Source organism: Taudactylus pleione, unplaced genomic scaffold, assembly GCF_031769625.1.
Source record: "Taudactylus pleione unplaced genomic scaffold, aTauple2 ptg000007l, whole genome shotgun sequence".
In the NCBI taxonomy this organism is placed as follows: domain Eukaryota; kingdom Metazoa; phylum Chordata; class Amphibia; order Anura; family Myobatrachidae; genus Taudactylus; species Taudactylus pleione.
The window spans coordinates 13,059,707-14,097,500 of record NW_028284410.1 but is presented as its reverse complement, the minus strand read 5'-3'; the positions used below and the strand labels follow the sequence as shown (position 1 = coordinate 14,097,500).

The 1,037,794-nt window shown below is 41.0% G+C and overlaps 1 protein-coding gene and 2 pseudogenes across 1 annotated transcript; 2 read left to right on the top strand and 1 right to left on the bottom strand.

Annotated features, from left to right (window-relative positions):
- Nucleotides 1-63,936: 63,936 nt before the first annotated feature.
- Nucleotides 63,937-804,682, top strand: EPHA10 (EPH receptor A10). Its single transcript, XM_088462290.1, has 17 exons — nucleotides 63,937-64,099; nucleotides 149,396-149,460; nucleotides 152,219-152,888; nucleotides 392,520-392,675; nucleotides 396,000-396,335; nucleotides 560,697-560,821; nucleotides 594,916-595,081; nucleotides 636,487-636,595; nucleotides 644,880-644,935; nucleotides 697,519-697,644; nucleotides 742,050-742,235; nucleotides 742,811-742,872; nucleotides 748,462-748,680; nucleotides 749,646-749,795; nucleotides 750,566-750,759; nucleotides 792,878-793,042; nucleotides 804,035-804,682. Exons 1-17 carry the CDS (start codon nucleotides 63,937-63,939, stop codon nucleotides 804,147-804,149), a joined length of 3,063 nt encoding a protein of 1,020 aa, XP_088318416.1. The 3' UTR covers nucleotides 804,150-804,682.
- On the bottom strand, nucleotides 581,183-581,301 carry LOC148542902 (5S ribosomal RNA; annotated as a pseudogene).
- LOC148542901 (5S ribosomal RNA) lies at nucleotides 587,287-587,405 on the top strand (annotated as a pseudogene).
- Nucleotides 804,683-1,037,794: the final 233,112 nt, after the last annotated feature.

The window sequence follows — 1,037,794 nt, the reverse complement described above, 5'->3', positions numbered from 1 at the left end:
CAGCATATGTTTAATAATTTATCATTCTTTTCTTTCATCTTTATTTTATCCCAAAAATGCGCTTTATCTATCTATATACATTTTTAAAATATTTCTAATAAAAGTTATTTTTTAATTATCCGTGCACTATAGATGACATTTCCAATCCTGCAATTCTATTTTTCTTTGTAAATTGCATATGTTAGTGGTAGCAACCCCCCCATGTGAATTTGATTCAATACCATATATAGGGGGTCCTTATCAGAGATATTTAAGATTATTCCTGTGTAACTGGATTCCAATTACATGTTATAAAAATAAACAGAGATGTGTGAACAGATCAGCGAGATCCGTATTTGCTGCAGTGTTTGAAAATGTGTAAAAAAAAATTTTGTGCCCCTTCCACCACCCTAAAAAAAAAAACAACAACCAGGACTTGGCTTTGGAGTCATTGTACTGGTTGCGCTAAATACAGGGGACAAATTATGTAGGTGTCCCCTGTATTAAGCACAACCAGCAAGGGACTATTCAGAACCAGTCCTGGTTGACAAAATACAGAGGACAATTGTATTTAGCGCAACCAGCACTGGGCTCTGAGCCGGTCCTGGTTCTGGAAATACAGGGAAAGAAATGTGTAGGGTTCCCCTATAAATTCCATAACCAGTACCGGACCCTTTCTTGGGGGGGGTGGGTAATGCCACAGCCAGGGGGAGCCCTTTCACCAGGTTCCTGCAAAAGCATTACCCCTGACTGCAAGTCGATCCCCAGGGAGCTGGGGACCCCTCAGTAAAGGGTTCCCTCTCTCTAGGGCACGCCAGGCCTAGGCTGATTGCCCGGGGCTATCTCTGGCACCCCTGGCCGGTGGGTGCTGGGTTGATTGTGTATAGTGTGGTGCATTTGAAGGAGTTAAAAATATTTATTTTGCTGTGGAATTACAGGTCCCAGCAAGCCTCCCCCACATGCTTGTACTTGGAGAATCACAAGTACCAGCATGTAGGGCATTACAGGCCCGCTGGTACCTGTAGTTCCACAGCAAAAGCCAGCTAGCCCCCATGTGACCCACCCTCTCATGTGGCCTGCTAAGCCCTGCCCCCTCATGGAAAGGGGCATGGTCTGAAATGAGTGGGGCCCAACGGGAAATTACCTGGCTCCCCTGCGGCCCAATCTGAGCCTGTTAGGTGATAACATTGCAGGGAGGTGGATAATTCAAGACATGAGGCCTGATTATGGTTTGCAACTGCGATTGGATTTGCGATTATGTGCGCAGACCCACTGTGAAAATATGCTAATGTTTGCAATGCCGTTGCAGCCTAACATAAGGGTGCCCACATCCCCCTACTCACATCTGTAATTCTTAGCAAAATAGTGAAACCATCAGTAACATCATAGCCTCACGCACAATTGCACAAGGTCAGACTTTTCTCAGAAATTGCTAACCTCATCGCACGCAGTGAGAAAGCTGGGTATCCCATTGCAGTGGCTAATTTATACATGTCCCTGTAATGGTTTTCAAACACACTGACACGCCTGCATTTCACTGACCCCCGTCACATCCTCAAATGGTCACTTCCTGTCAATCACTCTGCGATGGGTCTGCGTATTGTCTGCAATCGCTGTGTTATCACAGTAAGACCTTCACACATGCACACTGTGATGCATACGCAGAACGCAACAATTGGCCATCTGCATGAATAATTGCAGCTGCAATGGGTAATGAATTAGGTCCATAGAACTGGGAGAGGAAAATACAAGACAAAGGTGAGGACATTACAAGAGGGCAATACAAAACATGGGGGGGGAATCTAAAATATACAGATGGGGTAGGGGACACAATATAGAAAACATTGAAAATGTGGAGTGCTTACTAGAGGACACACAGTTTGGAGGGGGGATGCAGAACATAATACAGATCATACAGTCTGCTTAGACTGCACAATGCAATGTATACAGATGTTGAGGGGACAGACAGCACAATTCAGAAACTACATAAGGGGACCAGGTGGAGAGTACAATGCAGGGTATAAAGATGGAGAGAGGGTAGACAACACAATGCATGGTATAGAGGCTTTAAGATCTACTATAAAGATATGCAATCGAACTCTGAACCCTAGAATAAGGGTGGAAAAAATCTAATACCTGAGTGTCTGATGTAATATGTATTGTGAAAAGTGTGTTTTATACAAATACATTTTAAAAAAGATATTTAAAATTGTAGTATTGTATTTACAGCCCTATGGTATTACTGAATTTTGGGTACAGCACCATTGATATTCAGGTTTATTGGGGCAGATTTGCAACTTCCCGATATCGGATATCCCTTAAGACAATTTACTCCTTGTCAGTCATCAGAAAATCAGAATCAGCTAGCAAATAGAGAATACGGGGTATATTTTACTAAAGTGCAGGATTTTAGAATCAGAGATGTTGTCCATACCAATCAATCAGATTCTAGCTATTATCTTCTAGAAGGTGCTTGATAAATGTAAGTAGAATCTGAATAGTTGCTATGGGCAACATCTCCAATTCTAGAAACCCGCATCTTGCTAAATATACCGTTACCAGTCTCAGTTTATTTTATATGCACATATATGTGTATATATATAGCATATAATATAAATTCACAAAGTGACGTGAATATGATGCACAAGCAGCTTCTGTTGATTAAAATGATATGCTGTATGCCTATATTTTTTTGCAAATTCGTTTTATTGAGTACAAACACAAAATACAGCTAGCATATCATACCATGAGAAACCAAAAAAGAATAAAAAAGAACAGTGGATCAAGGCATGACAGACAACAAATCAGCAAGACAAATAAGACATATGTTGGACCATAAACAAGTCATACCATTTGGTTAGTATTTTTATAAATACATAAATTAAAACATTTGTAAAAACAGAAATAATGAACAAAGAGGGAAAAAAAATGAAAGATGAGAAAAAAGACAGAGGCCTCATTCCAGGGTAGAAAACATCACTACCATTAGGGTGCTCCACTTTAACACTGTCGAAAACAAGGATGCTTGAAGCATGCCTCCACATAGACTATTTTTGTCCATTATAATGTAGTAACTTGTGTACCAAATTTTAGCTTTGTACGTTGTAGTTTAGTGGTCACCCAGAAGTTTACTTTCTGGAAGCTGACACAAATGGAGATTGTGCTTTCAAATGTCTTCTCATGTATATTGGGCTCTACTGGAGGCCCAGAAGTTGGAATTTTCAATCGTTTTCAGAAAGAATGGAGAAGTATTGGTAAAAACATTTATACTGCAGTGGATATTGAAAGGGCCGGTGCAAGGTTTCTTGGCACCCTTGGCATTTCTTCAGCCTTATGCCCCCCGCCCTTGATAGCTACAAAGCCCTTATACAATGCCCTCAGTAGTGGTCCACCCATGCAGTGCCCCTTATACAGTGCCCTCAGTAGTGCCCCCATAAGTAGTCCCCCACCTATGCAGTGCCCTTATATAGTGACCCCAGTAGTAACCCTCCCTATGCAGTGCCCCCAGTAGTGGTTCCCCCAATGTAGTGCTCCCAGTAGTAGTCTCCCCCGCAGCAGTGCCCCAGTAGCAGCCCTCCCTATACAGTGCCCCCAGTAGTGGTTCCCCCAATGTAGTGCTCCCAGTAGTAGTCTCCCCTGCAGCAGTGCCCCAGTAGCAGCCCTCCCTATGCAGTGCCCCCATTAGTGGTCCCCCCCAGCAGTAATCCCCCCCTATGTAGTGCCCCCAGTAGTAGTCCCCCCAGCAGTGCCCCTAGTAGCAGTCTGCTCTAGCAATGCCCCCAGTAGCAGTCCCCAACAGTACCCCTAGTAGTAATCCCCCTCTATGCAGTTCCCCTAGTAGTCCTCCCATTAGTGCCCCTAGTAGTACCCCCTTCAGTACCCCCATCAGTGCCCTTTTCAGTGCCCCTAGTAGTGCCCTTAGTAGTACTCCAGCAGTAGTCTGTCCCATCCCCCCCACACCAGACACACACACATGAAAGAAAAAGAACCTCTCCACTTACCTTAATCCCCGCTCCGGCGTGCTCCTCCGTCCGGCGTCGTCCTGGGCTGGCCCGCACTGCATGATGGGAGAGACATCATGATGTCTCTCCCATGAGCCACTGCAGGAGCCAGAAGCCCAGCTCTGGCAGTGGGCGCAGCAGCCAATGAGAGTCTGTTTGACTCTCATCGGCTGCTAAAACAAACACACAGCTGCCAGCGCCGGCGGCTGTGTGTTTGTTCACAGCTGCCTGGCCGGCGCTCTTAGGCAAATGCCTAAATTTGCCTAGTGGATATTGCCCTCTTCCAAGATCCTGTATTAAACAGATTATGACAGGAAATGTTAGAATATTTACCAAATGCACTGGAAAGACCGCAACCAAGAGACGATTAACGAGAGCTTTTGCATTTATATCTTTTGTTTCTTAGTGGTAGAAATAGCAGGGAAACATTTAAAGCTCCTGGTCCTACTCACCACGCTCGATGGATGAGTAAAGGTACTTACGCTCTAAAAGTATGTTTCTTTCTAAATAAGTTCCAGTCAACACCTAGAGGTAAATTTACTAAGAATTGTGTTTACCAAGAAGTGAGTTTTGCAAAATCAAGTTTTTTGATGGTGAATGCAAACTTGTTTTGTTGTGTGATTTTTAGGCAAAACACTTGTGAGAATTGTTGCCTTTATTAACACATGTGAGAATGGTTGTGTTTAATAAATGCAACCATTCTTCTTTGTGTTTTCTAAACACACAGGAGAATGCGTGCATCATCCTAGATTGAAGCAGTCAAATCATGCACACACTGTCTAAAGGTGCATACACACGTAATGATTTTTTAAACGATTTGTGGTTAACGACTTTGTTATTGTTCAATCATTCAAAAAATCGTTCAGTTTCTGAGTTATAACGATGAATGATAATCGTTCAAGCGCGCTCCCGTTTGTAGTTTGTAGTTCATCATCCATTTCAGACTATCTAACATAACGATTTTCATTAAGGGAAGGAACATTTTTCGTTCATCGTTGTAAAAATCGTTCACTTTTTCAAGGGAAAATCTGACACCATTCAGTCATAGTAGGTATAGAAGTTGATGTCTAGTACAGTAGAATAGCTGCCTTTGAGGAACTCAGTATGTGCCTAAGTTGTGTCTTTTTACATTGTGTCTAAGGTCTCCATAGATTTAGAAACCAAAAACTAGTACACGAGGGCAAGTCTTCCTGGAAAATGAGATTGGCTGTTTCTATCACCTTATTCCAAAGGGCTGGAGAATAGAACACTACCACCATATATGCAAAGGTATTCCTACTGTTATAGTGCACCTCCAGCAAGTGTTCGGAACTTCAGGATACATTTTAGCTAGTAAGCTGGGGCAGCAATACCAGCGGGAAAGAATTTAATATTGCGTTTCCATCCCCAACATTTTCGAGGAGCTAAAGAATGTATGTTTGATATTCTCTTGCCAATCATCTTCTCCCACCAAACCCTGTAGATCTGCTCAGTCATGTGTAAATTTAGGTCTAGTGAAAAAGGTGTGATCTACCAGAATTTTATAAATAGAGGACAAGGGGTGTGAGGGGTATGATTGGGAAGTAACACATGTTTTCAAACAGAGTAGTCTCACGACTGTAACCTTTGGGGGGGCTTAGGCTCTGAAGAAAATGTTTAATCTGAATACATCTGCATATTGGGTAGGTTTATTAGCTTGAATCAAAGGGAAACTCAGGATACCCGATGATATCTAATAATTGGCTCACCTTAGTGATCCCATGTGATTGCCAAACCTGAAATGCATTATTCAGAACTCCGGGGGGGGGGGGAATTAGGATTCCCAAATAATGTGGTGAGAGGGGAAGGTGTGTGAGATTGAAGTGGTTGTGAATGTAAGCTATGCCAGATAGATAGTAGGACCTAGCAGGCGGTGGGATGTGGAAGGAAAAGCTGAGAGTCAAGGAAGCTCCGGATTAGTTGTAGATATAGAAGAAGCTTTCAATGTAAACCCATTGCTTTATATCTAATAATCATTCCCATTCCATATTTCTCATAAGCAAAATTGTCTGATAGTAGTAGGGGAAATGGGGCAGTTGGAGGCCACCCCTAAACTTACTTCTATATAATATTTTGTGCTTAAAACGAGGCCTACGGCCTGCTAAAATAAAGTCTCTGACTATACAATGAAGTGCCGTGAACCAGGAGTGTGGAATTGCAATGCTTATCCTCCCTGTCCACTAAATCCTCTTAGCAGCCAGGTAAGGAGATACAAAGTCTAGCCAATAAGCCGGGAAAGTTGGAGGGACAGATATGGGAGAGATCCCTATGCAATATTACCCCAAGGTACTTACTGTAGCTTGTGTCAGATGCCACAAAAATTGGGAGGTATATTGTCTGTCCAAGAGGCTGGTTTGGTCCAGTGTGAGATTGAGAGACACTGATTAGGAAAGGTTAATTTTAAAATTTGATAGGGCTCCAAATCACCTAAACTCAGTAAGAAAATTGGGGATAGATGTTTTAGGAATAGTCGCTTTTAGCTATGAGGTTGACATTAACCAGCCAATTTGTGCTCCTTATCTCCAATAATTAAGCCCTTTATCTGATCATTCCACCAAATAGCCCTCGCCAAAGCCTCCATACATAGTACAAAATCTAGGGGAGATAAAGGACAGCCCTGATGAGTGCCATTGGAGATCAGGACAGGTTCCTGTTAATCCTCACACAAGCTAATGGGGTTGAATAGAGAGCCCAGATTCTCTGAAATGCTACTGGACCCAGGCCCAGATGTTCCAGCACACCCAATAAGAAATCCCAATGTACAGTATCCTGTCAAATGCCTTCTCAGCATCTGTTGAGAGAAAGCAAGCCTATATTCTGTATGCGACACTGATTATATCTGCATGTGAAATATTACATTGCTACGTTACAGTGAACACCTGTAGTTACACACAGAATATAGGCATTCTGCATTTAATCGACAGAAGCTGCTTGTGCATCCTATTTGCATCACTTTGTGAATAAGAGGCATTTGAAGGTAAAAGTCACATGAAAAGACAATCAGCGCTACATCTGTATATGTATCTATATATTACCAGCTGTTTATATAGTACACACATTCCGCAGTGCTTTATAGAAAATTTGGCCATTCACATCAGTCCCTGCACATGTGGAGCTTATCTATGGGCCTGATTTAGAGATGGACGCTAATGCGATTGCAGCTGCTATTTTGCATGGATCACAGCTGCGTAAATATGCTAATAGTTCCAAAGCTTACCTGATCATAGGGATGCCCACTTCAGCCTTCTCACCTGCGTCCAACGTTACATACTGTACCTGCATAAATATTGGTAACATTGAAGAACATCGACCAGCAATGCAGCCCTTGCAGAAGATCTGACCTGTCTCAAATACAGCTGCTCTCCTGACAAATAGGGAGCTCTCATGCTGCGTAGGAGATCACAATTGCTAATTTATGCACACCCATGTAATGTTGTCAGGGCCGAATTATAGGTGGGGCAGCAGGGGCGGCTGTCTCGGGGCCCCCACACACTGTCATCAGACTTGTTACTACTGCCAACATAAAACCAGAGTACAGTATACTGCTGTCTCCACTCTGGTTTTCTTCAGTAGCTAAACTGTTCCCCAACAGCATCCACCAAGGAGCTTCACTAGTGTCAGATTCTTGCGAGATGATGACATCAAATCTCGCGTGTGTGATTGTTGGAGCCAAGGCCGTAACATAGAGAAGAACCCTCGGTGGCTCATCACCTCGTCCTTAGTGTTCCCCCATGGTGTAGCACAGTGGTGAGAAGAGCAGTGAGCGGGGAGTCTGCCCTGCTGTCCCTCACAAATTTGAGGAGATATATATATATATATATATATATATATATATATATGTATACAAAAGTTTGGGGTCATCCAGACAATTTCGTGTTTTACATGAAAACTGACTTTTATTTATCAAATGAGTTGCAAAATGAATAGAACATATAGTCAAGACATTGGCAAGGTTAGAAATAATGATTTTTTTCTTAAATAATAATTTTGTCCTTCAAGCTTTGCTTTCATCAAAGAATGCTCCTTTTGCCACAATTGCAGACCTTTGGCATTCTAGCTGTTAATTTGTTGAGGTAATCTAAAAAAATTTCACCCCACGCTTCCTGAAGTACCTCCCACAAGTTGGATTGGCTTGATGGTCACTTCTTGCATACCATACGGTCAAGCTGCTCCCACAACAGCTCAATGGGGTTGAGATCTGGTGACTGAGCTGGCCACTCCATTACAGACAGAACACCAGCTGTCTGCTTCTTCCCTAAATAGTTCTTTCCTAATTTGGAGGTGTGCTTTGGGTCATTATCCTGTTGTAGGAGGAAATTGCCTCCAATCAATCACTGTCCACATGGTATGGTATGGTGTTGCAAATGGAGTGATAGCCTTCCTTATTCAAAATCTCTTTTACCTTGCACAAATCTCCCACTTTACCAGCACCAAAGCAGCCACAGACCATCACTTTAACTCCACCATGCTTGACAGATGGCATCAGGCACTCTTCCAGCATCTTTTCACTTGTTCTGCATCTCACAAATGTTCTTCTGTGTGATCCAAACACCTCAAACTTCAAATTGTCTGTCCATAACACTTTTTTCCAATCTGCCTCTGTCCAATGTCTGTGTTCTTTTGCCCATATTAATCTTTCCTTTTATTAGCCAGTCTCAGATATGGATTTTTCTTTGCCAATCTGCCTAGAAGGCCAGCATCCCGGAGTTGCCTCTTCACTGTAGATGTTGACACTGGTGTTTTGTTGGTACCATTTAATGAAGCTTCCAGTTGAGGACTTGTGAGGCATCTATTTCTCAATCTAGAGACTCTAATGTACTTGTCTTCTTGCGCAGTTGTGCACCGGGGCCTCCCACTTCTCTTTCTACTCTGGTTAGAGCTTGTTTGTGCTGTTCTCTGAAAGGAGTGGCACACACCTTTGTAGGAAATGTTCAGTTTCTTGGCAATTTCTCACATGGAATAGCCTTCATTTCTAAGAAAAAGAATAGAATGTCAAGTTTCGAACCCACAAATGTGATGCTCCAGATACGCAACTAGCTCAAAGGAAGGCCAGTTTTATAGCTTCTCTAATGAGCAAATCCATTTTTAGCTGTGCTAACATAATTGCACAAGTTTTTTCAAGGGATTTTTAATCATCCATAAGTCTTCTAAGGCGCTTAGCAATTAAAACACTGGAATGATGGTTGCTGGAAATGGGCCTCTATACACTATGTAGATATTCCTTTAAAAAGCAGATGTTTGCAGCTAGTATAGTCATTACACAGTACATTGTTAATGTGGTAAGAGTGTGTGTTTCTGATTAAATTAATGTTATTTTCATTGAAATTACCAGTGCTTTTCTTTAAAAAGAAGGTAATTTCTAAGTGACCCCAAACTTTTGATTGGAAGTTTATGTATGTGTGTATATATATTTATATATATATATATATATATATATATATATATATACATACATACACTTCCATTCAAAAGTTTGGGGTCTGTTCATATTTATTTATTTATTTATTTATTACATGTGCTTTAAAATTACTGGAATATCAGCTTCAAATATATATTTTGTATGTGTGTGTATGTAGAACTAATGTATATATGTGTGTGTATTTGTGTATATATATATATATATATATATATATGTGTATGTATGTATATATATATATATATATATATATATATTACAGTCCAAGAATGGAGGCACTCACGAGTCTTTCCTTAGATACCAATAATAGTCCTTTATTTCTACGCATGTTTCGGGAGTCACCCCATCGTCAGGGACAATCAATATACAATGATAAAACAAACTCACACTTAAATGCCCATATCCCCCACACAATTAGCACTAATGACATTGCTTACCTGCAGAGCATCAGCCAGCAAGCGGCATCCATCACCAGCACAACCAAACGGCGCGTCGCTAATGGATGACATCACTGACCTCGGCCCACCACGTGAGCGCAACACATAGTTGCTAAGCAACAATACAACAAATAATTAAAACCATACTGGAAGCCCAAATGTTCCCATTGCTGTCAATACAGCAATGCTAGCACATTACATACAATAACAACCGTTAGTAAACAATCTGCCAAATGCAATTAAACCCTAGTTTACAGATCGCTAATATACATATGAAATGAAATATTCCTCAAATTAACTATTTAGCCATATCATAAAGAATTCATCTTACATAAACCATACATCGATAATAAACCTATGATCCAAAAGCACATGAGTCATTGTGTCACCATACAGTAAGTCCCAATGGACCACATGTATGGGAAAATGTCAAGAGCAATAATGTCTATCGACTGAAAAAAAACCCCAGTCAATCACATTGTTCTATACAGTTACAGTAGGTTATAAAAAACACTGTAAGCCCAGAGATTCATTCAAACCTCTAGGGGCCATTGTACCAAGTGTAAATATCCACCTTGACTCCTTTTGGAGCAGTAGTTTGCCCAAATTGCCCCCTCTGTTATAAATCGGTACATGGTCTATCAACATAGCCCTCAGATTCGCCACTCCATGTTTCGCCTGCATGAAGTGCCTAGCCACTGGTTGGTCACTTTGGCCTGTATCAATCGCTTGTCGAATGGCGCTCCTGTGTAGAGCCATCCTTTCCCTGAACTTTATTTCTGTCTTGCCCACATAGTTGAGGCCACATGGGCAAGACAGAAGATAAACAAAATGAGTTGTAGTACAAGTCAGTGCATACTGAATATCATATCTCCTCCCCATATGGGGATGCGAAAAAGAATCACCTACCATCAGGGATCTGCATGTGAAAGAAAATGGGTCGATTGGATGTTACCCGTGATATCTAATTTCACCACTCTGTCTTTCAGATTTCTGCCCCTCGTATTACAGGGCATCAATTTTGAGCCCTGCAATAAAAGGTAGCTCTTTATCCGTATTAATAATAGGCCACCAGCCCTTAGCTTTTTATTGATCCTATTACTACTTGTAGTGTACCTATTAACCCATGGAACTTTCTGCATAGAACTGTTCCTAGTACTTGTTGGAATTAAAGTGACTTTTCTAGGGGTATCGAGTACTTTTTTCTTTAACCTCTCTAGTTCGTGTCTTTTGTACCCTCGGGCCACAAATTTCTCAAGTATACCCTGTAAGATGGAATCTATCTGCGTAGAATCAGAAACAATTCGTCTGGCTCTCAGGAATTGTGAGTAGGGTAATTCTTTACGCAATGGGATCGGATAAAAGCTATCATGACATAAGAGTGTGTTTCTGTCAGTGCTTTTAGAAAACAGAGTGGTTACAATCCACTGATTAATGATGGACATATCCACATCTAAGATTTAATCTTTTCTTTACTAATGCTGTATGTAAATTTAACCACACTTGTAGACGCATTATGTCCATCTAATAAGGCCCGAAGTGCTGTTTCAGAACTTTGCCACAATATGAGTAAGTCATCTATGTACCTGTAATATAGAAAAACTTCTTTCAATAGTTGACCCCCATCATACAGTAAACTCTGTTCTATCTGGTGCATGAAGGCGTTAGCATACGACGGGGCCACATTTGTCTCCGTCGCGCCGCCCGCCCCCTGCCTGTAATACCTCCCATCAAAAAGAAAATAATTCCTTTCCAAGGTTAATCTCAGTAACTGTACAAAAAAATCCACCTGAGGACCTTTATAATTTGGATTATTGGTAATGAACTTTCTTACAGCCTCCACACCTGCATCATGTGGGATGCAGGTGTAAAGGCTGGTGACATCAGCACTACACAATAACAAATCTGTGGGCAATACATCCAAATTCTCTAGTGCCACCAACAATGTGGTGGTATCCTTAAGATATGACGATAATTGTTGTATACATGGATTCAAACAAGAATCCAAATATACAGACACAAGTTGATACAGGGAACCCCATGCGGATATGATGGGACGCCCCGGGGGATCCACTAGACTTTTATGAATTTTGGGCAGTGTATAATATAATGGCACTATTGGGTGGGTGACAGTTAGTGCTCTCTGTAACTCCTGTTTAATGATGTTAAATTCCACTGCATCATCCAATATACTATCTAATTCCCATTTATAGGTAATGGTAGGATCCTTTTGAAGAAGTTCGTATGTAGAGACATCCTCTGCCGCAAACATTCCTTTTTGTAGTTATAAAAGTCCTGCACCACCACAGCTCCCCCGTTATCCGCGGAGCGGATGATAATGTCCTTTCTCTGGGACAAGTTGTACAATGCATCCTTCACCTCTTTAGATAAATTTCCTACAATATATTTGGTAGGGTCATAATGATTACCCTCCTCCTCCAATAATCGGGTATAAGATTTAATTGCTGCATTCTGTGTGATCGGATCAAAATTAGAGCGAGGTTGCAACCTTTTGAGTTGTTCAGGGATTTGGGTGTCAATGAACATTTTTGTAGTGAATCTGCCAAAATGATCCTTGAGCCGCAATGAGCGGTTAAAGCGATAAACATCTAATTTCCATTGAAAAGGATCAATTCTTTCTGTAGGGATAAATGACAATATCCGATTGGGGAAAGTGGAGATGAGGATAAGTTTATTACGACTTCCTCTACCTGCGTGGTGGCTTTTTGTCCAGATTGCCTCTGGCTCTGCCCCGCCCTCCTCGTTGGCCTATGACGGGACTGTATCTGGTGGAATGGGTTTGTAAGCCTAAAGGGAGTGCAACATTGGTAGAAGTGGATGGAAACGATTCTGTATCGCTGGCAGAGGTACTGGTGCCTCCTGACTCTTTATATCGATAGCGATCATGTCTATATCTTTGGGATGTGAATCGATCATTCTGTACATGGGCACTACTTAACCAAGGATATACCCTTCTCTACTCATAATCGAGCTGGACCTTATGTAATTTATTTTTCTTAAAAGCAATAAGATCTCTTTTATACTGCTCCATTTGTGTCGCAAGCTTTTCAACCCAGTTCACTTTAGGGTATGGCGATAAAGTGCACTTATGGTCCTTCTCAAATAGTCCCAATTTTTCTCTACTTGTATTCAGCTCTCTGGTAGATTCCTCTATTACAAGTAATAAAAGATCCATGGAGCACTTATTCAAAATTGCAATCCACCTCTGGCAAAACATAATGTTGTACCTCCCTATTGTGGGCATGTTTTTAATCCTAAAACCATGAGGCAGCTGCTTATTTTTATAATAATCCGAAAGACTGATACCATGATACAAAAAGTCACACTCCTTCTGTTTCAATTTTAACCATTGGTTATATAATAAATCAGCCGTAGGTGCAGGGACATCATCTTCCAAACCCTGTGCATATAAAATGCTGTCAGCCTCAGCATCAGAATAACTGAACTGCTCACTAGGGTTAATATGTGCAAAGTTCAATGCTCTGTCATTCTCCATAATGGAGTTGGCTTTATATAAACGAGTATATCAATGCTAAAGCACCAGTATGTAGCATAAAACGTTTAAAATCAACACCTTACTGTGCCAATCAGTGATGGTCCCGGAAATAGGCAAATACATTCATAAATGTCCATAGGGTACCCTGGTAAGGTACTCACTTGAGGGATACAGCCACGTCCCAATCGGGTACCTCATGTACAGAAATTCACAATCCCAGCACTGTGTATATATGTGTGCATGTATATATGTATATATATATATATATATATATATATATATATGTGTGTGTGTGTATGTGTGTGTGTGTCTATATACATACTCAGCATGTTTCATCACCCAATGACTTCATCAGGAGGTGTCACACCTCCTGATGTAGTAATTGAGTGAGTAAACATGTTGGGGCTTTGCTTGTGATGTGGACGCTGTAACGAGATCTGCCTGTGTCCAGAGCCAGTGTTACTCATGGAAGAGGTCTCATTCCTGGAGCTGCTGCTATCTGCCAGGGACTGACCATTGAAATGTCATGCTTGCTGTTTTAAACTTTAAATGTATGTGGGCATTTACACAAGTAAAGAGTGAGTTTACTTATTACTGAATGTATATATATTTATTATAGGACCGCACTCGGACACAGATGCGGAGATGAAGATGCGGTGAAGATGCCTGCAGATGGTATTCCGGATGTCAATATACCGAAGCCGGAATCCTGATGCCCGTCAGAAATTCAATGCCTTCATCCCAAATGCTGGCATCCCGATGCGGATCAGAGTTAGACCAGGGATGGGGGGGTTAGGATTAGGGACCTCCCAGGGTGGGTTAGGGTAAGTCTGTGGTGAGGGGGGGTTAGGGTTAGGTGCCAGCCAGGGAAGGTTAGGTTTCGGGTGCAGGAAGGGAGGGTTAGGTACCACCGGGGGTGAGGTTAGTCACCACCGTGAGGGGGGTTTAGTCCCCACCGGGGGGGGAGGTTAGGGTTAGGCACCACCAGGGGAGGGTTAGAGGGGAACAGGGGGAGGGTTAGGCTACTTACCAGCCCCTGTTGGGATGTTGAGCATCGGGGTGATGCTGTCGGTCTTCTGACCGCCGGCATCCTGACAGTCAGTCAATCATATGTGTTCCAATCTGATATACTTCCATAATCTCTGCAACTGTGTCCGAATGCCGCACCTTTGGAGGTCCTGTGAGTTTTCTTTGTGGGGGCACCAGATCAAGTATATTTGAATTGTATAGGAGTGCCGGACCCTTGTCTGTGTTTTATATTATATATGTGTGTGTGTGCAGGGGCCCCCACAGATTTTAATCCAGCCCTGAATGGCATTAACATAAAACACCTTCATTTTTCTAACCACCCCCTTTACCGTCCCCAAACGCTGTGCTTGAGCAGTGCAACTTTTACGCATGTGCAATAGCAAAAAATTGCTTGTTCTGTGTAAAAAATTGGCATTGCGTAGATCTCTGAATGAGGCCCTATGGGCCTAAATCAGTGCCTGTGCGCAGGACCCGTTCTGCGCATGTGCAGAGTGGGTCCTGCATGATCACACTCAGGCCCCCCTATGCCCGGTTGACAAATAAATTAGGCATTTACTGGGTGGTGCAGGAGCGGAGGCAGCCTGCTTTCCTAAAAACAGGGGCATGTGCACAGCTGCCAGGTGCCGCTCTTTCTCACTGTCTCCTCTCCCTTGCATTATATTGTGCTGCATGTGACATAACATGCACAGGGAGAGATGAGCTGGGAAAAAACTCACTGCTGAGCTGTACAGTCACTTTTCCTATCTCGCCGAACTACACTACAACAAGAAAATAAGGTTAAGTGTTGTGCCAGTATGCTTCAGTAGCCATGGGGGGCGCAGGGGGGATTATTTAATTACAGCAGCACTCACCTGCTTCACTAGCCGAGGGGGAGGAGGGGCTGCCATGGGGTGGGATGGGATTGGTTGCTTTCCACAGCAGTCCTCTGCTCCAGTAGTTGTGGGGGAATTATTTGTTTCCATCAGCATTCATTTGCTTCAGTAGCGGTGGAGTATGCAGGCAGCAGGGGGGGAATTGTTTATTTCCAGAAGGACTGAGGTCGATAGGTAGCAGATCTGGCCACAGGTGGGTTGTGTGTTTAGTGTTATCAGCACACATGGCTATAGTCCAGGGGAGGACGTGGATGACTTCCATGTGTGTTTGGGGGGGGGGGTGATCTGATGTGTGCATAATAAAAATAGCAATGAACAAATGTGAATGAGCTGCAGTTCATTCCACCTAAAAATGTACCTTTAAATAGATCAAGGATTCAGAGCACGTGGACCACCAGTCGCTGCTGGTCCGCGTGTTCCAATTGGCTCATGACAAGTGCCAGATTTGAATGACAGCGGTGCTGTTTCACTCAACTCAAGGGCTGCACTGCCTGCTGGTGCGGCATCAAATCGAGGTGAGTAGGTGCTTGGAGTCACACGGGGAGCAGAGGTGAGAGGTGGGGGAGGCATTTGCTGGGGTGGGGGAAGGTGAGTTGCTGGGGGGGAGGGCATAATGTGTAAGGGGCATTACTTTGTGGCTTACTGTTATAAGGGGCATTATTGTGTTTGGCATAATGTGTAAGGGGCATTACTGTGTGGCATAATGTATACATACAGAAAAAAGAAGAAAAGTGTTCCAAAAGGTGCACTCATGGACTATTCACATATAAGAGCATCCTACTATGGGGGATCTCATTACTGGTAACCTGAGAAAATATGAAAAATAATAAAAATTTAGTTTTAATTAATCTATTAAAATATTATCCAGTGATATATATTGTGCAAAGTAGTGTTAAAGTGCTTATTGTGTAAAACAATACTAACATATAAATAAAATGTTGTGTCCACTCTCAGTCTTGAATAATTTGTCAATAATCCTTGTGGCAGGATACTAATAATTCCTTTAATATATTAATAATATTACTCCTCCTGATTGTTCAAGTAATAATTATTTACATCCAAAATAATGGTACTCAGGTCCTATTTACCTCTAAAAACCGCTACCACAATAATTATCAATTATTGTCTGGATGATTCTCCTTCACAGTATTAATACTCTGTCCCCACTATTATGGGGTTAATAAAATGGTGTGGATATCACTACAGTCTGCTTTAATGCAGATTAATGATCCTTGATACAATCATTCCATCACTGTATGCGATTTAGAAAATACTAAAACACACTGGTTCCATTTCTCATGGTGTATTAGTCCACATGTTTTATAGTGTGTCACTTTGCAGTAAGACTGCATATCTATCATACAGGAATAGTTATGTGCCATCAAGTAGTTTGTAGATGGATCTTTTGTGTTTCTCATAGGATGTGTCTGTGCAAAGGGCATCACTGTATGGCATAATTTGTAAGGGACACTACTACTACATGGCATAATTTCCATTAGGACCACTACTGTGTTGCATAATGTCAATGGGCTTAGTGTGGCATTAACATGGAATGGGCACTACTGTGGTGTAACCTGAATGAGTAGCACTACTGTGTGGTGTATTGTGACTAGAGGACACCACTGTGTAGAATAATTGTCACAAATCGCTGCTGCGCCTTGTTTGACAATGGTGCTCTGGGTGGTTTGCTCAGGCCCATTGCTAGGAGACAAGAACATTGGGCTGTTGCTCCATGAGGTCTTCCTACCTGACTATTCTGTCTCCGCCTCCCAGCAGTGATTTGGTCTCCTTCCTTTTTTTTTACCTCTGCTGGTTCTCTGCTCTGGTGCTATCTATAGCATTTGTTTGTGGCTTCTGGTTCTAGTGAGAAGTTCATCCTCCTGTGTGTTCCAGCCCCTCGTGTCCCAGTGTATGTGTACTCCCTGCAAGTTACATCTAGCAGTGGCTACTGCTTTCCAGCGTCTGTGTGGATTCTCTGCAAGTAACATCAGAGCAGTGCCCACCACACCTCAGCGTCTGTGTGAATTTTTTGCAAGTACATCATAGCAGTGTCTAATTTGCACTTCAGTACTGTGTGAACTTTTTGTGTATTGATTTCAGCAGCCTTAGCTGCTCCTCTGTGTCTGTGTGGCCAATCAGCTAAATTACACACAGCTGTCTGCACTGCAATTCAGTGTTTATTTGCACTATCTGCAATTTACTATTCCTCAGTTCAGTAGCAATTCGTTGTCTGCATGTTCAAACAGCAATCAACATTTGCAGCAGTTTCTGAACTAGCCAAGTGCATTCCAACCCTCAAGGCTGCAACTATCCAAGTAAATACCAGCTCTCAAGGCTGCAACTATCCAAGTGCATACTAGCTCTCAAGGCTGCAACTATCCAAGTGCATACCAGCTCTCAAGGCTGCAACTAGCCAAGTGATTTCCGGCTCTCAAGGCTGCAACTTGCCAAGTGAATACCAGTTCTCAAGGCTGCAACTAGCCAAGTGCATTCCAGCTCCTCAAGGTTGCAACCGGTCAAGCATATATCAGCCTTAAGGCTACATTCCTGTCAGGAGACATCTATCCTCACAACTTTTTATCAGTCGACTGTTAATTGACTTGCCTAGCTCCACAATCTATCAACTCCACTATACTATATTGAGCTTCATTTTCCTAGTAATAGTTTCCTCCCAGAGATTCATAACAGTAATGTATTGCAGATGCACCACTGTGCTCTATAATGTGACTAAGGGACACTACTGTGTGGCATAATATGAATTGTGGGTAATATTGCTTGGTCACACCTCTTCCCAGAAAGACCACACCTGTTTTTTTTTGTGTGCATGCTCTCCCTACTTCAATTGTGAATGGGGCATCAATGCTCTTTATTTACAGTGAACTTTCCTACAGTGAATACTATATAATCCTCTAGAGCTGCTAAGCTAGGGCTTGGGGCCTGATTAACTATCAATCGCAACTGCAATTGCAATAGCGATTATGCACGCAGTTCAACTGCAATAGTATGCTAATCCATTGAGATGGCTATGCCTTTGCAGCATAACATAGGGATGCCCACTTTACCTTACACACATCTGTAATGTATAGCAAGACTGCAAAACCATCGTTACTATTGAGTACTGTTGCAGCCTCATGCACACTTGCACAAGCTCTGACCTTACTCAGGCTATGAGTGCTCAGGCTGCAAACTGCATAATTTATGCACACCCATGCAACAGCATTCAAATGCACTGGCACGCCTGCATCAATCAGTCTGCGATGGGTCTGCATTGCCACTGAAATCGCAGTCCAGATCGCAGTGGAGTGTTTGCACACGTGCACTGTGATGCATGCACAGTACGCAACAATCGTCCGATTGCGTATATAATCGCAGTTGCGACCGGTAGTGAATCAGGCCCTTGATCAATTGGGAAAATGCCTTCCCTTTCTTTGTGTGTGACCTACACTGTACACTGTTTTATGTTCCTTTTCAATGCTTGTAATGTCAGTAATGTTTAAAGTTTTAAAAAGTTGAACATAAGGAGGAAAAATTACAAATAATGAAATGAGAATAAATTGGCAATGAAAATATAGTATTATAGATTGTTTGAGTCAGGGGAGGCCCCAAACTGGTAACTTGCTTATGGCCCCATGAGGTCTAAATCCGCCTCTGGCACACACACATATACACAAGGGTTAATATTTGTTGGGTGCCAATTAACTAGCATATTTTGTTTGGAGTGTAGGAGGAAATTGAAGTACCCAGAGGAAACCCACACAAGGGAGTATATTTACTAAGGTGCGGGTTTTTAGAAGTTGTTTTGTTGCCCATAGCAACTAATCAGATTCTACTTAACATTTATCTAGCACCTTCTAGAAGGTAATAGCTAGAATCTGATTGGTTGCTATGGGCAACAAAACCACTTCTAAAAACCCGCACCTTAGTAAATATACCCGAAGGACAGGGAGAATAAACCAACTCCACTCGTAGGGCCGTGGTGGCAATTGCACCCACAAAATCAGTACTGTGAGGCAGTAATACTATTACATCATCTGAATGTCAAAATATTCATGTCAAATGTACTGACATGAAATATATATACATACATGAGAATATATGAATGTGCTTCCTCCCCTTCTCTGCATGGCTCTACAACATTTGCAATAATTTACTGTAGGTCAAAAAGCAATATGTTGGCTACATTTAATATTCTACATTTTGGTCATATTTTGGGGAACATTTATACCTTGTCACAAAATAAAGAACACTATAACAATAAAACCAAATTCAGAATATACGGAGAACATCACAAAGGTAGAGAGAGCCCTGGCTGCATGTACTTAAGGCTGCAGCCAATAATGTAAGACTGCTATTTCTATAAGGTAATTGTTCTTTATCACAATAATCCAACATAGCTACCAGCCTCTAATCCTGATTACATCATTTGACCAAAATGTGACTGGAGGGTAAAATATCACTTAATACGACTACTATAGGAAAAGAGACTGACTGTACAAAAGCACAGACTTGTAGTTTGCAACTACAACTGTTTTTAAACACCTGTTCAATTTTAGTGATAATGTCTGCCATCTATAGGTGATGGTGGCTACAACTTTTAGCAATGCAGACTGAATTTTGTAGTCTAATTAACATGTAAATGTATTTTTGCTTAACAGCATTTGCCTGTAATCTTATAGAAGTGAGGAGGGTAGGAGTTATGGGTGTAGTGGATGCAGGGGGTAAATGGTGCTAAGAGGCTGAGTCTCATGGGGAACCAGACCCAGGTCATATCAGGGGCATATCTATAATGGCTGCAGGGTCCATATTATCTAATACTTACCTCTCCGAGGTCTCGTGTTGGGTGCCTCAGTCCTGCACAAAATGGCAGAAAATGGTTGGCCAGAGTCTACGGATGCTGCAGTCAGTGGTCAGTCATGTCAGTCTGCTGCCGGCCACTGGGGTCAGAGGAGGGGGCCCTGGATGGGGAATGCCCCTCTTCTCTTAATACACTCCTGGGTCATATTGTCTTCCAAGATCCTGGAATCGCCAGCTAATTACTTTGGGCCTAACCATTGCATGGCATGAAAAGGGGGACTCATCAGCATTCTTATAGGTAGCAGTCTGTGTCTCTCCTTAAAAATTAAGCACCACACTGATATGAACCATCCCCTACCCTCACTGCGGGAAGCACTGTTGAAGAGAAAAAATGGAAGAGAGCCAGAGCCAGCCCTAGGCATAGGTATTCTAAGCAAATGCCTAGTGTGACTGGAATGCCATGGGCCATTTCAGGGTTCTGCTGCTGCCCTCCAGGCCCAGATTAAGGGGGAGAAGCTAGGGGTAAGTACCCCTGGGTGGGGCCCCCCTCTCTGAGGGACCCCCCGCCACATAACAGATTACTATTACGGATCCAATCTCCAGTGCTGCGCACTAGCACCATGCTGACAGCAGTGATGACTGACACAGCCACTGGCACCACAGAGAAGTGATGGGCAGCTGAGCGATGGCTCAGCTGTCCTATGACTTGTGCAGCTGCAGCCTGCGGGACAGTCAAAATAGTTTTAATTAAATTTGAATGTGAAGGCTCCGGGTCCTATGAGTAGAGTATATATGTGTGTGTGTATTTAGGTATGTGTGTATGTGTGTGTGTGTATATATATATATATATATATATATATACAGTCAGGTGCATAAATATTGGGACATTGACAGAATTTTCATATTTTGGCCTCTATTCACCACCACAATGGCTTTGAAATGAAACAAACAAGATGTGCTTTAACTGCAGACTTTCAGATTTAATTTGAGGGTAATTACATCCAAATCAGGTGAACGGTGTAGGAATTACAAAGGTTTGTATATGTGCCTTTAACTTTTTAAGGGCCAAAAGTAATGGGACTATCAACTCAAAAGCTATTTCATGGACAGGTGTGGGCTATTCCCTCGTTATTTCATTATCAATTAAGCAGGTAAAACAGCTGGAGTTGATTCTAGGTGTGACATTTGCTTTTGGAATCAGTTGCTGTCGACTCTCAATATGAGATCCAAAGAGCTGTCACTATCAGTGAAGCAAGCCATCATTAGGCTGAAAAATCAAAACAAACCCATCAGAGAGATAGCAAAAACATTAGGTGTGGCCAAATCAACTGTTTGGAACATTCTTAAAAAGTAAGAATGCATTGGAGAGCTCAGCAACACCAAAAGACCCGGAAGACCACGGAAAACAACTGTGGTGGATGACAGAAGAATTATTTCCCTGGTGAAGAAAAACCCCTTCACAACAGTTGGCCAAATCAAGAACACTTTCCAGGAGGTAGGTGTATATGTGTCAAAGTCGACAATCAAGAGAAGACTTCACAAGAGTGAATATAGAGGGTACACCACAAGATGTAAACCATTGGTGAGCCACAAAAACAGGAAGACCAGATTAGAGTTTGCCAAACAACATCTAAAAAAGCCATTACAGTTCTGGAACATCCTATGGACAGATGAGACAAAGATCAACTTGTACCATAGTGATAGGAAGAGAAGAGTATGGAGAAGAAAAGGAACTGCTCATGATCCAAAACATACCACCTCATCAGTGAAGCATGGTGGTGGTAGTGCCATGGTGTGGGCATGTATGGCTGCCAATGGAACTGGTTCCCTTGTATTTATTGATGATGTGACTGCTGACAAAAGCAGCAGAATGAATTCTGAAGTGTTTCGGGCAATATTATATGCTCATATTCAGTCAAATGCTTCAGAACTCATTGGACGCCGCTTCACAGTGCAGATGGACAATGACCCGAAGCATACTGCAAAAGCAACCAAAGAGTTTTTTAAGGCTAAAAAGTGGAATGTTATGCAATGGCCAAGTCAATCCCCTGACCTGAATCCAATTGAGCATGCATTTCACTTGATGAAGACAAAACTGAAGGGAAAATGCCCCAAGAACAAGCAGGAACTGAAAACATTTGCAGTAGAGGCCTGGCAGAGCATTACCAGGGATGAAACCCAGTGTATGGTGATGTCTATGCATTCCAGACTTCAGGCTGTAATTGCCTGCAAAGGATTTGCAACAAAGTATTAAAAAGTTAAAGTTTAGATTTAGGATTATTTAGTTTGTCCCATTAAATTTGGCCCCTTAAAAAGTGGAAGGCACATATATAAACCATTGTAATTCCTACACCGTTCACCTGATTTGAATGTTATTACCCTCAAATTAAATCTGAAAGTCTGTAGTTAAAGCACATCTTGTTTGTTTCATTTCAAAGCCATTGTGGTGGTGAATAGAGGCCAAAATATGAAAATTCTGTCAATGTCCCAATATATATGCACCTGACTGTATATACGTGTATATATATATATATTAATGCCAGTCAAAAGTTTAGACACACCTTCTCATTCAATGGTTTTTGTTTATTTAAATTATTTTCAACATAGTAGATTAATACTGAAGACATCAAAACTATGAAATAACACGTATGTAATTATGTTGTAAACAAAAAAGTGTTAAACAAATCAAAATGTGTTTTATATTTTATATTCCTCAAAGCAGCCCCCTTTTGCTTTGATGACAGCTTTGCCCACTCTTGGCATTCTCTCAATCAGCTTCCTGAGGTAGTCTCCTGGAATGGTTTTGAATTAACAGGTGTGCCTTGTCAAGAGTGTATATGTGGAATTACTTGCCTTCTGAATGTGTTTGAGGCCATCAGTTGTGTTGTGCAGAGGTAGGGTTAGTACACAGTGGACACCACTATTTGACTACTGTTGTAATCCATATTATGGCACCAACCACTCAACTCAGTAAAGAGAAACGACAGTCCATCATTACTTTAAGACATGAAGGTCAGTCGATACGGAAAATTTCAAGAACTTTGAATGAATCCTCAAGTGCAGTCAGGGCCGGCCCTAGCCCAAATTTTTTGGTAAGTGAGTAGGTTTTTTGGCGCTCCCCCTATGCAGTGCCCGCGGTAGTGGTCCCCCCTGTGCAGTGCCCCTTGTGCCCCCATTAGTAAGCTTATACAGTGCCCCCAGTAGTAGTCCCCCCTCTTGTAGTGCCCCTAGTAGTCCCCCCTTGTAGTAGTCCCCCCATTGTTGTGCCCCCAGTGGAGGTTTCCCCCCCATGTAGTGCCCCCAGTAGTAGTCCCCCCCAGTAGTAATCCCCCCTTCAAGTGCCCCAGTAGTAATCCTCCCTTCTAGTGCCCCCTGTAATCCCCCTTCAAATTCCCCCAGTAGTAATCCCCCCTTCAAGTACCCCCAGTAGTAATCCCCCCTTCAAGTGCCCCAGTAGTAAAACCCCCCTTCAAGTGCCCCCAGTAGTAATCCCCCCTTCCTGTGCCCCCAGTAGTAATCCCCCCTTCAAGTGCCCCCAGTAGTAATCCCCCTTCAAGTGCCCCAGTAGTATTCCTCCCTTCTAGTGCCCCCTGTAATCCCCCTTCAAGTTCCCCCAGTAGTAATCCCCCCTTCAAGTACCCCCAGTAGTAATCCCCCCTTCAAGAGCCTCAGTAGTAATCCCCCCTTCAAGTGCCCCCAGTAGTAGTCCCCCCCTTCAAGTGCCCCCAGTAGTAATCCCCCCTTCAAGTGCCCCCAGTAGTAATCCCCCTTGTAGCCCCCCCAGTAGAGACACACGTTATAAAAAACAAAACAAAAAAAAAACACTTACCTGAACCCCCCGCTCCTGCTCCCGCCGCCGATATCCGCTACTCTCGACCATTCTCCAGGGCCGCTTTGCATTATGGGAGAGACGTCGTCGAGTATATATGTGTGTGTGTATGTAGGTATGTGTGTATGTGTGTGTGTATATATATATATATATATATATACAGTCAGGTGCATAAATATTGGGACATTGACAGAATTTTCATATTTTGACCTCTATTCACCACCACAATGGCTTTGAAATGAAACAAACAAGATGTGCTTTAACTGCAGACTTTCAGATTTAATTTGAGGGTAATTACATCCAAATCAGGTGAACGGTGTAGGAATTACAAAGGTTTGTATATGTGCCTTTAACTTTTTAAGGGCCGAAAGTAATGGGACTATCAACTCAAAAGCTATTTCATGGACAGGTGTGGGCTATTCCCTCGTTATTTCATTATCAATTAAGCAGGTAAAACAGCTGGAGTTGATTCTAGGTGTGACATTTGCTTTTGGAATCAGTTGCTGTTGACTCTCAATATGAGATCCAAAGAGCTGTCACTATCAGTGAAGCAAGCCATCATTAGGCTGAAAAATCAAAACAAACCCATCAGAGAGATAGCAAAAACATTAGGTGTGGCCAAATCAACTGTTTGGAACATTCTTAAAAAGTAAGAATGCATTGGAGAGCTCAGCAACACCAAAAGACCCGGAAGACCACGGAAAACAACTGTGGTGGATGACAGAAGAATTATTTCCCTGGTGAAGAAAAACCCCTTCACAACAGTTGGCCAAATCAAGAACACTTTCCAGGAGGTAGGTGTATATGTGTCAAAGCCGACAATCAAGAGAAGACTTCACAAGAGTGAATATAGAGGGTACACCACAAGATGTAAACCATTGGTGAGCCACAAAAACAGGAAGACCAGATTAGAGTTTGCCAAACAACATCTAAAAAAGCCATTACAGTTCTGGAACAACATCCTATGGACAGATGAGACAAAGATCAATTTGTACCATAGTGATGGGAAGAGAAGAGTATGGAGAAGAAAAGGAACTGCTCATGATCCAAAACATACCACCTCATCAGTGAAGCATGGTGGTGGTAGTGCCATGGTGTGGGCATGTATGGCTGCCAATGGAACTGGTTCCCTTGTATTTATTGATGATGTGACTGCTGACAAAAGCAGCAGAATGAATTCTGAAGTGTTTCGGGCAATATTATATGCTCATATTCAGTCAAATGCTTCAGAACTCATTGGACGCCGCTTCACAGTGCAGATGGACAATGACCCGAAGCATACTGCAAAAGCAACCAAAGAGTTTTTTAAGGCTAAAAAGTGGAATGTTATGCAATGGCCAAGTCAATCCCCTGACCTGAATCCGATTGAGCATGCATTTCACTTGATGAAGACAAAACTGAAGGGAAAATGCCCCAAGAACAAGCAGGAACTGAAAACATTTGCAGTAGAGGCCTGGCAGAGCATTACCAGGGATGAAACCCAGTGTATGGTGATGTCTATGCATTCCAGACTTCAGGCTGTAATTGCCTGCAAAGGATTTGCAACAAAGTATTAAAAAGTTAAAGTTTAGATTTAGGATTATTTAGTTTGTCCCATTAAATTTGGCCCCTTAAAAAGTGGAAGGCACATATATAAACCATTGTAATTCCTACACCGTTCACCTGATTTGAATGTTATTACCCTCAAATTAAATCTGAAAGTCTGTAGTTAAAGCACATCTTGTTTGTTTCATTTCAAAGCCATTGTGGTGGTGAATAGAGGCCAAAATATGAAAATTCTGTCAATGTCCCAATATATATGCACCTGACTGTATATACGTGTATATATATATATATTAATGCCAGTCAAAAGTTTAGACACACCTTCTCATTCAATGGTTTTTGTTTATTTAAATTATTTTCAACATAGTAGATTAATACTGAAGACATCAAAACTATGAAATAACACGTATGTAATTATGTTGTAAACAAAAAAGTGTTAAACAAATCAAAATGTGTTTTATATTTTATATTCCTCAAAGCAGCCCCCTTTTGCTTTGATGACAGCTTTGCCCACTCTTGGCATTCTCTCAATCAGCTTCCTGAGGTAGTCTCCTGGAATGGTTTTGAATTAACAGGTGTGCCTTGTCAAGAGTGTATATGTGGAATTACTTGCCTTCTGAATGTGTTTGAGGCCATCAGTTGTGTTGTGCAGAGGTAGGGTTAGTACACAGTGGACACCACTATTTGACTACTGTTGTAATCCATATTATGGCACCAACCACTCAACTCAGTAAAGAGAAACGACAGTCCATCATTACTTTAAGACATGAAGGTCAGTCGATACGGAAAATTTCAAGAACTTTGAATGAATCCTCAAGTGCAGTCAGGGCCGGCCCTAGCCCAAATTTTTTGGTAAGTGAGTAGGTTTTTTGGCGCTCCCCCTATGCAGTGCCCGCGGTAGTGGTCCCCCCTGTGCAGTGCCCCTTGTGCCCCCATTAGTAAGCTTATACAGTGCCCCCAGTAGTAGTCCCCCCTCTTGTAGTGCCCCTAGTAGTCCCCCCTTGTAGTAGTCCCCCCATTGTTGTGCCCCCAGTGGAGGTTCCCCCCCATGTAGTGCCCCCAGTAGTAGTCCCCCCCAGTAGTAATCCCCCCTTCAAGTGCCCCAGTAGTAATCCTCCCTTCTAGTGCCCCCTGTAATCCCCCTTCAAATTCCCCCAGTAGTAATCCCCCCTTCAAGTACCCCCAGTAGTAATCCCCCCTTCAAGTGCCCCAGTAGTAAAACCCCCCTTCAAGTGCCCCCAGTAGTAATCCCCCCTTCCTGTGCCCCCAGTAGTAATCCCCCCTTCAAGTGCCCCCAGTAGTAATCCCCCTTCAAGTGCCCCAGTAGTATTCCTCCCTTCTAGTGCCCCCTGTAATCCCCCTTCAAGTTCCCCCAGTAGTAATCCCCCCTTCAAGTACCCCCAGTAGTAATCCCCCCTTCAAGAGCCTCAGTAGTAATCCCCCCTTCAAGTGCCCCCAGTAGTAGTCCCCCCCTTCAAGTGCCCCAGTAGTAATCCCCCCTTCAAGTGCCCCCAGTAGTAATCCCCCTTGTAGCCCCCCCAGTAGAGACACACGTTATAAAAAACAAAACAAAAAAAAAACACTTACCTGAACCCCCCGCTCCTGCTCCCGCCGCCGATATCCGCTACTCTCGACCATTCTCCAGGGCCGCTTTGCATTATGGGAGAGACGTCGTCGAGTATATATGTGTGTGTGTATGTAGGTATGTGTGTATGTGTGTGTGTATATATATATATATATATATACAGTCAGGTGCATAAATATTGGGACATTGACAGAATTTTCATATTTTGGCCTCTATTCACCACCACAATGGCTTTGAAATGAAACAAACAAGATGTGCTTTAACTGCAGACTTTCAGATTTAATTTGAGGGTAATTACATCCAAATCAGGTGAACGGTGTAGGAATTACAAAGGTTTGTATATGTGCCTTTAACTTTTTAAGGGCCGAAAGTAATGGGACTATCAACTCAAAAGCTATTTCATGGACAGGTGTGGGCTATTCCCTCGTTATTTCATTATCAATTAAGCAGGTAAAACAGCTGGAGTTGATTCTAGGTGTGACATTTGCTTTTGGAATCAGTTGCTGTTGACTCTCAATATGAGATCCAAAGAGCTGTCACTATCAGTGAAGCAAGCCATCATTAGGCTGAAAAATCAAAACAAACCCATCAGAGAGATAGCAAAAACATTAGGTGTGGCCAAATCAACTGTTTGGAACATTCTTAAAAAGTAAGAATGCATTGGAGAGCTCAGCAACACCAAAAGACCCGGAAGACCACGGAAAACAACTGTGGTGGATGACAGAAGAATTATTTCCCTGGTGAAGAAAAACCCCTTCACAACAGTTGGCCAAATCAAGAACACTTTCCAGGAGGTAGGTGTATATGTGTCAAAGCCGACAATCAAGAGAAGACTTCACAAGAGTGAATATAGAGGGTACACCACAAGATGTAAACCATTGGTGAGCCACAAAAACAGGAAGACCAGATTAGAGTTTGCCAAACAACATCTAAAAAAGCCATTACAGTTCTGGAACAACATCCTATGGACAGATGAGACAAAGATCAATTTGTACCATAGTGATGGGAAGAGAAGAGTATGGAGAAGAAAAGGAACTGCTCATGATCCAAAACATACCACCTCATCAGTGAAGCATGGTGGTGGTAGTGCCATGGTGTGGGCATGTATGGCTGCCAATGGAACTGGTTCCCTTGTATTTATTGATGATGTGACTGCTGACAAAAGCAGCAGAATGAATTCTGAAGTGTTTCGGGCAATATTATATGCTCATATTCAGTCAAATGCTTCAGAACTCATTGGACGCCGCTTCACAGTGCAGATGGACAATGACCCGAAGCATACTGCAAAAGCAACCAAAGAGTTTTTTAAGGCTAAAAAGTGGAATGTTATGCAATGGCCAAGTCAATCCCCTGACCTGAATCCGATTGAGCATGCATTTCACTTGATGAAGACAAAACTGAAGGGAAAATGCCCCAAGAACAAGCAGGAACTGAAAACATTTGCAGTAGAGGCCTGGCAGAGCATTACCAGGGATGAAACCCAGTGTATGGTGATGTCTATGCATTCCAGACTTCAGGCTGTAATTGCCTGCAAAGGATTTGCAACAAAGTATTAAAAAGTTAAAGTTTAGATTTAGGATTATTTAGTTTGTCCCATTAAATTTGGCCCCTTAAAAAGTGGAAGGCACATATATAAACCATTGTAATTCCTACACCGTTCACCTGATTTGAATGTTATTACCCTCAAATTAAATCTGAAAGTCTGTAGTTAAAGCACATCTTGTTTGTTTCATTTCAAAGCCATTGTGGTGGTGAATAGAGGCCAAAATATGAAAATTCTGTCAATGTCCCAATATATATGCACCTGACTGTATATACGTGTATATATATATATATTAATGCCAGTCAAAAGTTTAGACACACCTTCTCATTCAATGGTTTTTGTTTATTTAAATTATTTTCAACATAGTAGATTAATACTGAAGACATCAAAACTATGAAATAACACGTATGTAATTATGTTGTAAACAAAAAAGTGTTAAACAAATCAAAATGTGTTTTATATTTTATATTCCTCAAAGCAGCCCCCTTTTGCTTTGATGACAGCTTTGCCCACTCTTGGCATTCTCTCAATCAGCTTCCTGAGGTAGTCTCCTGGAATGGTTTTGAATTAACAGGTGTGCCTTGTCAAGAGTGTATATGTGGAATTACTTGCCTTCTGAATGTGTTTGAGGCCATCAGTTGTGTTGTGCAGAGGTAGGGTTAGTACACAGTGGACACCACTATTTGACTACTGTTGTAATCCATATTATGGCACCAACCACTCAACTCAGTAAAGAGAAACGACAGTCCATCATTACTTTAAGACATGAAGGTCAGTCGATACGGAAAATTTCAAGAACTTTGAATGAATCCTCAAGTGCAGTCAGGGCCGGCCCTAGCCCAAATTTTTTGGTAAGCGAGTAGGTTTTTTGGTGCTCCCCATATGCAGTGCCCGCGGTAGTGGTCCCCCCTGTGCAGTGCCCCTTGTGCCCCCATTAGTAAGCTTATACAGTGCCCCCAGTAGTAATCCCCCCTTCCTGTGCCCCCAGTAGTAATCCCCCTTCAAGTGCCCCCAGTAGTAATCCCCCTTCAAGTGCCCCAGTAGTATTCCTCCCTTCTAGTGCCCCCTGTAATCCCCCTTCAAGTTCCCCCAGTAGTAATCCCCCCTTCAAGTACCCCCAGTAGTAATCCCCCCTTCAAGAGCCTCAGTAGTAATCCCCCCTTCAAGTGCCCCCAGTAGTAGTCCCCCCCTTCAAGTGCCCCCAGTAGTAATCCCCCCTTCAAGTGCCCCCAGTAGTAATCCCCCTTGTAGCCCCCCCAGTAGAGACACACGTTATAAAAAACAAAACAAAAAAAAAACACTTACCTGAACCCCCCGCTCCTGCTCCCGCCGCCGATATCCGCTACTCTCGACCATTCTCCAGGGCCGCTTTGCATTATGGGAGAGACGTCGTCGAGTATATATGTGTGTGTGTATGTAGGTATGTGTGTATGTGTGTGTGTATATATATATATATATATATACAGTCAGGTGCATAAATATTGGGACATTGACAGAATTTTCATATTTTGGCCTCTATTCACCACCACAATGGCTTTGAAATGAAACAAACAAGATGTGCTTTAACTGCAGACTTTCAGATTTAATTTGAGGGTAATTACATCCAAATCAGGTGAACGGTGTAGGAATTACAAAGGTTTGTATATGTGCCTTTAACTTTTTAAGGGCCGAAAGTAATGGGACTATCAACTCAAAAGCTATTTCATGGACAGGTGTGGGCTATTCCCTCGTTATTTCATTATCAATTAAGCAGGTAAAACAGCTGGAGTTGATTCTAGGTGTGACATTTGCTTTTGGAATCAGTTGCTGTTGACTCTCAATATGAGATCCAAAGAGCTGTCACTATCAGTGAAGCAAGCCATCATTAGGCTGAAAAATCAAAACAAACCCATCAGAGAGATAGCAAAAACATTAGGTGTGGCCAAATCAACTGTTTGGAACATTCTTAAAAAGTAAGAATGCATTGGAGAGCTCAGCAACACCAAAAGACCCGGAAGACCACGGAAAACAACTGTGGTGGATGACAGAAGAATTATTTCCCTGGTGAAGAAAAACCCCTTCACAACAGTTGGCCAAATCAAGAACACTTTCCAGGAGGTAGGTGTATATGTGTCAAAGCCGACAATCAAGAGAAGACTTCACAAGAGTGAATATAGAGGGTACACCACAAGATGTAAACCATTGGTGAGCCACAAAAACAGGAAGACCAGATTAGAGTTTGCCAAACAACATCTAAAAAAGCCATTACAGTTCTGGAACAACATCCTATGGACAGATGAGACAAAGATCAATTTGTACCATAGTGATGGGAAGAGAAGAGTATGGAGAAGAAAAGGAACTGCTCATGATCCAAAACATACCACCTCATCAGTGAAGCATGGTGGTGGTAGTGCCATGGTGTGGGCATGTATGGCTGCCAATGGAACTGGTTCCCTTGTATTTATTGATGATGTGACTGCTGACAAAAGCAGCAGAATGAATTCTGAAGTGTTTCGGGCAATATTATATGCTCATATTCAGTCAAATGCTTCAGAACTCATTGGACGCCGCTTCACAGTGCAGATGGACAATGACCCGAAGCATACTGCAAAAGCAACCAAAGAGTTTTTTAAGGCTAAAAAGTGGAATGTTATGCAATGGCCAAGTCAATCCCCTGACCTGAATCCGATTGAGCATGCATTTCACTTGATGAAGACAAAACTGAAGGGAAAATGCCCCAAGAACAAGCAGGAACTGAAAACATTTGCAGTAGAGGCCTGGCAGAGCATTACCAGGGATGAAACCCAGTGTATGGTGATGTCTATGCATTCCAGACTTCAGGCTGTAATTGCCTGCAAAGGATTTGCAACAAAGTATTAAAAAGTTAAAGTTTAGATTTAGGATTATTTAGTTTGTCCCATTAAATTTGGCCCCTTAAAAAGTGGAAGGCACATATATAAACCATTGTAATTCCTACACCGTTCACCTGATTTGAATGTTATTACCCTCAAATTAAATCTGAAAGTCTGTAGTTAAAGCACATCTTGTTTGTTTCATTTCAAAGCCATTGTGGTGGTGAATAGAGGCCAAAATATGAAAATTCTGTCAATGTCCCAATATATATGCACCTGACTGTATATACGTGTATATATATATATTAATGCCAGTCAAAAGTTTAGACACACCTTCTCATTCAATGGTTTTTGTTTATTTAAATTATTTTCAACATAGTAGATTAATACTGAAGACATCAAAACTATGAAATAACACGTATGTAATTATGTTGTAAACAAAAAAGTGTTAAACAAATCAAAATGTGTTTTATATTTTATATTCCTCAAAGCAGCCCCCTTTTGCTTTGATGACAGCTTTGCCCACTCTTGGCATTCTCTCAATCAGCTTCCTGAGGTAGTCTCCTGGAATGGTTTTGAATTAACAGGTGTGCCTTGTCAAGAGTGTATATGTGGAATTACTTGCCTTCTGAATGTGTTTGAGGCCATCAGTTGTGTTGTGCAGAGGTAGGGTTAGTACACAGTGGACACCACTATTTGACTACTGTTGTAATCCATATTATGGCACCAACCACTCAACTCAGTAAAGAGAAACGACAGTCCATCATTACTTTAAGACATGAAGGTCAGTCGATACGGAAAATTTCAAGAACTTTGAATGAATCCTCAAGTGCAGTCAGGGCCGGCCCTAGCCCAAATTTTTTGGTAAGTGAGTAGGTTTTTTGGCGCTCCCCCTATGCAGTGCCCGCGGTAGTGGTCCCCCCTGTGCAGTGCCCCTTGTGCCCCCATTAGTAAGCTTATACAGTGCCCCCAGTAGTAGTCCCCCCTCTTGTAGTGCCCCTAGTAGTCCCCCCTTGTAGTAGTCCCCCCATTGTTGTGCCCCCAGTGGAGGTTCCCCCCCATGTAGTGCCCCCAGTAGTAGTCCCCCCCAGTAGTAATCCCCCCTTCAAGTGCCCCAGTAGTAATCCTCCCTTCTAGTGCCCCCTGTAATCCCCCTTCAAATTCCCCCAGTAGTAATCCCCCCTTCAAGTACCCCCAGTAGTAATCCCCCCTTCAAGTGCCCCAGTAGTAAAACCCCCCTTCAAGTGCCCCCAGTAGTAATCCCCCCTTCCTGTGCCCCCAGTAGTAATCCCCCCTTCAAGTGCCCCCAGTAGTAATCCCCCTTCAAGTGCCCCAGTAGTATTCCTCCCTTCTAGTGCCCCCTGTAATCCCCCTTCAAGTTCCCCCAGTAGTAATCCCCCCTTCAAGTACCCCCAGTAGTAATCCCCCCTTCAAGAGCCTCAGTAGTAATCCCCCCTTCAAGTGCCCCCAGTAGTAGTCCCCCCCTTCAAGTGCCCCCAGTAGTAATCCCCCCTTCAAGTGCCCCCAGTAGTAATCCCCCTTGTAGCCCCCCCAGTAGAGACACACGTTATAAAAAACAAAACAAAAAAAAAACACTTACCTGAACCCCCCGCTCCTGCTCCCGCCGCCGATATCCGCTACTCTCGACCATTCTCCAGGGCCGCTTTGCATTATGGGAGAGACGTCGTCGAGTATATATGTGTGTGTGTATGTAGGTATGTGTGTATGTGTGTGTGTATATATATATATATATATATACAGTCAGGTGCATAAATATTGGGACATTGACAGAATTTTCATATTTTGGCCTCTATTCACCACCACAATGGCTTTGAAATGAAACAAACAAGATGTGCTTTAACTGCAGACTTTCAGATTTAATTTGAGGGTAATTACATCCAAATCAGGTGAACGGTGTAGGAATTACAAAGGTTTGTATATGTGCCTTTAACTTTTTAAGGGCCGAAAGTAATGGGACTATCAACTCAAAAGCTATTTCATGGACAGGTGTGGGCTATTCCCTCGTTATTTCATTATCAATTAAGCAGGTAAAACAGCTGGAGTTGATTCTAGGTGTGACATTTGCTTTTGGAATCAGTTGCTGTTGACTCTCAATATGAGATCCAAAGAGCTGTCACTATCAGTGAAGCAAGCCATCATTAGGCTGAAAAATCAAAACAAACCCATCAGAGAGATAGCAAAAACATTAGGTGTGGCCAAATCAACTGTTTGGAACATTCTTAAAAAGTAAGAATGCATTGGAGAGCTCAGCAACACCAAAAGACCCGGAAGACCACGGAAAACAACTGTGGTGGATGACAGAAGAATTATTTCCCTGGTGAAGAAAAACCCCTTCACAACAGTTGGCCAAATCAAGAACACTTTCCAGGAGGTAGGTGTATATGTGTCAAAGCCGACAATCAAGAGAAGACTTCACAAGAGTGAATATAGAGGGTACACCACAAGATGTAAACCATTGGTGAGCCACAAAAACAGGAAGACCAGATTAGAGTTTGCCAAACAACATCTAAAAAAGCCATTACAGTTCTGGAACAACATCCTATGGACAGATGAGACAAAGATCAATTTGTACCATAGTGATGGGAAGAGAAGAGTATGGAGAAGAAAAGGAACTGCTCATGATCCAAAACATACCACCTCATCAGTGAAGCATGGTGGTGGTAGTGCCATGGTGTGGGCATGTATGGCTGCCAATGGAACTGGTTCCCTTGTATTTATTGATGATGTGACTGCTGACAAAAGCAGCAGAATGAATTCTGAAGTGTTTCGGGCAATATTATATGCTCATATTCAGTCAAATGCTTCAGAACTCATTGGACGCCGCTTCACAGTGCAGATGGACAATGACCCGAAGCATACTGCAAAAGCAACCAAAGAGTTTTTTAAGGCTAAAAAGTGGAATGTTATGCAATGGCCAAGTCAATCCCCTGACCTGAATCCGATTGAGCATGCATTTCACTTGATGAAGACAAAACTGAAGGGAAAATGCCCCAAGAACAAGCAGGAACTGAAAACATTTGCAGTAGAGGCCTGGCAGAGCATTACCAGGGATGAAACCCAGTGTATGGTGATGTCTATGCATTCCAGACTTCAGGCTGTAATTGCCTGCAAAGGATTTGCAACAAAGTATTAAAAAGTTAAAGTTTAGATTTAGGATTATTTAGATTGTCCCATTAAATTTGGCCCCTTAAAAAGTGGAAGGCACATATATAAACCATTGTAATTCCTACACCGTTCACCTGATTTGAATGTTATTACCCTCAAATTAAATCTGAAAGTCTGTAGTTAAAGCACATCTTGTTTGTTTCATTTCAAAGCCATTGTGGTGGTGAATAGAGGCCAAAATATGAAAATTCTGTCAATGTCCCAATATATATGCACCTGACTGTATATACGTGTATATATATATATATTAATGCCAGTCAAAAGTTTAGACACACCTTCTCATTCAATGGTTTTTGTTTATTTAAATTATTTTCAACATAGTAGATTAATACTGAAGACATCAAACCTATGAAATAACACGTATGTAATTATGTTGTAAACAAAAAAGTGTTAAACAAATCAAAATGTGTTTTATATTTTATATTCCTCAAAGCAGCCCCCTTTTGCTTTGATGACAGCTTTGCCCACTCTTGGCATTCTCTCAATCAGCTTCCTGAGGTAGTCTCCTGGAATGGTTTTGAATTAACAGGTGTGCCTTGTCCAGAGTGTATATGTGGAATTACTTGCCTTCTTAATGTGTTTGAGGCCATCAGTTGTGTTGTGCAGAGGTAGGGTTAGTACACAGTGGACACCACTATTTGACTACTGTTGTAATCCATATTATGGCACCAACCACTCAACTCAGTAAAGAGAAACGACAGTCCATCATTACTTTAAGACATGAAGGTCAGTCGATACGGAAAATTTCAAGAACTTTGAATGAATCCTCAAGTGCAGTCAGGGCCGGCCCTAGCCCAAATTTTTTGGTAAGCGAGTAGGTTTTTTGGTGCTCCCCATATGCAGTGCCCGCGGTAGTGGTCCCCCCTGTGCAGTGCCCTTTGTGCCCCCATTAGTAAGCTTATACAGTGCCCCCAGTAGTAGTCCCCCCTCTTGTAGTGCCCCTAGTAGTCCCCCCTTGTAGTAGTCCCCCCATTGTTGTGCCCCCAGTGGAGGTTTCCCCCCCATGTAGTGCCCCCAGTAGTAGTCCCCCCCAGTAGTAATCCTCCCTTCAAGTGCCCCCAGTAGTAGCCCCCCTTCAAGTGCCCCCAGTAGTAGTGCCCCCAATAGTAATCCCCCCTTCAAGTGCCCCCAGTAGTCCCCCCATCTACTGCCCCCAGTAGTAATCCCCCCTTCAAGTGCCCCAGTAGTAATCCTCCCTTCTAGTGCCCCCTGTAATCCCCCTTCAAGTTCCCCCAGTAGTAATCCCCCCTTCAAGTGCCCCAGTAGTAAACCCCCCCTTCAAGTGCCCCCAGTAGTAATCCCCCCTTCCTGTGCCTCCAGTAGTAATCCCCCCCTTCAAGTGCCCCCAGTAGTAATCCCCCTTCAAGTGCCCCAGTAGTAATCCTCCCTTCTAGTGCCCCCTGTAATCCCCCTTCAAGTTCCCCCAGTAGTAATCCCCCCTTCAAGTACCCCCAGTAGTAATCCCCCCTTCAAGTGCCCCAGTAGTAATCCCCCCTTCAAGTGCCCCCAGTAGTAGTCCCCCCTTCAAGTGCCCCCAGTAGTAATCCCCCCTTCAAGTGCCCCCAGTAGTAATCCCCCTTGTAGCCCCCCCCAGTAGAGACACACGTTATAAAAAACAAAACAAAAAAAAACACTTACCTGAACCCCCCGCTCCTGCTCCCGCCGCCGATATCCGCTACTCCCGACCATTCTCCAGGGCCGCTTTGCATTATGGGAGAGACGTCGTCATGACGACGTCTCTCCCATTACCCACTGCGGGAGCCGGAAGATGGCTCCCGCAGTGGGAGCTACAGCAGCCGATGAGAGTCTGACAGACTCTCATCAGCTTCTGAAACAAACACACAGTTGCCGGCTCCGGCGGCTGTGTGTTTGGCACTGTGTAGCGCTGACCGAACTCCGTCCGGTCAGCGCTACACGCGCGGTACAGCTGTGTCACAGAGACACAGTCTGCACCGCGGTAATTTTGCATATTCGCGGCGCCCTTCACTACGTGGCGCCTTACGCGGCCGCGTACCATGCATAACCATAGAACCGGCTCTGAGTGCAGTTGCAAAAACCATCAAACGCTATGATGAAACTGGCTCTCATGAGGACCGCCCCAGGAAAGGAAGACCAAGAGTTACCTCTGCTGCAGAGGATAAGTTCATTAGAGTTACCAGCCTCAGAAACCGCTACTTAACAGCACCTCAGATTAGAGACCACATAAAGTCTTCACAGAGTTCAGGTAGCAGACAAATCTCAACATCAACTGTTCAGAGGAGACTGCATGAATCAGGCCTTCATGGTCATATTGCTGCGAAGAATCCACAACTGAGGATGAACAAGAAGAAGAAGATAATTGTTTAGGCCAAGAAACACAAGGAATGGACATTAGACCAGTGGAAATCTGTACTTTGGTCTGATGAGTCCAAATTTGAGATTTGCCCCTGAAATGACCTGGGTCTGGTTCCCCATGAGACTCAGGCTCTTAGCACCATTTACCCCCTGCATCCACTACACCCATAACACCTGCCCTCCTCACTTCTATAAGATGACATGCAAATGCTGTTAAGCAAAATACATTTACATGTTAATTATGGTACAAAATTTAACCTGCATTGCTAAAAGTTGTATCCACCATCACCTATAGATGGCAGACATTGGAGTGATAGCCTTCTTTATTCAAAATCAGTTTTACCTTGTACAAATCTCCCACTTTACCAGCACCAAAGCAGCCCCAGACCATCACATTACCTCCACCATGCTTGACAGATGGCGTCAGGCACTCTTCCAGCATATTTTCACTAGTTCTGCATCTCACAAATGTTCTTCTGTGTGATCCAAACACCTCAAACTTCAAATTGTCTGTCCATAACACTTTTTTCCAATCTTCCTCTGTCCAATGTCTGTGTTCTTTTGCCCATATTAATCTTTTCCTTTTATTGGCCAGTCTCAGATATGGCTTTTTCTTTGCCAATCTGCCTAGAAGGCCAGCATCCCGGAGTTGCCTCTTCACTGTAGACGTTGACACTGCTGTTTTGCAGGTACCATTTAATGAAGCTGCCAGTTGAGGACTTGTGAGGCGTCAATTTCTCAAACTAGAGACTCTAATGTACGTGTCTTCTTGCACAGTTGTGCATCGGGGCCTCCCACTTCTCTTTCTACTCTGGTTAGAGCCTGTTTGTGCTGTTCACTAAAGGGAGTAGTACACACCGTTGTAGGAAATGTTCACTTTCTTAGCAATTTCTCACATGGAATAGTCTTAAATTTCTAAGAACAAGAATAGACTGTCGAGTTTCACATGAAAGTTCAACTTTTCTGGCCGTTTGGAGAGTATAATCGAACCCACAAATGTGATGCTCCAGATACTCAAGTAGATCAAATAAAGGCCAGTTTTATAGCTTCTCTAATGAGCAAACCCATTTTTAGCTGTGCTCACATAATTGCACAAGGATTTTCAAGGGATTTTTAATCATCCATTAGTCTTCTAAGGTGCTTAGCAAACACAGTGTACCATCACACAGAAGACCATTTGTGAGATGCAGAACAAGTGAAAAGATGCTGGAAGAGTGCCTGATGCCATCTGTCAAGCATGGTGGAGGTAATATGATGGTCTGGGGCTGCTTTGGTGTTGGTAAAGTGGGGCAATTTCCTCCTACAACAGGATAATGACCCAAAGCACACCTCCAAATTATGAAAGAACTATTTAGGGAAGAAGCAGGCAGCTGGTGTTCTGTCTGTAAAGGAGTTGCCAGCGCAGTCACCAGATCTCAACCCCATTGAGCTGTTGTGGTAGCAGCTTGACCGTATGGTATGCAAGAAGTGCCCACCAAGCCAATCCAACTTGTGGAAGGTGCTTCAAGAAGCGTGGGGTGAAGTTTTTTCAGATCACCTCAACAAATTAACAGCTAGAATGCCAAAGGTCTGCAATGCTGTAATTGCTGCAAAAGGAGCATTCTTTGACAAAGCAAAGTTTTGAAGGACAAAATTATTATTTCAAATGAAAATCATTATTTCTAACCTTGCCAATGTCTTGACTATATGTTCTATTAATTTTGCCACTCATTTGATAAATAAGTCATTATATATATATATATATATATATATATAAATATATATATATTGTGACACAGTTAGGTTAGGGGGTCCCTCTCCTGGGTAGAGAACTCCTTCCTTACACACACACACAGCAGCAGGGAAGCAACACACCAGTCTGGATGCAAGTACAAGCTGGTCGGCGCCAGTCTTTATTGTACAATGACAGAAATATAAAGAAAACATAAATATAAATCCTAGCCCTGTTGGGGCACTAACTTCACAGGTAGTTCCCTCACTACCAGAACCTGGCAGGGCCTAATGCCCTCGCCAGCAACAAAGCACAGCACAGTACTCACAAATAGGTTTTTCAAGTGTCTCTGAGCAAACTCCCTGCCTGCTCTCCCAGGTGAGAAAATCAGCCCTAAACACACTAGGCTTATATTGGCCACTCTCAGGTGGAAAACTAACAAGCCTGTTACCAGGCTGCGAGAACCAAAACCTGGAGTGGCCGCGGGTGGAGCCCTCCCTCTCCTCTCACCCACAACCCCCAGGTCCCAAACCGGCTTTTCAAAAAGCCGAAACTCAAGCCTGCTACACTGCAGACTTTCTCCTGGGGGTTTAAAACACAAAAGACAGGAATCTGGGACAAATGTACCTGCCACAGACCACTTTACCAGTGATCCTATCACATATCCCCCCCTTTGTTTCGACCTGTGGGGCGGAACAACTGAAGCCCCCAAACAATGAACGCGTGACAACGCGTCTGCATTGGCCAGCTGGCTTCCTGGCCTGTGTTCCACTGAAAATGTAAAAGTTTGTAACGCCAAGAACCATCTTGTAATTCTCACATTACTGTCCTTATTTTCAGACATCCACTTCAGAGGGGCATGGTCAGTGATCAATTTGAACTTTCTTCCGACCAAGTAGTACCTGAGAGCCTCTAACACCCACTTTATGGCCATGCCTCCTTCTCCACTGTGGCATAGTTTCTCTCATGTACATTCAACTTTCTGCTAAGATAGAAAATAGGGTGTTCCTCACCCTCCTTGTTCTGGGACAGGACTGCTCCTATACCTACTTCTGATGCATCGGTTTGTACTATGAATTCCCTTTCAAAATTAGGAGTCATCAGGACTGGTTGGGAACACAACGCTACTTTCAACTCCTGAAAAGCTTTCTCTGCCTCAGGACTCCATTCTACCATGACTTTTTGTTTGCCTTTGGTCAGGTCAGTCAGTGGGACTGCCATGGTGGCAAAGTTGGGTATAAACCTCCTGTAGTACCCCATAATTCCCAAGAATGCTCTCACCTGCTTCTTATTCAGAGGCCGTGGCCAGTTTTGTATGGCATCAACTTTATTGAGCTGAGGCTTTATCAGGCCTCTGCCAATGGTGTATCCCAGATATTTTACTTACTCCATGCCTAGACAACACTTTTTTGGGTTGGCTGTCAAACCTGCCTAATAGATGGAGTCCAACACTGCTTGTACCCTGGGTAAGTGAGACTGCCAATCAGGACTATGAACGACCACGTCATCCAGATAAGCAGCCACATACCATCTATGGGGCCTTAGAATCCTGTCCATCATTCTTTGGAAGGTAGCAGGTGCCCCATGTAGCCCAAAGGGCAACATCTTGTACTGAAACAAGTCCTCTGGCGCTGAAAAAGCTGTCTTTTGTTTGGCGCTCTAGGTTAACGGTACTTGCCAATACCCTTTGGTTAGGTCAAGAGTGGATAATACCTTGCCGTTCCTAGTCTCTCAATCAGTTCATCCACTCTTGGTATTGGGTAGGCATCGAATTTTGAAACACTGTTCAACTTTCGGAAGTCATTGCAGAAACGCACACTCCCGTCGGGCTTTGGAATCAACACAATGGGACTTGACCATTCACTATGTGATTCTTCAATAACCCCTAACTCTAGCATATTTTTAATTTCTTTCGACACCGATTCTATTTGTGCTTCTGGTAACCTATAGGGCTTTAGATTAACTTTAACCCCTGGGTCAGTGATGATGTCATGTTTAATGACCGAGGTTTTCCCAGGTACGTCAGAGAACAGCATCCTATTTCTAATCAGAAACTCCTTGACCTCTTGTTGTTGAATTGCCGACAGGGTTTTTGCCACTGTCACTTCGGGAACTAAGGGCCCTGGACTTACTGGAGGGTCTCGGACGGCCGACAGTACCGTTCTATCTTTCCAGGGCTTTAACAGATTTATACGGTATATCTGTTCCGGCTTTCTTTTCCCCGACTGGTAAACTTTGTAATTGACCTGCCCCACTCTTTCTAAGATTTCAAAGGGCCCTTGCCATTTAGCCAAAAGTTTATTTTCCACAGTGGGAACCAATACTAACACTCTGTCCCCAGGAGCAAAGCTGCGTAACTGAGCATTGCAGTTGTATACCCTCTGCTGTGCCTGTTGAGCCTGTTCCAGGTGCTCTCTCACTATCGGCACTACCGCAGCAATTCTCTCCTGCATTTGAGAAACATACTCAATCACCATTTTGTAAGGACTAGACTGCCCCTCCCATGTCTCTTTGGCAATGTCTAGTAACCCCCTTGGGTGTCTCCCATACAACAAGCCGAAGGGTGAAAACCCGGTGGAGGACTGGGGAACTTCTCTTATGGCCAACAATAAATACGGCAATAAGTAGTACCAATCCCTACCATCCTTGTCGACCACTTTCCTAAGCATGTGTTTTAACGTCTTGTTAAACCTCTCGACCAGCCCATCGGTTTGGGGGTGATAAACCGAAGTTCTTAACTGTTCGATTTTGAACAGGCGGCATAACTCTTTCATGACTTTGGACATAAATGGTGTACCCTGGTCAGTTAGTATCTCCTTAGGTATATCCAGCCTGCTAAAGACATGAACTAGCTCTCTGGCAATGGTCTTGGTTGATGTATTGCGCAACGGGATCGCTTCTGGGTACCTGGTAGCGTAATCCATTATGACCAGAATATACTGGTGTCCCCTGGCAGACTTCATTAAGGGTCCAACCAAATCCATTGCTATTCTTTCAAACGGCACCTCTATGATAGGCAATGGAACTAGTGGACCCTTAAAATGTGGCCTGGGAGCATGATACTGACACTCAGGGCAGGATGCGCAAAAGTCAGATACCTCTTTATGAAGCCCGGGCCAGAAAAACCTCTGCATTATTCGCTCAGTGGTTTTCTCTACCCCTAGATGGCCTGCCGTTATATGACCATGGGCAAGATCCAACACTGTTCTTCTGTAGGCTTTGGGAACTATTAGTTGTTCCACAACATCTTCCCCCTTCTTAGTCACCTGATATAACACATTGCCATGTGGGGATAGGACAAGGGTCTATGGGTTTACCATCAACTACTTTTACATTCTCCCTGGCTTTTACCAAAGTAGGGTCATTCAACTGCTCCACGGCAAAGACCTCTCTTCTGACCTCTAAATCCGGCAGATGATCACCTGGCCCAGCAACACTTCCCACCTCAATGGGAGGCACATCAGTTGGCGGGCCACCATCACGTTCCGCATTCTCTAGTTCGCCAACCATAGTAGAAAAAGGGAATAACTCTGACTCAGATGAAACTCCCTCCTCCACTACATCGACAACCTTCTCAAATGGATCGGGGTTGTTCACCTCTGGAACAAAACGGCTTTCCCACAACTTCCAGAAGTGAGCAATGTCTCTCCCCAATATTGCATCGTACACCAGACCATGCACCAAACCCACAGAAACTATAGCAGAGCCACATGGTGTCTCGATATTCACCTTGGCCGTAACATAATATCGAGTATCCCCATGTATGCAGGTCACACCAACAGTTTTCCCTGTATGCCTCAAGGGGTTCACCAGCTCAGCTTTTATAAGTGTCACCAAGCTACCAGAGTCTAACAGTGCCACTACTCGGTTGCCATCTACAGTGAGTACACACATGTGCTTATCAGTCTCAGCCTGCCGGTCAGCCATACAGGCTATCTGTGCAAAGAAAGACCCCCTGTGGTAGACATGAGCAGTATCACATTGCATAGGTTCAGTTGTAAGTGCACAATTAGCGGCAATATGGCCAAAGCCACCACATCGGAAACACTGAGTCATATTAATGTCTAGTCGTTTACGGGGCAAGGACCTTCCCGGCCTGGCAGGCCTGTCTCCAGGTTCTACACCCTCAGTCTTAGGTACATTCCACTGCCCTGCACCCTTCTCCCCTGGAACAGTCTTACCAGTGTCTCTGGGAGTTCACCGGTGCACCATCAGGGCTCAGTGGGGCATACTCATCAGTTCCTCAGCTGCCACGTACCTCTCCACCAGCTCGACCAACTGGTCCGCGGACTTAGGGTCTGCATGGCTCACCCACTTGCGCAGAGTCACAGGTAATGATCGCAGGTACCGGTCCATCACGACCCTTTCCACGATCTGTGGTCCCATCAGCGTCTCGGGCTGTAGCCATTTTGAGGACAGATGGACGAGGTCATGCATCTGTGAACGTGGAGGCTTGTCCTTATGGAACTCCCAGCAGTGGACCCATTGGGCATAAACAAAGGTGGTGACTCCCAAGCGAATTAGGATCTCCTGTTTTAGTCTTTTAAAGTCCTTGGCATCAGCCAGGCATAAGTCGAAATAGGCCTTTTGTGGCTCCCAAGACAAAAAAGGTGCCACCAGACTTGCCCACTGCTCCTTGGGCCAACTCTCCCTTTCGGCCTTTCTTTCAAATGCGGTGAGATAGGCCTCCACATCATCGCCCGAAGTCATCTTTTGGAGGAAGTGACTGGCTCGTACGGAGTGAGTGGTGGTGGGAGGACCCGTATTAACATCTCTGGGCCAGGCGACCAGGTGCTGTACCACCTCTCTTATGGCCTGGCTGTTTTCCGCTTAGGCCTGGCTGTTTTCCGCTAAGGCCTGGCGGGTTTCCTCGATGGCGACCTGTTGTTGCCTCTGGGCTGTCTCCAAGGCCATATGTTGCACCCTGGTGGATTCCTGCTGAGCCAAGGTAGATTCCTGCTGAAGTTTGTTCGTCTCCTGTTGAGCTCTGGTAGATTCCTGCTGAGCTGCTGTAGCTTGGAGTAAGGCCTTAATAATGTCCTCCATTTTGTCCTGGGGTGTAGGTTGGAAGCTGAACCTTGCCTCTCTGAGCATTGGCTGACGCCTCCTCTATGGAACTCCAAGGACACAGTGTTATTTCCACACTCACAAATTGGGTGTCTGTCCCTTTAATTTTTAAACGGAAAGTTTTCCTCTTGCTGCAACTTCAGTGTGTGTGGGTGCCCGCATTCTCCACCATATTGTCACACAGTTAGGTTAGGGGGTCCCTCTCCTGGGTAGAGGACTCCTTCCTTACACACACACACAGCAGCAGGGAAGCAGCACACCAGTCTGGATGCAAGTACAAGCTGGTCGGCGCCAGTCTTTATTGTACAATGACAGAAATATAAAGAAAACATAAATATAAATCCTAGCCCTGTCGGGGCACTAACTTCACAGGTAGTTCTCTCACTACCAGAACCTGGCAGGGCCTAATGCCTTCGCCAGCAACAAAGCACAGCACAGTACTCACAAATAGGTTTTTCAAGTGTCTCTGAGCAAACTCCCTGCCTGCTTTCCCAGGTGAGACAATCAGCCCTAAACACACTAGGCTTATATTGGCCACTCTCAGGTGGAAAACTAACAAGCCTGTTACCAGGCTGCAAGAACCAAAACCTGGAGTGGCCATGGGTGGAGCCCTCCCTCTCCTCTCACCCACAACCCCCAGGTCCCAAACCGGCTTTTCAAAAAGCCGAAACTCAAGCCTGCTACACTGCAGACTTTCTCCTGGGGGTTTAAAACACAAAAGACAGGAATCTGGGACAAATGTACCTGCCACAGACCACTTTACCAGTGATCCTATCACAATATATATATATATATATATATATATATACACACTATATGTGTGTATGTATATGTGTATACAATAATAACCCATTCAAGACTACTGTACAAAAGATATAGATGACATTTTAATTATATGGGAAGGCTCTGAAGAGAGTTTTAACCTGTTTTTATCTCAAACATCAAGTAACAATATGAACCTAAAGTTCCTGTCTGAATTCAACACTCAGACGGTGGACTTCTTAGACTTGGTTTTAAGTCGCTACTTGGCTCCGCTTTGGGTTAAAATGAGGAAGCTTGTTTTTTTTTTCTAGAGACCCAGAAGTAATTGCAATCATGACCCCTAATGAGCTCATGGAGGGGTATAAATAAACAGATACCCCTCTTGATCAGTATCCCCTTGAAGAAGTCCCTGGACGAAATGCATTGGGAGTAGTAGTCTCTTACCCCATGAACTTTGATTCCTTTTATCCAGATAAGCTAACAACCTCCTCTTATCTATTTGCTTACTATTTATTTATTTTTAACATATTGTACTCTGCATTATTATGTGATTACTACCTTCTGTGCATTTATTTGTTTTATCTATTGTCTTAAATAAATTATACACATTTTTTTATACATTACACTATAGCACTTTATTCTTTTACTCACTGTATCATTTTAACATTCGTTATTAGCACATAAACAATCCTATGCATTAGCATTTTAGCAAACTAGTCACCTATGTGTCAAACACATCTTTTTCACAATTTTCTGGTAAACACCATTAGTGACTCAGTGACTTAAAGGCTGATGCCCATTATGTTTGGGCAAGTGTTGCTTCATTTATTGTAGGTGTGGTAGAATTAAGCTGACACACTAATTCATCCACTATTGTGTGTACTGGTAATGTATCCACATATTGTTATATATATATATATATATATATATATATATATATATACACAGTCAGGTGCATAAATATTGGGACATTGACAAAATTTTCATATTTTGGCCTCTATTCACCACCACAATGGCTTTGAAATGAAACAAACAAGATATGCTCTAACTGCAGACTTTCAGATTTAATTTGAGGGTAATTACATCCAAATCAGGTGAACGGTGTATGAATTACAATGGCCAAAATCTGAAAATTCTGTCAATGTCCCGATATTTATGCACCTGACTGTATATATATATATATATATATATATATAAAGAAAGGTTAGTACCCAGCGCTGAGTGTATTGAGTCAATACAGTTTCAATGAATGTTCATCAACTGCTGCACTCCCCAAACATATAGGGTGGCAACTCATTCTCCCAAATACTGGTGTTCAAACAGCGTAAAATTTCTGAAAAACAAAAAGTGAAGAGAGAGCGCCTCCTAGTGAAATAAAATATTGTTTTTCCGTGGCCTTCACCAATAGTTATCACCCTCTGTGCAGATGGGGGTGTACCTTTTATAGTGGAATACACCACTGTAGAATCAGCATGAACAACAATCAATGTCCTTAACTTCCCAAATTCTGGAGACCACTTGAATGATGTTTCTTCATATATTAAACTTGACGGGGACCCCACTGGGGGGGACAGAATGGCCTTATCCCCTCTGCCCGGCACTGCTCTTTTGACAGAATCTCCAACACTCCCAGGTACGAGGCTACAAGGAACCATGGACCATCAGAACCCCTGGGACAATGCTTCTCTCAGTATCAGGGCCACTGCATTCAGGTACAGGCAGGGGCACCGAGAGGGGGGGAGCTGGTATAGATTACCCAGGCCCGGGCTTCCTGTGGGGCCCGGTGGGGGCCCAGGTCCGACGCCGCCCCCCCTCCCTCACAGCAGCCCAGCACACAGCGTGTGCTGAGCTGCAGTTGGAGACTGCTCGTGGCTGCTGAGCAGCAGCCACAGCAGTCTCCTATGCCTATGCGGGGAAGTGATCACACTGATTGCGCCCCCCCTGGCTTTGCACTGGGCTGAGGGGGCTCAGAGCGCCCCCCTCTCTGGCGGGCGCTGCAAATCTTTTTTTTTTTCCGGCAAGGGGGCATGGCCATGCCTCCCGAGATTAGGCCATGCCCCCTATTACCGGGGCCTGCCTTGGCTCTTGGTGGCCCTGGGTACAGGTGCTGTCGCAGATACTGCACCACTCAGGCAACAAATCCACTGAGGTGCATCACAGCCGTTTATGCCCCTTCACAGGTTCCTCAACGCAAGCAAATTCCCATGAATTGAGGGCCAGCCAGGTAAGTAGTCTGCAGCAATCCCCGCTTTTTTGGTAGTGATATTGCTTAAGGTAGTAAACTTATTTACCCATGGAATTAATTTACTGATTTGTGACTAGATGTTAATATATGTTCACATGGCATATTGAGCACTTTCATTTTTATATTTTTGATATTGGCTCTATTGTAACCCCTAGTTATAAATTTTTCCACCATACTCTGTAATACTGGCCCTATTTTTTCAGGAGCAGATGTTATTCTTTTAACCCTCAAAAACTGCAAATAAGATAATCCTGTCCTCAACGGTATAGGGTGATAGCTATCATGACATAGGATCGTATTACGATCTATGCTTTTAGTATAAAGTGATGTAATTATTTTATCATCCTATAAATTAATATTGACATCCAGGAATTGTACTTCTGTTGTACTGATGTTGTAAGATAATTTCACTGCACTACTAGAGAGATTTTGTGCATCCATTAAACTAGTTTCTGTTCCTGTCCAAAAAATCAACAGATCATCTATGTATCTTAGATATAATTTTATTGGATTCAAAAGACTATTATCCAAGTACAATAAGTTTTGTTCCACCATACACATATAGGCATTTGCGTACGATGGGGCCACATTGGACCCCAACGCACAGCCGGTTTTCTGCAGATAAAATTTACCCATATATGTTAAATAATTTCTTGTTAAAACAAGATTAAGTAGTTTTAGAAAAAAATCTATAGGTGGACCATTGTCATGTGGATTATCCTTCAATAGACCCTCCACTGCATGTAGCCCGTCCACATGCGGGATACATGTATACAAGCTATGTACATTAGCGCTAAATATGATTGTGCCATGTGGTAGATCTTGTAAGTTTTGTAATTTAATCAATCGCATGGTGGTGTCTTTTAAATATAAGTCTGTTTGTTGGATTATCGGATTTAACAGTGTATCCAAATAAACCGATATTGGTTGGTACAGTGATACCCTGGCTGAGATGATAGGTTGGCCAGGTTGGTCATAAAGTTGCTTATGTACCTTTGGGACTGTATAAAATAATGATATGATTGGCTTATCCACTATTAATGCTTTATGTAAGTCTACTGATATAATACCATTTGTAACTGCTGTATTAAGTAATGCATCCAATTCAGTGTAAACTTATCAGTAGGGTCACAATGCAACAATTTATAAGTAAATGTATCACCCAATTGTTTCATACATTCATAATTATAAGCTGTCACATCTTAGACTACCACCGCTCCACCCTTGTCCGCGCTGCATATCACTTTATCAGTTTTTTGTTTTAGCAATTTAAGGACATGTTGCTCTTCTTGGCATAAATTTTTAAAGGTTTAATTACCATTAAAACAATAAGATGCATATGGTCAGTCAACGTTTCGATCCCATTTAAGGATCTTCCTCAAGACAAGGCAGCAGTTCTGAGTGGCTAGACAGCCAAGTGCAAAGTGAATACCACCACCACTAGCCAAACTATATACCCACACTGATTGGCTCGAAGCTCTGCCTGAGGCCACAAGGCATGCTGGAACATCACGAGCAAAAAACTAAACTAGTTAAATCCACCCCAACACAGTCAATAAACATTGAAAAGGGCTCAAAACATGGGTCAAAGTACTCCTACCTGAGCAGATGCAGTGCAATGCATATTGCGCTAGTCACAGAGGCACAAACATTCATATAAGCTGCAAAGCGCAGATAACGGAAGTGGCATGCGTTCCACCTCCGTGGAACACGCTTCAACCCGGAAGTCACATGTCCGGCTTACATAGCCGCAAAAAGCGGAAGTATCATGCGTTCCATTGCCATGGATGCATAGACACTGAACAACATGAGTTCCCCAAGAGCCCTCTATTGGAGAAAAGTGAGAATGACATATAGCTGCACAAAGAATGGAAACATCCTATAGAATTAATCAATCAGTGTGATAAACCATTTGGCTAACACAACAACCACCTCAAAGTGAAACAGACACTGTTAATAACTAGAAGACCAACAAAAAATTATAAAATAAAAATAAAGTAGAAATTTTTTAAAAAAATTAATGAATGAAATGTGCAGGGTAATTTCAAAAATACAGAAAAAACATCACAACAGTGGTCATTTCAGAAAAATGTTGTAGGGATTAGACTCATTTAGTCCCCTTGGAGCCAATGTGTCCAGTTCAAAGATCCACCTTGCTTCGCATTTACGCAAAGCTAGTTCTCGATCCCCTCCCCTAACGAGGGCTGGTATATTATCAATAATCATGCATCTGAGACTTGCAACAGAGTGTCCCTGTTCGATGAAATGAACTGCCACTGGTTTATCAGAAATCTTCAACTCAAGTGCCGCTCTGATTGTTGATCGATGGTTGGCCATCCATTTGCGAAAACACCTCTTGGTCATCCCCAAATAGTGGAGGCCGCATGGGCAGATCAGAATATATACCATGAAGTCCATCAGACAGTTTAGCCTGTGTTTTATCCTAATTTTTTTTCTAATATGAGGATGGGAAAAAGTGGGACCAGTCAATTGCGATCTGCATGTCATGCAGTCAGCACACTTAAAGCACCCAATCTTCATTTTGGGGAGCCACGTTGTTTTATCTGGTTCTGCTTTCAACGTCGGTTGCATTAAGAGATCACGTAAATTCGGACAACGGCTGTAAGCAGATACAGGTGACTTCGTACCGAGTGCTCCCAAATCTGGGTCTGACAAGATAACCAGCAAAAGCTTCTTAATGATTTTCCGGGAGTGATGTAACGTCCCATCAAATGTACTAGAAAAAAGTATCCTAGTAGGATCTAATCTAGGGCCTCTTACCATATCTATCTCTGAGTGCCGATTTTTATTTTTGCGTAAACATCTCTGTATTGTGCTAGGAGAATAACCCCTGGCTAAAAAACATTCAGACATCTCATCAATCTGTGCAGTTGCTGTAATGCTAGAGGAAAGATTTCTTTGAGATGGCTTGGGTGTTGGCTACTAGAGTGTAAAAGAGTATTACGATCTGTCTCTTTTCTGTACAAAGTTGTCCCGAGAAGATTACCATCATGAAACACTGTAATATCTAAAAAGTTCATCCTCATTTGGTGAATATTGCTAGTAAATTTAATGGGAGAATCTAAATAATTAAGGAAACAAAGCATATCCATGAACTGAGCCTCAGTACCTGACCAGATCATAAATAAATCATCAATAAAACATCTGTAAAATAATATATTTTCAGCAAATGATGACAAAATATATGTTTGTTCATACAGCACCATATATAAATTGGCGTAAGCCGGAGCAAGATTTGACCCCATGGTGGTGCCAGTATTTTGCATGTAAAAGCTACTGCCATATTGAAAGTAATTGTTGGCAAGGACCAACTCTGTAAGTTCCAATATAACTGTGATGTTTAATGTTGATGAGCGCCTGTCTAATTGTATGTAATCCACCACTGAGTGGAATTACAGTATAGAGTGAGGACACATCAAGTGTTGCTAACCATATTGGCTCTGGGAGTAGTCACAGTCATGAGATTGTGTAAGAAGTCATTTGTATCTTTCGAGTAGCTAGACATTTGAATGACTGCCACTTGAAGAAACAAATCGACAAATTGGGCCACAGGTTGGAGTGTTGAATTGCGAGCAGATATTACAGGTCTCCCAGGTGGGCCAATCAGTTGCTTGTGAACCTTTGGGAGAGTGTAAAGGATGGGACAAACAGGGTGTTCCACTTTCAAGCAACAGGTGACCATTTCATCAATCCACCCCTGCTGGCAAGCACGGTCAATTGTGGCATCAACCTTTCTTTTAACCAAAGGTAGAGGATTGACATCAACCTTCATATATATGTAGTAACATCAGACAGCTGGCATAATATTTCTCTGTTCTAGGCTGTCCAGTCTTAAAGGACTGTTGACCCACCCTTGTCAGCTTGACAGGGAGAAATACTCACATAGTGAAGTAAAAAAACACACTTTATTTACATACACATAACAAAAAAATGTGCAATTACCATTAAAAAGTGATATAAAAGCTGATGGTCCAGCTATATAGGCATAATAGACGAAATGCGTGGAGGCTGTGGTGACCCACGCTACTTGGGACTGTTGTATCAATTAATATCTGGCAGATCTCATCTATTTATTTTTTGACACATCCAAGATAGCAATTCATACAACACACTCCAATTAAAATCATTCATGATTCCAAGATGGAGGATTAACCCCTATCCTGCCAGTAAATGAATAAGATATGGCATGCTCCCATTATATTCATGTTATTGCCACTACCAAGATGGTGGATTAACCCCTTTTGTATCAGGAAGTGAACATAACCCTATCGAACCAAAGACTGTTCACAATACATGTGACAGTACACTGAACCAACCACGACACCATATGGAGCACCCAATAGGTAAAGACCTGGTTGAACTCATAGACTATATAATGGTACTTAAAACTATTAATCGTCTTCACCATATTCCCAGAGGAAGTCCTTGTGGCCGAAACGTGTTGGAACATATTCCCATACAGATAACTGTTAAAGAATAATATCTAATACATCCCTTGCGGGTGAACGGCAAGACACATCTGGCCAGCACCCGCGATCACATGACTGGGACCTGGAAGTAATCGGGATTCTAGCATATATCGCTCATTGCACTCGGACCGGAGTGGAAGGACCCGGGATGTGTCTCTTGTTAGGTGCCGTTTTGAGTCACTCCCTCCAGAGGCAGACATCATGCAGATAGCCAGCACAAAGCAAACCAGAGGAAGTGTCCAAACTGAAGGAGGAAGCTGTGAGCTGCACGTCTGCACAGACACCACCTGGGCCCAAACACCTGGAAGAATTACCACAGATATCACGGGTGGAGGAGATGCCCTGGGATGAAGAGTTGCACCACAACACCGAGGATAAGCGGGACACCGCTCTTCACGGTAGACACAAAGGTACCAACATATACTTTAAACTATATTGGTCTCAAAAGAAATTTACATTGACTGTGAATATACCACAGGAACAACTATCTTACCACCCATCAATTAGAACTATTGAACCTTATAAAAACTATTCCCCCATCTGGTATCTATTGTTAACAGCGTATACACTGTATAGACAGGATAACATGAAAACACAATGTGTGTCCTAGTATGCTGTTTACTTTAGTATTTGAATAGTATGTGTAATTAGAATTGCACAATTAAAACTACCTTCAGCCCAGAAGAATGAAATCATCTTCATTTACACACCACATGCAGATTTACAAGGGGCAAAGCGCAGTTATAAACTCTCATATACTGTTGGAGAGTAGGCTTCTCCTTGATTACATATTTTGTGAAGTGAACTGAGAGGTGGGATTCGAGCTTCAAGATCAGGGCTGTCCCAGAAAAAGACAGTGGACAGGATGCATGACGCATTGCATTTGGGAAGGCGATGCATCCCGCCACTCTTCATTCACATGCATGATGCCTGAGTTCTAACAGAAAGGTCAGACTTGAAAGGAGCAATTCAATTGTTAGCGCCGGTGGCTGTTAGTGCCGGCGCCCAATGGAGCAATACAGTTGTTGCTCTGTTTGGGTCTGAACAGCCACCGCCACCACAATTCTGCTTCCCACCTCCTGGGTAGGCAAGCAAATATGTGCAAAAAGTCAGTGTTTAGGCACCCTAACCAGGACTTTAGATGGATGTAGCTACTATACCCTGCTAAACACTGTCTAATTGGGTGTGACAAGTGCAATAGTTAATGGGCACCCAAAGCAATTGAAGTGCTACATTGGGCACCCATTAATTATTAGTGCCTAAAAGAATTGAATCCCCCACACACACACACACACACATGCAGTCCAGCCATAGCGTAGTAGGTTGAATAATATTGTATGCAATGATACTATTCATCAAAGTGTTATATGGTAAGCAGAAATATTTAGTTACCAGTTGTGGATGAAAGGGGATTCTGTACAGTCCCCTTTAGCAAATGATTTTGCATCTGTTTATTGCTGACAGAAGTCTCCAACTGGAATGGTGAAGTGTCTGCAGCATAAACTGGTTCAGACAGTAGATATGGAGTCCAATATTGCCTGGTAAAGTGATTTGATTGAAATGTTTCACTGAGGAACAACCCTCAGCAAATTAAAAAAGTAATCCACCAAGATGGATAAAATAATTGAACAATCTGGTATAAAGAATATATATTGTTTATTTTATACAGCTTGGTAGATAACTTTTTTTATTTGCATATTCTTCATTCCTTTTTCTAAATGCATATTATATATAAGCTGGTTTCTTAGAAGATATCAATATATGCTTCTGAGTAAAGTAGAGGGTTGTACCTCAGCAAAACGCATTTGTACAATCACTTTACCATCCAATATTGGACTACATACAGGCTCCATATCTTCTTTCCTGACAAGTTCATGCTGCAGACACAATCTGTCCAGTTGGAGACTTCAATCAGTGATACACAGATGCACAACAGGTAACTAAATAGTTCTGCTTACAGGACAATATTTTGATGAATATTATCATTGCATACAATTATATTCTAATTCTATAACTAAACATTTTCTATGTAGGTTAAGGCTACCTAATGGGTTGATATTCCATTATCAGTGATTGGTGTGTTATAGTGGTAAGAGGTGTGTGTAGTAAATGTTATAATGTACAGGGGCACTGCTATGTGGCATAGAGGGGTATTCAATATGAAACGTTAACTTCACTGTCAAAGTTAACGTTTCATATCGGAGTTTTTACCTGCGTTAAAGTATCGGGCGCGCTCCCACTTATCCCCGTATTCAATATTAAATTAACGAAAACGGGAAACTCCGAAGTTGGATTTGCGTAAAGTTATGAATTTTTCCTTAAAAAAATTGTAAGACCCCCCTAAAGTTGTAAAAACATGGGGGATCACTATGGGTACCCCCGGTTTAGCCTTTAATTGAAAGTTGGGGATTTAATTAGCCGCAGCAGGTGTTTTTTTACCGACATTGAAGAAGTGATGCAGAAGAGCACTTAGGTTATTTTTTTTGTTTTTTTAAGTGGTCCCATCAAATTTGGGGTACATGAAAATGGGTACTAGCATATTTTTAAGTCCCTAAAGTAAATTTTGAAAGATTCTGCATTTGTGCACCTGCTGCTTTAATTCTATTCTTCAAAACACCTGCCGAATACTTGCAGAATAGCCCTGAACCTATTTCCCTATTGTTATACAATTTTTTTCCGTTTTTGTTTTTTCACCCCAATTTTTAAAATAATTTTTTGGGGTGTCCCTATTTTTTTTTAAAACTTTTTTTGACACAGTTCTTTTTTAAATGTCATTCCGAGAAAAAAAGTGCAGAATTGGGGTTTAGGGGTGCAGGCTATTTTTTTTAAGCCTGCACCCCTAAACCCCAATTCTGCACTTTTTTTCGACACCTATTCAATGATGAAAAATTATCCCCGTTTTTTATCAAAGACTTTTCAAAACTGCGATAAGTCTTTGGAATTGAATACGGTGTAAAAGTAAAACCTGCGATAATGACGTCATACCTCCGATATTAACGCAAAAACGATGTTTTCGCTCCCATATTGAATACCCCTGATAGTATGAACTGGAGGGCACTGTAATGTTACAAAATGTAATTGGGACACTGTTATGTGACACAAGATGAACTGGAGGCACTATAGTGTGCCATAATATGATCTGGGTGCACTTTAATGTGGCATTATATGAACTGAGAGACCCTGCAATGTGGCATATGAGCTGGGGGCATTTTAATGAGGCATAATATTAACTAGGGGCACTGTAATAAGCATAGTATAAACTGAGGTCACTGTGTGGTGTAATAAGAACTAGGGGGCATAAAATTAACTAGGACTTTGATATGGAGAGTAGAGTGATGTAAGACACTACTATGGGGCATAATCAGGGCTGGCACTACCATTAGGTAGCTTTAGGCAGCTGCCTAGAGCACAGGCCACTGGAGGGCGCCGCTGGTTTCATTAAGTGTAGTGCGGACCATACATGAGTGCGGTCCACACTACACAGTAACAAACACACCACCCACAGCAGTGTGTTTGTTTTACCAACCGATGAAAGTCAGACAGACTCTCAATGGCTGCCACGCCCAGAGCCGGAATGGAGCTCATTCATGAGCTCCACCTTCTGGCTCCCGCAGTGGGTGAAGAGAGAGATGTCATGACGTCTCTCCCATAGTGTAGAGCAGGAGGACAGAGGAGCAGACAGCGGCAGACACAGGCATGAGGATTCAGGTATGTATGTTTAATGTCTGTCTGTGTGTCTGTTTTATGTGTATGGGGCAATGCATAGGGGGGGACCACTACTGTGGGGCACTGTATAAGGGGCACTGCATAGGGGGACCACTAATGGGGGCCCTGTATAAGGGGCACTGCATAGGTGGGGCCAACTACTGGGGGCACTGCATAGGGGGGACCACTACTGGGGGCCCTGTATAAGGGGCACTGCATAGGGGGACCACTACTGGGAGCACTGCATAGGGAGGACCACTACTGGAGGCACTGTATAAGTGGGGCACTACTGGAGGCACTGCATAGAGGGGACCACTACTGGGGGCACTGTATAAGGGCTTGTGTAGCTCTCCCAGGGAAGGGGGGTGCTAGGCTGAAGCTATGTCTAGCGTGCCAAGAAACCTTGCACCGACCCTGGGCATAATATTAGCCATGACACTACTACAGATGTGTCTTCATACACCTTTCCTCAGTATGCCATGCAGCGTGGGATACCTGGTGTGAGAGAGCCATCAGGTCCAGTGCGACTCTGCTTATGGCGAGCGACTTTTTCACCCAAAGAAGCATCTTAATCACAATGCTATGTGACTAAGATGCAACAGGAGTCAACACTGAATTTTTTGATATGCAACACTTATAGCTGTGTGACTGAGTCTGTAAATGAAGCCCAACAGTACTCGACATGGAAAAAAGCTGCGGCCCTTGCATCGTAGCTCTTCATATACAGGTTCAGATGTAATTGCGCACAGAAATGTGCCGTCTCCTGGTGAGTTTCAGTTACATTGCATTGCGCCTAAGATGCATTTTCAGGCAAAAAAGACACTTGGTGCAAGCAGAGTCACGCAGGACCTAGCATGCTAAGAAGGGCTGTTTGGCGTAACTGCAGCAATAGTGTGTAATGACACATCTGTATGGTTCATAAACTGAACTAGTGCATAACTGCGGTGCTTAAAATTACCTACAATAAGACACTGCTATGGGGCATAAAAAGAACAACTGCAATGGAGTGGTGTCTCTATAGAAGCATTGGTTGGGGTCCTTTCAAAATGTTGCTATGGTGCCCCAGAAGTTCTATACATTAACTAGAGATGAGCGGGTCTGGTTTTCCGAGAACCGGACCCACCCGAATTTCGTGTCCGAGTCCGGCTCGTTTTCCCTCCTGGCTCGGATCCAAATATGAGGCAAAATACGTCATCATACCACTGTCAGATTCTTGCGGGTATTGGATTATATAAAGGTCCCTGCAATCGGCGTCATTTTCATTCCGGCTGTAGAGAGAGATGCTAGCAGACGTAGTCATTCACTGTCAGTCACTGTGTGTGTGTCCAGTCGGGGTCTTGGGCTTAGGCTGCAGTATATAAAGGGGGCTTCCTTCAGTGGGTGCTGCAGCTGCTGTGTCAATTGACCTGTCAATTAACTGTGGCTGCTGCTGTGTTGTTGTCCTGTCCAACAGGCTAGGGCTGCAGGACATAATGGGGTGCTGTGTTGTCCAGGGAGGGTGCTCTGCCAATTAGGGGTGCTCTTCTCAGTGTAAAAAAAATATGTGAAATTAAATTAATATCAATCCACAAAAAATAAAAAAAAAGATATATATTTTTGTCTGTGTGTGTGCATTAGCAACTTAGATGCACTATTATTGTTTAGTGACACTGCCGGCCAGACACCAGTTTATCGTCCACCTATTTGTGACTCTGCACTGCAGGTGGTCTGTCCGCACTCGACAGGTGTGCTTTGTTTCCCATAAAGAAGGGGTGCTGTTTGTGTTCAACAAGGGGCTGCTGCCCTATTTAGGGGTGCTCTTCCCCAGTGTAAAAAAAAAATAAAAGTCCTTTTTTTTGTGTGTGCATGTTGGCAACTTAGCTGCGCTATTATTGTTTGGCGACACTGCTGGCCAGATCACAGTATATTGTTCATGTATTGTGACACTATAAGTCGTAGCGCAGTGCGTTATTTTTATTCATCAAAAATATTGTGACACACTAAGTGGTCTTGTGACACTGTAAGTGGTAGTGAAGTCTAATATTCATCTTTTCACTTCTTTCCTCAATTGTGAAAAAATAATTAGTCTACACGCTGACTACAAGACCACAACAAAGTGCTAAATAACATGCGCTATATATAAAACAGGTACAGATCCAAAACCAAAACTCGTGGGTCGGTGCACATTAACAGGAATACATTATCAAATACTCTTGCCACAAATATTTATCAATAATTAAAATGGAAAATGCAAACTGGTAAGTACAGTAGATAAGGGATGTATGTATGCACTAACAGTGCATGGCAACCTACTCTCACAGCACTAGTGCTCACTGTATTATTTTTAAATGTTTATGCAGTAATCTTTCATTCTGTGTTATCAAGAATTGGAGAGTGATAAAAAATAATACAAAATAATGTAAAACAATAACATTCTGTCCATATACAGCAGTTATATAGTATTAATCTACATAAGTGTTGTCAAATGTAAGGTATCTGGTTGATTTGACGACATTCATAAGGTCGACAGTCAAAATGTCAACACAATGTTGATGCAGGGATCAGCGAGTTCTCTGTGAGTCCAGTAAAAGGCAAAACCCTACTGGTTTTCTGGATGTGCTGAAGCCAGTAGTTGTGTCCTTGGAAGCAGCTTTACTAGCTTCAGCTGCATGATTTCAACTGCATGAATGCAGCTGCATGAATTCCCGGGTCATCCCGAGTACCTGAGGGTTTCTCAAATGACCAATGATTAGATCAGAGTTATTTACACAAGATGCCTCCTGCGGCATTTGCATATTATCACATAGCCGCTGGGTACAAAGATTAGACATCCATCTCCCACCCACTAAGCACTCCACCCTGGGAAGCTGTACCGCTTGCCTACCCCTAGGTTTGACCTGGTTGTCAGCTCAATGAACAAGAAGTAGAGCAGGAGCTTTATGTGAAGGAACCCTTAGGGGTAAAAGTAATAGCCTGTGAGATGCAGGGATCAGTGAGTTCCTGGCGAGTCTGCCTGATGTTTTAAAGGGGCAATCATGTAAAAGGCAAAACCAAACTGGTGTTGCCTTATAAATGATTGTTACTTTAAAACATTGAGGAGACTTGCAGGGATCTTGTTAATGCCTGCAAGTTGCAGACTATTACATTTACCCCTTAATGTTTGTTACAAAGCACTTGAGTGGATATAGGGCCTATTTAAGAGATGTACGCAAACCTGATGGTTTATGCACATGGCCGGTGCAAGGTTTCTCGGCACCCTAAGCAAAACTTCAGCCTACTGCCTGCTCCAGCTGCCTGGGAGGAAGCGCTTGGTGTTGCCAGACTGTCACACTCACCTGAGTTCATATGATGCTGCTCAGAGCCATAACTATGCATTTTTGTGCCCTATGCCAAAAGAGTGTCAGTGCCCTTCCTATATTTTAAACAGCAGCAAAGTTGCGTGCCAAAAATAAAGGAATGTGGCCTCACAAGGAAGGGACATGGCCACACAAAAGTAACAATTCACAGTACACCATATAGTAGTGTCTGTTATTCACATTACACCGCACAGTAGGGTTTTTTATTCACATTACATTAAAGTAGTACTCCCAACCCCTTATACATGTTACGCCACACAGTAGTATGCATAATACACGTTACGACACACAATAGAGCCCCTTATACACATGCCATACAGTAGTGCACCTTATACACATTATGCCAACACAGTAGTAGTGCTCTAAAGGGATTCTCTTAACTTTAATTCATAATTCAAGATTAATAATCCCCCTCCCTCCAGTGGCCGGCCACGGTCCAGGTCCATTTCAGTTAGTGTAGTGTGGACCTCAGTGTAAAACCCGGCAGCAGTGTGTTTGTTTTAGCAACCAATGAGAGTTACACTCTCATTGGCTGCTGCACCCATGGCTCACTCATAAGCTCTGCCTTCTGGTTCCCGCAGTGAGTGTAGGGAGGGATGTCATGACATCTCTACCATAGTGCGGCATGATGAGCGGGTCGGGAGGAGGATAGAGGAGCTGGCGGCGGAAGGTGCAGGAGTGGGGATTGAGGTAAGTATTGTTTTTTGTGTTGTCTTTGTGTTATTTGTAAGGTGTACTACATAATGGGGACCAGTACTGGGGGCACTGTATCAGAGGCAATGCATAATGGGGACCACTACTGGGGGCACTCCATAGGGGGGACTACTACTGGGGGCACTCCATAGGGGGGACTACTATTGGGAGCACTGCATAGGGGGCCACTACTGGGGCAGTGCATAGGGCAACCATTACAGGGGGCAGTGCATAGGAACACTGTATATGGGGCACTACTGGGTTCACTATCAGGAGTTGGCTGGCAACTTTTAGCCTGTGGGGCAAATGCATGCAGGCAGCCCTGGCAGAGGAGTAGCGTGTAGCCAGGGTGCCCGAAGAACATGCGTGCTACGGCGCCTCCCCCCCTCAAGTGTTCCAGGGAGGAGGAGGCGGGTCCATATGGGATTAGTGTAAAGTAAAAATAAAGATTAGGGGCAGCCCCCTATCGTAGTGCTCACATGCAGTGCCCCCCTGTGCCCCAGGAGAGGACCCCCTTATGCAGGCCTCCAGTAGTGCCCCCAGTAGTGATCCTCCCTATGCAGTGCCCCTTGTGCCCCCAGTAGTAAGCCCCTTATATATTGCCCCCAGTAGTGATCCCCCCTGTGCAGTGCCCCTTATATAGTGCCCCCAGTAGCAGTCCACCCCCATGCAGTGCCCCCAATAGTGGTAACACTTATGCAGTGCCCCTTAAATAGTGGCCCCAGTTGTAGTCCCCCCTATGCAGTACCCCCAGTATTGCCCTTTATATAGAGCCCCCAGCAGTGGTCCCCCGATACAGTGCCCCCAGTGGTAGTCCCATCCCCCCTATGCAGTGCCCCTAGTAGTAGTCCCCTCCTCTTGTAGTGCCCCTAGTAATAGTCCCCTTCCCTTGTAGTGCCCCTAGTAGTAGTCCCCCCCTTGTAGTGCCCCCAATAGTAGTAGTACCCCCCTTGTAGTTCCCCCAGTAGTAGTAGCCGTCCCTTGTAGTGCCCCCTGTAGTAGTAGTCGTCCCCCCTTTTTAGTGCCCCCCATAGTAGTAGTCCCCCCCTTTGTAGTGCCCCCAGTAGTAGTCTACTACTTGTAGTGCCAGCCCCCCCCAGTGTAGACACGTAATAAAAAAAATCAAAAAAACCCCCACTTACCTGAATCCCCGCTCCTGCCGCCATCCGCTCCTCCGTCTGTCCTCCCGGGCCGGGCCGCTCTGCATTATGGGAGAAACGTCATGACGCCTCTCCCGTTACCCACTGGGCGCAGCAGCAGCTAATGAGAGTCTGTCAGACTCTCATTGGCTGCTGATCAAAACAAATACACAGCTGCCAGAGCCGGCGGCTGTGTGTTTGTCAGTGTAGCGCTGACCGAACTCCGTCTGGTCAGCACTACACACGCGGTGCAGCCTGTGTCACAGAGACACAGACTGCCCGCGGCCCGCATGGCGCTGCGGCCCGGTGGGCACATGGCTCCCTGCCCCCCGGCCCAGCCCGCCACTGGTCACTATATAAGAGTACACAGCAGGGACAGAGGAGCCTGGTGGCCACCTCAGAGTATGGAGTGAAGCTGTGCAGATGCAAGTTTTTCTGCGCAGTCATTTTAAAGTGCAGGAGGTCCTGGTGGAATCGGCTGTGCAGGGGAGGTGAAATCCCAGGTAACGGGGGAGAGTGGCAGGTCACGTGCCATCCCACAGATGTTCCCTCTGGCCAACTGGAAAAGGGAGGGGTGGGTGCACTCGTCTCAGACTGAGTGCATGTACTAGTTAATGGAAGAACAGAACAGATGTCAGAGATCCATTTCTGTTATTATGGGGTGCCACCCAAAACAGGCCTGTGTGGAGTAAGTTGCCAAACCCTGGTCTAGAAGGAGACATTCTTCATTTTTCCCCAGGCAACCTCAGTGGGCGCCCCTAAAGATGCCTAATGGAAGAGCTGGCCCTGTTTACACACGTCTATAATGTTGGGAGATCTGCGCATGCACAGATGCCGCACTGCACGTGTGCAAAGCTCATTCTGTGAAATCACTCACAGTGCCTTGGATGTCGCAGTCTGATTGACAGGCTGCAGCCATTTGGGGGCAGAGAGGGGCTGATGATGACAGGCAGTGTTGCAGAAAATGGGGACGATCTGCCCCCATTTTATTGGGTATGCTGAAGCCAGTAGCTGCATCCTTGGATGCAGCTTCACGAATTTCAGCAGTGTGAATTCTCCAGTCATCCTGAGGGTTACTGAAATGGCCGATGTTCAGGCAGATGATCCGATGCTGCAACCGCGAATGCAGCAGTGAATCAGAGAAGCCAGCAGGAGATGTCTATTTACACAAGACACCACATGCTGCATTAGTATATAATCTCATCCGAACTTGCTGCTACGTGTTGGTTATCAGCTTCCACATTATACAAAAAACAATAAAGGCAGTAAAAAATTTTAATATGCGAGGATAGGCAAGTGGCCGCATAATGTATCTTTTTGTAATTTTTTAATGGTTCAGTACTGCAAGTTGTACTTTGGGTGGGAATGTACCAAGCAACTATATGTATGCAGTTTCCTGTCACATATCACATTCAGTCCTCAGAGCCAAGCTGATGCATTTTATAGTAGACCAAAGTAGTAACCTGCATGCAGTTTTGTCCAAATCACCAGAAAAAAAAAGATTTTATTAGACATAGGCCCTCATTCAGCGGCTGTCCACTCGCAAGTGGGTCGATGGTCCCCACTGCGCATGCGCACGACGGAGGGAGCTCCGTCGTGCGCATGCGCGAGACCCGACGAGCGAAGGACTTTCCTTTGCTCGGAGTGTCTCATCAAAGGGGGCGTGCTGTCGATGGTAACTGACAGCACGCCCCCTTTGGTGGGCGTGCCTTCCAGACGGAGGCGTTCCCAAGGGAACGCCTACCGTCTGAAGCCGGCCCCACTGACATCACTAGTGATGTCAGTGGGAGTGATTTTGGCTCTGATAGAGCCAAAATCACTCCTGGCCTTGCGGCTGAAAAACTCAACCGCAGGCTTTTGCTCGCAGTTTCGATGGTCGCGATCGTCAAGACCATCGCGACCATCATTTTGCACGCTCGTATATGCTGTGGGTGGTGACCCACAGCTATACGAGCGTCCAGGAGGACGCTCCATATTAATGGAGGTGGGCCCTGATTCAGAGCGAGCGCTCTGGTCAGAGCGTCCGGCTCTGAATCAGGGCCATAGTTTTGAGAGTTGTTTGTGGTTATTTGCGCCTATGTGCATGTTAGCACTTATAGTGAAACAAGTCGCCGTCTTCACTGCTTTTCTGCGCAAAAAAGTATCTCGCTCGTCCCCGCGTATCCCCGTATTCAATTCCAATTCGGCGAAAACAGGACGTGGCGAAACTCCAACAGGTGAAAAGTCCTGTTGTTTTTGGGGAAATCAGCCTGACACCCCCAAAATATGCTCTGTCAAGGGGGTTCACTATGAGTACCCCAGATTTGCCCTGCTGAAGGTATTTGGGGTCTTTGAATGGTCTCAATACGCGCTATTTAGCGTCTGTCAGCAAGTGGTGAAGAATAGCATTTTGCATCTTTTTTTAGGGAAAATAAGTATTCCCATCAAATTTGGGGTACATGAAAATGGGTGCAAGCATATTTTAAAGTTGCTAAAGTCAAGCATTAAAAAGCACCAAAAACGCACCTTCAGCAATCACCTGCAATCAAAAAAACACCTCCCCCGTACTTGCAGAACCCCCCAAAGGCTATTTCGCTAGTATTGGAATTTGTACCCCTACTTTGATTTTTTTTTTCACCACTTTTTTCAAAGTGCTTTTTTGGGGTGTACTTTGTGGAGTTATTTGCATTTTTTGACGCAGTTAGCGGCAGGGCGGTGTTCAAAGGGTGCAGGGTGGTTCCCGCAACATTGCACCCCAAAACCCCAATTCTGCACTTTTTTCCCGCCAGGTGTTCATAGGTGAAACTTTTTCGCCTATTGCATTGCGTTATCGCATCGGTGAAAAGATGCTGAAATTGAATACGGGGATAATTGAAATCTGCAAAAATTATGTCATTGCGAAAAAGTTTAGCCGAAAACGTCTTTTCGCTTCTAATTGAATACGGCCCTTATTGTGGGGCATAAAATGGTGTTGGGCAAATATGTAAGTGGCACGTTGGAAATAGACATTACAGTGTGAGGCATAATGTGTAATGGGCATTATGGTGTGTGGAATTATGCAAGTCACTATACCAGGGACGTCTGACTAGTGCACTGCCTTATGGAGGCGCAAGCAGTAGCGGGCACAGGCAAGCCGGTCCGTCGCCCGGAGCGCTACTGTTTCCGAGGGTGCAGGAAACGCCCACCTCCGCTATAGGACATATTTAAGCTCAGGGGGAGGGAGCGGAGGAGGGAAGGGGCGGTAACATAGGACGGCGCAGGGCGCAGCACAGCCTGGTGCCGGCCTTGGGCGCAAGGACAAATTCCAGGTACGGGAAGGGAGGGGGAGGAAAATTACTGCCTTGCCTCAGCTGACAGATATCCTAGTTTCAGTCCTGGCATGCCATGTACACTTGCAATAAGAATCCAATAGAAAGCAAAACGCATCTATACCACAGTCCTTATTTTCTGCAACAGTAATCTCAATTGATACATTCTGTGGGAAGGATTTCTCTATTTGTCTCATCTTCAATTCATACCCAAGTTATATAAAAGGCCACATTTCATGCACCATCACTTACTCGGTGTATCCCGTCGTCCTTATAAACAGAAAAACTCTGACATTAAACATAACATCATTCCAGTTCATCGCACTTTCTATGTCAGACAGGCAGATATTACCTTCACACTGTCACTGACAGCAGCGCCAGAGACAATGCAGTAGTAACACTACGAGCATCCTCTCATTTCATACAGCACCCAACACCTTTTCTCTAATGTGTACAAATCCCTGCTCGTCCGGCAGCAGCTACAGCGGCGCCCCCTTCCTCATAGATACCAAACACGTGTGGGCCCCCTCCCTTGTCCCGCTCCCATTGGCCTGTGCCCTTGGCTCTGCTCCGCCCCTCTATTCCTATTATGGAGCAGCCTGAGTCCGAACTGGGAGCTAGAAGCAGCAGCAGCATCAGTATCAGCATCAGCATCTCTGGGCATCAGTACAGCACACACAGCATGGGGATGTGCAGCACCCTCACCTGCCTGCTCTGCCTTACTCTGCCCCGGCACCTCTCTGCAGAGCAAGGTACGTACTGCCAGCCACAAGGCTCTGCTACCTCCGGAATGAATGAGAAGGTGGAATACGCATAATACAGTGATACATTTTCCTTGGATAAGACACATTTGTGGTCAGAGAGGATAAAGTGATAGATGAATCTGTCTGTGTGACTTTACTTTTGTGTACAATTGCTTATACACTGTAATGGATGGATAGATGATAAGTAGGTAGGTAGCTAGATATTGCTATAATTTTCCAGTCCTTGAACTGTAAAGCATATTAACTTAAAGTGTTTGCAAATATATAGATATATTTACTATAAGGAAACAAGTTTTGTGCAGATCACTATTGATTAGCTATGTGTGTGTCATTAATAGCAGACATAAGTGTATAATTATATATGTATATTTTGTCATTCATAGTGACCCTTATGAATCTTTTTGCCCTTTGAGCTAAAATAAATCATACTACAATCAATATAGTATTCATGGTATATTGACTATGTTCATTGATTTTGTTAGTATCATTTTATTTGTGAAAGCACTGGGTTTCATGCTTTGCAATAAAACATTAATGCCATTTACTCTGTAGTGTTAGAATTATATTATTGTCACTAATTTCAATTAATTACATGGTGCCATTCATACAGCCAATGACATTACATGTGCTGTCTGATTACTAATATCATGCTTAGAATGTTTTCACAGTTTGAGTCTGAACTGAAAACTAATATTATGCACACATTCATTCCCTTGAACATATTATATAAAATAATACTTCTTATTGTCTTTAATCTAAGAACAACAATTGTATTGCTAATCTTAATTTGGAGGGTAAGCATGTTTAAACCTGTCCAATGATGCTTGAAGTTGATCTTTTTTCTTAAGTGTTTGACATTTTGATGTCTGTGGCAGTGAAAAGGTTAATTGTACCTGTAGTGAGGTGTACAGTTTTGGGTGTAGACTATCTGGACAGATCTTAATTTAAAGTGGGTGGTAATAGAGGAGTTGTGAAACAATGGATATTTTTGTGCAAGATATTAAGGATCCTAGGGCTGAGTTTCACAGCAGTATGGAAAATCATTGCTCAATGGTGCATGAATGATTTCTAATTGACTGGACTCTTTCTTAGTATCTTAACAGAGCAAGCCAGCAGGGAAACTGTATCTCTCAACAACGACGGCTATTTACTGTATCTAGCTCTTGACTATTGGCACAAGATGGCATAATTACTTCCTGGTGACAAAAGGCAGCACAGGCAGTATCCCTCTGGCAAACAGTTGCATGAAAAAAACTACCAATCCTACCTACCCCCTTAAAAAAAATTCTCAAAATTATTTTCAGCCAAAAACATAATAGAATGTTTTTATTTGTAGAAAAAAATCAGCATTTGTTCATTAAACTGTATGAAGAACTTTGTACCAGGGCCAAAACTAGGATATCTGTCATCCAGGGCAAGGCAGTAATTTTCCTCCCCCTCCCTTCCCATACCTGGATTTTGTCCTTGCGCCTCCATAAGGCAGTGCACTGGTCAGACATCCCTGGCATAGTGACTTACATTATTCCACAAACCATAATGCCCATTACACATTATGCCACACACTGTAATGCCTATTACCAAAGTGCCACTTACCTATTTGCCCGACACCATTTTATGCCCCACAGTAAGGCTTCTAATTACCTGCTCGTTGTCAGGGGTCTCATGCTCTGGTTTTCACGCTTGTTACCAGGGGTTTCACGCTTGTTGCCAGGGGTCTCATTCTCTGGGTTTCATGCTCATTGCCAGGGGTTTCATGCTCGTTGCCAGGGGTCTCATGCTCGTTGCCAGGGGTCTCACGCTCTGGGTTTCACGCTTGTTGCCAGGGGTTTCACGCGGGTTGCCAGGTGTTTCACGCTCGTTGCCAGGGGTTTCACGCTTGTTGCCAGGGGTTTCATGCTCATTGTAGTTTGGAGGAACTCAGCATGCTTTACAGTAAACTTGTAGATCAAGATACAATTATGTGTTATAGCCAATATATCTATGTGTCTGTCTGTCTGTCTATCTATAGTATCTCTCATATACAAGCATAAGGGTCGAAACATAATTGCACACACATACTATAATATTGCTGATGTGTTCATAAAATATTTCTCACAACACTGATAAAGCATGTTTTCAAAATGTAATCTTTTTCTTAACTACCATCACAATTGAATGTGTGTTCACACTTTTAAATATGCTCTCTGGACTTTATGGCAGAAACTGAGAATTAATGGATTAGATTATTAACATCACAGTAATTTAGTAGCTCCAAATTATACTTATTCACAAGATAGGCAAGTGGAGGAGGTAGAAGTTTAATGTACATTTTGTCCGGAAGAGCGTCAAGTGTTATGACAGTAAGGAAGTGTACGTTGAGATACAGCAATGAAGAGTTCAATATTGAAAAGGACTGCTATACTGTATACGTGAGTAATTAATAAGTAAACATTATTCTTTTTAAAAGCCCATTTCTGTCCAGACTTAAAAGTATAAGATGAGTGTTTAGGATGAATTCTGAGAAGTAGAGAAGCCAGATTTACAGTGACATGTGAAGGAACAATTTATCTATGAGTGTTGTAGATATAAGCGGTTTAAAGTAGGGGCATTACTGAGTTTGTTGTAAGAGGTTCATATAGATGGAATTGGACATTAAAGGTAGTACTGTATACATGGATGTATCAAGCAATGTAAAGTCTTCTATAGAGAAAATGTGTAGTTTATAGATATTAGTAAGGAAAGGGCAGTTTTTGGAATATATTAAGATATTGGTAGGAAATAACACTTAATATTAGTGTTATTTTTAAACAGGTTACAAAAGAAAACATTTACAGTATATTATAAAATCCAGAGGATTTAAGACTGCAAGAATCAGAAAATACACATTTACCTATAATATTACCAGACATTGTAATATATGGAATTTTGCTTTTAAAATAAGTTATCCTATGAAATATGACACACTTTGTAAAAATGTATTCAGCAATTGTATTGCTTAAAACAGTGTACATTTAGTTTTGTTCCAGTTAATAGACCCCGGTATGTGACCAGGCATGCATGATGCTTGGTGCAGAATATATTAAAGCCATAATAATGAAAGGTGTCAAAATAAGTAACTTTGTAATAATAAATACATTTAAATATTACATAAGTAATACTATCATTACTTATTTTAATTACCAAATTATCTCTAATGTTGTATTGTAACTCTTCTTCTTCAAACAATGAAAAACTGTAACAAATACTTTAATATTCAATATACTGTACCTTGGGCTTTACTCCTTTAGTATATAGATTTCAACTCTACTTCCTTTCTTCTCACACTTCCCAAAGTGCTTATTATTCTGCACCTGTTTAAATCTTAGTTCAGCAGACAAAGAATTTTTTTTTCCTGCCTACAAAATAATGTTATATGAAAGTAAGATTACCGATGTTAGCCAACTAATCCAGGTTTCTGTTCATAAAACAATGATGTCACCGTTGCACAGCAACCTGAAATCATATTTTTGTTATATTGGTCTTCCTTCAGCACGTGCTCCAGAGATGATGCACACACCTAATGTGTTCTAGCTACAGAACATTCTCTTGTCAAATATTGTGCATTGTGAATGTAAAAGACAATTTCCTATTGTTACATCTGTGATGCTCTTCCCAATGAATCTGTCCTATGCTTAGCTCTGAATTTCATAATTTTAATAAACAGCTCCCTCTTGTGTGTGTATATATCTAATCCGTACAGTTGGCCATAATACTCATCTCACCTCTGATACTGTATCTCCCTAAAATGCATATATGTTATAAAATATTGGACTCTACCGATCTATCCTTTTGAATGTACGCTATATGTTGTGTTCTTGTGTCTTACGGTAAGTCATATTATCAATGTAGAATGATTATACCAATGTACTGATAACATTTATGTAGTATTATATTCTGCCTCTCCTGCCCATGACAGCCATTATGCCATTATGACACTACGTCTTACTGTATGAACAAAGGCATTTGGGTTGCTTTGTTTTTTTTTTTCACTGTAGACAATTTAGAGTACTGCAAAATAGGGATGTAGCGTTGTTAATGAAAAATGTTACTCTATCTGCTAATATGAAGCAGGTTATGTCTGGAAGTCGGTGACAGGAGTTTAAATAGCCTGTCTGTTCATTATTATAGCATAGTCTGGGCAAGACACATACTATAGTATGTCAGATATAATTGTCCAATGTTGCCAGCACTTTAACTATTTACATTCTGTCAGATACAGTACTTGTTCCTCCTCTTCATTTGGTTTAACATGTCAATTTCTTTTATGGTTGTACCTGGAATGTTCTACCCTGCTTGTGAGCTGTTTGTTCCATCACGTATCAGTTTTTGTATAAACTATTATTAAACTCTGTTTGTTTTGTGTAGAATAAATTTAGAGTATGAATTCAACTCTTTTTATAATGTACCCCAGTTGGCCCAACTACCCTATTACTGAAAGGATGGGAAATTATCTTCTGATGTGGTTAACGCCTTTTTAGTTGATGAAGAAATAAGAATATTGCACACAGAGCCATAACAGGGCACAATTGTGCCCCATCCTCTGATTGTGTGCGACATCATCACATTGTGCGCATGATGTTGTTATTATGTCACGCAGAAGGGGTGTGACCGGCATCTCCGGTAAGTGCAGTGATGACCGGGCATCCTCAGGATGCCCGATCAGCTGCATATACTCTAACGGTGCCGCCCACAGAGCCTCAGTGCGATGACACTGGTCATCCATAGCTAGTTACAGGTCTGATTGCACATATGAAATATCTACATCAGTATATGGACCCAGGTGTCAACAATGCATACAAGTGTTGGTGGTGTTATGACATCTGGTGTGTTTCTAGGCACTCATTAAGTCATAAGAGTATAGCATATTAAAACAAACTATGTGAACATCATACCAGCAGTGCATCTATATGTCATTGGGATTTTTATACAAGATATTGCTCCATGTCTCTGTGTTTCAGACTGTTTCCAGGACTACAGAAGTCATTTAAGGTTAATGCTGAGGACTTTCTAGCCTTAATCCCCCAAATCTGCTTCCTTTCCCTTAGCATACTACACTACATACATAGGCAAACACAGGGGGGTTTCTGTCTGCCTTGAAACCCCCCTCCCCAGCACACACCATGACCACAATAGAAATAGTAATATAATAGAATGTTACTAGTGCTGCATGTTCTTCTCAGTATCACAAATTAAATGATTAGAACCAACTGTGGATCTTTTAAAATGTGTCAGCCAGTAATAAATATACCTGTGCACCAACTAGGAGATCAAGAAAACATGCACTGTTAGGGGTGCACTGCTATAGACTATCAATAGGGTTAATAATTTATACTGTATAATAATACACTATCCAGTACATAAGGAGACCGATATGTACATATATGTCCAGGGCAGTGCTAAGTTCTTCTGCTGCTCCCTCAGTCTCCTGGACTTGCTCCAATGCTCAGGAATGGTGCCCACATCTGAAAAAAAACATTCTGCTCAGACAGGATGGACCTACTGCCGCACCTAATGGCTTACTGTGATCGATGGTCCTGCATATGCTGGAATTATAAAACGCAATATACTTTGTATGTAACATATTAAAGCTGGATAAGTGCTAATTATGCCCTCTTCAGGCCACACTCACTCTAAAATCAAGCATTTGGAAACCCCACTCTAGAAATTCTGCATTTGCCACTGACATACCATATAATGCTCTTTAATAGATATCTTTTGTGAACTATAGATTGCTCTTGGTATAGATAACAGGGTTTACAATGGAAGGGACTCCCTTATTTGTATATGTACAGCTCATTTTTTTTTAAAATGTATTGTCCAACAAAAATGTTGAGTTTCTTCAGATCCCAGCATTACCTTAAAGCAATATTCTTTGTTTTCGATAACTGTGTTTCATTTCTTTGAGTCAATCAGAGTTAGACTTTTGTATAGACTTTTGTACTCTGATATAATATCGGGCATCACTGGAATAATTCTGAAGTGTAGTTCGGAGGTGTCTGATTTATATATCAAGGTTCATACATTATTATTGATCTATTGTCCCCTGTAGGCCTCATATTCACCTTTTCACTTGTAGTTGTCAGCTTGTATAACACAGCAATCAATAGGTTGCCAGATATGGAATGTAGAAAGTTTATCCATAGAAAAACTTTGAAGAGATAGTCAGATACATAAATTAAATTCAGATTCGTGGATAAACAGCCTGAGGAATCTGGATATATTGTACTAAATGTATACAGATTGGTATATATGGGAGCTGCAAGTTTTTTTGATTGCTGAGTTTTAATGACATATCCTTAATAGACTGCAATAAAACAGTGCAGATACCCAGACTAGTGCAACATGCACATGTTGGTACAGACTAGTTGAGGGCTCCTAAAACCTGGTGAAGTGGGATGTGCCAGAAGCTGTTCAAATAAGTTTTGCAAACAGTTGGTAAAATATCTAGGGGCACAGGATATTATTGGTACAGGGAGAACGTGGTAAAATAGTTCTAAAAAGTGCATGCTGATCACTATTAGGTATAATACGATGTCTGTAATGTTGTCTTCCTGTGCAACTCAACACACCATTAAAATTGATTGCATGGTTCACATACTGTATCATTAGTTACAGAATTAGCAGACTCTAACTTTTAAAAATATTTGTCCAAGCCTGATACACAATAATATAATGATTCTGGGTATTACCAAACAGTAACAAAGGGGCTTATTTAAAAGGGTGCAAACTTTTGCCGCTGTGGGAATTCATGCGAGTGTTCTCGTATTTTTTTCAAAGTAGCAATCATTCTAAAGGCAAAACCAAGCTGTTTTAGCTTTTTAAAATGATTGCTGCTTTAAAAAAATGGGAACACTCGCATGAATTCCTGCAGCGGCACAGGCTTGCACCCACATAAGCCCAAAAGTATCAGTTTGACATAGATTGCATTACATTGAGCAGGTATATCTATATTAGCTACATTATTTTCCAAACAAATATGAATAATAACATGATTAGCTATTAAACTAGCAGCCACTGCTTACCATGTTATTTTTTGGTTTAAAAATGCTCTTTCATTTATTTTTATATTACACTAACTGCTTGTGCAGCAATTTACAGCATCACGGAAACAATACAACAGAGAGCGTAACATAGTATCAGATATAGACAGCCCTAGACAGCAGTGGGTGAGATCATACAGTGCACACTTGCATGAGGTAATAGGTGGACCTTTGCTTAAAGGGTCATGCTGTATTTTGATATATATTTATGGTCTCTGGTACAATACCCTGGAGAATTGGCTGTCTTTGTTTGCCTAGAATGTAAATCAAGCTATTACATTCTCTCTCTTGCTTTATTTCTTTATAAACTCTGCAGCACATTACATTGTGCTGTCTGTTCTCATCTTCACCATGACAGTCATTGTAAGAGGTTCAGCGAATAACTTCAGAGAGAAAAATGAGACATTGGCTATTTACAAACCTCTACAGTAATATTTCACCCAGCTTCTATTTTATTGTTAGATAGAGAGATAAATCGCAGATTTTCTCTTTGACTACATTTACAACCTTAAACTGTCCTGTCTTGTTTAAAGAACTGAAATATTCCTTCCCGGCTTTTGTTATAAAATAAAATATGCACAAGCCAAAATAGAGGCCTGCAAAGCTTTACATGCTCTAAGATACGAATGTCTCATTTAATAATCATTGAGTGGAACACTGACAGGGAAATTTGAAGTGTTTCTTACTCATTTTTTTAGTATTACAAATAAAACAAAAAATTGGGAAACATACATAGGAAACAAACTCTTTACTAAGTTAGAACTAATACCGTATATACTCGAGTATAAGCCGACCCGAATATAAGCCAAGGTACCTACTTTTACCACAAAAAACTGGGAAAACTTATTGACTCGAGTATAAGCCTAGGGTGGGAAATGCAGCAGCTGGTAGTACCCCCAGTAGTAATTCCCCCTGGTTGTGCCCCCAATAGTAATCCCCCCTGGTAGTGCCCCCAGTGGTAATCCCCCCTTTCAGTGTCCCCAGTAGTAATCCCCCCCTGGTAGTGCCCCCAGTGGTAATCCCCCCCTTTTAGTGCCCCCAGTAGTAATCCCCCCTTTTAGTGCCCCCAGTAGTAATCCCCTTTTAGTGCCCCCTGTAGTAATCCCCCCTGGTAGTGCCCCCTGTAGTAATCGCCCCCTGGTAGTGCCCCTGTAGTAATCGCCCTCTGGTAGTGCCCCCTGTAGTAATCGGCCCCTGGTAGTGCCACCAGTAGTCCCCAGTAGAGAGAGACGTAATAAGAATTAAAAAAAATCACTTACCTGAAACCCCCGCTCCTGGTCCCGCCGCTAACAGCTCCTCCGGCCGCTTTGCATGGGAGAGACGTCATTACTCATGATGTCTCTCCCATTACCCACTGCGGGAGCCGGAAGATGGCTCCTGCAGTGGGAGCAGCAGCAGCCGATGAGAGTCTGACAGACTCTCAGCGGCTGCTGATTACAACAAACACACAGCTGCCGGCTCCGCTGTGTGTTTGTGCTGTGTAGCACTGACCGAACTCCGTCCGGTCAGCGCTACACACTTCACTCGAGTATAAGCCGAGGGGGTACTTTTTCAGCACAAAAATGTGCTGAAAAAATCGGCTTATACTCGAGTATATACGGTATATTATAAGATTTTTATTGAATTTGGGAAGGTGTGATACGTGTCACATCAATGTTAGAGGCTTCATGGCACTCGTATGCTGCCGCTTTGGGAATAAAAGGGAGTCTAGAATCCTTTCATAGGGGATCAATAATAATACATATAAATGGTTCTCTTGGGTGCAAACACTGTATGCCATTTATACAAAGTTCTCTTTTGGATTAACAATATACTTCTCTTAGGATAAACTATCATAAATTAGAGTCCTTCACAAGGTACTTATCCACATGGTAAAATCTTTATTAGATCAAATGATGTAGATCTCTCTCGACACTTAATAATAGCCGTAAATTTTACGTTTTGCAAAACAGCTGTTCTCTTCATTAGGAAAATCATGCTGTTAATTAGTAGGTAATAATGTCCATAAAAATATGGAGATCTGTGTACAGTAGTATCCCTGCAGACTTCCAGATCAAGGCAGCTTGTAGTACAGAGTATAATTACTGTAGTAGCCTGTTACTGACCAACACATTGCTACCAGTATACTATTCTATATAACATGCTAGATATAGGTACAGTAGTATCATCAACTTACCTTGTGAACGTATATTGGACCGTAAACTGGTATTGGATTGATTTGATCCAATAACCCCCTTTTATCGTTACCATTTAAATGTGGACATTGTTCAATCCAACAGTTCACTGATAAGTAGGAGAACTGCTTTGCGCACATATAGTAGCAATGTGGACAACTAGTTTAATGCTATTAACCTAGTTATTTGGCATACATAGTGACTGATCAGATCACTAAAGGTACACATCCACTAGACAATTTTTTTGAACAATATAACAATATTGTTCAATCGTTCATAAATCGCTTGCAAAAATGTCTTAAACGACCAGCTATGCGTGCTCCCGGTGGTCGTTTAGACATCTATCATTGTGCAAACATGCTGTACAACCTGACGATATTGTCAGGTTAAACATGTTTGCAGATGATTGATGTGCCTTCACTGAACGACTGCTCGTTCAGTGTAGGCACATCACAGACAGACAAACGACTACATGATTACAATGTTGTAATCGTGCAGTCTTTTGCCTGTGTCTAGTGGATGTTTGCCTTAAGCCTTTGAGGAGATTTAGGAATGACAGTATAAAGGCTACAATAATCCCCCACTGTGAATGTGCTGTGTATTAGGGTAAATGTATATGTTTTTCCATCTAGTGATAACAAGGTGTGCAATCTCTGTTTTGGGAGTGCTCTTTTGCAAATGCTCTGAATGTCTGTTTGTGTGACTGAGGATCTAAATTAAAATGAGCATAGAAATATAGTTTCATTCATAAGATATGCTTGGTAGGTGCAAAAATTGCCCCTAATGTCCAACCACTACCATCTCCTAAATGTAAAATCTAAAATGTAAGTCTGTTTGTGGGGGATAAATGCTCTGCATAACGCTGCTGACCTGGGAACTGCCCCATTAATACACATTCCTCACCACCTGAAGCTCAAACAGACATCTTGTACCACAACACAAATGTTTGTTTTTAATATACTGTATGCTGCATTACCATTAACCAGTCACGCAAGGGTTTATGGGTAACACAAGCTGGGAGTAGAAGGAATCTAAAACAAACTCCTATGTGTATTCCCGAACTGGAAAGGATGATCAATGCAGCCAAGGAAAAGACCTCAAAGTCATACATATTACATGTTATACTCAATAAGACTAATACTCCAACTGGCCAGTAATGGAAAGAGCCACAAATCTGTATAGTGTTCTCTGGGCCTGATTCAGAGCCACTCGTAAGCAGCCGCTCGTTCGCTCCAAGCGATGTTCGCACAACTGTGCATGCGTATGGGTCAGTAATGCGCATGCGCCAACCAGTCAGTGCGGTCGGAAATCGAGCGCTCGCAAAATAGCGAGTGCCTGCTAATTTGAGTGACAGGATGAGGCGTTTGTGGGTGGTAACAGGGGAAGGTGCTTGAAAACGGGGAGTGGTGATCTGAACGCAGGCGTGCCAAACGGTCAAAACGGGCGTTTTAAGGGTGTGCATAATTAACAAAGCAGCGTCATCGGCCACGTCACTTGGTTGTCTCTTAGCCTGAACTGTTCGCATGATTGCGGTAGGAAAATCCAACCACAAGCACTGCGAGCAGTTCAGACGCCTTTCGATGTACTCGATTAATCTAATAAATAGCGGAGATGACGTATGATGCAAACGGCAAAGGGGCGTCTTTACAAAATAGCGAGCGCATGTTTCGCTCGCTCAGACATAGAGGCATCAACAGACCGCAAAGAGCGAGCGCTCAATTTAAATAGCCGGCCCCTTTTTAGGAACAAGCGAGCGCAAATATGATGGAGATAAAGTGAATGGAGATAAAGTACCAGCCAATCAGCTCCTAAATCCCATGTCACAGACTAAGTGGCTGAATCATTTTACTTTAAAAAAATCTACCCTGACCAGGTATATTACAAGCATGAATTGTTTTAGTTATTACTCCCCTTAGAGGCTAGAGGTATAACTGTAGAGTGGAGACAATACAGTGGTAGGGTAGATTATATCAGGTGTGGTGTGTTGTACACATTGATTGAGTAGCAGCTTTATAATGAAAATGCAGATGTTTGAAAATTTTTAAGAACATTATTTCATTGATCAATTGGGCAATTATTCTAACTGATATCAGGCCTTAATCTATTCAGCGGCTCATAGAATCTGTTCAAAATCCCCGACTGTTCCTTGAAGAAAAAAACACACACAGTACACCTTTACTGCATCTTATACAGTTGTGGCTCCCATATTGTTGAATAAAAAAATAATAAATTGGACAATTAGAAGTACATCAGTCTTTACCAACATGGTGTGTGCCTTTACAGTCCTCAGTAAGAAGATACCAAGTTAGCAGCATCCCAAGAGCAACTTCTCTCCACCTTCTGATATTCACCGATTCCAGACTCTTGTCTTGTTTCTTTAATCCTGCAGGAATTGACATTCTCCTCTCTTGGCTTCCTGGGAGTTGCAAATAATTGAAACACCTTTAAATTGTTGACCCTTCAACAGCAATGTTAATGGTAACTCTGCACTGCTTATGAACCTACTAGTGCTCCGAGATGTGGTGAAGTTCCTGGTTGATGGAGAGTTTGGAATGAGAGAACTGCATACAGAGAATTGCCGGCAGACTAAACATTATGTTTTACACTGTGCCATAACGAATAAATGTAATTAGTCCTTTAGGTCTACATTAATACCTGTGCACATCGTTGAGCCCTATTTACTTAAAAACTGATTTGTTCTGATGTTCTAACCGAATATCTGTCATGGACTTGCTTGCTTTAGGGTTATTGTTTTTTGAGTCATTGGATTGCTGATATTTGCTATTGTAGATGCCCAGTTTTATTATTTAATGAGTGTACAATCCCAAGCTGGCATGATGTGAAAATAACAATTAGAACAGGTGGCAGTGCCATCCAGGGGCATGTACTGTGATTGAAATGCCAATCTGCTATAACAGAAGATGATAGAATGACTGCTCTTGACATCCTTTGCAACAGACAATTGTGCCTGAATATGTGCTGGACTATGCTCGGCTTTAGTTACAAAGAAAAGGCAACTGTTTTCTAAAAGGACACTTAATTAAAATGTGAGTTTATTAACTAGTTAGGTAGACAGATACATTTGACTTTAAATATACGCTACAAAAAATGAATTTGCCTTATTCATTAAATGAGAACTCATTCTTAAGGGGCTATCCATTACACGACTTTTTGAACGATCCGACCAAAACCAGGAGGTTTTGGTCGCATTGTTCAGAAAATTGTCTAATGGATAGCCGGCAAGGACCAGCGATGCGCGTGCACGCTGGGTCGTTGCCGACCCCGACTATCTACGAAACATGCTGGTTTACCTGACAGCGAGCGTCAGGTTCCACATGTTCCCAGATAGGAGGTCGGGATTCTGCACTGAATGATGTTCAGTGAACGCCATTCAGTGCGGGCACCGCACCTAGGCGATCTGAAGGACTGAACGCTAGTCGTTCAGTTTTGCAGCTCGCATACTGGATAGGCCCCTTTATTTTTGCTGTTGCAACAATCTTGCAGTCAATAAAGTTATTAGAAACAGATTGTTGCATTACAGATACCTTATGTAAATAGAAAACAAATGATGTCTCACATGATTGAGCTACAAATAACATTCACACCATACCACACAGCAGGGTGAATGATCTTTGTTATTCTAGCCTTATTTATAGATTATAAATTTACAACTACAGTGCAGAATGGTGAAGCAAAATACAAACTAGCACAGCTGCCATTTCCACCTCTAAACTCAGTTCTCATGATATTTCATTTTTATTTCACTCATCTCTAGTTGTGAACCTTGTAAACATTAGCAACAGACATCCTATCAGCAATCAAACTGAAAAGCAAACATGGCCAATGGCAATAACAACAATAGCTTACATTAGACTATATTTCAAAAGAAAATTGGGGGCGCTCCCGACCCCCCAGAAAAGTAGGCAAGTCTCCTGGACAGCCGGCTTTCCCCATGGACCCGCCTACAACTCCCACACAAACCCCTGCAGCGGGGATAAGATGAAGTGATTTGTGCTGAATCAAGTCATTTTGACCCCGTCCCCTGCTTCACAATGCCAGTAATCTCGGCAGTTTGTAGCAGGGACGGGGCCAAAATGACACGAAATTTCGTGATCGCGCCACCTGCTCTGCCTTTAATGCCGGGTAATATCCCCAGCTGTGCCCCCCTATGCCACGCCATGCACCCCCATTATGCCAACCTGGCTGCCCCCTCTTGGAGGAGCCAGACAGAATGTTGGCAAGCATGATAAAGTGTCACATATCTCCAGGCATTATCTCATTCTTTACATTTTCAATCACCTGGACATGCTTTAAAACATATAACAGCATTTTGAACATAATTATGCTGGGTACACACAAGAACGATATATATAATTCGTTTGAGCGACAAACGATATATATATATATATATGGTGCATTGGTGTACACCCGATATGTCTGTGAACGACATTCACAGACATATCTGATTTGGCACTGCAGAACAGCCGATGATGATATACCTATCAGATATGTTGTTTCACCTGGCTGTATGTTTGGCTGACCTATTGTCCGCGCAATATGCCAGCCGCAGCAGCCATTGAATATGATGTCACAAGTGGGCACATGGATATTCAAATGGCTCTTCTGGCCACACACATCGGGCGGACAATTGATAAGCTTCTATGCCAGGGCTTGACAAATCCCGGGGGCCAGGTCGCCATGGCTACCAGATTATGCTGCCTGGCTACTAGATTTTGTAGTGAGGGAGGAAGCAGATCCTCATCAGCTGCGGTAGAGATTCGTGCCTATAGTATTGCGGTGTTCATATCATGCACAGGAGTGCATGTGCTGAGTGTCGCCTGCGGTGACTGCTGTGCCTCTGTCTGTCCCGGCCTGCACTGACGACTCCTCTCCATCCTGGCCTGCTCTGATTCCTGCTGTCTGTCCCAGTCTACGCTGATCTTCCTGTACGTCCTGGCTGTCTACTGTCTCCTATCTCTGGCTGCACAGAACTCTCAGGTATTAGGGTCTATACGTGGCCATGGATTGCGGAGCGGCTTCAGAGGGATAGTGGTGTGACCACGAGGGTCCATTATTACTGGAGGGTTGGGGATGGAGCAGGGGAGCTGTGCAGAGCAGTGAGGGGGCCTCCATTTTACTGTATCCATTCAACTGTGACCATTTTGTGGACTAGTATAGTGTGTATAACAGTTGCATAACACACAGAGCTGTGCTCCTCACTAACTCCTGTAATTTTTTGGGAGGGATGGTGGTCTGGCTCCTACACTTTCGTCCTGGCTCCTAGATTTTTGAAAAATTTGTCAAGCCCTGGTCTATGCACTTACCAATTGCTAGGTTGGCAGGTCGCCAAATGGCCAATCTGTCAGCCAGGTGTGTACCCAGCTTTACGTTCAGGCTGGTACACACTGGTGTTTAAACACTGCACCTGACTTATAGATGTATGTAAAAATAAAACCCATTTTATTCTGTATCCACACCCTATTGTGTTCATTCTTGTGCCTGCATTCATTTGAATTTCATTCAAAACATGCCACCTCACTTTCCCAGTAGAGGCTAACATGGGTGACTTAGCCACTGTTGTGCTGTATTTTAATTTATATCTATGGCCAATTAATTCTGATAATCGAATCATTTCAGTGGGGTTGTGTGCCAGTTGTTTTCCCCTCCCCCTCATATCAATAAAGATTAAAATAACCTCTATTAATGTATGATCAAAGCAGGAATTTCCTAGGCATCCCTCTTACTGCCAGGCATTCATGGCCTGGAGTGACTATTGACACCTCCAATCAATTGATTCTTACCTCATTCTTTAGCAGGGTTTACAGGAAAGCAGTTTGTTGTCTTTTATGCTTTTTCATTTTTATGTGCAGTGTATTGAAAAAGTAAACCATTCACTTTGGATTTGAAATATTGAATACTCATTTTAGAAAACAATGTGTTTTTTTTTAACAAATTGGTGAATGATGATTTAGTAAGTTTTTATTTCCATATAAGTTTTCTTAACATTATGTATGTGTGATTGCTTAATTTACATTTTATTACTTTTTAAACATAATTGAACACGGTTTTACAAACCTCTTACCACTAAACTGGGATCTCCCCCATAGAGGTTCCACACCCAAGCTAAGCAGTCTAAGAAGGTTCTGCTATAACCATGGGGTAGACTTGATAAGAGCGGTAACCAGCTGAGGCTGTCTAGTTTGGATTTTCATTGTAGTTGCATGACTCCATAAGGGTGTAAACACAAAACATTTTGGTATTCTACTGACTTATTTAAGCTTATTGCTGTATCTGTAGCTGCTGCCCCTGCTACCCTAGCAGCCCCTTCTACCTTAGCAAGGCAATTGGATGTAACCCTACTCATAAATTGAGATTCTGTAAAATAGACCATATGTATTTTTTATCTCAGAAATTTGTCTATTCATTATCCTTAAAAGTAGATGAAACTATAAAGTTTCACCTAGTTTTATAAAACTTTAGTACTGGGCCCATTCATTAAACAAGTAACACAGGAGATTTCACTGAAATCTCTTGTAAATCTGTCATCCCAAAAGTGGAATGTGGTCTCCATACACTACTATGGGTACATCCTTATTTCCCAATTCATCAACCTCCCAATGTACAAAATACTTTGGAATCTCATTGTGAGAATGGCCGCCATCTTCAGATGCCGTTCTTTCCAAATGCCCTGCTCCCTCCTATCGTAAGGAGGCCCATGTTGCAAAGAGGGATTCATTTAGATCCCATCACACCTGTTGGTCTCTCCCTACTGGACACACACGTGCACTAGCACTGCAGAGTCAGATCTGTAGTGCCAAGTTTCACTGCTACAGAAATATGCGATCGCAGGGAAAGCTGATCTTCGGATCTGCTGTCTCCACACTAGAGCATTATTGAATTGCTTCAGTGTTTTAGTATCCACCTTTGCTACCTGCAGTGAGTTGAATACTAAATTTACACTGTTTAATGCATAGGCCCCTAAATGTATTAGATTCCTCACTATTATAATAATGAGATTATCTCATATCTCACACTGTTTCAGGATGTATTAACCGTTCAACTGTTGGTGCGTGTGTGTGTTTGTGTGTATAGATTAGCAACTCAGTGAGTTCACTTTTATGCAGGGGTATATGTGTGAACGCAAACATATGGTGCATTGTAGCAATCTGCAGCAGTATAGACTTTGTAATGTTTGTTATTACTCTTTTAAGACGCTCGTTGATTTTTAACAACCAGGCATTTAATTGGTGAGGAGTCTAAAGCATTAGAAAACTATATAAAACCAGTGGGGAGGAGTGGAGACTTTTACAACGACTCTAATTAACTTATCTGCTCTGCAGTCATCACCTTAGCTTTCTGATAATGTGCTGAAATATAATTAACATTTACATCTGTGACCCTTATTAAGATGTATGGAGAATTAGGCACAGAAATCACTAGTAATTCTATAACCCCAATAAATGCACTAAATCAGTGACTGTACTGTAGAGTGAATTGATGCAGCTTTATGGCAGTTCTGTATGTAAAAACAAGTAGAATTCTCACAAGCAGTGATCAACTGCTCTCATATATAATAAGCATTCAATCTAGCACAGGAAGGAAACCAGTTTCGGATGAAGAGTTAGAGCAATATATGAAGGTGCATGTTGAAAGCATCTTTTCATGTTATATAAAGTGTAATACGAACTTGAATATTACCCTACCAGCAGGGGTTTTTTGTTTTAATAAAAATAGCATTGAATGTTCAGTTATACATGATGTTGTAATCCATCAAGAAAAGGATAAAATGGTTTTGCATAATGTTTTTTGACATGCTGGTAGTTGATTGATAACACTGTCACTATTTTACTGCACCCAATACTTATCAATTGACCACGTTGTCTGTTGGAAGTTTTCAGATGTGTCCATGTTTCTTTGCTCCCTTGCTTTTAAAGGCTTATTACACTTCGGCTATATTTACAAAGTAGCGTCTTTTGTAAGCCACCCCTTCTTGACGAGTTGGAGTTGAAAATTTAAAGCGGCACTAACATTCAGTGTAAAGTAAGCCAGGATTTACTCTGAATGTTAGTGCTGCTTTAATTTTTCAGCTCCAATCCGCCGAGAAGCAGCGGCTGCTTCGTACATATACTGTAGCCCTTCATTATTCAAAGGTCATACATTCATGTAATCTTTAACGTAGCTCAAATAAGGGTTTATTTTAATTGAAGAGTTCATCCTTAACACTTGTGATTAAATTTAAATATAATTTTTGAATATTTAAAAAGTTATGGTCTTTGTTGCTATATACCATCATAGGGCCGTATTCAATTAGCGGCGAAAAGTGACGTTTTTTTTGCCATAGGTGAAAACGGGTGTTTTTCACAAAAAAACAGGTGAAAATGCAATTGGCGAAAGAAAACTTTAGATAAGTTTTCTCCATCCCAGAACATGTGAAAAAAAATGCAAAATCACAATTTTTTGCTAAAAATGTGGGGATTTCTTTCAGAACCCTTTGGACACCCCCCCTAATGATAAATGACCCCCAAAAATTTTTAAAAAAATTAAAGTTGCGCACTTTGTCGAAAAACGACCATGCAATTTGGGGTGAAAAAAATATAAACCGTTAAAAATGATTCCATATAAATTGGGGGTACGTTAAAATGGGTGCAAGTATATTTTCGTGTCGTACAAATGTAATTTTAAAAACCGTAAAAAATCACCTGCTGCGACCGCGTGCAATGTTTACAATATTTCACAGATCCATACCGTCCCCCGAAAAATCAGACCCAATACATTAAAACCATTTTCAATGGGTTTTTTTTTACCAAAAATTTGCACGGTCGTTGTTTGCCAAAGTGCGCAACTTACGAATTTTTTGTTTTGTTTTTGGGGTACTTAATCATTAGTTGTGTCCAAAGGGTTCTGGAAGAAATCCCCACATTTTTAGCCAAAAATAGGGAATTTGCATTTTTTTTTGCCTGGTCTGGAATGGATAAAACTTATCTCCAGTTTTTTTTGGCCAATTGAATTTTTTGCCTGTTTTTTAGTGAAAATATCGCCTTTTTTTGTTGCAAAAGTCAGTTTTTGCCTATGGCGAAAAAAACTGCCATTTTCGCCACTAATTGAATATGGCCCATAGTTAAGTAATAGCATTAAATACTAACTACTTCTTTATTAACTTATTACATCTGTGATATTGCTATGAAATGTCAACAATGACCCAGCTATTAACAAAGAAATGTCACATTTTATTACAGATGTTTCTCCAAAAGAACAGTATATTATATTGAGTAGTTACAGAAATTATGAACATAAACATTTATTATGCTTATACAGTTGTATACAGGTTTTTTTTTAGGGTAAATTGAAACCTTATCAGGACCAATTACATACTAAAGTTCTATTTATTCTCTGTATTGTCTCATAGCAATATGAGACAATACAGCCTAAATCATTGCAGTCCGAAAATGGTGATATGCGAGAAGATCGGTAAACAGCACATTAACAAACTTTTCATTGCATGGGTGTGGGGCATTTTGTTGACATTCATCATAGGCTTGTTGACATAGACCACGTTAACATTCATAATGTCAACACTGATAACATTTCGGCATGATTAGAATGTCAAGAAAAATCCCTGGTACATCACCCCCAGCAGTGTCTTCTGGTGGTGACTGTACCTCTCATCCTTCCCCTAGTACCTAAGCTTAAGGTTTTCTTCTGTAGCCTAATCCTAACCCTCCCCCTAGTGCCTAACCCTAACCTTTCAGCCTGAACCTAACCCTCTGCTGATGGTCCATGTAGAATTAGAAAAGAGCGGTTCAGATGCCTTGGAATCCGAACCTACCTGAACTTAGGGAATCTGAGTAGATCCGAACAGCTGCTCAGATCTTCCCACCTGACTCGGATTCCAATGTAAGGAAAACCATCATCCTCACAGCGTCGGATTATTGCTGGTTTTAGATTCTATGTAAGGCAGACAGGACTTGGCGCCATTTCCTTGTTAATCACATTGCTGTATGCTGCACTTTACTCTGCTGTTTAGGCTGTGCTGCTTAGTTAATGTGAATATAGGGGGTGCATGCAGCTGTGCTTACTCTGCTGTTTTGTACGCTTGTGTTTTGCTCATGTGCATATCAGAGCTGGTGCAAGGTTTCTTGGCACAATAGACATAGCTTCAGCCTAGCGCCAAACCTTCCCTCGGATAGCTTCACAAGCCCTTATACAGTGCCCCCAGTAGTGGTTCCCTATATGCAGTGCCCCAATAGTATTTCCCTATATGCAGTGCCCCCAGTAGTGGTCCCCCCTATGCAGTACCCACAGTAATGGTGCCCCTATGCAGTGCCACCAGTAGTGATCAGACCTATGCAGTGCCCCTTATACAGTGCCAGTAGTTCCCCTTATACAGTGCCCTCAGTAGTGCTACTAATACAGTGCCCTCAGTAGTGGTCCCCCTATTTGCAGGGCCCCCAGTAGTGGTCCCCCCTATGCTGTACCCACAGTAATGGTACCCTCTATGCAGTGCCACCAGTAGTGGTCAGACCTATGCAGTGCCCCTTATACAGTGCCAGTAGTCCTCCCTATGGAGTGCCCACAGTAGTGGCCCCCCTATGGAGTGTCCCATATTCAGTGCCCTCAGTAGTGCCCCCAGTAGTGGTCCCCCTATGGAGTGCCCACAGTACTGGTTTACCTATGGAGTGCCCCTTATGGAGTGATCCCAGTAGTGGTCCCCCCTATGGAGTTATCCCAGTAGTGGTCCCCCTATGCAGTGCCCCTTATTCAGTGCCCTCAGTAGTGCCCCCAGTAGTGGTCCCCTATGGAGTGCCCCCAGTAGTGGTTCCCCTATGGAGTGCCCCCAGTAGTGGTTCTCCCTATGCAGTGCCCCCAGTAGTGGTGTCCCTATGCAGTGCCCCCAGTAGTGCCCCTTATGGAGTGATCCCAGTAGAGGTCCACCTATGGAGTGATCCCTGTAGTGGTCCACCTATGCATTGCCCCCAGTAGTTGGCCCTCCTATGCAGTGCCCCTTATACAGTGTCCCCAGTAGTGGTCTCCCCTATGCAGTGCCCCATACACATAAAACAGACACACAGACATTAAACATTATACTTACTTGAATCCCCACTACTGCGCCCGCCGCCATCCGCTCCTCCGTTTTCCCACTCTGCACTATTGGAGATATGTCATCATGTTTCTCCAGCCTGGCTCTGGCAGTGGGCGCAGTAGCCAATGAGAGTCTGTCTGACTCTCATCGGCTACTAAAACAAACCCACAACTGGGCGGCGTGTTTGTTACTGTGTATTGCGGACTGCACTACACTTAATGAAACCAGTGGCGCCCTCCAGTGGCCAGCACTGTAGGCAGCTGCTTAATGGTAGCACCGGCCCTGGTTCATATACAAGCCCTGTGGCTCCAGTCAATGCAGGAATACAGCTGTGTCATTAAAAAAAAAAATATATATATATATTTTGTACTGTTTTGTGTGCTTTCTATTGTTCACATGCATATATAAGCCACGCAGTGATCTATGAATTGAAATATAGTTAACGTTCCGTTTAGAGAATACAAGCAACCAAATATTGTCACTGCAGCTGCTGCCACCAGTAATGATGACGTTGCTAGTCCTTCAACATCATCTACTAAAGCCGATGCTCAAGGGTATAGAGGGTCTAAGTCAGGGCATCTAAAATCAAAAATTGCCAAAATGACATTCACCACTCATAGGGTCAAGGAAAGACTGGCCTTTATTTATGAGTGGTGGCTCTGTAAGTGACTTCCTCTGCCTCTCATGACGATGCAAGACCTTATCACTCAGAGAGTTGAAGAGGTGTAAAAAAATATGAAAACCACTAAGGCAGTAGAACTGTGTTCAGAAACAGAAATGTCACAAATTCCTGAGGAGAGTCTAAGTGCGTCCATGAGTGCGATGTGTGAGCCTGACCTTTCTGATACTGTTGTACTTACAGAGAAGCCAGCTGTCACCATTTCTGCTCCCTCTGCAAATGAGGGGATGAGCAGCACATTGACCACATTAACATTCATAATGTCAACACTGATATCATTTTGGCATGATTAGAATGTCAAGAAAACATCCCTGGTATATCACCCCCAGTAGTGTCTTCTTGTGGTGACTGTACCTCTCATCCTTCCCCTAGTACCTAAGCTTAAAGTTTTCTCCCATAGCCTAACCCTACCCCTAGTGCCTAACCCTAACCTTTCAGCCTGAACCTAACCCTCTGCTGATGGTCCATGTAGAATTAGAAAAGAGCGGTTCAGATGCCTTGAAAGCCAAACCTTCCTGAACTTTTGGAATCTGAGTAGATCCGAACAGCTGCTCAGATCTTCCCACCTGACTCGGATTCCAGTGTAAGGAAAAACATCATCCTTGCAATCGGATTATTGCTGGTTTTAGATTCTATGTAAGGCAGACAGTACTTGGCGCCATTTCCATGTTAATCACACTGCTGTATGCTGCACTTTACTCTGCTGTTTAGGCTGTGCTGCTTAGTTAATGTGAATATAGGGGAGCTGTGCTTGCTCTGCTGTTTTGTGCACTTTTGTTTTGCTCACGTTCATATCAGAGCCGGTGCAAGGTTTCTTGGCACCATAGACATAGCTTCACCCAAGTGCCAAACATTCCCTCGGATAGCTACACAAGCCCATATACATTGCCCTCAGTAGTGGTTCCCTATATGCAGTGGCCGCAGTTATATTTCCCTATATGCAGTGCCCCCAGTAGTGGTCCCCCCTATGCAGTACCCACAGTAATGGTGCCCCTATGCAGTGCCACCAGTAGTGGTCAGACCTATGCAGTGCCCCTTATACAGTGCCAGTAGTGCTCCTTATACAGTGCCCTCAGTAGTGCTACTAATACAGTGCTCTCAGTAGTGGTCCCCCTATGCAGTGCCACCAGTAGTGGTCAGACCTACGCAGTGCCCCTTATACAGTGCCGGTAGTGCCCCTTATACAGTGCCCTCAGTAGTGCTACTAATACAGTGCACTCAGAAGTGGTTCCCTATATGCAGTGCCCCCGGTAGTGGTCCCCCCTATGCTGTACCCACAGTAATGGTGCCCCCTATGCAGTGCCACCAGTAGTGGTCAGACCTATGCAGTGCCCCTTATACAGTGCCAGTAGTGCCCCTTATACAGTACCCTCAGTAGTGCTACTAATACAGTGCCCTCAGTAGTGGTCCCCCTTTGCAGTGCCACCAGTAGGGGTCAGACCTATGCAGTGCCCCTTATACAGTGCCAGTAATGCCCCTTATACAGTGCCCCCAGTAGTGCTACTAATACAGTGCCCTCAGTAGTGGTCCCCCTATGCTGTGCCCCCAGTAGTAGTCCCCCTATGTAGTGCCCCTTCTACAGTGCCACCAGTTGTGCCCCTTTTACAGTGCCCTCAGTAGTGCCCCAAGTAGTGGTCCTCCTTATGGAGTGCCCGCAGTAGTGGTCCCCCTATGGAGTGCCCCTTATTCAACCAAATACTGTCACTGCAGCTGCTGCCACCAGTAATGATGACGTTGCTAGTCCTTCAATGTCATCTACTAAAGCCGATGCTCAAGGGTATAGAGGGTCTAAGTCAAGGCATCTAAAATCAAAAATTACGAAAATTACATTCACCACTCATAGGGTCAAGGAAAGACTTTCTTTTATTTATGAGTGGTGGCTCCATAAGTGACTTCCTCTGCCTCTCATGACGATGCAAGACCTTATCACTCAGAGAGTTGAAGAGGTATAAAAAAATATGAAAACCACTAAGGCAGTAGAACTGTGTTCAGAAACAGAAATGTCACAAATTCTTGACGAGAGTCTAAGTGCGTCCATGAGTGCGATGTTTGAGCCTGACCTTTCTGATACTGTTGTACTCACAGAGAAGCCAGCTGTCACCATTTCTGCTCCCTCTGCAAATGAGTGGATGAGCAGCACAAATATAGTTGATGACATAGAAATTGAGGATGCCACCGAGGAAGTGCAAGAGGATGAGGGGGATATTTGTGTATCTGATGCCAGTGCTAATGAGGATGTTGAGGATAAAGATGTTTGTGTAAGTCAGGCATCAGTGGAAGCACCTGGGAGGAAAAGACATTTGCAGCAACACATGACAGAAGTTGGGCATTCTGTGCCAAGCATTGAGTATGTGTATGCATAAGAAGCAGTTCAAATACAAGATTTCATTTTGCACAGACAGCTTATTAAAATTAGATAAATGCCCATACTCTCATGATTGATTTGAACCATTACTGAGACTAAACTGAGCAGTTTGTTGTCAGAAGCATTTATTTAATGAATTTAGCATAGTGCACCTTTTCAGATTTTTCTGTCACTCCATACACCTGGGTGCATTTTTTCATTTATGGAGACCCCTCCTGAGAGCAGTGTGTAGGCATGCACCTTCTGGTGAGCCAACTAAACTAGTTGCACAGATGCAAAAAAAATTGTGTCATTACTTAGCTCTACTTTGTCTAAAGATAGATAATGTTGTCCTTTGAACAAAATATTTCAGTCTATATCTAACACCAAACCTGCTTAGTATAAATAAATACTTGTGACAGACAAAACACACTTTTCCTTGACCTTAATACAGTTTAAACAGAGCTGCATTTATCTTATAACCTTAATGCTGGCCATACACTCTGCAATTATCGGGACGATCCGCCCGATATCGGCGGATCGCCGCGATAATTGCAGCGTGTATGCGGGCGACCGAGGGTTAAATATTGCTCGGTCGGGCATGCTGGATTGTCCAGCATGCCCGTCCGATGCGATATTTACCCGGGAAACTGTCGGCCACATCGGGCAGTGTATGCCCAGCGCGGCCGACAGACAGACATTTCCTGTGTTCCTTCCTACGGAAGGAACAGGGAAATGTCTCCTCCCCCGGGGGCGGAGCGCGGATGTCGGGCTATACACTGTGAGATTTCTCTCACAGTGTATGCCGCGGACATCTGCGGCTGGCAGCCAGGCAGATAAAATGTCTGTCGGTCTGACAGACATTTTATCTGGCAGTGTATGCCCAGCATTAGGAGGAGCAGGGCTGAAATGTTTAGGGAGCAGCAATCAATAAATATAATTTCACTTTGTCCGCTTGTTGATTATACATTTGTTGGTAGTTCTAAACAAGTCATCCATTAATCAAATCAAAACCATGGAGGAGGCAGTGTTGGAGAAGCTGATAAGGTTTACAATTACTGTACAGCCCTCATTCGGGGCAGCACAGATGGTGTAATGGTTAGCGTTACTGCCTCACAGCACTAAGGTCATGGGTTCGATTCCCACTATGGCCCTAACTGTGTGGAGTTTGTATATTCTCCCTGTGCTTGCGTGGGTTTCCTCCGGGTGCTCCGGTTTCCTCCCACACTCCAAAAATATACTGGTAGGTTAATTGGCTCCCAACACAAATTAACCCTAGTGTGTGTATGTGTGCGCATGAGATAGGGAATATAGATTGTAAGCTTCACTGGGGCAGGGACAGATGTGAATGGTAAGATATTCTCTGTAAAGCGCTGCGGAATATGTGTGCGCTATATAAATAACTGGTAATAATAATAATAATAATAATTTAAGTTGCCAGCTGTGATCACCTAGCTCAAACTTATCTAGTAAACTTTCAGTGGAAAATGTGGACTATAGCATTATTGAACAGCCGATGACATGCACTGTACCTAGAAGACACGATTACTTCTGCTGGCTGTGAAGCAAATGTAATATTTTGTGGTATATTGTGAGATTGAGCCATCTGTAAAAAAAAAAAAAAATGTTATGCTTTACTATGAGCAAGTGTAAGCCAGAAATACACATTACATTCAGCAAGTATGGGAGTGTAAATGAGTAAAGTTAGAATCTCTGAATCAACAGGATCACTTTGTAATATTTTGTAACGTCAGTATTGTATTGTCATCACAACATTATAACATTAACAACTGTCAGTCATTTTGTGTAATGTATTTCAGTGCAGAGGAGACAAGTTTTATATAAAGTCCCTTATTCAAATCTACACCTTTCTAAATGTACAAGTTCATCCGCAAAATAACATACAGATGCATTGCAGGAGTCCAAGGGCCTGATTCAGCAAGGAACGCAGTTGGTAATACGCACGCAAACGGTCGATTGTTGTGTACTGCGTGTGCGAACTAGCCATTGCAATTGGAACTGCAATCACAGTGACAACGCAGACCCATCGCAGAGTGATTAACAGGAAGTGGCGTTTGTGGGTGGTAACGGGGGAGAGGTCGGGGAAACGCAGGCGTGCCAGTGTGTTTCAACACCGTTGCAGGGGCATGCATAAATTATCCACTGCGATGCCTTACGCAGCCTGAGGCCTGATAGCGTGCGTGGAAGTTAGCAATTTTTGAGAAAGGTCAGAGCTTGTGCAAGTGTGCGTGAGGCTGCGATGGTACTCGATTGTACCGATGTTTTTGCAGTCTTGCTAAACATGACAGATGTGTATAATGTAAAGTGGGCATCCTTATGTAGTGCAGCGGCGGCATAGCGATCGCAATGGATTAGCATACTATCGCAGTTGAACTGCGTGCGTAATCGCTATTGCATTCACAGTTGCGTTTCTTGCTGAATCATGCTCTAAGTATGATTATATTAATGCATGCATCATTGTAGGCAGATCTTCTGAGGGAATTAAGAGCTTTATTCTGGTTATGTTCCTTGGATGAAAGAATGAGGATATGATTGTGGCTGCTAGCTGTCAATCCACGACAACAACAAGATTCTGCTCATGTTCAGTGTTTTTCCACTCTGAACCCACATGCATAATACCTTTTGGTTTACTAAACTGTAGTCTTACACTTTGACAGTGAGCTCCTGTCATAAGCACCTCAGTTTTTTGAGGATTGAGTTGCAGCCAACTGGCACTCTTCCTCTCCTGGAGCTCAGATCTACAGCCATTTAGGATTGGTATTGGCTTCTTTGTACCCGGAGCAAATGACAGCTTTAGTTGCGTATCATAAGCTTATGAATTGCTGACCAATCGCTTTCCACTTACTTGAGTATTGGAATGAAAAATTACCTGAAAAGAGGGAGACTGCAGAAAAAATCTGAGATTTGTCTGAGTAATCTGGTATGTAATTATCTCAAAGCTGTTAAAAGACCTTTTATCACGGGGCAAATGAAAGTATACCGGGCTACTCCATATCCGTATGTGGCTGTGGCTACAGGAGCCACAGCTGCATACAGCATATAGAATAGCCCGGTATACTGGTGGCCGAATTCATCAGTGGATTTATACCCTATACAGGACTAAAGCACGGCTTTTTCTTCCCCTAACTTTAATATGGGTAATATGTGGTAAGAGACAACATAAAAGTATCTCCTGTAAGCACTTAACATCAAAATTTGCTTTGTGGATCATTTGGATACATTTAGACTGCAATTTAGCTACACTGTCTAAACTTCATTATCAAAGATACTGTGCATCCAAATAGTGGAATCATATTTGGACTGATATATATTATGTCTGCATGGACTATAATATTAAGTTTTTTCCGTCCTTAATCTGTGCTTTAAGGTACTAACGATATACGAGGGTGAGTCAAAAATTATCTGCACTCTGGCTGTAGAATTTATTTTCATCAACTTTCAGAAAAGACAAATGCATTATTTTTCGACATCTCCCTGCTACGCTTTGTCCATCTATAAACAAGCTTTAGTATTCCCTCATTAAAAAAAAGTTCTAGACTGAGCTACAAGCCATGAATGCACCACTGTCTCCACCTCTTCATCAGTCTGTCATGGATTATTGCCCAGGTAGAGCCATGGCTGATTTGCAAATGATTTGCAACATAATCCACTGTCTCTCGTCCATCCAAAAGAATCAGTTCACGTGCACACTCAATGTTCTTATCAGTCGTGGACGGGCGTCAGGCTCCTTCTTCATGGCTAACACTTGTGCGACCTTCTTTGTACTTCTCTATCCATTCATACACACTTCTTCATGACAAAACACTTTCTCCATACTGTGCACAAAATATCGGCACCAGACACACCCTCGGACTACAAAAAATTAATCACTGCACACTACTCTTCTTTTGTGCTAATCATAAGTGGGGTAGCCATTTTTTCTTGCACTGCAGTCACAAATTAACTGACGTGACACATTCAAATCTACACAGCAGTGACTGGGGAGACAGCGACCTAGTATTCAGGTGCGGTCAATAAAATTTTTAGTATAACTGGAATGCGGATACTTTTTGACTGTTGACTATTGGTGTTTATGCACAATGGGTTATTTGTATAATCTGTAATTCAGTACATTTAATGCAATATAGGTGCTGTCATTTCATGTTTTTTAATTGACATAAAATAAAAAACAGTTGGGCTCAACTGTTTTAGTCTGAGCACTCCAATCTGTTTGTTTCTGTTGTATTTCTTTGTGGGTAGCAGAACCCACTTTGTGAGCTGCTGCTTGGTACAGAAGGTTTTGTGTTTAATTCATAGCGCACCATTTTACTTGTATTATGAATGGAGCTCTCAGTGAGCTTGTCCCTAACTTTCAATAGTGACTAATTCTGCAAGTTATTTAAGGACAATAACAAGTATATATTGATCCTGCCTTATTTTGGCCTTAACTATCGATAGCTTCTATTACTAACCAATTTCCCAGTACTACTTCACTTATTGTTACTGTTCTTGCACGGTTGTGTAAGACCTCTAGAGCCAGGTAGAGGATCTTCCACCAATAACAGCCACCCGCTGTTCCCTTAGTGATTTATTTACACAAGCTACTTAGGTGGCCACCTAGATTTACACTTCCAGCAGAGGCTTACACATCCGACAAGAGACCTCAGGATTGCTGATGAAGAACACAACGAGGATATGGAGTGGCAGTCCTGCCACTACTGGTACTAACTGGAGTGCGACTGCGGGTGAATGGTACAAGAACTGATGATATGGACTCAGTACTCAAGCAGCAACAGATGACAAGATCTCAGGATGTCTAGGGACTATGGTGCAGCTGGTTCAGGAGCAGATTTTGTTCCAATGACTGGTGCAAGTACACGGGTCCACAGATAATGGTCTTATTCTCACTGTCCATGAAGCAAGTTGGTGGTCTCCAGTCTTTCATCCCCGGTCCATAACTCCCACGACTGAAGACCATCAACTCGCCGGAGGACCAGGTAGAGACAGTAAGAGTAATATAGCTATCCATGGACCCATGTCCTTGCACCAGTCATTGGAATAACATCTGCCCCTGAACCATCCCACACCTGACAAATATTGTTTAATATTGAAAGCGTTACTTTAATGTATATTAAAGAATTTTTAATGTATCCAATAATGCCTTACAGTAGCACTCATTTTTACTTTACATTATTACTTTTATAATTAACTGAGCTACTGACACACATTATCAGAGTGCGGAACACATTATTATCTATATTGGTCATAGCAAGTTGGGGAGGTGTAGTGCAATGTGGGTAATATAAATGCATATCCGAAGTCCATCGGTCTTGGTGGGTAGATTTAATGTTCAATGCCTATAAAATTGTAATAAGTGTCTTATGTTGATATCCTGTGCATATGGCATGTTGGGAAGTGTAGCATCTTGCATTATGCCAATGTAGCTGCAGAATTGTATTATGATCATATGAAGTGGTGATGCTATCTTGGGAATGTGTAGTGTTCCATATCTGTACATAGTTTACTGCAGAAATTCACCAGTCTAATTGCAGATAAAACCTCTAAACTGTTTTAATTTTTTTAGTATATTAATGATTTGTTTTTTACATACTGTAGTTTAAATAAAGTCACAAAGTTGTACATAGATTTCTGTAACACCTAAGTAGGTCTTTTGTAGTGATGAGCATAATTTTAAAAACCATTCAACAAATTATTTGGCTCATTTTATATTTAACTGCAATGGTTCACATAATTCATTATCAGATATGGGGCCATATCCTATTAGGTGCAATAACAATAAGCTTGTGCCAGTGTAAACTTATCTCACTGATTGCTCAAATATGTCACTTATCGCATATATGCGCACTTCCATTATTTCAAAACCAGCATTAACGCATTTGTGCAGAGCCGGCCCAAGTTATAGGCATTATAAGTAAATGCCTAGGGGCGACTGGAATGCCCAGGGGCACCCAACGGCTCTGCTGTAGCCCCCCCAACCTGCCACTGCTCCCCCCAGCGCTGCTGCGATCGGAGCTGCCCTGCACAGCTCACCCCACCTGCCGCTGCCCCCCCCCAGGGGCTGCCGCAATCGGAGTTCCGATCGGCAGCCTCCCCACCTGCCGCTGCCCCCCTGCGCGCTTCTGCAATCGGAGCTGAGCTCCGATCGGCAGCTCAGTCTTTGGCCAGGACCCAGGTCTGAATGAGCTTCTGTACAGAAGCTCATTCTGACAGGGCTGGAGGTACACGAGCTTCTGTACAGGAACTCATTCTGGCAGGGCTGTACAGAAGCTCATTCTGGCAGGGCTGTAGGTGCCGCTGCACCCAGCGCCAGTGTCCTCCAGCCCGGCGCCGCAGGGGGGGCTCCAAGCCAGACGCCTGCTGAGATGCTATTACCAGCAGGCATCTGGCTCCTGCCCTGCAGCACCGCATTAGCCGGAGGCTGGAGAACTCTCCTGAACTCCAGCTTCCAGCTCTCCCCATGCGCACAATGGGAGAGACGTCATGACGTCCCATAGCTCCAAGGAGCAGCTGGGCAGACAGGACGGCGGCAGATGCAGGAGCAGGGATTAAGGTAAGTGTTTTTTTTTTGTATAAGCGGCACTACAGGGGCAATACTATGGGGGTATATGGGCACTACTACAGGGGCATTACTATGGGGATTTGTGGGCACTACTACAGGGGCAATACTATGGGGCTATTACTATGGGGGTATATGGTACATAATGGGTATATAATGATACAGTGCAGCACCCGGCTCCTGTCACCCCTCCGTGGGTGAGACCCGGGTGCGGCCCGCATCTCCCTTGTGACGCCACTGTTGCCCGATAATTTTTGGCAAAAATTAAAGCATATTGGGAAAATGCGGGGTTATTAAATACTAAATCTCTAGTGTTTTGCATTTAATTTTATTGCCATTTTAAATCAGAATCGCTGACAATCAGCAGATTAGTAAATATACCACTAAAACTCAAACTAAGCACTTACTGAAAATGTATGTGCCCTCATTCCTGCATAATTAATATATTTCAGATTTAATTCATTGCTATTGAGGAAAATTAAATGGATACCTTATAATTGTCCATCGTTTTAGAGTAGCAGTGCATCTTTTGCACACAAATGCTAATGCTCCTTTTCCTTTGTGGGTTTATTATATAAAATGCTATGGCGCTGATTCAATTGTTTTGTGGGTGGCGATAATTAATGGGTGCCCAGTGTTGCAATTGAATTGTTCTGGGCGCCCATTAATTATCATAGTCTACGCGTTCTGATAGAACGGTTTAGCCATTAGTCCTGGTTAGGACTAATATATGGTTAGGACTAAAACATGCATCAAATCCAAACTGCAGTGTGTGCGCCATAACCACGGATTTATTTAATAGTTTTGCCGGTGCTGGCAGCTATCACTCCTGAACAGAGCAACAATTGAATTGCTCCATTGGGTACTCAAAACAAATAGCCACCCAAAAGACAATTGAATCGCCCCCTATGAATTAATTCCAGAGTTGGCTAAAAAAAAAAGGGTCTGCTTGTCTATTAAATTCAATATTATTCAGTCTCCATAATATTGTAAATGTATTTCCTATTGTTTGTTAAACATTTATAAAATAATTTACATTTATATTAGGGGTGAGCGGGTTCGGATTTCTGAAATCCGAACCCCCCCGAGCCCCCCCGATCCGAGGCCGATCCGAGTCCGATCCGAGTCAGGCTTGACTTTTCCCACCTGACTCAGATCTGAAATCGAGGCAAAACGTCATCATCCCGCCTTCCGGGTCTCGCGGGTTTGGATCCTATATAAGGTACCCGCGTCGGCGCCATTTTCTCACTCGGCTGTGGACAGTGAAGAGGGAGGGTGGGAGTTAGGGCTGGCTGGGCTGTGTAGTGTAGTGTAGTGTAGTGCAGTGTAGTGTTGTGCTGTGCTGTGCTGTGCTGCTGTTGTCCAATGGGGCTGTGTCCACTCCTTCAAAGTCCATAGGGGCTGGCTGGACTGTGTTGTGCAGTCAGTTGTCCATAGGGGCTGTGTCCACTCCAAAGTCCTGTGCAGTGTCACAGTCCTAAAGGGGTGCTGTAGTGTTGTCCAGGGGGTGCTCTGTCCATCAGGGGTGCTCCCCCCAAGTGCAAAAAAAAAATAATTTTTTTCTGTGTTTGTGAATTGTGTGCACTGTGGCTGCACGTGCATCAACAAAGGAGCAGCGCCAAGCGTGCACCTATGTCCCATAAGTAAAAGGCCGGCTGGCTTGTCCGTTAAAGGGTGCTGTAACCCCCAAAGGGCACTCCAAACAAAATAAAAAAAAAAATTATGTGTTTGTGAATTGTGTGCAATGTGGCTGCACGTGCATCAACAAAGGAGCAGCGCCAAGCATGCGCCTGTGTCCCATAAGTAAAAGACCAGCTGGCTTGTCCGTTAAAGGGTGCTGTAACCCCCAAAAGGCACTCCAAACAAAATAAAATATATTTTTTTGTGTTTGTGAATTGTGTGCGCAGTAGCCGCACGTGCATCAACAAAGTAGTGCCAAGCGTGCACCTGTGTCCCATAAATAAAGGGCCGGCTGGATTGACCGCTAAAGGGTGCTGTAACCCCCAAAGGGTACTCCAAACAAAATTAAAAAAAAATTTCTGTGTTTGTGAATTGTGTGCACTGTGGTTGCTCGTGCATCTACAAAGGAGCAGCACCAAGCGTGCGCCTGTGTCCCATAAGTAAAAGACCGGCTGGCTTGTCCATTAAAGGGTGCTGTAACCCCCAAAGGGCACTCCAAACAAAATATTTATTTTTTATTTTTTTGTGTTTGTGAATTGTGTGCGCAGTAGCCGCACGTGCATCAACAAAGTAGTGCCAAGCATGCGCCTGTGTCCCATAAATAAAGGGCCGGCTGGATTGACTGCTAAAGGGTGCTGTAACCCCCAAAGGGCACTCCAAACAAAGCAAAAAAATGTTTTCTGTGTTTGTGAATTGTGTGCACTGTGGCTGCACGTGCATCAACAAAGGAGCAGCGCCAAGCGTGCGCCTGTGTCGCATAAGTAAAAGGCCGGCTGGCTTGTCCATTAAAGGTTGCTGTAACCCCCAAAGGGCACTCCAAACAAAATAAAAAAATATTTTCTGTGTTTGTGAATTGTGTGGGCTGTAGCTGCACGTGCATCAACAAAGGAGCAGCGCCAAGCGTGCGCCTGTGTCCCTTTAGTAAAGGGCAAGCTGGCTCATTTCTTAAAGGGTGGTGTAACCCACAAAGTACACTAGTCTCCAACAAAAATAAAAAATTATTTTCTGTGTTTGTGTGCGCCTTAGCCGCACGTATATATCAATATAACATAAATGGAGGACCAAACTTTCTCCGGTAAAAATAAAATAGGAAAGATCAAGAACCACTTCCTCCTAGTGCTGAAGCTGCTGCCACTAGTCATGACATAGACGATAACATGCCATCAATGTCATCTGCCAAGGCCGATGCCCAATGTCATAGTAGAGGGCACATACAATCCCAAATGACAAAGTTCAGGAAAATGACCTTGAAAAAAACATTTAAATAATCTGAAGAGAAACATAAACTTGCCAATATGCCATTTACGACACGGAGTGGCAAGGAATGGCTAAGGTCTTTCCCTATGTTCATGACTAGTGGTTCAGCTTCACATGACGATGGAAGCCCTCCTCCCACTAAAAAAATCAAACGAGTTAAGCTGGCAAAAGCACAGCGAAGAACTGTGCGTTCTAAGAAGATATCACAAATCCCCAAGGAGAGTCCAAGTGTGGTGATGGTTGCGATGCCTGACCTGCCCAGCACTGGACGGGAAGAGGTGGCTCTTTCCACCATTTGCACGCCCCCTGCAAGTGCTGAAAGGAGCACCCACAGTCCACTTGCTGATATGCAAATTGAAGATGTCACTGTTGAAGTACAACAGGATGAGGATACTGGTGTAGCTGGCGCTGAGGAGAAAGTTGGCAAGGAGGATTCTGATGGTGATGTGGGGGAGACAGTTGTCCGTGGGATGAAAAAGCCCATCACGGTCATGCCTGGGCAGAAGACCAAACATTCCACTTCTTTGGTCTGGCAATATTTCTATCCAAATCCGGACAACAACTGTCTTGCCATATGTACCATATGTAAAGGTGAAATAAGTAGGGGTAGGGATGTTAACCACCTAGGAACATCCTCCCTTATACGGCACCTGCAGCGCATTCATAAAAAGTTACTGTCAAGTTCAGAAACTTTGGCTAAGACCGTAAGCAGTCCAGGGACACCTAAATCCTGTTGTCCTGTTGTATCCAAGCACCTGCAAACCACACCGTCAACTCCCTCCTCATCAATTTCCTCCTTAGTCAGGATCAGAAGTAGTCCTGCAGGCCATGTCACTGGCATGACTGACTCTCCTATCCGGGATTCCTCCAGAGGATCCTGCATTGCTATGCCTCCTGCTGATGCTGCTGCTGTTGCTGCTGGGAGTCGTTCATCATCCCAGAGAGGAAGTAGGAACACCACTACTTTTACTAAACAATTGACCCTCCAACAGTCCTTAGCGAGGAGGATGAAGTACGACAGCAGTCATCCTGAAGCAAAATGTATAACTGAGGCCTTGACTGCTATGTTGGTGTTAGACATGCGTCCGGTATCCACCATTAGTGCAGTGGGATTTAGACAATTGATGGAGGTAGTGTGTCCCCGGTTCCAAATCTCATCTAGATTCCACTTCACTAGGCAGGCGATACCGATACTGTACAGAAACGTCAGAAAAATTGGCCTCAGTGTCCTGAAAAATGCCGTACCCAATGTCCACTTAACCACGGACTTGTGGACAAGTGGAACAGGGCAGACTAAGGACTATATGACTGTGACAGCCCACTGGGTAGATGTATCACCTTACGCAGCAACAGCAGCAGCGTCACCAGTAACAGCATCTCAGAAACGCCAGCTCGTTCCAAGGCAGGCTACGCTGTGTATCTCTGGTTTCAGTAAGAGGCACACCGCCGACAACCTCTTAGAGAAACTGAGGGAAATCATCGCCCAGTGGCTTACCCCACTTAGACTCTCCTGGGGATTTGTGATATCTGACAACGCCACCTATATTGTGCGGGCATTACATCTGGGCAAATTCCAGCACGTCCCATGTTTTGCTTACATAATAAACTTGGTGGTGCAGAATTTTCTGAAAAGCGACAGGGGCGTGTAGGAGACGCTTTGGGTGGCCCGAAAAATTTCTGGCCACTTTCGCCATTAAGCGACTGCGTGCCGAAGACTGGAGCGCCAGCAAACACTCTTGAACCTGCCCCATCATCAGCTGAAGCAAGAGGTTGTGACATGGTGGAACTCAACCCTCTATATTCTTCAGGGGATGGAGGAGCAGCAAATGGCCATTCAAGCCTATACATCCACCTATGACATAGCCAAAGGAGGGGGTATGCACCTGACTCAAGCGCAGTGGAGAATGATTTCCGTGTTGTGCAAGGTTCTCCAGCCCTTCGAACTTGCTACACGTGAAGTCAGTTCAGACACTGCCAGCTTGAGTCAGGTCATTCCCCTCATCAGGCTTTTGCAGAAGCAGCTGGAGAAAGTGAAGGAGGAGCTAAGATGGAGCGATTCCACTCGGCATGTGGGACTTGTGGATGAAGCCCTTCATTCGCTTTGCCAGGATTCCAGGGTGGTCAATCTGTTGAATTCAGACCACTACATTTTGGCCACCATGCTCGATCCTAGGTTTAAAGCCTATGTGGTATCTCTCTTTCCGGCTGACACAAGCCTGCAGAGGTGCAAAGACCTGCTGGTGAAAACACTGTCAGCTGTAGCGGAACGTGACACGTCAACAGCTCCTTCTTCATTTTCTCCCGCAACTGGGGCTGCCAGGAAAAAACTTAGGTATCCTAAGCAACCCGCTGGCAGTGATGCAGGGCAGGCAGGATCAAGTTTGGACATCTGGTCTGGACTGAAGGACCTGACAACAATTTCTGACATGTCTACTGTCACTGCATATGATACTGTCACCATTGACAGAATGATGGAGGATTACATCGGTGACATCATCCAAGTAGGCATGTCAGACAGTCCATACCTGTACTGGCAGGAAAAAGAGGCAATTTGGAGACCCCTGTACAAACTGGCTCTATTTTACCTGAGTTGCCCCCCCTCCAGTGTGTACTCCGAAAGAGTGTTTAGTGCAGCCGGGAACCTTGTCAGCGAAAGGTGTAGGCGGTTGCTTCCACAAAATGTGGAGAAGATGATGTTCAGAAAAATGAATTATCAACTCTTCCAGGGAGACCAGCCTCCAGAACGTACAGAGAGACCTGTGGTGGTGGATTCCAGCGGGGACGAGTTAATACTCTGTGAGGATGAGGATGTACACAACACTGAAGAGGGTGAGGAATCGGTGGATGAGGAGGATGAGGATGACATCTTACCTCCGTAGAGCCAGTTTGTGCAGGGACAGATTAATTGCCAGCTTGTTTTGTGGGGGCCCAAACGAACCAATCATTTCAGCCACAGTAGTGTGGCAGACCCTGGTGCTGAAATTATTGGTTTGTTAAAGTGTGCATGTTCCTGTTTATACAACATAAGGGTGGGTGGGAGGGCCCAAGGACAATTCCATCTTGCACCTCTTTTTTTTCTTTGCATTATGTACAGTTTGGGGCCTAGTTTTTCAAACTGCCATCCTGTCTGCCACTGCAATGTGACTCCTAGATGGGCCACGTGTTTGTGCCGCCCACTTGTATCGCTTAGCATAGTCATCCAGCTACCTCGGTGCAACTTTTGGACATAAAAACACTATTGTGAGGTGTGAGGTGTTCAGAATAGACTGGAAATGAGTGGAAATTAAGGTTATTGAGGTTAATAATAGCATAGGAGCAGAAAAACACACAAATTCTGTGATTTTAGCTGTTTTTATGCTTTTAAAAAAAAAAAATACAGATCCAAAACACAAAACCCAGAACCCAAAACACGGAAGGGTGGTTTTGGCAAAACCAATCCAGATCCAAAACACGAAGAAAGATCAAGATCCAAAACCAAAACACAAAACACGAAAAGTGGCCGGTGCACACCCCTAGTTTATATACAGTAAACTTGTACACTGTCTAAGGCAGGGCTTCACAAAGTTTTGTAAAATCTAGGAGCCATCTTAAAAGTTTGAGCCAGACCATCGTCCATTACCAAAATATATGAAAGCTTGTATAGACCACCACACATGCCCTTTCAGTGCCCCTCAAGCTAGTAGTAAGCCTCCAGTAATAGTGCCCCCAGTAGTAAGCCCCCTGTAATAGTGCCCCAGTAGTAAGCCCCCTGTAAAGTGCCCCTTGTAAAAGTGCCCCCAGTAGTAAGCTCCCTGTAATAGTGCCCCCAGTAGTAAGCCCTTGTAATAGTGCCCCCAGTAGTAAGCCCCTTGTAAAAGTGCCCCCAGTAGTAAGCTCCCTGTAATACTGCCCAGTAGTAAGTTTCCTGTAATAGTGCCCCCAGTAGTACGCCACCTGTAATAATGTCCCCAATAGTAAGCCCCTTGAAATAGTGCCCCTGTAGTAAGCCCCCTCTAATAATAGTGCCCCCAGTACTAAGCCCCCTCTAATAATAGTGCCCCCAGTACTAAGCCCCCTTTAATAATAATGCCCCCAGTACTAAGCCCCCACTAATAATAGTGCCCCCAGTACTAAGCCCCCTCTAAAAGAAAACTTACCTTAGGCCACGATCCTGCGTCCGCTACCGTCTGCTGCTCTTCGGATCTATGGGAGAGACGTCATGACATCTCTCCCATAGTACCAGTGGGGGGAGCCGGACGCTGGAGCTCAGGAGTGAGCTCTGGCTGCCGCCGTGGGTAATCGGACGCCCGCTTGTAAAATTTCAGCGGGTGCCCAGCAAATGGAACTTCTCTGCGGCGGCTTGGGGGGGGGCTTGGAAATCCCTGTTGCTAGGACTAAAATCTTAGTCGCCATGGCATCCTGGCGCCTGGGATTTGTCGAGCCCTGGTCTAAGGAGTAGATTTACTAAAGTGAGAGTTTTTACAAGTGGAGATGTTGCCCATAGCAACCAATCAGATTCTACTTAACATTTAACTAGCACCTTCTAGAATATAATAGCTAGAATCTGATTGGTTGCTATGGGCAACATCTCCACTTCTAAAAACTCTCACTTTAGTAAATGTACCCCTAAAAGTATGCCAGGATGCATGCACTAGATTACAGAAACTTTATAAATATTGGATGGAAAGGTTTAATAGGTTATGGGTTCGGTTTTATTAAATGCTGGGTTCTTTGTTTTTGTGTGTGCAGGAATCTATGCAGCTTTTATGCTGTTGGCATGACATCAGACAAGAAAACAGCTACACATAGATATTGTATTTATTACAATAGAATTACAGTGTGTAATACTGTATGCAAGGTACTGTATATAATAGAATTTGGTTTATGTCGATAATATACAGTCCCATAAATGGGCCCAGTGCTAAATGAGGTAATACGTTAATGGAAAATAGTGGTGGTGGTAGGTAGTAGTCCAAATATTACGGAATATTTTTAGCATGACTGAGATAGTGAAACCTTTGCTTTTTGATGATTCACTGTACACAAACTTTGTTTAAGGCACTAAATTATTAAAAATCATACTTTCAGGCTATGGGCCGTATGCAATTAGCGGTGAAAACGGCCATTTTTGCCAAAAAAAAAGAAAACGCAATTCGCGAAAAAAACTGGAGAAAAGTTTTCTCCATTCCAGACCCGGCAAACAAAAATGTAAAATCCCTATTTTTGGCTAAAAATGTGGGGATTTCTTTCAGAACCCTTTTGACACCCCCCCCTCCCCTAATGGATCAATTACCACCCAAAAAATTCGTAAGTGGCACACTTTGGTGGAAAGCATCCGCGCAATTTTGGGTGAAAAAAAAAAAGACTTTGAAAATGATAGGAAGCAATTTTTCTTCCAGGAAATTACTGTTCCACGTAAATTGGGTGTACGTTAAAATTAGTGGACGTATATTTTCGTGTAGTAAAAACGCAATTTTAAATACCGTAAAAAACCACCTGCTGCGACCGCGTGCAACATTTAAAACACTTCACACATCCATACCGACCCCCGAAAAATCAGATCCAATACATTAGAACCATTTTCAATGTTTTTTTTATCCAAAATTTCCGCAGTCATTTTTTTGCCAAAGTGCGCAAGTTACACATTTTTTGGGGGGTCATTTACCATTAGGGGGGGTGTCCAAATGTTTCTGAAAGAAAACCCCACATTTTTAGCCAAAAATAGGGATTTTGCATTTTTTTTAGAGCCTAGTCTGGAATGGAGAAAACTTTTCTCCATTTCTTTTTTTTTTTCCAATTGCGTTTTCGCCTGTTTTTTGGTGAAAATATAACCTTTTTTTGGTGAAAAATGGCCGTTTTCGCCGCTGATTGAATACGGCCCTATGTGTATAAGGTGTATATGAAACATAAATAAATTTTATGTATGTACACAAACTTTGTTTGAGCCACAACATTATTCAAAATATTGTATAAAATTACCTGCAGGCTGTGTGTATAAGGTGTATATGAAACATAAATGCATTCTGTGTTTAGATTTTGGTCCTATTCATAAGACATTTCATTATGGTATGCAAATATTCCAAAATACGGAATATTCCATTATCCAAAATACCCCTGATCCCAAGTATATTGGATATGGGAGACTCAACCTGTAGTAGTAATATTTACTATAACCCTGACATTTTATAGAAACCAATAGAGCAAACAATAAACATCTTAAATATATGATAAATGACACATCCGTTTCTTGTGAGATGTATGCTAGAATTGATAGGATATCTTTTCTGATATCTCTACAATTATTAGTTTTTTTAGTGAGAATTATTTGCATGCTGCAGATTTAATTTGAGCAGTATTGCAGATGGAATATTTTTTTTTACTGTATTGTAGACTGATATCATTTAACGTTGTTTGACATTACTGTGAGCACATAACATTCATTTCTTCTTATCATTGTGTGGTCCTGTCATCAGTATCATTTACATGATGATTTCAATAAAGTCTACTAAGTACCATGCCTGCCAAATAACCCAGTTTTATATACAGTCATTTATTATCTGTCTTTCTCTGTGTCTTATTACCTCATTTATTATGTGCTTATGGGGGAGATGTATCAATCATCGCAATTAAATTGTGATACATCTCCCCCTATTCACCTGCTGACTGGCATTTTGCACTGGTATGCAGAAATACCCACTGGGGCATTTTGTTTCAATACAGAGCAGTCCCAGTACTAAAGTTACTTCTGAATTTATGACCCAGAAGTCCAAATGCACATGCCTTTTTTAATACGTATGGGGATCCATATGTATTGTGGTAAACTGCAGTTTTCTGAGTTTTCACCAGATTTTTTTATTAATACATCCCACTGTGTCTTATCTCATTTATCTGTCTTACCACCTCACTAATGTATATGTCTTATCACCTAATTTAATATGTGTCTTACTACCTCATTAATGTATTCATCTGGAGCTATCTGTATTTTGCATTTTGTTTATCTGTTTTAATTGTCAAACAAGACCTAGGGGCTTCAGTTGCTATACTGTAGAAACTTTCAGAAGGCTTTATGTTCCTTTCATGTGAATGAAATATGTAGATATCCAATAATAGTATGTAGCAGCCTGCCAAATAGATATATTATACATGTCGCCAAAGGCTATATCTAGGGCCATGGAGGTAGTTGATACAATATGCTAAACTGAGCCTGAAAGAGCAGTTGGTAACTACAGTAGGATGTGAGATGGCATTTTAGGTACTGATACTCATACTTGCCTACTCTCCTGGGAAGGTCGGGAGCCTCCCGAAAACCGGGTGGCACTCCTGGTCCCCCGGAGAGGTGGGCAAGTCTCTCTGCCGGTCCACACCCCACGGCATCCCACCTCCACCGGCATCCGCTTGTAAGTGCCTAAGTGGGCAGTCCGGGGGAGCCGATGACACGATTCGCCCTGAATTGCATGGTCATAGCCCCGCCCCCACTGCACAACACATTGCGTGGCGGGCATGGCTGCAGTGATGCAATCGCGGTATCACACCCCAGAACCGCCCCAAATTAGTGTCCTGCCCCCTTGCTGTGCAGTTATGGCTGCCTTATTGTCGGTATGTATGCTGATACTGCTTCTTAATATCAGTAGGTAGCTGTTTTGAGGAACTTATAATACATCACAGTTGGTTACTCCCTTTACCCTCATACGTCCCAATATTTAAAAAGAAAGACAGTCTAAAATACATGAGTATGGTAATTTGGTTTTGTTATAAATATGAAATTATCATTAAGTAGATAATACTATACCCAACTCCACAGATTATTATTCCTCCAAAAATGAGAAGATGGGACGGTTTTGTCTTGTATAAAATAGTGTATTTGACAAAACTGTTCTTATTGCAGTAGGACCCAAGACTAAATCTTTCAGTACACAGATTAACTTGATTTGCTTGTCTTCTTTACATCCCATTCAAAATGGTGTGTCAGTTAGTACTGAAATGTTGGGCTAAAATGTAACATGTAACTTTTCTAATACCAGCTTTTTTGCAGTTTTCCAGATCCCTGAGTTCTGTCCATTAGTTGTTTGTATATCTATATAATAATTATGTAACGCTGTCCCATCTCCATGGGATGTAGTTAAGAGATCTTGCGGCTGCCAGTCTCTATACCGACGCTGGAGTCCTGTCTAGGGAGCTTAATTCCGACACCCAAATCCAGGAGGATGCCTGCCCAAATGAAGGTAAGCCGGGTGTTAGCTGCAAGGGGGAGGGTTAGGTTTAGGTCAGTTACTGGGGTTAGCACTAGGTTTTGGGGGGAGGTTCAGGTTAGGCTCCCCTAGGGGGGACGGTTAGGCTCAGGCACCAATGGGGGGGTTAGGTTTAGGCACCAAGGGGGAGGGTTAAGGTTAGGCATGAAGTGGGGAGACTTAGGTTTAGGAATGAACGGGGAGGGTTAGGGGTGGGGAGGGTTAGGGTTAGGCTACAAGAAGGGAGGGTTAGGAGGAGAAGGGAGCAGAGTAATACTTACCCGACCCCTGTCGAGATACCAACCATCGTGATGCCACTGTCGGTATTGTGACAATTGTGAGCTAGGGATATGGGACAGCCCCATAAATGGGAGACTGGCAACCAGGGTAAGAAAGGGAGTGAGACAAATCAACAGGGGAGGTTTCAGATCCATGAGGAGGGTTTGGGGGAAAGCCACAACCGTTGGGTTGGAGGGTTGTAGCCACAATGGAACAGCAAAGAGGGTGGCAGGGCTGGCCATAGAGGGGGTGGGGCTGAGCTGTGAGGCAGAGATTGAGGTCTGTTATACTAATAAATATATATAAATGTGTGTGTGTATATATGTGTATATATATATATATATATATGTGTGTACGTGTGTGTGTGTGTGTGTGTGTGTGTGTATATATATATATATATATATATATATATATATATATGTATATATAAATAACATCAGCCATAATAATAAAATTACTGAAAGGTGATGTGAACATTACTATGGCACCTGGCAAGATGGCAAGAAGGATCTGAACAACTTCGACTAGGGCCAAATTGTGATGGCTAGATGACTGAGTCAGAACATCTCCAAAACAGCAGGTCTTGAGGGGTGCTCCTGGTGTACAGTGGCTAGTATCTACCAAAATTGGTCCAAGAAGTGGCAACTAACAAACAGGGTCATGGGTGCCCAAGACTTATTGATGCATGTGAGGAATAAAAGCTAGCTCGTCTGGTCCGATCCCACAGAAGAGCTACTATAGTGCAAATTGCTGAACAAGTTAATGCTGGCTATGATAGAATGGTGTTAGAACACAGGCCCTGATTCAGAGGTGCTCGTAAAAAGCGAGCGCTCGCCCGGAATCAGGGCGGGCATTTGTTTTCTTAGTTGTAGCCTCTTACCACCGACAGCTTATGCGAGCGGCCAGGTGATGGTCGTGATGGTCAAGACCATCGCGACCATCGGGCTTGCGATGAGACCCTTGTGGTAGGGTCTCATTTCCGCAAGCCCCAGTGGAATTCCTGCTCTATTAGAGCAGGAAGTCCACCTACTGACATCACGAGGGATATCAGTAGGGCCACCCACAAATGGCAGGCATTCCTGCAGGAACGCCTCCGTTTGCCCAGACACCCACCCGCCCCATTTGGCCTGGGGGTGGCTGTTGATCAACATCGTCAGCCGCCCCTTTTGGATGCGAGTGCCGGAGTGAGTGCTTTTTGCACTCGCTGCGGGGCTCGCACGCGCACTGCCTAACAATCGACCTGCTTGCAAGTGGGTCTGAATCAGGCCCACAGTACATCACAGCTTGCTGCATATGGGGCTGCATAGCTTCAGACTTGTCAGAGTGCCTATGATGACCCCTGTCCACCACCAAAAGTGACAAAAATCAGCATGTGATCATCAGAACTGGACCATGAAGCAATGGAAGAAGGTGGCTTTGTCTGATGAATCACATTTCCTTTTACATAATGTGGAAAACATTAGCAAAGAAAACAAAAGTGTTCCAAAAAGGGGCACTCACGGACTTGTCACATATCAGATCATTCCATTCTGGACTCTATTACGGTGACCCAAGAAAAAGTTCAAAAGATTTATAACAATAAAAATTAACATTTAATTCATCTATTAAAATACTATATCCAGCAAAATATAAAGTGCAAAGTGTGTTAAAGTGATTTAATGTGAGACAATACTAACAATAATTTAAAATATTTTGTCCACTCTCAATCCTGTAACACTAGTGTATTTAATATTCACAACAGCCTTCCTATTGGATAGTGATTATGACCAAAACACTATGATTTGGATTTATGTGTTAATAATGTCATCACTCATGTATAGTCAGGTGATGATTTTCTTAAATTCATTCATATGTATAATATTAGAGTCCTGGTTTCCCTTAATGTCCTACACACACATTAAATGTTATATATTATACAGGCAAAATCTCCTCCATAGTATTAGGATTCTCTCCCCATTATAAGTGGGGGCTGAATACTGAATATAAATGATAACAACGAGAGTTCGTCTCTACTCCTATCGTGCCACATGTGTATCTTATATAGAACACACCAGTTCCATTTATCATGGTATTTTGATCCGTGTGTTATATAATATATCTCATTAAGGGAAAACTCCATATCTCATATGCAGGGTTAATTGCTATGCACAATATACATCATAAGTAATTTTTTCATATATTCTATTTCAAATATGTCCCAAGTTAAATGGATATATTCACCATTTATCACATGGTGTGTTTCACTCATAAATGATGTTTCCGATCACTATTGTTGCTCAGGATTTGCTCATGGATTTGCAAATGCATGCAACTAATATCTCTGAACTTCTATCACCATATAGTCTTCATGTATTGTTGCAGGTACAATTCAGTGTGCTGAGGAACAATAGGGGTTAACCCCCCTTTTTTTCTACTTGGTATGACCCCTCCCTTTCATGCACCTGAAGAGTACTGCCAGATTGATTTGATTTGAGTACAATTTACAGGAGACCCCTATATCGTTTGTCCCCTGAATTTAGCGCAACCAGGACTGGTTCGCCAAAGCCCGGTTCTGGTTGTTGTTTTTCTAGGGGGTGGCCATGCCATTTTTTTTTTAATTTTAAAACTTTCATTCATATTATTTTAGCAGTTGTACAGATCTGTCTCTGTCTCTTGTCACAGGTGCTTGCGTGCATCTGTCACCATACCTCACTATCATTAAGGCAAACAGTATGCCCCTATGCCAGATACTGTTTGGTTATATAATGACTTTAATGTACAGTACTCACTACGCTGAACTTGGGCCATGAAACTCTGCAGCCGCCAGAGGTCTCTCCTGACTAAATTGCTCCACCTCCTTTGAAGGGAGTGTAGCATCCATTGCCAGCCATACTTATATATAATGTCATGGCAGGCATTCATATATATACCCACTGTTTCTCGCTATTGTTGGAGAGCTCCCTGTCCCACCAACATACCAAGATCAGCAGCTCGCCCCTGCAATAAGGCCTATAGCGAGCCACCATATTGTCAGGAATGAGTAAGCATCAGGACGGCATGATGCAGGATGGCAGGATGCCCTGGAATGTGTACAATACAATGTCTACTATATAGCGGTTTAGCATAAAATGCAGCTGGGTGGCATAGAAATGCCAGGTGGTGGGAAGTTGAGAGCAATGTATGGAGTTCAGTAGACTTGCATAAGAATACTTAACTTCAATTGCTCGGTCTTTATGTAATGCTGGGTGTGCGTCTTCGGGTTAACACAGATACCTGTATATGTATAAATGACAGAACTCACACACCAAGTGATTTATTTTTAATCCTGTAGTGAAGATTTAAAAAAAAAAAAAATCGATGTCCAAAATGTCATTGTCCCCTTCCAGGTCTCAAACCAGGGACACTCACTCTGCAAGGTGCTCACCTAAACCTCTAGCCCACAGGGAATGTGTACAATGTCATTAGCGGGCTCAGCATGTGGCAGTATTGAATAAATATTTTTATAAATGACAGAACTCACACACCAAGTGATTTATTTTTAATCCTGTAGTGAAGATTTATAAAAAAAAAAAAAAATAAGAGAGAGAAAATATTGATGTCCAAAATCATAGGACTGCAGGACGCCCCGCAATGTGTACAATACAATGTCTACTGCATAGTGGTTTAGCGTAAAACGCAGCTGGGTGGCATACAGTAGCATAGAAATTCACGTTGAGAGCAATGTATTGAGTTTAGTAGACTTGCATAAGAATACTAAACTTCAAATGCTTGGTCTATATGTAATGCTGGGTGTGCGTCATCTGGTCAATACAGATACCTGTATGTATTTGTATAAATGTCAGAGTGATTTATTTTTAATCCCGAAGTGAAGATTGAAAAGAAAAAAAATACAGATGTCCATTGATCATTCATGACAAAACACAGTCCCATCAGCCAATCAGCAGACGACGCTACAAAAGTTTTGCTGGCTATTTCATGCATGCACTGTGCAGTTTAGGAAAAGTGACATCTGGTGGACAGAAAGTTGTATTATATACTTCGGCTTTTCCAGCGCTTCAGTACGTTATGTTGCACCTTACTGCAGCATGCTGCAATATACATCTCCAAGGCATGACACGACTAGCACGGCACGCTGCATGGCGTATGAAGCAAAGATGTAGCAGGACACGTGCAGGTGAAAATGTTATACTTTAAGGATAATGAATAGGCCCCTGATTCTTGACTGCAAAATGGCTAGCTATCAGGAGTGCATGTTGTAATATGTAATGCTGGTAAACTACTTGAGGGATTATTTTTGGTCTAATAGTAGAGATGTGCATGGATCTCTGTATTTTTGTTCTGGTTTTGGCAAAACCACCCTTAAATGTTATGGTTTTGGCAAAACCACTCAGGTGTTTTGGTTCAGCTTTGGTTTTGGATTTCTTTAAAATATTGATAAAAACAACTAAAATCATATAACTTGGACCTGTTTTTGTTCCTATAGTGATATTAAAATCAATAACATTAATTTCCAGTCACTTTTGACCAATTTTGGCACCTGAAATCACAAGGGAGGGACTTACATGCAATAAAACAACACACAAGATCCAGCATTTTTGGATTAGAGATCTGACTTCTGGGAAGCCCTAAGCCAGGATTCAGTTCTACTTAGAACCCCAAAGTGATCGGACTCAAAAGCCCTAAAGTGCTCCAAACCAGGAGTCGATTCAACACGAAACCCCAAAGTTCTGGTGTGTTTGGTTTTCAAGAAAACCAAACCGCTCATCTCAATGTAATAGGTGCAGAGCACTTTCCATTGATAGATGATTTGTAACTGATATCCTAAGGCAGATATTTATAGGAAGATTTCATGTTGCCTTTGTCTAGTGGTGCTAATCTGTTTTAAGTACATATACATTTAGAAGTTTCTAAATTAACACAACTTTAAAAAATCATCAGTATCATTTACTGTATGTGAGATTTATATCAATAATTAAAGGATTAAACAATAGTTTGAACATGTTAGCACAATTCATGAGTAATATTAATGCAAATTTATGTAAGCATTTGTGTGTATGGATTTAAATAGAATATTCATGTCATTATTGCCTTGTGCTAATAATTTTTTAGGAAATGTTTGATGCAAGTTTTTTTTATTAAACATTCATACTTGCCAACTTTGAAATCTTACCTTCTGGGAGGGGAGATATATCTGATCACAGTGGGGTTGTGCAGCAGGGTGCTTCTCAGTAGGTCTGAAATTATGTGGTTCTCTGAAAAATGCATCATCTTACACACCCCCTGACTATTCACTAGGAAGTGAGTATCATGTAGGAGAGTAACCTACTCTTACAGGTGTCTGTGGGACTCCCCAATATATCAGGCATCCCCTGGATGTTCTGGGAGAGTAGGCACATAAGAATAAAAGGCTTTCCTTTTTCTGTAATAGTGATATAAATATTTGATTTGCAAGCACTTCTTACAGTGATGCATTTTTGGAGACAAGCAGCCTGGTTTAAAAAAGGTGTTATGTATTGAGGCTAGGTGGTACATATACTGAAGGTCAAGTTTGGTATTTTGGTCTTTTTTCTGTCGGTTTTGCAAACCAACCATTTGCTAAAGGCAAAACCCATTGGAAAATGACTAAATGATCAACTTTAGAACACTTTAGAAAATCAGACCAGAGAGTTTAGGTAAGGCTCTACACAGCCCAGGGCAGGTTGTCCTTGGAGAGGGGGCACCCCATTTTGGGGGGGATTCCAACCCTGGGCTGACCAGTGTGGGGATGATTGCCATTATGGCAGTGGCACCCCATAGAGTGTTTCACCCTGCTATAGGTTCACCCTCACCCCACCTTCCGGCTGGTTTAGCCTGGTGCTGGTTATTGAAAAAAAGGGGGAACCCCATGCTATTTTCCCCCCAATTTTCCAATACCAGTCTAGGTTCAGTGGTCTGGGCTGGATATGGATTTGGCAGGGGGCGACCCATGCATTGTTTTTTGAATTTTAACCATTTCTACACATATTATGCAAAGGAAGCCTGCACAGATCACAGTGATCTGTGCAGTGCTTTATCTCTGCAGCAGATTGATGGCAGGTTTACAGTCATATTTGCTGTGGAATAGAGGATTGAAATCCAACGTGTATTGATACCTGTCTGCTTTTAAATGACAGTCAAAACTGATGCATAGTAATAGCTGTTTGTTTGGTTTTTGTTTTACTGGAAACCGGCGTCGATACCCGTCACTTAGTACATTTACAGATAGGCTTTATATTCCAATTGCAGTATCTGTGTTGGCCACTATTATGCATTGTTTATATGGTATATACTTGCTACTCATGCTTTAGATTCAATTTTGAGTAAAGTTGCTACCATGTGCATAACACAGTTCCTTGTCTTGATGTCAGTATTGAATGCAAGTGTGTATGTGCATATACACTACAGAGGATATTATTTTTGTTTTATCATCTGAAATGTTTGAGTAATTATACTGTTTAACAACTTTGGATGTATTATTCAGGGCCTACATCTTTTTTTTACACATATACATATTTGAGTTTCTGTTTAAAACAGTTGAATTCTTGATTTTATTACTGTATATTGGTGTTCTCTTTGTAGTATTTGATTTTTAATTTAAAAAGTGCATTATTATGTGTTATTGACCATGTCATTCAGTATACAGAAATAGCAGTATAAAGCAGGCCATAGACTGCACAATAATGCAGCAGACCAGCCAACATGGAACAAGAGGGGAAGAATGTCTGCATGATAGTCAGAACACCTCCATACACTGCATGATGTATTAAAGCGATATCCATTCACTGCCTAGAGTTAGCTAAAAGATGGTTGGGTGTATTGGACTGGTTTGATAACAAAATAAGCCAGGTCCATACACTGTTGTTTGGTCAGTTGATTTCAACAATTATAATACAGTTTATGGCCAGGTAACATCTCAGTTTGTGATAGTCTACTGCTGTCCAGTAAGAAAATATTAATGATGATACATCTGTAAACATACTGGCGCATTATTTTATTTCTTCATTATTGTAGAAAATCTTGCCCCATATTATATATAGAACTCCCTAGACACTGAAACATCTCTCTCCTAATAGCTGCAGTCTCAAGACACAAAACACCTCTACATTTAATTAATACTTGGCATTATTTCATGTTTTAAATAGTCTTACACATAAGGTTTGCCAGAAATCATTCATGTGCTCCTCATGGACATTCATATATAAAATATTGGTGTTAATATCATTAGCATATCCTTCTTTTTAGGTCAATTGATTTTTTTTGTAACCCATTTACAATAGCAGTTCTAAATGGAAATCTAAAATTGGTTTTAGACCCATTTACCTTTGACAAGTTTGTGTGATTTTTAAAAAAAGAACTATCAACAATATATCTTTGTTTTGCACTATAAAAGTTCAATAAAGTTCTAAAAAAAGTTTTTCTTTAAAAAAACAAGTAAACCCATGAAACAAATGAATGTGTTAAATTATGTGTATTGCTGTTATATACTTGAATTTTTTCAAACTAGATTTATTTAAAATTATATATTTTTTTCTTTTAAAATGATCCTCTGTTCATTGCCAAAGACAGGCATGTCAAACCCGTTGACTAGTCGATTGCTGGATGATAGGTCATGCCTGCATTCAATACACTACACAATGCAGTATACTGAACACAGAAAGGGACATTGTTCAAACTATGCACCAAGATACTAGTGTATTTACAGTGTTAAAACATACAAGCCAGCATGTTCTTTAGACACTCCAGATAGGCATCCTGCAGCCTGTACAGTCAATAAGAGTGTCCTTAGCACTGCACTTACCGGTGCTGTAAGCCCTGTCCCCTCCACGTGATGTAATGATGTCACAAGTGCAACATCAGGCACTCAAGGGGAGGGCTAGCATAGGGCTCATTTGGGCTGATAGTGATATGGTGGCACTACAATGTGGAATATCTTTAAACTTAAGTTATAAAAATACTATTGCAAATGTGTGGCAGGTCACAGTCAATTTTGAAAAGTACACATTGATGATGATGGCTACTTCAACAAGTTTGGATGGATTGGGTGATACGGATCATAATATTTAAATCTAAAGACCTGCTGGACAGGTCTGATAAGACAATGAACAATGAAAAGTGTCCTGAACTTTGGTTACCAAGCTGGACGTCCATTTATTAGGATGTCATGTTTCTAGAAGAAGGTACACTTACCTACACGTTATAACTCAGTTATTTAATATCTTGTTATTTCATTTGTTTTATAACTTTAAATATACTGCATAAAATATTCTTAACTTCTGATACGATGTTAGCTTATACTTAAATGGATGAATTCACATGTGCATTAATTATAAGATCTTCACAATGGGGCTGATACAGAGTTGACTGTAAGTCAGCCCACTATGCTCTGAATTACCTGCAGGAGCACTGAGAGGGGGGAGGTGGGTACTATTCACCTGGGTCCTGCAGCCTAAACCCCCGCCCCATCCCATCTGCCAATGGTACTTTACTTTGGGCAGGGAACGAGAAGCTGCTGCTGTTAAGCTGTTTGCTGGGCTAGGGAGAGAGGCTGCTGCAGCAGCAGTCAGTCCTTTCTCTCCCTGCATTATGTGCAGGGTGAACGATAGAGCCCCCACATCCAGACACCAGTGTACCCCTGCACGTTACTTAATAAGGTTTTTTATGTAAGGAGGGGGTCTGGCCACACCTACCCAGGTTGGCCATGTCCCCTTCCTGTACCTGGGCCTGTCAGAGCTGTCAGCAGCCTAGATTAGATGCAGAGAAAAAATATGTATATCGGTTTTTACACTGAGTTGTATGCATCTCTGATGTCGGTCACTTTTATCCGTATGCTTGGTTTCGTTTCGTAGGTGTCATCATCATAGTGCTCACTTACACTATCCCTATATTTAAGTTAAGAGATCCATCCATCTAAAAATATGCACAATAATGTGTATGCACAAATATGCACAATCCACATTTTCATCAACAAACTCTCTCTGATCTTTGACTTTGTGCTAACACCCCACTACCTTCCAGTTACATCCTATCAACCACAAGTGAAAATGTGACTGAGGGCCTGATTCAGAGGGGGATGGAGTTGCAGTAGTGGCTGTGGTTTTTGTTGCAGCCGTTATTGCAAATTTATGCTAATGCCATAGCCGATGGGGTTCATATTGAGACGTCCACCGGCAGTGGCTTGAATCCACCACTGTGCACAAATAGTTGCACCATTGGGCATTAGAGCAGCCCTATGATTGTTCAGAATGTCCAATGGTATATGCCCAATGATATACATTATGTAGATACAAGTATATTTACAGAGGAAAAGGTCCTAACAGAACTGACAAAACTGAAAGTGGACAAATCTATAGGGCCAGATGGGATACATCCTAGGATATTAAAAGAGCTCAAAGGGGTGCTGGTAACATCATTAACTGAATTATTCAAAAAGTCACTAGCTACAGGAGTAATTCCAGAAGACTGGAAAAGAGCAAATGTAATCCTACTACACAAAAAGTGGAAGCAAGGAAAAGGCAAGTAACTACCGACCACTGAGCCTTACATCAGTAGTAGGGAAAGTAATGGAATCACTATTAAAACAAAGTCTTGTGAAACATCTCAAATCCAACAATGTACAGGATCCCAAACAGCATGGGTTTACTAGGGGGAGATCATGCCAAACAAATCTTATTGATTTTTTTTGACTGGGTGACTAAAGTAATAGATCAAGGGGGGCCGTAGATGTAGCTTATCTAGACTTTAGTAAGGCTTTTGACACGGTCCCACATCACAGACTGATAAATACACTTGAAAAATTGGGACTGGATTCGAAGATGGTTAAATGGATACTTGTTTGCAGAATAGGAAACAGAGAGTTGTAGTAAATGGAGTGCAGTCTCAGGAAGGAATTATGACAAGTCATGTACCCCAAGGATCTGTACATGGACCAGTGCTTTTTAATATATTTTTTGGTGACATTGCAAATGGTATTAAAGGGAAAGTATGCATTTTTGCAGATGACACAAAAATATGCAACAGGTACTTGGCGAACATGATTTAGCAGGTAGGTAGGTTTCTCTTACCTACCTGCTAAATCGTGTTCACCAAGTCCCTGATAATGAGCCCATGTATTATATTTGAGGTGGAGAGGAGAGCAAGGAGGTGCACATTGTCATCAAGTCACGTCATAAGAACACCCATCCTACAGACACCAAGGGCCTAAGTTTATTAAAGTACTTTGGACCATCCTTATGACGATTCTCTATAAGAATTTAATGGGATTGTGGACATAAGTATGGACATTCCCCATTCAAGGCCTGGGGCCCCGTACAGATTTGGCATTTTAAGAACACCCAGCCTACAGATTCAAAGTCGGGACTTTATGTTTATTGTGATATCAGGACTGCATAGGTTTTCTAAACACACGTATACACTCCATAATAAGAACATAATAAGACTGCCCCAAAGTGAACCACTATTGTCTCTACATATAGTATTTAGGTTACTCTAATGGAAATTACAGAGGAGGAAAGGGATCTAAGACTCACTATTTCAGGTGATTTAAAGGCAGGTAAGCATTGTAACAAAGAAATGAGAAAGGCAAGTCAGATGCTTGGTTGCATAGGGAGAGGAATCAGTAGCAGGAAGAAAGAAGTAATAATGCCACTGTATAGATCATTGATATGGCCTCATCTATAATACTGTGTTCAGCTCTGGAGGCCACATCTCCAGAAAGATATAAATACATTAGGGACTGTACAAAGAAGGGCAACCAAAATGGTATATGGCCTACATCACAGAACTTATCAGGAAAGACTAAGAGATCTCAATATGTATAGTCTGGAACAGAGAAGGGAAAGGGGGGACATGATAGAAACTTTCAAATATATCATGGGTTTTAACAAGGTGTATGAGTGAGACATTCTTCAAGAGAAGAGAAGCACTAAAACACGAGGACATGCACTGAAACTGGAGTGAGGTAGAGTCAAAGGAAATGTGAGGAAAAATTACTTCACAGAAAGGGTAGTAGATAAGTGGAATAGCCTCCCATCAGAGGTGGTAGAGGCTAAGACAGTAGAACAATGTAAACATGCTTGGGATGGGCATAAGAATATCCTTACAAAGAACTGAGGATCACATAGGGTTGAGATTACCAAAAGGTATGAAGTGCAGACTAGATGGACAAAGTGGTTCTTATCTGCATTCAAATTCTATGTTTCTATACTGACACTGACACGACCACCATGGATAGCCACCACCCCAGTCGCTTCCCAGGAATGCCCATCAGAAATGCATGGACCTCCATGCAATTCCCATGGTGGTAACCATTGGCACGCATGCACAGTGCATCTCAAATACATGTGCAGAAATATAACATTGGTTGCTTGCATCTGATCTCTTAATTTTGTCCACCTCTGAAGGCCCTGAGTTGCTTATGACTCTGGATCGTCCATAATTGTGACTTAGCTCTGGAACATGCACAGTGCGAAAACACACAAAATCTGTTGGCAAAACCGACATGTGCTCCCCTCTGCTTCAGCTCCAGTATATCTTGTTGTGGGTACTTGAACCCCATATTTGAGAGAGCTGGCATTACATTATATAATATTATATTATTTTATGTATAAGTTGCAATTGTAGATAAATTGGGTGTTGATAGTTTATTTTATATTTAAAAAAGTGTGTATAAACCTTTCATCAGTGCTATATTGTCACACATATATTTGCATTCCAAGCACAAATGTGATTAAAACATGTATATTTAAAGTGTATACTTTTGCGTTTCATAAATAATGTCAGTAAAAAATTAAGGTCATCCATGGATTTTCCTAAAACTGTCAATAAAACATATGTTGTTGGTTTGGTAACCTTAGCAAGAATGATGATGATTACACTTACAGTATCGACGGAGTCGATTGTCTAATTTAATATATGGATGCAATATAGAGATTATAACTAGACATTTTAGCCAAACACAGACATGAAATATTTTTTCAGTCTGGAAGATCACTAATGAATCTCTATAGGAATCTGCCTCTTATCTCTACCGTATATATAACAAGGTGTTCAGCATTTGGCAGTTGAGCTAAGCAAGCAGAAGACTTGAGAAATGAACGTACATCTGGCATTGCTTCTGTTGTATAAGAAATGGATGCATTTTATGGCCATTCAGAGGCACTGCCAGCTCAGTTCATAATGAATAACCATTCAACTAATAGGTGCAGATAGAATTAGAAAGCATGCAGGGATTCTCTGCTTCACATATATCACATGAAGACCAAACAATCTTTAGGACATAATAGAGTCAGATCAATCTTCTCCTTCACAGGATGAAAAGTCCATATTTGAATTTAAGCATTAAGACAGGGCATGTTCCAAATCTTAAACATAGAAGTATATAATTTGATGGTAGCAAACTGTCCTTTTCCTACCAGTTGTATTGTATCATGAATATAAAAGTGATAGATAATGTCTTTTATGTTTTTTTCATCATTGCTTGGCGAATCTAAATCACAATGTGCCATAACTAAAGGACAAAGGAATAAAGGTGACACATTGCATTAAGCTGATGCATAATATAAATGATCTCTTCACACCTCCCTTATTTTTAACAGCTATTATGTTTAACACTAGTAAATGCAATCTAGATAAAAAAAGTGAAATGTTTAATCACTAATAAATGTTGTAATGAAACTATATTAATATATGCACATTAGAAGTTTTTAAGCAGTTATGTTATCTATAATAGCATGGGGTCACAGGGTCTCTAAAGTTTCTTTATTCAAACTGGCCTATGTTGAAGCAAAATAAAAATTATGCAAAATGTTGCCCCTACTTTGCTTATCACTACTATTTCATGTTATATTTGATCCTCAAACTGTAAGCTTATGGATACGCTTGTCATATCTTACAATTCATTTTGCAAGGTTTGAAAATCTCAGATTATAAATTTGTGCGCATTGAGATTTTGCCTTCAGGTGACATCAGCTGTATGATGCAAGAGTGAAGGAACAAGGTTAGGGGATCAGTATGATGAATGACCGCCATATGAGAACCCGGTCGAAATCCCAATGCCGGCAGGCCGAACAGCAGAGATCCCGTAGGAGGTGAGTAAACTACCTAACCCTCCCCTCTTCCCCCCCTAACTCACCTTTAGGGGTGCCTAACCCTAACCTCCCCCTGGGGTGCCTAAACCTAACCCCCCCCGCAGCCTAAACATAACCCTCCTGGGGGGTGCCTAACCCCCCCTTCCCCATTCCTAACCCTCCTGGGGGGGTGCTTGTTCCTAAATCCCCCTGGGGTGCCCTAAACCTAACCCTCCCCCCCGCGGCTATAAGGACGCTTGGACCCTACTTACCTTGTTCGGTCCCGTGTCGTTCTAGATTCCGGCATCAGGATTATGATAGGCATCTGTATTTCGACTATAAATATTCCCTAGCCGGCATTCTGCCATTGAGATTGTGTCACATGACTGCATCCCCAAGGGTAGATCTCTATCAGAGGAAGTCCGGTAGTTGCTTTGATGGTGCCATGGGTTCTATTCCAAACAGGATTCTATATGTGTAGTGTGTATATGTTTGGGGAAATATTGGTAGGTAGAGAGTTAGATTGCTGGCTCTGGTGAATGATATACACATTGTGCCTGATTCAGTGTTGAATGGAGCCGTTACCTGGGCGTGTACTAGCTAGCGTCTGAGATCGCGCACACAGATAACAAAGCTCCAGCGTCTCATTTACCATGTCCATTCTGAGTGATTATAGACTCACTCGAGGTGTCAATGTTTTGAGGATCTGTGTCCAGTGCTGCATTTTTGTACACAGTTGCAGGCAGCTCGAGGGCTCAGGTGGGCGTCTTAATACAATTTCTGCTAGTTGATGCATTAGCATATTTTAGCAATTGCTAAGTGGCAAATTTTGTGATTGCGTTTGCATTACCGTACAAATCTGAATCAGGTCCATTCTCAGTAAGGCGCTGCATAACATTTTGATGCTATAAAAATACAAGATAACAATAATAATAGAACCACTTGAGGCATCATACTGAGTCGGGCGCGCGCCCATTTGATTAGCATAAAATTACACAAATTTGTTCTCTACATACACAACAAAATAAAAACATTTGCCTACATCCATACACGGAATCGGTTCTTGCACCTCATTGCACTTGGGGAAGGAAAGGGGCGTGGAACTGCAAAGCAAGTATTATATATGTACTGTATGTTTGCATAATAGTGAACTGATGCTGTCCCAGACTGAGACACATATACTGTGTGTCTATCAGTCGTTCTCAACTGTCAGTGGCTGAAGGCTGCTGGAAATAACTGCTGATCATAATGACAGTTGCCAGCACCAGCTCACCACTTGTCAAAGTTAAATGTGCTTTCTTTTTTGATCATGCATCCATTATAGGATTTTGTAGAAGTTTTTGAAAATGGGTGCTGCAGCACTTAACAAAACTGCTAGGGGGTGGGCGTATGCACAGAGGGACACCCGGGTCATAAACCTAGAAGGCCCCTCTTCGCAAAGGACAGCTCTTTTTGGAAGATCTGTCCTTTGCGATTTTAATCACATTTGTAAGTGCATACTGGCGTTATGCATGCAGTAGGAGGTGGGATGTATCGTATCCATAATGCAATGCTTGATACCTGTACATCCTGCCCTGTATATGATATTTACCTTATACACTGGACATGGTATCAACTCGCCTTTTTAAATGGATATTTCTTCTTAGTATTCCCTTACCACTCAAGGTTCTATGTGTGAGATGAATCAAACTTTGTAAAGAGAAAAAGTGGAGAATTTGCCCAGAATTCTGGCTATCATTTTTCTAGTATAGACTATAAAATGACAGGTATAATCTGAAAGGTTGCTATAGGCAACTACTCCACATGTCCATGTCAGAAGATTTCTCCCTATGTAATTTTTTTGTTTTCTCTTTTAAACCCTACCAGTCCACAAGCTTTTACAAGTAATACTAAGGAAGCCTTCACCGACTCTTCCTTCCACTTCTTCCCCATTACCTACTGTACTTCCCTTTGTTTATGGTGTAACAATAGTGAGATTTTTTATGCTGTTCTTTCAAACAGTTTTACCAGCTTGTCCTGTTGTTGTTAAAATATATAAAAATAATGAACTCCTAAATACTAGTATTAGTAGTATTATAAAAACAAATCTAATATTATGTCACAGCAGTGTGGCACAGTGATTAACATTTTACATCACAACAAGAGGGTCATGGAATTTGATACAAAGCAGGCCCTGTATGTTTGAAATTTGTATGTTCAATCCATGTTTACATGGTCTTCCTCAAGGTACCCCAGGTAGAGGCCACATTTTAAAAAGAAACAGATACAGTAGGGTTCATTGGTTTCTGGCAAAAGTTAGCCTTAAGGTGTGTATACATTAGGCAATGGGGTAAGGACAGTTTGGTTACAACATCATAATCGTACAGTCATTCCTCATCCCCTGTAGTGCTTACACTGAATGACAGGGCTGGATTAAGGTCTGTGGGGGCCCCTGGGCAACAAACATGTGGGGGCCCCTATTAAATGTGATGTACTGGGCGTATGCTTAATGGGAACCTCAGTAGTGTCAGTGCCCACAGTAGTGGTGCCCTTTATGCAATTCTCCCATTAGTAGTGTCCCCAGTAGTCATGCCCCCTGTAGTTATGACCCAAGTAGTAATGCCCCCTGTGGTAGTGGCCCCAATAGTAATGCTCCCTGTATAAATACCCCCAGTAGTAATACCACCGTAGTTGTGCCCCCAATAGTAATGTTTCCAGTAGTCATGCCCCCTGTGTGTGCTCAATAGTAATGCCTCCTGTCTAAATGCCTTCAGTAGTAATACCCCTGTAGTTGCGCCCCCAATAGTAATGCCCCCAGTAGTCATGGCCCCTGTGGTAGTGGCCCCGGTAGTCATGCCCCCTGTAGTAGTACCCTCTGTATAAATGCCCCCAGTAGTAATGCCCTGTATTAGTGCCCCTAATAGTAATGCTCCCTCTGTAGTAGTGCCACAGTAGTAATGCTCAGCTTTCAAGTAGTAGAGCCCCCAATAGTAATGCCCCCAGAATTGGTGCCCCCAATAGTAATGCCCCCAGAAGTGGTGCCCCTAATAGTAATGCCCCCAGAAGTGGTGCCCCTAATAGTAATGCCCCCAGAAGTGGGGCCCCCAATAGTAATGCCCCCAGTAGTAACACCCCCCCTGAGTAATGCCCCCAGTAGTAATGCTCCCCTTCCCCCAGAGTAATGCCCCCAGTACAATAGCCGCTTGCACACAAATAAAAAAAAAAGAGCTATTACTTACCTTAAGCCCCGCTCCCACTGCCATCCACATCCAGGCCGCTCGGCTGCTCCTTGGCACCATGGGAGAGACGTCATGATGTGACGTCTCTCCCATAGTACGCTGCATGAGCCGGAGCTCACGAGTGAGCTCTGGCTCTGGCTGCCGCTGCAGGGGGGAAAGCCAGGCGCCTGCTGGTTACAATATCAGCGGGCGTCTGGCAAATGGTGCCTCCCTGCGGCGGCAGGGATAGGTTGGCCGGAGGAGGCGGAACTGGTTCTGTCTCCTCCGGTTCACTTTAACCCCTTCAGGTGTGGGGGCCCTTCAGGTGTGGGGGCCCAGGGACGATCACCCCTGTCGCCCCGCCATTAATCCGGCCCTGCTGAATGATATGTCGTTCAGTGCAGGCACCCTCCCTCATCCCTGAACATGGCCAATCTGTCGTTATCGGCAGATTGACCAGCATGTTCAGGCGATGATTGATGTCGGAAATGACCAGCGGGAGCGCGCTTCATTGGTCGTTTCCAACATTACACTGCACAATTTATGCAAGATTAATGAGCAATTGAACGATTACGATGTCGTAATCATTCAATCGCTCTGTTTAATCGGCAAGTGGATGCGCGGCTTTAGTTTATATGCGTGTCCCTTCGGTAGGGAATATGGATTGTAAACTTCACTGGTGCAGAAACTGATGTGAAGACTACATGTTCTCTGTAAAGCGCTGTGTAATTTTTAAGCACTTTATAAAACACTGTTAACAAATAAAAATGAAAGCACAAAAAAGAAAAAAAATAGATCAAAACAATTTATTTTTCTTACTCATTCAATCTACTAACAACATACACTTATGTTATTTATTACACTGATGTTCAGATTGGAAATACCTTCAGATTGTGCTGTTCATGCTTTGTCTTTTCCTGTGCAGAAGTTTGAATGCAATTCTTTTCCTTAGGGAGGGCTGTTAAATAGCTGGTATCAATCACATAGTATGGGTATAAATCATTTAAAGGCAAGGCAGGACCAGTGATGCAGAGATAACCTTGTGTAATAGCAGATAGAGAAGCATAATGCAATCCCCAGCTACTATTTCCAGACCAGATGTGTGAGGGTATAAGCAGAGAAATTGCGAGCCGGATGAGAAAGTTTATTATGATATGAGAATTGGCCATGAAACATATTGTGTGTTTTGATTCCAAGCACATTTGTGGCACAGCTTTCTCCTCCTCAAATAGTGTTCTGGATGATTACAACTTCAATTTACCTTCAGTTTACACAGTCTCCAGCTAAAAGAACTATTAAAGTTATGTAAGACATATGGAAGAGCCGTTGGCCGGAGGTTGTTCATTGCAGGCCGTATCATTGTACAAATCTTTTTATTGATCCTATAGTGCACTGGGTTTTTGTATTAGTAGGATGTAAAATGACTATCACACATAAAATATACTTTAACACCAATGGCTTTACATTCTGCAGCACTCTATTAGTGTAGGGATGTTATAATAACAGATAATTGTTGTACTGCTCCGGTTTTGTAGCATTACATAAGTTAATACCCCAATGGTTGTGCTGCTGCTGTGTATTGATGAATTTGTGTGATTGGAACAAAATATGTTACCAATATCTATACTATGCAAATCAGGCTTTTATGTTGTTCTACACATTTAAAAGGGGATAGAAATGTAACACCCTGCTGATGGGATTCGGTGATTCGGATTGGATGACCTCTTCCAGTTGTCACTTCTTCCCCTTCCTTGGGGAGGTGAAGGATTCCCCAATCCCAGACACAATAAGCACACCAGATATAAACAGTCTTAGTTTATTTATAAAGTTATGGTAGGTTCTTTCTCTCACGCAAAGCAGTTTAAAACAATATCACAGTAATAGTGTTTGAACATTCAAAACCTTACCCTATGTGAACCTAATCCTGTATTCATAACAAATCTATTCTCCTACAGAGTAACTACTTGGATGCAATTACTTTTAAACACTTTAAACTGCTTTGCTACTTATAATATACAAATAACACATCTCCCCTAACAAGTATATAAATAACACATATTACTGGTATCAGTAGTTCTGACACAACATGTGCTAATGGTATTTGTAAATGTATGAGTATTTTTTTACTTAATCACTTCTATAAACCCTTCTAATTATCCTCCCGTATATATGTCTACACATTCCCTATATACCTTCAAAGCTCCTACACCAGTTAAAACATCAGCTATTCATAAACGTTACATACTTTCCCATCCATGGGCATTCTTTTGTTGGTGCACATTTGGTAAGTATGAATATGGCCAAAATTAATGGAGGTGGCTCATTTGAAGTAAATTAATCATATAGGACTTGTGTGAGGTATCCCAGAGGTGGTACATAAAGCGCAGATTTAGACAGAGATGAGATCATTACTCTTTGGATGTCGCCTAATACAATTGTCCTGATGAGCTGCTCTCCCCAAGATGCACAATCTTGTACTGGGAGTTGCAGTCATTTGAACAGATGAGAGGGGAGTGTGACAAGGTGCATAATACTGGCAGATATTAAACAGACCTGGTCCCAGTTCCTCAGTCTCAGGCATGATACTTCCTCAATTGTCAGGAGGCGATTGGTGGTTGCTTGGCTTCTACTCAATTGCATCTCTCACCAAGCACTGCCTCTGGAGGATATCTGCAACTCCTTTTCACCTCAGGCAGCTACAAACCCGCTGCTTAGAACTGTAGCCTTGGGACTCCAAGCTCCACCTCTAAGGGCTGATCACTGCCATCTCCTTCTCCCTTGTATGGGTACCAGCTTTTACAACTCAGCTGCACCTTCAGAGACTGCCGCAATGTCTGCTGTGAGGGAGCACACATGCGAACATGACCCCTCTACATTACAGGTACCTCAAAAACAACCACTGCTCAAACAGCTCTTCTCCTTTTATATAAACTGCCTGAAGCCGCCAGGGCAACATCAGCCTTTGCAGCAGCCATGGCTGCGCTGCATCTGCAGCCTTTTAACCAGAGCCAGATTAACAGGGGGGGGCGACAGGGGTGGTCATCCAGGGGCCCCACACAGGGTCAATGTGACCCTGCCAAGAACATGTGTCCAGCGGCACCTGTTCCCGGATAGGGGCCGAGCTCAGGAGCTGTGGCTGTTCTATTGCATGCAGCGCAGACTCAGAGCGGCTCCCGAGACCCCTCAACAGCGTCATGTGACACATGTCCGTGATGCTGAGGAGGGAACCCAGGAGCAGCTCTGCTAGCCGGGACACATCAGGTGAGCGAGGCTCCCTATGGGGCTGGAGGGGAGGACAGGATGTGGGCACAGGCACCATGTGGCTTGCGGAAGGGGGGTAGGCAAAGGCACTGTACGGCTTGGAGGGGGCCCTCACAACTTAGTTGCCCCAGGGCCCCCACAACCCTTAATATGGCCCTCCTTTTAACTATTGGAAGCTTTGTGATTGATATCTCAAGGTATCAGAGAAACACTAGACCCCATTGGAAAATGTATTGCGATTATCCAGGGGACTTTGCTTCAGTGGGATATATTTGCCATTAATGGCATTCCAAAGTTGGAGGTGCCCATCATGTTATTAGCTCATATTATACCCCTGGTTGACATTTTGACCCTGTACACATTGATTCATTGCGATGTAACAGGTAGTTTCCACCTTTTTACTTGGTACATTATTATGATATTTAAAATATTATTATACTATAACTATAATACAATGTATGGAATGTTAAAGGTAAAATTAAAAATGTGATATGATTTTAAAATCCTTTTTTTTTCTGAAAACAAATGACATTAGTCCCATCCATTTTTCTATTAAAGTATTATAGGACTTGCCTCCTAATGTATTACTTTTATAGATACTGTAATTAAATAAAGGGCTTGGTATTAAACATCATTTAGCTTATTTGTTTTTTTTTACAGATTTATTTTCAAGAATTGATAACTTAATGGCCAAGGCTGTCGTTATTTCTGTTTGGCCCAGGTGCTGGGGGGCGCGGCCACATGAAGGTATTAAGCTATGCCCCCTCATTTAGTTTGCACTTATGTTGTGTGTTGCCACAGCACAACGTGGGGTGTGGTCACAGCATCATGGAAACCATGGTTACACTTCCCCTGCACTCCCAGGCATCTACAGAGTCCTGGGTCAGTGTAATCCACACCTGCTTTCCAGCCTATCAACACCCCAGATAATGCCATGCAGCTATTGGCTAAGCTACACTGACATCTTTCAAGCTTGAGAATATTTGTTTAGCACAGAGATATAGATTTTCAATTAATGCAAACTACAAATCAGTTGTAAAGATAAAGCCTCAACACCTGTATGCCTCAGTATAGAATGAAATTGTGCAGAACAACAAAGCAAAAAATTTAATTTGACAATTGTATTGCTGGGATTGTGTATCATTCTTCAAAACAGTCTATACTACTGTGAAACTCGATTCACACAAAATCTTGCCACAACTCTGCTGATCTCTTCTATTTGTCGTTAAATATGCCAAGGGAAATCATCACCCTCTAAGAAAGTTGAGAGAGAATACAGTACCTGACACATTGCGTAATTGATTTTCCAAAATCTAAAGCTATGTATACTGTAATCTTGTAACCAGCAGGGAAGCCACCACAAGGTAGATTTATCTTATTAGCAGATGAAATCAGGTAGGTGCTTTAATCAGAAAAAAAAATAGAAAATAATTTAGTATTAAAAGAGAAAACTGCATGATTGCATGCAGTAACTATTGACAAATTAATTAAATTATAAAGCATTTGCTGTTAAGTAGAAAGTATTAGTGGAAAAAGTAATGATATTGTGTTCAGTAAGTGTTTTCTTTGTGACTTCCAGCAGCCTCTTTGCAATGAGAAATATCATTAGCTGGAGCTTCCTAGTTATTTGGGCTACAGGGAAGTTAAACTACTGTAATAGCATAGTAACTATAGGGGGAGCAGGGAGTGTGCTTGCTATGGGAACTGGTGGCTTAGGGGGCCAGTCGCGCTGTGTTTATTTAAACTCCTCTGACCGTGGGCAAACACCAGGATGGGGGACTTTGAATCACTCACTGACATTGTCCAGCTTCCACCTGATGTGCAGAGCTATTGGTCTTGCAAGCTGGGTGGCAGGCAGGGACTGGGAGTGGGAGGGTCATATGGCACCGCAGGCAGCGGCTTCAGAGTGGTGCCAGTGTTTAAGGAGTGACTGTGAGTGAAACAAACTGTGCTGTTGTAGTTATAATATGCACATTAATACTGTATACCTTTATACTATACTATATGCCATGTATGTATGTCTGTGTAATGTATATACATAATATTGTGCAGTAGATATACAGTACTGTGCAAAAGTTTTAGGCAGGTATGGAAAAAATGCTGCAAAGTAAGAATGCTTTATAAAATAGAAATGTTAATAGTTTATTTTTATACATTTTTATCAAATAACAAAATGCAGAGTAAATGAACAGAAGAGAAATCTAAATCAAATCAATATTTGGTGTGACCACCCTTTGCCTTCAAAAAAGCGTCAATTATTCAATACTTCTAGATACACTTGCACACAGTTTTTGAAGGAACTCGGCAGGGAGGTTGTTCCAAACATCTTGGAGAACTAACCACAGATCTTCTGTGGATGTAGGCTTGCTTAAATCCTTCTGTCTCTTCATGTAATCCCAGACAGACTCAATGATGTTTAGATCAGGGATCTGTGGGGGCCATATCATCACTTCCAGGGCTCCTTTGTCTTCTTTGTGCTAAAGATAGTTCTTAATGACATTGGCTGTATGTTTGGTGTTGATGTCCTGCTGCAGAATAAATTTGGAGCCAATAAGACGCCTCTCTGATGTTATTGCATAATGGATAAGCACCTGCCTGTATTTCTCAGCATTGAGGACACCATTAATCCTGACCAAATCACCATATCATTTGCTGAAATGCAGCCCTAAACTTGCAATAAACCTCCACCATGCTTCACTGTTGCCTTCAGACACTCATCATTGTACCGCTATGTGCAAGGAGATGCAGTTTATAGACCGGCGGACTAAATGCCACCGTTCTATATCCCGACAGGAGAAGCCAGACGGGGGACTTAAGATAGGCATCAAAATACCACCGCCTATCTTAATCCTGATGCTGGAATGCCGAAGGATGCCAGCCCTAATGAGGTAAGTATGGGGCGTTCTTAGTGTTAGCTGTGGGGGGGGAGGGTTAGATTTAGGCAGTGTAGCGGGGTTAGGGTTAGATTTTGGGAGGGAGATTAGGGTTAGGTACCCCCGGGGGTAGGTTAGGGTTAGGCAGCCCCAGGGGTAGGTTAGGGTTAGGCACCCCCCCAGGAGGGTTAGGTTTAGGGTGCAGGAAGGTGGAGTTAGTTATAGGCACCCCAGGGGGGGTTAGGGTTAGGCACCACCCCATGTGTTTTAGGGTTAGACACTCCTAAGGGAGAGTTGGAGGGGGGAGAGGGGAGGGTTAGGGTACTTGCCAGCCAGCGTTGGCATCTCCTCCAGTCGGGTCTCTCCTGTCGGGATTTGAAAAGGCAGCTAAGCCGCCGGTATTTCATACTGATCCCTGTGCAAGTTATACCATACAATTAAAATTGTGATTGGTTGCAGTTTCATTCGAATAACCCCAATGTAACATTAATGTGTGTTTATCCTTTACCAAATCCATACTATATAGAACATGTTTTTGTCATAAGTTGTCTATTGACTGTTTATATGCTTTGCTAAATGTGCTTTGTCTTGAACTTTTCTATTATACTATGACTTATTTCTGTATTGCTCAATGCAGTCCAAACCCCATTTTATAAGCCTTGGGATATATAGTTTTTTCATAGATCCCCAGTCCTAAAAATATTTCAATAGGCCCATGTATTTGTTTTTTCCTAAAGTTTACAATATATAATGTTACTGAGTACATCATTTGGAAATGTATTTGAGCTGTTCAATCATTTTAATTGTGTATTTCAGGAACTACAGTATTCAGTATAGTACTATGGCCCTCATTCAGACCCACTCGCGAGCGGCTGTTTGCTCGCAAGTGGGTAGATGGTCCCCACTGCGCATGTGCACGACGGAGGGAGCTCTGTCGTGCGCATGTGCGAGACCCGATGAGCAAAGGACTTTCCTTCGCTCGGAGTGTCTCATCAAAGGGGGCGTGCTGTCGATGGTGACTGACAGCACGCCCCCTTTGGTGGGCATGCCGTGGGCGTGCCTGCCAGATGGAGGCGTTCCCAAGGGAATGCCTACCATCTGAAGCCAGCCCCACTGACATCACTAGTGATGTCAGTGGGAGTGATTTTGGCTCTGATAGAGCCAAAATCACTCCTGGCCTTGCAGTTGAAAAACCCAACCGCAGGCTTTTGCTCACAGTTTCGATGGTCACGATGGTCAAGACCATCGCGACCATCATCCTGCACGCTCGTATATGCTGTGGGTGGTGACCCACAGCTATACGAGTGTCCAGGAGGACGCTCCATATTAATGGAGGTGGGCCCTGTTTCAGAGCGAGCGCTCTGGTCAGAGCGTCCGGCTCTGAATCAGGGCCAATATTTCATATTTCTGTGTTTTAGTGATACAAAATTTGCAAAACACAGTACATGTATGCAGGAATTAGTATTTTTGCTCAGATAAGGATGTATTTGATTTATTTTAACAATTTATTTTACTGTGCATATTTTGCATGGACAGTTTATCACATGTTGACATTTTACATGGTGAAGCAAACAAAATAAAACAAAAATAATTAATGCAATAATTTTTCTTTTTGACCATACCTTTAAACCATATCATATGTAAAACTATACAAGATATTGTAAAATTGTTTTCTTGACTTAAACAGATGTGTCCACAAACACCTATCCTTATTGCGCCATGTGGCTTGATGGGGTTGTGTATGAGATCCCGGCTGTCAGAATACTGACAGCAGCATCCTGACAGTCAGAATCCTGACACCCATAAGGAACTAAGGTAAGACTAATGCTAACTCTTACCCCCCTAACCCTAATCCTCCCCCTTCAGGGCCTAACCCTAAACTCCCCCCTAGTGCCTAAATCTAACCTCCCCCTCTCTGCATCCTAAACATAACACTCCCTCCCCGGTGCCTAAACCTAACCTTCCCCTCCAGTGCTTAAACCTAACCTCCCCCTCCCCACATCCTAAACCTAACACTCCCTCCCCAATGCCTAAACCTAACCTTCCCCTCCAGTGCCTAAACCTAACCTCCCCCACCCCACACCATAACCTTAACCCTCTCCCCAAGTGCCTAACCCTTCCCCTAATGGCTAACCCTGCACCCCAACCCTCCCCCAACACCCGATACCTTCAGGATACTGGCGGTCAAGATTCTGGTGCCGGGAACACGATGCTGTGGGGATCTCGGAAGTGGTATTTCAGCTGTCAGAATCCTGCGTGTGTAATGCGGACTACATCCTGCTTGATGCACCTTGTATGACTTAGATCACATGTTCTCAAACTCGGTCCTCAGGACCCAAACAGTACATGTTTTCCAGGTCCCCTCACAGAAACACAAGTGAAATAATTAGCTCCACCTGTGGATCTTTTAAAATGAGTCAGTGAGTAATGAGTACACCTGTGCACCTGCTGGGTGACCTGGAAAACGTGAACTGTGGACCGAGTTTGAGAACCACTGACTTAGATGCTCCAACATGGTAATGATTACTAGACTTTTGTACTTTTTCCCTTTTTTTGCATTGTCGGTGCATACATAGTTGCTTATAGAGCCCTAGGCACTAAGGATTAGTACTTTTTTGTGAAGGGATTGGTATAATAAAGTCACAGATTAAGCACAATGATGTGTGATGCAATGCATTGGGCGGCTAGCTTGTATCAGTCTTCCTCCTTTTCAGTTTAGCGTCTACACACAGCATTTGCATACAATGCCAGCTCCAGTATCCAGTGTACTTTTGTCATGATAATGATGTGAATAAGATGCATATTTTGAGAAAAAAGTTGTGGCAGGATGCATGGCGTCGCTAAATTACAAAGTATGTGGCATGGCAAACTGGCCATTTTAATGCGATTTGGCGATAGGTGTATAGTATGTGGACACATCTGTACATACTGTATAGTATATTTTATTACAATACAGGAATTTAGATGTATTCGAACCTGCCCAGTAGGTTTTTTTTATAAAATTATTAAAGGCTATTTATGGCAGTCACTAAAATTTAACACAATGACTTTCCATCAATAGGCTAGAAGTATCAAGCGGCTAGATGTATCAAGCCTTTGTGTGAGATAAATAGACCTTTGTTTATCTGAAGCAACAACTGTTTTTTTGATGTTGAACTTTGAAAAGGAGACAACTGTTAGTGCACAACTTGTTACTTGCTAGTGCAAGTGTTACTTAAAATTTTCATTGAAACATGGCAGCTAACAAATGAGGTATATGTATCAAGCCTTGGAGAAAGATAAATTGGAGAGAGATAAAGTACCAACCAATTAGCTCCTAATTGTCACTTTACAGTGTTTGAAAAATGACATTAGGTGAGGAGCAGTAGAATGAGGAGAAGCAGCTCTATGCTCTGACCTTCCTGATCATTTTCTCTAAACCCACTACTGATTATGAATCATGAACTAATAGGTACAAACTGCTGCCAACTAATGTGTTAATTATTAGAAACTCTGTTGCATTACATATAACTTGATATTTCGCCAGTCCAAGAGGATCAAATTCTTCATTTGATTTTATTATTTAGTCTTTGTATATTTTGCGTGTTCTGTATTTTTTATTGTGTGTGTCAATTGGGTAAAAAATGGATATTTGCTTAGTGTGACCCAATGTTTTAGAAATTTGAAATAACAGTAATTTTTAGGGGTGTATAAATATACGCTTCCTGCCCCCCTATCATATAGATTTAAGAGTGCTCCCCAAACAGAGTTTCTTTTCTTTTTTCCTTATTTTTACCTTATATAGGCACACACCAGTGGATGACTCAAACTATGAAGAGCACAGTTACTTAACCAATGATGTTGGTATATTAGAGGATAACAAGTACAGCCATACTTACTATTACATGTACACTAGTAATGGAGTGGAGCTTGAGCAAAGCAGGGTTCTATATACAGCACATGAGCCAGTGAGTGTATGCTGCAAATGGGTAACAGTGCAGGGATGCTGGAACAGCTTTATATTCAAGTATATAACCTGGTCTCTCATAATATCTAAGTAGGAGACTTCTGTCTCCCACCTTGTCACACTACACAGTACAGAGTAAAGATGGCTGCAGTCACATGTGCAAAGGCACATCAGGTTGGAGGTCGAACCTCCCTGCAGACTCTGTGTCCTAGTGCCCAGCATGTATGCACAATGAGGAGGATGTGCTGGAGCACACAAAAAGTCAGAATCTCAGTGAAAGAACAGACACAACCCAGAGAAAATATGTGCTGCTACTAGTGCTTTAACCAAATTCATGGTGATGAGTTGGAGTAAATAGAACTATGAGACATGGGAATTCAAAATAAAGATGCTGCTTATAAGAGAAGTGTGACTGGAAGACTCTCTCCAATAGACGATCACATTTTTGACTGATAGAATAGAGGGTGGTTATTCATCTCAGAGTAATCTGAGAGGGAGCTTGCATCACTCCTAGAGATTGCCTCTTACCATCAGTAACTGTTACTGACTCTTTGCATAGTGGGCGGGGAACTCGCTGCCACCACCAGGTTCATACACTGGCACTTGGAACCACTCATACTACACAGGCTTTTACCACTGGACATGCTGCTGCAGTGCCTCTTGTTTGGTATGGACTGATTCCCACTGGTTCTCACTATGGACCAGTCTGCACTGAGTAGCTGGCAAAGGGTTTTAGCTTGGAGACACAGGGATCAATCCAGGACTCCTCTGGTAGTCAGATGCAGGCATCTTAAGGCAATATGTTTATTGGTCAATGTCTTCAAAGGTGTTTGAGACAGTGAAAGCATGCATGTCACAGAAGTACAATCCTCTCTGGCCAGTCAGAGTATACACTCTCTTGGGCTCACAGATATTATTTTTATAGTAAAGTGACACAATACAGCTGGTGGTAATACTACCACATACCTCAAAGACTAGTACACAAGTCAGGAAACTGTTTCTCAACATGTAAATACAACTCACACGGATCTGGTTAATTGCATTCCTCCTTTGATATATCTATGAACCAAACAAGTTTGCCTTAACACAATTTAATTTAGTACATAACTGTCACATCAATACACGAATACCCCCTGAAGTGCATTGAATCTAAACAAAGTTTTGGCTAGAAAACACTAAACTTTTTGCTAGGCCAGGATAGTTAACTTATAATTTTCTATGTCAGAAAACACAGTGATTCTCAAAAAATTTCAATTCTTTATCAAATAAAATACAAAATAAATAATAAAAGTGCAAAGTCCTTACATTGAAATATGCATTTCTACAATTCTACAACTGCACACAGAGGATGGTCCAGTACATCCTAATGGTAGAGCCTCAACAACTCATGCATGCAGTTGGCTGAGTGTGGCCTGGCATTTTCGTGCTGCAATACACAGCAACCCAGGTTGTTTTCAATGAATTGCCCTCTGCGACCAGCTCAATGTGTCACAATAGCAGATAGCATTCACAGTATCTCCCTTGGTGAGGAACTCAAAAAGAATCATGCCCTTGACCTTCTTTGCTGACAGAGTTGTTTTGAATTTCTTTAAAGGTGGGGATAATGCATATTTCCATGTCATGATGGATGCTTGCGTTATCTCCGGTGTCACATGATGCACACACATTTTATCGTCTGAAACAATATGCTGCAGGAACTGCACCCACTCCTCATGGTACCTCATCAAGTGCATGATAGACATGTCCATCCTCTTGGTTTTGTTAAATTCTGTGAGTTGCTTTGGTACCCAGTATGAACATTGTTTCTTATTTCTCAGGAATGATGTGTACAGTACCCACTGAGATGTTCAGTTAATCAGCTACAGTATATCATTAACTTTAATGTATCTGTCCTACTAAATCAGACCTTCAATGTGGTACAAATTGTCATCTGTGGGTGATGTTCTTGTCCGGCTGGATTGTTATCAATGCTGTATCCATGACATGACATTATCTTCGTACACCTCAACAAGTTGACAATGAATTTCAGCTACTGATGTGCCCTTTAGATGCAAAAATCTAATCACACTATGCACCAATGTTTGAGCAATTATGTCAGCCCCACCATCTTACAACTAATGTTGGGACAATATGACTGATATGAGGCAGTCTAAGGGCTGTGAGGGGAAATTGGAATGAAATATAGAACATTATACACATGGAAGCTTTTGCTACCTTACGTATTGAGTCACCCTCATACATTTACAGTACATTTTGCCTAGTGCAAATAGTTCATATTAAAATGCTGTGGCAGTACAGGGGATTAACACCCTCAGTGCCTTGGCTGCCATCTTTAACCATGGTCCATTCTTTAGGCCACAAGAAGGCATGTAACTCTGACACTACAAGAGAAATTTAGGGTGTGCTGCAGAATATGCATAAGAGAGCTAACTTAAGCAATAAACTGTATTAAAGAAGAAAGTTGTACCAGTTTGAACTGCTCAATGGCCAGCACATGCGGGTTTATATAAAATGTACCTTAGAAACTGTAAAATGTTATTTGCTGCATAGGAGAAAAAATAAATAACTTTCATATAGCAGTCCTGCTACTCAGTGATCTCCCAGACAGCTATGAGATATTTGTTACAACACTTGATGCCAGACTAGATGATAGAAATTAGAGTATGTTAAAGGTAAACTTGTGGATAAATTTAATTGCAATATAGAAAGTGCAAATAAGCATGATACAGCATTGTGAGTTCAGGACTGCATTATTAAAAGTGCTAGTCACAGACCAGAAACATGAACATTTTGTGTTTAAGAAACCTGGTCACTTTAAAGTCAGAATGAATCAGCTAAAGAAGTAAGACACAAAGCAAAATGTAAAGAGTGCTATAAGGAGCTGGAAAATACTTCTAATGCTGAATGTACTTTTAATACAAACACAGGCAAAAGTGATAAATTCCCAGTTTTTTTTACTGAGGCACAGTGATAACTTCCTAATGTTTTGACTCAAGCCCTACAAATCATATGACAAATAATAAGAATTTATTTACTCAGTAAGACCAGAGTAATTCAGAAAGAATAGCCACAGCTAATGCTCATTATATGATCTTAGAAGGAATAGGAGGTTATTTTTACTGTCCAGGCTCTACAACATTTACCAGAAAGATACTTATGATGAATGAATTATATGTTCCTAATTTTGACACTAATCTATTGTTTGTGAAAAAGCCTTCGAAGCAAGGACATGTGACACTGAAAGGTGATAAATGCATTATTACAAACAGTGGAGACACTTGCAGAGGGAAAAATGACAAATCAATTGTATCTGTTAAATTGTATTGATGCTGTTGCTGCTGCTAAGCAGGAGCATATTAATTTGTATTCATGCATGGCACCATCATTTAGGGCACTGAAATCCAGAAGCCATAAGAACACTAGCTCAAGAACAGCATGCAAATGGAATAAAGATAGATCCCTGCAGCCAACTAATGTGTAAGCTGTTAAAAAGGGAAAATGACAAGGAAAATGTCTTCCAAAAACTAGTAACAACAGAAGTGTCTAGACCAAATTTGTACATATGTATATGGACCAATGAAACACTTGAGTAAGGACAAAATAAATATTTCCTCACATTCATTGATGATCATTCAAAGTTGACCACACTTGACTTGCTGCACAGTAATAATTAAGTTTCAGAAACACTTGAAGAATATCTTGCTCAAGTAAAGTACAAGTTTAGACATTTTTCAAAAACACTACATGCAGATAATGGGACAGAATATACGTACAAATGGTTAGACACAAGCCATTTTGAAAAGATATGTAATTATGTTCCAGACAACCATACCATACAATCCAGAGCAAAATGGTGTTGCAGAGAGGATGAATGAGACACTCTGTGAAAGTGGGCAAGGCATGTTCTTTGATGCAGATATACCAGCAATTTACTGACAACTTGCAATCTTCAAAATCATTTATTGGGAAAAACTATTGAAAAGAGTCCATGTAAACTGTGGAATGGAAGACACCTGACCTACAACATATACAATATATGAAAGTTGGATGCTCATGCAAAGGAAAGAGTGCTTGTAGGCTACAGTGAATCATAAAAAGGCTACAGAATTCTGCATAAAGAAACCAACCAGGTGACAATAAGCAGAAGCGTTGTTGTTAATGAAAACTCAGTGTATCAATAATTTCATGAAAGTACACAAGCAGAACAGCTTGAGGAAGAAGTCCAAAATCACCAGTGGAAAATTAAATTTAAATTGAATTTACTATGGATGATCCAGTTATTGCTCAAGAGAGAATATCACCTTTGCCTTCATTTAGGAGATCTACTAAATGGAACAAGAGTAGAAGAACAAAAGAGGTTATATTATCGTGCCTGAGTCAGATTCCTGGAAAGACATGCAGAAACTGCCTAGCCATGAAAAGGAGAAAATGTTTAAAGTTGCTGATGAAGAGATGGAATCTCTCAGTTTTAGACATGATACCTTAAAGAGTTACCTTGAGTTACCTTGGATTGCCCAGAAGAAGACCCCACAAGGGTTGAAATGCATTGGCGCTACACCTATCCACACTAACTGAGAGGAGATCTGGAGACCACCACAGACATCTCACATCTCGGCGACACCAGATGGGCCGCGAACACGTGACTGATCCGGAATCGACAGGAGGAGTAGAAGACTACAAACTGGTAAGGGGTGAGAGCGGAGCACTGTAGAGACCTTAGGAGGTAAGTCTCAATTTGGAGGGGATAACAACGCCTGGTTCCTTGAGCCACAACAGTTTTATCCCCCCCATAGATATCAGCGGTCCTTCCGGTGCGGCGCGCCAGTTTCTGTCAGTTCATTCCAGGCATTCACTGGCACACCACCACACCTATGACACTGTGTCAAAGAGAACCACCCCCCAGTAACTCCAGTACTGTACTCCTTACCCCGAGAATCATATCCCGGGCAACAACATTTGTACACTCCATTACTTAACTACAAATCTTCAATTGAGGGATGCCACATTACCACTACACTGAGCTATTCTGGACATAACCCCCCCACTAAGACTTTCTATTGTGGTCTCCATACCCCCTCAACTTTACACTGACCAATCGGGTCTATTCCTTATCAGACCTAATTTCTGCAACAAGTTATTTCAGTTTCCCTTTTTTTTTCCTCTTTAACATTGTGGAGGATTGAACTCCCCTCCCCCCACACCTGATTCAGGTGTTCGTCACCCTTGTTTTTGTTTTAGCTGTCTTTGTTACTTAGTATTGACATTTTTTAGTTGCATCTTTGACATTGATCAGAACTATGTTTTGTTATTCTATACCATTTTTCTCTGCATGTTTACTTTCAGTTTCGAATAGTAAAGATTAGTTTAATCCTTTAGATACCTTGTTTATTTTATAATTTCCATTTGCACACCAGAACAAAAGGGGTTTTTGAGCACATCTATAGCATCATTATTTTTTTTAATATCAGAAGGTCAGACACCCTTCTTCATAGACACAGCACACCTGCCCATTAGGACCTTGCCCTATGCGCAGTGATTTAACCTGAAGTTTTACCTGGAGGAAAACATGCAATTGGATGTACATAGGTATTAAAGGCCAAATGTGACTCTGAATGTAAAGTTTGAAGATTTAAAGCAAGATTAGTGGCAAAGGGTAATTCTCAAAAATATGCCACTTTTGCACCAGTTGCTAAACAGAGTACTTTCCTGTCCTTAAGATGACACAAAATGACAGGGAGTGAGGGATTTCCAACATAAAGAGGATAGTTAACTGTGTACAACACCCAATAAATTCTAACTACCCTACCCCTAAAGCCCTAAGCTACCTGAGAGGTTCAACATCTGCCAACTAAATCTGGCCCAAACCCCTTCTACTGCTGTTGTCAAGGGCTGTCAAAGCTTGCCCTGAGCCAGGGGGTTTGTGTTCTTCAGGCATATGCCTTCTGAATCTGAGACTCACACTATGATACTAAAGACCTTGGAAAGGTGACATACTACCTGGTAATCTACATACAACAAGAGGAAAATTTAATTTTTTTACTAAATCAATCTGCTAAATTTGGTAAAACTCAGTTTGTAATGTCAGAACAAATAGGTGTGAAAACATCAAAGAATGTATCATATCTGAAATTAGAAGAAGATGATCTCATGCCAAATAATGATCAGTACAGACAAGCAGTGTGGCACTTTTATATTTAGCAAATACAGCAAGGCCTGATATTTCAGTAGTTATGTCTCATCTTTGTAGACATGAGTAAACCTTGTCAAAGATTAGAATGCAATTAAGAGCATGACACAGTACTTTAAACACACACGGGATTTGAACCTGTTATTTTTAATAAAGGTAAAATTGAATTGCAAAGATATATAGATGCAGATTGGGCAGAACTAAACATGTTGATGTGAAACATCATTCCCTTCATGATCTAGTGGAGCAAGATGTGATTCTGCTTACATATTATGAGGCAGATGTTTTGACAAAGTCATTCCCAAGGCCAAAGACATTAGATCAAACATGGGACTGGTTTGAGTAGCAGTTGATGAGTGAGGCTGTTATACATGTGTCATTTTGATATGGCAACCACTTCTGAACTGCATTTATTATACATGTAGATGTACTCAGGGTTCAGCTGCTGATAAAGTTACATAAAAAGAAGGTAACTAGGGGGTGTGTTTTCATTCAGACTGTTATAGAATAAGGTGTTCCTTATTTCCTCTCCTCTATGTTAAGAAGGCAGCATGTGTTTGTTCCTGTTAGTACAGAAATAAAGAGTTCCTGTTTGATCATACTTGTTACTTCTCTTATATAGCATAGCTGCTAACAGTCTCAAACCCAATGGCCATAGTGCTGTGAGACGGCGGTTTTTAACTATGGTGATGATGATGATAAATTATCTGGGAATGTGTTTGAGCATATACGGATTACCAAAAAAACGTATAGTTTCTTTATCCAGTCATGATGGTATACTTAGTCAACTATAATTATAGAAAAAATTATTAAATGAATTTTCAGCTATTGACACCAAGTACACTTTTTGTATATGTAGGGCTTTAAAAGGCTTTTTTTTCTTAAAATACTGTAATATAATTTTTTTAAACAGTACAAAATGACTGTAAATATTTTTGAGTACACTGATATAATTGACAGTGCAATAACATTTACAGTAGTGCTAGAGTGGGTTTAGATGAAAATGTAAACTTTTAAGTTTTCTTATTTTTTTTCACATTAAAATTTGTGTATAACTTTAAAATATTAATACTAAAAGAAAACCATAGCTCTGCATTATTTCTGTAAAAAACATATATTGTTTTTGTAAATCTTTTAATCTGATGTATTTCTTACCATCTGCTTTCAAATGAAAGTTTCACACCTCAACCTGCAAAGAAACAGATTGCAGGCTTTATTAACTTAAAACATCAATCAATGTTATTTATAATAAGTCTATGCAAGTTTGAATCATTACAAAAAGTTAACTAATAGTTAAATAGATTTTTAATGTGCATTTGACTAGGGTAAGAACACCCTTTCTCATCAGTGTATCTCTTGCACTGTCCCGGTTTTGAAGTAGGTGGGATAAACCAAACTGTAATTAATCAGATCATCTGAATAAGTGGGATGTAGTTGACATTCAAGCGGTTGGAATGCTGACACTAAGAATACCGGTTTATTGTATGTTTATTGAGTATTATTTGGGTGTATACTCCTGTACATTTACCTAGCAGCACCTCCCTCTTTACTTGCGCTATATTTCCTTCACTTACGTTTTATGGTAAGGGTTAGGCTGCGAGGAAGGTGGGTTAGGTGGAGGGGTTGGGTTAGGCAACTTTTGGTCTTATGGATTCTAACTATCAGGCTGCCGCTGTTGTTATTCAGACCACTGGCATCCCAGCATCCAGGATCCCATACCCAACCAGAATAAGTGAGCTGATCTTGTTGGAGGCAGTGACTTGTTCACGTGTGTGAATATTTTATTGAGGGTAGAGGCTGCATGTGATAGGGCAAAAATTATGATATGAGGGGAGGTGAATATAGGTACAGAAGCCATATCAAAACACAGATGGATAATTTGGTAATGGAAGGAGTAGAACCCCAACAAACAGAGTCGATAGGGATATACGAGCAGTTCCACCAAGCAGGACATAAGTCTGAGGGGGCGGCACCTTTGCTGCCCCATTGGCACATGCATTTGGCTTGCATGATGCATGATATGTCACCCTGCAGTCTGGATATCAGCCTGACAGATGCCCTTGGGCCCATTGGCTCTACGGGGAGGGGGTATGGTGGTCTGGTGCTAATTAATATGGTGTACAGATGATGTAGAATGGTCGGAGGGTGAACTGATGTTTATTGCAGTACAAATATTGAGACACAATGCTCTCTAGATTCTGCGGGCCCCCTCTATGTTCAGAATGATGTAGTGATCATGGTGGTATCAAGGGGGCTGTTACCGGACCGAGTCAGCCGCATAGCCTGTCCGGCCATCTTTACATTGACTAATTCACCCTGAATTAGCTGAAACTGAGATCGCTCTCCATGGTGCTGATCTTTCCTACCATACACTCCTAGCAGTCTTAATGATATAAGGGCTTATGCAGAGCTAGGAGCAGAGCAAAAATAGAAGCAAAAAAGGAAAAACTATGCTCTTAGACAAACCATGTTGCAATGTAAAGGGTGCAAATTCTTTTTTTTTTCATGCAGGGAAATATGAGCTGCTTTTGCATGTAGTAACAAATACCAGAATTTTTAATTTTAGACTGAAATGTAGAATTAAACTAGAATACACCCCTCCTATACATCTAAATATTGCTGCACATTTTAAATCTGTCCCACTTGCAGTGCAACATGGTTTACCAAAGTGTAAATTTCCTCACATTTTTTATTTTATTTTATTTATTTTTTTAGCTTTCTCCTAACTCTGCATAAGCCCATTAATGAAAAAAAAATCTGAAATATTACCATCATAATACAGTAACATTAAAGTAAATTTTTTTAATATGAATGAGTATAATGTATATATTTACAATATTTAGCATTGATTTATTTCTTACTACATGATACATACATGGTATATGTAAAGTCTTTTTTGAGACAGCTGTTTTCATTACTGGTCAATTACTAGCATTATTGAGATCTGGCTGCCTCATAATGGGCTATCATTGTCAGATAATTAGTGGCCAATATGGAGGGAGGACCACTCATTAAGAGGTTAATTAATTTAGGAAAGACTGACCCAAAAAGCTTAATAGTTTATACATGTATGCACTGTGATAATTATAAACTAAAATTTGTATTACTCATTTTAATAGTGCAGTTTACATTAATCTTATTATTTTTATGTATGTGTGTAATGTTTGTTCTTCAATTTTCATGTAAAAAATTACTTTACCACAAATTATATATTATTGTAAACATTTTACCATTAGACAAGCCTACAATAACTTCACATTAGCTTACTCATTTGTTATGCATAGTGTTATATAGTTACTCCATATATACAGTTAAACATCTATTTACTCAAAATATATTTCTTTCACAACACTTACTGGTAAGTGGCAAAGCCTAAGTGGGATGCGCCTCTATCAATGGACCGGCCATCTTAACATTGACTCGTTCACCCATATCATATCATTAACAGGGTATGAATGGAACTCTCTTGCTACCATCACGATCACTACATCATTCTGAATATAAAGGGGGCCCACAGAATCTAGAGAGCATTGTGTCTCAATATCTGTATTGCAATTATCATTAGTTCACCCTGCAAGTTTGTATCAGTCTTATTCATGTGACCATTCTACCTCATCTGTACACCATATTAATTAGCACCAGACCACATTACCCCCTACCCATGCTGCAGCCCTTCCCCCTCCCCTTAACCTGTGCAGTGCTGCCTTACCTTACCTCTGTATGTTCAAGAAGAGACCGGACATCTCTTAAGATAGCTGTGCACAGACCACCCCTCCCCACCCCTCGCCTACCATATCCCGCCCCCTCCATGCACCCACCCCTGCCAATCCATTTGAGCATAGTGTTCATCCCATTTGCATTATTGGCTCTGTTTGCTGGACCTGGGCCCCATTTCAGGATGTACAATTTGCCCTGCTGTGCTCTGCCAACAGCAAAAGGAACATGTACGTTTCCCAGTGCCGCCATCAGGGGGGGACTGCCGGGCCTCCTGTCCCGGGCCCGGAGAGAGAGAGGGCCTGGGTGGCAATGGCGAGGAAGAGTACTTTGGCATTTGAACTACTATGGAGCCTCGCGGAACAGCAGCCAATCAGGAGAAGTTGCTCCTGATTGGCTTATTCTTCCACGAACGGTGACTGACTCGCAGCCAGCTCAATAGGTTTCAGCTGGCCAATCAGAAGTGACTGCTCTTGATTGGCTGACATTATGTGAGCTGTGATTGGCTCCCGGCTGGCTCCATAGTTCTCCAGTAAGCAGTGCTTTTTATTATTCCATAGTTCTAATGCAGCAACTCAGATGCTCTCTTCCTCCGCCTGCCACCTGGTGCATTACTAGCCACTGCCAGGTTTCTCAGGTACTTTTATATTTGTGTTGACCCTGTCTTATGCCCCTACTTGAGTACAGCCAGCCTTCCCTAAGCCCTCTCCTTCCCAGCCAGCCTTCCTTCCCTGCCCACCCCCCAGTCCAGCCAGCATTCTTCCCTGCCTACCCCCCATTCCAGCAAGCCAGCCTTCCCTGCCTACCCCCCCAGTCCAGCAAGCCACCCTTCCCTGCCCACCCCCCCCAGTCCAGCAAGCCATCCTTCCCTCCCCCCAGTCCAGCAAGCCAACCTTCCCTGCCTACACCCCCTCCTCAGTTGAGCCAGCCTTCCCTGCACTGTCTCCCCCTTCTAGTCCAGTCAACCAGCCTGTCTTCCGTGTCCTAGTCCAGCCAGTCTTCCCTGCGGCACCTCTATGTCTAGCCAGCCTTCTCTGCCCTGCCTCTCCACTAGTCCAGCTGGCCTTCCCTGCCCTTTGGTCCCCTACCTCAATCCACTCTTCCCAGCCAAGTGCTGCTGCTTTTTTTAGGCTTCCCTGCCCTGTGCCCCTCTTCCACCATGTCTAGCCATCCCTGATTTACACACCAATTGATACACCACCACTGAAGTAGCTCCACCCACATTATACACAACTTCACCCAAGTCTGCCCTATACCCCAGGGGGCCCTGCCTATTTTGTCAGTACCGGGCACCAAAATTTCTGATGGCAGCCCTGACGTTTCCTATGAAAGTGATATGGGAAATTGGGATATAAAATCACATATGTGGACTTAAATCATACATTTAACTTGTTTGGTATTAGTTTTCATGTATTAATAAAGGATTTTAAGAATTTGTAGTTCACGATTGTTCTAATAACTGCCATGTCTATAATTATTCTATATTTTAAACCTATGTTTTGATTTTTCACTTTTTGTTTTAGTCAGTGAGTACCCTTACTGTAAATTTATAAGGATATCTTCATTTACCAAAGAGCTCTGTGAATTTACAAAGGAACAAGGCTACAGTGCTTTTATGCTGGCCATGGATCTCTATGTTGAATTATATAATATACATAAAAATTTGCATTGGTCCTTATAGTTCACACATGTTCCTAATGGGCACTGTGGTCATATCAGAACTCACCAAGTTTGAGCGATGACATAAACACATATTATTTACAGGAGTTAATGCACAGTTCTCAGAATCTGGATTTCGATATGGGAATGTGTCATAAATTTAAGGAAGCAACTAATAAACTTTTATATTAGCTCTCAAAGTTTTTCAATTAAAATACGTACATTAAAGAAATTATTAAATATTTTCTCTCTCAGTGGAAATCCTCTCTGATTTTATGATGCCTGTTTTTACAGTCTGCCCACCACTCCTTCTTTGACAAGGCTGCACTTCAGTAGTGGAACAAAACAGTAATGCACAAACACCCTTGCCATCATTCTTCAATAAGGAGGGAAATTTTGGAAAACAGCAGATATATGCATCACTGGATGTATACAGTCTGCAACAACAAGAATTACTATTTCATTATATATGTTGGAAAAACAATATTTTGGTGGAACTCAAATGCAAGTCTTCCAAAGGTGAACCAGTTGTAAAAATAAATAAATATATATGTTTTACCATTAATATCTAAGATTTGCCCATTATATCAAATTATCAAGGGAGCAAAGAATTGTCAATATTATAAACATACTGTATATACAGTGTAAAGTAAGTATCCTTAGAGAAAACCATAATTATGGCTATATCTTTTAATGGCAATGAATTTCTGAATAGAATTGTTCACCCTTTATAAGTCAAGATTTAATGTGGTGGTTTTGCAGATTTAAATTATGGTCGTGTTAATAAATAAGTCTGTTAATGCATTATTCTCTGCAGCATGGGATTTAGGATTAAATTCTACATGTTGATAATGAGAACTATGTGCAAGTGCATTTACGGTCTAGATATATGTCCATTGAAATTTGCATTTTTAGTAGGTGTATAGAAATATTATGCCATAATAAACTAATCTATGCCAGCTCAGTGCATTCATTCATCTTAATAGGATGAAGCAACTGGTAATACTCTGCAAACCGTGCTGAGACCAGACTAAGGGAAAATACTGTATGCTGAAACTGTGATCGCTCTCCATGGTGCTGATCTTCCCTACCATACACTCTTTGCAGTCTTAGGGATATAAGGGCTATGTAGAGCTAGGAGCAGAACAAAAATAGAAGCAAAAAAGGAAAAACTTTACTCTTAGACAAACCATGTTTATTTATTTATTAACAGTTTCATATATAGCACAGCATATTCCTTTGCTCTTTTCAACTGGAAACATTTATAGAACAAAACAGGGTAATAACAGACAGACATAGAGGTAAGGGGTGCAAATTCTTTTTTTTTTTGCATGCAGGGAAATATGAGCTGCTTTTGCATGTAGTAACAAATACTGAAAGCTTTAATTTTAGACTGAAATGTAGAATTAAACTAGAATACACCCCTCCTACATCTAAATATTGCTGCACATTTTAAATCTGCCCCATCTGCAGTGCAACATGGTTTACCAAAGTGTAAATTTCTACACGTTTTGCTTCTTTTTTTTATTAGCTTTCTCCTAACTCTGCATAAGCCCATTAATGAAAAAATCTGAAATATTACCATCATAATACAGTAATATTAAAGTTAATAATTTTTTTAATATAAATGAGTATATGTATTTACAATATTTAGCATTGATTTATTGCTTTCTACATGATACATAAATGGTGTATATACCATATAAAGTCTTTTTGAGACAGCTGTTTTCCTTACTGGTCATTTACTAGCATTATTGAGATCTGGCTGCCTCATAATGGGATGTCATTGTAAGATAGTTAGTGGCTAATATGGAGGGAGGACCACTCATTGAGAGGTTAATTAATTTAGGAAAGACTGACCCAAAAGGCTTAATAGTTTAAACACATATGCTCTGTTATAATTATAAAGTAAAATTTGTATTACTCATTTTAATAGTGCAGTTTACATTAATCTTATTATTTTTATGTTTGTGCATAATGTTTTTTCTTCAATTTTCATGTAAAAAATAACTTTGCTGCAAATTATATATTATGATTGTAAACATTTTAACGTTAGACAAGCCTACAATAACTTCACATTAGCTTATTCATTTGTAATGCATAGTTTCATAGATAGTGAAAGAAAAATATTGAGTAAATATATGTTTAACTGCGGCATAACTATATAAGTAAAAAAAAAAAATAAAAAAAAAAAAATGTATATATATATATATATATATATATATATATAAAGAAAAATATATAAAGTCAGTGTGCAGATTTTGACGAATACCCCAAAGACACCTGTTCGAATTCCACTTGCACAACAGGTGAAAGCTTGATCAGCCAATATATAGCGACAGAATGTCCCAAACACATATCACAGCACTGCCCACCGTAATATTGTAGCCCGGTGTCTTCCCCTTAATTACCTGAATCCAGTCAGGAAGTATCTAAAAACAAAACAGAAGAATGTGGGGGCGCCACATCATGCATTAACAAGATAAAATTTATTGGCAAGTAAAAAAAGGGCATAGCATGTGTACCAGCATGTGTCCTAGTGACGAAATGCATATGGGCGTGGTCTGGTGATCTGTCTTTCTGTGGTTAGTGCTCTGGTGAAGAGGTCCTGGAGACGTTCAGGACAGCAGCCGGGAGCACCTTCCCATTACTCTGCTGTCAAACTCCGCAGTGGTTAGCCGCTTGTTGTGGTACGCACGCTCTGCTTGTTTTTAATTGCCAATACATTTTACCTTGTTACTGCACGATGTAGTACCCCCGCATTCTTCTGTTTTGTTTATATATCATGCCAGGACCTGATTTTTTCCCTCCAAAAAACGTGACTCAGAAAGAGGCAAAACGTCACCTTTCATGGACAAACATCATCATTCCTGGACTTTTTCATAATTATATATATATAATAATAAGTATACCTGTTTACCCCTGAGCCAACTGTAGAAGGGGATAGATAGTGGCCTAGTCTATTATGGATTTGATGTAATACAGAACATGCTGCTTATTAGTCTTTTTGCAGCAGACATAGAGCGTATCTTAATAATGAATGAAATTGTGTCCTTTGAAAGGCTTTTTCTTCTACAGATGCATTGACTGAAACCATCCTGTGCACACAGGGAGCATCCCTCCTGCTTTATTGCTTACTTAGAACTTACATGGTTGTTCTGTCAAGATGAGGCATAGCAAGACGGGAGCTAAGCAAACAATCCATATCTCATTAGTGCAATAAAAGGAGATGTTGTATTTTCTTTTTTTCCTGTATTATCTTTGCAATAGAAAGAATTTGAATTCAGAACAGTAATATAGATATGCTTGGTGAGGTGTAATTTGCAAGCAGTGAGGTGCAAAATAGCCTGCAATCTTGGAGGCAGTGTTTAGAATATTTTATGGCTAATAATTTCTTTCTTAGATAACACACATTCTGTGTGCAACACTACACTCACCATAATAGAACTAACTGGAAATAAATTTACTTTCATAAAGACTTTTAAGTGTTAGAGGTAACTAACTTGGGGTAGGTTTCATATAGAAACTTAAACATAACTGATAACCGGTACAAAACATTTGTTAATGACAACAAACCATTAAAGCATTCTCAAAGACAGAGCAGCATATAAGGGATTATGTTGTCCTTAGTCATCTTTCTTTGGGTGCATGGAGAGTGTGTGAATTAGTTGTAATACAGTAATCTAAAATGGTCAAATGAGCAAACTCTATATTACAGTTCAGCTAATTTCCTCACAAACACAAGACAGTATCCTCACTGCCACATTATCTACATTTTAAAATAAAAATCCTTGAGTGAATAGATGATATTAGCAAAATTGAGTTTAAATGTTAAAAGGCTGTATAATATGAAAACCCCAATTTACAGTACAATAAATTATATGGGTAAAATGTATTATATGCACATTAAATATTTAGTTTTGGACCATATATAGTAACATACCATGGAAACCAACAGCTCTGTGAAACATTTAGGGGTCTATTCATCATCACTTAATTTATACAAAAGCAGGTGAAAATTAACATTTTCACCTACTTTTGTATAAATTACAGTAAAGGTGCCCACACACATACCGATATACTCACGGTCCGATGATGTGTCCAATTTCCCTTGAAACTCTCCCTGGCAGCTCTGAACATGATATGCACACGATCTGCTGTCTAATCTTCATCAGATCTCCTGCAGCAGGAGTTTTTAACAGTGCATTTGTGTCTAGATTGTCAGATCTGCCGTACTGTACGGCAGATCTGAAGATGCGATGTGCGACCTGCGGGGGCACGCATCGCATCGTGATCGTGAGTGGGGACTCACGATTTGGGCATTTTTTACCCGATCTGTCGTTCCAATGTGTCGGAATCGGCCAGATCGGGAAAAAAATTGCTATGTGTGTGGGCAACTTAAGTGTCAGACCCATCAATCTTGTAATGCAGGAGATACTGTATCATAGATATCTCCCCCGATAATTTTAACAGTCCCTATACTTTAGCATGGGGACGTAAAAATTATACCATTCATCAAGCTCCGCAAATGCATTTTTTCCGGAACTTGACTGACTAACTGTACGCCACCCTAAGTTGGCATACAGTACTCCAAAAGCATTCACAAGTGCAGGAAGGAATATTTTCAGATCCCTCCCTGCTCTATCCCCACTGCCTTTGGTGGCTGTTTTTTAAAGCTTCTCCCTCCTCTCCTCTACACCACCCACAGGTTATGTTACCTTCCTCCAGGGCTCCCTGTCACTGCACCCTGGCTCATTCATCAGTATCACCGGTGGCTTTTTCTGGAAGGAGGGGGGTGGCTCGCTGCTGAAGGGGGGGGGTGCTGCACCCGCTGGCAGAAGAGACACTGTAGGGAAACCGAGGGGGAGGGGAGACATGGGAAGCTGGTGCAGCCAGGGAGAGGGGAGACACAATGAGCCTAGTGCGGCCAGGGAGAGGGGAGACACGTGGAGCAGGTGCAGCCAAGAAGAGGGGAGAGATGGGCTACAGGTGCGGCGAAGGAGAGGGGAGACACGGGGAGCCTAGTGCGGCCAGGGAGAGACTTGTTGCATGTGCGGCCAGGGAGAGGGGAGAGATGGGGATAAGGAGCAGGCAGAGAAGTGGAGGGAAAAAAGACAGTGAAGACAGGCTGCGGGCAAGGAGTGGAGACAGCATAGATTATTGGGAAAACTTTGCAGAAAGAGCAGTTTTTTGGAAGTGATACTTTAGTTAATGAGGCATGATGAATGCCTTTGAACGGTACTTTGAACTCGCTGCGAGTTCAAAACATAATTATCACCATTGATAATTATGTGATTATGAATAGACCCCTAAGTGCTTACTTTACAACCCAGTTCATTACTGTTTTGCCTAAAGTATTAACATTGACTCTAATATATATTTTTAACATAATAATGTCAAACACATTGCCTAACTATTCCAGCATATCTTTCTTTTCTCCGTTACATATTTTGAGCAAACAATAACTTTCACTTTAGATCTTCAAGATATTTTCTGCCGGTGTCTCTTGACCTCTTAACACCTTACAAATAGATGATCATATCTATTGTCACAGAAAAGCATTGTCGATTTAATTAAAAAAAGGGGGAAAATGTAATTGTGGTTGCTCCCACTCAGAAAGCTGTTGGCAGTGAATTAATGTAACTGTTGACATTTCATTACTTCCAAAGGCATCAATAACTTCCTGTGCTAAGGAGTATTAGGCTGATGTCGCATGGGGGTTTATGAACAGTGTTGATCTAACTAATTAAATGCGGCATTTAGAAGCCCTTTTATCCATATACAGTAGCCAATGGTAACTACAGGATGCCAGAGAATTTGAGCAGTTGAAAAACTTTGATATAGCATCAGTGTTATTGTGTGATAGTTATTCGCAGTGTTCCTCTGAATGCTAATGCAGGACAATCTATTCTGAAGAGCTTCTGTTTTTATGTAAAGACATGTGTTTCATTCTTATTTAGAAAGATTGGAACAAACCCTTTCTTCAGGTATAACTGCATTAGTGATTGATGTACTGTATGACATCATCTCTTCCAATCTGTTTTATTTCAGTTATTCTGCTGGATTCCAAAGAGTCACAAGCAGAGTTGGGCTGGACCTCACATCCATCGAATGGCGTAAGTGTTAATTTTTACAGTTTAGAATTCAGAGGGATGTTCATTATCAATTGTATTAAGACAAGATAATTGGTACTATGCACTCTTCCATACATACAGTATAACTATACATGCATTCAGCATGTTGGGTAATCATGTTACAAACTTAGAGGAATCATGCTTTATTTTCATACATTAATGACAATGCATAATTCATCATAATGACAGTTACCTTTTAATTAAAACATTAAAATTTTCAATCTAGCAAGCCGTCCCATAACAGCACTTCAGTGCGCCCTGTGCCTGTGCTGCCCCCTCCCTTTGAACAACACCATATCAGGGTGGCAGTGCGCCCTGTACTGTACTGCCGAACCTTTCCCTCACCATGAGTGCATACCGCCATTTCCGTCAGGGGGAGTGTGGAGGGCGAGGATCTTTATCGGAGTTGCCCTGTGAGCAGCAGTGCAAGTCTTTTTATGCAGACATCTGGAGCTGGGCAGTTTGTGGCAGGTCAACTTGGAGGATTCTGCCCTGTGCGGAGGCACCGGCCACACTGCCCTCCTTACGGCCCTGCTAGCCAGTTTACATCATGTAAGCTGCTACAATAATTACATATATATGATGATAAAAAATGTACACTACTAAAATATTGCAGGATATTAAAGATATCCATTACTTCATGCAGTTCTTGATACCTAACGCCAGCCATACAAGCCATCTACAATACACGTGGGTTCAAATAGTGCCAAGGATGACACACTAATAGGGTTGGCCTTACTGTAGCACACAGTTTTCCAGTAAAGGGAATATTTCATAACCACAAAAAGAACTGTTTAATATTTGTATTTTAGTAGTTCAAAGATTGAAGTAGTGACTTATCTCAGCCACTGGGCATTTCTATGTAACACCTGGGAGAAGTTTCAGCAGCTGGACTTCTGATGTTTACAGAAACATTGCATTCTTCTATTATGTACCAGAGCATAATTGGCAATATTGTTTTACTTACTGCTTACCTAAGTGCACTACTGTACAGATCATCATGTGATGATACAACTCATTCATTCATTGCATTATTCCTGCATGCAAATATATATATGAATGTGCATTCCATTTAATATTTTTTTTAACTTATGTATTCATAATTTTTATTTGTCCTACATATGACTTGTTGTGGGTTTACTTTTTGGAGTTTATATACACTCATTGAATCTTGGGTTATCATTGAGTGCAATATTTCTAATTCATCTAAGTGCAGAAGTACACTTATTCACAGAAAAGTGGTTTGTATTTCTGTACATCAACTCCTGCTTTATTCCATTTTGTGGTCTCTAGGCCTGATTCAGAGACGGACGCTAATGCAATTTTCTCACAGATCGAGCAATTGTTTTCCATTGCATATGCACCGCACTGCTTGTGTGCTGCAGTCACACTGTGATCACGCATGCACAGAGGAATCCATCGCCAAGTGAGTGACAGACTGCTGGCGTTTGGGGTGTGGTAATGGGGAGTGGTCACAAAAATGCACAATTGCCTGTCCGTTTAAACGCTGTTACATGGGCGTGCATAAATTAGCCACTGCGATTGCATACGCAGCTCTGCATGTCAGAAAAGCTCCCATAGCTGCGGCAGGTCAGACCTGCCGTAAGGGTAAGATGGCCGCTGATGTACTTCGATGTTACCGATGTTTATGTAGGGAGGCGTAGTCGAAGGCAGGTGAGAAGGCAGCAGTGGGCATCTTAATGCTCAGGTGATCTTTGCTGACATTTGCATATATTCGCAACTGCGTTGCATACAAATATGCATTTGCGATCATATTAGCGTCCATCTCTGAATCAGGCCCTCTGTCTCTAGTGCCACGAATACAGTAAAAATAATTTTTTTTATGTTTTTCTGAGGAAAAATGTATGCCAAAATGTTACTTAAAAGTCATATTATATGATAGGACAAACACTGTACAAACACATTGTTGAATTTTGAAGGGAGATTTTGTATATATATATATATATATATATATATATATATAATCTCCTTTCAAAATTCAGCAATGTGTTTGGTTAAATTTCCTGGATACATTGAGCTCAGTCAATGCATGTACTTCTGCCTGTACTTGTCACCATTAACCTGGATGAACCTGAGCTGCCCTTGAATCTCTTCCTCTCAGAATAAGCTTCTTTTTATAGTCTAGGCAGACAGAAGGTTATGAAAAAATACTTTGAAATGCCTCCAGGGTATACATAAAGTTCAGAAGAAGGAATTCTCCTGAGAGAACATTTTATAGGAAACTGAATTGGGACTGGATCTGTATGAATGAAACACAGTATTTTATCATAGAAAAGGTGGTAAGCCGACAAAATTGCCTATAATGCCAGGTTGTTATTTTTAGCTTTGCTCTCTACCTCAGTAAATTACAGAGAACTTAAATAAGTTCCCTTAGAAAAATATAGCATTGACTACAAATGGCAGGCACAGTATGAAATATATTATTAAATGCTGATCAGCAAATGCTGCCCATTTGAGAACTTCTACTAGAGGCAGAAAAACAATGATCAACAATGTAATCAACAGTTTTTGTACAGTCTATAATTCAAAATATTGCAGCATGTTGTTTTAGGACTAGTGTAACCAGTTAATACAGTAATTAGAATTTAAATGTTTTTTTCAACATCTGAAATCTATAGTAAACAATGTTTTTCTTATGAATTTATAAAAAAAAATATTAAAATTGGGAATAAAAGGAAAACCAAAAACATTCACACATTATCTATTTCTTTCATTGTAGTGGGAAGAAATTAGCGGTGTTGATGAGAATTACAAGCCAATTCGTACTTATCAAGTGTGCAATGTAATGGAGCCAAATCAGAACAACTGGCTGCAGACAGGCTGGATCCTGAGACGGAATGGGCAGAGGATCTTTATTGAGCTCAAGTTCACTCTAAGGGACTGTAACAGCATTCCTGGAGTTGTGGGGACATGCAAGGAGACATTTAATCTTTACTACATTGAATCTGATTACGATCTTGGGAAAAACATCAAGGAAAGCAAATATATCAAAATTGATACCATTGCAGCAGATGAAAGCTTCACTCAAGGGGATCTAGGAGAACGCAAAATGAAACTGAACACAGAAGTTAGAGAGATTGGACATCTTGACAAAAGAGGCTTTCACTTGGGATTTCAGGATGTTGGAGCTTGTGTTGCCCTAGTCTCTGTACGTGTCTATTATAAAAAATGCCTCTCCACAGTGCAGAACCTGGCAGTGTTTCCAGACACAGTGGCAGAGGCAGCCTTTTCAACTCTAGTGGAAGTTAGGGGGACTTGCGTGAATAACTCTGAAATAGACTTGGATAATCCACCCAGGATGCATTGCAGTGCAGAGGGGGAGTGGCTGGTCCCTATTGGAAAATGTACTTGTAGTGCTGGCTTTGAAGAAAAGGAAGGTAGCTGTGCAGGTAATAATCAGTTTATAGTCTCTATAGATTTGCTTGATTGATATTTGTAATTTAATTGACAAAAGACAACATACAAATCAATGTTAAACTGTGGTAGGTTATTTATAGTCTATACAGTTACAGTAACTCAATTTGTACAATGGATTAGATACCACAGCATACATGTGATCTGTATAGCTCTGAAGTTTAATAACCCTTTGTCATTATTTTATTTCTATTAACACCAATTAAATGAAATTATGTTAGGGCATACAAATGGGCATTTTGTTCTGAAGCATATCATCATCTTTCAGCAAGCAAAGATATCTACAATGGTTTGTGGCAAAATCTGTGGTCACCATAGCAACATTATTACATGTAAAGTGACAATAACTGCCTTATTATGTTGGACAATTAAAATGTATTCTGCAGGGCTGAATGGAAAATGCTGTTAGCAGAAGCACCCGCTGTTAAGCTACCTCTTCCCTAATAGTTGGTTATGCCTTGTTGTTTATACTTACTTTCCGGTACCATGGCCGTTCCTTATTCTAAGTGCATACTGTGTGCTGCAGTGTTAAGAAAAATACACACATACTTTTGCATTGGAAGAAGTTCAGCCCTGCAGTGTGAAGTTCTAAGCACGTATCACAGATTATAGGTGTTACTGTATCATTGTTATTGTGTGTGCACATTCAGCCAGGAAGTCTGCATGTCAAATGCGTAATTGTTATGTGACTATATTGTCCAATCAGCAGTAGAATATCTCTCTCGTACCTGGTGATAACTGGTTAACTGTGTTCACAACAGGAGGAATCAACATTCTACATTATAATACTAATAATTGTAATAGGTTTGCATGTTTAAGACATAATTGTACAAATATGGAAAATAATGGACGATTAGTATTAGATTACTAATGCAATATACTTAATCTCTAGTAGGCAAATTATTCTGTTAAGCAAAGTAGAAAGTGGTAACATTGATAGAGACTTTAGCATTAGCAGCAATGTACATAGACATAGACCTTAGTATAAGCAACAATGTACATTTTGGGATTTTTATAAAGTGATGTAGACATTACCTCTAAGCAATAATAATTAATCACTGCTAATGAAGAATACATATATGAAAACTGCTTTAATGTTGTGATGTCAGATTTAAAATGATTTAATTGTAGTTGACATTTCAGACATTTGATTAAGCGCTTGTTTCTTGAGTCTACCTCAATTTTATCCGATTTCTAGCTCTCTGGCAGAAATGTTTATCACCCTTTGTAAAATTGCCTTTTGCGAGCATTATTAGCATGTTCCTGTTATAACCATACCTGGGAACTCCTAAGGTCTTACGAGGAGACTCAGTGGTCTTAGTTACAAAATATTGGCTCATGGTTTGTGGCCAAAGTTACAGGGTGGCTCAACCTAGAGTCTTTCACTCCATATTTTTATTAACTTTATGCTGATAGTGTCACTTACATGTAATTTTACATTTAGTGGCAGTGGTTTCAACATTTTTATCAGCCAAAAAGGAAAAATCTGTTTAACTAACCAGTGTTTTTTTTTAATACTTTTAATTGAGATTTTATGAACACAAAATAAATAGCAATTTGCATTTTCTCATAATAATAATAATAATAATAATAATAATAATATGATATTGCTCCTTAAGGCTCCACGTGGCACAGCATCGAAGAGTTCAGTTATTTACAAAGTTCCCAGTTATGGTCATAATCCTACATTATAAGTAAAAAATGTGAATGTAGGTTTGAATATCCATTTTCATACAGCGAGGTTGAAACAAAGGTAAAAAAAAGTACTACTTTTCCTGTGTATGAAATAAATTTGTTATTTTTTACATTTGCAAATAAATGGTATTATTACGTGATCAAAACATAATTTAAAGTCTCTGTTCTTTTATTAATATTTAAACAATCATATATTGAACAAAAACATTTTCACCAGTTTTTTTTTTTAAAAATCAGAAAACCACTATCAAGAAAAAATACTGTAGTCCAAAATAGAAGTGCTACTTATTGTGTACAGGCTGTGAGTCCTGTGTGTGTTATCGAGAGGATTTATTTCATTATTGCCAGTTATTTAGCTTGCCTAATTGATAAATGAACATGGGGGAAATAAAATGTCTTCTGAAACAATATAATATATTTATCATCTAAACAGTTTAGACAGACAAACCAATTGCCAACTTGAATCTGTGTACACAGAGGTTCATGCGCTTGTCGTTTAGTGCACAAGTGTGCAATATACAGGAATGCCACCTTTATTTATACTCATGAACTTGTGTCAGGTGTCTATAAGGAATGGGTATGAAAATCACGACTACAGATCCTGACTAGGGCTGGTAAGTATCCTAACGCTACCCTCTCCCCCCTCAACCCTAACCATCATTTAGTGTTGCCCAACCCTAAGACTCCCAGGGTGGTGCCAAACCCTAAGTACCCCTCGGGGGTACCTAAACCGAACCATCTATTCCTGAACTCTAAACTTAACCCTCCCAGGGGGGTGCCTAACCATAACCCCCCTCTCCCTAGCCTAACCCTAACCCTCCCCAGGGGGTGCCTAACCCTAAATCCCCCTGCAAGTCCATAAACCTAACCCTTCAGTGCTGACGGCTGGACTTACCTCGATCGGTCCGTCGTCCTTCTGTATTCCGGTGTACGGATTAAGATAGGCATTGAAATGCCAATGCCTATCTTAAGTCCCCTGTCAGGCTTTAGTTGTCGGAACATAGACCAGCAGCAATGTAGTCCGCCGGTCTATTAACTACATCCCGGCTATAGAGGTTACATATAGAGGTGTTTCAAAATAGGTTGTATGCATGGATTTTTAAATGATCAATATGTAATATTCCTCACCAATTTAGTTTTACTGAAATATTGTTTTTCTTACAGTACCTCAGGGAAATAACAATAGACGTAAATGTACATAATAAGTACAGTATAATGCAGGAAGAGTACTTGTTTATGTTAAGATTATCACAGTTCATTAAAATTGTCAGTAGATAGTACCTTAAATCTGTACCTATAAATGGGCCTGATTCAGAGATGTACGCTCTTCCAATAATTCCGCAGTTGAGAGATTATCGCAATCCACGCATGTGTGCAAGTCGCATGGTGCATAAGTCAAGGTACATTATTGCTCACAGTTTATATTTAATTACAGTATGACCGACAGTCAGGAAGCGTTTAGGGGGAGTGGCAGCAAAGAATGCTGCAACTGTATTTGGGGCATGTCACAGACTGTCTCTGCAATCTTGTACACACGGAAAGTGGCTCTTGCATCTCAGTACCATTCTGTGCAACCATAGAGCTACTAAAAAGTCAGATTATCGAAGGATCTGTGACCGATGCTGCATCTTTGTGCAGATGCTTGGATGTGCAAAGCCGCAGGTGGGTGTCTCAATACATTCCTCTGCATCTGCAACATTTGCATATGTTTGCACAGCATGATATTGCAGCTGTGATGTAATTAGCATACATCACTGAATCAGGCCCTATATACATTCTCAGCTAGGCAGTGTACATGCTGAACTGTACCACTCTGATGAGGTTGGAATTATAGGTGTATGCTCTGTACACACTTCGTCATTTTTGTAATTCACAGAAGAGATTACTGTTCAAATAATTTAGAATTTTAGACAGTAGCTTAATATTTTATCCCTACTCAGTTTTATGTGAAGAGTTTCTATATTCATAACTTTTTTTTATCCCTCATGTATTGTTACTTGTTTAATACCTCTAGATTGATCAATAAAAAGTTGAGCTGTCTAAAAAAGGGCCACAACAAAATATCCAAACAACCCCGTGGTGGCCTCCTGTAAAGTGGCGGTGAAGGCTTTGTTACCGTGGGTAGTAGGTAAATTCCATAATTAGTGAGTGATCAATCTCTAAAAACCTGTTCTCTGTTATGATAAAAGCTACTCACAGAGAAATATCAGAGGTCTAGATACCAGTGTTATATATGGTACAATAAATAGGTTGGGTATGGAATCCCGGCTGTCAGAATACCAACAGCAGCATCCCAACAGTCACAATCCTGACACTGGAAAGTAAGTTCCCTACACTTAAGCCTTACCCTTAATCCAAACCCTCCCTCCTCAGTGCTATGACCTAACCTTCCCCCTAGTGCCTAGACCTAACCTACCCCTTCCCGCTAACTAAACCTAACTCCCTCCCTTAGTGCCTAACCTTATCCCTTCCCCTAGTGCCCAACACTAACCCCTAACCCTAAATCTAACCCTCCCCTAACCCCCGATACCCAATACTTACCTTTTGGGATGCCGGTGGTCAGGATTCTGGAGCCGGGATCCCGTCGCTGTTGGGATCCCAGTATTTAGACCATCGGCATCCCATCTGCCAGGATGCTGACTACATCCCCAATTAATACAATGGGACTATACAATATATACAGTCAGAGTTGCACACAAGTTGGCCACATGTTTGACTGCATTAGGTGCACAAAACTAATTGTGGATCTTTGACATATGCAGCGTTTCACTCATCTATGTGGCCATACCACCTCCATCCTTTCCAGTGCTGATTTTGACACATCTCTTGGTGATCAATGAGTGCATTTGTGTTATCATTGTCTTTTTTAGCGGCAGGATGTTAGGATAAAGCGAAAAAAGAAAACTCATACCAGATAACATTTTTGACGTTTTAGAGACAAATATTATATATAGAGAGGAAAGTCTAGAACAAATATTGTTTAGATTAGAAAAAGCCCTCCTTAAAGAAAGCAGAGTGTGGTGGGAGATAGCCACCCTTGAGAATTAAAGGGCTGAGGACCTTACTCCTAATGGTTTAGTGATTAAAAAAGAACCATCCAACCAGGCGGAGTTTGTGGAGTTCAAATTTGCATGGAATCACATTCTAGACACCTGTGCATTCTCTCTAATGGAATTAATTATAAGAGAATGCAAAAACCTTTAGGAAGCTTAGAAGAAGAAATAAATAGATTAACAATTAAGGAACCTTTCCGGAATCTAGAAGAGTACAAAACATTGGAAGATTCATTAGAACAAAAAATTAAAACTAAGGAAAAGGAAATAATAATTCGAAAGCAAAATAAATACTTTAGGGACAAACAAATTTTGGAAAACATATATGAAGAAAAAGAGGATGATGAAAGATACCATGAAAGGAGTCAAGTATACAAAAAGAAGAACAATTCGCTTTCCAAGAGAAGAAAAAGGAACCCTGGAAAAGGAGAAGACTTGCACACAAAACAAATATATATAAAGGAAAAGACGGAGGATGTATGGAAAACCCCTACATTTAAATAAATATAACAATACTGGTAAATATAGATATATTCGTAAACAAAGAAGGGAGGATGATTATTACAAAAGGAAGGATGAAAATCTAAGGGAGAGGACAAACAGAAGAATGCATAATAAATATTCCACTTATGACAAAAAAATGGGACAAAAAACCTATCTAATAATGGATGAATGGAAAGGAGGAGATTTGGATCATTATACCACATTAGTAAAAATAAATTTGATGTCTTATTAGAGAAATTTTTTTAGAAGAGAGCAGGAGAAGGATATCCCTAAGAAGGTAATCGACCATAAATGGAAAAGAAGAGGTAAAAGAGGAAAAGGTTTAAAGTAAAAAGAAAACAATAAAAGTAAAGCAAATCCTGATATCTCTATTTTTCCTAAACCACTCATTAATAAAGATACTGAGGTAGACAACAGAGTTTTTAATTTGAGCAATAGGACCCTGAATACAGCTGAATTATTGGTATTTCAGAAAGGTTTAAAATATGCCCTGGACAACAAAATAAATGTAATACCTATGTAGATTTACAAAAATTCACAAAATATCTAACACTAAAAAGGTATTTTTTAACACAAAAAGAAGCAAGTTCGTATATACTTAACATCTTTAAACCTAAATCATTATTTAACCCCACGTTTGCAAGAAGATGTTTTATAGAGACATTTAACAAATTTGTGGGAGAGGATTTAGAACAGATTAAACCCGAATGGAAGAAACAACCACATTTAATCAAATCAGAACGAGCAGAATGAGAGGCTTTTAAGACTCTGGAGGACGATGAAAATATTGTGATTAAACAAGCAGACAAAGGGAGAGGAGTGGTCATCCTAGATAAAGAATATTATGAAAAGGAGGCCCTCAGACAGTTAAATTATAGGACCACCTACTAACTTTTAAGGGGTGATCCTAGCACAAAAATTAGAAAAATATTGAACCAGATTATTTTGAAACATGTGGAAAAAAGTACCATTACAGAAAAAAAGGTTTTATTATTAATAACAATCCAACCCTTCCAGTATTTTATATACTTCCGAAAATACATAAAACCCTAATCAATCCCCCTGGTAGGCCGATAGTGGTAGGCACCAATTCTATCACAGCCAATCTGTCTAAATACGTGGATTATCATCTTCAACCTGAGATAGTGAAAACTAAGTCCTATTTGAAGGATATTAAATCCTATTTGAAGGATACGATAAATATTATCAATCATATAAAGGATATAGATTGGGAAGAAGGCAATATTTTGGTCACTGCAGATGTGGGGTCTTTATATTCAATTATTAATCATCAATTAGGTTTGAAAGCAGTTAAATACAATCTTCAAAAAAGTGATATGGCCCCAAATAAAATCACATTTCTAGAAAAAGCCATTAACTTCATATTAGAAAACAATTACTTTAGGTTTAAAGGCCGCTATTATCAACAGGTCCAAGGGACCGCTATGGGCACACACTTTGCTCCTGCATATGCAAATATGTTTATGTCCTTCTGGGAGGATAATCTAATTTGGGAAAATAATATGTATTTACCAAATATTAAATTGTGGAAACATTATATCGATGATATAATATTTATATGGCATGTAAATAAAAATTATCTAAACACATTTTGTGAAGGACTCAACCAAAATACATATAACATATCGCTCATATTTGATAAAAGTACGGAAAAAATAAATTATTTGGATTTATTCATTTACATAAATAATAATAAAATACATATGAAAAACTTTGTCAAACATACAGATAATAATTCATACATCCCAGTATCCAGTAATCATCATCCAACATGGCTTAAAAGTATACCGAGAAGCCAAATCCAAAGGATTTGAAGAAATTGTTTGGAAATTGAAGTTTATGACACACAGGTTGAAGAAATGAAGATGAGATTTTTAGAAAGGGCTATACCAAAAATATTATTGAAGAAACAGTGAAAGCTATGAAAATGGTCGAGAGATCTTATCTCCTCAAATATAAAGAGAAAAACATCACTCCCACTAAGAAAATTCTTCCATTTATTATACAGTTTAATGGCCAATATAAAAATATAGACAAAATTGTAAAAAAAAGCACTGGCACATTTTAACAAAGGATCCCATTCTAGGAACCATTATCCCTCAAAACCCAATGTGAAGAATCGTCTTGTAAAGAGTGCTATACCAGAAAAATGGAATGGATGTATAAACACAGTAGGTTTCCACAGATGTGTAGACTGTATGATGTGCAGAAATCTTAAAGATACACCAAATAAAGTGGTATAGTTTAAATCTACAGCCAATGGTCAAGTTTTTAAAATCAGCAATTTTATGACATGCAACAGTAAGAACTGCATATATCTTATTAAATGTAAGTGTAATCTCCAATACATAGGGAGAACTTCACGCACCCTTAGAGAAAGGTGGGGTGAACATTCTATAAATATTAAAAAGGGTTTTGAGAAACATAATCTGTCGAACCACTTTAAAGATCTCCATACTTGCTCTGTGGATTGTATTTCATTAGTGATTGGTATCAAAAGAATCAAAGGGAATTGGAGGAAAAGAGATACAGGCATTCTTTTAGCTCAAAATGAGATGAATTTGATTCTTAAAGTTAAAACTCGAGTTCCACATGGTCTTAATGCTGATTTTGAGGTTAAATGGTTTTTATGATATTATTTTAAACAGCATGATTGTTATCATAATTTATATATTCGTGTTTTTACATTTTTATTTTATTATGTTATACAAGCTGTAGGTTCTTTTTATTTACATATTTATACTAATTTGATTTTTTATGATATGAAGTTTGACACCTGTAGTTTTTAGAAGTGCTTATATTTAATATGACCAATATGGAGTTTGAAGTGATAATTGTATCTGAATGATTAACTTTCCCATCACTAAAGATGGATACTGCCACTCTTATAATTTTAAATTGCCCATAAGTAAAATGGACACTGCGTAATCTATTAAGATCTTATAATAAGATAAGCATTACTTCCGGCTTGCTTATCAGGCGTTAGCCGGAGGTGATGTGCAGCCACACTTCCGGCTTAGCTTTGGAATGTAATCGGAGGTAATGTATAGCTGTATTCCCGGCTTGGCAAAGTAAAAGGATGCGGAGGATACATTACTGCCACAAATCCAGTTACTCAAGCTGGATGTCTAGCGGCATCATGTTATGATCGCTAGAGGCCGCAAGATACTGGCCCTAGTGATGGTAGGTGAAACTAGAGGATTGGTTAGAATGCTGGTTATTTAGGTAACCACGGGCAAACACACGGACCAGAAGTACTCTTTATATTAACCGAATGGAGTATTAAACATTTATAAATATCTGTTTTTAAGTTTTAAATGTATAAGGACCCGTGAATATGCACCTTTTATTTTAGTACGGATTTAGCTGCTTTTAGAAACATTTTAGGTCATCTAAGGCCAATCCCCTTAAGTAGGGGGTGGGGCATATTATGCCATAAATACCCACTGCTGAAGGGAGTACACACACACAACTTGAAAAAGACGGTCAACAGTCGAATTGCGTCAGTGGGACAAAGTGTGCCCCATTTTTTTTAGAACAGACCTAGCCAGATACTAGCAGCCTGTGAGGCAAGGTGAGAATAATAGGGGCCCCATTTTTTATCACCTATTTGTTTCCATAGTGCTGTTTTTTAGATCAGTACTGGCTGGTATATTCTGTTCATTGCTCTTGCTATAATATTTTTTTATTTTGTACCTATTTTTGTCTGATGCATGTATTTTAACTCTAATAAACCCTCATAAAATGAGTTACTTCAGGCCAAAAACAAGGCTTTAAAAATCAGTCGCAATGAATTGTTGCACTCTAGCTCTAAAAAATCTGATCAGAATGTGATCACATGGGTCAATAGATACAGCACGAGCAGTAGGTTCAGTAATAAAAAAGTCAAACAATTGTGGCCTCTGGTCCAATCGGATCCTGAGTTGCCTTTTTTGACCAATGCTAGAATTCGCCCGTGTTATAGCAGGGGCCGTAATTTGAAGGATTTTCTAGTAAAAACTGACATTACTGGTTTCTCTAGGGATACCTCGGTACATTTTTTGCAACGAAAACATGGTTGCTATAAATGCACGGGATGCCTAACTTGTAGGTATATGGTTGCGGGCAATAGTTTTTTGCACCCATATTCTGGCAAGAGATTTAAGATTTACCATACGTTAACTTGCAGTTCCAGATTTGTCGTGTACCTCCTGTCTTGCCCATGTGGGTTACATTACGTGGGCAAGACAGAGAGGCAGTTTAAGGAGCGCATGGCTCAACATCGATCCGCCATTAGGGCGGTTATTTCAATCGGCTCTAGTGAGCAACCTGTGGCTCGTCATTTCGCCCAGGTGAAGCATGGGGTGGCCACTATTCGATACCGTATTATTGACCACATCCCGTTGTCATTACGAGGAGGCAACAGATCTAAGCTTGACACGGTTGTCCCTAGGGGACTAAATGAATCATTGGGACTGAGTTGCTTTCTTTAATTATATAGTAAGTTACTATGGATCTTGCCTGTGACCATCCTGGGGCGATACTTGTTATAGGATATAAGACATATCTTGTTTAAGAGGGGTGAGAATTTCCTGCATTTTTACATCATTTATTATGTACATTTTACTAACAGCTTTAACTAATGTAATAAAAATTGGCTGTTATGCTAGCAGGGATTATACCATTACTTTGTTGCCCGTATGGCTGTATCAGTATTTTTCTTTCTTTTTTTTATATAATTTGTCATAATAGTGCACAGTATTATCTATATGGTGTTCATGTTGTTCGCGCTATGTTTTTATATTTCTATGTTTTTTAATAGGCTGGTGTTGCTGTCTGCGTGCCCTGGTATCCTTGTGGTTACCGGTTGCCATGGTTGCAGCGCAATAGCGGCATAGGCTGCTGTTGGGGACGCTTGGGCGCCTTCTGGTGACGTATGTAGATACACGTGACTTGTTCACGTGTGTGTCCGTCCGTTTAGCCGGAAGTGCGCGCGGCGTCCTCGTTCATGGGGAGGTGTGTCTATGATGTCTGTAAGGTATTTATTTGTCTTTGTTTTCATTGTATGTTTGTATGTCAGTGTCTTGAGAAAGGGGGCTTGTCCTCCGAAATGTCGACCATTAAAACTGAATTTTCACCTGCATTTCAAGTCTCCGAGTGACGCCTTTTTTTGGACATATATATATATATATATATATATATATATATATATATATATATATGAAACAGAAACCCCCCATAAAAATCCTGCGTTTGCCCCTGGACCAGGATAGAGACATGCTTCAAGGAAAAGGAGGATAATCTTTGAGCCACTATATGTTTATGTTCCCTCTATCAAGTTGTATACATATCCCTTCAGTGAAGCGCTAACATTTTTTGTGTATTTTATATTTATGCTTGTAGAAGTAGCTGCCATTACTACTAGTGCACATTTGCTCAAGTCCTATCCTTAATGCAAGAAATCCAGCTGAAATTAGATACTTTGAGCTCAGCATAGCCCGCAATTCCACCTACACACCCATGTCATGCCATCAAAACACCTAGCCAACGTGCAAATGCCCAGTTACCTCACTCAGCCACAAGTTGATGTATAATCTAGAACACAACAGGTGGAGCCATCCCTAAGGAGTTGCATAATGCTAATATGTTCTTCAGTTGAATTGTATGTGTTAAAATCGTACTTTCCTTATCTCCCGGAAACCCAACTTTTTGTAGAATGCACATCATTAGGCAACGCTGAGTAAATCCTAATGATATGATTTGCTCTATCATGGCCCGCCCACCCAAATGCCACTTTGTCACACTCTTGCCATTTTGTCTTCTACTCCTGAAATAAGTGTCCAAAAAGTAGGCAAATATTATTAACATTCTTATCCTGTTTTTGTCCTGATATGTAATACTATTCCTTACAGTTAAAGATTGTTTAAGTGCTTCAGTCCTATTTTATCTTTCTTATAAGATATTCATAGCATAAATAAAAGTGGTATCTGAGTGCTAAAAATTATCTGTACTTACTCTGTGCTGTACAGACATTGTTTTATGGAGAAGGTGTTAATGAGATGTTCTGAGGTAATGAAAGGCAGAACATGCTGTTGAAATATTTATATACAGTTTGCATGTGTAAATGTCAGTTTAATTAATAGAGTGCAGAGGTATCATTCAAGTTATAAAATATATTAAATTGTAGTAAGAAGTGATGATCAAAATTGAGACACCATATTGATCAGCAGAAATAATTAATATGGATGATTTTTAATTTGTGTCTAACTATTCCTGTGCATTGTGTTCTGCCAGTGCATTTTTTGTACCTGAATGTGGAAAAGCAAAATCCAAATGAACCCAAAGCACATTTTTTGAGTATTGTGTTCAAAATGTTTTAGTGATTTTATCCTTAAATAGTGATTTTATTGTTACATTAATAGACATAAAAATATTAGCATACTTTATTTTGAAATGCCTTCTTTACCAATGTATGTTTTGTAAATGCCTTAAGTCACAATTACTTCTCTCATTTTCTTTATAGTTTTCATGTATTTTAAAAACATGAAATCATATATTATACAGGTTGAGTCTCCCATATCCAAATATTCCGAAATATGGAATATTGCGAAATATGGAATAATTTTCGCATGACTGAGATAATGAAATCTTTGATTTTTGATGGTTCAATGTATGCAAACTTTGTCTAAGGCACAAATTATTAAACCTATTGTATAAAATTACCTTCGGGCTGTGTGTATAGGGTGTATATAACACATAAATGCATTCTGTGTGTATATGTAGTTCCCATTCCCAAGATATCTCATTATGTTATGCAAATATTTTAAAAAAATGCGGAATATTCCGTTATCCAATATACCCTTGGTCCCAAGCATTTTGGATATGGGAGACTCAACCTGTATATTTAGAAAAATGTACGCATGAAATTATCCCAAAGCAACCATACTTATTTTCCTAGTATAGTTAAAACATACCATTCAAAATATAAACACCTACAGTAAGTAGCAGGTACTTTGTTATTTTACCCATTTTGAATTCCCAGACACATATCAAGAATGTACCTCAGATAAAAGAGTATTATCCTTTTTCCAGTGTACGAGTGTTCTGTTACTAACACACATTCTGCATATGCAAATACATTTTTTTGCTCACTTAATGTAATGGATTCTGGAAGAAATATAAAATAGTAAAATAATACTTCTTTTAAAAACAATATATTCTATTTTTCAATATTAATCTTGCTGAATAAATAATTATTTTCATGCCTCAAGAAACACTGTTATTGGGATATATGGCTATGCCAAGAAACAGGTTAATAAGCACAAATATACCAGATTAGAAATGAGCAAAATCGTGGTAATAGTTTGCTTGACTCAAGGAGCATGCCACTTCGCAGCAGTGTAAAGCTCCCGAAAAACAATCACTGATTTGCTTTTGTTCCATGCAATTCCATTCCACACCGATTTGCAAACCTGCATTTATCACCATCTAAAGTTATGAACATACTTCAGGAGGGACTAGGAACTCTTACAGCTAAATGCCTCCAGCGAAACACAATTTCACTGTCAACTACAGAATGAGGTGAATTTTTCACAGAACAGATTTGAAAATGTATCTCATCTCTAGTAGATACAGACGGTATTCTCTACAAAATGATATTTATCTGTGTGTTTTTGCTGAATATGGATGGAACATAAAATAGCGATTACCCTTTAATGTGAATTGCCATATTGTAAATACATTTTGACATACACACCAATAGCAAAAGCTAGGGCTGATATGAGATCAGGCAGAAGGCGCATTTGCCCTGAATCCTCATCTGAAGAAGTCATTTCAGGTGGGCTTTTATATTGTTATGACAGTAGAAGAAATACAAATATTATTCATAGCCAATTTTAAAGACAAGAAAGTCTTTCTAAAAATGACACAATAAATAATGAAGGAGGATGTTTTTTCAGACGTGGCAGGTATTAAGTTCACCATGCCTACAAAGGAGATAAAGAAGTTTGTTTACCTGTGAGGGAGCAACGATGATGAAGATAGAAAGAAAAAAAATATCTGCAAACATTCCAGCATGAAAAACATATAGTAGAAGACATTTGTATTTAACAGTTGGACTACACAGAGTACTTTAGTGTTCGGGAATATTAAGACAGTTGTGTGGGCGGACCCCATATTTTGGTTTTGTTTTTCTTTAAAATGAATAAAAACAGCTAAAATCATGTAATATGGACCTGTTTACATTCAATCCCAAACTGGAGATTCAGTTTTTAAATCTGAGTTCCAAACTTACAGCAGACCCAAGTCGGGAATCTGCTCTACTCGGAACCCCAAAAGTGATCCGAGCCGGGACTCGATTCAACTCGGATCTTCAAGCTTCAAGTATATTCATTTTTAAGGAAAACTGAACTGCACATCTTTATTTTAAATGCATTTTTATTACACAGAAAGATGTGGGTTTTTACTTCTAGCACTGGCTTTGGGAAAAGTTCTTAATGAGGTTAATTCTGCGTTGGGAGAAATGCAAAAAAAAAAAGCAGGTAACTCTGCACCTGAACAAACAATGTCACAATGCAAGGAATGCACATACATATATTTTTTGCATGCATGGTAAATACGGTCTGCTTTTACATGTAGCTCAGAAATACTGGGCAACTTTATTTGTAGACTGCAATGTAGACATAGGCATGTACACAGCAGCCCCAAACTGAATTATCACTGACTTTACTGGGATCGGCAAACGCCAATCCCATCGATTCACCTGGGGGCGGGATAGCATAGGCAGTGATGTTGGCATGTGCCCCAATCCATCAGTTGACCCCCAGGAAGAGGTAATAGGGCTGAGGGCATGGCTTTGTGGGGGCATGGCCACTGTATGTGGCTAGGCCATGACCCCTCTTAAAGCTAAATCTCTCTGCATCTACTGTGCAGAATAGTTTTGCCAAGGTAAATGGAACTTTTTTTTTTTTTTGCTTTGCTCACTAAGAATTAGAATCTGCTCCATATGTTTATATGGTAATGTAAGGAGTTCATATTCCAGACATGTAAATAACAGGTGAAAATACGAGGTATGGCTATTAAATAACCAGTCTGATGCTATAATTTATGTTTAATTATACTAAATAAATTTTAACGCCGTTCACCTTCTGTGTACTCCCCTTCTGCATCCACACACTGCTGTGTTCATATTTTCCATTGGTCAAAGCCGTGCTGTACTGTAACTCGTTATCTGTCAGCTGTCACAATAGCTCCATCTACTTTACCTCAGTAAATGGTGCAAAAAGGGTTCCATTGAGTACAGATTTTACTCTAAGGAAAACAAAGAAGTCACACAGCTCTAGGTCTGGCAAGTATGGAGGGATTTCTAGCACTGCATTCTGTTGCTCAGCCGAATACTGCTTTACAGAGAGATTGCTGTGTGAGCTGGTGCGTTGTCCTTATGGAGGATGAAACCATGTTTCCACAACTTTGGCTTCTTTCCTCTGGTTCAGTAAATTTTTGTAGTCATGGTGATTCACTGTTGCGTCTCTTGGTACCCAGTCTTCCAAAATAACACCCTTGATATCAATGAAAACAATTAACATGGCTTTGAATTTTAATTTGCTTTGATGTGCTTTCCTCATTCTTGGTGATGATAGTGTTTTCCAGTGCATGGACTGACGTTTTATCTCAGGATCGTACTGGATGATCCATCTTTCATTACAGGTAATAACTTTATCTAATAAATGTGAATCTGCTTGAATTTGTTCCAAAATGTCTGTACAAATTTGCTGTCAATTTTCTTTCTGCTCGGCAGTGAAAAGCCTTGGAACACAAACTTGTGTCATGTTAAGATCTTGGTGCAAAACTTGCCAAAAAGTTTCTTTTTCAATGTTTACCATTTCTGCTATCATTCGGATGCTGAGTCAATTCAAACTGTTTTCTAAGTTTTTTCCACGTTTTCATTGTTTTTGGTATGCAAGACCTTCTGGGACGTTCATCATCTTCAACATCCTTATGACCATCACTAGATCTTTTGTGCCACACAAACACACATGCACGTGACATACTGTCAGCTTAGTAAGTATCGGTTTGCATACAAAAATATTCAGTAGGCGTTTTGTTCAATTTAACTAAAAAATGTAAGTTATCAAGTTGCTCTATTTTTGAACTAAGCATTTTTACGTCGCACAGGGAAAACACAATTTTTTTGAAAGCTGTGTGACAACAAACTATCTGTACGAGAGGGGTGAAGCTTACAAAACTATTTTTTAATAGCCACACCTCATACATTGATGAGGTGTCTGTAAATTTTTTTTATTTTACCTCCTAACTAAAATAGTAGGTTATTTGATTTTAGCATTTGTTAATTAGCTATGTGTTTGTACAGTATGTGTTGCATTGTTTCCTGCATTTTTATCAATAATTGGAAAAATTCTGACATTAAATGGGTACACACTATACAATCTATAGTCCGATATATCGTTCAGACACAATTTGGAATGATATATATCTTACACATCGTATAGTGGGCATGCCCATTCCGTCATTCCCAGCTGTCATTATGTGCTGCACATCAGATGGGACGAATCCACAGCTGATGTGCTAAACTGTATTTCTGCTAGAGATGCTATCTCTCCAGAGATATTTTCAGAAAGAAAAAATTAAAAAAATCTTTGCTTCAACCTGCGCCAACACCCATACATCCAAATATATCACCTGGAAAATGGTGCCGCTGACAGAATACATAGAGGAGGTCCTACTGCATATTACACAGTGTGGTCTGTTTTAGGTGAAGGGTGTACCAGGTTTATTTTGCTTGTATATGCATTCATAAGGACACTGAAGCATGGGTAATGATTACTGTGCTTCTTTATTCAGCCATTTGCAAACTATAGACATACTGTACACCAGACTACACCCACTTTCCAGCATTCCCCATGGTCCAAGGGATCATCACTGAAGACTAAGGCTTTCACATACAAGTAATGCTACCCATCCACTAGATGAGCTCAAAACGACTGCTCAATTACAACATTGTAATTGTGCAGTAGTTTGTCAGTCTGTGATGAGCCTGTACTGAACGAGCAGTCGTTCAGTTCAGGCTTATCCAACATCTGCAAACATGCTCAGCCTGACTTTATCGTCAGGTTGACCAGCTTGTTTCCACGAGGATAGATGTCGGAAACGACCAGCGGGCACGCGCATCGCTGGTCGTTTCCAACATAGATGTGCATGATGCATGCACGATTTGCAAGCGATTGCACGATAACTAGGGATGAGTGGGTTCGGATTTCTGAAATCCGATCCCCCCCGAGCCCCCCCGATCCGAGACGTATCCGCGTAAGGCTCGACTTTTCCCACCTGACTCAGAACTGAAATCGAGGCAAAACGTCATCATCCCGCCTTCCAGATCTTGCGGGTTTTGGATTCTATAAAAGGTCCCCGCGTCGGCACCATTTCTCACTCCGGCTGCGGACAGTGAAGAGGGTGGGTGGGAGCTAGGGCTGGCTGGGCTGTGTTGTGCTGCTGTCATAGGGTCTGGCTGGGCTGTGTTGTGCAGTCAGTTGTCCATAGCGGCTGTGCCCACTCCAAAGTCTATAGGGGCTGGCTGGACTGTGTTGTGCAGTGTCCCATAAAGGATGTAGTCCTAGAGGGGTGCTGTAGTGTTGTCCAGGGGGTGATCTGTGCATCAGGGGTGCTCCCCCAAAGTGCAATCCACTTTCTGTGTTTGTGAATTGTGTGCGCAGTAGCCGCACGTGCATCAACAAAGTAACGCCAAGTGTGCGCCAGTGTCATAAGTAAAGGGCTGGCTGCCTTGACCGTTAAAGGGTACTGTAACCCCCAAAGTGCACTCCAAATAAAGTAAAAAATTATTTTCTGTGTTTGTGAATTGTGTGCACTGTGGCTTCACGTGCATCAACAAAGGAGCAGCGCCAAGCGTGCGCCTGTGTCCCATAAGTAAAGGGCTGGCTGGCTTGTCCGTTAAAGGGTGCTGTATCCCCCAAAGTGCACTCCAAACAAATAAAAAATTATTTTCTGCGTTTGTGAATTGTGTGCACTGTGGCTGCACGTGCATCAACAAAGGAGCAGGGCCAAGCATGCGCCTGTGTCCCATAAGTCTGTTAAAGGGTGGTGTGACCCCCAAAGTGCACTCCACAAAAAATAAACAATTTTTTTTTCTTTGTTTGTGTGCGAAATGTATGCGCAATAGCCGCACGTGCATCAACACAGCAGCAGAGCCAAGCGTGCGCCTGTGTCATAAGTAAAGGGCCGGTTTGGACATCGGTCTGGACTGAAGGACGTGCCAACAATTTCTGACATGTCTACTGTCACTGCATATGATACTGTCACCAATGACAGAATGGTGGAGGATTACATTGGTGACAGCATCTAAGTAGGCATGTCAGACAGTCCGTACCTGTACTGGCAGGAAAAAGAGGCAATTTGGAGGCCCCTGTACAAACTGGCTCTATTTTACCTGAGTTGCCCCCCGTCCAGTGTGTTCTCCGAAAGAGTGTTTAGTGCAGCCGGGAACCTTGTCAGCAAAAGGCGTAGGTGGTTGCTTCCACAAAATGTGGAGAAGATGATGTTCATAAAAATGAATTATCAACTCTTCCAGGGAGACCAGCCTCCAGAACGTACAGAGGGACCTGTGGTGGTGGATTCCAGCAGGGACAAACTAATACTCTGTGAGGATGAGAATGTACACAACACTGAAGAGGGTGAGGAATCGGTGGATGAGGAGGATGAGGATGACATCTTGCCTCCGTAGAGCCAGTTTGTGCAGGGACAGATTAATTGCCAGCTTGTTTTGTGGGGGCCCAAATGAACCAATCATTTCAGCCACAGTCGTGTCAGACCCTGGCGCTGAAATGATTGGTTTGTTAAAGTGTGCATGTCCTGTTTATACAACATAAGGGTGGGTGGGAGGGCCCAAGGACAATTCAATCTTGCACCTCTTTTGTTTCTTTGCTTTATGTACTGTTTGGGGCCTAGTTTTTCAAACTTCCATCCTGTCTGCCACTGCGGTGTCACTCCTAGATGGGCCACGTGTTTGTACTGCCCACTCGTGTCGCTTAGCATAGTCATCCAGCTACCTCGGTGCAACCTTTTGGACATAAAAACACTATTGTGAGGTGTTCAGAATAGACTGGAAATGAGTGGAAATTAAGGTTATTGAGGTTAATAATAACATAGGAGCAGAAAAGCCCACAAATTCTGTGATTTTAGCTGTTTTTATGCTTTTTTAAAAAAAAATACAGATCCAAAACACAAAACCCAGAACCCAAAACACGGAAGGGTGGTTTTGGCAAAACCAATCCAGATCCAAAACACGAAGAAAGATTCAGATCCAAAACCAAAACACAAAACACGAAAAGTGACCGGTGCACACCCCTAACGATAATGACGTTGTTATCGTGCAATCGCTTGCAAATATCGCTATGTGGATGGGCACCTTAAGGGAGTGTCTAAACACATTAAGCACATCTAATGCAATAACATTGCATTCTCTTTTCTTTAAAGATAAGCACTGTATACTTCAGTGAAACAATTTACCAATGCAATATGTTAAGAACGTCATCTAACATGTTTCAATGAGTCTCTCAGGTCTGTGAATTTCTCTTTGGGTCTTTCATACACAGTCTGTGTTTCATCAACCATGTTGGACCTTTCTTGAATCATGGTTTGTTCACCATTTTCAAGATTATGATACAATCAGATGAAGGATATTCTTCACTCATGTCTTCATTTTGGTAATGTTGAGATCTTAAATCCACCCAATTTCTTCTTACTTCTGTCCATGCTCTGTGCATATAAGATCTTGGTGCTACTTGTGCTAGCACAGTACCTTTCTGCATCCAAATGCTTTTCTCATGGTCTCTGAGATGGACTTGGTCTTGGTTACTGAACTGTCCACCAATCCATTTGACCATGGATAGTGGGGACTTGACATAGTATGGACAAAGTCCCAATCATCAGTGAAATGTCTAAATTCAGCACTGGAAAACTGAGGACCATTGTCAGTGAACACTTCCATAGGAACACCATGCCTTGCAAAGATTGACTTCATGCAATTGATTACAGCTTTGCTAGTAGTTGTGTGTAGTGTCTTCATCTCAGGGTAATTAGAATAATAATCAGTCACGACGATGTACGTCTTCCCATTACAATCAAACAAATCTGTGACTGCTTTCTGGTATGGTCTCTCTGGCATTGCATAAGGAATCAGAGGCTTGACATGTTGTTTTGGTCTATAGATAGGACATAACTCACATGTAGCTGTTGTCTGTGCTATGTCTTGGTTCATTCTTGGCCAATACATCACTTCTTGTGCCCTCCGCTTACATTTTTCTTCTCCTAAGTGGCCTTCATGTATCTTGCACAGCATAGTTTTTCTTAGTCGTGCAGGTATGACAAACCTATTGCCTTTGTAAATGATGTCTTTGACAACAGTAAGGTCACTGCGGTACATCCAATAATCATGAATAGACAGCGGATTAGCATTTTTTTCTACTGGCCATCCGTTCATCTGACTCTGCTTCTTTTCTAATCTGTTCTTGTCTTGCAAGAGACACTGGGAGAGAAGCTACAATCAAATCAACATACACTTCTATCTCTTTGTCTATCAGACTTTCAGAACCTTCACTTTTATCCACAGCACGAGAAAGTGTGTCAGCAAAGTACATGTATTTACCGGGACAGTACAGCAATTGTACATCATATTTCTGTAGTCTTATAAGCAATCATTGAATTCTCATAGGACAGTCATGTAACGATTTAGTCATGATAGCTACCAATGGCTTGTGCTCAGTTTCTACTGTAAACGCTTGACCATACACAAATTGATGAAATCTCTCACATGCATAAGTGATTGCTGGAAGTTCTCTTTTCTATCTGAGCATACCTTGTTTCAGCAATTGTCAACGCTCTAGATGCATAGATTACAGGTTGCCATGTATCCTCATGTTCTTGCAACTATACAGATCCTAGGCCAAATTGTGAAGCATCTGCTGAAATCTTTATTCTTTTTACAGGATCAAAGAATCTTACTACCGGTAGCTCTGTAATTGTCTGTTTAAATTTTTTCCAACTTTCTTCTTGTGCATGTGACTACATCCACTCATTATCTATGTCCAATAACCATCTAAGACAGGGCTCCACAAAACCTGGGTGCCAGGTTGCCATGGCAACCAGATTTGAGGGCAACCCCTTGCGCTGCTAGTGTAGTGCAGACTGCGAGCACGGTCCACACTACAGAACAAACACACAGCCACCATTGACAGCTGTGTGTTTGTTATAGCAGCCGATGAGAGTCAGACAGAGCCTCATTGGCTGCTGCGTCCATGGAGGAGCCAGCTGAGGCTCCCCGCAGCGGGTGATGGGAGAGACGTCATGATTTCTCTCCCATCCCATAGTGCAGAGCGAGAGCAGGCCTAGAGGAGTGGACAGTGATGGTCATCAGCAGGAGCGGGGATCAGGTAAGTTGTGTTTTTTTTGTTGTTTTTGTGTGTGTAAGGGGCACTGCATAGGGGGGAGGTTGCTACAGGGGACACTGCATAGGGAAGGTGGACACTACTGGGGACACTGGGCCTGATTCAGAGCCGGACGCTATTTGCGCTCGCTCGTTCAGAAAAAGGGGCCGGATATTTAAATAGAGCGCTCGCTCGTTGCGGTCTGTTGACGCCTCTATGTCTGAACGAGCGAACAAAACATGCGCTCGCTATTTTTTAAAAAACGCCCCCTGGCCGCTCGCATCCTACGTCATCTCCGCTATTTATTAGACTAATCAAGTACATCGAAAGGCGTATGAACTGCTCGCAGTGCTTGTGGTAGGATTTTCCTACCGCAATCATGCGAGTAGTTCAGGCTAAAAGACAACCAAGTGACGTGGTTGATGACGCTGCTTTGTTAATTATGCACACCCTTAAAACACCCATTTTGACCATTTGGCACGCCTGTGTTCGGATCTCCACTCCCCGTTTTCAAGTACCTTCCCCTGTTACCACCCACAAATGCCTCATTCTGTCACACAAATTAGCAGGCATTCGCTATTTTGCGAGCACACAATTTCGGACAGCAATGACTGGTCCGCGAATGCAGATTAGAGACCCATACGCATGCGCAGTTGTGCGAACATCGCTCGGAGCGAATGAGCGGCCGCTTACGAGCGGCTCTGAATCAGGCCCACTGTATGGGGGGCACTACTAGGGGTAATGCATAGAGGGGACTACTACTGGGGTCATGGCATAAGGGGGACTACTACTGGGGGCAGTGGAATATAGGGGGGATACTACTGGGCGCAATGCATAGGGGGGACCACTTCTGGGGGCACTGATTAAAGAGGCACTACATAGGGGGACCACTACTGGGAGCACTGTATATGGGGACCACTACTGGGGGCACGGCATAGGGGGGTATCCACTACTGGGGCACTGTAAAAGGATGGGTGCTACTAGAGCACTGTATAGGGGGGCACTACTAGGGGAAATGCATAGTGGGGACTACTACTGGGGGGAAGGGGGGGTCTGGCTCCTACACTTTCATCCTGGCTTCTAGATTTTAGAAACATTTGTCAAGCCCTGATCTAAGAGGAGCTGATTGTTCTGAGATTTGAGAAATAAACTTTCCTAAGTAAGTAATCATTCCTAGGAATCTTCTGATGTCATCTTTGTTGTGAGGACGTTCCATATTCACTATGGCTAATATTTTCCTTGGGTCAGGCTTCACACCTTGATCTGAGACCACGTCACCCATAAAAAGAAGTGTTTTCATGCCAAATTCACATTTGTCCTTGTTTAGCTTTAGATTCACTTTCCTGGTAAATTCCATCACTTGTCTCAATCTAGAATCATGTTCTTCCTTGGTAGAACTCCAGAAAATAAGGTAATCCATCATTGTTTCAACACCTGGAATATGTTCAAAAATCATGTCTATTCTCTTGTGTATACTTCTGGAGCTGACAGTATCCCATATGGTAGTCGAAGAAATCTGTATCGACCTTCTGGTATATTAAATGTACACAGCTTTGAGCTGGCTTCATCTAGCTTCATTTGCCAGAATCCTGAAGATGCGTCCAATTTACTGAACCATTTTGCTCCTGCAAATTGCGACATAATTTCATCTCTGGTTGGTAGTTTGCAATGTTCTCTTTTAATAGCTTTGTTTAAATCCCTTGGATCTAGACATATTCTGAGTTGTCCATTTTTCTTTTCTACAATTACTAAGGAGCTCACCCATTCAATAGGCTCATTGACTTTCTTTATCGCACCCAAGGCTTCTATGTGGTTTAACTCTTTTTTTGTAGTTTTTCTCTTAGTGCAAATTGCACTTTTCTACAGGGGTGTATCACTGGAGGAACTTGCATGTTTATATTTATCTTATGCTCACCAGGCAAACAACCTAAGCCTTCAAACACATCACTGTATTCTGTAAACACTGATTTGCACTTATCTTCTACTTGTGATGTCACCATAAAACCTTTCTTTATCAAGTTAAGTTTCTCACAGGAACTTAGGGGGCGATTCAGACATGGATGCTAAGCTGTGCTTTCTCGCAGCCAAAAGGGGCCTGATATGCAAATTCCGTGATAGCACTGTCTGGTGTAAGGACGCCCTCTATGTCTTAGAGAGTGATGGCAGAGCGAACACACGCCGATCTAAAGACACACATTTTTGTTTCTTAACACAAGTCATCTCCAGGAAGTGTATGATTAATCAGAACCATCGAGAGCCATCAGAGAAGCACACAGCACTTCAGGTAGACCCTACCCCGACGCAAGCACTGCGATCACTGCAGGCTGAAATACAACAAAGTGACATGTACAATTACACTTCCATGCAAATTATGGATGCCCATTAAATGCCATTTTATTGCCCGGACACGTCTGTCTTCGCACCACCACTCCCCCGTTCACAAGCACTTTACCCTGTTATCACCCACAAATGGCACTTTCTGTCACTCAAAGTAGCGTCCAGTCTGTGTACTACGAGCGCACAATTCCTGAGCGCAGTGAGTGTCTAGCACATGCGCATATTGGCGACAATCGCCTATAGTGTGCGTCCATGGCTTAGTGTCCGCGTCTGAATCAGGCCCTTAGTCCTAAAATTGGTTGCACATCTTTATCCACAATCAGTAGAGAGGATTTAAACTAGTGTCCTCTGTATTTCAGTGTCATTAGGCATTTACCTTTTACAGGAATTTTCTCACCAGTATAGCCTGCAACTTTCACATTGGCTGGATGAATTTTAGGTTTTACTCTAAAAGTATTATAGTCTTGAAAAGATATAAAATGTACCTGTGAACCTGTATCAAGCTTAATGGGAATGACAATTTTGTTCATTCCTTTTACAGCATTTGGCAAAGTGATTAATTCTACAACATTTCATGCAGGTGTTACCATAACCATCAAGTGAAAGAAAGCACTGACTTCAGAGAGTACACAAACAGATAAGTAAAAATCAAATAAATGATAAAAAATTCCAATTATTTAATTACCAAGATAAAAATATCATAATCTCTCTATAGAGATACATATATTATAAATACACAACTATAAACATTAATGAATAAAATTCACCAAGGATGTTTGCACAATGTAGATGAAAAACACCATATAGCCACAATGCACTTCACCCTGAAACACAATTCCTTGTATGAAGAAGGTAAAAAAATGATAGTCTTAATGGATACAATCCAGCATGGATCTGATATAATGGTCAGGGTGTATAATGGGCAAAAAAAGCCCTAGTGGTACTAGTTGGTGAATACTTGGAACAAATTCCTTCAGATAAAGGCTTATGGTGTGAAACAGATGGCTATAATAAAAATTATTTTGTTATTATTTTAATATGTATATATGAGGTAAGAAAAAATCACTGACAGGTCCTAATCTAAACAATATATTATCCAAACATTTGTCTAAAATAACCTTTTCTATTAATACCATTCTTTAAGAATATTGCAAGTAAATAAATAAATAAAGCATGTGCACATTATGGAAGGTAATACAATGCACCTATATAAGTCACAACACATATGAATATAAATAGATACCAATACATAAGTAACATATTTTTTCCTTGACCTAATCATATGTGTGTCCTAAGACAGATTAAAAGATTCTGCGGACATACATGCGTCAGTGTCCACAGATAAGGACACTGCACATGTGTGCCAATTTAAATACCAAGAAAATGGAAAGAGAGTAATAGGACATATACATATAAATCCAGCTCAACATCACAAGCTAAGGATCTAAATACATATATGTTTTTTAATGAAAAATTATTATACTAATAACATGTCTTTTGATTTTATCGGGCATCCAATCAGTATTATTCCACTCTGCCATATGATCGTGAGTGCAGACATTTGTATCACATTCTTTTCTTATAAGTGAGAATTAATCCTTCCTGGGATTTCTCAAAATAGTAATAATACTAAAATAGTCTAAAGCCTACTTGACCAAAAATCTACTACATATAATGATCTGACCAATCATCCACAATATGAGAAATATAACTCCATGGACACTCATGCAGGGGAAAGATGGTAGACGCAGAAATTGCCCCTTTGGAATGTTTTGTTTCCAGCATTTATTGTGGCGGCTTTTGTAATTTAGATATTTGTTACAGTCCACATCTTTAGTGAAAGTCGAGGTGCAAATATTGTTCTCTTCGATCCTAACTGTGATATCCAAATAATTAATAACAGATTCACTCCAATTGCTAGTGAATTTCAAATGAAAATCATTAGTGTTTAAGTGATCTACAAACTGTGCTATCGACTGTGCATCCCCATCCCAAATGAAGAATAAATCATCTATATATCTCCCATATAGAACCAGCCTCGCTCCGAACCCACCCCCCAAAATGTAATGCTCCTTGAAGCACCCCACATAGAGGTTGGTAAAGCTCAGAGTGAACCTGGTTCCCATTGCTGTGCTGTGTGTCTGTATAAAAAAACGTGAATCAATACAAAAATTATTGTGCTGTAATATAAACCTAATTGCCGATAATACAAAATCCTGTAAAAGGTCAGACATATGTGGATCCTGTTATAAATATTCAACTGCTGACACACCCTGTTCATGTGGGATATTAGTGTATAAAGATTCTACGTCACAGGTTAGTCGCAAAAGATACTTTGCCTTAAAAAATATGCAGAAAAAGGGAATTGAAGGTTCCCCTATTGTACTGGACTCTACTAATCAAATACCACTTAAGATTTTAGAATCCCTGAGATTGGAAAATGGAGAGAATTCTGAAAATAATGAAATGATATATGATGTGAAAAAAGTGGGAAGATTTTTAAGAATCCCTCAGAATTCTACCCTCTCCAATATCAGGGGCCATTTATAAAGAGTCTTTATGCTTCCACGATGGCAGACTTTAGGATCTGTGTAAAAAGATGGAACTTAAAAAGAGAGAAAGAAAAGTGAGGGACAATTTATCTATGGGAGAGAGACTGGCTTTGAAAATATTAATTTCTGAAAATGATCTTCTTATAAAGCAGGCAGATAAAGGGGGGGAATTGTGTTACAGAACAGGCAGGATTACATAAATGAAGCAGATAGACAGCTTAATAATGAGATGTTCTATAAGAGACTATCAAGTGAAATTGCAGAAAAAACTAAAGGAGCTTTTGGATTTAGCTTTAAAAAGAGAAGTGATATCCAAAGATATGTGGCAATTTTTATTTACAGCCTATACGGTAATCCCAATATATTACCATTTGCCTAAAATCCATAAATGCATGTCTGCACCCCCAGGCCAACTGATTATTTTGGGGGATAGGATCAATGACTACCAATTTTTCATGCTAAGTGGATTCACATTTACAAGACTTTATGATACATTTACGATCATACACAAGGGATACGATGCACTTTTTACGAAAAATAAAATGGAAAGATTCATATAAACTGCTAACATGTGACATAGAATTTTTATACACTAATATCCCACATGAACAGGGTGTGTCAGCAGTTGAATATTTTTTACAACAGGATCCACATATGTCTGACCTTTCATGGGATTTTTTATTATCGGCAATTAGGTTTATATTACAGCACAATTATTTTTGTTTTGATTCACAGGTTTTTCTACAGATGCACAGTACAGCAATGGGAACCAGGTTCGCTCCGAGCTTTACCAACCTCTATATGGGGCGCTTTGAGGAGCGTTACATTTTGGGGGGTGGGTTCAGAGTGAGCCTGGTTCTTTCTGGGAGATATATAGATGATTTATTTTTCATTTGGGATGGGGATGCACAGTCAATAGCACAGTTTGAAGATCACTTAAACACTAATGATTTTGGTTTGAAATTCACTATTGGAGTGAATCTGTTATTAATTATTTGGATATCACAGTTAGGATCGAAGAGAACAATATTTGCACCTCAACTTTCACTAAAGATGTGGACTGTAACAAATATCAAAATTATAAAGCTGCCACAATAAATGCTGGAAACAAAACATTCCAAAGGCGCAATTTGTGCGTCTCCGCAGGAATTGCTTGGACTTTGGAAGGTTCTTAGAACAATCTGAGGCTCTCTATGGGGCTTTTCTGGAACAAGGGTACCCAGAAAAACTACTAGTTGGGGCACTAGAGGGAGCCATAAAAGCAGATAGACAAGAACTCCTGAAAAACAAAGCCATCCATAAGGTTGACAGGGATAATAAGATCCCGGACACAGAAAGTAAATCCATGGCCTTTATCACAAAATACAATGTATCTACTCCCGAAATTAGGAGTATCATAAATACAAATTCCACCCTTCTAAAAAGGGATATACTACTAGCAAAGGACTTTGAAGGTGGAAATAAAGTAGTCTTTAGAAAAGTGGATAATTTGAAAACCAAACTAGCACCTAGTTTACTGAAACAACAAGCAAGTATTCCTGGAGGAGAATCGAGCTTGACATGGTTGGCTCCTAAACCAAAAGGTTTTTCAAATGTGGACAAAATAATTGCTATACATGTCCACATGCGATCATAAAAGTGATACCGTGGTTTCATTTACTGATAAAAGTACATTTAAGATTGATTCCTTTATAAATTGGCAATATAAATATGTGATATATGTGATCACATGTGGATGCAGGATCCAATATGTAGGCCGTACTAGACGGACCCTGAACACCAGATTTTTGCAGCACAGACGAGGTGTTTTGAAGAATTTAAAAACACATAGTCTTCCCAGCCATGTCGCTACATGCCCCTTTGGGAATATCAAAAACATCAAAGTAAAAGCTATAGAACAAATAAAACCAACTGCAAGAGGAGGAGACAGATTCCGGGCCCTATGCAGAAAAGAGGCCTTTTGGATATATAGACTGGGAACCTTTGTCCTTAATGGGTTGAATGATAATATTGAACTGAATGTAGTTTAGGAAGAAGTAGGGCTTATAAAGTAGAGTATATATAGGGGGTACAATATGGTGGACACTTCAGGTCCCTGGAGGCTCTACAGTGCTATCTCCTATAGTCCCACGGCCCAATGTAACTGCTCATCACCCTAGAACCAAATAAATTGTCCTGTCTGGTCCCACTAGCCTTTGAAATAGTATTAATAGTATTGTTTGCCCCTCATTCTTCACCTCTCTTTCCCCTCCCTTTCATCTTTCCTGTGCTTTCCCTAAACTGCCTGGAAATTTCTCAAGATTAGCATTCTGGTTATTGATTGGATACAGGATGATTTTTCTATATGTTTTTTCTTTTAATAGTCCCCTCATGTAAACCACTTTTCCCCTGCATGAGTGTCTGTGGATTTATATTTCTCATATTGTGGATGATTGGTCAGATCATTATTTGCAGTAGATTTTTGGCCAAGTAGGCTTTAGACCATTTGAGTATTATTACTATTTTGAGAAATCCCAGGAAGGATTAATTCTCACTTATAAGAAAAGAATGTGATACAAATGTGTGCACTCACGATCTTATGGAAGAGTAGAATAATACTGATTGGATGCCCGATAAAATCAAAGACATGTTATTAGTATAATAATTTTTCATTAAAAAACATATATGTATTTAGTTTTTTAGCTTGTGCTGTTAAGCTGGATTTATATATATATGTCCTTTTTCTCTCTCCATTTTCTTGGTATTTAAATTGGCACACATGTGCAGTGTCCTTATCTGTGGATACTGACGCATGTATGTCCGCAGAATCTTTTATTCTGTCTTAGGACACACATATATGATTAGGTCAAGGAAAAAATATATTACTTATGTATTGGTATCTATTTATATTCATATGTGTTGTGACTTATATAGATGCACTGTATTACCTTCCATAATGTGTCTATGTGCACATGCTTTATTTATTTACTTGCAATATTCTTAAAGAATGGTATTAATATAAAAGATTATTTTAGACCAATGTTTGGATAATATATTGTTTAGATTAGGACCTGTCATGGTGATTTTTACTTACCTCATATATACATATTAAAATAATAACAAAATCATTTTTATTATAGCCATCTGTTTCCCTAAAATTGTGAAGATATAAAGGGGTTAAAAATGTTTTAGGAGTGGAATCACTCTGAATTGAACAGACCCAGTATTAATAGATGGCTCACCACAAGGAGTGTTACTTCTGATGAAACAACCTCCTTCATACGGCTGAGAAATGCGTCAAGCCCACCCTCCTCAAGTGACATTTGCTGGAAGTCTTGCGTCTGTCTCATTGGACTCACTATCTGCTTCTGGGGACTCCCGCACCACGTGACCAGTTACCACATGCCAGGCCATCATGTGTCCAGACATCAGCTGTACCAGCGTCAGTGTACACTCCCGCAGTGCGGGATCACACACCCGGAATCCCTGGATATTTCCACGGTGAGGAGCATTGGATGAGGAAGACCCTGAGATGGGGAGGATATATGAGGCAGTGGTGTGAGTAGATTTGGAGACATAGATACCTAGTGGGTCCTTGTTCCCCCACCACAAGCGCAGTGTCACACCAGTAACTCAGATCTGAGTAAATATTCTTTTAGAGAGCCGTGCACAGCTAGAGACTATTAGTCACCACTGTGGAAATTTTTTTATATCACAGCAGAAAGGGGTGTAACATGATTCCGCAATATTGCTAAAATGCCTCACTGATCTGCCAAGCACTGAAATAACTTATAATGTTGGAGATCTGTGGATTTATTAGGGCACAGAGACATGTCCTCTTTGCAATATAATTACACACCATAAGCCTTTATCTGAAGGAATTTGTTCCAAGTATTCACCAACTAGTACCACTAGGGCTTTTTTTGCCCAGTATACACCCTGACCATTATATCAGATCCATGTTGGATTGTATCCATTAAGACTACCATTTTTTTACCTTCTTCATACAAGGAATTGTGTTTCAGGGTGAAGTGTATAAATAGGAGATTGTGGCTATATGGTGTTTTTCATCTACATTGTGCAAACGTCCTTGGTGAATTTTGTTCATTAATGTTTATAGTTGTGTATTTATAATGTCTGTATCTCTATAGAGAGATTATGATATTTTTATCTTGGTAATTAAATAATAAGAATTATTTTATCATTTATTTGATTTTTACTTATCTGTTTTTGTACTCGCTGAAGTCAGCGCTTTCTTTCACTTGATGCTTCTGTATACATATCTTATGAGACTCATTTCCTCATATTCTAAGTAGCTGAAGACCAGTGAGTAACTTGTATTGGATGATATTATATATCTTTTTAGATGAGGATTATTAGTAGCACTAGCGCTTATTATTGGTGTATATATTTTGAGGTTTTACCATAAGCTGGGCACATATTAGGATTGTGATTGTTTCCACATCTACTACACATTTTTCTACTAGACTGTTACTTATACTGCTTCATTTTAGAGAATGGTGTTTTGTTTGGCTTTCTTTTCTTCACAATATGTACAGCACCATCAGTTACCTTGTGTAGGGTTTTGGCTTGAAACCTAGTCATTGCTGCAGAACTATACATATTCACTGCCTTATCTGTAGTTAAATCTTGCTCTCTCAGCAATCTCTCTCTGGGGGCCTGATTTAGCAAGGAACGCATTTGTAAAGACGCACGCGATCGATTGTTGCGTTCTCAGCATGCGTATGCATCACAGTGCGCGTGCATGAACTAGCAATTGCGATGGATATTGCATTTTCAGAGGCTACGCAGAGCCAAAGCAGAGTTATTGACAGGAAGTGCTGTTTGTGGGTGGTGACGGGGGGTGGTCGGGCGAACGCAGGCATGATCGACTGTCATTTACTCCCATACATTACCAGGTTTTCATTCCAACCAGCAAGATTGGACAGATATCTGACAGAAAATTGTATAGTGGATGGTCAGCTTTAATGTAAGCAACAAAAAGTGACCAAACTATAAATAATCCCCATATGAATCTTTTTAATAACAGCTATTTTTGTTTTAAGCTTTACGATACTCTGCCATGTATTTCCATAAATGGAAATTAAAAAGACAGCCATATACCACACTAATAGTAAATATGCATGTTTCAGAGTCTGACATATTATAGACTTAGGGGGAACATTGAAATTGGCCTTGTAAGTGCATTAGCATTTATTAATAATTATGTATTACCATAAATAGTTTCATCTTGCTAACGCTGACAGTATAGCCCTACAACTTGCTAAAGTGCTGATGCCTGGCACATAATGTACTGTGAGTGAAGTGGTAGCATTATCTCACCATTACAGTAGTTGCATGGCCTTATCCCAGCATTGCCACTGAATTCTGTAATTAACTTGTTTTTTTTTATTTGTATTATGTGAAGTTCATTCTTAAAAGCCTAAGTTTGTGCAAGATTCGGTTCATTAAAAATTCTAAGAAAATGTAAATAGCGCTTAAAAGAGAGAACCTCTCACAGTGGTTCTCCATTATATGTAGCAATGGGAAAAAAAGGTTTAATGTCGATAATAAAATAAATATCTAAATATGTTTGGAGCAGCCACCAAAGCTATGAAAATATTAAAGACGTGTATAGTAGCTTACATAAACTGATGGAATCCCACAAAGAATGTATCTCACTAACACATATTGATCAGAATATCTCAACAAAAGCTGTATTATTAGGGGCCTCTCATCATCCTTTATGAGCCCGTTACAGATGAGGATGTGTAATGCATGTTTTAAGTAACAGTATAGTCATTATTAAGGACACGATGGAGCTGCCTATTATTCAGCAAACTCCTAATACTGAAAATTTTGGAGTCTGCCTGTAGGAACCAACACCTCCTGATGGCGTTGGTTCCTGGAGCCACACTTCTTCCTAAGGGAAATAAGTCTGGGGTTTGCGAAGAGGGCTCTGGTTGGATCCCTCCACCACCTACCCACTCATGCCCTGCAGCCATGCGCATGCGTGAGGTCTGGTCACGCATGCACAGTCGGCCGGCTCGGAAGTGGTAAGTATTACTGCTGCTTCAGTAGCAGTGGTAAGGATTCAGGGAACTGCTGCTTTTTTGGAGCAGCTTTCCTGTCTCCAGAGACCAGAGCAATACTGAATTGCTCCAGTAGTTAAGTATCCATCTGACCCCGGAAAGATACTTAGGCCCCTAAGGGGTCTATTTACTAAGCAGTGTTAGGAGACAATGTGAAAGGAGATAAGGTACCAGCCAATCAGCTCCCAACTGTAATTTTTCAAACACAGCCTGGTGAGATGACAGTTGGGAGCTGATTGGCTGGTACCTTATCTCATTTCACTTTGTCTCCTAATACGGCTTAGTAAATAGACCTCTATGCCTCTAAAACTTTTAGTATGGAAGACAGAAAAAGAATATATTTTATTAAAAGTCTGCAGTCAGTCGTCTACGTATAAGTGAAATATGCTTACACTTAGAAATACAGTATAGAAGAGACATAATGTCGGCCCAGTCAGCAAACAAGTACATTCACAGCACCTGCTTTTCCATGCACAGACACTGAATGTCATATACAAAGCACAACATAGCAGGGGTGCAGAGCTAAATCATCTTTGGTTCTGCAGTGCACCACAAGTTGTGCAAGGCTTAGATTTGTACTAAATGCAGAGGTTTGTGGCCTAAAATAACAGCATTTGTAAAGGAGCAAAAGTTGAGTGGTTGAGTGAGACCATTTTTACTCCAGAAAAGAACTTGAAGTTCCCACTAGCTCAGATGCAGTCTTGGTAGTGTATTTACTAAAGTATGGCTTTTTAGAAGTGGAGATGTTGCCTATAGTAACCAATCAGATACTAGCTGTTATCTTCTAAAAAGTGCTAAGTAAATGATGAATAGTATCTGGTTGCTATGGGCAACATCACTTCTAAAAATCAGCACTTTAGCAAATATACCCCTTTGTGTCCCTTTCTTTACAACTTTATATTTCACTCTAAGCAATGTAATAATAAGTGATATCTAATAAATACAGTCCGAATGTCTCTTCAATTTTATTATTGATATAATATATAAATGAGGATAAGCCGTATTTTATGAGAATGACAGATAAGTCGAATCACAAAGGTTGTTTTAAAGAAGAAGTACAGTATGTTGGACTATGAAATTGAAATATTTGCACCAGGGCCATAGCTAGGGTAGTGCGGCCGGTGCCATCGCACAGGGCACCACAGGTCAGGTGGTGCTGTTTGGCCTGTGAAATTTCTGTTTATTATAATTCTAAAATTATAGCTTCCTCTTATTTCATCCCCAGCATCTCCTGGCCTCCCCTATCTCTTCCCTGGCCCTTCCCCATGAGGACATGACCCTTTTTTGGGTGCATTATGTCCCTTTGAAAATTAAGGGGGCACCAATGCTCTTTCTGGCGCAGGGCACCAAAAAGTCTAGTTACGGCTCCGATTTGCACAGTCTTCAGATATTTCTGCCTCACAGACCACCTTGCCTGGCACTCTTCAATTTTGCAAAAGTGTACCCTGAGAGAGTAGATTAGGGGGTAGATTTACTAAAGGTCGATTGTAATCGATTTGAAATCAATCTAAATTGATCAATATCGATGTTATGTTTAAGGGGCCAAATCACATATTTACTAACAGATGATTTTTTTCAACTTTTGATGTAGATTTTTAAATGTAAGTAAATGTGCAATTTTGCCCCTTAAATTGATTGATTTAGATCGATTTGAAATTGATTAAAATCGACCTTTATTAAAATCACACCTAGATGAGTACCTTGATGTATGCTATGTGGACCATCCCAGCGTACTGCTGCAAAACCAAAACTCTTTGGGCGGAATTCAATTCTTTCCAGCCCCTATCGCGCCCGACGGAGCTATTCTATTCTCGCACCTGTCGGGCGCGATCAGCTGCCAAGCGCTACATTTCAGCTCGCAGCCCCTGGGGGATGAGAGCTGAAATGTGCGAAAAGTGACATGTTTGGGCGCCCAAGCATCACTTTTCGCGATCGCGCTCAGCACTTTGGTCGGGTTTAGCTGCTTTACGCGGCTAAACCTGACCTCTATGGGCGCGATCAGCGGGAAAAGCTGGCACAATTGCATAGCGGCCCGCGATCTCCTGTCACTTTAGACGGGAGATGCGGGCCGCGAAATCAATTGAATTCCGCCCTTTGAGGAGTACATTGAGTAATTTCAAAAATAAGGGCCTTTAAGCAAAATGAATACCAACAGCTCTTTCCTTCTAAATAAGGCCCATTGTGTGGTAAAAAAGGACATGATTCTCAATAGCAGACAAGTCCAGGCATTACTAAGACATTTTTACTTAAGATGCTAAATTGCTATTAGTCATAATCCCTGTAGTTGCTAAATTAATTGAATAAGTAACGTATCACATGCCAATTTAATTCATATCCCTTTAGATCTTACAGAATTTAGCCCATTCACTTATTTATTTATGTAGAGAAAGAAATGATCCAGAAGACAAAAGCTGATGAGTACTAATACAGATATTTACAAAATGTATTACCTCACTTGATAGTAAAAAGTATTGAAAACCGTCTAGTGCATTTCACACTGATAAGAGTTCATAGAACAAGGACAAAATCAATCTAAATTTGTATAGTCATGATAATTGGCTTGGGCCACTACAATATCTGACTGTACTGTGTGTATATTACAGGACTATAAATGTACACAAAATGTAAGTCACATTGTCTTTACTACAATGGAACATAAAAACCTGATGCAGACACTCACATTGTGGCAGACATGGGCAGCAGAATTATATCTACAGTTCTGTACAATCCACTTTTATGGGATGTGACACAAAGCCTCCCTTTGCCTATATGATGCAAACAACACATTTTTAAGGTATTAACATGTCTGGATATAACCCTACAGTACCTCTCTTTATGCCACGTATACTATGTTAGCCATGGTACCTGATTGCCTTAATTAAACATGATCATAGATTTTTAGAAGGTATTGCTTTAATATGAGGATTATTAGATATTCATAATAAGGTAGGGTATAGTACAAGGTATCCCATATGTAATTTTTTATTATTATTATTATTATTATTATTATTATTATTATTATTATTATTATTAATAATACGGGGGGGGCAGTGTTACTTTTCATTTAGAAGATGCTGTTGACTGCAGTAATACAGCAAGTCCCTGAGGATCACATGCCACAGGAGGGGCTGGAACTCGGTATACTTTTATATTTCCTAGTTACCAACATTTGAATATGATTGGCACAGACACTTTGCTATTTGCAATGTATTTAGACATTAACACGTCTTTTCTCCACATTAAATGACTATTGTACATGGTTAAACTGCAAGTTTTTTATACAGTATGTAAATAATCCTCATCAATGAATATAAACATTATAAAGTCTACAGAAGAAAATGTAAATAACACTGAGCATGAGAAATGGTACTGTTAATCAATATTAAGATATGGTGACTTTCAAAGAGGGGACTCTCCTTCTTTTAAATGCGGGTGCCCCATGTGTACAGGTGCAATTATATATAGACCATTGTTTTTTTTCTCCTCCACACTTTTCAAAGCCCCATCTGCCACTGCACACATTCTTAACTGGTCATTTTGTCTGGTGGGGAAAATGTCATTTTGTTTAATTTTTACTTGTGCCCTTTGCTTTGAAAGATGTGGGGCTTGTCCTTTCCATTCTAAATGTATACGTGGAGGACAAGCCCCACTAGTTATTAGTGCAGGCTGATTCTTGTTAGTTATCACAACAGCTGCCCCAGATTGATCAGTAGAAGGAGCATCAGTAGGCCTGAGAAGGTGAGGAATTATATGCTTCATGTACATGAAGGCCTTATAAAATTATGTTATGGGGGCCACACATGTCTAGTTACCCCCTGTTTGTCTGAGGTCGTTTTATCATCTGCGCAACTCATATTGTATAGCATGAATATTACATTGCCTGTGACAGAGATGTATGGCAGAGTCTGAGAGAGCAGTGTATCAGTGTGTGACAGATTATAAAGCTGAAGGGCATGTGACACCATTGGAAAGTTAATTATCTTAGCACATGTTGGAGGTCTGCAGACAGAAAAAAGTGGGATCTAGTGAGTACTGACTCAGGCATGATAATCTGCATAGTGACCAGAGAGCATGCCTCTCTTGAGGCCCACAGAGAGTCTAACTTGTAGTTTAAGAAATGGTTAAGGTTAGTATAGTCTACTTAGACACTGCATATAATACTGCATAATGTATTACTTCTATGGTATACCCTTTCTTGCTTATAAGAACTACTAAGAAAGTGTAAGCCTGTTAGAGCAGACAGATATAGGGGGAGTTGTTGATGATTAAATAATTATCTGCCTCTCCTTAACCATTTCTGTTCCTTTATTTTAAAATATTTTGTGAAGACTCGTTAGTACTCTTTTAAAAGCTTAAGGACCCATGTGATATAGTATATGGCCTTTGAAACCCTATCACCAGGCCATCAGAATTATTGCTTCTGTTCTACACTTGTCATCTTCTATCTGTTACTAATTTCACTGTTCTGTATTCTTCATACACTGCAGTTGCTGAAAGTTAAAAATGTCTGAAGATACAGTATATGCACCTCACATTTATGGTGAAATTAACTGTGAAGGAGAATACAAATCACAAAGTTCAAGACAACTTTACATAAATACTGACACACTCACCAGTGAGAAGAGGGGGGGGGGTGGAGGGCGAGGACAGCTCCAGAGTCGGGAGGGTGACAAGGGTGACTTTTACCCTGTGCAGCGGCAGCCGCACTTCTCGAGCCGGCCCTGAGGCCATAGGCCCTTCTGGCATTTGCCAGAAGAGCCAGATGGCCAGACCTGCCCTGCACTACAGTAATAAGGTATTGTGGCAATATATATTTATATATATTAGCCAGAGATTCACAAAACATAGTCATGCATAGGGCACTGATTAGCAGGGACGCCAAATAATGAAAGGGGGGGGGCACACAAATTACATAGGGCACTGATTAGCAGGGACACCAAGGGATGAGAAAGGGGGCACATGAATTACCTGGGCCCAGTCTTGTTTACCTCCCCCTCCCTCTTACCTGTCAGCAGCCACTCTCCCCAGTGCTAGGCTGCAGTGGGGATAGAAAAGCTGCTACCACTGAGTAGCAGCAGCAGTCTTCTCTGCCTGTGTGGGGGTGAGGAGGAGTGATCACACTAATCGTGCACCTCCTCTGAATTTGCCCACGGCTGAGGAGCTTACAGCACCCCCCTGTTCAGTTGACAGCGCCGCTTTGCGGGACTGCAAACATTTTTCACTTTATTTGCTAGCAGGGGCGTGGACACACCTCCTGCAATAAGAACATGCCTCCGACAATTATATGGGCCCAGACCAGCTCTCTAGGGGCCCACTGATTAGTGCATTAATACAAACCACACCATGACCCACTCCTCCAAGTGCTGTTCATTACCTGCAAAAATAACATGGCCCAGTAAGCCAATTCCCCATTGTCCCTTTGCCATTCTTCCCTGGTAATGTGGATGGTTATTCAGGACTGAAAGATATGGCCATCCACTTTTTATTTAGAGTTTAAAACCAACTGAATGTCGCATCAATATTTTTAATATAGTTCATAACAGCATATAAGGGAGCACTAAACAAATTATTATATATTCATTTATTAAGGCATAATTTGAAAAAACACATATTACATCATGAAAACAATATTAAAACAACTTAATATGGCCAAAGAATAAAATATGTATATAGAAGAAAATGTCCTGATGACAAAATAATACCCACTCTGGCTTCGAGCTCTGGTATAATAAAATACTCCACTTTTACATGGGATGAAGGTAAGTGTTCCAATAGATAATTGACAATGCAATCATCAGTGAGCCCAAATACCAGCGTTTATGCTCGACCTTCCCACTGTATATTCACCTCACCAACTATGCAGGTCTCAACTCGCAGTTCCAGTCTGAGTAGCGGTGGGAGGACAGTACCTCAGAGGATTACGCTTCCCATGTGATGTAAAAGGCGCCCACCAGATGTGTTGATGGAGCACCGTCCATGGGAGCAAAACATCATCGGCTGGTTTAGGGGAGGGAGATATGGCTCATGCTGAAGTAAAAGGTCTGTATACTTAAGTCCATAGTGACCCAAGTGGTCACAATCAATCACCACTCCATCAACACATCAGGTGGGCGCCTTTTACATCACACGGGGAGAGTAATGCACTGAGGTACTGACTGGAAACGGGGGTTGAGATCTGCACGGTTGGTGAGGTGAATATACGGTAGGGAGGTCGAGCATAAACACCAGCATTTGGGCTCACTGATGATTGCATTGTCCATTATCCATTGGAACACTTACCTTTGTCCCATGTAAAAGTGGAGTCTTATTATACTGGAGCTCTAAGCCAGAGTGGACATTATTTTATCAGAGGACATTTTCTTCTATATATACATATTTTTTATTATTTGGCCGTATTAAAAGGTTTTAATATTGTATTAATGATGTAATGTATGTTTTTTCAAATTATGCCTTATTAAATGAATATCTATTTTTTTTAGCGCTCCCTTTTGTGCTTTTATGAATTTGATTAATAACTAGTGTTTCCAGGAAACTTATTGGGAGCTGCAATACAGATAACACCTGTCTTCAATCAAAAACGCTTTTTCTTTGAGCCTGATTTGGATATTTTATATCTGTGGGCTATATGCTTTTGATATAGTTCTGCTTTCAGTTTGGAAATCTGGAAGTTTATATTTTGGTTGTGCAGGAGTTACATGGTTGCCTGTTGGCACATGCACATTATCTTTGGTGCCCATCCACTAGCCATACCTTTTTAAGAGAATTTTATTGAATTTTTAGGGCCAAATTGAAATAGCTGCAGTAAAATCTTTGTTTACAGCGGTTTGATTTAATGCATTAAATCACAGCTAGTATTATCAAGGAGTGAATTATAGTGGAATTATTGAACATAATTAATTCCTGAGACAATTCATGTTTCTCAAGAAACCTCAAACACTGATACTTAGCATAACCTTTCTCACATATAAGTTGTTTTTTTTAGTCCTTTAGGAAACTTAAAAAGGCTGTGTAAGTGGGCAGGCGCATTGAATAAAGATTTGCACATTGAAAAAAACATTGGAAAATTGTTACAAAAATGTCTCAAATGGTGATTGGCTCAGCATTACACCATAACAAAAATGTTACATTAATGTAACTGCTATTTGCAAACTTATATTAATTACTGTTGCTATATTGTGTCATTCTTAAGAACAAAGATGAATATGTTTCCACTTAGCTTTTCCAAAGCCTTCTTTAATAAGCCTAAGCTATATTTTCTTGGCAAGTTGAAAACAAAATAAATAAAGGTTTTTCATATGTGATATGTAAGAAAAGAGACACTTTGTGCTGCCTCCAGGCATTGGCCTATTGTTCCTGATCTTAAATCTGGCAATGGTTTCATGTGACCTCTAGAAACTTTAGTTATTTTTTCACTGTTCCAGGGTCACTTCTCTGAAGCTGATCATCCAAAATATGAAAATCAGAACTGTCTGCCAAAACAGGTATATATTCTAGCATGAAATGACCACTGAACATGTTCATAATCTAATTAAATAATATATTACATTATCATATAGAATAAAACATGTAGTACAAATTGCATCTAGTATACAAAACAAAGGAGTACCATTGAAGGAAATACTTTAATGCGACTTGTTCCTAGGTGCACCCTTTCACTAGCAGAAAACGAATACATCTTTCGCTCATTACAACTCCATTTCATCTCTTTGTGTTTCCTGTTGCCCTTTGCATTTTGAAAACTCTAATGGCCCTTGTGGAAATTCTTTATTTTCTCTAACAGCCCCTCGAGTGCTTTCATCAATCCAAAAATAATTCTAACACAATTCAATGACTCTGTCTTTTGCAACATAAACAGTTTTCTCCCTAAGATCCAAGTAAGAAAGGGAGAACTTTGAAAAGCACTCTAACTTTTATTTGTTCTCTTTAAATCACAGAGTAAAGAGACACAGTTAAAATCATATTGCAATCTTGCTATTGTTGCATGCTTCAGTACCCCGATGGCAGCTAGCCATTATCAGCCATCTGCTTACTGCAGAACATTTACATACCGAGTCCCTAAAGAGTTTTTCACTAATGTTTTTAGGTTTTCTTTATGTTGAGTGTGAATAATTTATGTACTCGTAGGACATATTATATGAAATGATTAAATGTGTCCAATTAACCCATTCAGTGGGTAAATACTGTAGACTGAAATAATTAATATGTGGAAATTATCCTTAACTCTATTCTTGCCTTTGTGAACAAAAGACCTTATAAAAATATTTCAAATGACAGGGCATTATGAATCCAAGGTTATTAAAAAGTGCTTCAATTTTAAATATGAGCAATGTGGTGACACAGTGGTTAGTATTGCAGTCTCAGCAGTGAAGTCATGTGGGACATTACAACTAGGGCCAATTGTGTGTGGCATTTGTATATGGTTCCCATGTTTGTGCGGGTTTCTCCCACAATCTAAACATTTAATGGTAGGCTAATTAGCTGCTGACAAAAATTAACCCAAGTGGGCAGTTACTGATGTACATGATTAAATAATATCTGATCAGTGCTGCATGACTCTATTTTATTATTATTATCATTTATTTATATGTCACCACAAGTTTTCCGCAGCGCCTTACAAAGTACATAGACAAATAAGTAACCATTGACTTACAATACAATACAATACAGGACATGGATAAACATTGCTATATTAGCGACCTTAACGCCCGCATAAGCAGCCGAGTGTTAGTTGCCCTAGTGGGGAGTAAGAAATAAATTAAATTACAGTAGGGAGAAGCACAAGAGGGTAGAGGGCCCTGCTAGAAAGAGCTTACATTCTGTAAGGGAGGGGAAGACAAACAGGAGTGACACAGAATGGGGTAGGCGGGGAGAAATATAAATATCTGGTAATAAATCAATTAATAAGGAAGGTACTGTAGTTTCTTAAAAGGTTTAAAATGGCTGATTTTTGCACTTTTTAGTAATGGTTGAAAAATGATAGCGTTTTTTTCATCAAATTAAAGTATAGTATTTTGGGGTACACAAAAATGCCTGTATAGTAGTATTTCAGTGTTTTATACAAGTTTGTAAAACATTGGATTAAACACTTTTAACTCTCATCTACAAGTTCAAAAACCATTCGCCCATCAATACAATACCTCACCATACCTGCCCCACATCACTTATACCTCAACATATCTGTCCCATGTAATTTAACCCATTATTAAGCTTCTTAGAGATATTCACATGAAAACTGACACGTCTTAATTGGCCAAATTAATTTATTTATTGAGAGGGGTTTACCAAAGGTTCTACACTGTCCCCCTTTTCCCTACCTTTTCACCTGCACCAGAGGGGTTTGCACACAAAAAATGTGAATTTCCTCTGAAAAGCAATGTGAGTTTGGAATTGTATTTCAAATGCAATTTTCAGTGTGAGTTTGGCTCACAGAATCCAACTCACACCTGAAATTGTCCCCAACATTTCTACTGATATTAGCACAGAAAACTAAGGCCCTCATTCAGAGCCGTTCGCTATTTGCGGTCGTTCGTTTAAAAACAAGGGGTGGCTATTCAAATGATCCGTACGCACATTGCTGTCTGTTCACACCTCTAAGTCTGAACGAGCGTGCAAAACATACGCTCGTTTATTTCTTAAAAACGCCCCCTGGCCGCTCGCATCCTACGTCATGTCCGCTATTTATTAGATTTAATCGAGTACATCGACCAGCGTATGAACTGCTCGCTATTCTTGTGGTTGGTGTTTGCTACCACAAATTTGCGTGCAGTTCTGGCTATAAAATAACCCAGTGACGTGGTCAATGACGCTGCTGTTTTAAATATACACACCCATAAAACGCCCGTTTTGACCTTTAAGCACGCCTGCGTTCGGATCTCCACTCCCCATTTTCAAGCACCTTCCCCTGTTACCACCCACATACGCCTCATTCTGTCACTCAAAATAGCAGGCACTCGCTATATAGCGTACAAAGGATTTTCGGCCGCACTGACTGGTTCGCGCATGCGTACTAAAACGCGTACGCATGCGCAGATGTGCAAACATCGCTCGGAACGAGCGTACTGCCGCTAACGAGCGGCTCTGAATGAGGGCCTAAGCCTGGCAATTAGTTCCATTGATAAAACAGCCTGTTCATTAAACACACATTATATGACCAACTTCGTAGCATTTGCTATTGAACAGATTTTGATATTAATTTTGTAGGACCTAACATTATGAAACACATTTTTTGTTTTTTTGCTTTTTTCCTTTATAAACATTAGATAGATTGTTTCTAAATCATTCCTTGCAGCTACCACCATCTTTTCTCAACTGAACACATTCTCCCTATAAGTTGTCATAAAAAATGTCGTCACTATAACTTGACTCGGCCTACGCAGGATTATCATCACCACCAGAAATAGAAAGCACATTTTTAATGTTCATTAATCTTATCATCACTGGTTGCAAGCACTACAAAAACAAAAATAACAACAGCATCATCATCATACAAAGCATTGCTGTATTGGGGTGATACAGAAGTACTAAATGCTCAAAAATATGGGTGTGAAATGTTAGCATTGCAAACTACACGAGTTAATAATCATCACTATCCACATTTTCAGGAGTTTGTTTTGTCTTTTTGTCTACAGTATCTCCACATCTTGGTGAGATGCGAGGGGCTGTGGGAAATATAGTATGCTGTGATGAAATGTAGGAGGCAGTAGTGAGAAGTAGGATGCTGTTGTGAGATGCAGGGGATTGTGGTGTCATGGCATTGGTTGTTATGAGGTGAGATGAAATTGCTCCTGTGCAAAGCTGGAGTGGGTTGCAAGTTCAAATCATAAAAAAAATAAAAGATGAGCTGTTTTTTGAAAAATATTAACCAGTCAAGTGGTTAAAGTGATCCTGAAGAGGTGGTGGAACTCATCACCCCTGCCACGCCCCGCTTCCTACACACACACACACTTACACTACTCTCGAATGGTGCTTTGGCACTGTCATATGTGCCACTAGGTTTGATAGTGCCCAGAACAAATAAAAAAAAGTTGTACATTAAAAGCTGTCCTTTAAAATTCTGACTGTATACTTATACTGAAATACACAGTGGAAACACATGTAAGGGAAGTGCGAGAGCAAGATGAAATTTGAATATACCAGGAATAAATACCATGTGCACACACGCAATGTTGTGTATAGGAACATTTAAAGTGAATTATTGGTGGCTGTTTAGGTCTCCAGAAGTTTTAGGGGCTATGATTGTGTGAATACATTTTAGATGCTTTTTTTCAGTACTCCTGTCACCAGCTTAGACTACAATGTTAGGTCACTTGAAAAGAAAAAACTTGTTTTATACCATCAGTGTCACTCTTCATTATTTTTCTGCCACCCTCTGAGTTTTTGATGGTGTCCCTAAGTCTGTGTCACTTAGATGCCCCATGTATTTTTTGCAACCCATATGTATCACCCGTGTGGAGGAATAATGTCATCTTTATACAACAGAGGTTCAATCAGATGATACATAGTAATTGAAGTTTTGGGGCAGGGGAAATGTGAACTTCTATAATCCAGACACAATCCTCCTATGTCTCTCCAATGCCACCCCCATGCATCTCTCCAGTGACATCCTTGATGTTTATCTCCTGTGCAATTAGCCCTCCATATCTACATTGTCAACCCCCACTGCGTCTCGACAGCACCACCCCCCTGCATATCTCCAATTGCCACTCCCTTGTGTATTTTCAGTACCATCTTCATGTGTCTCACCAGCATCATCCCCCATGTCTCACCAGGATTATCACTCTTGCGTCTCACCAGCATCATCTCCCCTCTGTCTCATCAGCATCATCCCCCCTGCATCTCTTCAGCACCATCTTCCTGCTTCTCTCCTCCAGCCTCTCACCCCTACCTGTTTCCCTCAGCAGCTCACCCACCTGTATCCCTCCAGCAGCTCACCCCACCTTCGTTACACTTCTACTTTCTTTGTCTTCTTTTCTGCACACAGTACCTGCTCCTTTTCACTTCAGCAGCATGTCATAATGACCACACATACACCATGCTGCCAAAAGGAGCCACTGAGACCTGAGGAGGGGGAGGCAGGCCAAAAGACACAGCGCCATCAAGTGTCATACCAAACATATTTGGCACCCAGGGTGGGTCGTTTATTTGGCACTGCTTCTAGTATGCCCTAGTGCCCTTCCAAATATGCCACACAGTCCCCCCAATATGCCCTACAATGCCTCCACTGTATGCCACACACTTTATCCCCAACATGCCACACCGTTTCCAGCCCCTCCCCCACAATATGCATCACAATGCACCCTCCCCCAATATGCCTCAAAGTGCCTCCCTGCATGCTCACCTTTTATTTTACAGCTCCTTTCTTGATTCCTTTGGGGCTTCCGTCTCAGTGTTCTACAATATGCATGCACATCTCATACACCGCACAGTGGCTCTCGAATCCCCTCCGCAGCTTCACAGATGTCATGTGTCACGTGATGCTGATGAAAGGACTCAGGAGACACTCTGCCCTGTATGCACTGTGCCATGGCAGCTGGGCAGTCCACATCCGGGAACACGTGCAGTTGGTCACCTGTTTGAGCCATTGCAAGGTCAGAGCAATGGCAGAGATGGTACTAGTTCTACCTACCAACACAGGTGATGGAACGCAGTTCCCACTTTAACCACTGGTTAGCATAAACAATACAAATATCGTCAGCTACTGTAGTATTGGATTCAGTATGATTTACCGACAGCGGCATCCCGGCAGCAGTGAAAATCCCGATCGTTGAAAGGTAAGTACTCACTAACCTATTCCACCCCCTAACCCTCCCTTATGGGTGCCTAACCCTAACTTCCCCCCTAAGTGCCTAACCCTAATCCCCCCACTAAGTGCCTAAACTTAACCCTCCCCCTTCCCCACTGCCTAGACCTAAGTCCCCCAGATGGGGGCCTAACCCTAACCCCCCCTTCCCATAGACTAAACCTAACCTCCCGGGGGGGACTATCATCCTCCCCGGGAACCCTAAATCTAACCCTCCCCCCCTCGCGGCTGTCGGCGCCCATTGCCCGGCTTACATTCAATCAGTAAGCTGGGTGTTGGGCTCCCGGCATAGGGAAAATGACAGGCGTCGGAATTTCGACAGCTGTCATTTAACCCTTGCTGGGATTATACAGTCGGGGAGCTGGCGGTCGGGATTCCGTCCATTGGCTTCCTGACTGTTTCCCGTAGTATCTTATAATCAGAATTCTGGCTTCTGGAACACCCTTATTTATCTAGAAAACCACAACCACCTTCAAAGTTATGTTCCAGACCAGTCATTAATAATCACCAATATTCTTTATAATTAGTATCATAATTATTGTAGTCATTACTCTTAGCTATATCTGATAAAGCAGACCATATATAGACCACAGCAAGCTCTTTATTATTTTATTTTAGTATATAACTGTTATTTACACATTGAGCCTGTTTGTTTAAAGTCCAACACCTTGAAAACAAAAGGATACCTTTCAATCTGAATGTTCTCATCCACTGACACGAGAAGTCACCCTTGGTATAGATGTGTATTAATGAAATGCATTCCACAGTCTAATTTACAAACACATTCTGTCTAATCTGCCTCACTGTCACTCAAGCAAACCAATCCCTCACTGCATCTCACAGTCACTTTATCAAACATCAATTACATTTACATTTACTATACAGGCGATCAATAGCTCATCATTTTTTCCCTCCACAGAAAACCAATTCTGTTAAACTGCTTATATCTGTAGCACAGACATATTGTGTTTGTGTTTTGCAAATGTATACAATAAAGAAAGACAAGAAAATGTTTACACCTAAAACAGCCAATACTGAATAAAATAATGGATTGTTAAATCTTCTTACATTAGAACAAACTCCATTCTGTTAGCTTCATTTAACAAATTTGGAACTCTGTCCTCCCAGGTCACATGTATACAGATTAATTCCATGAATCCACCATACTTTAATGGAAAATAGATTTTATTTGAACCATTGTCTGTTAAAGATTTGTAAACACAGAAAAATAGCCAAAAAATGTTTATAATACTTTATTAATACCAAAATAACCAACTACGTGAACTGTGTTTTGATCAGTGAATCAAGGATACAAATAAAAAATGTTGTTTTTTTATTATATGTTTGTGTATAAAAAAAAACATTGTCAATACGAAAAACATTATTTCTTTTTTAAGAAATAATCCATTCATTTGTGTAGACAGTTTACTTCTATACTATTCTGCTTGGTTTTTGTATTTATAGCATACTGTATATTCCCTAAATCCAGAGTGTGATTGACATCCTGATGTAAATGCTACCCTTGTTCAGTTAAACCTCTGCTATCAAACTCCCATCGCCTCATCGCACGTCCATCTTGCACTTCAAGGAGAATTTCAACGAGGCCCAAGGTTAATGTTTTCCAATCTGATTGGTCACAAATGAGACAACTTCAAACTTGGGAGATAATGCTTTGGAGCCCTGTGTTTGGAAATTACAGTTGTCTCCTCTGACTGAGGAACTATCAAACCACAGCATACTATCTCTAGTGAACCAAGGTCAAAGTTTCCATCCTGTGAGCTTTCCTGTGCAGTCCCTGTCTCCTTTTAACTCCTTTACTGACAGGTAAGGTCTTTCAAACAGATAAGCTGATGTACTGAAAAGCTTCTCGTGGGGGCTGCTTTAGTGGAAAATTTGCACAATAGTTATCAAAATATATTCCACAAAATGAAATATTTTATACTTGTGTTCTTTTCCTTAAAAAAAATCTTGTGTTCCCATAAACATTAACTATGTAAATGCTGTATTTAATAACAGGACTTTCTCTCATTTTCATATTAGATTTCTAGTCTTTAACAATGTTTGTTGTAGCAGCTCCTACCACATTAGTTGAAAATACTCAGAGGAAGCTACTGTTATTTTCACAATCATTCAGCATAATTATACTTTTGAGTCTAAAATAGGCCCTGAAGTCATTTAGGGCGCAATTCATTATCCCTCAATTTATACAAAAGCAGGTGAAAATGAAAATTTCTGTCCCCATACACTAGTATGGGGACAGAAATTCATACAATATTTTTCTGGAGCTTGACTGTGGGAGCATTCGCCACCTTCAGATGGAGTTTGCTCCCGCACTCGGTGCTCAGAGTGGATCCCTCCGCCCATGTTCGGCTCCTTCCATCAGCCGTCAAGGTTTTGTGCGCTTGCGTGAACTCTGGTTCGTGCAGGCGCACTAGGACTGCCTAGTCGACTTGGGGAGACAGCGGGAAATCGCTTCCGGGAGACAGCTTATTTTTGGCTCAGCTGTCTCCCCACTGGAGCAATGATGAATTGCTCCGGCAATCGCGGTGAGTTAGTATGTTAATTATTGGGGTCCGTTCGAACCCCGATAATTAACATGATGAATTGACCCCCTAGAGACAAAACATATCTGCACACTGCACACTTATGTTTAGTCTTCATACCACTGCCTCTGCTCCTAGTGTGGCTGCATTCTGCACAATATTATACAGCGATTACTTTCTTGAGGATTCTGGATGGCAAGGGGAATTTATTTATTTCTTCCTTTTATAGTTCCAGCTATCTAGTTGCATCTATGCTAACACATGTAGACCTAAAATGCTACAATAAGATTCTGATACATTTGCAAACCTAAATGTACCTACAAAAATGACTGGCCTTATTCAAGACAATACTGCACCAAACCTACAGGCAAATGCTTTCACTTTAGAGAAAGGTATTCCATCCAGTATAACAGCTCAAGTAGCATTTTCAGACATATCATACACTTAAATACAATTTGTTAGGGCCTAATTAAAATTACTGTATGATTTTTAAATTCACGCACAATGGACTGTGTTGTTCCCTGTGTGACTTTAAACAGAATGAATAGGGTTGTCACAAGCAGGTTAGTAAATGTACAGTAATTAGTGTATATGTCTGTGTCTATAGGTAGCAGGGTCCTCTTCCCACTACCACACTATCTTAGAATATTTGCCCTAGAAAAAGTATTACCAAAAGCTAAATAAAAATAGAAATATAATTTAAAAACAGAATATTCGCACTATGGCCAAACATTTTTCGCATGTGTTTTAGATAGCTCTCTGTATTGTATATCAGCCACTTCAATACTTTCTGTATTGTATACTAGACAAATGGGGTTTCACTATATTTGCTCTAATTAAACAAATTAGAAAAATATTCCATTGTTGTATAAAACAACAGCTAAATCATATGCCATATATTTTTGTCTACACTTATGTTTATTGTATAAGTCTCAATATTTTTATTTTCCCTTGGGGATGTCTCTGGCTCACATATATTAATATAGCGCTACAAACATTGCATGGTGACCATACGTCCCTGAAAGGTTTAAGGTGTTCAAGGCTTTGTACCTACAGCTACTGAGATTTAAATCTGCCATCAACATTATCTACAGTATTATAGAGCATGTCACAAATTACAGCTGTCTTCATGTTCTAAACAATTTTTGTTATCATTCCTGATCCTTATGAGGTTTTTTAAATCGATCTCCTAAAGTGCAAGCCATAATGAGAACATTTGCTTGTGTTATAAATAGTTTATTGCACTATGCAACCTGCACCTAGCAACGTACAGTATGTTTTCTTACTGCAATCCTGCCATCCTGAAACCACATGGAGTTTTATCTCCCGCCACACTCCAGGGTAAAGTCTGAGCTTCGATTCCTTCATTCATGTCTGGAAGGAACCATAATGAAAGTGAAGAAGATAGTTTTATGGGTTACTTTGGAAGATCGTACAACTTCCATACATCCCAGCAGGAAGGGGGCCTGTGTCATTACAGAAACCAGCAGCTCCCCTTCAAAATCCTGCTGATTTTCCCTTTCTAGAATAAATGTATTCATCACAGAGGAATTAAAGATATGTAGTTTGTTAGCTTTAACTGCTTATATGCTAGGAGCATTGCCTACCAGGTACTCTGCTATTCATGCATGGCTTTGAGCTCTTCTGTACATAGGACCCAATATGCTATACCTACCAGCTCTTGCGCTGAAAATGCTCAATATTTTATGAAATAGCTTAAAGTTAACTTTCTGTTATTTTTTTCTCTAGCATTCATGTTGATTTATGTTTTATGTATTCCCAGTTTTCTCCATTGTTCGGCACTGTGGAACTTTGTGGACAACAACAACAATTATAATGATAAGAAAATGAATAATAAGTGCTTATAAAATAAAAATACAAATAATAATGATTATAAGTAATGCCTATCTCCCAAACCTGAATAATGTGCAGATTGCATGTGAGATTTTCCTGCAGCTAATGTCATTTTGCACAAAACTATATCAGGCCTTCATCATCCAGCCAATCAGAAGCCTGCACTGAAAATGTTAGTTTACATGACTTGTTGTTACTAATGCCTAAAACAGAAGGGAGCAAAAAGCTGATTTGTAAAGCAAAATGCTCTGGAGTATAATTATCATTTATTATTTAGAAGTGCAATCCCATCTTTCATGTGAAAGACAGCTTCATTATATTGTACCTCCTTTGATGACTCTCCGCTACAATATCATGTTTTATTTTCACCGGCTTTTCAGTCTTTCACTTTTAGGGATAACATAATAACCAGCGAAATGCTGTGTGAAATATTCATGCACAAGTTCCTGTGATGGACGCAGCTCCATAATCCCTGTTGTGGGCAAGGATTAGGCAACAAGATAATGAACAATTTAGACATTCGCTGTACTGCTTATCTACATTGCCATCTCTAGAAAGTCTCTTTATCTAGTAAAAGTGATGCTTGGAATCATGTAGCTTGCTTTGTCTGATATGCTAAGGCGTGCAGGGGGTGGGGTGGGTAGGGATGGGGGCTTTATTATCCTGCAAGAAAAATAGTGACATTTTGTGATGACTGCATCGGATTATTTAGTAGTAGTTCACATAGTAAGTACTTGCTAAGTGTACGTGTCTGTGAACTTACCTTTTATAAAAATTAATCTTAATAAATAAACTTAATATATAATAACTGGCAATTACTGTCAATGTACATATGTAAACACTACTAATCCAGTAACACACATAACTAAAGCATTATAGTTATAATTTAAAATTTATGATGGGATTCCCTGTATCATATAATATTACAGATTAGTAAAATAAAGACAACATTACCAGACACTATGGGCGAGATATGCTAAGCATCGCATCCGCGATACGGTATATCCTGCCTCTCAAAGGGTACATACAGTGGTTGATTACCGCGGTATGTACTTACAAATGGTGATTAAAAGCACAAAGGAAAGCTCTCCTGATAAGAGTTGTCCTCTGTGTTGCCCTAGCTTAGAGGGTCTTCCGGGTTTAACACCCAGAAGTCCCTCTGGCGCCCTTTTGCGCATGGGTAGAAGGCCGCGGTGCCACTGGGGGAGTTGGGAGGGAACTGATTGGATCCCTCTTAGGGAAGGGATACAATCGAATCCCATAGGCTTCTTTTGGGTAACGCCATCCCACCGGGTTGGAAAATGCAGTAAAACCCCCGAAAACTGTTTTTTTATGGTGTACTGTATGAGGAGATGTGAGAAGAATATCATCACAGGCTTGCTTTAGAATTCCAAGGGAGTAACACAGTATGAGAACTTTGCCAGTTTGCACAGTGTATCTTGTGTGAAATCAATGTGCATTTGCACAGAAAAGGACGCATGCATCTGCACCTATGCATACTTTGTTGATGGTCCAATTCAGGTTCAAATGCACCATACGTAACTACTTTTATAATCTCCTGCTGCGTCATTAGACTATGAAGAGTTGCAGACCACAATGTTGCGATAATCATAGATTGCAATTCCCTGGATTATTCTTCCCATCCGGCCCACTTCGCTAAGAACTATCCACTCCCAGGGACTCCCTGAAAATGTGAGTCTCCCGTAGGTTCTGGGAGAGTCTATAAGTATGAAATACGCTGATGATGATAATAGTCCCCAGCACCAGGGAAACGCTTGAGATTGACTGTTACAAAGCACCTCTGATGCTGATCGGTGCCTTCTTCATTGCTTGGGCAAATATTAGGCTTTGGTGTATGAGTTTTAGATATCTATTTCATTTGTTTGTTTAAAAGGAGATTTATATCTGTTGTATAAGATAAATTTTGGAGCTTTATTGAAGCCTAATAATGTATTTCACAAGCAAAATAAATGGATATAAACATCGACATAAATGTATGTGATACATATATGCCTGGCATAAACTAGGCACACATTCTGATGATGAAGAGCAATAGATATCTTGATATATGTGCGACTCAACATATTAGCACTATTTTTGCACCTTTTTTAATGTAAATAATGCCCATTTTGCAAACAGCTCTGCATCACTTCCAGAGTACTGTAACTATTTATGTGTCCAGTGAGCACTACACCTATACCTATGTATTGTTCACCTCAAACATACAGAGAATGTTCATTATATAGGCACAGAAGTGCCATTGTACACAATGAATGGTAATTATAGTATGTGCACAATAAAAATACAGCTTGGATTGTATAGATATAGTTTTCTTTAAATGGTGACTGGAAGAAAATAGAAGTAAAGTTCTTAAACATTTGCAGCGGCATGCTCTGTTTCCCTGAAAACCACATTAGCGTGTTTTGATTAAGGGTAATTAGAGGCATATTCTCGATACATTACAGAATTTGTTTTGTAACTCCCAGAAAAGACATTACATTGAATTTAATTAGTTTACAGTGTGTTATTAATGACTATAATTGGCTGTTAGATCTCATGGCATAAATTGTCTGATCATGCTCCCTGACTCTTTCTAATCATCTTTAGAATGGATGGTAGTAACTCTGAAGATGCAAAGCTGTGGTTACTGCTAGAAAACCTATCTCTCAGCCATTTGTCAGCATAGAGGCCTACCCTCTGGTAAAGCCCATGTGGCACGTACACAAACAAAGAGATGGTGCTATGCTCTATATATGCAGGCGTGTGCTTGAGGAGAAAACATAAAGCATCATTTAGAGTTAGCAGACAACCTACAGTAGCTAACAGTACCAGTTTGCACTTTGACAAGCCATGTTTGATGCAAGGAATACAAATGCATTTTTTTGTTTTCAGGGACAGTGCTGCATACTTTACACACACCATAACCTGCATTATTTTAACATTCTGATTTACCGTGGAAGCCAATTTAGCAACAATTTCAAATTTCCCCTGTTAACTAAAAATTTCTAATGCTTCATATGGTGAAATTAATAATATATTTTAGTTTAACAGTTTATTCAAATTCTTTTGACAGGACAGAGGTTCTGATAGGAGCCCATCCTGGTGTGGTGAAAAAAGTGATACCTGCTTTAGGCTATCGCATTACGGTTCTGTTCAAAACTGTCTTGCCTACTGCACCTGCATGTCCAAATAAAACCTGATAGGGAGGGTTCAGAAGATCCCGATAAGGCTAAATATGTGCAAAAATGTAATGTAGCCATTTGCTGCAATGTCTAATAAAGATAGTTTTAGCTATTGCCACGAACATGGTTCCAAGATACTCCAATATCTAACTGTCTGTAACTTTGTCACAATTAGCACACATTTGAGCCTGCATGACGTGGGTCTAACACAGATTTAATTAAAAAAACAACCACCTGGTCTGACTACAGAAATTATCACACTCCCCAGGATCTCTCCCACTTACCATCCATTTTCCAGTTATTGCCACAATGGAAAGTGTTTTATGGAGTGACATGCTCAAAGTAGGGAGTTTCTGATCTCCCTACTTAATTGCAATTAATTCCCTGGTGTCATTGCCCATATAATAACATGTAGTGCAGATATGTAGCATGAATTAGCTGAATCCACAGGCACAATGAATCCAATAATCACAGAAACCAATCATATTAAATGTATTTTAATGAGAAATGTACTCACAATGTTAAAGTTTATATAAAAACAATTAATAATAATGACATACAAAGATTGTATTGTATTATGCAAATAATTTTCTTAGAAACAAAAAGGGGAAAAATGAACAGTCTCATTTACATGAATAGTTTGTGGGGAAATGCACAGATGGATCCTTTTTCAATGTCAGAGTGGCTCCAAAGAATTGCACAAAGTTCTGCATGTGGGATATGGTATTTATCCCCATTGATTGTCAGGTTGCCCCCCATCACTTTCCTTGGCTTTCTGTGTTCATGGAAATTAGCCAAGATCCTACTTGTCAACACTACATTCTATTGGCGGTGGTGGGGGTCACACTCTCCAGGCCAACCTCGTTTTGGTGAGAAGGGCAATCTAGGAATGTATGAGACCCCATAATTTTACCATTATCAGTTTGTTTGGTCATTTTCTGGCATTCCTAATAGGCTATACATAAATCTACCAGCATCCCACTTACCTGGTATTTTCTCAGAGAAATAACAATATATAAAACCATTTTGCATCTGACATGATATATATCAACTTCCATGTAAAGTTGTGTGTAGAATCCAAATATACTCAGAAATTTAATAGCACATAAAGTTTTTGAGATATTAAGTGCTTGGCAAGACTCCTATCTGCCTGCACTATGGGGTATTTATCCTGCCCAGACTGCTCATCATTTATGTTATCAGAATCCCCCCTCCTCATCTTCCTGATTCTCCTCTATGTGCTGGTCCTGGGGAAGAACCATGCTCTTAGTGCTGGATGCCATGTTGCTTGCTGGCTCCTTTCACATGTCCTGGCTAACATACAGAGGGAGAAATATGCAGGAAGCTCCCCGGACTGTTCCATGACCATCAGTAACTGGGAAGTGTTCTTACAGCCTTCGTCTCTGTGTCCCAGCACTCTGGCTGATGGCTGATCCCCATAAGGAGATATGCAAGTGGCAATTTTATCTTTGCTTTCATTTTTCCATTTTAAATCAGCACTATTCTTTTCTTGTGTTCATTATTTCATATCTTCGTGAGTAAATTTTTTTGTGCTATTTGTAAGTACATACAAAGTAATGGCAGCCTCTAAAATTTGTGGTTGTGTAAACCATGCTGATAACTTTTGCTATGTATGTGGTAAGTTCACACCAAAATGTAAAAGAAAGACTACTAGTGCCTTACTAAAGAAGGCTTATAAAATGTACTTTGATTGTGCTTTTGGTGACCAGGATACAATCTGAGCACCCCATATTTCTTGCATAGCCTGCACAACTAATCTGACGAATGGTTGAAAGGAAATCACCATATGATGCCGTTCGGTGTCCCAATAGTATGGTTTGAGCCTAAGGACCACTGTACTGACTGTTATTTTTGTCTAGCTAGTTATTTTTGTCTAGCTGGCATTCCAGTAGAACTAAGCACACTATCAAATATACCAAAGTGTCTTCAGCACTAAAATCTGTGCCTCGTGGAGAAGGGCTGCCTGTTCTTGTACCTCATGATACAGAAATTACAGCAGCGTATCACCCCAAAACTCAAGACAAGTAACCTCAAATCACAGAACAGAAAGAATTAAGTGATTTGGTTAATGACTTAAAACTGTCAAAACAGCAAACCAAACTTTTGTGGAACCTTCTTGCTCAAGGTATGACAATTTCAGGTTTTAGAACAAGATTTGGCCACATTTTCTGAAAATAAAAATTCAATGTGTGTGTTCTTATGTTTACTGTTTAATGATTGAGTTTGGTGTTGAGCACAATACTAGTGAGTGGTGACTGTTTATTGATTCCTTGAAGAGTAGACTGAAAGAAGTGTTACTCCATAATGAGAACAAACTGTCTTCAGTGCCTCTGGCCGATGCAGTGGACATGAAAGAAACTTATGAAAGTATGGCTGTGTTGTTGGAGGGAATCAAGTATAAGGATTATGGATGGAATCTTTGTTGTGATTTAAAGGTACAGGTTGAGTCTCCCATATCCAAAATGCTTGGGACCAGGGGTATTTTGGATATCAGAATATTCCGTATTTTGGAATAATTGTATACCATATTGAAATGTCTTAGGAAAGGGCCCAAATCTAAACACAGAATGCAATTATGAATCATATATACCTTATACACACAGCCTGAAGGTAATTTTATACAATACTTTCAATAATGCTGTGCATCAAACAAAGTTTGTGTACATACATGAAATTCATCTATGTTTCATATACACCTTATGCACACAGCCTATAAGTCATTTTATACTTTATTTTTAATAATTTGTGCCTTAAACATAGTTTGTTTACATTGAACCATCAAAAATCAAAGATTTCACTATCTCAGTCATGCCAAAAATATTCCGTATTTCGGAATATTTGGATATGGGAGACTCAACCTGTAGTTGCACTGCTGTTATTTTTGCAAGGTGGATTCACAAAGTGCTGCTGTTTTCTGTGTTTATAGGACAGCAGAGACACTAGAAATCACTATAATGAAGTGACCAGAGAGAGAGAAACCTATGTTGCTGGAGAGAAAAAGTACACTCCATTGGTTGAGCCTCATAAAATCATTTTACCTCTGCTTCACATTAAGTTGAGCCTAATGAAGAATTTTGTGAAAGTTCTGGATAAAGAAGGCCAAAATTTCATTTATCTAAACAATAAGCTTCCGAAGTTGAGTGAAGCAAAGCTAAAAGAAGGAATATTTGTTTAATTAAATATTTAATGCTAAATTGACAGAAATTTAGTCAGCTGCTTGGTCCTCCCTGAAGGCTGCTGTACATGGACTCTTAGGAAGCAGAAAAGAGGCCAGCTACAGTACATGTTCATCATGAATGAACTATTGGATAAATACAAGAATATGGGTTTTAGAATGTCACCTAAAATTCACTTATTACATTCCCATCTAAACTTCTTCCCTGACAACCTGGGTAGTGTAAGTGATGAACAGGGGGAACATTTTCACCAAGACATTCTGAGAATGGAGCATCGCTACCAAAGACACTGGAACCCTGCAATGATGGGGGACTACTGCTGGTTCCTTCTTAGAGAGTCCAATGAGGTACTGTACAAACGGAAAATGTCAACATTCTATTTCCCTAAAGCAAAGTGACTTTCCATTTTATCTTTTATTAACAATTACATTACATTATCACTAATTTGGATTGTTAAGAGTATCTGAAGTTTAGTTTCTGCAGTCTTTAAGCGTATCTGTAGTTTTATTAGTATCAATCATAGGTGACCATGCAAGAAATGAAAAGAAATACACTTAATAAACATAAAGGGGCATTTTCAATTGGGTGTGAGGTATAGTGAGGAAAAAACCATGCGCCCCTCGCGCCTAATTTTGGATTACCGCAGGTATGCGCGCTCCCGATACTTGTAGTATCCAATTAAAAAAAAGTGGTTGCAGTGTCTACGGTGGTCTCTGAGGCTCCTGGTGGTCTCCCCTCCATCTTCTCACTGGGGAGGGGGCTGCTGGGAGTCCCAGGGGCTGCTGGGATGTAGTTCTCCCAGCGCCCATTACAGGGGGGCATACTCACACTGGGGGAAGGGGACACGCCGGGGGGCACACACACACTCACTCATAAACACTTTCACACACTGACACACTCACCACTGCTGCAGGAGACCGTGTCCCGACGCTGGATGGCAGCACTTCGGAAGCTGAGTATTACTGACTAATTAAGCTAATTGGAAACTTCCAATTGCTTAATTAGTCATTAGGAGGGGTCCTGCCGGGGTCCCAGAGCATTTTCCGACCATTATTCCTAAAATTGTGGTTTTTAGGAAAAATTGGTCCTTCTCTGGAGGTGCACAAAAAAACCTCCCGGCGCTCAAAATAGGAAAAATCGAACACCTAATTGAATAGCAAAAATCCTGTACCTGCAAGAAAAACCTCACAGGTGTGGGATCTTTGCTATTCTCACCCCCAATTGAATATGTCACAAAGGGTTACAAGTTTCCTAATATCTCATGATCCATAAACCAATCACAACAGCTGTATGTACTATAGGTTCAAAAAGGAATTTTTTTCTTCCAAATATTTCTGCACATATATTCATTACCATTTTAGATTGATTGATTTTAGTCTTCAATTCCCACCTCAATCTCATTTGAACACAAGAAGAGTATTCAGACAACTGATTGACAAGTGTTTCCTGCAATGTAAAAATGGTGATTTAGGGCCTGATTCAGAGCCGGACGCTCTGACCAGAGCGCTCGCTCTGAATCAGGGCCCTCCTCCATTAAAATGGAGCGTCCTCCTGGACGCTCGTATAGCTGTGGGTCACCACCCACAGCATATACGAGCGTCCAAAAAGATGGTCGCGATGGTTTTGACCATCGCGACCATCGGACTTGCGAGGGAAACCCTGTGGTCGGATTTCCCAGCCACAAGCCCTGGAGTGATTTTGGCTCTATCAGAGCCAAAATCACTCCCACTGACATCACTAGTGATGTCAGTGGGGCCGGCTTCAGACGGTAGGCGTTCCCATGGGAACGCCTCCGTCTGGCAGGCACACCCCCGGCACGCCCACCAAAGGGGGCGTGCTGTCAATCAACATCGACAGCACGCCCCCTTTAGTGCGAGACCCGGAGCAATGGGAAACCCGTCGCTCGCCGGAGCTCCCTCCGTCGTGCGCATGCACAGTGGGGAACATCGACCTACTTGCGAGCATACTGCCGCTCGCGAGTGGGTCTGAATGATCCCCTTAGTCTTTGCTGTCAGCCCCCAGAACTATTCATCATGAGTGTGGTACAAAATGTCGACATCAGAATATATTGACATGGTCTGAACGTCAACATTCATAAAGTCAACATATATGTTATGTTGACATGTATAATGTTAACAGTGACATAATGTGGACATTGTCAGAATATCACCTGTGTGAATTATAACAGTCAGCATGTCAGTTTTCATAACAGTACCCTAACCACAGCCTTACTCTAACCCTAACAGCAGCCTGACTCTAACTGCTGCCTAACCCTTTCTCTAGCTTGAGCTGTTCATATTCACAATGTCAACATAATCACAATGTCAACATTTTGAAAGTCGATATAACGTCCATACCAACATTCTTAATGTTGACATTCAGTCCATGTCGACTGTTTGGTGTCGACATTTTGAATTTAGTCATTTTGACTGCATGCCATCCAGTAGTTCACTTTCTGTTTCTAAACTGTTTCTTTCCCTTTAAATTCCCAGGTCTGCAATTTGTTACATTTGTAATGAGACTGTGAACCCCATTTATTGTTTGCAACGAATGTACAGTACATCACAAAATGTTTTGGTTTTGCACTATTGTGTATGGATGATCCACATGGTCAAGAGATGCCTCTTGGGAGACAGCTCTGCAAACCAGTAGTTCCCTTTCTCCCATCATTTGATGCAAATTTCTGTTCCTCTGCTGACACAGCCAACCTGCTCAGCAAACTCATGTGATTTATCAGAGATCTAGGTGCACCTGTACACTGTGGGCCTGATTCAGAGCCGGACGCAATTAGCGCTCGCTCGTCCAGAAAATAGGGTTGGCTATTCAAATGAACCGTTCGCTCTTTGCGGTCTGTTCACGCCTCTAGGTCTGAATGAGCGAACAAAACTTGCGGTCGTTTTTTGGAAGCTACGCCCCCTGGCCGCTCGCATCCTACGTCATGTCTGCTATTTATTAGATTAATCGAGTACATCGACCAGCGTATGAACTGCTCGCTATTCTTGTGGTTGGTTTTTGCTACCACAATCTTGCGAGCAGTTCTGGCTATAAAACAACCCAGTGACGTGGTCAATGACGCTGCTGTTTTAATTATGCACACCCATAAAACGCCCGTTTTGACCTGTAAGCACGCCTGTGTTCTGATCTCCACTCCCCGTTTTCAAGCACCTTCCCCTGTTACCACCCACATACGCCTCTTTCTGTCGCTCAAATTATCAGGCATTCGCTATTTTGCGAGCACATGAATTTCGACCACACTGACTGGTTCGCGCATGCGTATAACGATCCGTACGCCTGCGCAGTTGGGCAAACATCGCTCGGAGCGAACGAGAGGCCGCTTACGAGCGGCTCTGAATCAGGCCCTGTGTTAGATATTTTTTCACATTGCAAATGAGGCCCTGTGTCAAAACTAGAGATGTGCTGGTTCGGTTTTACTCGGTTCATTTCGCCACATTAGCGCAAGTTTAAAATAGTTCAGATTTATCTTATTGGCTATCCAAAACACGTGAGAGCTGGATAGCCAATAAATAAATCCGAAACTAATCCGAACTTGCGCTAATGTGGTGAAAAGAACCAAGTAAAACCGAACAAGCACATCTCTAGTCAAAACTAATGCACATTTTGGTAAAAATGACAAACAGACTTGTGTGTAATAAGAAAATAACAAAATGCCTTGCAAATTGTCTAGCAATGTTCCACCAATCATAAACAACTCAATATTAGATTTAATTGAATCTATTATGTATAATATACAATTATATAATTCCTTACATGCTAAAAAGAATAGGCAAAATAAAAATTAGAAATAAATTACTTTCATTTTCATAATTTGTAATGGAAAAATCTATTGGTTGATTTCAAATGGATTAAATCAGTGAGGCTATAACACTATCTGTTGCAGTATTGATATCTCCGATTAAACTAAAGTGAGAAACAAGTGGACTGCTTCACCACATTTGATTTTATATCTGTTTTTTCTAGCACTCTAATGAAATGCTTACAACAAAAAGGTGTGATAACTTCTCACAAACTGCAACCACTCTGCTGGCAATACTAAGTTCCCCAGTGCTCTCCAAAGCCCATGACTTTTGCAGAGATGGCAATCTCAGAGTTCCAGCACCATCGAGCCAGCAATTCTCTTTTAGAGTGATGAGGCAGATCATGTCACACATAAAATACAAAATACATCATTGTCTAAAGCATACTGTACATTTTTTGTTAACGCCAACAGGAGATTCGGCAAGAGGTCCATATACCGCATCCAGCCTGTAGTAAAGTCTAAAGCAGTCTCAGAGAGAAAAGCATTTATCAACTGACAATCCACTACATCCTGTAAGAGATACAATTGATGCTTCTTTTTGCTTCAGCTGTCGGTCTATCCATTACCTTATGCATTGTAGGAGAAAGCCGCTAGAGGAATCCAAGCCTGAAGCCGACATTTTTGCCTCTTGTTTAGAAATTGCAAAAACTGTTCCAGCACGTGCAGCAGCCAGGGGATATGAATAGTGTTAGTATCCCTGACCAAGTAATACATGCCAGCTTTCTAATTTCTCGCCAATGAACTGTATATGAGATGTGCAAACAATGACATTATGAAGCTGTTGAGAATAGAGACTGTGACATCTGCTTACACAAAGGGTGGTCTGATAGCAGAGCGAGGTCTGACAACCAGGCTGCCCATAGCTAAAACTTATTAGACTGCCATTTGCATACATTTGCCTCACTTTCATCAGCTTTGGTTTTTGCAGAGGATGCTGGAAACAATTATAAACATATTAGAAAGCCTGAATTATAGCTGTGCTAACTGGGTGTCTAAGTGACTTGTTAGCTGCTAATTGGTCTGATAATTATGCAGTAAACAGTATGGGATGCAGAAGAAGAAAGTTGTCCTTTTGCCACAGTACCGAGAATGGGTAACACAGCACTGTGGGCACCTAGAACATGTACAAAACCTGGCATTTCTGTAAATTATCCAACATCCCTTCTCTGATGTATTAGTGTTATTATACTACCAACTCCCACTAGTCTATGCTTCATAGATTTGATTTAAGAACCAATGCGTGTGCTCTTTAAGCTTTAGCCCCCAGGAATTCAACTGTGTTATGGAATTTTGCACATAGTGAGAAAACATAATGATAAATAGATTTATTATATTGCTTTCCATTTAAATCTTTTCATTTTCTTTACCAAATAGGTCATTCTTTTTCTGTATTTCTAAGCAGGTCCAAACACCTAGGTGCAAGTCCTTGCATTGCCCAGTCTATGCTTTGCAAGTATACTGTACATTATTCATACTAAATTTACAGGAACATGTTCTTTAATACGCAGATATGCATCATTCAGAATGACTGCAGCAAATAAATATAAGATGTGATAGGAACACATACGCAACTTTAGTCTATTTTATGCCTGTTAAAAATCTAACATTGTTTGGATCTGCTGAAATTCTGATTGAGCTATCCTTACTGCTCCTTTATGGCTAGCTCTCACAGTGTATCAGTATCACATGCCAAGCCGCAGCACAAGTGGCCTCTAGCTGATAATTACCGCAACCAATGACTGCAGATGGGACCTTCTGCTACCATTACTTCAGGAAGACTGCTGTGATTCACCATCACCTGTACTCCCATTACTACCACTGTCAATGAGCATTCTAAACACATAGGGTGGGATATACTATTATCAATAATGCAGTCACCCACAAAAATGCTATTTTCAGGGGTTTGACCGCATTTCACTTATGAACCAGGCTTTGGAAAGCAAAGCTTTCCACAGCTTGGACCCAATGGGTAACACCATCTTTAGATGGCTTTACCCAATAGAAGCCTATGGGCTTCTTTCCACAAAGTGCTGTGAGAGAGATCCAATCGGATACCTCCCAGCACCCTCAAAGTTCTGCACATGTACAGAGGTACTTCTGGATCATAAACCTAGAAGTCCCTCACTCACAAAGGATAGCTCCTATCAGATTAGCTGTAATTGCAATTTTGTTCATGCATACCAATGGTATTAACGCCGGCATGCATGCGACGAATGGCTGAATGTATCACATGCAAAATGCGATGCTTGATACATCCCGCCAAAAGACCTCAGCAAGAAAACTGCACTGGTATGTAGGGAGGAGTTAAGCAGAGTCTGGGAGACAAGGTGGGAACCTACAGTAGTTTCTGCTTCCCCTATAATTATTGTAGGTATATCTATATTAAATCCTTTATTGAAATTGTGAAATCTATAACTATATTTCACACCCAAAAGAAAGTTACCAGATCACGGTGGCAACTATACAATAAGAAAATGTCATCTCACAAGGTTATCCTGTGTGGATGCCTTCTTAGATATTTTATATATATATATATTCCAATGACGGCGGCACCAGGCTGAAGTGTGAATATCTGTATGGGAGTGCCGCCTGACTTGGTCACTCTCTCTCTCTCTATGGTGGGTATGCAATTAGGCTGCTAAAATCCGTTATCAGCGATAATTTATCGCCGATGACGTAATTTTCACCTCTTTCATTTATCTCTATATTCAATTTCAAAGCCTTATCGCAGGTGCGAATAGTCTTTGTTAAAAAACGGGCATTAGTTTTCACCATGTTGTACATGCCGAAAAAAAGTGCAGAATTGGGGTTTAGGGGTGCAGACTTTAAAAAAATAGCCTGCAGCCTTTGTAATATCTCCTTAAAGTATTCTGTGTAAAAAAAAATTAAAAATTTCTTAGGACACCCCAAAAAAGGTACTTTAATTTTTTTGAGAAAAAAATAAATATTGGGGGACAAACTTCTAAACTAGTGAAATCGATCCAGGGGGGGTTCCCAAGTATGCGGCAGGTGGTTTCCAGAATGCGGCTGGTAGCGGTAGGTGCATTTTTGAAGAATTTAAAAAAATATATTTTAGGGACTAAATATGCTTGCACCCTTTTTCATGTACCCCAAATTTGATGGCCATAGTTATTTAAAAAAATTAAAAAAAAGATAAGTGCTATTTTGCACCCCTTCTTCACAGGTGCATTTATGCACCTGCCGCGGCTATTTAAAATTCTGAGTTACCTTCCGCAGGCCAAAATGGGGGTACCCATGGTGATCCCCCATGTCAGGACATCTTTTGGGGGGGTCCCAGGATGGTTCCCTGGACTTTTCCATACTTACCTTTCCGCCGGGTCCTGTTTTTGCCAGATCGTAATTGAATACTGGAATACTTCATCCCAGAAAAAACGGCGATTGATGGCGAAAAGTCCGACCTTGGACTTTTCGCCTATAAAAAAAAAGTAAACAAAAAATATATATATATATATATATATATATATATATATTTTATTGGTCAAATTCAATTTTTGTTTGTAATTGTCCTAAATCTTTATATTAAGTTGTGATATATATATATATATATATTTATATATATATATATGTATATGGTCTTTTTACTTTGGTATTTGGTATTTGATTTATCATCAGATATAGTATGGGGACTGGGGACCAAGCGCTGCTGTGTAATTATTTTCACAAGGTTATCCTGCTCTTTCATTTACAATCACAGGAGCTCCACCTATATCTTTGAATTAAAAAACAGTGTTCATGTATCTTGGTGTTACCTGGCAAACTAAAATGAAATAATTGTCTGATATGTCGGCTTTTAGAAATAGTCACAAATATTACAGATATTAATCTCTTTGACATTATTGTAGACTTTGGCACTTTAACATTGCATTTAGTATTTACAATTGGCATGGTTGTGTTTCTAGATGTTTTCTTTTAAGGTTTATCCAAAGTGTACAGTACATCTACTCCTATTTATTCCTTTGTTAGCAGACAGTTGTAACATTTTCACTTACTGTATATTTTTTCTATAGGGAAAGTTTGAAGCAGGTTCAGTGTTGCTGGTAAAGCATTATAGGAGCTTCAATATCTGTATAATGGGCATATAACATGCCTACTCCTTGCTCATGTCTAAAATATATGTAATGTGTGTGTGTGTTTTCTATGTGGTACTGTACTGTTTATATCTACATCACTTGATTTTCCCAAATACTTCCTCTTTTCCCTTGAACAAAGCTTGTGAGATGCAAACTTCAGCATTTAGAATTCTCTGTATGTGCACTTGATTAGATAATTTCTTGTCTGCTTTCCATCATGTCCAAGGACAGATTTTAAGAATACTTATTAAAGTCCAGTCATTAAGTTTTGTTTCTCTATCGGTCAGGTAAAGGGAGTTCTTCCTATGAGCCATCGTATCTCCCACATGATAAGAAGTTAATGTCTTATTATTTCATTTAATTGGAAAAATCTTCTTCAGGTCATTCTGCCCTTGTGTGGTATCCGGCCTCTTCTCAATTATAAGCCTAATTATAGTTTGAGCTGTATATTTCCAGAATGAAAATATGTATACTATAATATGCATGTGCAAACAGTTCTTTGAATCTTTAAACAATAATAATTTCCTACAAACTGAAAGGATCCAATCAAAGCCGTCACAGATTATTGTGAGCGGGTTTATTTGTTTAGTTTTTTTAAAGTGTTGTTCATTTCAGGCTTTGTACATTTCAGCTTCTGTAGCCTTACTGTGTTAGGCTGCATGTAATGTACAGTATAGCTGTGTTTGGGATGTAGTTAAAAGACCGGTGGCCGCGATGCTCATTACCGACAGGGAAATCCTGACAAGGAACTTAAGTTCGGCGTGGAAATTCTGACGCCTATCTTCATCCCGACACCGGAACGCGCTGCCGAACGAGGTAAGTCAGGGATGCCCTTAGCATTAGCCACAGGGGGGGGAGGGTTAGGGGGTTAGGGTAAGGTTTTTTGGGGGGAGGGTTATGGTCAAGCACCACGAGAGGGGGGGGTTGGGGTTAGGCACTAAAGGGGAGGGTTAGGGTGCAGGGTGGGGAGGGTTAGGGTTAGGCTACAAGAAAGGAGGGCTAGGAGGGGAGGGTCGAGGATAAGTGTACTTACTCAACCCATGTCGGGATACCAACCATCGGGATGACGCTGTCGGTATTCTGACAGGAGGCATCCCGACAGCCGACATTACATACTCATTCCCTGTGCTTTGTTACTGAATTATATTGATACACCAAACAATGTAACAATTTAGAAATCTCTACTACATAACATTTATAAACTGATGTATCTTATTACTGTTCAGCATGCCTGGTTTTCTTCCACAATTATCCTCTACTTTAGATCCCATGTGTCGATAGCACACAATATATTTCCACCTTTTTTTTTTCCATATTGCATACACTTAGGGGTTTATTTACTAAAGCAAGAGTTCTAAGAAGTGAAGATGTTGTCCATAGCAACCAATCAGATTCTAGCTATTATATTCTAAAATGTGCTAGATAAATGTTAAGTAGAATCCGATTGATTGCTATGGGCAACATCTCCACTTCTAAAAATTCTCACTTTAGTAAATATACCTCTTAATCTACAGCTGCACCCTGGCTTTGTTATATTCTGTCCACATTTTTATCACCCACCCTGCATTTTGTTTCCTACTGTGGTCATGCAGTTTTTAATAGTGCGGTGTAGTGTTGTCTTGAGAGTCTTGTGCTGTCACAGCTTTAATATACTGAAGTGTGGTAATTGTTGTCAGTCTGGGATCACATTGCAAGACCCATATACAGCTCCAATGCATTAGAATAAGGTTCTTAATAATTACTGTCCAACTGCACCCAACTCATCCTTTAAATCAACATAGATTGTGTTTGAAAACTTTGATGATTTGACCTGGGTTAGTTTTGGAATTAGGAAGAAACATGCTTTTTATTTTTTAAGTATTTCAGTTTTAAACTCTTAGTGAAAACCTTTTGCGCATGTAAGTGCAACCCTCACAATGTAAGTCCATGACAGTCCAGCTCATCTCTGCACTTGATAAAAATAATGACAAATAACATAAAATTGTGATTTACTTGATCTCCACTTGTACTTGACAAGCTTGAAACATGTAAGTCATGGCTAGCAACACATGAATTATTTAGCCTGAAAAGTGTTTGCTCTTTTATTGACTAATACAGATATTCTCTGTGCTAAAATGGTGTGTAAGTGAGCAGACAGATCACTCTATTTGAATAAAATACGTCTGATGCCGAGATAGATGTACACTGGTTTACAGAGCGTAACTTGCGAGTTTGCACACTCCTCAGAGTCTGAAACCAGGTGTACACAGTCATGAGCATCTCAGTGACAAGTGACTCACAACTGTCAATCAGGCAGAGGCATACAGAGGCCAGCATGCGATCACACTTTTGCAGAATGGGTCCTGCGCATGCGCAAATTCTCGTTAATCCGGAATCTGCTTTCAGCATTATACATACGTGCAATGCTGAATCAGGCCCTAAGTATAACAATAGGAGGTGAGTGTACTACAAAGTTGTGTACAACTTTGCATACATTTGAATATATGCATTTATTTTTGTGCACGCATTGGGGGAGCAATTATATCTTACTTACATTGATTGTACTAAGCATCAGGCTGGAAATCTGTATGATCCCCAGCAGAAGAACGGTTGTGAGTTTTATCAGTTTCTGTTGAAGGATATGTGCAAAGCTAATTCATCTAATGAATTTTCCAAACAGCATATAGCACAGCTTTTTTTCCTGCTAGCTTCCAAACTCTGCCATAGACACATCTCAGTTTCTTAATAACTAATTGAAATACCAGATAGGTGGCATGCTGAGTGTCTGGCACATATAGTTGGCAGTGTTGACAGTATATGGACTCAAGAGGCTAAACTCAATAACCAGGGGCTTGCAGCCCTCCCAGATGTGTTTTAGAAGGAGCTTAATGGGCCTATCCATTAGCAGATAAATTTGAACGATTTATCGTTCAGTCGTTCAATTTATCTGCTAATGGATAGGCTCTGAACGATAAAAATGCGCACTCCAGCGGCCGACAAATTGGGTCTTTTGTCTCTCCAACATGTTGGTCAATTGTCGTTTATCGCTGACAGATATTAGAAATATCTGTAGCGGTGAACGATTTTTATGAAAATTAATAGAAACATTAAAAAAAATCCACTCCCAGAATGGTGCCATGCAATATCGTTCGTCGTTTGCAAAAATCTGTCATGTACTGTACATGACAGATATCTGTCACAGCAGCCCCAGGAATTTTCAAGGGATAAATCTTTTCTTTCAGAAAGATCCGCCAATGGATAGGCCCCTTTAGTCTATTCTACAGGAAAAGATTATAACATTGCAGTAAGCGTCAAACTACAAATAACAGTCTAACATTTGAAATGGATATTTTTTAAATTGTTAGGTCCTACATAATCCTGGCAAGATCTTGAAGTAGAATCATGTCTTAAATAAAAATAAATTGAAAATAGATTATGCTAAAGCATTTACTGGCAGACAACATTTTTTATCAAATCCTTTAGCTGCAGACAGTTGTCTCTGGTCAACTTATTCCTCACTCTCCTGTTAAACTAAATCCACGGGGCACTCTGCGCAGCAACATGTCACTGATTACACTGAGTTAGACATTTCAGTTAAAGCAGATAGTTTAATTGATTTTTTTCTTAAACGGTGACTTTGAATTTCCATGCTTATAGAGTACAGCCGGATCAATGCTCAGATTGCACTGTTAAAGCATCACAAAGCATGGTCTTATCCCTAGTATACTGTTTAATCAAATAAAGCATGCCTACAGTATTTACTGGGGATTTCTATGATTAAATCAGGTTCATATATTTAATATGAGCTTGCATGCAGTATTATCATCCAGTACAGGAGCTTTTAACCTTGATTGGTCCAATACCAATATTAAGTTTGAACAGTAAACTATTAAGTAGATTATTTTTACTTCAATATAAATGTTGGAAAGTTATTAATTAAGTTATAGGTACAATTAAAAAAAAAATAATATGCAATCATCCTTATAAATATAGGGATATGTGTGTTTAAGTTGCAACCCACCAGTTAATATATCTTAATATACATATTTTTCCAGTGCATAGTTATGTAGACTGTTATATAATTCAATGTACTGTACTGTTGTTTTTAAAGACAAAAATGCAGTTGAAACCATATACAGATGTTGCCGCGTACATTGTTACCGCAATACTTACACATGGGCACACGCATTGCGGCATAGCACAGCATTCGCTAGGCCGTGACTAGGCGCGGCCGGCCTTCTCCACATTAAAGTCTATGGAGCACGTGTGGGTACTAACATGCACGCCATAGACGTGGGCACACTAGTCACGCTAGATGAGCATGGCTACACCTGTAAATACATTTGGTTAGTTTTCCTCAATTTTTGGGGCTTATTTATCATTATATTCTGCCCTTAAAATATGAGGAAACTGCTCTAATTAAGTATCCCTAAGATGTACCAAATTGAAAAGATCTGATATCTCCTGCTTTCCATCTGCCAGCTACCACAGCAGCCGTCCACATAGTGTTCGATACGGATGGTATTGAACAAGCCCTGCAAAGCTAATATTTGCGGATCTTGTGCATGATTTCGATCTGAACGCAAATGCCGTTATTTACGCAGACTGAGCGATTGTTAGCCATTGCTCATGGTAGTAAGCCGCACTGCGCACGCACAGTGATTATATTGCAATTACGTTCACACAGAGGATTCACTCGGTTTTCTGGGTTTGTGCTTGAGCAGCGGATGTGAGATACTTTCAGTAGGTGTCTCTAAGCACTGAATGGCAGGTGAGTTGCCAGAATATTTTCTCAGTTGTGATTCATGAAAGATCACAGCTGCTATGGCATTTGCATCCAGATCGGAATAAGTCCCCTTGTCTGCATTGATTAACAAGATGACATTATCACTTTACCAGCTATGGGGCTGCCCTGCTGGAGAGGGATCTTGAAAGGAGGCAACAAAACACCTCTGGCCATATTTGCACTATACATGTGCAACTTGAAAGCCTCTCATTCGCAGTAGCCACGTAGAGGCCAAATGGTAGAAGTATTGTGATCACGGAAACGATCACTTTACTTCCTCTTGATCATCTGAACAGGCTCTTATTGGAGACCTTGTCCTGGAGTTTAGAATTGGTACATTTAAGGGAAAAAAGAATCCTTATTGCTAGGATTTGCGGTGATTATCTTATTTATCAGGGCAGACCACACATTTTAATAAATACACCTCTTATATAGATAATCTTAATGTACAACTTGAAATGAAAGCCATCTGCTTAACTCCCTCATCCAATAATGTACTGTAAGTAAGGATATTATTATACAGTACAATATTATAATGGAATATGTGGAAGCTTCTCTCACATACTGTAGTTTAATATGACCAGCAGGGGAATTTTATAGGTGAACCTTGAAAGCTATAGTTTGCGGTGTAAATTATGGAGCTGGACATCTTGCAGTTAATCATGAGGTCCAGAAGGTGAAATTATGGAATGTTGAACAAAAAAGCAAGGAGTGAATTAAAGTCAGGGTTTTTTTGATAAGAAGCTAATAAGAGAAACTAAGAGCATTTTGCATCAATTAGCAATGGCTTTGGAAAGGGCACAGTGAACTGAAGTCTAGCATATCAAAATAGATCCAAGCCTTAAAGCAGCAAGTTGCATTTAAAGTCAAAGGATCCTTAAACTAATAGAAACAAAGATATTTCCTGCTGTATTATAAATAATAAAGCAGGCAGTAGAATATTACCTGCAAAAGTTTCAATCAGCTACATGATTTTTTGGCAAATAAATAGAGATTAAAAAAAAATGGGGTGCCCGCCCTCCTTGCCCGCCCTCCCCAAGGTATAAATAAAACTAGTGCTCATGCCTAGGCTTGTGGAGAAAATTGGTGGACAAAGAACGTGGGATTCCCAACATTTTTCCACTACCAGCACTAGGCATTACCAGCCATTGCTGTTGCCATTATAGCAGGGGCAATCACAGTGTCAGATCTCCCCAACATATTGCCAACCTGCTTTAGATCAGTCAGCATGGGGCTGTACTCTTTAGCGGGATCGGGCCAGCAGAAAAATGTTGTGGGACCCTTCAACATGCTGATGGTGCTGGGGCTCTTCCTAACCCTTGTTGACTGTAGTTGCTGAGGTAATAATCATGCTTTAATATCAGTAAAAATAGTTTTTTACTGGTGCACTACAGGTTCCAGCAAGTCATATAAAGACCATTTTTGATGGCCACCAGGAATTGCTAGCACTTATAGAACCACAGGTGCAAGCATGCTCTGGAATTCAGGGTCTGTTGGATCCTGCAGTGCACCTCTAAAAAAAATAACTAAATAAAGACAGGTCATACACACCGAATGCTATAGTAGGTTACACACTGAAAGCAGTAGTAAAAAAACTCCCCTTCATAACCCTCTTTTAACCATTTAATTATCACATAAATCCAATGGGATTATCTTCTTTGATCATGTAGCATCCACATCCTGGATGGACGAAAAAGAAAACACACTTTTATCTACAAGTATCAGCATGCTTGGCAACCAGGTCCTGCTGGGACCTGTACTACACCATATAAAACTGGTATAAAAAAAAACAGCAAGAAAATGTTTTTATCATAAAAATCTCCTCAACCCAAACCCTCATTCAGTGTTTTATTGCTCTCCTAATTCCTGGGGCACAGGGCTGGTTCCACTTTTGCTGTCATGGTTGGCATAGATTGCAGTACATAAGGCCTTAGGAGGGGTTACATTCACAACAATAATGAGTCTGAAGAGTGGAGCATTCCCATTCTCTGATATTTTTTTACAATATTTATTACCCTACACTTACCATGCAGGTGTGTGGGAAGATCTCTATCAGTATCTTGCTGTTTTTTTTCTAGTGGGAGAGTCATATTTTTTTTAATGCCAGATCTCCAAAGGAACTGAGCCTGGAACTAAATGGCCCAGGGCGTGTTGTTACTGTGGCAGATGGTCCCCACACTGTTGTAGTGGCACCAGCACTGTCTGCATAGCCTAGTGCTGGTTTCTGAAATTGTCATTGGACTTCACTCTGTTTGCCCCGAAACCCTCAACGCCTCCACCCCCATAGCCTAACTCACTAACACTATTGCAGCTAGTACATTTGGCAGGGTAAATTTTATTTTAGCACATATATATTAGCAAGGTCAGTGCTAATGATTATCACTCTCAGCAGATCCTGTACCAGGGTGAAGCAGCCACAACAGATACTGCTCCTGACAGGCATATCTGCATCTCTTCATTGTATGTAATGGCCTCTAAACTCTGTTACTGTACTTCCCTTATGCTCAGGGCCGCCATCAGGGGGGGACTGCCGGAACTATAGTCCCGGGCCCGGACAGAAAGGGGGCCCGGGTAGCAGCGGAAGCAGCGGAGAGGACAAGTGCCAGCAGTATTTTCAATTTGTAGCCGGCCGCAAGCTGATCGGAGCTTGAGAACTGGCAGCCAATCAGGAGCGGCCGCAGCTGCAACTCCTGATTGGCTGCTGGTCTGCAAGCTCTAATTGGCTTGTGCTATATTCAAAATGCGTTGCCTGCCTCCCGGGTCCCTCTCTCAGTGTCCGGGTAGATGTGAGCGGCATGGCTGGAGCAGGAGCAGCAGGGAGAGGCTGTGCAAGGAAGACAGCAGCCGGAGACAGAGGGAGCAGCAGCTGCGGGCGGAGAAGCTATTTACAGCCGCCGCTTGTGGTGCAGAGGAAGGACGGGCAGGAGCAGGAGAGGCTGGAGACGAAGCAGGTGCATAGACTTCACCTCTCACACTCACACCCTCACACTGCTCTCACACCCTCACACTGCTCTCACACTCACACCCTCACCCTGCTCTCACACCCTCACACTGCTCTCACACTCACACCCTCACCCTGCTCTCACACACTCACACCCTCACCCTGCTCTCACACCCTCACCCTGCTCTCACACCCTCACCCTGCTCTCACATCCTCACCCTGCTCTCACACCCTCACCCTGCTCTCACATCCTCACCCTGCTCTCACACCCTCACCCTGCTCTCACACTCACACCCTCACCCTGCTCTCACACCCTCACCCTGCTCTCACACCCTCACCCTGCTCTCACACCCTCACACTGCTCTCACACTCACACCCTCACCCTGCTCTCACACTCACACCCTCACCCTGCTCTCACACCCTCACCCTGCTCTCACACTCACACCCTCACCCTGCTCTCACACTCACACCCTCACCCTGTTCTCACACCCTCACCCTGCTCTCACACCCTCACACTCACCCTGCGCTCACACCCTCACCCTGCTCTCACGCCCTCACCCTGCTCTCACACTCTCGCCCTCACCCTGCTCTCACACTCTCACCCTCACCCTGCTCTCACACTCTCACCCTCACCCTGCTCTCACACCCTCACCCTCACCCTGCTCTCACACCCTCACCCTCACCCTGCTCTCACACCCTCACCCTGCTCTGCTCTCACACCCTCACCCTGCTCTCACACCCTCACCCTGCTCTCACACTCTCACCCTCACCCTGCTCTCTCACCCTCACCCTGCTCTCACACCCACACCCTGCTCTCACACCCTCACCCTGCTCTCACACCCTCACCCTGATCTCACACCCTCACCCTGCTCTCATACCCTCACCCTGCTCTCACATCCTCACCCTGCTCTCACACCTTTACCCTCCCACAGCTCACACCCTCACCATCATGCTGTTCACACACATTATCCACAGCGACGCCCGCCTCTGACACACTGCCCCCCCCACCTAAGAGGAAGGGCCCTGTCTATTTTGTCAGTCCCGGGCCCCATAATTTCTGATGGCAGCCCTGCTTATGCTAACCCTGGAATAACAAGTGGGCAGAGATCATGTCAGAGTGGCTACTAAGGGGGTGATTCAGCAGAGGATGGGATTGCAAAGTCGCACACAAGCAGCTTTGCAGTTCTGTTCTTGCTAAAATGTAAATGCAGCAGGAGATGTCTGACACCCCCTGCTGTGTCTGCTATCCCAATATGTTGGACGTCGCCGGCCAACTGACTATGCCTCAGCTTATGCAGCCTGGCTGCTAGGACAGGTTTTGGCATCCGTTCCAAGGTTTCCGGGAACGCAGGCCATCCCAGCCCCCAAACCACCCCATAAATGCCTCTGCTTCTCAATCTGGCAGAGGCATACGGGGGCTTGCGGGTGGTCATGCAGGACCTGTTCTGCACATGTTCAAAATGGTTCTTGTGTACGCACTGATTCTCGATAATTGTTGGATCTGCATTCGGCAGTGCACTTATGAGCACTGCTGAATCAGGCCCTAAGTTCCAAGTTTGGCATATATATAATTAACCATTTTTTAAATAATTATAAAAAGTGGGGTTTTAGTATATGCACATGCACAACAATAGTAAACAAATCATTCTACAATGGCAACATAAATGAATTTACACAATACATTTCATCTTTTTGTCAAAATGCAAATAAGTTAATTGCACATTACAGAATTAGACCCTATGTTCAGAGGCAGAACTACCGGCGATGCAGCCAGTGCACTGTACTGGGGCCCACTGCAATATATGGGTCGACACTAACTGTATGGCATGTGCAGTGCAGCTGCTTGCCAGGCAGTCATCAAGGCTGTCACTGACCCGGCCGGCAGCTACACGCAGGGGACCGGATCACAGTGCAGTCAGGCTTGGCACTGCAGTGCACTACTGGCTAATAAAACCCAGTAGTCTCTGCAGTGGGTTCAGAGGAGCATGTGCTGAGCTCTGATTGGAGGAGCTGATCACATGCTTCTCTGACCCTGCAGCAGCGCAACCTCATGGGTGTGACTCATTGTGAGGCTGTGACTACTGCTCTGCCGACTGCCTGTGGATGCTGTTGGTGAGTACACTGTGTGGGCACTATAGGTGGCATAATGTGTGGGGACTACAGTGTAGTATAATGTGTGGTGACTAGAGGTGGCATAATGTGTGGGGACTAGAGGTGGCATTATTTGGGCACTACAGTGTAGCATTGTGTGGGCACTACAGGTGGCATAATATGGGAGGCACTACAAGTGGCATAATGTGTGAGCACTACAAGTGGCATAATGTTTGTGGACTAAAGGTGGCATAATGTGTGGGCACTACAGTGTAGCATGTGTGGGCACTACAGGTGGCATAAAGTGGGGGGTACTACAGTGTAGCATAATGTGTGAGAACAACAGTGTAGCATAATGTTTGGGCATTAAAGGTGGCATAATGTGTGGGCACCACAGTGTAGCATTGTGTAGGCACTCCAGGTGGCATAATGTGGGGGGTACTACAGTGTAGCATAATGTGTGGGGCACTTCAGTGTGAGATAATGTGGGGGGTACTACAGTGAGGTGTAATGTGTCAGCACCCACTGCATCTCCCTGTCACCCACTGCCTCTCCCCTCTCCCTGTCACCCACTCCCTATCACTCTCTCCCTCTCACCCACTGCCTGTCACCCTCTCACTCTCACCCACTGCTTTTCCCTGTCACTACTGCCTGTCACCTCTCCCTATCACTCTCTCCCTGTCACCCACTGCCTATTCCCTCTCCCTTTTACCTATTGCCTGTTAACTATCCCTGTCACAATCTCCCTCTCTCTGTCACCCACTGCTTCTCCCTGTCACTAATACCTATCACTCTCTCCCTGTCACCTACTGCCTATCCCCTTTCCCTTTCACCCATTGATTGTCAACTATCCCTATCACCCTCTCCCCCTCTCTGTCACCCACTGCTTCTCCCTGTCACCCACTGCTTCTCCCTGTAAGCCACTGCCTGTCACCTATCTCTATCACCCTCTCCCTGTCACCCACTGCCTCTTCCCTCTCCCTGCTACCCACTGCCTGTTATCTCTCCCTGTCACCCACTGCTTCTCCCTGTCACCTTCTCCTTGTTACCTTCTTGACTCTCTGTGTCTACCTCTTGCCTCTCCCTGTCACCCTCTACTTCTCTCTGTCACCCACTGCACTTTGAACGTGGAGTAGAGTGGAGGAGGGGGGCCCAAAGCAAATTTTTGCACCTGGGCCCACCTCTCACAAGTTCTGCCACTGCCTATGTTCCATGTACTTTTTAATGGTAACACTTAAATATTGAGTCATTATTAATTAAAAAATGGTATGTAGCTTATATTGAGACAATGATAAAAAAGGGAAAATACGTTACGTCATTGCCTTAGCTGTCATAGACTAGTACTTTTGATGTGGTGCAAAGTGTCAGAATTTGTCCTAGAGAGAGTTTGTCACTTGCTGTGATTCTAACATACAAACAAATGAGTATTTCAGCAGTGTAAATTGGATCTTTAAACCTCACAATTGCCTTCTTCGTGTGTAATTGGGAAGGTACAAAACCACTGTTAACACGAGTACATCTATAAAACAATCCCTTGCGTGTCATAGTAAAGTATGACAGCAGCTCCTATAATAAATCTGGATTTCATAAATCTCAGGGGTCACTTTATGCAGTTTGAGACTTTGTGGTTTATTTGATTCTTTTCTCCAAAAGCTGATTGAAATTGTATTGATTTGTTGGAGCTCGGCCATGTATATTGTAGGCCAAGCTCACCATATCTTTTTAACAGCAAATTAATGTGGCTGGGAATTAAATGCCAATATATCAATAAACCACAATTTAATTTTAAGCAATGTAATATCAGTGACAACCACAGTTATCACTTGTTCTTGGGATAAAGTTTTCTATGACTTCCATAGTGAAAGTTTTCATTTTATTTCACTATGTAGAACTAATAATGCTGATGCATAATTATCATATCAATATCAATTCTTAGTTTATATGTGTCAGAAACAACACCTGTAATTAGTAACTGTTCTTACATTCCAAGTTCCAAGAATAAGGTCCTGTTAAATATGTCCCTGAAGTTTCAGAATATATTAAAAAAAAATATTTCAAACACCTCATTTTGATTGTATTGGAGAGTATGGCTTCAATTTTAAATGAGTTTTATCACCAAAACGAGTGATAAATTTCACTGTGTATGATAAATGGTGCTCCAGCCAATCAACTCCCAACTGTCATTTTTCTAACAGTTGACAGTTGGGAGCTGATTGGCTGGAGCACCATTATCATACACAGTGAAATTTATCACTCGTGTGGTGATGAAACTCGTTAGTAAATGAGGCCCTATATTTGTTCTGCTCTGCTGTACCTATATTATACTGTACATGGCATGTATAGAAACACCTCGCTAGCTGCCATGTCCCTGGGCACTGCACACATATGTTCATAATTATGCAAACGATTACACCTTAATGACATTATGTAGATGTAACAGTCAATGTGTAGGAAACTCATTATTTTTCTAATAATATTTATACCGTATTTGCTGTAAATTATTTTGATAACAATAGACAATTTTAAAAAGTATATTAAAAATTATACATAAGATGTAATTTATTATAAGACAAGTATAGTGATATCTCAGTCCTCGTCTGACACAGGGCATGATTCAGAGTTATACGCTAATCCCATCGCAACTGGGATATTTTATGCATCTGCATTGTGAAAATATGCAAATGACGCAGTCGCTGGTAGATGAATTGAGACACCCACCTGCGGCTTTGCAAATCCAAGCATCTACATGAAATGTCGCTGCATCTACATAAAATGTTGCAGCATCGGTCACAGATCAGTTGATCATCAGCCTTCTGAGGGATACACCTACCTTCAGGGGTACACATTTTATCTGGGGGTGGTACTGGACACCAGTTAACCTGTGAAGCTTAATTGTTGTTACAACAGCAGCCCTGTACTACCTTGGGGGTATTTAAGAAGAAGTTGCTAACTATAACTTTCAAAGATCGCTTCTTGGAGGCACTGTCATGCAAAACAATTTTCAATGTTCATAGTAGACAGGTACCACCTATGTGTGAGTTCCATAGGACACATCACCTATAACTGGCAGGGGCATACAGGTCTTTCTGCTCTTTAAAAGGTAGAAAGACTATTTAGAGAAGGACTGCAGGTCAGAGTCTCCTCTTCTAGGGTATGTAATTGCATGCACCATGGTATCAGATGCTCAACAATTTATTTATGGTTCCCGAGCTCTTTTGCACCCATCACTAATAACACTATGTATGCACAAGGTATTCCAATAGATGAATTTGCACAAAAACTGAATGGTGGAGAGGGTACACTTACAGAGGTATGCAGTCAGATAGTTGGCATTCAAAATGCCAACACCAAAATGTGAACATGGTCTGAATGTCAACATTCGGAATGTCATAATTTAACATGTTGACATGCACAATGCCTTCACTGATATAGAGTGGGATGCATGACACATCACATTTGGGATGTGATGCATCTCACCGCTCTTCGCATGCATTCATTGGTAACGCTAGACAGCTAGAGCACGGGTTCCCAACCACGGTCCTCAAGGCACACTAACAGTCCAGGTTTTAAGGATAGCCATAGTTGAGCACAGGTGACTTAATTAGTACCTTTGTTATTTTGATTTAACCATCTGTGCTTAAGCATGGATATCACTAAAACCAGAACTGTTAGTGTGCCTTGAGGACCGAGGTTGGGTATCACTGAGCTAGAGTATTAACACCTGATTTTAGGGTTAGATAGGATTATGTTTAGGCTGCAAATAGGGTCAATGTTACATAGTGTTATGGTCAGGATTAAATTAGGGTTAGGGTCAGAGTTAGATTAGAGTTAGGGTTAGTCAAGGTATGTGAACAGGAAATATCATTGACTGACATTGTGAATGTTGACTTTCTGGCAATATCTACAATACATTATGACACTATTAACATTGTAAATGTCAACATTTCACATGTCGACATTCTCTACATGTTCATCCTAGATGTTGCCATTTAGAACATTTAACATTATGGTGTCAACATTCTGAATGTCAAAATTCTGACAGTCGACAAAATATACTACACCCCTTACAAGGGTTTTCCCTGAGCTGCATTACAGAACACAGCCTTTTTCTCCTAGTAAATGGATGTGAATTTTCTGCTACCTATAATTTTAATGGGAGACATTTTGCTCCTAAAACACATATGCATAACTTATGTACTAAAGATGGTCTGGATGTCCCCTCACTCTTAAGACTAATTTACTGAAAGATATGAATGGGGCAAAACAGAGCAGTATTTTGGAGAAAACTGTAAGCGTTTACATTAATAAAGGAAGTGTTGTAATGGAGAACTAGAATGGACTGTGATCTGATGTTTTTACAGTTTACAACCTGAGTATTTTGCAGCATCTTCCAATCTGCAAATGTAGGTGCAGACTGGTTTAAAGAGGTAAAATTACTATAGACCGATTTCAAATGATTTTAATTAATTTCAAATTGATCTAAAAAATCAATGTATTTGTGGGGCTAAATCACACAGTTACTAACACTTAAAAAAACAAATAAAAATGGTCTATTAGTAACTGTGTGATTTAGCCTCAGAAACACAACATTGATTCAAATAAATTTAGATTGATTTGAAATTGATTAAAAGTGAGCTTTAGTAAATGTATCCCTTGGTGTGGGTTCCAAAGCCTGTGAGAACTGTAGACATGCACCTTGGAATGCATTAGGCAGATAAGTATCAACACATTCACTCAAACGTATGCAGTAATAAAAACACATGAACAATCTAAAGTTATTATATTAGGCACATTTTAGAAACAAAAAACTAAATGCATTCCATTATGAAAGAGCTAAATATACTAATGACCTTATTTTCACCTTTAGCAGTCAACATTCATTAGCCACAGAACATCAGCTTGTTTTCCTTGTTTGCTAATGCTGTGCTGTTCAGTGCATAACTGTTTCTGGAAGTCTAAAACCACTGTTTGCTTATCTTCTACTATCTGCTAAACGACCCACATAGCAAATCGCTCTATGCCCTTTAAAGTTTAATGTTGAATTTGTGTTTACTAATGTTAGTTCTCAATCCACTAAACACCATTCTGCTTCAATTATTCAGGATTATGTTCTGTAAGTTTTTAGTTTTTTATAGCTTTACAACACTGGAAATCCCCAGAGAACAGTCATATATTTAATCAGATGCTACTGATAATATTGAGATTCAAGACAATCATGTTTGGAGTAAAACATATTAATAATTTATATGCTGTCTAGAATGCTATCAACGCACACCAGGATCAAGAAATTCAAAGTGCCATGCAAGTAAATGAGGAAAATTAAATAAATATCAATAATAAGGATAATAATAACAACCAAACACAATTACCTCAATATTTGAATTAATAATAATAGTTAACTAAATGAAGTGATAAAAAAAATAATCAGACCACTAGCAATTATTTTAGGACACAGGGCAAAAGGAAAACAATCTCTAGAAAGAAATCGCAGCATATGTGATTAAATCACAGCAGATGTGAAATATTTTGTCATTGAAAACATTTCAAGGACAAAAATATTTTCAAATGTACCATTTTTCACAGGTTAAGTCAGTGGTACCGTGGGCACTTGCAGGGGTGCCACGGGCCAGTAGTCCAGTACCAAGTAAAATTATTTATGGTCAATGTGATAGACAAATCCAGTGCTGGTGGCTGCAAATCATAAAATATGTAGACTAACAGAAGTGCAATACTGTCCAACACCACACAATGAAACGTATGGATAACAGATAAACACAATTTATTACATTTAATAATTTTTCTGAATTTCTCAATAAGAAACTTTTGCCCTAGGAGTGCCATGAAAAAAATGTTGATACTATAGGGTGCCTTGATTCAAGGCATTTTGGGAACCACTGGGTTAAGGTTTTGTGTGGGTGCAGAGTTAGTAGGCAAACAAGCCATGTTGCACTACAAGGGATGTATATGCAAATAGTGTATGTTTTGCAAGCATGGCAGGTACTGTACTATATACTCTTCTATGCCAAAGCTACAGCCGGGCCAACTTCATTTTTATACTGATGCTAGACCATGACCCCCAATATTACTATAACTCAGTGTGATGGTTTCTTAGCATTACTCTATAACCTTGGCAGCTTTACACACAGTACAATACATTTTTATATGTACAAATTTTGACACTGTTTAAGGAAATCAAAACATCCCTTCAATCACTTTATAAGACAATTGATAATAATATAATATTTATTTTCATTTTGGTGCTTGAAACATGTCTCCACTTCTGGTCAGCAATAATGTTCACATAGTAAATTTGCATACAGAAAATATTAGTTGTGCCCAATGTGTGCAAGTTCTGTTAGCCAATCAGTTCAATATACCAAATAAGTTACAGAAGAGGGAAATGCCACTCTAAAACTTTTTTTTAAAATGTTTTTATAGGAATGGAATTGTGTCCATGAAAATGCCGATGTCTCTCTACCTGCCTTTAAATGAGTCACACATGGACATATATTTTAGTAGTACTATCACAGATCAGCTGAAATGTGGACTGAATTAATTAATTCAGAGATCTGGTGGCATATCATAGAATCACTTTGGTTTAATGCCTTCAGCATCATGGCCAACTTAACCAGACATTAATAAGAAAATTATGCAAATCTACTTTTTTGTATGTAAAATATGAATTCCCTCGCTTAATTTTACCTTTTTCCCATGGGTAAGGTTTAATAAGTAGGTCGTGAGGCTTTTTTTATTTTACCTTGTAGAGTAAATGAACAGCCCGGATATTTGGAAATATTAGACTTATGTCGGAGGACCACATGGGAATGCTGCATTTACAGTGTACTGTACATGGACTGTGTTAACATATTAGTAGCTGTTTTTATTGTTTTTGCTTTATTAATGCATGTACAAAAATTTATTTACATGATCACAATTGTAATTTTCAGTCTTCAGGTAGCTCTATAAATCTAGTTTTAAGGGTGACAATTAAAAATTGTTGCTGTCCAAGCACGGTTTCAGTTTTGTTTTTATATTTAATATTTATTGGAGACATTTTAGTTATACTGAACCTTTATTCCTGGACCCATAATGTCTTTATTTGATATTCCCTGTAGCAACTAAATGACTATGAAGTGCTCTATATGCACTGTATAGGGGCTTAGCACTAAAGAAATGTAATTCCTTCCCAGCAAGGGATTCCACCAAGGTATTGCTCTATATTCAGATATAGATCTATGTCTCTACAATACATTACTAGCTCCCTTGACAGTAACGCATTGTCTTAATAGAAAACTGACTTAATAGAAAACTGAAACAGCTCTACAAGTTTGCTACATCTTTCAGATTAGAATTGACGTGTGTGATTTAGAAGGCTAGAATTAGCAGATGATCTGCACACTAACATCTAAGTGGCAATAATTTGATCTACTGAACTGGACAGATCAGAACCAGCAGCAGAATTAGCTGGATAGAATAATTTCACTGAAAAGGTCAACACAAAAGTGTTAAATTGTCCAAAAACTAAAATTGATCTGTGCATAGTTTTGCAGGTGTACAGCTATAAAATTGTGCATGCAGGAGACTGTAAAATAGTCCCAATTTATCTTGGGACCATAAACTTTATATAATTGTTTCATTATTTCTTCTAAACTACTGCTTTGTTTCTATCTAAAATGAATCATGAGAGTATGTGGAGGTCAGGACTGTCTTTATTATGTGTACCCTTTGTCTGTCTTAAGCTTATTATACTGGTCAAAGTGCACCTAAATGAACTTTTCCACTGAAGCTCAGATTTCTCTCATCAGCTTGTGCAGTCTTTGTACGCCTGTATACCTGGCTACCTTGGGAATACAATTACACAAGTTACCACTATAAAGGTGCAATTGTGCAAAAGTAGACAGTTGCTGTGTGATTTTACCATTAAGTGGATTGTAAATGACCATAAGTGAATTGTATCCATAATACAGTTTTTGTTATTTGCAATGCAGAAAATGTAAGCACAACTGCTTACTCTGTATACAATATCATTTTATTGAGTGACGTTAGTATAACAAGCGTAATATACAGTATGAAGGAAAGAAGCAATGAAAAATGAGTGTCTTGTTTTGGGCTGTTACAATGAGTGTGCTCATGCCTAAAGAGAGCATACATTTCCCAGAATGTTTCAGCTTTCTGAGTTGGGATTGCAGCCTATGTGTGAGCCTTACCTATTTGCTGATGAAGTCATCTGATACAAAGACATAAAGTCACGTCAAACTGTTCACTAAATGAGAGATTTTCTTTTTAAACTGTTCAACTTGCAACAAGACATAAAATCTTGGAGTCACTGAATCACATTCTGAGCACAGATAAAATGGTTCAGTATTAAGGCACAGGACCATATGTATATTTAGGCTTCCTATACTATCCCTTTAAACTGGGACATTCATGAACTAAACAGGTTCTGTGTCTGGCTGACTTCAAGCCTGCATTTCACCTGGTTTTAATCAGCCACAGAATCTGTGTATTCATGAGTGTCCCAGTTTAAGGGGACCGTATGATAAGCCTATGCATATTACATCATTGTAACAATTTAAGGGCAATTAAGAAAGACAATTGAGGGGTCAAATTATGAAGTGGGAAAAGCCCAGAATCAGGCTTTTCTCTCATACGCCTAATTAATGAAAAGGTTAACAATGGAGAAATCAGAGATTTCTCAGGTACTCTCTGATTCAGTTCTATGGGGATGGCAGCTTAACTGAATATAAAATAATTGCATTTCATCCCTGGGTAACACCATGTATAGGCCCCCATACATCTGAGATGTATTGGGTCAATTTACCGATCCCCAGACGCCGGGGTCGGGGCATCACTTAAATCTAACATGTCGGATTTCCCTAGTTTGCCAATCCAGACCCAAATATGATTGGGATCAGCAAATAGGGGTTTTTATACATGAAGAATTTCACAGATTCCCCGCGGATCGCGTGATCAGTAAAACGGCCACCTAATCTATGGGTCCTTAACTTTATACCTGGCAATTCGGAACCATCAGAACCAGAAAAGGCTTTGCTTGATCTCTGCCAAGTCAAACCACTGTGAAACTTCACCAGTAGCACAAAGGAGGCCAGGATTGAGGTGCTACTAAAATCTGCATTGCTGTAATAAGTGTTAATAGAATTTATAAGTTAGGGCCTGGTCTATGTAAATAGATCCCTCAATGCTTACCAGGAAGGGTAGAACTCAATATTAAAATTATTAAAATAATCTCTGAGGAAATAATTAACTTGTATTGTGTGATTGTGAGCAAATATTGAGGCAATAGTTTTATTGTCTCCTGCTGGTTTCAAACGTAAATATGCAATTATTGAGAGGCCCATAACTGGGTGTCTGAAATAGAGCCAAATCAGGAGCCTTCCCAAAATGGTGCAATGGTTACTTACTACTAATTATGGGTATATCTCAAATGTAGCTTATAATTTTATTTTTAGTGGAATTTATGATGAGAAGAAATTAGACAAAGATTATAATGTAGCTATTAATGTTGGCTATATATGTTGCCATACCGCAATCGATTTTGGACACTTGGTCTGATCTCATAGCATGTGTGACTTGACAACAGAAATAGAATAGGATCATTACTGATAAATGCAGTCAGGATAACCTGTGTGTACCCATTTAAGATTTGCTTTTATCTGCTTGGATATTCTCACTGTATGTGGTTAAATTATTAGCTGTAATAAACTAGACGTAGAAAGAGTCATTTCTTGTGAAACTGAGACAATTATGAATTCCATTTCAAGTGCTTTCTTTGCATTGTTTCTATATAGAGTATTTATGGCAATCGTTGGTATAATTAACGTGCCTATTTAGAAAGCATAGTGAAAGAAATGTTCTCAGAAGTAAAGAACAGAAAAATAAATCACTTTACGATGTAAAATCGTTCCCATCTGCTTTTATTCTTCACTGAGTTTGTTAAATTGCATATCGGTACCTGGCTTCAACAACTTTACCATTTTAAATGCTCGCCCCCGTCCAAACATTTGAGAAGGGCCCCAACAATGCATTTTTTTTCACTTACAATATTTTTTTTTTATTAAATGGAGTTATGGAATACCAGAGATGGGGAAGGTAGTTTGGTAGGGTGTAGGTGCACCATAACATTAATCTTCCCCTTACACGGTACATGAAGAATATTGCCCTGCCTTCTTTCTGCTGGTTCCTCCTCACAGGCAGAATTGGGACCTACTTCCTACTGCTTGTTGCTTTGCAGAAATAAGGCTAATGCACTAGCAGTCATGGTCAGAATAAATAGGCTCTCAGATGGTTTAGCAACTAAGAGGTTGCAAGTCTTAGAACTTGCATTAGAAGCAACTTGCATTAGAAGCTACTGCTTCTAATGATGCAATAACAACAGCACACATAAGATCATAATGGCAACAGCACACACAAAGTCATAGTGGCAACAGCACAGGTAAGATAATAAGATCAGTAACTTGTAAGTGAGGAATGGGGGAGGTGATGTAGTTGAGGAAAATCACTAAGTATTAGAAGGAGAGTTACAGGTGGGCATTATGAGGGTGTTGCGGTTAATGTTTAATTGTGTTAATTAAGATAATGAGATTAATAAAGATTAGTTGTGCCAACAGTGCTTTGGTACAACTAATCTTTAATAATACTATTTTGAGGAGAGAATAGGACATCTCCGTTACCTCAGCAGCTCCCAAACAAAGACACATCTGAGCTCGGGATCAAAATACCCTTTCATTTAAGATAATGAGATTAGTTTAATTAGACTGAGTAAAGTTATAATAGGGTTAATAGATGGAATTAATTTATGATGCAAGGATTAATTCATGATGGGGAGAGTTCATAATTATGATTGGTTAAGCTGAATGGGGTTATTACAGTGATGCTCAATGAGATAAGGATTTGTGAGAATGGGTTAATCAATAATGAGTGGATGGAATTATGTTTTAGTATTATATGGAAATCACCAGTATGCTTTCTGAAGTGTATGATGTTCACAAATCGTATCTCTGTGTTGTATGGTGGTCACTAGTATGCTTTCTGTATTCCATGGCAGTCACTAGTACAGTATGTTCTCTGTATTGTATAGCAGTCACAAGGATGGCCCATGGACTAAAAGATAAAACTAAGTAATTAATATTACAATACAGAAAATATAGTATATTTTATTTGTAACAGAACAACAAACTGGACCTTTGTGGGAAAACAAATATCATTAGCTATGAAGCATATAAAATTAGTGGGCAGTATTCAGATATTTAGGGTACAAATATGACATTATACAGGATCATGAACTCCCCAACCGAAAAACGTTCTGATGCCCCAAAACTGACTACATATTACATTTACACTCAGGTTTCTTCCTTTCAGAGAAATATTGAACCATTACACGATTTTATATCTTGAAATAATATTGTCAGTCCAATATTTTAGAAGTAGGTAGGTACCGACGTTTGTGCCTAGTAGACTGTCAGCAAATGTCAAGTTCAGTTTCTAAATAAGAGAAAGTAAATTTTTGAGCAGATTCAAATATTCTTCACAAAACCATGCAATTCCAGTGATCACTTGAATGTTCATGTTTGACATTTTTAATTGTATTTCTTTCCAGCAAAGACAACTGTTCTTCAATCTTTTGGCTTATAATTAGGTGCACTCGCAACTTATTATTCAAAGTTACACAATGGGATTTGGGTCCCCATTGCCAGATCTGGTGGTGTCACCTTACTGTCATCTGTGTCCCCACTGACTTAAGACCTGTAGTCACTTAACTGTAAATGTGGCTGGTGTTCCACTCCTAGCTTTTCCCACTGTTTTGCATCACAAGTGCCATCCAGTGACATGTGGTGAGGTAAATGGCTGGGGAGCCACTGGCTAGTATCTGAGCCAGATTTCCAAATACATGTATGAACCAGACCGTTCATGTGGGCATTATACAAAGGTTCAGCAGTGTATAGTGCTGGAAATTTGAAGTGGCTTGATCAGGGAAGTGCAGAAAAGGTAGACAGGGGAGGCAGTAGGGAGGAGAAATAAGTCAAAAAAGCAAGATTACACAGAACAGAGGCAGGAACAGAAGGAAATAATAGTTTTCAATCTATCTAGTTATGTTCCAACAGTTACTGAGATGGAAGTTTTGTCAAAGGGGTTGACAATTGTACAGACATATAAACAAAAGCCATTCGATATAGAAGTGGATTTATACAAATTTCAGCGGCAATTAAAATTAAAACATTTTTTTGGTAATCAAGAGATTGTTCCGGTAAATTTCGGACAATTTAGGCCTAAAAGTACTTTTGAACCGAATATTAATGTTCCCTTTATTGATACATTTATATCATTGGTTAAAAAAGAGGTGATGCCTTTGGTTGCTAGACAGAAAACCTCCTTTTCCTATCTCACTTTAAGTCAGGAGCAGTCAATCACAGCATTAAAGAACAATAAAGAAATAATGATACGCCCCGCCGACAAGGGCTGGGGTATCGTGATTTTAGATAGGATTGACTATATTAATGAGGTTTCTAGACAGTTGTCTGATGAATCTAACTATATTAAATTGAGAATGGATCCTACATCGACTTATGAAAAAGAAATTGATAGTGTAATCAATTTAGGGTTAAGTAATCGTTGGCTGGATGAAGCAACAGCTAAGTTTTTGATTCAGGATTTTCCTGTAATACCTTTGATTTATGTGCTTCCAAAGGTTCACAAAATCTTACACAACCCCCCTGGGAGGCCGATAATTTCCACCCGGGGGTCGTTGTGTCAGAGTCTCTCGCAATATGTTGATTTTTGGCTTCAGCCTGTGGTCCAGCAGACAGACTTTTACTTAAAGGACACCACTCATTTTTTGAATAAATTAAATGCATTTTCCGTACCCTCCAGTGGCATCTTGTTGGTTACTTTTCATGTTGTTAATTTATATACGAACATCCCGCATGATGAAGGTATGAGTGCTGTGAGAGAGGCGGTCACCTCCAGTCCACACTACAAGGGTCCACCAGTTGATTCTCTTATGCTTTTGATCCATATTATCTTCCATAATAATTATTTTTTGTTTAATAATGAATTTTTTTTGCAACGCCGGGGAACCGTGATGGGTTCGAATATGGCCTCGGCGTATACTAATTTATATATGCAGAATTATGAGTTAAGACATATATTATCACATCCACTATCTAAGTACATTTTGTTCTATGTTCGCTGTACAGATGACCTTTTTGTGGTGTTGGCTGGAGGTGAGAAGGACCTCATCAAGTTTTTCAATGATCTACATTCCATCGATAGTACCATTAGATTAACCTTGAATTTTAGTACATCTGTGATACACTATTTGGATGTGATGATTAAATTAGAAGATGGTCATTTTGAAACAGTAGTTTATAATAAGGCCACAGACAAGAACACTTTATTGGCAGCAGACAGTTTTCACCCCCTCACATTGAAAAAAGTGCTTCCATATTCGCAACTGGTGCGGGTTGCCAGGAATACATCAGATAGGTCTAAATTATCGGCAGAACTGAGAAAAATGGGCAACAAGTTTATTCAGAGGGGATATGCCGCATCTGAGGTACAAGAGGCAATCGATAAGTGCATGAAATTAGATCGGTCCACACTTTTGAGACCAAATGTCAAAATAAAATCTGAACGCATTAAATTTGCAACTATGTATTCCATCAGTTCCACTATACTAAAATGTGCAATTTCAAGACACTGGCATATTATTCAAGCTGATCCTATTTTGGGAGATTTGTGCAAAGAACCACCTATGTTCTGCTATAGACGGAGCAATAATTTGAAAGACTGTATAACTAGATCTGATGTGAATCAGCAGCAGTCTACAAACTGGTTGACAGCCAAGAATGGAGTGTTCTGTTGCCCCGGATGTATTAATTGCAGATTTTTGATTATGGGTGGCACCTTTGAAGATCCAGCTTCAAATAAAGTGTACAAGATTAGATATCACTTAACATGTGAGAGCAAATTCATAGTATATGTGATTAAATGCCCATGCAATCGTATCTACATTGGCAAAACTATTAGAATGCTCAAAGAACGACTAGCTTTACATCATTCCTCTATTAAAAAAGCCTTAATTAGTATGGACGGCAATACTCCCCCGGTAGCGAGACATTTTGTGGAAATGAAACATAGCCCATTGGACTTTAAAGTCATACCTATAGATCAAATTCCACCAATGAAAAGAGGGGGTGATCAAAATAGGGGTCTGTTGCAATGTGAGGCTAGATGGATCTATGATTTGAAATCAACTTCTCCAGTTGGTTTAAATGAGGAATTAAGCCTTTCTTGTTTTTTATAATCTTTTTTATAATCAGTTTTTTGCCTTCACTTTTTCTTTTTCTTTTTATGTATTCAATATGTATTGTTTGTTGGATCATTAGCATGTATTATACTGATAGATCACATCTGTTCGTCCGTTTTAGTCCGCTTCCTCCCCTACATTATGCGCTCTCATTAGGTAAATAAGGTTATCATTATGGTTGCATGGCAACTTTGTTTGTATTCCGATTATGGAACTAGTTATGCAGCATTAGTGGTTGCATAGTTACGCTGGCTATGGCTTGCATTCCATTGTACAGGAAGTTGGACAGAATGTCACTTCCGGTAACACCACGCAGTATGTAGTGAGATTCCGGCAGGATTACACAGGTGAACGCGTTTGTTGTGGATGATTGTGGGTGTTGACGGATGGCCAGGTGTGTATATCAGATAGAGCTGGCTCTGTATGCATTATGCTGCCTCAGGAGGAAGGTGCACCTATGCACCGAAACGGCTGCTGTCGGGCATGGGTATCGGGTTGCTTAACCTGATCATTGTTCTCAACATGAAGTGATGAGTATTCAATTTATACGGGAAGTGTTACCCTTGTTTTAATACAGTTATTACAGTGTCTGTGCATGTTTGGAAGCTTTGTGGAACTGATTATGGGATACATGCTATGTGCTTTATAAAGACTTTTTTTGCATTCAATTTGGTGTGCTGATCGTCTCTAACAGGACTGCTGCTATTAACCAAATCTAAGGTCATGCCCCCACCAGTATACTTAGTTTGAGTGTGCAAGTTTCTCTTTTTTTCATATATATATATATATATATATATATATATATATATATATATACAGTCAGGTGCATAAAAATTGGGACATTGACAGAATTTTCATATTTTGGCCTCTATTCACCACCAAAATGGCTTTGAAATTAAACAAACAAGATGTGCTTTAACTGCAGACTTTCAGATTTAATTTGAGGGAAATTACATCCAAATCAGGTGAACGGTGTAGGAATTACAACGGTTTCTATATGTGCCTCCCACTTTTTAAGGGGCCAAAAGTAATTGGACTATCAACTCAAAAGCTATTTCATGGACAGGTGTGGGCTATTCCCTCATTATTTCATTATCAATTAAGCAGGTAAAAGGTATGGAGTTGATTCTAGGTGTGACATTTGCATTTGGAATCAGTTACTGTCAACTCTCAATATGAGTTCCAAAGAGCTGTCACTATCAGTGAAGCAAGCCATCATTAGGCTGAAAAATCAAAACAAACCCATCAGAGAGATAGCAAAAACATTAGGTGTGGCCAAAGCAACTGTTTGGAACATTCTTAAAAAGAAAGAACGCACCGGAGAGCTCAGCAACACCAAAAGACCCGGAAGACCACGGAAAACAACTGTGGTGGATGACAGAAGAATTATTTCCCTGGTGAAGAAAAACCCCTTCACAACAGTTGGCCAAATCAAGAACACTCTCCAGGAGGTAGGTGTATATGTTTCAAAGTCAATAATCAAGAGAAGACTTCACAAGAGTGAATATAGAGTGTTCACCACAAGATGCATACCATTGGTGAGCCTCAAAAACAGGAAGACCAGATTAGAGTTTGCCAAACAACATCTAAAAAAGCCATTACAGTTCTGGAACAACATCCTATGGACAGATGAGACAAAGATCAACTTGTACCAGAGTGATGGGAAGAGAAGAGTATGGAGAAGGAAAGGACCTGCTCATGATCCAAAACATACCACCTCATCAGTGAAGCACGGTGGTGATAGTTTAATGGTGTGGGCATGTATGGCTGCCAATGGAACTGGTTCCCTTGTATTTATTGATGATGTGACTGCTGATAAAAGCAGCAGAATGAATTCTGAAGTGTTTCAGGCAATATTATATGCTCATATTCAGTCAAATGCTTCAGAACTCATTGGACGGTGCTTCACAGTGCATATGGACAATGACCCGAAGCATACTGCAAAAGCAACCAAAGAGTTTTATAAGGCTAAAAAGTGGAATATTATGCAATGGCCTAGTCAATCCCTTGACCTGAATCCGATTGAGCATGCATTTCACTTGATGAAGACAAAACTGAAGGGAAAATGCCGTAGAACAAGCAGGAGCTGAAGACATTTGCAGTAGAGGTCTGGCAGAGCATCACCAGGGATGAAACCCAGAGTCTGGTGATGTCTATGCGTTCCAGACTTCAGGCTGTAATCGCCTGCAAAGGATTTGCAACAAAGTATTAAAAAGTGAAAGTTATATTTAGGATTGTTTAGTTTGTCCCATTACTTTTGGCCCCTTAAAAAGTGGGAGGCACATATAGAAACCGTTGTAATTCCTACACCGTTCACCTGATTTGGATGTAATTACCCTCAAATTAAATCTGAAAGTCTGCAGTTAAAGCACATATTGTTTGTTTCATTTCAAAGCCATTGTGGTGGTGAATAGAGGCCAAACATTCTGTCAATGTATATATATACTGTATGTATATATCAAATGTCCTCACTGTCTCATTGTATCAGGTGTCCTGACAGCCCAAACTCCTGGACCTAGAAACATGAAAATCGGGGAGTACTCTATATTCCTACCATGACTTAGGGGCTTACTAATAAAAGATGTTTCTAAATTTAACTCCTAATGAGGTGAAAAAGTGTAATATGTTTTCTCCCTCTGTGCAATGTCCTGACGGAATATGACCTGTGCTACAGCCACCAGTGTTTTGCGTTACTACAGGTGTCAGGGAGGGATTGTATTTCTACATATGTGAGGAAGGGAAATGTTGAATGTGTTCCAACACTAGCAACAGAGGGAAAGGTCTTAGTACAGAGGTGAGGGAGTAGAATGTGTTAGCACATGGGTGAGGGAATATAATGTCTTACGATAGCAATGATGCAGTTCTAAAGAGGTGTTGTGTTATTGGAGTGGCGAAATGGAAAGAGGATATTTTTAAGGTCTATTCAGGTGAAAACAGGTACATCAGCTAGTATGCTTATATATATATATATATATATATATATATATATATTATAACATGGACTGTTTTTGTTTTCTTGCAATTTCAACAGTAGACTTAACTTTCATATGGATCTATTTTTCATCATGGTTCAACCATACCATGAACATCAAATTGTTTCCTACTGCATAATGTTATGGTACTAAGAAAAAACATTTCTGCATAACATAGTGCAGTGATTTTGTCTGCAGCTGTGCTAGCTCATAGTCCTGTCATGCATTACAGGGAGAATGATACTGATAATGGGGATTTTCATCTTACTTGCGTATGAGAAGGCTACAGGAGGGAATACTTGTGCCTTGTGTAATATTGGGACATCTCCACTTCTGCATATCTTGGCTATGCTTGATTAAATATAAACCATACATTATCATATCATGGTGATTTTTCTATCTTCACTGAGCAATAAACACCCACAGCACAAGATCAAGTACATGCTTGTCTGGTGTCATTGAATATGATTAGGCATCAGAAGCTCATTAGGTGAAACTTTTCTGAAGAGCCAATTAAAGCAAGTCTGTCAAGTTAATCTGATTGTTTAAGTTTCCTAAGTGTCCTGTTTTTAGAAAGCTGAATCAAATGAGACACATTGTAAAAGAAAACCATTAAAATATACTGTAGGTCATTGCTAACTTGGATGTGCAACAGTAGCAACAATTGATTTTGTCCTCAATTATGTAGCTGCTTACAAGTTGGAGACAAACTTTTGAAATTAGTTGTGACGAAATATAGTGTCATCTTTTTTCTTTACATACATTTACAAGTTAAGTTATTGATGGTCAACTGTTTAATTTCACCTTCACTAGTATAAAAGACAAAACAGAAGCTCAGTTATTGAAGCAAATGTAAAGCAGTAAAGTAAAACAGCAATCCTACCTACATAGGCTTTTTGTACTTTAAATAGCAAGATTTATACCTTTCAATCATGCAACAAATAGTCATTTTCTTAGCTATTCTACAAATCGTTATCTTGTTGTCAAAAACTCTCAGAAGTGTAAACACATTTGGCTGCCAACACAGGTTATCAGACTTTCATCATGGCTTCTGATTGCAGAGGGGAAAGAAGCAGAAGGTTGAGGCATTATAGAGAAAACTGAGCTCAGAATGGACTCACTACATCATGTGCCATGTTAATATGGTTGCCATAGTAGTCATATAAATCTGCATAAATATTAATCAAAACACATTTCATTTTGGTTTGATTCAAAGTTGGGAGCAAAGAAAATAGATAAATATATTTATGCCTTGGCCAAATCATGTTACACTGCAGGTGGGTCAGAATTAAAATGTGCAGAGAGATTTAGATATGGGAGTAGTGTCTCCTAGCTGAAATCTACATTGCAGTGTAAAAATAAAGTATTTGTTGGCTACATGCAAAAGCATTCAATATTGACTCTGCATGCAAATATGTAAAAAAAAATATTTGTGCATTAAAACATGGTTTGTTTAGGTACAAAATTACTCCTTTGACTTGCTTTATTCCCATCTCATAATCAGCCACTTTTTCATTAGATTACTGTTATTTATCATTTTAGATACCCAGATATAAATCGGTAAACTAAAACAAATGGTTACTGAACATATTGCAGAGTTTTACTTATTTTAAAAGATACTTTTGTTTCTCAAGTGGAACTAGAAAACTCTTTAAAATTTAGAATTATGTAATAGAATTGATATATTAAAAAGGGATAAAGTCACATTTAGAAAATTGTTCGCATAGCATGATATCTTTTCAAGTGCATTTAATAAAATATTTGTAACAGAGCTACAAAAAACATTTTAGAAAATGTACTTTTAAGCACTCTTTTCCTAAATGTTTCCCAAAATACTTTAAGCCTTAAAATCATTTTCTGTGATGTAACACCTTACCTGGCTCCTTCTGTTCTCTAGTTACAGTTCTTTTTGGGTAGCTGTAATAGCTCTATATTTGTAAATAGCTTTCTCTTGGTTGTCTAGTTGTTAAGTGAACTACTTTCTCCTGCAAACTACAGCTCCCCACAGAGTCATTCACTGAACATTACATAATCCAAATCAACAGCATGCATATTTTAGGGAATCTTTAATTCGGCATGTAGTCAATATGCCGACGGACAAGATGCTGTGGTGTTTGGTGAATGACAGAGTGCACTGCACTCTGATTGGATGTTTTCACGTTTAGAACTTAGGGTGTGCACACTGCTCATTAATGGTGCTATCCCATACAGTAGAGAGCTCAGATACTGTTTACACTGCTCATGAGTGATGAGAACAGGTACATTTATACTAATTTCCAGATGGAACTCACATTATATACTTTCCAGATGAATGAAACACCAGAATGCTATACTGGTGATAATATAGGAAAGTGTTGAATTCAGGGCATTAGATGGGGCTTAGCATTTATATAATTGGAGTCAGTATACAACTTTAGGCAAATCCTGCCCTGTCCAATGCAGTGCTGTCATATCCATGTGCTGCAATATTTAAATAAAACAGTTTATTACTGAGCCAGCACTGTAACTCTCTTGTAACTCTCACTGTATTGTGCTACATACCTTTTTTATTATCACGGTTTTTTTTATCACATGTTGACTGATGATCCAGTGCACAGTGGGTATTACCGTTACATGTACGGCGACTGTCTTCCTACTGGCTACTGACTTCTCCATCTACAGTAAAGGTGCTGTCAGCCTGTATATTCAGGATACACCAACAGAGCTGACAGGGAGCAAGCATACATTTTAATCACAGTGGAATCCCTATTGGAAGTTACGTACACCAAGGACTGGATAACTATTCTAAATAATCCCAGCAGCTTGAATCCATTTCCATCGTTGTAGTATTTATGCTTATCCATCTCTGACTATGTACTCTTCTATTGAACTCCATAATCAGTAACAATTAGCATCCTATGGACACACACTGAGCCAGTACAGTAGAGCCAGTAAAAGGACGTATCATGAGGAGTTTACTTAGCAATATTAATAAGGGACAGAATTTGTGGTATATTGAATGCTGGACACATCATCATTTCAGTCATTGTGGAGTAATTTGATTCTTTATATGTAGATGTGCATAAACACCTTTCTAGTGATATTTAATAAAAAATTGTTGCACAAAAGTGAATCAAAACCTTGACCCGGATCTACTCGGAACCCTTTTCAGAATCCAATCTCTAGTATTAACCCTATAAGGTTTAGTCAACCATACATCAGTACAATGAACTAATGTTAGCTTGGCACCTCTGGTCACAATGGCTAAATCTAGTAATGATTCTTATTTCATTGGAAACTGAAACAATTTTGATTAGCCACCATTCTGTCGGAATCTATCTCCATTAGAGAAGAGTGTCTGCTAGAGAAGTACAGGGTCTACAGACAGAGGAACAGTTACCAGTATTTCTTCCATTCTTGAAGGCATTCCAGGTACAACTTAATGCTAACATTTGTCCAGATGCGCATGTGCAGTGTGAACAAGTAGTGATGGGCATTGGGTTCAGCTATAGCCCACCAAAGAGTGATTGCAAGATCTTACTTTGTCCAGGAAGTAAGAGAGGTAAGCAGGGTAAAGACATCTTCAGTTGGTGCTACCCTATGCAGACAAGCTCCTAAACATTTGGGGGGAATTCAATTAGAAGCGAAAAGCTGTAATTTTGCGATAAGTTTTCAGCATGTGCGAAGTGTTCACACCTAAATGCATATGGTGCGATCCCATTGCCGAAATTATAGCACGCTCTATAGACAATTACCGGCAAAAAGTTTTCACCATCTCAGATCAGGTGAAAAAATTAGCAAAATACCAATTTTTGGCTAAAAATGTGGGGACTTGGTTAAGAACACTTTGGACACCCCCCCTAATGCCTAATTAGGCAAAAAGAATGTTTTAATTAGCTTAAGTCCCCCATTTAATGACATGTAATTTCTTAGGTGAAAATGTAAAAAGTGTTGGAAAATGGGTATAAAGTCAGGTATTTTGGGGGGCTGCATCGATGGGACAGGTGTTTTAGGACTGCAGGTGGCTGCAGCAGGTGTATTTTTAAAACATTTTAAAACTGCACTTTATAGACACAAAAATATACTAGCACCCATTTAAAGTGCCCCCAATTTAACTACAGCAATTATTTTCTCCCAAAAATATTGCTTTTTATAATTTTTCCACACGTATGCAAATATGCATGTAACAACCATTTAACACAATTTAAGAACCCAAAATAATTTTATTAGGGCTATTAAAACACTTCTATTTTGTTTTCCTATGTCAATTAGGCTTTTTATGGGGTACAGACTGATTTCCCCAAAATGTTCTGTACTTTTTGCTGATTTCACCATGCGCAGTTCTCGCACATATGCATCTTCGCATTTTTTTTAATAGAATAGGGCATAAAACGTGCATTGCCATAAGATGCGAAAATATTGCACCAAAACTGGCGAATGGTGCGAAAACTTCCCCGGCATTAAGTTTTCATTTTATTGCACTAATTGCATCTGGCCCTTAGTTTTCAGAGTTTGTTACATTACCACAATGACCCCATACATTGTTATGGGACTGTAGTATGATCAAATGTGGGAGATATCTGTGATACATGCTGCTTATGACATTATGTTACTTAAATAATGTGAAACTGCTGTTTACACATTACTTCTGAGGCTGAAAGGCTTGATAAATGGGCCCCTTAATATGTACAGTCAAATAAATTTCAAATGCACTTTCTATATGTTGTATTATATATGTGTACAGCAAAACATAAATATAACCAATTTTTTTTTCTTAAATGGGCAAATCGAACAAAATAAACATAACTACCATAATAAATGTAAAAAAGGGACATCCTGCATTGCAGCCCAGTTGAATGATTATCGTCACAGCAGCAATGCGCATGAGCGGCAATTGAATTGCGAATACACTAACTCAGAGGAATTGGGAAGAAAAACATTGGCGTGTTGTGACCGTTCTTGGGATGTGTATCAGCCACCGACAGAGATCATGTACACAGGAAACATGACTCCGGCGTCTCAGTGACGATGGCCATTCTGAGTGACCATAAACTCACTCAGGGAGTAAATGTTTGCATGATCTGCCTACGATGCTGCCTATGTGTACACAGTTGCAGATAGCTGTGTTGGAGACAGATGGGTGTCTCAGTACAAGTCTGAACTGATGGTACATTAACATATTTTTGCAAATCCACAGCTGCGAAAAACGCAGAAGTGGCAGCAGAAGCATACAACTGAATCAGGACCTATGTACAGGGCTCATGTGCATTTTATCATGTTATGGATTTGTTTAGCTCTTGCAAAAATTCTAAACTTTATTGAGCTCTCTTCCAGTTGCAATTTCTCCTTAAAATACAAAATATGTGAAAACTACATATAGAAGAAAGTAAATTAGTTTCAAAATGAAAAGTTGTTGTTTTTTTATTGAGGCCAGGAGCATTCAAAGTATTCAATGTTGCCTTGCCTTTGGTAGACAGGATCTAGAAGTATCTCATATGTCTTCAGCTAGTGGAAATGTTTCTTAATCAAACCTATAGTATACTGAGAGCTACTATGAGCAAGCATCCTGTGGACCCTTAAGCTTATAGGTTTCAATAGAAAGCAGCTTTGTGTCGTGTGGTGTCAGGGTCTTGAACATACAAAGTGTGATTGCGGAACATATTACCTCTAAACTCTCTAGGGGCATTAATTTCTATCCATAAGTTTTCTACCTTTAGTGTGTAATTTCAATCCATCTGCAGCAGATACGTATAGTTCATTTAAATCTACGCAAACTTTTTCAAATATGCAACATAGTAGCATAAGGCTTCTTGTTTTCTGTACATAGGGCCTGATTCAGAGAGGACACTAATGCGATTGCAGCTGCGATTTCGCATGCAACGCAGCAGGCAAATATATGCTAATGTCTGCAAAGATCACCTGAGCATAAGAACTCCCACTGCTGCCTTCTTACCTGTGTGCGACGCATACCTGTGTAAATATCAGTAACATAGTCGCAACATCAGCCTTGGAAGCTCTTCAGTCAGAAAGAGCTGCGTATGCACTCACAGTGGCTAATTTATGCACTCCCATGTAACAGCGTTTTTAACGGACAGTCACACCTGCGTTTCTCAGACCACCCCAAAATGCTGCCAACCTGTCACTCACTCTGCGATGGATTCCCATGTGCGTCAGTGATAGCAGTGTGATCGCTGAGCACGCACAGTGTGACTTACATGCAGGTGCAATGGCAAACAATTGGTCGAATGCATGCGGAATCGCGTTTTTGTCCATCTATGAATCAGGCCCATAGGGGTGTGGCATCAAACCATGGCTTGCTTCAACACAGCATATATATATATATATATATATATATATATATATATATATGCTCTTTGGATGTGTCCTACATTTGAAGTTTGAATCAGAAAACTAAATTACCTCTGTGGGCATAGAATGATGGCAGTTTTGAGTGTTGTATAGCAGCAGCAATTTGGGGACAAGTTGGCTAGTACTTGAGCAATCCAAGTATGTAAGTTAAAGGAATTGCTTCACAGCAAACAGCTGGTGAAATGAGAAAGAATGAAAGAATCTGTTGTCTTCCAGCACACGCTGTTTCTACCTTTGCTGCTGCTCTGATTGCAAAAACTGTAATCAATAAGTGGCTGGCTGAGAGAGATACTGCTGCAAAGTCCCTACTGCGAGGACGAGCAGGAAAGCAGTACACGTTCTCTTCTGAGATATGGGACAAGAATCAGCTGCTGAGAATCAATAATAACTTTGATCATGTATATTGGATGGATTGAGACTCTTAAAGTGTTTACAGATATCAAGACACTGCTGGGTGAAAAGATGCTGGGTCTCAGTAATGTATGTCACTCCTAAGGCTGTAAAATTTGGAGGTGATGTGATGTAATTAGCAATGTGTATATAAAGATAGGTACACACGATAATGGGGGGTATCCACTTAGCGATATACAAATGAGAGCACGATTGCGACATTGCAATTGTGCTGTCGTTTGTATAGCTAGTGATGTGCCTAGACTGAACGTTCACTCGTTCAATCCTGGCACATCCCTCATCCCTGCACATGCTGAACCTGACGAGATCGTCAGGTTGACCTGCATGTACGGTCGATGTCGGAAGCGACCCGCGGGCATGCGCATCGCGGGTCGCTTCCGTTCAAAACATGCACGATGCATGCGCGATTTGTAAGCGATTGCAGGATAACTACATCGTTATTGTGCAATCGCTTCTTTAAATCGCTAAGTGGATACCCCCATAAGATTATCTGTCCAGTCTGACTGGTTTGGAATGGAAATCTGGTATGGGAGCAAATTACATTCGACCATTTGATCTCAATTACTGGAAAACAGACAAAAAAAATAATTCAGACAAATTGGTTAAATCTAAATGTGCGCTGTGCCATCTTTGCTGGTTTTGTTTCTAATTTGTCATGCAGTTTTGGTTTTGCCAAAACGCAGTGACTGGTTTTGGTTTTGGATTTTTTCCAAAAATTGGCAAAAAAGGCTAAAATCACATAATTTGGACTTTTTTTGTTCCTAGACTATTAATAACCTCAATAACATTAATTTCCAGTAATTTCCACTCAATTTTGACCACCTCACAGCTCACAATATTGTTCACCAATATAGGCCAAAGGCTGGCTGGCTGGCTGGTTGGCTAAAGTAAGCAACAGAGCAGTGGCACAAACACACGGCAGTTATTTCTGTTTAAAAATGTTTTGCATTTAGTAATGTACCGTATATACTCGAGTATAACCCGAGTTTTTCAGCACATTTTTTGTGCTGAAAAAGCACCCCCTCGGCTTATACTCGAGTCATGCTCGCATGGTACTCTGCTGAGTAGCGTACCATGCGGGCCGCGGTGCAGACTGTGTCACTGTGACACAGCTGCACCGCGTGTGTAGCGCTGACCGGACGGAGTTCGGTCAGCACTACACACTGCTAAACACACAGCCGCCGGAGCCAGCAGCTATGTGTTTAGTGTAATCAGCAGCCGCTGAGAGTCTGTCAGACTCTCAGCGGCTACTGCTGCTCCCACTGCGGGAGCCATCTTCCAGCTCCCGCAGTGGGTAATGGGAGAGACGTCGTCATGACGACGTCTCTCCCATTATGCAAAGTGGCAGAGGAGCCTGTAGCAGCGTCGGGACCAGGAGCGGGGTTACAGGTGAGTGTTTTTTTTTTTTTTACATTTCTTTCTACTGGGGGGGCTACTACCGGGGGGTACTACCAGGGGGGGATATCGCTACTGGGGGCACTACCAGAGGGGGGGGATTAATAATGGGGGAACTACCAGGGGGGGATGTTGCTACTGGGGGCACTACCAGGGGGGGTTAATACTGGGGGCACTACCAGGGGGGGATATTGCTACTGGGGGCACTACCAGGGGGGGGATTAATATTGGGGGCACTACCAGGGGGGATGTTGCTACTGGGGGCACTACCAGGGGGGGGATTAATACTGGGGGCACTACCAGGGGGGATATTGCTACTGGGGGCACTACCAGGGGGGGGATTAATACTGGGGGCACCACCAGGGGGGGGATATTGCTACTGGGGGCACTACCAGGGGGGGATATTACTACTGGGGGCACTACCAGGGGGGGATTACTACTGGGGGCACTACCAGGGGGGGATTACTACTGGGGACAGTACCAGAGGGGAGATTACTACCAGTAGCTGCTGCATTTCCCACCCTAGGCTTATACTCGAGTCAATAAGTTTTCCCAGTTTTTTGTGGTAAAATTAGGTACCTCGGCTTATATTCGGGTCGACTTATACTCGAGTATATACGATATTAGCAATAACCAATCAAACTAACTCGCAGGTACTTTCAATAGAAAACAATCCAACACAGAAATTTGCTAAGAATCGTGCATGGAAAATCTCTAAAGTAGTCGTAGTTAGCAAACAGCAAAGAAAAGAAAAAACCTAAACCACGTGTAAAGTAGCAAGAGCAGACGTGAATGCCATCTACACAAGTGCTTATGCACCCAGAACATGCCTATTCTGAGTACCCAATCTGTACCTCCCTCCTGGGGGCCCTGGGCCACTGATGACCCGCACTCTATGCTCATGGACAGCACCGATCAGCCTGCTGCTGGCAGTGTCCTCAGTGCGGTAGTACCGGCGGTGCAGAGGTGTCCTCAGTGCGGAGGTGCCGGTGGTGTATGCACTGTGGGGGTGTCGGTACTGCTGGTGGCAGTGTCCTCAGTGCGATGTGGGCCACCATCTTGCATCTGTCTGCCCCATTGAAGTCTATGGGGAAGCACTAATTGGTTGAGAGCCATGACGGATGGCTCTCTCAGCCAATCAGAGGTCAGCCCATTGATTTCAATGGGACTTTTGAAAATGGCGCCTGAGCCAAAACCACAAGATCCGACTGCAGGATATTGAGGTTTTGACTTGGGTAGGGATCTGAGGCAGACAGGGAGATCTGAGCTGCAGCTCAGATTGCCTCAGATCCCTGAAGTTCTGGTGTGTTTTGATTCCATGGAATCTGAACCGCTCATCTCTAGTTAAATTAATTTGATTTAACCAATTTTTCCAAATGACTGCTTTTGCCCATTTTCCTGGGTTTTGGTAGCAAATGGCCAATTGTCATTTGCTCCCATACATTACCAGATTTCTGTTCCAACAAGCAAGATTGGACAGATAATCTTATAGTGTGTACCTATCTTAAGATATATATATAAATACTAAAGATGAGCGGTTCAGTGTTTACAGAAACCAAATACACCCGAACCTAGGGGATCAGAGTCCCTGCTCGGCTCTTCCCGCCAAGCTCAGATCCCAAAGCAAGGCAAAACGTCATTTTCCCATAGTCGGATTGCGTATAAAAGTTCCTCCCTGGTGATCAGGTGCCATTTGACACAGGAGAGTGGAGAAAGAGTGTGTGGGACTGTGGGCTGTAGCACTGCAAAAATAAATAACACCATTGGCACACCATCATGTTTGCTTCATTTGTCACACACACTGCACATGCACAATCACGCACTGCAAACAAACAGGCCATTGTATAGTGGTGCTGCAAAAAATAAAAAAGGCTCTTGTTTGTTTGGTAAAGTGAACTGACATATATTAATCTGCATTATATTGTTTGTCTCTTGTGTATAAGGGTAGAGACAGTGTTGATTGCAAGATTATCTGTCCAAAAAAGACTCTGCTGTGTCTGAGCTGCACCCAAAGAAGACCTTTTTTGATTGTTTTCCTGTTATAAAAAAATAATTGCAAAAAATACTTTTTTTCCTGTTGTCTAAAAAATAACCTGCTGTCTTTTTAATTAAATTTAAAAATATTGTATATTTCAAGACGTGTGTGTTGAGATGCAGTTTATATTATCCTCATCATATGATCATCTGCATCCCAAAACAATTCTCGCAAAGGAGATATGTTCTGTTCCTGGTGTGTGAAAACAATTGCCAGTGTTCTTTAAAGGAATTTTTTTAAAAGTTACATAGTGTGTTTTCCAGTGGCAGTTACTGTGTGCGGTGGTATCCGCCCATCATCTGCACCATAAAATCAAAAGTGGAAAAAAAGCATTTTCTTGCTACTGTTGAAACAAATCTCCAATCTTCTAATACAATTGCATGGTAAAGGTAACAGTCTTGTCTTTCCCTATCTCATTGTTGTAGCATTCACTTTGTGTGGTGGCAGTTAGGATTAACAACAATAGCTTTACTCCTGTTCTGGTGTAAAAAAAACAACACCAATCATGAATCAGCTGATAGAAGAACAAGAGCTACTAAGTACTAGTGCTACAACTGCAGCCAGTCATAGTACCACTTCAACATTTACTAAAGGTGGTAATGGGAAAAGAAGGCTTAAGGAAGGGCATCTGAAATCTAGACAATATTTCACAATCTTAAGAAAACATCACCTCTAAAGGGAAAATGTACTGGCAAAAATCATAAAATTGCCAACATGCCATATACCACACACAGTGGCAAGGAAAGGTTTAGACCTTTTGCTTTCTTTGTAAGTGGTGGTACTGCTACTATTGTTTCATGCCCTAGAATGGCTATTGCGAAAGCTGGGGCTAAACATAGGCATCTGTAAGCTTCTGTAATCTTGCATGCAACACCTTCTCGCTCGGAGGGCCTATTTCAGACCCATTAGCTAGCAAGCGACCGCTCGGAGCGAGCAATGTTTAGCAAAGTGTGCATGCATATGCATCGCAGTGCGCGAACTAGTCCGAACAATCGGGAAGCAATGGCTCGCCCAGCAGAGACAGCCCAGCTGAATGAGTGACAGTTCAAGCCATTTGTGGGTGGTAACAGGGGCAGGCCACTGGAAATGGGGAGCGAAGGTGCAAACACAGGCATGCCTGAGCATCTTAATGTCATTTCAGAGGCGTGCATAATTAACAGGCAGCATCATAGTACACGTCACCTGGTTGAATTATACACTGCAGTGCTTGCGGTAGGGTACAGTCAACCACAAGTGCTTCGGTCAGTTCCGATGGGACCCGATGTACCGATGGTTGTATATACTTCCATGAGATGACGTTCGCTAGGGGGTGGCTAAAGACAGGCTGGTGGGCATCTGCATACACAAAGTGATCACACGCCAAGACATAGTGGGTGTGCTTATGGCTTGCTGAGCAAACGCCTGCCTTGATATCACTTAGCTGAATTTGCATATGCTGGGAGTGAGCATCCGCATCTAGTGACCGGGTCTGAATCAGGCACTGAGTCTAGAGGTGTCACCTTTTAAAGCAGGCAAATCAGTGCACAAAAGAATACTGAAGAACAAACTGTGTGTGTTCACAAACTTTAAAGATACCTAATGAGAATTTAAGGGTGTACACGAGTGTTATGTGTGAGTCTGCCATTTAGTACACTGTAAACCTAGAAAAACCTCCTTCCACCATTTCTGCACCCTCTGTAAATGAGTAGTAGGAAAAGTAATGATGACGATATAGAAATTGAGGATGCTACTGTGGAAGTGCAATAGGATGAGAGGGATATTTATGTATCTGACGCTAATGAGTATATTGATGATGAATGTTTGGACACAAAGAAGTTGATACAGCACTTCTTGTCAGTGATAAGAAAAAGAACATTGTCATAGTTGGGCATAAGACCAAAAAAGCCACATCTTTCATATGGAATAATTTTGTTTACAATCCTAACAATATTTGTCAAGCCACCTGTACCATTTGTGAGACCAAAGTAAGTAGAGGTAGGGATGTTAATCATCTAGGCACCTCCTCCATGTTACTTACACCATTTACAGCAAGTTCCTGCAAATATATATATATATATATATATATATAAAAATTATTGTTTGCTTGTATGTATGTTCGTGATAAACTCAAGAACTGCAGAGCTGATTTTGATCATGTTTTCACTGAAATGTTACTTAACATAGGATATACAAACACAAACCAAACATTTTTCCTTATCAGGAAACCATTACAGAGATAACTTACTCGGCTTCTTCCAGCAGCAGCTCCTCGTGTAATCTGGGGGGCATAGCTTGTAATCTACAGGCTCCAAAGGACCCCAGTGCAGGAAAGGACTGAAGGAGAGGTAAGGGATGGCCACAACACTGTCTGCATGGCTCTAAGTAGGCAGACTGACTAATCTCATTGACAACCAGGTGAGAGATTCTCCATCCACATAATACTTTAATCGTCAAATCAGTATCAATGAGCAAAATTATTAATCACTAAGCATCACTGAATAAAATAATCACTCGGCAATGATGGGTAGGCACTGCTATTTATTTATAAAAATCCCAACATCCTGAAAAATAATAACAAGTAATCCAGCATCAGCTACCAGCAAAATGGATAGATTCCAGCACATGCAATCTACACTGCCACCTCTTTCATCATCAATATCCTCATTAATGATTGGAAGTAGTCCTCCTGCAATTAATTTGTTAAGGCTAAGTGACTTCTCCCCTATCCAGGTTTCCCAAGAATGGTGAGGATGAAGTTATGAATGATAATGACATCTTCCAACTGTGACAATAATTAACAACACTGTTAGCCACTTTAAGCCCATCAGTAGCTTGTTTTGCTTGGGCCCAAAGAAAAACAAGCACTTCAGTCACACAAGTATTGGTCCCTGTGGCTGAAGTGCTTGGTTTGTGGAACTGTGCATGTCCTTTTTAATGTAAAGTACAACATAATAGTGGTTGGGAGGACCCAAAAACAATTCCAGCATGCACCACTTTTTACTACTGTAGGGGCTTTGCCAAGATTGTGTTTGTTTGACAGGCAGTGTTCATTTTCTTTTGTATCTTGAAAGGTTATCCATCACCAGCTTCTCATCTAGGCAGGGTTGGACTGGCCCACAGGGGTACAGGGGAAATCCCTGGCAGGCTCCACTGCCTGAGGGCCCATCCTCCTCCTCTAGGTGTCAGGTTCCATTAGATCGTCAGATACCTGGTGGAGTAATACCACTGATCAACATAATGGCTTGGTTCCTTTCTATAGAAACTACAATATTTGCCTATTGGTTAGCCAAGCATCTGTGGTGGCTGGCCACACCCCCTGTGGTGCCTGGCCACACCCCTGAAGCATGGACCTCTACCACTGCATTCCCCAGGTGGGTCCTTCATGCCTCAGTCTGACACTGCATCTAGGCATATAGGCCCCCATTTCCTGCAGCTTCTCCACAGATACAGAGTAGTATCATCAAAATTACATAATCATATAATTAATAATTATTGACTTTGACTAGGCTGTTACTCTGCTTTGAGTCCTGAGGCCTGTGATATGCTGTTTGGATTCAGTTTCCACTTTAAAAAACTCATTGGGATTTTGGAACCTTATGTTTTAATAGTGTTTTCTGACTGCAATTAATGAATCAATCACTCCTTTACCTGGCTTCTCTTAAATACTTTACCTCAATTTAACTGCGCTGGCCTCTTATCTAGTTCTTGAATAATGAAAACATTCTAAGACATTGTATAGTTTATATTAAACTGCCATCCTGTCTGCCACTGCAGTGCTACTGTTTCATAGATGTGTTATATTCTTTTCTAAACTGGCATGTTTTTGTGTCACTGCTTTGTCGCTTACTGTAGCCAGCCAGTTTGCTGCAGCCTTTTGTCCAATATACGTGAAAACAAATTTGTGAGGTGGTCAAAATTAACTGGAAATGACTGGAAATTGATGTTAATAGTACTGTATGAACAAACACAGGGGCTAAATTACATGATTTTAGCTGTTTTATTGATTTAAATAAATCCCAAAACAGAACCAAAACACTTGAGGTGGTTTTGCCAAAACAAAAAACAAAAACAAAACTTTTTTGAGGTGGTTTTTCCAAAACCAAAACACAGGGGTTTGTGCACATCTCTAATAAATACACTCACAAGAGAATAAACCCTTTTCAGTGATATATACTATTTTTACAATAACAATTAGTCCTTAATCAGTAGCAATTCTTCCTTGCTGCAATCCTCACCAACTAGGGATTTCCACAGACAAATATCTAAGAAACAGAACAAGGGAGAACTTACTGTGTACCACAACAAAAGGGCACTGATAGTACTTCAAATAGCCAAGTTCACACGTACTGTAATTTATAATTCTCAATCAATTTGCTAATCTGATATTGCCAAGTCAATTCGTTCCTTGCTTCCAGGTGAATAGATTGATGACTGCATATATTTGTAAAAGGAAGGCTCCACTAGTGCATTAACCTTAAAATAACATATTATTTAGAGTTTTTAATAAATATATCTGGTCACACAGATCAGTAGTTAGTAGGTTATCTGATTAGTGTTGTAGTCACAGCAATTGGAACCATAACAGTCCAATGTTTCCAGACAGCAAAAACTCTCAATCCCAAACACTGGAGACAAGATCAGAGGACAACCAACAAGTTTCATCTTGATAAAGTCACTGAGACAAAATGTGTTGTGCGGCCTCTTAGTAGCTAGGAGAGAACTGGCTTGGTAATATCAGATAAGCATATTTATTGAGTATTATAAATTACATATATGTTGATCTGTTTTTGTGACCATATTATATATTATGTATGGTGATATTTGATTATTTTATATTCACTGTATATATCCAAGTTTTCCCTGATGACATTCTTACTGTATTATTATAAGGTTTTCTATATAACCCACGTGTGTATTTATTTTGCTCTATGTTAACTTGTCAATGTATATATATTTTTTTAAATAATAAGTTACATATAAATTAAGTTTGTGTTCCAAATTCCATATAATTAAGCTTGTCTTGGAAATGTTTACAGTTGCCAGAGGGAGTGATGACTTCCACAGTTCTTCTGAATTCTTGTCTTGAGTCTCTATTTAATTTCTTCACGTGTTGTTACTCCTCTAGATGCTATGACGACTGACATCATTCAGATGAAGAAACCATAAAAGAGAACTAAGTGTGATTATGTTGGTTGTCCTAATATTATTGATATGTAGCAGTGAATGTGTTATATAATATGACAGAAAATCCATGCGCCTACTGTTCTCCAATAAAGTTCACTGTATTCAGTTAAGATGAAAAAGTTCTTGGATGACCGAATCTTCTCAGGAATGTCAATATTGCTCCATAAGAACATAAAAAGCATAAAAAGCAAAAATATATGAAACACTGTATTAGGATAAAGTAAAAATCAAATGATGTACAGAAATAGTCCCAGAAAGGAAACCATTAGGGAGACCCTTCAACAGTGATACTGATATATCAAGCAGACATTTTTACACCCCACACTGTGTCAAACTATAGCAACAAATGCTCACATTGGTGCTGCCTGTGAACAGTGGGAGTGGATCACATCAAGGTTTCTTTACCCAAATTTAATGAGTAGGCAAAACAAGTTTTTAATTAGCTTTTTCGGGGGTGAAAAAGTTAAAAGTGTTGGAAATAGGGTTTAAAGTAGTGGGACAGGTATATGGGGATTCTATATGAATGGGACTGGTGTTTTTAAGATTGCAGGTGGGTGTTAGAGGCATATTTTGAAGGGTTTTTAAAAGAGCCTTTAAATGACACAAATATATACTTATAGGCATTTTTATGCACCCCCAATTTAAGAAGAACATTTTATTTGCAGAAAAAAAATTGTTTCTTATCTTTTTTCACTGTTTTAGACATATGCATAAACCAGCCAATTGACACAATTTAGGTAGGACACTTAGCTAATTGGGTCAGGATTCTGACTGTCGTGATGTCACTGTCAGTATTCTGACTGCCGACATCCCAATCGCCGGGATCCCGTACCCAACTCAGCTGCAGTACTCTCCTAATACATTCAAGAGAAATTTAAGTAAGTAATGCTGAAGTCATCTGAAAGGATATTCGGCAAAAACTCTTTAATAAATATTCCCCATAGTCACAAACAGCAATATGCACCTATAACATACATATCTTACAGGTGCAATTTTGCATTGTCTTTTGAGGACATTCATCTGCTGTCCCAACAGCTCCCACAAGCAGAGCTACACCCAAGCTCACACAATGCATCCTATTTTAAACCGCATTTTAACCAGTTTAAGGGGCCTATTCATTAAACCTAAAAATTCGATGGAGATAATTAGGTTTAGAACTCGCATGGAGTTCTACCTAATTATAGGTGGAATTCATCATTCCACCTCTCCATAAGTATCTATTCCGAAAAGCTGTCATTTTTGCGTTGACAGCTTTTTGGGTAATAGATACTTTTCCCTGCCTACACTACCTTATCGCATCTGGAAACAGTGCTGCGCATGCGCTGTTACATCTGTAAAACCAGCGCATGCGCAGCACTGCCTACAGATGCGTTTGTGTAAATAACGTTATTTAAGGAAAATGTCCTTAAAAACTTTATTTTAGTGTTGATGAATAGGCCCCTAACTCTGCAACCAACTATTGACCCCTCTGACTTTTTAAAGATTTTAAACAATGTGCTGTCCCAGTGTGCAGCCATGCCCTTGGCAAGCATAATACAATATATGTTATAATGACATCGATATTAAGACAGATTGGACTATAGTTGTTGCAGGTCTGTGACAGTAGTTTTTCTTTGTAATTTTCTATTGACTTATATAGAAGCTGAAATCAATAATAATAATAGGCCTTATCAGACACTGTGATGCCTACTTTGTAATTTTTGGTTTCAGTGACAAATGGCTCACCATACTGAGTTTGCTGGTATTACAGTAAAATGTGCTTTTTAATGTCAAAATATCTGTAGCTGCAGATTCAAACATGAAATTGTCTTTATATAATATATCAATGTTATTTCTCCTCTTAGAGAGATCTATTATCATAAATATATTTTTCTTTAAAAACAAATGTATAGAAAATGCATATCAAATATACAAATAGGTAAAATCCCATCCCCTATACTTTATCACTGAACCCAGTAATTACAGTATTCAAAAACTGGGTTTTACCATAACAGCAGGGAAGAGACTGTTCCATTTACAGTATACCCAGTACACTCCTAGACTACTGCTATTCCTCCATTCATCATCTGCTCAGGCTAGGATTATTGATTTAAGATGTTATATCCAACTAACTTGCCGATATTCTAAAATATGGTACTTGCTGTTATATGTTGAGAGTGTCAACAAATGTTGATTTATGTATTTTTAAATGTTTATGAATTTCAAAATAAAATGTGTGCTTATAGATATCTGCAATTTTTTTTATTAGTATTTAAGTATAGAGGGGAACAAATATTTTTTTTCTATTGCATCTACTGTAAACATTGGCCCTCATTCAGAGCCGCACGTTAACAACAGTACGCTCGTTGCGTTCCGATGTTGACTAACCGCGCATGCGTCGGTGTTACACCGCGCATGTGCGTACGGCAGATTGCGAGCTTTTTTTCTCTCGTTCCTAAAATAGCGTACAGGAAGTGACATGTCAAATGTGATTGACAGAACAGGGCGTTTTTGGGTGTTGACGGGGGTGGAGATGACAAAACGCAGGCGTGGCGAAGCGTTTTTGGGGCGTACATACATTAGCAGATGCGAACGTCAAATGTGTTCGGACCGTCTCATACGTCACTGAAACATCCGCTTTCCCTTCAAAATGCTCGCACAGCTTAGGGTCAGGATTACTCGACCACATTGGCGATGGCCTTCTCCTCCGTCCCGGGACTCCACGATGGTGCAGCGATTAATCGCGGCTGGTCAGTAAAGTAATTAGTGTTGGATTGAAATCCGGCTTGGTATGTGTTTGGAAAGCAGTTTATTGGGATAGCACAAAAGCGTACGCAGGTGGAAATCAGAGCTGCTAATGTCATGATTACATAATCAATTAGCGTACATTTTTGGGCTTTTATTTTGGCCACAATTTGGTGGTTATGGCCTATTGTAAAAATAATGTCATCATCTTTTAATTAGCTCCCCTTTTTTTTGGTTTACTGTGGAATTTGCATCGCTATGTGTTTTTTTAAACGTTCCTTAAAGAGGCCTTTTTTTTAACAAAAGAGGGTCAGTTTTTGCGTTTAAGGCCAGGATTAAATGTAACCCATTTGTACAATAATGTCACAATACAATGTCAGTTTTTTTTTTAAAATTTATTGTTTACACACAAACAAATTGGCATAATATTGTATTGCCTTTTTTTGTGGCCAAGATATTTGATCAAAAAAAAAACAAAACATAACTACTAACATAATCGTAAATACAAAATTTAAAAACATTTCACAAGAAAGGAGAGGGAAGTTTTGACCAGAAAGGAATATGAGCCAAGCACAGAAGGAAAGTGGGAAAAGTCGCCATTGCTGTCACCGTTTTCTCGCCCGTTTGGCTGGGTGAGGGTGGGCGCCAGACCGGGTCCGGGATGCCATCGGGCTGGCCTGTCCAGAGGCAGATGTTGTGGCCTCTGGACTAGGCACAGGGCTAGGCACATTTGGAGGATTGCCTGATGTTGTGCCAGAGGTAGAGGATCCGGATGTTCCGGCAGGAAGGGAGGTCGGCTCCACCATGTGCTGGCGAACGAGCTGCTCCAGGGCATCAGCGATGCGGATGTTGGCCCTGGTATTTTCCGCCAGGGCCTGAGCAATGGTCACGTTGGCCGCAGCATTTTGCTCCAGGGCCTCAGCCACCCGTATCAGACTGGCGTCCATCCTCTGCAGAATCTCCGTATGGCAATCCGATTTAAAATTGAGTTCTGTGAGGAGGCCCACTGCCTGCGAGGGGGCACGCCCTGGACTGGCTTCTGCAGGGTCCTCAGCCGGATGTACTGGTTCCTCCCCTGCAGAGTCAGCAGAAATTCTGCGGCCAAGGCTCCCCTCTGGAGCAGACTCATCCGCCTCTGTCTCTGTTAGGAAATTGGAGAAAAGACTCACATTAGAATCTACATATTGGCACAATAGCATTTCTGAGTTGGTGACATCACAAGACTTACCTTGGCCAACATGAGGAGCCGCAAAGTCTGGCATGTCCGTATCCATGTTGGACACGCCAAACACCTCCACAGCCTGCACACACCCCTGTGCCATCTCTTCTAAGTCTGTCAACTCCAATGACACAGGGGTGGGACCCCCACCTGTCCCCCTTGCATGCCTAGCCCTGTCGGCAAGTTTTTGTTTTAGACGATATTTGAAGTCTGCCCATCTGTGGAATGAATTTGGAACCATTATCCTTTTTTTTACAATGGGGTTTGTTTATAGGATGGGAAAGTGTTTACTTACCGCCGTTTGACATCCCGGGCTAGACGGACATAATCACCCACCCTATTGACAGCAACGGCGACCTCCTCCCACATTCTCCACTTCTGGCTTTGGCTCATATTCCTGGCTGCCTGGGGCAGGATGTCAACGCACTTCTGGATCAAAACCTCCATCTCCTTGCTTGTGAAATGTGGCTGCCTTTTTTTTTTTGCAGCTTTGGCGGGTTGACTGGGGCCAGCAGTCTCTTCCATGTCATCCTCCTCACCTATTTGGGTAAATATGCAGATTTAGCCACTTCACAACTTGCACAATATTATGTTTTAAAATACTCATTGACACAAAATGCATGAAGGCCTTACCGCCGCAATTTTGACCATTGTTTCCCTGGTTTGAAGCCATGTCTCTGCTTCCAGCATGAAATCATCCAGAAATTCTATGTGATTTCGTGACGTATTTATACATGCGTCGTTAGTTTGCGGCCGCATCATTGATTGTGCGTCCCTATGATTCATCCTTAATTTGTGCGGGAAAATAAACACAATTTATGGCTTGGTGTGTGTGGATTCGAGGTGGGGTTGTTGGAGTGTTGTTGGTTAAGTGGTTTGGATTTGGTTGGTTGGTTGCGTTTGGAGGATTTTGGAGAGTTGTTTTTTTGTTTGTTTTTGCTACATTTCTTTGGTTTTTCCGTTCGCATTTTTTTCATTTTTTCAACATCCTTTCCTGATTTGGTAAGTTTTGTGCATTCAAATTTGTGGCCAATTGGTGTATTCTTCTGTTTTGTGGTTAGTTAATTTGTTTAACACTCATTTCATCTTTTTTAGTTTTTTTTTGTTTTCGGACCCAAAGAAGTTTTTTGAGGACATCTTATATATTCGAGTTGGGTAAGTCCATTTTTTGTCTTGCATTTGCGAATGAATTACGGCATTTTTGACTGTTGGTGTAGCGCCTTGCATTTGCGAATGAATTACTGCATTTTTGACTGTTGGTGTAGTGACTTGCATTTGCGAATAATTTACCGCATTTTTGACTGTTGGTGTAGTGACTTGCATTTGCGAATAATTTACCGCATTTTTGACTGTTGGTGTAGTGACTTGCATTTGCGAATAATTTACCGCATTTTTGACTGTTGGTGTAGTGACTTGCATTTGCGAATAATTTACCGCATTTTTGACTGTTGGTGTAGTGACTTGCATTTGCGAATAATTTACCGCATTTTTGACTGTTGGTGTAGTGACTTGCATTTGCGAATAATTTACCGCATTTTGGACGGCTTATTCATCATATAATCCAGTTTTGCTTTTCCCTTTTCCATTTTTTGGGTCCATTTGAACCCTATTTGACGTACGGTGTGCAATGTAGTTTTCATCGATGGCCAAATGTGTTTTTCCGTTATTTTCTGTGTTGGCTTGCAACAATTTTTAACCAAAAAAAAAACCCTTTAAATTTTTGACGTCTCATTGTTGCCTTTTTTACAGTTTATACGTATCATGACAATACCCCGGCATGTAAGCAGCTATGGATGGTATCAGAAAGCTAAGTTGTTTTTTCTTACTTTTGGGGTGGGTCAAAAGCCTTACATTGTAAACTTTGAATTTCAGGTAGATCTGGGGCGAATTGTTCTGGCCCTGCTCCCGGAAGACGACCAACCTCAAACTCGTCCCAGGCGTAGGCATCGTAGGCATGCAAGGCCCCAGATATTTCGAACACGTGTCACCCTTTTTGGAATGCCCGATGATGAGGTTTTAAGACGCTACCGTCTACCTCCCAAAATCATCATAGACACTCTCTCATTAATAGAAAGTGATCTTGAGCGGCAAATTGACAGTCCAACAGCAATACCACCACTGACGCAATTTATGGCGGTGTTACATTTCTGTGCCTCAGGATCGTTTCAAACAACGGTCGGAATAGTGGCGGGCATCTCCCAATCCTCCTTTTCCCGGATCCTGAGGACAGTGATGGAGGCACTTTTCAAGCACCTCCATCATTTTATTAAAATGCCTTTGGATATGGGTGCCCTTAGTGTGGCCAAGGCCAATTTTTACCAAATAGCTGGCTTCCCACACATCATAGGGGTTGTGGATGGTACTCACATACCACTTCAGCCTCCAGCACGGCTGGAGGCCATATTTAGAAACAGGAAACACTATCACTCCCTGAATGTAATGGTGGTATGTGATGCCTCCCTCCAGATCCTGTCCCTGAATGCTAAATTACCCGGAAGTGCTCATGACTCCTTCGTCATCCGGCAATCAGGGATATGGCAGAAATTAACCAACCTACAAGCTGGTGATGCGTGGCTTCTGGGTAAGTGGAGACCTTTAGTACATAACAATGTTAAGCTTGATACACAGTGTTCCTGATGTGGTCTATTTTTGTTCACAGGAGACAGTGGATACATCTTGCATGTCCTGGCTGCTCACTCCTTATTTGGCTCCCACACCAGGGCCACAAAGTGCGTATAATTCCGCACTTACAGCCACCAGGCAAGTGGTGGAGCGCTGTATCGGCCTTTTAAAAGGCCGATTCAGATGCCTCCACCGCTCTGGTGGCGAGCTCATGTATGTGCCGGATATGGTGTCTAAAATTGTGGTCCTGTGTGGGATATTTCACAACATTGCCATAAGGAGTGGTGTCCCAATGCAGCCAGAGGATGCCTTACCTGAGGATGGCCCCCCCGAGGTTGGTCGAAGGTCAGTATGTGGGGGGGCCATACGCGATGATGTGGTGGCCAGATTTTTTAGGTAAGTTTGTTCAAAACTCCAGTGTTTATACCTAATGTGTTTGTTTTTTTTGGCAAACATCTAATTTATTTTTAATTTTCTCACCATCTTCTGTTTGTTCACATAATCTTTGGCACTCCAACGCTCACTACTTCCTGCTACCCTTACCAAACCTGGATCTGGTCCTTTTGGGCATATATTCTGGAACCCATATCGCAACGCCATGTTTGTGGAATCATGTTGGCATGGTCCTTCGTCAACCAGTTCTTGATTTTGTGTTTTTATTTATTTTTTTCTTGGTATGTGTTGTATTTGAATTTATCACTGTGTATTTTTTTTGGGAGTGACCACTTTGTTTTCTCTGTTATGTGGTGAATAAATGTTTGAAGAGTGAAATGGTCTTCCTTTTTTGGGACGTTAACAGCAAGTGTAACCAGGTTAACACAAGTTACATTTGACTAAGGGGTAAACCAGTACTGACGCCAGATGAGCAAAACTGAAATATGTTTTCAGCTTTCCAATCCACACCAAAAGGAAGCCTGGCCCAACCTTGGGATTTGTAAGATTGGCCTAAGCAGCTTGCGCACCAAGTAGGAACCTGGAAAATGTAGAAATCTGAAATTGACACTACACCCAAAAAGGGAAATGACATTGTTACTGTTATGTGTTTCTGGTGTCTGTTTGACATACAAAGACAAAACACAATCTAACTTTTAAAAAAGGGAAATCCTTGCAGGAACTTATGTCAGGCTAAACTATCTTGGTTTTGGTTTTTAAAAATGAGCCACAACGTATATTTGTCTTTAAAATTTTATTGGGAAAATACAACAAAAAAAAAAAAACTAATGCCGAAGGAGGCCAGACAGCCGGTCGAGGGCCACCAGAAGGCCGATTACATGGTGGCGCATCTGCCCCACAACATCCGCCACCTCTTGCCGACGCCTCTGTTCCTCTGTGGGTGAGAAAAGTGTGTGGGTTAATACAACAATAGGGACTCCACAGAAAAACATTAATTAAAAAACTAATCACTCCTAAACCCAAAAACATAAATAAAAAGGGTGGGCTGGCAAAAATACAAGGCCTAGGTACAAATTCCCACAGGTATGATATGTGTATGCTTAAATCACCAGGAAGAGGTAAAGGCAAACCTTCACAATCAACAAAAGTCAAGCCACAAAAACACGAAGAAAGGCACGACACATGATTACATACAAACAGTTTGTGCTTTAAAAAAAAATAATAAAAAACATACCGGGAAACAAATCGGGAGCTCCGGCAAAACCTCCATGATCCTCCTCGGAGGATCCGTCATTCCCCAAAGAATGGGGCGGAGTTATGCAGGACTCCGGGGAGGGGGTAATTGGAAGAGGGGTGGGTGGAGGAGAGGGGGAAGTGGGACGGAGGGGAAGGAGTCCCGACATTTCCGGGAGAGGGTCTGGGAAGGATGGGGAGGAGTGGGGAATAGGCGAAAGATTTGGGGTGGAGTGTTGGCTGGGGGTTGGGGAGAGTGGGCGGGAACGCCGACGTTGACGGCGGAGTCTTGGCTGTCCCCCTAAAATATGTCAAATAAATTGCGTTTAGTTTATGGACAAATCCGGCCAAACAAACAAAAAAAAAAAAAAAAAAAATAGCAGTAGAATTAAAAATTCATAAAAAGAGGGAAAACATGCAGACGCAGATATGAGTACAAATAATAAATCGAACAGACAGGAAAACATGCAGACGCAGATATGAGTACAAATAATAAATAGAACAGACATGAAAACATGCAGACGCAGATATGAGTACAAATAATAAATAGAACAGACAGGAAAACATGCAGACGCAGATATGAGTACAAATAATAAATAGAACAGACAGGAAAACATGCACACGCAGATATGAGTACAAATAATAAATAGAACAGACAGGAAAACATGCACACGCAGTTTGCCCCACAAACACAAACATTAAAACCACAATACATAACACTTACTTGCCAGGATCTGCATGCGAAAGCATGCCAGCAAGCGGGGCGTTCGCCGTTGCAGGTCGGACCACCTGCGCTCCAGCTGCCCGATGTTGCGGCGTGATCCAAAGGACCGCAGGCGGGACCGTACCTCCGCATACGCGGAGCGCTTCTGCCGGTTGGTCATGGGTTCTGGCTGGCTGGTGATCCGGCGATCCATGACCTCCGTAAGCACCAGCAGCTCACGCCTGGTGAATGCGGAGGCTCTCATGATGGCAATGGTGTTTTTCTTAAAAATCATTTTTGATAAAGTGTGTAAAAATTTTCTGATTGGCTAATGTATTTTGGAAATTAACAGGAGCAATTTTATTGGTTAGTGTATGAGTCATGTGTTCGACAGGGCCAGAAATCTATGGAGAGTTAGGATAGGCTTGATGCAGTGACATGCGTAAGCAAATTTAAATAAAGAAATGAACCCAGGGAAATATGCGGGGATACACAGCAATAGTACAATTGTTTAATTGTGGTTCACATGTTTTTTAAACAATACAAGCGAATGTTTCATCCGTACGTATTCTGCGGGTAAACACAAACACAGACAAGAGTAAAGTTTCTTGCATTGTGTTGAAAAAAAACAAACAATTAAGCTAATTGATACATTGATTGGCATGATACGATTGATGGAGGTAGGCAGAATAAAGGAGCAGGTAATCGACATCTGACAAGGCCACTTCCTGTTTATACTTGTGCGTGCGTTCCTTTCAAGCCATTTCGGGGATGTACGCTCGCTATTTCGTACGCTCGTTAGTTAGAGGAGGGGTCGTCAGAGTTTAGGGAGGAATTTTAGATGCGAACGAAAATACGAGCGAGCCATTGAATTTAAATATTTTTGTACGTACGCCTAACGTACGTGCGCCCGCTTGCGTGCGGCTCTGAATGAGGGCCATTGTTTGGAAGTTACACAGTCTAATACTGTATGTCAGCTTCTACCCACCTTTGGTAATAAGTATCCATAGATGTCCACATGATGTACTTTATATCCCAGCAGTCGGGATGCCAGTGCTAGGTTATGTTTAGGCTGCAGGGAGGGAGGGTTAGGTTTAAGCTGCGGGGAGGGAGGGTTAGGTTTAGGGGTAGGGTTAGGATACTTACTTACAGGTGTCAGTATCCTATTCCTATCGGGATTCTGAGAGCCGGGATCCTGAGCACCGGCATCCCATACCCAACTCATCCACATAGCTACTAACTGCCAAGATTCTTCTGTTTGTATATCACAGTATCTTTTACATTGTTGAATACAGACTGTAGTAAGTCAGTAGTTTTCCTTAGAGTACAAGGGGTACATTTACTAAGATTCGATTTGGTCCCAATTTGTCCCGTTTTTAAACTCGGATAGGATCGATCAAAAATGGACAGGATCATTTTGTTTGATGGTGTATTTGGTCGATCCTGTCCATTTTGAAGTCCTGATTTCACCGGCCGAATTTCTCTCCCGAACAAGCAGCCTGCACATATCAGTGAAATATGTGCAGACTGCTTGTTTATTTTTTTTTATATTTTCAGGGTTAATTTGTTGAAAAAAAATTACGTGGTGTCCCCTCCTAAAACAAAACCAGCCCCGGACTTTTCATAGCCAGTCCTGGTTGATACTTCTATTTTTTTACACAACACCTACACTATCAACCCACCACCCAGGGGTGGTGGGAATAGCCACAGGCTATCAGCCTAGGCCAGGGGTGCCCTGGAGAGGGGGACCCCTTTATTGGGGGGTGTCCCCAACTCCCCAGAGATCCCTGGCCTGGGCTGACTAGTAGTCAGGACTGATCCTGCAGCTGGGGGGCATGGTAAAAGGGCATCAGCCCCCCACTAGAAACGGTCCAGTGCTGGTTCTAGGAATTACAGGGGGACCCTATGCATTTTTTTCCCCCCTGTAATTCCAGAACCAGGACTGGTTCCCAGAGCCCAGTGCTGGTTGTACTAAGTACAGTGGAACTCTACACATTTTTTTCCCTGTACTTAGACAACCAAGACTGGCTATGAAAATTCCGGAGCTGGTTACGTTTTAGGGGGGGACCTCACGTAAATTTTTTCTTTAAAATTAACACTTACAGCACACTAGCCATTCATAAACATACACAAAACACTGATTTGTGTATGTTGGAATGCAACTCGCAGCTCAGGAGGTGGTGCATTTAAAACTTCTATTAAGTCCCCGATTTGAGTGTAATATGGCCGAATTGATAATTAATTAATTAATAATGGTAAATTCCCGATTTAGGCATAAATGAGTGAAAAGCACTTTCGAATAGAGCCAATGGTGATATTATTTCTATAGCAGAAACCAGCTGAATTAGCGGCATTAAACCACCCGATTTCAACACCAAAAGTAACACAAATCACCCTACTTTAATGATAGTAAATTCACGATTTGCAAAAAAGTTATATTATCAGGACAAACACAAATCTTTGTAAATTGACCCCCAAGAGTATATTAGCTGAGTCAGCTGGAGGGGAAGGTTTATCACAAACAAAAAGTCCTATGTCTGGCTAAAATGTGTGTTTTTGTCAATAATAGGGCTTTGCCCTATACTGTAGGGATACAAAAAGCCACTAATGAGGAACCTAATAAAAGGATGCAAGTCTCTGGGATCTATATTATGGTCGTACCTTGAATCTCAAATACTACCCCATAGTGGTACACATGAAATAGCACCTTTGGCTCGCATCAGTCTGAGCCACTGACTACTTCCGGTGACCATGGAATGCACGGCCATCTTGTTTCTGGTCCACATATGACAAGTACACATGCGCAAAGCTGCGGGACCACGCTGATGAACAGGAATGGAATCCTGTAGGATATATATGGAGTACACTGAGAGCCTGATACTACGCTTCTGATGAAGGGCTATGAAAGTCTGAAATGCGTTAAGCGTAGGCTCTTTTGAATCATTTCCCCAAGTGACTACATGCATGTGCAGTCGGTTGTTTCCTGTGGGACATCCAGTTATCCGGACATGTGGTGTTACCTATACTAACTATTCCATCTAGGAGTTATTGGATCTACCCTGCTGTTGATGCTGCTTTGTCACTGTGGATACATTTTCAATGCTTGAATATCGTCTACACGTTGTAAGTGCAATATATTATTAAAGTGCTTTTAAAAGATTGATCTGCACTATATTTCTTTTCCCTTGTTTCCATGTGTTCTCTCACTATGAGGCTGTCCTGACAAGTACGTGTGGAGGTGGAACAATACTTACTAAGGAGATCTCATTATAAGGAGCATTGAGGAAACCCATACACTAATGTGGACATTATTATTTATAGGGTGACTATCTTTCATTGTTACCTTTGTGTGTAAACTTGTTATTGGGAGAGTGCTGCTAAAGTGGTGTATTCATTTAATTTGTGTTAGTTTAGGGATACTGCCAGTGATTTACTGGTGATTGCTTCCCCATGCAATGTATCTAGAATCCTATTTAACACGCATTACTGCGGTATATGAGGAGGAAAATACATGAAAAAATACATTAGTCTTTGAATAAAGTTTTTTTTTCAATTGTTATCTTTTTTTTAAGTATTTGGTTTTAAATATGTTAATTTGTTTGTTTATTTTACTATTTTTTTTCCAATTATTAGTTTAATTGAAAGCTGAAATATGGAATTTCAGTTCAGGTGCACCCAGGTTAGGTGTTCTACTGCATGCAGAAGAATAAAAGGCATTTTTTTGTATAAGCACCAGCTTGAGGTGTGTCATGCCTCTTAGTGCATTGCCTCAATTACTATGACTGATTCGTGCTCCCCCACCACCACCCACATCCAGATTTGCATTCTCTCAATGCTGAGAGCTACTAGTAAACCCTTCAGCTGGGTACACACCTTACCATCGGCCGACCCGCAGACAAATCTAATGACTAGTATGTACATATGGAATGGGATTGAAATGCCAGCAGCTGTTTAGCCGCTGGTTCAAATCCCAACAGCGGCTGTCCGAAGGGAGGAAATCCAGACAGCGGCATGAAAGTAACCTAACCCTCCCTTAGGGGTGCCTAACCCTAACCTCCCCCACTAGTGCCTAACCCTAACCTCCCCCCAGGGGTGTCTAAACCTAACCCCCCCTCTCCGCACCCTAAACCTAACCCTCCTTGGGGGAGTGCATAACCTTAACCTCCCCCCAGGTGGTGCCTAAACCTAACCCCCCCTTCCCCTAGCCTAACCTTCCCTGGGGGTTGCCTAACCCAAAGTCCCCCCCGGGACTAAGAGGACGGGTGCCCCTGACTTACTGCTTCGTCCTGGGTTCTGGCATTGGGATTATGATAGACGTCAGTATCTTGACGCCTATAATGAATCCCTAGCTGGCATTCTTTTCTTCCATCGGGATTGTGACTGGCGGCCGCAACATAACTACATGCCGTGCATATATACTTGCTAATCGTCTGTCGAATATGTCTGCCAGCAGAGCCATTTGAATATGCCCGCCCACTTGTGACATCATATTCAATTAATTCTGCTGGTGACATATCTGGCGGGCTGCGAGTCGGCCGTACAGACAGCCAAATGAAATAATATATCTGCTAGGTAAATCGTCATTGGCTGTGCTGCGGGGCCAATCAGATATGTCTGTGAATGACGTAGTTAACAGACATATCAGGTGTACACACTCACCGATGCACCACCGATAAATCATTCATCGCTTGATCGAATGATATTTCATTCAGGTGTGTACCCAACATTACTTCTCTGAGTCAGGTTCACTCAGTATCCCTGGGCTGCCCTAAAATGTTTTATTGGTAAATTGTGGTGGTAAGTATATTACTGAAATAGCATATAAAGCTTTATTGTTGTACATTGATAAATAGTCCCCCATAAGTGTCCCCAACACTTTGTGTTTATAGTGTGATATTTGGCTTTGATGGGCTGCGGTACTACCTGATACCCTTTTTCCATTTACACAGATGAAACCCAATGTCAGATTATATTATTAAAATATACATTACAGTATTATACCCCTTTTCCACTTCCAGCAATAACCAGGGTTATTGCACGTAAGCGCGCAGCAACTCGAGTTATTGCTCAGGGCATTTCAACCCTGGTCATGAGCAGGGTTGAATGCGGGTTCAACCCGGCTCGTGAAGCAGCGTGAATCGGTAACCCGAGTTGATGTGACCCGGGTCCCGTTCTCTGCATAGGGAGAGCCACCGCTTGGAGATGTGATCATTTCCAAGCGCCGGCTCATCACGTGACGCTGGGTCGGGACGCCTGTCTGACAAAGGTCTCAGCCGGGTCACAACCGGGATGGGCGTGTGAACATCAGCCTGGGTGTGACCCGGCAAAGCAGTGGAAAAGGGGTATTATTTTTATGATTAATCAAGATACAATGTAATTTTGTTTTGCACAACTTAATGAGCTAAAGTACTTTCCCAAAATCTTTAGGAAAGAATGATTAAATAATCCAAATGTTTTCAGAAAAGTACTTGATGCAGACAAGTTATTTTATAATTATTTCATCCATATGGCTGATTAATGGTTTAACCTTCAGTACCATGGATTATTCTGTAAAGCATTAATGGATTTAAAGGGTCAATGTTCCAGTAAACTTTCCGCCCACAAACAAATACAATAAATATTGTAACTGGAGTCTTTATCAATTCCTCCTCTTAAAATACAGATTTATCAGAAAGACTGTTCTAGTCAAAATTGCAAAGACAAAACATTTGTTTTTAACTATATGGGCAGCAGCTTTAGAATTATATTGTATAGGTGTTTCTTAAAAATGAGTGTGAATTAGAAAGTAGAGAAATAGGAGTTTTTGCTGACTGTTGCTGTCTGCAGCACTTCATCTGTATGCTAGAGGAAACTAAAATATTCTCTAATGTCATTTTGGAATAGGGCCATTGTGTCTGATAACAATGTTTATAAACATGACAATGTTCAATATGGATGATTGCTGAAGCTGAGGGACGCAGTTTTCAGTACATCAGCTGTTGCTGGACTTCATGCAGGATTGTAAATTATGTGCAATCTGGACATCTGCCTTGGAGGGCTGCACAGTATTTTCTAAACATTTTTTATCTTTTTCATACCAAAAATTGGAATATTTTGTTGCTGTTTTTATTGCAGTTGACTTTAAAAAGGTTTTTTTGTGAATACTATAATTCTCTGTCAAAAGATTGTATTGTTTATATGAGACACTAAGGGCTCTATTTACTACAATCCGCATTTTGAATGCAGATTGTAGTGTGATATTACCGACTGAATTCACATTGCGAATTCAGCCAATATCACAGGGATTTACTAAAAATCCCTTGCAGGGACAGAGCTTGCGATAAGGCTCTGTCCCTACGAATCCCCTCTGCACACTTATCACGGTATTTTTGCAAAAAATATCATGACAAGTGTCCGCGCATGCGCTGACCGGCAGCTGCTAAGCCCCACCCCCGTTGGTAAAAGTCATATGAAAAGACACTCGGCACTACCGAGTAACACCATGACATGGCACGACTAGAAGGGCTGTTTAACATAAAAGGAAGTGATATGTTTTTGGACACATCTGTATTACTAGTGTGCACATTTTTAATAAAAAAATGGCAAGTGCAGAAATTCTTCTTTTTCAAGGTGCAATGCCAAATGTGGATTATTTATAAATAGAGAATGTTTATTTAAGTAATGCATGCTTTAACATTTCATATTTTTAATAAATGTTGCACATGTTTAAGGACTCTGAACAGGGCCAATTTAACAATTTGGTGGATGACATAAAAATAGGCTCATCATCATGACAGCATGACGATAACCAGCTGTCCACATGGCTGTCCATAAATCATGTGGCAAAATTGGATTTCTATTTTCCTCACAAAATTATGAATTTTTTTCAACTTTTATGTAGTTAGGTAGACACTGAGGTTCATAGTCTAGGAGTGTAAATGTACACATGGCACCTCCACACCCACACTGCATTGTCACACCCACATGGCACTGGCCATAATCCTCTACTTCTCAAAATATGCCGTTTACCATTTTCAGCACCAGGCCCATGTGGGCCTAGAAACTAGCTCTTTGAGTATTCTGTTGCACAAGTTGACTATACTTTAGTGAACTACAGTATAAAGAAGGTAAAATCCACCAACTGACACAAGTAACATGAATTAACACTTTTTAAAAGGACCATTTGTATTTTAGAACATGAGGTAAAAGACAGCTGGGAGGTAAGATTTGGATGGGAATTTTAACTTATAATTAAAATGATTGTGAATGATATCTGAATGTAGCATCAATATATTATCAAGACAAATGTTTTATATGTATATTAAAATCCGTTATTTATGCTGTCAATAAAATCTAAAGACACTATTTTGCTGCAACTATTAGTAGTACAATTTGTTTTTCTATTATGTTAGTTTTATACTAGTAGTCTTATGTGATGAGCTAGAAATACAATTTTACAGCTAAATTATTCCATTCGAAGTAACTGGTTTTTTTTTTTTTATGTTTAAAGACACCAGCATTATATGACATGAGAAAATTGGTTATCTTTAAACCTTTCTGTCTATTGGACCATTTATAAATGGCCACTCAAGAGGTGCCATATCGCTGAACGTCCATCTATAAACATTTATTTTAGATGGTCACCACATTCTCCTGAGCACACAGGTATGGCTGAACTCATGCAGTCAAAGACAGCCTTAAGGCCCAATCTGAAACAATTATTATGCACTAATTGATACAGTTAAAATGGATATAATAGTATATTAATTGCTTGGTAAGATGAGAAAATGCAATCGTTATTTCCAATGAATACCCAACACATTGCAACTATAAAAATGGGTTTGGTTATTGAAGTACTAATGTATGATTTGTGCATGTCTACAAATTTAAGAACACACATGGATAGGATCTGCCTCTATCTCTTATTGTTTGAAAGAGACTTAAAGATCCATAGAGAAATTAACAAGTAAAGTGACTATTTAATATTAATATACACTCAGTGGCTCTGTTAGATACACCTCTACACCATCTTTTTAAAGCAAATATCTAATTAGCCAATCATGTGGCATCTACTCAATGCATAAAAAAAGCAGGTATGGTCCAGTGGCTCAGTTGTTTGTCAGACCAAACACCTTAATGAGTAAGAAATGTGATCTAAGTGAATTTGACTATAGTATGGCTGTTGGTGCCAGGCAAAGTGGTGTCAGTATCTCAGAAACTGATGATCACATAAGATTTTCACAAACAACAGTTAGGTGAGCGCCGTTTCTGTGACTAAAAATGCCTTGTTAATGAAAGAGGTTAGAGGAAAATAACTATGTAGACTGATTCAAGCTGACACAAAAGGCAACAGTAACGCAAATAACCATGTGTTACAGTGGTAGGCAGCAGTGCATCTCAGAACTCACAGCATGTCAAACCTTGATGGATTAGCTATAGCAACAAGATCATACTGGTTTCCACTCCTGTCAGCTAAGAACAGGAAACTGAGACTACAATGGGCACAGTCTCACCATAACTGAACAGTTAAAGATCAGAAAAAAATGGGTAGTCTAAAGATTCTGAATTTGTGCTGCAACATGCAAGTGGCAAGGTCATAATTTGACATAAACATAGTGAACCCATTGATCTATCCTGGCTTGTGTCAATGACTCAGGTTGGTGGTGGTGTAAAGGTCTGGGGAGAGTCTTCTTGGCACACATTAGGCCTCTTGAAACAAGTAGAAATTAGTTTAAATGCCATAGCTTTTCTTAGTATTGTATTGACCATGTGTATCCCTTGATGGCCACTGACTACCCATCTTCTATGGCTATTTCCACCAGAATAACATTTAATGTCACATCATCTTAAAATGATTCCATGAACATTAGGCATCAGGGGCAAATGCAGAATTTTTACCGGGGGAGGTGTTACTATATATGTACATACATATATATATATATATATATATATATATATATTACACACACATACATATACAGAAGTGTACTCATAAATCTAGCATTCTTTTGCGTTAAACAGCCATTCTAGGCGCGCCATGCTGTGGTGTGACTCTGTAGCGGAGCACGTCTGCATGCAAAATGCTACATTACCGTATCGGCAGCTGTAACACTGTAACGTAGCATTTCCAATTCAATTACATCTGTAGTCGCACACAGAACATAGACATGCTGCATATCATTTTAATTAGGAGAATGCTTGTGCTATCTATTCGCATTGCTGTGCAAATAAGACACATTTGAAGGTAAAAAGTCACACGAAAATAAGCTCTGCACTACTGAGTCACATGGAGCTCCCACGTTATCTGTAGCATGACTTGTAGAGCACGGAGCATAGATGTATACGGACACATCTGTATATGTATAAATACCAACAAGTGTGTAAGTGGCGCAATCAGCTCATAAATTGTGTCAATTAAACCAATAAAAAGTGCAGGTTGTAAGAAAAAAATGGTTACATAGAAACAAATGGTAATTAAGACTCCCTCTTATGGTGGCAGCTCTGTTCTTCCAAATGATGTTATATTCACACAACCATCAAAAAGTAGTCATACAAAGGTGAAGAAAACAGGGCCTTCACTGCAGTGTCCTTTTTGAAAAATCTTTAGTAGTGAAAGGAAAAAAAATTGTTTTTCGGTTTGTTCTGTGGGTTCCAAAGCATCCTTACTGACACATCTAAGGAATCTTCATACGGTACTCCCACGGTGTAGCAATATAATGGAACAAGCAAATGCAAACAGTGTTAAGCTGATATATAATTGTGTATGTGCTCTCATGCAGAGAAAATGTGGGGTGAATAGCAACTAAAGCAAAATAAACCAAAATTAAATCACTAATGGTAAACAGAGGAAAAAAAGTACTCCACTCGTGCTTGGTAAAGGCTCCCAGCACCTATTCAAAGCCAAATGAAATGTACGCCTCGTACCGAATATATATTCACTCATAATCAGGTACATATAATCATCTGCGGCTGGTCACATCAATAAGTAGGTACTCATACGTAAAGGGAGATATAAAGCAAAAGCCTCCAATCGTGCAGTATAATTAAAATAAACACACACTTTAATAAAGAAACAATAAAGACTCGTACAATATTAAGAATAGTAAACAGCTTAACTGTTAAGTAGCTTAGAGGTGACCGTAGGAGGTTCAGCCCAATGCGTTTCGTCCTTCTATAATATCTGGGGACTTCTTCAGGTGATCAGCTAATCCCCTGAAGATCCCCTCTCTGCAAGAGAGCACATACAGAGATATATATCAGCTTTACACTATGTTTGCGTTTGTTTGTTCCATTATATTGCTACACCGTGGGAGTACCATATGAAGATTCCTTAAATGTGTCAGTAAGGACGCTTTGGAACCCACAGAACAAATGAAAAATATTTTCTTTTCCTTTCACCGCTAAAGATTTTTCAATAACACACTGCACTGAAGGTGCTGTTTTCTTCACCTTTGTACGAATATATATATTACAGTATATACATACACATGCATAGATATACACACCCATACATATGTCACACATACATTACACACACACACACACACACACACACTAGACAAACATACATATATACAGTACACACACATACATTACACATACACACTTACCTGGCAACAGTTGTGGGTTGTAGATGGGGACGAGTCCTGGCACTGTCACTAGGCCCCTCCCCCAATGGCAAAATGCAGTGATTTGCGGGTCAATTGGGATGTGGCAAGGCAAATGGAACGATTCTAATGGAATCGTGTCATTTTGGCTCTGCATCATCCCGTTTGGCCAGCGAATAGTGGCATTTTGCCATGAGGGGGTGGGGCTTAATAATCTGGTGCTTGCTCTCTCTTCTGTCAGGGTGGGTTTCTGGGTTTTCAGAAATGCATGCGCTACTAAACTTTAGAATAAAATTAATAACCTTGAAAGTTAAAGAAATCTGCAGCAAACTTTAGAACTTTACAGTGGCTAAAATGTGAGGTACATTGAAGAAGATTAATATGTATTGACTTGAACTTAAATTTCTACATTGTATTATATGTTTGGTTTTCCATGTGAATGTCGACCTAAAAGTTCATCTCTTACACAGTAATGTTTACTGCTCAAACTAAAAGACTTGCAAATTCTATAAAATGTGGGCATATTTGCTTGAACACCACAAACATATTTTAAAGTGGTTCAAATCATTTGAGCATATCTACTTTATTTCATGCAACTCGTTTGAAAATGTTAAAGCTTTTTGTCATATTATTCTGCCTTTTTGTTTAGAATAATGACGGATTTGTAGCGGTGGTATTAACTTATAAACTACGGAGTGCAAGCAAGAAGAGATCTAAATCTTATTTTGCAAAAATAATTTTCACAAAGTATAGTTTATAAATGTGTTTTCTGGGCAGTAATTCCTGATAAAACCTAATATATTTTTTTACTACTGTTTCAATTTGCTGAAGTGCTCTTTCTTGCTCTGTAAAATGTTACCTCAAGATAACATGATAGAGAATGAAACTTTATGACCAAGACCATTTTTTTATAGTTACTGAAAGCACCGCATCAAGCCATTGATTTTAAAGTTAAAATATGATGCAGCTCTTGTTTATTGATTAATAGCATTAGTGCAAGCGGATGAGATTTTTACTGTCGCTGCAGAATTTCCATTATCCTCAGGGGAGCAGGATAGATAAGGTTTTGTGAATAACCATTAACGCTATACAAAATAGCTAATAATACCATCTATTAGCTTAGTAAATGGTAATTTCTTTGTTCCTTTAAGTCAAACAATAATGAAAACTTAAATGGAAAGTATCATTTAATTTATTCATGTATGAATGAGTACTATTCTCTGCATAATCAGTATTGCAGACTAGGTAAATTGTAGATAGCTGTCAACTCATACCAGTGATCTCAAGCCCAACTGCTTTTGCCTTAGGAGCGCTTCACTTTTAAAGATAAGATAGATGCAGACGCTGTGAGCCCTGCACCCTGGGCAGTGGCACCACTTGCACACCTTAGTTACGGCCTTGCTCCGCCATCTAATATACGTATATATGATTTGTTTCACACATTTTCTCTCCTACACCTCCCTTACATTTTGTCACTGATTTTGTCCCATAGTCTCTCCTCCATGGCTTAAATATTTTTTTAAATTAATTTTGAATCAATTTTTGTCCTCCAAACCTATCTGTATATTTTCTTTATTTTCTTCCTCAAATACTAGATACCTCTCTCTCTCTCTCTCTCTCTCTCTCTTTCCCTCCCTCTATTAGTATCCAGGTATAATATAATATAATATAATATAATAAAGAAAGCCTCTTGAGATTTTATATAATTAAGCAGACTATTAAATGTTTTCTCTATAGCCATACTACCAATTTAAGTCAGTTGCATATGTTTTTATATTTGTATTTTCCTTGCATTGTGCTGATGCACATTAAAAGCAAAATACAATGGTAAATAATAATAATAAACTATTTATTTTATTTAATGCCAGTTATTTATATAGTGGAGACACATTCCACAACACTTTACAGAGAATACAGGGGGCCATTCAGAGTCGGTCACAAGCGCTGAGCGCTCGCAACCGACTCGATGTTGCCCCACTGGGCATGCGCATGACGGAGCCGGCTCCGTTGTGCGCATGCACGAGACCGGCTAGCGACGGACGCTCCGTCGCTAGGTGTCTCGCACCAAAGGGGGCGAGCTGTCGATGGTGAGTGACAGCTCGCCCCATTTGGGAGGCGGGCAGGGGGTGTGCCTGCCAAAATGGAGGCATTCCAACCGGAATGCTTGCCATTTGGGGGCGGCCCCGCTGACATCATTGCTGATGTCAGTGGGGAGCTTCCTGCTCGATCAGAGCAGGAAGCTCCCTGGGGCTTACGAGTGCCTTAGGGTCTGGTCGTAAGTCCAGATGGACGCGATGGTCTTGACCATCGCGACCATCACCCATGTCGGTCGCTACAGCTTAGCAATCGACAAAGAGGTGGTCGTTCAGGATGCAAGCGGCTGCCCTGATTCAGTGCGACCGCTTGCAACTAACGACCGCCTCTGAATGAGGTCCACAGAGTGGTGTCTATTTACAAAGGAAGCTTGCATTGCTACACAGAGAGAGAACAAACTTTTCCCATTCTTTCTTCAAAATTGCTCAACCTGGGCCAAGTTAATTAGGTAGCAGTATTGCACAACAGGTTAGCGGTCTTGCTAAAAGGCATAGCATGGACTATGGTGCCAGGTAGAAGTACATGCTATGGTTCCACCCCATTAATGAAGGGCAGCAAAGGAAAGACCTGAATTTGGGGCAAATGCAAGTGAAGACAAAATATGTGGGGCAGTGGTGGACTGCCGTATGAAGACCCCACTGATGAAATACAGTGATATGGTCTCATGATAAAGCACTCATGAAGGGACATGGTTAGCTGTCAGAATGGGTCTGGTCAGCCAACAGAGGACATGTAAGTGTGTCAGGCAGGCAATATTTAAGCAACTATAGTACATGATCTGGGCCCAGTCCACTGCTGACTGGCTGTTAAATTTTAAACTGGGGATGAGCACACAGCACATTAGGCATTAGCATTGGCCCATCTCTTAATGTGGTATTAGGTTCCATAAATATGATGAAAGTTAGAAAGTAAGCATATAGTGTGGCTGTCTGTATACAAGTGAAAATAATGGCTCTCCACCTATTTTGAATTGCCAGTGCTAACTTGCCCTATGTGCTAAAAGTAAAACGTAATTGATTATGGCCAATGTAACTTGCAGACTGTATTCTGTGGGCTGCTTTGCTTTGACGATTTTATGGAACAGAGCAGGAGAGTGGTGTCCACCTATGCACGAAGCTGGCATTGCTATACTAAGTAAATATGCTATGTACTCACAAATCTGATATTTTAAGGTCTATTACTATTCTTAAAAAAAACTGTTCGCAGAAACTCAATTTTTGAAAAGTATATTGATTATATTTGTGTCTGAACTAGAGATGAGTGGTTTATTTGAAAGCATTTTTTGGTGACTGATGCCATGTTTTACATGCAGTCACTGAATAAAGGATATGCCCAGAAATATATTGGGCTACTGACAGCATCTCCTCCACAGAACTCTTGGTATTTAGGAAATGCTGAACAACAATGTTTTTTTGTGTGTGTGAAAAGCAAGGTAGCGTTGCCCATTTATAATGCACACACAATATTTGCTCCTTTATCAAAAAAAGAACTCCTGAGGAGTCTTGGGGGGAAATTTACTAAAGTGAGAGTTTTTAGAAGTGAGTTTTAGAAGAGATGTTGCCCATAGCAACCAGTCAGATTCTACTTAACATTTAACAAGTACCTTCTACAAGATAATATCTAGAATCTGATTTGTTGCTATGGGCAACATCTCTTCTAAAACTCACTTCTAAAAACTCTCACTTTAGTAAATGTACCCCTTAGTGGGCTGAGCCATTCTAGGTTTTTCCAACAGATTGACACAGAGAAGATTCTTATTAAAGCCAGTCATTCAGAGAGATTTTATAGGCTCTGCTGCTGCTAAAGGTGATACACCTACGCAGCGGGCTATCATGGTCATGTAGTCTTTTGTTTAAACAGTACCGCTTGCCCACATGGTGGAATTAAGTGGATAGTCAGTACAATGGCATTTTGTTAGAGAATTATTGACTTTGGGGTCTATTTACTAAGCAGTGTTAGGAGACAGAGTGAAAAGTGATAAGTCAGTGATAAGGTGCCAGCCAATCAGCTCCCAACTGCCATCTCACAGGCTGTGTTTGAAAAATGACAGTTGGGAGCTGATTGGCTGGTGCCTTATCACTGACTTATCACTTTTCACTGTCTCCTAACACTGCTTAGTAAATAGACCCCTTTGTCTTTAACCTACTGATACATCTGTAGAGTTACTGTTCAGAAGAAATGGAATCAAGATGGAATTTGGTAGTGTAGACATGCGACTTCAACTATTCTGCTAAAATCTGCTACATTGATAGTGAAAAGTGGAAATTGGACTCTGATCTGATGCTAACATAGCATGGCTTAAATCAGGGATGGGGAACCTTTTTTCTGCCGAGGGCCATTTTGATATATATAACATTATTCGCGGGCCAGGTGAAGGCCACGCCCCCTCCATTTGACATCACAGGGGGCCGGGCCACAATCGCCGGTGATTATAGCAATGCCCAGAGCATCCTGGGTGACTATCTGAAGCGTCCTAAGGATGCTCCAGGCGGTACTGCTGCATAGATTCTGGCTGCAGTGTGCCATTCTAGGCACCCTGCTAGCCAGATGAGGCTAGCAGAAGAAAGATTAGAGGGCCAGACCAAATGACTCCACGGGCCTTATATGGCCCCAGGGCCTGATGTTCTCCATCCCTGGCTTAAATGATCCCCTGTGCAACAGGATTCTTCCTGTTCCCCTTCCATAATTAATTTGCACCTCTTTCTGCAGCAACTTCAGCATGCAAGGGTTCTTCTTGGGAATTAGGGAGTTAGTTTGGACTTGAAAATTGGACACAGCAGGACTGCATCCTAATGAGATTGATGATGAAAGTGTTGGTAGTGAAGATTGCAAGAGGTTTCTATCAGTGTTGCTAGACTGCTTATTACAATACTGTACATGGTTTTCCTGGTTTTGATGAACCACTTGAATGAAGTTACTGCTCATGACATAACAAGTAGGAGTTGCCCAAATGATTAATGCTGGCCATAAACCTGCACGACCAGCTTAAGATAAGATTCACATACGATTCCCGGGAGCTCTCTGGCAGTCCCAGTGGCATGATTTGTTGTTTTTCATTGTACACGATCTGTCGTACGATCAATCGTGTGCCTCACACGCTCATCAGGGAAGAGTAATTGAAATGACATGAATGGACGCACGATGCATCGCATGCACAAAATAAATGGTACGATCTGCACACGATACGATGGATAATATGGGCTGCACATCTGATCATACAATCCATTTTAGGAGCGCATCGGATCGTATCCTATTCCACGATTTCTACACGATTCATCGCAAGACTCGTCGAAAATCAGGCAATCGTCCCGAAATCGTGCAGGTGTGTGGCCAGCATTACACTCCTGTCTCTACTTACTTTAGCATGACAAAGACTACAGATGCTTAGACTAATTTTGTAAAAATATTTCCACATGCTAGTGGTAGATATTTTTTGGCATTTGCGCATGCATGATATTGTGGATATCATGGGCATATCAATATAAACATCCAGTGGCTGCTAAATTTGCATATATTTGTACAGCAGCTGTGTACACAGGGCCTGATTCAGACCCGTTCGCTAAGCTGCGGACGCATGCTATGGGCGATTATCGCATGTTTGCGCATGCGTCAAAGTATGCATGCATTAACTAGTCACTGCGCCTGGGAATTGTACGCTCGTAGTACACAGATTGGACGCTACTTTGAGTGACAGTGCAGTTTGGGGGTGGTGACAGGGGAAAGTGCTTGTGAACGGGGGGAGTGGTGCTGCAAATGCAGGTATGTCTGGGTGTCAAAATGGCATCTTATGAGTGTGCATAATTAGCAAAGAAGCGTCATTGTACATGCCACTTGCTTATATTTCAGCCTGCAGTGATCGCAGTGCTTGCGGTGGGGTAGGGTCTACCTCAAGGGCTGTGAGCTGCTCCGATGGCTCTTGATGGTCATGAGTAATCATACACTTCCTGGAGATGACATGTGTTAAGATAGAAAAGTGGGCGTCTTTAGACTGGCGTGCGTTCGCTCTGCCGTCGTTCTCTAAGACATAGAGGGCGTCCTTACACCAGACAGTGCGAACGCAGAATTTGCATACTTGGCCCCTTTTAGCTGCGAGAGAGCGCAGCTTAGCGTCCAGGTCTGAATCGACCCCAAAGACAAAACAGTGGCAGCATTAGTGTACAACTCTGAATCAGGCCTAATGTCAGGACTTCATTTTGCAATGTGCATTTTATACGTAAGAATAGTAGTAGGACGACTACTAGCAAAAAGTTTCCATTGTGTGAGTCTTATTTATATATATATATATATATATATATATAGACAGTGAGGATGAATGGACAGCACTCCGGGACTGAGCAATAAGGAAAACAAACTCTCCGGGTTAAGTCAACGTTTCAGAGCTCTGAAACGTTGACTTAACCCAGAGAGTTTGTTTTCCTTATTGCTCAGTCCCGGAGTGCCGTCCGTTCATCCTCACTGTCTACACATCTATTGGAAAGGCACCTGGGCAAGTTGTATGCTCAAGTTGGAGTGCCAGTCACTGTACATTACATATATTTGTTATTAAATAGTCAATATTGTATTATTTTATAATAATAATAAATTATAATAATTATTATAATTGTATATTATATAAAAGAAGAGTACAAATTGAACTAATCACAAAAGCTTTTGTAAAAAATGACAGCTGTTGTAAAAATTATATACAGTACATTTTATTACATTCCAGCAAGAAATTTGCAGCACACCTATTATAGTTAATCTACAGTAGATATTGGCAATGTCTTAATTGCCCCACATTGGTCATTTAATGTCTGAGTTGCTGGGGGTTTAAAGATCAGTGCCTGTCTTAGAAGTATCATTTAGCTCCTACTATGGAAATCTTAGTAACCTGCACCTGTTATTACTTTTTGTCTGCACAGCGCTGGGGGAAAGCAATAAGCACCTCTGTAACATAGGCTAAGAACTTCCCTTGTAGCTTCAACTAAACAATTATAGTTATTTCAGCCTGAAAGATTATTTTGATGAAATTTTGTCATGGAGGTAGAAGACCTTTATAGTATCTTACATGACATAATAAAAGTAATATTACTCCTTTAATCTATTCTATGTTGCAGTGTGCCAAGGAAAAATCCAGCTCAGTGTTGACCTGGATACTTTCACTATCAAACGTAAAGGAAGATTTTCAGAGAACAAGTCAGAGCTGTTATTAGCTATAAAGGTTTATACTAAAAAAATAAACCTACAGTTTCCCTTGCTGTATATAGAGTCATCTGATTTGGCAGTGGCCTCGAGTAGTAAGTATAGAACAATGGAGCTGGCTCCAGGGTGGGTGTTTTATTATATGAGAAAGACCTGGGGCAGTTCCACAGCAACCTACACACTCCATTCTGTACACAAGTATGACAGAAAAAATGTCAATAAAATAACATAATAAAAAAGGAAACAGCTGTTTATGATTGTTTTCTGTGGTATATTGAACACCGTGTCAGGCTACCTTTTCACCACCATTGTGGTCACTTCCTCTCACTCCAATATCTATCTCCCCCACCTTCTGCTGTCCCACTCCGCTCCCCTTTCCCCCATATGTTTTAATGTAAATGCCGGCGCATGCTTCACAGGCTGGAGAAAGTGTCCAGAGGTTTGCATGCAAATAATTGGTTAAGTTAGTATAGCAGGTGGATGAGTGACCTGGTCAGGCTGGCCCAGAGTGGACCTATCTATCTATCTATCTATCTATCTATCTATCTATCTGAAAACCTTTCTAAAAATGCCTTATGAAATGTTCCCCATCTTGCCACTGTCTCTGTAGAATGGTGCTAAAAAATAATCACCATTACTAAGTAACAGCTACTGTACATTACAGATAATGACAGTTGGTGTGAACTCTGATCCCCATTCCACCAGCATAGATTATGTCGGTCCGACACCAACTGAGCATGTCAGAGACAGTACTGAGCATTGAGGGATTGTTGCTAAATTGGTATATATAATTTATGTTGTATATATATATATATATAGTATGTCTGTGTGTGTGTATATATATATATATATATATATATATTACTATGTTTTCTAATCATCACCGCTACAGACCTAAATAAACAGCAGTAACGTGTGGTGAGGTAAATGGCTGGGGAGACACTGGCTAATATCAGAGACAGATTTACAGATACATACTGTATATGAACCCGAGGATTCATGTGGGCATTATACAAAGGTGCAGCAGTATATAGTGCTGGAAATGTGGGGTGTTTTGATCAGAGATGTGCAGAAAAGATAGACAGGGGAGGCAATATTTATAATATTTTATTTCAATTTTTCTTAGAATTTTCATAGTCAAAACTTTGGAGTATACCAAAGTATGACAGGAAAGGCTCTGCCTTACCTGTCCGTACATCATAAACAGGCGGATGAATACTGTACTTATTACCATGATGCCACTGAGGAAGCACTGCATTGTGTGAGACACATATGGAATTATAGTGTGTGCCATTAGAATAAAAGTAAACTGCAAACCAAGCTTCCATTTCTGCTCTTTACAGCATTTTAGAATCCCACTGAATCTCTCCCAGTTAACTCCACCATAAGTAGGCAGATTTTCCTTTACTGTACTGTAAGTGATGCTATCCATTTTGTAATACAGTATAATACATAAACTACAGTATTTTAAGAACTTTCCCTTTTTTCTGTTGGAAAAAGATGAGGTAGACAAGGTTGGTTCAAGTTTTGCACCAATTCTATTGTATTGCCTTGTTATTTGAGAGCAAAAGTTGGCGGAGCAATCTCAATTGCAAAGTTTTTTCCCTTTCTGGAGTCTACAGTTCACAATGTACTTTATTATTTCACAGAACGGTAATAACTAGCAGGACAGAATGTACTTTACGGAGGGTTCAGAAGCTTTGTACTAAGAAAGTTTTATATATGTTCATGAATTGTATTCTAATGGATTAAAATAGAGTCGGCTAAATTACTGGGCAGGACTCATACAGGTCACTGCATCCTCTATAACCCACACACCAGCAGGTAGCAATAGAGAACAGCATTTCCTGAATTAGATTTTCTATTAAGCTAAAGTATTTATTTTTTTCATATCACTGTTTTAAAACATATTTTGGATTATCTTTCGCCCTCTTCCTTTGAACATGGCCACGTCATGGTAATTATTATTCAAAGGGTGGGGTGTTGGGATTTTACATTTTGAAACAACATTGATTATGTGTGTAAAATAACATATTACATATTGATTTTACTAGGACATCATAAAATACTTATCATGTAGGCTTTCTATCAGTAACAACACATTCCTGTCTTTTATGGCAATGCAGAATAATGGTATATACTTCTGTACTATAAATGGATGGATTTTAAATTGCTGCTGTCTACAAGTAGAAACTTACTGTACATCTTACATGTTCCTATATTAATTTTACCAACACAAGTCACAGACTGTTACAGTATACAGATTGCAGGATCTCCTCTAAAATTGTCTTATGGATTAGAGATGAGTGGTTCTGTTTTCCTGAAAAGCGAACACATTTGAACTTTGGGGTTGTAAGCCAAACCAAGTCCCATCACAGACCAGTTTGGGATTCTGAGTGGAACCACTCCCGACTCGGGTCTTCTCATCAAATTTGGAATCTGAAAACTATACCTTGCATATTTTGGATTGCATGCAAGTCCCTCCCTTGCGATTTCAGATGCTGTGAGGTGGTCGAAATTTACTGGAAGTGAATGTTACTGATTTTATTAATATTATAGGAACAAAAACAGGTCCAACACTGATTTCTGCTCATTACCAGTCGCCCTGCCTCCTTCTATGCGAGACTGCTGTAATCGCATAGCATTTTTTGTCATTAGAGGACAATATCTTGACCTCAGTAGATAAATTCTCTGCCTTCTTTGCTACTTGGTTCTTGTAAATGGATTTTAAGCTGTCCTATTCATATTCCTCTCATCTGAGCTTCTAAATTCCAATTCTCCATCATATCATATAATTCATATTACATAATACAGAAGATCATTTATTCAAATAAAAGGCTCCTGTCTTGGATAGCTTGATCTTTCCTTTTTCTCTAACTTCTCTATTTTTTCTACTTTTCTTTTTTCTTTACTCTCACTTCTGCATCTCTACATTTTTCCTCCAATTTACTATGTAATTGTCCAAATATGCATAATTGGTTACTATTTTTCTCTGTACTCAGTAGCTTCTAGTGTTAATACTGCATAATATGTTATGTTGTACAATGCACTGACCTTGTTATGTGTTGTTAAGCATGGAAAATTATAAATCAAGAATACATAAAAATATGGGTAGTGGCATCATCAGGAAGGCGACAAATTTTAAGAGATGTCTGTCTACTATTGTCCTCTCTGTAAGTGCTGATAGATCAAGTATAACTTGGATCTAGGAATGGCTGACATATTTTCAATAACTAATGTAATAAGACAAGTGTTCCTAAGTATTTAGCTGTACTTGACATAAACTAGGTGCATATTTGAAGTTGTACAATTCTCACGAAGTCCAAGAGTTTCACATGTGCTATATTTGCATGCAGGTTTTTGGAAGTAATGTATTCCCATTTTGCCATCTACTCTGCATCAGTTTTAGTTTGGGGAAAATGACAACTTGTACAATGTCTTCTGGCATGGTGCAGCCCATCTATGGATATCAACATTCCTTTAGACAAGTGGAGGACAAGCTCGTTTCATGGGACTCAGAACAGTTGATGTTTTCCAGACTACAGTACATGTAGATATTTTGAAATGTGTCAGTAATGATTATACCTCTACACAATTAGGAGATGTGGGGAACATGAACTCTTAAGGGTCTCTAAGGCCTGAGTTTAGCAACCAATACCCTACTAGACCATAAAACTGATATATACACTATAATTTCTTCCTAAAACACTGGCTTTAAAGTTCCAGACATGCTGTTGGATATATATATATATATATATATATATATGTGATAACTTGGGGTAATTAGCTCGGTAGATGGGTGTCAGTGGTGCAGTGTTTAGTACATGAGAGAGGGTCCATGCAGCTTTTCCAGCTAACATAAATTAAATATTGCTTTAATGTCAGCATGATCAGGAAACAAAATAACAAACGCCTAGCCCCCATCAGGGCACTGACTCACTTCTTTGCCCCTGGCTAACCTTGGGCAGCTAGTCTGCAAACATAGTCCAAAATCTCTCTCTCTGCCTCCTGAAGAGTAACACTAGGATAATTAACCTGGCCTGGCTTGGCCTCTGGTTTCTCAATTATCAGCTGACCTGACACAGGCTCCAGCCTCGTTATTAGCTGTCTGGCTTCCACAGCATCACAGTCTGGCCTGCTTCCTTGCAGTTAACATAGGCTCGGGCCTCCAGCTCAGGCCTCCTGGCCCCCAATGGCTTTCTGGAACAATGAGCTCTGTCTGACTGGTCTGCCTCAGTCCTCCCTGGACTGAATCCACTGGGCATCCCACAGGTGTGGCAAAACTTAGTATATCTACACTGTGTGGGTGGATCTCTCCTGCCCCACACAGAATCTGCTGCTCATGAGCACCATCTCTGGTGATACTGCCACTATATATATATATATATATATATTTGTATATATATATATATATATATATATATATATATACAGCCAGAAATATGTTGACACCCCTTTAATTCGTGTTTCCCCATTTCAATCACACACATCAGAGTTGCATAAATCAGCATACGGCCATGCAAAATCTATAGTTAAACATTAACAGTAGAGTGGGTCATACTGAAGAGCACAGTGACATTCATTGTGGCACTGGAATGGGTCATACTGAAGAGCACAGCAACATTCAATGTCATGGGTGCAGGCAGAGAAAGTACCCAAACGGCAATGACAGCTGCAGATGTTGAAAGGGAAAGCTACAGTCGTCAGTGCCACAGACCGTTCATATATTGCCACACCACTACAGTGCTCTATCTGGGTATAATGGTGTGGATAATTACAGGGGTGAATAGCGCCCCTGCCATTCTGATCACTTCCCTGAATTACAACATGAAGGGAAGGGGTAAAGACAGCAAATAACATGTTCAGTTACTTTTTTATACATACTGTAAAACCAGTTATTACATCTCCCCCAAGTTACATGATTTTAGCTGTTTTTATCAAGGGTTTTAGGGTGGTTTAGGCAAAACTAAAACCAAACACGGGGTCCTTGCACATCTCTAATATATATAATCAGAATGCAAAGGAAGTCCAATGATTAGAATGTTTGTTCATTGTGAGGGGGACAATGCAATTATTTTATGAACTGGTTACTTGCAATTTATGTGCAGTGTCAGGGTTAACAAAACTACAATGTTTTAGGTAACATTCGTACTGACGATAAATGTTCTATGTTTTATGGGTACGTCTCTATGCACAGTGGAAAAGAAATTCAGTCTCTCAGAACTATGTATATTAAAAAGTACTCAATCATACCTGATTAAAACGAGATGCCTCACCAGCCTCATATTACAGTAATAATGATAAATTATGAAATGTCTCTGCACGTTTTTCAGTTACATTTTTTTGTACCACGGACGGATGCATAGCACATTTTTACAGCTGAGCTGTTGTGACCTCCAGTGGATTTCATTCCCTTTTTCTGTAACTTACACAAGTTATTACCTAGAAATGTATTTATATGGGCACTGTATGCTGACATTGATAGAAACCAGACAAATGATCACCACACAAACACGTTCTCTACCGCTGAAACAGAGAATCTCCGTTTGTGCTCTCTCTGCACATTATTAGGAGTCTGATTTTAGTCTCTGTGGTATTTAAAAGTAAATACATTCAATAGATGAGCTTTCTACTGCTTTCTTATATTTAAGGGATATTTTCCACTTAATTCCCATCTTTCGTATTGCCCCTTTGGGTGAAAACATAAAAACAATATACTGTAAGCTTCCCTCTATGTTTGGTCTCTTTTTATTCCTATTTTCACTTGGAGTCTGATAGATTTGATAAAATCTAATTATATTTATCATAGATGAGTTTTTAAAACGTAATAGCTACTGTAGCATCTTGCAGGTCCAGTCGTATTTCACATAGTGGCAAACTGCTATGACACATATAAAACTGGGAAAGGAAGAAAAATCTGTAATATCATAGCCAACTACAATATGGTACTTACTTTTACAGGCTATAGAAATGTTCTAATTTTATACTGCATACTACCAACATGACACATATTACTTGGCATACAACAGTCTGCTCTTGCTTCCCCATTTTGCAGATGAGTGAAACTAAAACAAAACAGTATTTTGATATTTTGCATAGTAATGCATATCACTCATACTTGACTTCCCTCCCAGAGTGTCTAACATACTCCTACATTTTGGTAAGTTCCCAAGGGACTAGATCAACCTGCCAGATCCTTGCCACTTCCCCTGTAAAGTAGGTAGTCCAGGGGGTTGATGACATAATTTCAGATGAATCTCTTTTTTTTAAGCCCCCCATTGTGTGATTTGTGGCTTCATGTAGTTGGCATGCCCTACCTTGCAAAGATTGTCCCTCTTGGCATTCCCCCTCAGGTATCCTCTAGAAGGAAGGCGTATAATGTCAACAAGTGTGATACCGCATTGTCATCTTTTTTTTAATGACAGAACAGCTCTTGTTGGAAATAATGTAAATTGTATTTCTGTTAGTTTGCCCCACAACGTTTATCACAATAATTAGACAACTATTTAAGCAACAATAAATAAAAATGTTTTACCTCCACTGTTTGTTTACATATAACACTTTTCCCAAAAATCAATAATCAAAACAAAGCAACTCCATTGTTATAGATCTGACTTTGAATCAATTACACTATGTAACACTTTTTTTTTTATTTGTGTTTGAGTGTTATTTCCTAGTTGCCTATGCCCCAAGAGTATAGAAAATGGCAATTATTACCCAGAAACTATGCTTTTGTGACCTGGTCAGAGATATTTTGAAATGTTCTGATTTTCCAGGACATTTCTGATATTTCAGTGAGGTTGCAACGCAGGGTTGTGTTTGAGAACTGACAGTAATTAGCTAATTGGTTGGTACTTTTTCTCTCTCCACTTTATCTCTCTACAAGGTTCAGTACATCTAACCTATTGTTTTAGAAAATGCAAATTCACCCTTTTCTCATCTGAAATAGATACATTTCAAAGTACAAAAGCAAAGTTTGAGGGGAATAAATACCAATTTCTATACTTTTGAGACATAAGCAAGTAAGAAACAGCACTTACTACCCGAGGACAAAAGTGTTATGTAAGCCACAGCACCACTCACCAGGGATCATTATAAAAACCCCACCTGTCACCAGTAAACTAGAAAAGACAAGTTTTAAAGATATTTATTAATATGCATATTTATTTCCACGTGCATACTTATCTAAGCTCTATATTTGCTCAATTTTAGCACCCCATATGCAAATTATACTGCAATGATGACACTCGAATATCATGATGAAGGGGCAGAAATCAACCAAGTGTACATTAAAAGAGACTCATTTGGATGCATAGCACATTTCATTAGGGCGTGCACCCAGAGAAATCAAGAGGGGGATACTCTGTACTGAAGGGGATGTCTAGCACCACCCAGGGGCCTGTCTAGCACTATGTCATCAACCCTTGTCTCACCATCATGTACCCCCAATCTCTCCCCATATCATGTCTCACCTAATCTCCCCATATTATCATATCCCCCATAAATACCCCCATCCCCATTACCTCACCTATGACCACATTATGCCACACAGTAGTACCCAAAAATCTAATTATGCCAAATAGAAAAGTACTCTGTTTTTTTATGTACAGCTCACTGAACTAATATTCCCTCAGATCACCCAAGGGTGGAGATTATTTGGGCACAGAGTAAACGGTGCGGTGCCACTGCTACAAATTGTGAGTCATTGAGTGACTCGCTAAATGACTCTGTAATTTCATCTGAATGCTGGTGGCATCAGTAACTTAGGCAAAAATCACAGAGACAGCAGCCGATATTAGGGTTATCTGTGAAACACCCTGGATCCTATGTGTAGGGCCGGTGCAAGGTTTCTGGGTGCCCTAGGCAAATATTCATCCTACCATCCCTGTTTTCCCCTCAGTCACCTACATGAAACCTCACTACCAATTTTAATAAAAACCTTGGGAACAACATTTGTGTGTGTAATTTGGACAGTAATATGCCACACATATGTGCTCCCAATGTATTATATGCCAAACATCAGTGTCCCAATACATAATTATGCCACACACAGTGCCCACAATACATAATCATACTGTAAATCAGGGTCTGCAATACATAATCCTGTCACACATCACTGTCCGCAATACATAATCATGCCGCAATACAGAATTACGCTGCACGTCAATGCCCACAATACATAATTATGCCACACATCAGTGTCCGCAATACATAATCATGCTGCACATCAGTGCCCGCAATACATAAGTATCTCACATACAGTACCAGTGCCACAATACATAATCAGTGCCTGTAATACATAATCATGCCGCACATAAGTGACCGCAATACATAATTATGCAGAACGCCAGTGTCCGCAATATATACTCATGCCTCACATCAGTGCCCGCAATACATAATCAGGCTGCACATCAGTGACCACATTACATAAGTATCCCACATAACAGTGCCACAAAACATAATGCCGCACATCAGTGCCCGCAATACATAATCATGCCGCACATCAGAATTATGCCACACATCAGTGCCCGCAGTGCATAATTATGCCACAGATCAGTGCCCGCAATAGATAAGTATCCCACATACCAGTTCCAAAATACATAATCATGCTGCACATAAGTGCCCGCACTACATAATCATGCCGCACATCAGTGCCCGCAGTACATAATTATGCTGCACATCACTGTCCACAAAACATTCATGCCATACATCAGTGCCCGCAATACATAATCATGCCACATGTCAGTGAGCACAATACATAAGTATCCCACATAACAGTACCACAATACATAATCATGCCGCACATCAGTGCGGGCAATACATAATTATGCCTCACATCAGTGCCCGCAATACATAAGTATCTCACATACCAGTGCCAAAATACATAATCATGCCGCACATCAGTGCCCGCAATACATAATCATGCCACACTTTAGTGCATGCAATACATAATTATGCTGCACGTCAGTGCCTGCAATACATAATCATGCCGCAAATTAGTGCCCACAGTACATAATTATGCCACACATCAGTGTCTGCAATACATAATCATGCCGCATGCAATACATATTCATGCCGCACATCAGTGCCCGCAATACATAATTATCCCACATACCAGTGCCACAGTACGTAATTATGCCACACATCAGTGCCCACAATACATAATCATGCTGCACATCAGCGCCTGCAATACATAATTATGCCACATATTAGTACCAGCAGTACAGAATTATGCCGCACATCAGTGCTCGTAATACATAATCATGCTACACATCAGTGCCCGCAATACTTAATCATGCCGCACATCAGTGCCCGCAATACATAAATATGCCACATACCAGTGTCACTATACATAATGATCCCACATACCAGTGCCACAATTCATAATTATGCCACACATCAGTGCCCACAATACATAATCATGCTGCACATCAGTGCCTGCAATGCATAATTATGCCACACATTAGTACCCGCAGTACAGAAGTATACCGCACATCAGTGCCCGCAATACATAATCATGCTGCACATTAGTGCCCGCAATACATAATCATGCCGCACATCAGTGCCCGCAATACATAATCATGCCGCACATCAGTGCCTGCAATACATAAGTATGCCACATACCAGTGTCACGATACATAATTATGCCGCACATTAGTACCGGCTATACATAATTAGGCCACACATTATTGCCTATTGCTTCTGATAAATGTGTTGGGGTCACGCCAAAGAACATTTTCTCCCCATCCTCAGTGACAGTAATGCTGCCTGCGACAGTATATTTTCATTTCTTTTTTACTGTTCTGCAGCATACACCAGCAAACCCCTCTGCTGGTATATAATGGACTTGTGTGATTGTATAAATATATTTACACTGGCTGGCTACGCACTCAACCCAGAGCTTGCTGAGCTGACTTACCAGCACTGGCTCAGGCTGTCAGACAAGTTAGATAATGTTTATATTGTAAATATTGTTCTCAGCTCAGCCCCACTCCTCATCTTCATCAAATGAAGAGGAGGAATCAAGTGAAGGAGAGAGTAGAGAAGGTCAGTGGGTGGGTGCCGACACTTGTATACAGCACACATAAGTGCTTGCTGTACCGCTGACAGCACAGGCGGGCACGACGGGAAGATCTTGCACTGGCAGTGCTAGTGACTCTAGGTCATGGGTGCGGTGAGGTGACAGTGGCGGCTGTGGCTGGTTAGTTCAATGAATCCAGTGGCGTCCTCCAGTGGCCGGCACCCTTAGGCAGTTGCCTTAAGTTGCCTAATGGTGGCGTCGGCCCTGCCTATGTGTGCATACAAACCATAGGGTTACTCAGAAGGCTGATTATCAACTGATCTGCGACCATGCCGCGTCGTTGTACAAAGACACTTGGATTTATGAAGCCACTGGTGGGAATCTCAGTACAATTCCAGACAACTGCAACATTAGCATATTTTCACAAAGTCGCTGCATCGGAGCATACGGTGGCATTAGCGCACGTGAGTTTATTTAAAGTTGACGATGCCTTAGACAACTCTCATTCTCTCTTTATCAAACCCATTCTTCCAATGCTATTATTGTGAACAATAATGGATTAGAAGAGCAAGCTGTATAAAAAGAAAATGGAAAAGGTGGAGATGAGCATAAAACATTGCATTGTTCAAATGCTGCCCTACCCATGTTAAATACAACCCTCATCCTTATTGATGTATGTTTTTTGCTTAATTATAATGATATCACTTAGTGATAATGAAGACTGGTCTGTTGAAGGTTAACTCTGCTGTAGCAGTGGCTGTTGTATTATATAAATAGTTCTGTATAAGATGTTTGTATGGTTCCTGTTTTAGTTCAAGCTGAGGTATTTTAATTTATTAACAAATACTCTGGGCACATGACTGTTTTAGACTTTTTCATTAAGAAATGGCCAGATTGGCATTATATTTCCTGGGCATGAATCCAACGTATTCAGTAAACTGAGATTTATAACTCTATTGTTTGTTTTACACAGGTGTTGTCACAAGCATAAAGATGTGATCTAATATATGAAAAACTGAAGTTGTCAAAAATGCATTCTATTTATCAGCACTGAGGGCCTCAATCCACTAATGCAATCTTATGGATCACTTTAGTAAAAATATGCAAATGTTTTCCAAAGCTTATCTGAGTATAGGAACGCCCACTGCTGCCTTCTCCTACCCATCCGATGACGTGCATCAGCGTAAACACTACATGTCCCCTGACTGCTCTGTGCTCTCATACTGCGAAGGAGATTGCAATGGCTAATGTATGCACGCACATTAAACAACATTTAAATGGTCCCTGCGTTTACCTAGCCACCCCCCATTACCTCTCCACAAACACCAACTACCAGTCACTCAATTTGCGAGTGATTCCTCTGTGCAGGCGTAATCACGGGCGCAGTATGGCTTTTATGCATGGGCAATGGCTAAAAATCTCTTAATCTGCATAAATATCGGCATTGCGTAAATCTCAGAATCAGGACCTGAGTATTTATTTCTGATGACAATACTATAATGATAGTTTAGTTGTAGATGATACTGTAAATATCAGTTGATACTACTGTACACACCAAAGAATATTGGGTAAAGGACACTTGCAGTACTAATATTGGAAATAATTAATTCTGTTCTCTGTTAATATATTGTGTATTAAAATAAAAACATTATTTGATGTTTTGTTTTGTTTTTTGGCAAAGTGGCACAATGATGGGCACTGTTGACTCATATCCATATTTGCCTACTTTTCCAGAATGGCCAGGAGGCTCCTAAAAATCAGGTGGCACCTGGAGAAGTGAGCATGTCCCCCACACTCCCTTTCACACGTTTACACAGTGGCTGCCCAATTACAGAGCACAAGTATGCAGTCCAGAGTGGGGTGGGGCAATTACGCATTTTGCGCTGAAGTACGCCATTGTAGCCCTGCCCCCCACTGTACAATGCCTGTTTTCTCGGCACTGTATAGCAGAGAGTGGGGCCACGATGATGCATTTGTGCACAACCCAACAGCCCCCTGCACAGCCCAACTTTCTGGCTGTAACACCCCCTCTGTGCTAACCTGGCAGCTCCCTCCAGGAGGAGGGGCAGCAAAGACAGCAAGTATGCTCATACCACTGGTGTTTTGGGTTCATTTTCAACCAGAGCCCTATATGTGTGTGGAAGTTTTATGTTCTCACCGTGTTTGCATGGGTTTCCTCTGGAGCTCATTTTCTCTTCTACACTGGGTTATATTATAGATGCAAAAAAAAAATAATATTAATGTAAGTAATCTACATGGAGCTTATTATTTTTAACATGCATAGAAATTTTGGAATGACAAATTTTATGTCCTGTGAAGTACAACATTGTCATTAGTAACAGAACGTCATGACACTCCTCATTTACCTCTAGAAAGTGCATATTTTGCTCCTATATAAATGAGAGGATAAAGTATTATTATTATTATTATTATTATTATTATTATTATTATTATTATTATCCTTTATTTATTTGGCACCACAAGGGGTCAGCAGCACTTTGCAAAGTACACAAACAGTAAACACTCACTCCCCTATTCACTATCCTAGGGCACATAGGGGAGCAGTAGAAACTGGGACAATATCTATACAACACTGCTTTCCACTGCACAGACAATTTGTTTTATGGGCTACCAATCCAATAAGAATTCTTTAATACTGATCAAGTGTGTTTACTAATAACTGTGCTTACTGTGCTTTGATCAATATATCATTACCATACTGTATGATTCACCTTATTTATATTTTTTTTTGATTGTGTGAACTCAACTGTAACATTAAAAAAAACAATATAAATAGACACTAAGGCCCTGATTCAGACCCACTCGCAAGCGGGCGCACGTACGTTAGGCGTACGTACAAAAATATTTAAATTCAATGGCTCGCTCGTATTTTCGTTCGCATCTAAAATTCCTCCCTAAACTCTGACGACCCCTCCTCTAACTAACGAGCGTACGAAATAGCGAGCGTACATCCCCGAAATGGCTTGAAAGGAACGCACGCACAAGTATAAACAGGAAGTGGCCTTGTCAGATGTCGATTACCTGCTCCTTTATTCTGCCTACCTCCATCAATCGTATCATGCCAATCAATGTATCAATTAGCTTAATTGTTTTTTTTTTTTCAACACAATGCAAGAAACTTTACTCTTGTCCGTGTTTGTGTTTACCCGCAGAATACGTACGGATGAAACATTCGCTTTTATTGTTCAAAAAACATGTGAACCACAATTAAACAATTGTTCTATTGCTGTGGATCCCCACATATTTCCCTGGGTTCATTTCTTTATTTAAATTTGCTTACGCATGTCACTGCATCAAGCCTATCATAACTCTCCAGAGATTTCTGGCCCTGTCGAACACATGACTCATACACTAACCAATAAAATTGCTCCTGTTAATTTCCAAAATACATTAGCCAATCAGAAAATTTTTACACACTTTATCAAAAATGATTTTTAAGAAAAACACCATTGCCATCATGAGAGCCTCCGCATTCACCAGGCGCGAGCTGCTGGTGCTTATGGAGGTCATGGATCGCCGGATCACCAGCCAGCCTCCACCCATCACCAACCGGCAGAAGCGCTCCGCGTATGCGGAGGCACGGTCCCGCCTGCGGTCCTTCGGCTCATGCCGCAACATCGGGCAGCTGGAGCGCAGGTGGTCCAACCAGCAACGGCGAACGCCCCGCTTGCTGGCATGCTTTCGCATGCAGATCGAGGAAAGTAAGTGTTATGTATTGTGGTTTTAATGTTTGTGTTTGTGGGGCAAACTGCGTGTGCATGTTTTCCTGTCTGTCCTATTTATTATTTGTACTCATATCTGCGTGTGCATGTTTTCCTGTCTGTCCTATTTATTATTTGTACTCATATCTGCGTGTGCATGTTTTCCTGTCTGTCCTATTTATTATTTGTACTCATATCTGCGTGTGCATGTTTTCCTGTCTGTCCTATTTATTATTTGTACTCATATCTGCGTGTGCATGTTTTCCCTCTATTTCTGATTTATTCATTCTACTCCTATTTGGCTTATTTTTTGGGTTGTGTTTTTTTTTTAGTTTTGGTCCCCGGATTTGTCCATAAACTAACCGCAATTTCTTTGACATATTTTAGGGGGACAGCCAAGACTCCGCCATCACCGTCCGTCCAGACGGCGTTCCCGGCCACTATCCCCAACCCCCAGCCAACACTCCACCCCAAATCTTTCCCCTATTCCCCACTCCTCCCCATCCTTCCAAGACCCTCTCCCGGAAATGTCGGGCCTCCTTCCCCTCCGTCCCACTTCCCCCTCTCCTCCACCCACCCCTCTTCCAATTACCCCCTCCCCGGAGTCCATCATAACTCCTCCCCATTCTTTGGGGAATGACGGATCCTCCGAGGAGGATCATGGAGGCATTTCCGGAGCTCCCGTTTTGGCTCCCAGTATGTTTTTATTTTGTTTTTTTTTAAAGCACAAACTGTTTGTATGTAATCATGTGTCGTGCCTTTCTTCGTGTTTTTGTGGCTTGACTTTTGGTGATTTAGCAGTTTGCCTTTACCTCTTCCTGGTGATTTCAACATACACATATCACACCTGTGGGAATTTGTACATAGGCCTTGTATTTTTGGCAGCACCCCCTTTTTTTTTTTTTTTTAGGTTTAGGAGTGATTTCGTTGTGTTTTTGTTTTTTTAATGTGGATTCCCTATTGTTGTATTAACCCACACACTTTTCTCACCCACAGAGGAACAGAGGCGTCGGCAAGAGGTGGCGGATTGTGTTGGCCAGATGCGCCAACATGTAATTGGCATTCTTGTGGCCCTCGACCGGCTGTCTGGCCTCCTTCGCCAGTAGTTTTTTTATTTTTGTTAACTTTTCAAAATAAATTTTTGCATACAAATATACGTTCTGGCTCATTTTTTAAATCCAAAACCAAGATAGTTTAGCCTGACATAAGTAGACTGTTCCTGCAAGGATTTCCCTTTTTTAAAAGTTAGATTGTGTTTTGTCTTTGTATGTCAAACAGACACAAGAAACACATAACAGTAACAATGTCATTTCCCTTTTTGGGTGTAGTGTCAATTACATATTTCTACATTTTACAGGTTCCTAGTTGGTGCGCAAGCTGCTTAGGCCAATCTTACAAATCCCAAGGTTGGGCCAGGCTTCCTTTTGGTGTGGGTTGGGAAGCTGAAAACATATTTCAGTTTAGCTCAACTGGCGTCAGTACTGGATTACCCCTTAGTCAAATGTAACTTGTGTTAACCTGGTTACACTTGCTGTTAACGTCCCAAAAAAGGAAGACCATTTCACTCTCCAAACATTTATTCACAACATAACAGAGAAAACAAAGTGGTCACTCCCAAAAAAAGAACACAGTGATAAATTCAAATACAACACATACCAAGAAATAATTAAATAAAAACAAAAAATCAAGAACTGGTTGACGAAGGACCATGCCAACATGATTCCACAAACATGGCGTTGCGATATGGGTTCCAGAATATATGCCCAAAAGGACCAGATCCAGGTTTGGTAAGGGTAGCAGGAAGTAGTGAGCGTTGGAGTGCCAAAGATTATGTGAACAAACAGAAGATGGTGAGAAAAAAAACACAAAATTAGATGTTCGCAAACAAACACAAACACATTAGGTATAAACACTGTAGTTTTGTTACAACTTACCTAAAAAATCTGGCCACAACATCATCGCGTATGGCCCCCCCACATACTGACCTCCGACCAACCTCGGGGGGGCCATCCTCAGGTAAGGCATCCTCTGGCTGCATTGGGACACCACTCCTTATGGCAATGTTGTGAAATATCCCACACAGGACCACAATTTTAGACACCATATCCGGCACATACATGAGCTCACCACCAGAGCGGTGGAGGCATCTGAATCGGCCTTTTAAAAGGCCGATACAGCGCTCCACCACTTGCCTGGTGGCCGTAAGTGCGGAATTATACGCACTTTGTGGCCCTGGTGTGGGAGCCAAATAAGGAGTGAGCAGCCAGGACATGCAAGGGTATCCACTGTCTCCTGTGAAAAAAAATAGACAACATCAGGAACACTGTGTATCAAGCTTAACATTGTTATGTACTAAAGGTCTCCACTTACCCAGAAGCCACGCATCACCAGCTTGTAGGTTGGTTAATTTCTGCCATATCCCTGATTGCCGGATGACGAAGGAGTCATGAGCACTTCCTGGTAATTTAGCATTCAGGGACAGGATCTGGAGGGAGGCATCACATACCACCATTACATTCAGGGAGTGATAGTGTTTACGGTTTCTAAATATTGCCTCCAGCCGTGCTGGAGGCTGAAGTGGTATGTGAGTACCATCCACAACCCCTATGATGTGTGGGAAGCCAGCTATTTGGTAAAAATTGGCCTTGGCAACACTAAGGGCACCCATATCCAAAGGCATTTTAATAAAATGATGGAGGTGCTTGAAAAGTGCCTCCATCACTGCCCTCAGGATCCGGGAAAAGGAGGATTGGGAGATGCCCGCCACTATTCCCACCGTTGTTTGAAACGATCCTGAGGCACAGAAATGTAACACCGCCATAAATTGCGTCAGTGGTGGTATTGCTGTTGGACTGTCAATTTGCCGCTCAAGATCACTTTCTATTAATGAGAGAGTGTCTATGATGATTTTGGGAGGTAGACGGTAGCGTCTTAAAACCTCATCATCGGGCATTCCAAAAAGGGTGACACGTGTTCGAAATATCTGGGGCCTTGCATGCCTACGATGCCTACGCCTGGGACGAGTTTGAGGTTGGTCGTCTTCCGGGAGCAGGGCCAGAACAATTCGCCCCAGATCTACCTGAAATTCAAAGTTTACAATGTAAGGCTTTTGAGCCACCCCAAAAGTAACATAAAACAACTTAGCTTTATGATACCATCCATAGCTGCTTACATGCCGGGGTATTGTCATGATACGTATAAACTGTAAAAAAGCCAAAAATGAGACATCAAAAATTTAGAGGGTGATTTTATGTTTGTCAAATTGGTGCAAGCCAACACATAAAATAGGCGAAACACACATTTGGCCATCGATGAAAACGACATTGCACACCGTACGTCAAATAGGGGTCAAATGGACCCCAAAAATGGAAAAGGGAAAAGCAAAACTGGTTTACATGATGAATAAGCCTCGAAAAATGCGTTAATTAGTTCGCAAATGCAAGTCACTACACCAACAGTCAAAAATGCGTTAATTAGTTCGCAAATGCAAGTCACTACACCAACAGTCAAAAATGCGTTAATTAGTTCGCAAATGCAAGTCACTACACCAACAGTCAAAAATGCGTTAATTAGTTCGCAAATGCAAGTCACTACACCAACAGTCAAAAATGCGTTAATTAGTTCGCAAATGCAAGAAAAATAATGGACTTACCAAAATCGAATATATAAGATTTCCCTCAAAAAGGTCTTTGGGTCCGAAAGCCAGAATAAACTAAAATAGATGAAATTAGTGTTAAAAAAAAAATATCAAACAAAAAACCAGAAGTAGACACCAATTGGCCACAAATTAGACTGCACAAAACTTACCAAATCAGGAAACGATGGCAAAAAATAAACCAAAAAAATGCGAACGGAAAACCAAAACAACTGTAGCAAACCAAAAAAAAACAAAACACCGCCAAATCCTCCAACCGCAAACAACAAAATCCAACCAACTTAACCGCCAACAATCCAACAACGCAACCTCGACTCCACACACACCAAGCCATAAATAGTGTTTATTTTCCCGCACAAATTAAGGATGAATCATAGGGACGCACAATCAATGATGCGGCCGCAAACTAAGGACGCATGTATAAATACGTCACGAAATCACATTTAATTTCTGGTTGATTTCATTCTGGAAGCAGAGACATGGCTTCAGACCAGGGAAACAATGGCCAAAATTCCGGCGGTAAGGCCTTCATGCATTTTGTCTCAATGATTCTTTTAAAACATAATATTGTGCAAGTTGTGAAGTGGCTAAATCTGCATATTTACCCAAATAGGTGAGGAGGATGACATGGAAGAGACTGCTGGCCCCAGTCAACCCGCCAAAGCTGCCAAAAAAAAAAGGCAGCCACATTTCACAAGCAAGGAGATGGAGGTTTTGATCCAGAAGTGCGTTGACATCCTGCCCCAGGCAGCCAGGAATATGAGCCAAAGCCAGAAGTGGAGAATGTGGGAGGAGGTCGCCGTTGCTGTCAATAGGGTGGGTGATTATGTCCGTCTAGCCCGGGATGTCAAACGGCGGTAAGTAAACACTTTCCCATCCTATAAACAAACCCCATTGTAAAAAAAAGGATAATGGTTCCAATTTCATTCCACAGATGGGCAGACTTCAAATATCGTCTCAAGCAAAAACTTGCCGACAGGGCTAGGCATGCAAGGGGGACAGGTGGGGGTCCCACCCCTGTGTCATTGGAGTTGACAGACTTAGAAGAGCTGGCACAGGGGTGTGTGCAGGCTGTGGAGGTGTTTGGCGTGTCCAACATGGATACGGACATGCCAGACTTTGCGGCTCCTCATGTTGGCCAAGGTAAGTCTTGTGATGTCACCAACTCTGAAATGCTATTGTGCCAATATGTAGATTCTAATGTGAGTCTTTTCGCATTTTTCCTAACAGAGACAAAGGCGGATGAGTCTGCTCCAGAGGGGAGCCTTGGCCGCAGAATTTCTGCTGGCTCTGCAGGGGAGGAACCAGTACATCCGGCTGAGGACCCTGCAGAAGCCAGTCCAGGGCGTGCCCCCTCGCAGGCAGTGGGCCTCCTCACAGAACTCAATTTTAAATCGGATTTCCATACGGAGATTCTGCAGAGGATGGACGCCAGTCTGATACGGGTGGCTGAGGCCCTGGAGCAAAATGCTGCGGCCAACGTGACCATTGCTCAGGCCCTGGCGGAAAATACCAGGGCCAACATCCGCATCGCCGATGCCCTGGAGCAGCTCGTTCGCCAGCACATGGTGGAGCCGACCTCCCTTCCTGCCGGAACATCCGGATCCTCCACCTCTGGCACAACATCAGCCAATCCTCCAAATGTGCCTAGCCCTGTGCCTAGTCCAGAGGCCACAACATCTGCCTCTGGACAGGCCAGCCCGATGGCATCCCGGACCCGGTCTGGCGCCCACCCTCACCCAGCCAAACGGGCGAGAAAACGGTGACAGCAATGGCGACTTTTCCCACACTCCTTCTGTGCTTGGCTCATATTCCTTTCTGGTCAAAACTTCCCTCTCCTTTCTTGTGAAATGTTTTTAATTTTGGTATTTACGTTTATGTTACCAGTTATGGCTTTTTTTTTTTTTTTAACAAATATCTTTGCCACAAAAAAAAGGCAACAAAATATTAGGCCAATTTGTTTGTGTTTAAACAATAAATTTAAAACAAAAAACTGACATTGTATTGTGACATTATTGTACAAATGGGTTACATTTAATCCTGGCCCTAAAGGCAAAAACTGACCCTCTTAAAAAAAAAAAAGGCCTCTTTAAGGAACGTTTAAAAAATCACATAGCGATGCAAATTCCACAGTAAACCAAAAAAAAGGGGAGCTAATTAAAACATGATGACATTATTGTTACAATAGGCCAGAACCAACAAATTGTGGCCAAAATAAAACACCAAAAATGTACGCTAATTGATTGTGTAATCATGACATTAGCAGCTCTGATTTCCACCTGCGTACGCTTTTGTGCTATCCCAATAAACTGCTTTCCAAACACATACCAAGCCGGTTTTCAATCCAACACTAATTACTTTACTGACCAGCCGCGATTAATCGCAGCACCATCGTTGAGTCCCGGGACGGAGGAGAAGGCCATCGCCAATGTGGTCGAGTAATCCTGACCCTAAGCTGTGCGAGCATTTTGAAGGGAAAGCGGATGTTCCAGTGACGTATGAGACGGTCCGAACACATTTGACGTTCGCATCTGCTAATGTATGTACGCCCCAAAAACGCCTCGCCACGCCTGCGTTTTTTCATCTCCACCCCTGTCAACACCCAAAAACGCCCTGTTCTGTCAATCACATTTGACATGTCACTTCCTGTACGCTATTTTAGGAACGAGAGAAAAAAAGCTCGCAATCTGCCGTACGCACATGCGCAGTGTAACACCGACGCATGCGCGGTTAGTCAACATCGGAACGCAACGAGCGTACTGTTGTTAACGTGCGGCTCTGAATGAGGGCCTAAGTGCAAACTAATTCAGTAAACAGTCAGATCTTAATTGACGACAAAAATAATATGATACTTATACAGATGTGAATCCTATATGATAATGATGGAAAAAGAAGAAATTTTTGATAAAATATCTCTACTCCAAAAGTTGTTCAAAAAGGAAAGTACACGTCCAGCTCCTTAAGGAATTTCCACTCGACTTTTGCTCTGGTGAAACTTCTTATAATCCCACAGATAATGTAGTGATAGTGGTAGGCAAATCTTTATGCTCCCATATTATAAATCCGTATGCAAAAAAAGAGTAGAGATGGGCCACCATAGTATAATACCATCATTTAATAATTCATAAAAAATATATTAAAAATTATTCAAATAAATGCACAATAAAATCCACCAAATGAATAAGATTCAATGCGTACCAGATGGTGTGGGTGTAACGAATTTACACCTATTATCACATGTTCAGAAATCCACACTTCCCGGGAACAGGAATCTGTAATCCTCTCACAGCATGGAGTAAATCCTTTTATATCCCCACCACCTGGATTCCAGCCTTAAGTCCACAAACACCAACACGTTTCATCTCTATATTGAGTCTTTATCAAGATTTAAACAAAATGGCGGACTGGGACTACTTAAATACCCTTAATTCGTCTCTCATTGTTTGGTGTGGTAAAGGTTCCAAATTAACACTTAACCATATATTTGAACAGTATGGAAAGTATATAACATAATTTATACAATTATACAACATAAAAAACACTTACAAAGCCAGATAGCATACATATAAAGCCATCTATTATGGAACGCAAAAAATGACTTCCGGTCCGGCGGTGACACGCATACGTCACTTCTGGTACCGGATGGAGGTGAACAAGAAATGAGAATTGAGTTGGGACTTAGCTATCCTATCTTGCTCAGCTGCGTCATATCCATTAAGGGTCAAGACGGGCATTCTTCTTTCCCTCGGAGTAAAATTAATTCAGATCCCCAGACGAGGGCAGAAGAATAAATTCGTAATTTCCGGTCTACATTAGGAGCTAGCCACCATATTGGAAAAGGGCTAGACAGACTCTTACTTCATGAGTCTATGGGATAGAAATTAAAAAAAGGCTTTTATCCTTATCATTTATCCCAGCAGTTTATATGATAATAAATATGCAGAGTTTTAATACAAGCCAGAAAATATATAAATATATATATATATATATATATATATATATATATAAAAACTATGTATAAAATTGGTATTTAAAAGGGAATGAAAAAACATCAGATGTACTAAAAGTGAGGGCAGGTCTCATAAGAACCACTTGAGCTGAAAATCCACATTGAGCCCATTAGGTTTGAGGGTTTTAAGATCAAAAATATATTTACTTTTTGCTTGTGCCAAACAAATCTCATGATCTTTCTTTCTCCAATGACCCTCCACCTGTTTAATGCCAATAATACTTTTTTATAAACTTACTGAAATTATTTTTCCAGTAAGTTAAAATTGGAAGATAGAGAGTGTTTATCAAAACTTCTTTTGATGCATCTTAAGTGCTCTGCCCATCCATCGTTTAATGGTCTGGTAGTTTTCCCAATGTATTGGAGGCCACATGTGCACTCTATGAGGTAAATACAATTTTTACTGTTACACGAAATTAAATCTGAAATTTTATAACTTCTTTCAGTTTTGGTCAATCTAAAGTTCTCCATTTTTCTTCACACCAAACAAACTCCACATCGGTGGTAACCCTTTGGTTTTCATTCTACCGGTTCTCTTTGGTGGAATTGCGCTTTTAATGATATTATTTTTCAGGTTTGGTGCCTTCCTATATATACATTTTGGTTTGGCTGGAACAAATGGCCGCAAAATAGGGTCCATAGTTAATAGGTTCCAATGTTTTCTACTTATTTTTTATACTTCTTTATGCTGGCCATTGAAAAAGGTAATGAATGGTAATATAAAATCTTTAGAATTATCTTCATGATGTTGTCTTGGTTTCAGTAAGTCATCTTTCTCTTGTCTAACCATCTCTCTTATCGGATCATCAATGACCATTTCTGAATATCCCTTTGAGATAAACCTTTTCTTATAGATATTTGCTTGATCCTCAAATACCTTTACATCAGAGCAGTTTCTTCGAATGCGTCTAATCTAGCCTTTGGGATATTCTTCAGCCAAGTGGGATGGTGATTACTGTTAATATCTATGTATGTATTGCTATCCGTCGGTTTACAGTAATTCTTCATTTTTAAAACATTTTCTTCTACATAGAAGATCAAGTATAAGAAATTCACCTCTTCATTATTTTGTCCTGACCTAAATATAATCATGGTCAGTTATCATGTGAAAACTGTCTTTATGGTGAATATTTGCTAACAATTTCTGTTGTCTGAATTTGCTCTATATGTGAGCACAGTTAGCCTAGAATTGTGGTTTATCCACAATGTGCTGATGATTTACTTGTTCTACTGTATGTTCTATGTGGAAGGTCTGATGAAAACATACTATTAGTAAATATACTGAGTGCATAATTTCTTTTGCTGCTCCTGTTGACTAGTATAACTGTCCACAACAGACAGAAGGCAACATCTGTGCTACAATGGTGGTAGCATATTGGTAAAGCAAACACATTAGGTCAATGTATTTAGATGTTTTTCAAAATAAGAATGTATCTATCATCTCATGCCTCAAATGAGTATAAACATAGTGACTGGGTACCATTGTCAACTAAAACAGGTCTGGCTGTGACTCTCCATCTGAAACTACACATCCCAGCATGCTCTGCCACAGTTTTAGCATTCCCCAGTAGAAAAACTGTGGCAGGGCATGCTGGAACTTGTAGTTTTACAACAGTTGGAGAACTACAGGTTAGCCAGGCTTTAACTAAAGGAATACATATAATTTTAATATGTAGAAATTTCTATTTACAAAATGTATTATTAGTATACAGTAGGGGGCGCTAATAGCAATCTCCAAATTTTTGATTTGGATTTACATCCAAGATTTTAGTGTAAAAATAGAAAGGCAGTAGGGAAGAGATGATGGTATAAGCGAGGGAAGGAAAAGCAAGTAAGAGCAGAGGGCCCTGCTCATGAGAGCATACAGTCTAAAGGGGAGGGTCAAACAGACAGGGGTGAACAGAGGTGAGATACAGTGAGCAAGAAGCTTTGATAAAGAAGTGGGTCTAGAAAGCCAGTTTTAAGTTTTGTAGATCGGTTTAGAGTCTGATAGTGAGAGAAATTCAGTGGTAGGAGCATGAGGAGAGGCAGCATTATTTTTTGTGCATTTTGAGTTTGTGAGTGGGAGTTTAAAGTGAGATAAAGTCAAATATGTAATTAGGAGAGGATTGGGTGAGGGCTTTGTAAGTGTGAAAATTGTGAAGTGGGTTCTGAAGAGGAGCAAGTATGGGGCTTGTAGTAGTGGAGAGGCAGATTTGGAGATGAAGATGAGTCAGGTAGCAGCATTGAGAACAGATTGGAGTGAAGAGAGGTGGGAGACAAGGATACCAGATAAGGAGGTTACAGTAGTCCAGTCTGGAGATGACCAGTGAGTGGATAAAGGTCTTAATTTCCTCCAGGGTGAGAAAGGGTCTGATCCTGGAGATATTTTTAATATGGAAATGGTAGAACTGCTATAGGTACTAAATGTGTAGTTTGAAGGTGAGGGACAAGTCAAGAATAACTCCAAGACGGCAAACTTGTAAGCTAGAGGAGATGGTGGTGCTGTCAGTAGGTAATTACATTGTGGGAGGTTATACAGGAGGGTTGGATGATTATCAGTTTGGTCTTAGACATTTTAAGTTTAAGAAAGCACTGGGATATCCAGGGGGTGATAGCAGAGAGATAGCTGAGATACCAGTGAGGTGAGTGGGAGAAAGGTCATGGTAAGAGATGTAGATCTGAGTGTCATCAGCATAGAGATTATATTGGTGGTTAAAAGAGATGATGGTACAATACCAGATGGTACAATACCAGAGCATTAGGGGTTACCTATAGTACTGGTACAGTAAGTGGAGGAGAATTTGAGTCATGACAGGAGACAGAAAGATAAAATGGTCAAAGAGGTGAGAAGATAGCCAGGAGAGGGCAGTATGATGCAGAATGAGGGAGTGAAGGATTTGCAGAAGGACATATTGGTCCACAGCATCAAAAGCAACAAAGAGGTCTAGGAGAATGAGCAGTGGCCCTTGGAATTAGCAGCTATTTGGTCATTGCTGACTTTAGGAAGGGCACTTTCTGGAGTTGATAGGATGAAAGCCATTCTGAAATCGGTTAAGCAGGGGGTGGGAAGAAAGACAGGCAGTAAGGTGGTTGTAGACAATCTGTTCAAGAAGTTTGGGGGCAAAGAGGAGGGAAATGGCACAGTAATTAGAGAGAGTGTTAGGATCAAGGGCAGATTTTTAAAGAATGGTGGAGACAAGGACATGCTTGAATGCACAGGGGACAGTGTCTGATTGTGAAGTGGGTTCTGAAGAGGAGCAAGTATGGGGCTTGTAGTAGTGGAGAGGCAGATTTGGAGATGAAGATGAGTCAGGTAGCAGCATTGAGAACAGATTGGAGTGAAGAGAGGTGGGAGACAAGGATACCAGATAAGGAGGTTACAGTAGTCCAGTCTGGAGATGACCAGTGAGTGGATAAAGGTCTTAATTTCCTCCAGGGTGAGAAAGGGTCTGATCCTGGAGATATTTTTAATATGGAAATGGTAGAACTGCTAAAGGTACTAAATGTGTAGTTTGAAGGTGAGGGACAAGTCAAGAATAACTCCAAGACGGCAAACTTGTAAGCTAGAGGAGATGGTGGTGCTGTCAATAGGTAATTATATTGTGGGAGGTTATACAGGAGGGTTGGATGATTATCAGTTTGGTCTAAGACATTTTAAGTTTAAGAAAGCACTGGGATATCCAGGAGGTGATAGCAGAGAGATAGCTGAGATACCAGTGAGGTGAGTGGGAGAAAGGTCATGGTAAGAGATGTAGATCTGAGTGTCATCAGCATAGAGATTATATTGGTGGTTAAAAGAGATGATGGTACAATACCAGATGGTACAATACCAGAGCATTAGGGGTTACCTATAGTACTGGTACAGTAAGTGGAGGAGAATTTGAGTCATGACAGGAGACAGAAAGATAAAATGGTCAAAGAGGTGGGAAGATAGCCAGGAGAGGGCAGTATGATGCAGAATGAGGGAGTGAAGGATTTGAAGAAGGACATATTGGTCCACAGCGTCAAAAGCAACAAAGAGGTCTAGGAGAATGAGCAGTGGCCCTTGGAATTAGCAGCTATTTGGTCATTGCTGACTTTAGGAAGGGCACTTTCTTGAGTTGATAGGATGAAAGCCATTCTGAAATCGGTTAAGCAGGGGGTGGGAAGAAAGACAGGCAGTAAGGTGGTTGTAGACAATCTGTTCAAGAAGTTTGGGGGCAAAGAGGAGGGAAATGGCGCAGTAATTAGAGAGAGTGTTAGGATCAAGGGCAGATTTTTAAAGAATGGTGGAGACAAGGACATGCTTGAATGCACAGGGGACAGTGTCTAATGAGAAGGAGAGGTTGAAGTGATGGGCAAGATGTGAACATAATACATAAGAGAGGGAGCAGAGGAGGCAGAAGGGGATAGGGTCAAGGGGGGAGGTGGAAGTGGTGGGAGACCAGATTAGCGCCATGAATTTATCTTCAGATAATGTGGAGACTGAAGTCAGATTTGGTCAAATTAATGGGTAGAGGCAGATTGGGAAAGGATGGGATGGGGTATGGAGTGTCTAGTGGGATGTGATCTCCTAACATATGGATTCAATTTTAGATGTGAAGTAGGTGGCAAAGTCAAGGGCAGAGAGTGAGGAGGAGGGGCAGGGGATGGAGTTGAAAGTGGCAAAGAGATGACAGGGGTTGGAGGACTAGAAGGAGATTAGGGTCTTTAAATAAGACTGTCTAGAGAGGGAAAGGGCAGAACTGTAGATTGAGAGCATGAATTTGAAATCCAGGAAATCTGCATTAGACCTCGATTTTCTTCATTGTCCCTCTGTAGTTTGTGAATATTTTGCAGGTATCTGATGTATTTGGAATGCCAAGGATGAGGAGTGGCTCTGCAGAGGTGTGTAGTGACTGCCAGAGCAACAAAGTCTAGGGCAAAAGTAGGGTAAGAAATTGTATAGGAAAAAAGCTTGGTCAGGGCAGGAAAGAGAGACAATAGAAGAGAGAAGTGAGTTGAGCAGGGAGGATAAGGACACAGTGTAAAAAGTCTCAAGGTTTTGTTTAGTGATGGTAGCCTTGGGAGGCAGAAGTGGAGAAGGAGTGAGGGATAAGTTTAAAAAAAATATTGGTGAAATCAGAAATTTTACAACAGTGAGTGAAGACTAAATCAAGTGAGTGTCCACTAACATGGAAGAATGAAGAGCTCCATTGAAACAGACCAAAGATGATGCAAGAATAAGAAGTTAACTGTCTAATTTTGAAAATTTAATTTTCCTTTCATGAGAAACTTGCCCACTCATTCTTTCAAAAAACATAATTGCCCTCCTTTGGTTCTCTCAGTATGCCATGAGTGTATACTGTAGATAATGAGGAGTCAATACACATGATTGTGTGCTGTGTTTGTACACGAGTGCTCTCATACACCTAGACCCAATACGCCAGGTGGCATGAGATGCCTGGCATGAGTAAGCTGCTAGGTCCTATGTGACTGCTTGCACTTTTTTGCCCGAAGATGCATCTTAGGCAACTAAGAAGCACCAGGAGTCTGAACTGATTAATTTGATATTCAACACTTGTTCATCTGTGTGTGACTGACTTTGGAAGTGAACTTGGAGTGTAAAAAGTCGCAGCCGCTGTGTCACTTCGTATACATATTTAAACTTAGTCGCAAACAGCTATACAAGTGTAGCATATCAATTTACTCAGTGTAGTCTACTGATGCATCATCTTAGTCACATTGCTTTGCAACTAAGATGTATTTATGGGTGAAAAGGAACAAAAAGAAAAGGATTGACACAAGTACAGTCACACAGGACCTAGAATGCAGAGAGGGGCTGTTTGGTGTGACTGCAGCAATAGGACACATCTATATTTTAGTCATAACATATTGCTGTAATTAGAAAAAGAGAAATATTACCCTAAAAATACATCCCTTACAGTATATGATTCAAGTTGAAAGATCCAGGGACTTCCTCTGACCCGCTAGTGTGGGAAAGGGCTTGTGAATGGAAAATGCACCTAAAAGCTATTTTTTATAGGATTGACCACAAAAACAGAAAACAGAAATAGGCCCCTAATGAAAAAAAACAACAAATTACTGCAGATATGTCATATTAAAAGAAACAATGCAAACAAATCAAACAAATCACTAAGTGGCTATTCAATTACGTAGCTGTGAGAACAGCTGGAATGGCTTCTGGAAGTTAGCTGGATATGTCTTTAGAGGATGATTTATGCTTGCAGCCTATGGAGTGATGGCGAAATCAGCTACCGTAATGGGCTAATATATACATTTACCTCGCCTGTTAGGCATTTTGTGGCTAAATGAATAGTCCCAATTTGCACAAGAAATGCTTGATTTTTTGGATCCCCAAAGGAACATTGAGACAGCAGTTTGAAATGGGTGGGATATCTGGATTTTGTGTGTGGCTTCATTTGTACAAATTTTTCAGCCAGGAATGTTGTCAAGTTTGAATCATACTACTCTGAACATATGAAATGGCCAAAAATAAGTAAAGACAGACTCACTTTATGCAGAAATGCTAATAACTCATTTAATCAGCTACAGATGTGCAGATATTATATTATGCATATTTATATTGTACAAAATACAGTTTAAAACTATGACTTCAGTGGCACATTAATATGCATGCTAATCTTATGAAATCTTTACCTTTTGATCAATTATTTTATAAAGTATATAACTGATTTCAGCACTGGCCATAGCGTACGGTACTTCATTTTCCTTCACCAATTGTTTCATCTGAGAACATGTTCTCTAATAACACCATTCTAAGGAAGAATGTGTACTGTAGTTAAGCTTTATTCTGTCTAATATTTTACAGTCACATCTAACAAGCATACTTGCCTGCCCTCAGGTATGTCCAGGAGGCTCTATATTTCAGGAAGTCCTCCCAGAAGAGCAGGACATTCTCCTAAATTAACTTTGTCAGAACCTGTTACAGTTTATTTAAAAAACAAAATATACAAATTAGAGATGTGCGCTGAGTTGGTTTTGATTTTGGATGTGGATATTAAAAAAAATATATATATATATATATATAGAAAGTTTTTAAAAACAGCTAAAATTGTGTAATTTTTGCAATCCAAAACCAAAAATTCAGATTTAAAATCTGAATTCTGAACCACTGGAAGATTAGAACCGCAACTCGGATTTATCCAGATCTCCTCAGGAGATTAGAGACGCTACTCTTATATGTATTATATTATATATGATAGATTCAAGAAATTTGGGTGGATTGGGATTTTTGGAGATCTGAACTGCACATCTCTAATACAAACTTGTATCTTGCAAATAGGTGAAATTAGAAACAAATTTTGAGAAATAAAATCTACATAGTCTAATATTCATCTACAGCTACATAAAATGATAAAAATTTTATGTCTGCAGTGTCTTACCTTACACTATTTTTTCAAAAGGAAAACAACAAGCAAAATAAGTTAACAAACAAACAAAAACCTTAAATCCTATTTAATGGCAGAGAGTGTTCTGGTGACTTGAAAAAATCTGCAAAGGTATCTCTGATGTCTAAAGCATGATTTTATTTTCATGGACAAACTTGGATGTTTCAAAGTATCATGGATAATACACTCCACACATTGGGCCTGAATCAGAGATGGATGGTACATTATGGCTAAAATATGCAAAAGCAACAGGAGGCATCTGTAGTAGAAAGATGCCCACAACATGCTTCAGTGATCTGCTGCTGCTTCCGAAGACGTAGCAACAGATCATCTGCGTGAACATCGGTCACATGAGTTTTCACGCTGCCGGGGCCAGTGAAGCTGCATTGGAAGATGCAGACCCTGGTCTTGGCACGCCTACAAAGCGGGGCTGATATGCCTACATTTTGTGAAACGCTCCATGTCGCAGTTCCCAAATGGCTACAGACTGTCACTCACCAAGTCTGCAGCCGCACTGTGTCCAGTGACGTAGGATCTGATCTATACATAGGCAGTATGGGTCTTGCGTAAGCACAGTTCAACAAACATCAGAATTCTACGTAAATCATTGGGTTTGTGTACATCTCGGAATCATGCCCATTGTCAATCAAGATTAAGAAGTGCACAGACAGCATTCACTATATTTTACATTCATAATTTCTGAGCTAAAATACTAAACCCGCAGTCAACATAGTACTTTATATGGCTAAACCTATAAAATAAAATGTAATGCTTTATCACACAAAGACTAAGTTTGCACATATGGTTTTTTCTGATTTTGCCAACAAGATTATAGTCTCGTCACTAGTATATAAAATTCTAATTGTTTAAATTTCATTAGATATTTGAATCCCATAAGTACCCACTTATATAAAACATCTAAAACTATTCACAATTGTCATTAACATAATGGATATTATGTTTTGTTTAATTACAGAAGCTGGAGCCACTGTTGGGTTACATTTCTACTCCAACATGTTTCCCAACAAGTCACACTGCACAAAGTAGAAAAACTGAGCAAGCTGGATAAATTGTTCAATAGCATATCATTGTTTCTCTTCTGACCAAGGGCCTGATTCAGTGGTGGACCATAATGCAGCCGCAACTGGATCTTCTTGCTCAGCATGACTGCGACTTTATGCTAATGCAGCAGCCGATGGGATTCGTATAGAGATGAATCCCACCGGTTGCAACTCAAATCCACCACTTTGCATAATACAGTAAGTAACATCATCGGCACCATCAGACACTCCCATGATACACCCTCGTCAGGCTAGCCACCCTCTAATTGCTACCCAGGAAAGCCCACTTAATTTGTCTCTCTGCAATCAAATTTTTTCGGTGTCCCCCGGTGGTAACCATGCGCAATGCAGCTTGGACACATGCACAGTACAAAAAATATTGGACAACTGCATCCACCTCTAAATGAGGCTCAAAATTACCTGCATGTTTAGTTGTATGCAAAGTTTTGCACAACAAATAATGAAAATGCAATGGTGTGAAGATCTCTCCATTAACAAGTTATCTGTACTTTTAAAAAAAAAAAAACATAGGGGGTCATTCAGACCCGCTCACGAGCGCAGGACGCTCGCAAGCGGGTCGATGTACCCCCACTGCGCATGCGCATGATGGAGGGAGCTCCGTCATGCGCATGCGTGAGACCTGGCGAGCAACGGGCTCTCCATCGCTCCGGGTCTCGCACCAAAGGGGGCGTGCTGTCGATGTTGATTGACAGCATGCCCCCTTTGGGGGCGTGCCTGCCAGATGGAGGTGTTCCCATGGGAACGCCTACCGTCTGAAGCCGGCCCCACTGACATCACTAGTGATGTCAGTGGGAGTGATTTTGGCTCTGATAGAGCCAAAATCACTCCAGGGCTTGCTGCAGCGAGACCCTACCGCAGGGTCTCCGTCGCAAGCCCGATGGTCGCAATGGTCAAGACCATCGCGACCATCATCATGGACGCTCGCATATGCTGTGGGTGGTCACCCACAGCTATGCGAGCGGCCACGAGGCCGCTCCATTTTCTTGGAGGTGGGCTCTGATTCAGAGAGAGAGCTCTGGTCAGAGCGTTCGGCTCTGAATCAAGCCCAAAGTGCAAATATATTTGTGAAAATGTTGTAACATTGTCTTGTACAGCATTACTTTAAGGTACAAAGGGTAAAATAATTGCAAAGTAGGTCTATACAAATAATTCAGTATGATTAGATATCATTATTGGCTATTATTCAATGGCCTTGATTTGCTAACTTCAAATGTTCATTGAGCTACAAAACTAGTTACCCCAGACTTATTTACAATGAGTGTTTAACAGTCAATAGTGATAATGAAATTATCCAGCTTAATGATGCTATTTTGTAACATGCTGATTCACTAACACCTAGCCACAGCGCTCTCAGCCAGATTAAACCATCCCATAATGACCTTGTCCTTTGGCTGTGATATCCTGTTTTTCTGAAACACACAAGTCCAGCAGCTGAAATTCATGTGGAAACTAGTGTTTCCATATGATTATCTTTTAACTTTAGTAACAAAGGAATTTATTAAAAATCTAACATCGATGATACAGTAACCTCTAATCACAGCTGTCCCCATTGTACGCAGTGGGGGAGGCAAGCTTGTACTCTTAAGCAAATGTCATCTCAGCATGGTACAAGTAGTGAATATTTGCAATGAGATCCCACTGGAGAGAAGACAGTAATACAGTATGTGCATAAGGATCATTCCGGGTCCCTCCTCTGTCTTCCTGTGCACTCTTTTTGTCCCACACAGTCTGCTCATGTATTGAAACCTCAGGTCATCTCCGGGACAGACTCAGAGATGCTGTTTTGTTTGTGCCTATTCCTGGTCTTTGCACTAAATGTTTTTGAGATGGACATAGTAACGTTTAAAGATTAAATAATATGAGCAACTAAAAAGTGTATTTGCGTCTATTTTAAATACGTAAGTGTTGTTAAAGTGGTGTAAATGTGCACAGACTGATTTATGGTCAATACAGGAGTTTAGTGATTTAACATCACGACCATACTGTGACAGTTTTTTGACATTCTATGTCTTCACAAACATAACACTTTTGGTATCTTGCAAGTAAATTGTTTGGGGTTTTTTGCTAGGGGTTGTAGGAATTTGCTGATGTATTCTGAAATGCTTGCCATGAGGGATTGAATATAGCAGAGGTTCCCAAATGCGGTCCTCAAGGCTCCCCAACAGTTCAGGTTTTAGAGATATCCATGGTTGAGCACAGGTGTTAAATCACATTGAATGAGGTGCTAATTACATCTTTTGTGCTCAACCATCTCTAAAACCTGAACTGTTGGGGAGCCTTGAGGACCGCGTTTGGGAACCTCTGGAATATAGGTATTATTGGTCTCCCTGGGGGGTTGCTTTGAGGTTGTAGAAATTTTCAGATGGGTCTGAAGTCATTGATTGTATGTAGTCATATCAGAAAGAAGTTGCATGGCTTATTTTATATAGTTGCTTCTATATAAGATGACAATCCAGCTTCTCTTATAGACAGCTTTTTGACAATTATTTTGGAAAACATCAAGGACTTGTTGATTGGGCAGTTAGGTAAATGTTTTATATATGTATTATTTATTCAGCCATAGTTTTAAACTCTCATGTTATATGTGTGTGTTCTAGGTTTAGACTTCTTATTGTTCATGATCTTTTGCATTTCAAGATGTTTTTCTTGATGTTTAGAATTATTATCATACATTTTTGGAAGATGCAGTATGTGTTAAGATCAGTAAGTAGGGCAGCACAGATGGTGTAATGGTTAGCATTACTGCCTCACAGCACTGAGGTTGTGGGTTCGATTCCCACCACGGCCCTAACTGTGTGGAGTTTGTATATTCTCCCTGTGCTTGCGTGGGTTTCCTCTAGGTACTCCGGTTTCCTCCCACACTCCAAAAATATACTGGTAGGTTAATTGGCCCCCCCAAAAAAAATTAACCCTAGTGTGTGCGTGTACATGTGATAGGGAATATAGTTTGTAAGCTCCACTGGGGCCAGGACTGATGTGAATGACCAAATATTCTCTGTAAACCGCTGCCGAATATGTGTGCGCTATATAAATAACTGGTAATAATAATAAGTATGGGGAGCTCATGTTAAACTTTGCTATGTAATGATATACGATGTTTGGGTAAAATGAGAAAGCTTAGGTTGAAGATATTTATTAAGTAATGATATAAGACAGTTTTGAAATGTGAAGAAAGTAGGGTTATGTAACCATATACTACTAGGGGGTCTATTCAGCAATGATTTTTTTACAAAAAAAAATATGGAAGCTATGATTTCCATATTTTTTATGTAGCAATGGGATAATGGAGAAGATAACATAAATATCTTCTCCATTAATTCTAAGGATACTGAATTTAAACATCTATATGCTCCTGCCTATACCTTCTAAAAACCTGCCTTCTAAAATTAATGCTATTTGCATACGCAGTCATACAGTAAATAAATGCCTTCAGACCTTGAACATGTGTTTCCAAAGCACAAAATATTATTCAAGCAAAGTACAGATAGTTACACACTGTGATCTAAGTACAACTTAGCGCAAATAAATTATACAGACCCAAGATACAGTTATACATACACACGCGATCTGGGACCAGATTCCAGCATCAAGAAGAAACCTCCATCAACAGCATCAGCCTGAAGACTGAAGACTGGGGTCAGAACACACATATTTATACCCTTACAGAAATAGACTATACAATAGAGAGGTTTGTTGCGATCCTATTGGTTCCCCATCACGGTGCTTCTGTTACAGGACATTTAAAAGGTTGATTCAAATGGACACAGACCAGCCTCCGAAAGCTGGTTATCTCCGTGTTCCTGGCTCATGCAAATCTAGGCTGTTGGTTTTACAAAGTACATTTTGGTGCTTTAACTTTCTACGGTCCATAAGTTGAGAATGCATGTTGCGATCTTCATACCGATGACAGCGGGAAGCTGTTGAGAAAGTGCAGATCAGTATAACACCAAACACGGCTTACTTATTATGTATAAACCTTAGATACCAAATAGCCTTTATTTCACAGCATTTGTAATAAATTAATAAAACTTGAATCTTAAACTTTAAAGCTATGGAACCTTTTATGTGAGTGTGCATTGTGTAAGTATTAGGGGTTTGGGAAAATATGCTAGTTAACTAGGGGCAGATGCGTACGCATGAATGTAATAAACAGTGTTCGCATGCGGGGTATTATGCATTCACTAATGTGCGACATGTTAACAGCACAACTGTGTGTAAAAATGTGTGTATGGGGTATGGTAAAATATGCGATCGCCTGATGCTAATAATAGCATCGCCATATGTACTTAAGTGTGAGTTTAGCTAAAATGGCGCTGGGCGGCCATTCGCAAAATGGCGTCTTGCAGATCTCATTTTCAAGATGGTGTCTTGCGGCCATTCGCAAGATGGCGTCGTTTCGATCTAAGTTTAAGCTGATCTTGTCTCAGCTAATTATCCAGCTTTGACAATTCCCATCTCGCAGGGGACTGCACTGTAGATATCAGCCATTGTTCTCTAGAGTGCTTTAATGCTTTTTGCTATTCAACATAGCAAAAAGTGTTAAATTACTCGAAAAATCATTTATATAACGTCATCTCAGAATGGCGTTATATGAAGAAAATGCATTAAATTTCCCAAAAACTGTATCGACAGAGGGAAATTTTCCTATAAGTCCCTGCAGCATCCTGTAACACCGCCCCAGTCTCCGTCCCTGCTTCCTAGTGACCGCCGGCAGGTAAGACCAATTAGAGCCTGTTAAACCTGCTGAAAGTAATTGACATGTGTATACAGGCTTTATATTAGCCTGTATACATTTATATTTATGTGCTATTATATTTAAAATGTATATATACATTTTAAATATAAAAGCACATAAATATACATGTATACAGACTAATATAAAGCCTGTATACACATGTCAATCTATTGGACAGGCTGGACAGGTGGACAGGCTGGAGTTGTACTTACCTGGCTGTGGTCACCACAAAGCAGGGATCAAGACTGTTCCCAAGCACATGACTGTGCATGCGCAGGAGCAAAAACAGAAGGGATTGTCTTTGGATACAGAAAACAATGCCTTCTGTAACATCGCAGGGACAGAGTGTTACCACAACCTCGGTCCTGGCAAAAAATATTGCTGAATAGGGGCCATAAATATTTATCATTTATAAAAAATCGTCATGATGTTGCCCGATAATATTCTGGGCAACATTGCCACTATTGCTTAATAGGCCCCTAGGACATAAATACTATAGAAAACATAAAAAAAAATAGTCAAGCTATTGACATGGTTAAACTTATTTTATGAGATGTGCAACCACCAGCTATAATTTATTATAGCAGATAAATGTTCATTTTCTTTGTTAGGCTGAATAAAATATGTTAATTGTAATAGCAATCCATGAAACCGAAGTGAAAACGCTCCATAAAAGATAAATATAAAAAACAGGTTCAGCCGGACAAAAGCCTATGTAGATCTAAGCGAGACACTGGGCATGTGGTAAGCAGTCTTGTATAGTAATTTCAAGCAAATCGCTCTTTTTTTTGTTCAATCTTTGTAACATTCACACAAAGCAGAAGTATTAAGTTGTCAGATTCACAATTCATGAGACATAAAAGGCAGTTGAAGAGGAAGACAGAGAAATAGATATATCCAATTATTATAGCATGCATCAGGACTGCTTCTAAGGCTCCAAATAATATGCATTTAATCTTTGCAAACAAGCACCTTGCAAAATCAATGTCATAAATGGAAAAGAATGTATCTCCCACCATTAATTTTGTCATCCTGTTCAGTCCACCCACCTACAAGCTAAACAAAACATAACACAAAATTAAAACAAAGGAGGAAATGTGTCAAGCCTTGGAAAGAGATAATGTGGTGAGAGGATAAAGTACCAACCAATTACCTCCTAACTGTCATTTAACAGGATGTGTTTGAAAAATGACAGGAGCTGATTGGTTGGTACTTTGTATGTCTCCACTTTATCTCTCTCTAAGGTGTGATACATCTCCCCGAAAATCTTTATTGTGCTAACAATTTTGTTATGTATGGGAGATTGTTTTCTCACAACTATCATGCCAATGAAATAAAACAAATTACTATTAGAAAAACTAAACAATAACAAAAACAGTCTAAGGAAGTTGGACTAGTAGGCCATATTTGTCAAACACAAAATAGTAATTGTGTACTCAAAACCTATGTGACCTTTTTGACTTGGCCATTCAAATAACTGTGTGCAGCATGCTGTCAAGCTACATAATATGACTATATCTAATATGTTTGGGGTGTACCTGCAAGAATTTGCACATTAGTTTGTGGTGTCTAAATAGTCAAAATGGTGGATCTTTAATGTTTTGTTAAAACATTCTGATCATTTGTAGTCCAATTTCTCAGAATCAAGCTTTGCGGTTTAAGCACGGAGGGTTTTCTCTTCTTTAGTGGGAGTCTTTGACCTTTGAATAGAATGTAGAAGCATAAAAAATGTTCAGAAAGCAGGGGATGTGGATCAGTAAATCTTTCTGTCTTTTATTACTCCAATCTCCCTGGCTACAGTATGCTTCTGAGCTACAGAGGCTTGCCCTCTGAATTGTAAACTTACATGAGCATGGCCCTCTCTAACCTCTCTTCTCACATCCTCACCTTTTTATTAACCTCATATGTCCCTGTTCTGTTCTTTAAGTTATGCTCTCTGCAGAGCTTTGAGGCATCCTAAAAATATGTGATATGATAACCTGCGTTATTTGATTTTTACAAATTTTCTTAAAATACAGTCAGGTCCATAAATATTGGGACATTGACAGAATTTTCAGATTTTGGCCTCTATTCACCACCACAATGGTTTTGAAATGAAACAAACAAGATGTAATTTAACTGCAGACTTTCAGATTTAATTTGAGGGTAATTACATCCAAATCAGGGGAACGGTGTAGGAATTACAACGGTTTCTATATGTGCCTCCCACTTTTTAAGGGGCCAAAAGTAATGGGACAAACTAAACAATCCTACTTCTAACATTCACTTTTTAATACTTTGTTACAAATCCTTTGCAGGCAATTACAGCCTGAAGTCTGGAAGGCGTAGACATCACCAGATGCTGGGTTTCATCCCTGGTGATGCTCTGCCAGGCCTCTACTGCAAATGTCTTTAATTCCTGCTTGTTCTTGGAGCATTTTCCCTTCAGTTTTGTCTTCATCAAGTGAAATGCATGTTCAATCAGATTCAGGTCAGGGGATTGACTTGGCATTGCATAACATTCCACTTTTTAGCCTTAAAAAACTCTTTGGTTGCTTTTGCAGTATGCTTCGGGTCATTGTCCATCTGCACTGTGAAGCGCCGACCAATGAGTTCTGCAGCATATGACTGAATATGAGCATATAATATTGCCCGAAACACTTCAGAATTCATTCTGCTGCTTTTGTCAGCAGTCACATCATCAATAAATACAAGGGAACCAGTTCCATTGGCAGCCATACATGCCCACGCCATGACACTACCACCACCATGCTTCACTAATGAGGTGGTATGTTTTGGATCATGAGCAGTTCCTTTCCTTCTCTTCTCTCCCCATCACTCTGGTACAAGTTGATCTTTGTCTCATCTGTCCATAGGATGTTGTTCCAGAACTGTAATGGCTTTTTTAGATGTTGTTTGGCAAACTCTAATCTGGTCTTCCTGTTTTTGTGGCTCACCAATGGTTTGCATCTTGTGGTGAACCCTCTATATTCACTCTTGTGAACTCTTCTCTTCATTGTTGACTTTGACACATATACATCTACCTCCTGGAGAGTGTTCTTGATTTGGCCAACTGTCGTGAAAGGGGTTTTCTTCACCAGAGAAATAATTATTTTGTCATCCACCACAGTTGTTTTCCATGGTCTTCCGGGTCTTTTGGTGTTGCTGAGCTCTCCGGTGCGTTCTTTCTTTTTAAGAATGTTCCAAACAGTTGATTTGGCCACACCTAATGTTTTTGCTATCTCTCTGATGGGTTTGCTTAGATTTTTCAGCCTAATGATGGCTTGCTTCACTGATAGTGACAGCTCTTTGGATCTCATATTGAGAGTCAACAGCAACTGATTCCAAATGCAAATGTCACACCTAGAATCAACTCCAGACCTTTTACCTGCTTAATTGATAATAAAATAATGAGGGAATAGCCCACACCTGTCCATGAAATAGCTTTTGAGTTGATAGTCCCATTACTTTTTGCCCCTTAAAAAGTGGGAGGCACATATTGAAACTGTTGTAATTCCTACACCATTCACCCGATTTGGATGTAATTACCCTCAAATTAAATCTGAAAGTCTGCAGTTAAAGCACATCTTGTTTGGTTCATTTCAAAACCATTGTGATGGTGAATAGAGGCCAAAATCTGAAAATTCTGTCAATGTCCCAATATATATGGACCTGACTGTATATTTATAGCTTTTTTACAGTTCATCACAGTAAACTACAGGATTAAACTTTGAGTTGTAATAAGCTAACGTCACCTGAGGGATTAAATACTTGTAATACCCCTGTTTTATAACAATTGGCAGAAATTAATGTTATATAAGTCACATGAACATGCTGCCCACAAGCCTTCAGTTCTAGAAATATGACTCAAACATTTCTGGATAAGATGGTATTGGTCCAAGTTTACTACAAGTAAAAGGGGTTTCCTCTATTGAGTAATATGTAATCCTCTTTCTCAAGTTGGGCCCCAATGGCTAAGACACTTTTTTGAATATGCCAAAACATAGTGAGCAATCTCACTGATACATGTATCTCTAAATGTTGCTCACCTGTCTCAAAGAATCAGGCTACAAACAAGCCAATACATGGCTAGCAGGAATCAGCAGACAAGGATTAGGCAAAGCAAGGCCCAAATACATTGAATGGTCTGCTACACAGCTAAACAATAGAAGCAGACAGGAAAAAGTCAATAGTGTAATGCAGAGACAAGTACAGTATTAATTAATACACAGCAGCACAGCAGAAATAGCAGAGAATAATATAAGCAAGCTGTGGTCAGGTAACAAGCCAGGTTAGTGCAGGATAATCCATTAATAGAGCAGAACAGAGCAGACAGAAGGGTATTCAAGAAGATAGCCGGAAAGTCAGAAGTCAATGTTCATTCAAAGTTTGCATGGTGTGCACAAGTGCAGATTCACCAATTACCTAGCATTGACTGTTAGATGAGGTCCCATACTGTAAGTACTAAGGGATAGAGTTCATTGTTAGGAGAAGGGAGACTTATCCTCTTAGCCTCTCATATCAGCATTAGGCTACAGTAGCTAATTATAGCAGGAGGCAAAATAATAGTGAAGTAAACTTATTATTGTAAACAATTAAAATTATATGGTGGACTAGGGGATCCAGAGTAACACTGGGTGTCAGTGTCAGTGTCAATTTGAGTAATTAAATGGAGAAGTGGTTAATTACAGTGTTGACCACAAAGCAGTGCATTTTTCAAACATTGGAGGAGGCATAAGCTTTACACCATCTCTGTTTTTATTGGTGATTAATAATTATTTAGTACCCTCCTAACACACCATTTTTACCTCAGCAGATTGACTCTCCATTCTGTGTCACATCTGTTTGACAACCCCTCCCCAATTAATTGCAAGCTCTCACAAGAGGGGCCCTCTTCCCTCATGTACTTTTTATTTTCTTACTTGCACCATAACCTTCTCCTCCCATATGTTGCAATCAGTGGCTCAAAACCCAGAGGTGAAGCTATGCTTCTTTCACCCAGGGCAAAGTCTCAGCTTCCCTCCTTTTTAACACGTTCTCTTATATGCCATCAGACCATCCAGATGTCTCTTATATGCCATCAGACCAACCAGATGTCTCTTATATGCCATCAGACTCCCTCATATGCCCTTATATGTCATCATACTTTTCCACATGCCCCTTAAATACCATCAGACCAAATTAGATATGCTATCAGACCCCACCCCCTCCACAGACTCCAAATACCCCACTCCCTTCTCATTTAGGGCTGCTTCAGAAATTTCCCGGGCTGGTTTTCAATGCCAATCCATCTCTGGTCCTGTACATTGGTTATCATTTTAGATATATTGTTGTATTTAACATCAATGACAATTATCACACTGACAATATAATTCTCAGAGTAGAAGCTTTTTTAATTGCATATAATTTTAGAGATGCATATCCAGATCCATAGAAGTCCTTATGCTCTACTGAACCTAAACCACTAAAAGAAAATTAAGACACAACAATTTAAATCAAATCATATACATTTGTATTCATTTTAATTTTTGATTTTTATTTTATATTGTAATAAATTGAAGTTAACACACTTTATATTAATAAGTCTTATATTTTCAGAAATATTATGCTACCTAGAATGAAGTTTGCTGCAATAGATTGTTAATGTACTGTTTACAATGTAATACTATAGACTAGATATTTACAGTATAGTGGATAAAACATTATATGTTGTAAAGAAGTCTGAAATGAACCAAATTGTTTTGTTCTAATGCCATGGCAAATTGCACCAGCAGCTCCAAGCGTGGTTTATTTATACATTTGCTATACTATAAAATTTTTCATCCAAAACCTTTTCTGATAACCTTACCCACTGACCTTACAAAGACAAAATTATCCTCAAGGACTCCTGTCTGCTATTAAATAACACAATAATGGTCTGTAACTTCCCAATCAGTTAGGAATGGGTCATAAAACCACAACATAGTGCTTTACAGAGGTAGGAAGAATTTGAGAGATTTAATTACCAATAATGGGTGTCATTTAAAGATCATAGTGTTTAAAGGTATAATTGGTAGTGTAACTAGGTACAGAACAGTTATCCATTGTAAATAAATTGTATACAAGGATATTGAATTTTAAATAATAATTTTAAAAGTTCAAACGTCTCTGCTATTTATGGACTTTTGTAAATATTATTATTATTATGCATTTTTCTGCTTTGGATGTGTATTAGAAACTGTAACTAAATCACTCTCACGGACCCAGTGCATCTTCCTTCCATTTGTCACAAAACGCTTTTATGCACAAGCACATATTACCTTGTAAGGCGCTGCGGAACACTTGTGGCGCCATATAAATAAATGATAATAATAATAATAATAATAATATGCAGACATTCACTTTAAGTTCAGCAGAAAGAACATATGATTGCAACTAATCTGTCCCAAGTTTATTAGGCACAGTTAATGTACGGTAAGCAGTAAAATAGAGCTTCTTTGTAATCTGTCTCCTAGGCATTCTGGGAAATCACATTTTTAGGGTAAAGGTCCACTGCATATATTTCCTAATTCTTTCAAGGACAAAATTACTTTGACCTACAAAATGTAATACTATAAAAGAATTGGAGCTTGGGAAGACAAGCAAATTTTTCATACTATATACAAAAAAGTAAACTCACAACATAATGTCACGTTTTAGTACAGAGGTCAATGAGACAGGTAACACTGTTACTCACTAGTGTTATTCAGCACCCTCCAATAGAAATCATTTGTAAAGGATAGCAACAAAAACTGAAGTTTCTTATAACTGTGTGGTGTATTTTCACATTTAATCATAGCGAAAGGAAAACATATTTTCCTTTTTTTATGTCAATATTAAGAAGAATAAGTGTATTGGGTCGCCTGATCCACAAGACCTTTGGACATATATATAAATGTGTGTTTTCGTGTTTAATAAAAGTTAAAAATAGATGCTGAAACTGACATGTTTTGCTATGATTACATATCTAAATAATTGAATTACTCTATATGACTGATGTGACAGCATACTTGCTGGTAGACATGTAAACACTACAAATCAACAAATACAATAAAAATGTTATTGCTAATTTCCTGAAGACTTATTGGTTTTTATTGTGCGCTGTAAATTGAGAGACAAAGTGCCATAAACTGTATACAGCTATGAAGCATACCCTACAAAAAATGTCTGGACTTCCTTGCTCACTGATCCCTATTATTATTATTATTAAGTTTTGCTTGGGTAAATTTAATAACCTTTTTGATGCACAGCTCTGGTGTTTTCTGCTGTTTATTAATTATATATGTATTAAAAATGTATACAAGCCCACATATATTACACGGTGCTCTGCAGAGAATATTTAGTCATTTACCCCAGTTGAGCTTGCAATCTATATTCCTTATCACATTGGCACACATACTCACTAGGGTTAATTATTTTGTCAGAAGTCAGTTAACATACAGTTATATTTTCGGAGTGGAAGGAAAACTGGGTACTCTAAGAAACCACGCAAACATGCGGAAAGCATACAAACTTCACACAAATAGTGCCTGGATCAGGAATTTGACTCAGGACCTCAAGTCTATGATGAGTGATCATGTAAATATATAGTGCCCCTATAAATGTCATGTGTATTTGCACATCAAGCTATTAACTTCACATACCCTATGGCAACTGAAAGATGTCACAGTTTAAGTACTGTATGGTGTAAATGAAAATACCTAACCCTAAATCTTAATTTATGCAGAACGCAGAATAAGTATGGATATTAATAGTAAGTGTATATTGAATATGAATTCACTTAACACCAATAAACTTCAGTTAGTTGTTGAACTTCATTAAAAGAAAAGGAAGAAAGCAACAAAATCCTCTTTGGTAGCTTGTAATTAGTGATGTGATCAGAGGTGTTTTTTGTAACATAAGCTCCAGGAAATTGCAATTTTTTAATGCAGTAGGTTTGACTTGACTTTTCCCCATTACCCAATCTGGCAAGTCTGCCTACAGTATTTATTTTGCCCACAATCTGACCTATATCTCAATGCGAGAAAACATGCTTCTCGAATCGATAGAGATGTTTTAATCTTTTTGGTTGTAAAGTTTGGGTGTGACAGATACAATGTTAGACAATTTCAGTGGTGTTTGAGAGAACTGTATGTTTACAATGTTTATCATACATTGATATAGCTTTATGAGCTGTTGCTATTTACCCATGTTCCATTCCAATAAATCTCCTAGTACCTTCAAATGTAAAAGTTGGATTGCAATTAAAGATGGGTGTGTTGCATTCCATTAAGTGACGTCAATGTCAGTCTGAGCACAACTATACCACCTGGGTGTGCCTGACACATTCAAAGTTCTAAGACGCCATCCTTGCCTTCCTAAAAACACCACTTCAATGCATGCTGATAAGTGTGGCATTAAAAGTAGATATGTGCGCAAACCCCCATGTTTTGGTTCCAAATTATCGGCATGTTTTGGCAAAACCACTCTCAGGTCTTTTGGTTTGGTTTCGGATTTTTAAAAATTGAAAAAAACAGCTAAAATCATGTCATTTGGACCTGTTTTTGTTCCTATAGCAGTGGTTCCTATACTGTGCACCGTGGCACCTTGGGGTGCCTTGGGACACTTGCAGGGGTGCCTCAGGTTGGTGGTCCAGCACCAAATCAAACTATTTATGGTCAATGTAATGTAAATATGTGGACAAACAGAAGCACAAACCTGTTCACCGCCACATAAGGATGACAGGTCAGCACAATTTACTTCACTTTACTTCTTTACTACATTTCTGAATTTCTCAATAACAAATTTTTAGCTATGGACTGCCATGAAAACAATGCTGATAGTCTAGGGTGCGGTGGTTCAATAAAGTTTGGAAACCACTGTGCTATATTATTATTAACATCAATAACATTGATTTCCAGTCATTTCCAGTCAATTTTGACTATCTCACAGCACCTGAAATCACTGCTCATCTTTATTTAAAAGCGCATCCAACAGTTGGTAAAACCTCCCAACTTCGCCCGAGTCAGGACTAAGGGCCTGAATCAGCAAGGATCGCAACTGCGTTTGCTATAGCGTTTACGCAAGTAGTATCACTGCGATGATATGCTAATCCTCTGCAATCGCTATGCTGTCACAGAACAACATAAGGACGCCCACCTTACCTTACAGACATCCGTAATACTTAGCATGTGAAACCATCAGTAAAATTGAGTACAGTCACAGCCTCACGCACAGTTGCACAAGGTCTGACCTTACTCAGGAATTGCTAACCTTATCGCATGCAGTGAGTACACAAGCTGCATATGGCATCACAGAGGATAATTTATGCATGCCCATGCAATGGCATTCAAAAGCACACTGGCACGCCTGCGTTTCATCGACCACCCCCCTGTCACCTGTCAATCACTCTGCGATGGGTCTGCATAGTCTCTGCAATTGCAGTCCTGATCGCAGTGGCTGGTTCACGCACTGTGATGCATACGCATGCGCAGAATGCTACAATCGGCCGATTGCGTGCGTAATCGCAGTTGCGATCCTTGCTGAATAAGGTAATAAGTCCTGACAAAACGTGTCGTACCAATATCGGAACAGGTGGAAGGTATGCACCCAGGTAATCTTTAGAGTCTTTAGACCCATAGAGTATATACAAATACATTCCTTAATACCATGAAAAGAGGCTCTGGTTATCATGTGAGGTACAAATAAATATTTATGTCACAAAACACCTGAGGATGGTTTCCTAGCAGTGAACGCTCATTTTATGCTATTATTTAAAATAAGCAAAGGCCTTGTAAAATAAGTAGTGTTTGCATATATAATATAAATATAGAAACATGTTACTATAATTAGGGATGTGCGCTGACCCCCGTGTTTTGGTTTTGGATCCGTATCTCCACGTGTTTTGGATCTGGATCTGGTTTTGCCCAATCTGCCCCTTACGTGTTTTGGTTTTGGATCTGTATTAATAAAAAAAAAATCACATATTTTGGGCCTGTTATTGTTCCTACAGTATTATTAACATCAATTACATTTATTTCCAGTCATTTCCAGTCAATTTTGACCACCTCACAGCTCACAATTTTATTTAATCTAGTTTAGGCCAAAAGGCTGCATCAAGCTAGCTAGCTGACTAAGCTAAGTGACAGCAGTGGGCGGCACTAACATGTGGAAGTTCAGCTTCCAACATAAACTATACGACCCCTAGGAAGTTCAATACCAAGAATGTTTTCATTAATCAAGAACTAGGTCAGAGACCCGAGGGAATTGGAATACGTTTATGGTCTGAAGACAGGGAAAGGACTGAAGGATTTATTAGTTTTTAATTTATTTTCCATTAACACAAAATATCTTTTTTTACATTTTTTGTGGATTGGTAATATTAAATTTATTTCACTTTTTTTTTTACACTGGGGAAGAGCACTCCTGAACGAGGCAGCAGCCCCTTGATGAACAACACAGACAGCAGTCCTTCTTTATGGACAACAAAGCAACTCTGCCAAGTGCGGACAGAACACCTGCAGTGTAGAGTAACAAATATGTGGATGATAAACTGCGGTCTTGCCGGCAGTGTCACAAAACAATAATAGTACAGCTAAGTTGCTAACGCACACACACACAAAAAAGCACTTTTATTTTTTTTACACTGGGGAAGAGCACCCCTGATTGACAGAGCACCCCCCTGGACAACACAGCACCCCCTTATGGACTGCAGCCCTAGCCTGATGGACAGGACAACAACACAGCAGCAGCCACAGTTAAATGACAGGACAAGTGATGCAGCAGCTGCAGCACCCACTGAAGGAAGCCCCTTTATATACTGCAGCCTAAGCCCCTTTATGGACAACACAGCAGAAGCCTTCAGCCCAAGACCCCGACTGGACACACATACTGAGTGATTGACAGCTTCTCTCTCCACAGCCGGAATGAAAATGGCGCAGATCGCAGGGACCTTTATATAATCCAAAACCCTTGAGAATCCGACAGCGGGATAATGCCGTTTTGCCTTGTTTTGAGATCCGAGTCACACAGGAAACCTCGAGCCGCGTTCGGATCTCGGTCCAGATTTCAAAGTTCAGGTGGGTGCGGTTCTCGGAGAACTGGACCCGCTCATCTCTAATTATAATCTATAAAGGTTAAAGCCAACTTTATAAATATCATGGCTTTTTTATTTTTCAAGCATGCTTCTTTTCATTATTCCTTTGCTTTCTATATTTACATCTGCATCAGCAGTTTACTGCGTCAAGCAAATTTATGGAAATAATTAGACACAGCTGAACTGTAAAAAGGGATGCATGTTTGTATACCTTAAAATATGAAACAGATATTTCATGGTGTAAGTTTTTTTAAACCTCTGTTTCACTTACATTTCTGTTTCGTATTAAACATTGAAGCCTTTCATGAGCATATACTGTACTATACTAGGGGATCTATTTACTAAGCAGTGTTTGGAGACAGAGTGAAAAGTGATAAGGTGCCAGCCAATCAGCTCCAGCTTAGTAAATAGACCCCTATGTTACTGTTTGTTTTAGATTTTTTTTTTCCTGAACCACATATCTTCTTCAGTGCTTATTTTTCAGAGCATACTGTATCTGCAAGTCCATGCGAATATTAAAAGCCACTTTGACTGTATCTATGCGGTACCACAGCAGATATTGGTAATATCTGTCGCAATCCCCCATTTTCCATCACAAAACCAGCCCACATAGGTTTCTAATTTACCAAGCTCCAGAATGCGAAGACTACAGAAACCGAAGATGACATTAGCTGTCTGAGCTTGATAAGTTTGCACAGGCCACAGTCCCCAATAAGCATTATGGGGACTGATATTCTGTGTTACTGATAATTATACGGAAAAAGCTGTTAACACATAATTTTTGCTTAATAAATAGCCCCCTTAAGAGGTGTACTAGCTCCATAGTGCAGTCACCCTGAATACATCATACATAACCACATGTTGAATATCAGGTAGTAAACAGAATTAGATATGCAGTTGTTATTGTGATAGGTCCTATAATCCTTTGTTGTTTTCTACCTAAGTAAGACATACATCACTTGCATAGCTATTCTGCCATCACGTATCATCTACTGGGCTACAGATCCCTTATGAAATATGAAGACAGCCTTTACTAGTGAAGTATGGTAACTTTCAAGCCTTGGATGTCAGTTCTTCCTTCTTGAGGTAAAACTTGATGATCCGTGCCCAAATCCCAGCAGGCAGAAGCTAATGTGACATGAATGCATGCAGAGACTCCAGATTGGACTGTGTGTGCTTAAAGGACAGAAAAACTGTTGTCAGTCAGTTGTAAGTCACACATTTGCTGTCAGGTCCTATGATTTCCTACGTTTTATCTCATTCCTGTCGAGTCTACCATACCCCTGAGCAAATTCAAATGTAAATAAGTATCCCCTTCTCTGTGAATCACACATAGTGATTTTAAGGAGCAGTTATCTTGGTGGGATGGGGGATGGAAGACGGGATATTATTTTAGCAAATGTGTCTGTGCATTTTAACTCGCTACTCTGTTCTGATGCTAGCGTGCAATCATAGTAAAATAATAATAATAATAATAATAATAATAATAATAATAATAATAATAATAATAATAATACTTTAGGATCAGACCATGATAAAAAGTATTGGATAAAAGTCAGTAAGCTCTAGAAAGCTTTGTTTTCATAAACATGATAACCTGTAGCAGATCCATGAATATTAATAAGCTGAATCAAAATAACAAGCATAAAGTAGAGAAAATGTCTAATATCAAGAGCAAATATGGGATATTACTGTAAGTCTCTATTGATGCTTATGGGGTCTATTTAATAAATAAAACTTTGGCTTTTATTCAGCATTTTGTTTTCTCTCTAGGTAGTTACATAAAAAGTGCGGAGAAAATACTGATTTATCCACCTTTTCATTTCTCCTTACTCATTCATTCAGCCCCCATTGTAAATAATGGAGGCTGTGAGTTTCTCTCATCTTGTTTTGAGAAACATGACACCAGCTCTAACATCGGCTCGGTGTTCTCTGCTTCCCCATTGGTTCCTGCTCCCCCTTCTTCTCTGCTCTCCCTGGTAGGCAGATGGCTTCACTGATGAGCAATGGGCTGACGCTGATTGGTGCATGTGCAGAGCATGCAAACATATTTCACAAATGCAAACAATATTGTAATCTCCTCACCAGGACAGCTCCTTACCACAAGAGCTGTCACGCACATCAAAGATATAAATAGGGTGAAAATTACAAAGCAAAATGCGGCAATTTTTTGTGCCACTTTTTGCTTTGTTTTTTTAAAAATACCCGTATTTCTTTGACGAAGTTCAGGGGAAGCCAAACTACAGCACCCAGGCCAGATGTGGCCCACCCCCAGATTAAATCTAGCCCCTGCCAGGAACTGGATTCCACCAGACAGCACTGAGGTGGTTTATGAGTTGACTGTATGCCATTTGGCTGATCTTTTCTGCCACCAGTCTGCCCCATTGCTGCTTCCTCTGAGTAGTCTGCAGGAGTAACTGGTGTCAGTGATTTAAGGTGGCTGAGGACAGACTCACAGGATCCAGGCAAGAAGAGACAGCGGTGACTGAACAGATGGACGGTAGTTAGAGAGGACTGGTAAAAGCAAGGTCTTGAGGGGGCTCTGGGCTGGCATACAGTATAAGAGCATGAGGGGCTCTGAGCATATAAAAGAGTTGTCTGATTCAGCTTTGATACTTGCATTTAAAGGGGCATGACTGAGTGGCTCTGAGACAGCATATAAAAGGGCATGACTGAGTGGCTCTGAGACAGCATATAAAAGGGCATGACTGAGTGGCTCTGAGACAGCATATAAAAGGGCATGACTGAGTGGCTCTGAGACAGCATATAAAAGGGCATGACTGAGTGGCTCTGAGACAGCATATAAAGGGGCATGACTGAGTGGCTCTGAGACAGCATATAAAAGGGCATGACTGAGTGGCTCTGAGACAGCATATAAAGGGGCATGACTGAGTGGCCCTGAGACAGCATATAAAAGGGCATGACTGAGTGGCTCTGAGACAGCATATAAAGGGGCATGACTGAGTGGCTCTGAGACAGCATATAAAAGGGCATGACTGAGGGGACTCTCTGTGCAGCATATAACCAACTGGGGGCCTTACTATGTGTCATATAACCAATTGGGACAATACAATGTGGCATATCATAATTGAGGAAATAAAGGTATGGCATATTATCAATTGGGGTCATTATAGTGTGGCATATTATCAATTAGGAACAGTACCATATGTCTAATTTTTGCATCACATCTCATTGAGCAAAATTGAGCAACATGTCAATCTAAAATCATTAAAAATATGTTTATTTCAAGATATTGCTTGTTAGTTTCCTATAATAGTTTTACTCAGCAAATAACCCTTACCTAATTGCTGGGAGGCTGAAAGAAACAAAATGGTGTCCCTCCATCCAAAGTCATTTTCTTAAGATGGTACTCCCGGAAACAAGTTTGGACACCCCTTACTTAGATGTAAATAAATCTCTATAGCTACATGAATCTAGCTAACCCACATTCCAATTTTTTTCCCTTTCCCATCCAAATAACATTAAATAAATTCTCCAACAGTAATAATGGTGAACAAATGGCACAGCTTTTTATTGAGTAATTAGAAATGTACAAAGGGGAATACTCCACAACCACTCTGATATTCAATATAGCCACCAACCTGTACTTTCCGACCAAAGCTGGGATCTAAGATTCAGGTTCATTACCTGTGACCTAAGACTGCCAATCACAAAAATAAATTAACTGCCTAAAAAAACAAGCTTATCCCCTGCTTGCTAAGGTGAATCCCACACTACATCAAATTAGGGTGTCTAACCACTAACCTCCCAAGGGACAAATCATGACAGAAAAAAGCCTTATTTACTTTTTTATGCACTCCACCCAAAGTCACATCCTGACTACTGTTGCAAACCCACCTAGGCACGATCAATGACCACACCACTTTAAAATAGCCTAAGTATTGAATGTAGTGAAGTGATGGGAGTGGATCTCCTGGGCTGTGGCATAACATGGAAAAATCATGGATGGTACAGTGGCAAAGGGGAACAAAATGGAAGAAAAATTAGAGAATGAAAGAGAGAAAAATTTAAAAATAAAAGAGGGAAAGATAACAGAATGAAGAGTCAGGGAAATGACCAGGGGGTAAATTTACTAAAGTTCAATTAGAGATTAATTTTCATGAATCTTTGTTTACTAATAATGGATTTTGCTTTTGATTTTTAACGCAAATTTGATTGTTTTTTTAGTGGGATTTGCTGTTCAATTTGGTCATGAACATGCAAAATTGAACACTCCAAATCCCTTCTTAAACTGAAACAAGAACTTCTAAGCCCCAAATGAATAGAACTGCATCATGCTTTCATTTTCAGCATGAGCAGTTTGATTTGACACACATGCATGCATACATCAGTGAGATTCATGCATGTATCTTATTGTAAACAGCTTGTTAATTTTTTTATTGCAATTAACACTTATGAGGGGTCCCTCCATAAAAGCACAAGCAGTCCTGGTTGTGTAAGTACAGGGGAAAAATTGCATAGGGTTCCCCTGTACTTAGCGCAACCAGCACCAGGCTCTGAACTAGCCCTGGTTCTGGGATTACAGGGGAAAAAAATGTAGGGTTCCTGTAATTCCCATAACCAGTACCTGACCCTTTCTAGTGGGGGGGGTAACCCTATCTCCAGGACACCCCAAGCCTAGGCTGATAGCCCGGGGCTATCCCTGATGCCTGTGGGCAGTGGGTGCCAGGTTGATAGTGTCAAAGTGTAGTGTAAAAAGAGAAGTGTAAACATTGCCCCTGATTCAGAGCCGGATGCTCTGACCAGAGCGCTCGCTCTGAATCAGGGCCCTCCTCCATTAATACGGAGCGTCCTCCTGGACATTCGTATAGCTGTGGGTCACCACCCACAGCATATACGAGCGAGCAACAAGATGGTCGCGATGGTCTTGACCATCGCGACCATCGGACTTGCGAGTGAAACCCTGTGGTCGGGTTTCTCAACCACAAGCCCTGGAGTGATTTTGGCTCTATCAGAGCCAAAATCACTCCCACTGACATCACTAGTGATGTCAGTGGGGCAGGCTTCAGACGGTAGGCGTTCCAATGGGATCGCCTCCGTCTGGCAGGCACACCCCCGGCACGCCCACCAAAGGGGGCGTGCTGTCAATCAACATCGACAGCATGCCCCCTTTGGTGCGAGACCCGGAGCGATGGAAAGTCCTTTGCTCGCCGGGTCTCGCGCATGCGCACGACGGAGCTCCCTCCATCGTGCGCATGCGCAGTGGGGACCATTGACCTACTTGCGAGCGTGCTGCCACTCGCGAGTGGGTCTGAATGACCCCCATTGTCTTTACCAGTAGAACTGCAGATCCCAGCAAGCCTCCCCCGCATGCTGGTACTTTGAGAACTGCAAGAACCAGCAGATGGGGCATTAAGGACCTGCTGGTACCTGTAGTTCACCTGTAAAGAAATGTTTAAATAGAGACAACACACACACTGTGCCCTTAATGCCCCGCACTTGTGGTTCTCCAAGTACCAGTATGTGGGGGAGGTTTGCTGGGACCTGCAGTTCTACTGGTAAAGACAATGTTTACACTTTTCTTTTTACACTACACTTTGATACGATCAACCCAGCACCCACCATCCACGGATGCTGAGGATAGCACCGGGCTATCAGCCTAGGCCTGGGATGCCCTGGAGAGGGGGACCCCTTTATTGAGGGGTCCCCAACTCCCCAGGGATCCCTGGCCTGGGCTGACTAGAGGCCAGGAGTAATATTTTGGCCAGGGAACCCGGTGATAGGGTTTCTCTGGCTGTAACATTACCCCCCTGCTAGAAAGGGTCCAGTGCTGATTATGGAAATTACAAGGGAGCCCTACGCATTTTGGCCCTCATTCAGAGCCGCTCGTTAGCGGCAGTACGCTCGTTCCGAGCGATGTTTGCACATCTGCGCATGCGTACGTTTTTTAGTACGCATGCGCGAACCAGTCAGTGCGGCCGAAAATCGTTTGTACGCTATATAGCGAGTGCCTGCTATTTTGAGTGACAGAATGAGGCGTATGTGGGTGGTAACAGGGGAAGGTGCTTGAAAATGGGGAGTGGAGATCCGAACGCAGGCGTGCTTAAAGGTCAAAACGGGCATTTTATGTATGTGTATATTTAAAACAGCAGCGTCATTGCCCACGTCACTGGGTTATTTTAGAGCCAGAACTGCTCGCAAATTTGTGGTAGCAAACACCAACCACAAGAATAACGAGCAGTTCATACGCTGGTCGATGTACTCGATTAATCTATTAAATAGCGGACATGACGTAGGATGCGTGCGGCCAGGGGGCGTTTTTAACAAATAAACGAGCGTATGTTTTGCTTGTTCGTTCAGACTTAGAGGTGTGAACAGACTGCAATGTGCGTACGGATCATTTGAATAGCCACCCCTTGTTTTTAAACGAACGACCGCAAATAGCGAACGGCTCTGAATGAGGGCCTTTGTCCGCTGTAATACCAGAACCAGGGCTGGCTCAGAGCCTGGTGCTGGTTGCATTAAGTACAGGGTAACCCTATGCAATTTTTCCCCTGTACTTTCACAACCAGGACTGGCTATGAAAAATCTGGGGCTGGTTGTGTTTTTTTTTTAGGGGGGGACCCCACATCATTAAAAAAAAAAAATTAACACTAAACATCCTTTTTTACAATAAGATACATGCATGCATGTATCTGTGTCAAAACGAACTGCTCATGCTGAAAATGAAAGCATGAGGCTCTTCTATTCATTTAGGGTTTTGCAGTTCGATTTGGTGTTCATTTTTCATTCGATTTGCAAATCGAATGTTAGTAAATGAAGGGTTCATTAACTGTAACCTAAGACTGCCAATCACAAAAATAAATTAACTGTCTAGCAAACAAGCTTATCCCCTGCTTGCTAAGGTGAACCCCACCCTACTGTACCTGTAGAAATGCATGCATTTGTACCTCAAATCAGGAGTTTGCAACATTTATAGAATTTGCAACATTTATACATCTGTGTGCGATTGAGTCCAAATCTATGTAAACAGAGCTCCAATGCAAGTAGCTGTCGCTTTTCGTCATGCCAAGCTCCTTTGCACTTCATCTGCGACTTTGTACATGTATACAACCAATTCCTGTGTGGTTAAAGTCTTAGCCTAGATTCTCTAGTAAACTGTGAGCGGCTTATCACTGCATGTGGAATGAAACTAAGATGCAAAGTTTAAAGAAAAATTTGGTACTCTATTACTCTCCAAGGGCTCTATTTACTACAATATGCAACCCTCCCCTGCTCTGTTACACTTACCTCCTGTGATCGGTGCTCCGGTGATGTCCTCTGGGGCTCCAGTCAGCTGGTCTCCCATCTCCTGCACTTTGACCCCGGTCAGTTATTCTATGCAGCAGCTGACCAGGGTCACACTGCAGAAGCTGTTAGCCCAAGAGGACATCACCAGAGTGCCAATCACCGGTCCCTGAATCAGGTAGGTGTTTTTTTTTACTTTTTTATTTTTGCAATGATCAGCTTGTGCTCTATTTAGATCACTTAGCTGATCACTGGGGCCGGCTCCCAGCTCTGCTCTGCCTGTATGACCAGTGTAGGAGTTGAGGAACCAAGGGAAACCCTGGATAACTCCATCGCCAGGTGGCGCTATTATGACAAGGCTTCCCACTGTATTTTTTCACAATTTATTTTTAGTAATCTGGACAGACCACATTTCCCATTACAATTATGGGAAATGCAATCTGCTTACTAAAAATATGTGATAATTAGGGTTTGGAGTAAAATGTTATGAATTCTACTTCAATTGTCCAGTTGATTTATGTGAAACTAATATAATGTGAAAAAGGTGTGAAAACCTCCCTTTTCACTTTATTTTAGTAAAATAATTTTTAATAAATGGAGCCCCAAGTGTCTACGTCACGCCAGAGTCTCTCGCCATTTGGTGTAAAGATGCAGTACATGCAAATTCTGTTCTAAAACAGACACGTGTTCAATTAATACAGTAGTTGTAAGCCTGACCCATTTAATTCAGGAGGTATTTGTCTACTCTTGTTTTGAGGTCTGATTTTCTGATTGAATTACCCTGGCCTCAGTTAACTAATTGATGTAAAACATGCTTTTAACAACTCTTAATAATTGAGTCCACATTAATTCAATCAGAAAGTCAGCCTTAACTACAGGGACAGAAAAATGTCCTCTTATCTGCCTAGTGAAATGGCTCATGTTGATATATCTGTCAATAGAAAAGGGGAGCATAGAATGCTTCTACCATAAGCAGTAATGTGTTTCCAACATTCCAGTTATTTCTTTCGTAGCAATTCAACTCAACTCTTGAGTCTAAATCAAAATGATCAATATGAACAAATTATATTTCCAAATGTAATGAAAGCTTATTGTGCACATCACCCATAGGTGCCCTAGACCAATGTTTCTCACCTCTGGTGGGAGCAGGTAACAATGCATAGTTTCAATATACCAATGTTAGAATAAAACTATGGTAACACAGGTCTGCAAAATTAAGGTATTGAAAGCTTTTTTAAGAATACATTTATATTCTTAATTATACTTCTGTGTACTGTACATCAAGAAATAGTATATTAAAAATAAAAACCAAATCACATTTACCTCTAAGGGTGTTACATACATTTTTAAGAAAAAACAAGTTTAATTGTTTTTGACATATTTATTGTGAAATACAAAGAAATGTAGATGATATCACTGTGTTTGTGTCTTAATTGCATAATAAAATAACAATAACATCAAACAATAATAGAAACAAAACCATAATTATTTAAAAAATCGTTAGTATCTTGTTTTTTTTGTCTTCAAACTTCGTTTTGTTGCTTTTCGCTTATAAGCTTTTTCTGATTCATTTCTGTGTTTCATCCAGCAGTAGTCAGCCATCATGCTGATGTCCCAACGACCCTGGTATCTTCTTTCTACATCTTTAACGTCTTGGTGGAACCATTCACCCTGTACTTCACTGTAGTGGCCGAGATTATTCGGGAAATGCTCAATATGGGAATTAAAATGATGTACCTTTAAACTCATATTGCAGCCAAGCTTTCTGTAACTATTGAGCATTTCCCTGACAATTTCTTTGTAGTTTGGATCCTCGACATTGCCTAAAAATGTTTAAATCACTTGTACTGTATGAGTGGTGTATACTGTAAATGTACTGTGTGTGTGTAGTGTGTACTGTGTGTGTATGTGTGTGTATTTGGTGGTAGTCAGGGGTTAAAATGAGTCGACACAGGGCAAAACTGTATTGCATCTGTTGTATTTGGTTCCACCTTCGCCAGCTGACCTTGTAGTTGTAGTTGTTGTGTGTGCAATGTCCCTTTAGACAGTATGGGGTTTAGGCCCTTTGTAAATTTCAGCTCCAGGACCATGTGGACCTTAATCAGGCACTGGGCGGGGGGAAGTTTTATAACAAGACCTGAATTGCAACATTCTATACTACCGACTGAATTCATTTAAGACAATTATATAATAAATTTATGCATAATACATTTATTACTTTAAAGAATATAAAAAAAAATTACTTACTCATAAATACACGTTTTGCAGAAAAACGTGATGTGATATGCAAAAGCGGGAGTAATTTCCGTGGTCAGAAGCCTAACAATCTTTAAATATCTGACAAATTTGTTAAAAAAAGCTTTTTCATCGCAGAAAAATCTATCAGAGCCAAAAGCACTCCTACTGACATCACTAGTGATGTCAGTGGGGCTGGCCCTAGATGGTAGGCGTTCCCATGGTAACGCCTCCGTCTGGGCAGCAACGCCCCCGGCATGCCCACCAAAGGGGGCGTGCTGTCACTCACCATCGACAGCATGCCCCTTTGGTGCGAGACCAATAGCGACGGCTTGGCCGTCGCTATTCGGGTCTCACGCATGCGCACGACGGAGCTCCCTCCGTCGTGCGCATGCGCCCTAGGGCACCATCGACCCACTTGCGAGCGCTCAGCGCTCACGAGTGGGTCTGAATCAGGCCCTCTGTTTTAATTGTTTAGTGGTTTAAGCAACACTAACCTAAATCTATTGCAGCCTAAGGCTAGGTACACATCAGAATGACGTACAAAAGATGCGATGGTCGTTCCAAGAGCGTAAACACTATGCAGTCTTCCAATGACAGCACAATATATCATATCAGAGAATTATAACCAATTAAACTTTTCTCTTGCACACACTATGCAATCATTATGTAGATCACTGGCAGTTCAGGTGATGTCTTCAGAGGAAACATTTGTCATCAATATATCTTGTGGTCCAGTTGAGAATACACACTGCACTATATGCACCACATTGTCTATGACATCAGCAGATGTTAAGATGAGATGAACGATGCTCATAAACATGTGATTGAGCAAACACATTATGCGATGTGAAAGATATGTCTCAAAACACATATTGTCCAATGTATTGCCTAATATGTACCTAGCCTGAGACAATTGGGAACAAGATCATTTAGCTCATTTGGTAACACACAGCTTTTAATACAAAAATGTTCTTCCTTTACAGACATTCTGTCACGACTGGGCACTTGGGATACCTCTATTGAGGTAGAGAACAAGGGGGTTAGGATAAGAATTAATAAATGACGGGAGGGACAGTAACTAGTTCTCCTATTTGCAGCCAAACCCAGGTTTGGCTAGACCTGCCCAGAGGCGCGGAGTCTAACTCACTTGGTGGTTTTCTCCAGTGACCCCTCCAATTGGGATTTGGATTCTGCCGCACCAAGTGAGCAGGTCGTGGCCCTCTGGACAGGTACCTGGGAATGGCAGAAGACCAAAATAAATACTAAAACTACAAGGAATGGAAACACTAGGAATACTGGAAATGATGAACACTAAAAGATTACTGAAAAGGAATGGCACTTGAAACACTAGGAGGAGATAATCCAGAGATAGACTTGTACTGAGATATGGGTAGAAAGTACACAGAGGTTAGCTTGAGATGCACTGAAGGTGCGGGCACAGACTTGTACTGAAATCTGGGTAGCCAGTGCACAGAGGTTAGCTTGAGATGCACTGAAGGTGCGGGCATGGTCTTGTACTGAAATCCGGGTAGTGAGTACACAGATGTAGACTTGGGACACAATGAAGGTGCGGACACGGATTTGTACTGGGATACTGGTAACAAACACACAAGGGTTAACTTGAGACGCACTAGAGGTGCGGACACGGACTTGCACTGGGATACTGGTAACGAACACACAAGGGTTAACTTGAGATGCAATGGAGGTGCAGACACAGACTTGCACAGAGACACTGGTAACGGATACACAGCTGAAAGAGTTAACACAGACAGTTTAGCTTGGAGACTGAACAGCACATTAGAATTTCAGCATGAAGGGATAAACTTGGAAATCTTGCAATCAGCTACACAGGTGAGAACAGTTAACACAGAAAGTTCTGCTAGGGATATGAACAGCACACAGGAGAGAGTATAGCTGGAAGTCACTGGAATACTGGAGAGAAGAAGTACTGAAGGTCTTGAAAGAACAGCAGTGTTATGTCATACAGCGAAGTTGATCAGCAGTTTCCTGTTCCTGGAGTCAGACTTAAATACCCTTGGGTAGCTGGTCATTTGATCAGAGGATCAACTGAGTGACCACAGGACTACCATTGGAAGAGACTAGTCAGGTGATATGAACCAACATGGCTCCGCCCTTGCCCGGCACCCCGGAAACCAGGATACACGCATGGAAGTCCTTGCAGACCCCGGGGAGAATACTCAGACACCACTCACCTCCACTCCCAGAGTCTGAACACCTAAGCCCAAGGACGCCGGCGTGGAGGTGAGTAGCTGCCGATCCCAGGCCGCATCCTGACACATTCACAATGGTTAAAATCAGGGCCGGCTGAAAATGGGTGTGCGGCCTAATTACCATAGGCCATGCCCCTATGTGACGTTATTAGGATGTGTATCCGCCTCCAAATACTGTCAGGCTGGGGGGAGCCCCACTAGCTGAGCTTCCCCCAGCCCTCTCCCATCACAGAATGGATGTCGCGCGCACGCGCGCAGCACCAATTCTGAGTCTCTGGGGTCCGGCACCGCCACACAGCTGCGGCGGTGGGGGTCCCCAACCTCCCGATTTAACCATCCACGGGCCACTTTGGCCCACAGGCGGGACATTAATGTCCTGCTGAAATCGGGATGTTGGGGAGGGGTGCGCCCTCTATGGGTGATGCCCCTGTGCGACCGCTCAGGTCGAACACCACTACAGCCGGCCCTGGTTAAAATGATACTTGCCAACTCTCCCTGATTAGCAGGGAGACTCTCTGAAATAGTAGCAATCTCCCTGACTCCCTGAAGAGTCTAGCAGTCTCCCTGATTGCACCTTACCCATATTATGTAATGCCCGCCCAGTTGTGACGTTAGTCATCATGAATTGTGCAGACTGTATGCATGATCTGAAGATATATCTGTCAGTTGTGTACCCACCTTAAGTCAGTTTTATGACAGGTCTCTCAGATGTACGGTAGCAGTATACGTCCACTTTAACGCCACGCTCATAGGTGTTGCTTTCAGAATATTTCTGAATAGGTTTTTGATAAGTAGGCAAGTATGGATAAAATTTATGGAAATGACAGGGCCTAAACCTGCAGTGGTTTAGGGGTAGCAATGTACATTTGCATATTTTCATTTGTATATTGATTATTTATATTATATGCCCAGAAATTCAATTAAATTAGGATTATTTATACAGTTCACATCAGGAAACATGGGAAGATAGGGCATGGGATGACACCCTTGAAAATACGTTTAAAATTTTAGAGCACTTCACCTTTGAAAATAATTGTACTGTATGCATCTTTTTAGGAGAGAGAATTATTTTCATTACATTTATATAAATAAGGCTTTGTCTGCTGGTGTATCAATAGCTTAGAAAAAACATTTATGCCACATTTTCCTTTAGATACCGATTTATACTAAACAGACTGAATTGTTCCACAGTAAAAAGAATGTGAATGAAGTATTTGTTGCTTAATAAAATTGCAAATCTCTATTTCAAATGCACCATCATGAAGTGTATTATTGACAGGCAAATCAATCATTAATCTCTTTACACTATGTCACGTTATCACTATGTCATGTTATCACTAATAGCTTGAACATTTGTTCAATCACATCTCAACAATCTTCAGGCAATTATCCAGTAAAAGTATGTGTTGGAGAGGTGACGTGGTTACGAAATGATTGTCATTAACTGTAATCTGTATCTTTATTGATCATTTTGTTTCTATAATATTGCAGCTAAGGTTATAATGCTTTAGAAGTTGTCGAAGCCGGATGATTGGCTGAGATCAAATCTTAAATTAATATCTGGCGACGCCATTTTGTGTTGTTGGCATGAAACCATTGTGTGCGATTATCAGCATTGTGCGTCTGCGTTGCTACCGCATATTGTTGAAAGTCCTACCATAACCTATACGCACATTAAATAATACATATAAAATATATAAGATGCACAACGCACAGTTGCACTGTTCATCAAAGGACAGATAAGCACTAAACACATAGATGCACAATGCATACTAGCAACTTTACGCAATATTCTCACTTTCACACATGCAATCACTTATAAAAAGGTTCCCAGGCATTAAGCTTAATAGAGGTTTTATTAGCTAATACTTGTGTTGTGAAATGTAAAGTATATGATGTTTAAGGTACAGAGACTAGGAGACAAGCCATGTTTGGTACCATTCTAAATCACTGTTTATTTGCAAATCTCTGGTTCTATCGGCAAGGAGATCGCATCATGCGTCTGCAAGTTATGAATTATAGGTTAGAATGTATATCTGTATGTCGTGTCTTTTTATTAGTTTAAACTAGGGGTGTGCACCGGCCACTTTTCGTGTTTTGTGTTTTGGTTTTGGATCTGGATCTTTCTTCGTGTTTTGGATCTGGATTGGTTTTGCCAAAACCACCCTTCCGTGTTTTGGGTTCTGGGTTTTGTGTTTTGGATCTGTATTTTTTTGAAAAAAAGCATAAAAACAGCTAAAATCACAGAATTTGTAGGTTTTTCTGCTCCTATGCTATTATTAACCTCAATAACCTTAATTTCCACTCATTTCCAGTCTATTCTGAACACCTCACACCTCACAATAGTGTTTTTATGTCCAAAAGGTTGCACCGAGGTAGCTGGATGACTATGCTAAGCGACACGAGTGGGCGGCACAAACACGTGACCCATCTAGGAGTGACACTGCAGTGGCAGACAGGATGGCAGTTAGAAAAACTAGGCCCCAAACTGTACATAATGCAAAGAAAAAAAGAGGTGCAAGATGGAATTGTCCTTGGGCCCTCCCACCCACCCTTATGTTGTATAAACAGGACATGCACACTTTAACAAATCAATCATTTCAGCGCCAGGGTCTGCCACACAACTGTGGCTGAAATGATTGGTTCGTTTGGGCCCCCACAAAACAAGCTGGCAATTAATGTGTCCCTGCACAAACTGGCTCTACGGAGGCAAGATGTCATCCTCATCCTCCTCATCCACCGATTCCTCACCCTCTTCAGTGTGTACATCCTCATCCTCACAAAGTATTAACTCGTCCCCACTTGAATCCACCACCACAGGTCCCTCTGTACCTTCTGGAGGCTGGTCTCCCTGGAAGAGCTGATAATTCATTTTGATGAACATCATCTTCTCCACATTCTGTGGAAGCAACCTCCTACGCCTTTCGCTGACAAGGTTCCCGGCTGCACTAAACACTCTTTCGGAGTACACACTGGAGGGGGGGCAACTCAGGTAAAATAGAGCCAGTTTGTACAGGGGCCTCCAAATTGCCTCTTTTTCCTGCCAGTACAGGTATGGACTGTCTGACATGCCTACTTGGATGCTGTCACCGATGTAATCCTCCACCATTCTGTCAATGGTGACAGTATCATATGCAGTGACAGTAGACATGTCAGAAATTGTTGCCAGGTCCTTCAGTCCGGACCAGATGTCCAAACTTGGTCCTGCCTGCCCTGCATCACCGCCAGCGGGTTGCTTAGGATACCTAAGTTTTTTCCTGGCAGCCCCAGTTGCGGGAGAAAATGAAGAAGGAGCCGTTGACGTGTCACGTTCTGCTTCAGCTGACAGTGTGTTCACCAGCAGGTCTTTGCACCTCTGCAGGCTTGTGTCGGCCGGAAAGAGAGACACCACATAGGCTTTAAACCTAGGATCGAGCACGGTGGCCAAAATGTAGTGGTCTGATTTCAACAGATTGACCACCCTGGAATCCTGGCAAAGCGAATGAAGGGCTTCATCCACAAGTCCCACATGCCGAGCGGAATCGCTCCGTCTTAGCTCCTCCTTCACTTTCTCCAGCTGCTTCTGCAAAAGCCTGATGAGGGGAATGACCTGACTCAAGCTGGCAGTGTCTGAACTGACTTCACGTGTGGCAAGTTCGAAGGGCTGAAGAACCTTCCACAACACGGAAATCATTCTCCACTGCGCTTGAGTCAGGTGCATACCCCCTCCTTTGCCTATGTCATAGGTGGATGTATAGGCTTGTATGGCCTTTTGCTGCTCCTCCATCCTCTGAAGCATATAGAGGGTTGAGTTCCACCGCGTCACAACCTCTTGCTTCAGGTGATGGCGGGGCAGGTTCAAGAGTGTTTGCTGGCGCTCCAGTCTTCGGCACGCAGTCGCTGAATGGCGAAAGTGGCCAGAAATTTTTCGGGCCACCCAAAGCGTCTCCTGCACGCCCCTGTCGCTTTTCAGAAAATTCTGCACCACCAAGTTTATTGTGTGAGCAAAACATGGGACGTGCTGGAATTTGCCCAGATGTAATGCCCGCACAATATTGGTGGCGTTGTCAGATATCACAAATCCCCAGGAGAGTCTAAGTGGGGTAAGCCACTGGGCGATGATTTCCCTCAGTTTCTCTAAGAGGTTGTCGGCGGTGTGCCTCTTACTGAAACCGGTGATACACAGCGTAGCCTGCCTTGTAACGAGCTGGCGTTTCTGAGATGCTGCTACTGGTGACGCTGCTGCTGTTGCTGCGTAAGGTGATACATCTACCCAGTGGGCTGTCACAGTCATATAGTCCTTAGTCTGCCCTGTTCCACTTGTCCACATGTCCGTGGTTAAGTGGACATTGTGTACAATGGCATTTTTCAGGACACTGAGGACACTTTTTCTGACGTTTCTGTACAGTCTCGGTATCGCCTGCCTAGTGAAGTGGAATCTAGACGGGATTTGGAACCGGGGACACACTACCTCCATCAATTGTCTAAATCCCACTGCACTAATGGCGGATACCGGACGCACGTCTAACACCAACATAGCAGTCAAGGCCTCAGTTATACGTTTTGCTTCAGGATGACTGCTGTCGTACTTCATCCTCCTCGCTAAGGACTGTTGGAGGGTCAATTGTTTAGTAAAAGTAGTGGTGTTCCTACTTCCTCTCTGGGATGATGAACGACTCCCAGCAGCAGCAACAGCAGCAGCGGCAGCAGTAGGCGTAGCAATGCAGGATCCTCCGGAGGAATCCCGGATAGGAGAGTCAGTCATGCCAGTGATATGGCCTGCAGGACTACTTCCGATCCTGACTAAGGAGGAAATTGACGAGGAGGGAGTTGACGGTGTGGTTTGCAGGCGCTTGGATACAACAGGACAACGGGATTTAGGTGTCCCTGGACTGCTTACGGTCTGAGCCAAAGTTTCTGAACTTGACAGTAACTTTTTATGAACGCGCTGCAGGTGCCGTATAAGGGAGGATGTTCCTAGGTGGTTGACGTCCCTACCCCTACTTATTTCACCTTTACATATGGTACATATGGCAAGACAGTTGTTGTCTGGATTTGGATAGAAATATTGCCAGACCAAAGAGGTGGAATGTTTGGTCTTCTGCCCAGGCATGACCGTGATGGGCTTTTTCATCCCACGGACAACAACTGTCTCCCCCGGAGCCTGATTTAAACAAACCACATCACCATCAGAATCCTCCTCGCCAACTTCCTCCTCAGCGCCAGCTACACCAGTATCCTCATCCTGTTGTACTTCAACAGTGACATCTTCAATTTGCATATCAGCAAGTGGACTGTGGGTGCTCCTTTCAGCACTTGCAGGGGGCGTGCAAATGGTGGAAAGAACCACCTCTTCCCGTCCAGTGCTGGGAAGGTCAGGCATCGCAACCACCACCACACTTGGACTCTCCTTGGGGATTTGTGATATCTTCTTAGAAAGCACAGTTCTTCGCTGTGCTTTTGCCAGCTTAACTCTTTTGATTTTTTTAGTGGGAGGAGTGCTTCCATCGTCATGTGAAGCTGAACCACTAGTCATGAACATACTAGGGATCGACCTTAGCCGTTCCTTGCCACTCCGTGTCGTAAATGGCATATTGGCAAGTTTACGTTTCTCTTCAGCTGATTTAAATGTCTTTTTCAAGGTCATTTTCCTGAACTTTGCCATTTGGGATTGTATGTGCCCTCTACTATGACATTGGGCATCGGCCTTGGCAGACGACGTTGATGGCATGTTATCGTCTATGTCATGACTAGTGGCAGCAGCTTCAGCACTAGGAGGAAGTGGTTCTTGATCTTTCTCTATTTTATTTTTATCGGAGAAAGTTTGGTCCTCCATTTATGTTATATCGATTTGATATATACGTGCGGCTAAACACAGAAAATAATTTTTTTTTTGGTTTGGACTGGAGTGTACTTTGTGGGTTACAGCACCCTTTAACGGTCAAGCCAGCCGGCCCTTTACTTATGACACAGGCGCACGCTTGGCACTACTTTGTTGATGCACGTGCGGCTACTGCGCACACAATTCACAAACACAGAAAATAATTTTTTTTTGGTTTGGACTGGAGTGTACTTTCGGGGGTTACAGCACCCTTTAACGGTCAAGCCAGCCGGCCCTTTACTTATGACACAGGCGCACGCTTGGCACTACTTTGTTGATGCACGTGCAGCTACTGCGCACACAATTCACAAACACAGAAAATAATTTTTTTTTTGGTTTGGACTGGAGTGTACTTTCGGGGGTTACAGCACCCTTAACGGTCAAGCCAGCCGGCCCTTTACTTATGACACAGGCGCACGCTTGGCACTACTTTGTTGATGCACGTGCGGCTACTGCGCACACAATTCACAAACACAGAAAATAATTTTTTTTTGGTTTGGACTGGAGTGTACTTTCGGGGGTTACAGCACCCTTTAATGGTCAAGCCAGCCGGCCCTTTACTTATGACACAGGCGCACGCTTGGCACTACTTTGTTGATGCACGTGCGGCTACTGCGCACACAATTCACAAACACAGAAAATATATAATTTTTTTAGCACTTGGGGGGAGCACCCCTGATGGACAGAGCACCCCCTGGACAACACTACAGCACTCCTTTAGGACTGGGACACTGCACAGGACTTTGGAGTGGACACAGCCCCTATGGAGAACTGACTGCACAACACAGTCCAGCCAGCCCCTATGGACTTTGAAGTAGTGGACACAGCCCCTATTAACAACAGCAGCACAGCACAACACAGCCAGCCCCTATGGACTTTGAAGTAGTGGACAACAGCAGCACTACACTACACTACACTACACAGCCCTAACTCCCACCCTCCCTCTTCACTGTCCACAGCCGAGTGAGAAAATGGCGCCGACGCGGGTACCTTATATAGGATCCAAAACCCGCGAGACTCGGAAGGCGGGATGATGACGTTTTGCCTCGATTTCAGATCCGAGTCAGGCGGGAAAAGTCGAGCCTGACTCGGATCGGACTCGGATCGGGGGGGCTCGGGGGGGTTCGGATTTCAGAAATCCGAACCCGCTCACCCCTAGTTTAAACCAACTCTTCAGCGGGAAAACCACACAAAGCAACATCTGTAGATCTGGGACATACCCCCAGTAATGCTGTATGAACTGTCCAATGACCTACATCGTACCAGAATGTCCAGGAGCAAGACCCAATGGAAATCTGTTAACTAGTCTGTTTGTTCTGTAAGGTATATAGCCTGGGTGCTGGTTATAGTATACAGCCATTCTTCTTGGATGACCACAGGCTTCTGGAGAGACGACTGTATACTGGGACCAGTGCGCATGCGTATGTATCTACTTGTACCTTTTGTATTTACTTGTTTTTGCGCTAATTGTATAGATCACAGCGTTTTATACTTTTCATTGAATAATATAACTTTTTGTGCTTTGGAACCACAATTGGATTGGAAAGCAATTATTTCTTATGTGACTTGTAGCGCTAAACAGCGACATTTTGGGTATATAGATTTAGGGGTATCAATAAAGCATATATACTGTAGGTCATATGTTGCTGTTCCTTCATGTACCTGGTGACCTTGTACATATGGTAGCACCTAGGCACAACCATCAGCCACTTATTTTTTCTCAGTCTCACCTATATTGTAAGCTATATTAACAAAAAGTCCCTTTTCTATCATTTTCCCCTGATCCTAATAAAACATCTGCTTACTGTAGGTCCACTCAGTGATGTGTGATCCTTTAGGAATTGACTTTATATACTGTACTTTAATAATATTGTAAAGATTACACCTGCAGTTTATCTTGTGATGGTAATGGATGAAATGTGTGGAATGCTCCAATCACATAATAAGATGACCTGTTAGAAAATGCTCATGTTTGGACCTGTTACATAGGTCTGTATGTTGGGCTAGTTCAACAGTCAGGAAATAGGTAAACAGATCCCTCCACCGCCTCCTCACTGCGTGACCAGCGGCCCTGCACATGTGTGACCTGAAGTCACACATGCGCAGAAGCCCTACACGGGGAAGGTAAGTAACTCTGCTATTGAAGTAGCAGTGTTACTGATTGCAGGGACAGCTGCTTTTCAGAGCAGCTGTCCCCGCACTAAAGCAATGCTATGCTGAAATACTCCAGTGATAAGTATCCCCCGGGGTGAGGTGGAGACACCTAAATGTGAGTGCCACCTTAAATTTTCAACTACAGGCTGCCAAGAAGTGATGGATAACAAAAGCCACTTTGTAAATACAGTATATCATGAAGTCTCTTCTGTCACAACATACAGTAGTTAGTATTTCTTATACAGATACGTTGTAAGTTATATTGACACAAAAAAAAATTGCAAACATATGTACAAAATAAGTAAAACATACAGTAGAGTATATGAGAAATGACTGCAATGATACAACATTTTTCATTTTTTTAACATTTTATGGGGGAGGGGAACGGGAAGGGGACGCAAAGAGTATACATAAGAAAGTATCCCAAGGCTCAAGAGACCTTCCGAATATGACCCTAGAGAGAGTGAATATAGGTGTTTCTCAACTTCAATCCTCAGTGCAGGGGCATATTAAGAGAGGAGGGGGCCCATGTGAAGTCATTGTCCGGAACCCCCTCCAGCGTCCGGCAGCACACTGAGTGCAGTTCCACAGCAGTAGACTCTGGGTACTAGTCTTTGCCCAGAGTCTACTGTACACGCAGAGGTCACCGGGAAAAGGGAGCGGCGGACGTTTTCCAGCCAATTTTTACAGCACAGATACTGCCGACGTGGAACTCCGGAGAGGTAAGTATTATAGATATGCCCCTGCCTTAGTGCATGTTTTCCAGATCTCCTCACAGAATTGCAAGTCAAATAATTATTACCACCTGTAGATCTTTTAAAATGTATTAGTCAGTAACAAATACACCTGTGTTCCAGCAGATGATATGCAAAACATGCACTGTTGGTGTTGCCTGAGGAGTTGAGTTGAGAAACATTAGCATACTGTAGAGGAAGAAATAACTACAGGAGACTTTTAATAGCATATACTATCTCTGTTGTGCCTGACCCAGCCTGCTCCCAAGATAGCAAATCAAAATTGAAGGGGAGCCCCTTAAATATTGTCTCAAAGTGAAATGTATGCAGTACCAATTTAAGGAGTCTCATTGATGGCTACATTGTTGTTGTTATTATTATTGCACTGAGGGTCTCATTTAACAATGAACATAAATAACAGAGGCATATTTCCTTTAGTATCGCAGTGATACAAATGAATATATCACTGTTGTTCAGCATCACTTACCTTGCCAGCGAGGTGCAATGACGTCCCCCTCCTTGGCGACATCCTCTGGTCACCTGCTGGCAGCCCATCTCTGCCAGCGATGGGCTTCTATGTCATGCGCACGCACAATGGTCAGTCTGCGCATGCACATGACTGTTTCACCCGGCAAGGACCTGGCAGTGCCTGGAAGGCTTTGCTTAAACTGTCCCCATTGCTGGCTATGGGGACCGTATTGCTGTTGCCATCTAAAGATGGCGAGAGCGATGCAGTGGCAAACAGTGGTAATCTTAGATCACCGCTGTTTGTTGAATACTGAAAGCAAATGCATTGTTGTCAAATAAGGCACTCAGGACCTCATTCAGAGTCGGTCGTTGCGGCCGCACGGTCGTACGCCACCGATGTTCGCTAAACTGCGCATGTGTAAAGTTCGCAATACGCGTGCGCAAACTAGCTGCTATGATCAGAAATTTCTCTCTCCTTGAACACAGCCAGGTCGGTAGTTTGAGTGACAGAATGAGGCGTTTGTGGGTGGTAACAGGGGAAGGTGCTTGAAAACGGGGGGGGTGGAGATCCGTACGCAGGCGTGCCTAATTATGCGAACGGCGTTTTATGGGAGTGCATAATTAACAATGCAGTGTCATGGCACACGTGACATGCGTGGTTTGTACACTGACCTGATCGTAGTGCTTAAGAGAGGGTATGGTCAACCTTAAGCTCTACGACCAGTTCCGATGGTTACCGATGATCTCGATTAATCCTTATATGGCCGGAGATGACGTGTAATGCGTACGAGAAGGGGGCATATTTATTGTCTTACGGCTGCATCCTCCCCTTGGTCGGCCAGCTAACGATCCGATCTTAAGAACGCAACTTGCGAGTGCATCATTTGCATATCCGGCCCCTTTTCCCTTACGACCGTGCGGCCGCAACGACCGACTCTGAATGAGGTCCTCAGTGTGGTATGAAAAGTCGACATTCAAAATGTCGACAGTCAGAATGTGAACAGGTTATTCATGTCAACAGTCAGAATGTCTAAATGGTCGTTAGGTCGACAAGGACAATATAAACATTCAGAACCTTTCAAGATTCTGGTTTCAACATTCTGACTGGAATCCATTGCATTAACTCTTTGCTATTTATGCAGCTAGAATTAGTGAGTGCATTTTAAGTAAAATAGTAGTTGAATGGATTGTCCATGGCTCCTGCCCGGTGAGCTTCTACAAAGTACAAACAGTACATACTTACAGGCACTGTTTTCTCCACATTTTGCCAACATCTCTGGACTGGAAGCTGAATATAAATAACTGTGAAGGACCCGAGTCCGGAGGGGCTTCCAGCATAAGCAATACAGTGGACAGGGTAACCAACATAAATGTGCAATTTTGTTAAAGCAATTATAACAACAGCTCTACATTGAGCAGAACCACGTATGTAACTGATGAGCTTTGAATACCCAAGGCAAGCAAGAGTGACGATGTTTGCTCTCAGCTTTGTCAAAATAAAAACAATAATACCTATAATGTGTTTTTGTTGTGGCAATAATAAAGGATGTAATGACATCAACAGAGAATTGTACTGAAGTCTGTTAGCAAAGATAATTAGATCTATACATTTAGTGAAACCAGGGTCATTACCTCTGAATGAGGTAGAGTTTGCTCATCTGAGTATCTACAATTAAACCTCTATGTTGTCTTTTACTCTATTAGAATGCAATTATCCTGTTTGCTGTACAAGCCTCAGATAAAGACTCCATTTTAAGAGGGGAGGGCAATGAAGCGCTTTATATTCCTCTTCTGACAATGAAATACAATGTGATTGGATAGTCACACTGAAATTACTTAAAACCCTGATATAGATGAAGTTTAAATGTCCCATTCACCTTATGACTGAGTTGGGAAGATTCACTGAATCTCAGTGTATAACAATATGTATACACTACATGGGCAATAGTATCTTACATATCCTTCTTTGTGCTGTTTACCCAAGCTGCCAGGTCCCTAGAAGCCTTCCAGAGAAGAGCACAGCGGAGGATGACTGAGAGGATCACCAGACACCCACCCTTTTTGATATGAGGCCCGTTAACTGAGAGTTGCACCTCTTGTAGATGTTCCTCTAATTACGTATGGCATTAATTCAGCAAGTACAGTACAGACTTGTGATGCAATCAGTGACTTAACATTCAAAATGTACATGACTGTTAAGGATACCAACATGACATAATGCATCTCTTTTTTTAGTATATAGTGCATACTTGTCTACTTTTCAAAAAGCTATTCAGATATATTCTGAAAGCAACACCTATGAGCGCGGCATTAAAGTGGATGTGTACCGCTACATCTGAGAGACCTGTTATAAAACTGACTTAAGGTGGGTACACACCTGATAGATAGATCTTCAGATCAACTGATCATGCATACATATGCATGTTCTGCATATAGTCTGCACGATCCAGTGTGACTGATATCACAACTGGGCGGGCATTTACATGCACCTGCCCAGATGAGCTGTCAATTACTGCCGGCCTATGCAACAAATGTACTGACCGCCCGTACACACAGCACAATGCCCCCCAATGCAAACATATTGGGCATAAACTGTGCGGCACAGCCGATGCGATATGTCTGTGAATGATGCCGTCCACAGACACATTGCTGGTACACAGTCATACTGGCCGATACACACAATATATTGTCCATTCAATTGAATGGCCGATATGTCGGCCAGTGTGTAGCCAGCATTACATCCATATGTAAATGAGCTTCAAAGTAGTCAGTAAGCTCTACTTGTTGATGAAAACACACTGATACTTTTCAGAGCTGGCTCAGGTATTGTGTTTTACAAGGGGTTACAAGAGAAACCTTTTAAGAAAATCCATGTAGTCATAGGGATCGTTGGGCCAATGCAGGGAAATGGCGTTGATTATACCATTTGAATGTATATATCTCTGATTATTTTCTTTCCTAAGTAGCTACATTATATAGGTAGGGTACAATCAGGGAGACTGCTAGACTCTTCAGGGAGTCAGGGAGATTGCTACTATTTCAGGGAGTTGGAGAGTATGATATAATGTTATTATGGGCCTGATTCATGGGCCTGATTCAAAGATGCACGCAGTATTGATACCCCACACAAGTGGCCCATGTTTTCACAAAAAAGATTTATGTACTCTCTGTTACTGCGCACAGCTTACTTATAAAATGAAACCTAATACGTAATAGGTATAAATAAACAAAGGTATAACAGTCACTGATTTCCAAATCCTATCGGTTCAGATTTATAATAAATATTTGAAAAATATATATATAAAAAGTCACTTGTTTTCAGTCAATTTCGGACAAAATTTCCGACCAACCACGGACATTGGTCTTGTCAGTGTAGATGGTCTTTGTTTTATTCCTGGAGTGGTGGTCTGTATGTTCAATATTCCTCAGAAAAGAATGGAAAAAAACAAACAAAAACAATGGTATAGTATGTCTTAATAATCCTAATCCCAGGAGTATTATATATCCTCCTTTTTATGTTGTAGATGTCTATAATATCGTACTGTACTCAAGTAATAACGGAGTAAACACCACCCATCAAGGTTTCTTTTATATTACTCCTTATAGTAAATGGTTAATGAAGAATTCCAGCCTATACAATAGTATATAGAGATAGTGATCAAGATGGTGGGCGTACCCCAACTCACAGTAGGATGTGCTGCTGAAGATAAATCAAGGTATCTTTAGGGTACTTCCCATAAATCATCCTTTTTCTCCGGTTCTCCTTATTCACCTCTTTTTTCGTAACCAGTATACCGGGTTATATATAATATATGTCAGAAGTGACGCAGGTATTTCTAACGGTTTTATTCCAATATTCAATATTTAAAATCATAACAGATGAAGATCACTGATCACACATGCCCATCACCTGGTGCGTGAAAAACAAGTCTGGACTGGCACGCTAGCAGGGAGTGAAACTCCAAGTGTGTCAATGTTTTTTAGCTCATGTTTTCAGTCAGCGCATGCTTTTTAGTCGCACTGCAAATGCGTCCCGATGGTTACTTCTGGAGCCACAGATCAAATTTGGACACAGAGAGAGGCAATTCGGTGAGTGTTTCTGGGTGGTAACAGAAGCGTGGCTAGCCATATACACGTGTGTCACGTTCAGCGACTGCGTCTGAAGACACAGTTGCATTGACACAGGCGGCCATGTTCAAATGGATAATCTGCACCTCCATAGGTCTGGTGCAATGTTCGATGGTGCGACCTTTGGTGTGACCGATGTATCCGATATGCAAGTGTACAGCATCAGATTAGTGCCACTGTTGTGGGTGTCTCTTATAAATACCACTGGCATAAAGATGCAGTCATGCTACAGAAAAAGGTGTAGTTGCAGCTGAAGTAGCATGTACCTTTGAATCAGGCCCTATATATCCAGAATATTGCACTACAAAAAAAAACATAATAACAGCAGGACATCATACTGTAGTGCAACTGGGAGCATGACTAATCACTACCTAGATAAAGGCATCAAATGGTATCATAGTACAGTGTCTATGATCACAGAAAACAGTAGAATAGCAAGTCAGTATATAAAAAAATAAAAAATTTATTACTTTTAGGCTTTCACTTTGCTGCTGGGAAAGTAACATCAGCATCATGCACTATGTCAGCTGATAGCATTCTTCCAGTGAGAGTGCTCCTGCCTCAGCTGACCTCAGCAGCCTATCATGGACTTGCAGCAGAGTCATATCCCCTGTGAGAACTCCCACTGGTGCCTGAGCAAAGTGTTGCTTCCTAGAGTTCGGTTCTAACCTGTGGCTCCTTTGTGCAGAAAACCACCACTGCTATCAGACTCATTTACCAGACTCCAGCATTCCTGTGATATTCCGTTACTTGTTCCTGACCTTGGCTTCATTTGTGACCCTGATTTTCGCCTGAACCCTGGTACTGCATCTGATATCTGGTTTTGACTTCGGATATTCCCTGTGACCTGTTTACGCCTGCTCCCTGGTACCGTCTAAGTCCGTTTGGTTCTGACATGGCCTGTCGACTAAGCTATACATCTTCTCCGCTTCATCCGGAGTTTACCAGCACCTGTATAAGGGAACCTATCCTGAGGGCCGCGACCTGTGTGTCGGACGCAGCTAAGTCCATACCGTCTTGCGAGGGTCCCTGGTGAGTACCGCCAGCACATTAGACTCCAAGCCTCAGGCTTAGGTCTAGCCAACTCCCTAATACGGGCCGCATCCATATCCATCCGGGAGTTGTGACACTTTGCCACTCATGGGGTATAGAGACTCCATCCCCTGATCAGTAACAACCTAATACTGGCTCCTTCCACTGCATTGTGGGCGGGAAACTCACTGCCATCACCAGACATCTACACTAGGACCTGAATTTGCTTGTTCCACCAGGATCCCACTTACGCCTGGGTATGCATGGGCATTTTACTGAAATACCTCCTGGTTGGTGTTGGCTTATTCCCCAGTGGCCACTAACTATGGTCCAGTGCTGTGCTTGGTAGCGAGTATAGTGCTTGAGCTTGAAAACAATGGGCTTAACCACAGGACAGCTGGAGAACGGAAAAACATTTTACATTACTCTGGTGATGGTCACAGAACACAAGCAGATGTGTCTTGAAAGCAGGAAAGATCTTTATTTGCTCCAGTAAAATGTTTATAAAAAGAAAGATAATTCCTAGCCTATGGTGCCAGGAATGTCACAACAAGTTCAGATGAAATACACCTCAAGCAGGTCAAGAGGATACACACATGTGAGCTCACAGAGCCCCTTCTTTCATACAATTCTGACACAGGATATACTGTAGTGGGGGTATTCCACTCCCAGGCACCTGAAATGTATGATAGGGGTTATGATATGTGTCTCCCTCCAAGAATATTTCTAGGGACTTTTCTCAAGGGACTGGCTTCTCCCAATACTGGAGTCTTAAGGACAACACATTTTAGCACCAAATTTGAGTTGGGTCTATGGCAAACCAAACGCATTGCTATTAAACATTACAGTTTCACTTACCTGGTGAACACGCAGCAAGGGTTACGCACTTTCCTGCCATAGCTCTGACCATCCTCTATTGGATGCTGCAGTGGCCATTTTAAACACATGGTAGAGCGACATCTGGCCACAGATACCTTGTGGTAAATGGTCCCAATAATTAAATATCACAGTAATCCCCCCAAAATGGCTTTTTTTTTGTTTGGATTAAATACATAAATACCTTAATACAGATGCGCCCAAGTTCATTGTGGCTGATCGCGCCACAAACGTGCACGCACATCGTGCTGTGTGCCACAATACCCTATGGTGCATCCCCGATCATGGGAGTGCATCTCCATTCAGTCCTATTGAGACGCAAATGCGCGTCTACGATTGCGGGAGTCCATCCCGAGCCACACATGGCGTGATTCGCTGCACTACAGGCAAGGATGTAGCTGGGCATATCCGTAAATAGGTCCTTAAACCTGTAGCTGTCCCAGTTTACTGGTGAATCTCATGCAGTTTATGTAGAATACTAATATAAAAAATTGTGAAATTCTTGTAAAGTTTCAAAGAAACTATTCCAGATTCAGAAACCAAGGAATTTTAGATGAAAGATTACGTGTTCTGATCAGACAGAGTATATTTTTGCCGCAGTTAAAATGAGATTAATTTTAGGAAGAATCTAAGAGCAGAATAGTTTACATTTTGATTACAAATTACAATAGAGAAAACCAAAACTCATTTTTTTTTGGTCACTGTTTAGATCATATACTCCTACATTATAGAAGATAATACGCTATGGTAGATAATATATTCCTATAGTAAAAGGTTACATATTGCCAGTACAGCTGTGTTAGTTTTATCAGATATTTTAGAATCAAGGCTTGAACTCACAAAAATTTCCTCAGTGCTTGTACATTGCAGGTCTGACAAGCTAAGCAACTGAGAGACACGTTTTCATTCTTGTCTGATTCTGTTATCTCTGACAAAAACTCAGCTTTATTCAGTCTCCAACATGCATCTAATACTGAGAATTTCTTGCCAAAGAAGAATAGTGATGGCACCGTCCAGCCATGAAAATAAAGTATCGGACTCACCACAAGTTGTGGCGGCAGATACATTACTAATATTGAATTGCTCTGGTGCAGGGAAAAACAACTGTCCCTGAGAGCCCTTACACTGATGATTCCTCATTCCACCGCTAATTCATAGTGGGACGTGGGGACGTCAGACCGTACTGGGAGTGAAATCAGTGATATCTCTTGTGTTACTGTACCTTTGTAATTTATTTTCACCTACTTTAAGGAATGATGTATTATAAGATTTTTTTCTGTAGATCTGTGTTTATGCAGGTATAGTATTTCCATAAACATACAAAATACAATGGAACTTAAATAATACAAAACTGTTAAACCATATTTTTGTTGAGATTCGTAATTAGTACAGTAATTTGATAACCAGGTGGCTGATAGAAACTATTTCTGCATAGTTAATGTATATGTGCACAGAATTTCATGTAGGGCTGCGCCAATCAAATAAATGATACAGGGGTCTATTTTACTAAGACTTGGACGGAGATAAGGTACCAACCAACCAGCTCCTGTCAATTTTCAAACACAGCCAGTGACATAGCAGTTAGGAGCTGATTGGCTGGTACCTTATCTCCATTAACTTTATCTCCATCCAAGGCTTAGTAAATAGACCTCACAGAAAGGTTAATAGAGCAGCATCAGAAGGAAAAATGGTGGAAACATGGTGGATAAGAGTATAGAGAATACGTCTTTGGAAGTAACTCTTATGTATTTATAATGCTGACATTTGTCTTGAAATTTGCCAGGTGCCATATGCCTTAGTTTAGTGTTTCACCACATACGTTACAAATGCAAATGTTTGTAAGGCTATATTAACAATAGTGTTTATATACATTCAGGGCTGATTTGATTATTATGCTTGTCAGGGGCCCAGGTGGTGGTGAAAGAAACCTAGCACTGATGATCCTGTCTGACACTTTGCTGTGAACTTTCTTCTTCAATGACAAGTTGGTGATCAGTTGTACTTTCCATTTGTCTCCAATCCTGAAGTCACAGTGGCTAGGTTATTTTATTTTATGTAGATCTCAGTACATTGTTCTCCAGAAAAATGGCTGCCGTTTGTACAACTCAGTTATCCCCGGCATACACTATACAATTATCTATATCAGCGGATCCACCCAATAATTGCACTGTGTGTGGAAGGCGAACGAGCATAACATATCGATTGGTTGGGCATGCCAGATTGTACAGCATGCCCATCTGATGCAATATTTTGTATGTTAAATGTCTGCCGCATCAGGCAGTGTATGCCCAGCCACGGCCAACAGACAGACATTTCCCCTGTTCCTTCACAGGGAAGGAACGGGGAAATGTCTCCTCCCCATGGGTGGCGCAGATATAGGGGCCAATACACTGAGATATCTCACAGTGAATGCCCACAATATCTGTAGGGTGACAGGCTGCCAGATAAAATGTCTGTCGGTGTGACAGGAATTTTATCTGGCAGTGTATGCTCAGCATAAGTAAGGTGGAAGTTAGTTTGCCTGACACCGACTTTATTTAGCAACTGCACCTCACCCTAATGAATAAACCTGCTGCCTGGCATTATACTTATATTCTACAGGCAGGTGCTTTACTGATAGAAAGGGAGATACAATTAAGATGTTGCCCATAGAAACCAATCAGCTTATAATTGTCATTTCATAGCTTGTGCTAGATAAATGACAGTTAGAACTTAGGGCTTGATTCAGACCCGCTCGCGAGCACTGAGCGCTCGCAAGCGGGTCGATGGTGCCCTAGTGCGCATGCGCACGCCGGGGGGAGCTCAGTTGTGCGCATGCGCGAGACCCGAATAGCGACGGCTATGGGTCTCGCACCAAAGGGGGCGTGCTGTCGATGGTGAGTGACAGCACACCCCCTTTGGTGGGCGTGCTGGGGGCGTTGCTGCCCAGATGGAGGCGTTCCCATGGGAACGCCTACCGTCTGGGTCCGGCCCCACTGACATCACTAGTGATGTCAGTGGGAGTGCTTTTTCCTCTGAAAGAGCCAAAAGCACTCCTGGGCTTGCAGCAGTGAGACCCTACCGCAGGGTCTCATTGCAAGCCCGATGGTTGCGATGGTCTTGACCATCGCGACCATCTTTTTGGCCGCTCGCATAAGCTGTGGGTGGTCCAATAATAGGTAGGAGGGCCCTGATTCAAAGCGAGCGCTCTTGTCAGAGCGTCTGGCTCTGAATCAGGCCCTTGATCAGCTGCTTTGGCTAACTTCTCCACTTTATTTCTCTTCAAGGCTTGATACATATCCCCTCTACTGTTTTGCTATTCAGTTTTTACATAGTTGAGAGGTTTCTAATGTCAACTTTGTAGATCAAACTTAGGACACTATAGTATTTATGAAATATCCCCAAAAATATTTATTTTCTATTGGTGCAATTTTTTTGTGCTACTTAGCAATGGAGGACAGCTGGTGGTACGTGTAATGTACTTAAATATAATATAAATAGCTTCCCAATACATTGCGAGCTCTTGTGATGGCCACTACCGGCAACACTGAGGGCGTAATTACCATAAGTAAATGTGGGTGCAGCTGCTATGGGACCCACAGCTGGGGGAAGGGGCTGTTTTCCATTCCTGTCCTATGTATGTGGTTTTCTTTTTCTTTTTCCCATTGGGCAGTACATGGCCCACCCAGTAATGCCCAGCACTTTTCCAAGACATTTCTGATAGTGTGCTCCTCGATCGCAACAGTGCCTTTGTGCGTACCGTCTGTGTAACGCATGAGCCATAGGAAATTATTGGGATTAGCAGAAAAACGCTTAACTACGTGAACATTGGTATTGTGTGCCACTCGAAATTAGGTCCTAAATCGCTTGCAGTTTAAGCCAAACTGTATGTGGGTTATGGAAAACCACTGCCATTCTAGAGGGGCACATGCCAATGCTAAGCAGAAATTGCTCACTCAAAGTACTCCTGGCAGGTGGGTGACCAAAAAGACACATGAACCCCTTGGTCCAAGAGGTCCTGCACTGCACATCTGCACCCATGGTACATTTACCTTGTGCCAGCAAGCGGGTCCCTCCTCCTCTGCGGTGCCACCTTCCCAGTGACATCTTCAAAAGATGGCGCCACTGCTCTCTTGTGCGCAAGTGCCATTTTCCTGAATATCACTGAGAAGATGACGCAGTGAAGGAGGAGTGACCCGGCACAAGATAAGATGCAGGGCTTGGGGGGCCCGCTGCCCAGAGGAGGGGGCCCGCTGCACACGGGAGCCCTTGGTCCTTCATACACCCCTGCTACCAAATATACACAAATCTGCCAAAGAAATCCTTTTTTATTGAAATTCAAAGAAAGTGAATATAAAGTAAACATAAATAAGCTTACTGCTGTTTTTTTAATTACTGAGAGGAGGACATAACCTCTTTAGCGAGTAATAAAGGGGCTATGTCTTGTTATATGGGGCCCACTGTTTTAAACATCACTTCAACCAGCACTGTACACAGGCAGCATTTCTGCTTTACTGTAGTTTTGTATCCAAAAATACAATTTCAACTATAAATTATACATTACATACACAAATGTCTCCTCAATATAGACAGGTTCCTCAAAATCCTGTTACACCTAATGTCACAGCTACAAGTCACTCTGCGCTTAATGAGAGCAAAAGTCAATCAAAGTTCCAGAGCTCTACTCTCACTACTGCTGTCCTGTGCAAGGTTTGCATCAAGATCCTCTTTGCTGTTTTTTTTTACTTGACAATTTGCCAACTGAGAGAGCTCCAATTTCAGCTCCCACTCATTCACAACAGCATATTTTTTATAGAACTCCTTTTATTTCCTTTAACCAAACACATTTGTAAACAGGTGAAGGTCAGTATTGAACACCTGCCGGCAGCAAAGAATCAATATGTCATTAAACAGTGACAAAAAGGTCTGCCGCACTAATCAGCCCTCCTTCATAGCTCAGCAATTCGGATAAAATTATGTTCCTCTCAGCCTTTGGTGGCTGCCAGTGCTAACCACTGAGAAAATGCCTTGCCTGCTGAGATTATAACCTGCACTACAAAGTTAGGATGACTTACTAACTGCAGACCTTGTGTCTTTGATGCTGCCATATTTTCAGTGGTTCTATGTATCATAGATGTATCTAAACTGCTCTAAGGAACCCATCTCAAAGCCAGTTGACCTCCAGTAGGAGATGAGTTAATTTGCAGTACATTTGCTATCGTAGGTTAAATAAAGTGACACACACAACTTAAATAACACTGACTTTCATTCCTATGAGAGAGTGTAAATGTATACATTACTTGTTCAGGTGGAGAAGGAGAAGAGTTAAACTGGGGTCACCAGCTAGAATGCTTGTGATCTTCAAGTAATATATCACTCAATTATGTGGCTTACATGTGTCCGTTTTACATGTTTCTAAGAATAATTTATTAAAGATAGAATGTGGCCCAATACCCACTGGTGTTGCTTTAAATACCAGTGACACCAAAAGGTAAATATGATTGTGTTTGACTAGCAGTTAACAAATGTTTTAACTTGCTGATAAGATGTTCAATAGAAGACACTGCACTGATGGCAATGCATTTACTTATATACACAACAAAACAGAGTAGGCAGTGTTGGAATAAAATGTTGATATGTCCTATTGGAGTAGCACAATAGGCACCTGCAAAATTGTGACATGGAGTATAGGCCAGACAGTTTGTCCTTAACCAGGTACCTGGATTTATTGTGGAACAGCAGGTGCAGGGTAACAGCAGAATATGCAAGGGTTAACACACAGTGGTGTCATGCAGATACACAGTGATGGTATTGCAGCGTCAGTCTGTAGCAAGCAAGGGGTTGCTGGGTGATGTGGTGCGTCTGGTGCAGAATGCACCATCAGGCTCTGTAGTCACTGTGGGGCCAGCAGGGTGCTTGAGCACCTAAATGGTGGTAGTACTGTGTATGCCTGCAACCCTTATGGCTGTAGCAGGGTCCTGTGCTTGTGGACTGCATCCATGAACCAAGGATGCCTGAGGAAAATAATGCACCGCATGGCCGCGCATGTGCAGTAGCGCATACTGAAGGAGAGTTCTCCGGACAGAGCCACGGAGGGTTCTAGTGCACTGAAGTGATCAGATTGCAATTTATAATTCATATTGCAGATTTGTCCAGCTACATCTTTGCCGATCACGCTACAAATGTGCGCACGCATCGCACCATGCGAATACGCACAGCAGCAGTGGCAGAACTAGCTGCGGTACAACCGGTGTCTTGCACCGGGGCCTGCTGTGGTGCAGGGGCCCATAGCCGCTGCACCCACCACCAGTGTCTGTCGGGCCCCACAGAATCGGAGCCGCTGCCGAAAGTATGGGTCCTGGACCCGGCCAGAGGCTCGAGTCCCTGCTGGAGGGGGAGGAGGGGCTGCTCTCCCCCCCTCTCATCTATAGAGCGATGAAGCAATTGGATTACCAAAGTGCAAAGTGATGATCATCACTTTGGTAATCTGATCCAAGAAGTGCTGGCTGCACTGAGACCTACGTGGGAGGGGGCGGGGCTGGGTGATGGGTCATTTGCTGCCGGGAAGACTGTGTCACTGCTGCCTGCGCAGGCACGCCGAGGCGCTCAAGAAGGCGCCCGCCGAAGTCACTGCCAGACCTGTTCCCCGCCTTCAGGCCACTGTTGGAGCCAGCAAGTAAGTCTGAGTAAGGGACTGTGGGCCTGATTCAGCTTTGGAAATAGGGTGAGATATAGCACTTAACTGATCAACTTGGTGGAATCATGTTCCAATGCAGGTGGGGCAGATTTAAAATGTGCAGATATTTAGAATTGGGAGGGAGGTGTCCAAATCATTGTCTGTGGCCGGCCCTGATGTGACGTCAGCAGCCAATCTCCAGGAGAAGGAGAGAATAACCGGTACCTTATTACCCGCATACTGAGTGAGTGGCTGCTTCGGGAGAGGTGTGTGCTCAGTTCATGCATGCTGTTGTTGTGGCTGGAGCGCGGGAGTTGCACTGCGATGCTGGGTGCATACAAAGGTTAGTGTGTGTGGCCAGGGCATACAGAGGTGGAGCAAACTGTGCTGTGTGCATCCTTTGCCGGCTGCATAGAGCCACCATATGTGCCACCATATGTCAGCCTGCCTTGTCTCTGCAGGGATCATGCAGGCGATGGGGGCACAGTGCTAGTGGGGGAGAGAAGTATATGTGTAGGCTCCGATGTTGGGGTGCGGAGTGCCAGGAATGGGAGGGGCACAAAGCATTTTTTTGCACCTGGGCCCAGTACTTTCTAGTTCCGCCACTGCGCAGCAGTATATGCTGTGGTACGCTATGGCGCACATTGCGATCACACCATGCAATCCTAGGGAGGCGCTCGCGGGTACACACCTTGCGTCATGCGTGGCGCGATTTGTTGCGTACGCAGCATTGATGTAGCAGGACACATCTGTATATAATATATATATTTATAAATCCTGCTATATTGTAATATGTTTAGCATATTACATCCTCTATAGTAGAAACTAAGGCCCTCATTCAGAGCCGTACGCTCTAAGCAGAGCGCACGCTCTGAATGAGGGCCGGCCTCCATGAAAATGGAGCGTCCTTCTGGACGCTCGTATAGCTGTGGGTCACCACCCACAGGCTATACGAGCGTGCATTTTGATGGCCGCGATGGTCGAGACCATCGCGACCATCGAAATTGCGAGCCGGAGCCTGCGGTTGAGGTTTTCAACCGCAAGCTCCGGAGTGATTTTGGCTCTATCAGAGTGATGTCAGTGGGCCGGCTTCTGACGGGAGGCATTCCCGTGGGAACGCCCCCGGCAGGGAGGCACGCCCCCGGCACGCCTACCAAAGGGGGTGTGCTGTCAATCAACATCGACAGCACGCCCCCTTTGATCAGACACAACGAGCGAAGGACTTTCCTTCGCTCGTCGCGTCTGGCGCATGCGCACGACGGAGCTCCCTCCGTCGTGCGCATGCTCAGTCCATAACATCGACCCACTTGCGAGCGGACAGCCGCTCGCGAGTGGGTCTGAATCAGGCCCTAAGTTGACATTTCCATGGAAGTCATGCAATATTGACAGGATAGCATTTTTTTGCAAATGTAAAGAAAGTAGCTTCAACTATTTGTGTTATTAAGCCATGGTGGTACTAAATATTCATAGAAAATGTTTTATACGTTGCTAGCTGTAAAACATGGCTTTGTCTGGCTTTTATTTTATTATTCTCTCTGCCTCATTCCCCCCTCTTTCTATACCTCTCCCCTCCCCACTCTTTAGCTGTGTACAAATTATACAACGTGTGTACCCAGCGACTGCACAGCGCGATGTAACGCTACAATGCATCAACCATACACACTACATATTCTTGTGTACAACCACGCAATATATCGTTCCATGCTACATTTAGCATTATTGCATACTTCATTGCATCTTCTCATCTGCTGTGCAGCAGAGCAGATGGCACAATGCGATGAACGACCACCGTGCACATGCGATCGGGCATACACACGGTACGATCCGCACAATATAATGTTCCAATTTGTGTCAGAACGATTTATCGTTAGACGGATTGCATAGTGTGTACCCAGCTTTTCTCTTCCACCAATGCTTTCTCTCCACCTCACCCTCTCTCTTAATGTCTCTCTATCACTGCCCCTTCACTCTCAACTGTGTATCTATGAAACTGGTGGGTGGGGTTATAAGTCAAAGTAACTGATATTGCATTCCAACGGGATGGCATAATCTTTATCAGCAGATTTTATGATACAGATAAGTATCCACTGTAAAAGTGTATTGTTGGGGTCACATTAAAATTGGAAGCTGGGGCAATGTAGATGTGTTATTACATTTCCTGGTTATATATACTTTGACTTTCTCAAGAGTTATAGGGTTTGTGAAAATGTCAAGTGCTTCAAGTCCTGGTCTGACTTTGTGTTCTTGTTATTCCAGATCCCATTTATATTGCTGTGGGTTCAAGTTTTTGCACATAATTTTTGTGTGTATGTGTCAAATGCACTTAACGACACTATATACAAGATGCATTTCTTTAATGGTCTATTTCCTGTGATATACGGCAATGTTAGGATAGAAAAGTTAGCAAATATTTGACATATTGGTAAATGACAAATAGATTTCTCTGCCGCCAACGTTGCTGTAAGATTCCAGTAATAGAAATATCATTAACAGTTGATGAAATACATGCTATCCTAGATGGATGCCAACTTACCAAGCAGGCAATAAGATGACAAGTGTGCCAGGGAATGGAATGACAGCCTATTTAAGCCTTTATTAAACAAAACCTCCACTACTCATACTGTCAAATGATTTCAAGGTGTTCTATCCTTCCTTAAACACTCATAAAGTAAATGGCATTTATTGCTGAGGTCACACAGGAGAACCTGATAGGAGGACACACCTACAATATATGCATGAAATAGTATCATTTTGGTTGTTTGTCTACTCCTTCCTGCAGTTGTCAGTTGCCCCTCTTACCTAGTCAAGTGTGGAAAATAGCGAAACACTAGCAAAGGGAGCACTTTGCAGCATAATGCTCTTGCATGTTAACCCTGTTTTCATATAACATCAAACTTATTCAAGGTAAATAATTTTTATTTTATGGTCGGTTTACTTTGTTCTACAGTATATGTACCCTGATGGGGTTAGGTATGGGATCCCGGCGGTCAGGATGCCAACGGTCAGAATACCGTCAGCAGCATCCCGACAGTCAGAATCCTGACAGAATTTTGTAAGTAACCCTTACCCTAACCTTAACCAACTTTACCTGAAGCCTAACCCTCCCATCCCGTAGCCTAACTAACCCTCCCCCTAGCAGCCTAATATTCCCCTCCCATAGCCTAAATTTAACCCTCCCCCTAGTGCATAACCCAAACCATAATACTCATCATCCGTATGCCAGTGGTCGGGATTCTGGAGCCAGGGATTCAGACTGCTGTCGGGATTCCACTTGCCGGGATTCTGAACGCCTGCATCCTGACCGTCGAGATGCCAACTACATCCCTCCTGATGAACAAGTAAATGATTCCTGTGTGAAATGAATAGATTACTTTAGATATAGACTGTGAGCTGAGATACATTTGCAAGATCTCTGACATCTCACTCTGTCTATACTGTGCTGTCAACGTTGTATAAAGTGTTACCATGTAGTACAGCTTGTATTTTAGTCAGGTAAGCCGACAAAATGTTGCAATATAAAATCGCAAATCACTGTTTTCACATTGCAGATTGTGTATTTGTATATCAATGTTTTAGGATGGGTTTATTGCTTTCCCTCCATGCACATGAGGAGATATTCAGTAATCACATACAGTAATTGCTTATGAAAATGAATGCAAAGTACCTGAGTACACAACTTCTGGAAGTAAATGTATCTTTGGGATCATAACATTATATTACAAGCAAATATCAACTCATTGAATATTCAGGTGGCAGTTACTAAAAAGAATCCAACAGGGACAATCTTCTACAAATATTTATTATTTGGTTGCTGACATTTTGTGTTTCTGCTTCTTAATTATTGAATTTTTGTAAGGCTGGCACACTTACAACATCAGATGAAAATAGCGGGGGTGCTGATATATACAATCATACAAATACTGTAGACATAAACTTTTCGGAACTAGATTTCAAACCATATTCACAGGACAGTCTTCCTGTAGACAAAAGAAAGAAGGGGTTTTACTGGGTATGAGAAAAACCTGAGATCCAGACCCCATCCTGTTCATAATCATGACAAAAATTAAAGATGTGTGCGGACCCCCATGTATTGGCTCTAATTCATCATAATATTCCAGATTTGGCAAAACTACCCTGGTTTGGTTTGGATTCGGATTTGGTTCAGTTTTGGATTTAAAAATCTATAAAAAAAATCTATAAAAACACAGCTAAAATCATGTAATTTGGACCTGTTTACATGTAATCCAAAATCTGAGTTTGGTTTTTAAATCTGAGTTCCGAACTGACAGTAGACCCAAGCAGGGACTCGGAAACCCAAAGTGATTCCAAATTGGGACTTGATTGAACTTGGAACCCCTAAGTTTGGGTGTGTTTGTATTTCAGGAAAACCGAAATGCACATATCTAACAAAAATATTAAGCTGCCACTAATATTATATCATAGAAAACATGCTTATCATTGTTACCTGGACTCGTTTTATACAACTTTTTTCTATACAACTATGTCAAGTTTAAGTTTCATGGCAGACCAACCAATTAGAGAGCACACAACATTTGTCTGATTGGTCCCCTTGTCCAGTTAACTGCTCTTAGTAGTACCTGCATGTTTCAAATTGATTGCACTAAAACCTGCCATACCGATATGCCAAGCTACATCCTTGTCTGTTGCACAGCAAATTGCTCCATGCGTGGCATGAGACGCACTCCCACGATCGGAGATGCACATTCACGTCTCCATTGAATTAAATGGGGATGCACTCCCGGGATCGGGGACATGCCATAGCATATCATGGGGCATTGCACGGTGCGCACGCACTTTTGTGGTGCGATCAGCCACAATGAACTTGGGCGCATCTTTAGTTACAGTAGACACTAAAAAATGAATTGTGAATAATCAGTAATCCTAGGAAAGCAGATACTATATATGGGATACAAAAAAATTTAATAGTATAAATATATTTATTAAATACACATAAATAGCAACAATCTATTACATATAGATCTTTAAAAGGTAAACGTATTAAACTAATTAAAACAAACATACTCTATGTCACTGCAGATGGTGATAATACACAATTGATTGAATGCTGGTGGATATTATAAATCAGAGATACTCAGAAGTAACAATTAAAGGAAGCCAGTATCCAAGGTACTGTATATTGAGGACACACAACATCTGATAATTAGTAGTCATGGATATCCTGTTACAGTTGTGTAAGACCTCTAGAGCCAATGGGAGGATCTTCCATCACTAACAGCCACCCGTTGTCCCCTTAGTGATTGATACTCACACCGGTACTTAGGTGGCCGGCTGGATATAAGCCTCCAGCAGTAGAGGCTTACACAACTGATGAAAGACCGCAGGACTGCTGACAGAAAACAAGATAAAACTGAGAAGTGGCAGTCCTTCCACTACTAGAACTAAATGGAGTGAGACTCCAGGCAGATGGTTACTTGTACAGATGTAATGATCAAGGAACAGTAGCAGTGGCAGATGGTGATGATCTCAGGTACATCTAGGGACTATGGTGAAGCTGGGTTGCCAGGCATGAAGTGGCTAGACAACGAATTCAAGCTGTGGAGCAGGAGTGACTTGGACTGTGGTACTGCAGGGTTTACAGGCAATGACAAGACAGACAAGATATCCGGTGTGGCAGGGCCATGACTCAGGCAAAGACAAGGCGGATAAGAAATGCAGTGCGGCAGAGCTGCATTTCAGGCTATGACAGGACAGACAAGAAATCCAGTGTGGCTGAACCCCTGCAGCAAAGCATCTGTATAGTAGTGGTCTGAAGTGACCAGGCCACAGGCTACAGGATGACTGGACTGAAGAAACAGACTAAGGTTCTCGGTGCAACCTTAAGGGCGGAGGTGAGACAAAAACAGCGAGGTGCGGCTTTGAGGGCCAATGTGCAACAGAAACAGCATGGTGCAGCCTTGAGGGCTGAGGTGTTACAGAAACAACAAAGTGCAGCCTAGAGGATCAAGGTGCAACCTTGAGGGCCAAGGTGCTACAGGAACAGCAAGGTGCGGCCTTGGGGACCAAGGTGCAACTGAGTATATGATCAACAGAAGATCACAGGTGCATCTTACAACACAGGCTGGGGGCAGCAAGGTGGAGAACACCGCTAGCTTCAAGCACTGAACACCGTCAGACATGGCTTAGACTGGAGTGTGGAAATACCGCGAGGCTGTAGAACACAAGCTGGAGACAGTGAGATGGATGACACGGCTGCTTCGAAGCAACTTATCACTGACTGATGCTGCTGACTAAGGCTGTGAAAATGCCGCTGGCTGCAGAAGTCGCTTCTCTGGATGGTACCAATAGCAAAGACATGAGCAGGTGACACAACAGCAGAAACCAGGACAACTTCTGATCAGAACAAAAATTTCAGGAAGTAATAAAAAGCACTACTGAATGAAGGACTGTAGAACTAGAAGAGACCTGCTAATCTCATGCTTCTGAGCATAGGGGCAAACACATACTCAGAAAGTCAGACAATATCACCAGCCCAAAGTGTACGGCTGACTCTAACTTATCAGAAGCAGGAACCAATCAGCACACAGGCTGATCATGCTGCAGACAGCCTCCTTAATCACAGGATGGTATGTAGCTGAGCTCTACACACAAACTGACAGGCAAATATGCAGCAATAAGCTGCACACAGTCACAGACAGAGTTCCAGCTGCTTGCAACACCCGGAACTGGAATCAATGCATGATGCAGTGTCCGAGTCACTTATAACGGTCAGGACCTGCCACCAAGATGATCCGCTGCCGTGGATCATTACAGATCCAAATGTAAGATGTAATATATTTGAAATGGTAAGAGTATTTGCAATAGGAGGTGATATAAGTGATAGAGAAATCTAAAAGCACTCTTAATCATGTAGCGGTCAACAGTTTAAGACTTACCCACACCATCACACGGTTCTTCCAGGATCTGAAGCTGAGGCAGCTCCTCCTTTGCTCCTCTTCTTGGGCACAGCACACCACATGCAGATAGCTTTGGGTGTACGTGCACAGCGTGATGTCATTATAAGCTGGGGGAAGATCTACATGATGCTCATTTCCACCTCATGGGTGAACAAGCCCATGAGGCGAAATGCACATCCTGCAGATCTTCCCCCGCCTTACCATCTTTTAAGCCTCTGGGTCAGTTTACATGTTACTGTCACATACCTCCCAACTGTCTCGAATCCAACGGGACAGTCCCATTTTTCTGGGACTTTCCCGCTGTCCCACCCGCGGGCCACAGTGTCCTGCGGTCGGGGGGAAGTTGGGGAGAGCATGGGTGTGCAGAAGGAGAACAGATGCCGTGCGCATGCACACGACATCTGTTCTCATGTGTAAGGACTGCCTGGGGGCTGCCCAGCATCTCGGAGAGTACTGGGCACGCCCCCAAAGTGACGGAAATGGGGGAAGCCGCGAGGCCCCACCCTGTTTTCCATAGGCTACGCCCACTTTCCCCGTAAGCCATGCCCCTTTTCAGCCTCGAGCACCTCCGGCGCGCGACCTGTCCCTCCTTGAGGTCTGGAAATGTTGGGAGGTATGCTGTCATCATTCTCTTTGCTTTGTACTGTAGATGCTTCTGAGGTTTTTTTGTTGAGCACATTTTCTGTTATACAGTACAGTGTGCTTGTTTATCTATTGATTTTTTTTAAATAAAAAGCCCATATGTATTGTTGACCATTCTTATGTTTACTGGGCTCTATTAACACCTATTGCCAATGATTGTTTTTTGTTCCCTCAGTGTACAAATGTACAATAGTTAGGCTTTAGAGGGATGTTGTGGGAGACACTTAAAGACTGATTGATGTCTACTGTATGAACTGTAGAGTCCCCAGAGTGATGGTTTGTCACCTTGGTAGAAATTACTTTTGCAGGTGTACATCTTTGATTTAGTCTTCTGCAATTATTCATGATTTTAAATTATTGTTTAGATCTTGACCTTACTGTAGATTTATCTGGTCAGCCATTGTGCCCCACCGAGATACCCAATCCTATGGTAGATAAAACCAGGAGGAAAGCTAATTCAGTGGTTTCTAGATGAGTAGTTTACATCATGGTGTGGTCATGGATCACAAACTGAACAGGTTCAAGGATGTATGCATATATGTACACCTGATGGTGTACATCTCATGGATGAGGGTTATTTTTTGTTTCTGGATGGTATATTTAGGAGTATTTTGGAGTTTCTGTAGTAGTTTTTGTATGGTGGCAGTGCTGCAGCTTTAGTGGCTTGGCAGTTTGTTGGTAAGAACATGTGTTTAGATGAGTTGTCAATTATTCCTTAGCTAGATACACTCTCCTCAGCCAATGATATGTGATGATTGTCCCGACAGGGTATTTGACTCCGTCCATCCAGGTGTGTCTATTCTTGGAGAGTTGTACACCAATGATTGAGTTTGGAATGCATGACTGTCTTGTTTTATGTCTGTCACCATACTAACTTTAATAATTTGAAAGAAATGTAACGAATTGTCAAGTAAAATTTGACCAAATTTTCAGCCAACTCCTGTTGTTAAGTGTCTTATTTCAGTAGTCAAGTTTGTTATAGATCTTTAAGGGTTATAACTGCATTGATAACAAAACTTAATGCGTTTAAAAGAGGAGGACAGGAACAAGTCATTAATAAAAATTAGAAATAAAAAGTTAAATAAATATAATAAAAAGTCACAAAAAAAGTTTTGCCAAGTATCTAATCTATTTATTAGGGTTAAACTACATGGAGATGACAGTTTAGCAAGATATTTCTAGCAGGCAAGAGATATCTCAGTGGGGACAGCCACCTGGCTCAATTTATCAAGATCCAAAAAGCTTAGCTTTTTTATGCTTGGCCATGTTACATAACTCCTTCTTCTGATGCCATTTGCTGCTCTGTGCATATGGATATAGAATTGCCAAGAGGGATCTTCTGAATCCACCTTGACAGCTTCCATGTTCCTCTCCTTTACTGTATTGCTCATGCTTGGTAACTAGTAAAGTGACAACAATACTCTATGTGGTAACTAAGATGTTTGACTTGACAGACTGTTATGGGAGCTGCTGTCCATACATGGTTTGTCTTAAAAATAATTCCATCCTAAAATAATTTCTTTGAAATATGCAACAATAAGAAACAATACAGTGTGTCCCATTAATAAACCCATAGAGAAAGGGTTGGTTAGAGCGCTACAACCGATATGTGTTGGTGTATGGTAGCGGCTGCGTATATTTATGTAAGTGAAGGATGGCAGAATCCCAAAAGAGTTTTAACTGTTTATTTCTATATGAGAGACACAGTGCTCTTGGTAATAAAGAGATGTAATCAATGAGAATAGTGTTGATGGCAGCCGTTGATGGCAGCCGTTGATGGCAGCTGGTTCAGCCGGCTTTGACGTATATGTTTCCCTGAATAGCTACTATGTAGCTTTGGGATGAACCTCCTTAGGAGGGATCCTCTGGCATGCTGGATGTGTCCTGCAGTGTGGATCACTGACACCAAGATTGGGTGTAGTGTCAATTATGGTACCAGAAAGGGTGAGGATAGAGGGAGTGACTGAGCAATCAACCCTCTGTCCACAGCCTGTGATGCAGTTGCTGGCTATTAATGTCCTTAGCAACTCCAAGTAGTGGTGAGTGGTGTACCTCTGCAGAGATCCTGCTTTTGTCTCCCTTCCTGTGGGGTAGCTCCCCTGGCAATGCGACTAGATTTGCTAGTTGCCAATATTCCCAGTGACTCCGGGCGGCAGTAGATGCTATCGCTGTGCGCAAGTAGGGCGGAAAGACCGGTCATGTGGGATTTGTCATCTCCCGTCACTACCCGATACTTCCATATAAATATCAAGGCATGGCCATTCCACAGATAACAAACATTAATTCTGTAGTGTGCAATCTATGCGAAGTGCATGAAAGAGTGCAGAAATCATCCGGAGCCACATTTTGTTGTTAAATAAAACAACAACTGGCCATAAGGACAGAGTAGGAGGCTGTTGTGGTCATAAGAAAGCTGTTATGAAGTGTCATAGGGTTGAATTGTATATTGTCTCTATTCTGATTTATAACTTTATACTGTATGTGCAAGAAGTAAAATATTGGAAGACAAATACTTGTAATTATTGTTTGCAAATTAAAAAACACCTTTTCTATTAATACTACATATCAACATACATCAAACCCATATGTCTGCAATTCCAAATTACATGAAAAATGAATGGTCTTTATTGACCATACAATATATTGCTAATTAAAAACATTTAAATATTAATATAAGAACTTTTAAAACGTTATCACCACATTTTGAAGTGCAACCTAAAAGCCTTGATTTCTCCCTTTGAAAGCAACATTAATGCGATTTTCTAATTAAATAGCCAAAGTTGAGGGCATCAGTGTTCATCATGGAAAACATTGTGTGACCTAGTTTGTCACTAATAGCCCTTTTACACCGGAGCTAAAACCCAGGTTTTTGAAGGGTTAACCCGGACAGCTCCCTGGTGTAAAAGAGGAGAGGGTTGGATCGCCGAGTCAAGTGACCCGGCAATCCAACCCAAGTAACTAGCAGGGTTTAACACTGACGCAGCCCGTGAAACCCTGCTGTGAGAACAGTGCACTCCGGGTCACGATGACCTGGAGTGCGCTGCTAGCCAGCCGATTGGTCTGACTTCAGTGGCGCTTGGAAATGACGTCATCTCCAAGCAACCACTTTCACTCCGCAAAAGCAGGGTCTATGCAGACCCGACTGCGGTGTGAGCGGCGCTGACTCGGGAATATCCCAAGTCGACACCGGCAAAATTCTGGGTCTGATCCAGATAGGAACTTTGGGCCTGATTCAGACGCGAGCGGTTCGATGTTGGCCCAGTGCGCATGCGCACGACGGAGGCGGCTCCGTCGTGCGCATGCGTGAGACCCGGATAGCGACGGGCAAGCCGTTGCTCTGGGTCTCACTACAAAGGGGGCGTGCTGTCGATGTTGAGTGACAGCACGCCCCCTTTGGTGGGCGGGCCAGGGGCGTGACTGCCCAGATGGGGCGTGGCTGCCCTGATGGGAATGCCTACCATCTAGGGCCGGCCCCACTGACATCACAAGTGATGTCAGTGGGAGTGCTTTTGGCTCTGTCAGAGCCAAAAGCACTCTTGGGCTTGTGGCAACGAGACCCTACCGAAAGGGTCTCGTCGCAAGCCCGATGGTCGTGATGGTCTTGACCATCGCGACCATCTTCCTGGCCACTCGCTATAGCTGTGGGTGGTCACCCACAGCTATGTGAGCGACCAGGAGGCCGCTATAAAAAAAGAGAAGTACGGCCCTGATTCAGAGCGAGCGCTCTGTCAGAGCGTCCGGCTCTGAATCAGGGCCTTTGTTCCAACTCCGGGTCTGACCCGGAATTTAGGTGGAAAAGTGGTATAATTGAATCTTCCCCTACATACAACAACATTTAGAAAGTGTATATTTGAACTACTTTATACTGCTCATTATTGCTTGAATCACCTGAATCAGGTGTGTAGAATCAAATATGTCACACCTGGCTTCACATATTTCTGTACCTGTTTACCGATTCTTTTCACTTACGTCAGTTTTCAGAACTTAATCATGCCAAAATTTCAAAGTTTCAAGTTTATGTGAGATGCTTCTATTTTAATTGTATCTTGTGACATGTACAGCAGGAAAGACCAAAAAGCACATGTTATTTGGATTTTATTCTGACATTACAGAGAATTCAAGACAACTCACAGGTGGAGCAACACTGAACAAACAGCAAGAGAAATATTTTCAATCAGCCCCCTACACAGACAGTTATTACCTTAAGTTTGCACTTTACTGCAGCTGGTGCATTAAATATTCATAGGCTTCTTACTTTAACGAATGCATTTACTAAAATTCCACATTCAGACCTTGCACTCCAAATAGACTGAAAAAAGACAAGCATTAGTATGCCAAACCTTTTTTCACAAGTGTTTAATAATTTAGATTTGCTGTGTTATTAGGCAGTCGCAGGTGGAAAGATGATAATTTGTGAGTGTGGAATAAATGGGTGTACTGAATTCAATTATTTTTTCCCCGCTTGTAATTTATTTTCAACCCTGTAATATTTGCACGCTAGTCCGGAACTGCTTGAGAGCTGCCATATTGAAAAGATAATGAAAGAGGTCTCTGGAGTCCTGCAGGACAGTTCTGTCAAGGACGGTTACAGTTTCTTGTGAATATGAATCTTTAAAAGATGTCACAAAGTAACTTTTCATTTAAGTTATTTATTTAATTTTTTTAAAATGCTACAGATTTCTAATTTAAAACTTTGTTAAATATAGTAAAATTGTTCTTCAAAATTTTACAATAATATGAAGCAAAAATGGGTGATGACTGTGGAATTCACAAATGACACAAATTTTATTACAGCATTTAAGAAACCTGCCCAACCATCACTTATCCTGGCACTTTGTGTGAGCTTCATATAACAGGTTCTCTCCATCTTCAGCCACACACAGGAAATGAACACACACAAGCCAACAGTGGTCCTATGTCTTCAGCCCTGATTTTTGCCCATGTCCACAGATGGTCCAAACAATTTAAATTGATTATTATTGGGCATTCTGTTTATGATGCACCTTGTTTTTCCAACAAAAACAAAATACTTGAACATTTTTTGTATTAAACATATGGGGGTATATTCAATTGGGCGTGAGGTAAAAAAACCCTTGCGCCCAATTTTGGATTACCGTGTGCATGCGCGCTCTCAATACCCACGGTATCCAATTTTAAAAAAAATGGTTGCAGGGTCTTCAGCTCTGAAAACTCCACGCCGCATAAAAAACAACACGAAAAATTCTGCACTTACCTTCCCTGGGTCTCCGGTGGTCTCCGCAGCTCCCTGTGGCCTCCCCTCTATTTTCTCACTGGAGAGGGGGCTGCTGGGAGTCCAGGGAGCTGCTGGGAGGCTCCAGGGGCTGTTGGGAGGGGCAAGGGCTGCTGGAAGATGTAGTTCTCCCAGCGCCCATTCCGGAGGGGGGGCACACTGAACTTGGGGGGTACACATACATCGGGGTCACACACACTCACTCATATGCACTCACACACACTGACATACTCACTGCTGCTGCAGGAGACCAGGTCCCCACACTGGATGCAGAAGACAGCACTTCGGAAGGTGAATATTTACTGACTAATTAAGCAAATTGGAAACTTCCAATTGCTTAATTAGTCATTAGGAGGGGTGCTGCCGGGGTCCCAGAGCATTTACCAACCTTTTTTCCTAAAACTGTTTTTTTAGGAAAAATTGGTCGTGCTCTGGTGGTGCGCAAAATAAAACCTCCCGGCGCGCAAATAAACAAAAACCCGGCTCCTAATTGAATAGCAAAAATCCCGAACCTGCAGGCAAAACCCCGAAGGTGCAGTATTTTTGGTATTCTCCCACCCAATTGAATATGGCCCATAGAACGACAAATTGGTCTTAAACTCATGACCATTTTTAAGTCAATATTTTTTGATTCATTAATACACACAACAAGCCAAAATATTTTGGCAACATTTTTGATTGTTTCATAGTGTGTAATCTAGAAGTAGTTATCTAATGACATTGTTCGGACGTAGATTTTTCAGATAATTGCTGGTTTGCCAAAAATAACATTGAATCATATTGAAGCAAAGAAGTATAGCAGTTCTTGTTATTTTTGTAACATTTTTGCACTAGAAAAATGTACAGCAAAGGCCTAGAAGATCAAATTCAAGGGTAAATTCAGGGGTGCTTTCAGGGGCACTTCTTTGTCACCTATCTTATAGAAATACATTATGGCCCAGGACATTACATCATAGTTAAAGATAGGTTCAGGTTCCTGCCTGTTCCTGCTGAAAAATAGCAATATATATATATATATATATATATATATATGTGTGTGTGTATAACAATTTTCAGATTGATCTGTATAAGATGAGTCGTAAACTGAGGCTGCGAGAGTTCTTTAAGAACAATAACTCTGAAATAGATGTGCCCTTAAATATTGTGCCAAAACAAACAAGTACAGTATGTTTGATCCTACTTCCACCAACGCAAGTATTAAGTATCTTTTTGCGATTGGTTGAGCAAGACTATAGGAACAACATTGGAAACCACCATGTCCGATACAATTTAACTAGAGAACAGAGATTGGTGATCTCATTGTTACAAAAAAATGATGAGATAGTAATATGAGTAGCAGATAAAGGTGGAGCCATTGTTGTTTTGGACTATGATTACTATGATAAGGAGATTAGACAACAGTTGAGGAAAACAGAGGTGTACACTAAGTTTACATATAACCCTATGTTTGAGATCAAGGCTAGGGTGGGTTACACAAGGGACTAAAGTATGGAAGGTTGGATGAAACCTTGGTCAAATTATTGACAATAATACATCCCATGTGCCCCATATTTTATAGCATACCAAAGGTGCATAAATCCTTATTGGCATTTCCAGGTCACCCCATTGTGTCTGACAGACAATCTGGCCCAATATATAGATTTTCTATTACAGCCTGTTGTGGTACTATGTGATAGCTACATTAGGGACACTCCACATCTACTTTCAATTCTTCAAAGTATTGACCAGCTGCCTGATGATATATATTTTGCTCCATTAGATGTGACATTGTTGTATACGGTGATACCCCACCAGATGGCTGTTGAGGCAGTAAAGGAAGCATTGTCAAATACTGACTTTGTAGGCCTCCTTTTTGACTTTGTTTGTGATCTTATTACTGTATGTGTGTTTTGCAAAATAATCACTTTCAGTATGCTGTCATTTTACATGCAGAATGCTGGGACTGCAACGTGCTCGAACTTGGCAACGGTGTATGCCAACCTATTTATGACCAAGTTCAAGCGTACATATATCTGCCCCAAATTTGGTCCCAGCATTCTGCACTATTTTAGTTTTATTGATGATATTTTGATTTTGTGGCGTAGCTCACATGAGTCATTTGATGAAATGGTAGATGAATTAAACACCATTAACAGTTTAATTAAGATTTCCAGCAAAGTACAAACAGATCAAATTGAATTTCTGGATGTTTCCATCTTCAGAATTAATGGGCGTCTGGGTACGACGTTATTTTGCAAGAAGACATACCGACATATGGTTTTATTTGCATCCAGTCACCACCCCAAGGCATTGGTTGAAGGCTTGTCGGTGTCTCAATTTATAAGAGTGCTGCATAACAACACCGAAAAAGATTTAGCAAAAGTACAACTGGACAAAATATGCTCTCGTTTCAGAGAAAGAGGATATTAATTTAAGGAGATACTAAGGTGTTTGAAAAGAGCCTGTCAGCTGTTTAGCAAAGAAAGGAGGCAGCCTATATACTCGACTGAGACAAGTATGGTCATTACCACCCAGTTTAGTACTAAGGCCACCCAGTTTGCTAAGTCTGTCAAAAAGCATTGGCCTATAATTGGGATAATCAAGCTTTACTTCATGTAGCATCACGTGCACTGTTATCTTTCAGACGTGGTCCAAATTTGAAACAGCTACTCATGTAACCAATGAAGAATATTTAAAGAAGTACCAGTGGTACATGGCTGCTGAAGAAAAAAATGGGATGCTACCATTGTGCAGGTTGCAGTATCTGCAATGGATTGATTGCTGGAAATGAATTTTACCCTTCCCCATACTGGGACTAAAATTCCCTTAAGATATTGGTTATCCTGTCTGCCATCATTTGTGATTTATATATTGATGTCCCAGTGTGACCTTTATTACATTGGTAAGACATCTAGGAATTTTAGAGAATGCATGGCGAACCATAGACTGTTCAATAGAAAGGCCGTAGAAAATGGAACGAGTGAGGCACTTCGCACAATATGGACACTCAGTGGCCTTTTTAAAGTTTATGTCGATTGATCAGGAACCAAAACCAATGCGGGGTGGTGACAGAGACAAGAGTCTCCTACTAATGGAAGGTAGATGGATATTTAAGCTTAATACGTTCACACCCAGGGGATTTAACATGAATATAAATTATAAATGTTTCTTGTAATTTTGATATATTGTCCCTAACCTCTATCTATTTTTAAATAGGGGTATATGTATCTTTCTGAAGTAAGTAAGTAAGTAGGGAACTTGACTTCTCACTTTTTTGTATTTTTTTATGTATATTTTACATTTGGGAAACACTGTAATGTTAGCTACTACTTACCGAGAGCACCTGTAATGGAGCGTACACACGGTCAGATTTGTCAGACTTGTCAGATTTGTCAGATGAACGACTGAACGATTAAACGATTTGAACGATTTGGACGATTTGACCAAAGTTTTGAACGATTTGAACGATTTGAACGATTGAACGATTTTTGACTGCATTAAAATGAATGGAATCGTCCAAGTCTGACTGCAAACCCATCAGATGTCAGATATCGTTATCTGACAAACGGGAAAACGCATCGTTGATCGTCCATCGTTCAGAAATGTCAGATATGAACGATTTTCCTTCAGATATGAACGACTGAATGATTTTTAAATCGTTATCGTCCATATCTGAAGAAAAAATCTGATCGTGTGTATGCACCATAAGATTGTAGAGTGAGTAATGTATACTATTTCACTATTATTCACACTGTAGTACTGACACCTAATGGCTTACAATAAGTATTGTTCCCAGCCATGGAAGTAACAGTGTCTAGGAACTTATCTTTAGGCTTTGCTGTTCCCGGGGGAAGCTTAATTTTATGCTGCTGTTTGGAACAGTGGTTGCTGAAGTTGACAGACACGATAAGCACCTGCTAAAGCAGACTGTGATGTTTATTTGCTGGAATATCTTCAAAGTGCAGTGTCTGTGCAATATGTTTTTCTCTCACAGGGTGGTAATCTGTGACCAAGTAAATACAACATTGAACAATTTGGAGAGTGCCATCGTGATTACTTTCATAATACTAATATATATATATATATTAGTATGAAGGACCTTACATATAAGTGGTTATCTTAGTCTCTGCTCCACGCCCACTTGGCCCCACCCTCTGGTCTTCCCGGATCAACCCACTCTGTGCTGTTCCCCCCCTTACATTGCTGCCCTGTCCCATCCCCTCCCCTTTGCTCCATCCTGATCCCCACCATTTTATTTTTCTTTCTGCTTTGCTGCAGATGGACAAGTCTACTCTTGTACTTATTGGGCCTGATTCAGACAGAGGCATGCAAGAGGTTGCATGCAACTACGCAGGACCCATTCTGCACACTTGCAGGATGGGTCCTGCGCCCGATAATGGTGCTGAATCAGGCCCATAATTTTTTTATTTCGAAGAAAGTACTCAAAAATAATTTTGTGTCTTTTTGGTCACATTTTGTATGGTTAGTGATTTCCTGACTTGAGAAAGCAGCATATGGTGCTCTGTTTATATGTGAGAAGAACTGTGGAGTTCCTTACATACAGTACATTATTTGTTGATATTGTATCATCTGGGCCAAAAAATTAAAGAAAATCACAAGAAATTAAATGTATAGATTATCAAGGTCCTGTTTTTAGTTTGTTAAAGAGTTAATCAATTTTCAGTCATGTTTGGTGAAGAGATTTGATAGATGATAATTTATTTGCCTATGCTCAAGCAGGGATGTTCTAATGTAGATATATATCCGTTGTTTCTTGTATTCAAAATTGGCATAACTCCATTATTTTACCAAGGAATGCATCTGTTTTCTGACCAAAAATATGTAACATAATGTGATTACTTTTCTTGGATAGTACTACTGAGCCAACAACCAAAAATACTTGTTCTTGAAAGTTACTTTCAGGTGAAACTGGTTCTAAAAGTTTGTTATATTCTTGAACTTTAAATTAGACTAAACATTTAAGCAAAATTTGAGCAAAGCAAACCGATAATAAAACTTGAAAATACTATAAAATGTCACTATTTATCCACAAACTAGCAACATTTGTTAGTGTTCAGTTGAACCAGATTGACCTTGAAGTTACCAAACAGATACATTTGATGACATTTGAAACTGGTTTGAATTATTCAGGCATTTTTAGTTATAAGAGGGGGGTATGTTTTGTTTCATGTTTTTGGGTTCTTGCAGTCACAACAAGCCATTTATATAGTGCGGACAGCAGAAAAACCTTGGTTTTGTACATATGTGTGTCTTTGTCCCTCTTAGCACACCTCCGGGTTTATACCTCTGCTCTGCATTGCGGAGAATCTTCTGCAAAGTAAAAGTTGTAAATCCAAGTGGACAGTCTTGTTCATTCCCCTGGTCCAACACTTTTTAGCAGTGGTCTATGGGAGGAGAGGCATGCTGTTATAAGGTACCAACCTTGTGCTGCCCAGCCTGCTGCTGATATTTATAATGACATTGGGGATGAAGAGGAATCCTAATTAAATGATGATATATAATTTATTTTTGAGATGTGGATGTCATGAGGAGGAGTATTTCACTCACAAATAAACAATGCCATTTGAAAATGTAAAACTTCAACACTGTGATATTTTTAAGTTTTAAAAACTTTATCAAGGAACAGTATGTAAATTTGTTTTTCAACCCTTTGAAGAAAGTTGCCATATTATAAGAATGGTTCTTCTTTAGTGTGAATTATACTATACAGTATCAAAAGTGAGATATGGCATCTATAATGGAATGGAAAGATACAACTGTGCTGTAATCCATTGCAGTAGAATGATACAGTAACACTGAACTAGGTACTGTATACCATCATCATGCTTTATATATGGAATTTCATATTGGGGTTATATCAGTCCTATAATTTTATAGCTCATTTCATTATCTTATTAAGACTCAGAAATAACTGTGTACAGTGAAAGTTATTTCTTAACAAGACAAAGCAGTGCCTAAATTTGAGCGAAAGTACTAGTAATGCAAAGCTTGTGAACATAAATATGAAAAAACACCAATATAAAGTAATTTATGGTAATAGGCCACTGAATGACTTTGTGCAGCTAGCACATCCTTTATGTACAATGGCAATGAGTTTACCAATATCTGGAATTGTACAAGAAAGTGGCTCAACTGAATCTGGTTTATGGACATGGAAAACACTGTCTCAGGAATTGTTCCAGAATATTCTTTAATTGCTCAGTTGGGCTCAGATATACTGACTGAGGAAGCCATGACATTTAGATAATGGATGTGGATAGGGATCAGTGTTATGCTATGCAAATCTTTAGGTGTCCACACATGTTCTGTGGATAGTGGAAGCTCCTCCCAAATAATCCTCACCATTAATGCCTCCTTCAAAATCACAGTGGTGTACAGTAAACAGGCAACCATATTAAAGGCAACCAGACAATTCCATCATCTCTGTATATATCTCTGACCATGCTGGAACGCTATATGCTTGAGCCACACCTGCCTGACATCCCTTGTTTCTCTATGCTTGGTATCCTCATGCGTTTCCATTGTTTTGCCCACTACCTGTATTTTTTGCTGTATAGTAAATCTTTCTGATGATGTACATGAATGAGAGATCTCGTGCCCAAGCTAGCATGGCAGTGTTCTGACAGGCAGCTGACGGTACAAGTATTGTTGCAGTATTACCACAAGAAGCAGAAAAGTGAAGGATTTGTGCAAATCTCCTTTCAAAGCTTTTAGGTTTATTGTGTGGTACAAACAAATCTTTTCTTCCATGTGGCAGTATAAATAATTTTATTGTCCTGTCCAGAAAGCATTCAATTTTCCAAAGACATGGGTCAAATGTGTATAAAAGTGTCCTTTGAATGTATGATGAAAACAACATCTATCTATAGCCTTTCATTGTGGGTCTTCTCAAAGCTCCCTATAAACCAATTTACATTAATGCAATTGAACAAATCAAAGCACAAAGGAAAGATCTGAATTCATTTCAGATTCCATTTCAAAAGGTGGGCAGAGCTCTGTGAGTGTCTGTGTTCTCACATCACAAAATCCATCTTCTAACAAAACAATTACTCACAGGCCTTAGTTATAAAATGGCAATTTTCTCTGCTGCTCATTATATTTAACCCATCGTCGCTCGCTCTGCTTTAGATGATGCTGTGTTTGGAAACTAACCAGACTTTCCATATGTGTCACCAACCTAAAAACTCTGCAGTCCTGAGTGCTTGTTTCCAACAGTGAAGGGTTCTCGAAGTTTTATAATGCTGTCCGGCACATTTTCCTGGCATGGTTTAGGTGCAGTGATTCCCTTCACCCCATGTTGTAGCATTTCTTTTCTGACATGTGGGGTATCTTTCAAGATGACATATTCCCCAACAACATAGTATCTGAGCTCACCTAGTGGTGTGATGAGCATGACATTGATTTTATCCATTAGTCATGATCTCCTCAGTCACCACATATGAACCCAATCAATATTTGAAGGGATATTCTGGTACAACTCCAGAGACAGCAAATCTCTACCATCATCAACCAGATATCAATTGCGGGGCTTTCATAAAGCAGTATACTTAGAGTGGGATGCCTCAAGCTTTTGCATGTGATGAATCCCACCACTGATCGCAAGCATATCGGCATTTAGTAACAATGTACAATTGCAAATAAAATTGCAAAGATACAAAGGGGCGGTACACCTGTCAAACCGTAACGCAGGTGTCCTAATGCGAGCTCAGGGAGGACAGAAACCTCCCGTGGAGCAGAAGGGCAAACTTTCGGTATTTGTGTACATAAAGAAGAAAGTTATCCCCTCGTGGGCTTGCTGTGCTTGCCATGCTTCGGGCTCGCTACGCTGGCCACAAGGTTGTATTCCCCCTCTATGCCCACTTGGATGGTAGGGAATGACGCTGGACACTGGGAATGACACTGGCTGATGATGTCAGGGTCCTCTCCCAAAAGAGCAGCGGGGGACACTGGGAGGGACCCATTTGGATCCCTCTCAGGGAACAATGCAGAAAGAAGCCCATAGGCTTTTATTAGCCATTTATAGATGACGTTGCTTATCGGATCCAAGCCAAAAATGGCATTTTCAGATGTTTGACCCAATTTTTGCAGTTGATGCATCCCATCCTCAATGTGATAGCACATACAATCTATACTGACTACACATGGTGGCCTAGTGGCCAGTGGAATTATTTTATATTGATAGTTTAATTTATTTGTATCCAATACCGGTACTTGTGTACTTTACGGACTCATTGCAGAGAGAACCCAATGAATGTTTTAAATGGTACTTGTGTACTTTAGGTGGGGACAACTTTCGGTACTTGTGTACATAAAGAAGAAAGTTATCCCCTCATGGGCTTGCTGTGCTTGCCATGCTTCGGGCTCGCTACGCTGGCCACAAGGTTGTATTCCCCCTCTATGCCCACTTGGATGGTAGGGAATGACGCTGGACACTGGGAATGACACTGGCTGATGATGTCAGGGTCCTCTCTGTGAAGGGGATTTAGACATTACCATGATTGATAATAATAATGAGTGTAGGACACTTGGGTTCACTCTGCAATGAGTCCATAAAGTACACAAGTACCCCAATACCCTTGATAGCCAGTCCACTGCATTTTTTGAAAATATGAATTTATTGTGTTTTGATTTGATCATATTGTTAGTTATACTGTACATATCCTCACTGTTACAATTTGGTGAATCATGCACTAGTAAAATTAGGTGTCAGAAAAAGAAATGTGATATTTCTGATTAATTAAGTTTAGCTAAAATTTGCCATTTCTGTGAGGTGGTCAGTAAAGAAACAGCCTAAAATATATGTGATTGATACAACATATTCAGTCTCTACTCTGCCCCTACATACAACATAACCATAATAAACATGTTACTAACATCCTATCTTTATATGTGGGTGGAGATCAAATGTACATGTTCTCCTCAATGACATTCCATCTTCTTTAGCATATCAGATCAGTGCACTGTAGTGTGCTCAGAAAATAGTTTGGTTATTCATCTTGACACAATAAACAAATTCTACTCAAAATTGCCAAAGATTGTTATTTTGTAATTGCATGAAAATGAACTAAAGGCAAAGGTGTATAATTTTTATATCACATCCACAAGAAATATTGTATGGTCATTGCTTTGGTATTAATCCAAACTTTCCAAAGTAGCAAAAAGCCGAATTAAAGCAGTAATAATGTAAAAGTCAAAACCAACCTGGTTTTCTCTTTCAAATTATTGCTGCTTTAAATCTAGCAGCTAAATCGCCAAAAATCTGTGAATGCCTGGATCTCGCAGGCTATTTTATTTACCTCAATCTCAGTTTTTTTTTTTAGTTTGAATTAAACATATAAAGTGTGTAGGAATAAAATGGTACCCCCAAGGCATATTAGTTTGAAAAGTAAATAACCTACTGTACCACATCAAATGATGGGACTTTAAGATGCCAGACAATAAGTATTAATATGGCACAAGGGGCCTGATTCAGCAAGGATCACAGTTGTTAATAGTTATTAATATGCATGCAATCAGCCGATTGTTTCGCACTTCGCATGCATACGCATTGCAGTGCGCGACCTGGCTGCTGGGATGGGAACTGCTATCGCAGTGGCTATGCAGACCCATCACAGAGTGATTGACAGGATGTGCCATTTGTGGGTGGTGATGGGGGTGGTCGTGCGAACGCAGGCGTGCCAGTACGTTTGAACGCCATTGAATGGGCATGTATAAATTATCCACTGCTATACCATACGCAGCCTGAAGTCTCATAGCGTGCGCTGAAGTAAGCAATTCCTGAGTGAGGTCTGACCTGCCTTAACTGTGCGTATGGTTCCGATGTTACCGATTATTTCACTATGTTGCCAGAGTATACGGATGTGAGTAAGGGGAAGTGGGCATCCTTATGTTAGTTGCGATCGCAATGTGAAAGCAATCCTTTGCATACCACCGCTGATATTAGCAACTGTGTTGCCGGCGTATTAGCAGAATAGCGATCCTTGCTGAATCAGACCCATGGTTTGAAAGTTGAGACTCAATTCTTTAAAATGCGTGTGGACCTGAGTGTCTATAAAACTGTGCATGTGCCAAGATGTACAGTAGGAGATCAAGCCTGTAGTACATCCCTGGGTTTACATACAGTATGATATCTGGCTATGTACAACATTTGACAAATGTGCCGGGTCTGATCAAGTGTGTGCAAGGTGTTATTGTCTTGTATAAGCGCTAAGGAGTATATTTACTAAAGTGCGGGTTTTTAAAAGTTGGGATGTTGCCCATAGCAACCGATCAGATTCTAGGTAACAATTATCTAACACCTTCTAGAAGATAATACCTGTAATCTGATTGGTTGCTATTGGCAACATCTCCACTTCTAAACACCAGCACTTTATTAAATCTACCCCTAAGTGTGATTGTTGTGGCAGATGCACTGCATGTAGGAATCATGGTCAGACTCCCTGGATCCACCTCTGTAGAAATCTAAAAAATTGTAAAATGTAATTAAATATTTTAGCTAAAATGTTGGAAATATATTCACAGGACACATCTATATAGGCTGCAGGGCCCCCTGAGCGTATACTCAGTATAAATGGCTTATTTATTGAATTACACATTCTGAATTACTTGTAATATATAACAAATACGTATTTAGGTAATGGTTTTCAAGCATATGAAGTTAATTTTCTGAATATGTCATTCAAAGATGGCTAGGTCCCTGTGGTGGATCACCTTGCACCTACCAACTGATGCTACAAAATGCCATCATATAGTAAACATATCAAAATGAGCAAAGTATCTTGTTTGTTGAATGCTAAGTAAACCAGTGTTCATGTTTCATTTCAAGTCTTTGAGGTAGATGAAAGCAGACATCTCCTTTGTGTAAATGCCCTTCTGACAAATAGACTATAGAATTTCTGCTTTGCTGAAAAATATACTCCCAGTGGATATACGTGTTTGGTATACATGCCTATTACTGCAGCAGTGTAGACCTTTGCAGAAGTGCAGAAAAAGAAAATATTTTATAAGAGAACAATGAAGATTGCTTTTAACTTGAGAAATATGGGTAGTTGTTGAGCGCCTGTTGCACATTTCTCTAATTCATGATTTGTTTGCACTCTTTCTGCTGTAACCCATATCCATTATTCTTGCTATCTTTGAATCAATGTACCTTTAGTACTGTACTTAAGATAAACAATTCTTACAAACCTTTCTTCCCTGAATGTGATAGTAGAATACATTGGTGAAGTTTTTGGATTTAAGTAAGGAAGATGCGTCAAAAAAATGTTTGTATTTACAGCAAAATGTTGACTGTTTTCTGTTGTTGTTATGAGCCTACACTGAGGTGACTGCTATTATCATTGTAAGCCAAAAATAAGAAAGTGGTTATTCAGTATAAGTAAGTGATTCTAAAGGCTACTTAGGCTTCACTAAGCCTACAGTACTGTAGAACAGGTAAAATTATACTGCACTATTTTTAAGGATGCAATTTACAGTTGAAGAACCTTTACTTCAAGTGCAGTGTCACTAAAGTCTACCAACCCTTTTCAAACCCTCAAAAATATTAGATGTCAACCATAGCATTCTAGATTCTAGAATGCTGTGGTTGAAATTGAAGATAGTGGTACATTAACAAAACACATAAATTACTACATCAGTGGCATAAATCTTGTACTCTAAGTGACTTACTCACATAGTAGACTTTACCACTCCTTTCAAAAGATTCTGGACACTGTCAAACAAACATATTTCCAATTTCTCAACTCTGCTCAAGCTTCTAACTCCAACTGACTTTTTAAAACATTTAAATCAATTCTTACCCCTTCCACAACCAACCCACCAGCTACTATCAGTATGCAAGGTCTTTCTTCTTATTTCAGTGACACAATTGATACATTCCAAAATGAAATGGTATTCTATTTAACAGCCAGTGACCTGCTCAATTCCTTTCATGAGCCCTCTGGCACCCTCTCTTCATTTGTAGATATCTATTTTTACTCTTTTACTCACCCTCACAAATCAGTAGAGCTCTGTCTACTGTGCTCATCCCATCATTAAATAAAAACTGTAATCTCGCTCTCTGCAGGGAATTCTGACCATTACTGTCCCATCTCTCATCTCCCATGCCTTTCCAAGCTACTTGAGAGAATTGCCTACACCTGCCCCACACATTTTCTTCATTTGCACAACTTATTGAACCCACTTCTGACAGGTTTTCATTCCCAATATGCCACAGAATCAGCACAGACTAATGTAGTGAATTATTTGATCACTGCTAAGTTTAAGGACCATTTCTTAGATATTATTCTTTTGGATCTCTCTGCTGCATTTGACACTGTTGACCACTCTCTTCTGATACAAACTCTACAATCCCAAGGTCTTTAGGACTCAGCACCTATCCTAGTTCTTATCCTACAGTACTCATCAAATCAATATTTTGGTGTTTGTTTATCTGTATCCACCTCTACTTTGCTTCCTCTATCAGTTGGAGTACCCCAAGGCTAAGTCCTAGGTCCTCTGCTTTTCTCATTAACAGTATACCACGTATCTTGACTAACTTATCAGCTCTTTCAGATTTCAGTATAATCTGTATGTGGATGATACTCAAATCTACCTATTATCTCCAGATTTGTCACCTTCTGTAATGGTGTATATTCGTGTTACTGACTATCTTTCTGCCATTTCATCTTGGATCTCATCTCGCCACTTCAAACTTAGGACCTCATTCAGAGTCGGTCGAAGCGGCCGCACGGTCGTACGCCACCAATGTTCGCTATACTGCGCATGCGTAAAGTTCGCAATGCGCGTGTGCAAACTAGCCACTATGATCAGAAATTTCTCTCTCCTTGAACACAGCCAGGTCGGTAGTTTGAGTGACAGATGGAGGCGTTTGTGTGTGGTAACAGGGGAAGGTGCTTGAAAATGGGGGAGTGGAGATCCAAACGCAGGCGTGCCTCATTATGCAAACAGCGTTTTATGGGAGTGCATACGGATTATGGGAGTGCATAATTAACAAAGTAGCATCATGGCACATGTGACATGGGAGGTTTTTACACTGACATGATCGTAGAGCTTAAGAGAGGGTATGGTCAACCTTAAGCTCTACGACCAGTGCTGATGGTTCCCGATGGTCTCGATTAATCCTTATATGCCCGGAGATGACGTGCAATGCATACGAGAATGGGGCGTATTTTTTTGTCTTCCGACCGCTTCCTCCCCTTGGTCGGCCAACTACCGATCCGAACTTAGGGACGTAACTTGCGAGGGAATCATTTGAATTTCCAGCCCTTTTTTCTGTACGACTGTGCAGCTGCTTCGACCGAATCTGAATGAGGTCCTTAATCTTTTCAAAACAGAATTATTAATATTTCCACCTGCCAATAGTAGTAAAACCAACCTGACTTTTCTATCACTGTAGATAATTTGAGCTTGCTGCCTAGGTGTCATCCTTGACTTTCAACTGTCCTTTGTTCCCCACATTCAATCTGTTTCCAAATCCTTACATATACTGTATCTAAAAACATACAGAATACACCTATATCTTACACAAGACACTGCACTCATTATCTCCTGCATTGATTATTGCAGTAGTCACCTTACTGGTCTTCCTCAAAAAAGACATTAACCACTACCATCCATTTTCAATGCAGCTGCGAGCCTGATCTTCCTCACTAAACATTCATCCTCTGCTGCTCCACTTTGTCAGTTTCTCCATTGGTTACCTCTATTCTACCAAATTCAATATAAGATATTTTACTTACATATAAGGCACTACAGCCTCATGTATTTTTTTGCTTAACTCAAAATATCTCCCACCTGAACCTCTCCACACAGCAGAAGATCTATGTCTCTCATCCACAGTCATTACCTTCTCCCATTCACTTTTACAAAACTTTCTTTGGGCTGCACCCACTCTGTGGAATGCCCTACCAGGCATTATAAGACTTTCATCTAATCTTAAACCTTCAAGCATTCCCTGTAAACTCACTTCTTTAGAAAAACTTATCAAATTTCAGAACCACCCACATAACCCCCATAAAATATCCTACCCAATTACATCCTCTCTATACAGTCCACATATAACTTTACTTTTCTTTTGTTCACTTTCATATTCTGCTGACCCTAGGCCAACTCTCCTGTGTGACTGGATCATACAGCCCACCAAGAACTACTGCAATCTGGCTAGACCAATATGTAATAGGTAGCACTTATCCTTGTGTATCACTACTGTACCTATTTCCCTGTAGATTGTAAGCTTGCCAGTAGGGCTCTGTTATCCCTTTGCATGTTTCATTACTTTGTTGTTCCCGATTGTAAAGCACAACGTAATATACTAATGCCATATAAGTAACTGTTAATAATAAATAAATAAATGAGAAACTTTAAAATCAGTGTGATACAGGTACTCCCCACACAAGTAGCTACTTCTTAGGTTTTTCCAGACTAGGTGAGTATCTCTTTTAACCCCATGCTTTGTAGGTGAAAGTGCAATAAGAGGTAATTACATGTGCAGCCCACAAAAATAGACAAATAATAAGGTCACGTAGCTATTTATTAGTATCACTAGCAGTGACACAATAGAGGAACATGACTAGATTAAACGGGCCCTGTGAGAGACAAATATATAGCTTTTGCCAATTGGTGAACATACCGAAAGTTTGTTCGCACAGCTGTTACCATGAATTTTTGCAATATTCAAAATACACATAAAATAACAAGCACATGTATGAAACAAGCAAAAATAAGTGAAATGTGGCAATACCCCCTAAAAAAAGGAGTAGGAAGATAAAATTAGGTTATTTACTAAATCTTTGTAACTAAGAAGTGTAATTCATATGTTAGCTGTATGGCTATATCTATACATGGGAATATTGACAAAGCATTCGTCTATTCACAACACATTACAGTAACGGCTCTCTATTTACAGCACATTTACTGCAAGTGAGTGTTTCTGAGTACTGTCAGAATGCTTTTCATAATTACTGTTCAGGCACATGTGGAAATATGCTGTCTTACTTATTTTCACCAACAGAAACTCATTAGCATATTTATTTATATGGGATCATTTCTAATTAATAGTCAATTTACAGTAAATATTCTGCAGTGTGCACAGTTTTGTTTACAACCATCTATCTGTTTTCTTTCTATCACAACAGCTTGTCCTCCGGGATTTTATAAGATGTCCAGCCGGCTCCAGATCTGTGTTCCTTGTCCTCAGCATAGCTACACAAACCAAGAGTCATCCACGATATGCACTTGTGAGAAGAACTTCTACAGATCTCCGCTGGACACCCCTTCCACTACATGCACACGTGAGTTGCCTTGATTTCTTTACAGAATAACAACAGGGTGTGTATGTGTAATTGTTGCAGAACAAACTGGTTTTATTAATATTATTTTTTATGTTATATAAAACATACAGTCCATAGTAATACACATGCTCAATAATGCAAATTAAGAAAGCATCTCACAGTGACAGTACCAATTTACAATTTACATATCTACAAAATATTTAAGGCCATATTCATCTTCACTTATGGGCCTGTTACACATGCTAAAACACTAGTTTTCACATGTATTAACAAACAAACCCATTATTAATTAGGAGCCTGATATGGCCGACCTGTATCCAGCAAGCTCCAAAAACTGGAAGCTTTCAGAGCTTCACTGTGAGAACTTATTCCATCTTCAGATCCCTTCACACTCTCCTCTAGTGAGCATGCATGAACTCAGACCTGGGAGTGTAATATTCTGCTGCTACTAATTAGCAGCGGAATCAGCAGTGGTAGCGATTGTGGCAACAGCTGCTTTTCAAATCTATGTTGAATTGCTCCGGGATTTTAGTATCTACTTCCACAATTAATATTTTATACTGTATGGGGGGCCCCTTAGTGTTATTACTAATACCGGGTTTTACATGCTCCCACCTAAGAGGAAACTGTATTACTGGACCTATAGTCCACTTTTATAAAACCATTAATGTGCCTCACTTCTGAACTACATTATAATTACTCCTGTGAGCTGCATGCATTCAAATGTAATAATTCATATACAAGTAATGCATTCTCTAGTAACTTGGTGGTCTATTTACTAAGCCTTGGATGGAGATAAAGTGAACTGAGATTAAGTACCAGCCAATCAGCTTCTAACTGCCATGTCACAGGCTGTGTTTGAAAAATGACAGTTAGGAGCTGGTTGGCTGGTACCTTACCTCCGTCGACTTTTTCTCCATTCACTGCTTAGTAAATAGACCCCTTGATTTGATTGTTGTGGCTAACATCTAGAATCCACTATGTAAATGGAAATATCCCTTCCACTATCACTTTTCCAGGCTACTACTAGCATTGTATTTATTTCATACTATAGACACATAACATTTTTAGAAAGCCAACAACCAGTTATTCCACTTGTTTTTCTACTGCAAGGCACATAACATTTTACCTACCTACTGTATCAGCTTCTACAGTAACTGTCATTTTTCAAACACTGCCTGTAAAGTGTATGTTAAGAGCTGATTAGTTGATACTTTATCCCTCTCCAAGGCTTAGTACATACAGTAGTGTGTAAGAAAAAAGGGATATTATATGCAGTAATGATGAAGATTATAACAACTAAGGCTAGTGGGATTCCTGATTGTTCCCATACTGTGTGAAAGGGCAGTATTCAATTAGAGAATGAAAAAAATGGTGTGCTGTTAACTCAGGTGCTGTCTAATATAGAGACTTGCTGCTGACTAGAGAGGGATACCTGCAATTTACCCTCAAAAGGAACAAAGATACAAATAAGATGTCTGCGCTAATCACTCACTCACCTCCGCCAACTACTGCCTCCGCTGGATGGGGGGCTCACACAGAGGTGAATTGTCCAGTGATCGCTGCTTACGCTCCAGTCGGGAGCTGCTGAGACGCGGACGGCTCATCTCCTGCACGACTCCCTTGCCTGTGAGTCACTAGAGCTACGCACAGTCCCACAGTTAGCCGCCGGAGCGGCGCTGGCACAGGGATCTATACCATTCTTACCATCTCGATCCGCCCGGGAGCCGTACAAGTGGCTGGTTCCCAGGGTGATTCTAGAGCTCTGAGCCCACCAGTAAAGCTCCGTTCATACAAGGAGCCATCACATTTCATTCATCAGGCCCCTTTTAGAGCGACTCTATCTATTTAGAGTGTTACCATTCCAGTTGATATTGGTACTATATGCTGATTACCACCAAGGCTACATAGAGAGGACAAAGCTTCTACTTTTTTTTATGTTATATTGAAAACAGCATGTGCTTAGACAACTAGTGCAAGCACCAATTTTCCTCCTTTACTTAATGTGCAATGTCTATATATGTTTATATATATTTCTAGAGTTGAACTGCAGTTAATTTTTACATGTGCTTAATAAAACAAAATATTTCAAATTTTCACAGCCTATGTTTTTATATATAGTGATTAGCACAGACACCTTATTTGTATCAGTAATCAATCAGTGTTCAAAATTACCATTTTTTTTTCGCCATCGGCGAAATCAGCCGATTTTTGCCAAAAAAAGGCAAAAATGGAGTAAAAAAACTGGAGAAAAGTTTTCTCCATTCCAGACCAGGAGGAAAAAAAAATCCAAAATCCCTATATTTGGCTAAAAATGTGGGGATTTCTTTCAGAACCTTTTGAACACCCCCATCCTAATGATAAATTACCCCAAAAACTTTCAGAAGTTGCGTACTTTGGCGGAAAATGTCCACGCAAATTATGGATAAAAAAAAAGTTGTTGAAAGTGTTTTTAACATTATTGGGTCTGATTTTTCGGGGGGGCGGTATGGATGCGTCAAGTGTTTTAAACATTGTATGTGGTTGCAGCAGGTAGTTTTTAACGGTTTTTAAAATTGCGTTTTTACAACACGAAAGGATACTTGCACTCATTTTAACGTACTCCTAATTTGTGTGGAACAGTAATTTCCTGTAAAAAAAATTGTCATTTTCAGTGATATTCTTTTTCACCCAAAATTTGCCCAGTCGTTTTTTGCCAAAGTACTCAATTTACAAAAAAATTTGGAGTAGTTTATCATTAGGAAGGGTGTTCAAAGGGTTCTGAAATAAATCCCCACATTTTTAGGAAAAAATAGGGATTTTGCATTTTTTTCTCCTGGTCTGGGATGGAGAAAACTTTTCTCCAATTTCTCTATTTTTTTTCGTCTGTTTGCCATTTTTTTGGCCGCTACTTGAATACAGCCCAAAGTGCTTAATATGTCCTTAGCTAACACACAGCTTGGGTATTCAGTGGTGGTCAAGTCCTCTACAAATACTATGTGCAGCATTTGCATAATGTATACTGAAATTCGATTTATTTCTTTATGTCAGTTAGGGAATGTTATAAAATGTAGCATATGAATCTCATCACCTTGTATTTGCTACTCTTATTTTTATTCTTTTATTTATTTGCCAAATGGTATCATTTTCTGATTGAAATCCATTAATGTGTCAATGTTATAATAAACATTATTTCATAGATGATGCAGAAAATACATGACACAAGTCACATTTTTGAAAATCTGTGTAAATTAATAAATCTAATGGTAAATACCAAATGTTCAGTAACTGTTTTGTAACTGTGTACCTCAATAGCATCACACTTATAACTGTTTTTTTTTTCAGGCCCCCCATCTGCCCCAAGAGATCTGATATATAGCATGAAACAGACGACACTAATTTTAGAATGGAACGCGCCACTGGATACAGGTGGCAGGGGTGATCTTACCTATAATGTTTTCTGTGACCGGTGTTCTGTTGCCTTTCAACAGTGTGAGCCATGTGGCAGCAGTGTTGGTTATGTACCCCAGCAGATTGGATTAGTGGACCGGACAGTAACATTGGTTAATTTGCTACCTCGCATAAACTACACTATTCGGGTGGAGTCTGTGAATGGAGTCTCTGATTTTAGCACATATTCGAAGAAGTTTGCTGAAATTAATATATCGACCAACAATGCAGGTATTGTAAAAGCTATACCTTAAATTAAATTCATTAGTCTGTTTAAAAATACTGACCTATCAAAGGTTACCCTATTAACATATTTTTTTAATCCAAACACATATTTTTTTATGTCAACATCTACCATTTTAAAACATTATTATATAATGTTTCTTGTACAAGAATGCAGAATAAACTGCTTTGTATACATTACTACTGTACATTTCTTGTCAGTAAACATATGGCAGCTTTCCTTTCATCTGTGGGAATCCCAGACAGTAGCTATTACAGCCTGACATAGCCAATAGCATAAAAACATTTAAGAAGCAGAATAATAAATATTACAGTCATCACATTTGTAACTGTATAATGTATACATTTTATTTATGAGTGTTCAAATGTTTTAGGTTTTACAAAGAAAATATAAGGTCAACAATAAACACTTTATCAGATTGCTGCATTTGTCAGTGACAGTAATCTTTGCATGAGTTTATAAGTCGGAATGATAGTGAAGATATTTAAGTGATGGTCAGAATTTTCATAAGATGTTACTATAAACTATAACCTATTAACTATAAACAGCTAAAGTACAAACATTAATTAAATAAGTAATAAACCTCCGTCATTCTGCAATGATGCAATATATAATTTACTTGACAAATATGTTCAGTAAAAATATGATCTTTTTGTAGCTACTTTTGATCCAATTTACATTGAATCTAATGGTTTTAGCATGTGAAATAGAAATCTGATCCGGTCTCCCCTGCAGTACGTCATCGTCCTTTCAATTTGAGAAGTCCCTTATGATGTCACTATTGGATCTATTTTGTAAGAAATCTAATTCTACTGCTATAATCCTTCTTAAATAGGCTTTCCCATGGGGGGAAGTTTTTGCTGGTGAAAATCTTTTCTCCAATGGAGGCTACCACCAGCTATATCCCTCTCTGTGGTGGAAACTAGTGTTTCCCCCAATCTAACAACATATATATTTTGTCAGTTTGATTGTGACATCACAAGACTTTCCTTCTATTAAAAACAAGACTGTATGACAGGCCCATAACAAAAATACCTGGGTTTACCCTCAGGTTGTTATTGATGCACAACCTGCATTTTGTTAATGAAGTCGCTGCAGCGAGCCAGTGTAACTTTGTGTAACAAAAGCATAACTCTCAGGCAATTTGTCATATTTCTCCCTTGGATTAAACCACCACAAATGTCAGCAGAACAAGTCTTGCATCAAACTACTGTAGTGTGACTTCCATTTGAGAAAGTTTAATAAAGTAGCATAGACAAGTGATGCTACATAAGATTTTGCTGAAAGTGCACAAAAAACAGATCTTTGCTAATTTAAGTGCTAAAAGATTTTTTACAGCCTCTCTCCTTAACTATACACTTCATTTTCCTGGCTTTCAATTTTAGTATTTACTGTAGATCAGCAGATCCCAACATTTAAGTCAGCAGGACACTCTACTTCCCTTTGCGGCAGCAAAGACACTGTAGAAGTGGGCTCATATTTACACAATGTCCTTATGAATGAAGCTGGAAGGAGTAGGATTAATGGAATGCTTATATTCATATCTGGCAATTTTCCAGTGATCTTCAGGCTGACAAGTAGAGATGTGAAGCCAGTCCCGAGGCTCAGACTTTTAGGCCACATATGCCCTTGTCATGGCCAAGAGAATTGCTTGAGCATCAGACAGCCTCTTCTCACAGTGGTTTTATAACTCAGCATACAACGTTTCATGTTTTATATGTGTATATGGTCGTGCACTGGGTGATTAGGATATTGTATCTCAGTGTCTAGGCTATCATTTTCCTTTTAGATTATTCAAGTGTAAAATACATTTATTTCTGGTATATAGATGGTATGCTATAAAAAGCTGTGGAAATTATTGCAGAATACAGGGGTGTAAGGGGGTGATAGAAAGCAGCCTTGAGAGAAACAGTTTTTTAATCATTTTGTGAATTGCTCTACAGTTGCTAGGATGAAAACAGTTAGTAAAAAACAATATATAGATGGAGATTATAATACTCTTTAGTTAGGCTACGGCCTGTAAAATGTAATTTATTATTATTATTATTATTATTATTATTATTATTATTAAATGCAAAACAATAATGATGCTCATTACACTGGTTCAATATCTCTGTTATGTTTCAAGCAAATACTCATTTTCAACATGTTCTCAAACTAGCATAAACATATAATAAATTAGCATGTGAGTATTTTACTAATGTGTAATTAAATACTATTATAGCTCTGTTTTTTGCTTTAATAATAAAACACTGAAAGATAATTTCAGCTTTTGGAAATACAGTAGGAGAGGGTGCTAAGTGCTCATCTAAAGAAGAGCTTTGATTGAACACTTTCCCTTGATTGATTTTGTAATTAATGTTTATAGCCACAATTGGTTTAGATAAGCCCATTAAAAGTAGTAAATTAATGCCTTCTTTATCATCTTGGTCAATAGTCACCATCTGTTTAATCTTTCTTGATTACTATTATTATTGTCATAACATTTAATGTAATTAAATCCTTGGAATAGTCACCATCAGAGTGACATGCACTTCCCGCTATTGAGCTGGAGTCGTAAACAGCCTCACTTTGAAATATGGATTTCTTGGGAGCCTTCTAATGAAGTAACTAATATTATAAAATATAGTATCAGACAAGAATGTATAATGCAAAGTTGCATTTTGTTGGTAATAAATGTTGTAATTTTCAGAAACTGCAGATGGAGCACATTTCTTTGTGTCTGTCCCCAACCTGTTACCATTGTAAAACAATAGAGAGGCAGGATAATTGCACCTTGATCTATTGCAGGGGGAGCCAACCCTAGTCCTCAAAAACTACCAATAGTGCATGTTTTTCAGGTCTCCTCGCAGAATCAAAAGTGAAATAAATAATTAGCTCCACCTGTGGATCTTTTCAAATGTGTTAGTGAGTAATCAATACACCTGTGCTAGGTGATCTGGAAAACATGGACTGCTAGTAGCTCTCAAGGACCGAGGTTGGCTACCCCTGATCTATGTATTGCATCAACTAAGATTTAGGCATTGTCAGATCGCATCTTTAATTTAAGAGAACAATTTGTTTTCCATCTTTAGTATACACTTCTACACACACTAGTTCCAGGCTAACCATGTGTAATATTACAACTTTTTTATGGAGAGTGAACAGCTACATTATAGACGGGATGCTAACGGTTGAAATACCGGCGCCGAACTCCTGACAGCATCGGGATCCTGGCACCAGGATCCTGACCGCCGGCATCCTGAAGGTAAGAATCAGGTGTTAGAGGGAGGGTTAGGCTTAGGCACTGTGCAGAGGGAAGTAAGGGTTAGGCACTAAGACAGGAGGTTAGGGTTAAGCACTAAGGAGAGAGTTAAGTTAGGCACAGGTGACTGGAAGGTTAGGGTTAGGCACTAATGGGGAGCTTAGGGTTAGGCACCAGGGAGGGAGGGTTAGGGTTAGGCACCAGCAAGGGAGAGGTAAAGTTTAGGCACTAAGGAGGAGGTTAGGCATAGGCACTGGGGAGGGACGGTTAGGGGTAGGGGTAAGGGTTAGTCTTACCTTACTTTCCTAAGGGTGTCGGGATTCTGACTGTTGGGATGCCGCTGTCAGTATTCTGACTAGCAGCATCCCAACCGCTGGGATCCCATACCTAACCCTAGTCAGCTTCCTGGGGTACAGGATGCTGACAGTCAAAATACCAGCACTGAAATCTCAACGGCGTAAAGTAAGTATCGGGGGTTAGGCTTTGGCACTGGGCAGGGGGTTTAGGGTTAGACTCTAAGATGGGAGGTTATTTTTTGGTACTAAGATGGGAGGTTAGGGTTAGGCACTAAGCAGGGAGGGTTAGGCACTGGTGATGGGGAGGTTAGGGTTAGGCACTAAGGGGGAGGTTAGGGTTAGGCACCAGTGAGGGAGGATTAGGGTTGGGCACCAGTGAGGGGGAGGTTAGAGTTAGGCACTAGGGGGGAGGTTAGGGTTAGGCACCAGGGAGGGAGGGTTAGGGGTAGGAGCAAGGGTTTGTCTTACCTTACTTACCTAAGGGTGTTGGGATTCTGACTGTCGGGATGCTGCTGTCAGTATTCTGACTAGCAGCATCCAAACCGCTGGGATCCCATACCCAACCCTAGTCAGCTTCCTAGCGTACGGGATGCCGACAGTCAAAATACCAGCACTGAAATTTTGACAGCGTAAAGTATCAGGTGTTAGGGGGGGTTAGGCTTAGCACTGGGCAGAGGGTTAGGGTTAGACACTAAGATGGGAGGTTAGGGTTAGGCACTAAGCAGGGAGGGTTAGGGTTATGCACTAGTGACAGGCAGGTTAGGGTAAGGTACTAAGGCAGGAGGTTAGGGTTAGGCACCAGGGAGAGAGGGTTAGAGTTAGGCACCAACGAGGGGGAGGTTAGAGTTAGGCACTAAGGGGGGAGGTTAGGGTTAGGCACCGGGGAGGGAGGGTTAGGGGTAGGAGTAAGGGTTAGTCTTACCTTACTTACCTAAGGGTGTTGAGATTGTGACTGTCAGGATGCTGCTGTTGGTATTCTGACCAGTGGCATCCCAACTCCCAGGATCCCATACCCAACCCATTATAGACAACAAACAAGAGTAAAGTGATAGAGGGTCCCAAGAATCAGTGGAATAGTATCATCTTGAGCCTATTAAGTCTTGAATCATAATAATAGCCAATTCATATACAACATATCATTAAGATGTTTATCCATCATGAATAGCAGGATGTCTGTACATAAGTTTACATATATATATATATATATATATTACATATATTGTATCTTAGTGGATTTGTTATTGGAATTATATAGTATATTGTGTAAAGTGTTGACCTGAAGGGTACTACTGTATGTTAGGAAATATGATGTGCCACAGAAGAGGTGATAGAGATACTACTTTGCACATGGATCCATTTCCAAGGTTGACATGCATCTGAATGATACAGTATTTAAATGTTATTTTAATACCACTATAAAACTTTTTATTCTATATTAAAAAAAATATATATTTAAAATAAGTATTTGAATAATTACAGTCATTTACAATTATAATTATGTCTGTAGCTTATAACTAAGGTTAAATGTTCTTTAAATAATAATTTTAGGTATATAATATGAGTAATCAGTCATGGTTGTACAATACAGAGTTAAACAAGTTAATAATTAATTATAAACATGAATATTTTATGCAGATGGGAGTCATGGTAGTTTGGTAACAAGACTATAGGTTAAATGGCACTCTGTTTTATTATTCATGCTCTAATTGTATCTATAATTTGGCATTGCTGTTTTGGAATACATATGAAGCCACAATGAGACCAGCTGATAAAGCTTCACAGTAACTGTTAAGGATCATTGGATGTTTGGATTTTAAGCCGTGGTTCTTCAAACTGCTGCTCCCAGATGAAATCTCTACCAGCAGCTAAACTAATTAGTCTTAATCTCTGGGTTTGTTGTAACTGAGATTCCTAATCAGAAGGCTGAGTAAGAGCAGAGGGCATGAAAATGTCTTCCCCTGGTGCCTTCAATGACTTCTTCAGAATTTCTAACTCTACTCAATTATTTCTATGCTCTGTACTTTAGAAAAAAATAACAAGTTACTTTACCTTTTTAGCATGACTTTACAAGTACTTGTTACTTTTATTTACAATAAACATCTTTACATTATGTTCTATATGTTTATGAAGAGGAATTATATTATTAAAAGGCGAGACAATGTAATACCTTAACAGCAGTTAGATTTTGAGGTAGTCAGAAATCCACAGATTGGCTTTCACTGACTGAGTGTGATAGAAACACAGTTAGATATCATATTGTTCAGTTACAATAATGTGCATACTGCTGTGTGTGTAACCTTACTCATGCAAAGAAGGTCAATATACTCATTTTTCACAACCAGAGAAAAAACAGAGGTAAATCAGATTTGTTTACTCAAATAAATTTGCAATTATGTAAAGGAAAAATATTTGTCAAGTGAAAGCAGAGGTAATACAGATGGTCTTTTAACAACATCATGATGCTTAAAGCCATGAGTAGTCTCTAAGTGGTTGCTTGTTTACCTATTCATGTTTTTGTGCATGGTGCTGTATTCACTGCTGAGCACAGCTTAAAATAAGCTAGACATAGAGATTAATTATCCTTATTGCAAACTGGTCAGAAATATATAGAATTTTTTTGTGCAATGGCACAAAAAATAAGACAACAATGATCTATTGTCCTTTCATTAACAAATAAACAGACCTGTACATATGACTGATTATTTCCAGTACTGTACATACCTGGTTTCAGGTCATTCAAAAGCCATATCATGTGATCAACAAAGTGCCCTGCCCCATAGCAAAGGCGCCAACTCAAGTACAACATGTTTATGAGCCCTAAATTAGATTATCTGACACACAGCATTCTGTAGTAAATACATCTGTATGAATTGAAAACATAATCAAGTGTCATTTTTAACACAATTAACAAGACTCGTGTCAGCTGCTCATGTTAAATCTAGAAGCATGTGCAGAACATTTTTAACTTCAACACTTGCTTTGGAAAGCAGTCCCTGATGGAACAAGATTCACAGACAAGTAATCAGAGATGAGAATGCCTCGTTTGTTCCGTATTTGATCGCAACAGATGGAAGTCACTTGGAAAACAGAATAACATCTGATGATGCAGATGCACTTGATTTTTTAAGACAACATTTTGAAAAGTTCAGACCAGCTAATGTGAAGAATCGACTGCTTTATTGGGCTTGTTGATGCTTGGGAAAAGCCTTTTTTTTGCTTTTAAATATCCTGCAAGGCTGTAAATAAAAGCAATTTCATTCTGATGGTGAAGTAGCTGGAAACAGAAATATGACACGTCATCGGTCTTGGATGTTTCTCACAATGTTTAAAATGGCAGCAAGCAACCAAGAAATTAATTTGTGCTTTTCCAATAAGCATACTGAAGTTATAGTCTTTCATCATTTGAGAATTCATTCAAGGTCCTTTGTATGAAAGCAGTACCTGCCTCTACTGACTCCCACATATATGAGTAGGATTTTAGAAAGAAACTTATAACTGAAGTACAAGCTGTTCACTTATAAGAGAGCACTTAGTAACATGTATAGAAATGCAAACTCTTAATACTAAAGAACATACAATAGAAAATATTTGGGGGCATGACTCAGTTTGGCTAAATGCCTAATGGCAGCTGATTACCCAGAACAGTGGATAGGGGAAAGTGCAGTATATTTATATACTGTATATAGGCATCAGTGTCTAAACACTTTGCTGCTACCAAGATCTTTCATATTTTTCATGACGTGGGCCCACAGCTTACAGTACTGAGACTGTAATATACAGAATAATCGGTTTCTAAGGGTCTATTTATCAAAGGTAAAAAAACGTAAATCCTGCAAAAACTAGATGCCTATTTATTAAAAGCCCTTCCTGGTGAAGGCTGTTTCTGGCTATTGCAAGCGATAACTGGCTATTAAGTGATTTGCTTTCGCTGACTCAGGATGGCATTAGCCCAGGGTGCCCCATTTTTTTAAAAATATATGTTAACTTATTTTTATATTAAACACACTTTATTAAATTATTTTTTTAATTTGATTTATATGGAATATGGAACTGTAGCTTGAGTCTGGGCTTCTAGTTCCATAGCACATGTGGAACCTAATAACTGTTTTAAGCCTGTCAAGGAATAAGACAACTCTTTCCGCTGACAGCCAGTGTCCACAGGGAAGCTGATCATCATTTTTATTTATAAATTGTCCCTCATAAAATGGTCTACATGTCTTTCCTGGCTAATTTAATCAATATTCCTGATATTTTATTCTGGTGCAGACTTTGTGAAACTGGGGGTTATCAGAAAAGTCCTCTTACTAAGTAGATGTTCACAATATACAAAAATACGAAATATCTTGAATACATAGGTTGATATTACATAGATGCAGGGCTATTTTTCTGGAAAAAATAGGTTCAGGAACTGTGGGTGGAGCTATAGAAAAAAAATTCTATGTATATAATACAAACATATATATATATATATATATATATATATATTAGTACACAAAAGTGGATTCGGCACCAGTAAGTAGTAGTGACAAGTGTGAACAGTCAAAACTATTACTTACTGGCGCCGAATCCACTTTTTTGTATTACTATTTCTCTTTGGTGTTTGGGTTGTGGCTGACAGTATATATTTACAATAAGGACCTAGCTCTTTCCCTAAGGACTATATGCAGAACTCCTATACCTTTTAATTCAGATAAGCGATCTTCTCTTCATTTTATTATTTTATTGTGTGCGTTTTTTATTGTATTTATGTAATAAGGTTTGCCCTAATTTGTATGGGGGAACCATCTTTTATGAACTCTTCATGTGTTTAGAATAAAATTATCCCTTTTTTACGTATTGGTATATATAATTTTATTTATTTATAATCACTTATGCACTTTAGGCATTTAGCACTTTACTAGCCATTGGATTGTATGTCATAAGGTAATTTAGCCTATGTACATTAATGGCAGTATTTATGTTTTGAATCAATGTTTGGTCCAAACTGGTGGATATTTATTTTCTATATGCTACTTTGCCACCAATATGCACTTTATTCAATAGGCTATAAGTCCTGTTGTTTTTAAATACACATTAAGACCCTGATTGAGAGCCGGACGCTCTGACCAGAGCGCTCGCTCTGAATCAGGGCCCTCCTCCATTAATATGGAGCGTCCTCCTGGACGCTCGTATAGCTGTGGGTCACCACCCACAGCATATACGAGCGTGCAAAAAGATGGTCGCGATGGTCTTGACCATCGGAATTGCGAGGGAAACCCTGCGGTCGGGTTTCCCAGCCGCAAGGCCAGGAGTGATTTTGGCTCTATCAGAGCCAAAATCACTCCCACTGACATCACTAGTGATGTCAGTGGGGCCGGCTTCAGATGGGAACGCCTCCGTCTGGCAGGCACGCCCCCGGCACGCCCACCAAAGGGGGCGTGCTGTCAATCAACATCGACAGCACGCCCCCTTTGGTGCGAGACCCGGAGCGATGGAAAGTCCATCGCTCGCCGGGTCTCACGCATGGGCACGACGGAGCTCCCTCCATCATGCGCATGCGCAGTGGGGACCATCGACCCACTTGCGAGCGTACTGTCACTCGCGAGTGGGTCTGAATGACCCCCTAATAGCGGTATTGTCGCCCTAAGTTAATCCCCCCTTTTTTTATATATATATATATATATATATATATATATATATATGTATATATATTGGGTAAAATAAGTATTGAACACATGAAAAATTTTCTCAGTAAATATATTTGAAATGGGGCTATTGTAATTACATTTTCACCACATGTCAGCAGCAACCCACGCAATCCACACATGCAAAGAAAATCATTCCATAGATGTCCGTAAATTAAGTTATGTGTAAGCTGGCTAAGACAGTTTTATCCAGACCTATGCATATATCTGATTTTCTGAGGCATTTGGATGATACAGTACAGAAAGCAGAAGGAACTATATTTACATCAAATAATTTACTGAAGCTGGTGCAGACAATCCATTTTAGCATAGATAAATTGGCTTGATATCACTGCATGAGTGACCTGAAAATGACCAGCGCAATAAAGAATGGTCCAGAACAAATTGAACAGTTTATTTCATAAAAACATTTGGTGGGCAAATTAACACTTTTATCCTGGTGGGTTCAGTATATAATGTTGATATTGAGAATGTCGACATTCATTATGTCAATGCCATAATATCGACATGGTCATAATGTTGACCTGTTCAAAATGGTTTATGGATAGCTGTGGTTTAACTCTTTAAATACTGGATTAAATTGTGCTAAATTGCAAAAGTGTTAAATTCAATCAAACATTTGATGTGTGTTTATATGATATGATATGTGATATGATAAATACATAATTCTGGAAGCACTTTATTCTGGATTACTCTAAAATGTAGCAGCACAAGTGTAATATCAAAGTAATGATGAACAAGTTATTGCTATTGCTTGTAGGTATTTTTCTAAACTCTTGAAGCGCCTGGGATTTTTTCTGTTCAAGTTATAGCTATTGCCCCAGCCATTGAAGGACTGAAAGAGAACTTCAGGAGCATCTGTGCAGTGGATTTCAGGTTGATCTGCCTCCAGTACAGCCCACCAGCCTGTCTTGCAACTTTAATTATGCTGTCATGGAAGCTCATGGCAGGGTGACCTCCTGATAGACAACTAAACATTTAATTTAGCTACCAGCTTTCTCTCAATTGTCCTCTCAAAACATATAGACATTAGTGAGAGTAGTAAAGTAGAGAGGTCAGTCATAATGTTACACTCAAGTTAACCATTGTCCAGCATGGGACAAGTTACCTTCTAGTGATAACTTTGAAGAAATTTTCTTTGATGGCTACACGGATTGAATATTTGGATATACTGGAGCGACTAATATCCCATGTCACCAGGAGGAATTCAAGGTCATAATAGGTTGTGTATATATTGTTCTTCAGTAAGAGGACATATGTTCTTGCCACCAATACACTGCATAACAGGAGACTGCATACAGAAGACTCACTCATCTGCAGCTAGCACTTCTATTCTAAAAGAGAAGTATATTTTATTTCATAGGAAACTAGATTGTCAAATTTCCCAACACTAAAGCAAATATAAACATTTGTTTTCATTACTCTAAAAGATGTTGTTAGGCTATTTCCCCTGGTGCCTGGTAAATCCCTTTAGCTTTATTTCATTAACGTTTATTCTTTTTAATAAGCATTTAATCAGAAGTATAAAGAGGATTCAAGTGTGCTTATCTTGTGCAAGCACAGAGCACAGCAGTCAATATGGTCATTAAATGACATGAAAAGTAGAGTTGAGGCCACCTTGCTGGATCCCATTAAATATGCAGCTTAGCCTCTTCACGCTGAATGAAGTCTTAGCATGATTGATCTGTATACGGGTTTATAAAAGAAAGCAACATCGCTAGGGTCAAAGCTGCTGCAGACAATGGATGACATTTATAAAAAAAGCCGCTTGTTAAAAAAAACGCTTAAGACAGAATACAGATGAAAAATTGATCTGATTTTCCATGCAACACCTTTAACATTTAACATGCTTTACTGATTAATAATATTGTCTAAACCATGGCTAGAAAACCCCAACATGCATGAAAGATGGTAGATACTAGTTATCATTTTTGTGTTTATTTTTTTCTCACTCAGAATTTGAAAACAGTTGTGAATGTTCCAATGATGATAAAGGGGGAGGGGGGGTGCCCAACTGGGAGAGAACAGTGGACAGAGAAAGAGGCGGGATAGAAAAGCATACAGAGAGGGAGCAGGGCAGAGCAGTAGGAGAAGTGGGTGTACTGAAGTAAAGACGTGTGATTTCTTTGAGCCAAATTCTTTAAAACTTATATATGTGATGAGATTTATTCTTTGGAGAGGCAGCGATCATTTCAGCAGATGAAAAATAAATTTAGCATTTAGTTCACATTTTTTACACATCCTACTATAAGGGGTAAATTTACTAAGATTCGAGATGGTCCCGATTTTCAAGTAGATTAATCTCGCTGGAACTCGCCAAAATTCGGGTGATTTAATCCCTTAATTTACCAACAGGTGATTTGAGGCTAAACGAGTTTGTCGATGGTGAAGCAGAGTGAGATATCTCTCCCGAGTATCTCATTTGGCAGGAGATTACTCACCCGAGATTGCAGTGTTTTCTCTCTGCAAATCTCTTCCGAGCTAGCAGCCTGCACAAATCAATGAGATATGTGTTGGCTGCTTGTGTGTTAAGACTTGTTAAAAAGGGTTAAATGTTTTTTTAAAAAATGAGGTGAGGTCCCCCCCCAAAAGACTAACCAGCCAAAGCAATACGTAATAAACACAACATACACCGTGACAGTGACATTTTATTATAACATACATGCACACTCACTATCACACTCACTATCACACATACTCACCTAGTATCCGAAGTAATCCATAGGAGTACCTATCAAAAAAATCCATACTCACCTCTCCTCTGCGTAGGTCACGTCCTCTTCTCCAAGTAGGCATCCAAAGGGTTAAAATAAAATAATATGAGTACCCGAATCCAAGCCGGACTGAGCAAAGCTATGTGTTTCCACATAGCTTTACTCAGCGCGAATGACCGGGGCACACGTGGGCTCCATCATTGATGGAGCTGCCAGCCAATCAGCAGGCATCTCCGTCGGAGCAGCTCGCTAATTGGCTGTGTGCGGTCAGCGTGTCTCCCCATAGATTTTTATGGGGAAAATTCTCCATTGAAGCCTATCCTGGAAACCGCAACATTGTATCTACTGCTGTGTAACCACAAGGTTAATTGAGGTCACCCTTGTGGTTACAGCAGTAGATACAATGTCATGGTTCCCAGCATAGACTTCAATGGAGAATTCTCCCCACAGAAGTCTATGGGGAGACACGCTGACCGCACACAGCCAATTAGCGAGCTGCTCAGACGGAGATGCCCGCTGATTGGCTGGAGGCTCCTTCAATGACGGGGCCCATTTGTGCCGCGGTCATTCGCGCAGAGTAAATCTATGTGGAAACACATAGCTTTGCTCGGTTCGGCTTCGATTCGGGTACTCGGTTTTTTATTTTAACCCTTTGGATGCCTACTTGGAGAAGAGGACATGACCTACACATAGGAGAGGTGAGTATGGACTTTTTTTTATAGGTTTCTAAATTCTAACTATAGTAAGCTATAGTAGGCATTTCATATATGGTGCGAAACACAGTATTGTATTATGTCATAGAGTTCTTTTGTTGGGAACAGCATTTATGCTATAGAAATGGAAATAGCAGAGAGTGAATGAGGCAGGTGAAGGGAGGGGGCTTTTCTTCAGTCACTTAGAAATGTCCTTTTAAAATATCTTTTCATGCTGCATATATATTGGAGTCCAAGAATGTCCTAATGAATTACTAGTCCATAAACAAATGTCTTTAATATTCAACTCTTTAAAATGCATCTTCTTCTTGGAGCATATATAAATAAAATCAGTTTTATCTGACATGACTTGACATATGCTACTAGTATGTACAAATAGTGTATAATTGGCAGTGGAGAGCTCTCATGGTATAGTAGTTGGCTTTATAGACTACTTCTTATACATATAGAATAGTGCATAAAATGTACAGATGTCTTATCATGTCTTATCTGAAAGTTTTCAGGGGATGCCATGTGGACAACAAGGGTTATTGATGTCCTGTGAAATCTACCCTTAACCCCTTGCCTGACATGGTCACATAAGAAATGACCACGACAGGTACATGGTGCATATGGTAGCCATGGCTCTGCCCACCTTGTGTCCAAATCACTGCGGCCACAGTGATTGTGTACTACAAAGACACTCCCCATCTGGTGCTGACTGCGTCTCCACCCCCAGAGTGTCCCGATCACTGTGGCCACAGTGATAGGGCATGCCAGCATCACTGTCTGCAAGTAGCAGTTTTAAAAGATTCATAAACTATCTATATGCCCGCCCCTGTCACTTGGTTCTGATCACACGTTCTGGCTCCAATACTTACTTTGTACATGGTGGTTGGTCCTCATCTTCTAGGTTTGCCCCGTCTTTCTTGCAGTGGAAGCCATTAGGGTGCGCATCCAAGCTTCTACTGCACATGCATTGAGGAGACTGGACAGAGCTTCTGCAAAATAAATAAATAAATAAAATATATATATATATATATATATATATATATATATTTATAGAGAGAGAGATAGAGAGAGAGAGATCCAGAGTATTTCCCAATATAGGAAAAAAAGTGTAATTTACAGCAACAGCAACTGGTGCTCATCAAAAAACTCAAATACTTCCAGCAAGGATGGCACTCAGGGATAGGCAGTAGTACAAAATGATACCGTTTATTCAGTCAACATTTCAAAGCGCAACTGGCTGCTTTGTCAGGACAATATAAAAAAGCAACACTTACCCTACTTATACCAGACACCATCAGTGTGAATAACTCCAACCACTACAGGGCTCCACCAACCAAGTCCCCACTCGGCGGACGTCTGGGCCGTGATGTCACCATCTTCCCGGCAACCCCAATGCTTGCGCTCCAGTACTGGAACGCAGCACAGGACCTGCCTCTCCTCTTGCATACAGCCAGCACCAGTGGATCCCCCCACCCCCCCAGAGGGGGCTGTGTTAATGCAGAGCTGAAAAAGAAACACCATATATTGAAAAGAGTATAAGTACAAGTTAGATTAGAGAAATAAGTTATAAACATGCAGAGACAGCTGGCATGCTGTACATGGAGACAAACAAACTTGAGTCAACAGCATTATGCATACATCAAAGTGAGCTGCAGTACAACATAGAAGGGTCACCTCCAAAGTACTGAAATGCAGCATAAACTCAGAATATATGAGGCAATACTCGAATTAACTACCACCCAGAGTGAACTGGCAATGTTAGATAAGAAAGTTCCAATTGATCTTGTCGTTAAGCCCATTTGGGGCAATGGAATTGATTCTAGGGGGTAAATTTACTAAAGTGAGAGTTTTTAGAAGTGAGTTTTAAAAGTGATGTTGCCCATAGCAACCAATCAGATTCTACTTAACATTTAACTAGCACCTTCTAGAAGATAATAGCTAGAATCTGATTGGTTGCTATGGGTAACATCACTTTTAAAACTCACTTCTAAAAACTCTCACTTTAGTAAATTTACCCCTAAAACTCCACTGCGCTTCCTTACGCAGTAATGCACGTATTCTGTCACTGCCTCTCAGACTCTCACGTACGTGATCAATAATAAAATAACGTAGCATAGATAATCCATGGCTAGATTCTTTGAAATGACATGCGACAGGTTGGTCAATTGTCTTACCCTCCAACGACATCCTGATCGCAGATCGATGCAGGGCCATGCGCTTCTTTCTAGTGGTTAGTCCCTGATATTGGAGACCGCATGGACAATAAATGACATACACTACAAAAGAGGTGTTACAGGTAAGTACATGGTGAGTATCAAATTTCCTACCACTATGCATATATATATATCCACGTTCCGGCACTTAGTGGGTAAAACGAATACTGGCCCGAGTGCCTTCCACAGTAAGACTTACAGCACTAAAGGGTAAATTTACAAAGATGGGAGTTCTATTAAGTAGTGATGTTGCCCATAGCAACCAATCAGATTCCAGGTATTATCTTCTAGAACAGGGGTTCCCAACCACGGTCTTCAAGGCACACTAACAGTCCAGGTTTTAAGGATAGCCATACTTGAGCACAAGTGTGTTAATTAGTACTGCAGTTATTTTGATTTGACCACCTGTGCTCAGGCATGGATATCACTAAAACCTGGACTGTTAGTGTGCCTTGAGGACCGAGGTTGGGAAACACTGTTCTAGAAGGTGCTAGATAAATGAGAAGTAGAATCTGATTGGTTGCTATGGGCAACATCACTTCTTAAATAGAACTCCCATCTTAGTAAATTTACCCCTAAGTCTCTGTAACATGTAAATCCAAAGGCGGCACTCCGGTAAATAACTTTACTCAAAACAAGTGTTTATTAGTGCTTTTATCAAGCTTATTACAAAAAAAATGAAACAATTGCCAGACATATATAGCAAACCTCCCTCTCGTCAGGTGTCCGCTCCTCCTCATGTGCGGCGCCCACAGGAGGTCACACCGGAAGTTGCATCACCCTACCCCACGTGTTGCCACATGTTGCCACAGTGATGTATACACAACTGGCAATAAACATTTAAGATACAGTGTAATGATAACCTCTTTCAAACTGTAAGCTAATAAACATGAGATCGAAAATAGATCAATCCACTCAGTGCTAACATTGTGTTATACTAAGAAGTGACATAATTAAGTTCAAACAGACTAAGACTAATATAACAAAAGTCTATGACACTCACCAATTATGACCAAATACATACAGACATAAATTAAAAACAAATTGTGTTATAGAGATACAATACTCAACAATTAAAAAGCATCATAGATCATACACAGCACAGAATTACTCAAATTAGACCAAATATGTAATATTGAGAGGCGACCTATATAATACCAGCAACTCTAAATGCTCAGTGCCATATTTGGCACTATATAATGACAGTATACTTAAGCCCCAACAACTATGTTGATATAACAAAAATGGCACTATGAGGACTTTATAAAAAGTAACATAACATGAAAAAGAACCACAGTCAATAATTCAAGACCCAAAGCTGTTAAATAAAACACTGCAGCCCCAGTGTTTGATTGAGACCACGTGGATACAAAGTATCCAATCTAATCCAGTTAGTCTCACTATATATATATATAATTATATATATATATATATATATATATATTTACCACCGGTCCGGCACTCCCATCAATAATTAAAAACTGTGGTCGGTGCCCTCACAAATTGTAGAATGCAGGAAGGTAGATGGTGCGGCACTCAGGACACAAAAATAACGATACACAGACTGGATAATGTCAACAACGTTTCAGTATTAACAACTCTCTTCAGGTTACAACATGATTAAAACAAATGACGTACTTCTATACATGTACTACTCACCCCCCGTGGATCACGCCGGCTTCCCGGAGCGGGACCGCTCACCCATCCGTGGACGCCTTGCAATGACGTCATCACGCAAAAGTAAGTCTGACGTATACAATGAAGTCTGTGAATACCATCACCATAGCAACTGTTAGTAACGATGTTAGAGAAAACAATCCTATCAGATTTCACAGATATTAGCTTGCTATTTCCTTGCAATAATAGGAGAAATATCAATTTAATATACAATAAATAGATCTTAGAAAAAACTATAGATAACCATTCAGAATCACAAGGAAAAAAAGAAAAGAGTAATAGAAAATGAGGATGATCAATTGTGGATAATTAAAGGAAACATCCATATGGAATATTTTCATTTAACCATTGGGATATGTAACCCCCAAGCGAGCTATCCATTTTGCTTCGCACTGAAGTAATTTCAAAGCCCGATTACCCCCTCTAAGATTAGGGGCAATAAAATCTATCATCCTATAGCGGAGACTATTTAGTGAATGACGAAACTCTAGAAAATGGCGAGCTACAGGTTGCTCGCTTTTCCCCATTGCAATAGCATTTCTAATAGCAGAACAGTGAGCTGCCATGCCTCCTTAAATCTACATTCCGTCTTTCCAATATAAGATAACCCGCAGGGGCACAACATTTTATATACAACATAACTAGAGTTACAATCAAGTAGATGACGGATTTTAATACTCCTACCAGGCTGAGGATGATTAAAGGAGTCGCCTGGAATGAGGAACTGACATGTAACACATGTACAACGAATACAGCCCAATCTCCCTTTTCCTTTAGTAAACCTATTTGTTTTATCACTATCCGCTTTATCAGCTTGAACTAAAAAGTCGCGAAGATTACGGCCTCGTGCATAACATGGCGTAAGTTTTGCATTTGTTAAATTTAGTTTATGATCGGAGGTTACCAAGGGCCAATGTTTCTTACTAATTCTGTTGATCAACAGTGATCTTACATTAAATTTATTAACCCAAGGGAACTTAGTATTAATTTCCGGATCAACAGATTTTTTAGAAAGTAATAATTCCCTATCTAAGTTCAAAACCTTTGTTTTTTACTCCAATAGTGATGTTAAAGGATATCCCCTGTTTACAAACCTACCGATTAATGCATCTATTTGTTCAGAAGATTTCTCCCTGTCGCTGTTAATACGATGAATACGGACCATTTGCGAATATGGCAACCCTCGAATGAGGCTTTTGGGATGACAACTCTTGCAGGAGGTTATTACGGTCGGTTGGTTTAGAATACATCATAGTCTCTATATTACCATTCTCAATGTATATCTTGACATCTAAAAAATGGATTTCTGATTGATCAATAGAATACGTGAATTTAATAGGACCATCTTTTTGATTATATCCCTCTATCAAAGCACAAAATGTCTCCTTTTCGCCACTCCAAATCAGAAATAAATCATCAATAAAGCGTGTAAATAAGATGATCTGATCACTGATTAAAGGTTCACTGAAAAAAAGTTCCTCCTCTATGGCAAACATAAATATGTTAGCATAGGCCGGAGCTGCGCTAGATCCCATAATTTCAAAAAGCATCAAAATAATCTCAATCGTGGAATCATCATACACTTCTTGTTTCAACAGAAATTTTTTAACAGCTATTAAACCCAAATCATGAGGGATAGAGGTATAGAGGCTGACAACATCAATGCTTGCCAGCCAACATCCTTCAGGTAATTTCTCGATCGTTCTCAATTTATTCAAAAGGGTTGTAGTGTCCAAAAGAAAACTAGGTTCTTTCTGAATTAGGGGTTGCAACAAGGAATCCAGGAAAATCGCTGTAGGTTGCAAAAGAGAGCCACGCGCCGAAATTATTGGGCGGCCCGGTGGTGGATCCAATTTTTTGTGTACTTTCGGAATGGTGTAGAATAATGGAACTAGAGGGAATTCTGGAATTAATATATCCATCATTTTTTCTGAAATGAAGCCCATATCAACTGCTCTTTGCACTACTTCTTTAAGAAGTTTTCTACAGATCGAAGTAGGGTCATTATGTAGTTTCCTATATACCAACTGATCATAAAGTTGGCGATTGGCCTCTTTTTTATAGTCTTTCTTATCCTGGAGGACTATAGCCCCTCCTTTGTCGGCTGGACGGATAATAAGATCTTAATTTTTTGAAAGTGATTGTAATGCTTCTCGTTACAGAACTGTTAGATTTGGATGATGGACATTTTGTTTTTTCAATTCAGACTGAACTTCACCATCTAAAACATGCATGAATGTTTTAATACTTGGGTTATTTGACAGGGGGTCAAAGGTGGATTTAGGACAAAATCGCTTTAGCTGAGTTGGAATTTCATCCACTTTCTGGACACTCTCAGAGTCTGAATTAAAGAATTCCTTTAGTTTTAATTTGCGATGTAAAGAGTGCTTCTCGATGTTCCATTGGAACTCAGCGAAGGGGACCGATGGTATGAATGATAGACCCTTATTTAATAATTTGATCTCACTTTTAGAGAGTTCAAAAGATGACAAATTAATGATTAGGTCCTTCTTGCTACGGGTGGTCTCCCCACCTTGCCCCTTCCTTTCATTTTGTTTCCCTCTTCTCGCATAAACCGCCTCTTTGTTCCATTTTTGAAGCTCGTGTGATCACCCCTAAAGGGCCAGATGCTTGATCATTTTTGTCTGATTCATTATTTGAGCTCCCTGAATCTTGCGAAGAATCTGTATCAAAACAAAATTGTTGTTTTTTATTTTGTCTAAAAAATGGACGTTTATCATCTTGTGGCTTATTTCCAGATAACCATCTACACACAGTGTGTCTCTCATAATCCATTTAGACCTTTATTAATTTCTCTTTTTTAAATTTATTAAAGTCCTTCTTATATTGTGACACTTGTTGTTGTAGACGGTCCAGCCAATCAGTGTCTTTATCTGTTGTGAGGGTAAGCATATATATAGCTTCAAAATTAGCAATTTTGATTTTAATATTCTCCAATTCTTTCTTAGATTGTTCAATCACTAATAATAGAATATCGAAGGAGCATTTGTTTAATATTGCGATCCAGCGTTTACAAAAAAGTGGATCATAGCGTCCTATGGTAGGGCAGTTTTTTACTTGGAATCCCCTAGGGATTTTTTTAGATTTATAATAATCACTTAGTGATAGCCCATGTAAATGGAAGTCCACTTCCTTCTTTTTCAGATGCAAACAATTTTTAAAGATAATGTCCGTAGACATTGGGCCTGATTCAGACCCACTCGCGAGCGGCTGTCTGCTCGCAAGTGGGTCGATGTTATGGACTGAGCATGCGCACGATGGAGGGAGCTCCGTCGTGCGCATGCGCCAGACGCGACGAGCGAAGGAAAGTCCTTCGCTCGTTGTGTCTGATCAAAGGGGGCATGCTGTCGATGTTGATTGACAGCACGCTCCCTTTGGTAGGCGTGCTGGGGGCGTTCCCACGGGAACGCCTCCCATCAGAGGCCGGCCCACTGACATCACTAGTCACGACCATCGCGGCCATCAAAATGCACGCTCGTATAGCCTGTGGGTGGTGACCCACAGCTATACGAGCGTCCAGGAGGACGCTCCATTTTCATGGAGGCCGGCCCTCATTCAGAGCGTGCGCTCTGCTCAGAGCGTACGGCTCTGAATGAGGGCCATAGATTCAGCTGTTAATGTGTCACCTATTGGAAATTTCATATGACTCAATTGGGCCAATGCCTCTTCCATTATTAATCAAATCTAGAGTTTATAATCCGCCTTGATAATCACCAATCAAGATGGAAAATGTTAAAGTCCACTATTTAAAAAAAAAATCCAAATAAGAAAGACCAAATGAAGAAATTTCATAAATAGTCAAAGTTCATCCATAAAGTGCATCCATAAATAATCCGATAGAAAAAATTCATAAATAGTCAATAGATAATCCAAGTTCATCAATAAAGTGCATCAATACATAATCCAAATATATCCAACAGGTGCTTGCGTTATTCAGCAAAAAAAGGCAATCTTTTTCCAAAGAAAGTGCAAATAGTGCTAGTGCAAATAACAGTGTAAGAATAAAAACAAAACTAAATGGCAGATACCGATTAGTGATCCATAAGAAGTCAGTAAACGCATATAGTTAAATGGCATTGGGTGCCTTGACAGAAGTACTCATCCCAGTATGAGGACTTCACATATATTTACCACCGGTCCAGCACTCCCATCAATAATTAAAAACTGTGGTCGGTGCCCTCACAAATTGTAGAATACAGGAAGGTAGATGGTGCGGCACTCAGGACTCAGTTCTATTTATTGTATATTAAATTGATATTTCTCCTATTATTGCAAGGAAACAGCAAGCTAATATCTGTGAAATCTGATAGGATTGTTTTCTCTAACATCGTTACTAACAGTTGCTATGGTGATGGTATTCACAGACTTCATTGTATACGTCATCGCGACTTATGCTTGCGTGATGACATCATTGCAAGGCATCCACGGACGGGTGAGCGGTCCCGCTCCGGGAAGCCAGCGTGATCCACGGGGGGTGAGTAGTACATGTATAAAAGTAAGTCATTTGTTTTAATCATGTTGTAACCTGAAGACAGTTAATACTGAAACGTTGTTGATATTATCCCGTCTATGTATCGTTAATTTTGTGTCCTGAGTGCCGCACCATCTACCTTCCTATATATATATATACACAATGTATGTGTGTGCGTAAATATATTAAATCTAATACAGAAAAGTTTCTGATAGACCACGTGGAGACAAAGTACCCAATCTAATAATCCAATTCGCCTCACACTATATATATATATAATGTATGTGTGTGTGTCTGTGTAAATATATTAAAGCTAATACGGAAAAGTTTTTTAAATTATAAAACTATTTTTATAAAAATGGCCCCAAAAATTGTTGATTTTGTTATAATTATCACATTATGTAAATAACAGCTATTCAAACTTTATTTTGCATTTTTGTTAAAAAAAAATAATCTGTTTTAAGTAGCTATTATTTACATAATTTGCTATTAAAAATATTAGAGATGAGCAGAAAACCAAAAACACCCGGACTTAAGGTTTCCAAGTAGAACTGAGTCCCGGCTTGGGTCTTAACGCCAAATTTGGATCTGAAAACAAGGCAAAACATCACTCTACTGGAAAACTCAGATCTCACATCCTTTGGATTGCAAATAAGAGTTCCTTTCTTGTGATCAGGCACCATTTCTCACAGGAGAGTGAAGGGAGATAGTGTGGGCTGTAGTTGTTCTTCAAAAAATGCCATTAGGACACAATTAGGAATAGTATTAGATTAGAGAGACTTGTAGTAGGTAGATGGAGTAAATGGGAAGGGTGACTGCAAGCATCTTTGTCACGGTATGTGTGTTTGTCTAACACAGTAGCTATCAACAGCAATTCAGTGCACTGCAAACTGCAAAAAGGCTACTGTGTGTTTGTCAGATATAGTAGCGCCTGCAATTCACTGCTGCTAATAGGCTGTTGTAGATGATTGTTAAAAAAAAAACATTTGCACTTGATTAATCAAAAGGATATCTAATCTATCTACACAGAAGTATTTAATTTATATTGTTACTTAAGTATGATTGTAGAGATAAAGTTCCATTTCAAGATTATTTGTCCAAAAAATATGAAAGTATAACTACAAAAAAAAAGATTTTTTTTTTGATCTGCAGTATCTTATAATTCAATTTTAAACAATGTAGTATTTCAAGAGTGTGTGTCTTGGAGAATCAGTGTATATTACTGTATTTACCCTGGGTGGTGTTGTGTCCCTGTTAGCTACATGCCAAAACATAATTAAAGTTGAAAAAATAAATATTTTTCTGGTGTCCAAAAAATCATCACATTTTATAATTCAATTTAAATAGTATTTCAACAGTTTGTGTCTTTGAAAGGTAGCATGTATTACTGTACTTACTCTGGGTGTTTTAATAAAACAGCATGGTAAAGATAAGAGTATCTCATTGTATGTTTACTTGTTGTGGTGGCTTTCAATTTCAAATTAGGGGACAATAAACACAAGGGGGAACACATAGAAGAGATCAGAAGCTTAAAAAAAAAAATATATATATATATATATATAATCACAACATGGATCTACTTTTTATTAATTCTTTTATTCTAGTGATGTATAATCTAATGCCTCATTTAATACATTTAAGCTAAGAGTATCTAATTTAAAAATCCATGCTGCTTCTCCTATACATGATTGGTGGAACCTATTTTAGTTATCCCAAAGTGTTTCACTGCTACAATAGTCAAACCTTGTGGGTTAACATCATGATGCTTGAAAAAATGACGTGCCACACTGGGTGTCTGTACTTTATTCAAAATGTTTCATCTGTGCTCTCTAAATCTGGTTTTCACAGATCTGGTAGTACAACCAACATATTGTAAGGAACATGGACATTGAAGTATGTACACACAGTGTGTAGTTTCACAATTCATAAACTGTTTAATTGGAAACATTGTTCCATTAACAGTAGAGATGATATTCTTAGCTTTATTTACCATATATTTACATGTCAAACAAATAGATTTGCTACACTTATAATTCCCTACAGGTTTAGAGGGTAGCCATATTTTATCATTGTCACATTTTTTTTTTATAACTACAAAAAAAAAGATTTTTTTTATCTGCAGTCTCTTATAATTCAATTTTAAATAATGTAGTATTTCAAGAGTGTGTGCTTTGGAGAAGCAGTGTATATTACTGTACTTACCCTGGGTAGTGTTGTGTCCCTGTTAGCTGCACCCCAAAACATAACTGAAGTAAAAAAAATAATTTTTTTTCTGGTGTCCAAAAAATCATCACATTTTATATAATTTAAATAGTATTTCAACAGTTTGTGTCTTAGAAAGGTAGCAAGTATTACTGTACTTACTCTGGGTGTTTTAATAAAACTGCATGGTAAAGATAAGAGTATCTCATTGTATGTTTACTTGTTGTGGTGGCTTGTGTCCCTGTTAGCTGCACCCCAAAAAAATAATGTAGAAATAAAGTTTTTTTTCTGGTAAAAAAAAATCTGCAGTCTTTTATAATTCAATTTAAATACTGTTTTAACAGTGTTTTAACAGTGTTTTAATAGTGTTTTAACAGGAAAGGCAGCATATATTACTGTACTTGCTCTGGGTGTTTAAATAAAACTGCATGGTAAAGGTTAGAGTATCTAATTTTCCTATCTCATTGTATGTTTACTTGTTGTGGTGGCTTTCAATTTCAAATACAGTAGTTTTACTTCTGTCCTGGTGTAGAAAATAAAACCAATCATTGATCAGTCCATACAAAAGCCGGAGCAACCCAGTACTAATGCTGCCAGTCATAGTATATCAACACCTACTTTTAAAAATCTTACGTTCTTTAACAACACATTAACAATACTGATAAACATCTACAGACACACCTCACAGCACTTTCAGGTGAGCGCTAAGTGCATATTCTCTGTTTAGACTCATAAGCTCTTGGAGACAGGACATCTCCAGCACTAAGCCGCTCCACCCTCTTGGGATACCCCTTGTTGAGCACTGATCACATCATCCTCGAATCTACTTTTAAAGGAGGTCAAGGAGAAAGAAGGTGTAATAAAGGGCATCTCAATTCTAAAAAGTATTTCACAATCTTAAATACAACATCAACTATGAAGGGAAAACCTAATATAAAAGCCAGGGCCGAACATAGGCATCTTCTGTAACTTTGCATGCACATCCTTCTCACTCTAAACATGTGTATTCATTAAGCGATAAAGTGGACAATTTGAATGATATCATTATTGTTTATCATCTGCAATATCGTTCAGTGTGTTTGCCATCAACAACCAGCGATGCACGCTCCTGCTGGTCGTTGACGATATCTTTCATCACCCGTACTTGCAGGGCAACCTGACGATAGTCAGGTTCTGCAAGTACAGTGATAAGGGAGAGTGACGGCACTGAATGATATCGTTAATGATATCGCTCAGTGTCAATGCTCAATGTCGTTAATGACATTGAGCCCGGCACTGCAGGGCAAACAATAGGCAATATCGCTCATGGAGCATATCGTCTAGTGCAGGGGTCTTCAAACTTGGCCCTCCAGATGCTGTGGAACTACACATCCCAGCATGCACTGCACATAGTTTTAGCATGCTGTTATATCAAAAAGGTGGCAGTGCATGCTGGGATGTGTAGTTCCACAGCAGCTGGAGGGCCAAGTTTGAAGACCCCTGGTCTAGTGGATACGCGCCTTAAGTCTAGATGCGCCACCTCTAAAACAGGCAAAACAGTGCACAAAAAGAACACTAAAGCGGAAGAACAAACGGGTTCACAAACTCTACAGATTCCTGAGAAGAGTTTAAGGGGTATATTTACTAAAGGTTGATGTTGTGTTTCTTGCGCTAAATCACACATGTACTATGAGATTATTTTTTTTATTTTTTTTAAGTATTAGTACTGTAAATGTGTGATTTACAGATGTGTCTTCACATGTCTTTGCTGCAGTCGCGTTAAACAGCCCCTCTCAGCATAACTGTGGGTTTTTTTCCAAAAATACTGTACATCTAAGTCAGAATGTTATATGACAAGGACACACCAGGAGACTGTGATCATTAGTTTGATATGCAACACTTGTATATGTGAAACTGAGAATCTCAATCAGCATGCAAAGTGCTACAATGCAGTGACTGCAGCTTTTTTACATGTCAAGTTCCATTTACAGGCTCAGTTTCTCACAGATATGCAAGTTTTGCATTAATAAGCACGTCTCCTGGTGCCCATAGTTACAACACATTGTGACTTAGACACATTTTTAACCAAAAAATACACCTAATGCTTGCAGAGTTGCATGGGACCTGGTGGCTCACTCACGCCAGGCATATCACGCTGCATGGCATATTGAGGCTAGATGTATGAGGACACATTTGTAGTCCCAGAAACACAACACCGATGATGATCAATTTTAAATTGTTCAAAATCAACATTTAGTAAATATACCACCTAGGGTTTGCACAATTGCTATGTGTGAGTCTAAGAGAACCCTCCATCCATAATTTCTTAACCCTCCACAAATGTGAGGATGAGTAGTAGTAAATGGGTTGGACATAAAAATTGAGGGTGCTACTTTGGAAGTGCAACAGGATGAGGGGGATATTTGTGTATCTGACACTAAAGAGGATATTGATAAAATTCAGGAGGATTATGTTGTTTGTGTCAAAGTAAAATCATCCACCAGTGGCAGCAGGTCTTGATAAGAATAAATAAATTGTCATGTCTGGGCATGAGACCGAAAAAGCCACCTCTTCCATGTGAAATCATTTATACCCAAATCCTGACATTTGTCAAGGCATCTGTACCATTTGTGATGCCAAAGTAAGAAGAAGAAGGGACGTTTACATCTAGGCACATCCTCCCTGTTACATCATTTACAGCGAGTTCATTCACATTTTTTAGCAAATCTAGAAAGTCATATAAAATAATAGCAAGCAGTCCATCATCAGCTACAAGCACCATGGATAGATTCCAACACATGCAATCTCCACCACAAACACCTTTATCATCAACCCGCTCATTAATGATTGGAGGTAGTCCTGCAAAGGCTAACTGACTCCTTCCCTATCCAGGAGTCCCAAAAAGAATTCTTACATCCTAGAGCTGCTGGAAATGAGTCTATATCACAGAAGGGGACCAAGAATACTAGTAGTTTAAACCAACAATTGACTGAGAAACAATCATTTGCAAGAGGAACCAAATATGACAGCCACCATCTTGTTGTACAGCAGCTATCTGAAGCCATAATGTTAACATTAGATTTGCATCCAAATATTCGCCATCAATGCATATGGTCTTGATTCTATTTTTATCAGAACAGCAATATCTAACTAATACCGGGACATTAAAAATTTTATTATTTGCCTAGAAAATGCCATTGTACTTAGTATTCACTTATCTACAGATATGTGGACAAGTGGTACTGGTCAAACTAAAGATTGCATGACTGTGGCAACCCACTTTGTAGGTGTACTGCCTTCAGCAGCAGCAGTATCTAACACACAATGCCAGCTCATTCACTTTCTGTATCACTGGCTTCACTAACAGGTAACCTGGTGTCAATCTGTTGGAAAAACTCAGGGAAGTGATTGCAAAATGGTTTACCCCTGCTAAGACTCTCCTCAGGAATTGTCATTTCTGACAACAGCATAAATCTCATTCTGGACAGCAACTTGTCACATAGGTTGATGTTCTGTATCTTTTATCTTGTATTTCGTATCTTGTAGCTATATGATTTGATTTGTTTAAATGGGGCTGTGATTTGCTGGTTGGATTCAGTGTGTTTGTAAACTCACATTTGGATGCCAGGCTGACTCACAGATACAGCAATCTGGATAAACTGGTCTTGACACCGGTGCACCTCGGTCACTTACCAAAATATACAATTCTTCTGCCACCATGCAAGCTTTTTCCTTCAGGAGTCTTGCAATCTCCGAACAAATTATTAATTAATCACCTTCAGTTACACACAGGTATGTAGCATAGGCCTCACAGGTTCGCAAGTTCAACAAGAATCACAGAGAATATGCTAGATTAAATGTGTTTAATCCAAAAAATATTTTCAAGGCTTAGTTACAAAAATATTAATAAAACAACACAACAGATTATATATGCAAATAATTTCAGAAGATAAAATAAAAGGGAGAAATCAGAGTATATGAATTTACAAATATACAGTATCACTACATTCAGGAGCTCACTATGTTAGTTTCAAGCATTAGAAAATATATTACCAACACACTTCTCCAAACAGCAAATTATAGGCCTCGGCAAATATAAGTAATTGGAGGTGGAGCATTGAGTATTTAGTGATGAGAAAAAAACTAGGGATGTGCGCTGCCCCCCGTGTTGTGGTTTTGGATCTGGATTGGTTTTGCCAAACCTCACCTCTGTGTTTTGGTTTCGGGTTTTGGTTTTGGATCTGGATTTTTTTCTTAAAAAATAGAAAAACAGCTAAAATCACATAAAAAGGGCCTTTATTTGTTTCTACAGTATTAATAACATCAATAATAATTATTTCCACTCATTTCCAGGCAATTTTGACCACCTCACAGCTCACAATATTGATTTTATTTATCTAGTTAAAGGGCCAAATGGTTTAATCCAGCTTGCTGGCTCAAAAACTGATTAATATAATTATTAATAGAGTTAAGGACTGTGCAAAGATGATGGTTGGGATACCCCTGAGGATTGAAGAATTGATAGTGCAGCCCCTGGCTGTAAATTTGATAATAAATGAATTTAAAAACAAATCATTGGTTCCTAAACCAACCATAACATTAATTTAAAATGTCAGGCGGCAATGCCCCAACCAGCACATAATGGAAAGGAAAAAGGTGCAAGATGGAATAGTCCTTGGGCCCTCTCACCCACCCTTATGTTGTATATGAAGCAGGACATTCACAGTTTAACAAACCAATCATTTCAGCGACAAGGACTGCCAATTGTGGCTGAAATGATTGGTTTGTTTGGACCCCTAGAAAACAAGCTGCCAATGTGCATTGGACATGGAAATGAAAATGATCCCATACAGAAACTGGCAGCTTTACATTACAAGTTGTCATCATCCTCATCACCCCCATCAGTGTGTTCATCCTCTTCTTCACACAATATTAATTTGTCCCCGCTGGAATCCAGAATAGGCGCCTCTGTAATTTTTTGGTGTAATTGTTGGTAGAGGTCTTCCTCATGGAATTTGTAATTAATTTTAATGAACATCATCTTTTCAACAGTTTGAGGAAGTAACCTCCTACGCCGATCACTGACAAGGTTGCCAGCTGCACTGAAAACTCTTTCGGAGTTCACACTGGAGGGTGGGCAACTTAAGTAATGCAAAGCCAGTTTGTGTGTGGGACTCCAAATTGCCTCTTTTTCCTGCCAGTACTGAAAGGGACTGTCTGACATGCCTATTAGGATGTTATCTCTGAAATAGTCCTCCACCATTCTGTGAATGGAGACTGTATCACACATAGTCACGGTGGAAGACATGTCACTAGTAGGCAGTTCTCTCAGGACCAACCAGATGTCATTTTTTTGGTGAATGATCTGCATGACCAGCAGGCATTCTGTAAGGAAAATTTAGTTTTTTCCTGGCAGCTGCAGAAACTGAAGGAGGAGATGATGGTGTTTTAGGTGCGGCTGCAGCTGACATTTTTTTTACCAACAGCTTTTTGCATACTTTTAGATTTAGGTCTGTTGGAAAAAACCTCACAAGGTAGGACTTAAACCTGGGATCCAGAATGGTTGCCAAAATATATTTTTCAGATTTCAATAGATTGACAACTCTTGGATCCTGGTGAAGTGAATCAAGGGCTTGATCCACCAGTCCGACATACCTTGTGCAGTCGCTCCATTTCAGTTTCTCCAGCTGATTTTGCAAAAGTCTGATGAGGGGAATGACCTGACTCAAGCTGGCAGTGTCTGAACTGACTTCACATATGGCAAGTTCAAAGGGTTTGAGAACCTTGCACAACACGGAAATTATTCTCCACTGCACTTGAGTAAGGTGCATTCCCCCTCCATGGCCTATGTCATAGGCTGTTGTATAGCCCTGGATGGCCTTTTGCTGTTCCTCCATCTGCTGAAGCATATATATAGGGTAGAATTCCACTGAGTTACTACCTCTTGCTTCAGCTGATGGCAGGGCAAATTTAACAGTACCTGCTGGTCATGAAATCTTCGACAAGCGGTTGCCGAATGTCTAAAATGTCCGAATATTTTGCAGGCCACCAAGAGCATCTACTGCACACCTCTGTCATTTTTAAAAAAATGTTGCACCACAAAATTAATTGTGTGAGCAAAACATGGGACATGTTGGAATTCGCCCACATGTAATGCTCTCACAATATTGGTGGCATTGTCTGAAATCACAAATCCAGAGGAGAGTCCAAGTGGGGTAAGCCATTTAGCAATCATTTCCCTGAGTTTTTCTAAGAGGTTCTCAGTGGTATGCCACTTAGTGAAACCAGTTATACAAAGAGTAGCCTGCCTCTGTATCAGCTGTCTTTGGTAGATGTTGCTGCTGCCTTTGTAGGCAATACACCTACCCAGTAGGCTGTCACAGTCATGTAAACCTTAATTTGCCCTGTCCCACTTGTCCACATATCAGTGGTCAAGTAGACAGCGGGTAGAATGGCATTTCTGAGGACATTAATAAGGGTTTTTTTAATGTCCTTGTACAGACTTGGAATTGCTGTTCTAGCAAAGTGGAATCTAGAAGGTATCTGGTAGCAAGGACACAGGACCTCAATTAACTGTTGAAAACTCACTGCAGTAAAGGCAGATACTGGATGCACATCTAATACCAGCATAGCTGTTATGGTGTCAGTAATCCACTGTGCAACAGGGTGATTGCTGTCATACTCGTTTGCCCTTGCAAATGATTATTTGACAGTTAATTGTTTTTTGGAGGATACACTACAAGTAGTCTTCCTCCTGGTCCCCTTCGGGGATGAAGATCCACTCACAGCAACAGTTGCAGCAACAGGCATAATCATGCTTCGAATAACAACATTGGATGCAGTAGGACTACTCAAGATGACGAATGAGGGTGTTGATGATGCAGTGTTGGTGCTGGAGATCGAAGGCGCTTGGATCCCACAGAGAGGGAGCAGGTAGGTGATACTGGACTTGTTACGTTTTGGAACTTGGCGACATACACTTTGATATTTGATGAATGTGCTCCAAGTGACGTAACAAGGAAGAGGTTCGTAGGTGGTTTAGGTCCCTCCCTCTACTCACTCTTGCTTGGCAATGGTTACATATGGCTTGACAACTCTTGTCCGGAGTGAAGTGGAAATAATTCCACACATGAGAAGTGGATTTTTTTGTCTTTTGCCCTGGCATGACAATGGGCATTGGCTTTTTCAATCCATGGGCAACAACTGTTGCCTTACTTACACAAAGGACATCCTCGGCATCAACATCCTCACAAACATCTTCATCATCAACATCCTCATCATCCTTAGTGCCTTCATCCACCAAAATATCCTCCTCCTCCATGTGCAATTCCACAGAAACATCCTCACTGACTACGTCTGCAAGATGTTGACTGCCCTTCCCCACATATACAGAGGGCACACAAATGTTGGAACTTGGAGGATCCTCCAGTACACTAGTATTTAGGTCTGGCTCACACATGGCAACCACGGACACACTTGCACTCTCCTCGGGGATTTGTGATTTCGATTTCTCAGGGCACACAGTTGGTTTTTCCGGAGCTGTCTTACTCTTCTTAACAACTTTCAATGTTTTAATGGTACCACCACCACTACTAGTACAAGCAGAATGGGTATCAGAACCAGCAGTCAACATAAATAAAGGCCAAGGCCTTATCCTTTCCTTGCCACTTCGTGTAGTGAATGGCATATTGCAAATTTTTTGTTTATCTAAAGACAACTTGCCATTTGATTTTTTTTTCTTTACTACAGTAAAAGTAGCTTTACCATATCCATGGCATGACTTAAGCCCTGGGGCATGGGCCTTCATAGAGGACAAGGAAGTTGACAGCCTTGCATTATCATGATGACTGCTGGCGGCAGCTACAACATGTGGTTTTTGGCCTTGTTCTTCTGTCATGTGACAGCCCTCCATATTTTCTGTGGTCTTGAAACAGTGTCACAAGCACCAATACTGTAGCCAAGGTGCAGTTACAAAATTCACACACGTGCAGTCGTGCGCACACAGAAAAAATATATACAAAAGACACTATTTTTTTTTTCGGGTCCAGAACTTGGGCCCAGAGCACAGATTGATGACGACTGGAGTCGGGCAGCACTAGGTTGCATTGCTGTATCTTGTATGGCTAAGCCTAACATGCACACATAGAAAAAAAATAAAAAGACAATATATATTTTTATTTTTTGGGTGGGTCCAGAACTTGGGCCCAGATGGCCGCAGCAGACAGCACAGCACCAGCCCAGATGGATCAGCAACAGCACCAGCCCAGATGGACACAGCAGACAGCACAGCAGTTACAGCACCAGATGGATCAGCAGTGCACCAGCCTAGGACACAGCAGACAGCACAGCACCAGCACAGGTAAGTAGTACTACCTTTGCCAGCCCTACACTATTCACCCTCCCTGTTCAGTCTCCACAGCCGGAGTTAAAAGGCGGCCACCGCGTGGTCCTTTATATACATAGAGACGAAAGCTCGCGAGCCTCAAGATTTCATCTCTATGGTTTTGCCTCGGTTTGAGATCCAGGGCCGGTGGGGTTCTCGCCTCAGATCTCAAAATTCGGGTGGGTTCAGATCTCTGAGATCCGAACCCGCTCATCTCTAGAAAAAACTATTCAAAAACAAGCATCCAAATGAGTGTTTACAAACACACTGAAGCCAACCAGGCCTCATGTCAATACAAGTGATTGGAGATTGAGTATTAAGTATTAAGTATTTAGTGACATGGAAAAAAAATATATTAAAAAAACACTATTAAAAAATAAGATTCTGGTAGCGAATAGGCCCAGATTAATCACTAGAAATTATATTTCTTGATCTATATGTGATAAACCAGCTGCATTTATTGCCCTGTTGTTGATCTTTGGTTGGTCCAGAGGGGCTGATGGGCACACTGCGGAAGATGTAAACTCATTGATATCAAACATTCCATAGCCTTTGATCTGTGACTGTTTCATTATATAATCAGTTAGAGACCATTGTAGATTCCAGCTGCAAGTAGTTACTTTTTATATTTTATGTTGCTATTGAATTTAGCAGCAGTGTTTTATATCTTTGGGGATTTTTTCCTCTTGCAATGATTTTATTATGACATTTGTATGCATTTGAAAGTTATTAAATGAGTCCTGATTGAAATTGTGAGCTTGGTCATACTGAAGGCGCTCTCCTTTTTGTCTACATATATGTGTATGTTTGTTAACTTTTTTCCATAGATATGTCATAATTCATGCTATAAGGTGGTGAAGATTTTAATGAATTTACCACCGGTGCCCCATATGATAAACTATCACAGATGTATTACCCATAGGGAAGATATAGTGCCGTCATTAAGCTTTAGCCCTTGGCCCGCCACTGTCATGTTGTAGACAGGTTATTCTTAATGGGAATGTAAAAAGAAGGCTGTAGGTTATTCTAAGAGCTTATACATTTATCACTTTATGCTCTTGAGACAATGTGTCATACAATCCCCAATTGACTAATGACAGGATTAAGGTTACTAAAATTCATGGCCTAGTCTGGCCATGTTGAGTAAAGAACTAATGATTATCTTCTGACCCATGTTTCAGCTTGTAGAAGAGCTTTGGGCTGTAAGAATGAGTTGGGATGCATGGAGAAAGCTATGAGCTATAACACTGAACAGGTGCCAATGCTATGTACTGAAACCACACAAAGCATATACAGTACAAGTATAATGTTGCTACAGTATTTGTTATTAATTGTTACTAAAAAGAAATAAGAGTGTTAACAGAACAGCTTCCTTGGCTGATAATAAAGCATTTCAATCAAAGCTAAGACAGTATTTTCACATTTGTATGCATGTTGAATGCTGATATTTATGTTTGACTGCAAAAGTTGTATATAAAATCAAAGAAGTCTTTCAACTATGATATGTTTGAGCTACAAAAGCAAAGATGCAATGGGAAACTGGATCACCTCTTTACTGTAGGTTTTCCAGAGGCAAGATTTAAAAGCTGCTCTTGTGTAAGCAATATTACTGTTTGTCACCTAGGCCCCTATTTATTAATATGCAGCGATTACATAGATGTTCTATCCCTGCTTGCCGCAGCGATAGGAAATATGTTATAGCTGCCATATATTAGTAAAATTAGTGTTACTCAACTGCCTGGCAAAGCTGGATGGACGGCTTCCACATTTGCAGTGTAACTGAAAGTCCTGAATTAAAATTTCAGTAAATGATATTTTATTATATGAATTTATGTATTAGTGGAAAATCATGATAAATTATTCCCAGGGTGCAAACATGCATTTACATATATTATATTACACATTGTTTATCCAGGTGCATATCTGCACCTTTTAGTTAGATTTGGTCTTTACTTTCCATAAGAACCTAAGGGGTCTATTTACTAATCAGTGTTAGGAGACAGAGTGAAAAGTGATAAGGTGCCAGCCAATCAGCTCCCAACTGTCATTTTCAAACACAGCCTGTGACATGAGAGTTAGGAGCGGATTGGCTGGCACCTTATCACTTTTCTCCTAACACTGCTCAGTAAATAGACCCCTAAGTGTGAAAGTTAAAGCTTTGAGTAGATTGCAAGTCATGACTGTAGAGTGTTTGCTTATAGCACTCAATATACTCTAGCTAGCACTGTATTAAGAAAAGTGTGAATAGCTACCAAAGTATTTATTGTACATCAATCTAGTTTAAACAACCCATACACAGACTAATTAGTTCTCCCAAGTAAGATAAATGTATTTTTAGGTGATAAGTTAATTTCTTAAGAACTTGGGATCTCCCTTAGCAGTCAACTTATCTCTTGAGTGCCTTAATTCAACAGTAAAAAAAGAATCCCAAATAGTAATAGGACTGGTGTTTTAATAAGTATATCGTATCTGCTGAAACTAATTGGATTTTCAATGGAGGCTGGAGAGAGAGAGAGAGATGTGAGACTTGCTTATACTTCCTGATGCTGCTGCATTACTGAATTTGAGCCCCATCATTCCGCCTGCCATCTTTCTGTATTCTTATCTCCCTCTCCCTGTACTATTATGTTGTTATTCATTTGCATAAAAGTCCATTCAAGTAGTTTAGGTTAATGGAGACAAATGTTTTTCATGCACTTCTCGAAAGGAATTCACGAGCAATTTAATTTTAAGAGATTAAACTTTGATCCTGCTCAAAATCATTTTTTAGCCATTTGATCAAATACTGCAGGTCATTCGGCTTTTTCTTCAGTTATAAAGCAATTAGTTAGAATACAACGCTATCTCCTCAATCTCTTTTTCAGTTCCCTTGCTGCAGACACATTCATCATGGAAGTCCTCCATTAACAAGCACCTAAATGCAATCTTTGAAGAAGATAAATACCCAATAGACACAGAAATGATGTCTCTCTGCAGGCCATTGTGGTATGGAGACAGATGTATTAACCCTCTGGGCTGACAACAATTCATACATTATATTCCCATATAATATAATATAATATAATATAGTTTATTAGGCAGAGAGGGGTGTAATGCAGTAGGCAATACCAGGCAGTGAATGAGCTTCTTGCAGATAGACACTTACAAAATGCATCTTACTTTATTAGAAATATTAATGGCGCTCAGCAGATAATACAGTCAAATAAAATTAACAAGCAAGCACTATAGAAATACTCAGGTATTTAAATGTAGACCATTAGGTAGAGGGACTGACTAAACCAACAAAGCATATAGTAATGTCATGAAGTCTCTTATATACTGTACATGATAGAATAGTGTTTTAACAGCGTTATTAAAAAAAAAAAAAACACATGTAAATAAATCTCACCACCAAATCAGTCTTCACTAGTCCATATGGAAATGTCAATTTAGTAATGTGAATAAACAGCTGCAATTTATTATTATAATCTAAGTAATAATAGGCTTCAGGGGATCAATGCTAATTAGAAATGTCTGATAGTCGTCATCATCATCATTTGGTATTATTGCACAAGCATTCCAGTACCCTCAAGAGATATGACTCCTAAAAGGCTTTTCTGTGGATGCATCTATGGCTAACTTTGTCACATTGAATAAAAAAGGCTGCACTGCCGTGTCTCGTTGAGACAATACAGTCAACAATGTATAATCTATTATATATATATATATATATATATGTCAAATATAAAAACATCCCATATGCACACACATTATTGCAGCAATGAATAATAATGCTTCATATGTAACATAAAAATATATGTAGCAATTGTATATTGTATCTCCTCTAGCCATGATGCTCACAATAAGTATCTATTCATTTAAAAGAAACTTGCAAAGTTCCACATGTATATACTAGCTGGTATTATATAAAAAAGAAAGTCTCTCTGGGTATTAACTCGTTAGTATTGTATGGTACAGTATCAGACAAAGGGGTACATTTACTAAGATGGGAGTTCTATTAAGAAGTGATGTTGCTCATAGCAACCAATTAGATTCTACTTCTCATTTATCTAGCACCTTCTAGAAGATAATACCTGGAGTCTGATTGGTTGCTATGGGCAACATCACTTCTTAATAGAACTCCCATCTTAGTAAATTTACCCCAGAGTCTCTGAAAGACTCCAGTATTGTATATTTTTGGAGCGCATTACGGAAATGTGTGTCTTACGCATAAGTGTCTACACATTTAGCTCTAAACATAAAAATAGCTTATTTACATCCATACTGTATGCTGGGGCACATGCATCACAATATACATCCAGCTCTGCATCAGTAGCATATGCATTGGTTTACCTGAAGTATACATACACCAACACCCAGCCAAGTCAAGAGCACAAGAAAAGATTTGTATTACTATTCATGAGAATAAGAAATTATGTATCACCCAGATTTATTAATAAAAACACCAGCAGGGACAGGGCTCTGAAAGCAGCCTCTACCTGTGGTGTTGTAGAAGTGAAGGTATCATTACTGCATCCTTTTACATCTCCTTTATCACTATTGCGCATGTGCAATCTGCTGACCACATATGTACGAGTGGAGAGTGCTGGGGAGGGATCATACAGATCCCTCTCCCAGTATTTCCTTAGCAAAAAGTAGCCCATAGGTTACAGCAGCTAACGCCATCTGGAGATGGATTTAGCTACCGCTGTCTAGCTACGGGGTGCATCACATTCTGGAGCTTGGTAAATTTGGCAAAAAAGCAGCCCCCATGGAAAATTGGGGACCGCAAATCTGCCACAGTAATCCCCTGGAAACATTAAGGGGATACTGTAAATTTGCGGATGTCCCTCGAAAACAAGTCTTTTCATGGGATATCACTCAAATAATATATATATATATATATATTTATATATATATAGTAAATTCCTGTAGGGCTCTTAGGGTTTTTCCTTATTATTTGCTTTCTCATAGCTCTTTCACATGTGCATAAAAGGATATTTTGCAAATATGTGCTTTGTAAAGCATTAACAAACTGTATGTTATGGTTGGTAAACATTCTTACTTTTGTTTTATACATATAGCATCTATAAATGTAATGCAATATACAGTAAAACACAGTTTATTTAAGGTATGTTCTTGTAAAGGTAGGATTTGCACACTTACTATTTCAAATGTTAAAAAGCACATATAACTTTAATATGTGGGAACTTATTCACACATACATTAAATACATAATGTGTAATTTTAAATTACAAATTTTGACTATATCAACATTGATTTGCGCATATATGAATTAATCCAAAGTACAGTATACTTGCTAACTTTCCCTGATTGTCAGGGAGACTCCCTGTAATAGTAGCAATCTCCCTGACTCCCTGAAGGGTCTAGCAATCTTCCTGATTGCACCTTACCCTATTATGTAGCTGTTATATAAAAAAAAACCAAAGATCTATACATTTAAATTGAATCATTAGTATAATTTCAATGCATTGGTCATAAGGCACAATGATCCCTATGGCTACATGCATTTTCTGAAAGTATTAGTGTGTATTCATCAACATGTAGATCATACTAACTGCTTTAGGGCTCATTTACATTTTGTGGTAAATCAATGTTATGGCACGCCTCCCAGATGCAGCGGTACATGTCCACTTTACAGCTGCGCTTGTAGGTGTTGCTATCACAATCTCATTGAAATGCATTTTCAAAAGTAGGCAAGTATGACCCAAAGTTCCTCCTTAAAACTAAATTCAACTCGATAAAGTTTAACTACATAGCAACTTGTCACAGCCTGCAAGCTCCCCAATACAGCACAATTTGGCAGTACATTGACAAGCAACTAGAAATATAAAACTGTAACCTCATACATGCAACGTTTGGGCATACATAATTTACACAGCCTGACATAGCCTACACAGTCAAATTGTACAGCAATAATAAAGTCGTAAGAAATGCACAGACTGTTTTTTATTTGACAACTGGCTTAGACAGGGAATGGTGTAATTTCTCCTAAATGTGTACTGACATGTTCGGTGGCTGAATTGGTGCAATTCCAATTGAGCAGCATTGATGAAACTTCTGTATATATCCTGGAAAAATAAACAAAATATTTTTTAATGTTTACAGCTACCAACTCATTCATTGCTGCAAAATTGTTCTAATTGTTATGACTACATTTTACAAACAAAAAAAAGATTCACAATAATGCTGTAAGTGAAGCAAAGATGTATTAATCAATCACTGTGGTATCTGAAAGTTCTCATCAGATATATTTCCCAGAAGAAAGAAAATACATCCAGATGAATATGACATAAAATGGTTATAATCAATCACTGGCATCCTGCCTTCCAGTCTTTTCTATTGAATGAATCTTGTCTTGTACACAATCCTTACAAAATAAGCACAAGTTTTAGCAGTGGTGTTCATTGTGTCCTCGGGAAACCTCCTTCAGCTCTTAATAATCCTTACAAATGTATATTTGTATTTGAGGGTAATATGACCATGTTTTTTCGCTCCTTCCTTTCAGTTGAAAGTGTCTAATTTAACCTCATTTCCAAATTGACCTATGTCCTATAGCGTAATACAGTACTATGGACTCTGACATTTCCTGTTTTTTTCCAAATGCAGTAACAAGAGCTGAATCAGTCATGTATTTTTTTTTACATTTAATTAAATCAAAGAATTAATTAGCAAAGGTCACTGCAAAAGGAAATTAAGAAGGATAAGAAAAATCCTTAAAACATGTTCTGTTTGCAGTACTAAACTTCAATAACATTTATTTTTTTCTCCATGGTGGTTGTAAATTTGCACAATCTTTGCTTGTTACTTACGCTTCATAGTAAATATTTATTCAGGAGGAAAATGCAAAAACACATAGGCCCTGATTCAGAGCCGGACGCTCTGACCAGAGCGCTCGCTCTGAATCAGGGCCCTCCTCCATTAAAATGGAGCATCCTCCTGGACGCTCGTATAGCTGTGGGTCACCACCCACAGCATATACGAGCGTCCAACAAGATGGTCGCGATGGTCTTGACCATCGCGACCATCGGACTTGCGAGTAAAACCCTGTGGTCGGGTTTCTCAACCACAAGCCCTGGAGTGATTTTGGCTCTATCAGAGCCAAAATCACTCCCACTGACATCACTAGTGATGTCAGTGGGGCCGGCTTCAGATGGTAGGCGTTCCCATGGGAACGCCTCTGTCTGGCAGGCACGCCCCCAGCACGCCCACCAAAGGGGGCGTGCTGTCAATCAACATCGACAGCTCGCCCCCTTTGGTGCGAGACCCGGAGCGATGGAAAGTCCTTCGCTCACCGGGTCTCGCGCATGCGCACTACGGAGCTCCCTCCGTCGTGCGCATGCGCAGTGGGAAACATCGACCTACTTGCGAGCGTACTGCCGCTCGCGAGTGGGTCTGAATGACCCCCATAGTTAGCTTAGTAACATTTTTAAAAGTGGAGATGTTGTCACTAGCAACACAATCAGATTTGAGCTATTATCTTCCAGAAGGTGCTAGATAAATGTTAAGTAGAGTCTGATTGGTTGCTATGGGTAACATCTCCACTTCTAAACATTTTACTAAAGTAAGAATTATTAGAAGTGGGGATGTTGCCCATAGCAACCAATCAGATTCTACTTAACATTTAACTAGCACCTTCTAGAAAATAACAGCTAGAATCTGATTGGTTGCCATGGGCAACATCACCACTTCTAAAAATTCTTACTTTAGTAAACTTTTTAGAAGTGGAGATGTTGCCCATAGCAACCAATCAGATTCTACTTAACATTTAATAAGCACCTTCTAGAATCTAGGTAATAGCTATAATCTGATTGGTTGCTATGAGCAACACCTTCACTTCTAAAAATTCGCACTTTAGTGAATTTACCACTAAGCCTCAAAGGGCCTGATGCAGAGCACAGTTGGGTTTGACGAATGTGCTCCAGGACTGTGGGCCTGATTCACTATGGATCACTATTGCGATCACAGCTGTGATTACAAACGCAGATCTGCTGTAAAAATGTGCTAAATGGGCGTCTCTATGCTATCGCAATGCCATCGCATAGAGACGCCCACTACCTCACATCCGTAACACCTTGCAGTCCTGCATGCACAGCCGGGAACATCGAGTAACATTGACCCCTCAGGCACACTTGCAACAGGTCAGACCTTACTCAGAATTTGCTAACCTCGTTGCATGCAGTGAGTACTCAAGCTGCGTATTCCATCGCAGTGGCTAATTTTTCAACGCCCATGCAACAGCGTTCAAATCGACAGACACGTCTGCCTTTCTCCAACCCCTCCCCGTCACCACCTCCAAATGCTCACAGCCTGTCACTCACTCTGTGATGGATTCTTATCTGCATAGGTGATTGCAATGTGATCGCAATGCTAGCTGACGCATGTGCACTGTGGTGCATGAGGAGTACGCATCATCGGCCAATCTGCGTACGCTGTTGCAGTTGCTTTCCGTAATGGATCAGGCACTGTGTTCATGGATAAAATGTGCATATTTGCAGTGTTGTATGGCTCACAAAGTCCATCTGATTCTACTCTTGGTTTGCTACTAGTCATTATTATTAGTGCATACTTATTGCTAACTATACTAAGTGCAAAACATATGCCTGGAAACGGGTATTTACACTTAAGTCCAACTTCATATAGCCCCAGGGTCGGACTCGCCCACAGGGGTACAGGGGAAACCTCCGGTGGGCCCCACTGCCTGAGGGCCCACTCCCTCTTCAAGGAATCAGATTCCAGACTGTGCACTTGAATTATACATTATATTATAGATTATACATAGGTTACATTATACTGCACTGGACTATGGTGTTTTCTTCTAGAATCCATTGCAGTTATTAATCTGGTACATCATCATGCACGCACTAGCAGAATTTACTATATATATATATATATATATATATATATATTATATATATTACCTGACGAAAATCATATAAAGTGATTGAAACATTGTAATACTCCTTTGAGTGTTCTACATTTTTGTACATCTCTTCAGTCCTGAGTGCCTCACTTGTGTCGTTATGTTTACTATTCTGTGTGGAGGCACCGGGCACAGTTATTTTCTTATGTGAGTGCCGGACCATTGGGGCTAGCTCTATATATATATATATATATATATATATATATATATATATTAAAGGGGCCCCAGCCATGCAGTCTTTATTGGCTATGGCTGGCCAAACCCTAAGTATGGCCCCCTATCATTTCATTCCTCCGGTAGGCCCTTCATGCCCCAGTAAAAATACTGTATAGCCCGCAGTTCGACACAACCGCACTGAACTTTGCCTAAGTGAGTTACAGCCCAATTATGGCTATTCACTATAACTGTGTAGATCTGATTAATATACGTATGACTCGGGATCACCCATACTAACATACTCTCAGTACCGGTGCATGCCCAGTGCATAAACAGGCAAGGTAAGCTCCATTAACTCTGTATCTGCCCCAAAGTGTTTTGTAAACTATTATACAATGTTGGTGGCTATGCATGATCATCTTGCTCTTTTTCATATACTGTAGTTGTTAAAAGTTAAAAAGGAGAATTCCAAAAACTGCTGAAAAAAAGATGGAACATTTTAAAATGTTTGATTCTATTTTAGGCAAATTGATCGTTTATTTATTTTTACCTTCTGATATTTGTTCTACATTGTATGTTTTTGTCTGGCAAATCTCCTGCAATCTTCTGTTCCAGAGAATGTTGCTTTTATTAAAATGAAAAAGTGATCTCCTATCTTCCACCGATGACATTGGTATCATAATAACAAGATGCATCAGGTGAAAATGGATTGATTACTGCATGTGACTGCTGTTCTCTGTTACAAAACAAATGATTTAGGGATATTGGCATTAGAATACAATCTAGTGGGTTCAATCCTATTAGCCATGAAGTTGGCGAGTTGCCATTGTAACAGCGTAAAAACGGGACTGCGAGCAAAAACCTGGGGTCCAAATGTACCATAAGTGTACCATACAGCCACACTTACTCGCATCGCGAGGGAACCCGCAGCTACAGATGTGGCCTTGCACATCTTTGCTGCAGTCACGCCAAACAACCCCTTTCGGTGCACCAGGTCCTGTGCGACTCTACTAGCGCCGGCATCTTTCTTGCATCTTTCTTTACTGGAAAATGGATCTATGTCACAATGCAATGCAACTAGGATGCACCAGGAGACTATGCTGATTCATTTGTTATTGTCCACTTGTATATCTGTGTTCGACTGAGTCTCTTAACCAACATACGAAGTGCTACAATACAACCTCTGCACCTTTTTTACACACCAAAGCCCTGATTCAGACCCACTCGCGAGCGGCTGTCCGCTCGCAAGTGGGTCGATGTTCTGCACTGAGCATGCGCACGACGGAGGGAGCTCCGTCGTGCGCATGCGCCAGACGCGACGAGCGAAGGAAAGTCCTTCGCTCGTTGTGTCTGATCAAAGGGGGCGTGCTGTCGATGTTGATTGACAGCACGCCCCCTTTGGTGGGCGTGCCTCCCTGACGGGGGCGTTCCCACGAGTACGCCTCCCGTCAGAAGCCAGCCCACTGACATCACTAGTGATGTCAGTGGGAGTGATTTTGGCTCTGATAGAGCCAAAATCACTCTGGGGCTTGCGGTTGAAAACCTCAACCGCAGGCTCCGGCTCGCAGTTTCGATGGTCGCGATGGTCACGACCATCGCGGCCATCAAACTGCACGCTCGTATAGGCTGTGGGTGGTGACCCACAGCTATACGAGCGTCCAGGAGGATGCTCCATTTTTATGGAGGGCGGCCCTCATTCAGAGCGTGCGCTCTGCTCAGAGCGTACGGCTCTGAATGAGGGCCCAAGTTCCATATACAGACTCAATCGCACACAGATATACAAGTGTCACATATCAAATTAATCAGCACAGTCTCCTGTGAGCATTGCGACTAAGCAACATTTTCGGCAAATCAAAGACGCCCGACACTAGCAGAGTTGCATGGGACCTGGCAGCTCACTCACACTAGGCATGGCGTGGAGTTTTGAGGATGGTTGTGGGAGAACATATCTGTAATATGACTGAGCCCTGTATGTTGAACCAGGAATTGCCTGGTTGCCATTATGGGGTCAGGAGAGAATTCTTACCCTATTACTCTATGCTTTATATGGTATTTTGTTTGGGGGGGAAATTGTTTGGTCTTCTCCTGGATTAATTTTGGTTTGTAAGAATAAAAGGATAGACTTGATTAACACTTTAATTTTTTATTCTAAACAAACAACAATGTAACTACTGTTTGTACAACTGTTTGAAGAACTAAGATCTTTACTTCATAAGATAATGTTTTGTGAGCTTGCAATTTCTCAAAAACAAATTTTTAAATGCAATTAGCAATGGTATGCGTAAAAGCTGATTATTTAGTAATGGAAAAAAATATATAAATTTATTCCAAGTTATTGCTTTTTAGTTTCACTTAAGTAACCTATCATGATGTATTGACCATTGTTATTATATGACATGCAGTATTGACAATTATACATTTTATGTATTTTACAATATACACTAATATGAAACATTGAAGATTATAGAAGTAGAAAAACTCTTATTGTAAGAGGTAATTATTTTTCTCCTCTTTTCCTCTGCTCAATAATAGTTTGGAAATTTTGCAGGCACATTTTCCTCCATTGTACTATTACTTGCTTCTCTGCACTCATACTTTATTCCTACATCTAGTTTTCCTCCTCCTACCCAACTCTTCCACACCATTATCATGTGTACCTCCCCCTCCACTCATTGTCTACCTAATCCTCTGCTCTACCCCCTTTTTCCACCTATATCATTTCCCCCTTGTCTCCTCCACCTCCTCCTTCTTTTATCTCCCCTCCTCTGTCTGCCGTCCTCCCTCTCCTCTCCCACTACTACACTTTCATTCTCTTCTACCCCTCCTATGTCCTACTACCCCACTGATAATCCCTCCTCCAAACCTCCTCTCCATGTCGCCCCACTCCTATCATTTTAAAGTCCCTCCCTGCCAACCACCTACAGGTTCCCTTCCCAGCACTAGTGCCCACATAATCTCTCCACTACATTCATCTCGGCCACCCATATTAAACTCACCTTCTCGCTACAGCAACCCAAATAATCTAATTCACATTTCTCCCACAAACATTGTCCCTCTATCCTGTACCCTCTGGAATGCCAGAACAGTATGTAACAAACTCGTACCCACCCATGACCTTTTCATCTCTAAAAACTTGCATCTCCTAGCCATTACTGAAACCTGGATTTCACCCTCTGACACCACTTGCCCTGCTGCTCTCTCCTCTGGGGGCCTCATCTTCTCTCATATCCCTCGGCCTGGGGGTCGCCATGGTGGTGGGGTAGGGATCCTTCTATCCCCCGGTTACTCATACCAACTCCTACCCGCTGAACAATCTCTTACTTTCTCTACATTTGAGGTTCATGCTATACGCCTCTTCCAACCAGTTCACCTTAGAGTAAAAAACAGAAGCTAGACAGTGCTAACAGATAATTATTTTAATAATGACAATAAATAAAAAACAATACATAAAAAATCAACTGTCGGCCGATGTTGAAAAAAATATAAAAAATAGTCCCAAGAGAATAAAAAAATAAGACTCAATATCGATATATTAATTTTCAGCATAGGGTATAGAAATTAATTAGTGTCCTTTGCCTATATAGACAATTTTGTTCCTTCTGTTTCTTAGATATATGCCAAGTAGATCTCCAACAGCAATGTTTATAATACTGTGCAATGTCAGTTAAGCAGAGAACAGAAAGGAATCATTAGGCTTGGTTTAAAAATTGCTTATATATATAGTGAAATAAGCAAGCAATCAGAACAGGCAAAGAGACAGCAGTTTTAAATGCATGCAAACAGGATTCCAGCAGTAAGGTAAGCAGCTCAAATTGTCAGCTGGAGGTAAGTGCAGTCATAAGCTCGTCAGTTGTTAGTTTGTGTCCGCATGGTTAGTTGAAAAGGTAATGAGTCACATGCAGTAAATACCTTGCTCCACAGCAGTGGACATATGAGTGCTGACAGAGAACTGCTCCACTGTAGATTTTAAAGCCTGTACTTACAATGCTCCTGGGAGTATATTAAATAGATTAATACTGGCCAGTTGATTAAATTGCTGTGCAGTCCCTTAACGCGTTTCTCCGCCTTCTTAATCCTCAGCGGCTTCCTCAGAGTAGGCTACCTTAGAGTAGGCTACCTTAGAGTAGGCTACCTTAGAGTAGCTGTCATTTAATGTCCCCCTGGCCCTCCTTCCAAATTCATTGATAACTTCGCTTCCTGGCTTCCTCACTTTCTCTCCTCTGACCTTCCCTCTATTATCCAAGGTGACTTCAATATTCCTATTGATATCCCCACAGAAGCCTCTGCCTCCAAACTCCTTACCCTCATGTCTTCATTTGGTCTCTCTCAATGGACCTCCTCACCCTCCCATGTGAGTGGGCATTCGCTTGACCTGGTCTTCACTCACCGTTGTGATATTTCTGATTACTCCAATTCCCCATTCCCCCTCTCAGACCATCACTTCTCTCTTTTAACCTATCCCTCTCTCCTTCCCTTCCGCTACCTCCTAAGGCCACTATCACTAAGCGTAACATTGATGCTATTGACACGTTTCTTTTTCTTCCCAGCTTGACTCACTTCTTTCCCCTATCCTCTCTCTCCTGCCCTGAACAAGCCATTTCTCTATACAATACCTCCCTTACTTCTGCTCTGGACTCTGTTGCTCCAGCGATCACTATTCACCCTCGCAGACTTACACCTCAACCCTGGCATTCCAAATGCACCAGATACCTGCAAAAGTGTTCGCGAACTGCCGAGCTACAGTGGAGAAGGTCACGCTCTAAGGCTGATTTTCTCCATTTCAAATTTATGCTCTCATCATACAGTGCTGCCCTTTCCCTCTCTAAACAGTCATATTTCAAGAACCTCATCTCCTCTCAGTCCTCAAATCCCCAACGTCTCTTCACCACCTTCAACTCCCTCCTCTGCCCACCCCCTCCTCGCCTCCCCTCCTCGCTCTCTGCCCTTGACTTTGCTACCTACTTTACATCTAAAATTGACTCCATATGTGAGGACATCATATCCCACCAGTCCCCCTGCTATTCACCTCATCTCTTCCCAGATCACCCCTCTCCTTCAAATTTACCAACTCTAACTTTCATCTCCCCTGTATGTGGAGAGGAAGTCATGTCCCTCATCCAGTCCTCCCCCCCTTCCACCTCCCCCTTGACCCTATCCCTTCACAGCTCCTCTGCTACCTCTCTCCTTCTGCCTGCTCCCATCTTGCCCACCTCCTTAATCTCTCCCTATCATCGGGCACTGTCCCATCTGCATTCAAACATGCCCTTGTCTCCCCATACTAAAAAAAACAACCCTTGATTCTAACACTCTCTCCAACTACTCCCATCTCTCTCCTCCCTTTTGCCTCCAAGCTCCTTGAGCATGTTGTTTACAAGCGCCTTACCACCTTTCTTTCCTCTCATTCCCTCCTTGACCCTTTTCAGTCTGGCTTCCATTCTCTCCACTCCACTGAAACTGCCCTCACAAAAGTCAGCAATGACCTCCTTGCTGCTAAATCCAAGGGCCACTACTCTCTGCTCATTCTCCTTGACCTTTTTGCTGCTTTCGACACTGTGGACCACCCTCTCCTTCTGCAAATCCTTCACTCCCTTGGTCTGTGTGACACTGCCCTCTCCTGGCTATCCTCCTACCTCTCTGACCGATCCTTCTCTGTCTCCTCTGATGACTCCTCTTCTCCCCCACAGCCTCTTGCAGTGGGTGTTCCCCAAGGTTCTGCTCTTGGACCTCTCCTTTTCTCACTCTATACATCCTCACTAGGTGAACTCATCAGCTCTTTTGACCTCCAATATCATCTCTATGCTGATGATACTCAGATCTACCTTTCCTCCCCTGACCTCTCTCCCTCTCTCCTCACTCATGTCTCCAACTGTCTCTCTGCCATTTCTTCCTGGACGTCCCAGCGATTTCTTAAACTTAATATGTCTAAGACTGAGCTAATCATCTTCCCTCCCCCCTACATAACCACACTTCCCACTATTTCTTTATCAATTGATGGCACAACTATCTCCTCTAGCCACAAAGTGCGCTGTCTTGCAGTTATCCTGGACTCCTCCCTCTCCTTCAAACCACATATCCAGAATCTCTGTCGTTTTCATCTTAAAAATATTTCCAAGATTAGACCCTTTCTCACCCAGGATGCCACTAAAACCCTCATACACTCATTGGTCATCTCCAGATTGGACTACTGTAACCTTCTCCTAGCTGGCCTCCCCAAATCCCTTCTCTCCCCTCTCCAGTCTGTCCTCAATGCTGCTGCTCGGCTCATCTTCCTCTCAAAACGCTCTGCATCTGCCTCCCCTCTCCTACAAGCACTCCACTGGCTCACCTTCCCTTTTAGAATGCAATTTAAGGTTCTCACACTCACTTACAAAACCCTCAGCCATTCCTCTCCCATTTACATCTCTGATCTCATCTCCCTTCACTCTCCTGTCCACCCTCTTCGTTCAATAAATGCACGCCCCCTCTCATGCCAATTGACTACTTCCTCCCACTCCCGCCTCCAAGATTTTGCCTGTGCTGCTCCCCACATTTGGAACACTCTTACGCTTCCCATCAGACTCTCCACCTCTCTTCAATCCTTCAAACGGGCTCTCAAGACCCACTATTTCATCAAAGCCTTCCAGCTCTCATCTTAACTTGCTGCTACATACTCCTTCCACCCTGCCTACCCCATCTGTTTCACCCCTGTTTGTCTGTCCCTCCCCCTTAGAATGTAAGCTCCTATGAGCAGGGCCCTCTTCCCTCTTGTGCATCTCCTTACTCTACCTTCATCTACTTCTTACTCTCTACCAGGGCACCTAACACTTGATTGCTTTGCATTTTTGCTCATCTGGGTGTTATGGTCGTGAATGTAGCAATGTATATTATCCATGTCCTGTAATGTACTGTACTGTACTGTAAGTCACTGTAAATCAATCTATTTGTTTATGTACTTTGGAAGGAGCTGCAGAACACTTGTGGCGCCATATAAATAAACGATAATAATAATAATTAATTAATTAGCCCAGAGGATCATACTCTATTTATGTATATATATATATTTCTAATGTATATTATAAACTTCTTATAAGAAATATATATTATAAAAATGGATATTTAAAAAAAATGGATTATTACACTTTTGAATGAATGTTGTTCTTAAAAAAAAAAATATGTGTGGTTTGGTATTTTTGGAGCGTCAGCTCTAGTATATCTGTATAGTATAAATGTATAGTAATACATGCTAACTACAGTATATCTGCTACCAACTAGTGATCCACAGTACCTAATGACAAACATACAGTCTGTAAATATCAAACATGTTTTCCAGCTTCCAATTTCCTTTGTAGACATGGTTCATGGAATGAAATAAAAATAAATGTACCAGAATGTGCTGTAAATACATTAGCTGCTTTTTATCTTTCATATCTACCTGTTGTCAGGCTTTTTGCTATTTGCTTTATGTATAAGCCAGGCCATTTGCAGTCTGCTGTTTAATAACAGAAGTTCAAACCATAATGCACTAGGAGTGAAGCATACTTAATGAACTGTCACTTTCAATTATTTCCTGTGAGTGTAAATTCCTAGGAGCTAAGGTAGTGCTCTGACCCGGATTAAATGGTGTGCCTATGCCTGTACTAAAGAGCCTAGTGCATTGTAAATTAAATGTCACTGGTGTGGGTGTACGGCATGTGGGTATTTCTAGATTGTAAAATCTGAAGAGCAAGATGCAGCATTATTCTCGTTTTCAATAATGATCCCTGTGCATGGCATACATTTATGTCAATATGAAGTTCTGGGCTTTCTATCTCATAAACATAGACCTTTGTGCTTTGCTTTACCAGCCCGTGATATGTGCGCCGCTAAAACATTATACGCTTCTACATGGGATCAAGCAGCAGTCAATCAATTTTACTGCTGAATTAATCATAACTGTATTGTATAAAAGACCTGATAATTGTAATTTATTGTCATCGCTATTTACGGCAGTAAGAAATTATGTTCCGTCGGGATGTATCAAGAATGTATCACATCCAGGGACAGGAGCTCTCATAGGAGCCTGTTGCTGTAATGAGTAAAGTAAAGTGATCGCTGATGTGATAACTTTATTTTGTGCTGTGGGACCCCCGGCGCACTACTGTGCATGTGCCCGCAGCCATTACCACTCCTGGTAAGTTGTGTGATATGTAGCGTATAGGCTACAATGACTAAAAGGTTGAGTTAGCTACTGGAGCTACTTGGTTAGCAACTTGGTAAATTTCACAATATAACAGCCCCCATGAAAACCTATAGGGTCTGCTTTTGCAATTAGGAATGGCGGAACTGCTGCAGATTCTTTCAATATCTGCTGCTCAACCTGCGTCATATATCCAGGGGATGTGTACATTTTGACTCTATTTATAGGAGGATTTCCCATAAAACTTGTATATGTGCCTCAATGTGAAAGATGACTGCAGATCATGTGTTTTTTGTGTGGTTCTCTTTGTCCTACAATAGCCTTGTTCTAGGAGTAACCAAGATGTTACATTTTCTCGATCTGTACACAGCCTGCATGTGGCTTTATAGAGGCCAAACTATTTACTATGTTTTTTTCTGTCTATTTTAGCTATATGTTCTTTTTGTATGAGAGCTCTAGAAATAGAAATCTGTTATGATCACGATATGACTCTGTTATCATGAACCTTAGACCAGCGGCATCACTATGGGGTTGCGTGTTGCACCAGGTGACACCATCCGAGTGGGTGACACCAAAATAGCGCAGCTACTGTGCTATATTGGTACTTTGCTATATTGGGGTCACCCCTCAGATGGTGTCACCGTATAGCGCTGAAGAGGTTATGAATAACTTGCATGCTGGGCAAGCCCCCCAGGGTGATGAGGACAGGGGTGTGACTTGCTTTCACACCCCCAAAAGGGCACATCATGGGGTGTGGCCATGAGGTTACGCCTCCTTTTGTGTGCAACTTTGCCGTGTGCGAGGGTTAGATTAGTGCCACATTGGGTGTCACCACACCATGTGATGCCTGTTCCTCAGACTCTCATGATGACAACCAAAGCTGTATTGTATTATTTTATAGGTAAGGCCTCATTACCTTCACAGTTACAGTAATAGTCATGCCATTGACTCGGTCAGTGGATTGCCCTTGAAATTCACATGATTTTTTTCAACAAACAGTGAAATAAAAATGCAATCTTTCCTGTGTATCATGGTGACCGGACTATTAAACTTTGTACCTGTATGTATGTACTAGACCATGCTGGGACAGCTTTTTGAAGTGTCACAGTATTTACTTCCAGATTTCAGACCCGGCAGATGTAATGCGCATGCATGGCCACTAGGCTGTGCATGTGCATGCATTGAGTAACAGAGTAGGATTTCTTGAATCCCACGCCATTAATTACATTTTTTTGCAATATTGTAGCCAATAAGGTATAAAAAGATAGTATTAGCTATCTGGACAGAGCTAAAAATGCTAAGCTTCATTCATATGGGCTAATTAAAGTCCCCATAGAAGTCTATGTTCTGCAGACATAAATTTGTTAAATGCCCCAAAATGGCAGAATGTGATGGTCAGGGATAGCCAGGCATAGGACGAGTACAATCAATTTGCATACTATGACTTAAATAAAAGATTATACATTCTCAGATAAAACAATTAGGAACTGTATTTCTTGTGTGTGATGGAGGGCTGGTGCAGTTATATGCATGATGATGATGATAGTTGGGTTATCTAGCCGCCTCTGATTTGCTGCTTGTGTATTTACCCTCCAGCTGGCAGTAGTTATATCATTAGCATCCCGGCTATATTTTATGAAGTTATGGACGTTGTTTAGGATTAATTTTTTGCAATTTCCATTTTTATTTCTGTAGAGCAGAAGACTTTCATTTGGAATTTATGTGGGAAACAACAGATGTTTGTATTTAATTTAATTTATAGTTCTTTTTGTATTTAATTACATTTTGGTTGGGACATAGGACTTTTGCATTTACTAAGAACATTGTCAATACAGAAATCTCTCTTGTGTATTTGAAACTTCATTTTATTATTATATTATGTCATTGGGGCATATTGCAGCAATAAGAAATTAAGTAGGCCTAATGCTGAAGATATTAATATTCACATGCAGGCTGGGGCAGGGGCTCAGATAAGAGCACGTCTCTGTGATGTGTAAGAATGTAAGTGATCACTAATGCTGATCAAGGTACTACCAGGTTCGGGACCTGGCCATGCGCATTGTTTGTGCTTAGGCTGCCATCAGACTGCACATGTGTGAGCATGGGATTCTACAGACCCCTCTCCCAGAAAGTTTTGAAAAAATGTTGCCCATAGGGTACAATGGTCAGTGCTATCTGATGATGGCAATAGCTACTGTGGCCAAGCTCAGATGACTGCTATGTACCACTGTACATACATTTAGCAAATTCTTAGTATTGTGGGAAGCCCCTAAAACTGGTGTTTTGGGGGGATATCCCGCAAATAAATATGCCACTAAATATTGTTCATTATTTATTAACAACACTGTCAAGTCACATATTTCCATAGTTCTTAATAGATTCTCTATGCCATTTCTATGCTATCATATGGTGTACGTAATACGTATACATACTTGTCACACCTCATACACACCTGCTGCAAATTCTACGCTTTTTGAGCTGGACAAATCTTAAGATAAATCCTACTCAACGAGTTACCAAGTTATATCCCTACAGTAGTACCTCAAACATTCATATGGCCACACCCAGTTTACTAAGTAGTAATCACACTTTCCAGGGGAATCTCGAGGAGGATTTTCTGTTGTCCAGAAATCCCCACAGGGAGTAAAAAATTATTGTTATCTTCCCAGTTATACGGGAGCTTCAGGCACTGCACAAGGCTGAAAGGAGAGGGAAGGGAGGAACTCAATTCAGGAAGCAGCAGAACAGACTAATAGTTTGCTGAGTGTCTCCTCTATGGTAACAGAAGGCTTCCAGTACACAGTTTAGAGAGGAAGGGAATCTGTTGATAGTGATACCAAATTCACAGGGGAAAGAGGGTAACCGCTGCTCTGTCTATTTGCACTGTCAGTGTGTCTGTCCCTCAGTCCTGCTTATGTTTCTTTCCTTCCTGTCACTGAGCCAGAGTCCCAGTCCTGTCTGTGTGTTGGACAGTCCTATCCAAAAGAAAGTTCCTTGGTATTGGTGCTCTTTCTGTTCTTATGTTTATCTCAAAGAAATCCGAAAAATTAAAATCATTGTTTAAAACTGTTTAGATGTATATTATTGATCCATCACAAGTGAAGGGATTTTTGTTTATCAGAAAAGTGTTCCGCAGGTTGAGAAAGGAAGAATCTGAAATGCATCGCTGATGGGACCTGTTTGAACTTGAATGCCTGTACCTGGGTGAGCGATATCAGCCTGTATATCAAGAGTAACCAGAACTCCTTATTGTGTGCTTGTCTGATTCCACTCAGACCATCTTGTTATCTGTCCTATCTTGTAGATGAAGTAAAAGATTCTACTATATTGAATCATGTGCTGTTTAATCCTCTTTCTGTGAGGAAATTCACAAGGTAACCTTAATACCTGTGGGGAATTTATAGGTGTGTGTAAAGTATCATTGGATTGGGCTGTCCTATGAAAACTTTTCTGATGAACAAAAGTTCCTTCACTTGTGGTGGATCAATAATATACATCTAAACAATTTTACATGATTTTCGTTTTTTGGATTGAGGTAAACATAAGCAAAGAAAGAGCGCCAATACCAAGGAACTTTCTTTTGGAATATTATGCTATAGAGGACAGTGATATCTTCTATTATCCCTGGAGATTGCACAATTTTGTTCATGTGCACTGTGAATCACTGTATAGTATCTTTGTTGGACAGTCCCGTCAGATTACTCTGAACAAGTTACAGATGTGTCTTTTTATGCTGTGGCTCAAGTCACCCCAAATAGCCCTCTCAACGTACTGTGCCAGGTTATTTGCAACTTGACCACGCTGGGCATCTTTTTTTTCCTCAAAATTGTGCATCTTATTCACAATATTAAAAACAACTGGAAACATTAGAACTACATTGCTAGCTTACACTGACTTGCAAAATATGTGTGTGACTGAGTCTGAATCTACAGTATGTAAAAATGGCTCAGATGTGAACAGCTGTTGCTTTTCCTCACGCACAGTTACATACAGTATGTGCCTCATCTGTGTCTTTGCACTTTGTTAAAACAATGCCTGAGCAGTTAAATTTGCAGCCTAGTGTTTCTGGTACACTGTGACTGACTTTTCACTACATCTACAATGCAAAATAAGGTACACTACTCTTGTCGGTGCATCTTAAATGCAGCCCTATATCTGTGCACTTGTTCCATTACGTAAAAATACTGTATACTGTATACGTAAATATTTATTTGTCCCCCTTGAGCAGTCTCTGGTTCACTAGTACAAAACTGGCGGCCTGTTCTAGTACAGAAAGCTGATAGTAGCAGCATTGTAGACCTACTGCATCTTTAATCAAGTCTTTCCGTAAGGCAAGGAATAAATAAATTGTCTCTTTACTAACATTGGGAAGCCCTGTGAGTGCCTCCTTGTCATGGATTTTATTTAGAATTGTTCTAGGAGGGCATCAAAGAAAGTACTGTTTATTTTTGCATCTTGTTCTTTTTCTATCTATCTATCTATCTATCTATCTATCTATCTAATAAGAATATACCATAGGATTTTTTATAAAGCATTTTTTGTACTGTAGACTAAGATAACACCATGTTAATGAGACTAATGTAACACCCATATGAATGCAATGTTTGAGTTGCATAGCTCTAGAGTTTACAAAATTAGCCACCCATGGTTCTTCCTTCTCAAACATCTATTCCGTTAATGCATAACCTGATAGTACAGCACCATTGTCTTCCCTTGCTTGCTCTTCTTTCTGTAATAAAAGGCACAGATTAGCACTTATAGTAGCAGGTTTAAATACAGTGTAAGCAACATCAACATAAGGGGATAATGCACCATGCACCCAAAGGCTCTTACCCAGAACATTTTGAATCCACATTTGAGAATGTTAGTTTTAAAAATCTTCAATCCACCTCCATGACAAGCACATCATCTGCTTACTGTCACTCTTAAAGGAAAAAGCACTATACACATACAAATACCCATTCTCTGCTCTTTTATTTTCTCAATTTTCAGTTCAAAATAAAATGATTTGTCAGAAAAAATTGTTTCAATTCCTCGGGCAATAGTCTGGATGTTTTCTTGGGACAGAACACACTTGTGTGACCTTTTTGTAATTGAAGGCTTCCTCTGCAAAACATTTCTCCTACGGATTTCTCATACTCCTCTGTTTGCCACACAAAATTGCTTGCCACAAACAGTCATTCTCATTTTGCTATAGCTTTAAGGAAAATACGCTCACCTGTATATTTCTTCAAATACATATTTTAAAATATACAGTATTTATTTTGTTATCAACACCATCTGGCAAAGCCCACCACATTCACAGAGCAGCTGTGTTTCTATTTCCATCAGATCTGTTACCGAATTTAAAGAGGATGCTATTTATGCCCCATGACATATTGTCAAGTCTAAAAGATGTCTTTTTCTTACAAGATAACAAGTTATTGCTACAGCTCAAAGGTGAAGAACCATCTCTTTGAAAACAATGTCTCATTTCATATATTTAGACTAAAGCTGAACTCACTAACTCTGTTATAAGTGCAAAATTAGGTTGTCACAACATTCTATGGGGGGGTAGGACCACAATGACACCATTGTGGTACTGTACCATGCCACCACGCTTCCCAGTGTATAAATATACAGAAGATAGATCTCATCAGTGTCATAGCAGGGCACTGAAGTGCCCTGGGCCAGCCCTGACAGCTTCCGCCACCAGTACAGGTGATGTCATAATGTCACGGAAGAGAAGACTGGAAGTTAAGATGACAAGGAAAAGGAGACTGGAAGAGGTACCTGGATGTTTAGGGGACATGCTGCATGTTGCTTCAGGGTGCTGTTCCAGGCACTCTGCAAGCCAAACACAACAATGGTGCCATCTCCTAAGCCTTGCCCCCGATGCAGCTGCTTCATTTGCATACCACTAGTTAAGACCCTGAGTCTTATATCTGAGGAAATAACAGACCAGATCTAAATGGTTGGCACTCTCATTTAATTAAATCCAACCAATGGGGTGCAAATACTTAAAGAAGGAGCATAGCTTTAATCCACATATGCAAAAACTTGCACTCATCAATTTTCTTTGAAATATAACATGTTTACTTACCACATCAAGGCAACCTTCAGGCAAGGGTCAAAGGTCAATGTTTTTCAAAACATCTCTACTTAGCAGAAACAGAATCAGTATGATTTACCGCTGGCCGCATGGCTGGCAGTTCTAATCTCGGCAGCGGCAGCCCGGCAGAGGAGGAAATTCCGATCATCCCTAATGTAAGTACAACTAACCTAATTCTACCCCCTAACCCTCCCTTAGGTCCCTCGCAGAGAAGTTCCCGTAGATTTCTATGGGGCATCGATCTGGCAAATTGTATCAAGTTCGGGAAAACATAGCTTTCTGAATATACTTTAGGCTCCAATAGCTAACACCATCTTTAGATCGTGTTAGCCATTGTACCTTCAGATCCTTCTCTGTCAATCACCACTTGTGCATGTGCAGACAGATGGCCATGCATGCAAATTACAATTGCCAGTTTGGAAACCCGGAAATAACTATACAGGGTGCTGCCAAGGAAAGATTTGGACGATGCATTCCATATGACTAAAATGCACCGTGATGATTAGGGCAAATGATCCGCAATTGTATTGCAATCATTAATGCATCAGCCTATAAGTAAAGAAATGTCAAACTTGACATAACCCAAATATCTGAGCACCTTTATGGTTATTTTATGTACAAAAATCTGATGTTTTCTTCCTCAGAGCATGATCACAAGCATAATGAATCTTCTAGCATTACTAACTTAAATGATTTCTGAGGAATTCTGGAAATAAAGAGAACCATTAAATGTAAACAAACCAAGACCCAAACATGAAATTGTTCTATGCATAGTATTCTATACATTGCTTCATTGCTTCAGCACTATAAAATCTGCAAGGTACACACGGCATTACAAAGTGTAATCATAAACCTTCAAATGAAAACGAAATGATCTTTGAAACCTTGACAATGCATTATCTAAAGCTGAAAAGAAAAATAATTGCATATACTTTTTACATGGGATTTAAAAAAAGATTCACAAACTATGTCTTAAAAATGTTTCAGCAAAAGCAGATGCAATCATGTTTTTATTTATTTTTTTTAAGCTTGGGTATACACAAGATATTTAATTAGTTTTTTCATTGCAGATAAAAACTCACCGCTAAGACAGCAGGTGGTATAAATTAATTCATAGACTTACCACTCCCGCTAATCGGTAAGCAGCATGGGGTTAAATACAGGAGAAGTCTTTGTGTAAGACAGATTGTGCCAGCGCCCGCACAAGATCTGCCCCAGACACTCATTTTAACACAATAATAAGACTATTGTTTGTTCTGCTACGCTGTAGAATTCATTTACTATGTAAAATCAGAACCCAGTTACTCATTTTATGGCAGATTTATTGCATTTACAGAGGTTTAATCTTCTATTCCCGGCAGCCTTTAAATGCACATGGCCTGTGATATTTGAGTTCTCATGTCTGGAGCACACTACACGTTTAAAGCAATGACCTCAGAGAATTAACTCTGTCCTCCTGTACAATATGTCAGGCCTGTAACATTCTATTTTAAAATTTTAACTACATTGTCTTCAATAACTGCTTCTGACAGCATTTCTGGTTTAGCTCGGTTGAAATACTGAACCTACAGTACAAACAGTTTCTGGTGTAATACCTTCCTGATTTTCTATATAGTATACTCACAATCTCACATATTGAGATCTACTGTTGGGGTATATTTACTAAAGTTAGAGTTTTCAAAAGTGGAGATATTGCCCATAGCAAAAAATCAGATTCTACTTAACATTTAACTAGCACATTCTAGAAGATAATAGCTAGAATCTGATTGGTTGCTATGGGCAACATCTCCACTTCTAAAAACTCTCACTTTAGTATATTTACCCCCTAGAAGTAGTGTAACACCTAATAAAGAGTTCTATTTGAGGGAGTTCTTCAGGAAGTTCCCCAAGACTGGGATCTGTCAATATCCTGTGATTCTAGCAATATCAGACCAATTGGTACTCAATGCTATATTTTATTAGCAATCACAGCAAAAATTTAAGATAGAGCAAACAGTTGAACTAACACTTTGTTTCATACAAATACATTAAAGGGTACATTACAATTTCAGAGTTCACACAGAAAACACACGTGTCCCGATTGAGTTTTATTACACAGGAACTTTCTTCCTTCTCTGTTTGTATGCCTGCGAACCTGAAGAGGGTTACAACCCCAGGTAAGAAACCAACATTTTGTGCAAACTTTATGATATGATACATTATATAACCTGTATAATTAAATTACTAAACAGGACTATTCAAGTCAGTACATTATAACTGTTGCTGGCCAGATATCTCTCTAAAGGTGGTGCACTGGAGTTACTTTGTAGTAATTATAATACTTGCAAGCCTAAATATCCAGACAGTAGCAATTAAGTTTATCGGATTGCTACAGCGAAATGTTAACTCCTCCTGCCGATTACAATTGAGCTCTCTAAGCTTTCTGGGCTCACTATCCTGGTAAGCAACAATAACGATCCGGACAGGTGCTTAATAAGGATGTATTGTTATTACTATAGTAATTTGTGGCCTTCCTGTAACATTTGCCTTCCTAGGCTATTCTTTACTCAGTTGTGTAGCTAATACACTTAGTAGCAGTTCAGTGCTATAAGGGTTGACAGGAGCTGTGTAAGTAAATGGAGTGGTAATAGCTGGCTTAGGCTGCTCCTAGCTGAATCTCTTTAGCTATGAGTTAGTATGCAGTATATTAATGGGACCAAACTAGTGAGTCAGATGTACAGGGTCTGCTGGGGAAATGTGGGATGTTATCGGGTGGTGCTTATCTGCTGTACCGACCTCTCCTGCAGCTTGTCTATGAGAAAAGGGAGTCTCCTCTCACTCCATCACCACCCACTCTCCACCTCCGTTAACAGAGACTGCCGACGGGCCTCTCCGCCCGCAGCCTGCCTCTCAAGCAGTCAGATCAGCTGTTCCTCCCCTGCCTCATGACCAGGCAGATCCGCATCCTCCTCCAGCCAACAGGAAGTCCCCACAACTCCTGACAGCTGGCGGCCACTGCTCTGCTGCCCACTTACTGCTGCTGATCAACACCACTGTCTGGTGAGTGCACAAGTCCATATCTGGTCACCGCCTCCGGTCCACCCCTTTGCCTGGCAGACCCGCCTCTCATCCCTCATCCAGGAAGTCAGACCCTGACTCTTCCGTCAGCCAGCTCTTATTGCAAATCACATGATGGACAGGCAGTTCCAGGGGGAGATGCTCTCTTCGCCTTGAACTGTAGCTCTCCTGCTATCTAGGCAGCCTTTCCCAGCTTCTAGGGGCTGCAGCCAATGCCATCCCTAGAAGCCAGCCAGATTGTTAGTTTGTGTTTTTGTCTAAGCACAGGTCACCACTTACCAGTGCTTGTTTTTACCACTGTAAATATGTTTTTCTCTATTAAAAATGAAATCATTGGGTATTAGTACACAATTTGATTAAAACATTTAAGCTTGCACCCTGGCATCAAGTGTGCCTAATTTACAATGTTATGAAAGTGACATTTTATGCTTCAAACAATATTGTTGTTTTGTTAAACTCAAATGCACTAATACCTCTCAGTTATAGAGGCTGACATCTAAACAAGGACTGTTTTTAAAATCACACCCAAAATATAGGCATAATGGACAGCAGCTAAGACAACATTAAACAACATTTTGAAAAAAAGTAAAGCTAATAGCTATAAAGCAGAGGTGGGTAATAAGAGTCCCACAGATGTTGTAGAACTACACATCCCAGCAAGCCCTGATGCCATTTTGCTAAATGGCCATACTAAAACATTTGCAGGGCATTCTGGGATGTATAGTTCAAAACAGATGGAGGGCTGTTTATTGCCCATCCCTGCTATAAAGAGAAGGTGATATTAAATTTTAAAGATTTGAAGATGGAAGGTTGGCAGATAACTCTGTGCTGTGGTATAGTCAAATGGTTTCAAAAATATATACAACTGTGAAGAGAAGATATTGCCTGATACTCCTTAATTCCTTCATAGAGACATCTGTATCTCCTTTATAAGAGAACTCTATAGACTTATGAGTCTTTTCAAAATAGCTTACTAACATTATGTTACACATTTAAGTAATTTTTCACAACCATTATTTCTCATTGATTCTGCTGAGAAATATTAATCTTCACAAATCAAAGGTGTCTTCTAGAGAAAATGTAATATTGTTTAATGTAATAATGTAATATTGTTCAACAAATGCACACAGTCTCTCATGCCAACTGATTACTTCCTCCCACTCCCGCCTCCAAGACTTTGCCCGTGCTGCTCCCCACCTCTGGAACTCTCTCCCACTCCCCATCAGACTCTCCACCTCTCTACAATCCTTCAAACGGGCTCTCAAGACCCACTACTTCATCAATGCTTTCCAGCTCTCATCCTAACTTGCTACTACATGCTCCCTCCTCCCTGTCTTCCCCATATTTATCATGCCCATCTGTCTGCCCCTCCCCTTGAGAATGTAAGCTCTTGCGAGCAGGGCCCTCTACCCTCTTGTGCTTCTCCTTACTTTATGTTCATCTACTTCTTACTCACCACTAGGACACCTAACACTTGGTGCCTATGCTTTGTGCTTAATTTGGTGTTATGGCCATCTATGTATCAATATATATTATCCATGTCCTTGTCCTTCATTGTATTGTATTTTACTGTAAGTCACTTTTTGGTTATGTACCTTGTAAGGCGCTGCGGAACACTTGTGGCGCCATATAAATAAATCCTAATAATAATAATTGTTTCCCCTTTATTGCAGTCTTCTAAATACTTAATGTTTCTTGTTATCACTCGTAACCAATATTAAATGGTGATCCAACCAATGAGCTCCTAACTGTCATGTGTTTGAAAAATAACAGTTAGGATCTGATTGGTGAGATCACCATTTAAGATTAGCAACGAGTGATGACAAGAATATCACTCATTGATGAATAAAGCCCTGTGTCTCATGGTGATAATTATTATCACTTGTTTACTCCTTGTGGCTTCATTATTCACATCTTCAGTCACCAGTAATATAATTGATTGCCATCATTTATGACCAGGCAAAACATGGTAAATTCAGAGGTCTCTTAGTCAGTTTGCTCTTTAGTTACATGGATAATCTCAGGTTCATTATGATGATAATACCAGTCACCATGAGGATTAAATAGAAATAACTCATTCCATTAATTTAATAATGGTATCCTGATAATTTCAACCCCATAATTGTTAAAAGTATAACAATATATATATGGTTTCCTCACTGTTTCATTATTACATGAATTGCCTTTTTGCATATTATACTACAGTAAATGCAAATATTTTGAGCATGTATCATGGGTATATTACAGTATTAATACAAGCAATCATACTTTTTTGGGGGCATACATGTCAAAATAAACAATAAGAAACTTCATAGCAGATGTATGTATTACAGTTGATATATGATATTACAGAATATCATAGATAGGGGAAAACAACTATAAATATTGTACTGTCATCCCAGATAAGTACAGTTGGAGGTTAATACCATTGGTTGTAGTCATATAGTAGTTAGAACAATTGTGTTAAAGGAGGAAAAACTATTTATTTGGATTTATACAGAAATGCATTGTATTTTGGTGTTATAATATAACATAAAAAATGGAATAAAATGATTTATGTATAGAGAAGAATAATTAAGTTAGATGAGCTGCTGGGTTAGTAACAAGTATATCTTGTAAAGTAGTGTTTTAAAATTGAAAAGTTGTAAATTTTTTAAATGGTTATTCTCATTAATTAAAAATGTAAATATTAACCACTTATCTAATAAATAAAACTCACAACAACAGGCTTTGGATACAAATTAGATCAAATATATTTGTCCTTTTTGTCCGCCACCTTACTACCATTAAGTAACTTTAAATTATCAGACAACATTAAACTTGAAACATATGTGTGTCGAAAAATCAGTCATTGGTGTACAACTTCCCAAATAAGACACTCCCTGATGGGCGGTGTCAAATGCTCTGATGGGATGTAATCATATACTGTACTATCAACTAAAAAAAAACATTCTTACTGCCACCACATAACAAAAAACACCCAAATGACACAGACATTAAAGATGGAGGGTTTTCCACAAAGGCAAGAGACCTAAAATGGTTGTCAGACACTAAAAAAGTCACCTAAACACACCTACATAAATGTGATAGCATATGTCAGTTCAAATAATCCAGTCTGTTAAAGGGGCCACACACTGACAGCCTTGTGGTTTAATTATGCTCAGACTTAATCGGTCTTATGCAACAATTCTCCATTGAGGCAGGTTGCTTTCCATGTGTTAATTACACAAAAACATTTCTGCAGGAATCTTTGTTATGGTGTTCCAAGAAATGTGATGAAAATCTGTGTTGCTTAATGCCAGTTTAATGTTATGAAAGTGCTAATTTATCTTTTTTGTTAAAGGGTCTCTTACTTAATGTTATGTATGCAGGGCTGAAATAAGCCTTTAGCATGCCCTTAAGACAGGGGTGCCTGTCCCCACTCCTCTGATCCCTGGTTGTGCCCACTGTGTGTCCTCTCACCATGCACCTTCATGAGGCAGCAGTAGCACCTGTTTTGTTGCAGCTGGGGCATATTCAAAAGCTTCCTTGCAGCAGGACCGATTCTGCTCTTTCCAGCCTCCACCTCCAGCAGTAGCTCTCCCAGCAGTAGAATGGTAACTGTTGCTGCGATGCTGCTGGGAGAGCTGCTGCTTATGGGCTGGTGACAGAGACTAGAGATGTGAAAAATCATCACAGACAGCAGCAGCAGAGCCTGAAAGGAGCAGGTCAGGCCTTGTGTGTGTGTGTGTGTGTGTGTGTATGTATTGGGGGAGTCTTAGATTATGGATGCAGGGAGTAGGAGGCCAGATTTAGGCACTAGGGGGAGGTTAGGTTTAGGCACCGGGGAGGGAGGGTTAGGGTTTAGACTAGGGTTACTTACCTAGAGCCCTCGGGATTGTAACCTGTTCGGAGTGCCAGCGTCAGGATTATGACCGCGGGGATCCTGAGCACCGGCATCCCGTACCCATCCCTATCATCGTAACTGCAACAAATATGAGACCCAAGGCAGTTCCAAGAATTAAAAAATACAGTTTACACTGAAAGTTTCAGTTACTTTGAGATAAGATATGCTCAATATGAAATTGTATCAATGTATAAAATAGAGAGCAAATATAATATATGTACACCTTTGAATCCATGTATTACTATTTTCTTGTTGACTGAATATAGTTACAATAATTATGTCCAATATATAACCTTAATGCAATTGCATATTATTGTCTGTTTTCAGTACATCATTTGTGTCCTTTGGAATTGATGGCGGTGTATTAAATACACTTTGTAGAAAATTGTCCCTGTATGACATACAAGGTTTGACATTAGCTAACCTAACACTAGCATGTCTCCTGTGTGATTTATTTGGACTGTAATTGATTTTTCTTAGAATGCTTGTAACATACAGTATAACATCAAGCCCTGCTCCAATCAAATCATTCCTCTAAGTTTAAGGAAGATCCCAATCTATAGGTAGGTATAGAATTGGCATTTGCCAGGGGGCTGAAGCACCTGAATCATGCATATAACTTTTGGTATATACAGCTGAAATAGAGATGTGAGTATTGCAAAGTAATTCTTACCATACTGCTTTGATGCTGTTGGATACTGCACAAATGTGTTTTCTCCCAAAGGGAAGATGTGTCAAGCTCTGGAGAGTGATAAAATGGAGAAGTTGCCCAAAGCAACCAATCAGTTCTACTTGTCATTTCATAGACTGTGCTAGATAAACCACAGAGCTGATTGGTTGCTTTGGGCAACCAATCAGCAAATAACCTTGAGTGTCTCAGGGTTGCTTGGTCCCTTCATATTCAGAGTTGCATTTCAATAAGCGACAAGTAATTCCTTACTAGGCAAGCCATCTTTAATTATTCTAATTGAACTTTTGCTTGGTTTGAATCCAAGTTGTTTGGTAGTTTATGTATTATTTTAGATTTTTTAACATGAAATTATTTTTCCATTTCTACGCCTGACATTTTATATCCTTTGTTGACAAATAAACTGATAAGCAGAAAAGTAGATTTTCATATCAAAATGGGAAGGAAAAAAGTGAGGGTTAAGGAAAGAAATATTAAATATATTGAGAAACCTACAGTACAGTATCTACTGTTTATTTATTTTCTTTTTAGGGAAATGCCACAAAAGATATTCAACCTTAAATTATTACTTTATTTCAAGTTTAATTTAAGTGATCAAATACTTCTATAAATTCCAACTCCAACACTTTAAGATCCTAATTAGTTTATATAAAGTGGAACTAAAATATAAAAAGGCACTTGTTTGAGGATTTGACATACAGTACTGTATGAGTATTAATTTTCTATATGATAGTTATTTTAATTCAATATAGATAAGTTTTCTTTCACATTTTTCTTAACTTGGTGAGAGAAAATAAAATTGTAACCAAATTGTATTAAGAAGGTAAAGGCCCCCATACATCAGCAATTGATTGCAGCAATAGTGCAATTTGCAATCGATTGTGTATAAAAATCTTTCCCTTTTTCAATCGATTGTGGCAATTTATGCAATCTGCAATCGATTGAAAAAGGGAAAGTTTTTTATACACAATCGATTGTAAATTGCACAATTGCTGCAATCAATTGCTGATGTATGGGGGCCTTTACAAATAAAACAGGCTACTGCACAAAGGTTCGGCAGATAATTACAGCAGCAGTCACTCATCAAACTTTGACTAATTTTCTCATTAATTACAGCTGTTATACCACTCAAGGAAAGAAAGTAAAACACAGTTTATGCTCCTCTACAACGTATCAAAGTATAATTTGTGTTGTAAAGTAATTGCGTTTTAAACCTACAACTTACAGACACAGTAAGACAGTCATGTTAAAAAACTTGGACACTACTGAAGAGGAAACTGATTTCTGGCAGGGTATTATACATTGCAATTATATTACATTACAAAATAAAATGGATGTTTGTTCTCATTACAGAAAAAGTATCTGTAAACCTCAGAAATTGCAAAGTGAATCAGTGCTGTATATCGTCAGTGAGTTTAGCCTGTAGGCTTTGAAATATCTTTAAACTGTTTAAATAAATGAAACAAGGAAACGGTAATGAATAAAAGATTTCAATTTAATAAGCAAGAATCACTTAGTACTTTAAGGCATGGATAGAGGAACACACAAATAAATAATTGTTTAAATAAATAATTCTCATTTTGAAACTAAATCTGCCTTATGGTTTACAATGATTACAATTCCTGGTGCTCTATGCAAGTTCTGAATGTAATTTGTAGAAATAGCCTTGTTAATTTATAGTAAGAATGTCTGAGCTCTGCTATTTGCAATGACCTTTGCAAATGATCTCTTTGGAAGTAATGTTAGTTATATGGATTAGTATACTGTGATCATATTAATGTACTACTGCTGTGGTTTGGTGTTGGAAATAAAGGTCAGGAAACTTGCCTCAGTTTTCTATGTTGAAAGTTTTGTCTCTGTTTTTGTTATCTGCAAAAAATGGGAACTATCTTGAGTTGTATTTAGTATGTAAAAGCCCTGGTACAATTCTGCATCTGTCCAACTATGGTGGAGAATATTCTATTCTCTCTCTTATTTTTTTGTTGTTAAAACTTACCATTACTAGGAATCTTCAGTGTATACCTCCAAATTGTCCAGGACAGTAACAATTTGAGGGGACAATAGGAAATTAGTGATGAGCGGTTCGGTTATTCCTGAAACAGCGAACACAGCTAAACGTTGGGGTGTGGAGTCAAACCGAGTCCCAGTTCAGAATCACTTTGGGGATCTGAGTTGAACTGAATAACGACTCAGGTCTTCTCGTAATTTGGAAATTAGATTTAAAAAACAGATCTTGTGTGTTTTGGATTGCATTAAGGGCCTAATTCTGACCCGGTCCCAAGCCTGCGTTTGCACGCAGCGTGCCGATGTTTGCAATCTGCACATGAGTACAAATTGCAGTGCGCGTGTGCAAACTAGTCCCTGCGATCGGAAAGCGTTTGCACCCTGTACACAGACGCTCCGCAAGCATGAGTGCAGGACATGCCATTTGTGGGTGGTGACAGGGGGTGGTCAATAGTAAAGGGGGTGTGGTAGTGCAAACGCAGGCGTGTATGTGCGTTGGAATGCCATTTCAGGGGCATGCATAATGAAGATGCATCATCAGCATACACGTCACATGGCTGAATTAAACACAGCAGCACTCGCAGTGTTTGTTGTAGGGTAAGGTCAGCCACAAGTGCTGCGTATGGGTCCGATGTCAGCCGATGTTACCGATTGCTTAATACACTTCCTGGAGATGACGTATGTTACTAAGGGAAAGTGGGCGTCTTGTGTCAGGCTGGTTGATGTCTAAATACATACCGCGATCGCAAGGAAAAACATAGTGGGCGTGCTAATGTCTTACTAGCGATCGCAGGATTTGCATATTTTGGATGCGGACAGCTGCGTGCGATCGCAGCCATGTGACTGGGTCTGAATCAGGCCCTAAAGTCCCTCCCTCGTTATTTCAGGTGCTGTGAGGTGATCAAAATTGTCTGGAAATGACTGAAAATGTTATTAATACTATAAGAACAAAAACAGGTATCAGATACATGATTTTAGCTGCTTTTATACATTTGTAAAGAAATCCAAAACCAAAACTGAAAAGGACCAAAACGCTTGAGAGTGATTTTGCCAAAAACAAAACCTTTGAGGATGGTTTTGGCAAAACCAAAACCCAAACCAAAACATGGGAGTCCACGCATATCTCATTATATCAGAGGCAGCGGCAGCAGCTATAGCATAGGAGACAGCTTGACATTACTCTTCTCAGTAGCCTGCTCTGCAAACAGGATTTTTCTTTATTTAGAAGCATCAAATAGCTTGTCTAGTTGATTTTGACAATATCTGAGGGATACATCGTGTATGGTTCCACTGAATAAGTCGCAACTACATAGCACTAGGCTATGACAGACTGGGCCGTTAACACTACAACAGGAATGCCCACAGTATACTGTCCTCCTGTTATTGTGTTACACGGTCCCAGCTGTGTGTTTCTTTTCTCTCTCCCTTTGTCCCCCATTCACTTACTTTCTCCCATTCTTTCCCATATACCCCTATTTCCCCTATTTTCCTATTTCACTCTGTTCTTTCATAGTCTCCTCTTTTCCCCATTCTCTCTCCTATTTCAACTCTGTTTTCTTCCACACTCCCCTCTCATTCTCTTACTCTCCTCCTCTTTCCATTGTTTACTCTCTCCCCCACTCTTTACCTCATTGTCTGCCTTACCCATTATCTTCTCTCTATTCTTTGTCTCCCCCCTCTTTTGCCTAATTTTTCTGTGACCTCTTCTTCCAACTGTGCTCTTATATCCAGTCTCCTCCTGTTTCCACCATTTTATCTTTACATTTCTCCCCATTCTCTGTCCTATTTTTTCCATGTTCTGTCTCCTTATCTTTTCCACATTATCTCTCCCCCTCTTTTCTCTATTCCCCACTTTCCCATATTGTCTTGCCCCTTTATCACACTTTGTACTAACTTTGCATGATTAACATTTTAAAGTGTTTGTATACTATAGTGGGTGTGTTTACTTCTGCCCATTTGTCAATCACAGCTCAGACCTCATGCAGATACATCAGAGGGAGGGTAATATATGAAGCCATATGACCTGGCAAACTCCTGTGGCCAATCTTACTTCCAACAGTGGGAGTCTACTGGGACCTGAATTTAGAGCATCAGGCTGGAGGGCAATAAAGCAATTTTTTATTGGCAGACACTACAGTGGTAGGGAGCAGAGGTGTGCAATGGAAGTTAGTCCACATGGCGGATGACATAACCAGGTGAAGGTTTATTTACCAGGTTGGAACAGGCAAACACAGAGTTAATAGCAGGTACAGGTAAAGAGTATAAGGTGCATTCAGGAGCATTTGCAAGTTTGAGCATTGTTGTGCATCGGGTTTATGCACCACATACAGTATTTTGTCCAAACTAGCATTTAACATTCTCTCAGGTCTGTATGATTTTCTATGAGACTCATGTACTCTCTGACCTGGACTGTTACTTCACTTTTGTTTCTCAGGAAGTAAACTCGATTCATCCTCATAGCATCATTGATGAGTGTCATGAAGTATCAATTCCCACTCATGGATTTAATTTCCATTGGTCCACCACTTCTGTGTGCACTAATTCCAGTGGTGCTTTAGCTCTGAATGCTGATTTGGGAAAGGTTCAATGTGTTTGTTTGTCTTTGACACAACTTTGACATTCTAGTCTACTGCAGTCTTGCCATCTAGAAGCTTCTGTACATTGTCATACCCTAGGTGACCTAGTCTTCTATGCCATAGTTCCATTGACTGGTTGGAGTCAGAAGTTGGATTGGACAACAGTGTTCAGTGTCCAGGGTATACAGTTGTTGGCAGTGGGTTGCTGCCACTAGTACAGCCCCTCTTTGGTTGTACACAACACAGTGTCCTTCGAATTGGACTCTGTATCCCCTGTACTCCAGTACAGTGGTGGCAATCAGATTGGTTCCCGGAAAACACACCTCCAATGCAGTCTTTGCTTTTACTGCCACTGTATAATAGGTGCTCAATTTTGTGGTTTAGTTGGTGCTGTATGCCATTCTTAAAATAGATGGCATGATGTCTATTTTCATATTCCCCGCCATTATCAGATCTCAGGGTCTGATTCAGAGCAGCTCGCTCTGACAGAGCGCTCGCTCTGAATCAGGGCCGGGCTTTTTTTTTTTGGAGCAGCCGCTTGGCCACTCGCATAGCTGTGGGTGACCACCCACAGCTATAGCAAGCGGCCATGATGATGGTCACGATGGTCAAGACCATCGGGCTTGCGACGAGACCCTTGTGGTAGGGTCTCATTCATCGCAAGCCCCAGAGAACTTTCATCTCTAACAGAGCTGGAAGCTCTCCACTGACATCACTCGTGATGTCAGTGGAGCTGCCCCCAAACGGCAAGCGTTCCCTTGGGAACGCCTCCATTTGGGCAGCCTCCCCCCGGCCCGCCCACCAAAGGGGGTTAGCTGTCACTCAACATCGACAGCTCGCCCCCTTTGGTGCAAAACCCAGAGCGATGGATTGCCCGTCGCTAGCCGGGTCTCACGCATGCACACGACGGAGCCGGCTCCGTCGTGTGCATGCACTGTGGCCGCCATAGACCCGGTTGAGAGCTCTCAGCACTTGCGACCGGGTCTGAATCAGGCCCTCAGTATGGTACTTTTATTAAGTAGCTTGGCCCATACAGTCTATGTTGTTAACTTCATAGCAGAAGACTACAAAGTCACTGGTGTAAGATTTTGCATCATCATCATTGCAACCTCCTTGTCATCTACTTGGATGCCTAATGAAATCAATTGCTGAGGTACAGACAGCATTTTATTCTATAACTTCATTCCTATTCTTGCATGCATTGAAATTTTTGCCATATAAAGTACACCCCAATTTGATTAGTCTCATTAAACATTTGACTTTGTAAGATGACTGTAAAGCCACCAACATATAACTTTTTGTTGTCTTTCATGAATAATTGAGTATGCATGCTATTCCACAGCTAAGCCTATTGTCCCCATGGATCTATCCACATCACCTGGGTTTGGATTATCACCTGGGTCACTGGTAACTTTTCACAACTTCTCCAGGTTTCACTGCATCACCATAACAAACCTTCCATGTAGCATCATTTTCTGATGCCTCTATCTTGGCAAAGTTCATACTAACCCCTGCACTGTACATTTTCACCTGTATGAATAAAGAATTTTTTGTACTCACTCAGATCTTGCTTACAGTACTTGGAATCATCACATACAGTACTGCTGGTCTGGGCATGCTGATGGTCTGGGCACATTATCAGCCTTGGCTCATAACCAATTGGCAGACACTACAATGGTAGATGGAAGCTGTGTGCAAATGTATTTTAATTCGCATTGGCAGATAACTTAATCAGGTGAAGGTTTATTAACCAGGTAAAAAAAGGAACAGGAAAAAACAAGGTTAATAGCAGGTATAGGTTAATACTATTAGCCAGTTGCAGCCAAGAGTGTTTGTAGGGTTGCTTTGCATTGCAGTGCACCGGATATATGTACACTCACACTGTATTATACTGCAGTGGTGGTATTGGGATGCTTAATATATGCTGTGATGGTGGCACAGTGGAGTTGGGGTCTATGTAGAACTGTATTATTGTCACAAGCCACCGATGTGAATGCCTGGTGATCATTCACTGAACTCCTATCAGCTGTCCATCATCCCTGGTCTGATCTGGATTTGCTCCTCTGGCTATTTCCTTCTGGTTCTGGTGTTGGTCTCCTGTTTCAGTCGAGTATCCAGTTCTCCTGTCTGCTTTGTATTGCTCCTGCCATTTGTTACATCCAGGCAGCATGGTCCACATTCTAGCTGCCTGCCATTTGTGTCATCCATGCAGCATGGTCCGCATTCCAGTCTCCAGCTGTTTGTGTCATCTAGGCTGCACAGACCGCACTCCAGCATCAGGTGTACTGCTGCTTGTGTCAACCCGGTGGCACAAGTCGCACATCAGTATCCAGCATACACAATCAAGTGTACTGCCACTTGGGTCAACCTGGCGGCAGAAGTCACACATCAGCGTTCAGTGTGCGCAATCAAGTGTAACATTGGGTCTTACTCCTGAGCCCTTAACAAATCCAATCGCAGTAATTGGTCTCGATGGCAAAAGTCTGTCCAAGGTTCCGGATGCCTTTTGGACTCGTCCTATACAACTGGCTATTGGAGCCTTGCATCTTGAGGAATTGTCTTTTCTCTTAATTCAGAGTCCACTTGTTCCTGTGGTACTGGGATTACCCTGGTTTAAGCGATATAACACAGTGATCCAATGGCAAATGGGTAAAATTCTTCAGTAGGGATCCTCCTGTTTCTCTCAGTGTCTTTCTCGACCCATTCGTCTTGCAGCCACCATCCCATCAGAATCTTCGTCTATCCCCGCTCCATATCGTGAGCTGGCTGAAGTATTTTCTAAAAAAAAGCCGACGTCCTGCCACCTCATCGGCCGTATGACTGCTATTGATCATATATACTTACCTGATATTAGACTTCCCAAAGGCAGATTATATGCTTTGTCAATCCCTGAGAGTAAAGCAATACAGGAATATATGCAAGATCTCTGGATAAGGGATTTATTCAGCCATCCAAGTCCCAGTAGGAGCAGGCTTCTTTTTTGTCCAGAAAAAAGATGGATCACTCCGACCCTGCATTGACTTCGAGCATTAAACAAAATCACCGTCAAGAAGGCGTATCCCCTGCCGCTCATCTCTGTTCTCTTCGATCAACTGCGGGAGGCCTATATATATTTTCTAAGATTGACCTCAGGGGGACATATAATCTTATCCTCATCAGAGAAGGAGATGAGTGGAAGACGGCATTCAACACTCATACTGGGCATTTTGAATATCTCATCATGCCATTTGTTTTTTTCTTGGCGTCTTTGAAATAGTCTACTTAGATGATATCCTCATTTATTCCAGGTCCTTGGAGCAGCATCATCTACATGTGAGACAGGTGTTACAGAGACTCTTAGACAACAATTTGTATGCCAAGTTGGAGAAGTGCGAATTTGAGGTGAAAGAGGTCTCCTTCTTGGGTTACGTCATATCCTCTCAAGGATTCTCTATCGATCCAAACAAAGTAAAGGCCATCTTGGAATGGGAGCAAGCCACTATGCTAAAGGCCATCCAGCGTTTTCTTGATTTTGTGAATTAATACAGCAGGTTTATTAAGTCTTTCTCCTCCATCATTGGACCCATTGTCAAATTAACCAAGAAAGGGGCTCAGGTAGCTAATTGGTCTACCAACGCCGTTCAAGATTTTTCTCTGCTTAAGTCAGCTTTTTTTTCTGCTCCTGTCCTTCGACATCCTGATCCGGACCTTCCATTTATCATTAAGATGGATGCTTCTGAGATCGGGGTGGGTGCCATCCTTTCTCAGAAGGGTCTTGATGATGGCAAATTACATCCATGTGCCTTCTTTTCTCAAAATTATGACATTGGGAATCGGGAGTTGTTGGCCATCAAGCGGGCTTTTGAAGACTGGAGGCACCGGTTAAATGGGGTTAATCATGTGATCACAGTCTTAACGGACCATAAGAATCTGTCCTATATTGAGACTGCCAAAAGGTCGAATGCTAGGCAAGCACGATGGGCCCTGTTCTTCCCCAGCTTCAATTATATCATCTCCTTTCGACCTAGGTCCAAGAATCACAAAGTTTTCATACCACGCACTCTTTTTCTGTTCTGGAAGAGACCATCATTCCTGCTTCCCATATTCACTTGGCCTTGACTAGAAGATTGGCAGATTCTCTCTGGGAGTGTCAATCCGAAGCTCCTTCCGAAAAGCCAACAGGATTGCTTTTTGTTCCTGAGAAATTCCGTAAAGCAGTCCTGAAAGACTTTCATTCCTTCAAGGCAATTGGTCATCCGGGCACCTCTAGGACTCTTGAACTACTGTCCCGTTTAGGTGGTGGCAGTCCATGTCTCGGGATACTCGTGAGTTTGTGTTGGCTTGTGACATCTGTTCCAGGAATATGACACGCCGGACTACTCCAAAGGGTTTTCTGTGTCCATTGCCTACTCCCTCAAAACTTTGGACCGATATTGCTATGGATTTCGTGGTAGATCTTCCCTCTTCCTTCCGCTGTTCGGTCATCTGGACTATTGTTGACCGGTTTTCTAAGATGGTTCATTTTGTTTCCCTCTGCAAACTACCTTCAGCTAAGTTGTTGTCAGTACTATTTATACAACATGTCTTTAAACTTCATGGGCTTACGTCAGATATTGTCTCTGATCATCAATTTGTTGGCCGTTTTGGACATGTTTTTGTGCCGACCTGGGAATCAATGTCAGCCTGTCATCTGGGTTTCATCCACAATCCAACGGACAGAAGGAGTGAGCCAATCAGTCCTTGGTACAGTACCTCCGCTGTTTCACCTCCAAGTATCAAAATGACTGGGTACCTCTTTTGCCTTTTGCTGAATTTGCCTTCAACAATTCCTGTCATTCGGATTCTTCTGTTTCTCCATTTTTCTGCAATTTTGAGACACATCCTATAAGTAATTCCTTTGAGACCACATCAACCAGAACTCCTTCATCTTCATCTGTCTCAATTTTCAGTCAGTCTCGAGGAAGGTGCACCACTCTCTTCTCCAAGCATCCAGTCATTCCAAAGTTTTGGGCGATAAACATCGTAAACCTTGTAAGTTCAAGGCGGGAGACTTGGTTTGGCTGTCCTCCAGGAACATTAATCTTTGCCAGAGGCCACAGAAGTTGGGTCCCAAATTCATTGGCCCATTTGGAATCATTTTGCAGGTTAATCCTGTGGCCTTTTGACTAAAATTACCTGGTATTCTCAGGATTAATAACACATTTCATTGCTCACTCCTGAATCCAGTCTTCTCCTCCTCCAGGTTTACTTCTAGACATTCAGTCAGACCTCCACCAGTTCTCATTCAAGGTTGACAGGAATTTGTGGTGGAGAAGATCCTTGATTCCAGACTTTCATGGGGCTGCCTTAAATTCTTGGTTCACTGGAAGGGGCATGGACTGGAGTAGTGCTGCTGGGTTCCCGAAAGATCTCTGCATGCTCCTACTTTGAAGAAAATATTTTTTGAAAACTTTCCTGACAAACCAGGGTCTAGGGGTTCCTTAACCCCTTGTCAAGGGGGGGTACTGTCACAAGCCGCCAATGTGAATGCCAGGTGATCATTCACTGAACACCTCCTATCAGCTGTCAATCATCCCTGATCTGATCTGGATTGGCTCCTGTGGCTATTTCCTTCTGGTGCGAAGGCTGCTCAGATGCCAGTGATAGCATTTTCACGTGTTTCCAGTTCTGGTGTTGGTCTCCTGTTTCAGTCGAGTATCCAGTTCTCCTGTCTGCTTTGTATTTCTCCTGCCGTTTGTGTCATCTAGACATCATGGTCCACATTCTAGCTTCCTGCCATTTGTGTCATCCAGACCACAAGGTCCGCATTCCAGTCTCCAGCGTTTGTGTCATCTAGGTGGCACAGACCGCACTCCCGCATCCAGTGTGCACAATCAGGCGTACTGCTGCTTGTGTCAACCCAGCAGCACAAGTTGCACATCAGCATCCAGTGGGCGCAATCAAGTGTTCTGCTGCTTGTGTCAACCTGGCGGCACAAGCCTCACATCAGCATCCAGCATATGCAATCAAGTGGACTGCTGCTTGTGTCAACCCAGCGGCACAAGTCGCACATCAGCTTCAGCATATGCAATCAAGTGTACTGTCACTTGTGTCAACCCCGTGGCACAAGTCACACAAAAGGTCACATCTTGCCAAAGCTTACTATCCTTCAAGGCTGCTACATGCCCAAAGGCCGCATCTTGCTTCAAGGCCCAAAGGCAACATCTTGCCAAGGCTTACCAGCCCTCAAGGTTGCTACATGGCCCACAGGCCACATCTTGTCCAGGCTTGAAGGAAGATGTGTCAGGAAGCGTTGCAGGTGCAGATGGCACAGGTAAGAGGTTGCATCTCTGGCAACAGCTTCTCTGGGTCCTAGTGCCCTGTGGCAAGCTGTAACAGAGGCAGTGAAGAGTGTTCTTCGCTAACCATTTTCAAAGATAAAGGTTTCCTCATATTCCAAATTTACATGTCCTCCATCACTCTGGGAGTGTTCCAAGCACATCACATTCTTCTCGTCTGGGGCACTAAGTTCATCTGTAGTGTGAAGGGATTTTTTTATTTAAATCAGAGTTGGCCTGGAGAAGAGGAGCAGAAAAGGAAACCAGTAAGTTACAGAGGGTCATGCAGTAGTTTTGGAATGCTGGTCATGAAGCCACGTATTGAGATGATATTTTTATGGGTCCTAGCTGATCAAAGACTTAATGCAAGATTTTTTTTTGCCTTATCCCCCTTTTCATAGAAAGTTTGCCAAAGCTATTTAAGTCGTTTGGCTGCTTTTTTAGAGAGAAGGTGAAATTTAGATTTAGGGCCTGATTCAGAGCCGGACGCTCTGAACGAGCGCCCGTTCTGAATCAGGGTGTTTTTTTTTTTTTGTGCGTCCTCCTGGACGCTCGCATAGCTGTGGGTTACCACCCACAGCTATAGCGAGCATCCATGATGATGGTCGCGATGGTCAAGACCATCACGACCATCGGGCTTGCGATGAGACCCTTGCGGTAGGGTCTCATTGCCGCAAGCCCTGGAGTGATTTTGGCTCTATCAGAGCCAAAATCACTCCCACTGACATCACTAGTGATGTCAGTGGGGCCGGACCCAGACGGTAGGCGTTCCCATGGGAACGCCTCCATCTGGGCAGCAACACCCCCGGCACACCCACCAAAGGAGGCGTGCTGTCACTCACCATCGACAGCATGCCACCTTTGGTGCGAGACCTGGAGTGATGGCTTCCCCATCACTCGCCGGATCTCGCGCATGCACACGACGGAGCTCATCGCAAGCCTAATGGTCGCGATTGTCTTGACCATCGCGACCATCAGCTATAGCTGTGGGTGGTCACCCACAGCTATGCGAGTGGCCAGGAGGCCGCTCTTAAATTCAGAGGGACGGCCCTGATTCTGAGCGAGCGCTCTGTCAGAGCGTCTGGCTCTGAATCAGGGCCTGAGGGCCTGATTCAGACCCGCTCGCAAGCGGGTCGATGTTGGCCAAGTGCACATGCACACAACGGACCCGGCTCCGTCGTACGCATGCGCGAGACTTGAATAACGATGTCCAAGCCGTCATTATGCATCTCGCACCAAAGGGGGCGTGCTGTCGATGGTGATTGACAGCACACCCCCTTTGGTGGTGCTGCCGGGGGCGTGGCTGCCCAGACGGAGGCGTTCCCATGGGACGATGTGAGTGGGAGTGCTTTTGGCTCTGGTAGAGCCAAAAGCACTCCAGGGCTTGCGGCAATGAGACCCTACCGCAAGGGTTTTGTTGCAAGCCCGATGGTCGCGATTGTCTTGACCATCGCGACCTTCATTTTGGCCGCTTGCTATAGCTGTGGGTGGTCACCCACAGCTATGCGAGTGGCCAGGAGGCCGCTCTTAAATTCAGAGGGACGGCCCTGATTCAGAGCGAGCACTCTGTCAGAGCGTCGGGCTCTGAATCAGGGCCACAGTCTGGAGCATCAGGCTGAAGGGCAATAAAGACATTTTCAAAGAAAAAGGTTCCCTCCTATTCTGAATTTACCTGCCCTCCTGCTCTCTGGGCTCCCTGGCACAGCAGGTTCTTCTCATCATGTCTGGGGATATTTCCTCGGAAGGTTTCTCCAACTGATCCTGCCAGGAGCACTAAGGGCCTGATTCAGACCCACTCGCGAGCGGCTGTCCGCTCGCAAGTGGGTCGATGTTCTGGACTGAGCATGCGCATGATGGAGGGAGCTCCGTCGTGCGCATGCGCCAGACGCGACGAGCGAAGGAAAGTCCTTCGCTCGTTGTGTCTAATCAAAGGGGGCGTGCTGTCGATGTTGATTGACAGCACGCCCCCTTTGGTAGGCATGCCGGGGGCATGCCTCCCTTACGGGGGCGTTCCCACGGGAACGCCTCCCATCAGAAGCCGGCCCACTGACATCACTAGTGATGTCAGTGGGAGTGATTTTGGCTCTGATAGAGCCAAAATCACTCCGGAGCTTGCGGTTGAAAACCTCAACCGCAGGCTCCGGCTCGCAGTTTCGATGGTCGCAATGGTCACGACCATCGCGGCCATCAAACTGCACGCTCGTATAGCCTGTGGGTGGGGACCCACAGCTATACGAGCATCCAGGAGGACGCTCCATTCTCATGGAGGCCAGCCCTCATTCAGAGCGTGCGCTCTGCTCAGAGCGTACGGCTCTGAATGAGGGCCTAAGTTCATCTGGAGCGTGAAGGTTATTTTAAGGTAAAACTTGGTGGTTTGCACACGCGCCATGCATGTTAGGTCCCAGATGCACACATACAAGCCAACATGTTAACATAATTTTTATCATGACTTGATTTTATTACATAGATAATATGTTGAGTTGCATGCATCGTAAGATAGGTTACTCAGAATATACAATATATGTAATTGTGACTTTTTATTGAATCTTACATTTGCATTTTGGATGCAATTACTTTCAAACTCAGCATCAGATCCTGCGTTATTAGTTTGCCAATAAATATACATACCGCTTGTTCTTTCTTTACAGTGAGTGTTTGACTTTGTTCGTGAGAATTATTTAGACAAACGACAAAAATTTTAACAAAAACTCATGAGGCTTATTATGCTTTTACCAGCAATTACTTCTGTACTTCTTGCAACCATTTACTGCACTATAGCTAATTATTATTATTATTTATTTGACCTCATACAGGCTGAAGGGTGATGGTAAATATTGTGTATGCGCCATGGGAATGTCTCCTTCTGATAAAGTGAAGAACAAGTGGTATTGGAATGTACTTTTCACACTGGCATTCTTTGGAAGATTGCATTGTACTCTAATCAATTGCAAAAATCATATTTAAAAGCTGAAAGTCCTGGGATCTATGGCTTTGGTTAAGGAATGTAATTTATTTTTATTTCAAGAGCATCTATAATGTAGCATTGCCTGTTGATTACTATCTGTTATTAATGTTCTTTAGTCACTCAGGAACACAGTTAAATATCTCACACTTAAAGATCTTCTTATCCACAACATAAGCTTGTTGTAAGACTTATTAGACAGTTAAAAGTGTTTTTTTCTATATAAAAAGACAATGTTATATGTATCTTTTATCCATTCAATTTGCAGGGTTTGTTTTTAATTAGAAATGAAGATCCACTTATTCATATTATTACAAATAAACAATTGTTATTCATTTATTTGTCATTATGGAACGTAATAATACACAAACATGAATTATAAAAAATGGTTATACATGTAAAGTATCCTGAATAAACAAGATTGATTGAGGGAAATAGACTGTACTGTTTGTACAATGTGGTCTTGATATACCAGCTAGTATTTATAAATGTCAATATAGTAATCTGAATGAATATAAAACTCAGAAGTATATATGTAAGTAGCATAATGGTAAAATATTGAGTGTGATAACAAAACGAAGTCTCATATAGTCAGGCAGTAACATGTACACTGTTGTATTAATTCACCAAAGTGTATTCATAGATGTTCAATATAAGGTGTGTATATAAAGGTATTTCTTACATATTGTATAATCGATTTAATCTTATTGTCTATATTTAGATATTTAGACCAGGTGGGATGAGTGTCTGCAGTGATAGCATCCATTTTAACTCTTCTTTGTTGATTTTATATATGAAGTCTCCCTCTCTTCAATTTGATACAACCTCCTCCATGACTATGAATTTGGGTGCTGCAGGGTTACTTTGGTGACATTTTTTAAACTGTTTTGATAGATTATTATCTTCAGTATCTTTTTTGATGTTTTTCAAGTGTTCATTAATTCTGGTTTTTAAGGGTCTAATCGTTCTTCCCACATATTGTTTGGGGGCATGGACATCGCCGGAGATATATGACTCCTTTACTACTGCATGTCACTCTTGTAAGTCCAACCCGTAGTGGTTAAAGTTATGTCTTTGATGGGCTTAGTGCTTCTATTACCTGTGTAGGTGCAACAATTGCAGGTGCCACAGTGGTAAAAACTTTTTACCTCTGTATTGTTGTTTGTTGTGGTTTGTGTTCTTTTGTTTAGTTTGATGTGGTTATGTTGTGTTTAAAATCAATGTTCAAATCAGGGGTTTTGTGATAAACTACTTTAGGTTGTTTTGGAAGATACTCTGCTAATGTTTCATCTTCCAACAGAAAGGGACAATGTTTATTGATGATATGTAGGATTTGTTTGGCCTGTTGCATTTATTGCGCAATGAAGTAGATTGAATCTTACTTATTTTAGCCAGTCTGGTCTTGTAATTGAGTAATACAGATTTATCTAGTTGTTCTAATTCCCTCCAATAAAAAGATGTTGAAGTCTAAGAATTCTATATTTTAAATATACTGTATTGTGTCACTAGATCCTGGTCGTACTTGATTTCTTTGAACTGTTTTTGTAGGTCATGGCCCTGTGTTTGGAAATCCCTCAGTTTTGAGCATTTACTTTTCAAATATCTAAACTGTAATTTGGGGAAGTTACTTGCCCAGCTAGGATGGTGCCCTCTAGATGCCAGAATACAACTGTTGTCTTGTTTATGAAAGGTGTTTGTATGTATGCCATTCCCTTCAATAAAGATGTTGAGGTATAAGGATTCTACATTATTTGTACTGTATTTTGCAGTAAATGTCAGGTTGTAATTGTTGTTGATATGTACTGTGACATTTTTAATATTGAAAGGCAGCAAGGAGACATTGAAGAATATGTTGTCTATATAGCTGGCTCAGAGTATGAGATCTGCCCCAAGCTTTTGATTGGGCCATATGAAATTGTCCTCTCACCTACTCATGAAGAGATTAGCATAGCTTGGGGCTAACCTCATACCTATTGTTGTGCCTGTCATCTGTAGGTAAATGTCATCTTCAAATTAGATGTAGTTACAGTATGTATTAAGATAAAGTCAATACTGCAGATGATGAAGTTGCATTGAGTTCTGTTGTGATGTCATCATTGCTTATGTAATGTCTGATACTTTATATTCCCTGTTCATGATTGAACATGGTATATAGCAACATAACATCACTAGTGGCTAACCAGTAGATGGTATTCCATGTCAGATTCTGTAGTATATTTAGTATATGGGTGGTATCCCTGGCTTCTTCATGTACAGTTGTAAAAATGCCAAATGAAGTGGGTGCACCTAGGTGCAAAAACAGCAGCTCTCTATTTATAATAAATGGGTGAGAGTGGTTTGAGTATTGGAATATATTGTATTTATTTTGGCAAGACAAGTTATACTATAATAAACAATAATATACTTTCAGCGACTCAAATAATTCCAGTGGGAATTGTAAAACAATTGCTGTTACACAATATAAAATCACAATAAAAAGGTCCAATGTATACCGTAGTGAGAAACCAGTAGAACAGTTTGTATCGATGGTAACATTTACAGTATAAATAGCATACTGTTTGTACTATGATATTGTGCACACAAGAAATGTCCTTATGTTGCTAGAGAGAAAAAAGCTACAAAAAAACATTGGGGTGGAGATGTAATCCAGGTGCTACAGTACCTGTTAAATTCCTCTTATGGTTGCTGAGAGTCTTAGTACTGTGGCAAAAAATAGTTGGGCCATAGCATGCACCTCCTACCTTTCCTGTCCGAATCTGGAGATGATGTTATTCTGGGAAGGCAGGGTAGTTCCTATTCAGAATTGCAGCCTGGATGTCCTACAGTAAGTCTGGATGGGGGTTTGTGTTGTGAAATATAGCCTGTGGTCTCCTGCTGCCGCCATGCACAACAGCTGTGCTGAATGAATAGAATTGTGCTGCTTTAGGCTGCTTCTCTGGGTCTGTTCCACTATCTGTCTGTATTTTTTATTTTCCTGGGCTTAGGGTCTCACTTGCTGAGCTCCTGTCAGTGGACTGTAACTTCCTGGCTCTGTGTTGGACTCATGGTGGGTGGGCAGTCTCTTTCAACTAGTTTTGTTTAGCCAGGGACATCCCTGAGGAAGTTTTTGCCTGATTGGCTGAACGAAACTAGTTGGAAGAGACCACCCACCCACCACGAGAGTTTTGTTTTAGGTTATTAGGTCAGTTAGAATTATGTGTGCCTCTGTGACCTGTGAGATAATAATTTTTGTCTATTATCACTAATACCCCCGCTCTTGTCTGCAGGTTTAATCATCTGTTCACTATCCTGCAAGTCTTTTTTGGCATAAAATATATCTTTTTATACTGCACATGTACACAAAAATGTCTTATCCTTTCTATTCAGATTCAATCACATATTGCACTTACAACCCTTAGAAAGACAGAACAGATTAGAAAAGGTTGGTGTGCAGGAGTGGACCGATTACCAGAGATGTGCAGTCAGGATAGGCAGGAGAGGCATAGCCTCCCCTGTCATACTCCTTCCCTGTCATGCTCCAGAGTTTTGATATAAAATCTGATTCTTTATACGTTTGCCTCCACAGCTATTGAGCTCACCACACGTCACTGCCGATTACAGTAAGTGAATGTTCACATAAATGCAAATTTCCCAGACCATAACACAGACACACATGCGCTCTCATCAGCTGTATATCTTGTCTGTGCTCATCCCCTGCTGCAAAGTTTTCACAAATGACACTTACAATTGACAGCTGCTTCTTATTGTCTGAGTGTCTGATCCCTCCCATTAAAATCATTTAAATTATTAGAGTGGTTGCTGCAATCAATGGCAATTATTTAATTTATATTACCGTCTGGATCAAAGCAGGAAGGATAACTGAAGGCTGCATAAACACAAAGGCATTTAAATGCCATGGCCGAGCTAGGATTTATGCACATTGCAGCAGATATAGTACTGTACTTGGTTAATGCATATCATTAAAGCATTATATTATATTGTTGTATTGCTATTACTAATTTCTTCTACTGCCTAGTCTTTCTTCCTTTTGTCTCTATTTCCCTTTTTGTGTTTTTGTCATTTGTTCTTGTCTTTTTCCTTTTCTCCTCTCACTCTTATGCCCCACCCCAAGCATTTCCTCACCATTCCCACCCTCTTGTCTGATTTATCGGACCAACACCCCAGCTGCTCCCCTCCTGCTAATGCTACCTCCACCCAGCTATACAGGTCCCAATTGTGATTCCACTGGTCTGTCTCCTCTCTTTCCACCCTCCTCCTTTGTCTTCCTCCCCTGCAGTGGTTACTTGCCTGGAGCTGGAGACCACTGTTCTGTTAGTCAGTATGATCCTGATATACTCCATTCCAAACATTATGAGAATATGCTTGCCTGCACTGTCATTTACTCCTAATTTGCATAGTTATCTACTCTAGGTTATAGGCATGGATAATTTTACAAAATTAAGTCTGCAGGTGCACTTCAGGGTCCAGTCTTCAAACCTGGCCATGCCGGGTATCCCAGCTAGTTAGCAATATTAACAATTGATTAAAGTTGTGACCTCTTACCCTAGAATAAGTTGGTGTGTCTTTATTTTAGTTAGAATTATGTTTTTTTTTTCAATATTTGGATTGGGCAGTAAAAGTACATTGACTGTTGTCTGGCCTAAAAAAAACGATTTGAGTTTTTAAAGGGAAAGACAATGGATTCTTGTTGTGTGGGTTTGGTTTTACTCGGATCTCAAAACTGCATTTTATTGGCTATCGGCTATAACGTGTTTTGGATAGCCAATAAAATAAATCCAAACTAATCCGAACTTGCGCTAATTTTGGCATAAAGAACCAAGTAAATCCGAGTAAAACCGAACCTGATCATCTCTAGTTTTTATTTATGTTTGTTTATTACTTTTGGTATGTGTGACTTTAGCATTCATTAAAGACACAGACAGACTGTCCTATTCATATGACACTTCATAAAATCACTATATTATGTATTAATTGGGTACTGAATATATAGTAGTTACTACTAACACTATTAAACCACATCTCACGGTAAACCAGGTGCATATGTTACTGTTTTATCCTATCAATAACCTGAGACATATACTATTGTTTTCTCCTGGTGCAAATGCGTCGTGATCAGCGTCACAACCCCTCCACTGAGTAAATCAGAGATATGCTGCACAAAAATCTAATTTTTTTAAACAGAGCTCCAATATGTAACTGTTCTTAGTATGGGTGTTATCAGCACTTCTATGACCTGTATGCTTTCCCTCTGAATTAATATGGGCCTTAAAATTGATGATGGTAGCCTCAAAGTGATAAATGTGACTAAATATAGCATATACTGTCTTCTATCAAGTCAGTAAAGTAGCATCTAGGTACATACTCACCCTTTGTTGGATGGTAATCAGTGTTGAACAATTTATCACCATTGTGCTTTAGGGGTTGTTTGTTAGCAGGTGTACTTGCTTCTGTGCATATTCCAATATGATCACTCAGAGAGGATTACATAAGAGTCAACATGGTGTGTACCCTCATAATAACAGTTTCCTACCAACTTCAACCTCCTCATATTAACTGAATCATTTAGCACATTAAAATGGAAGCCTTTGGCTGTGCAATAGTAGTATTAATAGTAGAGATGTGCCCAGACCATCATGTTTAGGTTTTGGTTTACTAAAACAACCCTCAAATGTTATGGTTTTGGCAAAACTACCTCAAAGTGTTTTGGTTCAGATTCGGTTCTGGTTTTGGATTTCATTAGAATTTATAAAAATAGCTTAAATTAGGTAATTTGGTTTATGTGCAATCCAAAACCCAAGATTCGGATTTAAATCTGAGTTCCGTACTTACAGCAGAGCCAAGCTGGGACTTGGTTCTACCTGGAACTCCAATAGCAAGGATTCAATTCGACTTGGAACCGCAAAGTTTGGGTGTCCGGTTTTTAAGAAAACCGAACCACACAACTCTAATTAATAAATTAGTAGTATTAATAATAATAGTAACTAGGGAATCCCGGTGGTAACCGCTTAATAATGGAGGATGTTAGTTAGTGAGAATATTATGGAGATAATGAGTCCGTAATTTTAGGGTATTTATCACAAGGAGTTCTGCTAAATATGGAGGAACAACCAAATTGTGACAGCAGTCTAAAAACTGGCCTTTAATCTCCTCTACCAATAAGTGTAGGGCACCACAATTCACACATTGCATGTCCATAGGACCCAATGAGTACCATTGTGGTGAATATGTAATGTCTAATGTAAGTGGCATATCAGTTGATCTTGTTATACATTGGTTGTGATGATAATATTCTTGACTGTAAGATTTTTTAACTGTTTGCTCTGGGCGACCCGTAAAGCTGCGTACACACGGGACGATTTGTTCGGTCATCGATATTGTTGAATGATTTTTTTCTATTTACAATTGAACAATATTGTTGAACGATGTAATCAATGATCATGAACGATTTTATGAACAATGAACGATTTCGGACAGTATTTAAATAATGAAGAATTCATAGATATCGAGCAAGTTGGCCAGCCTGACCTCAGATACAGTATCTTTATCGTTCATAAGGCCTCGCACATCATTGGTCATTCAGTGCAAAAAAAGTCAACAATATGGACAACCTAACGATAAACGATATTGTTATTGTTCACAACAAAACAAAAAGTGTACGCAGCTTAAGGGTTCCACGACATCGACGTCCCTGATGCCGGCTCTATGCATATATGGTGTTAACAAAGTGTGGAGAAGTAAATAACACAGACGCACTGATATACAGTTTGTGGTTGCAAATAACTGTCACAGTTTACAGGCCATCCAGCAGGTCACATGGTCCAGGTCACCCAGCAGGTGCACAGGGAGTGTTCACCAACTGTCAAATTTTCCAGAGCACAATGGTGATGCATTGTAAATAGTGAGCAGATGTTTTGCCACATAACTCCAAAATGAAGCAACCAATTACCACGCCAGTTATACCTTTAGGGGTCTATTTACTAAGCAGTGTTAGGAGACCGAGTGATAAGGTGCCAGCCAATCAGTTCCCAACTGTCATTTTTCAAACACAGCCTGTGAGCTGATTGGCTGGTACCTTATCACTTTCTTATCACTTTTCACTCTGTCTCCAAACACTGCTTAGTAAATAGACCCTGTAATTTGGTATCTGATGTGTCCTGCTCAGGTAATGGCATAATAGAAATATGTCACTCATAAACAACGTCCTTCTCCTATTAATATATAGATAATAATAATTATAGTAGTATTAAATATAATATTGTTTTAGTTGTCATAATGTTGTGTGGTAAAATGCAGGGAATTTTAGCAGTAACACCGTAAACCCAACTTACAGTGTTTCCCATTTCTACTTTTGGAAACTACCCGTGGCTTTCCCAGCTGCTGAAATGTAGGCCATGGGGATTGATAATAAAACAATGTAGTCATGAATAATTCATAATACTTTTGTTTTGTGTTTTTCCTTTTTTACTTGAGATTAACGAACGGTGTAATAAACATAGAATTTCACAGACATTTAAGTTGACTTCCTGGGGACTTTGAAAACTTGTATTTTGTATTTAGAAAGTTGGCATTTGTGTTTTGTACAGTCCATGAAGAAGTAGGGCAGAGGAAAAAAAAACAGCATTGTGTGACATATCTTTCTTTACAAGCATCATATTTTTCTGCAGATATTTAGAGGACTGCAATTTTATTTATGTGTCTTGGGAACAGTAGAAGCATGAAACACAGAGCAAGGTTTATTCAGCACCATTTTACCACAGCATTTTCAATGAAAATTAATTGCTTAATTTATGAAAAAACATGCCCTAAATTAGCAATTCTGTACACCACCCACTTATTAGTTGTTTTCTCCATAATAAAAAATAAAAGCACAGCTGAGGGAGTTCCTGGCTCTTCCTTCAACAGTGCTTGAATGGAACAGGGGTCCTTCTTTGTACTACGCTTACCATAGATCATTGCATGAAATGTATTGGATGGTGGGAAAGCCGATAGATGCCGAACTGGAAGTGCGACTGTGACCACTTCCAGCGGACGGAAGATGCAGATGGGAACGTGGGAAAACACCGCACCACTGCGAGTGAGAAGTGACCACTGCCAGGAGACAAAGGTAGGATTAGGGCCAGTTAGTTAGGAGTTCCTAGTGTCCCCATACATAGTTCCTGGTGTCTCCATCATCGAGCAAGTGACATGCGGCCTCAAAGCATTTTACATCTACACTCCCCGCTGCCCTGCTCCACAAATATATGCTAAAGAGCTATAAACACATAGTGGTATTACCACAATTTATGATTTGTATTTTTAACCTTTTCTTTACAGCATTGCCCCAATGTAAATTTTCTTTTAATTATTTTAAGCATATTTTTGTTTTCATTATAATTTTTTTACTTTTTTATTTGTTTATTCTTTTATCCAATTTTTGTTTACTCTCACTCATTTTTAACACTGTTTTACAAGTCCTCTATATTTGAAAATAACAGTTAAGATATAATTGCTTGGTGATTTATTTCTCTCTACTTTATCTCTCTCCAAGGCTCAGGGCCGTAGAGAGCCTGGCCGGGCCCGGGTAAAGGAGAGGGCGTAGCCCAATCACAGGAGGAGTGTACACGCCCCCTTAAAAAAACAAAGAAAAAAAAACACTTTTGCTGTGCCGCCCAGCGGGGTGCTGTAAGCCCTCCAGTCCAGCGCTAAGCAGAGGGGGGCGTGCGATCAGTGTTATTGCACCCCCCCACAGCTATAGGAGACTGCTCCGGCTGCTGCAGCAGCCGCGAGCAGTCTTGCAATGCACGCAGCCCAGAACAAGCTGTGTGCTGAGCTGCTGTGAGGGTAGGGGGGGGCGACGCCGGACCCTGGCCCCGTCGAGCCCCTCTAGCCATACCCAGTATGGCCATATCTAAATACATTAGGTAGTGTATTTCTTTCTTTATTAAAATATTTTAATAGGCCTGGTCAAATGCAGACATTGTGTACTGTAGCTTTGTTTTATTATACACACAATTTTTGGAAATTAAGTTTGGATATTACAAATGGAGGGTTATTTTGTCTTAAAAATATGTCATGATATGGCTTTTCTGTTTATTTAGTCTCTTTGCATTTGCTATTTAACAATATAATTTTTATATTGCTATTTTAGCAGAATACTCTCCATCTATAAGGTTGCACAGGAAAAAGGTGAGAGATGAAAAAATAAATATACTTATATAATATATGTAGCATCTTTCAGATAGGGCTGGATGAATCATTGGACTGCATTGATGGATTGTTTTGTATACAGTATGGGATTAAATAATTTATTCTACCCATATCGACACAGCATGCTAATTCGACTACGGTAGGTAAGAAAATGTTGCACAGTTCATCATATTAAAAACATATTATCTGACAGTGCCTTAGGGAGAGATTTATCAAATCTTGGGGAGAGATAAAGTACCAATCAATTAGCTTCTAAATGTAATTTTTCTAGCACAGCTTGTAAAATGACAGTTAATAGCTGATTGGTTGGTATTTTATCTCTCTCCACTTTACAGTTTCTCTCTTCAAGATTTGATAAATCTTTCCTTAGGGGTCTATTCATCGTCACTTAATTTCTACAATAGCAGGTGAAAATAAAAATTTTCACCTGCAATTGTAGAAACTAGTCCAGGCCATTCGTCAAGAAGCTAAAGCAGGAGATATCACATATAATCCCTGCTTGCCTTTCTCTCCTGGTATGGCCATCTGTTCCCATATACTAGTATGGGGACAGAATTCATCAAGCTCCAAAAATAAAATATTTTCAGAGCTTGACAGTGGAATGGCGTTTGCTCCCACTCCCAGCTCGCAAACTGCTTCTTCCCTATGGGAAGGAGTCCCGGGTTGCGAGGGGGTATCGTTTCAGAAGCCCCCACCCCTGTCTTGCTCCTTCCACTGGACATCGGGGCTCTTCTGTGGATGTGTGACCTGTATGTCACGCAGGCGCACTTGTCTCACTGCTGCGAATGTAGTGAAGCCGCTCGTGAAGACAGCTGATGAATTAAAGTGAGTCGGTATGTCAATTATCGGACCCCGATAATTAACATATTGAATAGACCCCTGAGTCATTGTGAGTGAATATCAATTGGAAGTTCTGCACCCTACAAACCTACCCTTCTGTGTACACACCTATGTTTTTTTCACAGGAAAATATAGTTAATACATAAATTAGTAATAACAATGAAATTCAAAAAAACAATTAAATTGAACATAAAACCATTTCTGTCTCTCTCGCCCTACCTCCACAGACCGTAATGCCCCTAGGCCCAGTTTATTGTTTCTTTAATGAGTATTAAGAATCACAATAGAATTCTGTCTCAGAACTGTTTTTCTAAAAGGAAAGTCTGAAAGATTAAAGCCTCTCTATGGCTTCTCAGACCTGTCTGGTGTTAGGAAAGAGGTTTTTGATTCCTGAACAATTACATTCACTTAACTTATTTAGTACATTATTTTCTCTCCCAGAGAGTGTGCAAATCTCTGTCTAATTTAGTGAATGTGACATGCTATTATAGCATTTGTTGCCGTAATTAATTGCTCTCACATTCTGATATGGAATATGAGCCTCAGGGAGAGCTACAAAATGTACTTTATTCAGAATGTCATTGTATTGCAGTTAATCCTTTAAATCAGACATCCTGCCATGCCAGGTGTATTTTTAGCATATTTTATATTGTCAATTTTCTTAGTGTGACATTGCCGTTTTAATCTTGTATTGTACTAAACAATAGCAAAAAGGTCACCTAGACATATCCATTGTTTCCTATATTAAGCCATCAGTTTCACTAACAAATGCAATACTTTTATACTTCATGTTAATTCATTGGTAAATTACTATAATCAAGAGATTGTGAATTTCACTGCTAATGCTCACTACAACAAGGATATAGTATGTTCACAGTTTGGTTTTATCAATACCCTTTTATCGCTAAAGAGAAATAATCGCTGTTCAGACAATAATTGTGTTTCCAAAGCACAAAAGTTCTTATTGTAATAAAAGAAAGTTACACACTTTCAACTAGCACAATTAGCGCAAAGGCAATGAAATACAAAATATGATACAGCTCAATACATACAAGTGTGCACCGGTCCCAGCATACAGTCATCAGTCCAGAAGCCTGTGGTCATCCAAGAAAGAATGGCTGTAGACTAGGACCAGCATGCAAGCTATATACCCTTTCAGAACAAAGAAACTAGATAACGAATTTCCATTGGATCTTGCTCGTGGACATTCTGGTATGATGCAGGTCATTGGACAGTTCATATAGCATCACTAGGGGCATGTCCCAGTTCTTCAGTGTTGCTTTGTGTGGTTTTCCCGCTAAAGAACTGTTTTAAACTAGTAGAAAAACACTACATACATTTTCACCATTCTAACCACTATTTTCATATTGTTCATATCTTGCGAATGCATGATGCGATTTCCTTGCGGGTTGAACTGGAAATCTGCAAACAAACAGTGCTTTAGAATGGTACCAAACATGATATGTCTACTAGCTTATGTACCTTAAATATTGTATACATTACATTTCACAACATGATTATTCGCTAATAGAACCTCTAATATTAAGCCTTTAATTATGGGAACCTTTTTATAAGTTTTGGTATTTGTAAGTGTAAGTATATTGTGTGTAGTCGCTAATATGCACTGTGCGTTTTATGTGTAGAGTGCTTTGCTAAACAGCGCAACTGTGCGCTGTGCGTCTTGTATATTATATGTATGATTTAATGTGCATATGGGGTATGGTAGGACTTTTAACAGTATGTGGTAGCACGATGCTAATAATAGCATCACACACAATGGTTTCATGCTGACGATGCAAAATGGCGTCATCAGGGGCAACCTAAGGTGGCATTGCTCGATATTAATTTTAAGATCTGGTCTCAGCCAAGCATCCGGCTTCAAAAGTCCACCCTTTGAAAACAAACAACACGCTATCACACTCTGGTCTTAAATTTATTTTTAGTCTTACACTATGAAATATTATTTAATGTTATATTATAGGATGTAACAATATGGTCATTAAACCATCAATAATGTGTCTCTGGGAACTACGTAAAACTACACTTATACGCACACCATGGGTCTTGGAAGATCATTGGGAAGATGTGGGGATGCACCTAACCTATTAGTCTTGAAGGGGATAGGGACTTACATTATTTAGGATGTTTAAAACATCATTTAATAATACATTTCATGCATGGCTAAATCTATGCATCATCTGATGGTACATGCTAGTTCAAGATTGTAATGCAGCTCTTCATTTACCTTAGTATGCATATTATTACTACTAACCACTATCATAATTTCATTCTCTCGGTTTACCTTAGCATTACATTTTCCACACTTCAATACTGCAGGAACACATCTGACACATAAGCCAATTACTAAGATGACAACCAATATGAGGATCAGGAGTTTACCTACACTAGCCACCATTTCCTGGACCCACTCTCCTAGACAGGAGAACCATTTTACAGAGTTCAACCAAGAGAACCACTCTTCTACCTTTTCCTCTACTTCAGCCACTGAAGCATTATGGTTCTTCCGAAATTCCCATTTTAGCTTCAGAATTTCATCCATTTTCCTGTCTATCACCTCCTTGGGGTCACTGGTATTATTTGTGATGTAAGTGCAACACTTTACACCAAATTGGGTGGTTAAGGTCACACAGTACCCTCCAGGGACAGCTAATAAATAATTTAATACTAGTCTATGTTGCACAAGTTCTTTCTTGTAGGCCTGTAACTCCTTACCTGTGTACCTAAACATGTCATCATACATCTCGGTGATATTATCTATTAATTTAGCAAGGTCTTGGATGTATCTAAAATTGAAAGTACCCCGAGTGATCCTGGTGGGATCCAATGCTACTAAAACTTGAAAGCCAGTTGTTTCACTAATCAACTGTGTGGATGTATGTACATCACCAGGTATCAAATTTCTTTTGTCTCTGTGTTCATACTGTGTGTGAAGATATGGTGATGGTGTGTTTTTATGAATACCAAGCATTTCACCATGTGTAAGGGTCATAACCTCTGGGAGTACCCTTCCCAGGTAACATAATCCTTCTGAACTCGGAGAGAGCCACTTATACGCTTTCCTTCCACATATAAAATACACATCATCGGGGAGAACATAAGGAATAGAATGCATCATAATCATTAAACACATTTCCCTAGCAAATGATTCTTTCTCAGGTTCTCCCATCTGACTAACACACATTTCTGGTTGTATAACACTGGTACACTACCAATCATTTCTTTGGTGTCACTACATGTATACCTGAAGTGTCTCCCACTTAATCTAATTGTGCATAAAAGTTCAAAATGTATAGGCTCATTATCATTATCAGCTCTTAGTGAGAAGGTCATCGTCTGGTTATTCCCAGTCACCTCCCAACTTCCTGGTTTGTTGAAGTTAATGATGTTCAAACACAAAAGTGATCTATCTACTTGGTACTGGTGAAGTTTAAAATGAGGTGGATTGGACATAAGAAATTTTCCATCCAGCATCTTCCCTTGTTGCAATTCTAAAACCTCAGAAACATTTAATGGAAATGGCACTAACTCTATATTATGCTGTCCCTGAGGCACGTGAGAGCACACCCAACAGTCAGTCTGGTTTAACACTTTGCCCACCATGGTATGATAATCCTCTAAAGGATACCCATCCCAATACTGGTTATACTTAGGTTGGCACCATTGGGTGCATCTCTCATCAACTAGGGACCCACAAAACTCACAAATACAATATTCTGATAAACTTTCACACTGTCTCCAAGTTTCCAGGTTAACAGATCTCTAAGCAATTACTGTACTGAGTTTGGTCAGGTACCGCCCTTGTGACTGTATTGCTCCTTCTTCCGACTCCACTCCATCGATATCATCATCGACCTCTCCCTCCTTCATCTGCCCACCATTACAGAAACAGGACATCCCGAACCAAACAAGGATGATGAGAACTCTGGAAGAAAATAGGAATGCAACCACAGCCCGCCATTCCATTGCTGGAATAATGGGCTATAAATTTCCCTAGCTCAGGTATCTCACTGCAGTCTTTAACTCTCCCAGAACAAGCTCGCAATCAACAGGTCCACGTTATCTGCCTCGCCTTGTATCTCCACTGGATAGTTGACCTTTCTGCAGTGAGTGGAATGAACCCAGGTATCTCTCTCTGCCACTTTCAAGGATGTCGTACTTGTCAGCAACACTTGATACGGACCTTCCCACCGATCTGTCAGACGACCTGAACGTAAGAAATTCCTGATCATAATAAATTCTCCAGGTTCAACATCATGACAGTTTGTTTCAGGCATATCAGGTGACAACAATTTCCATTTCTGCTGTTGCTGCTTTAACTGTTTACTCATTGTTATAAGATACCTTACAGTAACCTCGTTGTTACTTTTCAAATCTTCCTGCGGACTTATAATCAAATGAGGTTGTCTACCAAACAGTATTTCAAAGGGGGACAGTTTGAGAGGGGGTCTAGGAGTTGTACTGATACTATGAAGGACAAGCGGTAGTGCTTCTGGCCACCCCAGCCCAGTTTCTGCCATGATTTTACTTAATTTATTTTTAATGGCACTGTTCCTCCTCTCCACCTTGGCGCTGGAGATAGGGGGTGTGAAGTCTACTATTAATACCCATCAACTTACACATGTTCTGGAAGACCTCTCTGGTGAAATGAGTACCCCTATCACTTTCTATGATTCTAGGGATACCGTACCTGCATACAAATTCCTGAACAATCTTTTTAGCAGTAAATGCAGCAGTATTAGTGGCAGCTGGATATGCCTCAACCAAACTAGAAAACACATCTGTGCAAACTAATACATACTTGAGATTCCAGCATGGTGGTAATTGGATGAAATCAGTTTGTATTACCTGAAAAGGTCCATCTGTTGGAGGGATGTGAGATGGCTCGGTTGATAGTTTTTCCAATGTATTTCCTCAAGCAGGTCAAACAGGACATTGCCCTCTATTCTGCTTGAGAAGAAAAACTCGGTACACACTAGTATGCCCTGACCAACTTGCACATACCTTGCTTTCCCAGGTGAGTCAGACTGTGCGCTGCCTCAGCCAAGCTTGGGTAGTATGCCTTGGGTTCCACCGGCTTACCTTGTCTATCTCTCCAGAGTCCAGAGGACTATTGCCCACATCCCTTGGATCTCCAGACTGCCTTTTCCTGAATGGAACCCAAATTTGCATCTCAATTAATTTCTGCATATCAATCATTTGAAACATCATCATTTGGTTAATTGGCATATTCACTCTTAAACCTGCTGCCCATTTGGCAGCTTCATCTGCCCTGTTATTGCCCAGTGACACCGGATTGTCCTCACATGTATGGGCTTTACACTTAATGATGGCCACTGCCTTTGGTTTTTGAATTGCTGTCAACAGTCCTTTTATGTGGTATGAATGTGCTACTGGTGTGCCTGCTGCTGTCATAAAATTTCTCAGATGCCAAAGAGCTCCAAAATCATGCTCTACCCTGAAGGCATACCTGGAGTCAGTGTAGATGTTAGCTGACTTACCTTCTGCCAGTTCACGTGCTCTACTTAATGCCACCAGTTCAGCCACTTGGGCTGAGTGAGGTGGACCAAGGGGTTTGGCTTCTATAATGTCCTCGTCATTTACCACAGCATAACCTGTACATAACTCTCCAGTGTCAGTTTGTCTATGACAACTCCCATCTGTGTAAAATGTCACATCTACATTTTCTAAAGGTGTATCACGTATGTCAGGTCTTGCAGTAAAGGTCTGATTCAAATATTCCATACAATCATGTGCATCAATATACCTGCAGAACTCAACTTCCACCAGCGACTCACCTCTCTCCACCCTTTGTGCATCCTGATGCACATATGGTAAATATGTTGCTGGGTTTAATGCACTGCACCGTTTAATGGTGATATTTGCAGGTGCTATTAGAGTTAGTTCCCATTTTGTAAACCTAGCTGAGGAAACATGTCTGGTTTGGGCAGAATTCAGTAAAACAGATACAGCATGGGGTGTATAAACAATCATATCATGGCCTAATACTACAACCTCACTCTTACTGACCAATAGAGCAGTCACTGCTACACTTCTTAAACACATTGTGAGTGATCTTGCCACAGTGTCCAATTGTGCACTGTAGTATGCTACGGGTCTACTGGCATCACCATGTTTTGTGTGAGGACACCTGCTGCGCAACCATTAGCTTCGTACAGTATAAATCAAACGGTTTTTTGTAATCTGGATTCCCAATACAGGTGCTCTTCTCAGACTGTGCTTAAGTTTAAGGAAAGTCTGCTCTGTTTCCTCAGTGTGTGTGACAAGATCGGGTTTTGAGGAAAAAAACTAAGTCCTGCAATGGTAAAGCCAAAATAGAAAAACCTGGGATCCATGATCTACAGTATCCACACATGCCCAAGAAGGTATGGATTTGCTTGGTCCCTTGGTCCTGCGGCAGTGTCATGGTCTGTATGGCCTGTATTCTGTCAGTAGTCACATGTCATAATCCCTGGGTTAGGCAGTGTCCCAAGTATTTAATCCTGGTCTGGCATGGCTGTAATTTGTCCATAACAACCTTGTGTCCTGTCTGTGAGAGATGAAGCAACAGTAGTTTAGTATCATTTAAACATGACATAAGCGAATCAGAACACAACAATAAATCATCTACATATTGTATTACAACAGATCCATTGGCAGGTTGAAAAGATTGTAAACAGTCATGTAAGGCCTGGGAGAAGATACTGGGGCTGACTATGAAGCCCTGGGGAAACCATGTCCATGTGTATTGTACCCTCTTGTATGTGAAGGCAAATAAATACTGACAGTCAGGATGAAGAGGGACAGAGAAGAAGGCAGAACAGAGGTCAATGACAGTAAAATGGGTTGCATTTGGTGGGATCTGCATGAGAATGACAGCTGGATTTGACACTACAGGGAATTGGCTCTCAACTACCTTATTAACCCCTCTAAGGGGTTAATAAGGTCCTCTAAGGTCCTATACTAGCCTATAACCCCTCCCACCACTCTTCACCGGAAAGATGGGACTATTGGCTACACTAGCTGTACAGACTAAAATCCCCTGCTGGAGCAATCTCTCAATTATGGGATACACCCCTAACTCCACCTCTGGTTTTAAAGGGTACTGAGGAATTATTGGAGCCTGTCTTCCCACCTTTAAGTTGATCGTTACAGGAGCTATATTTGCCATTAAACCGGTGTCCTGTCCATCTTTGGTCCAAAGGGAACCCGGTATTTGAGATAACATCTCCTGTACCTGTGATGGACTTTGCTCTAGAATGGTTGAGTGAAGCATTAACCTTTGCGAAGTGTCCAATATATCCCTTACCTTGTGCGCAACTCTCTCTGGGATATCTAAAAATATACCATCAGGGATACAATAAATGACACATCCCATTTTACACATTAAATCCCTTCTCAGAAGATTAGTAGGAGCCGCTGCTGCCAGGAGAAAGGAATGCCTGGTATGCAATGGCCCGATAGTAACCACTGCAGATTTGGTTAAAGGATAAAGCTGCACTTTACCCATTACACCCATTGCTGGTACTGTCTTTCCGGTCACCTGTAAATTGGATGGAGATTTTAACACTGATCTGGTTGCCTCTGTGTCTACAAGAAAAGTATGTTTTGTACCAGCTAGATCAACCGTCATTACAGGTTCATCCCTAGTACTCCCAGTTAACCTGGCTGTAGACTACAGGTATGACCTGACCCAGACTGTCCTGTTCCAATATAGCATCTACTGCCACTATGTGAGCAGGCAATTGCTGAAAGTTTCCTGCATTCTTGGATGGTTTGGAATTCCCTGGTTAAATGGTCCCTGTTTCCTTGCTTTACAGTCCTTGATTAAGTGTCCCCTCTGGTTGCAGTTATAACACTTTTGTGGTGAGTATGGTTTGAAAAGTTGTTGTTGTGTGGATTGGGGAGTGTGGAAAGATAATGGCTGGGGATGTGGATAATGGGGGTTGTGGCTGTGTGTGAAACGTGTTCTGAGGCAAGATATGTTGATATGTGTTTTGTTGCAGAGTGTGATATGTGTGGTATGGCTGTGTAATTTGTGACTGCGCAGGATGATGTGTATTGAGAACTTGTAGCTGCGCAGGTGAGTAGGTCTCTGGTGGCTGTAAATGCATTGTTTCAAGAGCTTGAATGCTAACAGCCATTAGCTTCTCACTCTGTGTTTCACACTTCTTGAGGATGTTTTTGTCATGTTCAATAGCAGTTTCCCTGAGGGTGTCTAACGTAATTCCCCTCCACCCAGGATGTGAGGTCTGAACCCTGGTCTTTAGATTGTCTTTAAAACCATCCATAAATACCGTGATGACCATTTCCCTGTGGTGTGTGCTATCTTTTATGTCCTCTATCCCAGTGTACTGGGTAATAGTCTGCAACGCTCTGGTGAAATAATCTTCTGCAGACTCACTCTCCTTCTGTTTAATTGTAAAATTTTACTCCTGTTAACTACCACTGGAAAATATATGGCCAATTGGGTGATTATGCAGGTTATGTTATCCTGATTACTTTCATCAGTTAAGGGACTATCTCCATCCAATACACAAGCCGTGACAAACTTTATCACATCGGTATTGTGTGGAAGACATGCCCGTAATACCACTCACCAATCTTTGTTGGTTGGCTCGTGAGCTTTACCTAAATCTTTTATAAATCTCTGGCACTTTGCTAACTGTTTTCTAGGGTCAGGGAAATCTGTCATTATGAAATGTAGCTCTGCTCTCGTCCAAGGACATTGCTACCTCCCTTGTAGGCACTACACCATGTGCGTCTGGATTCCCATTTGGAACTGTTATTGTCAGGACTGGATGCATGCCTACCACACCGTTACCTTTGGCCTTGGTACTTGGGGGGTTCAGTCTATTACTGCAGCATATGATATTATTTACACCAGTTTCTGCTACTGTTTCTGTGGGTGGTAGCTAGTGGTGTAACTAGGGTATTTGGAGCCCAGGGCAAATGTGAAAAGGGAGCTCCCCCCAACAGTCTGAAAAAAATGGGCGTGGTCACTTAAAAATGGGGTGTGTCAACATGACACACCCCTTTATTTTCACGCTGAACATTCCTATCCATATGCACCTTAACCCCAGTAGAACCCCTTATACAGTACCCCCAGTATGCAGTTGTGGTCCCTCTTATGCAGGCCCTGAGTAGTGCCCCTTATACAGTATCCCCAGTAGTGGTCCCCCTTATACAGCCTCCAATTAGTTCCCCTTACTCAGTGCCCCCAGTAGTGGTCCCCCCAAATGCAGTGCCCTATGTGATGTTCCCCCTTATGCAGTGCCTCCAGTAGCAGTCCCCACAATGCAGTGCACCCAGTAGTGGTATCCCCTTATGCAGTGCCCTTTATATAGTGCCCCCAGTTGTAGTCCCCCCTATGCAGTGCCCTTTATATAGTGCCCCCAGCAGTAGTCCCCCCATGCAGTTTTCCCAGTAGTGGTCCCCCTTATGCAGGCACCCAGTAGTGATCACCCCCTATCTAGTGATCCCCTGTAGTGGTCCCTGCAGTGCCCCTATCAGTAAGCCCCTTATATAGTGCCCCCAGCAGTAGTCCCCCCCTCCCATGCAGTGCCCCCAGTAGTGGTCCCCCTGATGCAGGCCCCCAGTAGTGACCCCCCCTATCCAGTGGTCCCTGTAGTGGTCCTTCCTGTTATTGCCCCCAGTTGTGGTCCTCCCAGTGCAGTGCCCCTAGTAGTAGGTCCCTTTTATAATGCCCCCAGTAGTAGTTCCCCCCAACTAGTGGTCCTAAGTTGAGGTTCCCCCTCCCGATTAAGAGCCCCCTGTATTAGCCCCCCCCCCCAGTAGAGGTCCTTCCAATAATGGTGCCCCCAGTAATAGCCCCCCCAGTAGAGGTCCTCCCAATAATGGTGCCCCAAGTAGTAGCCCCCGTTGTGCCCCCACCCCAGTAGAGGTCCCCCCAGTAGTAGCCACCCCCTTCCCCCCTCCCCCATTGTGCCCCCAGTAGTGCTGACAGGTTTTAAAAATATATATATATAAAAACATACTTACCTGAATCCACGCTGCTGCTCCGGACCGCGATACCGCTCCCGCCGCTGCCCGCCAGTCCTCCCGGGCTGGTGCGCTCAGCATAATGGGAGAGATGTCATGATGTCACATGACGTCTGTCCCATTACCCACTGCAGGAGCCAGATGGAAGTCCGGCTCTTGCAGTGGGTGCTGCAGCAGTCAATGAGAGTCTATCTGACTCTCATTGGTTGCTGTTTAACACACGCATCGCCGCCAGCGATGCATGTGTTATGCACAGCCTGAGCCCGCCTCCTGGTGCTATTGGGCAAGCGCTCAGGGGGAGGGAACGGGCTCAGGTGTGCAGCACTGGACTGGCGCTGGAAGCCTAGCGCCGGTCCTGTGTAAATGTGTAGCGCTGACCGCACTCATTGCGGTCGGCGCTACACTGGCTAACTAGGGCGGGCGGGCCAGTACCGTGGCCGGCGGTGCCCCCCCCCGCACCGCTGGTCCAACGGCGCCCAGGGCACGCACTGCACTCGCCCTGCCCTAGTTACGCCATTGGTGGTAGCACTTCTGCTATTACCATTGGTGAGGGCACTTCCTGTACCTGCTGTGAAGGAACATTTAACATTTGCACTGCATGAGAAATGGCTGACATTACAACAGGTTCATCGTCTGCTTCATGAACATTTTCCTTATAATTACTCAGGAGCGGGTACAGGTTACTTGTTACATTTTTATCATTTTTGGTATGGGCTGTATCTCCATCTCCCACCGCATAGGGCGGTGGAGGTGCGCCTGCACTACTTCCGGCAATGCTACCATGCCGTGACTACACATTCCCTTGTGGCACGCACACAACGCTATTGTGCATTGCATGCGCACTCCCTTGCATTTTGCACGCAATGCTATTTTTCGCCGCGTGCACACCACTACGCCACATGTTTCCCTTATGCTTCCACAGTTTCAAACAATCATTATATTCTACGCTTTTCTTCAGAGATTTCACCACACAGATGCTATCTCTAACATTGTTCAATATTTCCTCATCAAAACAGCCAATCTTCGGAAAAGGTTTTACACACTTTCTCGTTATCTTAACCATACACTACAGAGCGCAGTTGCATACGTTCCATACTTATTATGCATTATATGCCATGCCGACCCTGTCAGCTCTTCCACAAGCAGCGCGTTGTCCACCCTACCCTGTGACAGGCTGGCACACATCTGGGAAAACGCTAAGAACTTTTCGCTAGTATGTGGAGCGGCGAAATTTCATAAGCCGCGTCCGCTCAACTTCACCTGCTGTGTACAACCAACCTGCTAATCGTTACAGTTAACCTACACAACAATCAGCAGAATGCCACCTATACAATATCCTGCCTTCAGGGTAGGGAACACAAAGTACCTTATACCCCGCGGGAACACACAGTACCCCGTAAAAAAAGAAAATCACTCTTTGAGTACTTTCCACTGCTTGGCAGTGATTTCCTCCACCACAACTTAGTTCACATTGACGATCTGCCCTGGCCATGTGGTTCAATCACAATGCCCAAAGAACCTAACTGATCAATGAATTCTGCGATCACACTGAGAGCCGATTCACCTCTAGGGAACACAAAGTAACCCTATCAGTAGGAAACACACAGTACTCCTTTATATGCAATACACCTGCTTTTCTGTACCCCAGGAAACACACAGTACTCCTAGGTCCAGGGAACACTCAGTAACCCCTGTAAATAGGGAACACACAGTACCCCTATACACACCATACATATACGTCTATCATGCACCTATTCTGCGCAAAAAAAAATTAAAACTTTTTCTCAGATATGGCAGTATGATTAAGAGACTTAAACAATGTAATCATGCTATCAATACAACAATGCAATCTTAAACAATTTGTTTGAACACGGGCAGCAATACCGGAAACACGTATATGCTATTGTGCGCCTAGTTGCATGCACAATAATGCGACTGATGCACAAGAGTGTAGAAATAAAAATTATGCTATTTTGCGACTAGCCGCATACACAATAATGCGACTAACACACAAAACACAGACAGACAATCCTTTCTCTCTTGTCCCCAGATTCCTAATAAGTGCCCCTTTTAAGATCACACAATAAAGGACATCAATTCCACAACAATGAATGGTAGCAGGGTTTCGAACACAGTGCATTCTTGCCTGCTTATGGTGCCTTCCACCCTTCTGTTGCGGAATCCAGGTACATTTGCTATCATGCAAATCAGGGTGGCGTGATATCAACTGCGAGCCCCCATCTATGAATACCCTTTTATCACTAGAGAGAAATAATTGCTGTCTAGACAATAATTGTGTTTCCAACGCACAAAAGTTCTTATTGTAATAAAAGAAAGTTACACGCTTTCATCTAACACAATTATCGCAAAGGCAATGAAATACATAATACGATACAGCCCAATACATACGCGTGCGCACCGGTCCCAGCAAACAGTCATCAGTCCAGAAGTCTGTGGTCATCCAAGAAAGAATGGCTGTAGACTAGGACCAGCATGCAAGCTATATACCCTCCCAGAACAAAGAAACTAGATAACGAATTTCCATTGGATCTTGCTCGTGGACATTCTGGTATGATGCAGGTCATTGGACAGTTCATATAGCATCACTAGGGGCATGTCCCAGTTCTTCAGTGTTGCTTTGTGTGGTTTTCCCTCCGAAGAACTGGTTTAAACTAGTAGAAAAACACTACATACATTTTCACCATGCTATGCACTATTTTCATATTGTTCATATCTTGTGAACGCATGATGCGATTTCCTTGCGGGAATCTGCAAACAAACAAGGATTTAGAATGGTACCAAACATGATATGTTCACTAGCTTATGTACCTTAAATATGGCATACATCACTTTTCACAACATGATTATTTGCTAATATAACCTCTAATATTAAGCCTTTAATTGTGGGGAACCTTTTTATAAGTTTTGGTATTTGTAAGTGTAAGGATATTGCGTGTAGTCGCTAATATGCGCTGTGCATTTTATGTGTAGAGTGCTTTGCTAAACAGCACAACTGTGCGCTGTGCGTCTTGTATATTATATGTATGATTTAATGTGCGTATGGGGTATGGTAGGACTTTTAACAGTATGCTGTAGCAATGCGGTCGCACAATGCTAATAATAGCATATTAGCATCGCACACAATGGTTTCATGCTGACAATGCAAAATGGCGTCGTCAGTGGAAACCTAAGATGGCGTCGCTCGATATCGACCATCGCCCATGCATGCAGGCCAACCTGGTCGGTATTGACCAGGTTAGCCTGGATACTATAGTCGTTTGGGGGTTGGTGCATGTGCTGGATGTTCGATATCAAACATCCAGCACATGCAGGACTATCAGACAATGATATCTGATCATTGTTTGATCGCTCCATTTGTATGAAGCTCAATTAACTCTTACTTGCCTTTGTGGGCACTGTTAGTTCAGGACCCTTCATTCATCTGTTGCCAATGCAAGAATGTATTCCATTGTTTATATATTTTGTACTTTAATATTTATTTTCTTATTTTTTTTCTGCTCAAAATTAAAAAAATATATATTATTCAAAGGATGGTGTGTTGAAAACTGACATTTTTTGGCCATCAGATCACTGAAGGCAAACCTGCTGCAAATCCATCTTCTTTCAAAATCACACACTACATATCTCCTTCATGATTGTTCCACTGTAAATAATAAAACTACCAGATTTATGAAACAGTGATTTTAAAAATCATAAAAACCATAACAAAAGCTTATCGGAAAAAAGAGGTGATCATGACAGGCAAGATGGTATAAACTACTGCCAATTTGAACTATTTTGCCTTTACAAATTGTCACAACAGAAAAAAAAATTAATAAAAAAAAGCTCCCTCTGTTGGGCAAACAATAAAAATGGTTTTAATATATTGCCCCATATTATATAAATAATAATACTGGTGCCCCATATTATATCATTCAAACTAAATATTGTTGCTGCACAGTTTGTTAAAAAATATTGTGTCTCCTATAATTGTTAATAAATATTGTATATAATTATTAAAAATTTATTATTAATTAATACATAAATAGTGTGCCTGGTATACTGTATATAATTGTTAATGAATATAATTCCTCAAATGGGATTTAAATACATAATAATGGCCAGACCTTCACTTAAAAATATTAATAGTTTCCTCCATATGTTATTTGTTAGGTCTGATTTGGCTCCTCACATTTTCTGTAGTTTAGTGGTACTTACTGTCAGGTCACTGAGGATCTGTAGATTGGGATCAGGACAAATAGGGTTAACTTGGTTAGTAGGAGAGTGGATTAAGCTTGGTGCCTTGATTATGCTGCTTCTCATAGAGGGGGAGATGTACTAAGATCTGGACAGTGATAAATTACCGGACAATTAGCTCCTAACTGTCATATTACAGGCTGTGTTTGAAAACTGACAGGAGCTGATTGGTTGGTAGATTATCACTCTCCACTTTATTACTTTCCAGAGATTAGTACATCTGCCCCAGAGACTGGTATTACGGTACTGTGGATGGAGTTCCGGGAGCATGATGAAGTGCCAGCAGTATTTGTGGCAACCTGCAGTACGTGTATCTACCACAGTGCTATGCACCACTGGAATCAGGTTGTATATATACTGTAGGAAGTGCAGGGAGCACAAATGCACAATGTTGTATTTATGGCATACTGCAGGGTGTTTAGAACTGGTTTAGAATAGATGTGAAGTGCAGATAGCCCTGGTGATGAATGGCTGGATTAGATGCAGGCTGTGACTGGTGCAGAATGTGTTTGGAACAGAGGGTCTGATTCAGAGCCGGACGCTCTGACCAGAGCGCTCGCTCTGAATCAGGGCCCTCCTCCCTAAAAATGGAGTGGCCTCTTGGACGCTCGCATAGCTGTGGGTTACCACCCACAGCTTATGCGAGTGTCCATGATGATGGTCGCGATGGTCAAGACCATTGCGACCATCGGGCTTGCGACGAGACCCTGCTGTAGGGTCTCGGTGACCGCAAGCCCTAGAGTGATTTTGGCTCTATCAGAGCCAAAATCACTCCAACTGACATCACTAGTGATGTCAGTGGGACCGGACCCAGACGGTAGGCGTTCCCATGGGAACGCCTCCGTCTGGCAGCCACGCCCCCGGCACGCCCACCAAAGGGGGCGTGCTGTCACTCTCCATCGACAGCATGCCCCCTTTGGTGCGAGACCCCGAGCGACGTATTCCTCGTCGCTCGCCGGGTCTCGCGCATGCGCATGACGGAGCTCTCTCCGTCGTGCGCATGCGCATTCGCCCAACATCGACCCGCTTGCGAGCGTCCTTTGCTCACGAGCAGGTCTGAATGACCCCCAGAGGTCACCGGTGACTGAGACAGGTGCAAAAGACACTAGGTAAATGCAGGTAACAGGAGACTGGAACAGCAGCAGAAAACACTAAGAAATTGCAGATAACCAGAGTCTGGTACAACAGTTGAATGCACTAGGCGACTGGAGTCAGGAACAGCAGCAGAATGTACTAGGCAATGCAGGTAACTGTAGTCTGGTACAGCAGCTGAATGCACTAGGCAAAGTAGGTAACTGGAGTCTGTAGTATAAACAGCAGCACTGCAACCAGAAACCAGGATACTAATCTCAGTGAAAAAACACTGTTGTTCTGGCAATGAACAGTCATCAGTTCCTGGTTTAAATAGAGCACCCTGTGTATTGATAGGCTGGCTGCATCATGTGGCCAGAGTTGCTGGAGACTGGTTTGTCAGAGATGGTTATGTAATATACTGTGCAAGATGGTCACACCGTTAAAGCAGAAAAGCATGTTTACAACTAAGTTACACAGGTCTCAGGGATACCGAGGCTGCCAGAAGGGACACAGATGGCAATGACATGACACCGTTGGCCCCGGTAACAGGGGCTAAGACCCTGATGTGTGACACATACTATAAACATGCAAGACAGCCTTGTACCAAATGAAAAATAAATTCAAGCTCATCAGTTAGCAACTTTTCTTTTTTCTTTAAGGGTGAATTGTATCAGAGTGGAGAAGTTACCCATAGCAACAAATCAGCTTCTAGCTGCCATTTTATAGACAAATTCTAGATAAATGACAGAAGCTGATTGGATGCTATGGGCGACTTCTCCATTCTATATCTCCCTAAGGTTTTGACTCCTCTCCCTTTGTCCTTATTTTTAGTTAGGTACATGCTATATGATGTGTGTACCCAGTGACAGTGCGATGCGGTGTAACGATACTTCACGCATATGCACAGCACAATCCAGTGTACGACAGTGCAGTGTGTCGTTATATGTTGCAAGTAACAGCACCTTGTCATTCTTTGCATCGTCCCATCTGCCATGCAGAACAGCAGATGGGACGATGCGATGAATGATGGCTGGGAACAACAGATTGGGCATACACACTATACAATGTGTACAATGGGTTAGGTATGGGTTTCCCGGCAGCCGGGATCCCGGCGGTCAGAATCCTGAATGCCGGGATCCAGACAGGGTTAAGATACCGACATTTGTTGGTCATATGCTAACCCTCCCCCTCTCCCTACCCTAATCCTCACTCTTTGGTGCCTAACCCTAACCTCCCCCCCTCAGTGCCTGAACCTAACCTCCCCCACAACCCTAACCCATTAACCTAACCCACCCCACAACCTCGCTACTTACCTTCGGCATGCCGGCGGTCAGGATGCTAGTGAAGGGATTCTGACTGGTGTCGGGATTCTGGCACCGGTAATGTAAGCGCCGTTATCCCGGCCGCAGGGATACCGAACACATCCCGTGTACAATATATCATTCCGATCCGCATTCTGATAGTTGGATGGATATTTTCTTAAAAGAAACATGCATATACAAAATGCATATATACCCCCATGTGACCATATCTGCATGTGCACATGATTTACTAAGAGACAGCTTCCAAACTATATGTGCTTACGATCAACTCTGTAATAGCCTGCAATTTTGTTGTTAACACTAAACTATGCTTACATGAGAACACTCGGTTACATCCCAGCTATTGCCTCTTCAGTTGTAATTATATGTGTAATTGAATTGGGTATAACTCTGCTTTGCCCACACTAAAATGCCCCCACTTCCAGAGAAACTCATCATAAACAGGAGAACATTTAACTTCCAATTAAATCGTTGTGTAATATTTTAAAACAACTTCAACATAAAACTGCCTACATCAATAAAATAGTTATACAGCTCATCTGATTAAATCCTCAGAAACTTTCTTAAAGTTGTTCATCATACAATATACCTTGGATATATTTGAGATTTCAGGAGGTGTCTAGAATAGTGTATGACAAATATGAATATCGTCTTTGTCTAGTATATAGATTTCATCAAAATACTGTACACGCCAGGGTTGTGTTTTAGCAAACTGTAAAATAAGCATCCATTCCAACATTTTGATATAGCTTAAAAAAATAGAAAGGTAAACTGTGAAAAGTCACTGCTGCTGATTCTTATGCTTAAAAGCTTAATAATTTAGGAAGAACTGTAAATGGCTTTCTTTTATTCTAAATATATACAGTGCAGTATATGGCAAGGAGAGGCAGAACTCATATTGTTAGTGTAAAGGAAATCTGACATTTCAGTAGATTAACACTTTAATTTGGGATACAAACATTGAAACTGAAAGCTCACTGACTTTATAGTCACAAGCCCCCATGGGTGTACATGATAGGGGTTTGTGCCTATAAGGTCAGTAAGCTTTCTGTTTCAATATTTGTATTGCTGATGAAAGTTATACAGGTTGAGTCTCTTATATCCAAAATGCTTGGGACCTGGGGTATTTTGGATAACGGAATATTACGTATTTTGGAATATTTGCATATCATAATGAAATATCTAGGAAATGGGACCCAAATATACACACAGAATGCATTTATGTGTTATATACACCTTATACACATAGCCTGAAGGTAATTGTATACAATATTTTCAATAATTTTGTGGCTCAAGCAAAGTTTCTGTACAGAAATGAAATTCATTTATGTTTCATATACACCTTATACACACAGCCTGAAGGTAATTTTATACAATATCTTTAATAATTTGTGCCTTAGACCAAGTTTGTGTACATTGAACCATCAAATATCAAAGGTTTCATTATCTCAGTAATGCCAAAATAATTCCGTGTTTCAGAATATTTGGATATGGGAGACTCAACCTGTATCATAACTAGAAACATTCCATTTTTTTCACTGTAAACATGTTCAGTGATTTGTATTCTGTCAAACGCAATGACCATCTTACTACTTCAAAATTTACACTTCGACTGATGTTAGTTGTGAGACCACTGGAATATATAAAGATATCTTCAGATAAACTACTATATATACTATAGTACACTATACTACACCAGAGGGCACTTTTATCATTATTTTTGAAAGGGATCCAACAGGTCTGGTTCACGCATGTGCAGTAGGACTCCTGGGTCATAAACCTGTAAGTTCTCGCATCGCAAAGGCCACCTCTTATCAGAAGAGCTGCCCTTTGCATTAATAAACACTGCTATGCATGCTTTAAGTGGCTGGATGTATCACATTCAAAATATGATGCTTGATACATCCCACCCTCAGTTTCTTATTCTTAGTTGACATGTGTGAAATCTGGTGTGGTCTTCTGTTGCTGTAGCCCATCTACTTCATGAATCAACATGCTATGCATTCAGAGATGGACTTTTGCATGCCAGTGTTGTAATGTATGATTACACTGTCACCTACATACCAGCTTAGACCAATCTGATCTGTGAAATCTGGTGTGGTCTTGTGTTGCTGTAGCCCATCCACTTCATGAATCAACATGCTATGCTTAGACCAATCTGATGTGTGAAATCTAGCCCATCAACATACTATGCATTCAGAGATGGACTTTTGCATGCCAGTGTTGTAATGTATGATTACACTGTCACCTACATACCAGCTTAGACCAATCTGATCTGTGAAATCTGGTGTGGTCTTGTGTTGCTGTAGCCCATCCACTTCATGAATCAACATGCTATGCTTAGACCAATCTGATGTGTGAAATCTAGCCCATCAACATACTATGCATTCAGAGATGGACTTTTGCATGCCAGTGTTGTAATGTATGATTACACTGTCACCTATATACCAGCTTAGACCAATCTGATCTGTGAAATCTGGTGTGGTCTTGTGTTGCTGTAGCCCATCCACTTCATGAATCAACATGCTATGCTTAGACCAATCTGATGTGTGAAATCTAGCCCATCAACATACTATGCATTCAGAGATGGACTTTTGCATGCCAGTGTTGTAATGTATGATTACACTGTCACCTACATACCAGCTTAGACCAATCTGATCTGTGAAATCTGGTGTGGTCTTGTGTTGCTGTAGCCCATCCACTTCATGAATCAACATGCTATGCTTAGACCAATCTGATGTGTGAAATCTGGTGTGGTCTTCTGTTGCTGTAGCCCATCCACTTCATAAATCAACATGCTACGCATTCAGAGATGGACTTTTGCATGCCAGTGTTGTAATGTATGATTACACTGTCACCTACATACCAGCTTAAACCAATCTGATCTTTCTCCTCTGACCTCCCTTATTAAAAGGCATTTTTGCCCACAGTACTGAAGTTCTCGGGATGTTTTTTGTTTTGTGCATCATTCACCATTAATTTTTTGACACAGCTGTGCGCAAAAATCCCAGATAAGCAGATTTCTCAGTTACTCAAACCATCTTCTCTTGCACAATCAATGATTCCACGATTATTTCTTTCACATTCAATGGAACATTTTAACAATGACTGCATGCTTTTTGCATTAAATGTTTGCCACAGAATTGGCTGATTAGATATTTGCATTAGCAAGGATGTATGCATAATAAAGTGGTCACTGAGTAGAAAGAGAGTGCAATGACAGACCCAAACTAAGGGGCTAAATCAGCATTGCACACAAGTGCACTGCTGAAGCCAGATTCCCAATTATCTGCATGCGCTGGACCCATTCTGCAAATGTGCAGAATGGGTCCTGCGTAATCACACGTAGCCCTTTCTATGGCTCTGCCTGATTGTCAGGCAAAGGCATTTAAATTTAAGGGGCTGTGCAGGGGTGGGGGGCGGCCGGTGTTCTCAGAAACGGGGGCATGTTGGCCTCGTTTTCTGGGAGTGGCTAGGCCAGGGGCTGCGTCCACAGACATAGTTTCCTGGCCTCGCAAGCAGACCAGTCTCCATAAGCTCAGGCTTACTCAGCTGACCGTCAGCCCGACACTGTCCACCATCGCAACAGATGGTTGCGATGGTTATCCCAGCCTGCTACCTTCATCGCAGTGCTGGGATCGCAAAGGCAGCAAGGGGTGTCATACACCTCCTGCTACATTTGCATATTTACAACAGCAGAACGGCAAACCTGCTTTCGTGCAGCTTTGCAATTTCGTCCCAAGCTGAATCACCCCCTAAATTTGCACTGCATGTTTGTGAAAAAACACCACTGCACATCACAATTGTTTTCTGTATTTGTAATTACTGCCATTGACTATATATGTTTAAAAATATTCAATCGATTAATTGGGATCTCAACAAATGTAAACTTTTCTACATTGCCAAAACACATTTACACAAATGTCCGTCTTTCAGTTTTCTGAGTTTTATTACACTTTTATTACACTTGCCTTGAATATACTGACGCATTCTTGCTCTGAAATATTTCCTTTTCTTTCTTTATGAACCACTAAAGGGTTTAAGAATGTCCTGCAATGAATAAGCATTAATTCCCTTTCAGATGCATCAAAATATATGTTCATTTTGTACTTGTACTGTAGCACTTTATTGTTTTATATCACAAAGAATTGCCTGTGGGTTTCTACATCAAGATATGTAATGGTGCTAATGACAGGTAGAGAAAAACTGTGTGTTATGCCTGGTTAGTGCGCTTGGAAAAACACTGCTTGAGATCACAATGAATTGCCTGTATTGCAACACATATATTTAATGTCACTAATGGCAAATACAGAAAACAATTTTGTTTTGTGGTGTTTCATGTGTTGTTGAATGGGTGAAAATGTACAATTAGAATGGGAAAATAGGCGGGTTAGGTACCGGATACCGGTGGTCAGAATCATGACGTTGGGCTACCTAACCCCTAATACTAACCCTCCCCCAAACCCCAATACTTACCATCAGGATGCCAGCGGTCGGGATGTTGCTGCTGGGATTAAGACAGGTGATGGCATTCCAGCACCGGCATTCTGAGTGCCTGCATCCCGACCACCGGGATCTCAACTGTATCCCATTCAGGCAGTGAATGCTGCAATACAATAACCTAAACTTCCAGTGGGATAATAGATTTCACTCATTTTGAGTCTCAGTTGAATTATAGTAATTAAAAATGTCTACATTCATTTGTGAATAGATCCAGATTTACCCAAAATATATGGAGCAATGTACTGCATCTGAATCATGCCAATCACAGTGCATGGAACATAAACAAGCCAATTAGGAATCATCAACAAATGTCTATAACCTCATAAAGGACTTGCTGTGAATTGTGACCATCAGTGGCCTGGACCCTGACTATTTTTTATTTTACTAGTAACACTGAGGAGGTAATTTATTAAGTGAAAAACAGGCAATTGGCAGTGAAAAATCAGTAATGGTCCTGCATGGCACATTGATTTACTCACACTTACTTCAGTTTGCAAGACGGCATTTGTGAAGAAGCACTACAGGCCAAAAGACGAACTGGGAATAGTGAAGTCACTCCTCTTTAAAGGGGATGATTAAGCTTTTAGGACAATTCAATGCAATGTGTCCTAAGATTAATATAAGAGGGAGGAGAGCTCTATCTAGCTGTAAATGTACAAGCAGTAACAGTAGCCATCAGAGACCATCCTCACTCTTAAACTCTATGGTACTGGTCCTGAATCTGAGTTAATTTGCATAAAATTTTACAGATGTAAAATGTGTTCGCTATAAAAAAAAATGCAATTGTGTGCATATGCAAAAATCACAAGATGCATTCATTTTGATCCCTCCCCGAAAACAATTGCATTTATAGGGTAGGTTACGGGATGCTGTCGCATGGGACCCCGATGGTCAGAACCTCAATGCCGGCATTCCTGCAAGGTTAGGATATGGACACCTGTCGGTCAGTAACCTAACTCTCCCCCTCTCTACCCCTAATCCTCCTTCCCCATTGCCTAAATCTAACCTCCCACCCTAGTGCCTAAACCTAACCTCCCCCTCCCCGCACCATAAACCTAATCCTCCTCCTACTGCCTAACCCTAACCCTCCGCTAATCCCAGTATTTACCATCGGGATGCCAAGATTATGACAGGTGTCAGGATTCAGCGCCTGCATTCTAAGCATCGTCATGTCAGGATCCCCTTTTATTTAGCCTATAAGGCAAACTTATAGACGGAGGATTTTGAAGCCCTAAAAGGGGTCCATGTACTTTGGATTTAATTTCTTGTGTATCTCTCCTTCCACTTCGACAGAATCAATTAATAGAAGATCACGCTTTTGGATCACTTGTAGGTGTGGTGCCCCTAAGAGTGGACTAAGCAGCGGTTTGTGGGGCGCTGGTTGCCTTTACATTTTTCTGTATTTATAAGGCAAACTTGCCAACTCTCCTTCATTGTCAGGGAGACTCTCTGAAATAGTAGCAATCTCCCTGTCTCCCTGAAGAGTGTAGCATTCTCTCTGATTGCACCTTACTCCCCTTTATATAGCTGTTATATTAAAAGAAAAACAGAGATATATACATTCAAAAGGGATCATTAGTACATTTCCCTGCATTGGTTATATGGTGCAAAGATCCCTATGACTATATGCATTTTCTGAAAAGTATCAGTGTGTTCTCATCAACAAATAGATGTTACTAACTGCTTTTGGGCTCATTTACATCTGGATGTAAGTCAGTTTATGACACGCCTCTCAGATGTAGCAGTACACGTCCACTGTAACATGCGCTCATAGGTGTTGTTTTCACAATCTCCCTGAAATTCTTTTTCAAAAGTAGATAAGTTTGCTATAAGGTACAAAGGCTTATACCATAGTTAGCTATTGGGGCCAAGCTCAGAAACATTACTGAATTTAAAAGAAAATTGCAGGTTTAGCAAAAACTCATTAATAAATAAATCTCTTAGCCAGAGCAAAAAAATTACAAAATGTGTGTTGCCACAAAGAGTGTAATTTATTAAGGGTTAACCACAGGGCCGGATTATAGGCGGGGTGTTAAGGGCGGTCGTCCTGGGGCCCCCACACATAGGGGCCCCCCACACTGACCCCAGACATGCCAGTGCTACAAACATTAAATTGGAGAACAGCATTGAGCTGTCTCCGCTCTGATCCTCTCCGGTGGCTCAGCTGTTCCATAAACAGCGGCCGCCGAGGAGCTTCAACAGTCAGAGCCACTGAAAATCTTCTCTATGTGCTGCAGCCTCGGCTCTGACAGTTAAAGTCATGTGAGATGATGACGTCAATTGTCACGAGAGTTTGACTGTCAGAATCCAAGACTGCAGCATAGAGAAGATTCTCAGTGGCTCATTCATCCTCCCAAGCCTTCCCCCATGATGCAGCTCTAGATCAGTTATCATGAGCTGAGCTATAGCACTGACAGGCAGCTAGCCCATATATACATTTTATATATATATATAGTTACATACACAGAATATATAGCTATATAAAATACATAGATATGTATATATACAGATACCCTGTGTGTGTATATATATATATATATATATATATATATATATGTGTGTGTGTGTGTGTGTCTATTACATTTGCTTTAAAATGTCAATTAGCTGGAATATCAAGTCCATATATATATATATATATATATATATATATATATATACAGCGGAAGGTCCGGCTCTCCCTTATGACATACAGCAGCGTCGGGTGCCCGCACAAGGTAAGATACACAGCGTATAAAGAAAGTGGTGCAGCACTCCAGGCGTCTTAGAAATGAAGAACTCTTATGCAGCATATGTGAAAAAGGCAACGTTTCAATGCCGTTTATTGTGGCATTTTCGTCAGGCTAAAGACAAACAATTACATCTTACCTTAAATAACCCCGTGAAGTGAACGCCGGAAACGGGACCACACGCCCGTACAATCGGCGCACAAAGGATGACGTCATCAACAGATGCGTCATCAAAGTGCTACCATCACCATAGATACAAAAAAACAAAAATAAACCAACACAACAAAAAATGGGTAATAGGAACAAAGCGCATGTATATAGATAGAATAGATGATCATGTCAGGGACATAAAGCCATGGAACAATATTATATATGGCCAATAATTATAAAGTAAACAACAATATAAAAAGCGATTGCAATATAAAGATCAATTAGATTAATAATAACTAACACAAAGATAATAGGTGCAAAAAATTATAGAAAATTACTGAGTCCTAATTGCTCATTAAGTCCCTTGGGAACAAGAGTACCCAGGCGAAAGATCCAGCGAGTTTCTAGTTGAAGCAGCTTAAGTGACCTATTACCGCCGCGGACAGATAATGGAACCTGGTCAATCATCCTATATTTCAAAGTGGTAAGGGGGTGATGAGCCTGGCAGAAATGACGTGCAACAGGCTGGTCGCTATTGCCACTGAGAAGAGATGCTCTGATGGATGACCTGTGAGCTGCCATACGTTCTTTGAACATACGTTCTGTTTTCCCAATATATGACAGCCCACAGGGACAAAGCAGTTGATAGATAACAAATTTAGAACAACAAGTCAATCGCTGGCGTATAAATAATGTACGTCCCGAATGGGGATGTTGAAAAGTGTCACCCGGAATCATGTATTGACAGGTGGTACAAGTGCATTTAATGCATCCTTTCTTTGACGTTAGAAAAGTTGTTTTGTTACTAGGTATGCGTGTAATATCAGATTTAACTAATATATCACGAAGATTCCTACCTCTAGTATAGCAGGGCATCAAAGTTGAATCTCTTAATCCCAAATCAGGATCGGTTTTTATAATCGGCCATAGGTTCTTGGATATACTATTAATTCCTGAACTAGCAGGATTAAATTGACATACCCAAGGGATCCTGGATGCATTGCCTGTCTTACGATTATATTGCAATAAAGTATTGCGATCTAATTGTAATACTTTTTGTTTAGTTTGTTCCAAAAAATTAGAATGATATCCTCTTTGCTTAAATTTTTCTATCATGGTATCCATTTGTCTTTCTGCTACAATAGGATCAGATGTAATTCTCTTAATCCTTAGTAGTTGGGAATAGGGAAGGCCACGTTTTAATGGTTTAGGATGAAAGCTACTATATTGCAATAAGTTGTTCCTGTCAGTGGGTTTAGAGTACAATGCTGTGTTAATTCTACCCTCAGTTAGTGAAATTTCAACATCCAGAAAGTTAATTGAAATATTACTCATGGTATACGTTAATTTGATAGGATGAGATTTAATATTATGTTGATCGATGATCCCAATAAGGTTATCTTTAGAACCTCTCCAGAACAATAAAATATCGTCGATATAACGATAGTAAAGGGCGATATTAGCTGCAATATGGGCATCTGTAAAGAAAATATCCTGTTCTACTTCGAACATGAATATATTAGAGTAGGCATGGGCCACACTAGAACCCATGGCACATCCCCTGCCCTGGAGGAAAAAACGACCATCATAATAGAAAAAGTTTTTTGTTAATACCATCCGCAGTAATTCTAGAACAAGTTTCAAATCTGGACCATGGTAATCTGGATGACCCGCAAGATATTTGCCGGCAGCCGCCACGCCCATATCATGAGGGATCACCGTGTAAAGACTTTGAACATCAATACAACACATCAGAATATCATCACTAAATGTAGGCAAATTATTAAGTTTGATCAATAAACTCGTGGTATCAAGTAGAAATCTGGGGTGTGACTGAATACAAGGCTGTAAGATAGAATCCAAAAAGAGAGCCACAGGTTGAAATAAAGAATTTTTTGCCGATATAATCGGGCGGCCCGGAGGTTTCACAAGTGACTTGTGTATTTTAGGAATTATGTACAACAATGGTATGACAGGACCTATCGGAATCAGGGCATCTCGAATTTTACTTGATATCAAACCGCCTTGTACTGCACCATCCAAGAGATCAAACAGTTCTTTTTTGAAAGAAAAAGTCGGATCCCGCGGTAATTGACTGTAAGTATCAAGATCCAACAGCTGGAGATCAATCTCATCCTTGTAGTCTTGGAAATTAAGGATAACCAGGGCACCCCCTTTATCCGCGGGTCTAAAAATCAAGTCTTTATTGGACGCTAAAGACTGTAATGCTTTTCTCTCGTGAATAGACAAATTACTCCTTAATGTTGGTTGTTGTGAGGCATAGATGTTAGTCTGATTTTCAAGTAATCTCATGAAAGTACGGATAGAGGCATTATGTGACTGTGGCTCAAAGGTAGATTTAGGGAGGAGTTTAGAGACTTGTGCGGGCACCTCATGTAAAGCTGATGGCATCGGAGGATTTTTGAAAAAATATTCCTTTAACTTCAACTGTCGATGTAATCGGAATTTTTCAATTTCCCACTGTAAAGGATTTTGCCGATAGGTGGGTACAAATGACAGTCCTTTAGTTAGTAACTGTTCCTCATAGGTGTTTAAGTTGTAGTCCGATAAATTGACTATTAAGGTCTCCGACTCCTGGGCGGTCTGCCCACTCGATTTCTGCCTCTGCCATTGCCGCCCCGTCTAGTGTACGGGCGCCTCCGCCTCCCCCTGCACCACCTGTCCTGGTAGTAACCCCTAAAGGGCGATTATCAACAGGATTAATATGCATACTATCCGATTCACTCGCTGTAGATGTATAGCTGTTTGATGAATCAGGATCTCTCTCTATACGATGTTTACGACGAAAAAATGGTTTTTTGACACCAAAGTTACCTGGTCTATCGGTCCACCGATAGACATTATGGTTCTCGTAATCTAAATCTACCTTTGTTCTTTTATCAGATTTAAATTTGATTAGGTCACGCTTATAAATATTTATTTGCCCATTCAATTTTTCGTACCAATTCTGAGTTGTATCAGCCTCAATGATGGATTTATGTATAGATTCAAAATCAGCAATTTTTGTTTTAAGACAATTCATTTCTTTGGTAGATTGTTCAATAATTAATAACATGAGATCCATGGAACATTTGTTAAGGATTCCCACCCATTTTTTACAAAAGGTGGGATCATTGCGCCCTATCGTAGGTGAGTTTCTTACTCGAAGCCCTCGAGGAATCTTCTTAGCGCGATGGTAATCACTGAGGGATATACAGTGGTAATAGTAGTCAATTTCCTTACGTTTAAGTTTTAACAATGTCCTATAAAGATCATCTACCGGTGTTGATTCAACTTGTTCAGCCAGAATCTCTTTATAAAGGATATCATCAGCTTCAGCTTCAGAGTAACTGTGTACATCTCCTATGGTATACGTCATAAATGAATAACCACTAGCCTCATTCAAACCAGTTTCATCTGTCATGTCTTAATTTTATAAATATATGTAGTAGATCAAGAGAAAAAAATAAATAAATTGAATGATGTCAATAGATGGTATCAAAATTGATCGATATTATATCCAAAAAAATGCCAAATAGATATATATCAACAAGAAAAAGAAAAATTCAAACAGTCCCAATCATATGATCAACGTATGATTAAAAACTCAATTATTGCACATAGTCCCAAAAAAAATGTATATTAAAATAAAATTCAATACATATATTTAATGAGCAGGGGATTCAGTATAAACCCTCCTGCATAGATAGGTGACGATATAAGTCCACTTCATTGAGAATCCAAATAATATATAACAGGGAGCCTTGACAGAGTTAGCATATGAATGCTATATATGTAACTCACATAAATATACAGCGGAAGGTCCGGCTCTCCCTTATGACATACAGCAGCGTCGGGTGCCCGCACAAGGTAAGATACACAGCGTATAAAGAAAGTGGTGCAGCACTCCAGGCGTCTTAGAAATGAAGAACTCTTATGCAGCATATGTGAAAAAGGCAACGTTTCAATGCCGTTTATTGTGGCATTTTCGTCAGGCTAAAGACAAACAATTACATCTTACCTTAAATAACCCCGTGAAGTGAACGCCGGAAACGGGACCACACGCCCGTACAATCGGCGCACAAAGGATGACGTCATCAACAGATGCGTCATCAAAGTGCTACCATCACCATAGATACAAAAAAACAAAAATAAACCAACACAACAAAAAATGGGTAATAGGAACAAAGCGCATGTATATAGATAGAATAGATGATCATGTCAGGGACATAAAGCCATGGAACAATATTATATATGGCCAATAATTATAAAGTAAACAACAATATAAAAAGCGATTGCAATATAAAGATCAATTAGATTAATAATAACTAACACAAAGATAATAGGTGCAAAAAATTATAGAAAATTACTGAGTCCTAATTGCTCATTAAGTCCCTTGGGAACAAGAGTACCCAGGCGAAAGATCCAGCGAGTTTCTAGTTGAAGCAGCTTAAGTGACCTATTACCGCCGCGGACAGATAATGGAACCTGGTCAATCATCCTATATTTCAAAGTGGTAAGGGGGTGATGAGCCTGGCAGAAATGACGTGCAACAGGCTGGTCGCTATTGCCACTGAGAAGAGATGCTCTGATGGATGACCTGTGAGCTGCCATACGTTCTTTGAACATACGTTCTGTTTTCCCAATATATGACAGCCCACAGGGACAAAGCAGTTGATAGATAACAAATTTAGAACAACAAGTCAATCGCTGGCGTATAAATAATGTACGTCCCGAATGGGGATGTTGAAAAGTGTCACCCGGAATCATGTATTGACAGGTGGTACAAGTGCAAACTAAACAAAAAGTATTACAATTAGATCGCAATACTTTATTGCAATATAATCGTAAGACAGGCAATGCATCCAGGATCCCTTGGGTATGTCAATTTAATCCTGCTAGTTCAGGAATTAATAGTATATCCAAGAACCTATGGCCGATTATAAAAACCGATCCTGATTTGGGATTAAGAGATTCAACTTTGATGCCCTGCTATACTAGAGGTAGGAATCTTCGTGATATATTAGTTAAATCTGATATTACACGCATACCTAGTAACAAAACAACTTTTCTAACGTCAAAGAAAGGATGCATTAAATGCACTTGTACCACCTGTCAATACATGATTCCGGGTGACACTTTTCAACATCCCCATTCGGGACGTACATTATTTATACGCCAGCGATTGACTTGTTGTTCTAAATTTGTTATCTATCAACTGCTTTGTCCCTGTGGGCTGTCATATATTGGGAAAACAGAACGTATGTTCAAAGAACGTATGGCAGCTCACAGGTCATCCATCAGAGCATCTCTTCTCAGTGGCAATAGCGACCAGCCTGTTGCACGTCATTTCTGCCAGGCTCATCACCCCCTTACCACTTTGAAATATAGGATGATTGACCAGGTTCCATTATCTGTCCGCGGCGGTAATAGGTCACTTAAGCTGCTTCAACTAGAAACTCGCTGGATCTTTCGCCTGGGTACTCTTGTTCCCAAGGGACTTAATGAGCAATTAGGACTCAGTAATTTTCTATAATTTTTTGCACCTATTATCTTTGTGTTAGTTATTATTAATCTAATTGATCTTTATATTGCAATCGCTTTTTATATTGTTGTTTACTTTATAATTATTGGCCATATATAATATTGTTCCATGGCTTTATGTCCCTGACATGATCATCTATTCTATCTATATACATGCGCTTTGTTCCTATTACCCATTTTTTGTTGTGTTGGTTTATTTTTGTTTTTTTGTATCTATGGTGATGGTAGCACTTTGATGACGCATCTGTTGATGACGTCATCCTTTGTGCGCCGATTGTACGGGCGTGTGGTCCCGTTTCCGGCGTTCACTTCACGGGGTTATTTAAGGTAAGATGTAATTGTTTGTCTTTAGCCTGACGAAAATGCCACAATAAACGGCATTGAAACGTTGCCTTTTTCACATATGCTGCATAAGAGTTCTTCATTTCTAAGACGCCTGGAGTGCTGCACCACTTTCTTTATACGCTATATATATATATATATATATATATATATATATATGTGTGTGTGTGTTATATATAATTATATATAGTTGATATATACCGTGTGTTTATATATACATACACACACTATAGGACGCCCAAGATGGCTGCCTCACCTTTTACATGCTCCTGAACATCTCCATAAAACAACTTAAATTCAACAAAAGTGACATCAGAAGCACAAGATTTATCCAAGGACTTACCCTTATCTTGTACTGCTCTACATGGATATCTCTCCAAAATCAAAGGATTGCATTCCTGCACTGAGATTCACATTGGATTGGATTGAAACCTCTACCTTCACTAGAACTCAGACTGGCATTACCTCTGCAGTGGACACCCCAGAGCAAGCTACTGTGGAATACAATTTATCTTTGGCTCCAGCTCCCCCCTAAGACATCATTCACCTCTGTTCTCTTCTCAGCAATTAACTGATTTCTTGCATTAATAATCTAAAATACAGTATCCCCAGTCTCTGAAATCCGGAGTTCTGGTCATTTTAAAACACAGAATCCCATTTTTTTTTCCTGGAGACATGTTATTGCACAGAATATCCACTTCAAAAGGAGTCTCACACTGGGATTTTCACACCTATACAATAGGAATGGTTTCTAACACCTTTCCACAAGCCTGCTTTGCCCTGGAATAATTTTTAAGTGTGACTAAATTATCAACTGAAAAGACAAGTTAGCTTATTTAGATACTCCTTATTCAAAATATACCTTTTGTGCAAGAGAGAAGCAACTGGACATAGAAATAGCCAAATTAAATTAGACTGCTCATGAATCCCATTATAACTTCTGGATCACACACAGAGTTGAGAGAACAGAAAAACAAAAACTGCTTGATCTTCTCTCATTATCAAATGCAGTTCACACTCTCTCGTTGATGACCCAATGTATTTTTACACCTCCAGCTTTATGCTTTCACTCCGCCCACCATGAGCAGCAGTTCCTATTGATCCAGCACAGGCTTCCATTCTTAAATCCCTTGGCATTTTCAAAAAAACTCAACGGGGCAGTCATGGGAAGTGAGGATGAAAGTCTCTTTTCCGCTGTAACCATGTAATTTCCTTGCCTTCAGGCTCACCAGTTTCATATAGGAGACAAATAGAAGTGGTACCTATCAAACGGCCCTGTGCTTGGAAGAACAGACCTGTAAACTCTTGCTCTGTGACTGACATCCCCCACACTCAATATAAAGAAAACTACAGGCCCTCTGGTATGCCCAATCAGGTCTTTCCTTTGTAATGCCAGATCTATAAGAAACAAGACTGCTACAATTGCTGACCTTAATGAATCTTCAGATCTTGCCTGTATTACAGAGACTTGGCTAGACAAAAATGCAGCTCCTATTTTGGAAGCTGCAGTTCCAACAAATTACTATGTCATTCACAACCCAAGATTTAACTGCAGGGGAAGGGGAGTGGCAATCTGCTTTAAAAAAGAACTTAAACTTAGGGTCCACCCAATGGAAATTACTCACTCATTTGAGTGCATTGCTGCTCGGAGTTCTACAGACTTAGGATTCAGAGTACTTCTCATTTACTGCCTCCCTGGAGATGGAAAGATATTTCTACAAGAATTTGTAGATATTGTTGCTGGACTAGTTCTGGAGCATCAAATATGGCTGATCCTTGGGGATTTCAATGCATGGGTTGATGATGAGCTCTCTCACCTTGGCCAAGATCTCCTGTGCACAATGAATGCTCTGGGCCTCACACAAGTCATTTCTTCAGCTACTCATATAAGTGGTCACAGTCTTGATCTTGTCTTCCAGATTGGATTAGAAGTCTCTGATCTAAATATAAACCCAGTCACATGGTCAGACCACCACTCAATTCGCTTCTCCATTTCAAACCCTCAAAATAGAACTTTACCCATGGAGTTGACAAGGTATCATCCTAGGAGGGGCATGAACCCCCAGGCTCTTGCAGCAAACCTGGATCTTTCTGTGGTAATGGGGGCCTGTGAAGATCCTTGTTATCTAGTCCATTACTATAACATAGATGTGACAGCTGCAATGGATATTATCGCCCCTGTGTGTATATGACCCCGCATACCACACCGTCAAGCCCCTTGGTTTGACAATAGTGTTAGTGAACTCAAGAAAAGGGGGCATAGACTGGAAAGACGATGGAGGAAGACTAACCTGGTAAAGGATAAGTTAACACTAACAAACATATTAGAGAATATCAATCAACAATCACCCATAAGAAAACAAAGTTCCTTTCAAATGAGATCAAGGCAGCAAACAATAGGCCAGCTCAACTTTTCCGTACAGTGGAGATGCTTTGCAAACCAGCATGCCTGCAGCTTGATGAAACCCTCTCCCAGTCCAGATGCAATGAGTTTGCAAAATTGTTTGCAGATAAAGTATCCTCCATCTGGTCTGGAATCCCCACAGTGCCATCAAAGGATTGCAAAACTACCAAGCCTGCAAAGGTAAGCCACCTGTTTCCCTGGAACAGCTTTGACATAATGGATGTAAAAGACATTGCCAAAATTATCAGAATGTTGCGACCCACCACCTGTGATCTGGACCCTGCCTCAACTAAGTTTCTCTTAGGGTGTATGGACATGATTGGCCCTGTAATTACAAAAATAGTTCAATGCTCTTTGCAAACGGGCATTTTTCCAGAACCACTAAAGGATGCAATTGTTAGACCACTTCTTAAAAAACCTAATTTAGACCCCGACTGCATGACGAACTATAGACCAGTATCAAACCTTCCTTTTCTAGGAAATGTCATTGAGAAAGTAGTGGCAATGCATCTGGAAACCCGCCTGTCTACCCATGATATTTATGATCCATTCCAGTCAGGATTCAGGAGAAGACATAGGCCCTCATTCAGACCCACTCGCGAGCGGCTGTCTGCTCGCAAGTGGGTCGATGGTCTGCACTGTGCATGCGCACGACGGAGGGAGCTCCGTCGTGCGCATACGCGAGATGCGCCGAGCGAAGGACTTTCCCTCGCTCGGAGTGTCTCATCAAAGGGGGCATGCTGTCGATGTTGACTGACAACACGCCCCCTTTGGTGGGCGTGCCGGGGGCGTGCCTGCCAGACGGAGGCGTTCTCGTCTGAAGCCGGCCCCACTGACATCACTAGTGATGTCAGTGGGAGTGATTTTGGCTCTGATAGAGCCAAAATCACTCCTGGCCTTGCGGTTGAAAACCTCAACCGCAGGCTGTTGCTCGCAGTGGCGATGGTCGCGATGGTCAAGACCATCGCGACCATCATCCTGCACGCTCGTATATGCTGTGGGTGGTGACCCACAGCTATACGAGTGTCCAGGAGGACGCTCCATATTAATGGAGGTGGGCCCTGATTCAGAGCGAGCGCTCTGGTCAGAGCGTCTGGCTCTGAATCAGGGTCATAGCACTGAAACAGCCCTGGTATGTGTGCTTAATGATCTTCTGATGGCAAGAGACAGAGGTGATTGTTCAATCTTAATCCTTCTGGATCTTTCTACAGCATTTGATACTGTGAACCACGGGATTCTAATTGAGCGCCTGAAAAATTTCCGTGGACTTGATGGCACAGTCCTTAGCTGGTTCAAATCATATCTGACCGGCAGATCACAGGAGATTCTTTTGGAGTAAACTCTTCATCACCAGTGCCACTTCCATGCAGTGTCCCACAGGGTTCTATACTAGCTCCCATGCTTTTTGCAGTATACATGCTAACATTGGGTGAAATAATCAGACGTCATGGCGTGGTGTACCACTGCTATGCAGATGATACACAACTGTACCTGTTCTTTGCTCCAGGTACAAAGGACCGCCCATAACAATCCTAAATGGCTGCCTAGCTGAGCTTCAGGAGTGGATGAGTGCAGGTTGGCTGCAACTGAACCCTGATAAAACAGAGGTCCTTATGATAGGTCACAAGTCAGGGCTACAGCATAGCCAACCAACAGGACTTACGCTTGGGGGATCAGAATTACAAAACACTGAACATGTGCATAATCTTGGTGTTGTACTGTATAGTGGCTTGACACTTAAACATTAGGTAGCAGCCACAATCAAATCCTCATTCTTTCATCTGAGGAACATTGCCAGAATCAAACACTTAATTCTTTCCGAAGATCTGCCTAAAGTCATACATGCATTTATATCATCATGCCTAGACTACTGCAACGCCCTCTACCTTGGACTCCCAGCAAAAGGATTGCACCGCTTGCAGATGGTACAAAACTATTATTAGCCAACCGGCCCCGTTCCAGCCACATAACACCCACTCTCTTTTCCCTTCACTGGCTGCCTGTCAGATGGGGAATTGTTTTCAAGATTAGATTACTAACTTACAAAGCCCTATATGACCATGGCCCAAGGTACCTAAAGCAGCTTCTGATTCTGTACCGTCCCACATGAGTACTGCGATCTGTTGACGAAGGGCTATTAACAGTACCTAGAATCTCCCGGAATTCGTCTGTTGGTCGAGCTTTCAGTGTTGGGAGTCCAACCTTACGGAACTCACTTCCCCACACAGTTCGAGAGGCCTCCACTCTAGAATCCTTCAAAAATAGACTCGACTTACCTCTTCACCCAAGCATTTCACTAACATCCCTTGTTTCAGCTTATTTTGTGTTTTGTACTGTAAAGGCAAATGTAAAGCACTTTGAGTCCTTTAGGAGAAAATCGCTATATAAATAAACTTATTATTATATATATATATATATATATATATATAGTGTGTATGCGTGTGTATATATATATATATATATATACACACATATGTGTGTGTGCGTGTGTGTATATATATATATACACACACACCATTTGGGGTTTGAACTATATATATAGCAGTTTCATAGGGCCCCCCACAAGCTTGTTGCCCAGGGGCCCCCACAGACCTTAATCCGGCCCTGGTTAACCAAGATGTCCACTCCTCTTCTAAACCCTACTTTCTGAATGGTACTGTGGGGATTTCCAAAAATGATAGTCATTTCTTTTTCCGTTGAAAAATTGAAGCGTTCAACCAGACTGCAGCACTAAGAGGAGCTAACAGTTTTGCAGAGTTCATCAACAAGGTTGTTTGAAAAAGTAAACAATTAACATAAGTTGTCCTTGTCTGTCATGTTCTATTGTAGTGAATAGGAAAGGCGGGGGAAGAGAAAAGCAAGACTGCAATCTTTTAATTGATGTATGTTAGCATTAATCTGCAACACACAGTTAGGTTAGAAAATTTTACTACAGTGCTATTTTCTTACCAGAAGACAAAAAAATGGTTAATTTATTTTTGCAAATCAGTTTACTAACAATTAGGATGTAAAAATTTATAAAATTCTATTGTAATATTTGTTTTCATTAAAAAAGAGAAATGTATCTCACTTACTGTAGTTATGCACAGTTGCAGTGGTGTCACAGAAAAGAAGTACAAAATAACGGATAGCTAGGTGACAGGATCCTAAAATCTAAACATACTTAGGGACATATATATCAATTATAGATTGCTTGCGTGGAATATAATTTCTTATTGTTGATTTTTGTGGCAATAAGAAATGCCATACCACCCAAATGTATTAACATTCCAATGCAGGGACAGGGGCAACGAAAGGAGCCAATATCTGCAATGTGTTCGGAGTGAAGTGACCACATCAGCAGTCTCTTTACTCATCTATCCAGACTCCTGCGCATGCGCAGTCTACTGATCTCGCATGTGTGGTGGTGGCCTTTGCCAGGGAAGGTTCAGGTGGTACCCTTTACTGTAATATTGTAGCCCATAGGATTCAACATGCTAATGCCATCTTCAAATAACGTTAGCTGCGGGGACCAATGCTGGAATGCTTTGTATTCCGGAGCTTGGTAAATCTGACAGCTTTGCAGCCTCATAGAAACCTATGGGGGATGCGGCTGCTGTCAGAAATTGAAGGAACTTGGCAGATATTGGCGATATCGGCTGCAGTCCCTCCATAGTACATTCAGCAGATACTTAATATTTGTGGTTATCCCACAAATATTAATTGATAAATAAGTCCCTGAATCTTAACTAATTACATTGATATTTTCCAAAAAACAAAACAATAATCCCAATACAGTATTCAGGGATAATGGATTGTAGTAGAATTTGTACAACTCAAGATGATTTCCACCCAATTCTAATAAACTCTAGAACCATGTACAGTTAGCAGGAAAAATTGGAAAGGGAATTGCATAGACACAGCGGGCTAAATGTAATAGCCTGTGAGCCACGAGAATACAGTACATGCAAGTATACCTGTATTTTTAAAGTAGCAAGCAAGTTAAAGGATAAACCAAGCTGGTTTATCCATTAACATGTTTGCTGCTTTCAAAATACGGCCATACTCGCATGTATTCCCATAGCGATGCCGGCTCGCAGGTTATTACATTTCGACTAGCGTCTGCTTAGTCAGGTGCCATTGACACCATAGTTCTTCCTCATTTGTCCCTCTGTGAACCTGTGAACTCGCTAGTGCTGCTACTGGGACTAGCATGTTAAGGACTAAGAATGTGTAATTAGAACTGGTCAAGATTGACTTTGTAGAGCATACCAGCGAATTACAATGGCGTTATCAGTCAAAGTACTGAAACCTCTATATATGTATTCAGAGATTGTAAAAACGGTGAATTACTTACTGCTAATGCCGACTTTCCACCTGGTACTGGATGCTCTGCTCCTGCATTTGCCAAGGAATTTACTGTTTAGTTACTTGTGCTGAATTATTTTAATAAAAAACCCTCAACAGTTAATGAATTCAGCACAGGAAACTATGGCAGTAAATTTAGAGGAAAGTTCAGGATCAGAGCATATTATATTGGTAGAAATGATCATGTTGGAGGGACTGTAGCAGCACTGCTTTTTATAATTTGTTTGATGTATGTGTATGATAATCAATGTAGGTTCCTAATGGTACATTTATTCCTAAGTTAAGTACTGGAGAAAGTCTGAAATTAGATACTAATTTGAATTGAGTTATAATGTATTAGGTATTTGTAGAGAGTTAAAAATGCTACCCAGATTTAATAATGCTAGAAAAAAATATTTTGCATCAATATTTCTTTACCGTTAAAATGCCTGGAGGACATACAACAGCAATTGGGATTAATATGAATAATGGAAAACTATATTTCTAAAGGGGAAATATGTAGTTATTTAAGCTGAATTTTCTCTATTCACTGAAGAAAATGAGGTTGTTAACTTTACAAGCAATTTAACATGCAGGCTTGATATGACTTTTTAATTCACTAGTATGCTATACAAACTCAATGTAAAGCAATTCTAATTAACCTCCTGCCTACAATACATAACAAATTCTAAATTGATTTTATATTTCGGGTCACATATGAACTGGTACAAGAATACGTAACCTGCTAAAACATCAATAGTCTTGAAAATATACTACTAATTTCAAAGATTTTGATTTCTTATGTGTAGCAGGAAGATACAACAATTGTTCAGTCTTAACTTTCTCTGTAAATCCATTACAATGTAACATCTATGTGAATATACAGTATATGACCTGTTCCATCTCACTCACCCATTTATACTTTTCATACCCAAAGCATTACCCTACTTTATGACCAAATCAACAACCATTTTGACACTCTACCAGTTCACTGAGCATATTTTTCCAATTCCTTTCTCTTCATAGTATAAGTACAGTAACTGTTTCAGAGCTTTCTTTTAGAACCATATAATATTAGAAATATTTATATTATTATTTTATGTGCCTTATTTGGACAAATGATTAAAAACATGTAGGGAAGAAAACTTTCCATGATTTTTCCCCATAGTTACTTTCACTCATTAAGTGTCACCCTAAATATTTACACCAATATTTGATCTACCTAATTCACCAGTGCATAGTGTTACCAATTAAGAGTACAAGGTCCAACATGGCTATAGGGACCTTGAATCAAGTTAAAGGACATGTTCATGTTAAAAGCTTTCTTTTTCAATAATGATATGCTGCATTCACATCTGAGTACACCAAGAGATGAGTAAAATTATCTTATTCCACATTTGGCCACTACATTTTGCAATTTGTTCCAGCGAGGTTTGGCCTTAAGTGTCCCCACTGCTACCCCAACCACATCGCCTAGCACAATGATGTGGCTGTTGTCATTTCAGCTTTATTTATAGACAATAAATTCTACAATATCCAAATTTCCAAATAAATTTTGCCTTGGTGAAACAGCAGCAGAACTGAAATATTGTATTTATGGAACTTAATAATTTAGTAAATCTCTAGATATAGCAAAATACAGTAATGTGTGGAATTTCTGTGCATGAAGAAAAGTTGGGTAGGGCAAGGCCTGGGCAGGGTCTTTTATTTGGACCTGGATTTAAATTTGGGATGAGTCATTAAGTGTAATAGATACACACTCATAACATGTATTATACTTGAACTAAATGAATGTTACATAAAATGCGTGGTCTGGTGTCATGTGACTTATGTTGTTGGTTAAGGAGATTTTTTTTTTAAAGCCATTAAAAAGTAACATCTAGTTATTTTTTACTTCCTATATATTTCTTTTATTTTCTCCTAAATAATTAATTTGCTAATACTCTGGATAAGCTCCATACAATCCACAGACCTTATTTTATGGCAAGAGTTATCCCATCTGGATATCCACTATATTGCTACTGGAATCCCTACCACGCATGAAATCACCAATTTATCTGGCATTTTTAGGTTTGTACTCCGCATAGTGAAAGTATTGTGCTGATGATTGTAAGTGAATCACACAGAACCTTTTCCTTCCATTTGGCAGTCAGTCATTGAGTCCAAAGAAGGTGATTAGTGCAGGAGAGCAAAACCGCCATTAAAAAGAACCTTAAAATTATGGTGGAGATGTATTAACATTTCACTTATTATCCTGCATCACTGCTTATCGCAAAAGAGAGCCACCAGAGAAGTATTACAGTAATTCACCCCTTCAGTGATCACTGCCCAGCTGTAACATGCATAGTGCTTATATGATTTATAATAGCTCCTGGGTGGCCTTATTGTGTATTAACGAGATCTCCAAAAATTGTTACTGAGTTCTGCTTTCTGATAAAGAAAAGAGAACAACCGCACCAGTGCGTGACCTGCTCTTTAAAATTCCTTTAACATTAATGTTAATTTTCAAATAAAGAGGTGCTACCCACTAATAGAGATCAAGTCATTTATATGAGGAACATATATAGTGTAATGGTGCACTGGTCACATCAATGCATTAAAATATAATTTTATTCATTTATTTAAAACAATTGCAACACCTATAAGATAATATTGACATATCCACATACCCTATATATATTGTATCATATTCACATGAATAGGGTGAGAAAATATTTCTAAATTCCATGACAGAAATTCATGAAAAGCACACATAACAAATAAAAATCTTTTATTTGTATCGCTCCTGTAATTATCTCCTGACGCTATGTAACAACCTCACCAATATCTATTTATCCCTGCAACATTTGTTGCACCTTGCAAGTATACAATGTAGCTATTCTCTCAGTATAAACATCCACTGCAAAGAACTACATGGAGATGCAGATTTAATAAAATGAATTATTGTATGTGTGCTTACATGATGTTCAATTTATTGCACTTTATTTCCTGAAATGAGTAAATGAATAGATTTGCTCATTATGCTCAATAAGATTTATTAAACATAGGTATCATTCATTATTGTACAAATGTCTGTCCTTGTACTAGGTACAGTAACAATTAGAATTTCTCAAAAGCTGTATATGGGGCTATTGTTATCTTTATTTCCCACAACTAATGAAGCTGTATTACTATATAGTCCTTCAGTGATTGCTGTATATAGATTACACTTTCAAGTTTATTCAAAGGCTAATGTTTATCTCAATCACATTTTATCATATGTGATTGAGATAACTTATAATACGATAACAGTGACTTGTAAACATTGGCCACCAAATAAACTTGAAAGTGTCAACTATATACAGCAATTACTTAAGGACTATATAGGAATAGAGCTTCATTAGTTGTGGGAAATAAAGATAACAATAGCCCCATATACAGTTTTTGAGAAATTCCAATTGTTACCTAGTACAAGGACAGACATTTGTACAATAATGTATGATACCTATGTTTAATAAATCTTACTGAGCATAATGAACAAATCTATTCATTTATCCAGTTCAGGAAATAAAGTGCAATAAATTGAACACCATGTAAGCAAGGAATCGGTATGTATTACCGCTGGACCTAAGCCCAGCAGATGAAATCCCGATGCTGGAAGGACGGCAGATGAAAATTCCAACTAAGGTAAGAAAGTACCCTAACACTCCCCTCTCCTCCCCTAACCCTAACCCTCCCTTAGGGGTGCCTAACCCTTACCTCCCCAGTAGTGCCTAGACCTAACCCCCCTCCCTGCACACTAAACCTAACCCTCCTGGGGGGGCGCCTAACCCAACCTCCCACTGGTGGTGCCTGACCCTAACCACCCCTTCCCCTAGCCTAACGCTATCCCTCCCGGGGGGATGCCTAACCCTAAGTTCCCCCTGGAGTCGCTAAACCTAACCCTCTCCCCCCGCGGCGATGAGCTCCTGACATCCGGCTTACCTACGTTCGGTATGCCGGGTATCGGGATTTTGGCATGGGGCTAATGATAGGCATCGGTATTTAGACGTAAATCATTAGTCGCATGCCGGGCTTTCACTGTCGGGAAGCCGGCAGTCGGCATTTTGACCGTCGGCTTCCTGACTACATTCCGTAAGCACACATACAATAATTAATTTTATTAAATCTGCATCACCATGTAGTTCATTGCAGTGAAGGTTTATACTGAGAGAATAGCAACATTGTATAATTGCAAGGTGGAACAAATGTTGCTAGGACAAATAGATATCAGTGAGAAGGTTACCTCTGGAGATACCAAGAAAATATTTTTATTTGTTATGTGTGCTATTCATAAATTCCTGTCACAGAATTTAGAAATATTTTCTCACCCTATTCATTTGAATCTGATGAAATATATATAGCAGGTTCGTTTCTACAAAGGAGGGGATCCGTGTACAGTCTCTGACTCGGGCCCACTCCTCTCCCTCCGGTGGCCGGCAGCGCTCTGAGCTGTGCGTGGCCAGCGCCGCACATATAGACTCTGGGCACTAGAGTGTGCCTGGAGTCAATAGCGCATACGCAAGTCACCAGGAAAATGGCTGCAGTGGCCATTTTCCCTGTACTGCACATGCACAAATGACGGGAATATGGCCGCGGCGGTCATTTTCCTGTCATTTTTACAGCGCCGCGACCTGCGCCGATGTGGGACTCTGGAGAGGTAAGAATACTATGGGTGCAGGGTGTGTGGTGTGGGGGCCCCCTGGACCCAGGGGCCTGTTTGCCTAGCATACCCTGCACACATTATAGATATGCCCCTGATATATAGAGTATGTGGATATGTTAACATTAACTTATTGGTTTTGCAATTGTTTGAAATTAATTAATAAAAGTTATATTTTAATGCATTGATGTGACCAGTGCATCATTACACTATTACTTTTCCTCATATAAATGAGTTATGATTTCCCCCTGAATGATAGAAGATGGAGAAGCACCTCCTTCCTTAAGTGTATGTGTACATCACTAGAATGTGGCAAGCAATTTGCTGCACAAATCTATGCAAATATAAATGGTTATTTGAGATAAAGGGGCAGATGTTCTGTGGCAACACTTATAGTGCCTCTATAGCTCTTCATACTTGGCATCAAGAACCAATAATGTCGACATGTATAAACATCTTAGTCGTCGGAGAGTAGAGGTAGAGGAGGCTTCCCCTTCGGCAATCCGTGCATATGCAGTAGGACACCACCAGAAAACATATTGGATGTTATCATCTGGGTTTTAACCAATAAGCTAATTTCATTCTTACATTCTTTGGTAATGCACCCTTAAAAAAATGTATAAAGTACTGTGCAAAAGTTTTAGGCTGGGTGAAAAAAATGCTGCAGAGTAAGAATGCTTTCAGAAATAGAAGTGATAATAGTTTATTTTTATCAATTAACAAAATGCAAAGTGAATGAACAGAAGAAAACTTTAAATCAAGTCAATATTTGGTGTGACCACCCTTTGTCTTCCAAACAGTATCATTTCTTCTAGATACACTTACACACAGTTTTTGGAGGAACTTGGCAAGGAGGTTGTTCCAAACATCTTGGAGAACTAACCTCAGATCTTCTGTGGATTTAGGCTTGCTCAAATTCTTCTGTCTCTTCATGTAATCCCAGACAGACTCGATGATGTTGAGATCAGGGCTCTGTGGGGGCCATATCATCACTTCCAGGACTCCTTGTTGTTCTTTACACTGAAGATAGTTCTTAGTGACATTGGCTGTATGTTTGGGGTTGTTGTCCTGCTGCAGAATAAATTTGGAGCCAATCAGACGCCTCCCTGATGGTATTGCATGATGGATAAGTGCGGTACACTAGGTCAATTAAAGATTGTCTAGTACTCATAAAAGAAACAAGGGAAGGTGTTGCTTTTGGACAATACCACTCAGATACTTTTAACTTCTCTGTACAAACATTTGTCATCATTTTATACTGCATAGGAAATTTGAGTGCCAGTCGCCGGGAAATATAAGGTTTATATTTCATGGGTTGAATGAAGCTCATTAAAATAGCTAATGGAAGAATCACAAAATTGAGAATTTAAAAAAAAGTGTTTTGTTAATTATATGGGTGCCACTTGACTCTGCTAACAATGGGGGGCTGAGGATCTTGATTTCTTGTGGACTTTTTATTTTTTTTATTTTCACAGAGCTTTGATTGTATCTCAATGCATTGCTATTGTTTGCCTAGCATTTGGGCACCACCAACAGCTGGTGAGCAGTGTCACCAGCCTCTTCAATCATGCTCAGAATAACTGACTCGTCTTCCTCCACCTTTGAATGACAGTGGGCTATGGCACCTAGTGCCTCCCATATAATTACTAAGTACCCATATTTTTTCCCTTTGAATGCCCATTATATAAGAACATATTTATTTGACTATGGTACCACATCCCTAAACATTATGCTTGGGTAAAAATAAATCTAAAAGTTATTCTTAACAAAGCCAATGGAATGTGAAAAAGCAACAAATTTTGTAATCCTCTAAGGTGTAAATTTGGTAATGATGTCTGTCACCAGAAGGGTTAACGACTGATGATGGTTCCACATAAATTATGTTGCAGGATTGCTACTGTAAGTAACAATGGCAGCATTCTAGAGTCAGATAATTTTTAAATCTTCTAAAAATCCTATTTAAATATAATGACACAACTGAATGAATATACTACATATATAACTACATGTTTATAGATATCTCCATTTATAAAAACATTATGGACTGCAATTACACAGAAAATTTTGGGGACCTATGAAATACATTGTAAAGTCACATACAGTAAGACCTGTAGCTACACAACCTTGCACTACATTTTCACAACTTTGCACATTTTACTTAACACCAAAAGTTATAAGTAGCATTTGCAAAATACAATGAGTGGAATTCTAGAAAATACTGTCAATTAATTTGTTTTTCCTTTTGGTAAAGCAGATGCTTGTTTTGCTCTAATGTTGTCACAGTTTTGTAGTTGTCAGACTTTGATAAATAACAAGCCATAATTGTGTTTAAAATATGACACGATTACCATTAGCAAATTGCTTCTGACAAATGGCAGTAACATTTCCTGGCAGTGTTGCCAAGGTTTAATGCAAGAGCTGCTTTTACCTACAGTATGTGCAAATGACCTGATAAAGCTGACATAACCTTAGATAAAAGAAAACTCTGATGCATCACTTGCTGTCCATGGTACTGCATCCAGCAGTGAGCTGGTTACAAGCAGTGGCACATCTGCACCTGCTCACACTCCTTTGCTGTGCCTGATAATGACCACACATATTGATTTCTCTGTATATGAGAGGTTACGTGTGTTTGCTCTCTGGATTAATCTTGATTATGAATGAGCCTCTGTCTCTGCACAAATATCTTTATGCTCTTTCTAGACAAGATGAAATGAAGTCAGCAGTGTGCCAATGAGATCAAGTAGAGAGTTTTCAAAGATCACCAAACATAACCTTTCTGCTAATTGCAAGCACTCAAAGAATAAATTACTGCTATTCTGGGGGAGGCTGAAAGATTGTATACATATTATGATTTGCTACTTTTTTTCTTTACAAGAGCCATATGTGGATGTATTTTACATATGTCTATAGTTGAAAATCATAACATTCGGAGAAGTCCAGGTTTTAAAGATATAGGGGTCTATTTACTAAGCAGTGTTAGGAGACAGTGTGAAAAGTGATAAGGTGCCAGCCAATCAGCTCCCAACTGTCATTTTCAAACACGGCCTGTAAGATGACAGTTGGGAGCTGATTGGCTGGCACCTTATCACTTTCTTATCACTTTTCACTCTGTCTCCTAACACTGCTTAGTAAATAGACCCCTTAACCTTGGAAATGTCACAATTTTTCACTGTTAGTCCCACCATTAAAGCTTTCTCTTGGGACAGTATAGTAACAATTTCTGGAGAGTTACATGTCCACCAAGGCATCCTACCCTCAACAGCCCTGTGACAGTTGTGTTTGAAACTTGCTACTGGCTGTGAGTGGTTCACTCCTCTCAACAGTCCCAACAGTGTCACAAAGGTCCTGACTTTTGGGATGGAAGGATACAGTAGTTGGTAGGTATGCAACTTCATAATATAATTACTCATTTTCTGCACTTTGAATGAAACTTGTCATGCTGAGAATTGTGGTTATCCATGTTCCACCATTAGATGTGTGTGAAGTGCTTAATTATGTTAGCTACTGTGGATATTGAACATGGATGATAGTCTACTAGCTAACAGCCTTACCCTTGAGTCACTTATTCCCAATTTTACACTTGATGGTCTCCCTTAACACAGTAGTTCTCAAACTGTGTTCCTGGGATACTGCAGCACAGTCTCAAGGGTACCACTATAAGTGGGCCAGTCCCAAATAAAGTTATTCTGTTTGTCTTGCATGTAGGCTGGTCTGTGTGCTGGCTGCTAAGCCTTAGAGATGCCTTAGAGAGGCAGCGTGCTGCCATTTACACAGGCAGTACTACAGAACTTGTGCTTGGCAGTGCAGCTCCACCCTCTGCTCTGCTTACCTTCCATTATCTTCCTCCACCTCTGATGGCAAATGAGCACTTATCAATAACTGCTCAAACCAAGGGTTTTCAGGACATGGTGGTGCAGGGTTTTTGGCTGCTGCTGGTAACCAGAAGGACCATAGCACAGGAGGGGGCTTTATGGACCATTGGAAGAGGAGATTCTGGTGGATTGCATCTGACTTTGGGTCTTGTTTGGGAGATCTGTCTACACTGGACACAGTTTTTCACTTGGTGATAAAGAGCAGCTGAGAAACAACATCAGCATGCATAAAAATAACCATCTGTCCCAAGGGCCGGGACAGCTATCTCCTGTAAAATACAGCAATTGTTCATTGTAAATTGTGTCCCGTCTCCTTCCTTGCATTATCCTGACTCCAGTGCCCCCTCCATGTTTGTCACATCATCTGTGTGTGTCTCTCTGTCAATCCAGTTATGATAGTCACTCTGTCTCCAATTTTGTATGTGTACCTGTCTCTCTATCTATCTCCCCATTTCATCTCATCTATTTCCCCTACATTTCTGCTCATATGCTCCCTTTAACCCATACACCACCCTAACCACATGCCTGCTAAGCTGAGGTGCTTAAACATCCTCTGCTTATGGTAAATCAGATTTTTTTTTTTCAAACAAATGGTGCATATTTATACTCTTAACTCCCCCTCACTTAAACTGAGCCGCCATTGCTGTTCCCTTGCTGTACATCCACTGCCTATCAATGCTTAGTTGTACCTCCTAACAATATATTTATCTTTTTTCAGAGACAATGCACCTGGTTCACTAAAATCTCCATGTTCCTCTTTTCTTTCACTTTCCATAATTACTTAATTATTACATGGAATATACTACACACTATTACATGGTTTACTGTTTTACAGTGCTTGTAGCTGTCTGGCTATGTATAGTAAGCTGTATCTTATGTTAACTTTGATTTAAAAGTCTGTTCAGCTGTATTTCTCTGAAAATAAAACAAAATCTCAAGAATAATACACATTTTTATAAATACTATATTAAAACGTTATTTTTGGAATTAATAGATCAATATTTCTGTAGCCACTTAATACACAGCTAATAATACTATAATATAATGAAAATAAAAGAGAACTACTGTATTATTAAAGTGAGTGGTCTTTCTGAAGGATCCTATTATATATTTGACTTGTTTATTGAATGAGCTCAATACAAAAGTAGTGAGTTCTTAAAATCTATGCAAAAAGAAGACACATGCCTACAGGTCAATAAATGAAGGGAACATATTGACTAGTTAGAAGTTAGACATCGACTTGGGGCCAAATGTAATAGGGTGAGAGTTTAGAAAATGTGAGAGTTCAGCAGTAATCTCTCACATTATTACATTAATCGAGTTGTATTATCAAAATGGGAAAACATCTGGATGAGAGTTTACATAGCGAGTTTTTGAGTCTGAATAGCATAGGAGTTTGCATGTTCTCGGACTCTATTACATTGGTGGAGTTTAAAAAGTGTGAGAGTTTACTCTCACATTTTCTAAACTCTCACCCTATTACATTTGGCCCTTGTACTAACTTTAACAGAGCAATATAATTATTTAGAATCAAATGCATATGGACACACAAAATGCATGCCAAAAAATGTGTCTTTGCAACTTATTAGAGCTAGTCGCATACGCAAGTCTTGAGCTTTGACTCCCTCTTGTTAGCTGCACTATCTTCCCCTTGTACCCAGGTATGATGCGGCTGGATTCTGATTGGTGGCATGGCTTCACTGTGATTTCTGAAATTGCAAAAAATTGCAGTACACAATAAAAACACTTTACAGTTAATGGCTGGACAGAGCAGTTAATAAGTAGCCAAGTGGACTGGAGCATGTAAAAGATTAGCAGAGGCAAATGACAGCATGTATGTGCAGGCTTCCCCTTCATTATTTGTAGTGTTGCAGCACGTTTAGGATTTTGGCAGAAATGGGTGTGTTCTTAGTCTTACAGTGTGAGCCCAATCAATGCAGTGATCATTATCAACACTACCCCTCACACCAGGGTCAGAGCACATGAGACTCAGATGTTTCCGTGACTGATATTTTTTAAGCTGTCATCTTAGTCGCACTTCATGACTACATACCCACTCCCCGCCCTTATTGTACTTTGGCTGTGACTGCAAGCCAACTGCCCATGACTGTACTCCCATTGCAGCCCTGGTCATTTCAGCCCCGTTGTCATACACATTTTCAAGTTATAAAGTATATGTATGTATATGAGTCCACTTGCTTAGATTAGTGTGTTTCCTTCAGAATGCTTGTAAAATGCTTACATTTAATGTGTGTACATTGAAAAGTCAACAGCCATTGGATATTAGCCCAATAAAAGTATAATTATATATCTATGTATTTTGGACCTGTTATTAGCCGGGTAGCTAGCTATTGTGCCTAGAGTTTGCCTGGGTTTTCTTATTTTATTCTCTGTATTCCTCCACCTTCCCATCTCTCTCTGGTCATCTTTATTCGGTCTCTGGGCCTGATTCAAAGGTGAATGCTAATACATTTGAGGTTGCAAACTTTTGCTGAGTAATATGCAGCAAATTCTAGTTCCAGCCTTCCCCTTGTTTATTCATGTGTGCCAGGCAGTGCAAGCCCCAAGATATTCACTTATAATGAATGTGGACAGTGCAAATCTGCTGGTTTAACCAAACACTTCACGCACACCATCAGGGCAGTTTCTAGGGTCTGAGGCTCCCAGTGCGAGCAGTCAAAATGCGCCCCCCCCCTCGAGTGGGCGTGGCGTCATCGTGAGGGGGTGTGGTATCACAGTAAGGGAGCGTGGCCTAGAAAGACCACAGAATGTCAGCCACTGTGACTACTGAGTACAGGGGTGTCTAACCTGTCAGAGGCAAAGCGCTGAAAAATATATGTAGCTAAACAAAAGACAGACAGCATGCGCGCGCCGGAGGTGCGCACTCAAAAATTGGGGTGTGGCCTAGCTGTCACAAGCCCATGCGGCATTTCTGTGTGCATGCCTTTGGTGTGACATTTGCAGAAGTATGACCTTGCATCACACCCGGTTTTAGTTGCGTTGGGAGCGAGTCCAGCACATTGAAAATACAAGCCAGATCCACATAAAATACACTGCAACAAACCACTTCCACATAAAATATATTGGAAAAGCCAGAGGCACATAAACTACATTTTAAAACCACATCCACCTCAAATACATTATTAAATCCAGAACCACATAAAACACATTGAAAAAACATGATTCACATAATACACACTTCATTCCAGCCCCCTCCCTTGCCATTCCATCCCGACAGGTCTTAGGCTTCCCCCCCACTGGCTCTCAGGCAAAAGTGCCCATTATGCAGTGCCCCCTGTAGTTGTCCCCATATGCAGTGTCCCCTGTATTTATGCCCCTTATGCAGTGCCCACAGTGGTAGTGTAACTTATGCAGAGCCCCCATTAGTAGTGCCCCCTGTAGTCATGTCCTATGTAGTCATGCCCCCATCAGTAATGCCCCCAATAGTAATGGTCCCTGTTGTAGTGCCCCAGTAGTAGTGTCCCCAGTTGTATTGCCCCCTGTAGTAGTGTCCCCTTTATAAATTCCCCAGTATTAATGCCCCTGTATTAGTGCCCCCAATAGTAATGCTCCCTTTGTAGTAGTGCCCCAAGTAGTAGTGCCCCCAGTAGAAGTGCCCCTGGCCCCTGAGTAATGCACCCAGTAGTGGTGCCTCCTAAGCAATGACCCCAGTAGAAGTGCCCCCTGAGTAATGTCCCCAGTAGTAGTGCCCGGGTGCCCCCAGTAGTGGTGTCTCCCCCAGTAGAAGTGCCCCCCTTGTAATGTCCCTAGTAGCTGTGCCCAGGTGCCCCCAGTAGTGGTGTCTCCCCCAGCAGAAGTGCCCCCAGAGTAATGTCCCCAGTAGTAGTGCCCGGGTGCCCCCAGTAGTGGTGTCTCCCCCAGTAGAAGTGCCCCCCTTGTAATGTCCCTAGTAGCTGTGCCCAGGTGCCCCCAGTAGTGGTGTCTCCCCCAGCAGAAGTGCCCCCAGAGTAATGTCCCCAGTAGTAGAGCCCGGGTGCCCCCAGTAGTGGTGTCTCCCCCAGTAGAAGTGCCCCCCTTGTAATGTCCCTAGTTGTGCCCAGGTGCCCCCAGTAGTGGTGTCTCCCCCAGTGCCCCCAGAGTAATGTCCCCAGTAGTAGTGCCCGGGTGCCCCCAGTGGTAGTGCCTCCCCCCAAGTATTGTCCAGGCTGCCTGCATACAAAAAAAAAACAGTAATACCTACCTTCAGCCCCGCTCTGGCATTCGCTCCGCTTGGTTGCTCCTCTCTCTGCACTATGGGAAAGACGTCATGACGTCCTCCCATAGAGCACATTGTGGTAGCCGGAGCCGGAAGCCGGAAGCAGGAGCCTCCGTCTCCATCTGCTCTGCCGGGCGCCCGCTGGTAACTGAATCTCAGCGGGCGCCCGGCAGTTAACAGGCTGTTTTTGCAGCAGGGGTAGGAGGCGGCGCGCCCCGTGAGATTGCACGGGTCGCCTGCCCCTAGAAACGGCCCTGCACACCATAGTGATCACCATTGACACTTTTGACACCCTACGGCTGGTGCAGAGTCTCTTTCTGAACTTTCTATAAACATGGCCTCTGTGGTTGCAGCTCTGCATTTGAGAGCACAGCTGTGTTTATTGACACTCTCAAGACATTCATATAAGACGCCCATGAGATGGTCTTTAATTGTGTTAATTTCAGGCAACCACCCAGTAACCTCTCTGGAACATCCATGGTTATCCACCACCAGCTCAAAGGGGAGAGATCCTGTATGCAACAGTTGGCTCTGGGCCTGATTCAGACTCCGGGTCTCGCACCAAAGGGGGCGAGCTATCGATGTTGAGTGACAGCTCACCCCCTTTGGTGGGCGGGCCGGGGGGGTGGCTGCCCAAACGGAGGCGTTCCCATGAGAACGCCTGCCATTTGGGGGTGGCCCCATTGACATCACAAGTGATGTCAGTGGAGAATTCCGGCTCTATTAGAGCCAGAAGCTCTCTGGGGCTTGCGGCCACGAGACCCTACCACAAGGGTCTTGTCTCAAGCCCGATGGTCGCGATGGTCTTGACCATCGTGACCATCAACCTGGCCGCTCGCTATAGCTGTGGGTGGTCACCCAAAGCTATACGAGCTGCCAGGAGGCCGCACAAGAAAAAAAAAAAAACGCCCTGATTCAGAGCGAGCGCTCTTTCAGAGCATCCAGCTCTGAATCAGGGCCTCTGTGTACACTCAGTGGTGCACATGGGCTGTTGGGATTTCTAGGACTTTACAAGCATGCACAGTAGCAAATAATCACTCAACAGTGCAAACATCAACACTGCATCACCTCTGAATCAGGACCTCTGTCTCTCCACACTTTCCCCTGTCATTTTATTCTCTTTTCTCTCCCCCATTCCCCACCTCTTTCTCTGTCTTTTCTCTCTCTCTCTCTCTCTCTACTTTACTCTATATTCCCCCTTTTCTTTTTTTCTTACCCTTTCTTTCTATTCCATCATTTTATTATCTCCCACACTTTTCTTATATATTGCCTATAACTGTGTGTTTCAGTCTCTTTCTTTGTTTGCTGTGTGTTCTTTTCTGCTCAGGATGTATTTTTTTTTTAATTATTGATATTTGATCACCAACACCCCCACCCTGCTCCTTCACCCCCTTCTTCTCACCCCTTCCTCCAACACCTTCCTCCTTTGGTGATTACTCTGGCTTGACACTGACCTGGCATCAGCACTATCTCACAGATGTCCTCCCTGCCAAAATGCCAGAAAACAGATGAAAATGGTCGTCAGACAAGTTTGTGAAATGTTTGATCTAAACAATTTGTTCAAACAACAGTTTTTGTCCATTTTCCGGCATTTTGGAGCAAATTGCTGATTGTCATTTGCTTTCATACCTTAACAGATTTTCATTCCAACCAATCAACTAGTTGGATGGTTGTACAGAAATCTTTACGTGTGTATGCACCTTTAGTCTTGATTTACTGCATTCAATCTGCATGTGGCATTTTCATGTGATTGGGCCTTGAAGGTGTGCCCTGGGAGAACGCTGAGTGGCTTCATGTTGGAGAGTCTGGTGAAGAGTATTCTGTGTCACTGGTAGAGGGACAGTAGAGTTAATGGCACAGGTGTAGGTGTCATTAGTGTGCAGTGGCATGTCTGGATCGTAGCACATGCACCTCCATTTACCTTTGATTATTCACTTTCACTGTCACTGTCACTACAAGGGAGCGACCATATGTATGGTGTCCAGCGTGACTTTGTTAGATGGAGACCATATATGATTATATAACATTAGTTAAGGGAAACAATTACTGTCAAAATTGATATGTAACACTAACCACAATTTAAAGGCAAATTAAGAAATTAAAATGTTGTATTATTAAGGGTTCCAGCTTTACTTACATTTCTCCTCTGGCCTATACAGTATGCAGCGCTGAGAAATAGATTAATCCATCTACTACAAGCAAAGGGAACACTGATCCCTATGAATCTGTTTATTGCTGTTCACACATTAATTACAAGTGAGAACAAACCACCTGCAAATTGTTTTGGGGCTATTTTCTGCCATTGTGCCCTGTGATTTATGTGAAACATCAGATAACACATGGTAACTAAGAGAGTCCAAAGTATGATGCAGCCAGCCGTGAAATTGCTTATGACTGGAGCACGCAATTAGATACTTATTAGTAGAGATGCACGGAAATATAAAGCTGGTTTGAAATTTGATTGCATATCACTAATCTGATGACCCTGAATATGTTTAAATATTAAATAGGATTTGAACTTGCAGTTCGCAATTTGTGGCTCATGTTTGCAATTCACAATTGGTGTTTGCATTCAGTGTTTACCAATTACATTCACAGGCACACACAGGGGAATACCCTGAAGCCCCCCTGATGGGCCGATTTCTTTTTGTACAATGGCCGTGGCCGCGCAAATTGCAGCCCTGTAGGGAGGGGGCACGGAAAATATGACATGATTCTATGAGAATCACATCACGGCCTAATGATGCAAAGTGTATGGTCCCACCCCCATAAGCAAACTACTGTGCTGCAGCACAAGCAAGTGTTAAATGTGTATATATGTTATACAGCATATGTGTGTGTTTTATGTGTATCATATATAATATATATGTGTCTGTGTGTTACATAATGTATGTCTGTGTTTATGTTAAGCTGGGTACACACCTAACATATATCTGCAGACCGAGTGATCTGCAGATTTGGTTGTTCATGCACACTGAACAACATTCATCTGTCATCTGGCCACGGGTCCCGCAAGCTGGGGGGATGTCGCAACCCCACCCACGCTGCCACTGCACCAAGTGTACAGGTGGTCGGCTGACCGCCCATACACACAGCACAATGCCCCAATAAATCTGCAGATATATTGGTCATCGGCTGTGCAGCAGAGCCGACGCAATATGTCTGTGTACGACGTTGTTCACAGATATATTTCTGGTACACACTGGCTGACGCACACAAGATATATTGGCTGATCAATTGGCTGATCAAGATATATTGGCTGATCGGCCAATATATCTGCCAGTGTGTACCCAGCATTATATAAAAGATGTGTTTTATTTATATATAATATTAATTTTTATTTATGTTTGCCCTGACATTGTAGGTTTGAATTTGAGGTTTGTTTAAGTTTTGCTTTCATCATTTGTGTTGACCATTCTTGGTCAACACAATTTAAACACAAGCAAAATAATCTTTTTTATTAATAAAACACTACTATGCTCACAGTTCGCCACTCAAAGTTCATAATACAAAAAATATATAATGTGACTGCATCACGCCAACACACCAAGTTGTCCTAGCTAATACTGTCTCCCATAAGTGCTCACTGTTGACTGGCTTTAACACTGGTGAATAGACATAAACATGGTCAAATTGGCTCATTTCTAAAATTTTAGACATTCTGCCAAACTTTGAATTTAATTTTAGAACCAATTTGCAAAACAAGTTTGAGAAACGAACCGCAAATGATTCGAACAACTCTGATTAACTCAAAACAATGATTATATCAGAGGCATGATAATTAATACTAATTACGCAGCCATGATTGATGCGCATTCTTCTGTCCTATATTTTTAGTTTATCAATCTGGTTTTCAGTCATTTTTAATAAAGCTGGATTAAAAGTGGATGGAAATACACAAAATTGTTTTTGACAGTACCTCTGACAACCATTTGCTTACAGTAGACAAATGGACATGACATGTATATAATTTAGTGAGGTCTGTCAAAGAACAGATTATTGATTTGTGTTGTTACAAAAGATCCATTTTAAGTTACGAAATGTTTTGCAATCTTCTCATCAATTCCAATACATGCTACGGTATGTCATATACTGGGCACATATTTCTGTTCACCTGCACTACAGTACTTAGGGCCTGATTCAGAGCCACTCGTAAGCGGCAGCTCGTTCGCTCCGAGCAATGTTTGCCCAACTGCGCATGCGTACGGATCGTTATACGCATGCGCGAACCAGTCAGTGCGGTCGAAATTCATGTGCTCGCAAAATAGCGAATGCCTGCTAATTTGAGTGACAGAATGAGGCGTATGAGGGAGGTAACAGGGGAAGGTGCTTGAAAACGGGGAGTGGAAATCCAATCGCAGGCGTGCTTAAAGGTCAAAACGGGCGTTTTAAGGGAGTGCATAATTAATCCAGCAGCGTCATTGACCACGTCACTTGGTTTTTTTTAACTCAGAACTGCTCGCAAAATAGTGGTTGAAAAAACCAACCACAAGAATAGCGAGCAGTTCATACGCTGGTCGATGTACTCGATTAATCTAATAAATAGCGGACATGACGTATGGTGCGAGCGGCCAGGGGGCGTATTTTCCAAATTTACGTTCGCATGTTTTGCTCGCTCGTTCAGACTTAGAGGCATGAACAGACCGCAAAGTGCGAACGGTTCATTTGAATAGCCACCCCTTTTTAGAAAACGAACGACCGCAAATAGCGAGCGGCTCTGAATGAGGGCCTTAGTGGCTTCTTGGAGACAGGATTGTGGTCTAACTAGTTGCACATATCCCTCTAATTGCTGTGGGGATTCTTGATATTGCAATCACTGTTCTCAAGTTTAGTATACATGCAGATGTCATCAGTGTTCAGCTGTTGCTAAAGGTAGTTAAAAAAAGCTAGGAGGTGTGTTCATCCAAACTTATGAAAGGAGGTCTTCTTTCTCTCCTTTCCTTTATTATTGAAAGCAGAATGTGTTTGATCTGGTTTATATAGAAATAAAGAGTTCCTGTCTGATTATACTTTCTACTGCTCCTATATAGAGTATCTATTAACACATTCTTTCATGATTTGTGTAGTCACTTCAATGAGGTTGTATTTTTTAACCTATTATTATCTTCCCTTTTCTTCAAGAACCTTGCCTGTTCACTTGATGGTAGTGCCTAAAATTTGCCATTGATCACTAGTGTAATGCGTGTATACATCTTAAGCTGGGTACACACCATATGAAATATCATCCTGAAGCAGATCAGAACGATATATTGTACACATCGTACAATGGACGTCATTCAGACCTGCATGCAAGCGGGTCGATGGTTGTGCATTGCACGTGCGCAAGCCCCGTATTGATTGAGAAATTCACTCGCTCCGGGGCTCGCTACAAATGGGGCGGCTGTCGATGTTGATCGACAGCTCGCTCCGTTTTGTAGACGTGGTGGGGGGGTGGCTGGACAAACGGAGATGTTCCTGAAGGAACGCCTGCCATTTGTGGGCGGCCCTAATGACATCACCAGTGATGTCAGTAGTGAGCTTCCGGATCTATTAGATCCGGGAGATCACTGGGTCTTGCGTCAGATGAGACCCTACCACAAGAGTCTCGTCGCAAGCCCGATGGTCACGATGGTCACGACCATCACCTGGCTGCTCGAAAAAGCTGTGGGTAGTCACCCAGAGTTTAGTGAGCGGCCAGGAGGCCAGCTTAAAAAAATAAAAAGGTGGCCGCCCTTATCCAGAGTGAGCACTCGCTTTTTGCGAGCGGCTCTGAATGATGTCCAGTATGTACCCCTGATCCATCATTCCTGGCCATTATCCACTAAATCATCCTATTGGATTTGCCGCACGTCCAAAGGGACAATTCAAAGAATGATGCGGTCTATTTACATGCAGCATGATAAATGACCATTATGCCATCGTACTGCAGATTGTGCAGTATGTACAGCCCATGCGATGTATCATTACATCATTCGCAGCATGGCTGGATCGCACCGTCGTCAGGTGTGCACCCACTTTTAGCAAGGCAGATAATGGAGTAGGGACTGGGGAAGCCTATAGAGACATCAAAGGTCTGCTTTCTAGTCTATCTATCCTCTGTCATAACCTCATTACAGAGTTGTAGAGAGGAACTTGAATGCAGAACAAGTACCTTTACCAAATTGTTCTCAAATACATTTAGTTCTGGTAACCCCTGCAATAAATTATACAGGAACTTACATATTAAATTTAGTGAGCCTTTTAACTCAAATTGATATTCATTTGTTATGTTTTTTAACCCATTATAATAACCCCATTTATAGAGGTTGCATCTGTACTTAATAACAGGAGGTGATGGCAAGCACTTAACTACATAGGATTAGAAAAGCACAGCAAGAACCAGACTTGAATGGAGAGCAGTATGCTGACTATTTAATGCCAGTGAATAATGTCTGTTATATATTTATCTAATTCATTTCATAAGCTTTCTAAAAACACCAACCATATGAGACATTATTATGAGCATCCTGTGTAAGATCCATGCAAAGCATGTCCTCTATAGGGATAGTATCCATCTTCTGAAAATGGAACGTATGTTCTATAATTATACGTCAGTTTCATAATTAGTCACAGTGCATAACATTGTTAGGATAATAATAGGAAATGTCATGACAAAGCTTCTGTGTTCTGCTTCTTTTATAATTTTCACAGTTTTGCAGTGTATGAGTGGCGTCTGATTAAACCATTCCATGTGGGTGCTTCTTTGTTCGGAAGAATGGCCTCAATTTTCATTAACACGACCACTCTGCAATCAGCTATAAACAAGACATAGAGGCATGCCAGATATTTGCATGCTTGTCGGTGCGAGGCAACCAAGGAAAACAATGTCTACTTATCTTGTGCTGCTGCTCAGTTCAGGTCTGTGGATACTATACTGTATGTTCCAATATAGTGTATAGTATCAGTATCTACATAGCCAGCTATATAGATACAAGCATATAAATATTTAAAATGTTGTTTTACATTAAATCATGTACAATTATGGTAAGTAATACATCTTTATGCCTATATATGACACTACATACAAGCTATATGCTGTAATGTTAAGGGACTGAACTAATATGTAGAACCTTGGACTATGGGCCTGATTCATTATGGATCGCTATTACGATTATGCACGCAGACAGCCGATTGTTGCGTTCTGCGCATGCTTATGGATCGCAGTGCGAGAAGGCACCACTGCGGTCGCACTGCGATTGCTGACCACGCAGACCCATCGCAGAGTGATTGACAGGAAGTGAGCGTTTGGGGGTGTTGACGGAGGGGGGATGGTTGGAGAAAAGCAGGCGCGTCAGTACATTTGAACACTGTTGCATGGGCGTGCATAAATTAGCCACTGCTACAGCATACACAGCTTGGGTACTCACTGAGTGCGACAAGGTTAGCATTTTCTGAATAAGGTCAGACCTGTTGTTATTGTGCATGAGGGGCTGATGTTACTCAATTTACCTAATGTATACACAGAACTGCAAAGTATTACGGATGTGCGAAAGTGTTAGTGGGCGTCTATATGCTGGAGTTGGGCATCTCTGTAATAGCTTTGCGATTGCAGTCATTAGCATATTTTCGCAACAGACCTGCATGTGTAATCGCAGCTGTGATCGCAATTGTGATCCGTAATGAATCAGGCCCTATATCTACTAATCAACGCTTTACACATTGCTGATTTGCTGCACTTTGGATTTACAGCAGCTTAGTACTGTTTATTATATATAACCCCTTGTCTAATATCTTTATTGATATTTATACTGATGTAACACTTATATTCACTATTCAAATAGATTGTATTTATATTTAGATAACTATCACAGTTGTAATGATTATTCTTGGATGAAAAATATATATACTGTCCTAGTATACTTCTATGGTAAATAAGGTATTGTGGGGGTAATTTTAAGTGGCACCGCGCTCGGTTCCTATTGTGTTGCTTTTGCAGTTTCAGACGCATGCACGGAGATGAGCTGTCTTATGGGTGTGTTATGGGAGTGTTGTGGGTGTGTCGCTGAAGTGTTTTTGCGTACGCTCACAATAGAGGCCATACTCAGATGGAGAATCTAGACCTTGCCTAGGGCTTCTTGCAAGTTTTGATGATGTGACCGATGGTGGCATCCATAGCATCTGGTAACTCTCAAAGTGGGCACCTCAGCTCTTGCACATTCATACTCATGGACTTACACCAGGGAAGGGCTTGTAGCGGTATTAGCATAAAGTCACAGACGTGCAACCACCAAAAGTTTCACGCACAGTCAGCAGTGCGTCCAACTCAGAATCAGACCATGTGTGTCAATATGTGGATGCACGTGTAAATATTACCAATTTGGTGACTACCATTGAATATTGAGGTACAATAATGGAGCAGTGTCTGTAAAATGCTCGTAAATGCAAGTAGCATAGCAAAGTGGTTATGGGGCATTAGAAACAGTACTTACATACTTGACGCTGGTGCTCCTGATCTTCTAAGTCCTATCATGACACAATACATTTATGGGAAACTGGGCTGAGTACAGGTCAACAGACCCAGTAAAATACTCTCGGCTTGGGTCTCATAGACTTGGGCTTTAATATGAGGCAGTAAACCGAGTCTTGGAAAAATGCTTTAACACGGCTGGCACAAAACAGAATGTAAGCAATTAAACCTTTGCACACAGACTTTCCGCTATACATTCTTTTGCATTACAACAATTTCAGGATTCCCTACTAATATAAGTTCTGGGTGCAATATTATAAACTTCTATTGGAGCCTATTTTACATATGCACTATGCTACAGGGATGCGTCAAGAATATCGTGTAGATGTACTAGTCCTTGAAGAGAGATAAAGTACCAACCAATCAGCTTCTAACTCTCATTTTTTAACTACAGCCTGTAAAGTGACAGTTAGGAGCTGATTAGTTGGTACTTTCTCTCTCTCCACTTTATCTCTCCCCAAGGCTTAGTACATCTCTCCCCAAGCTTTGAATGTTCTGATTAATAGGTAGATAGAACCATGTACTTTGTTCTTTAACATCTGTATGTACAGTACAAGCCCATAGACGTTTACTAAGTAATTGACCATAACTCCCAACTGTACCGATTTTGGCAGGAATGCAAACTTCAAAATGAATGGGCTTTACATTGAAGTAGGAGAAGTTTCTCCCCAATCTGGCCATTTCTGGGCAGACAGCAGGCATGGTTTATTTTGTCCCAATTTTGCATATCTAAATGATGTACAGTATGAAATAAACGTATTTTATTACAATCTTGCTTGCTTATCGTGCAACATCATAGAATTGAATTCATTATTATCGTCTACTCAATTGGATCACAATAAAACGGATATGAGTAGGATAAAAACAGCTGTTGTACTCATGCTACCTATAAAAAAAAAAAAATTTCTTAAAGTAATATATTAGTTTGTATTCTGGAGACCTCTGCCTGTCTGACATTGCAAGAGTTTGCCTCTAAAGCATCTATCTAAGCAAATATAAAGTATTCTCATTTTTATAATGACAAAGCACATCCTCCTCCTCTTTCAATTAAGCAGATACGTGAATCCAGTTAGAGAGACAGGAGGCGAGGTAATAACAATGTGTTGTTGCCGGTTAGACAGTAGCACGTATGCTCTCAGTTCAGACTGTATTTCACCCTTTCACTGCTACACTTGTACTGAATACTAATTGGACATCCTTTTGTGTTCAGTGTGCAAGACACGTCAGTGAGTAAGGGGGCTTGTTCTGTCTCTAGAGAGAAATTGATTTATGTTTGTTTCGTCCACCTGCTGTCAGAGACTGAAATCTTTCATTTTAGCTGATTGTAAGCTGTTTGGCTCCAAACATAACTGTTTATACACAAATATGAAGGAAGCCAAATAAATATGCCCTTTGTATTATTTAATGATTCGAACAAGACCTCTTTTTTTTGCACTTAATACAACAATTGTCTTGTGTTTATACTATATATACTAATTTCAGCAGCAGTGTACATATTTTTCAAGTAAAATTTATGTCACTCTAATTACTAGTGCTTGGTGCTAAGCATCCAGTGCCTCAATGGTAGTAATGAAGAGAGGAAAAGCAAATCTTCCAGAATTTTCATTGGAAATATGACTTATCTTCACTTCTCTCAATTTAAGAAAAGGTTAACCCTGGAGAAATCACAGATTTCCCCAGTGATAATCTATGTTGCACCCTTTATTTCCTTCCCCCAAGACCTCTGTGGTCACAGTGGCTAATGCCATCTCAGCTGCAAACCCTTATGAAGCTGCTGTGCGAAAATATGCAAATGTCACAGATGCTGAGGAATGCATTGAGACGTCAACCTGCAAATCCAAATGTCTGCATACAAAGACGCAGTATTGGTCTCAGATTCTTCGATAAGTGGACTTCAGAGCAGTCCTATGTACACGCAGATTGGCGCCTGTACTGAGACGCTGGAGATACTTTCACTGCATACCAAATCGCAGACTTAAGCTGGCCACACATCTAAAGATTATCTGTCCAACCAGCCAACTAGTTGATTGGTTGGAATGAAAATCTGGCAAGGAATACAATCAGCAATTTGCTCCCAAATGCTGGAAAATGGACCAAAACTGAACAAATAGTTTAGATCAAACATTTAACAAACTTGTCTGAACGACCATTTTCATCTGTTTTCTGGCATTTAGGAGCAAATTGCTGATCATCATTTACTCCCATTCCTTACCAGATTTTAATTCCAACCAATCAACAAGTTGGCTGGTTGGATGTAAGTTGGTCTAGTGTGTGGCCAGCTTTAGGTTGCGACATGCCCCAAAAATGGTTAGAACATGCCTGCGTACTTTGTCACCACTCCCCATTACCTATCACAAGCTCTCCCTGACTGTCAATCATACTGCAAGTAAATAATTGCTGTGAGAGACCACGGTAACATACCTTGATGCATGTGCAGTGCGACTCAGATGCATACGCATATAGTCGATAATCACTGAACTGTGTAAACATCGGAATAACATACATCTCTGAATCAGGTTCTTTGTCAATTTAACAAGCAACATAAAGTTGAGGATTTCTCCTTTAGCTAAAAATATCTCGGCATGGCATTTCCTACTGTATACACAGCAATGGGACCAGCAAAGCCAAAGAGACTTTCTGGATCTGTGAGGATCCAAAAAGAGCCCAAGAATGGTTATCATGGGATGCAGTCAATTTACAGGCAGCCAGGATGCCAGGAGGACTTAGGGTTAGGCAGCAGGGGGGGGGGTCAGGCACTGCCGGGGAGGTAGGGTTATGCACCCCCCCGGGAGGTTTAGTGTACAGGAAGGGGGGGTTAGGTTTAGACACCCCCAGGGCGACTTAGGGTTAGGCACCACCCTGGGAGTTTTAGGGTTAGGCACAACCAAGGGAGGATTAGAGTTATCGGGGGACAGAAGTAGGTTTAGCCTACTTACCTTCTCCTGTCGGGACCTCAGCTCATAGGGCTTCCTGCATCGGTATTTCACCCGGTGGCTCTTCCCCTGGCTGTGGCATTACACCCTGGCCAGATTTGAGCCTGGTGCTGGTATTAAACATAGGGGGACCCCTACACAGTTTTTTTTCCCTATTTTTAAAACCAGGACTGGCACAGCTGCCCAGTGCTGGTTACTAAAATATGGGGGAGCCCTACTCATTTTTTCCCCTGTATTTTTAGGAACCATGACTTGGTGATTAGCCCGGGGCTGTTTATGCTTTTTTGGGGGGGACCCAATATAATTTTTTTTACACATTAAACTATTTTTTAAGAGATATAACACACAAGCAGCCCGGGGCTAGTTATTCTTTTTTGGGGGGGACCCTAAGTAACTTAAACATTAAACAATTTTTTAAGAGATATAACACACAAGCAGACTTCACATATCTTACTGATATGTGCAGGCTGCTTGTTCGGGAGAGTTTGGCAGAGAGAAGATACTGCAAACTCGGTTAAGCAATCTCGTTCTAAACTTGCAACTTGGGGGACAAAACTCGATCAGATACACCATCGGAAAACACTCTCAGCAAAACATGCTTCTTGGTAACTTTGAGTGTTTCAGAAGCCTAATCTCACCCAAGTTTCAGCGAGTCAAATCGAGTTTAAAAACGTCAAACCTCGACCAAACATGAATCTTAGTAAATTTAGATCTTTACAAATTAAAAGTGCACCTAGGTGTTTGTAGAGTTCATATAATATCAAATTATTAGTAAAGTGTAGCGGAGTGCATCTGGGCACATAACTTATTGGCAAAGTGACCAAGGAAAAACACTGGGTTCCATAATTTGGTAGATAGCATGATGTAAATATATGTATATGACCACTGACAGTACACTGGGCTCTGAGTTTAAAGAATGTTAAGTGAGTTGTACAGGAGAGGGGGATGTAGTCAGCCGATGGTTGAAATACAGACGCCAAAATCCCAACAGCGTCGGTATCCTGGCACCAGAATCCTGACCGCTGGCATCGCGAAGGTAAGTATCGGGTGGTTAGGGGGAGGGTTAGGCTTAGGCACTGGGCAGGGGGAGGGATCTCATACCCAACCAGAGGTGCTGGTTTCAGTTAGTCCACCAGGTTTCAGGTTTATTTAACCAGGTAGAACTACAAGGTGGCATAGAGACATGGGGATGAACATGTACAATAACAATGGTGGAGCAGCCTGTCACATAAGGGCATTGTTGTGCATTGTAGTGCACTGGGCAACAGAATGGTGTACTGTATGCCCCAGTGGTTAGTAGTGCTATGCTCCTTCATAATAGCAGTGGTGGTATAGAATACTTGTGGTACTCATTAGGGCTCTGTATGGATATTGTAGCTGGGAGTCTTAGTTGGCACGGCCAGTCACCTGGAATGCTGAGGAGGAAAGATGTGTCAACAGGGCACTCATGTGCAGTAGTGCATGTCAGAGATCAGGCCTTCTTCTGAGCTGTGGCTGGTTCTAGAAACTGCTGGCTCTGTTGCTCTATGGCTTGGCGGCAGTGCAGTGCCGTCCTCATCCAACATAAATAATACATATGGCTTTATTTATCACATTTTGCATTTGTAATGGGGGTGCTGTGTGATATCATTGAGTAAATTTGCTAAGTGCAGATGAATATTTCCACTTTAATTTACGAAAAATGTCTTGCCAGCGCACTGGCTCTGATTAGAACCCACAGAGTGATACCATCAATCATCTCAGCTGTAAGGCAGAGCCCACCAAACGGTACTTAGCTTGAGAGACATTAACCCAATAACAAAGAGATTACTCTTGCACATTGTTTGTAGACCAGTGGTTCCCAAACACTGTCCGCAAAGCACCCTAACAGTCCAAGTTTTCGTGATATCCATACTTTGTGACTTAATTAGTACCTCAGTCAGTTTGATTATACAATCTGTGCACAAGCATGGATATCCTTAAAAGCCTGAACTGTTAGGGTGCCTTTGGGAACCCCTGGTGTACACATAATTTCCTTGTAGAAATGGTGTCAGGAGAATCTTAGCATTCCATATCCAAACTTGCAGCTTTAATAAACATGTACTTTGCTAGAAAAATTAATGCGCTAGTTATATTTATTCCATTGATAAAAATAAAAAAACAAGAAAAAAAGACAAAAAGAAAACACTGCTCTAACTTTTTAGTCAGTGTCAGTTCAAAGGATTAATGGACACTGAGCACCAGTTGAAGCTGATTCTGATGCCTATGTCAACTACTTAAAGCAGCCAGGTCCACACGCAGAAATAAAGTGATTTTGTTAGCTATTATTTTTTACTTATTGCCAGGACAAACTCATTTCAGCGATGGACAATTAGTAAATTGCCCTGAAAACTTCTTTAAAATTGCCATGTGGTAATGTTATTTTTCAGGGTAGTATCACTGCTTTGAAAAGCCCACTTGTATATGCTGATCCACTTCCCAAATCCTCCTTAGACTCAGCAATGTCACTTCAGAAGTTCTCTACCAGCTCTGGCCAATAGCTGGCTATTTTTAAGACAGTCATCTCTAGTATGAACATGAATTGAAAATGCCTCCTTTGTATGAAGTATTCATGATAGGATGAATGTGCTTCTCTGACTGAACAGATAGCAAGATTAACATTAGTAGACTTTGAAGCCAGGGATAATGATGTCACAGTAGCTCAAATGAAAGTGGAGGCAAAAAATCTCCCACATTTTGCAGTGGATAAACTACATGCACGTTTAACACCATCATTTAGAAAACATATATCCAAAAGAGTACAGTATAAAGAGAAATTAAAAAGCATCATCTTAAACCTCATCTCACCAGTATGGGACTTGAGAACAGAAATGGTGGCATACTAGGATGAAGAGGTGGCCCCAGGATATTATGTTAGTCAATCATGTGACTTTCAAATCCAATCCAATGCTGAACTCTTTGGTCGAGTACATCCTATAGTCCAGTAGTTTTGTACAATTTTAATCTAACCTCATTACTTCTATACACACCCTCACACTTATCATACAGTTACAGGAGGTGACAAACAGTGACATAGTCACTTACTAATCTGTCATGCACACCAGTGACTAGCATTGGGGAAGGGGGAAGCATTAAGCATCAATTCTGTATAAATGCTGCTCCCAGCCTTAAAAAGTGGCATATGCGCTATATTTACGCCAATAGTAAACATAAGCTTAAAGATATAGAATAACATTGTGAGTATTAATTGGTCACGTTAATCAATTTGTACACAATATAATAATGTAAAAAAGTATCCTATACTGTACATAAATTAGAATAATGTTGGACAGTGTTATTAAGTGGCGTAAGATGCAGCTCAGTCTGCATATAAACAAGAGGTATAAAAATTTTATATTTGCACACAAGCCCGTAACTACCATAGGTTCAAAGGGTGCTGCTGCTCTGTGGCCCACAGCTGAGAGGGCTATCTTCATTTTCTGTCCCATGTGAGTTCTATTTGCCATTGGGTGACATATGGGGCCATTACATACAGAGCCAACCCTAGCCAATTTGGTGTCCTAGGCAAGAGTTTGGCTGGAGCCTCCAAGCAGATAATCACACCACCAATCTCAATATGGGTACACACCTGACATATGATATACAGTATATCTGCAGATTATGAACAACCATCATCGCCGGCCCCACTGCCAGCCTTTGCAACAAGTGTAAATGCGGTCAGCCATACACACAGCACTATACACAGGCTGTATGGCACCTCCTTCTCCATTTGCATGAAGATAGAAGGAATTGTAAAGCTGCTTGTGTGCAGCTCTGCAATTCTGTTCATCTCTGAATCAGGCCCTATGTTCATTGAAGAACACATATACAGTATTTGGTCGTTTCATCTGTAACTGAACAGACACTTTAGCTCTTTTAATTGCTGGCAATGGATACTGTATGTGTATCTTAGAATTATTATTTTCCCAGAAATGAGACTTGAGTGGCCATGACTGAGAGTGGGAGTTAGAATTTCTTTAGCTTTTTTACTGCATTTGGCGCCCATAATGATGCATGGGGTGACTTTTACAGACTGAGCAAAGTTCACATGAAAAAAGCTTTTAGATTTTCAACTTTAAATGGGAGCTTTAACACAGCCATCTTCAGTAAAAGAGAAAATAAGAGATGGGCTTTTTTTCTCTTAGAAATGTCTCTTTGTTATGTTTATCCTACATAATTTACAGATTGCACAAGCCTGGCTTCATCCAAGTCTGTGTTTAGGGTTTATACATAACCACAAAAAGTAAATAGAAAATAGAAAAATATTAGATCCATTGCTGTACACAGAATGTCTATAAAATGATTGCAACATGTCATGTAGAACAGGGGATTATAAGTCTGTCAATTGAAAAGGTGGGTAAGTGTCTGAGATTCTGTGCTTTTATATGTAGGGATCTCTCTCTCTCTCTTTCTCCCTCTCTCCCTTCCCCTCTCTCTCTCTCCCTCTTTCTCTCTCTCCCTTCCCCTCTCTGTCTGTCTCTCTCTCTTTCTCTCTCTCTGTCTCACACACACACACACACACACATACACGCAAATATACATGTGGCCTTTCACAGAGGGCTGTGGTATGGTGTATAAACATTCAGAATGTTGCTATTAATTGAAAGTGTTGATTTTCAAAATCTCAACATTGTAAATGTCAACGCTGATATTTTAGCCTCAAACTATACCCTAACCCTCATTGCAGCCTAACCCTAACCTTACTTGCAGCCTAACTCTAACTCTAATTGCAGTCTAAACCCTACCCTAACTGCTTGTGTAGTCATTGTGAGATTGTGGATGATTGTGGATTATTTGTCAACATTCTGAACATATCGACAACTAGAATGTCGACATTCAAAACATGTAGGCATTATGGTGTTGACATTTTGATTGTTGACATTCAGAGTATCAACATCCTAACTGGAACCCTCACAGAGTGATGCATATAATGTAACTCTATACTGAGTTTATCCTGTAATTGTCATCATCAAAGATCCCATACAAGTTAATTGACTGTTGGAGACAAAGTTTCACTGCATAACATGTACTCCATAATCAGCATTCATATATGCATGTTTAGCTCTGCTGCCTTGATTTAAATGAGAGGTTTTCTAATCCATTGGTAGAAACATGGCTTTTAAAATACCCCTTTAGCATCCCTATTACTTGTCAAAGTATATTTAACAGTAATTCAGTCACTGGTTTTAGTACAGATGCTGATGTTTCAGGGCAAACACTGGTACTGCCAGGATTTATTGCCACTGAGTATGAGAGTTCATAAAAAATCTTATCCACAGACCACATTTCAATTCTTAAATGCACAGACAAGTGAGATTTAGCTTGTACCTGAGGCCTTGTGAAATGTTACAAGCCTGTTATTAATGATTGCTGTTCATGTAAACCAGGACCTTGACTGAAGATGTCTGTACCACCTTTGTTGAGGAGGTTTAAGAAGCAGCGACAATTGAACTATGATGGAAAGAAATGCAAAATTGTATATATATCACATGATAATACATGTATGTCTTTATTTTCTGCTTGTCCATATGTTTAATTAATCTGTTGTGTATGGTTAGCCAAATTGTTTTAAATTAATGACGAGCATATAGTAATTGCAGGCCATTTTCAAACAGCGTGAGATGTAGGAAACCCAGTCTGTGAGTTTCAGGTTTCTTTTGTCTGTCTGATATGGACTGTTGACAGACAAATTATTCTATTTTGGGAGGGGTGGGACTGGTAGTGCACAAGTTAAATGTGCACATGACCCGATTTCCCAAGCCATTGTGAATGTTTGTAAACATAAACATCCTGAGCAGACTTCCCATACCATTAATGGAGAAGCCGTTAAAGCCACTCTCCAGGATCATTTTATACAAATATCCACCTCCTGCAAGAGAGAGCAACGGCTGGAAATTGCCATTCTGGGAGCTCATATTGCTTTCTTCACCTCCAAGTGTCAGCATTTTCCCAAAAGAACATTTTTCATCAGTTTTGGCTGTACATGGGCCAGCTCACTCAGCTTCTCTCTTCTAAGGCTTCACGTACCATTAAATGACTGCAGCAATTATTTTACGAATGAGGGGATAAGGGGAACTATATTGTTGTTCGCATACTTAGTGCACCAAAAACAGAATTATTTTGATTAGAGGCGACAATTGAACTATGAACCCAATCGATAGCCAACATGTTTCATGAGTTCTATTCTCATCTGTATAAGATACATAATTCACCATCTACACTAGCTACTACCCGCGAATATGTCACATTGTGTAACCTATTGGGATTGGCAGATTCTCAGCTTTTAGCCTTAAACTAACTGTGGAAGAATTGGCTTGTGCAGTCAAATCTCCTAAATCAGGCTCAGGGGCCTGACAGATTCACAGCCTCATTTTCTAAAAGATTTTTGTCCTCCCTTTCCCTGTTCTTGATCTCTATAATACAATTCTCACTGGCCAGAATTTGTTTTGGCCACCACCAGAGTAGAGATTGTAGTTAATAATAAGGGAGGCTGTGACCCCACTTCATGAGTTAGCTATAGGCCCATTTGCCTCCTAAATGTGGACCTCCAGCTTTTTGCAAATATCTTTGTTTCCTACTTTGCATAGATTAGTCCCTCTCTTGTTCATTTTAACCAAGTCAGCTTTATTTCTACCCAACTGGCTGCAGACAACACTCGTAAACTTATCGACTTCAAACACATAGCCAATTAGAAATCCCTCCCTGCACTGGTGGTTGCTTTAAATGCAGAAAAGGTCTTTGACAGACTAGATTGACCTTAATCCATATGACTCTTCAGGCCTTAAGAAGAAATTTTATGGATGGCATTGCCTCTCTTTATTTTAACCCTTTTGCTCTGGTTGAAGTGAATAGATTTGCCTCCCCTTTGAATTAATATTTATAACAATACCAGGCAACGGTGTCCCCACTTGCCTCTTTTGTTTTCCTTGATGATGGAGCTTCTGGTAACCAGGCTGCATAGTAACCCTTCCATCTCTGGTATTTGAGTGGGCCCTGTAGACCAAGAGCTGGCATTATATACAGATGATGTCATGCTCACTATAACAAGTCTTCTTCTTCCCTCCCTTCTGTATTTGCTGAGCTTCGCAACTATGGCCACTTTTTAATTTTAAAATCAATTCTGACAAGACTGAAGTCCTCCCTTTTTACATATTGACCCTCAAATGCTTCTCCAGGTCCAGCATGAGTTTGATTTTTGCTGGCAATCTGGTTCCTTGAAATACCTACAGTGTGTGTGCTGCTCATTACATCTTATGATCAGCTGTTTGCTGTGAACTTTCCTCCCCTTTTGGAGAGACTATGGTGAGATCTTGGGGCCTGGAATTGTCTTCCTGAGGTTCCTTTATCTCTTTCAGATGCTAGTGGTCTATGGCCCTCATTCAGACCTGGTCGTTAGATGCAAGCGGACGCTCTGAAAGAGGGTGGCTGCTTGCATCTTGAAGTGTGGCCTCCTGGTTGCTAACTAAGCTGTGGGTTACCACCCACAGCTTAGCGACTGACCAGGGTGATGGTCATGATGGTCAAGACCATCGTGACCATTGGGGCTTGTGATGAGACCCTAAGGTTGGGTCTCGGCAAGTGCAAGCCCCAGGGAGCTCCCTGCTCTGATCGAGCAGGAAGCTCCCCACTGACAACATTGCTGATGTCAGTGCGGCCGCCCCCAAACAGCAAGTGTTCCATCGGGAAAGCCTCCATTTGGCCTGCCACACCCCCTGCCCGCCTCCCAAATGGGGCAAGATGTCATTCAACATTGACAGCTCACCCCCTTTGGTGCGAGACCCGTAGCAATGGAGCGCCCATCGCTAGCCGGGTCTCGCGCATGCCCGCGTCGGAGCAGGTTCTGATGTGCGCATGCCCAGTGGGTCAATATCGACCCAGTTGCGAGTGCTCAGCGCTTGCGGCCGGGTCTGAATGAGACCCTGTGTTCCAACCCATCCTATGTCCAATCTCCAGAGTTTGGTCTCTCAATTTATATGGCCCGGTTAGAGGCCCAGGGTTCAGATTTGAGTTATCTTTCATCATTCCTTTGATGCTAGCTTGGGTCTTCCTTTTTTCCAAAAATATTACTTAGCAGCTCATCTCACTCAAGTGGTCCTGGCACATGCTACTTTTCACCACAGGGCATGAGTAGACCTTGGAGCCAACACTGTAGGCATTCTCTCTCTGCGTACACTTTTTTGGTTGCAGCACAAACACAGGCCTCCTCACACCTCCCTACCACTATTTGCTTGTCTCTCCTGATATGGGATTACTTTGGTAGGGTATTTAGTCTCATCCAGAACTGGTTCCCATGACTTCTTTATGGAACAATCATACATTTCATCCTGGGGTTTACCCCAAAGCCTTTATCTATTGGACCAAACTCAAAAGTTTGAGTTTATTTGTGATCTCACTCTGCTACCTGTTTTCCCTGAGTTCTCCAAAATCAGTACAGTTTACCTTCCACATGTGTTTACCAGTAATTCCAACTCTGCCACCTTATACTTCTCTCTTAGGTTCTCAATGTTGTCCATCATATATTTTTCTCAAAACATTTTGCCTCCACAGATCTGAATCTAAAAACCCTATATCATTCCTTTATGGTCATCTAATTGTCCACAATCAATCACCAAAGGAACTTCATGAGTTGGCTTGGGAGAGGGATATTGGGGGAGCTTTGTAGTTGAAGAATGGATTAAAATTCGAGAACACGCAGTTAAAGCTTTCATTTGTGCCAGAATTAAAGAGAATACTTATAAATGCTTACATCAATGATAACTAGTACCTACCCAACCTTAAAGCATATTTCCTCAGCGTTCTGATAGATGTTGGAGGGGCTGTGGAAAAGAGTGCACCTTTATGGTGGCATTGTCCTAAGATTAGGTTGTTTTGGGACACAGTTCATCATTTAATTTGCTCCTACATCTGCATTTTGTTACCACCTTGTGTTTTATTTTCCCTTCTACCAAGGACTATCCCCAATATGGATAGTCTCACTCAAGCACTAATTAGACACATTTTCAATGCAGCCAATTTTTTCATTGCAGCTAACTGGAAGTCTACAGATCCCCCCTTTTCCTCTGCACTACACAAATACATTTGGTATATTTATCAACTAGAGTACTTCACCAGTTGTCTACATAAACATTACCACAAATTTTCTGGAATTTGGTTACCTTGGATCTTCTACCATGAGGTCCATGCTTGACACTCAGTTGGCTCCCTCTACAGTAGATGTCATTCCTGCCAACAGTTCCTTATCCATTTTTCCTACCATTCCCTTACTACCACAATATGGGTCTCATTCAGACCCGTTCGCAAGCGTCGATGCGCTCGCTACCGGGTCGATGGTCCCCACAGAGCATGCGCACGACAGGAACCAGCTACATCGTGCACATGCACGAGACCCGGCCTGCGACAGGCGCTCCATCTCTAGGGGTCTCGTAGCAGATGGGGCGAGCTGTCGATGTTGAGTGACAGCTCACTCCATTTGCTTGGCGGGCCGGGGGCGTGCCCGGCCAAACGGAGGCTTTCCAGTCGGAACGCTTGCCATTTGGGGGCAGCCCCACTGACATCATTGATGATGTCAGTGGGGAACTTCCTGCTCAAACAGAGCAGGAAGTTCCCTGGGGCTTACGAGAGCCCAGACCCAACCTTAGGGTCTGGTCGTAAGCCCCGATGGTCGCGACCATCACCCTGGTTGGTTCGCTAGAGCTGTGGGTGGTAACTCACAGCCTAGCGATCGACCAGAAGGCGGCACTTAAAAAAGTAATTGGCCGCCCTCATTCAGAGCGATCGCTTGCAGCAAGCGATCGACTCTGAATGAGGTCCTATGTCCCATTATTATTATTATTATTATCCTTTATTTATATGGCGCCACAAGTGTTCCGCAGCGCCTTACAAAGTACATAAACAAATAATTTGACAACTGACTTACAGTACAAAATAGGACAAGGACAAGGATAATATACATTGATACATAAGTGACCATAACACCTAGATATGCAACAGAGTGTAATCAACCAAGTGTTAGGTGCCCTGGAGGGGGGTAAGAACTAAGAAGTAGGTGAAAGTAAAGTAAGGAGAAGCACAAGAGGGTAGAGGCCCTGCTCGTAAGAGCTTACATTCTAAAGGGTAGGGGCAGACAAACAGGTGCGACACAGATGGGTTAAACGGAGGAAGGAGCATGTTGCAGCAAGTTAGGATGGGAGCTGGAAGGCTTTGATGAAGTAGTGGGTCTTGAGAGCCCGTTTTAGGGATTGTAAAGAGGAGGAGAGTCTGATGGGGAGAGGGAGAGAGTTCCAAAGGTCGGGAGCAGCACGGGCAAAATCTTGGAGGCGGGAGTGGGAGGAAGTAATCAGTTGGCATGAGAGGCATGAGAGGTGGTGTGCATTGGTTGATCGAAGGGGGTGGCCAGGAGAGTGGAGGGAGATGAGGTCAGAGATGTAAATGGGAGAGGCTTTGTAAGCAAGTGTGAGAACCTTGAATTGGGTTCTAAAAGGGAAGGGGAGCCAGTGGAGGGCTTGTAGGAGAGGGGAGGGAGATGTAGAGTGTTTGGAGAGGAAGATAAGTTGAGCAGCAGCATTGAGGACAGACTGGAGAGGTGAGAGATGGGAGTTGGGGAGGCCAGATAGGAGAAGGTTACAGTAGTCCAATCTGGATAAGACCAGTGAGTGTATGAGGGTTATGGTGGCATCCTGGGTGAGAAAGGGTCTAATCTTGGAAATATTTTTGAGATGGAAGCGACAGTACTACATCTCTCCTCCTCCTTGCTTCCCTCTTTTCTTCTTCCATCATTATATTTTTCCTTTCTATACTTAATATCACTAGTCACTCCAAATACTACTGTCATTAATTAATTTCATTGGCCTCCATATGCACTTACCGTTTTGCTTGTTAACCATAATGATGGCATCAATGTTCAATACATTTTGCATTTTGCAATATGTCTTTTTCTTGAGAAATCTCATAAAATTCTATAAAAAAAAAACAAGTTTAATGTGCAAATTTCCCTGCTAAGTATAATATTTTGATTATGAGTTTTTACATTTTCACTGTTTTCCACAGATGTGTCCTTTTACACTTACACAATACGCCATGCAGTGCAAGACATCTGGTGTGAGTGAGCCACCAGGTTCCATTTGACTGACCGAAATGCATCTTAGTCACATTGTGGTGGGACTAATGCTGGGTACACTGACAGATATATTGGCCGATCAATTGATCGCCTAATATATCTGCTACCCATCGGCCAGTGTGTACTGGCGATATGTCGGTGAACGTCGTCATTCACCGACATATCGCATTGGCTGTGCTGCACAGCCGATGGACAGATATGTCTGCAGACCGCCCATACACACACAGCGGCAGCCTCGGGGAGGGAGGTGGGACCCACCCCCCGCCAGCCGGGACCCCCGTGTGATCCACAGCCAGACACAGATGATGGCCGTTCAGTGTGTATGAATGACCATCATCTGCAGATATATCTGCAGATCACTCGATCTGCAGATATATCTGTATAGTGTGTACCCACCTTAAGACACACCAGGAGACTGCACTGATTAATTTGATATGCGACACTTACATATCTGTGTGCGACTGAGTCTGCAAATGAAGCACAACAGAGCTTGGCATGGAAAAAAGACGTGGATGCTGAATAGGTGCATTTCATATACATATTCAGACTCACTTGCACACAGATATACAAATGTCATATATCAATTTAATCAATGCAGTCTCCTGGTGCATTTTAGACACATGCATTGTAACCTAGATACAATTTTTGGTGAAAAAAACGCAAAAAATATGCTCTGTGCAATCACACAGGACCAGGTTCACCAAGATGGTCTGATTTGTGTGACTGTAGCAATAGTGTTACATCTGAACTAGTAATGGCATTCATCTGTTATTTTCATGTTCAAACACGTGGATGTTGTGGAACAAAGGTATCAATGGCAAACCAACCAAAACCACAAATGTACTAAAGACAACCCTTAAGAATATGCGACGTACAAGCAATATTTTTTTAGAGAAGACTATATAAGCTCCCAGATTTACTAATGGTCCATTTCTAAAGTGACCGGAAAACCAACAACAACCAACCAAAAAAAAACATGCCCAATTAATAGACATACCTGTGGCAGTTGGAGTTTGGAAGAAGCACTACACAGATCACTAAAGAAAGAGTACGTGTTTTTTTTAAACAGCGTGAGATTCCCCCCTAAATCCATAACTGGCCCTAGACCTTTCAGCCTTTTCTGGTACAGGATAATAGGGGGGAAACATACTCACTCTTAATACTTACATACTCCTTGGATTTTCTTGGTTCTCTTCTTCTCGCAGTAGTCCACCGGTTCTAGGTAAAACAAAAAAACACTGAGACCCGATCCCAAGTACACACACTGGTACATCACTTTCTTGAAAACAATGCTGATAATCTAGGGCGCCTTGATTCAAAAAAGTTTGGGAACCACTGGTCTAGGGGAAAGTGCTGATTGGCTAAGAGCCAGACACTCTCAGAAAATTAGCGGACACTGTCATAGAAACCATCTGCTGATTGGTTGATAGTGTCCAGTATTTGTTATTTCATTATGTTTCTTTCTCTTTCCTTTATTTTTATTTCTAAGAATTAACAATCAGAATACATTGCTATAAAAAAAAATGCATTACTTTCCCATTGGATAAAATTAGCATGCACTGCTCGCCTCCTCATTTTTTCACAGCACACACTCTCCTCTTATTTCCATGAATTAACAGCACTCAGAGACCACTTTAGGCAAGTCATATTAATGATTCCAGGCACATATCAGCGGCCTAACTCCAGGATCCCTGCTTCAAGCATACAGACACCTAACTTTTTTTAATGGGCATCTGAGTAAATTCTGGCCAAGCTTATAAGTACTTGCAATGCCAAAAGTGATTTGAACATTTGTACTGAGCATCAAGCAGCCCAATCTCTTTTGTGGCCTGTTTCATGTCATCTTCCTCACAGTATTGACCAACCTTCACCTAATAGGAATATTAGAAAATGTACATGGTTAGATTAACCAGGTACCAAGCAGAGTAAACTATTCACATAGCAAGATCCAACCTGTTTTGAATTCATGCGACACCCAGCCATCACACCCATATATGTTCATTGAACATCTCATTCAAAAACCATGGGCATTAATATGGAGTTGCTCTCCTCTTTGCTGCAATAACAACCTTCACTCTTCAAGATACACTTTCAACTTGATTTTTTAAATTGGCTGTGGGCATTCCAATTCATTCAGCACCAGAGCATTAGTGAGGTCAGACACTTAAGTTGGGTGGTAAAGCCTGGCTCACAGTCAACATTACAATTCATCTCAAAGATGTTGAATGGTTTGAGGTCAGAGCTCTATGTTAGCCAGTAAAGTTCTTCCACACAAAATCAGCAAATTATTTTGTTGATGGGCCTCAATTTGTGCATGGGGCTATTATCATGTTGAAAAGGAAAAGGTCTTCCACAAATCTGATACCACAAAGTCGGAAGCACACAATTCTCTACAAATGTAACTCTATGCTGTAGATTTCCCTTAACTAGAATAACAAGAACATGCAAAACCAAGAAAAACAGCCACAGACCATTATTGCTGCTCCACAAAACTTTATATTTGGAAGTATGCATTTGGTCAAGAACTGTTTTCCTGGTACCTGCCAAACATCCATCCATCTATCAGACAGCCAGATGGAGAAGAGTGTTAATTTAAAAGGCCCATCCCAGTAGGAATAATGATTACAGTATAGGACAGGACCATTGCAGTCATTCCTATGGCAATGTCAGACTACAGGCAAATCGCATCCATTTACTAGTAAAACTTACTGTATTGCTCCCAAAACTGAATTTTTAGATTTAGATAAAGTTGTTTTATAAAGCCTATTTATTTAAAGTTACAGTCACAGCCCAAAAATGAGCTGAAGCTGTGTATTAATCCATTATTTTACTTTTTTTAAATATAAAAGAGACAGTTATTGTTTTTTAGATTTAGAAGGAAGAATTAGGAAGCATGTTGGTTAAAGTACAAAAAATATATTTTCTAACCTCAGAAATACAAAGTAAAATGTATAGGATATTTAACATCTCATAGCAGTCAGTTATGCCCTGGCATGTTTGTTTAATAAATGACATTATCTAATGCCACAATTAATTAGTTTTTTTCTCATATCATGATAAAACCAGTAGCTTGTTTTCTTGTTATCCTAATAAATGACATTTTATAAGCACACATTAACAAAGATTTACATTATCTCAGTTATTATAATCATTTTATTACTCTAGTGACAAAATAATCTGAAAAGATGTTCTCACTAGAGATTTCTTTACTACTTGCTTAGTATAGTCGTGTACTTGGAATTTATGCCAACCTTTGTAGCTTTAAAGTCAGTTTTAGATGTTTATAAACATCACTAGATTACAGTTTGTATATATAGTTAAATTGAAATGGGTCATTAACATATTTCAGGTGGTGTAACGGACCAGAAACATAAAGTAGAGTGGCATTATAAAATTATTGTACTTCAGTGTTGTTTTACACTTTTGCAGATACCAGAGATATAACTGATGCCACAAACTGTATGAGATCAACTACAAAAAAATTATATTGTAAATTTAATTAACTGGGAGCCACATATCCAACTGGATGACATACTGTATAGCAAAGTATAATCTGTGCAGTAATATGTGTATAATATGCAATGTGTCTGCACTTATTTTGCTTATTTAAAATAGTAAAAAAAAAAGTTAAAATAATAAATATTTGTTCCTATTCTGAATATATTATACTAAAATGTAATATAGTTAAATAAGCATTATTTAGACTATGACGATTCAGTAAAGTTACAGTATGTGGTTTTATTTAAGCTAATTTTCCATACACAAGCTCCATAAAATAAAACTGTGCCTATTAGAGGCGTGTGAATTTGCAGTGATGTATGCATATTTTGCTATATTTCTGTTTTTTTTCATGAAACAATAAAGAAAATTGGAAAGCTAGATTTTTTTTCTGCATTCCATATATTCAATCTTTCAAAACTAATACCAAACTGCATTCATCTTCTTAAAATTGTTCTAGCTGTGAACAGATAATATTTAATCAAAATCCGAACTGGTGTGACATTGTTTAGTCAATTCTACCAAAATTCTATCAAAAGAATAGCCTGACTAATATGTAAAGTTACGCTGCCATATGATGTATAATTGTTTTAATCATCACTTAGCATAAATGTAATGATCAGCAAGGAACTGTGGACTAATAAAAGAATGGTTAAGATATTCAAAGAAACTATTGAAGCAAGTACTAAGGGGAGCAAGCTTGACCAGACAAAACTGATATTTAGGAAACTCGTGTTTAATATGTGTGAGCGACAGAAAGTGAAAATAAGCACAGAAGCCAGAGCATTAAGCAAAGGTATAATTAAAAGTAAAGTCAATAAACAGGTCAAGAGCTTGTACTGTAGTTAGACAGATAATGATCAAAGTCTCTATATTAATAGGTGTACAGTACAGGCAGAAACAGAGGTGTACCTATAAATGTTAAAGGTTGCACTAGTTTCTAGGGAGGGATATGCTCCCCATGGTTACCATACTGGGACAACCCATGGCAGGGATGTAGTTGGCATTCCAATGCAGAGAATGCCAATGCTCAGAACACCGGCTCCGGAATCCTGACACGAGTCAGAATCCTGGCGGCTATTATCCTGATGGTAAGTATTAGGGTTTGGGTTAGGTTTAGGGTTAGGGTGAGGCAGTAAGGGGAGAGTTAGGATTAGGCTGGGAGGGCTAGGCTTAGGCTGTGTGAGGAGAGGGTTAGGCTGCGGGAAAGATGGGTTAGGCTGCGGGGCAGGGATAAATTACTTACCTGCATAGCTCAGAATTTCCAACCTCTGGAATTCTAACCACCAGAATTGTGTTTGCTTGGATCTCATACCCATCCCCCAATGGCATATTCTAGTTATCTGCCACTACTCTGCATGGTGCTCTGCAATTTCTGCTAAGAGAAGAAGGGAATATTAGGGTTTGCCTTCCCTTTTAGTAGAATTTAATTTAGCAGCTCTAGAATGCCAGTTTGTGTGCATGGAATTCAATAGCTTGAGAAGCATCTTTGGCACTCTGCTCCACACTGACCACAAGCGTGTTAAGTGAAAACGCTAAACATATCATTGGTCCCAATCTTCCCATTGGTGTTATATTATTGCAGAAGCTCCATCTAAAATGGATAATGGGTAAGGGAAAGTTATTTTGTAGAGCAATAGCTTCTTACTGGTCCATGTGGTCACTCTCTCCCCCATAGCTTATACGCAACAATAGTATCTGCCAAGATTGCATATGGAGCCTAGGGATGGACAATTGCAGGGTCCGTATTGAAACTTTCTTTGATCTGCTATCGATAATAGCATGCCGATATGCACTGATAATCAATAGAAACAGATAGTTATTTAAATAGCGATAACCGTCTCACATATGTGCCGGGGACTGACATTAGCTCATATGCTATTATATTCATGGTTTGTTTCAAGGCTCATTTGGCATAGAAAGAGTGGAACGCCTTTCTATGCCAAATGCCTTTCTTTGATTGTGAAGATGATACAATATTGTGCCAAAATGTTGAGATGTTGTCAAAAGTAATGGAGGATGTTGGTTTAAACAGACACATTACAAATGACATCAAAATAAATACTACCAATGACTTATTTAATTATGTCATCATAGTTTTAAAGCTCTGTTAATTGTCTGAAAAAGCACAGTAAAAATGTTTTTCTTTACTTTACTTGCAATAAGTCCATGATGATACATATGCATTCTGCAGCCATCTAGGGTAATGGAAGTATATGAAGGTTAAAGTACAACAATTACTTTAATAAATATCAAACATCAAAACAACTAGTTTTCTGCAGGAGTAAATGAATATACCCATTATGATATTTAGTCTTTCTGAAGTTAAAGATAGTGATATTTTACTTTAATTTTAATATAAATATACCTTTCTGCCTTTTCAGTTCAATCATCAAGATATGTATATTTCATTTGTAACAATGGCTAATTTTGTGCTTTGGTCCTTTTAGCACTGTCTTTGATCACTGACATCCGGGCAGATAAAGTGGATCAAAAAAGCATCACGTTATCATGGCAGGAGCCGGTTTTCCCATTTATCAACAACACAGAGTATGAGATCAAGTACTATGAAAAGGTATTTTGAAACTTGCTCAATTTGTAATTTATTACTATCCAATGTGTTGTTAACAGTTAATCTGGTAAACATTCTAAGCATGGATTTTCAGGTTTACAGGTATGTTGTTTAATACAATATCACACTACTTATATTGTCATGCAATTAGTAACAGAACTAACAGCTAAACTGATTATTAAAATGTTATCAAATATCTTCTTAAGAAAACTATGCTGTGTAAAATAGACCACATCTGTAGCTTAAGGCATACATTCTAAAGTCTTAGGGAGTGCACAGAGAAATATAAAACACTAGGAAAAAAGCATATTAATTCAGAGCCGTAACAGGGTACGGTCACGCCCCTTGCCGGCCCTGTCCCCTGAGTGTGCGGTGGCATGTCGTTACATGCTTGGTGTCATTACGTCACGAAGAACATGGCATGAATAGCAGCTCTGGTAAGTGCAGCACTGACCGGGATTCCTCTGGATGCCCGATCGGCTGCCTATACTGTGCATGGTGCCTGTCTGGAGCGCTAGGACACAGGACGCTTCGTAGGTGCTGCAGCAGCAATCCTGGCTACAGGGTGCCACTCCAGCCACCTTACTAGCAGGAGAAAGGGCCGGGGGGCAGAAGATACTTCCCACAGAGCCTCTGCGGTCTTTTCGATGGCACTGATTGCACATAGCTAGTTACGGCCTGTATTAATAGAATATAATGTTATTCTATAGATTACAAAGGCATTATCAATACTTTGCAGAATAGACTTTGGGGCATATTTATTAATTGGGTTTTAGACCTGATAATTGTAATTTCTTATCACCAGTTATAGCAATAAGAGGTTTGCTTGTAAAATCACATCCAGGGACAAAAGCACCAATATGGACCCATCCCCGCAATGTATTAGAAGTAAAGCAATTATTAATGTAATCCAGTGGTTCCCAACTGTGCGCCATGGTTCCCTGGGGTGCCTTGGGATACTTGCAGGGGTGCCTAGGGATACTTGTTGGTCCATCACCAAATCCAAATTATTTATGGTCAATGTAATGTAAATATATGAACAAACAGAAGTGCAAACCTGTCCACCACCACTTAACTGAACCTAAGGATGACAGGTAAGCACAATTTACTTCACTTTACTATTTTCCTACATTTTTTTCTGAATTTATCATTAACAAACTTAAACTTAGGGGTGCCGTGAAAACAATGCTGATACTCTAGGGTGCCGTGATTCAAAAAAGTTTGGGAACCACTGATGTAATCACTTTACTTTTTGGTTCGATGGTTGACCATGCTTCTGCACATGTTCAGTTTTCAGACCAAAAATTTAGCAATCTGTATCATATAGGCTATGTTTGCTAATACCATCTGAAGCTGGCATTAACTACCGGGGCCGAGCTCCAGAATGCTTTGCATTCCAGAGCTTGGTAAACTCGCCATTTTAGTAGCCTACATAGAGATCTATAAGGGCTGCTTATGTGATTGAAACCGGAATTGTACCTATTTCTTATACTTGTTATTCCGTACCTTCAAATACACACAAATTATTAGATGATACTATCACACAACATGTAATAGTGTGACAATGTAGTGTGGCCAAATTAAATGGATACATATTATACAATGAATGTGGAATGTTCTGTCCAAATGCATGTGTGTAGTTACAGAAAAATATAAACCTTGTGAACTATTACAATTAGTCAAAATCAGAAATATGTTCCAGGAAATTAACTTGTTTAAATGGTGCACAGCCACAATGAAAGGGAAGAACCAGGAAAGAAAGCATTAGTGGCTACTATCTAAGGATTATATGTAATATGCAATGAAATTCCTGGAAAGTAAAAAGACATTTTAGAAATGTCTAATAGTGAAATTTAGAATCCTATCAACACAACATGATTACATTAAGACAGAAACATGGTCCTCTCAAAATGAATACGTCCTTTAGTTATGCAGAACAATAAACTAATTAGCTGTGACAAACTGTAGCTAAATCAATACTGAACCTTTCCTATTATGTATAATTGTATTTCCAAGGCATAACTGCATATCCAATTTGAGTTGAACAAATCAAATATCGTAACTAAAGGTCTAATCATGGTGGATCATTTAGAAAATGAGATGGCCTTAATTTGCAAAAAGAAAATTGTACTGCCAACATTTCAGAGGATCATGCAGGTGACAAATATTGTTAGTGACACACAGAATAGGAAATCAGTAGAAAATGCACAAATCCTCTTAGAAATGAAAGAGGTGTGTCAAGTAATTTACATGAGAGGTTTGTATTATGCAGGTATGCATTAGCTTAAAAGATTCTATTATACATTTCTATGTGGGACCTTTCATGCAAACATGACTTTTGCCAAGTGTATGGGCCCTTGTACTGTAACTAAGGGCACACAAACAGACTGATGGACCTGTCATTCAGAAGGAAAAAAAATCATTGACACATATCTTTTTTTTTGGTTCATTTGCCTCCATAAATCCAAACAAAATCAAATCATCTTTCCACAAATGTGTGTAATATCAGATGGTCTAATGGAAAAGAACTTTCATTATTTTATATTCACCAAGAGAGGCACCTCTAAGATCAAGACTTGGGGGTCTATTTACTAAACAGTGTTAGGAGAAGTGAAGAGTGAAAAGTGATAAGGTGCCAGCCAATCAGCTCCTAACTGTCATTTTTCAAACACAGCCTGTGAGATGGCAGTTGGGAGCTGATTGGCTGGCACCTTATCACTTTTCACTCTTCACTTTTCACTTCTCCTAACGCTGCTTAGTAAATATACCCCTAAGGGGCATATGTATTAATAATCACAGCATTGCATTGATTACTAACAGTCCATATCACAATAAACTTGTTCATTTTACACAAAATTTTCCTCCTCTATGTACTATCTGTAACTCACATGGACAGCGGTAGGGTAAGCCGGACGCTCGTGACGGAGTCTGAACGGGTCCCATTCTCTGTATAGGGAGATGTGGCGCTTGGAGAGGAGATCATCTCCAAGCGCCAGCTCATCACGTGACGCCGATGGCGTCATTGACCCTGCATTAGTGCCGGGTTGGGCTGTCTGTCTGACAAAGGTCTCAGCCAGGTTGCTTCCAGGATGGGTGCGTAAACATAATCCTGGGTGTGACCTGACAAACCAGTGGAAAAGGGGTATTAGAAGTGTTTGTTTTTTGCTGGAGAAGCTATGTTATGCCTAAAATGTTTGGGCATGCTGGTGTTTGTAGTACCACACGGAGCGCAAAAGCAAACATGTTCTGAACATCTTTACTATGTTCTTATTTTTTAAACATAGGGCAGCTGATGCGGTAATAATTATAAGATTGAAAGACAGCATATTATGCTTTAAGCATAGGAATTCAAAAATTGGGTGGAATTCCCTTATATTACTTATGTTATGACATTAAAACACACAAAATAAAAAAAAATCCTCAAATTGTTAAACTACTGTATGAAGCTTTGAATGGTTCAGTTTTAATTCTGATAATAATTTGATATATGTACTAATATAAAGAGTTCATTTCAGCAGTATTTGGATGGTAGTTTTCTTATTAATATGGTCAGTCATTTATATTTTGCATTATTTCTTGAATAAAATGAATTTCCTCTGTCCATTTCTGTATATATGTAGACTTTTTCATCAAAGTCATGTTTGCTCTTGTAGTGCAGATAAATAAAGTACTGTAGTAGGAAATAGAAGTGAAAGCAGAGATTAAGTGGGGTTTATGATATCACAATAACCCCACAAGTCTCAGTCTTAGCAGGGTGGCAGAGGTGGCAGAGATCAAGATGAATCTAGGATTATATGAAATCCTGAGTAAAGCTTTTGACAAACCATAAAATATATAATTTAGTGCCCATAAAAAACGGTTTTTCCAAGGCATGCTGTGGCTAAACCTTTACTGCTGTGCTGGCTGCAGGCATGATTTTGTATACCTCTATAAGAAATAATAGTATCAGCCTTGTATTTCGTACATTGGTACTGAACAGGCTGACTAACTCCATTTAGCATATATTTAGTTACAGCTTCATGCTGTAATGGTAATAATCACACACATCTAAACTAGAAATGTAAACTAGGGCATCTATTTACTAAGCAGTGTTAGGAGACAGAGTGAAAAGTGATAAGGTGCCAGCCAATCAGCTCCTAACTGCCATGTCACAGGCTGTGTTTGAAAAATGACAGTTAGGAGCTGATTGGCTGGCACCTTATCATGTTTCACTCTGTCTCCTAACACTGCTTAGTAAATAGACCCCTAGAACAGCAAAGTTTAATATAGTAAAACTAGTTTATTATCATATTTTGGCTAACTTAAAACATGGAGCAATTTACAACATAACTTATATTTTATTTAAGAAAATCACTGGTATATTGCATAGAGCTCTTCCCTGTTTCATAACCCATTGTGTGAATTTTGTTTTGCCAGCAGAATACTTTCTGTTACAAATGTTAAGTGTAATTAACCAGATAAATTCCTTCAGAATCTATATAAAATAGTAATACCCCCTGTACTCTAACAGTATCAACTTTTGGTATCACTTTAAATAATATTCAGAGACAAAGATAGTGGGATACAAGCAGAATCTCACAAATTCTTTAAACAGTAAATAGTAAGGGGTAAATGTACTAAAGTGAGAGCTTTAGAAGTGGAGATGTTGCCCATAGCAACCAATCAGATTCTAGCTATTATCTAGATTCTAGAAGGTGCTTATTAAATGTTAAATAGAATCTGGTTGGTTGCTATAGGCAACATCGCCACTTCTAAAAACTCTCACTTTAGTAATTATTCCCCAAACGCTTAATTCATCACCCTATGATAAAAAAAGAAACAACTTTAAATGCAGATGCAATTGTTTGCTATGAATGTTGTTGGGTTAAGTATTGCCTACTATACATATTTTATCTCAATATATGAGACAAGAGTGAAAATACGCAATGAAGCATAAATAACGGAAAATGATGTATGGCATATATTAAATGACAGTTGTTGCAAAAGAAAACAGAATATAGCCAGCAGGTGCAAAGAGAATGTATATTTATTAAATGTGTACATGTTCTTAATCTTGCACTGTGCATCGTCCCTATGTTATTCTGCTGTCTGATATGTGCATTATTCCCCATACTACTTGCTGGAGAATGGTAATATAGCTCTTCTCCGCCCAGTAAGTGTATTTCCTCACCAGTGCTCACAGGCTGTATTATTGAGATGTAGTGTAGCCTAGTGCAGAGAGGCATTTATTCCTTAGATTTTTTTCTGCAGGATTTTATTTTTTTAATCTTGTTTACAAACGGTTCATGTGCTTTCCATCCTCCATATATTGGATTTCCTTGAAACCAGTTTATTATATTAGAATCCATGAAACATACATATTCCATCAATGTTTTACATGATTTTAAAGATCAGTGTAATCTATCATAATAATCTCTGACACCCAAACATTGCTTGTTATGCCTGTTCTTTCCCCTAATGCTTTTTAGTCTGTTGAGGCTAAGGCAGGCATTACTTGACTGCACAATCTATATTACAGGGTGTACAGTTTATCTGCACTGCTTTAATCTTAGACAAAACTTGTTCCCCTACACATGACTGTTTTAAGTAAAGTAAAATCTTTTGATAACTTCTGATTTGCATAATAACATAATTCATAAGCAATAAAACCCCTTTATAATTACAGTAAAATAATAGCCTTATTGTACAGAATAATGCATTTTGTGATTCTGTCACAAAAGCGTATGTATGTTTGTATGTTTACATAAACATTCTGTCACAAAAGCGTATGTATGTTTGTATGTTTACATAAACATTCTGTCACAAAAGCGTATGTATGTTTGTATGTTTACATAAACATTCTATCACAAAAGCGTATGTATGTTAATTCGCACGAATCATGAAATATGACAAAACATCTGTATTTCTGCGTCAGGTGTATGAGGTGTACAAAGGCACATTGTGCATGATCCTATTTGTATTCAATATAATGTAATTAAGTATCGTACTGCTGGGTGGATTGATTGTAGCCACCTCCCCTTCCAGGTGAATGCGCAGAGCTGGATGTAATTCTATAATAGCGGCCATGGCTAGTAGGGTGGGTTGAAAAAAATTAAATTGCGAGTTCGGAATTCCAATAGTGCAGTAAAGTTGTGGGTCCATAACAGTAACTCATGTGCAAAATTTCAGCTTGATCAGATAATTTTTACTATCCCCAGCGGGTGCTTGAAGTACTGAAAATTTGACACAAATTAGGATAATTTGTAATCAGGTGAAGACACATTTGGGGCACATATTTTGACTATGAAGTTGTTTTTTATTGGTGAAAACACTTCAGTTGAACTCAGATACAAACCTTCGGGGCAGAAGTTTAAGAGAGGGACCCCACCGAAAAAAAGGTAAAAATATTGCAATTTTCCATGAAATGCCATCTTTGCCGAGTCTGCCCCTGAGATTGACTTGTACTATTTTCAGGTATTCTGACTTATAAACTATTACTTTCTAGGAGGTAGGGAGTAGGGCTGGACATCGGAAGCCCACCATCAAATGATGTGATGGTAACTAACCAACGAATCAAAAGTATTCGATAGTAAAAACTATTTATATGATTTGTACATGTGCAAAAAACCCTGCAGCGCAGTTGGCAGGTGGTGGGATTGGGGCATGGCCCGGAGCAACATACATACATCCTCTCTAATGTAGCTAGCAGTGCTGCTGTGCTGTGGGGACTGGAGGGTACATTATATTTACATATACAGTCTGGCTCCAGAGTCCATCATGCCCGGCACTGATGGGGAACAGTACTTAAAGTGGTCCTAGAGAAATGTGGAACTCACCCCCTCTGCACTTTTTCAGCAAAGGGACAGCCAGAAAAGGGGCTTGGTTTCAAAAGAAAGGGGCATGGTCACACAATAGTATTCCCAATTCAAATTATGCCACACAGTAGCACAATCTTATCCACATTACACCGCACATAGTGCCACTGATTCACATTACACCTTGTTCATGTTATGACACACAGTAGTGCCCCTTTTACACAATGCCCACAGTAGTAATGCCTCTAATACACATAATGACCACAGTAGTAGTGCCCCTAATACAATGCAGTAGTTCACCTTATGCACTGCCCACTGTAGTGGTGACCAGGGACGGACTGGGGCTGTAGTTCAGCCCTGGCAATCTGCCCTGTGTGAGCACTTTAGGCACAGGCACTCATGAATGGAGTGTGCCATGAGTCACGGGGCCTGGCCTTATGACATGCCCTGTCTTGCCCCCCTGAGTGCATAACATGTATCTAGTAGCATGGGGTGGAGGACGAGTGCACTTCCACCCTCCTTGAGCCGGCCCTGAGGCCATCGACCCTTTTTGGCATTTGCCAGAAGTGCCAGATGGCCAGTCTGGCCCTGTTGGTGCCCCTTATGCAATGACCCTTGTACTGGTGCCCCTTATGCAGTGCTCCAGTAGTGGCAGTGCCCCTTATGCAGTGCCCATAGTGGTAGTGCCCCTTATGCAGAGACCACAGTAGTGGTGCCCCTTATGCAGTGCCCCTAGGAGTGGTGCACATTATGCAGTTCCCCAAGAAGTGGTGCTCCTTATGCAGTGCCCCCAGAAGTGTTGCTTCTTATGCAATGCCCACAGTGGCAGTGCCCCTTATGCAGTGTCTCTAGGAGTAGTGCACCTTATGCAGTTCATCCTAAGCAAAGCACCCAGTAGTAGTGCCCTCAGTAGTAGTGACCCTAGTCGTAGTGCCCCCAGTAGTAATGCCCCCTGTAGTAGTGCCCCCAGTAGTAATGCCCCCTGTAGTAGTGCCCCTGTAGTAATTCCCCTTGTAGCACATCCCCCAGTAGTAATGCCCCCTGTAGTAGTGCCCCCAGTAGTAATGTCCCAAATAGTAATTCTCTCTGTAGTAGTTCCCTCAGTAGTAATGCTCCCTGTAGTAATGCCCCCAATAGTAATACCCCAGTAGTAATGCCCCCTGTAGCAGTGGACCCAATAGTCATGTCCTCTGTAGTAATATCCCCAATAGTAATGCCCCCAGTAGTAATGTTCCCTGTAGTAGTTCCCCAATAGTAATGCCCACAATAGTAATGCTCCCTATAGTAGTGCCCCCCAATAGTAGTGCCCCCAGTAGTACATATTCTGTAACTGCGGGTCAGCAACACCATTCTGCTGGGTCCATCATCCATTAGATGTAATGAGAGGGAGTAGCTGGAAACCACTGTAAATGCCTTAAGGTATACTGGAGGTTGCTGCCAGATTGTAAACTCTGATAGGTGTAGTATGATCTGCTTGCTTTTCTCCTTGCCACTATACTAGTTCTTGTTCTAAATGTTATCAATTAAGTTGATTACCAAATTTAATACCAATTCTTTTGTCTGTGTCATTATTTTAGATTTAAAAATTTCTTATGCACTGTCTAGTAGTAAACAGAACTTTAATATATATAATATAATGAAATACAAACAAAATAACATCCATTATTTACCACTATAAAAAGTGAAGTGTTATTATTAAATGTGAAAATCATATTTTTTTATATAAAATGTAATGAAATACAGACACCCCCACATCTGTTGTTTACTGCGTTAAAAAAAAACAATGGGAGTTTTCTTTCCTACAGTAGTCCACATGGAAATACCAATTAAGTAGTCCACTTAGACATATGCAAGTCAGCTGGAGAGTCACTATGCAAACAGCCAATCAATAATGGCCTTGGTAATGCTGTTGGTGTCATTATATATATATATATATATATATATATAGTGACAAGGTCACTGGCATCATAGTGGAAGGCAGGTATATCTGCCCTAGATTCCTGACCTATGTCTTTTGAAACCTCAGGAAGGTGTTTGTGTTAGGAGTTTTTTGGGTTATTAGCTTCACAGGAGGCTAATTAGGGTTTTCAGCTGTGTGGCTGTTTTTTAGTGCTGTGAGGCTGATCATTACAGAGAGTCACTGCCTGGTGAGAGGATAGCCTTTCATGTCTCTGTGAGAGAATCAGGTTGATAAAAAGCAGGTAAACTAAACCTGGAAAAACCTTCTTATACTTTGTTTATTAGTGAGCTAGGATCACTTCTGTATAGCTAGTGCCAGATGGCAAGGTCCTTATTTTTGTTTCTATTGCCCAATAAAACTGGTGGAGGTCAGTTGCACCAGACCAGTGGACTTTGTGTGATTTCTCAGCTGCTGCGCAGTGCCAACTACCCCTGGAGATGGTACCCAGCCCCCTGACCTTGCTACAATATATATATATATATATATATATATATATATATATATAGTCAGGTCCATAAATATTGGGAAATTGACAGAATTTTCATATTTTGTTCTCTATTCACCACCACAATGGTTTTGAAATGAAACAAACAAGATGTGCTTTAACTGCAGACTTTCAGATTTAATTTGAGGGTAATTACATCCAAATCGGGTGAACGGTGTAGGAATTACAACAGTTTCAAGATGTGCCTCCCACTTTTTAAGAGGCCAAAAGTAATGGGACTATCAACTCAAAAGCTATTTCATGGACAGGCATGGGCTATTCCCTCATTATTTCATTATCAATTAAGCAGGTAAAAGGTCTGGAGTTGATTCTAGGTGTGACATTTGCATTTGGAATCAGTTGCTGTCAACTCTCAATATGAGATCCAAAGAGCTGTCACTATCAGTGAAGCAAGCCATCATAAGGCTGAAAAATCAAAACAAACCCATCAGAGAGATAGCAAAAACATTAGGTGTGGCCAAATCAACTGTTTGGAACATTATTAAAAAGAAAGAATGCACCGGAGAGCTCAGCAACACCAAAAGACCCGGAAGACCACGGAAAACAACTGTGGTGGATGACAAAAGAATTATTTCCCTGGTGAAGAAAAACCCCTTCACAACAGTTGGCCAAATCAAGAACACTCTCCAGGAGGTAGATGTATATGTGTCAAAGTCAACAATCAAGAAAATACTTCACAAGAGGGTTCACCACAAGATGCAAACCATTGGTGAGCCACAAAAACAGGAAGACCAGATTAGAGTTTGCCAAGCTACATCTAAAAAAGCCATTACAGTTCTGGAACAACATCCTATTGACAGATGAGACAAAGATCAACTTGTACCAGAGTGATGGGAAGAGAAGAGAAGGAAGGAACTGCTCATGATCCAAAACATACCACCTCATCAGTGAAGCATGGTGGTGGTAGTGTCATGGCGTGGGCATGTATGGCTGCCAATGGAACTGGTTCCCTTGTATTTATTGATGATGTGACTGCTGACAAAAGCAGCAGAATGAATTCTGAAGTGTTTCAGGCAATATTATATGCTCATATTCAGTCAAATGCTTCAGAACTCATTGGACAGGGCTTCACAGTGCAGATGGACAATGACCCGAAGCATACTGCAAACGCAACTAAAGAGTTTTTTAAGGCTAAAAAGTGGAATGTTATGCAATGGCCAAGTCAATCCCCTGACCTGAATCAGATTGAGCATGCATTTCACTTGATGAAGACAAAACTGAAGGGAAAATGCCCCAAGAACAAGCAGGAACTGAAGACATTTGCAGTAGAGGCCTGGCAGAGCATCACGAGGGATGAAACCCAGCGTCTGGTGATGTCTATGCATTCCAGACTTCAGGCTGTAATTGCCTGCAAAGGATTTGCTACAAAGTATTAAAAATGAAAGTTAGATTTAGGATTGATTAGTTTGTCCCATTACTTTTGGCCCCTTAAAAAGTGGGAGGCACATATAGAAACCGTTGTAATTCCTACATCGTTCACCTGATTTGGATGAAATTACCCTCAAATTAAATCTGAAAGTCTGCAGTTAAACCACATCTTGTTTGTTTCATTTCAAAGCCATTATGGGGGTGAATAGAGGACAAAATATGAAAATTCTGTCAATGTCCCAATATTTATGGACCTGACTGTATATATATATATATATATATATATATATATACATTTGCATCGGCACTCGTCGGATTTTTTCAAAAGAACTCAGATTCCACAACAGAGATTTCAGCATTTTGAGTATATTTCAACCCTTCATCAGGAATAATACATAGTCAATACATCTTACCTTAAATAGCCCCAGTGATTGATGAGATGCCAGGATCACCACCAGCTTTGTCGGCAAGCGCCCGCAGGACTTCCGGTGTGTATCCTTAAAGTGTGTCCCCGGCACCGCCTCTGTTGCCAAGGTTACTCACCAGCGTCCCTCATTAGAGAATCCCCCGGCATTTCATCAATCACTGGGGCTATTTAAGGTTCTTTTGTCACTTGCAGCTTTTGAGTTATCTTGAAAAATCCGACGAGTGCCGCTGCAAATGGATATGTGTTGATTGGGTTTCTTATTGCTGGCACCACGGTACTTTTTATTCCATTAAAGGGAGTGCCGACCTCATGGGACTTGTGTATACATATATATAGATGCATATATACTGTATATCATACATATATACTGTATATCGGTGACATACCAGGACACTGGCCTCTTGCACCCAGCTCATGTACTTCATGATGGCAAAGAAGAGGAGGCTGGGAGCAAGAAGATGATCTCCTGGTACATTCGTAGGTATCACCTAATTTCTCCCTAGGTGTTGGTTTCCCAAGTAGTAAGCATTCCATTCCCTTAGCCTGATGCTTTGGGTGGTGGTACCAGCCCTCTTTATGTCTCTGCTATACACTAGGCCTACAGTACACACAAAAAGATGTGCCTCCTAGGAATCAAATCTGTGTGTGTCCATGTCTTATTAGTTTGCATCTCAAGGACACATGTTACACTTGTGTGAACATACCCTTACTTTACTCAGTTTTTACTTGTCTTTCCAGGTGTATGGTTTGCAAGTCTAATATATGTAAAATCTAGACAGAATATGTAAAACCTAGACAAGAATGTACACTTGTTCAGTGCAGTGCTGAAATACATATATTTACTCCATAAAAATTGAAGTACGTCTAACTCTGAATGAGGCTCAATATGTTTGATTAAAGAGAAGAGAAAAGTTAGATAACTAAAGATGACTATAAATAAAACATTGTGATTAATGTGCCGCTGTCATCTGCAGCTTCCAAATGCTACATAGATATAGGAAAATAGTATAGTGCTGATTAATCACACATATAGTGAAGAGAAACTGGGATATCATGTAATTTATTGAAATAATAAAATAAATTGACTGCAGTCAAACTATATTAAAAAATACAATAAAGTGCATGTATTAAAAAAGGATATTCTGAATTGGAACTAGTTGACAAATTGGGAAATACTGTAGCATTATTATTATTATTATTATTATTATTAATGGCTTTAGACTGAGTAGTAGCTGAATAATAAATATCTGATAGATCTTACGGATCCATTGAGTCTCTCCGATATCTAGATAAACTCTTATGCAGTCCATGATTAATTACAAGGATCTGATAATTATATATCAAAAGAACTAATAGGAACAGCCAATCCCTTTAGCAGAAAATACATCTCTTTTAATTGCAGATCCTACTGGGTCATTGAATGGAGCACCAGATGGTCTGTGAAACCCATGGTTCCAATGCATTTCCAATTGCTGGTTACCATCTAAACTCCAGGCCACGGGAGCAGACTTTAATGATATTAGTGCGTTGTTTGTGTGATAGGAAGGAGATCAAATGTATCAGATGTGTCTGCAGTTGGAAATTAAAATTCCTTGTATCCTTAACACATTTTATAGTGATATGCACAGTTACTTTAGTTTCATTAATTCGTCTTTACGCCCAAATCCTTATTCACCTATAAGGTGGTGGCAGTCAGCACTGCTGTGTTTTTTAGCAGAGCTGTTACAACTCAATTTCACACATTACATATGATGCCACCAAAGACACAAATGCACTAGTTATAGCTCATACTGTAGACTTATAACTACAGGCAAATCAACTGGCCAAGTCTCTCTATTTGACTTACTAAGGTTTTATCTTCAGGACAGATTGTGCTCTTCCATACATTTATGATATATTTATTCTATATAGGTTTATTATATAGTATATATTTATCTTTGCATCTACTAATTTTTTTAAACATCTACATAGTAAAGATTCACTAGAATGCAAGAAACGGAACCAGAGGATCTGCATAGGTAGTGCCCTACTGTATACTGTATATATTAACAATTTTTTACTTATATAGACCCGTATTCAATTTGAGGCGAAAAGTCCGGATCCGCGATACTTTTTCGCCAATGACGTCATTTTCGCCTGTTTTGCTTTTACCCCATATTCAATTTGAAAGACTTTTCGCCTAGGCGGAAAGTCAATGCAATGTACTAGGCGAAAAAGTTTTGCCTATGAATAGCAGGCGGAGAAAAGAACAGAATTGGGGTTTTGGGGTGCAAAGTTGCGGGAACCCCCCTGCAGCCTTCAGATAGTCCCCCAAAGTTAAACTGTGTCAAAAAATTAAAAAAAAACACTTAAGGACACCACAAAAAATGACTTTGAATAAGGGAGAGAAAAAACAAAAAGTTGGGGTACAAAGTTAAAAACTAGCGAACTTGACTCTGGAGGGGTCCCCAAGTATGCCCCAAGTGTTTTTTTGATTGCAGGTGTTTGCGGCAGGTGGATTTTTCATGATTATTTCAACTTCACTTTAGCAACTTTTAAATATGCTGACCCCCATTTTCAAGTACCTCAAATTTGCTGGGATAAGTTATTTTCTGGAAAAAATACTCCAGAATACTATTCTTCACCACGTATAGAAAAACGCTATTTAGCAGCTATTGAGCCCATTTAAAAACAACAAATACCTTCAGCAAGTCAATGTCAGAGCCAATGAACCCCCATGTCAGAGTATCTTTTGGGGGGTGTCAGGCTGATTTCCCCATTTCTGACAGTACTTTCACCCTGTTCAAGTTTCGCCGGGTCCCGTTTTCGTGTACTTTCAAATTGAATACGGGGATACACAGGCACTTTTCCATCTGCAAAACAGGCGAAGTTGGCGAAAAGTCTGGGCTGCGAAAAAGTATCGCGGCTCGGCTCAAATTTAATACGGGCCATAGTCTGAATTTAAGGGGTCCGTTTATTAAAAGATGAAAAGCCCCATTACCAGCATAAATGTTTGTTGTCACCGGAGATAGGGCTTGACCCTATACATCTAAGGATCACAACCGGTGTAGGCAAGTCTATCAATGCTGGTAGCCAGTTCTAGAGGTAAAATTCGCTGGTTCTCAGCAGAGCAAGTGAAATCTTTGCTCTATTAGCTACATTTCATATCACATACGCATTAAGACTTCAGATTTATCAGATATCTCTTAAGCTAACTGTTACCACTTGGGGTTAGTATCACTGAGGCATCTGTACATCGCTCAGCTTCATCTGCAAAATTTGAACAGAACAACAGCTTTATCACCACATTTTGACAAACAGACCCCCCAATTGAACATTAACTTACACTTAAGTTCAATCTTCCATTTATGGCTCACCTATGCAAGAGAATGCTAGAAAATTGGCAACCACAGTTTATGTCCCAGCAGGTGGTACAGCTTGATTATTTGTATAGTACATACACCATATGTAGTACATAAGGAAGGAATTTGTAACATAATTTGGGAATATTCTCCAGAATATACAATATACAATGTTAAAATACACATCTATATGCCATTACATTTTATAAAGCTTTCCGCAAATATCACAGCAACATACACCTAATAACAGGAATCCACCTTTACTAAAGGTTCAAACTCAAAGTTGCAGCATAGGCAGATCTGGTGGTTGAAGCAATCAGAGTCATTTGTACAGGTTTGATATAGGGCATGATACAAGCAATGTTTGGTTGTCTAGATTGCAAGCAATCTCATACCTCTTTTGGTTTTATCAGTTCTCACTGGGGAGAGGTCCCATCCTGCTTCTGCCAGGGTCACCAAATAAATTACAAGCAGAGCTGGAAAGATGTCACATCTTGTTGGCCGTGAGATGCTATTAATTATGGATGCTGCTTTTGAACAGATTACAAATCAGTTCAGATAAGCAAAGCAGCAAAGTCTTTGTTGGAGAAAATATGTAGCAAAGCTATGGATTCCTTGTGTATTTGTATGTTTATGAGTATGTATGTTCCCTTTTATTTACTACAAAGTATTAATTTTGCATGAACAAGCTTGCTGTGTGCTTGCATTATTGAGAATAAAATGTATTGTCTATGGAGCTGGGATTTTGTTTTTGATGCTTGTGAAAATATGCCTTCTATGTTGTTCTAAGGAATGACTTAATCCTCTATGAGTTAATATTGAAAGTTATTTCCAAGAGAAGTGAATTAAAGGGGCGAGCTTGCCTAAAAATAAAAGTATATTAAAGATAATGTACACAATAATTAATAATGAGTTTCCATGATTTCCAGAAACAATGATGCTTTTTAAAGAAGTGATTATTTGATACATTTGTAACAGCAATGTCCTTGTTTGTACTGTTAATCTGACAAAAATTACCATCTTAACTGTTCTGTATACTGGATGCAGTTTTAGAAAATTTCATATAATGTACTATTTATTGAAGTTTATATCTAAAATCTATTATAATTATAATTGTTTTTTGTTCCATTGATTTTGTCATGTAGAGGACTTGTTTGACTTTTCATTTTTCACTTACTGTATTAGATATTGTGCTTTTCATGATGAGTGAAGGCTAATGGCTCACAGGTTTACATATTTTAGCTTTAAGTACTCAATGTGTATAGAGCAGGTCCCAAGTTCCTATAACACAAAAATAAATATTCTTTAAAAACCCTAATTGATTTGTTTGTAGAGCATCATTTTTGTGTAACAAGTTCTATACTTCCCAGCATTTTCAATGAAAGTGTGATTATGTGGGGTGTAATGGCCCCGAGGGTATGCCTAGCACTTAAGAGGTCTATTCTGGTCCTTACCACCCTTTTGCTCCAATCTGGCTAGACATTCACTGCCGCACAAACCAGTGACAGATGTGTACTACCCATTGACAGCATTGACTGTGACATAACTTCTTAACTGCTGAATAAGGATGATGGGTTAGAGGCCTCAAATCATGACTGTCCAGCAGTAATTGGGACAGTAAGGAGGTATGCTTAATCCATAATTCTTATTATTTGCAAGCAAATAGACTATATAAGTAATACGTTTTTAAAATACCTAAGATAACAATGTGCCCAAAGGACTTTCAATTTTATGTATGTCAGCAATGTATGCAAAGAAAAGCTTCTACTGCATAATTACTATATGTTTTCTCTTGGTAAACACACACCAGACAGATTTTGGGATGTACTTCTACCTATATCATAAGCCCACCTTTGAAAAAAAAATGTTTTTGCTAAAGGGATCTATTCTTTTCTATTTTCTCAAATAATAGGAAAAATTACAAAAGGTTAACATAGACCACATGGGCAGTGAAGCCATTTACATATGAGTGAGCGTAGAGATGTAAAATAATCCTCATGTGAGAGACACATTTGAGAAACATAATAGCAGCAGGCACACATTTAGCTTGACAAAGTACCAGTGTGGACAACAAAGAATTACTTTGAGAAAATGTAAAAGTTACTGAAAATAATGATATAACAAGATGAGGGGTGAGGAGTGAAGAAGGGAAATACGGGACCATGTGTTCAACGGTGAGAAAAATTAGGTGGACAAAAGGGTTATAAATTAGGAATGTTATTAGAGAAAGAAGAGTATTGGGGAAAGAGATCTGAAAAGCCATGGGAAGGATCTCTGGTGGTTGCTAACATTTTATGTAAGCCATCACACCAGACTTGAATATATTTATAGGACTTATTATGGATATAGTTGTTTTTTTTATGAGTGCCATGTGCCAGATCTTATTTAAGAGCTGCTGATGAGAGGGAGGTTCCGGGCATTTCCAATGTATGTGTAAGAGGGGGGGAGTGACACTCATGTGCACCTGCTGCCGTGCAGATGTGGAATGACACCTCCCTGGATCCCAGCCTCTCACCTTAAGGCCACCGAGGATCCTCCCAGACCACAGGTCGGACACGGACAGTACCTGTTTGGGTTCCCACTCTTGACCCTGGTAGAAGATAATGTGCTGAGGTGGGGTGACCTCCACTGGGATCAGTGGATGGTCATCATTGGCATTTAAGGCCTCAGACTGACTACACCTACGTGCAAAGCACAAGGGTGCACCCTGAATGAAAACACCGAAAAGGGAAGGGGAAATGGATGACACATGACACAAACAGCACACAAAACACAGTTTACACTCACCAAAAATACTCTTGTCCCCTTGCTGGATGAATGGTCCTGATCTCAGCATCTGTAAACAAATACAACTGCAAGAGCCCAACCCAGAACTCAATGCAATAACAGATGCCTTACCACAGCCTACCTTCAATGGGGGGCCTGACTGTGGGGGAGATGTCACGGTCCCAGAACAGTCTACCTTTAATGGGGACCTGACCGCCTGACCCAGATTCCACCATGCCTTTAGGGCCTTCTGCCCTCCGTACCTGTGGCCTAGTGCCAACAACAACAATCCCTGCAGCCTAGCCTGACTTAGCAATGTCCAAGGCCTAGCGCCATACTTACCGTGCTCACGGCCTTGCATCAGACTACCTTTGTCCATGACCTAGCGCCGACGATAACAATCCCTGCTGCCTAATGCCAGCAATAACAAGCCCTGCGGCCTAACATCAACAATATCTGTGCTTGCGGCCTAGCACCAACAGTATCTGCAGCTGCGGCCTAGTGCTGGACTTACCATGCCTAGCGCTGAGTTTACAATGCTCACGGCCTAGCACCGACTTTACCTGCCCACGGCCTAGGGCCGAACTAACAAAGCCCATAGCCTAGAGCTGAATTAACAGTGTCCATGGGCTAGCACTGAATTAACAATGCCCAAAGCATAGCACCAACCTAACAATGCCCATGGCCTAGTGCCAACCTAACATTGCCCATGGCCTAGTGCCGACCTAACACTGCCCACGGCCTAGCGCCGAACCCTGATGGTCTAGGGAGGTATGTGGGGCTTACCAGTCCTGGGGTCATCGACTGAGCTGAGCCAGGCCCAGCCACAGCTTCCGAATGGTCTTCATCAGAGGTGGAGCACCTTACGCCACCTCTAGGCTTCCTGAAGTCTTCACCTGGGCAGCAGTGGCCAGGGTAGCTTTTTTACATGGCCCACTGCTGTCCCAGTCCTTCCGGTGTCTTCTCTGACCTCACTCCTGGTGGGCGTCGGTCCGCAGCTCTTCACCAGGCAGGCGGCGGCCTGTGTAAGCTCTTTTGCAATGGCCGCCACCATCCGAGACTTACAGCATCGTCTTCTTGCTTCAGTCTTCTGGAGCTCTTCACCGTTCATTCCTGGCCACCAGACTCCCTTCTGCTCCCTCACGCCAGCTAATTCAAACCGGTGCCAGGGGGTGGGGTGTGGCGATGATCCCCTGCTGGCTGCCGGTTTGCCAGCCCCGATTGGATCACAGTTGGTGCCAAGTTGAAATGGGTGTGTGCTGATTGGCGGAGTTTGAATCTTGGGGGATTCAGACTTACAGGCATTACGCACATGGAGCAGTGGTGGTAGTCTGCCACTACCTCCATGCCCGCTGCGCCAGGTGGGGGTAAGGATCATGACAAATCCTGGCCTGCCACCCTGCCTGATCCGGATCCCACCCCACCCTGATGCCCGGGGCCCCCTCCAACCTAAGGCACCCCCACCCTCCAGGTGTGGAATGTGAGGATGCCTAAGTAGCAGGGCCAGTGACCACACTAGTAAACTGGCCCCTGCTACATATGGCCAATAGATTGAGAAATTATCAGCGTTTTTGTTGAGACCCTCTAGTGGACATTCAAGGACAAAAGACTACAGGGATTGTATTTGGAAATCTGTACCTGGAGCATATTGGTGAGAAGATTAATTACATCCAGAGGCATCACTAGGGTTGGTGTCAGCCATTGCTGTAACTCATGCTGTCACCCCTGGGGCCCCCACCACCAAAATGTAAAAAAAAAATCAAATACAGGGGCAAATGCAGAATTTTTATGGGGGTGTTTCCTCACACACATATATACTGTGTGTATGTATATATATATATATATATATATATATACATAAAACATAGGGTGATTGAAAAAACAGGCGACTATATAAAAATGGATAATAATGAGTATATAAATATAAAGTGCAATAACTAATAAATATATAATTTAATTTGATCTATAAACAACACAATGACATGGTATACATAAACATAGATATAAAAACTTAGATAAAAATTTATAAATAGTTGAGGAGATAATATGGAATAAATAGAGGATAATGGCTTATCTTGATAAAAAAAGGAGTCAAAGTTCAAGGGTTCAGGTACTGCTACTCCCAACGTGTTTCGTCACAAGACTTCTTCAAGGGGATACTGATCTGGAGGGGTGACTCTCTATTTATACCCCTCCATGTGTTCATTAGGGGTCATCAAAATGTTAATGCTTCCGTATTGCAAAAAAAAAAGGAAACAACTCCTTAAACTACATTAAAAGCATCCAAGAGTAATCCTAGTAATGCTCAGACCACCTTAACATAAAGTAGCATGTGATTATCTAACCATAAGTCCTTAAATAATTATTAATACAAAGTTTGTTTCGGGTGTAGCAGCCACTTCCGCCCTTACTACTCATTCAACTACTTCCGCCCAGAGATGGTGTTGTGACGTCATATCCGCTTCGAGCGTATAGATTGATCGACGTGTCTTTCCATTGCCACACAGTAGGAGGAGTGTCCGTCACTGGTCATGTGATGCCTCATGTCACTTCTGCCCTAGGATAGTTTAGTTCCACCTGGACGCAACAGACCTCATGGTTTCCACCCTTACATCGTGAACGGCTTCTTATCACTTCTGCCCTGTCAGCGCATAATGTAAACTTTCTTTCTGCAACTAATAAATATGAAACACTATAAAGAAAAAACTCTGCTTGTAATTTGTATCTGTAAATAGAGGTCCATAATGCACAGCTATTTCGGGGATTGTCCCATCCCAAAAATATCCAAAAGGATGGAAAATACTTTAGAGATTGCATGCTTATAGTTCTATAATCTATAATCAAATAATATTTGATAATAATTTTGATACCTATATATAAATAGAAATCAGACATATATTAGTAGATTGGTATTCCCAAAATATTTCTAAATATTTCAATACGGCAAAGAATGGGGGGCAAAAGGGGGAGTGAAAGAGGGAAGAAATTCCTTTATTAGCATAAAAAGGGGGGATTCACTGTCCATTAATCAAATGCAGTCATTTGGTGTGTATAAGAAAAAGAAGAGGGGTCCAAAAGAAAGTTCATAGGGGAGACCCAATTCTTTAAATCATTGGGGGGCATATATAAAGTCCAAAATTCCGTATGGAGGCTTCTTTCTTTTTGGCTTCATGGGGTATATGCCTTGAAACCGTATGGGGTAATAACTACAGCACCTGGTATTCTTGGGAGGTCACCCATCCCAGTACTGACCAAACCCATCTATGTATAGCTTCCAAGATCAGATGAGATTGGGCATGGGCACAGTGGTATGGCTGTAGAAATCACTATTTTCCTCAAACATTTAACATCGGCATAACCCCTATCCCGATTATGAGTTTTGGTAATATACTAAACCAGGTATTCCCAGGGGGTCACCATCCCTGGTACTAGCCTTGCACCAACAAGGTGTAACCAGTCACCTATGGTATAATAGTAGAAACCAACTCGAGAATACAGATACATTGTCCTTTATAGGTCCAGCTTTATAGAAACTGGGCTATTTCGTAGCTTTCATTAAAACCTTTTGCTGCCATAGTCCCAAGTTCAAATATCCAATACATCTCTCTTCTTGAAAGCAGATTACTCAGGTCTCCCCCTCTTTCACCAAGTGTCACATGTTCGATTGCCTTAAAATTCAGTTCTTCCGGATTACAGTTATGTTCTGTAGAAAATTTTTGGACACTGCATGTCCTTCTATCCTGTTCTTAATGTTTCTAATATGTTCCTGTATTCTTAGTTTCAAAACTCTCTTGGTTTTCCCCACATATTTTATGCCACACTTACATTCCAACAGATATATGATAGATATAGAATTACAGTTCATAAAATCTTTAATAAAATACTACTTAGATCCATCATGGTTTGTAAAAATTTTTCTTTTGGGATGTAAAAACTTGCAGATGTTACAGTGCCCACATTTATAGCTTCCTTTGCAGTTCAGTGTTAGATTCTTATTCAGCTGTTTCCCACTTTTCAGCATACTAGGTGCTAATATGTCCTTTAAGTTCCTGGATTTTCTAAAGACCAGATGTGGTTTTATGGGTAAAATATCTTTCAAAATAGGGTCCATGAGTAAAATATTCCAGTGTTGATTAAAAGATTTTCTGTTAAGTCCTTCCTGACCATTGTATGTTGTGATAAAAGGGACCATTTCTAGTTTATTTGCATCCTTGGTTTTATATTTTAAAAGGTCATTTCTATCCATGTCCTTGGTTTTGGAGATAGCCATCTGTAGGACCTCTTCAGGATAATCTTTCTCCCTAAATCTGTTGGCGTATACATCAATCTGTTCATTACAGGTTTCCATGTTACTGCAGTTACACTTAATCCTACAGAATTGAGACTGGGGTATTTTCTGTTTCCAACTTTTCAAATGGCAGCTTTTAAAATGTAGATAGCTGTTTGCATCCACTTCTTTAATAAAATCCCTTGTGGTAATCATTTTCCCTTCACCCATTAAAACCAAGTCTAAAAATTCCACTGACAAGTTACTATATTTGGACGTGAACTTCAAGTTCATATTGTTGTCTGAGACTAGAGCTAAAAATTGATAGTACATGTCTTCTGTATCTTCCCATATGATTAAAATATCATTAATGTATCCCAGCACCCCATAAATAAATTCACAAAGCTGGCAGCGAACGTGGTACCCATTGCCGTGCCACATATCTGCCAATAAAATTGATCCAGCAATTTAAAATAGTTATGGTTTAAAATGAAAAATATAAGATCGCATAAAAACTCTTTATGTAAACCATCCAATGTAGCATCTGACTCCAGAAATTCCCTTGTTTCATTGATACCCTTTGTATGTTCAATGCAAGTGTAGAGGGATTGGACATCCACTGTCGCCCAACTATAAGATTCTTTCCATTCAATCCCTTCTATACACTGCAGAACACTTGTTGTGTCCTTCAAGTATGATTTCAGGCTCTTTACATATTTCTGTAGGAACAAATCTACATATTCTGACAGACGGGAGGTTAATGAATCTATACCTGCAATGATAGGTCTGCCAAGGAGCTCTGTTTGGGATTTGTGTATTTTTGGTAAAAAGTAGAAGATGGGAGTGGTTGGATTGGCCTTCATTAAATACTGGAACTCTACTTTAATTAAAATTTTATTATGAAGGCCAAATACTAGAAGTGTTCTTATATCATCTATATAGTCCTCCACAGGATCCTTATCCAGTTTTTCATATGAAATTGCATCATTTAACAATCTATGTGCTTCCTTTAGGTAATATGAATGATCCATAATGACCAAACAACCACCCTTATCTGCTGGTTTCAGGACTATATCTTGGTTATTCTTCAAACCTTTCAAAGCTTCTTTTTCACGGGGATTTAGATTATGTCCTTTAGGAACGTTCAAATCTTGCTTGCACAAATCTTTCTTTACCATATCATAAAAGACACTGATGTAATTCCTCTCAGATTCTAGCGTGTAGAATGTGGATTTCCCTTTGAGTCCTGATTCAGAGGTTTCATTAAAATTCCTAATTCGTGCCTCTTCTTTTTTAAGGAAATGTCTTTTAAGAGTTAATGTTCTAACATATTTGTTCAAGTCGATAAAGGTACTAAATTTGTTCATTTTAGTAGTTGGAGCAAAATTCAGTCCTTTACTGAGTAATGATATTTCAGACTTCTTAAGGATATGCTGCGAAATGTTGAATATGCCTTTCTTACTTTGATCTATTGGAGACTTCTTCTTTTGATGTTCCTTCCTCCTCCCACTCCGTTTTCCTCTTCTTCTCTTAGCCTTCTTTTCAACGGGGAGGCTAACCTTGCTGTTTCTCTGAATGTGTTTTTTTTTGTACTGTACGTTTGTTCTTGGGCTGGTGATAAAAAAGATATTCACTGTCGCTGTTGGAATCAAGGTGTTGAAGTGTGGAAAAATGATTTCTATTTGATATAGGTACAGTATATGTCTTGTATGGAGAATTTCATCTTGTCTTTTTTTACAGCACAGCCCCCAACCAGGGATTCCCTCTGAGAACCTGGATAATATGTTCTAGGAAATAGAAAAATTAATGATGAAAGAAATTAAAACATGGTGGGATATCAGGGGTTTAGAGCACTATATATCAGTAGATAGAATCCAAGAGGTCTAAGGATTATTAAAAACCCCACCTCTGGCCTAGATAAAACTGATTTTATGGCAAAATGGGATGGTATATTACATAAATGCTCCCTAGATCGAATGAGGCTAATCATAGAGGAGAAGAAAGCCACGCTATCGGAAGTTGAAACAAACATCTTGAATATGGAGACACATATGGAAATACATAAGGAAAAAGTGGAATATAATAATAATGAAAAGGTTCTGACATGGAAAATAGATAAAATAGAGGAAGTTGTCATGAAAAGCAAGGAGAAGAAATTCATTAGGGATAAGAATGATTATGAATCAAATAAAATAAAGAATTGGTGTAGAATCCGCAAGCCAGAAAGATTTCAACATCAATTTCTACCATGGGAAGAATCCAACGGGAAATTTATAGCACCCCGAAGGAGATTTAGCTATAAAAGAAGACAAGATAAAAATCTCCACACAAGACATATACCTATATCAAATAGAAATAATTTTTCCACACTTCAACATCTTGATTCCAACAGCGACAGTGAATATCTTTTTTTATCACCAGCCCAAGAACAAATGTACAGTACAAAAAAAAACACATTCAGAGAAACAGCAAGGTTAGCCTCCCCGTTGAAAAGAAGGCTAAGAGAAGAAGAGAAAAATGGAGTGGCAGGAGGAAGGAACATCAAAAGAAGAAGTCTCCAATAGATCCAAGTAAAAAAGGCATATTCAACATTTCTCAGCATATCCTTAAGAAGTCTGAAATATCGTTACTCAGTAAAGGACTGAATTTTGCTCCAACTACTAAAATGAACAAATTTAATACCTTTATCGACTTGAACAAATATGTTAGAACATTAACCCTTAAAAGACATTTTCTTAAAAAAGAAGAGGCACCAATTAGGAATTTTAATGAAACCTCTAAATCAGGACTCAAAGGGAAATCCACATTCTACCCACTAGATTCTAAGGGGAATCACATCAGTGTCTTTTATGATATGGTCAAGAAAGATTTGTGCGAGCAAGATTTGAATGTTCCTAAAGGACATAATCTAAATCCCAGTGAAAAAGAAGCTATGAAAGGTTTGAAGAATGGCCAAGATATAGTCCTGAAACCAGCAGATAAGGGTGGTGGTTTGGTCATTATGGATCATTCATATTACCTAAAGGAAGCACACAGATTGTTAAATGATGCAATTTAATATGAAAAACTGGATAAGGATCATGTGGAGGACTATATAGATGAATTAAGAACACTTCTATTATTTGGCCTTCATAATAAAATTTTAATTAAAGTAGAGTTCCAGTATTTAATGAAGGCCAATCCAACCACTCCCATCTTCTACTTTTTACCAAAAATACACAAATCCCTAACAGAGCCCCCTGGCAGACCTATCATTGCTGGTATAGATTCATTAACCTCCCGTCTGTTAGAATATGTAGATTTGTTCCTACAGAAATATGTAAAGAGCCTGAAATCATACTTGAAGGACAAAACGAGTGTTCTGCAGTGTATAGAAGGGATTGAATGGAAGAAATCTTATAGTTGGGAGATAGTGGGTGTCCAGTCCCTCTACACTTGCATCGAACATACAAAGGGTATCAATGTAACAAGGGAATTTCTGGAGTCAGATGCTACATTGGATGGTTTCCATAAAGAGTTTTTATGCAATCTTATATTTTTCATTTTAAACCATAACTATTTTAAATTGCTGGATCAATTTTATCGGCAGATACGTGGCATGGCAATGGGTACCATGTTCGCTCCCAGCTTTGCAAATTTCTTTATGGGATGCTGGGAGGATAAGTATATATATAACAATAACCCTTTTAAGAAGAATCTGGTATTGTATAGAAGATACATTGGTGATATTTTAATCATATGGGAAGGTACAGAAGACATGTTCAATCAATTTTTAGCTCTAGTCTCAGACAACAATATGAACTTGAAGTTCATGTCCATATATAGTACCTTGTCAGTGGAATTTTTAGACTTGGTTTTAATGGCTGAAGGGAAAATGATTACCACAAGGAATTTTTTTAAAGAAGTGGACGCAAACAGCTACCTACATTTTAAAAGCTGCCATTTGAAAATTTGGAAACAGAACATACCCCGGTCTCAATTCTGTAGGATTAAGCGTAACTGCAGTAACATGGAAACCTGTAATGAACAGATTGGTGTATACGCCAACAGATTTAGGGAGAAAGATTATCCCAAAGAGGTCCTACAGATGGCTATCTCCAAAACAAAGGACATGGATAGAAATGACCTTTTAAAATATAAAACCAAGGATGCAAATAAACTAGAAATGGTCCCTTTTATCACAACATACAATGGTCAGGAAGGACTTAACAGAAAATCTTTTAATCAACACTGGAATATTTTACTCATGGACCCTATTTTGAAAGATATTTTACCCATAAAACCACATCTGGTCTTTAGAAAATCCAGGAACTTAAAGGACATATAGTATTAGCACCTAGAATGCTGAAAAGTGGGAAACAGCCGAATAAGAATCTAACACTGAACTGCAAAGGAAGCTATAAATGTGGGCACTGTAACATCTGCAAGTTTTTACATCCCAAAAGAAAAACGTTTACAAACCATGATGGATCTAAGTAGTATTTTATTAAAGATTTTATGAACTGTAATTCTACATCTATCATATATCTGTTGGAATGTAAGTGTGGCTCGAAATATGTGGGGAAAACCAAGAGAGTTTTGAAACTAAGAATTCAGGAACATATTAGAAACATTAAGAACAGGATAGAAGGACATGCAGTGTCCAAACATTTTTCTACAGAACATAACTGTAATCCAGAAGAACTGAATTTTAAGGCAATCGAACATGTGACACTTGGTGAAAGAGGGGGAGACCTGAGTAATCTGCTTTCAAGAAGAGAGATGTATTGGATATTTGAATTTGGGACTATGGCACCAAAAGATTTTAATGAAGGCTATGAAATAGCCCCATTTCTATAAAGCTGGACCTATAAAGGACAATGTATCTGTATTCTCGAGCTGGTTTCTACTATTATACCATAGGTGACTGGTTACACCTTGTTGGTGCAAGGCTAGTACCAGGGAGGGCAACCCCCTGGGAATACCTGGTTTAGTATATTACCAAACTCACAATCGGGATAGGGGTTATGCCGATGTTGAATGTTTGATGGAAATAGTGATTTCTACAGCCATACCACTGTGCCCATGCCCAATCTCATCTGATCTTGGAAGCTATACATAGATGGGCTTGGTCAGTACTGAGATGGGTGACCTCCCAAGAATTCCAGGTGCTGTAGTTATTACCCCATACGGTTTCAAGGCATATACCCCATGAAGCCAAAAAGAAAGAAGCCTCCATACGGAATTTTGGACTTTATATATGCCCCCCAACGATTTAAAGAATTGGGTCTCCCCTATGAACTTTCTTTTGGACCCCTCTTCTTTTTCTTATACACACCAAATGACTGCATTTGATTAATGGACAGTGAATCCCCCCTTTTTACCCTAATATAGGAATTTCTTCCCTCTTTCACTCCTCCTTTTGCCCCCCATTCTTTGCCGTATTGAAATATTTAGAAATATTTTGGGAATACCAATCTACTAATATATGTCTGATTTCTATTTATATATAGGTATCAAAATTATTATCAAATATTATTTGATTATAGATTATAGAACTATAAGCATGCATTCTCTAAAGTATTTTCCATCCTTTTGGATATTTTTGGGATGGGACAATCCCCTAAATAGCTGTGCATTATGGACCTCTATTTACAGATAAAAATTACACACAGAGTTTGTTCTTTATATTGTTTCATATTTATTCGTTGCAGAAAGAAAGTGTACATTATGCGCTGACAGGGCAGAAGTGATAAGAAGCCGTTCACGATGTAAGGGCGGAAACCACAAGGTCTGTTGCATCCGGGCAGAACTAAACTATCCTAGGGTAGAAGTGATACAAGGCATCACATGACCAGTGACGGACACTCCTCCTACTGTGTGGCAATGGAAGGACACGTCAATCAATCTATATGCGCAAAGCGGATATGACGTCGCAACACCATCATCTCTGGGCGGAAGTAGTTGAATGGGCAGTAAGGGTGGAAGCAGCCACTACACCCGAAACAAACTTTGTATTAATAATCATTTAAGGACTTGTGGTTAGATAACAACATGCTACTTTATGCTAAGGTGGTCTGAGCATTACTAGGATTACTCTTGGATGCTTTTAATGTAGTATAAGGAGTTTTTTCCTTTTTTTTGCAACCTTGATGACCCCTAATGAACACATGGAGGGGTATAAATAGAGAGTCACCCCTCCAGATCAGTATCCCCTTGAAGAAGTCTTGTGACAAAATGCGTTGGGAGTAGCAGTACCTGAACCCTTGAACTTTGACTCCTTTTTTAATCAAGATAAGCCGTTATCCTCTTTTTATTCCATATTATCTCCTCAACTATTTATTCATTTTTATCTAAGTTTTTATATCTATGTTTATGTACACCATGTTATTGTGTTGTTTATAGATCAAATTAAATTATTTATCTATTACTTACTGCACTTTATATTTATATATTCATTATTATCCATTTTTATATGGGATTTTTCCACTAGCACTTTAGCAAACCTAGGCCCTGATTCAGAGCCGCTCGCTCTGACCAGAGCGCTCGCTCTGAATCAAGGCCCTCCTCCATTAAAATGGAGCATCCTCCTGGATGCTCGTATAGCTGTGGGTGACCACCCACAGCATATTCGAGCGTCCAAAAAGATGGTCGCGATGGTCTTGACCATCGTGACCATCGGACTTGCGAGGGAAACCCTGCGGTCGGGTTTCCCAGCCACAAGCCCTGGAGTGATTTTGGCTCTATCAGAGCCAAAATCACTCCCACTGACATCACTAGTGATGTCAGTGGGGCCGGCTTCAGACGGTAGGCGTTCCCATGGGAACGCCTCCGTCTGGCCGCCACGCCCCCGGCACGCCCACCAAAGGGGGCGTGCTGTCAGTCACCATCGACAGCACGACCCCTTTGGTGCGAGACCCGGAGCGACAGTTTGGTTATCGCAGTCTCGGTCTCGCGCATGCGCACAACGGAGCTCCCGCCGTCGTGCGCATACGCAGTGGGGACCATCGACCCACTTGCGAGCATACTGCCGCTTGCAAGTGGGTCTGAATGACCCCCCTAGTTGCCTGTTTTCTCAATCACCCTATGTTATTAATTTTGTAGTAATCTTACACTGTTGCTCACGTTATTGATGTAAGGTTGATGCTCATTAGTGTTTTGGGTAAAGGTTGCTTCTTTAATATACACATTGTAGGTTTAATTCACGTTGACTTAGTGAGAAATCAATTATTTTTGTATCTTGGCGCCGTATCCACATTTAAAAAATATATATATATATAAAGTCATGTATATAGATACACAAGCATATATATATATATATATATATATATATACACATACCTTACATACACACACACGCACACAGTTATACAGTATATATATATATATATATGTCACACATATATTACAAACAAACCTACCTTGCAGCAGATCTGATGGGAACAGGACCTGGAAGGCTGGCACCACCATGTAATTAGGCCCTTCACAGCAAAATGCCATGATTCACTCGTCTAATGGCAGAGGGGGAAATGATGCGATTCTAATCGAATCGCATCATACGGGTTCCGCCTCCTCCATATTGACCTGCAAATCGCTGCAATTTGCCGTGAGGGGGCGAAACTTAAGAACATGGTTCTGCCCTGTACTCCAGTCTATCAGAGGGGGTTTTGTGGGCATGTGTGTGTGGCTTTTGGAAAATGACACCCCATGCGGCTCGCACCCCTTACACCCCTCTAGTGATGCCACTGACTACATCACCCCAAAACTGTGCAATTTTTGGACAGGTCCACCAGATATGAACAAATGATCCCACAACCCCAAATCCTCTACAGGATAAATCTATGGTAGTTATGTAGATTTCTTCAAAAGGCCAACTAATAAGATCAAATGCCTTCTCCGCATCAAGAGAGAGCACAAGAGTTGAGGTGCATTTGGAGTTAATGTAGTGTATGAGACTAGTGGATCTTCTTGTAATATAATTGAGTGTCTACATGGAATTAATCATTATTGGTCAGTATGAATAAGATGGGAAAGAACCTATTGAAGGCGCAAGGCCAGGATCTTTGCATAAATCTTGATGTTGGTATTCAACATTGAGATGGGCCAGTAGTAAGCACAGTTGGAAGCATCTTTACCATCTTTCAGGATAACTACAATATGGGCTTCAAGGGCCTCTTTGGATAAAGAGCATCCTGACATCATGCCACTGGAATAATGGAGTAAGTATTGAGTTGCATGTAGTAGGTAACCGTGGAGCCTTGTTTGATTTTGACTCCTTTTTAGTGTGAGAAATCTCCTGCAACATTTTTTTCTTGAGTTTGAGAGAGTGTGGGAAAGGATTAGGGAGGCGTTATTGTATTTTTTAGATAACATACCTATCATATCTGTAATTATTTGGTGTGTGTCCAACCAATTATTATAAGTGTGTGTCCAACCAATAATTACAGATATTAAAGGTATGTTATTTAAAAAGGGTTGGGTACAAGATGCTGGGCGCTCAGGACCCCGGTGCTCCTGACTTGGTTACAATCCTGACACAACCACAAATGTATACTAACCCTACCCCTACCCCTAAAACCTTAGCCTCCCTCACCACATCCTAACCCTAACCCACCCCCTAGTGGCTAACCCTAACCCTTAACCCTCCCTCTAAGCCTATTATTTACCATCGGGATGTCAGCGGTCAGGATGCTGGCGCAGAGATTCTGACTGGTGTCGGGATTGCGGTGCCAGCATTCTTAGTGCTGGCATCTTGGCAGCCATGATCATAACTACATCCTTTTGAATCTGTTGATGTTGGTTGTACAGTATGAGGTAAGTGTATGCATGTGCCTATAACTCTGAAGATTATTACCACTTAGATTGAGACCCACCATGCTACTTCTACATATTTATGTATCAGTTTACCTCATTGTAAGTTCTATGTCACTACTTACTGTAGATACTTTTAATTTAGTGAAACATGTTTTTTGGTAGATATTAGAGTCAGTGCTTTAAATAACTGATTTTGATAAATAGTGATCAAAATTATATATTTATTATTTATTTATTTATTACCAGTTATTTATATAGCGCACACGTATTCTGCAGCGATTTACAGAGAGAATATGTGGCCATTCACATCAGTTCCTGCCCCAGAGGAGCTTACAATATATATTCCCTACCACATACACACATGCTAGGGTTAATTTTTGTTGGGAGCCAATTAAATTACCAATATATTTTTGGAGTGTGGGGGGAAACCGGAGTTTACATATAAATGTTTATTGATTTTGCAACTTCAATGGACAGTACAGACATAACAATGTCATTATCATTAACATATTGTCAATGCAATAGAAAAAGTTAGAATTTAAGTAAAGAACATGTAAAACTGCATAGCAGTAATAGTAGTAGTGCTGGACACCCAATTAAATTGTGTTTCCCTCTTGAGGATAGCTGTTAAAAATTAATACTTTAAATAATTTTAGAAAGTTGTAAATGTATCCTCATCAGTGGACTTTGTGACAAAGACTAAGTTATTAATTACCCATTTCTATTAACTAAGAGATAATTTAATTAAAATTATGCATTCCCTGACTCTGGCAGAAGATCAGCTAGAAAATGGGAAAGAGAGGGAGGTGAATGCTCAAATGCACAGAATAAAAAGACTAAACGACTCTCAGGGCTCCATTTGCAATGCTTTACAGGCCATGATCTGACACTCTGCAATATACCTGGCTGATTATTCCTGTAGAGTATTTATCTGCTATGATTATCACTGAGCATGATTAAGAACACTAGGCATATCAGTACATTTTTAATTTTTTGGATGGCAAATACGTAGCCAGCTGGTACAAGAAAGGGTCATTTGTGAAAGTCATACTATTGTAGATTAATGACAACCAGCAAACTTTATAAAAAATAAAATAAAAGGAAGCAAGGCATGTATTACTTTAGCATTACACCTCTAAATATAAAATGTACTTTATTCATAAGAGAGTGATACATGTATTGTTTTAGCCCTCAACTAATTTTTATTTTTTTCTGTGATTGTTTCTTAAGGGGTCTATCCAATACCCGACTTTGTGAACAATCTGACCAAAACCAGGAGGTTTTGGTCGCATTGTTCACAAAGTCGGGTAATGGATAGCTGGTAAGGACCAGTGATGCACGTGCACACTGGGTCCTTGCCGTACCCGACTGTCTACTGAACATGCCTGTCAACCTGACGACACTCATCAGGTTCGGCATCTTCAGAGATAGGAGGTCGGGCTCATTCACTGAATGACGTTCAGTGAATGCCGTTCAGTGCGGGCACCACACCTCGACGACATGAAGGTCTGAACGCTGGATGTTCAGACTTTCATGTCGCGTAGTGGATTTAGAAGTTTTTTGTATTGATGATCATATTGTTTATGTGTTTTAATATACAAACAACTATGTAATAATAAATTAAGCCTCAAGCAAACAGTAACAAAACATTGGAATAAAAACAATGTAGCTGGGCAAGGTGGGAGGGAAATCCACAAATCCAAGAGATTGGGATACAGGACAAAAGCTTATACTTATCCTCCTATGCCCTACGCCCTCCATGCCCTATCACTATTGGTTCCGACAACTCCTGAAATTCCCCAGGAACCCAACATTAACTAACAGATGTACCCTCATGCACTATTGCTGCAGTCGTGTCAAACAACCCTTCTCGGTGTCCCAGATCCTGTGCGACTCGACTTAAGCTGAGCACATTTTTTCAGATGAAAACGGATGTGACAAGCCCCTCCATAAGACTTCACTGATTAATTTGATATGAAACACTTATATAGTACATCTGTGTGCGGCTAAGGGGTCTATTTACTGAGCTGTGTTAGGAGATAAAGTGAAAAGTGATAAGGTACTCAGACTTGGCAGTGTAAAATTCTGCTGCTACTAATAGCTGCTTTTCAGATCTATATTGAATTGCTCCGGGATTTTAGTATCTACTTCCACAATTCATACTTGATACTGTATGAGGGGCACCTTAGTGTTATTAATAATACCAGGTTTTACATGTTCCCACCTAAGAGGAAACTGTTTACTGGACCTATAGTCCACTTTTATAAAACCATTAATGTGCCTCACTTCTGAACTACATTATAATTGCTCCTGTGAGCTGCATGCATTCAAATGTAATAATTAATATACAGTACAAGTAATGCATTCTCTAGTAATTTGGGGGTCTATTTACTAAGCCTTGGATGGAGATAAAGTGAACAGAGATAAAGTACCAGCCAATCAGCTCCTAACTGCCATGTCACAGACAGTTGGGAGCTGATTGGCTGGAACCTTATCACCATTCACTTTATCTCCTAACACTGCTTAGTAAATAGACCCCTAAGTCTGAATCTGTATAAGTAGTTCTATAATGCAGTGACCGTGGCTCATTTTCATGCCAAGTTCCGTTGTGCTTTATATACAGACTCAGATGCACACAGATATATAAATGTTGCATATAAATTTAAGCAGTGCAGTCTCATGACTGCAGCTTGTTGCATCCATTTTCGGGTGCAACAATGTGCACAAAAGTTGCTTGGTGCAATTTGACTCATCCTGGCATCTCACTAGCGCCAGACATCTTGCGTCACATCACATGGCATATTGAAGCTTCAATACACTATAATAGCGCACATTGGACACAAATTTCTACTGTATGTTGCTATTTTTGCCATATCTCTGTGATTTGATAACAAGTCGACTTAAAACTCACTGGATGTGACACCCTACAGAGGGGAGAAGCAGGGGGACACATCCACCTTGCACAACCTTTTTAGCAGTGAGCTGGCTTTAGGAGTGGGAAGGAGGAGATAAGTAAAATTGAGTAATTATTTTTTATTTAATGCTTTCATACATAAACCTTTTTAATATTTCTGTCTGAGTGGGCAACATTACCATATAATATTATCTGCTAAGCTTCACTAGTAGATTGCCCCATGCAAATCCCAATTCAACATTTTATATTTAAGGGCCAGGAGCACAATGCAGTTAAAGTTGAGATCAAAATTGCAAAAGTACTGTAAGAGGGTATATTTCTATTTAAGCTGAAAGCAAAGGGACAGAAAAGTCTATTATTGTGCATGCACCTTCTGTTTTTTATTTATTGTATAAACTATAAACACAATTTGTGGTCAATATCCCAAAAGGCCTCATTTTTCTGATTATGTTGTGGAACTATCTTAATAACCATAGTCTACTTTTAAAAAACTGATATGATGTTCAGGATGTGCAGATATAAAAAAACAGATGCATTTCAGGTAGATTCATTTATTTATTTATTTTAAATGTTATCGGTTTAGTACTTTTCATTTTGGAATAGCTGATAACAGCATTAGATAACCCTCTTCTTTGCTTTCTAAACTTAGAATTACAGATCATTCCCTATCGCCTAATCAAAAAAGCAAATAAATAACCTGAAATTCATTTGCCTTGAGATAACAGATTCCTGCTATCCCTTAATAAAAGGGATTTGTCTATTAAAGAGATGAGTTTGGCCTGCAGTTGTTGCTGTATTATGTGTATCTAGCTGCAGAAGTGCTTACAGACTATTATGTATTATACAGGAAGGTTAAAAATGCATTCAGACAGAACAGGGATGATAACAAACCTAGTAATATAGACAGGTCGACAGCCTTTTTTTTTTAGAGGTTGTAATGTGTAATATTTGTTCTCCTTAAGGACCAAAGAGACCAAAGTTACTCCACACTGAAAACAACTTTGACAGCAGTGACTGTTCATAACCTGAAGCCTGGAACAGTCTATGTCTTCCAAATCCGCACATCCTCATCATCACAAGATTATGGAAGCTATAGCCCGAGCATTGAAGTGGAAACACTAGGAGAATGTAAGTTATTTCATGTAAGCTACTGCTTGATTTCTTTACTGTTATAATGACACATTTTCTTACAGTGTAGATATTAACAAATAAAGCCTTAATTTTCTCCTTTATGTATATGTGCCTGAGGGGGCCCTTGTGCTGTGGGACCCCTCCTCAGAGCAGTACCCCCTTCGAAGGCTGGCACCTTACCTTGTGCTGGCAATCGGTTCCCTCCACCTCTGTGGCACCATTTTCCCAGTGATATTCAGGGTGGCACTTGCACACAAGAGAGCAAAGACTCTGGCATTGTATGGCTTCAGATATCACTGGGAAGATAGTTCCACAGAGGAGATACACCCGCTTGCTGGCACAAGGTAATCATTCTATGGGTGCGGGAATGCGGTACGGGGCCATCTTTGACCCAGGGGCACGTGTGCACAACACACCTTACACCCATTATAAATATGCCTATGTGTGCTGGTAATTTATCTGTCATCTTTTTCACAGTGATACCCATATATTATATCTTTATTTTTATATATTTTTGAAAATGGTCTTGAGCTGGTCACAAGAATTTAGATCTTAATGTTTTGCAATCAGGCCAAATTATTAGATCTATCTCCAATTTCCCCAATATAGTGAAACCAATAATATTTTCATGTAGGAAATTATTAAAATCCAGACAAATGTTAATCATTTGTGGGCATCGTTGATAGATACATTTATTTTCATTAGACCTTTTATACAGGCAAGTCATTGACTCAGCATCTTGGCAGTATCTAAAGCACCATTAGTATTTGTGTATACAGTCTTTTACAATTTTTTATTTAGGAACTTGGGGGCATATTCAATTAGCCGCGATAAGCCGTTTTCGGCAAAACAGTTTTGTAATTTTACGTAATTTTTACGTAATTTCGTCAGGCGAAAACCCCCGTATTCAATTCCAAAGACTTTTTGTGTACGCAGAAAGTCAATGCATTGGTATAGGCGAAAAAGATTTGCCTATGAAACCAGGCGGAAAAAAGTGCAGAATTGCAGTTTTGGGGTGCAAAGGTGGGGAAACCGCCCTGCACCCTTGGGACAGGTCCCAAAGGTTGCGTGTGTCAAAAAAATTATTAAAAAATTTGAAGAACACCCCAAAAATGACATTGAAAAAGAGGGGCGCAAAAAAACAAAGTCAGGGTACAAACTTAAAAACTAGTGAAATAAGCTTTTGGGGGGTCTGCAAATATGAGGGAGGTGTTTTTTTGATTGCAGGTGCTTACTGAAGGTGCGTTTATTTATGTTTTTTTTAATACTTCACTTTTGCGATTTTTAACCATGCTGGCACCCATTTTCATGTACCCCAAATTTGCTGGGACTAGTTATTTAAAAAAACAAACTGCTAAATGCTATTCTTCACCACTTGTGCAAAGATGCTAATTAGCAGCTATTGAGAGCATTTAAGTACCCCAAATACCTTCAGCATCTACATTGATCCCCAATGTTAGTGCATCTTTTGGGGGGTGTCAGGCTGATTTCCCCAAATCTGACAGCACTTTTCGCCTGTTTGTGTTTTGCAGGGTCCCTTTTTTGCGTCCTTTGGAATTGAATAGGATGCAAAGCGGGGCCGCGCACAAAAAGTTTTCACCTCCAAAACATGCAAAGTCGACAAAAAGTACGGCAGGCGTAACCTTTCTGACTTTTTGTGTTTAATTGAAAATGCCCCTTGGTGGTAAACAAAGGTTTAAATCTAAAACAATATAGACATTTTACAAAAAATGGAACAATAGGGTGGAAAGAAAGAATAAGTGATTGGAATCTTTTAAAGGGATAATTGTTCCACCAAGAAAGACGGGAGCTACAGTATGCCTACTGCACTTGCTGAATTAGTTCATTTTATTAAAGGGGAAAGGGGTGAGCACATTACACATGTTGGACCCTATTTTTACTTGGACAAGATTCAAGCTCTACATAATTTGCATTTGAGGCACCTTGAGCTTGGAAATATGGGCATACACTTGGCCAAAATATATGATGTTGTTTGGTGCTGGTGACAGTCGACACTTGGTACAGGTAGAACAACAAGTAGCATAAGATACAGGAATATGAGAGGTATAACTGAAGTATATATACAAGAAACCTTGAGCTTTAGGGTATCACTGGCTGTTATAGTGCGCCAGGTGTCTGAGCAGTAAATGCTCAGACAATATGGATGTTAACAATATGCCCGTACTCTATAGCGGTGGTTATATAGAGTACTTGCAATGTTTGTATAGGCTCTTCACGGCTAGAATGTTGGAGAGTCCTTGAGCTCTATTCATCATGTTAATTATCGGGGTCCGTTAACATTCCTACTCACCGCGAGTGCCAGAGCAATTCATCATTGCTCCGGGACAAAGAATCAGGTGACTCCCCAGAATATATATATGTTAGGTGTGTACTCAGCATTAGTTTTACTTGAGCATTCTGTGATATTCCAGAGATACAACGGAGCCTGACTTATGCCAATTTGTGTATGGTAAAACAGAAACAATAAAATGCAGGTGACTAAAGGCATGCGTAAACACACAATGAAGATAATGGCCGCGAGTGTTACCTAATCACTCTGACTGATAGCGGATTATTTGCTGAAGCTGATTTTTCATTTGAGTTGCCTGTCCATTTGTTATGATTTGGGAGCATATTCACAGAGTTTTTTTTGCAGGAAAAGGAAAGTTGTACAGATTATATTTTAGGAGGATTATTTATTTTCTTAACATACTGTATAGTGATTGAGTATATTATTATCAAAACAAATGGTTTAAAACATGTGTGTAAGTGTATCTGATGCAGCAGTGCTTCAAGGTGGTGGTGGTGGTGGTGGAGGAGTACAAAGTCCCTGGGTCTGTACCTGTCAAAGAGGTGCAGCCATAACCCCAACAGGTCTGGCAACAAACCTTTTAAGGGAGATGAAGGGTTCTGTTGCTGGTGGTCCACCACTATTACATTGGTACATCGCGGGCATCACCTGCATCTTGTCCCTAATAGAATTTTCCCATTGTCTGCCTTTACAGAGAGTATGGTTAATTATTTCAACTATAATATTCATTTCATATGGTGTTGTACCAGGGATAGATCTAGAGTGTTCTTTTAGGGGTGTTGATTTAATGAATAATTCTGACTCCTCTTTTCTATACATTTTTTTTTTGGTCACATTGATTAATAAAATTTATATATGTTTATGTATTCACTGTGTGTACAGATGTGTCCACATACACCTAGGCTCCTTGCATGTTAAACAGCAATTCTACTCGCTCCATGCTATGGCGCGACTCGCTAGCTCTGAGCATCTTTTTGTACAACTTTTTCCCTTACAGTACATCTTGTTCGCAAAGCAATGTGAATAGAATGCACAAACAGCTTATGTTGATAGAATATAGACATGTTGCATATCATTTTATATGTGTGACTGCAGTTATATCTGCATGCGAAATGCTATGTTATAGTGTCACACTATGTTACAGTGACACTGTAATGTAGCATTTCACATGCAGTTACAGCCACAGTCGCACACAGAATAGAAGCATGCAACTTACCATTTTAATCAGCAGAAGCTGCATCTGCATCCGATTCACATCACTTTGCGAATAAGACCTCCTGTAAGGGAAAAAGTCGCATGAAAAGACGCTCAGAGATAGCGAGTCACACGGTGCTCACAAGTTATGTGTAATGCGACTCATAATGCACAGAGGATAGATGCATATGGACACATCTGTATATGTGCTGTATAATGCAAAGCATGCTAAATGCATGTATACAAATTCACTGTCTACAGTAGGGAACAATGATGAAAGCAGAGTTGCAGGGCACCCATCCCTTCGCATCTTCCCTCCATACATCTGCAGACAGTTCCCTCTATACAATGTCTGGAACACACATCAACAGACCTTGCTGAAAGTAGGGACAGGTGCCATTAGCCATGTGCTAGTCTTGGCTGGAAACCCAGATCTTCAGCCAGTCACTTACCTGGCTGAGGCAGATCGGATGAGTACATGCTGACGGGTGTGCAGAGAAAAGGTGTATGTGGACGGGGAGAGAGAGTGAGGCCAGGATAATGCATGCCGCTGCTGCCTCCTAATACATGCCCAACTCTGCTAACTGCAGCTGAGCCACTCCATGAGCTCAATTTTTAGCAGCCTGTCACCCGATCCACTCCCACTCCCAGGAAAAGCTCACAGCATTCTATGTCTGGCTTGTGCAAGAGCTATTTGTCCTTTGCCCTATGCTGGGAGCTGGCTGCACTCAGGAATAACTTATTGGATACTGCAGCTCTCTCATGCACAAATCCTCCTACCTCTGATCACATCACAGCCACATCATGCACACAGGGTGACTGAATAAGGGGTGTACAGATCAGGGGAGGAGGGGGCACACAGTCTATTCAGTGCAGGATGCATAGAGAGATGATCAATTACGGACTGTGCTTGTGATAGGGGGGACAATTGCTCCAATTGCTCCCCCACCTGGATCCGCCACTGGGTTGTATGGCGCTGTAGACTAGAATGCAATTCTTTTTTTTTTACAAGATGGCTTGTGCCTTATCAGCTATGTCAGGGGTAGTCAACATGCAACTCTCTCTTGCTTTGTGAACTTCTTTACTGAGAACAACTTGCATTTAAAACTAGGTTCATTAAGTACAGCGTGTTTCACTCGGTATTGACCCCAAAGTTTTTCTTATAACTTTTAAAGTAATTGATGTAATTTAGTGAAATGTGACACAGACATACCTTGTTCTATGAGAAACATGAGGAAGTCATAGCAAGTGTTAAAAGTGTTCGCCATTAGCATCCAGGCCAGCTTGAATGCAGTGCTCCATGTTATGGAAGGTTTTACCAACATATTGTGTGTAACAGTCTCAATTCCTCGCTGAATGTTTTCTCTCAGCACACACAGACACGATGAATGTGGATGCCAGCTGGTGGCTCCAGGGGTAGGGCTGCAGCACAGTCCAAGATTAAAATAGGGGAGCCACACCAAATGCCACCCCCACTGGTTATATCCTCACTGGCAGGTGGTGTTGCTCCCATATTTGAATTTTGGACTGCGCTGCTGTGCTGGTGAACAGCTGCCTTCAATTCGCGCATGTGTGATCAGCTGGCCTGGATGCTAATGGTGACACTTTCACTTGCTATGACTTCCTCATGTTCCTCATAGACCAAGGGATGTCTGTGTCACATTTAATAAAATTACATCAATTACTTTAAAAGTTATAAGAAAAACTTTAGCTAGTGAAACACTCTGTACATTATTTACTGATATCCTAATGCTAACTATAAGGGGACTGGGCAATGAAGGTAATGTTTCTCTATTCCTTTAGCTGTAATAACTGTTTACATCTTACTTTGGTCTGTTGGAAGGAGTGCCCTCCTGTGCTTCCTCCACCCAGTACCCTGAGAAGGTTGGCACTGACATTGAGACAGTTAAACAGGCCCGACCTCTGACATGCGCTCCTGAGGCATGAGTGGCATCTCCACGTGTCTTTACTCTAAGGGGTCTATATACTAAGCAGTGTTATGAGACAGAGTGAAAAGTGATAAGTCTGTGATAAGATGCCAGTCAATCAGCTCCCAACTGCCATCTCACAGGCTGTGTTTGAAAAATGACAGTTGGGAGCTGATTGGCTGGCACCTTATCACAGACTTATCACTTTTCACTCTGTCTCATAACACTGCTTAGTAAATAGATCCCTAAGTCTGGTGGTAAAGTTAGCATTAATAACTGAAGTGCTGTCAACCCCTTTTCTAGCACTTTTTGCCAGCTGCCAGGAAAACACTAGGGGCTGAGGGGTATTCATTTACATGTCCCCGGCGGCTGCTCCTCTCTGCAACCGCCAGGTGGGGGTCCTGCCGTGGGGGTCCTGCCATGCTGATCTATCAGTAGTGATCGGAAGCACGGCAGACACTGGGGGAGGGGGCAGGGATATTCTTTAATGGTGATAAAAATGAAGTGATTCCCATCATATGGGGGTAAATAAAATACCTTTTTGATTAAATAACATAATCAATTAAAAACAATTAAATCTATGATCCACACTTGGCCAAAACAATATATAGTCTCCAATATACACCTAGAATTGACACTGTTCTCTAACGGAGGATATGTTTTGTAAATTACTCTGACAGAGAGTGCTGAATACTAAAATGTAATTCTTTAGCACAGGTCAGATGTCCCATGTAGAAACTGAAGGCTAAATCGGGCTTCTGTGTCCTGCTAACAAGCCAAATTGCTGCTGCCGGTGATAAAAAGTGATATAGGTTACTGCAGTAGATAGTGCTTGTATACCAAAACCTCTCGTCACAGATGGTATTTAGGGCGGCTGCCAGGCAAACAAAAGGTAGCTAGAATGCCTGGTTAGAACAAATACTTTGGGCATGTGAATTACAGATTTTATTGTTTTTAACTGATTATGTTAATTACTCAATAAGGTATTTTATTTAGCCCTATAAGGTAGCCATCATTTCACTTTTATCACCATTAGAGGGTATTTATATTTATGCCATATGTTGTTGTGTTTTTTATATTTTTAAGATATGTATACATGCCATACAGCAAGTGTTTTTAACAACTAATACATCTGTTAATTTTGATTATTAAGATTTCATTGAATTCTGTGCTATTGGTAGTATTACCATTTCTCAGATTATAGGAATTAATTTATCTTTCCTCCCCTTATCTCCCTCCCTCTTTTCCCTCCATTGCCACATCCGGTCTTTCAGTCATCTCCTTGTGGATAGCTCAACATTTTCTGAAACCTATTATCTCTAAAAGTGAATGTATCACCTTTCTCACCTTTCCTCAGCCAAGCCCCCATATTCTCCCAATCTCTTCCTCACTGTTCCCCAAGACATTCTGCTACCTGAGCATCACCCTTGACTGTGCCCTTTCTTTCTCCCCCCATGCTCAGTCCTCTCCCAATTCAGAATCAGGCCCTTCCTCACGTTGGAAAGTACTAAACCTTACTGTCATTTAGTCCTTTCTGACTTTCCAAAGTCCCACCTCATCCCCCTTCAGTTTATTCTTAACTCTGCTTCCTGCCTCATTTTCCTTTCTCTATGCCCTCACTTATGACGCTCTCTATCACATCTTTCCTCTCTACATGTCAAGCTTCATTTCCTCACATACTCGCTCATGCTAATGAATCCTCCATGCTTACCTCTTTCCACTCTTGCATTCCATTTTTTTTGGATTGCCCTCCCACACTCTGTTAGATTTTCATTCAGCCTCCCACTCTTCAAAAGTACCTTTAAAATGCATTTCTTTATTCTAGCTTATCACCTCTGCCAATTTCTGCAGTCCCGGCCCATTTCTCCTGTTTGTGGCCAATCATTTCTCCTTTAGTTTGCAATCTCTTATGTGTATGGATCTCTGTTTGGTTTGTATGGATCGCTTGTGTGTATGGTTCTCTCTGTATGGTGTGTATGGATCTCTGTATGGTTCATATGGATCTATTGTGTGTATGGATCTCTGTATAGTGTGTATGATCTCTGTATGGTTCATATGGATCTATTGTGTGTATGGATCTCTGTATGGTGTGTATGGATGTCTTGTGTGTATGGTTCTCTCTGTCTTCCCTACATAACTGTGCTAACTGCACACTGTATTTATGTACTTAAATTAAACTTTTAACGTGTTTGTACTATTTTGTTTTAGTCTGACTCATGTCAAATATTGTTAGTGATATTCCCTCTGTTTGGTGCTATGGAACCATTATGGTGCCTTATAAATCAACAATAATAATAATTTATGGATTTCGCTTTCATAAAATTAAGATGTCACACCTATACTTCTAGATTAAGGGAATTTAGAAGGTTTAGAAATTCTTAATTACCTGTGGTCAGAGAACCATATTCCAAATTAAGAAACCAAAAGAGCATAAAACAATTGCTTTACATTAATACTAAAACATCAAAATGCAAACTCAAATAAGATTTTTTTTTTCATTTCATTCCAAAAGATACCTATATCAACTGTATTTATATAAGGAGATAATCTGTCAGAAACAATATAAACACAGCAATAAAAGAACCAAAAACTTACAATTCAATCATCAACAAGGCACCAGGTAAGGGTAAAGACTGGTCATCCAAGATAAAAAAAAGTACTTAAAAAAAATGCTAGTACACAATTTAGCAGCACTATTTTGTTACACAAAACTTTTCGCAAATCCCACTAACACATGTCAAATCGAGTTAAAATGTTTGTTGGTTAACACACTTAGGGATGGGGTAATACTGTATCTAGGGAAAAGTACAAGTATTTGTATACTATGTTTCCAGGCACCCCATGTACTACCACTTCTAAGATTCACAAACCACTCATTTCATGGATACCTCATCTTTTCAGGATTGGACGCTGACACAGCTAACTTGTCTTGCTATGTAGACATTCATCTACAACCCCAGGTGATCTCTATGACTTTATCACACATCTTCTCAACCTAATAGAAAATGTCCAATAGAAAGGGACATATACTCTAATAATACTTGATATTGAAGCTCTTTATTCCAATATCCCACACACTAAAAGGAATAATTCAATCAAACATATAGAACCAAAATATATTTTACCAGACACCAGGGTTTTTTTCTTATTATGTTAATGATCTATTAATTATTTGGGATAGGTGTCCCTTAAAGCACACAACTTTTCTTTATAGAGTTAAATAACAACACATTTAATTTCAGCACCACCTCCAATAACTTCCTAGAGAACTTAAAATTATAGCAAATCTCTGGATACCAGTAAACACATTATAAGCCTTGGGAATGTAATGGGCCTGTTTCAGAGTTGTACGCTGTGTACACAGCAGCTGCTGTGTGTAAACATACTAATGTTGCAGGTGGAATTTTGTGTAAATAGATCCTTCTATGATCCACTGTTGCATCTGAGGACACAGCATCAGATCACCTGCAATGACAATGGCCCAATTAACCCTCTGGATAAGCAGGATGGCTGTTGTTTTTATACTAGAATACCAGATAAACAACCACAAAGCAGATTTTAGAACACTTTAAAACATTGGACCAACGAGTGTTTTTGTTTTCAAGAATAGGAACCACAGATTTACTAATGGTCAGTTTGAAAATCAACCACAAAACAACAGGAAACTTGCAAAAACAATAGACCTGCATGTGGCAGGTGAGTTTGGGAGAAGTACTGCACAGATCACTATGATCTGTGCAGGCTTTGTAAGGTGTAAAAGCCTAGAAATCATTAAAAAAATAAATAAAAATGTCTAGGCTAATACTGAAAAATAGGGGAAAAATGGCGTGAGGTTTCCCCTGTTCTCCAATAACCAGCCAGAAGGATAATGTTATAGCAAGGAGACACACAGTGTGGGCCCCCTGCCATAACATTAACCATCTCCAAACTGGTAAGTTCAGGGCTGAAATACTTTGGAAAATTGGTACGACAAAAATAAAATGGTGTTCCCCCTCCCAAAGAACCACCACTGCAGGGCTTAAAACCTGGGATATTCCCAACATCTCTGGGCAGTGGGTACAGGATTGACAGTAAAAGAATGGTTACTAATATTGTTCATTACCGGCAAACTACAAGTACTAGCAAGCTATCATGCCTGGAAATTAATGGCCTGCTAACACCTGTACAGTGCTCACACACTGACTGTTTTATTATTTTATAAAGTTTAATTAAAAAAAATATTAATACCAAACCCTTGAGTTGCCTCCTCTTCATTCCATGTAGGCACCCTTAGGTCTTGGCAAAATAAAAAAATGCAAATGAGGCCACAGGACACGTGATGTACACTGCCTAACCTGAAATGACAGGTCACTTGTGGTCACTGCCATTATAATAAATGTGCGAGCGCTGATTAACTGAGATGGTGGGTATCGCTAAAAGTAATATACCTCCATACAAAACCTACAGCGTACAATCTCCAGTATCTTAACAAGACACAGAAAAAGCAATATGTATAATTACGCTGGACTTTAAACATCTACTATCCTAAGTTATAGTCTGTTCCTTTCATTCTACTGGTTCACTACAGCTGTATGTCTACCTATGAAGTACTACTACTTAGCAGGGGTTTATCTAGGGATCTGAGTTCCCCAGCAAGGTAATGGACTGGCGCCCCCTCCCCCCATAATTTCAGGAAGTGCTCCTAGTAATAGTCCCCCCTATGCAGTGCCCCCATTAGTAGTTCCCTCTATGCAGTGCACCCAGTAGTGGTCCACCCTATGCAGTGCACCCAGTTGTAGTCCCCTCTATGCAGTGCCCCCAGAAGTAGTCCACCCTATGCAGTGCCCCCAGTAGTAGTCCCCTCTATGCAGTGCACCCAGAAGTAGTCAAACCCTATGCAATGCCCCCAGTAGTAGTCCCCTCTATGCAGTGCCCCCAGTAGTAGTCCCCTCTATGCAGAGCCCCCAGTAGTAGTCCCCTCTATGCAGTGCCCACAGTAGTAGTCCCCTCTATGCAGTGCCCCCAGTAGTAGTCCACCCTATGCAGTGCCCCCAGTAGTAGTCCCCTCTTTGCAGTGCCCCCAGTAGTAGTCCCCTATGTTCAGTGCCCCCAGTAGTAGTCCCCTCTATGCAGTGCCCCAGTAGTAGTCCCCTCTATGCAGTGCCCCCAGTATGAGTCCACCCTATGCAGTGCCCCCAGTAGTAGTCCCCTCTATGCAGTGTCCCCAGTAGTAGTCCCCTCTATGCAGTGCCCCCAGTAGTAGTTCCCTCTATGCAGTGCCCCCAGTAGTAGTCCCCTCTATGCAGTGACCCCAGTAGTAGTCCACCCTATGCAGTGCCCCCAGTAGTAGTCGCCTCTATGCAGTTTCCCCAGTAGTAGTCCCCCTTATGCATTGCCTCCAGTAGCAGTCCCCATATACAGTGACTCGTACAGTAGTAGCCCTATTCATTGCCCCCAGTAGTATTCCTCCCATACAGTGCCCCCAGTAGTAGTCCCCCCGTACAGTGCCCCCAGTAGTAGACCCCCTTATGCATCGCCCCCAGTAGTAGTCCCCTCTATGCAGTGCCCCCAGTAGTAGTCCCCTCTATGCAGTGCCCCCAGTATGAGTCCACCCTATGCAGTGCCCCCAGTAGTAGTCCCCTCTTTGCAGTGCCCCCAGTAGTAGTCCCCTATGTTCAGTGCCCCCAGTAGTAGTCCCCTCTATGCAGTGCCCCAGTAGTAGTCCCCTCTATGCAGTGCCCCCAGTATGAGTCCACCCTATGCAGTGCCCCCAGTAGTAGTCCCCTCTATGCAGTGTCCCCAGTAGTAGTCACCCTATGCAGTGATCCCAGTAGTAGTCCCCTCTTTGCAGTGCCCCCAGTAGTAGTCACCCTATGCAGTGATCCCAGTAGTAGTCCCCCTTATGCATTGCCTTCAGTAGTTGTCCCCTCTATGCAGTGCCCCCAGTAGTAGTCCACCCTATGCAGTGCCCCAGTAGTAGTCCCCTCTATGCAGTGCCCCCAGTAGTCGTCCCCTCTATGCAGTGCCCCCAGTAGTAGTCCACCCTATGCAGTGCCCCCAGTAGTAGTCCCCTCTTTGCAGTGCCCCCAGTAGTAGTCCCCTATGTTCAGTGCCCCCAGTAGTAGTCCCCTCTATGCAGTGCCCCAGTAGTAGTCCCCTCTATGCAGTGCCCCCAGTATGAGTCCACCCTATGCAGTGCCCCCAGTAGTAGTCCCCTCTATGCAGTGTCCCCAGTAGTAGTCACCCTATGCAGTGCCCCCAGTAGTAGTCCCCTCTTTGCAGTGCCCCCAGTAGTAGTCACCCTATGCAGTGATCCCAGTAGCAGTCCCCCTTATGCATTGCCTTCAGTAGTCGTCCCCCTATACAGTGCCCCAGTAGTAGTCCACCTTATGCAGTGCCCCCAGTAGTAGTCCACCCTATGCAGTGCTCCCAGTAGTAGTCCCCTCTATGCAGTGCCCCCAGTAGTAGTCAGCCTATGCAGTGATCCCAGTAGTAGTCCCCTTTATGCATTGCCTTCAGTAGTAGTCCCCCTATACAGTGCCCCAGTAGTAGTCCACCTTATGCAGTGCCCCAGTAGTAGTCCACCCTATGCAGTGCCCCCAGTAGTAGTCCCCTCTATGCAGTGCCCCCAGTAGTAGTCAGCCTATGCAGTGATCCCAGTAGTAGTCCCCCTTATGCATTGCCTTCAGTAGTAGTCCTCCTATATAGTGCCCCCCAGTAGTAGTACTCCTATACAGTGCCCCCAGTAGTAGTCCCCCTTATGCATTGCCCCCAGTAATAGTCCCCCCTATACAGTGCCCCCAGTAGCAGCTATCCCTCCCATAATGTGCCACCAGTAGCGGCCCCCACAATACAGTGCCCACAGTAGCTGCCATCCCCTCCATAATGTGCCCCCAGTAGTGGCCACCCCCTATACAGTGCCCCCTAGTAGCCACCAACCCCCCCCCCCGTGCTGTGCCAGAAAAAAAAACTCACACAGAAAAAAAGCAACTTATCTGATCCCCTCTCCTGCCGATGACCACTGCATGTTGTCTCCTACAGGCCCGCTCTCGCTCTGCACTATGGGATGGGAGAGACATCAGGTTGGACAGCAGGTTTGGGCAATGAACGATGTTGTCAATGACCAGCAGGAGCGTACATCACTGGTCGTTGACAGCACACACACTGGCAGATATACACTGACAGCGTCATCCCGATGGTTCAAATTCCGACAGGGGAACGGTAAGTAATGTTCCCCTGTCCTATTTGCCCACTAACCCTAACCCTCCTTTCCTGTACCCTAATACTAACCCTCCCTACCTGGCACCCTAACCCTCTTGGTAAGTGCCTAAACCTAACCCTCCCCCCTCAGTGCCTAATACTAACATCCCCCTGATGGTGTCTGAACCTAACCCCCCCTGCCCGGAGCCTAACCCTAACCTCCCCACAGCCCATAGCCTAATGGTAACTCCCCCCAGGGCACCTAAACTTTAGTGCCCCCCCCCCCCATGGCTGATACTCACCTTTCCACGGTGTCCTTATGATCCGGATGCCATCTGTCGGGATCTCGACGTCGGCATCCCGAGTCATGTCAGGATTCCGGCGCCGGTGTTGTCTCGGCATTCGGGATGCCGATGCCAGGGTTCCAGCAGACGGCATCCCGCTTGTTGGGAACCTCACCGCATCCCATCCAGAGTGCCAGCCATCTATTCCTGATATAAATTATAGTCGTTATAGATCTGTCAGCAGCTTGCTGTCTGATTTCTTTATTTATTAACAGTTTCTTATATAGTGCAGCAAATTCCGTTGCTCTTTACAATTTGAATCAACATTAAAATTTTACTGGGTTTTAAAAGACATACATACATACAAACAGGACATACGTAAAAGACATACATAAGGGTAACAGGGCCCTGCTCGCAAGCTTACAATCTATAGGGAAATAGGTGTTGATACACAAGGATAGGTGCTACATATTGCAAATTGGTCCAGCCCGATTGCAGATGTTCTTGGGGGGCTGTATGATCCAATCACACTGGAAAGTTGGCCTAGGGTTAGGCAAATGTTAAATTGAAGGAGAAGATGTGATAGGTGTTTACTATGAGAAGAGAGTTAGATAGGGAAGCTATAAAAAGTTAGGTGGGCGGTCCTGGAATCTGATAAGCTTGTCTGAAGAGGTGAGTTTTCAGAGAACGCTTGAATGTTTGGAAAATAGTGGAAAGTCTTATTGTGCATGGTAAGGCATTCCATAGGGTGGGTGCAGCCTGAAAAAAGTCCTGTAACCGTGCATGGGAACAAGTAATGCATGGGGTTGAGAGATGCAGATCTTGTGCAGAGCGGAGATGTCGGGTTGGAAGATATTTTGAGATTTATCTAATGCCAGGGGCCATAGTGTGTGGCAGTGATGCCCTATGTACTTTGTGGTGGTCATTGGAGTTCTCTGTATTATATGGCACTCATTGCAATGTCCTCTGTAGTGTAGTGGTGGTCAATTAAACCGCCTTGGTACATTAGTTCCATTGTACTGTAGCTATTTTTTTAAAAAGGCAACAGCTAATTTACTGCAGTGACTAGAGATGTTGCCTGAACTTTTTTTTTAATTAATCTAAACTATTCTAGCACCTAAAGAAAGATAGAGAGTACAGTTCTCACCCTTTCACAAAATAACCCTAATCTTTTTCTTGTTATAGCTTTACTATAATGTGGTTAAAGTTGGTACCAACTATGATCTCCATAAAGCTAGCCACTGTACAGTCCTCATCTCCTCTGTTGACCACACCCACAAGAAACCACCACCCCCATCACTAGTCACACTACTGCAGCGCTTGTCACAACCCCCTGCAGCAGCAGACAATAGGCCCTTCACAAATTTCAGCTCCAGGCCGATGTGGACATTATTCTGGCTCTGCTAGTAATGATTTGTCAACCAGTTTTTTGCTTCTAAATTTCACTAGTTTTCCTGAGCTCATACTTTGTTAACGGCAGACATGTCACAATATTGGCCTAGTGTGTTCAAGTTAAGAAATATTTTTTATATTAAAGAGCAAAATTTATATTTTGCTTCTTTTGGTGGTCAACAGTCACTTTCTAATTTTCTGCCTTCTATTTTTTTTTCAAAGTACAAAACACATACAGTAAAAAGTTGTTAAAAAACAAACAAACAAACAAACACATAAATGAATACTGTAGTATACTAACACAAACTAATACCAGACAGACATAGGGCCTGATTCAGAGTTTGGAATAGAGGGCCTGATTCAGACCCGGTTGCAAGCGCTGAGTGCTCACAACTGGGTCAATGGTGGCCCACAGCGCATGCGCAAGACCCGGCTAGCGATGGGCAATCCGTCGCTCCGGGTCTCGCACCAAAGGGGGCGAGCTGTCGATGTTGAGTGACAGCTCGCCCCCTTTGGTGGGCGGGCTGGGGGAGGTGGCTGCCCAAACGGAGGCGTTCCCATGTGAACGCCTGCCATTTGGGGGTGGCCCCACTGACATCATGGGTGATATCAGTGGAGAGATTCCGGCTCAGTTAGAGCCGAAATCTCTCTGGGGCACAAGGGTCACGTCGCAAGCCTGATGGTCATGATGGTCTTGACCATCGCGACCATCAACCTGGCCGCTCGCTATAGCTGTGCGTGGTCACCCACAGCTATGCGAGCGGCCAGGAGGCCTCACAAAAAAAAAAAAAACGCCCTGATTCAGAGCGAGCGCTCTTTCAGAGCGTCAGGCTCTGAATCAGGGCCAGAGTGAGATATCTCTCTCAACTGTGAACCTGAATAAACCATATTGCAATGCAAGGGGTGTAAATACATACATGTGTGGTAAATACTGGCTGATTTTGCATGTAGCCCACAAATACTGCACAGCTTTATTATTACTCTACAATTTAGATGTTAGTTTTGAAACACTCCTCCCAAATCTAAATCTCTCTGCACATTTCAAATCTGCCCCACCTGCAGTACAGCATGGTTTCACCTAGATGATCAGTTGAGAGAGATATCTCACTCTGGGGGTCATTCAGACCTGCCCGCGAGCGAAGGACGCTCGCAAGTGGGTCAATGTTCCCCCAATGCGCATGCGCACGACGGAGGGAGCTCCGCCATGTGCATGCGCGAGACCTGAATAATGATGGCCAAGCCGTCGTTATGGGTCTCGCACTAAAGGGGGCGTGCTGTCGATGGTGACTGACAGCACGCCCCCTTTAGTGGGCATGCCGGGGGCGTGGTTTCCAGACGGAGGCGTTCCCATGGGAAGTGATGTCAGTGGGAGTGATTTTGGCTCTGAAAGAGCCAAGATCACTCAAGGGCTTGCGGCAACGAGACCCTACCACAAGGGTCTCGTCGCAAGCCCGATGGTCGCGATGGTCTTGACCATCACGACCATCTTTTTGGCCGCTCGCATATGCTGTGGGTGGTCACAGCTATGCGAGCGGCCAGGAGGCCGCTCCATTTTAAGGTAGAAGGACACTGATTCAGAGCAAGCGCTCTGGTCAACGCATCCGGCTCTGAATCAGGCCCTCTATTCCCAAGTCTGGATCAGGCCCTTAGGCCCGTATTCAATTTGAATAAAGTAAGAATCCGCGGAAAAGTATCGCGGATGACGTCATTTCGCCAGGCGGAAAGTTTCCACCGTATTCAGTTCTAAAGACTTTTCGTGTAAGCGAAAAGTCAATGCAATGTAATCAGCGGAAAAGTTTCGCCTATGAATAGCAGGCGGAAAAAGTGCAGAATTGTGGTTTTGCGGTGCAAACATCGGGAAACCCCCCTGCACCTTTGGGACAGTCCCCCAAAGGTAAACTGTGTCAAAAAAGATAAATAAAAATCTGTAGAACACCCAAAAAAAGTACTTTCATTTTGGGGGTGAAAAAGTGCAAAGTAGGCAAACAAGCTTAAAAACTAGCGAAATATACTTCAGGGGGGTCCTTGAGTATGGGGCAGGTGTTTTTTTTATTGCAGGTGCTTGCGGCAGGTGGATTTTTAATGTAATTTAAAACTTCACATTAGCTATTTAAAAATATGCTAGCACAGATTTTCAAGTACCCCAAATTTGCTGGGAGTAGTTATTTTCACATAACAATACTCCTTAATGCTATTCTTCAACACTTGTGTTAATGTGATAAATGGCGCCATTTGTCACAACTTAAGCACCCCAAATACCTTCATTAGGGCTAATCTGGACCATCTATAGAGATCGTTACTGCTTCTTTTGGGGGGCGTTAGGCTGAGTTCCCTATTTTTTTTTTCGCCAGGTGCCATTTTTGCATCCTTTTTAATTGAATACGGCGAATAGCAAGAGCGCGCACGATACTTTTCCGAATTCAAAACACGCGATGTAGGTGAAAAGTCCGGCAGGCCGAAAAGTATCGCGGGTGCGAAACTAATTGAATATGGGCCTTAATGGGAAGCAGAGACTTGTGAATAACAATATCTGAAAGATAACATCTACTCATTAATTTCATAATAGTCCAGCAAAAACCTTGTTGAGTCCATTGTGAGTAAACATTCTGCTACTGTAAAGTCCTCAAAGCTCTTAAGCTGCTCATATACTCTATATTTAATTATTTATGTCATTACTAATATTTGTTTATGTGATTTACAATTGGCACAGACACAGTACTAAGTAAGAAAGTACTGTATGCAGATTTAATATCTGTTTTATACTGAACCAACAATTTAAATATTTTGGACCCCAAAACAATCATCATATAAAATCATATAAAATCTAAATCTAATCATAATGGATATTCTCCACCAGGTAAGGCAGCCTGGGTGTGGATGACAGCCAACAGGTACCGTAACATGATGTCCTTAAATCATAGGGCCCGATTCAGACCTGGACGCTAAGCCGTGAAGGCTCGCTATGAGCGATTGTCGCCCGTCTGCGCATGCGTCGCAGTGCGTGTGCGTGAACCAGTCTGTGCGATGGGGATGTGCTCGCTCGAAGCCCGCAGATGGGCCGCTCCTTTGAGTGACAGATAGTGCCGTTTGTTGGTGGTAACAGGGGAAGGTCCTTGAAAACGGGGGAGTGGTTGTGTGAACACAGGCGTGTCTGAGCATCAAAACAGCGTTCTTTGGACGTGCATAATTAACATGGAAGTGTCATTGTGCACGTAACCTGATTGTATTTCAGCCTGCAGTGATCTCAGTGCTTGCAGCGGGGTATGGTCTACCTTAAGGCTGCGAGCAGCTCTGATGGTTCTCGATGTTACTGATTAATCATACACTTCCTGGAGATGACGTGTGCTAAGATAGACAAATGGGTGTCATTACACCGCCGTGCGATCATTCTGCCATTGCTCTCTAAGACATAGAGGGCGCACTTCAGCCTGGCTGTGCGATAGCGGCATTTGCATATCCACCCCCTGATGGCTGCGAGAGCGCTGCTTAGCATCCGGGTCTGAATCGCCCCCATAGTTTCCACCACCCATGGACAGTTCGCCATGAGTCATCAGGTTTGTCCCACTTACCAAATATATGCTGTGCATGCATGCCTTCATAGATATAGAGATATCTCCATGGTTGGGAGCTGGTGTTTGAGGCAGCATAGTGTTTCACAAGCGATAGACACATAGGGATAAATTTACTAACAATCGTGTTGGTCCGATTTTGCATCAACGGGAGAATTTAACTATTTTTTCAAACACTGGAATTTACTATGGCGAAAACGGGAGTATTTTCTGTCTTTACAGAGGTGAAAGACACTATCGTAAATACTATCGCAACTGAATACACCATCATCTGAACATGGCAATACTTTCCATAGACAGGAATACAACATGGGAATTTACTAACAATAGCGTTTATAATCACGGGTGTACTCTAAGCAAACACAGTTCAAGAATAGAAGTATAAAATAGACCCCCTCCTCAGCAGCGTCTTTGGCAGAAACATACACAGATCAATGTGATCCATGTATGTTTCTGCCACTAATTAATAAAATGAAGGGTAAATAGAAAAAACTTACATGGAGTTCCCGCCCCCCAAAGCATAACCAGACCCCTACACGTTTTGTTCCCCGTATTTTTAGAACCAGGACTGGCTCAGGAGCTCGGGGCTTGTTATGCCTTGGAGGGGGAAGAACCACACATCAATTTTATATTAAAGTTAACCCTGCACATATCTCACTTGTGTTAGGCTGGGGAATCATGGTCATAAACACGAGGAAGGAAAGATTATATACACCATCGGTAAACACAAGAGCTTAGTAAATTTCCGATTTTCTTTAAGAAAATTCCCCTGTCTATGATTTTTCCTACACGTATTTAAAAACGAACAGACACGAGCCAGGACATGGAGATTAGTACATTTACCCCTTACTCTTCTTGAAAAGAGTGTATCTGAATTCTTACTTAGATAACTTGAATGATGGGAGGTATGTTTTGACCATGGTACAGAAGGCCTGATTCAGACCCGGTCACAAGGCTGCGTTCGCACGCAGTCTGTCGATTTGAAAATATACTAATGACCGCATACGCAATGTAACCGCAGCACAATAAGTAGACACCCAACACTAGATAATGCCGCCTACTTCCCTTATGTTGTCGCAAGACAGCAAAAACATCGGTAACATCTGGAACCATTGGACCCACACACACAAGTTGTGGTTGACCTGACCCTACCGCAGACATTGCTAAAGTTTGTGTGTGTAACTAGACGTTAGGATGCGTATGCCGTCGCTGGGGCCTAAATATGCACCCCCCTGAAATGGCGTCTAGACACTCAGACACGCCTTAGTTTCTCTAACCACCCCCCGTCGCCACCTTCAAATGGTCACTTCCTGTCAATCACTATATGAAGCCTCTGCGTGTTCGCTGCGGTCAATTCCCAATTGCAGCGGCCGGTTCACGAAAGAGCACTGCGATGCATATGCTTGCGCAGAATGCAAACATCGACAGGCTGCGTGCGACTGGGTCTGAGTCAGGCCCAGAGTTCACAGTTTTCAGCCTTGTGGCCTTCGATGAAACATTGCAAAGCAGATTAGTGACATACAGTATCTTCCTATGCATGTATCTGTGATTTCCATTTTGCAAGAAGATGTTCATAGTTTTCCATACAGTACATGTGTCAAACAATATTTAGTATTGCTGTGTGATAAACACTGTTCTGTGTTGGTTCAACTGCATGTATTTAACTCCACTTGCCACCAGTTGTTGACTTTGCGGCTTGCCGTGTTATACCTATTTTGTGCAATTTAATAAGCAAAAATTTATAACATAGCTCTGGCTGTTAAAATTTCATCATGATAGGTTTATTGTTTATTTATCTGGCAAGATTACATAGTTTACAATTCCAGACAGAAAATAAACCATAAAATGTATAATTGTAGAGTGCTGCTTGTCATTTTATAAATAAATAATAATTCATATATTCATCCGTTATTCAAGGAAGCCACTGAAATTGCAATGAGCACTCTCTGAGTCTCATACAGCGCAGCAAATAGATTCAGCCCACGTTGTAATATTTCATAAACCAATATAAATTTATCACCAGTAGAACAAGATTCTTTTTCAAATAAGTAAGATACACAGTGGAAAGAACACAAATACTGCAATGCAAATACTGCAATGAAGAATATGTCTTAAATTGAAGAATATAACTTACATACAGTAAACCAAGACCGATGATTTCTGATAATACAGCAGGTGCAACCAAGTTACTGGTGGACGTATTAGCATTTGAATTTTATTTTGATAATAGCTTACATTTTTCAGTACATTTATTAAAACAATTGGACATCAGAACACACATTAAGAAGAAATTAGAAGGTGGATTTATTTATTTTTTTTAAATGTAAGGTACCAGGAAAAATTATTGTTTGTTGTTCTCAGAAGCACATTAGTATGCGTTAAGAGAAAAATGGAAAAAACAACAAATAAAAAAGGTAATGATGAACATATTCATATAATTATAATTAGTCTTTTATGATTGTAAAACATATATATATATATATATATATACATATTCCAGCATATTTCTTTCACAGCTCCTTCTTGGTTCACCTCCTCTAAATCAGTGTCTACTGAGGGCCACTCTCCCTCCAATACCACTTTCTTTTGAGGTGCCGAAGGGCCCAATTCAGAGATATTTTGCTACTGTGCATGCGTGAACATCAGACTGTGCATGCGTCCTAATTGTGTCCGTGCAAAGTCGCAGTTGTAATTTTATGCACACGCAGAGAGAAGTACAGTGGGCGTTCCTGGGCAGTGACAGGGAGGTGTCTTATAGTGGGCACGTAGATGGTCCATCTTATGGGCATGCAGTTTGATGGTTAAAGTGGTTGCATACACAGATGCTTGACTGCTCACATAGGGGGCCATACACAGATGGGCTGGTACAAGTTTTGATAGTGTGACTGTAGGTTACTGGGTGTATGGACGTTGACAGTGGATCTCCCAATCCTTACACTTTTGTATGCATAGATGTACACAATGGAAGGACTTTGTAGCTGCATTTTCATAATGTCATAGACGGATGACCACAAATAGGCTCAGCTGCTTAGCGTTAATGCGTCCACCTCTGAATCAGGCTCAATGGCTATGATAAGGTCATTTTCTCTCTGTATACATATTCTGTTTGGGAACTAATTCATTCACAAGACCTTCAGTACCACCTCTATGTTGGTGATACCCAAATCTACCTCCTTCCTTGACATCTCCCCTTCTGTACTTGTGTTGTATAACCAAATGGATCTCTGCCGTCTTCGCATGTATGTTCAAATGCTCAGCATGTACAAAACAGAGCTGATCATCTTCTCTCCTGCCAGAGTTGACACTTCTCGTAAGATCTGCCTTGTTCTCACTAACACCACTGTCTTGGTGTCACACTTTGCTCCATGCTTTTATTCCTCATATTCTATCATGTTGCCTCCACCTTAAAATATTTGCCAGATAACATACTTTTCTAGCCCAAGATCCTACCAAACTCTTATCCATTCACTCATCCCCTTCCGCTTTTACTACTGCAACCTCCTCTTGTCTGGCATTTCCCTCAGGCATCTATCCCTGCTTCAATGAATCTTAAATATTGCAGCAAGACTGATCTTCATTAAAGTGACTCCACATATGCAGGACCACTTTCCAAATTCCTAAACTGGCTTCAGGTTTCCCCTAGAACCTAACTCACCTTTACCTACCAAGCCCTTAACAACACCATCAGCATTTCTTACATCACAATGTCATCTCAAAGTATACTCCCTTTTACCTTCTTAGACCTACCTTTGACCTGTGTACCATCTCATTTCTGATAACCAACTCTCACTCCTGTTCACAGAACTTTTCCCACTGAATTAAATTCAAACTCCCCTCTGTCACCTACAAATATTTTACCCTCACCTCTCCTACCTACACCTACAGTCTCATTTCCTCACACATTCCCTTTCACTTTCTTCTTCTCTCTAAAAATGATTGCTGCCTCACCTCCTTCCTGGTCACCACTTCCTATTATAGCAATCAAGATTTCTCCAGGAAATCTTAAAACCTTTGGAATGCCTATCCTCACTTCATTAGATTTTCATCCATCCTCTCAACGTACATGTGTGCCCTGCAATTCTACCACCCTTGACATGGGCCAATTTGGCCTTTTCATAAATTATGGTCTGATTGCACCAATATTTTTTATAGGCTTATCTTTATGAGCCATGCATGGAGAAGATTTTTATTCTGTTCTGTGAAATATTTGCCTCATTATGCATTTGGTTGAGGATTTTGTGTGGTTTTTTTTGTGTTTAATTTAAGCGTTCCACATCGAATTCCCCCAATTATACTTGTCCTGTCCAAAACTTACAGTCCTGTCTCTACAATACTACAGAGCAGAATTAATTAGTTGTCATCCCAGCTTTAAGTATACTATAAAATGTGCAATTTTACAAATACAATGAACTTTCCACTTCGCTACAAAACTGCTTGTTCTGCTGCTAAATCTGATTTGCACTTCATTTTTCAGCAACTTCTCTCATCCTTAATTGTGCTGATGCCAATTATCTGCCATTTTTATACCCAGTACCCATGAAGAAACCCAAGAAGAAATATTGGTGTACCTACTAGGGCTAGTACAGGACTTGATACTTCCTTGTCCCACCCCACCCCCTAAAATCATGATATCATGATGTCACGGTAAGGGGAGCAGGGCCACCTGTTCCAGGATGAAGAGAATGGCCTGGAGCATCTTGGGTGCTTTGGGTAGCTCTGCAGCAGTACTATTCGCTGCAGGGTGCCTTTCTACATTCCACATGCAGGTGAAGCAACAGTGCCTCCAGGGCCTTGGACTCTGTGCAATGGCACCCCTAACATACCCCTAGTCATAGTCTTGGAATATCAAAGTTCTTTACAGTATATCTATTCAGCATTGAGAATCTCTAAGTAGTACATGTTTGTTATGTACTGTAGAGTAATTTAGCAATTAACATTATATTGCAATAATATGACAATCGCTAAGAGGAATTAATTACGAGCCCCAGTGTGGCCACATCAGAGGATCCAACCAAGGTGGCATGTGTAGCCCTGGTAAAGGCCAGGGCAGCATGCACAACCTATGGTATGTGACCCAGCAGGAGCAGGCTCCCTACACCCTGCAGTATCCGGTCAGATGGTCGAAAGTACCATGTCAACATTCATAATGTTAACACCACAATGTTGAAATTTGAATGTCGACATGGTCAACCTTTGGGCAGGCACCATATTGACATTCTCAGAATATTGATATATTCACAATGTCAATATCCGACCTGTTGCCATGTAAAAAGTCCACATTTTGGGGATGCCTTCGGTTAGGGTTAGGCTAGGTGGTGGGTGGGGGGGTTTAGGGTTAGAAAAGACACTAGGAGGAGGGTTAGGGATAAGAATTAGGGTTAGGGATAAGGGGTTTAATACGGAATGCTGGAGCATCTGAGATCTTAACCGGAACTACACCGCACATGATCGCAGGGACCCGGAAGAAGAATCTGGAGAAGCTGTAACCGCTGGAAGAAGGTAAGACACCAATGGACCTCCAGGGATAGTTTGTCGAAAGTTCATCATGTCAACATGTCAACATATCTTCCATGTAGACATGATAAATGTGGCAAATCAAACCACACCCATACTCTGCATGTGACTTTGTCAGAAGTCAGTACTGCATGAGTTACCTAGGACTTGTGTCAGGGACAGAGTGTTGTAATCTAATCAGGGACAGATGATCAATGGATGTGCAAATAGAACCTTGTCCTCCCACTTGGCACCCCTAAATAAAGTATAAATATTCAGTACTGTTAAAATTCCAGTAATAAATACATTAGGAAAATGTATGCAGATGTACATCTCCTATTCACTAAAATATAAAATTCAAATGCATTTAATATGAATATTTATTAGCATTTTATACATCATTGTAGTCTTTTAATGCATTTAAATGTGCAAAAGAAAGAAATTGCAGAAGTAAGATTCTGACAAACACTATTACAAAGCAATGCAATTCACATAAAAAAGTCAGTGGGTATAGTAACACTGATAAACCAATGTTTTAAATTTACACCTATCTACAGTATATGCATTATACTGCACAAATGTTAAACAATGATTAAAAAATTCTGGTGAATCATTAAACTTTACATACAAGTGCAAACTAAAATAGGAGATACTGATTTTATTCCTGCTGAGAGTTTTAAAATGTGTTGTAACTTGTAACACATCAGCAAAATGTGAAGAGGGGTGAATACCTTTTATAGCCACTGTAAATAAATGTTAATACATTTTGAGATGAATCATGTAAATCTTCTTTATATATTACATTATTATGAGTCTATGATCCTTATGAGAGAATTTTGCGTAACCTGTACTCTTTTATAATTACCAGGGTCTGACCATATAATATTGGCCCTTAATCTCCTGTGTGTCCTCTATTTTGAGTACAGTACATCCGATTCCTGTGGATTGTTCACAGCACCATAAAGTTGCTTAAGAAATGAGTGTACTGATGTTGTGGGAGGTAAAGTTACCTGTTCATTCATGAGAATATATGAGGACATGACTGGATGTGACAGGGTATAGCCAGCCGTGTCTGCAGTTCCTGATGTAGGAGAGTGACTAATGAATCAGAAAGGCACTAGGTATGAACAACTCTTTTTTTCAGATGATATACTGTATGTTCTTAAATGAACACTGCAGAGAAGACATTGGTATCTTTCTCACTACTTTCATTTTTGCTTATAAAAGTATAGTCAGTCACCAATACATACATTTATCAACACTTATACAGGCAATTGCACCAAAGTTACTACTTAATCTGGACTACGGAATACATATCACGAAAGTTCCTGTAAAACCCCTTATACTTATAATAAAAATGAATTTGTTAATTGTGTTTCTGCACTTTGCTTCCCTTCCATAAAGGGAGTATATTTCCTCTCCCTCATGGCATCAGAGATCCATAAAGCATTCATTTTTATTCTCCTGCTCACCCAGTATGTTTCCAGTTTTGAAGGTGGCAGGAATAGGACAACATGTAGTCGATCACCTTATTTGACAATATACACTACTTACCAGTTGAATTTCTGTTTCTTGAATGATGCGGTTTCCATTGCAGTAGTAGACAATTGTGTGTTGCTTTGGAAAATTATTACTATTTCATTAGTACAGTAAACAAGTGAATGATGCATTAAGGGGTAATACAGTATAACATTCATATTTTTTATTTATTTTAATAAGATTTTCCACATAAAACTGATACTTTGATGCCTTCTGCTGCTTATACCTGTACTTGTTACAGTACAAACACTTCACCACCACAGCAGTCACAGGCTAAGCATGTACCGCTCTAACTGCATTGTTATTTTGCAAGCACAAGGATGAGAATAATAGTGGCACTGGTGGGGGTGGGGTTCTGAGTACTTATTAATCTCCATGACTGACCAATTTTTTTCTGTGACTAGACAGATGTGCAGAGTGTGTAGCTATAGATGAAGAAGGAGAAGTATGAGGGATCAGGATTAAACAGGCAATTTCATTGGCAGCGTCCCACACAAGAGTTACTATGGAGCCTCTACAAACCTTATCCTGACCACTTTTTTGACATTTCAGTTTGTCATGCAGACAGAGCATATAAAATCACAGACATATTACCGGTGTATGGTTGCGTGGGTACTTCCTTACATATAAGATTACATAAATGCAGGGTGCCTTCTACAAGAAAATACTTTAGTTACCCTCCTTACTCTCTTATCTCCTAATATCTCCTGGTATCTACCTCAGCTAACTTACCTGCCAGAGGAACACTATACCGTATTAAACAAGGTTGTGCACTGACTCAGAGTAACACAAGTTGGCTGCATTGCAGCTTTGGAAATAAACGTGGCTATCCACTCGTATTCAGAGTCAGTCACAATTACTGTATATGGCCACATCACTGACACTGCACCCATTAATTGGAAATGTTGCTGAGATGAGTATGATTCTGAATGGCCCGTAGATGCTCATAGTTGCATATAGGACACATGTGCAGTACATGAATTTGCAATAACTGTCTTGCATGGAGCTCTGAATTAGGCCAACAATCCACAACTTACATGTACAGTATTGAGTAATGCAAATATTATGGCCATTAACTGCCTTCATAGCTCTGGATTTGGAAGTGGAAGTTTCTTTACTTGCAATTTAACTTAAATAAGTTATATTATGTCAGTTTGGTGCATTAACATGTGATACATCCCTAAAAAAAAATAATTAGATTTTTTAATCACTAATGAACTTGAGCATTGACAACATTCTGGGGGGAAATAAACATTCAATGATTTGGAAGGTGAAAAACCAGACTGCGATGTGTCTAAAACCCAAACATTGCAGGTAGTTTGGGCTTAACAAAAATAGTAAAAATTAGATATCTCCGGTACCCCATAGAAACATTTGAGGAATACTTAAAATTGGGTTTTATAGGGAGGTTTTAGGCATGGTCTTCTTATGTGATAGCCTGCAGCACCTTCTTATAGCCTAAAGCCATCTCTACCATAGGCATGCAGAATAGGTTTGCAGGGTATGCACTCACTCAACTATTAGATGGCCACAACCTTGCACTGATTGCTACTAAGCACTGGAATCGGTGTCACACCAATCCCAGCAGTGTTCTTGGGGGCAGGCCTGTGCAGCAGGATATCACCGGTGCTCCAATCCAGCACTGCCACATCATCCCCCAGGAAGAGCAGTCCCAAGTAAGGAACAGCAGCACAGCAGATGGAGACCCATCCCGTTGGAGCAACGATCCAGGAGCAGATGAGTAGTCTGTGTCTGGGTGGAGAGTGTTTTGAGGTGTGTGGCCTGTGTCTGGGTGGAATGGTGGCTCTGTGGTTTAGTTGAGAGGACTGTATCCAGTGAAAGGGGGAGCACAGGCTTGCCATGGTTCTGCACACTTTTATGATCTATATGACTTCTATATAGAAATATAGGGCTAGATTTATCAAAGCTTGGAGAGATTTAAAGTGGAGAGAGATAAAGTACCAACCAGACATCTCCTAACTATCATTTTTCAAAATGAGGGCAGGATATACTAACAGCAATATGCGGTCAAAATTCTGAAAACTGCTGTTGCTCAATAAACGCCTATGGGCTCCTTTTCAGATAATTTCTCAAAATGGATTTAATAGGATAAGTCCCAGAGTCCCCTGCCACTCGCGCATTAGCTGGCTGTCGGCCATGCATTCACAGAAGGACTCCTCACACCAAAAATGTCAGCTCTATCCTTTGTGGTTTTAATTGCAAATCTACATGCATACAGGGTTAATAAATGCCGCTATGCATGCGGTAAGTGGTAGGATATATCACATTATTTATTTATTTATTTATTAACAGTTTCTTATATAGCGCAGCATATTCCGTTGCGCTTTACAATTGGAAACATTGATAGAACAAAACAGGGTAATAACAGACAGACATAGAGGTAAGAGGGCCCTGCTTGCAAGCTTACAATCTATAGGGAAACAGGCATTGATACACAAGAATAGGTGCTATATATATTGCAATTTGGTCTGGCCAGAATGCAGAGTTTCTTGGTGGGCTGCTTGATCCAGTCACATAGGAATGTCGGCAAAATGTCAGGAGTATGTGAAAGAAAGACAATATGTGAGGTTATGTATGGACTGTGAGAGGGGATGTGATAAGACATGGAAGCTATGAAGGTTATGTGGTCGGTTCTGGAATCTGATAAGCTTGTCTGAAGAGGTGAGTTTTCAGGGAACGCTTGAAGGATTGAAGAGTAGAGGTAAGTCTTATTGTGTGTGGTAAGGCATTCCATAGAGTAGGTGCAGCCCGAAGAAAGTCCTGTAACCGTAAATGGGAGCAAGTAATGCGTGGGGATGAGAGACGCAGTTCTTGTGCTGAGCGGAGAGGTCGGGTTGGGAGATATTTTGAGATGAGTGAAGAGATGTATGTTGGTGTAATTCGGTTAATGGCCTTATGTGTAAGTAACAGTATTTTGTATTGAATACGGTAGAAAACTGGCAACCAATGGAGGGACTGACAGAGCGGGGCAGCAGATGATGAATGTTTGGCAAGGAAGATAAGCCTCGCAGCTGCATTCATAATGGATTGTAATGGCGATAGCCTGTTTTTGGGAAGACCAGTAAGGAGACTATTGCAATAGTCAATGCGGGAAATAATGAGTGCATGGATTAGAGTTTTTGCAGTGTCTTGTGTGAGATATGGTCGAATTTTGTATATGTTTTTTAGATGTATGTAACATGATTTTGAGACAGATTGAATGTGGGGAACAAAGGACAATTCAGAATCAAGGATGACACCAAGGCAGCGAGCTTGTGGGGTGGGGTGGATTGTTGAGTTATCAACAGTGATAAAGAGATCAGATTGGTAACTGTTATTGGCCGGTGGAAATATAATTAATTCTGTTTTAGAAATATTAAGTTTCAGGTAGCGAGATGACATCCAAGATGAAATGGCAGAAATACATTCAGTGACACGGACCAATACAGATGGTGATAAATCTGGAGAGGATAGGTAGATTTGAGTATCATCCGCATACAGATGGTACTGAAATCCAAAAGAGCGGATTAGTTTGCCAAGAGAGGTGGTATAGATTGAGAATAGCAAAGGACCTAAGACAGAGCCTTGCGGTACTCCAACTGATAGAGGTAGCGAAGAGGAGGCAGAATCAGAAAAACGAACAGAAAAAGAGCGATCAGATAGGTAGGAAGAGAACCAAGAAAGGGCTATGTCCTTAAGACCTAGGGATTGTAATGTTTGTACGAGAAGAGAGTGGTCAACAGTGTCAAAAGCAGCAGAGAGATCTAGAAGAATTAGAAGTGAGTAATGGCCTTTAGCCTTGGCAGTGACCAAATCATTTACTACCTTAGTCAGTGCTGTCTCTGTGGAGTGCTGGGAACGGAAGCCAGACTGAAGTGGGTCCAATAAGTTGTGGGTGTTAAGAAAGTGTGTGAGGCGGGTGTAGACAAGTCTCTCCAGTAGCTTGGAGGGGCATGGGAGCTGGGAGATAGGACGGTAATTAGAGAGAGTGTTAGGGTCAGAATTTTGTTTTTTCAGAATGGGAGTAATCACTGCATGCTTGAACAGTGATGGAAAGATGCCAGTAGAAAGAGAGAGATTACAGATTTTAGTTAGGGTTGGGATGAGCACAGGAGACAGAGCTTTACTAATTTGTGAGGGTATAGGATCTAGAGGAGAGGTAATAGAGTAGGAGGATGAGAAGAGTGTAGATACTTCATCTTCATTTGTGGGGTCAAATGAAGAGAATGTGCCAGAGGGTTCACGTAGGGAATTGAGTAGGTCACTAGCTGAGGAAGAGAATAACATTTCATTTCGGATATTATCAATCTTGTCCTTGAAATAGGAAGCAAGATCTTGTGCACAGATAGTAGCAGGTGGCTTGGGTGAGGGAGGGGTAAGAAGCAGTTTAAATGTATTAAAAAGTCGCTTGGGGTTAGAGGCTTGAGCAGAGATTAGAGATTGGAAATATATTTGCTTGGCAGTGTCCAGAGCAGTACGATAAGAGTTGTAGATAGACTTATATGTGAGGAAGTCACTTGGAGTGCGAGACTTTCGCCACTGACGTTCTACTTTACGTGAGAGTTTTTGTAGATGCCTTGTTAAGTTAGAATGCCACGGTTGACGTCTGAGTCTACGCGGAGTGTGATGGGTAGCTGGAGCTACTTCATCGAGGGCTTTTACTAAAATCTGGTTTAGCTGTGATGCAGCATTCTCAGGAGAAGTGAGTGCAGAAATTGGTGAGAGTTGTTGTTGTAGAGAGGTAGATAGTTGTTGAAAGTTAATCACATTAATATTTCTGCGGGTTTTAGTAGGTTTGGTTGATTTCACTGACATTGAGGTTGATGTAATGGAGGAAAGTGTGCAGGTGATAAGATTGTGATCTGAGAGAGGGAAAGGAGCATTAGTGAAATCAGAAACTGAGCATAGTCTGGTAAATACAAGATCAAGGCAGTGGCCCTCCTTATGAGTAGAGGAGTCAGTCCATTGGGAGAGGCCAAGAGAGGAGGTTAGAGAGAATAGTTTGGTGGCATGAGGAGATTGTGGACTGTCAATGGGTATATTGAAATCACCCATAATGATGGTGGAGATGTCTGAGGATAGGAAGTGAGGGAGCCAGGCTGAAAAATGTTCCAGAAATTGGTGCGGTGGCCCAGGCGGGCGATAGATAACAGCAACTCGCAGAGAGAAAGGGGTGAAAGTCCTGATAGAATGTACTTCAAATGATGTAAATGTGAGTGAAGGTACCTGTGGGAGAACTGTGAATGTGAAAGATTGGGAGAGTAATATTCCTACCCCACCTCCTTTACAATTGCCAGGCCTGGAGGTGTGTGAGAAGTGTAGGTTACCATGTGAAAGTGCAGCAGGGGAGACAGTGTCTGATTGTGTTAGCCATGTTTCTGTTATTGCCAGAAGGTTGAGGTTGGTTGAAATAAAGAGGTCATGGATGGATGTTAGTTTGTTGCAGACAGAGCGTGCATTCCATAATGCACATTTTAGTGACTTGGATGGTGAAGGGAGGCATGCAATATTTATGAGGTTAGCTGGATTTATAGTTTGTTGTGGGTGTGGCATGTGAGTTGGGCCTAGATTTGGAGATATGTCACCAGCTAATAGAAGCAACAGGAGCGAGATATAAATATATTTGTGGGATTTGACAGAATGTTTGTTATGGCGAGAGGTTGTGGATGTTATTGTCAATGTGTTTAGATAAGTTAAAAGCTCATATGTGTTTGTAAGAGAAGAGGAAAGTACTGAGGCAGCAATATGTACAAAAGGATGAGCTGCAGGGAGAGTAAAGGATGTAGTAGTCATAGAGATGATTCCATGGAGTGAGATCATTAATAGAAGTTTCTGATACATTTTTGCAATACATTCAATAATGTACAACACACAAACTACTGGTAAGGAATGATATTGTAATTACCTTGTCGTAGATGTTGTTCAATGTTTGTTTTATTGTTTTTTTTAACTGTTATATAATTACACTTTGTGTTATAACACACTTAGTGCTTATAATACACGGCTGCCATCGACATCCACGGCTGCCTCTATACTGATTCTAAACTTAAAGAAAGTCTGATTGAGACATGCTACAGCTGACCACAAATGCTAACTAATCAATGAAGAAATTTGGCACTGGGTTTGTGTAAACACAAGCAGTATCCTACCATAAACTAGGCATCACTGAACAACATCCCCCACCCAGGTAATACAAAATACAATCAAGTCATTACATCTAAATCTTTGCTAACAGAAATAAAATCCATTATGCAGAAATGTAAGAGCAATATGTTGCTTGCTAGATGGGAATGGGGAACATACTTTTTAAAATCCAAACAGCTGATCTGAGTGATTGCAAAGCACTAGTTAGACTATGCAGCTTGTAGAATGGGTAACATACTTTTTAAAATCCAAACAGCTGATCTGAGTGATTGCAAAGCACTAGTTAGACTATGCAGCTTGTAGAATGGGTAACATACCTGCAGGGATGACAAGAAATAGAAGATGTTCAGTCCAGTTGCAAATTTATGTAGATTATTGTTTTTTTTTAACTGTTATATAATTACACTTTGTGTTATAACACACTTAGTGCTTATAATACACGGCTGCCATCGACATCCACGGCTGCCATATTGTTCATATTGTTTGACACATCCTGCCTACAGTCTGTAAACTGGCAGAAGCTCATTGGTTAGAACTTTATCTCCACTTGAGCTCTCTTCAAGATCTGATAAATCTCCCCCTATAGACCATACAAACTTTACTTAGAGGGAGGGTGTATCATAATAAACTAGTAATCAAACCCCTAGATATTTCATGATAAGAGTGCAAATTTCAATTAACCATAATTAAACTATTTCAAATACTGCTTAATATCACTTGACTGTTTTACAAATCTTACATAAAACTTATGGCTCAAAGCCATTCTGTAGTATATTCAGATAATTTAATAATCTGCAGGATGAATGAGAGAAACCAAACTCAGCTGAGTTAAAAATGTCACAAAAGCAGCCATAGATACTAATGAAATGATTCCTCTAGTGGCCAAATAATCATAAAAATAGCAGAATACTTGTTTGGATCTATCAAGGAATAATGTTTCAACAGAGCTTTTTCTTTAGACATGGAAATACTCTTAATTTATTTAGCAAGAATGGCACTAAATTAATCTATAATGTCCCTAATCTATAATGATTCTAGTTGTGCTTTAATTATGTAGGTTAGGTCTGACATCCTCAGTTATAATGAATTAGCTATATGTTATAACTTCCTGATAGACTACACATAATGATATCTCATATATTGTGGCAATTAACACAAACGAACTGAAAATACCTTTATACTTGACATGCACTGCAAACTGTAAGTTTAATATGTTGTTAATGAACATCTTAATCACATAAAAACATTTGCAGCAAATGTACAGCTTAATACAAATGGCAGCAACATATATTAGGACAAGAAAATTAGGCTTGGTCTTTGCAGCAGTTTGGCAATTGAACTGTTATATTACAGGAGTAAATTTGACCTATGAAGTGCTTATTGCTTCTATAAATGCCCTAACAGGTGACAGCTCATTGTGACCCATTTCTGTCAACCTTTACGTTCAATAAATCTTACCATAATAATTACATTATTAACCACAGACATCAAGGGTTGCATGAAAAAGGTCAAATGTCAGTGATAACAAACAAAGATAAAGGTATGGTGTTGAGGCATAGAACAGCCATGTAAGAATCCAAGCATACAATTCATACCACTGGTGCACAACTCTCTTTCAAATACTTTATATGGTCTAACTACCCAGTAAGGTGCCATCTCCAATCCCCAGTAGGGTGTTATCAGCATAGAATAAATTAAAGGTGAGTGTACTCAAATTATAAAAAAAATAGTTATACAGGTTGAGTCTCTCGTATCCAAATATTCCGAAATAAGGATTTTTTTTGGCATGACCAAGATAATGAAACCTTTGATTCGTAATGGTTTAATGTACAGAAACTTTGTCTAAGGCCCAAATTATTAAAAATATTGTATAAAATGACCTTCAGGCTGTGTGTATAAGGTGTATATGAAACATAAATTAATTTAATTTCTGTACACAAACTTTGCTTGAGCCATAAAATTATTGAAAATATTGTATAAAATTACCTGCAGGCTGTGTGTATAAGGTGTATATAACACATAAATGCATTCTGTGTGTATATTTGGGTCCCATTCCCAAGATATCTCATTATGATATGCAAATATTCCAAAATACAGAATATTCCGTTATCCAAAATACCCCTGGTCCCAAGCATTTTGGATATGGGAGACTCAACCTGTAACAGCTTTTTGTATCAAGAAGTGTAAAGAGTGAAGATATGGACAAGTGGAGAAGTTGCTCAAAACAACCAATCAGCATTCAAGGTAGCATTTATAAAGTATGATCTATAAAATGATAGGTAGAAGCTGATTGGTTGCTATGGGCAACTTCTTCACTCGTTATGTTGCTTGATACTTATCCCCCTAACTGCCATTCTTTATCGCAACACACAAACAGCATATTAAGCAAATAATCAGCCAAGGCCAGTGCTAGGGTGTTTGGCACCCCCTACAAACTATAAATTTTCACCCTCCCATACTTTTTAAAGGGGCAGGGTGCAAAGTCATGTCCCACAAAAAGAGGTGTGGTCTCACAAGGAAGGGGCGTGGCCACACAATAGTACCGCAATTCAAATTGCGCTATACAGTAGCGCAATCTTATTCACATTCACACCGCAAGTAGTGCCTCTGATTCACATTACACCACATAGTAGAGTCCCTTATTCATGTTACAACACACAAAGAAATGCCCATTATTCACGTTACACTGTAGGACCCCTTTTTCACGTTATGCTACAAAGTAGTATCCCTTATACTCATTATGCCACACAGTAATAGTGCCCCTTATATAAATAATGCCACAGTAGTAGTGTCCCTTATACACAATGCCCACAGTAGTGCCTCTTATACACATACAGTAATGTCAACAGTAGTGCCCCTTACACATAATACCCACAGTAGTAACTCTTATACATATAATGCCCACAGTAGTGCCCCTTACACAAAATGTCCACAGTAGTAGTGCCCCTTATACACATAATGCCCATAGTAGTAGTACCCCTTACCCATAATACCCACAGTAGTATTTCCCCTTATACACATAGTGCCCACAGTACAAAGAAAAAACAACAAGGACACCACTACAAATTAAACTCCATGTCCCATAAGAAATGCTCTCACTCCACCCACTTCTTTCTAACCTTTTAATTAAGGAGTAGGCTTCACTAACCACCAAACATCTCATACAGTACGTGGCCACATTTCCTGTTTTTATTACAGAATACTGTACAGTTTGTCTTTGGCTAACACAGAGAATTCTATGTGTTTTTGTATTTGTAAAACCATCATGTTCAACAAAGTAATAAACTGGTTATTACTTTTTTTAATTTTAGTGTTTTATTAGAGTCAATGTTTATTTTATTCCCAGCCATAATGCTTAAATTGTAGACATTACTAAAGTAATTAAAAGGATATACATTGTGAATTTAAAATGAAATTATGGGTCAAAAATTAGATCCACAAATATTATTTGAGCCCTAGTTAAAATAGTCCCAAGTTATTTTAAACCATAATAATAATAAGTTATAAGAAACCATGAATAAAGTACAGACAAAGGGCAATTTTATTTTTATGATATTACACTATCTTGGCAGATAGCAGGAACCACACATAGCTTATTAATATTTAAAATATTCGGTATATGTAAATGTTCCTTAATAGAACATTATATTTGAAAAACTGGTTATTATTTTTTTATATATTAGTATTTTTAGAAAGTCAATGTTTATTTAATGATTCATTTGTAGACATTAGTAAAATATTTAAAAGAAAGTACATTGTGAATTAAAAAATAAACTTTTGGGTCACATATCTGATCTACAAACATTTGGGCTTATTCTGATCAAAATAAAAAACAAGGGGCCGATACATTAGTGATCACAAAAGAACTGTTCACAGATCCTGTGATGTTTTATCCCCAATCCACCAGTATACGCCCATACATTATAGATATTTTCAGTTATTTCCAGGAAAGACAGATCTGCCAGTCTTGAAAGGCCCATCAATTTACTAGTAACAGTTGGCAAATTGGCTGATCATTGCAATACACAAGCAATGTACAGCCCCGATAGGTCTGTGAAATCCAACATGTTGGATAACTTGATTTACGGCTTCTGATCACTTTTTGATCGGAATCAGCATTTTGTGTACCCCACACATTGCCAACATCCCCCCACAATCATCTGTAAAAAGGGTAATTGTCCCAATCCTTTGCAGATGTATGGGGGCCTTAACTTTGCACCTTTGTAAAACCAAGATGCACTGCAGCTGTGGCAGCTTCAAAATGTGCAGAGATTTCTAGTTTTGGGAGGGCTGCGTCCAAACTCAAATATAAATTACAGTGTAAAATGAAAACTGTCCAGTATTCATGGGCTGCATGCAGAAGCAGCCAGTATTTACCCTGCATGCAAAAATATTAAATGTATTTGCACATTTTACATTGTAATATGGTTTGTCCAGGTGCAAATTACTTACTTTTTTTTGCTTTGCTTCCAAGGGAAAATCAGCCCCATTATTTGAGCCCTGGTTAAAAGGTTAAGAAGCACTGAATGAAGTGCAATTAATGCCAGTTTTAGATAGATAGATAGATAGATAGATAGATAGATAGATAGATAGATAGATAGAGATATAAATATAGATATAGTTATGTAGGTATAGAAAACAAGCTTCAATCATAAGTGAATCAATTTAGAAAATGAAAATGCACCAGTTTGGTACTTGGAATCTGTAATGATTGTGGGAAGACAGGGGGCACCAAACATAATGTGAATAGTTTTTTTTATATACAAATACAATATGCAATAGATATATCTAAATAATCTTCTTACCAGAAAGTGAATTGAATCGAGTTTGTCTCAAAATCCAGATCTTATTCCTGGATTATTATGTCTCCATTAAAACAACAATAATACCTTAGGGAAAACAATACAAAATATACAGTACATAGTGTGGTATGTTCACCTAATATGTTTGCTTTCTCAAAGCAATAACTCTGCAATACGAGGGAAAATGTAGAAATAACTATTATTAAATATATTCTTAATGGTATCACTAACAAGTCCAGGTGCAAATGAATCTCAAAAGAAAAAAAATTGATAGAACTTATGTTCAAAACATGGATAGCAATTAAGGCCTCTTGAAAATATATGCGCACCACAAAGACGATCAATTTCTGCATATCAAATTATCTTTGTAGTCTCAGCAGCACATTTCCAATAACCTTCAGTATGAAAATATCAGTGCTATTAGTGAACTCACAAGACAGGAACGTAGTGCAGTGAGCTAAAAACTTATAGTGTATAACAACCAAGCTTCTTAATAATATATGTTTGCAACAAAAGGTGTACATTGGATGCTTTCTTTAATCCCAGCCCACATCATCCAAGAACTTTTGATATAACTGAATGGCTCTGTATACACTTCACGGCGACCCATCCATATTTGGGGAGAAAACCTAAGAACTAAAAGAATAAATTGCAATACTGTTATACTATAAAAATATAATAGCAAATATTATGTCAAGGGTGGTTCAATAAATAAGGTGACAAGACCTCTCATTGTGTAAATTGATTCAACTCGTACATACGCATAAGCAATAGTATGGCCTTAAAACAGATTATTTTTCGACATAGTCCCCATACTTGTCTAAGCATTTGTTCCAATGGTACACCAAGGCATCTATCCCAGCATAGAATAAATCAGTGTCATGTGCCTGAAGCCAAGACATGATGGTTTGCTGAACTTCACCATCGGTTGCAAATCGCCTTCCACCCAGGTTCTTTTCAATGGTTCAAAGAGATAGAAATCACTCGGTGCCAGGTCAGGGCAGTAGGGAAAGATGATCCAGTACTTCCCAATGGTAGCACCGTAACAACTCAGTGTGGCCTGCCATTATCAAAGGCAGTGCACCAAACAAAAACACATTTCTGTGACATGACTATATCACTGTACACCTCGACAAGTTGCCAATGAATTTCAGCTGCTGATGTTCCTTTAGATGCATAAATCTGATCACACTACTTGCATCAATGTTTGACAAGTGTTTTTGCCAGCCCTGCCATCTAACAACTGTTGTTGGGACAGTAGGCCAGATATGAGGCGCAGTCTAACTGCCGTTGGAGTAAGCAGTGGTCTACCTGCTATGGCCTGGTGGGAAATTAGAATGAAAAAAGAGAATGTTACATACATGAGTAAACCCTACTGTATGGTCATGCAGAATAATTTTTACTGCCTACAGGATCGCAGTCACATGCAGAGACATACCCCAACATTTGAGTCACCATGCCCCATTGCCTCCCACAAATGGTCCTTGCGTGTCAATCACTTTGTGAATAAATCTTCACTACGCATGACGACTGGAACGTGACACACACACATGCGCACCGCACACTAGACACTTGAACAGGCTATGCATTTACCAGATGGATCAGCATTATCTCACATCTCATTGGCTAGATAAACTATGCCCACATTAGAAAATTCAAAAACATGGATTCCTTGACAATGCCTATTTGGCAGTCACAAACATATTTTGAGAGTCAAAAACACTATTTAAAAGTTTCTGATCTCTGTGTAAGGTCCACCTTACAGGTATACTAAAAAATAAAATAAAATCTTAGCGCTGCTTCAGTTTATTGCTCCAAATCTGCAAATTTCTTTAAAAAAGTAAAAATGATACACAATATTTTAAAAGTAAAACATTTATTTGCTTTTATTGCAATGTGAAGCCAGCAAAAGCACATTAAAGTAAGGTACATTCCTGCACTTTCTACCATAGCAAGCACAGGCCCGTATTGGCCTTGTAATTTGAACGCTGCAAGACGAGGTGAAAGATTAAATAGATCAAGGATTTTATATCAATTTGTAAAAGAGCAGATTAGTGGAGGAAATGGTTTTTATCTGCTGAGAAATTGTATGTATGTATGAAGACCTCTCATTTCTTCCATTTAAAGGCTCAAATGCCACAATACAGACAGCTCACACAACGTTTGCTAAAAAGACATGGCAGTGGCATGCATGACAAAAATTGTGTCGCCTGAGAAAGGGATGATTTCCATTTAAACAGACACCACAGTTAGAAATGAAAGGTTGGAATGATGGCTTGCTCAGTATGAATTTTACAGATTGTGCTTAACGGGGCCTTAAATTGCATCCGTTTACTGCTCAAGAGACATTTTCAGAATGAATTGAATCCAATAAAATTTTTATGGAAAAAATTGTAGCTGCCTAGAGCCTTCTCATGCAAACATTGGGTGGCAGAAAATTAATGAATAACAAAAGCATTCAGATGTCATCATTTTAATATGGCCTTGTGATAAACAGGAATATTTTTTTTTCTCAGGCCAGTTTTCATGTCTGTGTGAATACCATAGAAGCCAAGAGAATTAATGTAATATTTCAGTAGAGTAATTTTGAAAAACAGCTTTCATTAAAATGGATTTGTCAGGAGGACAGCATGTGCCTTTATGTTTATTTAAAGTAAAGAAAATGTGTCCCAATAAAAGCTACTAATTTTATTCACTGTTACTTACTGTTCATTTCCAGAGTATACTCTGCAATACTCCACACCTAATATGTCACTGACTGCCTGGGGTCATTTACAAACCTGAAAAATATACATAACAATGTTTGAGTTAGAATTGTGCCTGCTTTACTGCATAGAACATATTGAGATTCTTGTTCCCATTCTTTATTTTCATGATCAATTAACACTTTGTGTAATATTTTGCAGATCCTAACTAAAATGAGCAGTTCTGAAAATCTAAAATGTCATATTGTTTTCTATCTAGCCTAGCCATGTAATACATTTTAAAGATACCTTGTTCATTTTACAGTACTGTAATACATGTTTCACCTACATTTATGTATTAGGTAACACAACTCAGTTAAAGGACTTTCAGGCATTACTTTTAAGTATCATACATTTATAGTATGAGTTTTCATTTATATTAGTTTACTTGGGCATGTGTGCTAGACTGAGAAAAAATGTCTTGTTGAAAATAGTTCTGATTTTTGCAACCTTTTAGGTGTGCAAAAATCTGATTCTGTGTGTATTCATGTGGACACTTCCATAACTCTGCAAAACTACTACAATAGACTCATGTTACAAAGCAGGAAGTAGTACCATCTTGACTCTATAGGCTATATTTCCAAAACTGTGGCTTTTGTAAGCCACTGCTTCTTGGGGTAGTGGAGCTGAAAATTTCAAGCCACTGCTTCGTAAATATAGCTCTACAGTTGTGTCCTGCTACATCTTTGCTCCATACTCCTTGTAGCGTGCCCTGCTAGTTGAGCTGTGCCATGGAGTATTGAGTTGCATCATAACGTACTGAAGCGCTGGAAAAGTCGAAGAGTGTAATACAACTTTCTGTCCACAAGATGTCACTTTTCCTAAACTGCACTGTGCATGCATAAAAAAATGATGATGCAATGTCTGTAGTACTGCCCGCTGATTGGCTGACTGAGCCTGTTATTTGCTGTGCTATACTGTAGTTGTCATGGCTCGAGAGCTGTAATTGAGTGTGTAATTGAGACACATGTTTCAGTATGATAACACTTAATTTTAGAAAAGTCAGTGCCAGTCCGTGTGACTTCAAATAGTGATAACATGAATTAGAAATTAACAGTTGGGCTTGAAGGGCAGTGTATAAAACTATCACTGAACTACAAGTCTCAGCCCAGAAAGAGATATCTTTGGATTACAAACTGACTATGCATCTTCTGTAGCACACTTGCGACAATATCAGTACTGCTGCTATGGCTGGGGTGTCTGAGTAGTAAGTAAGGTGAGCGACTTACAAAGCCGACACTTCAGGTTCGAGGCACAGAAAGGGACAATGTAATTTTGTACATCAGTATTTTTGTGTTTTAATCTTCAATATAGGATTAAATAAAGTATTAAATCATTTAATATGTGAGTTCTGTCATTTATAAAAATACATATATGCATTGTCCAGAAAATGCATGCTCAGCAATAAATAAAGACAGAGCAATTCAAGTTCATTATTTTTAAGGAACTCTGCCGAACTCAGGGGGTCATTCAGACCCGCTCACGAGCGCAGGACGCTCGCAAGCGGGTTGATGGTGCCGAATTGCGCTTGCGCACGATGGAGGGAGCTCCGTCGTGCGCATGCGCGAGACCCGAATAACGATGGCCAAGCCGTCGTTATGGGTCTCGCACCAAAGGGGGTGTGCTGTCGATGTTGATTGACAGCATGCCCCCTTTGGTGGGCGTGCTGGGGGCATGGCTGCCAGACGGAGGCGTTCCCATGGGAACGCCTACTGTCTGAGTCCGGCCCCACTGACATCAGTAGTGATGTCAGTGGGAGTGATTTTGGCTCTGATAGAGCCAAAATCACTCCAGGGCTTGCGGTCACCGAGACCCTACCGCAGGGTCTCGTCGCAAGCCCGATGGTCACGATGGTCTTGACCATCGCGACCATCATCATGGACGCTCGCTATAGCTGTGGGTGGTAACCCGCAGCTATGCGAGCATCCATGAGGCTGCTCCAAGTAGAGGGAGGAGGGCCCTGATTCAGAGCGAGCGCTCTTGTCAGAGCGTCCGGCTCTGAATCAGGCCCTCAATACATTGCTCCCAACTTGCCACCACGTGGAATTTCTATGCTACAGTGTCCACATACATCTATCCTCTGTACAGTAGAAATCACACTACACATAATGCGGGAATGACTTTACATCAGGCTCTGTGTACAATACAGTGTCAATAGCAGTTTAGGGTCTAATGCAGATTGGGTGGCCTAACACAGAGAGGGAGGGAGGGGGAAAGTGCAGAGCAATACATAAAGTTGAGCAGAGTATTTTAAAAGTATTGAACCTGAAATGATCTCTCTTTATGAAAAACGTCCTGTGCGTCTTTACAACATGCTTCTTTACATAATGTATGGATTGTTTACTGTGCCAATGCGGACATTGTCCTGTAACATTTACAATCAGTGGCGGCTCCAAAGGTTGGGCCCCTATTTGAAATTTGGACTGTGCTGCAGCCCGACCTCTGGAGCCGCAACTACTTATAATACAATGTCTATAGCAGTTTTAGCATAATATGTAACTGGGTGGCATTCTGTAGCATAGAAATGCCAGGTGGTGGCAAGTTGGGAGCAATGTACAGTATGTATTTTAATATTCTGATAACATTTTAAAATTAAAAACAATGGTTGTGCAGTAAAAATATGGCAATTTACTTATGCAAATAATCAATCCCTGATTTTAATTTTTCTTTTGCTACAGCTGAAAGCACAGTAACTTTGGGATAGGACTGTGATACATGAAATTATACATTTAAAAGTGATACTTAATACTTAGTTATGTTCAGTAATTTATGACTAAATGTACAGTACTCTCTTCTTTACATGTTTTTTTATTTACATTGCAGTGGCCCTAGCCTCCAGTGAGCAGAATCCTCTTATCATCATAGTGATCGTGTCTGTAGCAGGATTTATTGTGTTGCTCTCTATGGTTGTGGGACTCATGATATGGAGGAGGTAAGAGGCACCTATTGGAACAGCGCACTACACTACATGAATTAGTTCACATGTTGTATCAGTTCCCATAGGGTAAGTGGTTAGTTATCTTATGATTAAAGGGTATATTTACTAAAGTGCAGGTTTTTAGAAGTGGAGATGTTGTCCATAGCAACCAATCAGATTCTACTTAACAATTATCTAGCACATTATAGAAGATAATAGCTAGAATCTGCTTGGTTGCCATGGGCAACATTTCCACTTCTAAAATCCCGGACTCTGGCAAATATACCCCAAAGATTTTATTTAGCAGAAGATGGTTGTTGAGAGATAAGAAACTGCTGATAGATTACTGAATCCTATTTTTAGGGATAGAGAAGTTTTCTCCTGTGCCTACATGTTCTGTTGCGTTCGAGTCCCCAGTGCAGCTGCTGTAGTTTTCTGACATTGATTTCCACTGTTTTAACCGTGAACTCATGGAGATACACACAAAAATCGAACCACATTTTTACAGTGTGTTTAAATCTTTAGAAAAATAATCATGGTATATAAGTGAGAATTCTGGATCTATATGGACTGTGTGGTAAAATGAATACAAAACAAGAACACAAGAACATATTAGTAAAATACCCTTTATATATTGTGATGAGATAAGGAACTGAATGCTGTCTCCTGAAGTAGACAGTGGTACATTTCAATAAAGCAAACAGTAATAGAGACAAAGGGCATGATTCAGAGGCGCACGCTATTTGCATGCTCTCGCTCTGAATCAGGGCGTCCCTATTATTTTTTTGACTGGCCTCCAGGCCGCTTGCACAGCTTTGGGTGATTATCGCGACCATCGGGCTTGCAAGGAGACCCTGTGGTAGGGTCTCAGGTCTCACAAGCCCGAGTGGACTTCCTGCTCTAATAGAGCAGTAAGTCCACTACTGACATCACTAGTGATGTCAGTAGGGCCGCCCACAAACTGCAGGCGTTCCTTTGGGAATGCCTCCGTTTGTGCAGCCACCCCCCCTCCCCACCTACAAAACGGGGAGAGCTGTTGATCAACATCGACAGCCGCCCCGTCTTGTAGCGAGCCCCGGAGCGAGTGATTCCTCACTCACTCTGGGGCTTGCGTATGCCATGCGTGTGCAATGGCCCACCATTGACCCGCTTGTGAGCGCTGTGCGGTCGTGAACGGGTCTAAATCAGTCCCAAAGTCCAGCAATTAGGGTGCAATGAGCCAGCAGATGGTTTTAGTCTGAGGGAAACAAATGAAAAGAACAATATAAGTAAAAGAACAATAAAGTAAAGTAAATATAAGAAACAAAATAAAAGAACAATATAAGTAAATCCTTTCTGGCTCTTACTAAATCATTCAGTGTTTCCATTCAAGTTGTGGGACAACCCAGTGTACATCCCACACAAAACAGTAAGCACAAGAAGCAGGAGTAGTTCAGAGGTCATCTCTCAGGCTTACATTTCCTGGTTTCACCCAGTTAGAGGACTGTTCCACTCTTATTTATACATCATAGTTGCAATCTGTTAATCAACGTGTAATCTGACTGGGTGGCCCAAAGACCAGAACTATTCTAATGGATAGCAGAGGGAGTCTGTGGAATTTTTTGCACTTCAATTTATACTCATGGGAGCTCTACTTCCACCCTTAAATCACTATGACTGAGGTATTAGTACTCTTACTTTGTAAGGAGCTGCGGAACACTTGTGGCTCCATATAAATAAATTATAATAATAATAATAATGGAATTGCGGCACACTCACTTTTCAAAATTCTTTTCAGGTACCCTAAAAAAAATAGCTCTTATTTTAGATGAACATAATGGAGAGATATTCAACGCCCACTACTTGGTATAGCCCCTGAGATAATGTGAATGGGCTAGCAGCACAGACAAGGGAAAGGGATCCTGCCTAATGTATGGGCTGTATTGCACATGGCACTAAAGAGACATGCATTACTGTGCATGCTCAGAAGAATATGGAAAAGCTCTTACGCTCTATATGCAGGAGAATGAACAATGTTCAAAGATTAAAGGAGAGCCTAACAATGTATTGTACATAGTCAATTAGTGTCACCAACCAGTGAGCGGGCAGTTATCACTTCAGTGCCCTTGTGAGTATCAGAGTGGCAATGGTCTGAGAGGATAAGCATTGGTGTATGCTGAGCAGAGATGGTACTGTTGCACATCAGCAAGGAGCCACTGAGACATTGAGGAGTCAGCAGAGGGAGTCTGTGGAATTGTTTGCACTTCATTTTATACTCAGGGGAGCTCTACTTCCACCCTTTAATTCAATATGACTGAGGTATTAATATTCTATTTTGACAAAATGCTGCACAGTCACCAAAGCACTTCCCTATCACTTTCACTTGGCAGTTAATAGTGTTAACAAGAAGACAAGTTAATAGTTCAAGATGCAGAAGTATCCTAGAAGAGAGACTTTAGGGCATGTGTAAAAGAGTTAGACAATCAAGCCCTAAAATATGATAAAACATCAGAAAACCGACATCTGGACCAGATACTGCAAGCATCAAGCTTGTGTCTGATAGGCAACAACATCAAGCGTTAGCACTGGCTATAGAAGCCCATGTGCTTCTATTCACAAAAAAAATCTCCAGAGAGGTATCTGAAGTATGATTCTACAGTCTTCGGGGCTCCTGTATGTAAAGGCTGTGCAAGTGCATTTTGACTCCCGGTTCATAATCCTGAAAGTCTTTTCATCACAAGGACAGCGATAATTTGGAAGAGCTGTCCCAGCCACTAAGTATACCTGCATGCCAGCAATAAGAAATTGCATTATGCAGGAGAATATGGGCATGAGTATCATAATGTATTTGTGATACTTGATACATCCTGCCCATGCTCAAAGATTCAAGTCCAACTGTTCCAGAAAGTGCACCAATGAAAGATTTGCCATAATTAATCAGGGCTATTTGTTAATTTATAATATTTAAAGTATAAGCCAATAAATACTTAGCATTACTTATTATAATGTGAGTGATTGGATGAATGTGAAAGGGAAGAGAGTAGAATAATTGGAATAAGGATTTTGATCATTAGTGTTTAGAGTTTGATCATGGAATGGGTAAAGGATTTGGGGATTTGGGGGTGATTGTGTGTATTAGTTTTAGGATTTCTCAGTAATTTAGAGATTAGATAAAGAAGGTGTGAAATTGAGAATCAGAATTAAGGGTAGTGATTGGTAAGTGTTGCATGAGTGGAGAGTTGGTGATATTGTTTGGGATTTATGGGGTTATTTATTTGGATCTGTAACCTACCTTGAAATAAGCAACCTTTTTGGATAAGTACAGTAATTAAATTCTTGGGGCAATGGTATTAAATTGCATTTTTTTAGAATTCCTGATTAATTTTTTTATATCATCACTTCAACTCATTTATTTTGGGGTTATTTACAGTTATTTACAGTATATTTGTAATATTTGTCATTTTGTGTTAATTTATTGGGTAGGGAAGGGAAGGGTACATTCCACAAGTATACCCAAGCTGATCTCTGGTGAGCCTCCTTACCTTGAAACACCAAAGATTACTTGGGCTGAGACAATGCCCAGCAGGGAGCTCCCAAGAATGCCCATAGTTATTATATTGTCACCCTATCACTCATCATCCACAGGCAGAAATTCTGGTGGCTAACCAAAGTATGAGCAAGCAGTTACAGAGGTGTCCTCTTGCATCTTTGCCGCTTGTGCTGCAAACATGCAAACGCATCATGCTGTGTGATTAGCCGTGGCCGCTTGTGCCATGGCACACCATGGCGCACATGGTTTTTGCACCATGCAATACTATGAAGTTGTAGGTTCAAATGCAGTGCGCGTACTCGTTCGCAGGTGTGCGGCTCATGTCATGCAAGGTGAGATTTTCCGCACAAGCACCAAAGATGCAAGAGGACACATCTGTAACTAATGGTTATCACTTGCTTTGCTTTACCTCCACAGCTAGGTTTGTTACAACCGCACCCAGCCAACAGCCTCACAAATGCCACAAACACACAAACACTCCCCCAAAACTCACTTAACCCAAGTCAACAACCTGAAAGTCTGCTCCAAAAAGAGGCCAATGCCTTCTTTGGAAAGGTGCTCTCTGTTGCTCTTATACAAGTGAGAAGAAACATAGCGCAATAGGAGATGACATACCACAGAACCACTACCAAGAACAAAACAGCCTATTGCCTATCTGACAAGCCTCATCTAACTGAAAGTCCATAATAGGACCCTGCCATGAACACTTTGGAGTGATATCTGACGAAATCACATGTGTACCCAACCAATTATCTGACAATCAGCAAAATGACTAATATATGAGGATGACTAAAATGGGTAGTAGAAAAGGTCAGCAACTGACAGAGAGCACAAAAACAAGACCCTTAATGCCTATCCGATGAACCTGCAAAGCCCCAGAAAAGAAAGAGGTGTCCCTAGCCGAGCAAGGTGTCGTACCAAATCATGGGGGCCTGGCATTGCTGCAAGCCCAGTCTCTAAGTATACCGACCGAGCAGACAGCCGGAGCTGCTCTGCCAGGCTTTCAGACCAGGCCGGCCCATCAGGTCATCAGCCCTTCTGGCATTTACCCCGTCTCTCAGTTGTAGATGAGCATTTGCCAGAAGTGCCCCATCTCTCAGATGCAGATGAGCATTTGCCAAAAGTGGCCTGTCTCTCAGATGCAGATGAGCATTTTTCAGAAGTGCCTCGTCTGTCAGATGTAGATGAGCATTTGCCAGAAGTGTCCAGTCTCTCAGATGCAGATGAGCATTTACCAGAAATGCTCTGTCTCTCAGATGTAGATGAGCATTTGCCAGAAATGCCAGATGGCTAGTCCGGCCCTGAATACCATACCAGACACATGAACCAGCAAGCCAAACCAGGGAGGGGGAATGGGTGACCCTCCCAAAGGTGAAAAAGCCTTCAAAAAACTCAACAGCCTGGTTAAATCCTGAGTTGTTTAGTGCAATCAGTGGATCTGCTGGTGTATTCTATTGTTCTTATTACTGCCAAATAGTACACACACACACATCAATAATTTGCATATGTTACTTTGCCACTTTTGCATGCTGCAATGCATCTCTTATGAATGTCAAAGAAGAGAAAGAAAAAAGTGAACTCTCATCTTTCTGGGGGCACACTTAGATTAGTAAAATATTACTTTTATTAGTATATTAAAATTGTTTCATTATGACAAACAAGATATAGCTTAAATGAATAGTGAGTGATAATACAGCAAAAAATGAATTATTTATCTACTGTAATTTTCTGAGTGTCAATACTCAGTGACATTGGCAGCAGTCATGGTCCAATAAGCAAAAGCTCTCTTTGTTAAGTCAGTAGAGAAATAAGCCTATAGCACCTGGCAATTACTCAGTCAATTGTAAGGTAAATTAATATTACACATTGATATACTGGTCCGTGATCTCCTAACATCAACTACTACCAGTGTCAGACATTTGGAGCAGAGAGGGTTAAGCAGCATAAACAGATACTCAGATAGGTACTCCCATCGCAGTGTGTATGTTTCAAAATAACATTATTGTCCAGCATATCCCAGGGTGTGCGAGCAAATATTCAGATATACATTTATATTCAACATGAAATGCAAGGAACAAATATAGCATCAGCTGCCGCCCACCAATACCACAATAATGTTGTTTTGAAACATACACACTGCGATGGGAATACCCTACTGTATCTGAGTATCTGTTTACACTGGTTAACCCTCTCTGCTCCAAATTTCTGATACTAGTTGTAGTGGATGTTAGGAAGTCATGGACCAGTATATCAATGTGTAATATTAATTTACCTTACAATTGACTGAGTAATTACCAGGTGCTATAGGCTTATTTCTCTACTGACTTAACAAAGAGAGCTGTTGCCAATGTCACTGAGTATTGACACTCAGAAAATGACAGTAGATAAATAATTCATATTTTTGCTGTATTATTGCTCACTATTCATTTAAACTCTATGTTGTTTATCATAATGAAACAATTTTATTGTACTAATAAAAGTTCTATTTTACTAATCTGTCTAAGAATGCCCCTGGAAAAGTGAGTTCCCTTTTTTCTTTCTCTTCTTTGACAATGGTACACGTACCCTCATGGGAGCACCTCCACACGAGATAGCATTTTCTATAAATAATATTTCCTTAAGAGTAGATTGTATAACACTGTGTTGTGTAATTCTGAACTTTGAATGATTTCCAATCCACCTGTGCTCGGTTCCCCAGTTTTCCCTTCTTTCCCTGTACCAAACATTTCTTATGAATGGCAAACATTTACGCTCGCATACCAATACCAATACTAAGTTGAAGTGATATCGCAATAAACGCCTTACCTTCTGTTCTCTAATATTACATGATGACCCTTCTGAATGTATCTCTTTTTCTAATGTATCCCATTTGTATAACCTAAACCAATAATTTCTAAATACATCACACTGTGAAGCTTTTGAAAATTACATGCAGAAAACATTAACTATATTCTGTTAAAGAGGAAATGTTACCAGCAGACAAATAATTTAACATTTACTAAGTAATTCTGTGTAAAATAACACATTTGCTTTAATTTAATAAAATGTGCTTAACTTTCCATTAGCCTAATTCACATTAAACTGACAAACAGAATACCTAATTGCAGGGGTTAATTTACTGGTCTCCACAGAAAAGAATGTAAGTGGTCTCTGTCTTAAACTCGGCTCCACTACTAAAATGTTTCCTTAATCACTTGACTGGCTAATATTTTTCCAAAAAATAAAATTATGCTGTATAAAGGTTAAATAGCTCTTATTTACATAATTTAATCATTTAAAAGCATCAACAATCTTGGGGCCATTTTTGGAAACAAATTGTTTTATGCCGTTAAAAAAAAACTTTATGGTGATCATTTTTTTAAACTATATAAGCTGTAATTTTCCTTACACATCTTGCAGGACCAGCAGTAGGAGGTAGGTGATCCTAAAGATTGGCCATGACTCACTGCCAGCTGGGAAGAGGAGAGAGAAGTGGGAGGTAAGGATGCTGCAGTGTATTCAGCAGCTGACCCCCGGCAGTGGCTGTGGCCAAGGGAGAGAAGGGAAGCTGCAGCTTCCATTAGCCCTCTGAGCCCAGGCTGTAGACAGACTGTATTCTTGCAGCCACAGAGAAGCTATCCTTTTAGTATCGCCCCTTCTGTAGCACACCCAGCAGGAGAAGGCCAAGTCCGGCATCTGCTGGAAGATTTAATCCCCATCAGGCTCCTCTGATGTGATTGCAATTAATTAGCCTCCATGTCTAACAATATGCTGTTATACATAAAGACTGACAATTATTTTATTATTTCTCCCTAGTTCTCTTGTATCCATGCTACAAGCTAAAAATTCATTTTTTGCCACGTCTGAAAATAGTCAATCCCCACGAATTGCCAAGGAACGCTTGCACAAATCCTTCAGCACTTTATACAGCAAGAAAATTATCCTGATTGGTTCAGCGCATAGCTAACTTGTTACTCTGCACCAATTAGTATATAGATGACAGAAGAAACAGAACTACAGTATATCTGACCATTGTTTCATTACTGTTCTTGTGGTAGCCTGTAAGTGGGGGCTGGTAAGTACTGTACTTAGGCTAGCTACAGGTCATCAGATTATTTGCATTAAATAGGCCTTACATGTCTGTAGTTGGTTCCAGGCATGGCTCAGTAGGCTATTGTAGGCAGAGGTAAATGTTCTAACACTGGCACAAGATGTTGCTCAGCAGATTATTTTTGGCACCAGCTGTATCTAAAGAGTTGTCCTCGGATATGGACCATCAGACTATTTTGGGTACCATTTATGACTTGCTTAACACCAGATATACCAAAGCATAAATAATACAATAGTTGAGCGCTAACCTGAGCCCAAAGCTGACTGACTTTGAATTTCTGCACAATCACTACTACACTGCACGCTACTAGTTATCTGATACAGTAATTACTGAATTTAACATTAGTTGTAAACTCACAGTAATTTCCAATTGTGTATGTATAATTCTAATTGATAAATCACTGTTATTGTTTTTGTATTTATTCTTGCAGACATTTGTCTTTGAAATAAAAAAAAGTATTTGATTGCAACATTTAATACTCTATTTTACTAACTAACCACTGTATGGAATGTTATATGACCATGTAATATTGCAGAATTGTTGTAAAACTGATTGTAGTACAATTTCAATTTAAATGTAAAATGTAATAATGATAATGTATAGTTACTTGTCTAAATCATGATTTAAGTTTATCATACGAATCTATTATCACAAACAATCATTGTTCTCCCTTACCACAGGCAGTGTGGCTACAGCAAGGCAAGTCAGGATGGAGATGAAGAACTCTACTTCCACTGTGAGTATTATCTTATATTATTTCTTATTTCCTGGCACTACCTTGTGACAAAGCATAGGAATTTGAAAATCCATGATGCCTTGAATAGGGAAAATGTTGGAGTTTAACAATTTGTCCCTTAGATCTATGCGGTTGCGGTTCTTCAAATTCTCATGAAGTGGAAATTATGAAAAACAATTAGAACAGTAACATAATGACACAATGGGGATGCCTTGTGCTCCCTCTGAATTCACAACCTCTCCACAGACTCAGGAATGCAGGCAGCCTGGCTCTTCCTTTAACAGCAATATTATAGACCGGCAGCTAGCATTTCAGATCTTAAAGGGCAATTTGGGACAGTGATGGGATGATTGATGGTGTTCCTGTTCATGTCTCATCATCTTATTGCACATATCACACATCCCACAGGCTAGCTATGCATTTTTTTTGATGTTCCCAGTACATTGAGGCATTACTGTTAAACATTAGGCATTTCCACAAAACCTCAGAAATCTAATCTGTGCTCATGTGAATTACTATAATGCGGTACCTGAACTACAGGTAGGCCAAGAATCTGCTTCTAAAGCATTGCATCCTACTGGTGTACTGGTGTACTGTGTTACAGTACCTTGCTTTCTAAAGTTTGACAATATTTAATAATTTTATTGCATGGTTATTTCAAACAAAACAGTGCACACAAGCACAGACTCCTATCCTATAATGAAGTGGCATAAGTAATACACCGAGCACACTGTACTGTTTGTGTGCTTCACTATCTGTACCTTGTTAACTAGCATACAACAGTATAGAATAGACATTTATTGGCTAGTACAATATACATCAATCCCCCTTCCTGTGCACGTTTGCAGATACTAGGCCTGATTCTGAGTCGCATGCAGGTCCATACAGTGGGCCTGATTCAGCATGGATCACAAGCCTGCATTCGCATGCGCCCAGACAATGTTTGCATTCTGCGAATGCGTATGCATCGCAGTGACGTTCGCAAACCAGCTACGATCGGGAAGTGAATGCAGTGAGCACGCAGAGTCTTCACACTGTGATTGACAGGAAGTGCCCGTTTGGGTGTGGTGATGGAGGGTGGTCAGAGAAACGCAGGCGTACCATTGCGTTTGACCAGTGTTACATGGGCGTGCATAATTAAGCCCCTGTGTCGGCATACGCAGCCTGGGTACTCACTGTGTGCAGGAAGTTTAGCAGTTTGTGAGTGAAGGTCAGGTCAACCACAACTGTGCGTATGGGTCCGATGGTTCTCGATGTTACCGATGTTTTTGCTGTCTTGCTAACAAATGTGGATGTAAGTAAAGGTAAGGGGACGGCTTTATGTAGTGCTGGGCGTCTGCATCTTGTGCTGTGGTGGCAGTGCAATTGCATTCATTTGCATAATTTGGCATTGGCTGGGTGCATGCAAACGCAGGCTTGCGATCTCTGCTGAATCAGGCCCAGTATGTGGCCACATGTAACTATTTTAACAAACAGTGCATGTGCCTTAGTGATGAGGCATATCTTTGTGTACCACTGGGGGATTTTGAGTTAGACACAACTTGGTCACTTCTTTCCGTACATCAAATGGGCATTTAGTTGGATGTACGCATGAAAGAGAACTGTATTGTGGGAATGTCATAAGAATATTGTGGGTGTATAGCTAGAGCTGCAACCTATTGTTTGTGAGTCATGCATATGTTGATGGAATGCCTATTACAGATGGATATTTTACACCAAGCAAGGGGTCAGTGTACATATTAATACTAAAGAAATAGGTTGGTCTTGCACACGAAAAAAATGGGGCGGTACACATGAAGTGCGATGGGTACACATGAAGACGTACTGTACATATATTCACATTTAGCATTCCATTTTGAAATCCATCCACATTACGAATTCGACTGCATTATGACCACTGTATCCCTCAAATCATAAGCTTCATCCTGGTCACTACTGCTTATTGTTCCAAAAGTGCTGTAATGAGGGAATTGTATTATGGTGACTGGCTCTTTATCTGATTGCTCTTTCTGAAGCCAGACACAACAACAATGCCCAGAACAATCAATCTTTGCACAGTGTAGTGTCGTATTATGTCTCATTATTAGTAAGATGTTCCATCTCAAAATGTTTAACAGCTTTTTTGAAGCACTCCCTTGTCATCATTTTCTTTCCCAGCATAACATTAGTAATGTTGTAAGAGCTACAGGAGGACATCATAGATAGAATTAGTTTGTCATAGTTATGTTACTTTATTTTCTAAACATGTGGACTGTAAATTCATGGAAGATACAGTACACTACACAAACATGCATGCGTTCCACTCTTTATTGGCCCTACTGCATCTTAGGTGAAGAATAGAAGTCGGTAGGTGCGCTCTAGTATTCTGTACCAAGATTTACAAATGGGAGCAGCTTACTGCCAAGGTAACCACTTAACCTATAAATGATATATAGCAAAAAATCAAACATGAAGATGTTCATGCAGTAAGCGCTCAAACCTGCAACGTCTAATGATCTAGCTAGGTGCATGTGCATATGGTAGGCAAAAAAAAAAACCCCTCTGGCTAACAACTTGTAAGCAGGAGTACGGTCTAAATTGAATACCACAGTATACAAACTATAACATGTAGCAAGCAAGCAGGTAAGCATAAATCAATTATGTTTTAATCCCATAAATAAAGTGGGTATACTAGTAACAAAAAAGCATACACAAAAAATGCATAAGACAGAAAATGAACTTTGTGGTAGCAAAGAGATACCACACAATAGGTGCAAATGAGTACCAATGGGGCATAGGGGATATTAGAAATGTCACGGAGTAGGTGAAGTGGGGGATGGATATATGTCACTGGAAATGTACCAGAAAGTCTTGTATGCGCAAGTAATCCTAGGATCTGTACAAACTTAAATCTTCTTTCAATACAATGAGTGGCGGCCGGTAAGTTTGAACAGGGGTGTGATGGTGCCAACACTGGCCACGGTTCTGCAGCAACCGTGACCTGCACACAGCCCGCCTCACTGCCGACCAGATTCTGGTCAGGGTTCCCCAAAACTCAGCAGGGAGAGCCTCGTCAAATCGGATCTAAGGTACAGGCGCTGACAGTCTAGGGACAGCACGGCACCCGGGATGTAAGTCCCCGCTACCTGTGCTGTGACCGACGGCGCCCTCCGGTGTCTGGTGCTGACCTGGTCCTGCTAACCTGCGACACCACCTAGTCGCCGCAGCAGAGCGTAAAGTCCACGGCGGCAAACCGGTGGAGCGGCCGCAGGTCAGGTTTGTGCACGGTGGAGATCTCTTACCGGGGGGCGAGGCTACTCACACTGCTGGGATCCGGGGTCCCTCTGGGCACAGTCCGGAAGGCTGGTGGCGGCAGGAGTGCGGCGTGTTGTTCTTCTTATCTCCCGGATTCTACACGGTCTGGGGTGGCGGTTGATGTGTAGTTACTGCATGGGTGTCTCCAACGTTTCTATTTGTTACTAGTATACCCACTTTATTTATGGGATTAAAACATAATTGATTTATGCTTACCTGCTTGCTTGCTACATGTTATAGTTTGTATACTGTGGTATTCAATTTAGACCGTACTCCTGCTTACGAGTTGTTAGCCAGAGGGTTGTTTTTTTTTGCCTACCATATGCACATGCACCTAGCTAGATCATTAGACTTTGCAGGTTTGAGCGCTTACTGCATGAACATCTTTATGTTTGATTTTTTGCTACTGCATCTTAGGACCTACTCAACACAATATACCACAATTTAGTGACACATTTTACATATGCTTGTGTCTGTATTCTTATGCACAACTCAGGAACAGGCCTATTATGTTTAGGACGTAGAGCAGGGGTTCCCAACCACGGTCCTCAAGGCACACTAACAGTCCATGTTTTAGGGATAGCCATACTTGAGCACAAGTGACTTAATTAGTGCCTCAGTTATTTTGATTAAACCATCTGTGCACAATCATGGATATCACTAAAACCGGGACTGTTAGTGTGCCTTGAGGAGTGAGGTTGGGAATCACTGACGTAGAGGGTAATCACAGTGCAAAAAACCATGGTAGACTTGTCACCCTTGTATGTTTAAATTAATTTTCTATAAACTTCCAGAGAACTCGATTGACATATGCTGTAATGCTGCTGAAAATGAAAGCAGTAATAGATATATCTAAAAAGAATGTGAGTCAGTGATACCATTTGGAAGTGATTTGTCCAGCTGAAAATAAAGCTGTATCACTTTAATGTACCCAGTGCTTAGCTTTTGTAGCTAATATACTTATATAATTTAAGGAATCTGTACTTAGTATTTTGGGGAGTTAAAGACTACTTTTCTGTAGTCTGTTGAAAAAAAAAATAACCAAACAATTAAACTTGGAATCTTCTTTATAGCACTACGGCAGATCAAGAGTGAGGCTTTAGGCAGTGCTTCTTCCTGTTTACTGTTTGCTGTCCACGTCCACCACTTGTAAACTTAGTAGGTGGAAGGTAAGGGAGAAATAACCTGCTCTTCAGACTGGGATTGTGATGCTTGACATTAAAGCTTAGCACTGCGCTCCCAGCTTTATATCACTTATATCTAGAGATGTGCGCCGACCCTCGTGTTTTGGTTTTGGATCTGAATCTGGTTTTGGATTTTTTTCCTTGGTGTTTTGTTTTCGTGTTTTGGTTTTGGATCCGGATTTTTTTCTTAAAAAATCTTTAAACAGCTAAAATCACATAAAATGTGCCTTTTTTGTTCCTACAGTATTAATAACCTCAATAACATTTATTTCCACTCATTTACAGTCAATTTTGTTACCTCACAACTCACAATATTGATTTTTTTCATCTAGTTAAAGGGCCAAAAGGTTCCATCCAGCTTGCTGGCTCAAAACTGATTGATATAATTATTAATAGAGTTGAGGACTTTGCAAAGATGATGGTTGGGATACCCTTGAGGATTGAAGGCATGGGTCTTCATAGAGGACAAGGAAGTTGACGGCCTTGCATTATCATGATGACTGCTGGCGGCAGCTACAACATGTGGTTCTTGGCCTTGCTCTCCTGTCATGTGACAGCCCTCCATATTTTCTGTGGTCTTGAAGCAGTGTCACAAGCACCAATAGTGTAGTCAAGGTGTGGTTACAAAATTCACACATGTGCAGTTATGCGCACGCAGAATAAAAAATATACAAAAGACACTAATTTTTTTTTTCGGGTCCAGAACTTGGGCCCAGAGCACAGATTGGTGACGACTGGAGTCGGGCAGCACTAGGTTGCATTGCTGTATCTTGTGTGGCTAAGCCTAACACGCACACACACACACAGAAAATAAATAGACAAAAGACACTATTTTTTGGGGGGGGTTTGGGTCCAGAACTTGGGCCCAGAGCACAGATTGATCACGACTGGAGTCGGGCAGCACTAGCTTGCATTGCCGACTTACTAGATCTTGTGCGGCTAAGCCTAACACGCACAGACACACAGACAATTATTAGTAAAAAAAGACAATTGATTTTAATTTTTTTTATGCTCCAGAACTTGGCCCAGAGCACAGATTGGTCATGACTGGAGTCGGGCAGCACTAGCTTGCAACTTGCGTTGCTGGCTGGATCTTGTGCGGTATTGCAGTTAAGCCTAACACGCACACACACACACACAGGAAACTATAAAAGACACTTTGATTGATTTTTTTTTTTAGCATGACTGGAGTTGGGCAGCACTAGCTTGCAACTTGCGTTGCTGGCTGGATCTTGTGCAGTACTGCGGTTAAGCCAAACATGCACACACACACACACACACACAGAAAAATCTAAAAGACACTTTGATTTATTTATTTTTTTTGAGTCCAGAACTTGGACCCAGATGGACACAGCACCAACCCAGATGTATCTACAGTTCTGCACCAGCCCAGATGGACGCAGCAGACATGAAAAACACCAGCCCAGGACACAGCAGACAGCATAGACTGCCCAGATGGATCAGCAACAGCCCAGATGGACACAGCAGACAGCACAGTGACAGCTGTCACAGGCACCAGCCCAGAATGGATCAGCAGTCACCAGCCCAGGACACAGCAGACAGCCCACATGGATCAGCAGACAGCACAGTGACAGCACTGTGACCACAGACCAGAATGGATCAGCAGTCACCAGCCCAGGACACAGCAGACAGCATCAGCACCTCTTCCATCCCTACACTACCAACCCTCCCTGTTCAGTCTCCACAGCCGGAGTGAAATGGCGTCCGTCACATGGTCCCTTATATACTACTTTGATCATAGAGACGAAAGCTCGCGAACCGTGAGATTTCGTCTCTATGGTTTTGCCTTGATTTGAGAGATCCGAGTAAGGCGGGAACATCCGAGCCTGTTTGGATCCGACTCGGTCCTGCTAAATTTGGGTGGGTTCAGATCTCTGGAAACTGAACCCGCTCATCTCTACTTACTGTATATCCATTAGGGATTCCCCGCTCTTTCCTACAAGTGGCCGACTGCCAGTGGATTATTGCACACACAGAGTCTCCGTGACATGTGGACTAATCAGAACGGGAGGTCCTGCACCAGTGTAGTGCATCCAGCCACAGAGCACTACATGCTCATCACATCCGGGTAGGTTGTTCCGCAGACTGCAATTGCCGAACACCACTCTGCACCCGGTTCCGGCTGTGCCTCAGAACTGGCGTTTGGGTCTAACCTGAAGTGACTGCCGTTACAGAATACCAGAGCCCAGGGACATAGGGAACCTTCCAACATGGGAGACTGTCTGTGGTGGTAGAGACCCCCGCATCAGACTGCACCAGCTGCCTGGGCCCTTCACCCACCCGCATCACTCGGGGATTACATAAGAGACTCAACAGGTATTTACCCCAGGTGATCACCCCCTCACCTGGATGTGTGACATCCATAACCTGTATAATAGAGAGCTGACACAGGGCTTAAATCACGGGCACCCCAGTCACAATTTTTTACTGCATCTAGTTCGGGACATATGTTGAGCCATTCTAACTAGGAACTTATTAACTTCATTTTGTTTGATACTAAAAGAATGATACAACTGTTCTCTGGAACTCTTTGATACAATATCGATACATGTGGAATTTAAAACGGATCAACTCAAGTTTCTTTTTAATCTTGCACACCCTTCAGTGTCATATTTATAGGCTGTGATTCTTATTTTCTTATATATGGGGATTTTCTCCTCCTTTTATGTGCTAAAAGTAATATTTTAAATGCTATTTTACACTGAACAGTATTTATCTTTGCATATTTCATGATTAAAAATATTTTTTTTCTCCCATTGATTGAATGCTCCAAGCGCTGCTTTTTTTATGTTATCTATATTGCCTTATTGTACAAGGACACTACCTGGTTTTCTTTGCAGCAGCTGAAGCATTTATAGGTAGGGAATTTCAAGAACACTCATAATAGCGCTATCATTTGTTTCTTTGCGCTCCCAGATTTACACTGACAATAAGTAGCAGCAGACAACAGCTTCACATGTACAGAAAGACATTCGGGGACATTATGGACAAGTGATATTATACCACTTACTTAGTGTTTATTATAGTGAATAGGAAAATGAAGGGGATGTTCATTTTTATGGTAGCCAGATATTTTGAGATGTTTGTAAAAGAGGAACAATGTGAGAAAAGTATGTATTTTTAATTAAAATTGCTTGTGTTTGGTTATTTTATTAGTATTTATTTTCACTGGTGGCCATGTACAAAGTGTAGAACCCCACATTATAAATGCAGCTTGAAATTATATTTACACAAGAGCACCAAGATTTCTGCCATTCAGTTTGGAGAGAAAGATGGGCACATTTGTTGAGGAAGAGGGCAAGAGTTGGGTGGAGTGTAGGCTTTCCTCACTCCTAGTTAAATTCAGAGTAGGTGCATAGTCGGCTTTATTCTGAGCTGCCAGGCTGTGGCAACACAGACTAGCCACACAGTAAATGAAACTGATTCCCCAGATCTGTTGGTGGCCTTGGATGTAGAGAAGGTCTTTGATAGTGTTTTGGCCCTTCCTGCGACATGTGCTTATTGATGTAGGTGTTTTGGCTCCCTTAATGCATGGAAACTTTAATTTAATTTCTTGGTGATGGTTCTCATCGATGGTTTTTCTTTATCCCTGTTCCAGATTTCTAATGGAACACACCAGGGCTATCCCTAGAGCCTCTAGACTCCAGACTGAGATAAAACCATGATATATTTGACATCAAAGTTGGTTCTAGAGGATACAAATTGGTGCTTTATGCTGATGACGTTCTCCTCACTCTGTCCAACCCATACACCTCACTACCCATGCTTTTCTGATAGCTGGAAGCATAAGACCCCCGTTCTAACATTAAAATTAACTTGGACAAACTATAGAGTTTGCCTCTTAACCTCCCCACTCCTCTCATTTCCTATTTGAAAGGTCTAACAGATGTGGATAACAGAGAGACAGGCTAAAATATCTAGTAACCTCTCTGATCTTCTCCTATGTCTGTCTTTATGCTGCTAATTTCCCTAAACTCAATGAGAGCATCATGAATGACCTGCACTCCTGGTACAAACTCTACATATCATGGGTTGGTAGAATAGCCACAGTTAACAGTAGCCTTTATCTTTTTCAAACACTTGAATTATAGTGTACTTCATATTCTGAGAGACTTGCAGAGCAGCATATCATGTTTTGTTTGGTCTGGAAGGAGGCATCAGGTCTGCCTTTGCATATTATGTAAGCATAAGTGAGATGGTGGTCTTGGGCTACCAAATCTGCACAAATATTACTTGACATCACACCTTTACCAGGTGGTTCTCATTTACATTTTCCTATTGCACATGGTTGTGGGAAGATCTCAAAGCCAATATGATAGGTTTTCTTATACCCTCAACTGCCATACTCCCCCCTACCATGAAATTCTTACTTGGAATTGGAGATTACAGCAAATAATCTTTTCTATTGATAACCCCACCAGAATGAGTCCTCCCAGGAATAACCAAGATTTCTCTCTGGGTCCCACTCATAAGGCACTAGAGCCCTGGACTTTATTGAATGTCATATTCATCTCTGATGTTGTCCTGCTCTGCACTTTCCCAGATTTTAACAGGCTCCAGCAATGGTTTAATCGTTCCTTCACTTGCTTTTATCAGGATTTAAAAATTAGACATCTTTATGCTTCCATGTCCTCATTTAACTCTGTGGGATAAACTTACAAAGTGAGGGTTTTTAGAAGTGGAGATGTTGCCCATAGCAACCAAGCTATTATCAGTACAGTACTAGTTAAATGTTAAGTATAATCTTATTGGTTGCTATGAAAACCTGCACATTAGTAAATTTACCCCTATGTCTCACCCTTCCTCTCTGGAGTCTCTGTGTCTTTGCAGATCTGACTTATCTCAACACTATATCACACCCTGCTAATATTCAACCAATCACCCAAGAAACTGCACAAGTTATAGTGGCAGGAGAACATTGGGAATACTTTAGACCCAGGAGAATGGGAAATGATTTTTGAATATGTTTCAAAATGGTCGCTCTGCGCTAAGACTAAAGAAGGAGGTCATAACCTATATTTTCAAGAGTGTCTTGTTCCGACACACCTCTATGAAATTTATCCAAATGTCAGTGTTCAATGTTGGAGGGGCTACCTTCAGGATGGCCCAATGTTCCATGTGTGATGGCATTGCCCTATGTATCATTGCGAGCTTTTGAGGAGAAGTCCATAGTCTCATTGCTTATGTGATGAATATTCGTTTGCCTTCCTGTCTCTCTTACGCCTTACATCCCTGCTCACTCCCTAATGTGTCTGCCCATTCAGCCCACTAGATTAGTCACATCCTACAAGCAGCTTGCGCTTTGATTGCGACTAACTAGAAGAACCCGTCCCCTCCATCCATTTCTGCTCTTATTAATAAAATGTGGCAAACTTACATCTTAGAATTACTTACCAGCATAATCCATGGCAAACCCCACAAATTCTCTAACATTTGGTCCACCCTCCCTAGATAGAATACTTTGCCACATTGACAGTAGGAACAGTACATCTCCCTCACTAGGATCTGTGTGATGCTGGGCTCTACCCTAATCTCCTCACTACTAGTTTCCCTACTAATCCCCCCTTCTGATATATATTTTCTTTTATCACTTTTTGGCTACGCTACCCCTATTAGCTTTATATTACCTTATTAATGTTTAAAATAATTTTGTATCATACCAAGCTGTTTGATTTTGATGCTTTAATCATATATATGTACAGTATATTGCTGCCTCATCTATTTTGTCATAAGGTTCCTTTTTGCAAATCTTTATGATACTCTTCTGTACCCCCTTTTTTATATTTCTGCTCCCTTTATACCTTTTAAAAATAATTCAATAAAATATCTATTTAAAAAAAAATACTGAAAGCCACTCCTCAAATCCCAAAGACTACCAGCCCACACAAAAAAGCAGGGGCTGTGTAATGAACATTTTAACCGCAGGTACAGTAATTGTACCAAAAAAGTAAGAATAAGAACAATTTTTAAGTGGTAATGTCATACAGCTTCGTGGCCCATGATAAAATTATTGTACAGTAGGAAGGGCTTCAGTAGGAGTATTCAGTAAGACAGATGCCACTGAAACTGTAAAGAAACCAAGGACAAAATGAACAATACAAATTGTCAGTCTGAAATAAAAGTATAAAATGGAAAAAATGTGAATGTGAGTATACTGTATGTAGCCTCTGAGAAATGGGAAAATGGAATAAGGAAAATAATGCATAACAGAAACATTGAAAGTGAAAGAACATGAAACTTGATTGTGGTGTATTGTTTTGTATATGAATATAAATTGTATCCATCCTTTGTAGAATAACTGCTTAGTTATATTCAACCACAAACACTCAAACTCTGCTGAGCATCATTCATCAACCTAAGACCTCCAGAGTGAAAAAAAAATAGTGGTTAGGAGGTAAATGGAAGATGTATGTTTGATTATGTTCAATATATAAAAATGTAAATTTAATATTCCAGTAGGTATGAATTATATTGAAAATGCTATTCCATTCAATAAGACTGCAGGTTTTTAGTTGGTACTATATTTAAGCTAGCAGATGGGAATAATGGTAGAAAAAAACTCTAAGATTTTGGGATAGATTTACTATGGAGTGGGTTATCATGATAGCTTTGATTGGTAGTTTTAAAATGGAAATAGGAATAAATGCTAAACCAGCATTTATTTCTGTTGCCCTTTTAATAGTATCACGATCACCAACAATGATCAGCAGTTTTGATAACTCACTCCTACCCGTTAGGTTACATACCTGCTAAATGGAATTTGATACAGAAGCAAAGAATATGAAACTAAAGAAAAGGGTAAATATAAAGGTTTAAGGTAAATGAAATAATTTCATGTGGAACTAAGAAATTTTAATTTTGTCAGAATATACATTTAAGAGTTAGAACAATTTGACATAAAAAAGTGTATTAAAAAAGAAAGACTTTAAAGTGACTTTGGGGGGTGACTGGAAAAGTAGAGTACCTGTGCTTTGTTAGGTTTAAAGGGGTTAAATAGATAAAGCATTTGGATCATATGAAAGACAGTCAATATGGGTAGAAATGAAGGTAAGGGGGGCCTGACAATGGCATGTGCTTGTAGTTCCCTTCCTCACAGAGCATTCTAAAAAAAGTTCACTAGTATCTTTTTATTAAATGATGGTAGGTATAATCAGTGTCATATAAAATAAAAAAATAACAAAGGCTAATAGCAATTATGGGAAGGTATGGTCAGTGAAGTAAACTATGGAGTGAATACATTATGGAAATTCTGTGGGTTGTGCTAAAGTCTGGGAAACATACTATACCATCAGCCATAAATGCTCTAATAAACTGCAAGTTTAGAACTGAGGCCCAGATTTATCAGCGAGTGATATTCTTGTTATCACTCGTTACTAGTCTTAGATGGTGCTCCAGTTCCTTGCTGTAATGTGTTTGAAAAATTGCAGTTAGGAGCTAATTTATTGGAGCACAATTTAAGAATCGTAATGAGTGATAACAAGAATATTGCTTGTTGTTAAATCTGGGCCTAAATGTTAAGTAATTAGACTCGGATTTAGGGGGAGATGTACCAGTAGCGTACCTCCCCGTGGTGACACCCAGTGCGGAGAGGGTTGTAGTGCACACAGCGAAGCCGCGTGTCAACAAAAACAGGGCATGGCCTTACTGGTAGGAGGCATGGGCTCGCGGGTAGGGGACATGGCCTCGTGGCCTTAACCCCCATTGTAATCCCTCCAGGGGGGAGCAGGAGGAGCAGCCTGCCCCCGAGGACAATGCTGTATGCAGTGCCGGCTCCCTCACTGTGTTAGTAGCCGAGTCCTGCACGTAATGCTACAGTGCAGCACCCGGCTCCTGTCACTGAGGAGAAGTCGGCACTTTGATGTCACCCCTCGGTGGGTGACACCCAGATACGGCCCGCACCCTCCACACCCCCCTTGTGACGCCACTGAGATGTACTAAGCCTTGGAGAGAGATAAAGTGAAGAGACATAAAGTACCAACTAATCAACTCATAACTGACATGTTACAGGCTGTGTTTAAAAAATTACAGTTAGGAACTGATTGGTTGGTACTTTCTGTCTCTCCAATATATCTCTCCCCAAGGCTTAGTACATCTATCCAGGGACATAACTAGGTATTTGAAGGGTCCATAGCAAAAGTTTTTAAGGGTCCCTATTTATCACCAAAAGATGAACATTTTATATAAAACATGTAACGTTGACAAGGAAGATGGGTCCCCATAGCAGCTGCACCCCTTGGATATATTTGTTATTTACAAAGGGTTGAACTTGTTACAACAAGTCTGAAAGGGTAAAAGATTGAGCAGGGAGATTAGGGAAAGAAATTAATATGAGTTCATGTGAAATAGAGGAAAACAATAATTCATTGGTTACACTTAAGATAAGAAAATGATAAGATGAATATGAAGAGATTCTAGGAGCATACAGGGAAAGGGTGGTCAGCTAGACAGGGTGCATGTGAACAGGAAACTGGGGTCATCTTCAGTTGGATGCAGTTTGCACTTAAATGGTAAGTGTATATTATGTAAGACTTGATGAGCCATGCTATGGGTAGTATATGCTCTTTTTCAGACATGGTGCTTATCATCATAATCATTTTATTATTTGCAGTAGGGGTATTCACATATATCCTATCTACCAACAGGTACATATGCATCTATGTACCAGTCTTCATAGGTTGCATTTGCCCATATTGTAATTTGTCCACTTAAAAACCCTCTTTTTCATCCAGGCCACCTATTTATTTGTAAGGAGCAGCAGGCATAGACTGTTCAAACTAAGGGCTGCACACATACAGTATATAGTGCTTTGTGATCAGCAGTAAAATGCAAAACACACTTTCGGCCTGATTCATTATGGATCGCAATTGCAACAGCGTACACAGATCAGCCGATGATGAGTGCACCGCACTGCGGTGTGTGAGTTAGCATTGCGATCGCACTGCAATCACTTACGCTGATACATAGTCATCACAGAGTGAGTGATGGGACGTCAGTGTTTGGGGGTGGTGACGGGGGAGTGGTTGGAGAAACGCAGGCGTGCCTGTCTCTTTGAACGCCGTTACTTGGGCGTGCATGATTTAACCACTGCGACGGCATACACAGCTTGAGTGGATGAGGTTCTGATGTTACTTAGTAGTACTCCTGCATTACCTATTGCAATTTCTTTCTTTCTGGTTATCCCCTAACCAAACTTTTAGCATTATGATCTATTTTTAATGCAAGAATTTTCCAAACAGAACCTTATTTTGCTGCTGATTTATGTGAACAGACCCTGCACTGGTTGCCTAGACTTTCCCAAAACAATTTAAAATACTTCAGCTCACAAATAAAGATATTAACAAATCTGTATTATATCTCTTCACTTGTCTCAAAATATCTCCCAACTCAATCCCTGTACTCTGATTAAGTGGTGTGCCTTCTCATTCACACTCCGCATTTGCTGTCAATCCTGACAGCAGAACTTTTTTGTGCTGCGCCCACTCTGTGGAATTGTACCCTTATACTGCAGGTCTCTCACCTAGCCTCAAATATTTCTGTATTCTTCAGACAAGCTTATCAATTCCTTAACCAATCCTTAGAATATTTGTAGCAATTCGATGAACCGAGTTCACTTGTCTTTACTATAAGCCACAGTCAACATATTTTTAGTTTTAGGATTTTTCTTTTTACTGGTTGCTGCAGCTGTAGATTCCACTGACAGGACACGAGAAGTGAGTCTGTCCTTAACTTAAGGGGTTTCAATATCTTGCATAAAATTACATGGATATAAAATAAAAAGTTTTTAATAAATTAGAAAGGAAGGACTGTTAAAATTAGAGATGAGCGGTTCGGTTTTTACTCAATTAGTTCAGATCTGAAAACGTCATCCTATTGGCTATCCAGCTATCATGTGTTTTGGATAGCCAATAAGATGATGTTTTAGATCCAAAAAGAACCAAGAGTCAAAACCAAACTGCTGATGTCTAGTTAAAAAGTTTAGATTGAATTTCCTGGTGGATTAAAAGACTTGTAAGGTTCTCTTTGCAGTATAAAATACAATGTAAATGTGATTTACTCTATGCAGCTGCATGCAAAGCTTTGCTTCCACACAAAGTAACCTCAGTCAATCAGTAAATGCTTAAGACACTGCCTGTTGTTAGCATTCTGTATGGTGTGCAGATACTGTCAGTTTTCCTCACCACTCGGCATGAAGCTTTGTCTTTGTGGGACATCTCAGAGTTATCAAGACTCAATGATTTCACAGACAGGACTTGTCAAAGATGGTCTATATGTGAGAAGGGATAACTTGATTTCGGCGTATGTCATGTCAGTTTGCTTTTTCCTGCTCTCTGAAGCATTTCAATCGTCTTCTTTGCCTGATTCAGCTTACAAACCACACTGTCTCTTTAGCAAGGCCTGTGGCTCGGACGTTCATCTATTGAATATATTATAAATTAATTAACTGATTAATGGAAAATAATGTTTATTTTTTTTATTATGATTAATAATTTGCATCTCATATACAATGTTTTAAGAATTTATTGGACATAGACCTTGTACACATGAGCATTACTTTTAACCATTTAACTTGTGTTCTCAAAGCCTATTAAAAACACTTGTATACAGAATGATTATATAAGTGAATGAACTTTCCTGACAAGCTTTTATACAAATTGAGAGAAAAAGGAACTCTCTTTTTTGAGGGGCACTCAAATATTGTATTAAAAATTAACTTTTATTAATCCATTTAAAAGATTTATGAAATATTCAAACCAACATATAACATACATGCCTACCCTCACGGTTTTCGCGGGAGGCTCCCGATTTTTCGGGTAACCCCCCGCACCCCCGGAAGGGCAGGCATTTCTCCCGCATTCTGAACACTTCCTAGTGAAGTGGGCAGAATGAGAATACCCGCTGCAATCGCGGGTCTCCGTGAAGGGGGCGGGGCTTAAGATGTGATTCTGCATGAATCACAACATTTGACCCCGCCCCCTATGTAAATTTTACCCAATCGCGGCAGTTTTGCCACGAGGGGGCGGGGCTTAATGACGTGAATCATTAGGCCCCGCCCCCATCTGCCCCCTGCTGCTTCTCTTACCCGGGCTTCTCCCGGGAAGAGATTATAAAAGGTAGGCAACTATGACATATAAGAATAAAAATATTTTTTGTAAGGCACAATCACTGGCTATACAAAAAACAACAAAATATTGTCAGTAATAATTCAATATTTGAAGTTCATATACTTCAGTAATGTAGCGGCGATCGCAAACACACGATATAGCAGAAATCTGCGCCGATCTATACAAATTGTACAGTATACATAGGGGGAGGGGCCCTAGATTGCACACCCTAAGCACAATGTGAGGTGCAACCTGCTGAGACTTGTAGTGCTGCAAGCATAACGAGACAAATGCTAGTGCACACTGTAACCATGCTGAACATAATAATATAACTGCTAAATAGCATCAAAGAGGTTATTTGCATGATAATGGCCATAATTATGGGCCTGCCCACCACGTCCAGGTGACCTTCATCAGGCAGGTCCCTAACACTAGTATGGAACAAATATAGGGCATGGGACCCCCAATTGTAAATTGGATCATAGATACCTATATCGGGGTACTCTCATTGCACTACCCGAATTGCAGGTCCTTGCACTGATATAACAAGGTCCCCTAAAGGGGTGAGTCGAAAAGCAGATGCTCTTACACTTATTCACGTCCCAGAGCAGACTATGAGGTACGCTCACTACCTGTATTAATGCTTTGCACACAAGGAGCAGCAGCTGCACCAAAGTACACCAGAGAGGGATCTGTTCTGTGTCTATCTATCTCCTCTACTCTTGTCTGTATATGCTGAACATTTATTATTTTATCACTGTAACACCTATGGTGGGTGCAAATCTCTATGTTAATAGGAGATACATTCTCATGTGCATCAGTTACCAGATAGAAGGGCCTATTCATCATAACTTAAAAATCTCTGGAGGTAATTAGGTTTAGAACTCGCTTGGAGTTCTACCTAATTACTGGAGGAATTCATCATTCCTCCTCTCCATAACTATCTATTCCGAAAAGCTGTCATTTTTGCGATGACAGCTTTTCGGGAAATAGATAGTTTTCCCTCTCTACACTACCTTACCGCAGCTGGAATCTGTGCTGTGCATGCGCTGTTACATTCGTAAAACCAGCACATGTGCAGCACTACCTACAGATGTGGTAATTTTGTGTGTGCCTCGCAACCCTCCTCCTCCCCCCTCCCCCCTCCGCATACCTCCCCCCTGTTCCACACTTACCTGCCCTCTACAGCTGCCTCCGTCTCTGGTGGCTGTTCAGACACTGTGTTCTCCCAGCAGAACACTGTACAGCTGGAAGCAGGTAAGTGTCACCTGCTATTCGCCACCTCACAGTGGTGGATAGTAACTCCATCAAATTCCGAAAATACATAATTTTCAGAATTTGATGAATACCATAATTTCCATATCCCCATACTAATGTATGGGGAGTGTGGAAGTTAATGCAGGGGGACTTAACCCGGAGATATCAGTGATATCTCCTGTGTTAAGAAACTTCATGAATACTAAAATAACGGTATTTAAGGAAAATGTCATTAAAAACATTATTTTAGTGTTGATGAATAGGCCCCAGAGTGGGATACCTGCACATATACTGTATGTCAAAGATAAAGAAATCTACATATATTATATGCTGCTGATGGAATAATTATACCTTAATTTACTTACAACAGAGGTTATAGTTACTTAAGATCATATCCAATAAGATTCTATGCATTGTATACCATTACATGATTAGCAAGATTTTCTGTAACAGTCTGACTTAAGCTGGCCACAGACATAGCGATCTGCACATGATGAGCCGATATGTACGATTTCCCTTGAAACTCTCCCCGGCAGCTCTGCACACGATCTCCACACGATTTGGTGTCCAATCTTCATACGATCTCTCCTGCATCCAGACTTTCACAGGGCATCGTGTCCTAGATTGTCAGGTCTGCCCTACTGCACGGCAGAGCTGACATGCGATGTGCGACCAGCGGGGACGCACATTGCATCGTGATCGTGAGTGGGGACTCACGATTTACTCTCAATTTGGCCATATTTTACACGATCTGTCGTTCCAATGTGTCGGAATCGGCCAGATCGGGTAAAATATCGCTGTGTGGCCAGCATAACTATTTACTGCTACAGGTTGAGTCTCCCATATCCAAAATGCTTGGGACCAGGGGTATTTTGGATAACGGAATATTCCGTATTTTGGAATATTTGCATATCATAATGAAATATCTTGGGAATGGGATCCCAATATACATACAGAATGCATTTATGTGTTATATACACCTTATACACACAGCCTGCAGGTAATTTTATACAATATTTTCAATAATTTTGTGGCTCAAGCAAAGTTTGTGTACAGAAATGAAATTCATTTATGTTTCATATACACCTTATACACACAGCCTGAAGGTAATTTTATACAATAGTTTTAATACTTTGTGCTTTAGACAAAGTTTGTGTACATTGAACCATCAAAAATCAAAGGTTTCATTATCTCAGTCATGCCAAAAAAAATCCGTATTTCAGAATATTTGGATATGGGAGACTCAACCTGTATATAAATTGAAACTTTTGAACCTCTGTAATGGTATTACATGGTTTACTCAATTTTGGTTGCTAATTACATTTTCCTGTTTAAACCTTGTGCAGAGGGAACAGCAGCTATATCAGCACACAATATAGATGGGATTACCAGATGTAATTTTTCTTCATTCATTTCAATGTATGAATAAATACTCATTATCTAGTTAACGCAATACCTGTAGTGTCTTTATATAGGGAATAATCACATTTGTTACCATTTACCAAATATAATGTGATATCTGCATGTACTGTGTGCAAGGACAAGGAATCCACATTCACTATATTGGCTGGTTGATTAATTTGTTTCCAGAGACCTAGGATATAGGTATCTATGATCCAATTTAAAGGGACTCAGCATACTGTACAATTTGTATAGATCGGCGCAGATTTCTGCTATATCGTGTGTTTGCGATCACCGTTACATTACCGAAGTATTTGAACTTCTAATATTGAATTATTACTGACAATATTTTGTTGCTTTTTGTTTAGCCAGCGATTGAGCCTTACAAAAATATATTTATTCTTGTATGTTGGTTTGAATATTTCATAAATCTTTTAAATGGATTAATAAAAGTAAATTTTTAATACAATATTTGAGTGCCCCCCAAAAAAGAGAGTTTCTTTTTCTCTCAATTTGTACTCTAAACCTTGACTCTAATGGGAGCACCCCCACACTTATGACTCTTATGGATATCATAGCATACCATTTTATCCTTTAGGGATAGTGGGTAGTACATGACTCATATGTAATACCATATTGTGATTTCCTTTTTTCCTTACCAGTGCTCAGGTTCTCCCCTGTTTCCCTTCCCTCATTATTACAAGCTTTTGTACAAATTTGGAATTTCTTGAAGAGTTCACAAGTGTTAATACTAAGTAAAAGTACATCAGAGCTTTGCAGGAACGTCCATTAAGTACATAGTATATCATGCTGTAGTAAAGACATGTTAATGAATGCAATTTGAATGTTCTGCTAAAATCGAGGACAAGCAAGTTTTGTCACTCTTTAATTAGCGCTGTATATGAGCCCTAGAAATTTACCTGTCATGTTCTGTACAAGATTGATAAAATAATACAGAGGAACTCTAAATATCTGTTCTCATATCATTTGTACATAGAGGTAACTGTTTTTTATATAATAAATTATTTCTTAACTTAGGGCCTGAATCAGATACAGTATATATATGATATTGCACAGCTGCAGGTCAGCGGCTGTGCAATACTGTAAAACTCATATGTAAATACTGTACAACTGATATGCTAATACTGCACAATTGATATGGTAGTACTGTACAACTAATATGCTAATACTGTACAACTGATATGCTAATACTGTACAACTGATATGGTAGTACTGTACAACTGATATGCTAATGTCTATACAACTGATATGGTCGTACTGTACAACTGATATGCTAATACTGTACAACTGCTATGGTAGTACAGTACAACTGATATGCTAATGTCTGTAGGAGTCATCTGAGGGAAAGTCTTAGGAACTCCTCCAGCTGACACCACAGATGTGAGTGCTGCATCCTAGGATGCAGCATCATATCAACGTTGCGACCATTGGTTGCAAAATTTGTAGCATCAACCATCTGAGTAAGAAGAAGCTTACTCAGACTGACTCCCTCCTGCCACTTGCGAGGCCAGGAAATTTATGTCCGCCTACGCAGACCCTGGCATTGGCACTCCCGTAAAACAGGGGCGACATCCCCATTTCTGGTAAGTCAGCCCAGCGACACCCCCGCCCCTTCCCCGTATGGTCATCCTGCGGCTTGTGAGCACTGCGTGCAATCACATGTGCAGACCCACAAAAATCAGATATGTGCATAAACCATCGGGCCTATGTACATATCTGAATCAGGCCCATGAACTATAGTATGAATAGCTGTGCCTTTTGATTATTGATTGGATATTCTCAATTTGTACACTATAGCTTTATTTTTTCATGGGTTAAATACGACCGCTGAGTGGATTATGTATATGTGTGTAGGCATAAAAACATACTAATTCGCATCAAACTATATAAAAACAAAATAAAAGTTTCTACTGACAAATAAAATGGAAACAATGAAACAATGTTTATGCTCCTTTGTATTTGTACTGAGATCCGGAGATCAGTGGTGGAAAGACAGAGGCATGATGTCATCAGCAGCCACCTGCGGCCAGACCCACGGCCGCTATAACATGGACATACCATTCTGGAAAAAACCACCTTCCCTAAGAGTAAAGTAACAAGCTAAGGAAAGCTTTAGGGCAAGCCAGCACTTCCGTCTATTAGCATCTGTTCACATAACTGTAGCACTGTGAAAATCCCAGGTCTCTTACAAATACAAAGGAACATAAACATTGTTTCATTGTTTCATTTTTAATATTGCTCAGTAGAAACTGTTTCATAATGTTTTAATACTGTTTTAAACAGTTTTATTTTGTCTTTATATAGTTTGATGCAAGTTAGTATATTTTTATGCCTACACACATATACAGAATCCACTCAGTGCTCAAATGTTACTATTTCATATTACCTGGGCAGCATAGATGGTGTAATGGTTAGCATTACTACCTCACACACTGAGGTCGTGAGTTCGATACCCACTATGGCCCTAACTGTGTGGAGTTTGTATATTCTCCCTGTGCTTGTGTGGGTTACATGGATTATAAGCACAATGCACATTTCTTTTATTTATTCATGGTAAAATAAAGTGATTGTTTACATGTATAATATAATGTCATCACAAAAACTTAAATATCCATTAAAATTAAAATATAATGAATTATATATGAAAAAACTGCTAGTTGTGTAAGCATATTGTCTGCCACTGAAAGGCTGAAAAACAGAGTGTTTAATTAGATGGGGGTATCTACATTTAGTTCTGTGTTTGTATTAGCTAGAATAGCCCTTTCTTCTTCTAGACAGAGGCATAGTTAAAGCCATGGCCCCTGGTGCAAGCACATGAGATGGCACCCCCCACCATTCCCATCCAAACCAAAATGTGCCAGGGGATGGATTATGGCAAGTATATGAGGAGAAGTTGAACAGCAAGGATAATGTTGCACTGGGGTATGAAGGGCCCACTAGGGGAATAAAATGATGGGTCCTATGAAATAGTGCATGGTGCAGCAGTGAAGGGGTGTAACCAGCCCAAGAAGCACATGGAAGAATGCAGGGATCAACACTCAAGAGCTAGTAGTATTGTTAAATGTTATAGGGTCATACTCATCATCACTTAATTTCTACAAAAGCAGATTAACATTTTCACCTACTTTTGTATAAATTGTCAGACTCATTCATCATTTATGTAACGCAGGGAATATTACAGATATCTCCTGGTTACAAATGTTCCACAGTAATTTCCACAGTTCCTGTACTTTAGTATGGGGATGTAGAAATTATGTAATTCATCATTATTTTGGACCATTGCGGTGTTACTGTATGCCATTCTGAGATGGTGTACAACCACCCAAAGTCTCACATGCTGCCATTTACATGGCAGCATGTGCAGTAGAGGAATCTTTACAGATCCCTCCCTGCTGTCCTCTGGCTGCTAAAGCCTGAAAAGCTGACTCTGCAGAAAGAGCAGCTTTCAGAAGTGATAGTTTAGGGTTAGAGGCATGATGAATTGCCTCTGAAAACCACTTTGAACGCGCAGCGAGTTCAAAACATAATTATCACTAGTAAAAATGATATAATGAAGAATAGAGCACATAGACTGAAAGCCACCTACATTGTAGCTTGTACCCTGTCCTCTCTGCTTCATATCTATAGCTTCGCCATAGCAGTGCAGAAAGCGGATTCCATCCACGTGAGAATCTTGAATTGTTATACTGTATGAAGTAAATATGCTATGCTATCAGAAGTCTGATACTTTAAGATCTCTTACTATACTAAAAAAAATTACTACAATATTTATGTTTTTATAGCAAAACAATTTTAATAACTCTGATATAAGCTTGATAAATATTTATTCTGTTAAAAATGTAAGATCCAGCACTAAAGTTAGGTTTTAACATAGTTGTCATGGTTAATTGTACTTTATTAGTACAGGTGCTCCTCACTTAATAACCTACATGTTTATCGACTGCTCAGACTTACAACCCACACGCCGATCAGCTGAAAACTGCAGCTTTGGCTTGCACTGCAGTACCAAAATAGTTGCAGTATAGAAAGAACATAAAAGAACATTCTAGGGCAAACCCTGCCATGAGAGGGGGTGTGACTGTGGTGCGGGACACACAGAAGACCCTGCCTGCCGTAATGGAGGAGGCGTGCCCTGTACAGTGCTTGACACACAGAAGACCCTGCCATGAGTGAGAAGGTGTGCCATGCAGCGTGGGACGCACAGAAGACACTGCCTGCTGTGAGGGAGGAAGTGTGCCTATGACGTGGAAACAATGGACGGGGATGCATGCGCTCTTGGAGGTGGCGGTGCAGACACAGGTGCATGTCACCCTCTGCCTGGGCCCTGCTGCTTCCCAGCTGCACTGCAGCTCCTCTTTTAATGACCTGGTCGTAGGTACGGAACTCTGTCATTAATTGAGGAGCATCTGTAATGGACTAACGTAGAAGATATCACTGATTTTTCCAGGCTACAATTATATCTGATAATTTTCAGTAGAAATTATGCCATTCGTCAAGTTTTCGGAACTTGTGAGTATTACTGTACACAATCCTCAGATGGCATACAGCCTCAAATTACACAGCAGCTTTTGCAACAGAGAGATCTTTTCAGATCCCTCCCTGCTTTTTCCTCCTTGCCTGCAGCTCTCTGCTTCACCTCCAGTCTTTCCCTCCTCCCCACTACACTACAACCACCACCGCAACCTGTATGAAAAATCTATGTTGTGGGGGTCTCAAATCGCACAATCATAGTGGCTCTGGGGGTCTCACAGCTAGATGGTCACCAGTGTGAACTGCTCGGGACCTGTAGGCTCTGGTGGAGCCAGTGCATAACCTGGCTGCCAGCAAACACCATGGACAGCGGCTCCTGCACAGGGATCCTCAGTTAAAAGGCACATCCAGCAAATACTGGAACATTTGAGTCTGGGTCTGGTGTTTCATGCCAGAGTTGTGTGAAACACCGTGACCACCATAGAAGGGAGATATTTGATTATCCCAAATGAGACCCTCCCAGCTCAGGAAATTTTGACATTTAACTTACTCAAACATTTTTTAAGATTACTCCCCAAAGTTAGTGATGTTGGTTAGGTCAAACCCGCAGGTTTTTCTTCTACACAGGTTATTTCCAACAAACAATATTTTTCATTAATACAATAAACTGATTATGGGACAGAAATATGTAAACCCTCCTGCCTTTTTAAGTACATTTATTTATTATTAATATATTAAAAAACTGTCCTAGTGAACTGTGCAAATGTAAAATTCCATACATAAATATAATAATAGTATTATGTTTGATTGACACAAAGGCTTCCTTTAAAAATGTAAATTTATTCACAATATTCTAATTAATACATAAAATAGTTGAAGTTCTCTACAAGGTTTAATTCCAAATGTTGTATTGTCTAGGTATCTAGAAAAGTGGAAAATCTAACCTGTATTCATCTGGATTGTATAAGATAGAAACAGCATTGATACTTATATGCTCACCAGCTGGTTGTTGCAATTCAATTGGTATACAATGTCTCTTTTGAATAATGATCCTCCAATGGTGCTGAGGTGGTTAGGATCTTAATTTTAATGTTCACCGGCTGGATCTTTTGAATTGCATGAAGTTCCCAATAGTACACTGTATATCTTGTAATGCTGAAAAGTGTGCTGATAACTTTATGTGCCGCTGTTTAGGAGGCCCACAGTGCCTCTCACCTCTCTGTGTCCTTTCAACAGTAGCTGGAGAAGTGGCACAGTAAACCAACATAAATGTCCGGTACTCACAGTGTTTGGTTCCCTTCCATCTCGGGTCACTGTGAGTGGGGAGAGTGCACCATGTCTGAGTCGGCTGGTGTCTCCAACCCTTGCTCTGGCTGACTGTGTGTCTGGCCTGTCTCCTCACTTCTGAGCACTGAGAGTGAGGAGATGTGTGCAGCACGCTGTGCCAGATGGGATCCACTGCGGTCACTCTGGCTTTTCCACCAGCACACTGAGTTGATCTCCTGATACGTGACAGGGGAGCAAAATGGTTGGGAAGGTCCATCTCTAGGCACAGCAAAGAATTAGTGGGTGATATACCTGATCGACGCATTTCACTCTTGTCCAAGAGCTTTTTCAAGGTGGAGGATACCCATTCTTAGTCTTCTTTTAAAGCTATACCATCATTGTTTAATTGATTAAATAAAGATTAATATTCTACAGTTGTTCACAGACGTTTTTCTTACAAAAGGAAGCCTTTTGAATAGACTCACTAAAGCATTTTAAATTAATCTAGATGCTCCTACAGTGTTTCAGAGATCTGATTATATCTATATATACACAACATCAGATATTCTCTAGAGTCCTTATACATTCTTAATACATAATAACAATAACTCAGAAAATTATAAATAAATATATATATATATATAAAGCCAATAGAAATCCTAACATTAACACTTAATATATGTATTGATTTTGTTGTATATATCATAATTGCTATATCTCACAAACACATATATGTACAGTATAGTACTAATATTAATTACCTAATCCATAGTGGTTCCACTTGTCATTCTAGTTAACCACTTACTTTGTTCTCAATACTTAATTTCACCTTTATTAGTTATTTATCTAACTTCATATTTTCTTATCTTATTCTATAGTGTTGCGCAGAAAGATTCACATGATGGGAATAGGGAAACCCAATTCCCATTTACTACCTGTTCACCTAAGATTACGTATACATGTAATTTTTAGTCCCTGATTCATACTAAAATCAATCTAATCTAATTATATAACCATATACCTATGAATCCTATAGTATACCTTATGACATCAACATTGTAATATGCCATTTACTAGTAACTATATTCCCCAATCCCATAATTCCCAATACCTTATAGGGATATACCAAAGGGGGATTTGGGAAGACATCAATGGTAGATTTAAGACAAAAACAAGAACAAAGAAGGAGGGAAAGAATCCAAGGAAGTATAGAACAATTAGAAAACCTATAATAAACCCCAATTATAAAATACTGTAAGCTAAAAATGAAAAATTGGATGGAAGATAAACAAATATAAATATGAATAAAAATAATAATAGATAATAAAAGTAAAAAATAAATAAAAAATAAAAATAATAATAAAGATAAAAATAAAATATAATTAATATTAATAGAAACGGGGATAAATTAGAGACCAATGTCCTAACTATATACAATGTAGTTGTTTCTTACACCATGTGTAGTTCACTAGCAGGGTTTTTCATATGGAGACATTTATGCCAGAAGAGTAACTGGCTGTATGAACTAGCAGCAGTGTCCAATTCAACAGTATGTATTGATATTACAGTTTCTACCCAATTAGCACCAGGTTATCAGTTTCCAGTGTTTACTGAGAAACTGTTCTTTTTCTTGTATTATTTATTTATTACCAGTTATTTATATAGCACACACATATTCCGCAGCGCTTTTACAGAGAATATTTGGACATTCACATCAGTCCCTGCCCCAGTGAAGCTTACAATCTGTGTTCCCTACCACATGCTCACACACATACACACTAGGGTTAATTTTGTTGGGAGCCAAATAACCTACCAGTATATTTTTGGATTGTGGGAGGAAACCGGAGCACCCGGAGGAAACCCACGCAAGCACAGGGAGAATATACAAACTCCACACAGTTAGGGCCGTAGTATGAATTGAACCCACGACCTCAGTGCTGTAAAGCACTGTAAAGCACTGCTGTGAAGTACATGGTAACACAAAGCAGATTTAGGGCTTGATTCAGAGTTGGGAATACTGTAGAGTAAGAAAAAGAAAGTAACTGTGCATCTTGGTCAAAACCATGCTGCACTGTAGGTGGGGAATATTTAAAATGTACAGACAGAATTAGATATGGGAGAGATGTGTCCAAACTGAAATCTAAATTGCAGTGTAAAAATAAAGCTGTCCAGCATTTGTGGGCTACATGCAAAATCAGCCAGTATATACCCTGCAAGCAAAACAAAAATTTACAGTATTTGCACCCCTTGCATTGCAACATGGTTTGTCTAGATACACAGTTACTTAGCAATGGAAGATCTTTCAATTTCAATGTTAGTTATGAAAGTACTTTCATTATACAAAACCACATAAATGTATGACATAGTGGTACATTATATAAGCCAAAAGGTGCTGCATAAAATGTTCTCTAATATTTCAAAAATATGTTGGAATTGTGGACTCCCTTCCATATATGGTGAGATTGTCAATTAATCATCTCCTACTGACAAATCATAATTAAACTCTCTGAAGAGATAGGTTTTTCATTTATATACCCAATTCAAAATATAAAAAATGCTTATTGAAACACCAAACGTGGTGAAAGTGGCAATTCCAGTATTCTGGAAAAAGCTCACCTATTCTTTTATTCAAGCTTGTTTTAATAGAATTGATACTGTATATAGGTTGAGTCTCCCATATCCAAAATGCTTGAGACCAAGGGTATTTTGGATATCGGAATATTCCGTATTTTGGAATAATTGCATCTAAACACAAAATGCATTTATGAATCATATACACCTTATACACAGCCTATAGGTCATTTTATACTTTATTTTTAATAATTTTGTGCCTTAATAAAGTTTGTGTACATTGAACCATCAGAAATTTGTGGGGGGATTTTAAATTGGTGAGATTGCAATATTTTTCCAGTGGGTTTGCATCATGTCGATTTACAGTACTAAGCCAGATTTACCAAAAGTATGGATCTAAAGCCCACTGTAAAACCTTATTTTCATTGTATTGTTAAAATATGAAAAATCCCTCTAAAAACCAGCATGGGGTCCCCTCAAACTGATAACCAGCACAAGGCCATTAATACAATTCTGGTAGTTGTAAAATCAGGGGGACAAAAACTGAGGGGTCCCATTGAAATGTACATTTACCAGCAATAGGCTTTACCAACCAGGGCTGAAGGCACTATAGCAGAGGGAATGCATAACATGGATTGCCCCTGTCATAGTGCCAACCAGTCTTAGGCTAATCAGCATGGGGCTTGAGTCCCTAGGAAATTGGGCCAGTAAAAAATGTGGGCCATACCACCCTAAGAAGAACCAAGCTATTCTCCACAATGCTGGTGTAGTACTGTAGGTGTGGGGTTTATAATAATAATTTATTTTATAATATAAGTAATATTGTTCTTTACTGGTGCATTACAGGAACACACTAAATTAACTCTGTTATGCCCAATAAAAATGGCTACAAAGGCATGTTGACACTTGGAGTACCACAAAGACAAGACCATCCTCTCTATGACAAATAAATACTCCCACATACGTCTACATTCACACTTTATTACTCACTCAGGGCCTGATTCAGCAAGGAACACATGCTAGTTGATGTACGCACCTGTCCACTGCTAGAATATGCTAATCAATGCATACACACGAAGACCGCTGCACAAGATGCAGACGCCCAGCCCCATATCAAGTCGCCCATCTCCCTTTACTCTTAGCCTCATCAGTACGCAAGATAGAGTAAACATCGGTAACATCGAGAACCATCGGACCCATTCACACAATAGTGGTTGACTTGACCTGCCACAGGATTTTGGCCGCTTCCTGGGTACAGCTAATGGTATGGCTGTGTATGCCGCCGCAGTGCCTTAATTATGCACTCCCCTGCGTTTGCCTGACCACACCGTCACCACCGACAAATGGCACTTCCTGTCAATCAATATCGGAAGGGTCTGCGTGTCATCTGCATACCATGACCCAATCGCACTGGCTAGTTTGTGCATGCGCAGAGCAAAAAACATCGGCCAAGTGCGTGCGTTCTCTACTTTGCATTCCTTGCTGAATCAGGCCCTCAGATCCATAGTGATAAGGTCCTCTTTATTCCATGTAGGCATCCTGCAAACTTGGCAAAAACTAAATATATCCATGCCGACAACTACAGTACCTCTAACTTGTTCCATCACAAATGATAGTTCACTCCAGAACTTCTATACAAATCAATGGGAGTGCTCTGACTGATCAGAGCAAGGCTGTTCCCTATGGTTTCTAAACTTTGGCAAACTCTACATTTAATACATTTTGCTCTCTCAGTTTTTGTTTACTTAGTTTTAATGGCTTGGATTTAAGAACTTGGAGAGGTATTCTACGTATGTTAACATGTTCTCAGAATTTGCTTAACTTGCCAATCTTATACTTGTGTCTTCCCGCCAAGGTGTTCACCCATTTGCAGCATATGTTAGTGTGCATTGCTGGTCCAGTTATTAACCTTTCCATAATCAGGATGTCAACCTAACTCCTTTAACATGATTATGCTTTTATTTACCCCCCTCTCTCATTTACCTTTACCACTATTGTTTGTGCTTTATTAGTTGATTTATGCATACAACATAGGTACCCTTTGTTCCATTTGTATAACTTATGTTGACACTACTTTGTATGCTTAAGTATATTATAATACAGCCTTGTTTTTTGGTCAATCTACTACACCTTTGTTTTTTGTTTAATTTGATTGTTTTGCGGGGCGAGTAAGAGTGACCTTACTGTGCAAAACTTCCTATTAGTTTCCCAGGGTTAGGTATGGGATCCCGGTGGTCGGGATGCCACCAGACAGAATACTGACAGTGACATCCCGACAGTCATAATCCCGGCACTACCATGTAAGTACCATAACGCTAACCCTTATCCCTACCCCTCCCTCACCAGTGCCTAAACCTAACCTCCATCTCCCCGCACCCAAAACCTAACCCTCCTCCCTTAGTGCCTAACCCTAAGTCTCCCCCTAGTGCCTAACCCTAACCCTTAACTCTCCCCTAAGCCCTTATACTTACCTTTGGGATGCTAGCAGTTGAGATACTGGAGCCGGGATCCCAATGCTGTTGGAATTCTGGTGACAGTATTTTGGCCGTCGGCAGCCCGCACACCGGAATGCTGACTACATCCCATCTTCCCAGGCTTAAAATGCTTGTACATTGTGTAGCAAAAAGTGTGATAGAGGAGGGAGAAAGACACAGAGCATTTAATTGGTTGTGAGCAACTTTTCTTTAATCATCGCTGTCCAAACCAGAAAAATTAAGTTCAAAGATATATATTTTTTAAATAGCTGGTTACAAACATATTTGGAAAGGTCATGTTCTATGTTTTCCTACAGGCTTTCTTATAGTTTGATTGTCCCTATGAGTTAACAATAAGAATTTGGAAATATGTATTAATGTGACTGAGAAACAAATTAATTTTGGAAGCTATGCCTTACATTTTATAATGTAAACTAAGTAATATTATTAATTAAAGAAAACCAGAACACTCTGTGTAAATAAATCAAAAGTAATTTATTAAAGTCTTACAATAAGTCTTAACACGTCAGAAATAAATCCCAAGGATTTAAACAAGGAGAATAGACATATATTAACGTTTACAAGCTCCTATGAGACTGCATCATATTAAGTAGCCATGCACATAGCGTTTTAAGAGATCCATATCTGTGCACGATCATCATAAGCAGTAAATCACATTTACATGAAAAGAGTCTCCTTCCAGTCTTCATTGTCACACGTGTACTCTCATTTGTGTATTGAAGGATTTATTACAGAGCGACATAAGTGTAGGAGTCACCTATTTGGATTTGTGTCTGGTGTATTCTGGTGTGTTCCAGCCATTGGTAGCTTATTGGACTTTAGATCCAGGTAAAGCATATTTGTATTCTGCTACAGTACATTACCATGCATTGAATTAAAGAATGGTTAATGTGTTATCTTTTAAATAATGGGCATTTAATGTCTCCTATTCATAATGCTGTCAATTATAGATATACTGATCCAAGTTTTATGATTTTTAATTTTAATAAAACTTTGCAAGCCTTTCCTATTACCTTAATTAGTTCATCCATATAGATTCTGAATTTTATTTTATTACTATTACTAGCTGTTATCCATGGATTCGCCCATAATGAAATAACTTCTGCTAACATTGTTTTATTTGAGGGTTCTTGTATTGCTTTCTCTAGGGGCCCGGTCATGGAAGTGACCCATGTGACTAGCATAGCGACTGGTGGTAACGCACCTTCAATCACCACTCACACAAATGTCACTGTGTACCATGTGCACAGACTGTAGCCTATCCTATTTAAGTGAGCGCAGGCACAAAGCACCTCTCCCTCTACCCCTTACCGGCCATGTACATAGTGCCACACCTCTCTCTTGCTTTGATAATGTTAGTTATTGGGGTGGCTTAACTTTTGCTGGCTTTTTGGGGTTACACGCCCCAGACTTTGGCTAAGTATTAGGGACCCCCAGTATACAGAGATGCTGTGACGTGGCCTGGAGGCTTAGCCATATTTTTGCAATATATGTAACCGAGATCTCTGAATTATCTACCACCATGTAGCTTTTCAAATCTTATTTCTGATATCATTCTGGGTGTTGGGGAATACCTTTTGCTGTTTATTGTATAGAATAACCCCACCCATTCATGCACCTGAGTGATATTACTGCAGTGACTGAGCAGCTACCAACATGTACTGCGTGACTTTAAAATTGGTGCCTGGATGTGCTCACAGCTATAAATAAGGAAAAATTGAATGAAATCTGATAACACAACAGAAGGGGAGTTGCATCCACCACTTCCATGTGATTCGTTTCTGTTTGTGATGAGACATAGAAATATTAAGAAAAACAGCAGATGAAAGTAAATTATATATTTAATCTTACAGTATTATACTGAAATTGTTCCTTGTGTGGCTATGTCAAGGATATTATATTAATATTATTTAGTTATTAGTAGGTGCCAACAGTATACGGTACACTTTGTTACTATTTACACAAACATTTGTATCATAGCAAACTGATACAATAGGATTAAAGGACCCTGCTTGTTAGACACTAGGGTGTATATTTACTAAAGTGAAAGTTTTTAGAGGTGGAGATGTTGCCCATAGCAACCAATCAGATTCAGCTTAACATTTAACTAGCACCTTCTAGAAAATAATAGTTAGAATCTGATTGGTTGCTATGGGCAACATCTCCACTTCTAAAAACTCTCATTTCAGTAAATATACCCCTAGCTGGGGACATGCAGGTTCCATGCACGTTGAGAATGCAATATAACTGCTTTAAGGTTAAGTAGCTTAATGTAGGGCAGTGTTTCACAGCTACACTCCTCAGGGCCCTTTAATGCTAGATACACACTGGATGCTATATAGTTTGTACAGCTGACAAACGCTATATCGTTCAGCCTATCCGCTTGTGTGTACACATGATATGTCTGTGAACGTCTTTCATAGATATATCACATCGGCTGTGCTAGATATTTCATTCACATTGTATAATGTGTACACATGACCAAACGACCACGTTATGTTTGCTGCAAGAACCATTCCAAATTATCTCAAAAGTGGGCAAGTATATTTAAATGTTTTTTTCTGGCCAGACATATCGTGCCTATTGGTAAGTGTATATGCTTACCAAAATCTGTCGGTCATTAGGTAGACCGACCAACCGATCATTAAATTGTATACCCCACATTACCATGTGTCACAAGTCAAATACTTAGCCCTAACTATGAACCAGATTGAGACCTCATGAAGCCCTAGGCAAGATAATGGTGCAGGGCCCAAATTTCTCCCCAATCCATTCCTGAAAAAAATACCTTTTCTAGACAAACGGGAACTTAAAAGATTAAAAACCACCCCCTCCCACTACAGAAACAAAAGAGAAAATATTTATACAGAAAAACATTCCATAAATAAATAAAACACATAGGGGTCTAGCTAACAATAAATGGTGATAGTTATTCATGGTTTACCTCAGCAATAGAAAATGTTCTATCACCGCAATATACTAAAAAGACTTTTACAGATATCAGAATAATGCTGAGGTCCCTGGCAGTACTGGCTGTAAGAGTACTCTTACTCCTTCGCCAAAAGTCACCCAGCTACCTACCTGGCAGCTTGTGCATGCACAGTGGAACTGAAAGTACAGACTCAGGCTACCAGTTTCATTTACGTGGACATTACTAAAAAAAAAAAAAATAGAGCAAAAAATAGAGGATCACAGACGCAGGATGTGACAACTCCAAAACAGTCACGGTAATCATGCGTTCTTTGCCACCACTTCCCATTACCTCCCCCAAACTCTCCCTGACTGTCAATCACAATGTGAGTAAAAAGTTACATTGAGTGACTACGGTAATGTAACTTGATGCATGCATAGTTACTGATAATTGTTCAACTGCAAAAACATTGGTATTGCATAAAACTCTGAATCAGCTCCACTATAAAGGGGTTGAAGGTAGACACTAGCTATGCCTTCCATGGAGATAGCCACATTCATGGCACAGGACACCCCCCCTATGTGGACCACACCTACACCACACCTGTCATGCCCCCACATCACTAGTCACAGTGCTGCAGCACTTGACACACCATAGGCCCTTCATACATTGTAGCTCTAGGCCCATGCAGACATTAATCTGGCACTAATTATACAGTTCATGATGTTCCTGCACAGTGTGTACACTGCTGAAGTGCATACATTATATGTCACACAAGGGGTTTGGGGTGATTGACAAAGAAACTAAGAGGATGAAGTAACAGGTGGTAAATGCCTTCTTATGTCTCTGTATCAATTAGTGGCAATGAAATAAGTGGCAAGCAGATTGTTGCCACTACAAAGGACATACACACTTCATTGTATACAATACTAAAGATTGTAATAATTGCTATGAATCAGATAAAGCACATACAAAATGTACGAAATTGGAAAATGCTGTACCAATAATGTTAGTGAAACTATGGAGGAAATGTAATAGCCTGCGAAATGCAGACATTGGCGAGATCCATGTGTGTCTGCCCATTTATTTAAAGTTGTTTAAATATGTTAAACGGGAAAACCTTCATGATGCCTGCACCTCGCAAGCTAATACATTCCCCAATAAGTCAGTTATATATCATGTGTTAAAAATATATATTTTGAAATTGAACAGGATCCATATAACAACATAATAAAATGAAAAGCTGTTAGAATAAAGTAACATCCAAGCTTACATATCAGTATGGGTTCTGTTGCTTACTGTCTCCTCCAGCACAGAAAGTACACTCAGTCACTCCCATCAGACTCAGCAGCACAAGGGGTCAGAAGAGCATGTGACCATTTACTCCAATTAGAGTTCTTGACATGCTCCCCTGACCCCTTGTGCTGTGTCTCAAGGGAGAGACTGCATGAACATTCCCTGCACCCATGTGAGTAGCTGCCATACTGCATCTTCTTTTACTGATCTAGCAGTACCTTCCACCTCCTGCTCACCACTGCTCATCCAAAACCAAACCTCGCCCCTGTGGTCGCCCACAAACCTCCCTACTCCCTGCAATTATTTGCCAATCCCAAATCCTGTATGGGAGGAGATAAAAAGACAGGTGGAGAACAACAAGTCATAGTAAGTGACAACCATAGTAAGTGATTGGAAGAGAGCTTAAGGAATAACGCTACTGTATAACAAAATTGTCGATAAATTGAATGGTTAATTTGCTACTTTAAAAGCTAGCCTTAGAGGTAGGAGATACTGGAAGAATTAGTAGTTGTGACAACTGTGGTTGAGCAGTTGTTGAGTTGAATAAACCTTCCAACTGCATTTGTAAATCACTGTAATGGGAAAATGTTAGTGGAAGATAAAACCAGTTACAGTTGTCCAACAAAGATATAATATGCCACATTTAAATTTTTATGGCAGAAATATATACATTTCCTTACTGAATATGGGGCATATTCAACTGGGCGCAAGGTTTAGCGAGGAAAAAACTTTGCACCCAATTTTGGAATACCGCAGGTATGCAGGCTCCCCATAACCGCTGTATCCATTTAAAAAAATAGTGTTTGCAGGGTTTTCAGCTCTGAAAACCCTGTGCCGTGTAAAAAGAAAAAAAAAGCACTTACCTGCTCTGTGGTCTCCGCGGCTCCCGGTGGCCTCCACTCTTTTTTTTTTACTGGAGAGGGTGCTGCTGGGAGTCCCGGGAGCTGCTGGGAGGCGCCAGGGGCTAGTGGGAGGGGCAAGGGCTGCTGGGAGTTGTAGTTCTCCCAGCGCCCATTCCGGGGGGGAGCACACAGACACTGGGTGGACACACACCAGGGGCCACACACACACAACACTCATACACACACTGACATACTCACTCTCCAGCAGAGGACCCGGCTTCCGACGCTGGATAAAGAAGAAGATGCAGAAGAAAGCGCTGCAGAAGGTAAGTAATTAAGGACTAATTCAGCTAATTGGAAACTTCCAATTGCTTAATTAGTCCTAAGGAGGGGTGCCGCCAGGGTCCCAGAGCAAGTCCCACTGATTTTTCCTAAAAATAAAGATTTTAGGGAAAATCATACTTGCTCTGGGGTTGCGTGATAAAAAACCACCCGACAGTCAAAAAAGAAAAAACCCTGCACCTAAATGATTTACAAAAATCCCGCACCTACAGGAGAAACCTTGCAGGTGCTGGAGTTTTGCAATTCATGCATCCAATTGAATATGCCCCTATGTGTAGTAAAATGCATCTATATCTAAATTTGTGAGTGTCTTCAGCTTGTGGCCAATTACATCTAAAGAAGCATTACGGGTTGGGCTAACATTGAGTACAGTATGGACCTGTATATGTAAATGTAGCATGCTCCCCGGAGATGCAACCTAACGAGAGTTGGAGGTGTACCCAGATAGGAGAGTCCTGGAGGTTTGTGTAAAGATACAGTACATGATGATAATGACACAAGTAGCACTATCTAGCTTTTCGGTTACTTGTATATTGACCATTAAGTGGGAAAGTGTGTGTGTCTACTGTTAGGCAGAGGCATTCGCAGTCACCACTAATAAAGCAATGGATATTTACAGCAATCACAGCCAAGGCCTGAATAAGGGTTCTGGAGTAGTGTTCCCAATGGGATGTTTTTAATACAGGAATATCAGTGAAAATAACATGAGATCAAAGTAAACACACAACACAATATTATAGAAAAATTAAGCAAGAACATTTTTAATAACAATACTTAGCTAAGGTCAGGTCAACACATTTTATAGACATCAGCATTGATTTATGGAGAGCTCCATTGCCTACTCCAGTTAGACATCCAGTTGGAAAAGGACACCATTGGCATGGTTTGGTTCCAAGAAAGGCCACATTGTTTTATTTGTAACTATATTTTATACCCTTGGGTGGAATTTTTCTGTTAAGAATTCAAATAAAAGAATACATACAATTGTAGTTCTCTTCTTTATTTAATTGCAGTGGGTAGTATATCCCCAATTATTAATATAAACAAGGAATAATGCATTAACTCTCTTATTTATCAGTACACCAAGGTAATACACCTGGTGTTGACATGAAAACTATTATTCTGGATATTTGGCATATTAAGCTCAATAATTTATTTCAGCACATGTAAATGCGTGATCAGCAAATGTGGGACAAAAAACTATTTCACAAGTTAATTAGTTAATACAAATGTTCTACCATACAGTATCATTCTTCAAGGCCTTGAGCTGTTTCTGAGCAATACAAAGGCTTATTCTTGATTTGCACAGATGGCCAAAATATGCTGCAAGAGTCACTTACCGAGTGTCATTAACCACTACTGGTACAATGAGCTAGTATTATACACTTGTAGGACCCCATTTGATGCTGCTAAAAGCAGAGTACAGGGTGTATGCCTGGTCAGGGAATCATCATTCATCCTGTGTGTGTACAGGTGACAGATTTTATAAAACCAATATGTTTCAACTTGGCATCTATTGGTCTAATGTTTGTTGAGTGTTAAGCAGACTTTGGCTTTTGGGAAATGCAACAAAGACTCTAGAGAAAATTGTGCACAGCTCTTTAGACTACCAACATGATGTTTTTTGGTGGTTTCTGCAGTAAGTTTCATGGTCACATCGGCAAAACCATCTGGTCATCCCTTTAAGAATTTTTCCCTCCACACTGGCTTCTGACTGCTGGTTAATTAAAAATCTTCTAGAGTTAAGCTGTGCAGCCACTGCCAATATGGAATTACTTAAATCTTCATTTAATTTCCCTCCCAGGTTGCCAACTGTGTAACACCCCCCACTCCCCAAGTCCTGGTGCAGCCTAATCAGCTAAATGGTTGATCTGGGACTGATGACAGCTAAGATCACTTGGATCCAGCAGCTGAATGAGGTGGCATTTAGTAGATCGTTTGACAACCTTGTCCTTGGTATAATATTGGCACTAATATGTAATTTCTTCACAAATGTTTCACTGTTATATTTGTGGGAATGATTATGCGTGTGTGTGTGTGGGGGGGGGGGTCACAGTCTAAAATGCACCTATCACTAATTGACATGACATCACTAACATGTTCTACACATGTGTGCAAGTTGTATGCAGTGGTACAGTACACCCAACCAGTACAAATAGATCTATTCTTATATAATAAAATAACTGTTGAAGAATATACCTCACCATGGACCTCATTCAGAGTCTCTCGCTAGGGCACGCTCGCTCGCTGAGAGCAATATTTGCACATCTTTGCATGCATATTATTCGCAGTGCTTGTGTCATTCGTTGCGATCTGATTTTGGTAGCAAGCAAACCACTTTCAGGTCGCTGCTTTGAGTGACAGAATGTGCCATTTGTGGGTGGTAACAGGGGAAGGTGCTTGTGAACGGGGGTGTGGATGTGCAAACGCAGGTGTGTCTGACCGTCAGAACGGCGTTTATTGGGTGTGCATAATTAGCAAAGTAGCGTCATTGCACACGTGACTTGGTTGATTTTCAGCCTGAACTGCTTGCAGTGCTTGGAGTAGGTTAGGTCAACCCCAAACGCTGTGAGCAGCTCCAATGGCCCTCGATGTTCACGATTAATCAGACTCTTCCCGGAGATGATGTGTGCAGCGAGAGACAGGTGGGAGGTTTTATAGTCCAGCGTACACTAACTGCCGTCGCTCACTAAGACATGAAAGGTGTCCTTACAGTGCAAAGAGCGATCACTTGATTTGCATACCCGGCCCTTTTTGCAAGCGAGCGATCGCATCTTGCGAGAGACTCTGAATGAGGTCCCCTGTCATAACTAAACTTTGAGCATTTTTTTAACTATTGGTTTTAACTTTTTGCAGTTAGAAGTCATTGGGTAACAATGGGTCAATTTTCCTCACCAAATTTCATTCAGTTAAATGTTGCAAATTAAGTAGCTTGAACATATTTTAATAAAAAGAAAACATTTTCAAATATGCATTCTATATTTATACTGCAATCATTTATATTATATATTATTCATGGTGTCTCACACTTTCTCTGTTTTAGAGGATTTGTGTGGCTGGGGTGCTTTAAAATTTAAACTAGAACCTAGATAATGCTACCCTAAATACTATTTATGATGGGTGAGAGCATGCTGCTCAATTTTATACAAATTTTATAGAGACTAAGGGCGGGATGCACTAAACATTGCATCTGTGATGCAGTACAACTCCCCTGTCTTAGGGTACATTTCATGGTTCAATACCGCGGTATGTACCAAGAATATTGCAAAAGACAGCTCTCACGATAAGAGTAGTACTTTGTGATGGCCCGGACAGAGTGACTTCTGGGTTTAACACCCAGAAATCACTCTTGTGTCCTTCTACACAAGCTCAGAAAGACGCCGTCCGTGGGTGGTAATGGTAGGGATGCGATCAGACCGCTCCCAAGGGGGAGCGTCCCGGTAAGAAGCCCATAGGCTTCAAATGGGTAACGCCACCTGAAGACGATGCATTCCAGTGCTTAGTACATTAGGGGAATGCAGTAAATCCCCCAAAACTGCATTTTCAAATTGGCTCAGGGCATACCCAGAAAACCAGCTGAATTCATTTGTGGCTATGCAGATTTGTACACTAGCTACCAACTTCTTATTGGTTGATTGTAGATTCACCACTGAAGCTGACAGGTGCTTTTTTCATTTCTCATGCATATACTGTCTGATGATTTTGGTGGTATTCATGAAATCTTGGAGAGAGATAAAATTGTGAGAGACAAAGTACCAACCAATCTGCTCCTAACTTTCAATTTACAGGCTGTGTTTGAAAAATTACAGTTAGGAGCTGATTGGTTAGTACTTTATCTCTCACATTTTCCTCTCACTCCAAGCTTTCATGATTGCCTCTCTTTGTGTGCTGGGCTTAAGAGTATTTTACGTACTATATGCCTAATGTAAACCAGGCGTTATGCTATTGGCTCAAATCTTGTCATTTTTCCAACTTTGCTTGCCCACAATTGGATTATGAACTATATTGCCAGAAGACTCATGGTTTTACCTAAAGCTTTTTATATTAATGAAACCATAGGTCTGTGAAGCCTTCGTTTGGGCCCCCTCCTCTCTGTCAGCGCACTGAGTGGAGTAGATTCTGGCTTCATGCCAGAATCTGCTGCACATGCGCGGGTTAACTCTGGGAAAATGGTGCCTGTGTTTTTTTCCCAGGGACATCTTTTCTGTGCATGCGTGAGTCACTGGGAAAATGGCCGCTGCCATTTTCCCAGTGATATTTTGCTGAGCAGCACACCTGAATATTGCAGAGCAGTTCACCGAGATCTGTGAAAAGGTAAGTATAATTAACTATGGATGCAGGGGGTGTGGACCCAAGGGCACATATGCAATGCACGCTTTGCACCCATTATAAAGATGCCCCATGTCTGAGGGAGTAGAGTTTGAGCACTTGTTGGTGAACTTTTATTCAAGTAGTTACATTTGTAATACTGTTATTACAAATGTAATTCCCACCACAGCCCTACCTGTGCGGAGTTTGTATATTCTCCCTGTGCTTGCGTGGGTTTCCTCCGGGTACTCCGGTTCCCTCCCACACCCCAAAAATATACTGGTAGGTTAATTGGCTCCCAACACAAATTAACCCTAGTGTGTGTGTGTGAGCATGTGATAGGGAATATAGAGTGTAAGCTCCACTGGGGCAGGGACTGATGTGAATGGACAAATATTCTCTGTAAAGCGCTGCGGAATGTGTGCGCTATATAAATAACTGGTAATAATAATTATAATAATAAAAATAATGTGTGTATTTTTTTGTTCACTATAATCTATTGCCTTCTGCATTGTCCACAGAGCCGTAGCTAGACTTTTTGATGCCCTGTGCCAGAGAGAGCATTGGCACCCCCTCCCCCTATTTTTTAAATAGGGACATAAGATAGTGCACATGGGGAAGGGCCAGGGAAGAGCTAGGGGCAACCAGGAGATGCTGAGGATAAAAGAAGAGGAAACTACAAGTGAGAATGATAAAATGGTAATAAACAGGAGAACTGACAGGCCCAAATAGTGCCCCCTGCCCTGCGGTGTCCTGTGCCATGGCACTGGTCGCACTACCCTAGTTACGGCCCTGATTGTCCAAGTGCTATATTCATTACATTATGCGGTTGCATTTAGTTTATATTTTTAATGAAGTGTGTCTGTAAGAAGCTTGGATATTCTTTTTCTGTAGAATAACTTTTGTTGGTAATTATTTTTGTAATGAAGAAGCTAAGGGAATGTTATGGCTGAGAAAGTGATGAAGAGTGAAATCTGTAAATTAAAAATACATGGCTACTGAAAATACCAGTCACTTGACAGATCCAAATTGTGAACCTGACTTCTATTTACTATAACATGTTATGAATCTGATATGCTGTTGCATTCTGAAGGGAGCTAAATTCCTCTGTGCTTATCAAGGTTTTTTCTTTTTCAGTCAGAGTTTAAACAGCTTTCTCCTCGAGCTTAGTCTTTCCAATAGTTACAGGAGAACATTGTACACAAAATTAGCATTCACTCCGCGTCACGGCTCTTGTTAATCACAAGATGTTAGTGTATGTCTATAGCTGGGTGATAGACAAGGGACATGCATTTGTTTCACTTAATTGTAGGTTTCGGATGGATGAGCTGATCTAAAATGAGTTTCACCTGAATGTGCGGAGCTGGTCATGCAGAGCAAACTATAATCAGGGCGATATTTTTGCTATCACACAGGATAATTTGTGTATGGAAACCAGACAGCTGTTGCTAAAAAGTACATATTATTTTGCAGTCTTTCTTTCTGTCTGTTACAAGGTGTTTTTGTGAATAGTGGTCACATTTTAGAAGATAGCAGTAAATCAATAGACCTAGACTTCACTGTAAGACACCCTTGTCTAAGGGCCCTTACCGACTGGCATCCAATTGCTGTGTTCTTAACACAAGAGCATGCAACTGCATGTGAATAGGAAATCTGTTCTATTCTCTGTTTCTTACAAATGTGCATTCACACCGTTCATTTGGTGCTTGGTCAGTGTTAGTCATTGTATTTGAAAAAGTCCATACATCTCTATGGGAGCACATTGTGTACTTACCTGCTAGGGATTGGCAAAAGCAGTTACAGTTACACTAACATTCAGATTACATCTACATTAAAATGGCTACTATTTTAATAGGGTTCTGCACTATATGTATAAAAAGATTACATTAATAATAATAGTCCATTGAAATGAATGTGCTGTTGAAATGAAAGAAAAACAGAATACTGTTTCTATATTGGCCAGATTTGCAAAGACATGTGAATGTGTATGAGGTTTATTTGGGCTTCATGCAGAGTGGTAGCATGGAAGTGCATACCAACCAACCACTGTTTTCAGTCCTGCTTTTCAGGCACTGTACCCATGGTCTGAATTATCCTACATGGTGGGAAAAGTTGGGAGGTCACTTTCACTACTATGCTGCAGTGCAAGACAAGCATGAATAGATGTCACATGCCTGAACGCAGCATTTAAACACTAGAGAGAGAGGCTGGGGGCAGCCAAACAGTGTGGGAAGCACTGGGCATGCTTCTCGTATTATGAGCAATGGGTGCGTGATGTGCAGCCATACCATCAATGTTGGGAGGCATGCAAGTGCATCCTTCCTGTATACTGAAGTGAGCAAGAAAAAGAGGCATGGACAATATGTGGGGGCAAGTTCAAGTGAAAAAATAAATAAATAAACATTGGGGCCATCATTGGACTGGTTCAAGAAGGCTCCCCTGGAGGAAAGCAATGGTTATGGGTCCATGAAATAATGCCTAGGAGCAATAAAGCAGCTTCCAGATGTGGTCTGGTAAGTCCACAGATAACAGGTACTGTATGCACACAAGGGCGGTGTATGGACTAGGTCCTCCCCCAGGGACTGTGAAATTTGAGCCTGCACGGCAAGCATATAGCACATAGGGCCTGATTCATTAAGTATCACTATTGCAATCGCAGCTGCAATTATGTATTCAGTTCTGCTGCGAAAATATACTAATGTTTGCAACCGCACAGCCAGCATAGAGACACCCACAACCACTTGTGGTAAGACCTCGCAGTCCTTCATATACATTGGTAACATCGAGTAACATCGGCCCCTCATGCAGAATTACAGCAGGTCTGACCTGTCTCAGAAATTGCAATTCTCGTTGCACGCAGTGAGTACTCAAGCTGCGTATGCCGTTGCAGTCAGTGGCGGAACTAGGGTATTTGGAGCCCAGGGCAAGTTAAAAAACAGAGGGCCCCCCCCCCCCCCAAGTACGTGTTTGCACCGAGGGCACATGCCCCTGTTACGCAAGTGGCTGCAGTGGCTACTTTATGCATGCCCCTGTAACGGCGTTCACATGGACAGGCACGTCTGTGATTCTCCAAACACTCCCCTATCACCACCCCCAAACGCTGACGTCTCATCACTCACTCTGTGATGGCTTTGTATCTGCGTGCATGATCGCAGTGAGATCGCAATGCTAACCTTTTTTTTATTCAAGGAATACATTTTTTGAAAAATGATGAAAGAATTTGTTAAGAATGTTAACAAATAGGTTTTGTGGTAATACAACCACCACCATAATACTTGTCTAATTCCCATTGGAAACCCTTTAGCTAAGGAAACCAGTGAATTTTATTGTAATCAGGGTTACCGCTAGTGGTAAAATTTGTTGCAGGAGAAAGTGCTGGGCATGATGGAATGTGTGTTGTAGTGTATATGGAAAAACTGTGACGTGGGGTCTTATGGAAGATGAAGGCGAGGAGTAGATTGATATAAAAAGATGGGTAAAGGGAAAGGGAAAAACAAAATGGGGGGAGAAAAAAGAACAGACAGATAAAATGGACTGGCAGTTTGTATACAATAGATCAAAAATGGGTTCTGATATCTTACGAGTGCGCAACACCTGCAGCCTCCTTTACAACATAAAAATAGGATCTCACTGAGGCCCTGATTCAGAGCCGAACGCTCTGACAGAGCGCTCGCTCTGAATCAGGGCCGGCCTTCTTGTTTTTTAGAACGGCCTCCTGGCCGCTCACATAGCTGTGGGTGACCACCCACAGCTATAGCGAGCGGCCAGGAAGATGGTCGCGATGGTCAAGACCATCATGACCATTGGGCTTGCGACGAGACCCTTGTGGTAGGGTCTCGTTGCCGCAAGTCCAAGAGAGATTTCGGCTTAAACAGAGCCAAAATCTCTCCCACTGACATCACTCGTGAGGTCAGTGGGGCCGCCCCCAAACAGAGGCATTCACATGGGAACGCCTCAGTTTGGGTAGCCACTCCCCCGGCCCGCCCACCAAAGGATGCGTGCTGTCACTGAACATCGACAGCACGCCCCCTTTGGTACGAGACCCGGAGCGATGGATTGCCCGTCGCTATCCGGGTCTCACGCATGCACACAACGGAGCCGGCTCCGTTGTGCGCACTCGCACTGGGCCACCATCGACCCGCTTGCGAGCGCATAGCGCTCGTGAGCGGGTCTGAATCAGGCCCTGAATCCTTAGAGATAAATGTGTACAAAATATATTGTGTTACAAGATGGCGCTGTATATTCATAAACTAAATAAAGCAAAATGACAAAAGATACTTAGTCATTAAACAGTTTCATGTAGAAAAGTCCTTTTAATTGATCTTTTTATGCCAGGATCCCAAAGTTCAAATGTTCTCCGTAATTACATAAAAAAGAAAAGAACATGGAACAGTTTCTTAGTGATAAAGTACAAGAATGACTCTTTATCGTATTAATGTGATGATCATCCTATTGTGGATATAGGTGTAGGCATACCCCAACTCACAGGACAAAATATAGTGCTGATCACATCAAGCTTTCTTTAACTTATTCTTCCCAAACAGAAATTCTCACACAACTCTCAGGGTAAAAGAGAAGGTATTTAGGGGACACATTTACCTCATCTGGATTTACTGATTGGTGTTGGATTGGTGACCTTTTCCTGGGAAGTAACGGTGGATTCTGGACTCCACCGCTTCAACGTATCAGGTCACCACCATTTTTTTAGCTTCCGATATTATTATTTCTCTTTGCATTTTTTGTTTATGTGGATAGCTTTTCATTTTTTTTTTGTTTGTAAAAAAAATCATCTTTCACTATACACACTGTTCTCCCCCTTTTTAAAAAAAACGAGGCTAGATGGGACAGCTCCAGGAGACAGCGGAGTTTTAAAATAAAGATAAAGATACCTTGATGTGCATTCTTCACACATTATATATATATATATATATATATTAGGGGTGAGCGGGTTCGGATTTCTGAAATCCGAACCCCCCCCGAGCCCCCCCGATCAGAGGCCGATCCGAGTCAGACTCGTGTTTTCCCGCCTGACTCGGATCTGAAATCGAGGCAAAACTTCATCATCCTGCCTTCCGGGTCTCGCGGGTTTTTGATTCTATATAAGATACCCGCGTCGGCGCCATTTTCTCACTCGGCTGTGGACAGTGAAGAGGGAGAGTGGGAGTTAGGGCTGGCTGGGCTGTGTAGCGTAGTGTAGTGTAGTGCAGTGTAGTGTTGTGCTGCGCTGTGCTGCTGTTGTCCATAGGGGCTGTGTCCACTCCTCCAAAGTCCATAGGGGCTGGCTGTGTTGTGCTGTGCTGCTGTTTTCCATAGGGACTGTATCCACTCCTCCAAAGTCCATAGGGGCTGGCTGTGTTGTGCTGTGCTGCTGTTGTCCATAGGGGCTGTGTCCACTCATCCAAAGTCCATAGGGGCTAGCTGGACTGTGTTGTGCAGTCAGTTGTCCATAGGGGCTGTGTCCACTCCAAAGTCCTGTGCAGTGTCCCAGTCCTAAAGGGGTGCTGTAGTGTTGTCCAGGGGGGGCTCTGTCCATCAGGGGTGCTCCCCCTAAGTGCAAAAAAAAAAAAAAAAATTTCTGTGTTTGTGAATTGTGTGCGCAGTAGCCGCACGTGCATCAACAAAGTAGTGCCAAGCGTGCGCCTGTGTCATAAGTAAAGGGCCGGCTGGCTTGACCGTTAAAGGGTGCTGTAACCCCCAAAGTGCTCTCCAAACCAAATAAAAAAATATTTTCTGTCTTTGTGAATTGTGTGCACTGTGGCTGCACATGCATCAACAAAGGAGCAGCGCCAAGCGTGCGCCTGTGTCCCATAGGTAAAGGGCCGTCTGGCATGTCCATGAAAGGGTGCTGTAACCCCCAAAGTGCACTCCAAAAAAATAAAAATATATATATTTTTTTGTGTTTGTAAATTGTGTGCGCAGTAGCCGAACGTGCATCAACAAAGTAGCTCCAAGCGTGCGCCTGTGTCATAGGTAAAGGGCCAGCTGGCTTGACCGTTACAGCACCCTTTAACCCCCAAAGTTCACTCCAAACAAAATAAAAAAATATTTTCTGTGTTTGTTGATGCACGTGCAGCCACAGTGCACACAATTCACAAAGGAGCAGCGCCAAGCGTGCGCCTGTGTCCCATAAGTAAAGGGCCGGCTGGCTCATTTCTTAAAGGGTGGTGTAACCCACAAAGTGCACTAGTCTCCAACAAAAATAAAAAATTATTTTCTGTGTTTGTGTGCGCCTTAGCCGCACGTATATATCAATATAACATAAATGGAGGACCAAACTTTCTCCGATAAAAATAAAATAGGGAAAGATCAAGAACCACTTCCTCTTAGTGCTGAAGCTGCTGCTACTAGTCATGACATAGATGATAACATGCCATCAACGTCGTCTGCCAAGGCCGATGCCCAATGTCATGGTAGAGGGCACATACAATCCCAAATGACAAAGTTCAGGAAAATGACCTTAAAAAAAACATTTAAATCATCTGAGGTGCAACGTAAACTTGCCAATATGCCATTTATGACACGGAGTGGCAAGGAACGGCTAAGGTCTATCCCTATGTTCATGACTAGTGGTTCAGCTTCACATGACAATGGAAGCCCTCATCCCGCTAAAAAAATCAAACGAGTTAAGTTGGCAAAAGCACAGCGAAGAACTGTGCGTTCTAAGATGATATCACAAATCCCCAAGGAGAGTCCATGTGTGGTGGCGGTTGCGATGCCTGACCTTCCCAGCACTGGACGGGAAGAGGTGGCTCTTTCCACCATTTGCACGCCCTCTGCAAGTGCTGAAAGGAGCACCCACAGTCCACTTGCTGATATGCAAATTGAAGATGTCACTCTTGAAGTACAACAGGATGAGGATACTCGCGTAGCTGGCGCTGAGAAGGAAGTTGGCAAGGAGGATTCTGATGGTGATGTGGTTTGTTTAAATCAGGCTCCGGGGGAGACAGTTGTTGTCTGTGGGATGAAAAAGCCCATCACGGTCATGCCTGGGCAAAAGACCAAACATTCCACCTCTTTGGTCTGGCAATATTTCTATCCAAATCCGGACAACAACTGTCTTGCCATATATACCATATGTAAAGGTGAAATAAGTAGGGGTAGGGACGTTAACCACCTAGGAACATCCTCCCTTATACGGCACCTGCAGCGCATTCATAAAATGTTACTGTCAAGTTCAGAAACTTCGGCTAAGACCGTAAGCAGTCCAGTGACACCTAAATCCCTTTTTCCTGTTGTATCCAAGCGCCTGCAAACCACACCGTCAACTCCCTCCTCGTCAATTTCCTCCTTAGCCAGGATCGGAAGTAGTCCTGCAGGCCATGTCACTGGCATGACTGACTCTCCTATACGGGATTCCTCGGGAGGATCCTGCATTGCTACACCTCCTGCTGCCGCTGCTGCTGTTGTTGCTGCTGGGAGTCGTTCATCATCCCAGAGAGGAAATAGGAACACCACTACTTTTACTAAACAATTGACCCTCCAACAGTCCTTAGCGAGGAGGATGAAGTACAACAGCAGTCATCCTGAAGCAAAACGTATAACTGAGGCCTTGACTGCTATGTTGGTGTTAGACGTGCGTCCGGTATCCGCCATTAGTGCAGTGGGATTTAGACAATTGATGGTGTGTCCCCGGTTCCAAATCCCATCTAGATTCCACTTCACTAGGCAGGCGATACCGAGACTGTACTGAAACGTCAGAAAAAGTGTCCTCAGTATCCTGAAAAATGCGGTTGTACCCAATGTCCACTTAACCACAGACATGTGGACAAGTGGAACAGGGCAGACTAAGGACTATATGACTGTGACAGCCCACTGGGTAGATGTATCACCTTACGCAGCAACAACAGCAGCGTCACCAGTAGCAGCATCTCAGAAATGCTAGCTCGTTCCAAAGTAGGCTATGCTGTGTATCACCGGTTTCAGTAAGAGGCACACCGCCGACAACCTCTTAGAGAAACTGAGGGAAATCATCGCCCAGTGGCTTACCCCACTTAGACTCTCCTGGGGATTTGTGATATCTGACAATGCCACCAATATTGTGCGGGCATTACATCTGGGCAAATTCCAGAACGTCCAATGTTTTGCTCACACAATAAACTTGGTGGTGCAGAATTTTCTGAAAAGTGACAGGGGCGTGCAGGAGACACTTTGGGTGGCCCGAAAAATTTCTGGCCACTTTCGCCATTTAGCGACTGTGTGCCGAAGACTGGAGCACCAGCAAACACTCTTGAACCTGCCCCGCCATCACCTGAAGCAAGAGGTTGTGACGCGGTGGAACTCAACCCTCTATATGCTTCAGAGGATGGAGGAGCAGCAAAAGGCCATTCAAGCCTATACATCCACCTATGACATAGGCAAAGGAGGGGGTATGCACCTGACTCAAGCGCAGTGGAGAATGATTTCCGTGTTGTGCAAGGTTCTCCAGCCCTTCGAACTTGCCACACGTGAAGTCAGTTCAGACACTGCCAGCTTGAGTCTGGTCATTCCCCTCATCAGGCTTTTGCAGAAGCAGCTGGAGAAAGTGAAGGAGGAGCTAAGATGGAGTGATTCCGCTCGACATGTGGGACTTGTGGATGAAGCCCTTCATTCGCTTTGCCAGGATTCCAGGGTGGTCAATCTGTTGAAATCAGACCTCTACATTTTGGCCACCGTTCTCAATCCTAGGTTTAAAGCCTATGTGGTGTCTCTCTTTCCGGCCGAGACAAGCCTGCAGAGGTGCAAAGACCTGCTGGTGAAAACACTGTCAGCTGAAGCGGAACGTGACACGTCAACAGCTCCATCTTCATTTTCTCCCGCAACTGGGGCTGCCAGGAAAAAACTAAGCAACCCACTGGCGGTGATACAGGGCAGGCAGGACCAAGTTTGGACATCTGTTCCGGACTGAAGGACCTGGCAACAATTTCTGACATGTCTACTGTCACTATTGACAGAATGGTGGAGGATTACATCGGTGACAGCATCCAAGTAGGCATGTCAGACAGTCCGTACCTGTACTGGCAGTAAAAAGAGGCAATTTTGGAGGCCCCTGTACAAACTGGCTCTATTTACCTGAGTTGCCCCCCCTCCAGTGTGTACTCCGAAAGAGTGTTTAGTGCAGCGGGAACCTTGTCAGCGAAAGGCGTAGGAGGTTGCTTCCACAAAATGTGGAGAAGTTGATGTTCATAAAAATGAATTATCAACTCTTCCAGGGAGACCAGCCTCCAGAATGTACAGAGGGACCTGTGTGGTGGATTCCAACGGGGACGAGTTAATACTCTGTGAGGATGAGGATGTATACAACACTGAAGAGGGTGAGGAATTGGTGGATGAGGAGGATGAGCACGTCATCTTGCCTCCGTAGAGCCAGTTTGTGCAGGGACAGATTAATTGCCAGCTTGTTTTGTGGGGGCCTAAACGAACCAATCATTTCAGCCACAGTCGTGTGGCAGACCCTGGCGCTGAAATGATTGGTTTGTTACAGTGTGCATGTCCTGTTTATACAACATAAGGGTGGGTGGGAGGGCCAAAGGACAATTCAATCTTGCACCTCTTTTTTTTCTTTGCATTATGTACTGTTTGGGGCCTAGTTTTTCAAACTGCCATCCTGTCTGCCACTGCAGTGTCACTCCTAGATGGGCCACGTGTTTGTGCCGCCCACTCGTATCTCTTAGCATAGTCATGCAGCTACCTCGGTGCAACCTTTTGGACATAAAAACACTATTGTGAGGTGTTCAGAATAGACTGGAAATTAAGGTTATTGAGGTTAATAATAGCATTGGAGCAGAAAAACCCTCAAATTCTGTGATTTTAGCTGTTCATCACATTAATACGATAAGGAGTCATTCTTGTACTTTATCACTAAGAAACTGTTCGATGTTCTTTTCTTTTTTATGTAATTACGGAGAACATTTGAACTTTGGGATCCTGGCATAAAAAAATCAATTAAAAGGACTTTTCTACATGAAACAACTGTTTAAGAACTAAATATCTTTTGTCATTTTGCTTTATTTAGTTTATGAATATCCAGCGCCATCTTGTAATACAATATATTTTGTACACTGGCAGTAAGTAGTCTGAGGATACACCCAGAATAAAAAAGATCAAATTGCTAGGTCACTTTCATAGAGGAGTTGGGAAAAAATTACTGTTTGCATTGTAAATCTTCTTGGAAAAGGAGCTGGTATAAAGAGGAGTTCTGTGGTGGGTTTCTGGTTAGGGTGTCCCAAGGGGTAGGGGCTACTGACTAAAATTTTTGACTGGACCTATTTATTCAAGGTAAATTAATTCTTATATTCAATTGTGTTCAAGCAAACCCTGACATTCTACATAGGAAGACAATGGCTGTACCTGGTATAGTGGTGTTCCTAGTAGAGCAGAAAGATAATGAGAGACACTTTTACAACAGTTGACAGATATTTGTAATCCAGGATATAAAGTGGGTGTGGTTTATGAAGGAGATCAAGAAAAAAAGTATGTATGGGAGGAGCAGCTGTGCTCAAACGGCAGCACCCTATGAAGAGCAGTAGAAAGATAAACAAAAGGTTCCCATAAGCCTGTCATGACTTAAACTACAATACTAAGGGGTCTATTTACTAAGCAGTGTTAGGAGACAGAGTGAAAAGTGATAAGAAAGTGATAAGGTGCCTGACAATCAGCTCCTACCTGCCATCTCACAGGCTGTGTTTGAAAAATGACAGTTGGGAGCTGATTGGCTGACACCTTATCACTTTTCACTCTGTCTCCTAACACTGCATAGTAAATAGACCCCTGAGGGCTGGATTATGTGTTATGTCAGCTTCTGTGTTTTGCACTATAGGATGGTTAGGGGTGTTGCTATGATAAGGTTATATACAGTAAGTCTTCCCTTGCTAGGCATTGGCGTCTTTCATCTGATGAATTTACCACCCTCCCTATTTTGGTTGTTATTTACTGTTAAGGTAAGTTTTTTATGGTGGAAAAGGACAGCAAAGCAACAGGCTTGGATGTGGTTAGGTTGTTTCGCTGCATTCATTTTCATTGTCATACATATAAAGGTTGCATCACTCTTACAGGGACAGCACACTGCCTGACTGTGTAGGTTTTTGTTTATAGATTGAAGGTCAAGTTGGATATCCAATAATGTGTGGTTATGAAGGTGCTTGGGGCAGTCGCCACACTCAGTGCATTTCTTTATTGCATACAGTAGGTTTGTATTGTTTTTGGCTTTATATGATAACTGCCCATGCTTTTTTGCCACCATAGTGGGATAGAATGGCAAATCAACGGCCTTAGGGGCGGTTAAGTTGTCTGGGTGCTCTCACTTTCATTGAAATGCATATAAAGGCTGTACCCATCCTTATGTGTACAGAACACCATCTTACCAGGTGGCTGTCTGTTTATTGTTAGAAGCTAGAGGTGTAAAAAGAAACCTAGGGCTGTGTTAATTGTTTTGGCTTGATCTAATAACTGGCTATCTGTCTTGAACACCATACAGAATAAAAATATAATACAAATAAATATCAGATCTTTTCTACCAATTTATGTAGATAAATCTTTATTTCAGGTTAGGTTATTATCATAATTATTATAATTGTTATTTATATAACCACACCGCGCACACACAAGACATGCATCAGCCGTTAGGAGGTTTTGTGATCAGCTGTTGGGTGAAGAGGAGCAGAAGTAATGGGACAAAATATGTGCATAGGAACACAGAGCCTCCTGTATAAACAAGAGTGGCCTCATTGTACTTGCCTCCACTATATTACAAGAGGAAGCTTGCGGACAGCTATTCATTTTTATTGGAGGTGTTCCCACTGATGCTGACAATATTTCTGTTCTGTTGCCCTGCACTGTATTATTAACTGTGGGTGAAAAAAGAATTACCAATATTAGTCCCGGCCAACATCCTTTACCTGCTCCGGCGGCACCTGGACATGAGTACAACCTGTTCCTCTCTTGCTACAGTATGCCCCTGCTCATGTAAACAGCATGCCAAACACCTACTGTATTTGAAGCATGGGCAAATGCATAGTCAGAAGGTAAGGACCCTAAATGAGGTTACATACATGGAGTTGTCAGTTGATAATTGTTTTATATGTCATGACCAGAAAGTTTAATTGAAGGGAATGGCATAATTTTGTTAAACAGAAAAATAAATGATAACTTTACAGTGAATCCTAAAATGCTGTGAAAAGTCCAATGCCTTTTTTTACACTGTGCGTATGCATCCGAGTCTGACCTGTAAGTAAAGTGCTTATTACCGGGATGGGCTCTAATCGGAAACCCATGTATTGGAGACAGAGTCTTTATACATACCCCTGAATAAATATCCCTTATTGCTGCTTCATGAGGAAAAAAGGAATGTTCATTCTGTCGGTCATACCACTTTTCTTCTATATGTCCCCTTGAGATATACAACACCTTTCTGGATATCAGAGTCAATGCTATGACTTACTGAGCATAACATAGTCAAATGCTGAGTCAAATAATCACGTCTACAGCATTGCTGTTTTGACCTATTTAGGGCTTGTCAGTGTACAGTATGTTATGGGTTTTTGGCAGTTTAACTTTTAGGCTAGTTTTGTTGATTAAAGCAGTCAAAATTCAAAAACAAAGTGATTTCCATTAGTTAAATTAGTACAAATGCAATATATTATAGAAAAACAGAAATATGTTTGCATTATTTTGCCTTATAGTCTGCACATAAAAATTACATTATTCCTTAGAAAGTAGTATGTCAGGAATCATTATCATAGAACCGTTTGTTTCCTTTAAATATTAAACTAACTCGCAACTCTGGGAATAGTCATGACCACATTCATATATTATTTTCCTATTTCCTGATTAACCCATAACCATGACAGTAGTGTATTCTATTTGATGTGCAAATGGACATTTTTTTCTCAACATAGTTGAAATGTTGCTAATTTCAGCTGTTAAGTTGGAGACAGAACATTTCAGAGGCCTGGACTATAAAGGCCCATACAGGGGTGTTTCTAGAGAGGGGGGGGCCCGTGTGCAGTCTCCGACACGGGACCTCTCCTCTCCGCCCGGCGGCCGGGAGCGCACTGAGCTGTGCGCGGCCAACGCCGGAGTTATAGACTCTGGGCACTAGAGTGTGCCCAGAGTCTATAGTGAATGCACAGGTCACCGGGAAAATGGTGTCCATTTTTCCTCTACTGCGCATGCGCAAACGACGGGAAAATGACCGCCACAGCCATTTTCCAGTCATTTTACAGTGCCGGACCCCCGCACCGACGTGGGACTCCAGAGAGGTAAGTAATATTATGGGTGCAGGGTGTGCGGTGCGGGGCCCCCCTGGACACAGGGGCCCCTGTTCCCCGCACACCCTGCACCCATTATAGATACATCCCTGGGCCCATACACACTAGACGATTTCATCAATGATTTGGCTGATTCCAACACATCGGAACAACAAATCGTTAAAATCTTCCAGTGTGTATGCAATATATTGTGTACTGCGCACTCTCGTGAGATCGTCAACTGCATCACCTGATCTTTTGTACATGCAGTCAAATCAGGCGATGCGGCTGACGATCTCATGCAGCGCTATGTGGCGGTGCCGGCATATCGGGCGGTCGGGCACCGGATTGCCCAGTGTGTACAAATTGCCCGATATGTAGGTCCGTCGGCAGGGGGGTCGTAAGTCGCATCACTGGGTGCACATGTCATTTAGTGTGTAACCAGCTTGAGTTACAGCAGTAGAAGCTTATAAACATATAGTTGAGTATTTGACATTTTTGCTGATTTGATGAGAAGTAAGCAGACAACAATTTCTAAAAACTTGATGGAACACTTATAGTTATGTCCTTTTTTAACAGTCAAAATACCTACAAGAAGAACATACATTGATCCGGATACATGTGAAGATCCCATGCAAGCTGTTCACTTGTTTGCAAAAGAATTGGACAATTCCAGCATAAAGATTGAAAGAATACTTGGCACAGGTATGAACAGAATACATTCTAAATACAGTGTGCATAAAATCATGAAAGTGTAAGTTGTAATTGTGCACCTGGTTGATATACTGTATGCTGCTTAAATATATCTTCCTGCTGCACGAAAGTCTGTTTTGCAGATGGATCTTATCTATTTTAGCACTTCTCATGCTCTGGAGCTGAGCAAGTCTGAATTGTACACATCTCAGTCACATCTCCACTTGCGGCTGAATGGGTGGTAATGGGACGTGTGGCAATAGGCGTTTAGTGAGGGGCATGTTGAGGGCATGTAACTCGTATTGATTTTGCTATTATGCAACATAGGCCATACTTTATGTCCAGTGTCTAATAATGTGTTTCCAAAAGATATATCTAGGTTTAGCCGCACATCATAAAGAACCTTATCTGTCGACCATTTTTTATTGTTTATGCAGAGCCTGTTTTACCAGCATCTTTAATGTATAGCCAATTGCTCAGATCATCTGACCGCTATATATTTGACAGTCCATTGGAGCAGTATACAAAGGACAGGCCATCTGACATTATATATATATATATATATATATATATATATATATATATATATATATATATATATATATGGTCTGTTAAAAACAGCAACAGGCGGCACTCCACAGAAAGATGACTTTATTCACCAACGTTTTCACACCCTGATGACAAGACCGCACGGGTCTTGAAACATTGGTTAATAAAGTCATCTTTCTTTATTTATAAAGTCCGTGGAGTGCCGCCTGTTGCTGTTTTTAACAGACCTCGCATTTCTACATTATCCCAAGGAAGGCACCCCGGCACTATCGCACTGGAATTGTGAGTGCCCCTCTACATGTTCTATCTATCTATCTATATATATATATATATATATATATACACATACACACACACACTTATATTATAATGGCACAGTTGTGGTATACTTATATTATAAGGGCACACATGGTATTTGAGGGGCTACATCTCAAAAGCTTTTGGACGTACTGAGCTGAAATTTGGCATGGACAGGTAGAAATGTAGCTCGGTACTGCATGCCAAATTTCAGAGTAAAAAAAATTAATAGTAATTGGGTACAATCTAGTTTTCTTCCACTTCCTGTTTGGTCAAAACTGACACTTTTCTGCTTTAGTCTATGGCAGTGGTTCTCAAACTCGGCCCTCAGGACCCCACACAGGTCACGTTTTCCAGGTCACCCAGCAGGTGCACAGGTTTATTCGTTATTCACTAATACATTTTGAAAAATTCACATTTGGAGCTAATGATTTCACTTGTGATTCTGTGAGGAGACCTGGTAAATATGCACTGTTTGGGGTCCTGAGGACCGACTTTGAGAACCTGTGGTCTATGGCATAAATCAGGGTAGAGGACAAATTAGGACTTGTGGTTTGTTTTGTAAGATAGCTCTTGTTCCAGTGTAGGGCCTTTTGGGGTTCAGGTTATCGAGAAAGTTGCGTTTTTTTAACAATTAGCCTAAATATGCTCCTTTTTACAGATAGGGAGCTTCAACTTGCTGCACATGCTCAGTAGGTTGCCTCCTGCAGGGGGTGTACAGTGGCTTCACTCGGGTGCACTAAGATGGTTGCCTTTTAGCCCGCATCCCATTTTTATTAGGGTGTACATTGTCAGGGTATATAATATACTTGGCTACAGTGGCGGATTCAGGGAGGGTGGGCACTGGGGTAGTTTTAGGGTGATATTTTAATTTTTAATTGCAGTTACTCAGCGCTGGTCCATTAGGCAGACTACGCTGCCAGCTAGGAACCCAGCTGCTCTGGCCCTGACACGCTGCTGCTGTCCGCTCATCCCCACCCTGTGGGGGATATTTAATAAACATAAATTTCTCCAAACAAATATCGCATTTTATTTTCACCATATTTAAATGAAATTTATTGCGGGGACAGGCAAAGCAAAAAACGTCCTGTTCCGGGAACTCGCCAGGGCTGTTAAGCGATATTTATGTATTTTGCCCTCTGATTTGCTGCTGGTTAGAGCAGGTGCATTGTAGGGAAGAGCCCAGCGTGAAGTCAATATGCAGGAGCAAATGCAGGATTTACTTGGGGGGTTCGAGAGAGAGAGGCTTGTATGAGGCAGCACAGGACACTCCAAGGTTAAGGTGCATAAACACTTTTATTGATTAAAGCAGCAACGTTTCAGACCCATGGGTCCCTTCCTCAAACTATACCTGAGTAAGGAACCAAGGGTTCGAAATGTTGCTGCTTTAATCATTCAACCAAGTGTTCATGCACTTTAAAACACGCGGTATACATATATCCTGGACTGTATGTGTGGTTGCTCACACCGGACCTTCTGTGTGCACAGAGCTCTGGTGATCAGAGCTCTCTGTAGCTGCAGTGTCATGGTTTGTGCTGTGATGGAGACATGGCTGTCTCCATCTCTGAAATAACAAAATTGATCCCATTAGGTGGGTTTGAAGGTAAACAGAAGCTCCCGTATGTGCCACTGATATGTACACGCATACACGTTTATAATACAGTATATGGTAAACCACTATGCCTGTGTTTTGCACAAAATAAATATGCTTTTTTGAAAACTGTGGATTGCTATCTATCTATCCATACAGATGTATTGGGCCTGATTCAGAGGTAGACGCAGTTGCAGCCACAACTTGGTCCTTAGTCGCAGCGCGACTGCGACTTTATGCTAATGCCACAACAAATGGAATTCCAACTGAGACACCCACCTGCTCCGTCACAAAATCCTGCACCGATGTATGATTGGCCACAATATCAAACACAAGAGCAGCCTTAAGGAGGCACAGAATGTCCGTTAGATCTTGGCCACTGATGCAAGTGCAACTGTGTCTTTGGACGAAATCGCTGGCCGCAACACGCCTGCATCTCACTAGCTAACCCCGTTACACAGCATGTCCCCAAAATAACCTCTCTCTGGGTGAGATGCATGACGCATTGCATTCGGGATGTGATGCATCCTGCCATCCTTCATGCCGGCATTAGTTACACCGGTATGTATGAACAAAATAACAAAGGACAGCTCTCTCTGTAAGAGTTGTACTTTATGAATGACACACGTGCCGTGGGTACGGGGGTGCTGGGAGGGATCTGATTGGATCCCTCTTACAGTACTCTCCGAATAGAAGTCCACAGGCTTCTAAAAGGTAATCCCATCAGAAGATGGTGTAACCCACAAACCCAAGCATCAAGAATTTGACCGTATTATTCCTGTTGCTGCAACCCGCCATCTGTGTCCATATCCGTTCTGTGACCGGCGGCGGTAACAATCCGGATGTAAGCGCAGTGTACCTCCGACACACTGGCAGCTTGTGTCCAACATCAACGCTGCATCCACCTCTGAATCAGGCATATGTGTATGGGAATGTAGTGCCGATAGTTCAGGTACTAAAGGGGAAAGTCTACTTATCACGATCTGGTACAGAAGCCCATTATATGTGTATGAGAATGTAGTGCAGAGAGCTCAGGAACTGAGGGGAAAAAATACTTAGTTATCACCATCTGGTACGGAATCCCATTATATGTGTATGGGAATGTAATGCTGACAGTTCAGGTACTGAAGGGGAAAGTCTACTTATCACGATCTGGTACAGAAGCCCATTATATGTGTATGAGAATGTAGTGCAGAGAGCTCAGGAACTGAGGGGAAAAAATACTTAGTTATCACCATCTGGTACAGAAGCCCATTCTATGGGTCTGGGAATGTAGTGCTGACAGCTCATGAAATTAGGGGAAAGGCTACTTATCAGCACCTGATACAGAGGCCCATTATACGTGTATGGGAATGTAGTGCTGACAATTCAAGAACTGAGGGAAAAGGCTAGTTGTCACCATCTGGTGCAGAATCCCATTATATGTGTATGGGAATGTAATGCTGACAGTTCAGGTACTGAAGAGGAACGGCTACTTATCACCATGTAGTGCTGACAGTTCAGGTTCTGAGGGAAAAGGCTACTTATCTGCATCTGGTACAGAGGCCCATTATATGTATATGGGAATGTAGTGCTAACAGCTCAGGAACTGAGGGGAAAGAATACTTAGTTATCACCATCTGGTACGGAGGCCCATTATATGTGTATGGGATAGGGGTGAGCGGGTTCGGATTTCTGAAATCCGAACCCCACCAAGCCCCCCGATCCGAGGCCGATCCGAGTCAGGCTCGACTTTTCCCGCCTGACTCGGATCTGAAAATCGAGGCAAAACGTCATAAATCCCGCCTTCCGGGTCTTGCGGGTTTTGGATCCTATATAAGGTACCCGCGTCGGCGCCATTTTCTCACTCGGCTGTGGACAGTGAAGAGGGAGGGTGGGAATTAGGGCTGGCTAGGCTGTGTAGTGTAGTGTAGTGTTGTAGTGTAGTGTAGTGCAGTGCTGCTGTCCATAGGGGCTGTGTCCACTACTTCAAAGTCCATAGGGGCTGGCTGGACTGTGTTGTGCAGTCAGTTGTCCATAGGGGCTGTGTCCACTCCAAAGTCCTGTGCAGTGTCCCAGTCCTAAAGCGGTGCTGTAGTGTTGTCCAGGGGGTGCTCTGTCAGTCAGGGGTGCTCCCCCCAAGTGCTAAAAAAAAAAATATTTTTTCTGTGTTCGTGAATTGTGTGCACTGTGGCTGCACGTGCATCAACAAAAGGAGCAGCGCCAAGCATGCGACTGTGTCCCATAAGTAAAAGGCTGGCTGGCTTGTCCGTTAAAGGTTGCTGTAACCCCCAGAGGGCACTCCAAACAAAATAAAAAAAATATATTTTTTTGTGTTTGTGAATTGTGTGTGCAGTAGCCGCACGTGCATCATCAAAGTAGTGCCAAGCGTGCGCCTGTGTCCCATAAATAAAGGGCCGGCTGGATTGACCGCTACAGGGTGCTGTAACCCCCAAAGGGCACTCCAAACAAAATAAAAAAATATATATTTTCTGTGTTTCTGAATTGTGTGCGCAGTAGCCGCACGTGCATCAACAAAGTAGTGCCAAGCGTGCGCCTGTGTCCCATAAATAAAGGGCCGGCTGGCTTGTCCGTTAAAGGGTGCTGTAACCCACAAAGTACACTCCAAACAAAATAAAACAATATTTTCTGTGTTTGTGAATTGTGTGCGCAGTAGCCGCACGTGCATCAAAGAAGGAGCAGCGCCAAGCGTGCGCCTGTGTCCCATAAGTAAAAGGCCAGCTTGCTTGTCCGTTAAAGGGTGCTGTAACCCCCAAAGGGCACTCCAAACAAAATAAAAAAAAATGTCTGTGTTTGTGAATTGTGTGCACTGTGGCTGCACGTGCATCAACAAAGGAGCAGTGCCAAGCGTGCGCCTGTGTCCCATAAGTAAAGGGCCGGCTGGCTCATTTCTTAAAGGGTGGTGTAACCCACAAAGTGCACTAGTCTCCAACAAAAATAAAAAATTATTTTCTGCGTTTGTGTGCGCCTTAGCCGCACGTATATATCAATATAACATAAATGGAGGACCAAACTTTCTCCGATAAAAATAAAATAGGGAAAGATCAAGAACCACTTCCTCTTAGTGCTGAAGCTGCTGCCACTAGTCATGACAGACGATAACATGCCATCAACGTCGTCTGCCAAGGCCGATGCCCAATGTCATAATAGAGGGCACATACAATCCCAAATGACAAAGTTCAGGAAAATGACCTTGAAAAAAACATTTAAATCAGCTGAAGAGAAACGTAAACTTGCCAATATGCCATTTACGACACAGAGTGGCAAGGAAAGGCTAAGGTCTTTCCCTATGTTCATGACTAGTGGTTCAGCTTCACATGATGATGGAAGCCCTCCTCCCACTAAAAAAATCAAATGAGTTAAGCTGGCAAAAGCACAGCGAAGAACTGTGCGTTCTAAGAAGATATCACAAATCCCCAAGGAGAGTCCAAGTGTGGTGGTGGTTGCGATGCCTGACCTTCCCAGCACTGGACGGGAAGAGGTGGCTCTTTCCACCATTTGCACGCCCCCTGCAAGTGCTGAAAGGAGCACCCACAGTCCACTTGCTGATATGCAAATTGAAGATGTCACTGTTGAAGTACAACAGGATGAGGATACTGGTGTAGCTGGCGCTGAGGAGGAAGTTGGCGAGGAGGATTCTGATGGTGATGTGGTTTGTTTAAATCAGGCTCCAGGGGAGACAGTTGTTGTCTGTGGGATGAAAAAGCCCATCACGGTCATGTTTTGGCAGAAGACCAAACATTCCACCTCTTTGGTCTGGCAATATTTCTATCCAAATACGGACAACAACTGTCTTGCCATATGTACCATATGTAAAGGTGGAATAAGTAGGGGTAGGGATGTTAACCACCTAGGAACATCCTCCCTTATACGGCACCTGCAGCGCCTTTCATAAAAAGTTACTGTCAAGTTCAGAAACTTTGGCTAAGACCATAAGCAGTCCAGGGACACCTAAATCCCGTTGTCCTGTTGTATCCAAGCGCCTGCAAACCACACCGTCAACTCCCTCCTCATCAATTTCCTCCTTAGTCAGGATCAGAAGTAGTCCTGCAGGCCATGTCACTGGCATGACTGATTCTCCTATCCGGGATTCCTCCAGAGGATCCTGCACTGCTACGCCTCCTGCTGCCGCTGCTGCTGTTGCTGCTGCTGGGAGTCGTTCATCATCCCAGAGAGGAAGTAGGAACACCACTACTTTTACTAAACAATTGACTCTCCAACAGTCCTTTAAGTACAACAGCAGTCATCCTAAAGCAAAACGTATAACTGAGGCCTTGACTGCTATGTTGGTGTTAGACGTGCGTCCGCTATCCGCCATTAGTGCAGTGGGATTTAGACAATTGATGGAGGTAGTGTGTCCCTGGTTCCAAATCCCTTCTAGATTCCACTTCACTAGGCAGGCGATACCGAGACTGTACAGAAACGTCAGAAAAAGTGTCCTCAGTGTCCTGTAAAATGCCGTTGTACCCAATGTCCACTTAACCACGGACATGTGGACAAGTGGAACAGGGCAGACTAAGGACTATATGACTGTGACAGCGCACTGGGTAGATGTATCACCTTACGCAGCAACAGCAGCAGCGTCACCAGTAGCAGCATCTCAGAAATGCCAGCTCGTTCCAAGGCAGGCTACGCTGTGTATCACTGGTTTCAGTAAGAGGCACACTGCCATCAACCTCTTAGAGAAACTGAGGGAAATCATCGCCCAGTGGCTTACCCCACTTAGACTCTCCTGGGGATTTGTGATATCTGACAACGCCACCAATATTGTGCGGGCATTACATCTGGCAAATTCCAGCACGTCACATGTTATGCTCACACAATAAACTTGGTGGTGCTGAATTTTCTGAAAAGCGACAGGGACGTGCAGGAGACGCTTTGGGTAGCCCGAAAAATTTCTGGCCACTTTTGCCATTCAGCGAATGCATGCTGAAGACTGGAGCACCAGCAAACACTCTTGAACCTGCCCCGCCATCACCTGAAGCAAGAGGTTGTGAAGGGGTGGAACTCAACCCTCTATATGCTTCAGGGGATGGAGGAGCAGCAAAAGGCCATTCAAGCCTTTACATCCACCTATGACATAGGCAAAGGAGGGGGTATGCACCTGACTCAAGCACAGTGGAGAATGATTTCCGTATTGTGCAAGGTTCTCCAGCCCTTCGAACTTGCCACACGTGAAGTCAGTTCAGACACTGCCAGCTTGAGTTAGGTCATTACCCTCATCAGGCTTTTGCAGAAGCAGCTGGAGAAAGTGAAGGAGGAGCTAAGAAAGAGCGATTCCGCTCGGCATGTGGGACTTGTGGATGAAGCCCTTCTTTCGCTTTGCCAGGATTCCAGGGTGGTCAATCTGTTGAAATCAGACCACTACATTTTGGCCACCGTGCTCGATCCTAGGTTTAAAGCCTATGTGGTGTCTCTCTTTCCGGCCGACACAAGCCTGCAGAGGTGCAAAGACCTGCTGGTGAAAACACTGTAAGCTGAAGTGGAACGTGACACGTCAACAGCTCCTTCTTCATTTTCTCCCGCAACTGGGGCTGCCAGGAAAAAACTTAGGTATCCTAAGCAACCCTCTGGCGGTGATGCAGGGCAGGCAGGACCAAGTTTGGACATCTGGTCCGGACTGAAGGACCTGGCAACAATTTCTGACATGTCTACTTTCACTGAATGGTGGAGGATTACATCGGTGACAGCATCCAAGTAGGCATGTCAGACAGTCCGTACCTGTACTGGCAGGAAAAAGAGGCAATTTGGAGGCCCCTGTACAAACTGGCTCTATTTTACCTGAGTTGCCCCCCCTCCAGTGTGTACCCCGAAAGAGTGTTTAGTGCATCCAGGAACCTTGTCAGCGAAAGGCATAGGAGGTTGCTTCCACAAAATGTGGAGAAGATGATGTTCATAAAAATTAATTATCAACTCTTCCAGGGAGACCAGCCTCCAGAACGTACAGAGGGACCTGTGGTGGTGGATTCCAGCGGGGATGAGTTAATACTCTGTGAGGATGAGGATGTACACAACACTGAAGAGGGTGAGGAATCGGTGGATGAGGATGAGGACGACATCTTGCCTCCGTAGAGCCAGTTTGTGCAGGGACAGATTAATTGCCAGCTTGTTTTGTGGAGGCCCAAACGAACCAATCATTTCAGCCACAGTCGTGTGGCAGACCCTGGTGCTGAAATGATTGGTTTGTTAAAGTGTGCATGTCCTGTTTATACAACATAAGGGTGGGTGGGAGGGCCCAAGGACAATTCCATCTTGCACCACTTTTTTTTCTTTGAATTATGTACTGTTTGGGGCCTAGTTTTTCAAACTGCCATCCTGTCTGCCACTGCAGTGTCACTCCTAGATGGGCCATGTGTTTGTGCCGCCCACTCGTGTCGCTTAGCATAGTCATCCATCTACCTCGGTGCAACCTTTTGGACATAAAAACACTATTGTGAGGTGTTCAGAATAGACTGGAAATGAGTGGAAATTAAGGTTATTGAGGTTAATAATAGCATAGGAGCAGAAAAATCAACACATTCTGTGATTTTAGCTGTTTTTATGCTTTTTTAAAAAAAAATACAGATCCAAAACACAAAACCCAGAACCCAAAACACCGAAGGGTGGTTTTGGCAAAACCAATCCAGATCCAAAACACGAAGAAAGATCCAGATCCAAAACCAAAACATGAAAAGTGGCCGGTGCACACCGCTAGTATGGGAATAGTGTCGATTGCTCAGGAACTGAGGGGAAAGACTACTTATCAGCACTTGGTACAGAGGCCCATTATATGTGTGTATGAATGTAGTGCTGACAGTTCAGGTACTGAGGGGATAGGGTACTCATCACCATCTGGTAATGAAGCCCATTATATGTGTATGAGAATGTAGTGCTGACAGTTCAGGTGCTGAGGGAAAAGGCTACTTATCTCCATCTGGTACAGAGGCCCATTATATGTATATGGGAATGTAGTACTAGCAGCTCAGGAACTGAGGGGAAAGAATACTTAGTTATCACCATCTGGTATGGAGGCCCATTATATGTGTATGGTAATGTAGTGCTGACAGTTCAGGTACTGAGGGGAAAGGCTAAGGCCCTGATTCAGAGCCAGACGCTCTGACCAGAGCGCTCGCTCTGAATCAGGGCCCACCTCCATTAATATGGAGTGTCCTCCTGGACGCTCGTATAGCTGTGGGTCACCACCCACAGCATATACGAGTGTACAGAATGATGGTCGCGATGGTCTTGACCATCGCAACCATTGGAACTACGAGTAAAAGCCTGCGGTTGGGTTTTTCATCCGCAAGGCCAGGAGTGATTTTGGCTCTATTAGAGCCAAAATCACTCCCACTGACATCACTAGTGATGTCAGTGGGGCCGGCTTCAGACGGTAGGCATTCCCTTGGGAACGCCTCCGTCTGGCAGGCACGCCCCCGGCACGCCCACCAAAGGGGGCGTGCTGTCAGTCACCATCGACAGCACGCCTCCTTTGATGAGACACTCCGAGCGAAGGAAAGTCCTTCGCTTGTCGGGTCTCGTGCATGCGCACGACGGAGCTCCCTCCGTCGTGTGCATGCGCAGTGGGGACCATCGACCCACTTGCGAGCGGACAGCCGCTCGCGAGTGGGTCTGAATGACCCCCTAAGTCCATTATATATGTATGAGAATGTAGTGCCGACAGTTAAGGTACTGAAGGGGAAAGGCTACTTATCAGCACCTGGTACAGAGGCCCATTATATGTGTGTGAGAATGTAGTGCTGACAGTTCAGGTACTGAAGAGGAAAGGCTGCTTATCACGATCTGGTACAGAAGCCCATTATGTGTGTATGAGAATGTAGTGCAGAGAGCTCAGGAACTGAGGGGAAAGAATACTTAGTTATCACCATCTGGTACAGAAGCCCATTATATGTGTATGAGAATGTAGTGCAGAGAGCTCAGGAACTGAGGGGAAAGAATACTTAGTTATCACCATCTGGTGCAGAAGCCCATTATATGTTTATAGGAATTAGGGATGTGCGCCGGATCATTTTTGCTGGATTTGGCTCCGATTCTTTGGATTTGGATTTCCCAAACCTGCCGTGACTAGATTTGGATTTTTTATTAAAAAAAAAATAAAATCACATAATTTGGCTTTTTTTGTTCCTAGAGTATTATTAACCTCTAGAACATTAGTTTCCAGTAATTTACAGTTAATTTAGACCACCTCACAACTTATAATATTGTTTTCACCATTATTGGCCAAAGTTTGCAGTGAGCTAACTAGTTACTAAGCACTAGAGCAGCGGCACAGACTCCACAGTTTAAAGCACATCTATGAAACATTGCCACACAGCAGTGGCAGAATTGAAAGGTAGTGCAAGATGGAATTATACTTGGGAAATGGGGTACGGCCAGCAGTGTCACAGTATTTGTATACACAGTGGGCTACGGCTCAAGGAGTCACAGTGCTTCTGTACACAGAGGGGTACTGCCCTAAGAGTCATGGTCCTTGTATACTCAATGGGCTAAGGCCCAAGGAGTTATGGTGCTTGTATACACAAAAGGGGTACTGCCTTAGGAGTCACAGTGCTAGTATACATAGTGGGCTAAAGCCCAAGGAGTTACTGTGCTTTTGTACACAGAGGGCTACTGCCCAAGGAGACACGGTGCTTTTAAACACAGAGGGCTAAGGCCCAAGGAGTCACGGTGCCTGTATACACAGTGGGGTATAGCACCAAAAAATAAATTTTTCTTTTTAAACTTTTCACTTTCTTGAAAGTTTTGTTTATTTTTAAACTTTTTTTTTGTACACACAGCCACTTGTGTGTCTCGACACTTTAATCAGCAGAGTATAGCGCAGCATACATTAGCGTGCAGTATACCCCCATTACAGTCACTTTACCAACACAGCTACTTGTGAGTCTCTGGACACAGCCACTTAATCAGCAGAGTATAGCGCAGCATACATCAGAGTGCAGAGTGCCCCCTTAAACAATCACGTACACAGCCAGCCAACAGCAGAGCAGCACGGAGTGTGGGAGTGAAATGGCGGCGAGTCCCTATCTCGGCGCCTTATGTAGACGCGAAATCATGCGTGAATCTTACGTCAGGAGGATGACATTCAGCCTCACAGTGGGATCCGAGTCAGGCGGTAACACCAGAGCCATGGCTTGGGTGGACTCGGATCCCCGCTGTTTGGAGTGGTTCCGATTCCACAGAATCCGAACCACTCGTACCTATTAGGAATGTAGTGCTGACAGTTAAGGTACAGTACTGAAGAGGAAAGGCTGCTTATCACCATCTGGTGCAGAAGCCCATTATATGTGTGTGGGAATGTAGTGCTGACAGTTCAGGTACTGAGGGAAAAAGCTACTTATCATCTGGTACAGAGGCCCATTATACAGTATGTGTATGGGAATGTAGTGCCAATAGCTCAGGAACTGAGAGGAAAGAATACTTAGTTATCACCATCTGGTACAGAGGCCCATTATATGTGTGTGGGAATGTAGTACTGACAGTTCAGGTTCTGAGGGAAAAGGCTATCTATCACCATCTGGTACATAGGCCCATTATAGGTGTATGGAAATGTAGTGCTAACAGCTCAGGAACTGAGGGGAAACACTAATTATCAGCACCTGGTACAGAGGCTCATTATATGTGTATGGGAATGTAGTGCTGACAGCTCAGGAACTGAGGGGAAAGGCTACTTATCAGCACCTGGATACAGAAGCCCATTATATGTGTATGGGAATGTAGTGCAGAGAGCTCAGGTACTGAGGGGAAAGGCTACTTATCATCATCTGGTACAGAAGCCCATTATACAGTATGTGTATGGGAATGTAGTGCCAATAGCTCAGGAACTGAGAGGAAAGAATACTTAGTTATCACCATCTGGTATAGAGGCCCATTATATGTGTCTTAGAATGTAGTGCTCACAGTTTAGGTACTGAGGGGAAAGGCTACTTATCAGCACCTGGTACAGAAGCCCATTATATGTGTATGGAAATGTAGTGCAGAGAGCTCAGGAACCGAGGTGGAAGAATACCTAGTTATCACCATCTGGTACAGAGGCCCATTATAGGTGTATGGGAATGTAGTACAGACAGCTCAGGTACTGAGGGAAAAGTCTGCACTGCCCCCCCTGTCTCTGGAGCATACACTACCTCCACCCCAAGGTACAAACACTATCTACCCACCCAGCCCATGGGACATAAATCACCCACCTTGCCTCCCAGCCTCCGGTTGCACCCACAAGATAGTTGGGTTCAGCTGATTCCTCCTGCAACACCTGTGTTGGTACTGTTGCCAGTCTGGGCACCTTAATGATCACAATTAACTATAGCTTCCGACAGCTCTTGATGCAACATCAGTCGCAGATCCTCTGGTAATCGACTTTCCGTGTATCCCTATTATCGTGTAGAATGGCCATGTGTACATAGAACCCGGACTTTATTTATATATTGTATGAAATCATAGGCGCAGGCTGTGACAAGGTGTGTGTGTGTGTGTATATATATTAAAAAAAAGCAATGAAAGTCCATAGACAAAAAACCTTATGGTTTCACATTTCCCATTAAGGCTTCTTAGACATGATCTGAAATTTCACAAAACCTATTGAATTTCTGCCACTCAAACTCAAAAAAAGCAATGATGGGAGGTTTGCAGTATCCTGTGGCGGCGCATGTGCGGACACCTCACTGTATTTAGGGCCTGATTCAGCAAGGAACGCAAAGGAGAGAACTCACGCACCCATCAGCTGAGGGAATATGCTAACCAATGCATACGCACTGAGACTGCTGCACAAGATGCAGACGTCCAGCCCTATATTAAGCCGCCCATCTCCCTTTACTCAAAAACCTGATGAGTACACAAGATAGCGTATACATCGGTAACATAGAGAGCCATCGACCACATTTGCATAATAGTGGTTGACCAGACCTTGCACAGCATCTCGGCAACTTACTGTGTGCATGGAGTCTCATCACTGCGTCCGTTGCCCTACTGGCACTTCCACATTCGCCCGTCCACCCCCCGTCACCACCCACAAACAGCACTTCCTGTCAATCAATATCGGAAGGGGTCTGCATGCACGCTGCATGTAGTCTGCGTATGCTTACCCGAACGCACTGGCTCGTTCGCGCATGTGCAGTGCAATGCATATGCAAGCGCAGTACAAAAACATCGGCCAAGTGCGTGCATTCTCTTCTTTGCGTTGCTTGCTGAGTCAGGCCCTTATTGCGAAAAATACAGTGAGAATTGGTGTCTGCGAGTTACCTGTCTCAGGTGGTGATCGGGTTTCAACGGAGGCCGGCATGACTGGAACCACAGATGATGTAGATAGCTCTATTTACAAGACTTGTGTAGCAGTGAAAACTGCCTTTGATGATAAATGACAGGTACTGGAGAGACCGGACTGGGACTAGCAGGAAGACTTGTTGAATTGAACTGATGAACTATGAACTTGACTCTGGACTGGAACAATGTGGATAGAACTGATGAGCTTGGAACTTGACTCTGGACTGGAATAATGTGACAATGGCTGAAGGGAAGTCAGGTAATGCTGAGACGAGGGCTAAACAGGGTAATCTGGAATTTCTATGACAAAGGCTGGAACTCAGGTGCAGGCTGGATTGGATAATTGGGAATAACAGGTTTCAGGAAGGAATGGGTAGGTTTGGGAATTTTAGGTCCAGGGAGGGAGTAGGTAGGTAAAAGGGGCAAGAGTTGATCCACAGCAGGAAGCAAGGCAGGGTGACACGATGCAGGTTTGCAGAGTGCCAGGGACCAACCAGGAGTAGGACTAGCAGCAGAGCACAGGCCAGGTATTGCTGTAACAGGACATCTGGATGCCAGGTATTACTGTAGCAGGTTTTTGGGATGCACCAGGGGTTGCTGTCAGCAGGCTTACTGGATTGCCAGGTTTAACTGTAGCAGGTTTTCTGGATGGACCGGGGGTTGCTGCCAGCAGGTTTACTGTATTGCCAGGTATAGCTGTAACAGGTTTTCTTGATTGCACCAGGGGTTGCTGTAGCAGGTTTCAGGGATACACTTGAATTCAGAAACAGCATGAACCATACACCACGGGAAGACGAGATGTTCAGGCCCAGAATGCTATCAGGAGAAGATATATATACCATGGGTCTGGCAACAATTGGTGGATACGGACAGGTGGTCTGGCAGTAGCATTCTGAGTGGTGGAAGGCACAACATGCAGAGGGAGTATTCATCTCTGCACCTCTGAGAATCAGAACCACACCTGCGATTCCAATCAGGGCTAGCACTGCTCAGAGGAGAGGCCAGGTGCAATAATCAGAGCAAATCCTCCAGGCAAATTACACACAGATCCATGGGGCAGCTGACAGTGGTAAGTCTCAAGGCAAAAAGGTGACAACTAGACAGGGTCGTGACAAGAAGACTGCAGAGGGGATTCTCAGGGACAGAGCTTTGCAATGTGAATTTAGGCAAACATTTCCCACATGAAAACCACATTTTAAATGCAGATTGTAGTAAATAGGGACCAAATAGAAGTGCTATTGCCTCAACTAGATCTTCTGGTGGCCACAATTTGACAACTATACTTCATATCAGAACTCAAGTACTTTTAGGATAAGCTGTAAATTCTGTGATTGCAATGAGCGACAATATATGTGGGTCCCAGGGACCCGCCACTTTAGAAAAATGGGGGTCTACCTGAACGTTTCTGGGTCCCATCATAATTTATGCTTTGGAGCTCCCCAAATGCCCCTCAGACGTCTCCACATGCCACCACACTTCCTCACATACCCCTAGAATGCCCATCTGATACCCCCAATAGCATCGGTTTTGTACACAGAGGTCAGACTGCAGTACCCATTGACAATAATGGGACCTGCAGTCTGCTGCAGTAGTTAGCCTTCTGCAGGATATTTCTGTGAAATCTTTTGCATTAGACTGTTACAAAGCAGTGATATATAAAATTATGCAGAAACTCTAGTTTCTGCATATTTTTTGGAAAAACTGCAAACCAATAAATACATTTTAAAAATATACAAAAAACATTTTCTCTGCTTCTAGCTGTGCACTCTCTATCCTTTCATTCTGTGTGAGCTGCATGGGAGCGGCTGCGCTCATGCTGCAGGTCCTTATGGCTCCTCATCTTCTTGATGTGTGGGAAATGGACTTGGGGACAGGAGTAGGAGGTGGGAAGCCAGGGACAGGTGTAGGAGGTGGGAAGCAGGGAACAGGAGTAGGAGGCGGAAAGCAGGGAATAGGAGTAGGAGGTGGAAAACAGGGTACAGGAGTAGGAGGTGGGGAGCCTGGTACAGGAGTAGGAGGTGGGGAGCAGTGTACAGGAGTAGGAGGTGGAGAGCAGGGTACAGGAGTAGGAGGTGGAGAGCAGGGTACAGGAGTAGGAGGTGGAGAGCAGGGTACAGGAGTAGGAGGTGGAGAGCAGGGTACAGGAGTAGGAGGTGGAGAGCAGGGTACAGGAGTAGGAGGTGGAGAGCCGGGTACAGGAGTAGGAGGTGGAGAGCCGGGTACAGGAGTAGGAGGTGGGGAGCCTGGTACAGGAGTAGGAGGTGGGGAGCCTGGTACAGGAGTAGGAGGTGGGGAGCCTGGTACAGGAGTAGGAGGTGGGGAGCAGGGTACAGGTGCAGGAGGTGGGGAGCAGGGTACAAGAGTAGGAGGTGGGGAGCCGGGTACAGGAGTAGGAGGTGGGGAGCCGGGTACAGGAGTAGGAGGTGGGGAGCCGGGTACAGGAGTAGGAGGTGGGGAGCAGGGTACAGGAGTAGGAGGTGGGGAGCAGGGTACAGGAGTAGGAGGTGGGGAGCAGGGTACAGGTGCAGGAGGTGGGGAGCAGGGTACAGGTGCAGGAGGTGGGGAGCAGGGTACAGGTGCAGGAGGTGGGGAGCAGGGTACAGGTGCAGGAGGTGGGGAGCAGGGTACAAGAGTAGGAGGTGGGGAGCAGGGTACAAGAGTAGGAGGTGGGGAGCAGGGTAAAGGTGTAGGAGGTGAGGAGCAGGGTACAGGAGTAGAAGGTGGGGAGCAGGGTACAGGTGTAGAAGGTGGGGAGCAGGGTACAGGTGTAGAAGGTGGGGAGCAGGGTACAGGTGTAGGAGGTGGGGAGCTGGGAACATGAGTAGGAGGTGGAGAGCCAGTGACAGGAGGATTCAGGGAGTCAGATTATAGGTGCAGGGGGGTTGGGGACAGGAGGAGTAGGCAGGGACAGGAGAAGGGGCTGGTTGCCAGGTATTAGATGTGGAGGGGAGCCATGTACAGGTGGAGGTGGAAGGAATCTTGGGACAGGAGGAGTAGGCAGGGACAGGAGAAGGGTCTGGGTGTCAGGTGTTAGATGTGGAGGAGAGCCACGTTCAGGAGAAGGTGGAGAGGAGCTGGGGAAAGGAGGGGTAGGCAGGGACAGGAGATGAGGCTGGGTGCCACCGGGTATTAGAGGTGGAGAGGTAGGCAGCGACAGGAAAAAGGGTTGATGCCATTTCCCCTTCATCCTAAGGACCTTGACATGACTTGGACTGTGGGCAGAAGTGTGGTTCTATGCCCTCACAGCGTTGATATGTTGTCTCAGCTGGAGTATCTAACCATTGATAGTAGATATTTGTACCCTCGCGGGTTCTTTTCAGACACGATGGCTCGCCACATGTTACTATTCCCCCTCTATGCCCATGAGGATAGTAACTGATGATGTCAGGGTTCGTTCTGTGAAGGGAATCTAGATACTACCCAGGAAAAATGGGCTGGGTGCCACCGGGTATTATAGGGGGAGATGCAGACAAGAAGAGGTGGAGGGGTAGGCAGGTGCGGGAGAAGGGTCTGGGTGCCACTGGGTATTAGAAGGGCAGAGGACCGCTGACAGGATGAGGTGAAGGGGAGCTGAATACAAGAGGTGTAAGCAAGGACAGGAGAAGGGATGGGTTCCACCGGGTACTAGAGTTGGAGGGGAGGCAGTGATTAGATGCAGAAAGCCAGGGACTGCTGGGGCAAGGCACGCTATGGTACTCTACCTACCCCCCCTTGCATCACACCAACCCCCACCCACTGCGCTACCCGCTTTACACTTACCTGTCCCAGGGAGTGCTGCCACACATGCAGTCTCTTGCCTGGTCCACAGCATCTTCTGCCAACACGTGCCGGTAGCTGTCTTCATGCCGGGGGCTGGGCCGCTCTGTAGATAGGATGCCGGGAGCTGTCTTCATGCCGGCGGCCGGGCCACTCTGTAGACAGAATGCCGGGAGCTGTCTTCATGCTGGTCCGATCTGTAGACAGGATGCCGGGAGCTGTCTTCATGCCGGGGGCCAGGACGCTCTGTATACAGGATGTCGGGGCGCTGTCTTCATGCCGAGAGCCAGGCTCTCTGCACACCAGTGCAGTCAACTCATGCAGCATGAGCAGCTGCATCAAGCAAAAGGCGCATACTGGCTGGCTCCACCTCCTTTTTGATGTCTACCCTGCAGCTGGGCCAGGAGAGACATCAATCATGTAACCAGGAACCAGGGAATTGGCCCGGCAGCAGAGCGCTTCCCCGGGGACTCAACCATTCTGAAAAAGTGAGTCCCCGGTCCTCATTTGTGGGTAAAATAATTTATATAGCACATATTTGCGAGTGCTGAATTCTTGTTACCACTAATTACTAATCTTAAGTGGTGTTCCAACCTATCAGCTCATTATATCAATAGTTGATAAATATCAATAGTTGATAAATCTGGGACATAGTTTTAAGCTATTTTTATGCGAAAATTCAGGGGGTTAAACCTGCTACTTTTTTGCATTATCTTGTATATTAATGGTCCTTTGCAAATGTGGTCATGTTAACAATGTGGTGGACATAGCTACTAAATGATGTTCCTATTTGTACAAAATATAAAACGGCCCCAATTATGTCACAAATACTCTTTGTCATTAGGAACAGTATAATAATGTAATAATGTATGCAAAAAAGTATACTAAAGCAATGGAGGTACTGCAAGCCTCACAGAAAATGGATCTTTCTTTGAATGTTTCACACTAGTACATGGATACTACTGTACATAATCTAAGGCAGTGGTTCACAACTCCAACCCTCAAGTAACTCCAACAGGTCATGTTTTGAGGATGTCTGTCTATGGTACAGCTGGGGTAATCACTGACCCAGCAAAATAGCTTAACTCACATACGCAGGATTAAAGAAATTCACAAAACATGACCTGTTGGGGTACTTGAGGACTAGAGATGAGAATCACCAGTCTAATGTGTTGCTATAACACCTAAATTATTCATCTTAATTGACATGAATAAAAGATTACTTATATTATTTTGACTTATTGGCAATTTTATACCTCATTCGGATATACGGATCGACCTGGGAAATTGCCGGGTCTTGCCGGGGTTGACCTGGGTCCTGACTAAGGCCCTGATTCAGACCCGCTTGCTGCCGGAGGCAGCTCGCAGGGTCTGATGGGCGTGTTTTTTTTCTTGTTTGTTTTTTCTCTGGCTGCTCGCTAAGCTGTGGGAGACCTCCCACAGCTTGTGCGAGTGGGCAGGAGGCCATCGCGATTATCGTGACCATCGGCCTTGCAACGAAAACTTTATGGTAGGGTCTCTGCTACCACAAGGCCGAGTGGACTTCCTGCTCTAATAGAGCAGGGAGTCCACTACTGACGTCACTAGTGATGTTAGTAGGGCCTCCCACAAATGCCAGGCGTTCCTAAGGGAATGCCTGCATTTGTGCAGCCACCCCCCTCCCCGCCTACAAAACGGTACGAGCTGTCACTCACCATCGTCATCCACCCCGTCTTGTAGCGAGCCCCGCAGCGACTGAAGTTCAGTCGCTCGGTGGGGCTTGCGCACGCCGGTTGCGGTGTATGCGCAGGGGGGAAACATTGAGCCACCTGCGAGTGCTGTGCACTAGCGAGCGGCTCTGAATCAGGTCCTAAGTGTAAAAGGGTCTGACCCAGGTTAACTGTCCTGGATCTGTGACCCTTGTCTCTACCAGGGTTTTTCTCTGTACGCTAAAAGGAGCCAGGGCACTGGCAGATGACCTCATCAGAAGGTGGCAGAGCAGACGTCTCCTCCTGAAATAACACTGTGCAAAGTAGCACAGTGTAAGCAGATACATCAAGCTCTTATTTGCTGTGTGAAACAACAAAAAAATGCAATACCTCATGCACTCCGAGCTACAAAGTAGTACTTCATGGACCATGATTAAAGCAATGCAGTCTCCGCCCACCACCTAGAACCCTAGTCACCACCCACTTGACATGACCTCATTTTTGTGAGCCAAAAAAACATCCACTTTAAATAACTCAGACTGATTGCAAGGGCAGACGTGGCTTAACCACTTATTGACATGGTACTATGGGATGCGAACGCTGTGCTTCAGCTGTGTTTTTGAAGAGGAAATTTGTTCTCTACATGTGCATAATGGATCTCCTCTGACTAACCCTGCTTTCCTGTGAACCCAGCAATTTCTGACTGGTTTTACTGGAAAAATCATCAGTTAAGTGTGAAAGAAGTCGACCCGGGAATAACCCAGGTCCAAGGAGTAGTGTGAAAGGGGGTTTCCAAGCTGTGACACGGGTTAAAGCCATGTTCAAAAACCCTGGGTTGGAGCAGAGTCGGAGCCCTGGCTTATCTATGAAATGGGTATTAGATTTATTAGATTTAATAATTTGCTATAAACTCAATACTTTCTTTTCTCTCCTATGAAGTTCCCAAAAACATTGTATTTTAAAATAATTATACTACAGTACCTCAATAATACGGACAGCAGCGGTCCAGGAAAAGATCTGCCATGAAAGGTGATCCCTGCAAGCTGTCTAACTAGTACCATCAGAGAAACTATTTCATTAGACCACACATTTTCCTGCCAAATTGATCAGATCTAATTAGTGTGATGCTGAATAATTTAATTTCAAGAGATCCATTTTACCTGTAAGTATACATTGTCACAATGCAGTATATTCCAGAATTCAGGATATATCCTATTCCATTTTGATCTGATTTTTATCATCCCCAATGACCATTTTAAAGACATCAAATACTTCTCAGTTGTCGGCCAACTTGGTAAGAATTTTTGAACAGACACAACACATATGTTAGCAGCTTGGAAAAAAGGCTAACAATAAAAAGATACGTAATTTTTCACTGGAGGTTTATCAATACTTTCAACTGAGATCTTTCTTATGTGTCATGTCAGGAGCTTCATAACCCACACTGACCAAAAGGTCTGCAGCAATTGTTTGAAGAAAGGCCAGTCTGAATAAATAAATCAAATCTCTCGGTACGCCACTCCAGAGCTGAATACATAACTCTCCTTGAAGAAGGTGATTCAGTTCTAAAGATGTCTGATGTTCAGTAGTGTAGACAATTTGCTGTCTTTTTTCAGTTTATATTCTCATTTACCTGCAGCTAGGATGGCATTAAAGGATGTTGCTGATCTCTCTGTGAGGCACCACTAACATCTGTTCTGAGAGGCTTTGCAAAAAACTGTCTGGAAATATGCTAAGTTACTAAATGATTTATTGATTTTCATCCACTTTGCCGCTGAAAACTTTAAAGCAAATTAATTCCATTCTTACAACCCTGAAGCTTTAATCACTTGCGCACGCCTAAACTTCAAGCTCGGTACTTCAGGCTTCTGGGTTCTTGTTTTTTATAGATAAGTTCATAGTAAGGTTATGGATTTTTTTTAATGACATATAGTGAGATTTGAAGACTTTAACTGATTAAAGCTTGTAGAAGTGACAAAGTGTAAGGATAAGCAAAACATAGTTTAGGATATGTCGAAGTACAAAAATTCTGTATCATGCAGAGGGCCTGTTTCAGACCCGCTCGCAAGTGGGTTGATTGTTAGGCAGTGTGCACGCACGGAGTGCGCGAGCACCGGAGCAAGCACACAAAGCACTCGCTACAGTGCTCGCAAACAAAAGGGGTGGCTGTCGATGTTGATCGACAGCTCGCCCCGTTTGGAAGGCGGGGCGGGGGGGTGGCTAGGCAAACGGAGGCGTTCCTATAGGAACGCCTACCGTTTGTGGGCGGCCCTACTGACATCACTCGTGATGTCAGTAGGTGGACTTCTTGCTCTATTAGAGTAGGAAGTCCACTGGGGCTTGCGGCAACGAGACACTACCACAAGGGTCTCATCGCAAGCCCGATGGTCGCAATGGTCTTGACCACCTGACCGCTCGCATAAGCTGTGGGTGGTAACCCACAGCTATGCGAGCGGCCAGGAGGCCGCAACTAAAAAAAACAGCGCCCGCCCTGATTCAGGGCCAGAGTGCATTGCAAAATCTGCATATTCAAATTCCAGCAAGAAGGGCCTAAATGTTAAAATTTTCTCTATTTTCATTTCTGGTAATAAAAACTGTAAGAGTCACTTAAATATGAATATGTGTCTATTCTATGCAAATGCTGTTTTGTGATGTTATTAGTGAGTGAAAGTGGCCAGGGTTGCCAAGAGATATCTTGGGCCCCAGTACATCAACTTCTGGGGGTTCCCCCTGGAGGGGTCTGATCACAGCATGTTGGGGGCATGGCTGAGCCTCTTTTGGGACATGTCTAGCATGTAAAGCTCCCATATACAGGAACATGATAATAATGAAATGTTGAAATTCTGATCTCATATTAATTTAAACTCAAGATTAACCCTTTTATATTTTAATTCTTCTTTTCTTCTTAGAGGCCCAGTTGTCTGTAGTTTTTTCATAAACAATGTCTGTAGGATCTCGTCCCTAGTGAAATCAGATTCAGATTATATAGTATGCTTTGCTTCATACAATTTCTTAAACAGGTTTTAATTTGTTTTGGAGTGGAAAATACTTTTAGAGCGGCCCAGATGCTACCCACTTGCTTTTTGGACACAAATACAAGAGCTGACCAAATACTGCACACTTGCTTTCTCACACAGATAGCCAGCCCCAGTTGCTGACTGGACACAGATGGCAGCTCTGCCCAGACACTCCCCCACTTGCTGGCTACATAGAAGATCCAGTAACACATAACATGTGACCACTGAAACGCAGAGAGTGGACACAGGTAGTCTATTTTCTTGACTGTTCACCGGCAACAATTTCCGCTGGCAACTGCTTTCCTTTACTTTCAGACGAACGTTGCCAGATATGGCTAATAAGTGTCACTGACATTTTTACATGAAACATCAGTGCAGAGTGACTTACACCCTCATCAAACTGCTGGATGGCAAGGGAATTTTGCCGGGTGGACTGTCTGAGACATTAAGCATGGGGAGAACACTGATATACATATATTTAAAATGGTGCACTAGGAACCCACATTAAACTGCTTGATAATAAAGCCTGGCACACTGTAATATTATTACAGGGCCAAAACTAGGATTTTTTGTCACCCGAGGCAAGGCAGTAATTTGCCCCGCCCCCTCCCCCCCTCTCCATACAGTAATGTGAATTACACATTATGCCACACAGAGTAATGCCCCTTACACAGTATGCCACACATAGTGATGCCCCTTTCACAATGTGTCGCACACAGTAATGCCCCTTACACAGTATGCCACACACCATCATTCTAATGTGCCGCTGGTTGTGAGTCAATCGAGCTTGCACACCAGCAGAAGCTGCTGATTGGTTGCTGGTCAACGAGCTCCGATTAGCTCACAGTTGGTGCTACATTAGAATGATGGCAGTGGGCACTGTGTCTCTCAAGGTCTGTGTGCGGCTGGCTGACGGTGCGGGCATACGACTCCAATACACAGTTGTTGCCACCGAAACCTCCCTCAGTGGCCTCCTGGTATAAATCATGTCTATACTGTATAACATAATACTGTTTTCTCCAGGATTAAATCAGACTTATATGTTACCCTTGCCTTGGTGAATGCATCTTGTTAAATGGGCAGCTTTACATGCTAAACTACAGTACAGTAAATACACTTTTTGAAGAACTGTACTATATGATAGACATGAGAATAAGTTGATTTAAACTTCTAGGCTGGGAGCTGGCTTGGGTGCTCATCACATGCTGTCAGTTGAACTTCTAGGTGTAGAGGGTGTGTTTTGTGTCTATGCCTATAATGATTTGGTTTCTGGACCAAAGCCTCTTTGTTTGCTGTCTTTAGGAAAGCCAAGTAAATAGATTATTGTCTTCCTAAAATATAATTTACTGGTGCTGTATTTCTTTCTGTTTTCTTTTCTTCACTCCTTTCTTGTTCTATTCCCTGACTTTTTTCACTTTGCACTTCTTGGCACTTTTATCCATCCTTTTTTTCCTTTATATTGTTTTGATTATTGTTTGCCACTGCTGTGATGCTCTCTCCCAGCATGGTCATTACCACCCCATGAATGCTTCCTTTATGAGATTGCAGGAGTTTCTGCTGCGGTATGTACAGTATGCAGCTTGTGCCAACACCCTCCCCAGCTGCAACTGGTGCCAATCAGACCATGGCAGGGGCCCCCTGTTACAGTGTCTGGTGCATCTGTGATGCCCGGCCTGCAGCTATTACCACTGCACAGCAGTCTGGCTGAGGCCAGATGCCAATGTCTGTTACTGTGACAGGAGCTTCTGTTGGGTCCTCTGCAACTCCTGCTTCAGGCCCTGTACAACATACTGTACTGCATCGCATCGGTGCATTAGATGTGACAGTGGGGCAATTCAGGTTTCTGCAGCTCGCTACACTGCTGGAACTTCAGCAGCTAGCACCACTTCTGCTGTGGCTGTGTTGCCTGCACATTATATCATGTGCATTGATGGCCATAATATCCATTGCTTCTGCTTTTGTCCCATTTATGTCAGTGCTAGCTTCAGGTTCTGTGTCATGTGCATCACAAGTTAGCCAGGCTTCAGTCAGATTTTCAACTGCTGCTTTGCTGGAGCAGTTCTTTAAATTTCAAATACACTTTCAGGTTCCTTTGTGCCAGTTGCTATTGCCACTACACCATCAATCTATTTTTCCCCAGTCATTGACTTTGGCCCCTGATCGTGTTCTAATTTTTCACGTGCTTGCAACTGATGAGATGTCCTCTTGAGAGCTCACAGTAGCTTTTTTTCTGGTGTGGTCCAATGTGACAACATTGCTATGTTAAGTGGGGATGTAGTCGGCATCCCAGCGGTCAAGATGTCGGCAGTCAGAATCCCAGCTACAGAATCCTGACTGCTGACAACTGTCAGTATTCTGTATACCAGCATCCCGACTGCCAGGATCCCATACTCCACCCGTTACATGGATTAAGACTGAGTTGTCACTTTAAGATTCGGAAGGAATCTTCCTTTGATGTATTTGTCCTTACAGAGCAAGCCAAGAAGGACTTCAGGATGGATAGGTCCAAGTACAGTATGGGGTTGAAGCTTTGAAGTACTATGGGAATTGGTTGGATTGATTTTATATATTTTTTCCTGATATTTAGAGTGTCTCCCTGATGAATATCTGAATATCATCAGATTCCTTCATTTGATACACAGCTCAAAAGCAATGGCTTGAGGGGTGTACAAGTTTCATTGGAAATAGGATGGTATTGCGATAATGGATTTTGGGTGTAAGGTAGTAAAGGTGTTTCTTAAGGTCATGCGACCTTCATGCATGGATCATAGGTTCCTCCTTCTTGTCAGTTTCCTGGTCCAGCAAACATTCCAGCCTAGTCATCATGTAAAAGCAAATATTTTAAATTTAATAATAATGCATTCTGCCCACAGGAACAGATGTGTTGTTTTCTGTCTGCAATGCTGTGGTACTCACCCCATGTTCAATTGCATTTGTATCGGTAATCAGCATCAGTCTGGCAAGCCAGTCAGCTCTAAAAGTCCTAAAAAAGTCACCCTGTCCCATTTGTTTGGAGGCCATGACTAAGTGGTTGGCATGGCAACCAAACTGTTTGGATGCTCAGTTTCTGTTTTCCAGTTTTCAGTTTGATTTTCATTTAGCTTTTGTAGACAAAGTTCATGTGGGTTCACTAGTGATGTCAGTGGGAGTGATTTTGGCTCTGATAGAGCCAAAATCACTCCTGGCCTTGCGGTTGAGAAACTCAACCGCAGGCTTTTACTCGCAGTTCCGATGGTCGTGATGGTCAAGACCATCGCGACCATCATTTTGCACGCTCGTATATGCTGTGGGTGGTGACCCACAGCTATACGAGCGTCCAGGAGGACGCTCCATATTAATGGAGGTGGGCCCTGGTTCAGAGCGAGCGCTCTGGTCAGAGCGTCCGGCTCTGAATCAGGGCCTTAGTTCTTACCCAAGTGGGTGTTGTTCCCAGGCAAAATCCTGGCAGAATCAACAATGAAAAATGCTATACCTTCTGAATTCTGAATTGGAGTGTGCCAGTCCTTTGATGATACCGTGCATATAGTTTGACAAAAAATACTTTACTCATTCACATCAGTCCTTGCCCCAGAAGAATCCTTGAGTGCTATGCCTGCTGCTGTTGGGAGTGGATTTTCATCCCAGAAGGGGACGAGGAAGACTACTAAAAGTGCTTTCAATAACAACTGACTGTTAAACAATCCTTCGCAAAGATTCCACTTCACTAGAAAAGCATTTCCCAACCTTTACAGGGACATTACAAAAATGTTAATTTGTGGCTCCCAAAATGCTGTTGTACCCACTGTCCACTTAACCACAGATATATGTACAAGCCAAACAGAGCAAATGCAAGCTTTATGATTCAAGGTTTAAGTCTTACTTTGAGTCTTTCTTGAGAATCCTTGAGCACTATGCCTGCTGCTGCTGGGAGTGGATTTTCATCCCAGAAGATGTCTTTCTTCCCAATGGGCACAGATCTGAAGAGATGCAAAGAACTGTTGGTAAGCAAATTGTCAGCTCAAGTGGCGCATGATGCAGCGGTGGCTTCTCCTTCAGTTTCTCCAGCAAGTGCATCTGTCGAGAAAAAACTAAACTTTCCCCCCAAAAAAACACTGGTGATGCAGATGAGTCAACACAACCAGTTTTTTTGTTTAGTGCCCAGGCATGACAATGGGCTTTTCCTTATCATGGGCAACAACTGCTTCATCCACTGGTGCTTAATTTACACAAACAACATCCTCATCAACAACATCATCAACATCCTCATCAGCATCCTCTTCATCAACATCCTCATTAGCGTCAGCTACACAAATATCCTGCTCATCCTGGTGCACTTCCACAGAGGCATCCTCAATTTCTATGTCAGCATGTTCACTTTTCTTTACATCATCATAAGAGGCAGAACTACCAGTCATAAATAAAGGCTTAACCTTTCCTTGCCACTTCATGTGATGAAACTGGCATATTGCCAATTTTATGTCTTTCTGCAGCTAACTTTCGCTTTGATGTTTTCTTCTTTAGCACTGTAAAAGATTGGTTCTTGATTTTAGATGCCCTGACTTAAGCCCTTGGGCATCGGCTTTAGTAGATGATATAGATGGACTAGTATCATCTTGACTGGTGGCACTAGCAGCAGCTCCAGCACTAGTATGTGGTTCCTACTCTCCTCTCAAGTCTCAACTGATTGTTCTCCATAACAGCAAACATGAATGAAGTGGGGTACAGCACACACATCAATTTGTACCAATTTTAAATATTACACTGTGGTATCAATGACCTACAGTGTCACAAGATTATTTATGAATAAGAATAACACACTGCGCTACCACGTAGGCCCATAATCAATTGCCACCGAAAAGTCCTGGACTTTTCACCAGCCGGACTTCCCGCCTACATCGCGTGTTTTTGGAGTAAACACTTTCCGTGTGCGCGCACCCGCTTTTCGCCTTATTCAATTCCAAAGATCGCAAATACGGCACCCAGTGAAACTTGAACAGGTGGAAAGTCCTGTCAAAAATGGGGAAAACAGCCTGACACCCCCCCAAAAGATGCACTGACATGGGGGTTAACAAGGGGTACCCCCGAATAGCCCTGCTGAACGTATTTGGGTTTTTTAAATGGTCTCAATCAGTGCTATTTAGTGTTTTTACATTAGTGGGGAAGAATAGCATATAGAAGTTCTTTTTCGTAAAAATAACTAATCCCAGCAAATTTGGGGTACCTGAAAATGGGGGTTAGCATATTCAAAAGTTCCTATAGTGAAGTTTTCAAAAAACGTGTAAACTCCACCTTCCGCAAGCACCTGCAATCTTAAAAACACCTGGGACATACTTGGGGAGCCTCCTGGAGTCTATTTCGCTTTTTCACCCCCAAAATGAAAGTACTTTGTTGGGGTGTTCTTAAGTATTTTAAAACATTTTTTTTACACAGTTTACCTTTGGGGGGCTGTCAAAAGGGTGCTGAGTGATTTTCCCATGTTTGTACCCCAAAATCCCAATTCTACACTTTTTTCCGCCTGCTTTTCACAGGCAAAACTTTTTTGCTTGGTCCATTGCATTGACTTTCCGCCTAGGCGAAAAGTATTTGGAATTGAATACGGGGAGAAGTTGAAACCAGTGAAAAAGCATCGCCGAAATCGACTTTTCACTTCTCATTGAATATGGCCTTTAGTGTCACAAGATTAATTATTTATGAATAAGAATAACACATTGCGCTACCACTTAGGGCCGTATTTAATTAGAAGCGAGAAGTCAATTTCTGCAATAATTTTTCGCCTATGACGTCATTTTCGCTGGTTTCAACTCATCCCCGTATTCAATTCAAAATACTTTTCGCCTAGGTGGAAAGTCAATGCAATGGACCCAGCGAAAAAGTTTCGCCTATGAATAGCAGGCGGAATAAAGTGCTGAACTGGGGTTTTGGGGGGCAAATGTGGGAAAACCACCCAGCACCCTTTGGACAGCCCCCCAAAGGTAAACTGTGGCAAAAAATGTTTCAAAAATACTTAACACCCCAAAAAAGTACTTTCATTTTGGGGGTGAAAAAAAACAAAGATGGGGAAAAAACTTAAAAACTAGTGAAATAGACTCCAGGGGGGTCCCCAAGTATGCCCCAGGTGTTTTTAAGATTGCAGGTGCTTGCGGCAGGTAGATTTTTTCATGTTTTTGAAAACTTCACTTTAGCAACTTTTAAATATGCTAACCCCCCAAATTTGCTGGGAATAGTTATTTTAATGAAAAAGAACTTCTAAATGCTTTTCATCACCACTAATGTAAAAACGCTAAATAGCACCGATTGCAACCATGTAAAAACCCAAAATACCTTCAGCAGGGCTATTCGGGGGTACCCATTGTGAACCCCCATGTCAGTGCATCTTTTGGGGGGTGTCAGGCTGATTTCTCCATTTTTGACAGGACTTTCCGCCTGTTCAAGTTTCGCCAGGTGCCGTTTTCGCGACCTTTGGAATTGAATAGGGCGAAAAGCAAGCGCGCATGGAAAGTGTTTTCTCCAAAAACACCTGATGTAGGTGGAAAGTCCGGCAGGCGAAAAGTCAGTGACTTTTCGCCGGCAATTGAAAACGCCCCTTAGTGCCACAAGATTAATCATTTATGAATAAGAATAACACACTGCGCTACCACTTAGTGTCACAAGATTAATTATTTATGAATAAGAATAACACACTGTGCTAACACGTAAGGTACTTACACATGTAACGATTATTTGAACAATTTGTCGTTACTGACGTCGTTATTGTTCATTCATTCAAAAAATAATTTTGCTTCTGAGTTATAACGATGAACGATAATCGTTCAAGCGCGCTCCCATTTGTAGTTTGTAGTTCATCGTCCATTTCAGACTGTCCAACATAACATAACGATTTTCATTAAGGGAAGGAACATTTTTCATTCATCGTTGTAAAAATCTTCATTACACTTAAAAAAATTGTTCACTTTTTCAAGGGAAAATCTGACAGAAAATCGTTGGTTACAAAATTTTTATGTGTGTATGCACCTTTAGTGTCACAAGATTATTTATGAATAAGAATAACACACTGCGCTACGCTATAGTGTCACAATACATGGGTGATAAACTGCGGTTGGCCGGCAGTGTCACCAAACTATAATAGCGCAGCTAAGTTGCTAACACACACACAAAAATATTTTACATTTTTTTTGTGGATTGATATATTGATTTTATTAATTTAATTTCACTTTTATTTTTTTCACACTGGGGAAGACCACCCCTGAATGAGGCAGCAGCGCCTTAATGAACAACACAGACAGCACACCTTTTTGATGGACAACAAAGCACCCCTGCCGAGTGCGGACAAACCACCTGCAGAGTCACAAATACGTGGACGATAAACTGCGGCAGTGTCACCATACAATAATAGTGCAGCTAAGTTGATAACACACACACACACAAAAAAAAATCACTTTTTTTTAAAACTAGGGAAGAACACCGCTAATTGACAGAACACCCCCCTGGACAACACAGCACCCCTTTATGGACTGCAGCCCTAGCCTGATGGACAGGACAAAAACACAGCAGCAGCCACAGTTAATTGACAGGACAAGTGACACAGCACCTGCAGCACCCACTGAAGGAAGCCCCCCTTTATATACTGCAGCCTAAGCCCCTTTATAGACAACACAGCAGCAGCCTTCAGGCCAAGACCCTGACTGAGCACACACACACTGAGTGACTGACTATGTCTGCTAGATTCTCTCTCCACAGCTGGAGTGAAAATGGCGCCGATCGCGGGGACCTTTAGAGAATCCGACAGCGGGAGGATGACATTTTGCATAATTTTGAGATCCGAGTCATGCAGGAAAACCCGTGCCTGGCTCGGTTCTCATCTTAGATCTGGAAGTTCGGGTGGGTCCGGTTCTCAGAGAACCGGACCCGCTAATCTCTAGTTTTTATAATTTTTATTTCTCTAGAACTTCTTGTGAAAATTAAAATGGATTTATCCGGATGCATTCCGGTCGGAGCTTGACCCCGATAGCTAAAGCCATGTGCAGATAGTGTTTGCCTGTAGTAGATAGAGCTTATTGGTAAATTCTCTTCAAAATATTTATTTTCACAATGTGAATTTGCGCAAAAAATATTTATCACATCTGCATTAAAAATGTGGATTGTACTAAATATTACCCAAAGTCAGGAAAAACATTTTCAATTTTTAAATCAGCAAGTGAATTAGTAGTTAAACTGTCATAAAATAATCAAATACTTTGTTTAGATACTCAGTCCTCTCATCAGTACCAAAGATTCACAGCATAGATATTTTAAACTTAATCTTTTACCAACAGGCAATTTCATTATCCTTTCTGTGTTCTGCTACTTGAAACACATTGCGTTGAGTCTAGTGAGTTTCCCACCGTGCAATATTGAAATTCCCTTTAATACATTTTTGTGCCACCATTGTTCTGCCACTTTCAGAGAATGACACTGCACATCAAAGTATGCAGCTCATGCATATTGTGTTTTGTAAATGAAATTACTATGTTTTGTGTCCCGATTTAAATTAATGTATAAGTACAGTAGCATCTGTGGTCTGAGTGATGGTAATTGTCACACAATGACAGAACAAATATCTGCTATCTGCCTGTAAGAAGAAAAAAGTTATAATGAATAAAAGACTTCTAAAGCCCTTGTTTAATGCTTTATTCAAAATATCAATATATATATATATATATATATATATATATATATATAATTTCCTTATTTTCTTTCTTTATCTGCTCTAGTCTAGTCTAGTCTGCTTTTTAAAATGCTCCTTAGTCTGCAGAGTTAAAAAATCCAAAAATAAGTAATACATAAAATGAATCACTAGCACACTATCTGCCAACAATTGATCACTTTTGGAATTTGTAGGGGCTCCTTTTCACCACCAATCAAAGCATTGTAATGTGTCGCTTTACTTGTGATTAGCTGGTGATTACTCCAAATTTTTATGTGATGGTTGTTCCTGGTAAACTAGCGACTTCTTTTACTAGAAAGTAAATGTAAATATATATATATATATATATATATATATATTAGCTGAAGTACCCGGCATTGCCTGGGTTTAAATCTCCAAAATATTAAGTCTTATTACGCAATGTTGTCCACATCCATCCAGTGGAAGGCCCAGAACAGGCTTCCTGGTTCAAAGTTCTGCCCAGCATACACCAACGGGAGGTCTGACCAAGACCCTAACCCCCCTAAAACCTAGCCAGAATCCAGCTGGACCATCTCACATATACACATATATATATATATATATATATATATATATATATACATACATACATACTGTGTATATATATATATATATATATATATAAATAAAATATTTTGTGGATTTAGGCGCCAGTACAGAATATATATATTATTTCCCCATGATTTGCACGATGATGATTTAAGAAAGAATACAATATGTTGGATGCTGTGTTGAAGGAGTGATCAGTGTTATTAGCAGGGTTGGTGATCTACAATATGAACTACCTGCAAATGAAGACAATAAACTTCAGTTCTCCTACTCAGTATTCACAATGACACAACAACAAAACCACTGCAAAACCACTATCAAATTTTTTTTAGAATAGAATAGAACAGGGCTGTTATTTAGAAACTGCCGCCAAACCCCCGGGATTTAGAACCCGCTGTCAAACCGCCACCAAACCGCTGGGTTTAGAACCCACCATTTAGTAAATTTTGCCCTAAATTTGGTAAGGTCTGTTGTGCTACTTGTAAACGTGAACTGTTGAGTGTTTATTTCATTCTTCATTTCTTTATTAGGGGAGTGGGCATATATTATGTTATTTTTGTTTGTTTGTTTTGTTCAACTTTTTGTACTATTTATGTGAAAATAGTGAGGATTAATATGATATATTTGTGTACCTTGTGCCAGTCCATTGTGGAACGCAAGCTTCCCAATGAACCCTGAGATATATATATATATATATATGTGAGTGTGTGTGTGTGTCTTTGTAGTCAGTGGCAAACGCAGGATTTTAACACGGGGTAGGGGGGTTCCATACGTACATATATACATACTTACACACAGCATACATACATACACACACACACACACACACACACACACACACACACACACAGCATGCATACATATATACATACAGATAAGTGGTGTGCACTGGCCACTTTTCGTGTTTTGGTTTTGGATCTGGATCTTTCTTCGTGTTTTGGATCTGGATTGGTTTTGCCAAAACCACCCTTCGGTGTTTTGGGTTCTGGGTTTTGTGTTTTGGATCTGTATTTTTTTTTAAAAAAGCATAAAAACAGCTAAAATCACAGAATTTGTTGGTTTCTCTGCTCCTATGCTATTATTAACCTCAATAACCTTAATTTCCACTCATTTCCAGTCTATTCTGAACACCTCACACCTCACAATAGTGTTTTTATGTCCAAAAGGTTGCACCGAGGTAGCTGGATGACTATGCTAAGCGACACGAGTGGGCGGCACAAACACGTGACCCATCTAGGAGTGACACTGCAGTGGCAGACAGGATGGCAGTTAGAAAAACTAGGCCCCAAACTGTACATAATGCAAAGAAAAAAAAGAAGTGCAAGATGGAATTGTCCTTGGGCCCTCCCACCCACCCTTATGTTGTATAAACAGGACATGCACACTTTAACAAATCAATCATTTCAGCGCCAGGGTCTGCCACACAACTGTGGCTGAAATGATTGGTTCGTTTGGGCCCCCACAAAACAAGCTGGCAATTAATGTGTCCCTGCACAAACTGGGTCTACGGAGGCAAGATGTCATCCTCATCCTCCTCATCCACCGATTCCTCACCCTCTTCAGTGTGTACATCCTCATCCTCACAAAGTGTTAACTCGTCCCCACTTGAATCCACCACCACAGGTCCCTCTGTACCTTCTGGAGGCTGGTCTCCCTGGAAGAGCTGATAATTCATTTTGATGAACATCATCTTCTCCACATTCTGTGGAAGCAACCTCCTACGCCTTTCGCTGACAAGGTTCCCGGCTGCACTAAACACTTTCGGAGTACACACTGGAGGGGGGGCAACTCAGGTAAAATAGAGCCAGCTTGTACAGGGGCCTCCAAATTGCCTCTTTTTCCTGCCAGTACAGGTATGGACTGTCTGACATGCCTACTTGGATGCTGTCACCGATGTCATCCTCCACCATTCTGTCAATGGTGACAGTATCATATGCAGTGACAGTAGACATGTCAGAAATTGTTGCCAGGTCCTTCAGTCCGGACCAGATGTCCAAACTTGGTCCTGCCTGCCCTGCATCACCGCCAGCGGGTTGCTTAGGATACCTAAGTTTTTTCCTGGCAGCCCCAGTTGCGGGAGAAAATGAAGAAGGAGCCGTTGACGTGTCACGTTTCGCTTCAGCTGACAGTGTGTTCACCAGCAGGTCTTTGCACCTCTGCAGGCTTGTGTCGGCCGGAAAGAGAGACACCACATAGGCTTTAAACCTAGGATCAAGCACGGTGGCCAAAATGTAGTGGTCTGATTTCAACAGATTGACCACCCTGGAATCCTGGCAAAGCGAATGAAGGGCTTCATCCACAAGTCCCACATGCCGAGCGGAATCGCTCCGTCTTAGCTCCTCCTTCACTTTCTCCAGCTGCTTCTGCAAAAGCCTGATGAGGGGAATGACCTGACTCAAGCTGGCTGTGTCTGAACTGACTTCACGTGTGGCAAGTTCGAAGGGCTGGAGAACCTTGCACAACACGGAAATCATTCTCCACTGCGCTTGAGTCAAGTGCATACCCCCTCCTTTGCCTATGTCATAGGTGGATGTATAGGCTTGTATGGCCTTTTGCTGCTCCTCCATCCTCTGAAGCATATAGAGGGTTGAGTTCCACCGCGTCACAACCTCTTGCTTCAGGTGATGGCGGGGCAGGTTCAAGAGTGTTTGCTAGCGCTCCAGTCTTCGGCACGCAGTCGCTGAATGGCGAAAGTGGCCAGAAATTTTTCGGGCCACCCAAAGCGTCTCCTGCACGCCCCTGTCGCTTTTCAGAAAATTCTGCACCACCAAGTTTATTGTGTGAGCAAAACATGGGACGTGCTGGAATTTGCCCAGATGTAATGCCCGCACAATATTGGTGGCGTTGTCAGATATCACAAATCCCCAGGAGAGTCTAAGTGGGGTAAGCCACTGGGCGATGATTTCCCTCAGTTTCTCTAAGAGGTTGTTGGCGGTGTGCCTCTTACTGAAACCGGTGATACACAGCGTAGCCTGCCTTGTAACGAGCTGGCGTTTCTGAGATGCTGCTACTGGTGACGCTGCTGCTGTTGCTGCGTAAGGTGATACATCTACCCAGTGGGCTGTCACAGTCATATAGTCCTTAGTCTGCCCTGTTCCACTTGTCCACATGTCCGTGGTTAAGTGGACATTGTGTACAACGGCATTTTTCAGGACACTGAGGACACTTTTTCTGACGTTTCTGTACAGTCTCGGTATCGCCTGCCTAGTGAAGTGGAATCTAGACGGGATTTGGAACCGGGGACACACTACCTCCATCAATTGTCTAAATCCCACTGCACTAATGGCGGATACCGGACGCACGTCTAACACCAACATAGCAGTCAAGGCCTCAGTTATACGTTTTGCTTCAGGATGACTGCTGTCGTACTTCATCCTCCTCGCTAAGGACTGTTGGAGGGTCAATTGTTTAGTTAAAGTAGTGGTGTTCCTACTTCCTCTCTGGGATGATGAACGACTCCCAGCAGCAGCAACAGCAGCAGCGGCAGCAGTAGGCGTAGCAATGCAGGATCCTCCAGAGGAATCCCGGATAGGAGAGTCAGTCATGCCAGTGACATGGCCTGCAGGACTACTTCCGATCCTGACTAAGGAGGAAATTGACGAGGAGGGAGTTGACGGTGTGGTTTGCAGGCGCTTGGATACAACAGGACAACGGGATTTAGGTGTCCCTGGACTGCTTACGGTCTTAGCCAAAGTTTCTGAACTTGACAGTAACTTTTTATGAACGCGCTGCAGGTGCCGTATAAGGGAGGATGTTCCTAGGTGGTTGACGTCCCTACCCCTACTTATTTCACCTTTACATATGGTACATATGGCAAGACAGTTGTTGTCCGGATTTGGATAGAAATATTGCCAGACCAAAGAGGTGGAATGTTTGGTCTTCTGCCCAGGCATGACCGTGATGGGCTTTTTCATCCCACGGACAACAACTGTCTCCTCCGGAGCCTGATTTAAACAAACCACATCACCATCAGAATCCTCCTCGCCAACTTCCTCCTCAGCGCCAGCTACACCAGTATCCTCATCCTGTTGTACTTCAACAGTGACATCTTCAATTTGCATATCAGCAAGTGGACTGTGGGTGCTCCTTTCAGCACTTGCAGGGGGCGTGCAAATGGTGGAAAGAGCCACCTCTTCCCGTCCAGTGCTGGGAAGGTCAGGCATCGCAACCACCACCACACTTGGACTCTCCTTGGGGATTTGTGATATCTTCTTAGAAAGCACAGTTCTTCGCTGTGCTTTTGCCAGCTTAACTCTTTTGATTTTTTTAGTGGGAGGAGGGCTTCCATCGTCATGTGAAGCTGAACCACTAGTCATGAACATACTAGGGATCGACCTTAGCCGTTCCTTGCCACTCCGTGTCGTAAATGGCATATTGGCAAGTTTACGTTTCTCTTCAGCTGATTTAAATGTCTTTTTCAAGGTCATTTTCCTGAACTTTGCCATTTGGGATTGTATGTGCCCTCTACTATGACATTGGGCATCGGCCTTGGCAGACGATGTTGATGGCATGTTATCGTCTATGTCATGACTAGTGGCAGCAGCTTCAGCACTAGGAGGAAGTGGTTCTTGATCTTTCTCTATTTTATTTTTATCGGAGAAAGTTTGGTCCTCCATTTATGTTATATCGATTTGATATATACGTGCGGCTAAACACAGAAAATAATTTTTTTTTTGGTTTGGACTGGAGTGTACTTTCGGGGGTTACAGCACCCTTAACGGTCAAGCCAGCCGGCCCTTTACTTATGACACAGGCGCACGCTTGGCACTACTTTGTTGATGCACGTGCGGCTAATGCGCACACAATTCACAAACACAGAAAATAATTTTGTTTTTGGTTTGGACTGGAGTGTACTTTGGGGGTTACAGCACCCTTTAACGGTCAAGCCAGCCGGCCCTTTACTTATGACACAGGCGCACGCTTGGCACTACTTTGTTGATGCACGTGCGGCTACTGCGCACACAATTCACAAACACAGAAAATAATTTTTTTTTTGGTTTGGACTGGAGTGTACTTTCGGGGGTTACAGCACCCTTAACGGTCAAGCCAGCCGGCCCTTTACTTATGATACAGGCGCACGCTTGGCACTACTTTGTTGATGCACGTGCGGCTACTGCGCACACAATTCACAAACACAGAAAATAATTTTTTTTTTGGTTTGGACTGGAGTGTACTTTCGGGGGTTACAGCACCCTTAACGGTCAAGCCAGCCGGCCCTTTACTTATGACACAGGCACACGCTTGGCACTACTTTGTTGATGCACGTGCGGCTACTGCGCACACAATTCACAAACACAGAAAATAATTTTTTTTTTGGTTTGGACTGGAGTGTACTTTCGGGGGTTACAGCACCCTTTAACGGTCAAGCCAGCCGGCCCTTTACTTATGACACAGGCGCACGCTTGGCACTACTTTGTTGATGCACGTGCGGCTACTGCGCACACAATTCACAAACACAGAAAATAATTTTTTTTTGGTTTGGACTGGAGTGTACTTTCGGGGGTTACAGCACCCTTTAACGGTCAAGCCAGCTGGCCCTTTACTTATGACACAGGCGCACGCTTGGCACTACTTTGTTGATGCACGTGCGGCTACTGCGCACACAATTCACAAACACAGAAAATAATTTTTTTTTTGGTTTGGACTGGAGTGTACTTTGGGGGTTACAGCACCCTTTAACGGTCAAGCCAGCCGGCCCTTTACTTATGACTCAGGCGCACGCTTGGCACTACTTTGTTGATGCACGTGCGGCTACTGCGCACACAATTCACAAACACAGAAAATAATTTTTTTTTTGGTTTGGACTGGAGTGTACTTTCGGGGGTTACAGCACCCTTAACGGTCAAGCCAGCCGGCCCTTTACTTATGACTCAGGCGCACGCTTGGCACTACTTTGTTGATGCACGTGCGGCTACTGCGCACACAATTCACAAACACAGAAAATAATTTTTTTTTTGGTTTGGACTGGAGTGTACTTTCGGGGGTTACAGTACCCTTAACGGTCAAGCCAGCCGGCCCTTTACTTATGACACAGGCGCACGCTTGGCACTACTTTGTTGATGCACGTGCGGCTACTGCGCACACAATTCACAAACACAGAAAATAATTTTTTTTTGGTTTGGATTGGAGTGTACTTTCGGGGGTTACAGCACCCTTAACGGTCAAGCCAGCCGGCCCTTTACTTATGACACAGGCGCACACTTGGCACTACTTTGTTGATGCACGTGCGGCTACTGCGCACACAATTCACAAACACAGAAAATATATTATTTTTTTAGCACTTGGGGGGAGCACCCCTGATGGACAGAGCACCCCCTGGACAACACTACAGCACCCCTTTAGGACTGGGACACTGCACAGGACTTTGGAGTGGACACAGCCCCTATGGAGAACTGACTGCACAACACAGTCCAGCCAGCCCCTATGGACTTTGAAGTAGTGGACACAGCCCCTATTAACAACAACAGCAGCACAGCACAACACAACCAGCCCCTATGGACTTTGAAGTAGTAGACAACAGCAGCACTACACTACACTACACAGCCCTAACTCCCACCCTCCCTCTTCACTGTCCACAGCCGAGTGAGAAAATGGCGCCGACGCGGGTACCTTATATAGGATCCAAAACCCGCGAGACTCGGAAGGCGGGATGATGACGTTTTGCCTCGATTTCAGATCCGAGTCAGGCGGGAAAAGTCGAGCCTGACTCGGATTGGACTCGGATCGGGGGGGCTCGGGGGGGTTCGGATTTCAGAAATCCGAACCCGCTCACCCCTAATACAGATATATATACACACACACAAAGCATACTTATACACAGCATACATACATACATACATACATACATATACATACAGCATACATACATACATACATACATACACACACACACAAGGATACTTACATACAGCATACATACACACACACACACACACACTCACACACACACACACACACACACATAAACATCAGCATACTTCCTGAGGACTGAGGAGGGTCACCGCCGGAGCCCATGTGAGTGGAGTTGCTCTGCCTGCGTAGCATCCCATTCGACAATAACTGTATGCCGTGCAGAGAGCTCTGCCAATAGAGCTCTCTGTCTGTGGAACCAAGGCAGGTGCAGATACGGAGACAGCACTATCTCCATCTCTGAAAAACAAATTTGGTCCGTCAGGGGGGGTTTCTGGTACACAGAAACCCCCCCTGCGTGCGCGTATGGCAGTGGTGGATGCAGTTTTTCTTTTTGTTAAATCAAAATGCATACAATTATCTAAAAGTCTGGAGTACATTATTAGTAAGTACACTAGATGTTAAACATTTCAGTTTTGCTTCTAAATCAAATTTTGTATGGCAGAACATTATATTTCTTTTCCAATTTCAGCGCCTTCTAACAAAGTTTTCACATTTTTCTGTCACTTGTAAATAACCTGAGGATGAAAGACATTTGTTATTTAAGGTGGATATTAAGTCTTCAAAATCTAAAAGCTTCTGAGAAACATATTTATTTATTTATTTTTTTACCTTATGGTAGGTTTAACGCACAGTAGGCTATCTAGACCCTGGTAGTAAAAGTTAAATAAGTATAAGTGTAAGTCATTTAAATGATTGCCATTTTAAAACATTGGCAAGATTCTCTGGGATCTCACCGATACCTGCAAGTAGCAGGCTATTACACATACGTGTATAATTGTAGGTTTGTGGTATGACTAGTCAACATTCAGAATGTCGACAGGTTCTGAATGACGACAGTCAGAATGTCAACATGGACGTTAGGGTGACAACCAATATGTTGTTATAAATGAAGGTCAACATGGTGAAAATGTTGACACATTCAGTATACCGACATTCAACATGTCATAGCCTAACCCTTAACCTAGAAGTCAACAAAAAAATAAGGGTTGACATTCTGATGTCGACATGTCTAATGTCAACATACTGAATGTGTCGATATTTTAACAATTTCAACCCAATTCTATGTCGACATATTGGTTGTCAACCTAACGTCCATGACTGTCAAGATTCAGAACCTGTCGAAATGACAACATTCTGAATGTCGACCTTCTCCATGTCAACTATCTGGCCGGATACCTGATAAGAGAATTCTACTTTATCCACATAATTTTTTTAGTATGTATAATACAGTATGTAAACCAAACCAAAGTATGTGCTACCATCACTTCAGTATATGGGGGAGATGTATCAAGCCTTGGAGAAAGATAAAGTTACCAGCTTCTCACTGTTATTTATCTAGTACAGTCTATGAAATGACAGTAAGCGATAGCTTTACTAAAGCTCCTAAGGGTCTATTCATTAACACTTAATTTCTACAAACGCAGGTGAAAATTAAGATTTTCACCTACTTTTGTAGAAATTAAGGGGCATATTCAACTAGCCGCGGGGTTATCCCCGTAACTTATTGCTGTCCTAAATCTCCACGGCGTGGGGAAAAGCTATTGAATTAAATAGCCTTTTCCCCACGCCGTAAAAACGGGACTCACATGCGTAAGCACATTTATTCCACGTAAATCAATGTGTTTTTTCCCCCGCGCGTGAGGCCGATTTGATTGTATTAACGAGGATTTTACCTTGCACCTCCAGGAGCTGCAAGGTAAAGTCCAACTGCAGGGACTCGCGTGCGGGGTCTCGGGGACTCGTGGGTGGGGTCTTGGGGATTCCCGCACAAGGAATCCCTGGCAATTGAATAAGACTGTCACGGCAATTAGTCGCAGGGACAACCCCGCGGCTAATTGAATATGCCCCTAAGTGTCAGAGCCATTCATAATTTCTGTTATGCAGGAGATATCACAGATCTCTCCTGGTTACAATTGTCCACCAATAATTTCCAGAGTCCCCATACTTTAGTATGGTACATAGAAATTATGTCATTCATCAAGATCTGAAAAAGCATTTTTTTCGGAACTTGTGAGTGTTACTCTATGCCATCTTGAGATGGCGTACAGACCCCCAATAGTCTTCTCAAGCTTGCAGCAGAGGGATCTCCTTGCTGTGTATCCACTGCTCCATCCCTTCCCCCATCCATCCTTATTACCCGCAGCATGCATAACCAGAAACACTGGCAGGCTAGGAGGAGAGCGATGTGGGGACACTGACTGGGAGAGAGGCATGGGAGAGAGGGCTGTGGGCAGCAGGGGACACTGGCCGAGAGTACTGCATTGAGGGATGGGAGAGAGGGCTGTTGGCAGCAGGGGACACTGGCTGGGAGTCCTGCATAGAGGCAGTGGCATCACAAAGGGGGTGCAGGGCATGTGGACTGCACCCAGATGTCAGCCGCCAAGGGGGCTGGCACTGCAAACAGGCTGGTCCCTGGGGGCAGGCCACATCTCCAGGACCCCTAAGTAAAAGAAGGGGGGTAAGAGCTAAGAGGCCACTCCCCTTTTTCCGGCACATGGCTCTGCCATGCATACTACAAGCCCACTCACCCATACCCGAACCAGGTGTCAGAAGCAGTAGGGATGCCACTGCATAGAGACGTGGGAGAAAGGGCAGTGGCCAGTGGGGGACACTGTCTGGGAGAGAGGCATGGGAGAGAGGGCTGCAGACAGTGGGGATTCTGGCCGGGAGCACTGCATAGAGAAATGGGAGAGAGGGCTGTGGGCAGTAGGGGACACTTACTGGGAGTACTGCATAGAGAGATGGGAGAGTGGGCAGCAGGCAACAGCGGACATTGGCTTGGAGTCCTGAATTGAGGGATGGGAGAGAGCGCTGTGGGTAGTAGGGGACACTGAGCGGGGTTCCTGATGAGGATTGGGTGAGAGGGAAGCAGGGGATACTGAGCGGGGTCCTACATTCAGCCACATAGTCGGGCTGCAGGGGCACTGATAGGCGAATATCATCGGCACAGCTGGGGAAAAAGTGTAATGTAAGGCAGGAGGCATGATTAATGCCTCTGAAAGTTTGTTTAAACTTGCAGCAAGTTTAAAACATAATTATCACTAGTGATAATTATGTAATGATGAATAGACCCCCTAAAAATGGTGGTGTTGCAACCAACCAGATTCAGTCTATCATTTCTACTGTATATTGCATCCTAGAAAATGATAGACAGTATCAGATTTGTTGCTAGGGGCAACACCATCAATTTTCATTATTAGAAGCTTTAGTAAATGTACCCCTGTCATTTCATAGACTGTGCTATATAAATATCAGTAAGAAGCTGATTGGTTGGTTTTAGCAACTTCTCCACTTTCTCTCTCTTCAAGGTTTGATACATCTCTCTCAATATGTTTATACGACCTCCACTGTAGCTTTCCACTCTCGTGCATACACACGTAACGATTTTTTGAACGATTTAACTATCAACGTCGTTATCGTTCAATCGTTGAAAAAATTGTTCAGTGTCTGAGTTATAATGATGAACGATTATCGTTCATGCGCGTTCCCGTTTGTAGTTCATTCTGACTGATCAATTGAACGATTTTCACTAAGGAAATTTACAAAAATCGTTTGTAGTTCAAAAAATTGTTTCATTACACTTTAAAAAAATCTGACAGATAATCATTCATAAAATCATTGGTAACAAAATCGTTGTGTGTGTATGTACCTTAATTATTTAATTAATTTTTTTACTTTATTACAATACAACATTTTCCATTTATGCATTCTAATTACTGTGTTATTTAGCCCTGGTATGGTCTAAAAATGCATCTTGTCAAAATACATAAATAAATTATATTGTATAGTGTGTTGTAAATAATTTGTAAACATGTAAAAACATAAAAATATGGCTATAGAGGTTATAAGGAGAAAGGGTAAAGTAGGTTTTAGATATACTGTACATCAACATGCAAGGTGCTATATGTTGCCCATCAGTGTGAGTAAGTGCTTCACATAACTGTGATAGATTCAAAGATCATTGTGATGATAAGGACACTACAACTACTCATTAGCTATGTTAAGGCCACCAAGCCTGAGAAGAGGGATGTTTCATGGGAGGTCTTAAGTAATTGGCATGTTGGTTATAACTTATAACTGTCATTTTATATCTATGTTTCTGATTATACTTGGGTGGGTATATGTAACCTCAAGATGCAAACTTTTAACATCTGGATCTACAAAAAAAAAATTAGTCTTATATTTATTGTCTTATTAAGCTTCCGAAATGCATCAATTATATTTCTCTGTACATAATAACTGTATCCTAAGAGGAGTTATCAACAATATTATAGCTACTTATTTCCTGATGCATACATTGCATGCAACACGTTATATACTGTATCACTTATTTCATTATTTTATATAGCAATATAGTGGCTCATTCAGAGATGTACGCTATACACATATGTGTGCATATATACAGTCAGGTGCATAAATATTGGGACATTGACAGAATTTTCATATTTTGGCCTCTATTCACCACCACAATATGTGCTTTAACTGCAGACTTTCAGATTTAATTTGAGGGTAAATACATCCACATCAGGTGAACGGTGTAGGAATTACAACGGTTTCTATATGTGCCTCCCACTTTTTAAGGAGCCAAAAGTAATGGGACTATCAACTCAAAAGCTATTTCATGGACAAGTGTGGGCTATTCCCTCGTTATTTCATTATCAATTAAGCAGGTAAAAGGTCTGGAGTTGATTCTAGGTGTGACATTTGCTCTCCGGTGCGTTCTTTCTTTTTAAGAATGTTCCAAACAGTTGATTTGGCCACACCTAATGTTTTTGCTATCTCTCTGATGGGTTTGTTTTGATTTTTCAGCATAATGATGGCTTGCTTCACTGATAGTGACAGCTCTTTGGATCTCATATTGAGAGTTGACAGCAATTGATTCCAAATGCAAATGTCACACCTAGAATCAACTCCAGACCTTTTACCTGCTTAATTGATAATGAAATAACGAGGGAATAGCCCACACCTGTCCATGAAATAGCTTTTGAGTTGATAGTCCAATTACTTTTGGCCCCTTAAAAAGTGGGAGGCACATATAGAAACCGTTGTAAATCCTACACCGTTCACCTGATTTGAATGTAATTACCCTCAAACTAAATCTGAAAGTCTGCAGTTAAAGCACATCTTGTTTGTTTCATTTGAAAGCCATTGTGGTGGTGAATAGAGGCCAAAATATGAAAACTCTGTCAATGTCCCAATATTTATGCACCTCACTGTATATGCTAAAGCTGCAGGAGGCATCTGAAGGAAAAAAAGATGCCTGCAGCCAGCATCTCAGATCTATGCCTGTGTCCGAAGACATAGGATCAGATCAACATCGCAACCAGCCCCACGACGGCTTAGGGGGCTCAGCAAGTAATCTTTTCATTGTGAGTTTTCTGCTATATTTGTTTACAGAACTGTATCCCATTGTAGTAGAAAGCTACTGCCATGTATGTGCCACTTTCTTATTATAATGCTGGCATTCCACTTATTTTCCAGCAAATCTCTGGCATCCACACACCATACATGCAGGTGCCCATGGTACACGATCCACTAATGTGTCATTTTTATATGACTTACCGAGGTGAGGGGGAGGGTGTTAAGCAGAATGGGGAGGGCAGTACATTCAAACTTTTGGGAGTAGTGGGCTGAACCCTATCACCACAGGTAAGCAGCAGCCTATTTTGCTCCCTCTCATTCGGCGTCTCACTTACTGTTTGGGGGAGGCTGTGAGACTGCAATGCTTGCCTCCAGTGTAGCGTGGGTTGGGGTCGAGGTGGAGACAGTTACTATTGTATATGAAACATCAGTGCAGTGCAACTTTCAGACAGGAAATTTTGCCAAAGCGAACCACATGAGCAATATAGTATGTGGACAACACTGTGTTCTCTATAATACTATATATATAATACTCTATAATATTATAACTCTATAATACCTTTTCAACTAGCAAGAGCATAAAGCATATCATTTTACTGGGCTGCTTAAGATACTTTATACGCCTTTATATTCTTAACTTGATTATTTTTTCTTAAGTAATATTATATTGTTTCATTTATATTTTAAAATTGAAGCACCTTTGGATTCCATATGTTATTTGCATTGTATATGCCAATTGAGATTACTTTCTTATGTTTCAGGGGAATATGGTGAAATATGCAGGGGTTGCTTGAAGCTTCCAAGTAAGAGAGAGCTTCCAGTTGCCATACAAACTCTGCGGGCAGGCTGTTCAGATAAGCAGAAACGCTCTTTTTTGGCAGAAGCCAGCATCATGGGTCAATTTGACCATCCCAACATCATACGCCTTGAAGGAGTCATCACCAGAGGTAGGAATAAAATAAATATCACTTTGACAGCCACCTCTATTTTCACTGGGATATATAATGTTTTTAATTATTTGTTTTATAAACAAATTATTATTATTTGAAAATATGTAGGGATACGGTAATACAGTGAACTATGTGGCTCAAATTAAAAAATGTTATAACAAAAATGTTTTGATGTTTGGCAGATTCTCATGTCTCTTGCACTGTTTTCACACCTCAGCCCACATTTCTCAGTTGAATTTATAAGTCATAGTGCAACCCAGTGGTGGCTCCAGAGGTTGGGCTGCAGAACAGTCCAAAATGCAAATAGGGGAGCCACACCAACTGCCACCCGAAATGCTGCCAAACATCGCCGACCGTGACTCACTGGCAGTTGGTGTGACTTTGAATTTTGGAATGCGATGCAGCCCCAGTGTTGGAGCCACCATTAGTACAACCTGATATCTCCACTGTATACCTTACATTTAAGTTTTAATTATGACCTTGAGCTGTAGTTGATCCTACTCTCTGAAACATCATTTCTATATTATTGATTCCTCTTATTTAAAACTCATAATATTTTTTCTACTTTGCAGGCAATACAATGATGACAGTAATGGAATATATGGGCAACGGAGTACTAGATTCATTTTTGAGGGTATGTATATAATATTTTCCCCACAAAAGAAAGCAATGATTCATGTCTTATTTCCATACTGGTTATTTAACATTTAATAAATGATTTATACTGTACATGGTTGTCTCTTAATATCTGATCCCATTTATAGATTGCTACAGATCTGGGGGTGTACTGTAGCTTGTTGTTTTTCATTCTGTGAAATTATTGTGTTTGTACAGTACTTTCTATAAACTAAAATCCTTTAATAAAGGAAAAAAAATAAAAAAAATGTTTTTTTTATTTTTACAAGGATCTCTTCACTATTTACCAGCAAGGGAAGTGGCCGAAAACATCCACATTAGATTAGGACTCAAATACCTTTGAAATGATGAACCTAGATACTGTATCCTTGTTAGCCAAAATTTCCTCATAGCCGTTATTAGTTTTATCTCCCAAAGAAAATAAAGTCATTATTATTGGTTATTATTATGAGTGATTAGTAAGTCCTACAGTGCTCCACAGCACTGGACAATGGGGACAGCAGGACATACAATAACTGGGACGTAGGAGGTATACAAAATAAATGCAGACATGAAAATAAAGCACAGGGACTGCCCTGCTCATAAGATACCTTATTTCCTGCAAGAGGACACATCTGAGACAAGAGGATCGCATGTGACTCAGAGTGGAAATTAGTGTTGGTATTATAGGTGATAGTAGAGATAAGTTTTTAAAGATTTGAATGCTGTGGAGAGTCTGAGCAGGTGTTAGGGAATTCTATAAGTGAGTAGTTGCAGAGTGGGGCAGTCTTGCAGGTGAGAATGGGAGTTAGGTACCAGAGATTAGGCGATCTGCAGGTCAGAAGGTAAGTGCACGGTCACCAAGACTTTGGAAGGGCATGGGTGTTGTAGAGGGCCTGGCTACACCCCCTCATTGTATAGATTGTACACATTGCACTACGACCCTTGCACTCCAAGGCCCCTAGAGAGGCCAAAGTCCAAGTAATCTGTGCATGCACTCCTCCTGGCAGCCCTGGGTATGAGGAAGAGTATTCAGAGATAAAATTGAGGTGTACAGTATGTAGAAATGGTACATCAGAACACTTAATACGTTTTCCATGAGATTTAAAGATTTTGAGCTAAAGAAAATAAACTGTAATGGAAAAACAATGATAGATGGCTTCCCAGCATTAGACCGTAATATTGCAGTGTACACATACTGCACACCATAATGCTGTACAATCTACTGCTGCTTCCTAGACCATATACTTTGTACAATTCACTGCCTCACACTTAGCCAGTGGATGGATCATTATGTTTACAAGCTTGCCTTGCTTAGAGGAATAATTATTACATTAAAGGGAAAACCATGCCTTTCTCTAGTTCATAATAATAATAATAAAATAATAATGTAATTTGTACAATATTGTTAGTATTTTTTTGTTCTGCATTCTTATGAAAAGAAAACAAATACTGTATTTGTACTGGGGTAATTTGATCTGCACTTTTTGCACTTTAACTTACAGTATAACTAGAATTGAAAAGCATCTAAATAGAGCTACAGTACAGGATGAGAAAGTGCCAAGCCAAATTCAAATAACCGTAAGCTCATCTAAATAGGGATGCTTTACAATAGGGTTATTTTGCTTACCACTGAATCTGATTCAGCAAGAATCGCAATTGCAAAGCGGCACGCAGGCTATAGATATATGATGTATGCACGCAGGCAGCTTTGCAATTGCGAACCTTGCAGATTTGGTAATGCAGTAGGAGGCATTACGCCTCCTGTGCATTACTTATCCAAGCTGCGTTGTCCAAAACAGGATCGGATAAACTGCATAACATCAGCCGGCTAAGGTGACCCATGGGGTCACACAGTCGGCTACCGCAGTTTAGAGGAAGAGGCCAGGAAATCTCCATCAGCCGACGGAGATCTTGTCCTCTTCCCTCCAACCCCCAATAGTGGCGACACGCCTCTGTTTTGTTTAATGGAGGCTGTCGCTGCCCCCTCCCTGCCCCCAAATGGCAGCTGACTGCCAATCACTGACTGTCTGTTGCCAGTTTACGTGTGGCCTCGCAGACCCGCTCTGCACATGCGCAGAATGGGTCATGCGTCTGCGCAGATTCCCAAACATTGGGAATCTGCGTTCAGCAGTGGGGTAAATACATATCTGAGCCTGCATCTGAATTCTCCTGACAAGACACCCTGGAGAAGTTAGGAAAGTATCAGTGCTATTCTGGTTTATCAGAGGATATAAGTTTATAATGTTGACATTCATCATGCATGTCAACACTGTGAATGCCAACAATAGAATGTTGACAATCAATTTGTATTTATGATTTTAGGGTTAGGTTTAGGTTTTGGCATACTCACCTCCGCAACAGAAATCTGCACGATCAACATGCTGACTGTTAACATTCACAATGTTGGCAATGTCGACATTATGGGCCTGATTCAGAGATGTATGCTATAGCACAGGATGTCTGTCAAAATCAACCAAGGACGCAGTCGCTGGCTAGGGCACAGCCAGAAAATGGAGCCTACACCCCCCCAGTTTTATGGAGCACTGCCCATCACCTCCCCGTTGCTGCCCCCAAACGCCAGCAACATGTCAATCATGCTGTGGCTTTTAGGGCACTGCGAGCGACATCGCAGGACCATATCTGCACGTGCGCAGTTTGGCTTCTGTGTATGTGCAGATCTTCAATCATCTGAGATTTACGTGAACATTGGAGTTCCATAAATCTTTGACTTAGGCCCTATGTCAGCGTAGACATTTGACATGCCGATCTCCCAACCATGTTGACATTCTGAATGTTGACATTAAGAACATGTCGACATCATAAACATGTACATATTATACCACACCCTTTCAGGGAAAGGCTATATATACAGGGCTGTCATTTTTCTCAAAGCATATATGTTGTTTTTATAAAGTTGTCTGATAAAAGCACTTTTTAATCTACTTTTCTGTCTTTAATGCACAATGTACATAGGGGCCTATTCATTAAACATTAAAATTCTCTGGAGATAATTAGCTTTAGAACTCTCATGGAGTTCTACCTAATTATAGGTGGAATTCATCATTCCACCTCTCCATAAGTATCTATTCCAAAAAGCTGTCATTTTTGCGATGACAGCTTTTCAGGAAATAGATACTTTTCCCTGCCTACACTACCTTATCGCATCTGGAAACAGTGCTGCGCATGCGCTGTTACATCTGTAAAACCAGCGCATGCGCAGCACTGCCTACAGATGCGGTAAGTTTCGTACCCCCCCCCGATCCCCATCACCCCCCTCCCCCCGCCTTCCCCCCCCCCGACTTACCTGTCCGCGCAGCAGCCTCCGGCTCCGTCCTACTGGTCTGTCATGTGGTTTCCCAGCAGACCACATGACAGATTAGAAAAAATATATATTTTTTTTTTCTTTTTCTAAACTTTCTTGTGCTCTGCTGGGGAGCACACATGACAGACCAGCCTCCGAAGCCTGAGGACGGAGCAGAGCGCCAGAGGGACTCGTCGGGGGACCTGCACACGCCGATACAGGTAAGTGGATTCTGCTATTCGCCACCTCACAGTGGTGAATAGTAACTGCATCAAATTCCGAAAATTGATAATTTTAGGAATTTGATGAATACCACAATTTCCACATCCCCATAGTAATGTATGGGGAGTGTGGAAATTGACGCAGGGGAACTTAGCAAGGAGATATCTGTGATATCTCCTGTGTTAAGTCTGTTCATGAATACCAAAATAACGATATTTAAGGAAAATGTCCTTAAAAATTTTATTTTAGTGTTGATGAATAGGCCCCAGAGTGAGATAAAAAGACAATGCATTGAAAAATAAATATTGTATTTAATTCTCTGTAGTTTGTTTATTTTCTACCACATAAATATATAATATTTTATACTGTATGAAGTGTGAGCAATGCACGTAGGCTTACATCTATTATGTCCTGGCTATTATCTTTGAAGAATATATCAAGGACAGGTGACTACTTGAAACACTACAGCTTTAAAGGCAGAATTTTTTGCATCATTTAATTTTCAGATAGGAAATTAAGATTCCCTCCCCTTCAGCACTTACATAGCACATGAAAACGATGTACCACAATAGTGTAATTGTGCCTGGGAAAACATAAAAGGTGTAAAGAAAATAGAAGGTTGGAGGATGGAAAACAAAAGCAAAACATCAGAGAATTTTGTCTGAGCTGATTATGACAGAACTGAGTGTTTTATTACAAGACAACACAATTTAGCATGCAAGCTTCAGGGTTCATGATTGTGTAGCAGACACATTTATATCAGCATAAATGCTGCCTTTAAAGTCCTGTTTATGATGTTTGAATAATATGTTTTACTGATTGGAAACCTGACAGAAATAAAGAGGATACATTTCACATTGTGGATCTCATATATGCCTTGGTGAGTGACAAAGTGGAAAATGATAAAGTAACAACCGATCAACTCCTGCCATGTTGCAGGCTGTGCTTGAAAAATGACAGGAGCTGATTGGTTGGTACTTTATCACTCTCCACTTTATCACTTTCCAAGGCTTAGTGCATCTCCCCCCATACAATGCTTCTGTTTGTCACCCATCTGCCTGCATTAATCAGTATGCAAGCCTGTCCCCCGCTGTTGGGAGATACCTCATACAGTAAATAAAAAGTACACAAAGGTATGTGCAGAGGTGCACTGTGCCACAGGATATACCATACATCTCATAACAGTCCAGCCTTGTACCACTTTGTAACCACACTTTTCATTAAATAAAACTCTGTTTTCTTACTAAATTATTGCTCAATTTGGCCTAATTTATCCTAAAGTAATAAAACACAATGGCACCCGACAAAAAAACAAACAAACACATGGGAAAAATAAAACACATTAGGCCAGATACTGTAGTAAAGAAAAAACAAACACATTGGCACCTAGATGGTTTACCAAATACTGTAACTGTGGAAAATTAAAAATTGTAATATAAAGGTGCATACACACATAATGATTTTGTAACCAAGGATTTTCTGTCAGATTTTCCTTTGAAAAAGTGAATATTTTTTGAAGTGTAATGAACGATTTTTACAAAAATGAACGAAAACTGTTCCTTCCCTTAATGAAAATTGTTATGTTGGACAGTCTGAAATGGACGATGAACTACAAACGGGAACGCGCTTGAACGATTTTCGTTCATCGTTATAACTCAGAAACTGAACGATTTTTTGAACGATAACGACATCATTAATGACAAATCGTTCAAAAAATCGTTACATGCGTATGCACCTTAAGAATTACAATTATATTTAAAAAATTTAATTTGTTAAAAGTTAGCTTGGAATTTTTTAGTTTAAAGTCAATTCTAAAAATAAGTGTTCTACAAGTATATAATGCTCCACCATTCACTTAACTACTAAAGTTTTCATCACTTCTAACACTTATTGGAAAAACAACTTTCCCATACTGATAAGAATATTGTTAATGTGTTTAAAAATGTTAGTATTTTCTATATTGCACTTCTTAAAATGGATGTTAGGTCTGCGTACAGCATTCTTGTGTGAGTAATGTATAGTATTTGCAGTATTACAATATGTATACATAAATTAAATTCATGCTATTTTGTGTTTCTGCAGAAACATGAGGGGCAACTTACAGTACCTCAGCTGGTGGGGATGCTTAGCGGTATAGCTTCAGGGATGAAGTACCTAACAGAGATGAGCTATATCCACAAGTGCCTCGCTGCACACAAAGTTCTAGTCAACTGTAACCTGGTCTGCAAGATATCTGGATTTCGACAAATTCAAGATGATAAACTTGACACTGTGTTTACCACCATGATGCGGAATTCAAATGTAAGGCAGATAGAAATGAAATACATGGATCATTACAAGTTATAAAGTTATTAAGTGATATAGCCCAGTATCCAGTGCCAGCTCCAGATGGAACAGTGCCCTGTTCGAATATTGTATTGTGCCCCCTGCCTCCAAGCGTGTGGTCAAAAGGGGCGTGGCCTATTTTTCATTGACCATGCTCTCAAATGATGCCATTTGAGGTGTGTGGCCTTATGACATGCCTCCCATTTTACGTCATGCTGGAGGCAAACCCAGCACTCCGTCAGCAGTCATCTCCTTACACTGAATGGACACCACATCCATACAGCTTCGCGGCACCGCTGCTCTCTGCTTAGTAAAGCAGAGCTGCGGCGGTGCCTTAGAGTCCCCAACCTGCCGACCATCTGCGGGACACTTCGGTCCATGGGTGGAACAGGGGACACTGCCCAAAAATGGGACTGTCTCTCTGAAATCGGGATGGTTGGGAGGACTGCGATCTCTATGGGGTGGTGCCCCATTTCGACTGCACTGGTCGAACGTCTCAAGAGCCGGCACTGCCAGAATTCCAGATCTCGGAGGAAACTGGGCTCCCTTTACATGCCCCCATTGCAACTGCTTCTGCCGCTAATAACACCTACCAGTCTGTACACACAACATTTCCTTTGTGGGTTCATTCCTCACTGCTTCCTGTCTATTTTTTAACTTTACTCTTTTGTTTCTGTTACACCTTGTCTGTACCTCTTGTCTGCCAGTCTCTGTTTGACTCTTCTTATTTGTGCCCTTCACCAATTATTTGCAAAGCCTATGTTTACCCCCACTTGTCTATCATCATTTGCCACCATCGTTACTTTTCTTTTCCCTCCTAAATTTGGACAACTTGTGACTATTTGTAAACTACAAGTACCAGCATTCTGAGTGAACTAGAGGCTTGAAGATCATTGTCTACATTGTGAGCTGAAAATAACACACATATAACTTAATTTCAGAATGGAAAGAGCACAGTTTTATGGAGTGCCCCAGAAGCTATCCAGTACCATCGATATAGCACTGCCAGTGATGTCTGGAGCTTTGGCATAGTTATGTGGGAGGCCATGTCTTATGGTGAAAGACCCTACTGGGACATGTCCAATCAAGATGTGAGTTATATAATTACTATTTATGGTTATGAATTTAATATTATTTATAATGTGATTGTTATTCAAGCCGGCTTCCTGCAATCACTTGATCATTTTAAATGGTGAAGACAGTAAAGCATTAGATAAATGTCCAAACCACTGCTTGTTAAGAACCATCACTTTATTCATTTAAATCTTTACAATTCTCTTCTAAAATACTTCTCAATTTAAAAAAATAAATTACTCATAATAGGGAGGGAATATCAGTATTGTATTTGTTGCATTATTTCATGTACCACTTTACTGTGTATAGGTTTTGATAACATTGTTTGCAGTGTATTTAGAAATATGTTCTCCCACAGCAAATGCCTCGACCTCAAACGTTTTAGAGAATTAAAAGTTTTTGGGGATGAGAAAAGGACTGCGGGCAATCCTCAGGGAACACCCTCGTATATGTGCCTTCTCCATCCCACTATCTCATTTATAATTCTGTCCTACAAAATAAAATCTTGTTTCATCACTTCAGTGCAATATTAGGCAGCTCACATGCATATCTGCACTTAGCAAGAATTGCACTTGATCCACCCAAAATCTTATATTATTACCCCCACTGATGCCACCATCTTAAACCACAAATCTACAGTATGTGGATTCCTGGAAAAAGTATGGATAGCTAAGTGGAAATTTGCACGTGATGTTATAAAGAAGCATTTATGCTGTTGTTTTACACTGTTACTCACTTTTAATAAATACTGTATATATGCTTCATCTTCTGTGTTTCACAATCTTAGGTCATCAAAGCCATAGAAGATGGTTTTCGACTTCCAGCACCAATAAGCTGTCCACCTGCTCTCCATCAGCTGATGTTAGATTGCTGGCAGAAGGACAGGAATGAGAGACCAAAATTTACTCACATACACAATATACTAACCAAGCATGGGCAAAGCCCTGAAAAAAACAAGTCTGCAACCTCCACAGCAACAAGGTAAGCATTTTCTTCTACCAATTTCTGAAGATGTTGAGGGGATAACATTATTATAGACTTGCGGTTTGTAGCTTCAACTGGTAATAGAAAAGGAGCAAATATTGTCACTAAGGTCAATGTTAATAGTAAATAATCTTGCAACTACAGTAATAGAGCAAAGAAAAAGAACTGCCATATCACCTAACTCATATAACATTTTTGTTCACCCCTTTTGGATGGCTGCAAGATGGGGTATGAACAATTAGACTAGGGACACATTGGTCCACCCACTCACATCCACTTCCACATCATATATAGCCCCAGTTTTTAGCAGGGCTCTGAAACTAACCAAGGACTCTTAGAAAAAATGGTGACATGAAACAGCCCTTGGCTCCAGGGAAGGGCAAGGTTAAAATGCCATGCTTGGTCCCTAGGTTGTAGTGGCCGTTCAGCATTTAGCTCTGCAATACCATTTTAGGACCTTGTTTTTGGTAAAATATATACAAAATGCTGCCATTACTGAGTAGAAATAGCTAAAAGAGTGACAGGTTGTGTTAGTTAATGTTGATTGTATGTTATTAACCATCAGTTTACTAGCATAGATACAGACAGATATTTTGATCCATGAATCCAACTTGCATATTGCGTACCAGCAATATTATATAAATGCCCTAGCAATTTATTTTCACTATTCAAAAATTTATTTGAATAAAGACCCCATCTCCAAGGGTTTTAGTGCCTGCCTGTCTTACATTTTTTTAGCACACTCATGTTCCTTGTAATCTATCTAACGTTGGGCATAGCAACAGAAAGAGAGCAGTGACCAACTAAAGGTAAGGAATAGTGTGTTGGCTCAGTGGTGTTTGGAATTTGGGAACTGTCCAACTTATTTCTGTTTTCACCAGGTTATAGCAATTTGTTCAGCAATAACTTCCATATCACTTCCCCAGCAGACAAAATTCAACATGATAGATACAAATTAATCTCACCTTATTATCTCCTTACAATACACAATAGTTTAAATCTCATAAAATACAGAGTAAAGTTATAATTAATAAAGGTTTGTACTCCTTGGAGAAGTAACTATGGTGCTAATTATTTCATAACAAGCACCGAATATTATATTGACAGCCAAAGTCTGTTTCATGTCAAGTCAGTATGTTTTTTCAGTTACTGGCGTGTATCCTAAAATATTAAGGGTTTCTAATTCTTTGTAGAAGCACCTGTTTTCTTCAAACTAAACATTAAAGGTGGGCCTAAATTGTTAATTGAATATGAAGTTGTATAGGTGTTAGATAAAAAAGATACATATAATAGTGCCAATGGCGAATTGAACGCAAGTCAGTTACGTGGACGGATCTTGCGTAATTTTGCATTGCACATGCTCTGTAGCTGAACGCATTCATCTACCAGTGATTTAAAGTTGCACGCAACTCGGTTGCATTTGTGAATTGTAGCTAAAGGGGTGTAATTTTGTGTAAATGGTCATTCGCTCATAGGCATAAGTTTAGCAAGAGAGCGTCGAGGATGAGCCAATGGAATTGTGGGCTATGCAAAGTTGTGTGTATACGAAAATCTGTCTGTGTTTAGATGGATCTCTCACACTAAGGATAATGTGCACTGACAACGATGATGGCTATAAAACCAAGACTATAGATGGGGCAGTGTGGTCATAGATGCATTCAACTCTGCATAAGGGCGAATATCTAAATTTTTCTTTTGGTTCACAATTATACCCCTTTTCCACCAAAAACCCACGTCTGACATGGGTTTTCATACATGGTTTCAACCCAGGTCAGACCCAATTTACACTGCACCTTTGATCTGGATTATTCCCAGGTCAGTCCCATTCACACTGAACCCGTGTCTGCCCTGCTAAACTTGTGAGGTCATAAAAAGTGGGAGATGACTGCTCCACAATCACCAATAAGCTAATTTTAGGCATGACCCAGGTCAGATAACACAGGTTGCACCATTTGCACTGCACCATTACCCATCCATCCTGGATCCAACCCTGGTAGCTACCTCGGTTGGATTCCCAGTCACTGTTATTTTTCAGGTATCCTTTTCCACTAAGCCGCGACCCAGGTAGACCTGGCAATAACCCCGGTTATTGAAGCAGCGGAAAAGGGGTATTACTTTCAACTGTGCACCAAATCCAAATTTTAAACAAGGGCTTGGTTGGGAATGCTCTTGGTGAAGAAGTCCTCCACTGCAACTAACCAAACTTTTAACGACTTGTAGTTCCTCTGATTCAAATAAAGCATAGAGAAGAACCATACATACTGTTGTGAGAAGATTGAAATGCTTAAAAAAAAGAGCAGTAATATACATCAGTACAACAAATAAAAGATTATCTAGATATTATATTCAAGTCCAGAGATACTGTTAAACCAGGACCAGTTTTCCTCTGTCTCTGGGATCATCCATTGGAATATGCCATGCAGGAAAGAAGGCAGTAGTATTCATAGAAATATCCAGCGTAGCAGGAATATAAGAGCAGAACTAAGAATGAGATTTATAGATATGTGTGACCGCCACCTGGTTCCCAAAAATGTTTCACTTGCTAACAATTATTAATAGTGGCTTTCTTGATGACTTCAATAAGCACAGGCTTTTGGATGTTTGTTTATAATATACTATATTGACACTTTCTTCGGAAGTATTAAAAATAAGATTTTCCTACATACAGTAGTCCTTCTCAGTCACTATTTTTAACATGTTCCATATATTTTATGTGTATGGATTCTTGATATGTAAAAATTGAATTATCAGTTCTGCTGTCCATAAATGCTGTCATATTGCCGCCACTATCAGGCAACTGGGTGGATAACACTGCATGTGTGACCAAAAAAACAAAGCAGTGCTAATACTAACATGATTAAAATGAATTGGATAATTGGGGTCAGAAACAGAAGCCGTTAGCCTGTGTATAGTTATCTTCCCATCACACTAACAGGCTCTTGTCATGCCAGAAATGAGTGACCAAATTAGACATTTATCCTGATGCTCAGTGCTCGACCCATGTGTAATTGGCATGACGTTTTCTTTAGCCAAGCCACAGGGAAGTGAAAAATAAAACAGAATACAGTATGATTATTTTTTTAATACAGTAATATTCAAATTATATAAGTATGGTATACAGTTATATAACAAACATGTCAAATCTGATTCTTCATATTTAAAATGTACTAAGATTTTCATCTAGCCCCTTATTATATTCATGTACTGTATATAAGGGAATAAAGGGGGTAAGGTGCGCTCTACCTGGGTGTGGTGGTAAAAACTGTTGTGTTAAAGTGGGTGAGTATGGTGTGCGGTGACTGGGTAGTTGCGAGTGTTGCACTGCTGAGCAGTGTGGATGGGGATGGTGCTGCTGTGAAAATGGTGTGATGGGAATGGGAATGAGGATGGAACGATGGGAATGAGAGTGAAAGTGAAAATGAACAATGAGAATGAAAGTGAAAATGAACAATGAGAATGAAAGTGAAAATGAAACCAGTCAGACACAGATGTGTCTGGCTGGTTTCATTTTCACTTTCACACCTACCCAGTCACCCCACACCATACTCACCCACTTTAACACAACAGTTTTTACCACCACACTCAGGTAGAGCGCACCTTACCCCCTTTATTCCCATTCTAACTCAGTGTAGGAACGGTACTCTCGCATAAAGGTGCAGCAGTCCGTACCACAACACACCACCCCCTGATCAACAAGAGCGCAGTTCTACCCCCAATTTTCACATGTACTGTATATATGCAGATAATTTACTTTTCATTGTTTTGTTAATTTAGCTTTTTAGGTCTCAAATTCTTTTAAAAATATGTACTGTACATTTTCTTTGTCAGATCTGACCAAAGATTTTATTCACATCCCAGCCTCTGTCACTGTGTATCTGAGGGCCTGATTCAGCAAGGATCGCTATTCTGCTTATACGCACGCAACACAGTTGCTAATATCAGCGGTGATATGCAAATGTTTGCATTCACATTGCGATCGCAGCCTAACATAAGGACGCCCACTTCCCCTTACTCACATCTGTATACTTTGGCAACATACCAAAATAATCGGTAACATCGAGTAACATCGGACCCAAACGCACAGTTAAGGCAGGTCAGACCTCACTCAGGAATTGCTAACTTCAGCACACGCTATGAGGCCTCAGGCTGCATATGGTACTGTATCGCATTGGCTAATTTAAACTAGGGGTGAGCGGGTTCGGTTTTACTCGGATTTACTCGGTTCTTTTCGCCACTTTACCGCAAATTTGGCTCGATTTTATTCGCTATCCAAAACACATGTTCGGCGATAGCCAATAAAAAGATCCGGGTAAAACCGAGTAAAACCGAACCCGCTCACCCTTAATTTAAACTCACCCCTTCAACGGCGTTGAAACGCACTGACGCACTTGCATTCCACTTGCATGCCCCTGTCACCACCCACAAATAGCACTACCTGTCAATAACTCTGCGATAGGTCTGCATTGTCACTGTGATCGCAGTCCCGATCGCAGTGGCCAGTTCACGCACATGCACTGTGATGCGTACGCATGCATGCGTATAAGCACCTGCGATCCTTGCTAAATCAGGCCCTGAGTTATGAAGCAGGGCCAAATGGCTTAAGTTTAGCTTTAAACACACACAGGTGCTCATGCTGAGTTGGATATAAACAGTGACCTGTAAAAGTATTCAACCATCTAAAAAGTAGGGATGTGCAGGCTCGGATAGGTTCGAGTTTGCACGTGGAGTTCGGATTTTTCCCTCCAAAAAAACGGAACTCAGAACGAGGCAAAACGTCATCTTACATGGACGAACATCATCATTCCTGGACAAAAGACCAGGAATGATGATGTTCGTCCATGTAAGATGACGTTTTGCCTCGTTCTGAGTTCCGTTTTTTTGGAGGGAAAAATCCGAACTCCACGTGCAAACTCGAACCTATCCGAGCCTGCACATCCCTACTAAAAAGTCAACAGATTTTTCTGTATTACAAATTACGCTTACACAGTTTGCTCCAGACAGTATTTTTATTGTGAACCAGTAGTCTCTTAAATGAACCAGTGTGCACCAAGAACCACCAATGGCAAAACTAGCACAGCTACGCAAACCATGAATGCAAAGCCGCAGGCACCAACAAAAAACTCACGTCAGCAGGCCACAAACAAAGACAAACAAAAAGACAGGTCGCCAACTAACCCAAAAGGATTGAGGGGTCACCGTAAGCGAGCATGAAAAGCAGGGGACACAGTCCAGCATCTCCACAGTCATGGGGGTAAATTTACTAAGATTCGAGATGGTCCAGAAGTGATTTATCTCGCTGGTACTCGTCAAAATTCGGGTGATTTAATCCCTTTTTTTTACCCAATTTACCAACAGGCGATTTGAGGCTAAACGAGTTGGCCGATGGTGAAGCAGAACGAGATATCTCTCCCGAGTAACTTGTTTTGCAGGAGAATACTCACCCGAGATTGCAGTATTTTCAGGGCCAAATTCAGACCCGCTCGCGAGCGCTGAGAGCTCGCAAGCGGGTCGATGGTGCCCTAATGCGCATGCGCACGACGGAGGGAGCTCCGTCGTGCGCATGTGCGAGACCCGCATAGCGACAGCCAAGCTGTCATTATGGGTTTCGTACCAAAGGGGCCGTGCTGTCAATGGTGACTGACAGCACGCCCCCTTTGGTGGGCGTGCTGGGGGCGTTGCTGCCCAGACGGAGGCGTTCCCATGTTTGCGAGCGGCCATTTTTAGGTAGGAGGGCCCTGATTCATAGCGAGTGCTCTGGTCAGAGCGTCCGGCTCTGAATCAGGCCCTCTGTCTGCAAATCTCTCCCGAGCTAGCAGCCAGCACATATCAGTGAGATATGTGCTTGCTGCTTGTGAGTTAAGACTTGTAAAAAATAGATAAATATATTTTTTTTAAATGATGTGAGGTCCCCCCCCAAAACACTAACAAGCCCTTGCCAGCCTGTCCCGGTTCTTAATTTACAGGGAAAAAAATGTGTAGGGTTCCACTGTTATTTAAGAACCAGCACCGGGCAGCATGGACATAACTGGTTTTAAATATATGGAGAAATAAATTGACGTGAGGTCCTCCGTATATTTAAAACCTGCCCTGGACCCTTTCTAACGGGGGACTGATGCCACAGCCAGGGGTGCCCTTTCACCGGGCCCCCCAGCCGCAGCATCAGCCCTGACCATTAGTCAGCCCAGGCCAGGGATCCCTGGGTAGTTGGACACCCCCCCAAAGGTACTCCAGGGCACCCCTGGCCTAGGCTGATAGCCCAGGGCTATCTCCGCCACCCCTGGGTGGTGGGTGGCGGGTTGATAGTGTTAGGTGTAGTGAAAAAATGTCATTTTCATCATTGTCTTTACAGTGGAACTACAGGTCCCATCAAGCCTCCCCCACATGCTGGTACTTGGAGAACCACAAGTACCAACATGTAGGGCATTAAGGGCCCACTGGTACCTGTAGTTCACCTGTAAAGAAATGGTTAATAAAACACACAATAGACCATGAAAATAATAAATACTTTACGTTGACAAGGGGACATGAACATCTGGAAACAGGTGAGTATGTTTATGGATGCAATAAAGCTTTATTTTCACTGTGTGTTGTGTGTTTTATTAACCATTTCTTTACAGGTGAACTACAGGTACCAGTGGGCCCTTAATGCCCCACATGCTGGTACTTGTGGTTCTCCAAGTACCAGCATGCAGTGCAGGCTTGCTGGGACCTGTAGTTCCACTGTAAAGACAATGATGAAAATAAAAAAATTTACACTACACCTAATACTATCAACCCACCACCCAGGAATGGAGGAGGGGCTATCAGCCTAAGCCAGGGGTGCCCTGGAGAGGGTGACCCCTTTATTGGGGGTCCCCAACTCCCCAGGGATCCCTGGCCTGGGCTGACTAATGGTCATGGCTGATGCTGCAGTTGGGGGGCCCGGTAAAAGGGCACCCCTGGCTGTGGCATTAGTCTCCCATCAGAAAGGGTCCAAGGCTGGTTTTAAATATGCGGGGGACCTCACGTCAATTTTTTTCTCCATATATTAAAAACCAGCTCTGTCCCTGCTGCCTGTTGCTGGTTTGTAATTTACAGTGGAACCCTACACATTTTTTTTCCCTGTAAATTAGGAACCAGGACAGGCTGGCAAGCCGCGGCTGGTTAGCCTTTGGGGGGGGGACCTCACATCATTTTTTTTTACAAATTAACCCTATTTTAACCATTTACAGAAAGAAACCTACACAAATCACAATGATTTGTACATGTTTCTGACCATCTCGCAGCTCTGGGGGCTGAGAATTTGAAAAGTGATTTTGACAGAGAGTTTGCTCCTATCTCACCCGAGCTTGTCATCCCGATTTTTGGTAAATTTGAAAGATGTATGTTTTAGGTGAAAAGTACTTCTGATTTGGCCCGATGGTGATTTGATTCGAGATTGCTATCTCACCCGAGTTTTACGAGTGAGATGAGAGAAATCTCTCTCTAACTCACCCGACTTTACCTTTAGTAAATTTGAAAGCAGGAAAAAAATCAATAAATCACCCAAGATGGTCATCTCGACATATCTCGATTCTTAGTAAATTTACCGCTTGGAATCATAGAGGGGAAGCAACAAGAGAAGAACCAGAATAGACAACCCCTAAACAACATAGGAAAAGAAAACCTGCTTGACATAGCCAAGGCACAGCACCAGGAAGATTATATATACTGAAAGCACCATGCCAAGATCCCACATATGAGGACTCACACTCCCCGTACAGCACACACACTTGGACATGGGCAATGAAGAGCACAAGAGATAAAGACACAAAATAGCAGTGTTGGAAAACAGGAGACCACAAGCCACCGTTGCTCAAGCAGCAACCTTACCAGGACAATGAAAACCAGACCGATAAACCATCTCATTACCTCAGAAATTAAACTACCAAAATGGCTAAGAGTATTGAAGCTGCCAGTCCACCAAAACAACTTCACTAAAAAAACGACCACCTCCACACTAATGTGCAACCAGCATGGGCTAACCATTACAACATCTGCCATAGCCAAATAACCTGCAATGATGGGACAAATAAATAAGACAGTCCAGAAATATGAAGCCCCATCAGAAAGACAAAAACACAAGGGAAATAAAACTGTAACCATGCAACAAAGCACACTGCAGAGAAAGTACCAGAATGAAAAGTTGTGTGTCAAGGTTGCAGTAATGGGAAATATACCTGGGAATGTGGAGCCAGGGGCATAGGCAATGGATAATCCAATGATGTAGACAAACCTGCAAAGTGAACATATATCAGCAGCAACCAACACATATTGAAACAGCGGACACATAGCATACAGCACTGCACAGATAAAAATTCAGCCCTCCAAAACTAACCCAGTGCCAAAGAAACCCACAAGCCAAAAAGCCTGCCATATGGACAATATACATACAATGGAATCAATGCATTGTCAGCAGCCAAGAAACCGCACAGCATGCATGAGTGGTAGGGGAAGAAACAGGTGCACAAACAGGGAATCCCCGCAAACATGGGAAGAACAGACAAATGCCACTCAAATAGTGAAAGGGGTTGGAAATTAATTCACGACCAAAGACCCAAGAGGCAGCAATGCTAACCAAAACCCCAACCGTGCCACCACAGACCAATGTGAGAAATTGATTGATCGACAATTTCAAGCTATAGAATAGCCATGCATGGGAAAAGCAAACCAGAAACAAAGCCAAGAAATCCAACATACCCAAAGAGGAGTGGAGAAAGCCATTCAGATTGCCTGGGAGTCCTGCGGTAGGGAAAAAGTTTTAGGAAGAAAGTTACGTGGGAGGCTGGAAAAGCAAAGGGGTTGCACAAGGGAATGCCAGAAGCAGCCACTGCAAAGAAGGGAAGGCAAAAATACCTCAGTTAGCAAACACTGGCAGAGGAGTGAAAAAGGCAAAGAATCACCAGAAAGAGGGAACAGGAGACCAGAGACACCACAGAGAGAGAGAGATACCACAGATCTAAATAACAGCACAGGACAGCAGGGACAGCAAGATAATAATAACAACTTAAGGGGCCTGATTCAGAAAAGGACGCAACTGCATTTCGCTTTCTCCTTGCCAAAGTCATGGCTACAAGAATATTTCTTTAGATGCCACCATTGGTGCACCATCACTTGCACCAGTCCTATTGAAGGTGAAGTTAATCCATCTGACGTTGGCCTAATATGGCTGCAGCTGTATGTCCGTCAATGCAGTTGCTTGCATCGACTCTCCTGCAACACTCCTAGTGCATGCCCATGAGAAAGATATTTTTTGCGTGCACTTCTAGCCACCTCCCAGTCATCACTATGTTGCAACACAAAGACTGTGGGGGTTTTCGTCTCAACATGAACCCATATACACATACAAAATAATGCTCTTATTTTGGACATTTACTTGCAAATCAACTATCTAGCAGAACACAGTAAAGTCACTCGTGTGAAACAGAGCTTATAACATCAGGGTGTATAACATAATTTCTTTTCACATTTCTTTCTTTTTACAATAGAGATTTCTGCTGACTTGTTATGTTTTAGTATTACATGAGACTTGACTTGTTATTGGAACTTTTATTGACTTAATGTCTATGTGCTCTAATATTGGCATGTTGCTCTTTGCGCTGTCTTGCTGCTCGATATTTTATTCATCATCAGTCAGTACATCCGCAGTGGCCCAGAGGTCTCACCGTACACAAATCCTATTCCCAGCTGGAGCGTTATCAAGTTAAGTAGAGAGTGTAAGATTTCCAGAACAAGCAAGAAATGAAGTGATTATCCCTAACGCTTTGCTGATGGTGCACTGATGCAGTGATGGAAACACCTCTCTATTTCCAAGAACTTTTATTGATCCATTACCAAGTAAAGAGTGCATTTCTATTTTTAGAGAAATATTTAAACTGCAGGGATGAGTCACTGTGGTATTCATGCATTTTTAAAGCTTGATTGGATTTAAATACAATGCAATTGTTCGACTAAATTTTCTCTGCATCAGTACAAAAGATCATTGTCACACTCTGCAGTATTCATTAGTATAAGCCATGCATTCCAAAATATTGCATTTTATTACTATCAGATATATTCCTTGAAAGTGCTTCACCCCCAGCAGTATATCCCGAGAATGTATACATTTCCTGACCTACTGTATCCAGCAACTAAATGATGTGATTGAAGTATTAGTAGGTAGAGTAGGATTTTTATAGACACTGTTTAAAAATTTAGGAGAGGTACATATATGTTTTGCCGCAAAAACTATACAGTAAATGCATACAAATATTTTTACACTACAAAGGGCTGGCATCAAATGGGCATAAATTACTCACGAAAAATAATTTAGCTGTCCATAAACTTCTGTATCAGCAGCATATAAGCCAGTTTTACAAAAAGTCCTCATCATCAGTGCGTACTTAGGGGGTCATTCAGACAGTACACTCGCAAGCGGTTCGATGTTCCCCACTGCGCATGCGCACGACGGAGGGAGCTCCGTCGTGCGCATGCGTGAGACCCGGGGAGTGACGGCTTTCCATCGCTCCGGGTCTCGCACCAAAGGGGGCGTGCTGTCGATGTTGATTGACAGCACGCCCCCTTTGGTGGGCGTGCCTGCCAGACGGAGGCGTTCCCATGGGAATGCCTACCGTCTGAAGCCAGCCGCACTCCGGCTGTGATGATGACATCACTAGTGATGTCAGTGGGAGTGATTTTGGCTCTGATAGAGCCAAAATCACTCCAGGGCTTGTGGCAGGGAGACCCTACTGCAGGGTCTCCATCGCAAGTCCGCAAGTCTCCATCGCAAGTCTCTTTTTGGCCGCTCGCATATGCTGTCGGTGGTCACCCACAGCTATGCGAGCGGCCAGGAGGCCGCTCCATTTTCATGGAGGAGGGCCCTGATTCAGAGCGAGCGCTGAATCAGCCCTGTAGCAAGTGCAAAAGATCTGCCTCCTAACATGTGTTTATGCACATACTTGCTAGTCTGCATCTGCCGCATTTGCGTGACTACGCTCATATTGATATTTGTGATAACAAAATATATATAAAACAATCCTGGCACTGCACCAGTGCAAGGAATGAGCTGTATAAGTGCTGCTGCATGCTTCTGAGAGAATTTTCCTAGCTCTCACCCAGGGCCGGACTTGGCCTAAAAATAGGAACTGGCATTTAAGGAACACAGAGGCCCACCTTGGCGTCAGCATCTGGCCCCAGGCGTGACTCCTCCCCTTACTATCTCTGACTCCTCCTACTTCTTAGTCTATACTTTTATAAATAAATATAATTAATAACATCATTAATAATTAACAACATACATACAACAGAGCTCATCCTGCAGGGGATTCATACATGTGCCATAGTCAGACATTTGGTATTTGTTTGGTTGTTAGGTAAAGCTGGCACTTCATTGGTATAGGTCACACACATGGATAAGGAAAGGCATTTTCCCAATTGACCAAGCCCTAGTTTAGCAGTTGTAGAGAATTAGATAGTGATCATTGTAGGATTTTTTTAGGGCAAGGGAGCTGAACACGGAGGAGGTCACACCTGTGCCACCAAAGTAAAGCCGAAAGTACATATTTTGCTGCTCTGTGCACATAAAGAGCAGTTGTGCCCACCTCCGCACCTCAAGGAGGAAAAGAGCGCGCCGTAAGCGTGGGTCGAAAAACAAAACAGTAATGCCCCTTAAGGCACACATCCACTAGACAATTAAATTGAGTGATTGAATGATAACGATATCATTATCATTCAAAATCGTTTGAAAATCACTTGCACATCGTTTAAAAAATGGCAAAAATGACCAGCGATGCGCGCTCCCACTGGTCGTTTAGACATCTATCATCGGCATATATGTTGTACAACTTGACGATAACATCAGGTTCATCATGTTTGCAGATGATTGATTGTGCCAACACTGAACGTCTGCTCGTTTAGTGTAGGCACATTACAAACTGAGAAACTACAATGCCGTAATCGTGCAGTCGTTTTCATGTCTTTAGGTGGATGTGTGCTTTTAATCACATTACACCGCACAGTAGTGTCCCTTACTCTATCTTATGCCACACACCCTGTAATGGCCCTTACACATTATACCATACACCATAATGGCCATTACACACATAGGGTGGTCCCAGCAGGGCTGCCAAGACACTCAGCAGGCCCAGGTATGGTGGGAGTGCATGACTACATGGGAGGGCATGGCAACTCTCTCTCATTTACAGCATGATTATAGTGTGAGCTGCTGTGAAGCAGTGGTGTTAGTTGAGTTGTGTGTGGTTGCTGCATATTGGAGACATTGGTTTCACCTCACCTGTACTCCCATGCCCCTAAAGAGACTTGGGTACTTTGTACCCATCCTCCTGGGTCCCGGTTCCAACCCATCGCCAGAACTTTTGTTACCTTGACAGTTTGCCACCTTATGTCATGACCATTACGTAGGTAGGGCGACCGACGGTAAAATATCGACTGGTCAGGCATTCCAGATCGTCCAGCCTGCCAGTCCGATGCGATATTCTGTCATTTATTTATTGTATTATATCACATAGAGATAATCAGAGACTTCACATGAACATTTCAGTCCGGTACACGGACCTTTCGCAAGATAACGACATAAGTGGACCAAACACACTATATACCCCCATATTATGTGGTTATCTTGACAAAGGTCCACGTACCGGACTGAAGTGTTCATGTGAAGTCTCTGATTATCTCTATGTGATATACTGTAATAATACAATAAATGAATACTGCATGAAGACTGGTGAGCGGGGGGGGCTGTTGTGATCGCTGGTGGGGGGGAGGCACAGTTGTGATCGCAGGGGGTACCCGCTGAGGTGGTTGTCATTATTGCAGAGGGGTTGTTGGCACTCTAGTGATCGCAGGGGGGGTGCACTGTGATATGCAGCACCCAGGGAAGCAATGGCTCTAGAGCCCATTACATTGCGGCTATTTTGGGAGGGATTTTTGGCTGGGCATATCAGTAGCCAGACCAGCCCATCTTGGCATTGGCCCTTCTGGCATTTGCCAGAACTGCCAGATTGCCAGTCCAGCCCTGCTCTCACCCATACAAGATTTGAACAAATATAAAGTGACACTGCACAGAACTAGCTCACACCAGTACCATTAAAAATCCTCAATATTTAATAACATTCAATAAAACATATAAATTGCAAATATAAATATGAATAAATGTCAATGCTACATAATGCTCACCAGCTGGGAGTCATTAGCAAGATTAAGTATTCAGTAAAAATGTAACAGTGTATCTCGTTGTCACGACACCGCACTTTAGCCTGCGCTCAGATAAGCCAACCTGATGCAGATGGGCAGTTGTGAAATGGGTTTTACTAAAGCTGCCACCACGAAGAGTATTAGAATAGTGCTCTTGCGTTCTCCAGATACTTAAATCACACTTAAATTAACAATTATTGCACAAATGTAGCATGGGCCTCTCCAGGCACGTGAATTCATTAGAGCACAGAGATAACCCTGATAAAGTATTAAGATTTATTGAGAAAATATCTCCAGGGTTAAATTACAAGGAAAAACAGGTGAATAAACAAGACATACAGATATAAATGCACAGGTTGATTTCAAGTAAAAGAAAATGATAAAGATTAAGAATCCTAAATTATCTTATGCTGAATCTTAGGGGATTTGTTTGGAGGGAGACCACCATAGACCGATATGGGGAGCACTCCTAGCTCTCGGCTACTCTCTTGAACAGTGAACACAGTGGAACATGGGGGCTGGCTCTTATGGTTCCCCAACCAACTTCTTCCCCCAGCAGCCCCCACCCTTTCTGGGCTCAAAAGGCACTGTTCTTTGTTCTACACAGATCTGTGTAGATGTAAACCAGGACTTAAGTGTCATATATCTCCCTGACTTGGAAAGGTCTGTTTATGGCAGAAAACTAAGCTGGGCTGTCTGTGCATAGGCCTGGAACAAGGGCTCCCTAGGGTGAAGAACAGAGCACTCCTTTCCAGAACGTTTGTCTTCAAAGGCTAGGTAGCACTTGGCCATTTAGTTCTCAGTTGTTGATGCGATGCAGTTTTGACATACTGTCCAAATTCATAGCAAGCAGACATTCCTGAAATATATTCTTTAGGGGAGTTATAATAATACACACCACTCTCACGGTCAGGTTGTGGCTCATAGACCATGAACACACATTACTCGGGGTACACAAAATACATACAGTCATGACACGTGGCTTTGATGAATCACTGTAACCCATGGCGATGGTCACACTTGTATTAACCAGTTTGTTAATGAAATGTAGCAGAAAAAAGTAACAAGTCATCCCTGTTACAACTTTATTACACTGCAAGCACCTAGTTGGGTGTACATTCTCTGTGGAACTCTAAGAAAGATTTTACATCAGTATGTAGGAGTCCCAAGGGCATGCTGGTGTGTGTGCACCTGGTGCCATTCAGGTGTGGCATGGCACTTACCTCTTGCACCTCGTGGCTCTCACCTACTGGCCACCGATGATGCTCCTACCAACGGTCCTGGAACACAGGTCAGACACGGACAGTAACGGTTGGGATTTCCACTCCTAGCCATGGAAGGAAAACACGTACTGAGTTGGGATGACTTCCACTGGAATCAGTGGATGGTCATCATTGGCTCTTTAGGCCTCAGACTGCTTACACCTACGTGCCAAATGCAAGGGTGCCCAAAAGGGGGAAGAGGGAATGGGTGACACACGACACAAACAGCACACAAAACATAGATTGCACTCACCAAGTATGCTCTTCTCCCCTTGATGGACGAGTAGTCCTGATCTCTGCACCTGCAAACAAAAACAATCACAACAACCCCAACCCCATGGCTCCGATAATGCTACATTTAGATTTCTCCACCAATGCAGCAACAGTTGTAGACAATATGAGATACAATATAAAACCAAAAACGATCCACAGCCTGCCTTTAATGGGGGCCTGACTGCAGGGGAGTCAGCGACTTACCAATAGCCTACCTTCAATGGGGGTCTGACTGCAGGGGTTTCAGTGACTTGCCAACAGTCTACCTTTAATGGGGGCCTGACTGCGGGCATTCTTCGATCTAGAAGAGCCTACCTTCAGGGGGGCCTGACTGCCTGACCACTGTTTCATACAATGCTTTTAGAGCCTCCTGCCCTCAGTACCACGGCCTAGCACCGACTTTACAGTGCCCACGTCCTAGTGCCGAACTTACCAATATCCATGGCCTAGCGCCAAGTTAACATGCCCATGGTCTAGCGCTGAACTTTACAGTGCCCACGTCCGAGCGTCGAACCTACTAATATCCACAGCCTAATGCCGAGTTAATATCCCCACGGCCTAGTGCCGAACTTTATAGTGCCCATGGCCTAGCGCCAAATTTAACAATGTCCACAGCCTAGCACCGAGTTTACATGCTCAGTCCTGGGGTCTTCAGCTGAGCCAAGCCAGGCCCAAGCATGACTCCTGAGTGGTCTTCACCGGAGGTGAAACACCTTCCACTACCTCCGGGCTTCCTGCAGCCTTCACCTGGGCAGCTGTGGCTGCTAGCTCTTTTGACTGGCCCATTGCTGTCCCAGGGCTTCCGATGTCTTCACTAACCCATGGTCTAAGGCTTTTTACCTGGCGAATGGCAACCTGTGCAAGCTCTTTTGTGATGACTGCCGCCTGGGATGTCAGATGTCTTCTTTTCTATTCTTCTCTCTTCGGGAGCTCTTCACCGCTCCTTCCCGGCCAACTGAACTGCTTCTGCTCACCAGCTAATACAAGCTGGCACCACAGTGCGGGGCGTTTGACGTGGGGAGCTGTGATTGGCTCGCCGTGGCCATTCCCTGATGGCTGCCGGTCTGTGAGCCCTGATTGTCTCACAGGTTGACGCCAAGTTCGAATCGGTGTGTACTGATTGGCGGGGCCTGAATCCATGTAGATTCAGACCTGCTGCGATCATGCATGTGGAGCAGCGCTGGTAGTCCACAGCTACCTCCACTCCTGCTGCTGCGGGTGGGGGGCAAGATCACGATCGATTCCGGCCCACCACCATGCCTGCTGCTCCAAATGAACCCCGCCACATCTTCGGACGGGGCTGGGATCCCTCCGGCTCCTATCCCACCCTGATGCCCGGGTCCCCCTCTGACCCAAGGCATCCCCACCCTCAAGGCATGGAAGGTGAGGATGCCTAGTAGCAGAGCCAGTGACTGTACTAGTACACTGGCCCCTGCTACAAGTACATGGAGGGATTTGTTACTTTTTTCTGCTATATTTCATTAGCTAGCTGGTTAATATGAGATACATAGATTGTTACATTTCTACTGATTTCTTAATCTTGCTAATGGCTCCCAGCTGGTGAGCGTTATGTAGCATTTACATTTATTCATATTTATTTACTTGCCATTTATGTGTTTTATTGAATGTTATTAAATATTGAGGATTTTTAATGGTACTGGTGTGAGCTAGTTTTGTGCAGTGCCACTTTATATTTGTTCGATCATACAGAAATTTGCCTACATGAGGACTCCCCATCTCACCTCCGTTCCGTCTCTCCAGTCGTGAGGTTGATTCAGGCAAAATGTGTGCATAGGTAATCTATGTACCTTTGATTTCTGAGCATGCAAACTTGCATAGCACATTGTTGTAGCTCATTAAGACTGACTGGTGTGTACGTGCTCTTTCTCAAATTTCCTCACACTGTGCAACACAAGAAAATAGCTTTTATTCTTATCCTCATTGCATTCCATGCACAGCTAGATGAATTTCTTAAGACACTTTAATCTGATTTAGACATTCCATTACACTCTCAGAACAACATGCTCATGTAACATAAATGGCAGATTATTATTAGGGTATTGCCATTAAAAATGTTGCTGTTTTAAAAATGGCCAGCAAAATAGCAGAAGATCAATGATGTAGAAAATCAAAACCTTACATTTCCCCCTAGAAGTTAGTGGAAGGTCATTTTTACTTACACCAAATGAACTGTGAAGCCATGTTAATACTTACATTAGTTGGTTTGCAAAGTATTGTCCAAAGTTGAGCATTCTGCCATTTGAGCATTTACCACTCTGTTGAAATCCAACGATTAATGTAACAGCTAGTCACCTGAAAGTCTCTTCAAGCACCCGAGTATATTGGCTTTTAACTGCTCCTCCTGTTCCTGAGTCTTGAAATGATTCATGTGATTGAGATTCATCTTGGATAACTTTAGACTCTAGCTCCAATTTTATATGACTTTCCTTCTTTTCTTTTTCCTGATCCCTTTGTCATATGTTTACCTAGCAGATGATGATTTTCCTTTTGCACAAACTCTTTAACATATTTTGAATCACTGTATATGGTACATAACACATTGAAACTTGCTTTAAAGTAAAGTCACAATTTAAAAAAAAGGAAAATTCAGAAATATGAAAAGGTGGTCAAAAACATCCATCCATCAGCTACACTCTATACCCTAACAACAAACACATGATGCAGCCAGTGCTTTGCCAGATCATACTAGCTGGACCCCACCTATTGGGTTGTCACCTAGCCTCCCTCTAGTCAATACTGCACAACCAATAAGCCATACCAATAAAGACCAAATAGTAGGATGACAAAAAACATGCACTGTAGATCTATATTTAGTGCTAAAGGGTGGGCGATGCCTGAAACAACTAGTGGGGGCTGGGTGTCAGGATCTGGCCTGGGATTTGCCATTACTCACCACTGGACTGGTGTATTTAGGCTCCAAGGCATTTAGATGTCAGTGGCAGTGGTGGGTTATGGCTGAGGATTCTCCCTGGGGTCCGGTAGGACTTTCATGCTTGCGTCCTGGATCCTGTGTTAGCAGGCATGGGCGCAGTCATGTTGATTCATCTCACCTGACCAGTCTCCTCCAATGGCAGGCCTGCTTGTGTCCCTGCTGATCTCAGGATCCAGTGACCAGCTGCCTAGGGGTATTTAGGTCCGACTCCTGCAGCAGGAAGTTGCTGTTCAACTTATGACTGCATGTAGTTATTACTGTTGACAACTGACTTATGTTCCAGAGGCTATATTACTTTTCTCGGTGTTCCTGGTTCTCTGTGTTTTCCTTGTGACCTCCGTGTATCCACCCTGTGTTCACCATGAGTTCTTCCTGTGGATCTCACTTGCACCCCCGTGCATTCCGTTCCTGTGTTTCCGTACCAATCATTAGTTACCCTGCGTGTCTCCAGTTACAAACCTGTGTACAATCTCCACTTCTTCTGCTAGTGCGTCCGGAGACGCACTTTAGTGTTCAAATACACATTCCTGTCTATGAATCTCGTAATCTACCAGTTCATACAGAGTCGCACCTTAGTGTACAAAATACACATACCTGTATACTAATCTCAAATAATCTGCCAGTGTGTCCGGAGCCACACCTTAGTGTACAAATATACATTCCTGTGTACGAATCTCGTCATCTGCCAGTACGTCCGGAGCCGCACCTTAGTGTACAAAATACACATCCTTGTGTACTTCATCCCTACTTTCTATAAGTCCTGTCTACTCACCAAGTGCGCCCCCAAGTGGCATCATCATACACTGTGTTTCAGTCCTTGCCATTCCCTTGTGCTACTCCCAGTGTTCCCTGTGTTAGTTGTCTCAGTATAGTACTCCGGTCTCATCACTCCCAGGTACCTGTCCAGATGGCCGCAATCTGTTCACTTGGTGCGAGGAAAACCATATCCCAATTGGAGGGGCCACTGGAGAAAACCACCAAGTGAGTTAGACTCTGCCCCTCTGGGCAGGTCTCTCCAAACCTGGGTTTGACCGCAATTGGGAGGCTAAGTCTATCACTCCCATCATTTCCCTGCAAGTATCCAAAACCCCTTGGTTTCTAACCTCATCAGAGGTAGTCACAGTACCTGGTTGTGACACCGGGGAATGGTCAGACACCCTGAGTATGGGAGGGCCAAGCAGGGGCATTCCCCTACATACAAAACAGAATTAGAGATGTGCGCCAACCCCCCAGTTTTGGTTTTGGATCTGTATCTCCTTGTGTTTTGGATCTGGATTTGGTTGTGCCTAAACTGCCCCTTGGGTCTTTTGGTTTTGGATCTGTATTTTTAAAAAATTTTTTATAAAATCTGCTAAAATCACATAATTTGTTTTTTTTGTTCCTACAGTATTATTAACCTCAATAACATTAATTTCTACTAATTGCCAGTCAATTTTGTCCACCTGACAGCCCAACATATTGTTTTCATCCAGTTTAGGCCAAAATTTGCACTAAGCTAAGCTGTAGCAGTGGGCGGGACAAACATGTGGCAGCTCAACTTCCAAAATGGCACATCAGGAAACATAATGTTTTTATTATTCAAGAGGCCTGAGGGAGTTGGAGTATGTATCTAGTTTAAGGCAGGGACAGGAAGGGTTGATTGCTAGTAAATTTAATATAATTTTTTGATTCTGAAGTAAATTTATGAGGGAGAAGGGGAGGGGAGGACTGGAGGCATTTACAAAAAATATTTTACTCATTCACATCAGTCCTTGCCCCAGAAGAATCCTTGAGTGCCATGCCTGCTGCTGCTGCTGGGAGTGGATTTTCATCCCTTGAAGGGTACTAAGAAGACTACTAGTAGTGCTTTCCAAAACAATTGACTGTTAAATAATCCTTTGCAAAGATTCCACTTGAAAAGCATTTTCCAACCTGTACAGGGACATTAAAAAAACATAATTAGTGCCACCAAAATGCCGTTGTGCCCACTGTCCACTTAACCACAGATCTTTGGACAAGCTGAACAGAGCAAAATGCAAGATTTAAGGTTTAAGTCTTACCTTGTGTCTTTCTTGAGAATACTTGAGCGCCATCCCTGGTTCTGCTGCTGCTGGGAGTGGATTTTCATCCCAGAATGGGACTAGGAAGACTACTAGTAGTGCTTTCCAAAACAATTGGCTGTTAAATAATCATTTGCAAAGATTCCACTTAAAAAACAACTCCCAACCTGTACAGGGACATAAAAATATAATAATAATGGCCTCCAAACTGCTGCTGTAACCACTGTCCACTTAAATACTGGCAGAAAAAAAAGGTAATTTGGAGGCTCTTGCACAAACTGGCTTTGCATTACTAGAGCTGCCCACCCTCCAGTGTGTGCTCAGAAAGAGTTTTCAGCACAGCCTGGAACCTTGTTAGTGATCTGAGACTACTTCCCCAAAATTAAGAAAAGATGATGTCCATCAAAATGAGCTACTAATTTTATGAGAAAGACCTTTACCATCAATTACATGCAAAAATTACAGAGGCACCTGTAATGGTAGATTCCAGTGGGGACAAATTAATATTGTATGAAGATGATGTTTACACTGATGAGGGTGAGGAATTGAATGATGATGATGGCGACAATATCTTGCCTCTGTAAAGCCAGTTTCTGCACGTAGAGATCATTGCCAGCAATGCCCATCGGTAGCTTGTGTTGTGGGGGCCCAAACAAACCAATCGCTTCATGATTGAGGATATTGTTGATGAAGGTGTTGGTGGTGAAGATGGCAGGTGCTTGGATCTAGCAGAGAGAAGAGAGCTAGCTGATGCTGGACTGCTTGTTGTTACTTTTTTATCCAAAGTTTCTGAATTTTGCAAAAACATTTTTGATGGATGCGCTGCAGATGACGTAACAGGGTGAAGGTTCCTAGATGGTTAAGATCCCTACTTCTACTAATTTTGGCTTTACAAATGGTACAGATGCCTTTACAACTGCTGTCAGGATTTGGGTTAAAATAATTCCACACCCAAGATGTGGCTTTTCTGGTCTTATGTCTAGGCACCACCCCAGCCTATAACCCCAGTTTATATCATTACCTCAGCCTATACCATCACCCCATATTATACCAGCACCCAAGCCTATATCGTCATCCCATCCTGTGTTGTGTATAAATTACAGCTGTGCTCCCTGTTAGATTGGGGATTCATTTTCCACTTTAGTGGATATGAGCTCCATTTTAGTCCATATCACCACACCCCTTACACATCTGACCTGGGCTACAGGAGGAGCAGCTGCACTCTGGAATACAGTTGCATGGAGTTGCCCCTCTGACTCGCTGAAATTCAGGTAGAGGGGCCATGGGTAAGGAGTAGGGACACAGTTTTAGCTGCTTTATTAAATTTTTTAAACCATATCCTCTATTTTCACCTTTATTAAAAATGTTTATGTGAATCTCAGCTGAGGCATTTGTAATGTCATTATGTTTAATATAATATACACGTTATTTAGCACTTTGTTGTGGTCTTGTAGTTGGCATGTAGACTAATAATTTATTCATGATTGAGAAAAGAAGTGAAAAGTTGCATTTTTTTATTGCTAACTTTGTGTTATTAAATTGTAAAATTGTGAAGTTTCCACGTAGTGTCACAAATTAATTTAATACATGTTGAATATTACACTGCGGTTACACTTACAGTGTCACAAGATTTTTTACGAATACACTGCATTTCCACTAACAGTGTCACAATATTTTTTACGAATACACTGCACAGTGGCACAATATTGCTAATGAATACACTGCGTTTTCCACTTAGTGTAACAATATTTTTTATGAATACAATGCGTTTTCCACTTACAGTGTCTAAATATTTATTTTACACTGCACTACCACTTACAGTGTCACAAACAATACATTAATGATATTACACTGCGGGCTGACAGGCAAAATAATAATAATAATAATAATAATAATAATAATATAGTACACTGGGGTACAGCACAAAATAATATATAATATATTAATTTTTTTATTAATGATATTATTATTAGCTTTTTTTTATACTCTAGTCACCATTGGATGGGTAGAGCACCCCTGGATGGACACAGCAGCCACTGTCCTGGATGGACACAGCAGCCCCTTCCCTGGATGGACACAGTAGCCCCTGCCCTGGATGGACACAGCAGCCCCTGCCCTGGATGGACACAGCTGCTCCTGCCCTGGATGGGCACAGCAGCCCCTGCCCTGGATGGGCACAGCAGCCCCTGCCCTGGATGGGCACAGCAGCCCTTGTCCTGGATGGGCACAGCAGCCCCTGTCCTGGATGGGCACAGCAGCCCCTGCCCTGGATGGGCACAGCAGCCCCTGCCCTGGATGGGCACAGCAGCCCCTGTCCTGGATGGACACAGCAGCCCCAGGATGGTCACAACAACCCCTAGATGGACACAGCAACCCCTGAATGGACACAGCAGACCCTGTATGGACACGGAAGCCCCTGCCCTTGATGGACACAGCAGACCCTGGATGGACACAGCAGCCACTTCCCCTGGATGGACACAGCAGCCCCTGCCCTGGACAGATACAGCAGCTCTTGGATGAACACAGCACATTTGTTTACTACACTCTCCATGGCCGGAGTGAAAATGGCACCGATAGTGGGGACTTTTATATAATAAAAAAAAAACGAGAATCCGACAGCGGGAAGATGATGTTTTGCCTCGTTTTGAGATCTGAGTCAGGTGGGAAAACCTGAGTTGGACTCGGTTCTCGTCTCGGATCTGCAAGTTCGGGTGGGTCCGGTTCTCTGAGAATCGGACCCGCTCATCTCTAAGCAGAATACATACCCATCATTCACTGGGTCACTCGCTAGCATTGCGCGAGTGTCTTCCCGCATCCAGCAGTTCTCTCTGTCTCTCCCTCTTCATCTCTCTCTTTCTTATAGGATATATGCATTTTTGTTCTTTTCATTTTTCTGTACCTCTACCAACATTCCATGTCTCTCCATATATTACCCTGGTTTCCATAGTATACATATATATTGGCTCTGGCAAATGCGATATATCAGACAGATTCCAGATTGATAATACTGATATATAAACATGTGCATCGGGGCACATTGGAGTCACTGTCGGTCAGGCATGGTGGTGGCTGCAGCTAGCTGTGGGAGCACAAAGGCTGTAAGGCAGCTGCCAGTAAGAGCAGTGAATGGAGGGGAAGTGGATCTCTCCAACTCTCTAATGTGCAGTTGTTAGACCTTGTCAGTTCAGATTCTATGTTATTTTACAAGTAGAAGAATAAATACCAACACCGAAGGTTATTATAAATAATCCCGACACGTGGGATGCCAGTGCAGGCATCTCAACAACTGTCGGAATTCTTCCCAAAGGTAAGTAGTGGGGTTAGGGGGAGGGATAGGTTTAGGGGTTAGGGTTAGGCACTAGCGGGAGGGTTAGTGACTAAGGAGGGAGGGTTAGGTTTAGGGTGTGGGTGGTGGGGGAGGTTAGATTTAGGCCCTAAGGGTGGAGATAGGTTCAGGCACTGGGGAGGGAAGGTTGAGGTAGGGAAATGGGGAGGGATAGGATACCTACCGACAGGTGTTGGTATCCTAATCCTGTCAGGATGCTTGCATCAGGATTTTAACTGCCAGGATCACTTACTCAATGACTCGATTGCAATGCTTCCTATCACACATGTTGCATCACCAGAGCCACCTTTAAGCTGGGGCTCGTCTTCTGTAAGTGCAGACAGCTGAGACAACCCCACATTAGCTACCTAAAGTGTAAAGTCAAGCATATTGCAGGCCACAACTATAGAATTAATTAAAATTAGATCTGATTTTACATGGCACCAACAAAATACTTTGCATAGCAGAAGAAGTATATGGAGGGAATGTAGGAGGATGTATGTCAATTTCAATTTCAATTGGGTAAATATTCTTATACTTTTATACTTTATACATATACTGTATAAAGATAAAATATTTCAAATAGATACAGTATGTACTGTAAGACAGTTTTATTAATTATTGTCAATTAAGGACTATTGATATACTGTACAATCATATATTATACATTTGCACCAATCAGAATACAAAAAATAACTTAGAAAAATACATTGATGCTTCTAAGTTTAACAATTTCATAGCACAAATACATGATGATGCACTTCCTAACATGCCATTAAAAAGACAACTTCGATTTTTAAAATTTTTGCTTAGATTGCTTAGATACTGACTGTTTCAAAAATAATCATTGTAGCTACATAAGCTTTTTCTTTTCTTATCCAATTCTTTGACAAATTGCCAAATCTGGTTTCTTACTATGTACACAAGTAAATAACTATCTTGTTGTTTGCTCAAATGCTACTAGTTTTACTGCCTAAGTTTGTGTCAACTTGAGCAGCAATAAAATATGAGGCCACTATATGCTTCTTTTACATCCATTACCTTCACCCCTCACACAGCCTAACCCTATCCTCCTCCCGCAGCAAAACCATAATCTTCCTGGCGGTGCCTAACCCGTAACATTGGCATCCTCAGAATGTCAAAATTCCACATGGCAACATTTCAGATGTTGACATTGTGAACATGTCGACATGCTGAGGATGTTGGCACAGTGCCTCTCGACATGCAAAACCATGTCGACATTATAATAGCAACACTGTGGTGTCAACATTATGAATGTTGACATATGTACTGTTGATCATTTGACCGCATATCATTCCGTAGAACCTGTGTGCCACAATTCAGCATGACTTTTGTACTCCTCATTAACCTTATTAAGGCTACATCGATCCTGCTTTGACTTTTAATATAACAGGTACAGCAGCTGCATCCATTGAATCTCTACCTTCATTTGAATGGATAAACTATTCTTAACAACTATGTTTTGGGTCTGTGATTCTACCACACAATTTTTCTCTTTGGCATGCCTTAATAATTAGAGCCTAAGTAGAGCAAACTAAAATATAAAACTGGGGGGGCTGAAATTATGAAGCAATAATTAGAAAACAGTAAAAATTATGACATGTTGCAGAAGAAAGAGAGCAATTCTCACAGTAACCAATAGGTGAGTTAGCCACTAGACATCGGGCCAAAATTAATTACTAGTTTAGTATTTCTCTGTAACACCAATATCAAGATTAAATTGTATGAATTTCAGATACTGTACTATGGGTTTGGTATGAAATCCCGGCTGTCGGCGGGATTTTGGCGCCGGTATTTAGACAGTCAGCATCCCACACGCCGGGATGCCGACTACATCCCATACTTTACAGCTGTAATACAAAGTATAGTAGCTAAAATGTAAACTATTAATTTAATTTGTATTAAATGTACCACAAATAATATTGCTACAACCTTTGCACTGAAGCATAGAGCCTGACCACCAGCAACATCTAAGTGCAATTGACCAGAGACAAACCTTTTTAAGTTTATGGAAGACAATGACTTAAACTAACAGAACAGAGTAATTCTCACAACAATCAAAACATGTGGATGGGCAAAAAGCAAAAATGTATTAGTAACCAGTTCTACTAGTAATATTTCTGGTACACCAAATCAAGATCAGCTGTATGAATTAGGGATGTGCAGGCTCGGCCTGCACATCCCTAGTATGAATTTCAAGTACTGCATTTATTATTCTTGCAAAGGAATACTGTGCTAATGCTATCCAAATATCAGTGTAGAATGACATCCCACGGAATAGTTAGGCAAAAGCAGACTCATAACTTATGACACTGGAACTTCACACCTTTGCAAAACATCCTGTTCCCTCAGAAATGTTGTATTGTGGAAGGACATAAGTACAACACAGTAGCTGTAGCATTTTGAGATTACTACATGGTCTACTACTTTGGATCCAGACGTCCTACTTTCCCTAATAATCAAGTATCTTATACAGGCGATGCAGTCATAATACCAGCAAGCGGGATGCCGGCGCTTAGAATACTGGCGCCAGACTCCTGACACCTGTCAGAATCCCGGTGCCAGCAAACTGACAACTGGCATCCCGAAGGCAATTAGTGGGGTTAGGGGGGGGTCATTAAGGTTATGGTTAGCACTAACTTACTAAATAACCATTGTTTATGCCATATGCAGTACTGCTCTTTAATAATCATTGTCATTTATAGAATAAGTTACAGATACAGTATATCTTTATACATTGCAGTTGACACAGTTAACTTGCAAAGTACTGTACACTATCAGGCAAAACATAAATATATATCTCAACAGACCCGAGCAGATATATTGGTAAGGCTATAGATTATGAGAAACTGTCTCTCTAGCCCATACAGTAGGTTACACACATTGCTTTTGTACTATTCCATTTTGCTATTCAGGTCCATTTTGTTACATGGATTATAACAAGGTCTACTACAATAAATATTTTCTACTTTTGAAAGGGATAGCATCTTCAACGTTAAAACATATCATTTCCGATTGTATTTTACAGTCACGAATTGTAGCACACGTTCATTACCCTGCGATCTTTACAATACCTGCATTCTCTGGCAGTCTTCTCGAATGTTCCTTTTCTTGCTGTGCAATTGGTTTGGTTTGTATAGATTGCAGTAAAATTCATCTGTGTTCTTTATACTGCTGTATAATTATAACTAAATGTTCCCTATATGTAGGAATATAATAACAGTTTTTAATATAATTACAGCTTTATAATTTTCAAAGTGATTGGCCATTGCAATAGGATTTTTCAACCATGGAGTAAAAGAGAAAATGGAAACAGGACTTGGCTAACATGCATCACAATGGTTTTAAAACAAACTGTAAAATTTATAAGGGTAATACATTGCATCTCTATCAAATCATTTATTTAACATTAAAGATCAGTGAAATAGGAATTGTTTTTTTTTATCCAGTATTCATTTAAATACTTCATGCTATTTTGGTAAAATTGAATGGATTTAAGGCTCTTACAGTATCTACAGATAAGCTATTATTCATAAGTCAGTATTATAAATGGATGATGTTTCAAGTCAGATCTACTCAGTGATGTATTGATCTGAAGTGTATGCAAGATGAAGTTTGCTCCTCTTAATAGCAATCTGATTTTGAATATGGCTACATCATGAGTAAATAATATTTGATCATATAGCAAATCTAGTCACCATGAAACCTTTTATATATTGGCCATATGTGATGACATTGAAGGGAAAGAACAACTATGGATGAGTACCAGTACCTAGTAACCTGTGTCACTGACACCAAACTCCCTAAGGAAGTAAGGATTAGCTATTAATGTGCGGTAGGAATATTTGCTTACAATGAGACTGATCAATTTTCATATTTATTGTAATGACTGAAAATAATAACAAAAATCACAGAAAATAATTCAAATGAAAGTAGCTCAAGTGAAAACAAAACAGCATACCACAGCTTAATGCATACAGGTAAAGAAATACACTTACATCTAAGTGGTATTGCCAGCTTATCCCCCAGACCAAAGCACCCGGGATCGAACAAGGAAACCTCTGAACAACTGACTGTGTGCTTCAATGACTATCCTATATTGCCATGTATAGAATATCTGCACTTTTGGATATCTACCTTCTAGCCTGGTTGAAGCCAGTGAAAATAGAAGTTGTTTACATGACCCTCAGGTGCAACAGGTGAATGAATGTACTAGGTATGCCCAAAAGGTATTCAGCCAGTTAACAAAATGCCTAATTTCTCCTAAGCTAATACTTCAGTTCCTCTATGGTACTCCTGCCATTTGTGGATGCAACTTTGTTCTAATCTTTAGTCTATCAGAGAGCTAAATGTAAACACATGAAGTTGCTGGAAATTCAGCATTACCGCAAGTAACACTACTGCAAATAACTCCTGGCTCCTTCTGGATGGATTAACTCGTAAAGATGGCAATGACTGTAGAGGTTGAAAATATTCCTCCTTCTGAAGGAAGTGGCTTGGCATTCCTTGCTAAATATTGGTTGGATCAGGAATAAGTCCCATACTGTACTGACATAAATTAATATTTTAGAAATGACTCTGAGCTTAATGAGTGGAGTGCAGGGTTGTGAGAAACATTGAATTAAGTGGAAAATGACTGAATCTCAATATACTACGTGCTATTCCAGAAGACTCTCAGGGCCTGATTCAGAGCCGCTCGTTCACTCCGAGCAATGTTCGCACATCTGCTCATGCGTATGGGTCATAATGCGCATGCGCCAACCAGTCAGTGCGGTCGGAAATCGAGCGCTCGCAAAATAGCGAGTGCCTGCTAATTTGAGTGACAGGATGAGGCGTTTGTGGGTGGTAACAGGGGAAGGTGCTTGAAAATGGGGAGTGGTGATCCGAACGCAGGCGTGCCAAACTGTCAAAACGGGTGTTTTAAGGGTGTGCATAATTAACAAAGCAGCGTCATCGACCACGTCACTTGGTTGTTTCTTAGCCTGAACTGTTCGCATGATTGCGGTAGGAAAATCCTACCACAAGCACTGCGAGCAGTTCAGACGCCTTTCGATGTACTCGATTAATCAAATAAATAGCGGAGATGATGTAGGATGCGAGCGGCCAGGGGGCGTCTTTACAAAATAGCGAGCGCATGTTTCGCTCTGACATAGAGGCGTCAACAGACCTGCAAAGCGCGAGCGCTCAATTTAAATAGCCGGCCCCTTTTTCTGAACGAGCGAGCGCAAATAGTGTCCGGCTCTGGATCAGGCCCTCAGTGTACAGTTACTAAACAAATCAATAAACATATATAAAAATTAGAGGACCCCAATGTTTTGGTTTTGGCAAAGCCACTCTCAAAGGTTTTGCCAAAACAACCCGCAAAATTTTTTATTTTTTTTTGGTTTTGGAAAAATCACCCTCATGTGTTTTGGTTCAATTTCAGTTTTGGATTCCTTTAAAAAATTTATAAACACAGCTAAAATTATGTAACATTGACCTGTTTTACTGTAGTTCTTATAGTATTATTAACTTCAATAACATTCATTTCCAGACAATGTTGGTACATTTTGGCACCTGAATCACAAGGGAGAGACTTACATGCAATCAAAAACACACAATATCTTTTTTTTAGATCTGAGACTTGCAGGAATATCCGAGCAAGGACTTGGTTCTACTTGGTGCCCCAAACGTGATCCCAGTCGGGACTTATTTTGACTTTTAATGCCAAAGTTCGGGTTTTTTGGTTTTCAGCAAAACCAAACTGCTCATCTCTAGTAAAAATAAATGTGATTAAAATGTAATTTTAAGGTGAACAAACTAAGCATAAGCACCACAGCTAAGAGAACCCAGCTTGCAAGAGACAGACTGATAACTAACATTTTAACTGTTAGGTGTTTTCAATCATGCCAGAGATCACTGCTGTATGAGAGAATGAATATTATAAGTGCTATTCAGATCATATAAACCTTCTATCGGATGAGGTGTGTCATGTGTGCAAACCACTTACCTTTACTAAAATAAATAAGGACACTGAGACATAGATTTGGCAGATAACTTGATGGCGATTTATTGGAGCAATAATTATTTATTTAAGAATGTATGGTGGCAAAGAAAGGGCGGCCAGAAATCAGCCAATTGTGCAATGCCCACACACAAACAACAACAGGCATAGCAGGCATATATCGAGTGCATAAATATAACAATATAAAACATATAAGCAACAAAAGGTGTCACTCACCCTCCACCTTGATTACCCACCCATTAGATACTTCCCACCTGTTAGGTTAGTACAGCCAACTACCAGTCAACGAAGGGAGGGCACCTGAATGAAATAATTACACCTGGACTGGTGACCTGCCGTTCTTTCCCGCCACAGCAAGGTTCGCTTATAGAACCGCCACACCGCCACCATACAAAGGACTACCCCAATAACACAAACTCCATAAATAGATGCTCAACAAACAATGACAAACCCTCCTCTGTTAAATGGACCCCATCAGCCCTATTCAGATAACTGAAACGAAATTGATTACTCATATGGGGAATGACATGGCTATCATTGGCCACCACAAATTTAGCTACTGCAAAATTACGTTTTTCCGAGCCTCGTCTATAGCAGGAAATGCTCAAAGACCAGTGCTCGATCTGAAGCCATAAACGTAGAAGCCCAGAAAATATGAGTGGCCTATTACCCAAATGTCCTGTACAAAAAAGAGCAACCCTAATATTGGAGGAAAAGCAATTAAGAAAAATCATTAGTATATGTCATAAAAACAATACAATTTATGGTGAATTAGTGAGGATCTGATATTAAATAAGCGAGTATCTGCCAAAAAAGAAAAATTTACTATTGGTTGCCAACTTTACTAATTAAAGTGGCTAAGACAAACAAAAAGACACAAAGGGAAAGAATGAGTGGAGGGGGAATTGGGAAAAAACAGATTAACTCGGCAGGAGGTAAAATAATAACCTGGTGAGGGATAGACTAGAACCGAATTAATTGATTGAAAATAGCCAAATTAGTCTGTCAGTTCTGGCAGAAATAGTAAAATCCCTCAAGACTCCCATTGCCAGCAATGGCGAGTAGCTAATCCTGAGTAGGATGGACAAGGGTAACAGACAAGACAAGACATGAGACAAGACAAGACATAAGACAAAAATTGCACAGGGGACCATGAACATGATCATAAACATAACAATGTCATACTGCGACATGACTTTTAAACAAGTGCCCTTTAATGACTGGGCCTAATGTAACTTTTATAGCTATCCGATTTCCATCATCCCAGGACTTAATTTCCATGCCGAGAAACCTGCAGCTGAAGTTGCAGTGCCGATCCTAAAATAGTGCGTTCCAAAGTCCTGAGGCAAGAGGCCCAAACTTGCCACACTTTGTTTCAAAAACCAACCAAACTGGTACTTTGTAAGAGGAGTCCTGTCCATATGCTTGAGCCATGAACCAGGAACATCCGGGCGCAATAACGCGTAATGCATAGCTACTGCCACAGGGCAAATCCGTTCAACCCTAGATGGACCCAACAAGATCCACCTACCCCTAACAGCTTGGTCGGTCTTCGAACGTTGTATCCTACAGAGAACAGACCTCACCCACGAGGACATCTGAGCGAAGCATTGTGGCATCAACCCATTTGGAAGATGCCAGCTCCGAAACTCACAAAGTGCCGTGAAATGCCACTGCAAACGCCACTTGAATCTGAACTGACTCATACACAGTAAAAGCCACCCCTTGAACTGTCCCTAATACTGCTGGAAGCAGATGCGCATCCACAGTTCTCCTACGGTCAGCTACTAGCTGGGAGACCCGTGCCCAACCCTTTAAAGCCTTCATAATCAGAAAACTTTTAGTAAAGTCAGGGAGGCCCTTCAATTTACAATAAAATGTAATGCCCGGCAAAGAGCGTGCAACATAAGCCCTGGATCTTCCAGCCAAACAGAGACTCTAAATAAAAGAAAGCATTGCACGATGCCAACTCTTACCTGCCTGGCTGTTGCTATGGGAATAATCTTCCCATTCATTTCATGCCTGACTGTATGCTCGCAGCTTGGCAGGGGCTAGAGACTGTTCTGCTAAGCCCTCCATGCTGGCTCGATCACCTGCCAATCATAAGGGGGGCAAAGCCAGCGTCAGCACCAGGAGCCAAAGATCGAAATCTAGCCCACTGGAAACGTGATAACACATCATCTATCTCATTCTCCACCCCCGGCATGTGTCTTGCCTTAAACATGATGTTACAGTACACACATGTCAAAACCAGCTGCGCTAGTAAGCACAAAATCAGCAGGGAAGCAGCACATTGCCGATTGACCGCATGCACCACGCCCAGGTTGTCACACCTAATCACAAAGCTGTGATTATGCAAAAGTTCCCCCCAGATTTCCAGGGAAACCATAATGGGAAAAAGTTCGAGAAGGAACAAATTCTTAGTCAAACCCTTCCCCATCCATTCCTCTGGCCAACGCCCAACCCACCAGGCACCATTGAGGTAGCACCCAAACCCTGTGGCGTCTGCTGCATCGGTAAATAGCTGTAGTTGAAAATTGTCAGTGGCTGGAGACATCCACAACGAATTGCTATTAAAATCCAATAGAAATGAGACCCAAACAGACAGGTCCCACTTAATCTCGGAGGATAAATGTAGCAAATGTCTCGGCTTAGTGACTCCAGCCATGGCCCGTTCCAACTTACGTGAAAAAATTCTGCCCATTGGTATAACCTTACAGGCAAAGTTTAAAAGTCCCAGGAGGGATTGAGACTGCTGCAGGGTCATTTTACCAGAAGCCGTGCACTCTGCTATGGCATTGCGCAACTTGTCCACCTTATCGTGTGGTAGGTGACAAGAACCCATAGAGGTATCAATCTTAAATGACAAGCAAGAGGAAGGGCCCTCAGGTTTGTCCACAGCAACGGGAACTCCAAAATGAAAAAACAGCGCTTGCAATGAAAACAAAAGATAACTGGATCTGTCTGAACCGGAAGGGCCAACACACAGAAAGTCATTGAGATAGTGGGCTATACCATGACCACCACAAGAAACTTCCACGCACCAGTGCAGGAAGGTGCTAAATTGCACAGGACACAGAACACCCCATAGGCAAACATTTGTCTATGTAATATCCATTGTCCAGGTGAAAACTCATAAACCAGAATGATTCTGGGTGCAATGGGAGTAGACAAAATGCATCTGTCTTAGCCATTGTCAAAAGATTGGTAAACCACTGAGGCATCCTCAACTGGTATGGCATCATTTACTGACAAGCCAGTCGGATAAGACAAATGTTGAATGAGCCTGTAATTTCCGGGAATTTTTCTTGGGAACCACCCACACCGGGGAAATAACAAGATACCAAATGGGGGGTTCAGCAAAAGGCCTAGCCATGCACCCGACGCCAACATCACCAGCCACTTTATCCCTCACAATGATAGGCAACTCAAGTGCGGACTTCAAATTTCTAGGCGAACCTGTGTCAACAGCCCTGCAAATTGGTAAACCAAAACCAAAACTGAAACCCTCTAACAAAAATTTAGCATCCTGCAAATTCGGGTACCAACTCAACTATTTTGCCATTGCCTCAACACGGACAGGGGATGGAGCTTTACTTAGTACTTGTGCCTTTTGCTGGTTGTGCAGGCTGCTGCTGGGCACCCAGCTTGAAACACTTGGAAACTGGGTGGTTGCCACCACATTGCAAGCAGAGGTGACGAAAATGACATTTTCGTCCCTGCGTACAGGAAGCATTATTGAATGCAAAACATTTGCCCCCAGACACCTGCTGTGGGCCCTGGCAAACCCGTACTAGGTGCTTTGCTCACGTTGAGCACCTAATAGGCAGGACGTGAAGGCTGCGTGACTTCCAGCCACACCTCCACATCCTTCCACCCTAGGTCCATTACCTGCCTGCCATTTTGCTTGTGACGAAATTCTTCATCGTAAGCGCGCCAAGCCATGCCCCTGGAGGATAGCTGCATGCTGTGAATTAAATGCGGATACCTTTTGACATTTAGGTGCTCCTCCAGACGCATCTCCAGGAAACAAGCAGAGAAAATGCAAAAACCAGCTAACCAGTTATTGTATGATTTGAATGCTTCCATACCAATACCCCCTTACGCCCTAGCCACTTTATAAGCCTTCTTCGCTTTCTCCGTCAGGGCAAACATATCTACACTTAGTGCCACAAGTCACCCTTAAGCCGCGCAATACCGCCGTATAGTCACAATGCACACCAGCCGCATTTTCCTTCCCTTTCTGAATTGATTTGCGCCTATGATCGCTATGCCTCTGTCTGGAGTGCCGCCACGTCTCCAGTTTAGCATATTTTGCAGCTCACTTGCGTGCTCTGCTAGCACTATCCGCATTGGGCACAGAGGAGGAAAAAGAAGATGTCAATTAACTAGAGTCTGAGCTAGACCCACCTGATGCACTCGATGTATCGGTGCCAGAAGCGACCCTGGATGGCCCTTCCCCAGCATCCTCATTGTCCAGTGCACTGTCCTCAGCCTCATGATCTGAAAAAGATGGAAGGACATCAGGTGCCGTGTCCACAGCATTACGACTCTGGCCTGACTACCGCTTGCTGAGGCACCATCAATGCCCCGCTGCACCAGGCTGGGAGCTAAGATTCTCAAAGTTTGCCCCAACTGAGCCACGCCTGACCCCCCTTGTCCTCCCCCGGAATTATCATTAACTGGTGCTAATGAGGGGCTAGGGGCGGAGCCTGCTGGCAAGGTCGACAAGAAAGGACCAAGTGCCGCAGCCAATGAGATAGGGCCGCAACAATTGTTAAAGTCTCTGGCTGCGTAGCAATGAGGGAAGGGGCAGAGGGTACCTGAAAAACAGGCACTGCAGGGGTTGCTAGGGCTTGTGTCTGTATAATCTGACCCCCAGCTTGAGCAGGAAACCTTGTCCCTGTTGACCTGGTGGATGCTCGCCCCCTATCAGAATGCACTGCAGGGGCAGGAACAGGGCCCCCCTGTCTAACTCTATAATTTTGCAGGGTGCATCCTGCAACATGGCTAAGCCCCACCCCTCCCTCTAACATGGCGAGCGGCCCGCTGGGAGGGAGGTATAGCCTGGGCAATTGGATCTGAGGCGCGATCCGGGGCACCCTGTGCCCTGGAAGGTGCTCTATGTCCCCGGCGGGCCTCCTGCATTTACCGGAGGCACTTTGCTGCGCTGTGGGAGGGAGCACGGACTCGCACACCCCGGGCGTGGCACGCACCCACCCGTAACTTGCTACGGGGGTAGCGGCATCCGTGGCCGGGCCCAGACTCACCACAGCCAGGTGCCAGCACTGACTCTCCACCCCCCGGCCTGCTGTCTCAGCCACAGAAGCACCGCTTGTAAGGAAGCGGGCAGGGGGTCTAACGCTGCGGCAGGGACGAGGCATGGCAGGCAGCTGACAGTGGCAATGACCTTTCCTAACAAGAATTAGGAAAGGTTGAAGAATGTGAGGGAAAGAGGGGTACAGTAAGAGGAAAGAGGGGTAAAGTAAGAATAAAGAGAGGTACAGTTAGAAGGAAGTTGAAAAACAATAGAAGAAAAGCAAGAAATGCAGTTAGAATAAAGAAAAGTACAGTAGACAAGAACACAGCACAAATCACAATGTAATATGACTTAGCTCAGTAGATCTGTCTCTAGGGAAAATCTGGAAACAAAAAGGCTTTGGCCCACACTTCCAGCCCCTTATATAAGATCCCTATTAAAAACCCGCCCCTGCTTGCCATAGGCTACCTACAACCAGCGATTTGCATATATGCTAGCCACCATCCTAGAGGTTTAAAACACTTCTTTTCTTATGCAATCATTCGGTTTCTCTTACCTAAATGAAAGCCAGTTTCTAAACAAAATCTTTTGAGAAATATTCCCCAGAGACTGTAACTGGTAAGAAGGTACTGATGTAGCACAACCTTGTTCAGATAATTTAGAATATTCTTAATTGCTGTGTTATTTTCCCTTCAGAAGCTGGAAATAGTGAAATAAAGTTCTAGATGTGTTTGCTGGTGGGGCAAGTCATGCACCATCTTTTATTGCAAATGACTACCCCTAGTGTTACACAGCACTGTTTATGTACGGTTGAAAAAAATAGACTCTTGGTACAGTACTTACCTGCATTTCAGTTAACATTTTCAAAACAAACTCTTTAACAGTAGCCACTGGATGCAAATCAGCAATAGTCATGCCTAATAATTACCCACAGACTAGAAAGTCTTGTTTGCATGAGTCACTGTTTATTCCACAGGACAGGGTTGTTCAGAGAATCCAATGACCAGCCGCAGCAAAAAGAACACACTATGTGCACCACCCCAAGTGCAGTACCAAACTGATTAAACTTGTAAATGTACAGTATGTGTGTATGGTTTTACTAGACTCTTGAAGAGAACCACAACTTATTTATTAGTGAGACTGTTGAAGAGAACCACAACTTATGTATTAGTGAGATATTAACTTATAAAGGTTATAGGTATTTATTGATCTGAATAGTATATAACTGCAGCATCTTTAACACACTTATTGAATTCTTAGGCATTTTATGGTTTAACGAACAATTACTTTTAACATATATTTATTGAACAAAGTATTAGGAAAGGTTCTAACTGTACATGTTTATTATTTTAATTTTGGTCTTGTGGCTGTGCTCCACTTATGAGTTAACTTATACTTTATTTAAATAAGTTTTTAGGTACCTAGTAGTAGAAGAACAATAGCTAGGAGTTGAATAATAAAGAAACATAATTTGATAATCAATAGTGTCCCCAAATTATGTGTCCTTACTATCTGCATATTGTTTGTTGTACCTAGATGAATTTTGGTTCAAGGGCAGTTGAGAGAAGGTTATTCAAGAAAGTTTTTGTGGGCAGCACCTCAAGGATATTTACACCCAGTGCATTACTCCACTACAACACCTGTGTGTGTCACATACAGTCGTGTATTGAGCAAATTTCCCTAACACCTTGCAAAAATAGACTACTATCACCCTGTCACATTTTACCTTCTCACAGTCTAGGTTGCTACGTGTTTCTCCATATCACAAGAGAACTCCAAAAAGAGCAATAACAACCCACCTCTGGTGCTCTTACAGCGTCAAAGAGAAAGAATCTAGCTCCTACTGGGGCTCTTTTACAGTACAGATGCTACAAGAGATTTCTGCTAACTCAATGTTGGCAAATACAATTAATGGGATGTCTTTTGTACAAGCACTTAGGGGCCTATTTATTATTCAATATTTGTGTCATATACCTGCAAGTATTAAATATCACCCCAATTTACCATGGAGGGATCACAGCACATATCTCCATTTCCAACAGCAACCACAGCCCCAGCCCTCTTAGCTTTCTAAGAGGGCTGCAAATCTGTCAAATTTACCAATCTCTGGAATGCAAAGCCATCTAAAGATCACATTAGTCGCTGTAGGGCTATATTTGTCAAAACTTAGTGGGAGAGGGATCAGGGGAACCATCCCTGGCAATGGACGCTGGACATGAGTGGTCAGGAGCACTGTGTGGGTCCCAAAAGAGAAGTAAAGTGACCGCTAATATGGCCACTTCACTCTAAAAACATTGCTGGGACAGGCTCCTTTTAAATCCAATTTAACCTACCAGAATGTTTTTGGAGTGTGTGAGGAAACCGGCTCACCCAAGGGAAACCCACACATACACAAAGGGAACATACAAACCCCACACACACGCCATGACCACGAATTGAAATTATGACCTCAGTGCTGTGAGGTCTTTATATTGCATAATATACCCCTTACCTAAGGTATATCAGGAAGGGATCAAGCAGGGCACCATCGGACCAGTGGTGCGGGGGGGTAGCATCACCGGCCATGACCCAGGATACTGGTCAGTGTAGTGTGGACCGCACCACACAGTAACAAACACAGCCACCGGGTAGTACACTTGTACTATGCGGTGGCAGCGTGTTTGTTTTGGCAGCCAATGAGAGTCAGACTGACTGTCATTTGCTGCTTAGCCCACTGCCGGGTCAGGCTGGAGCTCACTTGCAAGCTCCATCTTCTGGCTCCTGCAGTGGGTGATGGGAGAGATGTCAAGATGTCTCTCCCACAGTGCAGAGTGAGCCGGGAGGATGGAGGAGCGGATGGTGGCAGGCGCAGGAGCAGGAATGGGGGGCACTGCATAGAGGGGACCACTAATGGGGGAACTGCATAGGGGGGACTACTACTGGGGGCACTATATAAAAGGCAATACTGGGGGCACTGCATAGGGGGGACCAATACTGGGGGCCCTGCATAGAGGGGACTACTACTGGGGGCACTATATAAGGGGCACTACTGGGGGCACTGCATAGGAGGGACCACTACTGGGGGCACTGTATAAGGTGAACTGCATAAGGAGCACTACTACAGTGGGCATTGCAAGAGGGGCACTACTACTTGGGGCATTAATGTGCGTACAGAATGGAAAGGAATGTTCCCAGAGTGATGAGAAATGGTGGTTTGTCATGTTGACACGCCTCTATTTTCCAGTGGTCATGTCGCTTGTGGCATGTGACCATGCCCACTTTTTTTGCGCGTGCACATACTTGGGGAGGAGAGCTCTATTTTTTAACTTGCCTTGGCCTCCAAATACCCTAGTTACGTCATTGCCCCATACTATAACTAATTTTAAAATTTGCAGTCAAAGAGTTTCATGATAGTATAAATATTATGCAGATATTTATAAGACATATTTATAAGTCCCATATAGGCTGAATGGTAGTGGACCAATTACTGTACTTTGGTCATTCTGATACATTGCATTAGTTTGCTACCTGATGGAAAAGATATTGTGACTTTACGATTTCTTCTTGTAGAGGTCTTGCAGATTGTTATTTTTGTCTCCATATAGGTCAAATAAAGCACAAAGGGTATATTTACTAAAGGGAGAGTTTTTAGAAGTGGAGATGTTGCCCATAGCAACCACTCAGATTCTAGCTATTATCTTCTGGAATGGGCTAGTTAAATGTTAAGTAGAATCTGATTGGTTACTATGGGCAACATCTCCATTTCTAAAAACTCTCACTTTAATAAACAAACCCCCAAGTGTTTGAATATACCTAATCTATAATTTGCCAATTTAAAATATCATGGCAAATTAAAAGTTAGATTTAAAGCAATTGTAGCTATTAAACTATTTAATTATTTATTTTAGAATGAGGTAATATTGTAAAGTGTTTTAAACGGTCATTCATCTAACTAGGTCATGATGACACAGTACATGAAAGAATTTACACCAAATAGTAAAAAAAATTGCTTTGATGCTATAAAAAGCTAAAATGTGTTTAATATGGAATGCATCATTGAATATTAAAAGTAGGCCCAAAAACTGGAGATCCACACATTGGAAACACATTGGAGTTTGGCCAGAGAACCATGGATAAGGGTTTTTTGACAACTCCACGAAACATACCTAATTGTTTTAACTATCAGCCAGAATATATTGGGAGACCTCCATTTGGAACCCAAACACAGAGTGACATCTATATAACTACTGCAGCAGACACTTGGCATCAGAAATGCCAAATATATTTATGAATCAGTCTTAAAGGTTACAGAAATTGAATATAATATAGAAAGAAATTATGTTAAACTCGCAGTAAATCTATTCATTATTTTTATGAAAGATAGATGGCATTCTAAAGATATGGAGATCACTGTGAAATAAAATAGTTTTGTTGGATATGTTAATACTCATCAGGTCTGTGCCGCACACTGAATTGCCAAAGGATTAAGTTTGCATAATTGTTAAACAAAGTTTCTGCCACCATCTGCAGTAAAGATATGAGAATAAGGTTTGGACTCAGAATGGCTAAACCAGAGCATTTATGAAAACGTGGCATGAACCACTATGCAGAAGTGCCTGAAAGATGCCCCTGAGCTAACAGAATTGTGTATAGCATTTTTTGCAAATTTTAGATTATTTTTTTATAAATTAAATCAGAAAAAGGTCAAAGAAATTAGGGAAAGTTAAAGAGATTAAGGACATTTTTTAATATACATTTATGGGGTTAATAGATTTTCTATTAATATTTTGAACTGAGCTGTGATTGGTCAGGAGATATTTAGTCACAGCGATGTTCAATCCCCACTGCCCTGAAAATGATAGTCGAAACATATTGTAGATACCTTCAGTGCACCAAGGAACCTGACAGATCAGGAGTGGGACAGTGTATGAATATCACATACCTTCCCAGTGTTCCATCTGTACAGGATATCTGGATCTGGGAGGTAACTTTGGGCACCTCAGGTATAGATATGGCTATTTTATATTTTTAAGTATAATACATTCTTTTGGATTATTTAACATATTAAAAGATAGTACACTAGATTTTGTTTCCCTGTATCTGTGTATTTGTGAGGAATAATGATCCTAATAAAACAGTTTTAGAATGACCATGTGTCTTCTTGTAAAGTTCAGAATTCCAAATATACCAAGCAATATTTTGGAAGTTTGATTCTTATGGATTTGTAAGTGCCATCTATATGGTTGTTGGTCTATCATCATTTTGATAGTCTACATTCGTAGTGTATTTTGCCTGTTTGGACACTGGAGACTAGAAATGTGTGGTTCTGGTTTTGGCACAGATTTTCCCACCAAGTTAATATCTCAGAAAGAGACAAAATGTCATCTTTCACAGACATCTTGGCACATATGTCCATGAAAGATGATGTTTAGTCCATGAAAGATGATGTTTTGTCTATGAAAAATTACTTTTTGCTTTGTTCTGAGATTCGAATTTCACGAGAAGATCCAAGCCAGAACCGAACCGCACATCTCTACTGGAGACCATTCAAAATGTTTTCACTTGGTTGCACAATACCGAAAATACTGTATATATCATTGTGCAACATGTTGCTCACCACAGCAAGTTGCATTTATCTGCTGCATCTGCTTCGCTCAACCCCGCTATCTGTCCTGCTCAACCCCATACCACCCCCTGCTCTGTCACCTCCCATGATACTTACCCTCGTTCCAAGTCCCACTCTGTCCCAGGTCACCTCAGCTACCCCATCTCCTCCCATTATACTTAACATTATTCCCAGTCCTCTTCTTCAGGTGGTCATCTGCCTCATCATCATGACTGCAATGCACACATGCACGTCACACCTCTTGTGCGCCCTGCCCAGTGAGAACCGAGGAACCTAACCTGCATTTTAGATGATTACACAATTTTAATAATAATAATAATTGCCATTTGAAGATTTTAATTGGCATATAAAGCACATTGCCATTCAACCACTAACCACCATATGTTTGCCAAAAGTAATTAGTCCTTTCTGCATGATGCCAGGTCAAACATGTATGGGAACCATGAGATTGATTCTATAATCAAGCAAATACTGTACCACTCTAATTAGTCTTTTCCACTCAAGACCCCAGCTCCAACCACTAATCTTGTCCAGTTAACTAGAATACACTGGGGTTTTTTTGCTAACATTTCTCAAAGCAGTAAATTTGTACTAAAAGCATAGCCACCAAAAAGCCATTATCTCTTTAACTGTCTAGTTTAGGTTAGATAATGTAAGAAAATCACTGATTGGTTTGAATGCTTTTAGCGTTGATCTTGACATTGGAACATTGATAGAAAGTAGCTCTCACAGAATTATATTCTTTATTGTAAGAAGTGTGATGGCATTTTAATGAAAGTCAAGTTTTAACATTTTCTATAGCTTTTTGAAATACCACACTATATTTGATCAAGAGTGCCCCCTCAACAGAGTACTTTTCCACTATTTAGTTGCTTATATAAATTTAGCACACATGTTGCAAAGCTAGATGCATTTTTATTTGCATCAACAAATACTTGTACACTGTTTTCTGGCATAATTATTGAATTATTGTTGGATGTATCCAATCCTGTGTGAAGTGTAAGTGTTTATTTATTGATTTAATTTAAAATGTTATAGTCAAAACATTATATTCATATGAGAAATGTCACCAAGAAAAGGTTCCACAGACCCTGGTACTCTTAGAGGGTATGACCAAGTGTGTGGAGTCATGACCATTCCCCATTGTGCACATTGTGTTTCCAAAGAGATGCTATGCCAATGCGAAGCTGGAGAGGGCATAGTCATACAATCTTGGGGACATGGTTATGTCTCCTTAGTTGTCCTGCATCCCCTAAATATTGTCTGCTTTACTCATACTTGGGAACTTTATATTTATTTGGGTCTGCAATTTACATTAATATAAGTGGGGTGTACAATACAAAATTTAACTGATTTTATTTAATCTCATGACCATGGTATACTATTGATTGGGTTGAAGGGTATGTGTGATGTGGCTTATGCCTTGATTACAACCCTGGGCTCAACTTATTGTCACTCAAAAACTATGTATTATAAAATTAACATTTTATATCTGTTCACAGGCATGTGCTTTTTTGAACTATTAAGTACCAATAGTTATTAAATACAATTTAGTTATTAAATATATTTTATAGTTTTCAGATATAGAAACCACCATATTACCTGGACAAAAATATAATTAATTACCTCCTCCCAGAGCTAACAAAAATCAGGATTGCAGTGAACCTACCAATTGAAAAAAAAAGAGAAAATTTTGGAAAAAAAGAGGACATATATGATGCACTCTAATATAGGAACAATAGGACTATATGTGTAAATAGCATTCATGTAAATATTTCAGAAGTTTGATATTGGCACAAACAACTGTAAATACATATTTACCCTATACAGACCTTCCTTTGTGAGACCTGCATTTGTTTATATATTTTATACAATTGAAAAAAAATTGACATAATAGCTTGAAGGACTATATTAGAACTGTTAAATATCAATCAGAACATCTATGATACATGCTTAAATAGACACATTGTTAAATATCAGTTGATTCATCTAGATTTTCTCAAAGAATTTCCAGACCGGTTTATAACAGTTTTGCAAAATTATGTTACTGGGATGTTTCAGAGAATAAAAATGATGATAAAAGTATGAAAATAATATCCAAATGCTTATTGCTAACTGTGGTTGCTAAAATAACTGTTGACTTACATGCCTCTTTAATTTATAGATCGCACAGTACTTCCATTCCATTAATTGAACGGACATTTACTACATTCCCTTCATTTAGCTCAGTGGGAGAATGGCTGGAGGCCATTGAAATGGAGAGGTATAAGGATAACTTCACAGCAGCTGGCTATTGCTACCTGGAGTCTGTGGCCAGGATGACAGTTCAGTAAGTTACATTTTATAACTATACATGTAATGTGTTAATATGGTTCAAGGAATTTGCTCAGCAGCAGAGAAATTTGTCATCTCAATTAATTTCCCACAAAATTGGCTGAAAGTAAAGACAACAGACAATTATGTATATTCAATACTCTATCACATTTCAGCAGTATGAGCAACACTTCTGCCAAAATATCTGTTAGAATTATTGTAGAAACTTGTTAACTACTATAATCTGTACTGTTGATATTATGGTGCATACAGTACACATGGTACAACCTGCACAACCAACAATATCGCTGATAGATTTCCCTTCAACTTTCTGTAGTGCAGGGCAAACAATTTTGGGTATACACACTGATATATATCTATGATAGATATCTATGATCGATATTTCAGTGAAGTCATCTCTTAACATGCAAATCGTGTTGAAATCGTCCAAGTTGGCCTGCATGTATGGACAACCATATATATAGTTATCGTCCATGCGGGAACGCACATCGTTGGTCGTTCATTGATCCTTTGCTGCATAAAAATCAATGATATGAACGATTTATCATTGATCGATATTGTTATTGTTCATATCGTTCATTAACATCGTACCGTGTGTATGCACTATCAGATATATTTGCTTCCAAAAAAATGTGGTGGTAATTTGAACTTTCAGAACTATCAGAAAAAAAGCATGAAGGTGTATATTTATCATCGCAGCGAACTCCAAAAAGTATTATACCTTAGCACCCCATTTCACTCAAGCAAGTGCATAAATTTAAAAAAATACTTATATAACTTTTTTATATGCAGAAAAATAGAAATAAGGGGTTTTGCCATACCAAGTAAATTAAATATATTGAATACATTTCTTCATAATTAATATCTCTACTTGATGAAGGATGAACCAGACCAAATGCTCAAAACTAACATAAATGTGAGCTCTTGTAGCCATATTGGGATGGACTAAAGTGCATATATTTATTTATGGATTTAAGTATAATAATGCAAAATTATTATATGAACAATATAATTGTAAATGCGCACAGCAATTGTCTTTAATGAGGAAACAGAATGGGGGTTACATGGTCTTTTCAAGTTTTAGTCCACACAGTAAGTGTTAATATGTTACCCAATTAAATTTAGCAAATACAAACATATTTTTTAGTCTCAGGGGGTTCATCTTATACACTGATGCTGCAGAAGGGGGAAGTGAGATTGACATCCAAACAGAAACTGGAGCAATGGTAGTAACTAGCTCTTAGGGGTTTATTTACTAACAATCGTGTCTGGCCGAAATTCCATTCCCGTGCAAGTTTTCCCTGATTTTGCAAATACACCCACATACGGAAACGGGCATATAGACATGAAGGCAGATATGAAAACTACAATATAAGGATATAAAAATAAGCAAAATACCCCACAATAGTCATGGATAACCAAGGCAACACCCGAAGGCAACATTTGGGCATACACCAAAATAAAAAAAATAAAAAAGGTCATAGATGGCATACAATAATTGAAAATATGAAAAAAAAAAAATACAAATCCACCATAATATCAAAACATAGACCTCCCGCCTATATACCCTATCCCTAACCTACAAAATAATAATTACTCCCAAAACAAACCTCCCTAGAACCCCCACCCTGTATTGCCTATCTCCAAATTAGGTATACCTGGATCCCATAGTTACCCCATCAAAACTACACTACATACAGATTACCTACAGTAACAACCCCCCCACCCCCAACCCAAATAAAAGATCTAAATATTGGATAAATTACTGGGGCTACTATCTAAGTGACCAAAGAACATGGATATGAATATGGAACTCCACCCACATAAATAAAGAGCTTTAGGTAGATATATCCAAAATAAAAAAAACACATCAAATGAAAAAATAAATTAAATAAAACAGGATATACAAAAAACCCAGCAGTATAAAAAGCAAAGGAAAATAAATAAAAAAATACATAAAAAAGAGACAAAATATCAGAACAGTACGATCAAATTATGAACTTTAAAGTCCATGAAATATAAATAAACCAACACATAATTTAAATGAAACAGAATATATAAAATCACATAAATTTAGAAAACAAATGAAATTGCATAAAAATCAACAAGACAGGGAGACAAATATATAGTCTCCAGATGTTCAATCGGGGCCAGTCCTCAGCCTCCTGCAGGGAAAATACAAAAGAAATCTTCCTGCACATCCTGCCTGAGAGTATACACAAAAATGTTAAAAACATATGCAATAGATATCCCGAAGCTTCTCCATAAATGCTAGGTCCGAAAAAGGTTGTTAAGGCATGCTAGAGCAGAATTTTGGTGGCTGGAAACAAAATGGTAGTCGATCTTGAATTGTACTAGGACCACTGGAACAGAGAACAGAGAACTGGACTTGGAAAAAAAGAAGCAAGGACTTCGGAGTTGGAGATCAGAGGCACCTCCACTTGACAGGGAGGTGCCTCTGATCCACAAGCCTCTGGGTAGAGGCACTAATAGCCAGAAGGATCTGTTGAATAGGAGTCATGATCGTCCCTAGCTATCTATTACTAAGAGCTCAAAGAAATGGGAAGCTGTGCATTTGGAAGGATAATGCAGGCAGCACACCACAGGAGCCAGAGAGGACAGGGAGCTAGAATGCACTGCACATCACTTAATCAAGATAATTGATGCATTAGGAGAACATTCCAGCACTGAAAGTATCACCACAAAAGGTAATAAGCCTGAACTCTGCAGCCCAGGAAATCCTGCACAGCAGGGAGACTATAACAGGATTCCAGAAGGAGCCCGGCAGCAAGATGACAGCGGCTAGCACAAGGCTCACCCCAGCAACTGTAGCTCACCAGCAGGAATTGAAGAGAGGACAGACAGCAGAACTCATGCCCAAGACACCAGAGACTACAGCTGGTAACCTGATGAGGAACTGCAGGTAAGAGCACTTCAGCACACAGCCACGGGAGCTAGGGGAAGAGGCGGGAACATCACAGAGCTAAGAGGCAGTGGACCCATCTACACAGTCAGATGTGGAAACAATGTGGAAGCAGCTCACAAATTACCCAGTGCTGAATTCTAGGAACACAGGAGAGGATCAGCCCACCGAAGCAGGCACACCCGGGGAGGAACTTCCAAAGGAACAGATGGAAAGCAGGATTTTCCACATGAGAGTTGGCTGAATGTGACCTACACCATGCAACTCCTCCCAGCTCAGGGATTTACTAAAAGCAAACATGGGTGCAAATGCACAATCCTGCACAGAAATAGATGACCAAACATGCAAATAGAAGTTAATAAACCATCGAACCAACATGCAAGTACTTTCTATAGACAGGATTACAACTCACAGATTTTCTAAGAATGATGTTTAAAACATGATAGAACACTGAGCCTGTGAGCTGTGTGTTGTGCCAAATCACTGTACTGATCAAGATCTGTGCAGTGCTTCTGTTTTTATTGTAAAGAAAAGGTAAAAAATCTGAGTAAAAAATGGCATGGGGTCCCCCCCCCCAGAAGCATATCCAGCCCCAGACTTCTGAGCCTGTTCTGGTACAGGAACATCGGAGATCCTGAGATTCTAAAGAAAAGAATTCCTCAGAACCTAAAGTACCAACATATCAAAACCCGACTTGATACAGGGAAATGCATCAGTTGACCTTTGGGATGCAAACCGGAAGCCGGAAGTTCCGAAACCGTAAGTCAAGCACAATGAGGTTACCAGCTTACCTTGGCTGTTTTCAGCATCGTGAGCTGCAAAGGGTGCCATGGAATAGGAGTAGAGGTCCTTCTGCCTTAGGACCTAAGCATCCCAGGACTGCATGCCACATATAGTGTAAGCTTTGTTTATCCAGTGCACAGCTACCACACTATTTGCACAGCCAGGAGCTTTAAGTATCCTCTCCCATTGAAGTAGAGGTTAGGACCATCTAACATAGGATATTGGACTGCAAAAGGAAGTGGCCAGATGGTAATGTACTATAAACTAGATCTATCAGTATTTACAGTGACTGCATAATATATCTGCTTACTACTAACCCTTCCATCTGCATGAACATAGGCTGTGACTAATTACTAACATTCTATGATTAGCTGCTTAAACACTGCTAACTAAGACTGGTGCATGATTTTTAAATGTGTATTTTTTATGCATTTTTTAATTTTAATTTTTAAAGTTTTATATTTTTTACACTGATAGCTGGATCAGTGCATTATAGAAAAATTGTGGCCATAGGCCTTATGTAATATTTCTTTCTCCGTATTTTGATTAGAGATGTGTGCCGACCTCCGTGTTTTGGTTTTGGTTTTGGCTCTGGCTCTTCCCTGGTTTTGGATCTGGATTGATTATGCCAAAACCTCACCTCCGTGTTTTGTTTTCATGTTTTGGTATTGGATCTGGGTATTTTTCTTAAAAAATAAAAAAAACTGCTAAAATCACATAAAATTTGCCTTTTTTGTTCCTACAGTATTAATAACCTCAATAACATTTATTTCCACTTGTTTACAGTCAATTTTGGTTACCTCACAGCTCACAATATTGTTTTTTTTCATCTAGTTAAAGGGCCAGAAGGTTGCATCCAGCTTGCTGACTCAAAACTGATTGATATAATTGTTAATAGAGTTGAGGACTGTGCAAAGATGATGGTTGGGATACCCTTGAGGATTGAAGGCATGGGTCTTCATAGAGGACAAGGAAGTTGACAGCCTTGCATTATCATGATGACTGCTGGCGGCAGCTACAACATGTGGTTCTTGGCCTTGCTCTCCTGTCATGTGACAGCCATCCATATTTTCTGCAGTCTTGAAGCAGTGTCACAAGCACCAATAGTATAGCCAAGGTGCGGTTACAAAATTCACACACGTGCAGTCGTGCGCACACAGAAAAAAAATATACAAAAGATACTGTTTTTTTTTCGGGTCCAGAACTTGGGCCCAGAGCACAGATTGGTGACGACTGGAGTCGGGCAGCACTAGGTTGCATTGCTGTATCTTGTGTGGCTAAGCCTAACACGCACACACACACAGAAAATAAATAGACAAAAGACACTATTTTTTTTGTGCTTTTTTTTCGGGTCCAGAACTTGAGCCCAGAGCACAGATTGATGATGGCTGGAGTCGGGCAGCACTAGGTTGCGTTGCCGACTTGGTAGATCTTGTGTGACTAAGCCTAACACGCACAGACACACAGACAAATATTAGACAAAAAAGACAATTTTTTCAGCTCCAGAACTTGAGCCCGGAGCACAGATTAATGACAACTGGAGTCGGGCAGCACTAGGTTGCGTTGCCGACTTGCTAGTTCTTGTGCAGCTAAGCCTAACACGCATGTACACACACACACAGACAGTAAAATATAAAAAAAAGACAATTGATTTTTATTTTTTTCTGCTCCAGAACTTGAGCCTAGAGCACCGGTTGATCACGACTGGAGTCGGGCAGCACTAGGTTGCGTTGCAAACTTGCTAGATCTTGTGCGGCTAAGCCTAATATGCACAGACACACAGACAATTATTAGGAAAAAAGACAATTGATTTTATTTTTTTACAGCTCCAGAACTTGAGCCCAGAGCACTGATTGATCATGACTGGAGTCGGGCAGCACTAGGTTGCAACTTGCGTTGCTGGCTGGATCTTGTGCAGTTAAGCCTAACAAGCGCACACACACACAAAGATAAAAAAAAGACGCTTTATTTTTTTCTGCTCCAGAACTTTGGGCCTAGAGCACAGCTTGAAGACGACTGGAGTCAGGCAGCACTAGCTTGCATTGCTGACTTGTTGTATTTTGTGCGGTTAAGCCTAACACGCACACAGACAAATATATATTACACAAAAAAATACACTTTATTTGGGTCCATAACTTGGGCTCAGATGGATGCAGCAGACAGTACAGCAGACAGCACCAGCCCAGATGGATCAGCAACAGCCCAGATGGACACAGCAGACAGCACAGCACCAGCCCTGATGGATCAGCAACAACAGCCCAGATGGACACAGCAGACAGCAGAACACCAGCCCAGAATGGATCAGCACCAGCCCAGGACACAGCAGACAGAACAGGACACAGCAGACAGAACAGCACAGCACCTATCCCCAGCCCTACACTACCCACCCTACCTGTTCAGTCTCCACAGCCAGAGTGAAATGGCACCCATCGCGTCCCTTTTATATAGAGACGAAAGCTTGCGAGCCGCGAGATTTCATCTCTTTGGTTTTGCCTCGATTTGAGAGATGAGAGTCGGCGGGAACATCCAAGCTCACTTGGATCCGACTCAGATTCCCTTAGTTCGGGTGGGTTTGGATCTCTTAGATCCGAACCTGCTCATCTCTAATTTTGATATTGCAAAACATGTTTTAATTTAATTAAATGATGTTTAATAAAGTGTAATATTTCTCAAAGCAGCAGCTGTGTGCAAGCGCTCCCATTATACATTTTTCTGTTTTTAATTTTATCAGTGGAGTTCCAGATCCACCTTTGTGGGGGCAGCTGTATCAGCTCCTTTTTACATATTAAACAAGTGACAATAGCTATATATTAGCACCCACTATTTCTCTTTTTTCCTTTTTTTTCCCCCACCCCAAAAGCATAACCAGCCCCAGACTTCTGAGCCTGTTCTGGTACTGGAAATACAGGGGAAAAATTGCATAGGGTTCCCCCATATTTCCAGTAACCAGCAACAGGCTGAGCCAGATGGTATCCTTACAGTATAGCAGGGAGACACAAAGCATGGGATCCCCCTGCCATAATGTAATCCGGCCCCAAACTATTCAGCACAGGGCCTTGGAAAGTGGGGATCCCAAAAATAAAATATGATCCCCATGCCCGAAGATCAACCAGACCTAGACTTAAATACTTAGGCTCTTACGCACACCCCTAGTGGTGGATGGTGCAGAGGTAATTGTGTAACATAAAGAAATATTATTGTTCTTTCAGTAAGCAGGCCCTGCGGCACTTGTAGAACCACAAGTTCCAGCAGGCCGCTGGCACTTGTACTATTACTGTAGAGACAATATAAAAAAAGACAGGATACAGACACTGAAGGATTTATGCCTTTATTACACATTCACACACACTCACACCCACACTTACCTTCCCCCTGGAAGAGGTCAGACCCCTTCTCCAGGTAGAATCCAAGGTCTTCGTAAATTAAAAAAATGGATAAATGGAAATGTACAGTACTGTATTATAAGTGAAGGTAAATGTACTCACTAATCTCAGTTATCATGACCATATGAATAACTTTAGCAGATAACTTTGAGTTCATGGGGCTGATTGTGAGTCACACGGATCTTTCTTCACAGATTCAAATGGTGAGTGTTTGTATACAGCGCATGTGCAGAAGAGACTTTATGCATTTTAGCATGTCTGTCCTATTTTGAGTCAAGTGCTACTTGGTCAGATCTGTCTTTCTGTGAAAAAGGGTGTTTCAGGGCATAAAGTGGGTGGTGCCAAAGCGATTGCACTAAACCACCCTGAGTTTATGGAGTGTCATAGGTGTTTATCAAAAGCTCCATGTGAGTCTTGCATATATCTGTAGGCAAGCGAAGCCTGTTTCTGACAAATCATTTGCAAGTAGTATGAGGCTAGTGAGAAGTGCAGACACTTATGATGACAGTTGCAGCGGTCGGTGTATAATAAAGTTGAACAGATACCGGCATTAGCAAAAAGTAGTAAAACAGGCTTTCACTGTTGCTCACAAGTATAGCCACTTTGCTTGCAACGGATAATCAGCCCCATGTGAACAGTACATACATTATACATCATTACATAAAATACTTGTCATATTACAGGTAACAAAAGCTGTTTCAAGTTTACCCAAATATGTACTTCTTTTTCTTTTATGGATTAACTAATTTTGTTAGACCTACATTATGTATCACTATTAAACACCTTACTGGCATTTTGGTAATACTAGACATTATTTAACAAATCAAACTCTAAAATAATGGCACGGCCACAAGAATTTTCATTAAATTTGGACAGAGCGATGACTAAAAATATTAGTGCCTTGGGTGAGAGGTATAATTGGTGCACCCCCCACATACGAATACACCCACACACGCATGTGTTGGTGGTGATAGTCAACACCTTTGGCCATGGTATGTGTCACATTCCCTAAACTGTGGCTTAGTTTGTATGTATAATGGGTACCATTTAATGTTCAACACCAATTTTTGATGTGACATGTTTGTAGGGTGAGGACACAGCACAATGTTAGGCATATCACATGAAGGTGAGATCGCTTGCTACATTTACTCTATTGTTCTGCGAAATGGAGCATGCTAGATGGAACATGGAGTAAGGACCCAGACAAATGACCAGTGCAGGCTCTGCTGTCTCAGGACTCAGAGATATGTATTACTACCTGTATTATATTACCTTACAAACCACACTTACCCTTCACCAAATACTTCTCAATCATCCATAAATGTCATATACAATTCCACTTGCCCACTACTATTCACAGACAGCATCCCTCACTGAAATACCTCTCACCCACCCCCACTCACTGACACTATAACTCAATCACTGAAATTTACCACACTCTCCACCACTCCATGGCACCAACCACTTCCTGACACTACACCTCACCCATTATCACTCCATAAAACTATATGCCACCCACTGAAAAATCCATAACTCCATGCCAGACCCTGACACTACACTTCAATCACTAAAACTCCCCTCAGTCATCATCACTGACACTATACATCAACCACAGAAATATGCTCACTCACCATCACTTTCTAATACTAAATCTCACCCACTATCACTCTCTAACACTAAACTTCACCAACTGACAACCCCTTAACTTACCACTGCTCTCTGACACCATACTGTACAGTCCAATACAAAATAGCTCCATTAATCCTGAGCATCTTTCAATACCCACCGAAAGCACACACTCCCAGCAGTGCTTTAAATTCCAATCTCTTTAACCATTGTAGTTTACTTACTTTAGGACTCCTTTACTCTTCATTTTCCTCTTAGTGGGCAGGATGCATGAAGTGCATCCTGCCACTCATCGCAAGCATAACAGCATTTATCAACTCCGAATGCGTGAAAAAAATCAAAAAGGATAGCTCTCTCGGTAAGAGATGTTCTTTGTGATAGAAGGAATTCCAGGTTTATGACCCAGAAGTCCTTCTGCACATGCGTTAAGTGATGCACGCGCTGCAGGGAGTTCTGGGTGAGATCCGAATGGATCCCTCCCAGGGGGAATCTAAGGATGGCATTGCCCACTGCCTCCAAGCCCCAAAATATTTCACATTCCGGAGCTTGGTGCATATATACGGTAAGCGGTCAAACCTACAAATACGTAATTTTCGGAGTTTGACTGCAAAATCAGCATTGATGCATCTCACCCAGCATCTCCTTCAGTTTAGTTTGAAGCTGCCTGCTCCTGGATTCTCTCTGTGACAGACATCATTATGTTGAGACATCCACACAGCTGTGGCTACTGCTAGCTCCTCTCTGAAACTGCAAAAAACCAGGGGACTTTGGCCCTCATTCAGAGCCGTACACTCTGAGCAGAGCGCACGCTCTGAATGAGGGCCGCCCTCCATAATTATGGAGCGTCCTCCTGGACGCTCCTATAGCTGTGGGTCACCACCCACAGCCTATACGAGCGTGCAGTTTGATGGCCGCGATGGTCTTGACCATCGCGACCATCGAAACTGCGAGCCGGAGCCTGCGGTTCAGGTTTTCAACCGCAAGGCCCGGAGTGATTTTGGCTCTATCAGAGCCAAAATCACTCCCACTGACATCACTAGTGATGTCAGTGGGCCGGCTTCTGACGGCAGGCGTTCCCTTGGGAACGCCCCATCAGGGAGGCACGCCCACCAAATGGGGCGTGCTGTCAATCAACATCGACAGCACGCCCCCTTTGATCAGACACAACGAGCGAAGGAAAGTCCTTCACTCGTCGCGTCTGGCGCATGCGCACGACGGAGCTCCTGCCGTCGTGCGCATGCGCAGTGCACAACATCGACCCACTTGCGAGCGGACAGCCGCTTGCGAGTGGGTCTGAATCAGGCCCTTTGTTTTGAAGAGTCAGAGTCAGGATGCAGGACCACCAGCGTACTGCAGTCCTGGAATTTTGCTCTCAAAAGCAGCCTACAGGGCTTCTTTCCTGACTAATTTACCGAGCTGCAGAATTCTTGGCCCAGATAGCTAACCTCACCCGAACATTGTGTTTCCCATATTAGGCTATAGGCTACATATCGCAAAAAGTACCATGAGAGGTATCTGTAAGACTCCTCCCCAGCACTCACCATTCGCACATGTGCAGTCAGCAGTTCACACATGCGCAATAGTGAGGTGGCTGCTGGAAAGTGAAAGTTAAGTTTTACTTTTACACATCAGATTGTGGGGTGTATTAAAGGGGAAAATGTGTTAAAACCCCTGAAAATGCTGTTTTGGGGGTTTTACTGCATACCCCATATGTATTAAGCACCAGAATGTGATGCATCCTGACAATGGAAGCTCGACCTGGACTAAAGATAGGTGTTGAAATCTTGACGCCTATCTTTAGTCTGACGCCGAAATCCTAACAGACAGCATGGCAGCAGGTAAGCATGGCCCTGTAAGGTGTTAGCCATGGGTGGGATTTAGTTTTTGGGACCCTTGGGGGAGATTAGGGCTAGGCACCCCCCCAGGGAGGGTTAGGTTCGGAGAGGGGGGTTAGGGTTAGGCACCCCCCGGGGAAAGGTTAGGGTTAGGCACCACTGGGGGGAGGTGAGGGTAAGGCACTGCTAAGGGAGGGTTAGGGGGGTGAGGGGTAGGATTAGGCTGCTTACCATCCCTGTCGGCATCTTGCTTGTTTGGCCTATATGAACCAGCGGCTATTCAGCTGCCAGGATTTCATACCCAACCCGCACAATACAACTAATTGGTATAAAGTGTAACCAGCGATATCATTATATGTCTAGTGTGCAATGTTGGTAATATTATACAGTGATGATTATGATAACCTTCTGAATCATCTATTTGCTTTTATCTACAGAGATGTCATGAGTCTAGGAGTCACTTCTGTGGAACACCAGAAGACTATTCTCAGTGGCATTCAGACCTTACGTGCTCAAGTTATACAAATGCACGGACGGGGAGTGCAGGTGTGATACACAAGGACACAAGACAAGCTCTGGACTGAAAAATCCAAAGGGAGAGCTATACAGCCCCCAAAATCTGGCCAAGAAACATAAGAGGAAAAGAACAGCAAAATCTAAGGCGGCGTCAAATGAAACTAGGATTAAATTGGAGCCAAACTCTCTCTTAACTCCCTGGGAGCAATTGTAAAATTGCCAAGCATGGCGGCTGTAGTACCATATCCCATGGTTGAAGATGGCACAGTCAAATGGAAGATTGTATCTCTTACATGGGGAAGAAGTGAAATCAGGCTGTGTATCTACAATGATAACCAGCCATAGACTGCAAAACTGGACAGATTTTAGAGGCCTTTTAACAAGGCCAAATATCTGTATGAACCATAGGCATACAGGGTGTGCTGGAAACGCGTGCACTTGTTTTTACATGGGGTACATTGTTGTAATATTGTGGTGCCAACTACTCCATTAACTATAAGTACTTAAGTATTTTTCTAACAGCAACTGTGTTGTACTGACTCCCATAAATAGCTTTTATTTTTACAGAATGTAAAAGAAAAAAGACTTTTTTTTATACCAGATCAAGTGTCCAAGTGATATGTGTTTGGTGCAGAAAGTGCTAGCCTTTTTCTTTTCTCCTCCTTACAAAGCACTTTTTTCTCAGCGGCATTAAATGATGGCATCTCTCTCATGGGGCAAATGCGGTGAAGCTGAAGTGGTGCCATTTGTCTTGTAGTTGAAGTTCAATGTGAGCAATCGCTTACTTTGCAAAGGTTTGTCTGACAGTTACGAGCAGAGGGGTGGTGAGATGGAAAACCATGCAAGCAATACAGAAAAACAACAAAATAGTTGTGTAGCCTTCATTTATATGTGGCATGGTTGATATGAAACACAATCAGTTAAAAAGAGTGCTAGAGCCTAATGGATAGTCAGACAGGGTACACCTGATGTTATCCAAATATCTAAACAGGTCATTTGCTGCATCCTTTGTGACTTAACTTCATTTGGCTGCACAGAAGACAGTCTCTCTAAGCAGCTTCATCTTAATTTTGCCTTTATCTAGTTATAAATGATAATGGTCTTGTCATCTAGGGTGAAGGTCTTCTCTCCTCTTTCTGCCAATAACTCAATTTAATTTGGAGTCTTTGAGTTTTAACCTATATACTTTTATATGCAGGGAAAGTACCGGTTGACTGGCTGCCTCTTCTGACTGCCATTTGTGATTCACTTGCTGTAGTATAATTATGAGGGACGTGTATCTATTGGTAGTAGAACAGAAGAGAGATTCGTAATGCTTGAAAGAAAAGGGAATGTTCAGTATAATCTAACAGAGACTTTAAAATATGCCTCAATATCTATTTCTATCCACCCAACTTACCTCTGCACTTAAGTAATGTTAATTGTATAGCATTAAAGGCAGCTCAAGTACATTATCCAAATACAATACATTGAAGTGTATTACTTTTATCCATCTGAAATATATTTTGCCTTTTTACAAAATGTAATATCATCAACCCAATTCTATAATTGTAATATCATCAATCCAATTCTATAATTGTAATATCATCAAGCCAATTCTATAATTTCACAGTTGAGTCTGTATAATTAAGGCCATGGGTATTCCTAATGAAAGAAAACGGGCACTTGCAAAACAAGAAATGATTAAACCGCTAGGTTTTTTAGCATTATTTCCTCCCGCCATACTTGGTGTGTATTGGAATGTTAGGGGCTAAACCTCTACTCATATGACTCTCATGACCAGAAGCCAGGGAACTACAATGCTACACGCCTCCATCTTTTTCCTGTAAACACACATGATTTTAATCAAATATACCCTTGTGAATAATGTCAGCATTAATAAAGGTTACCCCAGTGACCCAATCAGTAATTTGGACCTCAGACAAATATGTCAACAAAATATCATACTTATTCTGATGGTGTATTGTCATAATGGACATAGGGCCTGATTCAGCAGTGCACTGCTGAACGCAGATTCCTGATGGTCTGGAATCTGCACAGGGATCTGACCCTTTCTGCACATGTGCAGAATGGGTCTGGGACCCTGCTTGCAGAGTGGCAGCATACTGCCATTTGTGGACAGGGAGGGGGCGCCAACGGAGGCATGTCGCTGCCATTGGGGGGGGGGGCAGGATCTCCGTTGGTTGATGGAGATTTCCTGGCCTCTTTCTCTCATCTGTGGCAGTCCGGCTTGCGTTATCCCATGGGTCACTTAGCCGGCCGATGTTCCTGGCAGATTATCCGATGCTGTGTTGTAGAACGCAGCTCGGATAAGTAATGCATGCAGGAGGCGTGATACCTCCTGCTTCATTGCAATAATTGCAAGGACAGAATTGCAAAGCTCAATCAGGCCCATAGTAATTAAAACAATGAACTTTTAGGCAGAGCTAAGTTTTGCTGTTACAGGTGGAGCTCATGATAGCCAAGAAACTCTTGTAATTGATCTGTGTACCTAGTTATTCATTGAAAATTAATTAGTAAGTTTTGCATTTCCAGTTCAAGGAAAAAAAGCAAAATCACACATTTTGGTTACATTTGTAATATTTGATTGGTAAAATTGACTATATTATTTTATTTAAAGCACACCTGTCTACTGCATATTAATGAAGCTTCCATTCCGTGGGCTGAACCACTATTCATGTGAATATGGCCAATTGATTGTCTCTGAACCAATAATATCATTGTGGTACATTATGATCACTAGCCCTCTGACCTGACTAAAATCCATGAGACACTGACACATAATTAATTGATAATCTGAATTCTCATACAGATGTGTTCTGTTTCTGAAGTCACAGCAAATAGCTCCTCTGGATGTGGCAGGTCCTGTGCGATTTGGCTGCTCCAAGCCTCTCTCTTTCAAAATGTGCATCTTATTCACATAGATAAAACACCTGGAAGTGAGAAAACTACTTTGCTAGACTGTACTGATCAATTTGTTGTGCAACATTTGTACATCTGTTTGCGACTGAGTCAGTATCATCGTACAAAGTGCTGCGATGCATCAGCTGCAGATTTTTCAAACGACAAGTTCTGTTCATCTGCGACTTTGTATGTGTTTAAAATGAATTCCTGTGCCTTTAAAGCCCAGCATTTCTAGTACACTTTGTGTGGTGTTGTGCTAATAAGATACAAAATTGAAATGTAAATATTGGTTCAGGCAACAAAATACATTCCTCCAGGGTATATTTACTAAAGATCGATTTTGGATTCTGCTTGATTTGCCATTGATTTTGGTTTGAATTCTATTTGATTTTGATATTGGAGATTTTCTAAAGTCAAAATCTAATGTCAAATTGAACAGAAAACTGAATTTCACTCAAAATCGAATATAGGCAAAACATCAATGTTTTCCCATAGTCAAATATAGGATCCCTTCATTTACTAACATTTGATTTGCAAATTGAACAGAAATTGAACTTCAAATCCCCAAATAAATAGAACAATGAGAGACAGTCTATATGAGCTGGAAATTGATTGTGATTGTGATGCCTTTAAAAGTTGCCAAAAGCATGTGAGGTAGTCTGGGTGTAAGAATAATGGCTGCTCAAGGATATGCTATGCTGTGCACGTACCTGCAGTATCAGTGGCATAACTATCTCTTTGGGGTCCCCATAGCAAAGGTAAAACAGAACCTCTCCCCCAGCTAACATAGCCAGGCAAACAAAAAAAATGTTTTAAAAAAAATTGTATATACGCATGTATACAGTATATATATCCACATAAATGTGTATATATATATATATATATATACATACATACACACACACTACCGTTCAAAAGTTTGGGGTCACTTAGAAATGTCCTCATTATTGAAAGAAAAGCACAGTTTTTTTCAATGAAGATAACATTAAATTAGTCAGAAATACACTCTATACATTGTTAATGTGGTAAATGACTATACTAGCTGCAAACGTCTGTTTTTTAAAGGAATATCTACATAGGTGTATAGAGGCCCATTTTCAGCAACCAATCACTCCAGTGTTCTAATGGTACTTTGTGTTTGTTAAGCACATTAGAAGACTAATGGATGATTTGAAAACCCTTGTGCAGTTATGTTAGCACAGTTGAAAATGGGTTTGCTCATTAGAGAAGTTCTAAAACTGGCCTTCCTTTGGGCTACTTGAGTATCTGGAGCATCACATTTGTGGGTTCGATTATACTCTCCAAATAGCCAGAAAAAGAGAACTTTCATGTGAAACTTGACAGTCTATTATTTCTTGTTCTTAGAAATGAAGGTTACTTTCATACAATGGCGTGTACTACTTCCTTCAGAGAACAGCACAAACAGGCTCTAACCAGAGTAGAAAGAGAAGTGGGAGGCCCCGGTGCACAACTGTGCAAAAAGAGAAGTACATTAGTGTCTCTATTTTAAGTAAATAGACACTTCACAAAAGTCTTCAACTGGCAGCTTCATTAAATGGTACCCGCAAAACGCCAGTGTCAACGTCTACAGTTAAGAAGCAACTCCGGGATGCTGGCCTTCTAGGCAGTGGCAAAGAAAAAGCAAAATCTGAGACTGGCCAATAAAAGGAAAAGATTTATTTCGGCAAAAAAAATACAGACATTGGACAGAGGAAGATTGGAAAAAAGTGTTATGGATAGATGAATCGAGGTGTTTGGATCACACAGAAGGACATTTGTGAGGTGCAAAACAAGTGAAAAGATGCTGGTTGAGTGCCTGACGCTATCTGTCAAGCAAGGTGGAGGTAATGTGATGGTCTGGGGCGCTTTGGTGCTAGTAAAGTGGGAGATTTGTACAAGGTACAAGGGATTTTGAATAAGGAAGGCTATCACTCCATTTTGCCATGCTATACCCTGTGGACAGCGCTTAGTTGGAGCCAATTTCCACCACCAACAGGACAATGACCCAAAGCACACCTCCAAATTATGCAAGAACTATTTAGGGAAGAAGCAGGCAGCTGGTATTCTGTCTGTAATGGAGTGGCCAGCGCAGTCACCAGATCTCAACCACATTGAGCTGTTGTGGGAGGAGCTTGACCGTATGGTATGCAAGAAGTGCCCATCAAGCCAATCCAACTTGTGGGAGGTGCTTCAGGAAGCGTGGGTTGAAATTTCTTCAGATTACCTCAACAAATTAACAGCTAGAATGCCAAAGGTCTGCAATGCTGTAATTGCTGCAAAAGGAGCATTCTTTGACGAAAGCAAAGTTTGAAGGAGAAAATTATTATTTAAAATAAAACTTATTATTTCTAACCTTGCCAATGTCTTGACTATATGTTCTATTCATTTTGCAACTCATTTGATGAATAAGAGTCAGTTTTCATGTAAAACACAAAATTGTCTGGGTGACCCCAAACTTTTGAACGGTAATATATATATATATTTATTTAAGATGAGCATATTATATTTATGAAGAAATTATAAATCACTTTCACTTTTCTAGAGTGTGCACAAGTGGCCCAATAGGAAGTAATGAGAAAGTTGAGTTTGATTTTGCATTCTATTTTGCATTTTTGCATTCAATTTTAATGGGGATTTGAGGTTCAATTTTGGAAGGAATTCATAAACAGAACACAAAATGCCTTCCTAAAACTGACCAACATCTAATTTGATTTGAAAATCGAATGCAAAATCGAATATTAGTAAATGAGGAATTTGTCAAGGGATTTTGCAGTTCGATTTAAATTAATTTTCAGTCGAATTTATAGATTCATGATATCTAATACCTAATCAAATGTTAGTAAATTTACCCCTAGATGAGAAGTGCAGATTAAAATGCCATTCAAAGGCAAGGTGCTATATCTACAGTACATCAAAACAGACTTGCCATTGAAGCCTGTCCTTACAATGTACGTTACTGAAGCAAAGCTCCTATCAAGAAAATCTCATTTAGGGTTTAATTATATCTAACAGCACCTTTTATACTGCCAGCAAAAGTCAGATGATAAAGTGTTTTGGGTTATTAAATTTAACATTAAAAGTACATTATATTTCTCTTTCTCTTGCTAATGCAATTGGTAAATTAGAAAATGCAATACAACTTCTGAAATGACGTTACTGTGGGAATGTTATCCTAATGGAAATCATAATTAACCACAATTTATCTTCTGTTAGTTTGGTGTGCATACAACTTTATTATCAATGTTAAGTATCACACTGCAGATAAAGGAGTATTAACAAGGTTAGCTGTAAAGGCTGAGTGTAATATACTGTATATGTAAGGTCATATAGGCCTAGATTTGTCAGCAGCTTCTCAAGTATGTCAATAGAAAAAACATTTACATGTCAATCAAGGGAGACAGTTAAAAAACTTAACCAAAATTTCTACACCAAAATATCAACTGTCCTAATCTCAACATACTCAAAATGTTAACTACCAAAAGGTCGATATTGGCATGATGTCAATATGGTCAAAATGTTGACAGTCAAATGTTGACATGATCAAAATGTCAACATTGACAAAATAAATGTCAACAGTCAAAGTATCAACAATCAAAATATAGACACAGTTAAAATATAGATAAATCATAAGGTCAACAACCAAAATGTAGACAGTTAAAATGTCAACAGTCATAATGTTGACACTCAAACTAATACCTAGTGGTGACCAGTAAACAGTGAGCCTGTCATGTCAGAATGATTGCAATTAGCAATTTGCATGCCAACAGAAGTACCAGCCAAAATGTAGACATTGTCAATATTCTGTAGGTCACGGCACATACTGTACCCTGCGGTCAATTTATAGGGAGGTATACATGCTTTGCTTGTCATTTATTTAGCGCAACTAAGCTACCATTCTTGTTATGTATGTAGCACTACTAGTGACCGCAGCAATTACAGCCATGGAAATTAATATATGCTGCTGTGGAGCTACACATGCCAGCATGTCCTGTAACAGTTTTAGCATACCTTACAGCAACACTACCTAGATTGAGTTTAGGGGCTCAGCAGACCCTAACAACAATTCTGTGGCAGGGCATACTGGCCTGTGTGGTTTTACAGCACCTCTCAGTGGGACACTATCTGTTGGAATCATGGCATTATGACTGTCCACATTTTAACTGTGTCTACATTTTAGTTGTAGACCTTATGATTTGTCTATATATTACATGTTGACATTTTAACTGTGTTTATATTTTAACTGTCTACGTAAATTGCCCATCATCATTTCAAACTGTCTGTATATTGTATATCTAAATTATGTACCTGTTGACAGTTTGACTGTTTACATATTGAATGTTGACATATAATCCCTGTTGACGTTATGTTGGCTAGGTAGATGTACTAAGCCATGGAGAGATAAATTGGAGAGAGATAAAGTACCTACCAACCAATCAGCTTTAATTGTCATTTTTCAAACACAGGGCCTGATTCAGCAGTGTGTGCTAGTGCACTGCTGAAAGCAGATTCCCGATGTTCGGGAATCTGCGCAGGCACATGACCTCTTCTGAGCATGTGCAGAACGAGTATGCGATCCCGCTCGCAGACTGGCAGCAGACTGGCAGTGATTGACAGTCTGCTGCCATTTGTGGGTGGGGAGGGGGGCGGCCAGTGGCGGACTAGGCCGGGTGCCATCTGCCCCCCGGGCTGGTACAATGTTAGTATTGCATGGCCGCCTAGCTGTGGGAGTTCTGTCATGGTAGTCAGGGTCCTCATCTCCATGATGGGAATTTAGATAGCACCATAGTCATTAGTGGTGGGTAGTTCACGAATGATCAGTTCAAAATGAACTGATCTTCAAAATGAACTAGTTCACTCAGTTCACAGCTCTTGCAAAGATCAGTTCATCAGGATCTAAAACAAGTGGGAGGAGTTAGACACAGTGACAGAGAGAGCACAGCAGCTCCATTAGGCATGAGTCAGTACTGCTAAACTACCACAGGTGGCACTGCTATGCTCAGACTATGTTTGTGACTGTGAAGCTCATTGAACTAGATTCAGGCATTCTACTTCACTAGTTCGAATAGGTCAGTGGCTCAGTGACTCATGTGGAGCTGATTGAAATATATTGTCATGATGAATCATTGAGTAGTTCAAAAGTCACATGATACATTCCCCATTAGCTCTCTCACATACAGTTATGAGTCAATACTGCTTAACGACCACAGGTGGCACTGCTGTGATCAGACATATGCATTGTATGGATCTGATGTATATTGTCAGGATTCATTCTCCTAGTATATTAATTCACTAGATACACTCCTAATCAGCTTAAGACACAGTGCTGAGTGCTGCATGCTACTGTATATACTGTACTTCTGTTTACTCTACAAGACATAGGGGGAGATGTATCAAACCTTCAAGAGAGATAAAATGGAACCTATCAGCTTCTGTCATTTTATAGACTATGCTTTGCATAACTTCAGGTTTGATACATCTTCATCCTATCTTTACTGTACTGATCTCAATTTTATAGGTGTGATGTATAAAACATTCTAAAGAGGACAGGTAGAGAACTTGCCCATATTGAGACCATCCCCCTATTTTTATGTGGAGGCTGTAATCCCACCCGCCCTATTGTTAATCTACAGTAGCTCTGGTGTGCATTAAGTGACGTTAATGGGTGCAATTAAAAAATGAGGCAAAGTTTTTATTCTTGCAATTACTGTATTTTAAAAGAAAAAAAAAGTGACACATTACAATACTCTGAATTTGGGTCTCTCTCACTTGTATAATATGGAAATAAAAAATATAACAACAATTAAATTAACATTGCAGAGCTAAACATGTGACTACTACTAGTAGTTTGTTATATATTGCTTTTTTAAAATATTAAAAGACCAGACATATTAAACATAGTTGACCATTTGAACAAGACTATAACTCACCTAATGAGCTAGTAGTTGAAATCCCTACTGTTTGTGTAATAGACTAGTTCTAGGTTTCCAATCACTTCTCTCAGCAGTGTTTCAGAGCCAGTGATGTAATGACCTAAATGAACTACATGAACTGATCATTTGAACTATTCTTTTCAGTGAACTGGATCATAATGAACTGATCACCAAAATGAACTACATTTCCCATCACTAATAGTCATGTCAGGCAGACGATGCTTCAGCTGCGGCGGGGGCTGCCCAGCTACGCAGCTGGTGAGATCTAATTTGCAGAGGCTAATAAAAAATGGATGCCCCCATACCAAGTTACAAGGAAATGGCCGCTGTCGACCAATGGGGAGCCAGGTTTCCTGTCCCAGGAACCCTAGAGGCTGGAAGGTGGAAAAGGGGGTGGGGCTTATTGGGGAGTCTGTCAGGAAAGAGCCTAGGGACTGGGAGCAGAAAAATAAGTTTTATGGAACCCAGGGAGGAGAGAGACAGTGAGGGCAGAGGTGAGGAGTGCTCCAGAGTGCAGGAGAGCCTGCTTACTGTCTTCACTACACTTTTAGAAACCAGGTGGAGGGTGTGTCTTATATACAGTGTATGTGTATGTGTGATGTCTATATATCTATCTATCATATAGCTATCTCATTATCTATCTATCATATAGCTATCTCATTATCTATCTATCTGTCATATAGCTATCTCATAATCTATCTATCATATAGCTATCTCATTATCTATCATATAGCTATCTCATTATCTATCCATCTATCTATCATATAGCTATCTCATTATCTATCTATCATATAGCTATCTCATTATCTATCTATCTATCTATCATATAGCTATCTCATAATCTATCATATAGCTATCTCATTATCTATCTATCATATAGCTATCTCATCTATCTATCTAACATATAGCTATCTCATTATCTAACTATCTATCTATCTATCTTTCATATAGCTATCTCATAATCTATCTATAATATAGCTATCTCATTATCTATCTATCATATAGCTATCTCATTATCTATCTATCTATCATATAGCTATCTCATTATCTATCATATAGCTATCTCATTATCTATCTATCTATCTATCATATAGCTATCTCATTATCTATCTATCTATCATATAGCTATCTCATTATCTATCATATAGCTATCTCATTATCAATCTATCATATAGCTATCTCATTATCTATCTATCTTATAGCTATCTCAATATCTATCATATAGCTATCTCATTATCTATCTATCATATAGCTATCTCATTATCTATCTATGTATCTATCATATAGCTATCTCATTATCTATCTATCATATAGCTATCTCATTATCTATCTATCTATCTATCATATAGCTATCTCATAATCTATCTATCATATAGCTATCTCATTATCTATCTATCATATAGCTATCTCATTATCTATCATATAGCTATCTCATTATCAATCTATCATATAGCTATCTCATTATCTATCTATCTATCTTATAGCTATCTCATTATCTATCTATCTATCTATCTATCTATCATATAGCTATCTCATTATCTATCATATAGCTATCTCATTATCTATCTATCTATCATATAGCTATCTCATAATCTATCATATAGCTATCTCATTATCTATCTATCATATAGCTATCTCATCTATCTATCTAACATATAGCTATCTCATTATCTAACTATCTATCTATCTATCTTTCATATAGCTATCTCATAATCTATCTATAATATAGCTATCTCATTATCTATCTATCATATAGCTATCTCATTATCTATCTATCTATCATATAGCTATCTCATTATCTATCATTTAGCTATCTCATTATCTATCTATCTATCTATCATATAGCTATCTCATTATCTATCTATCTATCTATCTATCATATAGCTATCTCATTATCTATCATATAGCTATCTCATTATCAATCTATCATATAGCTATCTCATTATCTATCTATCTATCTATCTTATAGCTATCTCAATATCTATCTATCTATCATATAGCTATCTCATTATCTATCTATCATATAGCTATCTCATTATCTATCTATCTATCTATGTATCTATCATATAGCTATCTCATTATCTATCTATCTATCATATAGCTATCTCATTATCAATCTATCTATCTATCTATCATATAGCTATCTCATAATCTATCTATCATATAGCTATCTCATTATCTATCTATCATATAGCTATCTCATTATCTATCATATAGCTATCTCATTATCAATCTATCATATAGCTATCTCATTATCTATCTTATAGCTATCTCATTATCTATCTATCTATCTATCTATCTATCTATCATATAGCTATCTCATTATCTATCATATAGCTATCTCATTATCTATCTATATATCTATCATATAGCTATCTCATTATCTATCTATCATATAGCTATCTCATTATCTATCTATCATCTATCTATCTATCTATCATATAGCTATCTCATAATCTATCTATCATATAGCTATCTCATTATCTATCTATCATATAGCTATCTCATCTATCTATCTATCATATAGCTATCTCATTATCTATCAATCATATAGCTAACTAATTATCTATCTATCTATCATCTATCTATCTATCTATCATATAGCTATCTCATAATCTATCATATAGCTATCTCATTATCTATCATATAGCTATCTCATTATCTATCTATCTATCTTTCATATAGCTATCTCATAATCTATCTATAATATAGCTATCTCATTATCTATCTATCATATAGCTATCTCATTATCTATCTATCATATAGCTATCTCATTATCTATCTATCTATCAATCTATCTATCTATCATATGTTGTATACAAATTATATGTGTCAGTGTGGCATATACTTTGCAAGGAGGGGTGTTGTCTTATTCTTTATCATGTCCATGGGCAGAATTCAATTCAGCGCGATGCTGAATAGCCCTGGGAGGGAGCTCCTGAAGCGAATCAATTCAGCACGCTGTTAAGTGAGAAAATGCCGGTTCTTTAGACATAACCTGTGTGTTTAGGTGCGAGAACCGGAATTCTCTGAGTAAAGTGCCGGCCGCGCAGCTATTAGCGCCGCACTAAGCCAGCAAACAGTTGCGCGGCTGCCACTTTCGTCGGATTTCTCCTTGCATCCCCAGGGGGTGCGAGAAGAAATCCTATAACCTTACCAAACATCGCGTTGAATTGAATAGCTTCAGGAGCTACCTCCCGGGGCTATTCAAAATCGCTTTGAATTGAATTCCCCTGCATGTGTGTGGACTTAATGTGTCTGTATGTATGTATAAGTGTTCCCACTAGGCACTTTTAGCAGGGCAATACACCCTGCGCGTTTTGTTAACTGTGAAATGCACCATGCCCGTTTTGTGATTGATGAATTGTGCCCCGCTTTGTCCATGTCAGACACACACACTTTGGGACAGAGCTTTAGGGGAAGGCGGAACAAAGGACTGGGCGCAGCTGCTCAACCCAGTCCCCAGGAGACGCACACAATAGATGATATTTATTTATAGCTCTATGTCTTAACAATGTTACCATCATATACTTAATTTGCTATTTAAACCACAAGCACATTAAGGAAACCATGCCACCAGCATTGTTGTCATGCCCATTTTTACATTGCATTCGCTAGTAGTAAAACTGGGCCACTTGCCTGTGTCTGCCCCGAAGGTTGAAAGTTGTCAGCCAGCCCCTGGGGGCGGCGATGGCCTCCGTTTCCTGAAACTGAGGCGTGTCGCCGCCGTTGGAGGGGAGGGAAGAGGGCAGTGTCTCTGTCAGCTGATGGCATCTTCCTCTCAAGTGCAGTAATACTATAAATACTTTCAAATGCAAATAAATATAATATAAATACACAAACAGCAACAGTGTTACGATAAAAGTTTTCGTGAACTGAGTTTTGCTACAGAGATGTTAATTTCTGGCAGTACAATTTTTGTGACCATTCCGCAAATGCCATGATGTAGTGCAGGGCTGCCTATAAGAATTAGGGGCATGCTGACAACTCTTTATCCTGCCCTCTCCATTGACCATCCGGTAGCACTTACCACAACATTGTAGTCTTGTTGCCCCTGTAGCATTATACCATCACCCCTGTAGTTCCCCATTGTAGCATTACCCTACATTACAGTGTTTACATGCTGCCACTGTAGCATTACCACCCACCCCTGGCAGCAGTAGGTCCCATAGTGGCATTAACCCCTACCCCCCAGAGCCCATAGGTCCCCATTATAGCATCCTTCCTTTGGCGATAGATCCCTCAGTAGTTTTACCGCCACCCCCTCACATGCAGTGGAACGTGTCTCAGAAGGGACTGATCATCATCAATCCCACTGCTGATCTCTACACAGGAGTCAGAGGACCGGAGGAACACACATCAGTCCTCTCTGTCTGCAGAGATCGACAAAATAGAGCTCAGAGGGGAACTTCAGTTTCCCTCTTTGTACTTTCCTATTTATAAATTGCACTCCAGAATACTAATTGCATGACCTTCTGGGGTGCAAGGTGTACACATAATATCAGCAGTTACAGAACACTGAGAGTGTACAAGCAAGAGTATGTCAGTTTATAGCTGGATTTCTTCTTTCAAATGCTGGGAGCCAGAAGAGGAGGGCATAGGTTGTGACGTTACAGTGAAAGCCCATCTGCCGGCTAGTTAAGGACTAGAGCTGGCCAAATGCGAAACAAGGCAAATATTTCATAGAATAGTTTTGTAGGCGCTGCTCTCATCTACTTTAACCTCACTGTATAACAATTATGTTGGACTTTGTAGCCAAACAAACACATCTGGTAACTGGTAAGCAGAGACGTCTATTAAAATCCACATACTGTAAGAGACATTCTGGGTAGAATATACAGATAACATTGATGATTTAACAGTATTATATTTCTTTATACTGTAATAACTGAGTCCTGGGATGATTTATATGTTAGTCATGAAAGACTGATTCTTTACCTTTTTACATACAGTACATTTCACATACAGGTTTAAATGGATTAATCACATGCATCCTCTAATTCTTGTGTGTAAATTCACCACTAAGGTCAGTGGACTCCTTATTATCCTAAAAGTTTTGAATGACTGATTTTGTTGCTCAGAGGTTACATCCTCATTATTATCTCACAATTCATTTGGATGTGTGAATTGGAATCTATTAATATCCTGCTAAATGGTTCTTGGTATTATAGTTTTATGTAAAGCATGTAATGTACATTCAAACACTATGCTATAGAGATAAATACTGCTAGGAAAAGATACATACCAACCTATTACTATGCCTAAAGATGCCCATTGTTACACTTAGCAAAACTGTACAATAGTGTTTGAGGTATTGGCATTCTCGACACATGCTTTAAACCTGCTTTATATGCATTCAGGAAAAGTAATCTGCATTTACCTTAGGGAAAGATGCTAACCTTACAAAAGCATGTTTGCTCAACTGCTTTATTTCCTTTACAAATTTGCATACCAAATTAATAAAAAAGAACCCCCTTTTCTGCCCTGTTGACATTCGAATTTATGATGAGTATTGAGAAACCGTTAGCATACATATAATTTTATTCATGTATCACAACACCTCGCTGGATAAGATTAGAATAGAAATAAAATATCGGTTACAGTTGATGGAAGATCCTTCTATGTCGATGATTTTCATAAAATAAGGGGAAGATGAGCTAGAAGCAATCTAAATTTATATGGATATTTTATTTATTTTAACAGTGTTCTTCAGCCTTGTATTATTTCTGATTAATTACATTTACTGGTACAGATTTAGATCATTTTAAGTGAACGTCATTGCATTTTACATTTGTAGATGTGTTTTCATAGTAGAAACGTTCTTTTATCTGACACCAGTCTGTAGTAGAATTATTACCTAGACTTTTCAAATGAAATGGGGTAAAAAGATTTATTGCTAAGCACCTAAACACTGAATTTGTTTTACCAAACCAATAGCATTTTCCCTTTCTAATGTGTTAGAACCAAGGGTCAACTAACTCTTGCCCTTTATCTCTTTGACATTTCATTTGAAAAAATAATAATTATGAAAATCACTACGACATAAAATGATGACTGATTACATAACGGGGTAAAGTATATAGCTAATTCATTACAAAGCTAGAGTAAATCAAACTAGGAGCTCAAAGAATGAAAGGACAAAATTATGCATTTAATTTCCTTATCTTTAATTTTAATTACAATGGCTATTAGTGTGTCAGTTGAAGGGACTCTTGGAAGATAAACTAGCAACATTGCACAATGTAGGCCTCAAAGCCTTAATTTTATTGATTCCGCCTATTGACCTTCTATCAGGTGATCACTCAAAATTTTCTTTATAAAAGCAGAGAAGTATACTTGTGGTTTTAACACAGCTATTAATTTATTTTCAGTTAGCAGTAAATCTCTAGGTAAACTCTTCATGCCTTGCCATTTAATTAATAAGTAATAATTTATAATTTTAATTTGCACTATACACATGGGCCTCTCATTTTGAATTTGTTTTTTCAATGCTTTCTCTTTACTCACTCAACCTCTGACAATCATCGTGACAAAACATAAAAAGGCAAAATGCCCAGTATACCATAACTGATCTCTTTCCTGAATAGGCCAGCAATTGTTTGCTTAAAAAGTTGGTTTAATTAACAATTGAATGGTTATAATTATAAGCTCAAAAGAGGTACTGTATAAATGTCCCTGATAAACTATAATAATCTCACACTTTCTGGTAAAAGTATATCCCTTTAACTTTGAGAAATTATGAAAAGCTGTTATACCACAATTAATTGTAAAGACTGAACATGCATAAATAAGCATAGGACATTCTTGTGTACTGTAACTGTTTTGCAAGTATCATTGTGTCTTGCATACATTAGCAGATATATATTTTGGTTCTTTCTTGTTTTCTCTTTATATATCATGGCCACCTAGTGATTTTTCAAAATAATGTGAGGTGTTTGTGTAATAGAATATTAAAACTCCACAATTTCCTTCCTAAATCTCTCTCTGACAAACAATCACTCACTATTAACTTTTATCAAAGTGTCTCTGATGGTCTACTGACAGTGGTGGTCATTACAATACTAGAAAATATGTTTGCATATCAGATTTATTTTTTAGTACGACTGCACTTATTGTACAGTAACTTACCTCAAAGTATGTATTACAGTACAATCACATTTGATTGACTACCTCCACTAATTAGAATTTTCATTTCTTTCTTCTAAAACACTGTGGGACATATATTTATGTACAGGTTGAGTCTCCCATATCCACATATTCCGAAATACGGAATATTCCGAAATACGGAATATTTTTAGCATGACTGAGAAAGTGAAAACTTTGCTTTTTGATGTACACAAACTTTGTGTAAAGCACAAAATTATTAAAATATAGTATAAAATAACCTTCAGGCTTTATGTATAAGGTGTCTATGAAACATAAATGAATTTCATGTATGTACATAAACTTTTTGTGATACACAAAATGATTATAAATATTGTATAAAATGACCTGCATGCTGTATGTATAAGGTGTATATAGAACATAAATGCATTATGTGTTTAGATTTGGTTCCCATTGCCAAGATATTTCTTTATGGTATACAAATATTCTAAACAACGGAATATTCCAATATCCAAAATACCCCTGTCCCAAGCATTTTGGATATGGGAGACTCAACCTGTAATAACTAGGGGTGAGCGGGTTCGGATTTCTGAAATCCGAACCCCCCCGAGCCCCCCCCGATCCGAGTCCGATCCGAATCAGGCTCGACTTTTCCCGCCTGACTCGGATCTGAAATCGAGGCAAAACGTCCTCATCCCGCCTTCCGAGTCTCGCGGGTTTTGGATCCTATATAAGGTACCCGCGTCGGCGCCATTTTCTCACTCGGCTGTGGACAGTGAAGAGGGAGGGTGGGAGTTAGGGCTGTGTAGTGTAGTGTAGTGTAGTGCTGCTGTTGTCCACTACTTCAAAGTCCTTAGGGGCTGGCTGTGTTGTGCTGTGCTGCTGTTGTTAATAGGGGCTGTGTCCACTACTTCAAAGTCCATAGGGGCTGGCTGGACTGTGTTGTTCAGTCAGTTCTCCATAGGGGCTGTGTCCACTCCAAAGTCCTGTGCAGTGTCCCAGTCCTAAAGGGGTGCTGTAGTGTTGTCCAGGGGGTGCTCTGTCCATCAGGGGTGCTCCCCCCAAGTGCTAAAAAAATAATACATTTTCTGTGTTTGTGAATTGTGTGCGCAGTAGCCGCACGTGCATCAACAAAGTAGTGCCAAGCGTGCGCCTGTGTCATAAGTAAAGGGCCGGCTGGCTTGACCGTTAAAGGGTGCTGTAACCCCCGAAAGTACACTCCAGTCCAAACCCCCAAAAAAATTATTTTCTGTGTTTGTGAATTGTGTGCGCAGTAGCCGCACGTGCATCAACAAAGTAGTGCCAAGCGTGCGCCTGTGTCATAAGTAAAGGGCCGGCTGGCTTGACCGTTAAGGGTGCTGTAACCCCCGAAAGTACACTCCAGTCCAAACCAAAAAAAAAATTATTTTCTGTGTTTGTGAATTGTGTGCGCAGTAGCCGCATGTGCATCAACAAAGTAGTGCCAAGCGTGCGCCTGTGTCATAAGTAAAGGGCCGGCTGGCTTGACCGTTAAAGGGTGCTGTAACCCCCAAAGTACACTCCAGTCCAAACCAAAAAAAAAATTATTTTCTGTGTTTGTGAATTGTGTGCGCAGTAGCCGCACGTGCATCAACAAAGTAGTGCCAAGCGTGCGCCTGTGTCATAAGTAAAGGGCCGGCTGGCTTGACCGTTAAGGATGCTGTAACCCCCGAAAGTACACTCCAGTCCAAACCCCAAAAAAAATTATTTTCTGTGTTTGTGAATTGTGTGCACAGTAGCCGCACGTGCATCAACAAAGTAGTGCCAAGCGTGCGCCTGTGTCATAAGTAAAGGGCCGGCTGGCTTGACCGTTAAGGGTGCTGTAACCCCCGAAAGTACACTCCAGTCCAAACCAAAAAAAAAATTATTTTCTGTGTTTGTGAATTGTGTGCGCAGTAGCCGCATGTGCATCAACAAAGTAGTGCCAAGCGTGCGCCTGTGTCATAAGTAAAGGGCCGGCTGGCTTGACCGTTAAAGGGTGCTGTAACCCCCAAAGTACACTCCAGTCCAAACCAAAAAAAAAATTATTTTCTGTGTTTGTGAATTGTGTGCGCAGTAGCCGCACGTGCATCAACAAAGTAGTGCCAAGCGTGCGCCTGTGTCATAAGTAAAGGGCCGGCTGGCTTGACCGTTAAGGGTGCTGTAACCCCCGAAAGTACACTCCAGTCCAAACCAAAAAAAAAATTATTTTCTGTGTTTGTGAATTGTGTGCGCAGTAGCCGCACGTGCATCAACAAAGTAGTGCCAAGCGTGCGCCTGTGTCATAAGTAAAGGGCCGGCTGGCTTGACCGTTAAGGGTGCTGTAACCCCCGAAAGTACACTCCAGTCCTAACCAAAAAAAAATTATTTTCTGTGTTTGTGAATTGTGTGCGCAGTAGCCGCACGTGCATCAACAAAGTAGTGCCAAGCGTGCGCCTGTGTCATAAGTAAAGGGCCGGCTGGCTTGACCGTTAAGGGTGCTGTAACCCCCGAAAGTACACTCCAGTCCAAACCAAAAAAAAAATTATTTTCTGTGTTTGTGAATTGTGTGCGCAGTAGCCGCATGTGCATCAACAAAGTAGTGCCAAGCGTGCGCCTGTGTCATAAGTAAAGGGCCGGCTGGCTTGACCATTAAAGGGTGCTGTAACCCCCAAAGTACACTCCAGTCCAAACCAAAAAAAAAATTATTTTCTGTGTTTGTGAATTGTGTGCGCAGTAGCCGCACGTGCATCAACAAAGTAGTGCCAAGCGTGCGCCTGTGTCATAAGTAAAGGGCCGGCTGGCTTGACCGTTAAGGATGCTGTAACCCCCGAAAGTACACTCCAGTCCAAACCCCCAAAAAAATTATTTTCTGTGTTTGTGAATTGTGTGCGCAGTAGCCGCACGTGCATCAACAAAGTAGTGCCAAGCGTGCGCCTGTGTCATAAGTAAAGGGCCGGCTGGCTTGACCGTTAAGGGTGCTGTAACCCCCGAAAGTACACTCCAGTCCAAACCAAAAAAAAAATTATTTTCTGTGTTTGTGAATTGTGTGCGCAGTAGCCGCATGTGCATCAACAAAGTAGTGCCAAGCGTGCGCCTGTGTCATAAGTAAAGGGCCGGCTGGCTTGACCGTTAAAGGGTGCTGTAACCCCCAAAGTACACTCCAGTCCAAACCAAAAAAAAAATTATTTTCTGTGTTTGTGAATTGTGTGCGCAGTAGCCGCACGTGCATCAACAAAGTAGTGCCAAGCGTGCGCCTGTGTCATAAGTAAAGGGCCGGCTGGCTTGACTGTTAAGGATGCTGTAACCCCCGAAAGTACACTCCAGTCCAAACCAAAAAAAAAATTATTTTCTGTGTTTGTGAATTGTGTGCGCAGTAGCCGCACGTGCATCAACAAAGTAGTGCCAAGCGTGCGCCTGTGTCATAAGTAAAGGGCCGGCTGGCTTGACCGTTAAGGATGCTGTAACCCCCGAAAGTACACTCCAGTCCAAACCCCAAAAAAAATTATTTTCTGTGTTTGTGAATTGTGTGCGCAGTAGCCGCACGTGCATCAACAAAGTAGTGCCAAGCGTGCGCCTGTGTCATAAGTAAAGGGCCGGCTGGCTTGACCGTTAAGGGTGCTGTAACCCCCGAAAGTACACTCCAGTCCAAACCAAAAAAAAAATTATTTTCTGTGTTTGTGAATTGTGTGCGCAGTAGCCGCATGTGCATCAACAAAGTAGTGCCAAGCGTGCGCCTGTGTCATAAGTAAAGGGCCGGCTGGCTTGACCGTTAAAGGGTGCTGTAACCCCCAAAGTACACTCCAGTCCAAACCAAAAAAAAAATTATTTTCTGTGTTTGTGAATTGTGTGCGCAGTAGCCGCACGTGCATCAACAAAGTAGTGCCAAGCGTGCGCCTGTGTCATAAGTAAAGGGCCGGCTGGCTTGACTGTTAAGGATGCTGTAACCCCCGAAAGTACACTCCAGTCCAAACCAAAAAAAAAATTATTTTCTGTGTTTGTGAATTGTGTGCGCAGTAGCCGCACGTGCATCAACAAAGTAGTGCCAAGCGTGCGCCTGTGTCATAAGTAAAGGGTCGGCTGGCTTGACCGTTAAGGGTGCTGTAACCCCCGAAAGTACACTCCAGTCCAAACCAAAAAAAAAATTATTTTCTGTGTTTGTGAATTGTGTGCGCAGTAGCCGCACGTGCATCAACAAAGTAGTGCCAAGCGTGCGCCTGTGTCATAAGTAAAGGGCCGGCTGGCTTGACCGTTAAAGGGTGCTGTAACCCCCGAAAGTACAGTCCAGTCCAAATAAAAAAAAAAATTATTTTCTGTGTTTGTGAATTGTGTGCGCAGTAGACGCACGTGCATCAACAAAGTAGTGCCAAGCGTGCGCCTGTGTCATAAGTAAAGGGCCGGCTGGCTTGACCGTTAAAGGGTGCTGTAACCCCCAAAGTACACTCCAGTCCAAACCAAAAAAAAAATTATTTTCTGTGTTTGTGAATTGTGTGCGCAGTAGCCGCACGTGCATCAACAAAGTAGTGCCAAGCGTGCGCCTGTGTCATAAGTAAAGGGCCGGCTGGCTTGACCGTTAAAGGGTGCTGTAACCCCCAAAGTACACTCCAGTCCAAACCAAAAAAAAAATTATTTTCTGTGTTTGTGAATTGTGTGCGCAGTAGCCGCACGTGCATCAATAAAGTAGTGCCAAGTGTGCGCCTGTGTCATAAGTAAAGGGCCGGCTGGCTTGACCGTTAAAGGGTGCTGTAACCCCCAAAGTACACTCCAAACCAAAAAAATATATATTTTCTGTGTTTGTGACTTGTGTGCACTGTGGCTGCACGTGCATCAACAAAGGAGCAGCGCCAAGCGTGCGCCTGTGTCCCATAAGTAAAGAGCCAGCTGGCTCATTTCTTAAAGGGTGGTGTAACCCACAAAGTGCACTACTCTCCAGCAAAAATAAAAAAATATTTTCTGTGTTTGTGTGCGCTTTAGCCGCACGTATATATATCAATATAACATAAATGGAGGACCAAACTTTCTCCGATAAAAATAAAATAGGGAAAGATCAAGAACCACTTCCTCCTAGTGCTGTTGCTGCTGCTGGGAGTTGTTCATCATCCCAGAGAGGAAGTAGGAACATCACTACTTTTACTAAACAATTGACCCTCCAACAGTCCCTAGCGATGAGGATGAAGTACGACAGCAGTCATCCTGAAGCAAAACGTATAACTGAGGCCTTGACTGCTATGTTGGTGTTAGACGTGCGTCCGGTATCCGACATTAGTGCAGTGGGATTTAGACAATTGATGGAGGTAGTGTGTCCTCGGTTCCAAATCCCGTCTAGATTCCACCTGCATCCTCAAAGCAGCAGCGACAAGCGTGCATCTGTCTGTTAAAGGGTGGTGACACCCTCAAAGTGTGCTACACAAACAATTAAAATATTGTTCTTTTTTTTTCTGTCTTTGTGAATTGTGTGGGCTGTAGCCGCACCTGCATCCTTAAAGCAGCAGCGACAAGCGTGCGTCTGTCTGTTAAAGGGTGGTGTAACTCTCAAAGTGCTCCAAAAAATAAAAAACTATTTTTTTAATGTGTTTGTGACTTGTGTGCGATGTAGCCGCACTTGCATCCTCAAAGCAGCAGCGACAAGCGTGCGTCTGTCTGTTAAAGGGTGGTGACACCCTCAAAGTGTGCTACACAAACAATAAAAATATTCTTCTTTTTTCTGTCTTTGTGAATTGTGTGGGCTGTAGCCGCACCTGCATCCTTAAAGCAGCAGCGACAAGCGTGCGTCTGTCTGTTAAAGGGTGGTGACACCTCAAAGTGTTCTACACAAACAATTAAAATATTGTTCTTTTTTTTCGGTCTTTGTGAAATGTGTTGGCTGTAGCCGCACCTGCATCCTTAAAGCAGCAGCGACAAGCGTGCGTCTGTCTGTTAAAGGGTGGTGTAACTCTCAAAGTGCTCCAAAAAATAAAAAACTATTTTTTTAATGTGTTTGTGACTTGTGTGTGATGTAGCCGCACTTGCATCCTCAAAGCAGTAGCGACAAGCGTGCGTCTGTCTGTTAAAGGGTGGTGACACCCTCAAAGTGTGCTACACAAACAATAAAAATATTCTTCTTTTTTCTGTCTTTGTGAATTGTGTGGGCTGTAGCCGCACCTGCATCCTTAAAGCAGCAGCGACAAGCGTGCGTCTGTCTGTTAAAGGGTGGTGACACCCTCAAAGTGTGCTACACAAACAATTAAAATATTGTTCTTTTTTTTCGGTCTTTGTGAAATGTGTGGGCTGTAGCCGCACTTGCATCCTCAAAGCAGCAGCGACAAGCGTGCGTCTGTCTGTTAAAGGGTGGTGTAACCCTCAAAGTGTGCTCCACAAACAATAAAAATATTCTTTTTTTTTTCTGTCTTTGTGAATTGTGTGGGCTGTAGCCGCACTTGAATACTCAAAGCAGCAGCGACAAGCGTGTGCGTCTGTCTGTTAAAGGATTACATCGGTGACAGCATCCAAGTAGGCATGTCAGACAGTCCGTACCTGTACTGGCAGGAAAAAGAAGCAATTTGGAGGTCCCTGTACAAACTGGCTCTATTTTACCTGAGTTGCCCCCCCTCCAGTGTGTACTCCAAAAGAGTGTTTAGTGCAGCCGGGAACCTTGTCAGCGAAAGGCGTAGGAGGTTGCTTCCACAAAATGTGGAGAAGATGATGTTCATAAAATGAATTATCAACTCTTCCAGGGAGACCAGCCTCCAGAACGTACAGAGGGACCTGTGGTTCCAGCAGGGACGAATGAATACTCTGTGAGGATGAGGATGTACACACTGAAGAGGGTGAGGAATCGGTGGATGAGGAGGATGAGGATGACATCTTGCCTCCGTAGAGCCAGTTTGTGCAGGGACAGATAAATTGCCAGCTTGTTTTGTGGGGGCCCAAACGAACCAATCATTTCAGCCACAGTTGTGTGGCAGACCCTGGCGCTGAAATGATTGGTTTGTTAAAGTGTGCATGTCCTGTTTATACAACATAAGGGTGGGTGGGAGGGCCCAAGGACAATTCCATCTTGCACCTCTTTTTTTTCTTTGCATTATGTACAGTTTGGGGCCTAGTTTTTCAATGCCATCCTGTCTGCCACTGCAGTGTCACGCCTAGATGGGTCACGTGTTTGTGCCGCCCACTCGTGTCGCTTAGCATAGTCATCCAGCTACCTCGGTGCAACCTTTTGGACATAAAAACACTATTGTGAGGTGTGAGGTATTCAGAATAGACTGGAAATGAGTGGAAATTAAGGTTATTGAGGTTAATAATAGCATAGGAGCAGAAAAACCTACAAATTCTGTGATTTTAGCTGTTTTTATGCTTTTTTTCAAAAAAATACAGATCCAAAACACAAAACCCAGAACCCAAAACACGGAAGGGTGGTTTTGGCAAAACCAATCCAGATCCAAAACACGAAGAAAGATCCAGATCCAAAACCAAAACACAAAACACGAAAAGTGGCCGGTGCACACCCCTAGTAATAACTTTCAGGGGCTACTCACAAATGTTTGCATCCCCTGAATGTATGTACAGGGAACCACAGCAGATAAACATATATTTGCTGCAATCCCCTGGTTTCAATAGCAAAAGCTGACGCCATAGGTTTCTATGGGGGCTGTTAAACTGTGAAATTTACCAAGTGAAGCATTCAGGAGCTTGGCTTGGTAGCTAAAGGTGTTAGCTATTATTGCCTACAGTGTATGAGCTACATTCCATAATATTGTCCAGGAGAGTGAGCCTTTAGTACTATGTGCTCACACATGTGCATCTGATGACTTTGTATACACAGTAGCATGACAAGGGTCCAAACCTGGATGTAAAGTGTTCGCACTAGCCAGGGGCATTTCTACAGAGGAGGGGACCCGTGTGCAGTCTCCGACATGGTCCCCCTCCTCTCTGCCCGACGGCCGGCAGCGCACTGAGCTGTGTGCAGCCAGCATCAGAGTTATAGACACTGGGCACTAGAGTGTGCCCATATTCTATAGTGTATGCACAGGTCACCAGGAAAATGGCTGCAGCGGCCATTTTCCCTGTACTGCGCATGCGCAAACGATGGGAAAATGGCTGACGTGGCCATTTTCCAGTTGTTTTACAGCGCCGGACCCCTGCGCCGATGTGGGACTCCGGAGAGGTAAGTAATATTATGGGTGCAGGGTGTGCAGTGTGGGGCCCCCCTGGACCCTGGGGCCCATGTTCCCCACACACCCTGCACCCATTATAGATACGCCCCTGGCACTAGCGATCACTTTACTTCCTACACATTGTGGGGACCCCTGTCACTGCAAGTTAGTAATAGTGAATTCAAAAGATCCTTAATTTCCAATTGCTATAATGTGGCAGTAAGAAATTATGATTATCTTTACCAATTCCAGCTAAATTATAAATGTGCCCCTGTATATTTTACCATTAGTTTATAATTCATGATAATAATTTGACGATATTATTTGTGTTAGGTTTTTATTTTTTAAATACATATCAGTCTGATTCCTATATGAGTAAGTTGTATCAGCAATAGACATTCGATTAAAAGTAGTGGCCAATAATCACATCTATGAAGCAGTGTAAAAAATGTAGGCAGTTTTACCTAGTTATAACTCTGCAGGATTGAATTAAATATTGCTTTGTCATTTGTACACACAATTGGGCTCATTATAGTGTATATTTGACATTCTTGTCAAATCTGACAATCATAATCATATATGTTTCTCTTGCAATCAAAATTACCTGACAATGCTAATTTCATTGTGACTGTAATGCTGGCCACACACATAGCGATATTTTACCCGATCTGGTCGATTCCGACACATTGGAACGACAGATCGTGTAAAATATGGCCAAATCCTGAGTAAATCGGGAGTCCCCACTCACGAACAAGATGTGATGCGCGTCCCCACTGGTCGCACATCGCATCTTCAGATCTGCCGTGCAGTAGGGAAGATCTGACAATCTAGGACACGATGCACTGTGAAAGTCTGGATGCAGGAGAGATCGTATGAAGATTGGACACCAAATTGTGTGCAGATCTTGTGGAGATCATGTGCAGAGCTGCCGGGGAGAGTTTCAAGGGAAATCGTACACAAATCGCACACATCAGCTTAAGAACTTACTCAAAAGAAGAAAATGTTTACAGTGAGCATGTTGGGAACAAGTGAGCATGGTGTGTGAAGTATGCCATCTGCTAAAAGAGTAAAAAGTAAAATTACAGTAGGGCCAGATTTTACTATGGCACTGCATGCCCCAAGATTAATGTATTACATTACAGTAAAATAGCTAAATTGACATACTATTAGGGCAAACATTATATTTAGATCACTGTACATTTTTTTTTATTCATATCCATATATTCCCATATAGCCAGTTATACCAACATATAGCTAGTATACCTCCATATAGCCTTACATGCTAACACATAGCCTGCATACCCCCATATAGACTTAAATGGCATTATATAGTCAACACAGATGGTGTAATGGTCAGCATCACTGCCTCACAGCACTGAGGTTGTGGGTTTGATTCCCACTACGGTCCTAAATGTGTGGAGTTTGTATATTCTCCCTGTGCTTGCGTGGGTTTCCTCCGGGTATTCCGGATTCTTCCCATACTCCAAAAATATACTGGTAGGTTAATTGGCTACCAACAAAATTAACCCTAGTGTGTATGTGTGTGAGCATGTGGTAGGGAATATAGATTGTAAGCTCCACTGGGGCAGGGACTAATGTGAATGGCCAAATATTATCTGTATTATCTGTCATTTACAAGGCAATGCAGAACTGGCTTTGCCTTGTAAATGATTGCAACTTTAAAAAAATTATCGAGATCAGTCTGCATCCCGCAATTCCGGCAGACTCGATCCTTATTACATCTCGCCCTTAGTATTATTTACATTAACTGTAATGGCAATTATAATGTAAAGAGCCAATATAAAATAATATTTTTTTTAAATTAAAATATTAAATGGTTTTTTTTTTATATGGCCGAATAGCTTGAACCCATTGCCTGTGAGAACCATGTCTGAAAAAAGCTGCCTTTTTTCTGGTACACATGTGTCCAGATACATCGTTTCTATGTACTCAGCAAATCGCGCCACGCAAGGCGTGAGGCATGTGCACGTGAGTAGATACGCGCACTGCGTTCGCACCTGCATCACTATAGGAATGCATGGTGCGATCGCCGTGTGCGCCATAGCATAGCGTACCGTATGCTGCTGCGGGTAATCGCATAGCACATGGCGTGCGCACATTTGTGGCGCGATTGGCAAAGATGCAGCAAGACACATCTGTAGTTTGGCCTAAGACACATATTGGTTTGCTCTAAACTTTATACAGTTTGGTTATTTGCAAACAGTCACACATTACATATGGTTTGAGTTTTCAGCCTAACAGCTGTCAGATATAATTGAAGTGCCCCCTTAATGTCTGCCTGCATGGAGTGCTCCAAAAGCTGTAATACTTTACTTCATAACAAAAAGACTGGTGGAAAAAGAGATATAAAACATGGGTTATCTTACAAAAAGAAAATAGTAATGCCTGTAATTAGGCATGTACAAAGAAGAATGTTTTCCACTGAACAATATTGATTGTGCTCTGATGATTATATGATTCCTCAATGAGTCCACTGGTAAGTGAAATCTGAGTGTTTGTAAAATAAATCTTTGTTATTGTATATGTGTTACAAGACCATTATAGTGTAAAGGCACCAAAATAACACAATTTGCTCTTCCAGGGATTTTGATTATAGCATATTTAACACACACATACTGTATATTAATATGCTGTCATACATTTTCTGTTTTTGGTTGGTCAAGTATGAATTCGCTCGCAGTTGGCCGATGTTGCGTCTCTGCACATGCGTGTGTGTCTCAATGCATATGCGCGAACCAGTCATTGCAATCAAGTAAGGGATTGCACAGGATACGCAGTTAGCACAGAGAGACCTCCGATGTTGATTGACAGGAAGTGCCGTTTGTGTATAATGGCGGAGGGTGGTCGTGCGAACGCAGGCATGCCTGTGCATTTGAACGGCGTTACAGGGGCATGTATAATTAAGATTGTGAGGCGGCATACGCAGCCGTACGTCTCAATGCACACAGGAAGCTACCACAATCCAGCAGCAGGTCAGGGCTACCACAGTTGTGCTTATGGGTTCGATAGTTCTCGATGTTACTATGTTTTCGCAAGCCTGTGTACTGAGCAAGCATAGAGTAAAGGTAGGTGGGCTGGCTTTATGTAGTGCTGGGCGTCTGAATCTTGTGTTGCGATTGCCGTACGTATGCATTCATTAGCATGTTCTCGCAGTGGCCAGGAATGTGCAATCGCTTACTTGCGATCCTTGCTGAATCAGGCCTCCGTTCCGCAAATTAAAAGTTTTTTTGTGACACCCCAAACCATCTTCGGATTTTGGAGGCCTTCTCCTTTCTATAAGGAGGGTGAAGAGGGATCCAAGCAGACCCCACAGCCACCGCACAGCACGACCTGTGGAAGTGCACATGTGACCTCAGCTCAGGCATGTGCATTTGGCCATACGGGCACTGGTAAGTATCACTGCTACTTCTGTAGCAGTGATACTGATCGTGGGAACAGCTTCTCTTCATAGCAGCTGTCCCTGCACCAGAACAATATTGAATTGCTCCAGTACTTAAGTATCTGCCACCACAATTTGCGATGATTAAGATACTGAATTATTGGGAGCTGCATGGCCCCTGATAATGAATAAGCTTCTAAATAAATGATTCTATTAATTCCCAATTTAAAAATGTAATGTTTTTAAAAAGTAAAAACGTAAAAGTATATATATGCATTAACCTGACTGAAATAATGTAAAAATATAGTAATTGAAAAAGGACATACATGTTTTAGGCTATTCTGGTGAGTTTGGGAACATAAATGCAAGGCTATAGAAACATAGAATTTGACGGCAGATAAGAACCACTTGGCCCATCTAGTCTACCCCTTTTCTTGTATCCTTTACGCAACTTCCCTATATGCTCTATATACATGAGTACCAATCATTAGCCCTTATAGTGACTTTAATGAAGGCCAATATAAGGGTGTTATGCATTCACTCATGCTGTAGGTCAAATATGGCATCAGCCATAGTAAACTATGAACTACATTATCTTTTTTCCTTAGGAACCATCTCTGGGAATGTCCGCTTGCACATAAGCAGACAGACGTCATCCCATACTCAGTAGATTTGCTTGTTCTGTACCTGGAAGCAAAGTGATCACATTAGCAATCACCTTACTTATTACACATAGCAGGCACAGGCTGTTATCGGAGCCCCTGTCCCAGCATGTGTTTTTGATACATTTCCCAATACATCATTTCTTATTGCTGCAACATAATAAATTATAGTTATCGGAACCAGTCCATGAATGATGGTAAATATGCCCCTAGGTCGTGTAGTTAACATAGATATGCTTCAGCTACAATATTGTAAATAAATAATGCAAGTTAAAGGAACTGCAAACAATTGACACATTAAGGTTTGTGATTGTGTAGATGATATAATAATAAGTTTAACCCTCCTAATTAATTTCATGCATATGCCCTGATGGGCTTCCCTGGCTTTGTTAGAAAGTAATTACAGAATTTGAAGTAGTAATGATACAAATCAGAAAGGTCTTTGTTACTCGCCATGGTTTACAGTAAGTCATAAACAAGGAAGACAAGATTTATCTCTGGAGAGTGGATAACACTTTGCTGTATGTGGCACTTGTGCTTTTACAACTTTTTATTGTTATTTGTTTATGTGCATAAAAAATAGACAGATCTATGTTTCAGTTTTTTTTTGTCATATTCCTTTTTCTGCTATACTGGCAATAGACAACTTATTAAGTTGCTGCAACGTCTGAGATTGCCATTGTCATAGCTATAATAGTGTAGGTTTTCAAATACAAAAACACATAATCAATTTAAAGTATTCATGTCCTGTATGACTGGACTACTAGAGAAATGTCCACATAAGCACTGCATGTATTTCTTTTTAAAACAAGTGCCCATTCTCTTGTATTTACTGAAATTCTTCCTTTATCAACCAAGACTCAACAGAGCAATGAAGAGTAAACTCCCAAGAGCTAACTGAGCTTTAGGATTCATTTGCATTCAGTAATTATCTTGTTACTGCTCCATTTCCAGTAACAGTCCCTGGCAGAGAATCTCGGATTTTGGTCTTGAGTAAGCGTGAATGCGCCTTTTAAACAAGGGCTTAAACCGCAAAATGAAACAACCTTAAATATTTGGTATCTTTTGTTATTATTTTTCCAAGTTTTTTTGGGTATAAATCAACTTGTTTATAGATTGAAATAAGAAAGGGTTATTAAATATATAAACTGAGCCCTTTCAGTCTGGCAGTGTTTGTTTATTGTGTTTGTATGTACTGTAGTTTTTTATTCTGTGAGTGCTTGTTTATTTAAAGAGCCCAGAGGAAAGCATTAATTAGCATATTTGGCAATTATGAAGCAATTAGGACTTTATGGTCTGGCAATAAGAAAGTTAATGTGCTGGTGATTTATTAAAACCTGTGGAAGCTGCAAGGGAATAGTTGGTCTCATTTAGAGAATCAACATATGAAAGCAACAACTATTGCAATGAGCACAAAAACTGTTTTATCAACTATATCACTGTATATAAATAAAACTGGCAGAAGCTCAACTGGCAAACCTAGGTGGCACCACTCCTTTCCACAGAGTCAGCCCCAACCCCCCCTTCTGCTGCTTAAGTTAGTAGATGGGAAGGAGTGTGGGTGACATCCTCTACTCTCTTTACAGTCCAGATTCAGAGCTACATGCAAGTCAACTCTGCAGACAGGTCTCCTGATTTTTAGCAACTACTGTATGCATGTGTGGGAGCTTGCATATATAATTTTGATCAAATATCGGTAACTCAAAGTTTTATGCATCTCATCCACCTCTACACTTGCTGTCTAGTGATTGAAACTGGGCTGCTATTGGGCATTTGCACCTAGGATAAATAGTCCATTTGCATATTGTGGGTGATGGCAGAACAGGGCTCACCGTCGCCCTGTGCTGCTCCAGCCCCCAAACCTGTGATGTCACAAGAGGGGGTGATGCCACTGGCAGAAGAAAGTGGAGAACTGCCCGGACAATCCAGGCAGCCCTGAAGCAGTGCAAAAGACCACAGGGTGCCATTCCAGGTACCCTGTTAGCCAGGTGCAGGGGACATGGGTCAGCGACAGTGCTGCCCCCATAGCTCTATGCCCTGGTTGATGGTAAAGCTCACACATCCCTCCCTGTACCCCTGGTCTTAGGTGTGTAAATGGATATGGGAACTTTTCAGAGGTGAGTGTACACAGAGATCTCTTGCACCAAGGAAACGGCTGGTGTAAATCCGCACTGATAGTGATGATGGCTACTTTCACAAGCAGATGGATGTATGTGGTATAGTCACAGATGCAGCCAAATCTAAATACAGAAAGATACAGATGTGTCCCCTCATTAACCTAGCATTTTTGTCCTATATGGAGTGAAACTTAAATGATTTGCCACAGGTCCTGAATTTTGCCTATTATTTGCATCTTAGCCACATAAAAAGTCTCTTACAGTGTACCGGGCACACTACATCAGTACTATTATTTCAAAGGAATTGGTATAAAGTTGTAGATCAAGCATGATGACATGTGTTCCATGGTGCATGGGGAGCTCGTATAGGAACTCTGGCCCTGATTCAGAGCCGGACACTGTGACAAAGCACTCACTCTGAATCAGGGCCGGGCTATTTTTTTTTTAGAACAGCCTCCTGGCCACTCGCATAGCTGTGGGTGACCACTCACAGCTATAGCGAGCGGCCAGGAAGATGGTCGCGATGGTCAAGACCATCACCACCATCGGACTTGCGACGAGACCCTTGTGGTAGGGTCTCGTGGCCGCAAGCCCCAGAGAGATTTTGGCTCTAACAAAGCCGAAATCTCTCCCACTGACTCGTGATGTCAGTGGGGCCGCCCCCAAATGGAGGCGTTCACATGGGAACGCCTCCATTTGGGCAGCCACTCCCCCGGCCTGCCCATCAAAGGGGGCGTGCTGTCACTCAACATTGACAGCTTGCCCCCTTTGGTACAAGACCCGGAGCAATGGATTGCCCGTCGCTATCCGGGTCTTGCACATGCGCACGACGGAGCCAGCATGCACTCTGGGCCACCATCAACCCGGTTGCGAGCGCTCAGTGCTTGCGACCAGGTCTGAATCAGGCCCTCTGTCTTTTGCTTTTTTACCCAGATTAGCGACTGAGTCACACACAAAAGTAAATGAATTGCCAGTATCAGTATACTGTATACCCTTGCATTATACTTTTGTCTCATTAATGATACAAATAAAGTGCTGAGTTTGAGAAAAAATTCTGGTGGGACACTTGGAGTGGCTAAGTCGTATAGTCCATGGAGCACCAAATGGGACTATTTGAGGCAATATGAGGATAGATGTATATGGTGACACATCTGTATTTGCATTTATTTCTGAGCAGGCAATGTACCCACATATGTGACCAAATTACTGCAGCTCTGAAGAAGGCCCTTAGTATTTTAGTTCCCCCCTAACTATTGTTGCCTTAGGCTTAATATTTATTTTTTGGGACTAGGAAACAGGTTGTAGGAAGAGAACATTAACATTATGTCTGTGTTTTACGTTTTAGTAAATGGCATGTTTCACTCAGGACAACTTATGAGTATACCTTTTAAAGGGTGGCCAATTTGGTAGAGGCAGATAGTTACAAAGGGGTATACTGTAAATTGCTATTACATATAGTGGTGCATATAATGGAAGGGGGTAACCCGCAATCTCTACCCACCTTAGTGGCTCAAAATAGTTGTCTCACACCTCCCAAATGTTTTAGTATTTTTTTAAAGCACACTTTCTATGGGTGTGGTATTTTACGCAGACTATGGGTTTTTGACATGTACCTTAACCCTAACCCTAATCACATTCTAACCTTAACCCTTACTCTAACACTAACCCTAAAATCTTATGTCAACATTCTGGCTGTTGACATTCACAATGTTGACATTATGACAATATAAACATTAAGTCATTGAATAAAACATAGTAATTACTGCACTAGGTAATTTATGTAATTGAATGTTGACATTCAAAACATGTGGACATTCAGAAAATGCTGACATGCTGTCGACATTGTAAATGTCAACATTCTATCTGCTACCTATTCAGTGGGCTAATGACCAGGGCTGGACTGCCCATCAGGCACTTCTGGCAAATGCCAGAAGGGCTGATGGCCAGATGGGCTGGTCCAGTGTTAAACACTGGACAAGTAGCTCCACCTCCCGGCGCTCTGCTCATCCTGGACACCGAGTCCCCGGTGACTCATGGCACACCCCTGTGAGACATGACTACGCCCTTATTGTGGCTAGGCTATGCACCTTTTATGGGTGCATGTGCCATAGGTGCATGAGCAGGGAGACTGCAAGGGCTGATCAGCAGCCCCAGTCCATCTCTGCTAATGACACATGGCAATTTGCTTGTATTATAGAGATGTGTCCTCACCATATGGCACATGACACCTGGAATGACTGAGATGCTCCAAGAGTTGTAGTGTACTGTATTTTTTCTTATAAATTTTGTCTTGATAGCATGCATGAAAAGCCACTCAGTATAACAGAGATGCTAGGCTGCAACTTTAGTGGCACATAAATTGTTTTTACGCACTTACAATGCCACAGATTGAAGCACAATGGAACTTGGCATGAGAATAAGCCATGAACACTCACACTGGAGCCCTTTTTACATAGATTCAGACTTGCACACAGCTGTACAAATGTTGAAAACCAAACTGATCAATGGGCCGGTATCAGTGATGGACGCATGAGTCAAAACTGTGCACGTGCAGCGATGGATTAGCAATGGTGGTCGCAGAGAGAGGATTTATTCACAAAGTGATGGACAGGTAGTCAACGTTTGGGGGGAGGAAACGGGGTTGTCAGAAAAACACAAGCATGTCGGGGCCATATTCTGGGCATTCATTAGTGATCCTCTACAAATTTGTTTGCAGCTGCAAGGGCCCCCACAGCTTAGGAGAGCTGATCTGTCTGAGACAGCATAGGTTTATATAATATAATTAACAATATAAAATAGTGGTTGTTCAGATCAACCTTATAGTCTTTCACAAGTGATTGAATGGGAGGGTTTTAATCTAGACTAGAAAAAAACATGGATGGGATCAGTATTAGGAGAGTGTGCTGGTTCCTGTTATGCTATTTGGAGGATTCTGGGGTAAAGTACCTCCAGGTGAGTTGGCTCTAAAGATATATTAATGTATATGCTAATTTCATGTGGCATAACAGTATGCAATTATAGGACCCAAAGTGGGTGCTGTTATCATGAAGCATTAGGGACCACCGGTACAGAGACTCCTTGACACGGCCCAATTCTTAAACATATCTCTGCACAAAGATCTCTGGATTTCTATTATCATGTAGTATTCAAATCGTATTGCTGGTCTATTGCAGTGTGCTGAGGGACATTTTTTCAATTTTTCTAGTCTAGATTAAACCCCTATCTTTCAAGCACCTGTGAAAGACCTTTTAGTTGTTCTGAGCAGCCATGGATGGGACCAGCATTTGGAGGGTGTGCTGGTTCCTGTAGTGCTATTTGGAGGATTCTGGGGTACCTCCAGGTCAGTTGGCTCTCAACTTAGATATATTAATGAATGTGCTATTAGCATGTGGTGTAACAGTATGCAATATGACCCAAAGTGGGTGCTATTATCATGTAGCGTTAGGAACACCAGTATAGAGATGCCTTGACATGGCCCGGTGCTTAAACATATCTTTGTAAATATATGCAACAAAGATCTCTGGATTTATATTATCATGTAGTATTCAAGTCTTATTGCTGGTCTATTGCAGTGTGCTGGGGAACATTTTTTTTCCTTTTCACAGCATAGGTTTACTCAGAAGTTCAATGTGCAACTGATGTTTCCCATGTACCTGCATTTGTACTTCAGCGGCGGATGTCAGACGTTGGAGGTTGGTGTCTCTGTGCACAAGATGTCAGCTAAGTTTTTAGTGTATTTTTGCAAGTCTGCTGCATACGGAATTGCAGCCATGGTGGAATTTGGGTCTATCTCTGATTCAGGCCAAGTGTATGCTAGCAATGTAGTTTTGTAGCCTTTATGTGTTTTAATTGTGCAAATAAGACACACACTTTGAGTGAAAAATATGCTTCTGGGTCGTCTCAGGCCTGGTGTGCTGAGAGGGGCTATTTGGCATGACTAAAGCAACAGTAAGAAAGGACACATCTGTACTATGGACCCAATTCAGGAGTTAGACACAATTCCTATTTTTACGCAACTAGCCAATGTTTTGTCTACTGAGCATGCATCTGAGCCACAAGCGACAGCGGTCGCTTGAGAATATATTTGCAAAGTGATTGACAAAGTAATTGACATGCAGGGACCATTTGTGGGAGGCAATGGTAGGGTGGCAACTCAAACACAGGCATCTTGCAACTGTTTTGGGGATGACTGCGATCTTGTTTGCAGTCAAAATGGCTCTTCGCCTTAGTCCCATCAGCTATTCTGCATGGCCATTGTTTTACTCAGCTAGTGGATCATTCACTGAAATGCGTCTGATGGTTGCATCCTTGTACACAAGCAATGGATTTGCAAAGCCACCAGTGGCATCTAAATACAAATCCCAGCTTCTGCGACATTTGTATATTTTTGCACAGCCACTGTGTACAAAGGCACCAGTCATGGCAGCATTTGTGTCCATCTTTGAATCAGTCCCTATAAGAAATGGGGATTAATTATCTTCCTATTACTTACTCAGCACTAACTACACTGATCAACACTAATTTTACTGCCAATCATATTAAAGTGATATTGAGGTAATTTTGTGGTGTAGTGCACTGTGCCAATACTGTGGTGCTTTGCAACATTAGGACTAGCATACGCAAGCACATCAAAAATGGAAAATAGGTTTACATCTTCACCTTACCTAGCCATGCTTTGGTGTTGGAGGTGAAAAAAGGGCATGCAAGCAAGGATGCTTATAAATCTTATGACACTTTGCTAGCAGGCATGCACATGTTTGGAAACTTGTCTGGAACATATGAATATGATCAGGTATCTTCACCAGGAATATGTGTCATTCGGGGGGGGGGGTGCATTGGGGATTGATGTAGGTTTTTAAATCTTGGGAAGTTAATCTCTCACCACGCTTCTGAGAAAGGACAATCAAGTCCGAAATGTGTTAATTGTGAGATGTTAATTTGTGGACTGAAGGACAGTGTAAGAATTGGGTTGGTGTCTGGGATCCCCATCTTTTTTGTGTACTCCAACCTTCTGGTACCATTTGAATTTCCTGTGTATTGCATCAACTTGGCGGCGCTATATGTTTTTAACCTTTGGATGTCATGTGAGCTCAATAAAAAACCTTGCCTTATTTTATGTACCAAACAGAGTCACACTATATAATTCTTTCTCTCTCTTTTTGAGAACTTTAACCAGGAACTAAAAGGTTATGAAAAAAGGAGGAAGAAAGCAATAACAGAGAAAATTATCTATAAGGAGATTTAACACGAGAACATTGTTTGGATATACATTTATTGATGAAGTAAGAGACATTTTTCCTCATTGTGAACACAGCGCCTGGTTAGAACTCTTCTTATTGAGACCTTTTGTCATCTTATATGATCACATATTATTCATAGATGGGTCGGCGAAGTGTGGTGGGTTTGGATAGTGCCTGTCAGTGTCTTAATTCTGTGGTGGCTCATATTTTAGCCCTGGGAAGTACAGTAGTGTAGTGTGTCCCCCTTTGATCCATTTCAAGGATGCCCATCTCTATAAATCTGATGGTATTCATCTTAATGAAGAGGATTTGTTTTTGTGATTATTGGTTTAGCAGTATGGTTGTGGTTTCAGTTCATTGAGCCTCTTTTGTTAGAAAAAACAATAATAGTAGCTGTCTTGCTATAATTCATGATGCGCTCTTCCTGCCATTACATGGGTTAGGCTGATTTCTACCCTACTGGGATCAGCTGCACCAGTGCACCAGGTGAACCTTCTATTTGTTTCATTGGGAGGGGAGTTGGATACCTTGAGTATTGTGTGAGAGGTTGACAGTTGGCCTCTCTTCTAAGCATAATGAGTAAGCCCAGTGTTCACTCTAGGTCTGGCGTGAGGCAGGCACCAGACCATCGAAAGGCACTCTAGCGTGCGCCATAAAGGGTGTGTGGCCATCATAAAAGGAATGTGTCTTTAAGATGTGTCCCCATTTCATAACTCATAGGGGCACGCTCAGCACTTACTGACATGCTGGGCTGCCCCCAAGCTCTCCCCTCTCACACAGCATCTATTTGCTGGTGGTGATCGCTGCACCGCAATTTTTCTGACCTGTGGGACACTGCGGACTGTGGGCACCCGGCATGTTGTTTTAGTGGGGTGCTGCCAAAAGGGCAAAGTGCAGTTTTCCCTTTTTAAATCGGGCAGGGTGTACCCCACTAAAACAGCCTAGCAGGAATGCTAAGTAGACCTGGCAGAAGGTGATACTGTGAATGGGGCCATTTTTTCTTTTCCACCATACTTTCTATTTCATTCATTTTAATTTAAGTAAAATTAAAGGATTAAATAAAACTGACCCTTCCCCCCCCCTCTTCATATGACACTCCCTAAGTGTGAGAGGATATCAGGCTTTAGGGCATATAATGGTTTGCCCAGGTACCAAGTTACTTGCTTTTTTTGCTTTGCTTTCAAATGTCTCCAATGTTGAAAGATGTTGGGAAAAAACCAGTATACTCAATAATAATCTGGGGATTTGCACTTCACATGAAAATAATAGTACTTTGGCCCAGGTCTGTCCCAGGGCTGTAGATTACCAGAGGTCCCAACACTTAAGTACAGCCAGAATCTCTGGCCCTTAAAATCTAACACTGCTGTTCTAAGGTTTCATATAAAACTGCTATGGTGGAAGATGAGCAACTCTAAGGGTACAGGTCCTGGCTATATGAATGTGCTGTAAATATAGTAAATCATGGTGGGTGTCCCATGCATTTCCCCCTCTAATATAGAAAGGAAAGATTGACAAGGTCAAACTACATTCACAACCTGATGTTTTTATCAAGCAATACATACTGTATCTTTACCACTATAATTTCCAAATATCTCAATTTAGAAGGAAAAGGACACAGGAAAGAACCCCCACCAAAAGAAAAGGGAGGGGATTAAGTCAAATTAATATTTAAACTTAAATTTACAAAATAGTAGTTATTCATTATTGATTCATTTCACTATTTCGTGGAGTAACTGTCTGCATTTTTTGGTTACTGCTATGCCAGCAGAACCAAATGCTCGTTAAGATAATTTACAAGATGTACGCAATGCTGATGATTATGCAGTTTGAGCGTTTATCGGTAATCTGCAAATGTGTTAAGTTTAATTTTCGTTGTGTTTCACAGTGAGGATTTATTTGCATAGTGATTGACAGGTAGCAACTGTTTATGGGCGGAAACAAAGAGGTTGCGGCTTAGACGCAGGTGTGTTGTGACAGTTTTAATGCCATATCGCTGCCTGAGACAGTAATCCTATGCTCAGTCAAAATGGCTCCAGCATCTTAGTTCCTGCGCAACCATAGGGTTACTTAGAAGGCCTATTATCTACCTACTCTGCAGCCAATGCTGCGTCTTTGATTTGCAAAACCAGCGGTGCTCGTCTCAATACAAATCCAGAAAAAAAAATTAGTTATAGATTTGATATAAATAAAAAAAAAAATGCTATAAAACAGCAGGTATTATCTACCTTCTTATGAGAGAAGTAGAAACAAAATGAATTGAAAATTATACCAACATAATAATATGATACTATGGCCCTCATTCAGACCCAGACGCAAGTGGCCGTTCGTACGTTGGGCGAACGTAAAAAAATATTTAAATTCAGGCACACGCTCGTATTTTCGTTCGCTTCAAAACATCCTCCCCAAACTCAGGCGACCCCTCCTCTAACTAGCGAGCGTGCCAAATAGCGAGCGTACATCCCCAAAGTGGTTTGAAGGGAACGCACGCACTAGTACTACCCGGAAGTTGGACTGTGACATTTCGATTAACTGCTCGTTTATTCTGCCTACCTCCCTCAATCGTAACATGCCAATCAATATTTCAATTAGCTTAATTGTTTTTTTATTTTATTTTACACAATGCAATAAACTTTATTTATGTCCGTGTTTGTGTTTACCCGCAGAATCCGTACGGCTTAAACATTCGCTTTTAATTTTCAAAATACATGTTAGCCCCTATTAAATAATTGGTCTATTTGTTTTTATACCCGCATATTTCCTGGAGTTCATTTCTTTATGTAAATTTGCTTACGCATGTCACTGCATTAAGCCTATCATAAGTCTCCACAGATTTCTGGCCTTGTCGAACACATGACTCATACACTAACCAATAGAATTGCTCCTGTTAATTTCCTAAATACATTAGCCAATCATAAAATTTGGGAGCACTTTATCAAAAATGATTTTTATGAAAAACTCCATTGCCATCATGAGAGCCTCCGCATTAACCAGGCGCGAGCTGCTGGTGCTTATGGAGGTGATGGATAGGCGGATCACCAGCCAGCCTCCACCCATCACCAACCGCGAGAAGCGATCCGCATATGCGGAGGTTCGGGCCCGCCTGCGCTCCTTCGGCTCACGCCGCCATATCGGGCAGCTGGAGCGCAGGTGGTCGGACCTGCAACGGCGGACGCCCCGCTTGCTGGCATGCTTTCGCATGCAGATCACTGAAAGTAAGTTTAATGGATTGTGGTTTTCATGTTTGTCATTGTGGCCCTAACTGCATGGCCATGTTTTCCCTGTCTTTCATATTTGTTCATTCTCCTCATATCTGCATGGCCATGTTTTCCCTGTCTTTCATATTTATTCATTCTCCTCATATCTGCATGGCCATGTTTTCCCTGTCTTTCATATTTATTCAATCTCCTCATATCTGCATGGCCATGTTTGCCCTGTTTTTCATATTTATTCATTCTCCTCATATCTGCATGGCCATGTTTTCCCTGTCTTTCATATTTATTCATTCTCCTCATATCTGCATGGCCATGATTTCCCTGTCTTTCTTATTTATTCATTCTCCTCATATCTGCATGGCCATGTTTTCCCTGTCTTTCATATTTATTCATTCTCCTCATATCTGCATGGACATGTTTTCCCTGTCTTTCATATTTATTCATTCTCCTCATATTTTTTTTTTTTTTTTTTGGGGGTGCATTTGAAATTGTTTTTGTGCGCGGATTTGTGTTGGAACTAACCCCAATTTGTTTCCCATCTTTTAGGGGCCCAGCGAAGACTACGCCATCAGCGTCCCGCCAGACGGCGATCACGGCCACTCTCCCCCACCCCCAGCCAACACTCCAACTCCACTCCTTCCCCTATTCCCCACTCCTCCCCAGCCTTCCTACACCCTCAGCCAGATTTTTCTGGACTCCTTCCCCTCCGTCCCAATTCCCCCTCTCCTCCAACCACCCCTCTTAGAATGACCCCATCCCCGGAGTCGGTCATTACACCGCCCCGGTCTTTGGGGAATGGACCCACATCCGAGGAGGACGATGGAGGGCCTTCTGTAGCTGGCGTTGGGTCTTCCGGTATGTTTTTTTTGCAGTTTTTTATCGTCACAAACTGTTTGTATGTATTCTTGTTTTTTCTTGTTTTGTGTGTTTATTTTCCAAAATTATGTGGTTTTGGCCGATTGCCGTAACCTGTTACTGCTGTTTTCAACATACACATAGCACACCTGTCGGAATTTGGACATAGGCCTTGTATTTTTGCCCTACACCATTTTAGTGTGATGAGTTTTAATGCAGTTTTTTTAAAATGTTTTTTGTTGTTTTTTTTTTTTTAATGTGGTTTCACTATTGTTGTATTAATCCCCAAACTTTTCTCACCCACAGAGGAACAGAGGCTTCGGGCCAATTTATCCACCTGTGTGGCCCAGATGCACAGCAATATCATCGGGGTGCTGGTGATCCTTGACCGTTTGTCGGTCCTCCTTAGGGAGTAGTTGGTTTTTTTTCCCCATTCTGTAAATAAATTGTTTTGTTTGAAGTTACGTTCTGGCTCATTAGTTTTGTCAAAACCACATATTGTTTACCCTGACATAAGTAGAGTGTTCCTGCAAGGATTTCAAATTTTTGGCAATAAGAGTGTGTGTTGTATTTTTATGTCAAACAGCCACAAGAAACACCTAACAGTACAAATCTGATTTCCCTTTGTTGGTGTAGTCACAATTAGATATTTCGACATTTTACAGGTTCCTAGTTGGTGTGCAAGCCGCTTAGGGCAATATTACGAAGCAAAAGGATTGTACAGGCTTCCTTTTGGTGTTGGTTTGGACCCTGAATAAAGAAAACATTTTTGCTCAAATGGCGTCAGTACTGGATTACCCCTTAGTCAAATGTAACGTGTGTGAACCTGGTTACACTTGGTGGTAACGTTCCAAAAAAGGGACAACATTTCACTCTCAAAACATTTATTAGCAACATAACTGAAAAATCAAAGTGGTCACTCACAAACAAAACACACAGTGATAATCTCAAATACAACACATACCAAAAAACCAACATCACAAAAAAAAAATCAAGAACTGGTTGACGAAGGACCATGCCAACATGATTCCACATATATGGCGTGGCAATAAGTGTTCCAGAATATATCCACAAAATATCCACATACTGGTTTTGTAAGGGTAGCAGGAAGTAGTCATCATTGGAGTGCCAAAGATTATGTAAAAAAACAGAAGAGGGAGAAAAAAATTAGCCAAAAATTAGATGTTCTCAAACAAACCCAACCACATTAGGTATCAACACTGATTTTTTGCAAATAATTACCTAAAAAATCTGGCCACCACATCATCGCGTATGGCCCTCCCACATTCTGACCTCCGACCAACCTCGGGGGGGCCATCCTCAGGTAAGGCATCCTCTGGCTGCATTGGGACACCACTCCTTATGGCGATGTTGTGAAATATCCCACACAGGACCACAATTTTCGACACCATATCCGGCAAATACATGAGTTCGCCACCAGAGCGGTGGAGGCATCTGAATCGGCCTTTTAAAAGGCCGATACAGCGCTCCACCACTTGCCTGGTGGCTGTAAGTGCGGAATTATACTCACTTTGTGGCCCTGGTGTGGGAGCCAAATATGGAGTGAGCAGCCAGGGCGTGCAAGGGTAGCCACTGTCTCCTGTGAAAACGAAAACACAACATCAGGCTCACTCTGTATGAAGCTTAACATTGTTATGTACTAAAGGTCTCCACTTACCCAGAAGCCACACATCACCAGCTTGTAGGTTGGTTAATTTGTGCCATATCCCTGATTGCCGGATGACGAAGGAGTCATGTGCACTTCCTGGTAATTTTGCATTCAGGGACAGGATCTGGAGGGAGGCATCACATACCACCATTACATTGAGGGAGTGATAGTGTTTCCGGTTTCTAAATATTGCCTCCAGCTGTGCTGGAGGCTGAAGTGGTATGTGAGTACCATCCACAACCCCTATGATGTGTGGGAAGCCAGCTATTTGGTAAAAATTGGCCTTGGCCACACTAAGGGCACCCATATCCAAAGGCATTTGAATAAAATGATGGAGGTGCTTGAAAAGTGCCTCCATCACTGCCCTCAGGATCCTGGAAAAGGAGGATTGTGAGACGCCGGCAACTATTCCCACCGTTGTTTGGAACGATCCTGAGGCACAGAAATGTAACACCGCCATTAATTGCGTAAGTGGTGGAATTGCTGTAGGACTGTCAATTTGCCGCTCAAGATCACTCTCTATTAATAAGAGAGTGTCTATGATGATTTTTGGAGGAAGACGGTATCGTCTTAAAACCTCATCATCTGGCATTCCAAAAAGGGTGACACATGTTCGAAATATCTGGGGCCTTGCATGCCTACGATGCCTACGCCTGGGACGAGATTGAGGTTGGTCAGCTTCCGGGAGCAGGGCCAGAACAATCCGACCCATATTAACCTGAAATGACAACATTGGAATGTCAGCCTTTTTACCCCACCCAATAAAAATACATGTAACTTTGCTTGAAAATACCATCCATTGATGCTTACATGCCGGGGTATTGTCATGATATGTTGTAACTGCAAATAATAACATCAAAAATATACATAATTTTATGCTGGCCATGTCATTATCACAAATTTAAGAAAGACAAAACATAAAAGGGGAAACACACACATTTGGGCAAAGAGCAAAACGACGTTACGCACACTACATCAAATTGAGGCCAAATGTAAGCAACCAATGCTCCAGGCAAAAAAAAACATTTTTAAGGGATGAATACACATTTCACAAAGCGCTAATTATTTCGCAAATACAAGGCACAATAGGAAGTAGTAAAAATGCGCTAATTATTTGACAAATATATTGCACAATAGGAAGTAATAAAAATGCGCTAATTAGTTTGCAAATACATGGCACAAGAGGAAGTAGTAAAAATGCGCTAATTAGTTCGCAAATACATGGCACAAGAGGAAGTAGTAAAAATGCGCTAATTAGTTCGCAAATACATGGCACAAGAGGAAGTAGTAAAAATGCGCTAATTAGTTCGCAAATACATGGCACAAGAGGAAGTAGTAAAAATGCGCTAATTAGTTCGCAAATACATGGCACAAGAGGAAGTAGTAAAAATGCGATAATTAGTTCGCAAATACATGGCACAAGAGGAGGTAGTAAAAATGCGCTAATTAGTTCGCAAAAACAAGGCCCAATAACGCCGCATAAATATTGTTCAAAAAACACAGAGTTCGATTTTGCAAAAAACAACGTGACATGTGGAAGGCCAACCAAAGTTGCGTACAGACAAACAAGAACATTTCCTAAACAGTTTAACACATGAACTTACCAAGAGCTAATATATAAGAAACCGGACCAAAATGTCTTTGGGGCAGAGCCAAAATAAAACCTAAGAGAGATGAAATGACGGGAAAAACTTATTAGAAAAATCAACACCAGAATGAGAGACAAATTGACCCAAAGTTATACTTCCCCAAACTTACCAAAACTGGAAACGACCAAACAAATTCAAAATGGAAAAAAAAGGAACGGAAAACAAAGAAAAACGGAAAAAATAAAAAAAAACAGAAAAAACGCAATCACCGAAACCAGCCAGCAATCAACTCCAACCAACGTAACCTAAAAACATTCAATAAACGCCACCTCGAGTCGAGACGCCCCAAGCCATAAATAGTGTTTCGTTTCCCGCACAAATTAAGGAAGGAACAGAGGAACGCACAATCAATGATGCGGCTGCTAAATAAGGACGCATGTATAAATACGTCACGAGACAAAAACACAATTCTGGTGTATTTCTAGTTTGAACATCACACATGGATACAGTCCAGGGAAACAATGGACAACAATCAGGCGGTAAGTATTTCATGCATTTTGACTCAATGATTAATTATAAACATAATATTGTGCAAGTTGTGAAGTTGAGAATTCTGCAAATTTACCCAAATAGGTGAGGAGGATGTCATGGAAGAGGCTGCTGGGCCCAGTATTCCGGGCAAAGCTGCCAAAAAGAAAAGGCAGCCACAATTCACAAGAAAGGAGATGGAGGTTTTGATTCAGAAGTGTGTGGCCATCCTGCCACAGACAGACAGGAATATGAGTGCAAGCCAGAAGTGGAGAATGTGGGAAGAGGTAGCCGTGGATGTCAATAGGGTGGGTGATTATGTCCGTCTAGCCCGGGATGTCAAACGGCGGTAAGTAAACACTTGACAACCCTAAAACCAAAAACCAAATCAAATAAAAAGTAATGGTTCCAATTTAACCCACAGTTGGCAAGACTTCAAATATCGCCTGAAACAAAAAATGGTACACAGGGCTAGGCATGCAAGGGGGACAGGTGGAGGTCCCACCCCTGTGTCATTGGAGTTTACTGATTTAGAAGAGCTGGCACAGGGGTGTGTGCAGCCTGTGGAGGTGTTTGGCGTGTCCAACATGGATACGGACATGCCAGACTTTGCGGCTCCTCATGTTGTCCCAGGTAAATGTTGTGATGTCACCAACTGTGAAATGTTATTGTGCCAATATGTCGATTCTAATGTGAGTCTTTTCTCATTTTTCCAACAGAGACACAGGCGGATGAGTCTGCTCCAGTGGGGAGCCTTGGCCGCAGAATTTCTGCTGGCTCTGCAGGGGAGGAACCAGTATATCCGGCTGAGGACCCTGCAGAAGCCAGTCCAGGGCAATCCCCTTCGCAGGCAGTGTCCCTCCTCACAGAACTCAATTTAAAATCGGATTTCCATACGGAGATTCTGCAGAGGATGGACGCCAGTATAGTACGAGTGGCTGAGGCCCTGGAGCAAAATGCTATGGCCAACGTAACCATTGGTCAGGCCCTGGCGGAAAATACCAGGGCCAACATCCGCATCGCCACTGCCCTGGAGCAGCTCGTTCGCCAGCACATGGTGGAGCCGACCTCCCTTCCTGCCGGAACATCAGGATCCTCCACCTCTGGCACAACATCAGCCAATCCTTCAAATGTGCCTAGCCCTGTGCCTAGTCCAGAGGCCACAACATCTGCCTCTGGACAGGCCAGCCCGATGACATCCCGGACCCGGTCTGGCGCCCTCCCTCCCCCAGCCAAACGGGCGAAAAAATGGTGACACCATTGGCTACTTTTCCCACACTCCTTCTGTGCTTGCCTCATATTCCTTTCTGGCCAAAACTTCCCTCTACTTTCTTGTGAATTGTTTTTAATTTTTGCATTAACGTTTAACCAAAAATTATTGTTTGCACAATTAATAAATATTGTGGAACACTGCCCAAAATGTTGGAGTTCAATATGTGTATTTTTTTTGGGGTGGATACCAATAAATTTACCAGAAATGTACGACTTTGTATTCTGACATTATTGTAAAAATGGGTTACTTTTAATCCAGGCCCACAAGCCAAAAACGTTCAAGAAAAAAAATTACACATTGAAAAAAAAGTGCTCATTAAGGAACGTTTAAAACATTACCTAAGGAGGAAAAATCACCTTGCAAACACAAAATGAGGGCCCAAACCTAAACATGATGACATTATTGTTACAATAGTCCAAAAATGAACACATTGCGGCCAAAATACACCCCCACAAATGTACGCTAATTGATTGTGTAATCCTGACATTAGCAGCTATGATTTCCACCTGCGTTCGGTTTTGTGCTATCCAAAAAAACTGCTTTCCAAACACATACCAAGCCGGTTTTCAATCCAACACTAATTGAGTTTCTGACAAGCCGTGATTAATTGATGCAACATCGTGGAGTGCCGGGACGGAGGAGAAGGCCATCGCCACTGTGGTCGAGTTATCCAGCCCCTAAGCTGTGCGAGCATTTTGAAGGGAAAGAGGATCATCCAGTGACGTATGAGTTGGTACGAACACATTTGATGTTCGCATTTGTTAATGTATGTACGCCCCAAAAACGCCTCGCCCCGCCTGCGTTTTTCCATCTCCACTCCCGTCAACGCCCAAAAACGGCCTGTTCTGTCAATCACATTTGACATGTCACTTCCTGTACGCTATTTGACGAACGAGACAAAAAAAACTCGCAATCTGCCGTACGCACATGCGCAGTGTAACACCGACGCATACGTGGTTACTCAACATCGAAACGCTACGAGCGTACTGCCTCTAACGAACGGCTCTGAATCAGGGCCTATATATGCACAATCATTGAAGAAAGCACCTATCAGGTTCAGAGGTGAATCGACAATCAGCCAATTAGAAGTAGCTAGCTAGTGCTTGTGACCATCATCTGTGTATATTTGCATGACCGCTCATGGAACCTCAAGTGATGCAGTTACATATGGACATCTATGTATTTTCATGCTGGTCTGCCTCACTTTGCAATTACATTAAAATACCCTTACTGTACTAAGGAGTATAGTTATTACTGTTTATGAAAAAGCTCTAAAATGTTACATTCCTCATTACAGCATTGTGATTTGGAATGCCTTTATCAGGGCAATTTATCATAGTGATTGACAAGCCTCTCTAGGTGTCTGATTACAACCTGTCTCGGTGATGTGTAAATAGTATTAGTTCATCTTCTCTCTACTCATTCTCCTTGACCTCTCTGCTGCTTTCAACACTGTGGACCACCCTCTCCTGCTGCAAATCCTTCACTCTCTTGGTCTACATGACACTGCTCTCTCCTGGCTGTCCTCCTACCTCTCTGACTGATCCTTCTCTATCTCCTCTCATTACTACTCTTCCCTTCCACAGCCTCTTACAGTAGGTGTTACCCAATGTTCTGTTCTTGGACCTCTCCTATTCTCCCAATATACATCCTCTCTAGGTAAACTCATCAGCTCTTTTGACCTCCATTATCATCTCTATGCTTATGATACTCAGATCTACCTTTCCTCCCCTGACTTCTCCCCCTCTCTCCTCACTCGTATCTCCAACTGTCTCTGCTATTTCTTCCCAGCATTTTCTTAAACTTAATACGTCTAAGACTGAGACTATCAACTTCCCCCCTCCCACATAACCTCACTTCTCACTATTTCTTTATCAATTGATGGCACAACTATCTCCTCTATCCCCAAAGTGCACTGTCTTGGAGTTATCCTGGACTCCTCCTTCTCCTTCAAACCACATATCCAGAACCTCTCACAGTCCTGTCATTTCCATCTCAAACATATTTCCAAGATCAGACCCTTTCTCACCTAGGATGCTACTAAAACCCTGGTCATCTCCAGATTGGACTACTGTAACCTCCTCCTGTCTGGCCTCCCCAACTCTGATCTCTCTCCTCTGCAGTCTGTCCTCAATGCTGCTGTTTGGCTCATCTTCCTCTCCAAATGCTCTACATCTGCCTCCCCTCTCCTACACACCCTCCATTGGCTCCCCTTCCCTTTCAGAACCCAATTCAAAGTTATTACACTTGCTTACAAAGCCCTCACCCATTCCTCTCCCATTTACATCTGTAACCTCATCTCCCTACACTCTCCTGTCAGCCCTCTTCATTTATCAAATGCACGCCGCCTCTCATGCCAACTGATTACTTCCTCCCACTCCCGCCTCCAAGATTTTGCCTGTGCTGCTCCCCACCTTTGAAACTCTCTCCCTCTCCCCATCAGACTCTCCACCTCTCTACAATCCTTCAAACAGGCTCTCAAGACCCATTACTTCATCAAAGCCTTCCAGCTCTCATCCTAATTTGCTGTTACATGCGCCTTCCTCCCCGTCTACCCCATCTGTGTCACACCAGTTTGTCTGCCCCTCCTCTTTAGAATATAAGCTCTTGCGAGCAGGGCCCTTTACTATCTTGTGTTTCTCCTTACTGTACTTTCATCTACTTCTTATACCCAGCTAGGGCATCAAACACTTGGTTGCTTATGTTCTGTTGCTTACTTGGGTGTTATGGTTGCTAATGTAGAAATTTATATTTTCCATGTCCTTGTCCTGCATTGTATTGTATTGCACTGTTAGTCGCTGGTACCCTATTTTTTATGTACTTTATAAGGTGCTGCGGAACACTTGTGGCACCATTTAAATAATAATAATAATAATATTATCTCATGTGATCACTTTGCTTCCAGGTATAGACCCAGCAGAGCTAAGGTCGATATGTGTATGTGTGAGCAAAATGTACCATAATGCCTTCTCATTGAATTACCCCTTTGTGTGCAATAGAGCAAACATAGCAAACATCAACAGTGAACACAGAAAATTACCATAAGACACATCATCGATTGCTTATGGAATCACTTCACTTTGTGGTGTGGGACCCATGGCAGCCTACTGCACATGCATGGTCATCAGACAGCGCGAGCAGCCATTACCGTGAAGGGATCCTACAGATCCCTCTCCTAGTAGACTGTGAGACATGTAGTATATAGACTACAATGGCTAATGCAAATTAAAGATAGTTAGGTACCAGGTAAATTTCACAATATAGCAGCTCCCATAGAATATCTGCGAAATCTGCTGAGGAACCCCCATTATATGTTCTGCAGATATGGTAGTTTTTTGGGGGGATTTACCTCAAAATCTGTTTAATAAATATGCCCCTATGTAGTTTCACTCACCAGTACAGCATACCCTGCTATGGAAGAATTATTCATGGAGCATTCCTGATGTTAGTCACATTTTCTGGAGTGGTCTGTAATAAACTGCATTTTATATATTGAACTCAACATTATTAATTATATGATACATTCAAGATGCATAATAGAGTGGACAAGGAATGGGAAACAGTTTTACAAAATAGAAAGAGCAGAGGCAGCTGAGGGAATAATAATAGATTGAAGTGTAAAGAGAGATATAGAGGTAGAACATTGTCTAAAGTTCAACAATGACAACAATGACCCATGGAGAAGTGATCTACAGGTACTATAGGACTAGTCCATAAAGCTTCATCGTGAAGCAGTCAAGGGGATAGTCACAAAGCTGAGATTAGAAGTGGCACAGATAAAAACCTCAGGGAAACAGTGAGAACATGGAAGCAAAGGTGGAAAATCAATGAGCATGAATAACAAAGGTTAGACAAAATGAAGTATTTTCTCTGCAATGCATTAGTGCTATACGGGAGAGCTTTTAAAATGTCAAGTATATAAAAATGTAAAGAAAGATTCTGCATGTAGATACTCAGTGGTACATTATTCCAAGTCTGAACTTTTCAGAAACTCTGCAAAAAGATATCAGGACACTTATTATTGCCAGCAAAATCATATTTATTTACGTTACAAATGCCCTTTAATAATTGAAAGCGTAGACATTTTTTGTTCTCTGAAATTATCTCTCAGACATACACTGTTGAAAGTAAAAGAAAAGTGCATACAACCAGCAGATGAATTAGAAAAAGAAAAGCTTTGAAAGACTTTTCAGTTAATAAAAAAATACTAAACCAACACGTGCCAATATCTTGTAGTTAACATACTTTATATAAAAACACACAGAGATAAAATCATGTTTCAATGCATTGCTCACAATTGACCATCTATCTGCTTAGCAGATAAAGGCTAAAGTCATTAGTGGAATGCCTTAAGGCCCCCATACATCAGAGATTGATTGAAGCAATCGAGCAATTTGCAATCGATTGTGTATAAAAATCTTTCCCTTTTTCAATCGATTGCAGATATGCCACAATTGATTGAAAAAGGGAAAGATTTTATACACAATCGATTGCAAATTGCACGATTGCTGCAACCTCTGATGTATGGGGGCCTTTAGGCAGATATTGATAGACTACTATATATGCTTGTCATATCATCCCTTTAATTTGGGACACATGTGAAATACACAGGTTCTTTGGTTGATTAAAACCAGGTGAAGTGGAGACTTGAAGTCAGCCACAAACTGTGTAATTTATATGTGACCCAAATTAAAGGGATGATATGGCAAGTATATATTAGTCCAAAAATGGTCGCACTCACATCTTAAATACTTGTAAACACTGGGGTGTCACCCACAATATCCAAATGGAAATCCAGAATATAGAAAAAATGAAGGGCACTCACCAGATTATGCACATAAATGGTATCAATTTAATTCCCACATGGTAAAGAGACAGGTATATCCTTCAATGTTTTGGTCCAATCAGGACCATCCTCAGGAGGTACAACAATGCGGGGGATGTAGTCAGCATCCCGGCATGCAGGATGCCGACAGTCTGAATACCGGCACCGAAATCCTGACAGGTCGGGATCCCAGCACCAGTATCCCGACCACCAGCATCCTGAAGGTAAGTATCAGGGTGTTAGGGTGATGTTAGGGTTAGGTAGCAGGGTTAGGCAGTAGGGTGAGGGTTAGGTTTAGGCACCTGGGAGAGAGGATTAGGGTGCGAGGAGGGGGAGGTTAGGTTAAGGCATTAGGGAGGAGGTTAGGTTTAGGCATCAGGGAGGGGGTGTTAGGTTTAGGGTGCATAGAGGCGGAGGTTAGGCATAGGCACTGGGGGGGTTAGGTTTAGGCACCATGGTAACACATTCACAGCTCCACGCTCCAATAAAGGCGTACACCATGGCTCCGCCCATCCCCACCAGGCAAAGCCGCGCACCATATCTATGACAACAATAAACTAAACATACAGTCTGCCGCTAAATGGCAGTGTGCTAACTAATAAATAGAGAGCAGCTTGAGGTCTGAGAACAAATGTATATAAAAAGACAAGACTAAGGGAACATATCCCATAATCATCATATACTGTTGCATATTATAATATTAAACATTTTTAAGTATAGATTAAATATGGAGTAGTAATATTTAGCTGTTGTACATAATATAAATGTTAAAATATAAAAAAAATGGTGAACCATAGAGCACAGATACATTACTGTATATATCACATGTCAGCTACTAAGGCTGTATAATAAATATACAAATCAACAGTGTTCAAGCACCTTACTGCAGATACATAATAAGGACTCTAAAGGACCACCTATTTTCCATGTATAAGAAGCACACAATATCTACGCAAATAAAGAATTTACAAAAACACAAATACAGTACTAGTAACTTAGGTATATACTGCCATACAGAAAGGATGTTAGAGACAGTGATTCATTCAGACTATAGGGCGAGATTGTATTCATAGAACGTATCCAGGCCACTTCACACTGCAGGGGTTTGCAATCATGTTCACCACCTCTTTTTAAGGGGGCAATATATATATATATGTAAAACAAAAAGGTGGAGAAAGGGCACCTCCTAGTACCTCCAAGGTGCTCTTGTCAAGATTGATTGGTGTTGTCGCTTGGAAACGGGAAACGGCCCCTCTCACTTGTGATTCTTTATGGTCCACATGGAGGGAATAGTCTGATGATCTCCAGATAAGGATATACTGTGATTGTTCTTGCTGTTAATCAAGTGGTGAATTCCACTATACAAGGTACACCCCCATCTGCACAGAGGGTGATTACCTTTGGTGATGGTGACATCATATAATAATTTAATGCACTAGGAGCCGCCCTTTCTCCACCTTTTTGTTTTACAGAATTTTATGCTGTCTGGGCAGCAGTACATGGGAGTAGGAGCAGCCACCGTTTACACCTGGGGAGTGCATCTTTTGATGAACAATTATTGAAACCGCTTTAGGACTATATTGACTATTTAGGACTCAGCGCTGTGTACTACCTCTTTCTCAATATATATATATATATATATATATATATATATATTTATATATACCCTTTATTTTTATGGTGCCACAAGGGAGCCGCAGTGCTTTACAATGTATAAACAAAAAACAAACAAAACAGAAACAGTAAAAACAAAATAACAAATAAGTGACTTACAGTACAGAATATTGCAGGACTTGGACATGGTTTATAAACATTGCTACTATCAGCAGTCAGTAAGTAAGTAGTAGGACAACAGAGCCCTAGTGATAGGTGCAGTTGTAGTCAGTGAGGAGGAGATGATGGTAAAGGTGAGGGAATGAAAATAATATGAGTGAAGAGGGCCCTGTTTGTGAGAGTTTAAAGTCTAAAGGGAAGAGGCAGACAGACAGGGATGAAACAGAGGATAGAGACAGTGAGCAAGAGCATGGAGCAATGATTAGGATGAGAGCTGGAAGGTATTAATAAAGAAGTGGATCTTATGAGCCCATTTAAAGTTTTGTGGTAAGGCAAAGAGTCTGGTAGGGAGGGGAAGAGATTTCCAGAGGTAAAGAGCAGCACTGCAAAATCTTGGATTTTGAAGACTGTTATATCTGTACTCGGCTGGACTGAATCATTGGAATAGTTACTGACTTGTTCACCTATGATGATGTCAGCCTGCGTGGTTGACCTGGTCGACTGTGATTGGTTTGCCAGCAGTTTTAATGAGGTACTAGCTCTTGGACCTTTGTGGGTTATTCTGTTCCAGCTGAGTCTCCCACAGGATTCCATGACTTGCCTAGTCCCTGGTTCTAGCTGTTTGCAAGCTGCCTAGGATGGATTGCTGGTTTCATCTGCTAAGTATCCTGGATAGATTATTTTACATAATACTGCTAACAGATATACACCTGGCTATTATACTACTCCGGACAGTCCATGTGTTTTGAAATGTCTTATCCTGCAGTTTGCTGTATATCTAAAGACATTATCGAGTTTTGCAATTACTCTCATGTTCATTGAATTGTCATTCTGGAATTATTGTTAGTGTTTAAGAATGTGTATATATATATATATATATATATATAAACATACCGTTTTTTTAGTTGCTTAAGTATAAGTAGCTAAATTGAACCCCTGTTTGTTACTAGTTTGCTGTGATGTTAACTGCAGGAGAGTATTCTGGTAATCACAGATTAGGAGTGCTAATTGTATTACTACATAAATTAGCTTTGGACAGACTTCTGTCTAGTTTGGGAAACTAAGCAGTAAGGGTTTGGGCTTATTCCTGGATGGGAGGCTTTCATAGAATATATGTGTAGTTCCCTATATGAGTTCTTATAGAGTCACATTCCTTTCTCTATATATTGATTCTTGTGCTTCCTACACTATTATTACTTTAAGTGTGAAGTCCAGACGGCAGCCGATTACCTACGAACAAGTGTGTGTTCTGGGAAAGGGGGTTGTTATTGGAAAAGTGCACTTTGTTCAGGTTTTCACAGGGCAAAAGTACACCAGGTACCATAACAGTCACCAACAAAACTGTCAGAGTGTCTATTCAAACAACCCGGACTCACCTATAAATGGCCTGAATCAGCTTACAACATATTTCTCATGTGTAAAAGATTCTGGAGCATGACCATTGCTAGTTATGGGACTTGTGGTTCACACTGAAACTAATAAGTTCCGCCTCTCAAGAGGTCTTTTCCTCTCTATGGGGTCTATTTACTAAGCAGTGTTAGGAGACAGCGTGAAAAGTGATAATAAAGTGATAAGGTGCCAGCCAGTCTGCTCCCAACTGTCATTTTTAAAAAACACAGCCAGTGAGATGACAGTTGGGAGCTGATTGGCTGGCACCTTATCACTTTCTGATCACTTTGCAGTCTGTCTTCTAACACTGCTTAGTAAATAGACCCCTATATAATCAAGGTATTACTGTGTGAGTACCACAGTGGAATGCAATAGCTCTGTTCTCCACATTTAATAAACATTTGAAAGGATAGTGTGTGCTATGACAAAAGTAAAGCTTATCGCATAACATTAAGCTGGGACAATATCAACTAAGAGGTAAAATCGGGGTGGATTGCTCATACTAATATACAATAATATTAGCAATATATACCACATCAAACACAAAAACATATCAAAACAAGAAATATTTCCTTAAAATAATAATGAAAAAATAAGCATAGAATAATAAGTAAAAAAAATAATTTTAAAAAGTTTATCACCATTCTTATATGTTATACAGGTATTAGACATGTGGCAGCTATTAAAAACATTTGAAATTGTTGCCTTCATTTAATCCTTTGGGGGGAAATAGTGTCAAAGGCATAAATCCACCTTATCGCCTTACATAGCAGCTGTTTTTCTTTGCCACCTCCTCTATCGCTTCCAACAATGTGATCAATTTGCGTACACTTTAGCATAGACACCAAGGGGTTTACTAGGTGTTGGTTGTAAAACCCAGCACTTCTGTTTGTGTTTATATCCAATATTTAAAAGGGCAGTGCTTGTACTATCAAGACACTGCTAGTAAAAGTACTGTCCTTTTAAATATCAGGCATAAACACGGACAGAAGTGTCGGATTTTAAAACCCAATGCTTAGTAAATAAATACCCTGATGTTCATTTTCAATGATATGTCTAGCTACCAGTTTGCAACTTTTGTTACTCATGAGTTCCTGTTGAATTGAGGATTGATGATTAGCCACACTATCTCAAAACTACCTAGATGTCTTACCAACATAATACAAGCCACAAATCATAATATAAATAAGAAATTTAGAAGCGCAGGTACAGTAAGATAGTGTTTGATTTTTATCAGATGACCATGATGTGGATGTGAAAAACATACATCTGTGCTTACTATGGCAAGTTGTACAGCAAGTACATCTATAACATAATAATTAATATACTGTTCTGCAATTCTGTGTGTATCTAGCATATAAAAGCATGGGGATTTTGTTGATATTTTGATCAAAACACTTTAGCTTGCAGTCCTGTCGTCAGAGGACCCCAAATATCTGCAAGTACCTACACTATTATAAATGCCTTTTATACCATTAAATTGCAGTTAAATGAACTTTTCTCTCAGGTACAGAGGGTAACATCTTGACTTGTGAGCCACACCCAACAAGGCCTTTCATAGGAACTCAGAATCTCAGTGCTCAGAATCCAGATGTCGGCATCCTGATAGGATACTGACACCTGCAGGTAAGTATCCTAATCCTACCCCCACCCCTAAACCTAACCCCCTCCCCCCGCAGCCTAAACCTAACCTCCTCCCCCCGCAGCCTAAACGTAACCCTTCCAACTTAGTACCTAACCCCTAACCCTCCCCCTAGCCCCAATACTTACTGCCAGAATTCTGACTAGTGTTAGGATTCTGGCACCAGCATTCTGGGTGCCAGTATCCTGACAGCCAGGATATGAACTACATACCCTTTCATAGCCTTCAATAGAAGCAGCCGTGATAGCTCTAGGCACATTTTTGAAACAAAACAGAAAATAAATATGCCTGTGCACAGTGTTACCATTATTGTATATGGTACCACGTTTGTGGCAGTATTAGTATTATATATAAACAAAAAAATAAAAACAAAAAAATGGCAGCTGCTCAATCAATCTGGTAGTACTTTTTCAGGTGCATGAAAGGGAGCGGTCATACCAAGTAGAAAAGAGAGGGGGGTTTAACCCCTTATTGTTCCTCAGCACACTGAACCGTACCAGCAACAATATATGAACACTATATGGTAATAGAATTTCAGAGATATTAGTTGCATGCATTTGCAAATACATGGGATGCTGCTAGGCCTCGTCAAGGCTTCTCTGTTACTAGCAGTCCCTACACTAAACGGTTCACGTCCGGGGCACAGAGCACCCCAAATTAAGTCCAGCCCAGGACCCCCCCATGGCATCACACGAAAAATGGAAAAAGAGTGACAGTGCAGTGTAAAGTATAGAAGTGTGCAAGTAATTACTAAATGTTAAGGGGTTAAAATATATGTGAAAAATTACATGAATAATAAGCAAACATAAAAATGTGATGTGAAAAGTAACTATGTGTATTAAGTGGTGATGTCCTCAGGAGGCCCAGCCAGAGCAGCCTCGGGGGCCCTACGCCCAAACGATCACCCCAAATGTAATGTATGCCAATTAAAGCCTCATAATAAAGGCACATATATTTTTTTTGGCAAATGTAAGGCCTTATGATAAAGGCACATACATAAATGCATTCGAATTGAGAGCCAGCTTACCTGGGAGTCACCCCTGGGAACTCCAACTAGCACTACTAGAACCAGCATGCCCTGCTAATGCTGGCTCATTCATGCATCTCATAACCACAAACAAAAAAATGGCAGCTGCTCAATCAATCTGGTAGTACTTTTTCAGGTGCATGAAAGGGAGGGGTCATACCAAGTAGAAAAGAGAGGGGGGTGTAACCCCTTATTGTTCCTCAGCACACTGAACCATACCAGCAACAATATATGAACACTATATGGTAATAGAATTTCAGAGATATTAGTTGCATGCATTTGCAAATACATGGGATGCTGCTAGGCCTCGTCAAGGCTTCTCTGTCACTAGCAGTGCCTACACTAAACGGTTGAACCGTTTAGTGTAGGGACTGCTAGTGACAGAGAAGCCTTGACGAGGCCTAGCAGCATCCCATGTATTTGCAAATGCATGCAACTAATATCTCTGAAATTCTATTACCATATAGTGTTCATATATTGTTGCTGGTATGGTTCAGTGTGCTGAGGAACAATAAGGGGTTAAACCCCCCTCTCTTTTCTACTTAGTATTATATATATACTGTATAATATATATATACACAAAACAGAAAGACTTTTGCTGTAGGTGCCAACAATAATATACTGCAAATCTGTGTTATCTAGCAAATAAAAGCATTGCTCATATTGTGATCAACAGCCCACATTCTTGTGGCCTAAACATGTTCATTTCTGAAAATTTTTTAAATTTAAAAGATAGTTCAAGAGAGAAAGAAAAGAATAAGTAAAGGAAAAGCAAGAAAGGCAAAATTAACACAATTTCATAAGTGATCTAAAAGGTGCATACACATGTAACGATGTTAGTAACCAACGATTTTAGTGAACGATTTACATTCACATTTTCCCTTGAAAAAGTGAATGAAAATCGTTGACTAAAAATCATTGGTTACTAAATTACTGAATGATTTTCATGAACGATGAATGATTTTTTAATCATGCATATAGTAATGGAAATCGTTCATCGTTTATCGTTCACTCTGTTCAACATGAACGATTTTCTGAATAAAAATCGTTTGTTGGACAGTCAGAATGGACGATGAACTACAAACATGAACACGCATGAACGATTATCGTTCATCATTCACCTTAAAAAGATGAACGATTTTACACATGATTTAACGATGAAGATGTTGTTATAGTTAAATTGTTCAAAAAATCATTACAGTATGTGTGTACGCACCTAAAGGCCTGATTCAGAGTTGGGAATAAAGTGACTGTGCATCTTGGTCAACACCATGCTGCCCTGCCGGTGGAACAGAGTTGTGCACGGGATAATTTTTTCTGATTTTGGTTCTAATTCATTGGCTGGTTTTGACAAAACACCGTGACTGGTTTTGGTTTTGTATTTTTTCCCAAAAATTTACGAAAAAAAGGCCAAATCACACAATTTGAGCCTTTTTTGTTTCTAGAGTATTATTAGCCTCAATAAAATTTATTTACAGTCAATTTTGACCACCTCAAATGTCACAACATTGATTTCATCCAGTTTAGGCCAAAAGGTTGCAACAAGCTATCTGGCTGACTAAGCTAAGAGACAGCAGTGGGAGGCACCAACGTGTGACAGTTCAGCTTCCAACTTAACACTGCAGTGGTAGACAGGGTAGCAGTTTAATAAACTATACAACCCCATAGAAACTTTAAAAACCAAGAATGTTTTCGTTAATCAAGAGCAAGGTCACAAGCCTGTGGGAGTTGGAATATGTTTATGGACTGAAGACAGATTAGTTTGTAGATGTATTTATTTTAATGTTTTGATTCTGAAGAAAATTTATGAGGGAGGATCAATGTATGATCAAGTTCTTCAGTTCCTGAAAGAAATCTTTGATCTGGAGATGGTTTTTTATACATTTAATAGAAATGTGGTCGCCTTGCTTGTGGAGGTGTTGCAAAATAGTACACACTGTAAACAGACATTTACTTTGTGCTCAGGGAGGTTGTTAGAGATAATGGGACCACAAGTTGTTGTTTACATCAGAGAAAAAGCAGCCTGTAGCTCTCCGGCTGAACTACAACTCCCAGCATCTGTGATGTTTTCCGGGCCTGCTGGTTTGTCAACAACTGGTGGCGTGCCTCAGGTTACCTCAGCCTGCTTTACACACGGCATGTACCATGTAAATATGTATGTATGTACTGTATGTGACCAATATACTCAACTACTGTCATTTTTGTATTAAACATATTTGCACTCTATTGCACACATCCTAGCAGGAAGATGCTCTGTGCTGCTGCTCATATATCTGGTCTCTCGCTCGACACCCACCATCTACATTATCCAGTTATTCTGCTTAGAGTCACCTACATACAAGGATGCAGGCGTTTATTGAGCTGAACCATTATTTATAACAGGCTGTCAATTCACAAGGGTCCTGGGGCAACTGGTAGGGGTTGGGGGGGAGCAATTAAAAAACTGGGTAAATTTGAAAATCTACCATGTTTTTCCCACCCAATAAACTTGGTGGTTCAGAATTTTTCTTAAAAATTAAAAGGGCATACAGGGGATGCTGTCTGTGGCCATAATTTCTGGACATTTTTGGGATTCATCAATTGCATTTAGAAGATTTAAGCAGCTGTGGCAGTGCGACTTCCAACATGGCACACCTAGCAAACAAGAGTGGCATTGCAGTGGCAGACAGGATTTCAGTTTAATAAACTATAAAAAATGTTTGTTGTCTACGCAAAAAGACAGTCAGCAATGCCCCAAACAGTGCATAATGCTAAGAAAAGAGGTGCGAGATTGAATGGTCTTTGGGCCCTTCCACCCACCCTTATGTTGTATATATTAAACACTACTTATACAGTATAGCAAACCAATCACTTCAGTGACAGGGACTGCCAATTGTGGCTGAAGTGATTGCTTTGTTTGGTCCCCCACAAACGAGCTACCAATGGGCAGCTGACATGACTGGCAATGAGCTCTATGTGCACAAACTAGCTTTAGAGAGGCAAGATGTTGTCGCCACCATCATCTGATTCATCACCCTCATCAGTGTGTACATCATCTTCATACAATATTATTTCGTCCCCACTAGAGTCCACCATTAGAGGTGCATTTGTATTTTTTGGATGTAATTGGTGATAAAAGTTTTCCTCATGGAATTTGTAGTTCATTTTGATAAACATCATCTTTTCCACATTTTGCGGAAGTAGCCTCCTATGCTGATCGTTGACAAGGTTCCCGGCTGTGCTGAAAACTCTGAGTACACACTGGAGGGTGGGCAGCTGAAATAGAGCAAAGGGCCTACAAGTTGCATTTTTTTTCTAACAGTAGTCAAACGGACTGTCTGACATGCCTATTTGGATGCTATCATTAAAAAAAAGTCCTCAACCATTATTTGAATGGTGACCGTATCAGATGAAGTCATGGTAGAGGTCTCATTAATTGTAGGCAATTCATTTAGACTAGACCAGATGTCAAAACTTGGTTGTGTTGACTCATCTGCATCACCAGTGGGTCTTTTGGGAAAGTTTAGTTTTTTCCTGGCAGACGCACTTGCTAGAAAAACTGAAAGAGGAGCTATTGCTGCATCACGTGCCGCTTGAGGTGACAATTTGCTTACCAACAGCTCTTTGCATCTCTTCAGATCGGTGTCCATTGAGAAGACACAATGTATGACTTAAACCTGGGATCAAGCACAGTTGCCAAAATGTTCCTAGATGATTAAGGTCCGTACCTCTACTTACTTTCACTTTACAAACACTACAGATGGCTTGACAATTGTTGTCAGGATTTGGGTAGAAATAATTCCACACATAAGAAGTGGAACAATTGGCTTTTTCTTATCAAGGGCAACAACTGTTTCCACTGGTGCCTGATTTAAACAAACAACTTTCTCATCATCAACATACTCACCATCCTCATTAGTATCAGCTACACAAATATACACTTCGTCCTGGTGCACTTCCACAGCAGCATCCTCACTTTCTCTGTCAGCATGTTGACTTGTGCTGCTCATCCCCACATTTGCAGAGGTCACACAAATGGTGGAAGGAGGCTCCACTTAGAGTACAGTATTGGAAAGATCAGGCTCACAGATGGCACCCACGGACACATTTAGACTCTCCTCAGGGATTTGTGATATTTCTAAGCACACAGTTGGTTCCTGTGTCTTAACAATTTTCTTTAAATGTCTACAGAGAGAAGGGCTTACATCACCATAAATGGCAGAACCACCAGTCATAAATAAAGACCAATGCCTTAGCCTTTTCTTACCTCTTCATATGGTGAAAGGCATATTCCCAATTTTATGTCTTTCTGCAGCTAACTTTCCCTTCGATGTTTTTTTCTTTACCACTGTAAAATATTGGTTCTTTGATTTTAGATGCCCTGACTTAAGCCCCTATGCCCTTAAGCAACAGCTTTAGTAGATGGCATTGGACTAGTATTATCATGACTGGTGGCAGCAGCTCCAGCACTAGTATGTGGTTCCTGCTCTCTTCTCAAGTGATCAATCTCTATATCAACAAACACACATGAGGTGGGGTACAGCACACACCACAATTTGTAAAAAAAAATCTAACTTACTATTTTTTAAACTTTTTTCACAAATGACACTGCAGACTCACACCGCTTATGTGAATGCACTGGGGTATGACCTACAGTGTCGCAATACTTGTATGAATATTACACTGTGGTATGACCTATAGTATCACAATACAATACGTGTATGAATATTACACTGCAGTTTTGCCTGCAGTGTCACAGTACTTGGATGGACACAGCAACCGCTGGATGGACACAGCAGTCCCTGCCCCTGGATGGACACAGCAGACCCTGGAGGACACAGCAGCCCCTGCCCTGGTCCTCCAGGAGCCCCTGGAGGACACAGTAGCCCCTCGATGGACACAGAACAGCCCTGATTAACAACACTTAACAAGAGCCACCGCTGGAGTGAAAGGCGCGCCAATCACTGGGACCTTTATTGAATCCAAAACCTGTGAAAAATGTATAGTGGGAGAATGACATTTTGTCTCGTTTTGAGATCTGAGTCAGTTGGTATAACGCCAGCCGGATCTCTACAGTAGTAAATACCGGATACTTTTGCTTGTAGCCCACAAATGCTGGATAGCTTTATTATTAAACTGCAATTTAGATTTCTGTTTAGACACAGCCCATCCAAATCTAAATCTCTGCGCATTTTAAATCTGCCCCACCTACAGTGCAACATGGTTTTACCAAGATGCACATTAACTTGCTATATCTTACACTATTCCCAAGTCTTAATCAGACTCTAAATCCCAGATCTCCTGCTATTATTTCTTATTAACAGTTTCAAAAGTGAAATAGGCCAATATACAAAACCTATGCTTTTATATGCCCTCATGCCTAAAATGGCCTTTTTATAAATTTATCTCTAAGTTTAACTTTGTGATGGATAAAATACTAGCAAAATCATTTATTGATTTACTCAAATGTAATGAATATAATTTATAAAACACTCATAACGTCAATAATTCTACCACTGACTTTCTGTTTCTGATGCTGTTGGCACACAGATCCGTCATCACCATCTCCACCTACACGAAACCTGTAGATGTGCCTAATTATAAGTAGAAATGAGCAGTTCAGATAACTTGAAATCCAAACACACTCGAACTTCTGAGATCTGACTCAATCCGAACCACAGCTCGGATCTCCCTGTCTTCCTCGGATCCCTAGCCAAGTCAAAACCTTGAAATCCAGCTCATTTGCATCATTCAATCTAGTTACACCCAGTGTGAGCCCCATAAAGGATAGTAGTGCTTGTGGCAAAGCCGCTCACTGGTAAAAGGGTGTGTGGTCTTGTGGGTCAGGGGTGTGGCCTCACAGGAATGGGCGGTGCCTAGCAGACCAAACCCTCATTTAAGTCACTCCAGGGGTCCAGAGATGTGGACTGCCTCTGGGGACCAGCCTGTGTGCAGTGCCAGCTCCTTCACTGTGTCAGGATCAGAGTGCTGCACATACTTCTACAGTGCAGCACCCAGCACCTGTCACTGAGGAGGAGTCGACACTTTGGTGTCACTCCTCTGCGGGTGACACCCAGGTGTAGCCAGCACCTCCTTGTGACACCACTGATCCCACTGTCGGATCTCAGGGTTTGGCTTTGGCGCCAATTTCAAAAGTCCCATTGAAATCAATGCGCTGACTGCTGAGTGCTTCCCCATAGACTTCAATGGGGCAGATGGACATACCTAGGACACTGCCACCCGCAGGGCTGATACTGCCGGCACCCCCCACAGTGCTGACACCCCAGCACTGCCAACACCACTAGCAACTCTACACTGAGGATACTGCCAGTACCTCTTCACTACCAACACCGCTGCCATCATCCCTGCACTGCCGACACCAATGGCAATTCCACACTGAGGACAAAGCCGGCACCCCCGCACTGCACCGCATCCACTGAACTGACGCATCCACTGAACTGATGCATCCACTGAACACCGCATCCACTGAACTGCCAACACCACCGGCATCCCAGCATGGAGAACACCACCATCACCCCTGCACTGCCAACACCAATGGCAACTCCACACTTAGGTCACAGCTGGCACCCCTGCACTGCCGACACCACCAGCACCCCAGCACAGAGAACACCGCCAACACCCCCACACTGCTGACACCTTTTGGCAATTGTGCACTAAGGGCACCGCTGGCACCCCGCACTGCCAACACCACCGGCACCCAAGCATGAAGAACCACTGCTGTCACCACTGGCTACTCTGCACTGAGTACACCGCATACACCCCTGCCATTTCTGTACTGAGGACACTGCTGGAACTCCTGCACTGTAACCTGCACTGTATTCAACCCATGCTGTATCTGACCCATGCTGTATCACGCACTGTATGCCACTTGTGCTGTATCCGACCTGGGCTGAAACTGACCTGCACTGTATCCAACCCGCAGGTATGGAACACTTTTTATGGTTGGGGAGATTTTGAGGAACTGCTCAACAAAAAAGGCTGATTGAATGGGGTTTTCCCTGGGCACAGAGTTCCTGTCATCAGTGGCCCAGGGCCTCCAGGATGGAGGTAAAGATTTGGCACTCAGAATAGGCATGTTCTGGGTGCATGTGCCCTTGTGTAGGGGGCATCCACCTCTGATGTTGCTAATTTACACATGGTTTAGGTTTTCTTTTCTTTGCTGTTTTTTAACTACTTCTACTATGCATGATTCTTAGTAAATTTCTGTGTTGTATTGTTTTCTATTGAAAGTACTTGTGAGTTGATTTGATTGGTTATTGCTAATACATTAAAAATGTTGTGCAAATTAGTAAACAGAAATAACTACCATATATTTATGCCACTGCTCTGTTGCTTAGTTTAGCCAACCAACCTTTGGCCTATATTGGTGAACAATATTGTGAGCTGTGAGGTGGTCAAAATTAAGTTGAAATGAATGGAAATTAATGTTATTGAGGTTAATACTCTAGGAACAAAAAAAGGCCCAAATTATGTGACTTTAGCTTTTTTTAGAAAACCAAAGCCAGGTCACAGTGTTTTGGTAAAACCAAAACCGGACAACAAATTAGAACCAAAACCAGCAAAATGGGCAGGCGCACATCTCTAATTATAAGCACTTCAAGAATTCACATTATAGAGCATGGACAATAAATAAGTTTACCTAAGGGAAAGTCACTCTGTGTCAAATGTAACCATTCCTCTCATGAGTGTTTTCAGAAACATGCAAATAACTTTTAGAACATTTTAAAATCAGAAGTCATCCAGAGTATGTCCTTAATAAAGCATGGGATGAAGCCTCCACAATTAAGAGTCCCACCTTTACATTCCCACATTAATAAAGAAAAAGGAGAAAGATAAATTAGAGTACAGGGGGTATATTTACTAAAGTGCGGTTTTCTAGAAGTGAAGATGTTGCCCATAGCAACCAATCAGATTCTACTTAACATTTCTCTAGCACCTTCTAGAAGATAATAGCCTGGACCGCCACTGTATACGGTGGGAGCAAGAAATGCCCACCCTCCCTCCCGGCGCTATACTGAAAAAGTAAGCTCAAGAGGAAGGAGTAGAGGATGGAAGGGGCGGCAACACAGGATGGTGCTGGGCACAGCAAAGCCTAGTGCCGGCCCTGCTCCACTTCTAAAACCCACACTTTAGTAAATATACTCCCAGGAGTGACAGTGAAGAATTTGGATTACCTTTCATCTGTAGACATAACAGATGCTCAGGGGATAGTAAGACATTTTTAAGTGTGAATTTTAATTCATAGTATCTAAGTTCTTCGAAAGAATTAAGCAAATTCTGGTGTATAATGAATAAAGTCAGGGTCTTGTATTACCACACAGCATAATGTAAAGCAGGGTGGACAATAAGCGGCTCGGTAGATGCCGATAAATTACATAAAAGTTCCCAGCATGCCCTTCTAAAGTTTTAGCATGCCCTGATAGCAAAACTGTGGCATGGCATGCTGCCATGTGAAGTCCCACAGCAGCTGGAGAGCCGCTTATTGCCCATCCCTGCTCTAAAGTGTTACTTTTAGGATGTCCTCTTAGTAAGGAATGTGGTAAACAAACAGTTCCAGTTTCAGTACTTATCTGTCTGCCTGGGAGCTGTGTAACTAACATAACTAATATAACTAACATAAGGATGTATATGATATATATTTTCCAATGATATGTAATTATTGTCTGGTGCTGTCTCTGAAGGGTGTGCATAAGCTATTTACTTCAGCTATATAAGGGAGAATGAGGGAAACTGTCATATGAGCATTTTAGGTAACATATTTTGAAATGTAAATGCTCCCAGACAAAATAAGCAACCACTTTCCTAAAATAGACTGACTAAAGATGTTGATAGATTACAGTTCTGTGGCACTCCAACTGCTGTGTAACTATCGGGTCTCTGTCACTTATTTCAAAACCATTTAATATCGGTGGTAAATCATCAATGGTTGATCCTTTTCTCATATTTCCATCTCTTATTTATTATTTTTCTTGTCACCTTTTCTCCCTCCGTTTAACTTTATTTCCCATACTCTATCTATTTTTCTCTCTACTTTTTTCTAATTTTCTCTATGATTATTTATCTTTTCTCATTCATTAATAATTTAATAAAAGAAGTTCTGTATTTTATAAACTTCACAATAATACAACACCATCACTTTACCTAACTCCTTACTTTAGTCATTTGAAAAATGTCTAACGTGCTCCACACATACATATTTTCTTTGGCAAAAATCTTTGTGAACTTGTGTAACTAGAGATGCACAGTGAGAACAAAGTTGATTTTGCAATATGCATTGGCCATGTTGCATTTTGTGAATTTGGATGACTCTAGCTGGTCACCTTATATTAAAATAGTGATAATACAACACTGTTAAACACTATTCATGCTCTTGTACGGTACCACCTGCTCACCTGGTTTGTTAGAGAATGGATGAGGGATCCCACTAATAGGAACAATTTCTTCTCAGAGGTAATCTCATTCTAGCTATGTCTTCACTGAATCTTACTATAGGTTGACCAAAGAATGCAGCCCACTAGGGGTTTGCTCAGGAAATCCCTATGGCCCAATGTGTTGGTGTGGTGGATTGTTATCCCACCCGCACCTAATAAACCAACACACAAGTACAATGACTAGAAAAAATTATGAACCTGTTGGTTTTATTTTAACTGGAAATTTTGTAATGGATATTAACTAATATTAAAGGATCCCAATGGATGGGAAATATTATATTTAAATATTATCATAAAAGAAAGAGCAAAAAAACATTAATTAAGAAATATAATGTCTTGTCTGATACAAGCTATTGTGTGGAGAAAAATCCCATTTTCAGCAATATTCTATCGGGCCATTTATTATAAAGTTAATATAGGAGATATCATGTATATCTGCTGCTTACCTTTCACTCTCGATCTGGCCTGGCAGTGCTAAATGAATAGAGCCCTAAGAAACAAGCAACCTTCAAACTCATATGTCTTTAAATAGTCATTAACACCTCTTCTAGTGACCAAAGCTACTGGGTCCTTCTTCCTCCTTCTTGTTCGCTCCTCCTGCTCGCTACTTCTGAATATGCTGGTCACGTAGTGATGTAATTTGTAGATGTCCACACCAGATACCACAATCCTTCAAGGTAGTATTCCAGGATGCAGGCATGATGGTGCCTGCTGTCACCTGGGGCCTTAGCCCTGCACTTCCATAGTAGTGGGTGGGGCTTTGATGTAGGAAGGACTGCTGTGTCTCCCCCAGCAAGTGGCACTCCTAGGTAGAGCTGTAACTAGCTTTTTGGTGCACTGTGCCAGACAGAGCATTAGCCCCCCCCCTTCCCCATAACTTTCAAATAGTGACATAAGATGCACACCCAAAAAAGGGCCATGGCCTCATGGGGAAGGGCCAGGGAAGAGATAGGGGATGCCCGGAGATACTGGGGATAAAATAAGAGGAAGCTACAAGTGAGGATGATAATGAACAGGAAAATTGACAGACTCAAATAGCGCCCGCTGCCCTGTGGTGCCCTGTGCCATGGCATAGGTCTCACTACCCTAGTTACGGCCCTGCTCCTAGGCACATGTGTAGTGGGAAAGTTCCGATGGGGACAAACCTTCTCCTATTGGTGGGGTTGTGGTGCAGAATTCTTCTCATTATGGTCCTGCCCCTGTCTCTTCTTGGAGAGTTGGCATGTATGATCTAGCCTGACAGAGTTCAGGCTAGATCATACTGACAGAGTTCACAGATATACAAGAAAAATGCGCTTTTAATACACCCTGATCTCCATCAAAGATGCAGTCATGTTATGTTTATCATGCACTGAACACTGCCAGCTGTCACATCATGATGTATTGTATCTGCTCATCCTTACTCCATTGCATACATAGCCCATATTACTGAATCTAATTTTCAAGCTATTATTCCACTACTGAATATCACCTTTATTACAAATACCTTTTTTATTCAGTTTAATAAAAGCATGTGGTACAGTAGATGAACATGTTTGTATCACATTTATTCTGCTCATTTCTATGTACAGTACTGTACATCAGTATTTGCATTTTCAGGTTTGGTTAGCTATCATACTTTTTATTCAAACATCTATATCAACCGTCAGTCAGAAGGGATGTAATATAGATTTAAATGTTCCTGCAATACATTTTATGCAGTGGTAGATAAAAGATTTGACATATACATTAATTATTTGATGTTGTATTTCATATTTTATAGTATTTAGTATAGTCTTTTACTAATACATTAGTGTCATAATGAAGACATTAATTGCCTTGTATTTGCAACTAAACAAAGAAAAAGTGTTTTCCATATTTATTTTTGTGTTAGAAAATATACATTTATTTGTAATGAACCCTCAAATAGTAGTACAACAATGTTGTTGTTAAAGTTGCAATTATAAAGAGGTCTGGGGCAGCTGGGGTCTAAGAAGTCAATCAACCCAACTTACAGTAAAATGGGTATATTTATAAAAATTTTGATTTTACTTTCATTTTGATGTTCGATTTAGCTCACCTCAAATCGAATCAAATTAAAAGTACAAATCCCTCTTCAAATCCCAATCCCCAATTTTCTAAATCAAATTCGATTTGGTTCATTTTTGAACAGTGATTTGCTGTTTGATTTTGCATGCTCATGTACAAATTGAACAGCAAATGCCACTTCAAAATGAACTTCAAAGCCCCTACTGAATAGAACTGCTTCATGCTTTCATTTTCAGCATGAGCAGTTAGTTTTGAGACAGATACATGCATTCATCAGTGAGATGCATCCATGTATCTTACTGTAAAAAGCTTAGAAAGAGAGTTAAATTTAAAAAAAATTATGTTGGGTCCCCCCTAAAGCAGAACCAGCTCCAGACTTTTCATAGCCAGTCCTGGTTGTGAAAGTACAGGAAAAAAATTGCATAGGGTTCCCCCTGTACTTGTACAACCAGCACTGGGCTCTGATCCTGTCCTGGTTCTTGAATTACAGGGGAAAATTGCATAGGGTTCCCCTGTAATCTCCAGAACCAGCACTGGTCCCTTTCTAGTGGGGGCTTTTGCCACTGCCAGGGGAGCCCTTTCACCGGGCCCCCCAGCTGAAGCATCATCCCTGACCGCTAGTCAGCCCATGCCAGGGATCCCTGGGGAGTTGGAGACCCCCCAATAAAGGGGTCCCCCTCTCCAGGGCACCCCAGGCCTAGGGTGGTGGGTGGCAGGTTGATAGTGTAGGTATAGTGTAAAAAAATAAGAGTATAAACATTGTCTTTACAGTACAACTGCAGGTCCCAGCAAGCCTCCCCCACATGCTGGTACTTGGAGAACCACATGTACCAGCATGCAGGGCATTAAGGGCCCACTGGTACCTGTAGTTCACCTGTAAAAAAATGTTTAAATAAACACAATACACACACCATGATAGTAAAGTTTTAATAAATACATACACACTCACAAATCCTCACCTACATTACTTGGAGTGGTCCCCTTCTCCCTGTAGGCATCCATGGTCTTTGTAAAATTAAAAGATGAAAAACATGATCCACGCCACAGGCAACAACCACAATGGTTGTTACCTCCTGAATGAAGAGCTCAGATGTGTCTCTACCCTTTGTAGAACCATATCTGAGCATTCATTGGCTGAGAGAGGTCAGCCCCCACCTCTCACAGACAAGGAATGACTCCTCCCAACTCCCCAGGGATCCCTGGCCTGGGCTGACTAGTGGTCAGGGCTCATGCTTCGGCTGGGGGGCCCCACTAGAAAGGGTCCAGTGCTGGTTCTGGAGATTACAGAGGAACACTATGCATTTTTCCCCCTGTAATTCCAGAAACAGGTCAGGATCAGAGCCCAGTGCTGGTTGTGCTAAGTACAGGGGGAACCCCACGCAATATTTCCCCTGTACTTACACAACCTTGACTGGCTATGAAAAGCCTGGGTCTGGTTGTGTTTTAGGGGCATGTTGTTTTTTTTTTTTTTAAATAGCTCTTTCTAAGCTCTTTATAGTAAGATACATGCATGCATCTCACTGATGTATGCATGTATCTGTGTCATTTCGACCTGCTCATGCTAAAATCAAAAGCATGAAGCAGGTCTATTCAATTGGGGATTTGATGTTCAATTTGAAGGTCGATTTTGTGTTCGATTTCAAATCGAATCAGTAAATAAGGGATTTGTGTGTTGGTTTATGTAAAAGTACAGATGTTTTTCCGATGTTCGACTTTGAGTGGGATTTGAGTGAAATTTGGTTTTATATTTAATTTGATTTTGCCTTTAGTAAATCTCCAAATGCAAAATCAAATGCAAAATCGAATTTCAAATCACACAAAAAAACCAAATCGAAATTTAGTAAATGTACCCCTTAAAGTCTTGTACTATGGAATTTGGTGTTTATTGGATCTATTTGTGTTGGCCATAGTGGAAACCTATTACTGCCTTTTGTGACTCTAAAGGTATTCCACATTTAAAAGAAAGTACAGTACCTGGCTTAAAAAATAACAAATAAAAAAATAAAATAAACAATCAAGAATGTTGAATACAAAAATGCAGCTGTTGGAGATGCAGTACTTAGCTTGAGAAAATATACAGTGCTATGGATTGGCAGTTGGCCCACACCCAAAACCACCAGCAACACCCATGCATATTTACTTTTTATATGACTAATGCAATTAATCATTGGCAGTCATATTTTTGTAGAAGTCTACAATATGACTATATATATATATATATATATATATATATATATATATATAGCACAATGTTCTAAAATGGTATTGTGGGCACTCATAGGCAATTTCTGCGCACTATGAACAATGTCTTGTGGACAAGCTTCCTGCCTGAATGCCTTCAGTCAATTCCTCTCATATAGTCGTTTCTCTTTATTTAGTTATACTGCACAAAATTATCAATATGAAACAGTTTTGTACCTTACTTGTTCTTCATAAAAGATCCAGTATGATATGGTGCTTAAATTGATTTTATCCCTGAGGCTGACACCTCCCCATGGAGCAGCCACCTATTAACTCACAGAATAGAGTATGAACACCATCAACGGCTATAGCACAACATTCAAGTGCACAAACAATACAGAAAACAATTGACCATGAGGGAGGGAATGGGCATGTCCCCTGCCTTCCAGGCCTTGGATGCTTTACATGGGGCTTCCACTTACCTTCTAAATTTACTATAATGATCAATGAGCAGCCCAGGCCTAGTGCTCACCTACTCAGGGGTCAGATTTAGGGCTTACTCTAGGGCCAAATGTCCAGAAATCATGAATCTACTGTTTATCTAACAGTGGGGTAATATCTATGAGGCATAATGCCTAATGTGCCATGGGCCTAGATCCAACCTAATAGGGAATACACCCTGGTGTCCTAGAGTATAATTAAGAAGTGCTGCCCCACAGATACCTGACTTGATCTAGCTGACTTTGGTGTGCACAGAAGTGAACCCACTGTGCTGGCCCTTCCTCGCAAGGGTCAGTGCCGCTTCAACTTGCCTAGCACCAGATCATCTTTTGACATTAGGCACTAGCTTCACTCTGAATTATAATGGTGTGATTCTGCACTCATAAACCAGAGGTCTGATAAGAATTAATCCACTACACCAAATTCACTATAAGAATAATAGTAATCTCAACTGGTTGCTTAATACATGGTAATAAAAATGATGTCCTCATTGGAGGCTTAATACAATTAAAAAAAAACACTGTTTCATGCAAAAATGTATCATGCAAATATATCTCAAAGGAGGTGGATCAAAATGAAATCATTTTTGTGACAACTACATATCCCATTGGAAGCTTTATAAATTTCTCCATTGCACTTTTAAATATTATCAAAAACCATTTAGTTCATAACTATATCAGAGTCTTTATATATGGATGAGACCAGCAGATGTCTCTCCTTTGCTCCAGGTATGCTGTGGAGTGTGTGTTAAAATAAACAGTCCTCTGTAAAGGACTTTGTGAACAATCCATCCAAAACCAGGAGGTTTTGATCGCATTGTTTACAAAGTCGTGTAATGGATAGCTGGCAAGGACCAGCGATGCCCATACACGATGGGTCCTTGCCAACCCCGACTATCTACTGAACATGCCCATCAACCTGACGATGCTAGTCAGGTTCGGCATGTTCAGAGATAAGAGGTCGGACTCCTGCACTGAATTATGTTCAGTTAACGCCATTTCAGTGCGGGCACTGCGCCTCGGCGACCTGAAGGTCTGAATGCTAGACATTCAATCTTTCAGGTTGCCTAGTGGATAGGCCCCTTAACAGTCATCAAGGATATCCCAATATGTGCTACTTGCCAGCAAATTAAGTATAGGTGTGCCCTGAACAAATACCTTATTGAGGTCTACTGCAGGAGCTTTGGAGTCCTCCCAGCTGACAGGTTTTCCATTTTTGGCAGCCGGTTAGCACTTCCTTCCCATGGGTCCTTAGTACACAGCTTCCAAGGGAATTTACAGCAGAATAATCTCTGGTACACAGCATCCAAGTGAATCTACTGTACAGTAGAATAGTCTCTAACATGTTTCGCTCCTTTAGATGGTAGCTTTATCAAAGAGTGGTCCATCTGAGTCTCATGGACTTCTTATTCCTGCTGACTTGATTAAACATATTCATCCATTGGTTAACCTAGGTGAGAGATTCAATCAAGTGTATTAGTCTCACCTGTAACAATCCACCTCACTAGTATAAACTTAAACTAATACATGCTTTTTGATATAAAATAAATATCAATCCAAATCATACATCTATTGGATCTGTTAAACCATTTTACATTCTGTTTTTTATTTTCAATACAAATACATAATGAGACTTAAGAATTGGAGAGGGAAAATTAGCAGAAGGGACAAACCATCTTTGTAACCAAAATACTTGATTTCTAGGGAGGCCCAGGCATTGCCGGTAATTGGGAGTCATAGTATACTATCAATGGAATTAATTATTCACCATTTACATCTACTGTAATTTGTCTAATACAGATGCATCCTCATACACTTAGCATCTTTATGCCATATGGTGCGAGATGCCCTTTGCGACTGAGATGCTCCTATAGTAGTGTACCATATTTTTCTTTCAATATTGCATTGCAGACACAGCAAAAAAACACTCATAGTGTTCTAGTAATGTTAGGCTGTGCCATTAATAGGTACAGGTTGAGGCTCCCATATCCAAAATGCTTGGGACCAGGGGTAATATTCCATATTTTGGAATATTTGCATACCGTAATGAGAATGGGACCCAAATCTAAACACAGAATGCATTTATGTTTTATATACACTTTATACACACAGCCTGCAGATAATTTTAAACAATCATTTCAATAATTTTGTGGCTCACTTGGTGTACAAACATGAAATTCATTTATGTATCATGTACACCTTATACACATAGCCTGAAGGTACAATATTTGTAATCATTTTGGCCTTAAACAAAGTTTGTGTACATTGAACTATCAAAAAAAGCAAAATGATTCACTATCTCAGTCATGCTAAAAAAAAAATCTGTATTTCGTGAATATTCTGTATTTTGGAATATTTGGATATGGGAGACTCAACCTGTATTGGTTTACAAATGTAACAATTAGCTGGTTATGCACAGCAGAACTTGGCGTCAGCTAAACCCGCATCCGCTTGCATCAGAGCCATTTTTCCTCAAATTCAGACTCTGGGCCCGATTCAGACCCGGACGCTAAGCTGCGCTCTCTCACAGCCAAAAGGGTATTCAAATTCCGCGATCGCCCTATATGTCTTAGAGAGCGACGGCAGAGCGACGCATGCCGGTATAAAGATGCCCCCTCTTCTTTCTTAACACACATCATCTCCAGGAAGAATATGATTAATCGGAACCATCGAGAACCATCAGAGCTGCACGCAGCACTTGAGGTAGACATTACCATGCCGCAAGCACTGCGTTCACTGCAGGCTGAAATGCAACCAAGTGACAAGTACAATGACGCATCCTTGCTAATTATGCACACCCATAAAACTCTATTTTGACACCCAGACACGCCTGCTTTCGCAGCACCACTCCCCCATTCACAAGCACCTTCCCCTGTTACCACCCACAAATGGCGCTGTCTGTCACTCAAAGTAGCGCTCAGTCTTTATGCTATAAGTGCATGATTCCCGATCGCATTGACTGGTTCGTCCACGTGTACGCATGTGCAGACGTGCGATATTCGCCCATAGCGTGCGCCTGCACCTTAGCGACCAGGTCTGAATCGGGCCCTCAGTTGCAAACACATCCAGTTGATCAGTGTAATCTAGCAATGTAATTTTGTTGCTTCCGGTTTTATTTATGTGATTATGATGCACATTTTAAGTGAAAATGATGCTCGGCGTGACCTTGTTGTCTGGAACCTGGCGTGCTGTGATTGTCTATTTGGTGTAACTAAAGATACAGTGTAAAAGGACATATCTGTATGATGTGGGTTCCTGCATTTATATGTGCACAAACACCCACATACTAAAATACACAAAAGGGACACAATAAAAGCATTAACATTAATTGTGATGTAACAAGCAGTATTTTAGAAGAAAATTATGTAAGTTTAATGGTTGTAGTACACAATTAGTAGTACACAGAACTGTATGTTTATAAGTTACTTCCACTGTATTTCATACACAGCCAAACACTTTGCAGTAGCATGTACAATACAAGCAACAAATTTGAGGGACTGAAAATACTACATTACAATACATAGGTATAATAAACCTAATGTACAACAAGAGCTCAATTCAATATACTTGTACGGAGACACGCAATGACTAATCTAATGAAATATCACGGGAGTAGAGCCAGGGTTTAATTTAAAGGTACAGTAAGTGACTGGGTTGATACTTTAGGATTTAAAGTGTGAACATAGCTGATTTATTAAAAGCAATTAACATTTTGGTTCCTCATGGGACTAAGATGTCTTGAAAGAGGTCCCAGAGTGATGAAAACGTTGATCTCATTCAATAAATCACTATTGTAATATTTTAAAGTGCCAACTCATTCAATCATCTACTGTATACATAGCTCATCCAGTAGAAGTAACATGACACTCAGAACTGTTATGTAGCCATATTGGCACATACTGGTATGGTTTATTACTTTTAATAGATGACTAAAATAAATGATATTACAAATGGAAACATGTATCCATTGTTAAACCTATTAAGGGGATGAATTTTACTTACAAATAGTTGGAGTGGAAAGAGTTTTAAACAAAAAAGAGGTTCCTATTGGTCACTCTCAGGCAAAATGTTTTTATATAATGGCTAAAAAGTAAACTTTATTAAACATGCTTTAAAATTGTAAATTGCTGACAGTAACACAAAATAATCAACAAATAAACAAAATATAAAGAAAAAAAACAAAATGTGTGCAAAATAAAATTACATTGAAATAATAACCAAAAAAATAAACAGATAACATATAAAGTGAATTAACAATGTTTGGTAATATCTCTTTCTCAGCTGAAATTGCTGTTTTGTAAACCTGTAACAAATCTTCTCAATAAATAATACATTACTGAAAATTAGTAAATAATATGGCCCTTTGTGTTATCAAATAAGTTAATGTTCAACTCATTGATCTGTATTGTGAAATCTCTTTAAAATAAAACACACAAAACGCTATCAAAGTATGATGTGCTAGACACAGAAACCAGACATTAGGTCAAATAAACTCTGTAAAGAAATGGTAAAATGTTTCCTTGTTTTAATAACATAATGATACTTTATAGCAGTTACAGTATATCTCTAAATGTGACTTTAGTTAGATTGTAGCTAGTAGCATTACTCCCAGTGGTTTATGTTAATTGTAATGTCACAATTGTAACTGCACAAGTAGCTAGGTGAGATATTGTCAATAAGTATTTGTTTGCAGTGGTCTGCATTCCAACAGTTAAAAGATTGGCCATTACTGAGATTGTTCAATTAATTACTGCAGTGAGAAATATTCTGTTGTTCAATAATAAAGCAGTGTTTTCTGAGGATAATAATATCTAATAAGGTAATATCTCAAATATATTTATTGACAGCAGAAAAAGATGCACTTAGACTATTGTTAGAATCTACATACTATATGTAAGCCTAACTAGGGAACTCAGCACTATAGACATGGTAATCCATTTACCTTCACACTAAATAACCGATATGTGCAAACTGTATCTTTAATGACCAGTTTACTGCTATGTTAAGCAATCTCGGGCTATATGCTTGCAAAAATGAAGGAACCCAGCACGTAACAATCATGGGAATCAATCCTATTAGCCATGAGGCGGCGTGTTGCTGTATCAATGGCATAGACAGGAGGTACTGTAAGTGCAGCATACAGGAACACTTACTCACACCGCAAGGGAACTTGTGGCTAACAGGATTGAGCCCATAGTCAGTCTCCTGTAAAAATAATATTGATCAATCTGTGTTACTGAAGACAGAGACTGGCATGTACATTGGCTGTGTGCTGCATGAAAAAAAGGGAAGGACTCTAAAATAGTAGTCCATCTGTTAAACTACTGTGACCCTATTACTCAAAATGCCATTATAATAGGTAGAGTATGCTATATGTATACTACCTTGCTGATAGTCAGCTTACCCTTGCATTAGGCAGTGTCCGACATTCATACAGGCTGTGTGCTGAATAAATGCACAGTCATTAAAATTACAGATATTTGTTAACTGAGCACATGACCCCCAAGACACTTAACACACATTTTGCACTACTTTTTTAAAAGAATGAACTGATAGTGTGAGTTCCTGGAAGATACATGTCTGCCAGTGATCAATCATTGGTGGACAGGTTTGCTTGACATCTAATATAGCCAATCACATGAGATGAATTAAAATGATTGATGAATATGAAAACATTTTTGGTTATGACAAAATTGAGTAGGTCTATTAAAAATAAGGTAAAGTCCATCAGGTCTTCTGTAGTAAGAAAAAAATCTTTTGGCATGGATGCTCTTTTTATGCCCGATGCTCATATAAAGAGCTTCGACGACACAGGTCATAATCCAGCTCCCTTGTCTAAATAGATACCATATCATTTTCTTTAGACTACTGGGGGTAAATTTACTAAGAATCGGGATTGACCCGATTTTCAAAGTGATTCATCTCGGCATAACTTGCCTGAACTTGGGTGATTTTTTCTCTTTTTTTAACCACATTTACCAACAGGCGATTTGTAGAAAAACGAGTTTCCCGATAGTGATGTAGATCGAGATTCTTGGGTGATTTTAAAGCAAGCTCGAGTGAGTTATATCACCTGAGATTGCAGTGATTTCTCTCAGCACCACTCTCCCTAGCAAGCAGCCTGCACATTTCAGTGAGATACATGTAAGCTGCTTGTGTTGTGCCTGAAATAAAGGGGTCCCCCTCACTAGGGGACCCCTGGACTGAGCTGATAGCCCAGGGCTATCCCCGCCACCCTTGGGCGGTGGGTGGCGGGTTGATAATGTTAGGTGTAGTGTAAAATTTAGAATTTTCATCATTGTCTTTACAGTGGAACTATGGGTCTCAGCAAGCCTACCCCACATGCTGGTACTTGGAGAATCACAAGTACCAGCATGAGGGGCATTGGTACCTGTCCTTCACCTGTAAAGAATAGGTTAATAAAACACACAACACACCATGAAAATAAAGCTTTATTGCATCCATAAACATACTTACACATACTCACCTCTTTCCAGATGTTCCCTTCCCCTTGTCAATGTAAAGTATCCAAACGAATTACCTGTTAAAAAAGATCCAAAACTCTCCTTTATGTCCCACGCTGTTCTCCGCAGAAATAAAATACGGGCTCAGGATACAGTGTAACAACATGTTTCTGCATGTTGCTACAGTGCACTAATGACAGCTAATGGGAAAGAGTTGACATTAATCACGCTCATCCCTAAACATTCGCAGCCGCTCATTGGCTGGGACCCACGTGGAGGAGCCGCTCATTCTCTAAGTCCACGTGGGTCCCAGCCAATGAGCGGCCGCTAATCAAAGCCGCCGCTGATTGGCTGATGTCCCGGCAATAATAGGAGCTCAAGCCCTGAGTTCTCATTATTGATACTGTATCAACATGCTGATGCTGTTGATACAGAGTATCCGGGCCCCTCTGGATTATTGCAGAGAACTTTGTGGGACAAAAGGTGAGTATTGGAGCTTTTTTTTACAGGTACTTCCATTGGATACTGTACGTTGACAAGGGGACATGAACATCTGGAACCAGGTGAGTATGTATGTGTGTGTATGTAATAAAATGTTATTTTGATGGTGTGTGTTGTGTTTTATTTACACATTTCTTTACAAGTGAACTTCACATACCATTGAGCCCTTAATGCCCCGCATGCTGGTACTTGTGGTTCTCCAAGTACCAGCATGTTGTGGAGGCTTGCTGGGACCTGTAGTTCCACTGTATAGACAATGTTAAATATTCAAATTTTTATACAATACACAGACACTATCATCCCGCCATCCATCACCCAGAGGTGGTGGGGATAGCCCCGCGCTATCAACCTAGGCCAGGGGTACCCTGGGGAGGGTGACCCCTTTATTGGGGCAGTCCCCAACTCCCCAGGGATCCCTGGCCTGGGTTGATTAACGGTCAGGGCTGATGCTGCTGCTGGAGGGCCCGGTGAAAGGGGACTGTGGCATCAGTCCCCCGTTAGAAAGAGTCCAGGGCTGGTTTTAAATATACAGGGAACATCACATCAATTTTTTTCTCCATATATTTTAAACCAGCTCTTTCCCTGCTGCCTGGTGCTGGTCCTTAAATTACAGTGGGACCCTACACATTTTTTTCCCTGTAATGTTAAGAACCAGGACTGGCTGGCATGTCCGGGGCTGGTTAGTGTTTTGGGGAGAAATCTCACATATTTTTTTTTAAAATTAAACCCTATTTTTACCATTTACAGAAAGAAACATACACAAATCACAATGATTTGTGTATGTTTCTGACCATCTCGCAGCTCATGGGGTTGAGAGTTTGAAAAATGATTTTGACAGAGAGTTTGCTCCTATCTCACCCGAGCTTGTCATCCCGATTCTTGGTAAATTTGAGAGATGTATGTTTTAGGGGAAAAGTACTTCCGATTTGGCCCGATGGTGATTTGATTTGAGATTGCTATCTCACCCGAGTTTTACGATTGAGATGAGAGAAATTTCTCTCTAACTCACCCGACTTTACCTTTAGTAAATTTTCAAGTAGTAAAAAAAATGAATTAATCACCCGAGATGGTCATCTCAACCTATCTCGAATCTTAGTAAATTTACCCCCTGGAGTGTACTGAATATAGGATGGCAGATTTGTAGCAAATTTTCTTAGATGTGTATCTAAAAAGATACTAGCATAGGATTATGTGATATTAGGAATTAATATTCAATTTATAGTAATAGTTCCTTGATTAATAGCTTTGTCATTGAGGAGTTGTTATTGTGTTTGATAGTCCTTAATGGGGTTGAACAATAGTGGTTTGTAACATGTGGTATCTTTCAATTGTTTCATGGCCTCCATGACGTATTGGCCCTTTGGCCAGATGACCACATTTCCCCTATTATCTTGAGATTTGATTAACACATCATCCATTCACTGACCTCTTACAAATGATTGGTGAATGTTTAGTGATATTTACATCCATTTGATAACTGCTCTTTGCTAAGAAGATTGTGTATGGTCACTGCACTATTTTACTTCTGTTCATGTGTGCTTTTCATGTTTAATTATAAATATGTTAGCATGATGTTATAATGTAAGGTCACTTTTCTTAGCTTATTCTTCTCATTGTAGCAAAGCCATGTCTGTAGCTCAAATATCCAATAAGCCTCCCCTATGCTATCCATATATCAAAAAATGCACAGAAATTCTATGGCCTGTTTTTTTTGCCCAAAATATCAAAAGCTCTGTACAGTATAGTTTATTCAAAGTCCTAGGTATAAGTAATGATACCTATTATAATTATCTACTTTGTGCCCTGATCTCTACCTACAAAAGCGAATTTAAAATGCCCCAAATGAAATAAAAAAAGTCTAAAAACTCATCCCTATAAGTATTTTCCCAATTTCTTGTTTAGGTTTGAAACCTAACTGACCATCAAAATATATGTAAAGTCTACCCTTAGCTGAATTGGATATGTACCCTACCTTCTCACTGCGATCCCAGGAAACATTGCCCCTATTAATGCACTTCTTACTCCAGTGTTGTCCCTTCATCTCTAAATCAATACCCAGCACATTCTGTGTTAGGATTCGTCAGTATTTAGGAAACCTCAGTATTTAAGTTTGTACAGGCTCAAATGAAAATGAAGATGCCCACAAGCTATCGGGAAAATAGTACCAGATGCAAATAAGTGGTTTTGGATAATATTAGGAAAAATATCTAAAAGTGGTTGTCAACACTCCTGAACTGCCAATGAGATCCATTTATTGTAACCCGGGTTGAGTAACCTGGGTCGCAACTTTCAGAATGCAGGCAACCCGAGTCTGACCTGGCAATAACCTTGATAATGACCAGGATCTAGGCTCCGGCAATTTGGACCCTGGTAGACCATTTCCCACAGAAAAAGGACTGAGTTAACCTGTCTTGAACAGGAAATATCCCAGGTCCAAATCGCTGTTTGAATGGGGCATCTATTAAAAATAGAAGGAACATTCAATAAATGATAATTAATATAAAAGACATGCGGTGAGGTCAATGGCTGGGGAGGCACTGGCTAGTATCAGAGTGATGTAGGTGGCAGTCCCTGCATAGTGACGAGGTGCCATCTACCGGTGTCTGCTGGGAAACCCCCTATCCGGTTACACAGTGATGTACAAGCCCCCAGACAGTGCCCTGTTGTGCACAGCAGACCCTCCTCACCTTTTTCTCCTTGTGTATATTCTAAGTACTTCCTGGACTGGTCACCTGATCATCAGAGGTGTCCACCAGAGCTCAAGTCATGGCCCTCACAGTGAGGCATGCCTCCATTAGTTCTTTTTCTCTCTGTTTTAGGCAGTGTCTGAGCTATCAGAGGTGAGGCTGAGCTCTTGCTGCCTCACCTCTCTTCTCTTCTCTTTCTTTATATCCAGGGAGTGCTGCAATTTTGGTGAGTTTTGCCAATAAAAAATATCAAAATAACACAAAGAATATATTTATAAATTATATATATCTTCTTTGTATTATCCTGATTGTTTATATTGGCAAAACTCTGCAGTCTGACAGTAAGTATGACAGGAGAGTCTCTGCCTCCTCTGCCTACCCTGACTGCATGGGTGTAGTAGGTAATGCTACCAGCCGCATGGTAGAGGTGAAGATCCTGATCACTTAATAAGGTAAATATACTAACCCTATTTTCCCTCCCTAACCCTAACCCTCCCTTTGGGGTGCCTAACCCTAACCTCCTCCCCAAGTGCCTAACCCTAACCCCCCTCTAAGTGCCTAAACCTATCCCCTCCATCCCCGCAGCCTAAACCTATGTCTCCCGGGGGGGATGCCTAACCCTAAACTCCCCCCCCAGAGATGCCTAACCCCCTTTTCCCCTAGCCTAACCCTAACCCTCCCAGGGGCTGCCTAACCCTAAGTCCCCCCAGGAGCCCTGACACCTAACCCTCCTCCCCTGCAGCTGCCCATGCCTGGCACCCGGCTTACCTTCATTCGGTATGCCGGGCGTCGGTCTCCCGGCATAGATCTAATGACCGGTGTCGGGTTTTTCTATGCCTGTCATTAGTACTTTGCTGGGATTAGACAGTCGGGAAGCTTGTAGTCGGCATTTAGACCATCAGCTTCCTGACTACATCCCGACTGCACATCCCTGATTAATACACAGGGCATTATAGCATTATAGTGACCACAGTACAAAATACAATGCACACTATTGGCTGCTGTACAGTACCATATCACTTCTGGAAAAAAAACAATACAGTACAGACCCATAAATATTTGATGGTTTTACAATACAGACTCACAAAATGACTAAAATTAATTTAGAATAATGACCACACTTTTGTTTAGCATTACAATTTTGATTTCCTGGTTAGTAGGTCTCTTGCTTCTTTGGAAGTTCCCACCCACTTATTGTGATTGTTGGCTTTATTGTTTTGCGGGCAAGTACAGTTACAGTGGTAGTGTTGTTGTAGGTCTTAAGGTGCTCTCTGCCCTGATACATAAGTTTAGGCTGATTCTACCCTACTGGGGTCACCACTGGTCTAAGTTGCCTCTTTGTGTGTCATTGGCAGGGTAGTTTGGATACCTTGAGTTGTTGGTGATGTGCTGGTATTTGGCCCCATCAACACCTTTGATTTAATTATTTGGTAAGATGGTTATACTGTGTGTATGGCCATTCTTTCTTGGCCACCATAACGTTTCCCTCATTTCAATAAATATTTAAATGAAGCTGATCCTTTTCGTCACTAATATGTCTCCGTGCCTTTATTGTAGATGTTTTTTCCTCCTTTCGTAGAAATGTAGGCTGATGTCAGATGATAGGAATTTACTGAGTATGAAATCTGATTCTGTTTTGCTTATTACAAAAGTGCGCAAACTTCATCAACCAGCAAAACTAAATGAAAAGGAAAAAGTTAAACAAAGGGGGAGCTTTATCAAAGCTTAGAGAGAGATAAAGTACCAACCGATCAGCTCCTGTCATTTTCCAAACACAGGCCGTAAAATTACAGTTAGAAGCTGATTGGTTGTCACTTCTCTCTCTCCACTTATATATCTTCAAGGTTTAGTAAATCTCCCCCATAATACATGTTTCCTTTCCCATTTTAATTCTTCCTTGGTGATGAAATTATATGTTGTAACCTCATCTGCAATTAGACATTTCATGAAAAGTCATTTCATGCATCACCAATAGGAGGGTAAGAAAGATAATATAAAAATATGATTAACATAGGTATTATTTTCTGAGTCAATACTCTCTATATTAATACCAGACAGGGAAGATAAAATAAAACAATTGCAGTAGAAAACAGGCTGCATTGTCACTATATGAAATTGTACAGATAAATAAAATTAACAATTCAGTCACCATGTGATGGTATACCTTAGTCAACAGTATTGCCCCTGCTTTCATACTGGCATGTGTACAGTCTTGGTGTGTGTTACGGAGACAGCTGGAAAGTGTGGAATTTTCTGCTGAGCTTTCAACAGCTAGGCGTAAAGATTTGTGAACCAGATCTGACCACTTTCTGAAAGGTTCTACCTGTGCGCTTTAGAGACAAAGTGAAAAAATATGAGCAGATGGGAAGAGAGTGGTCTAAACAACAGGGAACTAGTAGTAGCTGAAATGTTTTGCGTATTATGTCTACAGAAAGCTGCTGAAAAATTGATACTAGTAAAAATACTGTGGTTCATGTTAAATTGTCAGCATCCCCTCCCATCAAAGAACAAAATGTATATAATATTGTGAAATTTAGATATATGCTCACAGCATAACACATGGTATTTACTTTTTATTTATCATTGAGCTTTCTTTTAACCAAATCATGTTTGTAAATTACTGTTCCATGTCCCATTTCTGATTGCTTTGCAGAATTGAAAATGCTCTGGTGCCAGATGCTAATCTGGAAAAAAATCCCTAAATGTGCAGTCTCCATCAAAATGACCACCTAAAGCCTCTAAATCTCATACAGGCCCTGATTAAGATTTTGGTAGAGTTAAGATAGGTACACACTGTCCTATTATTTTGATTGGGATGACAAGCCACAATATCTGTGCTACACATTATGCATTTTTTTATTAGAAGCCAATGATTTTCTGCCACACCACACTGATTTTGCATATGTCCACCCACAAGGAGGATGACATAGTGACAGGAAAACATAGGAACTATGGCAGATTATAAAGAATGCATATAAACTACTCGATATCGGGAGATTAAGGGGTCTATTTACTAAACAATGTAAGGAGATAAAGTGAACTGTGATAAGGTACCAGCCAATCAGTTCCTAACTGCCTTGTCATAGGCTGTGTTTGAAAAATGGCAGTTAGGAGCGGATTGGCTGGTACCTTATCACATTTCAGTTTATCTCCTAACACATTTTAGTAAATAGACCCCTGAGGCCGAGATTTTCGATCTTGACCGACAGATTGGATAATCAAAGGAATGCGTTTGTGGATGTTTTCTAACTGTTTTATCGGTGAAATGTTGAAAAGATCATTCATTCTGTACACACTATACAATAAATGAGGCCGATCACCAGATTATTAGCAAATCGTATATAATTGTGTAGTGTCTACCTACAGTAGATTTATTCTAATCCCAAATTTAAATCAGGCCCACAGTTTCCCCCACATGAGGTTTAGGAAAATTGCTTGGTAAAATAGGATAGGAATCATTAAAATTTCACCTACAGTTTGTAAAAGTTTTTTGGACACTCATAAATGCTAGGCTGAAAGTAGCACTGGGCCACTTCGGGTAACATTGGCAGGTATGAAGCAAATTATACATAATGTCAAAATATTTAGTATTGTAAGTAATTATACATATATATATATATTTTTTTTTAATGCCCCATTAGTGAATATATATGTAAATGTGCCCTTGTTCAAAACTAAATAATGTCCACATTCAAGAAATTAATAAATACATAAGTAAAAAAAATAAAGAAATAATAAAGCATTTGTAAATAACTCAATTATATGCAGTCTCATAAAATTTCATAATGTCCTTAATACTGTAAATACTTGTCTGCAAACTTTTGCTCTTTAGGCATTTTCTTGAGGGAACTCCTGCACAAAATTGGTTAAAAATCTTCATTTGTGAGGTGAATTTATTTATTTTTTTAGTTTGTATTTAAAGTATATGGCAACACTCTGATTCATTTATTTTTGAACAATAGAGATTTATGCACTATGGGGGAACTATTATAGATTTATTTAAATTATTCACTAATGGGTGCATTATGCTTTATATATTTAGTATTTACTACAGTATAACAGTGTTTATTGTTTTTCTGGTACCCTCCAGCCAGGGGTACCAGGAGAGGTCCATTGCTACTTAACATTGCACTCGGCATCTTTGGATCTGTTGGGCTTATAAATAATGCAAATGTTTGGTGACCTGATTGCTTGTTTGGGCACCCCCTTGATGACCAAGCTTTATTCTCAGTAGCACTGGGCTATTTCAGAAGTAAAAGGATGAGATTTTTTAATCTTTTAATATTTTTTTTGCTAACACTTTATGTAAAGCAAGATGCCTGGGAGCTGTTCTTTAGTTTGGAAAACTGCAGTTTGATAAAATTAGTAATATGTAATTTTAACATATAAAATCAGGTCAGTGATATCATAGGCAAATGCAGGGGAGGAATCCAGTCGTCTGGACATCCTGATCCCCCTTCCCCAGCCAGCAGCTCAAATTATGACCACAATAGCAGTAGTATATAGTATGATTTTCTTAGAGCTGTGGTCACAGCATGCCGTTTAAGGGATGGATTGTAGCTGAAGTGCATGCTCAGTGCAGCAGCTTTTCCTTGTAAGTGGGAAATGTATCAAGCCTTCTAAAGAGTGGAGGGATATTACTGCTCAACTATCCCTCTGAACTAGAGAGACCTGAGAGCAGCTGCCAGCAAGAAGTGACAGGCATCCTAACATGACGTGGGGGAATGCGTGCTTAGAACGTTCAGTTCTATCTCCTATTGGTTATATTATGTATGTACTGTATATTATGTATCGGATATCATATGGTGTGGTGAACCTGAGTTCGGACTCTTGCGACGGAAGGACCGCAGGTTTTAGGGTCTATTGTTTAAAAATGTATATTATGGGATGTTTAACCTTTTTCTGACTATATGAGATAAATAGCATATGTCTGATACAGCTCATTTTAAATACCCTTTCCTCTACTACCTTTACTATAGATATCAGTATTGTTAGTTAGTTATTTATACTATTTTCCATACACTATCCAATGCATAAGGAGACCCATGTGTGTGTGTATGTGTATATATATATATATATATATATATATACATACATACAGATGTCCACAGATTGCTTTAGGTTCTTGTGCTGCTCCCGAAGATTCCTGGACTTGCACCAATGTGTCACAGAGCTGGGGACTTGGATAGTGGAATGGTGCCACATCCGGAAAAAAAACATTCACACACAGAGATTGGCTGGCCCTACTGCCACATCTAATGGCTTACTGTGATTGCTGGCCCTGTATATGTCTGATGTATTACATACTCTTCAAATTGTGTGAAGCAGACTATAGCTTGTTAGGCGTTAAATATGCTACCTTTCATGTACTGGCCACACTTACTCTAAAATCAAACATATGGAAACCTCCACTATAAATCCTGTGTTTGTCTTTGAATGTCTGGTGTGATCATATCAAAACCAACAGTTTTTCAGTACTGTAGTTTGACCTTTAGTAAATGTAGTAGCTTTAAAAATTACCAGAAAATTGTATGGTTTCACTATACTGCACTTTAGTAAACTTACTGCCCAGACTGTACTGCATATGGTGTATTTAAATCTGTTCATTGTGAAAGTGCCCTTAGAAATTATGTTTACATTTTGACAAGTATACAGTAATTAACCCTATGAGCTAATTTACTTTTACAACAGTCCAGAGGGACAGAAAGGGAAAGATTAATCATGAATGAGAAATATATATGAATGCTTCCGATACTGATCCTGGTGTAACTTATATTTCTTCCCCTGGTGTTTCCTTGGAAACTTCACAAGGATATGGGCAGCACATTCATCCTGCTGATCACCCTCTTGACGGGTAGTCTATCTGCTATGAAGAGTCAAGGAGAACAGTTTACCTGGTTTCTTCCCTTTCTCATATAACAGATTTATCATACACGACAAGTGGTCTCGGATCTGACCTGATGACTTTGTACCACCTGATACCAGCTCTCTTTATGTAGACACACAGGTGACATTTGAACCAGCAATGACGACAAGAAAAATGGGACTCTGTTTAAAATAACAGTCTATTTTGTCTTTTGATTGAATATGATAAATCTTCAGATGTCTCTATTTTATTTTGAACCTGCATAGTATTTGTAGCCAGAAATGTTTCAGAAAGGATGGAAAACACTGCTATCATTATAATACATTCTTTTAGCACTGCAGTACTGTATCTTTTAAGAAAAATAAAAATATCTAAATTATACAGTAGATTTCTGCAAATATTTTTGTGTTGTCAAAACATTTCCAAGGAAATGCCTACAAAGCTGAAAGTTGCAGAATAAGTGAGATTTATATATTAAAAAATTATATTGTGAGTTATGCTTTATTAATGGGCTTAAATGATGTCTATTTGTAAAAAAAAAACGTGGTTGTTTTGAAGTAAAATAAACATTTAATTTAATTCCAAGTGGCTGAGAATTAATTTTAGAGGTATATTAAAATATGTTGCCACTGAAAAGAAATATGAATTGGAGATCTTTCAAAATACAATATAAAACAATAAGCAGATATGTGTTGCTGCTAGTACAAGGCTACCTACAGATGGAATAGAGTTTCTTGCAGTGAATGGCTCACAATATTTATATAACATTATATAAGATTCTAGCCATTATTTCTAATCATAGTCCTTAAAATCAATACTTTTCACGAAGTTATTACATTAAGGTTTATGCATACTTCCCAACATTGACAGATGATTGGGAATTTCCTGATCACAGGATGGACAGTCCTCTAAAATCTTTATCATCTTGGCAAAATCAGGATAGTTAGGAAGAATGGTATATGTATTAGTATTCATTTCATTTTTGTATTACCTTCCTTTCATTAACGGTTGACAATGATTTTATTGAGCATTGGTCTAAACTATGAATAATGGGGAAAATTTGTGTATAAAGAGATGATCTGGGCAGACTGTGATCATGGCTAATTTTGTCCTGATTTCTCTCCATTAATGTTGAGAGGTATAAATCTTATATATAAAATTAATTGGTCTGTTTGTTTATTTGTTTGGCTGTCTGTCCGGTTATGCATTCGGACACCCCTGCACTGATTGGAATGAAACTAACACATTGTGGTCCAGTTGGATCCTGGCCAGGTTTTAGGGGGGTTAGGGACCAGGTCAGACCTCCCGTTAGTGTACGCTGGGCAGAACTTTGACCGTGGGAGCCTGTTCTAAGCCTTCCACTGGATGGATTTGGATGAAAACTTCACAGAGAGATAATATTGGATCCCAGAAGATATACTAGAGGGTTGAGGTTCTGGTTGGACCTCCTTAGGTGTATGCTGGGCTGTCCCAGGGAGGCTGGACAGAACTTTGACCCGGGGAGCCTATTCTGGGTCTTTTGGATGAAAACTTCATGAAAGAGTCATAGATTATCTCAAATCAAGCAATTTGCAGGATCCCAAACAGCATGGATTTACTGGGGGGAGATCATGTCCAACAAAACTTATTTACTTTTTTGACTGGGTGACTAAGGAAATAGATAAGGGGGGCCATAGATATAGCTCATCTAGACTTTAGTAAGGCTTTTGACACTGTTCCACATCGCAGGATGTTAAATAAACTGGAAAGCATGGGATTGGATACAAAGATAGTTGAATAGACAAGATCATGGCTGCAGGATAGGAAACAGAGAGTTGTAGTAAATGGTGTGCAGTCTCAAGAGGGAAATGTTACCAGTGGAGTACCACAGGGATCTGTACCTGGACTAGTGCTTTTTAATATCTTTACTAGTGACATTGCAAATGGTATTGAAGGGAAACTATGCCTTTTTGCAGATGACACAAAGGTATGCAACAGGGTAGACACACGAGGAGGGGTAAAACAAATGATTGATGATCTAGGTAGACTAGAGGAATGGTAAAGAACGTGGCAACTACAGTTTAATGCCAAAAAATGCAAGATCATGCACTTGGGTCTCAAAAATCCAAAGGCTAAATATAGTATTGATGGCATTATACTGAAACTACTGAAGAGGAAAGGGATCTAGGAGTCACTATTTCAGGTGACTTAAAGGCAAGCAAACATTGTAACAAAGCAATGAGGAAGGCAAGTCAGATGCTTGCATGCATAGGGAAAGGAACCAGTAGCAGAAACAAAGAAATAATACCACTGTATAGGTCATTGGTATGTCCTCATCTCGAGTACTGTGTTTAGTTCTGGAGGCCATATCTCCAGAAGGATATTAATACATTAGAGACTGTACAAAGAAGGGCAACTAAAATGGTGCAAGGTCTACACCACAAAACTTACCAGGAAAAACTAAAAGATCTTAATATGTATAGTTTGTAGCAGAGACGGGAAAGGGGGGACATGATAGAAACATTCAAATATATAAAGGGTTTTAACAAGGTAAAGGATGGAGACATTCTTCAAAGAAAGAGAATTATTAGAACAAGAGGACATGTTCTGAAAGTGGCGGGTGGTAGGTTCAGGGGAAATTCTAGGAAAAATTAATTCACAGAAAGGGTAGTGGGCAAGTGGATTAGCCTCCCATCAGAGGTGGTAGAGGCTAAGACAGTAGAGCAATTTAAATTTGCATGGGATAGACATAAGGATATTCTTCAGGAGAAGTAAGGATCGATAAGGGTTGAGGTAACAATATGTTTAAAAGTGGGGTAGACAAGATCGGCCAAGTGGTTCTTATCTGCCATCAAATTCTTTGTTTCTAGGGGTGGCAATTGGTCTGGGGTGCTTAAGGGAGTGCTGGGGTCCCATCTGGACCTCAAGGTTTAGTGCGCCGGTCAATACTTTGACCCAGGGAGCCTGTTCTGGGCCTTCCACTGGATGGATTTGAAACTACATCACATAACTTGGATAAAAGCTTCACAGAGTGGTTTTATTGGATCCCAGAAGACATTCTAGGGGTATGAGGTCCAGGTTGGATCTCTCGTCGGTGTACACTGGACAGAACTTTGATCCGGGGGTGCTGGGCAGAATTTTGACCTGGGGAGCCTGTTCTGGGCCTTCCTGCGATGGATTTGGAGGGGTGGCAATTGTTCTGGTATGCCTAATGGAGTGGTTTGGGTCCCAGTTGGACCTCACGGCGGAGTGCATCAGCAGAACTATGACCCAGGGAGCCTATTCTGGACCTTCTACTGGATGGATTTGGACGACATCACATAATTTGGATGAAAACTTCACAGAATGGTAACATTGGATTCCAGAAGACATACTAGAGGTTTGAGGTCCCGGTCTGACCTCCCATTGGTGTACGCTGGGCAGGACTTTGACCCAAGGAGCCTGTTCTGGCCCTTTCACTGGATGGATTTGGATGACATCACATAATATAACTTAATAATTTGAAGACTTAAACCCGGTTACTAGTTATACATAAAAAATGGTTTGAGCTTTTTCACTTTTTATTCAGAGAAAATGTACATAATACTATTTACTACAGTTGAAGCAGATTGATCAATCTGTTACCCTTAGCAGGTGGTCACTAAGGCATTTAAGGCATTTTTCATGGCACTATTTTTCTATAATGCAGTACAGTTAGAAAGTTAAGAGGATTTTAGTTACCTAAGAACTGTTATTGCTGGTAAGCCTAAGTACTGTATATGGAGAATTGCTGTCTAGCTGAGAACACTGATTATTGGTACTGGAATTTCCCATAACTAATGATTACAGTTTGCAAAACAAGGAAAGTATCAAAATGTGTGATGGCAATGATCTGGCAGAAATTAAAGAGGATGACTTGTTTGTCTATTTTGGATTGGTTGAATGTTTACAGGATGCTTGTTATCAAAGATGTGGTTAGTGTCTGGATTTTACATTTCCCTGGAGGTCATTTATAAGTACAAAAGTTGTATGGTTTTCTTTGGTCTCACTGTGCCTTGATTTGTGTAAGTACTTCTAGACTTTTGCCTAAGTGCATGGGTTTTATAGCAAGGTGGCTGCATTTTTGGAGGAGCACAAGTGTACACACTCAGGTGGAGAGGAGTATTTAGCCAGAGTTAAGGCATTTCTAGCTGAATATGGAGTAGGCACACTGGTCCACCTACAGACAGGTTTGGGATAGACTTTGAGCACTGGTTTTAATTAAAGTTAAACCATCTATGCTTGTGCATAGATGGTATAATCAAGCTGACTGAAGTACTAATTACAGTACTAATTACAGTTACTAATCTGTGCTTAAGTAGGAATATCCTGAAAACATGGACTGTTATCATGCCTTGAGGACTGAGGGCCCGATTCACACCTGCTCACTAAAAAGTGTTCGCACACAGACTGCTGATGTTTGCATTGTGCATATGCATCGCAGTGCATGAACCAGTCTGAGTGATCGGGAAGCATTTGCTCGCTGCGCATTGACTGAATGGCTGAATGAGTGACAAAACAAGCTGTTTGTGGGTGGTGATAGGGGTTGGTTGATGAAAACGGAGGAGTAGTGGTGCAAACGCAGGCATGCCTAAGCATCTTAACTCCATTTCAGAGGCATGCATAATTTAAATGCATTGTCATAGAAGACATCAGTTGGCTGATTTTTACACTGAAGTGCTCGCAGTGCTTGCGGTAGGGTATGGTCAACCACAAGCGCTGCATATGCATCCGATGGTACTCGATGTTACCGATGTTGCATACACTTCCTGGAGATGACGTGCATAAGTGGGCATCTGCATACACAGCGCGATTGCATGCCAAGACATAGTGGGCGTGCTAATACCTTGATGTGCGATCGCCTGCCTTGCCGGATTTGATATGCATCTAGTGAGCGAGTCTGAATCAAGCCCGGAGTTCAGGATCCCCTGTTATAGAGAATAGTTTAACCACCTCACCAAGGAAACTCAAGAAAGAAGATTTTTTTCTTGTATACAGTATTTCAAAGGTAAGAGTAGTCCCAAAACAGTATAAGAAAGTATAGAGACAGGAACAGAAGAGACTCTTGTGTATTATCCTTGACCTCATGTTATTTAAAATGTAACCTTTATGACATTTTACTGTGTATTAAGACAATATGCAGTTATCAAAAACACGAAAATTCATTAGACTTACACACTGGTATGAGTAATTTTAGTGTATTTTTATGTGTGATAATTACATAATATCGGGATGTAGTTAGCATCCAGATGGCTGAAGCACGGCAACGGACTTAGGATAGGCATTTAATACCGAATCCTAGCTTAACCCCGATGCCGGAACACAGAAGGACGACTGCCCGAACGAGGTAAGTCCGGGGCATCCTAAAGGTGCATACACAGGTAACGATTTTTTGAACGATTTGTCGTTAACAACGTCGTTATCGTTCAATCATTCAAGAAATCATTCAGTTTCTGAGTTATAACGATGAACGATAATCGTTCAAGCGAGATACCATTTGTAGTTTGTAGTTATTGTTCATCATCCATTTCAGACTGTCCAACATAACGATTTTCATTAAGGGAGGAACATATTTCGTTCATCGTTCTAAAAATCATTTATTACACTTCAAAAATTGTTCACTTTTTCAAGGGAAAATCTGACAGAAAATCTGACAGAAAATCGTTGGTTACAAAATCCTTACATTTGTATGCACCATTAGAGTTAGCCTCTGGGGTGGAGTGTAAGTTTTATGTTACTTAGCGGGGTTAGAGTTAGGTTTTGGGGGGGAGGTTAGGGTTAGGCACCCTTGGGGGGAGGGATTTATGGTTAGGCACTAAGGGGGGAGTGTTAGGTTTAGGCATGAAGGAATGGGTTAGGTTTAGGCATGAACGGTGAGGGTTAGGGTGTAGGGTGGGGAGGGTTAGGGTTAGGCTACAAAAAGGGATGGATACCAACCATCGAGAAGCCACTGTCAGTATTGTGACAGGAGGCATCCTTACTGCCGGCATTACTTACCAATTCCCATAATATCTACACTGGTTTACCTAGTTTTGTAGAGCATTGCATAAATGAGATTTAATTTTGCTGAGACTGGTAATGCAAATTAGATAAAGAAGGGACATTTTTATAGTTTGATGCCTAGGAGTATTACATCTTTTATTGAAATCAAGTTTATTCTAAAATTTAGTTTTTTATTTTTAAACAAAAAATCTGTTCAGTCTAAATGCAGGCCAGATTAAGGGTTATGTCTGCCTTAGGCTAAAACACTCATCAAGAGTGTGAAAAAAAAACATGCAGATGTGGATTGTCTAATATGGGTGTAATTATATATAAACAATAAAATATTCCACAATGTCAAGTTCTCAAATAAAGAAACAGTAATTTGCACCACTGGGGATGAATTTATGAATATAGTACTAATAGATTGGTAGCACTTAGGGGCTTGCAATGGAATAAGCAATGCTATAAAAGCATCTAGTCATCCAATGTTTCAGGTTATTTACATTCCTCATGGACAAGGTAAATTACAAACTTAGCTACCTTTTTAGAAGAAAACACCAGAAGTGAATGACAGTCCCAGCTGGAATGAGCCCAGGACCTGCTTACACAGATAACATCATCAGGCATTGTCCCTCACAAGACACATCATTGCCTCCTAGACTGCGCTGTCATTGGAACTATGTAAAAACTTTGGGGTTTTCTCTATAAAGATAAGCTAAGTTTGTTATTGACCTTGTCCTTGACTTGCATTTTAATAAACTGAAACACAGGATGACTATATGCTTTTCTAGCATTTCTTATTCCACTGCAAGTCCCCTGAGTGCTGCTATCTATTAATACTTTATCAGTCGATTCACCTAGAAGGGTTCCAGGTCAAAAAATAAGTGTCTATACAGCTTAGAGAACTGAGGTGTAGCTCCCCAATATGGATGGTCAAGGCACCCAGACAACATTACTCCCCTCAGGAGCTGCATTTGGACATGTGTGTAACCATTCTGTAATGTCTAGCAGCAGTGACCAAGTGGAGGATAGTGGCTACTTCACTTTCAGTCTATCGCTTGGAGAGGTGTTGTCCTTATCAGACACAGATGCAGACAATATCCTCTTTAAAGAAAATGTACTAACTAACAGAGGTGACATATCAGTGTAACAATTGTCCCTATGATCATTATGTCTTAAAGAAAGACACATTTACTACTTTTTCCATGGTGTTACACTCTGACTAGTTTTATGATAATGCAATTCTAAAAGGATTCCTTATCAGGAACATGTTAACTATGAGCAGGCACAACCAAGAATATTGCCACAGGTGGGCTGCCATTCTCATTAAGGCATGAGGACTCAGCAAAGAAACTTGCAATATCTAAAGAAAATATTGCATTTGAAAGTCTACATAGACTACCACTAACAATCTGTCATGGGAGTGTATAACTAAATTGCTTACCAATTGGAAAAATACAAAAATAAACTCAACAAGTTCATAAAAGTCAGACTGAAATCAGTTAATAAAGATTACACAGAGCATAAAGTAAACAGCTGGGTAAATAATCCATCTACCAGGGGGAGAGCAATTAAGAAAATATTTAGCGGGAAACATAGTTGTAACTACTTTGAGATGGACACATCTAGCAGAGGAGTGACTCAATGAGTGATTCAGAATGCAGGTCCCAGCAACAAAATTGCAGCACAGAAACCCTCTTTGGTGTTGACCAAACTATCACACAAAGTCTGCCCAAAAGAAAGTACACTCACAGAGGTAGTGGGAAAAGACACTCAAAAGCAACACACAAAAAGAAGAAGGAGATAAGATTTGGGAAAAAGTGAAAGAGAGATGGTCGAGAGACATACCAAATGTAACCAAGATAAAAGAAATTAGTGGAAATATGGGGAAGGTATTAAAAAATCTTTTTTCAACACAACTTCAAGAAACACATATCTAAACAATATATAGGGTATATATAGCACATGGGCAACGTAAATATATGGTTAGAGAAGAAGAAGGAATATGCCCAAAATGTTGGGCACAAAATGCAGTGTTTATACATAATTTTTGTACTGCTCTAAGATTTTGCGGTTTTGGAATAAATTGGTGGGACACTTGAATAAAATATTTAAGATAATTAAAATTATATCCAAGAGCAATGTTGTTTGCGAATTTCAATACTTGGAACTCAAAGATAGGAGATAAACAACTAGAATCTATACACTCAGTCATTGTTATAGTGTCTAAAAAAGTGATATTAATAATATGGTTGGAAAAGTCGCCTCCAATGATAGAAAATGTAACAGCGATGCTATTGCAAATACTGTATTTGGAACAACAACTAATAGGAGTAGAACTAGAAAAAGGGGGAAAAGGTTATATAAGAAGTGGGGACCATATATAAATACCTTGGAAAGAATTGGTATGCTTACCTTAGACTAGAAAGTTAGAGGGAAATTGGAAAATATGATGAGTTTGAGATAATTGTAAAGAAACAGACAGGTTATATTGTTGGAGAATGAGAGAAGAAAGAAAGGAGAAGGGAAATTAATGTAAAAGTGTATAAGGTAAATGGAATTTTATATCTTTTTTATCTATTGTACGTATGTGATGTTGTACAGAATTGGATTATAAAGTTGGAAAATTAATAAACATGTTGGAAAAAAAAACAATGTCTACTTTCATAAATGTACTCATCCATTAAGGCTTAAGGACTACATTGGTAAACAAACTTCATTATAACAACAAAAGTAAACACATTTCTGTCAAAATACAGTGAAATTTTGATCCCATCTCTAATAATGCAAAACAAATGCTTTACCAGACTTATGGATAAAAGCATTACTGATTTAGAAAAAGATGACACAACACATTATAATAACTTATTAAAGGATGAGACTATTGCCTTAAAAAATCTGAGTAAATATAAAGACATTGTAATCTGCCCAGTGGATAAGGGAGGTGGGATAGTGATATAAGACAATGAAACAGACATGGGATCTACTGCCAGCTGACAGACACTGCTGCCTATAAAAAATGGATTCTGATTCTACAAAGATTTTCAAGGAAGAAATTAACACAATACTCCAAAATGCCATAGATGTCAACATTACTGTATATCCAAAAAGACTGCTGTCTATCTATCTATGGACTGGCCCACTTTACCAGTGTTATACACTGTACACTACACATATACAGTACACTATTCCAAAACTACACAAAAAATGCAGTATGTTCTCCTGGCAGACCCATTATAGCTGCCATGGGAATCATTATTTTATTGCATTTCTCAATACCTGGATCATTTTTTGCAATAGGTCATCAAGACATAGGCAACTTTCCTGAAAGACACCATCAGCCTGAGTTTGAAACTACAGTAATTATCCACTTTTCTTGCTTCTTGACTTCTGTGCACAATATGTCATCAGTTTATATACAAATATCTAACATCATAAAGGGATGGAATAAACCAGGAGATTGTTAAGTAATATAAAACCTTATTCAGGAGCCAATATTTCCTTCTTTATCCAATTACTGGAATTAACACTTACAAGAAACTACTTTCTTTTTGATGGTCAGTACTATCTGCAACTACAAGAATGCACAATGGGATCCATACTATGCAAACTCCTTTATGTTTGAGATTTAAAAAGGATCTCTTTTTTTATACATCACTGGATCACCAAACTCTTGCTATCTTTAACCAGATACATAGATGACATTCTCAATCTATGGTCTGGTCCTAAAGAAATACTGGTAACAGCCTTAGATTATGTCAATTCCACAGATGAAAATATCAATGTCACATATGACATCCATGATTTTTTTTTAAATACATTTTTTGAAGTTCTGATACAAAAGAAAAGTTACACCCTCCATACTTTATTCTTTCAGAAACCGACAGATAAGAATACTTTGTTGCAAGCTTCAAGTCATCACACCCCAGCCCTCAAAAAAGGTCTTCCATTTTCTCAGCACTTATGAATTCACAGAATTTGCAGTAATGTCCAGGATGTGGTTTGTAAAATGATACCCAAAATCATTTCCAGAGGGTATCATCCTAAATTACTATAAGAAGCTATAAAAAAATATTCTAGCCATACCTAAAAAAACATACTTAAAAAAAAAGAACTTTCAAATGACAGGGTGGGAACAAGGTCATCTGGTCTAATTAATTCACTCCCTCCTGCAATACAATTATGAGAACTACAAAGCAACATGGGCCGATAATCAGTGGAGGTCCTGAATTACCTCTACTACACAATTCAACCAGCAGTCCATATTTCAAGCAGGAATGCAACATAAAGGATTTTGTGTTGCACACTGATACAACATCTCACAAAAAATAATCTTCAACACTATTTTTTACATAGAAAACCTGGCAACTATCACAGCATATGATGCATCACATGTAGCTACCTTGAAATGTGGCTCTTTTGAACTCTCATAACATTTTCAACATGATGCACAGCCTTACCTGCTGCAGCAGATATGTACTGTATTATATTAAATGCCCTTGTGGTCTTATCTACATAGGGAAAACCACAATAGAATAGTGCTACATCAGTCAGCCATACAGCAAGTACTTGATGGTAGAGAGAATGATTAACCTGTTGCATGCCACTTCAGAGATTTCAAAAGATAGTTTGGCCACCAATCAATACCAAATGATCGACCATGTTTCAGTCCCACATAGAGGTGATGACAAAGACAAAGTTTGATTCAATTAGAAGCCAAAATGATTTTCAGATTGCATGATGTTCTTCCCTATGGTTTAAATAAAGTATTTATTTATGCTGCTTTGTGTAAAATAAGTATTTGCATATGCTTTCAGCATCCAGTTTGTATCTCTCTGTGAATGTATGATTTTCACTATGCTATATTAATAGAGTAGCTGTATCTATATTATTTTATTTATTAACAGTTTCTTATATAGCGCAGCATATTCCGTTGCGCTTTACAATTGTAAACATTAATAGAACAAAACTGGGTAATAACAGACAGATATATAGGTAGGAAGGCCCTGATCGCAAGCTTACAATCTATATGAATATTAATAGATCATGCTTCAATTTTTGCCCCTATATGTTGATGATAGCATTTTAAACAAATAAGCTGGGTCAGCAGACACTGGGAAAAAAAGTGTTAAATAGTTAGATTTTGTATGCTTAGATTTAGCTCTTTTTATTGGTTTGTTTTGACAGGTGTGGAGTTTGGGAGTGTTTGGGAGTCTTTGAATGCCCTGTGGAACTTTCTAGTACCTCTTGCCTGTTGGATATCTTACCCTACTTCCCTAGATGTTTGTTGGCTTTATTGGTTCTTGGGGTTAAAAATGGCTGCAATGACCATCATATTATAGATCTTGAGGCGTTCTCCCTGCCAATACACAGGTTAGAAAGATTCTAGCCTACTGGGGTCAGCAGAATTAAACTATCCTCAACCATTTTAGTAATATAAACTGTATAATATTGAGACATGGGAGAGGTGTCACTGTCAAATTGAGTACTCTTTTTTAAGCCTGGCCAGGTGGCATAAAACTCTTTTACGTTGTTGTGCTGTGTTGACTCATCAGTGGCAGTAGCAGTAAAAAAAGCTGAACAGGGGACTTGGTATTTGCAACTTTATCTGACAACTTGTTCACAAGGATCTATGCATCTCTTAAGATCAGTTTATTTTAAAAAGAACTGTGATGTGACATAGGGCTTAAACCTACGATTAAACACATGTAGTCATCATATTTCAAAATCTTGCAAACCCTTTTGTTATTGCGAAGAGAATGAAGAAGTTGTCTACAGGACCACCATACTTAACGGAATCGCTTGCTTTTGATTAGGAGTATAACTTGCAGTGTTTGAACTCAGTTCATTTGTTACACTTTCAATTGATCTAAGTAACTTGCATATAACTTAAATGATTCGTCAGTGTACTGCAGAAAGGTAGAATGAATGCTCTCTCCCAATCTCATGCCTAGATTTATGGCTATTGATGGCTTGCTTCTGTTGCTCCAGTCTCTCAAACACATAAAGTGTGGAATTCCATTTTGTTAATGCTTTTTGCTACAGCTGAATAATATGGTAGCTTATATTGTTTTTCCTGTGGCATAATATTCTACATGCTGTTACAGAGTGTCGAAAATTCTCCAAAATTATTTAAATGCCACAGACAAAATCTCCTGCACAGATTTATCTTTTTAGATGAAATTATTAGCCAACCAGTTTATTGTGTGTGTACAAAGATTGATATGTTTTAAAATTTGCCAAATCATAATGAATGATGAGGATGATAAACTTATCCAAATGCTACAGGTTCTTTTCTAATGATATCCCTGCAGGATGGCTCCATTGCAAGTTTTGCATTATAACTAAGAGCTCTAGTTTTCCTGACTGGCAAAAAGACATCAGGATCCTATTTGATTAAATTCAATTTGAATAATGTCTTTTTTTCTTTTAGATCAGCTTAAATTTGATGACAAAGTGTGCTTAAGAAGATTTCAGCAAATAATTGATAATTAGCAATATCCAGGGGGCTAAAAAAAAAAAATTAAATCATTTTTTAGCTGTTTGATGAAGAGCACAATGAAGAATTGAGGGAAATGTTTATTCCAGTCATAGACTCCTCTTTATTCTTAGCCTGGGGTGAAAGTAGCAGAAATGAAAATCAATGTAGCATAGAAGAACACATCAGCATCATGTTTTCATGTAATCCTGATGTATTAGCTACAATACAGCAAATGATGGCAATGGACCAAAATGTAAAATGTCTGGCTTCCTTTATGTGAGTCAGTCTGAAATGGTAATTTCTTATATCTTGATTTCAGAAAGCCTCCAGCCTTTAGCCTTTTCTTGTGTATTGTGACCTTGGAACAACTAGGAACAAGTCTCAATTCTCATACAGATAAATGAGAAACAGGTTGTGATCAAATTTGAATAAATAATGATATACTGTAGTGTTGTAATGTAAGATAATAACAATAACAAAAAGCCAGTTAACCAATATTATTGTAAGTTAAGTAATCGGTAACATAAATAATTATTTATTGTTAGTTATTATATATAGAGCGTACATATTATGTATGGTTTAACAGAGAAATATTTGGTTAATCACATCAGCCACCACCCCTATGGTGCTTACAATCTGCAGTATATACCATACCTCCCAACTTTTGCTAAATGTTGAGAGGGACATCTGCACATGGGAAAAGGGATTGTGGAGCTGTTAGGATGCCCCCAGTCCCTCTCTCCAATGAACAAATACAGTGTGCATGCACATGGTAACTATTCACTAATTGCTCTACTAAGCATAGTGGTTGTTAGGGAGCATACCAACCTACCCTCCCCACCACTGGACACTGAAAAGTGGGATGGTTGGGAGATATGTACTGTAAATACCCTGCCACACTGACACATATATACACTACTTTTATTTTTACAAAAGGCAATTCAATTATAAGTATTTTTTCAATTGTGGGAGGAAACCCATACAAACTCAGGAAAACATACAAGCTCCACATAGATATGGCCTTGGTTGTGAATTATAACTCATGACGTTGGTGCTGTGAGGCTGTAATGCTAACCAGTAAGCCACTGTGTTGCCTTATGTTACATGTCATGATTAAATACTGTAAATCATGTCATCCAAAGATGTTGGAACAGTGTGCAACTTTATTTCCATATTTTCTGTGGTGGCTTTTAGCTTTAGACAGAATAAACCTATTACATGGAATAACCATACATTTATTTAACCCAATATATTTTATTATTAATATATATTTTTTTAGATAGTATGCATGCTGTTAGTAAGTAGGAGTGTGGAGAAAAAAAATCATGCTTGCATTTGATACTACAGGGACACCAGTGAATTGCCAAATATTGTAAGAGTCCAGATCTTAAGGGGAAAATTGACTAACAATCGTGTTGGTCCAAGATTGCAATCATGGGAGTATTTTTTCATTTTTCCAAACACGGGAATTTAACTAGAAAAAAATGGGGGTATTTTCTATATTTTTAGAGGTGATCACAGGTGATTTTGAAGATAAAATGCATCAGAAAATACAACTTGAAATGAATACACCATCATTTGAACACAGCAGTATTTTCCCTAGACAGGAATACAACAAGGCAGTTTACCAAAAAATGTGATTAGAATCACGGGTGTTATAAAACCAAACAAGGTGTAAATATATCACTTACAAATAGACCCAGGGCCAGTGCAAGGTTTCTAGGCACCCTAGGCAAAGATATACAATACCGTGCTTCCTGCTCCTCCCAATACCCTCAACCCAACCGCTCACATATAAACTTGACTTCTTAAAATATTGGTAGATTTATTTTTAGATTTATTAAAACATAAATGATAAAAAATTACACTAAAACAATATAGTAATAACATGAACAACTTTGTGACTGTCATACAATACCGAGAGCATTTTTATGACTGCAAAACAGTAGCTACTGAGAGCATCATTGTAACGCCCATGCAATACCAAGAGCATTTTTGTGACCACCATACTGAGAGCATTTTGAGAACACTAATAAAAACATTAAACAATGAATCTTATCTATATTACATTAACACCTTTACCCTCATAAAAAACCCCACATAGCTTACCATTATACTTATCAACTTTCGTGAACTGTGACAATCCCATCCCCACAAGCCCCTCTCCCCCAGCTCCACTTACCTGTTGCTGATCTTCTCACCACTGTCACCCTCACACTGTTGTTGTCACTTGCAGCCTCAGGAATCAGGTCCCGCAATGCTGGTGAGGAGGAAGAAACACTGAGGAGGAGGTGGGAGAAGTCTCCAGCATAGCTGACTGGGCTCCCTCTTTTGTGGTGGGAGGTGTGAGCCACCACCTTCCCTGTCCATGTTTAGATGTCCCTGCAATCATGATGAACAGTGGTGGCGGTGTCTAAGTTTAAATGGGTGGGGAGCTCATTTATTGCATGAAAATAAGGGAGGAAAGCAGGGTCTGGGTGCCCCTGCAATATTGCCCTCATTAAAGCACATGGCTCACCAGTCATGTAACTGTCAGTGATGTGGCCAGCCTGCCCCAGATCAGGAAGGGGAAAAGCATAGGCAGAGGTAGTGGAGGATGTGGCTGCTGTCAATATCATGTAAATGAAGGAAAGAGACATCCTTCATTTGTGCTGTTGGAAGACTCAGTGGTGCCAGCACCCAAGTCAGCTGCCTAATGGTAGCACTGGCCCTCAATAGACCCCCTCATGAACAGTGTGTCTATCAGCAACCTACACAGATCAGTGTGATTCATGTATGTGTCTGCATTTTGTTGTCAAATAAATGGTTAATTTAAAAACATTGACTTGGGCCCTCCCAAAAAGCATAACCAGCCCCAGGCTCCTGAACCATTCCTGGTTATAAAAATACACGGGAAAAAAAAGTGTAGGATTCCACCGTATTTTAGGAACCAGCACTGGGCTCCCAGAGCCTGTCCTGGTATTAAAAATAAGGGAAAACATTATGTGGGGATCTCCCTATTTTGAAAACCAGCACTGGACTCAAATCTAGTCAGGTGTAGTGCCACAACCAAGGGGACCCTTTAACCGGGTCTCCCCGGCCAAAGCATTAAAACCCCAAGTCAGTCTGCACAAGCCGGGAATCTCAGGGGAGAATGGGAGCCCCCCAATAAAAGGTCCTTCCTCTCCCAAGCACCCCAGGCTTATGCTGAAGCCCAGGGCTCTTCCCTGCACCCCTGGCTGGTGGGTGCAGGAGTAATAGTGTGAAAAATAGAATTATACTGTTGTTTTTTACAGTGGAACTACAGGTGCCAGCATGCATGCCCTTTGGCACCTATGGAACTACAAATGCCAGCAGGTAGCCGACACCCATATCCCCACTGTAAAAAAATAGTTAAAAAAGACAGTACACACACTGTTGAAATTAAAAGTTTATTACATACCTAACACACTCACGCACTCTCATATACTTACCTTCTGCTAGATGATCCAACAATTTATCTGTGAAAAAAACAATACTCACCTACCTCCTGGCGTAACTTCGGTCCCCTTCTCCTGTAGGCTCCCGGGACTTGGCAAAACAAAAAAACGAGGTACCCGATACATCTTGGACTGTAGAGATGCGTGTGATAACACATACATCTCCACCATGGTTCCTGAACCCCTTATTAACTATGACGTAATGTCCTGGGTGAAAATTTATTTTCCATAAGATAAGTTTTATTTTAAAGCCCTTTTGAGTGCCTTCTTTTCTAAATACTAAATATACATATATATATATATATATATATATATATATAGAAATACGATGTCTGTTAAGAAACAGCAACAGGCGGCACTCCACGGACTTTATAGTTGAAGTAAAGTGACTTTATTTGCCAACGTTTCAAGACCTGGGCGGTCTTGTCATCAGGGTGTTCAAGTGTAACATACAAAAAAGCTTACCTTAAATAGCTGTATACAAACGGAAATGTCCATGAGAATCCTCACGCGCCGTCATGCAGGGAGGCGCGCAGTGTGTGACGTCACCAGCACGTGGCAACCCGGAACATGTGTGGATACAGTCCGGGGGTGGGTAACCAGGGAAACGCTGGACGCTGGAAAAAATACGGTGTGAGAAATGAGCCATAAAGCTACACTGCGCGGCTACCTGCATGAAGGGGGGGAGGGCTCAGGGACGTGACAGTTAAACAATAATAACAACAAAAACAAAATTAACAACAAAAGCGAAGAGTGCATTAATGTGTGCACACATGATATGCAATTCAGCAAATATAAATATAGACCAAGAAATCAGATAATCAATGAAACAAACTAAAGCACGATGGTGCCATGAACTTTCACTGAGAAAAAATGGTATCGCTATGTAACAGATGTCACTGAATAAAAATTATGAAAAATGTGAAAAATATGGAGACATATGATAAACTATGCAGACCCTTAAAGTATATGGGATGCCAAATGAACCCCAATGTATGTCTACTTAGCTACTAATTGAGCTGCGCAACATGAAACAACAATATATGAAACAACGATATATTAAAAAGCACATAATGGCCAAAAGAGGCTATAGTGTGTGGGAACAGAAAACTGGTTACCCACTGTATATATGCTACACAGGAAAAATGTCTAAGAGGTGGAGTTGAAAAATAGCAGAGTATACGCTATGTAAATGCATTCCAGGAAATTTTATCATTTAGCCCTCGCGGATGGATGGTATCAAGCAGATGAATCCACTTGGCCTCCACTCGTAACAGCCGCTTAGTGCGATCGCCACCCCTGATTTGTGCTGGAACATGGTCAATGACCTTGTAACGTAAGGATGCCAGTGTATGACGGGCATCCTTAAAGTGTCGAGCTACAGGTTGGTCGGAATCTTTTCCTGCCAAAGCTGCTCTGATAGAGGAGCGATGCATGGCCATGCGCTCTTTAAACATGCGGGACGTTTGGCCAACATAAGCAAGACCACAGGGGCATGTAATAAGGTATATAACGAATCGCGTAGAGCATGTAAGTACATGCTTGATGTAATACCTCTTGCCAGTGTGCGGGTGGTTAAATGTATGCCCCACTTCTAAGTAACCACATGTGACGCACGAAGGACAGCGATAACACCCAGGTTTTTTATGTGACACATCACCTTTATAAGAGAAAAAAGGAGTGATATCTGTTTTCACTAATATGTCTTTGAGGTTGCGACCTCGTCTGTAACTAATGAGGGGTTTACAGTTGGCTAATTTGGGTAACTCTGGATCTGTGGATATTATCGGCCAGAGAGCTTTGGTAGCTTTTGAAATTACTGGACTGGCCAAGGTGTATTCAGAAACAAATGGAATGTGTGTTTTTAAGGGTTGTTTCCGATTGGGGTTCAATAGCTGTTCTCTGGGTATTTTCAATACTTCTTCCTTTTGTTGTTCTAAAAAGGCCGGGTCATAGCCTCTTTGTATGAACCTATCTATGATTTTGTCTAACTCAGAATCAACCTTGCTTCTATCGCTGGTTATACGAGCTACTCGCACCATTTGAGACTTGGCCAGGCCCTTTTTAAGGGCCGGAGGGTGAAAGCTACTTGAAATCAACATGGTGTTTCTGTCAGTATCTTTGGTGTATACTGAAGTTTCAATACGATTGTTATTTAAAATTAAATTGACATCCAAAAAATGAACATTGGTGTCACTACACTGATAGGTGAATTTGATAGCATTGGACGATGCATTGATATTATCGATGGTATGAATCAATGTGTCCCTTTCACCTGTCCAGATCAACAGAAGATCATCTATGTATCGTTTATAAAATAAAATGTGTTGGAAAATATCCGGATCAGTGAAGAAAAAAGAATGTTCCTGTGAAAACATAAAAATATTAGCAAACGAAGGCGATACATTAGATCCCATAGAGCATCCGCTGATTTGTAAATAAAATGTTCCATTGTGTAGAAAGTAATTCCTCTTGAGTGTCAATTCAAGTAAATTCAAAAACAAGTTAATGTCCAATTTATCAAACATGCAGTTATGCAGAAAAGTATCCACAGCATTTAGACCCTCTTGGTGGGGTATCACAGTGTACAAACTGTGTACATCCAGTGTACACAAGATAGCATTATCAGGGATGTTATCCAATGCTCTAATGAGATTTAACAAAGTGGTGGTGTCCTTCAAATATGTGGACTGCGTTACAATGTAGGGTTGGATAAGAATGTCCAAAAATTGTGCAATGGGTTGGTATAAGGAATCATTGGCTGATATTATTGGCCTACCCGGGGGTTGTTCGGAATTTTTGTGGATTTTCGGGACTGTATAAATCACCGGAACCCTTGGAAATGGTTGCACCAGTTGTTTAAACAAATTAGAACTTAATTGCTGGTTGAGCACCGCCGTGTGCAAAATGGAATCCAGTTCCAACTTGTACTTTGAAGTGGGGTCATATGTCAATTTTTCATAAACCGCAGTGTCCAAAAGTTGGCTATCTAATTCCTGTTTGTACTGTGAAATATTTTGAATGACGATTGCACCACCCTTGTCCGCCGGGCGGATGATGATGTCCGTGTATTTAGATAGAGATTGCAAAGCTTTTTGTTCAGTAATAGACAAATTATGATAGATGCGAGGTTGAGCAGAATTGTACCTTTGAACCGAGTCATCCATCAAACGTGTGAAGGTTTTTATTGAAGAGTTATATGAGGGGGGATCAAAGTTGGAAATCTTTTTGCCAAATATAGGGGTGATATCTTCAGTGGGCGTAATAGATGGATTCTTATGCTGAAAAAATTCTTTACGTCTCAATGAACGTGCAAAACGATGGTTTTCGATTTTCCATTCAAAGTCCCGATGTTTATTAGTAGGTATGAACGATAAACCTCGGCTTAGTACTTTGATTTCTGCTTCTGAAAGCATTCTGGAGGATAGGTTGTAAATTACACTTTTTTCTTCTGTGCTCTGGTGGTGCCTTTTGTTTTGTCCACCACGGCGGGTACACCTGAGGGCGGGACGTCCATATTTTTGTGTGCTGCTGGGCCTAAAGGGACCAGTCTAGGTGTCGATGGATCGTCAGACTCCTGAACATGATAGTCACTGTCACTATTAGAGGATGGATTATTTCTGCGGCCATGAAATTTTCTGTTACGCCAAGGTTGGCGTGAATTCTTACGCAATGTAAATTGTGCAGGATCAGTGCCGCTCAACCATCTATAAACTTGGTTCTGTTCATAGTCAGAAGTGACTGTTTGTAATTTATTCTTTTTATACTTGATAAGATCTTTTCTGTATTGATCACACTGGGCGACTAAGCGATTCCAAAGTTGTTGATGAGTAGAATCGTGCAGGATATCTGTATGTAACTCAGTAAAGGTTTCAATTTTAGATCTTGTGATGTTAAGTTCTCTGCCTGCTTCTTCAACCACCAGTATCATGAGATCTAGACTGCACTTATTTAAGATAGCTATCCAGCGACGGCAAAATTCGGCATTATGCCTACCGATTGTTGGGCAGTTCTTAACCCTAAATCCTCTAGGGATCATTTTAGAACGAAAGTAATCCGACAACGTGCTGCCGTGTAGCTGGTAATCAACTTCTCTTTTTTTCATTTTAAGTAATTGATGGTAAATATCATCAGCATTAGAAGGCTCAAAGTTCAGTGCATCTGAATCCTTGAATAAAATAGCCGAAATCTGTGCCTCAGTGAAGCTCAAAGTTTCACCTTTTGGTAACTCCATATTGACAAAAGACATAGAATCCATGGTTGTTTTTGTTGTTATTATTGTTTAACTGTCACGTCCCTGAGCCCTCCCCCCCTTCATGCAGGTAGCCGCGCAGTGTAGCTTTATGGCTCATTTCTCACACCGTATTTTTTCCAGCGTCCAGCGTTTCCCTGGTTACCCACCCCCGGACTGTATCCACACATGTTCCGGGTTGCCACGTGCTGGTGACGTCACACACTGCGCGCCTCCCTGCATGACGGCGCGTGAGGATTCTCATGGACATTTCCGTTTGTATACAGCTATTTAAGGTAAGATTTTTTGTATGTTACACTTGAACACCCTGATGACAAGACCGCCCAGGTCTTGAAACGTTGGCAAATAAAGTCACTTTACTTCAACTATAAAGTCCGTGGAGTGCCGCCTGTTGCTGTTTCTTAACAGACATCGTATTTCTACATTGTTCCTAGGAAGGCACCCAGGCATTATCACATTGGAATACTGAGTGCCCCTCTACATGTCCTATATATATATATATATATATATATATATATATATACACATATACACACTGTATATATTTTTATTTATATATTTTTATAGCTCCACCCCCAGTAGCTCCACCCACAGTTCCTGAACCTATTTTTCTAGAAAAATAGCCCTGATTATATTTATTATTTGTATGCTTAATATTTTAATTATTTCACTCATTATTTAGCTATCATTTAGGGAGCAGATAAGGATGCCCACCATTTTTACACAGAATACTTGTTCCTTTTGGCAGACGCATTTGTGAACTGGGTGAGTAGGAATCAACCCACAGTATTATTATCTACTACTGAGGCAGGATACATGAAATTGACTTAATCGGCCAATGAAGCACAGTAACTCAAAGAAGGTGTGTACACACCTACAGATATATCTGTTCAATCTGTCTGGTGGGAAGAAAAATCTGGTCCATTTTCCAGTGTTTGGTAACAAATTTCTATTGTTGCTCCCATACAGTACCAGATTTTCCATCCCACCAGACGGATTGGATATATATATCTATAGGTGTGTACGCAGCTAGAGACCACATGAGTTAAGTATCATACTGTAAGTGTGACAATAGAGGTGCAATTGATCTGTCACATAGCACCAAGCACCACAGGAGGTCCAAACATATCAAAACCACATTTGATCTGTGAGCTTGTGTAGAAGGGATCTGTTGGTGTGATTAATTTTTCTACTAAAGAACAGATGTGCTTACAAAAGGGGTTACATTACACTCACTTGCTATGTTCCTTAAGAGAAGTGGTCTGGAATGTTTTGTACAGGTTGCCACGGGAAGAAATATGTCTTCCACAGCTCCTTAGATACCCTTCAATTACTGCCCATCCAACCCTATAAGATTCTAATACCTCTTGGGTCATGCACTGCTAGCCAGAACAGTCACTGGGTGGTGATCTACTGTATATGCTCCACTCTGCTCAAGCTCCCCTCCATGCTACAAGCCTGTGCATGCATAACTGTAGGTATGGCGGTATATTCACATTGCCACTAAATGAACCACCCCACTGCTTAACCACTTAACTGACATGGGATGCGAACTCATATGGGATGCGAACGCAGTCAGCTGTGCTTCAGCTGACAAGGGGACTGATTTACTATGGATCTCAATACTGCATACGCATGCAGTTCAACTGCGGTAGCAAGCTAATCTATTGCGATCACAATACAAACTAACATAAGGACACCCACTTTACCTTGCACACATCTGTAATATTTAGCAGAATAGTGAAACCATCGGTACAATCGAGTACCATCGCAGCCTCACACACTTGCACAAGCCCTGACTTTACTCAGAAATTGCTAACTTCCATGCATGCTATGAGACATCACACTGCGTATGGCATCGCAGTGGATAATTTATGCATACCCCTGCAACAGCATGCAAACTCACTAGCACACCTGCGTTTACCTGACCACCCCCCCTTTACCACCCACAAATGGTGCTTCCTGTCAATCACTCTGCGAGGGGTCTGTATAGCCTCTGTTATTGCAGTCCTGATCAAATAGCTAGTTCACACACTGCGATGCATGCGCAGAATGCAACAAGCGTCCGATTACATGCATACCAGTATTAGCAACTGCGATCCAGGCTGAATCAGGCCCAAGGTGTGATCACACTGCCTCACTGTGTTTTTGAAGAGGAAATTTGTTCTACACATGTGCAGAATGGATCTCCTCTGACCAATTGGACTCTCCTGCGGATCTGACAATTGCTGACCTGTTTTGCTGAAAAATCGTCAGTTAAGTACTGGAGTGTTCATTGTCTCGAGGCATCTGCTGGTGTGTACATACATTCTGCCATACCACTGCCATCTGTACACACATATTCCAACATTTAGCACAAGTGCTAAAGAAGTTTTGAAACTCTGCTGGTTAAAAATTTACATAAATATTTTTTCAATCTCTATTATTAGTGGCAATTAAACTATAATAGGATTACTATAATTTACTTACTGAGTGCCATATGATGGCTTTAGTTGCAAGGCATACTTTTCTATTATATTCTACATCACTGCAATAGTCATGTTCTCCACAGGCTGGCCATGTCTTTCTGGTCTTGCACACTGCATTGGGTGACTACCCATGTACTTATGCTACTTTGTGGGTAAATACCATTACAATCCTTCTGTTGACATTTCAAGCCCAAGTCCAATTCTGCTATTAGGTATTGTATAGGGGGCAAAGGCCACGGTGTACACAAAACTTGTAATCGAGCAATCAATATAAAGTTTTCAACTGGAAAAGGTGAATGAGTAGCTTTAATATTGCTTTCAGCGAGCATTAAATGCCAATTAGACCGTGCAAAATGAAAATTCCTTTTCAAATTTTTGCCTGCTTAAGATGAGTAAAAAAGGTGCTGGAAATTTAAGCTTACTTTGGTGGAATAACTTCTTTATGAAGAAATCTGTATTAAAAAACACTGTTTCGCAGTTCTGCAAATGGGATAAGACAGTTCTCGTTTTCTAAAAAGAGCTCAGATGCCTGTTCTTCTATTCATGACGAATTGATCGTTAATAAGAAGAGAAGCCAAATGCTTTGCAATTTTCCACTAATTAAGTGACATCAGATTCATCTGCAGACAGAAGGGATTTGTTTCAGTTCTCCGAGAAATGTAGGACTCTTTTTTTTTTAACATGCTCAATGCTTACTACACCAAAATGAATAGAACTTGTTACATGAAAAGCACTGCTTTCAAATACAGGTAAGCACAGGTAAATTATTACTTCATATTCAAGTAACTCTTTATTGCGCCTTTCTACAAAGCTTTGTACCCTCACAATATTATCTGGCTCTGCTGACATATTTATCAAATAAAATTTGCAGTCTGTTTTAGGAGGCACAAGCATTATGCTTTCCCTGAATGTATAATGATATCTGCTGCATCCCCCCTCCCCACACACCACTTTACAAAAACAGCCCCCATAGGTTTCTATGGGGATGCTAAATTGTAAAATTTACAAATCTAGTCACTGTAACCTATGGGCTACATTACATATTTTCCAGTACTGTCGGCTTGCACATGCGTGATCTGATGAACACGCATGTGCAGTAGAGCTGTTGAAGTCCAATCATTTTTATTTCTTATGCTGGGCATACACTATACAATTATCTATCAGATATCTGTCCAATCTGGCTGGTTGGAATGAAAACCTGGTAATGTATGGGAGCAAATGACAATCGACCATTTGCTCACAAACACTAGAAAATAGACAAAAATGGTAGTTCAGACTAATTGGTTAAAACTAGGGATGTGCACCGGCCACTTTTCGTGTTTTGGATCTGGATCTTTCTTCGTGTTTTGGATCTGGATTGGTTTTGCCAAAACCACCCTTCCGTGTTTTGGGTTCTGGGTTTTTTTGTGTTTTGGATCTGTATTATTTTGGAAAAAAGCATAAAAACAGCTAAAATCACAGTATTTGTTTTTTGTTGTGTTCCTGCGCTATTATTAACCTCAATAACATTAATTTCAACTAATTTCCAGTCTATTCTGAACACCTCACACCACACAATATTGTTTTAGGCAAAAAGGTTGCATCGAGGTAGCTGGATGACTATTCTAAGTGACACAAGTGGGCGGCACAAACACGTGGCCCATCTAGGAGTGGCACTGCAGTGGCAGACAGTATGGCAGTTTGAAAAGCTAGGCCCCAAAGAGTACATACTTGGCGCTGCTACTTTGTTGATACACGTGCAGCTAATGTGCACACAAACACATAAAAAGAAAAAAAAGAAAATGTTTTAATTTCTTGGGGCACTTTGGGGGTTACACCACCCTTCAACAGACCAGCTGGCCCTTGACTTATGACACAGGTGCATGCTTGGCGCTGCTACTTTGTTGATGCACGTGCAGCTAAGGCGCACACAAACACAGAAAAAGCAAAAAAAGAAAATGTTTTAATTTTTTAGGGCACTTTGGGGGTTACACCACCCTTCAACAGACCATACGGCCCTTGACTTATGACACAGGCGCACGCTTGGCGCTGCTACTTTGTTTATGCATGTGCGGCTAATGCGCACACAAACACAGAAAAATAAACACTTTTTAAATGTTTTAATTGTTTGGGGCACTTTGGGGGTTACACTGCCCTTCAACAGACCAGCTGGCCCTTGACTTATGACACAGGCGCATGCTTGGTGCTGCTACTTTGTTGTTGCACGTGTGGCTAATGCGCACACAAACACAGAAAAAATTAATTTTTTTGCACTTGGGGGGAGCACCCCTGAAGGACAGAACACCGACTGGTCAACACTACAGCACCGCTTTAGGACTACAGTGACACAGGAGCCACTGAAGCCCCCCCCTCTTCTGTCTGCACACAGCTCCTATGGACAAAACAGCCTTTATGGGACAACAACATTGCACAACACAGCCCAGCCAGCTCCTATGGACAACACAGCCTTTATGGGACATCAGCAGTGCACAACACAACCCAGCCAGCCCCCGTGGACTTTGGGCACAGCCTCTATGGACAACAACAGCTCCAGCACAGCAACCCCCACCCTCCCTCTTCACTGTCCACAGCCGGAGTGAAAAATGGCCCCGACGCGGGACCTTTTATAGAATTCAAAAGCCGCGAGAATCCGACAGCGGGATGATGACGTTTTGCCTCGATTTCAGATCCGAGCTAGGCAAAAAACATGAGCCTGACTCTGTTCCCGGCTCGGATCGGGGGGGCTCGGATTTCTAAAATCCGAAACCGCTCATGCCTAGTTAAAACACACAAATTTAGCCAATTTGAACAATTGTTTTTTGGCAGTTTTCCAGTGTTTAAGACCATATGATCGACTATCATTTGCTCCCATACATTACCAGGTTTTCATTCCAACCAGCCAGATTGGACAGATATCTGACAGATAATTGTATAGTGTATGCCCTGAATTACACATAGCAGTACCTTTATGTGAATAATAGTAAATTCAGACCATCCTTAAATTCTTATTGCCGCAATAAGCGGAGATAAGAGAGTATAATTATCGGGTCCAGTTCTTGATAAATAATAAATATGCCCCATAGTGTTTCTGCAAATATGAATCTTACAGATGATCAAAAAGTACAATCCATGCATCCAGGTTCCTTCTGCATCTCCTTGTGGTAGCCATCATGATTCTATGCAACTCAAATGCATGCAGAGACTTAAAACACAACCAAGTGTATGTGGCACCAACAGTGCGTCCACCACTGAATCAGGCCCTGTATTTAGATTAAAAACAGACAAAGATAATTAAGCCATAATCATTGCCCTGTGCATCACTGTAAAATGCTACAGATTGCAGTTATGAAAAAAGTGGGTGGCGATACAATGACATGTTGCTCTGCCCTTCTGCAAAGTGCAACAATTTGCAGCTTTAAACAACATGTCCACTATGAGAATGTGTCACCATGCTTCCACTAACCAGATAAAGTTTGCCCCCTCCAGGACTCAGAGTGACTCTCCTGATGGGGGTATAAAATTAGTTGGCAAGTATGAAGTAACCTTATCTCAGAAAAAAAAAAATAATACCAAAGAGATCTTGTTCTGGTTGCAAAACTAGAAAATATTACATATTTAGACTATTTTGGTGACAAATATACAAAATATATATATATAAAAGTCTGCAAGAGCCCCCACAGTAAATTCTGCCACCTCAGTGAGCCAGTTGCAGTCCGTAACTGCTAATGACAGTGGTTTCCATTGGAAGCGATACCTGCCAGTCACATACAGGATTGGCAGCCCCAGGGGGAGGTGTCTTCTCCCCCTGGGGCTGCCAGTCCGGGCTGCGATTAGCAATGCAATCCCTAGAAGCTGCCATTATGCACATGCACGGTGCCACCATCGCTTTTACACATGTGCCGGTCATGGCGCAAGACAGATCTATTGTGCAAGTGCATGGACCAGGCTATAAGCTTTTTTAGATTATAATGCTCTAATTATAATAAGACTAGAGTCTGTACATGGAGAGTCTATAGTTCTTGATAAATGTCTGTAAAAGAGGGCAGTCTATTAATAAGCCTGCTGTTCTATCACCTTTCAATTAGATGTGAAGTGAAGTGAAATTCACAGTGGACAGTCTGCTCATTTATCTGTCAGCCCATCAAATATATATATATATATATATATAAATACATAAATACGCATATGTAGTGGCCGATGGGTGGTAAACAGCTTACCACCCAGCGGCCACTACATATGCGTATGTATATTTATGTACTTTTACAGCCATTCACCAACATGACATTTGTAGCCACATCATGTTTAGTTTTGCAAATGATGCATTTTGTCATAAAGTGTTTCCATGTGGTGCATTTCTATCACAACAAGAACTACATAAACTGTTTAATACAATTGAATGTTACAACTGTGAATACAGTGTTACACTTGTGGCATATGAACTATACTTTTTATAACACTGTGGAATTATGGAGTTTTTAAAAAAATTGTAAATGTGTATCGCGGGAGAGAATAGTGAAACCTATTGGCACAACATATGATGTTGATTGGTGTCAGCGATGTGTGATGGAGGTTAGTCCACATAGCATATAACTTAACTTGGTTATTGGTTTACTTACTGCCAGAAAATAGATTACAGTGTAACATAAGGTTAATGCAGGTATGCACATACAACAGGAACAGATCCAAACTGAAGCTTATAGGTTTAATGCAGGTGGTGTGTGTAGAAGACAGTCTCTGGTTAAATTTCACATTATGGCTCTTTCACTTGTATCTAAAACACAAGGTATACACTAGCGATTTGCAGGTTTGGATTCCCGGAATCTGAACACACTTGAAATTAGGGGTTACGAGTCGAAGCGAGCCGGGGGTCTTCCCATCTTGTTCAGATCTCAAAACAAGGCAAAAAATCATATTCACAGCATCAGATCTCAAGTGCTTTGGATTGCATATTAAAGTCCATCCCTCATGAGCGGGCACCATTTCACACTGGAGACCAGAGCGAGAGGGTGTGGGTATTGGGCACTTTGTTTACAAAAATAAAAAATTATTAGGAGCACTGTTAAGCCAGGGGCACTGAGTACTGTGGGTTGGCTGCAGCATTTTGTGAGGCACAATAAAATAACACCATAGCAGTGGACTGCAGCACTGTCCTGTTGTCTACTACTAAAACAAAGCATACTGTGACACTTTTTTTCTTAAAAAGATTATGCACAATGTGTTTAATGGGCACTGTGTGCTGCTGTAGCACTGTGAGGCACAAAAAAATGCCATATGAATGGACTGCAGCACTGTGTTACTTAAAAAGCCTACTGTGGCACTTTTTTAATAAAATAAAAAAACTGTTATAACATCATCATACTATAAGGGTGACACCTGGCTTAAACTAAAGACGCTGTGAAGCAGTTTGTTGTGTTTTAGGGCCTTCAGGCAATGTTAAAAAAAAATTATAATATAAAACTTGTGTATTAAAAAATATAACGTCATTCTTAGGGTGCCATCTGGCTTTTACTAGGGGCATTTTGAGGCAGTTTGTTTTGTGTTCAGGCACTGTTAAAAATGTTAATAATATAAACCATGGGTGTTAAAAAAATATAACGGAATTATTAGGCTGCTACCTGGCTCATGCTAGGGGCACATTGAGGCAGTTTATGTGTGTTCAGGGCCTTCAGGCACTGTTAAAAATTTGTAATAATGGGAGGTAGTTGAAACACCGGCTGTACGGATACCAGGGCTCAGAATACCGGTGCCAGAATCCTGACAACAGTCAGCATCCCGACCGCCGGCATCTCAAAAGGTAAGTAGTGGGGCTAGGAGGGGGGTTAGGGTTAGGGGTTAGGGTTAGCACTAGGGGGGGGATAGGTTAAGGCACTAGTGGGGAGGGATAGGTTAGGTTTAGGGTGTAGGGAGGGAGGATTAGGTTTAGGGGTAGGATTTGGGTTAGGGTACTTACCAGCCGTTGTCAGTATTTTAACAGTATTTTGATGCCAGCATCAGGAAATTCTGACTGCCGGGATCCCGAATGCCAACATCCAGTGCCCAACCCGTAATATAAAATTGTGTTAAATAATATAATGTCATTATTAGGGTGCTAGGGGCACTGTGAGGTAGTTTGTTGTGTTTTCAGTGTGTACTGTTAACAAATTATAATAATATAAAACTTGTGTGTTAAAAAATATAATGTCATTATTAGAGTGCCCCCTGTCTTATTCCTAAGGTGCTGCAAGGCAGTTTGTTGTGTGTTCAGGAACTTTAGGCACTGTTTAAAAAAATAATAATATAAAACATTTGTTTTAAAATATTTAACATCATTATTAGAGTGCCATCTGGCTTATACTAGGGGCACTGTGAGACAGTTTTTTGTGTGTACAGGTGCTGTTAAAAATGTTTATGATAAAAAACGTGTGTGTTAAAAAATATAATGTCATTATTAAGGTGCCCGCCCTTTTTCTAGGGGTGCTGTGGGCAGCTTGTTGTGTGTTCAGGGCATTCAGGCACTGTTAAAAAATTTAATAATGGGGGCGTGGCCGGACAGCCGAAGGAGACAGACACGTTTGTCTGAAGCTCCAGCCTGTATGATTAAATTAAGCCCTTTATACGGAGCCTGGGGTCTCACCCCCAATCCACTTCACTTGCTGGTACCAGTTTGACCCGATTAGTGAGGTGCACGGAATCGGGAACTGTTTTTAAATGCTTTCGTGGATTGCAGCTTACTGACCTGAAGGAAGCCGGGGCCTCCATTTCTGCCGTGATCCGGTGGCTTCTGTGTTCTGGACCGGGATGCGGGACTCCTCCTGTGGTGTGCGGCTGGCCTGATCCCTCTGCGGACAGCTGCTCCAGTGATCGGTGGCTTGCTGTGGGGACCTCTGTGCCTCCTGTCTGGCTGGATCAGCATCAACAGCGCCAGCCCACCAGACTAAGTGCCTGTGTGAGTTCCTGCTTGGTGTCCGCCAGTAAGTGAAGGGCCCCCCTTGCCTGCACATGACCCTCGGTGTTACCCCTGGTGCTGCCCACCCTGCTCCATACTCCCACTGGCATTGCACGCTCACACGTGGACCAGAAAGACGCTCTGCTCAGGAGCCTGGGGAGTACTGTGCTCCTTTTCCTGGACTCAGTCACCTGCTACCATTGGCAAAGACAACACTAGGGACATAGCTCTGGGTTCTGATTGAGCTTTGCTGTGGCTGCTGACTCTCCCCTGCTACACTCCCTAGGGTCAGACTGTGAATTGGTCTGAGGTGCCTTTCCCAGGAACCTGGGGTGGTGCAGTCTCTGCAGTGTGGTTCCTTTTTATTTTCAATATCTCTCTACTGTATATGAAGCTTTTATTCCTTATATTACCACTTATTTTCCAGGTCCTGACAGCTGTCAGTGGACAGCAACTCAAATACATATCTATTGGGCTATAGCTCCCACCTGTGGATACATTATATACACTACAGGCTATATTTTTATCTCAGTTTCTGCCATATCCACTGCCTGCTGAAGTAATAATGCCCTGAGTAGCCGGGGCGCTAACTTGGTACTATATAAAGATGGGATTAGTACTTGGACTCCACCGATGCCTCAACATATGGCTGCTTAGGCCACTTTTTTCTGGGGGATGTATCCTGCAACAGTGTGAATGTCTTTACTTACTCAGTCTACGTCACAAAACAGTCACCTATTTAAATTTACTTAAAAGTGGATTTGCCAATGCCTCAAAGCTCAAAGAATAAGAAGGGACCCTCCAAGGTGAACACCCCCAAACCAACGGGTTCTTCACTCCACCCTGACCTCCATCAATTTCTACATATACCAGCCTCATCCTCCGGGATTATGGCAGCAATGCCCCAGTCTTTGTCTTTGACGCCAGGCTCACCTTCTTCATTGGGCTGATCACGTGCAGAGGATCCTACAGGCACAGGCCCACCAGAACCCACAGATATTTCTGCCATTATGTAGCTCCTTAAGTCTCTACCAACAAAGCAGGAGCTACCATCTAAAAGGGACCTGAAGTTAGACTCCAAAAAACAGTTCTTAAAGAGGTGGCAGCTCTTCAGGTTGATCTCTCCCAGCTGATGACTAGAATGGTGTCCCTGGAGGAGGCTAAGGAGTCCATGACCGAGGATTTATAAAAATCTATGTGATACTGTTCATGCTCACGCTAAAGGTCTGTTCCTCCTACAACAAAAGACAGATGATTTAGACAACAAGAGCCATTGCAACAACCTATGGGGTTGAGGTATTTCTGAAGATGTGCCTACACAAGGACTGATTGATGTGTTAACCAAGATTTTTAACGAAATTCTGGGTAATGATCCCAATGTACTTATTATATTTGATAGGGCACATAGAACCCTGAAACCTCGTGATGTCTCCTCCGATAAACCAAGGGATGTTATCTGCAGACTGCATTATTACACCCAAAAGGAAGAGATCCTGTGGAAACTTCGCAACGTGGAAGGAGTGGACTTTAATGGCAATTGTATCCAGGTCTTTCAGGACCTTTCCAGGCACATTCTTCAACAGCGCCGTTTATTACGACCCCTAGCTGATGCCTTACATTCTAAAGATCGAAAATATAAATGGCTCTTTCCATTTGGCTTCCAGTCGACACATAACGGCAGGTCTGCTGTGTTTCGGGACATTCCTGACCTTGATTCCTTCTGTTCCATTCTGGATCTGTCTTTGCCTGTTTTATGAGGCTGGGAAGATTCCTACATAGTTTTCCAATTCCAGGAGACCGCCTCCCAGGATGGGGCTTTCCAAAAAGTGAAGAACACCAGACGACATCCTCGGCGTAGACAGCCAGTGGCCTTCTCCGATGGGACATGATTAGATCTTTGTAGTCCTTAACTTGTTCCGCATTTCCGTGGTCATGTGTTGAAGATCTATCCAGTTTTTCAGCTACCTTTTTGAATGGATGTTCTCAGTAAGGTATTGACTCCTTCTGCTCATTTGTGTTTGGTCGCATATATAGGTCGTATATATGTATATGTATGTATGCACCTGCACGGGTTATATTGCCACTTACTTATAAGTTGTTTATAGGTTAATATGCTGAACATGAATTTTGTTTTTCTCTCTTTTCATCCACATTTGATGTGACTATAAGTCTGTTTCGATACCTTTTAGAGGGTCCTGCTACACCTAGTTTTTGGTGATGTGAGGGAAGTTTTCCATATAAATGTTATTATAATATCTCTGTTTGTGATTATTGTATTTTAGATACAATGTTTTATATCCAATACTGTTCATTTATATATTTTGAAGTGATAAAATATATGGTGTGATATCTGATACTGTTGCGGGCACCGATCCCTCAGTGCCCCTATGCCACTATTGTTTTTCCTGCTCATGGAGAGGGTGCTTTTCTCTCTTTCCATGATAGTCAGGAGCGGTATTCTTTTTTATGTTTGTAACTTGTATGTTATTATTTCAGACTGTTTACTGTTTTTTATTTTCCCTTTTTATCCCATCTTTTCTCTTTTTTGTTTTTTCCTCCTCTGGATGCTGGATTTAAGAACACTAACATTTTTTTTATATCCTATCTCTTTGTCATGGGCCCTGTAGTAGGCTTGTCTCTCTGTCTGCCCCGATGACCTTAAGACTTAAGATACTTTCGATAAACTCCAAGGGTTTAAATATTCCAGAAAAAAGATCTCAACTTCTTTGGGAACTCCGAGCAGACAGAGCAGATGTGGCCTTTATCCAAGAAACTCATTTTCAGGAAGTTAGAGCTCCCCCTCTCAGTAATCGTGATTACCCACAGACTATTTTTAGTAATAATACTCTGGGCAAGACTTCTGTGATTCTCTTTAATCATCACCTTCCCTCATGTCCTTATTGAGGAAAGAGGGTTGTTGATTAAATGTATGAACCACAACCAGACTTTCACTTTTGTCAACATTTATGCCCCAAATTTAAATCAATCCACGTTTTTAGAATGTATATTGGAACAAATTTATGCACTGAAATTGAGTATATTAAGTGTGGGAGGAGACATCAACTTAATCCTACATCCTTCCCTAGACTCATCCTCTGCATCCTCAAGTTGCCTTGATAGATGTCATCATAAAGTATGTCGTTTGCTCCATGAGCATGAATTAGTGGATAGTTGGAGACTAAGACACCCTGCAGGCCGAGATTACACCTTTTTATCTCATCCCCACAGTGTCTACTCTAGGATTGATTACTTATTCATGGAGCATAGACATCTTCATATGATTGAGGATGCGGAGACTGGGAATCTCACGTGGTCAGATCATGCACCCATATCCCTTACAGTTAAGATCTCGCACCCCCAACCTGCTATACGCTTGTGGAGGCTTAATGAACTTCTCCAGGACTCGTATTGCAGAGACCAACTGAAGTAGTGTATTGCTGAGTATATCTTTTTAAATGAAAGCCCAGACACTGTGGGAGGCACATAAATGTGTCCTGAGAGGCAAGCTGATTCAGTTGGGCTCTTATATGAAAAAACAGAAAGAAGGACAAAAACTGTTGCTTTTACAGAAGATTCAAAAATTTTAATTGCTCCATAAGTCTTGCTTGTCTGGAGATGTTCTCGCTGAGCTCACTGAAGCTAGACTATCTTTAAATAAGCTCATGTCGAATAAAATCAAATTAGAATATCGTAAATGTAGGAGTCGGTATTTCCAATGGAGGCAACAAGCCCAGTAAGATGTTAGCACGGGCACTGCGCTCACAATGAGCCGCCATGCATATTCAGTCGATAGTGGATGATTCTGGCTGGCTTTGTAATTTGACTTCTGAGATTGCAAAAGCTTTCCACTCCTATTATTCTAGGCTTTATAATTTGGCTGGGGACTCCTTGAATCCTGTTCATGGGATGAGAACTGCAGTGATTGCGGAGTATCTCAGGTATATTAATTTCCCTAAGATAAGCGAGGCAGAGGCACTTGATCTAGACAGCCCCTTTACACAGGAAGAGTTGGTTGAGGCGATCAGATCTTCCCCATCTGGAAAGAGTCCTGGACCAGATGGCCTACCGATCTCCTATTATAAAACTTTTAATGATGTACTGACACCCATGATGCTTCAAGCTTTCAATGCAGTTAATGATAAAGACTACTTCTCTGGTCAGTCCTTGGAAGCCAACATTACTATTATACCTAAAGAAGGGAAGGACCCATCTCGTTGTCCTAGCTATAGGTCCATATCCCTTCTAAACATGGACTTAAAAATCTACATGAAAGTCATCGCAAATAGGTTTCAGCTTCTCTTACCAGCCCTAATTCACTCTGACCAAGTGGGTTTTGTTCTGGGCCGAGAAGCCAGTGATAATACCACTAAACTCCTTAATTTGATCCATATTGCGACCCAGTCTACTGTACTTACTATGCTTCTATCGACTGATGCTGAAAAGGCTTTCGATCATTTCAACTGGGGATTTATGCAGGGCTTGTTGGAACACATGGGTTTGAAATCCACCTCTTTACATAGGATATTGGCATTATATAAAAATCCCTCCGCCATGGTTAAAGTCAATGGAGATTTCTCCAATCCTGTTCAAATATTGAATGGAATGGGCCAGGGTTGCCCTCTGTCTCCACTGATATTCATATTATGCATGGAGGCTCTGGCAAGAGCCATTCGGGCTAATCCTAATATTACCGGTTTACAGGTTATAAACTCAGAACACAAACTCTCCCTTTTTGGCAATTATTACCAATCCTACGGTTTCCCTCCCTAACTTAATGCAGGAATTTTGGACTTTTGGTGATTTGTCTTTTTTTAAAATCAATTATTCTAAATCAATGGGGCTAAATATCTACATACCCCAGATGGCTCTCACTGGGTTACAACAAGCTTTTTCATTTAAATGGCATCCAGTAAATGTGAAATACCTTGGTGTTCTTCTTCCCAATAACCTTTCTAAAATTAATTCGCTTAATTTCACTCCTATTTTAGGAAAAATTCGACATGAGCTTAGTTCTTGGTCCAGTAGGGGCATCTTGTGGATTGGAAGGGTGAATGTTGTCAAGATGAACATCTTGCCTTGCATTCTATACTTACTACAGACTCTTCCAGTGTTGATCCCAAGTAGTTGGTTCACAGATCTCCATAAAATGGTGAGATTTTTTTGTACAGGGTGGGAGGGCTCCCCATTTCAAACATGATATTTTGTTTAGAAGAAGACATTTAGGTAGTCTTCAACTACCCCTTTTTGGCATTTATTATGATGCAGTAATGCTGATTAGAATATATGACTGGTCTAGGCCGAACTCCCGAAAACAATGGTTATCCATTGAGAACTCCTTTTTAGAGTGTTCACTATCTACTTTACCTTGGTTATCCAATCTGCCTAGGGTCTCACATCCTACTATAGGTCTGACTCTTGCTGTATGGAAGCATCTGAGGGGATTGGGAAGTGCTTCTTCACCCTACTCCCCTTTAACTCCTCTATTTGATAACACCAAATTCCCCCTTGGTTTCTTGAATCAGACCTTTGAACTTTGGTCCAGGGCAGGTATTGTACGAGTTGGACAGCTATATGGAACATCCAGAATATTGCCCTTTGCTGATGTCCAGGCCATATGGTCCCTCCATAATGGTGAAATATGGTGATATCTCCAGGTTAAACACTTCCTTATGTCAAATGATCTTTGATCGGTGGATCTCAAGGTTTAATGTCTTTTGAGAAGTTGATAGTATACTGATCCATGGATGACATTATTATGTCCTCTCCTGGTAAATTTGTTTTTCTCTTTTGATTAGGTTTTCTGTCTCTGTTTGTTTATGGTTTTGTTATGTTTATCCTTTATTTATTTCTTTTTATGCTTATAAATTTCTATGAAAACATTATAGAATGTGTATTTTCAGATTATATCAATGCCTTTTTTTCTGTTTTGACTAAAGTACTAGGGTCATGCTTAAGTTTCCAATTTTATGAGGTAACTTCTTGTTTGGAGACATTTTGCCAGTGTGACTCATATTTTATATTATATGTGTTGATTTTGATATATATTTTTTTTTGTTTATATTTGTCAATGTATTCTAAGAAAAATTTTTCAATAACAAATTACTTGCAAAAAAATATATAATAATAATATAGAACTTGTGAGTTCAAAAATATAATGTCATTTGGGTGCCCTCATTTTACTAGAAGCCTTGTAAGTTAATATGATAGATAGAAGAGTAGAAGCATCAACCCAGCACTAGTGCTGTGGCTGCTGCCAGTAGTCTTGGTAGTACTTTAACATCTACTAAAAGTGGTCCAGAGGAAATAAAGTTTAAGAAAAGGCACCTGAAATCTAAACAATATTTCACAATGTAAAAGAAAACATCACCTCTAATAAGAAAGTAAAAAATTACTGTTGAAAAAGATAAAATTGCAATTGATCCATACATCACATGCAGTGGCAAGTAAATCATCAAGCCAGCTTTCCTTTGTGAGTGGGGCAGCCCAGCCTAAAGATAGTCAGGTATCTTCTGAAACCTCACACGCAACACCATCTCATTCTAAGTCTACATATGTCACCTGTAAAACAGACAAAACAGTTCACCAAAACAAAACTAAGGCTGAAGAACAAACTGTGTGTTCACAAACTTCACAAATTCCAGAGGAGAGTTTAAGTATGACCACAAGTTCTATGTGTGAAACTGAGATTTCTGACACTGTACTCCTATAGAAGCATCCTTCCACCATTTCTGAAACTTCCGCAAATGTGGGGTTGAGCAGTACAAGTAAAGATGCTGACATTGAAATTGTGGATGCTACTGTGGAAGACAGGGTGAGGGGGATATTTGTGTATCTGATGCCAGTAGGGAAATTGATGATAAGGATGTTGTTTGTGTCAAAGCCACCAGTGGCAGCAGTTCTTGCCCATGTTAAAAAGAATGACCATAAAACCATCTCTGTGTGGAATTATTTTTACCCAAATCCTGACATTTGTCAAGCCATCTATACAGTTTGTGAAGCCAAATTAAGTAGTGGTAGGGATGCTAAGCATCTAGGAACCCCCTCCCTGTTTTGTCATTTGCAGCGAGTTAAAAATTCTGGAAAAATAATAACAAGCAGCCCAGCATTAGCTAGCTTCCAGCTCTCAGCTATATCCAAGTTCATGAAGTCTCTACCACTAGCACCTTCATCATCAATCTCCTCATTAATGATCAAAGGTAGTCCTCCTGCATCCAATTTGTGAAGGCTAATTGACTCCTCTTATCCAGGATTCCCCAGAATAATCCTTGCACACTAGCGCTGCTGCTGCTGTTGCTGGGGGTGAACCAGAATGGGACCAAGAAGACTAGTTTTAAACAACAACTGACTGTGAAACAACAATCTTTTGCTAGAGGAAGTAAGTACAGTATGAACGCAGCCATACAGTTGCACAGCAGATCACTTAAGCACATTAGATCTGTGTCCAATATCTGCCATCAATGCATGTGGTGTTATAGTTAATTGAGGTCCCGTGTCCCCACTACCAAATTCTACAAAGAACATTAATTTATCAACTGTACAAGGGCATTAATAGAAAACTAAGGGCCTGATTCAGAGCAGGACGCTATTAGCGCTCGCTCGTTCAGAAAAAGGGGGTGGCTATTCAAATGAACCGTTCGCTCTTTGCGGTCTGTTGACGCCTCTATGTCTGAAAGAGTGAACAAAACATGCAGACGTTTATTAGAAAAATACGCCCCCTGGCCGCTCGCATCATACGCCATGTCCGCTATTTATTAGATTAATCGAGTACATCGAACAGCGTATGAACTGGTCGCTATTCTTGTGGCTGGTTTTTCCTACCACTATATTGCGAGCAGTTCTGACTATAAAACAACCAGGTGACGTGGTCAATGACGCTGCTGTATTAATTATGCACACCCATAAAACGCCCGTTTTGACCTTTAAGCACGCCTGCATTCTGATCTCCACTCCCAGTTTTCAAGCACCTTCCCCTGTTACCACCCACATACGCCTCCTCCTATCACTCAAAATAGCAGGCATTCGCTATATAGTGAACAAACGATTTTCGGACGCACTGACTGGTTCGCGCATGCGTATTACAAACCGTACGCATGCGCAGATGGGCGAACATCGCTCGGAACGAGCGTACTGCCGCTTACGAGTGGCTCTGAATCAGGCCCTAAGTCTTGACCTAGAAAATGCCATTGTACCCACTATCCTTTTAACCACAGATATGTGGACAAGTGGTACTTATCAAACTAAAGTTTACATGACTGTGACAGCCAACTGGGTGGGTGTATCATCTTCAGCAGATGCCATCTCACACAATGCCATCTCAGTCACAGTCAGGCTACTCTCTGTATCACTGGCTTCACTAAGAGGCATACCAGTATCAACCTACTATAAAAACTCAGATAAGTCTTAGCAAATTGGCTTACCCCACTAGGACTCTCCTCAGGACTTGTCATATGCAATGCATGTAAATTTTTGAGAGCATTACAACCATGTTTTGCACATAATAAACTCTGTGGCTCTAAAAAAAATTAATTGAAAGGGGCATTTAGGTGATGTTGTCTGTGGCCAGAAATATTTCTAGTCTTTTCCGCATTCAGGAACCACAGGTAGAAAATTGCACTGGCTGCAAGAAATGACTGGAAATAATGTTATTGAGGTTAATAATACTTTAGGAACAAGAACTGTCCCAAATGACATGATTTTAGCTGTATTTATCACTTAAAAAAAATTCAGATCTAAAATACGTGAGGGGGTTTTTACAAAACCAAAACATGAGGGTCCACGCACATCTCTAGTATATCCAAATTAAAAATAACAATGCAAGACACATTCACATTTCAAATGCACTCTAGTACACATTTCATCAAGGTTCGCCTCATACAGTATTTAACACTAATTAATTTACCATTTACCAGCTCTTTTATCTAATGGTGTCTTATTTCAATGTGCTTAGACCGGCCATGATGTTTTGTGCTGGAAGACAAATTAATTACATCTTTGCTGTACCATGCAATGCTGACAATAGGCCTGATTCAGTACAGAACAGAACTGCAATTGCAATAGCGATTATGCACACTGGGCCTGATTCAGAGCCGGATGCTCTGACCAGAGCACTCGCTCTGAATCAGGGCCCTCCTACCTAAAAATGGAGCGGCCTCCTGGCCGCTCGCATAGCTGTGGGTGACCACCCACAGCTTATGCGAGCGGCCAAAAAGATGGTCGCGATAGTCAAGACCATCGCGACCATCGGGCTTGCGACAAGACCCTGCGGTAGGGTCTCGCTGCCGCAAGCCCAGGAGTGCTTTTGGCTCTATCAGAGCCAAAAGCACTCCCACTGACATCACTAGTGATGTCAGTGGGGCCGGCTCCAGATGGAAGGCGTTCCCATGGGAACGCCTCCTTCTGGGCAGCAACGCCCCCGGCACGCCCACCAAAGGGGGCGTGCTGTCAGTCACCATCGACAGCACGCACCCTTTGGTGCGAGACAGATAGCGACAGCTTGGCTGTCGCTATGCGGGTCTCGCGCATGCGCACAATGGAGCTCCCTCAGTCATGCGCATGCGCTTTAGGGCACCATTGACCCGCTTGCGAGCACTCAGCTCTCGCGAGCGGGTCTGAATTAAGCCCACAGTTTCACTGCGAAGACATGATAAACCTCTGTGATCGCTATGCCATCGCAGCACAACATAAGGATGCCCAGTTTACCATACACACATCCATAATACTTAGCAAAACTGTAAACCTTCAGAAACATTGAGTACAATCGCAGCCTCATGCACACTTTTACAAGGTCTGACCTTGCTAAGGAATTGCTAACCTCATTGCACACAGTGAAAGCCCAAGCTGCATGTGGCATCACAGTGCCTAATTTATTCTCCCCCCCAGCAACTGCATTCAAACGCACTGGCATGCCTGCATTTCGCCGACCCCCCCCTGTCACCTCCCCCAAACGATACTTCCTGTCAATCACTCTGTGATGGGTCTGTGCAGTCCGAATCACAGTGGCTGGATTGCACACGGATGCGCAGAATGCAATAATCGGCCGATTACGTGTGTAATCGCAGTTGAGATCCTTGCTGAATTAGGCCCAATGTCTTTTGGATTAAGACATGGGTAGCCAAGCCTGGTCCTTGAGAGCTACCAACAGTACATGTTTTCCATTTCTCCTCACAGAATCGCAAGTGAAATAATTAGCTCCACCTGTGGATCTTCTCAAAATGTTTTAGTGAGTAATGAATAAACCTGTGCACTAGCTAGGTGGTCTGGAACACGTGAACTGTTAGTAGCTGTCAGACCGAGGTTTGCTACCCCTCGATTAAGATGCACTAACCCATTCCTTTAGCCACAATGTCTTTTTGGCTGTTTCTGTGAGTGCCATGGTCTTCACCTTAGGGCCGTATTCAATTTGAGCCGTTAAGTCCGGATTTGTGGTAATTTACAACCAATGATGTCATTATCACCTGATTTAGTTTTCCTCCGTATTCAATTTGAAAGACTTTCCGCCTAGACCTTAAGTCAATGCAATGTAATAGGCGATAAAGTATCGCCTATGAATGGCAGGCATTAAAAAGTGCAGAATTGGGGTTTTGGGGAGCAACATTTAGGGAACCCCCGTGCAGCCTTCAGATAGTCCCCCAAAGGTAATCTGTGTCAAAAAAAATAAAAAATTAAGGGCACCCCAAAAATTTATTTTGAAAAAGTGGGCGAAAAAAAAAAAAGTTGGGGTACATGCTTAAAAAATAGTGAACTTTACTCTGGGGTGGTCCCCAAGTATGCCCCAAGTATTTTTTTGATTGCAGGTGTTTGCAGCAGGAGGGTTTTTCACGATTTTTTAAAGTCACTTTAGCAACTTGAAAATATGCTGAACCCCATTTTCAAGTACCCCAAATTTGAATCCCATAGTTATTTTGCCCCCAAAAACCTTCTAAATGCTCTTCTGCATCACCTTATGCAAAGTCGCATTTATGCACCTGCAGCGGCTATTAGAAACCCCGACTTCCTTCAGTAGTAAAAAATGGGGGTACCCATAGTAATCCCCCATGTCTACACATCTTTAGTGGGGTCCCTAGAATATATTACCAGATGTTCGGTCCCCTTCTCCACGTAGAATATCCAAAAAACATGGCCCTGCAAATAAGAAATCATACTCACCTATATCCTGGCGCTGGTCTCTGCAGTAATCCGCGTACTTGGCAAAAAAAAATGACTACACGAACGAGCTATGAGCATGTGTGTTGCCACACATACTCATAGCTCCCGAATGGCAGCTGACGGCACTTCTACGGAGCTGGCAGTCTCGAGAGCCAATCAGCGGGCACGCTGACTGTAGAGCGGCCGCTGACTGGCTCCGGCTACTGACAGTTCCCATGTGGTATGACTCACCCACGTGGGAACTGTCAGTAGCCAGAGCCAAATTCTTATTTGCAGGCAGTGGTGTATCTAGGGGTCCAAGCGCCCCTGGCCAAGCAAGAGACTGGTGCCCCCCCTCCCCCTTATATTTTCAGAATAATTACACTCTGTGAAGGGGTCACTGGGTGCAGCCGTAACAGTATCTGGTTCTCTTCCCTGCCTGTGTTATTCTGCTCCCCCTCCTCCCCATTGTCCCCATTTCTTCCCACCTGTGTGATTGTACATCCCCCTCCTCATCTGTGTTGCTGTGCTCCCCCCTCCTCATCTATGTTATTGTGCACACTCCCCTTCTCCCCATCTGTGTTATTGTGCTTGCCCTCTACATCATCTGTGTTCTTGTGCTCCCTCTTTCTCCTCCTCATCTGTGGCTGTTCTGCTCTCTCCCCATCATTGTCTGGTTTTCTGCACTCAACCCCCCCTCCTCTTCACCATCAGGCTTGCTCCCACCCCTCACCCCCATACCTATCAGTGTATGTTATTGTGTGCTCCGGTACCCCACCCCCTTCAGTTACCTCTTCTCTGTTCCTCCTTCACTGTCAGGGCACCTCCACGGGTCTTTGAAAGGCTGGGGTGATGGTTACAGCTAGAACCTGGGCGACTGGAGGGGCATCTAGGCAGACAGGTAACACAGCGTGCGTGACCTTGATGTCACGCCGCCGCATCTAGGCATGGGCTGGGCACATCTGAGCCTCCCAGAGGAGCTCAGCAGCAGTGCTGCCAGTGCCCAGTCCGTTCTGTGCTCCACAAGTCAGCATCTGGATTTGGGCAGAGGAGGCATAGCTAGCCTGTGATCTGGAGTATTGCCAGCCCCTGCCTCGCCTCCGGACACCACCGCATTGCCCGACTGATGGATCATATGGGGCTGGCTGGTCCAGGTCACCCTCCACTCTCCTCCCTCTTCATGTGCACTGAGGCTTGCTTCTGGATTATGACAGCAGCACTGCAGCAACAACACATACAGATTTGGCTGCAGGTGGCAACGCTGGGTGCTGCCCCCCTATCGGCCGGCGCCCCTGGCGAGTGCCATCCCGGCCAATAGGTAGATACGAGCCTGTTTGCAGGGCCATGTTTTTTGGATATTCTACGTGGAGAACATCTGATATACGTAAGTATATGTGAATGAGTAGGTATGTGTAATAAAGTTATACTGTCATGGTGTGTGTGTTTTTTGTCTTTTTTTAACTATTTATTTTACAGTGAAATTACAGGTGCTGCATGTCTGCTGGCACTTGTAGTTCAACAAGTGCAAAATGGCAGGCATGCTGGCACTTGTAGTTCTACTGTAAAGTACAATAGTGCTACATTATTTGACCCCCCTATTACCCCCATACCCACTGCTCCAGGGGTATGGGGATGAGCCCCAGGCTTCATCGTAAGCCTGTGGTGCTCGGGAGAGGGGGGACCCTTTTTTGGGGGGTCCCCAACTCCCCCGAGATCACCGGCTTGCGCTGACCGACTTGGGGTGTAATGCTTTGGACCTGGAGCCCCGGTGATTGGGTCTCCGGGCTGTGGTATTACACCCCAGTCAGTTGGGTCTGGTGCTGGTCTTAAATATAAGACCCCGCGTCTTTTTTGCCCCCTATATTTAAAACCAGCACTAGTCCCTGCAGCCTGATGTTAGTTTCTAAAATAAGGTGGAACCCTAAACATTTTGTTCCCCGTATTTTTAGAAACCACCACTGGCTGGCAAGCCTGGGGCTGGTTTGGCTTTTGGGGGGACCTTATGTCATCTTTTTTGCAAATTTTTGCAAAATTTTTTTACAGGTTAAAAAAAATGGGAATTTTCAGGAAATATTCTAGGGACCCCCCTAAAGATGTGTAGACATGGGGGATCACTATGGGTACCCCCATTTTATCTCCTGAAGGAAGTCGGGATTTCTAATAGCCGCAGCAGGAAAAAAGCTATATGAAAACCCAACTTTCTTTTGCAGGCAAAAACAGGGGTACCCATAGTGATCCCCCAGGTCTGGACATCTTTAAGGGGGTCCCAGGCATATTTCCTGAAAATTCCTGTTTTTTTTCGTATATGGGGTCAAGGGTCATTTTTGAAAAACAGGGATAACTATAGCAAGTGAAATAAAGTTTAGATTTGGGGTTTAGGGGTGCAGGCTTATAAAAAATAGCCTGTTTTTTATTGCACAGAGTAGCGGCAGGTGTATTTTTGCAGAATTAAAAAAAATACCTTTAGGGACTTAAAAATATGCTAGTACCCATTTTCATGTACCCCAAATTTGATGGGACCACTTTTAAAAACGAAAAAAAAAGCTAATTGCTCTTCTGTATCACTTCTTCAATGTCGGGAAAAAAACCACCAGCCGCGGCTAATTAAAAACCCTGACTTTCTTCTGCAGGCAAAAAAATGGGGGTACCCATAGTGATCCCCGAGGTCTGGACATCTTTAGGGGGTCCTAGGATTATTTCCCGAAAATTCCCATTTTTACCGCCAATCCAAGGGTCCCATTTTCGCCTATTTTCACATTGAATATGGGGATACGCGGGCACGCGCACGATACATTAACGCCTGGAAAACAGGCGAAGCCAGCGTTAAGTTCGGGCCATGTTAAGTCAATGCGGCTTGGTTCAATTTGAATACGGGCCATAGTAATGGTTAAGGCAACTGTAAGCTGTTTCCTGCTAGCTGACTTGACAACTGCACCTGCCAAAGCAAACAAGTATCCAGTGTATTTCCCAATCTGTATCACAGAAGGCTTGTAACTGCTAGATTGCATTTTTAATAACTTCAGTTTTAATGAACTTGGAACCTTTATGTATTTAACGGCCCCCATAGATCAGAGATTGATTGCAGCAATCGTACAATTTGCAATCGATTGTGTATAAAAATCTTTCCCTTTTTCAATCGATTGCAGATTGCAGAATTGCCACAATCGATTGAAAAAGGGAAAGCTTTTAATACACAATTGATTGCAAATTGCGCGATTGCTGCAGTCAATTTCTGATGTATGGTGGCCTTTAGGCATACTTGCCGACGTATCACTCCCTCCTTCCGGGAGGGAGCTGTCGGGCTTTCTCAGTGGGGGGCAGGTAACGGCAAAAGGGGGCATGGCCCGGTGGTGATGAGCATTTTGGGGCGGAGCATGGGGGTGAGGGTCATGATGACGCGAGTCAGCGCGAATCGCGTCACTGGCCCCTCTGCTGCCAAGATTTTTATAGTAAGTGCAGGGGGGAGGACAGGTCGCTGATCCTGGGAGGCTTGCCTGCCTTCCCGGGAGGTTGGGAGCGGCACTCAATATTCAGGAGGCTCCCGACCAAATTGGGAGGGTAGGCAAGTATTCCTTTAGGATATGGTTTACAACAGCCCAATGATCTCTTCTAAGGCTGATTACAAATTGGCTAACTTGATTGACTGCATTTGTAATGCCTGGACATGTGCCAACACTAGCATATATTAGTTCAAACAGCATTTTAATAAGGAACTCTTCTCATTTCCTCTATCACTACCTCTGTTGTTGCACACATAACTTTTGTTATTTTTGCAATTTTGTGAATTGGTGTGCTGACAGGTTTGTCATCTACAATAATAATTTTGATGAGCATTATCTTAATGTATCCTTGTTGGTCTATAGCACAGTTTCTCAAACTCAGTCCTCAGGACCCCAAACAGTGCATGTTTTCCATGTCTCCTCACAGAATCACAAGTGAAATAATTAAGCTGCATACACACACAATGATTTAGTAAATGAACGATTTTAGCAAACAATTTTGTTCATTTTTTGAAGGGAAAAATGAACAAAAATCGTTTACTAAAACCGTTCATTTACTAAATGTACTGAACGATTTTTTTTGACCTATAAACAATTTTTGCATATTCCATTACTGAAAATCGTTGAGTTGGTCAGTCTGACTAAACTACAAACATGAACGCACATGAACGATAATCGTTCATCGCATTAACGATAATCGTTCATCGCTTTAACTTAGAAAATGAATGATTTTTTCAACGATGGAATGATAAATGATATCGTTAACAATGATCGTTTAAAAAATCGTTGTGTGTGTGTGTGTATGCACCTTTTAGCTTCACCTGTGGATCTTTTAAAATGTGTCAGTGAGTAATGACTACACCTGTGCACCTGCTAGGAGGGCCAAGTTTGAGAACCACTGGTCTATAGTAACAGTGCCAGCATTCAAATTTTGTATGACCCTCAGACCTAGCAGTTGGTGCTCTGGCCCAAAATCTTTGATTTCTATCTGTCACTCAGCAACAATTTAACTTAAGCTATCTGGATTTCCTGGCCTACAAGCAATAGATCATTAAATAAACAACTATGATGAACAAGCTTTTTTATTTCTACTTACAGTATAAACAGTGATCAGTTTTGGAATGTGCAAAGTATTTTTTTAGCAATAGACTGTTGAGCTTGATGTACTAGCAGTGGCTTCTTTGTTTTGGCCAAAATAATGATTTTTTTTTAACCATTTGCCTGGTATGATTGTATGAGATGCGATCACACCAGGCTGGGCTTTCCCTGGCATGGTCACATGTGATGTGACCAGTCAGATATATCCTGTGGGTGACTATTGGAAGAGAATCTTCCTATAGCCACCAGTCTCAGAGGGACCTCCTGGTCCCTCTGCACCATCAGATCCTCCCCCAGTGTCTGCTGATCATTACTTGGAACAGTGATCAGCCAGCCCGGCACAAGGTCAGCTGCAGAGAGACTGCTTCTCCTCTCTGCAGCCACCAGGACTATCAGTGCTGGCCTCCTCTCCCATGTGTGATTACAAAGCAGCTGCTTCTCTCTGCAGCCCCCGAGACCTTCAGCACCAGCCCCCCATCCCCTGTGTGATGACCCAGTGGCTGCTTCTCTATGAAGCCACTGGGACCTTCAGCATAATCAACCTTCCTCCATTGTGTGATGACCTGGTGGCTGCTTCTTCTCTCTGAGACCTTCAGTGCCAACCCCCTCTCCTATGTGTAGCTACCCAGCGGCTGATTCTCTATGTAGCCACCAGGACTTTCAGGATATAAAAAACCCCTAACATTTCTGAGCGGTTTTGGAAAAATATTAGCCAGTTAAATGGTTAACAGACTTTTGCCTCAGGAATTGCATTAACATTGTATTGTTTCTGTGGCTACATATAAATGTCTTCAACTAGCTCACCAGTAGATATACAGTGCATCCAGAAAGTATTCACAGCGCTTCAATTTTTCCACATTTTGTTATGTTACAGCATCATTCCAAAATGGAATAAATTCATTTTTGTCCTGAAAATTGACAACATGTAAAAAGTTTTTGCAAATTTAATTAAAAAAAACCTAACAAACCACATGTACATAAGTATTCACAGCCTTTGCCATGAAGCTCAAAATTGAGGTAAGGTGCATCCTGTTTCCACTGATCATCCTTGAGATGTTCCAACAGCTTAATTGGAGTCTACCTGTGTTAAATTCAGTTGTTTGTACATGATTTTGAAAGGCATACACCTGTCTATATAAGGTAGAGTGGCCAGATGGAAGCCACTCCTTAGTATAAAGCACATGGCAGCCCACCTGGAGTTTCCTAAAATGCACCTGAAGGACTCTCAGACCATAAGAAACAAAATTCTCTGGTCTGATGAGACAAAGGGCCTGATTCAGAGCTGAACACTCTGACCAGAGTGCTCACTCTGAATCAGTGCCCTCCTCCATGAAAATGGAGCGGCCTCCTGGCCGCTCGCATAGCGGTGGGTGACCACCCACAGCATATGCGAGCGTCCATGATGATGGTCGCAATGGTCTTGACCATCGCAACCATCGGGCTTGCGATGGAGACCCTGCAGTAGGGTCTCGCTGCCGCAAGTCCTGGAGTTATTTTGGCTCTATCAGAGACAAAATCACTCCCACTGACATCACTAGTGATGTCAGTGGGGCCGGCTTCAGATGGTAGGCACGCCCCCGGCACACCCCCCACCAAAGGGGGCAATCAACATCGACAGCACGCCCCCTTTGGTGCGAGACCCGGAGCAATGGAGAGCCCGTCGCTTGCCAGGTCTCGCGCATACACACGACAGAGCTCCCTCCATCGTGCGCATGCACAGTGGGGGAACATCAACCTGCTTGCGAGCGTCCTGCGCTCGCGAACAGGTCTAAATGACCCCCAAAGATTGAACTCTTTGGTGTGAATGCCAGGCATTATGTTTGGAGAAAACCAGGCACCACTCATCACCAGGCCAATACCATCCCTACAGTGAAGCATGGTGGTGGCAGCATCATGCTGTGGGGATGTTTTTCAGCAGCAGGAACTGGGAGACTAGTCAGGATAGAGGGATGAATGCAGCAATGTACAGAGACATCCTGGATGAAAACATCATTCAGCAGGGCAACGACCCTAAGCACCCAGCCAAGATATCAAAGGAGTGGCTTCAGGACAACTATGGCCGACACTTGAATCCAATTGAACATCTCTGGACAGATCTGAAAATAGCTGTGCACCAATGGAGCTTGAGAGGTGCTGCAAAGAGGAATGGGTGACACTGCCCAAAGATAGGTGTGCCAAGCTTGTGGCATCATATTCAAAAAGCCAAAGTATTGAGCAAAGGTTGTGAATACTTATGTACATGTGAATTCTTATATTTTATTTGTTTATTAAATTTGCAAAAATCTCCAAAGACTTTTTACACGTTGTCATTATGGGGTATTGTGTGTAGAATTTTGAGGACAAAAATTAATTTATTCCATTTTGGAATAAGGCTGTAACATAACAAAATGTGGAAAAAGTGAAGCACTGTGAATACTTTCCAGATGCACTGTAGCAATGATAATGTGCTATACCTTGAAACAGGCAAGAAATTCTCTCCATAGTCACCTAATTTCTGCATGTAACTCTTGGCAACAAGATGGGCTTTGTAGTGATCAAAACTTCTATTAGTGTTTAGCTTCTTGTAAAAGACCCACTTGTTTTTGAATGTTTTTCAGTTGCTCCATTTGTTCATGTGTCATTATTGTTCAAAGTTGTAAGCTCTTTATATATGGCTGATTTTCATGTTTCCCTATCACTGCTTGGCTTTGCTTCTTGTATAGTTTGGATTTCACTGCAGACAGTGGGCCTGATTCAGTAGGGATTGCAAGTGTAATCACAATAGCAATTACGCATGCAGTCTCACTGCAATTGTACACAACACACTGTCCCTCTGTGTATTGGACCTTATATCCCTTTTTCTCCAGTACACTCTTTGCAATTAGATTGGTTCCGAGACCTGGCATAAACAGTACGACTTCTATGTCTGGCACATTCTTTCTATCACATTTGCATGACGAAGTACCACTTGGTTTACTTGATCTATATTCTGAGGCTTTATGTCCCACTTTGTGACATTGGAAGCACTTGCATTTGGGCTTTTTGGGTTTTAAACACTTTGATAGCAAAATAGAAATCTCAGCATTGGTCTCAACAGGACTGTGCTGTTGAAACTGCATTAGCTTAACCCAAACAATTTCTGTTGATTGCCTAACAGTGTTACCAGTGGAATATCATACTCTGGCAGAAGGTTTTGCCACATTGCCATTGCAACATTCTTGTAATCTACAATACTCGGATACCTACTGATGTCAATTGCTGAGTGATAGACAGCATTCTATCTATATATTCATTGCACACACTTAGCTTAGTGCTGTACAAAGTGCACCACAGGTTGATTCTTCTCATTAAACCTTTGTTGTTAGCCAGCCATATTTTGTATGCTGTCAACTTCCCTTGAATGATTAAATACATATGCTACTTTACATCGAAGCATATGGTCCCCATGGCTACATCTACATCAGCCTACATCCCTACATCTTCTAGGTTTGGGTGTTCCCAGGATTATTGGTGACCTTGCACAACTTCCCTTGTTTTAACTGCATCTGCATGGTGAATTTCTATGTGGTATAGTTCTCTGAAACTGTTAACTAACCAAAGTCCATACTAACACCTTTTTTGTAAATGTTCACTCTTAATACGAATACAAGACTTTTTACTGTTACTCACAGATCCTTATATTCCATGTTGCTGCAGCTGTTTTCTTCTGCTGCTGTTATTCTTCACACACCTGGGTGCATAACCCATGGGAAGAACCTATGGTTTCGATAAGTATCAGCAATATGCAATATGCGATGGAGGTCAGTCCACATGGCATATAACTTATCCAGGCTTATTGGTTTATTAACAGCCAGATAACAGGATGCAGAGTAATACAGGTGTGCACATAAAATAATTAGAAACATATCCAGGCAAGAGTTTATAGGGTTAATGCAGGTTCTGTGTATGGATAGAGTAGCACAGACTTGTATATACATTCAGTGATGGTAAGTGTTAGTGACACACTGGGGTTTTTAGTGCCTCCACTGTGTAGTGCTCTCTCCAGGGCAGGAACACTGATGTTATTAGTAACATGTCCTCTTCTAATAATGGTAGAGAAGGACAGAGAGATGAGACACATGGTGATGTCATGCATGCACAGTAGTTGTTACGGTTTCCTAGGCCACACTGTGTAAACCCCCTAGAACTCAAGCAAGGTGAGATCTAATGTCAATAACAGCCACCCACTGTTCCATTAGAACTAGCTACATTCTCCGGTACTTAGGCGGCCACCTGTACTTAAACTCGGAATAAAAGTGGTTTACACAGATTTCCTAGGAAGGCCAGAGTTTCAAGTAAGACAAGAGCGGATGAGATCTAATGAGACTAATACAGACAGTGGGATAGATGCAGCTGTTATAGCTGATGAGGAATTGATGTGGCTTGTGCCACCGTGGGTATTGATGCAGCTGGTACGGCTGGTGAGGAATTGATGTAGCTTTTGCAGCCAGTGGTATTGATGCAGCTGGTATAGCTGATGTGGAATTGATGCGGCTTGTGCAGCTGGTGATATTGATGCAAACTTGTAGAGACTGTGGTTTGGCTTTTTTAGCAGTGGTGCGGCTTAGTTTGCCATGATGTGGCTAATACAGCCGGGGGAATTGATGCAGCTATGTGTAGACCGTGATGCAGCTTAGATAGCAGTGGTGCGGCTTAGTTAGCCGTGGTGTGGCTAATACAGCAGGTGGAATTAGCAAAGTCTTGTGGAGATCATGGTGATGCTCAGTTAGCCGTGGAACGGCTAATACAGATGGAGGAATTTATAAACAGAAAGGAGCATTTGTAGAATGTGATGTATAACACTAAAAAGTGAATAAAAACTATATGCTGAATTAGAAATAAAATGATGTGTATAAAAAAGGTATATATATATATAACACACAATGTTGATACACTTAAAAATAACAAATCAAACATCAAAATGTGCTAAATAACATAATAAATGTATTGCATGGTTAATGTTTAAAGCTCTTTTAAGAGTAGGTGAGGGAGTCAGGCAGTGGGGTCTGGATAAGAGCTGGTAAGTGGTGCCATCTGCACAATGTTGAAGAGACACAGGTGGTTACTAACTAATCTATCCCTATGCTCACCTGATGTCTTCTGGCATTGGTCACCTCTTCCTTTCTCCCAGAGGGATCCGGTCCTTCTTCTCCGCCTACACTGTTTGTGTTGCCAGAAGTGTCTGGAGCGGATGGCCATATCACTTCTAGTTTAGCAAATGCCGGATGTCCCAATCTCAAATATGTTTCGTGTGCTAAGACACTTTGTCAAGAATGCTGCTTGTAGCTGGAGATCCCTTTTAATTCAGGATTTCTTCAAAAACTTTATTAGTGAAAACGGAAGTCCTTGGATGGAACTTGTATTAATAAGGCGGTCAGCACATGTATTGTTCTCCGAGTGTTCAGCATTGTTGAAAATAGTGTTTGAATGAGTGTTGAAGGCAATATGTGATAACATATGAACTAAAATCTAGTAAATCAATTAGAAAAAAAGGGAGAATTTAAAGAAAAAATTATAGAATATAATGGGAAATTATGTCATATAAAAAAAAATATATATATATTTTTATAAAAAAGCATTGAGCTCTCTCGATGTTAACACCTTTTGGTCTTAAGGTATTTAGTGTACAGATCCATATTATCTCTGACTTCTTTAAGTCTGTTATCAAATCTCCCCCTCTCCAATGAGGGCATATTTTTTGGATGGCAAAATATTTTAATCCAATGGGGTTCTTTCTGTGAGCTTCTACAAAGTGTTGCGATACAATATGGGGCATATTTAATTGTGTGCGAGAATTGCAAAAAAAACCGCACCTGCGAGGTTTTTCCTGCAGGTGCGGGTTTTTTGCTATTCTATTAGGTTCGTGGTTGTTTAAAAACACGCATCGGGATGTTTTTTTTCACGCACCTCCTGAGCTAGCGTGATTTTTCATAAAATCGATGATTTAAGGAAAAATCACCAGGACTTGCTCGAACACCCCCATGGCACCCCCCCGAGTGCTAATTAAGCAATTGGAAGTATTCAATTAGCTTAATTAGACCTTAATTACTCACCTTCCGAAAAGCTGTCTTCTGCATCTTCTTCTGCATCCAGCGTCGGGAGCAGGCTCTTCTGCAGCAGGGTAAGTATGTCAGTGTGTGTGGTGTATGTAAGTGTGTATGAGTGAGTGTGTGTGTGTGAGTGACCCCCGGTGTGGTGTGTGGCCCCCCCCCAGAATGGGCGCTGGGAGAACTACATCTCCCAGCAGCCCTTGCTCCTCCCATCAGCCCCCCGGACTCCCAGCAGCCCCCTCTCCAGTAAGAAAAGAGTGGGGAAGCCACTGGGAGCCGCAGAGACCCGGGCAGGTAAATTATTTTTTTTTTGTAATTTACGCAGTACGGGGTTTTTACTGATGAAAACCCCATGTCCACTGTTTTTTTAATTGAATCTCATGGGTATCGGGGGCGCACATACTGTGGGATTCTGAAATTGGCCGCTAGGGGCATGAGGTTTTAGCCTCGCTAAACCTTGCGCCCAATTGAATATACCCCTATGTGTAGCCAATCCCCTTTTGATGTTATAGATATGCTCAGCCATACAGGTTTTCATTTTCCTTTTAGCTTTGCACACATATTGTGAGTAGAGATGTGTGGGTTTGGTTTTACTTGGATCTCAAAAATGGCATTTTGTTGGCTATCGGCTCTCACGTGTTTTGGATAGCCATTAAAGTAAATCCAAACTAATATGAACTTGTGATAATTTTGGAGTACAGAACTGAGTAAATCTGAGTAAAACTGAACCTGCTCATCTCTAATTGTGAGCCGCTGGGGCACTTCAGACTCACAAGTGAGATGACTCGCAAGTGAGATGTTGTTTTATCACAAGGTTTTTATTGGTTTGGTTGGATTTGAATTCAAATGTTGGTTTTGTGGTTCTCTTTTCCATTGTTCTACATGCCATTCAGCTCAAACAGGTGTAGAACACTTTTGTGTCTATGTTGGTGGTTTCTTTTCCTTCTATTGGAATGAAACTGTGTGTCAATTCTTACTTTAAAGTATTGGCTCATCTGTATATTATTTTTGGATTAGGTGGGATGATTTTTCGAAGATCTTTATATAGTAGTAAGATTTTCCAGTTTTTCTTAATTATATTTTCTATTTCTGTGTGGTTTGAGCTGAATTGTGTGATAAATGCTGTAGGTAATCTCTCATTGTTAGTGTTTTTCCCTGTATATTTCATCATGTGTTGTCTGTTGAGGTTTGTCACTTTCTCTATTTCTTTGTCCAGTAATTGGTCTTCATAGCCTTTTTTCTGAAAAATTTATTTTATTTCTTGGCTTTGTTGTTTGAAAAAATCTCATATTTGGTGCAATTTCTTTTGAGTCTCCTTAGTCTCCACTTTCTGTGGTGGTTGCTGCTGTAAGGGAGAAAATTATTCCCATCCACCTCCTTTATTTGGGTTTTTGTGATGATTGTGTTCTCTTCTATTGAACTCTCAAGATCTAGAAAGATAACTTTTTCTTTACTTGTTGTTGTGGTAAATTCAAGTCCAATGTTATTCCCATTCATATGTACAATTAAATATTTTAGTTCTTCTTGTGGTCCATGCCAAATAAAAAACATGTCATCAATAAACCTGTGCCAGCAGATTAGGTTGTCTCAAAATTTGTTGTTATGCCAATTGCTGTCATCCTCCCATTTTGCGATGAATAAATTTGCATAACTGGGTGTGAAGGGTGTACCCATTGTGGTTCCCTTGTTCTGCAGGTAGAACTTTCCATCATACCAAAATTAATTGTTGTTCTATATGTATTCTAATTGCTCCATTATAAAGTTCATTTGTTCATTCGGTATGTCTGTTTGTGTATAGATATAGTGTCTGGTGTGATTGCATCCTAATTTGTGTTGTATGTAGGTGTAGAGAGATTTGACATCATTAGTGCAAATTGTATAGAAATCTTTCCATTCAATGGTGTTCAGTATTTGCAAAATGAGTATTGTGCCCTTCAGATAACTGTTTTGTTTTTGAACTATTGGCTGAAGAAAATGATCTATGTAACAGGATATGTGTGAAGTAAGGGATCTGATTCCAGATATGATTGGTCAACCCAGTGGCCTTTCTATGTTCTTATGGATTTTTGGAAAATAATAGAAAGTAGTTATCTTTGGATTTTTTATTGCGATGTATTTGTGTTCTTTTTTGTAGATAAATCCCATTAGAAGCCCTTCGTCCTACTGTACATTAAGTTGTTCCTGGAATCTTTTAGAGGGATTCAATGGTAATTTTTTGTATGTCTTGTGTCTGATAGAAGGTTCTTGCCTTCTTTATCATACTTTGTCTGATTTAGAAACACCAGTTTACCCCATTTGTCTGCTGGTTTGATGACCAGTGATTTATCAAAATATGTTGCCATCCCAAAAATATGCCCTCATTGGAGAGGGGGATATTTGATAACAGAATTAAAGAAATCAGAGACAAAATGGATCTATACACTAAATAACTTAAGACCAAAAGGTCTAAACATCAATATAGAGCTCAATGCTTTATATGACATAATTTTCCATTATATGTTATAATTTTTTCTTTAAAGTCCCCCTTTTTTTTCTAATGGGTTTACTAGATTTTAGTTCATATGTTATCACACATTGCCTTCAACACTCATTCAAACAATGCTGAACACTAGGAGCACAATACATGTGCTCAATGTCTTTTTTATTCAAGTTCCCCCCAATGACTTCCAGTTTCACTAATAAAGTTTTTGAACAAATAAAAAGGGATCTCCAGCTACAAGCAGCATCCTTGATAAAGTGTCTTAGCACACAAAATGTGTTGGAGATTGGGACATCTGGCATTTGCTAAACTGGAAGTGACACGGCCATCCTCTCCGACACTTCCGGCAACACAAACAGCATCAGCCAGGAAGAAGGACTGGATCCCTCGGGTAAAAGGGAAGAGGTGACCAATGCCAGAAGATGTCAGATGAGCATAGGGATAGTTTAGTTAGTAACCACCTGTCTCTCTTCAACATTGTGCAGACGGCACCACTTACCAGCTCTTATCCAGAACCCCACTGCCTGACTCCCTCACCTACTCTTAAAAGAGCTTTAAACATTAACTGTGCAATACATTTATTATGCTATTCAGCACATTTTGATTTTTGATTTATTATTTTAAAGTGTATCAGAATTGTGTGTTTTATATATATTTCTTTTATAAACATAATTTTAATTCTAATTTAGCATGCAGTTTTTATTCACTTTTTAGTGTTATACATCACATTCTACAAGTGCTCCTTTCTGCCTATAAATATTTAAAACAAGCCATCAAGAGCAGCTAACAACTAAGCGAGGCACACAAATTCCTTTTATTTTCACAGATGGAGGAATTAATGGGGCCTTGTGGAGACTGTGGTGTGGCTAAGTTAGCAGAGATGTGTCTCAGTTAGCCATGGTGCAGCTAATACAGTTGGAGGACCATGGTGCAGATAAGTTAGCCTTTTGGAGACCATGGTGCAGATAAGTTAGCCATGGTGCAGCAAATACCACCATGGTGCAGCAAATACCACCAGAGGAATTGATGTGGCCTTGTGGAGACCATGGTGGATGAACAACAATGCTGATGAGGAATCTTGCCAGTGGAACCGGAAAGGCACATATGGAAACACTATAGCCGGCAAGGCTGTGAAGACATTACGAGGCATAAAAGAGGTAACACACCAATCAGGTCAATGGAGAATCTACTCATGCTCCCAACAATGCGAGACATCATCTGGCATTCAGATTGCCTAGGAACTGATGGAGCAGTTCTCACATGACATGGCAGGTGGAAGTGGTAGGAACGATCACTGATGTGATGGAAAGTGACAAACTGTGTCCGCAATTTGTAACAGTACCCCCTCTTGATGAAGGGTTAAGGAACACTTAGAACCTGGATTGTAAGGAAAGTCTTCATAGAAGAATTTCCTTCAATGTAGGAGTATATAAAGACTTCTCTGGAATCCTAGACCTTTCTTCAGGTCCATACCATTTTTAATGAACAGAGAACTTTAAGTGTCCTTGCGAGAACCTGGAATCCAGAATCTTTTCAACCACAAATTCATGTTGCCCCCAAAACACAACTGGAGAGGGTCTAACTGGATGCCTGGACTTGATTTTAGAAGAGAAGAAAACCAGTTTCAACAAGGAACAATGAAAGGAGTTGTTAATATGCAGAGAATTAGACAGCTTAAGTTGGAAGGCAACAGTATTGAATTGAGCAAAAATCCGGAAAGGACCGATGAACCTGGGACCCAATTTCTATGAGGGGGTGGAGTTTGGTATACTTCATAGCCAGCCAAACCCAATCTCCAATCTTAAATGTACACAAGGCTGCCTATGTCTGTCAGTGATAGTCTTGGAACAATTAGAAGTATTACAGAGAAACTGATGAACCTTGTTCCAAATGGAGCACAGCTGGTAGACTGAAGATGGAGATGCCAACTTCCTGGTATTGGATTCAAAGGAATTAGCTCTGGGAAATGGTCCAGAGACACAGAAAAAAGGATAAACTGTTGAAGCATAATGACAAAAATTATTAAATGCAAATTCCGCCAGGGGCAAAGTAGTAACCCAAACATTATGACATATAGAAACATAACAATGGAGGTATTGTTCTAAAAATTGATTGGCACATTCTGTCTGACTGGTGGACTGAGGATGATAACCCGAAGAGAGACTGGGGCAAACACCTAGCAAAGAACAAAAATCCTTCTAGAATTGGGCAATAAACGGTGTTCTCCAATCAAACACAATATCCAACGGTAACCAATGGAGATGAAAAATATGCTAGAAGAATAGCGTAGAAAGTTCTTTGGCAGTGGGAAGTTTGAGCAAAGGGACAAATTGTGCCATTTTACTGAAGTAATCCACAACAGTCCAAATATCAGTACATCGAGAAGAAGTAGGTAGATCAACAATAAAGTCCATGGCAATGTGAATCCAAGGTCTCCTAGCTATGGACAAAGGCAGAAGGAAGACCAACTGAGCTAAAGGAGGTCTTGTTCTGAACACAGATGTCACAGGCAAGAACGAACTCACAGACGTATCTCAACAATGAAGCCCACCACACCGAACGGGAGGTAATTTCTTCAACTTAAAAATACCTAGATGACATAACTTTTTGGGAGTGGAAATCCAAAAGAACTTCTTCCCGGAATCTCTCAGTCCGGCAGGCTTTCCAGATGGAGCTTCCGACTGACAAGCTTGAAGAGAATCAGTCAAATTACATGCAACAGCCAGTTGGATGCGAGAAGTAGGGACAATAGCTTCTTCTGTGCCTATAGTCTGCTGGACTGGTAAAAAAAAAATCTGTAATATTTTTTGACCCTGGATGAAAATAAATTATATAACTGAAGTGGGTAAAAAATAAAGCCCAATGTGTCTGCCTGGAATTCAGTCGTTTGGCCAATTCAATGTATGTCAAGTTCTTATGATCCGTGAGAACCATGACCTGATGTTTGGCCCCTTCTAGCCAGTGCCTCAAGTCCTCAAAAGCCCACTTGATCACCAACAATTTATGATTGCCCACATCATAATTTCTTTTGGCTAAAGTTAACTTTCTGGAGAAAAAAGTTCAAGGGAGCAGATTATTATCTTGAAGATCCTTCCGGGACAGTATGGCTCCAGCTCCATACTCCGAGGTGTCCACCTCAAATATAAATGGCAGATCCAGATTGACATGATGATGAGCTGAGGCATTAATGAAAGCAGTTTTCAGATTGTCAAAGCGACCTTTAGGTAACTTTGCACTGGGGAAAAGGTTAATCGCACAGTCGCAAGGTTGATGAGGTGGAATGATGTCAGCCTTTTGTTTGGAAAACACATCCAAGAAGTCACTATATAGCAGAGGAATCTCAGATGGAGGAAGCTGAGGTTTGTAACATCCGAATAGGTACTGAGAGGCATTGGGAATGACATTTGTTACTCCATTTGAGGATTTCGCTAGTCTGCCAGTCGATAATGGGATTGTGGTCTCTGAGCCAAGGAAATCCCAAAATGATAGGAGCTAATGGACAATGTATGAGTAAAAAGGAGATCTCCTAATAATCCTATGGGCAGACAAGTGGACGGTGACTAAAATGCTATAACTCCATTAGAGAAGGTATTGCCATCTAAACCACAAATGGATATAGTATGGGCCAGAGGAACTGCAGGGATACCCAGGGTCTTAAAAAAGGAAAGATCCATATAATTACTGGCTGCTCTACTAACAAGGAATGCGGTGGTGACGAATGTCTTACCAGCAACTTGAAAGATAGCAGGAACTAAGATGGAGTAAACAGAACTAAGACGAGGGAAACAGACGTGAGGCCTAAATGTATTTTCCCCTGAATTTAGGCCTTGCTTTTTACTGGCTTGACAGTGCAGTTATTTACTAAATGATCTTTGCCCCTGCAATACATGCAAAGACCTAAAGAATGTCTCCTATGTTTCTCCTCAGGTGGCAGATGAAAGGCATCACAGGTTCCTCTAACGCTGGAGGCCCCAAGAAGGCACTCTAGGAAACCTAGTTGGTAGGTTTTTCTCACATCTATGTTCATGTAGGTGACGATCGATGTGAATAATTAGGTGTATAAGGTCATCCAATGTTTCCGATACAGGATGTTGAACCAAAATGTCTTTAATAGATTCAGACAGCCCTAAACAGAACTGTCTACAGAGAGTAGGATCATTCCATCCAGAGTCCACTGTCTATCTCCAAAATTCAGTGCAGTAGTCTTCTGCTGCCTTTTGTCCTTGCTTCAGGGAGCGCAGACTTGCCTAACCCACTGATGCTTTGTCTAGGTTGTCATAAAGGAGAGCTGAGGCCTTAAAATATGCATCCACAGACTGAAGGGCTTTATGTGTGGACGGCAAGCCAAAGTCTTAAGTTTGAGGATTACCGTGAAGTAAAGAAATGACTATCCCAACATGTTGCACCTCAGTACCAGAAGAAAAAGGATGTAACCTGAAATAGAGTTTACAACTCTCCTGGAAGTTGAAAAACTCCTTATGATTACCCGAAAACCGATCAGGAAGGTTCGTATTTGGTTCCTTGAGATTCATCTGAACAGAAGTGGAATGAACATCTTTAACATTGAGGGATAGTTCCTGCACCTTTTTTGTTAGGATTTGAATCTGGCCAGTGAGGACTTGAGCTGGGTTTTGTGAAGGCTCCATCCATGTCACATGTGTTTTTAGGCTGGCTATAATGTTACAGTTTCCTAGGCCACACTGTAAAACCCCCTAGAACTCAGGCAATGTGGGATCTTCTGCCAACAGCCACCTGCTGTTCCCTTAGAACTAACTACTTTCACTGGTACTTAGGCAGCCACCTGGACTTAAACTCAGAGTAATAGTGGTTTACACAGATTACCTAGGAAGACCAGAGTTTCCAGTAAGACAATTGGAGCAGATGAAATGTTATGTGGCTAATACAGCTTGTGGTATAGATGCAGCTGGTATGGCTGGTGAGGAATTGATGCAGCTTGAGCCCCTGGTGGTATTGATGCAGCTGGAATAGCTGGAGCAATTGATGTGGCTTGTGCAGCTGATGGTATTAAATCAGCTGGTATAGCTGATGTGGAATTGATGCGGATTGCGCAGCTGGTGATATTGATGCAATCTTATGGAGACCATGGTGCAGCTTAGTTTGCCATTATGTGGCTAATACAGCTGGGGGAATTGATGCAGCCTTCTGGAGAATGTGGTGTGGCTCAGTTAGCCGTGGAGTAGCTAATAAAAACAGAGGAATTGATACGGCCTTGTGGAGACCCTGATGCTGCTAAGTTAGCAAAGGTGCTGCTCAGTTAGCCATGGTACAGCTAATATAGCCAGAGGAATTGTTGCAGCCTTCTGGAGACCATGGTGTGGCTCAATTAGCTGTGGAGCAGCTAATACAGACGGGGGAATTGATGCAGCCTTCTGGAGAATGTGGTGTGGCTCAGTTAGCCATGGAGTAGCTAATACAAACAGAGGAATTGATGTGGCCTTGTGGAGACCATAATGCAGCTAAGTTAGCAGAAGTGCGGCTCAGTTAGCCATGGTGCGGCTAATACAGCCGTTGGAATTGATGCGGCCTTGTGGATACTGTAGTGTGGCTCAGTTAGCCAGGGTGCGGCTATTACAGTCAGAGGAATTGATGTGGCCTTGTGGAGACCATGGTGGAAGAACAACAATGATGAGGAGGAGTCTTGCCACAGGAACCGGAAAGTCATGTACGGAAACGCTATAGCCTCCAAGGCTGTGAGGACGCTGCCAGGCATAAAAGAGGTTATGCATCAATCAGATAAATGGAGAATCATTCCATGCTCCCAGCAATGCGAGATGTCATCTGGCATGCAGATCGCCTAGCAACCGATGGAGCAGTACTCACACGGCAGGTGGAATTGGTAGAGTCAATCACTGATGTGTTGGAAAGTGACAAACCTTGCCGGCGATTTGTAACAGTAGTTCAGTTTGGATAGAGGTGATACTGTGACATTAGTGCACCCCCATCTCAGGTACAGAGTCCTAGAGCCAGCAGTAGAGCCAGTAGTAATGGAGGGGGCAGTGCATTTTTGCTAAAAACACCAGTTTTCTCCCACAGAACGGTCTTTTGCCAATTAAGTGAGCCCCTAACAATTATAACTAAAACTACCTTTAAGAAAAGGGCTACAGCTCATGAGCCACTACAGTTTACTGTCCCCCAGGTTAAATATTTGACAGCAAGCCACTGGATGAGAGTCATAGTTACTAAAGATGAGGCAAAATCCATTCCATAAGCATATCTAAGATGGGAAAATGGAGAGTATTGAGATTTGTGATGGGATGGTGTTGTCAAGGTAAGTGTGAGTAATTTTAGTTGGATCTGAAAGATTTGGAAAAACAGTGTTGGAATTTGCAGAGTGATGTACAGTAGCATACAGTAGCGTACAGAATTTGCAGAGTGATGTACAGTAGCAAGTGGGGAATATCAGACTTGAAGCACATTGTGTAATCAGCCTGTGGTTCAGTTTGTGCAAAAATAATCTCTAACTGCTCTCTAAGAGGTTTAAAGGGTATTAATAAAGCTACCTTGGTCAAAAAGACTGCATTTAGAAAGAAGCACTGAGTTAGTGGCCTGCTAGTCAGTATCCTTTTCACCATTACCAATATTATCAAGTCTGCAGGGTGGTGGTAGGCCTGTACTCTTGTCATTTTTTAATGCAGAATTATCAGTCTCAAAGGTTCCCAAATTGTGCCATTCTATTTGGGATATCCAGCTTGAGCCCTAATGGTTAAATCAAATTAACTGAGGTCAGTGGCGTAACTTCATCCCAGGTGCCAGAAGGCAAGATAAATGTTGGTGTCCCCCCAAATTAAAATGTACCACCCCCCCAGCACCTCTGCCAGCCCCAGCTGCCACCGCCCCCCTATGCAGTTCCTTTTATACAATGCCCCCAGTAGTGGTCCCCCTATGCAGTGCCTGCCTATATAGTGCCCCCCAGTAATGGTCCCCTTATGCAGTGCCTCCAGTAGTGGTCCCCCTATGCACTACCTCCAGTAGTGAGCCCCCAGTAGTGGCCTCATGTAGTGAGCCCTCTGTAGTTGCACCCAGTAGTGAGCTCCTGTAGTTGCCCCATGTAGTGAGCCCCCTGTAGTTGCCCCCAGTACTTGCCCCATGTAGTGAGCCCCCTGTAGTGAGCCCCCTGTATTGAGCCCCCTGTAGTTGCAGCTAGCAGTGAGCCCCCACTAGATGCCCCATGTAGTGAGCCCCCTGTAGTTGCTCCCAGTAGTGAGACCCTGTAGTTGCCCCCAGCAGTTGCCCCATGTAAGGAGCCCCCAGTAGTTGCCCCCAGTAGTGAGCCCCCTGTAGTTGTATCCAGTAATGAGCCCCCCCGTGCACACGCACACACAAAAAAAGCACTTACCTTTATCCCCGCTCCAGTACTGCTGCCATCCATCCCCGGCATCCGCTCCTCGGCACCATGGAAGTGACGTCATTACATCACTCCCATAGTTCACTGCGGGACCCGGAAGATGGAGCTCACTCCTGATCTCCTTCCCTGGTGTCTGCTCCTCGGCACTATGGGAGTGACATCATGATGTCACTCCCATAGTGCACTGCGGGACCCGGAAGACGGAGGGAGCTCCGTCCTCCGGCTGCCACCGGGGGTTTGAATAGGAGCCGGGCACCCACTGGTAACACACTCAGCGGGCGCCCGGCAAATGGAGGGTGCAGGGGGTGTGACCGAACCCCCTGCACCCTCCATAGTTACGCCAATGGAGGTGGAGCACCAATCAGCAGTGCTCCTCCATGCAGTTCCCGGGGACAATGGAGCCTGGTGCCCCCTCAGGGCTGGCGCCCGGCGGCAAATGACTCCATTGTCTCCAGGACTTCCACCACTGACTAAGGTACTAATTAAGCCACTTGTGTTCAAGCATGGATATCCTTTAAACTTGGATTATTATGTGGAGTTTGGTAACCTCTGCCCTATCTAATAAGAGATTGCTTTGAAGAAGTTATGTAACAGGTCGGAGAAGTGAAGTGTGAAGACATGAGGAGGGGGTGTGGTATAATTTGTTGAAAGTTATTGGCAGTTATCAGGTTGACATAAGAATGTTGACATGGTCAAACTGTCAACATGCAGCATATCAACATTCTTAGCATGTCAACTGTGACCATGTCAAAATCCATCCTGTCTACATAGATCATATGTTGACATGATGAATTGTCAACAAACCATACACTTGCAGCCTAACCCTAAACTACTTCTGCAGCCTAACCCTCCCAGCAGTGCCTAACTCTAACTCTGGGTATCCTCAAAATGTCAACATTTCTCATAGCACCATGGTGATATTCTGTGGATGTCAACATGGTGCACGTCGATAGTTTGAACCATGCCGACATTCTAATGTTGACATTGTGTTGTATGAATGTCGATATAGTTGCTGTTGACCTTCTGTCTACGAGAAGGAATGCCAGTACTGAAGCACATTGCCTGGGCTTTAAGACAACAGCTTTGGCTCTGTTGTGGTTTGGAACTATACAGTATTAGTGGATGGCACTAAGGCCCTGATTCAGAGCCGGATGCTCTGACCAGAGTGCTCGCTCTGAATCAGGGCCCTCCTCCATTAAAATGAAGCGTCCTCCTGGACGCTCATATCGCTGTGGGTCACCACCCACAGCATATACGAGCGTCCAAAAAGATGGTCACGATGGTCTTGACCATCGCGACCATCGGACTTGCGACAGAAACCCTGCGGTAGGGTTTCCCAGCCACAAGCCCTGGAGTGACTTTAGCTCTATCAGAGCCAAAATCACTCCCACTGACATCACTAGTGATGTCAGTGGGGCCGGCTTCAGACAGTAGGCGTTCCCATGGGAATGCCTCCTTCTGGCAGCCATGCCCCTGGCACGCCCACCAAAGGGGGCGTGCTGTCAGTCACCATCGACAGCATGCCCCCTTTGGTGTGAGACCCGGAGCAACAGCTTGGCTGTCGCAGTCCGGGTCTCGCGCATGTGCACGACGGAGCACCCTCCGTCGTGCGCATGCGCAGTGGGGAACATCGACCCACTTGCGAGCGTATTGCCGCTTGCGAGTGGGTCTGAATGACCCCCTAAGCTCTCATGTATTTTCTGTCTGACAACAAAACACTTTTTGGACATCTCTATTTCTTATACAGTTAATTTTATTAAACAGAAAATGGCAGCTGCTCAAATCAATCTAGGAGTACTCTTCAGGTGCATGAAAGGGAGGGGTCATACCAAGCATAAAAAAGAGGGGTTTATCCCCCTATTGTTCCTCAGCACACTGAATTGTACCAGCAACAATACATGAAGATGATATGGTAATAAAAAGTCAGAGATATTAGTTGCATGCTTTAGCAAATCCATGGGAAGCTGCTAGGCCACATCATGGCTTCTCTGTTACTAGCAGTCCCTAACACTAAGGGGTTCACATCCGGGGAGCAGGGCACCCCAAAAACATCCAGGCCAGGACCCCCCCAGGGCATCACATGAAAAAAGGAGGAAGGGTGACAGTGAAGTGTAAAGTATAGATGTGTAAGACTAATTAATAAGTGTTGAAAAAGAGTTAAAATATATGTGAAAAAATTACATGCATAAAAACAAACATAAAAGATGATATGAAAAGTGACTCTGTAATAAGTGGTGATTCCCTGAAGAGGCCCAGCCAGAGTGGCCCCAGGGGCCCTACATCCAAACGCTCACTCCAAAGGTAATATATTTACCAATTATAAGGCCTCATGAAAAAGGCACATATATATTTTGTCAATTGTAAGGCTTCATGATACAGGCACATACATAAATGTATCCAAATTGAGAGCCAGCTTACCTGGAGTCACCCCTGAGAACTCCAACTAGCTCTACTAGAACCAGCATGCCCTGCTAATGCTAGCTCATTCATGCATCTCATAACAACAAACAGAAAATGGCAGCTGCTCAAATCAATCTGGCAGTACGCTTCAGGTGCATGAAAGGGAGGGGTCATACCAAGTAGAAAAAAGGTGGGGTTTAACCCCTATTGTTCCTCAGCACACAGACTTGTGCCTGCAACAATACATGAATACATGTGGTGATAGCAATTCAGAGATATTAGTTGCATGCATTTGGAAATCCATGGGAAGCTGCTAATCCATGTCACAGCTTCTCTCTTACTAGCAGTCCCTAATACTAAGGGGTTCATGTCTGGGGCGCAGGACACTCAAAAAAACCTCCAGCTCAGGGCATCACAAAAAACGGATCACCTCTTATGTTTGTTTTTTATTCATGTCATTCTTTCACATATATTTTAACTTTTTTTCAACACTTATTAGTCTTACACATCTATAATTTACACTTCACTGTCACCCTTCTTTTTTTTTCGTGTGATGCCCTGGGGGGTTCCTTGGCTGGATGTTTTTTTGGGCGCCCTGTGCCATGGACATGAACCCCTTAGTTTTAGGGACTGCTAGTAACAGAGAAGCCGTGACGTGCCAATGTATTTGCAAATGCATGCATCTAATATCTCTGAATTTCTATCACCATATCGTCTTCATGTATTATTGCAGGTACAATTCAGTGTGCTGAGGAACAATAGGGGGTTAAACCATTCCCCCCTTTATTCTACAGTTAATTTTATTGTCTGGCTGCTAATAAATTAGAGTCAGTGATATGTGTACAGGAGAAAAATAGATTGTTTTTTATATGGCAAAACAGGTGATTCTGTTAACTACTTTTCAATCAATGTTTTCAAAGCTAAACTAAGACAACATAATCAAAGTTATTCATAGATGTTTATCAACAGAACAATTGCTAGAGAAATTTATATCTGATTCGCTGCAGACGAGACAGATTCAAGCATCTGCTCTTCTAGCATTGAAATGCACTGTTCTCCTAGAATCTGCTGAGACCTCCAAGAATACAGGAATCAGCCAACTCCAAATCTGCCAGTATGTAACCATATGGCTTCATTTACTTTTTCCAAAATTATAAATAATGTAACACAAAATTGTACTGTACTAATAGACTTAATTTTAAACAAACATTTGTAAAAGGTACCTATTGTAATTACCTATTTGTAATAGGTAATACTGTACCTTTGTTCAGCACAAGTAGAATCTATTCATAAAAGGGATCCCCGCACCATAGAATCCTTTCCAATACACAATATGCATCAATAACATATCCAATGTAATACCTGAGACCAAGGGGCGTATTTACTAACATGCAGGATTTTAGAAGTGGAGATGTTGCCTACAGCAACCAATTAGATTCTAGCTATTATCTAGGATGTGCTAGATAAATGTTAAGTAGAATCTAATCTCTACTTCTAAAAACCCACTCTTTAGTAAAGATACCACTAAGTACACAGGGGTCGATTCAGACCCGGATGCTAAGCTGCGCTCTCTCGCAGCCAAAAGGGGCCTGGTATGCAAATTCCATTATCGCACTGTCTGGTTTAAGGACACCCAGAGCAAACACATGCCAGTATAAAGATGCCCACTCTTCTTACTTAGCACGCGTCATCTCCTGGAAGTGTTTGATTAATCAGAACCATCGAGAACCATCGGAGCTGCATGCAACACTTGAGGTATACCCTACCCGACCACAAACACTGCGATCACTGCAGGCTGAAATACAACCAAATGACGTGTACAATGACGCTTCCATTCTAATTATACACACCCATTAAACTCAGTTTTGATACCCAAACATGCTTGCGTTCGCAGCATCACTCCCCCGTTCACAAGCACCTTCCCCTTTTACCACACAGAAATGGCACATTCTGTCACTCAAAGTAGCGTCCAGTCTGTGTACTACGAATGAATGATTCCCGATCACAGTGACTGGTTCGCACATGCGCACTGCGATGCATATGGATGCACAGATGGGTGACAATTGCCCATAGTGTGTGTCCGTGGCTTAGCGTCCGGGTCTGAATTGGGCCCACAGCTCCTACATGTGTAGTGACACCTGTAGGTCAAAATAATTATACTGCACCTTTAGTGTTTGCGAGCTGCTTCCTTTATTCTTATAGTTAAATAGGAACTAAAATGTATGCAGTGTGGGAAGCGGTACGTGTTATGGTATGTGGATAAATGATTGGCAGCAGTGAATATACTAGTATGAATATGTATGAAGTGTACTAGTTTGTATAAGAATGATCCTCACATATGGGTAAAAGCAATTTATAGTGACTAGAAATCAGTGTAAATAAAACTGTAAAAACAACAAAATATGTAAAAATTAAAAGAGGTAAAAAAATAAAATAAAAAATATAAGATATAAAAAATATATAGATATAAAAAAGGTGAAGAACAGTGACCAGGTCGATAGGCAAGTGAAAAAATTGAACAATAGTATATGACTAAATGTTAGCAGCAGAATAATGACAATGTTATAGCTTTTTATAGCATGGTTAAATAGGTGCCTGCTGCTATTGTGCAATACTATCTATCCCTAACTTGCCCTACTAGATGCTGGTAAAAAAAATGATTAGTGGTTATTGTTCTTGCAAAGACTTCCAATCAAGTCTACCTTCTTGTTAAGCATATTCGTAATGTAATAAAGCCACCTAGTTCATTGTCTACGTCTTAAACAGCATAAATTATTTCTAACAATTTAATTTTATAAAAAGTTTGAAGGCATGTTTATATTATTGTATTACAAGAAAACAGGTCTTATTAATGTAAAGAATTTGGAGGTAAATCCATCTTCCTTGACATAGTTTTATAAATTAGCAGCTAGGAATTCCTACCTAGCTGTCCCCAGATATTACTCTCTCACATTGGATGACCGGAAGGAATTGATTGTAATCAATCATCAGGATATTTTACTTCAGTTAAATGTATCTTCGTGTATCTTAGTGTTTCACTTCTATTTTATTGTCCATTATCTCCAGAGTATTATAGAGTTAGCCTAACCTCTGTGCTATAGGTGCTCTCTGAGGAAAAGCATCTCACATTTCTGGATCCTGACTTTCTTTTATCAGGTTCTGGTCTACTAGTTCTACCATTTTAAAGAATAAATTGGGATCCATTGCAGCTTGTTCATCTGGGTGAGGAGAGCACATCATCTTGGATGATCTGGTACCAGAGATACATTCTTGTTTACTGAATTGGCTGTTACTTTTCTATGCTAAGAAAATAATTTTGCTAAATTTCAGGTATTAGTCAGCCCAGAATACCATTTGAGTTAATGAGATCTTACCAAACTAAAAGTTAATGTTAAATATTGTGGCCACTCTGGCATGATTTGTTGTAGCCAACTTCAAGTCCAATAAAAGAGAATTAATGTATGTCAAAGATGGATTTGTTAATATAAAATATTGACATATGTGCATAAGTAACAGGGGGAAAGGTGGGGGGACATAGCCAAACAGAGTGACCTGCCTTTCAAATAAGACAAACTAGTTGAGCAATGTTGTGGACTATATTAAAATATTTTAATACCCTAATAAAATATTAATATCTACCATATAAAAAGCTGCACAATGAGAGAAATGAATGCCTTGCTGTGTCTGTATTCATCAGTAAGCTATTCAGTATGCCTAGCATTAATGCTTCCATAAAGCACTTTCTAAACGAACCCTGCCTGATTGTGTTATATATGTAGATATTATTGTTTGACAGTTTGGCTTCCAGTTGGTTTGCAACAGCGTTGCATAAATCAAGCAGCTTTTGACAGGTCAGCAGCTGTCTGTTTTTTATTTTCTTAAATTATCTAGGATCTGGATTATCTAGGATCATTAAGAAACTTATATTTTTTTTCCTCTGTAGTTTGTGTTTATTATTATTATCCTTTATTTATATAGCACCAAATGTTCTGCAGCACTTAACAAGGTTCATAAACCAATAAGTGAACAAGAAACTAGGGACTTACCAGTGGCAAACGCAGGAATTTGAAAGGGGGGTTTCCAAATACGAAATAAAAAATCTAACCACAAATAATATATATATATATATATATATATATATATATATATATATATATATAGCTCCAAAAAACAAACAGCACTAGGACACTGGTGTAAAGAACAATAGCTTGTCGTCAGGACCACACAAACTGTTGATCTTTTTACAATAAAATCTATTGTTCTTTACACCAGTGTCTTAGTGCGGTTTGGTTTTTGGGGGTGTATGATATTGGATTCTGGCACAGGATCAAGGTGTCACAGCATAGTTCAGAGTGCCAGCAGAACTGTGGATATATATATATATATATATATATACACACTGTGTATATATATATATATATATATATATATATATACATACAGACACATACACAGTGTATATATATATATATATATATATATATACATATATTTGGATGATGGACAGTCAGCTCGGCATCTCACACACAATGACACAGACACAGACACACACACTCTAACCTAGACAGACACTCACAAAGACTACACTCAGACACACACTAACACAGACACTGACACACATACATACACACACACATCTTTCACAGCATCAGTTATTAAACACCCCCACTGGCAACCCCCTCCCCCCCACGTGCTGACAGTAAACCACCGCCGGCGGCTCCTCTCCCACTGGCCACTCCCCACATAAAACTTCACCTGGGCTCCAGGTCCAGGAGAAAGCACCAGGTATGCAGTCAAATGGCGGCCGCTCAAAGCCTGGCCCTCTTTCAGTCAATGCCCCATCCATCCTAGGAGGAGCTGCGCACTGCCGCAACAGCTCCCCCTGCAGTCAGCCAGCCCAGCTCCGGCCGCAGCAACAGTTGCCTGAACTCCGGCAGCTCCTTTTAATAAAAAAATAAATAAAACTTTTGTTTAGCTGCGTGGTGATGGAGCGGCAGCCAGGGGGGTTTCTAGGTACTCCGAAACCCCCCTGCGTGCGCGTATGCTTACAGTACAATACAATACAATACAGGACAAGGACATAGTTTGTAAAAATTGCTGCATTAGCTATCATATCACTCAAAGCAGCAGAGAGTCAGCAATCAAGTGATAGATGCCCTTGTGGGGAGCAAGGAGCAGAAGAAAGTATAAGGAGAAGTACATGAGGGACAAGGGCTCTGCTCAAGAGAGCTTACATTAACATTTCCTCTATTGTTTTTCTTGTCTACTTTAGGTTTTTATTTTCTTAATGCTGTTGAACTTTATGGTGATGAGGGGAGAGAACTTTGGTCCTGAATGGTACAAAGAATATAAATGTACTGTACATATTTGTTGAATAGGCAAACTAGAGAATCAGGATCAGTGCAAGTGCCTAAGACTGATATTAGGTCACAGTAATAATTAATGCTAGTCATTTAGAGAGCAATGTTTGATTAGTTCCTCTTTGTGGGCTTTCTTAATATGTACAGGTAGAGAAATGATTTGATCAAATATTAGGATACATACTCAGGCCAGTGAATTTTTTTAGGTCTTAATGGAGTGTTTCCCAACCTCATCCCCTCAAGGCACATTTTTTGTCTATATATAATATTATTATTATTATCCTTTATTTATATGGAACCACAAGTGTTCCACAGCGCCTTACATAGTACATATAAGTCCATTTGAAGATTTGTAGAGAGGAGAGTCTGATGGTGAGAGGAAGAGCATTCCAAAGGTAGGGAGCAGCATGGGCAAAATCTTGGATGTGAGAGTGGGAGGAAGTAATCAGTTGGCAAGAGAGGTGGCATGCATTTGTTGAGCGAAGTGGATGGGTGGGAGTGTGAAGGGAGAGAAGTTCAGAAATGTATGCGGGAGAGGATTTGGTGAGGGCTTTGTAGGCGAGTGTAAGACCTTGAATTGGCATCTGAAGGGGAAGGGGAGCCAGTGTAGGGCTTGTAGGAGAGGGGAAGCAGATGTAGAATGTCTGGAGAGGAAGATGAGCCGAGAAGCAGCATTGAGAACTGACTGTAGTGGAGAGAGGTGAGAGACTGTGAGGCCAGCTAGGAGAAGGTTACAGTAGTCCAATCTGGAGATGACCAGTGAGTGGATGAGGGTTTTAGTGGCATCCTGGGTGAGGAAGGGTCTAATCCAGGAGAATTTTTTTTAGGTGGAAATGGCAGGACTGCAAGAGGTGCTGAATGTGTGGTTTAAAGGAGAGGGAGGAGTCTAGGATAACTCCAAGACAGCACACTTTGGGGCTAGAGGAGATAGTTGTGCCATCAATGGAGAATGACATTGTGGGGAGTGATGTAGTGGAAGAGGGTGGGAAGATGATCAGCTCAGTCTTAGACATGTTAAGTTTAAGAAAGCGCTGGGACATCCATGAAGAGACAGCAGATAGACAGTTGGAGATACGGGTAAGGAGCGAGGGGGAGAGCTCAGGGGTGGAAAAGTAAATTTGAGTGTCATCAGCGTAGAGATGATACTGGAGGTCAAAGGAGTTAATGAGTTCACCTAAAGAGGACATATATAGGGAGAAAAGGAGAGGTCCAAGAACAGAACCTTGGGGAACTCCTACTGTTAGTGGAAGTGGGGGGAGGAAGAGTCATGAGAGGATACAGAGAAGTGACGATCAGAGAGGTAGGAGGAAAGCCAGGAGAGGGCAGTGCCACGTAAACTGAGAGAGTAAAGGATTTGCAGGAGGAGAGGATGGTCTACAGTTTCAAATGCAGCAGAGAGGTCAAGGAAAATGAGCAGAGAGTAGTGGCCCTTGGATTTGGCAGCAAGGAGATCGTTGCTTACTTTCGTGAGGGCAGTTTCAGTGGAGTGGAGAGAACAGAAGCCACATTGAAATGAGTCACGGAGGGAGTGAGAGGAAAGAAAGGTGGTAAGGCAGTTGTAGACAATATGCTCAAGGAGTTTGGAAGCAAAAGGGAGAAGAGAGATGGGTCAATAGTTGGAAAGTATGTTAGGATCAAGGGTAGGTATTTAAGAATGCGGGAGACAAGGGCATGTTTTAATGCAGAAGGGACAGTGCCAGATGATAGGGAGAGAATAAGGAGGTAAGCCAGATGGGAACAGGCAGAAGGAGACAGGTAGGAGAGGAGATGGGAAGGGATAGGGTCAAGAGGGGAGGTGGAAGGAGGAGAGGACTGGATGAGGGCCATGACTTCCTCTCCAGAAGCAAGGTTTATGGATGTCAGAGTTAGAGAGACAGAAGGGGAGGAGTGGTCAGGGCAAGGAGGGGGAGGAGTGCTGAGGGTCTGATGGGATATGATGTCATCAGGTATGGAGTCAATTTTAGATGTAAAGTAGGTGGCAAAGTCAAGGGCAGAGAGTGAAGAGGGGAGGTGAGGAGGGGAAGGGCAGAGGAGGGAGTTGAAAGTGCAAATAGATGCCGGGGATTTGAGGACTGGGAGAAGATGAGGTTCTTGAAATATATTTGTTTGGAGAGAGACAGGGCAGCACTGTAGGAAGAGAGAATACATTTGAAATGGAGGAAGTCAGCCTTAGAGCGTGATTTTCTCCACTGACGCTTGGCAATTCTTGAACACTTTTGCAGGTATCTGGTGCATTTGGAATGCCAAGGTTGTGGTGTTGATCTGCGAGGGTGAGTAGTTATTGCTGGAGCAACAGAGTCAAGAGCAGAAGTAAGGGAGGAATTGTACAGGGAAGTAGCTTGTTCAGGACAAGAGAGATAAAGGATAGGGGAGATAAGAGAGTCCAGCAGGGAGGAAAAAGCAACAGTATCAATAGCCTCAATATTACACTTAGTAATGGTAGCCTTAGGAGGTAAAGGAGGGGAAGGAGAGAGGGATAGGTTAAAAGAGAGAAAGTGATGGTCAAAGAGGGGGAATGGGGAATTGGAGTAATCAGAAATATCACAACGGTGAGTAAAGACCAGGTCAAGTGAGTGCCCACTCACATGGGAGGGTGATGAGGTCCATTGGGCGAGACCAAATGAAGAGGTGAGGGTAAGGAGTTTAGCTGCAGATGATCCTGTGGGAATGTCAATAGGAATATTAAAATCACCTAGGATAATGGAGGGAAGATCTGAGGAGAGAAAGTGAGGTAGCCAGGAAGCAAAGTTGTCAAGGTGTCATGACCAGGGTTTCTCGGCATGGTAGTCGACAGGTAATACCTGTGAGGACGCTATGGCGAGGGGCATCTGGGGGTGGCACTGGTGCCTGGTGGGGAGCATTGGCTGTGCGTGGTTCCATGTGGGCATACTGTCACTCTGGTCTGGTTAGGCCTGGTGGTGCTTCTGTTCCGTTCTGGCATGGGCACCGCCATCTTGTCTCCAGTCAGGTGACCTAGTTACCCTATCCTGTTATGTCACATGCTCCTCTCTGACCTGTCACGGCTGAGCACTGGGGATTTAAGGGAGTTCAGAGCTCCCTTGCATTGCCAGTGCAACGTGTTTCTCAGTGAGAGCTGAGAGAGTGAGTTGCTGTGCTTTCACCTGGTTTCATTGCCTAAGCCTGCTTCACCTGACTTGCTCCAACCCTGCTGGATTCCCCTGCCTCCTCCAATTACCTTTCCTATTGCCTGAGCACCTGTGTCGGCTAGGGTTACCCTGCACCCTCCATTTACCTTTTCCCCTGCCTAAGAACCTGAACCTGCTGTTTCCCTGCACCTTACCTCCATTTACACCCAGCTGGACTTCATTACCTCTGCCTGCATTTTGTTACAGCTCACCATACCTGCATACTGGACTGTTCCTGCCTGTCACTTTCTGGACATTCTCCCATTTACTCCACTACAGTTATTAAGTGCACTTTAGTGCTATACCTGGACTATTTCTTGCCATTCCCATGTCTGGTAAGCCAATCATTAAAAGTTCCACATTTACCTTTAAATCTGCTCCTGCTACCACCCTGGGTCCACAAACAACCCAGAACATAACACAAGGAAATTGGAGAGAGAGCCAAATGGGCTGGAGTTGGGATATATATCTATATATCCCAGTCAAACAGAGCTGCACTCTCAGGCTGTAAACTTGTGAAAAAAGATTCAATGCATCGATGTTTCAGGGTCCATCCCCCGTCATGTCCTGATGACGGGGGATGGACCCCCAAATGGCGATGCACTAATGCAATAAAGCATTGAATCTTTTTTTCATGAGTTCACAGCCTGAGAGTGCTGCTCTGTTTGACTGGGATATGTGGAGGGGTTTCATGCCCCAGGGTGAGCACCTCAGCAAGAAATAGCTCATGCTCATTTATTTGGAGTGCAAGTAATATGTATTTTTATATATATATATATATATATATATACAAGTCCAGATCACCGGCACTCACGGGTTCCACAATGTCCTGGGCCAGGTGCCCTCCACAGTCAGTCGCTACCAAACAGGATGAACTGAACATAATCTCCACAAGGCGGCACTCCGTGTAAAAAATGACCAAATGTGACAAGATGCTGTCTGCAACGTTTCAGCGCCTTTTATTAGCACTTTTTTCAAGCATAAAATACATACAAACATGTTACACTTACCAAACATATATAGAGCAGTTAGATACCATGCTGCACCGCGACATCACTTCCTGGCTCCAACCTGGAAGTCCACAGAGCGTGTAGTGATGTCACATCCTCCCATTCAACGGTTACCATCATAATCACCATGGTTACCAGATAACACAAATACAATGTGACCAAAAACACATGACATATAATTAAAAACAGTCTATCGTGCTCACTGGCCTCTAGATCAAACTAATCAGCGTAATAAACACAATGTGTAGCGAACAGATAGAATGTAATAATACGACTGTGGACAATATAATATGAGTTTTAGCTATTACGAACATCGTGAACAGATAAATAACTGAACATACAAACTTCAACTCAAATAAGCACAAATCTATTATGCACGACCATAAAATGTCGCAATCACTATACTGCACACATCACAACGTGCTAAACGCTATAATGGTCATAACATATCAGACAAATACATGAATATTACATAAATCGCAAGGAGTTGACACCTACATTACTTACAAATAGCCAAGCGTAATCAGAATATAAACATATGCATAACAACCAACCTGCATAATAAAAAATTTAATAATCAAACAAAACACTGGAGCCCCAGAGTTTCATTTAAGCCTCGGGTGGAAAGTAAGTCTAACCTCATAATCCATTGAGACTCACACTGAAGTAATTTGCGCCCACGGTCCCCACCTCTAACGAGAGGGGGAACGTGGTCAATGATTTTATAGCGAAGTGTTGAAAGATTATGTGACGCCATGGCAAAGTGTCTTGCCACTTGCTGCTCGCTGGAACCTGAAGCAAGAGCTGCCCGAATAGCAGATCGATGTTGGGCCATTCTCTCCTTTAAAGTGCACTCAGTCTTGCCCACATACATCTTAGAGCAAGGGCACATTATGACATAAACTATAAATTTAGTTGAACATGTCAAATGGTGTCTTATATTATACTTAGTTCCCAAATATGGATGGAAAAAAAACGATCCTGTTTGAAGGGAGCGACACGTAATACAATTGGGACATCTATAACAGCCTACTTTTGGGACACCCATAAAGGATTTATTTAGCTGAGATTTACCCAATAAAGACACATCGTTTCGCACCAAATGGTCCCTCAGATTCTTACCTCTCCGATAACAAGACATTAATTTTTTGTTGTATAATGTTTTAAGATCGTTATCTGATGTTAATATAGGCCATAAAGATTGTGCTTGTTTGTTAATAACAGTACTGGCATGATTGTATTTATTAATCCACAGGTGTCTATCGACACTGCGATCCTTCTTACTATTGTCTCAAATCAGCAATTTATCCATAGGAACAGCTAATGCCTTTTCTTTTGCACGATCTAAATTAATTTTATGGTATCCTCTTTGAATGAATCTATCATACATGGTATCTAACTGTTGCAGTGCTTCAGCCCTGTCAGATGATATTCTTAAAGCTCTCAAGAATTGTGAAAAAGGCAACACGTTTTTCAGTGGGACAGGATGAGCACTACTCGCCAACAAAATATTATTCCTATCGGTGGGCTTAGAAAACAATGAGGGCACTAAACGTCCATCTCTTTTAGTTCTGGTGACATCCAAAAAATTGACCTTGTACAAATCAGTAGAATATGTGAATTTAACCGGACTGGTCAAACTGTTGTGTTGTTCAATTAAAGCCACAAACGCCTGTTGGGACCCTCGCCACACAATGAATAAATCATTGATATAGCGAAAATAAGCTATGATATTGTTAGCAACATAAGGATTTGTGAAGAATATATCCTGTTCGACAGTAAACATAAAGGCGTTCGCATACGATGGGGCCACATTGGACCCCATCGCACAGCCAGAGACCTGCACAAAATACTGCCCATCGAACATAAAATAGTTGCTGGTCAAAACTAACTCCAGCATCTGTAAAAACAAATCTACAGGGTGTCCTTTGTACAATGGATTGTTAGTAATCAACATTTCAGTAGCTCGTAAGCCCAGTGCATGGGGAATACACGTATATAGATTACAAACATCCACTGAACATAAAACACAATTGATCGGCAAATTAGGCAAGGACTTCAAAGATGACAATAAATGGTTGGTATCTTTTAGATAGGTCGGTCTAGGCTGTACACATGGTTGAAGGAGGACGTCTAAATAGGTTGAAATGGTCTGATATAATGAGCCACGGGCAGCTATTATAGGACGGCCCGGTGGCTTTACCAGGTCCTTATGTAATTTGGGGATCAAATAAAAAAGGGGCCTAATCGGAAACTTCACCTCTAAGGCTTTCTTAATGGATGAAGAAATAAAGCCTTGCGTACAAGATAATGCCAGTAAGCTATCAATTTCTTTCTTAAAATCGCATGTAGGATCTTGCGGTAGCTTCCTATAGGTACTAACATCATTTAGTTGTCTAAATGCCTCTTTTTTATAATCACACAAATTTAGGACCACAATCGCACCTCCTTTATCCGCTTGGCGGAACACAACATCATCATACTTCGATAACTGTTTTAGAGCTAATTGCTCAACTTTATTTAAATTACTAAACTTAGGTTGTGAAACCTTAGGATTATCGCATACTGATTGGTCTAACAGTCGAGAAAATGTCTTTAAAGACGCATTGGTATTAACGGGATCAAATGCAGATCTTTCCTGTAGTTTTGCAAGTTGTGGAGGTATATCTGATTCCTGAATAGAACTGTTAGCAAAATGTTCTTTGATTTTAATACTCCTGTTTAACATATATAGTTCCTTTTTCCACTGGATTTTATCAAATAGGACTGTGGGTACAAAGGAAAGTCCTTTACTTAATACTGAGAGTTCACACTCCGAAAATGATCTGTCGGACAAATTGAAGACTAGATCCTTCCTCTCCCTTTGATTCTGCTTGCCTCTGCAGGTACGATGGGGCCTAAATCTAAAAACCGAGCTCGTGAACGTTTGCCTGTGTTAGTGGAGCCACTCGGTCTAGAAGATACATTACTCGTGGCCTCTGCCTCACTCTCAGTGGTGCCAGTATCCTCTGATGTGTTCAACCATGACCTATCGATGGTGCATCGGAACAATGGACGTCTATCGGACTTGGGATATGCACCCGTCAGCCAACTATAAACTCGCTGATGCTCGTAATCTAAATCCACTTTCTTTTTCTTATCATTTTTAAATTTAATTAGGTCATTTTTATACACCTCTAATTGGCTCCAGTGTTTTGTTTGATTATTATATTTTTTATTATGCAGGTTGGTTGTTATGCATATGTTTATATTCTGATTACGCTTGGCTATTTGTAAGTAATGTAGGTGTCAACTCCTTGTGATTTATGTAATATTCATGTATCTGTCTGATATGTTATGACCATTATAGCGTTTAGCACATTGTGGTGTGTGCAGTATAGTGATTGCGACATTTTATGGTCGTGCATAATAGATTTGTGCTTATTTGAGTTGAAATTTGTATGTTCAGTTATTTATCTGTTCACGATGTTCGTAATAGCTAAAACTCATATTATATTGTCCACAGCCATATTATTACATTCTATCTGTTCGCTACACATTGTGTTTATTACGCTGATTAGTTTGATCTAGAGGCCAGTGAGCACGATAGACTGTTTTTAATTATATGTCATGTGTTTTTGGTCACATTGTATTTGTGTTATTTGGTAACCATGGTGATTACCATGGTAACCGTTGAATGGGAGGATGTGATGTCACTACTGGCTCTGTGGACTTCCAGGTTGGAGCCAGGAAGTGATGTCGCGGTGCAGCATGGTATCTAACTGCTCTATATATGTTTGGTAAGTGTAACATGTTTGTATGTATTTTATGCTTGAAAAAAGCACTAATAAAAGGCGCTGAAACGTTGCAGACAGCATCTTGTCACATTTGGTCATTTTTTACATGGAGTGCCGCCTTGTGGAGATTTTATATATATATATATATATATATATATATTATATATATAAGATGGGCATGGTCTAAACTGATGTGAAATGTTGAAGTCATCTGCTATCTCCAGAAGCAGCATTGATCTGGAGGCCCCTGTATCGGTGGTGACTAAGAGATCTGCCATCTGAGAAGAGCTGATTACAGGGATATGTACAAAGTTCCTAACCTTGATGTATGTGAGCATTATTACAAGTAAAATTATACTTTTTATACTATCCTCATGAGTGCGCTATTCCTACTATCTTCATCTTTTAGAAACTCTGGGATCCTCCTGGCAAGAGAAAATTTAAGGATAAAGCAGCAAATACATCTTGAAATTTTATCTGGAGATTTATAGGATTACCTGCGATGAAGTGCATTGCTGTGTATGCGAGATTATATATAAATATATATATATATATATATATATATATTAGTTTTATGATTGTCACATGAGGTGGCTAGGGGTTAAACTGCTATTACAGCTATGCTTGTCATATAGAGGATGTGTGCACATATAGTAAGTGGGTTAAGATTATAGTTGTTATGGGTTATATAAATGTGGAAATATGGCTATATTAGTCATAGTTTGGGTGAAAACTATATAATGTAAATGTTAAAGATGATTCAAAGTTTGCTTAGGTAAATATATGTGTTTTTAATGTGGACTAGGAAAATCTGTTTGGGTGATAAATATGATGGTATGAAGATAAATTAACCATTTCGTACAGTACAAAATGTTTAATTGTGGTAAATATAGACATATATTTAAAAGTTTTGTTATGAAAATTTATTTCGTGGTATTTGTGGTTCTTTTTGTAATTGAATTTATATTATTATTTTTTGTTATGTGTATGTTTTTTATGTGTATTGGAAAAAGAAAATGAATAAAATATTACTTTAATTTAATCAGTACCTCCGTTATTTTGATTAAACCATCTGTGCTCAATCACAGATATATCCTCAAAACCTGGACTGTCAGGGCCAAATGTAATAGTGTGAGAGTTTACAAAATGTGAGAGATTAGCAGTAAACTCTCACATTGGTTGAGTTTTATCATCAGATACTGCCCACCAAGTGACTTGTCAAGAAAATACCACATGTGTAACCATAGTATCCCATAATACTTTCCATTTACAAAATACAAATACATAATAAATCAATAGAAAGTGAAAATCAATTAATCAATAGTAAATTTAAATAAAACATACAATGCTGCAAATGCATCCACCAATACAGAAATTCAAACAAAAGGAAATTTCAAACACTTTCAATGTAAACTTTTCCCAGTAGGGCCTTCTACCCTCTTGTGCTGCTCCTTACTTTGCTTTAATCTACTTCTTACTCCCCACTAGGGTACCTAACACTTGGTTCCTTATGCTTTGTTGCTTATCTGGGTGTTATGGTCACTAATGTAGCAATGTATATTAACCATTTCCTTGTATTGTATTGTACTGTAAGTAGCTTTTCAACCTATTTGTTTATGTACTTTGTAAGGCACTGCGGAACACTTGTAGCACCATAGAAATAAAGAATAATAATTCACTTCAGGGAGAACTTAAACTGTTTCTTGCTTGAGCTGGAACTTTTGGAAAATGGATCTAAAATGGTGAAAACCTAGGCAACATACAAACCATCTAAAACTTTCCCAGTGTTTTCTTGAGGATAACATTGGGGAAAAGGAGTGTTGTGGAAATAGAACTGGATGGGAATTATGACTCCTTATGTTGTGGCCCATTACAAAATGATTTTAAGAATTTGAATATAGACGTGCTAATAGAGTTGGCATTAATCCACTGATTTTTGTATGAGTGTGACACCTAGGTAAAACTTAGTGGCATAAATCCATAAGGCAATAGTAGTACCACTGGGCATCAGTAGGAGTGATCACAGATGGAGAGGACAAATACAAAGTGCCAGGGCCTGCAGCCTAGTGTACCAGGTCTTGGTCTAGCACATTTTTATTTTTGGCCATTCTACCCAGAACAATTAGATAAGCAGCACAAGGCCAGTTAGACATAGCACACTGCTTAGTGTGCTCCTGTGCATACAGTACCTGTCTTCTCCTGCACTTCACCTCCATTATCATCTGCACTCAGGGCTAGCACTACCACTAGGCAAACTTAGGCAGCTGCCTAAGAGTGTCATCCACTGCAGGGCACCTCTGGATTGCTGTGTAGTGTGGACCACTCATAGGTGCAGTCTGCACTACACTACTAGTATAACAGACATACAGTTGCCAGCGCCAGAAGCTGTGTGTTTGTTTTAGCAGCCAATGAGAGTCAGACAGATTCATCGGCTGCTGCGCCCACTGCCGTAGCCAAGATGGAGCTCACTCTTGAGCTCCATCTTCTGGCTCCCACAGTGGGTGATGGGAGACACATCATGATGTCTCTCCCATCATGCAGAGTGGGCCGGCCAAGGAGGACAATGGACAGAGGAGCAGATGCCGGAGCGGGAATTAAGGTAAGTGGAGGGTTTTTTTTTGTGTGTGTGTGTGTCTGGCCAGGGGGGCTACTACTGGGGGTACTATTGGGGGCACTGCTAGGGAGGCCTACAACTGGGGGCACTACACACTGGTGGGACCACTACTGAGGGACACTGCATAGAGGGGGATTACTACTAGGGGCATTGCTGGGAGGACTACTACTAAGGGCACTACATAGGGGGGATTACTGCTGGGGGCACTGCTGGGGGGCTACTACTAGGGGCACTGCTTGGGGGGACTGCTACTGGGGGCACTGCTGGGAGGACTACTACTACTGGGGGCACTGCACTAGTGGGATAACTACTGGGGGCACTGCATAGGGAGGGATTACTGCTGGAGGCACTGATGGGGGGGACTACTACTAGGGTCACTGCTGGGGGAGGGCTGCTACTGGGTGGATTACTATTGGGGGCACTGCTTGGGGGAGACTACTACTGGGAGGACTGCAACGGGGGACCTCTACTGGGTGCATTGCATAAGAGGGTTTTTACTGTGGGCACTATATAAGGGGCACTGCATAGGTGAGGGACTACTACTGGTGGCATTGCATAGGGACAGATAATTGCTGGGGCACTGCTGGGGGGGAGACTACTACTGGGAGCACTGCATCGGGGGTACTGCATAGGTGAGGGACTACTACTGGGGCACTGCATAAGGAGGCTAATACTGGGGGCACTGTATAATGGGCACTACTGAGGGCACTGTGTAAGGGGCACTGCATGGGGGGGACCACTACTGGGGGGCACTGCATAGGGGGGACCACTACTGGGGCACTGCATAGGGGGCCACTACTGGGGGCACTGTATAAGGCATTGTGTAGCTATTGAGGGTGGGGGGCGTAAAGCTGAATAAATGCCTAGGGTGCCAAGAAACCTTGCTTCAGCCCTGTCTGCACTGCTTCCTACATAGAGAATAGCAAACCTGAACAGAAGCCCTAAACAGGATGTTCTGTAGTTCAGCAGGACTACTATATACAAGCTTTTAAGAATCAGGTTGGAGATGGAAATATTGCCTTTAGGCAACGGGGATGAATTTCCACAATTGGCAATTTTATCAATGTATGTTAAAAAAAATGGTGTTTTATGTGTTTTTAAAAGATATACAATTGCAAATTAGTTCAAAATTAGAATTTACAAATATATAATGGTCCACTGGAGAATACCTAATCAACATTCCAGTGAATTCAGCTAGGATCCGGGATGCGAAAGACATAAAATGAGTATTAGATAGGCTATATCAGAAGGGGATTAAGGAACTGCAAAATGATTAACTAGTGATTTAAGTATTTCCTGAATATCATTTTCGATTTGAAAGAGGAGTGAATTACTCCTTAAATTGCAAAACATATTATTCCATGTAATTGTAATGTATATAATACTTTATTACATAAATGTATTATAAATGGTCTATATGAAAAAAAAAAATCTTATAGCCCAGACAATGCCTGATGAGTGTCATAGACCACATAGAATAAGAGAACAAGAGCCTTGGTTTGATCTAAGGATGGATTACCAATAAAGAATCAGTGTCTAGCAAAAACAGTTGCAAATACAGAAAATCAATCCATAATTCTTAGTGGACTTAGAGGGGTATTCAATATGAAACGTTAACTTCACTGCCGAAGTTAACGTTTCATATCGGAGTTTTTTTCTGCGTTAAAGTATCGGGCGCGCTCCCGCGTATCCCCGTATTCAATTTGAAATCGTCGAAAACGGGAACCTCCGAAGTTGGATTTGCGTAAAGTTACGATTTTTTCCATAAAAAATTTGGAAGACCCCCCTAAAGTTGTAAAAACATGGGGGATCACTATGGGTACCCCCGTTTTAGCCTTTAAATGAAAGTCGGGGATTTAAATAGCCGCAGCAGGTGTTTTTTTCCCGACATTGAAGAAGTGTTGCAGAAGAGCACTTAGGTTATTTTTTTCGTTTTTTTAAGTGGTCCCATCAAATTTGGGGTACATGAAAATGGGTACTAGCATATTTTTAAGTCCCTAAAGTAAGTTTTAAAAAATTCTGCATTTGTGCACCTGCCGCTATAAATCTATTCGTCAAAACATCTGCCGCATACTTGCAGAATAGCCCTGAACCTATTTCCCTTTTGTTAAAAAATTTTTCCCGTTTATTTTTTTTCACCCCAATTTTTTAATTAATTTTTTGGGGTGTCCCTATTTTTTTAAAACCCAAATTTATTTTTTAAAGGGTGTCCCGATTTTTTGTAGGACATTTTTTTTGAACATTTCCTTTTAAGGGACATTCCCAAAAATACAGGCTATTTTTTATAAGCCTACACCCCCAAACCCCTATTCTGCATTATTTTCCACTTGCTATATTAGTGCTTAGAAAAATTATCCCTGTTTTTCAAAAAATTACCCTTGAGCCCATTTAAGGAAAATAATGGGAATTTTCGGGAAATATGCCTGGGACCCCCCTAAAGATGTCCTGACATGGGGGATCACTATGGGTAACCCCATTTTTGCCTGCTTCAGAAAGTCGGGTTTTTAATTAGCTTTGCAAGGTGTTTTTCCCTGCCGCGGCTATTAGAAAGCCTGACTTCCTTCAAGAGTTAAAAATGGGGGTACCCATAGTGATCCCCCATGTCTAGACATCATTAGGGGTCCCTAGAATATTTCCCGAAAATTCCCAGTTTTGTTAACCTTTAAAAAAAAAATTGTAAAAATTTAGAAAAAAAATGACATAAGGTCCCCCCCCAAAAGCCAAACCAGCCCCAGGCTAGCCAGCCAGAGGTGGTTTCTAAAAATACGGGGAACAAAATATGTAGGGTTCTACCATATTTTAGAAACCAACACCAGGCTGCAGGGACTAGTGCTGGTTTTAAATATAGGGGGCAAAAACAACGTGGGGTACCCCCTATATTTAAGACCAACACCAGACCCAACTGACTGGGGTGTAATGCCACAGCCCGGAGACCCAATCACCGGGGCTCCAGGTCCAAAGCATTACACCCCAAGTCGGTCAGCGCAAGTCGGTGATCTTGGGGGAGTTGGGGACCCCCCCAAAAAGTGTCCCCCCTCTCCCGAGCACCACAGGCTTACGCTGAAACCTGAGGCTCATCCCCATACCCCTGGAGTGGTGGGTAAGGGGGTAATAGGGGGGCCAAATAATGTAAGACTATTGTACTTTACAGTGGAACTACAAGTGCCAGCATGCCTGCCATTTTATACTTGTGGAACTACAAGTGCCAGCAGACATGTGGCACCTGTAATTTCACTGTAAAATAAATAGTTAAAAAAAGACAAAACACACACACCGTGCCCAGTATAAGTTTATTACACACACCTACCCATTCACACATACTTACCTATACCAGAAGTTTCTGTCCCCTTGTCCAGTAGATCCTTACAACTTGGCCCTGCAAGGAAGATTTCAAACTCACCTACATCCAGCGCTGGTCTCCGCAGTAATCCATGGGTGTTTTAAAACAAAAAAACGTGTTACCCAATCCACGCTACTAGCTATGTGTATGTGTGTTGTCACACATACACATAGCTCCCGAATGGCCGCTGCCAGGACTTCACGGGGCATTGCAGTCCCATCAGCCAATCAGCAGCAGCGCTGACTGTAGCGCGGCCGCTGATAGGCTCCGGCAACTGACAGTTCCCACGTGGGTGAGTCAGCTGCTGGAGCCTATCAGCGGCCACGCTACAGTGAGCGCTGCCACTGATTGGCTGATGGGACTGCAATGCCCCATGAAGTCCCAGCAGCGGGCATTCGGGAGCTATGTGTATGTGAGACAACACACATGCACATAGCTTGTAGCGTGGATCAGGTAAAACTGTTTTTTTGTTTTAAACAGCCATGGATTACTGCGGAGACCAGCGCTGGATGTGTGACTGCAATGCCCCGTGAAGTCCCAGCAGCGGGCATTCGGGAGCTATGTGTATGTGAGACAACACACATGCACATAGCTTGTAGCGTGGATCGGGTAAAAGTGTTTTTTTATTTTAAAACAGCCGTGGATTACTGCGGAGACCAGCGCTGGATGTAGGTGAGTATGAAATCTTTCTTGCAGTGCCAGCTACCATGGATCTCTACTGGAGAAGAGGACAGATTCATCTGGTATAGGTAAGTATGTGTGAATGGGTAGGTGTATGTAATAAACTTATACTGGGCACGGTGTGTGTGTTTTGTCTTTTTTTAACTATTTATTTTACAGTGAAATTACAGTTGCCGCATGTCTGCAAAATGGCAGGCATGCTGGCACTTGTAGTTCCACTGTAAAGTACAATAGTCTTACATTATTTGGCCCCCCTATTACCCCCATACCCACCGCTCCAGGGGTATGGGTATGAGCCCCAGGCTTCAGCGTAAGCCTGTGGTGCTCGGGAGAGGGGGGACCCTTTTTTGGGGGGTCCCCAACTCCCCCGAGATCACCGGCTTGTGCTGACTGACTTGGGGTGTAATGCTTTGGACCTAGAGCCCCGGTGATTGGGTCTCCGGGCTGTGGCATTACACCCCAGTCAGTTGGGTCTGTTGCTGGTCTTAAATATAGGGGGTACCCCACGTCATTTTTGCCCCCAATATTTAAAACCAGCACTAGTCCCTGCAGCCTTGTGTTGGTTTCTAAAATACGGTGGAACCCTACACATTTTGTTCCCGTATTTTTAGAAACCACCACTGGCTGGCTAGCCTGGGGCTGGTTTGGCTTTTGGGGGGGGACCTTATGTCATTTTTTTTCTAAATTTTTTTTACATTTTTTTTAAAGGTTAAGAAAACGGGAATTTTCAGGAAATATTCTAGGGACCCCCCTAATGATGTCTAGACATGGGGGATCACTATGGGTACCCCCATTTTTAACTCCTGAAGGAAGTCGGGCTTTCTAATAGCCGCAACTTTGAAGAAAGTGGTGCAGAAGAGCATTTATAAATTTTTTTGGGGAAAAATAACTATGCCCAGCAAATTTGGGGTACTTGAAAATGGGGGTCAGCATATTTTAAAGTTGCTAAGCAGACTTGAAAAAATCATGAAAAACCCTCTTGCGCAAGGAGCTGCAATGAAAAAAACACCTGGGGCATACTTGGGGACCCCCAGTATGTCAAGTTCGCTATTTTTTAACTTTGTTCCCCAACATTTATTTTTTTGGCCCCCAAATTCAAAGTGCTTTTTTTGGGGTGTCCCGATTTTTTTATTTTTTTTTATGACACAGATCATTCAAAGGGGTCATTCTGAAGGGTGCAGGCTATTTTTTTAAGCCTGCACCCTTAAGCCCCAATTCTGCACTTTTTTTCGACACTTATTCAATGGTGAAAACTTATTCCCGTTTTTTAGCAAAAACTTTTCAAAACTGCGATAAGTCTTTGAAATTGAATACGGTGTAAAACTAAAATCAGTGATATTAACGCGAAAACGTTAAAAAGTGCGATATTAACGCAAAAACGAACTTATCGCACCCATATTGAATACCCCTATTAGTGTTGCCATAATTCAATGATATCATATTTAGTTATTTTAATGAATTAATCTATAGAAAGATAGAAGGTAGGAAAATGTAATAATAACAAGCACCTCATTTTGCTTCTTTGAATACATTTTGACACACAATTTAGTATACTGAGTACTGATATGAAAATAATGAAATAGTAATATTTAAATAAACAGAAAATGGCAATCAAGCGGCATTCTCTTAATGGATAGATACAATAACAGGATTACAATTAGACCATGTTGATTGAATATATTTACATAGACGATCAAGATCAATTAGATGTACTATACCCCTGCTTATAACATTGATATTTTAATGTTAAAAATACCATAACATTTTGGACAATTCACTTTTAATTATATATTTTTAAAATTAGATATTTTAGTAATAATACATTTTTTATATTTTAAGTCTATTTTTTTGCATGTACTATGAGCCTTGGTCAGAGTTGTACGCTACAGTATGCTGATGTTTTCACAGATTATTCGTCATCTGCACATGCATCTGAGTCACACTGCACATGCATCAAGGTACACTACCATAGTTACTCAAAGGGAGTATTTACTCACTGTGTGATTTACAGTCAGGAAGTGTTTAGGGAGAGTCAGCTAAAAACCAAGATGTGTTTTGACCGCTTTAGGGGCATGTCACATCCTGTTTCTGTGATCCCATATGCAGTAAACATGACTCCAGCATCTCAGTTCCTGCAGCCATTCTGAGCGGCCATAGAGTTACTCACAACCTCTAACATTGAATGATCTGCGACTGATGCTACATCTTTGTATGCACATGCTTGGAAAAGATGCCAATGGGTGTCTCAATACATAGCCCGACAGTTGCAACTTTTGCATATTTTTGCACAGCAGATCTGTATGGGATTGCACCTGTGGTGGCTATAGCATACAACACTGAATTAGGCCCTATAGTGGCGATAGCATACAACACTACAGTGTATGGCAAATGAGGTTCAAGAAGACTGTCTATAATATTCAAGAGTGTTCCCTCTCAGTAGAATTGCTTCATTCCAGAATCATTTTACTTGTTTATGTAGTGAGTTTTATAGACACTTCTAAATTAACCAACATGTCCCCTAAAATAGCTTTTTTCACAAGGCCTTACAAGAGCACCTAGACAACTAGAGACACCCTCAGAAAATGTACTAGACACTGGCTAAAGTCTTTGTGAGACTACCTTTGCTCAGTGATATTTTTCTGGAAGTGCCAGTCAGCTTTGAGTTCATTAAACCCAGGAGTGACTATATTATATATCAGAGGACAAGAAGAAAATGTAAATGCTAGGTTCTTAGTAATGAATGCATATGGGGGGTGTCTGGGTGCTGCTGGGATATTTGACAGAGAAAACAGGAGAGAAAGTGTGTGTCTGGATTCAGCTAGGGTGTTGGCAGTGAATGCATGGGCAGAGTGTGTGTCTGGGTGCTGCTAGGGTGTTAGTAGTGAATGTAGGGGGAAATATGTGTGTCTGGGTGATGCAGGGGTGTTGGCAGTAAAATTAAGGTTGGGAGAGTGTGTGGGTTCTGCTACAGTGCTAATATTGAATGCAGGGGAGCAAGTGTGTGTCTGGGTGCTACTAGGGTGTTGGCAGTGAATGCAGGGAGGAGGATGCCTGTCTGGGTGCTGTTGGGGTGTTGATAGTGAATGCAGGGGGAAGTGTGTGAATTTTACTAAGGGTGTTGGCTGTGACCTCAGGGGGGAGAGTGTGTGCCTGGGAGCTGCTAGGTTGTTAGTAATGAATGCATGTGGGAAGGGATTTTGGCAGTAAAGCTTGTGTCTGGGTGCTGCTGGGGTGTTGGCAGTGAATGTAAGGGGGAGGATATGTGTCTTGGTGTTATTGGGGTGTTAGCAGTGAATGTGGGAGGGGAGTTGCACATCTAGGTGCTGTTGGGGAGTTAGTAGTAAATGCAGAGGGCAGAGTATGTTTATTCTGCTATGGGTGTTTGTTGTGAATGCAGGGGAGAGAGAGTGTGCCTTGGTTCTCTGAGGTTGTTAGTAATGAATGCATGTTGGGTGGGTGGGTGTCTAGGTGGTGCTGGGATATTTGCAGTGAATACAGGGGAGAGGGTGTGTGTGGGTTCAGCTAGGGTGTTGGAAGTGAATACAGGGGACAGAGTGTGTGTCTGGGTGCTATTGCAGTATTGGCAGTGAATGAAGCAAAGAAAATGTGTTAATACTGCTAATGGTGTTGGTTGTGAATGCAGGGGAGGCAGTGTGTGACTAGAGCTGCTAGGTTGTTAGTAATAAATGCATGTGGGGAGAGATATTGGCAGGGAAGTGTGTGTCTGGGTGCTGCTGGGGTGTTGGCAGTGAATTGAGCAAGAGTGTGTGTCTGGTGCTGCTATGGTGGAAGTAGTGATTGCTGGGGGCAGGCTGTGTTTCTGGGTGATGCTGGTGTGTTAGCAGTGAAAGCAGATGGGGAGATTGTGTGAGTTTTTCTGGAGTACTAGCAGTGAATGCAGGGGAGCATGTGTGTTGCTGGGTGCAGCTAGAATGTCAACAGTGAATGCAGGGGGAAAGTTGAATTTCTAGGTGCTGTTGAGGTGTTGGTAGTGAATGCAGGGGAGAGTGTTTGCCTTGGTGCTGCTAGGTTGTTAGTAATTAATGCATGTGTGGGGGTTGGTGTCTAGGTGCTGTTGGGATATTGACAGTGAATACAGGGGATAGAGTGTGTGTGGGTGCTACTGAGGTGTTGGCAGTGAATAGAGAGAGGAATGGTATGTGTGTGGGTGCTGCCAGGTAGTTAGTAAGGATTACATGTGGGAAGGATTATCGGCAGATAATTGTGTGTCTGGGTGCTGCTTGGGTGTACATAGGGAATGGAGGGAGAGTGTGTGCCTTTGTGCTGCTAGATTGTTAGTAATGAATGCATGTGGGAAGGGTGGGTATCTGGGTGCTGCTGGGATATTGGTAGTGAATACAGGGGATAAGTCACAAATCTGGCTCTTTGCATTTCTAACTAGCTTAGACATTCATTCATTGCTGTATCCAGGCCTAAACAGAAACTTTAAATTTCAGTTATTGGATGCACCTAAACAGCTCAGCAGTGCTCACCTGATCCTTTGCTCCAATGTGGATGGACAGTCTCCTATTTAAAGCAGTTCCTGTGAGCAACCCATTGCCTGAACAAAGTGTTCCTTCCCAGGATAGTTCTAAGCTCCAGGTTAACTCCCGTATCCTGTGATCATGTCCTCTGTGACTACCTGCTACTTTGTAGATTCTCACTATTTACCATATGCCATTGAGCATCATCACCTGCCAGCACCACAGCTTCCATATTGCAAACAGACCTGCTTCTTCCATTCCTGTCAGCCTACAACTACCAGCTTTCCACCTGCTGCATTACCAGTTAGTTCCACACTGCATACAGACCTGCTACCCATCTTCCACAGTGTTCCATTACCTGTCTTCACACTTTAGCTCCCACGATGCATACAGACCTGCTCATACCACTTCATCTCAGCCAGAAATCATATATAATTGTAGTGCACTTAGAGATCTTCCTAATAAATCTTGTGTATCTTACAGTATTACGGTAAAAAAGAAGTGTATACTTAAGTTTTATCCAAAAAAGTCAAAGTCAATCTTTAGGAGGGGTGTTCTTAATAGAAATTGAATATAAGTCTAATTTTATCTTATCCCTAAACGGGAAAGTGTCACTGTTTCTATCCCAGAGTTCAGAACTGCTCTAGGGGAGCAGTAAATATATAGAGAGTTTGTGGATAGTTCCAGAAAGGAATGTGTAACTCGTGATGTCTGTAGGAAGGGTGTTCTGATGTCAGTGCTACGCCTCTTCTTCCTCCTCTCCACCTCAAATATAATTACATATGCACAGTATCAGGAACTTTGAAACACGATATTGCAGGATAGGTAAGTTATGGTGAGTACTTACCAAATGAGTAATCAATTCCTGCTGGTATCCAAAGTCCCAGGGCTTGCAGTGATGGTGGTGCTGGATGGTATGGAGGTGATGCTGTATGGCTGTGCACTATACAAGACTCAATACTCTGGTCTCATACAACACTTGTTTATTAATGCAATTAATAGCCAGTTACAACTGGTGTTAAAATAACAGTATCCACTGCTGCCTTGCACAGTATCCTATGCATGAGTCTCTATACTGAAAAAGGGGGTGTCGGCCAACGTGTTTCATCCAAATCTCTGACTTTTTCAAGGTGCCTGCCCTTCTATAATGCCTCTCTTATATACCCTCTATTGTAGCAGTCTCTGCCGTTGTGATCGGCGTTACCCGCACTTCCGGGTTCGTGGGCGCATCATCTCCCTTGCACTATGTCCTATCACATGCACTAGAGTGTGCATTCATGTCTCTAAATCTGTGGTGCGCACGTGTCATCCGGCGGCCATTTTGTTAGGGATTTTCAGTATTAAGTGACAAGCGGCGGCCATTTTCTTGATTATTCTGCTTATTCTCCCAATGTAGATGTGTTGGAAATATGTCCCTCAGTGGTGAGCGGCCATTTTCTAGGTTATATCCTTGCCATTTGAAGGGTGATTGTGTAAAAACTTTTGAAAAAGCAGTTATACAAGACATACAGAAATTGAACATTAATTCAACAGTGGCTCAGAATAACTTGACATGAAAAGAGAAAATCGCATTGCAGGAGTTAGAGAAAGACACCACGATAGTGATTAACCCTGCAGACAAAGGGGGGGGATTGTGATACTGAATAAAGAGGACTACATGAGAGAAGCAAATAAGATCCTCACGGATGTAAACACATATCTCAAACTCAAGGGAGACCCCACAAGTAGGTTCAAGAAGGAATTAGATGTAATACTAAAAGAAGGCAAATCATTGGGAATCCTAGACAAACATGAATTTGAGTTCATCAGTATACAACAACCGGTTATTCCGGTCTTCTATTATTTGCCAAAAATTCATAAGAACAGTAGCAACCCCCCTGGCAGACCCATCACTTCAGGGATAAATTCATTAACGTCATCACTTTCACAGTACATCGACCATTTTTTACAGAAGTATGTGAAGGAACAAAAATCATACATTAGGGACACAACTCAAATTCTCAACATTTTACAAGAGGTAGAATGGAAAAATTAATACTGGTTGGCTACCAGTGACATTACATCACTGTATACGGTAATCGACCACAAACAGGGTCTAGCAAGTGTTAGATATTTTTTGGAACAAGACAAAGATCTCGAAAAGGAACAGACTGACTTTATTTTACAAGGGATTGATTTCATACTCACGCATAATTATATGTGGTATGAAGATGATTTTTTCCTACAGTGCAGAGGCACTGCAATGGGGACCAAGTTTGCACCGAGTTACGCGAACCTATTTATGAGTCTTTGGGAGATTAGGAACATCTGGAGTAGGCGCGAGCTCGGTGCAAACTTGGTCCTATGGAGGCGTTTCATTGACGATATATTTTTCATATGGCAAGGGGATGAGGATTCCTTGAGTAAATTTATACAGGATATCAATGTTAATGATCAAAATTTAATTTTCACCACTAATTATGACAAAGAGAGGGTAGAATTCCTTGACTTGGAAATATTCATTGAAAATTCAGGGATTCAAACTAGGACGTACTAAAAGAAAGTGGATGTGAATAGCTATATTCTCACAGAGAGTAATCACCACCCAAGCTGGATTCAGGGTATCCCACAGGGTCAGTTCACATGTATTCGTAGAAACTGTAATAATATTAAGGACTATGAGGTACAAGGACAAAACTTGATGAAACAATTTAAGGAAAAACATTATGACGAAGTACAAGTGAAAGAAGCATACGAGAAGGTTAGGGAGAAACCAAGAGACCAATTACTGACTTATAACGATAGGAACAAGGGGCAGAAAGACACGGATGGTAACAAAATATACTTTATTACGAACTATACACGATCAGCTCCTAAAGTTAAAAAGATTCTACAGAAACACTGGTCCATTTTAAGTCTGGACAACAAACTAACGGCAATTCTACCAGACAAGCCTGATGTAGTATATAGGAAGGCACCAGACCTGAAAAAGAAATTGGTTAGAAATCATTTGAAGAACTACAAGACTAATAAACAGACAACATTAGATGGGAAGAACATGAGGCTAGGCTTTTATCACTGTGGCAGATGCCAACCATGCAAACATCAAGGCTATCGCAGCACCATCCCCACAGAGAGTTTTATTAGCAGTCAGACCAATCAGGAGTACAAAATACGACACACATTAGGATGTGACAGTAGGAATGTGATATACTTGCTGGAATGTCCATGTCATTTGCAGTATGTAGGGCGCACCGTCAGGAACTTGAAGACTAGGATAGGAGAACATATCCGTAATATCAAGGTTGGTTTCGAACAACACAGTGTGTCAGAGCATTTTAAAAGTAAACATCAAAGTAACCCCAAGGGATTGAAATTCATGGCTATAGATCGAGTCATTCCCAATTGGAGAGGAGGAGACCACAGTTGTAAGATAGATAAGACTGAAAGCTGGTGGATATTCAGTCTACACACGTTGATTCCAGAAGGGCTAAATATAGATCCATGATCCCATAGAAACAGTCCTCTAGTAAAATATTAAACACCTTATTTTTGACAACATCAGATTCGTACATGTGTAGATGTATGTATATGTGTATATGTATATACATATATATAGATATGTATATGTGGATATATATATATGCATATGATATTTTTCTTAATAATTTACTGACCATACAGAGAACAAACAGAGAATAAAGAGGTTTTACTTGATGGGGTTAAATCAAATGTATGTAGAACATTTACAAATACATGAGTGCTGTGCTGACATCTACCACTAGGATCAATGCTGTAGGGAGAAGTGTGATGACCCGAGTCTTTGATTATAAGTCAGATCCCCTGTAGAATAATGAGTATGATTTAACTTGATTAAGCTTCAATTAACATCTAATCAATATGAGGAAATATGTTACCGTTAGATAGGTCAAGTAAGATCAGTATGAGCTGGTGAGTGCCATCTATGAGAATATATAACCTAGAAAATGGCCGCTCACCACTGTGGGACATATTTCCAACACATCTACATTGGGAGAATAAGCAGAATAATCAAGAAAATGGCCACCGCTTGTCATTTAATACTGAAAATCCTTAACAAAATGGCCGCCGGATGACACGTGCGCACCACAGATTTAGAGACATGAATGCACACTCTAGTGCATGTGATAGGACATAGTGCAAGGGAGATGACATGCCCACGAACCCGGAAGTGCGGGTAACGCCGATCACAACGGCAGAGACTGCTACAACAGAGGGTATATAAGAGAGGCATTATAGAAGGGCAGGCACCTTGAAAAAGTCAGAGATTTGGATGAAACGCGTTGGGCCACACCCCCTTTTTCAGTATAGAGACTCATGCATAGGATACTGTGCAAGGCAGCAGTGGACACTGTTATTTTAACACCAGTTGTAACTGGCTATTAATTGCATTAATAAACAAGTGTTGTATGAGACCAGAGTATTGAGTCTTGTATAGTGCACAGCCATACAGCATCACCTCCATACCATCCAGCACCACCATCACTGCAAGCCCTGGGACTTTGGATACCAGCAGGAATCGATTACTCATTTGGTAAGTACTCACCATAACTTACCTATCCTGCAATATCGTGTTTCAAAGTTCCTGATACTGTGCATATGTAATTATATTTGAGGTGGAGAGGAGGAAGAAGAGGCGTAGCACTGACATCAGAACACCCTTCCTACAGACATCACGAGTTACACATTCCTTTCTGGAACTATCCACAAACTCTCTATATATTTACTGCTCCCCCTAGAGCAGTTCTGAACTCTGGGATACAAACAGTGACACTTTCCCGTTTAGGGATAAGATAAAATTAGACTTATATTCAATTTCTATTAAGAACACCCCTCCTACAGATTGACTTTGACTTTTTTGGATAAAACTTAAGTATACACTTCTTCTTTTTTACCATAATACAGTAAGATACACAAGATTTATTAGGAAGATCTCTAAGTGCACCACAATTATATATGATTTGTATTATTGGAAGGGATTGGGATATCTCTTGAGGTGGAGCGGCTGGAGAAATTCCGACTAAAAGATTTAGAGCGCTGTAATCTTTACCTATAATATCTCAGCCAGAAAGTATACTGCCCTTCATCTGCTGTGCTGTATCTTCACCTATCAGAGCAGCATTTTCCATACTGCATACTAACTTTTTAGTCCTGCATACCAACATGTTAGCAGAGCCAGCGAGTACAGCCGTTGTCTTCATTCCATCATACCACTGGGACAGTGCATGCAATTTACTGTATGATGCATTACTTTTCCTGACTATCAGTTTCTGAGTTCCTCACTGGTTCCAGTTCCAGGTCTTGCGTTAGAGCAGTAGCAGAGTTATAGATTCCTCAAGTTGTACTGTGACTATATAAGACTCCAATTCCTGACTCGAGTTCTGAGTTTCTATCTACCAGTACTATACTGTTCTGAGTTCCGGAGGTTCTCCTCCTGGTTCCTGGAGTATATCCCTAGTCTTGTTGGCCATCACAGGTCACTAGGCAAGGGGTTACACAGTGGACCTGATCTGTTCACTCCCATTCCAGACAAGTTTCCATGCTTATCACAAGTTTGTGGTTCCAACACTGTCACTAGTGTACCTAAACTCCTGTTCATACCCATGGGCCAAAGTATTATCAAGCCATCTCATTACCTATGCACATCTGTCATCCCTAAGGATCTAGAGCTGGATCTACAGAATACTCAGGTTGTGACAGGATAGAGTGAGTGTGTGGGTGCTGCTGAGGTATTAGTAGTGAATGCAGGGGATGGCCATGTTTCTGGGTGACATTGGAGTGTTGGCAGTTGAAGTAGATAGGATCAGCATTTAGGTTCTGCTGGAGTATTGGCAGTGAATGTAGCAGAGAGTGTTTGTATCTAAGTGCTGCTAGGGTGTTGGCAGTGAATGCAGGTGGGAGAGTGTGAAATACTGCTGGGACTTTGGCAGAGAATACAGAGGGGAGAGTGTGTGCCTGGGTGCTGCTAGGATGTAAGTGAATGCAAGGGAAATGGTGTGTTCCTAGATACTGCTGGGGTGTTAGCAGTGAATGTAGGAGGGATAGTGTTTCACTCAGTTCTGCTAAGGTGTTAGTAGAGAATGAGAGGGAAAGGGAAATTATGCCTGGTTGCTGCTGTAGTGATAGCAGTGAATGCAGGGGAAGGGTGCTGCTTGGGTGTTGGAAGTGAATGCAGAGAGAGGAGAATGTGTGACTGAGTGTTGCTGGGTTGTTGTCAGTGAATGTGGTTTTGGGGGAGTCTGTGTGAGTGCTGCTGGGACTGGGGTGTTGGTAGTGAATGCAAGTGGGGGCACCAACAACTATCTTGCCTCCAGGCTCCTGGTAAAAAATTATGCCACTGGCTTAAAGCTATCATTTTTCACTCACATTCTATAAAATTACAGTTGCACAGTGTCATTGAGCCTGAGTAATTGTGATAGAGTGTTAGGAGACATGTGGCCCTTTTGTTTATTTAAAGTACCACAGGTAGTATGGTATAATCTATGGAGTGATTTTTTTTACTATTCATTGCTTTGTATTTAGCTATGTCCTCAGGATTTGGGGATCTGCTCAACTACAGTCCTGATGCTAGTATAGTACCATTCTGGGTAATACAGTCATTGGTACTGACCTAGTCCAGGCCAAATGAGAGATACATATTAAGGTCACTGACATAATCAATTTGCAGCTTGTGGGATAAGATATATTTTTATGTTTTTGGTGAATCTCAAAATGTGGGGCTTAATAAATTACAACTGACACTTAGAATTGGTACAAAATGATTATATGAAAAAAACTGAATGCTTAAAATTGATTACTACACACATATGCTAGCAATACTTCCCCTTCTCTTTATTTTTCTTTTTTATCTTATTATTTGGCAAATAACTGCAAAGAGATGGCAACTGCTTATAGGTGACAAAACAAAAAGGCACTAAATGACCATTCTGAGAGACTGATTCTTGAGTTAGTGGAATATGAAACAGAGTTTCATGTTGGAGGAAGACTAGTACAATAACCAATTTCACCTACCGTGACTGCTAAAATGGCAGGAGGTGTACCATGTGAAGGACAATTATTTTCAGCTAAAATAATAGGGCAAATTTGGATTCTGATTTGGACATTTAAATGTTATCAAATATGTGGGACCTATGGATGTTGCCATAAATTAGACCTGATTCATCAGTTCCAGGAGAGATTGATTTGGCAGAGAACCAAGCAGAGAGGAATTTTGAAGAGTGCCAAGTGGAGAGAGTTTCTGCAATAGAAAACAAAGCTGCAAAGGAGAAGTGATTATTCAAAACACTGTGAGCCTAGGGCCTGATTCAGCAAGGATCGTAAGTGCAAATATACATGCAGGTGGCCGATTGGTGTGTCCTGCATATGCATGTACATTGCAGTGTGTGAGGGCACCACTGCAATTGCAGTGTGATCAAACTGTGATTGCAGACATCATGCATACCCATCATTGAGATATTAACAGGAAATGACCATATGGGGGTGGTGATGGGGTTTGCCAGTGCATTTGAATGCCATTACAAGAGTGTGCATAAATTAGCCATTGTGAAGGAATATGCAGCCTGAACTTACAGTGCATACTGGAAGGTTATCAATTTCTGAGTAAGGTCTGACCTTGTGCAAATGAGCATGAGGCTCCAATGTTACTTGATGTTACTGATGTTTTTGCAGACTTGCAATGTATTACGAATGTGAGTTTGGGGAAGTCCTTATGTTGTGCTGCAATGACATAGTGATCACATACATTAGCATATTTTTGCATTGAGACCACGTGCACAATCATAGATGCTATAGCAATAGCGATCCATACTGAATCAGGGCCCTAGAGAGGTAAATGTTAGACCTTGCCTGTAGTATTTTCCTACTAAGTTCAAGGAAGTTGAATATATTGTTTGAGAGATTTGAAAAGACTTAATAATATTAGTTTCCCCAAGAAGAATGGGCCTGGTGTTTGACCCCTATATTAAAAGGGAAGGCACTGAAAGTGTTTGCAGCACTATCACCAAGAAAGTGGTGGTGATTATGAGGCTATGAAGAAGATCTTAATAGTAAACTTTAACCTTACCATAGTTGTATTTACCCCCAAAGGTTTAGGAATTTACACTCTGGCACGGACTGAGGAACTTGAAGTTTTGTACCCGAACTGGGGTGTCAGACAGAAACACCTGTCCGAGTAGAGAAATCTTGAATGTATTGCATCAACTGCACCTGAGCAGACTCCTGCCTTCCCAGATGATTCAACACATCCTGGTTGGAACCAGATCCAGGGCTCTGAGTACCAGAAGTGTCCATGTGGCCAGTGCAAACTGTCATGGACTGAGAAACTTGAAGTTGTGTACCCGAATTGGGGTGTCAGACAGAAACACCTGAATCAGTAGGTAGTTTGAAACTGGATGGTTTAATGTACTTTCTGCTCATACAGTAATAGAGGAGACTGTGATAAGATGATATAATAGAGTCCTCTGTCCAGAGATAATGCAACTAGAAGATGCTGAATAAGACTGTAGGACAAAGTTTCTGGATAGTCACTGAACTCTGAAAAGGAACTGTAGGAAGGAACTGTAGACTTGGAACTAGATGAACTTGTAGAATTTGGAATTTAACTCCCGACTGGAGTAATGAGGATTGAACTTGAAGAGCTTGGAATTTGACTCAGGACTGGAGTAAAGACGCTTGAACTTGAGGAACTTGAAATTTGACTGTGGACTGGTGTAACAAGGATTGAACTTGAAGAACTTGGAATTTGACTCCGGACTGGTGTAACATGGATTGAATTTGAAGAACTTGGAATTTGACTCCGGACTGGAGTATTGTGGATTGAACTTGAAGAACTTGGAATTTGAGTCGCTGTGCTTGGTAGCACAAGTTACACAATGGGAACTCAGGAACATAAGTCAAGGTCTTGGAATTTGCCTTGCTGGCTGGGAGGCAACGGTTTCACACCGGGAGCTCAGGAACATAAGTCATGCAGCAGCAATGTAAATTGTTGCACTTGCAACCAGCATGTGTTACAGGAAGGTCTTTTGTACCATCAGGCTGAAGCAGATTGGCTGAGACAACTTGAGAATGCTGCTGACTGGATGCACAAGTATCACCTGACCTGGCCCAAGATGGCTGCACCCATGTTCGAGACAACTTGTATACTGGCGCTCCGTGCGCACATGGATCTGCAGCAGAGGGACATAGGCAACAGCGGGGATACTGCAGACGATCCTCAAGTGGAGGCCCCATATCTGAAATCACTGGAGCAGCAGGCTAATGGCACTGCAGCCTGTGGTGGCACAGAAGATGCAGGGGTCTGGGTTGGAAGTCTCTAGTACAGTTTGTGACAGTACCCCCCCTTTTAAAAGTGGACTCTGGACACTTCCTTGGTTTGTGAGGAAATTTGGAATGGAAGATTTTGACGAGATGAGGAGCATGAACATCGGCGTTAACAATCCAAGTCCTCTCTTCTGGGCCATAGCCCTTCCAATCAATGAGATACTGGAGTCATCCATAATGACAGTAGGAATCCAGAATCTTTTTGACTTCAAATGCTTGTCCACATTGAGTATGGACTCTAGGAGACTTGGGGAGAACTCTCTGGAATTTATTCAAGATTAACGGCTTCAAAAGTGAAACGTGGAAGGAATAAGGAATTAGAAATTTGTTAAACAGATGGTAATTTCAATTTGGCAGCCACAGGATTGATCATTCTTTCTACAGGAAATGGACCAATAAATCAATGAGCAAACTTCATGGGTGTAATCTTAAGTCTGAGGTTCCAAGTAGACAACCATACTCTGTCACCAGACTTGAATTTTGGAGCTGCCCGTTTCTTTGAATCTGCAAATTTTTTGAAGCACACAGAAGCCTTCAGCAGCGAAGATTGCACCTTACCCCAGATAGCAGTGAGATGTTGAAGAGTATCTTTAACAGCTAGTACATCAATAGCTGGTAGCAATGGGAAACCAGGCAAACAAGGATGATGACCTTACACACTATAGAATGGTGTATTCTTAGTGGAGGAGGGGTAATGGTCATTATGGGCAAACTCAGCCCATGGCAGAAGTTCCAGCCAATCATCTTGAGAGAATAAGATAAACAAGCAAAGGTACTGTTCAAGATCTTGGTTTACCCTCTCTGTTTGCCCATAGTCTGAGGATGATAGGTTGTGGAATACTTGAGTTTCACTTGAAGGGCTGAGCATAGGGATCTCCAGAATTTAGCTACAAACTAGACTTCTCTGTCAGAGATGTCTTGGGGAAGGCCGTGTAAACAGAAAATCTCTTTAATAAAGAGTTGTGCAAGCTGAGATGCAGATGACAGATCTGTTAGGGGAACAAAGTGAGCCATTTTATAGAACCTGTCAACAATGACCCATATGGTATTGTAACCCTGAGATGGTCATAATTCCATGATGAAGTCCATAGGTAAGTGGGACCAGGGCTGTTGAGAAACAGCCAATGGATGCAGCAGACCAGGAGACATTTGTCTACAAATCTTATGTTGGGCACATTTAATACAGAAAGCAACAAAGTCTTGAATGTCCACTTTTAGAGTAGGCCACCAATAGGACCATTGAAAAAACTTGACAGTCTTCTCCACAACAGTGTGTCCAGAAAATCAAGTAGCATGAGCCCAGTGGAGTAACTTCTTGTGTAGATCTGGTGCAACAAAATCCTTTCCCTGAGGAGGGTCAGGAGTGAGCTTAGTAGAAGCAAATGACATAGGATCTAGGACTGGAGGAGAGTTCCTGGACTTGATCTTGTTCTGAGTTCAAAGAGTGATATAAGGCATCAGCCTTAGTATTCTGAGGACCAGGACGATAGGTGAGTTTGAAATCAAAGCGAGAGAAAACAGCACCCATCTGGCCTATCTGGGATTCAAACCGTGAACTGTTTGTAAATAGAGCAAATTGTTATGATTGGCGAAGATTGAAATGGGGTACTGAGCCACTTCCAACAGATAATGTCATTTTTCTAGAGCTAGCTTAAGCACAAGGAGCTCTTGGTCTCTGATGGAGTAGTTCCTCTCTGCAGGTAGGAATCTTCAGGAGAAGAAACAACAGGGGTGTAACTTCCCATCGTCGAATCATTGGGAGAGAACAGCTCCTACCCCTTCCGTAGAGGCATCTACTTCCAAAATGAAGGGGCGAGTCAAATCGAGTTGTTTCAATACTGGTGCTGAGATGAAGGCTTGTTTCAACTGATGGAATGCAGAGGTAACTTCTGGAGACCATATACTGTGGTTCGCTCCTTTCCAGGTAAGAAACTGTAATAGGAGCAACCAAGGAAGAGAATCATTTGAAAAACTTGCAATAGTAGTTAGCAAAGCCTAAAAATTGCTGAATGGACTTTAGTGTGGTAGGCAATGACCAATTGACAAAGGCCTGTAGTTTCTGTGGATCCATTTGTAGTCTGGTTCCAGAAATGATGTATCCAAGGAATAGAATGGCTGGAGTTTCAAATGTGCATTTCTTCAACTTGCAGAAAAGCAAATTCTTAACTGAAGAAGAACTTATTGGACTTGGGAGCGATGTGACTGGAGATCTTGAGAGAAGATTAAAATATTGCCTAGTTAGACTATGACTGATTTGTAGAGAAGGTCTCTGAAGATCTCATTAACAAAGTGCTGTAAGACACCTGGGGCATTGCTGAGGCCAAACGGCATAACCAGATATTCATAGTGCCCATCCCTTGTGTTAAATGCAGTCTTACATTCATCTACATCGCGATGGTGAGCCATATGAGACAGGCTGTTTCCTGAGAAGCTTGTCTCATATGGCTAAGAAACACCATAAGACACATCCCCATTGTTTGCATGCACCAGTGATGTGCTGTGAGAAGGATCTGCTCGCACCAACCAGCCTGCTGTCTCGTTCCCAGGGACCTGGGGATTTCCCATCCACAGTGATGTGCAGTCACGTGGTTTACCACATGTCTGAATATCGGCTGTGCTGCCTGTCGATCACTCCATGGGGGAGTCAGGTGCCTTTGCTCCCATTTGTGGCGGTCTATCCCGAGTGCACAATATCAAGCCAGGAAGAGACAGAGAGACGAGTGAAGTGGGGAAGTGCCAGGAGCAGTCTGGAGACATGGTCAGCAAAGTTGTCCCCATCATTATTTCAACAGCGTGGTATGTGAGTACTCACACTACATTTACAGTTATAAGCCGTGCACAGCCTGAGACCTCTATTCTGTTGGTAATAACAGAAGGATACTTAACCTGGGATCATTATAATTTTCATTTAGGAAAGTGACAGCACTGTCCAAGCATCGTTGCTATCCAGGATATTGGTTCCAATGAACCTGTATTTATGACATTACCTGGGATTGCTGACTTCAATCTATTTTCCTTAAAGTCCGAATGGATATATAATGAATGACAGTATATTATATTGTCGCTGGTGCTGATTCTATTTTATAAGCTGTGAATTCACAGTGGGCATTTGTTACTAATATTCTTTGAGCTTATTATAGTACAATATTGGTTTTATACAAATATATGTGATATTAAATGTGTTTTAATTTTATTCATTATGTCAGTGCTGTCTATTTATTGTATATTAATGTCACCATTTGACTGAGAGACACTGACAATAAACTGAACTTGGTGTGACCAGAACATGTGCCTTACCAGGACCTTATCCCAGTAAAGAGATTCTCTGTAACTGGAGTCAGAAGAGTGCTCCAAGCAATACCTATTGGACATGTTTTATTGCACTCCCTGGAAGTGAGATGAGGGAAGAGAAATGTCAGATCATATTCTTGTGAATGTTTTTTTGGGAATGGACCTTAGATAGATGATGTAATTTCCCTTTAAGTGAAACACTAAAGGTAAAGTTAATAAACAATCCACTATTCATTGAGCACTCTGTCCTCTACTATAAGATGTAGGTTCCCTTGATATTTTATCAGGAAGATAAAAATTGTGTAAACTATGGTGTACTATATTATGCAACCCAGATGGTGTGTATTTACAAGTGCCAGATGTAAACAAAGATTTGGTCACTTACGCATTGTTTAAAGTAATCCACCAAGCCAAGATGTTTTGAAGCTTAATCCTCTAAAAGTACTTATTTCAGAAGTATTAAAAATGTTGTCAACAATACCTGACACATTGTGGATAACAGGGTTTAATGATGTTGGAGAGTTACTGTATGCTACACCGTTTAGTTTAAAACTCAATACAGGGGCTATAATTCCCAGTAGACCATATTATCCATCAAAACTATTAGCAGAAAATTGCATGTTTCTAGTTATATAGGAAATACTATATCAATGGGCTTTGGTTAAAATGCAAAGTACAGTGAATATAGCCATATTGCCTGTAAGCAAGAGCAGTTGAAGGAGCTATAGGCTGATTCAAAACCTGCAAGCAATTAATATAATTGTTAAACCATTGCATACTGTAGTACCTAATTCTGACACTCTATTTTAATTCAAAATCAATCTGACGGTACTCATTTTTCAGTAATTGACTTGTGTTCTGTATACTTTTCAATTCTAGTACATTACAAAGTACTGTTCAATTTGCCTGCTTACATGTGTGTTCTTACCCATGGTCTGTAATCCACCATTCATAATTTAGCCCCATGGAGTAGTATAGCTCTCAGAATTCACTAGGGGTACTGCTAGCCCAATATCAGTGTTCTGTCACATTATAATTATAGAAAGACTACATAATGGCCTTTCACAGTTTAAACTGCCATGGCCAGAACAATACAGGAACTTAGAAAAACTCAAAGCATGTGGCTCTTAGCTGGTCATTGGTGTAATTAGCAATAGAAGGAACACTAAATATGTTAAAAACAACTTAAAATCCTAAATATCGGTTCAGCACAAACACACACATAATCTTGCAGAGGAATTTTAATGAGTAGCAGATTCAAAAACAGGCAGATGATACAGCTGAGCAAATATTGATGATTGTACTGAAGTATAATAAGTGTACACACAAACATACCTACAGCAACAGAGCAATTAGCTGGTATGAGGGCTCTGCCTTAATACACAGCAGATGGAAATGCAGATAAAGATATGCTCCTATTTAGAAAACAAAATACTGGAGATTTAACAATACTGAAAGAAATCTATACTAGAGAGTATAGTTCTGGAGTGTTTGCACTTATGTCAAACTCAATTTATGCTTAGGCACTGGAGGAATGTACTGAACAAGTTATGAAACACTAAAGGTAAAGTTAACAAGCAGTCCACTCTTTAGTGAGCACTCTTTCCTATAGTAGAAACTGTAGGTGCCCTTGATATTTTGTTAGGAAGAGAATTATTGTGTAAACTTGGGTATACTATATTCTACAACCCAGATAGTATATATTTACGAGTACCAGATACAAACAAAGATTTAGTCACTAAATCATTGCTTAGTAATCCAAGCCCAGATGTTCTGAAGCTTAAATCTCAAAGAGCTTCCTACAAAAGTATTAAAAATGTTGTTAGCAATACTTGACGCATTGTGGGCAACAGGGTCTAATGATGTTGGAGAGATTCTATATGCTACACCAGTTAGCGCAAAACTCAAAACAGGGGCTATAATTCTCAGTAGACCACAATGTCCATTAAAACCAGAAGCAGAAAAAGCCATATTTCCAGTTATTTAGGAACTACTATATCAAGGGATATTGGTTAAAATGCAAAGTTCAGCGAATATGCCCATATTGCCTGTAAGCAAGAACAGTTGGAAGAGCTATAGGTTAGTTCAAAACCTGAGAGCAATTCATATAATTATTAAACCACTGCATCATGTAGTACAAAATCCTGCCACTATTTTAATGCAAATTCCAACTAACAGTAGTCGTTTTTCAGTAATTGACTTGTGTTCTGCATACTTTTCAATTCCAATACATAATAAAGTAATCAATTTGTGTGCTCACATGTGTGTTCCTATCCATAAAACAGCACCCTTGGTCTGTAATCCACTATTCTTAGTTTTGCCCCATGGTAATATAGCTGCCAGTATTCACTAGGGATATTGCGAACCCAATATCAGGGGTCTGTTACATTAATTAGTTAGAAAGACTATCGAGCAGTGTTCACAATTTAGACAGGATTTTAGAAAAACTCAAAGTATGTGGCTCTAAGATTGTTAGAGGTGTAGTCAGCAACTGAATATGTTGAATATAACTGAATGTACTGAATATCAGTACAGCACAAACAGACAGGTAATCTTACACAATGAGTAGCAGATTCAAAGACAAGCAGATGACACAGATGAGCAAATAATGCACCTTATGGGCACATTGATATATTATAAGTGTACACACAAACATAGGGCTTGACTAAGCATGGGTTGCAACTGCTAAAGCGTATGCAGATGGCAGATTGTTGCATACCTGGCATGTGGATACACTGCAGTGTGCGAGAGTAAGGGCATCACTGAGATCGCACTGCAATCACACAGACCACGTAGAGCGATCACAGAGTGATTGACAGGCAGTAAGCATTTCAGGGTTGTGTTGGGGGTTGGTCGGCAAAATGCAGGCATGCCTGACCATTTGAACAACATTACATGGACATGCATAAATTGTTCACTGCAATAGCATACACAGCTTGAGTACTCATTGCATTCAATGATGTTAGCAATTTATGAGTAAGGTCAGACCTGCTGTAATTCTGTATGGGGCCAATGTTACTCGATGTTACTGGTGAATATGCAGGACTGCAAGGTATTATGGATGTGAGATAGTGGTAGTGGGAGGCAGTGGGTGTCTCTATGCTGGCTGTGCGAGGGCATTGTGATCACAATCATTAGCAAATTTTCTCAGTGGAGCAGCATGCTTAATTGCAGCTGTGACCATAATAGCGATCCATAGTGAATCTGGCTCATAGACTGTGACTACATTTTTATGCTAATGCCACAACCAATGGGATTCATACAGCAACAGAGCATTTAGCTGGTATGAGGACTCTACCTAGAATCAAAGCAGATGGAAATACAGATAATGATATGTTGCTGTTGAGAAAACTATACACTGGAGTTTTAACACTGGAAGAAAACTATACTGTAGAGTATAGTTTAGGAGGGGTTGCAACTATGTAGAACAAAATTTATGCTCAGGCACTGGAGGAGTGCACTGATCACAGAAGGTTCTTATAGTGGCTGGCTGACAGGTGATACTCCACACAAATCATCAGTGTTGGATGTTAGTGGTAATACCTGTGAGAGGTGTTATGTCATTCCTACTTTAAGGCTAAGCCCAGCTGGGTTTTGTTAAGGAATAAGAGGAAAAGATAACAAGCAGTCCACTATTCAGTAAGCACTCATTCCTATAAGCTTTAGGTGTCCCAGCTAATTTGTTAGAATTAGATTTATCATGTAAACTTTGGTGTACTGTATTCTGCAACCCAAATAGTGTATATTTACAAGTGCCAGATGCAAACAAAGATTTGGCCACTAATGAATTGCTTAGTAATCCATCAAGCCCAGATGTTCTGAAGCTTCTAAAATAACTTCCTTCAGGAGTATTTCAAATGTTGTTAACAATACCTGACATATTATGGGCAACAGGGTCTAATGATGTTGGAGAGATTCTATATGCTACACCAGTTAGTGCAAAACTCAAACTCAAAACAGGGGCTATAATTCCCAGTAGACCACAATATCCATTAAAGCCAGAAGTAGAAAAGAGCATGTTTCCAGTCATTTAGAAACTACTATATCAAGTGGGATTGGTTAAAATGCAAAGTCCAGCGAATATGCCCATATTGCAAGTAAGCAAGAGCAGTTGGAGGAGCTATAGGCTAGTTCAAGACCTGATAGCAATTAATACAATTTTTGAGCGATTGCATCCTGTATTACCAAATCCTTCCACTATTTTAATGCAAATTCCATGTGACAGTACACATTTTTCAGTAATAGACTTTTGTTTGCATTCTTTTCAATTTCAATACATCCAGATAGTCAATATCTTTTTGAATTCACATATCACAGCAGACAATACACCTGGACTTGGATGACACAGGGCAATTTCAAATCCCCCTACAATCTATAGATATACACTAGCTGAAAATGTACAATATTTGTATCACTGGTGTTTCTACATTAATTCAGTATTTAAAAGATTTACTACTATACACCCCAAATTATAAAATGTTGGTTACAGCTACAGCAGAAATATTGAAGTTCCTTGCACAAAACATTGATGTAAAAGTATACAAAGACAAAATCCAACTGTCAGAAATAAGTTTTTTTATATAAACCATCCTTAATCTAGAAGCCTGAGACATCTATCTCTTCAAGATATAATTGCAGCCATTCAAGAGATCAGATTACCCAGTTTACTGGAAATAGTAGGTTACTGTAGAAATTAGATACCTAACTATGGCCCTGATTCAGAGCCGGTCACTCTGACAGAGCGCTCACTCTGAATCAGGGCTGGCCTTTTTTTTTTTTAGAACGGCCTCCTGGCCGCTCGCATAGTTGTGGGTGACCACCCACAGCTATAGCGAGCGGCTAGGACGATGGTCGCGATGGTCAAGACCATCACGACCTTCGGGCTTGCGATGAGACCCTTGTGGTAGGGTCTCATTGCCGCAAGCCCCAGAGAGCTTTTGGCTCAAACAGAGCCAAAAGCTCTCCCACTATCATCACTTGTGATGTCAGTGGGGCCGCCCCCACATAGTAGGCATTCTCATGGGAACACCTCCATCTGGGCTGCCACCCCCCTGGCCTGCCCACCAAAGGGGGCATGCTGTCACTCAACATCGACAGCTCACCCCCTTTGTTGCGAGACCCGGGAGCGATGGGCCACCATCGACCCGGTTGCAAGTGCTCAGTGCTGGCGACTGGGTCTGAATCAGGCACTATGTACAATTAACTGCACTTTTGAATGACTTGACTAAAACTAATGTACCAGAACCTTTAGTACATACTGATCAAGCTAAATTGTCATTTGATTTATTGCAAAATGATCTCGTAGGAACCTCAGAGTTAGTTTTACCTAATTATAAAATAGTTTTTTCTTTATTATGTTATGAATATCTAGCACATGCAGCAGATAATTATATGGTTTTAAACAGGGACTGGTAGCTTTATTTTAGTGCCCAATTAGACTCAATAAGAAAGGGATTACTGGTATGTCTTGGGGCAAAAGAAGCAGCTGGACTACTTATAGACAAATCTACAACAAACTATTTTGGGTTGCAATCTCAAAGTGTATGTCCCACATGCAGCTGCAGCTCTACTTGTCTGAAAACTAAACATATGACTGCTGCATGCTTAACAAAATGGGAACTAACCATTATTATGCCTCTTAATATTACCCTGTTCTAATGTAATGTTTTAAACCCTTCTACCAGTTAATGAAAGAAAGGTAGATTTGGAAGAACCCTGACATTATCTACTATATTGATGTTAGCTGCCATAGCTAGACAGAAACTGGGAAAACACAATCAGGGTATGTTGTGTAAAAAAAATTGTTTTTGTGTCATATTTTATCACCAGACACAGCACAGTTAGCAGCTAAAGGCACTAAAAAAAGCATGCCTACTGGCAGAAGCAAAAAGTTTAAATGCATACACAGTTAATAGATAAATCATTGGTGTGGTGCATGACAAATAGACTTTATATCTGCAACAGTAACCTAGTTGCACATGCATAAGTAGTAAAGGAGTTAATATAAGATATACAATCACCATCCCATATTGCTGTCATTAAATTCCAAGCCCATATGGCCACAAATGATGAGGTTACAAATGGGAATCATATTACTGCTGCAAAGGCAGCAGCTCAAAGAAAAATTCTAAAAGAAAAATGTTTGCACATTTACTAATGATATGTGTATACCAAGTGAATAAACATTAATTGAAATGCAAAATGCTTGTGAATTATAGAAAAGACTAGATGGGAAAATGCACAGTGTACACAAGAAAATGAAGGTATGAAACAAAGCTCTGAAGGTAAGCCTGTCACCGAAAAAAATCAACCATACCAGCATTGCCACAGATGTACCATGGACTGACCCATGCAGGTAAGTTGACTTTTATTTGTCTGATTCAGACTTACTGGTATGCTCATAGCTTTGCATTAGCTGCAATCAGATAATGTACTTCCTGTATGAACTGCTTGCAGAAAAATGCAGGACTTCTAGATAAAATTATATTTTTACATCTTCATCAAACATCAGGTTCTATCCAAATCATACAAATAGATTAAATTTAATTTTCAAAGGTTAGAATGCTTTAGTATGTTTTGTATTGTGTAGACTTGTTTTTAGGATGGATTGAAGGGTATGTTGTGGCTAGTGCAACAGCATCAACTGCTAAGAAACTTACACAGGAATATATTTGTAGCTATAGTAATATTATTATAATATGTAATATTATCTGATCAAGGCACACATTTTACTAGAATAGTGTTTGAAAAGATGTGTCAACTACTTGGTTTAAAACAGCTACATACACCATATCATCCATAATCAAGTGGGAAAATTGAATGTTGCATTTAATAGCAAAATATCTAAAATATGCAGAAAAACTAATTTGTAGTGGTCAGAAGCTTTGCCATTAGTGCTGCATTATCAGAATAACCCCTAAAAGAAAATTAAATATTTCCCCCTTTGAGATAAAGTTTGGAAAGTTACCCAATGAAGTTATTGCACCCAAATATGAACTCAATAAGATAAATTACTTAACTGCTAATTATCTAATCTCTCTAAGTAACCATCTGAAGTAGATACATGCTGCTATGATTAATAACAACCAATACCTGTAAAAGGTGCTTGCCACAATCTACAACCATATGTTGTGATTATGGTCTAAATTTTCCAGTGATTAGGCTCACTGACAGATATATGGGATGGTCCCTATGAAGTATTACTGACAACGCCAGCTGTTATTAAAATAAAGGATAACACAATCTGAATACACAATGTAAAAGTTTTAAATCTCCTAAAACAGCTCAATCGGAGGTAATTCTTCAAGACACAGCTGCTTCACTTCACCAGTAAAAGCATCAAGTGAGTTGTTCTTACAGGCACCTCCTGGGCTACTTGCCAACAAAGTGAGTAATTTTACTGGTCATAATAAGACTGGGCAACTTGCCAGTGCAGTAACTCTAAAGAGAAAATTATTGCTAAAGAGTACAATGAAGATCATCATGTATAGAAATATGCTATTAGATCCAGTGTCAGATTTGGTACTTTGAGGTTGCATTATTGGATGGGGTATACTGATTGTAATGACCTTAATTTTGATTGAAATATATTTTGATGACTAAGGATAATAAGACTGATTATACAAATTATAAATATGAGTGAAATGAAAGAATATGTGTACGTAAATGCTTACAAAGGAGATATTCTAAAGGTAATATGACAGAAAATTTAAAGGTAGAAATGCATAGTAGTATTCAAAAAAACACTTACTAAAAGTAAATGCTGTATTCGTACTTGCCTTAATATGATTGCAGAGGTAGGCATATCTATACTAGCTCACTCCATTAACACCACAGATATGACATATACATAGAATGCTCTTGCCATAAGCAAACAGATGGGTATCAAACCTGTTTTAATAAATCACCTAACATTAAGTCTGTAGTGGATTTCCCCTACCTGAATATATCAGCAGCTAGATTAATTTATGAATCAGCCTCACAAGTGAAATTTGCTATAGGGAGGTCTGTATTTTACATTAATAAAGATGATAAACAATGTATAGGACAGAAATGTATTTATATAGATGAAGAAGATATAATTAGTACATTGCATGTTAAGGGACTCAAGCTGGGCTATACCAATTGTACTGGAGCAACTTTTTTAATAAAAATTCCTAGTAACTGTTTATTTACTAATTAAGTCTCCGATTGGTATTCATTACATAATGTGGGGTCTTTGGTTGTGAATAATACCTTGGTTCAACTACAAAAGGATAGTATTACTTTTGACAATGCAACTTGTCAAGATGCAGCAGGAAAAAATACAGCTTTCTTTATGGCATACATTGGACTCATGTATACTAAAGTAGTGGGCATTCTATTACCAAAGGGTACATGGAAAATGGGTCTATTCGTGGTTTTCTTTGGGAGCTAATGGACAATGGGACTGATTCAGCACAGATCGAAAGTGCTAAGGTGCATGCTCTTAGCCAATTTTCATGATCTGCATATGCATATAAGATGCAGTGCACGTGTGCAACCAGGCACAGACAGGAAGTGCTGTTTGTGGGTGGTTACGGGGGGTGGTCGTGCGAACGCAGGCATGTCAGTGCATTCAAACACCATTGCAGAGGCATGCATAAATAATCCACAGCAACCCATATACATCCTGAGTAATCACTGCATGCAGGAAGTTTAGCAATTCCTGTGGAAGAGTTAGGTTAATCACTATTCTGCGTATTGGTCAATGGTTCTCGATTGTACCAATGTTTTTGCTATCTTGCATATTATTACAGATGTGAGTGAATTTAAGAGGGTTTCTTTATGAAGTGCTGGGTGTCTTCATATTATGGTGCAGTGGCAGTGCCTATGCATTCATTAGCATATTTTCGTAGTGGCCGGGAGCATGCGATTGCAGACTTGTAATCCTTGCTGAATCAGGCTTACTGTGTACTCTTCTATATAGTTTCCTTTGTGTTTGTTACTTACCACTTAGATCAATACATGAAAAACATCACTGTGGAACATGACCTGTTCCCCACTGATCTTACATACTGAAACTGAAACATAGCAAGAAAGAAGTGAACAAAGGGGATATATCATTTAGATTCTCAGATGAAGATTGTAATCCTAGAGTACTTTTTCTATTATCCAATATTTTCATGGTAGAAGAGGTGATTTCAGAAATACTGACTCTAGTGGATGAAATGGTAGGATAATTGGTTGTATCTATTAATTAGACAGTAAAATAAGTTACCCAAATTTGCAAAGTGACTTTACAGAATAGAATGGCACTGGACCAAATGTTGGTAGCTGAAGTTGGTAACATTTGATGTAGTACTGTAGGTCAAGAAAGTTTTAATATATAGACGATAATAAGTCAGAAATTATTGAAAATTTGAATAATGTACAGGAATTACACAGACTTGAGAAAGAGAATAGGATGCTTTTGGTTGGTTAGGATCAGGTGTGGAATAATGCAATATATTATGTTTTGCATAATTATTTTGGGCATAGTATTTATAGACTTCAAATGTGGACCAATGATATGTGTACAATATATTAAGGGCTTAGGTAGGTGAAAAGTGAAGAAATAAATGACTGTCATTATATTATAGAGCAGGAATCACAAGTTGTGTAATCTGACTTGCAGTATCAAATTCTCACTGATGTGAGCCTATATAAGAGCCTAGAAACAATACATGAGAGAGGAAAGAATGCTGAACATGTTGGAGAATAATCAATTCTCTGTATTGTTACTGTATTAATCACACCAAAGGTTCATACAAAAATTAAGGACAACCCTTTCTGATGCTCTATCAGCTTTTACTCCAGCCTTGCATTCATCTACCTTTTCCTTTGTTCTATGATATCCTAAACATCCTTACTAATTCAGAGAAGAAAGTTTTGATTTGTGTAATAGGATGCTGATAAGAATCAGCAGAGAAAGAAAAAATATTGATAACTGAATATAGAATGGAGGCTTAATGATACAGAATATAATTGCATTGTAGCTTTAACACTGCCTCTTAAACTTGCACAAATGTTTTGTTTTTTTATTGCCTTGTATAAATATGTTTGGAAACAAGTACCAGTTGTTGGTGAATCATAGGCATATGATAGTTTGTGGTTGGGAACTTTTAAAAGCAATAGAGAAGTTAGAACCTACAGATGTGTCCTCATACATTACTGCTGCAGTCATGACAAAGATGATAGACAGTCTCTCTTAGCACACCTAGGACCTCATTCAGAGTTGGTCGTAAGTGGCCGCTCAGTCGTACGCATCCGATGTTTCCAAACCACGCATGCGTATGGTTAGTTGTGTGCATGTGCGTACGAGACCTTGCGATCCAAAATGCTGACGATCGTACGGCTTACGAGTAGGAAGTGGCTTCTGGGAGTTGATTGACATGAAAGGCCGTTTGTGGGTGTTGACAGGGGTGGTGGTCTAAAAATGCAGGCGTTCCTCACCGTTTTCAGGGCGTTTTGGGGGCATACATAAATTTCCTGCTACGACCAACATAGAAGGCCGGAAGTAGTAAAACATCACTTTGCGAGGAGGTTAGAGGCCTGGCTGATCGTACAGCTTGAGGTTGGGTATGTGCTCTCTCAAGCACCAGAGTACAATTGATACTATCGAATGTGACTGATATTATGTTTGATGTTTCTATTTTGTGCCACAGAATGCAAGCAGCTTATAATAGTTTGTTGTTGCTAATAACACTGCTAATGGCTTGTAATTGATTCAGTTGCGTTTGCATTAGAGAATAATAAGAATAAATATATTGCATGGGGATGGCTTATTCTATGCAGTTTTTTTGTTAATTTTTAATGTAATTTGCACACAACACAAGCAGCCGCAACCATCAGAAGAAAATTAACATACAGCGGCTGACAACGACTGACAACAATTGACTCGATCGCTGGCTGCTATCACTTGTTAGGTAGAGGAGGTGCTTTGTTCATGTGTTGGCGTCACTTTGGTTGTGATCACCTGGCCGTGCGATTGTTTATTTTTCTGATTCTCGATCATTAGGCGTACGACCGAGTGGCCACTTACAACCGACTCTGAATGAGGTCCCTAGTCCCATGTTACTCTACTAGCACTAGGCATCTTTTTTGCATATTTTTTGCCAAAAAGGTAGTGTCTACAGTTTTTTTCCACACCAAGTTCTGTTGTGCTTTATATAAAGACTCAGTCGCACACAGATATCCAAGTGTCACATGTCAAATTTATCAACACAGTATCCCTGTGCATACATTACATCTTGTGCCACATGGCATATTAAGGCTAAATTTTTGAGGAAACATATGTATAGTATATTATTGATATTTTAGTCATAATCAAGAGATTGTGAGACTACCATTCGGTGTGTACAATATATTTGAAACTTTGATTAGCACATAAACAAATCTGCAATATAAAGCTGATGACCTGTATGACCATTAGCTTGAATAACTTATTTTGCTTGCTATGTATAGACATGCAGAATGAAGCTTAATAATACATTATTGTGTACTGTTATTATTTCATAACACTGGTGGCACATTGTTTTGAATCAAATTGGTCCCCCAGAAACAGAAAATTATATAACAATTCAATTATCAAAATTCGTAATAGAGTTCAGGATGGATGCAATCCATTTTTTGTCTACAGTACTCCCCGACTAATGTTAGCAGCTCTGTTGCAGCCTATCTGCACCACAGTACAACTGAGTAACTGACTGCAATTGATAAAGGGCCTGATTAATTATGGTTCTCTATTGCGATCGCAGCTGTGATTATGTATACAGACCCACTGCAAAAATATGCTAATGTTTGCAATCGCTATGCCATCACAGCCCAACATAAGAATGCCCACTTCCCCTTATTCACATCTGTAATACTTAGCAAAACAGCAAGACCATCAGTAACATTGAATAGCATCGAAGCCTTATGCACAATTGCACAAGGTCAGACTAACTCAGACATTCCTGTAATGGCAAATGCAATTACATGCCTGTGTTTTGCTGGTCACCCCCTGTCATCACCACCCAACACTCACTTCCTGTCAATCAATTTGTGATGGGTGTGCGTAGTGTCTGCAATTGCAGTGAAACCTTCACGCATGCACACTTTGAAGCAAATGAATATGCAGACCGCAACAATCGGCTGTCTGCCTGCGTAATTGTAGTTGCAATCTGTAATGAATCAGGCCCATAGTTTGATATTCAGGGGCATATAAATTTGTATTTACTCTCCCTAAACTGTTCAGTTAAATTAATAAATATGTATTTTGTTGTACCGTAACATCACTCCACTGCACTCTAAGAATAATAAAAATTAACTAAACAATAATTATGCTAGCATAAACAGCAGGCTGTTTTCAAATATTATGCTGAATCACTTGCAATAACAATAAAAAATGCTACAAATGCGTGAAAGTGAATTGCACAAAATATATGATTGCCTTGCATACACCTTATGGCTAAAATCTGGTACCTGCACATCAACACAATCATTTTATTAATACTGTAGGTATGGGATTTTCAAATGTGGAAGGAGTCTATAGTCAAAATCTGAACATGAAATTTCAGGCCCCGGAACAGAAAATGGAGCATAAAAGAGCCAGAAAGAATTTTAGTAATAATCTCAATAAGAAGAACTGGTGGGATTCATTGAAGTGGTATCAGAAAGATAAATGTAGCAGCTAGAGATGATGGAATCATTAAAAAAGGCAGAACATATTACTGTATATCATATCTAATTAAAGTTACCACTATTACCTGCATAGTGGAACTCAACTAACATGCTGATTTCAAAGGCAGGCTTCTATGCAGGAGTTCTCTAAAAGTGAATGCCACACAAACTGATGTATCAATTGAAATGGGTCACTGAGGACACTAGGCCTGCAAATGATGCAATATTATGTGTAAATAACCTAAGGTCCATAATCAACTATAAATTAAGTATTTAATCTTTAGGCAATACCCCAAACTTTGCATAAAGAAACCATATAGTCTGACCAATCCTACAACTGCACATTTCTAAGTACTTTAGATTTCCTCTCAGCCCCCTGAGTACTTTAAATGTATGTAAGATTTAGTATATATATATATATATATATATATATATATATGTCAAAAACACTGCTGAAGTTGTCTAGGGGAGATATATATGATTCTGTCTGATATATAGTTAATAAGCAACTTATTAAGCTGCAGCAATTAGGTTTTCAAAATGCTGTATATACAGTGTATTGTCACACTATCATAATATGGTTGCCATGTAGTGAGGTAAATGCCAGCACCTTGTACACAGCAGCCAATTAGTAGCACACCAGTCCAGGGCCTTGGTGCAATATCAACTGCTAGTTTTATTTGGGAGCACAAAATAAAAAAAAAAACCTGTCTGGCTCTAGCTAACATACAATTAACTCTCTCAAGTTGGGACCTAGGCCCTCATTCAGAGGAGGTTGTAAGCGGCCGCTCTGTTGTACGCCTAATGATCGAGAATCAGAAACAAAAACAATTGCACAATAGACCCTTCCTCACCCAGGACACCACTAAAACCCTCATCCACTCACTGATCATCTCCAGATTGGACTACTGTAACCTTCTCCTAGCTGGCCTCCCAGTCTCTCACCTCTCTCCACTACAGTCGGTTCACAATGCTGCTGCTCAGCTCATCTTCCTCTCCAGACATTCTACATCTGCTTCCCTTCTCCTTCAAGCCCTACATTGGCTTCCCTTCCCCTTCAGATGCAAATTCAAGGTTCTTGCACTCGCCTATAAAGCCCTCACCAAATCATCTCTCCCATACCTTTCTGACCTTCTCTCCCTTCACACTCTCACCGTCCACTTCGCTCAACAAATGCATGCCACCTCTCTTGCCAACTGATTACTTCCTCCCACTCCCGCATCCAAGATTTTGTCCTTGCTGCTCCATACCTTTTGAATGCTCTCCCTCTCCCTATCAGACTCTCCACCTCTCTACAAATCTTCAAACGGGCTCTCAATACCCACTACTTCATCAAGGCCTTCCAGCTCTCATCCTAACCACTTCATGCTCTTTCCTCACAATCTTCCCCTTCTGTATCACGCCTGTCTGCCCCTCCCCTTTAGAATGTAAGCTCTCTCTCGAGCAGGGACCCCTTCTCTTTACATTTTCTTCTACTCCTTACTCCCCATAAGTGCACCTAACACTTGATTGCCAACTTCCTGCTGCATATTGTAAGTGCTTTAATTGCTATTGCAGCAATATATATAAGTCATGTCCTTGTCCTGCACTGTAATGTACTGTAAGTTACTTGTTTCTTGTTCACTTACTAGTTTTATATACTATGTAATGTTCTGTGGAACACTTGTGGTGCCATATAAATAAAGGATAATAATAATAATAACACTGTGGCATTTGTAGGGCCGAGCAGGGAAATGCCTGGCCTACATTCCTGAAAAAAGTGGATGCAGATTTTCTTGCCTCGCAACTGCCAGCCTAAGTTAGCTGGAGCTTACCAGACTGGCTGATGCTGGCCTCATAGTAGCTGATGGTCAGAATGGTGATCTGAAGCATCATCTACTGTACACATGATGCACTCAGATCACTTTTGCTGTCAGGGGCATTTGCTTCCTATACATGCCTCCTGCAGTATTTCAATATTTTCTGGACGATATTACACAGCCGCTTCCCAGTGCTGTCCCTCCACTGGGTGTCACCCAGTGTCATGGCTTTGTTAAAAAAGTGGCGTGTCCTTGTGGTAAGGGGTGTAGCCAAACTCATCTGTTTTAGTTGCTCTGGGGGGTCCTGGAGGTGCAGACTGCCCCCAGGGCCAGTGTATATGCATTGCCATCTCCCTCACTTTGTCAGGAGCTGAGTGCTGCACATGATGCTACAGTGTAGCATCCGGCTCCTATCATTTCCTTTCTGCCGTCTTGACCTGACTCAGACCCTAAGTCTTTTGATCCAGATATCACTGGATATAGAGGTGAATGATAAAATAAATTAATCATCTTACTCATTTCTGAAAAATAGGTATACAATTACTTTAAGAATAAATGCACATCCTTATATGCAAATATCCCTTCATGGCCATGCTTTTTATTTTATCATTGAGGCAACCTTGTTTTAAAGAAAGTAGCTATTCAGCAGTCATTTCAAATAATAAATAAAATAAATCTTCATACAAGTTCCTTGTGATGATTCCTTTTTAAATTGACTATGACCTATGAGTGAAGTTCATCCTATACCCAGTGGCCCTATCAACCTCTAGAAATGCAAACAAGGTTTTTTGGAAGTCCCCTATGGATACATCTATTATTTCTCCATGCAGCATATTGCACAGTTCAATGCATTTTTAGTGCTACAATGAAGTCTGTCTCTGCACCATGCATTTGAATATAGTGTTCTCAAATGTCATTATTTCAGAAATCCTGCAGGATTCCCAATACAACTTTGTACCATCATGATACTAGTATGTCTATGGCAATGCAAAGTATACCAGTAATCATAGGCTTCATATAATGAGATCGTTACAGAATTTGGGCAGTTTTCTCATAATGTATATATTTTTTGTATATGCAGTTTTTTCAACTGTCTGTTTTGTCTCATGCCAACCAATGATAGTGCTGTGACAACTTCTGCCTGTGGTTGGCTGAGTGTGGCCTGACATTATCATGCAGCAATACTGTCTGCGGCAACCCAGGTATTATTTGATGAATTTCCCTTTGCAAATGGCTTAATGTGTCAAAATTGTGGACAGCATTCACAGTTCTCCCTTGTTGAGGAAATAAGCATGCCCTTGTGGTCCCAAAACATAGTCACCATGACCTTTTTTACTGTTGGAGTTTTTTTGAAGTTCTTTGAAGGTGGGGACAATGTGCATTTAAATGTCATTGATATTTGCTTATCTCCAGTGTCACATGATGCACCAATGTTTAATTGCCTATAACAATACTCTGCAGGAACTGCACTCCCTCCTTGTGGTACTGCACCAGGATTACGACAAACAATTCCATCCTATTGGTTTTGTGAACTTCTGTGAGTTGCTTTGTTACCCAGTGTGAACAATTTTTCCTGTAACCCAGTAGCTCATGAACAATTATGCGCACAGTACCCATTGAGATGCTCAGTTCACCAGCAATATCACTAAATGATATTACTATCACTAACTCAAATGTGTCTGTCCTCCAGAATCAGACCTTGAATGCGGCACAAATTGTCATCTCTGTTGGACATGCTTGGCTGGATGGGCCGCTGACAATCTTGAAAGTCTGTCCTGCCATTATCAAAGGCAGTGCACCAAACCTGTTTCCATGACAAGACGGTATCACCGTACACATCGTACAGCTGATAATGAATTTCAGCTGCTGATGTGCCCTTTAGATGCAGAAATCTGTTCAACCTATGCAGCTCAATGTTTGATGTGTTTCCCACCATCTTAAGACTCATTTGAGGAAGGTTTGAATGATATAAGGTGCAGACTTATGGCTGTGAGCAGTGTTCTACGTGATCTGGTCTGGCATGAAATTAGAATGAATAGAGAACATTACACACATGAGAGGTCTTGTTACTTATTAAACCACCCTCATATTAATATCATTATTTCATTTAGCAGCTATAAATTGTGTTGTTGTTTTTTCAGTGTAACTTTAATCTATCAACTAACTGCATATTGTGCATTCGAAAACACAACTCCATTGTTCATATTGAAACAGTATCTCCTCACAGAGAGTAAAATCATTAAAAATACTTTTATTTCAAGATATTTTTATTAGTTTGTGTTTCTTAGAATAATATTTTCTTTAAAAAAAGTGCCTAATTTTTAGGATGCAAACTTTTAATTTTTGTTTATCTTTATATGGACCCCCATGAAAAAAGATTACATTCCCCTGCAGTAGATATACATCTAGGTGATTAATAGATACATAGGAAGATATCAGTGGTGAAATGCATGTGCTTTAACTTTTATTACTTCAGTAGGCTGACCATGTGACAAGCCTAAATAATAAACAGTCTTTGTGATGTCAGTTAGCTTTGTTATAAAAGTCAGTGCTTTGTAGGCCAAGCATATGACAGACTTACATTGTAAACAGTAATAGGGATGCTAGTCAGATTTGATAGAAATGTCATTGGTTGGAATAAAACTTTAAATAAGGTAAGAGGGAAGGAGTGTAGGAAGGATTATGAGAGATTCAAAGGGTGCAAATAACCTGATTAGAAGTTGGTAATGAATGGAAGACTGAACTTAACGCCCACTGTGGTCATCACGAGTATCTGGTCATGTTGTTTCACTTAAGTACTGCTCAAGCCATGTTTCAAGATTTAATTAACAATATACTTAGGGTGAATTTATTGGTTGTTTTGTTGTTGTTTATTTAGATGACATTCTGATTTACTCCAGGTCCCTGTAAAAAATTGTGCCAGTTGATTGAGTGTCTCTGTAAAAACAAGTAGTATGCTAAGAGAGAAATGTGAATTTGATGTGTCTTAGATTTCTTGTTATAACATTTCGGATCAAGGTTTTAGCAGGAATCCAGTAAGGGTTAAAGATATTGTCACTTGGGAAAGACCTACTAATCTTAAGTCTATACAGAAATTTTTAGGCTTTGTAAACTATTATAGAAGGTTTATTCCTTTATTTTCTTCTATGGTGTTGCCAATCACTGATTTAAGCAGGAAATGGGCAGATTCATCTAATTGGTCCTTGTTTGCTGTTGAAGCATCTGAAACTTCAAAGAAATTATTTATTTCTGCACCTGTCCTTCAGCACCCATATCCACAAGTTTATTTATTGTTGGAAGTCAATGTTGGGGCAGGGGCTGTTTTGTCACAAACATGTCGTTGACTCAAAGTTATATTCCTGTGCATTTTTCTCTCAAAAGTTTTCCTCAGTTGAACATAATTATGATGTGGGAAATTGTAGGTTATTAACAGTTAAATGGGCACTTTTAAAAATGGTGTCATTGGTTAGAAGGTGCTAAGCATATTAGAACTATCCTTACAAACTAAAGAAAGTTAAATACATTAGTTCTGCTATGAGACTTACAAATGAGTAAGCTTGATGGGCATTGTTCTGTACTAGGTTTAATTTTGTAATAAAATTTCATCCTAATGCAAAAAAATGTAACCGCTGATGTACTTTCAATGAGTTATATGAGGGAACAGAACATATTATTTATGATACTCCTATTATTCCTGCATCTGACATATTTTGCTCATTGTCTCCTGACCTGTCTAAGGGCTGATTCAGCAAGGATCGCAATTGTGATAGCGGTAGCTATTGTGCACGCAGTTCTGCTGTGAAAATATGCTAATAAATTCAATTGCAATGCAGTAGCAGTCAAATGTAATGACGCCCACTTCCCCTGTCTCACATCCATAAAACCTTGCAATCCAGCGAAAACATCTGTAACATCAAATAACATTGGTGCCTCATGCACAATTACACCAGATCAGACCTTACTCAGAAATAACTAACCTTCCTGTATGCAGAGAGAACTCAAGCTGTGTATGCCATTGCAGTGGCTAATTTATGCAGCTCCTGCAACAGCGTTCAGACGCACTGGCATGCCTGCATTTCTCCAACCACCCCGTCACTACTCCAAATGGTACTTCCTGTCAATCACTCTGCAATGGATCTGCGTAGTCACTGCAATCACAGTCCCGATCGCAGTGAGCCATTCGTGCACAGCAATACATATGCATGCGCAGTATGCAACAATTGGCCTTCTGCTTATGCTTTAACAGGTGCGATCCTTGCTGAATCAGGCCCTAAATCTCTACATCAATCTCAGAGTTCTACCATTCCTTAGGTTCCTGGGGGTCTGTTTGTTCCTGTTTGATTTAGACAAAACGCACTATCAAAATTGCATGACTATAGCTGGTTATCCTAGTATCAGGAAGATGTTGTCAGCTATTTCAAGGTTGGTCTGGTGACCAACTTAATGACAGGATGTTCGTGACTTCATGTTGTCCTGTATCACTTTCTGTAGGAACAAGCTATCCTATGATATTCCTTATGGCTTGCTGCAATCACTCCTCATTCATGAAAGTCATTTGACACACACAATAGATTTAGTAGAATATATTTCTGTGTCCAAGGAAAACACTGTTAATTGGGCGGTAGTTGATAGATTTAGTAAAATGGCTCATTTTCTTCCATTGCCTTAATTACCATCTACAGATGATTTGGCCCCATTATTTGTGCAGCATATAGTCAAGCTTCATGGTTTTCCTGAATATATATTTTTCTGATCAGTGGGTGCAGTTTACAGGCCGTTGCTGGAAATCATTCTATAGTCTCTGAGGGGTAAGCTTTTGAGCTTTTTATCCTCATCCACAGCCTAATGGGCAGACTGAAAAAGTAAATCAATCCATTGAACATTGGAAGCTATTCTCCTGTGGTAGAGGATGATTGGTCTGACCAGTTTGCATCTTTAAAGTTCACCTACAATAATTCCTCACATTCTACATCGGGAGTCTCTCCATTTTTCTGTGAACTGTATAAGAGCTTCACCTTAAAGCTCATTCCATCAGTACTGTTCCTAGGGATGCACCTCCTGAGACTTAAAATATCTTTAGCTCTCTTAAGTATGTCTGGAAGGGTGTCTAATAAAGCACTGATGCAAGCCTGTGGTAAAGCCAGCATTCTTTTACAGACATTATGGAAGATTTAGGTTCTGGGTAGGAGATTTTGTATGGTTCTCTCCAAAAATTAAAAACATCCACCAAATGACTGCTACATTGGGTCCTAGATTTATTAAATTATCAGAAATATTAATGCTGTTATTGTATATATGTCTATGCCCAGAAACTTGGGAATACTGAATGGTTTTCTTTGTTCCCTGTCAAAACAAATATTCAAGTATAGGGTGTTTAGTAAGAGAAGAGTCTCTAAACTCCTGACCCCATCATTATTGATTGTTCTCCAGAGTATTCAGACAAGATGATTGTAGATTATCAGATAGTCCAGAACAAACTGCAATTAGGTCACTGAGCAATATACAGGTACTAGGTTTTAGATGTGAGTTAGGATTCTGCCTTATATTTAGTGTAATCCACTAATTTTTCATGTGTGGGAGAGAATGTTAGAAAGTGTAAAGCTAGCTTTTTTGATCGAGAAGAGAAATGGGGCGATTTTGCAGCAAATTGCCAGCCCCAATATCTGTGCTACAAATTAGGCAATTTTGTATTAGAAGCTACCAATTTTTCACCACACTCATTTTGTATATGTATGCCCACAAGGAGGATGACAGAGTGACCGGAAAACATAGGAAATATGAGCAGATTTTTGAAAATGCACACACACTGCTCGATATCAGGAAATTGAGGCCGAGATTTTCGATCTTGGCCGATTGATCGGATAATCAAAAGAATGAATTTGTGGAAGTTTTTTAATCATTTTATCAGTGAAAAGCTAAAACGATCGTTCATACACACTAAACAATAAATCAGGATGGTCACCCGATTATTGGAAAATTGGCCCAATAATTGTATTTTGTATTATTGTGTAGCTATCTTAAGAATGTCAGTTTCTACTATCGTATTACCCTGCATGTGAGACCATTTAATTAGTTGAGCTGCTCTGCAGGTGTAATTAACTTGTAGTTCTGGTATGTATGTAAGCTCTGTCCTGACATTCCACCTGTGCCAGTGATAGCATTTGCTCCCAGCATAGCGCCCTGGTTGCTGCGCTGTATTTTCTTGGTTTTGTTTACTGCTACAGTTCCTGCAATTCCTTGTTCAAGTACTGTATATTCCTTATTTGTTTTGTTATATACTGTAGCTGCTGCTATTCCTGATTCAGTTTCTGTCTCCAGAAGACTACAAAACCTGTTTTGAATACCAGACAGGGTCTAGCTTGGGTTCCATTCTGGCTCCAGGACAGCAATTTTTGTTCCTGCATCCATTCTGTCTTCAAAGTGCTGAGAGTACATTGCTGGCTCAGTTGGAGGTGTCCAGTATTGCAGAGTTAACACCTTCCCTTGTTACTTACTGCATGGGCTGACATCTGGTGGAATAACCTGCGGTACCTGACTTCATGCATCCCAGCTGCACGCAATCCACCTAGAGTGGTGATAATTTGTGCTTAATTTACCTGTTGTTAAAGTAATTTGTTGCATCTTCTGATGGGCTCTTTGCCCATCTTATTTACTTGTGTATCTTGGAATCTGTTCAATGCTGTGTACTATACATACTGTGACTAAACAGCTACGATTTCCACATTTGCCTAATCAGGAGGGTATTCATACTTTGTATCTTTGGACATTGATGAGAGGCCGTGGGCCTCTGGGCAATGGGATTAAACTAGACTGTGGGTCTGATTCAGCTTTGGGAATAGAGTAAAAAAGCAAGTAACTGGTCATCTTGGAAAAACCATACTGCAGTGCAGGTGGGGCAGATTCAAAATGTGCAGCGAGAGTTAGATTTGGGAGGGGTGGGTCCAAACTGAAATCTAATTTGCAGTGTAATAATAAGATGAGCAGTATTTGTGGGCTACAGTACATGCAAAAGCATACATTATTTACCCCACATGCAAAAAAAAAAGTATGTATTTACAACCCTTGCATTGCAACATGGTTTGTCCAGGTTCACAATTAGGCTGTGTGCACACCTATAGATATATCTGTCCAATCTGTCTGGTTGGAAGGAAAATATACTGTAGTCCATTTTCCAGTGTTTGGGAGCAAATTTCTATTGTTATTTGCTCCAATAAATGACAAGATTTTCATTCCCACCAGGCAGAATGAACAGATATATTTATATGTCGTAAGCAGCCTTACTTGCTCTATCTTACTGTATTCCCAAAGCTGATACAGGCCCTCTGTTCAATGCTGTTACTTACCAAGACTTGCTTATTCATTCTGAATATTGACATTCCAGATTCATCTGTTTGTGCTATATTTATATCAACAAAACTGTAATTTTTATGGTAACACACCTTGTGATTTCTGCTACAAACCTAACACTTACCTTTTACTGTGAACTGTCATATAAGTAGATGCAGCTGATAAGTAACAGTTTAATAGCAAGCAATGTTACATTGTTTATATAATTATGCATTTCATTGTATTTTTTTTTTACTTTCTGGGATCCATTCATCCGTCCATTGTGAGAGGGATTGATATATTGATGGATGGAGGGAAGGACTGTGGGTAGAAGTGAGGGAGAGAGTTTTGTATGGAGTGAGGGAGATTGGGTTGAATGAAAAGATTGAGGGAGCAAGAAAGATATGAGACATATGAGTTTTAGCTGGTCAATTTTGGCATTGTGTTCAGTGTGTTATAAGTTAGGATAGCTTGAAAATATCCGCCTTATGAACATAGCTGCTTGTTTAAGCACTATTTCACTTAGCAGCTGTAAATTGTGTTTTTGTTTTTCAGTTTAACTGCGATTTATCAATTAACTGTACATCATGCATTCAAATTGGATGGATAGCTAGATGACAGAAAAAAAAGACAATGAATTGTATTATAATATAAACAAATATACATTTAATAGGTTAAAATAATCATAGTAACATATATTGCTATAAAACTGTCAGTTATCAGCTGCATCTACTGAATGGACATTTCAAAGTTTAGAGTAATCTTACAATATAACTGAAATGTTACATGAAAATAATGCTGGATAGAGCTAATTACTGAATACCAGGGTAGGTCACACTAGTATTGAGAAGCTCTGCCCAGAGGCTGACTAATCCCAGACAGGAGGATGCCTAATCCCAGACAAGTGGTTTATGGGAATCCTACTGGGCGAGGTAAAAGTGACATCATAAGAGTGTCATTACCTGGCTGGCATCCTTTGCTGTCTATGTGAATTTACTAATATTATTTTATATAACAGCTGTAAATTGTGTGTTTATTTTTAGTTTAACTGTGATCTATCAACTACTACACATTGTGTAGTCAAAGTTACAACTCATTAAACATATGTTTATTTAAAGATTTTTGTAATAATTTTAGTGTTTATTAAAATAAGATTTTCTTAGCAAATAACCCTTAATTTACCTAATTGCTGGGATGCAAACTTCAAGAATTTAATTTTTGTGGCCCTCCATTCAAAGCCATATTGTTAATATGGCATGCTAAGAAAAATTTTAGATGCCCTAGATAGATAGATAGATAGATAGATAGATAGATAGATAGATAGATAGATAGATAGACAGACATTTGTGGTAAAATGCATGCAGTTTTATTTTTATCACTTCAGTAGGCTGATCATGTGACAGGCTTAAATCATAAACATCCATTGTGATGTCAGCTGGGTTTGTTATAAAAGTCACTGCTTGGTAGGCTGATCTTGTGACAAGTGTACATCCTTAACAGCCATAGTGGGGTCACTTAGGTTTGTTCTAAAAGTCAATTTGATGTCAGTAAGCATTGGTATAAATATCACTGCTTGGTCAAAAACTGTTAAGAGGGATGGAATAAGTAGCAAGTGTGGGAGTGATTATGAGAGGGAGGGACTGTAGGAAGGATTATGGGAGTGAGGGAGCATGGTTAAATTGAAATGAGTGAGGGATTGTGAGAGGAGATTGGTAATGAGAAAGAGAGGGGGGTGCAGAAAGGGAAAGTCAGAGTGAAGGAGGGTGGGAGGGAGTGTGAAAGGGAGGGTGTGTGGGTTGTATTATGGAAGGGAGGGAGTGTGGGTTAAAAGGAGCGAGCAAGGTAGTGTAGGGGGAGTGTGATATGGAAGGAGGTAGTGGAGGAGGGAGTGATGGTGTGGTGGATGGGGGGAGTGTAGTAGGGAGGAAGTTAGTGTAGAAGGGATGGATGAATAGCTTGTGGGAGTGCAAAAGGAAGGGTGTGTGGATAGGATTTAGAAAGGTAGGTAGTGTGGACTAAAAGTAATGAGGAAGGGACTGTGGGAGGAAGTAAGGGAGGTGTTATATATTGTAGATGGAAGGGGGTAGGATTGGGTGGAGGAAGAAAGTGTGATTGGTTGGGAGGGTGTGTGGGAGAAAGTGTGGGATTCAAAGAGGAAGTGTGGAGGGCAGGAGTTAGGGAGGGAGTGTGGTTGAAGAGTGGGAGGAAGTGTGGAAGAGAAGGAGGGTGTGATAGAGGGCATGTGGAACACCAGGAAGAAGTGTGGGTGGGAATAGCAGGTGGTATTTTGTGCTGAACCATGGTTTTCAGTATCTCTTTCTATAGATCCAACAATATCATCATATAAAATGTAAGTTAACATAAGCTTACATTTCATCAAGAGATGTCATTTTAGCAGATAACTGAAAATTTAATAGCAAGTAATGTTACTGTGATGTTTATATTCCATTAAATATGTGCTTGTTTATATTATAATACATTCCTTTGTACAGTACTATTTGCTGTCCATTCATCCATCGTGGGTGGGTTAAAGGTAGTGTATAATATTAACAAAAACACATTTAATTATTAACAAAACACATATAATGGGATAAAAATATCAGAGTAACAAATCACAATAAGTTATCTGCTGCATCTGCTGATATGACATCTCATAGTATAAGGTAAGCTTAAAGATGTGAGCTCAGACAGCCCAAGGGGAGCATTTCAGAATTGATAGTTTGTGGCCATGCCCCTCCCAAAAATTGTTAAAAAAACACTATGCAAAATGGGTGGATCTAGGGGAGTGATCAGTGCAATCACCAACCCACCTGTAACACTTCTCCTCTGCCACCTACCACTGGCTGCTGTATAGTGTTTACAGTGGCCAGCAGTAGTGGGCAGAGAAGTGTTACAGGTGTGGGTGATCACACTCATTGCCTCCCTCCCTTGATCCACCTTTGCCTGTGTAGTCCTGCAAAGGAGACAGTGTACCCCTTAGCACCTACTCTGGGCCTATCGAACCTGCCCAGGCATGGTCAAGTAGTAAACCTTTCTTATCCACTCAGCACTCCTGCTCATTTGCATCACTTATGCATCAAAAGTACAATACTCAAGTGTCCTGTATACTGATGCTGGCATTGCATGCTGCTGCTGTGTCTCAGATGCTAAATGTAAAAAAAGGCAAAATACTGAAGACTGATATGAGTAAGCCACACCATCAGAGCCAGCCATAGGCATAGGTATTCTAGGCAAATGTCTAGGGTGACTGGAATGCCTAGGGGCATCCACAGACAGGGTCATACTGGCCCAGGAAATACCCGGTGGGCCCCGCTGATTATAGCCACGCCCATTATTACCAGAGGGTGGGGCCTAGTCTAGGGAACAGGCAGCATCATTTACTATAGCCGGCTGCAGCTGCCACTACAAGCAGCAGGTTCCGGCTGACTGACTCTAATATGAAGTGGCCTGGCAAAGAGGTGGAAGGGAGTCAGGAACTACATCTCCAAAAAACCTCTGCTGTTGGATGATGCAAAGGTTGCCAGGTGTTGGAAGTAACCATCAGGTACAGGGACTAGTGGCACAAATCATACTGGGACAACATAGACAGGTTATCTATGCATTAGGCTCCTTCCATCTGGCCTTCTCCATCCTCTGCCCTCTGAGACAGTGCTTGAAGTAAAAACTTCAAGAGCTGCAGCTAGACAAAAGTAAGTGAGGCCAGAGTGGCTTTAAACCGCTTAGGCTAAACAGATTTCTGTTCCGTGCATGCTGCCCTATACACAAAGAAACTATCTGGCCCTTTGTTTATTTCCTTCTTTACTGTCATATGTGTGTATACATGTGCTGAGGGCGGCTTTATGTTTATCTATATGTGCTGTGACTGCATGTATATCTAGGTATGTATGCTGAGACCATGATGTCTACTGAAACTGACAACATTCATGTATGTCTCTATGTATGTGTGCAGAAACTGCATGTTGTGTTCATGTGTGCTGAGACTGCATGTATGTCTCTATGCATGTGTGCTGAGACTGGATGTATGTCTCTATGCATGTGTGCTGAGACTGGATGTGTGCTGAAACTGCATGTATGTCTATGCATGTGTGCTGAAACTGCATGTATGTCTCTATGCATGTGTGCTGAGACTGCATGTATGTCTCTATGCATGCATGCTGAGACTGCATGTATGTCTCTATGCATGCGTGCTGAGACTGCATGTATGTCTCTATGCATGCGTGCTGAGACTGCATGTATGTCTCTACGCATGCGTGCTGAGACTGCATGTGTGCTGAGACTGCATGTATGCTGAGACTGCATGTGTGCTGAGACTGCATGTATGTCTCTATGCATGTGTGTTGAGACTGCATGTATATCTCTATGCATGTGTGTTGAGACTGCATGTATGTCTCTATGCATGTGTGCTGAGACTGCATGCATGTCTCTATGCATGTGTGCTGAGACTGAATGTAGGTCTCTATGTATGTGTGCTGAGACTGAATGTGTGCTGAGACTGCATGTATGTCTTTGTATGTGTGCTGAAACTGAATGATGTGTGCTGAGACTGTATGTATGTCTATGTATGTGTGCTGACATTGCATGTTGTGTTCATGTGTATGTTTGCTGAGACTGCATGTTGTGTGCACCTGTCTGTGTGGACATGTGGCTACTTGGGTGTGCACCTGTCTATGTGGGCATGTGGCTACTTGTGTGTGTGTGTGCGCCTGTCTGTGTGGGCATGTGGTTACTTGTGTGTGTGCACCTGTCTGTGTGGGCATGTGGTTACTTGTGTGTGCATCTGTCTGTGTGGGCATGTAGCTACTTTTGTGTGTGCACCTGTCTGTGTGGGCATGTGGTTACTTTTGTGTGTGCACCTGTCTGTGTGGGCATGTGGATATTTGTGTGTGTGTGTGTGCACCTGTCTGTGTGGGCATGTGGTTACTTGTGTGTGTGTGTGTGTGCCTGTCTGTGTGGGCATGTGGTTACTTGTGTGTGTGTGTGCCTGTCTGTGTGGGCATGTGGTTACTTGTGTGTGTGCACCTATCGGTGTGGGCATGTGGTTACTTGTGTGTGTGTGTGTGCCTGTCTGTGTGGGCATATGGTTACTTGTGTGTGTGTGCGCCTGTCTGTGTGGGCATGTGGTTTCTTGTGTGTGCATCTGTCTGTGTGTTCATGTAGCTACCCGTGTGTGTGTGCGCCTGTCTGTGTGGGCATGTGGTTACTTTTGTGTGTGCGCCTGTCTGTGTGGGCATGGGGATACTTGTGTGTGTGTGTGCGCCTGTCTGTGTGGGCATGTGGTTACTTGTGTGTGTGCGCCTGTCTGTGTGGGCATGTGGTTACTTGTGTGTGTGTGTGTGCGCCTGTCTGTGTGGGCATGTGGTTACTTGTGTGTGCACCTATCTGTGTGGGCATGTGGATACGTGTGTGTGTGTGCACCTGTCTGTGTGGGCATTTGGTTACTTGTGTGTGCGCCTGTATGTGTGGGCATGTGGTTACTTGTGTGTGCATCTGTCTGTGTGGGCATGTGGTTACTTGTGTGTGTGTGCGCCTGTCTGTGTGGGCATGTGGTTTCTTGTGTGTGCATCTGTCTGTGTGTTCATGTAGCTACCTGTGTGTGTGTGCGCCTGTCTGTGTGGGCATGTGGTTACTTTTGTGTGTGCGCCTGTCTGTGTGGGCATGGGGATACTTGTGTGTGTGTGTGCGCCTGTCTGTGTGGGCATGTGGTTACTTGTGTGTGTGCGCCTGTCTGTGTGGGCATGTGGTTACTTGTGTGTGTGTGTGTGTGTGTGCGCCTGTCTGTGTGGGCATGTGGTTACTTGTGTGTGCACCTATCTGTGTGGGCATGTGATTACATGCATGTGCACCTGTCTGTGAGGGCATGTGTTTACCTGTGTGTGCACCTGTCTGTGTGGGCATGTGACTACTTTGTCTGCGGGTATGTGGTTACTTGTTTGTGCACCTGTCTGTGAGCAGTCACTGAACCGGGACTCAGTTCTGCACACGTCTGGAATCAGCAATGTCATGCTCCACTGAGGAGTGAGGTCCAGTGAGGTAAACAACAAGGAGGGATTTCCAGGGAGCCCCAGCTGCACCAAGCATACTGAATGGTGTAGAAAACGCCTTAAATGAAGCCAAGGTTAGTAGTTGTTGTTGGGGGATCTGCACTCAGGATGAAATGCCTAAGTTAAATTCACGTGGTTGGTAAAAGAAAATACAGTCAGTAGAAGCTGCGTTAGATCACACTGTCTATTGCTTTCTGACACAAACTATTTAATTAAATCAGCAGAAAAAAGAGGGGGGATTAAGAGCTCAATTCCCAATACAAGAACATAAACAATAAATGATTAGATTCCTAATCTAAAGCAGCTGTCCAGAATAGGTGTAAGATCTGGAACCTATACAGAAACAAGAATAAGCAAAAAATAGACAGCACTACTAGATAGGTATTTTATTTAATTATATAAATAGCATATATATATATATATATATATATATATATAAATAAATAAATGACACATATAATTCATATAAATGTTAAAAAACAATACATATAAGAAAAAAATCAACCGGCTGGTATTAAAAAATACATATATAAAAATCCCAAGGAGAACAAACTTGGTGGAGCTCAGTGTAGATTTGTATAATGCAGTTCAGCAGTAGATGTACAGATGATAAATGTCCTTTGCACACATATGTTATTTACATCCCATCCATTCTTAGGGATATAATGAACAGAACTCCAATAGCGATTAAACAATTTTAAGATATCAGTCAAGCAGAAAAGAAGTGGTATGGCTTAATTTTGAAATGCTTGCATTAGTAGTGAGATAAACAGGCAGTCTTAGTCAAGCATAATCAGCAGTCTTATTGCATGCAGACAGGCTTAATTTTGGAATGCTTGTATTAGTAATGAAATAAGCAGGCAGTCTTAGTCAAGCATAAGCAGCAGTCTTAATGCATTCAGACAGGGATCCAGCAAATATATAAGTGGCTTAATTTTTATAAACTGAAGATTATGCAGTAATTTGTTTGTTTGTTTGTACCCACATGATTAGTAGATACATTTTGTCAGCATGCAGCAAAAGACCTTGATCCTCACTAGTGGACACACAGGAGCCAGCAAAAACCGATCCACTGTTTGTTATGGCCTGTACTCGCAATACTCTTGGGAGGTTAAACAAGCAGGATCCAACCGACTGGTTGACTGGATAGTATAGTCTCTTTACGCATTTCTCCGCCTCCTTAATGCTCAGCGGCTTCCTCAGAAGTAAAACTATACACTCCGATACACCTGGTATTTAACCTGGGGATCAACAAGGTGCGCATGCATCATAGGGGTAAATCCAAGCCTCGTTTTGGAAAGGAGTTCCATCCTCATTTTCACACATCTTTATAGATGTCATTCATTCTAACAACAATACACAGTCGGACTGCCTACAATTAGCTCTGTGTGTTATATAAGCACATATCTCCAATTAACCCTTGGATTTCAGCAGGTTAATATAGATAAACAGAAATAATAATATCAGCATTCTAATATATAACCGATTTCCATATGTCCAGATAAATTAAAATATATAGAAATCAATACAGTACATAAAGGAAATATAAACCCATATATTATTGCTATTGATAAAAAACATGATTTAATAAATAATTAAATACACATATGAGAGGAATAGAGATAGGGAAAAAATGGGGGGAAGGGGATAACAAAACTACTTATGAATACATATATGAAAGAATACATATATGAAAGAAAATATGATAATACATATATGAAAGAAAATAAATAAATATTAATAATAATTATAAAACTCATTAATACATATAAACAAATACTATACAAACTTAATTTTGACCTAGCATGATCTAAATCAGACATAGGATGTTCTATGTTTGGGGGCTATACACAAAGGCCAATATAAAAGATCAATAACAAAATGTATAAATTAATTAAAATATATTCATAAACAATACAGGACAGGTGCATATTTAGACTAAGACAAGCTGTATCGATGAACATGTTTATGTAACCTTAGATATAGTTAATATGTTAATAAATCTCAAATAGGTGAAAATAAATATACTATCAAGCTCCCACCAACTTATATACATAATTGTCCATCTATGACCTATAAAAATAGTACCGTACTACAACAACTATATATGATATTACTGATCAGAGACCAAGTAACATCACCATGTAACAATTAATAGTATATAATAGTCCGCATACATAGAGATATAGAAAAAGGTGTCAGGGAAACAAGAAAAAGGAGACAGATAAGACTAAATTGAGTTCTTAGTGACATAAGGAAAATGAATCTAGTGGGCAAAAAGGCCCTGACCTAAAGGGAACTTTAGTAATCCTGACCTACGGCCCAAGTGATCCAAACACCCATATCAAAAACCAATGAGACCACTGAAAATAGACTTAATCACATATAATTCAACTCTACAGTATCGTTGAGACCACCTGGTACTACATACCTAACCTATAGATCAAATAGGCTTCTCTATTACAGAGAGTTTTAAATCTGTCCCCTCTGCGACATGTGAGTTTAATTTGTTCTATGGCTTTTACACTTAGATTCTTCTAATTTAACTGTTGACACTGGGCAACTTGTTTAGAAAGAGGATGTGTTTTTATACCTTGAAGGATGTTCCTACGATGTTCCATAAACTGTGTATGTAGGGACCTGGTAGTTCTTCCCACATATTGTCTACCACATCCATATGTGATGAGATAGACAACAAAAGATGAGAAACAATTCATAAAATCTCTTATTTTAAAACAATCTTTATTAGTGTTTGAAATAAATTCAGTACTTGTTCTCTCAGTTTGAAGACATGTACCACAATTGGATTTAGCACATCTATGGAAACCCACTGGTATGTTGGGAAGCCATGTATTATCACCTAATTTATTAGAGGGTGCTCTCTCAAAGTGACTAGAGACAAGCCTAGATTTCAAATTCTCAGATCTCCGAATAATGTCCTGTCCTATCGGATTAATATCAGGTTTAAGAAAGTCATCCAACAAAAGGAGTGAGGTATTTCTCTTAATTAACTTCTTAATTTCCCAGGCATGACTATTATATTGTGTAAGAAAGGTCATAGAGTATCCATTTTCTTCAGTGGTTTCATTAGTCTTTTTGTTACCTTCTGCAAGTAGTGTGTTCCTATCCACACTAATTGCTTTATCATAAGCTTGTTTTAGGATAATTTCAGAGTAACCCTGTTCCAAAAAAGATATTGTGAGCTGAGCAGCTTGTGTTTTAAAATCCATCATCAATGAACAGTTGCGCCTTATGCGCAAAAATTGACTCTTTGGGATGTTGTTTTTCCATCCTTTATTATGTGAGCTTTTATAATTCAAATACCTGCTCTGGTCAACTGGTTTGACAAAAGTCTCTGTAACCAGTTTATCCTCTCTGACAGAGATGGCAATATCCAGATAATTGATTGTACTAGTGCTGTGAGAAAAGGTGAGTTTTAAACTAAAATTATTGTGATTCAAACTATCTGTGAACTCATGCAGTGATTCTAAATTGCCACACAACTCACGGCTCTGCATCCACCTGCAGTTTAACTGCTGGAGCCCGCCGCCCACCAGCTTGCACAAAGAAAGGCAGCAGGGTGAGATAATGACTCTAGAGGTAGGTCTGGCTCAGGCTGGGCAGCTGGGAGACAGAAGGAGAGGTGCGTGCAACCACTAGGCAGACAGGGGTGCTACTGAGAGGGGCTGGATCATGTCTCTGAGTATATATATAGAAAGATAGATAGAGAGATATATATGAGATATATATAAATATAGCTACAGATAGATTTTTAGATGTCTATAGATAGATATATCTATATGTTTATAGATATATGACAAGTGCAATGGTCCGTGCGCTATTCCAGAAAATTATGCCAATGTCGCCAGACATATTAACTTTATTATATATAATAATATATAATATTATATACAGTATAATTTCCTTGTGGTTGCCCTTAAAAATAAATATCTATATCATGTGTCTATCTATCGGCCTGACTCTGCACCATTTCACCATGATGCTCGCTGCTGTTTTCTGCGCTGTATACTCTGCTGTATTGGCTCAGACTGTGCTGTGTCCACAAGTGGCTGTACTCTAAAGTGACTGTGTATAGGGGGCACACTGCACACTTCTGTGTGCTGTGCTATACTCTTCTTTATTGGCTCAGGCTGTGCTGTGTCCCCGAGTGGCTGTACTCTAAAGCGACTGTGTTTAGCGGGCACACACTTCTGTGTGCTGCACTATACACACTGCATGCTTCTATGTGCTGCACTAGTCTCTGCTGTATTGGCTGTGCTCAGACTCTGGACTCAGAAGTGGCTGTGCTGTATATAAAGTGACTGTGTATAGGGGGCACACTGCTTTATGCTGTGCTGTCTGTGTATATATGGAACTATCGTCTAAGTGGAATAACACTTTTCCCAAATATCCTAAAATAAAAGCACATCATTTATTTTTCTTTTGCATGCATATTGTTTTAAGGTTTGACAACAACTTTTGATTTCTTTGGGTGCTTTGGTTTATTCGCAAAGTGAAATACTATATTGTTAATCTGACTATATATTTCAATATGTGTTACTTTGGTGTCCTCGTATAAGCACTAAGATTTTTGGTGGGATTATCTGCAAGGGGGTACCAGCCAAAATGTTGCCTAGGGCACCAAATTGGCTATGGCCGGCTCTGCACACTATACCTCACCCACTATCATAATACACCATACTTCACGCCTCACATCATTGTGATAATCTGCAACTTTATATCAATGCCCTTGCAACAAAAATACTAATCTTAAGGGTACTACAAGCTAGTTTGGATGTAGCTGTGATGTGAATAAGACACTAAAATCAGAAGTAAGTATGAAAGTCCATATACTGCTACTTTTGGCAGAACATAAAGTCGCACCATGCATCTTATGCCATTAAACTCTTAACTGACAATTTTTTTCTACAAAACCACTCAAATTGTTTTTGTATTTTTAATTATTTAATAAAGTTTAAAAATATTTTATTATCTTGGGGGTGTTTAGCTCCCCCAACCCCCTGTGTACAAAGGCCCCCATTATAAAATAACTTCCCATCCCTCATTGGCAATAGACCCCCCCAATGGTCATAAATCCTAATAACAGTGTCCCCCATATTCCCTTAGTAGTAAAAACAATCCCTGTTTTATAAACCAAACCCTTGTAAAAAGCCCCTGATTTTTGCTCCCCCTCCTCCTGCTATCCTGTGACTAGTACAATTGTATTTTATTATTTTACCCCCCTCCCCTTCCAGCATCATATTGCTTAATATTACCATTCCCAGACTTATATTGGTTATTCCCCACCTAGGGCATATAACACCTCCCCCACTTGCAGAGCACAGCGGAGCATGTATCAAGGGGGACTGATGATCCATTCCCCCTGCTTCAGCTGATCTTTGCATATGCAGAGATAAGACAAATAGTGTTTGGAGGAAACTTCACTTCTGTCCCCGGTGCATGTGCTTCAGGATGCCATTCGTACAGCATTCTGGGGCATGATTCTGGCAGTGATGTCGGTGGTCACAGACTGCTGCATCACTGCAAGGGGTCTGGGGAGTCAGAGGAGATCCATTCTGCACTTATGCACATAAAAGTGGATACACTTATATATGTCAATGCAGATTGTATGATTCTGGTACCAACCTGCATATATTTTTGTATCATGATTGTTGCAGCTTAGTTCTTGAACACAAATTACATATATAAAATTTTGCATATAAGCGATAAGTGGTTAATTTATTTGAACACTTTTTGCATTTAACATCAATATAGGTGATTACAGCTAAGTCAGAATTACTCCCATTAAACCAAGTTTTTATTAATGCAGAAATGTTTAGAGAATTACACCCATCTCAAACCATTTCTCAAAAAAATAAAATTCTTGGGGATAAATATAACTTATCCAAAGAAAGGTATGTACAGAGCTATTTATTAATCAATAATTAGTGCAATGAAAATGCAGTTAGAAAATTGGAAAAAATTCACATTGTTGTTATTTGGAAGAGCTGCAGTAATAAAAGATGTAATATTTCCAAAAATATAGTATGTCATTCAAATGATACCAATTTGGATAACGAAAACTGATGGCAAACAATGTGAAAAAATATTTTCAAAGGTTTTTGTGGGGAGGGAAAAAAACCCAGGATATCGCTAGCTAAATGAAAAAGTAAGAAGGAGGTCTTGCAATACCAGATATATTGGGATTTGTTATAGCAGTTCATGTGAGATATATTATAGATTGGTTACACTGCACAACAAATTAATACTTTTGATTTGTTTCCTCTAAACTAAACTAAAATGTATTCAGAATGTTTTTACTAGCTCTATTTTTTGAGCTACACTACTTGCACTATATGTACATTAGTAATATAGTCATAGTGAAAAGCTATTTTAAAATAATCTGATATTTTCTTGATAGAAAATAAATAACAGTTGTTTTAATTCAATCAATCACAAATAAGAACACAAAACGAAACAAACATACAGCATACGAAACAAACATACAGCACACGAAAAAAACAGACAGCATACGAAAGTATTATCTAATATATAGTGGCCTATTCATGGGGGTGCATTCTCTTTGTTTGTCGCTTGTACTCCTCTTCTGGGGCATCTCTTGTCACTGTCCAACAGTAGTGATTCACATACCCTGATATCTTTGTTCCATTGCTGAAATGTCTTGGTGGAATCGCTCACTATGCTTGTCACTCAGTGCACCACACTTATCTTGTGTGGGTAATCCCGTGAATCACATATATTTGAATAGGGGAGGGGACAAATAACTGATTTATTTAATTGGGTCATTAGGCCCTGTCCCCTCTGTGTGGACCGCAGATTGCTGGTAAGATTCTCTCCATTCTATCCACTTCACTAGGAATACCCCTACATCGTCATAAATGGGCTATGTCATGGAACTCAGATCTAACTGAGAGTTTTAAATGTCATATTCATTTTTTGCATGCTGAAATCAATTAGAAGTAACTATTTTCACATGGGAAACATTTTCATTGTTGTGCAGTGTTATTAGGTAAGGAAACATATACAAATAGTAAAATTGAACAGGAAATAGTAAAGCCATACACACTTAGGCCCGTATTCAATTAGGGAGTGAAAAGTTTATGCTGAACTTTTCGCTCCACATCGGAGCATTTCCCTGGATAAAGTATCGGGTTCACGCCCGCTTTATCCCCATATTCAATTAGGAAGCAGCGAAAACAGGAGCCTGCGGAAAGGTAAATAAATATCGCTAAAAATTCTGGAATTTTTGGGTTTTGTTCCTAGGATCCCCCTAAAGATGTCCAGACATAAGTGTTCACTCTGGGTACCCCCGTTTAGCACTGCAGAATGTGTTCTGCATTTTTAAATAGCCGCGGCAGGTGTTTTTTCACGACATTAGTGATACAGAAGAGCACTTAAGTTTATTTTTTTGTTTTTTTAAGTGGCCACATCAAATGTGGGGTACATGAAAATGGGTACTAGCATATTTTTAAGTCCCTAAACTAATTTTTTTAAAAATTCTGCAAAAATGCACCTGCCGCTAATAGTCTAATCTAGAAAACACCTTCTGCATACTTATAGAATACCCCTGAACCTATTGGGCTATTTTTAAACACTGTTCTCCAATTATTATATATTTGCCCCAAAATGTAAATATTTTTTTTGGGGTGTCCCTATTTTTTAAAAAACTTTTTTTTGATACAGATCATTTTTAGGGGCTATTCCCAGGGTTGCAGGCTATTTTTTTTAAGCCTGCACCCCTAAAACCCAATTCTGCACTTTTTTTTGCCATGTAAAACATGGTGAAAAGTTATCCCCATTTTTTTTCAAAGTCTTTTCAAACCAGCGAAAAGTCTTTGAAATTGAATCCGGGGATAATTGAAATAGGCAAAAATTACGTCATCGATGATAATACTAACAAGAGCGAGATTAGAAACATATAAAACAAAGTTTATATATTGGAAATTAGTAAATAACGAAGACAGTAAAGTAAAGATATGGCAGAACAATAGAGAAAAGGAAAGAAGACTTCAAGTGGGTTCAAAAGGTCAGATATTGATGGAGATATGGACAAAGTCTTGAAATATTTATATAGAGCGCAATTGCAGGAAGTTCAGGTAAGAAGAATTCACAGAACGTATATAACGCAGGGACAACGGAAATACATGGTACAAGAAGAAACAGGAGAGTGCCCAAAATGTTGGGTTGTTGAATATGAAGTTCAAACTAAATTTAAAATTAGACCCATTAGCACTATTATGTGCAAATTATAAGAATTGGCACTTAGGCCCAGAGAATAAAAATCTAGAGCCCATGTTAGTAGTTATTGTGATGGCAAAGAAAATAATATCAAAATGAACAAAGAGAACAGCTCCATCAGTAGAGCAAGTGACAACCAGACTCTTGATACTAATATATTTAGAAAGGCAACAAGTGAGAACAGATTTAGAAAAGGGAGGTTTTAGATTTATTTAAAGAATGGGGGCCTTATATTAAGATATTAGGAGATAGAACAAAAGAGAGAATTATGAAATTCTTTGAAACCACAACTTGGCATTAGAACCAACAATTAATTTGTTAGGAAAGGAAGGAGAAGGTTAAATTGATGTAAGTTTAAAGGGAAACGAAACATAGAAGAGTAGAACGAGTAAGTAAGAAGAGAGAGATATGGATGATTGGATGGGTGGTATGATAGAAAGAGGGAAAGCAGGGTGAAAGATAGATATGAATGGATTTTAATAAAAAATGGTAAAATATGAGGTATGAAGTAAGATTGAAATTGTAGAGGAATAAAAAACTGTATAAGAATATATGTAAAAAAAATTGTTGAAATTGTAATAAATAGAATTATAAAAAAAACATCCATATAGGTTCCAACTGTCCATTAAAGTCTTGCAAATCCCAACTGAGAAAGGAAACTGACCACAAAAAAAGAATGAAGGTGACTTCATTGTCTCAAAACCATTAACCTTTAATAGCCCTATATTCTACATAAAATGTAATGACTTTTAGTATTAAAGTTAATTAAAATCAAAGGGTCATCTTTTATCCTAAATACATCACCTGACTATCTGCTTTAATTAAATGTATTCTCTTTCAAAGACTGACTAATGGTTACTTAACACTATTCACCTACTGTATGTAGGCTTACCATACTATCTCTTTAAACCAGGACACTCATGAATTATACAGGTTATGTGGCAGATTAAAACCAGGTGAAATGCAGGCTTGAAGTCAGCCAGCCATAGATACTGTATAATTCATGAGTGTCCCGGTTTAAAGGGATAGTGTGGTAAGTATATATATATGTATATATATGTGTCACACAATCGGCGGCACTCAGGGATTTAAAAGACACAACAGACCACCAGGTAGCAAAAGCCAACATTTCAATGCTGGCACATTTTCATCAGGGCAATACAGAAAACATGCTCAACTCACCATAAATAGGTGCTCCCCTTCACCAATGTAGCCTCATTTCAGGCACATCTCCCAGTCATGGTTTGTAGGTTGATGATGTCACAGCCAGTGCTGCTGCCCTTATTGCTTGTCTATGCTGTGCCATTCTGGTTTTAAATTGGCAAACAGTCTTTCCTATATAATATTTGCCGCATGGACACATTAATGCATAGACTACATATTTAGACATACAAGATAAACAATGTCTGATTTTAAACTTTTTAGCAGAATAAGGATGCTTGATGGTGTAACCTGTCTGCATATAGCTGCATGTCACGCAGCCCATACATTTCACACAGCCAACTTTAGGGACTCCTAAAAAAGAAAACATGCTCTACTCACCATATATAGGTGCTCCCCTTCACCAATGTATCCTCATGTCAGGCACATCTCCTAGTCATGAGTTGCAGGTTGATGAAGTCACACCCAGTGCTCCCTTCACCAACATAATGTTAAAGTACAAAAAATACACTAAAAATAATGAGGCATATAATAACAAAGTATAGGCAAAATCTGCCTGCATATGAAATCGTAATAATCCATGGTTAATAAGGAGCAAGATAGACTGCAGTAATGCAGCAATACTCTGCACACTATCAATTTAGCACAGCTGTTAAGCAAATACTTAATCAAAGCAAGTAGCCAAGCTCCACATACCAATGCAGCCCAGTTAATTAGAAGCTAATAGTGGCAATAACACATGACAATTTATCATAATGGTAACATAAACAAAACTGCAAACAAAAAAACCCACAAATATTGCACATACCTGATGTCCGTAAAACATCAATAATGTGCTGCATCCTAATAATAATTGATCCACTGACAAATATCTACATGCTATTCAGCTAATGCAGCAGAAGTGCTGCTTGCAAATAGGTAGTCAGTTTGATCAAATGGAAAGTACAAGTAAAATGACACACAGTACAGTATATACAGTATATACAAAGAATAAGTTTCCCCCTTTAGCAGTGCGTATGCAGGCAGCAGCTCTGTGTCTTTTAAATCCGTGAGTGCCGCTGATTGTGTGACTCTGTGTAGAAGATAGTGGTTACCATCATCTTCATGATGGAGGGCAATGGGGTCAGATCTCCGCAGTATGCAGTGAGTGCCAGAAAATCAATGTATGTATATATATATATATATATATATATATATATATATATAGTGGGTAAAATAAGTATTAAACACAACAACATTTTTCTTAGTAAATAAATTTGTAATGGGGATATTGTAATGAAGTTTCACCAAATGTCAGCAACAACCCATGCAATGCACACATGCAAAGTAATCAAACCATAGATGTCCATAAATTAAGTTATGTGTAATAATGTGAAATGACACAGGGAAAAAGTATTGAACACATGAAGAAATGGAGGTGCAAAAAGGCATGGAAAGCCAAGACACCATCTGAAATCTATCAGTAATTAGAAAGCAAACCTGCCCTTTGTCAGTGCAAATTAATATAAGCTGGTTCAGTCTCAACAGATGGTCTATAAAAATGTGTCTCATTACCAAGGTGTCACACAAGAAACATCGTATGATGGGTAAAAGCAAAGAGCTCTCTCAATACTGATGGTATTGGTTATAGAAGGATTTCTAAACTTCTGAATGTTCCAGTGAGCACTGTTGGGGCCATAATCTGGGAGTGAAAAGAACATAATTTCACCATAAACCAGCCACGACCAGGTGCTCCTCACAAGATTTCTAACAGAAGAGTGAAAAGAATTATCAGAAGAGTTGTCCAAGTGCCAATGACCACTTGTGGAGACCTTTAGAATGACCTGGAATTAGCAGGTACAATTGTTTCAAAGAAAACAATAAGTAATGCACTCAACTGCCATGTCCTGTATGCATGCTCACCACTCAAGACTAGCTGAACAAAAAGCATGTTGAAGCTTGTTTAAAGTTTGCTGCACAACATTTAGACAAGCCTGTAAAATACTGGGAAAATATAGGCCCTCATTCAGAGCCGCTCGTTAGCGGCAGTACGCTCTTTCCGAGCGATGTTTGCACATCTGCGCATGCGTACGGTTTTTAGTACGCATGCGCGAACCAGTCAGTGCGGCCAAAAATTGTTTGTACGCTATATAGCGAGTGCCTGCTATTTTGAGTGACAGAATGAGGCGTATGTGGGTGGTAACAGGGGAAGGTGCTTGAAAATGGGGAGTGGAGATCCGAACGCAGGCGTGCTTAAAGGTCAAAACGGGCGTATTATGGGTGTGCATAATTAATACAGCAGCGTCATTGACCACGTCACTGGGTTATTTTATAGCCAGAACTGCTCGCAAATTTATGGTAGCAAACACCAACCACAAGAATAGCGAGCAGTTCATACGCTGGTCGATGTACTCGATTAATCTAATAAATAGCGGACATGACGTATGGTGCGAGCGGCCAGGGGGCGTTTTTAACAAATAAACGAGCGTATGTTTTGCTCGCTCGTTCAGACTTAGAGGTGTGAACAGACTGCAATTTGCGAACGGATCATTTGAATAGCCACCCCTTGTTTTTGAACGAACGACCGCAAATAGCGAACGGCTCTGAATGAGGGCCATAGTCTGGTCAGATGAGACCAAAATTGAACTCTTTGGATGCCATATTTAGAGGAGAAATGGCACTGCACATCACCCCAAAAACACCATACCAACAGTGAAGTTTGGCGATGGGAACATCATGGCGTGGGGCTGTTTTTCAGCATATGGTACTGGCATACTTCATATCATTGAAGGAAGGATGTATGGAAAAAATTAACAAGGCATTCTAGAGAAAAATCTGCTGCCATCTACCAGGATGCTGAAGGTGAAACTTGGGTGGACATTTCAGCAAGACAATGATCCCAAACACACAGCCAAGGACACTCTCAATTGGTTTTAGAGAAAGAAAATAAAGCTGCTAGAATGCCCAACCAATCACCTGACTTGAATCCAATTGAAAATCTATTGAAAAGAACTAAAGATATGATTTCATAGAAGAGGCCAATGGAACCTTCAAGATTTGAAGATTGTTTGGGTGGATGAATGTCAAAAAATCACACCTGAGCAATGCATGCGACTAGCTTCTACATACAGGAGGTGTCTTGAAGCTGTCTTTACCAACAAAGGCTTTTGTACGACATATTCAGTAAGCGTGTTCAATATATTTTCCCTGTGTCATTTCACATTATTACACATAACTTAATTTTTGGACATCTAATGGCTTGAACACTTGTGTGGATTGCATGGGTTGTTGCTGACATTTGGTGAAAATTTCATTACAATAGCCCCATTACAAATATATTTACTGAGAAAAATATTGATGTGTTCAATACTTATTTATCCCGCTATATATATATATATATATATATATATATGTTCTTCTCTTTACTGTAATTAACATTGCTTTTTCCTTTTTGGTATACATACACACATAGCTGTTTACTTTGCAGTCTACTCCTTCCTCTCTTTGCATCCTATTCACATTCTACACTTCTCTGCATTCTTTTCATTTTTCTTCCAGTATCGGAGTCTTGAGCAGCGTCCTTGGTCGTCGTGGCAACTGATGACGTCACTTAGATCACGTCATTGTGTACACGATGGCCGACAGGGGAATGCCTCTCCAAAGCTTTATGACTGGCCATGCACATCTATCTCAGGTTTTTAAAGGTAAGCACACCATGGTGAGTTCTTTTCTTTACACACATTTCACACCGGGCTTGTCCTGTACATCTCCTCCGTCCTGATGATGGGGCCCGAAGCGGCCCAGAAATGTTTATTTTTATGAGGATTATGATGTATTGTCTTTGACACACTATATATAAAGTTTTTTTACAATGGATATAAGTCCTCAGTGCCTTGCTTCTTACCCATATTTTGGTAAGATTAATCTGTATTAAACTCAGCAAGGGCACACTGGCAGTTGTAGTCAGTTTTGAGAGTGCCAGATTTCTTTTCAAGTATCAACAAGGTCACAGTATTCTGGCACAGTTTCAAGGCACCCATCTACAATATATGTGAATTCTTTTTCACCTGATCATCGGACTCTATCACATGAGCACGCATTATCTACCATGTCAGATATAGAAAATATTCCCTATGCATCCCACATTAATGAAGCAATTAGCTTCACTGGATTGAACCTACCAACAGGAGACACTCTCAGTTTTAGCACTGAACAAGCAGCACAAATCTTATTTGACAAAAATATTACACAAGAGCTTTCAGACAGCTCACCGAATGAAGTGTACCACCATCTACTTAGATTAAGAAAATAAGAAGTGGACTACCTACTGCACGGATCCACTTTAACGGACTAATATCATCATAAATTCATCCCTAGAGAATTTTGAGTACGTAACACCCCGACAATTGGCTGAAAAAATTCTGCATTTTGCCGCAAATGGGTTGCCATCTTAAACAAGTGCAGCCTGGATTTAATGATACTTGTGATAGAAGAGGCAGGATGAGAATTACAAGTGGTCCATAAAAAAATTGATGACAACAGAAAATTTGAAGAAGTTAGCCTGCTGGATCCTAACAACAGTACATGGTGGCTTAAACTTAATCAACAAGTAGATAATTATAAAAAGGATCTGCATAAGTTCAAAATATCAAAATGGCAAACAGTACAAAATGATTACGAGGAACAATACATATACTGCTGGCTTACAGGTACAGAACCATCTAGACGCGAGTATAGATCACAATCTAGATCTAATTGGAGATCTCATCGAGAACAGTGCACAAAGGATCACTGTACATCCAATAGTGACAGTGATTTTTTAGAAGCAGATTCAGACGAACTAAGCATCACCCAAAAACCCCCTTTAGGGGCAAGAACCAGAGCCAGAGGTGCACCAGTTGTAAACCCACCTGAAGAGGGGGCCAAGCTGAAAGGATCTTCAGGCAAAACCACCAGAAAGAAGAATTGATTTTTAATCTCTCCTCATGGTCTTTAACATCAGCTGAAGAGTATCTTCTTAATAAAGGATTGTCCTTTGTACCAACCAATTATCATGATGAGTTTGAGTGGCAATCCAATCTCCACCAATTGGGATGGAAACTTAGGCTGCAAGAGTTTTTTGCAGATGGCAACACTACAATAACTACTAATAGTATAGCAGCAGTAGTTAACAAACACACCAAATCTTCTTTTGACCCAATTTCCTCTAATGCTTCCATAAAGACACATGTCAAACTGATGGATGATTCAGTAAAACGATACACTCATACTCTGGACCACATTTATTACAATCTTTCCATAGAGGAAAAACAAGCTCTCAAAACCCTCAGTGAAGATACTAATATAGTAATAAGACCTGCAGAAAAGGGGGGAGGCATAGTAATCCTTGATCGCTCTCACTATAAAGCAGAAATTATATGCCAACGTCTGATGTTAACACCTATCATATATCACCTATATTACCAGCAGATCCAACCACTAGCTTTCAACAAGAGTTACAAGGAATTTTGCAAGCCTCTGCCAACAATTGCCTCATTGACAACAACACCAGCATAGCTGTATTCATCAATTTCACATCATTCCAGTTTTATACACTGTCCCCAAATTACACAGAGATCCCTCTTACCCCCCAGGACGACTGATCATCTTAGCGAGGGGAAGTTTATACCAACCAGCAGCCAAATTTTTGGACAGTTTACTACAGCTGCATGTCACTGTTCGCCCCACATACCTCAAAGACACCACTACTTTTTTGCAACTTTTATCCCAATTTACTAACCTTGAAGCCAACATACTGCTCTGCACCATGGATGTCAGTGCTTTAAACCCTTCAATTCCCCACACAGAGGGCTTACATGCTACCAAAGAATTTATTAACAACTTACAAGATTCATTCACATTTGACAAGGACCTGTAAATTCATCTTTTACGTCTAGTTTTAAATAGAAATTACTTCTTATTCAATGGAGAATATTATTTCCAAACAGCTGGATGTGCCATGGGCAGTAGCATAGCCCCGACATACACAAACATTTATATGTTTAAACAAGAACAAGAATTTTTATTTACCAACCCACTCTATAATTGACACATCATCTGGTAAATTCGTTGTATAGACAATTGCTTCATGCTGTGGAACGGAGGACAGGAGCTGTTTGAGTTAATGATGGACCAAAGCAACCACCTTCCTTCAACCATTAAGTTCACATATCAAACCAGTACCAACAGTATTCCATTTCTAGATGTTTTGGTACATCTCAAACAGGGATGTCAAACTTCCTCTGTGTTCTACAATCCCACAGATTGTAACATACTATTAGAAGCTAGCGGTCATCATCTGAACTCTTTGAAAATTAGTCTTCCATACTCACAAATGCTTTGTGTAGCATGCATTACAAGCGACATTTCTCAATTACTAGATGAGTTGGATATAGTTGTCAACAAATTCAAGGAACGTGGATACCAATGGTCCCAACTTATGGCTAGCAAGAACAAGGTACTGGCTATCAACAGGTCAATGTTATTACAACCCTGATCTCATCAAACAGGAGACAGTAGATTCATGTGGTCCACTAGATTCTCCAAAGCGAGTCCCATTATCCCGCGAGCCAGTAAAGCTCTGTGGCTAATTATCACCTTGAATTCAAACTTTCCTGGGCTTAATCAAGCCAGATCTATGACCAGCTACAAAAGGGGTAAAACTCTATGTGATTATTTAGTCAAAACAGATATCAATGACTATAAGCTACAAGTTGGCCCTTTTGAAAAGGTTAAAAAACCTGGGTGCAACCGCTGCCCCTCGTGCACAACTTGCAAATACTTGCTGACAGGATCCACATTCAAGCATCCCCAAAAGGAAGTATATTACAAAATCAGACAAGTTTTGAACTGTTCCTCTAAATTTGTGATATATTACATCACTTGCCCTTGTGGCATTTATTATGTAGGCATGACCAGCAGGATGTTCAAGGAATGCATGGCATTACATAGATCTGCCATTTCAAAATCGCTTGCAGGCAATGAGATAGACCAACCTGTAGTGAGACATTTTCGACAAAGCCCAAAATCCATTATCATCATTACAGTACCAAATCATTGATCAAGACCATCCCATGCCTAAAGGAGGGGACAAACAAACAGCTCTTTTAAAATTGGAATCAAGATGGATTCTCAAATTGAGCACATTACAACCAACAGGACTTAACAAGAAAGTCAACTGGAACACCTTTTGATCTTATAACTTTTGTTGAATTTTTCATGTCTTATGGCTCCGATTTTTTTCATTATTTTTTAAAAAATGTTCTAGTCTTTGCAAGTTTTTGTCATTGTCATGGCCAAGTTCATACTGTTGCCTTGTCCCTAACATGGGATTAATCGCATTGTGGTTTGGCTCTGTGTGTTTTATGGATATTTCATAATTTTTTTTTCTGCACTTTTATAGCAAACTACTTAGCTCTACCCCTTCCCACATCTGGTAGAGTTTATACAGCATTTGCCCATCTTGGCTTGTTCTTCTCTTTACTGTATTTAACATTGCTTTTTTCCTTTTTGGTATACCTACAGACATAGCTGTTACTTTGCAGACTACTCCTTCCTCTCTTTGCATTCTATACACCTTCTACACTTCTCTGTATTCTTTTCATTTTTCTTCCAGAATCGGAGTCTCGAGCTGCATTCTTGGTCACCGTGGCAACCGATGATGTCCCTTAGATCATGTCATCGTGCCCACGATGGCCGACAGGGAACGCCTCTCTGAAGCTCCATTACTGGCCATGCACATCTATCTTAAGTGTTTAAAGGTAAGCACACCATGGTGAGTTCTATTCTTTACACACATTTCACACCGGGCTTGTCCTGTACATCTCCTCCTTCCTGATGATGGGGTCTGCAGCAGCCCAGAAATGTTGATTTTGTCAAAGCCGGATAATTGGCTGAGACAGAATCAGTTTAAAATTAAATCTGCATGACTCCATTTTGCGAATGGCAATGAGATGCCATTTTGTGACTGACCGCCAGGCGCCATTTTAGCGAATCTTGCCCATTTATTAGTACATACGGTGATGCTATTATTAAGCATCATGCGATTCCCACGCAATAGAAAGATGTTAAAAGTCCTCATTAAACAAATACAGACCATCACTAAAAGATATAAAATGATCAACCCAGCAAAACATGTACCATGGTGTACTCCACAAACACGTAGTCGCACAATGCTAACTAGTGTCTTTTCTCACTACCCAAATACTTACACACTGCACACTTACATAAAAAGGTTCCCTAGCATTAAAGTGTAATATTCAAGGTTTATTCAGTATTAGGAATGTTATGAAATAAATGTTATCTGCTATCTAAGGTTTAGTACATGGTAAGCAGACCGTGTTTGGTGTCGTTCTGATCCACTGTGTCTTTGCAGGTTTCCATTATCATCGGTGAGGAGATCGCAACATGTGTCTGCAAACTATGGACCATAGACATTAAAATGTACTCTGTAATGTAGCCAGCTTAGATTTATTATGCAGCAGGAAAAAGGACACACAGAGCTGTTGGAGGCTGGATTGTGACCATATGAACTGACCTATGAACTATACTGTAACAAAAGAACCTCGAAGAAGAACCAATGGAATCATGCCAACCTGTTCTATTGTATTGCCTATCTCTGTAAGGGTATATATGTGAGCTCTCTGAAACTGGATCTCAGTCTTCTTGCTTTGCTGTTGACGGAGGTTTCATCTTTGATGCCGGGATCTGGGTCCAGAGCGCATGCGTATGTAACGACTGTACCGTGGGTCTGTATAATTTATTTGCGCTAATTGTATTTAGATCACAGCGTGTAACTATCTGTTTTTTATGTTGAATAATAACTATTTGTGCTTTGGAACCACAATCAAAGTCTGAAAGCAATTATTTCTTGTGTGACTGAATGCTAAACTGCAAAATTTTTTAGAGTGTATTGATAGGTAGGAATCAACAGTTGGGGGCTCGCAGTGTGAAATCATGCTACCAGTCACTCGGTAACACTCGGTCAACGATCTCTCAACAAAAGGGTGGAGCCACCAGAGCAGGAAAGAATGCATTGTGCCTTCGAAAATCTGCTACCACTTTGTTGCTGAGAGTCCTCTACCCGTTATTGTGTGGTTCAAGGAGCGCTGATTAGAATCCAGGGACAAGGGAGGAAAATGTTTGTTTTCCTTCGTTTATAGAATTTTATGTTAAAAGGGAAAGTCGCACAATAGCCTAAGGGTAATAATAATAGCCTAAGGGTAATAATACGTTTGGTGCAGTAGTTGCATTATTGTGTATGCGAACTAGTCACACAATAGCGTATACTATTTCCTGTATTGCTGCCACATGTTTTAAACAAAGCCATTGAGATTGCATTGTGATAATGATAGATAGCATTGTTGTAAATATCTTGATTAGTGATGCCATAATCTAGGAAAACATGTATTTTTCCATAAGCAGGTGTAGTTGTTGACCTTGCTGTAGGTATCGGCTCTCAGTGTGATTGCAGTATTCAGTGATCAGTTAGGGTTATTTGAGCACTGTAATTCAACCGCACAGCTGTGGCAAATTGTGATTGTAGAAGGTGGACAAAATCACTGAAAAGGGTAGGTGTTATTGAATGCCTAAATGCTAGCAGTTGAAAGGTAGTCAAAAAGGGATTAGGTGCGTGGAAGCAGCCTGGTTATTCTTCCATAGGTGTGTGGATGCATCCTGTTAATATCGTCCACAGGTAAGTGAAAGTAGCCTTGATGCTCTTTCACTGGTCTAAATCTCTATTGAAAAGCTTAGGGTTATTTTTCCAGAAATGGGAGCCAAGCAAATGGTAGAGATGTTAGATGATGTGCTGCTGTTGGAAGCGCCACTTGGGTCGGCACGACATATTATGCATACTAGGTACGGTGCTTATGCAACTAGGTACTGTGATGTATGGTTTAAAATGATGCGGAAGAGTGTTAGACCATTCCCCAAAATTGGCAGCTTTGATAAGGAGGTATTGAACAATGTCCGAGATAGCATCTGTATGATGCACTCTTGAATGAAAAAGATAAAATATAACGAGAGTTTAAAGTTGTGGCAGCATGAGGGGGATGCATGGCTTAAAAGTGTGCATGCAACGAAAACTAGCGTCACGAGCACCATACAGGAGAGTGCACACATGGTACTGAACTGCAGGGCCTCAGAATAGTGCGCACGCATGGCAAGGAAGTGTTGCGGAAGGTATTTCCAGTGGTTTACATGCACCACCACCACCCTATGTGGATGGAGGTGGAGGTACAGTCGATGTAAAAACCCATAAAAATGTAACAAGTAACTTGTACCCTCTCTTGAGTAATCACAAAGAAAATGTTTATGATGCGGATGATGAACCTGTTGTTATGTCTGCCATTTCCCATGCTGTACACATGTTAGGTGCTCCATCACAACAAGCATGAGTGGTGGCCCCATTTTCATCAATTATAGTACAGGAAGTGTTAACATCCACTGTACCCATAGAGGAAGTTGTTAACCATATATGTAGCAGTAATAGACTAAATCCCCAGCCAGGTCAAAGGCAGCAGAGCAGCTGGTCTGCATCTCATCCGGACAATAACTGTTCCAAATGGGAATGCAGATGTGAATGGTGTAGTGCCCACAAGGGAGGTAGCAATGCATTGTCCTTGGACAAGAGCTGAGCTAAATTCCATAATGAATGAATTCCCTGACCCTAAAAAGGAATTAGTGAAATGCCAAAGATTTTTGAAAAATGTATGTAATGCTCATGAGCCAACCAATAAAGATTTAAAGATTGGTGAGTGATGTTAAGGGCGTGCCTTCCACACAATACCGACATGAAAAAGTTTATCACAGATTGCATATTGGATGGAGATAGTCCCTTAACAGACGTGGATAACCAAGGTAACATTACCCGCATAATAACTCAATTGGGTGTATA

Bases quoted from the DNA above. Each gene is read 5' to 3' on its own strand.
- EPHA10 (XM_088462290.1), top strand. From the start codon at position 63,937: ATGGAGCAGCCTGAGTCCGAACTGGGAGCTAGAAGCAGCAGCAGCATC. The intron at 636,596-644,879 runs GTAAGAGGCACC...CCCTTACCACAG, and splicing joins GGACTCATGATATGGAGGAG to GCAGTGTGGCTACAGCAAGG. The intron at 749,796-750,565 runs GTGAGTTATATA...TCACAATCTTAG, and splicing joins GGGACATGTCCAATCAAGAT to GTCATCAAAGCCATAGAAGA.